General features: G+C 42.5%; 6 protein-coding genes and 1 pseudogene across 20 annotated transcripts; 2 read left to right on the plus strand and 5 right to left on the minus strand.

Annotated features, from left to right (window-relative positions):
• Positions 1–4,487: 4,487 nt before the first annotated feature.
• On the minus strand, positions 4,488–107,646 carry ROPN1 (rhophilin associated tail protein 1). Its single transcript, XM_084643225.1, has 6 exons — positions 107,610–107,646; positions 18,256–18,382; positions 15,715–15,832; positions 14,394–14,555; positions 5,599–5,774; positions 4,488–4,592 (listed from the first exon to the last, which is right to left on the minus strand). Exons 2-6 carry the CDS (start codon positions 18,369–18,371, stop codon positions 4,526–4,528), a joined length of 639 nt encoding a protein of 212 aa, XP_084499351.1. The 5' UTR covers positions 18,372–18,382; positions 107,610–107,646; the 3' UTR covers positions 4,488–4,525.
• Positions 62,907–828,782, plus strand: KALRN (kalirin RhoGEF kinase). Of its 6 annotated transcripts, XM_084643219.1 has the most exons (60): positions 62,907–63,196; positions 296,605–296,679; positions 317,929–318,043; positions 364,977–365,169; positions 369,011–369,523; positions 410,905–411,027; positions 421,931–422,122; positions 431,527–431,658; positions 441,255–441,485; positions 487,491–487,613; positions 526,711–526,902; positions 550,070–550,239; positions 553,017–553,191; positions 564,379–564,574; positions 568,243–568,409; positions 578,106–578,225; positions 583,073–583,291; positions 586,383–586,532; positions 587,635–587,749; positions 589,715–589,830; positions 592,093–592,215; positions 595,403–595,585; positions 596,719–596,837; positions 598,267–598,333; positions 600,078–600,187; positions 603,708–603,777; positions 604,680–604,769; positions 609,266–609,358; positions 612,460–612,571; positions 613,770–613,960; positions 614,365–614,466; positions 615,211–615,353; positions 617,947–618,049; positions 677,581–677,827; positions 732,517–732,800; positions 733,855–733,959; positions 739,630–739,725; positions 741,502–741,632; positions 752,938–753,004; positions 754,272–754,375; positions 762,235–762,304; positions 764,310–764,396; positions 765,302–765,394; positions 772,722–772,772; positions 773,164–773,241; positions 774,066–774,251; positions 776,809–776,980; positions 779,789–780,027; positions 780,950–781,197; positions 784,432–784,555; positions 785,727–785,786; positions 805,886–805,913; positions 807,060–807,231; positions 808,438–808,559; positions 810,245–810,376; positions 817,266–817,430; positions 819,396–819,474; positions 820,741–820,941; positions 822,001–822,139; positions 824,601–828,782. In XM_084643219.1, the coding sequence occupies exons 1-60, from the start codon at positions 63,124–63,126 to the stop codon at positions 825,144–825,146; spliced, it is 8,922 nt and encodes a 2,973-aa protein (XP_084499345.1). In that variant the 5' UTR covers positions 62,907–63,123; the 3' UTR covers positions 825,147–828,782. The 6 variants fall into 6 exon arrangements, with proteins under 6 accessions (XP_084499345.1, XP_084499346.1, XP_084499347.1 ...); XM_084643220.1 differs by lacking the exons at positions 62,907–63,196; positions 296,605–296,679; positions 317,929–318,043; ... (29 more) ...; positions 617,947–618,049; positions 677,581–677,827 and adding an exon at positions 702,360–702,569; XM_084643221.1 differs by lacking the exons at positions 62,907–63,196; positions 296,605–296,679; positions 317,929–318,043; ... (30 more) ...; positions 677,581–677,827; positions 739,630–739,725 and adding an exon at positions 702,360–702,569.
• Positions 676,636–676,869, minus strand: LOC311528710 (small nuclear ribonucleoprotein F pseudogene; annotated as a pseudogene). Its single transcript has one exon. The product of its transcript is annotated as a small nuclear ribonucleoprotein F pseudogene (transcript).
• Positions 828,783–833,993: 5,211 nt separating the features above from the next.
• Positions 833,994–841,560, plus strand: UMPS (uridine monophosphate synthetase). 4 transcript variants are annotated; one of them, XR_014713609.1, is made up of 8 exons: positions 833,994–834,300; positions 835,769–835,922; positions 836,643–837,311; positions 837,883–838,058; positions 838,654–838,768; positions 839,049–839,202; positions 839,287–839,447; positions 840,872–841,080. XR_014713609.1 is itself a non-coding variant. In XM_084643547.1 (6 exons), exons 1-6 carry the CDS (start codon positions 834,148–834,150, stop codon positions 841,051–841,053), a joined length of 1,449 nt encoding a protein of 482 aa, XP_084499673.1. In that variant the 5' UTR covers positions 833,998–834,147; the 3' UTR covers positions 841,054–841,560. The 4 variants fall into 4 exon arrangements, 2 of the variants coding, with proteins under 2 accessions (XP_084499674.1, XP_084499673.1); XR_014713610.1 differs by lacking the exon at positions 839,287–839,447; XM_084643547.1 differs by lacking the exons at positions 839,049–839,202; positions 839,287–839,447 and having other exon boundaries at positions 833,998–834,300; positions 840,872–841,560.
• Positions 841,561–849,098: 7,538 nt separating this feature from the next.
• On the minus strand, positions 849,099–961,107 carry ITGB5 (integrin subunit beta 5). The gene is made up of 15 exons (XM_084643553.1): positions 960,647–961,107; positions 954,594–954,679; positions 937,934–938,138; positions 928,238–928,487; positions 920,978–921,146; positions 912,608–912,769; positions 910,672–910,767; positions 909,282–909,371; positions 904,478–904,612; positions 893,177–893,606; positions 859,541–859,763; positions 858,139–858,242; positions 852,773–852,889; positions 850,605–850,771; positions 849,099–849,725 (listed from the first exon to the last, which is right to left on the minus strand). Exons 1-15 carry the CDS (start codon positions 960,723–960,725, stop codon positions 849,630–849,632), a joined length of 2,409 nt encoding a protein of 802 aa, XP_084499679.1. The 5' UTR covers positions 960,726–961,107; the 3' UTR covers positions 849,099–849,629.
• Positions 961,108–988,028: 26,921 nt separating this feature from the next.
• Positions 988,029–1,028,989, minus strand: MUC13 (mucin 13, cell surface associated). 6 transcript variants are annotated; one of them, XM_084642636.1, is made up of 20 exons: positions 1,028,887–1,028,989; positions 1,020,358–1,020,393; positions 1,017,584–1,017,613; positions 1,013,357–1,013,410; positions 1,013,064–1,013,117; positions 1,012,771–1,012,824; positions 1,012,478–1,012,531; positions 1,012,185–1,012,238; positions 1,011,892–1,011,945; positions 1,009,651–1,009,686; positions 1,006,976–1,007,098; positions 1,005,045–1,005,151; positions 1,002,413–1,002,471; positions 1,001,066–1,001,235; positions 998,365–998,490; positions 997,003–997,117; positions 996,050–996,087; positions 992,512–992,599; positions 990,633–990,846; positions 988,030–989,147 (listed from the first exon to the last, which is right to left on the minus strand). In XM_084642636.1, the coding sequence occupies exons 1-20, from the start codon at positions 1,028,942–1,028,944 to the stop codon at positions 989,097–989,099; spliced, it is 1,575 nt and encodes a 524-aa protein (XP_084498762.1). In that variant the 5' UTR covers positions 1,028,945–1,028,989; the 3' UTR covers positions 988,030–989,096. The 6 variants fall into 6 exon arrangements, with proteins under 6 accessions (XP_084498764.1, XP_084498762.1, XP_084498763.1 ...); XM_084642638.1 differs by lacking the exon at positions 1,012,185–1,012,238 and having other exon boundaries at positions 988,029–989,147; XM_084642637.1 differs by lacking the exon at positions 1,012,478–1,012,531.
• Positions 1,028,990–1,052,963: 23,974 nt separating this feature from the next.
• Positions 1,052,964–1,116,472, minus strand: HEG1 (heart development protein with EGF like domains 1; the record flags this gene model as incomplete). Its single annotated transcript, XM_084642726.1, has 26 exons — positions 1,052,964–1,054,556; positions 1,056,220–1,056,394; positions 1,058,626–1,058,713; positions 1,059,965–1,060,002; positions 1,060,127–1,060,169; positions 1,072,211–1,072,345; positions 1,075,628–1,075,788; positions 1,076,398–1,076,456; positions 1,079,069–1,079,163; positions 1,082,045–1,082,164; positions 1,082,700–1,082,816; positions 1,086,350–1,087,756; positions 1,088,887–1,089,228; positions 1,089,808–1,090,152; positions 1,091,808–1,092,149; positions 1,094,423–1,094,764; positions 1,096,856–1,097,197; positions 1,098,852–1,099,193; positions 1,100,648–1,100,989; positions 1,103,519–1,103,860; positions 1,104,631–1,104,747; positions 1,107,718–1,107,957; positions 1,109,499–1,109,831; positions 1,112,543–1,112,869; positions 1,113,774–1,114,118; positions 1,116,253–1,116,472. The coding sequence occupies 26 exons, from the start codon at positions 1,116,470–1,116,472 to the stop codon at positions 1,054,407–1,054,409; spliced, it is 6,909 nt and encodes a 2,302-aa protein (XP_084498852.1). The 3' UTR covers positions 1,052,964–1,054,406.
• Between the last annotated feature and the right edge of the window lie 29,053 nt (positions 1,116,473–1,145,525).

Here is a 1,145,525-nt window from a genome sequence, read left to right on the forward strand (position 1 = left end):
GTGCAATTAAAACTGTGATTAATCACGGTTAATTTTTTAAATCAAGTTAATTTGTATTGAGTTAATTGCTTGAGTTAACTGCAATTAATTGAAAGCCTTACAAATTCTATTACAATCTAAAGTAAAGAAAAATCTCACTTCCCCATTGGTCACACACCTTACATTTCAAAGTCAAGTATGCTCTGTCAACCTACACAGACACATACAAACAAATAAATTATATACGGTTACTATTGTTATCCTTGATTCTTTTTTTATTCTTACTTTTATAGTAAATGTAAGGTAGAGAGTTGTGATATTTTGTTTACTTTGAATAAAGGGTTGCCAACCTGAAAAAGTTGAGAAACACAGAACTGTATAATTAATATCTATTGAGATGCAGGATGTTACCCAATGTGTATGCATTTTCATGAGAGATGGAAGGACTGTGCAATAAATATAAAATCTGATGTCATCAGTTATTTATTGCCACTGAACAGATGATTTACTTGGACAATATCATAAACTGAAGGCTACAGGCTCGTTATGTAGACAACAAGTGCCACCTAGTGGAATAGAGGTTACAATGAAATTGCAATCAAATATTTTTACAAAAATTGAAAGATCAGTAGATACATTTAAAACAGTAGCTGGGAATGGAAAAGGGAAGAGAAGGGCATTGACCTCGTAGGAGATCCTAGATGCTGGTAAGGGAGGATCCTTTTAGGGAATGGCATTGATAGCCTTGTAAGGTAGGCCTGGCACTGATGGTTTTACAATTGATATGCTGCCCCACTCAGGAAAATGAAATTATAGTAAGACAAATACATATTCATGCCATTTCTATGGTCCATTCACAACTGTAAATGGGACAGTGTAACAGTTGCTTCTACCAGACAAAACAGCTGTGCAGTTCTGGGACTGTGAAACAAATTCTCTCAGGAACTAAGGACCGTCACAAACCTCACCACCTTCTTCTCCAAGTAAAAGATGCATTTATTTGACCTTGACTTTTCTAATACAAATGCATAGTAACATGTATATTTAAAAAAAAATACTCTAAACTCTATCACAAAAAGACACTTCATTGCATACACTTCTTACCGTGGGGAGAAGATGAGAGAACAAACAACATGTGACAGATGTGTAGTCACATTGCTTAATTCACTACTGGAAGGCACTTGGCTACTATGGTGATGAATGTGGTGTATAGAAAAAAATAGAAAGTGAGCTTCACAGTAGCATCAGGACTTCAGGGAATTAAGAGTACTTAAGGAACCAGCTGAAGCAATCTCAGAACCATTAGCAATTATCTTTGAGAATTCATGGGGATGGGTGAGGTCTCAGAGGAGTGGAGAAGGGGAAACATAATACTTCCCTTAAAAAAGGGGAACAAAGAGGATCCAGGAAATTATAGACCAGTCAGTCTAACTTCAATATCTGAAAAGACAATAGAAGAAATTATTAAACAATCAATTTGTAAGCACAGAGAGGATAATAGAGTTATAAGGAATAGTCAGCATGGATTTGTCAAGAACAAATCATGCCAAACCAACCAAATTTCCTTCCTGGACAGAGTTACTGGCCTACTAGTTGTGGGGAAGCAGGACATGTGTTATGCCTTGATTTTAGTAAGGCTTTTGACACAGTCCCATGCAACAGTCTCATAAGCAAACTGGGGAAATGTAGTCTACATGAAATTACTATAAGGTGAGCGCACAACTGACTGAAATATCTTACTCAAAGAGTAGTTATTAATGGTTTACTGTCAAACTGGGAGGGGAGTAAGATCCCCCAGAGGTCAGTCCTAGCTCCAATACTATTCAGTATTTTAATTAATAACTTGTATAATGGAGTGGAGAGTATGCTTATAAAATTTGCAGATGACACCAAACTGGGAGCGGTTGCAAGCACTGGAAGACAGAATTTGAATTCAAAATGACCTTGACAGATTGGAGAATTGCTTTGAAATCAACAATATGCAATTCATTAAAGATAAGTACAAAGTACTTCACATAGGAAGGAAAAATCAAGTGTACAATTACAAAATGGGGAATAACTGGCGAGATGATAGTACTTCTGAAAAGGGTTTGCAGATTATAGCGGATCGCAAATTGAATATGAGAGAGAGACAAGGTGGGTGAGGTAATATCTTGTATTGGGCCAACTTCTATTGGTGAGAAAGACAAGCTTTCAAGCTTACACAGAGCTCTTCTTCAAATCTGGGAAATGTACTCAGAGTGTCACAGAAAAATACAAGGTGGAACAGATTGTTTACTTTAAGTACTTAACACATATTTCAAGGGACCATTCGTGCGCCTGTTAACACCTTGCCAGTCATAGGTGCTAAAGGGAAAAAAAGCAAAGAACAAGATGAGAATGTTCACAGAAGATGATGGGCAATTATCAAACTAAAGTCAAGTACCTTATGGTGCAACTATTTTCTCTGAGATGCTTTAAGTCACCAAACTACTACTCGACATGAGGGTGAGCGTCCACCAAACTGATCATTGATGGCCATGAATGCAAAGGCTTGAATAATTAAAGAAAGAACTAATCTAAATTATTTAAAAACAAACAACAGCTTCCTCTTCCCCCCCTTCATTTAGAATGATTTTCAGAGATGTATTCTACCATGCATATTAGCAGAAGAGACATATGCAACCAGATTTCTTTTTAAAATTGAAAGTGAGTGAGGAGAATAGAATGAGGTGATGTGACTAGAGGTTACAGTATTGCCAACCACAAGTGATCAAAAATCATGAAACAGACCCCTAAAATCATGAGATTTTATAAATAATCAAGTAATATATCGTTACCTCACACATTCATAACTGATAACAAATGTTTGCTTATATTTGGTCCAATCTTTGCTGGATGTTCTAACTCATCTCCAGAAAGAAGATCAAGTCAGCTATGCCCTTGATGAGCCTCAACTGTAATTTCTTGTTCTTTGCAGAAACGGAGTACTATAAAGCCAGTATAATCACTCCTGGGGGGGGGGGGGGAAGTGCCCCTCTCTTACTCAACAGTGTCCTCTATGACCAAGTCAGGGATAATATTGAAAGACTTATGAGAAGGCCCAGTCCCATTCTCTTTGGCCAGAGGATTTAGGCTGGAGCATGAGGCCTTAAAGGCGGGTGGTACTAAAAGAAAAATATATGTATATTTCCAGTTTAAATTAAAATACTTTATATTGGATCTCCTAGCCAAGATAGTATGTGGGTAGCTGACCATTCTTTAGAGATAAAATTAACACAAATAGAACACTCAAGCAGTCAAACGAACTTTAAAAAGACCTTTAAATAAGCTGCACTTCAGTATCTAAGCTGTTATCTGAATACACAATAGTTTTGTTCTGTAAGTCAGTTTGGGTACAGAAGGTCAATAATAGTTTAGGCCCAGCTCCTATGGCAAAACTTCAATTAACTTAAGGAGCAGGATCAGAAAACATAGAGACAGATTCTGTGGTCATTTTGCACAAATGGGCTAGGACAGAAGAAGCCTTTCTCATTTCCTTTTCATGGCCTTGCATAAAAGGCAGACAAAATTACTGTCCCTGCTATATGGGGAGCTCAAGGATTGGTCTCTGTAGTCCGTCAGGAGTTTACAATACCCTAAATACGATGAGTAGTTATGGCGAAGAGGCAGAGCTTGTCGCTGTTCTCCACTTTGCCCCAGCCCATGGAGTGGAGCCAATCTCATACGATGGAGTAAGCTGTATCCACAAAGGGAGTAATAGTGGGTGTGTTTCTGGGGAGTGCAGGAAAGACAGAATGTTGTTTGGTGCTTGCACTGTGGTGGTACTGCTTCACCTCTTTCAGGAGTGATCTAGCTCTTTGTCAGGAGCACTGACATGCTCCGTGTCAGGAGCACTGATATTAGATGAGATACTGCTATAACACCATATCCCTGTCACAGGATAATTTTCCATAAGGCTCTCATTGGCCTTACTTGGCAGCAGAAAATCATTAGTTTCCAATCACTGGTTGGAAAACTGGAATTTTTTCCTGCAAGAAATTTTGAATGAAAATCTTTCAATTTTTGCTCAAAAACATTTCAGTTTTCCCATGGGAAGTTTTGAATTAATTTGATTAAGATGTTATGTATGGTTTTTTTTAAACCGAAAACTGAAACCAAATGGCATTTTAAATGGAAACGAACATTTTTTCATATGAAAACATCAATTCAAAATGAGAACTTTTGTTTAGAAATTTTCTGCAAAATGTTTTTGTTGTAATTGACATATTCTGATGAATAATTTGTTTCAACAAAACTGTATTTTTCAAAGGGAAAACTTTCAGCACAATAAATAAATAAATAAATAAATAAAATACAAAATTGACCAGCTCTAATCATTAACCTGTGACAATGTTCCATTCCACTGACAGTCTCTTAATCCACACTCACACATTTGTGACTGACTTCTTGGCCAAATTGTTTATTGATAGAAACAAGAAAAAAGACAGTGAAAGGCCTAATAGTAACCATTATTTTGAAGCACGTTTCTTCATTTTCCTATCAAAGTACTTGATAAGCTGTGCCACTATTCCAGTCTGACCCGTGGATTCTGGGTAAAATCATTCACCTTGATTAGGCCATCAGGTCCAATGCTGCATAAAAAATGGAATATATATTAAATTCATTGAGACCTGGATTTTCATGATAGTTGTAAGAGAAAACATAATACTAATTATGTTCACCCAATCTGTGCTCCCTGTGCTGTAGTCAAACTTCTCTTCTCTCCAAACTGTGCTCTTTGGCCCTCCTCCTACTCCAGTTGAAGTCAATGAAAACATTTGCATTGACTTTAGTGGGAGTTGGATGGAATCCTTTGTCTCTTTCATCCATCCCAGATCATGACTTTTCCCATGGCATCCTGTACACTTGGAACAAGTTTTTAATTTATTTACATCAAGATGCTTCCCTTTTTCAAAATACACCTAACAATCCATGAAGCATTTTCTATAATGTTATATTGTTATACCATTTACTATAATGACCATTCGTCATTCTGGGCATACTTGTTTTACTCTATTTAGCTATATTGCACTGTTGTAACTTCAGGGGCAGAGCTTCACCTGGCGTAAATTGTCAAAGCTTCTTTGAAATCAGTGCCCCTTAGAGTGTAAGCTATCTGGGACAGGGGCTTGTTACTTGTTTAGTTCTATATAAATAATAAATGGTAACAATCCTTAGGACTCTGCCATTTGAACTCTGTGCTTTTCTTTGGACTGAAAGAATTTGGTGCTGGGACAACATCTTTTTTTGTCTCCTTTGAAGCATTTAGCACACCTTTTGGTGCTATACAATAAATAATAATGATTCCTCCTCTTTCCTGTCTCTTCACTCCCCCATTATTATTGGTCTTTATTGCTCCCTCATAATTAACTTTCACTCCCTCATTTTAACAATTCTTTCTTTATGACTGCTACTATTTTCACTTCTTCCTTTCACTTCACTTCTTTCTCTCTCTCTACCTTCTGCCTCTCTTTTCTACTGTCTCCCTTCCTCGTTTGTTTCTCCATCCTTCCTGCAGTTTAATAACTACAGCATAAATACATGCCTCTGATGAAGGAAGCTTTAACTGTGGTTGACAGTTGACAGAGATTTACTTACACCTCCTGTTCAATGTAATTCAGCATTCGGCTGACATGGGATGCTGAAATCTCCCCGTCCACTTCAGCAATGTATGTGTAGAGAAACTGGAAAGTGCTAAAAGGAATACGTGGAGGTCCACTGTCATAATCGCTGGATAAAACCTCACATATAATCTTCAGTGTTTTTGCAATAGTCTATTGGGAAAATAAAATAAAATAAGTGAGCCTCACTTTTGGCACTATCAATGAAGAGACTAGAGGCCTACTTTTCTTGGTATGGAGAGAAACACTGTCATAAAGACACCAAAAATCTGTCTGAAAAGCCATAAATAAAGGACTGAATGATAAATGACAATGTAACGAATAAATGGAGAGGTCTGCTGGGATCTCCAGGAGCGGGATTAAGGCTTTATTTTATTTAACTTCTTTATTAATGGTCTGGAAGATGAGATAAGTATTTGGAGATTGTTTGATGGATAGTACTATTATAAATGTGACATTATTCATATTGTAAATAGTACATTTATTTTGCAGGTGACACTGAGGGCTAGATTTTGTCTTTAGGCCCAGCTTTGTGTGAGGGCTGATTATTGAACGGTTGCATTTCAGGAATAGCTCTAAGAGACATTGAACCTTTGTGGTTCATCTCCCTCTCTTTTTTCTTGTTACTCTGGCTGGGCAGCACTTTACTTTTGGCCTATACCAGCAGCAAATTTTGACACTCTGTGCTGGCTGGTGCATTAGGGAATGGAGTTAAGGCTTTGCCAATTACCAGCCCCTCCATCCAAACCTGCCTTAGGTAAATGGGCATAGATTATGCACCTGTGCACTTCAATTTAAGGTCTGGTTAACCAGTTAAGGGGGTGTAAGAGGTTTTCAAACTCCGTCTTATTCTCCTGTGTGGAAGCATTTATTATCCAAGTCAAAGTCTAGTGCAAAAGTGGGAAGCAAAAAGAAAAGGAGTACTTGTGGCACCTTAGAGACTAACCAATTTATTTGAGCATAAGCTTTCGTGAGCTACAGCTCACTTCATCAGAGTATGCATCCGATGAAGTGAGCTGTAGCTCACGAAAGCTTATGCTCAAATAAATTGGTTAGTCTCTAAGGTGCCACAAGTACTCCTTTTCTTTTTGCGAATACAGACTAACACAGCTGTTACTCTGAAACCTGCAAAAGTGGGAGGTATTCCAAACAAGATCTAATTCTATAATCTGGACTCAAGCAAAATTCCCATTAAAGTCAACTAATATAAAAGGACCTGAAAAGTTATCAGTATGGGACGGAAATACTAAAATAAAATTCATCCTGGAAAAATGCAAACTAAAATATTTTGTGGAGTGGGAACTCAGCTATTCAATGGGAAGGACAAATCTAGAGCACAGTAATGACAAAGTGGTGGTGGTGAACAGCAATATGATGGCACAAAACACTCCACTGTGAATGTGGTTTTCATATGTAGAGAAATTACATGTAGGAATAACAATCCTACTGTGCAGTTTATGATTCAGGTGGGATTGCGCCTGCAACACTATACTTCTCAATACCAGAAAGAGGTTGACAAATTGGAGGGAATTCAGAGAATAGCAACAAAAATTATTTAAGGGCTGTAGGAATTAATTTATAAGAAAAGACTCAAAGAAGAAATTATGTAAATTATGAAATTATGTTATGAGTAATGAAATATATTATAATTATTTGTTGTGGTGTCATTTGAGATCTCAACCCCATTGGGCGGTGTGATGGGGTGGACTAGGCCCTGCCACACCGCATCCCAGAAAAGGGCAGTAAAGCGGTCCTCCAAACTGCCTAGAGCGGCTGTGAGGGAAGCAGCCAATCAGGGCCCAACAGACTAGTGTAAAAAGAGCTGCAGGGCCAGAGTGGGGGAGTTCCTTGCTAGAGCTGGATGGTGTGTGGATGGCTGAGGGATCTGCAGTACCTTGGATGAGGTAGTGCTGCCAGAAGCTGGGGAGAGTGAGAAGGACTCCTGAGTGGGTTGCGGGGACTCCATCAGGACAAGGCCCTAAGGTAAGGGTGAAGATGGCACAGGGCTGCGGGGAAGTGGCCCAAGCAATTAGAACAGTGGTGGGACTTAGATAAAGGGACACAGTGGACAGCTGCTATCTACAGGGTCCTTGGGTTGGCACCTGGAATAGTGGATGGGCCTTGGTCCCTCCCATCCCCATTAACCATTGGGGGAAGTGGCCTGGACACTGAGGCATCCCAGGGCAAGTAAATAAACTGCAACAGCCCAGCTGGAGAGTTGTGGACGGAAAGTAGGGTGACCAGACAGCAAGTGTGAAAAATCAGGACGGGGGTGGGGGTAATAGGAGCCTATATAAGGAAAAGCCCCAAATATTGGAACTGTCCCTTTAAAATCAGGACATCTGGTCACCTTAATGGAAAGGCCCTAAGAGAGTGAAGACCTTATCGCCAGGGAGGGAGCCCTGGGGCACTACCCTATCCTGGAGCAGGGACAACTTGTGGGAGACATTACAGAGGGCACTGAGAGAGACCCCTGTTGGGCTTGTACCCCAGAAGGGGTTTTGCTTTGCTTTTATTACACCGACTGTGTGTGACTTGGCCAGAGGGCTGAGTCACCGAAGACCCACCACAAAGAGAGAGAGAGAGAGTGCAGGCACATGCACTTGGCCAGAGGGCACTTGCGAGAGGTGAGTGCGACCCCATTACAGGCAGGTAGTATATAAACATAACAAAAGAATGGTCCCTGTTGCAAAAAGTTTACAATATAAGATGACAGACTGGTACAGTACAACAAATAAAAACTGTCTGCAAGATCTGAAATGTGTAAACAACAAGAAAAACTAAGAGTTGTTTAGGATAGTATACTCTGGGGAGCTGGAACCTCACCTTTTTATGAGTGCTGTCATCAGCTAAGGTGAAACAAAGTTCTTTTGCTTAGGAAAGTACAGGAAACAAACGAACAAAAGGAAGGATCTAGGAACAACAGAAGCAGAGCTGCAAGCCACCAAATCACACTAGAAAACAGGATGACCAGCTCTATCGGCAATTATCTATAAGATAGGAAAAAAGCTGCATAATCATGAAGGACTTCAATCTGAGTGACACATGCTGGAGGTCTCATGCCACCAGTACTAAAACATCCTTGGAATTTATAAAAATTATAGATGACTGTTTCCTAACTCAAAAATTGTTTCATCCAACATGGGGCAATATATATTAGACCACCTCTTGACAGATAAAGAGGAATTGATCACAGACATAAAAATCAGAGGATGCTTAGGTGTAAGCGATCATGACTTGGCTATAGTTGTTATGTGTAAGCACAATAAATTCCAAACCAGTAATATACGTACTTGGTGTTTTTACAAGGACCAGTTTCACAAAACTGAAAACAATTAAGAGACAAATCAGCGGGGAGAAAACTTGAAACTGTTCAAGAAGGTTTTACTAGATGTACAAAAAGGCACAACTGAGGAGGAAGATTATGGTGGTTAAAAAACCTGCCTGATTTAGAGAGGAAGTGACAACAGCTATAAAAAATAAAAATATATAACAAATGAGAAAAAGAGGTGACTAACAGCAGTGAATATAAATTGGAAGCTAGGAGTTGAAGTAAATTGATAAGGTAAGCAAAAGGACAAAAGGCAAAATCTGTGGACAGCAAAGTTATGGTCAAGAAGGAATTTAAGTATATTAGGAAGAAAAGGAATCCTAAAAACAGTACGGATCCATTATTACATGGAAATAGTAGAATTGTCAATAACAATGCAGAAAGGGCAGAAATGTTTAATAAATATTTCTGTTCTCTGTTTGGGGAGAAAAAAATGATGTAGTCATATCATATGACTATTAAATAGTTTCCATTCCAACACTAACTAAAGGAGGATGTTAAATAGCAACTATTAAAGTGAGATTTTTTTTTAAAACTCCTGGATGCAAGTTAGCTGGGCCTGCTGATTTAAAATTGTCTAAGGAGCTCGTTGGACCATTACTGTGGATTTTCAATAAGTCTTGGAACAGTGGGAAAGTTCCAGAGCACTGGAAGAAAGCTAATGTTGTGCTAATATTTAAACAGGCAAATGGGATGATCCAGTTAATTATAGGCCTGTCAGTCTGATATTGATTTCTGGCAAAATAATGGAATGGCTGATATAGGACTCAATTTACACAGAGTTAAAGAATACAATGGTGTTATAGAAAATAGACCTGTCAGACTAATCTATTTTTGTTTTGTTTTGAGAGTATGAGCTTGGTTGATAAAGGTAAGAGTATTGATGTGATATACTTAAACTTCTGTTAGGTGCTTGACTTGGTACTGCATGACATTTTGATTAAGAAACTAGGAGAATACAAAATCAACAATGGTACACATTAAATGGATTAAAAACTAGCTAAGTGATAGGTTTCAAAATGTAATTGTAAACAGGGAATCCTCATTAAACCGGTCTGTTTCTCCAGGAGTCCTACAGAGATTGGTTTTTGACGCTATGCTATTTAGCAGTTTTATCAATAACTTGGAAGAAAACAAAATAATTACTGATAAAATGACATAAAGATTGGGGAGTAGTAAATAATGAAGAGGACAGTTCATTGACACAGGGTTATCTGGATCACTTGGTAAACTGGGTGCCAGCAAACAATGTGTTTCAATGTGACCAAATGTTTACAGGATGGGGGACAGTATCGTGGGAAGCAGTAACTCTGAAAAAGATTTGGGGGTCAGGGTGGACATCTAGCTGAACATTAGTTCCAAGAGTGATATTGTGACTAAAAGGGCAAATTATTCTTTGATGTATAAATAGGGATAAGGAGATTGCCTTACTTCTGTATTTGGCCCTGGTGTCCATACTTCAAGAAGGATGATGAAAAATTGGAAAGGGTTCAGAGAAGACCCATGAAAATGATTAAAGGATTGGAAAACATGTCTTTTAGAAAAAGATTCAAGGAGATCAATCTAATTAGCTTAACAAAGAGAAGGTTGAGGGTTGACTTGATCACAGCCTATGAGTACCTACATGGAGAACAGAAATCTGATAATAGAGGACTCTTCAATTTAGCAGACAAAGGTATATCAGGACCAATGGCTGGAAGTTGAAGCTAGACAAATTCAGAGCAGAAATAAGGTGCAAATTTAACAGTGAGGGAAACTAATCATTAGAATAATTTACTGAGGATTGTGGTGGATTCTCTCTTACAATAGATATAAGATCACACCATTCATACAGTGTAAAGCATGCCTGGTTGGTTGGTACTGTTTTTACAGTGACTGCCTTGCACATTGGGGGCCCCCACCCTGCATTCTGTGTGCATCTAAACTTCTGATGAAGAGAGGTTCAATTGCATAATGGATGATGGACTTAATTTGATGCACCAGTGTTTTCCATTGTGTGCCACTAACCATAACCTTTTAGAGTTCATCATTTGTAAAAACTCACCTTTAATGTAAAGGTCTGAAATATAAAACTATATTTCAAGCCCTCCTGGCCAGGAATCTTGACTTTTAAGAAATATTTCTGAAAAGCACCGAACTCATTTTTGAATGCTGTAAAAATATTAACCTTAATCATGAAGGGATGTGAAACATCCTTCAGATCATGAGAGCTCTGGTGAAGCTGGGATGGTTGTGAGCTGGGATGGTGGTGATTCTAATATAAAGGGCAACAGGAAGCTGCAGGGAGGGGTGTGGCCAGGGGTAAAAGTAACTCCAGACACTTACCGGTACTGGGTCTTGGCTGGGGCCTCGGGCAGAAGGGGCGGGGCTGAGGGTCAGCACCCGCTCTTCCAGGCCACTTGGCGCTCCAGTAGCGATTTAAAGGGCCTGGGGCTCCGGACGCCGCTGCTGCAGCCATGCTTTAGTGTGGGCTGCATACGGGCCGGTGCGGGTTCTTCCCGGTATGCCGTACCGGCCAGTACCGGCTCACTTTCACCCCTGGGTGTGGCTAAGAGAGAGAGTAGCTGAGATTGCTAGAGCCAGGAGGTCTGGCAGTAAATTCAGAAAAGAGGAGTTTATGTGGAGAAAGTGGAAAGAGCAGCTATGAAGAACACGTTTGGTTCCTGTAGAACACTAGCCAGATAAAGCCTGTGAATGGGAGTTTAAGAAGGGAAGTTGAGCTGAAACATGTTTGTTTTTTGGACTTTTGAGTTCTGTATTTTACAAACTCTAGTGCCAACCTGAGGAGAACTGCAGGAGAGTGAATTAAAGGGTTTGAGCTTAGACGGTTACTGGAGACTGAATTCTTACAGGGTCCAGATGAAGGGAAAATAGAGGTGGAATGGCCAAAGAGGCAACCCTAGTCATGAGGGGGTGCTCAGGAGGCGGTAAATGGTTACAGTCATTATCCTATAAAGGATTATCAGTTAAAGCCTTTTGTTGAATATGGAAGCATACAAATGGTTGATCCTGATATCCTAACATGCAATTAGAGATTTTTTTCCCCCCAGAGTGTGGCCTAATTCTGATCTCATTAAAGTCAATAAAATCCCACCTTTAGTTCCCACTGATGCTAACAGGAGTGTTCACTAGGAATATATGAACAGGTTAGGGATAATTAATCTTAAAGAATTATCTAATTTGTAGAACACCACATCATTAAGGGCCACAATGTTTTGAACTTTATGAGCTGCTGACACCTTTAACAGTATAGATATTTTTTTTTCCAGTTAGCGGTTTAATATTATATATTGCACAGAAGGTTGCAAGACTCTTGAATCCCACAAGATGGAGCCAATTTATTGTATAATGACCAGCCCTACGCTTATTCTAAGACCAACAAAGGGTCCCTCATTATTTCTTTGAAATAAACTAATACACATGTATTTTGTTTAACTGGATTCATGGAAGCGTCACTGGCACCTCATGGAAAACTTTTTACTTAGAGACAATTCTGCTGATGTGAATGTTTCTCACTAGTAGGGGCATTAGCATGAAAACAGGAGCTTTATTGTCTGGGACTTCATTGACTCCAACTGTTTGTTGCTCACCTGAAGTCAAAATTTTCTGTGACATCAAAATTATCTGCACAAAACCTAAGTCTAATGTCACAATTAGAATATTATGAATTTAATTGAGGAATATGCTGAAGGAAGAGATGAATGCCTAAGCACAAATATCCCATTTTCATAAAAAGGTCCCCAATGAAACAAAAGAGAAGTGAAATACAGAAAATAGGATTTCTAAATAGAACTATCTCTAAATGGAATGATTTTTAAGATTTGCTATGATGCAAAAATTCCTAGTGATACTGACTGATCATATTGAACACAATCACCACTGATGTAAAACTTGTAAAGGTTTAATTAACTCATTTTAAGCACTGTTATATTTATTGTTTCAGGAGCAGATTGATACATTTTAAAGCCACGAGGGACCATTATGATCATCTAGTCTGACCTGCTAACTATAAGCCATAGAAGATCATCCTAGAACTTCTGCTTCAAGTCCATAACTTCTGTCTGAGCTATAGCATATCTTTTAGAAACATATCTAATCTTGACTTAAAGATTGCAAGTGATGGAGAATCCACCACATGCCTAAGTATTTTGTTCCAATGGCTAACCACCCTCACTTTTTTTTTTAAAGTTTGCCTTAGAGAATACATTCACCTTCTCTGCAATAGATCAGATAGGATTTGAACATGCAGCCACTTACCCACAGAGCACAACATGTTCTGCTGCTCCATTAAGCCATTCCAGGTATGTTGAGAATATAAATATATGTTAATAAAAATGTACATTTATTAATGCCTATTTCAAATTATAAGAATCTAAACGGGCACCTATCCTAGGTCCTAAGAGCCCCTGACATTTTCCTAAAATGTCCATCATAACAAATCCAGCAGGAAACCCCACCATATACCAAACACAAGTATCTAAACTCTTAACCCAAAGCTTCATTAAAATTTTGAATTTTGCAGCATACCCTGAAGGCCAACAGAATGTGGCTATTTCAGACCCAGCAGGAAAATGAGTTCCAAAGTCAAGGGGCCCTCATGGGGAACACTTCCTAACACTTCTAAACCAAGAGGGTTGCAGATCAAACGGATAGGAAAAATGTGAATCTAGAACATAGGATGTGGTACCAAGTTCCCTCCAACACTTTTAGAATCTCAGTCAGCACCAACAGGTGAAATTTATGTGGAGTGACAAGATGATGTTCTGCCTTCATGGAAGCAGAGAATTTGCTCCAAATGTGCATAATTTTTCTCTTAAAAGAACTATACATTTCCTCACACTGGGAGGAATTTAGACTCTCAGTGCAGAAAGCCAGAATAAACCAAGCTATCCATCACCCAAAGCAAATCTATTGACTGAAATATTGTGGATGCTATGGTGGAGACAACCTCTTTTTGCCTCCCTTGTAGTTATGACATATGTGTCTAGAAAAACCTTTATGTTACAATCAGATAAAGTCTATAACTCTGCCACTGTCACTCCTAGCTGTCTTCCCCTATTGTTGCAAATCATCTGTAAAACAATGTGAACTGTTATAATGAGGTTGGGAAAGAGGATCCAGGTACCACTATATCAGTGGTAGAGAAAATAAATCTTGTTATAAAAGCCTAATATGACATTGATCAGTTGGAGGAGCAATACTCTTGCAGAGCCTTCTATAAATGCTCTGGTTCCTTGACCTCTGAGGGCAGATGGTCAAAATAACTCCCTCATCCCAAAATGAAAGGTGTGTGCTGAACTCAAAGCCAGGAGGTGTGTTTGATCCATGACCTGGGTAAAATATCCAATTGCTCAACCTCCAATCTCAACCCAAAACACTAAATCAAGATCAGCTATGTAAAGAATATAGAAACGTGAATGAAAAAGTGTAGATAAACTTACAACTCCAAGAGAGCTACATGCCAGGGCTAAAAACTTAAGCCATTCAATTTCTTCGGTAAAACGACCAACATTCATAACACTCTCAAATAAGTCTGTTGGGAGATTCAGCACCTTCCACATGTGGGCCAGTTCATCTACATGGATTATCAGTCTGCCACTCACCTGGAAATAAATACATAATAATATGCATCACAGGTAAAGAAATATCTTTCCCTTTCATTTCCAGTTTTGCTATTCTTTAAACTGAAATCTCAGCCCAAACATCCCCACCCTTATTAACTATGAAATCTGGAGAGTCATTGAGGGGCTTGAACATTTTCTCCAAGAAGTACAGAACAGAAGAAATCTAAAGAACAGAATGGGTTCCTAACAAAGTCCTTGCACTATGCTTGGCATGAAGTAAATTAGTCTTTTGGGTCAGTGGTAAGTACCACCAGGGTACTATGTCAAAATAAAGACAGTGTTGATGTCAGAGTATTTGACACAATGGGCACTCTGAGGGTGCTGAAGTTCAGCTTCAGGCCTTGCCATACTGAATCTACACTAACAGAGCAGGATGCCCAGCTGGGGCACTTTACTTAGATTTGTTCTAGACTTTTGCTTTTGAAATAGTCTGGGCTGACTTTGAATTGGATTTATGGAAAGAGCTGATGATGCTAGAGAGCCTTCAGGAGCAACTGGATGTCTGACACACATTTTGCAGGCAGGGTTAAGAAAGCTATTTGTAGATTTGATCCATATAGAAAATAGAAATGAAGACTGAGGACAGTGATGATTCCAGGCTGTAAATTTTGATATAATTAACAGTGTGAGTTAAGGAAACAAATTGTTTCTGCTACATCTGGCAGGACTTCAATTTTATGAACATATAGCCTGAGTGCATAACCTTTACTGTTGCTGAATACTTATGCAAATAATTCCATTGAGTACAGTGGCATTACTTGTGTGAGTAAGTGTTCACCGCATTGGAAAAGGTTGCCCAATCAGGACCAAAGGGAGTACAATTCAAGGAATATTTTATTTTGTACTGTTGCATCTAGCCAAGGAGTCACATTTTTAAAGGTCTTATTTCTCAGTTCTTCATTGGTAGAAACCTGTGATTTTTTTTCAAAGATACCAGCTAATATATTAGTATTCTCCATACACATTTTACTTGTATTCATTGAATAGAGTATTTGCAGAGATAACATTGAAAGCAAATACATTTTCTCAGACTGCAAATGTAGTATCCGTAACATTATTAAAGAAGCAAAATAGCATATGGATGTAAATATTCTGTCTCTATATATTTGCCCCAGAAAGTAAATTAGATGTTTCTTACTCGTTGGTGTAAGACCTTTAAGAGCTCTGGAGTGAGTTCTGCCCAGTTTGACAAAGGTACCCTTTCTGATCGCTCTCTTACTGGAGGTAGATCACCACGGGCCACAGCACTAAAGTAACTAGACAGAGAAAGACAGACAGATGCTTGCTTTCTAAATGCTTTTAACAGAAGCAGATATTAAACATAATGGTTCATATGATTTATGCTTACTAAATAGAAGACAATTGGATTTCAACTATCTGATGCAGCAGCTTCTGTTTAAGCAGCACTGCTTTTAATCAGAGAAGTACTGTGCTATCAAACAACTTTCCTTTCATTCCTGCATATAAGTGGTATTTTTAGGGCTTGAATCATCTCCCGTTGTAGTCAGTGGGAGTTCTTCCATTGACTTCAATGGTCTTTATATTCAGCCCATAGTATTTCTTTGGACATCTAATTTTTGGCCCTGATTCAGGAAAGCATTAAAGCATAAGTGTAAATCCATCCCTATTCAGGATAGTATGTTAGCATATGCTTAAGAGCACTTCATGAATAAGAGTGCTTTCCTGAATCAGGGTCGTTAAATGAAAATCATCTTTTAAAGAAACCATACATTTTCTCACAAATTTTAGGACAAGTCTATGATATTATCAAATAGAAGCAAATATGTTACAATAAAAGAGAACTTTCCTCCTAATAAAATATTAATGGTCATACAGTATACATCTTTTTCTCCTTAATAATGAACAGCACTACATTCAAAATGCTTTATTGTTGTTCCAAAGGAAACTAGTATTCTGGAAACAATACAGACCGGCTTTAGCTATAATACATGGGTGCCCAAGCTTATTGTACAGGAGGGCCACATAAGCCTAAGCACAACTTACATATATTAAGATGTAAAGTCAGCAGTATTGATTTATATTTTAAGTTCAGCTTGTTTTGTATGTATTTAGATAGACAATACTGTGCACAGAAACAACCTATTTACACACTTGTGTAAACTAAAATAATGCAAACATAACGACAAAATGTAAATGAATTGGCCATTAGTATATTGTGTTGAAGTAGGCTGTGGGCCTTCTGAGTGCTCTGCTGGACCATGTACGACCCATGGGCAGTAGGCTAGGTACCGCTGCTATAATACATTAAACTTATACTGAATAAGGTGAAAGACAATAGGACTGAGGGGGCAGGCATAGCTCAGTGGTTTGAGCATTAGCTTGCTAAACCCAGGATTGCAAGTTCAATCCTTGAGGGGGCCATTTGGGGCAAAAATTGGGGATTGGTCCTGCTTTGAGCAGGGGGTTGGACTAGATGACCTCCTGAGGTCCCTTCCAACCCTGATACTCTATTATTTAAAAAGTAAATAAATAAAATCTTATGGTTCAGTCTATTTATCAACTGTAATTAGCTACTTTTTTTACTTAGAGAAAGTTAACACTTTAACCTATCACCCACATATGCCAATATCAGCTGAGGGAGTTGACATTTCAGGATAGGCATGTTCATTAGACAAATTACATGTCAAATTGATTTAAACACTCATGCCACTCCATGCACTGAATTACCCTGGGAAAAACTCCTTGTGCAGTAATTCAGTCCCCACAGCATTTAAACTTGAAAAAGGATAATAAATTTAACGCATAGTTTGGGATTGCTGCAGTGCTGAACATTGTTTAAAAACAAAACAATGAAACCACCTTGTAATCTATTGGATTTACTAACAATTTATCCTTTCTGTTGTTCTGGGGGCACTTCAAATCAGGCCACTCACTAATTTAGTGGTCACTGGAGAGTTGTTCCGCGCTAAAGAAAAGGGAGGATGGATTGCAAAGATATGAGGTCATATCCTGGTGTAAATCAGTATAGATACATCAATTTTAAATTGAGCTATGCTGATTTATACCAGATTAGCATAGAACCCATTTTTAAAAAATGAACTAGCACAATAGATGTGTGCACGTGTGATATACACCTTACTCTCATTGCCCCTGGATGGTGAAGAGTTTTGAGTGTTATAGACCAGTGTTTCTAAAATGTCCATAATTTATTAAAGTGCTGAATTTATCTGGGGACTCACTCTTCAGAGGAATTTCATTTTAAACTGTCTCAATTCCAAGTGGCAACTGTACATCTGGGAACATACAGTGATCACCAGCATCTCAACCTTTGACTAGATTAAATTAATAGTGTGCCTGCTGTAGAGACACTTAAAATACCAGATCTCCAGCCGTAGTGGGGACAAAGAAAAGGTAAGTGTGGGTCTCTCACAAATATTAACTTTGGAGCACAAGACAAGCCGAATCTGGAGAGGAAATGAACACCTCCAATTCACATTGACTTCACAGTGTTGCCAGATGCTCAGTAGATCTCAAAAGCTATTGTGCAGCAGCAATCAGATTTTCAACTGGTGTAAATCAATGTAGCTCCAATGGATATATCCACTGAAGTTGAGTTCAGTGGGTAGATCCAGTGAAGTGATTAACTTTTCCATGGTGGCCAGCAAATCTTTTATAATGGGGGTTTGATTTTTTTTAAGTTAGGAAAAAATGAACATACTCAGACGCCCATTGGAGCAGATCTGGAGGCTGGGTTCGAATAGCAGCTTTTGTAAACTGTTTCAGCAGTTCTGGCAGTTCTGGAGGGATGCATATTTGCTTATCTGTATATGGCATAATTACTGCACCTATGGGGAAAAATAACAGTTTTGTAACATACTCTGTCTATGCTGAAAATGTGTTTAAAAATAAGTAATACAATCTTGTTAGAAAAGCAATCAATACTTTGGAAAGATCTGTTTTAATTTGTGAACTATTTTGGTGGCTCAGTTGCTGGCTATAAATAAGAACAAATAAGGCACTATACTACACATGTTATAAAACCAGATGAAAAAGACACAGATTTCTATAAGTGAAATGATCACTATTAACTTTTATTTTCTGACAATTTCTGTCCATTATACAATATCTGGCTAATTATGATTTATAGTCATATCTAATGTAATGTACTGTGTTATGTACAGTAAATATACTATGTACTACAGACTGTGTATGACAGGAATTTGTAGATTTGGATCAGACCGAGGATTGAACTACAAGGGTTGCCATTAAAAAGCTAACATTTATTGCATCATGGCATCTGATAAACTTCAGTATTCTCCTGTACTAAAAATAGGAAATAAAGGCCTAATCCAAAACCCAATGAAGTCCATCGGAAGACTCCCCATCTCATCAGTAAAAAGAAAAGGAGTACTTGTGGCACCTTAGAGACTAACCAATTTATTTGAGCATGAGCTTTCGTGAGCTACAGCTCACTTCATCGGATGCATACCGTGGAAACTGCAGCAGACTTTATATACACACAGAGATCATAAAACAATACCTCCTCCCACCCCACTGTCCTGCTGGTAATAGCTTATCTAAAGTGATCATCAAGTTGGGCCATTTCCAGCACAAATCCAGGTTTTCTCACCCTCCACCCCCCCACACACAAACTCACTCTCCTGCTGGTAATAGCCCATCCAAAGTGACAACTCTCTACACAATGTGCATGATAATCAAGGTGGGCCATTTCCTGCACAAATCCAGGTTCTCTTACCCCCTCACCCCCCTCCAAAAAACACACACACAAACTCACTATCCTGCTGGTAATAGCTCATCCAAAGTGACCACTCTCCCTACAATGTGCATGATAATCAAGGTGGGCCATTTCCTGCACAAATCCGGGTTTTCTCACCCCCCCCACCCCCATACACACACAAACTCACTCTCCTGCTGGTAATAGCTCATCCAAAGTGACCACTCTCCCTACAATGTGCATGGTAATCAAGGTGGGCCATGTCCAGCACAAATCCAGGCTTTCTCGCCCCACCCCACCCCCCTTTTTTCCCAGGGACACACACACACACACACAAACTCACTCTCCTGCTGGCAATAGCTCATCCAAACTGACCACTCTCCAAGTTTAAATCCAAGTTTAACCAGAACGTCTGGGGGGGGGTTAGGAAAAAACAAGGGGAAATAGGCTACCTTGCATAATGACTTAGCCACTCCCAGTCTCTATTTAAGCCTAAATTAATAGTATCCAATTTGCAAATGAATTCCAATTCAGCAGTTTCTCGCTGGAGTCTGGATATGAAGTTTTTTTGTTTTAAGATAGCGACCTTCATGTCTGTGATTGCGTGACGAGAGAGATTGAAGTGTTCTCCGACTGGTTTATGAATGTTATAATTCTTGACATCTGATTTGTGTCCATTTATTCTTTTACGTAGAGACTGTCCAGTTTGACCAATGTACATGGCCAAATGTACCAATGCTGGCACATGATGGCATATATCACATTGGTGGATGTGCAGGTGAACGAGCCTCTGATAGTGTGGCTGATGTTATTAGGCCCTGTGATGGTGTCCCCTGAATAGATATGTGGGCACAGTTGGCAATGGGCTTTGTTGCAAGGATAAGTTCCTGGGTTAGTGGTTCTGTTGTGTGGTATGTGGTTGTTGGTGAGTATTTGCTTCAGGTTGCGGGGCTGTCTGTAGGCAAGGACTGGCCTGTCTCCCAAGATTTGTGAGAGTGTTGGGTCATCCTTTAGGATAGGTTGTAGATCCTTAATAATGCGTTGGAGGGGTTTTAGTTGGGGGCTGAAGGTGACGGCTAGTGGCGTTCTGTTATCTCATCAGTGCGTGTTTGATCAGGCTCCAGCTATGCTATGTTTAACAGAAAAAACGAAAGTGTCAATTTCAAAGGTCGAATGGTATGAACAATTGGAAATTAGAGCTAGGATTTTCAAAAGAACCAGAGGAAGTTAGGTGCTCAATCCCCATTGAATATTTGTGGGATTTGGGAACCTTGCTCCATTAGGTTCTTTTGACAATCCCAGCCTAGAAACTTAGAATATAGTGTTAGAAAAGGAGCTCAGAAGAGTTGGAGGAGATCAAGGACCAGGAGACCAGAAGGGAATAACCAGATGTGGGTAACTTAATTAACTATTATTATTAAGGTGGCGTCTAGCACTAGGAAGAGTAGGAGAAGTAGCAAAGGGCTGAGGATCAAAAAGAATGGAGAGAAAGTGACTTGAATAACCTAGATCACCTTGCATGACTGGAAAAAGTTTCAGAGGAGTGGGCAGAGCTGTGCTTTTTATTATGAGAGCATATCAGGATGAGCATTGGAGGGATTCTATTTTTTACATGACCTGTTTGAAAGAATGGCAGGCTCTGTGCAATATATTCCACTTATGCCAGATTGCCGCCTTGGATATTTACATTCTAAACCTTGTTTAGTTTAAGGAGAGAGCTTACGAAACATCAGAGGCATGAAAGAAGCAAGAAAAACGAGGAGGGGAAAGGAGAGGGAGGTGTAAGCATGGAGCACATTATTTCAGAATTGTGGCTGAGTTCCCCACAGTTGAGCCCCACTTTTTTATAAGGAAACCACATTACCTGGATAAAAAAATTCAGTTACGCAGCAGTAGCCCTGGAACCTCCCGCCTCTGAGTGTAAGGGGTGGGAGCCCTGACTCTCCACTTGCAAATGCACTTATATTACTGGTTTTCTTTGCTAGGCTGCCATGCAGATAAATGTAGTGCCTCCTTGTCATTCAGTGAGAGGCAGTGCTGCACTTTGTCCAGACACAACTCATTTTCCTTGACTACACCCAGGGCTCTGCCTGAAAAAAGAGATCCCCTTCCAAGCTTTGCCCACAAACCTACAACTATCCACTTAGATGCCAAAATGAGTCCTCACCTTTCTTTCTTGTCTGCTTTCATCAGTAGTGGAATAGTTAACAATATTGACTTTTCAGTTGTCATCATTATGATTCAGAGTTAACGCCTCATTGGTATGAATTCACATGTCTCTGAGGTATTGTTTCAGGCTGATTGCAGAGTTGATTTTTCCCTCTAAGGACACTGCAAGATTATCTTCATAACCAGAAGGGTTAGAGACACTGGGCCTGATTCATTACTGCTTTACTCCAGGTTTATGCTGGTGTAAAGGTATGTCTGCACTTGAAACACTACAAAAACGCAGCTGCAGCGCTTCAGTGTAGATGCTACCTGTGGCATAAGTAATCCACCTCTCCGAGAGGAGGTAACTAAGTGGACTGAAGAATTCTTCCATCGATCTAGCACTGTCAACACAGGGGAATTAGGTCAGTATAACTACGTTTGTCAGGAGTGTGAGTTTTTCATGCCACGGAGAGACATAACTATGCTGCGGTAAGGTCCCAGTGTAGACCAGCTCTAGTGCAGAAGTGAACTAGGCTCTTACTTTTTTATAGCTTAGATTCTGACAATGGGGTAGAGGAGAGACAGGCTCTCACTGAACCTTTTAACTCATGGTATTTATTATAATTTTTGAAGGTTTAACTCCAGTCATCTTTGCTAACAAATGTACCAGGAATGTGGGATGGAAAGCACCTTTACTGCTGTTCTATGTCTGGTATATTCCCTCTGCTTTGCCAACATTTCTGAAAAAATACAAAACTTGCTTGGAACAGCTCTGCCAAACAGTGGAGAAATTCCCTGAAATTTTCAACAAATTTCCAGTGTCCCTTGCCTGTGAAATCTAGAAGCATCATTTAATTGTCATGTCTTACATTTCCCCTGAAGTATGCAAAAAAGGGGGCAGCCCAATGGGGACAGTTTCTCAGATGGTGCAAATAGGCATAATTCCATTTATCTTCAGTGGAGTGATGCTGATTTATACTAGCTGAGAAACTGGCTCTGTGTTCCTAATTTAATTAGTGGGAGCTCTGCCTGAGTTAGGACTGCAAGATCAGGCTTTAACAAGGTTCAAGTGTATTCAGTAACTGTGGGCCTGACCCAAAACCAACTGAAATCATTGAAAGTCTTTCCATTGACTTCAATAGGCTTTCGATCAGGCTCTTTCAGAATAACAACATAGAACACATAAAGAAAAGGAGTACTTGTGGCACCTTAGAGACTAACCAATTTATTTGAGCATAAGCTTTTGTGAGCTACAGCTCACTTCATCGGATGCATACTGTGGAAAGTGTAGAAATAGAACACATACAATGGCATATGGCAGCTCCAGTGAAACTATACAAAGGGACTTTAAATGACTGGAAATAGGCAAGATCCAGACACATCACTCTCTAGCACTGAAACTGTACCAGGAGATACTGCAAGTAGAAACATAGAGGTAAAATGCTGCCCTAATCCTAAATTATTCAGGTGAAGAAGTAAAGAGCATCAAACCACCAGTCTGGTCACCTACAATTTTCCTATTATCTGAGGAGACAATTATCAATTTAATAAATTCTCTGCAATAGGGATAAACACTCTTTTTCTCTACAGCAGAGTTCCTCCCAATCTGGGTCCTATATACTGGGGAATAGCACCATATATTTATTTACTAGCCTTCACACCATCATTTCCACACACATCTCCTTTCCTCCATCTATCTTCTCTACAATAATTCTTGAGTAAAAAATTCATGCAATTTTTTCCCCAATCCCACTTGTGGAGCAGGTATTTAAAGAATTCAGTGGCTTGCTTCCTTAAAATCTTGGGCAAGGGATGATGAAAATCCTGCTCTGGAGCTTTCACACCACTACCACCAAACATACCTCTCTCCAGATCAGTGGCTTAAATCCTGCCCAGCTCAGTTGTGAGAGAGCTTTTACCATCTGAAGGCTGTTTGGTGTCCTATATGAAATGAATTTGGTGATCTCAATTCTCTTTCTAATGGATACATGTCCAAATTACCCTAATTGGTACCATTTATAACCCACTCAGCAGAGAAGATAGGGAATATGTAGGCCTGGAAACTGAATTTTTTTTATCATAGGTCTCTTCAGGCTAGGGTTGAGGCACATTGTTGGGGTTGAATGGGGAAGAATGAACTCTTATATCCATAATAACATAAGAATGGCCATACTGGGTCAGACAATGGTCCATCAAGCCCAGCATTCTATCTTCTGACATTGATTGGTTCCAGATGCTTCAGAGGGAAAGAACAGAACAGAGCAATTATCAAGTGATCCATCCCCTGTTGTCCCATCCCAGACCCTTGACAGTCAGATGTTTGGGACACTCGGAGCATGGGGGTTGCATCCCTGACCATCTTGGCTAATAGCCATTGATGGACCTATCCTCCATGAACTTATCTAATTCTTTTTTGAACCCAGTTATACTTTTGGCCTTCACAACATCCCCTGGCAATGAGTTCCACATATTGACTATGTGTTGTGTGAAGAAGTACTTTCGTTCGATAGTTTTAAATTTGCTGCCTATTAATTTCATTGGTTGATCCCCGATTCTCGTGTTATGTGAAGGGGTAAATAACACTTTCCTATTCACTTCCTCCATACCATTAATGATTTTATAGACTTCTATCATATCCCCCCTTAGTCATCTCTTTTCCAAGCTGAACAGTCCCAGTCTTTTTTATCTCTCCTTATACAGAAGCTGTTCCATACACTTAATCATATTTGTTCCCCTTCTCTGTACTTTTTCCAATTCTAATATATCTTTTTTGAGATGGGACAACCAGAACTACATGCAATACTCAGGTATGGGTGTACCAGGGATTTATATATTGGCATTATGATATTTTCTGACTTCTTATCTATCCCTTTCCTAATGGTTCCTAATATTCTGTTAGCCTTTTTGACTGCTGCTGCACATTGAATGAATGTTTTCAGAGAAATAACCACAATAACTCCAAGATCTCTTTCTTGAGTGGTAACGGCTAATTTAGACCCAATCATTTTGTCTGTAAAGTTGGGATTATATTTTCCAGTGTGCATAACTTTGCATTTACCAGTATTGAATTTCATCTGCTATGTTGTTGTCCTTTTGGACAAGGTCCTTTACTGGACCTTTTTTCTATGCATATATGGGACAGTCTCTACGGATGTCAATCTGGTTCTTTGCTTGACTTCCCTGTCTGGTACTCTTGTTTTGAACCTTTGACTTTCCACTTCTGTTCCTGTTTTGTTGTCCCATGCAATCAGTGGTCTTCTGGGCTCTGTGACCCGCTACCTCAACTGAGAAGGCAGGCCTTTTGTCCTAGGTGGACTTAGATCTATTCTCCCAGGATTCAAATAGGCTGGTTCTCTGTTTGGTGTCCCCTTCTAGATCCTTCATTTTGAGCCTGTGCCCTATACTCTCATTCCTGTTTAATATTTGTTGTCCCCTATGTTTTTTTGATTCCTAGCTCTGGGGTTCTTCCTCCATTTGAGAAAGTGGGCATTTTGTCCTGGTGGGCTCTGCCTACCCATCCAGGATTTCAAATAGGCTGGTTCTCTGCTCAGTGTCATCCTCTGCACCCCGCATTTTGAACCTGTGACTTACAAGCCCTTCCCTGTTTTTCATTTTTTGTCCCCTATAATTCTGGGTTCTATGGCCCCTCCCTCATTTGAAGGGGCATTGTTTTGATGTCTTCCTCCCATCATCCTTGCACTGAAATGGGCTGGCTTCTTTCGCCAGCGCTAGCATTATCTGAATGGACATTACTAGGTATATTAGGCTTAAAATTTAGGGTTTTTTATTTTTCTAAAAGTTTCACAAATCCTAAAATATAGTTGTCGTCACATTTTTTGAATATCAGTGAAAGTAGTTTTTGTTTGTTTTAAACATTTTCTTCAGTGCTGGAACCTCAACATTACATCACTAAGCCCCTGCATGAGAACCAGAGAATTAAACTGAAACTGACTATAAAAAAATCTTGAAAATAACAAGTCTATTTTTGTTATTCAAGCTGAGTGAAAGCAAAAGATAATTGAAGACCATCATTGGTCAACGTTAGTTAAAACAATTCCTTCAGTTGTAATAAACTACAATGTGATTAGTAACAGAAGAAAGGGAACTTTAAAAGTGTTCCCTCAAAAAACATTAAAACATAACCACTTCTGGTATCACATCCCTATACTCCTACAATTTGGTATCCACTACACAGTATGTCAGTCTGATTTGGGGAGCAAGAAAGAAGGCCAACAAAATGACTTCAGCTTGCCAAAGACCAGGGAGCCAAGCTGGAAAAGTCAGACGCTAAAAAGGTCTCTTAAAGAAAGTCCTCTGCTTTCATGGCAGTAATGTTAATCCCACAGCTCATGCCCAATCTTTTCATGATAATACCCCACCAAGTCATTTGGCACCTTCAGCCTTACTCTTTGACAATTGCCCATCATTATCTGACAACTTTACCCTGACTCTCTAGCAGCTTTACTCCCTTTACGGCTGTTACTCTGAAACCTCCCTTTGGTGGCTCACTCACCCTGGCTCTTTGACAATTAGCCACTTTCCTTTGACAAATTTTCCCCAAAACTGTTCAGGGTTAAGTTCCCATCCCTTGACAATTGCCCTTTACACTTTGACAATAAACTCTCAGCTCTTAACTGTTGCTCCACCCTTGGACAGCGGCCCCCACCCCTGTCACTCCCAACACTCGACAATTTTCTTCTCATTCCTGTTCCTAGACAGCTTCCTCACAATTGCCTCCATCCTTTGATTGCCCCACCTCAGCTACTCTGTACCCCATCATTGTCCCCCCACTCTCATGACAATTGCCCTCACCCCAACTATACCCTTCATTCCCCATTTTTCACCATTACCGGAGGCTGAGGAATCTCAGCCTCTCTGTGGAGCTCCGCCAGTCCCTGGTTTGAGGACAGTCAGACCTGGCTCTATGTGTGACTCAGGGAAGCTGACATCCAAGATGGGGGCTGCAGTGACTCAGGACTGGGCCTTTTGTTTCCCTGAATCCCTGAGTGTCCTAGCAACCAATGCCCACCTCACAAAGGCTCTGACTCTGTCAGCTGCACTTGCTGCCAAGAGAAGGTGGAGGGCTTGAAATGGTCATAGGGTTTGCAGTGGGGAGTTACTTACAATAGATCTGGAGTTCACCAGGTAAGGGGATGCATGAAACCTTGGAGGATGGGAACCTTGAAATTTCCATCTATTTTCTTGGATAGGTAATGAAGGGTGGACTTAAACCTCTTTGGTTTTTTGAGGGTCTGTGACTTAAAATCTGTGCAGGGTAGTCAGGAGGCAGACAGGTATGAGAAGAAGAGGAAGAGGCCAAATTCCTGAGGGAAGGTGCTGCCTGAGGAAAAGGTGTCTGGCAGCGGCAGATGCTGGCTACAGCAAGAGATGACCAAACTTAGCAACTGATGTGTGTATGTGGAAGGGACAGGTGCAATGTGGGCAATATGCCAGGAGTCCTGCAACTGAATGGTGTAAAACTGGGCCTTATCCAGGGAGCTGTGGTCCATGGGGATGATGACTCCCAGTACAGCCCAGGGAGGGACAAAGGATCCCAGAACAGCCTGTGGGCATGATGACTCCCAGCATGCAGTGCAGGATGTGGGGATGACTAAGGCCCCAACTCCTGAAGTCACATGAGATCAGAATCTGAGCTTTCATTTTTTATTTTTTATTAAATTATTTTTTTAACATTCATGGATGCAAAGAAAAGGTTGAAAACATGATTCAAGGGCGAATGATGCTCATCTGTCACTGCAGACAGTCTAAAACAATAGCTCTAAGAGGTATGAACTTGTCCATTCATTATAACTGAAACCTGTTGCCACTCCAAGGAACAACAGTGTCATAGAAGAGGTCCACATGTGGGTGGTGTCTGGGCCTCAGATTGCCTTAATTTGGCTCTGATGCTATGCCCCATTTTTAGCCCAAAAGTTAACAAGCAAGAATGCTGTAAGTATTTCCCATGTCGGACTGCATATCTCCTTTGAAAATCGTTTTGGATGCTTCCTCCAATGAAAGAAGCCTTTTAAAGTATGAAAAGTGAGTGTGAAATAGCATGAGCTGTCCTATCTGAAATATAGGTCTCAACTGATCCATTCCTCAAAAGACTGTGAACAAAAGTGCTGCCGACAGTAATGGCACTGTATTGTTATGGGAAGGGGAGTACTTTGGTAATGCGTGTATACAGAAATTGTGTCTAATGCCAAGAAGATGAAATAATTTTTTTCTTGTTAAGCATTGAGATGATGTTGGAATGTTATCATTTCAGTAACCATCCTTTATATTCAACAGGGGTCTGTGCCATAGTTTCAGGTGATCAGAAGGCTGCTTTCTTGCATCTTCCAGTGAAGTTTGTCCAGAAGAATGCCCTGGATCACTGCCAAAGGAAGCTGGCAATGCTTATTATTATGCCTTTTATACTACAAAGGAAACATGAATGTTTATTTTATTAATAAAAATGAAGTTTCTCTCTCCTCCTAACCTACTTCCTCTCACTGCCACTGTGTTAAACCCCAATGCTATTTCCTTGAGCTGGAAAGAAATACGCTGCATATAAGAGTTAAATGACATAACTGCAACCCTCCTCTCCCAAATAGATTCTCCTGTTTCACAAATATGAGGAAACTAAATTATGCCAATATCACATCAAGCCAGAATATTCTATGGATTTGTGTTAAACTAGCTGAATAACTGCAGAGGGATTTCTTGATGGGTTTTGCATCCTCAAATACAGGATATTGCAAATTACTAAGTAGTTCAAGTGGCAACTGGGATTCATGTGTACCAGTGATATTTGTTGCTCACTGATTCACATCAGCTCTTTGGAATAATATGATTTTCTCTTTTTCCAGTGGAAAAATACATAGTTCATGATCCTGCTGTCAGTGTGGAAACTGGTCCTTGAATCTGATTAGAGTAATTTGCCTTAATTACTAAGGGCCAGATTGTACTGTCTCACGGGGAAACCTGTTGGAGTAGCCTGGAAGAAAGACAAATTCTGCAAATTTGTGACTCACTGAATTTCTTCTTGATTGCCCTTTCCTCTCCTGCCTTTTGCAGGAGTCCAGCCTCCAAATCTTGTAGATCTAGTGGGAGGTACAGGAGACTCCTGGCTGTCCATGAGGGAGACTTTGACCTTCTTCAGACTCCTCACAACATGGTTCAAATGGAGGAGCCTGTGTGGCTCTGAATAAAAGGAAATACAGACTGGGCTATTTTATCTTTTGTTTGCACGTCCCATGGGACATGGGAAATGATTTACAGTTCCTTTGCCATCCCCTTCTTGCTCCTTCTCCCATCTCAGGACCCATTGAGAGCTCTCTGCAATGCAGGAATGGTGCCACTCCTGCTGCATGCAGAGGCAATTATTGCTATCTGAGCTTGACTTAGCTGATTCAGAAACACATTGTGTGCCCCAGTGAAGCAGGATTTCATGAGAGAACTTGCAAGTTTCAGTGTGTCTGTGCTAGGTTTGTGTTTTTTTCCTCTTTTAAAACATCTCATTATACAATATCTGCATCTGCAGAAAAATGATAATAATTACCAGTATTGGGCAAACACTCATGGGAGGCTAATAACATTTAAATTACTGCTGAGAGGTTACAAATGTAATTGAATGTGGGCACAGGTTAATTTTCTCTTGCTTCTCAGAAACGCAGAGACAAAGCCTAGACATTTATGGCAAATAAAACTGAATTGAAGATATTTGTTGGCAAAGCAAGAGACACTTATCCCTTGATAGCATTCTGTTACTCTGGTTTTATTTCTGTTTGATCAAATAATTTATGTGGCTTTATTCATTTTGTTTAATTCTCTTTATTTCTATTGTTTAATTCTCTGTAATAATTGCTCACTGTACAGTATAGTCTATAACCTTACTGAATCATTGCATGTTTTATTGGCTTATAGAGTAGCACGAAAGCTTGATATTGCACAGCACAGATGTTGAATATTGTAAATATAAACATAAGATAAAAAGTGATGAGCAGGGCAGGGACTGCTTGTCTGTCAATGAGAGTGCAGTTGTATGGCCATCATACTAATTGTAGCAGGAACAAGTGAGTTATTATTAGCATGATGAGGACTATGCATAAGCCCCGGTCTTCACTCATTAGCTGCTAACACCGGCCTCTTTTTTTACCCTATGCACTTGTGAACAAAGAAGTAAGCACCGAGAGGGCTCACCACTCAGTGAGTACTCCACCTAGTGGAGTAAGTAGTAGTACCTGATAGGGGATGTCCAGTTGGACAGGTTTTTTCTCTCATCTGCCTCCTTTCTTGCACATGAAGATCTGTCCCCCTGTTAGTTTCCCTTCTCCTCCAGGTGAAAATATAGACCCCAATACTGGCTTCTCCATTCCTAACCGGAGTCCAGGAAAAGAGCTTGTCTAGTGCCTATGCCTGTAAAGCTCCCACATTTTCTTCCCCTCAGCCCCTGACACAGGGGCATGTTGGGGGAGAGCCAGGGGAATGACTGGGAACGTACTTTGGCTATCCCTAGCTGACAAACGAAGAGCAGACTGACCCTTTTTCACAAGCAGGGGAGGAAGGAGTTGCTAGGCCCTTTCTGCTCCTTCCCCCACCCAAAATCTTCTCTTGGCTTCTGAGAGGAGAGGGGAGAGCTCCATCTGCTCCCTATAGGAGTCCTAATCATCTGGGGAAGGCAACCAGTCACAGGGGGTCCCCCTTCGTTCCCCTGCAGGGTGAAATTTCATGAGAGATGCAGCTTCCGCATTGTTGCAAGACTGGCTCCAGTGGAGGCCAAAATCGTGAGCATTTCCCACTCTGTTCTACACTTAGAAAAAGGTCTTTTGGTTGGGAGGCAAAGGACGCATGGCAGAGGTCCCCAAACTGTGGGGTGCACCCCCACAGGGGGGCGTGGAGGAATGTTTGGGGGGAGGGTGTGGCTGGGGCCAGGGCTAGCCTTGGTCTAGGCTCTGCTCCCTGCCACACCCACATCTGCAGCTGTGGCCCCAGCCTCGCCCCCTTATCTGTGTGTGTCCCCCCTTCCTGGAACCGCAGCCCCACTCCTGGAGCTGGCTCCTGGGAGGGGCATGGACAGGAGTAAGCGGGGGGGGGGATGAGATAAAAAATTTGGGGACCACTGATACATGGGGACAGGGGCTATTACACACCAGAATAGCCCCCATTAGTCCTCAGGCACTAGCCTGAGGTTTGGGGGTCACAATGTTGTATCACAGCTGGAGAGTACAGAGGACACAGGGAACTTGCTAAGGCAGTCAAGAGCCACTACTATGGGCCAGGCTGGCATAAGTCTGTCAAGAGGTGAAGCAAGTCCTGTTCTGCCAGTGACCCTTATGAAATGATTGGCACATTTGGAAGAACCACAGTTGTATGACCACAATAGGTGGGGAGTGATGTGCAGGCAGGCCCAAGTTGTGTTCTGAGTGTCACAGGCAGCCCTGTGGTCAGGGATCCCCCCGTGAGCAAAACATGATGTGAGGAGGGTGGGGCTGTGGGACAAATCCACGGAGCAGAGATAGGGCAGCCGAGGGCAGCGTGCTGCTCTTTCCCTCTGTCTGTGGAGGGGTTAGGTCGCCACTAGGGGAAGGTTCTGTGGCAGTTAGGAGGGCAGTTGGGAGGGGTGGGTCACTGAGCAGGATGTCTGGAGCCCTGAGAGGAATGTGGTGTTCAAGGCAGCTGGGGGTGCATATTGGGGGATCCACCCCCACGTTGTGGCCCATAGAGCCTTAGGCACTGAAGCCCCAACAGCGCTTGCCTGAGCTGTGGTGCAGCTGGTGTGGGACCACGGACTGTGCAGGACAAGGGCCAATTCCCCACCATGACAGAGACTCCATGGCAGACTGACAATTACAACAGGTAGGCCACTACTGCCCTGCACAGCCCCACCCGCTGTGTACAGGCACAAATACTTGCTACGGGTCCAATTGGGAACAAGGAGCCATTCCTGATACATTTATTCCCTGGCCCCCCCTCCACCGCCCTCTGCCAAGTCCTCTCATGCAATTTGATTATTATTGTTATTTATCATTTGTATTGTGGTAGCACCTAGGAGCCCCAGACATGGACCAGGACCCCATGATGCTAGGTGCTGTACAAACACAGAGCAAAAGATGGTCCCTGCCCCAGAGAGATTAGAATCTATGACAATGCAATGTCACTTCATACCATGGTGTCAAACTGATTTGGGGGCTTAAGTGCTACTCTAATCATATTAATAATGGCATTAATGTATAACCAACAAAATTATGAACTGAAGCGTCTAGTTTTTAATATGTTTTAATTGTTGCTGAGGAGTAACCTCACTGAGGCCAATGCCTTGACTTCAGACCTGCCAGCTGGAGGTTCTAAGCCAGGCAGCTCACAGAGGCCTTTGCCTAGAAACCAGCTCAGGAAGCTAGAATTGTGGAGCTAGCAACCTCTCAGAGGCTGGGCCTTGACACAGCCCAGAAGGCAAAAGCTGACGAGGTACTAACTTCAGAGAGGCCTGAGTATTGACATCAGCCCAGCAGATTGAGAGTGCTGTTCTGTTGACCTCAGAGAGGCCTTTCCTTGACAATAAACCTCAAAAGCTGCAGCGGGTGGGCCAGTTACCTCCCAGAAGTTTTTGCATAAGCCTATCAAGCGAGAAATCATAAGCCAATAATCTCATAAAGGTTTGGGCCTTTGCTTCTGATCAGTAAGTGAGGGATACTGATCCAGAGACCTCACAGAAATATGTGCCTTGAGATCAGCTCAGCATATTAAAGGGGCTAAACCAGTAACTTTAAAGAGGCTTTTGTCTTCATGTTGTCCCAGCAAGTTGAAGAGGCTAAGCAGGGGTTAAATTAAGGGGATGTTTGTGGGAGCAAAGCTCCCTCTCCTTTGCTACCAGCATAGGAAGAGTTCCTCTCCTTTCCTGGGTTTGGTGGATGTAGCTCTGCTATAATCCCCCTTTCCTGCCTCTTAACCAGCTGGTGAAATCAGGACTCATTAGGATGGAAATTCTGGAGTGGGAGCAGCAGGAGGATCTTGTCTCTGGTTAGGGAATTTATGGGGTGCTAAACCATCCCACCAGTAGGTGCAGTAGCATCAGCACCTGATGGTTTGCTGGGAGTCCTCCGCCTGCCTACTTTCTTATGCACCGCAAGTGGAAACAAAATGGTATTGTAAGTTCACTTGCCTCTCCTTGTGTGTGGAGGGTTGTTGGAAGCATACATAAAACCTCCACTGTGATTTGCACAGTTCCACACATATGTTTACAGAAACGCACACTTTTGTTGGACTGGCTCTGAGCATGTCTGGGGACATGGAGATTTTTCAGATATATTTGTTCCCTTCTCTGTTGTCTTCCCTGTGCCAGGTGCATTTTTACAATGTGTTGATTCACAATGTCATATCAATCCTCTTGGCAACAGATGAGCATCAGAATTTTGATCTACTTTAATCACTCTGTCATTAAAGAAAATAGACTAGAGGGCAAAGAGCTACAAAGAGACGCATGATATAAACTCGTACACAGATACTCTAAGACAATGGTTCACAACCTTTCCAGACTACCGTACCTCTTTCAGGAGTCTGATTTGTCTTGCAGACACCAAGATTCACCTCACTTAAAAACTACTTGTTTACAAAATCATCCATAAAAATACAAAAGTGTCACAGCACACTATTACCGAAAAATTGTTTACTTTCTCATTTTTACCATATAATTATAAAATAAATTGATTGGAATATATTGTACTTTCATTTCAGTGTGACATTTCAGTTCAGCCTGTTTTTCATTGTGAGCCTTGTCTGAAACCCAAGCCCTGCTCCCTGGAGGTGAAAATGTAACTTAGCTTCCCGGGACCCCCTGTGGCGTGGAGCCCTGGGCAGTTGCCCTACTTGCTACCCCCTAACACGAGCCCTGCACTTGCAATCCCCCTAAACCTGTCCTGCAATCCCCATGGGGTCACAACACCAAGGCTGAGAAACACTGAACTAGATGAGTTGAGTACCCCTTGGAAGACCTCTGCCTACCCCCAGGGGTACACTTACCCCTGGTTGAGAATCACTGCTCTGAGATACACACACACACACACACACTTGCTTCATTTGATCTAAAATGATCATGACACAGACTAATTAGAAATATTCACACTGCAAAAGAATCTAAAGTCTGATAGCTTTTGCTTTTAATTCCTTGAATTCTTTACTCTATTCCCAAAAAGTGCTATGTCACTATGTTCTGGAGAAAAAAATTATTTTAGCAAAACCAAACTATTATGCTGGAAATAGAAAGTAAGATTACAGATTGCATTTTTGGCTTCTGGGCTTTTCTCAGGCAGTGGGGAAAAAATCAACATTTTTAGTTGAAGAGAAGAGTAACTGGGGAGTCAGTGTACAAAGTTTAGAAAAGATGAAAGCAATAGAGAATGGAAGGGAGGAAATGAATGAGTGAAAAGTGGGTGGATGAGGTATGAAAGGGTCAGGTGGCTTACTAGGAAGGCAAGGGATCAAAGGGTATGAAGCCAAGTACTAGAAGAAAGGATGATAATTTTCCACAGCTGGGGAGAGTACTGAAATAGAGAGGTAATAATGGTGCACAGTTGGAAAGAGAGACAGAAAGGAACTGAATCAAAAAAATGAGAGTGAAATAGAACTAGTGGGAGAAATAGCAGACAAGGGCAAAATAAAGAGACACAGCTAAATGGGAGAGTCCTTTGTCATTTAGACCAGGGAACTGTGGGCTGTGAAAGTATAAAAATAGTAATAGCTTTGGCTTCAGCTGGTCTTTGGTAGGTGTTTGAAAACCCTTTGGGATGGTACTAAGAGAAATGTGTCTTTCCTCACTGCTATGTACAGTGAAGGACTCCAAATAAAATCTTTAAAGCAATTTGCACAGCAAATTACTGTGTGTTCTTTGAATATTGGTGTTTGAGGCATCTTTTCCCTCCCATGGTAACTGTAGTATCTGACTACTGCATTTCCTGCAAAGCATCAAGTTATAAAAAAAAGAACTACATGAGAAATTCCAGGTAACATGGTAAGAGTCTGAAGGGGTTGAAGGAAATGACTAATGAGCAGGGATGACAGTATAATTTTAGGGTCCCATATGATCAGAAATACGGTGAGAGGGGAATCAGAATGAATTACCTCTGCTTCAGGCCTTCTATTTTATGTACCTGTATCAGTTGCTGGGGCATCCTGATTTACAAGTTTGTTGACCATGTGGGTACTAACCCTTTGGCTCATACAGTTGAATCCATAGATTGGCTAGTATAATTTTCCGTAATATAGGTTTGGTGGTGTTGTATGTGAAACTGAAATATGAATATTCTCCAGGGCATGAAAATAATGTTTTCTAAACAGGGCTTTTTCTTTCACTTAAACCAGTTTTATATTGGTATGGCTCCACTGACTTCTGTCAAGTTATTCCTGAATTACACCACTGTGAGAGAACAATCAGGCCCATGGTGTTTAACTCGGAATTTTCCCCTGGAGATATCAACAGACTGTCAAGGTTTACTTTGCTTATTCTAGATCCAGTCTGAACCTAGTGCATTAAAGAACTTAATAGATCTTTCCCGTCTCTAATTTCAGTGATTAAAGTAAGGAAAAGAACAAATCCACAAAGCTTTGGCAGGGACATAGAAGGTTCCCTAGAGAAAAAAAGAGAGTGCCAAGTGAGAAAGCTTATTGTTTTAGAGAACAGGCTTTGTTCACTAAATCATAATTACTGTTGAGGGTCAGCCTGTTTTCAATGAACTGAATAACAGTTTTAAAAGATGTGGCTTTGCTGCCATTAACATGAATGACAGCAAACCTTCATTTCTTTTTTTAAAAATATCTTTCTCCGCTGGGGCAAAAGGAATTGTTGGAATTAGCTTAACGTACAAAATATTGTACTTTTGATGGAATAAATTAACTGGAACTGAGCTTTCAGAAAGAGCCCCTATGCTATAGAAATGTCAATGCTATTGTTTTATTTTCTATAGAATCCTCTAGCATCCCCATAGGATTCTTTTGTCAGAGTGTGTCACCTCAGTTTTGAACTTGACCCAGCACAATAAAATGTGAGCAGTTCTGTCTCATGCGTTGCTTGTTACATTTAAAACAAAACTGGATGAAACACTAAAACACTGTACAGAACAATTCTGCATGGGGGGTGTGTGTAATGTGCAGAGTCTTTGTTCTGTTAAGGTCCTTTACACTATTCTGGTAGCATAATGGGGCCTTAATGTAGGAGGAAATAGGGTATATTCCTGTATAAGTGGTCTACCTCTCTGGTGTAGAACTGCTGGAGCAGACCATTGCCTGTCCACTCTCAGTCCCTACTGTAGGAGTGATAGGTGGGCTGGGAACTTGCAGTGGGAAGGAGAGGGTGAGCCAGAAGTATGAGAGGTTGTGGGTGGAATATATTGCCCTCCAGCTATTCTCTGCTTCCTATGGCACAAAGCAGAGCATAGGTTGGCGCAACCCTGAGGGTCATCTAACTAACGGGTAGAACCACCATTGTACCCCACATCCCTCTCCCTCTCTTCTTGTGTTTAACACAGGAATGGACTAACTGGGAATGGAGTCTTTTACATTCAGTCTTTTCCATTCCATTCATTCCATTCAGTCTTTTCCACCTCTATTTTCTATGATTTAGCATGATTGCAGCATTTTATTGTACGCTTTCTCTTTGCTTGGACTGAATGACTGCTATTAATTTAGTTAGTGAGTAAACATCTAAAATGCTCATGGATAATTTGAAAAATGCATCCCTGCCTAAAAAAGAACTACCAAGTTAACTTAAATGTACCAGGTTTAGGAGCATTTCATAAACCAAAATGTTGCCCAATCTTTCATTTAGAGCAAGAACACTCTTCTGTTTTATCTTCCAAACATTACCGCTTTATCATTTTGCCTTGATCTGACATTGACACTCTTCCTTTTGTTTTTTACCTCCTCCCTCAATCACATCTTTCGTTCCTTCACTAAAATGCAAAACCTGAGTGTGTGTGAGTATGGCGGGGGAGCAGGGAGGGAAGGTGGTAGGTGTAATTGTATGTGCTCATTAATCCCTCTGATTCTAATTATACCCAGGGCAAGATAACTGTAGTTTGAACTCCTGGCTGGTTTTACAGGTCTCATTGAATTATAATATATGTTTCTGACAAATGGTTTTAATTAGATTCAAGTGATGGTGCTGCTGTTTTGGATAACCTAATTTGCACAAGCTATTTGTCCATGAAGGTTAAAAAAAGAAGAAACAAATGCATTGAAACTTTAGAAGAGCTCTTTTTCCACAGAAAAGGAGCCTTAAAAGCAGAGACTGATACATTTTAAATGCACAACCATGCTGTATTCTGTTCTGAATCATCATAATGTCAGATTCAGAAGAGCACAGAAAGGATCCTGAGTTCTTTTGCTAAACTCAGAACCTTAGGAGCACAGTTTATATTCAGATATTTTAAACTAATGCAGATTTATGAGACTTTAAAGACAATGGGCCAGACACTTCCTTGTGCAGCAGGGCATGGTGTGAACAAGATGATTGGAAGTGCCTGACATACACCTGCCTGCATATGGGAAAAATACCTATATGCTGAGATAACAATTTTGAATCCCTAAAGGCAGTAGTACATCGGGTTATCCAAAGCCTGCTGAAGTCAAAAGGGGTCTTTCCATTGGCTTAATAGGCACTGGATCGAGCCCAAGAGCTACAGTCAGTTGGTGCAAGACTCTAACAGGGAAGTGGACAATGGCATAGTAGAAGGAATCAGTTGAAGAGATTTGCCCTTTGTGATACTAATTATTTTCTGCTAGGTTTAATGGGTAAGGGTCACATTACATCCTCCTGTGAAGACACATCTGGGAGGGGGCCAAAAATGCAATTATCTCTGTGAACTTCCTTTATCAAACTTCCCTACCAAGCGGGAGAGATTTGGGGTGATTTTGCAGGACGAGAGGCTTCCTTCTTGGCGGGGGTCCGTGGAAAAGGGCATCGTCAGCTTCATGATGCTAGAGCTGCCTGCAACAACATGTACTGGCTTCAGTAGCATCAATTCCTTTGACAATATGGCTTCTGTTTATTGCCTGGGTCTCCCTTGCTGCTGCTGCTTAAAGGACCCCAAAGGAATTAATGCAGTTTTGTATTATCTTCTTGATGGATTCTGTGTGAAAATCTAGCAGATATATTCTTATTCAACATTAGTATGATGCTATAGAGGGTGGATGAGAAGACACTTTTTTATTATAAGTTCCTCTCTACAAGGAGTTTGAGCTTTCTGAAAAAAACAAACAAACTCCTCTTGGTGATGAAACTTCTCATTCATGTTCTCTGCAGAAGGGCAACTTATTTTTAGACTATGGATAAAATTAAGTTCAGCCTTTTGGGGATTTGTCAAGGTGCCAAAGGTTGTTTCCAGACATTTGGCACACCCTTTTTATTTTGAACTTTATAACTCAAAAATAGTTTGGATGTAAAGGTCAAACATGGCAAGTGGATAATCACCAGTGATGAATGCATGCTCTGCATTTATATTTGATAAATACAGTTAGTTGAGAAAGAAAACAGCTATGATAAGTGAAGAAAGTATATTGCTCAGTAATTTCCTTTTCTGCGGAAAAGGACCTAGGGGTGACAGTGGACGAGAAGCTGGATATGAGTCAGCAGTGTGCCCTTGTTGCCAAGAAGGCCAATGGCATTTTGGGATGTATAAGTAGGGGCATAGCGAGCAGATCGAGAGACGTGATCGTTCCCTTCTATTCGACATTGGTGAGGCCTCATCTGGAGTACTGTGTCCAGTTTTGGGCCCCACACTTCAAGAAGGATATGGATAAATTGGAGAGAGTCCAGCGAAGGGCAACAAAAATGATTAGGGGACTGGAACACATGAGTTATGAGGAGAGGCTGAGGGAGCTGGGATTGTTTAGCCTGCAGAAGAGAAGAATGAGGGGGGATTTGATAGCTGCTTTCAACTACCTGAAAGGGGGTTCCAAAGAGGATGGCTCTAGACTGTTCTCAATGGTAGCAGATGACAGAACGAGGAGTAATGGTCTCAAGTTGCAGTGGGGGAGGTTTAGATTGGATATTAGGAAAAACTTTTTCACTAAGAGGGTGGTGAAACACTGGAATGCGTTACCTAGGGAGGTGGTAGAATCTCCTTCCTTAGAGGTTTTTAAGGTCAGGCTTGACAAAGCCCTGGCTGGGATGATTTAACTGGGAATTGGTCCTGCTTCGAGCAGGGGGTTGGACTAGATGACCTTCTGGGGTCCCTTCCAACCCTGATATTCTATGATTCTATGTATGCTATTTTCCATGTAACAAGAGTTGAGAGAGCTCAGCAGCTGCTAGCACTTCACAGGATTGAAGCTAGACAGGTTGCAGATGTGTCTGGTAGATACATAGCTTCATCTTCAGAGTCTTCTCTGCACTCAGCCTGTTGCACTGTGAAAGGGTGCAAGGGAACAGTTTGGATACTGACAATCAGGGGGTTAACTGCTACCCAGTTTCCCCCTCTTCTTGGCACAGGTCTCAGGCCAGGGGAAGCTAATGAGACCAGGTGGGACACTGCAAGCCAATCAGAATCTCTAGCAGGATAAGAGTAGTTGCTGGAAAGACAGGAGGGGATAGGGTGGACTGTCTGCCTGCTCACTACAGGCTTGAGAGGTTATTGTGGCTTTGAATTCTGGAAATGCCCTCTGAATGTCTGTGTGAAATAAAAGCCTTTGAAAGGACACAGGCCACCAGAAAGACGTTGGGATTTTAGTTTGGTGGTTTTTATTTTTTATTTTTATTTTTCTGTCCCATCTGGTAAAATGCCCTGCTTGCTTACACTCCCCTTCATCTGTCTCATTCTCTGAGTGCCCCAACATTAGTGATGATATAGGGGAGGAGTTCAGCAGATCACTTCCCACTGGACACCAGGTGCCTCCAATTTCAATGATTACCAGCAGTACTGAGATCACTATCAGGCAGGCCCAGTCACTTTTTAAAAGGGGATGGAGGCCCATTTAACGCTCACCTAAGACCCTGGGTTGTATTTAAAGTTACAGCTGGCTTGAATTTTCTTTTTAAAATCCAGTTTAAGTGGATCCTGTTTCCACATCATCGCTGTGGAATGCATCCTTTTTCTTATATCCTTTGACAACCTGTGGCTTTTTATTACAGGCTGAGTTAGAGGTTTATTGACTCTGATTATAGCATTTGTAATAAATAATGAATATTTACACTAGAGGGAGCAATAGCACCATAGCTACCCTATTTCTGTTTAGCCACCAAATCAGCAGCACTCTCACAGTCTTATATAGGTATGTAAAAAAGAATAATAATTAAATTAAATGATTTGGTTCTTTATGCAGTAAAGTTCCCCTAATGATTCACATTAACTATTAAAAGAGCTTTATTTTATAAGAAGCTGAAAATACAGCTCAGGGAGTTGTGCGTGAAGATACGGCTGGATAAGCTGTACAGAAGACTTAGTTTTTTTACATGGCATTCCTTCTTTCGGCTGTTACCTTAGAATTCCTGCTGGTGTCTTTATTTTTGTTTAAAATCATTATCTTTTGCACCTTGCTTTCAGTTACCTCAAAATGCTTTAAAACATAATAAATTAGGTGTCACAATACCCATTTAACAAAACCATTTTCATATTGGTATAGAAATTATGATGTTACAACTTGTTCATGATGTACTTCTGGGGGAATTCTGCACCAAAAAAATAAAATTTCTGCACCAAAAAAAAATTCGACCCACAATATTTTAAAATTCTGCAAAATTCTGCATATTTTATTTGTCAAAATAACACAATATAATCACACAAGTTTCAATTATTTTGGTAATTTATTTCAAAATACCTGTCAGCAAGTATGTCTGTAACAATACAGACAAGAAAAAAGATTCAGGAAATGTTTTTTGACAAATAGATTTCTTACTAGGCATGTTAATACAGAACTGTGAGTAATAATTCATTTAAATGACAGTACAGAACTATATTTTCTGCACCCCTCAGAAGCAGTGCAAAGGCTTGAGGAGTCAGGGGTAATGGAGGAATTGAGGGAGAGGGAAGTAATTGCTGAGAAGGAGCCTCGGTATAAACTTGAAGGGTTATTGGGTACTGGTGGGGAAAGTATGGAACAGGGTTTTTTTGGGGGTGGGTGGGGGTAGGGAGGGATTGTTAGGAGCTTCCCCATGCAGACCGTGGCTGACCCCTAGCTTCTCCCATTCAGTCAGGCACATCAACCCCTGTCCTTATGTCTCTGTGCCCCTACTCAGCCACCCTCCTTCCCCCCTGTAGTTCTGCACCCCCTCCCCCTCTGCCCATGTGGCCCTGCACCTCCCTCCCTCCTGTGGCCCTGTACCTCCATTCCCATTCAGCCCGTGCCCCAGTCTATCCTCACCCATTAGCCCTTATGAGCCCCTGTCTGTGACCCTGCCCCAGCAGTCCCACACTATCTGTCTCTCCATATCCCCTGTCTCCTGACCTAGCCTGACAGGCACTGTGAAGAAGGCAGGCTTTTTCTCTTCCCTATCCTGACTGGGTCTTGCCAGGAGTGGCTGCTCTGTTCTAGCATCACAGTACTCTCTGGTGGGCAAAAGGCAGAACTGCAGCAACTTTTCAGCAGAAGCTATTTTCTGCAAAAAATAATTAAAAATATGCACGGCACATGAAATATGCGCACATGCAGTGGTGCAGAATTCCTCCCAGGAGTAATGATGCCTTCATGGGAGGGTCAAGTAGGAGTAGATGAGTTGGCCTGTGGATCAGGCACTTTTTGTTTAACTGCAAGTATCTTTGGTCAGAAAAATTATGATAATAATGTTGGACAGGTAAGTGGATGTATCCATATTCAATGAGACCTGCCTTAATGCTATTTGTAACAGGCAGCCTCTTTTCCAGATTGATTTTATCTGACCAGTATTACTAGACAATCCATTTTCATATGTCCTTTGTGTGATCTCTTAAGAGAGGTGTCACTGCAATTGATTGTGTTCCTCTATATAAAAATGCCTCTTTGAAGGAAAGAGAATGAATTTGGTACTGGCTTATAAGCTGGTCAGCCTGACTAAAGTTATCATAAAGAGGCAGCACTTGTTGGCAAAGAATTTGATGCAAGGCCTCAGTACAGATGTAACTGAAAGTGGAATTTTGCTCAAATGCTGGTCTGTTTAATACTCTATTGTAATCCTCGTAACTTTGGTGGGGTTACAGAAAGGCTAAATCCCCTCTATGAGTCAGGGTCCCCAGTTAGACTATATTTCCCATTGTGTACCATGATAGAAGGGAAATTGTTGTGTGTCATGGAAGATGTAGTCCAGACTGGTAGCCTCGTCCTCTTAGAGGAGAGGTCATGCGGTACCTGGAGTACAGCTTCCAAGAGGCACTGCATCAGAGCTGGCAGATTAATGTTGACCCTGCCTGAAATGAAATATTTTTTGTTTATATTTTCCTGACTGAAAATTGAAATATTGAGGCAAAATTGAAAAATTTCCAAGGAAAATTTTGATTTTTGTGGAAACTGCATTTTCTGTTTAAAAAAACATTTAAATGGAAAATTCCTGACCAGGGCTACTATTTAGATTGTAAACTCTTCTGGGCAGGGAATGTCTAACTGTGTTTGTACAGCGAGGCCCCAGTCTTTGCTGGAGCTTCTGGTTGCCACTGCAATATAAATAATAATAATAGAAATTGGTGTGCAAGGGGTATAGGATTAGATCCTTGTTCTGAAAGTCACTGAGAGTGAATAAATATTGACCCCTGGAATGCAATCTTTCGGGACTCTCTTTTAAAATTATAACAGCACCATAAGTTCCCCTTGGAAGGTGATTTTTTAAAACTATGACTCAAATGATCACCTTGCAGTTCAGTGTGGAATTGTCAAACTATAATCATATATTGTGACTGGCTTACTTAAAAAAAAGAATCACAAAGGAATAAACTGTTCTCATCCATAACATGATTTAAATGGAATTTCGTTGACATTGTTTTATTTAATTTGGACATCATGTCATCTTTGTAGACTCACGCTGGTATCATTTTCATTTTCTTTTTAATTTCATTTGAAGATTGCGCTATAAAGATCTGCAGCTACATTCTTTCATTTCACTTTGACAACGTAATATTGCCTCCATTCGCTTGCATTGACATTGCTCCTTTCTAGTATCATAACATTATCTTGACAGAACCAGACAGAGATTGTTTTGCCTCTATTATGGTATCATAATTACATCATAAAACCTTGAAGCAATTAGTATTATGATAAGAGGATAAAATGTTATGGAAAGTATGTACGATGCATGCTTAGTAGTAAGTTCTCTAGCTTAACCGTCATGATTGCTTTTGAGTTTATTTTCAGGTCTCCAAAAGGCTCTAGTCCATGTTAAGCCCTTTTACATTAACACACTTTTTTGGTCACAGTTTAGAAAAAAATGCATTTTTGTACCAAGTCAGAATGAATTATTTGTTGCTATGTAACTGAAAAAGATTTGACCTATTGAAGAAGCTTGACATATTAAAGCTGTTTTATAATTTAAAAGATAACAATGTTTAGTCAAATTCTAATTAAATTTATGCATTTCTTAAACCCCTTTAAGCTTTCACAGCACTTGTATGAGGCAGGTAAGAATTGTTATAGCCATTTTATAGAAACAAAGTGAGGCACAGAATAGCAAAGTCAGGTAGCCGTGTTAGTCTGTATCCACAAAAACAACAACTCCTTGTTGTTTTTAAAATAGTGAAGTGACTTCCTCATAACTATATTGCAAATCTGTAGCAGAGCCATTAAAAGAACTCACGATTCCTGATGCTGTTTCTTGCTCTGACAAATAAGTGTTGTCTGGACTAGGATTTAAAGTGCGATGTTGTTAGAATGTGATAGCTAACATGTTTGAAAATTCTAGTGTAGACAAGACACACAGTATTTAACACGTGTAATGATATTAACTCAACTGGCTTAGCTCATGGTATCGCCTACACCTTTTTGCCTACATAAGACTTTTAAAACATGTTAGCTAACATGTTCTAACACTGCACCTCTAAATCATACTTTAGCAAAAGCCATAGATACCACTAACTTTCTGTGGAAAGAGCAGAGACGACAAGACTGACATCAAGGGAAATGAGATGTGTTTGGGGAGTTCAGGGGAGGCTCATTCAATCCGACACAGTCAATGTAGTATTTAAAAACTTACAAATATAAGGATTCAACTTCAAGCATATCAGGACAGAAGGCTCCTCCCCTCACAAAAATATCCAAACACTTTCACCATATTCCTGTTCAGCAAATTCATCACAGCTAAATCTATGTCCTCTTCCTGTAGCAATTAGACTGCATAGAAAAGCTGAACCAGATGAAACTGAACAATAATTTTCTTCTCTTTAAATTGCCCATATGCGCTGAACTAGCTGCAACTTTTCAAGTGTCACAATGGGCAATTTAATGTATATTCCTATTCAATGGGCAGCAGAGGAAAAGAGTGAAGAGGATGCTGGACTGCATTAAGAAAAGGTGTAAAATAATACAAGAACATTTAGAATGGGACAAATCCTGACTCATTCCTTTTAAAGGGAAATCTCCCATTGAAGTCAATGGGAGTTTTGCCTGACTGAGGACTTTAGGATTGGTCCCAGTGGCATTTTCTAGATAGCTGATGTATCTGTGACTTACTTTGCTTCAGCTGACAGTGTCATTTGAACATGGGACTTTCAGCACTAAATGCATGATGTTCTACTGCTTGATCTAAAATATTAAGAGTGAATTCTGGCCCCTCTGAAGTCAATGGGAGTTTTTCCATTGACTTTAGTGGGGCCAGGATTTCACCCTAAGTTTCATAGCTGGGGCCTTACCAAATTCATAGTCCATTCTGGTCAATTTCACAGTCATAGGATTTGAAAAATAATAAATTTCATGATTTCAGCTATTTGAATTTGAAATTTCACAGTGTTGTAATTGTAGGGGTCCTGACCCAAAAAGGAGTTGTGGGCGGAGGGGGGTCGCAAGGTTACTGTACGGGGTGTGGCAAGTGGCCAATGCTATTTTGGTAGGTCCCTCACTTTTCCTTGGTGTGATGGGTTAGGGCGCCATCCTTTGCCCCTATTCTTGGGTGTTAACGGCTCTGCTAGTGCCCTGGTGGGGGAGAGAAGGGGAGTGGGGAAGGGACCCGGGTCCATTCCCTATTCCAGGTCCCAACCCCTTCAGCTTTGCGGGCTTCTTACCCTCTTTCCCCTTGGACAGGGTTTCTCTTGGTCTTCTGTGCTAGGGGAGTCCCTCTGCCCTGCTTGGGCATGGTTTCCCTTCCCCGGTACTCTGATCCTCTGGTTAATAACACTGCTCCTCCAGACTACACTCAGTTCTTCTCTTCTCCTGTCTGACTGAAGCAGAGTTTTTTTAATTAGGTCTCTGGCAGAGCCTTAATTGGCTCCAGGTCCTCTAATTAACCTGTAGTAACCTCTCCTCAGTCCACAGGGAATAAGGCACTGATCATCCTGGGGCTTATATACTCCCCATCTATCAGGCTCCTGTTGCCCTCTGGCCCTGCTGTATCAGAGTGGGGGGGTTGCCGCACTGCTACCCTTACTCCTGCGCTGCTGTTGGTGGTGGTGCTGCCTTCAGCGCTGGGCAGCTGGAGAGCGGCGGCTGCTGGCCGGGAGCCCAGCTCTAAGGCAGAGCCACTGCCAGCAGCAGCACAGGAGTAAGGATGGCCTGGTATGGTATTGCCACTGTTATTTCTGTGTTGTTGCCTGCAGAGCTGGGCCCTCAGTCAGCAGCTGCCACTCACTCTCTGGCCGCCCAGATCTGCAGGCAGCGCAGAAGTAAGGTTGGCAATACTGTGACCCCCCTAAAATAACCTTGCAATCCCCTGCAACGCCCTTTTGGGTCAGGACCCCCAATTTGAGAAACGCCCCATGAAATCTGTATAGTATAGGGTAAAAGCATGCCAAAGACAAGATTTAATGGGGGCAGACCAGATGTCACAGTCCGTGATGCTTTTTTCATGGCCGTGAATTTGGTAGAGCCCTATTCATAGCTGAAAGAAGTCGCAGACTCATCAACCTCTTATGTGGACCAGCCACTAAAAGAGGACAAAGACCCACACTTTTAAAATGTTGGTTAGACTTCCTTCTTTCTTTCTTTATGTGCTGATGATGTGCCTGTACAAGGCACAGAAGAAAATATGGTCCTTGCTAAAAAAGCTTAAAGTCTAATAAGCCAGAAAACACAATGGGAGAAGAGGGACCTCCAGCCAGAGAGTAGAAGAACCACTGAGGAAATGCCTCGAGTCACAGTACTAAGTCTGGAAAGTGGCATGGGAGGCAGTGGGGGGAGCAAAGAACTGCTCAACAACCCCTCCCCACAAGTTTCATTGAGAGAAGCAGCTGTGGGGTCAGGTATAAGGGGAAATCAGGGAGCTTTTGAATAACCACCACTGCATCTCTGGCTTCAGTAAGAGAAGTGGCTATGGTGTAGGGAGCAGAGTTACTGAACAGCTCCTTCCCCCTCAGTGCCAGTGAGAGAAGTGGCTGCGCAAAGTTGGGGGGACAATGGAGAGTCATTGAAAAACACTCTCAGGGTACAGAATCTAGTCCTCACTAACTTACCGATAGTGATCTTCAGTAGCACTGACTAGTTCTGTTTTCAAAAATAAAAATTTGAATGACACCTTGCAATAATTCCTAATAGCTTTCCATATAAGGCTCATTCCGACCTGTTACACATGGTTTGAATTGGTGTCCTTCTGATATTAACAGAGCTGGAAACTCATTTGGTCAGACTCATTCATTTGGGAAATTCAAGCAAATGCATTCCAGTTGCTAGACTGAGTCCAGTGACATAAGCTTTAGAATGTGCATTTTTAATGGTATAGATACTGCAAAGCACTGAGCAGATGAAATATTCTTCTGATACAGTATCTGTACAGGTTTCTCACAGGATTTATGAAGACTTTAGAGTGTAGTTTGTATAAAGGAGGTCTAAAAACATGCTAGATTTTAAAAGGACATGAAAGGATCTTCAAGCGGATCTGATAAGAATGAATTAATCTCCTTATGTACTCCTATAAGATAATAGTAATATTTTTTAGCCAGTAATTTTTAGATTTATCAGGACTTCTTTCATGAGTCTACTTTTTAAAAAACTTAAGTTTTTCTTCCAAGGTTTAATCAAAGAATATTTTAAAATTTTCTGTAAATACAACATAAGCATAATTGGTGGAATAAATTGACCTCACTTTTTATTTTTAAAAAAGAACATTTTTCTTTTACTCAGGACAAGAACTTTTTATTTTTGGCACACAGTTTGTAAGGGTAAAATGGAAAACAGGTTTGTATTTATGCCCAATCATGTGTGAAATTAATATCCTACAAGTGCTCTGAAATGAATGCATGTGGGAATAAAATGGTAGTGAGTGTTTAATTTTAATGCATACTTCATCTTAAAAAGGACTTTTGGAATAGCTAGTATAAATGCTAAAAATGTACTCTGTGTTTTCTTAAATAACTTTTTAATGTTCACTGCCTTGTTTTTTGGTTTTGGCCCAAATCTGCAACTCTTACTCTATTGAGCAGGACTTCTTCATGAGAGTAGTTCCATTGATTTTAATGGGACTCATGTGAGTGAATGCTGTTCCACGGGACTGGGATTTCGAGAAGCAGGCTGAAACATTTGAATTAAATGTAGTGGTGGTGAAAGGTTCTGGATTGACAACACTCAAGACTGAAAACCTTTATGCACAGAAAGGTACAACATGGATATAGCCAATGCAAGTTTCCTTATCCTACTCTGCCAGTGTTTATACAACCTGATTTAGGGACACCACCTCTATAAAGAGTAGTTCAGTCTCCAGCCCATACACTTCTTGGCCTCTCTTCTGAGACTGCCAGCAAGGGTTTTCACTGTGATGATGTTTTTTGTGATATTGACACAGCCACTAGGAACTAAGCTGAGACCAACAACTTATTTTACATAGGGCACCAAATAGCTGCCAGGAAATAAAGATTTTCAGTCATCATTTACTTCTTCCAAACTAAAACTAGTAACCTAAAGGAGAAAGGCTTAATCCTATTCTAAGACTCTTGAGCCATTCTGCTCCCTGCTACCCCATCTAAGTTTTTGTGACAAGGTTAGTAATAGGAACATTTTACAGAAGCAGCAGTTGCTGGCTTTCCAGGGATATAATATTTTACATAATCATACCTCTTGCTTGTCACTATCACTGATATAAACTATAGCATAACTGTAGAAATATCTTTGCAACTGGTAACATCATTTTATTTGGGCTGGTTAGTTTATGAAGATGAGAAACCAATAGTAGTGGCTAGAATCAGTGGCCAAGTTCTGAAATAAGGTTAACTCATCTAAATTGCCAAGTGTATATGCACTGCAAAGGTATTATTAATGTGCAGTCATATTCATGGTGAGACCAGTCCTATGCATGGACCTTCCCCACAATCTGTGTACTAAAAATAGGAATAATTTGCATTGTGTGTATATGGACGTGGGGGGTGTATGCATAAATTCTATTCCCTGATGAGGGAGTATATGTGTTACAAACATACGAAAGATGGCTTTGGCCTATTAGGTCCTGCCCAGAATGCCACTCCATGGCTCCTGTCACTGGGGACCTGCAGAATCTCCTCTGCAGTATTCCAGAGAATCTAGAATAGAGCTGGAAAACTTCCACCCCATACTTCTGCGGATGGCCTTGGGTTTTCTAGTGTGTTCCTTGAAATAAGTGCATGATTCAAGGGCAGTGGAAGCACTTGTATAACCTGTGGTATGGGCTCTAATACCAGACATTGTGGCAGTGCGGGTCCCCTGTAGTGGGACATTTCCCTGACATATCATAGAGTGTAGCTGCAAATAATTTATCATCCACTCCAAGGCAGCCTTAGATGCCTTCTCGTCTCCATTGTTCAGGCTTTCTCTTTGTACACATGGGTATTAATATGTAGGATCATGCCATTGAAAATGATGGACTTACAGCTCAAATGATGGTGCTTGTGACTTTATGATAACTGAGGCGTCCCATCTAAACTGGTAAGATGGTTTCCTGACTGAGACTGTCTCTGTAGCCTCTTGAACCAAAATGGTTATCTTGTGCTTTTCAAAGTTAGGCTTTAAATAAGGTTGTCTGTGCAGGGAACCCATCTCTTACAGTATGTGTTCTCTAAATGTGCTGTATCCATTTTTAGTAGTATACAGTCCCAGGACCTTAAAATGTACCACTCATACAGGAGATCTGCTGCCCACAAACGTGAATTTCACTGGTTTCCTTATAAAAAGACAATCCCATGCTATGAGAGAAGTGGAACTGTAAGGCTCCAGAACTGTAGCTGTATGTAAGTGGTCCCAGCAGACCTGGCTCAAAAATGGTTTTGCTTAGCTGGCCCCCACCTCTGTAGAAATGCTTGAAAGTATTAAAGGCGTTAAATCAAAACCCTACTTCTGAGCACCCCAGACTCTGAGGAAGTTCAGGTCTGAATTTTGCAGCTTGGGCCATTCTCTAGTTAAATGGGTTGTTTTAGTGTGTGGATGGGATATGGAACATTTCAGCTTCGCAGAGCCTGAAAATGATTAAAACCAGTGTCTATCAATGAGACTGGTATGTTTTGGCTTAGACATTCTTCTAAATTTTATGGTGTTTTCTACTGCAAGAAAACTGCAGACACTTATCATAGCAAGTATATAAAAACATGTTTTTATATGTTGCAATCGATATTTAATTCCATATTTAACTGCTCTTTTATAAACAGTAATAACCGCAGACTTGTCAGCGTGAAACGAACTGAAGTTCTGACTGTTCTTGTTGTTATATGTACTTTTAGAGTGATGGCCAGATTCTGATTTCATTAACACCAGTGGAAAACAGGAGTGACTCCACTAATGTCATTGACTTGCATTGGAAGTACCGAGATCAGTGTCCTGCATTATCATGTTTGTCTTGCATTGGAGAGGCTAGTATAGCACTTTATGACTGCTGCTGTGCTAGTAATGAAAATGGGGTATGCATCACATTAAGCTTTACCACTTAGATAAATTATTAATATAAAAGTACAAATATGTTGTGCATCAATACACAACAGAGACAAAACACCAAAGATTCACTCACTGACATGGCTGTATCTTGGGGCACTTCGTAGTGAATTAAGATACAGTGAAACTCTATACTGAAATAGAATGAAAGTCCCTACTTTTTTGAATACATTGAAATGGGCAGGGAGGATTTCTTGTCACAGTGAAGTTGTTCTGTTGACATAGTAGGGGAAGGCTGCCGTGTTCATAATGAAGGGGAAATAGGGTTTCCCCTGCCTTTGGTGGAGTTCATCCCTGTTTCTGGATAATGCCAAATCATCACTGTTAGGGGTTACTTACCCCGTCTCATAAAGATGCTTCTGATGGATAAATCTTTTTGCCTTTAGGAAGAACCAGATTATAGCAAATGGTGTGTAAATTCAAAATACCATCCTAAGGGAGGTTTCACGTATTTCACATCTACCAAGGATTTATCCCTCCTCTGGGAATTGATCAGTTCACACACTGAATTTGGAGGAGAGTGAGTGGGAGTGGAGAAGAGAAGTCCAAGGAGTTATAATGGTGCAGCCTTTTAGCAGGACACTCCCAAGAGTATCAATTCAGGACAAATTGCTTAGAGCAGGACAGTCACAGCCCAAGGCTGGGATTCTGTAGTGGGGCAGTCACCCCGCTCCGGCTCAGCAAGGGTTAAAAGCCAGCCCTTGAAGAGGGCTGGGGCTGAGAGCGAATCAGAAAAGGCTGAGAGGCAGCCAATCAGGGCCAGGCTGGGCCCTATAAAAGGGCTACAGGACTAGCATGCAAAGAGTCTCTCTCTAGCTGTGGAGAGAGAAGGACCTGGCTGCCTGGGAGCTCAGGGTACTGGGAGTAGAGCAGTGCTGGGGAAAGGCAAAAGGAGTTTGGGAGCTCCAGCCTGACAAATCCTCAGGCTGCAGGCCTTGCTAAAGGCCAAAGCAGGTACAGGGGTTGCAGACGTGCAGCCTGAGGTTAGGCAGAGGCAGCTGGTTGGACCCCCTTGCCAATAATGAGTGGCCTTTACAGACTGCAGTATGCCCAAGTGAGAGGGGGCTAGATGATGACTGGCAGTAGCCACTGAGGCAAGGTGATTTTAGAGGGCTTGGGGTTCCCTGGGGAGTGGGGGGTAGTGCTGGGGCAAAACTCTGAGGGAAAAGGGGCACCGGGGTCTGGGAGGTTTCTTCATACCATCCCCTCCACTTACCAAGCTCGGTCTTGAAGCCTGTTTTTCCCCTACTGCTCCCCTTGGAAGGCTGTTCCAGAACTTCACTCCTTTGCTGGTTAGAAACCTTCATCTAATTTCAAGCTAACCATGTTGATGGCCAGTTTATATCCATTTGTTCTTGTGTCAACATGGCTTTTAACTTAAATAACTCCTCTCCCTCACTGGTATTTATCTCTCTGATGTATTTATGGACAGCAATCATATCTCCCCTCAGCTTTCTTTTGTTTAGTCTAAACAAGCCAAGCTCCTTGAATCTCCTCTCGTAAGGTAGGTTTTCCATTCCTCTGATCATCCTAGTAGTCCTTCAATTTACCTGTTCCAGTTTGAATTCATCTTTCTTAAACATGGGAGACCAGAATTGCACACAGTAGTCCAGATGAGGTCTCACCAGTGCTTTGTATAATGGCATTAATACTTCCCTGACTCTACTGTAAATACCTCACCTGATGCATCCTAGGATTGCATTAGCCTTTTTCATGGCCACATCACATTTGTGGCTCATAGTCATCCTGTGATCAACCAATACACCGAGGTCTTTCTCCTCCTTTGTTGCTTCCAGCTAATGTGTCCCTATCTTATAGCACAAATTCTTGTTAGTCCCTAAGTGCATGACTTTGCACTATTAAATTTCATTCCATTTTGATTACTCCAGTTTTCAAGGTCATCCAGATCCTCTTGTATGATATTTGGGTGCTCTTCCATATTGGCAGTACCTCCCAACTTTGTGTCATCTGCAAATTTTATTAGCACACTCACTTTTTGTGCCAAGGTCATTAATGAAAATGTTAAATAAGATTGGTCCTAAGACTGATCCCTGAGGAATTCTACTAGTAACCCCCCTCCAGCCTGGCAATTTACCTTTCAATGTGACCCGCTGTAGTCTCCTCTGCAACTAGTTCCTTATCCACCTTTCATTCCTCCTATTAATTCCCATCTTCTCCAATTTAATAATTTCCCATGCGGAACTGTATCAAATGTCTTAGTGAAATCCAGGAAGATTAGATCTATTGCATTTCCTTTGTCTAAAAAAATCAGTTATCTTCACAAAGAAAGAGATTAGGTTGGTCTGGTATTATCCACCTTTTGAAAACCATGTTGTATTTTATCCCAATTAACATTGACCTCTATGTCCTTAAATACTTTCTCTTTCAAAATTTGTTGTAAGACCTTACATACAGTTGAGGGAAAACTAACGGGCCTATAGTTCCCCGGATCACCTTTTCTTCCCTTTTTTAAAAGTAGATATTATTAATTCTCTAGTCATAGGCTATGACTCCCAAGTTTATGGATTTATTAAAAGCCCTTGCTATTGGGCTTGCAATTTCATGTGCCAGTTCCTTTAATATTCCTGGATGGAAATTATCCAGGCCCCTCAGTTTGGTCCCATTAAACTGTTTACGTTTGACTTCCACCTCAGATGTGGCAATTTCTACTTCCATATCCTCATATCCATTAGCCACGCTGCCATGAACCCTAAGCTCCTGATTACCCTTATTAAAATTTGAGTGAAAGTATTCATTTGGGTGGTGGTCCATGGCTAGATTATTTTTAATCTGTACCCCATCCTCAGTGTTCAGTGGTCCCATTTCTTCTTTTCTTGTTTTCATTTTTATTTGTATGGCTATAGAATCTTTTTACTTTTGGTTTTAATTTCCTTTGCAAGTTCTACCTCTGCTTGGTTTTTGGTAGTTCTCACTTTTTCCATGCACTTTCTGACCTCCAAGAGGTAGCTTTCTTACTGATCCTTCCCAGCTTCCATTCCTTGCAGACTGTCAGGGTTCCCTCCCCACTCTGAACTCTGGGGTATGGATGTGGGGACCCGCATGAAAGACCCCCTAAGCTCATTTCTACCAGCTTAGGTTATAAACTTCCCCAAGGCACAAGTTCTTCCTTGTCCTTGGACGGTATCACTGCCACCACCGAGTGAGTTAGACAAAGATTCAGGAAAAGGACCACTTGGAGTTCCTGTTTCCCCAAAATATCCCCCCAAGCCCCTTCACCCCCTTTCCTGGGGAGGCTTGAGAATAATATACCAACAAAATAGATAAATAAGATGAGCGCAGACCAGACGCTTGGGTTTTTAGAACACTGAAAACCAATTTGGTTCTTAAAAGCAGAACTTTATTATAAAGAAAAAAGTAAAAGAAGCACCTCTGTAAAATCAGGATGGAAGGTAATTTTATAGGGTAATAAGATTTAAAACACAGAGGATTCCCTTCTAGGCAAAACTTCAAAGTTACCAAAAAAAAAAAAAAAACAGGAATAAACCTCTCTCTTAGCATAGGGAAAATTCACAAGCTAAAAACAAAAGATAAGCTAATGCATTTCCTTGCTTTACTTACAATTTTTGTAATCTAGATGCTTATTTCAGGTAGGGTTTTAGGAGAGGTTTTTTTTCTACCTAGTCCCTCTCTTTGTCCCATGAGAACACAAAACATAAGAGAGCACAACAAAACCTCCCCTCACAGATTTGAAAGGATCTTCTTCCCTTATTGGTCAATTTGGTCAGGTGCCAACCAGGTTATATGAGCTTCTTAACCCTTTACTGGTAAAGGAGGGATTTTATGCCACCCTTATCCATATGGTTATGACACAGAATTTCTGCTTTCTCTTATTAACCTGTTCGAGATGTTTGGGCTGCAACACTTCTCTCTGATTTTTTTCCCCCTTGCTGGGGATGCAAGCTTCAAATAGGTTCTGCAACTTTTGACTTAAAGTAATTCCAAGCCTCATCCACATTCAGATTCTTGTTGTTCAGTCCAGTCCACTTCTCTAACTAATTCCCTTAATTTTTTAGAATTTGCCCTTTTGAAGTCAAGGACCCTAATTTCAAGCCTATTTTTGTACATCCTTCCATTTAGTTTAAACTGAATTAGCTCATGATCATTAGAACGAAGGTTGTCTTCTACAACCAGCTCTTCTTTGAGGTCCTTGTTACTTACTAATACTAAATCTAAATACTAAATCTAAAATGGCATCACGCCCTGTTAGTTTGGTGAAGAAATCTGTCTGCTATCACATCCAGGAATATCTGGTTCCTACCATGGCTAGTATCATTTCTCCTCCAAGCTATATCTGGGAAATTAAAGTCTTCCATAATCACACAATTCCCCGTAGTATTTATTTCATTAAATATATTAAAGAAGTCTCTAGCCATATCCAAATTGGATCTTGGGGATCTGTAGCAGATCCCAAGCACTGTTCCAGTGGAGTCTCTTTGTTAGCTTTCTTCCCCAATGAGATTTTGACCAAAACAGATTCTGTTGTGTCTATTCCATTACTTCTAATTTCTTTACAGTCTACCTTATCTATAATATACAATGCTACTCCATCACCTTTACTTCTGTCTTTCCTGTACAGCACATACCCTTCAATACCTGTATTCCAGTCATGACTACTATTCCATTCCTGTTTGTTTCTCTTATCCCTATAATATATGGTTTCACTTTCTGCATCAGCAGTTCTAGTTCCTCCATTTTGTTACCCAGATTCCTTGCATTGATGTACAGACATCTTAGTTGTTTCTGCTTGGCTTTGCCCAGTTTCTTTACCCAATTAGGTACAGCCATTTTACTGCCAGTATCTCCTTCCTGACTGTTAGTGTCATTGGTATTGGCACTATCTTTCCTCTTGATGTCCACACTCCTATCCTCTATTGTTCCTTTCTCTGTTTCTGTATCCTCTCTTACGTGATTTTCCTCCTGCTCAGTATTAGACTCAGGAGTGGAGATTACATGATCATCTCCCAACCATTTCTCCGTAATTGCTAGTTTAAGGCTCTTTTAATCAATTTGTGCCAACCTTCATCTCAGAAGTCTATTTCCCTCCTTACTCACGGATGAGTCCATCCTCTGAGAACAATTCTCTGTCAGTGAATGCCTCCCAGTTGTTGAACACCCCAAATTCTTCCTTATAGCACCACCTCCTTATGGGTAAGGCCTGAGCCACCAGTTGATCATCATAATCTTTTCTTGCCTTTGCTCTCCTCCTTAAGGGACAGGTAGAATCCCACTAAAGATCACTTGACCCTCCATTTTTTTAAGTGTCTTCCACAGCCTGGCATAGTCTCTTGAAGAGTTCCAGTGAGAATTCAGCAATATCATTTGTTCCCATGTGAAGGACAATCAGTGGATTCTTTCCTGCTCCCAGTAAGATCATCTTCAGCCTCAGGTCCACATCTGTATCTTAGCTCCCAGAGACAGCATACCATTCTGTTCTTTGGATCAACTCTGGTGACTGGCCTGTCCTTCTTAGTAGAGTCCCCAGTTATGAAAGACCTGCCTCTTCCTGGTAATTCTCTGTTTTTTTTCTTTCTGGCTGCAAGTCCTCTTGTCTTTTGTTCTCACTTACAACCTTCTGCAGATCAACACTCTAGGTGTTAGAAGAGCATTAGCATTTTGTCAGGAGTGGACTAAGCCCTTCACATCTTCATCTGAATTGTTTGTTGCATTTGTGGACAGAATGAGGGGCAGCCCAGTTTCCACAAAGAGGATTTTGGCTTGGATATCTGGTTGTATTTCCTGTGCTACCAGTTGGCTAATGCAGAGCCACTGGATAGCATCTTGAGTCATTCAACTAGATTCCGGGTGGCTTCTGTGGCATTTGTGGCTAATGTGCCAGTATTGGACATTTGCAGGGTGGCAACCTGGTCATCATGTCACATGTTTGCCTTGCACTATGCAATCTCTCAACAACCTAGAGATTGTTAAATTTTGGATGAAGGGTCCTCCAAGCCTTGTCTATTTGAAAGTGAGAACAGAGTCTATTTGAACTGTTGAACTGTTTGAATGGACTTGTGCAATCACTCAAAGAAGAAAAATGGTTACTAACGTTTCTGTAAGTTTTGTTTTTTGACATGTGTTGCAAGTGTCCACTCCACGACCCACTTTCCTTCCCATCTCTATCTGAGTCATTCCAGAAGGAAAGAACTGATGGGGGAGTAGGTTTGGGATGGCTCAGCCCTTTATGCCTGTGTGATGTGCATGAGACAGCAGCAGGTGCTCAGGCTGATGTAACAGGTGCTGCTAAAGGTAAAAAATCTCTGACAACTGGGCACTGGAGCATATAAAGACCTACAGAGGAATGGATGTGTGCAACACATCTTGAACAACAGTTACAGAAAGGTGAGTAATCTTTTTTTTTCCCATTACACCACAAATGGATGATCAAACAATGTCTAATCAAATCTTTTTTCAAGGAATGGGGTCATCTATCATTAGATCTGTTCACAACAAGCAAACAGCAAATGCCTCAGCATCTGTTCCAGAGGGCATCTAAGCCTAGAATCTTTGTTGAACACATTCCTCATTTTGTGGTCCCAGGACTGATGTATGCTTATCCTACAATTCCTCTGATTCCTAGGATATTTGGAAAGATCAGACAAGCTGCTGCCATGGTCATATTGATCTTGTCTGCTTGAGGTAGTTTTGGTACCCAGAATTGATGCTCTTAATAATTTATCTACTAAAATCCTTATCTCTTCTGCTGGACTTAATATCAGAAGACAACAGGAACATCTTGTATCTGAATCCATCCTCCCTCAACCTCGAAGACTGTCTGCTGGATTGAAGTAAAATATAGAAATATCATGTTCCTCTGATGTCCAAAACAGTTTGGGAAGTAGAAAAGATTCCATCAAACAAACCTATGCTGCTAAATGGAAGAGATTTACGATTTGATGTGAACAGCATTCGCTACAACTGTTGAGGTCTCTGATTTCTACTATTTTGACTATTTACTGTCCCTGAAATGCTCTGGATCGTTGATTACCTCAATTAGTATGCACTTGCCATTTCTGCATACCACCCTCCTATTAAAAGCTACACAGTTTCCTCCCCTGCCCCTCCACACTATGGTTACAATCTTTAAGCATCTGATTTATAGTTTTTCTATCGATAAGCAACCCTGCTCCCTATGGGATCTCATTGTGGTTTTGGCAGGCTAATTGGGCCCTCCATTTGAATCCCTGGCAACCTACTTTTTATTGCATTTATTTATGAAAACTTCCTTTTTGGTAGCAATTACTAAAAGAATTGGGGAAATGGTTTCCTGGCAACACCTCCCTATACTGTATTCCATAGGGATAAAGTGTCATTCAGACCCCATCCCAAATTCTTACCAAAAGTAGTTACAGAGTTCTGTTTAAACCAAATGATCCATCGACCAATATTCGTCCCTAAACCACATTCTAATCAAGGGGAGACTCGGCTGCATACTTTAGATATTCACAGGGCCCTGTCCTTTTATTTGCAGAAGACCAAATCATTTAGATCTTTCCCTAAATTATTTACAGCATTTGCTTACAGAATGAGGTCTCTGGGCTGATACCACCAGATCCAGGTTTGTATTAAGATTTGGGGTTGTATTAAGAGTGCAGTCAGGCTTCTCCAGGTGGGACCCCTGAGACAGTGCTTAGCCAGTCATGAAGTCAGGTAGGAGGACTGATGGGGAGCAGCATAAGCTCCTGTGGGGGAAGCCCTGAACAGGATCGGCTCTAGGCACGAGCAAAGCAAGCATGTGCTTGAGGTGGCACGTTTCCAGGGGCGGCATTCTGGCCATCCTTTTGTTTTCGGGGAACTTGCACTCTTGGAGCTGAGCCACTTAGATGGGGCAAGGGCACCATGCCCCTGGCCGCAGCGGGAAGGGGAAGCCTCAGCCCCGGGATGCTGAGCTGCTAGGGCCCAGCCGCTACCTGGGGAGGAGAGGGCGAGTCCTGCCAGGGAGCCGGGGCTGTGCTGCCTCATCTGCGCACTGGCTGCTGCGCTGCCTTGTGCCACCCCTTATATCGGGGCTTCTCTGCGCGGCCGGGCGGGGAAGGGGATAAAGCCCTTGCAGGCGCTGGGAGAAGGTGACATCACTCCCACTGCTTCCAGCGCTGCCTGCGAGCCCCAGCCCCACCTGAGCTTGGGGTGGCAAAAAACCTAGAGCCGGCCCTGGCCCTGAGCTAGGGCCTACAAAGAGCAGAAAGAACCCTACGGGAAGCTGCCAGAATCCCTGGGGAAGGAAGACAGTGAGGGGAAAACCTGCTAAGATGCAACAAAGGAGGAGCAGGAGCAGGTTCCTGTGGGAGAGGCCCAGAGGAAGGGTCAGTAAAAATACTTCAGTGGAGGCCAAGAGGGGCAGAAGAGTTGTTAGTTCAGCAGAGAAGGGAGATGTCAGCGGTCTGAGAAGCAAAGGGAGGCTACGTTAAGTACAAGCTGCAGAGAAGTAGCACAAGGCGGCTTAGAGACAGGAGCAGTCCAGGGAAACAGCAGTATTTCTGAAGAAGCAGACCTAGTAGCTTAATACAGGGTCCCTGGGCTGAAATTCAGAGTAGAAGGTGAGCCTGGGTTCCCCTACCAGCCCCTCGGGAAGGGGCAAGGAAGACCAACTGCAGGAGGAGAGTAGACTCCTGGGAAGCAGGGCCTAAGGAAGGGCCAGTTAAGATACATCAGCAAGCAACAGAAGAAAAACTCTGTAGAAGCAGACTGGCCTCTTGTGGAGGAGACCCTGAGGGAGGGCCAGTAAGAACACTTCAGTGGAGCCCGACAAGGGGTGGAAGAATTATTTGGATGGTTTAGGTTGGGCTTTCAGTTGAACCTTTTGTTCTCCCAAAAGGGGGCAGAAATGAATGTGACTTGTCTGGAGGGCCAAGCTGTGGAAGACCCAGCGAAATGCATGCAGCCAGTAGGAGGTGCTGGAGATAAGGACATCTACAAAACAGCGACTTCGTGTTCAGTCCAGGCTTTCACTAAACACTGCTTCTTAGGAGAAGCATCAGGTCTGATGTTTGCAGTGCAGCTCTGCCAAAGAAACTTTATTTAAGCAGACTCTGAGCACCTACTGCTGTCACATCAAGTCATTCCTTGTGAGTCACCAAAAGTGTAATACATATGCACAAGCACTAGAGGATGAAAGAAAAATTATTTACCTTACAATAACCAGAGGTCTTTGAGATGTGTTGTCCATATGTATTCCATAACCTGTTCTCCATCCCCATTACCACAGAGTTCTTTCATATCTGAATTCTGCCATAGCAAAGGAACTGAATGGTGGTTAAGCCTGCTCTGCTCTGTATGCACTTGGTACGGGAGCACAAGGACACTTAATGCACATGCCCTGCCCAAGCGGACACTGCTGGCCAAAAAGACTCTGATCTCAAGCACATGGGGTGCATGCGCACCAAGAGTAGAATGTACATGGACAACAGATCTTGAAGAGCTCCAGTTACTGTAAGGTAAGTACCTTTTCTTTATCATGATGAAAGGTGCTGAAGGCATGAATAAGAGTTTCAGAAAAGGTGTGGGCAGTGTCTTGGGGATGAGAGGCAGAATTATAGAGTTGAGCAATAAAGGGAGACAGAGGTAAGTTCAGAGTCAAGTTTGGGTTGAGGTATAAAGACAAGATTTGAATTGAACAAGAAGATAGACATGGTGGAGTTTCAGTTAAGGTTTCGGTTTTTTTAGGGCCAGCTTTTGTTACCCCCCCTTACTAATAACGTATAGTATCTTGCTCCACAAATAATCCCACTGATTCCAACTGTCACTGTGAGATAGAATGGCAAAATCTGGCCTTAATTAGTAGATTATCAGTTTTGGATATATTATCAGTTTTGGCTATAGTGGAATCGGTAGCTGATGAGGTTGAGAATGGCAGAAAGTGAGGAAAGGTTTTCACCATTTGCCCCTATCTTTCACATTAGTATCTGATTACCTGGATGTCATGGAATAACAGTAGGACATATGCTTTTCATCTTCAAGGCACTTTACAAATAGCAACTAGTTGTTCCTCAGAATACCCCTTTCAGATAAGTGAATAAATGTTATCCCTATATCACAGATAGTGAAACTGTGGTAGAGAAATTAAATCACTTGACAAGGCCACTTGTCAGACTTGGAACTAGAAATCAATGTGTCTTGGTTTCCCGTCCCATTTTCCGACTATTAATCCATGCACCCCATCAGACCCAAAGCCTGCAAAAAGCAGAATGTGAAAGTACCTGCAAGAACAAACACCATTTCAAATATCTGTTTCAGAAACCTGAAATATTAACAGCATGTTATGTAATATTATACTTAAAAACCCAGTTTTGTTACTTGATTCTCTGCACTTTTTACAGATACCACTGCAAAGTGCCTCATTGCTTTTAAATTTGATATGAGAACAATGCAAATTGATGACACAAATGGAGAGGACAGCAAAGCACACATGGAAAAATCAGTGAAATCCTCTTGGAAGTTTAAGTACACAAGTTCAGACATGCACACACATACCTATTCAGGACATGGCACCCTCAGGAATGGAACTGCCAGCACCATGCTGTATACCCTCAAACACTATCCTATTGTAAGGAAAAATATTGTTTTAAAAACCAACTGGCACTGCATTAATTACCAACACTGCATGTTTCTTTGAACTAAAATTCAACAGGAGCTAGCTATTCTGGGACAAAAAGAAAAGGAGTACTTGTGGCACCTTAGAGACTAACCTTATTTGAGCATAAGCTTTCGTGAGCTACAGCTCACTTCATCGGATGCATACTGTGGAAACTGCAGAAGACATGATATACACAGAGACCATGAAACAATACCTCCTCCCACCCCACTCTCCTGCTAGTAATAGCTTATCTAAAGTGACCACTCTCCTTACAATGTGTATGATGATCAAGTTGGGCCATTTCCAGCACAAATCCAGGTTTTCTCACCCTCCATGGATGTGAGATATGAGAGTATCCATTTTTGATTTTACATTTGGGGACAATGTATACCTTCAGATCAGCGGCACTGCTATGGGTACCCACATGGCCCCACAGTATGCCAACATTTTTATGGCTGACTTAGAACAACGCTTCCTCAGCTCTCGTCCCCTAATGCCCCTACTCTACTTGCGCTATATTGATGACATCTTCATCATCCGGACCCATGGAAAAGAAGCCCTTGAGGAATTCCACCATGATTTCAACAATTTCCATCCCACCATCAACCTCAGCCTGGTCCAGTCCACACAAGAGATCCACTTCCTGGACACTACAGTGCTAATAAACAATGGTCACATAAACACCACCCTATACCGGAAACCTACTGACCGCTATTCCTACCTACATGCCTCCAGCTTTCACCCTGACCACACCACACGATCCATCGTCTACAGCCAAGCTCTGTGATACAACCGCATTTGCTCCAACCCCTCAGACAGAGACAAACACCTACAAGATCTCTATCAAGCATTCTTACAACTACAATACCCATCTGCGGAAGTGAAGAAACAGATTGATAGAGCCAGAAGAGTTCCCAGAAGTCACCTACTGCAGGACAGGCCTAACAAAGAAAATAACAGAACGCCACTAGCCATCACCTTCAGCCCCCAACTAAAACCCCTCCAACGCATTATTAAGGATCTACAACCTATCCTGAAGGATGACCCAACACTCTCACAAATCTTGGAGACAGGCCAGTCCTTGCCTACAGACAGCCCCCCAACCTGAAGCAAATACTCACCAACAACCACATACCACACAACAGAACCACTAACCCAGGAACCTATCCTTGCAACAAAGCCCGTTGCCAACTGTGCCCACATATCTATTCAGGGGACACCATCACAGCGCCTAATAACATCAGCCACACTATCAGAGGCTCGTTCACCTGCACATCCACCAATGTGATAATGCCATCATGTGCCAGCAATGCCCCTCTGCCATGTACATTGGTCAAACTGGACAGTCTCTACGTAAAAGAATAAATGGACACAAATCAGATGTCAAGAATTATAACATTCATAAACCAGTTGGAGAACACTTCAATCTCTCTGGTCACGCAATTACAGACATGAAGGTCGCTATCTTACAACAAAAAAACTTCAAATCCAGACTCCAGCAAGAAACTGCTGAATTGGAATTCATTTGCAAATTGGATACTATTAATTTAGGCTTAAATAGAGACTGGGAGTGGCTAAGTCATTATGCAAGGTAGCCTATTTCCCTTTGTTTTTTCCTACCCCCACCCCCCGACATTCTGGTTAAACTTGGATTTATGCTGGAAATGGCCCACCTTGATTATCATACACATTGTAAGGAGAGTGGTCAGTTTGGATGAGCTATTACCAGCAGGAGAGTGAGTTTGTGTGTGTGTTGGGGGGGGGGGAGGTTGAGAAAACCTGGATTTGTGCTGGAATTGGCCCACCTTGATTATCATACACATTGTAAAGAGTGTGGTCACTTTGGATGGACTATTACCAGCAGGAGAGTGAGTTTCTGTGGGGGGGGGGGAGGAGGCGGAGGGTGAGAAAACCTGGATTTATGGTGGAAATGGCCCAACTTGATTATCATACACATTGTAAGGAGAGTGGTCACTTTAGATAAGCTATTACCAGCAGGAGAGTGGGGTGGGAGGAGGTATTGTTTCATGGTCTCTGTGTATATAATGTCTTCTGCAGTTTCCACAGTATGCATCCGATGAAGTGAACTGTAGCTCAGGAAAGCTTATGCTCAAATAAATTGGTTAGTCTCTAAGGTGCCACAAGTACTCCTTTTCTTTTTGCAAATACAGACTAACACGGCTGTTACTCTGAAACCTGTTATTCTGGGACAGATTTCATTTGCCCCATTGTATTTTCATACACACCCAGTAGGGTTTTGTCTTGTTTTGAATCTGCCTGAAAGAAGAGAGTGTTCACTGTGATCTGTATATCGGAAGGAAACCTCTGGTGAATGATCCATGTAGTAAGGACTAGAACAAGCATTAGTAAGGGTGTGTGTGTGTGAGAGAGAACTGGGCAGGAGAATATACAATAGGGCACAAGCCTGTATTGGCTGGGAGGGGGGGATTAGATGATTTAAGAGAGATGGAAAGAATGGGGGAGAAGAAAGTCCCTTGATCATGCAAAGATAAAGCTCCCACGAAATACACACACACACACCCTCTCCCTCTCCCTCCCTCTCCCTTCCTCTTCCTTTTATAATATCCACATCCCAGTTTTCCTGCCTCCCTCAGGAAGTCCTGACGGCCGGAATAACCCAGGCTGGTTGAAATGATCATTTGGAAAACAACAATAGCTGGTGTGATACTGGCTCAGGCGGCTGCCGCTGCTGTAAGGAATTGAACTGTCATCTATGTAAATACAGCTCGGCTGGAGTCACATGTGCAGCAAGGGGCATTGTTGGCAAAGAAGAGAGGAGGAGGAGGGGAGGGGGAAGAGAGCAGAGCAGGTCTGAACAATAGAGAGAGGAGGGGGGTTGGCAGAGAGCCTGCTGTTGCTGGAGGTGTTGGGGGGCGGGAGGGGACTGCAAACCTCACACGACTGGCAGGCAGTAGGAGCAGCTGCTGCTAAGCCCTGGGAGCAGCAGCCCCAGCAGAGCTCACCAGACACCATGGAAGGGATGATCGCGCTGGTGCACGGCTGGGCTAGCTGCTGAAAGCGCCTCCATCCATCCCTCCCTCTTTCTCTCTCCCTTTGCTTCTCCTCCTCCCTAACTCTCTGGATATTAGCAGCAGCCGGGCTCGCCTCTCCTTTCCCCAGCCATGAATCCCGCAGAAGGGGCAGCGGAGGAAGGCGCTGTCCCCGATTCCGAGGTGGATGCTTTTTTCCGAACAGGTAAGGAAGGAATGGGGAAGGGGAGACGGAGGGGAAGGGGCTGCCATCGCCTGGGCGAGAATGGGATGTGAGAAAGGGGTTGTTTTGCATTGACATCATCCCGGGGTGGGAAGCCACAAGGGACTGGCTGACTTGCTTTGTTTGGGGGCGCACGGACAGGGTTGGGGTCCCCTGGGTGAAGGGACCCCTGCTGATCTTCTCCTGTTTATATTTTGTTCATTGTCTCCTTCCCGTCCGCCTCCCCCCCCCAAAAAAAAATAATAAAAAGACTTCAGTCTCACGGCTGGTGTGAGAGACATACACAGCCACTGAAGGAGAAGCCCCTTCTCTGGGCAAAGATGCTTTTGTGTTGGGGTTGTTTGCACAAGCACTTAACGAATTGACTGAGGATTGGAAAGTGTTGGTTGTCAGTTTCATAAGAGAAACCAGATTTATCCCCCAGCTTCTTGTTCCGTTTCCATTTGTTCCGTGGCTTGCTAGGAAATGATGCTGCTCTTCGCTTGTTACACAGGAATGGGGCGATCTTAGATCACTTTTTAAATGCAAGAAGGGGAGGGATTACATCTCCTCCCAGTTCTCGCATGGTACAAGATCTTAACATTGCAGGAAATTTATCGTTGCTCTCTCCCTTTCTCCTCTGAGATTGGAAATACAATAAAAGCCTCTCCAAGATGTTCGTTGATGGCTTGTGAGAACTACACATAAAAAAAGACATGGCATTGGGTCTCTAAACATGCCTTCAATTTGGGTTATAGATTGGGTCAGGTGTTGGAGCCAGAGACTCCGATTTTAACCATCCTTTTGCACATTGTCCACAATGTGTAACACCACTTCCTGGATCACTCCTCTGATCAGAATGGAGAATTAGGGTTAGCAAGATGTGGGGAAAGGTTAATAAATAATAATCATAGATCATTATTTTGAAGAGGAGTTTGCTTTCTTCCCTCCTCAGTCTACTAAATTTGTACTTTCACCTGAAAACTATAAATATACTATATGCACAAGTTCCCTTGTCCCCTTCCATCTCAAACAACCCTTGCAATCCCTTTAAAGAGGCTTTGTTAACCCAGTGCCATCAGTCATGTGTACTGTGGCAGTGGTATTGGGCATTAGGGACACTAGAAATCAACACGGGTCATTACTGGTGAGCATATTTGCTTGGGTATCTCATTCCTCCTGAGGTGGACTTTGTTAGCAGGATCCAGAAGGTCAGGATCAAGAACAAATCCAATTGTATTTCAGTGAGTAGTGTGAGAAATAAATGTCTTTCAGTTTTAGAGGACAATACTATAACAGAGCATAAGATTAAATGTGACTCTACTTCTTAAAAGAACGTTTGGGCCAAATTCTCTAAGAAATGTATATACACTAGATACCCACATAAAGTATTCAGAGTAGCAGCCGTGTTAATCTGTATTCGCAAAAAGAAAAGGAGTACGAAAGCTTATGCTCAAATAAATTTGTTAGTCTCTAAGGTGCAACAAGTACTCCTCTTCTTTTCACATAAAGTATTATTAGTTTGGTGGCCCTTATCTTTGAAACATGATTTTATGTGGGATCAAAGCCCCAAGTGAAACAATTTATGGGATTCCTTCTGATTCTGTAGGCCGAACCTTGAAGCATTACATGCTACTTGATAATTTTTTTTAATTTAAAATTGCAAAGGATTAAACACTCACTTCATAAGGGGATTGACCCTGGTAGTCTGGATTTGACACTTATTGCCACAGCTGTTTGTCAAGGCTTTGCTTTTCAGCTGCCTTTTTCCTTCTACCTGATCATTAGTTATGCAGAGAGCTTCAGGCTCCAGTTACAACAAAACAATCATGTAATCACCAAAACTTTAAAGAAGTTCATTCCTGCAGATCTGCTACAACTATGGTGGACTGAACCCTGTTCATGCGAAAATGCTTTGATCTAGAGGATAACTATAATAAGGTCTGACTGTGCATATCTTGTGATCCACAATCCATTAACCCAATGGATATTTGCCTCTTGACACCCTGCATGGCTACAAGCAAAGCATTTATAGATTTCCCATTCCCCAGTGGTGTAAGTATTCTTGGGCTATTGAAGATTTGTGGAGTGCACTTTTTAAAAAAATTAGCATTTTTTCTTGGTAAAAAATTTATATTGCTTTAGAAATCTCCCCCTTAAAAGCTTAAATCATTGCCTAATGGCATTTAGTTCTCAACATAAGAAAAGATTACAAAGTTGAAGTCAAAGGGACTGTTCACATTTGTGTCTAGTTTGTAAAAGAAAGCATACTAAATAAGAAAAGAACACTCAAAAAGAATCCCATGATCAAACATTTTCCTATTCTGTGTCCTCCTCCAGAACTTCTATGCCTAAGGAATCATGAATATAATCTTGTTAGGTGTCCTATGTGTTTAATTTAAATGGTTCCTGGGAGGTTTTTTGGCATTCCCATTTACTCAAGTAAGTAAATAGTTTGAATCTGAAGGCTTCTATTCCATTGTGTGTCCTCTCATACACAAAACACTGACACTGTTTAAAAAGAAATTGACATGAACAAGCCTCATAGTTATATCAGGCGTGTTTTAAAATTAATACAAACATAAGAACAGCCATACTGGGTCAGACCAAAGGTCCATCTAGCCCAGTATCCTGTCTTCCGACAGTGGCCAATGCCAAGTGCCCAGAGGGAATGTACAGAACAGGTAATCATAAAGTGACCCATCCCATCGCTCATTTCCAGCTTTTGGCAAACAGAGGCTAGGGACACCATATCTGTCCATCCTGGCTAATAGCCATTGATGGACCTGATAAACAGAAATCAAGGCATCTGATGTTGGGCCTGACCTTAGTGAAACTGGTTATTTTTTATTGGAATTTTTATTTTCTATTTTAATATTTTATTTTCTATGGATGCTTGCTTGTCCTATTTGGTTCTCTGCTTTGTGTGCTGATATTGTGACTGCCTAGAGTTGCTGTTGATGTCCATCTTAATGGATGCTAGAGAAAACAGCTGATGAGGTATATTCAGGGAGAGAGTCTAGATAGAACACTTGTGAACAAACTGAGAACCTGACCCTCTCAGACAGTCCCCTCTCAGGCAGAATTTCCACATAAGTCAATGGGAGTGTTGCCTGAGACAGGACTGTGAGATCAGACCCTGTATTACTCTTGTCTGTTTTTTTGTTTTTGTCTTTTGTTAAGTGGTTAGTGCTGTATAGATATGAATTACTAGTATTTATGTAGATTTTATAAAAGACAATTTCTTAGTGTCTTGGTGCATTCATGACAATTAAAAAATACTTTTAACATTAGATATCCCCTCCATATACAAGACTACCATTCAAAGATGCTGCCAAAATTTGGCTATAAAAAGGGCAATTGCAAGAAATTGTAGCTATCACAGGAAATAGCAAAAACTCAGAAGGCGGTGTCCCCAATGAAAACTCAGGGTCCTGACACTGTTCTCCATCAATATAGCAGTCAAAAGGTTTAGTAAACAGATGAGCTTTACACTGAACATCGAAGGTCAGTAGACTCAGCTCTCTTGGATCAACAGAGGAAGTATATGCCAGAGATGAAGGCTCTTCACGACAGATGTTTAGCAAGAGCACCCAGCAATTAAAATGTAGGATCTGTTATCAATGACAATGAAGATAACAGATCTGTAAGCCGAAAATAAAATCAAATTAATCAATCCAAAGTAATAAGTGATGGGCCTGATTTTGTTCTCATACTGGTGTGAAACAGGGATAACTTGTTTGAAGTCAATGGACATACACCAGTATAGTTAAGATCAGAATCCTGTCAAATGCCTCTAAAGAAATGTGTGGCAGAGACTATTCTGATTTTAGTTACCATGGTGTATAAAAGGAGTAATTTCATTTACTTCAGTGGGATTGTATTTGTGTAACTGAAATCAGAATTCATAAATTCATAGACTTTACAGCCAGAAGGGATCATTATAATAATTGAGCCTGATCTTTGACTTCATACAGGCCATAGAACCAAAAGCAATAATTTCCACGTCAAGCCCAGAGCTTCTGTTTGAGCTATAGCAATTTGTGAAAGAATCTGGCCCTATGCCTTTATATACGTTATTAAGTTTTGGAGTTTTGATTTCTATTTGGTGACAAAGATTGAAAGAATAAAATTTTGCATAAGTTCTTAAGAAAAAGTGTCAGTGGTTTATTTCGTATCAGCAAGTTAAATGTATACTGAGTTTTCCAGTTTTTATGTTCTGTGCGACTGAATCCGAATGACTTTGTTGCTTGGAGAATGAGTAGAGTAACGGAAGTCATGATGTAAAGCCATGGTTGGAATGTCAGAACTTTCCCTGGATGTACGAGGACATATAAGAAAAGCTTTGTCTTTGTGCCTGTGTTCTAAGAATTTCTGTTACACTTTGGAAGCTGGTGTGAAACAGACAACAAAAATTTGTCAAACCTTAAATATTTATAGAGGTAAACTGATAGAAGAATCCAGCAAACCAGTGATTTCTTGAAACAGCAATCATTACTTCCTGTATACAGTGGATAGGGTTTTCTTTTCTAATTTGTTTTGTGTCATTTAAATCTAACATTGTTTCTGATGTGAAGAGGCAGAATCTGTCATTGATTCCTGTGGGTGAGTTGAAAGTTGATATTGTTCTATCTTTTTTTTTTTTTAGTGCAATGAATTATTCTCTTTTCCTTTTGCCTTCCACCAGCATGTTAGACTTTCACCATTGTTCATTTGTGTTCAAGTGACTGGCAGTTCTGCTACTAAATAATTTTAAAATGATTGGCAGTGGACAGGCTGTTTGATCAATAGATGTGCTTCAAATTATGTCTGAAGAAGGAGTGCTCCTTGAGGCTGATGGAATCAAGTGTCTCCTAGTAGGACAGATAAATTGAATCAATCTACTTGTTTCTGGTGGTAAGGTGTACTCATGGTGTCTGATTTCCTCACCGTCCAACTTTATAAGGTCTGTTTTGATAATGTACACTAATAAAGGAGGCTGTGATATGGAAAAGACTGCAATGTTTTGTGTTCCATTTGGAAAGGACCCCTGTTGTTTAAAGGGACAGTGACAATGTAGAGATCACACTTCTCTCTTAAAAAGAAAAGGAGTACTTGTGGCACCTTAGAGACTAACCAATTTATTTGAGCATGAGCTTTCGTGAGCTACAGCTCACTTCATCGGATGCATACTGTGGAAACTGCAGAAGACATTATATACACAGAGACCATGAAACAATACCTCCTCCCACCCCACTCTCCTGCTGGTACTAGCTTATCTAAAGTGATCATCAAGTTGGGCCATTTCCAGCACAAATCCAGGTTTTGTATGTACTACAGTATGGCACAATAATATTTATATTATTTTGTATTAATTTGAATAGCTAGCTCCCAGATTGATACCTCGTACCCACAGTTTCTGCTCAGAGCTAATCCTTTACTGCCAAGTTAACAATCCTTGATTCACAAAACAAGGGGGTGCAGATATAAAGGAAACATCAATACAGCATGGACTTTAGCTGCATTAGTAGGTGTTGCTATAGGGCCTGATCCGGTGCCCGCTGAAGTCAGTGGGAAAACTGGCATTGCCTTCATTGAGTTTTAAATCAAACCCACAGGGAAGAACAGTATTACTGTGAAAGAGAAGCCCCAAAGAATAATACAATGGCCATAGTGCTCATGAGTAAAGGAAACCTCTTTACAGTGGAACATAGATGGCCACATTTGTGTCTCGGTTGTCTCTCATCCATGGAAGGGGTAAACAGGTGTAACTAAGAGTCAGCTTTCACCAGGAAAGTATAACTATCACTGTTTTTTCCATGGCTGTATCAAGGCCTTGACAGAGTGCTGGGGAGTAGAAGATTTTTAAATATAGGATTGGACTTCAGAGATGTAAAAGAACATGCACCTTCTATGCTAAGGACCCTGTGGGGAATTCTCCCACTGCACAGGTGTGTTGGGCCTCTTTCAGGCAGGCAGGGCTGGTATGATGTATTTTGTTGTTTCAGCTGCTGTGACCTTATGGTCCCAAGGAAGTTTGATTATGGATGTATAGAAGCAGCTTTATTACTCCACTGTGACATGTACAATACAGTACCTACTGGTGTTTGGAAATACTTCATAGCTATATCAAAGAAAATACTTACAGAGCGTTAGACCTTATAAACCCAAATAGCTGTGCATTTTATGACGTGACCTTAAAGTAAGTCAAGAACAAGCTGAGATATTTGTGCTCTTATTTGATTTGGATTGGTGTCCTGCTTTTAATATTTTGGTGAATAAACAACTCCTTTTTTATAGGTCTATATGGTGCACATGCCCTTTGTTAAACTATGAGGATTCTACCACTTAGGAAACTTTGCCCAATGAGCCTTGTAAGCATAGCTGGGAGGTTTGTAGTACACATGTTGCAAAAGAAACCTGAATATAGGACAGAAAGAGAAAGCAAATGTAGAAGTAAAATGTGATAGTCTTACTAGAGAACTCTGGAACGCAGGTGGCTATAGAAGAAAAGTCATGGCAGGTTTGAATTTAAAAAAAAAATTTAGTCAGAGATTCTAGGACAAATTATGATCTCGGTTATCCTGGTGTAAATCTGGAATAACTCAGTTTACTTCAATGAACTTATGTTGGCTTTTTCACTAACATAACTGAAATTAGAACTTGGCCCAAACATCATGATGACATCAATCATAAAAGCATTCCTAAGTCAAGCCACCTGTGGAATACATGGGTTGCAGTACCATGTTATGGTCAGTTTTGCACAAGAAAGGAGTCATATTTGGTGGAGATATTTGCAGTTTACATGTCATTTCAGCTGTGGTTTAGACTGAGGCTGGTATTTGAACCCAAGGTACACCTCCATTCCCCCATGCAGCATTACAAAGGAGAGAATCCTATTTACATGACTACCTCATGTGGCTACAGATAATGTTAGTTTCTGGTACTATATCTTTTTGCTCCTTATTACAGTTAAGTGTGACAGCAGATTAGTAGAGACCATCAGTAGTTTAAAAGTTATACATATCCAGTGCTGGAGTGTGAAGGAGTAATGGGAAAAAATCATTGCTGTTTAAATAATTCCTGTTTCCTGATCCAGCATGCCGAAGAGAAGATTGGAGATAGCCAGGGATGAACTTTAGAAGATTGGGATCATATTTATAGTTGTTGCTAAATTTAACCTCAGATAATTTAGGCTTCAAGGCATGAGTAGTGCCATTGTAGTCAATAGCACTAGTCCTATGCTTAAAATTAAGTAAGTGCTCAAGAGCCTTGCAGAATCTGGGCCCAAGAATGGAATTTCATTTTTACTTTTAAAAGCAATGTGTTTGTTTTAATTAATTAATACCTAAACTATGTTGTATTTAATTGGGGGGATCTGTCTCCCTCTCTCTCTTTTGCCTACATTTATGTCTTACAATAGTGTACGAGCACCTCCTAGTTCATAAGAATTGCTCAGATAATATGACGAAACAGGCCATGTAGGTACATAGACAAATTAGGCAACCCCCCCTTAAAGGCAACAAATTGCCTTTAAAGCTAAAAATGAAATTTCTTTCCTGCAGCCTTATCTAAGACACCATTTTTGTTTCACTGATGGAACAAAGAACTGTAAGTAGGCACACTATACTTATTAGTATAAGGTCACATCATGCTTTTCAGAGAATAATAAGAGGAAATTATCTTCAGTTTAACATCAGTGACTGGTGAACCAGCTGCTCTGGTCACTTGTGTTACTAAAGTGGCCTTGGAGAAAAAAGTGAGTGGTGTTTGCAGCAGAAATTAAATTAACTCATTATATAATCTATAATAGTAGCTCTGTATGTTAACTCAGCTGTGTTTTTCAGGTTTTTGATCACTTCTTTGTAGTAACTTGTAGACAAATGGCATAGGATGACCTGCCTTACTCTTTTAAGAAATCATTGATTCAAAAACATTCTCTTTAAAGAACTTGTGTCTCTCCTGGAGATTGCAGGAGTTTCTTGTCAGATATACTCTGTGAACCGTTAGTAAAACAGTAAAGGCAATGGGCCAGACTCTCTCTCACTCCCATGTAAACCCTATTGTCTAAGAGCAAAATTTGACCCAGTATGTTTATTACTTGAAATTAGTATATGCTTAGTAAAAGGAACTTGATAGAGGTTCTTTACTAATATTGTAGTTTCTGGCATAGTTCCTGATTCCTGGAGTGTTCTCTGGCACCCCTACTGTTTTAATCACAACTGGTAGCCTATATTCTGAGCAGCAACATCAGTTGGAAACAATGGTGTCTGATTCTTGTTTGTCAGCTGGGACAATGGGCCTGCTGATGGGTTGTGGTAGAGGGGAGTGTGTTCCTTTTGTATGGCAGTACAGGCATGGCAGATGGCTAATTGGACATGATAAATCACTGGGGCAATGGGGGTAGCAAAAGGAGATCTGCAGGGATTATCAACTCATGATCAACTATCAAATATTAAAGAAAGGAAAGAAGTTTTCTATCAAAGCAGTTGAGTTTAACTTTTTGCTGCTTGACCATATGTCAGCCAAAAAAAGGGTAGAGGGACATCCTAACTAAACTCCTCGCTCCAGTTAATGTAAAGCATATTTCATTAGCTGAGAGCAAACCATATTACTGTATGGAAAGGTAGGGAAAAACATAGTCCCTAGAGATGCTGGCATGGCACTTAGTAAAATTAACGGAGTGTATCTTTCACTAGTCTTGTAAGAGAACATCAAGCTGTTGTACCAAACAGGATCCAAACTGGAAACAAGAATATTGTTGCAGTACTATTTCAATAGGAGAGGAAACATACACTGTGCCAAAATTTGGCTTTATATGTCTAAGGACATCAGTGATACAGTCACTGAAAAGTTAGAGTTGATTTGTGAGTATTGAATATGTGTTTAAAATTGTTTTTGTTGGGTTTTAAGAGTTTGCAAAACAAATATTGTGGGGTCAACTCTTAAGGCCACTGGTCTTTATTCCGGCAACTGAATTAAAACAACTCAGTAAAAATGGAATGACGAGCTCAAGATCTGAATCATTGCTATTTATTTTTTATAGTAAGCATGCCTTAATTACTAGACCTACAAAGCTTAATTGGTGGAATTCTTGGCTCTGGTCAAGAAGATCGTATGTTCAAGTCCTATGCCAGAAGATGCAGCTGATATTTTGACACTATATGGTGGCAGTAGTCAGAAGTGCCATCCTTTGGATAAAATGTTAAACTATTCCTTTATGCCCATCCATAGCAGCCTTTCAGGTGAAAGATGAATTGCTCATGGCATTTTTCAAAAAAGAGTAGGAGGTAATTCCAGTGTTCTGGTTCACCTTTCCTCTCTCCATAAAACATAGTTTAATACCTAACTCTTTAAGTGAGCAATTGCCGAATATACAATGGCTGCTGCTACGTTTGTCTACACAGCTGTTACCCTGTCACTGTCTCAGTTTGCTGTTTTTTAAAATGTTGTGGGGTGCCTTGGGTGCTTGATAATGAAAAGAACTAAAATAACAGGTTTATGGCATTTAATAAATACATTTACATTATAGTAAAAATATATCCACCATAAATGAAAAATAAGTATGTAATACTCTACCAAACAATGGACATGATCTTCTCTCTGTGGAAATATCGTAGTGTCCCCCTTCCACTGTTTATTGCTGACTTTCCCCACACCACCTTAATGGAAATTCTTGCTGAAAATTTTCAACTTGTTTCTGCTGTTTCCAGTAGGCCACTATTGGGACTATTAGTCTATTGTTTCCTGGGACTATGGGTGCAGAAGAAACCAACAGAGACCAGTGGAAGGATTCTAATGGAATTCAGTGGAATTTCCATGAGGGTACCCTCTTGCTTGCCATGCTGTATTGTCATTTTTTATTATCTCTGTGATGTAACTTGGATTGTGAACTCCTTCAATACGGGAACTTGTCTCTTTATTTGTCTTTAAACCACCATGAATGCATCTGAAAGGGATTTGAAGAAGAATGTGGTGACCTTATGAACTAGTTTGGAGAGATTGTCCAAAGTGGAAGAAAGTACAAAGACAGCTGTGGGAGAACTGGATAAATGGATGGTGGAGACGAACGTTAGTAGCTGAGTGGAGGGAATGGGGAAGGGCAAATAAAAGATGAGTAGATAAATAGTGGTGGACAGAATTGTCTAGGGCCTTAAAATTTAAGGAGAAGAAGCTTGAATTTAATATGCTAGAAAAGGGAGATCCCGTGGATAGATTCAAAGAAGGGGAGTTCCATGGTCAGAGCAATGGGCAAAGAAGAGGTTCTTAAGCACCTGTATCTTGGGAGTGGACATGTGAGTGTTAGGAAGGCCACATAGGAGGAAGTCACAATAGTAAAGAAGTGAGAGGATGAGGATCTTGAGAGTTTTAGCTGTTGGATGGAAGGAAAAGGTTAGATTTTAGAAATAAGATAGAGGAAAATGTTGCCGGATTTGGACACTGCCTTGATATGTGTGGTGAAAGAGGAGATACCTTATACACATACAGTGGACAACGTTATAAAATCAACAGCATAAGTTACCACAAAGTGGAATTGCAGGCACAGCAAGTTCTTCCTCTTACATGTAGTTATATAAGTGTAGGGAGGTAATGTGATGTCTCTGACAGGTCACGTGCCACCTGAGGCACATTGCGTATATGCTAAGAAGATGATACCCCAGTGTGATAACTTGGCATTTTAATGGTGACCGCATTACACATGCATTCATAGATACAGTACATATGATTTACATTGTTTGTATATTATAAACCAACTAAAGAGTCTTCTTTTTACTTCAAACATGGCCATTCTTGCGTTGATGCTGCAGGGATCAGGTGCTTGATGATGAACCAAAGGCATTAGAGAGAGCCAAATCCTTGTGCATTCTGATTCATATTTATTGCCTTCTGTTCACAGAAATACGTTATAAAGAGCTAGTCGCTTTGGAACTGACTACCACTGTCTTCACAGCAATTGAAACTGTCTGCTTCAGCACAGAAAAGCAGACCAGAGAGTTCTGGGGATGATGCTAATAGAATCAGTCTGAAGCATTCAGATAAATTCAGTCTAAGGAGCAAGTCAAGCCTAACGGGTGAAAAGTAATGATCTTGTGAGCTTCAAGGGCCTGGATCTACTGTGTGCAAATCTCCAGCTAACAGCTTGCTCCAGTTCAACTCAGTTCTATTCTAAAGCTAGCCAGGTTGTGAAATAGCTCCGCCACCTATTATAGGATCCTGTTGGTCTGTAATCTATACACTTCTCCAGGTTGTTTATGAATTTCATAATGAGACAGTCTGCTAAGGAAATCTTTTTTTGTGTGTGTGTTTTGTGGGATGCTGATAAATTTTGGCCTCTTAAAAAGACTGACACGAAAACCAGATATAGAGAAAAACAGGATGGTTGGATCATTTTACATTAATTAAAACTGAGTTTTGTCTTTATAATGTTTTGTAGAAATGGTCCTTCTAACATCTAAACCCTTACCACAGAGAAGAGTCAAAATCATATTTGTCTATACCACTGAATTATGCAGTGGGGCATAACCAGAAGCTCTGAACTGGTTGCTGTGATTGGAATTGATTTCATCTCTTGGTACAGCTGCAGTTCCATCACAGTGCTTTGCGTGGGAGACATACAGTGGTGTTGGTCATGTGCAGTGATCCAAAGAGAATAGATAGTAGTAGATCCTTACTCTGAGTTGCAGTCAAATGATAACTTTCTATAGCATGCACCTTGAGGTTTAGTCAACTTGAGAGTGGATATGTGTAGAATAAGCAGTAACTGTTTTGTCTGATTCAGCATTCCTCACGCTCCTTGGTGTTAAGTGATGATAAAGATAATAATTAGTTGATAATACTTTGTATTTATATTGCATCCCAGGATCACAAAGCATCAGAATCCCTCTCTGTAAAATAGGGATAATGATACTGATCTCCCTTTGTAAAGCACTCTGAGATCTATGGATGAAAAGCACTATATTATAGCTAGTTTATTATTATTTTATTTATGAATATTAAATGAAAGAGAAGTATCATACATCTCCATAAAATGGGGATAAGTGAGGCACAGTTATGATCTGTGATTTGCCCAAGTTTACACTCTTACATTATTAAAAAATACCTGGTTAGCTAAACCCATTTTTATAAATATTCACACAGTTTTAATATCCTTTGTCTGGGCAACATGGACCAAGGGAAAGCATGCCAATTCCTTTTTGCAAAACTATTTTCAAACTTCAGAGCCTAAAGTGCAGCACCAAAATCCATATTTAGGAATCGGAAATCAAAGGGAGCTGGGAGCAGTTAGTCCTTCTGAAAATCAAGCCACTTTTATGTAGGTGACCTACTTCAGGCACACAGGTTTGCAAATTTTGGCCTTAATCCTGGAAATGGGATTAACACACCTTTCTCTTGTCCATACTAGCCAGTCAAAGTATCTTAAAACTGTATTAGGCTGATGAACCTGTTTCTAAATATATATGGGCCAGGTCCAGAGTTGATGTAAAAAGTGGCCTAATGCTAGTGAAGTCAGTGGAACTATGCCAATTTATACAGACTGAGGATCTGGTCCAGGTTCAGCTAACATGCTTTTTGTGTTGCATAGATGGGGCCTAAATGAATCAATGGCAGAGTAGAAATATCTCTAATTTATGTATCTAGACATTTATATGGTGCTTATCATCATAGAAGCTCTGGACTTCAGCTGAGTGCCTAAATCCCTTTTAAAATTAGATGTAGGCTCCCCAGTCAATTAGGCATTGCAACGCTGAGTGCTGCAACACCTAAATATTTAAAAAAATCTGGATCTGAGTGCTTAGAAGCCAGGAGTTTAGACTCCCAGTCCTCTGCACTCACTACTAGACATAGTCCTGTGTTACCTTTTTCTAGTGAGCATGCTATAAAAGTTGCATCTATTCTGAAACACTAAATGTAGGAGAGATTTAATTACATGCTATTAAAAAGTTCCACCTACATAAAAGAGCTTTGCTTTCTAGCCCAGGTTTGATAATTTATTTAATATTTTACATAGATCTCTCCTGAAGGGAATGTTTTCAGAACCCATTTACAGCCCTCTTTCTGCTGTTTGACTTTTACATTTGCCAGTTACCTTTTTGCCTGAGTTCCCTCCATTCTGCCATCAAACTTTACCATGAATGTCTCATACAAATGTTGAGTCCGTTAGTAACAAGAACATTGGATTTCTGGTCAATTCCTTGCAATCAGGTTTAACAGAACTTTAAACTTAGTATATTGCTTCCTTTTGTTAGTCTAAACTTTCTTCGTCCCTTATTTTCCTGATATAATCTAATAAATATAATTGTAAAAACTGTGCATCTCTGTTCCTGATGGAATCACTCAGTTATTTTTCAAGGTAGAGTGGATATGCCTTATGTGAGTATGTTTTAATGTGTGGGTCCTGAGAGCGGTTCAAACTATTCTATTTCTTTCCTTTATTTACCAGCAACACTCCACAGGTAAAGTACAATTAATAGATTTATTTATACCCATATTTAAACACTATATCAGAAGAACAGACAACCTGCATACAAGAAACATAGAGCCATGGAAAAAACATAGGAGGGGACAGAGGTCTAAACAAACTCACTTGGATGCACTCAGCACAGCTTCCATCTCATATTCTTTTCTGTCAGAGGAGTCTTGGAGGCATCAGGTATGGATCCACTAACCTATGGACCCCTGAGAGGTTTGCCCCAATTGTGTGACTCCTTTGTTGCCTCCGTATTGCTCCACAGCCCCTCCATCTAGCCCTGCTGCCCCTTCTCCCTAGCTGCCTGGTTTTCATGGGTTGCTTTCCCCCCAACAGCATAGTTGCAGACATGGAGGGGACTCTGTGGGATTTAATGATTTTTGGAGCAGAATGAATTTCCATTCTCATATATACTTAAGTACTTGCCAGGTTTGGAGGAGAGCATACTTTGGGGGCATGGCTGCTCCCTGGCTCCGTTCTCTGCTGTCCTGAATCTGCCTGGGGCCTGTCCCTGCAGAACTCAGCAGAGTGGCTTCTGCAGGCAGGGCCGGATCTAGGCACCAGCAAAACAACCAGGTGCTTGGGGCGGTACATTTCTAGTGGCGGCATTCCGGCGCTGGCCATGCCACTCCTAGAAATGTGCCCCTACCACCCCAGCTTGCCTCCACCTGCTTCCCTGCGCGTGCTGCCACCGTTCTGCTTCTCCCCCCTCCCTCCCAGGCTTGCCGCACGTGAAACAGCTGTTTCACGCAGCAAGCCTGGGAGGAGAAGCCGGGAGTTGGCAGTGGTGGAATGGAGGTGAACTGGGGTGGATAGCGGTTCTTCCAACCCTCCCCGTTACTTCCTGTGCTCCCCCCACCCTTGCTCACTTCCGCTTCTCTCCACCTGCTCCCCTGAACGTGCTGTCTCTCCCTCGCCTGAGAGGGAGGGGGAGAAGTGGAGCGGCGGCGTGTTCAGGGGAGCAGGAGGAGCGGAGGTGAGCTAGGGTGGGGGGTTGCGGGGGAGCTGCGGCACGCCCGGGGGAGGAGGAAGGGTCGGGGGCTTGGGGAAGGGGTTGTGAAGGGGCGAAGTTGGGGCAGAGCCGGGGCTGGGGGGCATGGAAAAAAAGTGGGGGCGGCCAAACATTTTTTTGCTTGGGGTGGCAAAAATCCTAGAGCTGGCCCTGTCTGCTGGGTTCCAGCATATCTTGCAGGTCCCTATCTCTTTTTACCCTCAATGCACCCAAACTGGATCTCATTCGTGCACTATTGACATCACAGAAAACAACATCAGACAAACAAAACATGGAACCTTTATCCACACTAAGCTAAAAACCCTGAGACTGATGAGTCTTATGGGATGGTACAGAGTGCAATCTAGCTGTACTTAAGTAGGAGGCCTGATAGTGTGGGGGTGTAGTTAACAAAGAAGACTAAGCTCCTCCTTTATCTAATATGCAGGTATGTTAAAATCTGGGGCTAAAGACTTCTAAAAGTATTTCCCATGATCTGTCCCTTTTTGGTCTTATATATATATGTGTGTGTGTGTGTTTCTGAGATGACGGCCATATCAGGAACTGAATTAAAGCTTCCCACGTCATTATTTTTCCTTTTAGTTAGAGAAATGTGTGTGGATGTATTCCGAACAGTAGATCAGTCAGGAGCCTGAATCAATTAAATTTCAGAGGAAGCCAATTGTAGCAATCTATTTTTAAAAAATTATTTTCAGGAATTAGATTTCACGACCTGATTTGAACTGGACTTGGGCACATGCTGGACTTTGTGCTGCGGCCTGAGTCCACAGGAATGTCATTTTTCATCATTACAATTCCAGATACTTTGTGGAAACATGCAACTTCAAGACTCAGTCTTCACCTGGAACTGCATGAAAAACATTCCAACCACATATCAGACAGTGCCAAATTATTTCCCCCAGTGCCATCAAAGATCTTGCTCATCCTGTGCATTAGTTATTGTGAGCTACAGCGGTTGGGCTGAAAAAGTAAAAATGTGTTTGTAAGATCCCAAAAGGGCTTCTTGGCTACCCCATTTTCCCCCAGGAAACAAAAATCTGGAATCTCTGTTAGTTTGTTTTTAAGAAGTGTTCTTCAGTGACTTATGCTGGTATTTTAACTTTTTTAATTTGACTTTCTATAAAAATGTCTTAAACTCCACCATGAATAAAGGGGCCTGTCATTATTTAAAAGCAGAAAGAACTGTATAGAACAGGGGTGGCCAAACTGGCTCGCGAGCCACATGCGGCTCTTTTACCGTTAAAGTGCGGCTTGCAAGCCCCACATGTCACCCCCATTCTTCGCCTACCAGACTCGGTGGGGGAGCTCAGAAGCTCTGCCTTTCAGGGGAGTGATGGGTTAGGGGCTTCTGTCCAGTGGGGAGGGGGGTCTTGGGGCTTCAGCCCTGCGGGACGCACCTGCTGGGACTCGGGGCTTCAGCAGGAGTGGGGCTGATGCCCCGAGCCCCAGCTCCTGGCAGGTGTGCCCCAGCTCTTGAACTTCTGAAGATTGTCATATGTGGCTTGGAGGGCCAGTAAGTTTGGCCACCCTGGTATAAAATATGAGTTGATTAGCCACTAAAGATCTTGAAATATCAACACTGAAGCACCCATCCTTCTCTCCCAGATGTCACTATTGTTGGTAGTATAAATGTGGGTTGAAAGAGTCACTCTATTGCAAGATCCTGGTCCTGAAAGGTGCTGAGTGCTCCCAGTGTCAGTACTGTAAGTCAACTGGAGATAAGAGTGTTAAAGGTCCTGATCCAGCTCCCATTGCAGTGAACTGGGCATCTCTCAGTTTACTTCAGTGTGCTTTGGATTAGGCGCTGAGCACCTTGTATGGGGTGTTCCCCATGTTGAGAGATTGGACCTTAAAACTTTACATTTACTCTCTCAAAACTGTCTCAGAAATGTTCCTATTGAGCTGAAGTTACTCAAGCTTAGTTTCAGCCCAAAGATGATTGGAAAATTGTAACAAAATTGGGTAAGATGCTTTGAGTTATGCAACCATGAGATAGATATTTGCCTGTTCCAATAAAATTAAAAGGCATTTTTGCAGTTAGATAAGTAAAAGAACAGGTTAATGTTTAAGTTTAAGATTTGACATGAACGCAGTCGTCAATGCTGTAATCCCATCAGAATACTGAACCTAAACATGCTTGGTCTTGGTCTTTATTTGGATGGAAGATCTGCAGAGACATCTTGGTTCTTTTGGAAATGATGCTGGTGATTCCGTAGTTGTCAGTCTTTCCTTTGAGTCAGTAGTGAACTGAAGTGCTGGCTTAGGGGATGCGGTTACTGTAAGTGCAGCCTTTTGAAGGACAGCTAAAAGTGATGTCCTAACTCCTGGGTATAACTAGGTCCCTTACCATTTTTGGAGCCCCAGTGTGAGGGCTAGAATCCAATTTAGGTAACTATATTCTGCATCTTAAATTCCCTCTGTGGATTTAATTCATCTGTTTTTAGCCTAAACTGCTGTGTAATGTTGTTTTGCATGGTTAAGCAGCTGCTAAATTCCCCCTGCCCCCAGGGGCAGCATTTCAGTGGTGAGTGAATTGATTTCTATTCTATAGCTAATTGGCTTCAGTGTTGAAAGCAAAAGCTTTCACTGGAAATAATGTGGAAGTGCATTGTCCCAACATCTAGAGCTTGAGGGAGAGCAGGATGAGCACAGCTGCCACATCAACCTTTTATCAGGTGCAGGATCTGCTCAACTCTGTGCCCAGTTACCCAGGACCAAATTAGAATGGGTAAAATTTTTTTTTTTTTGGTCTAAATCTTTTTTGGTGAAAAAGGCAGATTCAGTGTCACGGAAATGTTTCTCAAGTTTATGTTGGATTCACTGAATTGTTTCAGCCAAGAAAACTCTAGAAACAAACAAACTAACCTAAATGACATTTTGACATTTTCAAAATATTGATGTTTTAAATTTGAAACCACATTCCGTTTCAAATTTTCTTTTAACTGTATTAAACAATCACAAACATTTTAAAATGGTTGAAATTGAAATAAAACGTTGAAATTTTGTTGAAACAAAACCTACCAGTCAACACAAATGGAAATTTTTAAAACCTTTTTGATTTGCTGAAAATTTAAAAAAATATATTTTGCGGCCCTCCCCCCTCCCCCCCAGTTTTTGGAATTGCCAGCAAACAAAAAAAACTTCTTATTGGCACAGTAGATCTGATCCCTTCCCAGCCACTCGGGAGAGGCTGATACCAATAGTGGTGCTAGTTCTTGAAGTCCTTGCAATCCCAGCATAGAATCATAGAAGATTAGGGTTCAAAGACACTCAGCAGGTCATCTAATCCAATCCCCTGCTCAAAGCAGGACCAACCCCAACTCAATCATCCCAGCCAGGGCTTTGTCAAGCCAGGCCTTAAAAACCTCTAAGGATGGAGATTCCACTACCTCCCTAGGCAACCTATGCCAGTGCTTCACCACCCTCCTAGTGAACTAGTTTTTCCTAATATCCAACCTAGACCTCCCCCACTGCAACTTGAGACCATTGCTCCTTGTTCTGTCATCTGCCACCACTGAGAACAGCCTAGCGCCATCCTTTTTGGAACTCCCCTTCAGGTAGTTGAAGGCTGCTATCAAATCCCCCCTCACTCTTTTCTTCTGCAGACTAAATAAGCCCCGTTTCCACAGCCTCTCCTCATAAGTCATGTGCCCAAGCCCCCTAATCATTTTCATTGCCCTCCGCTGGACTCTCTCCAATTTGTCCACATCCTTTCTGTAGTGGGAGATCCAAAACTGGATGCAATACTCTACATTTGGCCTCACCAGTGCTGAATAGAGGGGAATAATCCCTTCCCTCAATCTGCTGGCAATGCTCCTACTAATGCAGCCCAATATGTTGTTAGCTTTCTTGGCAACAAGGGCACACTGTTGACTCATATCCAGCTTCTCGTCCACTGTAATCCCCAGGTTCTTTTCTGCAGAACTGCCGCTTAGCCAGTCGGTCCCCAGCCTGTAGAAGTGCATGGGATTCTTCTGTCCTAAGCGCAGGACTCTGCACTTCTCCTCGTTGAACCTCATCAGATTTCTTTTGGCCCAATCCTCCAATTTGTCTAGGTCACTCTGGACCCTGTCCCTACACTCCAGTGTATCTACCTCTCTCCATCTTAGTGTCATCCGCGAACTTCCTGAGGGTGCAATCCATCCAATCATCCAGATAATTAATGAAGATGTTGAACAAAACTGGTCCCAGGACTGACCCCTGGGGCACTCCTCTTGATACCAACTACCAACTAGACATCGAGCCATTGATCACTACCCGTTAAGCCCGATGATCTAGCCAGCTTTCTATCCACCTTATAGTCCATTCATCCAATCTGTACTACTTTAACTTGCTGGCAAGAATACTGTGGGAGACTATCAGAAGCTTTGCTAAAGTCAAAGTATATCATATCCATCGCTTTCTCCATATCCACAGAACCAGTTATCTCATCCTAGAAGGCAATCAGGTTGGTCAGGCATGACTTGCCTTTGGTGAATCCATGTTTACTGTTCCTGATCACCTTCCTCTCCTCTAAGTGCTTCAAAATGGATTCCTTGAGGACCTGCTCCATGATTTTTTCTGGGGACTGAGGTGAGGCTGATTGGTCTGTAGTTCCCTGGATTCTCCTTCATCCCTTTTTAAAGATGAGCACTACATTTGCCTTTTTCCAATCATCCAGGACCTCCCCTGATTGCCACCAATTTTCAAAGCTAATGGTCAATGGCTCTGCAATCACATCAGCCAACTCCCTCAGCACCCTTGGATGCATTGCATCCAGCCCCATGGACTTGTGCATGTCCAGCTTTTCTAAATAGGGTTGCCCTTGTGTTTGGCTCCTGTGTATGGGTGTAAAGGAGAGGCTCCTTGCATCCTCTCCTCCTCTTGTGCAGCTGAGCAGGAGTTCAGCATGCCACAGCCCATTCTTTAAAACAGCAAAGTGCTTGAGGATCCAGCAGGATGAAAGGTACCATATAAATGTAAGATGTTATTGTCATTAAAAAAAGTTGTGTTGGCCTGGCAGAGTTTTTACTCTCTGATAACAGGCTTGTAAATGAGTAACTGAGGTGTGCATAAGAGCATGTTCAGTTATAGAAGTGAAAAAGAGACAAGGGCTCACGCAAGCATTCCAGGGTTCCCAAAGCAATGGATGCCTCAGTCAGGTCTGGCTGTAGCTGCTCAACCGGTAGGTGGGACCATAACAAGCTAGTCTTCCTGCTGTGTCATTTCTCCTCTATATCTTTGTCTCTGATGCTCCTGCTGGGGAGTTAATGTGGGGTAGTGAATAGTGTAAGTGTAAGACTAGACCAGCAATCACTAGTGAGTTGCAGTCTCATCTTTGCCACTGATCTAGTGTGTAACTTTGAGCAAGTCACCAAATATCTCTGTGCCTCATTCAGCCAAACTGGTGTAAGACTAATTCTGACCTACCTCACAGGAGGATGTCTAAAATACATCCCTCAAGTGTTTGCACCAGTAGCAGCATTGCTGCAAAGGAGGGATGGGTGTAGCAGCAAATACAGAAGATCAAGGGTTGTGTCAGAGAGGGACCCATATTGCACACAACTGAGCAGAAACAAATGCCTTTTTGGATTGTGGGGAATGGGGTGGGGAAGACCAGCTAGGCAGAAGAACCCCTGCAAGAGAATAGCATCGTGCAGGTGAATGATTGGTGGCCTACTTAGCCTTTGCCTACAGCTTCCACTGGTCTACCCATTAGATATAGCATCAGCCTAGACTTAAGTTCTCCCCTGGTTGCAATAATCAAGCCATTGGGATGGAGGAGGATTTTTGCACTAAGAAATCTAAGAAAGTAGATCACTTATCTGAAAAGCAAAGCCATAGCTGATGTTCCATGTTTCCTTGTTATTGCACAGATCTGTGTTACGCTAGGAGTGCTCTTCATCATCACCCACCTTCTCCTGCTGCTGGATCCTTCAGCGAAGCCATAATCCTGCATTTGCTAGCAGTCTCTTTTCATAGAATAGGTTGCGATTTTACAAATCTGACATTATGGCTTCTCTGCAGGAACAAAAAGGAGAAGATGGGCTCTGAATAATCATATTAAGTATTCTGCTGCTTCAAAGTTCTTTGCAAACATCAAACTAATCTTCACACTGTAAAAGAGGCAGTGTAGTCCAGTGAATAGTGCAAGGGGCTGGGAGTCTGGAGGTCTGGGTTCTATTTCCGCTGCCTCTGCTGGAGGACCTTGGGCAAGTAACTTCTTTTCATGCCTCATTTCCAAGCATTATAAGGTGGCTAAGGAACTGGCTAAAAGGGAGAAGGCAATAGGTTGTGCTAAAAGGTGAATTATTGGCCTGGATGGAGGTTATTAGTGCGGTTTCTTTAGGGTCAGTCTTGGGAGAAATCATATTGAATATTTTTATTAATGACCTTGGCACAAAAGCTAGGAGTGAACTAATTAAATTTGCTGATGATACAAAGGGGGGATGCATCGTCAATAAAGAGGGGGATTGAAATATTATACAGGAAGATCTGGATGACCTTGAAGACTGGAGTGACAGAAACGGAATTAAATTTAGTAGTGAAAAGTGCAAGGTCACGCACTTAGGGTCTAACAATAAAAGTTTCTTCTACATGCTGGGGGCTCATTAGTTAGAAGCAACAGAGGAGGAGAGAGACCTAGGTATGTGGGTCAATTGCATGACTATGTGCCATCATTGATGTGGCTGTGAAAACACGCAAATGCAATCCTAGCATGTATCAGGCGAGACATTTCCAGTAGAGAGAGAAGTATTAAAGCCATTGTAAAAGGCACTGTAATATGGAATTATGTACAGTTCTGGTCACCCATGTTCAAGAAAGATGAATTTTAAACTGGAATATGTGCAGAGAAGAGCTACTAGGCTAGTTAGGGGACTGGAGGGCCTATCTTATGAGGGGAGCTTGACTTGTTTAGACCAGAAAACAAAGGTGCAGAGAGGGGATATGATTGCTCTCTATAAATACATTAGGGGAATACCAGGGAGGGTGAAGTGCTAGTGAAGCTAAAGGACAATGTTGGTAAAGAACAAATGGATATAAATTGGTCATGAACAAATTCAGGCTGGAAACTAGAAGAAGGATTCTAACCATTAGAGGGTGAGGTTCTGGAACAGCCTTCCAATAGGAGCTGTGGGAGCAAGCGACTTAATTAGCTTTGAGAGAGGACAAATTTATGAGTGCAATTGTATGATGGGTTGCTTGTAATGGTAGGGGGCGGGGCTCAAGAGCCCTGGGGCTCACTTCTGGTTTTTGTCTTTCCTAATAGCAAACATGTCAGGGTTTCAGTTGGCCACCTGCTGGAAGGTGGATATTTTCCCTCCCCAGTGTATTCTGGGAAGGTTTATCTCTTTCCTCAGAGGCACCAGAGATGTCCAGAGCTGGAGATGGGACCCTAGATATGGTGGACTAGAGCTCTAAGACAGCACCAAGTGTTCTCTCTCCAGAGCTTGGCTGGTTGGTTCTTGCTCACGTGCTCAGGGTCTAACTGATCATCATATATGGGATCAGGAAGGAATTTTCCCCTAGGTCAGATTTACAGTTACCTTGGGGTTTTTTGCCTTCCTCTGCAGCATGTGGGTGTGGGTCACTTGCCAGGATTATCAGGATATATTTCCTCAATTATTTCCCTGCCATTGCAGCGGCCTTGGGCACTGGTGCACCTGAGTTCTTTCTATTCTCTGCCTGCGACACATAATAGTCTGGTCTCCTGTGGGTCGCAATACTTTGGTCTAATTTCACTTGTGTTTAGTGTGTAGGTGCTGGGTGGTATTGGTGGCTTGTGACATACAGGAGGTCACATGATCTGGTGGTCCCTTTTGGCCTTAAACTCTGACTCTATTTCCACATCTATAAAAGGAAGATAATGATACTTAGCTCCTTTGTGAAGTGCTTTGAGATCTGTGTATGAAAAGTCCCTTATTATATTACCTAGTAAGATGTGTGTATATAATTATTAACACAGAAGCTGCTGTCTCTGTTTCACAAAAGGGGGAAACAGATTTCAAGTGATTTGCCAAAGACTACTGAGGGAGTCAGTATGAGAGCCCTCATTAGAACTCTGGAATTGCTGGCTGCTACTACAATGTGCAGACGACTAGCCGATTCCTCTCTTTACACTATACTCTTTGAGTAACCAAAAATTTGTTTAAATGCAGGTAACTTTGGTGTTTAGTAAACACAGTAAGCAAAATCATGAAAAATTTCAGTATGATAAGGGACATTATCAGGTCAGATATGACTTGGGTTTTTTTAAAATAAGCTTTTTAAAAACTAAAAATCAACAACGTTTCTGTGATTTTAAAAAATACGAACACACAAACATGCCACTGCATTGCTAACCCAATAGCATCATCTTGCTGGTTCAGGACATCCTGAAAATGAAATTGACTAGAAGCTAACCTCACTCAAAAATGAAATTGACTGTCATCTAATCTCATTTAGAGTGGTGTAAATCAGGAGTAATTCCACTGAAGTCAATGGAATTAAGCTGAACATGGTAGCAGAACTACATCCTTTATTTTCATTGTTCAAGATGAAACAAGTGCAAAAAGTACACAAACATATAACTAATGAAAAGAGATTAGATTCTCTATTTTAAATAAATTAAGGTGTTACTAATAGCACAGAAATATATGGGATTTTCAGAAGCATTCAGTGTTGGCCTAATTATGCTTCCATTGAAGTTAATGGTAAGCCTCCAATTGAGTTCAATGGTACCAGATTTAGGCCATCACTGAGATCTTTTGAAAATCTTTCCCTACAACTTTTTGCCCTTGAGTTTTAACTGAACCTTCGCCCGCATGGAAGCCCTCTCTTCAAGCACAACTTTACTCTTGATTCTGAATTTTTCCTTTTTTGAGGGATTAAGCCAGATTCTTAATGTAATTTGAATCCATTTTATTGTAGGATGTATATTTAGTATCCAGTTGATTTTTATTTCCTCTAGAGTTCTTGGATAGCAAGTCCATTAAGAAAACTCACGGTTGCCAAACCAGTCTAAGACATTTGGAACTTCAATTACCTGGTGAACTCTTAAAGAGTAATTTAGTAATGAAAGCACTGAATGTATTCTGCAATGTGTAAGGATTGCTTACAGAGATAAAATGGTTTTGGCTGAGAGTCAGAGAAATACTTTTAAGATGATGTATCTGTGCAGCTACTTTGCTCTGCTCAGTCTTTTGAATGAAGCTGCATAGATTAGTACTGCAAAATGTCCCAGAACAAACTCAGCACTGCTGAATCTTGTGCACTAAAAATAAAACAATTAGTTGATATCTTTGCACTTAGAGTGTCTTTCATCTGTGGATCTCACTGTGCTTTATCAAACTGAATTTATTAATCCTAATCACACACCCTTGTGGGATAGGTAAACTGGCAGAAGCACATGCCCAAGATCACATACCAAGGTGGTAGCAGAATGTTGTCTGTGTTATACAATAGATGAGACTAGAGGATCACAATGCTCCATTCTGACCTTGGAATCTATGTATATTACCTGGGAGCTGTTAAGGTATGTTAAAGAAGGAGACTGGGAGTCGGGACACTGGAGTTCTTTTACCAGCTCTGCCACTGACTCACAATGTGACCTTGGGCAAAATTATGATTGACTCTTGAAGTGAACAAGAAGGGTAGGGTGAAAACAGACTTCCCTCCCATCTTGTGAATCCAAGTGCCACCAGCAGTAGCTTCTCAAAGAGGGCAGGATGGGACTTAGTTATACCTTCAGATGTAAATTACACTGCACCCAGTCTGAGATGGGGCACACAATTACTCTATCAACCTGAAAAGAAAAGGAGTACTTGTGGCACCTTAGAGACTAACCAATTTATTTGAGCATGAGCTTTGAAGTGAGCTGTAGCTCACGAAAGCTCATGCTCAAATAAATTGGTTAGTCTCTAAGGTGCCACAAGTACTCCTTTTCTTTTTGCGAATACAGACTAACACGGCTGTTACTCTGAAATCTATCAACCTGCTCATTGAGGCACACTGTCTCCCGAGTTCCTGGATTGGAACGATTCTGCAGTTTCCTCTACTATGTGCAGCTGGTCTCCCTTGTACTGAAACAATTTATGGCTTGATCTTTATATATTTACTTTACCCATCTGTAAACTGGGTATGTTAATAGCCAAACTGTGCTATGAGCATGAATGAATGCTTGGAGGTACTTGGACAACATATTCAGTGTCTTATTGTTCTATCACTAATACTGGTATAAATCATGTGTAATTCCATTAAAGTCAATAGAGTGAGTCTGGTGCAAAACCAACATAAGAGAAAAGAAAATTGAGTCCTATAAGTACCAAGTAATATCACCTACTGCCTGCTCATTCCTGCCCAGTTCGAGTAAGGAAGTGCTAGTGCATTTTGTAATGGGGTAGCGTATATTTCTTGATTTAAATTTTAGGATGTCAGTGTGTCCATGCTAATTTTATGTCTATCGGCACAGGTGACTTGCTGATAGCCTTGCTCAGGCACACTCAATAAAATGTACTTAGCTTCCAGATACCATGGGCATGGATGAAATGTAAATGCTAGATAGCTAAAATCTGAGTAGAGACGTCAGGATTTGGTCCCATGGCAATAGAGTTAGAAAGTAAAGATATGAACAATTTAAAGAGACAGTAGCATGGAACATTTCAACTTCTGGAGTGAAAATATTGAAGCAAATATATATATATATATATATATATAGGGCCAAATCACTGTTTCTGCAGTGCAAAGCAGCTGGAAAGCCAGGAGATCTGGCTGGCTTCAACCTGATGTCACCTGCCCTAATCTGTCACTCACACACTGCTCTTAGTTCAGATCCTGAAGACAAACAAAACTGTGCACTAGCATCCTGGACTATCTGCATAAATTTGTGTGACTCTGTTTTACGTGTGGGAGTGATACTAATAGGGCTTTCTTAACTACCCTGAGCTGGAGAGTTTGATTTGAAAACAAAACTTGTTTGTAGAATCAGGAGACACTAGCATGAAAGGTTTATAGAGTCTGAAGCCTGGTTGTGTCTCTTTTAAATGATGCTCTGATATTTGGTAGAACTATCCGTTTACAGCATCTGTGAAACTGAATGTGATTTGACACATATATTTTTGGCCTGCAGTCCATAACACACTTCTGTCTCGGTCAAGTGGCCCAGGCACAGTGCAAAGTGCTTGCGTTACTTAGGATTCTTAAAAAGCATTAATTGTGAACGAGTTCAGAGAGCCTACCTGACGCTTGGTTTAGACACTTCTCCCATTTTATAAGTGAGAAGGTCCTATAGCAAGAATAAGAAGTTCAGGTCAGGTGATTCTTTCAGGCTTGGTGTTTGATCATCGAAGTTTAAATGTTGCAATGTGTGGGATGTTTTCCCACAGCCTGATCACTCAAATATGCCTGAAGTTGCAGCCCTGCATGAAGGATGGAGGTTGGTTTTGTCCCTGGACAATGTAGAGGAGCCTCAGGGTTTCTCTAAACTGTACCCAGCTGCATTGGCTATCAAAGAACAATTCCACATTTAGGATTTGTTGGGTTACAGCACTGCTCTGGCCATGTCCCCAATGCACTCCCTATTGGAGTAAGAAGGGGGTTGTTTTAGGGCAAGTTATACCAGCTCAAACCATCCAGGGATTCCTTCACAGTGGGAGACTTTCATTTGTCCTGATTCGATGGCTTTCCAGCAGCTTTACACTGCTGTAACAGTGCACCACAACATGGTATATCGCAATATTAATGGGCCAGAGCTTGGAGACTATTACACATTCCAGGCCAAATCCTGCCCTCGGTTATGCTGGTATAAAGCTGGAGTCAGTGGACTTGTTTCACATACTTACGTTCCTGTGAGTGAGAGTAGAATTTACCCTTCCTTGCTTAGACAAATCAGTGAGACTAATTTAATAGGACTTTGTTTAAGGAAGAGCTGGGTGAAACATAAGGGCCAGATAGTCACTAATAGCAATGGCCTGAGTAGGGGGCTGTGTGGGCACATTTGCTTCATGGGGAGCTTGGAGAAAGGTCTTCACTTAAGAGATCCTCTGGGAGGGGCAATCCCTTCCAAAGTTCACCAGTGGTCAGGGTACATCAGGATGGTGCAGCTTGCTCTCCTGGTCTGCCCAGCTCGGCCTGCGGCAAGGACCTGCCCCCTACTAACAGTCTTGGGCTGCATTCTGTCTAGGAAGTACTCACAATCAGCAATCCCTGTGCTCCTCCATACACAGGAATTGTATTTGTGACCATCCCTTAAAGGGCTGTTAAAGAAGGGAAGGCTACTCGTCCTTTTTATGCTCTCGTAAGGGCCTGACACATTCTGGCCCCAAGTATAAATTGGGTAAAGACCGTCAGGCTTTTGCTCAACAACAATAGTGTGAAAACATCCCATAATCCTATTTTAGGGGTATTTGAGGTTGGTATGTTTGCCTAAACATTCACTATAAACACACATGCCTGATACTGATCTCACGCTGATTTTATACTTCTCTAAATCTGCCAACTTCGGGGACTTTCATTTATGCTGAATTAACATCAGTGTGTGTGAGAGCAGAATCAGGCCCATTGAAAAGGACTGCTAAAGTTAATTTCCTTCTAGGGCAGCCTTAGGCAAAGGCTATGCAGGTGGCTGCCTAGTCTGTCACATCTTACAGAGCACTGACTTAAAATGGGACCTCTGTGCCACTCGCCAGCAGGACAGTCCCAAACTTCTTTCTAGTAGCTGCAGTGTCTTCTCCCCCTGTTTCTCCTCTCAACGGCATAGGGTGTCTTTGATTCTGCTCCATCATCTCCATAGGCTGCCTCTGTGATTCAACTCCACCCCAGAATCCTTTGTTCTGGCTAACATGGCGCTTCCTTTAAGTTATTACTGCAGCTGGCATGAAGTGTGGCACATTTGGGAGCAGAGGCTCTCACTGCAAACAACTGAGCATCAACAAAGATACCTGCTTGGCAGAAGGAATGGCACAGAAAATTGGGTGGAATGCTAAGCTGGGTGTGTTGGTGAGACGAAGGGAGCAGGGAGCAATTGAATAGGGTGCACCAAGAAAGCTAGGGGCAATCTTTCCACTCCTAGCAAAATCTGATCTAATGCAAGATGCAGGTATATTTATAACACTGTTTGACAGCTTCATGCTGTCTAGTCCCCAAGTTGATGGTATCTGACTAAAAATGACGTTCCCTAGTCAATATTTATTTCCAAATGCATTCAGAACGTGACTTTTGTGCTTCCCTGGCTCTAGCTGACTGAAGCAAAAGCTCAACCTCTCACTTTTTGTTTCCGCTCTCTTGACATTTACTTGTAATGAACAGATCTGGAAGATGCAGTATATTTTTCTGGGTCACCAAATACATTATGTACTTGTCCTTCACACACAAAAGGCAATGTCTTTCATTTTTCAAACCATCAGCCTTTTTTTTTTTTTGCCCTTTAAAAAAATCATTTAAACTGAATGATTTTATCAATAAGCATTATTCATACAGGGGGAAAATCAATCAACAAATACTTACACTACATACACACACGCAATTCTATAATCATGTGGTGACAACCATCTATAAACAAAGGCCTGATTCTCCATTGTCTTGCAATTTGTGTGGTCTTTTACACCTGTGCAATGTGGATGTGAAATGCTGCCATTCTGATCAGGTGTAATGGCTGACTCAAGGGGCAGGGCAGAGGAGAATCGGGCTTCACTAGCCATCAGAATTGACAATAACATGGAAACTGGTTGAAATTAAAGCAAATTTCACAAGTGGTGTGTATCTTCTCAGCTCAGGTCCTGCTGCTTGAGGGATGTGCGTGTGTATCACACACACACGTGCTGAGAGGGAAATTAATACACACATAGTCCTGGAATTACATCCCTGCATGAAAGAAGTATCTTTTTTATGGGATCTCAGTGGAATTCAGCCCTTTTTCAGAATTCAGAAGTCTTTGGCTTCTGCCCTCTTTCCACATCAGCTGGTGACATACTCTGTCTCTTCTTCTCTCACAAGATTTAAATTCCACTCCTCCTTTTCCATCCTGATGGCTAAATCTGTTGTCCACACCTTAATTTTTCCTGCCTCAGCTACTGCATCCTCCCCTTTTCTGGTCTTCTGACTATGCAGCTTGCCCTTTCCAGTTGTCCAAAATGCTTCCATGAAAATCATCTTTCTTGACTATTGAACTAACCATCCTCTCTTCAAACGCCTCACATACTCCTCATTACACTGCCCATCAGGTTCCAAGCTCCTCATCCTCACTGTCAAGACTCATCATCATTTAGGGCTGACCTATATTTTTAACTTAATTTCTCTCCATATACCATCATCAGCCCAGTGTGGTCTGCCAACAATACCAGCCTTGATGTTTCTTTGACCCATTCCCATGCCTTATCCATGCTGCCCCTATATGTAGAACAACTCGATGGAGTTGGTAAGAAAATTCTCCCCACCCCCAACAAAATTTTGATGAAAACAAAAACTATTATTACTGACATTTTTAGAGGAAGATTTCACCTTTTCATTGAAAATCAGATATTTTTAGCCATTAAATTCAGACTGGAAATAAGTTGTGACTTTTGTCTAGCTTCAGCATCCAGCCATTGGATCATGTTATACCTTTCTCTGCTAGACTGAAGAGCCCATTATTAAATATTTGTTCCCCATGTAGATACTTATATACTGTAATCAAGTTACCTCTTAATCTTCTCTTTGTTGAGCTAAATAGATTGAGCTATTTGAGTCTATCGCTATAAGGCATGTTTTCTAATCCTTTAATAATTTTCGTGGCTCTTCTCTGAACCCCCTCCAATTTATCAACATCCTTCTTGAATTGTGGACAGCAGAACTGGACACAGTATTCCAGGAGCAATCACACCAATGCCAAATACAGAGGTTATATAACCTATCTGCTCCTACTTGTGATTCCCCTGTTTATGAAGCTCAGGATTGCATTAGCTCTTTTGGCCACACCATCACACTGGGAGCTCGTGTTCAGCTGATTATTCACCATGACCCCCAAATATTTTTCACAGTCACTTCTTCCCAGGGTGGAGTTCCCCATCCTGTAAGTATGGCCTACATTCTTTGTTCCTAGAATATTTATTTAGCCATATTAAAATGCATGTTGTTTGCTTGTACCCCATTTACCTAGTGATCCAGAATCAGTGACCTGTCCTCTTCAAAAATTGAGGGAGTGGTAAATAATGTATGTTCTACAAACTTTTACAGTGATGGTTTTGTTCCAAGTCATTGATAAAAGTGTTAAATAGTGTAGGGCCAAGGACCAATCCCTGTGGGACCCCACTGGAAACATACTCGATGACGGTTTCTCATTTACAATTACATTTTGAGTCCTATTAGTTAGCCAGTTTTTAATCCATTTAATGTGTGCCATGTTAATTATCCTCATTTATTACATAATGTATTTGTTACAATATGTTTGTCTGACTTTAGATTGCAAGTCCTTGCAGGCAGGGATCATCTCTTTCTTCGTTTCTGTGTAGCATCTGACATACTTTTGGTCACTGAAAATAATAATAATAATTCGGCAGAAAATTCAGAAGAATTAAAAATCTCTGGAAGCCCATACACTAATGGCAGAAGAGGGCATCACTTCACTGAAATCACTGGACTTGTATTGGCTTACACTACTTTGAGTGAGCTTGGCTCAGACCCTACCCATGTGCACTCAAAATATACATGGAGCAAATCTTTGACTCAGTGGTTCAAGCAGGGCAGACTCCTTGAAGCCCTAGAAAATGAATTCTCTTTAAAACATGGAAAGGCTGCTCCTTGGAATGGAGAAGGTCTAGATTGTTATTAGGCCACTCTGATGCCCTGTATGCACCCTGTCCTTCCACCTCCTTCTTTCCTATATATTGTTCTTATGCGGCTGGTTCAACATGCTGCTGTCTGCAAATGTTCTCAGATAGTAATAGTTTTAAAGGTGAGGAGAGCCCTGTGGGGAAAATGAATGCATGGGGGAAGCTCATGCCCTGTGTAGCACATATAAGAAGAGAAGGTTCAGCATCTTGGGGGGTAGGGCTAACCAGAAACACTTGTCATCAAAAGGCTATGGGATAGTTTGTGATTACTGGGTGGGAAGGAGCACAGAGGGGTTTTGGAAGAGGAGTGCTAGAAATAGAAGGCAGAGATCACAAAAACTAAAGTGGGGTTGACCCCCCACAGTTAGTTTCTCAAGGTGTGGGGGTCTTGGGTGGGTGGGGAAGGTTCTGGATGCAGGGTGGAAGGGTGGCTATGCAGGGCCCTGTGTACTCGGTACCATGCTCTTCAGGTCAGGTACCATTCCTTCATATATGTTGTACATTTAGCACAATGGGGCCTCTGGGCATATTACTGTGTTACAAATATTATAAATGATGTATAGGGCAGCCCTGTGGAAGTCTCTGAATCCATAATCTGTTAAAAATGCTGAATTTATTTTCTTTGTATTCTCCCTCACCCCCAAAAATGTCTGGATATTGTTCAGTATGAGTTTATATTCTAAAAATATCACTGGGCACAAATATATAATGGAAAAAAGAGAAGCAAATTACCACATAGCCACACCTGTGGTCAACCTGTTAGCTAGCTGTAAGTCATAAAGTAACACAATACCAGAGGAACAATAGACGATCAAATGTGAAAACTATGTTGCTTTTTAAAAATTTGTATTTATCTGCAGTGTTTTTGAATGTGAATTTGTTGTTGAGAGAAGGCTTGTTTAGAATTTGCATCCAGTGGTTGCTTTTTTCTTTTTCTTTTACTTACGCCCCATCTCCCGCCTCTGAGACGTTGGCCTAGCTCTCATCTCCTAATCAAACCACTCTGGAGAGTTTTCAGTGTTTTGTGTATGCCAGTGCATGGTACAGCTGTCATATTCCTGCTGCTTGAGCAGAAATTTATGGTGAAGAAAGACAGATACATGTGGTGTTGGGTTATGAGGCTGACAGATTTGCTGTCATGTCTCATAGCAGTTTGTGTAAGATAAAGTAGGTTTTCATTTTTCACTCTATACTAGAGTGCAAAGATCAAAGTTGAAACGTACTCAGAATTAAATAACATATAACATCTAGACGGAGCCTGATTCTCCTCCTGGTGTAAATCTGGAGGCACTTAACTTAAGTCAATTTATAAAAAAAATAAAAAATTAAAGCTCCCACAGATGTACCTAGAGAAAGGTGAACATGTACAACATACTGACAAACATAACCCATGCTGTCAAATAGTCTGCTGTCCCCTTCATGGTCTACTAGTTATGCCCAGATATTGGAAGACATGAACTCTTATCTGTTTTATTAGAGCACTGTTTTATGGTGTGAAGAATTGGCTGAGCAGCAATAAATCAGTAGAGGGCATTGGCAAAGGTGAGTGCTGTTCTACTATTTTCCTTGGGCTGAGAAAGGGATTAGGTCACCAGTAGGCAGTGGTGCTGGAACAATTTTTATCGTGGGGATGCTGAAAGCCATTGAACAAAACTGTAAATCCTGTATATGATGGAAACCACTTCAAGCCAAGAGGTACTGCTGCACCCCCAGCATCCCTAGTTCCAGTATCTATGCCAGTTGAGGAAGATTCCATGGCAGGAGGAATGGGTCACAGAGGCAGAGTGCCTGGGGCCCTGGAAGGAGCATGGTGTTGAAGGAAGTGCACTTTGGGATCCACCAGGTGTTAGGGTCTTATCGCTTTAGCATCTGAAGCATTGTTTCAACTATGGATGGTGTCTGGTGCACTGGGGGACTGTCGTACCACAGCACGCTGGAAATTCTAGAGACAGACGGATATCTGCAATGGGTTTGTCTCAACTTTATTTAAATGTAGTTTACCCATGTGAATTCACTGTATTTCTAGCAGCAGCTGTCAAAATTATGTCTTGGATAAGGTGTCAAAACAGTCTGATCTCAATTCATTGAGGTCGCTGGGAGTCTGGCCTTATGTGGCTTTTGTTACATGTGTTTGAGCAAGAGTGAAACTGCACTGAACCTAATTAAAAGTCAACAATCAGAGAAAGATCTGAAGGAGAGAGAAATTTAGAAGTAGTACAAGATTTTGAAAAGTGTCTATTGATTTTGGATGCCTTGATTTTTGACAGTTCAGTTGGAGACACCTCAAAAGGGCCCTGATTTTCAGGAAGTGCTGAATATCTATCTTCTGAAAATCAGGCCCCTTTAAGGTTGCCTCTAGGTGGGCACCCAATTTCTGAAGCACCCAAAATCACTAGTCATGTATACAGATGGAAAGATTAAATCATGTTCTCTTGGGGTCCAATCCAACACTCATTAAAAGTCAATGGAAAGTTTCATATTGACTTTAATGGGTGCTGTCTTGGGTCTCCTCATGTACATATATAATGTCCATTCATGTTAAAGAAGTTACCACTTTGGTCAAGAGGAGAATATTTCCTAAAATCGAGAACTTCCTAATTAAATGTTAGAAGTGAAGTCGTCTTCTCCTGTTCTCCATCTTGCACAGTAGATTTCTACTCCCATAATCTTCTCTGTGCTTGTTACATATGATAAACATGAAAAGTGGGATACTTGAGCTGAATCCTGCAGTGGAAATTTCAGGGGGAAAATTTTCTCTAGAGTAAACTGTGAAGAATAAGTAAAAAGCCTGTTTATTCCAGGAGAGTGATTTCCCCTCCCTTATACAGTATTATATTTCTCTAAAAATATCATCTATAATGGTGTTTAGATGACCCAGTGTGTTCACCTTAAATATCTTGCCAAACAGGTGATACCAAATATTGACTACTTTCCTAGCAGAAAAAGGGTTTCTGGAGGGTTGCTGTGAATTTCTGCACATCTCATTCATGGTCCCTTGTCCAAATCATAGTCCACATTTTTTAAAAATACATTGAATTCAGGGAGGCTGACTATATCTGCTATGTTCCTAGTTACTACCATTTGGCTGGATCCCTAACTTGGATAACTCCAGATTTTTAACTTTTCTTCATATCCCATTTGTTTTAATGCTGGAAATGATCTTGTTACACTTCTCAATGCCTTGTCAATGTTGTTGGTATTTATACAGTGCCATAGGTCTGTATGGAACTTGACAAAAATAAAAAAGACAGAGTCCTGGCCCTAACTTAAAATTTAGATAAGACACAACAGATAGCGTTAAGACATAATGGTTGATGGTATGTGTGTTTGGGTTGCAGCATGCAGCGGAACGATGAGAGTTGCATATGAGTCTTGCTTGTTCCAAACATTTTTAGTTTTTGTATTTTATTTTTTAATCTGTTTTCTTTCTTCATTTGTAGCATTGGCATGATCGTATGCTGTAGAAAGAACTTTGAACTGGTCATAGCTTGAATTAATTAGAAAAATGTACTTCAGCCTTCAGGCTGGAGCGGTTTTATCGGAACTGTTCAGAGGAGATCTTGTTTGTCACAGATACACAATAGAATTAATGACCAGGATTGGGGGCTGTCATTGGCTAAAGCCATGTGGGCTCCCTATAGACCTACTAACAGCCTAGGTAACCAGCATAGAACAGCCTCAAGTGGGGAAGTAGGTTCTTTTTCAGTCTGTACCTGACCAAAATGTTCTTCCATAAATACATGGCTATTAACAGACCTTTTCATATGACCATATTGGAGGGTCTACATTTGGGGTCCAATCCTGTGTGGTGCAGTGAGATATACTGAATGCCTCCAACTCATATTGAATTCAATGGCAAATGTAATTAAAGAGGGGATCCTGTTGTGTACATCCATTGGAGAAAGTACCCAAGTTCTCTCTATCTTTTGATGATCAATCCCATAAGAACCCATCTGGAAAAACAACTTTGCTTTAATTTATGTCTTCTTTGAACCTGATCCTAGGTTCCTTTACCAGGGAAACACTGAATGGGGATTTTGCCCATATAAGGACTAAGGGCTTTTTGTTTAGTATGTATCTGAAGTGTGCTTTCACACATAAATGTCAGCTTTTATGGCTCCTTAAAGATCCCTTGCTGACATTTAGGATATGTCTTACATTTGGGCTGGGAGGTATGATTCCCAGCTTGCTTAGACATACCCGTGCTAGCTTTGCTTTGGCTAGTGCCAAAAAATGGCAGTGTGTGTGTGGTGGCACAGGTGATGGCTTGGACCAGCTGCCTGAATAAGTACCCCAGGGGGCAGGTGGTGGTGTACTCAGAGCAGCTAGTGGCTGCCCATGCCACTGCAGACACTCTGCTATTTTTAGATCAAGCAGAGCTAACACTGGTATGTCTATGCTAGCAGGGAATCACACTTCCCAGCTCAAATGTAGATGAATGCTTACTTCATTGCACAGAATTTTCCTAGCAAATTTTAGTTTTTACCTTCTTGTATGCATCTCTGTTCATCCCCAATGGTGGATTTGACAAACTGTTTTATCTGCAGAGATGATGGTATGATATGCCTTATGTTACTTCTTTCTGGCCTGGTCTACACTACAAGTTTGTCAGATTTAGCAGCGTTAAATCCGAATTAACCCTGCACCCGTCTACACAACGAAGCCATTTTTTCGACATAAAGGGCTCTTAAAACCGATTTCTGTACTCCTCCCCAACGAGGGGATTAGCTTATGAAATTGACATCGCCGTTTTGAATTAGGGTTAGCGTGGACGCAATTTGAAGGTATTGGCCTCTGGGAGCTATCCCACAGTGCACCATTGTGACCGCTCTGGACAGAACTCTGAACTCGGATGCCCTTACCAGGTGTACAGGAAAAGCCCTGGGAACTTTTGAATCTCATTTCCTGTTTGGCCAGGCGAGCTCATCAGCACAGGTGACTGCAGAGCTCATCAGCACAGGTGACCATGCAGTCCCAGAATCGAAAAAGAGCTCCAGCATGGACCGAACAGGAGATACTGGATCTGATCGCTGTATGGGGAGAGGAATCCGTGCTATCAGAACTACGTTCCAAAAGACGAAATGCCAAAACATTTCAAAAAATCTCAGAGGCCATGAGGGACAGAGGCTAGATCAGGGATGGAACACAGTGCCGTATGAAACTTAAGGAGCTCAGACAAGCGTACCAGAAAACCAAAGAATCAAACGGATGCTCCGGGAAAGAGCCCCAGACATGCTGCTTCTACGCTGAGCTGTTCTAGGGGGGGGCTGCCACCACTACCCCACCCCTGTTCGTGGACTCCAATGATGGGGTACCCTCCGTCATGGCTGAGGATTTTGCAGATGGGGAAGATGATGAGGAGGAGAACGAGCTTGGGGAGAGCACACAGCACACCGTTCTCCCCGACAGCCAGGATCTTTTTATCACCCTGATTGAAATACCCTCCCAACCCAACGAAGCCAGAGAAGGGACCTCTGGTGAGTATACCTTTTTAAATATAATACATGTTATAAAAGCAAGCGTTTTTTAATGATTAAGTAGCCCTGAGGACTTGGGATGCATTTGTGGCCAGTACTACTACTGGAAAAGTCTGTTAACATGTCTGGGGATGGAGCGGAAATCCTCCAGGGACATCTCCATGAAGCTCTCCTGGAGGTACTCTAAAAGCCTTTGCAGAAGGTTTCTGGGGAGAGCAGCCTTATTCTGTGCTCCTTGGTAGGACACTTTACCACGCCATGCTAGTAGCAAGTAATCTGGTATCATTGCATGACAAAGCCTGGCAGCGTATGGTCCTGGTGTTTGCTAGCATTCAAGCAACATCTGTTCTTTATCTCTCTGTGTTATCCTCAGGAGAGTGATATCGTTCATGGTAACCTGGTTGAAATAGGGGAATTTGATTAACGGGAAATTCAGAGGTGCCCATTCCTACTGGGCTGTTTGCCTGTGGCTGAAAAGAAATCCTCCCCGCAGTTAGCCACGCGGTGGGAGGGGGGCCATTGGCGCTGAGCTGTTCGCGTTTGGTTAGCAGGGATCTTCCCTGATACCAGCCAGGCGGTGGGGGGAGGGGAAAAGCAATCATCCCAGAGAATGGATGTGGGGAGGGGGCTAGTTTGGTTTCTGCTGCTGCACGTTAACAGGAAAACTGCAGCACTAAATGGCCAACTCAACGGGCTTTGCTTGGTATGGGAAAGGAGGGGGCCGCTGTTATGAAGGTTGCAGAAGCCGAAAAACTATGGCTTACCATGGCCGCCTGCAAGCTGAATTCTGTTGCCCGGCCCTGCGTGTGTGATCTCTAACACCAAAGCTGCAGGCACTCAATATAAGATGCAAAATGCAACCTTGTACCAAAATCACATGTGCTATGTAATGTGAATAGTGTTGTTCACCGTGAAAGAGTATAGCCATTGTTCTGTAAAATGTATCTTTTAAAATACTTCACTCCCTTTTTTTCCTCCAGCAGCTGCAAATGTTTCAAGCCTCCGTCCTCCATCCCAGAGGCTATCTCAGGTAAGGCAGCGAAAAAAACACATGCACGATGAAATGTTCTCTGAGCTCATGCAGTCGTCCAGCACTGACAGAGCTGTGTGGAGGGACACAATAGCAGAGTACAGAATGGTGGCCAATGAACGTGAGGAGAGGTGGCGGCAGGAAGATCAGAGGAGGCATGAGGAAACACTGGGGCTACTGTGGGATCAAACAGACATGCTCCAGCGTCTGGTGGAGGTTCATGAACGGCAGCAGGATCACAGACTGCCGCTGCAGCCCCTGCTTAACTGCCCTCTGTCCTCCCCAAGTTCCACAGCCTTCTCACCCAGACGCCCAAGAGTGTGGTGGGGGAGGCTCCTGGCACCCAGCCATTCCACTCCAGTGGACGGCCCAAGCAACAGAAGGTTGGCATTCAACAAGTTTTAAAGTGGCCTTTTCCTTCCCTCCTACCCTCCTCCCACACCCCACCCGGACTACCTTGTGAGTTATCTCCCTATTTTTATAATCAATGAATAAAGAATACATGTTTTTAAAATGATAGTGACTTTATTTCCTTTGCAAGCAAGCTGTGATCGAAGGCGGGAGGGCGGGTGGCTTACAGGGAATTAGAGTCAACCAAGGGGGCGGGTTTTCATCAAGGAGAAACAAACAGAAGTGTCACACAGTACCGTGGCCTGTCATGAAACTGGTTTTCAAAGCTTCTCTTGATGCGCACCACTTCCTGCTGTGCTCTTCTAACTGCTCTGGTATCTGGCTGCGCGTATTCAGCGGCCAGGCGATTTTCATCAACCTCCCACCCCGCCATAAACGTCTCCCCCTTACTCTCACAGAGATTGTGGAGCACACAACAAGCAGCAATAACAATGGGAATATTGGTTTCGCTGAGGTCTGAGCGAGTCAGTAAACTGCGCCAGCGGCCCTTTAAATGTCCAAATGCACACTCTACCACCATTCTCCACTTGCTCAGCCTATAGTTGAACAGCTCCTGACTACTGTCCAGGCTGCCTGTGTATGGCTTCATGAGCCATGGCATTAAGGGGTAGGCTGGGTCCCCAAGGATAACTATAGGCATTTCAACATCTCCAATGGTTATTTTCTGGTCTGGGAATAAAGTTCCTTCCTGCAGCCGTTTAAACAGACCAGAGTTCCTGAAGATGCAAGCGTCATGAACCTTTCCCGGCCATCCCACGTTGATGTTGGTGAAACGTCCCTTGTGATCCACCCGTGCTTGCAGCACCATTGAAAAGTACCCCTTGCGGTTTATGTACTGGCTGCCCTGGTGGTCCGGTGCCAAGATAGGGATATGGGTTCTGTCTATGGCCCCACCACAGTTAGGGAATCCCATTGCAGCAAAGCCATCCACTATGACCTGCACATTTCCCAGGGTGACTACCCTGGATATCAGATCTTTGATTGCGTTGGCTACTTGCATCACAGCAGCCCCCACATTGATTACCGACTGACCGGTAGCTATCTGGCGTTGCAAGCTTCCACAGGGCTATTGACACTCGCTTGTGAACTGTGAGCGCTGCTCTCATCTTGGTATTCTTGCGCTTCAGGGCAGGGGAAAGCAAGTCACAAAGTTCCATGAAAGTGGCCTTACGCATGCGAAAGTTTCGGAGCCACTGAGAATCATCCCAGACTTGCAACACTATGCGGTCCCACCACTCTGTGCTTGTTTCCCGGGCCCAGAATTGGCATTCCATGGCATGAGCCTGCCCCATTAACACCATGATCTCCAAATTGCAGGGGAACGTGGTTTTAGAGAAAAGTGTGTTCATGTCCTCATCACCGCGCTGCCGTTGCCTCCTCACCTGGTTTTTCAGGTGCTGGTTCTGCATACACTGCACGATAATGCTCGAGGTGTTTACAATGGTCATAACTGCTATGGTGAGCTGAACAGGCTCCATGGTTGTTGTGCTATGGCGTCTGCTCCTGCTCGGGCAATCCAGGGAAAAGGGCGCGGAACGACTGTTTGCTGTTGCTCTGGGGGAGGGAGGGGCAACTGACAACATGGCTTAGGGGGTTGGCTTACAGGGAATTAAAATCAACAAAGGGGTGGCTTTGTGAGAAACAGAATGGCCCCCTCAAGGATAGAACTCAAAACCTCAAGGATAGAACTCAAAACTGGGTTTAGCAGGCCGTTGATTTCACGGAGGGAGGGAGGAGAACAAGAAAACAAAACAGATCTGGTCTATTTCTTGTTTTGATCCACTTCATCTATCTTTATACATATATATATATATATGTATATATATGCTGGCAGCAGACTGTGCAGTACGACTGCTAGCCATTGTCATTTCCTGGGGTGCTCGGCAGAAGACGGTGCAGTATGACTGCTGGCCATTGTCTTCTGCTGGCTGCAGATTAAAAGACAGTGCACTGCTGGTAGGACTCAATCGCCATGAGACTAAACTTAAAAGGGAAATGACCTGGCTGAGTCACTCCCATGTTTGCCCAGGCACCCCTGACCTCATCGAGGTTGGTTAAAAGAGCACCCTGGACTACGTCGATGATGGCTACCAGTCATACTGCACTGTCTGCTGCCAAAAGGCAATAAACTGTTGCTGTGTAGCAATGCAGTACCGCGTCTGCCAGCACCCAGGAGACATACGTTGACGGTTAGCTGAGTGGGCTCCATGCGTGCCGTGGTATGGTGTCTGCACAGGTAACTCAAGAAAAAAGGCGCAAAATGATTGTCTGTGGTTGCTTTCACGGAGGGAGGCAGGGAGGGAAGGGGGGCCTGACGATATGTACCCAGAACCACCCACGACAATGTTTTAGCCCCATCAGGCACAGGGATTTCTACCCAGAATTCAAATGGATGGCGGAGACTGCGGGAACTGTGGGATAGCTACCCACAGTGCAACGCTCCAGAACTCGATGGTTGCCTCGGTACCATGGACACACGCCGCCGACTACATGCACTTAGAGCATTTGTGTGGGGACACACACAATCAACTGTATAAAAACGCTTTCTACAAAACCGACTTCTATAAATTTGTCCTAATTTCGTAGTGTAGACAAGGCCTTAGACACATGCTCAGTACTCTCTGAAAATAAGGCTCCTCTACAGTGTCTCAAGTTAGGCACCCAAAAACTGAGGCATTGAAAACCACTACTCATTTTTCAAAATCTTGACCTCTATCCCCTTTTATTTTTGAAGGGACTCCATGGCAGAAACCCATGTCTGTAGCAGAGACAGGCATTCATTCTTTACAGTATTAACTTTTTGTACTTCGGGATAATCATTAATGAACATTTCTGGTTTTGGGAAAAACACTGAGGACTGTAGGTGGAAGATTTTTTCTGTTTATCTCTGAAGCTGTGCTGCTCCATATTTGGAGCATTTAAGAACTGATCCTGAAATGGTGCTGTACACCTTCTATTCCCATTGATTGCTCTGTATCTCTCTGGATCAACCCCCTATACTGCTTAAGATGTAAAGCATTTTGTTCTGATCTCTTTGAAGGTTAATTTCCTCTTTACTTGGAGTATTCCCATAGCTATCCCAACAATTTACTGTTATTTATCTTTTTTCCTTTAGACCAACAAGAATTGTTGACAGATGAATGTGTTTTATTAAAATATTAAAGTGCTTTGCTTGTTTTGCTCAGCATGCTGCTTAAATGTACACTTGCTGGTAACTTGTGCATAAGTTTAATATTTCTTATTGACATGAGTCCTTTAGTAGCTAACATATTAGTTATCACCAGTTCATAAAACAACTGTTAGTTCCCAGAGTAATATGATTGCTGTAAATACCAATCCTTTTTGATCTCTAAGCAAGAACAAGCCAAAAGTAGTTGTACTGCATGGTAGTGAAACTATGTTTGGATACCAATGGCTTTATATGTACTTAGACCAAAATATTTACATTTGGATTTCTAATGTTAAACATATAAGTTCATATTTAGACACCTGTATAAAAACAGCTAGATATTCTGAGGTGCTGAACACCTCCAGCTGCCATTGGTTTCTGAAAATCAAGCCACTCTTGTTTAGGTGTTTAAAATTTGGATTTAGGTGACTAAATTTAGGCACCCATGTTTGAACATTTTGGCCTTAACTAGGCTGTACTGTGTATATGATAATCTATTCTAGTGAATAGGTGGAGCAGACCTAAACCACGGGAGGCTGGAATAAAACAGCAGAATGGTGTATATTGCTGTGTGCTCATGCAGACTAAGTGGTGCAGTAGCTTTTATCTTATTCTGAGACAGAAATGTTCATGGTCTGATTCAATAAAGATGGCATGTCTGAGCTTCATGCCAAATTAGGTTGTGGTACCACAAAAGATCAATTTTCTATGGCTTTTGCAATCCCTGGTTCCTACTGTTGTTTAATTTGGTGCTCAGGTGCTGTGTTAGTGAAGATCAGTTAATCGCTCAGATGTGCAGCATAACAGCACTGCATTGGTAATTTTTTTTTAATAGTGGGGAAAAAATAAGATTTTTAAAATCAGATCATTGGGAGCCTAGAAAGGCAAATGCAAGACTGGCAAGTATTACATACTGTTTAGACTCCTTTCTTTTCTGGGTTCTCCTTCAGGGGGTGAATTCATAACTGGCTTAGACTTCAAAAGGTAGAGCCAGTTGGTACAGTAGGTGTCCTGTGGTTTTAAAGACATAAACCCTTTGTAAATTATAGAAATGTTAATTAGGATTTAAACGGGTTTTGACATTGCTGGTATGCAGGAAGTGCTGTTTTCAGTAAGGGCATGATCCTGGTCTCATTGAAATCAATGGAAGATTTGCCATTGAGTACAGTGGAAGCACAATTAGGTCATTGTATAGCTGATAGAAACATATGAAAATAAGAACACTGATTGGAGGAGTAAGAGCCTGTCAAGTCTGTCCCAGCTATCTACCAAGTTTTCCTTTCTTGTACTTGCTCCATTCTTTTTTGAGTATTGCTATAGCAAAGCATTGCAGAAGTTTTGAAGGCTTGTTTACATGCACATCTGTTTGTCTGTCTATCTAAGCTCTGGTATGTTCCATAACTCTGATATCTGAAAGTCTCCCAAAATTATAAAGTATACCAGTACAGAGAGATTATTCTCTTTTCTCCCCAATACAGTCTGGACTTTTTGTTTGTTTGCTGTGAACAGTTTTATCTGGTGTTTGTTCTTGTGGGCAGGTTGGTGAAAGAAGCGTATTTTGCATGTTGCTCTGGAGGCAATGAGGTTCATGATCATTCTGATCATGTTGCTATTTCACCCGTCACTGCTATTTCACCTGTGCCTTCTACACAAATGAGGACCAGAGAAACAAAGTGCCTTATTCAAGGTCACACAATGAGTCAGTAGAAGAGTCTGGGATAAAAACCAGAGCCTCTAGACTCCCTGCCCCTTGCTCTTAACATTAAACATTTCTAACACACATGAATTCAGCTAACACACACGTAAAACAAGTTAGGGTGAAGTGAGTCCCAGGCATCAAACACTGTGGCCTGACCAAGGATCGTAACAAGATTCAAACGCAGCCAGCATTATTCACATTATGGTATCAGCGTCAGCAATATATAGAGAAATCTGACAATCAAAGGCCACTCCAAAGCCTGATTCAGGATTGTGATGTGAACAGTTGGCTCTCAAGAACTAGGTTGAAAAGGTTGAACATCGCACCTATGTTCTCAATTAATTACAGATAAGCCTAAGTGTCCTCCACCCTACCCACTGCCCCATCTATTCTAGTTTATTTCCACAAGTCCTTTAAAATATATGGGGCAGATCTTCATTAACATCAATGAAGCTATGACTATTTACACTATTTGAGGATCTACTCCTATCTATACATTTGAACACTTATCTTGAAAACTCATATCTTGTTTTTGAAACCAACCAAAAAGCAAGAGACAGGATTGAATTTTAAGATATAAGTCCTCTTTTCAGTGCACACATGAAACATCTATCTATCTGTCTTCCTTTTCTATCGTCACATATCCAATACACCCATCACCATAGTAATTAAGCACCAGCTACAAATAGCAAAGAAGCATAATGCTATTCAGTGATGTACTATCTCTGCTTCCCCCTTTTGTTGTCAGTATTTTTTAGAATTCTTTTTGTTGAACCACATGAATTAATGTAGGAAATTATTGCTGTGCATTTAAAAATCAGTTTCTACTGCAGTACTGTTGGGTTGGGAGCCCTCAGTCTAAAGGTTAGATTGAATTTGGACTTTAAATCGTACTACTGACAGGACAAGGGAAGAATGCACTGCCCCAAACTGGATTGCAAAAAAAAGTTGTTCTTGTAAAAGTTGCATGGAAGCTTTTATTACCTGAAGGTGTCATGAACATGGTTTGCCGTGCCAGCTGAACTATGCCATTTCTGACAGCACTGTGCCCCATGACGCACAAGCTATTGGGTTAGTGCTACAGCTGATCAGAAAAATTAGTTTAATCAGAATTTGCTAATGCTGCGAGATTGGAACATTTCACAGAGATGATTTTGCCAAAGTTTTGACGATTAGCTGCTGCCCGCCAGGGCTTCTGAGGCTGGAGACTCTAAGGTATCCAGCGGCTGCAGTCCTGGAACAGCCTGTCAGGTGGATTGCGCTGGGGACCTGAGGGCTTCTAGGGTCCGCAGCTCTAGGACAGCCATTCTGTTTCAGGGAGAATTTTTGGCTATTGTTCCTAATTAGAAGGAAAGCATATTCTGAAATATCAAAATCCACTGTGAAATGGAATTACCTGTCTCTGCACAGCCCTGGTTAGTACTGGCTCAAAGAGAAGAGTCCACGCTAACACCTCTTCTCCAAACACTAAGGTTTTCTTTGGAGGTCTCCCATCCAAGTATGTATCTTGTATGTGTTATTTAAATAACAATTCAGGGTGATACGGCTGCAGGCAATTTGAGAGAGAATCATTTAGCCAAAAAGATTTTGTATGAAAACTCATTTGTTGGTCCATTAAAAGTGCCACAGCACCTACCTTGTCTACTTTTATTTTTGAAATCTACTATGTCTTCAAACATTTTCCAATGTCCTATTTAGAATAGTGATTGAAATAGGCACTATAAATATGATGCTATAAACATCCAGGCAATAGAATTGAATGGCAAAACATCTGAGCTGCCAACAGCCTTTACCAGTACATTGTTCATCACCAATCTGATATAAGACATAAGCACACCTCCAAAGGAAGATAATCTTGTAATGCAGAGACATACTCATTAAATTTATGACCAAGTGAAAATTATATATTGATATAAGAATTTGTTTATATCCAAGAGTGAGTCATTGATGGTTTGTGATAACTGCCATTTATAGGTGACAGGTAATTGTGTATTTTTAATTCATTTATTTAAATAGTTTAAATGTTCTTAATTGTATAAGGCCTCTGGGAGTATGTGCATGATTAAAAAACAAATGACTTTAAAGCAGAAGACTCCCTTTCCAGATACAATTGCATACCCTCCTACCTGGGCTTCCATCTGACAGAGACCAAAGAGATGGATCTACTTGTGTACCTGCCTAGTCCCTGTCATGACAGTATCTGAGCACCTCACAAAAATTAATCAGAGTAACTGTTTAAGGTAGGGAAATGATATAAACTTTACAGATAGAAAACTGAAGCATGGAGAGGTTAAGAGACTTGCTCCATCACACAAAATTTGTCAGTGTGCCAGAATGGAACCCAGATTTCCAGCTACCAATCCAGTGCCTTAACCACAAGGCCATCCTTCTTCCCCTTGTAACTTACCTTAAAGGTGAGTAAACTTGGGCTCTGCCAGACCAGAGTGCCAACTGTTGCCCCAGTGCTTCACATGATTCTAACTGCTTTGGTGGTACATGAGGAGAGACATGGTCTCTCAGAGAACATCTACACAGCCTGAAGCAGTGAGCCTCCCAGGCAGGATAAGAGATTCAGGTTTGCAGGGCCTCACACTAGTGTTCTAAAAATAACTGTGTTAGACAGTGCTTTGAAATTACAGTTCAGGCTGGAACTCAGGCTTTAAAGCATCCCTAGGCTTCAGGGCCCCAGCCCACGCTGAACTTTCTATACAGCTATTTTTAGTGAATTAGTGTGAGCCTGAGTCTATTGGCCTGGGCTGGGAGGCTCACTGCCGTGGATTGTGTAATGTATCCTCAGACAGCTGGGACTCCGGCCCTATAAGGATTTATAGAGAAAGTGAAGACCTTGAATTCCACCAGGATACAAACAAGAAAAAAGTACAGCTTATGGAACTGGCACAGTAGGCAGCCTGTGTATTGCTGCAGCAAGCCAGCAGGAAGCTGCAGGCTGCACTAGCTAAAGCATCCACTCTGCAAGTCATAGAGGCATGGATACCTGGTGAGGTTTGGACCTGAGAGAAGAGATTGCAAATACCTGGCTATACACAGCGGGAAGGAAGTAAACCCAGCTATTAATGCCACCTGAGAAAATAATTCCAAATTATTATTTATTGTTGTATGACAGTAGCACCTAGAAACTCGAGTCCAGGATCGAGAACCCATTAGGCTAGGTGATGTAGAAACACAGAACAAAAAGACTGTCCTTGCCTCCCCCACTGGGGAGTCAGTATCTGGCTCCACTATACCTTCCATTACCCCACTTGCAACGGCTGCGTCTTACCTGGATTGAGTTTGTCAGCTCAGTCTCGTCTATTTGCCAATCTCTGTCAAACACTGGAAAAGCAAAGGCATCAGACCTTCTGGGTCTGATAAAAATGAGACACAGGGAGGTATGTTATCCACATGATGATGCCTCCCCTCAGAATGTCTCACTGTCTCTTCTATTTACACACACAAGGTAAACAGCAGGGATGCTCAATTCTAGGTGATTTACAAGCATATTGTAAACAATAGTAACAGTTATAAAAGAAAACTTGTCAATGGTTGGGGATTATCAGGTTATTTTTGCTACTAGCCTGTTCAACTGCATGATGCTACTGCTGTTACCCTAGTCTTCCTTTCCTCTTATTTCAGAGTGGTAGCCGTGTTAGTCTGTATCAGCAAAAAGAACGAGGAGTACTTGTGGCACCATAGAGACTAACAAAGGTATTTGAGCATAAGCTTTTGTGGGCTAAAACCCACTTCATCAGATGCATTCCAAAATTCCAAAATACAGTTGGAAGATATATATATATATATATACACACACACAGAGAACATGAAAAAATGGGTGTTGCCATACACACTATAACAAGAGTGATCAATTAAGGTGCGCTATTAGCTGCAGGAGAAAAAAACCCTTTGTAGTGATAATCAGGATGGCCCATTTCCGACAGTTGACAAGAAGGTGTGAGTAACAGTGGGGTGGGAGGGGGAATAAGCATGGGGAAATAGTTTTACTTTGTGTAATGACCCATCCACTCCCAGTCTTTATTCAAGCCCAATTTAATGGTGTCCAGTTTGCAAATTAATTCCAATTCAGCAGTCTCTCTTTGGAGTCTGTTTTTGAAGTTTTTTTGTTGTAATATTGTGACTTTTAGGTCTTAATCGAGTGACCAGGGAGACTGAAGTGTTCTCTGACTGGTTTTTGAAGGTTATAATTCTTGACGTCTGATTTGTGTCCCTTTATTCTTTTACATAGAGACTGTCCGGTTTGGCCAATGTACATGGCAGGGGGACATTGCTGGCACATGATGGCATATATCACATCGGTAGATGTGCAGGTGAACGAGCCTCTGATGGTGTGGCTGATGTGATTAGGTCCTTTGATGGTTTCCCCTGAATAGATATGTGGACAGAGTTGGCAATGGGCTTTGTTGCAAGGATAGGTTCCTGGGTTAGTGTTTTTGGTGTGTGGTTGCTGGTGACTATTTGCTTCAGGTTGGGGGGCTGTCTGTAAGCAGCGACTGACCTGTCTCCCAAGATCTGTGAGAGTGAGGGATCATCCTTCAGGATAGGTTGTAGATCCTTGATGATGTGCTGGAGAGGTTTTAGTTGGGGGCTGAAGGTGATGGCTAGTGGCGTTCTGTTACTTTCTTTGTTGGGCCTGTCCTGTAGTAGGTGACTTCTGGGTACTCTTCTGGCTCTGTCAGTCTGTTTCTTCACTTCAGCAGGTGGGTATTGTAGTTGTAAGAATGCTTGATAGTGATCTTGTAGGTGTTTGTCTCTGTCTGAGGGCTTGGAGCAAATGTGGTTGTATTGTAGAGCTTGGCTGTAGACAATGGATCGTGTGGTGTGGTCTGGATGAAAGCTGGAGGCATGTAAGTAAGTATAGCGGTCAGTAGGTTTCTGGTATAGGGTGGTGTTTATGTGACCATCGCTTATTAGCACTGTAGCACTAACCCAATAGCTTATGCTCAAATTAATTTGTTAGTCTCTAAGATGCCACAAGTACTCCTCATTCTTTTTCCTTTTATTATTTGTTACACTTACTGGTTGCATTGTGTCTTTAATCTGTAACCTCTTTTGGCAGTAACTGTGGCTTCCTATGTGTTGACATCACCTGCAGGTAGTGCAAGCTGGGCATCAAATTGAAGTGGGAAGCAATGAACTAAAGGCAGCTAAATGCTAGTCTTAGGCCTTGTCTACAGTACAGAGTTTTGTCAACGAAAGTTATGTTGACACTCAAAAAGCGCTGTAATAAAAGTCGGTATTGCATGTTCACACTCGCTCCCTCTGTAGGCAGAGTGTGTCCACAGTTGGGGCACTATCATTGACAGTGTGAGCAATGCACTGTGGGTACCTATCCCACAGTCCAGCTCAACATCTTCCATCACTAGGTCTTGTGGGAAGATGGAGCGGATCATGGTGCATCTTGGGACCAGGCTCAATGTTCCATGATGCATTGTTTTCTGTCCCAGCATTCCATGGGCTTCCAGCTTTCATGGCATTTTTCAACATCCCTTGTTTGCTATGCACTCCAGCATCTTTGTGAGAAGGGATGAATCCTGCACTGCTCTCCTATGCTCTGATACCTGTCATTAAGACATTGTGGCTGGCAGTGCAGTTAATCATGAAGTTTCCAACTGAAGAAAACTCCCAGTTGCCTGACATGCTGTCTGATATGGATAGGAGTAACTTTAGATTGCTTTTGGCATTCATGGAACAGCTGCAGAAAGTGGATCATCACTTCTGGGCTCGGAAAACAAGCACTGATTGGTGGGATCGTATTGTCATGTAGGTCTGGGGTGATGAGCAGTGGCTACAGAATTTTTGGATGTGGAAAGCCACCTTCCTGAAAGCATGTGTGGAGCTTGCCCCAGCACTACGGTGCAAGGACACCAGAATGAGAGCTGCCCTATAGGTAGAGAAGCCCTTGGCAATCTCTGTGTGGAAGCTAGCAACTCCAGACTGCTACCATGGTCCTGAATCCATTTGGAGTTGAGAAGTTGACTGTTGGGGCTGCATTAATCCAAGAGTGCAGGGCAATTAATCGTATCCTGCTACGAAGAATCATGACTCTGGGAACTGTGGGTGAAATAGTGGACAGCTTTGCAGAAATGGTTTACCGTAACTGTGGAGGGGCGATAGGTGGCACACATTACAATTTTGGCACCAGATCACCTTGTGACAGAGTACATCAATAGGAAGGGGTACTTCTCCATGTTGTTGCAGGCACTTGTGGATCACCGTGGGCATTTCACTGACATCAATGCAGGGTGGTCCAGGAAGGTGCATGACGCATGCATCTTCAGGAACACAAGCCTGTATAGAAAGCTACAAGCGCGGACTTTCTTTCCAGACAGGAAGATTACAGTGGGGGATGTTGAAATGCCCATAAGTGATCCTGGGAGATCTGGCGTACCCCTTACAGCCATGGCTCATGAACCCTTACATGAGAAACCTGGACAGCAGCAAGGAGTGGTTCAACAACAGGCTGTATAGGTGCCAGATGACAGTGGAATGTGCCTTTGGAAGATTAAAGGCACGCTGGCGATGCCTTTATGGCAGGTTAGATCTCAATGAGGATAATATTCCCGTGGTTATAGCCATGTATTGTACATTGCATAATCTTTGTGAAGCTAAAGGTGAAAGGTTTGCTCAGGGGTGGAGTATTGAGGCAGGTTGCTTGGCTGTTGATTTTGAGCAGCCAGATACCAGAGCTATCAGAGGGGCCCACAGGGAGGCAATTCAAATCAGGGAGGCTTTGAAGCAACACTTAGAAAATGAGAACCAGTAATGTATATCTCTGTGATTGTGCTGCAATGTTACATTACATGTAGGTTTCCTAGGAAGCAATGGTGAAATTTGTGGTCTTACATTCCATTAAGCAAATGCTTAAACTGCCTGTGTATGTATTGGTACTGCCTGCTATCTCAATTTGCAGGAAACAAAGATGAGTTACTATTCAAAAACTTGGCTTTTATTGCGCAAGAAACAACACACACGCACACACAGACAAAGATGCTTGGTGGGAAAGGAGGCACCAGGGAAGGACAAACTTTCAGAGCTGTGTGTAGGTCCAGCTATCATTTTGAAAGTTGTCCGATGGGGTGGAGTGAAGGGGAAACTGAGAAGTCCCGGAAAATGGAAAGGACTGTGTGGGTGGAGTTTGGGGTGGCACAGAAAAGAGTTCTGAATGTGCTGCAGGAGAGGGTGGGCATGCATCTGATCAGTCTGCAGCATTATTAAGAACTTCAGCATCTGTGTTTGCTCCTCCATGACTTTCATCATCTGCTCAGTAGCGTCCTTAACAGACTCCTGATTTTCTTTTCTGTCCTGCCTTTCGGCTTCCCTCTGCTTCTTTGGTTCCCTTTTCTCTGCATTGGAGAAGTGAAGTAAATCCTGGAACATGCCTTATGTCTCTCGTTGGGGTGGTTTTATTTGGTTGCCAAAACAGAGCATTTTTGCTGTCAAAATCACATCACAGAGTGTACACGTTCACTGTTTTGTTGACAAAAGCTGCCTTTTGTGACAAGACTCTGAAATGCAGACAAGGCTGTAGAAAACAATAATTCAGCTTTAGATAACTCCGTGTTGAATGTCCCTTTTAGCAAATATCTCTAATGCTGATTGGATTTTAAAATTCCACTTAATACCTTTGTCTATGTCAATCCTAATACAACAGGGAAAGAATATCCCCATATTGTTAGGTGTATAAATTGGTAGGCTTTGCGGATTCTCCTTTCTTTTCCTTTGTCCGTTGCCTTGTAGGAGAATTTCAGTATTCTGGGTGCATATATCCTTTTCACCACTGAAGAGTTTAGAGGGTGAATTTTAAGAACATCTAGTGTCTAAAGAGCTGCTGGATTAAAGAATTTTGAAAATGTTTTAACAGGGCTGGGATTCTTTGTGTTTCATTTCTTTCTCTCAGCTTGTTCAGAATAATTTCAACTTGCTCCATTAGCGCAGCGGCCATGGATGAGATTTACTTTCTCACCATTCCCCAGTGCAAAACTTCAAGAGCATGGCTAGAGAGGTACCAGCCTCTCTCTATTTTCAAATTCCCTCTATGCTAATCTAAATTTTTCAAGACACACTCCCACCCCCATGGCCTTCAGTTTTCATTTTTGGTCAAAGTACAGGTGGTCAGCAACCCGTTTGTGTGTTTACATGTATGTCTGAGGATCCAGACAGAGTTTCTAATAGCAAAGTGATCTTTGAAGCCTCTAAAGAATATTCACCAACAGTTTTGTACCAATAGAAATCCCTAAATTGTATTCTAAATTTGGCACAAACGCAGGGCTGCTGGTTTCACTGTAAAAATAAACTGCTGTTTCTTTGGACACCTTTTGTTGTACTTCTAGAAGAATGCAGTTGCTTCCATGGGATATTTCCTACCTGCTCATTTACAAAATGTATGTGTAAAATGGACTGGAAATATAAAGTTTCTAAAAATAAATGAAACGCCATGCCAGCTCATGCATGCAATAGATGACAATACCATATGGTACACGAGATTAAATGGTGGTGGTGCCATATTTTTTAAATGGCACAGAAAAAAACGGATTCTTCCTATTATAATTTTACAGCATGCAGGTTGTTGAGCTGCCCAGGGTGTTCCTTTTTATAGCATTTCTTTAAACAGTTGCTTTTGTTTGTGATGTACAGTTGGGAGTGGGCTGTAGCTAGAAGTAAAATTGAAACAAAGAATAAAAAGGCAACCCTTACACACAAACTTCTGGTGTATTTTTAGATGAAGGGACACATTTTGTTGAACTGTAAAAGGTGGAGTCTAGTTGCTGTCTTCCTTGATTTTATAATGGTGCCAAATTTTACTCTGTTACCTCAATGCAAAACTAGATTGATTCCGTTGTCATCAGTGAAAATAAATAATATTTATTGTGGTGTATCACAGCAGAATCTGGGCTTTGGCATTTTCTGCTGCTGTATGTTAACTCTTGGTCCAATAGGAATTAAAACTGCATAATGGTACAGACTCAAGGGACTATGTTTATTCACACATACATAATGTATGTTATGTAAATATGTGTATATAAAGAGGACACTGCAGTTTGGTCTGATCAGAGTACCACAAAGGAATTTGACGTTATTGTGGTACGATTAAAAGCAATACGAAAATAGTTTCCAGTGTGCTTTGTTATTGTTTTTCTAATAGAAGATACCAGGGTCAGATTTCTCCAAAGCAGGCATAAATTGACATAGAGATAAGATAGAAAGTAAAAAAAAAAACGAATTGAAAGGGGGCACTTCTCTGAGGCCCCGGAAAGTGTATCTGAGGTGGGAAGAAGTGGCTGGAGCAATGTCACTAGGGGGGAATAAGCATACATGTAAATAGGACTCTTCCATGCAGTGTGAGGTTGAAGCAGATAGGTGGAAAAATGCTGATGGAAGGTAGATCCATTTATCTAAAGCAGGGGCGGGCAAACTTTTTGGCGTGAGGGCCACATTGGGTTTCCAAAATTGTATGGAAGGCTGGTTAGGGGAGGCTGTGTCTCCTGAAACAGCCAGGCGTGGCCCGGCCCCCGCCTCCTATCTGACCCCCCCCCTCGCTTCTCGCCCTCTGACGTCTCCCCCAGGACTTCTGCCCCATCCACCACCCCCTGCTTCCTGTCCCCTGACCACTCCCAGACCTCCCACCCCTGACTGCCCCCTGCTGCCCCATCCAACCCCCTCCCTCATTCCTGACTGTTCCCCCAGGACCCTTACCCCATCCAACCCCCCTGTTCCCTGCCCTCTGACCGCCCGGACCCCTATCTGCACCCCCGACAGCTCCCAAACTCCCCTGCCCTTTATCCAACCCCCCCGCCTCTTTACCACACTGCCTGGAGCACCGGTGGCTGGTGGCACTACAGCCGTGCCACCCAGAGCACCGGGTCAGGCCGTGGCTCTGCAACTGTGCTGCCCGGCCGCCCAGAGCATTGCGCCGGCGGCACAGCTCGCTGAGGCTGTGAGGGAGAGGGTGCAGCGGGGGAGGGGCCAGGGGTGAGCCTCCCAGGCCAGGAGCTCAGGGGCTGGGCAGGATGGTCCCGCAGGCCGGATGTGGCCCGCAGGCTGTAGTTTACCCACCTCTGATCTAAAGGCTGGGGATTAAAGTCTTTAGGTATGAAGGGACTTCTTAATGTGACAGTTCCTCCAAAGGAACAGGTGAGAATAATGCCATAAAACATCAAAAAAAGAATGACATAATGCCCTGACTGATATGCAAATGTAGAACTATTTATTGTATGCCTGCATCCTCCCCTCTTCTTCAGAACTGAAGGCGAGGACATCTTCATACCAACTGAAAAATCTCAAAGTGGAGGCATTGATGGAATAATGATTTAAAACAAGACAGTGTTATTGTGAGGAATTCTCTAGAACCAGAAAAGCCTCGCTTTTTTTACTGTGTGGATTTTGTGAGCTCTTATCAAATTATTGATGGAGTTCAAGGCACAGCAACCAGAGTGATGTCTGCCCTGGGAAAAGAGCAAAAAGAGGATTATTAGACAAAATACATCATAAAGAAAACAGAATAGCATCCAAAGTACAGTGCTTGAAGATATCTTTGGTATACCATATGTTTGACATGTCCCAAAAGGCATCTTCTGGAAATTGGTCCTTTCAGTAGTTATCTTATATAAAGATATAAACAAAGCATGCATGCTGGGACTTTCCATATGTTTGTCATAAAAAAATCCATGTCTATGTATCAAAGGAATAGTTTACAACTTAACAGTATGTGAGAATGGAAAATATTATTTTTGATGTAACCATTATTGGCCAGATTACTTGAGTTACTAATGCAGCATACGAAGTGTCCGAGGTGCCTGTGTCCCTAAAGAAAAGGAGTGCCATGAAAGCTTATGCTCAAATAAATTTGTTAGTCTCTAAGGTGCCACAAGTACTCCTTTTCTTTTTGCGAATACAGACTAGCGCTGCTGCTACTCTGTCCCTAAAGAGAAATTGTTCTATGAAATTGATGTAAATCGTGGCATGAGATTGACTACATTACAGATTTCATGGGAATTTGAAATTTCCATAGGAAATAAAATGCTGTATCTCATACAAACTAGATAGTTTTTGCCTTTTAAAAATATTCAGAATGTATAGTCTGCTCCCATTGAGACTAATGGGAGCTTTGCATTGACTTTAACAGGAGCAGGAAAGAATCAGTAACAAGCAACGCATGTCCAAGACATGCAATATTGTAAGTCATGATCTTCCCATTAGTTGCTATTTTTCTTATTATTATTTGTATTATAGTAGTGCCTGGAGACCTCAATCAAGATCTGAACCTCGCTGTAGTGGGCAACGTACAGACACATAGGGATATTCTTACCGAACAAATAGACAAAACAGACAAAGGATGGGCAGGGGAACAGAGGCACAGAAAGGGGAAGTGACTTGCTCTTCCATCCAAGTTCAGTGCTCTAGACCACACTGACCTTTTTTCTGCATTGTACTAATGGAGGGCCTGCTTCTGCTAAATGAAAGGGATTTTTGCAGTAGATGTCAGTGGGACCAGGATCTGCCCCTAACTTTCCTAGGGTGATGGCAGAAGGGCAGTATTCCTGAATGATAAATCATATCATGTTATTGCAGTGAATAGATTTTGACTGGGCCATCTGTCTTTGACTTATGTTTTTTCCTGTTAGGAAGTGGGTGCTTTCTCAGGAGTGCTATTTTGATGCACACTATATCTGTATTGCATGATGCACTGCCACTATGATAAATATAAATAATTGGAATTCTTCATTCTGTCTTTGCAGACAGGGCCTGACCATTCTTGTTCAACTAAGAGTTATGCAAAGCTCTTGGAAGCAAAATGTATCATTATGATAAGATTCTCTGACTGTGTTCAAGGCTGCTGTCATTCAGCTTCCTTTATTTATTAGCTTGTACTGGGGAGGAGAATATATACATTTTGATGTGATTCATGGTTAATGAAAGTTCCTTAGTTGCATCAAGCTACTGCTAAATGCAAAGCCTGTTAATTGAGTTCCTATACTTACTTATCTATTTATCTACATTCCTGGAGCCTTAAATATCCATGTCTCTTCCATGAAGGGGTGTCTATTGGTTATTGTTTTACAGGAACTCGCTGATCATCTGGAGCAGGAAATCACCTGCAGGGAAGTGAACTAATATACTTGTAGGACTCTCAGTCTGCTTTAGCTAATTTAATATATTTTTGTGTAAATACTTCTGTACTTATTCCACCTCTGGGGTGAAACATGGCAACTGTTTAACAGAACAATACTGTGCAACAATTTAGACCAGAAAGCAAAGAATACATTGGAGACCCAAATATATTTTATTTATAGCAGATGTTGGTATCACACATTATAATTAAGGGTGAAAAACACTTTCTGTTATGACCTCCTATTTTCAAATGCTTATAACTTTCCTGGAAAATCATCTTTTGGATTGGAGGTGAATTTTTTGTAACATTTGAGCAAAATTCCATAAGCTATTTTTGATATATAAAAGACTAAAAACGCAATACACTTTCTCCATTATAGAAAGAAATCTTCAGTAGATACAACATGATGAGTTGGTATTGCTCTTGGAAGCTTACTTTGTATATGATGTTATTTGAGAAATAGCATGTGATCGTGTAATTTAAGACTGTGTTGTAACGTAAACACACAAGGGGTCATTTCCTGATGTGTGTGCTTAATTGTGCAAACTTTCCATTGGTTCAGTGTAATTTTTTGTACTACATTCAATATGTGTTTGTGTGTGTGTTTGTGAGAGAGAGACTAAAATAGATATTCTATAATAATGGTCGTGTTGAATTTAAACTTATCATTTATCTTTATTTTCATGCTGGAGATTCCATTATGCCGTGTGTGTGTGTTGTGTCTAATATACACATAATGGCAAATTTTACATGATATACGTACTCATGTCAACCCTGTGTGTTCAAGTGCTTTTTTTACTTCCCTCAGTGTCTCTGCCTCAGTTTTGCAGTAGTACTGAATGTAGATTTTTCAATGAATAAAAGTGTATATGTTTCTGCTACAGTTTCACTTTACTAGAGAGATCAGGGTGGAAAACATAACATGAAACCAAAGTGATGTAATCTCCAAGGGAAAAGTTGCATCAGTTGGCTTTAAGTAGAAATTATGTTTCTTTTTTAGTGAGTGTCTTGGATCAAGCGGTTTAGGGCTTCCAGCAGAAGTGTAAGTGCATCCAAATGGATTTTCTCCAGAGTAAAATGGTCTCTTTTTTTGGCTGTTCTTTTTATAGCAAAAATTATGTTAACGCTCAGCAATTTCTCATAAGTTCAGAACAGCAAAGTCCATTGGATCATCTGAAAAAAGTATCCAACATGCTGTATTGGGAAATCAAACCCCAAGAAGTAAGGAATACAGTATGATCCATATCTGAGGAACTCAAGAAAAAAATGAATAAAATTCATTTTATCAGAGGGGGAAAATGGATGACGTGTGTACTCATTTAGTTCTAAATCAGATAGTGGCAAATGCTTTTCAGAAGTTTATCGTTTTATTTCAGTTTTTCGTCTGATGTTGGGAAAACATTTTGATTTCATGTTATCAGACTGACTAAATGCTGTCTGCAGCCATGCCTTGTGGAACCCTGGTGAAGTCAGACTTAGGCTACAACTGAGGGCAGAATTTGGTTTATTAATTAATCCTTCTCAACTCCAAATAGGGGTGAGTATTATTAGCCTCATTTTACTCATGGGGAACCAGAAGCAGAGCAGGTAAGTGACTTTCCCAAGGCCACACAGTGAGGCAATATCAGGGTATTAGAATGCATGAGTTTTTGGATCTCTGCTCTTGTGTTCAAGCCACTAGACCATATCTCCCTCTCAAAATATTTTTTCATAAAGTGAGAGCACATTATAATTAGGATCTACTCTTTTCTAGTAATGTTTAGTGAGATTAGGGGGTTGAAGCCACTCCCAACATCAGCTGGTTTAGCCTCTGTATGATTAAGGATAAATTGAAAGTTCTTCAGGCCTGTTTTCTAGACTGGAGTATCCCATTCCTTTCTGTTTTCCCATCCTTCTCACTACATACTCTGGACCAAATTATCTGCATGTGTAAATGGCAAAACTCCACTGAAGCCTTATATTCTGAGACAAAAACCTGCAATAAGAAGGTGTTAAGGTTCATTGTAGGTATCAGTAATATAAGGGTAAAAAACATTTCAGGGATATTGTAAATATCCCAAAAGCAAGCATCACAAACCCAAGAAATTCAGAGTTAGGGTTACATTTAAAAGAAACCCAATATTTTAAGGTAAGAAATGCACAATTAAGGCAATCAATCAGCCTGAACTCTATGTTGTAGTGATGTCATGCAATAACCATGTGATTATGAATATGACATTTTAATGTTTGTCGTCCCAGATTAGATAAAACTGATTCTAAATACACATTAGATTTTTTTTTTACCTTGTAGCATTCTACAAGGCAGATTATATTTCCAGCAAAACAAAGAAGTTGAATCCCTGCTTTAATTGCAAAATGATCTTCAGCATTAACTACTGACTTGCGACCAGTGCCTCCATAATAAAATCAGGCAATACCATACCTCACTTAGGGCCTGATCCCGCTTTCACTGAAATCAGAGGAAGCAGGTTTGGGACCTTAATCTGTACTACTTGCACCACTACTTTTTCCTTGCAGAGCCTGACAAGTGGAGCTGCTCCCAGAGGTGCCAGTTCATTGCCCAGGAAGTCAGGTGGGAAGATATCTGTATTCCTTGGAGGGCTGTTTTAAAATATTCTCCAAACCAAATTTAGCCTGCAGAACATGTTTGTCAGCACTGAATTGCTATAAGTTAAATATTTAGTTTAGCTCTATAAAATTACCATGAAGATCATAGAATCATAGAATATCAGGGTTGGAAGGGACCCCTGAAGGTCATCTAGTCCAACCCCCTGCTCGAAGCAGGACCAATTCCCAGTTAAATCATCCCAGCCAGGGCTCTGTCAAGCCTGACCTTAAAAACCTCTAAGGAAGGAGATTCTACCACCTCCCTAGGTAACGCATTCCAGTGTTTCACCACCCTCTTAGTGAAAAAGTTTTTCCTAATATCCAATCTAAACCTCCCCCACTGCAACTTGAGACCATTACTCCTCGTTCTGTCATCTGCTACCATTGAGAACAGTCTAGAGCCATCCTCTTTGGAACCCCCTTTCAGGTAGTTGAAAGCAGCTATCAAATCCCCCCTCATTCTTCTCTTCTGCAAGCTAAACAATCCCAGCTCCCTCAGCCTCTCCTCATAAGTCATGTGTTCTAGACCCCTAATCATTTTTGTTGCCCTTCGCTGGACTCTCTTCAATTTATCCACATCCTTCTTGTGGTGTGGGGCCCAAAACTGGATACAGTACTCCAGATGAGGCCTCACCAATGTCGAATAGAGGGGAACGATCACGTCCCTCGATCTGCTCGCTAGGCCCCTACTTATACATCCCAAAATGCCATTGGCCTTCTTGGCAACAAGGGCACACTGCTGACTCATATCCAGCTTCTCGTCCACTGTCACCCCTAGGTCCTTTTCCGCAGAACTGCTGCCTAGCCATTCGGTCCCTAGTCTGTAGCGGTGCATTGGATTCTTCCGTCCTAAGTGCAGGACCCTGCACTTATCCTTATTGAACCTCATCAGATTTCTTTTGGCCCAATCCTCCAATTTGTCTAGGACCTTCTGTATCCTATCCCTCCCCTCCAGCGTATCTACCACTCCTCCCAGTTTAGTATCATCCGCAAATTTTCTGAGAGTGCAATCCACACCATCCTCCAGATCATTTATGAAGATATTGAACAAAACCGGCCCCAGGACCGACCCCTGGGGCACTCCACTTGATACCGGCTGCCAACTAGACATGGAGCCATTGATCACTACCCGTTGAGCCCGACACTCTAGCCAGCTTTCTACCCACCTTATAGTGCATTCATCCAGCCCATACTTCTTTAACTTGCTGACAAGAATACTGTGGGAGACCGTGTCAAAAGCTTTGCTAAAGTCAAGAAACAATACATCCACTGCTTTCCCTTCATCCACAGAACCAGTAATCTCATCATAAAAGGCAATTAGATTAGTCAGGCATGACCTTCCCTTGGTGAATCCATGCTGGCTGTTCCTGATCACTTTCCTCTCATGCAAGTGCATCAGGATTGATTCTTTGAGGACCTGCTCCATGATTTTTCCAGGGACTGAGGTGAGGCTGACTGGCCTGTAGTTCCCTGGATCCTCCTTCTTCCCTTTTTTAAAGATTGGCACTACATTAGCCTTTTTCCAGTCATCCGGGACTTCCCACGTTCGCCACGAGTTTTCAAAGATAATGGCCAATGGCTCTGCAATCACAGCCGCCAATTCCTTCAGCACTCTCGGATGCAACTCGTCCGGCCCCATGGACTTGTGCACGTCCAGCTTTTCTAAATAGTCCCTAACCACCTCTATCTCCACAGAGGGCTGGCCATCTCTTCCCCATTTTGTGATGCCCAGCGCAGCAGTCTGGGAGCTGACCTTGTTAGTGAAAACAGAGGCAAAAAAAGCATTGAGTACATTAGCTTTTTCCACATCCTCTGTCACTAGGTTGCCTCCCTCATTCATTAAGGGGCCCACACTTTCCTTGGCTTTCTTCTTGTTGCCAACATACCTGAAGAAACCCTTCTTGTTACTCTTGACATCTCTTGCTAGCTGCAGCTGCAGGTGCGATTTGGCCCTCCTGATATCATTCCTACATGCCCGAGCAATATTTTTATACTCTTCCCTGGTCATATGTCCAACCTTCCACTTCTTGTAAGCTTCTTTTTTATGTTTAAGATCCGCTAGGATTTCACCATTAAGCCAAGCTGGTCGCCTGCCATATTTACTATTCTTTCGACTCATCGGGATGGTTTGTCCCTGTAACCTCAACAGGGATTCCTTGAAATACAGCCAGCTCTCCTGGACTCCTTTCCCCTTCAAGTTAGTCCCCCAGGGGATCCTGGCCATCTGTTCCCTGAGGGAGTCGAAGTCTGCTTTCCTAAAGTCCAGGGTCCGTATCCTGCTGCTTACCTTTCTTCCCTGCGTCAGGATCCTGAACTCAACCAACTCATGGTCACTGCCTCCCAGATTCCCATCCACTTTTGCTTCCCCCACTAATTCTACCCGGTTTGTGAGCAGCAGGTCAAGAAAAGCGCCCCCCCTAGTTGGCTCCTCTAGCACTTGCACCAGGAAATTGTCCCCTACACTTTCCAAAAACTTCCTGGATTGTCTATGCACTGCTGTATTGCTCTCCCAGCAGATATCAGGAAAATTAAAGTCACCCATGAGAATCAGGGCATGCGATCTAGTAGCTTCCGTGAGCTGCCGGAAGAAAGCCTCATCTACCTCATCCCCCTGGTCCGGTGGTCTATAGCAGACTCCCACCACCACATCACTCTTGTTGCACACACTTCTAAACTTAATCCAGAGACACTCAGGTTTTTCTACAGTTTCGTACCGGAGCTCTGAGCAGTCATACTGCTCCCTTACATACAGTGCTACTCCCCCACCTTTTCTGCCCTGCCTGTCCTTCCTGAACAGTTTATAACCATCCATGACAGTACTCCAGTCATGTGAGTTATCCCACCAAGTCTCTGTTATTCCAATCACGTCATAGTTCTTTGACATCACCAGGACCTCCAGTTCTCCCTGCTTGTTACCAAGGCTTTGTGTATTTGTATATAAGCACTTGAGATAACCTGTTGATCACCCCTCATTCCCAGTATGAGGCAGGAGCCCTCCCCTCACAGACATTCCTGCCTGTGCTTCCTCCCGGTATCCCACTTTCCCACTTACCTCAGGGCTTTGGTCTCCTTCCCCCGGTGAACCTAGTTTAAAGATGTGGATGACGATAAAATGATGGATCCCATTGTGTGATTTGTCTTATGCCAGGTTTACACTCTAAACTGGGACATAGCTATGTTGGTTAGGAACATGATGAAGTGTGATCTCTGATTCCCATAGCTATCCTCGCAAAAGACCTAAGTGAAGATGCAGTTATGCTGCCCAAACTGTGCTTTTGCCGGTATAACTCATTCCAGCCCCCCAATGAAAATAAGTGAGGTTTCATCAATATAATTTTGACTGTCCTAAGCAGTTTTGTTGGCACAGCTGTGTCTATCAGAGATCATACTTCATAACACTTGACCAGCATAGCTAGTTTGGCAAAAATGTATAGTGTACAAGTGGTCTTAGACATGTGCTTTGTGCTGCTTTTATCCTTCAATCCCCTGCTTCCTTTTCTACAATTGCCAGCATAGGGATGCTTATTTTTAAGTAGATCATGAAATTCACACTGATTAAAGTGGACTTCAACTGGAAAAAAAAACTATATAAAAACATCTTCTTACTTAGCATATTTGCTCCCTGCATGTAATGAAAGTCAGATCTTTTTACTTGGGTGACAAAAATAAGTGTTTACTACTGTCAGCCCTGCAGAACCAATACAGCTCTGACAACGATCTGGATTCTTTTCTAGTTTATGCATCCTCAAGAGTATTGTTAACTAAATTCCATTTGCAGGGTCACCTGTCTTCAAATTATGCCATCAATTACACCTATTCAACCCCAGAGAAGACAATAGGGTTGCTCAGGTATTAATGAGACCATAATATGAGGACAGAGGCTTTGTGCAGCACTTGGCATGCAGAATTTGCATTATTGGTGATGAGAGCTAGGACAAATCCAGCTTGACTTTCAGATCCTGGGTGATGTTTTCAGGAGTTACTTTTATTAAAAACAGTTTTTACTTGTAACCTGAGGAACTTGCTATGGAAATTGGTGGCGCACAGTTGATGATCAACCTCATGTTGCCTTTTATGCTGAGTCACATCTCAGAGTAGAATCATACTTTGTAAGTAGAAGCCACTAAAGATTTGAAAGAACCAAAAATCTCCAGCAGACATAACAGTGGTCTGAGGAAGAAAACAATGCATTTTTTCTGACCATCAAAATATAATGAAAACTATTTTGTATCAGGAATAGCTGATGTGAATCTGAAAGTCAGGATTTTTTTTCCATCTCATGTTTTACCACTTTCAGATTTACATCAGGGATATGTCAGTGTTTTGAAAAATTAATGGGTTCAAACTGTGTTTCACCACAGCCACAGGTTTCCTTTTATAGCCCCAAAGAAAAAGTAGGCAGTGCTTGTGCAATGACTCTTGTAGTCATGTCCTTGGGTTTGTTTACTTCAATGTTGTTTAGTTACTGAATGCAATTTTGAGACCTGATTTTCCATTCTGTTACACTTGTTTTATGCCAGTGCAATTCCATTGAAGTTAATGGCATTACACTGTCATAAAAGTGATGTAAAGGAACGCAGAATCAAATCCTTAAATCTAAAGGGTTATTGGACACTAGCAGTCCTAAAGAGAAAGGGCCAACTTTTTCACTTTGGGAACCTAAAAGTTAGATACTTAAAGCCACATTTAGGCATCTAATTAAAAGTGGCCTCTCAGAAATCCTGGGTGTCCGCAGCTTCCATTGACTTCAGCGGGAGTTGGAGGAGTTCATCACCTTACCCCCCAGGTCGTGCTTTACAACCACTTTGCACAGATGTGAATGACTACACATGGTTACGGTAAGGAGAGTCAGTCCTTTGAGGCAGATTGTCAGCTGGCATAAATCAGTGTAAGCCCACTGAAGTCAATTGGGACTGTGTTGGTTTACTTCACCTGTGAAACTGGCCCATTGTCTTTAGATTCACATCAGTTCTGTTCTTGACACAAGATAGCTTTGAGGGTATTTTCAGTGGCCAGAAAATGCATTGTTTTCTTCCAACAAACTAAGGGCCAAATTGTGCCTTGCAAGCAGTGGCCTGAGTAGGGGGGCTGTGTGGTGTTCTGCCACCCACAAGGGAGCACCGGGAGGGGGGTGGGGAGAGGCTCGTCTTTGAGGCTTCTGAACGCTCCAGTGTGCACAGAGCTTGTAGAGAGTGTGCCATCCATTGGGTTGTAAGTATCCTCTCATCTATGTTAGTAAGGCTTGTTTGTTTTACAGGGTGGATAGGGTCCACCGCATCTGAACCCTAACAATACTGCACTCCCCTAAGGTTTTTCCCTTTTGATGTACTTACTTTATTTGTCTTCAAAGACTGCCAGCACAACTACCATGCTTGAAAGCTAAGATGAGCAAATGAGGCTTCCTTCAGAACCCCTCAAAGTCCCTCCTTAATCATCTAGAGCATCATCCAAAGCCCATTGGATCAGGCCCCTAATAGGGTGGCTATTGAACAATGTGAGGCACTCCCTCCTTTAAAGGAAATCGCTTGCATTGCCTTTTTAGTACTTCCAGCCCTCGGAGCTGGAGACAGGGACCATTATTCTAACTTGGCTTGGCAGTTCAGAGCTCATTCACGAGGCTTCCAGGCTGGCTACAGCAAGGTTTAGTTGAACAGCTTTATACAAGGCCAGAATAATGATTTTTCTCTATTGTGCTAAGGGGAAGGAGAAACCTCCTGACTCTTTTTGCTTGATTGGAAGGAAAATGATTCTTTACTACTGGATTTCCCAAACTGCCATGTAATCCAAATAAATCTGGATTTTACCGAATTCCCATAAAAGGCTTAGTGATATTTGAGCCATTTTTTTTAACACTGTGCAATCTAGTGCCATAACATTACACATCAAAAGCTTTTTAAAAAATCATGGATAAATATGAGGGATTAATACAAAGCTTTTATTTCTACTAGGGGCGCACAGGACCGATTCTCGTCCATTTAATGATTCTCCATTTATGACATATAATCTTTGTTGGTTTGCGCTGCTTTCTATCTTACATTCCTTATCAAGTTTCAGAGTAACAGCCGTGTTAGTCTGTTTTCGCAAAAAGAAAAGGAGTACTTGTGGCACCTTAGAGACTAACCAATGTATTTGAGCATAAGCCTCCACGAGCCACAGCTCACCCCATCGGATGCACACTGTGGAAAATACAGAAGATGCTCCCATACACACAAACCATGAAAAAATGGGTGTCTACCACTACAAAAGGTTTTCTCTCCCCCCACCCCACTCTCCTGCTAGTAATAGCTTATCTAAAGTGATCACTCTCCTTACAATCTATCAACTGCATGAAAAAACTTGTACAGATACAGACAGACATCATCTTCCTTTCCAAATGCAAACAGATGGACATCGTACCAAAAGGACTGAAGTATCCATCCGATAAAGTGAGCTGTAGCTCACGAAAGCTTATGCTCAAATAAATTGGTTAGTCTCTAAGGTGCCACAAGTACTCCTTTTCTTTCTCCTTACAATGTGTATGATAATCAAGGTGGGCCATTTCCAGCACAAATCCAGGTTTTCTCCCCCCCCCCCTTTTTTTTTCACACACACAAACCCACTCTCCTGTTGGTAACAGCTTATCTAAATTGATCGCTCTCCTTACAATGTGTACGATAATCAAGGTGGGCCATCTCCAGCACAAATCCAGGGCTCAACAAGAATGTCTGAGGAAGGGGAGGGGGTTAGGAAAGAACAAGGGGAAATAGGTTACCTTGCATAATGACTTAGCCACTCCCAGTCTCTATTCAAGCCTAAGTTAATTGCATCCAACTTGCAAATGAACTCCAATCCAACAGTCTCTCGCTGGAGCCCGGCTTCGAAGCTTTCCTGTTATAATATCGCAACCTTCATGTCTGCAATCGCGTGACCAGAGAGACAGATGGCCCACCTTGATTATCGTACACATTGTAAGGAGAGTGATCACTTTAGATAAGCTATTACCAACAGGAGAGTGGGTTTGTGTGTGAAAAAAAAAGGGGGGGGGGGAGAAAACCTGGATTTGTGCTGGAAATGGCCCACCTTGATTATCATACACATTGTAAGGAGAGTGATCACTTTAGATAAGCTATTACCAGCAGGAGAGTGGGGTGGAGAGAGAGAAAACCTTTTGTAGTGGTAGACACCCATTTTTTCATGGTTTGTGTGTATGGGAGCATCTTCTGTATTTTCCACAGTATGCATCCGATGGGGTGAGCTGTGGCTCGCGGAGGCTTATGCTCAAATAAATTGGTTAGTCTCTAAGGTGCCACAAGTACTCCTTTTCTTATTCCTTATCAAGGTTCTGCCATTATTTTCATAGTGCCTTGTTTTTATCTGATGATTTTCTAGGGCTGCAGTTCTTCATCACAGATACGCTATCACTGGGAATTCCACATCTTAGATTTTATTTTCACTGTTGCAAATTTATGATAAATCTATTGGGAATTGCAAGTGTTTGCTTCCCTACCATAAGGGGCCAGATTTATTGATACAGTGTGAATCTCCTATTTTATTCTTGAACAGTTGTATGGTTTGCTGAGTGACTCTTTGTAGATGTCAGATCTGAATTACATTTACTATTTCTTGTTATACCTTGTGAGGCTACAGCACAATGTGTAAAGACAAAACATCAATTAAGATATGAAATGTAGAACTTGAAGCTGTAGCTAGTAAACGAGGCAGAGATACTGTCAAAGGAAACATTACTGAAGGCAAAAGAATCTCTCCATGTGGATCTTAGTATGATACAAGGAAAATCTTCGTTCAAGAACTATATAAGTTAGTGTAGGTGGAAAATAAATGTAGGATGTCATCATTATGGGTACAGAGCTAAAAGCCTGCTTCCTCTCCCACTGGAACCAATGTCAAACCTCTTATTGACTCTGGAGGTACAGGACCAGCCCACATAAGCAAAGCATAGGACTAAACGCTGCTCTGATTTATGTTAGTGTTAATCACTGATATTAATTAAGTTATTGCTGATTTATAAGTGTCCCTTAGAGCTGAATTTGCCCCTGTGGTGTTGTCATTTCATCAACAAATATGAAGAAGGGGGACAGATTGTGAATCCAGTCTTGGTCTCATTAGGTTTTCCAGCAGCATGTAGATAACTTGGAGAAGAAGTGGTGAATGGGGATAAGTGACAGGACTTCACTGTTACTCCACATAAGCTTTCGTGAGCTACAGCTCACTTCACCGATGAAGTGAGCTGTAGCTCACGAAAGCTTATGCTCAGATAAATTGGTTAGTCTCTAAGGTGCCACAAGTACTCCTTTTCTTTTTGCGAATACAGACTAACACGGCTGTTACTCTGAAAACTGTTACTCCAGTCAGTACTAGCATGGAGGTTTCATTGCAATTTGACTTAGATAGGAGAGAGTTAAAAATCTGGCCAAGGTTTCTGATAAATGAGCGTGAAAACCTACAAAGGGCTAGAAGAAAGAGGCTAATTTGATTCCACTTTTATATATCCCTGTCTGATATTTTGGTGACATTTACAGCTATTAAATAGAGAGGATCTGTAAACTGTTGGTTTAAAAAAAAGGAAGAAGCAGTCACCACTGCCTCTGGAGATTTGTAAAAATATAGTTTTTATGCTCTCTTTAGTTATCAAATAATAGAAGACTCAGTAATGTGGCCAGACCATCAGAGACCAGCCTCCTGTATGCACTGTTCCTTTAAAATAACACTGTTAATTATCTTAGCTGTAGTTGAATCTGATCAAAATGTATTACACACTGGGGAACTGTTCATTCCAGCCCTCCTCATTTTGTCTTGTGCATGATGAATGCGATGTCTTCAACAAAAATGTGTCATTTTAACATAATACACTTCCCATGTTTTTGCTGTATGCAGAAGGACTGACAGGTCGTTTTTGTCTCTTGATGATGGACCTCTTATCGGTTCCTAGCATTTCAGATCAATCTTACATGAGTAGGTGATAGAGAGAGAAGTTATGATTACTATTGTTTTATTTGTTTGTAATGTGATAACACTGAGAGGCCCCAATTAGGGATTATGGCCACACTGTGCTAGACACTGCATGCATACATAGGAATCTACAGTTTGGAAACCTGAGCCTATGCATGTTAAAGTAAGTGAAAAGATTACCATTGACGTCAGTGGCCTTTGGATCAGGACTTATGGTTTCAATGTCAAGAGGAGAACATGAAGTCTGCTACTGCCTTCAAGCTAAGGACTTCAAACTTTAGTTCAAGCAGTAGAGCATCATAAATATCTGTACATGGCATAGCCATTAGAGGGGGACAAAGAACAACACTATTATTAGCATGGATTACATGAACATGTAAACAGTGATAGGTTTCTTCTTGACAGATTTACAGCCATTACACCTGGACAGTAGTTCAGCTACTCCCCATAAAGGAAACATATGGAGCTGGTTTTGTTGTTGGCAAAAACTGCTTATTTTTATTTGATGGCATTTGAGCCCTATGTAGGGAATATATTATTGTTAATGATTCTTACTGAAAATATTTCATAGTGAATTTATCACTAATGCAAAATGCGCATTTTATTTTCTGAATGGTTTCTTTGATTATATGTTGTAAATTTCTTGTTACAAAGGCAGTAGGAGGAAAACATTGGATTCACTCAAACAATTTCATTCCCAGTATAACTCAATGTAGTTTAATAGAATTACATTAGAGATTCATTTTGTTTGTTGTTATTATTTTAATGTGAATTGTAGCTTTTAATTATTCCCCCAATATCTTGTAAGTGCTGTAATGAATGGCTAAATTTTGGCAGGCAAGAGGGGCCCACCAGAAAACTAATAGCCACCACTGAGGTAAAGGTTGTTGTTATATATTTATAATGCCTCAACACCTAGAAGCTGTGGGCAAGTGCAGGGCCCCATTCTGCTAGGTGCTGTACATATGCAGGCTGCCCAGAAGAACTTAATCTAAATAGTTGTGATAGACAAAGAATAGAAAGGAAACTGAGGCACAGAGAGTAACTTAACCAACATCACATAGTAGGTCAGTGGCACAACTGGGAATAGAAATCATGTCTTTGAAGGCCCAGTCCAGTAACATAGCCACTGGACCACACGGCCACAATAGAAATGAGAGGCAAACCTAAGAACCACAGAGTGGATGCTTTGCAAGCCATGTGCATTAGGAGCACTGGAGGATTGTGTCAAGGCTGATCCTAGGGATGCTACCAGTGTTAGTATGCATCTGATTTCTGACCCTCTACGATTATCCCAGTGCATTTTTGTTCATGCTGTTGGCAAGAATAACTTGCACAGGGGCTGTGTATGGCAATGCAGCTAAACCAATATTTTCTTAGCCCTAAGATGACCACTCTCTTTAGTTCCCATATGCACATGTTCTTCTAGCAGTATTGCATTCTATGACCTCTGGAAGCTAACATTATATTCCTGCTCTTCTCAAGCACTTTGGTTATGATTTTGGTGATGAATTCAGGGAATGATCAGGGGATTTTGATCGTGGGCTAACCTTTGAAAGAGCAGAACTTGGAGAATAAAGTACTCACTGTACTGTACATCTGCATGCTATTTCTCAGAAATTTTTATTTAAGTGAGGAACCACATAGTATCCCTATGCCCCTGTTTGAGTCTATTTTTTGACATTAGACTTGCCATGATCTTGGAACTTCTGGTCCTGATTTTCTCTGAGCAAAGATTCTAGGGAGCACAAGATGAGGAACTACTGTGCCAACCAGCTGAGTCATGTCTGCTCGCTTACATAAAGGCACCATACTGTGTGTAACAGGGGACTCTTTATGGGATGGGATTTTCAAAGAGCTTAAAGGAGTTAGATACACAACTCCCAATGACTTTCAATGATATTTGAGTGCTATCCCTGTTTCCCCTAGGCTCTCTTGAAAACCTCAGTCTATAGCTCTCTTGAGCACCCTTAAAAGGCCCAAGAATGGATGAACTATATTTACTCTCTTACATACTCTTCATGGAACTGATGTTTAGTATCAGAACATGGTCAGGGATGGCTTGTGTGCAAACCAAGGCAAGAAACCTTAGTAAATTCCCTATTCTCTATTGATATTTTCTGACATACCTGATCCTAATGAGTAAGTGCTCATCAGTCTGAGTAGGGAGTCCATAGTTTGGCCCAAAGCAATAGTTGCTCCATAAGATACTCAATAGAAAGATGAACTTTCTAATTTTGTTAAGGCTTGTCTTCTAAAAAATATTTATCTTGGTTTTATAGATGGAAGAAGTTGGGCTAAAAGAGAAACAGCAACATTCTTGACATGGGTAGCAGCCATTGTGATATTAAATAACCCATTATTTATTTTCAGATGCCCACCAGTAAATGATGCAAAAGATAAAAGTATTGTGTTGGGAGGGCTACTTCAATGTAATCTTTCACCCCACAATTGTTGCCTGAATGATTTTATTATAAGTATAACATGAGTTAAGGTCACTGTGTCAGAAAGTCAGCTGTTGCCTGGAGTATGCATCTGAACATCAATAACCTCTGTGTAACAAATAGCCCAGAGAAATCCTTTTGCTTCCTCCTTTTAACTTTTGCCTTCTCTTTACTGAACTGTACTACTGAATTTCAAATACAAACCCACTTAAAATGGAAATAACCTCATGTGGGCTGTTTCTTCAATGGTGTTGCTGAATACATCATAGCATGTGTGGATTGCTTCTTATTAGTTTAAATTAATAGCAGGTACCAACATTTTTGTGGTGCCAGATCTTACAAACTGCTTGACTGAAACTCATGTGAGTGCTGGTATAAATTCCAATTTTATACATGAGATTTTGCCTGGAAAAAAATACAGAAGCTCCAGAAAAAGGTACTTTTGTTGGCCAGATCTGTGTTTCTTTTGTTTTGCAATATAACGATGATTTGTGATGCTGTGAACCTGGAAGTGTGCAGAGTTATTACAGAACAAAAATACTTGTCTTAATGTTTTAACCTTTATTGTAGAGGAACTTTCACTTCAGAGGGATGTGTGGTCTGCTCCTGGGAGTGATGCACACACACTGAGAAGAGACTTAATTCTCCCAGACTGTGGAGGTGTAAATAGAGCAATATGCAACCCTTATAATTGTATAAGGATTCACATGGCAAAATGGTATGAGTAAGCTTTACCTAATGCAAACATATCGAGGCAAGTTCAACATTGCTCTTCAGCTTGTGTAGTCATTCAGGACCCAATCCAAAACACATTACACTCAATGATGGAAAGACTTCCATTGACTTCAGTGGACTTTGGAACAGGCCCTTAGGCTCCAGATGAACAAGATTCTTACATATATGCCTAACTTTCAGCATGTGAGTAGTTCCAGTGCAGTTCCATTGCTTATAGTTAGATACATGCTTAAGTATCTTGCTGAATTAGGGCCTTCCATCAGTATACAGTAGGTGTCAAATGCTCCCATTCATATGTCTCATTGACTCCTTCACATGCACAAAGGTCTCCTGCTTGGAGCAGCTTGCAATATTGGGAGGAGAGGGTAATTGCATATTTGACAGAGTTTGATGTTTGGAAATATATTACTTTTGGCGTAGTCTGATCTGGTTTAAAGTCAGGAAGCATGATCTTGGGCTTAAAGCACTGGCCTGGGATTCAGGAGATCTGGATAAAATCCCAGCTCCTCTACTGACTTCCTGTGTGAACTTGGGCTGGTTGCTTTGTCTCTCTGTGCCTCAGCCCACATCTGGGGATATAATCATTTCTTTCTCTCACCCTTTGCCTGTCTTGTCTATTTAAGACTGTAAGCTCTTTGGGGCAGTGACTGTGTGTGTGAATAGCATTTATCTCCATCTTGGTTGGGGGCTTTGGCTGCTACGTAGTACAAACAATAACAAAAAGAAAAATAGCAATTACTTAAAAGACCATGACTTCTGCAACTTCAGACATGTTTTGGCTGATGAGTTTTTGCAGCAGCCAGAGACGTGGTTGATCTTCTCTCCCCCTTCAGTTTGAATACTGATGAAGTAAATACTGCCACATTTAGGTCAACTGGCACATTTAGGCCCCTAGCTATATATTAAGTGGATGAAGGCTCAGATCCTGAAAGTTATTTAGGCTCCTAACTTTCATTTAGATCAGTGGAAGTTAGGAGCCTAACTAAAACTTTCAGGATCTGGGCCAAAATGTTTTAATTACAGGGGAGAAAAGGATTCTTCTGGCACCGGGAGTTCAGCCCTAAATAGTGAATCTTACCCCATTATTGAAATCCCTTTGAGGTCCATGCTTTGTGCCTAGCATTTCCAGTTTGCATTGCTGAGAAACCAAAAAGAACACAATTGGAATGTTCTGCTCCTTTCTAGTTTAATAGTGGATTGTAAGGCCTGGGGCCTGTGCAGCTGAACAGACACAATACACAGGAGTATTTGGGTGAACGATGAAAGCCCCTGCCTGGCTTTTGTTTATTTGCCTTTTGAGTGACTCAAATAAAAATGTAATTGAATTAATTAATGTATTTATTTTATTTTGATCCTGAGTTGCAGCTCCCAGAAGGAAGTCATGAGCAACGGGGGAGAGAAAGGGAGATTGAGCCTTGTATTACAGAGCTCTCTGCTGAGACTTCTGGATTCCAGCTGCCTCTCTGGGCACTTCCTACTTGCAAGAAGAGAAGAGCCCTGTTCACTTCACACCTTCATTCTTTGCTTATATTTTATTCAGGAATGAAGGGCCCCAGAAAGAAAAACAGTGGTAGCTCTGGTGGGGAAGAAAGAGGTGGGGAGCAAGAGAAGGAGGAAAGGAGCTGACAAAGGAGCAGGAGGAGTTGGGCAGGAGCAGTGATCCAAACAGGTGACTGGCACACAGTGGGCAAGAAACAGCCTGCTGCCTCTTGTTGGGCAATGGGGTGTTGAAGGAGCTGGCTGCGAGGAGGCAGGGGTTGGAAATGGCAGAGCTAGATGAGTTGAATTCAGGGTTCAATGCAGTTGACATTTTCTGAATTTTAATTTTGCAACAAAAATTTCAGTGACAAAAATGGGTGAAAAATTTATCTTTTTTCCCTCTTGCTTTTTGCCCAGCTGTAGGCGGTAATAAGGCCCAAGTGCCTTCTGTCTCCCACAGTCAAACCAGAGGAGGAGGAACTTCTACCACTCCTCGGGCTTTATGTTCCAGGGATTCATTCTGAAGGCTTCACATTCCCTGAAAGTAATAGTTGGCTTTCTGCACTGTTGTCAGTGGCCTGTATGGGTGGGTCTTAACATATTTTACAAGAATGATGGAGATTTGCCTGGTATTGAAACTTGGGTGGAGGAATGGGCTTTAGGTAGGGTGACCATATTTCCCTATGCTGAAAACAGGACACCTGGTAAAATTACTCATATTCATTTGAGTTCAACGGCAATCAATCAGAACTATGCAGAACAAACATTCAACTTAACATCACGTTGACTGAGCCCATGTTAAAAAGAAATACTGTGTAGTTGGATTATTTTTATTTACTTTCTTATCTTTAAGTCTTTAGGGTTAACATGGGGAGGGGTGACACCCCCTCAACCCATACGGGAGAGGACAAGCATACCCCTCTCTCACACAGCGGAAGGGAGGGTGGCCCACCAACCCAACCCTCCCTGCCTGGTGCTCTCCGCCCTCCATGCCTGGCTGGGCCTCCAGGACAGACACACCTCTTCTGGTACCTGGCAATGTGTCTTTCTGAGGCAACACGTGGTGGTGGCATGCAGGGTCACATGCCCCTCTCCCCAGATTTCTCCCAGGGTTCATACCAGAATGTGGCCAGCAGCAGCCTTTCGGCACTGTGCAGGAGGGAAAGGACGGGAGCTGCTTCTGGAAATGGGACGAGGGGCAAAGCTCTGCTGGCCTACAGCCAGCACGTAGAGGGGTTGTGCTGATGGACCAGTGGGGGGAGTGGCCAGCCCTGTGTGCTGCTTCTTTGCCCCACCACCATCCTTGCACACCCCCATCGCTGATCACTGGACACCCCACACTCACCACTGGTGGGCAGGCGGCTGGTGAGCAGGGATCTGGCCAGCTGCAGGATCTGCCAGTAGTGATAGACAGGGAGAGACAGAAAATATGGGACAATTTGCCCGTTTTTAAAAGTTTCAGGACACCTTCAGGAGGGCTTTAATATGGGACTGTCCCTTTAAAAACAGGATGACTGGTCACCCTACCTTTAGGAGCTGTACATGCTTTCCCATTACTTAGAGATTTTAAAATTACTTTTTCTTGTGCTTTTGGATGAAGTAGAATGACCAAAGGAACATGAATAATGGAATATACATGTGTGCATAGGAGAGAGATGCCTGTGCATCTATACATGGGTACACACATACACCCATTTTCTGTGGCATAGAGAAAGTAGCACAGAGAGAAGGAATATCTTGAAAAATTAGAACAATACTTTGTAAGCAAAATCTACACATAGAATATCAGGTCTGAAAGGGACCTCAGGAGGTCATCTAGTTCAACCCCCTGCTCAAAGCAGGGCCAATTCCCAACTCCCCAGATCTGTAAATGGCCCCCTCAAGGATTGAACTCACAACTCTGGGTTTAGCAGGCCAATGCTCAAGACACTGAGCTATCCCTCCCCATAGCACATGGTTTATGCTGTGCTGGATCTGGATGTTGTATTCCCTTTTTATGGGGCTCTATACAAGTATTATAACAGGGCTCTGAAATCCTTTCAACTGAAGTCAATACTCACAATGACCACTTAAAGACTGTCATAAATATAAAGGGAAGGGTAAACCCCTTTGAAATCCCTCCTGGCCAGGGGAAAGCTCCTCTCACCTGTAAAGGGTTAAGAAGCTAAAGGTAACCTCGCTGGCACCTGACCAAAATGACCAATGAGGAGACAAGATACTTTCAAAAGCTGGGAGGAGGGAGAGAAACAAAGGGTCTGTGTGTCTGTCTATAGTCTGTCTGTAGTATTCTTTGCCGGGGATAGACCAGGAATGGAGTCTTAGAACTTTTAGTAAGTAATCTAGCTAGGTATGTGTTAGATTATGATTTCTTTAAATGGCTGAGAAAAGGATTGTGCTGAATAGAATAACTATTTCTGTCTGTGTATCTTTTTTGTAACTTAAGGTTTTGCCTAGAGGGGTTCTCTATGTTTTTGAATCTAATTACCCTGTAAGATATCTACCATCCTGATTTTACAGGGGGGATTTCTTTATTTCTATTTACTTCTATTTTTATTAAAAGTCTTCTTGTAAGAAAACTGAATGCTTTTTCATTGTTCTCAGATCCAAGGGTTTGGGTCGGTGGTCACCTATGCAAATTGGTGAGGCTTTTATCCAACATTTCCCAGGAAAGGAGGAGTGCAAGTGTTAGGAGGATTGTTCATTGTTCTTAAGATCCAAGGGTCTGGGTCTGTAGTCACCTAGGCAAATTGGTGAGGCTTTTTACCAAACCTTGTCCAGGAAGTGGGGTGCAAGGTTTTGGGAAGTATTTTGGGGGGAAGGACGCGTCCAAACAGCTCTTCCCCAGTAACCAGTATTAGTTTGGTGGTGGTAGCGGCCAGTCCAAGGACAACGGGGGGAATATTTTGTACCTTGGGGAAGTTTTGACCTAAGCTGGTAAAGATAAGCTTAGGAGGTTTTTCATGCAGGTCCCCACATCCGTACCCTAGAGTTCAGAGTGGGGGAGGAACCTTGACAAAGACAATCTGCAGACCAAAAATTATTCCATGATATTATTCAGCAAATAATATTGAGTAATAAAGAAGTTTAAGAAAATTCAAAAGCTTTTTGGGGGTAATGCATGACAAAAAAGAGGCTATATTCATGGAAGGAATGAGCTGCTTGAATCATTTACTCATCTCTTATTTTATCACAGGTATTTTTAATTTACGTAGCAGATACAGCTTTTCTTATGCAGATATTTAAATGTAATCATGCCTTATTAAGCATCTAAATGTTCTACATGCCATAATTAGCACTGAGTCGTTATTCTTTTTCTCAAACATGGGGAAGTGTTGATACATAAACATCCTGTAATCTTGATTTCCTTTATGACAGCAAGAGTCTGACTTCAAACACTTCCTGCAACTATTTAGAGGTTAATTTAAGCTAAGGTAATTCAAATGCTGGCATAGAGCTATGCATCAGGACTTTTAAAAATCCCTGCAGCATAAAGGGATTCATATTTTGCTAATAAAAACAAACAGCTGTATCTCCCATATGGTATTCTCTTGTAAAATATTTACATTTGAAAGGCGCCCAGACTCTTTGCAGTAGAACACAATTTAAACAATGACTGTAAGTGAACAAAACATCTATTGTTGTCAGCTTTGATCGCAAAGGTTCTTAGCATACATCTTTTTTCTCCCACTCTGCATTAAGCTATCATCTTGTTACTGGAGAAAATGCCTTTTCTAGTAACTCACTACCTAAAAAAACAAACAAACAAAGAAAACCCCAGAAAGGCTCAGTGTAATGCAAGGGATTGTAAGATTTCAGTGGAGTCAAAGGGTGTGTGTAGGAAGAGAAATATTGTGGAAGAACCAGAGAAACAATGAAAGGAGAGAATGAGTTATTTGGATATGAAGTTTTATAATGGTTTGCTATTCTAAACTGCAGAAAAGTTGGCTCCAGATTGTTCTCCCTGGAAGCACTACCACTCCTTAGTTAGTGGCAGCAGTTTCCTTCGCTGTGTGTCTGCCAGAGTCTGTCTTTTTTAGCCTACTGGAAGGATAAATGTTAACTTTCCAGCTGGAATTGCTCTGTTTGCTTTCACAGTGAAAACAGAACTAACAATTCTGGTAATGTTATTAAAAATATTTGTCATGTCAAAAAGTCTTGCTGGCTGTAATTACATTTAAACATCCCAAACTGAATAGCAATATTCAAACTGAGCTAGAGTATTTGATTAGGCTCAGTTAATAGTTACTAATGGATGTGCAGCTTTTTTGCATGACTCCAGGGAGAGAATGGGAGAATTAATGGCAGTCTTATTTGGAAAACTGTGAGTGACTGAAGAGGTCTGAGGTCTTGAATCTTGTACTATTCTGTGTGAGTTTGTGTGTAGTGAGACTAGTGTCAGCATTCTTCTATAAAACAGGGGGTTCTTATTTTTACAATTAAGACAAAATCTTAATAAAAATGAGTTTTTATTGTCTGTTGAGCATGAGGGTGGGTTTCGGGTATTTTTTTTAGCCTCTGTTTTGTCTCAAACCATCAGAATTCTCTTTGCAGGTCATGTTTGCTGTTGATGTTATGCTTTGTAGTGCAACAGGGACCTCAGCCTATAGAATTCAAACAATAAGCTACTATTAAAAACTCAGCTTCATGTAGCTGGGCACATGGTCTCCTGAATGTGCCAGAAACCTACTGTAATTTATTAAGAGGTTGTCTACACTGGAGAGTTGTACTACTTTAAATATACTGGCATAGATAAAGTATTGTAACCCCCCTGTACAGTATAAAGATGAATTATGCTGGCATAGCTTGTTCTTGTACAGGAAGGGAAATAAGTGACACCAGTATAAGGCAGCTTCATATCAGTGTATCTGAATTTGGAAAAAATCTGACCCTTAACCAACATAGTTGTACCAGTTAGGGTTAGGTGGAAAATTCTACGTCAGACATTTTTTCATTGGACAATGCCATTTTGATGAAACCAGAAATTTTTTTTTAAATCAAATACATGTTGACAAAATTTCATTTAGAAAAAAATTGGAATTTGCGGGGGCGGGGAGAGTGTGGAATGTCTGGCTTCAACATTTTTTTTCAGCTAGACGTTTTCATTTTTTGTTTTGAAAGTATTTTAATTTTGAAATTTACTTTATATAAAAAAATTTAAAAGGTTCAAAATAAAAAGACAATGTTTTTGATTTATCAAAACAAAACATTTTGATTGACTCAAAGCAAGTTTTTTCCCCACAATTTTGTTTTGTGAAAAGCTGAAAAATTTTGACTTTGTGCCCAGTTCAGGATGGAAAATCTGTTTCCCAGTGAACTCTAATATGAATATAAACACTTTGTGTAGACATGGCTTTTAGTGGCTTGAGAAAACTGTTGAGGTACACTGTTATTACCAGTTTCAAGGCTCTAATTCAGCAAAACATGAGTCATCATATCCCTATTCAGTAAGGCACGTAAGTGCATGCTTAACTTTAAGCATGTGCTTAAGTCTATTCCATCCAGTGATAATTGGGCACATAAAGTTTAAATGTGCTTAAACCCTTTCTGAATAGGCTGGCATTACTCACATGCTTAAAGTTCAGCATGTGCTTAATTTTATGTGAAGCCACCCACAGTGCATCAGGTATCCAGTAAGAAGTGAAAAACAAGACAGAGTAAGACCAAACAGTGCCAACATGGGATACTAAAGAATTCGTTTTCAACAAAATATTTCCCTTTTGCTTTGACTGTATGTTCTTGACGTTATTAAGCGGTTGGGAACTTTCCTATTCATACTAAAAAAGCTATTTCCTTTTCATTTATTTATCAGCTCCATCTTGAAGCACATGTTCCTCTTTAAGTAGGAATAATTATGTACTCTTGGTGGGAGGCTGTAATATTTTTATGTGCTTTTTGACAAGGAGCCAAAAGGTGGTCCAAAAAAGTGACATCTTTTACTATATGGAATGTTTGGACTTCAGGAACAGTCTATATTTGGAAATAATAAATTACCAATGCCTTGAGAAAAACCATAAGATCTAAGAATGTTAATTTTATTTGTTAAAAAGAGCATAAGAATAATATTTATGACACTATCAGGCCATGAAATAACTTGGAGGATCTCTTGCTTTTCAAATAAGGAGATTCAAAGCTCTGTGTTTTTAAAATACATTTTAATTAATAAATAGAGTCATAAGAGATCAAAGAATCTGCAGGTGCAAGCTGTGTGTTTGTTAGGTTGATGGTGGATCTGCAATCCTAGAAGTCGTGGATGCTGTGTGTCCCACAGATCATCCGGCAACCATTAAAAAAACTCAGTGCAATAGAGGAGCTATTATTTCATACGGAACTGGAATCTATATAAACACATTTGCTATGTTTTTACTGCCTTGGATCTCTCCCTTATATTTTCTGAGGGGTTCAGAGGTGATAGCAGGAGGACAGTAACACTTTCAGGAGGCCGTGCTTCCGTAGCAGAAATTACAATAATTTTAACCCCTTAACATCCACGGCTTGCACTTGTAGTGCATGTACTGCCGTGGAACAGCTGTTGGTAACTCTGAGGCCACTAGGCTCTAAGCGCACAAAAGATCAGCTACATCAGGGTTATGACCCAGTGTTAATAGTGCTGTCATTTACTGTGTGGCTGCCACGTGACTTCCTTTGCTTTATCTTTAGTACTGGCTGGTGCAATATTTTCATCAAAATGCTTCCTTGCATAAACAAGGATTGTGGAAATTTAGCTTGCTCTTTTATTGAACCAGCCTGCTTTGCTTTTACAGTCAGAGTGCTTGCTTTAAAAAACTTTTTTGTGTCACTGATGGGGAAAAGAGTTAGGTTTCTATGTATACTAATCCCATGTAACCTGAATTACAACTAGTTGACATCTGAAAGACGTAGCTGCCATATGATTTTCAGGCAGACAGTCCAGGTTCTTTTTGGACTAATGATAGCCATCTTTCCTGGGTATTTTTGTTTGTCTGGCTCGTCCAGCAGCACCACAGAGTCTTATCCCTTGCAGAATGAAACTGCCTGCCTTTTTAGTGATAAATATTTTAAAATATTGCTTTAAAGCTAAATGTGCCTTTTCTTCATTCCAGGGAAAACACTTAAAACATAATTGATATTCTAGCTATTGTAGTAAATTTATGACCAGCTACGACTTCATCCTTGTCACTAGACTGCATGCCATGGCGACTCTGAACTCCATGGTGGCAGCAGGGATGGAACAAGTAAATACACTCCAGCTCTAAAAGCACACACCCTATACTGCTAACACCTAGAGGAGCCTCTCTATTGGGTGTTAGCAATATAAGACCAATGGCACACAATAATCTGCATTGTAAAAATTCAGTAAAATACTGCTTCATTTGTTTATAATGCCTCCTCTTTTCCCCTTCCCAACTAGTTCCTCATTAGCTACCTCCTCTTCTCTGTCTGCAGCTAGGCATTATGGAGCATTCAGAATCCCAGAGCTCTCCTGGTCTGGATGAAATGCACCTAGTTTTCTTCCTCTCAAATGTTTGAGCACATGGAGACCATTGACACCAAAATACCCTTCCTTCCATGCTCTGCAGAAAATACCCATTTAGAAGGGAAATGTTAAAAAACACAGTGCAATTAGGTGCCCAATTTCTATTGAGAATGATAGTGAGGCCAAGATTTTCAGATTTGACAAGTGATTTCTGATGCCCAATCTTAGACTCTTCAAAGGGGCCTGATTTCCAAAACCACGGCACCTAAAATCACTAGTCACTTTGGAAAATCTGTCTCTCTAGTTTCCCATAGAACCCCAGAAGATAGTAAGGAGATAGGCAAAAACAGGGAATGCATCAACATTATAAACATGAAAACATTGTGTAATACCGAAAACATAAAATATCATTTACTTTCTTGCCAAGTAGCCTGGGCTGAAACAGATGAATGAGACTACACCCACATATTTGTGACGGCAGCACTTAGCCACATGTTGAAATTCTACCCAGCCAACTCTGTTTTGTTACTGGTGAGTATGTTTTAAATTTAAGTTATAAAAAAACCCTATTAAATATAGCTCATTACCAAATTCAGAAAATATCTTTAATGGATATTTCTTAGTCATGCAGATAATAGAGGTTACCCTTTGGAGAGTTTCCTAAAATGATTCTCCTTGCCTCTAAATCATCTGTTAGTACCACTGCAAAAAGAGTGATAGGGATGTGCTTAAATAAATGTATGCATTGATTAAAAAACCTTTGGGATGCTTAAAATGTGGCTCAGACACCTTCACATCACTGTTGGTGCCCTGTAAAGTCTGCCAGGTATTTGGAATGTCATGAATGTTGCATAATGTAGCACAAAGTGCTAGTCCCATCCTATGGCATCCAGAGGTAAAGGGCACAGAATTTCAAATTCATATTTGCAAAAGAAACCTAATTCTAAGAGCTATGTCTGTCCAATCAGGGAATACTAAAGTATCATATTACCTACGGTATGTGTCCAGTCAACCCAGCTGGAATATTAGTTACTTGTGACAAACAGCTCGTGAAGAAGCTACTTACCATAGAATTTATTAGGCAGATTGTTCAACTAATGAATACACTTGGAAAAATGGTGAGCATGATCAAAGCAAAATATGTTGAATGAATTATTCGTTATTCAATCAGCTCTAAGGAAGTTCCAGCCTTCCCTCCTTTATAATTGACTATGGGACTATTGCCCTACTCCAGTGTCTGTAAACATGGGACCAGATCCTCAGTTGGTGTAAATTTCATATACAGCGCCACTGATTTTGATGAAGCAGTGCTGATTTGTATCTTGTGAACATATGGCCAATATAATGAAGTTCATGTGATAGAAGCTTTTGGGATGACTTTATTTTCCTTGCATTGAGCTATGTGTTTTGCCTAAGGACTGTGATTTCTTTGTGTGTTCCCAGTGCTCTCTTCTTGTATTTATTCTTTTCTGCTCTAATCTGCAAGGCTCACATGCTGCTTGTTTTTCAAGTGGTAGTGTTGAGTAGCCAAGAGTGGAACGAAGAGAAACTATGCAGTTGTCAGAGGCTGGAAATTAAGTATTGGATGCTCTGTTATATGTAGCTAACATAGAGGGTGACCTATCGCCAACATCTTCTACAAACTGCCATCATATCTAGCCTAGTACCTGTCTTGCTGTACATGGATATTCCTGCACAAATCTATTGAGTCGGATGCCTCCATCTGTTTCCTTCTTTCACTATCAGTCTGATATGTCTGTTCCTGGAAGAGCTGGAAGGAAGGTTGACTTTCAATAGGATGATCAGAATCTAAGTCATATGAAGGGCAAAGGACTGCAGATCAGATGAAAGGAAAAGTTTCTGCTTCCACCAGCTCTATGGTGAGCTGTTGTTTCCTCTACCTATTCTGCATTTTAGACTCCACTAGCCTTGCTAGTGATGAAGTAATCTGGGGCAAAAAGTAATTCCCCTTGTGCTGCCTCAATATTCTTAGACTCCTCTGGATACATGATGGATCTGGCTTTGTGTCTAAGGCTAGAAGTTTCACCAGAAGAAATGAGAGGGACTGCAGGGGCCAGTTTCTGTTCTCACTTTCACTGGTATAGATCAAGAGTAAGTGTATACTGGAGACAATGATTTACACTGGTGTAACTGAGAGCAGAATCAGCTCCTAACAGTTAAAAAAAAAAAAACAATTTGAGCTTTCAGTGATATCTTTTCATTGCTGATCTGAACAATGTTTTTTAAATTATGATTTAAAATATATTACATATAAGGCATCTACTGAAGGATATTTGCCTTCAGTAGTTTGCTAATGTTCTGGTAAGTTTAACAGGCTTTGTATTTGGGTTCATGACTGTTAATGCTGTTTTCTACTAGCTGATCATTGTCTCTGCTGATTTGTGACTGTGAGATGTGCTTATGTATAATAACACTCTTGCTCCTTCCTACTAAATGAATGGGCCAAATTCAGAAGTAGAGTTGCAAAAGGACTGTAAATTAGGTCCATGTGTATAAATTAATGATTTCAAGGAGGGTGTGGCTTCAATTTGATTTTCTTTTGGACAGAATGTACAAAATGAGGCTCAGATCCTGCCCCATTGAAGTCAATGGGAGTCAATATGAATGAAGTCAATATCCTAAACTGGATATAAATCCTACTTACAGTGATGGAGAAGTGGTCTGGAAGGATGGGTGTTGTCCAACCTGACATACAGAGATCATTAGAAAAGCGGCACTCTTAGCGTGACCGGGTGTGCGGTTTTTGATTGGAACACCCGTTGAGTTTCTGGTTGGTGGCACCATGCAGTGGGGCTGGGAGGCTCCCTGCTAGCCTCCATGCCATGTGGCTCCCAGGAAGCAGCTAGCAAATCACCCCTCTGGCTCCCACATGTTGGAGCCACCAGGGAGCTCCACATAATGCACCTGCCCCAAGCACTGCCCCCGCAGCTTCTGTTGGCTGGGAACTGCAGCCAATGGGAGCTGTGGGGGTGGCACCTGTGGATGGGACAGCGCACAGAGTCGCCTGGCCATGCCTTCGCATAGGAGCTGGAGGTGGGACATGCTGCTGCTTCTGGGAGCTGCTTGAGGTAAGCGCTACGCAGAGCCCGTACCCCTGACTCCCTCCTGGGCCCCAACCCCCTGTCCTAGCCCTGATCCCCCTCCCACACTTTGAACCCCTCAACCCCACCCTGGAGACCCCTCCTGCACCCCAAACCCTCATCCCTGGCCCCACCCCAAAGCCCGCATTCCCAGCTGGAGCCATCACCCCCTCTCGCATCCCAACCCATTGCCTCAGTCTGAAGCCCCCTCCTGCACTCTGAACTTCTCATTTTGGCCCCCACCCCAGAGTCTGAACCCCCAGCCAGAGCCCCTCACCGCCCTCCCACACCTCAGCCCCCTGAGCCAGCCCGGTCAAAATGAGTGAGTGAGGGTGGGAAGAGCGAGCGGGGATGGAGTGAGCAGGGGTGGGGCCTCAGAGCATGGGCAGGACATGGGCGTGGCCTCATAGGAGGGGCAGGGGTGGGGGTGGGGCCAGGGTGTTTGGTTTTGTGCAAGTAGAAAGTTAGCAACCCTAGGTTCGCTGATAGCACACCACACTTCGTGATGGGTAGGTAGCTAAACCCAGAGGAATCAAAGACAGAGAGAAAGAAAGCCTTGCAGTTCCATAGGCAACTGAACGCAGCAACTTCATTGAGGGTTACACAGCTAGTCCAGCAACAGCACAATATAGGAGGAATTCTATAAAATCAAATATTGTATAATTACTTCAGGTATATATATAGCTATAAGATTTTGCAAAATATATTGATAATATATAGCAAAATCTTATAGCTATGAATCTTTTATGATAAAATGGATAATGTGTATGTGTGCACCACTGCCCTTCATTGGATGGAATCAGAACTGCACATCTGTGAATTATTAGCCCTATACTGCTCAAAGCTGATGACCTATTTTCTTTAGCTCAAGAGGGAGGGGTTTTTACTTTGTGGCAGAAAAAGGTCTCTCTTCACTGTCACTGTGAAGTTCCAAGTGACCATGATGTACAGTGTGGTGATAATAGCGATGTCCTCGGTGGGCATGGGTTTGTTAAAGTAAGATCCCTATGTTTTCCATAGTTATAATACCATGCTTGTATTATAAAAAGGGGCCAATTCCCAAATAAAATATATTGTGAGGACTTTTTTGGTTTTGGTCTGACACCAACTTTGTCACAGTACTTGGTGGCTCCTGTGTGGGGTTGCAGGAATGTTTGGGGTGTCTACACTGGTGTGGATATAAATTAAATTGGGGCTGGGAATATGGAGGATTGCTTTATCTTACCCTATTTCTCAGCCCTCTGCCCCAGAGATGCCTACTTGCATCACCTCTGAATTGCCTTAGTATAACTTGCCACTTGACATGGCTGAAAAAACACCTTGTTTTTCACCTATAACATACATCCTTTTCCAGTTACACCCACCCTCTTCCAATCCATGAATGATTAATGATATTAGATTCCAGGGGGCAGACTTTTCAAAAGTGCACACAGCATCAACTAAAGTCAGTGGGAGCTGCAGGCCATTTTCACTTTTGAATATCCAGGCCACTTGTGAACACTGATGAATTTAAAACTAATACAGACTAGTGCACTTTGGCACTTACATACCATTTCCTGACTGCCCAATTTGCCAGTTACTGAACATCTCAATTTCTCTCAGCAGTGATTATAACCCAGTGTGTATTGTTATTCTGAGATGAATACACTGCTTCATCTTTCCTCACATCCTCTTTCCTAGATTTAATGCATTTACTTCTGGGTTAATCTGTAACACTTTTCATTATGAAGTAGCCTGAGAATGTCTAAAAAGAGGACTGTGTTGTATCTGCCAAGAAGCTAGAGGAAGAGGATGTACAGAGCTTCTTCCCATTGCATCCCCTCCACTTCCACCCCTCACAGAGGCCTGCCAGAGCTGCAATCCTTGTGCTTCCTTAGAAGCATAGAATCATAGAATATCAGGGTTGGAAGGGACCTCAGGAGGTCATCTAGTCCAACCCCCTGCTCAAAGCAGGACCAATCCCCAGTTTTTGCCCCAGATCTCTAAATGGCCCCCTCAAGGATTGAACTCACAACCCTGGGTTTAGCAGGCCAATGCTCCTTGCTAGCACCCCTATGGGTACTAGCCAGTGGTGAGCTAGAGCTGGTTCGCACCAATTCGCTAGAACCGTTTGTTAAATTTAGAAGCCCTTTTAGAACCGGTTGTTCCGCGAGGGACAACCGGTTCTAAAAGGGCTTCTAAATTTAATTGGCCCAAAGTGGCGCCTTAGGCGCCGACTCCAGGGGTGCTCCCAGGGGAAAATTTGGTGGGTGCAGAGCATCCACCGGCAGCTCCCCACCCCACCCCCGGCCCCAGCTCACCTCCGCTCCGCATCCGCCTCCTCCCCTGAACGCACCGCGCTGCCCCGCTCTGCTTCTCCGCCCCCCCAGGCTTCCTGCGAATCAGCTGTTCACGCGGGAAGCTGGGGCGGGCTGAGAAGCAAGCAGCAGTTTCCTGCTCAGGCCCAGGGAGGCAGAGCAGAGGTGAGCTGGGGCGGCGGGGGGGCGCGAGTGCGAGGAGGGCCGCATGTGCCGCAGCAGGTAACCCGGGGTGGGGGGGCGCGCAGGGGAACCGCTCCCTGCCCCAGCTCACCTCCGCCACCCTCGGCCTGGCTGGAAGCCGCGGCCTGCTCCTCAGGCCTCCCAGGCTTCCCACCGAACAGCTGATTTGCGGGAAGCCGGGGCTGGGGTGCGGAGAAGCAGAGCGTTCAGGGGAGGAGGCGGAGCTGGAGCAGATGTGAGCTGGGGCCGGGCGCAGGGCGGGGAGCTGCTGGTGGGTGCTCTGCACCCACCAATTTTCCCCGTGGGTGCGCCAGCCCCGGAGCACCCACGGAGTCGGCACCTAAGGTGCCACTTTTGATGTGATCAGTGGGGCAGCGGCCGTCCCCCCCCTAGCTACACTCCCTCGCCCATAGGAGCCAGAGGGACCTGCTGGATGCTTCCTGGGAGTTGCCCCAGGTAAGCACCGCCGGGACTCCCCACCTCACCCCCCGGGAGGTGCCTCTGGCTCTTAGGGGTGGGGTGGGCACCCACTACGGTGGCCCACGAGACCCTCCTGCCCGGTTCTGGGGGAAGACAGGGGAGGGGGGTGGATGGGGCAGGAGTCCTGGGGGGGGGTGTCAAGGAACGTGGAGGGGTTGGATGGGGCAGGAGTCCCGGGGGGCAACGACCCCCTCGTGGGGTGAGGAGGGAACCCGTTCTTAAGATTTTGGCAGCTCATCACTGGTACTACCCACTTCAGAAGGAGTGGGGAGGATATAGTGTCTAGTCTCTATCCCTCTGTCTGCATTGACCAGTGGAATCAGCCAGTGCAGACAGAGGTGCATGCTGCACCACTCTAAGAAATGGTTCCAGGATGTGCTTTCAGTGTGCCTGTGAGCTCTGGAGGGGATCGTGCTTTCTCGAGGCACAGTTCCTCAGGTACTTTCTGTGGATGGGGCAGCTTTGCATCGCCCTCAGTGTGAGCCAGTGCTAAATGTCACAACTGAGCCACAATGTGCTGAACAAAAGCCTCCCAAAGAGGAGAAGTCCTTTCGTTGTCAAGGCACTGACACAGAATCCTGTATTTGCTCATTATCATCTAAATATACTGTATGCTTCTCCCTGTCAACCAGGGTGCTATGTCCTTGTCAGAATAACGATTGATGCCTGACAGCAGCCATTCCTGGGAATACAACTCCCCATGCTGCCATGTTATGCATTCATAAGGTAATTACTAAAATGGAGGTGCCATTGATGAGCATATAATTTTGATGCTGGGTAATCCCCCTAAAAATATGTGGCACTAGTGCTGAATTAAAGTGGAGCTTTTGTATACTCACATATCTATATTTGAAACAACACAATATAACAAGGCAAATCCAACACAGAAACAAAAATAGAAGGTATCAAAATTGCTAGATATCAGGTACCTTTTTGATAACATGTGATCACTTATAGGAGTCCCATGTCAACTATGACAATGGGCTGTAATGATTTTTCAGTGAACCATTTCCTGCACACTCTCATTCAAAGTCTGGGCATATCGACCTAATTACCTCAACTCTTCTTCCTTAAGTCTGTTTTAAAAATTCTTAACAATTTATCTGATGCTATATATTGCTATAAATTGACTACTGCATAAAATTTCTATCAGACATACCAGATGGTCTCTCTTCCTTTCCAGTTTAGACTCTGACATGGTTCTACTTCAGTCGTTTTCCACATGATTCTAACATTCAGAGCAGCTTTGCCTCTAGTTTCTTTCCGTCCCTACCCTGCTCCCCACCTTTCCTTTCCTTTGTCACTGATGCTTGCTGTGTCATCTTGTCTTCTGGGGTGCCTGCCGCAAGGGACCTGAGCTCCAGCCCATATACATTTAATTCACCAGCTAAAAATACAGAGATGTCATTCCAGTCATTTCCACCCTGAGGGCAGGAAGCCTTGTGGGAACTTTACCATTTAATGAAATGCTTCCAGTGACACATTCTGAATGAGGTATTAGTATCTTCTGGAAATAAATCCAAAACCTAAAAAGGAGGACAAACTGTGTTGAACTAAAGTGTGGAAAAATTTATTTTAAAATTTCTGAACATTTTTCCAAAAGATACTGTATTAAGGCTTGATCCTTTGCAGTGCTGTGCACTCTCAGAGCAAGCTATGTTTGTCTAAGAAATATTTGCTGCACTTTTTCCCTTGGAGTTGAGGCCTCTCAGAACCAGGCATGTAATTCTGGGTGAGAGCCTGATATCCTTACTCCAGCAAAATTCTCATTAAAGCCAAGTAGTTTTGCCTGAATAAAAACTGAGAGCTCAGGTGTAGAGCTACCACTAGCCCTGAGTAATGGATAGCATGTGTTTGCACTACCCCAGAAGCAGACCATGCATCAAATTGTGACTCAGGGTCACTGTGTCCCCCTTGTTCTAGAGGGGAAATAAGCTGTGCCAACCCTGTACCTCGGCAGATTACTTCCCCCTTCAAGAAGGCTCAGCTGTATGGAAGGGGGAGTAGTCGCTGTGTATAGACTACTTCCCCCTCCCTGCCATGCTGTAATCTGTAATGTACGTAGCCTGCTCAGGGGAACAGAGAAGGAGAACCTGACTCCCTTTCACTCCCCTGTGTAGGATGAGCAACAACTTTACCTTCAGTGAGAGCTTCAGGTTTTGTGTCCTTAAGTTTAGTTGCTTTATGGTGCTGAAAATGGGGTTATATTAGAAGGCGGGCTTCTTTGTGCATCAGGCTTGCTCATGAAATTTACAGTAAGCTTTGAGAGTTTCTTTGGTTGTGAATTTGAAGCTTAAAACCTAAACCCAGAAATAAGCGATCAAGGCAAGATTTTCTTCCAAGCCTCTCAATAGCTTGCTGCTAATGCCTACTTACGCTTTTTCCTTCCGATGTATGATTTTTTTTTGTTAAACCAAGAGGCCTCATCATGGCCCTAGGATCGCCTCCAGCCCATCTCAACAGGAGCTATGCTCGTGAGCAGTAATACTGATTGACTTAATTGATGGGTTTGCAGATCCAGATCCTTGACTATTGTGCTTATGCATCAGTGTGTGTTCAGCCAGTGCTCTGTAATTGTGCAGCCAATTGGTTTTTGTTCCAAACTTGCATGACAAAATTCATGACTCTATTTTACTAACATTCAATATTTGACAAGCCACTAAAAAATAAAAACAGATGCAGCCATTATGTGGCTGCTTACATTTGCCTGCTTCTACCTGCTTTCTTCAGTCATGAATGAAATTGTAGCTTGTTCAGGGACAGAAACAGACCCCTGAATATGGTGATCAGGCAAAATGTATTCACCCGACTGACTTCACATAGAGGCTCTCATATAAGCCTGTGCTCCCAGTGGGTAACTGTGAGACAGTGTGCAGACAGATATTAGAATTCAAAATAAAGGCAAGTCAACCTCAAAGGCAGTGACACCAGGGAAGCCATATTGTGTGTTTGTGTGCTCATGCACATAGGTGTGTATATGTTAAACCCTAACATTCAAATTAAAATGTATATATATTTGTCTGAAATGGGTGCTTCTGGATGTTTCTGTACTGATTCTTTTAAAAAGTATTTCCCAGGGACTTAACTGAAAAATCTTTCTCCACCTGTTTATTTCTTGGTTACAGAAAGCAGGAAAGATTAAATTAATGAAGAAATTGTATTAACGTTTGTGTAAGTGGGGAGAAAGGAAGAGTTCTGCCAAAAAGTAAAGGAAGGCTTTCATACTTTGGCAATGACAGTGAAGTCAGTGGAGGAAAAATGGAGGACGTTTAAAGAATGTTTCATTAAGGCAGTGGAGGTAACATGGCAGAACGAGTGGTAAGATGGGGTGCTTTCAGAGAAGAAGCTGGTGGTGGAAATCTAATGTACAAGAGAAGTTAAAAAGAGAGAATTATTCAAAGAGTTTTAGGAAACAGGTCGTGATAATGAGACAGACAAAATGCATACAAAGAGGCATAAAAGGAGGCTATAAAGGCAGTTGCTAAGGCAAGAATGGAGGCTGAGGAGGAATTATACAGCAAGCTGGAAGAAAATGATAGCAGGAAATTGGTTTTTGGGTTGGCAAAAACGAGGAGTAATGAAGCACAGGGCATGAAGAAATCTTAGTCTGAAAGATGAGAACTGTGTGGTGACTAACCCTAAAGAGGTGGTAGAGGAATGGAAAAAATATGTTTAAAGTCTGTTAAATGAGAAAAGCGTATTGCAAGTGCAAACACCACCAAAAATTAGGGAGAAGCTTGAAAAGTATATTGATCTCTGTAGAGGAGTAAAAGAAGCACTGAATAGGATGACAGAATGGTAAAGCAACTGGTGGAGATGAGACAACTATTGGTGTGCTCAAGATAGTTAGAGATATTGGAGTAAAGTGACTTCATAAATTACTATGTGTTTGCTGGGATCGAGCAAGGATATCAGATGACTGGAGAATGAGATTGATTATGCCTCTTTTGAAGGGTAAGGATGATGCAGATGATCCAACCACCTATTGAGGAATCACCTTGTTAAGTCAGCCTCTCAAAGTCCTTGAGGGAGTTTTGGAGGCAAGGTTGACATGCAAGGTGAAGGAAAATATAGGAGAGGAGCAGCATGGCTTTTGGAAGGGAAGGAGTACTGTAGATGCAATATTTTCAATGAGACAGACGTTTGGAAGAAGATAAATGAAAGGTGTAATTGCTATGGAGTATTCATTGATCTTGAGAAAACATATGACTCAGTTCTGTGGGAGTGGTCTTTTGCATATTGAAATAACAGGAGGGGGACTTGAAGAAGTTGAGATAATAGAGGCGCTACACTGAGGGTCAAGAGCTAAGGTGGTAACAATACATGGAATTTTGGAGAGTTTTCAGGCATGGTGGGATTGAGACAAGGTAGTGTGCTGAGTCCACTTCTTTTCATCCTAGTTATGGAGTTAATTAGTAGGAGAATCAAGCCTTTGGAGACCCAGAGAAAATTCATTTATGCTGACAATCTGGCTCTTTTGGCTCACAGCAAAGAGGAATTGGTAAATATGGTTTCAGAGTGGGCATATGTGTTTGAAGACCATGGTTTGAAGTTAAACATAAAATTGAAGTTATGCAGTTAGGGAAGATGGAAGAAGAGCTGTTGGTTGAAGTATCAGGACAGAAACTGAAGCAGAAGAAGGAATTTGTGTCCTTAGAAAGTACACTTAGTGCCACCAGAGAGAAAAAGAGAGATGGAAAATTGAAAAGAAGAACCCAATATACATGGGTGGCAGAGTATTGAGGGACCGGCAATTAAGTAATAAACTGAGAGAAGACATATATGCTGCATGTGTTTGTCCCTGCCTGCTCTGTAGTTTGGAAATAGTTTTGTCTTACAGAGATGGAATAAAAGAAGGTGTAGGTAGTAGAACATAATATACTGAGGAGAATGGCAGGCAAATGGAGGGTAAACTGAATGTGCATGGAAGAAACTAGGGTAAAATTAAAAAAGAAAGCATGGGAGGAAGAAGACAGCAAGAAAGGACACGGAAGACTACGAATATGGTGGAAAGTCTCTGTTAAGAGAAGTGTGAAGAGAAAAGGACTGGAACTCCAAGAAGTATGAACCCATGCCATGGACCAGAAGGAGGGGTGAAGAATCATAGGCACCTCCAAACTTGTGTAAATGGGAAAAGGGGAAGTGAAGTGAAGAAATACTGATACTTATTATTCATGACTGACCTCTGCTTCCCCACTTGATTTAGTGTGATCCCTCAAGTTATAATTATAATTATCTATACCTATCCTATATCTATAACAGAAGAGGAACCGGGAAGATGGGAGGAAAAAGGAGAAAAGTAATTTGTTATAGTCTATAGGAGCAGTCAAGGATATCCATGAATATCTGAGAGGCTGGGGCTTTTATTTCTATGACTTTCTGGTGCAGAAGAAGGATGGGAGGGTTTCATCCAATACTTGACTTAAGGGACCTGTGACGGGTTGGACCCCCTTTCTGGGATGCAACCTGATGTACTGGGACTTCACTGAGCCTCTCTTACTCAGACAGCCTGGGTTCCATCTTCCTGCTTTGCTGAATTAAGCCCTTCGGCCTCTTGCAACACACACAGGTAGCGCCACACCCTGCTGCAGACACAGACTGAAGTCAGCTCTGTGTGAGAGGACTCCCCCAACACTCATGTGCACACCCCTTTTGGGAGATAAACCCAAAATAATACTGTCTTGCACTGTCAAGAAAAATCTGCACAGCGCAAGCTCATAAAAATCCGCGCTCTTCCTCAATGTGAGGAGACATGTGCACGACTTCTTGCCCCCCCTCCCCAGTTTGAAATTACATAAATTGGGTTTAATAATAAAATAAGTTTATTAATTACAAAAGGTAAATTTTAAGTGCTTAACGGGATAGCAAACAGAATAAAGCAGATTACCTTAGTAAATAAACAAAAGCTGCAAACTGATCTTAACACACTAGATAGGTAGGATACTGTGAAGGAGCAGAGAGACTGCAGCCGGGCACAGCATGGGTTAAAGAACACCTGTGAGTTCAACTAGCCTCACACGTTATACCTGCAGCCAATGCCAGGCATGGAGGGGGGAGAAAATAAGGGAGCCTGGCTCAGTCAGGGGCTGACTGGCGAAGAAGCAGGAGCTCTCTCTATGCCTGCCTGAAGGCACAGACCAGTAACTGGCCTGTCAACACAGCCACTGGAGGCAAGTAAATCTTCTCCTGCCAAGGGGATCCTACAGATAAGCCCCAACTGTGGGGCAACTGGACTAGCGGGGCCAAGCATCAAACTAAAAGGACTTGCATAGGGAGCAGGCCATGAAAACAGTCCCTGAACCCCCCACTCACAGCTGGGAGAAAGATCCATCTCCCCTGTTTAGGGGTTGAGTGACACAGGACCCTGGGCCAGGACCTGAGGGAGAAGGAGGGGTCAAGTTCCCCTACAGCCCCCTCACCAACGATGGATCTAGCCAGTAGGCTCCCCGGACACTGAGGTCTCTATCACAGATACGAATTAGCAAATTCTCACCCAGAGTGATAAACAGGCTGGCAGATTCTTAAGGCACCAGTTGTCTTGGCTTTTCCAGGGGTTTTCATACATAGGCTAAAGATCTTAGCCTGTGACCATCACTTCCCACAGTTCAGTCTTTGTTCCTCAGGTGACTTCAAGTGTGTTGTTGTAGGGAGAGTGAGGACTACTCATGTTGTCATTGTCCCTCTTTTTTATCTTCCCCCCACTTGCTGGAAAGCTTTTTTGCTGTGACCTGGGTCAAACAGTTTTCATTGTATAGAGCTATCTGACCTGGGTCAAACAGGTCAGTTCCCATTGTGTAGAGCTATCTCTGAGAGGTTTCTATTGCACACAGTTCCTGGGGTAATCCTTATGCTTGTGTGCATTTCTTCAATAAGCCACTAATATTGTTTGACCTTATCTCATGTAGCATATTTGAAATACGGAGACATGGTCAATATTCCCAGCTTCAGATACGAAAATGATACATGCATACAAATTGGACAAACACATTCAGTAAATTATAACCTTTCTAATGATATCTTACAAGACCCATCTTGCATAAAGTTATAGTTATATTCATATCAAACCATATTTCAATAAAGAATATGGAGCATAATGTCACAGGACCTGAACAAATACAGTTGGAATTTATGGTTCAATTTGTTGATTTTGGCTTCCATAATCTCTTCATTGTCAGTCATGGATCGGTTCACAACTTTCAATTTAAAGGATACCTATTATTGTATATAGATTCATCACGCTCATCAAATTTACCTCTTTTTCATGGTGGTCAGATGCAAGTTCCATTACAAAGTTCTTTAATTTGGCGTCTCCATAGTGCTCAGAGTTTTTACAAAATGCCTTTGGGTAGCAGCTCATTTGAGGAATTACTGTATTTTTGTTTACCCTTCTTTGGATGATTGGCTACTGAAGGGCACTGTGTGCAAGGACCTGTTAAGTTATATTGTCTTTACAACAAATCTCTTTTCAGATCTCAGGCTTCTCAACCACCCAAAGTCAGTTCTCTGTCCTGTTCAAAGGATTCCCTTTATAAGCTCCATACTGGACTCTGTGGAGGGGAGAGCCTTTCTACCAGAGGACAGCTTTCTTAAAATGATCCAGTATCTGTTAAAAATTTAAGTGTCCCTTTCAGAGTGTCAAAATCTTTTTGGGTCTCATGGGCCTTATGGCAGTCACTACTTACGTGATTCCATTTGCTTGTTTGAGAATGAGACCTATGCAGCACTGGATATCTCAGGTCTACAGACCAAGTTGGGCCAGCTTTCAGATGTTGATCACCATACCTCAGAACTTCATAGCTTCCCTAAAATGGTGGTCGGTCAGAGAAAATATGCTCAGAGGTGTACAGTTCAATCCCTCAAGTCCATCTTTGACAGAAACTTCAGATGCATCAAGCAAGGGGGGAGGGGAGGGTCATCTGAATTAGTTAACAATTCAAGGGCTTTGTTCATGTGAGGAGACAGCCCTGCACATCAACATGTTGGAAGTGAAAGCCATTCATCTGGCCCTCATCTTTCCTTCCTCACCTACAAGGATGGGTTGTGCAGGTGGTGACAGACAATACATTTCTGATGTATCACATCAACAAGCAGGGAGCTGTCTTGTGTGCAGAGGCTATAAATCTGTGGGACTGGAGAATTCTTACAATGTTTATTCTATGGCCTCACATCTGGGAGGGGAGAACAGTGTAGTCACAGATTGTCTCAGCAGAGACAGCTCTCAGATGTATGCATGGTCCTTAAAGGATCAGTTGGTCCAGACCATATTCTCTAGCTGGGGTTGACCACGTGGACCTGTTTGCAACAAAAAGTGTTGCATTTTGTGCTCCAAAGTGGGCAAGGACAGCCTTTCCGTTGGATTCCTTCATTTAGCACTTGGGAAAGGGCTTGATGTATGCCTTTATGGCTGATGAACCTTTCACTTCTTTTCATAGAGACAAGATAGTTCTCAGAACTGGTCCCAGATTCTTATCTAACGTGGTGGTCTGATTTTCACATCAAGCAGATAATTAATTTGCCATTTCTCCCCCTAAACCTCATGCTAATAAGGAGAAATCTGTCTGACACACTTTGGATGCCAGAAGGACCATAGTTTATTTAGACAGAATTAAGTATTTTTGTAAATTGTCATGATTGTGTGTCATACTAAAAACCACATGAGTTATACAGTTTCTGCCCTGATTGCCTCTTGGTGGATTAAACAATGTGTTACTGAATGTTATATGGTAGTAAAAGTTCCTGTAACTGCTTCGATTAGACCACACTCCACTAGTGCTGTGGTTTGTTCGTCAGTTGTGTTAGGCGGGTGCCAGTTGCTGAAACTTGCAGAGTTGCAACCTTGACTTCAGTGCACACTTTCACTAAGCACTATGCTTTGGACTTGGTCTCTAGGGAAGATGCTGGATTTGGTAAAGCGGTACTTCAGTCTCTATTCAATTAGGACTCTGTTCCTTCCGCCAGGTTAGTTTTCAGCACTGCTTATCAGTCTATCCCATAAGTGGGAATATTCAGAGCCACTCAAAGAAGAAATAAAAGTTACTTACTTGTCACTGGAATTCCTTGAGATGGCTCTGCACATTCACACTTCCCACCGGCCTTCCTCTCTTTGTCAGAGTCTTTCGTTTGTTCTGTGCCTCTGGCTTTGTGGTGCAAGTTGCTGAGGGCACTCCACCCACTATATAGCCCTGCCCTTAGAACATTGGTGATACTGAAGGGAGGGGTGGGGAAAGAAGAGGAAAATGTAACATGTTAGGCAAATTGCATGGGAGGGAAGATGAGCCAGACTTCAGCAAGATGCTTAAGTATGTGCTTAACGTTATGCACTTGCTTAAGTGCCTTGCTGAATCAGGGCCTAAATAAGGTCTTTGAAACTCTTTAGTTGATCAGCCAGTTCATACTGTCTTGTGTCCAATACAGTTTTCAAGCTAGTGTTCTAGAGCCAGTGGGTATAGTTGGTTTAAAATAACTAAGATAAATGTTAGATCTGGAAGGCTAGTCTAATCCACATTGTATGTTAACAGAAAATACTGTTTGGATAAGCACTACTGAACACAAATAACGTTAAAGAACTGAAAACAGCCCTTGTGTACAATCTCAAAGATGACAAGGGTCAGGAAGAAGAGAGAATAAATAAGCAGGGTATTGACATATTGCAAAATAAACCACAGATTCGTGTCAGGCTGGTGACACATGAACCTTGCAGTAGCTAGGGACCTGTATGCATCAGTTTATTTTTTTTTCTTGTGTCACAATTTCTTGACATAAATTTTAGTTCATTCGTGCTTTTCAGTGAAAGTAAGAAGTTCTTCTTGTCGTGGATTCACAGAAACTGGAAACAGAAACTCCTGACAGCAGTATCAAGGACCTCTGATAATGTCTGCTCTATTAAAAGTAGAAGATTCTGGGGGAAGGGTGATTTTGTGGTTAGAATAGGAATCAGGAGAGCTCCATTCAGTTTTTGTCTGCCACAGATTTCCAGTTTGACATTGGAAAACTCAGTTAATCTGCGTGTGCTTCAGTTCCTCATTTACTGCTTGTATGCTGCATCCCTTTCTTCCACCCTTTGTCTGTCTTGTATATTTAGACTCAAAACTTTTCAGAGCAGGGTTGCTTCTTCCTACGTGCGAGTACAGTGCCTAGCACAACACGTGTCTGATCTCAGTTGGGGCCTTATGGTTACTAATACAAATAATAATAATGTTCAACTCAAAATAATCAGTTCATAAAATGGCATAAATCACAATGCTCTTGTTCTCTCCCAGCAGATTCCTTCCCTTTGAAATTGACAAGGCCACTCTCCTCTCTCCTGTGAGATCACCCCTCTTTCCTGTAAGCTCCAGTATCTTCTTTAGTCCCACGAAGGCTTCCTTCTCTCCTCCTAAGAAAGTCCCTGATATTCTTTCAATCCCTCCATGTTACCTCTAAGGTCATCCCCATTATTCAGTGACTCTGCTAATCTCCATGCTGAGACTCCAAGATCAGCTTTCAGTTCTTCTCCAGAAAACTGGAAGACTAATTTTGAATCCAATCAATCAATGTTTGTTTTGATGTACTGTATATGGTGTGATCAATATGCCTTTTTTTATTTATTTTGAATACTGGATGGAGGTTTTCAAAAAACATTAACTGCTGCTATTTAAATTGTGTGTTTCAAGTTAAAAGAACACCACTTGAGAAAGTTTCTTTGAGGGTAGCTACTATGGTTTGTGGAGCTGTGAAACTGAGATGCTTTTGGCTTTTTTATATACTACATATTTAAATTTCTAAGACCTCTCCTTCTATCAAGAATTTGGAAGCCACTTTGTTCTCGGAATCACTGCAACTGGAGGAGACTCCAACAGTGTGCTCTCTCTCATGGAGACTTGACATTTTCCCATTCTTTTTTTTTATTTTTTAAATCTAAAATAAGCTATTTTGGATGAGAAGTGCATGTTTAGCTCTTGGTGTCTGGAAACACCTAGTTACCAGAGGTGAAATTATACTCTCAGTCAAACTTACGCAATTCCATTTGAGTTCCTGTGAAACATTTTCACTTCTCACGCATTCTCTCACAATCTGTGCATGGCAGAACTGCCGCAGTTCTGTTGTAATTTGGTCTTGGCTTGGAGTGGACAGGAAAATGTGGCCCTGCTTTCCACTTTCCCTGGCTTTTCCTGCTTCTAAGACGTAACGCCAAACATAATGGTCAAAAATTAATGCCATCTTTTCACCAGTCATAGATGTTTCTAATGTAATTGTATAATTAGGTTTGTTTGCTTGGCAGTATTGCTGACATAATGTTAAAAGAAAAGGAGTACTTGTGGCACCGCAGAGTCTAACAAATTTATTTGAGCATAAGCTTTCGTGAGCTACAGCTCATTCATCGGATGCATTCAGTGGAAATTGTATTAACGTTTGTGTAAGGGGGGAGAAAGGAAGATCCACTGAACGCATCCGATGAAGTGAGCTGTAGCTCACGAAAGCTTATGCTCAAATAAATTTGTTAGTCTCTGCGGTGCCACAAGTACTCCTTTTCTTTTTGCAAATACAGACTAACACGGCTGCTACTCTGAAACCTGACATAATGTTGTACATTAACTCTGAAAACAAGAGGATGTATTTAAAAGTCCATCTTTATCATATAGGATTTCAATTTCATTGTGACTTAGGTTCCTAAGTAATTTATGCACTTTGGAAAATATTACATATAGTGAATAATTCATCCATTAATTTGAAATGCAGTGGAAAACTGTTTAGGTCATTGTAATCTCCATGTCACCTACAATTCTTTATGGTAGAGCTAGGTGACATTTTAGGATCTGTCAAAGTTGTTTGCATTTTGATACAGCCGTATTGCATGACTGTGGTTTAGTGAGGAGGAGCTGAGGGAATGATTCATTTAAGGTCTAAAGAGAAAAACAGCTTGTATCAGTAAAATAACTCTCATCTTCATTTGTAGACAGTACAGTAGACAGAAATCATTTTAAGTGGACATTATTTTTTCCTGTATTTAAGAGTTTTTGCATTCAAGATAGTCACAAACAGAGGAGGTTCAAACTACTTCAGATATCTATTAATGGGAGGAAAGATGGGTATCCACTGTGAACCTTGGACTGCTTTCCAGTGAGCAATATAAATCATTCCTAATCTTTACAGGTGGGATTTTCTGAAGTGCTCAGTGTTGGCCTAACTCTGCTACTATTCAAGTCAATGAAAATTTTACCATTAACTTCACTAGGTCAGTTAAGCCAATGCTGAACACTTTTGAAAATCCTATCCTAAAAATGCCAAGATTTGAGTTAGGTATAAGTGTGCATCAGTGCTTTGGAAAGCATATGAGGTGGAAAATTGACAAGAGATAATAAGGAAACACAGCAAAATGATCTAGGATGTTGATGAACCAATTAATTGGTAGAAGGAATGCGTTTCTCTCCTCATGTTTTCTTTTTAACAGCATGGTGCTGAGGGTTCAGAGGTGTGGAGAGGTGTTTTTTAAGGGTATTTCAGATCAGCGTTCAGAAGTTTGAAGTCTGTAAGTTATGAATCAGAATATCTGTCACTTGGCCTGGATTTTATTATGTGCCTTCTCTGATGAGTAGGTTTTGGGGATTCATAATTTGAAAACTTAAGAATTTAACAAGGCAATATTAATTTAATGTATATGCTACTTGATTGGGAGGAACATTCTCTTCTGCAGTCTGTAACAAACTCACAGTATGTTTCACTCATGATGCTTTTTAGAAATCTACAAAAGTTTCATGGCCAGAACAAGTTCAGAATATACAGTGTTGATCCAACAGCTTCATAGTGGGTTTTTGTGGAATAGATTTTTGTTTGTATTGACTGAGTGAAGTTGTTATCAGTGGGAATAATTCTGCTCTCAGTTAAACCTATGCAAACTCATTGACATCGCTGAGATTAAAGGAATGTAACAGAGGGCAGAATTTGGCAAAAATTGAATGAGTATATGGAATGTAGCATGTTTTGTGGTTAGGAATAACTGACTCCCTTTGTGAGCATTAGTCAGGAATTTGCCACTGATCATGCCTTTTTTTTCCTTCTACAGTTTGTTTATGTTTTTTTTTAATGGATAGGTGTGTTTTTGTCCTAGTCTGTCACAATCTTTTTAAAGTTTTGCAAAAACATAAAATGTTTTAAAGGTTCATTTCATAGAGATGGCAGAATTATCACCAAAATGCTCCATACAAGAAGGATTGTTTGCCGCCTGCTGCTCCTAGACATGCACGTAACTATGCAATTACATCTTATCATACACTGAAATCTAGAAGAGATTTTTTTAAAATGCTTCAGTTACTTGAGTACATGAATAAATGCACTTCTCAAACCGCTTACTTTATTTTGAATAGTTTTCTCTACTGTATTTTATGAAATTTCATTGCCTATCAAGAGATATAGGGCCAAATTCTGTCCTTAGTTATATCTATGCAATCCCACCGATATAAATGAGGATAGAAGAGAGTAACTGAGAGCAGAATTCAGCCCTTTGTATGTGATTTCTTTGGTTCATATGTCAAATAAGTTGATATTCAGGGTATTTATGGCCACATCATTGGCATTCAGCCTTGTATAACATTGTAAACATTTCACAGTGATGAGGTGCAAAAGGTACTCCCAGTTGGTGTGGTATAAGAACACACAGAGCTGTTCAGTATGAATCTGTGGTGGCATGACGGGCAGCGTGCAATATGATACATGTTGAGTGAACCAAGTAAAGTGACCAAATAGACAGTAATTTGACTGTTTTCCCATGGTGTTGGTGTCGATGCATTATTGGCTCTGTTTCCACACCATAGTTTGTAACAGACATCCATTATTATACCCAGGGAGTCCTCCTTTTGCATCTTCATTAAGTATCAGTATCAGAGGTAACTCTCAGTGTGTTATATCTGGAATTGTCTGTACCAATATAATGGGATTTTTCTCCAATTTCATATAATTAAATGATATAAAAACTGTAGCCCACTACAAATGAAACAGCTTGCTTCCTTCTATCATGTGTGTGAATGTTCCTCAAGACACATGGGAGCATAGTAAGTACAACAGGGCAAGTGTCAAGCTGTGGAAGGCTCTGTGTGATGTAAAATGTATGATGATTCAGGCACATTTCTGAATGCTGGTTAACACATCTGACCATGGGGTAGGCCACTGCACAGAGTAATGATGCATTAGGAGAATGAAGAAGGGTTTTAGCAACTGGGGTAGTTAGAAATGTGGATGGGGTTCACATCACCACTCATAACTGATCCTAAAGAACCCAATCCTGCAGCCCTTATTCAGACAAAACATCCATTGGATCAAGTAAGGTTTGCTTCAATGGTCCTTAAATACCCAGCCATTGGAAGAACTCAAATTTAACAGTTCCTTTTAGAAAGCTACTTTTAATTATAACTACACAAGTACCTTTGGAATAAATGGCTGAAATGACTGGCTCCTAGGTTCCCAGCCCAGTTGCCAACCAAACATTGTTATCAGCAGAGACTGGAAGCTTATACCTTATACCATGTTCTATATGTTCACAGTATAGATTAAATGTATTTACATTTCAGCATATGGTAGGATTACACAGGGATACTTTAATCCAATATTTATGCATAGGGCTAGTGGTTCACATGTTATAAAGAGCCGCATTAGAAAGCTGTTTCATGACATGGCCAACACAGTTATGTCTGATTAATCTGAATGTCTTCTGCATACTTAGACTGTTTTTAATGCTGTGTCTGACCTTCGCACCATAATGCTAATGGTGCAGTGGACTTGCTATTGTCAGCTGAAATACAGTAATGACGGTTAATAAGAAATTAAGTCTCCTGAGAACCTTAGGAAAATAATTAGTACAATAGAAATATAAAACCTTTTATGACCGGCTGGATGAGCATCTGATGTGAGTTGGAGAAAGGTCTGTTTTAAAAAATTAGATGTTAGGTGCATTTTCCTCCTTCATTAATAATAGAACTTAGTGTTTTACATGTTCAAAGCACTATACAGATATTAACTAAATCATCCTCAAGTTGCCTCTGTGAAGCAGATAAATAAGTATTACTATCCCCATTTTACAGAAGGGAAAAAACGGGGGCAAAGAGATGCTTTGACTTGCTCACTGCCACACACTAAATCAACAGCAGAGCTGTGATTAGAATTTAGGACTGCCAGTTCTGCGCTTAGTGCTCCCGATGTGCTGCCTCTCAGCCACAGGGAGAGAAGTAAAGTATTTCTGGATGGATGCAGGAGTCATCTGCTTGTGCCTGAACACCTTTGCTTTACTGACTGACTAAGGGGGTGTACTGTTGTGCTGCAGGGAAGTTTAGGGTTCATGAAAGCCCTAGAGACTGAAGTCACACAGTAAGTATTGCAATACTGTAAATATCAATACAGTTCCTAGCCCTAGAGGAATATCCACTTGGACAGATGAGGCAGAGTATACGCATCTCTACACTCACTCAGTCCTTGTTGCTTTAGGCTGCCAGGGGGCCAGTCAGTGCTAAATGTATTGGTAGCTTTATGATATGGATTGAGGCCACTAACATTGATCATCAATTCCGAAACTATGCTCTCTGGAACACTTGCTGGTGGTCCCCAGAAACCCAGCTGGTCACGCAGTGTTGGCTCATTGCTTTGTTTCCAACTGCTAAAATACATTATAATATAGTTAAAGATACTTAACTTCTTTGTTTCTATGTAAGCAATTGTACAATTGCCACACAGATACAAATGTGACTGGGAAGGGAGGCAGCTCTCACAGTTGTGAATGAGAAGGAAGGTGGTTCACAAGACAATCTCAAAGTCTGAGAAGCCCTGTCATAGACTACTGAATAACCTTTAAGCAGTAAAGGACTTTGCATCACAACAGACCTGAGTTAAATTTGAACTGGTGATCTAGAAATGAAAGACTCTATGTACTGGTCCTAATCCCCTGAATCATCTGGTGCCCCAGAGGAGCTGTTTTGGGCAGACTAATATTTGTTATAGTTACAGCGCTGCAATGCAGCTGATGACAACAAGAACGGGTTGGGTGAATACAAATGAAAAGTTAGGTAATTTCTTTTGTCTTGTGTTCTGTGCTCCGTTTTTCATTTTTGGTGCTGTAATACCACAGACCCATTTAAAACTGAATTGTTTATGTTTGAGTAGGATTGCTAAATTACAGCTGACATTAACAGCATTGATGATTTAACATTTATTTATAACCAGCCTGCTAGCTAATGAAGGACAATGGTTTTTCTGGCAATCCAGGCCCCCTATTATTTAAAGGAGCCAGGCACAATTTTATGCAATCATGGCTTGTTGTTGTCGTCTTGGAAAGCAATTAGAAGTTTAATTAAAATCAACGCTTTCTATATTGGCTGCAACTGTAAATATCTGAAAATGATCAGACATGTGTCTGCAGCCTTTGGGATACAATGCTTGCAACGAATAGCGAACGTTTGCCAGATACTGAAATGAAGGAAAGTGTTGGCATGTATTTAAAAACCATATAAATGCTAAATTAAATCTTTTAGATCATATAATAATCTCCATATTTTTAAAGCTATTTTAAGTAGATCTGTCTCAGAATAAAACAAGAAGGAGAAAATAAAAGACATACTTTAGACAGAAAAGCATTACTCATCAGACTTTTAACTTTAATGATCACAAAGCTTTTTTTTTTTTTAAAAAAACACTCTGTAATACTGTAATGTAAACCATATTTCCTGCTGGATGTTTAGGACAAATAGAGCCAGTTGCTGCAAGATATAATTAAGCTTACAAGTACAGTATAAACCGATAGGATACATTGAGATTCCAGCACAATAGCTATGCTGGAAAAGATGTGTAGAAGCTAAGCACTGTATATGACACTGTCCTTCTCTCTCCATTATAGTTAGTTCAGCACTTAAAGCTCTAGCCATTAAAGAATTAAACAGTAGTTGGTGTGTACTTTTTTCCCTTCCAAGAAGTTTTGGATGTATGGCATATGCAAAGATTCTAGTTCAAGAGAAACATTGGTTTGAGGAGGGAACATACCAATGTGGGCCAGGTTTAAGTAAGTGCAGCTGTATGGATTGAAATCTAATTTGGGCGTGTAGGGGGGAAATGCTCCCCCATTTTCCCTATACAAGACCTGATCACATACTTAGCAGCTAAAATCCCCCCAGATCTGTAACTTTATTTAATAAAAGGGCTGTCACATCCGTTATGTTGCTGGAGTGGGAGCAAATGGAGCAAGGAATTAAGGAAATGTAACCTTTTCATATTGCCTCTCATGTTCAAGTCCTAGAGCCTTAAAGGCCAACTTGACCTGCAGAAAAGGAGTGTCTTTTTATTTTAACGCAGGAACTCAGTTTTATTCAATGGCATTCACCCTGTAGCGCATGAAAGCTCTTGCAGACTAGATGATGAAGTATTAAGGCTGTAGGATTCTGAGTTTTTTTCATATGAGGAGGAAACCACAGCAATGTGTGTAATATTAATATTAACAGACTGTGTGCAGTTAATGATATCACAAGACCTTGATGTAATTACAGCCAGAGAGCCATGTTCTGGTCAACTGCAGCCATACACACAACCCCTCAGACAGATCACTATCTGCTAAGTGTTAGAATTATCTGTAGGGAATACATGCATGCAGGGGATGTTGCCTGGTCAGAGGCTGTACTGGCAATATATGAGAACCTGCACCCTGCTTCCCTGGTCCCACTTCTGAATTCTCCTTCATGGCACCGATTGCAGAGGTTTGGTTTTGGAGGAAGCCAGAACCACAATGGAAAAACTCACTCCCTGTCCCACATTTTCCTGTCTGTGCATGGCTGTTCTGGCTGGTGCATGCTGTTAGGCACAGCATTGATAAGTATGCAATATACTCTGTATTAGTAGCACTTTGTTTATAGAACATATGACCCAATGTTACTGGCTTTCTGTGGTCATACAGAGGCAGATGTTCTTAAATCTTAAGAACCCTTTTCTATTCTGGTTTTGTAACTCAATCCCATCAAAATTTTATACAACATATCATGCCTAAAAATTTCATTTCTCTACAGCAAGAGAAAGGAGTAAAATTTCTCTTGGCCAGTTTTGAGGAAAGTAGCAGTGACCTGAACCAGACACCTGGTTCCAAAATGTGATGGTGTTTAGATTTCCAAACCAAATACTATTTTGCACCTTGCTATTATCTCTATAATAGGTTGAAACAATATTTAGAACTTTAAAAGGCATCAAAAACCAAATCTTAACTTTGCAGTTTGGCTCCCTTACTGATGAAGTCTCTTTTCCCAGTGAAATATCTCAAGTGGGCTGTAACCAGCAAGACCTTTGGTTGGCCATTTATGTATCCTTCACCACAAATAAAATAGGAAGGGAAAAAGAAACGAGATAATTAAATGGACACCAACATTACCTTTGTGAATAAATGTGTTAGGATGCTTGATGACAGTCTTGTTAATATCGCTTTCTGTCTAAAACTTTATAACATGCTCATCATCTTAAGTTCTGAGTTGAACTACTGGTCTCCAAATTTAAGATCAGGGGAGAATTGTCACCTATTACAATGGAAAGGTTGTTTGGGTGGCACGTCTGCCACGATGAGGACTAGAAAAAAATGAAAGTTGAGATTCTCATCTAATCACATGACTCCAGGAGATGAGGCTTTAAGAAAAATACTTAGTATCATAAGACTCAGTAAAACTGGGAGAGTTTGCATACTGTATTTGAATTATATGCTGTACATTCTGGAGTCTGGGTACTAGTCTTGAACTGAATTCCCTCCCTTTCTTTTAGGTTTTTAATTTGTGGTATTTCCAGATAAGAAGCAGGAGAGCAGTGTTTGTCAGTTTCCCAGCAATATAATCTATACATAAGAATTTAATCACATTCAACAACATTTCACGTTTCAAAATGTTACAATTTTGGAAATCGGAAATAATCTGAAGCAAAAATGTAACATGTTTGCCCAAGTTCAGACATTTATTTGAGAACATTTAAATGGCTAGCACAATAACCTACAGGACCCTAAATGTTTTCCATGTCTTGCGAGATCTCTTAAGCCAACTTAGTCAGAGCAAAGTCCATCATTACAAGACCACATAGCTGTCACAATTGTATCTTTCCAACCCATAGTCACAAATATTTCCCACCAGTTTGCCCCACTGAACTCCAATGAAGGCAAATGGGTGTTTACTTACATTGTAAATTGTGCTCCAGTTTAGTAATTTAGTTTCTTCCCTCCCTTTTGCTTTGTTTTTTCTGGAATGACAATTTTGTTATATTCATCTAATTGTTGTAAAAGCAGGGGAAATAAAAATTCAAAACTGAAGAGAACTCCTTGGCAGAAAAAGCCATTTGAGGCCACTGGGAAGTTTCTGCTGTCACTTGAAATGACTGCTGCGTGGGAGGATAATAGAAAGGCCTGGGTTTTGAAATGTGATTAGGATAAACAAATACTGGTTCTTATCCTTTAGTTAGTCACAATTTAATCCAACCAGCTCAGTGTAAAAGTGCATTTTTGGCCTTAATTGATATTTTACTAATCTCAGCACACAGGCCAGAACGATCACGTTTTGCTTTGACAGCATAAACTGTTGTGTAAGATTTAATCTGTACCATCAAAATATAAACATTCCCTTGGTCAGCCCATCATAGTTTAAACACCGAGTTACCATGATGGCTTAAATGGAGCTGTTTTTATGGCTGAAAACAAAATTGTCAGTGCTGGCTGGCAGTGGGGTCAAGGGGATCAATAAGGGCTGCTTTCCCCGTTACTGGAATCACTTACATTATTATAGGTCTGATCTTGTAAGCCCTCTGTGCCCTGAACACCTATGCAATCAGAGGGAATTCTATGCACAAGGGCTTGGCAGGATTGGACCCAAAAGTTGTTTAAAGTAGGCGGCTTGATGCCAATATAATTAATGCATTAATTGTGAAGAATTAAAGTCTTTAGGCATTGATTAAGTGAAAGCTCCTGAGGAATATCTGCTGAAATTTATCTTATTGATTATTTTCCTTTGGAGTGTTGAGTCCATCTTTGCTCTGTTTGTGACTGGGGCTGCAATATAGATTGTGGGGCCAGAGTTCTCTCTTTGGAATCCATAATGGTTCAAACACAAGGGTTTGTTCGCTTGTGCCCACAGTGCAGCCACCATTAGCAAACTGCTGCTGTGCCTCTGCTGATCCTTCACTCAGCATTACACCAACCAGCAGAGAATAGCCAAAATAAAACAGCACTCTGGCCTTCCCCCAGAGCTAGGAGGGGACCCACCACAGGCATCTCTTCCACCTTGGCAGTTTCTTACTGTGGAAATAGCAATGGCAGGATCTTGCTCTCGGGGATGGTTCTGCATGAGAATTTGAATATTTGGAGAAGGGAAGGATTCCATCAATCAAGCTCCCATTCTTAGGGTATAACATGCATTTATAGTTTAGTGAACTTTATAGTATGTATGTGTTCCACTGTCCTCTACTGCACAGAATCAGAGCTCCTCAGCTGTATGTCACTCAAAGCCCTGTACCACTGGGAAGAACATTCTTTAGATCAGATGGTATTGGCCTGTGCTTTTGAAGCAGTGATGGAAAATTGGTTTTCCTTTAATCTACCTCTCATGTCCCAAGTTAAGAATTTGTGTTCCCTATGTAGTAGCTGATATCACAATTATGAGAAGTGAAGAGCAATGTCAAAAAATGATGCCTGCTCTGTATTAAGAGTTTGATATCATCTACTGTTGTGAGGGAGAGACTGGCTTCAGTTTATCATCTGTGTCCTCACATCGTTCCTAGTTGCAAGACATTTTCAAAATGTTATTTTGATTACCAGAGAATTTCTGTCAACTGGACCATACCTTGTATGTAATAATAACAATAATAGTAGTATAATTAATAATAGATTTTGCATTGTATAGAGCCTTCCATCAAGCCTCTTTTTCAATATTTTGGTTCTTCTGCTTCCATTTTATTCCTGAACGAGGAAGTAAAGAGGTAACAATATGAAATATAAAGGAGGTGAAAACTTGGAACTTTTCCAAATCTCAATATCCATTAGGGTTAGAGCTGGTTGGAAAAAAATCCATGACAATTGTCATAGTGTTTTCTGTTTGTTTTTAGAATTTTAAAATTAAAAAAAATCATCAATATTTTGAAATTCAAAACATTTCAATCGGCTGTAGTTTGGGTTTACGTTTTAGGATGAAGGACCACATTATTTTATCTGAATTGTTACCCATCTGTAATTAGCACCCAAAGTTTCTACCTGGGATCCCTTTGCTTATTCATTTTTTTTTATTTTGTTATTGCATGTAGTGCTGTATAAGACAGGAACTAATAGTGCTGGCTTAAGCCAGACACTGTATCAGCAAGCACTGGAGAAGAGTAGGCTTTTCACATGCACATCACTATCAGCATTTATTTATGGCAGATTCTGAGAAGTACTGAAAATTTGCAACTCCCAGTGATTTCTGTGGGAGTTGCAGATGTCCAGTACCTTCCAGGATTTGTGGTCTAAGCCTATTCGGGTCAACACCTATTGAAACCAATGGGAGCATTTCTATTCACTCCACTGGACTTTGGCTCAGGTCCTTGACCCTTATTGGGACTTTGCCAATGTTGGTAAACTCAAACTCTCATGTGCTTTTTTTTTTTTAAAATGAAATCCATTCTCAGAGTGCATGTCTGTCTTTGTTCCTTTTAAAATAAATACCTCAATGCTTTCTGTGTATTTAAAGTGTGAGATCACTCTTTTTCATACCAAACAATAATTATAATATTTTAAAAAATCAGTCTGTTTGAGGTGGTGGGATAAAGAAACAATAAAACCCTATTTTTTAATGTTTAATTCTAGATCAATTTATGGTTTTTACAACCCCAGTTCTGACAGTCTGAAATTAAAAGTCAGACATTTTAAAGTTTGTGAGAAAAAGCTTAAGAAAAATCAAGGACTAGCAGCTCAACCCTATAAGGACAAACAAGTGTACTCAGATGAGCACTAGTGAGCAAAACAGTAACAAATCAGACCACACATAGGATGGAGGAAAACATAACTAGTCAAACTTTAGAGCAGTTGCTATTATAAATCTCTGAGAAATAATGTGTGAAAAAGACTGCACCCCATTATCTGTGTAAACTTGAGGAGGCTCATGTTGATACAACAGTTCTGGAACTGCTCTTAAAAAACCTGTATAGTGTTTTGTCAGTAATCTGTGAATTAAAGGTCTCTAAAAGTACATGTTGATATGACAGAGATTTTCTGTAAGCATGCAAGTGTGGTCTCCTGTGCAGTGTAAAGTAGGTGAGGGGACTGTGCTGTGAAGTGTTACCAGCTGAGGCTCCTGTTCTTCCTTCCACTTCCAGAAGTCGAGGAGAGGCAGTGCCTGCAGGAGCCAACGCAGGTTCTAGGAAAAGGGAGAATGGAGACTGATAGCTGCCAATTTATGGAATTAGAGTATCAGTGATGGTCATTTAGATTTTGCCTTTTATACCTGTTTTTCGCAGTATATCAGCTGTATCCTTCTCATAGAGCATATGAGGCACTATTGATGCTTTCTGTTATCTATGTCCTGTCTATCTAGGACTCATTTGAAAAAACTAGGGCTCCACAGGTGATTCTCATAATTTCAGTGATTGGACAATCTTAATTTGTTCATTCTTCAGTGTCAAAATACCTATCTTTCTGTCTTTTACAATGGAAACATTAAAAAGCCTGCTGGGGGAGAGGGAGAAGGGAAATGAACAAAGCAAATTAGACTTCACTAATAAAAAATAGTGTTCTGCTATCAGGCCTGTCTTCCTCCCTTTCATTTACTCACAACACTTGATATTAGGAGTGATTGGGATAAAGAAATAAAGGACCAGCTCTCCAACTGGTATAAATCAGTGTGGATATAGTCAAGGGAGCTGTGCTCATTTACACCACCTGAGCATCTGGCCCCAAAGCTTTTGTTTTGATTTGCTGAAAAAGATGGCAAACCTGGATTAGAGCCCATTTACTGTAATCTCATCAGAAATCTGCAGTATCCCCAAACTGAAAGTGACTAGAAGCAGCCAGAAGGGACAACAAAGCAAGTTGGAGTAGCTTGTCAGAGGAGCAAGACCGCTCAGTAAATTTGAGCTACAGTGTAGTAATAAATGAAGAGCACAGTCTATTGTTAGTCATCTAATTTAAACCGGGGGGGGGGGTAGAAAAAAACAAGGAGAAATAGGCTACCTTGCATAATGACTTAGCCACTCGACTGGGAGTGGCTAAGTCATTATGCAAGGTAGCCTATTTCCCCTTGTTTTTTTCTACCCCCCCCCCCAACGTTCTGGTTAAACTTGGATTTATGCTGGAAATGGCCCACCTTGATTTTCACACACATTGTGAGGAGAGTGGTCACTTTGGATAAGCTATTACCAGCAGGAGAGTGAGTTTGTGTGTGTGGTTTTTGTAGGGGGGTGGGGGGGTGAGAAAACCTGGATTTGTGCTGGAAATGGCCCACCTTGATTATCATACACATTTTAAAGAGAGTGGTCACTTTGGATAGGCTATTACCAGCAGGAGAGTGAGTTTGTGTGGGGGGGGCGGAGGGTGAGAAAACCTGGATTTGTGCTGGAAATGGCTCAACTTGATGATCACTTTAGATAAGCTATTACCAGCAGGAGAGTGGGGTGGGAGGAGGTATTGTTTTGTGGTCTCTGTGTATATAATGTCTTCTGCAGTTTCCACAGTATGCATCCGATGAAGTGAGCTGTAGCTCACGAAAGCTCATGCTCAAATAAATTGGTTAGTCTCTAAGGTGCCACAAGTACTCCTCTTCTTTTTAATGGAGTGCCAAGAGCTGTATTCATCATAGTAAAATGCAAATAGCCCATTGGTTCAAACTTAAGTGACAGACGCCAACAAGGAAAGTTTGACTGGGGAACAAAAGGCAGTATGGTTAAGGAAATCATCTAGCCAATGTGTAGTCTCTTTGTTCCTTGTCAATACACATCTCTAAATCTGTTTGCTTAGAACAAATGTTATAACAACAACTTTGCCTGCTGTTTGAACAAGAAATAGGATCCTTTAAATTGTGTAATCACAGATTAGATAGCATGGAATCAGTTTTCAGAGTAATAGCTAGTGTTAGTCTGTATTCGCAAGAAGAAAAGAGTACTTGTGGCACCTTAGAGACTAACCAATTTATCTGAGCATAAGCTTTCGTGAGCTACAGCTCACTTCATCGGATGCATACTGTGGAAAGTATAGAAGATCTTTTTATACACACAAAGCATGAAAAAATGGGTGTTTACCACTACAAAAGGTTTTCTCTCCCCCCACCCCACTCTCCTGCTGGTAATAGCTTATCTAAAGTGATCACTCTCCTTACAATGTGTATGATAATCAAGGTGGGCCATTTCCAGCACAAATCCAGGGTTTAACAAGAACGTGGGGTGGGGGAGGGGACGACAAGGGGAAATAGGTTACCTTGCATAATGACTTAGCCACTCCCAGTCTCTATTCAAGCCTAAGTTAATTGTATCCAATTTGCAAATGAATTCCAATTCAACAGTCTCTCGCTGGAGTCTGGTTTTGAAGTTTTTTTGTTGTAATATCGCAATTTCCATGTCTGTGATCGTGTGACCAGAGAGATTGAAGTGTTCTCCAACTGGTTTATGAATGTTTTAATTCTTGACATCTGATTTGTGTCCATTTATTCTTTTACGTAGAGACTGTCCAGTTTGACCAATGTACATGGCAGAGGGGCATTGCTGGCACATGATGGCATATATCACATTGGTGGATGTGCAGGTGAACGAGCCTCTGATAGTGTGGCTGATGTTATTAGGCCCTGTGATGGTGTCCCCTGAATAGATATGTGGGCACAGTTGGCAACGGGCTTTGTTGCAAGGATAGGTTCCTGGGTTAGTGGTTCTGTTGTGTGGTATGTGGTTGCTGGTGAGTATTTGCTTCAGGTTGGGGGGCTGTCTGTAGGCAAGGACTGGCCTGTCTCCCAAGATTTGTGAGAGTGTTGAGTCATCCTTCAGGATAGGTTGTAGATCCTTAATAATGCGTTGGAGAGGTTTTAGTTGGGGGCTGAAGGTGACGGCTAGTGGCGTTCTGTTATTTCTTTGTTAGGCCTGTCCTGTAGTAGGTGACTTCTGGGAACTCTTCTGGCTCTATCAATCTGTTTCTTCACTTCCGCAGGTGGGTAGTGTAGTTGTAAGAATGCTTGATAGAGATCTTGTAGGTGTTTGTCTCTGTCTGAGGGGTTGGAGCGAATGTGGTTGTATCGCAGAGCTTGGCTGTAGACGATGGATCATGTGGTGTGGTCAGGGTGAAAGCTGGAGGCATGTAGGTAGGAATAGCGGTCAGTAGGTTTCCGGTATAGGGTGGTGTTTATGTGACTATCGTTTATTAGCAGTGTAGTGTCCAGGAAGTGGATCTCTTGTGTGGACTGGACCAGGCTGAGGTTGATGGTGGGATGGAAATTGTTGAAATCATGGTGGAATTCCTCAAGGGCTTCTTTTCCATGGGTCCAGATGATGAAGATGTCATCAATATAGCACAAGTAGAGTAGGGGCGTTAGGAGACGAGAGCTGAGGAAGCGTTGTTCTAAGTCAGCCATAAAAATGTTGGCATACTGTGGGCCCATGCGGGTACCCATAGCAGTGCCGCTGATTTGAAAGTATACATTGTCCCCCAATGTAAAATAGTTATGGGTAAGGACAAAGTCACAAAGTTCAGCCACCAGGTTAGCCGTGACATTATCGGGGATAGTGTTCTTGACGGCTTGTAGTCCATCTTTGTGTGGAATGTTGGTGTAGAGGGCTTCTACATCCATAGTGGCCAGGATGGTGTTATCAGGAAGATCACCGATGGATTGTAGTTTCCTCAGGAAGTCAGTGGTGTCTCGAAGGTAGCTGGGAGTGCTGGTAGCGTAGGGCCTGAGGAGGGAGTCTACATAGCCAGACAATCCTGCTGTCAGGGTGCCAATGCCTGAGATGATGGGGTGCCCAGGATTTCCAGGTTTTTAGATCTTGCTAGTAGATAGAATATCCCAGGTCGAGGTTCCAGGGGTGTGTCTGTGTGGATTTGATCTTGTGCTTTTTCAGGGAGTTTCTTGAGCAAATGCTGTAGTTGCTTTTGGTAACTCTCAGTGGGATCAGAGGGTAATGGCTTGTAGAAAGTCGTGTTGGAGAGCTGCTGAGCAGCCTCTTGTTCATATTCCGACCTATTCATGATGACAACAGCACCTCCTTTGTCAGCCTTTTTGATTATGATGTCAGAGTTGTTTCTGAGGCTGTGGATGGCATTGTGTTCTGCACGGCTGAGGTTGTGGGGCAAGTGATGCTGCTTTTCCACAATTTCAGCCCGTGCACGTCGGCGGAAGCACACTATGTAGAAGTCCAGTCTGCTGTCTCAACCTTCAGGAGGAGTCCACCTAGAATCCCTCTTTTTGTAGTGTTGGTATGGAGGTCTCTGTGGATTAGTATGTTGTTCAGAGGTGTGTTGGAAATATTCCTTGAGTCGGAGACGTCGAAAATAGGATTCTAGGTCACCACAGAACTGTATCATGTTTGTGGGGGTGGAGGGGCAGAAGGAGAGGCCCCGAGATAGGACAGCTGCTTCTGCTGGGCTAAGAGTATAGTTGGATAGGTTAACAATATTGCTGAGTGGTTTGAGGGAACCATTGCTGTGGCCCCTTGTGGCATGTAGTAGTTTAGAAAGTTTAGTGTCCTTTTTCTTTTGTAGAGAAGCAAAGTGTGTGTTGTAAATGGCTTGTCTAGTTTTAGTAAAGTCCAGCCACGAGGAAGTTTGTGTGGAAGGTTGTTTTTTTATGAGAGTATCCATTTTTGAGAGCTCATTCTTTATCTTTCCCTGTTTGCTGTAGAGGATGTTGATCAGGTGGTTCCGCAGTTTCTTTGAGAGTGTGTGGCACAAGCTGTCAGCATAGTCTGTGTGGTATGTAGATTGTAATGGATTTTTGAGCTAATATATGTGAATGCATACAGTCATAACAAGTTGTTCCTGATGGCTGTAAGTCTGCGAGCTATCAATAAAACACGTTTATTTGCCTCCCCAGTGATAGCAGAACAGGAGAGCTTCTGCAGCAGTCACTTTTTAGGAACTGCAATTACTTGCTCCCCCTACCCCTTAAAATTCATCCAGGCCTTGATAAGAGCTTGTGTCTGCTTGTCCTCTTTAATTTATTGGAGTACTTTAAACCATTCCAGTTATCCATGAGCAGTACAGGGGAACTGATAATGAGCTGATATCGCTGTCTCTCTCTCCAGCAGAATCTTTTCTTTTTGTTAAGGCCTGGGGGAGAAATGGATTCTGACAGTGACAGAAGGGGCCACTGATAGCCACCGGTTGCATTAGTGGCAGTTTGCCAAGGAGCCATCAGCAGATTCACCATAAATCTTCATATTTATTTTTCTATGGCATCTATGAAATGTCACTTCTCTAAGCAGAATCAACTTTAGAAGGGACAGAATGTTAAAGGGGAATTTCAAATCTAAAATGCACTTTCTGCTTGTTTCTCAAGTGTTATGATTTAGATAACATTGGGGGATGTAGGAGCGTAGGAACTCCTGTACTGTTATCAGACCAATAATCCATCTAGTCCAACATCCTGTCTTTGGAGTGACCAGTACTACATGCTTCACAAGAAGCAGTAGACCCCTGTAATGGACATTTTTGCATTAATATGCCTAGAGCAGTTTCTTCTTAGCTCTCATAAGTTAGTGATTGATTAGTTTATGTCCTGAAGCGAGACAACTGATAACGCTTACACATTTCTCTCCTAAGCTAGTGTTTGCAATGTACCTGCAGATAATATTATTCATACAAATGTTCAATCTTTTTTAAAAATATCCTGTTAGTTTTTTGCCTCCATAATATCCTGTGGCAGTGAGTTCCACTGATTAAATATGCATTTGTGTTAAAAATTATTCCCTTTTATCAGTTTTACTTTCAGTGAAGTTCCCCTTGTTTCTATATTATGAGAAAAGGTAAATGGGAGCAATTTCTTTGTAACATTTTTAATTTGTATACCTCTATCATATACACTCTTATTTGTCTCTTCTCTAAACTAACTTTTGCAATCTTTGAAATCTCTCCTCGTGTGGACATTTTTCCATGCTTCTGATTTTCTATTGCCTTTCTCTGGATCTTTTTTGTTTCTTCTGTACTTTTTTAGATGTGGTTGACCAAGAAGTATTCAAGGTAAGGGAGTACTGTCTACACTATTTATATAAATTAATTATATTTGCATTCAATCTCCTTCTTAATACAGCCTAACATCTTGTTTGTTTGAGTCATATTCAATAAACAGAAGCTTTCATTAACTTGTTCACCTAGTGCTTGTTTCTTTAGTTATTTCAGTTTATGGATGAAATCCTAGCCTCCTTTGAAGTCATACCTACTGGAGTGTTTCTGTTCTCTCAGTAATTGGGGTGAGTTGCTGAGGCAGAGTTTACTTTAGACACAGATGATGTAGGTTACTGCCTCCTGCGGCATTAGCACATGAGAGCAATGTGGAGAGCTATCTTCCATGGTCACTCTCTTCCAAAGAAGTAGGAACCAACAGGAAGTGAATGGAACCAAAGGAGAGGCAAGCAGTCTCTAGGTAAAGGAGAACCTGTTGTAAGCTTTTAAGATGAGAGAATGAATGAACTGTAGAGAAGTGGAAGAACAAAGGGTTAATTCCTAGGGCTTGTGCTTTTTCCTAGATGAAATAGTAAAGGTTCCTTATTCTCACAGCAATCAGCCATACCAAGGTGTTCGTTACTAGGCTATTAGTGGCTGACAGTGTGGCCAGTGCAGTTACCATAATCTACAGTTTGTGGTGTAGTATTATGTTGATAAATTCCACAGAGCATGGGGAAATATTTCTATACCTATTTAGGAGAGGTACATGTTTTTTCTTATGTAATAAATACAGGAAAAAACTGAAGAGAGAAAATCTTATTTTCCTTTTTTCACAAATACCTTGTCTTGCTTTGTGCTAAATAAATCTCAGATTTTGACACCTCCTGAGAAAATGGAGCAGGAGTTATTTAAGAATGATACCGTGAAGAAAGCATCCCTCTTGAGATTGTGGAAAGCATTTAGGCTTGGGTTTTCAAAGGAGTCTAAGGGTTTAGGCACTCAATCCTGGTAACTAGGAACCTAACTCCCTTAGGCTTTGTTGACAATCCAGGCTAAAGATTTCACTTGAAGGTAAAATTGGCTTCATTACAATACAGTGGAATACAGACCTGAATGAAGAATTTGACTGCTGCTGATTGAAAGTATATTTGGATTCATTCTTCAGGATTTTTTGTGGCAGCCTCAAATTAAGGAAATGAAAACAAAAATTGTATCTATGACACCAGTCAAGCAGTATTAAGAGGCCCAGTTTTTTTTCTCCTTTCTGAGGGGATGCTGCAGTGGAAATAATCTCTTTGGATTATGAAATTGCTGTGCCCAGAGATCCAGCCATTTTGGTTAAATGTCATATTGTTAAAATTACTGCTGTTGATATTAAATTGGCTGGATGGTGGTTCTTACTTACTAGCACAAGAACACAATTCTATCTCTAAGCATTGCTTTCAGGTTCAGTGCCACCAGCGTTCTGCAGCAAATCTATTCAGAATATGGTTAACTAAACCTCTTGGCACTATGGATATGTTGCTTCCACTAGAGCAGTGCTACTCAAAGTGGTGGTCTGCGAGCCATCGGCTGCCGGTCTGCATGCACACTGGAAAAAAAAATGCCGGTCCCCCACATCAGCTAGCTTGAGAAGCACTGCACTGGAGTACACAAAACAGATCTTACAAGATCCTTAGATGATCCTGAAAGCACTGCCAGGCACTTCAGTTAAAAGATAGGAAACAAAGGGTAGGAATAAAAGGTGAGAATGGAGAGAGGTAAATAGTGGTGTCCCTCAGGGGTCTGTAGTGTTCAACATATTCATAAATGATCTGGAAAAAGGGTTACGCAGTGAGGTGGTAAAATTTTCGGATGACACAAAATTACTCAAGATAGCTAAGTCCAAAGCACATGGCGAAGGGTTACAAAAGGATCTCACAAAACGGGATGACTGGGCAATACAATGGCAGAAGAAATTCACTGTTGATAAATGCAAAGTAATGCACTTGGCAAAATATAATCCCAACTATATATACAAAATGATGGAGTCTAAATTAGCTGAACCTGTCAATAAAGAGATTTTGATGTCATTGTGGATAGTTCTCCGAAAACATCTGCTTAATGTACAGTGGCAATTAAAAAAGCTAACAGAATATTCAGAATAATTAGGAAAGGGATAGATAATAAGAGAAAAATATCATATTGCCTCTATATATAATCCATGGCATGCCAACACATTGAACAGTGCGTGCAGATTTGGTTACCCCATCTCAAAAAAGATATATTGGATTTGGAAAAGGTACAGAGAAGGGCAACAGAAATGATTAGGGGTATAGAACATCTTCTGTATGAGGAGAGTTTAAAAAGACTGGGTCTTTTCAGCTTGGAAAAGAGATGACTAAGGGGGGGATATGATAGAGGTCTATAAAATCATGAATGGTGTGGAAAAATTGAATATGGAAATGTTATTTACTCCTTCACATAACACAAGAACTAGGGGTCACCCAATGAAATTAATAGGAAGCAGATTTAAAACAAAAAACAAATATTTCTTCACAGTCAACCTGTGGAACTCTTTGCCAGGGGATGTTGTGAAGGCCAAAACTATAACAAGGTTCCAATAAGAACTAGATAAGTTCATGAAGGATAGGTCCAGTAATGGCTATTAGCCAGGGTGGGCAGGGATCCAATACCATGTTCTGCATGTCCCTTGCCTCTGTTTGCCAGAAGCTGGGAATGGGCGATGTGGGATGGATCACTTGATGATTACCTATTCTGTTCATTCCCTCTGAAGCACCTGATATTGGCCACTGTTGGAAGACAGGATACTGGGCTAGATGTACCATTGGTCTTACATCTGGGTTCTATATAAGAACATCAGAATGGCCATACTGGGTATCTGCTCCCTGCTGTAACCCATTAGACCTGGCTCTCCTCCTAGAGCTGGGATAGAACCCAGGTGTCCTGATGGGGTCTCTGTCTCCACAGAGTTAGTAATAAAATAAGAATATACATTAAAATTTTAAACCTAACCAGTGTCCCTTAAGTGACTTGCCATAAGATGTCAGAACATATTGTTAGAGCTGAGTGGGTCTAATATTTATTTAATTTTCTTTCTTTTATAAAGGGCTCCTGTCAGCTAATTGCTAAGTTATCTGTCAAAAAACTAGAGTTTTCAAGAAGGGACTGCCTAGATACTTGTGTCTTGTACAATAAATAAAAAGCATTTTCATCTTAGATGTTTTATTTAGGTCATGATGTGTAGTATTACTGTTATTTATTTGTTAAGCACTGATCACAATCACAACATTGTACAAGACCCAACTATTTAGGCAGTCCCTTCTTCAGGGAATTTCCAATCTAGGAAACAGCAAAATGGAACACACACTGTGAGGCCCAGAGGAAGAAATCCCCTTCAATAATTTAAATATATACATAAATATATATGTTCTTAATCTGATCATTGTCATTGTGGAAGAAGTGAGCTTTTTGGAGGGATTTGAATGAAGAGGGAATGGAGTCTTGTTGTACTAGGATTGAGGAGGCTATTCCACGCATAGGGATGCTGCATGGAAGAAGGCATAAGGACCAGAATGGGAGAAAGAAATGAAAAGGGCATTGAGGAGGCTTACTCAAGCAAGGATGGTGAGGGAGAATGTAATAGGAGTTGAGACCTGAGATGTAGGCCAGAGCACAGTTGCAAGTGTGCGTGAAAAACTTACTTTTGTGATGGTGGATAAGTGGAAGCCAATGGAGTGACTGACAGATAGGAGTGATATGTTCTGGTTTGGGTGAGGAAGATAACTTTGGCTATGTCTTTTGGTTGGATTGTGTTTTGGACAATTCTATGCTCTTGGGGCAAAATTGAGACCCGGCATCAGCTCACAACAGGTCTGAATTTGCTACTTTTTGTTTAAAATGTACTCTAACTTCTGTGAAAGCATTTTCAACCTTGTACATTTTAGAATGACCTTACCTTTTGGGTGGGGAGAAGCTGATTTTGAGAGACTCTTTAAGCAGAAAGCACTTTATTTTGCCTGTAACTTTCTGACTATTGTTTACACTGCTAAACCATAAATTCCACCTCTTGTACAGTGTCCTGCAATTTGTGAAAGTTAAGTTATGCTAATTATGTTTATTTAAATAACAATTAACTTGCTGCTCCTCTTAGGGTTTACTTCAGATCTCTTATCTTACGCTGGAGTCTTTCATGGTCTGTGGTTCTAAAGAAATAATAATGATGGACAGCTAGAATCTTGATAGTACCAATAAATATAGTGACTATGAAGCCTACCTTAATTGTTCGTGAAAGAGACTGATAAAAATCAATTGCTTAATGTAGGTGATCTCCTAGTAAGAGTGGCGCCAGAAGTGACTCAGTAAACTTGGGGATATTTTGGAATGGTGTCCTAAGATGGGAGATTGCCCAATAACAAAGGGGTCCATTTTATGGATTTCACTGTGCTTTAAATAATGTCATGCTTTTATTTATAATGTGAGACTTGAGTAATTTGCTCCTTTCATTAACCCGTAAAAGTGCAATTGCCAGAGGTCTATCAAAATCAGTAAGCCTAGACAGCCACAATAATTACAATCAGTTTCCAGTTTTAACTTGTGAAAATAACCATGATAGTATTATGTGCAAAGTCACTAAGCCTTTGTAATTAATTTTCTGCCTTCTCCATAACAGTCTTTTTGCCTTGGTCATTTGCATTATAAATCTTTTCTACAATGCCATGGATTTAAATTTTTAAAATTGAATTTTATTAAAGTAAAAATAAATCCCTTTACATAATAAACAGTGTTCAGAGTCCTGATTGAATACCTAAAAAGATTATTTAATTATTGTGTTGTTCCTAGACTACCGAATACTGTCAAGAATTTTAATGGCATTGTTCATACTGATGGATGAAGTGAGCTGTAGCTCACGAAAGCTTATGCTCAAATAAATTGGTTAGTCTCTAAGGTGCCACTAGTACTCCTTTTCTTTTTTATAAATAGCAAGGTGGATAAATATTTGAAGTCTAAATTTTCAATAGCCTGTGTAGTCTCTCATTTTCAAACAGAGTAATCAGTTCATATAAACCATTAATAGGCTCTCAGAGGGTTTGGGAGATGGACACCGGGACATCTCCATATTCTATGGAACAGATTTGGGAGAACCTGCACAAAATATATTGATTAGTAGCTACAGGGAGCCAGTATGCTCTTCTGATTAGAGCCCAGGGCTGGGAGTCTGCACACCTGCATTTTAGTCTGGGCTCTGACACTGACTTGCTGTGTGACATTGGACAAATTCCTTAACCTCTCTGAGACTCAGTTTCTCTATCAGTAAAATGGGGGATAAAGTATTATCATACCTACTCGCAGGCATGTTGTGAGGCTTAATCTAAAGGAGTGGGCCTCAGTCTCTTCCATATCAGAATCCCCTTCTCATTAGCAGGATTATCCTGAAGTTTCCCTCCCTTCTAACTAGGAATGCCCTTCCACTTAGAAATATGGTAGGAAGGGCACGATGATTGATGACCTCCAAAACTTTGCCCAGGATTAACTCAGGTTATCCTAGTCATTCTGCTTGTCCTTTTTGGTTACTGGCATGTCATTAACACTCTTCCAGTCTTCTGGAATTTCCCTGGCATTCCAAGATATATTAAAATTTAACATCATCGGGCCAGAAATTTCATCAGCCAACATTTTAAGGACTCCTGGGTACAGGTTATATTGGCTTGCTGATTTAAAAATGTTTATCCCTCAAAGATGCTGTCTAACATCTTTCTCAGTTGTTAATGGACTGCAAAGTACTTCATCATCCTCCTGTCATATGAGTATGTCATCATACTTTCCAAATAGAGAACAGAAATATTTATTGAACATGTCTGCCTTTTCTGAATCATTATTAACAATTTTACCCTCTCCATCTAGTAATGAGCCTATACCACTGCTAGGATTTCTTTTGTTCCTAATATACAGAAAATTCCTTCTTATTGTCCTCGGCCCTGTCACAAGTAGACTTTTCCCTAATCAATTTTCCGCATTTTATACTCCTATTTCCCCCTTTTCCCAGTTCTTAAAGAACTCCCAATTTTCATTCACATTTTGGGTCTAAACTTTTCCTCCCAATCCATTTCACTCATACTTTTCCTCAGCTTCAGGATATTAGCCCTTTTGAAGCTCCTAGTATACATATTATTGGTTGAGACTGTTATAAACTGAAATGCCATCATTTTGTTCTTTGGTTGCATGAAATGTTGGTTTTGAATTGAAAAATGTTAGAAAGAGAGAGAATGTGGCTAGATTCTCAGTTATGCAAATCAGCAGAGCTCTACTGACTCCAGTGAGGCTACACCTATTTAAGCCAGGTCAGAATCTGGGCCTATGTTTTTAAGCTGTTAGTAAGGTACATTGGGTCCAGATGTACAATAAAGGTAGATGAATTCCCTTCCACTAAGATTTAAGCTAGTATACAAGGTAAATGAACATTCTGCTCTTAAAATATTGTTTAAAGAGAAAATTAAACTTGATTTCCTCTCCAAGCAGGTTGCTGGGAAACTATCCCTTAAAAAGCCCTTTTCTTTTCTCCGTTAGCAGCAGGGAAGCCTTTTCATGAAGTGCTTTGCTCCCTCAAGAAGGTCTCCTGCTGTTCAAGTTCTGTAGCTACACTAAGAGCAAGTCAGGAGGTGGATGTCAGAAAGACAGTATGCTAGGCTTTGGATTCGTGGGGCAACCTAAAAGTAGTACAAAGGGAAAGAGAAAAGCTGAACCTCTCCTGTTACAGGAGCAGGTCATTTTTCCAAGTGGAAACGGGAACCAAAACCAACCCCCGTCCTGTCTCAGTTAAAACTCCTGATAAGGCAATATTCCCATTCTTTAAAAAGCATAAAAACGTATGATATAATGTATTGTGTTGTGTTGTCAGGACCCGACACTTTAATGTGTATCATTATCATTCATCCTCTCATGTCTCTGTTTCAATGTTTCAGTTAAACTTGGTGCTTCAGCCTCTAGGATAACAACTGTGATCTGCATCAGAATAGTCAGTAACATGCTTCCAACTGGCCAGTGTACTGTCATCCTGTTTCCTTGCTTTGGTTTTCTTAACATTTCCTCATTTCTCTTTTTTTACTGTGAGACAAATCCCATGTGCTCACTCAATCAACACTCCCATTGAAGTAAGGACTGAACAGATCCTGAGTAAGGTAGTGGGGATTTCGCTCCCTCGGCATGTGTTAATTATTTTTATGAAAAACATATGCCAAAATCCTTGAGGCTAAATTGTACCAATGAGCCCCAGTCCTGAGCAGAAGATATTACTGAGCTGCATTATCCCAGATGGAGCTCCCTGAAGCACTGTGCCCCAATCTCTTGCCTTTTGAGGATGGCTAGTGCCCACATTGTGCCCCAGACAGTCCTTGTGCTTGATGGAGCTCGATAGCTGAAATTGTGGCTGAGCCTTGTCCAGGGTGGAAAAGGGACAGCAGGCTCCTTGGGGATAGCTACTGGTGTTTATAGAAGATGTAAGGTATTTTCAAAAATTCCAGGGGTAAATAAGAGGATCTTATCCTGAAATCTTTGCACAGGCAAAACTCCCATTGACTGCAGGATTAGGCCCACAAAGTTTTTATTGTTGGCCAGCTATTCATCTATCTTCTGCTCAGTTATATTTTACAATGTAATGGTAATGTTTTCAGGACCATCCAATCTATCATCTGCTTGGAAGATTAGGGTTTTTTGTTTCCAAAGAGAAAATTAATTCCCCTCCTGCTGAATTCACTTCTCTTTCAACTTAGTTTTTATGCCCACTTGACAGACAAGTATGTTTATTTAAGAACATGCTTATTAAAATGGGATAGACTAAATAAATAAATCAGAAAAATACTATTGAATCTCGATATTATTTGTGTGTTACAAAAGCCAAATCCTATGCAAGTAGTCCTGGTTTATTGTTCCACATAAGACAAAAGTTGTGCCAACTAGTGCTGGGAAACAGATCATCATTTTGGTTCAGATTGTATTTGGGTTTGCTGGTAACATGATGAGGAAATATTTGGCCCCTGAAAAGGAATAACATCCAAACCTGATCCAAAGGATAGAGGTGGGAGCCAGCAGTAGCACGGGTGTTGTTTGTATGCCTCTCCTGGACATATGAGGAAGGATGATGCTGGAGGTGGAGAAGCAGACCAAAGATTGGACACCAGATATCTGAATACTGACAGCAAATATTGGATGGCTGATATTCATGTTGTGATGGGTTCCCTTGGGGTGCCAACTGGAACTGGGGTACCACTGAACCCCCTGACCAACCAGCCTGGGCTCCTGCTCACACTGTACTGCTGTAACAATCTGCAAAGCCCTCCAGCCTGCACTTTCAGCAGCCTTCATACAGGTAGGGTCACACCCAACTGCAGTTATATGCAGGCTCTCTGACCAGCCCTTGCATAGGAAGGCTACAGCCAAGGCAACTCCCAGCTCCCCATGCATGCACCCCCTCTGGAGTATAAATCCAAAATTATACCATCTTGTGCTGCATAGGGAACTGTTCACCCCTTCCCTCAATGTGGAAGGGTATGCAACAGCCTTTGCCCCTGAACTATGATTCCCACACACTTCACTCCAACTCACTGGTTTTGATAAAGCAAAAACAAGTTTATTAACTACAAAGATGTATTTTAAGTGATTATAAGTGCTAGCAGACAGATCAAAGCAGATTACCTAGCAAATAAACCAAAAAAGCAAACTAAGCTTAATATACTAAATAGATTGAATATGAATTAGCAGATTCTCACCCTAAGAGATGATATAAGTCGGCTGCAAATTCTTAAGGGGCAAGCTGCACTTGCTTTACAGCTTGGAATCCCCAGGTGTTTCATTCACAGGCTAGAAATCTCTTTAGCCTGGGTCCAGCACTTCCTCCAGTTCAGTCTTTGTTCCTCAGGTGTTTCCAGGAGTCTTCTTGTGTGAGGAGTGAAGAACCAAAGATGATGTCACTCCCTGCCTTATATAGCTTTTGCATATGGTGGGAACCCTTTGTTCCCAAAGCTTGGTTCCCAGGCCAGTCTGTGAAAAAATACTGACATCCCAAGATGAAGGCCAGAGACATGTGGTCTGGTCACATGTCCTTGTAGAGTCATAGCAGCCATTACTTGGCGGCTGTCTGTAGCATTCTTAGGAAAGCTCCCCAGGTGGGAGACAAGCTTCCCCTAAGGCAGGGGTGGCAAACTTTTTGGGCCAAGGGCCACATCTGGGTGGGGAAATTGTATGCAGAACTGGGGTTGGGGTGCGGGAGGGAGTGCGAGGTGTGGGAGGGGGTGCAGTGTGCAGGAACAGGCTCAGGGCAAGGGATTGGGGCAGAGGAGGGGTGCGAGGTGTAGCGGGAGCTCAGGGAAGGGGTGGAGGAGGGGTGCATGGGGATGCAGGCTGCAGCAGGGAGTTGGGGTGCAGGAGGGGTGCAAGGTGCAGACAGGGAGTTGGGGGGGTGGGGTGCAGGAGAGGTTCGGGCTTCAGCCCGGTGCCGCTTACCTAAAGCGGCTCCGGGATGGCAGCAGCGCACAACGGGGCCAGGGCAGGCTCCCTGCATGCCTGCTCTGGCCCCATGCCGCGCCACTCCAGGAAGTGGCCGGAATCACGTCACTGCGCAGCCCCGGGGGGGAGGCACACAGCTCCACGCGCTGTCCTTGCCACGCCTCCAGGTACCTCCCCCAAAGCTCTCATTGGCTGCGGTTTCCCATTCCCGGCCAATGGGAGCTGCGGGGGGCAGTGCCTGGAGGCAAGGGTAACGCACGAAGCCCTCTGTCCCCCCCACCCTCCCCGGGGCCCTAGGGACGTGGTGCTGGCCGCTTCTGAGAGCAGTGCGGGGCCTGTGGCACCACGGGGGGCAATCCTGCAGGCCGGATCCAAAGCCCTGAGGGGCCAGATCTGGCCTGCGGGCCGTAGTTTGCCCACCCCTGTCCTAAGGCCTATTGCTTTTTTCCTAATGGCTCATTGCCCTGAATAGGCCCTTCCCCTCCCAGCAATCTAGACAGATAACATCTTTCTAGGGGCGTTACACAGGTGTAACTACATTTGAAGTACAGTTTCATAGTCAATATTCATAACTTCAGATACAAAAATGATACATGCATACCATTGGATAATCATATTCAGCAAATCATAACTTTTCCAGTGACATGTCACATAACTTATCTTGCATAAAATACATTATAATTATGCCATAATCATATCATAATATCACTGTGCAGAATATGGGGTGCAGTTTTTCACATGCTATTCTGGAAATGTATCTTTCTTTTTGCCTGTCCCTACTGTCAGTACTTTGTATTTCCTTCAGTTTCTCTAGTGAGATGGGGAAAAATTTGTCGACTGTACTAGATCAGTAGTAATTCCATCATTTGCAATAGCCTTGAGTGGTTCTAAGAGAATAAGCTCCCTTTCACCTTATCACATACAAAAGTTGGGTTAGTTTTTGTAATGCTCCTCTTGATCAGGTATTTGGCAGGCATCTGTGGATACCAGTACTGAGCATGGGTGGGCTGAATATTTCCGTATTTGCAGAGTATTGTGGTACAATAAGGAAACCTCCATACCATTTACAGACATTTGCATAATACACTGAAACATGAGAAAGCCAGGCAATCAGAGTGATACAATATACAGTGATACAATCCTACATGTTATTAATCTTTGTGATGCAGGCTGTCATCTCTGCATTCTTTGTTAAAGAGGACATACTGCGTATATGGAGCAGCATCAGACATACTTTTTTCCCAGTGTAACTGGTACGCTACTCTAGGCAGCACTTGGCTAGTTAATCAAGCTCGGGAGAAAGGATGATGACATGATGATAAATATTTTTCTTACAGTGCTGTTTTTAATAGTCTGATTATCGTGGTGGCTGTGACTGATGGTCAAGATAAAGTGATGCTCAGAGTATGGGGGTTGTGTCTGACCAATGTTCCTTTGTCTGGTAAATGTTTCCAATTGTGCTCTACATTCCCTTTCTCCAATCAATCTTCTTTTGAGCCCATTCAAAGTAAAGAAAATAGGCTTTGGCAAATATTGATACACAGTGGTAACACACACAGGTGATTCATTTTGTATTCTTTAGCTGTAAGGAGGAGGCAAAATTTTTGCGATTGTTTGACACAGGTGTGTGTGTGAGAGAGAGGTGTCTATCCATTTACTGTAATATTAATTTCCTGCACCTTTTTAACTACTTGTTCGTTTCATAAACCTCTGGGGTATGGACTTCTGACCTTAAGCAGAAGAAGAGAAAGGGAGTCTAGATTCTACAGCTAGATTCTATTTGGTGTTGAGCAAAGCTTGGTCCAAGCAGGGAGTAGTTATGGCTCCCTCATCCTCAGGGCTGGATGTAGCCCCAATGCCACTTAAAACTGCTGCCGGGCAACTCCCACTGCATCATGGATGTGGATCCTTACTGGACCCTCCACCAGTGGAGGACTGATGGGGTGGAGCAGAGTGGAGGTGCATCTTGACCTGTCCCACCAATATGTCCCACCAACATGTACAGGCAGATACAGTGTGTGCAAAATAGGCAAGTGGATACATGACCAGCATCTTCTACAAAGACTTTGCGGGTTGAACGCCCCACTGCAGAGGTCTCTGCACAAACTAAACTGTTATGCCTTGTATTGTATTTGTCTGAGTTAGACTATAAGATCTTCAGAGCTGTGAAGTTCTGTACAACCCTATGTACGTTTATGGTACCATATAAATAAGTGGCCCACTGTGCCTTTTTTATTTTCTTTCCTTTGGTTATTTTTTGCCTATGCGAGACAAGGCTTTATCACATGATAGTAGCCCATAGCAGTGCAATAGGGAAATGAAACATCACTAAAATATATAAGAAATAGATAAAAAGTAAATAATTACATATGTGAGCTGCTAAAATGAAAATAGTTTGATATGTAAACAAATTAATTTTAGTTTGACAGAGTAATTGAGGCAGCTTTACAAGGCACATCAAGAACGGTCTCTGCCCTGAAGATCTTACAGTAGAATCTCAGAGTAACAAACACCTCGGGAATGGAGGTTGTTTGTAACTCTGAAATGTTCGTAACTCTGAACAAAATGTTATGGTGGTTCTTTCAAAAGTTTACAACTGAACATTGACTTAATGGAGCTTTGAAACTTTACTATGCAGAAAAAAATGCTGCTTTCCCTTTTTTAGTAGTTTACTTTTAACACAGTACTGTACTCTATTTGCTTTTTTTTTTTTTTTGTCTCTGATACCTGATTGTGTATTTCTGGTTCCAAATGAGGTGTGTAGTTGACTGGTCAGTTCATAACTCTGTTGCTTGTAACTCTGAAGTTCTACTGTACGATTTAAAGGTCCAGTACTGTAATGAACTCCACTTTGCAGTGAACTTCTGAATCTATCTGGAGCTCATTTTGGGATCAGGACCTAAAAGCAGACAGATAAGCCCAGAGACGCTGGAAGACCCAGGGGAGGAATTAGAATAAAGCACTTATGTACAGCCCCAATACAAGGTCATGTATCTACAAACAGAGTGAGTATAGACCATACTTACAGGATGTGGGGACTGTATCCTGTAAAGCAGTGACTCTGAAAAGGACTATAGTCTTTGTTAATAATGGGCTAACATGATCCTTGGATATATAAACAAGAATGTATCTATCAGGAGCAGGCAGATGATAATCTCTCTGTATATGGTACTGGTGAGTCCACTGTTCCGGTGTCCTTTACAGAGAACACTGAAAAATTGGAGAGGGTTCAGAGAAGAGCCACAAGGATGATTAGAGGGATGGAAAACCTGCCCTATGGTGAGAGACTTTAGGAATACAATCTATTACATTTAACAAAGAGCAGACTGGAAGATTGCTTGATCATGTTCTTTAAGGATGTATACAGGGAGAAGATATCTCATACTAAAAGTCTCTTTAATTTAACAGACACAGGTATAACAAGATGTAATGGCTGGAAGTTAGCGCCAGAGCAGTTCAAACTGCAACTTTTTTTTTTTTTTTTAAGTGAGGTAATTAGCCATTGGAACAGCTTCCTAATGCATGTAGTAAATTCTTCATCATTTGAAGTCTTTCATTTAAGCTCGGCTGTCTTTCTAAAAGATATGTTCTAATTCAACCACAAGTTATTGGATCCTATATAGAAATTACTGGGTGGAATTCCATGGCCTTGCGTTACAACTTGAGATTCTATGGAAAATGTTGCTTGGTTTACACACTTAACTTCAAAATATCATATGCTCCCTCTTTTAAAAAAAATATAATGGATATGTCAATTGATTGATATGAATTACTGGACTTTGCAGAGGAAGGAAAGGGTAGGGACTGGGATTGGGAGGTTGTTCCATGCACAGGGGCAGCATGGAAAAGTTATGTCAAGGGTTAATAAGTTTGAATATATTCAGTCAGTATGTCAATAATACATTTTTTAACAGGATCCTATGGATTTTCTTACTCTTGCTCTCATTGTCTGTGAATTCTATACATTGCTATACTTTATGTAGCACCTTTAATCCAAAGACATAAAAGCATTTAACTAATGTTAGCTTCATCGCACTCGTGTGATGTTGTAGGCATTGTTATTATACCTGTTTTACAGATGGGTCAATTGAAGCACAGAGACATAGGGTGACTTGTTCAAGTCACATCGGAAATCTGGGGCATAACTAGGAATGGAACCTGGGAATCCTAGTGGAGAAGATGTATGCACTGTGTGTGAACATTTAGTCAGTTTTTAAGTTAGCTTGAAGTTGTCAACATAGTGGTATCTGATCTGGAGTACTGAGATCTACTGCTCATCTCCAAAGCATAACCTAAATAAAATGCAAGAAAAAACTATCTCAATTTTCAGCCAGTTCTTGAGCTGAAACAAAAGTGCAACTTTGAATTATAATCATTGTTAGCCGACACTGACTTGATGTGGGGTGGTGGGGGAACCTATAAGCACTGGTAGTGAAAGGCAATGAGTAGATGAGTGGCTGTTGAATATTTCTTTCAGTATATTTTCTCCCCAGAGGTGCCCTTTGTATTAGTCTCTTACCATGTGAAAAACTATAGCTTCCTAGTCAAGTCTGAACCAACATATTCTTCACACATTTGTCATTTTCATGTGTATTAGCATGAGCTTTTATTTTTACTTTCAACAGAATAGAAATTGAGCTAAAAGCTCAGTCAAGAGAGTTTTGCGTTTCATCTGGTTCCTAACCAAAAAAAAGTTATAAGCACACCTTCTATTTTACAAATTAATAAATAATAACATACTTTGAATATACATAGTGCTTTGCATATCTCAATTTCCCAACACTTTGGAGGGTGGATAATCATTATCACCACCATTGTACAGATAAATAAAAATGAAGGAAGGAGAGGATAAGCAACTTGCCTAAAGTATCACCATAAATCAGTGTTAGGACTGGGAACAGAACTGGGATTAGGAATGTCCATCTCAATGTACAGTCCACTAGAGCACAGCTTGAGACCTCAGCAAGGCACCCATTCAGTCATGATTTAGGCCTACATTTTCAGAATTTGACTAATGATTCTGGAGTGGCCAACTTGATACCCATTTATGTCTGTTTTCTTTAGATGATTTTGGATCTCCTCCTATTCCCATTGAAGTTAATGTGTTTTGCCATTGACATCAATAGGAGAAGAACTGAGCCCTTAGAATCATCTCCTCTAGCACAAAAGAATATGTTTGTCATTGAAGGATGAATTTTAAATTTTTTAAAGAATTCCTTCTAAGTGTTAGAGTCTTCCTTTTATTTTTATTAGAAAGCATTTTGATTTAGCAGAGATTACTTATAATTTTCTGAAAGTTGTCTGTTAGCATTCCCTCTAGTGAACTTCAACTTTTGAAGGTATTTCAAAAGTTTAAGAAAACCATCAGAAGTCTCTTCTGGTTCAGCTCATGAGCAACACCTGCTAAAATCAATATCCCATTGATGATGCAGAATAAATGATATTGGCAGCTCTTAGCTGGAAACTAGAATCTACAACTTTAAAATATGGGTAGAGGGTCAATAATGCATTTCTGGTGTATTAATACGTTTTTCTATGAGGAAATGCATAGACACTGTTCGATGGATTGGTATAATTTTTAACCCAAGCAGATATTAAAATAAATATTTAATCAGACCACTTATGGTGTGGGTCAGACAGTTAAACATAAATCTTATGAATAAACTTTCCTTCTCTTGTTCTGAATATAAATGCAATATTTATTGAGGAAAATGAAGTAAAATAATTTTGGTTTTAATGGCTAAATTGCTAAGGTAATTTGCAAAGTAATGTGCACTCTGCTTCCATTTATGCTGCAGTCTAAAGATAAGCGTGCCTCAAGTTAGCTGCCCTTTTACTATCCATATTTTGGAAACAAAATTCAAACAAATAAGTCAGCCAATATGTTTGACTCCTGGAAGGTAATACTGAAAGTCTTAAAGTGAATTGGAGAGGCAGTTCTTTTTCTATCAGTAATTTGTTTGTAGAGGAATTTTTTTTTTTAAAAAAAGAGAAAAACAGATTAATGAAAATATTCTTTAAACTGAATAATAAAAATTGCATTCTAAACATATTCATAGATTCATAGATATTAAGGTCAGAAGGGACCATTAATGATCATCTAGTCTGACCTCCTGCACAATGCAGGCCACAGAATCTCACCCACTCACTCCTGCAATAAACCTCTCACCTATGTCTGAGCTATTGAAGTCCTCAAATCATGGTTTAAAGACTTCAAGGTGCAGAGAATTCTCCAGCAAGTGACCCATGCCCCATGCTGCAGAGGAAGGTGAAAAACCCTCTTCCAATCTGCCCTGGAGGAAAATTCCTTCCCGACCCTAAATATGGCGATCAGCTGAACCCTGAGCATGTGGGCAAGATTCACCAACCAGGTACCCAGGAAAGAATTCTCTGTAGTAACTCAGATCCCACCCCATCTAACATCCCATCACAGGCCATCGGGCCTATATATCATGAATAGTTAAAGATCAATTAATTGCCAAAATCATGTTATCCCATCATACCATCTCCTCCATCAACTTATCGAGTTTAATCTTGAAGCCAGATAGGTCTTTTGCCCCCACTGCTTCCTTTGGAAGGCTGTTCCAGAACTTCACTCGTCTGATGGTTAGAAACCTTCATCTAATTTCAAGTCATATTGAGAAAGCTGCCATACTTTGTGTCATTTAAGTGGACTGATTCTGGTCTAACTAGCCAGTTTCATTGTCAGTAGCCTTAGCTGTAAAACTTGTCAGATATAAAATATGGTTAATTAGATCAGAAAGATTTCCAAAATGAGAGCTTCAGGAGACTGAACTGATCATTAGAAGTCAATTTTTGAAATTAGAACAATTTAAATATCTGATGATTGTAAATTTAAATGGTACACACTACAGCTAAGGTACAAGGAACACATTCTGTTGTTACCCATCTCTGTGGACCAAAGTATCTTCTCTGACTTCATGGAGTCATGGGGCATATAGCTCTTTTCCCTCACAGATCTCTGACATTTCTAGATGAGTTCACTGGCTGGTGCCTTAATCTTGTCTTCAGGTAGATGAACTTTACAATAATGTACTGGCTTTATGGTGGAGTTTAGCACAGAATACATCTTACTGCCAATAACCTCTATGGACTTCAGGCTGAAACACCTGCTTCTAACCTCTCTTAGGTACAGCAGTGATGCTGATCCATAAACGAGGTAGCCTTAGAAGAAGTTTTTTTTTACTGGTAACTGGTTCTTGTTTTCTAACAATAAATAAGCCCCCAATCCTAGGGAAATTCTAATGTTCTTTCATGTCATGCTACTGACAAAGAAACAGTAACTGCTACTCTTTGTCTGACTTCTGATGCTTCATCATTCTTCCCTTTTTTGCACTTTCCCCACACTGTTGTAGGCAACAGGACGAAATCTGCTTTTTGGTGCAAGAAACTGGACTGGGGCAGAGGGTCTCCAAATGTTATGGTTTTCTGTACGTGTCTGAATTCTTCAGTAAAGCTGTTTGGCTTCTTATGACTTGTATTCAACAGTCTAGGTACTGAGATACTTCATGGATAAGCATAGTATAAGCACTAGGATTGAGAGGTTGAACAGTCAGAAAAGAAAAAAAGCAGCAGCTAGAAGGAAATTTGAACAGTGTAAAAAAGAGAATTTTTGAAGGATTTTAAAAAAATTGAAGCTGGCAAGATTTCAGATCATGGATTGTACTTGGCACCGGACATCTTTATTTTGCACAGTGGAAGCAATACTGCACAGCAGTGACTAAATAAAAATGAAATCTACTTGTTTTTTATTAAATGATATTATATATGGTGTCCAACATATGTGTATTATTATAACCAGTGTTAACCATATATAGAATGCCAAGGGACAGCTGTAATATGCACACTTTATACTTTTTTTTAAAAGACTATATGACTTGCTCTTTTCTACAGGCCTATTCCTGGACCTATTGAGTTCAAAGAGAATTTGCCTTACCTTAGCTTACCAGTTTCTGCCCTCTGATACATTCACACAGCTACCCTTTTGGCAAAAAATGTTGACTGTGACCCCATCTCTGCTATGATGAATGAGAGATATAAAACATGGAAAATCACTGGGGTTGGGAGAAACATATTGAACATTATTGGGATTTGGGTTTGCAACTGGGTTCTTCATCTGTAACCACATTAGTGCAGACTTCAATATTATCGAAGTGACAACATTTATAATACATATGCTATTGACATAAAAGAGTCACAAGAGATGGAGAAACTTCTCGCTGCATTTCAGACTTGGATGAAATGTTTTTTGCTTTGTAGTGATTGTGTTGCTTACTGAGCATTTTACTCTAGATACTGTCCATAAAGGGCAAAATACATTGCTGGTGTAACTCACAGCAACTCAATTGAAGTCAATTAATTTGGTTCACAGTCTCCTAGAATAGAGGAATTCAATTAGCCAGTAATGGGGTTAATGATGGGGGCACACAAATGGTTTTCAGCTTTTCTTGTTAGGGATGTAGTTGATGACACCTCTATTCATGCTGACTTAATTGGGCCAGATTCTGCCACCGAATACACTGAACAGTATCTTACTTCACAAGCAGTCTCATTCATTTCAGTGAGACTGCTTATAGCAAAGCACTACGCAGCGTGAGGAAAGGGTAGCACAGTCTGGCCTGTTGTCTTTTATATGTTAATTCACATGAAACCTACTAACGTTTGCAGCTGTACTTTTTTTATTTATTTAACTTTTTTGTAATGATCTTATAAAACAGACAAATAAAAACTCCCTTAGTTTTTGTATTGAGAAAAGGCAGGCAATTTCCCCCTGCAACTTAGTTATGGCTCTGTAGGGACTAATAAAAAATAAAATTCTGTATCTTGTTTAAATCATTAAGTAACCTTATCCAGTATTATGGGAGAAATATTGTCAGATTATCTGCCTGCTTTGATGTAGAAACTTTTCCTCAGGTAAAGCTTTTTCCATTGAAAGCTCATTCATGTCGCTTTTATTATCTTATTGCTTTCACACGTGGAGCATATTATCAGCTTAGGGACAAAATGCTGCTTTCCTCTTCCTTTAAATAGAGAGCTCAGTGAAAATAATATGAATCCTTCTGGGGTGTTTACCCTGCATTACTAGTAGCAGATCCATGGCGTCAGTGTTAATGATTTTATGTAGGAAGGAATGAAATCTCTGCACTAACCCTGAAGCACTGTGAGCTTTCCAGGTATTATTTTGCCATGCAGACATTTACTGCTGATTACTCTGCTCCTGTGAAAGGGTGTATTAGTTGTAACATTGATTTTCTTGTCCTCTTACATGGATAGAAAGAAATGTATCTGCCACATTTTGGTTGAGGGGAAATAAAACAATGTTTTTTACCCTCAAGCGTGAGCTAAAAAGAGTTCGGGGCAGGGACTGCTAAAGAAAACTATGGCACTTATACCTGTGATGAGGTCTTGGGTGGATTTTTAAACTATAGTAGTACATGTACTACTTATAATCTTCGGACTAAATTCACCCCAGGCTCCATGCTGACGGAAACTGTCGTGGAAAGTCCATCTCCCAGGGGAGGAGGCTCTGCTGGCAGAAAATGGCCTCTAAAAATGGAAGGTAGCACCACCGTTCAGTGGGTAATTGTGGGTGGAAGAAGCTGTAAGCAAGTCAGCCTCTGCAAGCAGGGCTCCTATGGAGTTCAGTCATAACTTATAAATGTCTCTTGGTAGAAGAGTTCAAGGGAAGACTTGCTAAAATAATACCTGCCCTCAGGGAGTGAATTCTGTCACCAACCTGGGCTGAACGGGGCTTAGCTGGCACCGGGGGTGGGGGCAGGGGTGTGTGCAATTTAACCATCACCAGGCCAGAAACCATGACTCCTACCCTTCAGTTTTAATTGTATAAAATCCAAAGCTGACAACTAGGAAAATGTACAGACTTATCCTTTCCAATTAGGAGTGGTCTCTTTTGTTTATCCCTTTAGCTGTGGCATTCTTGTTTGGCTGTCTCTAAATCTAATCTACCTCTCTAGGCATTTCTATACTGTGCTCATTACTGTGGTATGTAAGTACTTTGTGCAGTGGGGTGAGGAATGTAGTAAAAAACCCAAGGTTGAACCATGTTGCACTAATTTCTTGCCTGTGTGGAAGATTGTGCAGAGTTTGCCTTCTGCTTTCTATATCTTAAAAGGGGATGAAGCTAGTGTGGTTATTATTTATTAGTAGTATTATGTGTAATTTTTTTCAAGTGCCCAAAATGTCTAAGGTGGATTTCCAACCATAGAGGTTTCAAGCCAGAATCTCAGTTGGCATAGTTCCAATGACTTCCCCAGTGCTAGTTTAGAACAGATGAGGATCTGACCTTTCAGTTGCAGAACAAGGTCACGTCCAACTAATGGCAGTAAAATTTCCTCTCTTTTACAACCACCTCAGAAGTCAAGTATGTTTTTAGAATCTCATTTGTTTTGCACACTTTTTGGCTACTTGTTAATACTTCACACTAGCATTTGGATAGTGAAACCAAATTAGTCTTCAAAAACCAGTCAGAGAACACTTCAATCTCTTTGGTCAGTCGATTACAGACCTAAAAGTGGCAATTCTTCAACAACAAAAACTTCAAAAACAGACTCCAAGGAGAGACTGCTGAATTGGAATTAATTTGCAAACTGGATACAATTAACTTAGGCTTGAATAAAGACTGGGAGTGGATGTGTCATTACACAAAGTAAAACTATTTCCCCTTGTTTATTTCCCCTCCTACTGTTCCTCACACGTTCTTGTCAACTGCTGGAAATGGCCCACCTTGATTATCACTACAAAAGGTTCCCCCTCGCCCCCGCTGGTAATAGCTCACCTTTCCTGATCACTCTCCTTACAGTGTGTATGGTAACACCCATTGTTCCATGTTCTCTGTGTATATAAAATCTCCCCACTGTATTTTCCACTGTACGCATCCGATTACGTGAGCTGTAGCTCACGAAAGCTTATGCTCAAATAAATTGGTTAGTCTCTAAGGTGCCACACGTACTCCTTTCCTTTATAGTGCCACACGTACTCCTTTTCTTTTTGCGGATACAGACTAACACGGCTGCTACTCTGAAACCAAATTAGTCTGTTTCACTTTCTAATTCCCATGCACTAGCACAATCCAGGAATGTGTGGGCTGCAAACATAGCAGGTGATGTATAAATCCAAACAAACATTTGACATTGAAAAATATATAATTTCAGGGTTTGGCAATTTATAAACTTGAACAAATGCTAAATGTTGTTGCCAACCTCGAGCAGAGATGGGCCCAGACGCAATTAGCTCACCTCGTCACGTGTGGATGAGGAAGATGGCCATGGGACCCAATAGGGCCACCTGGGAAAGAGATAAGTGGCTGTGGAAGAGCTGGAGGATTTAGAAGATTCCTGAAGGAGACCTTGGGGCATTTCTTTGTTGCCAGTTGGGGTGGAATTGGTGGAGGGTATGTCAAAGGGACCAGGGCGAAGCACAGTACAAGACCCAGACGGAAGGCTAAGTCAAGTGGGGAGGGTTTCAGCCTAGAGGGTCCCCTGGTAACTGTGTGAAAGATTAAATAATTTAGACCCCACCCAGAAGGGGAACTATTGTTGTGAATACCTTGGAGTGTGTGGAGTTTTTTTAAGGAGTCCTGAGAAGGGGAAACTGAGGCAGTGCTGCTGCAGAGCCCCACCCCAGGTCACAAAGGGGCATCCTGAGGTGGTGTAAACTGTTACAAGATTCAACAGGGACTCTAATAAACTACAGGGATTTCTCTTCCTCTCCTTTTCTCTAAAGAATCCCTGTCGAATGGAAGCTTTGTTTTTCTATAGTGATGACAGTATGAAGTACTGGAGTGGTTCTCCATCTGCTGAATTGCACTCAAACTGTTATTCTTCATGCCTTTTCCTTCCTTCAGCTTGTAAAACTGGCAGAAGCAAATGAATCTGTAAAATAACAGCTCTGTGTTAATAAAGCATAATTGTACCTAATGGTGGTAAAAAGAGCATTGCTCCCACTAGGCTCTTTAGATCTCCAGGCCACTGGGAGGAGAGGAGACTTGTTAATCTTTACCTGTCCGGGGAGGGGATGGGTGAATGAACCCCATGCTAGATCTGGAGGGATGAGATAAAAACCCTGCCCTAAGCAAGCTGAACTTCTGCAGAAACTGCTAGGATTGCATTGGAATGGAGTCACCTAACAACCTGGCTGCTATCAGTCTACTAACAAGGGCTGGTGGTGGATCAGTGGGGTCTCCAGTGTAGAAAAGAAGCAAATTGGACCAAGTTACCATGTGAACGACAGACCTAGAAGGAGCATGCAAGATGCTGCAGGAAGTGGCATTGGTATACTTCCGTCTGAGTCGCTATGGGACAGGAAGTCCTTTTTTCAGTTGTGACTAAGAAGCCATGAATGAGCAGGACACTGAAAGTTTGATACACATCTCTTTGGTTACAGACAGATGTAACCAAATAGGAATAGGTAGGAAGATGTGAGTGAAAATATATTAGAGCTGGTCAGAACATTTTCAACAAATGTATGTTTGTTAAAATATATTGTTTTGGCAAAGTCAAAATGACGAATGACAAAGCCACTTTGATGAAATTTTCAATAGGAAGGGTGAATTCTCTGGTCACCTCTGACAAGAGAGAGCGACAGAATGAGACCCAACTCAAAAACCTGCCTTTTTGATCCAAAACTGGACATTTCAACCCAATTCCTTCTTTGAAAACCTTTGAAAGCTTTGGTTTTGGTTCCAAAGTGAAATGAAAACAAATTTCAAAACCTCAAAAATTGTCATGAAATGGAATTGTCATTCTCCGGCCTGTCTTAAAATATACCTATGGCTATGAGCCTCACAGGCCTATGAATGTTTTGTGAAAGGGAGCTGACTATTCCAGCTTTGTTTTCTTCAGTCCAAGGTGCATACACGATGACGTACAGACTGAACAGATTTCTGAAAGACCCATGCTGATTTGCATCAAAGTTGTTTTTCCTTTGTGATTATTGGTTGCTGTGTTCTTTTGAGGTGACGAAAGTGGGACCCTCAAAGCAATAATCCCAAGCCTCCTCTTGTCAGATAGAGATATGAGATTTATCAGCCGGTGCTGGAATGGGGTTCACACTCATATCATTAGCACAGGCTGGCTATAGGTGAGGTAGATGACCTCCTAAGTACAGCTGCCTAAAGATACTGAGGATTGCAGCAGGACTGTTGCTCCTAGTTATGATAGGTCTGAGAGATGCATATGTTTTGTATCTGCATGTCAGTCCATGGGGTAAGCATGATTTATGTGGGGCCGGATGGAAAAACTAGACAACGGAATAAAACCAGTCAACAGATATTCCCAATTTCTGAGTTGTTTAAAAAACTCATGTACATGTGTCAGAATGTAAAGATTAAGGAAGCTGCAAGGCAGCATTATCCATTGGATTAAGCCAGGGAGGACTAAGTTCAAACTCTGGTTCTGCCACCGATTTAAGGTGTAGCCCTGCTAAATTTTTCAAATGTTACTCCTGAGGGAATTCTGCACCAAAAAATTAAAAATTATGCCCACAATATTTTAAAATTCTGCAAATTTTATTTGTCAATAAATAAATGTGGCTCCAGCCTGACAGTGGGGAGCACAGGCTACTGACTGCATTGAGATGGGAGATCACCCTGAAGTCCCCCCTCCCTCGGTACAGGGACTTGGCAGTGAGGCTGCACCCGACCCTGATACAGTGCAAGGCTGTGTTCTGCAGGGAAGCATAGGAATTCCACAGTGCCGTTTTTTGCAGGTGCACAGTCATGCAGAATCCCCCCCGGAGTAAAATGTGCCCATTTATTTTGGATACCCCAATTTGAGAATGCCTGAGCCTGATTTTCACAATGGCTGAGCCACCAGGAAGCCCAGAGGAGTCAGTGGGAGTTGCTGAGCTCAGTATTGCTGAGAATTTAGTTTGAGGTTTCCTCAAGTTAATAATAGCTGTCGTATAGTGCTTTTCTTTAGTAGATCTCAAAGCACTTTACAGAAGAGGTCAATATCATTAGCTCCATTTTACAGATGGGAAAACTGAGGCACAGAAAGCTGGCATGACCTGCCCAAGGTCACCTAGCAGTAGAGCCAGGAGTAGAACCCAAATCTTCTGAGTTCCAGTCTAATGTTCTCTTCACTAGATCATCCTGCCAGCAGTTGAAATTTAAGTCATCTGAAGTCATTGATCACTTTTGAAAACTTTGACCTTAAACTATCTGCAGCTGCAGACTCAGACTTAAAATACACCATCAAGTATGCTGTGACTTATTTTTCAGTTTCTGGTAGTTTGTTACATAAGTGCTAATTATTATTAAGAAGATGGTGAATTATCTGTAGAGCACAGTAGGTACAAATGGCATTTAATGGATCAGGGAGAAAGGCTAAATCCTGAACTGAAGTGCCTTTAGAAGTCAATGGGAGATGCAGTTCCACATGGAATGCAGAATTTGGGCCTTTATTCAGGCAAACAGGATACATGGGGCATTAGTTCCATGAGAAGGAGACATCAGTGGTGAGATGATTAATGCAGGAAGCCCTGATACAAGAAGTGTGATTTAAGGAGGAACTTTTAAGGTGGAGAGGAGGAGAGCTCAGTGGATATGCAGGGGAAGGCTAGGGCACAAGCAGGGCATGGCACAACTCTGCCCCTTCCCTTGGACTTGATATTAATAACTGGAAAAATACATTAGCTGATGCTTCACATTACCGAGTAGAGCAAAAGATGCCATAATTAAGAGAGGGCTGATGCATTATTTAAGGGCAATTTGCAATTAGTGGTTCTAAGTGCCATGCTATATTATTATTTTCTCTCTTCTGTCTCAGTTCAATGCAGTTGGCTAATCTGCAAATTTACAATGATGGAAAGATCACTATGAACACAGCTATGGCTTTCCAAATTGAAGGGAGATGGAAGAGAAATGGAAGGCTTGCTACTATGGTTACAGAGGGAGAGAGAGAGAAAAAACTACAACAGTGGAACTCTGGTACAGCATGAGTGTCATGGATTTATAAATAAGTCAGTGCCATAGGCACTGATCAGCCAGAGGAGGGGGTGCCAGGAGGGAGGAAATTTGCATGTTGTTCCTCTGGGAAGCATTTTTCTCTAAATCCTTCCTGTAGAGGACAGGGTTTACCCCTTGCAGAGGAAGCAGAGGGCTGTGTCCACCAAACCTTACAGATCCTAAATATCCACTGAAGGTCAGAGCTTATGTCTCTGGCTCTGGGACCATTTCCTACCATTCACCTCCAGCTCCCTGGCAATGCATCAACAATCAAGCTTTGCTGCAAGGGAACTCACAGATCTTGAACTCCCCTGTAATACAGCACCTGGCTGTATTAACTTTCCTTAGGGGTTGGTGTGGGGAGAATGCATGCCTCCTCTTCCCATTCTCACCCCTTCCCCATGTCCTTGGGGCCACAGAAAGCCCCCACCCTATGTTCCAGGAGGTGGAAGTGGATAAAAGCAACTGTCCACCCCTTTCCTAATAGACTGGAGGAAAGCTGCATAATGTCACACAGCCCAGTGTTCATTATCAAGTACATTCGGATCCCTGTCACCTTCTTGCACTGTTGGTTTATTTCTTTAATAGTTTCACCCTTTCATTTGTTTCATGGACAAGACATCAGACATATTTGTTCATTCCATTCCATCCCCTATTGCTTAATTTATTTCTGCTGCCATGGCAGAGGTGTAAAGGTGCTCAACCTGTACTCTTATTGCATAATATTAAATATTTATTATATATGTAATATTGCAGGCAGTGATTCAGAAGTGATTAAACCCAAATAAATGTCATGAAAGCCCACAAGCAATCAATTCACTTTTCAAAATATTTTGTCTTTTTAATGTGTGTATGTATATATATTTTATTTTCAAGGATGTAGATATATTTGTTTAAATCCATTGTAGAATAATCTGCCTGACATGCCCCTATAATTCTATCAACTTCATAGCTGTCATTATTGTACATACTATAGGCACTTAATGGCAGCATCAGAATTAGCACTCACTTTCTTTAGTTGTAAAGCCATGGGCACATATCACTTGAAGTAAAGGAGAAGCTCCTCTTCCTGGTAGCAGAATAAGGCTCTGATCTGAAACATTGCTGTTGGTTTTAGGTTTTTTTAAGAGCTTGAATTTTAGCTATAGGCCAAATTTGACTTAATCATGATCTCCTTTGGGATTGTTCTCCACTCCCCAAACTAGTGCAGAAGAATCTTCCCTTGTGGATGTTTTAATGTAAGGGCCTATGACTTATCTTTTCTCTGCATTCCACTCCCTTTGAATTACATAGGAAGGAAACCATGTTGGGGGGGGGGGGGCGGACGGTTAGAAAACCTGGATTTGTGCTGGAAATGGCCCAACTTGATGATCACTTTAGATAAGCTATTACCAGCAGGACAGTGGGGTGGAAGGAGGTATTGTTTCATGGTCTCTGTGTGTATATAATGTCTTCTGCAGTTTCCACGGTATGCATCCGATGAAGTGAGCTGTAGCTCACGAAAGCTCATGCTCAAATAAATTGGTTAGTCTCTAAGGTGCCACAAGTACTCCTTTTCTTTTTGCGAATACAGACTAACACGGCTGTTACTCTGAAACCTATCACAACACTGTGGGATTCAGAGGAACATACAGAAAGCTTGTTGTCCTAATGTTTTGAAAAGAGGATGACGATGGGGTGGGAAGTGGAGTGCGAGAGAGATTATTGAGAAGGGAAGACGAATTTGATTGATGTAAAGGGGAAATTCACCGCTGAAATGAAATTAAGTGAGAACTGGATGTAAGGAAAATCAGTGTCTAGGTTCATAACGGCTGTGGAGTTCAGGTGACTTATTTTCTGTATGGTTCACAGAGGTGTGCAAGAGCTTGGCAACTTCTTGGCTATTGCTGATACTCCTTCCTTGAGTTTCCAGTTGGGTGGCTGTACATCTTTGAGTTAAACCTCGTGCATTTAAACTGTGAGCTCTGAGTCTCGATGTGAAATTATAAATATGATCTAGGTTACTACAGTAGCAAAAATTTCAATGGACCTCTGATGAGTCTTGATTTTAGACTTAGCCAATGCCAACTGTTATTGTGAAGCCACTATTTTACCCTTTATACCCATTGTCCCTCATCCTATATGGCTACATATGTACAACCATCATAGGAGTAGGAGCTCATTTCTTCCAGTTGAAAAACAGGAATTTGCTGTCCCAAATGGAAAAGCCATCAACTCTGCTTGATAAAAGAGGATTTTAAATCCCTAACTTCCATGCTTGGGCTGGCTGTAAAGGTGACACATATGCCAGAATCTGGAATAGGAACTTGGTGTCCCATAGGCAGTGTGTATTAATACATTTCACATTGGCCTAGCCAATAGGAACTGTGCTAAACCTTGCTACTTAACTGGAAATCTCTCTTGCATACATCATGTAATATAGTCCAGTGTGCAGTAATTGCAGATGGAAAATGCTGCTGTGTGTGTGACTTTTATTTCACTTTTGTTCCACAGAAAAGCAGAGGGAGCTCACTTTGATAACTGGAACTCACCAACCCCCACAGCATTTAAACAAAATATACAACAGAATTGGGTTAATCCATTGATGCTGTAATCTGCATCCCCCTACCTCTCATTGGTCTCTACCCACTTCTTAGCTGAATTGAGGCCTCATGTTATTAAGACTTCTTTAGTTATGCAAAATATACTACAGATCACTAGCATGTGATGAAGTTTTAGCACAAATAATTAGACTGCAGTTGTTGAAATGAATGAAAAGGTCCCTATTGGGCTGCATTTCCCTTGCATCTTTTGTTATGTTTGTTTGAACAGTCATTAATTGGTAACATCGAGTCATTTGCAACGCACCTCACAGTCATTCATCCAAATTACTGAGTTGCTACTGCAGTTGCCTTTCATAACTATAATAGTAATAATAATAGTATGTATGTATGTAACTCTTGACATGTTTAGAGAGCTTTACACATATTAAGTAATTAAATCTATAGATATGTCTGTGAGGTAGAACCCCCCCCCTCCCACACACACACATTTCAATTTCTTAATCTGATGAGGAGCTTTTTGGTCCATCAAGGGAGACCAGATGCTCTAAGATGCCCCTGATATTACTTTTTGTGTCTTGTGAACTATTTTTCTTTTAAATACCAGCTTATTTTTAAAAATTAGTTTTCAGTAGAGTACACCTGCTTGTCCTTACATTAGACATTTGTTTTAATAGGCTTTGTCAAAATATACAGGATCTGTTAAGGTTGATGCAAAAGTATGTTTAACAGCTTTCATCTTCTATCAGGTGTTCAGAGTGCCATGGTACTATCTTAATGAGCAGTCTGGAAATGTGTGTAATAATAATAGATCAGATGGGAATTATGATACCACTCTGTGGATCAGAACAAACTCTGGATACTGAGGGAGTCAGCAATGCCCATTAAAAGAAATGTTGGCTTTCCCATGTTGTTCAAGCTATCAAGGAACAAACCTGAAGGATATTTATTGTTTGCATGTATAGAGCTGAGCATAGTGGGATAGCATGTTGAGTCAGCTGGTTTCAGCACAAAGGTGCCAAGTCCACAGTGTATAAGAAATTCCATGAAAATAAAAAAAGAAAAAGGAATGAGCTAAAACATGAACTCGGAGTTGAAATATTTTATGAAACACATTCTAAATCTCTTTGCTTTCGGACAGGCGATCTACAAGCCAAAAGAAGTAAATCTTTCTTTAAATGAATGAGACTTGGTAGACCTACAATTTTGCACACAGCATGAATTTAGCAAGGGAAGGAAATGGAGTGATTATGAGGCCAGGAGAAAGCTGTTTTGAGCTTAGTTTGAACAGCAAGAGGTGGAATATGTCCTGAGTACAATGCAGTAGAAAAAGAGAGGAAAAAAATCTGTGATGTGAACTAAATTAGCACTAACACACTTCTTTATTTTGTAACACTATAACTTCCCTGTCTCAGTCTGCTTTATTATATCCTTCACATGCTAAATCAACTTTTTAGGAAACTTCACTTACACTAAGGATTATGATTACATTGCATTTTACCAAGTCAAATGCTGCTCCAAGTAACTTCAGTGCAAAACTGGAGAACTCTGGGCCTGATTTTGCACCACTGCAACTTCCTTGATTTCAGTGCATAATTTGCACCATTTTTTAAGTTATAAAAAAAATACCCTTTATTAGCAATACTTAGCATTTATAGTTAGGTCTTTTCATCCATGGATCTCAAAATGCTCTGCAAAGGTAGCTAATATCACTTTCGCCATATTGCAGGTGGTAAAACCAAAGCATAGATTAAGTGAATTGACCCGGACCCATGAATAATTACAAAGTGGGGAACAAGATCTCCTGATAACATACCTAATAGACCATAGTGTCTCCTTAAATAAAATAAAAATGAATTTCCTCCATAAAATATCTTACTCTGTGTTTACACCGCTGTGAGATCAGCTTCAGGGCGTCCATCACTGTTCCCTCTAAGCTGTGCGAGTGTGTGTGCGCACACAGATCCTAAATACCACGCACAAAAATTTGCACAGAAGCACAACAATTTGCACAGAAGAAATTTTTTTGCGCACACAGCCTGTCAAAAATTTGCATAGAAGAATTTTTTTGCGTGCACAACCTGTCAAAAATTAGAGGGAACACTGGCTTCCATTAATAAAATGAGTTACTCCAGATTAGCTAAGATCAGTATTTGGCCTTCTGAATACCTAGAGAGGAAAGTATCTGCATTCTGGTTTCAAACCTTAGACTGAACTTTATAGTTGATCAGAGTAGGAGCACTACAACAGGTGAAAAAATAGGCAATCACTTTCCCAGTTTATATAGCAACCTGTGGTATTTCTTACTGGGCCTCTCTTCCTAAACTGGCAGGCACAGTATTGTCTGGATAGTCTTATTCCCTCCCCGGTGAAGTTCTGAAGCTCAGCTGTCTTCACTGGGCAGTACATATTTCCAAGTCCCTTCCCCTCTCACTACCCAATTCTGACTGGAAAATATGTTTTTAATATTGTGAAACAGATTATGTTTCTACACTACAAGCTCCACAGGAAATTCAGCATTTACTAATAATAAAAAATGACTTAGAGATTTCACTTGGAAGGGAGTTTAAGACAAGTCCAGAATGTTGAAGGGGCCACTCTTGCATTCCACTGGAGTGATATGAGGATGTGTGAACTAGGTAGTGATGGCCTTCAGAAAGGATTTCAAGTGTATGGAAAATATGCCATAATGGGAAAAGATAAAAGCAATGTCAAGCATGTGATGCAGGAAGGATGGCTGTTTGGTCCTGTTGTATTAGTCAAGTTCACGTTTTGTCCCCTGGAGGAAAGATCCTAAACTACCAAAACCGCTGAGGTGTATTATTATTATTTTGTGGGGAAACAGAGGCACTGAGAAGGAAAGTGACTTGCCCAAGGTCACAGAACAGGTGAGGCAGAGCCAGAATTAGAAAAAAATTCTCCTGACTCCAGTGCCCTATCCACCACACCACACTGCCTCCTGTAATTCTTCTAATGTGAACAAGAAAGTGACATTGTAAGAAAAAAAAGTGTTTCTAAATTTCTTTACAGACAAATAACAGACAATTTTCTGCCCCTTGATACTGAACATGTAAGCCCTCATCCTGCAAATATTTAAGTAGATGTCTAACTTTACTCACAGGAGTAGTCCCCTTAGTAAATTCAATGAGACTAATCATATGAATAAAGTGAGGCAAGAGCTGTAGTGTTCGCAGGAGTGGGGCCTAATTGCCCTATCTCAATCCCGATGAAGTCAATGGAAAAACTGCCTGACATCAGTGTCAGGTTTGGACCCTAAATTAAGATGCATTGATAAGGAGTGATTAAAAACAAGGGAAGATGGGGGAGGTCTGACTGATGTATACACTAAGATGAGTAGGCTTTAACAACATGTAGCTGCATAGCAGGGAGTGTGATTATTTTCAATGTCATTAAGTGGGAGACTCTGCTTTCAGACGTGTGAGAAATGCAGCTGTAGTTTATCTTTGGTTATGAGGCTTTATGATAGACATTTTTTTAAAAAAATCTAACCATTGAGGCTCTTCAACTGTAAAAATTAGCTCCTGCACCCTGTGAGCAATGACCTGATGTCTTTCTTCATTTCTTCATGGGTGTGTGTTAGGGATATCTCTCAAGATAGTTACTCTTGAATGCCAGAGATCAAACGACTATCAATCTATATTTTTGCAATGGGCCTAAGGCACTTCCTAATAATCCACCATGAGGTTTATTTAGTTCTTAAAAATCACATAGAATGTATTCGCCCAGTGGTGGTACGGAATTTGGATTAATTATTGTAAAACATCTTGATAAGAATGGAGGGCAACTTTGAAGTCAACTGGACATGCTCACCCTGCTGTTCACTCTGCATCTTCACTTTGTGTTTATACAAAATAGAAATACCAGGTTACTATGGCAACTCCTTTTTCACAGGTTGTAATGTACTATAAATCTTTCCTATATGATAGATGGACAAAGAGAGAGGTAAGAAGATAAAAAGGTAGACTTGGAGATCATTGTATGTATGTAAAGATAAATAAGCCTAAAAGGTGGACATGTAATAATTCAAGGAAATGCAAAGCTCACAAACTATTCAGATATATCCATGTCTCTCTCTAGGTATATTATGTAGTCAATATTTTTCTCTTGGGAATACCTGCCTCATTTTTTTTTTGTTTTTTGTTTTTGGTAAGCCATCTAGTGGAACTGAAGCTGGAATGTTAGGGTTCTATAATGTGTTTTATGCTTCTCTCACTAAACATTGTAGCAGCCTATTTATTAATGGTATTAATTCAAAAATAGATTGATAATGACCCCGGTGGAAAGTCATTACTGGTTTTCAAGGCAGTTAGTGCCTGATAAATCAGTAAAAATATAACTCTTGCTCCCATCACAAAATACAGCTCCTGTCGCTGACAGTCTTCCTGCTGTGCATGCGTGTTTGTGTTGGGGAGAGGATAATCTGCCATTGCAAAAGCAGTTTTTCTGTCTATATTGCAGATGTGTTTTGAGTATAATTTGTAGCCAGTTTCATACTCTTACAAGGAAGAGATTTAAAAACCATGGCAATATGAGTAATAGCTGATATATGGTTCTCTATAGTTATTAAATTATTTGCACTGTTGCAGTGCTCAGTGGCCCCATTTGAAATTGTGGACCCATTGAGGACCCATTGTACTACGTGAATGTACACGTAGTGAGAGACACTGCCTTCATCTCCTTCTTAACTAACGGCCAAAGGGAACTCTGTTAGAACTCTTGCCACTAAAGCTGAGTTTAACCCTATGGATGGGAATAAAGTTCCCAAAGCAATTCAAATGTCAAAGCCTGTGCCAGACCTTCTGGTGGTCTACAACACCAAAATATCATACTTCTCATCACCAGAAAGATTCCGTGGCAGTAAATAAACTGGGATTAACCAATTATCCTTAATTCATGGGCATGTCAGAAAGATTGTGTTGGGTCATAAATATCCATGTTGCCTATTAGTTACTCTGGACGTAGGGACCTGTTCACACACAAGTGAAAGATTCCACTTAGTAAAGGAAAGAAGCTTCTCTGTATTGATTGCTTTACTCATTAAGCTCTTGATACAGGAAAGCTTTTGGAAACCAGGCTGTAGTTAGCGGGATGCTTTCATCTAACTAGTTGCCCCTTGAACTGGAACACCAACTGCCTGTAAACTCTCTGTCATTGAATGGAGTTTCCTTTGCAGAGCTTCCTGCCCTCTGCATGGGCTTTTCAATGAAAAAATACTCTATGGCTTTTGACTAGTTGTGCTTTCCCACTGGTTGATAAGGTGTCAGACTTTGTTTCTTTCCACGTCTGTCTTGCCTGACTCAGGAAAAAGATACTGGGCAATGGAGCATTTCACCATTAGGTCAGTGCTGGTTCAACTTTCACACTGATAGATAGTGGCTGAAATATTTTAACCATGAGCGACCTGTGTGTAACGAGTTGGGGGTCTCCAGATCCACCACTGCAACTGACCCTATCAGGCAATCTCAGAAGAGAGGCCAGAACTGAATGTGTCTAGGAATCTGAACTTTCCTCTAAGACCTAGAGACCTAGTGTGTGGCTCACTCCCAGGGTGGTGCAGGGAGACCTTGCCATATGCACACGTTGTTCCATTGTCCATAAACAATAGGCACTTCATCCTTTAGTGATGTCAATTCCGCAACATCCTGAGAACTGAATTCACTTTAACAATAAATCTGACTCTTAAATAAAGGTGATTTGCATTAATGGTCTGGGAAATAAGTAATGTGCATCCCAGAACATAGGGCTTCATGCTGTTTTAAAGCTAGACAAAATCTCACTGAACAGTTTAAAATCAATAGCCCAGATGTAGGTGGATCACTCCTGCCATTCAGAGGGATTTTAGGAAAAGCTTTGGTTTCTTCTGAGGGTTTTTTAGTTTGATCAAGTACTGAGCAATTTCACTTGGGACAAGGTGCACTGTTTCACAGCCAGTTCCCTATGAATGCAGTTTGTAGCTTCCTGGTTTATTTTTAACGTATTACTTGGGTAAGACAGAATAACTCTAGCTGAAATCAAAGGAAGTTGTGGATACTCAGCACCTCTAAAAATCAAATACTGAGTGTCTAGAGTTGGGTATTCAAAATTAGAAGTCACTTTAAAAGATTTCCCCTGCCTCAGTTCCCAAATCTGGAAAAGGGGGTAACAATGTGTAACTGCCCCATTGGGGTCTTGTGAATATTGATTTGTTAATGCATGGGAAATAGGAAGCTCTGCAGGGCAGGGACCGTTTTTGTTCTCTGTTTGTACAGCACCTGACACAATGGGATCCTGATTCAAAACTGGGGCTCCTAGGTATATAAAAAATAAGAATAACATTCATTATTGCTGAAACATCTGTTTTATATTTGAATTCATTTCAGTTAGAAGCTGTTATAGGGAAGTCAGAGTACCCATAATTTAGATGGTCAAAGGGCTACAAAAGATAATAAAAAGCTTTCTTTTCACACTGTTATGCCAAGCACTTAATGTATGCTGTGACTTTAGTTCAGCCATCATAGTTGTTGATGGCTATTGAATGATCCTTTTTGAGCTCCATAGCAATGTAGAATAATAGTTTTACGAACTGAAAATATGCACTGATTTTCAGAGAAACAGAGTGCAATTTATTTAGTGCACCACTAATGTTTGTGGAAGTCCTTTAAAATTATTGAAATGGACAGAACTCTGTCGCGCTTGTGAAGTTTGCTCACAATTTTCTTCATTGGAAAAGATAATCTGTTTGTGACCATAATCTAGTTAACATCAAAAGAAAAAGGATAAAGGAGCACTAAAAGAGTAATGAAGTAGAAACTATAATCTGAAAATTACAAGACTTTTTTTCTACTTCATTACTCTTTTAGTGCTCCTTTATGCTTTTCCTTTTCTAATTGTTGAGGTTTGCAAGAATTTTAAAATATTTTTTTTGCTTTCCACTTCGAGCATCCGTGATGTAAGCAAAATATACACATCCAAAGGGTAAAAAATTGGCCACTTAAAGTTGTATCATTTTTTATTTTAAAGTACACTGCAATAGACACCCCAGAAATCTCTGTATATGAAATTCTATCCTCAGCTTATATTTATAACTCTCACAATTATCTAGAAGAACACTTTTAGTCCAAATGAAAATTAAAGACCCATATCCTCTGATACACAATGTACAAAATCTAATTCTTCCAGTAAACTTTTGCAAATCACTGCTTAAATATAGATTTTTGATTTTTTTATAAAATGTTAGTAATTTATTGAAATTGCAGGGAGATGACAGCAATTTCTCCTTTCTGAAATTGAACTTGTTCTGAGCTAAACAGATATCTTCCAGTTGAGAAAAGTGGGTCAGACTTCTCAAATTAACCAGCCACAGAGGAAAATGTTTCAGGACTTTCTTGATGCAAATTCAGTTTTTTTTAAATTATTTTAATTTGGAATTAAAGGCACTTGTGAAGTGGGCTAAAGGTGAGAGAAGGTGGTGTGGAGGGGTATTGTCATTCTTATATATTCCATTCTTATCTTTGCAATTTTTTTTCTTACATTGAAAATGACAGCCATACCATATCATTTGGAAGGGCAGTATCCCATTTTAATGGGATCCAGCTGGAAATAATAGCAAAAGAATGACTAGCTTGTATCCAGTTCAGCTCAGTAGTGACTGAATGTTGCTGTCATTCAATAGCTGTCCAGTGCTGTGTGTGAAATGAGTTTCATTGTCACAGGGATTCACAAACAATAACTACTGCCAAAATGAGCACTAGTTAGTCCTGTTACAGATAGTCCATTCTTGACTTTGCTGCTGAGACTATCCTCCTGCACCTAGAGGTGGTCCCTATGTATTATGGCTGACACAAAGTAACAGGGAAGCATGAGGGAAATTACCCTGCTGTTTTTCTATGCTGTACCCAACCTGTGACTTCATTCTCCCAGGTTGTCTATCCAGCACCTTTCAATAGGATTAAATTCACTTACAAATTTTAGCCTTAAAAAGAAAATGTGACTGATTTGTTGGGTGTGATCTAGTATTAAGGTACTGGATGGGGATTCAGGAGACCTGGACTCTAATTCTGGTTCTGCCCCTGATCTTCTGTGTGACGCTGAACAAGTCTGTCACTTTTTTGGACTACTTTCCCCTCTCACCTTTTATCTGTATTATCTATTTGGAGTGTAAGTTCTTTGGGGGCACGGATTGTGTCTTACTATGTGTTTATGTAGCACCTACCACAGCGCTGCCCTGATTTCATTAGGGGCCTCTATGTGCTACGATATAACAAATAATAATTGTGCAATATTCCTCTAATTGCTTCTACCAACTGCATTAAACATTTTAAGATGTATCATAATCTTCCTACAAATAGAGAGGATTGAAGAGCTATGAATAAAAGGAAGGTCCATAACCAGAAGATCCACCTGAAATTATCCACAGAAAGCTAAAGTTCTGATTTTAAGCTGAAAATTGATAGCTCAGCAGAAGTCACCTGGACCCAGGACAAATGCAACCTTCTTCAGGGAATCATCAATCAGAAGGGAGTTACTTTTTTGCTTACACTGGTTATCCCTTTTAACAATGAAGGATAATGGCAGGACTCTTCATTTCATTCCGATGCTGACAGCTCTAAAAGAAAGATACTTAAATTAAAAAAGTTAACCTCCCTCCAGTGTTAGTTACAGGCTGATATATTTAATAGATGTTTCTATTTAATCATACATTTCCAAGAAGACAATCTAGGAAGTAAAAAAACAAAAAACAAAACAAAAAAAACAAACCTGTGTGGTTCTCCACATTCATGAAATTCCAACAGCTCCCCTTCCCCCATCTTCTGTATTTCTCAGTGCAAGCTGGCCTACAGTGAAGCAATTTAGTTAACTACATTGGGACTGTATTAGTCCAGGAACACAACAAGACAGCTCTTTTCAAATGTCATACCTCCTATGTTTCTCAAGAGTTCCAAGTTTAATCCATCTAGTCGTTTACAGTTTCAACCCAGATGTCAAAAACATCTGTTAACCTGTCTGCGAGCATGAATGAGAAGGGGGGGGGATTTATGTATATTAGTCAAACTGATTTAAAGGGGGTAATAATTATTGTGAGACAGGAAGAATGGCTGATCTCTGCCTAACACGGAGAGAAGTGTCCACATGGCAGTCGTAGACCTTACTTAGCAAGGATGGCATGGGTGCTATGGTGTGTGCATTTGTCACAAAACAATTATTAAGGGATCAATCATGAGAGGTGCTGAGTAGTGCTGGGGATGCAGAGCACACTCATCTCCTTTTGTTCTCTGGGGGATGTAAGGGTGTTTAGCGCATTCAGGAGTTGTTCAGTACCATGCAGATTCAGACCCTAAGGTCTCAGTTCATCGTTCAGTCCTTATTCAGCAAAGTATTTAAGCACATGCTTAACTTTAAGCATGTATTTAAGTCCCATATGACTAATTAAAGTGAAGCATGTGCTTAATTGCTTTCCAGAGTAGGACCCTAAAAGCATAACATATAAATGCAGTCATATAAAATGCCATGTGTTTGGGGAAACATTTATGTCAATCTAATATTTTATTTATTATGTGCCTGATGGAAGAGTGCAACTTATTTTTTTAATTTTGCTGTAACTTCCTGTACGGCTAGAATTGATAATTCTATCATCATTTAGAAGCCACGCTACCTATTACATTTAATTACTTCCCCCTGTGGTTTTTAAATCAATGGTGACTTCAGAATGAGGGTGGCGTATAGTAAATTAGGTTATTTTCCTCTGCCACTTGCACAGTAATATGTGGCTACTAAGCAAATGCTGTTAATGATGGTGTATCTTCATTTACAAGCCACCTTCAGAGAGTGCGCTGCAAAGGCCCAATCGTCCCAGTTGGTGCCCAGTACCCATTTGACAATAAAAGTGCCAGTTATGTCCAATCATCCCAGAAAAAATGTATGTTCTACCAGAAAAGATGCTATATGCTGATCACAGCTAAGCAAAGTGTGCGTGGTGGGGGTTAAGGGCCTAGTGCGGTGCACTGGAGCTGTAATATATGTGAGTGTGGCTCACTAAAAAAGGAAGTGAGGTCAAGGTCAAATTGGTTACTCATTCTGGACCAGTTCAGCAAAGCACTTAACCATGTGTTTAATTTTAAGTTTGAAGTCAATGGGAGTACTTAAGTGATTATGTGATGGTCGCTACCTTGGCTAACATGCAAATTAGCCTGGAACCTCCACCTAGAGTTCAGTTTCAGAGTAGCAGCCGTGTTAATCTGTATTCGCAAAAAGAAAAGGAGGACTTGTTGCACCTTAGAGACTAACAAATTTATTTGAGCATAAGCTTTCGTGAGCTTCAGCTCACTTCATCAGATGCATTCAGACCTAGAGTTCTACATTCAGAGAGCTTCAAGTGCATGTCAGCAAGTCCTGATGGAGGGGAGTAACAAGTAGAGTCCCTACAAGCTCATTGCTTGGACCAGCTCTACTTAACATCTATATTAGTACTTGGAAAAGAGAAGTAGATCTAATTGTCAGATGAGAGGTATCACTTGGCAGTATGTCCATCACTTGGAGTGGACATGCTAAAGAAATTTCTAATTGGAATTACATACTGTCACTCTAGCTATCATGCAGATGAAAGGAAACTAACATGAAAACCCTTCATGTTATCTAACAAATATTAGAAAGCCACACACAGAGACTCATTAGTATATAGGGTCTGATTCTCCATTCCCGTGCACCAGTTTCAAGAGGAGTAACTTCACGCCAAGTCATTGGTTACACTGATATGAAAGATGTGTAAGTGAAAGGAAGAACAGGCCCACAGCGTAAAGAATCTGCCTCCAAACCTCAAAAGCAGTATGCGTGATGTTCAGGCCTTTGCTCACCCCTGTTGTGCTTAGATATTGCAGTTCACAAGATGCACGCAAGAGCACTCACTGTTCTGAATTCCCCTCAAAGAGACTATCAGATTTAACATCTACTTGAGTTGCCTGGGGTCTTTGGGTCTAAGCCAGAGCTTTACTGTTATTCTGCCCTCAATTGTCGCATATGCGTTTCTTCCTTTCTTTCTTTTAAAAAATAAAGACCAAAGTGCCAAATTCTCTGCTTGTGTACAGTGGGGAAGCACCGTTACAGTTAATAGAAATGAACCAATGTACACCAGCACAAAATTTGGCCCATCGTCTCCATGGAGACAGCAGAAGTGTTTAGGCAGTTTTTAAAATGCATACTGCTTACACAAGGAGACCTTTACCTGTTTTGAATTACATCAACCAGGTCTGGTAATGGTAAGATGCATCCAGAAAAGTTTAAAGAGAATGAGCAAGGGATTTGAGGAACCTTTAAAAACTTTTCTAAAGCTCTTTCAGGAGAGATTCCTGAGGACTGCGAAGTGACAGACAAAACACCTATTATTTTTAAAGGGGTCAAGAGACAAATCAGGAAATGCTAGGCCCGTGTGTTTAACATCTGTTGTTGGGATGAGAAACACTTGGAAGCTATTTTAAGGGATGAAGTGGGAGAACACCTGGAAAAATGCAGTTTCACTAAGGACAGCTAGCATGGATTCAGGAAGGGGAGGTCACGCTTAGCTAATTTGATGGAGTCCTTTTACTAGGTTACTGCTGTGACATTGAAAGATGTGCAGTAAGTGGTTTACACACACAAAATCTTTGGTTAAGGATCTATGTCAGAAACAAATAACCAGGGTGAACAGTAATGGAAGAGAGGTTAAGAGTGTGCAGGGTGGAAAGTGGCTTGACACCAGGAGACAAAAGATAGTCATAGGTGGAAACTACTTGAGTTGGAAAGGGGTCGTGAATAGGACTGTGTGGAACCCAATGGATTCTGTTTGCATAGCTTCCACAAGCCGAAAAAAACAGGTTTGCTTAGGACTTGGGGTTCGGGTTTCACATAAACTCAAGAACTCTGAAATGAATTGGGAACAAACTCTGGACAACTTACTCACATTGAAATAGGAGAATTTTAACACCTTCTCTTCCTACCCACTCATCCTCCACTACCTACTACAATAACACGTGTAGAGGGTGAGGAGCCCCGGTAGGTCAGTCTGTGTTCTACCCTGGTCCCTCGGCCTGCTGGGGATATTAGTCGGCAGCTCCTTCACGAAGCCATGAGCACAGGAGTGTACCTGGAGCGGTTAATGCCCCTCCCCAACACTTGCCCCTTCTGGGCATGAGAGAGACTCTGATGTACATCTGCTTCAAGTGTGCAAGGTTGCAACCCCTCCTCTGGCTCCTCCAGAACCTTCTCCTCAGGTTCTGGCTGCAATTTTCCACACCTCCTGATATTTGCACACCCCATCTGTGGCCCCACGAAGTCATGAGACCTTCTTGTCAACCTCCTTCTTGTGCTGGCCACGGTGGCCATCCATCATAGCAGTAGGAGGATGTTGGATAGGGAGGTGCTCTGTGACTGTGGGGCCTATTTCCCATAGGTCACATATACAGGCATAGTGCCTCTGGCTCCTGTCCTCTGGCTCCCTAAACACCCTGAAGGAGCAGTGGATGTTGTCCGGAGTTCTCTGTGGGGTACCCCCTCTGATTTGGACCCTGTGACCCTTACTCCCATCCCTGTTTTATCATTTGTTGCCTCCTGAAACTCCTTGATATCTGGATCTGCTAGCTCCCACCATTAGGCTGTGGGGATGGGCCTGTAGATGTGGGCGGGCTCATGCCCACCCATTCCCAGATTCTCAATAGGTACCTACTACAGGAACTCAGGACCTATCCCTCATCTAATATTTGCTATGGGGAGAGAGGGTAGTGGATCTCAACTCCACTTCCCCTTTGGACATCTTTTCAGGGCAACCTGCTGTTCTCTTTCTTTTCTGGGGACAGTGAGATGGTCTGTAGTTCCCTGTACCCTCTGGATAGATTTTTAGGGAAGCAGGATGATTTCTCATTACAACTGATTTAGTGATAGGCTAGATGATGAAAGTCCTCTATTCAGTTACAGAAATAGTAAAACATTGGCAGCTGTAGTTCAAACTTCTTGTCCCCCACTAACTAATGTGGTACAAAGAGCTAAAGTTATTGGCAAAACAAGTTATACGTTCTTTAGGGGACTGTATTATCTTCGTACCCTGATCTCTACAGGGAGGGACAATACATGGTTTGCTCATTCCTCTCCTGGTTTCCTCCCTCCCGACTCTCTCCTCCTGCACAAAAAACAAGGCCCAGGAAAAGGGGGAGACGTTGCAACTAAAATATCTTAGTGACTCCCTCTTTTCATGCTGAAGGGATATAAGCCAGCATGTAAAGGTTGAAACATACAGAACACGGGGGCACAGTCAGGCTCATAGTTTGGTGTGTTGGATGCAAGTTGTGGGGTAGATTTAATGGATACTTGCTTATCTCCACCCAGAAATTCCATTACTGGTCATGAAAGCTATTAGTGTTTTGGAGAAGGTGCTGCATGAAGCAATAAGGCTGCTATCTCTTCTAAATTGAGAGGAAAGGTTAAGGGAATTATTCTCTTTCGGCAGGAAAGAGACAAGTGAGGGTAAGGGAGTCTGAAGTGACCTTTACAGAAATGTCCAAAATTATTTAGGATTACACAAAGTCAATGACAGATTTAAGAACACAGGGATGTAATCTAATAATTAAGAAAATAGAACTAAACCAGGAAAAATTCAGTCCAAACTGCATCACACAAAGACAATAAATGCATGGGATTAGTTAGTGCTGAAGATGAATGAAGCAAAGATGATGTGAATCAAAGAGACATCTTGATCTCTTTCTCTTTCTTGGGAAAGAGAGGATTATGGGATTTAGTGAAAAAGCAAGGTTGGGTGGGGTGGGGTTTAGAGCTACCAAAAGTGGGCAAGTGGATTTTCCTGTTCCTAAAATATGTTGTTCTTTGAATATAATATGCTGACAGGGAAACCCCTGTGCAGGTCCACCCACAGCATTGTCAGATATGAGAGAGATTTCCTCAGGATCCCAAGGTGACAGTTGTTACCTATAGAGCCCACTGGTTTTGTTACAAGCACTCAGAAGGATTGCTCTGATCATTCATTAAGTTTTGTGCATCTTCCTTGGAGAGTGCTAATTACCATGTCAGGAATGTACTAAGCAGCTTGCCAAGAGCTAGAGATAGTACTGTTTACTTTCAGAGGAACAAAACACTCCCCAAGTCACCAAATACATCAAAGATGCAAGGAAAGTCTTGTGGTTTAGGTGCTGCTGTGCAACTTAGGTGATCTGAATTCAATTCCTGGCCCTGTAACAGACATCTGTGTGACCGTGGGCAAGGCCCACCTCTGTGCCTCAGTTTCCCCATTTGTAAAATGAGGATAATAATACTTGGAATCATAGAATAACAGAGTTGGAAGGGACCTCTGGAGGCCATCTAGTCCAACCCCCTGCCCAGAGCAGGACCAATCCCAACTAAATCCCAACTTCATTTCTTCCACCTTTCACCTTGCCTATTTGTCCTGTGAGTTCTCCAGGACAGGGACTGTCTGTTACTATGTGAATATATAGCACCTAGCACAGTAGGGCTGTGATCTCAGCTAGGGCCCTAGGTGCTACTGTGATAAAAGTATATTTAATCATTATTAATGAATATCAGTATTTATTCATCTGTGTTAGGACATAGGAGAGGGGAATTCCTCTTTGTGTTCCAAAGCTAAAACACTATGTCAGCCCTTAACACAAAATAAGCACAGAATAATAATTAGGGTAGCCAGTATATTCTCCTACTGTATCTATAGTTAACTTCAAGCCCCATTTGAAACCCTGTATATCCTGCAGGTTTAATGCCATAGTTTCAGTTGTATGCAGGAGATGTCTTTATGGTAATAATTGTTTTATGTGTTGCAAATAAATGAAATCATCAAAATGCGCAAGCAGCATCTGACATTAATTGTGTGAAATAAAATTCTGTAGAGAATTACACAAGAGAATCTCGCTGCTGGACGCTCCTAATCTTTAAGATTGATGTTTGTGCGGCTCAACAGGCTTGAAGTTCATTACATGTTGGATCGTTATTGTGAGTAGCCTGCATGTCAGCCCAGGTCATTCTCAATGAAGTGCAGTTCTAACGTGGGATTTCCGGTTTCCCATGTGGGTTTCCAGGATTTAAACTGGAACGTGGAAGAAAACGTTAAATTTGCTGGGTTTTCTTAATGCTCTCTGTTTCCTCATCAAATCAATACTGTTCCCTAAAACTCTGAGGTTTTTACAGAAATTAGACATTCCAGGTATAGACAGGTGATTACTAGACAGCAAAAAAAAAAAAAAAAAAGGGGCAGCATTTCCATTCCTCTTTTGAAAGCAAAAGCCCTGTTTATTAGAGCTTAATGAACATAATATATTGTAGTTATTACACTCAGGATGATTCCAGACATTGTCCTTGGAGGGGGTAAACTGAATCCTGATAATTGGCATTTAAGCAAAACTGGAAAGCGACACTTTATAATGGGTGGTATAATGCAGAACACCATCACCCTGCCTACCTGCCTCCTGTAGATTCAGTTTTGTCTGGTATTTAAGTACCCCTAAACTCCCATTTTCATTCTATATGTTTTTGCCCCTACAGTTTAAAAAAAACCACCAAAATAAACCTTTAAGATGAAATAATCATTATCAATTCCAGTATGGCTAGCTGTCAGTATGCAGCTTAGGGAGGAGGAAGATTTTATAGTACTCAGCTTACAGCCATGATGGACATTTATGGACTTTATCAGGCACTTCTTTCCAGGCCCCCTGCTCATATTTTCTTTAAAGACAAGGATAATCATTTTTTCAGTCCACTACAATATCCCAGACCTTTGAAAATGATCTTCTGGTACTAAGAATAGAGAAGAACATGTACTCCAGTTAAAGCTTTATGTAAAATCCTCTTTGCCCTTTAGAGCATGGTGGGGGAAAACAAACCAATCTATCATTATATTAAAGAGAAATTCAGTAGATAGAGTGAGATCCAGAATATCTGTCAAGAAATAAAAATCAGTGTTGTTTTTAGATTTCTAATGAGGTTCTTTGAAATGTTAACAGAGCTTAGGCGACATGGGTGTTATGAGTTGTTCATTTGAGTGTGTGTGTTCTTGCATGATCACAATAACATGTATATTTAAACCCCAATTATTGCAATGGGTATGGGAGATTTTTCTAAAATAAAAGTGCAGTGCATTTAATAAATGTACCCTAGTGCCTAGCAGAGAGCAGCCCAGGTTCCCAACCTACACCACTTACGTGATGTCCAGCATTTAGAATCTGGTTTAGCTCACTGCGGTAAAAATAACATGTTACACTCATTAGAGTGCACTACAACTGGGGTAGGAAATGATTATGTTATTATACTTATAATTATTATATATTATACTTTTATACAGTATGCTAGTCAGTATAGGGTGGCAAAATACAGTAACGCTTTTTTTTAGCCGCATCTGCTTTAAAATGTATTATAGACTGGAAAAGTATAGCTGGGAAATTTGGAATTGGAGAAATTTGCAGAGTATGAAGGCTCAGTTGTAAGTCATGAAAAATTACAAGGATTAAGGAAATAGCATCGTGGTTAAAGGATCCATAGTACTTGAGAATCTTGCTTATTTTTCACAGTAATCATTGTATAACATCCTTACAAAGTTATTTATTAGGTTATCTCACATCTAATGTGATGAGTATTGTTAAAGAGGTGATTAGAAGTATTTATCTTTACTGGAAAATAGCATATCCACATACAAAAGTATTATATGCCTTTACCAGCTGTACCATAAGTTCACTTGTTCAAGAATCTCTGTTCTCCCTTACGCAACTCAGTCAAATTGTGATTGGATAACAGCTGCTTTCAAGTCACATGTGGGGAGATTTTTGTTTTGTTTCCAGGATTCATATTTTATTACATGTGGTGGATTCATTTAAGGTGAGCTGTAGCTCATGAAAGCTTATGCTCAAACAAATTGGTTAGTCTCTAAGGTGCCACAAGTACTCCTTTTCTTTTTGAGAATACAGACTAACACGGCTGTTACTCTGAAACCAGATATTGTATAATAAATCCATTACAGCAGAGAATAATATGAAATTACTGAGATGCTGTGAACTTCTCCCATTTTCGGGAAATAATGTGCAGGAACTATATAGTATGGTTTATAGAGAAGTGTCTGCATTTGAGTAGTGTTTGAAGTGGCGTGTGCATATATGGACAGGTAGGGAAGAAGAATGGTCTTTTAGATAAGCCAGAGAACTGAGAGTCCACCTGTGTTCTTTTTCTGGCTCTGTCCCACATAGGTTGAATCTGAGTCTCCCACAGCCATGCACCATGTGTAGTTCATTTTCAGTTGGGTCTCAGTTCATCCCAGTACTTGCTTAAGTCATTCTCTATTCACCAAAATACTTGAGCACATACTTAAGTCCCATTAAAGTCAACTTAAGCACTTGCTTAATTGATTTGCTGAACAGGGGAGGTCTACTGAATCGGGGCCATCTGTGCAAAACGACTAGAGAATTCTTATCTGGTAGCATTTCACCCTCTGTGTGAGCTCCCCTGTGTAATCTTGGCTAAGTTATTTCAGTTCTCCGTGCCTCGCTTTCATCATCTATACAATGGGAATATTAACACCAACAGTATCTCAAAGGGGTGTGGTGAGACATAATTAATGTTTGTTAAGTGGTTTGAAATCCTCTAAAGGAGGTCCTGTAGAAAGCCAAAATATATCCATTGATCTATAGTTATTAATGGATTTTGGGATCTGTTAAGATGAAAGGTGTTATACAAATGTAAGATTTATAATTATTTTTATAGCATTATTCATGCAAAAGTATCACAGATCTCTTCCCATCTGATTAAAGTCTGTTCTGTTTAATTTCAGATATGTTTAAACACCATTACTGAATTAATTTAAATGATAAAATTCATGTTTTATATCTTTAGTAAAACTTCATTATTTTTTTTTGTAACTTAATAAAGATAATGTGCAAGAATTCATTATAAATAAACCTGCAGAATTTGTATAATGAAATGGGTCTTGACTGTTGGTAGATCAGTGATTAAAATAACAAAGAAGTGTAGAAAGAAAGAAAAACAGAAATAAACTGGGTCCCGCTTTTAATTATCAATGTCTCCTGAAACATACTACGTAGGCCCAAGGATGTTGCTGGTGCCATCTATTTCAATTTAAAACTCTCTGAAATATTTCCTCTGTATAAACCCAATTACTCTGAAACCAATTTACATGACATTTGTTTCAATTTAAAACTCTCTGAAATATTTCCTCTGTATAAACCCAATTTACATGACATTTGCTTATAAATTAAAGGGAAGGTTGTGCGTTTTGCAGCTTTGCTGCTGCACCTGTGGCTAATACTGTGGAAAGACTAATGGAAGCAGGATTGGTGTTGTGGATAAGGTACAAGGCATGGATTCAGGCATTCAGGACTCCATTCATAATTCTGCCATGGGCTTTCTGTGTAACCTTGAACAAATGGACTATCTTTTACGTGCCTCTGTTTCCCCATCTCTAAAGAGGGTATAATAATGTTCCATTCCTTATGGAGCTGGTGTGAAGATACCATAACAAATGTTTATAAAACACTTTGAGAACCTCCAGTAGAAAGGCCAAGTAGGCTGCAGAGAATAAGTTATTATTGGACTTTTTAATTATAATTTCAACCAGTGTGACAGTAAGGAACTGCACATTCTTAGGCATACTGAATAAGTAATATATACAATAAACTCCTTGGGTGAGATTCTCACCCCTGCTTCCGGCCTTTTGAAGGCAGTAAAGGTCTGGAGTAGTGCTAAGAGGCTTTAGAAGCCCCAGTTCCAGGTTGGGGAGGAATTCCCCTGTTCAGGAAATAAGGTTGCCTTCCCAGGCCTGCCTTGAAAGACCCTGTAATTTATCCTCATGGCTCTCTGAATTATGCTGATGACCTTTCTAGCTGCTGGAACAGCCCAGGGTCGGGAGTGCTCTCCCCCATATTCCTCAGCCTGTGAATTTCACCCTTATTGTGCTAGCTGTTATTATGTAACAATAACAGTGTTGAGAGTATTTTATCTCCACTAGGACTGAGGCTTTGTTTGTTTGTTTTGAATGTGGGCTAGAGCTAAATATTTGTCTCTGTGTGTGAGAGAATTTAGTGCCAGCTTTGTAAAATGAAGTCCTCTCTGTACAGATCAGGTCTGGCATAAATAGTGTCACTTTAGTCTTGTACATTGCCTTACCCCTGCATCTTTCCCTAAGCTGCAGAGATCACTCCAGGTGTGTGAAGACCAGAGGTGGAAATAGCAGTCTCCATACTTACCCAGTCATTGGCATCTCTCCTGAGCCTACAGACAAGGCCAGAGGTGCTGGAATGAAGGGTGCTGCTCTACCCCCTGGCTTGGAGTAGTTTCCATCATATACAGGGTTTACAGTTTGGTTGAATGGCTCTCAGTATCCCCACTATACAAATTGTTCCAGCACCCCTGGACAATGCTACCAATTAGTGCCAGTAGTGTGGTGATCTGTGGTAGGTAGACACTTCTTTATTGGCAACTGAACAGGAAGATTGAAATTCTGAAGTGGTGGAAGATATAAAAACAAACTAAACCAACTTTGTCTTAATTGAAAATTTGAAGGCTGCATGGCAGAATCTCTGTAAAACATTTTGTGTGGAGACCAAATTCTAGTACCATTTGAATCCTTCAGAGGGGCCAGTCCTGTGTGGTTCTGAGAAGAACCATTAGCCTTCCTTTGATCATCAAAATAAAAAATGAGTGATATACTTTTCTGGTTCAAGGAAGAGCTTTAAAATGTGATGGATGGCTGCCAGCGCTGGAGCAGTACACTTCATTTACTTACTTTTTGATGTGCAAGGAAGATGAAGGCATTGCCCTGGAAAAAGTTTGTGCAGTGAGAAGGTAGGGGAAGATAAAAGGGAGAGAGTGGAAAACCAGAGAACAGTCTGGCTTTAAAACGTGTCAAAGCCACTGCATAAAACAGCCTAGGCTCTGTAGAAATGTGTCACAATAGGAAATCGATTGTGAATTACACCATGTGATGCAGGCAACATTTTCCATCCTTCATTATAATGAGCAAGCACAGCCTTACATGATGATGAAACTTAAGAGACTGCCCTTGGCTTAATTTACCCCCAGGCACAAGTATTCTATTGTATTTAACTCATGCATGGCCAGTGCTCTGAAATATGCGTGCTGGCTGCAATGGTGGGTGGAGACTTGTAGAAACTCCAGGCCAATAAAGGCCCATCTTTCTTCTACTCTTATGCCTCATTGATCTCTTACAATAAGTGAAAAAGGACACTAATCAAGGCTATTGCTTCAAGTCTATTTCGTTTTCATTGTAAAGCAGTAGCGATGGGCTCTGTTGTAAAAGGAAGAAGCCTTTTCGCTCTGCATTGGCAGCTTTAGATGCCTTGAAACAAACCTTGCATAATGACAGGTTTCAGAGTAGCAGCCGTGTTAGTCTGTATCCGTAAAAAGGAAAGGAGTACTTGTGGCTCCTTAGAGACTAACAAATTTATTAGAGCATAAGCTTTCGTGAGCTACAGCTCAGTTCATCAGATGCATACAGTGGAAAATACAGCGGGGAGATTTTATATACACAGAGAACATGAAATAATGGGTGTTACCGTACAGACTGTAACAAGAGTGATCAGGAAAGGTGAGCTATTACCAGCAGGAGAGTGGGCCGGGGGGGGGACGGGGACGACACCTTTTGTAGTGATAATCAAGGTGGGCCATTTCTAGCACTTTACAAGAACAGTAGGAGAGGAAATAAACAAGGGGAAATAGTTTTACTTTGTGTAATGACACATCCACTCCCAGTCTTTATTCAAGCCTAAATTAATTGTATCCAGTTTGCAAATTAATTCCAATTCAGCAGTCTCTCCTTGGAGTCTGTTTTTGAAGTTTTTTTTGTTGAAGAATTGCCACTTTTAGGTCTGTAATCGAGTGACCAAAGAGATTGAAGTGTTCTCCGACTGGTTTTTGAATGTTATAATTCTTGACGTCTGATTTGTGTCCATTTATTCTTTTACGTAGAGACTGTCCAGTTTGGCCAATGTACATGGCAGAGGGGCATTGTTGGCTCTCCTGCTGGTAATAGCTCACCTTTCCTGATCACTCTTGTTATAGTCTGTATGGTAACACCCATTGTTTCATGTTCTCTGTGTATATAAAATCTCCCCACTATAGTTTCCAATGTATGCATCCGATGAAGTGAGCTGTAACTCACGAAAGCTTATGCTCAAATAAATTTGTTAGTCTCTAAGGTGCCACAAGTACTCCTTTTCTTTTTTGAAACAAACCGTGTCTATGCAAGTGGAAGAATGCAAGATACCAGCATGGACAAACAGAAAAAATATGGTGATGAATGATGAATAATTCTTTCTATGGAGTCTGAAAGAGAGACATGTATTTTTGGGAAGTTTGAGTGAATTCAGTGAAATGCTGGTGAAAGATGTTGACATGACAGGTCTGGAGACTGAAGTCCTCTCTGTAGCCAGAGGACAGACAGAACATGGGCAATTTTCCCCTCATCACCTCTCCTTTGTTCCTCAACTCTGACCTAGAAAGAACACCTGTGATGTGTATTCTTGTCCACTATGAACCAGACTGAGACAAACAGCTGATTTCATGGAGGCCACCAATCAGATGCTAATAACAACTTTCAAAAGCTGCTGAGGTGGGCTGCATTTGAAACAGCAAACAAAGGCTGAAGTGCTTTGTCTTTCACTATCTGTGCAATAGCTTAAGTAAGTACTTAATTAGTACAACAAAAATCTCCTACCCGTTATCACTGGTCATTATTGTGGCTGTCTGAAATATTCATGTAGAAGATAAACAAACTCCAACAGTGCCAACAAATGGTTGGGCGAGGGGTGGCAGGTCATCTCCCTGTTGAAAACACAGTCCTGTCCTTCAGCGCCCTCTTGAGCATTTCCACTCCTCCTCTTTAGCATGGGGACTTTAGGGTCTGGGACCTTGAACAGTAAATGTCGTTTCCAGTTGGGCTCTCACCTGAGGTGAATGTTCTTGTTGTTGTAACGTCCTCTTGCAGTGGTTGGGGAACCCAAGTGTAATCTCTCCACCAGGCTCCAGTCCAGGACCCAATATTGGGCAGCTACACTCTGTACTTTGGGGTTCTGTGCAGCTGTCCCTGGACCACTTCGTACCTAAGTCTCGTTTAGTTTCACACAGTAAATCAACGAATTTTCAGTTTAGTCCCTGACCTGCACCACTCAGTCTACCAGGTAGATTTGTGCAGGTCAGCATTGTCAGGTCTCTTGTAATGAGCTCCTGGGCAGCACTTCCCCTCACAGAGCAGCCATCTGCTCCCTTCCACTGCCCTCCTGTCGCTGAGCTTCCCTGCAAGTTATTTAATCAACAATTAAAAAAGAATAAGGAAAATTGGGAAAGGTTATAGGAAAACACATCACCCTGCTCTGTGGCAGGGAACATCACAAACAGTGTCTCTGGAATCTCAGGACAGTTCACAGTCTGTTCCTTGTAAGTCCCAGGCCGCCTTCTCAGGCCCTGGCTGTGCTGTAGGGATGCTGTGGGTTGGACACTTGCTCTGGTGGTGGCCACATGCTCTCAGGCTCTAAGTGGTAGGACTCTTCTTCCCAGTGTCCCCCCGCCCTGTCAGGGTTATGATCCAAGCCTGGCCTGCAGAGCCTCTTGGCTGAGGCGTCTCCCTGTGCTGGGCCTGCTGCCCAGGGTCCCCCTTGGTCTCCCCAGCTGCTCACCGCACTCAGCTCCGGACTGCTCCAGCCCCAGCTGCACCACTCTGTCTCTGCACTGCTCCTCTGCCTCCAGCTCCCTGGGCTGCTTCTCTGGCCCCTCTGCCTCTGGTTGCTGCAGCTCTGCTGCCAGGACAGGTCTGCTCTGCAGGCTGCTTCTGTGAGACTGCTCCCAGCACAGACCTGCTTCCTGGGCTGCTTTTCTGGCCCCTCTGGATCTGGTTGCTGCAGCTCTGCTCCCAGGGCAAGTCTGCTCTCTCTGGGCTGCAGCTCAGCTCCCAGGACAGGGTCTGCTCTCTCTGGGCTGCTTTTCTGGTCTCTCTGGATCTGGCACAGCTCTGCTCCCCAGCTTAACTTGGGCTACTGCTTTCTCCTTAGCTCGGCCCCACTCTGTCTGATCCAGGCAAATCCAGCTCACACGGAGGATGGGACCTTCCTGGCCTCCTGACTCTCTGATTAGCCTGCCCACGCTGTCATTCAGGCTGACCTGGACCATTGGCCTCTCCCCATTGCTCCTGGGGACTATCAGTCTCAGGGTTCTGGTTTCCCATAGACCCTTCCTCTTTTAGTACTGGGAGCTAGCCAACCAAAACACCTCCACTGAATGTTAGTAAGGGGACAACAGTCCCCTTATATTTGCATACTCCATCGCAATTCACAACTGTATTGACACATGAGGTTTTCACAATTTGTTTTGACTTGTTCCAGTTTTGCAAAAATAAATAATTAAAAATATCAAAAATTTAAATTGAATAAGTTTTTTGCTAAAAAATTGGACCTTTTTTTTAAAATGAAAATGAACTCCCTTTAAGTTTGACAGGGTAACATTTTCAACAGCACTTAAGTACTAAGTTGAATGTCAATGGGATTTATGATCCTAAGCGCATGAGTTGCTTTTGAAATGTTCACCTGACATCACTCACATTTTGAAATTTCAATCTGATGAATAGCACTTTTCTTACTGAAACATGTTACATTACAAAATTGCACATATTTAGATGCAAAACCATCATTTCACAAACAGGGAAAATTTGTAGACTACAAAATGTACTGGAATGAAATGATCAATTAAAAAACCTTCCAATTATGTCAATTTTCATATACGCTGCTGCTTACAGGGTAGCTTAGTGAACTTAGTGAGACAAATTCAAGCAGGATCTCTGACACCAGGTCTGAATTTCACAATCTCCTCCTCCATCCAGATGAGAGAATAAGCATCTCCTATGCCTGGAACTGAACTGGGGCTACCCAGTACGGAAGTGAACCTCTTACTGAATGGGATACAGTAACCCTTTAACATATACATTCGTGGCAGCCCCAGATATTGGTCAAAATACCAGGAAGAAATAGAACATAACCTCTAGAAATTTGGGATCTTGAATTTCCCTTTCAAATGAAAGTTGTAAAGTTTTAAGTTAATAAGAATAAAAGTCTAAAACCTTTAGACAGTTAAGGAGTCTCATTAAATCCTCTAGGACAAGCAGTCCTTTCTCACATGATTTGATATGTTTGCTGCTTAAACTGGTGAGTGCTGAGGCACTGTACTGTTTGTTTTGATTCCCAAAGCACAACTGTTATGAATCCCAAAGTGATAATAGCAGACTTAGAAGTGCTCGGCTCTAACAGATTGATTGGTTGTGCTTGACTATATACTATCCTCAGTCTGAGTCACTGTTTGCACATAACTTACTGGTATATACACATCGCCACTTGAAAATGCAGGTCGATGAAGTCCCTACAGTTTCTTCTGAACAGAAACCTTAGGACATATAAGTTCTGACTAGTTTATTCCAGTTTAACCTCTTCCATTCTCACTCTCCTCCCACTCCAGCCCCCACACATAAACACATTGAGGGTTGCATTTTGTAGTGTAGGACCATTATGATGTGTGGATGGGTGGGGAGGGGTGGGAGCTCTCATTCACATACCAGAAGGGCATGCAGTTTACTTAGACATCAACCACAGTTGCACAGCTTAGATCAAGCTCCTGATTTCCTCAGATCAGGGGTGGGGTGGGTGTATTTGGTTTGATCCATCTCTAAACCTAACTCTGTGGGGCAAGAAGGGAAGGTGAACATCAGATGTGCTACTAGCCAATTGTGTAATGTTATATGTGGGGGTGAAAAGTGGGGGAGGGAATTAATTCCTATCCTGAGCATAAGATTAATGATGGTCTTGTGGTAAAGGCCACTGGACTGAGTCTCAGTGGATCTGGGTTCAAAACAATTCCCAGCTCTGCAACAGACCTACTATACGATCTTTAGCCAAATCATGTTGTTTATCTGTGCCTCTGTTTCACTATCTTTCAAAAGGGGATTTTTCCTAGCTCACAGGGGTATTGGGAGGACAAGTTTATTCACATTTGTGAGGCACTCAGCCATACAGTAAAGGGGTATAAGTTGAAGTATAAACCTATAATCATGAGATTTGATTAGTCTGGTCATGTCTTTTTGAAGGAAGATAATAGGAAAGCACATTTACAGCTGTTAGTTGCATCAAAGAGTCAAATTAATTATTGGTTGGTCTGAGTCCTACTCTTATGGAACTCAGTGGGAAAACTCCCATTAACTTCTGTAGAGGCAGGATGAAGTCCATGTTTGTGCTGTTCTTTGAAAAGTATAAGTGCTATATAGTATTGTTATTACAGTCTTCTCTTAAATGCACGCTGTAGTCAGTGGAAGCCCTGTGTGTGGATCTGAAGCAGAATTTGGCCCTATTTAATATAATTTGTTTGTAAAAACAAATGACAAAAATAAGGCCAAGTTCTGGTCTAATTTTCAACACACCAATCCACAGTGATTTAAAACTGGGATTACTTGGGCCTCACAGCAGGCCAATGATTGTCCTTAAGAGATTGTCTCTGGCATAGCAATAGTCTCTGCTCTGACTCCAGTGAAGTCACCAACAGCCTCTGAGGCTCCCCGCTTGATCAAAACCCCTGCAGGCTCTCAGCAGCAGTTTCTGGCTTCCTAGTAGCAGCTCCTGGTATGGACAGAGCTCCACACCAACAATCTCACTTCCTTTCCCAAAATGGAGTCCACCGCCTGCTCTCCCTACAGGAGGAAATCTGTCCCTCTTTCCCCAAGATATCATGGGAACCCAGATATCATGGGAACAACTTTCACGCAGTAAATAAGTACCTAGACTTTCACAATAAGCCAAAAATCAAGCTAATCTCATTTCAAAACAAGGCCAAAACAAGCCAATCCCTAAGAACCCCAACACTCTATGTGACTAGATCCCCCCGGTGTGCAGTCTGGGACTGTGGTGGGCCCGCTGTGCAGCCCTGACTCTCTCCCCTGGCCCTGCCCCCTTGCCCTGCTTGTCCCCCCTTGCCCCTGCTTGCTGGGAGCCGATAAAAGAAAAAAAGAATCTACAAGCCCAACAAGCTACAAGCCAAAAACTAGCCAACAAGCAACTCACAAGCCAATTAAGCCAAAAACAAGCCTAATGGCTGAGGGTTTTTTTTTGTTTGTTTGTTTGTTTTGTGAGTTTGGCATGTTTGCATGGGAATTGTAGTCTCTAAGGCTAGATTTCAGCACACAGGCTTTTCCTCTCAAACACTCCCAATAAAGGTCAGAAGCCTCTCTAGTAAAGGGTGCCTACATATATATATTTGATGTCTTTCTTTTGTATGTTGTATGCAGTGGCTCATCTTAATGGGACTTGTGCCCATAACCCATTTAGGGTATGGCTACACAGCAATTAAACACCTGAAGCTGGCCCCGGTCAGCTGACTTGGGCTTGCAAGGCTCTGGCTAAGGCTCTGTAAAATTGCTGTGTAGACATTCAGGGGAAGGGTTCCAGAGCCCGGGCTCCAGTTTGAGCCTGATCATCTACACAGTAGTTTTTAGCTCTGCAGCCTAAGCCCTGCAAGCCTGAATCAGCTGACATGGGCCACCTGTGGCTGTGCCCCAGGTCTTTTATTCCAGTGTAGACATACCCTAAGTGCTTTTGACAATCAGCCCCAATGTGTATATGCAGCTTGCACACTCCACGCAAATTTGAAGAAAATAGTCTCCAGATTGACAGCCTTCAGCTTGTCTGGAGAGGATGTTGCCAACTGGGGCAACATGGTCTTTCATGGTCTAAGACTGCTGAAGAATCAGTCATTCTGTTTCTGCCTTGGTGGAAGCATACAAAATGTCTTTGACACAACGTTTGATAAAAATCCCGTTTTTCATGCTCTGGGGATGCTCCGTCTTCCCTTTAGAGAACAACAAAGAGAGATATTTATTGACAGTAGCAGCGAGAAAATGCATTACCACGCTATGGCTTACGGGACAAAGCCCTTCAATCAGGATGTGGCTAAAAAATAAATATCAGAAATGGAATATATTACAGCAAGGGCCAGACTGTCTCCAGACGTGTCTGAAAAACGAGGGGCTCCAGCAGATAAGACTTCAATGGCTTTCAGATAAACAACTGCTGAGAGCAGCCAATGCACATGCATTCCAAGGAAACTTGGGAACTGTGATTTGTGGGGCTGATCCTGTAAGCATCCCACTGGGAGATGGCTGTTAGACTTTCCTGAGTGTCAGCCTCACACATCCACACAATCCATCCTCCTCGGGGAATTGCCAGTATATTTTTCCCCATGACTTGCTGAGTTTCCAAAAGGTTCCCCTTCCTGAACTAAGCTTCCTGATCAGTGAAACTCTTAGCATCACATTTACCTATATAAGTATAATTATAATTGAGAAAGATTTGACCCAATGATCAGTTGGGAGTGCTCCTTTTGTTCCCCTATTACAGTTGTAATCACTGGAGTCTATTTAAAGCCCTGAAACTTTGAGATAATCATGGCCTCAGTCCTGCAAATACACATGTAACTTCATATATATGAAAAGTCCTCCTGAGCTCATCTGTAAAAATGGGACTGCTGACATGCATATGTGTTTGCAGGAATGTTTAGTTCCATGCTAGCAAAAATCATATATCTTTCTCGAGACTGAGGACCTGATTCTCATTTTCATGAAGACCCCTTTACACTACACCAGAGTGTAAAAGGGTCTTCACGAAAAGGAGAGTTGGGCTGGCTATGAGAACACAGTTCTTGATGGATAGGAAATTATAACCGTTTCATTTTTCATTGTAACCCTGGCCTAAGATTGTACTTAATTAATCTTGGGAAAAAGAACAGGAGTACTTGTAGCACCTTAGAGACTAACAAATTTATTACAGCATGTAGCCCACGAAAGCTTATGCTCTAATAAATTTGTTAGTCTCTAAGGTGCCACAAGTACCCCTATTCTTTTTGCAGATACAGACTAACACAGCTGCTACTCTGAATCTTGGGAAAGTGTCAGCCATTCACTGACTTTTACCATCTCTTTGTACAGCACCTAGCACAATCTTTGCTGGGATCTTTGGACAGTACTGTAATAAAAATAATTATGAACGTAGCCATACATTTTTCACCCAGCCACGTGTGTGATATCCCGTTTACACACACATTGTAAGTTTTAATACCCACAAGTTGATCCGACACCAGATTTCAGTCCTGCTTTAAGAAATGAGTTTGAAGATGCTGGAGATGCCTTGGTACTGGTAACCAAATACTGCCAGAGCAAAAAGCACTTTTAACATTTGTCATGGACATTTTCAAACTTCAGTACCTAAAATTAGCAACCTGCAGGAGATTTTCAGAGCATGCAGCTCCCTCTTGTGTCTTTGAAAATCTCCCCCCACATTGTAGTTAGGTACTTAAATATAAGTGGTCTGCTTTTCAGGGTGCTCACAACCTCCACTCCCAATGACTCCGGTGGGTTTTCTGAGGTGTTCACAACCTCTGAGGATCAAGCCACTTTTATTTAGGTGTCTAACTATGTTGTTTTTAACTGCCTAGTTTTAGGCACCCATGCTTGATAATGTTGCCCTATAGGGCCCAATCCTGCTCTCATTGAAGCCAATGGTAAAATTCCATTGATTTCAGTGGAAGAAGGAGAAAGCTCATAGGGCATGTCTACACTGCAATTAAAAACCCGCAGCTGGCCCATGTCAGCTGACTCAGGCTCGCAGGTCTCAAGCTAAGTGACTGTTTAATTGTCGTGTAGATATTTGAGTTCAAGCTGGAGCCCAAGCTCTGGGACCTTCCCCCCTCACAGGGTCCCAAATCCTGGGCTCCAGCCTGAGTGCAAACATCTACACTGCAATTAGCCCATTAGCCCTAGCCCTCCGAGCCTGAATCAGCTGACATGGGCCAGCCGTGGATGTTTAACTGCAATGTAAACATCCCTGTAGTCACTCACCTGGTTCATCTTTACGCCAGGTATTAATAGCTTTTGATTGTGTTGTTGCTCACTGTTTGCTTCCAGCAAAGGATATGTGTTGATTGTACGCATTTATGGTTGTTCTCTACATCTCCTGACCATGCACTGCTGACATTGAGAAGGCTTGTGTTAGCCACAGTCCTGTACAAGGAAGAGGGTATGGCAAATCAAGGGTTAAGATAGCTTCACAGTTTTAGTGGTAATTAGAAATAATAGTGATTAAAAACCACAACTGAACTGATTCCAAAGGTCATAGAAAGAGTCCTAGGGCTTTAATGCTTTCGTATAATGGGCATTTTAAACCTAGTAGGTTTCTTCCCCTTATTTCCCCGAATGTATTTTTTCTGGAGATGTCTTTGATATGATGGACCCCATATCTGAAAGGGAATAATTATAGACAATGATACATACTTACACACGGTATATTTTTAACATAGTTTCTATTTGCAATGGAAAAAGAGAGACTGTGGTAGAAACAAGTGCTCTCATAACATGCATTTCACCATAATACACAGCCACATATTGCAATCAGTGAAGCAGACGTTGCAAATGGGCAGCTGATTTATTTCATGCTAGGCACTTGTGAGGCATCTATGGATTGAAGTGGAAGCATAAATAGGCTGATGCCATAAGATCGTCTTAGTAAATATTAATGAGGATGTGCTTTCCCGCTAGTAAAGAGTGAACGATGAAGAGGCAGTATGCACTGATAGCTGTGCAGAAATTAAACTTTTCCTTCTGTTGTGATCTTGTGTATCCTTTGAAGTGTATTCAAAAAGAGGATCCACCAGATTAAGTGAACTTACTTTATTTCCAGTAAGGACTATACAAAGAAAAAAGTATTGGGTAAAATTCATCCCTAGTCTAAGTCCACTGCAATCATGGAGTTACACCAGAAATGCATTTGGCCCACTGTGATTAATTTGAGAAATTTCCTAGTGATTTTTATGCCATGCTCCAACAGTCCATCTTTTGCAGCTTAGTTATTAATTCTTACCCCTGGCCTGTGAATCCAGCTAATTTTTTGTGTTCCAGGCTTTTGAAAGCATGTGGATAATCCATTTTGTAAATGCCTTGAATGACAAAAGTCTATCGTGATATCAGTTTTGCTGGTCACATGAAAGGGGATCCTCATTTGTCATTAATTTCTTTAGCCCCCCCCGCCCCACCAATTAAAAAAGCAACGGGTGGAAGTTGTAAATCTGAATCTAGTTGCAAACCCTCCCAAAATTGCAGAATGTTGTAACCTGGCTCTGTTCCAGGCCTCACTCAACTTTAAAACGGAGTTGGTTTTCAAATGATTATTATTATTTAATTGCTATTTGTATTACTGTAGCACCTAGGAATCTCATGGATGGATCAGGACACCATAGTGCAAATTAGCTCTCTCCGGCTCTGAGTACATACTAAACACTCAAAAAGCTTGTCTTAGCATATGTCTCCATTCCCCAAAATGTGTAACTGGGCCAAACCCCTGTATGGACACACACATATCGGTTTAAAATGGGTTCTATAGGTTTAGCTTTTATCTGTACATTACCGATAAAGCAAAATGCCTACAACCCAGATTTAAATTTGTTTAAAAGCAATTTTGTTAAAAATCACACCTGTTGTTCAACCAGTGCAACTTTGTTTAGGCCAGGACTTAGAGCAGTCTTTCGAGCTTTTCTATGATCCACAGGCTTGTAAAGTCCCTCTGAGGGCTTTTATGCTGGCAGGGAGCCTTAAAGGTAGATGTAGGTGAGAATCTTAGAAATAGATACAAGGGATCACACACTTCCCCCAACTGTTTGCAGCCATGGTGATGGAGGGAAAGGGCAGGAGAGGTTTCACCCCTTCCTGAAACTAACTGCAAACACAAAATAATCAAACAAAACTTCCCTAGCAGGACTGAGAGACAGAGTGTCCTTTCAGCACTCTTGGTGTCATAGAGATGATTGTTTTGATGATCCCTCCACAAGATTTGTGTCTGGAGGAGCAGGCAGACTCTGATGATGCATGTATGGTTGGGAGGTGGGTCTAGTTATGATACCAAGATTGCCAGCCATAATGAAATAGTTGGCCTAATGTCATGACCCATTTGGTATTATATGCTAAGTTTCATGGCATCTGCCAAGTTTCCAGAGCTGCTGTCACAGAACTCCCATACATATAGTCACTTCCTCTGAATTCAATGGAATGGGGATAATGTTAATATTGCTACATTTTCATAAAGGCCTCAGATAGGACAGGTTGTACACTGGTTTCAGTGACAAAGATAGCATAGCCCAGTGGACTAGTTAAGGGTTCGGCCAGGAACTCCTGAGCTCTCACCCTGGCTATTTGCTGTGTGGCCTTGGAAAAGTCACTTATAGAATTTACGTGCCTGAATTTATTAATCTACATTGATATGTAGTCACATAAATAAAAGTGGCCTGATTTTTACAAGCTGTTGTGCACCTACCTCTCCAGTTGACTTCACTGGAAGCTACCGGTGCTCAGGAAATCAGTGTGCTTGTTCAGTTGCCCAACCTAAAAGAAAGGTTATCTTAACTTTTAAGACCCTGTTCCAGTAGCCACAAAAGTCAACAGTATTCTTTATATTGACTTCATTGGGCATTAGATTGGGTCCTAAATACAATGTATTATTCACACCCTACCTCCCAATGGCTGATAGCACTTTGTTATTAGCAGTATCAATGAGGGGTGAGTGAAGTAAGTACTAATACTAGACTGTATCACCAATACTCCAGCTGTGTGATACCTTACTCTGTGAGCAGTTTCATTGAGACAAATGGATTATATATGAGTAAGGACAGCAGAATCAAATTATGCACATGGCAATGCCAGGCAATCCAACATAAATATATATATAGGGTCTCATATGCAGTGTTTAGTTGTTGAAAAATGTCCTGGAAATTTTTTTCAGTAAAGTTATATTTAACTGAAAATTTAAATGGTTCAGGCATTCCTTGGTTCTTACTGATCAACCTGTGTTGCTGATGGCCTTCCCTGTGATATTTCCTAGTATGAAATTGACAAGAATTGGTTTTAAAGAGCTATGAAGATTCTTTCAAGAGACAGAATTTTTTTTTCTTTGGCATCTCTGAATATTTACTAGATAAATCTAGCTCATAACCTTAGTAGGTTTTCAGTGTCAAATATAAGTTTTAACTAAAAGCCGCTTTTATGGTTAGCAGGGATAACAAGCACTTCTAATTGTATAACTTGAAGGGGTACAGAAATTGTTTATACAGTGGAAGTCAAACAGAAAATAAAGATTTTATATTTAACAGAAAAAATCCAACATAATATTGCTCTATATTTAGCTGTAAGAGGTTATTAAATTACTGAACTCTTTGTGATATTTAAATAAATAAAGTCTCATTTTTCATTATGCAGCAGATCTCATTAAGAAAAAAAAGCTTTATATGAAATAATCTTTAGATCATCCTCTAATTCTAAGTAAATCTCTAAGAATGTTATGAGGAGAGAGAATTCTTAAAATGTTGAATTTTGTACCCTAATTAAATCTCTCTGACAGCTCTGTACATTATATGCAGCTCCATTCAGTACTGGGGTTTAGGAAAAGCTTTTCACAGCTACTTTTTCACAAGATGAGGTCCAAATTCTCTTTTATGTATTATAGAGGATGAAGGGCAATTTTCAGGTGATTGAAGCATTTTCACTTCCACAGAAGGTGTGCATATTATTTTTCTCTTCTTGAAGGGGAAGAAAATGTCTGAAGGGTGAACACTGCCAGCATTGTAATCAAGTAGGAGGAGCTGGATTCATTTCTGAAGTTGTGCTGAGAATGAAGTATGGGATTTGACTGATAGATTTTTAACTATAAATGGATTAATTAGAGTGTGACTGAGGTCATGTATAAAAAAGAAGCAAGCTAATTAAGTCTAATCTGCACTGTGAATGTCTTTTGTACTGATGATTGGAGATCAAAAGCTAGAGTAAGTTTTTTAAGATTATATTTTTAAAAACAAATAAATGAGTCTTATTAAGGGTAATTGGGGACATTCTTTCCAGAGGAACATTCAAAATCCTGGTTTTCCATGTGATTTTACGCACAAAAGTGTCTGTTCTGCCATAGATGCATGGGTGTTTACACACATAGCTTTTCCTTACATTCATGGTTCTCATGGGTGACTTTAATTTTCCTGATATCTGCTGGGAGAGCAATACAGCGGTGCATAGACAATCCAGGAAGTTTTTGGATAGCGTAGGGGACAATTTCCTGGTGCAAGTGCTAGAGGAGCCAACTAGGGGGGGAGCTTTTCTTGACCTGCTGATCACAAACCGGGAAGAATTAGAAGGGTAAGCAAAAGTGGATGGGAATCTGGGAGGCAGTGACCATGAGTTGGTTGAGTTCAGGATCCTGACACAGGGAAGAAAGGTAAGCAGCAGGATACGGACCCTGGACTTCAGGAAAGCAGACTTCGACTCCCTCAGGGAACAGATGGGTAGGATCCCCTGGGGGACTAACATGAAGGGGAAAGGAGTCCAGGAGAGCTGGCTGTATTTCAAGGAATCCCTGTTGAGGTTACAGGGACAAACCATCCCGATGTGTCGAAAGAATAGTAAATATGGCAGGCGACCAGCTTGGCTTAATGGTGAAATCCTAGCGGATCTTAAGCATAAAAAAGAAGCTTACAAGAAGTGGAAGGTTGGACATATGACCAGGGAAGAGTATAAAAATATTGCTCGGGCATGTAGGAATGAAATTAGGAGGGCCAAATCGCCCCTGGAGCTGCAGCTAGCGAGAGATGTTAAGAGTAACAAGAAGGGTTTCTTCAGGTATGTTGGCAACAAGAAGAAAGCCAAGGAAAGTGTGGGCCCCTTAATGAATGAGGGAGGCAACCTAGTGACAGAGGATGTGGAAAAAGCTAATGTACTCAATGCTTTTTTTGTCTCTGTCTTCACGAACAAGGTCAGCTCCCAGACTGCTGCGCTGGGCATCACAACATGGGGAATAGATGGCCAGCCCTCTGTGGAGAAAGAGGTGGTTAGGGACTATTAAGAAAAGCTGGACGTGCACAAGTCCATGGGGCCGGACGAGTTGCATCCGAGAGTGCTAAAGGAACTGGCGGCTGTGATTGCAGAGCCATTGGCCTTTACCTTTGAAAACTCGTGGCGAATGGGAGAAGTCCCGGATGACTGGAAAAAGGCTAATGTAGTGCCAATCTTTAAAAAAGGGAAGAAGGAGGATCCTGGGAACTACAGGCCAGTCAGCCTCACTTCAGTCCCCCGGAAAAATCATGGAGCAGGTCCTCAAGGAATCAATCCTGAAGCACCTACATGAGAGGAAAGTGATCAGGAACAGTCAGCATGGATTCACCAAGGGAAGGTCATGCCTGACTAATCTAATCCCCTTCTATGATGAGATTACTGGTTCTGTGGATGAAGGGAAAGCAGTGGATGTATTGTATCTTGACTTTAGCAAAGCTTTTGACACGGTCTCCCACAGTATTCTTGTCAGCAAGTTAAAGAAGTATGGGCTGGATGAATGCACTATAAGGTGGGTAGAAAGTTGGCTAGATTGTTGGGCTCAATGGGTAGTGATCAATGGCTCCATGTCTAGTTGGCAGCCGGTGTCAAGTGGAGTTCAGGGATCTTGTCCTTCAAGATACACAGCATCACCTGTGAGATGCTGAGCATCCTCAGTGAAGCCAAGGGAAGCAAAGGATGCTCAACACTTCATAAGAGGCCCTGAGCAGAGCAGAAGCCTTGCTTTGAAATTTTCCTTTACAATTCCTTGATTATAATTAGAATGGAAACCATGATTTCTCCAAGCAGAATAAACCAACCCCAGACAAGAATAACTGTGGAGAAGGATCAGGATGGGAAATAGAAATTTTAAGTGGTAGTTTAAGATTTTTCTCTTAATGAACAATCATAATGAACTGGTTTGACATATTATATATTGTATTTAAAGATACTGCATCATAGTTACTACTTATCATTTGGCCAGACAGTGTGTGGTAGTTACATGTGCTGTTGAGGGAGTGCAGTAGACAAATGGAAGATAAGGTTTAGGGCAGTCGTGGACAACCTGCGGCCTGTGGGCCACATGCAGCCCATCAGGGTAATCTGATCGCGAGACATTTTGCTGACATTGACTGTTTGCAGGCACAGCCCCCTGCAGCTCCCAGTGGCCGCAGCTCACCGTTCCTGGCCAATGGGAGCTGCAGGAAGCAGCGGGCTGCAGGAACATGAAGCTCCCATTGGCCGGGAACAGCAAACTGCAGCCACTGGGAGTTGTGGGGGCCGTGCCTGCAGATGGTCAACATCAGCAAAATGTCTCGTGGCCTGCAATCAGATTACCTTGATGGGCCGCAGGTTACTCACCACTGAGTATATCCCGGTGGCATCCTAATGGGTCAAAAGTTGATCTCCCATGCAAAGCCTTGTGAATGGGTTCTGTGCAGGGTTTAGCATTCTACCACCCAACCTTGAGACATGGTGTGGGACAACATTGCTGCGGTTCTGCAACCCTATTGCAGCCTGTGAGCTGTATGTAACATCCCTATCACTTCTGTCATGCATGCATCATGGCACAAAAAGTTTCATTCTGTAATACTCTTAGAGGAACATAACCTTTCGGTGACAGTAAACATCACTTGATGGATGTGCCAGCAGAGGTTTTACATGACCTTTTCCCCTTTTTATTTTATTTTTTTCTGATCTGTGAGTTTTTGGAGAATCATGTCTGGGATAATCCATCATAGAACAATGTAGTTTCAGATATGGGGCTAGCTACTGATTGAACAATGTCAGTTTGGCTGGGAAGTGTGTTTTTGGAAACCCCTCCCACAGTCGGATCTGAACAGCAAGAACTGTGTTGCAAGGAAGGAAGAATACAGAATAGCCAGTTCCTTGATAGCCAATACCCTCCCCAAGTGCAAAGAAGTTCAGTCAGTCTGGAGATCCATCCACAGATTCACACCATTTCCAATAGTAAAATGAATCCCTGAACGTCTTGTGTGTTGCTATGATTTGTATTACAGTAGCATCTAAAAGCCCCAACAGACATTAGGATTCCATTGTGCTTGATGTTTGTAGTAGTGTGTCCTCCCTTCGTGGGCATCCTCTCATCTCTGGCTGCAGCATTGCATGGGGTTCTCATTTCTAATGCCCCTACTGAGCTCTTCCTCAGCACTGCAATGGCCTTTCCCAGCCTTCCTCTTCTCTCAACACCCCACCTGAATATTCTCTGGATTGGCCCTGCAGCCAAGTTACATGAAAGTCGAACTCCTTTCTGGTGTAACACGAATGAGTCCCAGTGTAAAGTCCAAACAAATCCTCCAACTAATTCCCCTTTGACCTCTCTCAGGCTCCATTGTAGTTCCCTGATTGCCCTACCTCAGGTCTTCTACTTCTATAAAGTTCTTCCTCCATTGTTTCCTGTTTATTAAATGCTATCCTAGGGATTCTCTCTACAAGAGAGACCTGTCTTCTACAAACTATTTCCCCATGTTTATTTCCAACCCCCCCACCCCCTCACATGTTCCTCACATGTTCTTGTCAACTGCTGGAAATGGCCCACCTTGATTATCACTACAAAAGGTTTTATTTTTTTCCCCCCAACTCCCTTGCTGGTAATAGTTCACCTTACCTGATCACTCTCGTTACAGTGTGTATAGTAACACCCATTGTTTCATGTTCTCTGTGTATATAAAATCTCCCCACAGTGAGTGACCCGGGCCCAGCCCATCCCACTCCAGACCGCCCAAACATTGGTGGAGCCAAGCCCAAGTTCCTGAATATTGGTGGAGCATGGGCACCATGGGCCCATATAACTCACCACCCATGGACCTACCTTCATCCTTTATCCCCATCTATTAGTGGCATCTTTCAGCTAAAGCTAGTTATTCCACTTTTATTTAATGTTTAGTGGAGTTTATTTTTTGTTGTTAGGTGGTGGGCTGGTAGGTTTTGGCAGTGTTTTTTAATGGAAGTTCATGTATTTCATTTGGTGATAGAAGTCATTTGGAATAAGAGCATAACATTTTAAGATACGGACAAAGAGCATAAGCAACTAAAAACACCTCCTAAAACCAGGTACTCATGATAATATTGTGAGAAGCGGGAAGTCTCTGGTGAGTAGACCTGTGTAAAATATTTGCAGGAAACCTGAGTGAGACTAGCCTGATTTGGAGTTTTGCTACAATTTCCACATTTGGACCAGGATTCCAAGCCTCCTGTGTAAATCTCTGAGTGACTCTGGTGCCTTTTGAAATATATCTTTTTTAGAGTATTTATTTTATAGGGCTCCAGGTTAGAGCACTTTAAAAACGGTTGTTATTACTCGATATCCTTCTCTCCTAAGAGTGACTTATGACAGACAGGACAGGACTCCATCTTGATTTCAGTAAAGCTATGTGAATAACAGATGTTTCAGTTTCCTGGAAATTCTGATAAATTTAAAAAAAAATTTTGAGTCACCATGAAAACAAAATTATTTGAATTTTTTAGGAAATCAAAGCTTAAAAAAATCTGGTTGAATTAAATGTTTTGTTCGCTCTGAAACATTTCAGTGTTGAGCATTTTTTTTACATTCTTGTATTTTTATAAATAAAATTGAAAGCAACTACAAAACAAAAAGTAGTTTCAAACTGAAAAATTGAAACTTTTTGATTTTCTTCATAATTTCATTTTTCTATATGAAAAATTTGGTGAAACTGGCACAAATTTGCTAAACATTTTGGTGTTGCTGAATCTGCATTTTGGCTGGAAAAAAGTTTCAGCTGAAACATTTCACCCAGCTGTAGATTTCAGTGAATGGCCATTCAGATCAAAATGGAGCATTGCAGGTGGGGCCTGTAATGGCCACACTCTGATCCCAGTTATGCAGCATTTTAAAATTTGGGTACACCTAACACAGCATACCCTAAGAGTTTGTATTTTATTTATGTGCATGACATGCTCTTATGGTTCTCCCAGTGTCTCTTTGTGCATTGAAGGTGATTGTCAGTGGCTCGTTCCCTTTCAACAGATGCTTTGGGGTGCACCTTTGAGGAATTAGACTCTCATCTCCTAAGTGGTGAGGAAGAATACTGTGTAGCACAGCTGAGTTGCACCACAATACTTTGTTAATTATAAGTCTCTAAGCAAGCGTGTGTTGTTCAGTCAGTGAACTGTGCCAAACAAATAATGAGTTTCTGCCTCAAAGAGCATATAGTCTATGGATCCAGTCCACAAAGATTTACATATGTGCTGAGATGTAATCACATGAGTAGCCCCATTGACATCAATGGGGAGTACTCGTGTGCATGAAGCTAAGCACAGACAAATCATTCTAGGATCAGTGAATTTCACCCCGTGTGGGACTGAATTGTTCCATAGACTTTGTGCCTCTGTACATGGGAGAATTTCACCCTACAGACACAAATGGGAATGATACAGTCCAGTATATTACTGAGCAACCATAGAGTGGAGAATGGACATTTTAGCTGGAATATTTCATGGAAGTGGTGGGTTTTGAAAGAGGAGAGTGCTGGTGCCTGATGTAAATTATTTGTGAGGGTATTCCAGTCATATGTAGGGGGAGAGTATGAAAGGTGGCAGGAAGTCAGGGGATGATAAAGGGGACAAAAAGGGAGATCAGAAGATTAAAAATCAATAAACCCATGTGATCCCTCTCCAAATAGTCCTTTGTTTTTTGTTTATGGAATTTTGTTTTTTAAAGATCAACTGAAATGCAGAGAAAAACACTTGAGATTCTAAATCAATAGCAGAAGGCACATGTAGACTTTACAAAATCATCAATACATTTCAGAACTAAATTGCATACAAAGAGGCATAAACATTGCCTTGTGTGCCTTGGCAAAGCTGCTCAAATGGCCTTAATATATTTTCAAGCAATTTTATTTGGAAGGTAGATGACTATCAGCCAGTGTTTCAGCCATATCTGCCTTCTTTGGGGCTTAATTAAGTGAGGCAATGACTGAAATACACTTTTATTTTTAAATAAAATTTCCTAGAAAATATATTAAGAACAAGTGAACTGTTCTGTGGAGGTGGGCAATGGAATTGTGTATGCCTATTCATGAATGGGCCTGACAAAATTTATCCTAGGATACTTAAGGAAATAGCGGAAACAATCTTGGAGTTAGTAGTTATCTTCAAGAACTCATGGAGAATGGGAGAGGTCCCAGAGGACTGGAGAAGGGCTAACATAGTACTTATCTTTAAAATGGGGAACAAAGAGGACATGGAGAAGTATAGACGTTTAACTTTGATACCTGGAAAGATACCGGAACAAATTATTAAAAAATCAGTTTGTAAGCACCTAGAGGATAATAGAGTTTTAAGGACTAGCCAGCATGGATTTGTCAAGAACAAACCATGCTTAACCAACCTAATTTCCTTCTTTCACAAGGGCACTGGTCTCTTAGATGTGGGGGGAAGCAGAAGACGTAATATATTTTGATCTTTAATAAGGCTTTTTACGCAGTCTGACATGACATTCTCATAAGCAAACTAGGGAAATGTGCTTCATATGAAATTACTGTAAAGTGAGTGCATAATTGGTTGAAAGACCTTACTAAAAGAGTTGTTATCAATGGTTTGCTGTCAAACTGGGAGGGCATATCTAGTAGGGTCAGGTCTGGGTCTGGTACTATTCAGTAATTTACTTAACGACGTGGATAATGGAAAACAGAATTTATGAGAAAAAGTTTAAAAAACTGGGCATGCTTAGTCATGAGAAAAGACTGAGGGAGGACCTGATAAGTCTTTTTTATAACAGCCCATAATATATTTTAAGACAATGATCAATTGTTCTCCATGTCCTCTGAAGGTTGGACAAGAAGGAATGGACTTAACCTGAAGAAGTGAGATTTAAATTAGATTTTAGGAAAAACTTTCTAACTGTAAAGGAAGATTAAGTTCTAGAATAGGATTTTAAGGGAGGTTGTGGAATCCCCATCACTGGAGGTTTTTAAGAACAGGTTAGACCTCTCAAGGGTGGTTTACTTGGTCCTATCTCAGCACAGGAGGCTGGACTAGGAGACCTCTTGAGGTCCCTTTCAATCCTATGATTCCATGATGTTTAAGATAGTGTGAAGCCAGCTCCCTGCATTATGAAACATTATTGTATGTAATAGAAATGAATTCAAAGACTGGCTGACATTAACTTTATGATCCTGATTCCCCAGAGATCTCTGGCCATTTCATGTCATTATGGCAGTGCAAAGCAGTCCTAGAATGGGTGGATTTGGCCACTTAAAAGCTCTTCCTGTCTAGGAGAAGAGTTGGATGAGAGAGAGCTGCTAAAACGGTTCCTATGCCATGCTCTTTCCTATCAGCGTAGTGAGGAAAGGTAGTCTAGTGGATAGGGCACTGGTTTTGCATTCAGAACACAGACAGGTTCAATTCGCAGCTTAGCTACAGAGTTCCTGTGTGACCCCGGGCAAGTCACTTAATCTGCCCTGTTCCTTATCTGTAAAATGGGGATAAATATATCCATTGTTCCCTATCCATTTTGGGATAAATATATTAAAGACTGTGAGTGTCTCTGATACTACCTACAGTGGTGAGGGTCATGAGTATCTACATCAGGGTGAGGCTACCCAGCTTGAATAAGGAAGAAAGAATCAGGCTCTGTTTATGTAGGATACTTTTGAATGGGCTTAATTCTCTGCAGTGGGTACCCTGAGAAATCTTGCAGCTGGTGCTTTGGAACCCCCTATAGGAAGGTAGACTTGCAGAGTATACTAACTAGGGCATGGGAGCATCTTGCAATGAATCTATGCTGCAGAAAGCTAGCACAAGAACTAGGGGTCACCCAGTGAAATCAGTAGGCAGCAGATTTAAAACAAACATAAGGAAGTTCTTCTCACAATGCACAGTCAACCTGTGAAACTTATTGCCATGGGACGCTGTGAAGGCCAAAAGTATAAAAGGGTTCAAAAAAGAATTAGATAAGTTCATGGAGTATAGGTCTATCAATGACTATTAGCCAAGATGGTCAGGGATGCAACCCCATGCTCCAGGTGTCCCTAAACTTCCAACTGCCACAAGCATCTGGCACTGGCCATTGTCAGAGACAAGATACTGGGTTAGATGGACCACTGGTCTGACCCAGTAAGGCCGTTCTTATGTTCTCATAAATCTTGCACACTGGGTATGTCTATACGTTGAACTGGGGGTGTGAGTCCCAGCTTGAGGAGATATATTCACACTAGCTCTCAATTAGCTAGCACGGGGATGGGCTAACAGTCGCGAGTATATGCCTAGGGTCTCAGACAGATACGTACTTGGGGCAGCTATCCCCTCCGTCAGCTCACGCTGCTGTGGCTACATTCTGTTTTTAGCATGCTAACTGAATGAGATCTAGCAGAAGTATATGTCCTAGAGGTGGGGCTCTCACCCTCAGCTTGAAGTGTAGGCATACCCACTGTTTCAGCAGGCCAGGACAACAGCTCTTGTCCTTTAGCTCTAAAGATACAGTCCTTTTCCACTTGAGATAGAGCAGCATTTCTGTTTTGGATTTTGAATGGACCAACAACTTGATATACACATGCAAAACACTTCTGGCTCTGTCTAGGTTTTTCAGAACCATTTTTCTAACATTTCCAAATGGCACGTAAAGTAAACTCAAAATGAAGGTAAATTGATTTTACTCTGATTGTATTTTCCCATTGTCTGAGTGGTGCAATGATCCTGAGGTTTCCCAGTGCTGCTGTCCACCCCCTCCTTACCTTGGATGGGTCTGTGTTCATGGGATTGGCTGTAGCAGGAGATGGATGGAGGCCTGAACTCCGCCCATGGCAAGTAAGGCTTTATGAGATTAGTGAATGGAAGACACAATCACAATGCTGAGCATTATAGGGTAAAGTTTCAACCAGGGTGGAGCCCAGCTTCTGTTGCATTTTTGCAGCTCAAAATGGATTTGGAGGGAATTTGGACTAGCAAGTGCTAGCTACCTGATCTGCACCCACAATCAGAGGTGCAAATAGTCCATTTTTGAGTCTCTTTTAAATTACTGTTCCAAGAATGCAGATGCCAAGTAGGTGGGGTCAAACTGCATCTGCAAAAGGGAGGCCACCCTTAGAAAATTTAGCTCTACACACTGTGCATAGTAGTAAAGGACACCTGCTTTTCAAAGGGCCTCCTGATTAGCATGGTAGATAAAGAACAATTCTTAAGTGAAAGCTATTGTTCTGCTATTTGCTGCTGCTATTGTTTCCTCATAGTGCTAAAGTTTAATATGAATGTGTTTATTAGCAGCTCATAAAGCCACCTAATCGTGCGGAGTAGAATGAGTGCACATCTTTGATGGATTATTCCCCCCCTTAGGAATGAAAACAATAACATATTTAAGAAGTCCCCTGAGAGAAAGAGGAGGACACGACTAGGATGCCTTCTGATGTTTCTTGTTGATCTGTAAATAAGGTCAGATCTTTCTGCTGGCTGTTAGCATACCCACCCATCTGTGAAGAGACTTATTCTTAGGAAACCTAGCTATCTATATTTATATTGTTGTTCTTGGAACTAAAATAGGTATTTCACTTACAAGACCTATTTCCGAAACTGATGGATGCAAATTATAGTGGCCCTGTCCATATTTAGCATTACGTAGGCGTGACAGTTGTAGTATTCACATTTCACAGTGCTGACTGAATATAGCAAAGGGCTATCGTCCTATCAAACAGGAGGAAGGATGGACCAGAAGGCGTGAAATCTGGGTCGTATTTCTAACTCTACCATAGACTTTCTGTGTGATTTTGGACAAGTAACCGGGATATATTTTAAACCATCTGGAGGCCCAGCCTCCCTCCCTGTGCGCACAAAATTTGAAACCATAAAATGAACTGTAGGTGCAAAACTGGGTGCTATCCATCTGCCTAATCTGCACCTACCATCAGGTGTGCATAGATTACAAGGCCAGAAGGGACCACTCTGATCATTTAGTCCAACCTCTGGTATAACACAGGCAGAGAAATTCCCGCAAATAATTCCTTTCAAACTGGAACATATCTTTTTTTTTTTTAAGAATCCAATCTTGATTTAAAAGTTGCCAGTGATGGAGAATCCACCATTACCCTTGGTAAGTTGTTCCAATGGTCAATTACCCTCACTTTTAAAAATCTACACCTTATTTTCAGTTTGAATTTCTCTAGCTTCAACCGCCAGTCGCTGGATCTTGTTATACCTTTGTTAGATTGAAGAGCCAATTAGCAAATATTTGTTCCCCATATAGGTACTAACAAACTGTGATCAAGATACCCCTTAACCTTTGCTTTGTTAAATTAAACAGATTGAACTCTGAGGTACAGATAGGTTGTCTGCGAGCACAGATTTCCAGATGCAAATTGCACACAAAAAAGAAGAGGACCCCAATTTGAAAATTGACCCTTAGTGTTTTTGTGCCTTAGCTTTCGGTGATAATACCTCTCTGAAATATAGTGGGAATTAGTCCCTAATCTAGCATCCATTGAAGTCACTGGAATGTCTCCCTTTGATGTTGATGGACATTGAATCATACCCTTAGTTTATATTTGTAAACTGCTTTGAGATCTTCACGTGAAAGGTGCACAGAAGTGCAAAGTATTGCTGGTATTTTTCCATTCAAAAGCAACATAGTGTTTTTTTGCTATTTCAGTGACCTGAAAGCCAGCCAAACAAAGCTTCAGTCTTCAATCAGTCTATCTTTCTGTCTCTTACAGGGACACTGCCACTAATCTTAGTCTCAAAATATAGATTTTGGAAGGGAATTAAAAAATAAAATATTGCAAGACTTAATGGGCCAGCTAGTGATCTCCTGAGTGTCATTAAATAGTAGGTTTCAGAGTAGCAGCCGTGTTAGTCTGTATCCGCAAAAAGAAAAGGAGGACTTGTGGCACCTTAGAGACTAACAAATTTATTTGAGCATAAGCTTTTGTGAGCTACAGCTCACTCCATTGGATGTACCTTACACCATGGCTCATCTCAGTAAAGTCAGTGACGTTCCTTGTATGGAGTGAGGTATGGCAGTGTGAGAAAGGTTATCCCAATCTGGCCCTAGATGAATAGAAATGTAAAGGTTTTTTAAAATTAAATATTAATCAAAACAATTAAATAGCCTTGCAGTGTTGTGAATCAATCAAACCAGCACTGATCTAATGCAGTGACTCACAACCTTTTCTGTAACATTGACCCCATATTACAACAGAAGAAAGTTTTGGGACCCCCATCGCTCATCTAGCCATAAAGAAAGGGGGGAGGGTTGCAACCCACACTGTCCCTGTTCACAATCCCAAGCTTTGAAAACCAGTTTCATGACTGGCCAGGCTACGGTGTGAAAGTTCTGTTTGTTTCTCCTTGATGACAGTGCACTGTCTTTTAATCAGCAGCCAGCAGAAGATGATGGCCAGCAGTCATACTGCACCGTCTTCTGCCGAGCACCCAGGAGATGACGATGGCTAGCAGTCGTACTGCACAGTCTGCTGCCAGCAAGATGTATAAAGATAGATGAAGTGGCTCAAAACAAGAAATAGACCAGATTTGTTTTGTATTCATTTTCTCCTCCCTCCCTCCGTGAAATCAACGGCCTGCTAAACCCAGTTTTGAGTTCTATCCTTGAGGGGGCCATTCAGTTTCTCGCAAAGCCACCCCCTTTGTTGATTTAATTCCCTGTAAGCCAACCCTGTAAGCCATGTTGTCAGTTGCCCCTCCCTCCGTCAGGGCTACGGCAGACAATCGTTCTGCGCCTTTTTTCTGTGCAGACGCCATACTACGGCAAACATGGAGCCCGCTCAATTCACTTTGGCAATTAGGAGCACATTAAACACCACACGCATTATCCAGCAGTATATGCAGCACCAGAACCTGGGAAAGCGAAACCGGGCGAGTAGGCGATGTCAGCACGGTGACGAGAGTGATGAGGACATGGACACTGACTTCTCTCAAAGCACAGGCCCTGGCAATGTGGGCATCATGGTGCTAATGGGGCAGGTTCATGCTGTGGAACGCCGATTCTGGGCTCGGGAAACAAGCACAGAGTGGTGGGACCACATAGTGTTGCAGGTCTGGGACGATTCCCAGTGGCTGCGAAACTTTCGCATGCGTAAGGCCACTTTCATGGAACTTTGTGACTTGCTTTCCCCTGCCCTGAGGCGCAAGAATACCAAGATGAGAGCAGCCCTCACAGTTGAGAAGTGAGAGGTAATAGCCCTGTGGAAGCTTGCAATGCCAGACAACTACCGGTCAGTCGGGAATCAATTTGGAGTGGGCAAATCTATTGTGGGGGCTGCTGTGATGCAAGTAGCCAACGCAATCAAAGATCTGATATCCAGGGTAGTCACCCTGGGAAATGTGCAGGTCATAGTGGATGGCTTTGCTGCAATGGGATTCCCTAACTGTGGTGGGGCCATAGACGGAACCCATATCCCTATCTTGGCACCGGAGCACCAAGCCGCCGAGTACATAAACCGCAAGGGGTACTTTTCAATAGTGCTGCAAACACTGGTGGATCACAAGGGACGTTTCACCAACATCAACGTGGGATGGCCGGGAAAGGCACATGACCCTCGCATCTTCAGGAACTCTGGTCTGTTTCAAAAGCTGCAGGAAGGGACTTTATTCCCAGACCAGAAAATAACCATTGGGGATGTTGAAATGCCTATAGTTATCCTTGGGGACCCGGCCTACCCCTTAATGCCATGGCTCATGAAGCCATACACAGGCAGCCTGGACAGTAGTCAGGAGCTGTTCAACTACAGGCTGAGCAAGTGCAGAATGGTGGTAGAATGTGCATTTGGACATTTAAAGGCACGCTGGCGCAGTTTACTGACTCGCTTAGACCTCAGCGAAACCAATATTCCCACTGTTATTACTGCTTGCTGTGTGCGCCACAATATCTGTGAGAGTAAGTGGGAGACGTTTATGGTGGGGTGGGAGGTTGAGGCAAATCGCCTGGCTGCTGGTTATGCACAGCCAGATACCAGGGTGGTTAGAAGAGCACAGGAGGGTGTGGTGCGCATCAGAGAAGCTTTGAAAACCAGTTTCATGATTGGCCAGGCTACGGTGTGAAAGTTCTGTTTATTTCTCGTTGATGAAACCCCCCGCCCCTTGGTTCACTCTACTTCCCTGTAAACTAACCACCCTCCCTTCCTCCCTTCAATCAGCTCTTGCAGAGGCAATAAAGCCATTGTTGCTTCACATTCATGCATTCTTTATTAACTCATCACACAAATAGGGGGATAACTACCAAGGTAGCCCAGGAGGGTGGTGGAGGAGAGAAGGACAAGGCCACACAGCACTTTAAAAGTTTAAAACGTATTGAATGCCAGTCTTTTGTTGCTTGGGCAATCCTCTGGGGTGGAGTGGCTGGGTGGCCGGAGGCCCCCCCACCGCGTTCTTGGGCGTCTGGGTGAGGAGGCTATGGAACTTGGGGAGGAGGGCGGTTGGTTACACAGGGGCTGTAGCGGCGGTCTGTGCTCCTGCTGCCTTTCCTGCAGCTCAGCCATACGCTGGAGCATATTAGTTTGATCCTCCAGCAGCCTCAGCATTGAATCCTGCCTCCTCTCATCACACTGCTGCCACCTTTCAGCTTCAGCCCTCTCTTCAGCCCGTCACTTACTCTCTTCAGCCTGCCACCTCTCCTCCTGGTCATTTTGTGCTTTCCTGCACTCTGACATTGTCTGCCTCCACGCATTCGTCTGTGCTCTGTCAGTGTGGGAGGACAGCGTGAGCTCAGAGAACATTTCATCGCGAGTGCGTTTTTTTCGCCTTCTAAATTTCGCTAGCCTCTGGGAAGGAGAAGATCCTGTGATCCTTGAAACACATGCAGCTGGTGGAGAAAAAAAAGGGACAGTGGTATTTAAAAAGACACATTTTATAGAACAATGGGTACACTCTTTCATGGTAAACAAACCTTGCTGTTAACATTACATACATAGCACATGTGCTTTTGTTATAAGGTCGCATTTTGCCTCCCCCCCCCCACCGCGTGGCTAACCCCTCCCCTCTCCCCGTGGTGAACAGCGGGGAACATTTCTGTTCAGCCACAGGCAAACAGCCCAGCAGGAACAGGCACCTCTGAATGTCCCCTTAAGAAAAGCACCCTATTTCAACCAGGTGACCATGAATGATACAACTCTCCTGAGGATAACACAGAGAGATAAAGAACGGATGTTGTTTGAACACCAGCAAACATACACTGCAATGCTTTGTTCTACAATGATTCCCGAGTACGTGCTACTGGCCTGGAGTGGTAAAGTGTCCTACCATGGAATAAGGCTGCCGTCTCCAGAAACCTTTTGCAAAGGCTTTGGGAGTACATCCAGGAGAGCCGCGAATGCCAGGTCAAATGAATCATTAAACATGCTTGCTTTTAAACCATGTACAGTATTTTAAAAGTACACTCACCAGAGGTCCCTTCTCCGCCTGGCAGGTACGGGAAGCAGCCTTGGGTGGGTTCGGTGGGTACTGGCTCCAGGTCCAGGGTGAGAAACAGTTCCTGGCTCTCGGGAAAACCGGTTTCTCTGCTGGCTTGTTGTGAGCTATCTACAACCTCCTCATCATCATCTTCCTCGTCCGCAAAACCTGCTTCCGTGTTGCCTCCATCTCCATTGAAGGAGTCAAACAATACGGCTGGGGTAGTGGTGGCTGAACCCCCTAAAATGGCATGCAGCTCATCATAGAAGTGGCATATTTTGGGCTCTGACCCGGAGCGGCCGTTCGCCTCTCTGGTTTTCTGGTAGGCTTGCCTCAGCTCCTTCAGTTTCACGCGGCACTGCTTCGGGTCCCTGTTATGGCCTCTGTCCTTCATGCCCTGGGAGATTTTGACAAAGGTTTTGGCATTTCAAAAACTGGAACATAGTTTTGATAGCACGGATTCCTCTCTCCATACACTGATCAGATCCCGTACCTCCCATACGGTCCATGCTGGAGCTCTTTTGTGATTCTGGGACTCCATCATGGTCACCTCTGCTGATGAGCTCTGCATGGTCACCTGCAGCTTGCCACGCTGGCCAAACAGGAAATTGAAATTCAAAAGTTCGCGGGCCTTTTCCTGTCTACCAGGCCAGTGCATCTGAGTTGAGAGTGCTGTCCAGAGCGGTCACAATGGAGCACTCTGGGATAGCTCCCAGAGGCCAATACCGTCTAATTGTGTCCACGGTACCCCAAATGCGACCCAGCAAGGCCGATTTCAGCGCTAATCCCCTTTTCAGGGGTGGAGTAAGGAAATCGATTTTAAGAGCCCTTTAAGTCGGAAAAAAAGGGCTTCGTCATGTGGACAGGTGCAGGGTTAAATCGATTTAACGCTGCTAAATTCGACCTCAACTCCTAGTGTAGACCAGGACCATGTTACAATTAGTACCAGGATAAGCTTAATTAGAAAGAGAGACCTGCCTGTGTGAGCTGCAGTTTTTATGCAATTGTAGCAATACCCTGAGGAAGGATTACATGGGGGGAGCAGTTTAAATTACTTGGAGATTTAAAGATTAGTTTTTTAACAATCATTGCACGAGAATTCAAGGAAAAAAACTTTCTGAAAAAGACGAAGTTAATTAAAAGATTGGATTTGGAGGCAGCAGGTGAATCAGATTTAAAATAGGAAGGGCCAGAACTCCCCTAGTCTTTCTTAGATGTGAATCACTGGCCTGTTCAGAAGCAACTTTGAAGCTGCAGCCAGTTCAGAGCTACATTATATGTATCCAAAGATCATAGGCTAGACTTGCACGAAGTTGATCAAACACCCCAGAAATAAACAGTTTGGGGCAGAGAGTATTTTGAGAGAATAATTTTCACCATGTCAGAGAGGTTTCATTCCCCTGATCCAGACAAAGAGCTATTGTGACGGACAGCCTGTATTACCTTCTTATTCACACTAGTGAGGACTTTTCTGTTCAGCTTATTTGAGATTTTGGACTTTGTGTGACTGATCACACTATAATGGAAACCAGACATAGATTCATAGATATTAAGGTCAGAAGGGACCACCATGATCATCTAGTCTGACCTCCTGCGCAACGCAGGCCACAGACTCTCACCCACCCACTCCTGCGATAAACCTCTCACCTATGTCTGAGCTACTGAAGTCCTCAAATCATGGTTTAAAGACTTCAAGTAGCAGAGAATCCTCCAGCAAGTGACATGAGAACCTATGTAATCTGTTCCATCCTCTCTCTATCCTGTGCAGAATTGTGCCCCACAGTATATGTCTTCTCAGCTCGTCTACCATGTTAAAACTAGATGACTAGACACACCACTGCTGATTAGATACATTTGGGCCATAGCCTGCAAGGTGCTGAGCATTCCTTTAATCTGATGAAGTTAAGTGGGAGTTGATAGCACTTAGCGCCTCAAGGATGCACTTAGCATCCTCTAGGGTCTGGCCTGTAAATTAAGGCTCCTTGGAACAGGGATCTGTCATGTTTTATTTATCTGTGAAGCACCAATGACCCCAATGGTGCTGAGTAAATAATAACATACTGTCAGGAACAGCCCCTCACAGGCTGGAGTAGGTGACCTAATTCTCTTACCCATCACTCATCTTTGATACTTTGTGACCAAATGTACAAAATCTGATATCTCAGCTGTGCTGTACAGCAAAGTGCTTAGAGCTGTAATGAGATCTAGGCCACCCATCCCAGCAAACTCACCTTCAGCAGCACATAGCAAAGAGGCACAGGCCCTGGGTGGTTTCTGTGCTCTGGGATTTGGTAGTTCCATCATTTTTCATTAAAAGTTTGAATATAAACTAGTTTACCTAAATGGTGACTTGCAAACACTGCAGAGGAAAGAGTTTTAGGATGATGTGTCAAATGCCCCAAATAGCAAGGGGATGAGGGAGATTCAGCATCTCAATGATTTCAAAATCTATTTTCACTTTCTCTCTGGCCCAATATCTAGGCTCCCAAATGCATCCTGATCCATAAGTTGCACTATATGTGTCATGCTGGAAATGTCACTTTATCAAAGCAAGAGTTCAATCCTGCTCTCAGTGAAGACCGTGGTGGCTTTGCCATTAACTTCAGTGGCAGCAGAACCATCCACACTGTTGGGTTTTAAAAAAAATGCAAACCCAGCTCTTCTGTCCCGTATGTATGCTGATTCCAACCAGCAGTGAAGTCTCATGGTCACTATTGTACATATAGTGCAGAGAGCACCAGCATAACCGGCCACTGCTGGGGACTAAGTGAATCATTCATCTGTTCCACTATGGTGGCTCTGTGCTCTTATGCATGCTGAAGAGACCAAGCCACCAGGTGGGAGCCAGGAAGTCTTGCTGTCTAAACCTGGAATCGAGCAAATAAAGATAAAACCTGAAGTCTGTTATGTGCTGAATGCCCTCCTTGCCCCTGGTGTTCTGCACTTACGGATAATCAGCGCACAACTCTAAAGTTATGGATTTATTTCAGAGAATGAAGTTTTCTCCCTTTTAACACAGCCTGAGTGATTCCATTTTATAGGGCTCATTTCTATACCAGTCTCTTTAGAGTAAAAGGTCAAGTGCTGTTTTTCCCACATAAAATAAGCTTTCAGTGATTCACTAAGCCTTCTGGGAGGTGCTACTAATATGCTATTCTTATTGTTGTTCTATATTCTACTGATGACGTTCACGGTCATAATGCAGGAAACAAGATCCTGTAGAAGGGGCCATGTCTCGTAGTCTCTCTCTATATTCTGTGCGTATTTACTCAGTTTGTCAGAGAACATAGTTTATTTTAACCTCAGTGTGGGGGAAGGATTTCAGTCTAAAATTCCCTGCACTTTAAAATGGCAATATGTTTTCAATTAAATACGTAGGGTTAGTAGCATATGTTATATTTCTAAAATATCTTTAAATCAGCTTCCTTAAGCACACACACACATGCACACATGCATGAGTGTGCGCAAACACAGACACACTCAGAGGCCCAGATTGTTGACTACAGACAAGGAATAAACACAACAGCTCAGGAAGGGAGTTGCACTGAAAAATGGCCTTTGCACTCCCCCAAATTTTGGACAGGCCGATCCCAGTCCCGGTCCCTGGTGTAGCTCAGACAATCAGTTACATTGGCCTCTTGGAGCTGTTGGAAGCTAACTCGGCCGCTGTGGTCTGCAGGGAAGCCCCTTCTTTCCTAGCCATGCCCCCTATGTCAGCAGTGAGGTGATGGTATAGGAACTTCTACACCAGGACTACACCACCAGAGGATCCCTCTACACTAGAGTGACCTTCCTGTGACTAGCTACCAAGATCTATAGCCTGCGAGGTGCATAGCAGCTGCACGAGACTGGAGGATCCAGGCCATTCATTCCCAGGCTCCCAAATTCTCTCTTTTTCTTTGTGTGATTTGAACATCTGTGAGCTTGACATTCTTTGAAAATCAAAATACACATCAAGCCAAAGGTGGGCAAAGTGTGGCCAAATACAGAATGCAGAATTCTTCAGGGTAGCCAGTACCACTCTAATCTTTAGACTGGGGATGTGACCCATGGAAAGTAGTGGTTCTAGCAAGTGATGATCCCAGCAAATGGCCATTACAGGCAGAATTTTATGTTCTGAGGCCCAGAGTATGACCTGCTGTACTTTCAAATCCTGTGGGATTCTTTATCCATACATATGTATAATATCCATATGTGATTATTGTTGTAAAAAGGATCATATCTGCCCATTCCCCAGTCACCATTACAGATGAATCCAAGAAGTGCAGATGAATGTCAAAATGAAAATATCTTTACAGTTCCCCCCCAAACCTCTTAAAATGAGGTTCATTGTGAGAGATCAGGCTCTTATTCCATCTCAGCCAGAGTTCATAGATTCCGGGGCCAGAAGGGACCATTGTGATCATCTAGTCTGACCTCCTGTATAACACAGGCCATAGAACTCCCCAAAACAATGGTTAATTACCCTCACTGTTAAAAATGTATGCCTTATTTCCAGTCTGAATTTAGCTTACATCACTATGTTCTCTAATGTATATTTTTAACTCTAGATTTGTGCTTGTGAGATTTTTCTTATATGAGGCTGAATACATAGAAAACTTTAATTCCAGTGTAAAATAGGCAATAGCGTGAGAATATTACTATATATGATGGCTTCAAACCCAGTTGTTGAGCTATGAAACATTTTAGCCCTAGAATCCTGGAAGTCTCTCAGCCCAGGGAGTTTCGATTTGCAGTCCTCTGTTATGAAAGGGTCCAAGTGAAATGTCTAGGGAAGTCAACCCCTACTGAGCCTTTTGCAGTTGTTTTATAGCTTCTTCTCTTTTTATTTAATGTTCATCGCTAACAAAAACAAACAAACAAAAAAGGACTTTTTCTTTCAGTTCACTTTTCTAGTCAAATCATCCCTTGTATCACCTGAAAGCATCCCACTCCCAAACATGATACTATAGAGGGCAGAATTGACAGATCCTGAACTGGGAGCTTCCCTGCTAAACTCTACCAATGAAATTACTGATGACCTTTGCAGATATCATGGCTTTTATGTTTCAATTCAGTTTGAACCTTGAGGATCTGATTTTTTTTACTTTGTGGCAGCAAACACCAGCAGGGAATTCTTGTAGGCAGCCCATCTGGCAAGCTGGAGCATTAGGTCAGTGGCCAACCACCCCTTTAGGTAGCTAACTATGCAAAAAATAAATGCTTTTAACTTTCCAAGTAACTATATAAATGGTTTTGGAGATATGTTACTGGGAACCCTAATACTTCAAAGTCAAACATTGCTGTGTTATATTGCTAATAATATCCCCTTGTCAAACTCAATAAACATGAAGACATGGAAAGCTACCTTATTTAGAATGAGGAGACCTACCGGTGTGTAAATCCATCCTATTGCAGTGCCTTTCATTATGCATGGGTAATATTTTTGGTGTACTGAAAAGGCTTTTCGATTAGATTGTGCCAACCCTTTGCATAGCAGGATGCAAGGAACTTTCCACTACTACTCTCACAGCCCTGCACAAGAATTGTGCATATTCACATTACCTGTCCTAGGGGAATGTTGCCTACAGACCATTTCATGCTAAACTATCTGATCAGATTTTACATCTGGCAGTTCAGCTACAACTGGGATATGGAATCCTACAGAAGAAGATTGAGAAGTAGTGAAGTAACTCTAGGGCTGCTCCCCAATTCCTGTGACTACAGGATACGGATCACGTGGGATATGCCTTCCTGATCCCTGCTCAGTGCTCTGGAAATAGGCAAGAAGCTGTCCAAGGTCCCTGTCAATAATAACTAGGGGAAAGTAACTTCCAAAAAATCGAAATGTGGGCCTGGGTTCTACCTGGCCTTTATGTGGGTGCACAGTGGGAGGGGAAGGAGTAAGGGGCTTCCCCCTTTCCTTGGGCAGCATATATAAAGGCCAAGGGTATTTCCAGTCTCTGAGCTTTAAGGAGCACAAGGCCAGTTACTATCCTATTCCCCTGGAATATATACCACCCCAAAGGGGGTGGGAAAGAAGGGGGAATGCGCCCCAGTGTGTGACTCAATACCTCCTATTACTACAGGCTACATGCAATTTGTTCAATCTAGCCCTTGATTAGCACTTCAACCCTGTTCCATAGATGGATGACCAGGTGACTTGTCTGACTTAAATGTCCAAACCAGGGAAAAATCCTTTGGTTGGTTTCAGTAGACATGTGACTGTTTCCTGTGCTGTGAGATTTTTAATAGCTGATTCCTCTTAGTGCTTGAATCTTCTCGGGGATGCTCCATAGTGCAGTATATTTCAGTGCTAAGAAAATGCCTATTGAATCAGAGAACAATTACTTCAATTGATCTCAGTCTGGCCGCACTGCCAAAGCATTCAGTATTTCTGGCAACAAGATTCTTTCAGGACTGTAGTTTTTTAATAAAAGATCTTGCTAAGCTGTCAGTGTTTTTCTTTTACAGGAAGGAGGTGATGCACAGAAAGGAAATGTAATGGCTGTGTATAGGAAAAGTTTACTTTCTTTGGCTTTGAAAGTTGACATCATGCTAGCCTTGGGAACTTTCCACCTTCCATTGGGAGTCTCAGGTTTTGTCTAGGTATCATGTCATCTGTCCGAATTTATTTTGGATTCAAGAGAAATGATTAAAAGGAACTGACAATTAGACTTTGAAACAATTGGAGACCTGACGGTGTACAAGTGTAAGGCCTGTCTATCACCTTTCAGCTAAGAAGGTCTGGCTTCTTTCTTTCCCATCTGTCAATTCCCCGGGCCCACAGCTTCTTAAAGTTAAAATGCCAGTTCTTCTGATATGAGAGTGCTACTTATCTGATGTTATAGACACATCGTACTAACAACTCTAGGCTAAGATATTGGTAAACTTTCTAGCCAACACTACCATCTGAAAATTAAAGCTGGAAATGCCTTTTAAAAGAAAGATTGAGGGAATCCTGATGAGATCTCCATACCCCAGAGAATTATACAGACCTCAGTCAGATGCTCCATAAATTGAATCTTTTCTAATTATTATAAACTAATCTCTGTCTATTATCATCCATAGACTTTCTGTCCTTGGATCCTTTCTATAGCTTGTCACCATTTAGAGAATAATCCCTAAGTGACTGGTTGGCCCATTTCCCCATTTTTCCAGGCCTCTTTAGATCCAGTCTCCCTCTTCCTGGGTATTAGCAGGTCCTCTGTATATCCCTATTCAGGAACTATAATTAAGTGCTTTCTGGAATCTAAGCATAAATTTGTAGACTTTGCTGGGTATTTTCCCTAGCAGCTCATTGGTGCAGAAAACTGTTTCCAAACCATCTTACCAAACTAGGACCTCAGCCATAACCACCAATCTGCTATTCAATTAGTTGCTCAGACAACTTCCTATGCCACCTTCTGGCTCAAATAGCAAGTCTGAGCAAATCAGAGAGGATGGAAATCTCCTCCAATTAGGAGCTTTGTGGGCAGTGCCTCTGGTGAGCTAGGGTCCATCAGCCCCATAATCCCTGTTGTCACTAGCAAGCTGCCAAGTGATCGCTGTGGTCTGAGGACTGCTTGGGCCTCGTGGACCTGGATTCAAGACCTGTGATCCTTCACACAATGGTGGTTTGGTTGCCCTAAGCCCTACTAGTGTGATGAAGTTGGAGAGACTGGGATGTGGAACAGTCTAAACTATGCTGGTGAACAGCACATTGACAACTGAGTGGCTGGCAGGCAGTAGCAGTAAATTTGGGTTCAGCACAGAGTCATAGCGCTAAGGTAGAGGGATGACACATAATATTTGCTAGACCCTGCTGTACTCTGTAAAGAAGACTAGGTCCCACACTGATTTCTTGTCCTTACCTGGATATGTAACCATTTATTCCTGTTCTCTTTTGTGACTGATTCAGCATTCCACCATCACTACCCTACTTGCCATTTGATCCATTAGTCTTTTATGTGGCACTGCCCCTAAAGCCACCTAGAAGTCCAAGTAAATTCTTTACTTTTGCCTGCCTTTACTGTTACTCCCTAAAGGAAATTACTAAAGTTTGTCTACCATACCTCCCTTTTGTAAATCTGTGTTCCCTAGCTCATCTCTACCTATTCAAGTTATTTCCCATTTGGCCCTGTTCCAACTCAAAAACCTTTCCCAGTACGGAAGTCAAACTTAGTATGTCTGAAATTTCCTGTTTCCCTTAAAAACCATGAGCCTGTGAAATTTCATGCAGTCCATCATCCCTGAGATTCTGACTGGCTGGGCTATCCTAGAGCTCTGTCTTGTTATAGTTGTTCTCCTTCTTATTTATTTATTTTTTTAACATGTTCAGATGTCACCTCGCATTTCATTAATTTTTCATTTTTGGCCCCCAGGAAACTTCTCTTAATTTTTAGCACATTTTACTCATTCTCCCCACAGACCTTTGAGTCAAATAAATCTTTTAGTTTCCTAGCAATATCCGCCTCATCTGTCATCAAGAGATAACGTTACTAAAACAATGAACAATAGATTTTAAAAAATGGACATCTGCAACTGCCAGATTTTTTTTGTCTCTACATTAAGATACTGATTCTATGCGCATGTGTGTATTTCTCTTGCATCTTGCTATTTTCCTGCCTGCCCGCCTCTCTCCATTAAAGGAGCTTGCCTGGGCTGACTTACTTTCCTGGCTGAGAAGAACTGGATGTAGAGCCCTCCAGATCTTGTCTTTGGTGCTCCTGGGTCAACCAGAGGGTTTACTTGAGAATAATATATAGGAGAACCATAATTTAAAGGGAAACATAATGCAGTTTGTATTGCTTTACTGGGATACATGTGAACAGACATGAACAGGGACTGTGCCTCTTCAGGTGTGTGGACAGTGCTTATAATAGCATGGGGGCTGACTTAATACAAATAATAAACAATAACAATAATGAATTATACCAACTATATTATACCAACAAAAGAAGGAACTGATGGAGATGGTGTCCTTGTTTCTTACTGTCTTGAATCACGTTGCCATTTGTACTGTGCAAAGTGGCAGTAAATCTCTAGCATTTTGATTTGGTAGCACCTTCTACTCATTTTGCACGAGTGTAAATTAAGGTGTAGGGCCTGTGACTCTGATCACATATATTCTTGTGTAAATCTGCAGTAACTCCTTTAGACATTCATTGATATAAAATTGGTGTAAGGCAGTGGAGGAAGCCCAAAGGCTTCCATAGTTTTTCCCTTTTGGATAATCAGGGAAGCAGCTGGTAAACCTGAGAATGCTATATGTTAATGTGTGAAATTCACAAGGTGATTGGGTGAGATTAGAATGCTGAAGACCAAATTCTGCTCACTCTTACACAGGAACAAACCCAGGGATCTTAATGGAGTTTTTTCCGATTTACACCTGTGTAATTGAGAGCAGAATCTAGTCCAGAATCACTAATTTATATGACCAACTTCTGTGTTATTAGCCGCACTGTAAAGAGATAGAGGCACTGTATTTTCTAGTACTATACTGCCAGACATTATACTTCAGGTTTAACTTTCCTTTACATCTCATTTGCCAGTTTTGTAGTTTTTGTAGTGACCCATCACTACATTATGTCAGGTTTCAGAGTAGCAACCCTGTTAGTCTTTATCAGCAAAAAGAAAAGGAGTACTTGTGGCACCTTAGTCTCTAAGGTGCCACAAGTACTCCTTTTCTTTTTACTACATTATGTGTTATGGTTATCAAAGCAAATATTCTCAGGAGCATGCACCTAGCAGGACAAAATAAGGATTGGCCTTTACAAAGTGTCTGCTGCAGCCCTAATTCAGAGGCGTACAATATGGAAGTCAGCGGATGCCTTTTGCAGGGCATTCAGTACTTGTTGGATATGATAAGGAAAAAGAAGATTCAACAAAACATTGGTTTGGAAAAAAAAATTCTTGCTCTGTGATGATTTTGTAAGTTCAGTCTTGGGTTCCTGGTAGCTACTCCTCCTCCCCCTTTTTTAAGGCAGGATTCAAAAAGTGTGTAATTGTTGCATGGTCTGGAATATATTAGAATGGTTCTGTAGGTGGGCATAGGCTAAGGATTCAGGAGACCTGTGTTCTGATGCCAGCTTTGCCAATGGCTTGCTGCATGATGTTATCCTGAACCTGTTTCCCCATCCCCAGTGAGGATAATGATACTTATCTTTATAAATGTAACTGAATTGCTCAGAAAGTAGGAACAGAGAAAGGGATTCATAAGAATGGCCATACTGGGTCAGACCAAAGGTCCATCTAGCCCAGTATCCTGTCTTCCTACAGTGGCCAATGCCAGGTGCTTCAAAGGGAATGAACAGAACAGGTAATCACCAAGTGATCCATCCCCTGTCACCCATTCCCAGCTTCTGGCAAACAGAGGCTAGGGACCCCATCCCTGCCCATCCTGGCTAATAACCATTAATGGACCTATCTTCCTTGAATTTATCTCGTTCTTTTTTTAACCCTGCTATGGACTTGGTCTTCACAACATCCTCTGGCAAAGAGTTCAATAGGTTGGCTGTGCGTTGCATGAAGAAATACTTCCTTTTGTTTGTTTTAAATCTGCTGCCTATTAATTTCATTTGGTGACCCCTAGTTCCTGTGTTATGAGAAGGAGTAGGTAGCACCTCCTTATTTACTTTCTCCACACCAGTCATGATTTTATAGACCTCTATTATATCGCCCTTTAGTCGTCGCTTTTTCAAGCTGAAAAGTCCCAGTCTTATTAATCTCTCCTCATATGGAAGCTATTTTATACCCCTAATAATTTTTGTTGCCCTTTTCTGTACCTTTTCCAATTCCAATATATCTTTTTTGAGATGGGGCAGCACGCAGTATTCAAGATGTGGGCGTACCATGGATTTATACTGAGGCAATATGATATTTTCTGTCTTATTATCTATCCCTTTCCTAATGATTCCCAACATTCTGTTACCTTTTTTGACTGCCACTGCACACTGAGTGAATGTTTTCAGTCTTCAGCTGCATGAGGTGATGGGATGAATAGGAGAGGCATGTGAAGAGAAGGACTGTCTCTTCTCCTTCCCATCTATCAACATTGCCTTTCCCGCCCCCAAAATCCCCATACAGGTAACAGTGTTGGAATCAGTCCCTGCTTTTGCTGCTGCCCTCCAAGAAGTTCAAAGAAACTTGCAAGCACAGTTTGGTATTTGATCATTTTCTCTGCTGCTCCAGAGGTATCAGTGAAACTAAGTAGATACTGTACTTGTCAATATTGTTCTGCTGCTTCCAGCACTTGTCAGACAAAGCATTCAATTCACTCCTAAAAAGTGGGTGAGTGTATATTTCAGGCCTTGACAACAAATTCCTGTGTGCTTCTTGGTGTTTGAGCTATGACTCAGTGTATCATACTTCTCTAAATTTCACTTTTCTAAACTTCTCAGGGCTGGGAATATGTCTCCCTATGTGGGTTTTAAGCATGTGCTTAAATTCTCTTCACTTCAGTGACTGATTTAAGCACATGCATGAGGCTGAGCACATGCTTAAGCACCTTGCTGAATACACGTTTTCCTGAATTGGGGCCATGGTTTGTAAAGCACTGCTCCTATTGTCTATAAATAAATAACTGTAATTGCAAGGTTTATGGCATGAAGTCAGGGGAAATTTAACTGGGAATTGGTCCTGCTTCGAGCAGGGGGTTGGACTAGATGACCTTCTGGGGTCCCTTCCAACCCTGATATTCTATGATTCTATGATTCTATGAAAGTTTGTAACCAGTCACTCCAGTACAGGATGAAGTGTTCTCCTAGATTTTATATCTTCTTAGCATATATTTTTATGATTGTGCCCAAAAAAATGATTATATTTTACAAAATAAAAACTTTTTCATTGCATATAAACCTTCGACTATGGGAACAGTATAGTATCAAGACCTCTCTCTATTCCATAACTGTGTTATTAAAACACAGTAAATTTGCCTGTTTCAGCTGGGCTTGCTAGCCAGCCCAGCAGGATACAAAACAGAATGGCTTATTCCAATATGCTTCCCAGGAGCATTTTAATTTGTATCTAGTTGTAAGGGGACTGTTGCCCCCTTACTAACATTCAGTGGGGGTGTTTTAGTTGCTAGCTCCCAGTACTAAAAGGAGGAAGGGTCGATGGGGAATCAGGACCCTGAGACTGACAGCCCCCAGGTACAATGGGGAGAGGCCAATGCTCCAGGTCAACCTGAATGACAGGGTGGGCAGGCTAATCAGGGAATCAGGAGGCCAGGGAGGTCCCGTCCTCCGTGTGAGCTGGATTTGCCTGGGTCAGACAGAGTGGGGCCAAGCTAAGGAGAAAGCAGGGGCCCGAGCTGAGCTGGGGAGCAGAGCTGTGCCAGATCCAGAGGGGCCAGAAAAGCAGCCCAGGAAGCAGGTCTGTGCTGGGAGCAGTCTCACAGAAGCAGCCTGCAGAGCAGACCTGTCCTGGGAGCAGAGCTGCAGCAACCAGAGCCAGAGGGGCCAAAGAAGCAGCCTAGGGAGCTGGAGGCAGAGCAGCAGTGCAGAGACAGAGTGGTGCAGCTGGGGCTGGAGCAGTCCGGAGCTGGGTGTGGTGAGCACTTGGGGAGACCAAGGGGGACCCTGGGCAGCAGGCCCAGCACAGGGAGACGCCTCAGCCAAGAAGCTCTGCAGGCCAGGCTCGGATCATAACCCCGACCGGGCGGGGGGACTCTGGGAAGAAGGGTCCTAGCACTTAGAGCCTGAGAGCGTGTGGCCACCACCAGAGCAAGTGTCCAACCCACAGCATCCCTGCAGCACAGCCAGGGCCTGAGAAGGCGGCCTGGGACTTACAAGGAACAGACTGTGAACTGTCCTGACATTCCAGAGACACTGTTTGTGATGTTCCCTGCCACAGAGCGGGTTGATGTTCCCTTTAACCTCTCCCATTTTTCTTTATTCTTTTTTAAATTAATTGTTGATTAAATAACTTGCATTTGCTTTAACTTGTATGTAATGGTCAGTGGGTCAGAGAAGTGCCCAGTGCAGAGAGAGTACCCCGGAGTGGGGACACCCTAGCCCCTGTCCTAGGTGACCGCAACAGGGTTGGGGGTCGAGCCCCCCAGGAATCCTGGGCCCAGCCTTGTTGGGGTTACGAGGACTCTGCCATACAGGAGAGTGGAAGGGGAGTCCTCAAGGACAGGGAGGCCACTGGGTAAAGGAAGTGGGAGCGAGGACCCGGATCCTTTCGCTAGTCCACTTCACCGGGGTAGTGCAGAAGCCAGGAAAGTTCCCCATAATAGTGGGACTATTCCCCTGCTTACATAGTGAAGATTATTGCATCAATTTAATCTTTCTTAATATAACAGTATTTAATTTCTTCAGGTATTTTGAGTGTTTCAGATTTGCTCTTTCAAATGCATATTAAAGCATCAGGAGGACACTGTTTTACTTTAAAAAGTAAATATCTTATTTAGTAAGTGAAAATGAAGGCTGGTTAGACTAACTTTCTAAGAATATAATAAAAAAGAAAAGGAGTACTTGTGGCACCTTAGAGACTAACCAATTTATTTGAGCATAAGCTTTCGTGAGCTACAGCTCACTTGCATCCGATGAAGTGAGCTGTAGCTCACGAAAGCTTATGCCCAAATAAATTGGTTAGTCTCTAAGGTGCCACAAGTCCTCCTTTTCTTTTTGCGAATACAGACTAACACGGCTGCTACTCTGAAACCTAAGAATATAATACAAACCAAGATCTGTTCACTTGTTCAACTAGTTATTTAACAAGATAGATAATATTACTATGCTTGAAATATCTAATGGTTAATTAACATATCTCAGCATTAGCTATAGATAGGGAGGGAACTTCTTCTATCCAGTAATTGTGGGGTATTCAAATCCAGTCCATTTTATTTGTGTAGATACAATATAAAGAATACACATGCTGCAGATACAGTTACTATATAAATTGCCTACACACCTGAAGGATTGCAGACCCACAAGCTTGGTCCTTCATATCCTGAATCACAGGCCACTGTCATTTTGTTTAAAGAAAAGCCCTCCTTTAGCTCAAGTGTCTGGTTGGGTTGAGTCAGTTCTTGAGTGGGAGATTTCTCCAAGATTAACTACAATGCTGCAGAAATTGGTATTGGCATTTAGCAGGCACCTCTCTACTCTCTGAAGTTACTAATGTGAGCATGGTATTAGGGAACACTGTCTGTAATGACCTTTCAAATGAGAAGTAAACCTGAACTCCTAGCCTCTCTTGGTCCTTAAAGCTCTCAGGGTGATTTATTGCAAGGGTAGGGTGTCCTGGAATGAAAAAGGTGGTTGCTCTTCTGGGTTATAAAGAAGGCTAAGTAAATATTGTAATTTGGGGAAAACTTTTAGGGAAATTCCAGTTGCCTATGGTTTGTTGAAGGATTGCCTGGAACAAGCACATATTTTCAGAGAGAGCATTAACTCTTGCAGTGGAAAGTTCTCAGCACAGTTGGAACATTGTACTTCTGAAGAAGCATGATGTATATTCCGACAGCTGTCTGCATGTTCAGGGGTGCACAATTAAATTTGCTGAGCTGTGGTTTTTTCTGCTTCTCTGTTCAGTCAAGATTGCAGCTGCAGAAAGGTGACCATAGACTAGCCATTAAAGATAGATAATCTCCATCAGTTGGGTCCCCTAAGACTGGATTCAGCTGAATGCTAGAAAATGTACATTAAAGAACGATTCTCCATTGGTCAAGGACATGAGCTAAATCATCAAAGTAAATAGGTTTTTCTCACTTCACCTTAATGCTATGACTGGGAAGTGGGTGTAATTACTGTCAAGTTGGTGAGGAAATTCTATAGTGCTGGGCTTGTTACAGTATGAAAGAAGCCCCATTCCATCCACTATATTTGAAAACTGACAGGGTGCTGAAAATGGTTACAGGGCTACATCCCAGTCCCACTGACATCAATGGTTCAACTCCCATTATCTCCTAAGGAACAAAGATTTGACCTACCTTGGGAAGATTTGGGGACTGTGTAGGAGACAGGAATTTTATTTACATTGTCCTCTTCGGTCTGTGACCATTTTTCATTATCATTTTGTCACATTTGGCTGCAGTCGCCAGCAAGACCCACTCTCTGGCCCCGCAGTGTTGTTTTCTGTAGAACCATTTCTCTTTAGAAATGTGGCAGATGGGGATGATACAGAAATTTCAAAACAGCATGATTCCAACTAGAGTACCAATTAAGCAGCCACTAAAAGCACCTTTATGGAGGACCTGTCCAGACAACAGAAGCCCCAAAGGAACAAGTGTTTTTTTCTCTCTTTTTTTTTAAAGGGCCAGTGCTCTCAGTTTTTATTTAATACAAAAATTGAAGTGTAATGCTGCATCAATAGCATATAATATACCACAGCTTACCTAATTGTTAATGTTAAAAATAAACTGGGATCCCAAGGATGTCCTGGTGGTTTTGTGATGTGCAGATTGGGCATATTTTTTTAAATATAAAGTCTTTACATTAAGCAGAAAGTGCCATCTGGCCTCAGATTATAAAATCCATGTAGTGCCGTGTATGTTAGAAGTGCAAATTGTTTTCAGTGGTTTGTCATGAATTGTTAAGTGAGCGCACAGGTTCTTACCAGCAAAAGTGGAAGTAATTTCACATTTTTCAGTGATTTGCTCACACCATTTATTAATGCCGGCCATGGTCGTTTGATGTTCTTGTCTGTGTGTGTGTGTGTCTGCATGTGTGTGCGCGCAAGCATGTATAACCTTTGTTAATGGCTTATAGATTATTAATTAAAACATGCAGAGGTGAAAAACCCTCCATAACTGGCACTGGAACACACAACAGTCATTGCTGGCTAGTTCTTGTGAGAAGGTAGCTAGTTGATAAATTGGTTAAGATGATATACTGTCTTTACGCTCAGAAAACAAGAGGATATAGAAGCACCCAGCTGAGCAGCTGTGTGAACTCTTGTTTATCCTAAAGTTATTTAGGATCCTGTCTCTGGGACTCTGGAATCACATCATTGCAAACATACTGGCATCATAAATACTTCAGACTTGTAGAAATGATTACAAAACCTAATGTTCCAAAGTGGTAAAAGGGATTTAAAGCCATTTTGGTGATTTAAATGCTGTCTTAGTTATTTCCAGCTGGTGATATCCAGTTATAAAAATTATTTTCTTAATTAAAGGACATTAGTAATTAACTCTAATATCTATGAAGCAAACCAGAATAACAACCATCTTCAGAATAATGAGACTTGTAGTCCTTTTGCTTATTTATAGCCCTTTACAATCTTAATCTGAACACTATGGTATGCAGGAGGGGCCAAATCTATTCTTGCCAGCTAAAAGCCTGAATCTGGAAGATACTGAGTATCTGGTTTCAATGAGAGATGAAAGTGTTCCGCACCTGGAAGGATGAGGCTCTTTGGGAGGTGTACATTACACTTCCGTGTGCCATCTGGAATCTCTGACTGCCACAGGATAGTCAACCGAGGGAGGGTCTATTAGTGGCATTACTTCCTACACTCCCTCTGCCGAGGAGTAGTTAAGTTTAACTTGGCTATGGACCTCACCAGTGGAAGCTGCTTAGTGTATGTGGTGAATCAACATATTCTCCAGCCTACTGAGCATATGCTGTCCATGGCTGCTTTCACAACGCTTTCCCCTTGTGTGCTTTCCACCACCAAGGACCCTGTACCTTTGGTTATGCTGGTGGCTGAATTTAGGTCCATATTTTTACCTTTAAATGTGAGGTGTGTGTGTGTGCACACAGTGAGAGAAAGAGGAACCAACATTTTGTTTTAAAAAAGAGAACTTTTTTGCCACTCATTGATTAAGGAGATTTCAAATCTGTCCATAGGACTGTGATGGAGCCTGGATGCCACCCATAGAATCATCCTTCTAAATTTCTCCTCCACACAGGGTGTCTACACTGCAGTGGAATCCCAGAGTTAGTGGGACTTGAGTTAGCTGACACATGTTAGGGAACGTCTGCATTGTATTTTAACCCTATGTTAAGACTTTTCTAACCCATGCTCGAACCTAGGGAACTGCTATCCGCACTGCAGTGCGCAGACTCGAGTCGAAGTAACCACATGACAGAGTCGCTACGCCCCACTCCCAAATGTGGATGCTCTAGCCCTAGGACTGTGGTGCACTGTGGGAAAACTTTACTGCCTGCCTTGCACATTACCAGGAAGCAGCTCACTTTGCAAAAGTCTTGATTGGTTCTCTCACCATTGCAAACCCAAGAAGCTCTCTGACAGTGTGCTTGCAGATCAGTGATCAGAAGAGACTGAATTAATGCTGACCTGAGCTGAGCTCTTTGCAAAGGAGAGCTGGCTTCCATTTTCAACAACATGGATTGCAGATTGTTGAGACAGAGAGGACTACAGAAGTTGCCCCATGGAATTGTGGTCTTTGGTCTCTCGACGACCTCTGAATGCAGCATATTATTCAGTAATGCAGAATTGTTGTACTCAGCCACACTTAAAACCTGTCTCTTTCAGTGGCTTAATTAATACACTGTAATGTTTATGAGCTATGGTAAACATTTTGTTCTCAGTTAGGCTATCTGCAAGATTCAGACTATTGCCATTAGTCCTGAGATGTGTTTGGCATAAGTAACCCTATCCCAATCATTTGCCAGCTCGGGGACTTGTGTATAATGTGCGAAGGCTCTGTGCAGGATACTCACTGTTGTCAAACAATGCCTGCTGGCTGTTGGTAATTAAACATGCCTTTCTATGTTCACATTGCATCTTTTGACATGTTTTTAAAATTTTCTCTCATGATTTTTGTGCTTCTCGGATTGGTAATACTGCATTAGATAAATGGTAGGGGTTCAAATGCAAATGACAATGTCACTGAAATCAGTATAAGAGAGCACACAAAAGAAGTTTGCAAAAGGAGGCATTTAGAGGTGGTTAACTTTTATATGATAGTGGGACACTATAACAAATTTAGAGTGTGGGATTGGAACTAAGGGAGCAGGTTCCAGCCGAAAGCAGATTGATGGGGAGTGAATGCAGCAATGTGGAGAGAGTAGGAGGAAATGTAGAGTAGAAACGTTAATGGGGTTTCCCCATTTCTTTTACAGAGTGTGCTACATCTACAATGTTGAGCACAACCAAGATGTTTGTACCCTTCTCTTAAATGGTCATTCATGTAAACTGACAGAGACTACAGTTCAGATACCTGGAGAGCTTGTTCAGCCTGAACCAAGACTTTAGTATACTTCATACATGGAGCCAATGAACTGCAGAAGTCCATTCTGCAGAGCTGAAAAGGATGCAAATGCAGTGTTTTCTGTTTTATAGATTGTTACAGATACTAATAGAGGAGCCATTTTCCAGTGGCTTGGTGGCTATAGAAAACTCAAATCACACTGTCGGACTCTGCAGTCTGCTAACTGTAGATTCTATAAGTCATTGATCTATTTGATATTCTAGTTGCTATGATGTCAAACAGGAATACAACAGTGTTGTACTTTCAGGATTAGAGGTTGAAAGAATTTTGTCATTCAATAATCCAATCTGTCCAGTTCAATATAATCTATTTCCCCAGTGGAGTATTTAAGTACTTGGGAACATCTTTCAGAGAAACAATGGAGTGTGATATACTGTATTTTTGAAACTGATGTTCCATTTTAATAACAGTGAATATTACGACTAAGCATCACTTTTAGAAATGATACAAGAAGGTCAATAAAACTTCTCTTTAGAAGAACTGCGAGGTCACTACATAGCATTTTTCTCCCTGGTAAACTGCTAGCATCACTGACTGGATGAAACTTTCAAATTTATAGCCAAAAGCTGGCCCTACCTTTCTCATGCATTGGAAAGACTGAGTTTAGTGGTAGCAGATTCCTGGAGGAGGCAATGACAAACCTCCTATTGACCTCAGTGTTAGAGGAACGAGATGCAAGAGTACTAAGATGTGAAAGATCATGCCGGATTCTACTGGAGCCAAGAATTCAAAAGTAACTAGTGATTTTGGGTGCCTCAATTTTTGATGTGCCCAATTTGAGCCCCCTTAAGAAGGCCTCGTTTTCCAAAAGTGCTCAACTCACACCTTCTTGAAAATCAAGCCTCTTTAAGGTGTCTCATATTGGGCACCCAAACCACATATTATTTTTGAAAATCTTGGCCTATATTCGGATGTGTCCATAGATATTTTAAAACAACTTTGATCCTCGGTATTAAATCAGATTTTTTCATTCTTTTTGGTCCAATTCTACAGATAGCACCAAATCCTGCCTTCTTTGCTCTGTCCTTATTCACTCAAACACCCGTTGACTTTAAAGCAAGATTTGATGGAGTAAAGACTGAAGAGTGTTATCTGTTATCTTTGGGAACAGGAGACCAAAATCAGCATGGTGGAAGCAGGAGTTTCCCACTGATACCAGGCTATTTTGGCCCAAGTTCCTAACCCCTAGGCTTCTGTGGCAAGCCCTTCCCCCTTCAACTTATTCAGGGAACACACCCAATTGAACTGCATAGTCTTGAATACCCCCATTCCAAGTAACCCCTTCTGTGTGTAGGGAAGTCCCACAGAGCTCAGATCTGCCTTGAACAGGGGGTTCATATGAGTTGTTCCTGAAATCCTGCTCCCTATCCCCCACTCTGTACCAGTAGAAATTCAGGTGAATATTTCCACTCTGCAGTAAAATGTCTCTGAAAAGTTTGCTTACTCTATTCTTGATTGACCAAACCTCTGTAATTGGAACCTGATCCCTCGTGTCTAGTCTGTAGTTTGTTCCATTCTCATTTGAATACATAGATGTTTATCTTCAAGAATATAAACCAAGGGGCCAATTCTGCCAGGATTTATAAATACCAAGCTACCCCATTGAAATTCATGCTCTGGAAGTACTTGGGCCTGATCCTGTAATCATGTCATGCACAGAACTCCCATTTACTTCAATGGGAGTTCCATGTAAAACTGGTTGGGATTTTTTGTTGATGAAATGTTTTTATTGAAACCAAATCTTTTCATAGGAATGGGTCAGTTTTGATTAAACGTTTGTCAGGAAGGTTTCTCAGGTTCAGAATGGAATTTCTGGGGGAGGGGGAGGGAAAGAGAGAGAGAGACAGAGACAGACCCCCATGCCAGAATAGCCCGTTGTTTAGGGCACTCACCTGGGATGTGGAAGACAGAGATTTAAATGACCCAGACCCAACATGAGCCAGCAATGAGATGCTGTTCCAAAAAAAGCAAATACAAATGTAGGTTGCTATCAGAGGCATAGCATGGAAGTCATGGGAGGTGATAGTATTGCTCTACTCCGGGCTGGTTAGGCCTCAGCTGGAGCACTGTGTCCAGTTTTGGTCACCAATATACAGAAAGGATGTAGAGAATCTAGAAAGGATCCAGAGGTGAGCAACAAAGATGATCAAAAGGATGGAATGCCAGCCATATGAACAAAGGCTAAAGGAACTGCGTATGTTTAGTTTGGGGAAAAAGGAAGATAAGAACATAAGAATGGCCATACTGGATCAGACCAAAGGTCCATCTAGCCCAGTATCCTGTCTTCCAACAGTGGCCAATGCCAGGTGCCCCAGAGGGAATGAATAGAACAGGTAATCACTAAGTGATCCATCCTCTGTTGCCCATTCCCAGCTTCTGGCAAACAGAGGCTAGGGACACCATCCCTGTGCATCCTGGCAAATAACCATTGATGGACTTATCCTCCATGAATTTTTCTAGTTCTTTTTTGAACCCTGTTATAGCCTTGGCCTTCAAAACATCCTCTGGCAAGGAGTTCCACGGGTTGACTGTGCATTGTGTGAAAAATACTTAATTTTGTTTTAAACCTGCTGTCTATTGATTTCATTTGGTGACCCCTAGTTCTTGTGTTATGAGAAGGAGTAAATAACACTTCCTTATTTACTTTCTCCATAGCAGTCATGATTTTATAGACCTCTATCATATCCCACTTGGTCATTTCTTTTCCAAGCTGAAAAGTCCCAGTCTTATTAATCTCTCCTCATATGGCAGCCATTCCATACCCTTAATCATTCTTGTTGCCCTTTTCTGAATCTTTTCCAATTCCAGTATATCTTTTTGGAGATGGAGTGACCACATCTGCATGTAGTATTCAAGATGTGGGCGTACCATGGATTTATACTGAGGCAATATGATATTTTCTGTCTTATTATCTATCCCTTGCTTAATGATTCCCAACATTCTGTTCACTTTTTTGACTGCCGCTGCATATTGAGTGGATGTTTTCAGAGAACTATCCACAATGACTCCAAGATCTCTTTCTTGAGTGATAACAACCAATTTAGACCCCATCATTTTATATGTATAGGTTGGATTGTGTTTTCCAATGTGCATTACTTTGCATTTATCAACACTGAATTTCATCTGCCATTTTGTTGTTCAGTCACCCAGTTTTGAGAGATCCTTTTGTAGCTCTTCGCAGTCTGCCTGGGACTTAACTATCATAAACAATTTTGTAACATCTGTAAATTTTGCCACCTCACTGTTTACCCCTTTTTCCACATCATTTACGAATATATTCGATAGGACTGGGCCCAGTACAGACCCCTGGGGGGACACCCCTATTTACCTCTCTCCATTCTGAAAACAGACCATTTATTCCTACCCTTTGTTTCCTATCTTTTAGCCAGTTACCAATCCATGAGAGTGCCTTCCCTCTTATCCCATGACAGCTTACTTTGCTTTAAGTGCCCTTGGTGAGGGACCTTGTCAAAGGCTTTCTGAAAATTTAAGTACATTATATCAACTGGATCCCCCTTGTCCACATTCTTGTTGACTCCCTCAAAGAATTCTAGTAGATTGGTGAAGCATGATTTCCCTTTACAAAATTCATGTTGACTCGTCCCCCAACAAATTATATTCATCCATGTGTGACAGTTTTGAAGGAGATTAAGGGGGTATATGATAGCTGGCTTGAGATACTTGAAAAGCTATAAAAAGATGTAGAAAAGTTGTTCTCTTTTGCCACTGAGGGCAGGACAAGAGGCAATGGGTTCAAACTACAGTATAGCAGTCTTAGATTAAATCTCAGGAAAAACTTCCTAACTCTAAGAACAGTAGGACAATGGAACAAACTGCCTAGGGAGGTTGTGGAAGCTTCTTCACTGGAGTTTTTCAGACCCTAATTTGGGACACAATTTTGGCCTGAAAGTTTCAATTTTAGTTGCAAATATATACTCCTTTTATTCCAGACCACAGTCTTATAATATAAGTATGAGTATAATCTTGGTTGGGAGGTCTTGACGAGGCCATGTATCTTCAAGTCCTTGTGAACCAAAACAGTGTCTCCTGATCATCATTCAAGAACTGCTCAATCAGAGCAGTTTCATGTAAAAAAAGCAGCTCATCATCTTGTGCAGATGAGTCTGGAAATGGAGAATTTTGGTTTGGGGTATGGCTTCCTGATCTGCATGATTTACTAATGTCCATGTGAGCTGGCATTGATCTGTAGTCTTTAAAATAGCATGGGGCATTTAATTGAAAAAACAACAACATTACAATGTGCATGAGACAATTGGTTATATACAGATATTGCTAGAGATTTGTTTTAATTGCTTTTGAGACTAAGTAAAATTTTATCCTTTGTGCATATAAAATGAACAGCAATTATTGCTCTTGTTTGAACAGGTCTCTAGATTTCCAGTAATCCAGAGGCATTTTCATTATGGATAAAATTCACCCCTGTGCAGAGAGTCAACACAAGGTCTATGCATTATTTACATCCCATGCAAGCCTCCGGGACTTAGGTAATGCATAGGTCTTGTTCTGGCTCTCTGTACAGGCATGAACTTCACACTCAGCTTGCAAATATCTATGCTACATTTTTCTTTTTATTTGCTGCAAAAGCTTTCCATTAAGGAAACCAAGATCACCCTCTTAAGGTGCATTAGCCCGTTTGACATCTCCAGTACAGATAACAATATAGGTCCTTTTCAAGTAGCTAGAGAAAGGGTAACCACTATGCTCTGAGCCTTGAACTACATCAGCTGAGGTAATGTGCTGTGAAGTTCCTACTCCTCTTGACTTTGAGAGCATTGTGTAGCTATAAGAGGATGACCAGACAAAGTAAATAATTGATATTTTGCATTCTGTTCGTATACAAGGGAAGGGAAAGAGAAAGAAAGATCACTAGGAGTTCATAAAAGACTGCAGCATTTTCCCATCATTTTCATCGTTAGATTCCCCATATTTCTTTGTATAGGCAGTTATCTAGGAAAAGGATCACATACTGTACTGTAATTTGCCCCAATTAATGCTGAATGGTCACTGCTCTAGTAGTTTCAGAATCAACTGATTCCCTCGAGCAGTGGATTTTGGTGAAGGTTAGTTTCTGACAGTTTGTAGTTTATTCTCTTGAATCCCTGAAGCTCAGCTGATGTGATGCTATGAAAGACCCACATTTTCATTTGCTTGAAAGCTAGTATGTATTTTCGCCTACCGAGCAAATTATGTGAATTTTTTCATTAACCAGTTTTACCAGAGAGCCTAGCAAAATCCAAACTCAGGAAATGGCTGGATTTCTTAATCAAGACTTAGCCTTATTTTAAGAACTATTCAATATGGAAGTGTTAGAGATAAGCATATTCACCATATCCTTCCCTAAGATCACGATCTTGCATATTAGTTTTCAGGGCTACCAGTTTCCCAAGTGTTTGGCTGAGCTCTGCAAAAGCCATTGATAAGAGTTTATTTCCTGTCATGGGACCAGACCCTGTTTTCAATTACCATCCTGCAGTTTTATGGGCAACAGATTATTAACTTTTTAGAGGATGGGATGAATAAATACGGTATAAAAATATAATTCTTTTGAACTGGGACCAAGTTTAAAATTGCTTCTTGTGACTTTTAATCTTTTGATTTACCATAGTAACATTTTCATTAAAAAGCATACATGTGTTTCTTTTCTCATTTACACTTTCTTGATTCATTGTCCTCATTTACATTGATTAGTTCATTGTCTCCTCCTATTGAACTTTTAACTACAGCCAGAAAGGTTTGGGAGTTCTAAGTTAATGTGCAAATTTCTTCTGTCTGGAAACTCGAATATGTTCCAGTAAAAATAGGTGTTTGATTAATGGAAGAATTTAGAATGATTAGATTATTCTGTTTTCAAACAATCTTGCGTGTCTATGGCTTGGGATAAAAAATGTATGCGGTCTGAATAAATGATAAGCACCATCTTACCAATGACTCGAAATTCTGTTAGAGGAGCTTCCTGCAAATTGATATTTCTCCGGATTGGACAGTTCACAGAAAAGAATGTCTCTTTATGACTTAATGACCAGCTTTCAACATAAGCCCTCTCACAATTAAATCTAGGTCTTGGCTTAAAACAGGGCTTGGAATTTAGTCATCTGTGCCAGAAGTGCATGTGGCCAAGACCCGTTGTGGTGGAGATACTCCTGAAATCTTGGCTGATTGTCGTGTCTGGAGGAATACATTTGGCTGTCTGATAGAACAAGCCCTCTGTGAGGCCTAGTTTCCCCTACAGCAAAAAGAAATGGAAGATGGAGATCATCTGGCCATTGGTATCTCAAGATGCTGTTTCTCTGGCTGTTACCTACTGTCATCTTACATTGAAAGGGGAACTTCTCCTAGATCACCATGGACTTGGTATTGGTTACCCATACTAACTTGCAAACATGGAAGCCCATCAAAGATAGTATTTCCAGATGGGGAAACCATAATGAAAAAAAAAAGATTCCTCTCTGTAGAAATATGTTTTTCTCTTATATTGTGAACCTTTGATTCTGAAGAATTCACAGAAGTGGGAACTGAAGTTTTCTTTGTTTTCTAGCTATAGTTCAAACACAGTTGGCTGCCAGATTCCTCTCATGGCCTTGTGGGATCAGCATTTTAAAAGTGAGAAGTAATTCAATTTTGGTACCAGTTCAGCTCTAGGCCTCATCTGAGTAGAGACTGACAACTCTGCAATTGTACCAGATTTCAATGTGTGTAGCTTTTTCTACCAAGGACAGTGCCACCAAACTCATTTCATTTAGGACTCAAGGTGTATTTGGGCTTATGCCGTAGAAGTGAAAGGTGAAGGGTTTTGTCAACCAAGCCATCCAGCTCCTACTAAAGAAAGAAAACACAATTTACAAAAGACTTGTGTTTGCTCCCCATCTCAGATTTTTTTGCAACAGCTTTAGCAGTTCTCCAGTTTATAGATGGACAAATGACATGTTCCAATAATGAGATGATTTAGTATATGGTATCATGTTGTATTTTCTAATCTGTCAACTTTTAGAGCCATCTTCACTTTGAAATTTGGTGAGATTACTGTCAGGAGTAAGTAGATGCTTGGGGAGAAAGAGAGAAGCATTGTAAAACCCATTCTGCTTGTAATGTTACTGCTAGTGCTCTTTACAAATGAAGGTAGCTGGGTATTATTTCTCACTTTCAGAAGGTCAGTGATAAATATTGTGTGGTTTTGGAACTTGTGTAATATCTGCTTCTAACTATTTGACAATGTGTAAATAGATCTAGAGACAGAGGTATTTGTAAAGTGTTTAGTAAAAATGCAAGTAAATAGCCTGAATGTGAAGAATAAGTAAATGACTGGTTCAGTTCCCCTTTTGTTGGGGAGGCAGTGTGGTCTACTGGATAGGGCACTGACCTGGGGGTCAGCAGACCTGGTTCTAGGCCTGGCTCTTACACTAACCTGCTGTGTGACCTTGGAGAAGTTGCTTCACTTATCTTTGTGCTTCTGCTTCCTTTATCCTTATGAAGAGCATATACTCTTGGGACAGGAACTGTCTTTCACTGTGTATTTGTACAATACCTACCCCAATAGAACCCCAGTCTTGCTCACAGCCTTGATTCACTGCCTGGGTTCATGGGGACAAATAGACATGGCCTTGATGCACTACACTAATACTAATAATAAGTCGGACCCCCTTCCTCCCCAAAAAGAGGATCATGCTCTTCTCTTTATTTGAAGGAAACTATTTTCTGACTCCTCAAAGTGTCCTTTTCCTCAGGACAGGAGAGCACAAAGCACACTGTTCCCTGTGGAACTAAAGAAGGAATGTTTGCAGAGCAGTTAGCAAAAGATGTTCCTGCTGAAAGCTTTTTCAAGGATGACTCAAACAAGTGGGTTTTCTGAAATTGATATTCCTCAACTCTGATTTGATAAACAAATCATTGATGTGTGGTGGTGTGGGAATGCAGGGCATCACAGGGTCAAAAAAGGGCAGATAACACATGAAAAGGGCAGAGGACCAGCTCAGAAAAGCATTCTGTAAACACAAAATATAGGAAATGTTCTGACAATTTGCATGCAGTGTGTAGATTACATAGTACCCCGGGAAGTTCAAGTTCAATAGGCTGATGGCTCAAGAGTTTACAGATCTTGGCATCACTGCTCGATGAGAGGATCTTAAATGATTTCTCTAGTCTGCTAGGAATGGACATAGTTTCATTTAAGAGGAACTTTACATGTCTTCTCTTTCTACTTATTTTTATTTTCTCTTGAACAAATATATTTATTGAGGTCAGTTTTAGAAAAAAAAATTTATGATTGATTTTCATAAGTCTTCTTACCCAGACCTAAAACAGAGAGTGCTGCTTCCACAGATGTCTGTTACACTGAATTCTTTCTCTACAAGGCTCTATTGTGACTACAGAAAAATTGGAGGGGTTTATTGCCAACCCCACCAGAATTTTTACCCCTGGAAACAGAAATTGACTTCATTCATTTTAGTATGTAAAGATACAGAATACTATTTGTATTTCATAAGCCATGTCTTCTGGACACTATCTTAGTTACTTATATGGCCCTCTTTACAATAATATCTGAGCACCTCATAGTCTTTAGTGTGTACTTTTCTTCACAATCTCCCTGTGAAGTAGGGATGAACTATTATTCCCATTTTACAGATGGGGAACTGTGGCACAAAGAAATGAAATGACTCGCCCAGGGTCACACAGGAAATCTTTGGCAGAGTAGGGATTTGAAACTGGGTCTCCTGAGTTCCAGGCTAGCACCATAACCATTACCCTTCCTCTCGCTGGTACCCACATAAAAAGATGTCAAAGCATCAGGTTCCAGGGCACCAGAAATGGCTGCATCAGGACCCCTCAGCATAGTTAGGCTATATTGATGGCAGTCCCTAAACTATGGGCCACCTGCAGCTTTTGTTGACTTTGATTCAACTTTAAGGCATCTGACACTTTACAGGAGGTGCTCAGCAACGGACAGGATTGGGCCAGAGAGAGGTTTCTTCTTTGCTGATGAATACAATGTAGAATGTGAAATCTGTGTTAATATACATACTGAATTAATGGTGGGGAGCCATTTGCATTACCCATTCTCACATTAGGACTGCAAATAGCACAGAATAGGACTATGAGCATATAAAATATCAGCTGTAATACAAAGTGATCCAGAAATCTTTACATCCTCCTTGCTATTCAGTGCTGTTCTATAGTGTTTCTAGGAAAAGTACATGAAGACAAGCCAGCAGCACTGCTTAATTTGATTGAGTGGTGATATAAGCTTGAAGTCAGGAAAGAATGAATTCCCCATTGAGATCCCATTGTCATTGGTGCTACCTTGAATGGAGTAAATTATCCAGAGAAGATTATAGACAGTTGTCTCACATTTAAGAGCTCTGTGATTGTGGATGATTTGAAAGGAGCTTCTAGTCAGTGAATGTGTTTGTTGTAAGCTATGTAATTAACAGTTGTTGGGGCACTTCCTTTGGCTTTACCTCTGAATACATGAGCAGCACTGGAGAACAGCAGTACATTTTTCACCACCATAACTGCTGTAATTTGCCTGATGATAAATTGTTAACAACTTTCCTTAATGATGGAAGCCAGAAGTGTGCTTTCCAAACCAACAATGTTACACTTAACTAGAAATTATGACATTCTTATTTAAGTACACACCCTCATTTCCCCTTAGTGGGGGAAAAATGATTTGAGGCTCACTGTTCTCAGCTTGGCTGGGCTGCATGTGTCTGTAAGATGCACGCAGAAACTTTTGTTTATAAAACCAGCATGGAAGAAGTGCTGGGCATGCAAAATCTGATAACCTTTTAAAGGATAATTCCAGATCTGTTGACTTATTGCATCCTTAAATACCTTCAGTATTCCCAACCTTCACTGTCTAATAGTCCACACTCCCAATGCCTCCTATGCTGCCCTTATACATGGCACAAATTCCCTTAACAATCTAAAAAAACAGTATATAATGCTCCTTCAAGTCCTTCTATAATACCCATTGTAGCCATGATGGCATTGCCTACAGCAGTGTTTCTCAAGGACTGATCTGTGGACCGTGCTGGTCCCTGACATCTCCCTGACACAGTTTAGGAAAGCAATAAGCCACTCCCTGGTATCAAAAAGGTTGGGAAACACTGGCCTACAGAACACGACAAGTAGGTGTTGGCTAGGCAGTTGTGACTTTGTATGCACAGATTGTCTACATGATAATTTACTCCTTGGAGCTAAGATCATGTGTATTATCTCATCCCCTTTCTTTTCCATCCCAAATCATATGTTTATCTGTCTGTTGATTCTTGTAATTAATTTTAGGGCAATTTTCTCAGTTGCTGTCCATCAACATGGACCAATTTATACCAGGATTTAGCCCCGAAAGATTATAACCTCTTTAAAACAAGGAACCATCTTTTTGCTACTTGTTTATATAGTGTCTATAACAACGGGGCCCGAATACCTTATATGGGCCTGTAGGCATTACTATAATATAAAAAATAATAATGTATATGTGTTAACTCTTAGAAAATTGGTGTTTTCCAAACTGAGAGGCAGATGAAGGCTTAAGTTGTATGCAAGTATATGTCTTATGTATATGCCTGTCTAATCAATTTGACCATATGTCTAATGGAATAATTTGCAGTTGCTACACGTGGGTGCCTAAAGTTAGGCCGTCTAAATCCACATTTAGGCACTGAAATAAGCAGTCAGATTTTAAGAGGTACAGAGGCCATGCCATTTCAGGGAAGTTAATGGGAGCAGCTTCTGAAAATCAGGTCCCCTATCTGAGTGCCCAAATTATGGATTTAGGTAACTAGCTTTGAAAATATTAGCCTTAATTTTTATTCCTTTTCATTCCTGTTTGACTTGGAGAGCCAGTGCAGCTCTGGGAGACAGAGAAGAATTCTGTTCAGGCTCATGCTGGCCTTGTACAAGCCAGAAAGATGACAACTTAACTCTCATATCCCAGTGTGGGTTTATAGGCCTGACAGTTAGAAAAACAAACCAAACATCTTTTTACTTGTAAACTGAGCACATTTGATCTGGAAGTCATTGAGATGCAATAAACATGGAACTCCACAATCCCATTTTTATGGAGTCACTTTTCAGAGTAGAACCGCACTTAACAAAACAGTCATTATAATTGAATAGCAGGGTTTGTGAAAAGTGCTGGATTGAAAACATTGATGACAGAAGCCTTCTGTTTAATCAGGGAACAGCAGTGTCAGTGGTAACATAAACTTACAACATGCTGTTCCTCAAACAACCTATACCAAAGGCAGGACTTAATTTGTAATGAAAGAGGTGCCAAGGCTCACGCAATTAGGTGCCAAGGTTCAAGCAATTTTTTTTACTTTCATAAATGAAGCAGCAAGCCTAGAAGTGCCGAGGCTCAGCCCTGGCAAACCCTGGCACAAATTAAGCCCTGACCAAAGGGACTGACTGCCATTAGGGACTTGTCTGCATTATTACATTTGGTACCTGTTTCCCACAACTGGTGCAGGATGCACTGGAGTTAGCAATGGTGGAAGATGAAGTGTGGACACTCTTTTTGGAGCATATTTCTGTGACACAGTACACCCTGTCGTACTAGCACATTTGCAGCTGCACTGTTGCTAGAAAATAAGAACCACATTTTCAGAAACTCAGGGATGAAAAAGTAGTTCAATTGTTGTTGCCCATTTGGTTTCTGTGCAAATAACCATCCAATGCTGCCAATTACTGCTGGGTATACTTGTGCTTTTTTTTATGATGTGGACACCTGACTGCTGGGAACTGGAGCTCAGATTTTCAAAGCCACTAACTCATATAGTTTACGGAAAGTTTAATTGAAAAAGTATATAAATAATGCCTTTATGCTAAACTCAAGAGAATGGATTCTTCTAACAGTATCAAAATACAGCCTTCTGAATATTTTGACAAAAAGAAGGACGCATTTAAGTGTATTAGATATCACTGGGGGCTTGGGTTCTTTATTGCTGTCTTAGAAAGTTATTCTTTAGGGAGGAGTTTAAAGTGTACGTGAAAAGAAAATTATTTTCTTCCTGTAGTATTATTTGGGCAATTTATGGGCTCATTTGATTCACCAGTTTGCCTCTCATCAATATTTATTCCCATAATCTAGGAGTTTTGTGCGTGGTTCTGTGGTGATGCTTGGGGACAATGGGTGCGTTTGAAATGCATAGACTGACATATGGAGTTACTGCTCAGGGTGACACATTTGTAATTTGTCAGTGTGAGAGCAGTCAGTGTGCTTAGTACTGTAGTTCTTCAGTGGGGTGAAGACACCATCTCTTTGTTTCTCTTTGCATATCAATTTGAATTATTTTCTGTGGATGGAATGGTTGCTTGTCCATTTCACAGTACACTACTTAGAACATTGGATACTGTGGGACTGGTTATCTGGCCTCTTCCCCATATGTATGAAACAATGACAATGTAAATTTCCTTCCATAATATTTTTAATATACATTATTTATTCACATTCATGTCATGATTGCTCTATCTTGCGGTTTTCATTAGTAGTCAGCCTTACATATCTCTTACACCAGAGGTTGTCCAACTGTGGTCCGCGAGCTCCGTTCAGGTGGTCCACAGATAGTTCCCTCTAAGGTGTGCGTCTGGGCGGCTGCACATGAGAGAATGAAGATGCCACTCACCTAATTAGTGGAGCTGCGCAGGTGTGGCTCCACTAATTAAGTGCCTGGACCCTGGAGGAGATGCACTTGTAAGATGAGGTGGTGGCCTTGGGGGGAATAGAGGGTAGGTGGGAGGGGGCAGTGGGGTGAGAAGAGGGGGTGGGGGGAATTTGGGATGTGCAGGATTGCAGCGACCAGAGAAAGAAGTGACTTTTCCCAGTTCCAGGGCTGCGGCTGCTGGGGAGAGTCGGCCCTCCTCCCCAGCCTTAGCTCTGTGGCTGCTGTGGCGGGGGAGAGACCCCACTCCTTCTCAGCTCCAGGACTGCCGCAGCGGGGGAGAGAGGGCACATCCATCGCATTAGAAAGGTAAAACTACTGATATGAAAATATGAGTTGTGTGCTTCTATTTGAAGAACAAAAAAAATTTAATTTTTGTTTAATTAGCACTTTTATCCAAAGTGCTTTACAATAGTTAGTTAATGGTACAAGCAACATTTGGAAACGTCATTAAGTGGTCCGACGAGACCCTCAAAAATTTTCAAGTGGTCCACGGGAAAAAAAAGTTTGAGAACCACTGTCTTGCACTATGCAGGCAATAGGTGCCTTAATGTAAACTAATATTTTAGCATTTGATATGGATTTGTCCTGCGGAGATTGGTGGAGAGATCAGATTGTGTAGATATGTTTTCATGGATGGCGATCTCATCAGATCACACAAATTAAGCAAGTTTTGTCAGAGACATGGCCAAGGAAAATACAGATGATACAGGAAGTGTCATTGGTGACTCAGCAGGGAATACTCTTCCAGCCAAATCAGTTCCAAACCAATGCCACAGCATGGTTCTAGTGGGGATTATGCAGATACTGGAGGTGATGACTTTTGGGTGAGATGTAAACCTGAGATTCTGGACTCTTCCGTTCATTATAGATTCCACAACACTTTTTCTAAGATTAAAAGTTTTGGCCTAAAGTCTGGCTACTGTTCTAACACAGGTAATTACAATCTTTTTGCCTAAGTGCTTTAGGGCAAGGACTGTCACCCACTCTGTATTTGTACGGCACCTTGAACAATAGACAGAGATGGCTGGAGGATAACAGTTGTGTTTTGCAGCAACTTTTTAAGTTTTGAAATTTGTTTTTTTTCCAAAAAGTTTCATGTTTTTTTAAAACCAGAATTGTGCCAAAGTGCCCATTTTCAGAACAAAACCTGAGCTTGTCAATTCAGGCAGGGACGTGTGTATGGCACCAGGGTTTCTGTGGGGAGACACATTCAAGCCCCTTCTCTGCCTGATTCAGAGAGATCTGAAAACACTCATCCCAAATAACTCTCAATCAGGGATAGCAAGGATTTGAACCCAGGTCTTCCAAATCCCAGCTAGTGCCCCAACCAGCTGTCCATAGAACATGAGCTCTTGCTACTATCTCTGCCCTATAGCCAGAGGTGTAATTTCCAGCTTGGGTAGCTGTACATGTGCTAGCTCTGATGGCATTTCTGCTCTAAAAATAGAAGTGTAACTGTGGGGTAAGTGCTCGAGCGCTTAGTTTGTGCTGCTGCCCACGCTGCAGCAACTACGCTTCTATTTTTGGTGTGCTAGCTTGATCAGAGTTAGTGCATGTATGTCTCCCTGTGCTGGAAATTCATTTTTCCTTCACTTTAGAAGCAAATAAGAAAATACTACTAAGTTTCTCTTTTACCTCTTTCATTTAATGTTATTGTTTCTAATTAAACCTAACATTTTATTGACTCCAGACTGTAATTTAAGTCTTTACTTCAAAGCGAATTAGCATGGCAACTCCTAAGTGTTATTGATCAATTGACATAATGGACAAATCATTTCTGCAGCAACACTGGAGTTTGCTGGAAAACAACATGGAAGCCTTCATGTTGAGCCGTAAAATAAAAACATCCACAGACCCAACCAAATAAAATTATTTTGTTAGCAGAAGATTAGGAACAGTAATATAAATGTGTGTTCCGGGGGGTGGGAGGGAAAAACCACAAGATAACTTGGGACAGTGTATATTGTGTCAATTAAAAATACATTTGCAATGGGAAAAATCATAAGTGGCAGTGAAAAAAAATTACAGATGGAGGAGTGAAGTCTTACCCATGGTAGTAAAACTGGCAGAGGGGAATTGTGTATGCCCCTTTTTTGCCAATGGCCTGAACCCCATTGAAGTCAATGGAAGTCTTTCTCTTTACTTCAGTTGGATTTGGATCAGGTCCCTAGTGTTTAGGATTCCAACAGGGTTACAGCAGCAGCCAGTAGCTAGGTCTTGTACAAGAAACCATGGGCTAAAATAGGCCTGAGTTATGACCACAACCTTAAATTCATTTTATTATGGGAGATTTTTAACCCCACCTTGTTATTAATCCACAAGACTATTTTATTAAAAAGAATGTGATGTTTCTCCTTGTCTGGTTTTGCTCATTTTTGCAGAGCACAGTGTTCAGTATAACCTGAATAAAAGAAAATAGCAACCAGCAAAATCCCTTTATAAGAGGGGAAGATGTGCCTAGAAAAGGCTTTTATAAAATAGCCTGGGGGAAAAAATGAAAATTATACCAAATATGGAGCACTTTTCTCAGACCTGCTGCAGAAAACAGTGTCAGTGCCGTGCCGTGCCCTCTGCCTTTGCAACGTAGCAATGTGATTAGAATACTAGGCTAGAAGGAGGGGCTCTAAATTAGTGGCCTGTGCTTTATAGACAAGTTAGATGGTCATTTGACTCCAGCTGTCAGGGATCTATATGGTAACAGCTTGCACCCTCCAGAGATCAGTCAGATTTCATTAACCTGTAGCGAGTTCTTTGTGCAGCTCTGAGCTCCTTTTAGCAAAGGGAAGCTAATTTGCTGAGTTTAGGCGGTAGCTGGATTAATCTCATTAGATATATTTTTCTTCCTTCTCTAAAGTAAAGCATGTTTAGGATGAAGAGCATGTTTCTGGTAACTGTGGCCTTCAGTTTTACAGTGTAATAGGATATGTGAGATGAGATTAAATGCATATCCTTCTGCCTCAGGCATCAATAAGGCTGCCTGGTAGGTTTATATAACTATACCTCATGTTGTACCAGCTCAGTAAAGTTAAAGTGGTGACTTGTCCGGGAAGGGATCTGAACAGTTGGTGATGTTAGTTTTTATCATAGACTTTTTTTCATCCTGTTTTCACCAAAAGACATGTATAAGGGAAGCTGCATTTTCAAGTCACTGGTGACCCATGTCTTTTCAACATTACAAATACATTTAACGTTCTTGCCACAAGAATCTCAGGGTTCCTAGAGCAATATATCCTAGGGCTATAAACATTGGTCTATTTGAAAGATTTGGATAATAGGGGCTATATTGGCTTTAGACAGTAATTGAAAAGATGAGTAGGCTGACATTACATTAAACACAGACAGGCAGTAATTAATTGCTGTACATATATGGTGTGGAAGAAAAAATGTTAAGCTTAAAAAAAAAAAGTGTGCCTCAGAAGTCTTTAGCAATCAAGGAGGTAATTTGCTTTCCAAAATGATTCACAGCATCTCAGCTTAACTAATTAACAAAACAGCAGGGTTTTTGAATTTAACAGCAGCAGGGTTAGGACTCTGTGGGTACAACTACAAATGCCATCTAAGAATGTATTTCTAATCCTGCAATCAAATACCTTGGGATATTGGCTTTGCTCTTTCACGTCAATAGGCACCCAGCACCTTCCAGGATCAAACCTGTGGAGCAGTCAGAGTTACAAGTGGCTACTCTCTGTAATAGGAGCTAGATGAAGGTGAAAGAGGCAGGTGGAGAGGCGGAGGATTTTGCAGTGACAGGCATGACTCAGCGGTCCATAAAATGATTTTTATTAATGTTTAATGCATGTCAAAAATGTCAGAATAAGTAGGAGACATAAATTATTTAGTTTTGTGAGTTTTTTACCCTTTCCCCCCTGCTGATATATGTAAAGTGTTAGTTCCTGATTTGTTTAGGTATCTGATGCTATCTGAGAAATTAAACTGATCACCTTTACACTTAGAACATTTCACTGCAGCTCTTTTGAGAAGAATTAATGCTACTTTGTGGTCCAGTGTTTCACTAGAGAGCACTGAGAGATCTAGAGTGATTGGTGACTGGATTATATAAAATCTGGTAAAGTGGGTTGTGATTATTTGGGACTGATTTCTGGAGGAGTGGGCCATTGAATAATTGAAACAATGATAATGAAACCTAGAACAACTCTGGGGTCCAGTCTGCTATGTGTACTTAACGTGGGCAATTCTTATGGCCCTTGAGTAAAAGACAGTGGACTTGTGACCTGAGTCATAGTTTGGTTCCTAATTCTCCCTTGTTCCAGAATTGGAGTAAACTGTGTCAGCTCTTTTATCTGGCCCAGTTTACTTCACCATCTGTGCTGGCAGAGGCATGGGTCATGGTTCTGTGAATTGCCCAGCCCTGCTCTACAACGTCTTACCCATCAGTATGGGAGAGTAGCAGTCCCTTGGAGGCTGCTCTTCCAGCACTGCCGTGACTGGTGATGCATGTAGCCACATAGAGGCTGATCATGCCGGCTGCCCCCTTACTTTTCTGTGTGGGCTTATGCCATGGATCAGTTTGGCTCTAAATGGCAAATCCTTACTCATTCAAGAATTCACACTGAAGTCAGTGAGCCTCCTCACCAAAGAGGGACCAGCCACTTCAGTAAGGACTATGCATATCAGTTGCAGGATCCAGCCCTCATTTCATTTAGAGTCTTTTGAACTAGCTGGATCTGAAAACACTGCAGAAATAAATAATATCTATGGAATTAAAATCCTAAGCAATGGTAGAATGAGAGTAGGACCAAGAGATATAAACAAGGGAGGAAAAGTTTCTCTTCAGATGAGAAGAGTTGGTGAGACAGACATAGGAATAAAAAGATTAAAGAGAACTAATTAATAATTAGACCTGTGCTTCTGAATGTATAACGTGAACCAAAACCAAAGATGGATTATTATTTTTAATTGAAAAAACATAGTGCCATTCACACAAGACCCAATCCTTCTCCCATCCAAGTCAATGGGAACTTTGCTGGTGTATTTGTATGTGTTAGGATTGAGCACATGCACTCTATTAAAGAAAGAATAACAAAAAAAAAAAGGTTTCTATCTTAGAAGAAATTAACAGATTGTTTTTAATTTTGGGGAAAATGCAGTTCTGATTGTTTGGGATTTTGTTAAGGTTCTTAGGAAAGTTACAGGCGCTGAGACTAGGATCTGAATTGGCCTCTAATTAAAGTTGCTTTCTTACTGTCTGGCATTAAATCCCCTTGGGAAGCAGATGTTTGGAAAGCCCACTTTAGGCACTGGCATATGGTTCTTTTGTAAGGCCAGGGTTTCACTCCTGAATGTTGTACATAATTAGATATTTTATTTTTTCATCCTAGAAAAGTTACTGGGGACTGGAGACCTCTAGAAATTTGAGAATCTGGTTTTCTGTTAGATAGGTGGGTGACCTAATGATGTCACTTGATGAATTACAGGTGCAGGCTGATGTCTTGCAACAACACTTATGGAAAAAGCCTATAGAAAATACCAAGAATGAAATCAATGTAGTTTATAGAAATTTTTCTAACCTACAGAATTTAATGCAGAATGAGATCCTTCTGTACCAATCTGTAGAGTTTTTAATGGTGAATTACATCCTTCTTATAGAAACCCATAGGCAGATTTAAAACAGTTTATAGGGTTATTAAATTCTATAGAATGTTTCCATAAGGGATTCAGCTGTGACTGAAAGGAGAGTGAAATGAAAAGGAAATGTTCAAACACATAAGGTTTGGTCAGAGAAAACGCCCTTACTTGAAGCAACTGACAGTATTCTAGAGTAGAAATGGTCCCTAGCCCTGTACTAACAATGTTACAGGCAGCAGTCTTTTTGACAGTTATTGTAGAGCAGGATTCAGAGTAACAGCCGTGTTAGTCTGTATTCGCAAAAAGAAAAGGAGTACTTGTGGCACCTTAGAGACTAACCAATTTATTTGAGCATGAGCTTACGAAAGCTCATGCTCAAATAAATTGGTTAGTCTCTAAGGTGCCACAAGTACTCCTTTTCTTTTTGTAGAGCAGGAGTAGTCAATTATTTTTTGTCAAGGTTCAAATTTCTTGGTCAAGGTATAGTCAAGGCCCAGAAATCAGAGAAACATTTTTCACACTGCAATAACAATAATGATGGTAATAAGTAAATAAAAGATTTTGCAGTTGTTCAAAAGTGTCTGGTGGTCTGGATTTGGCCCGTGGTCTGCCTATTGACCATCCCTGCTGTAGAGTACAAAAATGTATAAGAGGAAAAGGATGGTTTTCTGGCTAAAGGCTCAGTCCTGCAAGGTGCTGATTATTCTCAGTTCCCTTTGCAGTCAAGTGTTCAGCAACTTGCAGTTTTGAGCCCTAAAAGTACAAGACTTGGCATCAGGTGATCCCACAAACTTCCGAAGTGATCTTGAGAAAGTCTCTTAACCTTTCTGTGCCTCAGTTTCCCCATCTGAAAAGGGAAATATTCTGATCTCCTACCTCAGAGGGGCTTTGTGAGGCTAAATTAATTAATGTTTGTAAAGTACTTCTGAGATCTTCAGATAATAACAACATTCAACGCTTTTGTAAAACTTTTCATTTGCAGATCTCAAAGTATTTTACAAAGGTGGGTAACCATTATTTCCCTTTTATAGTTGGGAAACTAAAACACAAAGAAGTGAAAACAGCTTGTTTAAGGTCACAGAGCAATATAGCAGCAGAGCCAGGAATAGAACACATGTCTTCTGACTCTGAGGCGCGTGCTCTAGCCCTAGGGCTATGGTGGCTAAAGGCATTATAGGAGTGCCAAGAATTGTTACTTTTATGAGGGCAAGAAATGAAACTTCTTAGACTGATCCCAAGCCCCAGATGAAAATAAAAAAGGAATGCCACTAAAGTTTGACTTGCATTAGTTACATCCTCATAGTATTGTTAGTGTTTGTTTAAAATAAAATAAAAATAATCCTCTGCTGATGGACATAAAGTATAGCATTCACCACAGATTGTACATTAATTCAGTTTTCTTCTAGTGCTTTGAGTAGTTTTGTGCCTTCATATGAAAAGACAAAGTCTGGCTGTTAGCTGAGGTGTGATACACAAAGTGTCATGTTTTTGACTTCAGATGCTGAATGCAGTTTGTAAGAGCCCACATGTGCCCTGAAGCTGATGAATTTGCATGTTTGATACAAGTGAGTGTATCTTTATCAAAGCCTTGCCAATTATTTGGCCTCCTCTCAAGCTGTGGGGCCACAGTTTAGATATTTGTATATTCAGAGGCTGTGTTGTGAGGCCTGGTGCTGCCAAGTGCCTCGTGGAGGGAATAACAATTTTAGCAATCAGCAAACCCCCCCCCCCAAAAAAAAAATTGAGAAAACCTGCCAGATCTTAATGTCACAGACAAGGCAATGGGGAAGGGTTTTAGCTCACAGTGGCTACCCCTGTATGAGGCTCTAAGTGACAGGAAATTTGAGAGACGGACTTTCCACTACAGAATGGGCAAGAGCTGCTGGATCTCTGACAAGTATTGGCAGAGCTTTGAAGGGCTGAGTATTGTTATCAAATAGCTCCGGCTGAGGGGATGTTGCAGAAAGCAGTCATGTTGTATAATTAATAGAAGGAAGGATAGAATGGGGAAACATAACAAAATATTAGTTTTGGATTGGGTCTAAGTAATACATATAAAAGGATATTCATCTTTTCATTTTAGAATAAATTCAAGTGTAAGATGAATATAACCTTTGTCTTGGCTGGGATAAATTGTTTGGCATATGGACCAGTGGTATTAGTCTGCTGTGCATACTGTCTGTTTGGTTTCCATGGTTCTTGTGACTGAACTCTTTAAAAAGTTCACTAGGACACAGTTTAGACTATATTGCATGTGTATGTGTACACTATGCCTAGCAGCATACAAAGATTTACTCAGTATAGTACTAGGGGAAGTGTTACAGTTCAAATTCATAATGTACTGAGAGCTAGAGTCAACTGTCAGGTCCCAGTTCCATGCAGGACTGAGGTATATGTTTAACTTCAAACACATACTAAAGTACATTCTATACAACAAAGAACTTGTGCACTTTGAGGTCAATGGGATTTAAGCACGTGCTTAAATGCTTTGCTGAATTGGGTCCTCAGTTACATTGGTGTTACAGCAGTGCAAGTCCATTGAGGACAAAGGAGTTATTTGCATTTGCACTAGTGTAACTGAAAGCAGATTCTAGCTCCTGTTCTGTGAAGTGTAAGTAGTACAGTCCAGGCAAACTACAGTTCCATGGAAAATACCTGTAATGTTGGGTTTTGGTTCTTTTGTGCTCCCCAGATGAACATTGCTCACTTTGGTCACATCTCCTGTTCAGTGTGTGTTGAATTCAAGCAGCCCATTCACTTGAACACAAATTCATTTAGGAAAGAGACAACATATGGCAGGAACACTAAATTAGATCCTATTGATTGAGAAGGCAAACAATGGAAAGTAGAAGACCGCTACTTTTCTATCCTTGTTGCTTTGGTTTCATTCAATCTGCCTTTTGCCCTGGCCTCACTGCCTTCTAACCTGAAAATCTGTAGTGGTTACTGATTATTGTGAACTTCACAGATATTATTTTACTTTCTTAATTGGTTATTAAGTAGCATAATAATCTCGGCTCTTGCTGAAGTTTGTAGATCCTGGTGTTAAGCTTCAGTAATACTCCGAACTCAATAATGATTTTTACAGATTAATCATGCCTTTCTGTCTTTAGATTTGATTCATTTCTTTCCTTTTTTAACTCCCTCAACAGAATGAGAATGGAAAATGAGATCCTACCTAGTCTAGGAATGACCTTGGTTTGGGCAAAATCTTACCATCTGGGCACCAGGTGGGGGAAAGGGAGGGGAAGACCCTCTTGCTCCTGAGTAAACAGAAAAGGAGTAATGCACTCCTCTTTTGCAATACATTCACAAGAGGTGTGGTCAACAGACAGGGGGCGTATTCACACCACTTGTCTCAGCCAGATGGTGCCTGCAAACACAGGTCGGAAGCACATGTTGCTTCTCTTCAGCAATATGTGCTCTACCACACAATCCCCTGTCTGGTTCTGAACAAATCTGTCTAAAACCAGCATATTCCTGGTGGCAGAGAGCCCATCAGGCACTGTCTTGGCTCCGCCTCACTGACCCTGCTAGGGCAGGATTTGCTTTTACTCTGCAGGGTTTGAACAATAAATATAATTTATAATAATAGTACATGACATCGCTTTCTTGCCTTCCATCCAAGGATCTCAAAGCCCTTTACAAACTTTAATGTTTTTAATTGCCACAGAAGGTTAAGAGGGGAGGGGATGTGGTTATATGAACCAAAGGAGGAAATGGAGTGCATTATGGGAAACCAGGAAGGACCAAGAGAGCTCAAGAGTAGGGTTGCCGGGTGTCCGGTTTTCGATCAGAACACCCGGTCGAAAAGGGACCCTGCTGGCTCCGGTCAGCACCGCTGACTGGGCCATTAAAAGTCCGATTGGCAGAGCAGTGGGGCTGGCAGATTCCCTGCCCAGCTCCTTTTGGCTCCCAGGAGGCAGCCAGCATGTCCCTCTGGCTCGGGGATGGCTAAGGGGGCTCCGCACGCCATCCCTGCCCTGTGTGCCCCAGCCCACAGCCCCCTCCTGCACCCCCAACCCCTCATCCCCGGCCCCACTCCAGAACCTGCACCCCCAGATGGAGCCCTCACCCCCTCCTGCACCTCATCCCCCTGCCGCAGCCCAGACTTCCCTCCTACATCCTGAACCCCTCATCTCTGGCCCCACCTCAGAGCCCACACCCCCAGCTGGAGCCCTCACACCCCTCCGCATCCCAACTCCCTGCCCTAGCCTGGTAAAAATGGGTGAGTGAGTGAGGGTTGGGGAGAGCAAGTGATAGAGGGAGGGGTGATGGAGTGAGAAGGGGCAGGGCCTCAGAGAAGCGGGGGTTTGGGGCAGGGGTGGGGCAACAGTGTTCGGTTTTCTGCTATTAGAAAGTTGGCAACCCTACTTAAGACAGAAAGAGAACAGGGTGTAATAAGGAACAAAAAGAATTAAAATGAGTATAATAAATGAAAACGGGCAAAAATACTGGAAAAAAAAAGTAATGGAGAGAGGGGAAAATATGAAAAAGAAAAGGGAAAGCATTTAGAGAAGAAAGAACTATAGCATTCTCCAAGAACATAGAAAGGGGAAGGTCTTGTGGTTAAGACATTGGGCTAGGACTCAAGAGATATGGGTTCTAGTCCCAGCTCTAGACAGACTTCATGTCTGATCTTGGGCCAGTTACTTAATTTCTCTGTGTCTCAATTCCCCATCTGTAAAATGGGAAAAATAATACTTCCTTTCTCCCACCCTTAATCTGCCTTGGCTGTTTCCATTGTAAGATGTTTGCAGCAGGGACTGTTTCTTACTATGTGTTTGTACAGTGCCTAGCACTGATATTATTTAGTGCAACTAGGTGCTGCTGTAAGACAAGCAATAATAAAATCAACAGAGATTTAGGACCAAAAGAAGGATGAAGGAAAACAGACTCAAAAATTCGGAAGAAAAAATTATTAAAAAAACCAGAAAAAGATTCTAGGAGGGGCCTTAGTGAAGAAAAGAAGGAACAAAGTCAATGTGACCCAGATTCATCCCACCATAATTCATAGACTTCAGTGAAGTTACACAAGGGATGGGTTTGGCCCAATTTAATGCCAAAGTTCCTTAAGTGGTAAAATCTGTTCTGAGAACTATTTAAAAATGTGGGGTTACTTTCCTAAAACATTGCATGGAGTTTTAGACGAGTAACTCCCATCAAAGTCACATGACTGTAACCCCATGCAGTGCTTTGACAATATGCCCTCTTTTTTCAGACACATACTCGTTCTATGTATAAACTATTTCCACGGCTTTTCTAACAGCTGATCTTTATTTGAAATTGAGAGAATACTGCATTTTCCAGATTAGAGTTAAATCATTTCTAGGAACAGCCAGACTGGATCATACCACTGGTCCATCAAGTCCAGTATCCTGTCTCCAACAGTGGCCAAAGCTATGTGCTTCAGAGAAAGAAATCCTGAAGTAGGCAGTTATGGGGTAACCTGTCTCCAGGGATAGTTTACTGTACTAACTCTAACTATTAGAGTTTGGCTTACACCCCAAGCTTGAGGGTTTATATCCCTTCCAAAGCTCTTGTGTATATTATTAATCTTTTCTACTATAACCCTGGATATTCTTGTTATCCATGTAAATGTCCAATCTTTTTGAATCCAGCTGAGCTTCTGACTTCAATATCATGTGGCAATGAGTTGCACAGGCTAATTTATGCATTGTGTGGAAAAAAGTATTTCCTTTTATTGGTTTGAATTTGCTATGTTTCACTGACTGTTCTTTTGTGGGAACATTCCTCAAGCTCCCTTCCTCAATCATATGGTGTCTGGGTTACTGTGCCCCACCTAAAACTAGATCTCCCATTCAGAGAACTTGAGGTGGGTAAATGACTGCTTTGAAGTGTTGTTCTGATGTGAAAAGTGACTATGTAAAAATAGCATTATGGGATTAGTTCCATGTTTGTCATTTCTCAGTGACTCCATATCAAATGGGCTCAGTTTACAAGAAGAATTTTTCTAACTGCCAACCCTGTAAACCTGATCTTCTCACACCGTCACTAATAATAAAGGGTTTGGCAGGACTAATTATGCTTCACTGACACTTGTAGTGCAATGGCTGGGGCACTAGACTAAGACTCAGGAAACCTGGAATCTATCTGAGTCTGCTCCATCCTGGTGGGTGATCTTGGGCATGCCACTTCATTGGCTGTTCCTCAGTTTTCCCATGTGTAAAACTGGGACAACAATACTTAACCTTCTTTGTACTGTGATTTGAGATCTACAGATCAAAAGAGCAGGAGAGATATTGTGGTGTAGTCCCATTCCCGTTCATAATTGGTGAATTAGTGACTGGAAATGAGCAAACAGTTCCACTGATGATGCAGAAGGATTGGAATCTAGCTCACTTTTATCTGTCTTGGTCCTGAAGGAATAATAAGAGAAAAGAACAGAGAGAATTTGTATTTTGCCCTTAAAGTCAGCAGATCTGCTGATCTAGGGAGTACCTTTTTACAGTCTTTTTTCAGTGCAGAGCTGTACTTTTACCACAATTCTGTCCTTCCTCCCAACCATTTGCCAATGGCTAGCTCCATTCTTAGGAGGCAGAGTGAGGGTAAAGATGTGTGTAGTTGGATGAAAAGTATTATTGGTGCCATGTTTTATGTATTAATCAGACCTGGGGTTTGTATACACAGGATTCCATAGGAAAAATTATACACTGTCATGCACAGAGGACATTGCATTTGGAAATAGAAACAAACACATCAGAAACCAATGTATTAGAAACAGCTGGTAGTTGGTATGAAAATGTTCTAATCTAAAAATAATAAGAATGGGCATGTTTATAAATTATAAACTAGAGAAAGCATATTTGCTGGGCCAGTTCCTCTCTGAGGCTGGGTTGCTGTTGATTTTTGGGCTGCCTTTTATCTTATTTGATCCTCTACTTTCCCTTTAAACACATACATACCCCTCCCCTGCAACCCTTATTAGAAAAAGACTACAATATAATACAGTAGTGGTCCAAAACAATACAATTTACAGTAGTATTTTGCCACAGGGTGGGCTGGCTTTTTAAGAGGAGTTGTTACCTTTGACTAATTAGCTGCCTCCTAGGTGACAGGTTTGAGGCCAGGGATCAGGTGATGGCCTGCATGTCACCTGGGGCCAGTTTTTAAAGGTATTTAGGCACCCTATCTTTAAAAGTCTGGTCCCAGGTTCTTAGGTAAAAGACCAACAAGCAGCTTTGTTGGGCGAGAGAGCTGCAAAGAGTGGGTGGGCTCCTACAGAGGACCCTGGCCCAAGGGAAAGGACCTGGTTTACCTGTATGATTTATGTTGGACTGTTTTGGTGTCTGAGAGAGAAACCCATCCCTGAAGAAAGGGGCTGTAAATTTGATACTGTTGGGAGCTTGATTTGGTCCCCTGGCTGATGAGTTGGCCCACGGCTTGCAGTCTCTTCGGTGTTTTTGACCACTACTGAAGAGTACTGTAGTATGTTTTATAAGTGTATGCACACACCTGCATCTATAAACCCTCATTGTTGTGCCCATTCATACTTTCCGTCGCACCTATGCTCTCTTAGTAAAGGCTGTTGTAACATCTTCATTAAGAGGGTCTGAATCTACCACAGGTGAGTTCCGAGGCTGAGTCAGGTGCAGGCACCATCACCATGGAAATGAAGTGTATTGCTGCTGTGCTGGTCCAGTGGGAGGTCACTCAAAGTTGTTCTGGAACCATGGAGCTTTGCATCAGGCTGAGAAGACCCTATTCATTTAATACATATGGCCCAATTCTCCAGCCTTACTCACATAGTGCCCAGTCAGCACCCACTGATATTAGTGGCAAAGGTCCTGTTAACTTCAGTGGTGCAGAAACTGGCCAGTCTGCAGTACTGGATCCACTGTTTCCCTCAACATATGCAAGGTAACATTGGGTACAGTTCTTCCTCCAGTGAAGTCAATGGTGTTGTATCAGGGAAAAATTTGGCTCAATGCTCTATTTCTGTACCTAAGAAGGATTATGTGCAGCTAATGTATCAGTTGCTCTGGTTTGTTTTATGATTTGTTTTAGAATCATAGGACTGGAAGGGACCTCAAGAAGTCATCTAGTCCAGTCCCCTGCCTCATGACAGGACTAAGTATTATCTAGATCATCCCTGACAGGTGTTTGGAGATTTTTAAGAGCAAAAGGAAATTCCACAACCTCCCTAGGCAATTTAACCCTGACAGTTAGGAAGTTTTTCCTAATCTCCAACCTAACCCTCCCTTGCTGCAATTTAAGCCAATTGCTTCTTGTTCTATCCTCAGAGATTAGGAAAAACAATTTTTCTCCCTCCTCTTGTAACAACCTTTTATGTACTTGAAAACTGTTATCATGTCCCTACTTAGTCTTCTCTTTTCCAGACTAAACAAACAAATTTTTTTCAACTTCCCTCATAGGTCATGTTTTCTAGACCTTTAATCATTTTTGTTGCTCTTCTCTGGACTGTCTCTAATTTGTCCACATCCTTCCTGAAATATGGCACCCAGAACTGGACACAGTACTCCAGTTGAGGCCTAATTAGTGCGGAGTAGAGTGGAAGAATTACTTCTTGTGTCTTGCTTACAACACTCCTGCTAATACATCCCAGAATAATGTTTGCTTTTTTTGCAACAGTGTTACACTGTTGACTTATATTTAGCTTGTGATCCACTCTGATCCCCAGATTCCTGATTGAATAAGGGGGTTAGGTAAATAACTGCATAAATCATCCTAAAATTTTGTCGGAGGCTAAATTACTATTATCCAAGACCTGCAGTAAATCAATCATCTCTCTCCTTTCTATCTCAATTTTCATAAATACATGCAAATTATTTGCTCTTGAAGCTATCAGAAGTGAGTACCAAAAGGTGAGCACATGAGAGGATTCCACAAATCAGGGTTCTTAAAGTGCAATGCAAGATTCAAATATAGCCTTGAAAGGGGTTAAGATGCAGGTTATGGAAACCCTCTCCCTGTAAGTGCAGGAGGAGTGCAAATCGAATCAACTACTGCTATATTCTTCTGGGGAGCTCAGCCAGCAAGCAGTGCCTATTCCTTTATCAAGAAAGATACAAGAACCAGCATAATACATTTGTTTTATGAGGCTATACATATGCCACTGCTATCAGGATGGATCAAACATGAGCCATTTAGTACCACAAACACAGGCTGGCCTCTTTCGACCAGCTGAATTGAAGAAGAACTTCTGCAATGGCAAACAGCAGCCTTTTGTACTTACGGGGTCAGCCACTAGAGGATGACATGATCACATATGCAAGGCAGGTTATTACGCAAGCAAATACAGACTGTAAATTTAGAATGCTACACTAACTTATCTTTAATAGTAATAATAATAGTATATGTACAGATTAGGTGCGGTTGTTCGGCTGTCTGCAAATTTGCAGTAAGGACCTCCGCCCTTGCAAAATGTGGGTAGCCTGCTGTATTATTGTATATGCTAGGGCTAGTTCACCTCTTACTGATTGCACAGACTTGCCGGGATAACGATCCCATGCCTTTGCTGTGTAAATAATGTATGGAACATGACAAAATACTCAGAGGGGCTTTTTTTCCATCCACATTCAATCTCAGGCAATTAAAAATCCTCCGCGAGTGGTGCTGCATTCAGCAGCTGTGACAAGACAAACCACAGAGTGCTGAACAACACAAGGCAGTCAGATGTTATAGCTGGAGTGAAACGCCTTATTTCAGGCCAATGAACAGAGCTGCTTCTAAGAGGGAGGTTTATCCCCCGCTCTGCTTTTCTCTCAGACGAATGGTGGATGTCGTCTGTCTGAGAAAGGCTAAAGGTAAAAAGAAAGTGTTTCAGTACACGTTGTCACCTTTTCTGTTCATGTAACCGTGGCGGATTCAGAGTTGTATTGCAGCTATCTTTTTGCGATGGGTGTTCGCTCTGCAATGACAGTTGCTCTGTAGACCATGGCAACTGCAAAGATGTCCTTCAAACGTTCATTTTTCAACAGCAGCTGATGGAATAGCAGCATCTGGCCTGCAGTGGGACATTCATATTGGCTTATGGTATATAAGGAATGTGCTCTTGTCTTTTGAAAGAGTAGGAGACTCATGTCTTCTTGTGCTTCCAAGGGACTGAAAAATCAGTGATTTATTGGTGAAATTCCTTGAGGGGGTGAAGTCACTGAAACTGCAGGGGAAGATAAACAGCACATCAAAGTTCATGTAAACTGCAGGACTTGTACAAGGTTCTCTACCCTTTGAAATGGTGCAACAGACTCTCCCCTTGGGTCAGCCCAGCTATACTGAAGGGGAAAAGACCAGGCCCCACATAAACCCAACCCCTTTGGTGAATCTGTCACCAGGGACGATGCTCGATTAGTGCAGGCGCTGTAGTGCCCTCTTCACTTGTACTTGGGCTTTGCTTAGGGGCATATATGGGGAAGGCCACACTCTTCCATTCCTATGCACCTGCAAAGGGCGAGCCACAGTCTGGCCTATAGAAGGAAAGAGGGGAAAAAATTGATTCTCTGACTGAAAATTATTGACCCTACAGCACTCTGAAGAGTGAGATAGTCTGGGTGGATGCTTTCTGACTTTCCCCTTATAAATAAATTGCTGGTGAAGCTAATGCTGTTTGTGTCTCAACTACTACAATCTGTCTCATAGCCTATAAATGACAGAAAAGCACTTTCTGTTATTTGATTTGAGCAAAGTGGAGTGTGTAGGTAGCTGTATCCAGGGCCCAATCCCTTCTAATTTGGCATTGTTATTCTCCTCTGTTTTGCAGGGTCTTTTCGAAATGATGGCTTAAAAGCTGCTGATGTCCTTCCAATACTAAAGGAGAAAGTGGCCTTTGTGTCAGGTGGGTTCATCCTTTCATTTGTTTTCTCTTCAGAGGATGCAGAGCATCATGCCAATGAAAAGATGAGGAGCTCATTAGTAACAAAGACAACAACTTTTTACATCTTCACAGCACTGCACAGACATTTAAGGGCCAGTTTCTGATATCTGTACTGACATTGAATAATGCTCTGCTCCATGAGTAGTCCCACTGACTTCAATGAGATTACTTGCAGAACAAGATCCTACTCAGCATGTGTAAGGGTATTGGAATCTGGCCCTACGTGACTATGCCTCATGTACTGGGAGATAGGTAAATAGGCAGTACAAATGGACTCCTGGCATGAAGTTAGGATTGCCATTAAGATGTGAACCCAAATGTTCCCAAATTTCAGGGATCTTTGAATTAGCAGTTCCAGTTGGGACTTACTCTAAAGATAAGCCCTCAGGGACAAAGTCTTAATCTAGGTCTACATTACTACAGAGTTTTGGGAGGTTCACATCTGGCATCCTGCTATGGACTTTTTGCCAGTAAACAGCATTATACACATTTTACAGAAAGCACCATACTCTACGCCCTGCTGTGTATTCAGTTTCTAATTCCAGCCTGCAGCTTTCAGAAAACCCAGTGAAGGATAATGATGAGATATTAATATAGCACCTTTCACCCTCAAGGATCCCAGAGGACACTACACATTGATTTACAAATCTACATTCTGAGGAACAATCTCGGCACAGCAGATGTGCAGACATCTGGGGCAGATGGGCTAACTAGAGGAGGTTGGGCTGGGGTGCTTTCAGCGTGGATTGGATTGAGGTTCTATCAAAGTATGTTAGGACTTGCTGGGGTGGGAGGGATGAGGAAGTATGGATTCATAATCTTATACTAAGATGATCATATTTCCAAAATAACAGAGGGACATTTTAGTGGCAGCAGTTTTACAGTTGTGAAATATTCCAGTGTGCTGCATTCTGTCTGTTTTCTTTGATCTTTTCTCCTGGGTGAGAAAAGCTCCACCTGGAACAGCTCTCCCTCTTCCTTTTGCACCCCTCTAATTCTTGCTTCCCTCCTCTCTGTGGTTCTGTTGACTACAGAGAGGAGGGAAGCAACAGAGAGAGAGTCTGTCAGTTACATCTCCTTCAGCAGCCCTCTGCTCCCAGAGGCACAAGAGCAGGGGTTTATGGTGACTAGATTAGATTAGAACATTGACTCATTAGACTCATACTGCAATGGTATTGCCTGACAAGTCACGATAAACATTGGCCTTGATCAATAGTTGGCGTTAAACATGCTCACTGTGTGATGACAATGAAGCAGGTGTAGAAAGTATTTTATACCAGGATAGCAATATGACTTGAATAAATATTTTTGTCATTATGAAAACCTCACAGTTAAACTGGGACATCTCAGGTGTCTTGAAAAGAAGTTCTCAAGACACTAAATGAAAAACCAAGACTATCCTAGTAGAACTGGGAGACGCAGTCATTTTATCTTACACTGGTTTTATCTGAACATCTCAATGGGTTTTATGTACTTAAACTACAGAGCAGGATCCCATCATCAGCCTCTTTGGAAGGTGGAACATGACAATTAACAGAGCACAGCAACTGCAGAACTGTTTTGGACAGGAATTGAAATTGAACAGTGTGTTCAGTGGAACCTGCACGAGAGGATTCAGACAGGGATTATGCTGGAATTGAGCCAGGCCCCTTATGGGGCCTTGGAACACTTGGAAATGATCATGGCATCATATGGAAACTCATGGAATCTTTAATAGGACAAGTGGTCTGGACCTTGGTTTTACTTATCTGAAACTCCACACTGTGGCTTGGGTTCAGTTCTGACTCAGAGGGGAAACTTCACTCACTGAATTACTAACTCCTTAAGTACTGACCTGGCCCGAACCTGCTTGGCTTGTGAAATTTAAAGGATTGCTGCCAAACATTTGTATGCTCCTCTTTAGTTTCTCACTGTGATTCACTGCAGACAGGTATACTTGGGAAAGCTTTTCCCTGAAAGCCTCATTGGTCTCTGAAGTTTGTCTGAATGAAAATGTGATCATTCTTGACACAGCTAGCTAAATAGCTAGCTCACGATTTACAGCTTCTTCTCCAGAGTCTTCTACACAATGAATAGGGGTAATAATTGCCGGTGGCTTTTGAAGATGGAATGCATGAGGCTACAGAATCTTATTACTATAGTACCAGTATCATTCTTCAGTCCGGAGTCTAAGTACAGTTCAGTTTCTCTCTGTGTCATTGTAATGAGACAGATTGAGAAACGGATCTCTGTACGTGAATTGATTACTAGATTCTTTTAATTAAAATGGAACACGTTCCTAAAATATGGCATGACCACAAAGGAGAAAATGTTTGCTTAGAAAAAGAAAGATGAGAAAATTCTTGAGTCTCACAAAAATAATTCACTTGTAGTGTTGTCAGAACCGGTAGTGTGAGTGTTGGATTTGAGTCTATACATCAGCATAAACATCCTCAAGAGAAAAGTCATTTTTAGTTTTCTTCACTCAATTATTCTTATATCAAAGATATTTTTATATATTACAGTTAACTCCAGTGAGAAGCATATGCCAAAGTTATAGAGTAATTGGGGATGGTCTCCAAATCTTGATATTAAAAAAAAATGTATCAGTACACAGTCAATTCTCATCTGCTCATTTAGTTGTATGTTGTTTTCCTTTCCCGTAGTCTGTGGATATGTCTTCCCTTTCTAGGCCATGATCCTACAATGAGGTCGACCTATTGTAAGATTGGATCTTTGGAGTATAAATAAACTCCTCATGGCAGGAGCCATACCTTTTGTACTTGTCCAACCCTTAGCACGTTGTGAGTGCCTTTGTTTTGTGATCCCATATCATTGCTTTGAGTCTCCCAACCATTCATTCAAATTGGTGAGATGGACCATTAATAGGAGGGTGTAACCAAGTAGTGTGCATTCCAATAGGGAGGGTCAAAAACAGACACAGCACGAACTTACAGTGCAGTCCAGTAGTGTCAGAACAGTATGGAGACTTTCCGAGTGCCTTTGATTACAGATAGGGTTGCCAGGTGTTCGTTTTTTGACTGGAACACCTGGTCAAAAAATGGTCCCTGGTGGCTCCAGTCAGCACCACTGACCAGGCCGTTAAAACTCTGGTTGGCAGTGCAGGCAGGTTCCCTACCCAGCTTTGTGCGGCTTCCAGAAGCAGCAACATGTTCCTCCGGATCCTAGGTGTAGGGGCGGCCATGGAGGCTCCACGCACTGCCCCCACCCCAAGCACCGGCTCTGCAACTCCCACTGGCTGCGGCCAATGGGAGCTTGAGGGGCAATGCCTGTGGGCAGGGCAGGGCACGGAGCCGGAGGGACATGCCGGCCTTCCCGGGAGCGGTCTGGGGTAAGCACTGCCCGGAGTCTGCACCCCTCACCCCCTCCTGCACCCCAGCCTCCTGACCAGCCCTGAGCCCCTTCCCACACCCAAACTCCCTTCCAGACCCCGTACCGCCTCCTGCACCCCAACCCCCTGCCCCAGTCCTGAGCCTCCTCCCGCACGCTGAACCCCTCGGCCCCAGCCTGGAGCCCCCTCCTGCACCCCAAACCCCTCATACATGGCCCCACCCCAGAGCCCGCACCCTCAGATGGATCCCTCACCCCCTCCCACAGCCCAACCCCCTTCCCCAGCCTGGTGAAAATGAGCAAGTGAGTGAGGGTGGGGGAGAGTGAGTGGAGGGAGGGGGGATGGAGTGAGCAGGGGAGGGGCCTCGGAGAAGGGGTGGGAAAGGTGAGGGGCCTTGGAGAAGGGGCCGGCACAAGGGTGTTCAGTTTTCTACTATTAGAAAGTTGGCAACCCTAATTACAGAGTTGAGGTGCAGCTAAGACCAGTTAGATTGTCCCACCTAAAAGTTAGTCCTAGAACTGCCTCTGGAGGATTGGAAGGAGGGGAAGGCTATGATTTTCTCTGAACTGGTTCTTCATTCCTTTCAATAACCCAGTGAGCTACCATACGTATCAAATATGAATTCTTTATAAACAGCACCTGAGGATTCTATTTCCAGTCCTAACAAACAGAGACACAATCCTAACCGCTGCAGGTACAATGTGGCTGCATCATTGGAATTTGATTGTTTTTTTAATTGACCACATGAAAACAGTTTAAGCAGTGGGCCTACTAGAGGCTTTTGCTACTTGCTCATGGCATACACCATAATAAGACCTTGGCTTTGCTCAGTTGATCCATTGTGCTGTGATCAGTAATGGATTTATAAGGGTTTGACAGTATTGGCGCAAACTGGAAGCCAGAAATTGATTTGTATATTGTGAAAAGGGGATGAGCAGAAAGGAAGGAAACAAAAAATGTTGTAGGTGATATTACTTCAGTGAGGAGTGGTGAAAACAGCATTCTGGAGTGGAAGTCCTCAAACTGGGGTACACCTCCCTAGAGGGGCACAGAGGAACATTCAAGGGGGAGCAGCGGGGCCCAGGCCCCAGCCCCCATCAGGGATGGGGAGGGAGCGCCACCCAGCCCCACTCTGCTCCTAGCTCTGCTCTGGCCTGCCCCCAGCCATGGCCCTGGTTCCTGGTCCCACTCCCACAGGGGCGACTTGGCCCCTGGCTATGGCTCTGTTCCCAGCTCTGGCCCCGCCCCCAGCCTCGGCCCCCTTACACCTGTCCGAGTCCCCCCCTCCCCCCCACATCCCAGGTGCTGCGGCCCCGTTCCTGGCTCTGGGGGGATGTGGATGGGGGGGGGGCATGAATATGAAAAGTTTGTAAATCACTGTTCTAGAGGATGTGATTACAGATGTTCATGAGAAATACAGATGGTCCATTTGAAGAGTGAATTCATGTGGGTGAGTTGTTGTCATGGTTACAGGGCTACCTGCACCTATTTCCCCTTTCTGATCTGTCCAAGTACACCCCCTCAGGTGTAGACCTTCTCCCTTTACTTAGCCTGGTGCCGAATTCCACAATTGTCCCACCCTAAGAGCAGCCCTTGGACTACAGTGCCCTATGTATCAACTGTGCTTACCCAGCAGGTCCGACTGAGCTGGATATCTGCAGTTCTTCCCTTTGGGAGTCTGTGATTAGTGGTGAATATAGGGACCAGACAGCCTTCTGAAACTACAGTATTCTTTATTTTGCAGTAGGAACAAAACATTTAAAGAAAAAAGATTTTAAAATAACAAACACTCTGCATACATTTATATTACCTCAAGGCTCTGATGGTAAGCTAGCCAGGTCTGACTTCTTCAGACACCGCAATGGGTGCCAGGGGACCCAATCTGGTTCCCTCGGACAATCCCCTGGGAATTCCACAATCTCTTTAGTAACCTATTCTACTACTTAACTATCATTATAGTTAAGAAGTTGTTCCTAATATCTAACCTAAATCTCCCTTGCTGCACATTAAACTGATTACATCTTGTCCTACCTTCAGTGGACATGGAGAACAATTGATAACCCTCCTCTTTATAATAGTCCTTAACGTATTTCAAGACTGTAAACCTAGAGTGCATTTTAAAACCTGCGACACCAAGTCTCAGAGCTTGGGCCTTCAGATTCAGGTTTGTGGGGCTCATGCTATGGCACCGAAAACAGTTGTGCAGACATTTGGGCTTGGGCTGGAACCTCTGCTCTGAAGCCTTGGGAGACAGTGGGCGTCAAAACCTGAGCTCCAGACTGAGCTGCAACATCTACCCTGCTGCTTTTAGCGCCATAGCACAAGGTTGAATCTGAGATCTAGGTTCTGAGGCTCGTTGCCACGGGTTTTTAAAATGCAATGTAGACATACCCTCAGTTTACTTTTCTCAAGACTAAACATACCCATTTTTTTAGCCTTTCCTCATAGATTGTTTTCTAAACCTTGTGTCATTTTTGTTGCTCTCCTCTGTACTTTCCCCAGTTTGTCCACATCTCTTAAGGAGTGGTACCCGAAACTGGACACAATACTCCAGCTAAGGCCTTTCCAGTGCCAACTAGAGTGGAACTATTATCCTCCATAACTTACATAACAACACTGCTGTTAATATGCCCCAGAATGATATTCACCGTTATGAATGTCATCTTGTTGATTTCAGATGCCTGAAGGATGAATACATCAGAATATCATTTGTTCTTATTTAATGTCATACATAAGACATTTTTGCAGAACACTTCACAGCAAATTCCAATCTCTACAGGCAAATACAGTCCAACTAAACTGCAGCATGTAGGTTTTAACATTTCATACAGGTAGCATCTGTTTATGTTTTAAGGCAAGGATGGAAAATTTTAAGCTCTCCAAGTTTCTGGGAGAGTGACCGAGCATGGGGAAATCAATAGACATAGGAAGAAAGGTTTAATTGTTTTGGGAACATGTATTTATGGCATGCATTACACAGAGCTCAAACTAAGCCTTTACCAAAGGCTTTTTTTGTTTTGACTAACCGCACACAACAGAGGACACTAAACAGGAAGCAACTGGACAGTGAAACAGTTCTGTCATTCCTCAGTAATTCATTAAGCTTTGCTACCCCAAAAGCACACAGTCATCTTATGTCTTACACATTAATTGAAGAAACAGTGACTTCTAAGTCTGAGAGGCTAAAGACAGAGATCTTTACTGGATGGTCTTTGAGGGGAAGACATTGAATGTAAATAGATAAGATGAAAGGCTACCCTTGCAATTAAAAAGAAAAGGAGTACTTGTGGCACCTTAGAGACTAACAAATTTATTAGAGCATAAGCTTTCGTGAGCTACAGCTCACTTAAAGCTTATGCTCCGATAAATTTGTTAGTCTCTAAGGTGCCACAAGTACTCCTTTCCTTTTTACGGAGACAGACTAACATGCTACTCTGAAACCTTGCAATTAAGTTTTACTAAATTTAGGCCTGACAGGATGAATCAAAGAGGAAGCCTTTAGTTGTTTAGTTTTTAAGCCTCAACATGAGTCTGGAAAAATCAAGCTCAAAGGTAAAGCAATATTATGGTGGAAGTCACTGGCTTCCCTAAAAACCCCTTTGATACTGACACGTTAAGGCCTGACCGCATCTAGAGGTACACGGACCACATATCTGTAATGGTAGTTTCCTTTAGATGTACCCTGTGTAATTCATTTATTGCATTGCTAATTCCCAAAGCTCAATCCTGCTCTTAGAGAGGGAGTGATTGAAAATCCTCCTAAACTTTAAGAAAGTTTAGATCCAAATTTTGCCACTTGGGCCCATCTCTGCGGTTAGGGAGACTCTTAACTCATTGGAGCAGACTGAGATACCCATTTCTGGAATACTCTGGAACATGTTGGATTGTGAACAGAGCTGGCTGATCAAATTTTTAAGTTTAAAAAAAAAGCTTTTAGAACAATACAAAAATATTTGTATAAAAGACTTTTCATCCAAATTAAAGTTTTGATTCAAATCAAAATGTTGTTTCACCCTCTTTTCCAGTGAGAAGGAAAAGAAAAGAGGGAGAACCCCAAAGCTGAACTTTTTGTTTCAATTTGATGTTTTTCATTTAAAGAAAAATTTTCTTGTTAATTTCAAATGCAACTTTTTTTCATATCTTTCAAATTTTTGTTGCAGAAAATGTTTATTTTTGACCAACCCTAGGTGTGATTTTAAACTGATCATAATGATAAAAAGGTAAACTAGTTTGTTAGAATTAAAACAACATTGTTTGTGATGTCATTTTGTTCCTTTAGCATTTGCTGATGAAGTGATTCAGGATTTGCTTTGAAGGGAAAAAGGAAGATTTCTGATTATGAAACCACCAAGACTTTTGATTAGACCTGAACCTGCTGATATTGTGAGAAATAAATTAACCTGTAGGGAGAGATGTGGATGGGGCTCTGGGTCTGCACAGCTCTATAGATGCTTTAACCAGGAGTTTAAGACTGAAAGAGAAATAAAAACTCTCTCGATGGTTTCTGGCTTTTTTCACAGGTTGCTGTGGCTCTCAGGTAAAACATTAGTAGGATGCAGAGTCAGTGGCCATATTTCTCTCCATATGTTTTAACAATAGCTGTGGTTTAAATCAAACCATTTTAGCAGAGATTATTTAGTATCTGCCAGCACTCACTGTCCTGGCTCCTAGACACTAACAGCCTGCCAAAAGCAATCCACCTGTCTCCCTTCTGACTAGGGAGAGACCTCCTTTATGTGCTTCCTTAATTGGCTTGTTTAAGGTTAATGAGGCCACCTGTGCTGACTGGCTGAATCATCAATGAGGCTCAAGTGCTTTCAGCCTAGACAAACGAGAGGGTAAAAATCTCGCCCTCCCAAATTTTGTTCCCATGGGCTCGCAAGACCTTGCTAGACTCCAAATTAGAATCAGGACTCAATACAAACCCATTGCACTTAGCACTGGTTTCTAGGACAACCTACATAGGCTTCTAAGTGTTGTGTGCCCCGAAATCCAATCAGCCGAATAGCCCTTTTAATTGACCACAGTGACTTTAATTGGGTCAGAGTAACAACAAGAAGAAGACTAAAATAACTGCAAAACCCCCAAATTGTTTGCATAGCAAGAGAATCCTTATATACAAGCTACATCTGGTGCCTCCAACCCTGCTCTTGTTGCAAAGTGGCTACCAACTGACCAGTCTTTTGACTTCTGTAACACACTTTTCTAGACCTTACAGATACAGTAGCCACACACATACTCAGTGCTGAAAGCTCTCTATAGCTCAGTAAACATCCCTGCTTCTTGATGAGGACAATGGTGTTTGTCCTGGTGGAGGAATCAAGGGCGGGTTGTTTCTCTCCCAAGAGGGTTCCTTCAGGAAGCTCTGCACACTCAGCCACAGAGACACTTTGACAGGTTTTCCAATTGCTTGATCTAGTGCCTAGTGGTGGCAGTGTCATCATATATCCACTCCTTGTTCCTGAAGCACTTCTAGTAGATTCCAGGTTTCAGACATCCACCCTAATGGAAATGCACTAAGACACATCACTGAAGCAACTTTTCATTCATATTTAAACCAAGCCTTACTTATTAATATTGTCAGGGCTGGGGAGAGGCTGGTCCCACAGTGTGAGGACCCAAGGAGGTGACTTGTTTTTAAATTGAGACCATCCTATAGATTGCAGCCGCAGGTTTTAGTCAGGTTGTTGATTTTTCCAGGTGATATTTGTTTCCTTTGCTGTCTCTTAGGGGGATTTTTGACCTCTGAAAAGATGTTCCCTGCATGAAATTCATGCAAGCAGAAATATGGCATTTTCCCAAGGCTGACTAATAAGTGCCAAGGCACAAAACTGAACATGCGGTTAGTGCCACACCTCTAGACTGATGGGTTTCAGCCATATAAGACATCTTCCTCATACAGGGAGGTATGAAAAATGGCCATGATTGCCGACTATGGGAAGCAAAGCTTTGAGACTATCTTTTAAAAATATTTATCCTGAAATTTGTAAATTATAAGGAAACTCATTTTCATAGCATTTGTAGAGTTGCTCCAGCCAAGGCCCTGCCAGTTCAGTGCCAGTCGGTTCCCATACAGTAGTGTGGTAGGCAAGGAAGTAAAAAGTGTAGCCGTAAACATTTAGATGTGTGAACAGTGAAAGCACCTGAAACCAGTACATAAGTCCAACATGGGTCCAACTCATTGGGTGTTTTGTTTATTTGCAAAATCCCCTACTTGGCTGTAATTGGGCCTCGTTTACATGCCATGGGTGTGTAAAATCCATTCAGCCAGTCAAATTAAAATCAATTGAATACACTGTTAATCTTCACTGATTAACATCAGAAGCTAGGGTCCCTGATGGTTATTTGTGTTGATATCAAATCAGAGAGGCAGGTTGAGCCAAGGCAGGTGATCAACTTGGAGTTGGCTGCTGTACAACTGTGGCTGCCTGACTTTCTTCACCTTTCCTGGGATGATATGGGGGAGATTTTTCTGCAGTGGGGTAACTGACAGGGGTTTTTAAAATTTAGTTAGATTTAAATAAGTGCATGTAAAAGACTGCTTATCTCAGGCCTGGCCACCAATTACAATTACACTACAAAAATGATTACCAAGGCAGAGCATATTGCCCCACAATTCCTCCACATACAAACACAGTCACCAGTCAACAAAAACACATTACAAGTCAAATCAAAATCTCCTCATCCCTCATATTCCCATAAGAAACCCTATCCCCAACCACCACCCCAAATGCCAACTCATACAGATGGGTTTTGCAGCATGCCTGGAAAGTCGACTCAGTCAGGCTGTTTCAGGCGAGGAATGGGAGTGGAATTTGAAGTTGAGGAGCTGTCACACACAATGCTCTGTCAGCAGCTGCCTTTCGGATGTACTGTACCATAGATTCATAGACTCTAATGCCAGAAGGGACCATTGTGGTCATGTAGTGTGACCTTCTGTATAGCACAGGCCATAGGACTTCTCCAAAATAATTCCTATAGCATATATTTTAGAAAAACATACAATCTTGATCTAATGATGGAGAATTTACCATGGCCCTTGGTAAGTTGTTCCAATGGTTAATTACTCTCATTGTTAAAAATATAAGCCATATTTGCAGTCTGAATTTGACTAGCTTCAACTTCCAGTCATTGGATTGTGTTATACCTTTGTCTGCTAGATTGAAGAGACCATTATTAAATGTGTGTTCCTCATGCAGGTACTTACAAGTAATCAAGTCATCCCTTAGCCTGCTTTGTGTTAAGCTAAATAGATTGAGCGCCTTGAGTCTATCACTATTACGCTTGTTTTCTAATCCTTTAATCATTCTTGTGGCTCTTCCCTGAACCCTCTCCAGTTTATCATCTTTCTTGAATTGTGGGCACAGTATTCCAGCAGCGGTTCTACGAGTGCCAAATATAGAAATAAAATAACCCCTCTATTCCTATTCGAGAGACCTCTGTTTATGCATCCCTTGATCACATTAGCTTTTTTGGTCACAGTGTCACACTGGGAGCTCCAGGTGTGAACATAGAGCCTCATTCTTCACTGCCTCATACTTCTGAGGGTACATCTATACTGTGATGTAAAAAAAAAAAAAACAACCCCAAAACATGTGGCATGCAGTCTCAGTTTCCAGTTCAGCTGACTTGGGCTTGCTGGGCTTGGGCTGTGGGTCTAAAAATTGCAATGTAGACATTGGGGCTCAGGCTGGAACTCAGGCTCTCAGACTCAGCTGAGCCAGGGAAAGGAAAGGAACATTACTTTCTTTGAGACTCTGGGTATACATGGATTTAAATTATGCTTCCCTAAAAAGTTTGTTGATTGCAGTTAGGACTCCTCAGCATATTGTTCCTCATAATATAGAGGTCTGTGAACTAAACTGAGCTCATTCTGTCTCCTGGTTCAGCACAGTTCTTCCTTATCATTCAACTGTCACTAAAAACTGGAGCTAAAATCCCTTTTGAGTAGCATTTCATTTTCTTTGGAAAGTTGCTTATGGTGCTAACTCTGCATGTGTCATGGAGATTTATGTTTGAGATTTAAGATAGTCTGGTGAGGCAATATATTCTTTGAACTAAGGTAGACATGGGAATCGAGGCCAGGACTCCTTGTTTTAATCCTACCTGAGGCCACAAGGCAATTCAGTGGCAAAGAAAAGTCACGTAGTGCCACTGTGGAACCCTTATTCACATTGACAAGTGCATATTCATGCACGTAGTCTCACTGAACTCCCATTTGTCAGGAGTGTGTGGGACAGCAACACGGGCCATTTTTGTCTACCATTCCACATTCTGGAGTACAAAAGGGAAAGCAGGCAGAGCTTTTGAATAGAATATAGTCAGTGGGAGAGTGAATAAGAACTGATATAGGTAGAGTGGAATGGTGCAAGGTCTTTGAATGTGAAGCATGATAGATGGAATCACAGCCCATCTTATAGAGGGGCTGTTTATTAAAGAAAAGAGATACAAACAATAGTCACAACAAAGAAGCTTCCACACAACTTGAGTCCCTGTTTTGTCTCCCTTACTTACCAGGGGACACACCATGTGCCAATGCTTGAATTGGGCTGGTGCATGCCTGTACATCATACTCTCTGAGTTGTCCACCATCTTACCTCACTTCTTTCCAGCCCTCGTTGTTACCTTTCGCTAGTCAGAGGCATTGATGGCAAAATTCAAAAGCTCTGGGACATGAAAGCCTCAACTCAGGAAGTTGGTTTGCCAGCAGCTGCCTGCAAGGGGAGCAAGAGGAGGGGCTGCCACCACAAGCCTTTTCCTGTGGGTGGGTGAACAATCGCAGGAGGAGCCAGCAGTGGAAGGTCCTTGGGAATGGCACCAAGGGGCTTCTGCTGCAGGGAAGAGTACCTGCTGTCTGCCTGCTGTCTGCAACCAGGGAGGAGCAGCTAGTGAGGAAGAAAAACAGCCCCGGAAGGGAAGATGACAGACCAGGATCAACACAACCCCCAGAGCTGCCAAGTTGAGAAGAGTCTACATTGGCGCAGGGAACCAAAGACCTGGCACACTTCCTAGCAGGAACCAGAGACTCCTAGCACATGGGACCTGAGGCAATTCACACATCCAGTAAGGGACTAGAAAGTTCCACTGTATCCTGTGACTTAATTGGAGACCCCCAGTGGTAGCATTTATGTGTTCTACTATCGCTATCCACTGAAGGTTTCTACCAGGAAGAGGTGCCTTAATTTGTTCTCTAAACTCTGTTGGCTGAAATTCACCCCATTCTATAATCTCTACATATTGAGGTGGTGACCATCTCAAATGAGGTGACATCTGCCCAACACTGTAGTATCTGAGCGTGTTAGTGGACAGAGCTATTGTTCCCCAATTTGACCCTTGCCCTGCCCAAGACTCTATGTAATGCATAGAGACATCTAGTGGGTGAATTGTGCATTGCAGGTAAACATTTCATTACACGAGGAGCTTGAATTTGATGCAGAAGCACAGAGGAGAGATTACCTTAGGGGAGTGCCATGGTCACAGCTGCAGGAGTGGAAGCTGATTTCAGGAGCAGCGTTTGTGTAGCCTGGGAGGCGGTCAGGTGAGATATGGGGAAAGGTCAGAGAAGAGGAGGTTGCAGTTGCTGAAGCAGGTGATGACTAACTGATGAACAAAGGATTTTGCAGTAGGAATGCAGAGGACAGGATTGGTATATGGTTAAATGTTTGTTGTCAGTTCGTTTTGTGCCCACACACCTTCCTTTCTACAAAGCACTGATAACCATGGAACATCTGATTGCCTTTGTAAATCAGTACAAACCCTGTAAAAACTTACCTTGGAAAATAATTTGAAAATATTAACCTTTTGTTTTAGTATTTAATAAATGTAGTTAACAAACTTAATGACATGTTTGATTACTGCAGCTCATGCCTGTGGACCCTGTGGGAGGCAAGAGATGGGGCAAAGCAACAAGAGCAATCAAGACTCTCTACTCACCATTGCATTTTTTACTTTAAACAAATCCTACATGGATCTAGGAAAAACTAGTGTGCACAGAAAACAGCATTCAAGTGAAAATTGACATGGGATGAGATTGTTCTTGTAGACGGATAATTTCTGTGCAGGGGCAGAGTGTCTGTAATATTTTTAATTGAGGCCAAGAAAGATTTTTAGCCACGCATGGAACCAGTAATGAGTTCACCCCAGAGCACTGAACTGGAACTTGGGGGATGTGGTTTCTAGTCCTGGCTATTGCATGAGGGGTGACCTTCAGCAACCCACTTAACTTCCCTGTGCCTCACTTTCCCCAGTAGAATGGGGCTAATGATACTTAGCATCCTTTGTGAAGCACTCTGAGATCCCTGGACATAAAGTGCTATAGAAGAGCTAATTGTTATTACTAATAGTTCCCATTGATTCCCCAAGTTCTAAAATGGAACAGGAATATATAGAGATTAGTTTTGGAAGAAATTCTAGAATAAAACTTGTTATGCAAACTCTTTGTCAAATAATTGTAAATAATACAAAAATTCATAATAATCGTAACCTGTTTGTGGATACTTGGCAAACAGGAAAATGGTTACATTTGTGTGGTGCATTATATTTTCAATGAATATTTCACCCTGTTACACAAATTGGAGTGCTGTATTTCTTACCATGCATAAGAAATATTTGTTTCCTAAACAGTTCTTTTTGGCTCAGGTTTCTCAAGGTTTACTACCTGCCTCCTAGCTCTTGCATGCTGTGGAAGTGAAAATAATTGGTTCAGAGTCATTTCATGTATCCTTCCATCATTTGAAAAAACTTCAACTAGGTCACCGCAGAATCTTTGCTTCTCCAAAGAGAATTGGCTCATTTTCTCCAACCTGTCCTTGTGACTTCAGATTGTGTGATCTAGTATTATCTGCTCTGTTCCCTGGAGGACAATTAGATGAACTATTAAAAGAGGACTTTCAAACTGACTCAAAGATAGGCCAGAAATGTACTTGACCTGTATTTCTGTTACTATAGCTGAAGATCCTTCTATTACTATGTTGGCTTTCTTTCATGAGGTCAGCTTTCCTTCCTGCCTGATACTTCAGTGATGACGTAATGGTTTTGTTGTTGTTATGGTGTGTGAAATAATCTCAATGAAGAGTGAATATGCTCAAATCTAGAGTTTTTGATTTTTTTATATGAAAGCTGAACTGGGCCTATATGACTACAATTCAGCCTGGGAAATATTAATTATGGCACATCCCTATGGTCGTGCTGAATGGTGCACAGCCACCTCATACCCGGGGGAGGCAGAATTCCGCCTAGAGCTTCCTGTTTGTTCCTGGGAAGCATGCCCATTGCTACACCCTTTCAGCGGCTGCAGCAAAGTCCCTTCTACATGCCCAGACTGCTTAGGAACTAGACTTGTTGTCCCTTTGTTGCTCAGGGGTTCAAGAGAAGGGAGGCTTTTTGTGCTTTCTTCTCCCCTTACATGTCCTTGGAAAGCCAGACACATTCTTCTTTGAGTGATTGCACATGTGCATTCCGTACTTGGTGTCAGTGTACACAGTGCATGGCCGTTGGAAACGTTTTCCCTCAGTGATGCCCACCGGGCAGTTTGAGCTCCCCCTGCTGCTGTGCGCCACTGCATGCAGGTATAAAGAGCAGAGTCACCTCTATCCCGGCTCATTTCCTTTTTGCTGCCTGCGATGGTTGTTGGAACTCTGTTCAATGCCAGAACAGAATAATTCTCTCTCACCTTTGTAAATGGTGCGTGCGTGTAGTTAGTCTAGTCTTCAGGTTAGGATAGTTGATAAGTTTTTGTTGTGTTTAAAAAAAAGTTTTTCGGATTTGTTGTTTTCCCCATTTTGGGGAGTTTTCTATTCACAGTCCCAAGGTATGCTCCGGCTCCTGGGCTTTGGGGGAAGCACACATAAAGGACCAGTGCCAGATTTGCAGGGAGGTCAGGCCTGGGATGAAGAAGGGTAGGGAGGCTAGGCTGAAATTTCTGCTAATGGAGGCAGTGCTCCGGCCACCGGTGGGGCCGTCATGGTTTGAATTGGTTTTGAGTGCTGCAGCATCAGTGAGAAGCATGCCTCTAGTTTTAGTGGAATCCTGGCACCATTCTCCTTCACCTGTACCAAAGAAGAAATACAAAACTTCCATAGAGGCCCAAGCCAAAGGAAGTTCTCCATCCTGTAAGTCTGATAAGAGGAACTGGATCAGCCCCACCATGGTCAGAGGAAGGGGAATCTTTATTGTTGGACTCTGAGGTGGGATCTTACATCTCATAACCCCAAAGCAGGACCTGCCAGTTTCCTCAAAGATCCTCTCTTCTGACCTACCACTGTGACCTTAAATGGGACCTGCCGTGTTAATGTGGCCAGTACAGTGGGGCCCTGCCCTGTACCAGTGGTCGTTTTGGAACCCTTGAGGATTTCCTCCAGCTTCCAGATCTTCCCCACACTGTTATATTTAGTGCCCTGGTCTAGAAGGGTAGAGTTTGTGTACCAAGTGGCTCTGTGCCCAGAGACCAGTACTGGGTCTTGTACCAAATATCAGGAAGATGTTCCAGAACCAGAGCAACAGCCAGTAGCAGGAATTATACCCCCTTCAATCTTGGCATCCTCTTTATCCTCTACAGATCAGGCCACTTTGTCCAGGACAACTTCACCCCCCCCCCCCCGATAATTTTAAAGTTTATCAGGAGTTGTTAAAGAGAGTGGCTGGGCATACAGATGGAGGTGGTCAGGGAGTCCTCACATCACCTGATAGACATTTTATTATCTGTGCATCTGTGACAGGGTGGACTAGGCCCTGAGGCCCCGTGCTGGAGGCCTTGTGGCCTGCCACACCATGCCCCAGAAAAGGGAAGTAGAGAGGTCCTCCACGCTGCCTAGAGCAGCTGTGTGGAAAGCAGCTAATCAGGGCCCAGCAGGCTAGTATAAGAGCTGCAGGGCTAGACTGAGATAATTTCTTTGCTAGAGCTGGTGTAGAATGGCTAGTGCTCTGGCCTGGCTGCTGGGACTCCACCAGGACAAGGCCCCGAGGTAAGGGTGAAGAATGTGCGGGAGCCATGGGGAAGTGGTCCAGGGAATTATAGCAGCAATGCAGTTTATTTAAAGGGACATTGTGGACAACTGCTATCTATAGGGTCCCTGGGGTGGGACCTGGAGTAGAGGGTGGGCCTGGGTCCCCGCCCCAGCAGTCACTGGGAAAGTGGCCTGGACTTTGAGGCACCCCAGAAAGGTGACTGAACTGTTGTGGCCCAGCTGAGGAGCTGGGGCCAGAAAGATCCTGAGAGAATGAAGACATTGCCTCCAAGGAAGGTGCCCTGGGGCACTGCTCTAGTCCAGAGCAGGGACAAACAGAGACATTACAGAGGGCACTGAGAGAAGCCCCTGTTGGACTTGTACCCCGAAAGGGATTTGCTTGTCTTTTATCTCACAGACAGACTGTGTATGACTTGGGCTGAGTCAGTGAAGACCCACCACAAAGAGAGAGAGAGTAAAGGCACACACACATGCACTCAGCTAGAGAGCGCTTGCAAGAGGTGAGTGCAACCCCGTTACAGGGTTCCTCCAGGCTACCTTTGCTAGTTAATGATGCAATACTAGAGCCTATAAAGGCTTCATGGCAGATTCCATCCTCTTTTTGCCTCCCACCTCTAAAGGGGAAGAAAGAAAGTACTATGTATCCTTCCAAGGTTTTGAGTACCTTTATACTCCCTCTCACCTCTGGGCTCATTTGTCATCACAGCAGCTAATGAGAGAGCAAGAGAGGCACCAGGCTGCCACCCCCAAATCACAAGATGCTAAAAAGCTAGACTTATTTGTCAGAAAGATTTATTTGACAGGGCATTTGCAGTTGCATATCGCTAACCAATGGGCTTTGTTGGGGTGACATGATTTTAATTTGTGAGGCTCCATGGAAAAGTTCAGAGAGCTGCTTCTACAAAATGCTAGGCAGGAGTTTTCCTCCCTGGTCTATGAGGGCAGAGAACTTCACTGTAGGCATGAGAACGTCACTGTAGGCAGGGCTGGATGCTGCAGACTTGGCCTCTAGAACTATGGCTTCTGCAGTTGCCATGTGTAGATCATCCTGGTTGCAGTCTTCTGATCTTCCCCATTAAGTCCAGAATAGAATTCAGGACTTGCTGTTTAAGGGTTTTTCTCTATTCTTGGACCAGGTGGGCAGCAAGCTCCATGAAATTAAGGATGCTAGAGCCACCTTAAAGGCCCTACGTCTATACGCACCTGCCCCAGTCAGGAAGCACTATAGGACCCAGCAGTTGCACCAATATGCTGCTCCACCTTCTCAACTGGACCTGTCAAAAAAGAGTCTCAGGGGTTATAGGCATAGACCTCACCCTCCTGCTGCTTTGTCTCCAGCTCCGGGCCCTTCAGGACACCTGGGAAGTGCAAATCAGTCACTTTGATGGGCTGATCGAGGTCTACTTACCAGCCTCCATCTCTCCACACCCAGACTCCTTCATCTCCTCAAACTGTCTATCCCACTTCCACAGAGCTTGGTCATGAATTTCTTCTGACCAGTGGGTCTTGAGCATTGTGGAAATGAAATACTCTCCAGTTTGCTTTTACCCTTTGCTCCCATTCTCTCTGCCTGTCCCTCTTTAGGGACCACTCTTACAAGAAACTCCTTATCCATGCAATTCAATCACTTCTTCGTTTGGGAGCCATAGAGCAATGGTTCTCAACCGGGGTATGCAGAAGTCTTCCAGGGGGTACATGAACTCCTCTAGATATTTGCCTAGTTGGCTACATGAAATGCACTAGTCAAGTCAGTACAAACTAAAATTTCAGACAGGCAGTAACTTGTTTATACAGTTCTATATACTGAAATGTAAGTACAATATTTATATTCCAAACATATTATTTTATAATTATATGGTAAAAATGAGAAAGTAAGCAATTTTTCAGTAATAGTGTGCTGTTACATTTTTGTGTATTTGTCTGATTTTGTAAGCAAGTAGCTCTTAAGTGAGGTGAAACTTGGGGTATGCAAGACAGATCAGACTCCTGAAAGGGGTACAGTAGTCTGGAAAGGTTGGGTGTCACTGCCATAGAGGAGCTTCCATGCTGTCTCAGAGGGAAAAGGTTTTATTCCTGATATTTCCTAATCCCAAAAGCAAAAGAGGGTCTCAGTCCAATTTTACACCTGTGTCAACTCAACACATTCATATGGTCACCTTAGCTTCTATTATCCCTTCCCTGGACCCTAGAGACTGGTATGCCACCCCCGACTTAAAAGATGCCTGTTTCCGTGTGGAAATCAATCAAGTTCACAGGAAGTACCTCAGATTTCTGGTAAGTGAAAATCTTTACCAGTTCACTATACTGACTGTTGTCCTGTCAGCAGCTCCCGGAGTCTTATAAAAGTCACGGCAATAGAGCCGCATTCCTCTGAAGCTCAGGAGTTCAGGTTTACTACTATCTGGATGCCTGGCTGGTCAGGGGCTTGTCCAGACTGCAACTACAGAGCAGCATTGCCCTGATCTAGTCAACATTCACTGCTCTGCAACTGTTCATCAACAGAGGAAAAATCTCTCCTCTCCCCAGTCCGGAGGATAGAGTTTACAGGGACTGTATTGGATTTATCTCAAGTGAGGGCCTTTCTTCTGAACTCCAGGTTCCAGGCAATCCAATCAATTGTTATAGGTTTGAAGGCTCACCTGGTCACAACAGTACAAAACTATTTGAGGCTTCCAGTTCACATGTCACCTGTGTGGTGTTTGAGGCTTCTGGGTCACATGGGTCACCCACATGGTTCAATACGCCCAGCTGCACCTCAGAATTCTGCAGGGCTGGCTGGCATCAGTCTCCTTGTCAAATCTCCATCAGTTAGACTCAATGGATAGAACCGCAGAGCCATGTGAAATGTGCCAGGTTGGCTCTGCACAGTTGTGGTAAGCCAACAACTGCCCCTTCAAATCCCAGGGGTTCACAGGGACTTAGGCTCATTGTATACGTCAGAGATTCATGCAAACCTGAAAGCTCTACATGAACCTTCTCTCATCTTCCCATATCCAGTTCTTCCCTCATACTATCCCTCTCCCCACAACAGAGTCCCTTAGAAATCTCTCTCTCCTCTCAGAGGACCTATGGGCATTCCTCCTCAACCCCATCTCCTCCTATTGAAACCTTGTGTATGTGACCTTTGAAGAACAAGCATCAAATGGATACAATGAACCTGTTGTGGTTTTCATTGAAGTCCCCATTCACTTCCATGGAAGTGGGGCCCAGTGTTTATAGTATTAAGGCCTGATACTGCAAGTTTTGGAATGCTTTCAACTCCTATGGAAGCTGAAGGTGCTCAGCCCCTTGGAGGATCATGCCCTTAGAGAACAAGTGTGTATTTATTTCAGACCTGCTAGTGCACTGTCCTTGAATATTTCTTCCCCTCTTTCAGCCCGATGATCTAGTTCACAGAAATGTGTGAGTTCCCTTCTCAGAAGTGATTTTTCTAATAAAGGGACACTATTTCCTTTGGGAGAGATCAAAATTTTAACTAATATATTTTTATTTATCTGCAAGGTCCCTTCAACTCTTTATTATATTTTAAACTGAAGCTTTGCTCTATTTTCCTGCTCAACATTAAAAACAAATGCAACAGTTCACAATTTCCTGAGACAAACTCTACAATAGCAAATGAAGAAAGTGCAAAATATTGAGTAAGGCAACAAGTTTCAGTTTCAAGCTGTCCAGACTTTATTAACAGAAGAGAATAAAAGATATTCCAACAGTTTGTATTAATCTCTAATGTGTATGATTCTGTGATTCAGGCTAGAGTCATTCAATAGCATTTTAATGACAGGTTTCAGAGTAACAGCCGTGTTAGTCTGTATTCGCAAAAAGAAAAGGAGTACTTGTGGCACCTTAGAGACTAACCAATTTATTTGAGCATGAGCTTTCGTGAGCTACAGCTCACTTCATCGGATGCATACTGTGGAAACTGCAGCAGACTTTATATACACACAGAGAATATGAAACAATACCTCCTCCCACCCCACTGTCCTGCTGGTAATAGCTTATCTAAAGTGATCATCAAGTTGGGCCATTCCAGCAGGAGAGTGAATTTGTGTGGGGGGTGGAGGGTGAGAAAACCTGGATTTGTGCTGGAAATGGCCCAACTTGATGATCAGTTTAGATAAGCTATTACCAGCAGGACAGTGGAGTGGGAGAAGGTATTGTTTCATATTCTCTGTGTGTATATAAAGTCTGCTGCAGTTTCCACGGTATGCATCCGATGAAGTGAGCTGTAGCTCACGAAAGCTCATACTCAAATAAATTGGTTAGTCTCTAAGGTGCCACAAGTACTCCTTTTCTTTTTATTTTAATGACAATGTATTTTAAGAATTTCTGTGAGACATTTGGTATTAGACATTGGCAGTTCTCCTGGATTTTTTTTCAAGGGGCAATGAAACTACATAAAATACCTCAAAATTCTCATGCCAATTGTTAAATGCATCCTACAAATGAGAAGCCCTAGGAGCCAGACACCAGATTTTAATTAAACTTTGAATTTGTAAGCAATTGCTAGATACATTAAAATGTCCTACTACATAAATTTTACTTAGGGACCAAAGAAGCAATGCAGATTGGGTAACACTGAAAAAGATTTCAGCTCTTCGGGTTTTGTCACATTTAACTCTCGCTGATGATAGGATTTTGTTAGCAGTCGCTGGTTGTATTAACTGTTATATTAGAAGCTTTGATGGGATTAAGTTAAGGTAAAAAGAAACATCAGTAAGAAGTTTTCTTGCATTTTTCCTTTCCTTGGTGCTCCAGCAAATGTGAGAATGTCTTACTCAATTAAGTGAGCCTGAAATCTACAAATGAATAAGGGGTCTTGAACATACAGTAATTTAAGTTTATCAATTCAGTGCACATACTTTTTTTGACATGTGCTTCCTGCCTGATTTTCTAACAACCCTTTATTTTCTGCAGGTGGCCGTGATAAACGAGGTGGTCCCATCCTGACCTTTCCAGCACGCAGCAATCACGATAGAATAAGGCAGGAAGACCTTCGGAAACTTGTGACTTATTTGGCCAGTGTGCCAAGGTAAAGCTCAAAAGAAAACACTTCAAAGCTGGGGGTGGATGAGTGGGTGGGGGAATTTGTTCTTGGCAGTTGCTGATTTCCAAGTATTAACCTTTTAGTACTTGGAACGGGGAAACGTGTGTTCTAATTGCTTTCATCCAGTGAGATGTGATGCAGGAGCATGAGAGATTAGAGATGATACTAGTAAAGCATCTTGCTTGCACTGAACTGATGACAACAGTTCCTGTTTCTGTCATTTCTTTAGGTTGTTCTAGAGGAATTAAAAGGGGGGAAAGTGCTTTGATTCAGCTGCTTGGAGGTTTGTGTCTGGAGTTCTCTTTAGCAGGCTTGAGGGAGCCATTGTCTGGCATCACTTTTTAATACCTTCATTGCCAGCTTCAGGAAAGCTGGTGCAGGAAGGTATAATTCCCTATGCAGGAAGGAAGGGATTCACTCAGTTCAGGGTAGGCAATATTTCTGTGTCAGTACATCCTTGAGGTTTCTGCTGGGCAGTTTGCACTCCCAAGCTTTGCCTAATTTCCACCAACAGGATCTGCTGAGGGAAGGTACTGAACCTGCTGTCAATTCTCAAATATTGACTATGCCCTCTCTTTGGCCATCTCCCCCAATTTTTCAGGGTGTGCTAACTCCTTATATTCACTCCACCAGAATAGGAGAGTTTGCAGCCATTTAGTGTTTCTGCAGCCTTGTTCCTCGGTGAAGTTTCCAGGGTAGGCAGGCATAAACCCTGCACTGAATCTAGTCTTGTTTTGGTGTCTTGGCAGGTTACAAACCCAGATCTGCATATCTGGAGGAGGGTTTAGTTTACTTTCTCAGGATGCTGATTAAAATAAGAGTCCAAACTTCTCCCATCCCCAAAGATACAGGTACCTCTGAAGGTGGAAGCACATCTACTAGGAGAGATAACACTCTTGCCTCCCCCTGTCATTCGGAAATGAATACAGTCCCTCCCCAAAGGGCCTGATTCCCAATCCTTTCTCAAACCCTGGCTTCTCCTAGCATAGATGCTCTGCTTCACTATCCTTTTTCCAAAGTAAAAAGTCCTGTGTGGGTTATCTGGCCCTCCTTCTAGGGCTCATCTGGGTGAAAGAAGCTACTTCTCTCCCACCATGATTTGTCCCAACTCCAAGCTACCACTGACTGTCAGGGAACTACATTTATCAGTAATCCATCAACACTGAGGGGAGAGTCATGTTCCAGCCCATCTTGCACTTGGCGCTCTGGCTTGGGCTATAAAACAGTTAGCATTCTGGGTTTTTCTCAGACCCCAAATTGCCACCCCTAGTGCATTTCAGTGACTGTGTCACTTGTCCCACAGATTGTCTACAGAAGAACATTTTGGAACAGGTAATTGCTTCCCTTAGCAATCTTAAAGAGATGGTACCACCCATTTATAGGACTTACTCCTTACAAGTGCTAAAGCCATGCCCACATCCCTCAGAAGGGGTGGAAAACTTACTGCTCTCTTCACCCTATTCATCAGGCCTCTTCTAAAGTATGCCAGCTGGTAATAGTCTCATATGAGCCTTTACATCAGCCAGGGATTACTGAAGGGCAGGATGCTCTTGCCACTCACCTCCCCCTGGAAAGCCTTGACAAACCCATGGTCAGAGGAGGGTTGAGGGGGTTGGCCTAGAGCCATCATAGTCACTCTGTGCCAGCCAGGCATGCCACCTTTCCCAAAGCCAGGTTCTTGCTCACCGTATACAGTTTGCAGTAATATAAACACTGCAAAATAATGCTAGGAGGGAAGAGGTGTCATTTCCATGACCATCAAGAGATAAGGATATTTGAATAACGCACAAAGATTTACACATTATTCCAATCAGTGCCCAAAGTTAAGAGAACACATTCCAAGCACATAAGTGTTTGGGGATCTTTCTGAGATGACCAGTCAGGTGCAGATAGTTACAGGGGCAGACGTGCCTCTGTGTGCCACATAAACTGCAGCATGTGATTTTAATTTCCTGCCTGGTGACAAAATTTCATATGGCATCTGGCAGGGCTGCTTTCGTTGTTGTTTTTTACTTGTCAAGCCTTTTATTTACACACTGCTTGATGTCTCTCCAGCTGGCTCAATTTGTGATCATATTGTATGGAAGATTATGGATATGCTAGGGGTTGAGAGGGCAGTAGTGCAAATAAATGTCAGATTGCAACCAGTGCAAATAAATGTCAGATTGCTTTGCAATTGCCCTCCAGATATTGTTGTAATAAAACTGCTCTTAGATGTTATCATTTTTGCATGAGTCATAGCTATGAAGATATGGCATTGCCTCCTTTCCTCGAGATCAATGTTGCCAACAATTGCTCAGTTAAAATGGCCTTTTAGCATGCTTAGTCTTTATCTGTAGCTTTTCCCTTGTAGTTGTAGCAGAAGCACCCAAGATATGTGCCCAGGGTTTGCCCTCTTATACAAGTAAATCAATAGAGCAGTATCTGGATGCTTGTTTAGGTTGCCTCTCTCTTTGTTGTGTCAGCTATATGCACTCTTTGAGGTTTGGTATTGCCTAGCTTGTTAACTAGGAATGAAGCAGCTGAAAAAGCTTCAGCTAGCACAAAATATAGCAGTCGGGCTGCTTAGCAACATGAATCATTGTGAACACACTACTTAGCCCAGCTCTTCTCTGTGCTGGCTCCCTATTGAATAGAGTCCAATTCACGGTCTCTGTCCTGAACTTCAAAGCCCTCCCTGGGGTTGGCCATAGTTAGTTATAGAAGAGAGAGCCTCTGCATGTGCAATGTGACCTCTCTCACCATGAAACTGGTAACCAACAGGAGAAGGCTTCTGAGAGGAGAACAAAGAAGTTTTATAGGAGCTGGACCTAAATTATGAAACTCACTCCTGCAAGATTAGGAATAACCATGCGCTTCATCACATTCAAAGCTAAATGCAAATCTCATCCCTTCCTTTTGTCTTTCCCCCAATGACAAATACATAGACATACACATATTCCACCCTGCTTCCTAAGTTATTTTTCCTACAGATTGTGAAGGGGGGGAATGGGAGAGAACATTGTTTTTAAATACTTGGGCAGGTGCTTACGTACTGCGGTGATGGAGACTAAAAGCACCTAGATGGACAGGACTGCACAATCTATTCTAGTTTTAAATTGTATTGCAGTCTACTTCTTTCCTAATCTTTTATTACCAATGATTTTCACTAGGGATAGCCAGGAACCACTCAAAGGTATTTATTTTTTGATGATTGTATCAAAATAACAGTTTGATTCCATATCATCAGCTCCCAGTCCATAGTCATTCATAGAGTATTTAATTTAACCCTGCTATAATTAACCAATGTGTCAATGACCTACCAAATTACATTAGTATGGATTCTGGATAGCCTGTCAGGAGAAGGAATTCTGATATTGCTATTGCTGAGGGAGGTGAGGGCGTGTCAGCCTTGGTGGAAGAACTAGAAAATCTTCCTCAGCAAAAGGGACTATAATTAATCATACTGACATCAATCTAGCAATCCTGTCTTTATTCCCATTTCCTACAGCTCTTGAGAGAGAGATTAGCATCAATGTGGATGCTATCTGTCACTTAACCCTGGTTTCATATCTGAACGGAGAGGGCTGTGATGATATGTTACCATGATCTGTGTGCAGGGATAAGATCGGTGATGACATATAATGAGTTAGGGTGAAGGAAGTCTCTGCCCTAAGATAGCATTCCAAGTTTCTGATTCAGGTTTCTGTTATTCCATTTGTTTTAATAGAATGAAAACTCATTAGATGTTTAACTGACAGTAGTATCTCTTGGAGATGCAGCTGAATAGAAAATACTATTAAACAGCTAAGGCCTGGTCCTGACCCCCTAAATCATTGAAGTACTTGAAGTCAATGGAGCTGCTGGTATGAGTAAAGACTATTTCATGGGAGTAAAGGCTGCAGAACTGGGATCATAGTTTATGTCCAAAAATTATAAAATTCCAATTAGAGATTAGCATCTTAGTTTACATATGGGAATAAAAGGCACAATCCTAGGAGATGATGTGTTCACCTAAGGCAGAGGTGGTCAACCTGAGCCTGATAAGGAGCCAGAATTTACCAATGTACATTGCCAGAGCCACAGTAATATATCAGTAGCCCACCATCAACTCCCCCACCCTGCTCCCAGCGCCTCCCACCCACGGGCAGCCCTGCTGATCTGCGCCTCCCGCTCCCTCTCTGCACCTCCTGATCAGGTGTTTCATGGCATGCAGGAGGCTCGGGGAGGAAGAGCAAGGGCACTGTAGGCTCAGGGGAGGGGGCGGGAAGGGGTGGAGTGGGGGCAGGGCCTGTGGCAGAGCCAGGGGTTGAGCAGTGGGCCCCCCCCGGCACACTGGAAAGTTGGCGCCTGTAGCTCCAGCCCCGGAGTCGGTGCCTAGACAAGGAGCCGCGTGTTAACTTCTGAAGAGCCGCACGGGGCTCCGGGGCCGCAGGTTGGCCACCCCTGACCTAAGGCCTGATCCTGTAGTGTCAGTACAAGTTGGGGGAGGGGCAGGGAAGGAGAAGTAACAATGTGTTAGAAATGTGATGCCAGACTCTGACTTTCTTACTCATATTGAGTAGCACCTTATTTCTCAAGGAGTTCCATGGAAATCAGTAGGGCTATTCATAGAGTAAGGTTTTACCTTTATTCACCGTGAGTATCTGCCCACTGTTAATCTGCTCCCATTAGTGCTAGCCTTTTCTACTTGTGTTTTCTTGATATGTGGGGCCAGATCTCAGCTGCTGGAAATCAGAGTAGCTTCCATGAACTCAATGGAGCTACTCTAATTTACACAAGCTGAGGATTTGGTCACAATGTCTTAAACTTGAGAAGCATGACCTTATCTCTGATGACAAGGGATTTAGGATCAGAGAAGTTCAGCTATGCTATTTTCCTATACTCCTTATATGGAGCATTATTCTGATCTCACTTACACAGATTTTACTTTGGTGGAGCTCAATTGATTTCAGTGGTGGTAGTCTTGATTTACATGTATATAAATGAAATAATCAGCAGGCCAATCTTTACTATTGCAGGCCCTTTAGAATCAAGAATTAAGTTTTGTACAGGCTGTAGGAGGATCAAAAAGGAGACAGCATATTATTAGCTTGAGCTTTCTGACTGCTCGCAGATCTCTGTATCTTGGCCTGATATGACGAAGGAAATATTCTTTCTCAGCTATAGTTGGTCTTCCTGCTGAACACATTAACCTGTCTTGGAGGCAAAATCTGCAAACTTCTTTGGTCTCTGGAAAAGGGGAATCCTAAAACACCTTGGAGACCAGTATTTTAAAGAAGTCCATTTTTATTTGTCCCTCTTTAAAAACCTTATCAAATTTCCCCATTCTGGGGGACATCCAGGACTCCTAGCAGCAGAGCAATGTTTTCAAAGGACAGGTCTATATGTTTGAAGCGCTTGTTGGAGATGCATTGATTCTAGTGTCTGTAAAATGTCTCAGAAAGGCAACTATTTAACTGCCTTTTAAAATTTATTTCAAGGTTTGGGAATTTTTTTTTAATAATTAAAAATATAATACATGGCCTGGCAAAATGTAGCAATATGTTTCACAACTCTGGATTAATTTCAAGCTGTTCATTGATGACCTGTGGCTGTGGTTCCCAAACTTGTTCTGCCGCTTGTGCAGGGAAAGCCCCTGTGGGCTGGGCCGGTTTGTTTACCTGCTGCGTCCGCAGGTTTGGCCAATCGTGGCTCCCAGTGGCCGTGTTTCGCTTCTCCACGCCAATGGGAGCTGCTGGAAGTGGCCCGGGCCGAACCTGCGGACGCAGCAGGTAAACAAACTGGCCCGGCCCGCCAGGGGCTTTCCCTGCACAAGTGGCAGAACAAGTTCAGCAGCCATTGACCTATGGTAATGTGTATATTAGGTTTTCTGGCCAGGACTAGTGTGAAACTCATTTTGTTGATCGGGATTAAATGCTGCAATTCTATTTTCTGTTACATGATCCTTATACAAAAAAAGCTTTAGAGTTGTTTTTGGAGGCTACAAAAATACTCACATTTTAAAAATAACACTGGGCCTTTAGTACTAATTTTAGTAACTAAATATCTGGTGCCATATGTCAGGTAATTATTCTGCAGTACACTTGCATAAAAAGAGCACATTTATAAATGAAGTGAAACTAATGAAGCTACTGGAGCTTTGGTATTTTCTTTAAATGTAGTTTGATTTTTTTTAACTTGTATATATATTTCATATGCAGAAGGCTCATTGGGGGGTGGATAATTGAGGGGACTGGTAATGGTTTAAAGAGTCTTTTATTCTTCCTGGTAGCCCCTTCAGACCCAGCCTAGATTGGCACAGTTATTGTGATTTACTACCATCTAATGTCCATTTGGTGGTCTCTGTGAAATTAGTTGTTGGGCTCATTTCAGTTCCTAGGGTTCATGTACTAGGACACTGACCACATCATTTTGTGTTAAGTGGCACTTTGCTGGCAGTTTCAATTAGAGGCCATTGACTCAAATGGCCATGGAGATCGAGCTTTCCACTTACCCCCTTACTAGATGTGAGCCCTTCAGAAGATGATCCCTCATCTCCTTCCAGCTATGAAGATGACCTTTTCAGAGCAGGATTGTGGCATGTTGGTGGGATTGTACAGGGGAAGCTTGTGTTGCCTCAGTTGATACTGTACATAGAGAGCATACAGAAGGTCTCCAAGGCTGGGAATTTGGCAATTTTCATCAACACTAAAAGCTGATATGTTTTAAAAATACAGTAATTTATAAAGAGCTTCATCAGGGTTTTCAGTCATTTTCAGGGCACAGAAGCCTTTGAGAGTTAGTCCAAACCTAATGGTGATGCAGGACATTTCACATCAATTCAAGACCACTTCCAATTTTGACTATTGTTGTTACCTTGAACAATTTAGCTGCCTGATCCTATACGGTGCTGAATGCCTTCTGCAAAGTCCTGAATGTCCTCTTCTCCCAGTGACTTCAATGAGATTTGAGGGTGCAGAAGGCTTTGTAGGATTTGGTCCTAAATCTGTTTGTTGCTGAAGGGTCAGTTCTGCTTCAAGAAAAGGGGGACTTGTGGCACCTTAGAGACTAACAAATTTGGGTGCCACAAGTCCTCCTTTTCTTTTTGCGGATACAGACTAACATGGCTGCTACTCTAAGAGTTCTGCTTCAGCTTCCAGTTGGATTACAGTGCAAGTGTTTTCAGTTGTATTTTGTAATGAATAACACAAATAGTATAATACAGTGCTTCATGTGTAATGTACTGTGAATTGCACACTTCAGCTAGCCTTTTCCTTCTAAGGACTGATAAATGGCATGATAACTTGGAGGCTGTGTGCAGCACTCTTTCCTAAGTGGTTAGAAAATGCATTGTATTTGCTCTAGCAGGAATTTCCCACATCCATTTGATGGATGTGTTGTGTGGAATAAAAAAGAGGCAAATAAGGCTGAAATAACATTAAGATCAGACAAAGGCAAGAAAACTGGCCTGTCTTATTTAATAATCTGTTAATCCTCAGAGTACATTTTTGTAAATGTCCATAACATGTGATCAAGGAGTCCGAAAAAAACTTGGTTATTTCAAGAATTGATCTGTCATTTAAATCAGCTTTCTATGAGTACTAAGAAAATATTTTACCCATTCAGCCGGTGTAAAAGGTTTCTATTTATGTTCAAAAATTATTGTTTACAACATTTTAGAAGACCTGGAGTTCTGCTGTTAGTTTCACCTATCTGATTTCCAAGCATTTCCATTTTATTACACATTAGTTTGTTCTTGTTTGTCATTAGAGAATTGAGATTTTTTTGGGTCTATTGCCCTACTTCTTCAAACTGTCCATATATGACTCCATGTTTCCTACATGCTTTTCAACACCCTGGACAAAAGTCAACATCTAGTCAAATTTCGACCCTGAACCTGTAATCAGATCCATGTACACAGAGCCCTGCACCTGTGCGAATCCACATCTTAAGTGTGGTAGTCTCAAAAAGCAGCTTGGTCAAAAATGTTGTCATGGAGTCCCACGTTTATTGTGTCTCAGTGATTTCCATAGCCGTTTTCCGCATTTTATAAGTCAGATGTTTTTCTGCCAGACATGCATTTTAAAGTTATATTGGGTTCTTTCTCACTTGTGCAACATCTCCAGCAATAAAGATTCTGGAGGCTAAATTTGGGGACACGTAGGGAACCCCTTATCTTCCAACTGGTGGCTCAGTTGTAAATGGATGTATGATTTGAAGACTGTGATGTTGCACTGCTGGCCCTGCAAGTGGAACTCAGTTAACAATAAGGATTCACAAGCCAGAAGAGAATTCAGTTCACTGGGCCTCTCTTCCCAGGGCTGAAAAGGAATTGAATCTTGTTTTATTCACTAATGTCAGTGGATGTGACTATATACATCCAGGGAAAAATTCTCCTGAATAAGAAGGTGACCTTTTAATGTAGTCACTTTTCAGAGCAGAAAAGTGGGCACTATGACCTGGTCCTGATGTCTTTTGGTTTTATTGTTTTGCCCTTTTCTAGTCTCAGTTCTACCCTGTAGTGTTCATGTCGTTACTGCGTGTGTGTGTTCAGGCCGTAGGTCCAGAGCTTACGGCTCTCTTACTTGCTAGGAGACAGAGTGGCAGCCAGCAAGAGTTCCATTTCATAAACAGATCTTCCCAACAAACAAAAGAGGAAACTCAAATATGTCCCCATTAAATACAGTGCATGGTCCTGCTCTGCTCAGCCACTGCATATGCTTTCCCCTTAGAGCCACAAATATGCCACTTCCCTTTAGCACAGAGGTGGGCAAACTGTTTGGTCCGAGGGCCACATCGGGGTTGCGAAACGGTATGGAGGGCTAGGTAGGGAAGGCTGTGCCTCCTCAAACAGCCTGTCCCCCACCCACTTACTGCCCCCCTCAGAACCTCCGACCCATCCAACCCCCCCGCTCCTTGTTCCCTGACTGCCCCCTCCCAGGACCCCCGCCCCTAACCACCTCTCTGGGAGCCCACCCCCTATCCAATCCCCCTTGTTCCCTGACAGGCCCCCCCCGGGACCCCTGACCCATCCAACCCCCCTTTGTCCCCTGACCGCCCCCTCCCGAGACCCCCCGTCCCTAACTGCCCCCCTGGGACCCCACCCCTTATCCAACCCCCCCCGGGACCCCCGACCGCCCCCTGGGACCCCACCCTCTATACAACCTCCCCGTCTCCTGACCACCGCCTCCCCCCGAACCTCCACCCCATCCAACTGCCCCCCAGAACCTCCTGCCCCTTATCCAACCCACCCCCTTCCCATGATGCTCGGAGCGGCAGGACTGGCTTATTGGAAAGCCTGGGAGGTAGGCGGGCGTAAGTCGCATGGCCCGTACAGCTGCAGAGGAGGGGGGTATAGTGGGGGAGGGGCCGGGGGCTAGCCTCCCTGGCCGGGAGCTCAGGGGTGGGCAGGACGGTCCCACGGGCCGGATGTGGCCCACGGGCCGTAGTTTGCCCACCTCTGCTTTAGTATCATGGGGCTTCTCTCTCTATCCCCTCAGGGAAAAGGTTCAATCATTTTTTATTTCAATAATTTTAATTTTTTTTTAAATCCTTCATAGAAGGCACTGCTAAAAACCTGGCTCTCCTCATAGCAGGAGCCTGATTCTCCCTTCCATAATACTTAAATAGTAAAATGTACAGATGAAAAGAGAGGGATAGTGACAGAAGTACCTTAAAATATTTGGGAAAACAAACATTGTACTGATAGATGGAACCATATAGTGAAGGGACAATATATGTCAGGGCTCAGTTTTGCTCTGATTTGCAGGGGAGCAATTTGCAAATTGCACCCATGTAAGTGAAAATATACAAGTCCATTATATTGTTAATATAGGGTCTGGAATAAACCTCTTTAAGGTAGTAACTGAGATCTGATGCATATACCATGATTGGATTCCACTCTAGAGACTCTCATCTAATATATCCTCGTGTATAGTATTTTGCTTTACAGCCACTTTCCCAAAGTTAGAGAGTGCACTGAGCTATGCGTGCACTTGGCAATGAACAGTTTTGTGGTGTTTTTAAATATGGCTAGCCTCCAACTGTTCAATAATCTGTTGCTTTCTTGGGTTCTATGCAAAGCAGAAAAGTGAATTGCCTGATTTTTTTTCTACACCATCCTCCAATTCTTACTTTCTTTTTACGTTTTTTTTAGTCCAGATGCTCCATTGGTGCAGCTCCATTGAAGTAAATAGGGCTACTCCAGTTTCCTCCCTCTGTGAACCTGGCCATTTATGTGAATGTAGTATTGATGAATGATAGACTGAGAGCCTGGAAGGTGATAGCATCCATTCATCCATGGGGCAGGTACAGCCTGGGCACTGTCAGCACAAACTTCTTTACTACCTCCAAGAACAGAGAAACGAAGAAAAGTTATCAGCCCCAGAAAGAGGAGAGCAGAAGTCACTCTTAAAAAATGTGTTTTCATACTATGTTCAGCCCCTTGATGCTTCTGTGACTGCTGTAATATCAGTATAAACATACACTTCTAGGAGTGACATACACTTTTAGGAGTGAGAGGGTAATTCTGTTTCCATGTCTTTCTATTCCTTGGATTCTATCTTGAGCCTAACAAAAGATGCCAGTTAGTGTCAATTGTGCCAAGGGAGAATGGTCTTGTGGTTAAGGCACTGAACTGGCATTCAAGAAATCTGGGTTCACTTCTGGCTCTACAACTTCTGGCTCCTTTGTGATTGTGGGCATGTCCTTTAATATCGTTGTGCCTCAGTTCCCCATCTGTAAAATGGGGTTAAAATTACTTCCTGTCTCCTGCCTTTCATCTGTCGTTTCTGTTTAGCTCATATGCTCTTCAGAACAGAAATTCTCTTACCCTATGTTTCCACAGTGCCTTGCAAGATTGCGTCTCTAGACAAAACCATCATACTAATAACTGATAGTAATAAATAGTGATGGGGGACTGAGATCACCAATTAAGTTCACTTAGTTTTACATAACATCTTTCAGAGGGGTGCTGGGGGCAGTAACAACTAGTAGCCACTACTGATCTTGTCTAACTGGTGACCTAGAGTTGAACAGTCACCCTGGATTTCTAAAAGTATGAAGGAATCAACAAAATGACAATGTGAACTTTCTTTTCAACCATAGAGATGAGTGAATTGAAAAGTTGCTGAAAGTAGCAAAATGTGTAGGAGTTTTTGTTTTAATTTTCTGCATGCGAAGCACATATTGACAGAGTTTTTCACATACCTTACCTGTAGCTGGTATTGTCTTCTCTTTGTTTGTAGGATGCATCGAGGCTTTCAGATGCACTTGTAAGACCATTTAATGCAGCTGCTATGACTGAATGAGACAGACACTGACAGTAAGTCATGGTCAGGACTGGAAGAGGAAAGGATCAGTTATAGCTTGAAGCATCTGGGAGGTCTCGGGAAGGGAGCCAAATATGATCATGCCCCATGAATTGTCTGACTTAGGGCTGCATGGCCTTGCTTTTTTTTTTTTTTTTTTTTAACCTCAGTTCAAGTACCTGATCCTTTGATTGGATCAGCATTTGCTCCTTTGTGCTAAATGCTTCTGCCCGTCAATTGTACTGACAGTTGCTGCTTGGAAGAAGGAAGTGATGTGTGTGTGGGGGGGAGGGAAGAAAACAATAAATCAGATGTTAGTGTCATAGAAAACAAAAACTGTATATTTCCTGCTGTTATTGGCCAGTTTCAGCAGCAAGGGGGTCCAATGTCAATACAATTTAGCTAAGAAGTAGGCACCAGTACAAATTATAAGAATTATACAGAATTTCCATTTTCCCCTTCCTCAGTGGATCTTGAACAAGTGGTGTGAAAGTCTCTGCGGCATAATTTTCAGCACAGTCCTCTATACGCTTTCTCCCTAAAAGTATTGATTTAAAGAGGTTGCTTGTGTGCCTTGTGGATTTTTTTTTAACATTCAAATTTGTGGCTCCATAATATTTATAAAGATCCAGATATCAGCAATATGGAGGTTTCAGTAAAGCAGGCAAGATAATTGCCCGAAGCCAGCGTGAACAGCATTTTAAATGAGCTAAAATTAGCAGGCATTAACCTTTGTGGGAATGGCACACTGGCAACTGGCAGTTTAAATGTGCAGTTCCCTTTTGAAGCCATGTCAGTGGCCGTCAGTAGAATTTACAGAATAATCAGTAAGTAATGTTATTCTAGCTAAAGTGTAGAAGCGATCTTACTCTGAGAATTTTATAGCAGCAGTAAAATTGTCTTGTAAATTTTGACAACGGACCAAGGCTGATGGTTTTTCATGCTGATGGTTTTTCATCCACTGTAAGCAATGTTATCATTGTTATTCCAAACTATCATCATTTGGAGTAAATTTGGTCTCCTTCTGCCTGGGTATGGATGACCCTAGGGGAAGTGGAACCAGGGTGGTTCTCTGTGGTTTGCATTGGGGTGGATCCACTGTGCAAGGGATGGCAAAATGTAGTGCCTAATCCCAAACCTATTGAAGTCAATGGAAAAATGCCCGTTAACCTCAACAGGCATTGAATCAGGCTTTTATTGGGTGCCAGAGTACAGCAAGTATCTGTGGATGGTGCAGAGGCTCCATCAAAGTAGAGATCCTCGGCATAAGACAAGGCAGGAGTCATTGAAGTTAGTATAAACTTTAGGTTCCTTCTACCCCAGCACACAGCCTGACCACTCAGGCTGGGCTCTGGAGAGAGTATTTTTCCTTCACTGTATTGTAATCAGATTATATTACAATATAATAGCAATCAATATCACACTAATGTAGCACAATTCTTATATAATATAAAATATGGGATGGGATTTTCAAGAGTACCTAGGGATTTGGATGCCAATTCCCATTGGAAATTGGTGTCCAGATGCATTAGGACAATTTTGCATATCCTACTTATGGTTTCTTCCCATTTTCCACATGCTGCTCTTAGTGAATTCAATGTGTAACATTTTCCTTGCATGCATGTGGAGCTCCTGGTAGTTTCTATAACTTTATACTCATCAAGAGCAAACGTAGCTGCATGGTGTGGTGAGATAGCTACTTTTTTTTTTTTTTAAGAAACAGACAAAATAACCTAAACCCCCAACATAAAATGTTAATGACCAAAATAACATTAGAATTTTCTTTAAAAAAAAAAAAGTGTGAGGAAAATGTAACTTTAAACTGTTCCTTGCCCATCTAGTAGAGGCTGGCTCTCAAATATTTGCTACAGTATGTTTTTAAACTGTAAGTAAGAACAGGTTGGTTTCCCTGCATGAGCACATAGGGTTTTATCTCATGTATAATCTTGAGGAAAATCTTGTAATATCTTAGATTCTGGTGTGATACTTAACCAGAAAACCAAAGCTTCAGCAGGTCAGACAAAGAAGCTTCCCTTCCAAGATGGAGTTGCACTCATCCTAATACCTAGGTTTTAAAAAAAAACTTTCTTTCGAAAAAGAGAGCCAGTATAAAGTTGTTTTGCAGAGTGGGTGCAAAGGATACCTCAGCTTCACCATTCTGTCTGATTAAAATTGCTGAGTTAGCAGCTCACTCGTCTGTGTTGGGTCTGTAAGGTTATCTCCCGCTGGGCACAGAGAACAGTATGATACTCCGTCATTCTGGCAGTAGTAGTTGGCCACTCCTAACCAAATTCAGGATACTTTATTTCTTTCCTACACACAAGTGAAGTGATGTGTTCATGTGAAGTGGAAGTTCTTCTCTATTACCCACTCCCTGGTAGTATGAAGAGGAAGCTGACAGTCTCAAACTTTTATATGATGATTTTGGCACTTGGTCTTTTAATAGAAGGATGAATTAAGTTTTGGATTTTTTTTTTTAATTTATTATGTGAGCATCAGGCTTGCCAGATGCTTCTGCAGTTGATGCTGTCATTGAAGATCAAAAAAATACTATGTTTTGAAATCTAATATGAACAAATTATCTGTTTGGAAAACCCTGCCCTTGGTGAAATTTAACCTGTCTTCCTTCCCCTTCTTTTAAACCAATGTTAACTCTGAAAGCAGTCAAAGAATGTGTCCATGTAAGTAATATAAATCAATACCAAATCTGCAACCCTTTGACCTTTTCATGCATATTCATTGTCCATTCATGTTGATCTTGAATAGGAAACGAACACTAACGTTAATGTGGCACAAGCAGATGCGTAGGGTCCTTCACAGCATTTTAAAATACATTTGGCCAAATTACCCCCAGAGAAAGTCCATTGGATTCAGTGGACTTTAAACCAGGGCTGAATTCGGCCCATAATTCCCATATCCAAGACAAACAGTACAACTTCTCATAGTCAGATGTGCAGTAGATATTGTAGCAAGGCTGATAATTAAAATTTCTATTATTGTGTTAGAATGTAGCACTTCATTCTGCAGTGCTTTGGGGCTTCCTGTTGTAAACTCAAGTATCCCCCCAGGAGTTAAAGCTTTACAAATCAAGGCAGTGGCTTTTGTTGTCTGGAAGTATCCTCAGCAAATGAGTTTGAGCAGCTCTCAGGTCAATGTTGTTTATTGACAAGATAATATGATGCTCTGTATGCAGCTTTCGCATCCTACTTAAAGCAATATGTATTTTCCATACAATAGTCAGATGGGCATACTATAATTGTCTCATACTGTAGATGTGAAATTTGGATGACACATGCAAAAGGCATCCAGTTGCACATCATCAACAATAGCTGATAGAATACTGTGCATTGTATATGCTGAAATACTCTTTAAATTATATAAGTATAAAATATAGATTCAAATTAATTCCATGCCATCAAATCAGGAAATTCCCTTTTATTCTTGTGTGAATGTAATGCTTGTGAATGGATTGGGCTCTGGATTAGCTGGAAGATTCATTGGAGGATGATTTGATTAGTATTCCTTGTTGGTAAGCACTAAAAACATACTAGGCTAGGTTGAACTTAATACATCTTCTTCATCTCAGTCCTTTAAGATTCAGCACTTGACAGGCATGGAGATTGAAGTCTTCTGTTAGTGGACAAAACACGGACAGTAGCAATGCAAATCCCCACCTCCATTGTTATGCTTCCTTGTTTCAATCCTGACCAAGTGCTGAAATAGTAGGTCCATGCCAATGGCCTGTTTAGTCCTTGGAGCCTCTGCTCACACCACCAGCAAGAATTCCATTTACTGTCAGTTCTGATGGTGTCTTACTCCTTTCTGATGTGGATATATCTGAAATAGTAACTGGGTGGAACCTCCCAATTTAACTTCGGTCACATGTGCTCGTAGACCTATGTAATGTATCTGATCAACATGGACATAAAATGGCCATGGGGAGGAGGACTAAGATCCTGCTGCATTCTAATTCTGGCTTCAAAACTGACTCACTTTGTAACTTGATCAAGTCACGTAACCTCAGCGCACCTCATTTTCTCCATGTATAAAATAGGAATAACAACACTGGCAGGACAAAGACATCCCCTCTGTGACCCCTCTTTCATGCACTGATACAAACAAGTTACATATTGCCCCTCTGACCTGGTTAGTTACCACCCTTTATCTTGTACATGCTGATTCAATCAAAACATCTCTATCCATAACCCTGCCATCGTGACCTTATCCATAGAAGGTGTCAGTCTGTCCCTGTATCTCTGGGGAGTGTGTTTACACTGTAACCTTGATCTGGAGTGTTCTGGCGCAATTCTTCTGGAATGTGTTTACGTTAATACTTAGTGCCTAGGGGTGCCTGTGTTTTTGCAATGCCAGCCCTGTTCTTGCCAAGTTCATGTATCAGATAGTGAACCTGCAAGCAGGCATTTGCTTTGTAACAGGGCCTGACTTTTGCTTATAGCCTGACTCTTGCTAACTTTGCTTTATATCATCAGGACCTGACTTTAGTTTGGGTCTTAGGCCTTATACCGGGCCTCATGTCTAAGGATCTCTCTTTCTACTGCAGTTTGTAAAACGCCATGAAAATGGAAAGAACTATGTATTTTTATTGTAGACCTATTCTGAGAGGTAGGATAATGGGCCCTACAATTTGCATGCCCTAACTGGACTTCTCTTTGCTGGGAAGCAAGTACTTTTGATGTGGCATTTTCCATTATGTTTCGGAATGCTGTTTCAGAGACTGGATATGTCAGTAGTCCCTGTTCCGCACCATCACCTGACACTAGGAAATGGACCGGATAAGAGCTGCATTAGAAATCCCTCATTACAGACATGCTGATTTGATTTTTGTGGTGCTGAGGAATGGGGAAGTTGTGATGCCAATCCCTGATCCAATTAAAAAAAGTATATATTTGAAACTAGTTGACGCTCTTAACCATATGACAGTGGACAGGTTGGAGTTACTGCTTTAGTGATGAACTATTATTCTAGGAATTAAATGCATAGACAATATGGGCCTTTTCTATAGCATTTCTTATTACTCCATCTAGAACCCAGAATGCCTCTTTCTGAACACCATAGAGATCAAAGATTAATTTAGATTTTGCTTCCCGCCAGAGACCTATATCAGTTATTTGCTATTCTGTTCCCAACAGATTTATTGGAAAGCTCACTTTCACAATATATGTTCCACAACTGCCTCTCCAATGATTTTGTCATGTCAAATGATATACACAGTATTATGTGATTTGAAAGCAGGATCTGCTTAAAGTTATCCTTCGATTTTCATTGAGAAATGGACTGTTGGACACTTGAACACTGTAGTTTTATAAGCTGTTAAATTGCAGGTGTAGAGTATCACCCCTTTTACTGCTCTTCTGGTCATTAATTGGATACTGCCAAACATATGCATATGGCTAAATTTTTCATTGAAACAATGAGAATTCAACACCATTGAAAATCAGGCTATTTATAAAGGTGCCTGAACATGGATTTTAGGTACATAACTTTGACCAACCAAGGTACTCGGCTGGGGGTGTGGGCTCTGGGGTGGGGCCAGGGATGAGGGGTTTTGGATGCAGGAAGGGGCTCTGGGTTGGGGTGGGGGCTCAGGGTTGGGGCAGGGATAGGAGGTTGAGGCACAGTCTTACCTGAGGCGGCTTCCAGTCAGTGGCGCAGCAGGGCTAAGGCAGGCTCCCTGCCTGTTCTGGCTCCACGCTGTGCCCCGGAAGCACCCAGCAGGTTCAGCTTTTAGGTGGGGGTAGGGGGTAGGAGGCTCCACGCACTGTTCTTGCCCTACAGGCATTGCCCCCCCAGCTCCCACTGAACCACAGCCAATGGGAGTGCAGAGCTGGTGCTTGGGGCGGGGGCAGCGTGCGGAGCCCCATGCCCCCTTTCCCCCCACCTAGGAGCTGGACCTGTTGCTTCCGGGGTGCAGTGTGGTGCCAGGAGAGGTAGGGACTAGTCTGCCTTAGCCCTGCAGCACCGCCAACCGGACTTCTAATGGCCTGTTGGCCAGGGTCCCTTGTTGACTGGGGGTTCCAGTTGAAAACTGGACACCTGGCAACCCTAATTGGCACCCATCTGGTAGTATCTGAGCTTTGTGTAGCCATGTCCCATTTGAATACCAGAGGGAGCTCTTTAAGGGGCAAATCCTGCCCTTTCTTCCACAGCAGGAGAGGGCTCTGAACTGCTGTGATTAAAATGTGGGGGAGGGGCAAGATTCCTGGAACCCCCAAATGGCATATCCCTGCCTGCTGTAGATGTAGCTCTGCGGGGATTTCTTCCACAAAGGGGTCTTTGGAGAGTAGCAGGAGAAGGTTAGTGGAACTGAAAAATGTGGGGGTGGTTCCTTCCAGCCATGCCCTTTTACTATAATTAGGCGTAGTGCAAGGGGTAGGAGTTGTTCTTAAAGACCCATCTGTACTATGAAATTGTATTGCAAAACCATGTTTGTTTGTTTTTTTTTTATCCCAGGTATAACGTAGTTTGACGTCATGCACCCAGGCTAGACCCAACTAGGTGTAACAGTCTTAGTTTTCTGCCATATTAAACAACCAGTTTCAACCAGTACAGATGCGGCCTAAATGGACAGTGGTATTGGGAAATAGTGCCTGTTTTTTATTAGGCACTCAATATTATTGTGATGGATGCATGCTGTGGTGATGGATGATCTTAAGTAAACCAAATTTTTGTTTTTATTTACTGATTCATTCATCTAGTATTGTTTCAGTCAGAAACCCTCTTGCCTTCCATAATCTATGTGGCTGAACTTAAAAATCAGTGACAAATCAGTGCTTCCAAAAGCTGGAGTCCCTTTTGCTCACTTGATCACTCAGTGCTAACTGCTATAGAACTAACGATTTTCATAAGTAAAAATGTTTCCCCTCTTTTTATGGAAGATGCAAATGCACAAAACATACTGCTGTAGTTCACGAAAGCTTATGCTCAAATAAATTTGTTAGTCTCTAAGGTACCACAAGTACTCCTTTTCTTTTTACTTTCACTGTGTTCATGCTGTTTTGAAAATATTCCAAAAAACAGATCTCTAGTTCGGGATGTTCTTAAATGTCTAATCTCTGCACCTGCAAAATTTTCTTGGCCCAAAACATCTAAGTTCTTCAGCATATGCATTTATTTTAGTTTTCCTCATTTTCTTGGCCAAGATTTTTGTTTCCATTCAAACCAGAATGTGGGAAATCTGTTTCTTGTCAAAGCCCAAATAAAAAAGTAGGTCTCCTTATCTTTGTTTCCAGCAACATGTTGCATAGGGTTGATGTTAGGCCCTGTTGAATTTGACATCTGTATTGTAGGTGGTAAAACCCTTTGAGATGCTTCAGGATAACAGGCTGTAAGATATTATTGAGCTGTAGCTCACGAAAGCTTATGCTCAAATAAATCTGTTAGTCTCTAAGGTGCCACAAGTCCTCCTTTTCTTTTTACTATTATATCTAGATCTGCTCTGTCTCAATTTTAGCACAAAGGGGGAGTGTGACATTTTCTCTTTGGATCACATATTGGTGGTGGATCTTGCCAACTAGATATGGACAGAGAAAAGTAGAGAAGGAATCATTACCAGCTGATGATCAAAGGACTTTCAGTTGGACTTTAATTCATTTCCAATATGATACACGCAAGTGTTGTGTAGGTAGATCAGTATTGCCTGGTCAAATGAGCAGGTTCAATCCACCACAGCTACAAAATTGGAGGCATTGATTGGAATCTCCTTTGATTACCAACTCTGATAGTTGTCGTTAGAAGAAAAGAAGAACTCTTAGTTGCTATAGGCATATACTCCAAAATCAGGTCTTTCACCCCAGTTAGGACCCATGTCCATACAATTAAACATAGGTATCCATTTTGAATAATTTAAGGCTGAGGACTGATCTGAATCTTTGCCCCAAACTTGAACCAAACCCCCCAAAAAATCAATTAAATAAAATGTCTGGGTTGTCTTGATCTGGTAGGAACTTGATATAGAAATGCCAAAAACCTTAATAAGAGCTGTTCTGGTGGTAATTATTACCCTATCAGAAATGGGATGTACCGGAAATATCATCTTTCTATTTTAGCATATTATACTGCTACCCATAACAGTAATAATGGAGCCTGTTCTTGTTTGACTTGCAGTGCAATTCTACAGGGTCTAAAAGGATTAGATAAGCATCTGAACATTTTGGGGCCTATCCAGGTCAAACCTAAACTCTGGAACATTTTGAGGTTTGCTGGATGTTTAAATGTTGCTTGAGCAAATTTCATTTGAGCAAATTTCAGTGGCTTTGCCATGCAGGCAGACCCAGTCCAGAAATCTGTGATGAGTTATAAAAATCACCCAAAATACAGCTACCTATGTCTGATTAAAAAAAACAAACTTGCTACTGGATTTGAAGTTCAGCCAAAGTGGCAATAAAATTGTACACTCAATTTTAAAATTTACATGTTTCACATATGAAAATTCACTAGAAATTTTTCGGGGACTGTGGTTTCCCAACAGGCACAAAAATGGGCCACTACATCAGGGTACAGAATAGAAGTGTTCCTGAGGGATTTTGGATGAGATGTGAGGATTGTTTGGCTGGATTTAAGCTGCAGTTGAGCTGACCCTGCTCACTTGATAAATCAGCACTGATCAATCTAAAAAGGCTATTAATTTAATCATTAGAGGAACATTTTCCTGGGACAAGTTTGCTAGCTACTTACTTATAGGCTTTGGATGCGAGAGTTATTTACTAGGCAGAATAATCCAGAAAATGCTTAATCTTCAGATGTGGTTATATATTATTAATTTCTATTACCATATTGCCTAAGAGCCCACTTATGAACCAATTTCCCCCATTGTGCAAGGGGCTGTACAAACACAGTCCCTGTCCCCAAAAGCTTACAATCTAAGTTTAAGACCAAAACAACAGATGATCACAGTTTAATGGGCTCTAGAGTGAACAGCAGGCCACAGCGGCCCATAACTTTGGAGAGCACACCCTTTACTATTCTAAGCATCATAGAAGTGCTTTGCCATATGCATGTAAGCATTTTAGAATATAGTTCGTAACAGTGACTGAAGTCAGGGGCTTCATTTCTTCCCAGCTCAGAACATTCAGGCTGAGCGTTGAACGTGCACCAGTGTGTTTTACTTGCCTGAGAACTAAATGCTACCTTAATCTGTGAAAATTTACACACCCTAGAAAATGATTATGTAGGCTAGCTCCATCTGGGGAAAACGATAGGATACAAGGCTTGTGTATTCAACCATTGACCATCTCTGGCAATCTTCCATGACACTAAACTTCAAAGAGTGTCTCATTATAGAACAAAGGCTTGTTAAGTAATATGTAAAGCACTGGGATCATGAGAAGGAAATCATCAGGCTGGAAATGTGCATTTCCCCCATATGCTATTAATTACAAAAGAAGGCAAGGGAAAAATATTGTGTTTGACTAACCTATTAATTACTTGAAATGAACTTGCAAAAATTATGTAAGAGGTCATTGGGGCACAACAAAGGACCTAACTGTTTTACTGGGAGTTTTCTATTATGGTTAAAATGGCATGTTACTTCACATAATCTTTCCTAGGTTTTGTATAGGAATTGTGACCCTGCAATTCAACACAAAAGTTAAGTACATGCTTAAGTCAGTCCCTATTCAGCAAAGCACATAAGCATGTGTTTTAAACATCTGCTTAACGGCTCTGCTGAATTGGGACCTATATATTGTAAGTAGAGCTGAGGGGAGGATTTTGAGATTTCTTTTATTGTTATTTTTTTTTTTTTTTTTACATTTGGCTTGTTCTGAATCAGAACTAAAACTGAAAATATTGAAATCCTCCACAAAGGAAAATTCTGGGAAAAAAAGTTTTCTATTTCAACTGATTTTTATTGTGTTATACAATTGTGAATTGGCACATTCCCCTCCTATGGGATACACTGGACCTTTTAAGATCCTGTTCTGGTTTTCTAGTCTGTGCCGGCTGCTCTTTAACACCCTGTTGTAATATTCCATTCTCCACCCTCATAGGCTGGAGGAGAAGAAATCCACTGAGCTCTTGCTAGAAATTTCACCCTGCTCCCTGAGGGGTTGCTGGGCCTGTGCCTTAGGTGGCTCCTTGCCAGCCACTGCTGACAAGCTTCTTTGGGATAGTCCCCAGCTTCTCTGGCAGCTGCCACTTTCTGCTTGAGCTGCAGCCTTTTATCCCAGCTGTTCCTAGTCAGGTAATTAGTCACAAGGTGAGGAGGGAGCTGCCTTGTCGATTAAGTGCTTTGTGGCTTTTGCCACATAGGGTTTATACACTCTATAATAATAATAATATAATATAAAATGAAACCGTCATTTCAAAATGATAAATCAAGTTTTTTTGTTCCAAAAATGTTGAAACAAACATTTTAAATTGTCTGAATTCTTTTCCACCTTTCTTCCAAAACTAAATTCCAGCAAAATCAACACAAATTCACAAAGTGTTTCGATTTTTGTTGGAACCACATATTCCAGTGGAATATGGTTCCATTGAACTGTCTCCACCAGCTCTAATTGTAAAGCAGAACTCTGCAAACAGGAACCAGATGGAGAAGCTGTTTTTTATCAGACAGACAGTCAGTTGGATGGAAAAAGCAGTGCTCTTGAACGCCGCTATCCTTTATAGGTTTGTATGTATGTACATATCTGTCACTGAAGGATCTATCCAGGAGGAATTCCACACAGCTAGGAGTATCAGTCAATACTAGGTCCTCAGCATGGAAACTGCTTAAGATATCTGAAGATCCAGCTGCTTAAATGGAACAGAGAGGTGTATGGGACACACCTGTGGAGGGCTGCTTGATTCAACCTGTAAGAAAATTAAGCGTGGTCAGAAAGAGATCTTCAACCATTCAAGGATGACTGGCTATTCTTGCTGGTGATTCTGTACTAAGAAGAATGGAAAGAAGGGATAAGTGGACAACACAAGCGTGTGTATTCTATAAGATTGAATAGGTTTCTAAAGTTGATGAGCAAGGAACTGCTGGTGATAGTGCATATTGGCACTATTGATACTGCATAGTGGTATATCTGACAGATTATAGATGACTTTAGGGAACTCAAAAACAACAAGGAGTCCGTTGGCACCTTAAAGACTAACAGATTTATTTGGGCATAAGCTTTCATGGGTAAAAAAACCCACTTCATCAGACCTCAGAAGCATGGTGAAGGAGAAGAATGTCAAAGAGGATCTTCAAGAAGATCGTTCTGTCTCACAAGCAAAGGAAGACAGAAAGCAGAATATTCTGGCCAATAGCTTTATATGACTTGCATCCAGGAGCTTTAAATGAGCTGGACAAGGAGCTCTCTGGATCATTATTGTTGCTTTTTGGCTAATGTTATGCCAATATTTTAAAAAGTGTAAATGGGACAATTATAGGCCTGACAGTGTAATATCAATCCTGGGCAAAATAATGGAATACCTGATGCAGGACTTGATGGATAAAGGATTAAAGGTGGGTAATATAATTAATGCCCAGCAACACAGGTTTATGGGAAAAATTTTTTTAAATGGGATTATACATTTGGTGATAAAGGTAATAGTGTTGCAGTCGTGTACTTAGATTTCTGTAAAGAATTTGACTTAGTACCACATGACATTTTGATTAAAAATCTAAAGCAATACAAATTTAACATAGCACACATTCAATGGATTAAAAACATGTCTCAAAATGTAATTGTAAATGGGGAATCATCATTAAGTGGGTGTATTACTAGTCAGGCTCTATGCTATTTAACATTTTTTATTAATGACCTTGAAGAAATCCTCACTGATAAATGGTAGGAATGGAAAGTAATGGGACAGGCACTGTTGCAGAGCAATCTGGATTGCTTGTTAAATTGGGTATAAGCAGACAATATGCCTCTTAATATGGCCAAATGTAAAGCTCTAGATCTAGGAGCAAAGAATGTAGGCCATACTTTCAAAATGGGTGGGCTTTATCCTGGGAAGTAGTCAGTTTGCAAAGCATTTGGGAGTCCTGGTGGATAATCAGATGAACATGAGCTCCCAGTGCTAATGCAATCCGTGGATGAATAAACTGGGGAAACGGAAATAGGAGTAGAGAGGTTATATTAACTCTGTATTTGGCAATGGTGTGACCACTATTTGAATATTGTGTCCAGTTCCAGTGTCCACAATTCAAGAAGGATCTTGATGAATTGGAGACGGTTCAGAGAAGAGCCATATGTATGTACTGAGTTAACAGAGACCTAACAGGTGCCTAGGCACCTAACTTCCATTAAGAAAGGACACAAAAGTAACAATAGTAGATGTACCAAATTGCTGTCTGAGTTTATAAAAATGAGCTACCAGTCTGTTTGTATCAGTGGCACATCCTCAGTTTTGGTAGGTATTTATATTTACCTGTTGTAAATTGGTACTGAGTATCATTTTCACCTCCCCACTTTCTGATGCTAGCACCCTCCACTGGTTTGTGTGATGAACAGAAATACAGACAGAATGGAGATCATGTCTGAGAAAGGTAAAGTAGTTATTTAATTTTAGAATCTAGTATGGGAAATGTGAACACAGTCGATGTCATTATATTTTTCCTTAGGCCAGTTGTTTTGTAGAAACTAGCTTTTTTAAAAAAAAAAAAATACACTGAAAGATCACAAACTGCCATAGTATCAATCTGTATGCAGTGTAGTTGGAGCTATGTCGGTCCCAGGATATTAGAAAGGCAAGGTGGGTGAGGTAATATATTTTATTAGATCAACTTCTGTGGACCAGAGCTTTATGTCCTCAGATATTTAGGTGCCAAAAAACTTCCATTGGTGGTTTCACTCAAATGTTTTTGCTCATCTGTGTTGCCAGGTTTTATAGCAAATCTAAAATAATAATTATTTTTACATTTACTACTGCACCATGGGATTCCAATACTTTTAGCTGATTGTGCTGAGATCATCACTTTTACTCTGCACTTGAAGGAAAGCAGCAAACATCTTGATTATCAAATGAACATTCAGTTGCATACAACATTCATCTGTGTGCTTAGTCCAAATGTTGAGCCTTAGTTATGCAAAATGGCCATCAACATGGATCCAGTGCTGTGGTGTGATAGGGATGTCACTTTGCTCAGAACAAATAAACGTGCAGGTTTGGTGATTAAAATAAGCAGCAGTGAAACGGTTAAAAATGTTGGCATTTAAGCAGTCATAATTTAGCTTTAAAGTTGACACCTAACTAAAATGAAGGATGTAAATTCATCCTCCTCCTAGTCCCATTGTTTCTCTCCACTGGCTGCAGATTCAGCAAGACAAAGTGCATTAGTTTACATAGTAAAGCCTATCTTTGCAAGCAGATGGGCTGGAAATCTAATTAAAACACCCCAAAGCTTTGATTCTGGCAAAAAAAGCCAAATCTGTGGGATGACCCTAAATCCTTTAAATTAAATGGATGTTCTGTGTCAGTGCAGTTCTATTGTCCCAGTTTATAAATAAAATATGAAGGGCTCCATTTTCACACAGGCCCATAAGTGTGCTCATTTATGAGTTTAATAAACCATGTGTATTCAGCACAATTAGATAAGCACATGTATATTGCAATAAATGTTCTCTATATAAAATCAACACGTATAATGCACCGTATAACTGAAGCATGGATAAATTGTCCCGTGTTTAGATTTTAAAATTATCTTTCTTACATTTTGGTGAGTTAACCATGAAAACGAAGGGTTGTATGCAATTTATAATTCTGTTGACAGCATAAATAAATAGCTTTGTCAGAAAATGTGGTAACATAATAGTATCTAGCTCTTAAATAACACTTTTCGTCTGTGGGTCTCACGTGCTTTACAAACAAAGATAAGAAGTGTGATCCCCATTTTACACACAGGGAAACTGAGGCACAGAAAGATGAAGTGACTCAGTCAGCCCACTCAAACTCACACTCAGCAGCAGAGCCAAGGACACCAAGTCTCCTGATTCCCAGTCCAGTGCCTCATTCACTGGACAACACTAAGTAAATGGTGAGCACTATTGGTGAGTCCCTAAAAGATATGAAGGGGAAATCTGGAAGAAAATATACTAGAACCTACCTAGCCTGCACTACATTGAAGCACACACAACTATGGTACCTAGGTGGTAAATAACCCTAACACATTATAATTCACACACAAAGCAGAGCTCTTTGTTCTGTTTACTGTCATTTCAATGGGATTTGGTCACTTAACCCCTTTCAGCAGCTTTGAAAATCCCAGCCTTAGGGCTTTAGATACCTGCAGGTGCTGTATGAACAATGTCTTTTGCTTCGGAGCCCTCTGCTGGACTTTTGCAAACAGGCACTTTCCAGTCTGGGGTACTGGAGCAGTTACCCCTATAGGGATCTTTCATGGAAGGTGGCACTTTTAAAGTAACAATTGTGCAAGGTGCATCATAGGAATAAAAAGGTGTATTTTTTATTTTCTTGTTTCTCTGAGTGTGTCAGGGCCTTAGGTGATATTTTCTATTGGCAGAGGTCACATATTTTGAGTGGGTGTGGAATTTTTTTTGTCTTGGCTGGTTTAAACAATAGCCTCTTATTGCCTGGGAGAAAATGAACCTTTTCTGCTTAACTGCTGTGGCTAAACAGGTCTACAAAATATCTGCTATGTTTAATGGTAGGCTGAACCTCCACCATTCTTCCCACTATCCACTCCCGTCCTATGCTAGTACATTGTCTATCAGCCAAAGCTGATAGAACCAATATGCCTCCAGGCAGTTTGAAGGGAATTTAATTGATTGCTCACTCAATCTGTATAATAATCTTTTTGTCCTTGACTACTACTGATGGCTCGTAAATGTCCTCATCCTTGAGTTCATCCTCACAAGCTACCAGAGCATGTGGAGGCATTATAGAAATAATGTTTGTCACAGGCAGCAGCTGTAGGTAGAGATGAAAAAAATTCTTTACTTCAGCCACTGTATCTTCCATCTCCCAAATGGTGAACTGTTTCATATGGTAAAAAGTTTCATCCAGCACACTGTTTCATCCAGCACATCTCCATCCAGGGACAAAAAGTCAAGTTTTTCTTGTTTGGAAGACCTTGTGTTACTGTGGTAAGGCTGTGTCAAGGTTCCTCCCCCACTCTGAACACTAGGGTACAGATGTGGGGACCTGCATGAAAACCTCCTAAGCTTATCTTTAGCAGCTCTGGTCAAAAACTTCCCCAAGGTACAAAATATTCCACCCTTTGTCCTTGGATTGGCCGCTACTATCACCAAACAAATACTGGTTACTGGGGAAGAGCTGTTTGGAAACGTCTTTCCCCCCAAAATACTTCCCAAAACCTTGCACCCCACTTCCTGGACAAGGTTTGGTAAAAAGCCTCACCAATTTGCATAGGTGACCACAGACCCAAACCCTTGGACCTGAGAACAATGAAAAAGCATTCAGTTTTCTTACAAGAAGACTTTTAATAGAAATAGGAATAAATAGAAGTAAAGAAATCCCCGCTGTAAAATCAGGATGGTAGATACCTTACAGGGTAATTAGATTCAAAACATAGAGAATCCCTCTAGGCAAAACCTTAAGTTACAAAAAAGATACACAGACAGAAATAGTTATTCTATTCAGCACAATTCTTTTCTCAGCCATTTAAAGAAATCATAATCTAACATATACCTGGCTAGATTACTTACTAAAAGTTCTAAGACTCCATTCCTGGTCTATCCCTGGCAAAAGCAGCATATAGACAGATAGAGACCCTTTGTTTCTCTCCCTCCTCACAGCTTTTGAAAGTATCTTGTCTCCTCATGGGTCATTTTGGTCAGGTGCCAGCGAAGTTACCTTTAGCTTCTTAACCCTTTACAGGTGAGAGGAGTTTTCCTCGGGCCAGGAGGGATTTTAAAGGGGTTTACCCTTCCCTTTATATTTATGACAGGCTGCTTACACCCAGATTGAGCTCTCTGCTTCCATGATAGCATTGTAGCCTGGACATGACTAAAGTACTATCTTTTGTGCTGAGGTTTCTTTGCTATGAAACGAGCCACAGTTTTGTTTTGGAGCCCTTTTTCTTTGGTATGGATATGTGGCTGTTTGGAGGCTCTGGGCGGAGACAAAGGCTATGGTGCTTTCAGTCTGCAGTCTCCATCTCCAGTGACCTAGCTAGTGTGGGTGTGTGGTACCTCTAAAAATCAGGATGAAGATGCTTCAAGTTAGTCACCCCATTTCAGAGGATATTTTTGAAAATGTTGTGCATATCCTCAGTGTTACTGGTTCCCACTTGTAAAATACTATGACTACTACTTTGTGTTTATATACTACCTTCCATCCAAAGACTTGATCCTTCATGGTGCAGAGCACTGCTATGACATGCTCATCACCTGTGGGATGATGTCTCTAAATGATGATACAATTACTAACCCTTGAAGGGAGTTGGGAAGGTTTTCTAAAGTGTTCATAATTAAGTGCAAGTATCATTTTTTTTTAAATTCTGCTGATCTATTGAGCAGCCGTCCTTGGGTTTTTGCTTTCTGCTGAAGACAATATCATTGTTTTTTGATGTCCATTTAAAAAAAAAAGTGGCATGTTAATGTTTGCAACCATCCAGTGCTGAAAACAAATTCCTAAACAGTCCTGTCCTTTATAGAAAGTCCCCCAGTCTTAGACATCCAAATAACCTACATAAAAGACAAAACAAACAGAAAAAATATATGTTCTGCCCAAACACTAGAGAGGAAAAAAGCCTTGTACTGTAAACGGAAACTCCCCAGACTTCTGCTCTAATGAACAATTCAGGGAGTAAGTTCCAAAGGCAGGAAAGAAACTGTAGTCTTAGAAATCTCAGTTCCAGGCAGCTCTGATGCCCTAACTTGAAGTCTCAGTTTTTGCATGGGAGATAGTGAAGGAGGTAGTTTCTTAAATATGATACAATGCTATCCTAGGGTATCGATGGGAGCACTGCAGGGACTATGTTTCAGAGAGAATGACTGAGCTTGGGCAAAAGAGAAGTTCAGGGAGAGTAATGTTTGGCATATACCTGTAAACTGCACAGCACTTGATTTAAAAACAAATAATATTTAGTACTATTGTAACCCTTCTGCCAGATGGAGCCAGCAGCAACCCAGGGCCAGATTCAATAGCTAGGGGTTCCATTCCATTGATACAACACAGAACTGGCTCAAGGCCCCACCCAATAACCTGGGAAACTTACACACCACCCTTGGGTGCCTTTGAGAGGCAATACTTCCCCACTTGCAAGCACAGTCTGAGTGTTGAAAAGAAACGTTTAATAAAAGGAGAGAAGTAACTGGGCATTAATTTGGGAAAACACCGCAGACAGGGTTCATAAACATAAACCATGAGTTTAAGACCCACCCCCAAGTGGGTTGGGCAGTGTCCTTTTCCCCTCAGGTTCTAAAGTCCAGCAACCCAAAATTCCCTTTTACATGCCTGACCCTTCTCTGCAACCCACTCACAGTTGCTGTCCTTGGGCAGTGCAGACCTAGAGTTCAGAGGTGCATCTGCAGAGTTCACCTCCCCCTTCTCCACCTCACGGTGGGGTAAAGAGGTACCTTACTCACTCCGCTGCTCAGGCACTCGCTCGCCACCCCTCTCTGCCAGCCACCCTGCTGGCCACTCACCAGCCACTCCTGCTAGCTGCCTGCTCTCTGCTTCCACCTGCTCACCGCTCTCGCTGTGCCTCTCCACCAGCCACCCTGCTGGCTGCTCGTCATGCCTCTCTGCCACACCAGCCATTCGAGCTCCAGCTGACTGTCAGTCGCCTTCTGCTGTGATCTTTGCACATCAGTCTCTTAGTAATTTTCAGCTGTTTGCAGGCTGCCAGAAACACTGCCTCCTCTCAAGTGATTTCAGCTCTCAGTGATTTTTAGCTGTTTCTGCCCAGCCTGCAAAGACAGTCCTACTACAACTGCTTTCACCTCTGATTGGGTATTTAACATAACAAAGAGGTTCCGAATGAAGCCTATTTAGCTCTATTCTTTGAACTGTGGGGAGGAACAGGTTAAACCATTCTAGGGAGGACCTTTGAGGGTGTGCAGCTCCTGGCTGGGGAGATCTGTCCCCACCCATCTTACTTTCACAGGGCTCTGATGTTCGAGACCCTGGCTTAAAGAGGCTCTTTCAGCTGAGGGTGGCCCCCTTCATTTGGGACAGGTTAAGCACAGTCCTGCTTTCTTGTATTCCTGCAATAAATACAACATTGGTAGTCATATTTCATTACCTCTGCATTCAGTACTAAGGTCATCTGTACCCAACACCAGCCAAAGTTGATCACTTTGACACTGGTATGTCTGCTGAATATGTGAGCAGGAGCAAACAGTATTTACATAAACATACCCAAAGTCTCTTCCCCTCCCAGCTAGCTGTCAGGGAAGCATTCATTCAGATTCTGCTTACTCTATATAGCACTATTACACTTCCAGAGCAACTGTCACAGCACACTTGTGAGGTAAGGGAGTACTGTGATCTCTGTTATGCATTTGGAAAACTGAATCGCAGAAAGCATGACTTGTCCACAGTCACAAAATTACTTGGTGTCAGAGTCAAAGTTAGAACTCAGGAATTCCTGGCTCCTAGATGATCTGTCAAAGCCCTGGCTGGGATGTTTTAGTTGGGGTTGGTCCTGCTTTGAGCAGGGGGTTGGACTAGATGACCTCCTGAGGGGTTCTTCTATGATTCTATGTCCACTGCCTCAGAGCATGATGATGATATCAGAGAGAGTGGTGCCATGGAGAGAAAAGGGAGTTGGTAGTGATCAGATGCAGGGAGGAGCCAGCTAAGGTGCACTGCTGTTCCCACTGAAATCAATAGAAAAAAACTATTGACTTCAGTGGTGTGGGATCAGGCCTCTGTTGCCAAATGCACTAAGACATGGGAGGGAGGACAGAGGCATCTGACAGCTGAGGACCAGGACAAACTGTAGAAGATGAGGTTGGAGCCATTGGGTGGAATATGTGGAACACATAACATAAGAACAGCCATACTGGGTCAGACCAAAGGTCCATCTAGCCCAGGATCCTGTCTTCTGACAGTGGCCAATGCTAGGTGCTCAGAGGGAGTGAACAGAACAGGTAATCAGCAAGTGATCCATCCCCTGTTGCCCATTGCCAGCTTCTGGCAAACAGAGGCTAGGGACACCATCCTGGCTCATAGCCACTGATGCACCTATCCTCCATGAATTTATCTAGTTCTTTTTTGAACCCTTTTGTAGTCTTGGCCTTCACAACATCCTCTGACAAGGAGTTTCACAGATTGACTCCACATGATTGTGGAGGTTGGAAAAGTGGTGGCAAGGTATTACCTCAATTGAGAGAAACTTGGTAGCTGAACAATGACATGCTCACAGCTGTTTGGGTTGTTAGTTTTTTCACTGGCCCTTACAAACACTCAGCATTTCAGAAGTCGAACATCTCCCTCCAGGTTGGCTGATGGTCTCAGATTGCCTTCTGGAGTTCCTACTCCCTTTACAATGCTGACTGGTGAGCTTGTGTATACACAGTGAGCCTCAGTAATTCTGATGTGTTACACACTCATGCTACTATACAAATAAGCAATACCTCACATCAATTGTACCTGCTTTATCAGCAGGTCTTAACTCCTCCTACTAGGTGGAAAGAGAAAAGGAGTACTTGTGGCACCTTAGAGACTAACCAATTTATTAGAGCATAAGCTTTCGTGAGCTACAGCTCACTTCATCAGATGCATATCGTGGAAACTGCAGCAGACTTTATATATACACAGAGAATATGAACTCTGAAACCTACTAGGTGGAGTTACACATCCTTGCCTTTTAAGAATTTTTTTTTATCTGGAGAAAAGTATCACCATGTTGTGAGAGGAATATTTTGAATTGCACTGTGAAATTTACATGAGCATCAGATGTCTCTTGGGGTTAGGAAGATACAATAAATAAACCCGACTGTTTGCCTTCTCAGTGCTTTCCTGGTGGTTGTGTATGTACCTTTGCTCTTAAAAAAAAAAAAGGTGTTAGATTTAATCTAAAAAGTATGTTTTAGCAAATAGATTGATTTTGAAGCTGAAGAGGAAGTCCTTCTGGATGTAACACTATAGACAGACCTCTCAAGGATCTCCTCTGTAGTCTGGTATGGGCAGGAAACGTACATCTGATAAGCAAGCTATTTTGGGTAAATCAGCCTGGCTGCAAAGACTTACTTTGTTTGCATTGAGGAGGGGCTCAGAAGAATGAGAAATGTTAGTTAAACTTGGTCAGTCATACTGGTGGAGGCGGAGAAAATGGAGGATTTGGCTTTAAAATCATTATCCAATAAGAGCTCCAAATTCACACATACCGTGTTAATAAAAGTCTGTGTGGGGAGTGGGGAATGTTTCTTCGGTGTAGTGCTCAACTTTTCTCCTTTTTGGGCTGCACTTTGAATCCAGCAGGCAACCTTAAGTTAAATGAATGTGTGGACTTTTGCCAAAGTCTTGTGGGCAGCCTAATACAATGGCTATATAATTTCTATTCAGAAGCTAACATGGGAAAGCAACCTGAATACTGAAATAGTCAGGGCTAGGAAATACTCAGGTTTTTCATTTCATGGGAGAATCCATGTCGTCAATTTTTTCCTGTTCCAAAACAGATCAAAACCAAAAAAATTCAAAATTTCCCATGAAACAAAGTTCTGAAGAAAAAAATAAATCACTTTTTGGGTCAATCAAAACATTTTGTTCCAATTTTGACACTTTGTTCCATTTTATATTATACAAAATGAAATGAAAAGTGATTTCTAAATGGAAAATCAAAATGTTCCATTCCAAAAAGGTTGAAACAGAATGTTTGTTTTGACCTTATCAAAATGCAATATTTTTCAATTGTTCTTTTAAAACAAACTTTCATCAAAATCAATTTTTTTTGCAAAATATTTTGCTTTTCGCAAACTGGAAAAAACATTCCATTGGAAAATTTATGAGCAGCTCTACTCAAGACCCTTAAGATATGTCTAAACAGCAGCTGGGAGTGTACTTCCCCATGCAGAGGAACAAACTCAAGCTATCTCTGCCTCAGCTAGTGCACTAAAAATTGCAGTGGCCACAGCAGCATGGATGGAAGCTTGAGGTAGCTGCTTGAATGCAAGCCTGCCTGAGCCCCTGGGTATGTACTTGGGTGGCTACCCTGAGCCACTGCTCGTGCTGCCGCAGTCACGCTGGTGTTGTTAGCTCACTCTCTCGAACAGAACTGGTGTGTGTCTGTCTACCTGCATTGGGAAGCACTCTCCCAGCTCCTCCACAGGCACAGCTTTAGTAGAATTATTTTCCCCTCAGCATGGGTGCATGACTCTTAGTGAAGGTAATGGCAGTTATAAGAGCACTTATCAAGGGAGAAATGTGTACACTACTTTGAGAGAGCATTTTGAACACCTTTTGGCAGTAGTATTGCCTGTTCCACACTCTGTGCCTTATTCAGCCCTGGTTAAGCAGGCCCAAGTCCAGAAGACCCCGAGGGGTTGTATATGCTTACATTGGGGCTCAATTTGTCACAATGTCTGTGGACACTTTTAGGGCTTAACCATATGTCCCTGCCAAATGCTTAATCCCCCATTAATCATTTCTTGAAAATACACACACACACACAAAAGTAAAACACTCTCCTATGCCTATTTGTGATGCCTAAGCTCTTCCCACTGCTCATAACTCGGTCTCCCATAATGTATTTTAGCAATCTGTGCACATTTGCAAGCTAGTGGATTTCCACCCTTGGGGATAATTCTTATTCACTCAGGGTACCTGGAGAGTTCCAGGTACTCAACACAAGTACATACTCACTCTACCTGGAGTCACTGATATTTTGGTCTAATATGCTAGAATCTGATATCCAGGAGATTAATTACTGCCCAGGTAGGCATTCTTTTCCTTTGGTGAGAACCTGGCATTGTTGGATTTAGAGTAATTCTTGTTGCAACTGCTTCTCAGTCTCTGCATTAGCCACAGAAAAATGCTGCACATTCAGAACCCACACACAAAGGCTGGAAATTATTCTGGTCTTAATTATTATCTTTGCTACACCAAGTACAGTAATATATATTTCTAACCTAGAGTTCCAGCTGAGTTGCATTCCTAGAAATACTCCCAGGTAACTCATGCTCCTCCAGACTATTCCCATGAAGTGTGTATATGTCACAACACAGCTCTAACAGTTATTTTTTACAACCAGTAGCAATAATGTGTGGATTTTCATTCAGCTGTTTGTTTGTTTATTTATTTCTGCCAAATAACCCAAAATCTAAGACAGTCCATGGTACAGAGAGAGTTTCTGCTTCAATATGTTTCTGTTGTAGTAACAAATCTCTCAAACATAGCCTTGGAGAAATAAAACAAACCAGCCCGTTTAATTTCATATTTATCCCAGCAGCTGTTTCCAGAGAACCTGCCAGACATTGATATGAATATAGTAAATCTAAGATAACATCATCAGAATAGGGCGATGGGGTTATATCAAGACGTCATCTGTCAGGGTAGTTTTAACAAGAACCTGAAAAATTATAACACTCACCCTCTGGTTGTGGGTTAACGGCTGTGATCATGTATTCTTGGACGCAGCTGTGTTTTATATCTGTCATTTGAATAAAGATATTAAGCTTCTCAAATACTGTTTTTGGGTCCAATCCAATAAAGTGCTGAGTGACTTTGTAGAAGTGGGCCCGATTCTGCTCTCCATTACAAAGATGTAAATTGGAGTAATGGTGTCCAGTCTGGATTTACGCTGGGGTAAGCAACAGCAGAATATGATTGATGCTGAGTCCTCTCAAATTCTGTTGACTTCAGTAGGATCTGAGAGCACTTTGCCCCTTTCAGGAGCTCTCAGTATTTTGCAGGATCAGAGTCTATGTTGGGGGATGATTTTCTTATAAGCATGATTGATTAGAGTACTGGGCCTCATTCTGTTCTGACTTACAGCGGACTTTACTAAAACTCCATTTACTTCAGGCCCATTAATTGAAAAGGAAAGAAAAGTACAACTAAGTGACTTACTTGGTGCCTTGCTTTGAAACAGCAGGGATATGCACTCCACTATCAAGCTTCTGCTTCCAAAGTTGTTTTTTTATGTCTTTGTATTCTCCTCTATTGATGTTTATCCATGATCTCTGGTTGAATGCAGGTATTGTGCAGTCACACATCTGCAGTCTTGTGCCATCCCCAGGCACACTTCATGTCCCCCTAAATACAGCAGCTCTGTTGGCCCTGGTAACCAGAGACTGGAAGTTTAGCTCTGACTGGACCCCTCAGGCTGCTGCTCTTTTTACAGCATGTCACTGGAAATCCTCTGCATTACTGCTTTATGTCCGATCCCAGACAATGTGGAACTGGCTTTGGTTTCTATTCTGAAACCAAGTGTTGGGGGTGCAGATTCTGGGCCGCGGGGGGCGAGGGGTTCAGAGTATGGGAGGGGGTTCAGGGTGTGGGCTCTGGGAGGGAGTTTGGGTATGGTAGGGGGCTCAGGGCTGGGGCAGGGGTGCAGGAGGGGGTGCGGCCTCTGGCTGGGGGTGCAGCCTCTGGAGTGGGGCCAGGGCTGAGGAGTTTGGGGTGCGGGAGGGAGCTCGGAGCAGGGGGTTGGGGTGCAGGAGGGGGTGCTGGGTTGGAGCAGGGAGTTGGGGTGCAGGGAGGGGATGAGGGCTCTGGCTGGGGGTGTGGACTCTGGGTTTGGGCTGGGGATCAGGGGGTTGGGGTGCAGGAAGGGGTTTGGGCTGCAGGCTCTGGCCAGGTGCCGCTTACCTCAGGTGGCTCCTGGAAGTGGCTGGCATGTCTGGCTTCTAGGCTCGGGGCAGCCAGGCAACTCTGCATACTGTCCCTGCCTGCAGGCACGGCCCCCACAGCTCCCATTGGCCAGGAACATGGCCAATGGGAGCTGCAGAGTCAGGACTCAGGGCGGGGGCAGCATGCAGAGACCCTCCCATGGCTACCCCTGTGCCTAGGAGCTGGACATGCCAGCTGCTTCCAGGAGCTGCATGGAGCCAGGGCAGGCAGGGAGCCTGCCTTAGCCCTGCTGCACTACCTGCCAGACTTTTAGCAGCCTATTGAAATCTCCCAGATTGCTTTCAGTAGCCACTGGGAGATCAAAGCCAATTCCAGTAGACTCCTGGCCAATCAGGGAGGGTTGGCAACCCTAGATGGAAACCGCTCCAAGCAAGGGGGTGCAGCAGCACCCCCAGCACTCCTAGTTCCAGCACCTATATATAGGACCCATGACTGAGTGATATACTGTCCTTTGCACCCCACACACGGGCTCCAAAGTGGCAGTAGCCATTAGTTAAGCCTGTGGAATCTAGGAGTCGCCTCAGAGGAACTGCACTGCAGTTGAACATCCTGCCTACTAACTGGGGTAGTGAATGGTCAGGTGGGTGAATCAAGTACTGTGACAAAGTTCCTCCTCTACCTTGGTGGGTCTTTTGCTTATTGGTGGATTTGCTCACCTTGGAGCATCACAGCAGCCCTCAGTTTGGCTGTTTTCATGAACCCACAGTCCAGGTCAACTCCTCCTGTGTCTGACCAGGAGTTGGGAGGTTTGGGGGGAACCCAGGCCCACCCTCTACTCTGGGTTCCAGCCCAGGGCCCTGTGGAATGCAGCTGTCTAGAGTGCCCTTTGGAACAGCTGTGCGACAGCTAAAACTCCCTGGGCTACTTCCCCATGGCCTCCTCCCAACACCTTCTTTATTCTCACCATAAGACCTTCCTCCTGCTGTCTGATAATGCTTGTACTCCTCAGTCCTCCAACAGTATGCATTCTCACTCCCAGCTCCTTACACGCGCACCACAAACTGAAGTGAGCTCCTTTTTAAACCCAGGTGCCCTGATTAGCCTGCCTTAATTGATTCTAGCAGCTTCTTGATTGGCTGCAGGTGTTCATAGAATCATAGAATATCAGGGTTGGAAGGGACCACAGGAGGTCATCTAGTCCAACCCCCTGCTCAAAAGCAGGACCCATCCCCAATTAAATCATCCCAGCCAGGGCTTTGTCAAGCCTGACCTTAAAAACTTCTAAGGAAGGAGATTCCACCACCTCCCTAGGCAACGCATTCCAGTGTTTCACCACCCTCCTAGTGAAAAAGTTTTTCCTAATATCCAATCTAAACCTCCCCCACTGCAACTTGAGACCATTACTCCTTGTCCTGTCCTCTTCCACCACTGAGAATAGTCTAGAACCATCCTCTCTGGAACCACCTCTCAGGTAGTTGAAAGCAGCTATCAAATCCCCCTTCATTCTTCTCTTCCGCAGACTAAACAATCCCAGTTCCCTCAGCCTCTCCTCATAAGTCATGTGTTCCAGACCCTTAATCATTTTTGTTGCCCTTCGCTGGACTCTTTCCAATTTCTCCACATCCTTCTTGTAGTGTGGGGCCCAAAACTGGACACAGTACTCCAGATGAGGCCTCACCAATGTCGAATAGAGGGGGACGATCACGTCCCTCGATCTGCTGGCTATGCCCCTGCTTATACATCCCAAAATGCCATTGGCCTTCTTGGCAACAAGGGCACACTGCTGACTCATATCCAGTTTCTCGTCCACTGTCACCCCTAGGTCCTTTTCCGCAGAACTGCTGCCTAGCCATTCGGTCCCTAGTCTGTAGCTGTGCATTGGGTTCTTCCGTCCTAAGTGCAGGACCCTGCACTTATCCTTATTGAACCTCATCAGATTTCTTTTGGCCCAATCCTCCAATTTGTCTAGGTCCTTCTGTATCCTATCCCTGCCCTCCAGCGTGTCTACCACTCCTCCCAGTTTAGTATCATCCGCAAATTTTCTGAGAGTGCAATCCACATCATCTTCCAGATCATTTATGAAGATATTGAACAAAACCGACCCCTGGGGCACTCCACTTGACACCGGCTGCCAACTAGACATGGAGCCATTGATCACTACCCATTGAGCCCAACAATCTAGCCAACTTTCTACCCACCTTATAGTGCATTCATCCAGCCCACACTTCTTTAACTTGCTGACAAGAATACTGTGGGAGACCGTGTCAAAAGCTTTGCTAAAGTCAAGATACAATACATCCACTGCTTTCCCTTCATCCACAGAACCAGTAATCTCATCGTAGAAGGGGATTAGATTAGTCAGGCATGACCTTCCCTTGGTGAATCCATGCTGACTGTTCCTGATCACTTTCCTCTCATGTAGGTGCTTCAGGATTGATTCCTTGAGGACCTGCTCCATGATTTTTCCGGGGGACTGAAGTGAGGCTGACTGGCCTGTAGTTCCCAGGATCCTCCTTCTTCCCTTTTTTAAAGATTGGCACTACATTAGCCTTTTTCCAGTCATCCGGGACTTCCCCCATTCGCCACGAGTTTTCAAAGGTAAAGGCCAATGGCTCTGCAATCACAGCCGCCAGTTCCTTTAGCACTCTCGGATGCAACTCGTCCGGCCCCATGGACTTGTGCATGTCCAGCTTTTCTTAATAGTCCCTAACCACCTCTTTCTCCACAGAGGGCTGGCCATCTCTTCCCCATTTTGTGATGCCCAGCGCAGCAGTCTGGGAGCTGACCTTGTTCGTGAAGACAGAGACAAAAAAAGCATTGAGTACATTAGCTTTTTCCACATCCTCTGTCACTAGGTTGCCTCCCTCATTCATTAAGGGGCCCACACTTTCCTTGGCTTTCTTCTTGTTGCCAACATACCTGAAGAAACCCTTCTTGTTACTCTTAACATCTCTCGCTAGCTGCAGCTCCAGGGGCGATTTGGCCCTCCTAATTTCATTCCTACATGCCCGAGCAATATTTTTATACTCTTCCCTGGTCATATGTCCAACCTTCCACTTCTTGTAAGCTTCTTTTTTATGCTTAAGTTCCGCTAGGATTTCACCGTTAAGCCAAGCTGGTCGCCTGCCATATTTACTATTCTTTCAACACATCGGGATGGTTTGTGCCTGTAACCTCAACAGGGATTCCTTGAAATACAGCCAGCTCTCCTGGGCTCCTTTCCCCTTCATGTTAGTCCCCCAGGGGATCCTACCCATCCGTTCCCTGAGGGAGTCGAAGTCTGCTTTCCTGAAGTCCAGGGTCCGTATCCTGCTGCTTACCTTTCTTCCCTGTGTCAGGATCCTGAACTCAACCAACTCATGGTCACTGCCTCCCAGATTCCCATCCACTTTTGCTTCCCCTACTAATTCTTCCTGGTTTGTGAGCAGCAGGTCAAGAAAAGCTCCCCCCCTAGTTGGCTCCTCTAGCACTTGCACTAGGAAATTGTCCCCTATGCTTTGCAAAAACTTCCTGGATTGTCTATGCACCGCTGTATTGCTCTCCCAGCAGATATCAGGAAAATTAAAGTCACCCATGAGAACCAGGGCATGCGATCTAGTAGCTTCCGCAAGCTGCCGGAAGAAAGCCTCATCCACCTCATCCCCATGTTCTAATCAGCCTGTCTTAATTGTCTCCAGAAGGTTCCTGATTGTTCTGGAACCTTCCCTGTTACCTTACCCAGGGAAAAGGGACCTACTTAACCTGGGGCTAATATATCTGCCTTCTATTATCCCCTATCTGGCCCGACCCTGTCACAGTACATTTTGCTCAAAAAGACCTTCAGGCAAGTTTAATTCTTGCGTAATGATGCTAGCACAACAACAGTGCTGGACAAAAGTAAATAAGCCACAGATAAAGTGAACAGACGAGTAGATTTTAAAACTTTCTTGTAAAGATATTAGGTGTTATTAGTAACACTGGTATAGAAAACAGATATAATTTTTATACTGACAGTAAAAAGAAAAGGAGTACTTGTGGCACCTTAGAGACTAACCAATTTATTAGAGCATAAGCTTTCGTGAGCTACAGCTCACTTCATCAGATGCATCTGATGAAGTGAGCTGTAGCTCACGAAAGCTTATGCTCTAATAAATTGGTTAGTCTCTAAGGTGCCACAAGTACTCCTTTTCTTTTTGCGAATACAGACTAACACGGCTGTTACTCTGTATACTGACAGTGTCTCCTTAAGATAGGACTAGCTTTAAACATAGCAAATTATTTTTTGAAGATTTGATAAGTATCAGCTTCGTCTTTTACTTTTTGTGCATAAGAAAATATGTCAGACAGAAAGCACGTCAAACAGTGCGTTTTTTCATGAATTCAGGAATGCGAGATGGGAATGGAAACCTTCTGTTATTTCAGCTAATCAGTATTAAAACTTTGAAATGTCAGAAGTTTTGGCCAACCCATAATGGAGAAAAACACATGTAATTATTGACAGGTATCTGAAAAGTTAATCAAAATGCATAGAATGTTGAAACTTGTTTGATACCAAGTAAGCCAGTTCCTGCCAGAGAAAATAGATGTATAATGTGCCCAAATTAAAATGGATATTTGAGAAACAATGCTGTAAAAGTGCCTCAGAAAACAGTATTGTGAGATTTATTTTAACAAATGATCATATTTGCCTCTGGGTTTCAGTTTAACTTTTCCTTGATCAGGCCCAAAACATTATTTTCTTAAAGATGTTTATATTTTTTAAACTAAGACATGGTTGTGACACCTTGATACCCCAATATTCACCACTGTTATGTAATTAGGATATGTCTTATACAAAGTATGCCTTTTGTGAAGTGTCATTCTAAAGGTTTCAGAGTAACAGCCATGTTAGTCTGTATTCGCAAAAAGAAAAGGAGTACTTGTGGCACCTTAGAGACTAACCAATTTATTTGAGCATGAGCTTTCATGAAGTGAGCTGTAGCTCACGAAAGCTCATGCTCAAATAAATTGGTTAGTCTCTAAGGTGCCACAAGTACTCCTTTTCTTTTTGTCATTCTAAAAGTCTTGATCTGCTGGACATGAATATGTCGTTGGAGTGCATGTGTCACTGAAATATGTCGTAAGGTTGAAAACAGCCACAAGCAGCCTTTCAGGTACAGACAGTAAAAAAGGCCAAACAATGTTAATGGCTTATTGAGGAAATGCACACAAGCACAACGATTACCCCAGGAACCGTGTATGATGCAAACCTTTCAGAGATAGCACTACACAATGGGAACTGTTTGATCCAAGTCACAGCAAAAGAGCTTTCCAGCAAATGGGGAGAAGATATGAAAGGGGGAAAATGACATCATGCGCATAGGCGCCGACTCCATGGGTGCTCCAGGGCTGGAGCACCCACAAGAAAAAATGGTGGGTGCTGAGCACCCACTGGCAGCCCCCCTACCAGAACCTCTCCCTCCCCCCAATGCCTCCTGCCTGGGGGCGGGCCCCGCCTCCTGCTCCCTCTCAATGCCTACTGCTTGCCACCGATCAGCTGTTTTGCAGCATCAGGAGGTGCTGGGGGGGAGGAGCAAGGGTGCAGTGCACTCAGGGGAGGGGGTGGAACTGGGTGGGGTTGGAAAGAAGTGGGGAAGAGGCAGGGCAGGGGTGAAGTGGGGTGGGAGGAAGCAGGGTGGGGTCTTGGTGGAAGAGGTGTAATGGAGGCAGGGCCTGGGCAGAGCACCCCCTGTCAGATTAGAAACTTGGTGCCTATGATCATGGGGGGACCTCACTTTCCCTACAACACACCTGGAAACACCTGTGGAATTAAGATTGAACTTTGGGAAGTGATAGTCCCAGGCTAGAAGGATTTTCAGCCTGTGTATGAAAACCTGGGAAAGCCAAGGTAACTTGTGCCTTAAGAATCTGCAAGCCTGTTTATCACTGAGGGTGAGAATTTGCTAATTTATATCCTACCTATCTAGCATGTTAAACTCTGTTTGCGGTTTTCGGTAAGGTAATTGCTTTGATCTGTTTGTTATCACTTAATCTCTCTTTCATAGTTAATAAATTTGTTTTGTTTTCTCTATAAAACAAGTGTGGAACTCATACTTGGGGCAGAAAGCTGTTGCATATCTGTCTCCACGTTAAGGAAGAGGGCTAATTTTTTGAGCTTACGCTGTATAGTTCTCTGTGCAGCGCAAGATGATACAATTTTGGGTTTATACTCCAGAGGGGTTGTGCATCTCGATGCTGGGCAATTCCTTAGTTGAGCACTCCTATGCAGAGCTGATCTCAGCATCTGTGTGACTATAGCTGCAGCTGGGTGTGTCTTTACCTGTGTGTGTGCTAGAAGGGGGCTTGAGAGCCTGTCACAGCAGCACAGAGTAAGGGGAACCCAGGCTGGTGGGACAGGCTGGCTTAGTGATATCCGAGTTCCAAGTGACACCCCAGGGGGGAACCCATCACAATGGTCTCAATATTTGTTTGAAAGAAGTTATAGAGACCAGATGGTTCAAGTGGTTGCTAACACACAGGCTATTGGGCGCTTTCAATTCACTGGTGCAAATCTAGCCCAGGTCAGTAGTGGCTTATCAGTTTGATGGCTGTTTTGTGTCCCATGTGACATAAACCGGTGATTTGAATCTAGTTCCTAGTAGCCAGTTACTCAGGGCGGGGGCAGCATGCAGAGACCCTCCCATGGCTACCCCTGTGCCTAGGAGCCGGACATGCCAGCTGCTTCCAGGAGCTGCGTGGAGCCAGGGCCGGCGGGGAGAACAGAAAAATCATTCCCCACAATTTACATTATTTGCCAGCCTAAAGTGGGCACAAGGACTGAATGGGCATATGGACTAAATGTCCTCCAGGTAGCTGGCCAGATCAGGGATAAGACACGTTGGGACATTGTGAAGGAAACTTTGATTGCTGCTGCCCATGCTTTTCCTGGTCAGTGGATAAATTGAGCACATATGAACAGCCATATTGGGTCAGACCAAAGGTCCATCTAGCCCAGTATCCTGTCTTCTGTCAGTGGCCAATGCCAGGTGCATCAGAGGATGCAATTCTACTCTTTTCATTCTCTCACAGAATGTAATAAGTATGGCTAAATATCCAAACCTTTGTGGCCTAAAGTTAGCATCCTCAATCCACATTTAGGCACCTAAAGAAAAGTGACCTGATTTGTGAGTGAGTACTTACTGTTCCCCTTGTCTTCGGTGGAAGTAGTAGAAGTTGTGGATGTTCAGTGTATCTGAAAATCAGGGCAGGTTTCCTTTGGTGCCTAAATATGGATTTAGTAGCTTACCTTTAGATACCCAAAATTGCATTTTTGACTTATATCTTTAAAATCAAAGTATATGTGAAATCTCCACATGCACAGACTTCACTGAGGTGCTGTCTAAGCCTGTCCTACTTCCTCAAATTTGCTGCCTAATTTTGTTTTTGAGAATGTTTTTAATTCATTTAAAAAAAATTCTTTCGTTGTGCATGTATAGTTGAATGAAGAGTCATTTTCAGTATTAACTTACAGGCAGCTGTGTAGCAGTGTTATTAGTGGGGCTGGGAGGCAGCAGCTGAGGTCAGGGCCCCGTGATGCTAGGCACTGTACAAACACAGAGGAAGATACAGTCCTTCCTGTGAACCATTTATAATCAAAATACCTAATTCTCTCCTTTCCTCCTCCCTGTCCAGAGGCATCATCCCTCTGATTAGTACCTGTATGTCTGCTCATGCTATGAGTGTATGTGCCACTCTTAACAACACACTCTGTCACCTAAAAGTAGAAGTAATTAACAGAAGACTGTTTGTTTGGCTGGAGGCAGCTTAAATACTGTTAACTAATAGCTTCTGACAACTAGGTTTAGAAATCTGGTACTAAATTTGTCCATAAAGTCACAGAAGGGTGGTGTGGAATTATCACTGTGGGAGAAAGTTCAAACTCAGTGATAAGACACAGGGGCAGAAGCATTATTAGGTGAATGCTATTAATCTAATTAAAGTAATAATTGTAAGGATAGCCAACTCTCAGAAACTGCGAGCAAGATTCTTGAAACTATGTTTTCCTTTGTTCAAAATGAGAAACGCCATCCTTCAGTACATCAGCCTATAAATGCAAAGGACTAGTTTGTCTTCTCAATGTTATTGCCTTGAGTCAAGACATGTCTCTCTCAGGCGCTGTCAATCCACTTCTTTGTAACTGGGAAACTCCAATTTAACACTCATATGGAGATGCTGCTACTTGTTAAGATGAAATATTCTGGCCCAAAAATGTCTCTCTCAAAAAACAACCCCCAGGTTTCCCACTTGAACACTTAAGCAGTCTTTTTGTTGGAGTTTTGGACTAATTCAGTCATGACATGGCAGAAATCAAAAAGGCCTCTTGTCCAGAAAATGGGGACAGAGAGACTGATACCCCATAAAGTCAGGTTTCAGAGTAGCAGCCGTGTTAGTCTGTATCCGCAAAAAGAAAAGGAGTACTTGTGGCACCTTAGAGACTCACAAATTTATTTGAGCATAAGCTTTCATGAGCTACAGCTTTTGTTAGTCTCTAAGGTGCCACAAGTACTCCTTTTCTTTTTAGCCCATAAAGTGCATTTCTTCTCTTACCAACATGCCTACTGTTCTATCTATCGATCTATCTGTTGTCGTGGGAGATTTTCAAATGCACAAATGGCAGTGAGGTAGCTATGTATTAATGAGAATTGGATGTATAACTGCCCTTGTACCTTTGAAAACTCCCCTTCTGTCTATCTGTGTTTTCTTTGGGTCTGACCCCAAAAGCCGCTGAAGTCAGTGAAGAGACTCTAATTGGCTTAGGATGCAGCCCATAGTTATCTATCTTTTTTCTCTGTCTTATCGCTAAACGTCCTATTATGGTATCTAAGTGTATCTATCACTGAGATATCTAACAGCCTGAGCTTCAAAGTTTGGATCAAGGTCTGAACTTCTCCAAAGTCCATGGGAGTTTACATTTAAGGTTTTAGTCCAGGCTCATAAACACAAGATGACAGTCCCTCGGGGCATTACTATTTTGCTTAGGTAGGCAGTTCTTTTGTTGTTCATCAGTTGGTATTACATTAATTTGTTATATCTTCACTAGTTATAGGTCAGTTTTGTAAGCTGGCAGGTCAGCAGGATGTATAGAGGTTTGTCATGTGATAGAGATTGGCTGTTTGCCTCAATGTTATTATACTAGTTAGTTTTTCAAGAAAAGACATGTTAAATCTAGTTGTTACTACATCTGTTCTAGGGGCACTCAGTGTACCAGTACAGACAAGCCATTTCCTGAACCTCTTTGTCAATTGCTTGAAGGAAAAGCTGCTCCTGGAAAGTCAGCGATGGGAAAGTGGCCTGGCAGAAGCTGTTGAAAACCCCACAAAGCTTTTTTCTTGTTTGTTGCGGGGGGGTGGGGGGCGGGGAAGACGGACTCCACCACATCCTACTTCAGTTCAGATCCAGTTTAATTCAGCTCTGTTTCTCAGCTCTGGTACCAAAGGATAAGAGGCAGTAGTACCAATGACAGCTATTTTGGCATAAGTTATGGAAGAATTCAAACTTTTGATCTCCCAGCAATAGATAAAAGAAGAATAGAAAGTTCTGTACTCCTGGAGATATTTGGAGGTACCTGCTCCCTTTGGTTTTTCTTTTGAACTGACTGTTTTATGCAGAGTGTACTGCATGCATCAGAAGTGTTCAGGCATTTGATGTGCTGCTTGGCTTTGAATACACTAAACCCTTGCTGGCATAAGATTGTGTCTCTGTTCATCTTTGGGAACTGTGTATTGTGGACTCAGTTATTTCTCTTTCTCTTCCCTATTTCCCATGCTAACTGTAGGTTTAATATCCATTTAACAAGTATTGTGGTGAACTGTATTAATACATCTCTCTTGTGGACAGATCCTTTTAGACCTGGTTGAGGTCACCAACAACTTTTATTCTTCCTACTATATGGCTGGCTTAAAGTAACCGAAGTACTTTATCTTCTCAATACTTCTCATTTCTCGCATTTTATCCTGAATAGCATCCTAATGCCTGTATAAACCATAACTGGAACAACAACAACAAAAACAAGAAAAGCTAGAAACTTAATTACATGGGTTTTATTTGTCTTAGTTAATGAACACATTTTAGTTCAAATTCAGTGTCAGTTCTATAAAGGATGCTCCTGTTTCTGTTCCAGCACAAAATCTGAACATGATCTTTGTATCAGCATTTCACTGCGATACATAGGTCCTCATTCTCATTCACGCTAAGATCCCTATGAACTGCTCTTTAAGGCCCCTTTACACTGTCAGAGTGGTGAGAAGGGCCCTAGTATAAATGAGAATCAGGCCTTTAGTGTTCAGTGGGAGCGTTTGTGGGGGGTCTGAGCATTAGATGACACTGAGATCCTTTCCAATTCTACATTGTAACAAGACATGCACAAATGCTAAATAAAATGATGAAGTGAGCTGTAGCTCATGAAAGCTCATGCTCAAATAAATTGGTTAGTCTCTAAGGTGCCACAAGTACTCCTTTTCTTTTTGCGAATACAGACTAACACGGCTGTTACTCTGAAATAAAACAGCTGTTCTCTACCTAATCTGGAGTGTCAAACTCATTATCTGGATAGGGCTAAATTCCATTTTAATGTATGGTCTGTGGGTTGGAGTATGTATTTAGGACTTCTATACTCCACTGAGTCTTCAGCATTTTTCCTGCTTATGTCAGTAGGTTCACACAAAGATCAAAGGTGGAATATGGCCTTTATGTAGTAACTGAGCTTTTTGTTACAGTTATTTATTACTTGTTCAGTACCTCTTTGTGGCATTCATCATCATTCAGTGGTAGAAATATATTCAACTTTAAGACCACCAAAATTTCTGCCCTTTATTTCTCTTCCATCCCCATCTCCTTTCTGTTTCTTTTCCACTTCCCTGTTTATCTCTGTCCTTCTTTCTTCTTTCTGCATTCCTTCACTGTAGCAACTCCCATCGTCTCATGAGCTTTACTCCCATCCTGTCCCCCATTCCATAAACAAAAATGAGCAGCAAGGAAAAATGTCAATTTTACATATTCAATTGTCATAAATTAGCTTTTCGAAGTTAACATGCCAGTGAGATTGCTGAGGGGTGGGAGAGTTCACATTTCGGAAGTTTTGTTTAGGCTCTCTGCAGACTCAGAAAGACAATGCTTCACGAGTTTAAATAAGATTCACATCTGGACTGTTATACTCACAGCCAGGAGAAACAGAAACTTCCTTTTTTAAAACACAGAATGCCACATGTGGGCCACAAATACTTTGTGTTTCTCTCCCTAAGTAGCTACACAAGGTGGAGGGAACAGCAGAGCTGAGGTGTCCCTGCACTCTTTCTCATCTATCCTCCTGAATAACAAGGAAAAGAAAATTTGCAAGCTAACGTCATGCTGCTTTTGAACTCTGTATATCTCTCATCATCAGTTCACATTGTCTGCTCTAGTTTTACAGCTCTTCCAAAATGACTAGGGAGGCACAAGGACCAGAAGTTGTGTGAACATTGTCTGAACAGGACCAAGAGACATTTGGAATGTGAATTTCAGTAGTGACTATAAATTGTGGGGGCTTCCATTTTGGGTGCCCAAACTGAGAAACCATACAGGAGACTGATTTTCTGAGGGCAGTTGCTCAGCACCATCTGAAAGTCAGGACCCTTTAAGGGCTCTCAAGTTGGGACTCCATAAATGGAGGCATGCAAAATCACTCATCACTTCTGAAAACTTTGGCCTCGCTTTATAGAATCCAATAAAGATGCTGAAGACAAAATCAATACTATATATTCTATTTATGTGTACATTAACTACTGATATAAATTAGAATTAGATCATAATAAAACTGTTAATATAGTATAATGGCTATATGGTATCTTATCCTCTGCTTTGTATTTCCAAGTATATTATTCCGTGCTTTGCATTAAAATGTTGAATGATAATAAAAGAAGCTGAGGCTTAATGAGTCATATCTCGTGTCTGTAGACAATATTAATAATCCTGCCATGCTTTTATCGCTACAGCGAAGATGTCTGTAAACGAGGATTCACTGTTATTATTGATATGCGGGGATCGAAGTGGGACTTGATCAAGCCTCTTCTGAAGACCCTTCAGGAAGCATTCCCTGCTGAGATCCACGTTGCCTTGATTATCAAACCTGACAACTTCTGGCAGAAGCAGAAAACTAATTTTGGCAGTTCCAAATTCATCTTTGAGGTGAGAGCCCAACTCAGAAGTTTTCTGGGTTGCATTTTGCCCCTCAAGGAATTTTCTTAGGGTAAAGATCAACTCTGTGCAGAGGGCCAACACAAGGACCATATGCCACTGAAGTTCCACTTTAGCCCCATTTTCAGAATTTAGGTTGTGCTTTGGCCCTGTGTTGGCCCTTTCCACAGGACTGAATTTCACTAGTATGTTTATGTTGATTTTTTTTGTGTGGTAGTTTTGCTTTCATTCTTTCCTTTTAACTAATGGATGGTTGGTTAGTGGATTTTTGTTTGCATGTTTTTGTGGTTTTTGTGGTTATGGTATGTTCTAAAATACAAAGAAACCTAAAGACACAAAATGCTGTAGACACTTCTTTTAGCTAGTCCTCTTCTAGAGAATTTCGCTAATGGTCCTGTTAAAAGGCATTTAGGTCCAGATTGTTAAAGGTAGTTAGGCATTGCTGTGCTCAATTCTGCAATGCCTAACTGATTTAAGAAATAAAATATTTTGACAAGGGATTTAGGCTCCTAAGTGCCTAAATCACAAATCATTTCATATTTGGAAATGAGAATTTTGTCTCCTAAATCAGTTAGGCATCGCAGTGCTGAGCTTAGCAATGCCTAAATACTTTTAACAATCTGGGCCTTAGACTTGAGGTTTATCTATATATTTTCATTATGTTAGGTTAATTGAAATTTACAACTGAATCTTTTGCATGTTGTGCTGACTATAACAGGTTCTTACTTGATTTTCTGAGTGTAAAACAATAAAAGGTATGCTACATAATTAAAGAGCATTTTACTAACTTTCCTCTTGGTGAAGGTAAACCAGCTACATTCAGTTCAGGCTTTTTGGTCTTTCTAGAAACTTGAGCTTCTTACTCAAATTGAAGCAAAATTCTGGTATGCAAAAGATTCATATATCAATTGGCATACACTATTAGCTTTTCTTTTCTGCCCCATTTCTAAGATAAGGGTCCATACTTGGTTAATTTACTCCAATGTAAATCCACTGATTTCAGTGAGATTCTGTGAATTTACAGAAGTGTAACTCAGAGCAGAATTTGGCCCATAGTCTATAACACTGAATGTTGAATTGCCTTTTCAGCTAACTATTGCTCCCGTTTAATGACGTTTTTAAGATCTGTTGATGTTAGTGGGACTCGAGCATGTGCTTAAAATTCAGACTATGCTTAAGCTGAATACAAACAGACTGCTGAGCTATTCTAATAGTCAGTCCTGGCTCCAGATAGTAGGGGCACTCCTGTGTGTTCTCTTACGGCATCTGCTGTCTGTCTTAAATTAAGGGCACTTTTGTTTTGAAAGTGCCCCTCAGGCCTTTACTCTGACTGCCATGCTGTTCACTGATATGTGGATGCCCTGACTGAATTCCTGCTGCTACTTTGGAACCCGCTACTGGAAAATGTTACGTAGTCTTGGGCACTGGAGCAGCTACCTCTTCACATAGATCCCTCATTCAGAAGAGTTGCGCTATTAAAGCTCTATAATGTTGTATAGAGCAGGTGTGAAGATACATTTATTCTACTTTGATTTTATTTCTTTTTCCCCCCACTTTTGTTTTTGGTGTGGGTGTGGGGTGGTGCCTGTGTGCCCTGAGGACAGAACTGCCACTGCTGATTTTACACAGCCAAGGTAAATCACAATGGGGTAGATCTCAGCTGAGGTAAATTGGCATAGCTCACCAAAAATCAGTGGAGGTAAATGGTTGATCTGAGCAGAGGATCTGATAACTACTACTATCAATTTTGAGGCCAAATTCTGCCTTTGAGGTTTATGAAAGTAATGCATTCATCGCAAGGCAGAATGTGTCCCTTTGTGAGGGTTGATTACTTGGATTTGGAGTCATAGGAAACTCTGCTGGAGCCAGTTCTGCTTTACAGACTTCATTTTCCCTTAAAGGTAAAATAAGCCATAAGCTGTTGCGAAGCAAAAAAGAGCAAGACAGACACTTGATTGATTAATTCAGACTCCAGGAACTTCCTGTCACTGTGAGGGATGGCCTCAGAAGCCTCATTACCATTAATTCAGAGGTGTTTTTGAAGATTATTTTCTTTTCCTCCTGAAAAGGTTGAATAAGTGGGCAATGATTTTTATTGGTTGCATTTTAAAAGAAAGAGAAATGAGAGCAGATAGACTGTTACCTTGTCTTAGCCCATCCATACCTGCTGAAGTTAAATGTATTCCTCTCAAACAGTTCTCAAGGGGAACAAATCTGAATAACAAATTTGCCTGCAGAACTCTTTAAATAAAAAGTCCTCCTGCCATATCATCATGTCAAAATGCTGATAAGGGAGAGAATGTACTGCAGTGACTTGACAAACGGTGTATTAGCAGTAAGGAGAGAGCTTTTTTTTGACAAGTAATCATACTCTAAATTGAATTATCATATTGCTTCTTTAAAGGGTCAGTGTACAGGTTGACAGGTTATATAATTTTAAATGCCTTTTAAAAATTGCATATTTACCTGCACATTGTTGGTCTGATCTCCCTTAAATGATCCTGTTTGTGAAAGAACATTACAACAGAATTTCAAAATAGCCCTTTTAGTGACCAATTTGATTATATAATTATCTGAGCATATCTTCAGTAAAAAAATCATTTTAATATGTAGCAGAGTTGTCTGAAATCATTTTTAGATGCACAGGAAACTAGAATAACAGATTGTTACCAGTTTACAATCTAGATGTACCAGTGAGCAACCTGTATTGTTGGGCCAAATTCAGACCAATAGCCTTCAATGGGAGTTTTTCCACTGACTTCAATAGGAGTTGGACTGGGCCAGAGATTTAAACAAGTGGCCTATATTTTCCATATTGATGTGATTTTGGGTGCCTCAGTTTTTTTGGGTGTACAAATGGAAACACCACCCAGGGCCTGATTTTGAGGGGTCAGATGTCTGGCACTTTCTGAAAACCAGTTCCCTTTCAGGGCTCTCAAGTTGAGCACACAAAAATGGAGGATCCCCTCCAAATCACTAGTCAGTTTTGAAAATGTAGGCCTATATTTCAATAAAAAGAATGTATAAAAAGGATGTGAACAGCTATCCATCATTAGGCCATTCATCTTACTAAATCCAAATTCTGAGTTGCTTTCCACACATCAAATCCCTTTATTTGGCATTGATTTTGTTAACATCTAAATAAATTAGAACAGTGTCTCTTATTGATTTTGCATGATTCATGGGTGGATCCTTTTATTCTTTTTGTTAATAATCCAATTACATTTTGTTTTTACATTGATTTTGGCTTAATCACAGTAGAAAGTAGTAGTGTGAAAGAGTTCTGACTGTGGCATAAAACAACTGGAATAATCTGAAAGAAAATAAGAAGCAGTATGCAGTGTATTTTGGTAAGACAGACTACATGCCTTCCTTCACATGCCCAAAACTTGTTTTACTGTACAGTCACTGACCTGCATATAATGCAGATAAGACAAGTAAGTGTAATATCATGTAGCCACTTAGTAAGTCAGCATAGCCAGTCTTCAGTAAGCATACTTTGATATTCAGTTAGAGCATGCACTTTGGGTTAAAGTACGGTAATCTCTGCAGAAGCATTCTCAGATGGTCATTTTAGCTAAAAATAAAATAAAAAAGCATTTTATTCCAGTAAAGTTCTCCACTAAAAGAATAAGTACACTTAAATAAAAATAAGGGGTTTAAACCTAGCTGAATTAATTGGAATTAGATATAGTCTCTAGTCTTCTCTGAAATGTTTTTTCAGTGACATATTTATGAGGAAAATAATCCATTCATGCCATTTACAGATTCCAGGATTATTTCTGGTTGGTTAATGAAAACTAATTCAGATTGTGTCATTTTCCTCCATTAGACAAGTATGGTCTCTGTTGAAGGCCTAGCGAAACTTGTGGATCCTTCCCAGCTGACTGATGAGTTTGAAGGATCCTTGGATTACAACCACGATGAATGGATAGAGCTGCGGGTCTCCTTGGAAGAGTTTTTCAACAGTGCCATCCATTTATTATCAAGGCTAGAGGATCTCCAGGAAATGTTGGCTAGGAAAGAATTTCCAGTTGATGTAGAAGGGTCAAGAAGGCTGATTGATGAGCACACACAGCTTAAAAAGAAAGTGATCAAAGCTCCTGTGGAGGAGCTGGACCGTGAGGGCCAAAGGTTATTACAATGCATACGATGCAGCGATGGTTTTTCTGGTAGGAACTGCATTCCTGGGAGTGCAGACTTCCAAAGTCTTGTGCCAAAGATCACCAGTCTGTTGGACAAGCTGCATTCAACCCGGCAACACTTACATCAGATGTGGCATGTTCGCAAACTGAAACTAGACCAGTGTTTTCAACTCCGACTCTTTGAGCAAGATGCTGAGAAGGTAAGGAATAACCTGCCCCTTCAACACTTTTACTGAGCTATTAACACACAGGTACTATGACCTTTATTATTTTTTCTACAATTAGCAACATGAGGAATTATTGAGAGATATGAATCTCAAGTTACCAGCAGATGTTCTTTATGTGACTCGTAAAACAAAACCACTGAATTAATTGTTGGAAGTAGCAGAGATCCAAGAATAACCTGCCTGTGTCAATTCTGACGAAAGCTAATCTGCTTTTTCTACTCACTGTGGGTACAGTTGGTAGACATTAGCATTTAAAATTGGGCTTTATTCAAGTTACTTTTGATATTTATGAATATATCCATGTAGTCCTATGCCAAAAGGAAAATGACAGAGTTTGAGTCACTCTGATTATTGTTTATATTTCTAGTCTAACCATGGAAAAATGTGTAACTAGAGATGAGTTTTCCTTGATTGTTATTCCGATCCATGTTTTCAGTCTCCCTGTCCTAGAGAAGAGTGGCAGGATTTACAGCGGGTAGGCTTTTAATTAATGGAATTCAGTACCAAGAAAATGGACATTTAGGTTCACTAGCACAAGATCGGGGATTGTATTTGGGATAGACTTAACTAACCACATGATTAGACAAAAAAAGTGTTCTGAAATGACCACACTATGTAAACTCAATGTATTTGGTTTGCATTAAACAGCACATAAGGATGACATTTGAATTGATACCTAACTGATGAGTCAGTGTCCAAGACTCATCCTGTTCTCCAGCATGGGATCATGTTTGAAGATTTATGTAAACGTTAAGTTGTACAATGCAATCGTTTTGGCAACTTAAAATTTCATTTGACATTTTTAATACTTCACAACGTCCAAAGAACACACAGTGGTCTTACACAGTATATAAAGAAATCTACATAGGTAAGTAATATGGCTATACCAAGAGTTAGTCGCATAATATGTCAGAAATGATACAATTCAAGTAAAGTTACGTTCCCATTTCCTCCTGTGACTAGAGCTGCTCCTTAACCCACTGTTCCCCAGAGTGTGGTTTGTACTCCCCATCACATATTCATGTCAAATTACAGTATCATCTGCTTTAACTGGCTTCTTATTACACATAATACTGACTTCAGTCTGTGTCTGCGTGCAGTGCAAGGTGCTGATTCTGACCTATAAAACCCATCAGTTTTTGGCTCTTGGCAGATGAAGAGGCTATCTCTGTCTTCATGAAACAGGGAAGCAGTTGAGACCAACTTTGCCCTTTCATGAATAGTCATTACTGTAGGTTTAAAAATCTGTGCAACAGAGGCAGGGTATTCTCAATGGAGAACCCTTAACTCTGTAAGTCAGTCACTCTGTGTTTGTCTACCAGAAGCCAAATCTGTGGATGTTTGTGCTCAGTGTGTGATTCATGTGTCACTTAAGCATTTGCTAGGAGGTGAGGGTGATAGTGGAGACGCTATGGAGCTACTCTGGAGAGAGAGTCCATCCACTATGATATTCTTTAAAAAACTGCAAATTAATTCTTGCACTTAAGAGCTTTTTGGAGAAACATTGTAAAAACTAATTTAATAAAATCTCAAGTCATGCAAAGCCAGATATAGGACAAACACATGTTTTCATCCCACATAAAAAATATATCTGAGAAGGGCAGCTACAAAAGAGGAGGGCCTTTCTGGTCTAAGTATCAGATTGGGAAGACTTTGACTTATTGAGTTACGGGTTCAACTTCTGACAGATTGTGTACCATGCAGTTTACTGCACATGTAATCTTTGACATGAGGCCCGACAAAAGTGAGATCCTTTCTGCTCTGCATGGCCATTTAAGAGCCCATGGCTTTGCTTCAGTGTCGTTAGCCAAAATTGTCCCTTCTACCCCTCCACTTTTGGGTGGCAAGCTGTATGCTGGTTGATTGCTGCTGTCCACTGCAGAGGTGGCTGCATTTCAATTGTGCTGTATGGATATGGATTTTGAAGCACTTGTAGATCATTCAGATGGAAGGTGCTTTATAATGTAAATGATTATTTTCATCAATTATTATTATTAATATCTGTAACCCCCCTTTCCTCCCTGGGTTACTCAAAAGAGGCAACAGTCACCTATGTGCCTGGGCACCTGATGTTGTTGACATTAAAGGATATTCTGAGTATCCTAGTGGTGATGCTGGATAGGTGGGAATCATAGAATATCAGGGTTGGAATGTACCTCAGGAGGTCATCTAGTCCAATCCCCATCCTTTATCCCCACACTCTACAGCAGTCCCTTTACTCCTAAAGGAATTTAAATTGGAGGTGCCTTCACCTGGCTGGCCCCTGTAGACACTTAATGGTGTGCCTTGGGAACCTCTAGGATTAAACCTATTCTAATAATAATAATAAATAATAATTAATAATATGTGACATGGGTCTAACTCAGAAATACCAATTATAAATAATATACATCCAATGTACTTAAATTAGAGTTAACACACCTTTACTTAACAACTTAAAGAAATAGGGTATAACAGACTAAGATTAAATGTCACTACTAATTTAAATCCACTGGGGGCAGTTGAATAAAATCAGTTAATCAATAGTATACAGTAATAAATTAAGCTTATCTACCTGGCATTTACACTGCAACCATTTACACCACCCTAGAGTGTACACTCCTCTGGATTTCAGAGTCCTAGATGCTTGCATGGGTGCACTTGAAGATCTGACGCTGGAGACAGCACTCTCTTGGTTCTGTGTATCAGTCCAGCCAAGGAAACAAGTCACACAACCCCTCTGACGATTGGAGTTGGCCCCACCAAATGTCAGCAGCTCTGGGTCATGGTTCAATGGGAAGATCATGCTGCCTCTCCTCAGACTCAGTCTCTCTGCTGTGCCCTTTCTCTTACAAGTACTTTCCCAAACAAGAGTGGGGGTTACTTAGAGTTCCTTCACTGCAGGCTCACCTCTGTTGGCTTAAGGCACAACAATAGTCTCTCCCCTGGCTCCAGAAAAGCCACAAACCACCTCGGAAGTTCCCTCCTCAATCAAAGCCCCAGGAGGCTCTCAGCAGCAGTTAGTATCTGCTCCTGATATGGACAGAGCTCCACACCAGAAATCTTGCTCCTCTCCCAAAATGGAGCCTACCACCTGTTCTCCCTGCACTCCCTGGAAGAGGAAGTCTCTCACTCTTTCCCCAAGGTGTCATGGGAGTTGTGGTGCCTAAGTCTGGATTGCAGCACACAGCATCTTCCCAACTGGAACACTTTCAATTAAGTTCAGAGGCCACACTAGTAAAGGGTGCCTACATATCAATAATATAATAATAGTGGTTACAGCTAAAAGACTATCTAACTTCATGAATGCCAGTGAAAATCAGGTAGGATCAAAGGCTAAAATAGGGAAAGAACAAGTTAAAAATTACTTAGACAAGTTAGATATCTTCAAGTCACCAGAGCCTGATGAAATACATCCTAGAATACTCAAGAAGCTGCCCAAGGATTATCTGAGCCATTAGCAATTATCTTTAAAAAGTCATGGAAGGTGGAAGAGATTCCAGAGGACTGGAAAAGAGCAAATATAGTGCCTATCTATAAAAAGGGAATAAGGGCAAATGGGGAATTACAGACCAGTCAGCGTAACTTCAGTACCGGGAAAGATAATGGAGCAAATAATTGAGCAATCAATTTGCAGACACCTAGAAGATAATAAGGTGATAAATAATAGCATGGATTTTTGAAGAACAAATTGTGTCAAACCAACCTAATAGCTTTCTTTCACAGGGTAACAAGCCTTGTGGATAGTGGGGAAGCGGTAGATGTGGTATATCTTGACTTTAGCATGGCTTTTGATACTGTCTCACATGACCTTCTGATAAACAAACTGGGGAAATACAACTTAGATGAAGCTACTATAAGGTGGGTGCATAACTGGTTGGAAAAACATTTCCAATGAGTAGTTATCAGTGGTTCACAGTCAAGTTGGAAGGACGTATCGAGTGAGGTCCCGCTGGGATCAGTTCTGGGTCTGGTTCTGTTCAATATCTTTATCAATGATTTAGATAATGGCATGGAGAGTATACCTGTGTAGTTTGTGGACGATACGAAGCTGGGAGGGGTTACATGGAAAATTGAAAGGTGGATAAGGAATTGGTTAAAGGGGAGCCTACAACGGGTCCTACTGAAAGGTGAACTGTCAGGCTGGAGGGAGGTTACCAGTGGAGTTCCGCAAGGATCGGTTTTGGGACCAATCTTATTTAATCTTGCGGATTGATACCAAACTGGGAGGAGTGGTAGATACGCTGGAGGGGAGGGATAGGATACAGAAGGACCTAGACAAATTGGAGGATTGGGCCAAAAGAAATCTGATGAGGTTCAATAAGGATAAGTGCAGGGTCCTGCACTTAGGATGGAAGAATCCAATGCACCGCTACAGACTAGGGACCGAATGGCTAGGCAGCAGTTCTGCGGAAAAGGACCTAGGGGTGACAGTGGATGAGAAGCTGGATATGAGTCAGCAGTGTGCCCTTGTTGCCAAGAAGGCCAATGGCATTTTGGGATGTATAAGTAGGGGCATAGTCAGCAGATCGAGGGACGTGATCGTTCCCCTCTATTCGACATTGGTGAGGCCTCATCTGGAGTACTGTGTCCAGTTTTGGGCCCCACACTACAAGAAGGATGTGGATAAATTGGAGAGAGTCCAGCGAAGGGCAACAAAAATGATTAGGGGTCTAGAACACATGACTTATGAGGAGAGGCTGAGGGAGCTGGGATTGTTTAGCCTGCAGAAGAGAAGAATGATGGGGGATTTGATAGCTGCTTTCAACTACCTGAAAGGGGGTTCCAAAGAGGATGGCTCTAGACTGTTCTCAATGGTAGCAGATGACAGAATGAGGAGTAATGGTCTCAGGTTGCAGTGGGGGAGGTTTAGATTGGATATTAGGAAAAACTTTTTCACTAAGAGGGTGGTGAAACACTGGAATGCGTTACCTAGGGAGGTGGTAGAATCTCCTTCCTTAGAGGTTTTTAAGGTCAGGCTTGACAAAGCCCTGGCTGGGATGATTTAACTAGGAATTGGTCCTGCTTCGAGCAGGGGGTTGGACTAGATGACCTTCAGGGGTCCCTTCCAACCCTGATATTCTATGATTCTATGATTCTATGAATTTTTTTATTACTGACCTTGGCACAAAAAGTGGGAGTGTGCTAATAAAGTTTGCAGATGATACAAAGCTGGGAGGTATTGCCAATTTAGAGAAGGACGAAGATATCCTACAGGAGGATCTGGATGGCCTTGTAAACTGGAGTAATAGTAATAGGATGAAAATTAATAGTGAGACATGTAATGTCATGCATTTAGGGATTAATAACAAGAATTTTAGTTATAAGCTAGGGACGCATCAATTAGAAGTAATGGAGGAGGAAAAGGACCTTGGGGTATTGGTTGATCATAGGATGACTATGAGTTGCCAATGTGATATGGCCGTGAAAAAAGCTAATGCAGTCTTGCGATGCATTAGGAGAGGTATTTCCAGTAGGGATAAGGAGGTTTTAGTACTGGTGGCACTGGTGAGACCTCACCTGGAACACTGTGTGCACTTCCGGTCTCCCATGTTTAAGAAGGATGAATTCAAACTGGAACAGGTACAGAGAAGGACTACTAGGATGATCCGAGGAATGGAAAACTTGTCTTATGAAAGGAGACTCAAGGAGCTTGGCTTGTTTAGCCTAACTAAAAGAAGGTTGAGGGGAGATATGATTGCTTTCTATAAATATATCAGAGGGATAAATACCGGAGAGGGAGAGGAATTATTTAAGCTCAGTACCAATGTGGACACAAGAACAAATGGATATAAACTGGCCACCAGGAAATTTAGACTAGAAATTAGACGAAGGTTTCTAACCATCAGAGGAGTGAAGTTTTGGAACAGCCTTCCAAGGGAAGCAGTGGGGGCAAAAGATCTATCTGGCTTTAAGATTAAACTCGATAAGTTTATGGAGGAGATGGTATGATGGGATAACATGGTTTTGGTAATTAAATATTCATGGTAAATAGGCCCAATGGCCTGTGATAGGTTATTAGATGGGTGGGATCTGAGTTACCCAGGAAAGAATTTTCTGTAGTATCTGGCTGATGAATCTTGCCCATATGCTCAGGGTTTAGCTGATGGCCATATTTGGGGTCGGGAAGGAATTTTCCTCCAGGGCAGATTGGAAGAGGCCTGGAGGTTTTTTGCCTTCCTCTGTAGCATGGGGCACGGGTCACTTGCTGGAGGATTCTCTGCTCCTTGAAGTCTTTAAACTACGATTTGAGGACTTCAATAGCACAGATATAGGTGTGAGGTATTTTGCAGGAGTGGTGGGTGAAATTCTGTGGCCTGCGTTGTGCAGGAGGTCAGACTAGATGATCATAATGGTCCCTTCTGACCTAAATATCTATGAATCTATGAATCTAAGTGCTTTGGAGGATAGGATTAAAATATAAAGTGATCTGGACAAACTGGAGAAATGGTCTGAAGTAAATAGGATGAAATTCAATAAGGACAAATACAAAGTACTCCACTTAGGAAGGAACAATCACATACAGTTGCTCACATACAAAATGGAAAAGGAGTACTGCTGAAAGGGATCTGGGGGTCATAGTGGATCACAATCTAAATGTGTGTCAACAGTGTAACACTGTTGCAAAAAAAGAAAACATCATTCTGGGATGTATTAGCAGGAGTGTTGTAAGCAAGACCCTAGAAGTAATTCTTCCTCTCTACTCCCCACTGATTAGGCCTCAGACACATTTCAGGAAAGATGTGGACAAATTGGAGAAAGTCCAGAGAAGAAGCAAGAAACATGATTAAAGATCTAGAAAACATGACCTCTGAGGGAAGTTTGAAAAAACTGGGTTTGTTTAATCTGGAGAAGAAAAGACTGAGGGGGGGGGGCATAACACTTTTCAAGTACATAAAAGGTTGTTGCAAGGAGAAGGAAGAAAAATTGTTCTCCTTAACCTGTGAGAATAGGACAAGAGGCAATAGGCTTAAATTGCAGGGAGGGCGGTTTAGGTTAGCCATTAGAAAAAACTTCCTAACTGTCAGGGTGGTTAAACACTGGAATAAATTGCCTAGGGAGGTTGTGGAATCCTCATCTTTGGAGATTTTTAGGAGCAGGTTAGATAAACACCTGTTAGGGATGGTCTAGATAGTACTTAGTCCTGTCATGAGGCAGGGGACTGGACTAGATGACCTCTCGAGGTCCCTGCCAGTCCTATGATTCTATGACTTTCAAATAGAGCTTCCTGTAATACTTATTGCCCAGTGCCATTTTTAAGCATTAAAGGAAAATTTGCAAGCATCCAAAATTTCAGTCCCTTGCCAGCTCATGAAGAAGGAACTGTCAGGAAGAGTGGAGAAAAAGGACAATACAAATCTATTTGTCCGTGACAAATTAGGTTCTTTGCATATATTACTGGCAGGTGCCCAGCTGAGAGCCTGCATTTGGCAAGCCAGCAGATATCTGGGGCCCTCTCAACTAGTCATGACCAAGTCAGCTCTACCCCTCCTGAATATGCACATCATGGTTACTGTCTTTTGAATATTGGCATTATGACATTGCCTTACCATTCACAAACATCCTCATGTCAAAATACTGACCTAGAAGAGCCTGTATACCTCCAGTTCCTGTGGGCAGCTGCTAGAGTGCGTTTCAGGTTTGGGTTTCTCAGACTTTCTATGAGCTCACCAGTAATGATGTGCTCTTTGGGTGTGATGGAAGAAGGGACCCACAGAGATTCTGACGGAGCAGGCTGGAACCCCTCTCTAAATAGCCATTGGTGTCAGTCTTTTAACTTGGGTGGGGATCTGCAGATGTTTATACTGATGGTAAGTCTTGCTGGCAGCTGATTCCTTTAGGGGTCTCTATTAGTGTACATTAAACAGGGACTCAGAGACTTACTCAGCTTTTCTAGGCCTGTAGTATGCTGTGCCTCTCTAGCACCCTCTTGGGGAGAGGGTGGGCGCTGCTCCTCTCTGAGTCCAGGGCACAGTCCTCTGACTATGCTGTTCCGGGCATCTGCTCCCTTGCAGGGGGCTTTAAAATAGTCCAAACAAAAAGACAGGTTTCAGAGTAACAGCCGTGTTAGTCTGTATTCGCAAAAAGAAAAGGAGTACTTGTGGCACCTTAGAGACTAACCAATTTATTTGAGCATAAGCTTTTGTGAGCTACAGCTCACTTCATTGGATGCATACTGTTGAAAATACAGAAGATGTTTGTTTTTATACACACAAATCATGAAAAAATGGGTGTTTATCACTACACAAGGTTTTCTCTCCCCCCACCCCACTCTCCTGCTGGTAATAGCTTATGTAAAGTGATCACTCTCCTTACAATGTGTATGGTAATCAATCAAGGTGGGATAATCAAAGTGCTGGAAATGGCCCACCTTGATTATCATACACACTGTAAGGAGAGTGATCACTTTACATAAGCTATTACCAGCAGGAGAGTGGGGTGGGGGAAGAGAAAACCTTTTGTAGTGATAAACACCCATTTTTTCATGATTTGTGTGTATAAAAACAAACATCTTCTGTATTTTCTACAATATGCATCCGATGAAGTGAGCTGTAGCTCACGAAAGCTTATGCTCAAATAAATTGGTTAGTCTCTAAGGTGCCACAAGTACTCCTCTTCTTTTTTCCAAACAAAAAGTCAGTGTGTTTTCACAGCCAGCAAAAAGCAGAGGTCTAGGCCTTTGGGAAGACCCGCCCACCCCTCGGAAAGAGAGAGAGAGAAGTACCAGCCCTTCTTTCTGAGAGGGCTTGCGTAGCCGAGGCTCTCAGACCGTTTTCCCTCATCAGCAATCCCTGCTTCCAGGGGCCAGGGATCTCTGAGTTGTAGTCCTGCTCCTTCAGAGTGCTGCGCTGCACTGAGTAAGTGTAACCCACACACCTTCTGGGTGTGGTGTTCTGTCCCATCCAGTGGCACTGAGACCACTTAAAGAGAGACATGAAATGAGTCTGCTCTGCAGCCTTAGCTAACAGCCAATTGACTTTTAGCTCATGCAGTAGAGGCTCATGCACTAAGCTCCAGAGGTGCCAGGTTCGATCCTGCCCGACCATGACCAGGGTCTGTCAGTGTTACATAAGGATCCTCCCTTGTATGGACCTGCCCCACTCCAGGCTTGATAGGCCACACAAATGCACTGGTTTAAGGCTTACTGTGCCAAGAGGAGCTCTTTAACTCCTTCCACACTGGGTGGAGATCTGCCACATCACAGGCCCATGCAGTCTGAAGTAAATTCTTGTTTAATAAAGGTGGTGTTAGCTATTTTAGCAATTTCATATGCATCTGTCATTTTAATAACTAAGCACCAAACCTTGATTCAAGCACTGTGTGACCGGGCTGAAAAGCTAGCCTTGCCTTCTCTACCTCATTTTAGACTGCAACAGAGGAAAGCCTTGTACTCTCTTAAAGAGGGAGGGTCAGTTTGCTGTGACTTTTGTATTCTAATATTAACCAGATGCCATACTGCACAGATGCTTAAACTCCCATCCTAGATGTACAGAGTCCATCGTATAAACAGCCACTGCTCCTAATATCCTGTGACAGTGTGTTTAAGTTCAAAGGGTCCTGGTCCTTCCATTAGCCTGGTGAACTCTGCTCTCTCCTGATAGTGTGGTAGCAGTAGACAAGAAGGTCTCTTTACCTCCAGGGGAGGTATGTTACTGTTTCCTTGTAACCTGGATGTGTCACTCACTTATTTGGTTATCACTGAATAATGACTCTGATATACTGTGCAAGTTCAGCCTGCTATGTAAGAAGCGGAATATAAATAAATACCTTTTTAATATCTCTGTATGTTGCTTGGATGGTATTTTAGAAAATCAGCTCTAATAGTGAAAGGGTGAAGAACAACTTCCATTTTTCACAGACACTTCTGACTAACAGGGCTAACAAAGTGCCTTCAATTGCCTGACAGATGTGATGTCAAGATGGGATGGGGAGCAGGAAATGACCTAATTTTTAGGGTAGGTTACTTTTTGAATCTCTCAGTATTTGGATACCATTGGTGTTCCCTTCAAAGCAAGGTGATTTCACTTTTGTCACTGCTTATAAGGATATTTTTAAATTAAAACCACTGGATAGTCACTTAAATTGTTCAAAGCAAAAGGCTTCTGTGATAGTTCACCTTTCAGCATTATTATTTTCCTTATGAAGAAATCAAGTGCAGTTCCTCAGGATGGGGTTACTAACCCTATGAAAACTGGGTCAACCAGTTGAGCTCCTTTCAGTGTCCAAAAAAGTTTACTAGATACCTGTAAGAAATATGACTGTTTTTTCTATTGAGTGAGTAGAGGCTCCAGTCTGGAACCAGACGGTCTGTAAAGTCGTCATCTGCTGAGTAGCTCACACATTTGGTGGAAGAAAAGGAGGGGGTGGCAGTCCCACTCAAGGCTTCTGTCACTGGAATTGCTTGGAGAAGGAGCGCAGCTGTCTGTGGAGAAACTTAGTTCTCAAGTCAATTATTGTCCTTTCCATGCTGGGGCAGAGGGAGGACAACAGTTAGGATATCACATAGAGCAAAAGCAGTGCACCGAGATTGAATCTACAGATGGCGACTGAAATCTTCTTGCGGCTCAAGTCACCAGACAGTGATTCAGTCAGGTCAACCATGTGGGGAGCATTGGCAGAGCAATGTGAGGAAATTCACATACTGTGCAATCCTGACTGTAATGATCTGTTGATAAATAACACATTGCAGCCTCCAGTACGGTCTCTGACGCTCGTTGTCCAACGAATTAATTCCTTACCAACTATATATGTACATGTCTGAACCAAAACTAGCTAGCTGTGTTTTTAGTGGATAAATATTTTTAACCATAAGTAACATATGAAAAATGCAGCTCGGGTCTAAATGGAATATTGTTTAAAACACAAACCACAGTCAACATAGATCCAGCTATTTGAAATATCTGAGAAATGTTAATTGGCTGGTTGATTTTTGGACAAGGAGAAGGAAAAAAAATCAGACAAGCATACACATACCAAAAAGACAAAAAATATTGTGTCTTTGTTATCAGGTTGTGTACTCGCCAACCCTTCTGGAAATACTTTAGGGCTGGCTTCCACCCCAAATTTGTAGGAATTTCCTGATTATTATGGGGTGGTCCCATTTCATCTTTACTGTCTTTATATATCCGAGTGGGAAACAATTACTACGATGCGATAAATATTGGCCACTAACATACTGACAACATGGACATTAGCTGGGATTGAACCTAGTGCCACAAGGCTGTATCACTTGAGCTAAGAAAGAGCTCCCTTCACTGTAAGTAGCATGCTGTACTAACCACTAGGGCCAGCCACTAGTGGGAGACAAGACATAAGACGAGACTGATCACATATCCCTCCAGCCCCCTCAGTGTATTTGAAAGGCTATTGAAAAGGATAAACTCCAAAAAGTGACAGCCATAGGAACATGAGACTCTGTTGGGGGTATATAAACTGCACACCGGAAGTGATGGGGATAAGGAGCAGCTTTGGACCCAGGTGGCCCTGCCTATCCCCACCTGCAGAGTGTGCTCCAGCTGGAGATGGGGCTTAAAAGGGAGCCTGACAGCCCAGAAGGGACCTGAAATGGCAGAGAGAGAGACCTACCCTGAGAGCTCCTGAAGGATGCTACATAAACCTTTCCCTGGGAGGAAGAGCAAAATGAACTCTTTTTGATAATCTAGCTCCTTATTTTGGTGCTTAAAATTCTTCCCATAAAGAAGGTAACTTGGGGTTAAAGGTCAGTAGATGACTGTGCATGACTCATGCATGGCCCTGCTCCTTCTCCCACAGAAGCCAGTGGAAAAACTCATTGATTTCAGAAAGAATAGGAAAAGCCCTATGTGTGGAATTATTCTGAAGCTCCAGAAGAAGTTTCATATTTCCCAATATAGGGTCGGACCTAATGAGGTGCTGAGTGACTCTTCAGAGTTGCTGAGAACCTTCAGTTCTCACTGAAGTCAATGGGTGTTGTGGCTGTTCAGTAGCTATCAAAGCTGAGTATTTATACCATGCTCATCACCATGGTCTCTAAGTATGACAGCACATGAATGGATCATTCCCCTCTAGAGAGAAGAATGTTTATGGGCTTCCTCTGTCTCTCCAATGTTGAACATTTGGTGAATAGCAGCAAGCATGATTGCCGTGTACCCTCTACATTAGGAAAAAGGACACTACTCCATTACAATGCAAAAGTAAATAGTACAACCTTGCTGCCTTTTTCTTTGGAGAGAAGGTACCCCATTTGTGCGTTCATAACCAGGAGTATGATACATTTCAAGTATTACTTCCTTTTATACTGCACTTAAAAATTCTGATGCTGCATGTGCTGTAATAAAATGACATTACAGAGCTGATGACATGATCCTTCTTGCTAATAGGAGGCAGTTTATTTTATTACAGTCCATTAAGAAAAGCAACAGTAAATGTCCCTTAGAAAACTGCAGTTGATGCTTTTGTGCAGAGAGGCATTTCCTAGAAATGGATCCTCTCTGGCTTTCTGGAATAACAGCATGAGAAAGATTAAAAAGATGAGCAACTGTCAGGGCACTGGAACAATTTGTGTAGGGGGGGTGCTGAGAGCCATTGCACCAAACTGTAAACCCTGTATAGAATGGAATCCACTTCAAGCCAGGGGGTGCAGCAGCAACCCCAGAACCACTAGTTCCAGCACCTATGGCAACGGTAAGATCACTTGTGGCATCGTCCCTTCCCAGAGTCGTATTTATTTTTCCTTCTGTCAGCAGAGTATCAAGAGATTTTGAAAAAGATCTACAGTAGGTTTATATGAAATGGCAGAATGCTCCTATTTATAAGTGACTTGTTCATGATTACATATTAACTCTTACTACACTGTCTAGTTCCTAAGGGCATAACACCAGGGGATGGGCAACTTTCTGGTACATTACAGCTCAGGGAGGAAGATTTCTCTTAGTGAGGAGCAGGGGCATGATGGCACAGTTACCCAGGGGAGCCTAAACCAGTCTCGCCAACCGGCTGCTGGAAACATTCACTTATCCATGCCTGTTTTACATACAATCTGCCTGCTTGCTGCCAGGGTTTGACTGAAATGTTGAGCTAGACACCAGCAGGGGGCAGTGAACCTTTTGGGAACACATGTGGCAGGCCTGTGAGAAAACCATTTGAAAGCTGACTAGGGAGATAGGTTGCCATTAGAATCCTAGAATCATGGAATATCAGGGTTGAAAGGGACTTCAGGAGGTCATCTAGTCCAGCCCCCTGCTCAAAGCAGGACTAATCCCCAACTAAGTCATCCCAGCCAGGGCTTTGTCAAGCCTGACCTTAAAAACCTCTAAGGAAGGAGATTGCACCACCTCCCTAGGTAACAGAGTAGCAGCCGTGTTAGTCTGTATTCCCAAAAAGAAAAGGAGTACTTGTGGCACCTTAGAGACTAACATATTTATTTGAGCATAAGCTTTCGTGAGCTACAGCTCACTTCATCGGATGCATTCACATTCCAGTGCTTCACCACCCTCCTAGTGAAAAAGTTTTTCCTAATATCCAACCTAAACCTCCCCCACTGCAACTTGAAACTATTACTCCTCGTTCTGTCATCTGCTACCACTGAGAACAGTCTAGATCCATCCTTTTTGGAACCCCCTTTTAGGTAGTTGAAAGCAGCTATCAAATCCCCCCTCATTCTTCTCTTCTGCAGACTAAACAATCCCAGTTCCTTCAGCCTCTCCTTATAAATCATGTGCTCCAGCCCCCTAATCATTTTTGTTGCCCTCCGTCGGACGCTTTCCAATTTTTCCACATCCTTCTTGTAGTGTGGGGTCCAAAACTGGACACAGTACTCCAGATGAGGCCGCACCAATGTCGAATAGAGGGGAACGATCACGTCCCTCGATCTGCTGGCAGTGCCCCTACTTATACAGCCCAAAATGCCGTTAGCCTTCTTGGCAACAAGGGCACGCTGTTTACTCATATCCAGTTTCTCATCCACTGTAATCCCTAGGTCCTTTTCTGCAGAGCTGCTGCCTAGTCACTCAGTCCCTAATCTATGTCCCTAGTGCATGGGATTCCTCTGTCCTAAGTCCAGGACTCTGCACTTGTCCTTGTTGAACCTCATCAGATTTCTTTTGGCCCAATCCTCTTAATTTATCTAGGTTCCTCTGTATCCTATCCCTACCCTCCAAAGTATCTACCTCTCCTCCCAGTTTAGTGTCATCTGCAAACTTGCTGAGGGTGCAATCCACACCATCCTCCAGGTCATTAATGAAGATATTGAACAAAACCAGCCCCAGGACCGACCCTTGGGGCAGTCCGCTTGATACCGGCTGCCAACTAGATATGGAGCCATTGATCACTACCCATTGAGCCCGATGTTCTAGCCAGCTTTCTATCCACCTTATAGTCCATTCATCCAGGCCATATTTCTTTAACTTGCTGGCAAGAATACTGTGGGAGACCGTGTCAAAAGCTTTGCTAAAGTCAAGGAATAACACGTCCACTGCTTTCCCCTCATCCACAGAGCCAGTTATCTCATCATAGAAGGCAATTAGGTTAGTCAGGCATGACTTGCCCTTGGTGAATGCATGCTGACTGTTCCTGATCACTTTCCTCTCCTCTAAGTGATTCAAAATTGACTAGCGGTAAGGTGATCAGGAAAGGGAGCGAATTGGTCCTGGGAAGGGTTAGGTGAAGAATCAGAAGTTGGAGGGAAGCCATATGCATATTGGAAGAGGTAGGGAGGGGTGAGGGACTGTAAAGCTGCTGTATGCTGAGAAGAAATACATGCTTGCTGGATGGGTTAATATATTTTACTAATATAGTGCTAGGATTCATTGATGTCGGAATTTTTTTATGAACTTTTGTGTTAAATTGTTAAAAGTAATAACAGTAATAGCAGTAATGTGTTTCATTGTGGACTAAATTGTTAAAGGATTTAGAATTCAATGAAGTATAGTAATGGCATAGTGGAATACACACAATACTCAGTATGCAGGATATTTTCTGTCTATGGACTTGTACCATCATCATCACCATATAGGGTTGGTGGGTGCCTGGTTTATGACTAGAAAGCACTGCTGACCAGACACTAAAAGTCCAGTTACCTGCAGTAACCAGCCTCTGCCACCAGGAGGAAGGAAGAACAGCAGTAGCTGCTGAAGCTTGGAGGAGCACTCAGGGACAACTCTGGCAAGGGAAAGAGGTGGAGAAGGGGCGGGGCCTCAGGTAAAGAGGCGGAGCAGAGGGCAGGGGAGGTTCCGGCATTCAGTGTCTGGTTTTCACAAATTAAAAAGTTGGCCACCTTATCACCATAGTACTGTAAGTGAACATCCCAATGAGGGTCTTTCCAAAGAATCTGAACACACAAAAAGTTACTGTAACCAGGGTCAGTTCAGTGAATTTAAGGCCCTTCACAAAGTCGCTAGATTGAGGGCTTCTGACTGAAAAACCGAAGATTCGGTGTGTGACTTTCACTCCTACCCACACTCTGCATTCCTGTGCAATGCCAGCTGGGGAGGGCAATAGAGCAGAAGACTAGATAAAGAATCCAGAACTGAAGAAATACAGAACTGCTATCTATGTGCATGCATAAATGTGTTTGCAGAGAGCATTGTGAGGAAAGTGGATCAAGATTTCCTGCCAAACAAGAGTGATGTATCTCACTCACAGTCACAAAGTAGTCTGGGATGTCCCTAGGGCTCAAGTAATCAACACAAAGTTGTGTCAGCACAAAGCAACTATTTCTCACACACTGGAGCATGATCAGTAAGGATCACAGTAGCTTTGGCTGGGTCCCTGTCACCTGGATTCACTTCACTGCTGCAGGTTTGGCAGCACTGTCCGGATCATCCTTGATTATAACAAATTATTAAGGGCCTGGTGCTCAGGGAGCCATGTGTTTTTTCAGCACCTGTAACAATTGGGTCCTGATCCTGACTGGGACTTCTGCATGTTCCCATAATAATAAACAAAGCAGTGCAAGATTTAAACTTTGCTTCAGAAACGGAAACTGTACATCCAATTTTAGAAATCTGCATATTTGCCATTGAAAACCAGAATGCAAGTTCTACCAAGGCCTAATCAGTTTTACTTAATTACTTCACACATCTTGGAGTAGGGGAGGATCTAATAAGGCAGGTGAGAATTGAATTAATGTAGCAATAGCTCATGGCTTTCTCTATTGGGACGGCACAATTTTTCATTAGTTTTCAGAGTTTCTTCAAATTTGTGCGTTCTCTGTATTTTCTGATTTTAAAATAATTTAAATACTCCCTGCCAAGTGCACCTTTGCCTGAAATGTAGTGGTGTTTTCCCTTGTGGAGGGGGCCCCTATTAGGTGAACTGTCAGTGATTAAACATAGCACTTTGGTTTTGAGCACATCTGGAATTTTTTGCTAAAGTGCTGTGGCTTTAGAAGCTTCAGAAGCGCTTGTTTTGTTTTGTTTTAAAGAAACTATATTTGCTTACAAAGACCAAAGGTTACTCATAACAAGGGGATGGTGTAACAAGGTGATTAGCTGAGGTGATACCATGGGCATTGAATGAGTGACGTCATCTGTCAGAGAGAATTGCAACTTGCTGAGAAAAAAGAAAAGGAGTACTTGTGGCACCTTAGAGACTAACAAATTTATTTGAGCATAAGCTTTTGTGAGCTACAGCTCACTTCATCCGATGCATTCAGTGGAAAATACAGTGGGGAGATTTATATACACAGAGAACATGAAACAATGGGTGTTACCATACATACTGTAACGAGAGTGATCAGATAAGGTGAGCTAGTACCAGCCGGAGAGCTGGGGGGGAGAGGAAACTTTTGTAGTGATAATCAAGGTGGGCCATTGCCAGCAGTTGACAAGAATGTCTGAGGAACAGTGAGGTGGGCGGGTGGGAATAAACAAGGGGAAATAGTTTTACTTTGGGTAATGACCCATCCACTCCCAGTCTTTATTCAAGCCTAAATTAATTGTATCCAGTTTGCAAATTAATTCCAATTCAGCAGTCTCTCGTTGGAGTCTGTTTTTGATGTTTTTTGTTGAAGAATTGCCACTTTTAGGTCTGTAATCGAGTGACCAAAGAGATTGAAGTGTTCTCCAACTGGTTTTTGAATGTTAAAATTCTTGATGTCTGATTTGTGTCCATTTATTCTTTTACATAGAGACTGTCCAGTTTTCCCAATGTACATGGCAGAGGGGCATTGCTGGCACATGATGACGTATATCACATTGGTAGATGTGCAGGTGAACGAGCCTCTGATAGTGTGGCTGATGTGATTAGGCCCTATGATGGTGTCCCCTGAATAGATATGTGGACACAGTTGGCAACAGGCTTTGTTGCAAGGATCGCCATCACCTTCAGCCCCCAACTAAAGCCTCTCCAACGCATCATCAAGGATCTACAACCTATTCTGAAGGACGACCCATCACTCTCACAGATCTTGGGAGACAGGCCAGTCCTTGCTTACAGACAGCCCCCCAACCTGAAGCAAATACTCACCAGCAACCATACAACAGAAGCACTAACCCAGGAACCTATCTTTGCAACAAAGTCCGTTGCCAACTGTGTCCACATATCTATAAATCTCCCCATTGTATTTTCCACTGAATGCATCTGATGAAGTGAGCTCACAAAATCTTATGCTCAAATAAATTTGTTAGTCTCTAAGGTGCCACAAGTACTCCTTTTCTTTTTGTGGATACAGACTAACATGGCTGCTACTCTGAAACCTGCTGAGAGTAGCAGCTAAATTATGTAAAATCTAAGCTGTCCCATGGAATCACAGACAGTTGAGAGTTATTGGGTGTGAAGAGGTAGGTGTTCAATCCCATTTGAAGGTATTTAGTGTGTAGTCAATTCTAGGCTAAATGGCAGGGCATAAGCAGATGTGGCCTGAAGATGTCCTCATCTTTAATATAAAGGTGAATCCCATATAGAATGTAGGTTTTAGTTCAGGATATTGCAATCTGAGACTTGAAATCTTTGCAGGCTACACCTCTGAATTAAAGATACACAACAAGTGTCCTCTGCACCATTTTATAAAAAGTAGGTAGGACTCAGGCTTCTGGCAGGTTGCTAGTGCCATCCTCAATTTGGGTGCCCCCAATGTAGGGGGCAGAGTTGCCAGAGCAGAAAGCAATCATGTCGGGCTTTCTAGGGATTATTTATTACTTTGACCACCAGTGTTCATGCTTAAGGAGATCCTGTTCTTTAAATGCTCAGTATCTATAGATGAGAGTGGGTTTTGCTAGATCAGGAGGTCATTATGGTTGTTCCTCGTTTCTTTCCTGAAGCTAAGACATGATACATCACTCTAAGATTGGATAGGCTTTTGAAGTTGACAAGCAAGGATCCACTGGTGATGGTTTATATCGTCACTAATGACACTGCATGGCAAGATATCTCACACATAATAGTTGACTTCAGGGGATTTGAAAGCGAGCCGAAGAATATCTCAACGATCTTCTCTGAGATCCTTCCTGTCCTGAGAGAGAAGGAAGGCAGAGGGTAGAAGATTCTGGAAATAAACTGCTGGGTAGATAAAAGTGGAGGGGTTTGATTTTGTAGAACATTGGTCCACCTTCTATGAAGCGAGGGGGCTTTATAGTTTGTATGGCCTCCACCTCACTAGAAGGGAAGCCACCTACTCAGGAACAGGCTGGCTGGAGTAGTCAAGAGGGTATTAAACCAATAACAAAAGGGGATGATAAAAAGAAGGAAGATATTAGCAGTCATTTAACACAGAATTAATATATTGAGTACAAAATTAATCAAGGAACCAAAGGAGACGAAAAGGAGAAATTCTTTAATTGCCCCTACCAGGGATTTCCCTACACGCCCCCTGAATTTCCCCAACACTCCCCCTAGTTTTGTGAACTAATTACATGCAGTGTTGCCAATTTAATGATTGTTTGGAAATTTGAATTGAAATTGAAACATTAATGCACACTTTAAAAGCATATAAAGTGTATGATAAAATACGTGTATCTGAAAAAGTATAATAGATTTGAAAAGTATGAACACAGACTAGCTTCCTTATACAGCTGTTGTTTTTTAGGACAATGTCAGTGCATTCATTTCGGTGACGTTGGCCAACCTAATTATTTAAAATTATGGTTTGTAAGCAAAGTCTAAATGAGCTCTCCCTGACAACTAGTGATGAGCTGGGGGGAAAGGCTTCAGGACCAGATTGTATTTACATTCACATCTAATCTAGCTAGGTATTCAGTAAACAGAGCTGTGTAGCCCAAGTGATAGATTTTGGCTGGGGTTGGGTTATAAATCACTTGAATGCATGGGGGTAATGAAATGTTATTGTATGAGTAAAGGGCAGTAGAACTGTACTCAGCCTGTGCTGGTTGAGGGCATCAAGAGAAAGGGTAGGGACAGGTGTTTTGCTTGATGGTCTGCCTGAGTCACCAGTACTATTTGACCTGCCTATCTCCACGGTTTAAAAACAGAGCTGACTAGGCTCCATAGATAGTCTTTTGTTTTGTTAAGTGACCACTACAGCTGAAATCACTGATAATCAGGTCTAACTGCTTAGACCTGCTGTGGGACAGTGTTTCTGTGGAAGAGATGGCCCAGTCTGCACTAGCAGTGAGGTTCCATCACTGAGAGCTCGGCTTAAATCACTGACAGGTGGGTGGAACCTCAAGAGACCAACTTGCAAAGGTCACAGTGGCAGGTGGCAGCAGAAGGTGACGGTGCAGGGCCATTGGCAACAGAGCGATGGACTGAATGGTGGCACAACGAACAACAGTGGCCAGAGTGAACAATGAGCAGCTGGAGGAACAAGCAAAGTGCCTTCTTGCCCCCCACCTAGGAGATGAACTCATGTGGAAGCACCTCTGAACTCAGTCTCCACTGACCAAGGACAACACTGGTGAGTGTTAATGAGGCTGTTAAAAATGCTGGAGACACAACACACTTCATGGGAACAAACATGGCTGTGGCATCTTACTTTCTATTTAAGCAAGAGATACCACACACTACAAACTGGAGACCAATGTTAAGTGCATTGTCTCTTGTTCATCCTGAAGTTGAATACTGGTTCTGAACAAGACCAGCAGATGCTCACTATCTTTCTGCAAGAAACTGAACTGACTGGCTAGAAGCATGTGGTGCAAGAGTGAAAGACTCAACAGTTGAAAAAGTGAAGAACTCTCTCACCACATTCAAAAAATTTGCATACATGACTGATGAATGCACCAATGGAAATGGGCATCAAGTATTAAGTCACTGTGTACGTTATCTTGATGTAAGTGGTTGGCCAGTCGATGCATTTCTAGATATTCAATTTATAGAAGACACGTCGGCTGCATCTGTGACAACCCACATCTTAGAAGAGTTAAATGCTTGTCAAGTAGACCCCAAACAGATGGCTGCTTGTGCATTTGATGGAGCTGTAAACTTCTCTGGAAGACATGGTGGAGTACAAGCTTTGCTCAGAGAAAAGTATAACCCTAATCTCTCCTATACACACTGCAGAGGCCATCTATTCCAACTAGCGCTTGTACGAGCTGCAGACTCTTCAAAAGACATTTAAAAAGCTATAAATGTAATGTCTTCATTATATTCTTTTTTCAACAAGAGTCCAAAGAGACTGAATATCTTGGAAAATATAGAAGATACACTGGGACTGAAGTTCAAATTAGTCCAACCTGGGAAAACCATCTGGCTTTCTCATGAGTGATCCTTGACTGTTGTCTTAAAATTACTCCAGCTGTTATTACTGGCTTTGGAAAGTATCTACCAAGACGGGATGGATCTAAGTAGTGGGGCTGGTGGATTACTTTTGCTACTACGTTCAGAGAAGACTATTGCCATTCTATCTTTTATAAGTCTACTGTTGAAACCACTTGGGTCATTAAACAATGCCATCCAGGCATCTGTTACAACAGTAGTAGATCTTTGTCCATCAATAGAAGCTACATTTGGATCAATCAGAGAGATATCCATTGAAAAAGTACTGGAAGAAGCAAAGACTTCCATCCAGAAGTTGACTAATGAAGGCATTTGTATTGAATCCTTAAGTGAAGAGGACAAGAATTGTTTGTTAAGACAACTGAAAAAGTACACAGACTTGCTTCTTAAAAATCTACAGCAGCGACTTCTAGATTCTATTCAACCTCTACATAACTTTTACAGATCTTTGTCCTATAAAATACCGACAGTTGAGTGGAGTGAGGCACTACCAGCTATGGGGCTGCCATGTGCTCAGGACAGAATAGAGAATTTGAACAGAGTGGAATATCATATGACGAATGAATGAAGTTTTGACTTCATCTTCTTTTTTATCATCGCTAGTGGCTCTACCCAATCCTTATGCTGTTTCCTGGGATGAAAGAAGTAGGAATTCATCTCTTGCTACTCCCAGTCACAAAAGCTACAGTTGTTCTTTTTCATCACTGAACAGAGTTTTGTGTTCTGAAAGAAGTTGTCTTCTGCCTGATCACATGAATGAACTAATGAGCATATCAATTGAAGGAATGGAAGTACTGGACACACGAGAAGCCACCAAAGATGAACACATTGCATTCAAGAAGTTCATTAACAGAGTTGTGCAAAATTATAACAAGAATCCAAGAAGGATGTAGATGTAGTGCTTCATAGAAGGCTTAAGTAGCCAACTTTAATTTGTGTGATGGTTATAAAACATGAGTTAAATCTAATAAAATGGTCACAAAACATTTTTCAGTTTTTACTATGGTGCCATACAGCCCACCTTCACCCCCATGGTCTCACTCCTCATTGGCCCTGAGTGCCCCCCACCCCTGTAAATTCGAACACCTTCCCCCCCCGCATTTCAATTCCTGGGGAAAACACTGGCTCCTACTCCAGTGAACCAATGCCTGGGTAACAAACAAGAGGAATTGGAATTGCTCATTTATGAGTATAAATTTGATCTAGTTGGTATTAGTGAAACCGAATGTTAAAATCAATGGATATAACCTATTTCAGAAGGATTGAGTGGGTAAAAGTGTGTTTATGGGGGGAGTGGCACTCTGTGTCAAACATATGTGTTCCAAGTTAACTTGGAAGAAATGATCTTGAATACTTATGCATTAGTATCCTAACAGATAAAGCTCAAGATGGGGTATTAGTTGATGTCTGCTACAGACCACCAAATCAGATGAGGGAACATGATGACCAACTTCTTATGCACTTATCTATAATATATAGGTTTAAAAGATGTGTGATCGTGGGGCAATTCTATATGAGTGAAATATGCTGAAGGGCTCATGCTGCCAGTACTGCAGCATCCCTGGAATTTCTAAATATTACAGATGACAATTTCCTAACTCAAGAAGTGTTGCGTCCTGCACAAGGGAACTCTATATTAGACTTCATCTTGACAGATAAAGAGGAACTGATTGCAGAACTAAAAATTAATGGTAACTTAAGTAGAACTGATCATGACTTGATCCCATTTATAATATGCAAACAGAATAAAATCCAGACCAGTAATATGTATGTATATATATAATACAGGGATCGGCAACCTTTGGCCCACGGCCCGCGAGGGTAAGCCCCCGGCAGGCCAGGCCGGTTTGTTTACCTGCTGCATCCGCAGATTCAGCCGATCGCAGCTCCCACTGGCCAGGGTTCACCGCTCCAGGCCAATGGGGGCTGCGGGAAGCGGCGGCCAGCACATCTCTCGGCCCGTGCTGCTTCTCCCAGCCCCCATTGGCTTGGAGCGGCGAACCGCGGTCAGTGGGAGCTGTGATCAGCCGAACCTGCAGACGTGGCAGGTAAACAAACCAGCCTGGCCCACCAGGGAGCTTACCCTCACAGGCTGTGTGCCAAAGGTTGTTGATCCTTGATATAATATACACACACACACACACACTCCTTGTGCTTTAAAAGGGACAATTTCACAAAGTTGAAAACAATTTACCAAGTGTCATGGTAGATTCTCCATCACTGACTATTTTTAAGTCAATACTGGATATTTTTCTAAAAGATCTGCTCTAGGAATTATTTTGGAGAAGTTGTCTTGCCTGTTTTATACAGAAAGTCAGACTTGATTATTACAATGGTCACTTCTTGCCTTGGAATATATGAATCCATGTGTATCATTAACATTGTGAACAGTTGCATCCTCTCTACCAGTAAGAAGTTGGGGGATGGATATAATAACAGTGGAACAGATTCATCAATATGCTTTGGCTGGTTTGTGCTGTTCCAGCAGTGTAAAGCAACTGCAAACTCAGTTTAGTCATCTAATTAAACTAGTTTTGTGGCTGCTTTGTGTGTGCTGCAGAGCAGTGGAGGGCACTGGTAAATCTGCACCAAAATCTTTGTCTTCCTCATTTATTTTACTCTGATTGCTTTCTCTGCCTACCACTCCATGCAGCCACCATTTCTTCAGCTTAAAAAAATGGAACAAGATCTCCTTTGGAGCCTCTCAGTGCCTCTCTACTGCTGCTGTTAAATACATTTAGTGCTGGTTTTACAGTCCGAGAGACCAGCTTCGTCTGTTTATGCCCAGAATAACTGCAGGATGGGCAGTGATGGTACAACCTTCCTTCCATACTACTTTACCATCACACCATTGTGGTTGTGATGGGAGTTCAGTTTCCATTGGCAAGTTAGCATTTTGACTCTACTGAGATTGCTGACAAGACTGGAATTGGTACTAACGGTGGTGTTGATTTTTATTGTATGGACAGTTGGCCACTAAGGCAGCCAAACACCCATGAGTGTTTGACCACTGTTGACCCAGATTGAATTTGGACCAGCAACACAGAAGCAGAATATACAAGAGATACAACATAGAAGCAGAATGTATGAGGGATGCAACAGACAAGCAGAAGGTTGGGAATTGAGGCTTACAGAGGTTAAGTGACCTGGCCTCATTTCACACACAAGTCTGTTTAGAGCTAGGAATTGAACTCAAGTCTCCTGAGTCCTAGATTGGTATCTTAAACAGAAGACTGTCCTTGCTTCAGTGCCTTCTAGCATCCTGAATTAGGGCCACTGGAGGGATGATGCCATGTATGTTTTCCATGATGGGGCTGAGCATGCCATTTCTACATCATTCACAAGTGAATCAGGTCTTATGCCTGGGAATACAAAATACTAACCATAAGCATTGCTGGCCCTGTTATTACAATTAGATGAGAAATGCTTGTGCTAGATTTCTTTCCTGGCTTAATTGAACATGTTCTAAAATGTTGTTGTACAATTTGGCTACTTCCTATCATATTTGAAAGGGAGCATTCAGCACACTTGTACCTTTCGGTGCATGAGGGCAGGTCATTAACCAAACGATTGCATACTTCTTGCTGTGTGAGAACTGTTCCCAAATTCAGCAGTTCTCGCTTCACAGTCTGTTCACTTCTAACTGTGAGGAAACAGCTCTACTGTCCACGTCTACTGAAACAGGAACACAGTGTACTGTCCTATTTCCAGCTTCCTGATGCCAGCATTGGATACTTAGTTACCAAAAATCACGATTCCTCCGTGAACATCAGAACTGAACTGATCCAAAAATAATTAAAGTCAGAATGTTCTGATGAAGTATTTTTGCATTTGCACCAGTTTCCTTTTTATTTTTATTGCCAATTTTGATATAGAGCATTTCAAGACTGCTTCACCTTCGTTGTCTTGGCACCACGGTAAATGCACAAAAATGTACCCGATCAGTATTGCAAGAGCAACTATTTTTGGCTGTCTCAGTAGGGAGTATTTCAATCATTATTTAACAGAGATTACAGCAGGTAATAACCAACATATTCAGTTGTAATTACTGAGGATGCCAAGGGATAAATGATCTAATGTAGCAGGAATCCATCACAGAGAGAAGATGATGAGAAGGAGGTTTTTAATTTTTATTTCCTTACTTATTGCTTCAACCCTCAAGAAGCCTTGGAGATAAAAACCTGGCTGTCAAAAATTCATACAGTGAAGTGGTATACAAATTCTAATAGTCAAATTAATTGTGCAGCAACTTCCAGACATGGTGTGGCATGGTTTTGGGATTTCTGTGGTACTCAAGGGGCAAAGCCAGGAGAGTTATGCACGTCATCCCAAATGAACACCAGTAACACAGTTAAACCATGCCATAACGTCCTTTATCTTGGAGATACCATGCGTTCTAGTGAAAATTACTTTTAAACTGTTTTAAAGAGTCTTTAACTCTCTATCACTCTTCCTATCAAACCAGGTTGTCTTGGCCTGCAAGATAGACAGTGTAGGGAGAGAAAAATGACAACTTTTTGAAACCTCTAAAAGTGACCTGAAATAGTTTCTTCATACATTATACTATCATGATGTTAAAGTGCCATTTGCACTGAGGAACTGGAACAACTGATAAAGGATTTTATGCCTTCATTGACAGAACTGTTTACTAAGGTGTAATCAGTTACACCTGTGCAAGCCCACTGATGGCAAGGGGATTGCACAGGTGTCAATGGGGGCTTAATTTGCCCTGCAGAACATTTATCACTGGTAATGATGCATGACAGGGAAAAATTATTCTTGGCATTCAGAGCCCAGGTTGTATTTGCTAGGCTGATGGCTAGAGAACATATTTTCACTCACAAACTGAGCTCATTTGATGTGGAAATCATCAAGGCAAAATGAACTTGGGAACGCATATTCTGATCTCCAAGGAATCACTTTTCAAAGGAGACCTTCAATTGAACATTTGTGCACTATTTTAGGATCCCTCAGGGCTAGAAACAAATTCAGCTGTAAGTTAGTATTTCTGGTTTAAAGTTGTTATTCAGTATAAAGCGTCATGAGATGTCAGAGTTTAAACCTGTGACTATTCCACGACTGTGGAATAAAAATAAAAAAATAAAAAATCCATGACTGTGGAATAAAAAACAAAAAACTCAATGATAATAACAATGGGGGATTTCAACTATCCCCGTATTGACTGGGTACATATCACCTCAGGAAGGGATGCTGCGATAAATGACTGCTTCTTGGAGAAGCTAGTCCTGGAACCCACAAGAGGAGAGACAATTCTTGATTTAGTCCTAAGTGGAGCACAGAATCAGGTCCAAGAGGTGAATATAGCTGGACCGCTTGGTAATAGTGACCATAATTTCATTAAATTTAACATTCCTGTGGCGGGAAAACTCCACAGCGGCCCAACACTGTAGCATTTAATTTCAGAAAGGGGAACTACACAAAAATGAGGAGGTTAGTGAAACAGAAATTAAAAGGTACAGTACCAAAAGTAAAATCCCTGCAAGCTGCGTGGAAACTTTTTAAAGACACCAAAATAGAGGCTCAACTGAAATTTATACCCCAATTTAAAAAACATACTAAGAGAACCAAAAAAGAGCCACCGTGGTTAAACAACAAAGTAAAAGAAGCAGTGAGAGGCAAAAAGGCATCTTTTAAAAAGTGGAAGATAAATCCTAATGAGGAAAATAGAAAAGAGCATAAATTCTGGCAAATGAAGTGTAAAAATATAATTAGAAAGACCAAAAAAGAATTTGAACAGCTAGCCAAAGACTCCAAAAGTAATAGCAATTTTTTTTTAAATACATCAGAAGCAGAAAGCCTGCTAAATAACCAGTGGGGCCACTGGACGATCGAGATGCTGAAGGAGCACTCAAAGACGATAAGGCCGCTGCGGAGAAACTAAATGAATTTTTTGCATCGGTCTTCACTGTTGAGGATGTGTGGGAGATTCCCAAACCTGAACCATTCTTTTTGGGTTGCAGATCTGAGGAACTGTCCCAAATTGAGGTGTCGTTAGAGGAGGTTTTGGAACAAATTGATAAACTAAACAGTAATAAATCACCAGGACCAGATGGTATTCACCCAAGAGTTCTGAAAGAACTCAAAAGTGAAATTGCAGGACTACTAACTGTCATCTATAACCTATCATTTAAATCAGCTTCTGTACCAAATGACTGGAGAATAGCTAATATAACGTCAATTTTTAAAAAGGGCTCCAGAGGTGACCCTGGCAACTACAGGCCGGTAAGCCTCATTTCAGTACCAGGCAAATTGGTTGAAACTATTGTAGAGAACAAAATTGTCAGACATAGATGAACAGGAAATATTCAACGTGGTCTTTGTAAAGGGAAATCATACCTCATCAATCTACTAGAATTCTTTGAGGGGGTTAACCAGCATGCGGTCAAAGGAGATCCAGTGGATATAGTGTATTTAGATTTTCAGAAAGCCTTTGACAAGGTCCCTCACCAAAGACTCTTAAGCAAAATAAGCAGTCATGGGATAAGAGGGAAGGTTCTCACATAGATTGATAACTGGTTAAAAGATAGGAAACAAAGGGTAGGAATAAATGGTCAGTTTTCAGAATGGAGAGAGATAAATAGTGGTGTCCCCCAGGGATCTGTACTGGGCCCAGTCCTCTTTAACATATCCATAAATGATCTGGAAAAAGGAGTAAAAAGTGAGGTGTCAAAATTTGCAGATGATACAAAACTACTCAAGATAGTTAAGTCCCAGGCAGACTGCAAAGAACTACAACAGGATCTCACAAAACTGGGTGACTGGGCAACAAAAGGCAGATGAAATTTAATGTTGATAAATGCAAAGTAATGCACATTGGAAAACATCCTAACTGTACATATACAATAATGGTGTCTAAATTAGCTGTTACCACTCAAGAAAGAGATCTTGGAGTCATTGTGGATAGTTCTCTGAAATCAACTCAAATTGCAGCGGCAGTCAAAAAAGCGAACAGAATGTTGGGAATCATCAAGAAAGGGATAGATAATTAGACAGAAAATATCATATTTCCTCTATGTAAATTCATGGTACACCCACATCTTGAATACTGCGTGCAGATGTGATCACCCCATCTCAAAGAAGATATATTGGAATTGGAAAAGGTTTAGAAAATGGCAACAAAAATTATTAGGGGTGTAGAACGGCTTCCGTATGAGGAGAGGTTAATAAGACTGGGACTTTTCAGATTGGAAAAGAGGCGACTAAGGGGGGATATGATAGAGGTCTCTAAAATCATGACTGCTGTGGAGAAACTAAATAAGGAAGTGTTATTTACTCCTTCTCATAATGCGAGAACAAGGGGCCACCAAATGAAATTAATAGGTAGCAGGTTTAAAACAAACACAAGAAAGTATTTTTTCACACAACACACTGTTAACCTCTGGAACTCCTTGCCAGAGGGTGTTGAGAAGGCCAGTACTATACCGGGGTTCAAAAGGGAGTTAGATAGATTCATGGAAGATAGGTCCATTAATGGCTATTAGCCAGGATGGGCAGGAATGGTGTCCCTAGCCTCTGTTTGCCAGAAGCTGGGATTGGGTGACAGGGCTGCCGGCTTCTCCACTGACGGGGACAGGGCTCGGGCTTCCAGCCCCAACTGCCTGGCCCCGCTCTCCCTGGGGCTCGGGCTGCCAGCCCCATGTGGAGCACTGGGGCTCGGGCAGCCAGCTCCCCCGCTGACGGGGGCAGGGCTCGGGCTGCTCATGGTGATCGTGGGAGGTCCCGGACAAAAAGGAAGGCTGTAAAAAGGCTAATGTAGTACCCATCTTTAAAAAAGGGAAGAAGGAGGATCTGGGGAACTACAGACCAGTCAGCCTCACCTTAGTCCCTGGAAAAATCATGGAGCAGGTCCTCAAGGAATCAATTCTGAAGCACTTAGAGGAGAGGAAAGTGATCAGGAACAGTCAGCATGCATTCACCAAGGGCAAGTCATGCCTGACTAATCTAATTGCCTTCTATGACGAGATAACTGGCTCTGTGGATGAGGGGAAAGCAGTGGACGTGTTATTCCTTGACTTTAGCAAAGCTTTTGACACGGTCTCCCACAGTATTCTTGCCAGCAAGTTAAAGAAGTATGGCCTGGATGAATGGACTATAAGATGGATAGAAAGCTGGCTAGATTGTTGGGCTCAACGGGTAGTGACCAATGGCTCCATGTTTAGTTGGCAGCTGGTATCAAGCGGACTGCCCCAAGGGTCAGTCCTGGGCCCAGTTTTCTTCATTATCTTCATTAATGATCTGGATGATGGCATGGATTACACCCTCAGCTAGTTTGCAGATGACACAAAAGTGGGAGGAGAGGTAGATACTTTGGAGGATAGGGATAGGATACAGAGGGACCTAGACAAATTAGAGGTTTGGGCCAAAAGAAATCTGATGAGGTTCAACAAAGACAAGTACAGAGTCCTGCACTTAGGATGGAAGAATCCCATGCGCCGCTACAAACTAGGGACCGAATGGCTAGGCAGCAGTTCTGCAGAAAAGGACCTAGGGATTACAGTGGACGAGAAGCTGGATATGAGTCAACAGTTTGCCTTTTTTGCCAAGAAGACCAATGGCATTTTGGGCTGTATAAGTAGGGGCATTGCCAGCAGATCGAGGGTCGTGATCGTTCCCCACTATTCGACATTGGTGAGGCCTCATCTGGAGTACTGTGTCCAGTTTTGGGCCCCACACTACAAGAAGGTTGTGAAAAAATTGGAAAGCGTCCAGCAGAGGGCAACAAAAATGATTAGGGGACTGGAACACAAGACTTATGAGGAGAGGCTGAGGGAACTGGGATTGTTTTGTCTGCAGAAGAGAAGAATGAGGGGGGATTTGATAGCTGCTTTCAACTACCTGAAAGGGGGTTCCAAAAAGGATGGATCTAGACTGTTCTTAGTGGTAGCAGATGACAGAACGAGGAGTAATAGTCTCAAGTTGCAGTGGGAGAGGTTTAGGTTGGATATTAGGAAAAACTTATTCACTAGGAGTGTGGTGAAGCACTGGAATGTGTTACCTAGGGAGGTGGTGGAATCTCCTTCCTTTGAAGTTTTTATGGTCAGGCTTGACAAAGTCATGGTCGGGATGTTTTAGTTGGGGATTGGTCCTGCTTTGATCAGGGGGGTGGACTAGATGACCTCCTGAGGTCCCTTGCAACCCTGATATTCTATGATTTCTCACTCTCTCTGGGGTTTGGGCGGTCTGCCCTGCAACTGGGTCCCACCTGCTGCCTCCAATCTCTGGGGTCCTCCGTTCGCCATTAGTGAAATTTTTCTTTGGCAAACCCCCTGTAACGTTCTGCGAACCACCAGGGGTTCGCAAACCGCAGTTTGGGAACCACTGCTCTAGGGTCAGGGTTTTAGTGCATAATTTTGTAAATGCTTACATACATATATAACTTTACCCAAGTGAGCAGATCTTTAGAAGTCCAGTGATAAAGTTAAGCATGGGTAAAACTCTTTGCAGGACCAGGCCCTTCAAGTTCAGTTAGAACTTCCATATCAACCACCAACGGTTTACACAGTAACTTTTTGTGGAAATACTGGTGTATTCATATTATACACATTGCAAAGTCTATGGGCCTGATCTAATTCTCATTAAATTCAGTGGGAATCTTTGCACTGACTTTAATGGGTGATGATCAAGATCTTATATTTGGAAGCTTTATAAACCTCAAGAAAGTGACTTTGACCATTACTCCTCTACAAGTATTATTTTGTGAAAAGGAAGTTTTAAATGTTTGCTTAGCTTCAAATGTCCTCCATGTGGAACCTCTCATACTTTTCTCTAGGTGAGCAAATTTAAAACTGGATAGGTGGCACTGGCAACCCAACATGCATGCAACATCTCCTGTAAGTGATGGATTGCTTTGCTTTAATTGGTAAGGAATTTCTCTGGGCCTCCTACTGATTCCTCTAGCCTCGTCATCCCTTCAGATGCATTGCCTGGATTTCTTTGCATTTGATTATATACATAATTGGTTACCTGTCCTTCATTCAAATAAAGACCCAAAAGATTCTGTTAGAATAATAACATTTCTTAAGTGTGTACCAGCTCATAAGGAGACAGCGGAGACTAAATATTTGTGTGAAGTATTATGTACCATGTTGAGCAAAGCTCATTATGAAACCTTACCTCATATTTTTGTTGGGTCTTTTCCAATCACTCTTGAGTTTGTTTTTAGTATTTGAAACATATCTCTGGTTGTAATCTTGTCAGATCAAATCAGCTAAGCAGTGTCAGGCATGGTCAATACTTGGATGGGAGACTGCCAAGGAAAACTAAGGTGATGGAAGAAGTATAGCTGTTGATTCAATAGGTGGTTCTTTTCTATCTGTGTCCAGAAATCCAAGACATATATGTATAAATTAGATATTCCTTCAGGCTAATTGTTTTTCTTTGTTATCATCATGGTAATATTTTCAGGGATTCTATTCTGCCCCCGCTTACCAGTCCTAGCCTACTTCTTATGGCTTGGGCTGAGGATTCCTGAAAAGAAGGAATTGTTCAGAGGTGCCTTTTGAGAGATGGAGATTTTTTTTTGTCTGTGTAATTGCTAATGAGCTATTTCTTTAGCAAACATGTTCCGTGTATTTTTTTTTTTGGAAGCAGGAGTGCTATCACTCATATTTGCATGCAGTGGGGAGGGTTCATTGGCTTGATGTTCAGACTGAAATAATAATTAGAGCTTGGACTGAGCTGAGAAATTCAGACATGGATCTGAACCCAAACATCAGCAGAATTTGAGGGTGTTTTTGTAACATACTGGCTAAGTGCTTCTGATGGTGACATTGTAACAACCCACCACTGATCATCGATGGAGCTAGAAGTAGAGATCTTCAGCACCAATACAGGCCACTACCACTGGAGATAAAGCTGGTAGTAGTTGCTGATAGTACTAGTAGTAGCTGGTGGTAGTAGCAGACTTATCCCCACTGTGTTGACCAGGCACCGGGAGGGGATACATTACCGGCATTTAGCCAGTGTATTACATTTGGATCATTTTTTGCTGTATAGATAGGAGACAACTGAAAAATTTGGATCCTACCTTCCCCAGAGTTTGAGGGTATTGAGAACCAGGGTTTGGGCTCAAGCACATCTCTCATGTTAGTGAGTGTTATAAGAAAAATTTAAAAAGGGAGAGTTGTTACGATCATACTTAGGTGTTATGGTAATGAGCGCTATAGAAAACCATAGGTTAGAGTAGTGTCTCTATAGATGCTCCATTTCAGAGGTGCATGTGCACCACGTGCCTTCAATCAGAGATTTTCATTAACAGTGTCAGTTTGGACTGCATGGGCCCTACACATCTTCATGCCTCACACTAAGGCTATATAGAGCTGTGTGGGCAAATCACCCTCACTTCCTTCTCAGTGGCGTCAGCCTGAGATAGAGCTTTAGAGTATCTGCCTTGAACATGCCTTGACTAGAAGCTTTTTTCTTCTGCTAATGAGTTTAGGTTTTAGATAGTTTGCTAGTTTGTTAGGTTAGTAGTTGAGAGGATTCATTTTGTTCCTCTCCCTTCTTTTTGGGGAGGCTTGCCTTCCTAGGAAGGGCGTGCCTGTTTCACAGGGTTTCAAATGCTGCATCTCTTGCTAGGAGGCCATCCTAGTTAGCAACAGACACTCTGAGTACATTTGCTGCCTTGGAAAGTCACATTTCCCTCAGAAGTATAACTTCTGTCTGGCCCTTAAATCCAGGGTGAGGAGGAACTGGGAGATTAAGCTGAGTCTATTCATGATGGAACATTCACTTTGCCTTTCTCCAGAGCCAGCTGAGGTGAACCCCCCCGTACACCAGTCTTCAGGCAGATCCAGTGCTCCCATGATGTCTTTCCCCAAATTCCCCTCTCTCTCTCCATCATCCTTGACATCGTCCAGCAGAAAAGGGTACCAGAGATGATGGGAGTCTGGTGACTGAATAGGTCTCACTGCCGAGAGGCACGCAGTACCCCCTGAGCAGAGGAGACTCTGGTTCATCTGTCACCAATAAATCCTTTGCGTACCAAAATTCTTGTGGTACTGACATGATGGTGTGTCTGTCTCTACAGGTAGATGGTACCAAAGATTTAGAGTGCTCCAAGGTTGGCACTGATGGAGTTGGACACTTAGATTTGCATGGTACCCAGGAACCCATGAGAGGCTGTGCCAGCAGCAAAGCTGTGTCCGATGGTACTAATCTGGAGGAATGTTTCTCCTTGCCCTCTTTGTCACGTCTGGACTCCACCCAGGTTCAGTTGGAGCAATGGCAGATCTTAGAAGTGCTCTGGGACTTTCCAGCCTCACCAGTACCGGAGCAATCCTTTCCCTTTATGGTATCAAACCAAGAGGTCAAAGCTTTTGGGTTAACCTATGAAAGACCAAGGTTTTTTAGAAACAGGCTCCTTATGAGGGGAATGTGAACTCCTGGAGCCCTTCGAGGAGGTCTCTGGAGTCTACCCCTTTCTTGGGAAGAGTTGAGCTGTGTTAAAAAGGAGCACTGGATCATGGCAAAATATAATTACACAAACTACACAAAATGTACCACTTTTATTGAGTACCTTCCACTGAAGCAATGAGAGCAATTTCAGGTCATAACTGCTGAGGGACAGTTACCGTCCAGGAAATCCCTTCAAGCACCCCTAAATGTAGCAGATGCCTTGCCAGTTCCATCTCTATGGTGGTAGTTATGTACAGGGCATCCTGGCTCCAACTTTCTGGCTTTCCCAGAGGTCCACAGCACTGGAGCGGACCTCCCCATTGATGGTCTGCAAGTTGTTTTCAGAGAACACAGAAAAGTCCCTGAACACTTTGAAAGATTCCAAGATCACTTTACGATCTCTGAGAATTTACACTCCTACAAACAAAAGAAAATTTAGTAGGTCATAAACCTCCTAGAAATCTGGCCCAATCCACTTCTCTGTATTCCAAAGAACCTCTCAAGAAGAAACAGATTCCAGAAGAGAAGATCCCCTCATGCTTGTGGCCTGAGTACTCAGCCAGCCGCAAAACCCCACTTTTGATGGGCTGGTCAAAGGTTCAAATCCTCCTCATTCCTTAGTTCACCAGCTGCAACAGTTTGCCCACCTCCCCACATTTGGAGATTGGCTTCCTCATTTTCAGCATACAAAGATACTGATTTCTCCAAGAATAATTTGTCTGTAGTATCGGTTTCCATATACTCTTTACCTCCCTTACTCCTTTCCAGCCCACTTCCCCCATCCGTCTTCGAGGAACCTTTCTCACAAGCTCTCACTGAGACAGGAAATAAACTCCGTTCTTCATTTAGGAGTGATTGATCCTGTCCATGCTCAACACAAAGGAAAGGGTTTCTACTCAAGATACTTTATCATACAAAACAAAAACAGACAGTGGAGACTGATTTTAGATTTAAGGCTACTAACGCATGTGCCCCTAAAGTGGAGCACCCATAAGGGAACACATCTCGAAGAACCACAGTTACTGCACGGCGTTCATAACCTCCTCTTATCATTTGGAATGATGCTGTAAATCCTGTTGATCTGAATTATCATTGGACTGGGTACAAAATTATTTCGTGTCCTTGTTTGTCTTCTCCATTCTTAAACAAGCAGTCATTATGCTTGCTGAAATGGCAGGTTTTATAGTTAGAGCTGGTCAAAAGTCAGAATTTCCTGAGGAACAAAAATGCCGATATTCTAAAAAAATTTGCTCCACTTCAGAGTGCAAAGCAGAATTTCAGAATGTGTTGCAGAGGGAAAAACACAAAAAAATGTTTTGAAATAATGGAAACATTTTGCTTCAAAAATTTCTAAATGAAATTGACCCTGGGAGCCCAAGCTCTGAAGCTCCTGGCTCAGCCATGGTTCCTACAGCTTCCTAGGCGCTTGACTCCCCATGAGCCCTAGCAGACTGATGGAGATCCAGGAGCCTAGAAGTCCTGAGAGTCATGGCTAAGCAAGGAGCATCGAAGCTTGGGAGCCACAGCTCCCACTCTGTAACAAGGAGTTCTCATAGCTCTGAGGCTCCCTGCAGGCTCTAGTTGGGGCTTAGCTCCTGGTTTAGCAGCTGGGAGCCTTCAAGTCCTGGGGCAGTCCAAGTAGTGGGGCTTTCCAGAGCTGAAGACCATGGAAGCTCTGGGGTCCCCAGCCCCAAGGCAGTCCATATGGTGAAGCTTCTCCAGAGCCGTGAATCTTGGAAGCTTGTGTTCCCTAGCAGCGTGCTAGTCGAGCTGGCAGGAAACCTTGTCAAAACGCTCCCAATGGTTTGTCAGAATTTCATCAAAACCAATATGTTTCCACAAATCATTTGTTTTGTTGAACAATTCCTAATGAGTTGTAGTAACAGAGTCAGCCAGTAGGATCTGAAGCAAGGAGGCAGTACCCTCCTCCACTCTCAGTAAGACTTAGAACTATCATTCATTTATGATCAACTTGGGATCTGTCTTTTGGTCTGCTGTGTACTGGTGCAGGTGGCCCACTCTAGCAGGGGGTGGGGCAGAAGCAGCTAGGGAGGCTGTGGAAATCTGCAGCTAATTAGGGTGAAGCTTGTTAGGAGCCAGACAGGAGGCAGCTGCTGGGGCAGCCCAGAGGGGAGTCTCTTCCTGACAAGCAAGGGAGGAGGACTGGCTCCCAGGGAGAGCACCTGAGATAGAGCAGTGCTGGGCAGGCTCAGGGGAGCGGAGGGTGAGCTCTGGCCTGTTACCTGCTAGGCTGCAGGCCCCTGCCAGAAAGGGCCAAGAGGGTGCAAGGGCCAAGGGGAAGTGGTGTGGTGGAGTGGTGGGGCAACATGGGTCTGAAACAGTGGAGTAGAACAGACAACGGGCAAGACACCACCCGCAGAAGGCACTCCGGAGCTGGACTGAGCTAATTCCCAGAGTGACCAGCAGGAGGCGACGCGGTGGTGAGTCCTGATCCCATTACATGCTGCTTAACTTGGATTTCCCAGTCAACAGGGGACTTTGCTGACAAAATACCACTGGTTTTGGAGCCTGCTTAGAATGTTTTGTACATCTTGAACTGAGCTAATCAGAGCTAATTAATGCCAGGGTATGGATGGGGCAGTGGAGATACAGTTTTATATCCTAACTCACAAATGAAATAAACTTAGTAGGCTCAGTCTGGATCCTAGGGGGGATATTTAAGCACTAAAGAGTGGCACTGAACTTAGGGGAAATAGTTTAACAAACCTTTGTGAGAATGCTCTTTGCACAATGCTTGGATCTTATGATTCTTTCATACTGAAGAACTAATTCCCTCCATTAAATGCAATTTTTGTAGCACTTAGCACTGTTCAGTGTGTGCTTTCATTTTTCATTCATGTAGCACAAGAGATGCAGACGACAATGATAATCACCTTAGAAGTCATCTGCAAGTTACTTGTGTTTTTAAAAAAATAAGAAAATGAACAGTCACTTAGAAATTCTAAATGCTTAATTGGTCTCCAGATTATTTGGAGCTGTGTGGAGAAGTGTCAATATGGGAGACATTGAGAATTGTTGGTTCATGTGTTTTAACCCATCTAATGTCCAATCCTAGAGTTATTTCAAACTTTCATAAAATTTAGTGTGAGTTCCATGGCTGTAAGACTGATTAGCATACGAAAAGTCATTGACAGTCAGTCACTCCAATTAAAAAAATAAGCTGGAATGCTAACCGTAACAGTAATTAAAGAATCATTAATATAATGGCAATCACTGGACTAGATTAGGGTGATACTTTTCACAAATGGGTTGGAAACCATTGATTCAGTGCTAAGTAACACCATTTTAATGATAGGAAAACGATCTGCAGGCTGAGTCCTAAAATCTGGCCTACTTTAAAATAATCTGTGATAGAGAAATTAACCAAACCTTTTATTGTTAAATTATTTAACATTTCTACAGGACTCACAAGATAGCCCTTCAGTTTGAACTCCCCCTGCAGGTTCTGTGAAATAGCAATCACTGTCTGATCGCTTTGCTGACATCTTTAGTCTTTGAAGCAAACCAAGGAACACACTCATTTCATCTACATTAGCAACACAGGAAACACCAGTGTTTTTCAAGTGGGAAAGATATTGGACCTGAAAACATCTCAGGAAATCTTACACCAATAACCAGAGCCAGGACAACCAATGCTGTCACACCGACAGACTCACCTCTCTTCTCCAGTGTTGCCAACTCTCATGATTTTATCACGGGTCTTGCAACATTTAGCATTTTTTCTTAAAGCCCCAACTCCTGGAGTCATGTTATTATATGATAAGCTCATTTTTCTTTTTTTTTTAAATAGTAAATTTCTACCCCTTATGGTTGCAGAGAAAACCTTGGAAACATGAACCCCAAGAGCTCAAAAGTGGAAGGCAAATAAAAAGAATTCAGTTTGTTATTTAAAAAATCTCATGTGAGCCAATCTTGTGGGGGGGGTTTTTGGGTGTGGCTCATGAATTTTGAAAACTTGTCTCCTTACCACCACATCATTGGGGTTTCACAAGTGCTTCTGTGATGTTTACTACTCATGCTTCAGTGTCACATGATGAGGAATGTGAAAGTATGAACCACTCAATGCTGGCAGAGTTCTATGGTGATAACAATGTGAGCCCTCTTCTTCCTCCCCGGGAAATCCCGATGTTTCCACCTTTATCACAGTCCTGGCCCAGACTGAATGTGATTCCTCAGTTTTCCTGAGTAATAGGAAACCACCTGCTAGTATCTGCTAAGGCTCAGATTCAACAAAACACCCCTGTTCATCAAAGCACATATGTAATGGTTCATTGCTTTGCTGAATCTAGGCCTCTCTTGCCACTTGTCAGACACATACTCCAGCTCCAAGGAACTCAACATCTTGTTAGGGACCAGGATGTAGGTGGTGTTGTCTAGTGAGTAGAACAGACATTCAGGTCAGGGAGTGGAACTGAGAATCAGCACCATAGTCAACTGCTGATTACCAGAGCCAGGAGACAAGTGAATACGAAGCTGAGGGTCAGAGCTGGGGTCAGATACCAAATGCTAGAGTCCAGAGTCAAGCCAGAGTCGGAGTCAGAAGTCAGAGCTGAGGGTCAGAGCCAGGATTAGTCACCGATGGTCACAGGTGAGGTGTTAGTGCGTGAACCGGCAGAGGGGCAAGGAGCAGTCAGGAGCACAGTGGGAACTAGTACCATGGGCAGGGGCAAGGGAGGAGCTTGAAGCACGAATCAGAAACATGGTTGGATACAGCATGCAGGAAGCAGATACAAGCAGGATCCAGTGCAGCAGCAGGGAATCACCTAATTGCTCAGACAACTTCTTTGTCACCTTTTGGCTTAAATAGCATGGCTGGACCAATCAGTGGAGCCCGGCGATCCTCAAGTCAAGGGTCTCGTGGATGGTACCTTGGCTTTGGCTGTAGTTCTGCTAGCTCTTTAGCTAGCCAGATTTCAGCAGACATCAGATGGTGGTCAGGATGTGACAGGTGTGTGGACACTCACTGGCCTGGATTTGAAAGCCAGGACATCACACACCTCTTCCTTCCCTGAGTTTACCGTGTTACGGGAGTTTATAGTAGGTGGAGGGAGAAGGTCACACACCAGATCTTGGACCTTATCAACATGAGATAATTTGCCACAGGCCCTGCAAGTAATTTGGAGTAACATAAATAAATACAGTCAAAATCTGAAACATAGTTGAGAATGCCTTCCTAATTCTGCTGCTGTCCATGAACATGAATGAAGAACAATTTTTGGAAGGCATCACAGAAAATGATTGTGTGTAGCTCAAAGCTCCTGAGGTACCCTTTCAATTACTATTGTTTGTTTTGATTTATTAAACGAGACAAAAGGATACATTTTTATTCATTTGAAATTTTAATTTTTCTCCTAGTCAGTTATTCTACCTCAAAGTTCATAAATATGGCTTAACTTAACCCAGATCCTTGTTCTATAATACAATTGTGGCTAAGATGAAGAAAGCGCTCTTTCACCCCCAGAAATAATCTGTTACTACTTGTTTTGTTTTATTAATCATTTAAATTCAAGTTGATTCCATTTAGCATTGCTGTGCATAAAATACTAGATTTACTATTTATTTTCAATGGCTTTCAGCCAGGTTTTTTTCCTTAAATGGTTCTAGCTTGGTTAAAAACATGTTCACATTTAACATGTATCTGCTTGAGAGAAATCTGGTTTGGTTCTAAACAGAGAGATAAAACTCTGTTGTTTGGACATGAACTTTACTCTTGAAATATCTGTATTGTTTTATGGTAATACTTTTCTTGAGTCTACAGCTGCGTTAAATTCTTTTCTACTCAAATTGTATTAACTCTTAATGAGGCACTGAGATAGCTTTAGGTTGAATTACATTAGGTTGTTTTCTTCAGTTTAATCACTAAAGGTGTTTTGAAAACAGTGTGTACATCCCAGAATGAATCTGGTCAATTTCACAGTCTGAAATAATGAGTGAGCAGCCAGATTCTGATCTGTTACAGTGGTGTAAATCTGGCGTGATTGTACTGAGGTCAACAATGTTGTTCTGGATTTACAATGCTGTGATGGAGATCTGAATCTCTCCCTAAATATCTTCCATCAGCAAATGTAAAATACAAGATAAGGTAAAAAATCTCTTCCTGCAAATAAATTCATGTAAAATAACACATTAAGGGGACAGGTTGGTAGGACTCGTCTTTGGAGCAGGGGTCAGTGTAACAGCTCTAAATCTGGTGTTACTAGAGCTTTTATAAGGTTTATTCTTCTCTCTGATGTAACAGGTATTAAATGTTACTTTTGTAAAATCCTCTACACAGTGAGACTAGAACAAATCCTAATGTTGAAATGAGCATTTAGAGCAAAATCCAACTTCACTGGAGAGGAGTTTGAGGTGTATGTACAGAGCCTATTTTCAGCCTAAATGTCTGTGTAACTCTTCATGCCAATGGAACCTATATGTGCACAGGCAGAGGAGAACTGACCTTGGGAAATAATAATAATGTATAATACGCGGATGCTAGAATCTTTCTGTTCTTAAGGTGTCACCAGTCAAACTTTTTGTTATTCCATTGATTGGATGCTGGTATTTATCTGAGGTCACATCAGTAGCATAACAAAGATTTGTAGCAATCGCTTGAGCATATGGTTGTTGTAGCTAAGCTGTTCATTTGCCTCCTTCCCACTCACAACAATGTAAAACCTCATGCCTCTTCAGCGCCACCAAATGACTGTACTGGTACTGTACAGCACCACCAAATGACTGTACTCCTGGTATTATTCATTTATTTATTATTGGTATTCTGGTACAGCCTAAGAACCCTGATCAGGGCCCCATTGTGCTAGGCATTGTACAGACATTTAACAAACAAGACAGTCCTTGACCTAAAGAAGTCACTCTCCACATGTCAGAAAGCACATAAAAGGTGGACAAAAGAGACAAACTGTGTGAGAGTGGGTTGGGAGGATAATGTAACAATAAAACAGGGTTTAGTGGAAGAAAATCTGAGTTCATCTTTTGCCTAACCAGTGCCAGACAAGAACGAAGACTTCCAGTTTGTTTATAATTTATTCTACAGGGAAACAAAAAACAATCAAGGTGCTATTTTTCAGTCAATAAAATTAAAGGCAAAACCATTTGGTTTGGTAGGACTTGTTTGGCATGAGAAGAAGTGTTGTCTTAATGGTCATAGCTCATAACTTGGAGCTGTAATCTAGCACAGAATGTCCTCTGGAGTCTTATTTTTTATTAAACTATAGATCCCAGCCGTGGCTGCTGGGTTCTAGTCCCAGCTTTTCCACTAACATGCTTAGACCTTAACCAAATCACTTAACCTTTACGTACTCAGTTCCTCTATCTGTGAAAATTGAGGTGATATATACTGTGCAATGGTATAGTGTGAGTATGTGTGTATTAAGGCTCAGGACGTTGAGTTGGGACACTTAAATTCTGTTCTGGCTCTTCCTCAAAAAGGCTCTGTAACATTAGACAGGTCAATTAACTTCTCTATTCCTCAGTGCACTCATTTGAATAATGGGTATTATAATCCTTATCTACCTAATAGCTAACTTGTGATATTTAATTCATAAATGAGCTCCTTGGATGTCAGGTGTTATATAATAAAAGATGGAGACTAATAAAACTGATGTACAGAATTTTGTTAGAGTTAAATCCAACATACCAAACTACTTAGACATCTGTTTTCCTTTGAAATGGAGCTAAGAGCAATGAGACACTGACAGGAGTATGGACCATAGAATTAAATAAAATGTGTATGTGTGTTTCACTGTAAGCTAACGTTTCGAAGCAAGACTGCTCTTTGTTTTTGGGGGGAGCAAGTACTAATAAAATCAGTGTAAAACCTCAGTTTGGTTTTTAGCTGAAACGTGTGGGAAGCTTATTCATATACTACAAAGAAAGAAAAAGAAGAAAATCAAATCATTATTGTGTAAAGATTAGTGGTCCATTCCTAGGTTCTGGTAACATTATGAACCACCAGAGCATTAGTCAATGGAATAACTTCTAATGTAGGCCCTGTCACTGTAGTCTTTCTACTTATGGAACTCCTAACAAAGTATAGGAAAGGACTATAGGATCAGCTTGCAGAGAGACCGGCTTACCATGTGTGTTCATAGAGAAGGTGGTAATAACTTAAATTTTGTCCTTGTTTGAATACACTCTATTCAGATAAGGGATGTTTTGTGGCGGTACTAAATCATTTTTTGTCATTCGCATAAATCTATGTCAGAAACGTTCATATTTGTATTTTGCACTTGATCTTACTCTTTTCTCCTCTGACTCTTTCTTTGTCTGGTGTGAACTTTCTATAGATGTTTGACTGGATCAGCCACAACAAAGAATTGTTCCTGCAGAGTCATACAGAGATTGGAGTGAGCTACCAACATGCCCTCGACTTACAGACACAGCATAATCATTTTGCAATGAATTCCATGGTAAGTTCAGAGATGCACTGTAAATATGGATTCTGTGTGTGTGTGTGTGGGATGGGAAGGGACAGGAGTGAGCGTCCACTCAAAAGAGACCTGCAGACCTATGAGATGTGAAGAATTAAAGAAGGTCAGGCTGGGCGTGGGGCAGCAGCACTTTGTTCTGGGAAGTTACCTTGTCAGCCCTGATGTTGCTATATGATCATTTCCTTGATTTAAAACCAGGCCAGTCCTGTGGAGCTGTTTACATTTTGGAAAACAAACACAGTATTTTTAAGGGTTTGGCATTTTCTTGACATGGAATTAATGAGACTCAGTAGAACACTAGCTGAGTGCTTTAATAATTTACACTTCTCTTCCCCCACATGGCTGCTCCTCAAAAATCCAAACAGGGGAATCTAATCAAACTGTCAGTTGAGTCCAGAATCAGATTTTGTTTTTCTTAGCTGATTGCAACTTTGGATGCAACTCATCATTACCTGAGGTGAAAAAAATTAATCATTGTCCATTTGGAAGTGCCTTGCTTTCTTACTTGGTCTTCCCTAGTATACAGCATTTGTGTCTGCAAGCTGCAATGCTTTCAGTGCAAAAATTGGGGCAGAATGTATTGACATTTTGATCATTGTGCTAATTTAGAACAATGAATGCACACATCCTATCGAAATGGCATAGGATAGGAATAGTCCTGTCCCCTCTCTCTCAATATTAACTGTCAGCTACAGGAAAAATGCCCTGAGTCAATCAACCACTTCATGCTGTGTTTCTGTCAGTTCTCTGTAAAGTGACGCAGGGTCAAGCGAGGTTGGCACTGGGACGAGAGACCTCCAAGCAATTTGTAGTTGTTTCAGCTTGTGGCATAAGTCACTCGTGAGCCATGGCCCTGCATCCTGCAAGTAGGCTCTGTGCTGCTGGATCAGCTGCCTTTCTGATGAAATGTAAAACAGAGATCCTGACCACTTGTGGTCATTAAAGACCACATGGCACTTTTCATAAGATTAGGAATGAAACCCTGGTGTCCTGGTCAAATTCCAATTCAGGTAATTATATTCCATTGACCTAAATTCCCCCTGCCTTTTTCATGGGCTAGTTATTTTTTTCACTAAACCATCATGCTGTGTGCTCATTAGAACACTGCAGTTCAGTGGTGGATAAGAGGTGCTATGTATGTTTATGTATTTATTGTGATTTTAATTCAAAAGTATGTCAAAACACAGGCTCTAGGAGTCCTGACTGTTGCTAAATTAACAATAAGAAACTATCACTCAGCAGAATACAGTAGAAAATTTAACCTACCTTCCCTTTGCTGCCCTGGGACCCTGCGCTCAAGAGGAGTTTCCACAGCATGGGAGGGTCTCTGATGAAAAGTTAATACTGCTTCATGCATGATAATAACTACTCTCATGTTATCCTCCCTTTACTGTGACAAAACTAAAACACAATTAAAGGGGGGAAATATTGTGTATAATACTCCAAAATCCTTTGTTATATTCTGCATATTCCTTATCTATCAGCGTCATCTGGACTAAACAAACAGGATCCCAGCTGATGGAGGAGGATATGTTTTAATTATTGTGTGTGTGTTTACGATGTTTTCATTTTATGCAGTAAATAACCATAATGCATCCAAATTCATTTTGGGGTTTTTCTTTAATTCCCTTAGAAATGATTTCCCAGTTGCTTTTCTTTTTAATCTTTTTTAAAATGCTCTAAGCATGTTGACATTCAAACAGATGAACTATAAACTATGACAGTTGAAGATAGGTATAGGACAATCCTCAAAGTATCAGGTGATAATAAAAACATGATGGGAGAATAAAGAGAGACTGTAACCAAATCAGAAAGAAACTGTAGAAGCATTCCAGGAGATGGCCCATAACTCAGTGCTGCCCAAACTTTACCCAACTGAAGGCCTCATTGGCACTTGCCAGAAGCCTTAAAGCTTTACCTGATGGTTGAAACTCGCCAGGGGCAGATAGCTCCTGCAAGACCCTCCTCACCAGTGGAGCCCTGCATTTCAAGTGCTTGGAGGAGGTTCTGAGAAGTGCAGCTGCATAGGTGACTTTGGTGATCCCTGAGCATTATGGAGAGGGTTTCTATACCATGTTGGCATAGCTGTGCAAGGAGGGCAGCTTTATGTGCTCTCTGGAGAGTTGCCATGGGTTACACAATTCCATAGGGCAGGTCTACACTAGAAGTGCTATATCAGTGCAGCTGCACTGATGCAGCTGTGTCCCTATGGTGCATCGGGTGAAGATGCTCTATGACAACAGGAAAGTGCTCTCCTGTCGGCATAATTACTCAACCTCTGTGAGAGGTGGAAGCTATGTCAGTGGGAGTGTCTCCTGCCAACATAGCACCAGTGTGAACAGTGCTTAATTCACTGTAATGTGTCTTTTTCACCCCCCTGAGCGATGTAAGTTAGATTGACTTAAGTGGTAGTGTAGACCTATAGTGTGAATAGCACTTCCACCCTGCAAAGGATCACAGAAGGGGCATAATTTGGAGTGGTGGCCACGGGAAGGCTTCACTGCAGCCCTGTACCCTAGTGTCAAGTGGATTTGGAAATGAGTTGGAAATTTATCTTACCCAGTTTTGGTCAATTCATATTCATACTTGTGTTTAATATGGAAATGGAGTCAGAAAAGAGTGAGCCTCAATTTGTGATGCTCCATCTTGATCTGAACAAACTTCCACTTGGAAGGATATGAAGCATTACATGTTGGGATATGTGCATTCCAGGAGCTGCACTGCCATACTAAAGATGTGTTTTCACTGGCAGGCAGCATTATAGGTTTCAGCGGTAAGGCATGCAGGAAAAGCAGGAAGAAAAAGGATCAAAATAAAAATGACCCTTTTCTGTCCAAAGTCCTCGCTACTTCAGCCTGATCCTGTTATAAGAGGTGTGCAAACACACTCCCGAGCCCCACAGGGATACGCCTGCATGCACTTAGTTGCAAAACTGCAATCTCTGTATCTATTTAAGGGAAAAGGAAACAAAGAGGTAATACATACATGTGAATCCAAATAATGTTGGAAACTATTTCAAACAATGATGAATCCAAAACTGATTCCTTAATTGAACTTGCCAGAATTTAGAGAAATTAGGATCTGACTTTGTGGCAGAACATTATTCTACAATGGAACAGACGAAAATCCCAGATCCAGAAATGTATGGTCCAGATCTGGATTTGGGTCAGATCTGTAACTGAACTTTGAAATATCAGTCCATCTCTAATTTTAAATCAAATGTATATCTTTACCAATTTTATTTTTTTAATGAAGAAAACATGAATAAGGATATTTTTGTCAGTGACAGGGACCTGGTGAAAAATTGTATATAGTAGAGCTAATTAGCTTATTATGGCAAGACTTGTCTGCCTGTGTATATCTTTTCCTAAGGGGTCCCTGATTTAAAGCCTAACAAAATTCTTTTTTTTACCTGTTTGTAGGCATCTTTTTAAGAAAAGTGTCAGGCAATGAAATTCAGAAACACAAAGCCACACCACAATGCTTTTGTAAAATGTATAGACTCATAGACTTTAAGGCCAGAATGGACCATCATGATCATATAGTCTGATCTCCTGCACATTGCAGGACACAGAACCACACCCGCCCACTCCTGTAAAAGAACCATAACCTCTGGCTGAGTTACTGAAGTCCTCATATCATGTCTCCTTATTGTTTATGGTGATGTCTCACTTCAGTTGCAGGTGATACTGTTTGATTTCTGGTGGAGACTGCCTGAAAATAACTGTTGAATTTATACATGGATTTTTGTACTTATGCATATTATCTAATATTTATATTGCACTAATGCCCAGAGGCTCCACTTAGGATCAGGGCCTTGTTGTAGTAAGTGCTGTGTAAACACACAGGACGACATGGTCCCTGCCTTGTAGAATTTACAATCTAAGCCCTGATTCTGACAACACTTGTGTATGTGAATTACTTTTTACACATCAGTAGTCCCTCTGAGCTCACATGCATAAAGTTACTCGTATGTGTACATGATTGCAGGATAATACATGATGAATGGGGGAGACGAAAGCAGTCACACTGGATAATTTTTATATACACATTCATTTGCTTCTTTGCTTTAACTCAGTGTTTCTCAGCCCTCTTCATACCATAACCCCATGTTGCAACAGGAAAAAGTTTCAGAAACCAACTCCCATCTACAAAAGGGAGAGTGGTTGTTAAACTTGTTTGCCACCCTCTAGGTTGAGAGCCCACTTCTCTTTTTTTCTTTTCTTTTGATCTTTACAGACACAGGGAGCAATACAACGTTGCCAGGCATTCCTGTCCATGACATCCATTAAGCCCAGCTTGTTATGTCTCTGCATATGATGTCCTGCCAGTCCGTGGTCGGACTCTGTGTTGGACTGACCTTGGTTGTGTTTGCATTATTTTCTCAAGCATCCCATCATCTGTTTGCCATTTGCAATGTTCCCACCATTGGAAGCTTCACAACCAACACTTCAACTTATATTTTAGAAATATAAACATAATACCTGACTGTCTCTCAACCTGCCTCCCACTAATTACAGTACTCCCAGCCCCAGTCATGAGTTAGGTCCCCAAAAATCCTGAGGTTGTCTTCAAAATCATGAAATAATAAAGTAATAATTAATAATAATATATGTGGGGTTGTTCTGCTTTACTTCCTAGTTTCTGAGCTTTAGCATACACAAAGGTCATGTTTTCAAGCTTTTCTCCACAATTATGAGGGCTAGAAACTTTATGATGTTTTTAAATGAAAGCTGAGATTTTCCTATAATCTGTTGATTTCACCACAGGGGTGGGAAAACTTTTTGGCCCAAGGGTCACATCTGAGAATAGAAATTGTATGGTGGGCCATGAATGCTCACGAAATTTGGGTTAGGGTGCGGGAGGGGGTGAGGGCTCTGGTTGGGGGCATGGGGTTTAGGGTGGGGCCAGAAATGAGTTCAGGGTGCTCTGGGCTGGGGAGTGGGGTGCGGGGCAGGGGGTTGAGGGCTCAGGCTGGGGGTGCGGGCTCTGCAGTGGGGCTGGGGAGTTTGGGGTGTAGGAGGGTGCTCTGGGCTGGGACTGAGGGGTTCGGAGGGCAGGAGGGGGATCAGGGCTGGGGCAGGAGGCTGGGGTGTGGGAAGGCGTGCAGGCTCTGGCTGGGAGTGCAGGCTCTGGGGTGGGGCTGGGGATGAGGAGTTTGAGGTATAGGAGGCGGCTCTGGGCTGGGACTTGGGGGTTCCGAGTGCGGGAGAGAGCTCTGGGCTGGGGCAGGAAGTTTGGGTGCAGGGGGTGTGAGGGCTCCAGCTGGGTGTGTGGGCTCTGGGGTGGGGCTGGGGATGAGGATTTTGGAGTGCAGGAGGATGCTCTGGGCTGGGATTGAGGCGTTCAGAGGGCGGAAGGGGGATCAGGGTTGGGGCGGGGAGTTTGGGTGTAGGGGTTGGCTCAGGGGTGCAAGTTCCCGGCAGTGCTTACCTCAAGCAGCTCCTGGAAGCTGTTGCCATGTCTGCCCTCCAGCTCCTATGCAGAGCCACAGCCAGGCAGCTCTGCACGCTGCCCCGTCCGCAGGTGCCACACTTCATCTTCCATTGGCCGCAGTTCCTGGCCAATGGGAGCTGCGGGGGCAGCACTTAGGGCAGGCAGCATGCAGAGCGGAGCCCCCTGGCTGCCCCTACACGTAGGAGCCAGAGTAAGGCTATGCTGCTGCTTCTGGGAGCCGTGTGGAGCGGCCCCTGACCCTGCTCTCCAGTGGGAGCTCAAGGATTAAAATGGCTTGCAGGCTGGAACCAGCCTGCAGGCTGTAGTTTGCCCACCCCTGTTCTAGCAAGTGGGGCTTTAAGAAGAACACCCACTATCATGAGGTTGGTGATAAAATCATGTGTTGACAGCACTGTAATTGGTTGAGTTCTTATAGGCAACACGCTAAAATGGGCTTTAAGAAAGGTTGTGGAGGAGAGAGTAGTCTGAGGGATGCTCTGCATTTTGCAGGAAGAATCCAATTGATTTCAAGGGAAGTTGAATTGGGTCCTGGATCTTTAAGCACATATTTTTGTGAAGTTCCTAGCACACTTTAGGCCCAAGTTAAATAATAATAATAGTTACAATAATCTTCTAAATTCAGCTGAAAAATATATTTGAAGGGTCTTTTCTCAGGACAAACCTTTTCACACACACACTTCCCGATACATTCTGATATACTTAACATGGGCCAACTTCCTTTTATAGAAACACTATTTGTAACACTGTTTATTCTTACTATGCTACTCCTTCCTCAGAAGTATAGTGTGTGAGGGGGATTAGAGGGGAAGAGCCATAAATTTCAGGTACTAAACTGCAGCTGAGTATTTTTCTTAAAAAACCACAAGTGTAAATGTAGATTTTTTCCCCCAGTGAATCATGCCACGTTTGTTTCTGTTTCTTCAGTTCTGAAATATGAATTATGTTAGTCTTTATTACAGTAGTACAATATTTATACCAATGTAATAACATGGTTCACTAAAACAAAACATTGAGCTCTGCCATATATTTAGTAATCCCATTAACCTAGTTAATTTTCTAGCCTAAGACACAATGTCCTAGTTAAATGGGCACAAGTCTGATTGATTGTAGTTTTGCACTTGGATTACCTGATATACGTGCTGTTTATTCTGATTGAAGTTATTCATATCTACTCCACCAAGATTGTTTTACGCCTATATTCATTACCTCGTGAAATGGTGAGTCATCGCTTTCTGATAAACACATGCTAACAGTGCTGTGTTCAGTGGTGGAATCATCAGCCTTTCTGTTGCCAAGGAGTTAATTATCTGAAACTAGACTGAGATGCATGTTGTCCTTAGAGAGTCACAATACATTTTAAATGCATTACAATTATCTGGTAAAGGCTAATGGCATCTTTTGGAAATTCCTGCCATTTATCATTTACATGAACTATAGCCTTCTGTATTAGGCTGAGAGAAAATGCCATTCAATATAATTCTGCATCAAGCCATTGGCTTTGTTACAGAGGCTACAATGGGAATCAAGATATTAAAGGTGTCCTATGAGAAACATTCTTCACTCACTCCATCTCCTCCACTCCTATTGCTCCCTCTCCCCCACCCTCACTCACACACTCATTTTCACTGGGCTGGGGCAGGGCTCTGGCTGGAGGTGCGGGCTTTGGGGTGGGTCTGGAGATGAGGTTTATGGTGCTGGAGGGGGCTCCAGGCTGGGGGTTGTGGCTGAGGGGTTCAGAGTGTGGTCAGGGGCTCCAAACTGGGGCAGGGGGTTGGAGTGTGGGAGGGGGTATGGGCTCTGGGTTGAGGGCGCGGGCTCTGGGGTGGGGCTGGGAATGAGGGTTTGGGGTGCAGGAAGGGGCTCTGGGCTTGGGGCCGAGGGTTCAGAGTGAGGGAGGGGGCTCCAGCTGGGGGTGCAGGTTCTAGGGTGGGGCCAGGGATGAGGGGCTTGGGGTGCAGGTGGGGGCTCCAGGCTGGGGCTGAGGAGTCTGGAGTGTGGGAATGGGCTCATGGCTGGGGCAGGAGGTTGGGTACTGGCTCCAGGAGAGAATATGGATGCGGGAGGGGATTCAGGGCTGAGGCAGGGGGTTGGGATGTGGGAGGGGGTGCGGAGTGTAGGGTGTGGGCTCCAGGTGGCACTTACCACAGGTGGCTCCCGGAAACAGCAGCTTGTCTGCAACGATACATAAAATGTAAGGTTTCCAGTGATGCAGGAAATACTTTAACCAAAGCTTAGTTATAGCCTAGTGTCTCTACAAGAGAATGTCAACTGTAACATTTTTGCCCTCACTTCTAGACAATAATATATTGTTTTCACATTGTTTGACCTATTGTATTACCATATAGCCATAAATCAAGGGCCTTGTGCAATTCCATGTGAGGAGACCTCTGTTGGCTGAGAGGAGTAGGGGCCTGAAGTATTTTTAAAAATGAGTGCCTCCGTGAGCCTGTTCATAGCAATGAATTTGCGAGCTCAAAGGAAAAGTAAAGTCTCAGACATTACATTCTCCATTCTGTTTACTTCCTGCTAGGATCAAAAGGTTCCTATAATAATATTGAACATCTCAGTTTACTCTTTTATGAACATGAACAAAACCAGAGGGATAATTTTGTAATATTTTAACAATTGGGTTTTGGTTGTTGAGATCTGTGTCTCATTTTATTTAAAACTTTATAGATAGGAGAAGTGGTTCCAGTGTTTTCCCATTACTAGGAAGCAAGAGTAATTTGGGTTGTTGCAGAACTTAGATTTTGGTTTTGAAAAACTAAATCAGGAGTGGTTTGCATCCCTGTCCCAATTTACCTCAAATACAGAGAAAAGTTTCCTACTTCCCTCCACATACAGAGTTTCAGTTTCTCTCTTTCTCTCTCCCTCTCTCTGTCCTGTTCAGGTGGGCTTATGGGGCCCTCCTGAGTAACTTTTATAGAGTACCCTGGAGATCTGCCAACCTGGTGCTCACCATGCAGAGAATGACAGGGGAACCTACTGAGACCCATTGTCCCTTGGCAGCTCTCAAAGTCCATTGGGGAGTAAGGGTATAGACTGTCCAAAACTCAAACTCTGCTCCCTGCTGGAGTGGGGAGAGCTGTGGAAGATATCTAGTTAGCTGTAGAACATATTGGTACTCTTCCAGTTTTGTTAATGAAAATCCTCATCTAAATAGATAGATATAAAAATATATAAATCTCCCCTAATTGGAAAACCAGATATTAGGAACATCTGCTCTGTCTCAATCAATCTAACCTTTTCTCCCTCCACTATTTAATATATTTATATACTGCAGTTACTGGGAACCAAAGAATTCACAATTGTTTTCCTTCCACTGAGTCATGCTCATTACGTTACAAGTACTGATATAATTCTACAGGGAAATAAAACCAAGTTCGGTAGGAAAGGCTCATTCTTCACGTGAAATCCAAACTGCACTGGCTTTCTAGTCCTTCAAAAAAAGCAGCATTCCAGATCTTCAGCTGCAGCAAATGGCATAACTCTATTAATTACAATCACCCGATGCTGATTTAGATCAGCTGAAAGTCTGGCCTAAAAAGTCTGAAAGCTGATCTTGACTGGAGCACAGCCATGAGGATTTTCAGGAAGAAAGCCTTGCTTATTTAGAAGTCTTTTTGCTGCAAGCCTAACTGCTCAGGTTAATTACAGCTTTTGAGCTAGAGGGACCCAAAGACACATTCCATAGTGGACAATAGTCAAAATCCCCAATCATGGCAATTTAAAAATTGTAATTCTAACTCCAAACGAGTTTTACCAGTTTTCTTCCAACTGCACCAAAAAATGAATAAATCTCCTTTACGTTTAGAATTACTTTGCTATTTTCAAGCCAAGCAAAATTTACAAACCAAGGCCATAGGAGCAGCAAAGAGAGGGGCCAAAAATAAGGCTTATAATGGAAGCTGGATGCCATCATGGCTCCATATTACGATATGCTGCACTGCTATATGTAACTGGGCACAAATGATATTAATAACTGATTTGCATTTGAATTGTCTAATACTTATGCATGCTGTGTATTCATACTGAAGTTATGCATCTCTACCACACTGAGGTCCTGATCCTGCAAACACTTACATGTGTGCTTAATTTCAGGCATGTGAATAGTCCCATTGTAGTCACCAGGGGCTACTCACCTACATAGAGTCATGCATGACCTCAAGTGTTTGCAGGATCAGGACCTTAGACTATTTTATGTACATGTTAAGCCCTTGAATCAGTCAGTCATGATTTTGTGACCGAGAAATTCAAATTGCATTCCTCCCAGTTGTGGAATTGTTAGGCCAGTGATGCTCATCCTGTGGCTATCAGATTCTTCAGGTCTGATTGGAGTTCCCAATGCACTTCCAGATCTCAGGCTACATTTGTCATGGGAGCCCACCTCTCCTCTGTTAAGAAAGCCGGAGAATACCGAGTACAGGTAAAGAGTCCTAAATTGCTGGGCCTCTCCCAGCCATCAGTGAGGAATAGAAGGAGACAGAGGTGATTGCATCAAATGAAGTTCCAGAAAGCCATAAGGCTGTTGCTATCCAGTGTCCTGACACTGGCATTTTGATGGTGCATCAATATATTGTTGTGATGATTCTCTGTTATGAGGCTTATGTTGTAATGAAATATTGGGGTATCATGCTGCTTTTTGTGTAATGGCTTTCTGAAATTCCACTTGATAACAAAGTGGGTCTTCAGAGCTTCCAGGCTGAGTACAACCCCTGACGGAAAATTCCCATCAAACAAACAGAAAATGATAAGCTTTCAGTGGGTCTTTTGAACTCTTCTACATTTAGAATGTAATATAAAATGTTATCCCTGCTATGGTATGGGTTAAAAAAATCTATAGAAAAGATAGTTTTCATGAAACTATATAACTTTTATAGCAATTTCATACATCTTCTTAAATTTCTATACAATATTGGTATAATCCCAATAAAATTCTATAGGACTTCTCCATAAGGAATTGTATTAGTCCATCTCGTGACAATGCACCCCTCTTTTAAGGGATCTCATTGATCTCTTGAAATGTAGAATGTAAACATTTTTGCAATTATAATTTGCACCAAGAACTGTGAATGAATGTACCTGAAATACCAAGAATAAGATAAAGAGAGCGGGAAATGAGAAGAAGCTAATTGGGTAAGAGACATCTCAGGTGTCGCAGATGATTTCCCCTAAATAAATAAAATGTGTGTGTGAGGGGGAAATAGATGATGTGCTAAAATATTTCTGTAGGATTTATTTTTAGAATGAAAGGTAGTATGTCTACAAACTACAACTCATTCATATCTAAAAAGCTGCTTGATTGTTCTCACCCCAACTTCTCTGCATCCTTCCAGCTGATGGTGTTTTGAATTTGTAATGAAGATGCAGAATGGCCGTGTTTCTCCCTTCTGTTTATTCATGTTTTTTTCCCCCTAATTTTCAGAATGCCTATGTCAACATCAATCGGATCATGTCAGTTGCATCCAGGCTTTCAGAGGCAGGCCATTATGCTTCCCAGCAAATTAAACAAATTTCTACCCAGCTAGATCAAGAATGGAAGAGCTTTGCTGCAGCTCTGGATGAGCGCAGTACCATCCTAGCCATGTCTGCCGTATTTCACCAGAAGGCTGAACAGGTGAGTTACAGTGAGTTGGAAAATTGTCTACAACCATGTTGGTAACCACTAAAATAAACTCTTATCTGATTGCTACTTTGTCTATATGCAGTGAATTTGGGAGTCTCAATCTGGTTCCTAGTGGACAAGTGTCGAAATCACCAATACCACCACTTCTACTGTAATTGACACAAATCGATTCCCTTATTAGTAATCTAAGAAGAAAGGCTAAGGATTTAATGAACATTCCTTTTCCCTTACAGGTGATCCTCCCCAGTCATAGGTGAGGTACATTGGTACAGTAATGCACTGCCTTGTTCTCTGCATTTCCGTGCAGCTGCCAGGACTATCTCTATTCTATGGATAAATTCAGGATTATTGTGGGTAGGAGAGTAGTGATGATAATGAAATATGTATGTGCACGTATGTATATATCTGCATGCACATACATAATACAGGTCTATACTAGACTATATTTTGTAAGAACAAAGGGCTGTAGGCCAAATTAATATTAATCAAACTCAATAAATTATTTACTATTATTTAATATTGTAGTAGTACCCATAGTTTTTAATTTCATTTAGTCTCACCATCAGAAGTCCATAAAGGTAGTTAGGGCAGCTCCAAAAGATTTCTTCTTTCCTTTGAGCAAAGTTCTGAAGTATATCTTCTAGGAAATAACATAGTTTAATAATTTCTTAACTAGGAAAGACTTGAAGTCTGCCTGCAGATGATACCTTTGCTTTTTAGGCCCAAATCCACTCTGCTTGCAAGTGATGACCTGCCTTTGATTGCTGGCTGTAAGTGGCATTCTTCCTTCAGCTGACAAATACTGCTTTGAGGCTGACTCCTCAGTCTTTTTATGCTCCTTCCTTTGACTCAGTAGTTAATGTCAAGCCCAATGAGTGGATGTGCTTGACGCTCATTTAATAACCCATGATTTGAATGGCTGGAGATTTTCTCCTGAGGTTTCATATACAAACCTGGAGCATGACCAGCTATGTTATATGACTTTTTATTATCCTCTAGACTGTGGGATTCATTTACACAGTAGAATATGTAGTTTTTAGACTGAAGTTTCTTCAGATGCATTTAACAGTTTGTCATCTTCAGATGTCCATTTTTATCTGAATGTGCCAAGAATCCTCTTTATGCAGAATGTAATGTGTATTATCTGTTTTTGCTAGTCTTTTGGGATTCTCGCAGTCTTTTGCTGTGAAAGTCCTCATGTTTGCAGCTAGTCTGGGTTTTGTTTTGGGTTTTTTTGTCTCTTGGAATGCCTTTCTCAAGTAGGATTCAGTTGTGGGGTTAGTTTAGACATGATAATCATTGTTGGTACAATACCCTATAACTGCCTCAGGAATTGCAGATGCAGTCTCAGTTGAAGTTTTCCTAATAGAAACTCCTTCATAGATTAATAAATTCTAAATAAACATTATATTATAATGTTACATTTTCTAACTTTCAGAAATCAACAAAATAAAGGAAGAGGTATGCAGAACCCAGAAAGAGGTATAGAATGTGTGTTACACATTATGACAAAGAGGTTGGTAGTTCCAACCCACTCCTAACGTGTTTTTGCCTTTGAGGCAGTGGGAGAGGGTAGGGGACATGGAGGTGGGGGGGCGGCTTTCCTGGTTTATAGGCATCTTGCTTTTCATTAATCATTGCAATAGATTCTGGAATGAGCTAAGAGATACTTCTGTTGGTGATCTTTGACTTCCTGATGGGAAAAGGATACAACTGAATCCTGTTTTCATTAGGCACTCTGTTTTAGCCTGGAAGGGGGAGACATCTAGCAGATGGATCCATGCCAATGGGCCCTTGTGCGCATACACAGCCCCAGATCAATGGGATCTGCATGGATCCGTCCATACAGATGCATTTGCAGGACTGGGGCCATGGTTTGGTCTTTTGAGATAAGTGAAATTGGTTTTGTTTTCAAATAAGTTGGTGAGTACCTTAAAATTACAGGTGTTCATGCAGATAAAGATGTTTACTTGAAATTTTATTTGCTAATAATGTTGATCTCAGAGAAGAAAATAATGTTTGTCTCAGAAGGCAGCTAAAGGTGTCCAGGGAAAGTCCAGCACAAACAGAAAACAGGATATTTATAACTTCTGCCCTAGAATTATGGCAGATTTCCTCTTGATTTTGTATTTTCTGCTTACACTGGACCAGAACGTAGAGCCATTACTCATCCTCCTGGGCACTTACTCATGTGAAAATACACCCTTGTCTCCAGTGGGGCTATTGTTCTGAAGAAGTGCTTATCCACGTGAGTAAGGGTTGTACACACTAACCCTCTTTCATCGGGCTGTCATGTTTCAGATACATTGAGCACCATAGTGTTTAGACACCAGTCTCTCTGCAGGGCTGTTAATCTTCTACCAGGAATACATTCACATGGAAAAAGAGAAAAGAGAATTATTTAAAGATATCATGAAAAATAATACTTTGTTTTTTATGAGTGAACTCCTGTTTTTCTGAACTTTTAGGCTTGTTTGCAATTTATGAAGTGTTGCTAAGAAATTTTATAACATGAAAGGTAATAGAAACCTGGATTGAACTGCTTGTTAGTTTGGGTGAATTTGTTGTCTTCTTGCCCTCTGAACATCAGAATAGATACTTTGCCTCAGTTGTAGCTTAAAAACAGCTTCATAATAACATCACTTTTAACAACTCTTCTTTTTTCTTTAAAATTGAAAGAAAGGGTCTAAAAATACAGTCTTCTCTTGGCAGCTCTTTAAAGGAACAAAAGTTTTTGCTTCCTGACAGTGACTGGAGTCTCTCAGCCTTGAGAAAACTAGAGCTTTTGTTAACGCTGAGCGGCAGTTGCTCTGCAGTTGGAATAAGAGACAGTTCAGTGGGAGGGGAGCATTGATGTGAAGCCAATAAACTCTGAATGCTGGAAAAATACGATGTGGGAGTCAGCATGTCCTACTCACAGCTCCATCAGCTGGAACTGAAATATTTGGCTTGCTTCAGTAGCTGTAGTAGGATAAACGATTACTTATACACTGAGGATTTAGTAATTTGATCTCTCTGGTACCCTACAAAATGTTAGGTATCAGGAATTTTGTATGAGACTGAGCTTAATGCCTATCAGACATTCCTATTGAAATGGATTATTTTTAATAACCTGTATACAATAAAGAAGGTTTAGATTTCTGATCCACACTGCCTTGGACCTAAATAATTCTGCCCTGGCTTGCAGCTCAGATCATGTCTCTTGTTGCACCCTTCTCTCTTCAAATGGTGCCAGCCTTGATGACACGTTCACCCATTTTACTGACAGTGTTACTCTGTCTTCTTCTTGCCAACCCGATGCATGGATTGCCTATCGGTAATGGGGACTACAAACCCTTCACTGGCCAGGAAAAGGCTACTGAGCTGCTGTGGGTTCTATCAGCCTTGCCCACTATACCTGCATTTGAAGGGCGGTATTAGAAGAGGAAAGCACAGCTCAGCTGGGGAGAACAGACATCCAGCTGTCTCTGTGAGAGAGGCCTGGCTGGGGCCAGGAACTGCTTGAGAGCGTGCTGCCTGTTAACACCACCTGAAAGGAAGGTAAGATGATGCAGGACTCAAGTTGACGCCCCACCTGCAGTGTTTTTGAGCACCTCCTTGAAAAGAAGACAGACCTGATGTAAGACTATTGGTGAGACTTGCTACCAGTGACCTCTATGAGAGTCTGCCACCTGCTGGAGCCTCGCTGACAGAAGGAAGGCTTGACACGAGATTATTGTTTGCTATCAGAACCTTGCTTGTTGCTGCAAGCTGAGTCTGTGGTGCCCTGTCTGAAGAGGGTGACAGCCAAATAAACTCCTTTTATTTTGTTACACCTGACCTAGGTCTCCGTAGTGGTTTGCCCCAAGCGCCAGAGTGATCCTGGTCAAACCTCCCTAATCCAGTCTGACAGACCGTTACCGTCTTTTTGTTCAGTCTCTCCTAACAACTCACTTTTTCTGTGATGCCAATCGGAAGTGGGTCTAATAGAATCTTTTCACAGATTTCAGAGTAGCAGCCGTGTTAGTCTGTATTCGCAAAAAGAAAATGAGGACTTGTGGCACCTTAGAGACTAACCAATTTATTTGAGCATAAGCTTTTGTGAGCTACAGCTCACTTCATCGGATGCATCCGATGAAGTGAGCTGTAGCTCACGAAAGCTTATGCTCCGATAAATTGGTTAGTCTCTAAGGTGCCACTAGTACTCCTTTTTTAAATAGAATCTTAGCCATCAAACTTCTGGCATACAGTCCACTGTACCACAGTCCTGGCAAACACAGAGGCAAACACTTTTTTTAATGAAAAGAACCAGGGTATCTGTAACATCTAAGCAGAGAAGGCAGGACCTTTGTTTTTCAAAGTTTCATCTTAAAGACTCCCATACAACAAACTATATGGAACTCAATTTGTTTAGCTTGAAAGGATGAAAGACTGAATCAACAATGCTAGGAGCTGAACTTCCCTCTGTCTTCGTATGCCTCACAATTACATTTGCCTTCCTGGATCTTGTACTGTATACCTGTCACATGTACACAGGTCAAGCTGAACTTGGCTGAAAGAGCTCTAGGATCAAAGCTTTGTTTTTTTTTAAATTAAAAGAAAGGTAGATAAATACCAAATAGATCACAAAGAAACCCCCCAAAATAAAGAAAGGTAGAAAAAACCTTGGAGAGTCAAACAAAGCTTCCTATAGCACATGTTTTTGGTCAAAGGTGAAAATACTTAGTACTAGACCCCCACCACATCACCCAGGTCAGGGTCTGAGTTTGAGGGCATTCAACAGCATGTTTTCCCAATGCCTCCCACTTCAAATGGTGACAGGCCTGATTTTCCTCTCACAGCAGTATAAATGAGGATTAACTCTACTCATGTAAATGGAGGTGAATTGGTGTAAAACCAGTGTGAGAGAGGAATCAGGCCCTATATTTTTAAGTATGATTGACACCACGTTGTGACAGGAGGGTATATCGGATTGTGCCTGTTTTAGGAAGGTATATGAAACTGTGCCTTATTCCTGTTTCACTTCAATGGAGCTGTGCTGATTTACACAAGCTGGGATTCTGGCCCATAGACTGTCAAGGGAGGCAGGAATGAAAATACCAGGTTCTTTCTGTACTTGACAGTGGTTCCTAAAAGAGTTTTAAAGTATTCTTAAAGTGTTCACTTTGAAAACCCTGTCAGAAAGAGCAAATTAACGTCTTCAGTTGGCCAAAGATCTGAACCGTTAACTTTGAATCCAGTTCTGTCCTCAGAAATGCACATGCACAACTCCCATTAAAAGTAATGGGTGTTGCATACATTCAGCATCTGTGAGCAGAATTTGGATGTTTATGCTGATCCTCTGAAAAGTCAATGGACCATTCAGTTTTCCCCCACCCAAGCAGACTTTATGCTCTCAGAAGCTCTCTGCTAGGATCTATACTAGTCAGGGCCACTTTTCCCTACCATTGCAGGGACCTGAGGCACTAGTGCATTTTTCTCCCTCCTATTCTCCACCTGTGGCACATAATAGTTTAGTCTGCTGTGTGGTCTAATTTTGGTTGCTGGGTTTAGTGGATAGGTGCTGGGTGGTGTTGGTGGCCTGTGATATATAGGAGGCCAGACTAGATCATCTGGTGGTCTCCTCTGGTCTTAAACTCTATGATTCTCGGTCTCTGAGTTTAAGCAAATCTGAGATCTCCTCATGTGATTGTGGGAGGAGTGGGGTGGCCTTTCCTGTGTAAACAATCAATCTCCACCAATCCATAGTTCTATATTAAAGTGTGAGATGGGGTGCACAGGCAGGGATGGGACAGGATGGGCAATGTTTGGAATGTGGGAGGAAAGAAGGGATCTAGAGACAGGTACATTCAGGACATCTTAGCTCAGTCCCTGAAGCAGGAGAAGGTGCCAGCAAATAAAGCAGCTAGAGAGAAGAAGAACCTGCCCGCAAGTGACTTCTTGCTTGGAGGACTCAACAAGGAATTTCAGCTAATAGGGAACTCCAGAGTGTCGGAGCTTGGCCTGAGAGGCAGTCAGGGGTCACAGACCTTGAGGCATAGCAGGCATGAGACTCAGCTTGCTTACTCACACATTGTATGTTCTGGAGGAAGGGTAAGTAGGAGCATGTGCTGTAACACACTGCCTTCTTGTGGTGGGCTTTCCCGACCTGGCTACTGCAGGGTTTGCAGCCTGAGTGAATAAACCCTAGGGCAAGTGATGAATCTGGCTTATGACTTTACAGGGCCTATTTGGGTCAAATCAGAAACACACCGGCTTTTTGTATTGAGGCTTTGTGTTTGTTTGTTTTTAAATGTCTTGGGGGAGGGGTTTTTTGTTTCAGTCTTTCATGGAAGCTTGTAAAACATGTACAGTTATTTAAGAGAGCCATTTTGGTCTATCATTTCAAATCACATTTAAGCAGCTTTTTATGTTCCCAATAGGAGCTGTTCCAGTCTATGGGATAAGTAGGTATTTAAGCAATTAATTTAAACGGTTCTGCACACCCAATAGACAGTAACAGCTTACAGAACTGCCATTCCAACCCAACAGTTAATTAGTTATTTACATTTTAAACGCATCTTTTTAACACAACAAACCACGATTTTATTGTATAAATATATATTTAGCATGAAAATACATGTGCATGTTATAAAGGCACTTGTGTCTTCATAGTGTATCATACTGTGATAAACTAATGTCTCTGCCATTTTCCAAGGTACCTAAATTAATTGTGCCATAATATGACTAATACTTTGCCGAAGTTCATTTAAAAAAAAAAAATTGAGCCCTTTCCCTCCTGCCATCCACATTGGTAAAGTGTGTGTCACACTTCCTCCTAGGGGTTGGTCCTCTAGAGGGTAACAGCACTAACGAAGTTACTCCGTTAGCGCAAGTGGCAGAGGTCTGTTCTCCGGTGCTGAAGAGTTCCAGCCCATGCATGGATGCATTGCACTAACAGACATTCTAAACCTGAGTGCCACTGTGGTTTTTGGCATCATGGCTGTGGTTATATAATAACTCGGCACTTTTAGAGCATCTTTTACCAAAGAGTCAGGATCGATGGCACCAGACATACCAACAGTCTGTCGGGGAGAATCAAACCCAGGACTTTTCAACCCCATAAAACTCAGGCCTCCATTACAAGAGTTCAAGAGCATGTTGTTATTATAGTCAGTAGGGCCAGTACTAGAGATGTGATTTAATGCACGAAGCCAATGTATTACATACAACTCTCAAAGCCCTTTACAGACATTAAAGAATTCTCACAATGCCCCTGTGAGACAAGTAAGGATTATTATCCCCATTTTACAGAGGGATAAACTGAGACACAGAAGTGGAAATTTACCTAGGTACAGAGGACCATCATAAGGCCCTCCTCATTATGTAGCCCCACTGTGGGAATGTGTGTATATCTGGGGACTATGAGCAGAATAGCTTGTATTAGGGGGTTTCTGCACTGGTCTGAGAGGGAGAATGTGATTAGAAGTCAAGAAAGAAGCCATTGGATCGATGACTATGTAGTTCCAGTGGCAGGAACCCCAGCCTATGCTGGTTTCTCCTAGAGGGAATTCAGTTCAGCCCCATGCCCTGACATGAGATGGGAATGTGAATGCCACTAGCCCTGCATAAAACCTGATTACTTAGTTGCTAAAAAACCTTGCAGAGTCAAACCATGCTTCCTATGGTGCATGTTTTTGATCAAAGGCCAATATATTTGGCACTAGCCTCCGTTTACTTAGGCTGTGTGCAGCAGTGTGTGTGTGAATATCACCTAGATAGGTACTGCAGATCAGCAGCAAAAGTCTACACAGCAGCACCCAGGAGTCCTGACCCCCAATCCCTTCTTCCAGATAACACTCCTTTTGTTCAGAGTGGTATCTTGTGGGAGTAGTTGCAGGTTTTAGCCCAGAATTCATTTTTATCGCTGAATCACAGTGTCTTGAAAATAAGGATTTATAATGCAGGCATTTTCAAACCTTGACTATAAGCAGTACTGTGAATAAAATTACCCTGATAATAAAAATAACACACTGATTACAGATGAGATTGGGATAGAAACTCTTTGCTTTGAAGCTCAGTGTGTTCTATGCTTTAAGTGAGTGCTTTGCTAACAAGCCACAGGTGAGCACTTCATGATCACAGCTTTATCTGTTCACGAGGGTGGTTTTGTAGCCATTGTGCGTTCAGCTTCTGGTATACTGCATCTGTTGTTATTATTAGCTGGTTCTTTTATTGATGGCTTTAAAGATCCTTAAGCACAGGGGAGCTAGTTTAACAAGAAGCTGGAGGAAGAGGAAATATTAACAGAGAGTAATGAGGTGACATTAGGAAGGTAGGTAGGTGTCTGCAACATCTGAGCACATTAGAAAGTATGTCAATAGATCAGGCTCCATTTTAAAAAGTGATGTGAGCCCTGAAGAGTAAAGTCCTTTTGTTATATAACAGGCAGCAGAAGTGTGGACTTGCTCACATTGTTCTGTCATGGTGTCTCAGCCCTGAGCCCTTAAGGAGTGAAAAGATGTTTCACCCCCTGAGCCTATTCAATCCCTGGCCTCTCTGCTGAGGCTGCCAACAAAGGTGCTAATTCATATCAATTGGGGTGAGGGTTGTTTTTTTATTTTTTTAATGTGGACATCTGCTCACTAGCAACTGGAATGAGACTAGCCGCTTATTTCAAATAGGCCACTCAACACCATCCGGTGGTATTGATGACTGATTGCTACTGACCTGGGCCAGATTCATATTGATGACCGAGAGGTGAAAGTCTTGGTATCCTATTACCAATTCCCCTGAGCCAGCCTCAGATTGAGAACTGCTTTAACACTTAGAAAATCTTCCTTTCACTGAAATGAATGTCAAAGATGATTTTAATGGGAGTTTTCTGTTACTCATGTGTGTGCTGTTAGGGCCGGGTGAATAGCTGTGCTGAGCTTGTTGGTGGTAAAATCACCCCTGTGTGGACCTCAAGCATAAACAATTGGGGAATTCTGACAATATTAAATGCAATTAGAGCACTGACTGCTTCTTTTCGGTCTATATTTTTATGTTGATTTTAGAAGCAGGGTTGTATTTCTCCTGTTTGTTATTCAAAGGTCCTTCCTTTAGGTATTCCTGAAGTTATTTTGAAAGTGCCCATGCACTTTACTTGTAAAGCAGGAGAAACAGAATCCTCCTCCTTCTAAAGCCTCCCTTAGGCCCAGCTGGTCTACAAAGTTTTGAGTGTATAAGGATCACAGTCACCTGTGTGGTCTGTACCATTTTGTTCCCTCCTGTAAACTCCTGGCATTGTGTTATTAGTTTGACACCGTTCACCTTCTGCTCAGTGCTGCATTCATCTATGGCACTCTGTAAATGGTTCACTGCAATAGTAATATTGTTACCTCCTGGCTAGTGAGTTTGAAACACCCTGCTGATTGCTTTTGGAATTGTTTCAGTTCCTTTCAGGTGTGGATGCCTGGTGTAAAATGTGTAGTGAAGGAGGCCTCCCATCAGAAATGCAAGACCTTGAGCTGGCCATCCATCATCATCAGTCTTTGTATGAACAGGTGACCCAGGCCTACACAGAGGTAAGTGTTTCCAGGAGAAGAATTTTAACAACTGCTAACAGATTGCTTAGCAATAATATCTATACAATTATGCATATTGGAGCTATTTTTAATTGAATAAATCAGTTTTACTTTCCATTGACTCATTGATATGATTGCTTAGTAGGGATAAAGCTAATAAACCTTTAAAATGGTACTTGAGAGATATGTGATCTCTTTACTCATGACTTCACATAGGAGGTCAGATTTGCTCCCAGGCAGTGGGCCCCCAATGCAGTAAGTCAATTTGGAGCAACAGCACAAACTGCAGCCACCCCCACACCTCTGGGGTACCTGTGACCAGCCAAGGCAGCTCACTGGCTGGCCAAGAGATAGGCTGCTTCATTACCTTTCCTGGGCATCCTACAGTAGTGGCGTTGCTGTGTAGCCCTGACTAAATTGCTTTCCGTTGGGAGTGAGTCCCTGCTCCAGTGCAGTTATTCTAATGGGGGTAAAGGGTATAATTTGATTTACTTTGCACACCATCAGCTCTTTTCAGTATCATCAAAGTCCCAAGACAGAGATGCCAGGTCCTTATCGCAGCAAAAGATGTAAAAGACTGTGCCTTACAGTTATATCCATTTGCATAAGCTGGGTCTCAGTAGGGAAATAAGCTTTCTCAGATCTAAAGAGCTTGTGTAAAAAGGATGATGTCAAGGTTGCTAAGACTAAAAACTGCCTTATGGCAGTTTGGCAAAAATCCTATAAAGATTTTCATTATGTTTTTGTCCCTGAATTGATCCAGGCTGTAGCAGGAAATAACTCTCCACAAACAGCTGACATTCAGTGCAATTCACTGCAAACAGACCAGTGCTCGTAGTCTGTATGCTTAGCATCTACATATGGCATAATTTGCTTTGTGCTTCTTTTTTCTCATCAGAGGTTCTTGTTTCTTGTTCTTCACTTCCTCACGCTCAGAAGGCTCTGTATTGTCCTTGATTATCTTTCTGGCCAAAGAGAGCTGGACCTAGTTCCTTACAGGGCTTGCAAAAGCCTCTCCCAAACTGGCTAATAGAAATGTGTACAATAACTGTAGTGATAGTCACTGGACCAGTCAAGGTACCAGGCAACAGAAAATCTGTCTGGAGGCCGAGCACTTCTCCTCCGTTGGGCATTGTAGGGTTAAAATGTGCCCTGTGAAGGCCAGGAAGGCAGTGTAGCCAAGGGAGCTGGATGATGCACTGATTCAACAACTCTCTAGCCTCTGCCAGGTATACAACCCCCAATGGACCTTAAAACCACCCTTCCATGCCAGAGCTTCCAGGAGAAGATGATGGTTGAAATACTGCCTATTGTTAGGATATAGATATTCAGGCCTGTCTGTAGAGGTCTATACTCTAAGAATTTAGGTGTATTCTTATCACTTAGCTAGTTATAGAGGTATAAAAGAAAGAAACAAAATCAATGTCTGCCGGTGTAAGGGCCTTCTCTTACCGTGACCGTCTAAGGCCCTGTTCTTAGGCTAAGGGCTTTGGCTAAGCAGCAGAGGCAGCCAAAAGCTGGGAAGCGACCGGTCACATCCTCACATTCCAAACTAGTCACATTGAAATAAGGCAATCTGGGGCTGTTAGAAAGGTGATCTAATCTATCACCTCCAGAGAAAAGGAAGAGCCTAGAGGATGTAAAAGGAAGTTTAGTTTGATAGTTTTCTGTTTGGTAAGAACTCACTTATCAATAGACACAGCTGAGAAACCCTCATGTCTTTATAGATGTAGTTGTAAAATCCTCACTTCTGTATTGTTTTGTCATTATAGTTCCCACTTTGCATGGTCTCTGTTTGGTTCTGTGATTGTTTCTGTCTGCTGTATAATTAATTTTGCTGGGTGTAAACTAATTAAGGTGGTGGGATATAGTTGGTTAAATAATCAAGTTACAATATGTTAGGATTGGTTAGTTAAATTTCAGTAAAATGATTGGTTAAGGTATAGCTAAGCAGAACTCAAGTTTTACTATATAGTCTGCAGTCAATCAGGAAGTGGGTAAGTGGGTCGGTGGATGGGAGGAAATGGGAACAGGGAATAGGAGTGGGGAATTGGAATCATGTTTTGCTAAGGGTAGGAATGGGAACAGGGCCACAGGTAAGGCTCTGTGGTGTCAGAGCTGGGAAGGGGGACACTAAGGAAGGAAACTGGAATCATGCTTGCTGGAAGTTCAGCCCAATAAACATCGAATTGTTTGCACCTTTGGACTTCGGGTATTGTTGCTCTCTGTTCATGCAAGAAGGACCAGGGAAGTAAGTGGGTGAAGGAATAAGCCTCCTAACACCTACCCTCCCCAGGGAAGGACCCACCACGGTGCAGTGGCCTTCACTGGAACAGTAAGGTGGAATCTGCCCCTCTGTACACCAGCAGGGGTGGGTCTAGCTCACCCTCCTTACTTTTTCCATCATATAAATTGTGAAGGACTGAGCTCCTTTAGATGTTTAGAAAGAGCTTCTTTCTTTTCCTGTACCAGACGAAGAATAGTCAATTAAATATCATCAAGGTAAGGAAATGTGTATATTAAAGTCTCTTTGCATAATGTATGCTTAAATGGTTCTTAAATAAAGCCCACTGCTACATCTTACATTATGTGCCCCTGATATTTCCATCTTTGATATTCAATCCCACAAATCTGTGTTAAGATAAATAATAGTTAACTTTCAGTTGAAGACTTCACAACAAAGGCTAATGCTCTGTCCCAAACTCATCCTGCTGTGCCCTAGGTAAGAGAATAGAATTTGGTACTATAGATTTGTTGTTAGGCACTCACTACCGCGAGTCACAGCCCATCTCCTCAGTAACATGGGCTACCGAGAACATATCAAACTATCCCCCACTTCCTTCCCAAAGAATATTGAATCAAGTTAAAAGTCTCAATCTTTATCTTTAAAGTGCTCCATGGTCTGGGGTCAGGATATCTTAAAGACCATCTAAAACTCTGGGATGAAGATATCATTGACAACTTCACTTCTCTGGCAACGTGGAACTCTCAGCAATAAGAATAAAGCTTGTCTGGGCAGGAGATAGAAATTTCTCTGGGGGCTATCCGAGACTGTGGAATGAACTTCCCCAGAAAATAAGGACTGTCACAAACCTCTCCACTCCAAGTGCAAGGCACATTTCTTTGACCTGCCTTCTCTAATGCTCTACACAGAGCAAAAGTGGTGTGCATGCATGTGTGTGTTTGTGTCTCTGTATGAAAACAAAAAAAGACACACTATCAAAACAGAGTGCTCCACTGCCTGAGTGTCTTCCTCTGGGGAGAGAGTGAGAGAACAAACAGCATCTGACAGATGTGTAGTCACATGATTTAATGCACTACTGGAAGGTGCTCAGATACCACAGGGATGAGTGCTGTATAAAAACCGAATATGCTATAGTTAAGGCTGCGATTTAGTTGCAGAGGTCACGGCAGTCACAGATTCCATGACTTTACTGGACCGCTGTGATTTCTTCCACTTCAGCTGTCAGCAGCTGAAGCCGGGGCTGGAGGTGGGACTATGCACCCCTGCCCTGCTGCAACTGGGGCTGGATGCCTGGAACCGGGACCCTGCTGCCTTGCAGGGGGCTGCAGCCAGGCTGTGCGCCACTGTCCTGCAGCTGTGGCCAGCTCCAGAGCCGGGGCTGTGCACGCCCCCATGGCTATACCCCTCCCACTGTGCCCAAGCCTGGGGGCTGCAGCAGGAGCCGTGTGCCCCTCTTGTGGCGTCCCAGGGCTGTGCGCAGTCCCTCCCCTCCCTGCTGCGGCCACGCCTTGGTGGGGGTGGCAGCTGGGCCGCGCACCCCTGTTCTGCAGCTAGCTCCAGAGTGGGGGCTGTGCGCCCCCCGGTGACTGCACCCCCCACTGCACCCCAGCCCCATGGCTTCTGCCAGGGGCTGCAGCTGGGCCCGTGTGCTGCTGCCCAGTGGCTGCAGTGGGGGTCGTGTGCCCCCTTCGTGGCTTCCCAGAGCCGTGCACCACCCCCCATGGCTGCTGCCTGGGCTTGGCACGAGCTGCAGCTAGGCTGTGCGCCCCTGTCCTGCAGCCGCAACCAATTCTGGAGCGGGGACTGTGCCCCCCGTGGCTGTACCCCCGCTGCGGTCGCTGGTGCCGGGGGTGTGCCCCCAGCCATGGCGGGGGTTTTGGCCTGTCAGTCCCCCTCCCACATCCATGAGACTCCATTACTCTCCCCTACTTAGCCCTGCCCCTCGTTATTTTTACTAATGTCACAGACAGGTCACAGGCTCCGTTAATTTTCCTTTATTGTCCGTGACCTGTCTGTGACTTTTACTAAAAATAACTGACAAAACCTTAGCCTTAACTATAGTGAAAGTATGTAGATATATAAACTGCAATTCAGTCATCATATTTAATGCAATGGAGGGTGCTCAGGAGTCAGAATGCCTACTTTGAGACAATGCAGATGACACCATATTGCTGAAAGTTTCTGCTACAAGGTATTGTGAAGCTTTTTGGAGATGCTCACCAAAAGCCTCATACAGTGCCCATTAGAGCCTATGGAAAGCCTCACTTTGACCTCTCTGCACTTTTGCTCAGGCCCTAAACATATGGGGCCCAGTTTCTGCTGGACCCAAGCAAAGCTCACATATCATGGATGCAGGGGAGGCGAGCAAGGACTGACAGGAAATCAGTTCGGTTTATTAGCTACCTAGGTGTGAAAGCTTTAGCTTATGCTGCTGGCAGAAGATCTTCCATCATCAGAGAACTGGCAATAATGGAGCCCCCAAGAGGCCCCTCTCCACCTTTTATAATGGGTGGGACAACTCTGGTGGATGAGGTGGTGGAGGTGGTGCAGGAGCCACCATCTTTATATCCCACTCCACAGGAGGAATTTTTCAGGGTTTCTCTGGCCAGTGGGAGTTCATTTTATACTATCAATATGTCCAATGAATGTTGTGTCATAGACACATTGGTCCTGCTTTGAGCAGGGGGTTGGACTAGATGACCTCCTGAGGTCCCTTCCAACCCTGGTATTCTATGAACTATAATTGAGATGCCCCCTTTAGTTTAACCTGTTTTTTTTTTAATTACTCTTGATGTTAGTACTGATTGCTGGGGAAAGGAGAAGGATGAGGAGAATACAGGATTCTAGAGTCAAGCCCAACTTGTGTTGATGAGTACAACATCTTGCTAAATGTGATTGCACCAAGTATTGTTTATTCTTTGTCCCAAGAGGCACAATGCATCTGCTGTGAAGACCATTCCCTTACTTAGCTCAGCTATATCCACTAATCTGCAGAGGGGACCTTAGTCTGGTCACTTGCTAGGCTCTCAGCATGCTGCAGACCCAACTGGTAGGATATCTGGGATTTTAAAACTTCACAGTAACACCTAGCTGGAGAGTCTGGAGCCAGACTGTAATTTTCAATGCAAACAAGAAAGAAGCATGAATCAGACTAACTTGTTCATATATAGAGTTCTCATGTATAATTCACAGGGGGTGAGGTTCTTCCTGGGCATAGGTACAGCATGAGGTCTATGCAATTTAAGCCTTCAAAGTAGGGTGTAAGTGGAATGCAAATAGTGCATAGGCCCTTTGCTTATTTTCTGCACTTGAGTACCAGTGGTGCTCAAGTGTATTTCCCATAGATTGGCTTTGTTAAAAGTTGTGATGTGACCTGCTAAGCAGGAATGTTAATGCTGCTGTCCTTGAACAATCCTTGAAAAATGCAAAGCATTCACATGAAAGGAAATTCAATGACTTATTTTTCAGTTATAAGGAGAAAGCTGAAAGTGATTGAAAAAGCACTGTAACTAGCTACCCAGACTGGTGAAACTATTCATTTATCTTTTCAAATCAATTCATTAGCAAATCTTTCAGTACACAGATCTTTCATGTCCATTGGTTGAGGGGTGGTATAGCATTCATAAAAGAAACACTTCTGGAATAGGAAATTTTGAATCGAACAAACGTCTGAGCCATAGAAGGTATGAAGGATTTGGAAAAACTCCTGTAATATTTTATGAATATTATGTGTACCTCTGTTTGACTATTATTGTTTGTTATATAATTACCAAGAGGGTTAATTCCAGCAAGAATAGGTGGGCAGATAGGCAGGAAAGCAGACAAAGACTGATACTTAATGGGACAATACAGGCATCATTCCCTTTGAAGTTTAGCTCTGACCTTATGGGAGGTAAATATTGGTTGGTCCCACTGGGCAAAGGGCCAGCTTGTAACCTCAGGGGACCTTCAGGTGGGAAGCTGAAACAAAGGCCTTTGAAGTAGATACAAACCTGAGTCTCTGATGCACTGGAGAGAGAGAGAGGGAGAGGGGCCGAGATTACAGGTGAGCAGACTGTCCCCTGAGACTCAGAGGGTTGGGTACTGGGGTAAACTAGATCTACCTAAGCTTTAGGTAAGACAGATGCAAGTAGACGGTTGTGTAAGAAACCCTTTTTCCTGTTACACTGTGTTCCTGCTGTTGAGATTAAACATTACTTTGTTTGGTTTACTGTATGTGCACATTGATCACAGCCCCTAAAGAGAAATCTTATAGGACAGTTGAATTTAGCTGGGTCTGCATGAGCCCTCATGGCTAGTACACAGGGTACTGTTCCCCAGGATCCAATTTAAAGAGAGTGAGAATTTTGGGACGGGTGAAGGCTAGTTGCCTAACACTTTAGGGGACTGCATTTGCAGAGCCTGAAATGGGCCAAAGGAGAAGCTAGCCCTGAACTGTGACAGAACATTTCCAGAAATGTTCTCCGGAATAGAGCATGTCCATAAATGCCGTTATCACCAATGCACTTACAAGTGAATCTAGTGAATATCTTATCTGGTTGCATGTGTTCTGCATCTTCTTTCAGAAAAGGTTCTTGAGTCTTCTCTGTTTGGACTGACTTTGTTCTCACTAACACTTGTATAAATCAAAAGTAACTAAACTGAAATCAGTATAATTACAACAGGTGTAAGAGCAGGATCAGATCTATTGTAAAACGTAAGGCCACTAACAGCAACGTATGGTCCACCTGATTATCCCCACTTTGAAAACATTATTTGTATATACCTCTGGCTCAACTTTCTCTGCTGAAATCCTCATCTGTATCATCATTTCCTTTTGTCATCCCTATTGCAACTCCATCATCTGTGTCCCCAGCAGGCTGCAGCTCCCCTGGTTCCAGCATGTACAGATTGCTCCTGCCCATTTTCATGAACAAAGGAATTTGAGTATACCCCACACACACTTACGCACAGCTCCCTAATCATTTCCAAGTCTAGTTCAAAACTGTCCTTTGTGTTTTGTGACAAAGTTCCTGCTCTACCTTGGTTGGTCTTGCACTTATTGGCAGATTTGCTCGCCTTGGAGCTTCACGGCAGCCCTCAGCTTGGCCGTTTTTCTGAATTCACAGTCCAGGTCGACTCCTCCTGTGTCTGACCAGGAGTTGGGAGGATTTGGGGGGAACCCAGACCCGCCCTCTACTCCGGGTTCCAGCCCAGGGCCCTGTGGAATGCAGCTGTCTAGAACAGCTGTGCGACAGCTACAACTCCCTGGGCTACTTCCCCATGGCCTCCTCCCAACACCTTCTTTATCCTCACCATAGACCTTCCTCCTGGTGTCTGATAATGCTTGTACTCCTCAGTCCTCCAACAGTCCCCATTCTCACTCTCAGCTCCTAGTGCCTCTTGCTCCCAGCTCCTCACACGCACACCACAAACTGAAGTGAGCTCCTTTTTAAAACTCAGGTGCCCTGCCTTAATTGATTCTAGCAGCTTCTTGATTGGCTGCAGGTGTTCTAATCAGCCTGTCTTAATTGTCTCCAGAAGGTTCCTGATTGTTCTGGAACCATCCCTGTTACCTTACCCAGGGAAAAGGGACCTACTTAACCTGGGGCTAATATATCTGCCTTCGATTACTCTCCTATAGCCATCTGACACGACTCTGTCACAGTTTATAAAACTGCAGAGACTTGCCCTAGCCTATTTTACAATCATCGGCGACCTTCTTTTCCCAGTAAAACCAGTATCAATCTAAAATAATGCCATTGATTTCACTAGAGTTATTCCAGATATATTCTCCCGTAACTGATTAGGAAGCAGCATGATCTGTGGAAAGTGCTTGGGACTGGGAATCAGGAGTGTCTGTGACAGCCTTATTGTATCACTATGGACAAGTCACTTAATTTCTCAATACATCAATATCCCTATCTGTAAAATAGGGATAATGACACTGACCCATTTTTGAGAAATATTCTGAGATGTACTGATAATACTCAGTAGTAGAAATGATCAGAAAAACTTTGAGAGAACCATTTTCTTTTGAAATCTAAATGTTTTGCAAAATCATGTCAATTTTGCCTAAATTTATTTACGGAATTAAAAAAAGGGAATAAAAAGGTTCCAACATGTTGGACCATCTTCTTCTAACATTTTCACAACTAAACTTTTGTTTTGTTCCTCTTGAAATGACTCTTTGATTAGAATTTTTTTTAATTGTGTTATATAGAATATAATTTTTAAGACATCTAAATTGCAATGAAAATCTGATCTGAAATATTTTTTTCCTGGAATGTTCTTATGTGAAGAATCTTGGAATGTTCAAGCTTTGTTCCTAATTGGAATGAAAATATATTTAGAAATCTCAAAAGCCTCTATAAAACTGAATTTGCATTATGTCCACAGCTCTGTTTAGTACTTATAGAGTGCTTTATATTAGTAACTGATATCAGAGCCACACATTGACAATCCATGTATTTCTCAAATCCCCTCTTACAAGACACCAACACCCACATTTGTTAAATTAAGATAGTTGTAGTTCATTTACATTTTGCATTTTATGGCTGAAATTTTCAATGGGTCCCATGAAATACACAAGAAATACAATTTGGATGCATTCTTTTGCATGCACAGAAACCCTTTGTGTTGTAAAGGCAGAGTTTCATATGTGAAAATGATTACACTTGCAACATTTGCATGCAGGTTTCTTGGGCCCATTGAAAATGTAGGCCTGTAGTTTTCTCTGAACTGTTCCTGGGGAAGGAAAGATACTTTGGAGAAGGTTAGTACTACCACTTACTAATTTATTTTCTCTTCTCTTACTGAATGAAGGAGAGCATGGATTTCACCTTTTGGAATTTGCATTCATATGTCATAAGCTCACAAAGAAATGACTCTCTCTTACCATACCAACTGTGAATGTTTTAATCATCTGTGTATTTCTGAAAATGCCACCTCCTCACCAGAATGTGTCTATATGTCTCCTGCCTCTAAACACCACTCATAACACAACATTATTTCTCAATTAATTTTCAGCGCCCAAATGTCTGCAAACCATGCAGTAGTTCAGTATCTACCTTGGTATCTGTGGCTTTATATGGACCTGTCACTTCAGTGCCTAAGGTCCTACTGAGCAGCACAGTAGGTCCACTGTGAAACTGAGGCAGGTGATTAATACATAAGTAAAAGTAAAAAAAAAATTGCTCAAGGTTTCCTGTCTTTTCCTTCTAACAGAGCCATTTATTGGGGTGTGGGTGGAGGGGTGGGGGGGGGCAGGGAAGAATTGGGAGGATGAGACTATTCTTGCTGCAAGCTGTCAGATGTTATGTTATCAGCACCAATGAAGTTGTCCCCTCGAGACTCAATCTATTTCTTTCAGGTAAGCCAGGATGGGAAGGCTTTGCTGGATGTCCTGCAGCGTCCCTTGAGCCCTGGAAACTCTGAATCCCTCACTGCTACTGCTAATTATTCCAAGGCTGTCCACCAGGTCTTGGATGTGGTACATGAAGTCTTGCATCACCAGCGGCGCCTAGAAAGCATCTGGCAGCACAGAAAAGTCCGATTACATCAAAGGCTGCAGCTCTGTGTTTTCCAGCAGGATGTTCAGCAGGTAATGTCATATATTAGAGCGGTGAAATGGAAGTCCGAATGACTAATACATGTTATGGCTAGATCACTTTGTAGCCATTAAATGTGTATGGTGACTCATCTGGAGGATATTTGTTACCACCTAGTATTATTACATATGCTAGATGTACAGTACTATCCTATTTCACCGTTCAGTACTTTTCAGCTATCTTTCGTAGAGTTCTTCATGTCAGATGCCACCATTGATAATGTAACTTATAACAAGAGACCTTTGATAAAATGTTTTGAAGGTTAATAGCTTTTGGAAGTAGACAGTTGGTTAGCACAGCTACAGTATATGCTTTAGAAAAAGATAGGTAATCGAGAAAAAGTGGGTGACAAGGTTAAAAGAAAAGGCCTGGGTGGAATAGTTTTGAATTGCCCCATTTTCCAGCTTGCCTTATGGAAATAATACTATAATGTTCAACAGAGTTTGGGCTCTTCACAGTAGAGCATAATCTTCTTTTTTGAGTGATCACTGCATATCCCAACTTGTGGGATCCAGGTGCCTGCAGTGACAGCCCGTTGATCAAACTGTACCAGCAGCACATCCCATGAGTGTAAATGTGCAGAGTCCATGTCAAAGAACTTCAGTTAAAAGTCAGTAACCTTCAGATATGCAGAGGTTCATTTTGAAGAACTTTGGTTACAGATAAGTTGCCTTCATTTTCTTAGGGGGAGTAGCTATAAGAATATGATAACTAACAATAATCACAAGAGTTCCATGCTAATAGCTGCCCTTCTGTACACAAGCATGAAGAACATTGCAGGAGTCTGCTCACTTCCAACTATGTGGTATGTTAAGGGGAAGGCTACTGGCTAAGGTTGTGTGCTGCTAATATGGTGCCTGCTGTGAGTGAAGGGGCTGTAGCTTCTAATCCTGATATGGCATGTTAAAGTCCTTTTTTGTTTTTAAGTCATCCCTTTACAGTGAAACACAAAGAAGAGGTTGAGGGAGGAAGCTCTCATAAGTGTGTGAGGTAGGCAGGAACTGAGAACTATTGGGACATGCTAGCAGTGCCTGTGATGTTCTCATGTATGCCCAGTTTGGCACTAAAAACAGAGAGAATTGTGAGCATAGTGCTCCCTTGCAAATAGATACATTTCTTACCCAGCTTGAGCATTTTGTGGGCAGCGTTTTTACCTACTAAGGTGAAAAACGTTACTTTTGCTCAGCTTTTATTTAAAATCAAGATATTCACAACAGCGTTAAGGCCATAATTATTTACAAGAGATGCTTAATTTAAGGAACTTCTCTTACATTATATGTCAAAATATGTATGCTGCATGATAATGAAATCTGTAAGCTGCATAGTAAAGCATCCTTATGTGATTGAATGAGTACTGAGTTTCAATACTAGTGTATACTGGAAAATGTCTGAAATCCAAAAATGGCTGAAATCCGTTCTGACAAAGTAAAACAAAAAAAAAAGTTGGGGATTGGTCCTGCTTTGGGCAGGGGGTTGGACGGGATGACTTCCTGAGGTCCCTTCCAACCCTGATATTCTATGATTCTATGAAAACATGTAAAAATCAAGTAAATATTAAAGTTTGTATAGTAACCTTCATTCACCCATATGTCACAGATTGTGCTACATTCCAAAGTGGATTTGTGAGTAGCCTAAGGAAGACTAGTCCAAATAAATGTGAGAGACACCTTTTTTCAGTATTTTGGGTCAAGTACTGCCTCCCTTACTCTGGTGAACAATCCTGCTGAACTCCATAGGACTATGCGTGGGGTAAAGCAAGCAGGCTTTGGCTTATTAGTGAAACCCATTCAGTCCTCTAGTCTCCTCCTCTTCCAGTCAATGGGGAATTTTGTCATTGTCTTCAACGAGAGTGGGTCTGGGGCCTTGGTGTGTATTATAACTGCTACATTCGTGAAAAATAAATTTCACATGAGCAGAATCATTTTAGAATGCATCACTGCAAAGCTTTGTAGTGTTCCATTGGCAGCAATCTTTCCAAATTTTCGTTATAATGAGTAGTTATTGTCTAGGAAGCAGCAACTTAATGACAGATGAGTTTCTGTCTTGGCACACACTTACTGTTAGAGGCATCTTTTTACTCTGCTTATAAAATGGGGAGGAAGAGATGAATCATTTTGTGCTTTAAACATCTATAGTGTTCAAGATAAATGCATCATAACTCAGTGAATGAAATTACCCTCTAAACAGACTCAGAAATGCGAGATAAAAATGTACACAGGGAAAAAAGATTTGGGGATATGATTTGCAAAATTGATCAGTATTTTTCAGGATCATTCCTATAGATCAGAGGTGGGCAAACTACAGCCCGCGGGCCACATCTGGCCCGCAGGACCCTCCTGCTCGGCCCCTGAGCTCCTGGCCCGGGAGGCTAGTCCCCGGCCCCTCCCCTGCTGACTCCCTCCCCCGCAGCCTCAGCTCACGGCACCACCGGCGCAATGCTCTGGGCGGCGGGGCTGTGACCTCCTGGGGCAGTGCAGCGGCAGAGCCCGGTCTGATTCAGTGCTCTGTGCTGCGCTGTGTGGCTGCCTGTCCTGGTGCAGCCGTGCTGCCAGCCACTGGCGCTCCAGGCAGCGCGGTAAGGGGGCAGGGAGTGGGAGGGGTTGGATAGAGGGCAGGGGAGTTCGGGGTGGTGGTGGTCAGGGGCCGGGGGTGTGGATAGGGGTCAGGGCGGTCAGAGGTCCTGAGGGGCCCGTCAGGAACGGGAGGAGGGGTTGGATGGGACGGCGGGGGACAGTCAGGGGTGGGGATTCCGGGGGCAGTCAGGAGACAGGGAGAAGGGATGGTTGCATGGGGCAGGGGTCCCATGGGGGGCAGTCAGGAAGGAGAGGGGTTGGATGGGGCTGTGGGGGGCAGTTGGGGTGGAGGGTCTGTTGGTGGTCAGGGAGAAGGGGTGGTTGGATGGGGTAGGGGCTGCGGGGGGCAGTCAGGAATGAGAGGAAGGGTTGGATGGGGAAGCGGGGGCAGTTAGGGGCAGGGGGTCCGGGGGCGGTCAGGGGACCGAGAGTGGGGGGTGGTGGTGGATGGGGCAGGGGTCCCGGGAGGCCATCAGGGAACAGGGGGGTTGGATGGGGCAGAAGTCCCGGGGGGGGGGGCGTTAGGGGGCAAGAAGCAGGGGGGTCGGACAGGGGGCAGTGGCCATGCCACGCCTGGCTGTCTGGGGAGGCACAGCCTCCCCTAACCGGCCCTTCATACAATTTTGGAAACCCGATGTGGCCCTCGGGCCAAAAAATTTGCCTGCCCCTGGTATAGATCTTGCTTGGCAAGGTATAGTTTAGGTCTGAATTCTGTCACTAACAAACTAATAAATATACAGATTAATTAAAATATCTATTTGGAGATTGAAATGCACCATGTAAGGCAGAGTGATGTCAGAGTCCATCAAAAAAGTTGTCTAAATGGTCTATGCATGATGCCTCAAACTTGCAGCTTATATTTTCAGACACTTTTGTGGCAGGTTGCCCTGCCAGATGTCAAAATGTGGCCTATTGGCACTTCTTTATTTTGCAGCCATTATTCCCTTCCCATGAAACCACTCAATCCTTCCTATAGGAAATACTCGCATACCCCTTCAACAGTGAGAGTGATATATGTTTGCTCTTCTCCCAGCTCATTGCCAATGTTGCTCCTTTGATTGAAATGTGATTAGTTTGGCTGCTTCTCAGGGAACACAGCAGCAAACCAGGAGACAAAGATACTTTATTTGCAGATAGTTTCCTTTCATGTACAGAAGCCCTGAGTCAGCTGGGAGCAGCTACTGGATACAAGAGGGAACCATGCCTTTTATGGCTGCTGAAGGGTAAGTGGGAGAAGGGCAGGATGTCAACCAGTTACAAACAAGCTTTGGTCTCTGGTTAGGAAGCAAATCACTAGGTGATAGTGACTTGGACAGTGGTGGCCCTGTCTCAGTTCTCATTGTTTGAGGACTGTTTTTGAGAAGGGCATGCTGGACACAGCGCCAGGCTTACCTGGATTTTTCTGACTTCATAGATATGTTATCCTAGCTTTATGCCCAGATATATTAACAGAGACAAGGTTCCTTGGTTCACTATCTGCCTCTGGACAGAGGCCAGGTGTCCATGTTGATTTCATTACATTTATTAGCGGCCACTGGTATGAAATGTTTAATGTGTAGCTGACACATCTGTAGGATCTTGTGGAGTGGATAGGATTGTTGTTTAGTGGCTCAGTGGGTAGTGGGGGGTAGCTGTCCATCCCCGCTGATGTGGTTCATTTCTCTTGCATCTTCTATTCAGTGTAAATATGAAACTGCTTGGGGAAATTGTGATGGATATGGGGATGCATTGCCATCCATTTGGTGATAACCTTCAGCTATAGATCTCCTTCTCATAAAGTAGATATCTGGCTTTCTCAGATAGGTCCTTGGATGAGACTGAGCCAACGGATGCTCAGTCCAGAAAAAAATCTTAAGGTGGTGCTGATTGGCAGAGGGAGCAACTTGAGAAATTGGGCAGGGGAGAGGAGATTTGTGACTGCTGATCCTTTGGTGGAGAGTGTCCACCAGTTCTCTAACAGGCTTGCAAAATTGCAGTATTTTTGGATCCCTGAGGTGTTCTTGAATCTGAGGTAGCTCATGCAGAATGTACCTGCCAACCTTTTTAGTGGTGTTAGTAAGTGTGAGGAGATGTATTTGTGTCCCATGAACCACAATGCCACCTGTTTCTTTATGATCTGTCACATTCATAATGTGTCCAGCACTGTAGTGACTAGGCACGATGCTAATCTATAAAGCCCTATTATTTGACACTGGGCCACCCTTAGGAACCACCTCTCCTTGAATATACTAACAAGATATCAGAAATCAGCTGAAGTCCTGTTGCTCGCCATTCCTATATGCACATTCTGGGGACTTGAAGTTGGGTGTCCTTAGTGGAAGGCACCTGGGTCTAGAACTTACTACATCCATTGGTCTGCATGAGCTGGAGTTTACTGGCTTTCAGAGCCCAGTGCAAGACTCATCTTTGTAGCCAACCCATCACTTGATAATTCACTGTGGTTGGCTGGAGTGGTCAGATAGGTTGTGGGATGTTTAGTTTAACACGCTGTTACACTTAATTTGTCAGGATGGTGCAGAGAAAGTGTCATTAAAATTCAATGTAGATATAAAGCTGGCTGGCAGGAGAAGTGCAGGTGGAAGGAGGAAGCACTCTCCCCTCATAGGCAAGTACTTCAACATTATAATATCTTTGGTTTTCACTGGCTGGAGAAGCAGATCATGCCCAAACCTATAGCTCTTGCGTGGAGCATAAGGTACTGCCAATATGGCACCTGCCTGATTGTATACAGTCCCCGGATGTATTGGATCCTCCAGGTGATACATAGTGTCTCTTTAGCCCATTTACAGAAGAGTGCTAAGCTGTATGAGGTAGTTTATAATCCATTATTCTCCAGCTTTAAGACTAAGTCTTTGAAGGATTATATTTATACACTGCCCCTACCACTCGGTTTTCCTGATCGCTTCAGGGCAACTGATAGTTCCCATTACGCCGCTGGCAGCTTTCTATCTCTCTTGCAGAGTGTTTTAACAGCACACCAAATAAGGCTATATATTCCATTTTATGCCTTTATTTACAAGAAGCATTCTCACTGGGTCTCATAAAATAAAAGAAACTTGCAAATAGTAAGGAAGAGGGATAGTACAATCAAGTCAAGTTCTTATTTGCTGCCATGTGACTTCAGCCATATGACACTTTGTTAAAATGCAAAATAAAAGCATAATATGAAATATGTACCACACAAGCAGATCTGTCCCATACAAATCCCAAGTAAAGAGTTAGCCTTTGCCAACAACCGACAGTTCAGTAATTAAAAGATTAAAATTCAAAGCATCACCAAGGATCTTCACAGCTCCTTCAGTCATTCCATCAAGTAATAAAATATGCTTAATGTTTATCACTCCCAAGCTTAAATCTCAATAGTGTCACCTCAGAGCCTTCTCTGTTTCTTATTGGTTTATTAGGAATAAGTGGCCAATGCTGGCTGGAGTTCCTCTTACCTATTAGTGAGTAGATGTTCCAATTCTGGAGTTTTTGTCTGGAGTTACTGTCCAAAAGAAAAAGGTCTTCCATTCTCCAAAACCTAGAGATAGAGATGTCTTTGTTTTCAGTAAGCTAGATCTTCTAGCAATTATTCAGTCTTCACAGAATCATAGAAGATTAGCATTGGAAGAAAGCTCAGGAGGTCATCTAGTCCAACCTCCTTGCTCAAGGCAGGACCAACCCCAACTAAATCATCCCAGCCAGGGCTTTGTCAAACCAGGCCTTAAAAACCTCTAAGGATGGAGATTCCACCACCTCCCTAGGTAACCTATTCTAGTGCTTCACTACCCTGCTGGTGAGATAAATGTCTCAGCACACAGTTTGGATAGATCATAGAGTGCAGTGTTCCCCTACATAGCTTTGAGAGTTTAGTTAATGTGTATGAATTTTTAAACCACACTTTATATCCCTAACAGCCTCTTATTTAGTACACGACAATTGCTTGTCTAGCAAGCATCCTCTAGTGTTTGCACAGTAAATCTGTAGAAAAAGGATTCCCCTTTTGCTTCCATCCCTGCTTTGTCACAGATGATGAAATAAAACAACTTGGCAATAGTTTTTTAATGGCAATTTGCTTTCCATTCTATTTGTTCTGACAAAAAATTAGCATCTTTTCAGGCAATATGAGTACCAGTCTAGATGAGAGAGGAGATGTGTGGCCTTCACTCACTATTCTGAGGTGAAGGACTGACAGGATGGGACCTTTTCAGTAACTAATGCTGAATTTCTGTTAAGTTCATTTGGAAATAAATAGTACTCTTCCACTTGTGTACCAGGTACATTCATTAGGATCAGTACTGTGGCAAGGGATGTCAGATGAATAAATAAAAATTGGACCACTTAAGTGTATATTGGCTAGTCATTTACTCATTTTAGATGTAGACTAGAGTTCACTTAACTAGTTTATGAGTGATCATTCTTCAGCTCAAATCCTTAGCGGCACGTGCAAATGCAAAGCTATTATTCAGTAGCATCCTAAGAACTTTCAGGGTGCCTCGTCCTGGGAGGAGCTAAGTGCCCTCATTTCCCATTGATGTCATAGGAAGCATTCAGCATCCTGCAGGACTGGTCCCCTGGTGAGGGCATGGGGATAAAAATGGGTTTAATTAATATTATTCAAACCCTCCCACTTCCCAGAATGCTTTAAAATTAGGACCCTGTTCTTCCTAGAAGTAGCTTTTGCATATTCCCACTCCCTACCGTCCCCTCTCAGCCAGCGTATCAGGTCTTGGAATATTATAGAAGAGTACTGCTTATCATTTGCCACTGCCCCCATCAGCCACTAGAGTTTTATGTACCTTTGAAGGTGTGTAGCAGTGATCATGTTCCCTCTGCACCACCTTGATGTACAGAATTGTAATATCTCTTTGGGTTCATACAGTCATGGTACCACTCAGCACAGCCTCAGACAGGATTGTGGCTAAAAGCTTTGAGTAATGATCTCAGTATTCATTCAGTAGTATTAGTACTTAGTACTTAACATGTTCAGAGCAGGGTACAAAGATCAATTAATTAATCCTTCCCTCTGAAGCATCTGGCACTGGCCACCGTCAGAAGACGGGATAGTGGGCTAGATGGATCATTGGTCTGACCCAGTATGGCTGTTCTTCTCTAATCCTCATTAGACTCCTGATGAATACAGTGATTACCATTAACAATTACTACACTCTGACATAAAGTCTGGGGTACCACACTTATTCCTGGTTTTAACTGCAGAGAAAACTATACAGCCTGACTGACCGTATTTGCAATGTTGCAAATGTTGATGTTTTAGTGGCAAGACTATCACTAAGTATTGTTCTCCCCATTGTAACTATGGCTAAGCCAAGGCATAGAGAGGTTAAATGACTTGCCCAATATTGCACTGTAAATCAGTTTTACAGGCAGAATTAGAATTCAGTAGGTGCTTTATATGCTCAGTTACTACTGTGATGAGTATGGAATAGTTAGATGGGCAGTACCATGATCAATTAGACTGCTTCATGCAAATTTCAAAGCAACAATAATATTTGAAGATCAGCCTTCATTTACTGTTGTTCTGATTGGATTTCTTTAAGAATGTTTTCATAGGTGTATTTCATAAATGGGTTAAAGGTAATCAGCCAAATTGAACTTTTCCAGTGACTTGGGGTTTGATCCAGAACCATTGAAGTCAATGGAACATATACTCACAGGAGCAGACCCTTTCTAAATCATCATCTTTAATTGCATCCATCTAACATCCAGGCCATCAGAACATTGTTGGCATTTAGCAGTCTTGAAATCATAGCATGGGAGGATAATTTTCAAACCACTTTCACGACACAAAGTTCTGCTCTTAGTCTCTCCTGTGCAAGCCTAATCAAGTCAGGTGTATTCCACGTGTGTGTAAGCTAGAGCAGAAATTGATAATTTAATTTAAACTGGACCTTCATATGTTTGGAGAATCAAATAAAATCCAACTCCAAGAGTTCCCCATTTCTCATATTATTTAAAACCCTGTAGACGTTTGCTACCCCTTTAGTCCAATATATATTCCACTGACTGTAAAAATCACCAGGTGACATGATCCAAGTCAGATGGTCTTAATTTAAAGATAAAGAGCCAGATCCTTGGCTGCACAGCATTCTAACCAGAGGGGAACAAGGTGTAAAGCTCACATTTGGTCTTCCCAGTCCTGCTGCTGGCATGTGCAAGGCCAGTCCCACTGTGCTGGCTTAGAGCAGCTTTAGTGTTAACTTCCATCTGTTGTGAATGGCCAGAGGGAGCTGAACTCATTCCCAGGAACTGGTATTGTGTAGGAATGTCCAGGCCATGCTCTGTTTCCTCTGACTACCAACACCTCCTTTTCCCTGCTGTACTGGGAGTAGAGAGAGGAGTGGCATAGAGCACTCATGCTGGCACTATACAACTGAAGGATCCCCTTGCGCTGGGCTTCAGGACTAGATTGCACTGGAACCCCAACACAAAGCAGCTACACTACACAGAAGAATCTTGCCCCAGTTTTTCTTCACTTGCTTCTCATTTTACAACTCCTGAATGTTTCCTTTAATTCTCAAAGACTGATAGCAGAACTTTAGCAAGCAAGCATCTATAACAGAGGTTCTCAAACTTCATTGCACCGCAGCCCCCTTCTGACAATAAAAATTGCCCCAGGAGGGGAGACCGAAGCCTGAGCCCGCCCGAGCCCCACTACCCTGGATGTGCAGGGCTGGCCTTACCATGAGGCAAACTGAGGCGGCCACCTCAGGTCCCAGACTGTGGGGCGGGGGCACCACTAGGACCAAGAGTGTAGAAAATTATGTCTGCTGCTGGTGCATATGTATTCTCTCTGGTCTAGATGCAGAGAGATGGTGGAGTGCTGGAGGAAGGAGGGTACAAGAGACATAACAGGCAGGCAGAAGAAAAGGTGAGAGGGAATAACAAAGCAGCAGGAGCTGCAGGGAGAGAGAGGAGGAGGAGCCTCTTATGTACCTCTCTAGCACCCCCAGGAGCCTTGACCGAAACACCAGCTTCTCAGGGAGCTTCCTGTTTCCTGCAGCTTCCCTGAATCCACTTGAGGAGAACAGGCAGTCAGCTGAAGTAGTAGGAGCCAGTTAGGCCCTTAAGACGCTGATATCTTCCCTCACTCTGCACCTGCTATCAGCCTGCTTATTTGTCCCCTTCAACTGAGTGTTGAGAGCCACTATAGCTGGCACGGAACAGCAGTCATGAATGAAAGAAGAAAACGTCCCTCTGGGACAACATTCAGAAAAAGAAAGAAAGCAAAGGAAGCTTTTCTATCTAAGCAGAAAGGAGCTCTCTTGAGATACATAGGCACAAATGTTCACGGTGAGCCTTACGGCCCCGGTGAGGATGTGAGTGGTAAAAAAGATGCCTGATCTTCCAGTTAGTCAGAGTGCAGGTGACCTGGCAGCTACTGCAGCATCCATATCTCCGTCTCAAATGGATGTAACCATGCACATTCCTGAAGAAAAGTGTGTAGATCAGAGAAGAGTGTGGTGGAGGCACAAGAAACAGCTGCTGCTGAGTTTAGTTCCTTAAGTCTAGATGATCCAGGATTGTGGACCCACTTGAGCAGTAGCCTGAGGGACTTCCTTGTACTGCATACGCCACAGCAAGTGAAAAACTTCATGTTCCTCAAAGACAATGAATATAGAAGTTTCCATTCAACACATTATTGGCATGAAATCCCCAATGGTGACAAAGTGGAGAGGCCATGGCTTATGTACTCAAAAACCCAGAATGCTGCATATTGTTTTTGTTGCAAACTCTCCCAGTCTAATGTTCCAGCCGCAGTGGGTTCTACAGGAAAAAAGGACTGGCTAGAAATCTGGCATGCCATGAGAAGACAGCAAATCACCAGAGAGCATTCCATAGGTGGAAAGGTTAAAGGCCACCATAGATGATCAGCATTAAGAGAAGATTGCATCAGAGTCTCTTTACTGGCAAAATGTTCTGAAAAGGCTCACTGCCATTGTGAGAATGCGTGCTACCGAAAACCTAGCACTGCGTGGCACTTCAGATCAGCTGGATGTACCAGACAGTGGAAAATTCCTTAAAATTGTGGAGCTGATGGTTGAGTTTGATGCTGTACTCCAGGTGCATCTAAGAGTCACTACCCAAGAAATGTACATGCACCACTACCTTGAAAAAACAATTCAAAATGAGATCACACAGTTACTGTCAACAATAGTCAAACAGAAGATTGTAGCAGATCTGAAGTCAGCAAGATATTACTCTGTTATTCTGGACAGCACACCTGACATTAGCCATACGGAACAAATGGCTTTAATTGTGCGTTTTGTAACAGAGCCTAGTGAAAATGTCCCTGCAATGGTGACTGTCAGGAGCATTTTCTAGAATTTATTGACATTGATAATACTACAGGAGCTGGTATGACAAATGTGCTTCTTAAAAAGCTGGAAGATATGGGACTTGCGATAGCTGACATGAGAGGTCAGAGCTACGATAGTGGTGCCAACATGAGAGGAAAGAACAGAGGACTACAAATACGGATCTGAGAGTTAAACTCTCGAGCTTTTTTTGTCCCATGCAGTTTTCATTCATTGAACTTGGTGATCAGTGATGCAGCATCAGCTTCTAGTGAGGCTGCTGAATTTTTTAATGTAATTCAAAGTATTTATGTATTTTTCTCTGCATCAACTCAATGGCAAATTTTGAAGCAACATCTTGGAACATCCTCTGACACGGAAACCACTGAGCATCACACGATGGGAAAGTCAAGTGGAGGTGATAAAGCCTAACACACACCAAATTGGGAAGATAGATGATGCCATAGTTGCCATTATGGAGGATAATGCTATGACAGGAACTGTTCGTGGGAGAACAGTGGCAGAGGGAAATGGAATCACCGGAAACATACATAACTTCAAATTTCTGTGTGGCTTAGTGTTGTGGCATGACATATTGTTTGAAATAAATGTTGTAAGCAAGGGACTCCAAGGTGTTGACCTTGATATATCTGGAGCAATGGAACAACTGGACAAAGCAAAATCATACCTCTAGTCTTATCAGTCAGATGAGGGATTTCAAAATATTCTGAAGAGTGCACAGAAGTTGGCAGAGGAGCTTCACACTGAAGCTGTTTTGCCACTCATTCAAGAATACAAGAGTCACCGAAGAGGAAGACATTTTGATTATGAGGTACGGGATAATCCCATAAGAGACCCCAAACAACAATTCAAAGTTGAATTCTTTAACCAGGTGCTAGATTGTGCAATACAGTCAGCTGAAGAACGTTTCATGCAGCTGAAGGAACACAGCAGTATATTTGGAATGTGGTATGATATTCCAAAACTCCTCACTATACCTGAAGAAGACATACACCAGCAATGCAGGGCACGAGACATAGTGTTGACGCATGATGACATGTGCGATATTGATGCGAGTGATTTAGGGGATGAACTGAAAGCCCTTTCAAGATCCATTTCAGCAGGATCAACTCCAAAGGCTGTTCTGGAATATATGTGACAAATAAGATGACCACCCTCTTTCCAAATGCTTTTGTTGCTCTGTGCATACTTCTAACACTTCCTGTAACAGTTGCCAGTGGAGAACGCAGCTTCTCCAAGCTGAATTTAATAAAAACACATCTACGCTCCACAATGACACAGGAGAGGCTGTTTGGCCTTGCAGCCATCTCAATAGAGCATGAGCTGGCCCAGACTGTGGACCTTCGGGAGGCAGCTGAAATCTTTGCAACCAAGAAGGCACAGAAAGCACCACTTTGATTATTCAAACAGATAAAAACGCCAGTGTTTACTATGCAGACAAGAAAAGTTAACTTTCAAATGCCTGAACAGCAAATGTAAGTGTTACTTAAAATTTTTGGAACAAGGCATTTTAAGTTGTTAGTTCTCCTTTATTGAGGTAGGTAGCAGAGCAGTGCCATGAGAGGAGTAGAACGGGAAGAAGGCAGAATTGAGACCTTTCAAAGTTTTGGCCCAAGCGCAGGGGCATGGGGGCGTCATTTGAGCACCCCGACTCAGGTGCCAAAATGTGGGCTGGCCCTGTGAATGGGTGAGGGGCCAAAGCCTGAGCCTCACCGCCTTGGGAAGCAGGGGGGGCCAAAGCCCTCAGGCTTTGGCTTCAGCTCTGGACCGTGGTGCTCAGGCTAAAGCCCTGGGCCCCAGCAAGTCTAAGCCAGCCCTGGCGACCCCATTTAAAGGGGGTCGTGACCCACTTCGGGGTCCCGACCCACAGTCTGAGAACCGCTGATCTATATTATGCACGGATATTGTGGTCAGTGCTGAAAAAGCCACAGGGGAACTGTGTTGCTGACCCTGGAAAAAATTTAAGGAAGAAAAATGTGTTTTATGCTACAGATGATTGAAAGTTGGTAAATTATTTGCTCCCTGGATAGGCTGCAGTGCCCCAATTGAGAAATTTACATTTTTGGCATGCTGTTTTGATATGACTGGCTTTAAATTTCCACACTAAGGCTTCGACTCACCCTGCAAGCGTCTGATGAACATATGGTATAAAAATACCTAAGAGGTATATAGAGCTGTCAGCCTGAGCAATTAATTGCTTTAAATACTTTACAACCCAAAGAAAAACAAAAAGGACTGTTCTGAACTTCTAACAATGCTCCTTAAATACAGCTCAATGTTACTTGGCATTTTCTGTGCCAAAAATATTCACAAAAAACCCTGTTTTTAAATGATAACATTTTCATTTAATTATATTTGTCAGGAAATTCTTTATGGCTCATTGATTAACAATGCTCTATCCTGTGTGTAATTTGATTTAAAGTCTCATTTGAAATTAGTTAGGAACAACCATTCTTTCTTCTGCTCTATAGTTATTAATCTAAGCAGACTGTTCTTTTTTGTGCTTTAAAAAGCTCTGATTAAAAATAATAATAACTTTCTAATTTCCACCTGGAGAAATAGCATTAAGGAATATACTTCAGGGCTAGGCTTTGGTTTCAAACTAAAGTTGACTTAGCCTTGATGTAAGACTAGAGCAAGACGCTTTGATGGTCTGCACAGCTGTCTCAGGGAATAGGAGCTAAAGAAATCTGAACCAGCTAGTTTGATCTCTGAACCTAATGAAGCCAGAAGAGGAACTAAAAAGTAATTCCTTTGAGGCCAATAAAATGTCTTGCTTGTTTTGGGCCCTCTCTGTCCTTAAAGACAGCTCTGTCAGTCAGGTGATCCATTTTGCTGAACAAAAGAGCATTTGGGTCACAGCTGAGCGTTCAAGGCTCTTCTTAGAAGGCCTAGTCTAAAGCCTGCAGAAATACTATTGGCTTCATTGGGTTTTGGATCAGGCCCATAATGGAGCTTGGAAAGTCTTTTGCTTTATGAAGGATCAGAAGAGGTGATTTAAATACAGAAGTTCTCCGTAATGTAAGTGTGGACTGCAGTCTAACAGTCCGATCTTGCAAAGTGTTGCGAACTCTCCACCATTAGAGGGAGGTTGTGATCATTCAGAATCTTGTGGGCTCAGTACCTCAGGATTTGCAGGTGCTTTGTGGGAAACTGAAAGACATTCTGAGGCACACTGAACAAGTGTTGTTGTTATTATTTATGTTTAGGCAGAAGTGTCCTTGTAGAGCACATGCTGTATTTCTCTTCTGTATTACTGTACCAGTGGCATGTGCATGAAAATTTCCCTGAAAATATGACACATCAATCAACATAATTGTTTCTAAGTGGCATGTGTTTTCAAGGCACCATTGGATCTTTAATTGGGATGGCAAAAGGTGAGGAAAAAGGAGCGGGGCTATTCATGAGTGAGAAGGCCTCCAAAATAGTGAAGCAAGAGAAATGAAGGGAAAGCGTTTTCTCCAGATGTGTTTTTTGAAAGCAGTTGCTGGAGTGACAGATTGTCACCAGAGACTAGGAGAAAATAGCCCCTTGAATAAATGTAAAATATAATACAATGAAACTTTAAGAAATAATAATATTTCACATCTATTGTGGCCCCTTTCATTCAAGAACCTCATAGTGTTTTTCAAAGGTAACCTCCTATAAATATACTTAAGTGACTTGCCAGAGGTCAGTAAAAGCCTCATGAATAGAACTCAGGATTCTTGATTCATAGTTCCCTGTTCTAATCACTAGTCTTCACTGCTTCTCCAACATTGTTCCTTATAGAAAGGTCTTATAGAACTTAGTGAAGTTCTATAGAAATGAAATAAGGATCAGTTACCCTAAAAAGTAGAGAATTATGTTTATAGGTTGGTTGAGGAATTCTATACAGAAGTTATTGTTTTCTACTACATTCTGTTCTCTTGATCTTTCCTCTCCTTTCCCCACATTTTGTCTTTGTTGCCATCTTCATGATCTTCCCTGTCACTCAAGCATATAAGATAAGGGTCATCTTTCACTCTGCCTTTCCCATGTTCCAAACATTCAGATTGTCTTTTTCCCAAATCTGCCCTTCTCTTTATGTCCACACAGCTAAAATTCCTGTGCAGGGCTTGACCATTGCCAATCTTAATTGCGTTGTCCTCCTCATCTGTTTCATCCCTGACAGCAACATTGCCCACTCTGGTTGATTTAAAATGCAGCTGCTACCATTATCTTCCATGCTCATCACTAGAGCTGGCCAGAAAACACAATTTCCCTCCTGGGACAAATTTCAAATCTTTGAAAAAAAATTCTTTACCAAATTGGGACAAAAAGTCAAAAATTTGAAGTTTTTCTCAGGAGAAGTCTCAAAGAATTTCACTTTTGGAGAACTGAAATGGAATTTTTTTGGCTCGCTTCCTTGGCTGCCTGACTGCCCTCGGAGCCAACTGCCTGGAGTGTCAGGCAGCCTGGGGAGCTGGCCACCCAGGGACTTGGTAACACAGCACAGGAAGCTGGTGATCAGGCAGCTCAGTGGAGACAGCTACCCAGGCAGTTGGATGCTGGCTGCCCAGGGAGTCTCGGCAGCCCATCAGGTGGGCTGCAGTGTAATCAGGGAGCTTGGGAACCTTTGGACCTTTCATTTTTTTACTTCTGACAAAATCTGAAATTTTCCTTCAGAAAAGTTTGCAGAGACTGCATTTTCTCTCAGAAAATCTTTCTTATAGAGAATTCCCAACCATCTCTACTCACCCTGACTATATCACTCCCTCTTGAATCCTCTAGAGGGTCTTATTTTCCTGTCTCACCAACTTCAAGGTCCTTATCCTTACTAATATGGCTCTTTGCTACTCTCTCTCTCTCCCTATACTTATGGAGTCTTCCACTCTCTGTTCTGCCAGTCTTGAATGTCCATTTGTGTGCATTTCCCGCAAAACTCTCCAGATTTTCTTCCGTGCTGCCCCTTATGCATATAACACCATCCTTGAAGCAATGGTCACGCAATGTGGGGGAGTCCAGGCCCTGCACCCCTCTTCCTGGGATTCACTGAGACTCTCAGCCAGCCAGTAGAACAGAAGAAGGTTTATTGGACAACAGGAAAACAGTCCAAAACAGAGCTTGTGGGTACACCCAGGACCCCTCAGTCCAGTCCTTCTGGGGGAGCAGGGAGCTTAGACCCCAGCCCTGGGGTTCCCTGCGTTCCTCCACCCAGCCCCAAACTGAAAACTAACCCCCCCCCAGCAGGCTCTCTCCTGCAGGATCTGTTCACATTCCTGGGCAGAGGTGTTACCTCCCCCTCCCGGCTCAGGTTACAGGCTCTAAGGTCTCCCATCCCCAGGGCACATTCCCAGGTCAACACTCCCCTCTCCCTGCTGCGTCACATCGTCACATCTCTCCCCCCTTCGAGACTGAACTGAGCGGGGTCACTCTGACCAGTGACCTGGGGAAGTTCGGGGCCCCCTCTCCGGGACAGCGCGTCCGCTATCAGGTTGGCACTTCCCTTCACGTGGACCACGTCCATGTTGTAATCCTGCAGGAGCAGGCTCCATCTCAGGAGTTTGGCGTTGGCTCCTTTCATCTGGTGCAGCCAGGTCAGGGGAGAGTGGTCGGTGTACACGGTGAAGTGTTGCCCGAAGAGATACGGCTATAGTTTCTTGAGGGCCCATACCATGGCCAGGCACTCCTTCTCGATGGCTGCGTAATGTTGCTCCCGGGGTAGCAACTTCTTGCTGAGGTACACGATGGGGTGTCTCTCCCCCTTTTCATCTTCCTGCATTAACACCGCCCCCAGTCCCATGTCTGAGGCGTCGGTGAACACCACAAAGGGCTTGTCAAAGTCTGGGTTTGCCAGAACTGGGCCACCGACCAGAGCCTCCTTCAGCCCTGGAAAGCCTCCTGGCACTGCTCTGTCCAGACCACCTTGTCTGGCTTCCCCTTCTTGCATGGCTCAGTGTTGGGGGTGGCTATGGCGCTAAAGTGGGGCACAAATCTTCGGTAGTATCCTGCCATCCCAATAAAGGCTTGGACCTGCTTTTTGGTGTGGGGAGCAGGCCAGTATCTGATCACCTCCACCTTGGCTGATTCCAGCTTTAGGCAGCCGCTCCCCACCCGATGGCCCAGGTAAGATACTTCAGCCATCCCCACCTTGCACTTCTCCGCTTTTACAGTCAGCCCAGCCCCCTGGAGTCGGTCCAGCACTAGTCTAACCTAGGACACATGGTCCTCCCAGGTCTGGCTAAAGACACAGATGTCATCAATATACGCCACGGCAAAACTCTCCATCCCCCTCAGTAGTTGGTCCACCAGGCACTGGAAGGTGGCAGGTACCACGCGTCTCTCATCAGGTTCAGGGGCCCCCTTACCCTCCTTCCATATAACAGTTCGAAAGGCGAAAATCCGGTAGACTCCTGGGGCACCTCCCTGTACGCGAACAGCAGGTGAGGTAAGTACTTGTCCCAATCCTGCGGGTGCTGGTTCATAAAGGTTTTCAGCATTATCTTTAGCGTCCCATTGAACCTCTCCACCAGCCCATTAGACTGGGGGTGATAAGCTGAGGCCCAGTTGTGCCGGACCCCACATTTCTGCCACAAGCACCGGAGCAGGGCCAACATGAAGTTGGACCCTTGGTCTGTCAAGACTTCCTTGGGGAACCCCACTCAGCTGAAAATGGTCAGGAGCACATCCGCCACGGTGTCTGCTTCAGTGGAAGCTAAGGGCACTGCCTCGGGGTAGCGGGTGGCAAAATCTACCACCACCAGAATGTATTTCTTCCCCGACCGGGTCGTCTTGCTGAGAGGCCCCACGATGTCCATGGCCACCTTCTGGAAAGGCTCCTCTATGATGGGCAAAGGTCTCAAAGCCGCTTTCCCCTTGTCCCGGGCCTTCCCCACCCTCTGACAGGGGTCACAGGATCGGCAATACTGCCGGACAGTGGTAAAGACCCCGGGCCAGTAAAAGTTCTGTAGCAACCTCTGCCGGGTGTGCCGGATTCCCTGGTGCCCTGAGAGGGGGATGTCATGGGCCAGGTACAGTAGCTTGCGGCGATACTTCTGGGGGACCACCAGCTGCTTCCTGATCCCACAGGACTCTACTTCCCTTGTAGGAGCCCATTCTTGGTACAGGAACCCCTTCTCCCACAGGAACCTCTCCTGGCAACCTCTCCTCATGGTCCGTACCACACTGAGGTTGGCCAGGTCCCTGAGCTTCTGCAAGGAGGGATCTTTCCTCAACTCGGCCTGGAACTCAGCGGCTGGGGAAGGGATGGGGACCGGTTCCCTCTCATTGGCCGGGTCTGAGACCACAGCCTCTCTGAACTGTGCCCCTCAGCGCTCCCTCCCCACCAGGGTAGGGTCCTGCGCCTCCAGTGTGGTACCCTCCCCGAGGTCAGGCTGCAGTGCCTCTTGCTGGCTCTGGCTACGGGTCACAACCAGGGCGGTCTGGGGCTTGCTTGGCCAGTCCTCTAGGTCTCACCCCATCAAAACCTCAGTGGGCAAATGGTGGTGTACCCCCACATCCTTGGGGCCTTCCTTGGCCCCCCATTTCAGATGTACCCTTGCCATGGGCACCTTAAATGGGGTCCCACCCACCCCCATCAGGGTCAGGTAGGTGTTGGGCACCACCCGATCTGGGTCCACCACCTCGGGCCGGGCCAGCGTCACCTCCACGCCCGTATCCCAGTATCCATTGACCTTCCCCCCCATCCACCTCCAGGGGAACAAGGCACTCTCTCCAGAGGGACAACCCAGCGCCCATCCTGTAAACCGAGCACCCTGAGTCCAGAGCATCCAGCCCTCTGGTGGAGCTGGCCTGGGGTACTCTTCCCTCCTGAGCAGGTGGTAAACTGGCAGGCCCCCTTCCCTGGGTCGTCTTCCCCTTGTCCAGCTGGGTCCCTACCCAGTTAACCCTGGGTAGGTTGGGTCTGCTCAGTCTGTCCCTGAGCCTGGGGCACTGGGTCCGTACGTGGCCTCTCTGGCCACAGTGATAGCAGCTCAGATCACGTTGGTCCCCTTGAGCGGCTCGGAGGGGCCCGATGCCAGGCGTTCCCCTTTGGAGGGGGTTCTCCCTATTTCCCCGCTGGGGGGTCCCATGGTGACTCCCTCTCTGCATGGGGGGGGGCTGTTCTTTTGGGACTCCTCCCTGCTACCCCCTGACCGACTGTTCACAAACTCGTCGGCCAACTGCCCTGCGTGCTGTGGGTTCTCTAGCTTTTTGTCCACCAACCATAGCCTCAGGTCGGATGGGCACTGTTCATACAGTTGCTCCAGTACAATTAGGTCAAGCAGGTCCTCTTTAGCTTGGGCCCCAGCTGTCCACTTGCAGGCATATCCCTGAATTCGGTTGACCAGTTGTAGGTATGTGACCTCAGGCGTTTTATGCTGACTCCGGAACCATCTCGGGGGTCAGCCCAAACTCACGGAGCAGGGCCTGTTTGAACAGTTCATAGTCCCCTGCCTCTGCCCCTGTCATTTGGCTGTACACCTCCATGGCTTTGGGGTCCAGTAAGGGGGTGAGAAACTGGAGCCTGTCTGCAGGGTCAACCCTGTGCATCTCGCAGGCATTCTCAAAGGCCGTCAGGAAGCTATCTGTGTCCTCCCCCTCCTTACGCTGGGCCAGGAAGCACTTATCAAAGCTCCTTGCAGTCTTGGGTCCCCCCGCACTCACTGCAGCCGGGGCCCCACTGCTCCTCAGCCTGGCCAGCTCCAGTTCATGCTGTCTCTGTTTCTCCTTCTCCTCCTGCTCATGCCTATGTTGCCTCTCCTTCTCCTCCTGCTCATGTTGACATTGTTTTTCATGATCCTCCAGCCCCCTCATTTTCATCTCCCTCTCCCATTCCAGCTGCTTCTGCTCCAGGGATGGGCAATCCATAAGGCCACTAGCCACTCCTCCTCCTTCACATTGCTCTCAAGACTAGTTTCTGCTCTGATGCCTACAAGAAATCAGGCAGTCATGAATGGGTTGCAGGAGAGCTGGATTTAGTTATTTAAAAAACTTCTTTTGGATGATTTGAACCTGGAAGCTGTGCAATAACTATCTCTGTAACTCTGTGAATTTATTATTGCTATCCCTGTCCCCTCTTTCCCCCTGGTTGCATCTTGTTCCAGATTAGATTGTAAATCCTTGGGGGAAGGGATTGTATCTTTCTGTGTGTTTGCACAACACCTAAGTACAGTGGAGTCCTGACCCTGATTGGGGTCTTTGGGTGCTCGTCCAATACAAATAGTTTTCTCTAGGACTTGTCCATAACTGGTATGAGAGTGGCTTCAGAAGCCCATTGGTCTGAGTCAGGATTATTCTGTAAATAATTCATATTTTGGCAACTACGTTGTCATTTTGAGTCTTAACCTCATTGTTGCACCTTGATTACAAAATTCTCTAATCCCAAAACTACACTAATTAATGGGAGTATTTCATTTAAAGTTGTATGCACTCAGCCAGTCTTTTCCCATGTAAAACCAGACAACTCCAGACAATAGGAAGAGGAAGCTTTTACATGCCCCCCCAGGGCTAAATGTTGTGATTGGGCATAGCACTAGCTATAAATGCCACATGTCCAAGCCCAGCTGAGAATCTTTACAATACATAGTCCTGCCCAACTTGATCATGACATTTATTAAATATTATTTAACCTTTATAATGTAGTAACACCAAGAGGCCAGTGAGTTCATGGGCTCTGTACTAGGTGCTGTGCAAAGATACAGTAAATAGGTTTTAATATTTTGGTTGAACATATAATAATAATAAGTAGCATTTATATAGCACTTTTATTGGTAGGTCTCACAGCACCTTGCAAAGGAAGTCACTATCATTATTCCCATTTTATAGATGGGGAGACTGAGGCACAGAAGGTTGAATGCCTTGCCCCAAGATCACCCAGCAGGCCAGTGCCAGGGCCAGGAATAGTACTCAGGTATTGTGAGTCCCAGTCCAGTGCTCTATCCAGTAGGCTACAGTGGCCCTCCTAAATCCCAAGGGTATATCCTTCATTGAGAAGGACTTTGAAACTACTTGATATCTATATTTTTTAAATTAATATGCTTATTTAAACACAATATATTTACAAATCTGCTTTGCTTCCTTGCTTGCAATTGTTGCATTTCTCAGGCACCAGGTGTGATTTCGTGGTGCCAGCTAGGAAGGACTTGGCCTACCAAAAACATGAAATAAAGTGATGTGAAGAAACTTCTTTGCAAGCCACAAAGGGCCATTTTCAAATACACAGATTTCTCTAGGATGACAGATGCCATTCCTCACAGAAGTGGTAAACAGCTCTGCACAGTTATTGGCAATGATCAATGATTTTCCTAAATTTTTCAGACATCTTCTGGGTTTAAATTAGGGTTTTCAATGAATCCCAAATCAGCCTAGTACTTCAGATGTCTGTATTTATTATCAAAGCTGCAAATGTTATATTCCTATTGGACTGATGTCAGATCAGTGAGATATGAGGTTACTAGTGCTGAAATGGAATGCATGATACCAGCTAACTAATAAAGGTGCTTAAAAGGCATCATTACAAGTAGATCATGGCACCCTCTGTGTGACATTAACTGTAATGATCAATAGGCTTCATTAGTTACTTACCAAAAGCTTAAGTGAGTGATGAGCACACAAAGCTTCATTCAGCATCAGTGGGAACTGGAGGGAACTTTAGGAGGTCAGGCTACATGACTTAATGGGGATCCTGGCCTTAACATCTATGAATGAAAAGCAGTTGCTTGTGTTTCCACAGGGCTGCCTCTGTAAGGTTAGTATGAGAGGATGAGGATGGGACTGGAAAGGGATGGCTGGCCAAGAGGTGGGGAAAGTTCATTGTTTATTCCTTGAGAAAGGTCTGAGGAGGAACAAAATCATTGACATAAGAGGTGCTGGTGAAAACAGATTAAAATTGAACTCCTGTACCTGTCCCTTGTTCAAAAAACAGTCCTGCCCTTCTGATTGTGAACCATCCCCAATGAGTGACAGGCAGATATAATTGGCTGTGGTGTCTGACCACATAGTGGTAAATCTCCAGAGCAAAGAGTCCCAAATGTTAGAATCGTAGAAGATTTGGGTGTGAAGAGACCTCAGGAGGTTATCTAGTCCAACCCCCTGCTCAAAGCAGGACCAATCCGAACTAAATCATCCCAGCCAGGGCTTTGTCAAGCCGGGCTTTAAAAACCTCTAAGGATGGAGATTCCACTGCCTCCCTAGGCGGCCCATTGCAGTGCTTCACCACCCTCCTAGTGGTGTAGTTTTTCCCTAATATCCAACTGTAACCACATGCAGACTCACCTGGTGGTGCCTCCTGCTGGTCATCTCTAGGAATTAGTGTTCCAGCCTCCAGAGCGCCCTCTTCAGGCCAGTGTCTTGCCTTGCTTCTGGCTCCCATGTCCCTCCCAGGACCCTGGTGCCCCTTTCACTGGGTGCTGCCCCCTGGTAGTACCTCACAGTTCTGGGTCTCCCCCTGCCAGGGGAACCCCCACCCACTATCCCTACCTCACCTCAGTCATAGGCTCCTGCCAGTCACCAGCTAGCCCCCACACCCTGGGGAAGACTGCAGCGTGAGCCACTCATCACAGGCAAGGTTGGGTTTGGACCTGCTGCCTCTGCCTACCCATGGCTGCCCTGCAATCCCCGTACCTAATAGACCTTACCAGGCCCACAGCCTGGGGTTTTCCTAGGCCAGAGCTCCCCAGCTCCCTTGGCCTTCCCCCAGCCCTGCTCCAAATTAGATCCTTGGTTAAGCCAAGCCAGTCCAGTCCTCCCCCTCTCTCTAGGCAGAGAGAGACACTGCCTGGGCTTCTGGCTCACAGCCTTTATAGAGCCAGCTGGTCCCTGATTGGGGCGTGACCCCCAGCTGAGGCTGCTTCCCCAATCAGCCCGTTGCCTTCCTTTTACAACAGCCCTCTCTCAGGGCTGTTGTAAACCCCTCTGGGCCCGAGCAGGTGTCCACCCTGCTACACCAACCTAGACCTCCCCCACTGCAACTTGAGACCGTTGCTCCTTGTTCTATCATCTGCCACCACTGAGAACAGCTGAGCTCCATCCTCTTTGGAACCCCCCTTCAGGTAGTTGAAGGCTGCTATCAAATCCCCCCTCACTCTTCTCTTCTGCAGACTAAACAAGCGCAGTTCCCTAAGCCTTTCCTCGTAAGTCATGTGCCCCAGCTCCCTGATAATTTTTGTTGCCCACCACTGGACTCTCTCCAATTTGTCCACATCCTTTCTGTAGTGGAGGGCCCAAAACTGGAGGCAGTGACCTCAACAGTGCCGAATAGAGGGGAACAATCACTTCCCTCGATCTGCTGACAGTGCTCCTACTAATGTAGCCCAACATGCCATTAGCCTTCTTGGCAACCAGGGCACACTGCTGACTCATATCCATTGTAATCCCCAGGTCCTTTTCTGCAGAACTGCTGGTTAGCCAGTTGGTCCCCAGCCTGTAGCGGTGCATGGGATTCTTCCGTCCTAAGTGCAGGACTCTGCACTTGTCCTTGTTGAACCTCATCAGTTTTCTTTTGGCCCAATCCTCCAATTTGTCTAGGTAACTCTGGACCCTATTCTTACCCTCCAGCATATCTACCTCTCCCCCCCAGATTGAGTAATCCGCAAACTTGCTGAGGGTGCAATCTATCCCATTGTCCAGATCATTAATAAAAATGTTGAATGAAACCGCACTCAGGACTGGCCCCTGGGGTACTCCGCTTGATACTGGCTGCCAACTAGACATTGAACTGTTGATCGCTACCCGTTGAGCCTGACAATCTAGTCAGCTTTCTATCCACCTTATAGTCCATTCATCCAGTCTTGGATGGCTTGCTGGCAAGAATACTGCGGGAGAGCGTATCAAAAGCTTTGCTAAAATCAAGATATATCACGTCCACGCTTTCCCCATATCCACAGAGCCAGTTATCTCATTAGAAGCAATCAGATTGGTCAGGCAATGACTTGCCCTTGGTGAATCCATGTTGACTGTTCCTGATCACCTTCCTCTCCTCCAAGTGATTTAAAATGGTTTCCCCGAGGACCTGCTCCATGACTTTTCCAGGACTGAGGTGAGACTGACCGGTCTGTAGTTCCCCAGGTTCTCCTCCTTCCCTTTTTAAAAGATGGGCACTATATTTGCCTTTTTCCAGTTGTCCAGGACCTCCCCCGATCGCCACGAGTTTTCAAACATAATGGCCAATGGCTCTGCAATCACATCAGCCAATTCCCTCAGCACCCTCGGATGCATTAGATCTGGATCCATGGACTTGTGCGTGTCCAGCTTTTCTAAATAGTCCTAAACTTGTTCTTTCACTACTGCTGGCTGCTCACCTCCTCCCCATACTGTGTTGCCCAGGACAGCAGTGTGGGAGCTAACCTTGTCTGTGAAGACTGAGGCAAAAAAAGCATAGAGTACTTCAGCTTTTTCCACATCATCTGTCACTAGATTGCCTCCCCTATTCATTAAGTGACCCACACTTTCCCTGACCTTTTTCTTGTTGCTAACATACCCGTGGAAACCCTTCTTGTTACCCTTTACATCCCTTGCTAGCTACAACTCCATTTGTGTTTTGGCCTTCCTGATTACACCCCTGCATGCTCAAGCAATATTTTTACACTCCTCCCTAATCATCTGAACAGGTTTCCACTTCTTGTAAGCTTCCTTTTTGTGTTTAAGATCACCAGAGATTTCATTGTTAAACCAAGCTGGTTGCCAGCCATATTTGCTATTCTTTCTGCACATCAGGATGGTTTGTTCCTGCACCCTCAATAAGGCTTCTTTAAAATACAGCCAGCTTTCCTGGACTCCTTTCCCTCTCATATTAGCCTCCCAGGGGATCCTGCCCATCAGTTCCCTAAGGGAGTCAAAGTCTGCTTTTCTGAAGTCCAGGGTCCTTTCTTCCTTTTGTGAGGATCCTGAACTCAACCATCTCATGGTTACTGCTGCCCAGGTTGGGCAGAAGTCTTTGATGGCCAGCACCAACACTATAAATCCGTTACAAAAATTCAACAGCAGATGATTTGAAGCCCCATGCAATGTGCAACAGTATCATTATATGCATACAGAGCACATTTTCTCTGTCTTGCACAGAAGGAACATGCACAAATTCAGATATTTATAGCTTCTCTACCCACACACAGCTTTGAAAATTTTGCCTTATAAGAAATATGTTCAGTTTAAAAAGCTAGGATGATTTTTGAATCTGAGGATCATTTTTTTGTTTCCTTACAAAGAGATTCTGAGAATATCAGTACTGGTTGGAGGAAGTAAAGAAGAAACATTCACTCTTCATTCACCTACCTGCCTATTGTTCTCCTGGAATATTTTAAAGGGACAACTGTTAAATGCCCTGTTAAACAGTTAAATGGGATATATTTGTTAAAGGGGATTTAACCAAGAAGACAAGTGGTATGCAGCATTAAGGAAAGAGGAACATGCACAATCCAATTCCTCCTCAGGAGATTATCAACTAGATTGTAGCATTTAGCAGTTGACTAGGGGAACAGTTCAGAGTTGCATGAGCTCAGCCATGCTATGCAGAGGGGAAGTGTGAAAGCCGTACCCTGCCTCAGGATGCCACAACTTGCTCGCTGCCTTCCAACTGAACCAAAGCCCTATTTACTTTGGGTTGACTGTGCCCCTGAGAGTTTCACATGGAATGCACTACCCTGCACTCCCCTCAGCACTGAGACTCAGACAGGTAACTGCTCAAATAAATAATAATAGCCATCTGTGGAGAGTTGTTGCAAGGCTTCCTTCACCACATAATCCTACCAAGAGGCTTGGGAGTTATAGGGGAAGCAGCTGTACATGGGATCCTCTGCACCCACTGCACATCAAGGAGCCATACTGTCCTGAAGAGGACAGAACATAGGCGAGATTTGGGAGCAGGCAAGGGATCTGTGACTATTGTATATGTATACAGTGGCCGGAACACCTTATATAAGGGGAGTGGAGCAAATGTCAGGGTCTATGAAAGACTGGTAACAGCGACCAAGATGTGGATGGTTTGGCCTGGTGGTCAGCTTGGTGTTCATGGATCCAGAGGCCAATGTACAGGTCTGGAGTCAGGAGCCAGGAGTTAGAGCCAAGTCAGACAGGAAACAAAGCTGAGAGTCAGTTTTGAGTCAGAAACCAAAGAGGTGTCGCCTAGGGTTGGAGCTGGGATCAGACAAGAAACAGGAACCAAAGAGTCAGCCAAGAAATCAGGGTGATAGGATTCAGGAAATGGAATGAGGCTGATGGTAGGAGCTGGGACCAGTGAGGCTCAAAGTCAGGAACCGGGGGCAAATCTGGGAATCAGATAGTGGACAGCAGGGTCTGCAGAAGCAGCAAGCCAGATCCATTTTGTTGCACAAACAACTTCCTGCATCTCCTTCTGACTTGAATAGTGTACCTGGCCCAATCGGGAACTCTGGAGCTCCTTCAGTCAGGTTCCTGTGGACAGTACCTTTACTGGAATATATGGCCTTAGGGCTTCCAATTCTTTAATCGCTGTGTAGAGCCACCAGGTGGTGTTGTAGGTGCAGCCGGAGAACATGTGGACCTGGGTTCAGGACTCATGAACACTCACAGCAGAAATACCACTATTCCACTCTTAGACCTGAAGTAGCAGCAATCACAGAGCTCTAAGGCTTCAGGGGGAGAGCAGAAAACAAGGCCATTGTTATGGAAGGTCAGCCCTTCAGGATGGCTGTCTTGGACCTTTTTTTTCTAGTATCACAGTTCCCTTTGCAGCTATATGCAAATAAGTAAGTCCCTGCACCTGCATACTACTATTGAGCTACAAGCTGCTGAGAGGGAATTACAGCTGGTGCAAGCTGCAGTAAGCACTGAGTGGATTTCCACTTGGGAAACTGTTAATTACCCAAGGAGCATGCTGTAAAGAGCAGCTGTATCTCCCCAAGGCCTCGGAGTCCCCACTCCATGGTGTGTAACTGTGGGACATCTGCGGTCTCTGGAAGCAAGGGGGAGAATGGAGAAGAGTCTGTGTCTCTGCAGGCTATGGCCTTTCCTGCCTCCTTTTCCTTTGCTCTGCAGTGGGCGACACATCTCAATAAACCCACATAGTCAAATCAGCAGCGCTATGTAATAATTTCAGCCACTTGTAGAACAGAATGCAGTCATTGTACTCCTGGCGAACTAGTGTTTTTGTTAATGACAGGAATCACGTTTTATTGTAAAAAGAAAATTTGTACAAAGGTGAAACCTTTACAAACTGTCCAGGAAGCTCATAAAATGCACCTACAATCTGATTTTAAGGGGACTTTGGGGTTTAATGTAGGCAAGAGAATAAAGGAAGATTTAAGAGTCATAATTGGCTCTGCATTTAATTCTTCCCATTAATTTAGTTGCACTGAGTAGATCAATATTGGTAGGTCTTTAAGGTTGCTTTTCCCTTTGAGGGTAGAATAGATTGTGTGTCTTTTCTTTTTAAAAGGCCTCTGTGATTATATGTGGTGCTGGTTGGACTAAACACAGTTTGAGGGGACGGGACAAAGCGGGGAATGATTAGAAAATCATACATAATAGCACTTGGATTAACTCCCAGGATTTTAAGATATGCATATGTGTGGTTTAATGCATGGATACTCCATGGAGAAGATATTGTAGAAGGGCAAGGGCAAGGTGTACATGGCAAAGTCCATGAAGAGCTTCCAGTGCATCTATAAGGTGATGAGTCATCCCTGAACTAGTGCCTGATTAAGCTACATGTGTTGATGAGTCATTCCTATGCTCCATTCCAGCTGATTCATAAACCAGGAGCTGGTGTGGTAACTCGGCTGGTATATAAGCCTCAGAGGAGAAACAGCAGCTCAGTCTGCTCAGTGTCACTTCATGGCTTGGAAATCTCCCGTGCCTGATAGTGCGAATGGACTCTGTGAGCCTTAGCCTGCTCCAACCTTTCTTTTGCTCCAGCTCCATTCCTAGTCTTGCTCTGGCCTTGCTATTGCTCTGACCTTGTTCTAACCCCACTCTGGACTCCTGACTCCAGTTCTGATCCCTGGCTCCAAGCACTAGGCCTGACTGCCATGGCTTCACCACTAGGCATCACCATCCTCATCAGTTTCTGACAGTTTGAGCAGCCTGACCCTGGTCAGCCTTGGTGGCCCAGAAGGATCTCCTATGTCCACAGATGCCCTCTAAAATTGAAATGAAATCTCCAGGAACCCCCGCTACCGAGATGGCGGAACCAATTTGGGCTAGAACCATGTGGCCCAGCTACAATGTGAAAATGCCTCCCTACGCTCGCAGGTCCCCAGCAGTCCTGGACCCCCTTGCATCATCAGCCATGACAGCCCAAGATCTAGGCCCGAAGATCCCACTATCAAAGAGAGAGATTTGATGGCAATCATCAGAAGTATCAGGGATTTCTCAATCAGTGTTGCCTACTGTTCCTGTTGCAGCCAGTGATGTACCTGAATCACCAAACCAAGGTAGGAGTCGTCATCATCTTATTAACAGGTGAAGCTCTGGATTGGGCATGCTACTCCTGGAGCAGGGATACCTGATTCTCAATTACTTTGATGAATTCATTGGTGTTTTTTTGCTCATATTTGATGACCCAAACCATACTTGCTCCACCAAAGTTGCCCTGTAGTTACTCAGACAAGGCCCCTATCCCGTCAAGGCCCCTGTCACCCATTTCCATTGCCTGATTGCTGTCATGGCCTGGAACACAGTAGCACAGATTTACCATTTCTGTCTATGCTTCAACAATGAGATTAAAGATCATAGAATCATAGACTTTAAGGTCAGAAGGGACCATTATGATAGTCTAGTCTGACGACCTGCACAACGCAGGCCACAGAATCTCATCCACCCACTCCTGTAACAAACCCCTAACCTATGCCTGAGCTATTGAAGTCCTCAAATCGTGGTTTAAAGACTTCAAGGTGCAGAATCATCCAGCAAGTGACCTGTGCCCCACGCTGCAGAGGAAGGCGAAAAACCACCAGGGCCTCTGCCAATCTGCCCTGGAGGAAAATTCCTTCCCAGCCCCAAATATGGTGATCAGCTAAACCCTGAGCATGTGGGCAAGATGAACTGGCCTGGGTTGATCCTCCCACTGCATTCCTGTATCTAAATTGACAATCGACTGTTTGAGGAATGCCAGGAAAGGAGGAAGGTGTACACTTGGTGCCTGCCTAGTCCTGATCTATTCCTGCTGCCCCTCAGGCAATCATTGGACCCAATCTCATGCAGATAGACATGACGTGAAGGCTCCACTCAGATTGAGAGAAGGGATACCATAGTCTGAATAGCCTCTGCCTGTACAGTGGGCAACGAGGGCACTTTGCCACAATGTGCTCCTTCAGTCCTGTTCTGTGGCTAGCCTGAGAAAACAGGGCAGGTTCAAATTAGAGGCGACCCAGCCGGACAGAATGACAAGGTCATGTTCCCAGGATTTGGTGGAAGCAGTCAATACAGCTTGCTGTCCTGGGGCCCGGTCATCTATGAGACTGCAAATCTCTAAATTGTAATTCAAGACCACCAGGAAACCCTGCAATTAAACCTGATTGACTCACTCCACTTCCCAATAGTGCTTGATTTGGGCATTTCCTGGAGAGCACAAGAAGTGTAGTTTGAGTCTGATTATTGTCAGCATCAATGTCTAGTTCAACCTGGTGTCGAAGACAGTAGATGCAATTTGGATAAGGCCACCATTTTCTGTGCACAGCAGGCTCAAAGTGAGGATAACTCACCAATCCCTACAAAATACAAGGACTTTGTGGACATATTTGATAAAAGAAATGTTAATGCTCTATCTCCACATAAGCCCTATGACTGCTCCCTAGATCTCCAGAAAGGGGGCATAATCCCCTTTGGGCAAATTTACTCTCTGTCAGAATCTGAACTCAGAGCCCTAAGGGGGAACACCTCAGCGAAAATCTAGTGAAGACTTTTGACTGTCCTGTGTGCCCTTCCATGGCCCCAATCATGTTTGTCAAAAAAAAGGATGGCACCTTGTACCTCTGCATAAACTATTGAGTGCTGAACAGGTGCAGATAAGGGCTACTAGGATGATCAGAGGAATGGAAAACCTCTTATGAGAGGAGACTCAAAGAGCTTGGCTTGTTTAACCTAACCAAATGAAGGCTGAGGAGAGATATGATTGCTCTCTATAAATACATCAGAGGAGTAAATACCAGCCAGGGAGTGGAGTTATTTAAGTTGAGTGCCAGTGTTGACATTAGAACAAATGGCTATAAATTCGGGATGAACAAGTTGCTTGAAATTAGATGAAGGTTTCTAATTGTCAGAGGAGTGAAATTCTGGAACAGATTTCCAAGGGGAACAGTGGAAGCAAAACACCTAACTTGCTTCAAGACTGACCTTCATAAGTTTATGGAAGGAATACTATGATGAGACTACCTACAATGACATGTGGCCTACCTGTGACTGCTAGTAGCAAATATCCCCAAAAGCTGGAGATGGAACACTAGATAGGGAGAGCTCTGAGTTCCTACAGAGAATTCTTTCCTAGGTGTCTGGTTGATGAGTCTTGCCGACATACTGAGAGTCCAACTGATCACAATATTTGGGGTCAGGAAGGAATTTTGCCGTTGGTCAGATGAGCAGAAACCTTGGGAGGGTTTTGTCTTCCTCTGCAGCATGGGGCACGGATCACTTGCACACATTAAACTAGAGTAAATGGTGGTGGAGCCTCTTGTAACTTGAAGTCTTTAAATCATGATTTGAAGATAAGTAACTCTGCCAGAGATTATGGGTCTGTTACAGGAGTGGGTGGGTTGAGGTTCTGTGGCCTGCATTATGCAGGAGGTCAGACTAGATGATCTTCTGGCCTTAAAGTCTCTTGAGTCTATAATATCCCAATCAACAATAAATATCATTTTCCATTGATCCGTGAACTACTGGAGAGGGCTGGCTCAGCTCAAATTGTCACTAAATTTGACATACCAGTAACCTGGTTCGCATCTGAGAAGGCAATGAATGGAAAACTAACTTTTCACACTCGGTATGGATATTTTGATACTTTGTCATGCCTTTTGGTTTCTGCAATGCCCCCGCCACATTCCAGCACTTGGTTAATGATATCTTCAGGGATGTTCTGGACCAGTTTATCAAAATCTTCCTAGATAACATTCTTATTTTTTCAGAGAACCAAACTTTACATGATCAGCATGTCCAGTTAGTACTTGAATGTATTTGAGCAAACGGTCTGTATGGGAAGCCTGAGAAATGGGAATTTGATTGCTTCTCTGTGGCATTCTTGGGTTATACCATCTCTCCCTGTGGAATAAGTATGGATCCCAAAAAAATCTCTTTGATGTTTTTGACTTGGGCAGCACCTAAGAGCATCCGGGATATCCAGACCTTCCGAGGCGTTGCCAGCTTCTATAGACAATTCATATAAGGGTTCTCACAAGTGATGTTCCTTATTACCCAGCTGCTATGGAAGAACTCCACTTTTGCCTGGACACTGGGAGCCTAACTGGCTTTTGATCGTCTGAGGAAAGTGTTTACTTTTGCCCTCATCCAGTGAAACCCTTTGTTGTCGAAACAGATGCCTCTGATTATGTGATTGGGCCAGTGTTATCTTAGTTACATGAGCCCTCAAATGACCTCCACCCATGGACTTTCTATTCTAGGAAACTGACACTTGAGGAACAAAATTACAAAATCTAAGATAAGGTGTTACTGGTCATCAAGGCTGTATTACAGAAATGGCAGCACCGTCTAGAAGGCACATGCTTTCCAGTCCAGATGTTCACAGATCATCAGAAACCACCACAGCCTCCAGTCAACATCAGATACATTGGTCCCTCTTCTTTTCTAGATTAAACTTCACCCTGACCTACTGTCCTGGAACCCGAAATGGCAAACCTGATGTGCTATCCTGCAAGAGTGAGCACCTAGATAAGGGGGATAACCCTCCTGAACCTACCCCTATACTGAAGCCCTGCCATTTTGTAAATGTGCTGGCCAACACTTATCTTTTGGCCTTCTAAATTCCTCACTGCCCAATGATCCACTTGCAATGACATGGATGTCAGCCAATTCTGACCCAAACTTCTCAGTTAAAAACTAGGTACTCAGGTTTAAGGATCACATTTATGTCTCCAGTGGTCCACCCCATTTAGCCATACTCCAGCTATGCCATGATTCCCCACTGCAGGCCACTGCGGGTATTTTGAAGCTAATCTCTCGCAATTTTTGGTGGCCAAAAACTGTTCTCATCCATCAAATCTTACATTGCTTCCTGTGAGGCATGTGGCCAGATGAAGACCTCCTCCCCGTCATGGAAAACCTTGAGGTGCCCTGATCCTGCTTTCAACCTACCCCAACCTTAGGCATCTGTCTCAATGGACTTCATCACTGATAGCCCCACTTTTTAGGGTTGCACAGCTATACTGGTCACTGTCAACCTCCTCTTCAAAATGGTGCATTTTACGCCTTGCCAGAAGTGATGGCTCATTAATTTTTGACTACATTTGCAAGCTCCATGGGTTACCAACTGACATTACATCTGATCATGGGCCACAATTTGTCTCCCCCTTTTGGAAAAAAATGTTAAAATTCCTGGAAGTCACCCTACTCATTTCCTCTGCTTACCACTTCCAGATGGATGGACATTCAGAATGGGTAAACCAGATTCTAGAACAATATCTCCATTGCTTCATCAACTACCATTAAGATGACTGGTGTTCCGACTTTTACCTTTCATCAAATTTGCTTACAATAACTCACATTGCAGATCAACTCACCAAAGTCTTTTCTATTCCAGTTATGGCTTCCCCCCCCATTTCACTGATCTGTACAACCAACCTTCTGTGTCTCTGTGGCCTCTGATTTTGTTCAACACCTCCACCACATTCAAAAGGAATTAAAATCACACTTAAACTCAGCCAGGTAGGGCTACAAACAATATGCTGACCTTTATCAATAGGACCATCCTCCCATGGTAGTCAGAGACAGGGTATGGCTCTCAGCTCAACGCTTGGATATCTCTCGACCCTCCCGGAAACTAGACCACTATTACCGTGGCCCATTTTGGATCATTCAACAGATTAAGCCAGTGATCTTCAAACTCTAGCTACCCTGTACCATGAAGATACATCCAATATTCCATGTTTCCTTGTTAAATAAATATGTGAATAATGTCTTTCCTGGACAACACAAGCACATCCACCCCCATCGTGGTTCAGGGGCAGGAAGAATACATGGTGAGACAGATCCTGGACTCTGCATTCTCTGAGGACAACTAATGTACTTTGTGAACGAGGAAGAGTCTGACTCAGCCAACCGTTCATGGGAACCAGCTGGTAACATATATGCACCCGGCCCCCTTTGAGAATTCAATTAATTGAATCCTGAAAAGCTGGGTGCCAGGATGCTGGGAAAGCATCATCGGGATGGGGTTCATGTAAGGTGATGATGATTCATCCTTGAACTAGAGCCTGATTTAGCCACCTGCATTGATGAGTCATTTCTGTGCTAGGTTCCAGCCAATCCACAGGCCAGGAGTTGGTCTGATGACTCTCAAAGCAGGTATCTAAGCCTCACAGAAGAAACAGCAGCTCAGTCTGCTCAAAATCACTTCATGGCTTGGAACGCTCCTGTGTCTGATAGTAGCAACAGATTCCACAAGCCTTAGCCTGCTCCAGCCTTCTCCCTAGGCCTGTTACAGCCATACTATTGTTCAGTACCTGTTTCTAGTCCCATTCTAGTCTTGCTCTTACTCCAGCCTTGTTTCAACCCTGCTTTGGACTCCTGCTTCCAGCTGTGACCCCCTGGCTTTGAGTGATAGGCCTGACTGCTATGGATCCAAGCAGTAAGCCTGACCATCCCCATCACAGTTTCTGACAGCATCCACTTCAGGGAATTGGGTTAGTAGTGGTCATGGCCCTCCCTCCGTGCTGCTCCTTTACTTTTCCCCTTGGGAATATGACAGAAGCTCAGAAGCATTGCTTCCGCTGATTGTGCAGCATCCCCCTCTGTGAGAAGCTATAGAATGGTGTTAATTGCAGGTGGATTTTTTTTTTAATGTGTCAGTTTCTGAGGGGGTAATATGATGTAAAGCAGCCACCTCTGGGTTTCTCCTACTCCAGCCAGCCACTTCTCTCCTCAAGACAGCGTCTTCCATTCATGTGGAGAGGCACCATCTCAAGAGGAAAGGGATGATGCCTCACAGGCTCTGCTTTCCTGTCTTCAATCTTACTAGCAACTTCATTTTGTCGGGTATTTGCTTTCCTTTCCTCGCTTACGTACGTTTCAATGAAGTTAATAGTTAATGAAGCTAATAGTCCCTGTGGAACATTTGTTAGTATTACATCACAAGAACTCATCTCTGTGTCCTAGGGATGACAACTGAGGGCACCCCACAGTTTTATGTTTTAGGGGAGATAATGGTAATATAATTCATTTTGAATGAATAAGTAGAAAGAACGCGTCCACCAGTAAGGTTTAGAGAAGGCTGGAGAAATATCAAAGATCATAATTATGGGTCTAATCCTCAGCTGGTGTTTAATTAGTATAGCTCCACTGACTTAGTTCCACCTCCAAAAATTGTCAGCCAGCCAGTTTTGTAATACCGAAGTACATCAGGGCAGATCTCCAGCTGGTGTAAATGAAGTACTTCCCCTGACTTCAATGATTTGGCCCCGTATATTTAAATATAGAAAAGGATGATTGGCTGACTTTTTCTTTGAGATGGAACTAAGAACTGATCTTTAGCAATACTGGATCCAGTATTGGCAAGCCTATTATTTTCTAATTAAATAGGCAGAAGTCATGTGGATTGCTAGGTAATTGTTTGTCACTGACTCTGAGCAGCTGTATTTTGTGCTTTTTAATACAGAGATTGGGTGTTTATTTTTTCTGGGTTTCAGTGTTTGTTTTAAAGCAGGTTATGGCTCTTTTTTAAAAGGAGAAATTGATGTTTTACCAGCATTTTAATATAATTATTTCCTTGAATTATATCAGCCCCTTCCGAAGGTCTAGACTGCTAATGTCACAAATGGGTGCACAGAGTGCTGAACAAAGAACAGTCATATTGCAGAGATGGCTAATTTAAATGTAGGTGGCTAATTAAAATTCTGTATAGGATATTAAGGAACAAATCAGTTAATTTTTGTGAGGTATTCCAGTACTTTGATTGTGAGTGCCATGGAAGTGCCCACGAATAAATAGGGCAGGAGTAGGGAACATGACTGTTTAGAACATTAACCTTTTAGGCACCTAAATTTAGGCACCTAAATTCCATTGATTTCTGGTCACTAGAGAAAATGAGATTGTCAAGGTTCCTTCCCCACTCTGAACTCTAGGGTACAGATGTGGGGACCTGCATGAAAGACCCCCTAAGCTTGTTCTTACCGGCTTAGGCTAAAAGCTTCCCCAAGGTACAAACTTTGCCTTGTCCTTGAACCCTATGCTGCCACCACCAAGTGTGTTAAACAAAGAACAGGGAAAGAGCCCACTTGGAGATGTCTTCCCCCAAAATATTCCCCCAAGCCCTACACCCCCTTTCCTGGGGAAGGCTTGATAAAAATCCTCACCACCTTGCACAGGTGAACACAGACCCAAACCCCTGGATCTTAAGAACAATGAAAAATCAATCAGGTTCTTAAAAGAAGAATTTTAATTGAAGAAAAAGTAAGAGAATCACCTCTGTAAAATCAGGATGGTAAATACCTTACAGGGTAATCAGATTCAAAACATAGAGAATCCCTCTAGGCAAAACTTAAGTTACAAAAAGACACAAAAACAGGAATATACATTCCATTCAGCACAGCTATTTTACCAGCCATTAAACAAAAGGAAATCTAACGCATTTCTAGCTAGATTACTTACTAACTAACAGTTGTAAGGCTGCATTCCTGATCTGTTCCCAGCAAAAGCATCACACAGACAGACCCTTCCCGCCCGCCCCCCCCCCCCACTCTCTCTAGCTTTGAAAGTATCTTGTCCCCTCATTGGTCATTTTGGTCAGGTGCCAGCGAGGTTATCTTAGCTTCTTAACCCTTTACAAGTGAAAGGTTTCTGCCTGTGGCCAGGAGGGATTTTATAGCACTGTATACAGAAAGGTGGTTACCCTTTCCTTTATTTTTATAACAGAGATAAATCCCTACTGAAACCAATTGTCTGTTCATTAATGGTCCACTTGTCTACATTAGCTTGTGCTATTTGTAACTCACTTTCATGAGAACTAAATTTGCTCACAAATTGGCAACTGCAACTGGGTGTGGTAGAGGGGAAGCTTGCACTGCTTCAGCCTGTGCTACCCCTGTTCTGTTGGATAGAGGACTTCAGTCTCCAAAGCTGCCATTGGGGTACCTCTGATGAACACTGGGGGCTCAGTCCTGCCCCATATGAGTTTTGCTATTGATTTTAATGGGAGATGGTTCAGGATCTGTATTCAGTGGACCAAATTCTGAACTCATTTATCCTGGTGTAAATCTTCAACAAGTAAATGAAAATACTCCTGTTTTAAACCATTGTAAATTAGATCAGAATCTGGTTCACTGCCTCTTTTAAAATAAAACAAAAGGTTGGAAACAAAATAAAAATGCTCTTAGTTATTACCCTTTGATAAAGACAATCAGTAAGATTAGCTTAGTTTTGTTTTTGGTTCTATTCTAAGTCATTAATAAAGGCAGGAAAAGCCAGAGGATAAATTCCTTTGTGTTTAGATGTATTTTCTCAACTAGACCTTTACTTGACATTACCCTGCTGTGGCAAAACCAGGGATAGATGAGAAAAGAAATCTATTTCCAGCAAAGGTCTTCCATACAACAAAAGGAACTTTATTTTAATTAAATTGGACTTGGATTGCATTATTGGTCATTAAACAGGATTAGGATTTATTAAACCTCCTTGATTTTTTTTTTCTGTTCTGTTTCTTAATTGTTCTGTCTTCACTGGTACCATCAGTAACATCATATCCCCCTCAGGGCCTGATGTTTGGCTATAGATCTAGCTGCCTGTCCCAACTTATACAGGGCCAGGCTGCCACCTAGAGACCCTCCCTTTCTCTTTCTACCTCCCCCAGAGGACAGTGGCTTCTAGGAGTGGCCCCCCTCCAAAAAAACCACACAAACTTTGAGCCTTGTGTTACATACACACAAACACATACTTTTTGTAGTTCCCAATCCCTTGTACTTTAAGATGATGAAGTATTTATCTTCTGGCAAAAGATTTCACAAGCTGTTTGTTGCATCTGTAAAGTTCAACCCAACCAGTCAGTATTGTTATCTCGGGTTGTGTAAATTTTGAAAGGCTTTGACAGAACAGATCAAGTGTTGCCACTGTTAAGCAAAATAAAACATTTATAATAAACATTGAATGCAAAATACCGAGGAAAATATATTCTGGAACAAGAACCACTGAGCTAGTGTATTATGTGTCAAAGTTACAAAAAGTGCAGGTATCAAAGGAAGAATTTTTTAAGTATTTTAAATACACAAGGTCTTGGAATTACCCAAATATTAGGAAAAACAGTTTACAGAAAGGGATTTTGTTTAGAAAATAAAGTTTGATCTTTGTGACTGGGGATGGTGAAGATCTTACAAAAATAGAAAATCAAAGGCCCAGATTCATCCCTAAAACTTGTGGAGTTACACTGGAGCTGTAGTTGGCTTAAAATATTTGTAGAGCAAGCACTAAAGTCTACACTATGGACCGAATTATGCTTTCTGAACCTAAATCAGTAAGGTATTTAATCACATGCCTAACTTAACCATGTGAGTTGTCCCATTGAAGCCAATGAGGGTAGTGATGTGCTTAAAGTTAGGCACGTGCTTAAATACCTGGTTGAATCGGGACCTCACTCACGACATGTTAGAATCCTCTGCACGCCACTGAAGTTGTTCTGGGATTATTCCACCCCCAGTGGAGTTGCTACTGGATTAATTCAACCACAGTTGAATTACTCCAGATTTTCACCTTTGTACCTGAGATCTAAGATCTGGATCTTTATTTTTTTTAATGTAAAATTGTGTCATTTATTTTCAATTTGAAGGTAGCCTGGTTCTAGAATCACTGTAGCAGTGTCTCTTGTAATTGGCAAAGATTAATGATTAAGCCCCAAACCAGATGATTGCCACAGACAAGTCGCTTCCTCAGTGGGTCATTCCATTTAGGAGAAACTAAACATTGTTAAATGTAGGTCATTGTCAAATGCGAAGCTAGATTACCCCATCATTATTGACAAAACACTGTGCATCTAATTCCTGCTTTTAAAAATCAACAGATTACCCATCTCTTCTGCTTTATCTAGGGTGACAGTGGAGCTCTCTGAATCTGATTGTGTGTCGGTGGCTCCTATGCCCTTCTCAAGTCTTTTTCCTTTTAGCTTCTCATATTTGTGTCTGAGATGCGGAGCCTGAGTCAGAGCTCTGCTCGCTTACCACAGGACTCAGTTTGGCCCTAATATCAAGGATAAATATGATAGATCTATTTCTCCTTCCATTTTATTATTGACTAAAAAGGATAGTCAATATCCCTTTGTTTGATTACATTTCTGGTTTGTTCCGAAAAATTCTCAAGAGACCAAATGACTGAACTTAGCCATATTTATTGTCTAAAGACAAAGCAGTACACTACAAAAAGGAGATATACACACCCTCATTCCAGGAAATGAATTGTCACCGTATATTCACCTTACACAGAAGGTGTGCCTCAAAGATATGCATTTCAGCTAGTAGTATTTATAGTATGATTTTACAAGTTACAAAACTCTTTACATGTCACTAAAATCCAGCCCACCAATTCGTAACTGTTCCTTAAATTGTTGTTTTGTTCTGTACTTTTCTTATCTCTGTTTTGGATGCTACACTCCAAACCAGCTGAACACAGAGGTACATCCTATCCTGTGCAAGGACTCCCCATTCCTGTATCTTAGCTTTGACAGACTTCCTATTTTCTAAGGCCAAAGCTGATTTCAGCTTTGCAGAGTATTATGGGATACTTGACATGGGCGAACAGAATTCTGAGAAGAGCTTAATACATTCAGTTAATATAACTTCCCAATGCCATGTATATAATTTATATTATATTGTTGCCATACACACAATACCTGTTCATGTGGTGTATACTATGACTAACATAAATGTATTGGCTAACATTATGTGCCTTGGTGTAAATAAGGAGCAGTCCACTGATATCACTATATTTATACTGCAGTCTGTGAGAGGAGAATCAGGCCCCAAGAATGTTTTCATCCATTCATTGAGTGTAGTTTTGTTTCATTTCATTGGTGACGTGGGTTTGCTGGCTGATCCAAGGCGTTCTGTTCTGTTCAGTGCATAATCAATGCTTGCCAGGAGAGAAAAAAAGAATGTGATTTGTGTAGAAAACAAATGAAAATTATACTCCTTTTTTTCTCCTTTAAAATAAGGGCAATGTTAAAAATCATCTTTTGAGAGTGGTGTCTTCTATTATTTGTGTGTGTGTGTCTCTTCCTTCCTCCCCCTGCCACATTTCTGCCAAAGGGTACAGCTGTCCTCAGAAGTGAGGCTTTTGTATGGTTTATGCTCTCCTGCTGTTAACATCCTAACACTGATTCCTAACAAACAGTGTGTCTGAGCCCTGTTTAATATGAATATTAAATGTATACAGATTAGATTGTGACTCAGAGGCTGCACCCATGAAAGGACACCAGACACCTTTCATGCCTCGCTTATGCTCTTTTGTAGGCCACCTGGGCCCTGAGTCTGGGCATGTAGGGATAAGCAGGGATACCCTCTTATTCCCTTCCATTGTGCAGGTGCTTAGGGAAGGAGCGAGGGAACAAAGGAACCTTGGCTCTACCACTTTCCTTGCTAACCAGAGAAGCTGTGCCAACATGAGTGGCGGGCTGTTGTAAATTGCTGCTGGGATAGACTACTGGGAAATCAGTACCCTAATGTACTACACCACGAGCAAGGAGGAAGCAGGGGAGGCAGCATTCTGACTCCCAGGTGTGTGTATGAATCACAGTGCTTCCTAGGCAGTGCCCCTTACACTCTGCCCGCTACTCAGGCCTGTGCCTAAAGTGAGAATCCAACTAGACTTTCACTAATGCAACAAGTATTTTCTAACAGGCATTCTGAAGTCTGAGTTGAGCCTCCAGGATAACCCAGCAGTCTGTATTGGAAACCTCTGTGGCTTCATAAAATGTGCATCAGCATTGTGGTTCTTTAGTATTATTATTGCAGTAGTATCCACATCTGGATCAGGCACCATTGTGTCAGGTGCTGCACAAACACCTAGTCAGCGAGAGTTCCTGGCCTGAAGAGCTTGATATCTAGATCAAATATCATAGTAATCCTCACTGGAAAGAGATCATTAAAGAAACATTTTGGGATTAAATAATTACTTCATGTTTCAAATTATGGCCCTGACAGTCTCAGATGAGGTGACCAGTTACAGGATGTTGTCATCATTATTATGATTCATGGCATGTAGTATTTTTCTTAGTGATTTAAAAATATATTTGGAATATGGAGGACAATTATAAAATCAAAAACATAATGGACTAAATGTTCAACTCTGCACTTTTTGACAGCACTCTCAAAATATACAAAAAGTCGTGTGTATTTCAAAGGAATAATTAAATTATTTGAACTAAATCATTGTAATTTTGCTGTTTAGCTATAAACCTGACAAGTATTTTCAGCAACAGAATCAGTCATAAGTACTGTGATCTCAATTTAAAAAATCAGCATTGACCAGTACTTATCTATTGGTGATTCTGGAGTCGTTCCCTTTTCTCTGCATAAGAAAAACTGTGGTCTCTCCAAGACCACAGACAGATAAATGTTTACAAATGCTGATGTTTTTATTTGAGTGATGACCTTTCAAGGTTGTTCTTGTGGCTAAGTCACAGGACTGGATCTGCTGCAGACTCGGGGCCTTATACTCAGAAGTCTGAGCATCTGCATCTCCTACTGTTTTCAGTTGGAGTGTGAGTGCTCAGCACTGCTGGAAATTAGGCCTCTGATGTATAAACTAAGGCCACTACTCAACTGTCCCATGCCTCAGTTTGCCCCTTTGTACAATGAGCATAATATTTCCTGTACCTCACAGACTTGGTGGTAGGTTTAATCTTGTCATGCTTGTAAGCAGCTGTGAGCTTATCAGATGGAAGGCATTATATATAAGGGTGAAATATTATTTATTAATAATAATAGTAAAGGATGGCCCAGTACTTAGGATGTTAGCCTAGAACTCAGGAGACCTAGGCTCAATTTCCTTCTCTGCCACAGGTTTCTTTTGTGACTTTGGGCAAGTCGCTGAGACCCAGACCCTCAAAAGTATTTAGGTGTCCAACTCCCATTGAAATCATCCAGTCCTCCCTTAATATTAGTATTTATAAATAATACTTTGCCCTTTATATATAATTAGATTGTGACTCAGGCTCCACACCCATATACGGGAGTGAGACATGCCCTCCTTCTGACTCCTCTCTTATGCCATTGTGTAGGCCTAACTGATTTCAGTGGGAGTTAGGTGCCTAAATACCTTTGAGGATCTGGCCTTAGGCTTTCTGTACTTCAGTTCTCCATCTGTAAAATGGGGGATAATTGCACTTCCCTACTTCACAGGGTTGTTGTGAGGATACATATATTAAAGATTGCGAGGCATTTAGGTACGATGGTAAGGGGGCCAGATAAGTACCTTAAATAGATAGACTTTGGTTGATGTAGAACAGGGCCACACAAGTGTGACTGAGCAAGTCATTACGTTTTAAATAGAAATCTTATTTGACTCATTTCTTATGGCCATTATGGTAGAAATAGGTCTTAAGGAAGAAATTGTATCAGATGCTTCATGAAGGGAAGGTGCCTAGTGAATCTGTTTAGGAGGGCATTCCAGGCACAGAGGCAGCATAGAAAAAAGTATGGAGACAGTTGTGAGGGGAGCAGACAAATAGGCACTGAGGCGTATATCATTAGTGAATGATTAATAGGTTTTAGCTGAACTGTTCACCTTGTTTTGATTTATGAAGCGGACATACAACCTTATTATCCCGAGGTGTGATTTTATCTGATCTCATGAGCTAAGTAGTGTTGGGCCAGGGCAGCACTTAGAGAGGGGACCTCAAAGGAAACCTCCCAATGTTGCAGGAAGTGGTATGGTGATTCAGCAAATGGCACCCTCCCCTGTAAGTTATTATTGAACCAGTGCCACAGCATGGCATTAGGGAGCTCTGTGTTGTGTGGATGAGATGCAAAACCACTGCTGTTACTAGTTATGGATTAAATATCCTATGTCCCTTTTTGTAGCAATACCATGATTTGTATCAGTAGCCAGGCCCTATTAGGTAAAAGTATGTTGCCTACTCGTACTCCCCCTACAGTTCCAAGTGGGTGTGGTATTTTTCATTTCCTATCTTAAATTGTTGTACACTATTGATGTGAGTTGTCTTAAAAAAGGAGGTGTCCCATACCAGAAATAGAAACATTTCAATAGTGATTAAAGCAACCCCTCTGAATACAGTGTGTAAAATGCTTCAGGATGAAAAATGCTATTTATATATAATATATAATGCCGTAAATATGAAAAAGTTGCCCAAAAAATTGAAGCCATTTGTGAGTTTATTGGAAATAACATTTTTACAGTTTACAATTTTCTATTAAAAAAAAGAGACTGTGACCTCATGGGTTGAGATCTTCTAAGTCATGATTTAGCCTTAATCCAATTTTAATAACAAGTTGCAAACCCCTGACAAAAGGGAAGGGGATGTTAATGGAAGTATTAATAGAGTCATAATGACAGCCATGCTAGCAGGCAACCCTCCAATAATTACTATTATTACAAGTTATACGCAAACAACACATATCATAGAAAAGCTCTTAGCAGGCCAGGTGTTATGTTGCTGTCATATCATTAAAGGAATATGTTAGGTTCTATAATGTAGGCAAATGGGAACAGAGTAGATCATAAAAGAAAAAGCATGGATAGGAATTTTGTTTCCAAAATCCCATGTGCTACTAGTTAATCCACAAAATGACATTTGTGACAACTATACATTGTCTCAGCAGGAGGTAGGGTGCTTCAATACCCACTTTTTTGAAGTGCTTTGAACTCTGTAGATGAAAACTACTATGTAAATTTCTAAATATTATTATTACAGTGTTCTTGCCATCAATGGAAGAAGAAAGGAAAAATGACAATATATAAAAAACTGCAGCTGTAGAGGATCTCATTATAAAGAGGCATTTAGAATATATAATGGAAGGAAAATCTGAAAGTCCAGGTGTTTTAGATCCTATACAGCTACATCATGAAATGACTCCATTTGCCTGAATAAAAGTCACACCTTCTTCCATTTTTTCATTTTTTCAGTTATCTCAGTTTAATCAGCAACAGCTGCTTTCACCAGAGCCACACTTGCCAAATGGCTTCTACACTCAGCCAGTATCTTCTGTCTTGGGCTCTAGGAATCCCTGCTCATGCATGGAGTGGTATTAAAAAGCCACAGTGGTCTATCTAGACAATGCTGATAAACTTGCCGTTGCAATTTCCCTCCCTACCCCCACGCCTACATGTCTGGGGCCCTGCTAATGTGATGTTCTCTGCTTATGCTCCAGTGACACATCATGTGAAGTATGAAAGTAGGAGCCACTTTGTGCTGGCAGAGCTCTATGGTGATGATAATTTTATCTCTAGGGAAATCAGGGTGGTCTTACCCTTTATCATAATACAGGCGCCAACCTTTCTTGGTTAGCAGGAAACCTCCAGCTACTATTCAGTTCTCCATTGACTTCAATGGGAGCTGAAGGAAAACCCCACCTGCAAACAGTACAGGTCACCTTACTTGATGGATGAGATCCTGAATCCCTGCACACACTGTGACACAGAATCACCAGTGCGGGACACATTCCTTATTTACTTTCTCCATTTCTTACCCCAAGTGGATCTGAACAACCCCTATCTCCCGACTGCTTGCATGACCTAGGAGCTTGAGGGCAGCTGGAGGGAGAGGATCACACAATATATCTTAGACCAGTGGTCTCCAGAGCGGCGTGCGTGCGCAAGACCATCCCTGGGGGTGCATGGCAGGAGGAGTACCGCCGGCACAGCGGCAGCAGTGCTGATTCTTCGGTGGCGTGCCGGTGCGCGATTCAAAAAGTTTGGAGACCCCTGCCTTAGACTTTGCAGACGTGCTACAATCAGCATGAGCCAGGTCCGCGGGGTCCCAGGTTAGCATGAACTGACCCTACTCATGGGATGTCTACATGAGGCATCCAAAATCTTGGCTTTAGTACAAATGATGGTGGCTTAATGGACAGCAGGTTGAGAAACCAAACTAGCATTATTGTGAGAGGCAGGTCCAGACTGACAACAGTGATACAGCTGAACTGTTTTGGAAAGAAAATCCCCCAAACCTTCAGATTATCAGACTTGTGACTTTGCTTTCAGCAGGGTTCAGTTACAGTGGGTAGCTTGAAATCTGAAGTTACTTGAAAAGTTGATACCCATCAGTGTTTTACAGCTTTTAGCTAAGGACCTTAACCTTTCCTTTTTAGATGCCCTGCTAACCCTCTCTCCCCTCCTCCTGAGCAATTTAAATGTATCCTTCCCTCATGTGTTTGGACTTGTTTTAGATTTTGCACGCTGAAGTCTGCTGTCTGTGTGAAGTCAATCATTGCACAACTAGCACTAGGTTTCAGTTTATGCTGGGAGTGTATTGTGGCAGGTTTGGGCCCTTTGGGGTGTCACCTAATGTGCTGGGATGCCACTGAGTCAGCCTGTTCTGCCAACCTGGGTCCCGTTTATCTGGCCTTCCTGGGTTAGGCTCACAAGTCTCTTCCAGCCAAGCACACAGGCAGGACCACACCCAGCTGCACAGAGAGACAGAGATCAGCTCTGGTAACATTCAGCCTTAGGGGCTTGCCCCAACACTCTGGTGCCCACTCCCTTTAAGGGGTACAAACCCAAAGGTTTTATGAAATTCACCCCCTCCCTCAATGTGGAGGGAGATATGCACAACTTCTTCCCCCCCTGCCCCCGGTTAGAAATTACTTAAACTGGGTTATATTATAAACAAGAAATAAGTTTATTAACTACAAAAGGTTAATTTTAAGTGAATATAAGAGATAACAGACAGAACAAAGCAGATTACTGACCAAATAAAGCAAAATACGAAAGCTAAGCTCAATATACTTAAGAAAAATTACAGAAATGTAACTTCTTACTCTAAATATTATTTTAGGCAGGTTGCAAAGTTTCTGTGGTTCAGAGTTCCAGTTATATTTCTTTTCAGATTGTACCCCTGTCTTAGTCTGGACTCCGCCCCTGCCTTCACTTCAGGTGGCTTTAGCAGTCTTTCTTCTTGAGCAGAGAGGACATGAAGAGGAGGAGTCCCATTTGCCTTCCTCCCCACTCTTACATAGGATTTACATAAGGCGGGAATCCTTTGTTCCCCAAATTTGACCCCCTTTCCCTTCCAGTGGAAAATTACAAGAAGTTCTGGGTAATGTTTAGTATGAGGTGACAAGACCACCTGACTGTAGTGTCACAGCATCCATGAGTCAGTGGCAGTATGGAGCATCCCAAGGAAGGCCAAACCTTTCCACAGTCCATTGTCCTCGCAGATGGGTCATCAGCCCTGTATGGCTTTTCCATTGTTGTACCTGAAGTGTTAGCAGTGGGCATCACACAAAGTAGCATAGTTGAAATACAGATACACAGTCAATATTCCTAACTTTGGATACAGAAATGATACAGGCATACAAATTGAATAATCGCATTCAGGAAATCATAAGCTTTCCAATAATATCTTACAAGACCCATCTTGCATTAATATATCTCAGTTATGTCGTATTCATATCATAAGCATATTTTCATAAAGAATATGGAGTGAAACATCACATGTATAACAAGTGGAAGATATCAGATGTAAAAGACTTCCCGTTTCCTCCCACCCCTGCAGTTCAGACAGTCTCAAATTAAATTATTCAAAAGCAAACACTCATGCTCTCTCAAATGATCATGTTATTTGTAAGCCATATAAACAGGTAATGGCATTCCAATAATGGTAATTTATCACTAACATCTAAAAACACTTTATCTTCTGTCTGATTGGATTAGGCTCTGCCATATGCCAGTGTGTTTTCTACAGCAAACACACACAAATAATTTTTTCATCTATTTTAGCCACTTACTGAGAAATTCTGTGTGATAAAGAGACATAATAGATAATTGGATGTTCTTCTTTTGTGTCCAGGTATTGGACTGGATCGAAAACCATGGGGAAGCCTTTCTTAGTAAACACACTGGAGTGGGAAAGTCTCTTCACAGAGCACGAGCCCTTCAGAAAAGACATGATGATTTTGAAGAAGTAGCACAGGTAAGAGGCTGAAAATCTGGGTTATATGCACAATTTGCGCCTTCATGCTGATTTTGTTTTCCTTTCCTAGACTCCTAAGAACAAGTGTTGTTATTTATAGAGCTCTGTAACTGTTCTCAAACACATGAAATGGACAAGGATCCTACCCTGCAAAGTTTAAGATCTATCACCCACAGATGAACAGTTCAAAATGAAAGGTTGGCTTGAGAGCAAAACTGGAAGATTTCTTCACAGCAGTGGTTTTGATGGGAGAGGATTCCTGACACACATGAAATGGGAGGCAGCATAAAGGGAACATGAAAATGGCGCAATTTTGAGTGAGAAAAGAAGGGTGAAATAAGGAGAGCAGATCATGGGAAACAGAAGAGAAGCAAGAGATGAGAACTATCGATGGGGAAAGAGTAATGCAGGCCTTGGAGTTAATGATGGGGCACTTGAATGTAAAGTAGAATTGGAGAGGCAGCCAATGAAGGAACAGAGGAGAAGCTGATGTGGTTGCAATGATGAGAAATATTATCCACTTATTGTGAGTAGATAAATAGATTTTAAGGCCAGAAGGGACCATTATGCACATCTAGTCGGACCTTCTGCTTAACACAGGCCATAGAACCTCATCCTGTAATTTCTGCATCAAGCCTATAACTTCTGTTTGAAATATGGTATATAGTTTGGAAAGACATCAAGTCTTACTTCAAAGACTTAGTGTGATGGAGAATTTACCATATTTCTAGGTAAGTTCTTCTAATGATTAATTACTATCACTGTTAAAAAATTTCTACCCTATGCCTAGTCTGAATTTATGTCGCCTCACCTTCCAGCCATTGGATCGTAGTATGCCTTTTTTCTGCTAGGCTAAAGAGATGTATATTAGAAATCTCTTCCCCATATAGGTACTTGTAGTCAATTCTTAGCCTTTTCTTAGACAAACTACACTGATCTATTGGGATGACGCTGTATGGCTTCCCTTTATTAAAAACACTTAAAATATATACCAGAATGCAAACTTTTTATCACTAATCACATTTTGCTCTAAGTTCCTCATAAACAGAGTAATGCAGACTTTTGTACGTAAAGTTTATCTCAGCCTTGGTTGCTGATGGTCTTTGAGTCAGGTGCTCCAGTCTCAGGGCATTCTAGATGGAAAGGTGCTCTCGGTAAATTAGATTTTACATAGATCATAGATAGATTTTACTTTGCTTACATGATGGGCACAAGACTTATTGCCCCTCAGATGGTCCCTGATCTATCATAGAAGTATGAAGAAAGTATCATCAAGTGCAACCCTTGGCCATCTTTTTCAGGTGTTTTCCTGGTTCAATTTTAGATGTCCCAAGCAATAGGGCTTACGCATATCCATATGGAGACTGTTTCTCAGCCTGCTGGAGGTCACTGTCTGGAAGTTCTTCTTGACGTTCAGTTTATGATTTCCCTTTTGTAATTTCTTTCCATTTCTCTTGTTTATGCCCCTTTTACTGTCATAATTAATTTATCGCCTTCCTTGGCATTTACAGACTTCATATATTTATAGCTGTTATCATGTCTCCTCTTAATTGTCTCTTAGTCATGTTGTACATATTTAACTCCACTGGGCTTTTTTATTAGTCAGTCCTTTCAGCCCTCTAATCTTTTATTATTTTCTTTCTCTGAACTCTCTCCAGTTTGTCAATATCTTTCTGGTAATACAGATGCTCAGATATGAATGCAGTATTCCAGAAGTGGTCACATCAGAACTGTACAGTGAAGGACTACAATGGTACCTCCTTTTCTCACGAGCTGAAGCCTTTGCATTGACAGCCTACAATTACGTTGTCTTTGGGGGCATGATCAAAATGTTACTCAATTGGTAGCTCATCTCAGTGGTAATTGGTTGCTCAGCCTGGCGGACTCTGAACTCTAATGACTTTGAGTCTTGTGCTTTAGATTCTAAGCCGTGTTGCCTCCCACTTAGAAATGGTTGGCCTGGCAAAATTCCCATTAACTTCAATGGGAATAGGATCTGGGCCCTTCTTCTGGTAGATTTACATGAGAATATTGTTACTAATTTATGAGGTCTGTCTGAACTATGACATTGGAATGCAGTGTTGGCAAATGGGGCATGGGGATGTATGTTGAGGGGGAAAGTGAAAGGAATCCCACGCTTTATCCAAGGTCAAAGACTTGAAAACACAATACTCTCTGCTTTGGAAAGAGTAATAGGAAGAATAAAGAGGAAAGACTATAAATTTATCACACCTGGGATTCTTCTGAAGAAATGTCTCATGAGGTAGATTTTGTGGTTTGGGAATAAATCTTCCTTCTTTTCACTGTATTCATGATTTATTCTTTTATTCCCCCCCCCCCATCCCTTCCCTTTGGATTTGGGGCTTAACCCTTTAGAGTTTGTCTTCATTAGAATGATTTTTTTCCCCCTCAAGTGAATTAATTACCAGTTAACTCAAGATGCTTAACAGCTTTGTAAAGGCTAGTGTGGATGATCCCATATGATTTGTTCCTGGCTGAGCCCCAGGTTAAAGCAAAAAATGTTTGTATCCTGGGATGAAGGATTGAGGAATGTCCACATTATCCCTTTGCAAAGATTGAGTTAATTGGCAATCAAGTAACTCAGGGTGAAAAAGTGCAGTATATGCATACCGTGGCCTAAGAGACTGAAGACGCATGCAATGGTATTTCAATGACAATGAACAGAACAGGGCAATTTTAAGTGATCCATCTCCTGTTTTCCAGTCCCAGCTTCTGGCAGTTGGAGATTTAGGGATGCCCAGAGCATAGGGATGTGTCCTTGACCATCTTGGTTAACAGCCTTTGTTGGACTTATTGTCCATGAATTATCTAATTCTTTGTTTAACCCACTTATAGTTTTGGCCTTCATGACATCCCATGACAACCATTTTCACAGGTTAACTGTGCATTGTATGAAGATACCTGTTTCTTGTAAAATTTGGAGATTTTTCTTATTGTAATTATTCTGGATGAAATGTAAGGATGGCCTATAAAATGAAGATGGACAAAATCGCTGGAGCTCTGAGTGGGCCCTCTGCACCATCCAGAACCCAGGCTTTTCTTGTGCATTTTATAGGCCTTTTTCATATCTCGTGCAAATCTGAGGTCTTTGGCTGTTTCTCAGCCAGATAACACTAGCCTATGGCTTGTCACTCCTGAAAAAGCTGCTCTTAGAGCACCAGCCAGTAATAAAATGAAAGAATCAGACACAAATGATTAGTTGTTATCAAGATATCATCCGAGGAAATACAGCTGATGCAGTACTACCTGGAATGACAAATAAGCACAGAAGCCTCTTTGGGGGCCTAGAGTATCTTTTATGGGTGCATATGAGAATCACAGTTCAGCCAATTCCCCAAATGTTACACATGATGTAAATACAAATAAGGTCCGATTTTAGAATCTACAAGCCTATCTTTCCCCACCAGGTACTTCAATATAGAATAGCACTGAATATTTTTCTTCCAGAACTGAATGAGAAAATACTATAGACTGGATCGTGCTCCCTTGATCCGTTCATGTCTGTATGGAAGGACGAGATCAGCCACTACTGCAGCTCTGTCGGCTTTGAACTGCCCCCTACAAAAAGCTCCCCAGACTCCACATACGAAGAGGGAGAATGTAGTGCACTGTCCCTCCTGCCAACACTCCAAGAAATCTGCTTAGAAGTTAATAACGGCCTCAGGCTTATTAACTTCTAGGCAGAGCCCTCTGCATGCTGTGAAATCTTCCTTCACATAGGGTACTATGGGCATCTCCTGGCAGAAGCCCTGTTGAAACAGCTTGCCTGGATTCATGCTGATTGTTAATTACAGGGGAGGGCTGACAGACAGTATGGAGGCAAATGACCTCTATTTAAGATCTCCCCCAAAATCTCCACAGTCTCAGGGGATATACAGGTTTTGAATGATCTGAAGCTAATTTTTCAAGAGAAACTTTTCTGAGTAGGCTCTTTTGCAGGTGTGGGCAATCTGATCCCATGTTGTTTAGGTCAGGGGTTCTTAACTTTTTTCTTTCTGAGTCCCCCCCAACATGCTATAAAAACTCCACGGCCCACCTGTGCCACAATAACTGGTTTTCTACATATAAAAGTCAGGGTCCGTGTTAGGGGGTATGAAGCTGGGCAATTGCCTGGGGCCCCACACCATAGGGCACCCCGCGAAGCTACATTGCTTCAGCTTCAGCTCTGGGTGGCGGAGCTCAGGGCCCTGGGCTTCAGCCCCATATAGTGGGGCTTCGGCTTTCTGCCCTGGGCCTCAGAGAGTCTAATGCTGGCCCTCCTTGGCAGGCCCCCTGAAAGCTGCTCATGGATCCCTGGTTGAGAACCACTGGTTTAGATTTACCCACCACTTTGCTGGAATGAGAGAATTTGTCTCAATATTGTTTTGGCCTGTAGATGGCACTCCCTGTACATTTTTTAAAAGACCTTCAGGTCTGTAAAGGGCTGAGGCATGGTTTAGTTTTAAATCCAAGTTAAGAGAATGTTGTCTTGTACGGAATTCCCAGGTGGATCCTTGATAGCTGCAATATCTCCCGTAGGCCCCCTCTTACTCCCAAAATGCTTTAATGCTCAGGATCACCTGAGAAAGCAGTAAACCTTAGGGTGGTTGGTTTTTTTGCCTTCCTCTGCGGTATGGGGTGCTGCTCACTTGCTAAAATTATCTGGGTATATCTCACTTAATCAGTCCCCTGCCATTGGTATTGGTACACCTCAGTCCCTTCTGTTGTCTACCAGTGGCACACAATTGTTTAGTCTCCCAAAGGCTGTAATACTTTGGTCCAATTGCAATTGTTGAGTTTAGTGTGTGGGTGGCTGGGTGGTGGTGGTGGCCTGTGATATACAGGAGGTCAGACTAGATGATCTAGAGGTCCCCTCTGGCCTTAAATTCTATGATTTGTGACATCTGTTGTTTGTCAATGCACAGTTGGGTATTCAGTACCTAAATATAATACAGTGCTCTCCACTTGTCCTTTTGTTGAGAAATTGCTCAAGCTTTGTTGAGCTACTTCATTGCCCTTTGGTCTCGCATCAGTTTACTAACAAATTTATTTGAGCATAAGCTTTCGTGAGCTACACAGCTCACTTCGAAGTGAGCTGTAGCTCACGAAAGCTCATGCTCAAATAAATTTGTTAGTCTCTAAGGTGCCACTCCTAAGGTGCCACTCCTTTCTTTTTGCAGATACAGACTAACACGGCTGCTACTCTGAAACCTGTCAGCTATTATTGACTTTTAGGTTTAGATGCTCTAAGATTACAATGTAAAATACCAAAAGTATAATGTGTAACAAGTGCACACATTCTGAATGCCATTGCTTCAGAACTTGGAGAATCATTATTTCATCCTCATCAAACATACCATGTGAGCTAGGGTTGGGCCAGAGATGTTGTGCCTCTAGAGTTTGCGGAGCTTGCATCTGAATCAAAATGCGGCAAATCATGTTGTTCTTATTCAGGATTAAAACATTGTCTATATTGGTGCATAGATAGCCTGTATTACTGTAGATTCTGAACACCTTAGGATTCCTTAAAACCTATATCCACAAGTGAACTACTGGACCCTCTTCTAACTGCAGCTATTATGGAGGAGCACATCCCAAGCACCACACAGGGAAAGTAGCTGTGCTTCACAGGAAGTGATTATAAATGGATGGTGAAAAATTACTCACTTTCTCGCCTACACAAGTATCAACTCTTCTATTTTGTCCCATGAGATCAATTGGGAAGGGATAGCTTGAGGTCTAAACATCAGCTTTCAAGTGTCTATGCTTTCTTGTACCTACAAATTCAAATCCCCACAGATTCAACTTTGCCCTTCATTCTTCTTGGGCAGATAATTTCAATTCCATGGTTTCCTGGTTGGGGGCATTCAGATTAGACCTTGAAAACCAAGGGCCTGTCTGTTCTATTTTGAATCAAAGATCATATGGTATTCTTCATGTGAGTAGCAGTTTGCTTTGGATTTCCTGGCTAAAATTTCCCCTTCCTCCATTGTAGTGTGCAGTACATTGGTTGTCCACCTACCTGTCATCCATTCTGGAGTGGATTACATTCCAGAAGTGCTGTATGTATATAGTTTCCAAAGCACTTTGGGATTAAAAAGGTGTTATATTATAAGTGTTAATATATTTTAAAATATGCTTAGGTTCTGTTTGTCATGGGAACTACTAAATGTGGTGAGTACTAGAACACCTGCAGGTAAAAGTATATCCCTATGATCTTTTAGTATTGAAATATTTTTGAACTAGTTCAACCAAAACTAAATGAGGTTATGGGATAGTCAAGCCAAAACTGAATTGCAAACAGCTACTTGTTTGGTCTTGGAGATCAAAATCCAGTGTTTTGTCTTACAAATTCCAACTCTGTTGGATGTCAGCATTGTTAAGTTTGGCATAAAGTCCAGTACTGATTTAAAACATGCATAATTTAGGAAACCATGTTGATAATGAGTGTTTAGTGAGTGTTGTCTCAGGGTAATTTTTGAAAGCGTTGTGGTTTGGTTTTTGACCTACCTGCATGTCTAGAGTTGATGGGAATGCTGGAATTCTCCTCTTTTAGTTGGGCTACTATGGCACAACAAGGGGGGAAATATTGAGCTTTGGCAAGGAAAGTAGAGAACTAAAGCAATAGCAGGTAAAAAAATTGTTTGGAGTTAACAGAAAAACTAACTAAACTTTTGGTAGTGCTGACCCCAGAAATTCAAAAATCATGAGTCAGTCTCCAAAATATCATGAAATTATTCCAGGATTCTTATACAAAGTTGCATGTCTATATATTTGTCACCCCACATGGCTAATCGACAAGGTCTTAACCCACAACCTTCATATCCATGGCACAGATCTGTTTCACTTCAGATATATGAATAACTGGTGAGGGGAGAAATAATGCTGTTATTTTTTATCTGGAACAGTCCTTACAGGGAGAAAAAAACACACATTCCCGGAGGGTTACAGACACGTTTGTGAGACAGCACTGGAACTCTGGGCATCAGGTTTCTGGTTTCTCTTCCTGCGTGGAAGCAACTTGTGGTCTGTTACTTACAGACAACATAACCAAACGAAACAATGCCCAGATTTGGATTGTCTGTAGGGTCTGACCCTGAGCCTTCTGGATGTAAACGCACAAACCTGTACCACTTTATCTAAAGAACCAGCTCTCGTAGCACGGAAGCAGTAGCAGAGCAGAAACCTCTCTATAAGGTCGAGCTACTAAAAGGGGGTGACACAGAGCTGCACTATGCTAGGGCTTTTCTGCACTTGAAATGTTACAGTGGCACAGCTGTACCACTGCAGCTGTGCCACTGTAGTGCTTCAGTGTAGACACTACCTACACCAGTGGGTGGGGTTCTCCCGTCAGTGTAGTTAATCCACCTTCCTGCAAGGTGGTGGCTAGGTCAACAGAGGAATTCTTCTGTTGGCCTAGCACCGTCTACTTGGAGACTTAGGTCAGCTTAACCATGTCACTCAGGAGTGTGGATTTTTCGCATCCCTGAGTGACGTAGGTAAGCCGACCTAATTTTCTAGTGTAGATCAGGCTTTGGTGTGTATTACTAAAACACCTAATTTGCCAAGCTTCTTCTCAAAGGCCACATGGCAAAGTGGATGAGACTTGGCTCATTTATATTAGGGAACTGGATTTTATTCTCAGCTCTTGTGACTTTGTGCAAACTCTGAATTATCATACCCATGAATTGGGTGAATGACAGTTATCCCTCACCAGGATAGCAGTTTGAGAACTTGACTCATGATAAGCATTATGAAGTGCACAGAAATATTAACAGCAATTAGTGGAAGAGCTGTGACTAGAGCTCATAATCCCCATTTGCAATTTAGTGCAACTTCTCCTACAGTACAGGTGGTCTCTTGCTGTCTGTGCTTCTGTTTTCCCCAAAATCTCATGACCAGCTGAATCTTTTCATGAGACTGCCCGAAGTAGGGGCCAATCACATTACTTGCAATATAATCATGAGATTGACAAACACAATAAATCTTCAGCAAACACCAGGGGTCAGCCAAACAGGTTTACTTAAGTTGGTGTATTTCTTTGTCTTTAAGATCTATATATTTTTAATATGCCTATAAATTCAAAACATTGTTCCCATGATAGGCTGGTAGAAACATACAGGTATACAAGAGATATGTGTTCTTAGTCAATTCTAGAGCTGGTCAGAAAAATAAATTTTAGTTGCACAGGAAATTCTGCCATTTTGAAATTTGTTTCATTCTGAATCAGAATGAAAAGCCAGAATTTCCCACAGCAAAAACAAGGAAACTGAAAAATGTTGATTTGGAACCATTGAAACATTTCAATTTGATAATGTTGAAATAATTTAAAATATCACATATATATGTTATTTAAATTAATATTTGAATATAATCATCTAACCAAATGAATTAAAATGATAACGTTGAAACTATATTTTTACCTTGTCGAAACAAATTATTTTGACAATATTGAAATGAGAAAGGCTGAGTGATTTGTTAGACTTTTCCTGTTGAAAATTTTGTCAAAATCTGCACATTCCTGTGAAATATTTCTATTTCAACAAAACTCCATTTCCAGCAGAAAGCTGATGTGTGCAAAAAAATTGCAACTGGCTGTAATCCTTGTGCCATCCTTGCAGGCAGATCAGCTGATTATCAAACCGTAGCTATAGATTCAAGAAGATTAGTCCCCTGGATTCCGGAGTTTAATTTGTTATGGTGATGGATTATTACTGTTTGGTTGATCTCATTTTTGTGGCTGTTGATAGTAAAAATGTTCAGTACAGGAAAAGAAACAAAACAAAAAACCTCTGACAGACTGAACTTAATTTGCAGTGTTGTAGCCGTGTTTGTCCCAGGATATTAGAGAGACAAGATGAGTGAGGAAATATCTTCTATTGTTGAAAGAGAGAAACTTTGGAGCTACGCAAAGCTCTTCTGGGAAAGGTACCAATAAAAGATATTACCTCACTTACCTTGAATTGATTTGAACTTTTATCTTTTGCTTTTGTCATGCTGATGCCAAATATAGCCAATACCCCAAGATTTTATTCCTTTGTTTTGGAGAACTAATGGTGTCTCTGTCAGAACCACTAAAATAGTAGCCAGGAATAGTTCATAAGGCAGTATTGTAAATAGTCCACATTTTAAATGTACTGTATTGTCCCACTGGTGCTTTATTGATGATAGTGGGTAAAAAAATAATGAATGTTGTGTACATGTCAGGGGAAAGACCAGGGGTCTGATTCTCTTCTCTGTTACACCAGTTTTACACCAGTGTTACATTGCTGATTTCAAAGGAGTTACAACACTTCAAACTGGCTGTAACAGAGTGGAGAATCCTCTACCCTGGGTCCTCAATAGGTATAGTAGTGCAGTGTCAGGAGTAAGGCCCTGCAGCTGCAGCTGCTCAGTCTCCTGACAGTCTAACATGTCAGCAGGCCAGTTCTTAAACCCAGCAGCAGCAGTAGCTCACTGGCTGTTCAACACATATGCCCACACATTGTTTGTCTCCTTGTGCTTGCCTCACTCCAAACTCTGCTCCTGCTTTGCTCCTCCACTGCTCCAGCCTAGACCTTGCCTTACACCCAGCCTTTTTCCATTCCAGTTCCAGTCTTGCTCTTTCCTTGGAACCAGCCCTGCTTCTGGCTTCCCAGACTCCAGGTAATCTGGGTCTGACTCTTGACTCTGATTCCTGGCTCTGACTCTGTCTTGACCCTTGGCTCTGGCATCTGGACTCTGATTTCGGTTCTGACCTGTGACTCTGATCCCCGGCTCTGATGCTGCTTTGACCTTGGACTCTGGCATTCAGACTCTGACCACTGGGCCTGACTCGTTCTCTGACCACTAGGCCTGACCATCGACAACCAGTTCCCCTTACATGCAGTTTCCTGATTCAAGTGTCATTTTCATTGTACATTACATGAAAACTGGTGTTTGCATTACCTAATTTACTTGCCTTTTGCATGACTATTATACATGCTTCACTTCAATATTGTAATAAATTCTATTTATCAACAGACTTTTAAAATCTGTTGTCATGGGTCAGATTTTGATCTTGGTTATAGCTGTTCAGATGTGGAGTAACTCCAGTGTCTTTAGTGGATGTATTCTGGAATTATAACTGAGATTATAATCCTAACAGCTAAATATTAATTCATTTGTTGATTAAAATTCATTCAATTCTGTTGTTAATATTAAACTCCATATCTTTTCTCTGTGAGGCCCTGATCCTTCATAGTCTAGTGCCAAGAATCCACTGTTTTATGTTGCTGTGTTGTTTGCAAAATTTAGTCATCTTTGATAGTGGCTATTAAAGAGCATTTCCACACACAACAGATCGAATTGAGCTCTCTTTACTCCCTCCCTCTTATTCAGTGAAGAAAATGGAAGACTTGCATAAGTAAAGAAAGCAAAATTTGACCTTCATTTTTAATGCAGTGACAATAATTATGGAGGAAAAATTGCATAATTTGCAAAAAGCAAGAGCACTAACATCAGGAGGTATTTCTGAATTGTCACTGAATATTTGCACAGGTGTTTTTCTAACATGGCTACCTATATTAGTATTCAGCAAATATAATGGCAGCCCACACACGCTCAAAAACAGTCACACAATGCCTCCTCATTATTAGTTCATTTCATTCAAAGCATAGGGATTGCTTTTCCCCCTCAATGTGTGTGCTTAACTCCCACTGACTCTACTGGGAGTCGCACACAAGCATCTAGGGGAGGATGAACCCCCACTACTTATTATACGGATCCCACTGAACAGAAAACAATCAGAAATAATCTCACCCATCACACACACACTAAAGGGATCTTTGTGATTGATTGAGTGATTAATTCTTCATCACAACTGACTGAAATTAAAACTGCAACCCTCACCTTAAACATGTCAGCATCAGGGCTGCAAATGAACAGTTTCTATTTGGATTTGAAAGATGTGTTGGATGTACAGGATTAGATTTTCAGTGATGGCTCCTTTTTTGCCAATGTTTCATTATCACTACGTATCCTGTAATTTAGATATGTAACTGCCCATAAATCAGGTAACTGAACATCTAAACTGCATTTATGCAGTGCTCAAAATGTGCTAGGCACCATGTTCCAGAAAGCTTACAATTTACATAGAAATTACAACGGAGAAGATAGGTACTGTACAACATGAGGTGGGTTTTTTTCCAGGCACAGTTAATTTATGCCCACACAAAGTAGGCTGAGTTGAGACCCTTTTAGAACTAAGAACCCAATGTGCAAGCTTAGCACTCCTAGCTCAAAGCAATGCAGGGCAGCATTAAATGAACTCATGCTGTCCCTGTGCTATAGGAAGTAACAATCAGTGACTCATTTCACAGTGTGGCAAGTTGTTCCACTGGCATTTGTTTGGCAAATGCCAAAGATATCAGAGTATCTCTGACAATAATTCTCATTCTGTGCTGGGGCAAAATTATTCAATGCTTATGAAGCTATTGGCTGCATTCATGTGCCACTTCTGCTATCGTAGGTTCACAGGTCGATGGGACAGAAAGTGTTACCACGGTACAGGGAGCTCTGTAAAGCTGTGATCCTAGAGCTGAAATGCAGCCGAGTCGCTGAAGTATGTGCTTTGCAGAGATTGGTAATTGGGTCACCAGGTCATTTTAACAATAGTAAATTGAATGTCCTTGCTGTGGTACATACATATGGGGCAAAATGAGACACTGAGGCCATTGGGAGTTTTGTGCATATATACGATACAAGGGCAGAATCTGATCCATAAAATGGAATAGCGACAGAGTATAAAGCGTTTATCTGTTTTGAGGTGACATTTACATTTAAACATACTGCACACAGCTGTGAGTAAGCACTGTGCAGAAGAACTGCACAGCTATGACAGGGGGACAGCTTCTAACATATGGGCCAAGTACTGCAATCAATACAGCACTGTCTGGATTGGAACAGTGGCATGATCCCCATTCACCCACTTCACTAGCCACTTAATCTGCATAGCCACAGGCTGATCAGTCATAGTCCCATCTTCCATACCCAGTGCCCTATGCTGTGCTGGCTCAGAGCCCTTCATGTCTACTATACTCCTGCACATTTCACCCTTTTATGTTCTATACTGTATATGCTAGGGATGAGCAACTGACGACCTGTAGACTGCATCTGGCCCCTCAGATCTTTTTGTCTTGTTTTGGCCCACCACAGCCCAGCTCAGGGCAGGCAATCCAGCAGCACTAGGGCTGTGGAAGGGTGGGGCATTGGGGTGGGGGGGTGGGGGTGCATGTGCTACATGACTTTGTGGCGAGATCAGGAAGCCAAGCCCAGCCCCACAGGACAGGAGCAACTGCTGTAGGGTGAGTGAGGTGTCCCATCCTCCAAGGGCTGGGACCTTGATCTCAAACCCCCCCCCCCCCACGTCACAACCCCTGGTCTTCTAAAGGGTTTTAGTGGATTTTGTGGCTTTCTGCTATCATAAAGTTGCCCATCGCTGTATATGCAATGCCTGCATTAGGCAATGAAGCTCTCATTACTGCCTCTGCATTGGCCTCATGCCCCAGTTGTCAAGGGCTGTAAAGTATGTACTCCACATAGTATACCATTTCAATACTTGGAAAGCAGAGAGCCTTTGAGCGTGATTCTTCACTACCTTGCACTTTGTGCTGCAACTTACATGAGTGCGCAGTGGGTGTAAAGCCCAGTCAAATCAGAAGAGTAGCATTTCTCAGGTATGGATTTACTGTATAAGGCAGTGGAGAATCAGGCCTTTTGTGTTTTTATTTTTGTACAATATGTATAAAAAGGGGTTTCTAAAAAGTAGTTATTGCAAACACACAGTTTGTATCTATGACCAGATTCTCGTTTAAATTAAGCCCATTTTACACTCCCAGAATGGCGTAAAGGGGTTCTAAAGTAAATGAGAATCAGTCCCTATTCATCTGTTTATCTGTTATGTCTGTCTTTGTCTATTTCTCCATCAAAGTGGATAGATATGACAGAGACAATAATTATCCTATGTAGTCTAGCCAAGGAGCATGGCCCATAGGAGCAAATGGTGGCATGAAGCACCTGAACGACAGCTCCCATGAAGCATTGCCACACCTTAGGCACATGCATTTTAAAGCGAAACTGACTTGATACAGGTTGAATTGATTTCATCTACAGAAAATTTTGATTTTGTGGAAATTGCATTTGCTGTTGAAAAATCATTTTGACAGAAAATGCATGACTAGCTCTGGTTTCAGGCTTTCTGTAGACTCAGGCAAACATCCTTGCATTGTTTACAATTGGGTCACATTTTCAAACTTTTTATTTTTTAAACAAAAGCTTAGATTCTTCCCTCATTCCATCACTCAGGGAGGTATAGCCCTAGTCACAGGCCTATAGTAAAAATGCTTTACAAATGACACTCCTGTCCAGAATGCTATTAGTCTTTTTTGCAACTGCATGGCATTGTTGTCTTATGTTCAATTCGTGGTCCACTGTGACTCCCAGATCCTTTTCAGATGTTCTATTGCTAAGCCGGTTATTTTCCATTTTATGTTTGTGCATTTCTTTTTTCCTTCCTAAGTTTAGCAGTTTGCACTTGTCTTTACTGAATTCCATTTTGTTGATTTCAGACCAATTCATCAGTGTCCTTTTAAATGCTAATCCTTCTTCCAAAGTGCTAGCAACCCCTTCCAATTTGGTGTGATCTGCGAATTTTATAAGTATACTCTCCACTCCATTTTCTAAGTCATTAAGGAAAATGTTGGAAAGTTCTGGACCCAGGACAGACCCCTGCAGGACCCCATTAAATACATCCTCCCAGATTGATAGTAAACCATTGATAACTACTCTTTGATTATGGTTTTTCAACCAGTTATGCACCCACTTAATAATAATTTCATCTGGACAAATTGGCCCTACTTTGCTTATGCGACTGTGTCAAAAAGCTTGCTAAACTCAAGATTTATAATGTCTACTACTTACCCCCATTCACTAGGTCAGTAATCCTGTCAAACAGGAAAATTAGGTTGGTTAGGCATGATTTGTTCTTGACAAATTCATGTTGTCTATTACTTATTGCCCTATTATCCCTTAGGTGATTACAAATTACAGTTTCCACAGTATGCATCCGATGAAGTGAGCTGTAGCTCACGAAAGCTTATGCTCAAATAAATTGGTTAGTCTCTAAGGTGCCACAAGTACTCCTTTTCTTTTTGCGAATACAGACTAACACGGCTGTTACTCTGAAACCTACAAATTGATTGTTTTACAAATTTGTTCTGGTATCTTTCCAGGTATGGAAGTTAGGCTGATTGATCTATAATTCCCCGGGTCCTCTGTTCCCCTTCTAATGATAGATAATATATTTGCCCTTCTCCAAATCTCTGGGACGTCACCCGTTCTCTGAGTTCTCAGAGATAATCACTAATGGTTCTAAGATTGCTTCAGCTAGTTCCTCAAGTACCACAGGGTGAATTTCATCAAGTCCTGCTGACTTGAATGCATCTAACTTATCTAAATATTCTTTCACTTTTCCGGCTTGTGTTCCTTCCCACTCATTGTTAATATTAGTTGTGCTAAGTATCTTGTCATCATTAACCTATTTAGTGAAGACTGAAGCAAAATAGGCATTAAGCACCACAGCCTTTTTAGGTCTTCCATTATTAGCTCTCCTTCCCTGCTAAGTATGGACCTACACTTTCCTTTGTCTTTCTCTAGCTCCTTACATATTTAGAGAATCTCTTCTTATTGCCTTTTATGTCCCTTGCTAGGAATAATTCATTTTGTGCCTTTTCCTTTCTGATTGTTGTCCCTACCTACTTGTCCTATTCTTTTGTATTCATCCTTAGCCATTTGACTATGCTTCTACTTCTTGTAAAATTCCTTTTTGATATTCAGGTCATTAAAGAGTGCCTGATGGACTGCCTGGGGTAAAACCCTCTCTGATTGGTTGTCTTTCTCACTTCTACTACCTCCTATGGAAAAGCAGCCAACCAGGGCTGCTGCAGGAGGCAGGCAGAGCTCCCTGCTCTCCCTTGAAGAGTGAGAGGTGTTTGCAGGTTGGAATGGGGAAGCAGCCAATACTGTTTTCACAAGAGGGACAGATAGAGCCCAGCAGCACAGGACAGCATTGCTCCTTGCTTCCCCAGCCTTCCTGTGAGCCATGGGTCTGCTTCTTCCTTCACCCTCACCCCTTGCCTGTTCTATAATCCATCAACACCAGTCCTGGAGGGAGAGGAGAACCCTCCTGGAGCTGCCCTACCCCAAACCCCGGGAAGGGTGTGAAGGTCTGGAAGGGACTGAAGAACTTCTAGAGCTGAAGGAGGAACAGAGGTGTGCTGGGCACAAGAGGCAGATGTGAGGCTTGAGGCCAACAGAGTGCAGACTTATTGTGTGGTTAGGTGTGCAGAGTTGATGTGGTGCCGTGGGCTGGAACAAATCAGAGGGCCAGGGGTACAAAATTTATTCAGTTAGGGCTTGGGGTGCAGAGTTGATGTGTAGATGGGATGCAACATTTAATTGGTGTAGGAGTTAAGTCACTGAAATCATATTTCTCACTATAAGTTGGCAACACTAAAAATTTGTCACAGGCATTTTGGTGGATGACAGGGGGAACTCAAAAATCAGAAGACGGATCAAAAAACATTATTTTCATCTAAAAATAAACAGACAGACATGATATTTGGGCCAATCCCATGATAGTTTGCGTCTGACTAATGCTTTCTGATCTTTTGATTTGGCAGTACTTTCTGAATAAGGAATGCACAAGAACAGATTAAGGATCTCAGGATTAGGCCCATGGCCTTTCTAGCAGAAACTTTGGAAGACCCTCACCAGAGAGGCAGTACCCCCAAATGGCTGTTACACATGCCAAAAATCAATACATTTTATAACTTCAGAGCTTCTGGTGGGAATAGAGTTCAGTACTAAATTCCACAGCATAAATCATTGCTAAAGTAAATTTAGCTCAAATCATGGGTGGCCTGCTAATGATGAGCCATAAATCAATAAATGTTATATTTCCTTTAAATCTTTGGTTGCAATTATGTATAATATCAACTGAATTTCACTCTATGGATTATTTTAAAAATGCATTCCATCTAAATCCTATCTGACCAGCGTACAGGATGTTAATCACACGGTGTTTGAGTGAAAACGAGAACTGAATGTGAAATATGGTTTATTTTTACAGAGGAGTGAAGATACAAATGTATTTCTTTGTTTCTTCATTATGTATATACTGTATGTCTTACTAACTTCTGTGGAAGATTTTAATTTTGTTGTATTGCAGGTACCCATGATGAAACTGATTTGATGGGTGAGCCATCAGGACAATTCACATGTCATGGAAATAACAGTGGTGAAAAATTGGTTTATAAATCTAATACAATTCAGAGAATGGTTTTTACTCATTTGAAACAAATTCCAATGTGTAAATCATGACAGAAAACTGAATTAATGTTCACAGATAGGCGCCTCTGAATCCAAAGGCACTCTTCTCACTGACCTGCTCCTAAGAGCACTGAACTGGAATGGGGAGAGAAAACTTAGAAGTTTTTTTAGCTGTAATTGAAACTGGGGTGGGGGGAGGCAGCGGAGAACCATTAAGTGGATCTTCACTGTGGGTTCTTTTTGGCACCTTGTGATCCAGCCTACGTAAATGGCACACTCAGAGAGTTACAGTTCAGTTCCTGCTTTCCCCTTACTCCAGGTGATGTGAGCTGTGCCAGTTTTTTCCTGACATCTTATTCTTCTTCAAGTGATTGTACATGTGTATTCCACTTGTGGTGTGCGCGTATGCCCCGCGCACAGTTGTCAGGATATTTTCCTTCGGTGGTAACCTTCAGGGTGGCTCGAGTGCATTCTGCTGCTGCATGCCACTGTGTGCCCATATAAAGGGTCTAGCCAACCCCAAGCCCACTTAGTTCCTTCTTGTCTCCTTGGATGGTCATTGGAATTGCTCAGCTTGCCTTAGCAAGTGTTCTCAGTGTATTCATATTTTATTGTCGATAGTTGTTATAAGGTTATTCATTAGTTATTATTAGTGTAGATGGTTTGTTTTACGCCACCTGAAGGTTTTGTCTGTTACCTGACACCGAGGGATGCCTCAGTAACCGGGCTTCAAGCCCTGTGTTTTCTACAGTAAGCCGATGCCTGTAAGTGACCTGAAATCCTGCTGCTCGAAATGTTTGGAGGAAGTTCATATTTGGGATTGTTGCCAGATTTGCAGAGACTTTAAGCCTTGCATCAAGAAAGACAGAGATGCCAGGCTAAAGTTCGTACTTACGGAGGCATCTTTGAGACCTCCACTAGAGCCAAGTGGGTCAGACTCAGCATCGAGTGCTCAGGGTCAGTTAGGAGTCCACCTCCTCTCTTGCCTGAGTCCTGACACTGCTCGCCCTTCCCAGTGCCTAAGAAGAGACATAAGACCTCTAAACAGAGAGAGGAAGAGCTCCGGCACCAAAGTCTGCTAGGCATGGGTTTAAGAGTAGAATGTACACAGTCTAAGCACTCCTCTTTTCTGGCACTGCAGAAGCTGGCATCATTGACTCAGGCACTGAGGCAAGTACTGTTGGGTCAGGAGTCTGAGGAGCACCTTCTACATCCGAAGCACCATGCTATTCCAAGACCATCTTGGTACCAGCCACGTGGGATAGGAGTTTATGCTTTCAGTACCAATAGACAGTGCTCGCCAAAAACATCACGGTTTTGCTGGATGCAGGGTCAGCCCCAGTTGTCTCAGACAGCACACCCTTTGGTACCATTGAAGGGGAAGCCTGCAATGTTGGCAGCCTTGATGGGATGCTCTAGAATGCCGTACAAGTTTCCAGTATGCCAGATCCCATTTTTCCTATGTTTGCAAACTACCTTTCCCGCTTCCTCGGGGCTTGGTCCCGCATTACCACAGACCGCTAGGTACTAAGCATTGTATAGGTTGGAAATACCATCCAGTTTATTCCTATGCCCCACCCCATCCCTCTTCCAGGACCACTCTCACAAGGAGCTCCTAATCCAAAAGGTTCAGTGTCTCCTTCAGGTGGGAGCCATAGAGGATGCGCTGCAGTGTCTCAGAGGGAAGGTATTCTATTCCTGTTATTTCCTAATCCCAAAAGCAAAGGGAGGTCTCAGACCTATTTTAGACCTATGTCCGCCCAACAAATATTTCAAAAAGATAGTTTTGCATGGTCACCATTCCATTATTCTCTCCCTGGATCCTGGTATGCCACCCTCAACTTAAGAGACGTTTACTTTCATGTTGCAAAATATCAAGGTCACAGGAAGTTTCTCAGGTCATAGTGAAGCACTCTCATTACCACTTCACTGTGCTACCTTTTCGCCTCTCAGCAGTTCCTCAGGTTTTCACAAAATGTATTTCTGTGGTAGTGGCATTCCTGAGGAGACTAGGAGTGCAAGTCTACCCTTACCTGACTAGTCACAGGCGGGTCCAGCACTCAGGTTCTCTCCAGCATTCAACTCATCCGGTCAATTTTCAAAGCTATAGGTCTGCTGATCAACACAGACAAATCTACCCTTTGTTCAGTTCAGTGGATAGAGTTTGTAGGGGCAGTATTGGATGCTACTCAGGCCAGAGCTTTCTTTCCAGACACAAGATTCCAAACAATTCAGTTTCTTGTGGCAGACCTCAAGGTTCATCCAATCACAACAATCCCAAAACTGTATGAGTCTCCTGGGGCGTATGGCCTCATGCTCACATACAGTACAACATGCCAGTTTGCACTTCAGGCCTCTTCCAAGTCGTCTGGCCTCCGTTAATTCACCAAATCACCATCATCTGAATGCTGTGCTCATGGTGCCCTCAGGTGCTGACTTCACTAGATTGGTGGATGAGCCCACTCACTGTTTGTGTGGGCATTCCCTTTGTTTGCCCACAGCCTTCAATGACACTGGTCTTGGACGTGTCTGTACTGGGGTGGAGAGCTCATCTTGGCTCCCTTCAAACTCAGGGTCTGTGGTCCTCGAGGGATCTCTTTCATCATATCAGCATCAGAGAGCTAAGGGCTGTCCACCTCGCTTGTCGGGCCTTCCTACCTCATATCAAGAGGAAAAGCCTGTTTGTTCTCACAGACAACACTGCAGTGATGTTTTACCTCAACAAGCAAATGGGAACTCGCTCTTCCCTTTGTCAGGAAGCAGTTCTCCTATGGAAATTTTGCATAGCCAATTCAATCAACCTCGAGGTCTCTTACCTTTCAAAGGCGCAAAACAAGCTAGCGGACCGCCTAAGCAGGTTATTTATGAGTCACCATGAGTGGTGTCTCTGTCCTGGTGTTGCCAGATGAATTTTACAACAATGGAGGGCTCCCCAGATAGACCTATTTGCAAACAAGGCCAACAGAAAACGTCATCAGTTTTGCTCCCAACAAGGTTATAGTATAGGTTCAATCACAGATGCTTTCCTGCCACCCTAGACAAGCAAGCTTTGCTATGCTTTTCCCCCAGTCCCACTTTTACATGGAATGGTGCCAAAGATCAAGCTGGACCAGGTACGAGTTATATTAATAGCCCCAGAGTAGCCCTCCCGTCACTGGTTCTCCACTCTACTGGTGCTTTCGATGACAACTCCAATTTCACTCCACACCTGGACTTAAATAGTAGAAAACTCTCCAACAAAGCTGATTACCTGTCAAAATGGAGGCATTTCACTGTCTGGATTCATCAAACTGGAGTCTCACCAATTCAGTCCTTTATTCAGCATATACTGGAGTAGTTATCTATTATACCTAAAGCAGCAGGGATTAGCAATTTCATCTATCACAGTCTAACTGGCAACAATATCAGCTTTCCATCCTCATGCAGATAACCAGTCTATACTCTCTATGATATGACAATCATGTTTGTGAAGGGCCTTGAAAGGTTGTACCCTGAAATAAGAGAACCCATCCATCCCCTGGGGATTGAACCTGGTTTTGGTGACTTTCCTGGTAGCTATCACTTAAGCCAGGAGAGTGGCCAAATTGTTTGCTTTGACATCAGAACCATCTTATACAGTCTTTTTTAAGAATAAAGGGTACTTACACCCTCATCCAAGATTTCTCGCTAAACTGACATCAAACTGTCATACTAATGAGTCACTTTATTTACCTGTGTTTTACCCAAAACTACACACCAATAGAGAAGAGCAACAGCTGCACATCTTAGATGTTAGAAGGACATTGGCATTCTACATAGATGGGACAAAGCAATATCAATTATCAATCCATGGCCATGGGAAACAGAATGAATGGTCTCCCAGTTTCTTCACAAAGAATTTCATTTCAGATAACTTCCTGTATTTGTGTTTGTTACAACCTGGCAGGCATTTCCCCACCTGGCAAATTGATGGCACATTCTACAAGATCACAAGCTGCCTCAGCAGCGTTCCTTGCGCAAGTCTCACTAACCTTTTGTAACTGTAGTTCTTCAAGATGTGTTGCATATGTCCATTCCATGACCCACCCTCCTACCCCTTTACAGAGGAGTTATCCGTCAACAAGGAACTGTGGAGGCTCAGGGTCAGCTGGGTCCTCTATATCAGCATATGGAGGTGTGTGGCAGCAGATGGCGCTCAAGCCGCCCCAATGGGTACTACTGAGGGAAAATTTTCCAATTTCCAAGAGTGGAATGAACATATGCAACATATCTCAAAGAAAAACAGTTATGAAAGGTTAGTAATCATTTTTTCACCCTATGTACCAGCTCAGATGCACTGCCCAGTGCATTGGGAAGCACAGAGCCTTGGCCTACTCATCTGTGCCCATCTATGTAGCCTGGCAAATCTGGATTGGTAATCTGGGACGCTGATGCAGTATAGTAATGTAGCTCCTTACACCTGCACTGGCCTCTTGGCTGACTCATAATTGAGCAAAATTGAGGAAAAATTGGCATTCCATCCTCTGGGAAATTGCAATATTTCTACATGGGATTATTTATGTGCTTAAAGTTAGACGTGGTTTTAAGTACCTTGCTGATTCAAAGCCTATACAAGGAGCTCAGCAAAAGATTCCATCATCTTTATCTTGGAAATGCTGGCAAAGCCACTGTTCACTAACTGTTGTGGCATCAGTAGCTCTGGTCCTTTAGGAGGCCATAAGTTTGTTCCTACTGGGAAGATATTCAGCAAGGCCTGTCTCTCACAGGGGGCACCTGATTCTGTGTCCATTTAAGTCAATGGCAAAACTCTCATTGACTTCACTAGTGGAGGAGCTAGGCCTGGGACACAGCTGCAGGAAGAACTGCCCATCTCCTTTTCAGTTTCTTGTAAGGAGTGGTTGCAACAAGAACAGGGACCAGGGATTCTATTTTCTGCTTCCCCCTATGGAGTATGTGGAAGTAGCATTGGTTTCTCATCTCCTCCCCTCTTCCTCTGGTTAGCTAGTCCCCTTAGAATGCATTGCTCTATCACCTTCTCAGTAGGTGGAACATGATTATGGTGAGTTCAGATCCACTGTAAACTGAGTTGGAGCATCATTATCAGAGAAGAGGAAGCCCATTGAAATGAACTGAAGCATTTTGAGATTTTAATTCAGTATGGGCATGATCCTGCCCCACTGGAGTAAGTGGAAGAAGGATCAGACCCTGTAAGTGCAGTTTCAGTACTGTGAGGGCCAGATTATGAGAGGTTATGTGTGGCTATGCAGAGTCATGCAAGGAACCTCCTTTCACCTGATAAGGCTACACAAGGGTCTCTCACAATAGCAGAATCTGTGCTCCCTATTCTTTAGGGAATGCACTGAGGGCATGGAGGAGGCAGGGCCATGGTCCCATCTCATCCAAACCTTCATTCCAGTCTGTGGATTGGAGCTCACGTGGTGTGATGGGGGGAGCAATCTGCATTGAGGAATATCCCTGGCAGGGATTGTGCTTGCCAGAGGCATAATCTCTCATGGCTCCTCTTGAGGTAATGCAGCTCTACACTGCCCTCCATGCAGGGCAGTGGCTTAAATTGCCACTGTGTAGCCTAAAGTGGCTTCCAGTTTTGAACCAGTACCCAAGGGGCCCTCAAAAATCAGTAACCTTGGAGAGGTGGCCTTTAACTTAAGATAAAATAAAATGCACTGGAAATCTTGAGGTTCCTTTAAAGTGATCACTTCAGAGAGAGATTTGTCTATTGGAAATGTCTTTAGTTGCAGATGTCAGTTTATGTTTGTCATCTTTCAGCATATAAATGGGAAACATGACTGTGGTGTTGTGTATTTTACAATATTGCTTTGTATTCTTACAGAATTATTCATTGTCTTGATGCTATAGGGATGCATAAATATAGGTAAAAGCTTTTGGGACAATAAGGGCAAGATTTTGCCACCTTTGCTCATGTTGAATAGTGCCTCAGTAGCCCCTCTGAAGTCACGGTACTTTTCAGTGTGATGGTGGCAGAATCTGGCCTTATGGTATAGAGGTTTAGAGGAAGCTGAGACCAGCAGGAGGGGGAAAGAGGAGTGTGTATGAGAGACAGAAACGGGCAGGAGGGATTGTATGAAACCTGAGAAATGTCTTTGTGTCTCGCCTTCCCATATTAAACAGGACTCCAAAGAATGGACAGATTAGTGACAAAACCAGCCATTTTACAAAATCCACCTTCTTTTTATATTTCTTTAATGGCTGCACAGCTGCGTGTTGTATTTGGTGCTCATTTTTCCCAGCACCGCTGTCTGACCAAAGCCTCTCAATACTATTATCACTGTCTTTGAAATCTCCAAATGCGTAGGGCAATATTAGACACAGAATGCCTGAAGTTATTCCAGTTCAGGAGGCTGGCAGTACTTGATAAAGCTGTAATGATTCTGCTCATGTCTGCAGGGCTCAGAAAAGATAGAAAATAATACCTTGCCCTCCCAGATTGCTGCTCCCCTCTTGAGCTGCCATGCTTCTTCCTGCCTCTATAAAAAGCACTGAGGCCTTGCTATGAACTAGCTGTGCATGCTGGTGGTATTTATCATTTGAGATGCTGTCATACTACTATGCTTCCCTTCTGCCAGTTTGGCTCATCACATTCTTGTCATTCCCACAAAAGAAAAGGCTTTCTTCAGCTCTGATGAACCTTTTCTAGTTGCTCTATTATCTAGCAGTCACTGAGCAAGTGCCATTTATTCAGTCCACTGATCACTCAATTATCAGTCAGTTCCAGGGATGATATTTAGGGTTTAAGGTACATTGGCTGCACCAAACAATACCAAATGTGGTAGGCTCTTTCTGCCTTAAGTAAAAACAATTCAGTTTCACGTTCAACTCCAATACTAATTTATAGTGATGGGCTGTGATGTTTTTTTCAGTGTTCTGTTACCATTGTCGTTGCTTGCTTCCACTCGGCTTTTATCTCAGAAGGTTATTTTCAAAGGAAGAAGAGAACGAGCAGCCTTTATGTACAGTAACTCCTCACTTAAAGTCGTCCTGGTTAACGTTGTTTCATTGTTACGTTACTGATCAATTAGGGAACATGCTCATTTAAAGTTGTGCAATGCTCCCGTCTAACGTCGTTTGGCAGCTGCCTGCTTTGTCCACTGCTTGCAGGAAGAGCAGCCCGTTGCAGCTAGCTGGTGGGGGCTTGGAACCAGGTTGGACCAGCAGCCCCTCATCAGCTCCCCGCTCCCCTAAGTGCCCTGTGCAGCAGCTGCCCAGCAGGCTACCAATTGCCAGCAGTTTAGCTGACCCTTCCCCCTCCCCCACCATGTGCTGCTCCTGCCCTCTTCCTTGGAGCTGCTCCCAGAAGCCTCCTGCTTGCTGTGCAGGGGAGGGGGGAGGGGTGAAAGTAAGGGGGTACGGGCTGGTACAGCATACCGGTAAAAGGTGGCCGCCAGTACCAGCCTGTACCGCTGACTTTAAAGTGCGGCTACCAGCAGGGCTGCCAATGCGGGAAGGGGCACAAAAGGGGAAGCGACAACCCGGTTTTAATATCGCTGCCCCTTTTGCCGCCCCCTCCCCCCCAGCCGCTGACAGTGTGGGGGAGGTGGAGGCAAAAGAAGTAACTGCCAGCTGAGATCTGGTAATGATATTTTTCAAACAGCATCTAGGATCATATTAGACTCTTGAACTCAGTACTGTTTCTTGACTGAAAAAATAGTTTAAATAAATATATTTATTTAACCATTCCTGGCAATTAGGAACTATGATGATGGGCACACACAAATCCATTGTTCAATGACTGAGAATGTTTCAAAAGGAATTATTTTAAGTCTTTTTTGACTTAAAAATGGATAACTAAATTTTAAAATTTTCTGACATTTGAAGATAAAACACATTTTTTTTATAGAAGCAATAATACACTTCCAGAAGTGCTGTGCTGGATACAAACATTTCTCAAATAGGTGTCGATACAGCACTAACAGGTATCTAACACATACAGGCACCCAGGATAACACACACCCACACACATGCACAAACACACACACACACCTTGCCATGCATTGCTGCGTGTGATAAAATATATATTTTTCCTTTAGACCCAAGCTGCCAAACTTAGACCCAAATCCAGCAAGAATTTATATATATGTTTAACTATACACAGTGTGGGCTAGATCCTTTGCTGGGCCCAGCTGTCATAGCGCCATTTACTTCATTTCAGCTACGACAATCTATACAGGTTGCGGATCTGGTTCACAATGTGTAAAGTTTAGCACATGCGTAAGTCATTGCAGAATGAGGCCCTTACTTCCCCATGCTCCCAGGCAACTCCCTAGCTTGAAAAATTCAGATCAGAGGGTCTGGTCATACAGCTCTGTGAAACTACTAACATTATATTTGAAACCTGAGATCTTTGTGAACAACAGAGAATTTGAAACTTTGATGCATAATGAACTTTTATAAAAGGAGGGGCGACAAACAAAGTTTACTGAACGTGTACCCAACAATATTTTGTCAATTCATCAGCAAAACAATTTTTTTCACCATAAAGAATTAAAGTATTAGAAAACTTGCTTTGTAGTGATTGAGCTCTTTTGGTCTATTTAGCTTAACAAAGAGAAGGTTAAGGGGTGACTTGATTACAGTCTCTAAATGGAGAACAAACACCTAACAATGAGCTCTTCAATCTAGCAGAGAAAAGTATAACACAAGCCAATGGCTGGAAGTGGAAGCTAGACAAATTCAGACTAGAAATAAGGTGCAAATTCATAATGATGAGAGTAGTTAAACATGGAAACAGTTTACCAAGGGTCATAGTGATTCTCCATCACTGACAATTTTTAAATCAAAACTTGGTGTTTTTTCTAAAAGATCTGCTCTAGGAATTATTTAAGGGAAGTTCTCTGGCCTGTGTTACACAGAAGGTCAGACTAGATAATCACAGTGGTCCCTTCTGGGCTTGGAATCGATGGGTCTATGAAATAGCTGCTATTTTTTTTAGAGCTGAGTAAATTATTCAAAATGAATTATTTATTTAACTAAGGTAGCCACTTTTTTCCTCTCAGAATATCTGTGAGGAGATAACTACTTTCTCACATTTATTATGGGCTTGATTCTGCAAAGTGCTGAAGGATTCTGCATATGCATAAATGTAAGCACATGAGTAGTTCCATTAACATCAAAGAGACTGCTCAGATGCTTAAAGTTAAGTACATAAGTAAGGACTTTGCTGCATTGGAACCAGGGTGTGCAGCACCTTGCACAATCAAGCCCTATTGAAATTTATTTGATTAACATCTATTTGATTTGATTTTTATTCTATTTAATGCCTTCATTGTGAACATTAGACATTCCAGCTGTGTTGCTTACGTGTGATTGGGCAGATAAATCACACAGTGTTTTTTCTGTTTCCTGACCAAATTAAAGTACATGCACTTCTGCCACAAAAACACGAGCACCTGAATTTAAAATGAGGTTCTGATCCTGCAAACACTGATGTATGTGTTTAAATAAGCAAAATAATCTTTGCAGAATCAGGGCTTTGGTTTCCATGAATACTTGCTCATGAAACTTTGAAAACCACCTTTTGCTACTATTTTTCCCAGTAAAATGTGAAAGTTCATTAAAAAAAAATGGGGACATACACATAGTTAAATCAAATTAATTACAAAATTAAATACGTATCTACAGGGAAAATTTGCCTTACTAGCTCTATTTTTAGTTTCTTTCCTCCAAAACACCTTTTTTTATTTTTGAAGAAACCTGCAAAAAAACCAAGGCAAAATATAATGAAAAAAGAAATTTTCACCACTTTTACCTGCGTGGGGAAGTTTAAGCAAATCCCTACATGGATGGAAGGTAAGAAGCTGACATGAATAACTTGCTGTACAGCACAGCTCATGAGAACTCCTTGGTTGACACCACACTTCTCCTGGACTTAGCACAGCAAGAAATTAAAAAGGGAGTTTCCATGGCCTAACTTGCTTGTTGCTGAATCAGCAGACTCCTTGCTAAGTCCATTTCAGTGGCTTCCACAGACTTTTAAATAAGCTTCCACACTGCAAAAGCTGGGAAATATTTTGTGTTGACCTTAGAGAACAAGCCCTTTTATTAGCTCATCAGGAGCAGTCATTAAAGGGGCACCATCAACTTCAAATGTAGTCAATTTTTAAAAATCAGGTAAAACTGGTTTCGGAGCATTATACCTCCCCAGAGCCCCCTGCAAATTGTTGTGTTTTTGAAATCACATCTCCCCCCCCCCTTTTTTTCTTTTACATATTTTTCTATACTGACAAGCTATGGGCCCAACCCTTGAAATATTCACATACATGAATATCTTTACTCTAATGAGTAGTCTCATGGATAAAGTTACTCCTGTGTTTGCAGGATTGAGCCCTAACTGAATATACGTTCTTTCATTTCTTTGAGTTATTGTAACGTAAGTATTATCTATAATATTAGTATGTTAAAAAATTAGACAGAAGTATCATTTTTAAATGAGTGTTGTCCCTGCAGTGCACATTTCAAACACAAGTATTAACTTACTGGATTTTCAAACCAATAGATCATCTGTTCCGAGTCGTCAACATCAACACCATTCTGGACTCCTGCTATTGGAACCATGGCATCATTGCTCTTCTCCATAGGGTTAAGAGAAAGCCCATAAATGATATTATCTCTTGCAGCAATAAGGAAGGGATGTTCAACTGTGAAAACAACATGATAGAAATCAGAATTATATTCCTATATATTTCAGTCAGTAAAGGAAATGGGATGTTATGGGATGGTGTTTGCTAACTTTGTGCCAGAATTTGTGAGCACACACAGTAAGCTTTTCAAAAATGAGTATTAGTTATAACCCTAAAATGACTTTTAAGCCCTGAAATCAGTGACCTGGTGTCCCCCTTCCCCCTACTCCTGCCCCCCGCTTACCCCTTTTCCATATAGAGCAGGGGGAGACACAACAGGGCTCAGGATGGAGAGAGCTGGCCACAGCTGCTGTCTCAACTTCCTGATCTTTTTAAAGGCAATGTACTTAGAATGTGGTGTCATCGTACTTAAAGGGGCAATGTGCATCTCGCTCTCTCTCTCTCACACACACACACAGGGTGTGTGTTTCTGTCTCTGTTTGCCATGCTGTCTCCCCTCCCTCCATTCGTGTAGCCTAGAGTGTGAGGCTACATTAACAACAACGTGTTAACCCTTGAGGGCTCAGCCGAATGCTAGTTCATCATTTAGCAGTAAGGCATTCCCTGGGAAATATCCCACCCTCTGATTTCACCACCTCAACCAAGCCTGGGGCTCTGGCTGCAGTAACAGCAGTGCATGCCCTTTAAATCAGCGCCAGAGCCCTGGGGCTCCCAGCCGCCGCCACTACCTTAAATTGCCGGCCTGGGGACGCTGCCCCCTGCCAGTATGGTCGGCTGTACACCGGACTGGACCGGCTTACTTTCACCTTTAAAAATAGGGCTTCAGTGTGCAAGGCCTTTGTAGTGGTATTCAGCCCTGAGGTCAATTTCATCCTGATGAGTAGTGCCTGTAGAAATCTTGATTGTTCTGTTGTATCTTCATGCTACTTCTGTTACTACTAATTCCTTGAGCATATTGAGTGCAATCATCACAATAATGTATCAAAATACATATGCAAAATGTCCATAGTTAAATTATTTTCAGCATTTCCTGACTTGTGTAGTTAACCATGCAAACTACTTTTTTTTCTAATGAAGAACTGGTCTAATTAGAACTGGTCAGATTTTTTTTAAAAGTTGATTTCAATGGAGCTATGCCAGTTTACACCAGTTGAGAACCTGTCCTGCTTTGTGTGTGTGTGTATTTCATTGGCGGTTCATGGAATAATGGCCATTTGGGACCATATTTAAATTAATTAGTGTGAATGTGATAGTAGAGTGTTCTCTACTTGATATGGTGTGACTGCATTCTTCATTGTGATTGATGACTGATGTAATCAAAGCTACATTGTGACATTTCTTATTTAAAGTGGGTACTTAGCTTAAGGGAGCAACTACAGTACTATTTCTATGACTAGAAAGAGAAAAATCAAATCATGGAAAATGAATAGCACAAAGCTTCCTGTTAAGTAGCATATATCCAGCTATTAATAGATCATCTTGATTACTTTCTTGGAATGAAGGGTTTAGGTAAATATCATATCTGGATTTTCATAGAGCATTTTATATAATGCCTCACAGTATTTTACTTTTAAAATTCATAAAATAAATTCAAATTGTCTTGGATGTGAACACTGGTGGGAAGATCCTAAACACAGGGTAAATATATATGGCAAGTTCTGCGATGTGTTTAATGAGATGCCACAGGGATCAATGTTTGTTCCATCTTATTTTATAGCTTCTTAGTGACTGATTCTGCCACCCTTGCTCATATTGAGAAGCACCTTACTCCTCGAGTAGCTCCATTGAATTCATACACTTATTCAAAGATCAAAGCACTAATCAAGGTGAGCATGGTGGCACAGTTGGGACCTTAATCATCTAGGAGCTGAAGTAAACATCATGTTCCTGAAATTCACAGATGTTACTAACTTGGGATGGGTTTCAGACACCTGTGAGGAAAGAGAAATAACACATATGAACCAAGAGACATGAAAACATTAGAAACGTGGGCAGAAAATAACAGAACAGGATTCCACTTGAATAATGCAGCTAATATATCTGTAGAAAAATAATCTAAAAAAAAATACAGTAGTATATGGCAGGGAGAAATCTGGGGAGTAGTGACTGTGACCAAAACTTGTGGTGATAGGAAACAGCAAATTAGACATGAATTTGCAATTGGATGTGATAGGAGAAAAGGCCAGGGCAGACTTAGGCTGTGTAGGAAGAGGCATCTTGTCATGGATTTATGAGATAATAGCCCCCCTCTATAAAGCTCTGGTGTGACTGCATCTGGAATATTGCATGTCATTTCATAAAACATATTGACAAATTGAAAGGTGTTGAGAGAGCAGCAAGAAGTTTGTGGAGGGTTATGGGACTAATTTACAAAAAAAAAAGTTTCTCATATTCTGACTAAGGCCTTGATTCAGCATGTTACTTAAGTACTTCACATTTTTAAATGTAAATGTAAGCAAGTTCTTGAATAGATTCCTAAATCGGGGCCCAAGTGGCGGGCAGAAATGGACATCATAAACTCCAGATATTAAAAGGGTATAAACATCAAGGATGGTAGTACAAGAAAGTGTAACTAGGACTAATCAGACAGAATTTTGAAAAGAAAGATTTAGGTTGCATATAAGAAAAAATATCCTGACCAAAATTTTTCTGTAAAAATAGTCTCCTGAGGGAGATGATGGAAGCCCTATTGCTTTGGACATTTACAGTAAGTCTGAAGAAGACTCTAATCCAATGTACAATGGGGAACCATCCTGCCCTGGCAGGGAGATTGACTGCACCATCTAGGAGATCTTCTCTGCCATTAACTTCTGTGACTATAATTCCTTCTAGGTCTGGTTTGAATTAGAGCAAGAAAACACGAGTAAGAATACAGATCTTGATTTGATAATGTGAAACTCAAACCAAATAAAATCACAGAGTATATCATCATCATGCATTTATCCTCTGACCTGCTTACACGAGGGGGGATTTTGACAAAGATAGATGCAGCTTTAAACGCCTAATTTATTTGTCACAGAAATGCCTCATTGTGGTCACTCTTTAATTGTAAAATGTTGAATTACTGTATAGTTCTACAGCAAAAGATTGAGTGTGAGATGCAAGTTCCTTTCAGCATTTAACCTAAGAAAACACTGAAGCTATTTTTAACAAGGGGGTTTAACAGAAAGAGTAGGATAGTGGTGATTGGCTTGAATAGTTAAGGGTAAGGACTAGAGTAATTTATAACAATATCTGGGAAATGCAAAATTATCTTAAATCCAACGCTGACTGCAAAGGGTTACAGAGTGACTTCACAAAACTCGGTAACTGAGCAACAAAATCGCAGATGAAATTCAACATTGATAAGTGCAAAGTAATGCACATTGGCAAAAATAATCCCAACTATACATATCTAGTGATGGGTTCTGAATTAGCTTAACCACTCAAGAAAGAGATCTTGGAGTCACTGTGGATAGTTCTTTGAAAACTTCCATTAAATGTCACTGGGTAAATCCATGGTGCACCCACACCTCGAATACTGTGTCCAGTTCTGGTGGCCTCATCTCAAAATGGATATAATAAAACTGGAAAAGGTTCAGAGAAGGGCAACAAAGATGATCGAGGGTATGGAACAGCTTCCATGTGAGGAGAGACTAAAAAGATTAGGACTGCTGATCTTAGAAAAGAGACAATTAAGAGCTCCATATGATAAAGAGCTGTAAAATCACGAATGGTGTGGAAAAAGTGAATAGAGAAGTGTTATTACCCTTTCCCACAATACAAAAACCAGGTGTCACCAAATGAAATTAATAGTCATCAGGTTTAATACAAACAGGAGGAAGTACGTTTTTACATAGCACACAATTAACCTGTGGAAATCATTGCTATTGGATGTTGTGAAGGCCAAGAGTATAACTGGCTTCAAAAAAGAACTAGATTAGTTCACGGAGGATAGGTCCTTCAATGGCTATTAGCCAAGATGGTCAGGGATGCAGCCCCATGCTTGGAGCAGCCCTAAATCTCTGAATGCTAAAAGCTGGAGGGGAAGACGGGGTGGATCACTCCAACTGCTCTTTTTTGTACACTCCCTCTGAAGCTATGGTGCTCACCACTGTTGGAGACAGGATACTGGGCGAGATGGACTATTGGTTTGACCCAGTATGGCAGTTCTTAGGTTCTTATCTTTATACTTATTAGCATCTTGAAGTTATGTTAATGCTATAGATTCTTAGGGGAGAAATGTTACCTAGTAATCAATGCCCAGGACTAGGAACTAGGTACTTCTAAGTTCTAGTCCTGGCCTGACTCTCTCTGTATTCTTAGGCAAGTGACTAGGGACCTTATCCAATTCCCAGTAAAGTCAGTTGGCCCATTTCCATTGACTTCAATGAAAACTGGTTCAGGCTCAAAGCTTGCTGCCTCAGTTGTAGAGAGAGTCAGGATGCAGTTGTAATGAATGAAGGAAGAGACTTGATTGAGCTGCTGAAGTAACCTTATAGTCCGCTGGCTCTAACTTTCAGATTTACAGTTTAATCCAAAACTCACTGAAGTCAGTGAGTCTTTGCCAATAACTTCAATTCACTGCCCCCATACTTAGCTAACACAGCGTTAAGCTTGCTTCAGGTTAAGTGCCTCATACCCTTCAAGAATGTCAAGTGCACCTGTACTTACACTTCTGAAAGTCAGGAAGTATAGAGTCAGGGTACACAGCTTTGGTTCAATGGCTAAAGCATGGCACCTTGAACCAGCCATTTACTCTGACATCAGGCTCCCTGCAAACACTCAGGTTTGCAATAGAGCCCCACTCCAGACGCACATAAGTAAATGAGTTTCTCTAGCGCAGCAACTTGGCTTGAGTATCTTTTAAAATATTGCTTCTCCAAAGGGGCCGTGGATGCCAGCCGCTAGCTGAGCTTAGTCCTGAGCAGAGGGATATCTATTTGGGAAGGATCAGAACTATAGTTTGAGCCCCATGTGTGTGCAAAAAATGTAAAATGTAGATGTCACATGATTGATTGGGGGGGGCGTATCTCAGCAACCCTATGCTCAACTGGTCAAGTTTGGACCAAGAACCCTACCTTGGACCCCTGTGAGTCACAGCAATTTTCAACACAATCCAGAGTATGTCTGTGGCTTTTAGAGCACTTCAAAAAATTAGCTGTTAAATAATATGCTAGACACAGCCTTAACTATTAGAACTAGTCTTAGAACCTTGGAAATATTTTCCACCTGTTTGGTCAAAACCAGAATGCTTTGCAAAATTGTGTTAATTTGGCTGAAATTTCTTTTTTGGAGGGAAAAAACAAACAAAAAAAGTTCAGGCAATGTTGAAATATCCCATTTTGATATTTTCAGATATTTCAATTTTTTGTTTTGAAATGTTATATTATATATAGAAAAAATAGAAAAGTTGAAATCAAAATGACACATTTTGATTGATCAGAACTTTAAAACATTTCAGAATGTTCTTTCATGGGTCATTTTGAAATGTTGAGGTTTTGTTCTGATTCAAAACAAAAACAAATGTTAAAACCACAAAATAGAATCATTGTCCTCAAACCAGGTGTATTAATTGTAGCACCAATGCTGCCATCCCACTATGGGTTTTGGGTTCAAGCCCCAACTGTACAAATGTGGTACTGTCTAATGTCACCACCCAGAATCTTCCTGATTCCTAGGCTGAATGAAACAGACCTGGACAGGACTGCTCACTCTTCTTCAAATACTTAACTAGCCCAACACTGGTGTTGGGGGAAGGGGGGGGGTGTCAGTTAATGTTTCTTTCAATGTTTCACCTTTTTTTTTTTTTAGTGAAAATGTCTTCTCTCTGATCTGCTGGAAAGTCTCAGTTTGAATATTCTGTATTCATTAGAATGATGTCTCTATGCATGCAAAGTGAGAGAGGCAGCAGAATCTCAGAGCTGAGCTCCACCATGCAGATCAGAGAGGAAAAACTGAGTCCTGAGATTTTGACTTTTATTTATGTTTAAATGAATGCACAAGGAGGTGTACAATGTACTGGCAGGCTATGAAATGTCAGTCCACTTTTTTCATAAGCAGCCTTTATTTATCTCCTATAGTTTATGGAATCCTTAATAACTGATGAAACAAATAGTAGAATGAATGTTGATATCTGACCCCAAAGCAATATCAGCTAACAAACATTTCTGATTATGAATGGAGGGATGGATTTTTTAGCTGCAGTCTTTTCCATAATCTTATTTGATATTTCTTGCAAGCAGAAAATAAAAATAAAACTCTGATAGTTCTTTCTGAAATGAATTCAAAAAGCACAAATTAGATAGGTTTCCATTCTGAAGCCTGAAGTATTTTTCATTTTCTTGTGATTGCAAATTTCATGAGTTTCAGCAGGTGGTTATACAAAGATTACTACAGAAAGGTTATTAAGAGATTTGAGATGAAAATTGGTTTTGTGCTTGAAATGGCACCTAAGCACTACATACTACCATTTAGCAGGTCAGTGGGATAGAATTTCAAGGATTTCTACATTACAGTCTGTTCTTTTGGGGGTTCATGCGTTGTTGGGGGGAAGAATCTTATATCAAAAAGAAAAACCTTCAAGGGTCAAATAAAAAATAATCCAGCAGAAGATTATTAACCAATGAAATTGTTACTGTTGTTATTTAGCTGGCAATTGTCTCCCCCCAGAGCCACATATGAAAGGGACTTTCTGCATATGGATCTACAATGTAAAAAAGGGATTAGCTGCCTCTGTAGCATTGTTACTCCACACCTGAACATAGCCATTATATGAACAACATACCCTCATATCTCAATGTCTCTACTTTGACCCGTTAACCTTTTACCCCCAATCGGGGATATTGCACATTATGTATTCCTTACGCCATCCGATCCTAAACTGAATTTTGCACCCCTTGATAATCTGTACCTTATTCCCTGATAACCAGAAACTTCTACACTTAAACTGTGTACCATTTTTTTCTTTATTTTAACATCATCTTAATAAAATTGTTTTCCAGTCCGCTAAGGACTCCTTAGAGAACCTTCTGCAGGTTTGGGGAGCCATACGGAGGCAGCAGCAGGGAGAAGGCTGTACATTGTCTCCTCTTTGCCAGCAACAGTAATTTCACCTACAGGCTGCATTAACTCTTGTATGGTTTCCCATCTCTGCTCTTTAACTCCACTTTAAGGGAGGATTATGGATATGGGTGTACTGGCTAACAAGGCAAGTCCTGGTAGCACGACTTCGGTGGAGTCACTCTACCTGGAAGCAAAGTGGGGAAACAGGGAATCTTGGAGCTTCTGCAGTGACCCAGATCCTAGGTTTCTTATGAATCCTTCAAGATGAGCATGGTTATTGGGCAACCTGGTGGGTTTTGGACCTCCTTTTTTAACTTGGCGGTGAGGGAGCAGGGAGAGGTGTTCAAGAAAAGCTCCCTAAGGGGCACCTCATATATATTTTTTATCCTCCCCAAAGTCCCTCCTTTGGGTTTTCCCTATGTGAAGGGTGATCTGGTACGTTATTATTTATACAGAACCAAAAGAGCAGGAGGAGCGTTAAACAAATAAGACACGGTCTCTGCCCTGAAGAACTTACAGCAGAGGTAATAAATAGGCAGAACATGGGCCAAATCTGAACCCCCAGCTGCTTTTGAATCAACCCTGAAATCTTTTTATTTATTTACTTCTTATCATTATTGTTGCTTTATTATTATTATTATTATTTATTATTATTTTCTCTAGAGTCTGGAACTTGACAATACCTTGACCAAGAAATTTGGACCTTGACAAAAAATAATTGACTACTGCTGTCTTACAGTCTAAACAGAGACGGAATTGATGAGGGATATGGAATGGCACGTGAAAACATGTGAAACAGCAATGAAATACCAATTTCGAACACAGCATGTTAGCTTCACCTTAGATGGATTTTTGATTAGCACCCATCAGGTGGTGGGTTGGGGAGAGCTAATGTTCTGGGAAAAGTGTGTTAAAGATTGATCTACAATGAAACACTTGAGTACACGTCACAAAATGCAGGCATGTTTTATAAGTAAATGGGGAAAAAAGACTCTGTGCTTGCTTATTAGATCGTTGTTGTATTTATATTCTTTTATGTCAAGGAATGCCAGTTCTTTTGTGTGTACATCAAGGTCTGGAGTTCAAGTTTAGTTTAGGTAAGCAACTAACCTTTGAGAGTTATCTGGAATTTACATGAACCACTAGGGCTGCAAAGCTGAGCTGGAAATCTCTAAAGAACAGGCTTTGTGATTCCAGTGGGGCAGGAAATGCCCAAGAACAGCTTCTCCTGTGGAACTTTGCACCTGCTCCAAGCCCTGGCTGGGGTCTGGAAGGACAGAGATGCGTTAAAAAGGAGTGGGGGAATCTCTAGAACTCAAGAAATATTTTATCCAGGCTTGTTCACTCATGCGTATATAAGTGGTACACAGCTGCACTGGTTATTTTTTAAAAAATTAGCATTGCCCTACGTTGTCCAGAATCTAAACATCAATTCACCAAGGGCAAGTGATGCCTGACCAACCTGATCGCCGGTTATGATGAGAGAACTGGCTCTGTGCATATGGGGAAAGTGGTGGACATGGTATACCTTGACTTTAGCAAAGCTTTTGATACAATCTCCCACAGTATTCTTGCCCTCAAGTTAAAAAAGTATGGATTGGATGAATGGACTATAAGGTAGATAGAAAACTGGCTAGATCGCTGGGCTCATTGGGTAGTGGTCAATGGCTATTATGTTTAGTTGGCAGCCAGTATCAAGCAGAGTGCCCCAGGGGTCGGTCCTGGGGCCGGTTTTGTTCAACATCTTCATTAATGATCTGGATGATGGGATGGATTGCACCCTCAGCAAATTCGCTAATGACACTAACATGGAGGGAGAGGTAGATATGCTGGAGGGTAGTGATAGGGTCCAGAGTGACCTAGATAAATTGGAGGATTGGGCCAAAAGAAATCTGATGAGGTTCAACAAGGACAAGTGCAGAGTCCTACACTTAGGACAGAATAATCCCATGCACTGCTACAGACTGGGGACCGACTGGTTAAGCGGCAGTTCTGCACAAAAGGACCTGGGATTACAGAAGACAAGAAGCTGGATATGAGTCAACAATGTGCCCTTGATGCCAAGAAGGCTGACGGCATATTGGGCTGCATTAGTAGGAGCATTGCCAGCAGACCGGGGAAAGTGATTATTCCCCTTGATTCAGCACTGGTGAGGCCACATCTGGAGTACTGTGTCCAGTTTTGGGCCTCCCTCTACAGAAAGGATATGGACAAATTGGAGAGAGTTCAGCAAAGGGCAACAAAAATGATTAGGGGGCTTGGGCACATGACTTATGAGGACAGACTGAGGGAACTGGGTTTATTTAGTCTGCAGAAGAGAAGAGTGAGGGGGGATTTAATAGCAGCCTTCAACTACGTGAAGGGGGGTTCCAAAGAGGATGGAGCTAGGCTGTTCTCAGTGGTGGCAGATGATAGAATAAGGAACAATGGTCTCAAGTTGCAGTTGGGGAGGGCTAGGTTAGATATTAGGAAAAACTATTTCACTAGGAGGGTGGTGAAGCACTGGAATGGGTTACCTCGGAAGGTGGTGGAATCTCCATCCTTAGAGGTTTTTAAGGCCTGGCTTGACAAAGCCCTGGCTGGGATGATTTAGTTGGGGATTGGTTCTGCTTTGAGCAGGGGGTTGGACTAGATGACCTCCTGAGGTCTCTTCCAGTCCTAATCTTCTGTGATTCTGTGCCTATGGCATTGTGCTACTGCATAAGAACCTGAAAGCGAAAGGAATTTACTATTAGAAGCAAAACTATTATACTGCTTTATTGTCCAAAAGGAGAAATGCAAAAAAGGTTATATTTATACCCAATCAGCAGAAATAGGGAAAATTAACAGTGAATTACATATCCCATATTCATTCTACTTCAATAATCTAAGATTTTTTTTTGTAGTGTAGGTAAGGGATTTTTTCCTAAATATACGGGGACAGCTTTTGAGACTGTTACCTACTTTTTACTTAGTTTTTACTCTGGTGACTTCTATTGACTCAATCAGCATATCCTCTGTGTGAGGACTTCGGGATTTGATTCATGGCTTTTAGACTGACATTGTTCCTTAAATGCTCAGGGGGATGCATATGTCCACACTTTTCAATAAGTTAATGTATATCTCGGCTGAGAAAGATCTCTGCATGGGATTTTCAGAAGCCCTTAGTGCTGGCATAACTCTGCTTCTATTGAAATGAATGGTAAAGCTCCCTTTGACTTCAATGGGAGTAGAGTGAGGCCAGTGCTGAGCGCTTTTGAAAATCCCGTCTCCTGATTGGAAACTCCTTTGGGCTGATATGTTATCTCCTTATTTGATTGTAAATTGCCTAGCACTCTTTTTTTTATTCATAGATATTAAGGTCAGAAGGGACAATTATGATCATCTAGTCTGACCTCCTGCACAATGCAGGCCACAGAATCTCACCCACCCACTCCTGCGATAAACATCTCACCTATGTCTGAGCTATTGAAGTCCTCAAATCATGGTTTAAAGACTTGAAGGAGCAGAGAATCCTCCAGCAAGTGACCCGTGCCCCATGCTACAGAGGAAGGCGAAAAACCTCCAGGGCCTCTTCCAATCTGCCCTGGAGGAAAATTCCTTCCTGACCCCAAATATGGCGATCAGCTGAACCCTGAGCATATGGGCAAGATTCACCAGCCAGATACCCAGGAAAGAATTCTCTGTAGTAACTCAGATCCCACCCCATCTAACATCCCATCATAGGCCACTGGGCCTATTTACCATGTATATTTAAAGATCAATTAATTGACAGAATCATGTTATCCCATCATACCATCTCCTTCATAAACTTATCGAGTTTAATCTTAAAGCCAGATAGGTCTTTTGCCCCCACTGCTTCCCTTGGAAGGCTATTCCAAAACTTCACTGCTCTGATGGTTAGAAACCTTCGTCTAATTTCAAGTCTAAACTTCGTGATGACCAGTTTATATCCATTTGTTCTTGTGTCCACATTGGTACTGAGCTTTGGTCACTATGGGTTATTGACTTCAGTGGGACTACTTGGGGAAAGTAAGTGCCCATCACTGTGAGCACTGGTTGCACAATCTAGACCTACACAAATAATAATCTTAACAATAAATAATCCATCAAACTGACTGTATAACTCTCTATTTTGGAATTAATGGTCTGTGCTGTCTATACACCATTTCTATTTCATGGGACATACTCTTTGTATATTAGTATAGCAGAGTTTTCCACAGATGGAATGGAAAGGAGGAGAGGAAGGATGGCCCAATGATTAGGGTACTAGATTATGACTTGGGAGGCCTGGGTTCAATGCGTGCTCTGCTACAGATTTCCTTGGACAAGTCACTTTGTCACTGTGTGCCTCTGTTTCCCATCTGTAAAATGGGGATAATAGCACTTCCTTGCCTCACAGGGGTGTTGTGAGGATAAATACATTAAATAATTGTGAGCTGCATAGCTACTATAGTGATAAGGGCCAGGTAAGTACCTCAGACATACTGGAAATGATGTCATTCATAAGCATTTCACATTGTTTGATTAGCCAGCCCACAGTAGCAGTGATTGTCTCCTTCTTATAAATCAAGTGTTCAACAGATAAGAGATAACATAGAAGCAACTTGAAGACAAAATCTCACACTTGGATTTCTCCCAACTTACCACACAAAAGCCACCGAAATTCATACATTTCTTGCAGATGAGATATTTCGGGCTAATATGATTACATGCTGCAATATGATCGCCATTAGGAGCCCTTCCTAACCAGTGTGCTGCCAAGTGTCACGTGAGACATCTTCTGCCTCTGAAGTGGTTAACTCCAGTTGCTTCATTACTGTATCTTTGAGAAATTCCAGAATTCTGGAAAAAACAAGTACACAGTGATACTTATCTGTCAGGCTAGCTAGCGCTGTAGTGGTGTGCGTTTCAAACAAGAAATTATTTCATGCCTATTCAGGGATTAGTCTATGTGGGTTAATACTTGCTCCTCTCACAGATGGCAGCACCAATAGGAATTATTACCATTGTTTTACAACTCTGATTATCACTCGCTTTCATGCCTTTGAAACTGCAAGCAGCTTGTTTCAGTAGTTTATTTGCCACAGTTATATTACTCATACTCTGTTCCTTGCTTTCTTTTCTGGTAGAATACATACACAAATGCAGACAAGCTTTTAGAGGCTGCAGAGCAGTTGGCTCAGACTGGGGAATGTGATCCTGAAGAGATCTACAAAGCAGCCCGGCATCTGGAAGTGCGGATTCAGGACTTTGTCCGGAGAGTGGAACAGAGGAAACTTCTCTTGGACATGTCTGTCTCCTTCCACACTCACACCAAAGAGGTAAGATGCACGTGATAGAGTTTCTCTATATTGCAGAATGATGCAACAGACTGACTCAATGTACAAAGTGAAAACTCAGAGGACACAAACAGGATGCATTTATTGCACAGGGCGCATGCCAAATTCCTGCCTTATTTGATTTGGATGCTTGGGACCTAACTGCAGTAAAGAGGAGAAATGTGCTTAAGACATTTTTATGCATGATATGGAACAATAGCATAGTGAGACATTATAGCAAAAACAGACCAAACAGTGGTTAATTCACAATTAAAAGGTGACACTGTAAAATAAATGGCCAGTCATATATGTTTGAGGTCTAAGAACATCAATTAGGATAAACTCATTAGACGTAAACATGTCTGCAGGGCAATTTGTACTCCTTGAGGAATTCTGTTTTAATGTAGCATTAATTAATGTAACCACTGTTACTGTTTCTAGAAAAAATAACACAGCCATTATTAGTAAGTGTGTCTAGAAAAATTAAACTGGTTAATGAAGCTGATTTTTGTTTTCCAAATTAACCATAGGGCCTCACAAGCATGCGTACACATGAGGTTTTGATGACTAAGAGAAAACCTGAATACATGCTGTTCAGTGTAAGTGAAAAACATTCAAAGATAAGGCTGTCTCGACTGAGATACAGTGGACAAGACATCAAATAGGAGGCCCCTGGGGACGTAATTAAAGCATACCTCACATTTTTCTGTAGACCAAAGGCCATTCAGCAATGAGTGACTTTTAAAGATAGGCTTTCTTCTGAGGGAGATGGAATTAGTCAGAACCATTGTTTTCATGCACTGTAGCATCAGTATGCAACAGCATACTTGATCCATAGAGATGCTCTTATTAGCTGAAGGCTTTGCCTGTATTAGTTGAATTGCATACTACAAACAAGTCCTCTATAATAGGCTTCAGCAAAGTGGGGGAACGTCCATAAACAAAAGTCTTATGATGACAGAGGTAGCCTCCGAGAAAGTATTAATGATTTGCAGTATATGTCTCACTTTTGTTAAGCCTTGGAGATACAGTAATGAACTTTCAGCTGTTGGAAGAGTAGGGTGCGCAAAGTTGCACATACAGGTCCTGATTCTGCAGGGTACTTAAAAAAAAGTCTAAATCTAAGCACATGGTAAGTCCTTTTAACATCAGTATTTATGTGCTTCAGGTTAAGCGTGTGCTTAAGTGCCTTGCTGAATTGGGGCCATAATTCTCAGACCAAGTTATTGCTCTAGTGTCCAATATAGAGTCAGATTCTCATCTCAGTTACACTGGTGTACATCATGTGTAACTTCATTGGTTATGTCTGCACTAGAAATTATTTATAAAAAATTCCTATTGTTGCTAGCACTGGTTCAGCTCCACAGATGGTAGCTTGCAATGCTAGTGTAGAGAGGGCTTCAAGAAGCCATTGGCATTTTAAGCCAGGGGTTCTCAACCTTTTTCTTGCTGAGGCGCCCCTCAACATGCCATAAAAACACCAGAGCCCGCGGGGGCAGGAGACGGGAATTCGGGGTTCTGGGCCGGGGAGGACTCTTGGGCATGGGCATAGTTTTACTTCTATTTGGGGGCAGGGCAAGAGCTGGCAGGGCTTGAGCCAGCCCAGCACCGCACAGCAGGGTCCAGGGAGGGAGCCCCACCGCCACCCCTGACTCACTCCGGAGGCCACCCAGCCTGTCTGGGCTGTGGGGAGAATGCAACGAAAAATTATAACTCGAAGGGGGAACTCAGTTCAAACAGTTTGAAAACTGCTCAAGGTGCAGGGAGGGGACAGCTAGGGGCTGTGTGTGTGCAGGGGGGTAGCTCAGGGTGCAAGGAGGTGGGTAGCAGGGCTGTGTGCGGGCAAGGGGTAGCGCCGGGTGCAGGGAAGGGGGTAGCTCAGGGTGCAGGCAGGGGTGTCTCCCAGCTTCGGGGTGGGTGCTGGGGCTCCTGGCTTTGCCAGTTTCAGCCCCATGCTGCTCCTGGCTTCAGAGGCTTGAGGGGGTGCTGGCATCAATCAGCCCCATGCTGCTCCCAGCTTGGGTGGGGAACCCAACAGCTTCAGCCCTGCACCGCTCCCAGCTTGGGGAAGGGGGTGCCGGCTTCAGCCCCATGCTGCTCCCAGCTTGGAGAGGGGGCCGCCGGCTTCTGCCCCGCGTCGCTCCTGGCTGGGGCGGGGGGCCATCAGCTTCAGCACCATGCTGCTCCCAGGTTGCGGAGGGGCCGCCGGCTTCTGCCCCACCTCGCTCCTGGCTGGGGTGGGGGGCCATCGGCTTCAGCACCATGCTGTTCCCAGGTTGGGGTGGGGGGGACCACCGGCTTCAGCCCCGCTGTATTTGAGATCAGCATCTGGTCCATAATTTAAGGTAGCAGTGGGTGAAATCTGAACTAGCTGTTTGAGATCCATAACTAGCCCAGAATCTCTGTCAGAGTGAAATTCACCCATGATGCAGAGAGGATGGTGCTAGGACCTCTGTATCGCATAAACTCCACCTGGCTTCTGTGCAGGGGGACATGAGTGGAGTGCAGCATGTGCACTATTCACAGCACACGTGGGGTTTGCAAACCCATGTGGAACTGATTCAAAGGCTTCAGTGACAGCAGACTGGGGAAGGAGCCACAGATCCATGTTTATGGGAATCCAGTGGCTTTGATAGCCTTTGCAATTGATGCAGAGCCACGGCAGCTGCTATTGCAGTTCATAGCAGCCACAAGGAGTTGGGAGATGCACAGTAGCTCTGCTACACAGGGGAAGCTTTCACTTCTCCAGCCCCTTGACACTTTACTCATGTGAATCCAAAGAGTTTGGCTATATGTGGGTGGACTGAATTTCATCCCCTGTTGTTACCTGTATCATTCCTCTAGCATGTTTCCATATCTTAGATTAGAAGCACTGGCATTAATCACATGGCCCCAACAGCATGCTTATTGCCAAGAGAGTTTAGTGAGGAAATTGCTGAGGTTTCAGTGTTCATCTGCCAGATACAGCAAACACCGAAGAGACAATGAAGTAAATTAAGAGTGCCAGAAGTGAGCTTGTGCGAAGGGCAAAATGTTAAACCAGTAGAGTCTAGGCACATGTTTGGGTCTGGAGCTGCCTTTTTATAGTATAAATAGGTTGACCTAAGTGAAAATGACGCATGGCTTGGCTTTGTTTGGACCTTGAATTTTATTGAAAAGTGGAGAATTAACCAACATAAATGTTTTTCAGTATGGCTGTAAAATAGATGGTTGAACTCTTTAAAAGTGAAGAAATTATACTCTCTTGCCATTTTTCCCTATGGTAGTGTTCAAATTCTTTGCCCATTTCTGTGTTAGCTGACTTCCTTCACAGGAAAATAGAGATTTATTGGTCTCTAACTGAAATCCAGTCCACAATCGCTTTGTGAATACCCCAGGTCACACAGATCAGTCTGGAACCAAATCCAGAAGCCTCATGCTCTAACCCCTGAGCTAATATCCATCCCAAACTAGACCCGTAAGCCTCTATTTATTTTTGACACTTTTTCAGAATTGGTCCACACATGGCATATTTCTGTGTATTAGCTGGGCTCCCAATCCAGCTAAGCTGTAATCATTAGGGTCCAATTCTAAAGCCTTCACTCAGTTTTATCAGGCAAAACTCTCTATTGATTTTAACTGAGTTAGGGAAGAAGTTCAGACACATGTTAGGGGGCTTATTCCTTCACCCACTTACTTCCCTGGTCCTTCTCGCATGAACAGAGAGCAACAATACCCGAAGTCCAAAGGTGCAAACAATTCGATGTTTATTGGGGTGAACTTCCAGCAAGCATGATTCCAGTTTCCTTCCTTAGTATCCTCCTTCCCAGCTCTGACACCACAAAGCCTTACACCTGTGTCCTTGTTCCCATTCCTGCCCTTAGCCAAACATGATTCCAACTTCCTTACTCCCATTCCCTGTTCCCATTTCCCCCTTTAGCAAAACATGATTCCAATTTTCTTAGCCCCATTCCCTGTTCCCATCTCCCCATTTAGCAAAACATGATTCCAATTTTCTTACCCCCATTCCCTGTTCCCATCTCCCCCTTTAGCAAAACATGATTCCAATTTTCTTATCCCCATTCCCTGTTCCCATCTCACACACCCACATGCCCACCCCCACCCACACCCCGTCACTTCCTCATTGACTACAGATTACATAGTAAAACTTGAGTTCTGCTTAGCTATACCTTAACCAATCATTTTCCTGAAATTTAACTAACCAATCCTAACATATTGTAACATGATTATGTAACCAATTATATCCCACCACCTCAATTAGTTTACACCCAGCAAAATTAATTATACAGCAGACAGGAACAATCACAGAACCAGACAGAGATTATACAGACAAACAACAGCAAAGTGGGAACTATAATGACAAAACAATACAGAAGTGAGGATTTCACATCCCAGCTATTGATAAGTGAGTTCTTGCCAGACAGGATGCTATCAAACTAAGTTTCCTTTTACATTTTCTAGGCACTTCCCTTTCTCTGGAGGTGATAGGAATACAATCCTGTCCTGATAGTGCCTAACAGCCCAATAGCACCTTATTTCAATGTGACTAGTTTGGAATGTGAGGATGTGACCGTTCGCTTCCCAGCTTATGGCTGCCTCTGCTGCTTAGCCAAAGGCCTTAGCCTAAGAACAGGGCCTCAGACTGTCACAGTAAGAGAAGGCCCTTACACCAGCAGACAGTGATTTTGATTCTTTCTTTTATACCTCTATCACTAGCCAAGTGATAAGAATACACCTAAATTCTTAGAGTACAGGCCTTTGCAGACAGGCCTGAATATCTATATCCTAACAACACATATCTCAAGGCAGAAAATCTTTTAGTGACAGCAGTAACATGTCGACACCTGAGTTCTGTTGCTGCTCTTTTCTAGGAAGTATTCCAGTTACAATGCCAACATACCCCTCTAGGATTAACTGCAGATCAGTTGTTTGCATTGCAGTGCCTTGTATTGTTTTGTACTGTGCCCATTCACACCTTTAGCCTGTAGGCTCCTCAGGGCAGGGATTATGCTGTTTGTCTGACACATTAAACACATGTATGCAGTGTAGCTGTAGCTGTGTCGGTCCCAGGATATTAGAGAGACAAGGGGGGCAAAGTAATATCTTTCTCACTTCTGTTGGTGAGAAAGACAAGCTTTTGAGCTACACAGAGCTCTTCTTCAGGTCTTCACAGCTAAATGCAAAGTGGAACTGATTCCTTAGCATTAGTAGTTAGCAAATATACTAAGGGCCCATTTAAGGTGTTGTGGCACGTTAGCACATCTGAAGTCATAGGGCTAAAAGAGGGATTAGTGGGTTACAGATTGTTGTAATAAGCCATAAATCCAGTGTCTCTGTTCAGTCTATGATTTTCAGTATCTAGCAGAGTTATGAATTTAAGCTCTCAGGCTCATCTTTTGAAAGTGTTGTGCAGGTTTCCTTTGAGGATGAGGACTGATAGGTCAGACATGGAGTGATCACTTTGTGAAAAGTGTTCACCCACAGGTGACTGGATATTTTTCTCTTTTATCATTTTCCTGTGTGAGTTCATTTGAGAACGCAGTGGTTTCACCCAGATAGTTGCTATTGGGGTATATAGTGCACTGGGTAAGGTATGCCACATGTTGTGATAGACATGTGTAGGATCCGTGGCTCTTGAAAGGCATGTTGTGGAGGGTGTTGATCATTGTAGAAGTGGAAATATGTGTGCAGGTTTTGCATCTGTTGTTCTGGCAGGGTTTGCATTGGTGCATTCTAGTCTTTGGGAAGCTTGCTTCTGATGATGAGTTTGGAGAGTTGGGAGGTTGTTTGAAAGCCAGAAGTGAGGGTTCAGGAAAGATTTCCTTCACGATGGGGTCCCCATCAAGTATGGGTTCTAGTTGTTTGATGATATCCCATATGGGTTCTACTGTGGGGTGGTATACCTCATCCAGTGCTCTAAATGCCCCAGTAACAACTATGTGGGTGAAACCAGACAATCAGCATGCTCTTGAATGAACTCCCACAGGAAAAAGACTGAAGACAAAAACACCATATCACCTGTGGGTGAACACTTCACAAAGTGATCACGCCACATCTGACCTATCAGCCAGACACAGATACCAAAGAATATGCTCTGAGGAGAAAGTCTGTGATACACACTTAAAACCACCTTCACCAAACAAGGACACTCCATCAGAGAAGTAGATCACATCTTGTAATGGGCCACCTGCATACCTTGAGATAGCCTGCTTCAGTACAGAAATATAACCACCTCTGACTGCACACCTCTTGTGGTCACCTACCACCCCCACACTGGTAGTGTTTTCTTAGCAATAATGCAGGAAGCTTTGGTTTAGACCTAGTTTTCATCTAAGTTTCTCAAATTCTCATTTTTTGATAATGGATCTATTGAAACAGCTGTTTAAAGAGAGTTCAGTAGTGGGAAGTCAGTCTTGCTGACACAGTCTTTGTGGAAGTATTCCGACTGTCGTCTTGTAATTAACTCGTGTCTTTGGTAGTCTCTCTAACATGTATATGATTAATTCTAGAACCATATGACTGACTGCATTTATCATGCATCTGTGACCACTTCACGTGCACCCTGCCCATTAATCCATCTCTGTCTGGGACTACGTCTAAGATTCCCAACATCTGAGCAGCTTCAAACAACTCCCATTTCAGAAGTAAATCAATCAATCCATCAACTTGCCAGAAAAATCCTTCCTTCCCTGTTCTTCCCCCAGTTCCCTACCTGATAGGGTTGCCAGGTGCCTAGTTTTCGACCAGAAAGTCCGGTCAAAAAGGGGACCTGGCAGTGTCCAGTCAGATGTACTGACCAGACACCAAAAGGCTGGTTACCACGGGGCAGGGTGAGGTGCTGAGTCATTAACTCACGCCAGCCCCGCTCAGCTAGGGTTGTCTCCTACCAGCAGGCAGGCTCCTTGTCAGGCTGCAGCAAGGAGCCTGGACGTGGGGGAGGGAGCCTGGCAGGGAGGGAGATGGAGACAATCCCGTGAGCGATGGGGTGGGAGAGGAGTGAGCAATGGGATCAGGTCCTCAGGGGAGGGGGCGGAGAAGGGGCAGGGCCTCAGGGGTCTGGTTACCAGCAATTACAAAGGTGGAAACCCTACTGCCTGGATTGCACTGGCAGAAGACACAGGACAATATTTAGCCCTGAATCAGTGACTATTTTAAGGACAGATATCTTATGACCTATCAAGGCTAGAAGTCGCTTTTTTACATCATTGGAAAGGGGAGACTCCAAGCACTGCTTCTTGCACATGGTCTCCTATGAGGCCTGGACTCATTATACTAAGGATGCTTTCTTTACTGATGAAGGGGTATGAAAAATAGTACCAATAAAACATTTTAAAAACTCTCAAAATCATTGCTAAGACTACATGGCATATACTGAAAATACGATTTTCTGGTGCAGTATAAATGTTTCAGTGCCATGAATTTAGGATGAACTACACAAGTCACTCCCACTTGATCATTCATAAGTACTGTAGCTACCGTATCTTATCCTATTTCCAGGCACATAAAAACTTTATACTGTGTGCCTCGCTATTGTAATACATTAAATATCATTTAAGATCATCATACATATCTTTCAAAGCCTGCTAGGCCAAAGACTACTAGACATTCTTTATCCCAAGACCTGAAAGTGCTCTCTTGGGGATCAAATCCAATAACCCATATGCCAGGGCAGAATTAGAAACGATTGCCAGTGAGCTTTCAGCATAGAAGAATTCTGCAGACTTGTACATGAGTCATTTCCCCAAGCTTTGACGGTGTCTTAGTGTAGGTTTTTGTGTCAAGTCTGTCTGTAGGTTTCACCATCACTTGCTATGAATTCCAACTTTCATGATCGTACTGTAAGGCTGTGATATTTGGTATTTTTCATAAAGCTCCAGCTCCTGGACTCAAGTGATTTCAATAGAATCTCAGCTTTCATTTAAAAAATAAGTAAGTTTCTAGACTTCATGCTTTTGGAGAAAAGGTTGCAAATGCAACCCAAGGGCACCCTAAAGACTCAAAAACCAGAAGGCAAATAAAAAGAAAATAAAATTTTAGTATTTTTAAATCAAATTATTTTAAAGGTAATTGCATGATTTTAAGGCCAGACTCAAGCTTTTAGAATCCTTGGGGTTGGCAATATCCTGTATCAGAAATGTAAAGATAAAGGGGCACTGTCAACAGCTCTGTATAATTAGTAACTTTTTTAATGGTCTTGTATAATTAAATACCAATTTAGCAACTTATAAATGCTATGTCTTTCTCTACTGATTTTGTTTTCTGTTTAGCACACATGATGTTTTCTCCCCTTGTTTAGACCTGCAGGAACTCATGTGGCAATGTGCCAGCAGCATTTATGTCTTCAGCCTGAATAAAGACAAGCCTGAGAACAGTTTTTGTTCATTAATTGCTGAAGTTAAGCAGTAAGGGGTGGACACAGGCACACACTTGACTACATTCTTGGCTTCATGGGCGGGGCTTAAACGGCATATCTAAAGTGCATCTGGGGGCAAACCACCTGGCCTGGGTCCACAGACTTATGGTAGTGGGGCTTGTGCTGGCAGTCTAAAAATAACTGTGTTGATGTTACAGCTTGGGTTGGAGCCTAGGCTCTGAAGCCTGGAGGACAGGGGATGGTCTTAACAGCCCAAGCTCCAGTCTAAACTGCAACGTTGAAGCACTGACTACACGCCTGTTTTGAGAGAACTAGCACAAGTCCTACCAGAACACGTGTGTGGACCCAGGCTGGGAGAGTGACTCCCAGATGCAGTGTAGACATGCCATAAGGCTACCTGTTAGCATTAATTTGGATGTCTAAAAATGTCCATATGTAGGTGAGCATACACTCCACAGTGTATTGAAGGGTTAAGCAAAACATAAGTTTGGGCACTGCCTTGGTGTTCTTTATGTTGGCTGGCAGTGGAGTGACAGATATAAAACCCCAAAGGAATCCCGACCTGATATAGGCATATTTAAGCTACGTGGGTGCTGCATTAAATGTGACAGTTCTGTAATGTAGAAGGCTGCATATGCAGCTTCCCAGTTTTCTGGGGATTAAACACATGCCGCCTGCATTCAGTTCAGCATCAGACGCCAAACTGGCAGCCAACTGGCCAGTCTGTGGCTTCAAGCCTGTCTTTCGATTGTTTAAACCTTTTTGTTTGTTTATTTATTATGCAGTAGGTCTCACTGTCTGCCTTTTTATGTGTTTCTTAGAAAGCTGCCATTTTAAATGGTAGAAGGGCCAGCCTTGGCCTTCTGTCCCCACATCCTCCCCTTGTCCCCTCCTACTCCTATCCCCTCCATCCCCTGCTTCCCGCCCCTGGTTCCCATACCCAGCTCCTGACCCTTCCCAAGTTCTGCCTGTATCCCCACCTTTCTGCTATACATGCTGGCTCCTGCCTGTCCCCTTCCCATCTGACTCCTGCTTCTTCCTTCCCTCCTGCTTATATCTTCCCCCTTCTCTCTGTTCCTGCCCCATCCCCAATTCTTGATCCCTCCCTCCGCAGCTCCTACCCTCTCCACCCTTCCTCCTGCTCCTGCCCCTTATTCCTATTCCTTCCCATCTTCTGCCCGCCTTTGCTCCTACCACAGTCCCTCCTCCCACTGCGCGCCTATCCCCACCCAAGCTTCTTCCCTAGTCCTTCTCCCCAGCCTGCATCTCTTTCCCCTGCCCCCACGTTTCTCACCTCTCTGTGAATTCCAGTCAAGAGGCTTCCTCCTTGTACACACTGCCTTGGTGCCAGCAGGGAATCACAGAGAGCACAGGAGGTGTTGTCCTGCTGCTCTTAGATCCTGTGTCCAGCACCACCATGGAGATATGAATGATGTAAGGACAGTCTTGCTCAGCCCTGGCATCCCCCGGATGGAGCATGTTCAGTTGGTCTGTATGAATGGTGCATGCACACTCTGATCAGCACATAGGAACTGTGGGGGGATTGAGCATGCTCAGTACAAATGGAATCTTGAGCAAATGTAGCTTGCAAACTCTAACAAGTCACTACTGAGCATGTGCAAACTGCAATTTTGCAGACGCTTGTATCCTGACAAAATCTGGACAAATTTTCATAAGGATGGCTAAAGGCACCTCTCTGGCTCCGGGGAACAGCCTTCCCAATATCAAGTCCCTGCTCTAAAGCATAGAGGTGCTAGATATTCTCAAGGAAACAGTTGTAAAAATATTTTTAATATATGCAAAACAACTTTTTCCCCCTAGGGTTACCATCTTTGAAATGCAAGAAACCCAGCACCCTCCCCAAAAGTCAAGCCCTTCGCAACCCCAACCACATGGCAACTCCACAACTCTCACCATCCCAACCCCGGATTCAACAGCCACTTATAGTATCAAGAGAGAAAACACATATAGATAAGACTGATAATATCATTGATAGCAAACAGGGTGTTTGTTTTATCAGCCAATTCTGCCAGCCAGTCTTTGTAGTCTGTTTCCTTTAGCCAGTTGTCATTGAATGTGTAGTTTCTGATGCTAGCTTTTTTTTTTTTCGGGGGGGGGGGGAGTATAGTAGGATTCACTTGCACCATCTCCCTCATCTTCCATTATTTAATAGGCCTTGTACATCTCTGCACTCTCATATGACTTAAACCCTCTCTCACCCACACGCATGGTGCACTTGAGTGTTCGTGGGCAGACAGCTGCTATATTTTCAACAGTTTTGATCTGTTATTGCGTAAACTGCAGAAGTGGGAACACTGCAGCATCTTTAGCTGGACATAGAAACTTTTAACATTAGATATCCCCGTGTCTTGTGATAATAATGCAAAACTTTAGACCCACGTAAAAAAAAACCCTGGCAAATTAAATGATTTTTCGGGCAACTGGCAAATCCATAGAAAACCCGACCAGGCCAATCAAATACCAGCCAGATGGTAACCCTCTTTTTCCCTAACCTCGTTCTCAGAAACTGCAGATCAGTTTTAGCTGAAACTTCCTTGCAAATTTCAGCTTAAGCAGACACCTGCTATGGAGAATGTCAGCCTGAACAGTTTAAGTTTGACAAAGTTATAAGCAACTGAAAACACGGTCTTCTACTGGAAAGCATCAGGTAATCGTAACCATAGGAGTTGCTATCTGTACCATTTAAAATACATATACACACACACACACAGAGTGCTATGGTTATGAAATTAAATTCACTGTGCTTCAGGCAAGTGCCATAACTAGGGGATCTAGATCTTTTAGGTCTTTAATTTTAACAGAGGTTGGCTTTCATATTGTGGTAGAGACCTTGGGAATCTTTAAATTAAATGCTGGCTTGTTTATGGTCTCCTGCTGTGGATTCTAACAAACGGAACAGATGATGACAATGAATCAAAGTTAATCACAGAGCAAACATGACTGTTTCTGGGACACTGTTTAATTCTGTTGTTCATCTTAAATTGACCCACTTCACAGTTTATTTTTCTATACTTTATAATATATTGCTTAAATTTAACTGTTACTATTGTCATTTTGAAGAATATGCCCATCAAATTCATAGATATTCATAGATATTAAGGTCAGAAGGGACCATTATGATCATCTAGTCTGATCTCCTGCACAACACAGGCCACAGAATCTCACCCACCCACTCCTGCGAAAAACCTTTCACCTGTGTCTGAACTATTGAAGTCCTCAAATCGTGGTTTAAAGACTTGAAGGAGCAGAGAATCCTCCAGCAAGTGGCCTGTGCCCCATGCTACAGAGGAAGGCGAAAAACCTCCAGGGCCTCTTCCAATCTGCCCTGGAGGAAAATTCCTTCCCGACCCCAAATATGGCGATCAGCTGAACCCTGAGCATATGGGCAAGATTCACCAGCCAGATACCCAGGAAAGAATTCTCTGTAGTAACTCAAATCCCACCCCATCTAACATCCCATCACAGGCCATTGGGCCTATTTACCATGAATATTTAAAGATGAATTAATTGCCAAAATCATGTTATCCCATCATACCATCTCCTCCATCAACTTATTGAGTTTAATCTTAAAGCCAGATAGGTCTTTTGCCCCCACTGCTTCCCTTGGAATGCTATTCCAAAATTTCACTCCTCTGATGGTTAGAAACCTTGGTCTAATTTCAAGTCTAAACTTCGTGATGACCAGTTTATATCCATTTGTTCTTCTGTCCACATTGGTACTGAGCTTAAATAATTTCTCTCCCTCTCCGGTATTTATCCCTCTGATATATTTATAGAGAGCAATCATATCTCCCCTCAACCTTCTTTTAGTTAGGCTAAACAAGCCAAGCTCCTTGAGTCTCCTTTCATAAGACAGGTTTTCCATTCCTCGGATCATCCTATTAGCCCTTCTTTGTACCTGTTCCAGTTTGAATTCATCCTTCTTAAACATGGGAGACCAGAACTGCACACAGTATTCCAGGTGAGGTCTCACCAGTACCTTGTATAACGGTACTAAAACCTCCTTATCTGTACTGGAAATACCTCGCCTGATGCATCCTAAGACCGCATTAGCTTGAGTGCTGTGATGTTCAGGGTAATCAATTAAATGACTCCCTTAACTGACAACTTTTAAGATCTCTGGGAAGGTCCACCCTTTTGAAGACACAAAGCTGCTCACCAATATACCCAAGAAGCCTCATCTAATTTTTGGTCCACTGGCATTTTAGCCCCCTCCCACCGCAATTCACTATACAGATAAATTTTAAAAATAATTGAAACACAAACAAAGCATGACCAAAAAAAGAATGGCCAAAATTAGCTTTTTATATATAAACATTTCACTGTGTCAATATCTTATATCTTGCGCCGTTTCGGGGGTAGAATCAAGTGCTGCATGTCTTGTTGAAAAGTCGTCAATCTTCCTTTTCAAACGGTATAAAACTCCCAGCTCAGATTTTCAAGGCTGCCTAGAGATTTGACTTTCAAATATCAGCCCTCTCTGCAGGGTTGTGAAATATCAGACCTTACACATAAACCCCTGGTCCAGTACTGAATATTATGGGTGTTGGGTCGATGAAATTTTTGACGGGGGATTTTGTGAGAGGAAGACTCTCCATTTGAGGGGGGAAAGGAGAGACCTTTGTGACAGGTTCAGTTTTAAAAAATGGCAGTTGTGTAAAGGTGCTCGCATGTTTGGAATCTTAGAAATAGTCCTTGTAAAATGGATTAGTGGGCAGAGAAAAGGTGAAGCTGTCAAAGGTGCAGAGTAAATACATTTATCACATGGATATCACCACCATAGATGCATACACACATATAAAATGGAAAAAAAAAAACCCACACACATGCATTACCATTGTTAGAACAGGAGAAATGGCTTCAAATACATTTCTACAGAGCCTAGGACAATGAGATAGCATTCTTGATTGGGTAGGTGGGGCCTGTGTGGGTATACTACTAACACAATACAAATAATAAATACGTAAATGCATATAGTTTCATGTGAGCTAAATGCATAAGAGATCAGCCTATGACATCATCAGCTGATTATCATGAACCATCACTCATGGGGACAAATCCTGCCCTTAGGTATGCACTTGCTACTCCCACTGACTTCAGAATTTGCCCATGATTTTGACAGAAGCGTAAGTGCTCACCAGTCCTTTGTGCTGGTAGGTCCCTTACAGGCTTAAACCTGTCACATACCTTAGCAGTGTTAGCAAAGCTCTGAAGCTGTGGAAGCAGGAGAGCAGGGTCATCAAGGACTGTGCTGAGGTCCAATTCGTTTAATGTCTAGAAATAAGATTATTTTACAAAGGATTAAGGAGCCGGGAAGGGAGAGCTGTGGTATCCTGGCAGCACATCCTACACTCAATCGGAAAAGTCTGAGTCTGAAGTACAGCCAGACCCCTATTGAATAAAAATTCTGCCATCTGTGATCTCTTAAAAAAAAATCAGCTAGAGCAAAATGATTGTAAACACAAACATATGGGCCAAATTTCAATAAATCTAGCATGTAGAAAGCCACGTAAAAGAAAAATAACTTGTCTGTTCATCTGTCATGAACTTGCCAAGGGATTCCTATGTTACATGACACATTCTCAATATACACTGCATAGTCCTCCTTTTCCTTTCAGTCATCTGTTGTTTGTTGTTTTGTTTTGTTTTTTCTCTGCTTTGACCATGTTCACTATTAACTTTAGACAGGTTTCAGAGTAGCAGCCGTGTTAGTCTGTATTCACAAAAAGAACAGGAGTACTTGTGGCACCTTAGAGACTAACAAATTTATTTGAGCATAAGCTTTCGTGAGCTACAGCTCACTTTATCGATGCATTCAGTGGAAAATACAGTGGGGTGATTTATATACACAGAGAACATGAAACAATGTGTGTTACCATACACACTGTAAGGAGAGTGATCACTTAAGGTGAGCTATTACCAGCAGGACAGCAGGGGGGCGGGGGGAGGAACCTTTTGTAGTGATAATCAAGATGGGCCATTTCCAGCAGTTGTCAAGAATGTCTGAGCAACAGTGAGGGGTGGGGGGGGGGAATAAACAAGGGGAAATAGTTTTACTTCGTGTAATGACCCATCCACTCCCAGTCTCTATTCAAGCCTAAGTTAATTGTATCCAGTTTGCAAATTAATTCCAATTCAGCAGTCTCTCGTTGGAGTCTGTTTTTGAAGTCTTTTTGTTGTAATATTGCGACTTTTAGGTCTGTAATCGAGTGACCACAGAGATTGAAGTGTTCTCCGACTGGTTTATGAATGTTATAATTCTTGATGTCTGATTTGTGTCCATTTATTCTTTTACGTAGAGACTGTCCAGTTTGACCAATGTACATGGCAGAGGGGCATTGCTGGCACATGATGGCATATATCACATTGGTGGATGTGCAGGTGAACGAGCCTCTGATAGTGTGGCTGATGTGATTAAGCCCTATGTTGGTGTCCCCTGAATAGATATGTGGACACAGTTGGCAACGGGCTTTGTTGCAAGGATAGGTTCCTGGGTTAGTGGTTTTGTTCTGTGGTGTGTGGTTGCTGGTGAGTATTTGCTTCAGGTTGGGAGGCTGTCTGTAAGCAAGGACTGGCCTGTCTCCCAAGATCTGTGAGAGTGATGGGTCGTCCTTCAGGATAGGTTGTAGATCCTTGATGATGTGCTGGAGAGGTTTTAGTTGGGGGCTGAAGGTGATGGCTAGTGGCGTTCTGTTATTTTCTTTGTTGGGCCTGTCCTGTAGTAGGTGACTTCTGGGTACTCTTCTGGCTCTGTGAATCTGTTTCTTGACTTCACTCCTTGCAACAAAGCCCTCCCCCACCCCCCACTGTTTCTCAGACATTCTTGTCAACTGCTGGAAATGGCCTACCTTGATTATCACGACAAAAGGTCCCCCCCTCCCCGGCTCTTCTGCTGGTAGTAGCTCACCTTAAGTGATCACTCTGGTTACAGTGTGTATGGTAACACCCATTGTTTCACGTTCTCTATGTATATAAATCTCCCTGCTGTATTTTCCACTGAATGCGTCCGATGAAGTGAGCTGTAGCTCACAAAAGCTTATGCTCAAATAAATTTGTTAGCCTCTAAGGTGCCACAAGTACTCCTTTTCTTTTTATTAACTTTAGAGACTCATTGCATCTACAATCCCACCTCTGATTTGGCATGCCTGCTGTGAATTAACCCTTCATATGCCAGACAAAAAGTGCTTTTTAACTCAGTCATTGATGAGTCAGCAAATTCTACAGAAACTCCTCTTTTTAATGAATATAAATAGTACATTCTGTTGGTACCCTCAATGTAAGGAGGACAGAACTTTTCCCAGTCCCCCTGAACAAAGAATTTAGGACATACTAGGAACAAAGAATGTAGGCAATACTAACAAAATAGGGACTTTATCCTGGGAAGAAGAGACTCTGAAGACAATTTGGGGGTTGTGGTGGTGATGTAATTCTGGGATATATAAACAGGTGAATCTCAACTAGGAATAGAGAGGTTGTTTTACCTCTGTATTTGAATGCTGCTTGAAATCTGTGTCCAGTTCTGGTGCCCACAATTCAAGTAGGATGTTGATAAATTGGGGAGAATTCAGAGAAGAGCCACAAGAATGGTTAAAGAATGAGAAAGGATGCCATATTGTGTTAGACTCAAAGAGCTCAATCTATTTAACTTTACAAATAAAAGGTTATGGAGTGACTTGATTACAGTCTATAAGTATCTACATGGGGAACACATATGTAATAATGGGTTCCTCAATCTAGTAGAGAAAGGTATAACATGATCCAATGGCTGGAAGTTGATGCTAGACAAATTTAGACTGGAAATACAGTGTACATTTTGAGAGTGAGGATAATTAACCACTGAAACAATTTATCAAGGGTCGTGGTGGATTCTCCATCACTGACCATTTTTGAATCAAGATTGGATGTTTTTCTGAAAGCCCTGCTCCAGGAATTATTTTTGGGGAAGTTCTCTGTCCTGTGTTCTACAGGAGATCAGACTAGATGGTCACAATGGTCCCTTTTGGCCTTGGAATCTATGAATCTGTGACTGAGCATACAGCTCTATCAGTAGTATGCACAGTCAGTGGTATGCGTTGTCAACATCTGTGACAGTTTCTGTATTCAATAGTCTTCATTAAAGCCATACTGGCAATCTCCTGTAATTCATCCCTGTCACTCAAAAATATGTTCTAGTCCCCTGTAAATGCATGTGCCTGATAAGAGTCTATAAAACTAGTTTAAAGTGGCTAATATGAACACGATAGTTTGAGAAGATGGTGGCTTCAGAAAGAGTCTTTGGTAACAGAAAGGCAAAAACACTTAGTTTAATCCTTCAGAAGTTTTCACAAAGTGATTCAGAGTTGTCACAAGTGACTTATTTATGAAATTCCTAGTCAGGGGCTAGGGTGGGGGAGAGGCACACAAAGGTATTGAAGCTGCAGATCAGGGTAAATGTGTATATATGTTTAGCAAATGATAATTCAAGCCACAGGGAAATGTGTAGAGGAAGAGGGATATCTAGATCCCCTGTTGGAGAAGTTATAGAATGTGATGACCCAGAGAACAGTTTTGAATGGGAATTTCATGGCTCTCCCTCCCATCAGTATAGATCACTGAATGTTCAGTGCGTGGTCCTGCAGCTGTTAGGAGCTCCTCCTGTGCCAGATTCTACTTTGTTTCACTGGTGTAAATCTGGGCTAACTCCACTGACTTCCATTGAATTTCTCCTGATTTACACCAGTATAACTGAGTGTTGAATTTTTTCTTCTCTTTGCAGTCTCTCAGTTAATTGTCTTCAGAGTCATAATTACAGACAAATTAAAAATAAAAACTGCTAAAAGGAGACCATGTTTTTGCAATTCATGCTGATAACAGGAGAACTAAAGAGCATGAACACTGGACTCCTCTGTAAAGCCACCTTCATCTGATGCGGTGGTTAGGCCCTGAATTGCATATATATGTCCTTGGGGATCTACATGCTTGATGTAAGTGTAGCTGTCATTGGCATGTTTGCCTCAAGAGGAGATTATACTGTGCTGTATCAGTGTGGTCCATGCAGAACTTGGAAAAAACATCAGATGTTTAGGCTTTGCAAATCCTTTTGCCATGGACGAGGATACTAATTAAAAAAGCTACACATACAGAAGCACCAGATGCAGCCTAACCAAGGATGAATATCAAGAAACTGGCAAGGGAATGAAAAAGCAAGAAAGAGGTTAAGAAGGCATCAGATCCTTTCTTCACAAACTGTTCCCTTCTTTCCTTGTGTTCCTTCTTCACAAGCACTTTGTTGATGACATCTGGTCATGTTACATCTTGCTGCAGGATGTCTTATTATCATCAGCATATCGCCATGGAAGTTGCACATTGTGGTTTCATCATCAGCATTGGGTCACACCCTTGTCACATGATGTTCAACTGATGTCACTTTAGTATGGACATTTCATCATGTGATATTTCATTTGTGATACCTGGTCATTAGGGTTGCCAACTTTCTAATCGCCCAAAACCGAAGACCGCAAGGCCCCACCCCTACCCCGCCCCTTCTCCAAGGCCCTGCCCCTGCTCGCTCCATCCCTCCTCCCTCCATCGCTCGCTCTCCCCAACCCTCACTCACTTTCACCAGGCTGGGGCAGGTGGTTGGGGTGTGGGAGGGTTGAGGACTCCAGCTGGGGGTGAGGGCTCTGGGATTGGACCGGGGATGAGGGGTTTGGGGTGTGGGAGAGGGCTCTGGGCTGGGACAGGGGGTTGGGGTGTGGGGAGGGTATGGGCTCTGGGCTGGGGGTGTGGGCTCTGGGTGGGGCCAGAAATGAGGGATTTGGGGTGCGGGAGAGGGCTCCAGGCTGGGGCCGAGGGGTTCGGAGTGTGGGAGGGGGTGTGGGCTCCAGCTGAGGACGTGGGCTCTGGGGTGGAGCCAGGGTTGAGGCGTGAAGGAGGGCACTCTGGGCTGGGGCAGGGGTTAGGGTGCGGGGGGGTGAGGGCTCTGGCTGATGGGGGGTGGGTTCTTGGGGGGCAGGGATGAGGGTTTTGGGGTACAGGATAGGGCTCAGGGCTGGGACAGGGTTTTGGGGAGGTGCGGGGTGCAGGTTCTGGGAGGGAGTTTGGGTGCAGTTGGGTACTCTGGGTTGCGGCAGGGGGCTGGGATGCAGGGTCCCAGCAGCGCTTACCACGACTTCCAGGAAGCAGCTGCCAGGTCCCTGCAGCCCCTTAGCGCATGGGCGGCCAGGGAGGCTCTGCGCACTGCCCTTGTGCCTGCAGGCGCCACCCCTGCACCTCCCATTGGTCACGGTTCTTGGCCACTGAGAACTGCAAAGCCGGCACTGGGGCAGGGGCATGCGTGGAGTCTCCATGGCCTCCCATGCGCCTAGGGGTTGCAGGGACCTGGCGGCCGCTTTTGGAAGCCGCATGGAGCCAGGACAGGCAGGGAGCCTGCCTTAACCCCGGGCCTCAGCTGCACCGCCAACTGGACTTTTAACGGCCCAGTCGTCAGGGCTGACCAGAGCCGCCAGGGTCCCTTATTGTCCAGGCATTCCGGTCGAAAACCGGATGCCTGGCATCCCTACCGGTCATGTCATATCTTATCAATCAATATATTGTTTAGTATGTTTCCACTGATATTTCTGTGTTCCATTATTACATGAAAGACATAGGTCCTTCGTGGCATATGAAAATGGTGTGGAAATACCCCAAGGAAACATAACAATAACTTACATTTAGATAGCATTTTACATATTCAAAGTGCTTTATAAACATGAGCTAATTAAGTCTCACAAATACCCTGTAAAGTGTTATTTCCACTTTTTCAGTGTGTAAGTGAGAGAACCCGTGTGGTTACTTTATTTCTCTTTTAATACTGTTTGCTCTAGTTGTCCTGATAACTATTAACCTACTGAGCTACCATGAACATACTTTCCGGGCACACTGTGTAAACAAATGTATCATACCTTATATTGTAAATAGTAGTTTGTGTACTCCTTGCGATTGTATAAATTGTCTGGTTTTTTTATTATTCCCATTTTTAATTATTAGTCCAACTGTAAAAATCTCAATAGTTATTGACCCACTCCTTATTTTGCTTTCTACTAGTATCATTGCTAAATACTTTTAAATCGTATTTTGGGAGATTGAAACTCAATAGCATTTTGAAATAGCAGCATTCAAAGCTGGTGTAGCATAGGGTGCTTAATAGTTATTCTACACTCGCAGACAAAGTTTTCTTAATCATCTTTTCAGATTTCAGATTTTTGATTAATGTGGTCCCTTGCTCTAAGTCAAAGGCAATCATTTCTAGGTAACAAACACAGGTGTCCTTCAAACCTCCAGTAGGTGCTCTCATTAAGTACTTGAGTAAACTGACAGGGGTGCATCAGATGAAAAAGCTGAAAGTAAAGAGCTGTCTTGTTCTTCCATCAAGTGAAGCTGCCTGTGTATTATAGGTGAGAGGAACAGAGAGAAAGTTGCTACAATACAGAAAGAAAAGTGGCAGATGGTCCAAAATAGGGCCTTGGTTTTCTTCCATAGAGCAACAGTCTAGTGATCAGAGAATTAAATATTTTTTTCTTATTTGAAACTATGATTGCCTTAATTTAAAAAAAACAAAACCCTTATCTATATACAGCTTGTTCGTGGACCAGAAGGGCTAAATATGCATCTCAATCTTCCTTGCAGTTGCAGTTTGCAACTACAAAATTTTCACTTGAATGTATTTTGCATCTGTAAAATTTGTGGATGGATATTTTTTGCAGGTGCATATCAGGTTGTTAACCATTAAAGACAATGATTAATATTTGCATCCATGATTTATTGCGGCAGACCATAATTCAGTAAATGTGAATAAGCAAGTGTACAAAAATACCTCTATATTATTGCTTCATGTAGGTTTTCCAGATTTTTCTATCGTCTTTGTTTTTATGAGCTGCGACGCGAGATGGAGTAGAGACTGCTTTCTTTTTTTGAGCTATGCAGATTGTTGGCACTTATAATAAAAATGGTAATTACATTTGGAAAATATGTGACTGCAAATTTTGCTAATGCTAAACATTCAGGAGGAAAACTTGCTTCCTGCAAATGTATGCCAAAAACTTTATTACAACACATAAATGGTTTAAATGAAAAACTGAATCTGTACTCAGCCTAAAGTGAACTGGCTGCCCAGGAGTAAGCTGCAGCATACATTACACTGACTAGGGAAGCCTATGGGCCACGTACCATATGTCTGATGACTTATTCTTTTCTGTCTGGTTACCCACTGAAAAATGATCTGAATCAAAAACTAATGATTTAGAGATAAAAAAAGTTGCCTTGGTTTTTAAAATCAGTTGTTGGAATGGACTGATTTTGAAGAGAAGCTGAGCACTTTCCACTCCCACTGACGTCTGTGGATATAGAGAATGCTCTGCACCTCTGAAAATCATTTAGTGCCCTTCTGGTATGAACAATGGCTCATGCAGATTTTTTAATGCAGTTTGAGGCAGTTTGTTTAATTTGTGCAGCTCATTTGTTTTCAAATTTCCTTAGTTAAAGGCTTCTGTGGTACAAATGCTGTTTACCAAGTGAGATTTTCTGTTGATTTCCACATTCAATTTCCATTTTTTTAGTGGAAACAGATGAAATTTGAGCCTCACAATTACTATGAGCTGAGAATAACAACTCTTAAATCATTGACGAGAAATAGCAGTGCTCATTGCAATAGCAATAGCACATTGCAACATAGAAGTATGACTTGAGGTGCAGAATAGCAACCTTTGACATGATTCTGTGGTCATTCCCCATCACACCATGGGCCAAGTGTGGAAAAGCATTATTGAATCCAGGGAAGGGCTACAGTGAAATGCATTATAAACTCTCTCTCTGATAGGGTTTGTATGCCAAATGGGTTTTTTTTAAATCAATTCAGTAGTTGCGTCAGAATTAAAAATCAATCCCCCCAAAACACAAAATGTTTTACTGCATTGTATCAAGCCAAAATAAAGAGTGTGGCTTCTTGGTCTCACTTAACAACCAGCTTCACCTCCGAGTGATGCTGTAGTACATTTCATTTTATTACTTTCGCTGCTCTTATAAATGAAAGACCTTGTAGTGAATTATATTAATTGGAATTACTAGTAGTACAATACCTGGGAGGTGTGAAATAAAGATAAACTTGAGTCAGATTCCTCTTGCAAGTTGTTTCTGAAATATCTTCTTAATCTTATTAATACTGACTGATCCTTTGTATTAGGATTTCCCAGGGATTGGTGGAGTCTAAAGATTTAAAACCTTCTAGTCAAGGATAACCCTAAACTCTGATAGCTTTTGTTATGCAAATTGTCACAATCAAAGGTCATCCTCTGGAAAAATCTGACATTAATGAGTTCAGATATTCAGATGCTGTCTCAAGCAAATGTAGACATTATGGAAATGCTTTCCTAAGTGACTTACCCATGGTTACACAAATAGTCAGTAACAGAGTTAGGAATAGAACAGAGGAAGCCTGATTCCCACAACAAATCAATAGGCTTATGGTCCATTGGGCCTCATTCTGAAGAGTAACATAGTTTTACCAACTTCACTGACTCTCCCGCGTAGTTGTCTGTCTTTTATTGATGTGTAGCCCTAACTCTCTTTGAGGAGAATCACTTTATAGCTGCATGAAAAAGCAGACAAAACACAGTTCCACTGTTGCCCAATGTACTAGCTCTGCACTTTTTAGAATTCCCACAATTGGAATGGCAACACTTCCCAATACAGTGACCTGTCCTGTCACCTTGCACAAGATGCAGCAGAGAGCAACAGAGAATGGGTTAATGGGACACATCAAGTGGAAAATATTCTTTCATAGAGCCATGAGGATTTGCTGGCAGATCGCCAGCTCAGTTGATGCAATTTTACATTACTCTACAAGGCAAGCTTAATGGGGAAACCTCAGTGCTTTGTAAGGGGCTTTGTAACTATCTAGGAGCTTGGGCTTGTCTGCTGTTCAGATTTCAGTGAGTGAACAGCTGTCTGGAAATTCTAATCTAAACACTTAGTAAAATGATGTTTTTAAGTAATAGTCAGGACCATTTAAAATGGATGGATCAGCATAGAATTGATTGGGGTCTCTGTTGTCCAGTAGAAACAAAGACACCTTTTTATTATGTCTGGATTTCATCTAGATCCTAAAGTCACAATCTCAGATGCAGAGGGCACATTACAAAAATACTGTATGGAAAGCATAGTTGACTGGGCACAACTGATTATCAATCAATATCACACACTTGATTTATTTTCTTAGGGCCTGATCCTGCAAGATGCTGAACACATTCAACTTCAAGTAAAGTCAGTGGGATCTGAGGACATGAAAGCTTATGCTCAAATAAATTTGGTAGTCTCTAAGGTGCCACAAGTACTCCTTTTCTTTTTGCGGATACAGACTAACATGGCTGCTACTCTGAAACTCAGCTCCTGATAGGATTGTGTCAATTTAAGGGGTTATAATTTATTTGTTGTATGTAGAGTTCATTGCAGCAGTACATTAGTTTAAGGTTATAGTGATATATAATAGACCGAGATGCCAATTAAATTAAGAAATACAGTGCTTAATATTCTGATATGTGTATTTTACTTTGATGTTTAAAATTAAATTCCATCTACCAGAATCCAGAACTCAATATAGCTTTTTGATTTTGAAACCATAAGTTTAGGTATCATTTAGCATCTGAAACATTTGTGCGTAGAATCTTGATTAATGCTTTCTAAAATGGGATTAAATGATAAAAGGGTTAAATCTCAACCTCTTTCTCTTTCTGATTTGTATTTCTTTCCCCTCCTTCACAGCTGTGGACATGGATGGAAGATCTACAGAAGGAGCTCTTAGAGGATGTCTGTGCTGACTCAGTGGATGCGGTTCAGGAGCTTATCAAGCAGTTCCAGCAGCAGCAAACAGCCACCCTGGATGCTACCCTCAATGTCATTAAAGAAGGTGAAGATCTAATCCAACAGCTCAGGTATGTGTCCTACCTCAGGAGAGATGTCAAGAAATCTGGTGAAGCATTGTGCATTAGGTGCAAGTTAACAGGGGAAATGTAACTTACAATTTAACAGAAGGATTTATTCACTACCTTTTATATTTATGATGGTTCAGGCTCTTATAGTATTTTATTGAAACTGCAAGGAGTGATTTGTAGAGACTAAGAAGAATAGTCTATGAATCAGCATGGATTGCTGTATCTAATGGATTGGTAGATATATAGATTAAATGTTTTTCAGGTGAATATTTTTGAGTGAATATTTATGGAAGTTTGTTAAATGGTTGTGAGCTGAGGCCCAGTAGGTTACGTGATTACTCTTGCTGTATGGAAGCTGTATGCCTGTAAATAAAGCCTGTATAATTGTATAACAGGCCACAGTATTTCACTGTGTGCAGTACATGTAGTTTATTCATGCCGTCAGACTATTCTTGTATTGGCATTTGTATTATAAATTAAAGCTGCTCCTTTTACCCAATTTAGAATGCGCTAGTTGACTGACTTTAAGAAATGTTTCTGTCCTCTCAGTAAATATGAGTTTCTTAAACTTTGTTCCTATCCAGTGTGAATTTATCTTATCAAGAAATTCCACCCCAAGGGTCACGTTCTGCTCTCATTTACACTGGTTTTACCCCAGTTTAACTTTGACTTCAGTGATGTTTTACTGATTTTTCCTGGTGTGACTGAGATTAGAATCAAGCCCTATATTTTTGTATTGTGAGGGTTATCCTAGGATGGAGAATCTTCCAATACCTGCCAGGAATGTAACCAAAAGATCATCACTAAAACAGAAGAAGTAACTTGTTTAACGGGAGTTCACTAAATAAGATTTTTGGCAGTCACAGTAGTACTCTTCTTGAGTCTTCCATACAGAGTCTATAGATACAAATTACCTCTCTTCCTTCCTCCATGTGCAGCTATGTACATTCTACTACAAGAACTTCTGCTATATATAATGTGATTATATAGAGCTTGGTTGTGATTCAGCTGATGCAGCTACATGGGGGGAAATGGGGTGTAAATGTCTCTGCCTCACTGTACAACTGCACAAGGCTTACCTGGATCACAGGTAAGCCTTTTGAGTGCAGGAGGGAAGAAAGGGGATTCCTTGCTTGATATTTCTTGCTGTGAGCCGATGGGTAAGAAAGGACAGAAGTAGGCAGAGTCTTGGTTCCATGGACTACAAGCTAGCTGGCCAGGAGTGTGGGGAAATGCTCTGTGTTTGGTAATAAGCTAACTCAGCATACTTCCCCATGCAACTGTGCAAAACAGGAGCTCAAGTCACAGTTTCTTTTTGGAGCTCCTACACACCACGCATTATACAGGGCTAGGAGTAAACCCTTAATCACCTTTCAGTATCATGGTTAGGTTGCACAGTTTATTGCTGCAGTCCCCGGAATTGATGTTTCAACATGGTTTTCTTTTCCCCAAGACAGAATCACAGACTGATAGGGACTAGCAATGGAAAATGTCTGCTGGTTCATCCTATTACACTACCAGGGCAGGATTTTTCCTTACAGTATATTTTATAGTGCTTCAAACTGTCTTATTTTAAATGTCTCAAGCAACGCAGCTGCCACTGTGTACTTTATGGGGAAAACAAAACATAACTTTCTTTGGCATTTTACTTGTTTTAACTTAAGCACCAAAACTTCGGCACTCAATTCTGTCTTCAGATCTGCCTACATGGCTCCCGCTGAAGTTAGGGGAAGCTACACTGGCATGTCTGAGGAGAGAATTTACCTTTAATGCCCCGAAAAGCTTATTTATCCACAGAACCCACAGGACAAACATATATTAAAGAACCCAAGCTTCCAGATCCCTACTGTTAAATGTGAGAGAGCCAGCAATGAGGAAACGGACAATAATGAAAATAGTTTCTGCCCTGTATTTATAATGCACAACTGTCTTGGGGCCAGATTGTGGCATTAAGGCAGACCCCTGCTATTAAGATGGTGCAACCTGCTCCTCCTGACTGCTTGAGCTGGAGAGTAGGGGGTGGTGCTATGGCCCTTTCTCCTCTCTGCTCCCTTTGGAATGATGTGTGCTCTGGGGGTGCATAGCAGAAGCAGTTCCTGAACACCCCTGGGGACATGGATTGTACAGTGAGGGAAGATTCCTTGCACCCTACCCATCACCCTGGGCACCTACACAAGGGCAAGTCACAATCTGTCTTTTAGTGTTTTAAAATACTTACAGTGTTGGAATTTTTCCCTGGTTATGTTTCATTCTGACCAATTAATCAAGGGGAATCAGAAGAATCCCAGTCTTGTTAGGCTAAAATATTGGCAATTCAAACTCTCTTAACTCACTAGCAACAATGCAAATGGTGGCATAATTTAACTTGTAAAGATCTACAGCGTGTTAGTAGCAGCTTTGAGGATGATGCTTCTGAGACAGGCTGATTGTAGAAAGAAATGGGTCATTTGGACTAGAATTAAATGGGATTGCCAGTCAGATTCCTCAAAAGATCAGTTCAGATTTATGTGCCATTCTGTTCCCCTCCAACTCCTTGTTAGTGTATCAGGGTCAAAGTGTCACAACATGTGAAAGGATGTGCTCATTGTTTTGACTTTGTGTTGAGTCCAGGAAACACAGGATTTCAACAAGCAGAAGAAATGAGCATTGCATATACCTTCCTCCAGCCCTTTGTGCTTCGGCTCACTTCTCAGCTGTGCACAGAATTGAGAGTGTTTAATTCCTGCTCTTTTCTTGCATTAATGCTGAGCTTTAACCATTCTCCTGCCTTGACACAGGGATTCAGCGGTATCCAACAATAAGACTCCACACAATAGCTCCATCAGCCACATCGAATCTGTCCTTCAGCAGCTTGATGAGGCCCAGGTACAGATGGAAGAGCTCTTCCATGAACGGAAAATTAAGCTCGACATCTTCCTTCAGCTCCGGATTTTTGAACAGTACACCATAGAGGTAAGAGCTGTGTGGGTGACCTGGGAAAGGTAGCACTGTGGAGGTGGTGACTATGTCTCTGACTAATACTCTAACAGGATACACAGAGTTCCAGGGAATCACAGAAGACTTTGATTACACTGAGATGTCTGGTGGAACTAGGAGGTGAATAGAAATCAGTTGTTAACTTGGAAATTTAGAAACCAGTAATATGCCTTTGTGACATACTGATAAAATACAAGACACGTTCATGTCTGCCCAGCTGATTGTATTCAGAGTGTCTGAATGCTTTGGTGACCAGTTTTATGGCATGCATCGTACAGTGGCTTACATATGCCCCTCATGTACATCTGTCTTTGCTAATCTAAAGTTCACGATTTTTTGCTGGTGAGATTTTTCTCTTTAGATGCATTTTATGGCTTTGAACCCCTCGATGCAACAAAATATTAAGCATCAAATGAAGGGTTCTCTTACAAATCAGGCATAACAGTTGTTTTACATAAAGGGGGAAAAGAGAAATACTGTACAAGAAGCCCTAAAGTACTCATCATGTAATTTTATGTGCCTGGGAGTAGATTTAAAAAGAGGTCTTATATCTCTACCTTGTACTCCTTTTTTTAAATCAAATGCTATTGTTGAAAAAACTGTTATCAGTGCACTAAATAAATGAAGTTTTCTTGGACTGAGTAATTTTAAAGAGATTTTTAACAAATCTGAATAAATATTTACCTTGAAATCAGATGGAATGTGATACCAAAGCATGGGATGTTAATTAATTTGTGTCTCATGTATGCTGGAACATAGTGTTGTGTACATAGCCCATATGAGGTATCAACTTGCGACTGTGTCTTTCTTGTGGTGGTTCAGAGACACCTTTGGGAGTGAATAAATCTGTTAATGTGGCGCTTTTTTTGAAGTGTTCTATGATGATATATTCCTAGAGATGTTGCATGTAATTCAATAGGTGTTCTGATGGAATATATTGATAGTTAATGGAAACTTTAGAATGCTACATAACACTTCATAAGAGACAGTTTATTTTAAGTTAGGACAAGAAATAGTGTTACATTATAGTAGATGGAAAAGCTGTGAATGCAGATTCCTAGATGGGAATTGATCTATAGCAATATGCAACAGATACAGTACAGACCCACATTTCTGTATAGTCATATTTTGTAGGGAAAGCTATTCTACAGTTTTTGCTATAAATATAAATAGAACAGTCTTGTTAAAATAGTTCTTTGCATACCATTCACATACAAACACTTGGATATCCTAATACATACTCTTACACACATGGTATGTTTGCGCAAGAGCAGTGGTTGTCTTAAAAACTCAAACTTCTAGGTACATGCAATAACCATGGCATCTGCATATGCATAGAATAGAAGATACTGTGGTACTGCAGAGTGGCAAATGCTGAGTATTTAATGACTCCCACTCTTCATGAGCATGTGTGTACATGCATGTATATATATGCGTGTACTTTTTAGACTGAAATCAAATTAAATGCAAACTATATAGGTATGTTTGCATGCAGCATACACTGGATGTTCATAGTGGAGCTGTGTGAGCCTTTCATTAAGAACTCCAAATCACGTGAAGCTTTCTGAGTTTCATTGCAGACCGCAAGCCTGGGTTATGTACACAGCAGGAAGATTAGGGATGTTCCATGTGGCAGTATGGCTTCACCGTGCCTCCAACTTCAGCAAGTGACACCATCTAGCTTTGAGGGAAGATTTCAGAATTCATTCCAGTTATAACTCTTTGCCCTTATGCAGTGCTTTTCAATCAAGGATCTCAAAGTGATTTTCCAAGGTGGATAGGTATCTTTATCCCTGTTTTATAGATGGGGAAACTATGGCACAGAGCGGTGACATGACTTGCCCAAGGTCATACAGCTGGTCATGCTCAGAACTGGGTGTAGAGTCCAGGTCCACCGTGTCTACTTTATCGCTGTGTGGGTATTTGCTTTGATGCACACAGACACATCTAGTAGGCCCTGACTCAGCAAGGTGCTTGAAGTTCAACATGTACTTTGACCTTGCTGAATCAGGGCTGTAGTGACTAATAGGGGCTTGAAAGAAAACCAGTGATGTTACTTTGATTTACTATTGTTTATGTGTGATTTTCTCTTGTTTATTATGAGAACACTAGAACTCACACTACAAGAGTCAGAGAGCATGTTTCTTATTTGCATCGGGAATCTGATAGGCAGAGTCTTGTAGTTAGAGATCTCTTTCTTTAAATGAAATGTATAACTATGACACATAATTCATAACCAATGACAAAACAGAAAAAGTTTGTAGCCAGATCAATATAGGAACTTATAAATAAGTCTAGCTGCCAAGATTAGTCTTCAAGCAAGGAAATCAACTTAAACGACAATAAAATGAAAAGCAATTTGAAATGTATGTTAAATGTCACCTTTATATTATACATCTTAAGCAATTGTTGATTTGATTCAGCTGACAAAAGAATAATCTTTAAACAGATACTAGATTGCAGTCAGTTGTCTCAAAACTATAATAAAGACTCCTGTGTGTCAATAGTGGAACCATTATCAGAATTAACAGAGCTATTTTATCCTATTTTTAATTTGGGAAGCCAAAAAGATATTCCCGTCATCATAATTAAGAAACCTGTAATGCTTTTGATCTTTGTTTATTCTAAGCGTGGCAGAGAAGACAACAGAGGCTGGGAGACTAAGAGCAACAAATTATACCTTAAGCAAAACGTGTTTTTATTGATGGTGGTTGGCTTGAGATTTAGCTGGAAATTAAATTTTTATATTTTTATTGTTTTCCATGATGGCCCAGGTTCTCAGGTGTGGGTGTAAACTGAATATAGAAGCAGAGGCTGTGCTGTGTAAATAAAGCATGCTGATACAATGGACACCACTGTGATTCTCAGATCAATAATTCCTTCTTCTGTGCTGGTTTAAGTCCCCTTCTATCTGTCCAGAGAGCAGAGCTACCTCTGTCATCACCTGCAATCACATTCCCGCCGTGCTCTCATGCTGGAAAACACTGTCACCATTCTGACTGATTAAGCATGCCTTGTCATTTAAGATATGGGAGTGAAGCCCTTCCCTATGGTGGAAAGCTGAAGTGGCTAACCATAAGTGAGAAAAGATGCATGGTAGAGGCACTTTTGTGAGCACATCCTGAAGTCTGTGTTGTGCTTTCAAAACCAAGGCATTTGATGGACATGCATAAGATTCCAATGGCTTTCCTAGAAACTGTCCTATAGCTGGTTTCAGAGTAACAGCCGTGTTAGTCTGTATTCGCAAAAAGAAAAGGAGGACTTGTGGCACCTTAGAGACTAACCAATTTATTAGAGCATGAGCTTTCGTGAGCTACAGCTCTACTCTGGTAGATGCATCTGGCTCCATGCCCCTCCCCTCTTGTCAAGCTCCGCGTTGCCTACTCTCCCTTCCACTCTACCAATGTTCCCAGCCTTGTCCACATTTTTCTCAGCTTCTGACATCTTCCTGCCTTATTCCCCATTGTCCCCTATGCATAATACAAGCACCCAGAGCTCATTCACAAGGCCCCTACCCAGTCCACATTTAAATCCCTCTTAAAGTCCCTCTTCTGCTGTGCTGCTCACAGTGAGTAGTACTGATTTGTATGTTAATTGCCTGTTGCCCCTCCATGACTTAATCTCTGTGTGCTTATCTGCCTAGCCTTAGGTTATGAGCTCTTTGGAGCAGGGACTGTCCCTGCCTTAAGTGTCTGGAAAGTACCTAGCAGGTGGTGGGTACTGCTGTAAATAAATAATAAAAATAAAATAACAATGAGGAAGTCAGAGCCATGTCTTTTTGAATTTCTAATTCCTTTTGTTAATATAATGCAATATTTAAATGATGTGACTAATTCTAGCGCTCTTATATGAGTCATTGCATATCATTTCTATAATTATATATAAGGGTTATATTAAATCTAAAAAGAACATAGGATAAAAATGCAGCAAAGCAGCAAAGATCACAGTTAAAGCTAAAATTCCATTCTTAACTTAATCCATTGTTCTTTGCAGATAACCTACTAAAGTCACCCTCTCTTTAGAGTGCCTTGAAATAAATCTGAAAAATGGGCTAAGTTAAGAATGGCTTTTGTTGCATTTGGGCTTGTGCCTTTTTCACTACTGGAAGATTTTGCCTGAATGTTTTTTTTTAAATGTTTTCCCCCCTTGCTTATTTCTTTTAACTTTTAGGGTGATCAGGAATACCTGGCTATGTGCGAGGTCTATCTGGAAGTCTCTGCAGATATAGATTGTTAGTGCTCACACCTTGATGGAAGTAGTGGTGGTGAAATCTTTAACAGAAATGGCTTTCTCCAAAATGCTCATTAGGCCTTGAAGTTAAATAAGTGATAATAGAAACAGGCAAAAACCAAAGAGTTGAAAACAGTCTTACTGAAAATCCCTTCCAATCTCAGTGGCTCATCTTTCACCTTACTGTTGTGTCTCCTGGCAATTCTCCACTACAAGACTCTTTCCTTGGGAGCTTCATCCACTGCTTGAAGCTGCTTCTCCATGGTGGAACCCAGAAGGGGCATCTGCTGAAGGATCACCAATCCATTCCTGGGGCAAATGCCTTTTCTTACTTAACTGCCCCCATGGACATTATGAAGAGGATACAAATTGCACCCCAACCCTCCTCCTTCCTGGAGAAATAGTCACACCCTGTATTGTATTTGGTCAAACATCTCTATTTTAATTCCAAGCATCTGTCTGCTTACTGTTTTCCATATCCCTTGTTTGTCTAGCTCGCTTTTAAAGCTAAAAATATGGAGGATAGTTTCAAAGCTACAAATGGCAGTTAAGTGCCTAGCCACTTTGACTTTCAATGGGAGTCAGGTCCTAACTGCCATTTGTGCTTTTGAAAATCTAACCCCTTCTCTCTGGCTTCCCTAGATGGTGAAATCCACATTACAGGCCACTTTCTTTTGCGGTTCCTCTCGTAAACTTCCTCTGAGAATTGCCTTAAATGTCCACTCTGTAGATTTCTGTTGGAGTTGGAGCTTATCTATAAACTTTCCCTCCTGCTCTGGTGCTTGGAATACAGATAGATCATCTTCAGAGTTAATTGTACTCCACGAACACTACCTATACTTCCATTTATTTAGGTGCATTGGACTTTATCCATTCTGCAAGGAAATCTGCCATCTGTGTGTATTTTCTCTCCAACTTGTATCACTTCCTTTTTTATTTAGAGAAGAGGTATTCTACCTAAAAGTGAACCCACGGTGTTTCTGTTGGTGATGGCAAACCAACTACAATCAGTTAGGAACTCTTGTCTGCACTAGGGACTTCTGCTTCTTACTCAAGTCAAGGCAGATGTTTGGCATACGGATATTAATCCAAAGCCATGTAACGTGATTTGTTGTCTTCTCTTTCCTGCTCCAGTCCTAATATATTGGATAATCTTTAGATAGTGGATATTTGATCTGCTTTTTGACTAAGTATATCGATTCCAAATTGTGACTGGCAACTGGAAACAGGCATAACAGACTACTGAAAGCTTTCAGATACCCCAGTGACAATGGATTCTGATTTATAGCAGCTTCATTAATTACTCTTGGTTGATAGTCCTCCTTTTATTTAAGGGACCTACCCTATTTGGTGCCTGATAGCCCACATTATTTTATCAAATCAATGTAGATTTCAAGACAGAAAGGGACTATTATGATCATCTAGCCTGATCTCCTTCATAACACAGGCCAAAGAACTTCATCCAGTGGTTTCTGCATCCAGCCCAATAACCTGTGTTTGAACTAGAGCAGGGATCGGCAACCTTTGGCCCGAGGCCCGCCACGGTAAGCCCCCTGGTGAGCCCAGCCGGTTTGTTTACCTGCCGCGTCCGCAGGTTCGGCTGATCACAGCTCCCACTGGCCGCAGTTCACTACTCCAGGCCGATGAGGGCTGCGGGAAGCGGTGGTCAGCACATCCCTTGAGCCGCACCACTTCCCCCAGCCCCCATTGGCCTGGAACGGCAAACCGCGTCCAGTGGGAGCTGCAATCTGCTGACCCTGCAGACACGGCAGGTAAACAAACCATCTGGGCTCACCAGGGGGCTTACCCTGGTGGGCCGCGGGCCAAAGGTTGCTGATCCCTGAACTTGAGAATACAAAAGCAATATTTCTTCCCAGTTTTAAGCCAGGGATCTTTCACATGATGTGAACATAGTAACTGTTACATTAAAAGGACATTATTGTCAGAAGGTCAGGCTGAAAGAGACAGAGAACCATTTGACCCTTGTTGAGAGACATTAGTGGAGGTGCTGAGTATTGAACTGAGGGGCTCACATGTATGAAGCATATGTTATATCACTGAACGTTATCCCCAACTAATATCTATAAAATGTGCTTTGTCCTGTATTTTAGCACCAGTCATGAAAAGGCTTATAGCTGTGATGGAAATGAATGACACTGTTCTACAAATAAAGGGTTGTGAGGTGCTGTCCCTCAGAAACATGCTCTGCCCTGGTCATGCTGCCTATTCCCCTTCCACAATCATTTACCACTAAAAGCAGGAATAGTCTGAACAGGTGTGTGCGCATAGAGACCATTGCCAGGGTCAGGGCTAGTACATGCCTCTGACCACCCTACGGATCCCATAGGCCTTTCTCTGCAGGGAAGCTTCTCCAAGACTTTGCAGGTGGTCCTATAAAGTAGCTGCCAGATTCTTCCCAGTGATTCTGCCATCCACTTTCCTGGTGTGTGTCTGCAAAGCGCCACCCAGAATCCATTCTGTGCGGATTTTACAGTCGCATGCAGTCCATGTTCTTTTCTATTTCTGCCCTTGGAGATTCACAGCAGATGCTCACTGTGGACAGAAGGACAGAATTTGGTTCTTTAGTCTTGTCTTATACTATGAAAGGTCCCTGGGTCACTAAAGTCTGCTATGTGCTGAATTTCGTTTTCCACCTTTACCATTTCGTTGGCTCTATTTTTCCTCCTATCAAATCTTGCAGCTTTGATTTCACTTCTTGGCTCTTCGGGCTTAACATGAATTTGGAAAGGAACAAAAGTCTTCTGTCAGGCAGTAACTCACTTCACTGTTATTTATAACTCACTTGAGTGTCACTTTCCAAGTTTATAACATTAGCAGAGTCTTTCACATGAATTAGCTGTCTGCTCAGAGATACAGGATTTTTATGGCTTTGTACAGATAGATCTGTATAGTTGACACTCAGAAATGAGGATTCTTTGTTCAAAATCAGGTTCCAGAGATCTTGGCTCATAAAATATGAATTACATAATAGGCATCATAAAAAAGATTCCAGCCACTCCTACTTGTAGAGCTTTTATTTTTTCACATACATCATATTGGATGTCCTTACATTTTCACCTGGAAAGCGAGGCTCGAAGCTGTCTTTTAGAGACATGTTCAGTTTTTTATATTTTGGGATTCAGAATCCAAAGCATCAGAGCACAATCATTGCAATGACATCGTCCATATACCCACTATCAACCCATCCAGTGTGGCATCTCTGCATATTATCAAAAACAGGAGGAATGTATTGTGATACCTTCAGAGCCACCCCACACTGAAGCCTGTCTTGCAGTCTGAGAGACAGGAACAGGGAGCTTTCTGCAGGTGTAGGATTCATAAAAGTGACAGCTTCATTCTCCCTTCCTGCTCCTGCCATCCACATCAGTCTGCTGGCAACGTTCTGCTCTTAGGTGCACTAAATAGATGTCATTCTATGATCTGCTCTACTAATCTACTCTGCACTCCTCTGGTGAGCTGAGTGCTGGAGCTGAGATCCGCTTGCTCTCCATTTCCACTGCCAAAACCCTGGGTCATGCCATGGTTCTGTCTCCCCTGGATTGCTGTAAACACCTCCTCAGCAGCCTCCCTGACTCTCCTCTCTTCAGTCTAGCCAACTACTAAGCAATCTTCCTCTCCCTCTGCTCTGGCTATGTTAGACCTTCATCACCATCTCCTTCCATGTACTCCCTGTCTTCATGTCCAGGCTCTGCCCAGCTCCTTCATTGCCTCTATATGACCTTCCCTCACTCCCCACCTTGACTCTACCCTGCCCACTCTTCTGCTGTTTGCCTGTTCAATGTCACATATTCCATCTTACTTGACAAATTAACCCTGTGAGAGACCTATATAGATTTTTTTCTTGCCATGGAAGAATATTAGAGATAAAATGGGTGAGGTAATATCTTTTATTGGACCAACGTCTGGTGGTGAAAGACAAGCTTTCGAGCTTACGCAGAGCTTGGAAGAAGAGCTTTGTGTAAGCTTGAAAGCTTGTCTCCAATAAAAGCTTGTCTCCAGAGGCACTCTGTACCTCAAAGCAGCACTCTAGAATCCCCATATTCACCACTGTCATATAATTATATGTTTTGTACAAAGTTTGCCTTGTGAGGTATCATTTTAACAGCCTTGATCTGTTGAACACCAATGACCTGTGAGATTGTATGTGCTGTCATTGTACAGGAAGTTATGAAGTTTTGTTGTGTGTGTGTTACTGAAATGTATTGTGAGGTTGAGAACACCCACAACCAGCCTTTCTGGTACAACGGTGGAATAGCCAGGTGCACTGATGGCCCACTGAAGGGAATCCACTCTCCCAACCACCATCTCAGAGAGAGCGCATATACAATGGAGACTAGCATGTCATAGTAAAAGATCTTTCCAGCAAGCTGTAAGAAACTATGAAGAGGTGAAATGACATCATGACTTGGCCTCACTTCCCCTCCTACCCCCAAATCAACACCTGGAAACACGTCTAGAGAACAAAGACTTTGAACTGTGGGAGGGTGGTCCCAGGCTGGAAGGCAGGTCCAGCCTCTGTACTGAAGATCTGTGAACTGTTTGTATCATCTCTCAGGGTGAGACATTGCTTGATTCAAATCCTATTTAGTTTATAGAACTCAAATTGTGAATTTAATTGTATTTCTTAGGTAACCAACTTTAATCTCTACACATTACTTTTAATCACTTAAAATCTATCTTTTTTATATTTTACCTAAAACAGTGTATTTTGGTAGGGGTGCTTGGAAAATCTCAGCTCAGTTTACAAAGGCGAGTATGTCTCCTCTCTACATCAAGGCAGTGGCGGACTGGGTAATGAACTTACACTGATCAGGCTTCTGACCAGGGCAAAACAGTACAGTTCTGGGTGCAAGGCTGGGGAGCTGGGGATGTCCCTGCTTGTGGATGTCTGTGTAAGTGCAGGACCTGTCAGATGTTTGTGGCTTGGCAACAGCATCACAGAGTGAGAGGGAAACCCAGGTTGGTGGGACAGAGGGTTCAGTAGTCCCACAATCCAGGTTGCACCCCGGGAACCCCATCACAAAGAGATATTACCTCTCACACTGTATCCCTCTAATATCCTGAGATCAACATGCCAACATCAACACTGCATTCAACACTGTGCATAGACAGCCACAGGATGGAGAGATACTTTCTCCACAGTAGAACAGAATCTCCACTATCCTAAATATGGAATTTGTAAGAGAAATCAGATGTGACATATTATTGGATTTCTGATTCCTCTCTGTAACTATTATTCATAAGTGCATTTAGGTAGTTTCCCTAAAGCAGGTGCACAAGAATGTATTCGCATCTACAGGAAACTGGGCAGTACTTTGATTAACTCTATTATACATTTTCAAATGACTATGTTTTAGCAGCCTGACAATCAATGCAATGAACTATGACTGGCAATATTCTTAATAACTAACAAAAATTAAACCTCCTTCTGATCCAGTAAAATTATATGCCATTCTACCAACACATGCAAGCAAAACAGGCTTCATATGGAACCTCAAGTACTATAGTCATTAATAGTGGAGATCCATTCTCACTTTAAACTGTAGATATTCATTGTGCTGTCTATAGCTTAAAATGAGGTCAAGTCAGCCTTAGTCCTTCTAGCTGTCAGTAGAGGCTCTCTCTTTAAAACCCTTTCTAATTTTCTACCGAGCTCCTTCTCTGATTTCCACCATGACCATCTCTCTAGGGCTTGGTAATTGTTCGAAAATCTGCCAATAAGCCACCACATTCCAGAGACTCCAATTAACTGAGAAGTGTGAGTGAATCATAGGCCACGGGAATCAGGAATGGCACCAAAGGGACTGTAAACAGAGATAGTTATTATTTAAAGTTAATTGAGTGGAATGGACAAAGGAATAATCAGAATAAAAATGGAACACCCTCAGGATCTCCTGTGCTCTGCCTTTCACCCTGCGACTTCAGTCCCAGGTTTGTAAAATGGTCACAGATTACCTGGGGTGAACAAATCTGTGTTTCTGCTTTTTTCAAAGAAGAGTCTAAAAAAGGTTTCTGGGCTTGTGTTCTCATTTTGAATTTAAAACTGTGTCTTTTAAATCCCCATCCAAAACAACATGTAAGGACTTGGAGCCAGAAATCCTTGGTTCTGTGCCCTTGGTTTGCTTTGTGACCATGGGATAAGACGCCAAAATTTTCAAAAGTGGGTTTCAAAAGTTAATCACCTAAGTATATATTTAGGAAACCACAAATCCCATTGATTTCAGTGAGAACTGAGGCTCAGCATCTCTGAAAATGGGGCATCTTTCACATAGGTACCTAAATACGGATTTAGATGTCTAACTTAACAGCACGATTTGATTATCGTTACCTTTGTCCCTGTTCTTCATTTCCTCCTACTGCTTTTTATGCTCACTTGTTTGTATCTAGTTGCAAGTGTGATTCTGCAGAGGCTAATGCTATTGGACCCATTTACTGTCTTGGTACTATTGGGCAATAACACAGTAAAAATAATAATAGTAGATTAATCCGGCCAATTGTTATAATGAAGAAACAGAGAACACAGAACAAAGGAAGCAAAGTTAGCCAACCTCTCCTAATTACTGCTCGATATTGGTGTAGAGGTTAGAGCTGGGAACTGTGGTTCTGTACCTAACTCTGCTACTGGCTTGGTGTGACGTTGAACAAGCCACTTCTGTGCTGTATTTTCCCGGCCTGTAAATGGTGTAACAGTACTCACCCACCTTTTTCAAAGCTTTGAGATCCACAGAAGAAAAGTGCCATGCCAAGGGCCTGTTCCAAAGCCCATGGAAGTCAACAGGAAGACTCCCCTTGATTTCAAGGGGCTTAGGATCAAACCCTAAGTGTGGAGTATTACGATGATCCAAATACTGTTTTGGAGTAATCTTTTGTTGGCTTCTAGTGCATACAATATGTGGCTTTTTTTCTTTGAAGGTAACAGCAGAGTTAGATGCCTGGAATGAAGATTTGCTGAGACAAATGAATGATTTCAATACCGAGGACCTCACTCTGGCTGAGCAGCGCTTGCAGCGCCACACCGAACGGAAACTGGCCATGAACAACATGACCTTTGAGGTTATCCAGCAAGGGCAAGATTTGCACCAGTACATCATGGAAGTCCAGGCTTCAGGTGAGCAGGACACTTTGCTTAATGGGCATCCATTTACAAAAATACAAAAGAAAACACACAATCTGTGAACAGAGTCCTAGCCAGGTAACTGGCTGGTAACTGGATATTCTTCCTTCAAAGAAGTATTGGAATGTACATTGTTTTCAGTATGAACAGGGCATAAGATGTTGGAATTTTACTTGCAGTGTCCACTTGGAAGTTAAGATAAGCACTTGGTTGTAAAAACCTCCCTGGCATGTGCTCCTAAACAGCAGTCTTGAAGCATATTGGTAGAGAAGTTGCTTTGTATCTTATATCCTGCTTCTCAGCAAAAGGTTCAGGTTTCCAGTGAGTACTGTAAAATCCTGATTTTTGCATTCTCACCCGGGGAAAATAATCATTCAGATTAATCTCTGCATACTGTCCCAGAGGCTATAATTACTTGTGAGATGCTTAAATCTTCTCACATGCCTTGAAAGGCACACAGAGCAATTCCCCCACCCCCTTTAATTAAGATAAGAAGGACTGCTCAGGATACAAACAAAACTGATTTTCTTGGTCTCCTCCCATTCTCTTGCAAACATTTCACCCCAAGATACATTCTGGCAATAGTCAGCATAATTCAGCAAGCTCAGGTTAACAGAAGCTCAGTAGCAACTAAGAGAGAATGTTGCAGGGTAGGAAACCAGGTACATTGGGTGAACCATATGTGGAAGCTTGCACAGCGTCTACTCACATGAGCTATTACCAGCAGGATAGTGAGTTTGTGTGTGTGGTTTTTGGGAGGGGGGTGAGGGGGTGAGAGAACCTGGATTTGTGCAGGAAATGGCCCAACTTTATTATCATGCACATTGTGTAAAGAGTTGTCACTTTGGATGGGCTATCACCAGCAGGAGAGTGAATTTGTGTGGGGGGGTGGAGGGTGAGAAAACCTGGATTTGTGCTGGAAATGGCCCACCTGATGATCACTTTAGATAAGCTATTACCAGCTGGACAATGGGGTGGGAGGAGGTATTTTTTCATATTCTCTGTGTATATATAAAGTCTGCTGCAGTTTCCACGGCATGCATCTGATGAAGTGAGCTGTAGCTCACGAAAGCTCATGCTCAAATAAATTGGTTAGTCTCTAAGGTGCCACAAGTACTCCTTTTCTTTTTGCGAATACAGACTAACACGGCTGTTACTCTGAAACCTAAGGTTATTCAGTGATTTAGTTAAGACCTGATTATGTTGCTACCACTAATAGAATTTGGGCAGTAGTTGTGCTAGTTAGCATAACTACTTATTTAAAAATTGGAAGTCAAGTCAGAAATTTGACTTCTGGCATCCATGCAAACAGAGTGGCCTTTTCTTAAAATTATCAATGGACTATGTGGGTGGATTTTTTTCAGATTTCATCTTATTTTGGCAAATTAGGCTTTTTATAATATCCTAATTGGTTAAAACATAGGCAAAATGTGATGCATAATATAGGCCTGATCCAAAGCCTGTTGAAGTCAATGGTAGTCTTTTCATTGACTTCACTGTACTTTGAATCACGCCTTATATAAATGTGTATAATTTAAAAGGTCTGTAGTTATCCAAGTGATAGAAGAAAAGATACATAGGTAGGCAGATTGTACAATGCACCAAATTATGCTCTCAGTTACACCAGCATAAATTCAGAGTAAATCTGGTCACTTCCGTGCTGTTTCTCTAGATTTATGCCAGTATAACTGAGAGCTGTGGTGTATTTATGTTGTTGTACTTGTGGCTACTCTTTTTAATAAACCTGTTTAAGAGCATGCTCCACTCAATACCAGTCTGTTGAAATCCCCTTCAGTAATGAGATGATTGAAGAAAACAGAAACTGCGTTCAGTTTATTGAAAAAACAGTTGTGCTTACATATCACAAACCTCCAGGTGAGGACGTTTATGTGTGAAATTATTCCAAAAACACAACGTAAAAATGCTTTCTATTTTACAAATCCACCTTTGAGAAGAACGAGCTCTCTTGTTGCATATGCTGGCAATGTGGCATAAATCTGTGTGACATGTGGCAAGCAAGAAAGGGCAAATCATTCATCACTGGGAGAGCAGTCTGCCCTTGAATAACATCCTAGGCAGTTTACTGGTTGCTGATGATGAGTTAGCACAGTCAAAACTACAGCAGTCGAGTGTGCATGATGGAAAACTGTGAGTTTAATATCAAATAGGCAGGGTGAAGTCAAGCATACAAAACACCAGCAATGTCCTAAGGACACAGTACCATATGCAGACTAATTATAACAAATATGCACGATGCCTGGCAGTTAGAAGGAACTTCACTCCCAAGAATGGGAGCATAAATTAAATTTCCAGACCCTAAATGTGAAGCCTGGGGCCATTCCACCTTATTTGGTAATGAAGAAGCTGTTTTGTTTTGGCTGGGAAAGAGAATCAGCCAATCAGTTTTACTCCGATGTGGCTTTCATGATAAAACCAGAGACTGGAAGAGACAAGGTGGGGCTGACACTGGGTTGCTTTGGTTTCTAATCCTGCCCTCGGAGGATATCACTGTGACAGAGGGTGACAGTCATGGAACTCTGGGACATAAAAACGGTGCTTCACATGAAATGCCTCTAAACATAATTTCCCTGCTCCCTGTACAACAGCTGTCCGCTGCAGGGAGTGGGGGGGGGGGGGGGGAGAACAGCGCAGTGGTTTCTCACACTTACTTGAATCTGATTATTATAATTATTAGGATCCTGCTTCTGTTGAAGCCAATAACAAAATTCTAAATAACTTCAATGGGAGAAGGATCAGGTCCTGACTGATTTATGATTACATGGATTACAGTAGTGTGGAATGTCAAATAAAGACTCTGGCCAAAGTCTGTCAGTTGCACTGGTGAGGTTGCATGTCAAAGAGGACAATATACTGCTCTGCATTGTTTTTCTTGGGACTGTTACACAGTGAGCCAGATCCTTTGTTCCAGTAGAGCATATTCAGTGCCGGACTTTGAAGGATTGGGGAAGGGGGCACTAAGCCACCTTTTCAGGCTTCCAGTTCTAGAGTTGGTTTGGGAATGATTTGACACATGGCATAATTGAGAACAGCCTAAAGGATAGTAAATTACAAGAGTGTTAATGGTCCCCTTAGGACCCAGAAGGACTTTAGGCACACTCCACATTGTGGGCTCCCAGCCCATCCACCATCTTAAATTGAGGACAGGAATTGATCTTTCTTTCTTTCTTTCTTTCTTTCTTTCTTTCTTTCTTTCTTTCTTTCTTTCTTTCTTTCTTTCTTTCTTTCTATAATCAAAGAAAGAATGTGTTTATATGATATTGATTAATGAAATAACATAAGGCTGAGGGAGTATTTTAGTCTTTGATTTGTTAAAATTCATAAAGTATTTTTTAAAATTCCCAGTTCCACATCACCAAAACTGTAGTCAAATCATCTCCGTATGGACAGTTTCAGATGAGCAAAACAAGGAGCAATTAACATAGAAATGTCATTTTATTGGTACACACAGTGATAGGACAATACAGTCATAGCATTCAACAAACATGTGCATCAGGGTAAACCATATGTTGTTTGTGAGAGGGTTTACCAAGAATCAAGAGAGGTTCAAATCAATGTGACAGGTGTTAGAATTGTACTGCAAAAGGAATTGCAAATAAATGAAATTCTCTCTCTCTCTCTCTCTCTCTCTCATTTTGTTGTAGGCATTGAACTAATCTGCGAAAAGGACATTGATCTTGCGACACAAGTGCAAGAGCTGCTGGAGTTCCTTCATGAGAAACAGCATGAGCTAGAGCTTAACGCCGATCAGACTCACAAACGGCTAGAGCAGTGCCTACAGCTCCGGCACCTACAGGCTGAGGTCAAGCAGGTCAGGCTTTCTTCCACAGCCATTAAACCATTTTGTGATAGCTTAAACGTGTCTTGAAAGCAATTACAGTATGTGCAGGCTGTTAAAACCATTTCTGCCAAATTGCCTCCCTTTAGGCGTATGGAGTGTTAATCCTTTTCTTTAGCAGTACTTGATCTATTCACGGGTTCCAAAATGACCCTTTACAAGTAACTGAGGAGTCTGTTCCATGTTCTGTGCATGTGCAAGACCCCATGAATATTTATGGGAGTTATGTTCACCATCCTTGCAAAACTGACCCCATAGCTTTTAAATTGGAGTGTGCTTCAGAACAGAATGTCCTCTGGGAATATGAGGATGTGGGGTACAAACTGAAAGCATTGGTCTCATTATGGATATCTCAATGCCCAGGTCTAAAGCTGACTCCACTCTAGTTTGGCCTCCTTACTTAATTTTTTGCATGATTACTGATCTGTGGGGAGCTCGACCAAGGTTATCATCTTTGGTTAAGATGTAGAACCCTGACTGTTTGTAGTCTTTAACCTAGGATCTCACAATTTTAGGGTGTTAGTCTGCTAGTCCCAATTACATTAAAGCTCAGTTAGTTGTGCTTTGCCTACCTAAATTTCCCAGTAGCTTCATTTGGACGTGTAATATTTCTTCACTTGCTGTCCTGTGCAGTTTCATGGTGCCTCAGAGCTGCAATTTTTCACTCCAGAGGTGGCTGCATTACAGTGAAATGACTATATGTCCTAATTTAATGGGACAATCTGGGTTTTTCATAGGATGCCCCGGGTATGTCTTTCTGATCACTTGAAATATCCCAGTTTTTCATTTCATCAGTGAAAATGTTTGCTGTTTTTGTTTTTTTTTAAATAATTACGAATGTTTGTTCATAACATTACTTTAGGGAGTAAAAGATGCTCTATGTTTACCAGGAAAAAAAGAGTTCAGTGGAACAAGGGTTCAGTGTTTGGAGTGCAGAGAAAAGTCAAATGAATATAGACTCTATCAAAGCTGTTCTTTTGCAACAAGTGAATGTTTGCACTTGTTCAATGTTTCATGAGAAACTGGTTCAGAACATTACATTACCGGCAAAAATCCTTCACTCTGAGAAATATGTACTTGGGGCTGCTGAGTCAGAAGCTGGCATTTGCGACATTAGTGCATGTTAAAAAAAAAAAGTGCACTTTTGTATGAGTTGTTTGCACCTTCAAAAATGTCAACAGAAAAGTCTCCTAGTTTTTAATTTTGAAAATATAGTCACCTGGCATTTCGGTGGCGGTATAAAGTGTGTGGAATTTATAAAGTGCTTTGGAACCCTTCTGAATGGAAGGCTCTATATTTTAATAATATCTTTGTTTATAAAGTGTCTTTCTTTCTATAATTATTTCAAATATTTCACACACTATATTTACAACAAGCATTTCACTTACTGCAATGTAGCCAATTCTGAAATGAAACCCGGTGGCTATTTAATAGCGCACAGCAGCACTGGTTTAGAACATAGAGTACCAGACCCAACAGAAATTCTAGAAATATATGTTGTTATTATTGGGCCCAGTCCAAATCCCAGTAAAGTAAATGTGAGTCTTTCTCTTAACTTTAGAAAGGGGTTGGATCAGGCCCATTATTATAGCATTGTTTTTTGAGAAATACAGTGATGGCTGCACTCTGGATAACTAAAGCTGTGGGTCTCAGAAGCAAGGATTGGTTAATTTCATTCACAGGCTTGTGTCTTAGAATATTCTACAAAGCAGACATTTAAAAATGTAAGTGATAAGACTGAACTGTCTAACTCCTGCAAGAGGAACACAAATAGCTGCTTTGAATTAGTGTTTCCTTAACAGTATTTGAACCGTCAAAGCCTTCATTACTCTATAACCTTCAGCAACCCTATGGCTAAGAATCATTGTATTTGTTCAGCTGAATACTAAAAAACCTATTCCTTATTAACCTGTCAATTATTGTAGCTAGTTTCCCCTGAAAAGAGCCAAATTGAAATATATCTGTGCCCTATCATAAGGTGGCTGTATTTGGTTTCCTGGGGATGAGTCATATTCATAACCACTTAGTGAAATTGGAAAATATATTGATTTTGGCGTGTTGTTCATCGCTGGTCTGGTCCAAATTTCCTTCACTTTTTAGAGCACTTAAGACAATGAATGGTCTCCATCTCATTACCAAATTGCACTTGCTCTTGAGAGTCAATTGAGATTTGGTTGCCACAGACACCTACTGTAGCTCTGGTAAAATTGTGCTGAAACAGCAAACTAGGCTGAGTTCTGAAACATGTACATATGTTTGCATTTTAACATAATGGCTCATGTAAATCCAAAGTCCGTTTCCTGTCTGTATCTATTTAAGTCTCATTTAGGAAAGGTTTCTGCATTAAATCACATGCTTCATAGGTTTGAATGCTAAGAGGATACATGTTTGGAGCCATTTAAGTGGACCATCTCAAAGTGTGATGCTCTGTGACCTGAGACAGAGTGGAAATAATACAGATCACTGGTTCACAAAATCTTTCATATTAAGGAAGAGAGCTTCTCAAGGACATGTCCCCTCTCCCCCCACAACTCACCCTCCCAGCCTCTCCTTCCCTGTTGTAACTATAGAACTTGGAAGGCTTATGCAGCAATAATAGCAGGATAGTATTAAGGAGATGAGATTAAAAGAAATTCCCTTTAATGCAATGCTGGCAGCTGTTTGGCTTTCCATTCCTGTTCCCCTTTTTTATATTTGTGCATTTATTTCCTTTCACTAGGTATAAGACTTTACTTTTCTTAGTACCCAATGTACCCAATCTCCCCTCACTGCCCCAGTGTTCTCGACTCTCCAGCTCATGTTGCTGGTTAGTTCTTCCCTCCTGTGTGCCTTCTAACCCACCAGCTTTGGTGTCCACTTCAAAGATTTGATGACAATTGAGTGTAACCCAAAGGACTACATGAAGCAACCAGTCTTGACTTTTTTCAGTTTAATAGAATTAAAAGGCCTTTGGAAACCTGAAAAGAGACTTGAGCTGGGCTATAACTATCAGGAGGTGTCCTTGCTTGGAGACTGGCAGATGCTTCCCTGATATACTAAAAGAAACTCCTCAGATCACCTGCAAGGGAATCACCTGCAAAATAAAGATTCTTGTACATTAATTTCTTTACTCATTGGTGGAGTTTCAAGTTGGAAGTCTGAGGAGAATTTGGCCTTCATGTTTAATTACAGTAGGACACAGAAACAGTGAAACTCTGCTTATAGCCAATTGGAACAGAAGTCGATGATTGTTTCAGTGCATTGTAATTACAATCCTGGTGAAACTTCTGCTTACAGTGAAATCATTCTGCAGGGGAGAGATGGCTTTGCTCTAAGAGGGTTCCACTGTTATTGCTTTTCAGTCATAAGGAAAATGATTGGGCCTCTTTGGAGAGACTTGGGGTGGGTGCAGTTATTTAATTCCAGAAATATTTAATTTCCACTTCAACAAAATTGATAAAATCTGTAATTTGTAGGAAATGTCTGTTTAAAGGCCATTGCTTAGTGTTAGCCTGCACATTCCCAGATAATAACGAGTCTATAAATATAGGAGAGTGATCGGAGAATTGTCTTGGGGCTATATTAGAAGCATCTATACAAAATTTTAATTAAAAGAATATTAAGCACCATGTAAATCTGAGTCAATTTGTGAACAGGTCTTGTAAACCAGATAAAAAATATGTAAATGTTCACCTCCAAACATTTCCCAGTCCTAATTACAACTCATATACACAGAGAAAAAGGCTCTTTGTGATTGGTTTTTGCCCTGGCTGTGGTGGGTACTCAAGGAAGCTTTTGATATGCAAATGAAAGTTCTGCTTCCTAGAGGTACACAAAAAATAAATATTAGTGCTGGAAAAATTACTTGTACAAAAAGTTTAGACAGTCTAAGCTGAGAACAGTACATTTCTATAAGCAATGATGAGCATTTGTGAATATGTTTGTGCCATCAGAGTTCTCAGCAAACATTATAGAGTAGGTTTGTGGCTAACTCTGCATGGTTGCTCACTGGGCCTTGGAGGAAGGGTGCAAGGAGCCTTTCCCTGCTTTGCGCTCGTGAGCACAGTTAGCTCCTGGAGTATATGGAGCAGGAGATCCTAGCACCACTGGCAGTTCTAGAAACTCCAGCTGAGCTGAACTACCATGGGGTGAAGGGAATCCCTCTTGCACCCTGTTAAAGAAGAGTTTATACTATGCTATCACTTCTGCAGCCATTATGGATGGTAGATTGTGAAACCAGGTGGACTAGGTGGTGGGGTTGGATCATGAGAAACTGATAAACTACAGGGAAGTGAAAGAGATGGTAGAGAAGAGAAGCTGAGAGGTACCAGGCCTGCCAGAGGAGGTAGAAGGTAGCACTGGGGAAAAGGCCCTAAAAAGAAGGACCAGGAGATGCTGGGCATTCAAAGGAAGGAGCAAATGAAGCAAGAAAAGCAGATGCCATCAAAGTTCTGGTTTGAATGTTGCTGCCCTTTGATCCAAGAGTGCCTCCAGCTTTCAGTTTACGGGCAATGTTGGTACAAATGGGATAAAGCAGACCAGACCGAGGGCATTTGACTGGGCCTCACTTTCCTTTTGGACCTGCAGATGGAATGGGCATGTGATAGATTCTAATGTGCTTCTGTACACAGTATGAGTATTGATGGAAGAAAGGAAATGAGAAAAGGTGGGCTATGATAAGCAGGACTTTAGTAATACACCAAGTAGCAAGGTTAATCACTACTAGAAGATTACTGTCGCATTTTTTATAGCTTAAATGTTCTTCCCTTTGATACTGATTAACACAGTTATCCTGTGTGCAAGTTTTGCTTACAAACAACTTCACTAAAGAGTACTTGTACAAAGCTTCGGAAAGGAGAAAAATGAGGATGCTTAGGTGAAGATGATTAACTCTAAATTGGAAACATACATAATTATTGAACAGGCTTCAAAACAAAGGATTTGTCATTCCTGTTCAGACCATCAGTTCTCATATCCTTCCTGAAGCAATCCATACTTGGTGCTTCAGAGAAAGGCTAAGCCCTGCCCTTTCCCCCAGCCAATGCTAGGCAGCTGGTCATACAACACTGTACATAGGGATAAAAATGTCCTTCCTAACTTTCTAGTCACCTGGAACCCTGTGTCATCAGATGTGATTTCCCTTCTTAGCTCTAATAACTACTGCAAATGTTACAGTACATCAAAAATTATTCAGCATCACAATTAGGAGTGGTGATGACAAGGCTACTCATTACACTACTTACAAACTCAGAAATTCTTGCTGAAGCTTTCTGACTGGAAATATAAGGATACACAAATCTGAACTGAAAAATGAAGGTAGTGAGTACAGGATGGAAGGTTTTACATTGCTGGTAAACTTCCAACAAGCTGTGTGTTTTTATAGTGCATATAAAGTGAGCTCTGATTTATAGCCTGACTTAGATGCTTAGAATAATTTCTTGTAATCATTATTACTGAGTTGTTTATTTTAGTTGTTTGTTTAACTTGAGCAACATAAAAGACAGTTGTATTTGTGAGAAGTTGGTGCAGCAGAAAAAATATTGATTTCCAAGTAGTTGGCATTTAGACATAGGCAATTAATTTAGCTGGTATTGATCAGTTGTGCTAAAAGTAGACACTCGACCATGAGGGCGATGGCTGTTATTGTTTTTAAACAAATGGACACAGCAAAAAAGTATGTTAAAATACTATCAACAGGAGGGAAGCCGAAAGGACCAGTGAGGCACTGAGTTAAAGCACTAGTGCTTTGATCCTGCAAACATTTACATATGTGCTTCTCTTTAAAAACATGACTTGTAAACATTTGCAGGATCAGTGTCTAGCTTTGAATCTCTGAAGACTAGATAATACATTTTCAGAGCTGCATGAAGTTTTAGTTTCCACTGAAATTAAGGAGAGCCATAGGATCCACAGATCAGAGGATGATTAGAATGTGCAGTATACAGCTGACCTTTCTGTCTCCTCTTCCTGCTTCCCAAATCTTCCTTACCCAGATATCAGAGGAAAGTAGAGTGCAGACTAGTGTTGCTACTAGATGGTAGAGTAGCACTAGTGTGTTACTACTAGATGTCAGTGAATACTGCAAAACATCTGTGAATATTCAACTTGCAATTTTTATCAAATCCATTTTGCTCATGGAAATGGTTTTCACAAGTGATTGAGTTTTACTGATTTACATTAATGAATATTTGCACTTTAAGTACTTGTGCATTCTTCTAATTAGGGAGCAGAAATGATGCCTTTTGGCTTACCTGACTAATCAGAACAGACTCAGGTTCACAAAATAGCTGAGTGGAAGAGCCTGCCCTAAGCCATGTAGGTACACACCTGGCTTTCATCAATATTGTTAGTACCTCAGTTTCATGAGAAGAAAATTTAACCAAAAATTTTGGTAAAAGTGTCACTGAATGAAGCCAACAGACTGCAGGGAATGAAGAATCAAGGCTGAAATGCCATGCCCAACCCCGCTAACTACTTCTAGTTGCAGCACATATAATATGTGTGCTCACCTGCTTTCAGACAGTGAGATAAAAGGCAGAGTGACAGATGTACCACTTACGTTTCCAGTGTTTATTGGGCTAGATCAGGCATTTGTCATTTTTGTAAAGTAGGTTTTTTCAGAGCCATTGTGTAAACATAACGTGATTGACAAGACGGAAGAACAGAACTCTGCTTTAAGATGCAAATTATTGATTTCATTGGGTCAAGGTGGCTGTTGCACAGAGAGATCAAGTACAGGGAGGATATCTCATTACCACAGATGTTAGAAAATAGGTCCTATTATGTCATCCAGTCCATTGCCCTGTGTTTACAGCCAACCTGACTTTTAAGGCTGAGGTTTCTGAAGCTGGATGTAGAGAGACAAATTCCTAAAATAATTCTGCATCTAAATCTAATATTTTAGAAAATTTCAGCTTAAAGGTTTGATAAATGAAGGCTGCTTCCTAAAATTCCCTGTGACATTCTGATCACTTTTTTGAAAGAATGATTATGCTCAGCTACTGCTTTTCTAAAAGAAAATACTCCTGTTTTTAAAAAAAAATCACAAAGGCATAGGTCAGCCAACAGTTCAGCAAAAACGTGAAAGTGTTTGCTGGGTTATGCTGTTGTCACTTCATATCTTGTCCAGCTATGGTGATCCTTTAGTTAATTCCTTCCTAAAAGAGACAGAGTATCAACTCTTGGTACAGTGTAGTTGGTCATACATGGGCTTACTGGTCTGGGGGATTATACAAAATCGTAGACAAAAAGATGGTTGTGTGGTAATCCCATTCCTTTTTCTCAGAAACACTGTTGTGTTTCCCACGGCAACAGTAGCATCTGCTGTTGAAAGAGAGAGAGCTGATAGATCAAGACTGCCCTACTGCTGACTTGAGCAGAATGTTATTTTCTACAAATTAGGGTCAGCTACATGTGTAGACTGGTTCCCTTTTTTCCTCCTAGGGACAACTAATTTCCTTATCCCAGAGGGAGGCAAATGGCTGTGAGGAGGGTGGTGTATGATGTAGGGAGGAGGAAAAATTGTTCCTTTAAGGCACTTGAATGAATCACTGTGGGGGGGGAAGAGGGACAAAAGATAAATTGCTATCTAGAATGGTAAACCAAAGTTATTGAATTTCAAAGCTGTATAGATCTTGAGCTACATTTGTGAAAGTGATTGGGCAGTAAGGATTTCCCGTGCATTTGTGAACTGGATGTAACAATTTGCAAAATAAGGCTGGATTTCTTGCAATAATTTGCAGCTACATTAACAGAAAATAGGACTAAGACTTGTAGGCAAATTCATCCAGGAACTTACATGTGCAGTTTGAGTGATTATTTTTGGACAAAGTGTTTTAAAATAGCAGAATGCGTTTCCACTGGTTTTTAAAAAAATGTTCTGGTAAATCTGTCATACATATATATACAGCCGAATTCTGCCACCCTGACAGTGTGCCTTACTCCAAAAGTAATCTAAGAGCCTGATCCGAAGCCATTGAAGCCAATGGAAAGATACTTTTGACTTCAGTGGTCTTTGATTCAAGCCCTTATTGAAACCTGTGGGACTACTTGCAGAATAGGATACTATTCAACATCAGTAAAGGTAGCAGGATTGGACCCATAATGATCGGGGGGGGGGAATTGTTCACTTACATTTTTGAGAAAATTGATATCCAAGAGAATATCAAGGATATTTGCATTATTCGTAGATAAGTGCAAATATACTTATGGAGCAAGGAGGACAGTTTTGAAAGGCGGGGGGCTAAACTGTACAAGTGCAGAATAAGAATCACAGAGTAAGATTAGAGAATGAAGATGGAAATTGCACTCTGCAAATGTGTAAGAAGAAACAATGCACATTGAAATCAAGAAGAACTGGACCAATTGTTAAGTGCAAATTGAAGGAATACTTCATTGTGCCCCACCTGATTCATGCTAGTCCAAACAAGAAAGATAAAAATGAACAGGACAAGCAAGGATAAATGGAGAACTTTTGGAAGGCTGAATACTATGACAATGAGATCACAGTTCAAGGTGGGATAGCTACAGGTCTAAAAGAGTTCTCTGTCACTAGGGTTACTGTGGATACAGGACACCCTCCTTTTTGAAACAATGTAATCAAGAAGCATCTTTAAACTCTGTGTTTGCTAATATGGATCCCTGCCCAGTGTAAACAGGGATAAACTGTTACAAACCCATGCTATAGAGTAAAGGGGGTTCTTGTCTATAAAATCCATGGGCCCTTGTCTATAAAATCCATGGGCCCTTGTCTATAGAAGAGTTTGTCCACACTGGTCAAGGAATTGTTGGCATACTGCTATCAAGAATGTGTTCAGAGAAGGCTATGGACAATAGTAGAGGTGAGCCTGAGTTCTAGAGCTTCGTCTGTGATCCAGATCAGACCTAACCTTCCTCCAAATTTCTTGGTGTTCACACTGGGGGGAGAGGGATGCTTTGATTAAAACTAGTCAAACTTTCATGTAGAAATGGGCCCATTTTTTGTTTCAGCAAATATGAAGAGAGTTCCTTAGAAGCATCCAAACCGTGAGTCTCCATGAGACCTGACAAACCATCTCTTTCACCTAATCCTGTGCCAGAGGCTTGGTGGTTGAAAAAATACAGTACAGGGCGTGAGAACTCACATTGCTAGCTACTGTGGCTCCTAAAGTCAATGGGCCTGACCCTGATTTCATTTAAAAGTGAGATCAGAATCATGCCCCTGCGCTAAGAACTGTTTTATTTGCTAATAAGATGTAAGTACAACAAAGCAGCTTTTAAGGTGAAAATGTGACCTTTCAAACATAAATATGGACAGGAATTTGAAAAAGCAGTGGAAGAGCCTGTCTAATTTGAACTCTGCTCTATTACCCTTTGCATTTCTGCCCCGTGGCATTTACACAGAGGAATATTCACTTTTGTAATCAAAACTTCAGATGAGACTGGGCACTTCCTTGCTATCTAAATACTCCTGCAATGTCTTATAATTTTTCAAGCAATAACTTCTACAGTGTGACCTTTTGTCTCTTTGACAATTAATATTATTTATGTAATGAAGTCAGTCCTTATCCCAGGATTTATCTACCACCGATTGACTTGCACTCAGACCATGTTAAGCAAAATACATTTCTTCAGGTGGGCTGAATCACTAGATTATGTGACTGCATGGACAATCAGATCTAGATAACCTTTCAACATATCCTTTCTGTACAGGTGCTCGGCTGGATTCGGAATGGGGAATCAATGCTCAATGCCAGCCTAGTCAATGCAAGCTCCCTTTCAGAAGCTGAGCAGCTCCAGCGAGAACATGAGCAATTCCAACTGGCCATAGAGGTAACACCAATGGGAACATTTTGCTTCTCTTTCGCAGATAAACAGTATAGATGGGGCTGTCTCTCAGGCATACATCAAACCATTGTTTGCTTGAAGAAAAAGAAAAAATAATCTTTGAAAAGGCAATTTATCACTAACCTCATACGGTAGGAGGAGCTTAACAGTGACATAAATTATTTCTCATCAATAGCTAGTCCTTTTGCTGTCAGATGTAAACAGTGGCATTCATGAAAACTCCAGACACACACATCCTGGTCATTCCCTTGCTAACGTTATGACCCAATCAACATTCTTGGAAGTGAACTTGAAATAAGAAAAGTTCACAAAGTCAGTTTCTTTCTGAGAACAAGATTCGTAGATTATTTCCAGGACCCACCATTATGAATATATTCATCACTGAATATTAAAGCACCCTCTCAGATGAAATCTCTGTCTGACGTAATTTTGCTGTTTTGGAATGAACAGGGGAAGTTCAGGAAAGAAGAGCTCTCCTAAAATATTGTTTTGTCAGAATAGAGAAGTAAAGTTTGTCCTAACTGTTGTCTAAATTGTGGTTTTGCCACAAGCCCTTTCCATGGTACAGCACAGAGTTATACTGCCCTGGTTTGGAGATTTATATAATATGTTTTTATAGCTGTAGCTCACGAAAGCTTGTGCTCTAATAAATTTGTTAGTCTCTAAGGTGCCACAAGTACTCCTGTTCTTCTTTCAACACTGTAGTAGCTCAGCATCTTCCAGTATTGCATTAAGCAATGTGATTACCATCTGTCACTGCATTTGATATTACGCCGGTGACATACTAAGAGATGTATTTCCTTCTCCCATTCACGCTGATTAAGGAGTGTCTAGTCCCTTAGCTTATTACTCTAATGGTTACAATTTTCATGGGTAAAGGAACATTCTGTCTTTCCTCAGGTCTCCTCCTGTAATCAAAATGTGTTAAAAACAAAAAACAAAAAAAAAACTAGCTAACGTCAAACTTGCAATTGCCATGAAAATAACATCTCCATAGGGGGAGATTTGGGAGAGTACTTTGCTTAATAGAAACTGTATTAAATACTCCTGTAAACTTTAAGGAAACTGACATATGTTATCAGTGTTGCTAGTTGGTTTAGGGGTTATAATCTCTGCAAATAACCAATTTTGATCCAATTCTACTAGGATTAAGGAAAGAGTAGCTCTTCACTGATGTTGCTCCCTGCGGGAAAAGCAAAAGTTTAGTATCTGGGGTAGAGGGAGGGTGGAAATTATGTATCAGCTGGTTGGCATTGAATTGTGCTGACTAAATCTTAGCAGCACTAGGCAGACAGCACTGTGGGGAAGGATACACACTGTCTGTGTATCACAGCTTGCTACCACTGGGGAGATACTTGTATTCAGCAGGAAATGCGAGCCACATAGGGAGAAAAGGATTATAACATTGTAGGGGAAGAAAGTTTGCAAAGGAGAAAACACTAAATTAAATATTAATAGTGTTTAAAGCTCAACATGTGAGAGATATCTGCAAAGCACATAGGGCAGAGACAGGCCTCTAAAGGATTTCTAAATGTTGCATTCATTTTCATTTAAAATTCTTTAAAGTTTATTTAAAATAAGCATTACTACCCTACCAGCAGTAAAACAGCTGGATATTAAATTAAACCAGTTGTTCTTGAACATCTTCCTAAATATTTCTGCCAATTATTCATCCTTTTTGCTAATAGTTTTCTCTACATTGCATTATTCAACAGTTTATTACCAGAGGTTTTCAGCTCCTTTCCTGGTTCAGGGATTAGATCATAAATGTTTCAAGTGTGAATTTGGCATTAACAGTTAAAAACGAAACAAAGACTAGATGTGTCTTTAGGAGACGTGGGTTTCCTTACAGAAGGTTAAAAATAAAATCAAAATATTGAGTTAAACAGTACCCCCTCCGTGCAGCCACACCAGATGAGGGGGGAAGGACTGAGGGGTGGTCTTCCTGTTGGCAGCCTGCATAAGGGCTGCCCTTGCACTCAGGGGTGTGCAGAGTCTGCTACTCTGTTGCTCCCCCTGGGAGTAATAGCTATGAAAAAGGATGAAGAATGTGTGGATTCATGATTATGTCCCTCCTACACCCTGATCCTCATACATCCCTAAAAGCCTTAAATTACTGTAGTAAATTACTCCTCTAGTCAGCACAGCCAGAGGACTCCAGGAGGTACCCTTGTCTCCTGGCATTCCCCGAGGGTGATGTGACTGCAACTCCCCTTACAGTAACATATTTGACATGTTTCAGAGTAACAGCCGTGTTAGTCTGTCTTCGCAAAAAGAACAGGAGTACTTGTGGCACCTTAGAGACTAACCAATTTATTTGAGCATGAGCTTTCGTGAGCTACAGCTCACTTAGAATCATAGAATATCAGGGTTGGAAGGGACCTCAGAAGGTCATCTAGTCCAACCCCCTGCTCAAAGCAGGACCAATCCCCATTTGCCCCATATCCCTAAATGGCCTCCTCAAGGGTTGAACTTACAACCCTGGGTTTAGCAGGCCAAAGCTCAAACCACTGAGCTATTCATCGGATGCATACCATGGAAACTGCAGGAGACTTTATATACACACAGAGACCATGAAACAATACCTCCTCCCACCCCACTGTCCTGCTGGTAATAGCTTATCTAAAGTGATCATCAAGTTGGGTCATTTCCAGCACAAATCCAGGTTTTCTCACCCTCCGCGCCCCCCCCCCCCCCCAAACTCACTCTCCTGCTGGTAATACCCCATCCAAAGTGACCACTCTCTTCACAATGTGTATGATAATCACGGTGGGCCATTTCCTGCACAAATCCAGGTTCTCTCACCCCCTCACCCCCCTCCAAAAACCACACGCACAAACTCACTCTCCTGCTGGTAATAGCTTATCCAAAGTGACCACTCTCCCTACAATGTGCATGATAATCAAGGTGGGCCATTTCCAGCACAAATCCAGGTTTTCTCACCCTCCGACCCCCATACACACACAAACTCACTCTCCTGCTGGTAATAGCTCATCCAAAGTGACCACTCTCCCTACAATGTGCATGGTAATCAAGGTGGGCCATGTCCAGCACAAATCCAGGCTTTCTCACCCGCCCCCCTCCTCCCCCCGGAAACACACACACACACACAAACTCAACTCTCCTGCTGGCAATAGCTCATCCAAACTGACCACTGTGTGTGTATAATGTCTTCTGCAGTTTCCACGGTATGCATCCGATGAAGTGAGCTGTAGCTCACGAAAGCTCATGCTCAAATATTTGACATGAAATATTATTGTGGCATATTAGATGGTACAAGGCATGGGGAGTCAAGATCACTAAACTTTTTAAAATCCAGGGGGCTCAAATTCTGTTATGAATTATGAATAGGACTTCTGATTTTAGGTTTTAACAGATAAACAGCAATAAAACACTCCCAACAAAAAAGAAATGAAACCAGTATTTATCCAATAAACACTGGAAATGGGTACTTGTATCTATGGGCAAGTGTACACGGAGCAGTGATACAGATTATAGGCATGTGATTTCTAAAGCGCACAAATACGTTGTGCATGAATTGGTCTGGTGTGCACTAGAGGTTCCCCAGTGCTCTTTAACATAGTGCTCTTTGAAACTGTATTATGTTAAAGTGCACTAGGAAACATTACAAAGGGATTACTCACTACAGTACATTCTACTGCAGTGGTTCTCAAACTGCGTCGGACCCCAAAGTGGGTCACGACCCCGTTTTAACGAGGTTGCCAGGGCTGGCTTAGACTTGCTGGGGTCGAAGCTAAAGCCCAAGCCCGAGGGTTTCAGCCCTGGTTGGTGGGGCTCAGGTTACAGGCCCCCTGCCTGGGGCTGAAGCCAGTGGGCTTTGGCTTTGCCCCTCGCCTTGGGGTGGCGGGGCTTGGGTGGGCTCAGGCTTCGGTCCCCATTCCTGGGCCCTGTGATAATTTTTATTGTCAGAAGGGGGTCGTAGTGCAATGAAATTTGAGAACCCCTGTGCTACTGTAACGAGTAACATATATAATATACGTTATATAGCTATATGTTATATAGTATGTACCAAATGAGTAACATATATAATATACATTATATAGTATGTACCAAAACCCTAATTGTTGGACATCTACATAAAACTCAAACATTGCTAAAAATAAACCCTTAAAAATGAAATTAATAACCCCCCAAAAAGAAGCCCTTATTATGAAATAAAACTATTATTATTAATAATAAATTTTGAATGGCCATTTACAGAGATTAAAAGAGATAATGGTCCCTTTAAGGCACCTTCATATTTTCCAGAATTGATGGGTTGGAATATTAGGGCCTGATCCCACAGACACCTGGGCCAAGTGAATATCTTTTCTCACATGAATAATCCCTTTTACGTTAATGGAAATACTCATGTGAGTAAAGTTATGAGTTTAAATGTTTCAGGATTGGACCCTTAGTTTGCTAACTGTTATAGATTTGCTGGTTGCTTTCGTCCTTTGCTCCAGAGTGGGGAGAATTAGGCACTGTGTGGAGGCCAGATATAGCTCCTGATTGCCATTAGCTGAATTTTGGGTTCCAAAAAGTATGTAATTCCATCAGGATTCCTAGGTTACTGCCATAGTGGCAGTAGCTAATCTATGGCATTTAACCATTTATCCGCCAGTGCTTGCTGCTCTCCAGCTCTAACAACGTGTTGTGTACTTGTGTCAATAAAGTGCACCAAAGTGCTTTATAAAAAATAACTGTTAATTCTAGAAAATTATCTGAAAATGTTTCACTCTCTCGCCTCTCCATGCTCACACCTCACTTCATCTCTTTACCATACACCTGGCACATCTGTACAAACCTCTTTTTCTTCCCCTCATACACAGTCCCTCTTTCATGCCACTTCCTTACAGAAGACACACCAGAGTGCTCTGCAGGTACAGCAGAAGGCTGAAGTGTTGCTACAGGCTGGGCACTATGATGCTGATGCCATCCGGGAGTGTGCTGAAAAGGTGGCATTACATTGGCAACAGCTGATGTTGAAGATGGAGGACAGGCTCAAGCTGGTCAATGCGTCAGTTGCTTTCTATAAAACCTCTGAGCAGGTGAGCTGAACAATGTTTCCTAGCATATACTCTAACATAGCTGGTTCCCAACCTAAACAGGAAAGATCTTGATTATACCAACTAGTGGCATCTGCCTCCTAGTCACTTGGTTACTCTCTAATCTGCAGAGAACCTTGACTGGCTCCCAGTCCCCTTTCACAATTGCAGGGCATGGTAGCTTTGTGGGGCATAGCACAGAGTTTCAGCTTTAGGGTTCTTCTACCTTATCTTGAGCAGTCCCCAGGTGTGGATGGAGAGTCTGGAGTATCGGGCACAAAACCCAGAAGTAGAGCTGGTCAAAATTGTTGCATCTGAAAGGATTTTTGATAAATGTCACTTTGAACTATCTGAAAACTTTTGTGCCCCCCCCCATTCTTCTTTTCATTAAAATGATATGAAAAATATTTAGTTTGAGTTTTTTCTCTCCCCTTTCCCCAGGGGGAAAAAGGGAAAGAGAAAGGGGGTGAAGGAGGGAAAGAGCCTGAAACCACAATATTTTTGTTTAGAATTTAGATTAATGTTTTTCTTTTATTTCAAACATTTTTTAAAAGGGCTCTGTTAGTTTGTTTCTTTCCTTTGAAATTGCTCCCGCTTAACATTTACAGTTGTTGACGAGCCCTAGCCAGAAGTATCAATGCTAGTTAGGCATCCTGATACCAAAAAAAAAAAAAAAAAGAAGGAAATAAATGATGGAGTGGCCACTCCTAACCCAGTAGTACAGGGCAAGGTAATGTAGACCGCACTAAGAATCATATATCAGCTCTACCTTGCCTTGTTCTAGGAGTCTATATATTGCAAAGTGCATTCGAACTGGCTTCTGGTATGGTTGGATTAGTCCATCCCTTGCATAAACAAGTGCAATTCTTATTGAGATCAATGGGAATTAGGTCTGCTTACCCCGGGCTTCTCATATGGATGCTCAGATGGCATTTCTTGGTTTAACTTAGCACAATCGTGCAGTTTGTGTTGGCGTGCACATTGCATGTCTTTGGGTTGGGTATACAAAAGGAAACAGTGATTTACATTGATGCCTGCAGAATTACTCACATGCAGTTAGTTCATGCAGTTGAGAGTGCCAGACAGGCCCTGTCAGGACCAGCCACATTGCCCTGCAATGGGTGTAGTTGATTTGATGGTAGCACAGTTTCTTGTCCATTATGGAAAGAGATTTTTCTAACCCCCCTTGTTACAAACTACCCCTTGGCTAGTCTCCAACATGGTTTGTTAAATGCATTTGTAACCATGTTCAATGTAAATGCAAAACCTTGTTACATGTGTCTTTGGCTGGCAAGACTTTTGAACACGGTTACTATCCTTAGTATACATAGGGTTGAAAAGAACTACTGCTGCTAAAGGTATCTGAGGGGAAAAAAACTCACTGAGGGATAAATGGGTGCCTTATGCAGTGAGAAGCGCTGGTCAAAATATATGTAGTTTATTTGTCAAATCTAGACCCTTTTTCCACTGGTGGGTTGTTGATGAGTATATTGCCATGTCCAGCTCATTGGTTGCTTTTATTCAGTGAATGTTTAGTGTAAAGATAGTTCAGCTCACAAACTGTTCTCTGCAAGTAATTGTTCATCAACAATCAGGCTATTTGATTGGTCATCTAGGTCACATGGTGTTTCTGTTCCATGATTAGATGACAATAATTTTTATACACAGGAGGATAGCCTGAAAAGGTAACTGGGGCTTTGATACTCTCAGAAAGGGAGTGGGGAAAACTGTAGGGAGCAGCTGTGGGAGAGAAGCTAGGGCTAAGGAATTGTAAGAAATGTTTGTACTTTTCCATAACTCTGTTCCACCGCAGCTGTTCTGGCTGCCCCTATACTCCCCTGATTTAAAGTTATCCAAGTTCTTTCCTGACTGTGTTTACGACAGACTTCATGCTAATTTTTCCTCATCATGGTAACAGAGTAATGACATTTGCATATATGAGGCAGTCCTGTTTGTAAAAGGCATGCACACAATGCTGTTCATCTCGTTTGGTTAATTGCCTCAGGGCCAGTACTCCAAAACATTTTGATGCCCTCAAGAACCCCAAAATAAAAAGCAGGTAAGCCAAATGTTTATTCCGTGTACAGCACCTGGCACGCTTCCTGCACAAATAAGTGTTCTTGTGTCAACATGCACATTTGCACACAGACAGTCTCACAAATGCAAGCTTCCTCTGAACATCAGCCTTGTTCATACGAATATTGGTGGGAAGTGTGAACGTGGTCAAATCCACCTTCACTGAAAATTTGGGAGAATGTTTGAAGGACATATTTTTGACATCAATGGGACTTAGCACATGGGCGACAGAGCACTTAGAATCCCAGTCAGTCACTATCAGCATGCAGTCTTTTCACAGCAGCAAAAGCTCTGTTGCTATTAAGGGCTGCTCTGCACACTATTTCCATACTGGTTAACTATAGGGGTTTAGGTGGCCCATTCTGGTAAATTTACCAGAGTAAGCTATACCTAAGCAGCTTTATACCAGTATAACCGCATCAACACTATGGGGTTACACCAATTTAAACTATAACCTTTTCTAAAAAACTGTTATGGAATCTGGCCACAGACAAGACCGAATGTTCAGCTGAAGAAAATTAATTCCAGATTTAGTTTCTGTTTCAGGAAAGTATTTAAGCATATGTTTAATTTCAAGCATGTGCTAAATCTTGTTGACTTCAGTGGGATTAAGCACATGTCAAAGCACCTTTCCTGAATAGGGATCATTTCCTGAATGATCTTCTGGGGCCAGATGGAACCCTACCCCAGTATAAACCTCAGGGTTTCTCACCTGTTATTCCTTAGAGGGGGAGTGGGATTTCTCCCCTTAACCAGGATGAGTTACAGACCACAGCCCCAAACTGCAGGGATCCCTAGTGTGAAGAATGGATGACAGGGCCTTCTGTGAAGAGGCCCTTTGCACCCACATATCCAACACTCCCTGATGGCACTGCTCTCATGGACTGAGATTCCAAATACTTATCTGTGAAACACTTTTGACTGGTCTAACAGCGAGCTAATCAGCTTTTAATGAATCTTTATGTTGCTGATTATGACTCTGGTAACTGCGCTGCTGTATTTTGGGGCCATTCTTCAGGTGTGCAGTGTGCTGGAGAGTCTGGAACAGGAATACAGAAGGGATGAAGATTGGTGCGGAGGTCGGGATAAGCTTGGACCAGCAGCTGAGATAGACCATGTCATCCCCCTTATCAGCAAGCATCTGGAACAGAAGGAGGCTTTTCTCAAGGTACTTCTGTAATTGCTCAGAAACTCTTTCAGGCTTGGAAGAACAGCATTATTAAGTATTATTATAGTAATTTATTTTCTAGGAGGCAGAGCAGTTTAGAGCAATGTTTTTGCACTTGCAGGGTGGGAGGTTCTAAATTCTAATCCCAACTCTCCTACCGACCTGCTGTGTAACCTCTGGGCAAGTTTCCCACCTGTATAATGGGGATAGTAATACTTACCTGGGAGAGGCATTGCAAGCATTAATTGGGGAACATTTGCATTACAGTTGGAGCATGTTAAATGCTACAAAAATAGTATTATTTGTTCGCAAAATTATTTATTATGAAAATTTAAAATACCAGATACTACAAGGCATTTCATATGTGCTTATTTGAAATTTACAATGCGTAGAATTCCATGTAACTAATGAATTAGAGATGCATGAAGTAGATTTCACCTCCACAGGGCAGCATCAGGGTTGATTCTGGGCTTTCTGCCTGCCATCCAGGTGTTAGACCATATGTGCTGCTGAGCTGGCTGGCTTGAATGTCAACTAGTCAGGAGCCTGCCACCCATTACAAATGATTATACTTATTTGAAACTACTCACATAGGCCAGTCTTAAAAAGTGAAATAAAGTAATAAAAGTAAATAGATCACTCATTGTGGTATGCAATGAGCAAACTTCATGAGGCATTAATGGTCACATAGCACTGGAAGGGGCCTCCTGTGTTATCAAGTTCAGTCTTTGCTATCGCAAGCAACCCTATCATATAATCACATTCATAAATTTATCAGTCGATTTCTGCTAGATTAAAAATGTATGCTCTGTACCAGATCTTTGCACAATTACTTTATTAGCATCATTAATTTGCTTCAGGAAATTAAATTAGCCATTGTTTCTAAATAGCCAGGTATTTTAATACTGTGTAATGCACCATCCATGAGATTTTTAGTTTAGTATGTGATATGTGGTGTATGTGACTGTCAGATGTTGTGCTCCAGAATTCTTTCATGCATGAGGACCTGCTTCTGGAGGTCAAGAGAAAAACTCACTATTTAATAAATTTGTTTTATTTTTACTTGTGCAATGGTAACTCTTCTCTTGCGGGGTTTCCATAGGCCTGCACGTTAGCACGAAGGAACGCTGAAGTATTCCTCAAGTACATTCACAGGAACAACGTCAGCATGCCTGGAGTAGCAAGTCATACCAGGGGGCCTGAGCAGCAAGTGAAAGGTTGGTGCATTGATGCAATGGCAGCATTAAGATTTTTTCTCTCACCAACCTAGATGTCAGATTCTCATCATCCTAAGGCTTCTAGACATGTCATAAAGGAGCCCAGAAGCTTATTACCTTCTATAACTGAAACAACATCCATTATCAATAACTTTAACAACATCTTGGGACCTTTATGAAGGCGTTCCTTTCTCTATTAGACCGAATTTCTCATACAAAACACTAACTTTGGTGAATGTTAAATGGACATCAGAAAAACACTGGGTCTGTGGCTCCTCTCATTTGGATGAAGTCTACAGGAATGACAGGGTGGAGTTCCATGGGTTGTGTGATACAGGAGCTCAGACAGGATGATCATAAATGCCTTCTGGCCTTAAAACCTATGAAAGTAAGAATAGACACAAATCAAATATAAGATCTCAATACACTCCTTTCCTGCCAAGAAAAGCAGAAAATCAAAATCGAAATATGCTTGTCATCAGAATGCAACTCATCAATTCATTTTTTATATTCCAAATCACGCTGCCACATCAAGCACTAACCAACTGTCCTGTCCTTCACTAGTCTCTTTCACTTGGTCAAAAGAACATTGTTGCAACATAATGATATATTTGAAGTTTTTGGCTGTGTTTCCACTGCTACTCCCCCACTCTTAGATTAGCAATCGAACAGTTGCTAATCTATCCCCAGCAATCATGTGAGGTGCTGCTAAAGATGAGCCTAAGTGAATCTGCAGAACTAAGCAATTTTTTTTATTATTGAATTACTTGTGAAGTTGTAGAAAGGAGCAGATTAATGGCAATGCAGACATCATATAGATTAATAACAAGAGAGCAGGAACCTGGGTTATTTGTACTCAATAAGACGATCAAAATGCCTCTGATCATTACAAAAGACACTTTTTCTTTCTATGAATGCTAGTGTTTCAATTGGTGCCAGATTTAATCTCATACTTAGCTAAAGTTGTCCATGAATTTGACAAGTTGGTTGTATTTTGTCACTCTGTGATTTCTGTGTCTATTAAAAATTATGGGCCCTGATTCAGCAAAGTACATAAACACATGCCTAACAGTATACTAGTGTGTAGTCCTTATGTGAGCATGCAGATAATCAGTTTTTCAGTTCAGTGGCCAAACCAAAAAAGAGGGGGGGGAATCATTTTAGGTTAACCTGAAATGAAATGTTTTTGAATTTTTCAGCTAACTGAAAAAAAAATAAAAAATTCATTACAGGTTGCACAAAATGTTTCATTTCATTTTGTTTCTGGGGTGTTTTTACGTTTAAAAAAATTAATAACACGTAAGTAAGATTCAAAGCAAAAAGTGGTTTTGGATCAAAATGTTGAAACATTTCATTTAGAAAATGTCAAAATGAATATTTCAACTTTTTCTAATGGGGGAGGAGGGGTGTTCAACCAAAACAATTTGGTGAATTCAACACAAATTTACAAAGTGTTTTGGTTGACTCAAATTTGCATTTTTTTTATGAAAACAATTGCATCTAAAAATTTCACCCAGCTCTAGTCCTTATTGACTTTGACGAGACTACTCACATACTTAAGTGTCTTGCTGAATTTGGGCCTTGGTCCTCAAGCAGGGCTTGACTGAATGGCTATTGACAAATAAACTAGTCCACAATAGCTCCCCATGTGGACACTCTACACTGGAATAAAAGTCACTTTATTCCAGAATAATTAGTGAGCTTCTAAAGCAGAGTAATTATTCTGGAATAAAATCACTTTTATTTTGGAACAGAGAATGTCCACATGGGGAACTATATTAGCTTATACTGCAATATTGTATTGTATTTTTGTCACTAGTCTTTTTTAACCCAATGGTTTGTTTAAGAAGGATGATCTGAAGGGCTCTACTCCTGCAAGTTCACCCTTGTGACAGTGAAATGAGCTCAGACTTTGTTGGTTTATGTCTGCGTCCACTTATAGAGCCATTCTGCTTGGCCCCACAGCCATTCTGAGTGAGCTGCTGCAGAGAGAGAACCGGGTTCTTCACTTCTGGACTTTGAAGAAACGGAGATTAGATCAGTGCCAACAGTACGTGGTCTTTGAGCGCAGTGCCAAACAGGTACTGTAATGACCCAGTCCTGTCTGGGGGGTTTATACATCACCATTGTATATATATATATATATATATATATATCACCCTTTTGTGTTGGGCTACCACTGCATCTCAGAATGCTATCTACAGTCTGTGATTTGTAACTGGCAAATGGAAATGGAGGGAAAACCCCTACATTTTGGAGGCATTTTTAAAAAACAAGAATAATAGTTTTGTCAATCCAAATTCTTGGCCAGTTTTGCTCAGTGGTTTGAAAGCAAGAAGAATGAAAAATTAAAATCCACACTTAAGACCCTCCGTAATGAAAGGAGCTTCCAAATATAACTCTGCATCTTACAGAGCACACTGACAGAGCAGAAAAGACTTTGGCCTAGATACAAGGGTAACCTGTAAAGTGGTATGAATTTCCGCTTGGTAGGGGTATTTGAGGGAGTCTGACAGAACCCAGAGAAGTCTCATGTGAATGTAACTTGAAGTCAGTGGGAGTTTTGCTGAATTAAGAACCACAGAATTAGACTGAAAGGGTCTGGAAGAGTGAGATGTTGCAGAAAAAGTACCTAACAGGGAGACGTTTGTCCCTACTGTAACTTATAACCTTTCGCACCTTCTTCCCGTTCCAGGGCCAAATCTAGCAAAGAGGTGTAAGGTGGTGTTATGTGTTGGCAAGTGGGTGTAAGGTAGTCTAAGTGAGTATAAGGAAACATAAAGGTGAAAGTCTCCACAGCTTTCCCCTTGTGTAGTTATTTATAGTAGTGCAAAGTGCTTACTGTGTGAGTGACAGGAGAATTCTGATAGGGCTATCTGTCTATCTCAGGGGTAGGCAACCTACGGCACGCGTGCCAAAGGCGGCATGCAGGCTGATTTTCAGCGGCACTCACACTGCCCGGGTCCTGGCCACTGGTCCGGGGGCTCTGCATTTTAATTTAATTTTAAATAAAGCTTCTTAAACATTTTAAAACCCTTATTTACTTTACATACAACAATAGTTTAGTTATATATTATAGACTTATAGACAGAGACCTTCTAAAAATGTTAAAATGTATCACTGGCACACGAAGCCTTAAATTAGAGTGAATAAATGAAGACTCGGCCCACCCCTTCTGAAAGGTTGCCGACCCCTGGTCTATCTTCTGCATTTATAAGACATCCATTTCCTTAATATCTGGGTACCACACACAATATGTTTTTTAAAATTTTGTTATTCTCTCAATCCCCATGAGGTAAGGAAGTACTGTCATCTCTTCTTTACAGTTGGGGACCTAAGGCGCAGAGAGATTTAGGGTATGTCTACACTGCAGTGAGACACCCGCGGCTGGCCTGTGCCTGCTGACTCAGGTTCACCAGACGCAGGCTAAGGAGCCATTTAATCGCAGTGTAGATATTCTGGCTCAGGCTACAGCTGGAGCTCTGGGACTCTCCCGCCTAGCAGGATCCTAGAGCCTGGGCTCCAGTCCGAGCCCAAACATCTACGCCACAACTAAACAGCCCATTAGCCCGAGCCAGCTGGCATGAGCCAGCCGGGAGTGTCTAATTTCAGTGTAGCCATACCCAAGTGACTTGGCCAAGGCCATACAGGAATTCTGTGTCAAAGTAGGGAATTAAACCTGGGTCTCCCAAATCCCAGGTTAAAGCCCTAACCGCTGGACATTCCTTCCTCTCATCCTTCCTCTCCCCCTCCCCCCTTTGCACAAGTATAAATCACTAAACAAGGGGCAAGGCAATGGAGAATCACACCTTACATTTGTGCAACTTGCATACGAGGAGACTGAACAAGATAAGAAAATGCAGGTTAATAGGTGTAAGAGTTGGGGTGGGGAGGACTCTCACTCATTCTCCTGTTAGCTGGTTTTCCTAGTACAAGCCTCCTTTCTGGCCCCACTCCAGTTGCACATTGCCATCCTGCCAGTACAAAGCAGCTGGAAACCCAGTTGTTCTGGCCCCCTCTGTGTAAGGGGGATTCCTGGATTTTGTTTCACCACTGAACATAGTGTGGCTGAACCAGAGAATCTGTTCTTCCACATGTAAATTACTCTCACTTAAAATCCCTTAACTCACTCACAGGCAATTTATGCCACTTTACATATCCCCTCTGAATCTGGCCAACTGATGGGTTCTCTTGATGTGTCCTTAGAGTATGTTTTAATACACGGAGCACAAGGTCCCACTGGAACCAAGATCCTTCATTTGTAAGAGTTTTCATAAGAGGAGTAATTCTTGAAATACAGACATATTTTTTTAATTTTCTTTGGTTGCTTTTGCCATTCCCAGGCCTTAGACTGGATCCAAGAAACAGGCGAATATTACCTCTCTACTCACAACTCCACAGGGGAATCAGCAGAAGAAACTCAGGAACTCCTGAAAGAATATGGGGAATTCAGAGTACCTGCCAAGGTAAACAGTAACAACATTCTAATTATGGCATCTGCCTTTCGTGAGCCTGTGTTTATGGTTCCTATTTCACACTCCCTTTTTCAGGGGCTTAGAACTGTGCAATAAATATTCTCTGGATTCTGGAATCTGCTGTTGACATTCTTGGCCCAGGAGGGAACTTTTTCCTTTGAGAACTGTGGCACACCATTTTTGAACCAGTCTTGAGCACAAAAAGGGGATTTTTATGCTGTCTTTTTTGGTGATGGGGTAGTTTTGCTCTGCTCTAAAGCAGGGCGAGCTGATTTGTACAAGGAATAATTCACAGGTATCAAGTTTCTAACTTAGACATAGTGAAACTCCCACCACAAACAATTTTGTAAAAAATAATTGAATAGTTAATTTAGGCTAACATAGCTGAGGTCACCTTGGCCTGGATGGATGTTCCTTCTGTAATTACTATTGCAATTTGTTTAATTGATTCTCTTTGGACTGGCTACTTACGACCATCCTATTCATTAGAAGTGCTCCATTGATCCCACTGAAGTACTTCTAATGAATGGGTTTGTAAATTCCCAGGATTAGTTCTGTTGTCTCCTGAGCTTCATTAGCAAGAAACTATTAATTGCTATGGACCATTTCTGTGGAATCTGGGGTTGTCATAGATTGATGATGGGATTGGAACTGCTTCAGGCAAACTAATCCAAACCAAAGTTAATTTATAGACAGAAAATACACTGAATCCACAAGGATATTAACACTCACAGATATGGATCTAAATTGCTAAGCCTGACTACAGCAGGGCACCAGCCTCAGTGTTATGCAGCCTCAATCCACTGTGTATAGAAATGGATATTCCTTAATTCTTCATGTGAATGTCCATGTTTGTGTGGGCTTCTATCACAGACTTCATGTTCATCCTCCTTCCCTTCTTTTTCTTATAAAAGTTTGTGAGTGAATATGTTGTTTGTGAAATGGGGATTAATGACAAAAGAGTGAAGTGGGTATAAGTCAGGGTTCTTTTAAAGCAACAGCTCTCGGTGGTTTTCAGTGCCTTAAGCAACTGGAAAATGTATGCCTCTCCCAGACCATTGCCACGTTCATAATAAGATGTCAATGAGCCGTTTTCCAACCACAATATTTTCTTGTCCAAGGTGAAGATGCAAGAGCAAAGGCACTGATAGTTTTGTGAATTACATACCCTTCTCACAAGGTGAAATTGAATTTAATGAAACAATTTATAATCTTCACACCTACTCCTTCCTCAGTTAATTTTCTAGTGCTACTGAGGTGGCCACAGACTCTCCGATTCATGTGTTTTGCTAGTGGAACTTCTAGAACTGCCTTAAAGTTTGAAATCTCCTGGAAGTTTTGTGGAGTGAAACATACATTTGTACATTCATGGCTAGATTTTCTGAGGTGCCAAGCATCTGAAGCTCTTTTGATTTCAGAGAGAGCTGCAGGTGCTCTTCACCTTTGAAAAGCAGGCCATGCAGCATTCTTCAGGACAGAAGGCAGATGTACTTTGGGGATGTGATTGACTCTCATTCTGTTTTTGAAGATTAATGTTTGAGTCACAGATGGAACTCAGTTTGATTTGTATACTTTAGACATTTGCTTTTATAAGCAGTTTTCACCACAGACAGACCGGGCTCAAATCTTACATCCAGACACCTTCAATTTCTGGAGGCAGTTTGGAATTCAGACTTAAAATCCAGCTCTAAATGTAATTATTGTTCCATTTGTCTACAATGGACTGAGCCAAAACCCCAGATCTGAAACATCCCTAAACATCAGATCCCATGGTGATTGTGGCAGTACACGAACCTGACTAGAATAGAACTTGAAGAGGGTGGAAGTCTGGGTATGAATGTTATATCTTGGGCCCTTTTTAGTTTTTAATGCTCTGATTAGAACTAGAGCATTGTTTTATATCTGGATCCAGTTCTTGGGTAGGACTCTGCGACCTCTATGATCGATCAAACCATATTCAAACTAGTAGAAAGAGAGCCTGAGACATAAGCCCTTGTATTAGAGGCCTGGCATGAGGCAGGTCCTGCTCACAGAATTTGGCAAGAACAGGGCTAATATTGCAGAAATACACATTCCTAAGAAGTACTAGTCACATAGTGCTTATGCAAACACATCCCGATATCAAGGATGGTTCAAAAACATTCCCCAAGGATAACAGGAACACACTGAACCCTCCTAAAAGATAAGGTCAGGATGACAGTACATAATAGAAATGTTTTAATCAAACCAACATATACAAAATGATGGGTGATAACTAATGACATCAGGGGGTGGTAACTAACTATGTCAAAGGGGCAGTACTAATTTGTTTGTACTGGGGTATAAAGATGTATCTCAGAGCAAGTATCTTTGGCCAGCCTAGGGAGCAGTGGAAAGTCCCGCCACTGACTGAGCTGCGTTAGTGGTCCGGTAGAGTCTGCGGGATACTAGTACTGTGCTTTGTCGACAATAAACCTGGCCAGGTGCCTTCTTCCCTTAACGGATCTTGTCGTCTTTGGGTGGTTTGTTTGAGGTCTGCCGTGCCACCTGTCTGCACAGGGCTGGGGCAGCACACAGAGGGAACACACACACACACAGCCAAACATCTGTCAACATCTAAACACAGAAATATCCCAGAAATTTCATTCAGAAAGCAGAAATCAATGACTCAAGCCCACCTCCCCGGCTGATGTTTTGAATACTGATGACAAAATGTTTAAAAGACCTAAATATGGATTCAGAATGATTGTGTATATATTATGGTGGGAAACTTGAAATGTTATTCACTGTCCAAAATCAGAGCCATTACAAATAATGATTTGATATTTCTGTAGGGTTTATAATATCAAAACAAGAAGTAATAGGTTAAGAAAGAAAAGATCTGTCAACCTTTCATCATATTTTTCCTTTATGCATTTGTGAGTACAGTTGTGGAGCCTTAACCTTCCATATTTCATGCAGGGGATTTCTCACCCTGCAAGGTGAATTCCATTGATTAACACTGAGTCCTCCTTGCCAAAATGGCATTGCCTTGCTGCAGGACAGGCGGGAGTTTAAAGCTTCTGGACTGTACGTATTATGAAATAAAGTCTTTATTTTAGTATGTGTAAGATTGTGAACTGCATCTGGCTGCTGTGTGAATTAAAATCAAAGGAAATAATCATAAACCTGTCATAACCACGGACCATGTTTTGGGCAGCAAACCAAGGAGAAAGTGAAGCTTCTCATACAGCTGGCTGACAGCTTTATAGAAAAAGGACATATACATGCCATTGAAATTAGGAAATGGGTCACCACTGTTGACAAACGCTATCGGGACTTCTCTCTGAGGATGGGGAAATACCGCTACTCACTGGAAAAAGTCCTTGGAATCAATACAGAGGTACTGTAAGTCAATGTCCTGCTGTGATATTACACCAAGCAATCCAGAAACAGCTCTACCTACAGAGAAAAAGCTACTCATCTGAGGTCAATAGGCTAACAGAGTCATAGATGAGAAGGAGGAAGGAAGAGCCTTCTACACAAATGCTTGCGCCCATAAGACAGGGAGATTGTATGGATACTGGGGAGGAGTGGGTAATAGATCAATCGGGTAAAACAATCCAAGTTAATTTTATCATAAATCACAACTCCTGTTCCCAGCCCCTGGTCTTGATTTCCACATTCCAGCCCTTACAGCTAAGGTCTGAGAGCTCCCCATCACGTCTCTGGGTTCTCCTAGGGAGATGTCCAGTAAAACACAGGAAACAAAAATGTCACACTTTCGGTATTTTGTAGTGGGGATAAAAATCTTTCAGGCATTCATTTTACATCATAAACAAGCAAAGGACACACACAGTCATCACCAGCAAACCCATAATTTAAAGGCACGTTTAAGGCCTCTGTTTTACGCACCCCTGCTAATCACTGTCTAGATTGGAATGCCAGGGGCAGAAGAGAATTGGAAGCAGGTATTGAACCTAGTATTGTGAGGAACTAGAAAGAGGCCTTTCTTTCTGAACACATTGTAGGATAAATACCCATAGACTTAGATTGGGGATCAGATTCTGTTCTCCTAACTCAGGTGAATAGTCCCTTTAAAACAAATTGATTTAATCTTAGGCTAGATTGAAATACTTTTACACTGAATAATACCTCACTTCCAATTATTGCACTATTTTTGGAGTAAAGTACAACTGAACTAATTTAGCCTGTTAGGTGTACGGTAAGCAGATTTAGTTCTTTGTCTCCACTTTTGTTCCTAGATAGACATAATGGTAGAGACCTTATTAATACATAGTGATTCAATTTTAAAAAAATTCTCTCTAGGTGAAGCATAAATAAAGGGTGCTGTTGATGTCTCTCTCGCTCTGTCTCCTTAATTCTTCTGTTTATCTCTGAATTTGCTTCATTTTATTTTTGGCAGTTTTGTCCTATTTTTATTCCTTTTTATCTACTCAGTCTTGCGAATGTGCTGCCTATTACATAGCACTGGGATTAGACCCAAATTAAAATCTGTGTTGTTACTGTTTATAGGATAACAAAGACCTGGAACTGGACATCATTCCAGCGAGTCTTTCAGACCGGGAGGTGAAGCTGCGAGACGCAAATCACGAGGTTAATGAAGAAAAAAGGAAGTCAGCCAGAAAGAAAGAGTATGTGCCAAAACACACACTGCAACAACATAGCACATGAAGTGACCCTTTCCCATGGTCACAACCAGTATTAACGACTCCATAATTCCAGCCAGTTGTGGGGCGATGGAGATATGTCTATATGGGCTTGAATAGAAATTGTGACTGTAGGCTGGAGTGATTTCAAAAGATTTAGTTTGAATTTCTTTGTGATTAATTATTTTCAGAAAGGTTAAGGAGTAAGTCAGAGAAGTGGATTAGTACATGCTGGTTATAATAATTGAGAGACTCGTTATCACTAGGGTCTTTCTGTCTGGATAAGAGGGAGAAGAGAAAGTTAAAATAATATGTATATGTGCAATCAAACATTGTTTCCCAATTAACCTTTTATGATCAGATGGTGTGAAATCCTGATCCCATTGAAATCAAGGGGGGTTGTGATATTGACTTCAGTGAGGCCAGGATTTCACTCACAGTGTTTAAAATTCTCAGGTTGAGATAGGCTTAAAAATCTCAGAACTAAAAGTCATATAGGCCAGGCTAAAATAGGGAAAAACTGTAATTTCAGAGCACACATTTTGGCTTACTTCATATGTGTTATGGTTCTGAGTTTAGTCATTTATACAGATGGTCTTTCTCATGTCTGTGAAATATTAAGTGTGATGGAGGGACTGTACAAGAAGTTGTTTGGTTTTGAGGGCATGTTATATTTGTGGTTTTACAAAGTTTGGGCCCAGATTTTCAAAATTTTGGGTGCACAACTTGAGAAACTTAGGGCCTACTTTTTTCAGAGGCGTAGAACATCCCAAGCTCTGATTGACTTCAGTTGGAGCAGTGGTTGCTCAGAACCTCTGAAAATCAACATCTACATGCTTCAAGTTGGGCACCTAATAACTGAGCCAACTAAAGGGCTAGACTGTGCCAATCCTGACACTGAGTAGTTTACTCTACAAATAGTTCTACTGAAATCAAGGTACTACTCAACATGAGTAAGGGTGACACCAGGTTGCCCATAAATAGTGGATACTTCTAAAAATGTAGGTGGTGTGGGCCAATTTCAAAGTCCTTACTTATACAAAAGTCCAGTATAATTGGTGGGAGTCACATGACTAAGGACTTCAGGACTCCCCCATAGATAAGACATGCCAAAGGATTGGAGAAACACATTGTAATTGGATTTTATTCCAGAAGGCTGTTTTTTAAAATGTGGAACTATACTATATGTAAGATTGGTCCCAAGTGACTAGAAAATACGTGGTATTTTGTTCATAAATTTGTAAGGTATGATTATTATTATTTGAATTCCCATAGAGCCTAGGTAATACCAGTAGGTGAAAATTAGAGTGGAACTGCACTGATTTATGACAAATATAGAAGAGATTTTTTCTCTTTAGTAATGCCATAAATGTGTATTATGTATAAGCTGACTGAACGACCTTCCTCCTTCCAGATTCATTATGGCTGAACTGCTTCAGACTGAAAAAGCGTATGTCAGAGACTTGCATGAATGTTTAGAGGTAAGTTCTTTGCCCTCTAAGATCATAGTATTCTCAGTAATGATACAGCATCCTCGCATATATTTGTGCTGTTCTAGACTGTACAGTAAAGCCTGTGTGTCAGACACTGACTGGCACCTGCAAGGAGTGAGAGGGTGTGTGAGAGGATGCTAAGGCAGGTAGGAGGTTTCCTTCAATTCAGCTTCTCTGGCCCCCGGCAGTCATGCTTAGGGGAAGATAGAGGCAGGGCTGGAAAGTGCAGACAATCAGGTTCCACTGGTGGGAGCATAGGCACCAACTTCCTCAGTTCCTGGGGGAAGCTCGACCCTCGCTCCGCCACAGGCCTCACTCCCACTCCACCCCTTCCCCCAAGCCTCCACCCCACCTTTTTCTACCCCAGGCCCCGCCCGTACAACACCCCTTCCCCCTACCCCGCCTCATTCTGCCCCCTCCCCTGCTCTTTCTGCCCACAGTCCTCCCCCTCTCCCGGAGCACCTCCTGCACACCACTGAACAGCTGATCACCGGTGCGTGGGAGGGCGGGGGAGGAGCTGATCAGCAGGGCCCGCCAGCAGGCTGGAGGCGCTGAGGGGGAGGGAGAGAAGCTGATCCGGGGAGCTGCCAGTGGGTGCTGAGCACCCACTATTTTTTTTATGGGTGCTCCAGCCCTGGAGCACCCATGGAGACAGCACCTATTGGTGGGAGTTGGGGAAGAAGTAGAATGAGCTATTTTTTTACATTGCCAAAAAGAGAAAGTGTGGCAGATACTCTTATGAATATGTCTGTGTGTAAATATTTGCACCCCAACTGACAGTCTGAGCTCTCCTCTATTTCTAAAAGCTTCATTCATCCATTCAGAGAGTAGAAACACTTCCACATGACTTTGGGGCTCAGGTCACTTGCAGGTTTAAAATAGTGTAAATCGCGGATTCTCTGTAACTTGAAGTCTTTAAAACATGATTTGAGGACTTCAGTAGCTCAGCCAGAGGTTATGGGTCTATTACAGGAGTGGGCAGGTTAGGTTCTGTGGCCTACAATGTGCAGGAGGTCAGACTCACTAGATGATCATGATGGTCCCTTCTGACCTTAAAGTCTATGAGTCTGTGGAAAACTAGGTAATTATGAATAGCAAATACTTCATGAATTAATCCAGAGACTGAAATTTGTTCATTTAAAACATTCCTTAAATAATTTGTGTGTAACATCTCATTAAAAATTGAACTCTGTGCCTGGATAGTTTGTGAACAGAAAAAGGGTCTCCATCACACTGGTAAATACTGTGTTGTAAATAGTTTGCTAAATTCTATTTAAGGGTTTCCTCTGAGTAGATCTATGATACTGAGGACAGTAAACAAGGTAAACCTTACAGACAAGGTTAGCATTCAAGTTCCTACATCTAGAACGTGGCTTTATACATAGAATGATAAATGCTTCACTCTTAAAGTTGTGAACTCATCTTACCTTTGAACTGTTTTCGGTCTGTAGTTCTATTTGGCCATCAGCAGTGAGCATTCAGAGAGAGAGTGAGCTCTGGTTTTGTCGCCATGATTTCACTTCCCCCTCAGACATCCTTCTCTGTGTCAGCACTTCGAATTTCTTGAGACATTTTTCACGTCATTGGAGCATTTCCATTTTATTTCTTTTCAGATTGTTTAATCTCCAAATGCACTATTTCCCTTGTCAATCTGTGCCTTTGGCAAGAAAATAGGAAGCTCTGTTCTTTTGCTTTGTACTTCTTGGTGCTAAGAATTTCTTGTGTCTTCCAGACCTACCTTTGGGAAATGACAAGTGGAGTAGAGGAGATACCTGCTGGGATTCTTAATAAAGAACATATAATCTTTGGCAACATTCAGGAGATTTACGATTTCCATAACAAGTAGGTTTTCGTAATGTGTCCAAGAAGGTTCATTAATTAAAAAACAAAACAAAACAAAAATCCCCAAATCATTTTGTACGTATATATAATGTGTGCTGAGAACTGGTACAGTAGTATTTGTAGAAAGGCACGGAGTTATTGATCCAAACTTGGGGAGTACTGACTGTTTCCTTGTTTACTTCTTTGTAAAAATAATTAAAATTTTATTCAAACTTTGCTTATACCTGATTAAAGACATGCAAACCAGACTAGTAATACAATAAAAGCTGTTTTAATCCAGCATGTTGAGGCAATGGGGGGTGCCGGTAAGTGAAAAATGCCGGTTAACTAAGAGGGAGGGGACTGGGGTGTAGGAGTGGGTGTGGGGCGCGGGCTCTGGGAAGGAGTTTGGGTCTGGGAGGGGGCTCAGGCAGCTGGTTGGGGCACGGGAAGGGATGCGGGGTGCTGGATCCGGGGAGGTGCCCACCTCTGGCGGCTCCCCGCAAGCAGTGACCTGTACTGGCTGCTCCTAGGCGGAGGCGCGGCAGTTGGCTCTGCGCGCTGCCTCCACCTGCAGGCGCCGCCCCCACAGCTCCCATTGGCCACAGTTCCCAGCGCTTGGGGTCGGGGCAGGTCAGTGACAGCGCGCAGAGCTGCCTGATGTGCCTCCACCTAGGAGCAGCTGGGACAGGTCACCGATTGTGGGGAGCTGCCCGTTGTGAGGATCCCCAGGATCCAGCAACCCGCGCCCCCTCCTGCACTCCGCGCCCCCTCCCGAACCCAAACGCCCTCTCAGAGCCCATGCTCCACACCCCTCCTGCACCCCAACCCCCTGCTGGCCCCACGCCAACCAGACTATAAACTGGCATTTCAATGAAGATCAGAAACACAGGTTTATAGAGCTTTTTGGCTGCTGAAGTTCCGGATAAAACAGCTCTTACTGTAATAATATAATAATAATGCTTTGCAGTCTTATAAGCTCTTTCCATCTAAGTATTTCAGAGCACTCTACAAACATCAATGAATTAAGCTTCACACCACTGTGAAGCAGGTATCATTATCCCCATTTTGGGAAAAAACAGGCACCAAGAAGTTATGTAGTATTCCCTCAATTTTAGAGATGGGAAAAATGGGGCCTAGTTTCAGAGTGTATATACCATATATGTATCATAATACATTTTTTCCTATTTAGAAGTTAAAAGCCCAGATCCCTAGCCATACAAAACATATCTCAGGTTATAAACTGATTAATGTAAATCAATAGGACCCTTGTTACCAAATAAAGTTAATCAAAATTAGAGAAATAGAATCTCTATCCAGCTGGTCTCAGGAAGCAAAACAATCATTGTTATCACCTCTGAATAATTAGATTAAATTATTGTTAAAAGTCTGAGACTCTCTTGTATGCTTAGCCCACTGAAGGTCTGCCAGATTTAATCACCCATGCCGAATGTATCCAGCCTAATAAAGATCTTCTCATATTACATGGGTCAAACAGAGCATCAGCAGTCTGGTCCTAAATCAGTGAAGTCAGTGGGAGCTTTGCCATTGATGTCATGGGCACAGAATCAAACCCTGTCTGATTCAAGGACTTGATCTAGCCAAGCTGGATGGGAACAACAGACAGCTTGATTTGTAAATTCTATCAGTTTACTGTACTGAGATGAAATCAGTAAAGTCAACCATTTAAGTAGAAGTCTGGAATCTTGCCTGTCAAACATACCATCTCTTGAAAAAGGCTGGAAACAGAAGAAATGATCAATGGGAGATTAAGAAATAGCCAGTCCTACAGCCACCTATACTTACAGCTAACCTGTAGCTCCCCCTACATCAGGTTGGGACTATACCCTTTACATTAATCAGATTTGCATTCACTTATTCTTCCCTTAATGTATATGTGCATGCAATAGGAGTTACATACACAACACCCAACGGACACTGGATCCCATAATTCCAATTCAAATAAAGAGTCTTCAAATTATACATCAAAAAGTGAGGCAATCTTAGAAGCAAACACATCAAAACAACACTTTGCAGTCCTAAGGATTTGTCTGCGCTTCAGTCAGATAAAGTGAAACTTGTGATATCTTAAACCAGTACATAAATAGATATGGTCCAACAGAGACCATATCACTCACAGATTGTGCAGTCAGCATTAAAATGAACCAGAATGGTAGGTTCAAACTATTTGTATTACATGAAAAATGTCCTATACCTTGTGGATATATAAATTATTAGACCACTTAAAATGCCCAAACTTCTTATTGGTAGATTTCCCTCCGCCTCTATTTGCTAAGTACTTGAGCAATGCGGTGGTCTGGTTTTCACCCCAATTCCCCTTTCTCCCATTGTAGTGTCCCTCCCACCCGTTATGTTTGTTTTGCAGCAATTGATGTTTGTATCCGGGAGATCCTATAGGATTTGCTATTGTAGAAAACCGTAGTGCACAGCACACACAACTGTTTTCACACCCTCCTATTCATTCTGTTCAGTGACCCTTAAGCCAGAGGAGTAACTTGAGAGATGTGAAATTTTCCATCTTTCAGCAGAGGATGAACATCCCTTGCACTGCTGACCTAGGGAGTGAGTTTAGTCCCAAGGCCCTGGCTGATAACTTGAGACTTGCCCTCAATTCTCTCAATTGCTACCATTGCCTAATTTAGCCTAAAATACTATAGAGGGATTGTGGTGTAGTAGACTGAGTTCAGGCTCAGAAGCCATAAACTTCTGAGCTCCTATCCTTGCTCTGCTACTGACACACTGTGTAAAGTTGGGTAAATCACTTAACTTCTCTGCCTCATTTTTCCATTTGTAAAATAGGGATAATGCCACTAGAGGTGGTTGGGAATTTTTCAACAAAAGGTGTTTTTGACTGAAAATGCCAATTCATTGAAATTTGAACTTTTCATGGGAAATAGTTTTGATGAAACTTTCTTTGGGAAGATTTCTCAGGTTTCTTAGAGAGTGAGAAATGTTCCACAACTGCCCAGTGGTGAGAGTGTTCACCTTTGACTTGCAAGACTCAGATTCAAGACCCAGCTTTGCCTGAATTAGAGCAAGGACTGGAATTTGCCGAGTGCTCTAACCACTGGGGTATTGGTTATTTTGGGGTGAGTCTCTCTCTCTCTCTCTCTCCCCCCCCACCATTTTGTCCTGATGCACAATGGGAACATTTTTGAAATTTTCACAGATGGGAAAACTGTTTCCCACCCCACTCTAAATATTATCTCCCTGACAAGGTTGCAGTGCAGGTGAATTAGTTCATGCCTGCACAGCGCTTTGTTGCCTCTACAGCACTATCCCAGTGCTAAGGATTGTCATCTTTTTATCTGTTGTTGAGCCATGGAGCAAACGTTTCAGATGGAGCAGTCGTGTTCAAAGAAAAAAGCATCCATTGACAGTAACACACTTTTTCAATGGCCAGGGCATAAAACACATTTGATTAGCTTTGTAATAAAGATACTTTTAACGGTAATCTTAGCATGGTGCAGATATTCAGCTATACAGAGTAACTAACTCTAGCTGTCTCTCACATTTTCAGCATTTTCCTGAAAGAACTAGAGAAATATGAACAACTGCCTGAAGACGTGGGTCACTGCTTTGTCACCTGGGTAATGAGGCTTCCTGCTTCACTATTTATTATCTCCTCAAACCCAACCAGAAGCAAGCTAGAGATTGGTGCAAATGATACTTTCCTAGTGATGAGGAGAGGACACTTAGAGCTATATTGTGACTTGGAGTGCACATCCGCACAGAGAAGTAAAGGGAACACAGCTCTACGCTGCCTCCCTGTTTGCTCCTTCCCTGCAGCAGAGGAAACTAGAGCCTTGACTCCCTCCCTTGACCCCCACCCCACCCCCAGCTTTCCTGCACTCACTGGCCAACACAGTTGAGCCAGTCTGGGTGATAAGTGATATAGCCAACAGTAAATTACTACCTCCTCCGGGAGCAAAGTGGAAGTAGGGAGGGCATTGTGGCTCCATTCAGCACTCAGGTATCCAGAGTAGATGTTTGTGTAATGAACCCCTGAGCCATAATTCCTTCCCTGAGAAGTCTCTGTGGCCCCACAGTGGTGGGCTGTGTCCTTGTGACAAAATATAGCCCTTAACTCTGTAACAATTGCTTCAAGGCAGAAGTAAATGTTTTCAGATATTGTTCATGTTTTACCAACAATCTGTTGTTAAATGGCCCATCTTCTGTAAGGGACTGGTGTGTGCAGAGTCTAACACTTACTCAGTACCCCAGAATAAAGCTGAAAACGTTTGCCTGAGCCTTCTCTCTGATACCTGTAGATTTGTTAAAGACAAGCATACAGGTCTAATATTTGGTGCACCTCGTATACCTCAGCTGGAAGAACAGTTTGCCTTTTATTTTTCTATTTAACCTGCAATACTCTCATTACAGTAAGAGGAACTGGTTTACTGCATGTATTTATCCTGCTGAGTCTTAATGGGTGATTGTGGGAGCAGAGCAATAGCTTATCTTGCTTTTCCCTTGATGTTTGTTTTCACAGGCAGATAAATTTCAGATATATGTCACCTACTGCAAAAACAAGCCTGATTCCAGCCAGCTCATCCTGGAGCATGGAGGGACTTTCTTTGATGTAAGCAGCTCTTGACGTTCTCCATCATAGCACACACTGTTGCTGAAAAAGAATATTATAAAATTTTAACATTTGTCCTTTCTCCTTCTTTGGTATTTGATTCTTTCTTTCCATTGCAAATGTCACATAATGGTTTCCCTCCCGCTGGATAATGTATACGAGCATTGTGTGATGTGCAGTCTTCATCACTGGGGAAAGTTGGTCCTAGTAGGATTGGGCAATCCTTATGGGAACCTTCATCTGGTTTTAGAATCAAATCATTTTAAGGTTCTGGATGGTTCAGATTTCCTCTGGCCTTCCAGTTCCAGTGACAAAATCAAACAAGAGACTCTGAGCTCATTATATTTATACCTTGAAGTGCCAAAATCCAATAAGGGGATCTCTTCTCACAGCACATCCAAGATAAGAAGCTAATTCTGCAAACAGTTACTAAACACTTGCCTAAACATGACAGTACATGACCACATTGATTTCAGCTGGACTATGTCTAGCCGTAAAGCGCTAAGCCTGGTAATAAGTGTGTGCAGGATCCAGCCCCAGCTTTGAAGACAGAGGTGGCTCAGACAAAACATGCATGCTTGTGGATTCTTTATTTGAACTAAATGCGTTCATTGAACCTCTGGAGTCTGGGCTATCTCTCATCCATATTAACACTCTGTTACTCCAGTCCTTTAGGGACCACTGTGGGTTATCCTTAAAATTTTACATACATCTCCTTTCCTAAACACTAAATATCGTCAGTTACAAATATAATCAGTCAGCAGGGTTCCTATTCATGCAGCTGGTACCATGGTAATAACTGTATGAATCAACTCGTGAACTCGTTACAGGCCATTGATTAAATTGTTTCAGTTAAATTCAGCATTTAGAGCTCTTAAGTGAACCAGAAAAATGAAGAGCATAATATTCTCTTTTAAAAATAATTTGCTCTGGACCTCATAGTGCTCTTTGTAAATTAGCCAGCTCCTCTTCCTAAAAGTATATTTGACAGTTAAATAGTTTTACCAGCAGGTGGCACTTGTGCCTATTTAATAGTTTAGAAGTGGCTTCCCTGGGATATGGAACATTTCAGGGGATTTACAGGTTTATCAGTGTGTTCACATAGATGAACACATTTGCTCTGCGAAGCTTTTCCATCACAGTCGCGTATGTTGACTGGAGATCTTCTGATAGTGCTTAATACTGCTAGTTAAAGTTTCAGCATCTTGATGTTTTGCAGCGGCAAGTTCTGTTTTTATGCGGCCAAGGTAGGGATTCTACTATGCTGAAAAACAACTTGGTATGCAAAGGGAGAAAAAGGACATGCCAGAAACACTGAAGGGTAAAAGGTCTCCATAGTCCCATACCTTGTGAAGTCAATTACACCAGTGCAAAGTGGTTGTAAAACTTGCCCATTCTGATGTGGTTAGTGTTTACTTTGCAGTGGTGTAAATGACTGCACAAATTGAAGGACAGTGGAGAATCAGGCCCTCAGTGTAATATGAAAGAAATTAAATTCATCTTTCCAATTCTTCTTAATGAGATTTGGACAATATCCAGCACATCTTGCTAAAAAGATACTCTCTGCAATAATAATCTTCCATGTGTATAGTATCTCTGAGGATTTCAAAGTACTGCACAAAGTTTGCAAACACTTGAGTCACTCCATCCACCACAGAAATGCAGCCACCAATGAGAGTAAAGTAGCAATCTAGTAAAGGACCTCATTGAGCACCCATTCAAGTCAATGGGAATCTTTCCATTTCAGAGATCTTTCCCTAAAAGCACATGGCATTGCTAATGATCAGCATAGGACAGGCAGCAAGGGAGACTGCCACATCAACTCTGAAACTACAGGAAGAAGTTAGGGAGTCAGAATGTAGTTACCCAAATTGGTAATTTGGTTGGGACATTGGAACCAGCACCCTTATTCTTTTGAAAATAGCAGTGAATTCTAACGGCCACAAGTTACTTGATTCACCAAACTCTTCCACCTCTTATATCTGTTCTTCTGTAATACCTAACTGTGTAGCATTAAAATTGTGTATATTTTCTTCATCCAGTAGCTTCAGAGATCACTGATGTCTAATAGACTTGTTAATTTCTTATGACACTTCTTTAATTCAATATATTCTCCACAGTCACCAGATATAACTGTGGCTAGTCATACAGGCCAGATCCCCAGCTAGTGTAAATCAGCATGGCTTTGAAGTCAGTGGAGTTATGCAAGTTCACACCAGCTGAGGATCTGGGACATAGATAAGAAACATTTGATCCCTGTTTCTCTCTTCCATCTGCCTCGTGGACTGTTTCTCTGAATCTGCTGCAATTTAAACAATAACAGAGCTGAGTACTGCTTTCTTATTTAAACTATCATGAGCAAGTTCCCCTTCTGGGAGTGTTGGAGCATGTCAAGGAAAATTTGGCCAGAGCAAAGACAGACGGGGTGCCCAAGAGGACACAGAGAAAGTACAAAACAGGGAGGATCTGGTTCAAACAGTTGCCCATATTCTTCCCCTCACTTGAAATATTTTTCTTTCGATCTTAGTAAAAGCTCAGAGTGTTAGTATAGAGCTGCCCCCAGGCACCTTTGATTTGCGTGACCAGCATGCACACAGCACAACATGGTAAGGGTCACTGACCTTGGCGGTGTTATAGGGATTCATATTTCCGCATGGATGGAGTGTTCTTGAACAATGTCTCCAATGAACTAGAGGCACGTTTTTCTTCCTCAGGAAGCAGGCAGAATCCCTGTGTCTCCTTAGTTAATTCTTCAAGAGATATAGTGCTGCAAATTCATATAGTGCTTTCCAGCATCCAAGTGCTTTACAAAAGATCCCACTTTACAGATGTATGTGAAATCTTTTATGTCCTGTCGGCAGTATCACATAGCAGTAACTGCTCAGGATGCAGCTCCATACTCTGGTCCTTGTGTGGATAGCCATTTTGTGTGTTCTAAGGCCCTGTCCTGGCTAAAACTCCTGACTGACTATATAACCAGCCAGAGCCTTCGACACCTCACCACCATTCAGCTTGTGTCCACCCAGCAATTTTGCTTCCCTCATAACTATGTTTGCACATCCACACCTCGCCTGCTTTCTGTGTGTTTTTGTATCAGTGCATCAGACACTGGGTGAGATTTTGTTCTTCACCTATTAGAGATGCAGCACAGAACTTGTAGCCCAGAGGAAGAGGGGAGGAGACTTTAAGCTTCTTCACAACCCCAAGCATAACTGTCTGAGTTACCCCTGGGTGGCAGCACTGCCCAGAATCTCTACAGTGCCATGTTCTGCGATCCCACTCCCCATATGTCCTTCCTGCCCTCACCCCCATGCCTCGTGTGTCTCCTATGCCAGGCTGTGTGAAGGAGTCCTCTGGAGGCTGTCTTGCAGTTCTTGTGGCACCTTAGAGACTAACCAATTTATTTGAGCATGAGCTTTCGTGAGCTACAGCTCACGTGCCACAAGTACTCCTTTTCTTTTTGCGAATACAGACTAACATGGCTGTTACTCTGAAACCTGTCTTGCAGTTGTCTGCCTCTATGTCTATTCTGGGGAAATCCTCCCTCGGTAGGAACTGAGACTTTTAGGACCCCTCTGGTTCACTCTGGCCTTATTCAGTGTAGGAGGGCTGGGCAGGTATGAAGATTTCACTGTTTCTGAGCAGCTATCCCATAGTGCATGGGCCTAGTGTGCCTCGTGAACATTCACCAGCAGCACATAAGGCAGTGCATTCTGGAGTGTCCTACTGCCCCAAGAGTTGGGACACAGGAGGAAAGAAACGCTTAGTTACGCAGACAGTACAAACAACCTGTGCTGAACTGGTTCCAGGAAAAGAATCATGTGCCAGCCGGTACACAATGTTGCGGGATGGGCAAATATCACGGGTGGGGAAGAGGAGGGGTCAGACTACATTGTGCTTTAGCTAGATCCTCAGCTGGCAGAATGCTCCTTGGGGCTATTACCAACTGGAGCAAGTCAGTGCAGTGTCCTGGCTGGCTCTCACCTGACCCATGGCTAGGGGCCAAGAAGAGAATAAGGGAGCTGTAACTGGATCTGTGATGGCTCCTCCCTTTCCTCTGTTATGCTGAAACATAAAATCTGGCCCAGGGCATCCTGGAGGTTATTAACTAAATGCTCCAGAATGTGAAGAATTATGATAAAGGTCCACCCCAGACATGACATTAATGCAGGATTTAATGTTAAGGGTCTGATTTAGACCCTCACGACTAAGGAAAAACAGTTTACATGTCAATAAATACATCCTAAGGCAAAACCTGTGTTATTTACTCAACAGAGTCCGAGCTGGAGTGATTGCACAGAGCTCTCCCTGTTTACAGACCAGAAGAGAACACTAAATAACCCTGTGGTCTATTGTTGTCCTTTATGTGTGTGAACTAAAAACTAGTTAAAGTAAGAACTCCAGGGCTAAAGTTAGTTATGGGTGGTTCCATCTGGTATTGGGTAAAAAAATTTTTATGCCTGTATTTAACAGCATCTTATTTTCACCTCCTGTAGGAAATTCAACAAAGGCACGGCCTGGCCAACTCTATCTCCTCCTATTTAATCAAGCCCGTCCAGAGGATCACCAAATACCAACTTTTACTGAAGGTACAGTAATGATCTAGTCTGATTAGCCACATTGTTCAGATGGGGTACAGAGGGTCACAGAGAGAGTCAATAACTTGACTGGCAGGCACAGTAGCCTGGAGCCACAAGATATGGGGGTCTAGCACTGGTCACGTTAGGTTCAATTAGGAGCCTCTCTGTAAGCCTGTGCAGGGGAGTTAGTGAGTGTAATGATCCCTCTTACTCCCCTTTAGGAGCTAACTGCATGGTCAGACCCTACTGAGGGGTTGAGCAGCTGCTGCAGCTGGGCCCCCCACACCCTTCCAGATAAGTGACAAGGAATGGAAAGGAGGGGCGAGGAGTGGATGGAACCTTGGCTCACCCCTCACTTGCTGACACAATGACCAATGCAGCTGATCTGATGCTAAGGTGGAAATAAGTTGGGCCAGGAAAAGAGCTGTAAATGAGAATCTGACTCAGTGAGAAGAGGAGGAATGATCCAGTGGTTAGGGAGACCTAAGTTCAACAGTCTTTTTGCTGCACTGGTTAGGGAGACCTTGCTGCAACAGTCTTTTTGTGTAACCTTGGACAATGGGAGTTAGGCATCATAAACACCTTTAAAAATTGGTTGGTTAGTTAGTCTGCATCTCAGTTCCTCATCTGTAAAATGGGGATAATAGCACTTCCTACCTAACAGGGTGTTGTGAAAACAGATATATTACAGATTGTGAGGCACATAGATTCTATGGTAATGGCGGCCAAATAAGTACCTAAAATATAGTGTGAAACACTGCCATGCTGATCTGCTAGTGGCTTGCACACCTTTTGTTCAGGTGTAAATAACTGCACAATGAATGAAGGCAATGAAGAAGTTGGCCCACCCAGAACATGTGTCTTGTAATATGGAAATCATAAATGAATCTGATAATGCCTCTAGCAAATTCAAGCCAATTTCTCAACTGTATTTCTGCCCAAGAGGTTCTTTTACCAATGCATTGAAATTACCAAGTTTTTATAAATGCATACCATGGGGTTAAGTATCATATATTAAAGAAAATCTTTCTCTGTGTTTTAATAACATAAGCAATTAAACTGGTAAAAATTGCAAAGCTCCAATTTACTTTTCACCATTAATGCTGTTTATTTACTGTTTGCATTTCATTCATCTCAGTCAGTGGAAATAAGATGGTCAGTTTCTCTTGTGTTTAGTCACTTTCATTTACTGGGTATTATACACTATGCAGTGCTGCAGTATTCAGGCTTCCTACACTGCAGGGCAGAGCTCTCAATTCACCTTCAATATGGAGGGTGATACCAACAAATTAACTCTGTCACCAGCTCAGTCTCTGAAACATTTATGCCATCAACTTGCATTTGAGGGTGAGCCCCATCCCAAAAGGACCCAAGGGGGCAAGGAGAGGGAGACGAATACAGCTCTTACTGAAATCTGTGGAAAGATTCCTATTGACTTTGATGGCAGTTGGATCAGTCATAGGTGGGTACAGAAATAAGGAGAGATTTAATGGTAGGGAATAACTGTGATAGAAAGGGGAGAGGAAAAATGAAATCTTGAATTGTAAAAGTAGATAGGGGAGAAAGACTGAACTGGAAAAGAGAAACATCTTGGGAAAAAAGTGTTTTGTAGAGAAAAATGCAAAGGATGAAGAACTTCTGAGGGGGAGGCATATGGTATATTACAAATAACAGAAGAAAAGATGCATGAAGAGGAAAAGTAGACACAGAGAGACTGATTCTCCACAGGAAATGAGCTCTGAACATCCAGTCTAGCCCTAAGAAGAGAAAAAGGAAAGAAGGGGAAAATCCAGGGGAGATAGAAGTGTTTTCTTATACAGTAAGTTTGCTTTCTGGAACACTTTGGTCAGATGTTTTAATGACAGTTCAGCTGTTTCTAATAATAGCAAACATCTGGATGTTTTCCTGGGTTTGGATAGGGACTCCTACCCAACATCTGCCTCTTTTTGGACGCTGGATATCAGCTTAATTTTTTCTTTGAAACGTTGACAGGTACAGCACAGGAATACTTACACACAAATAAAAGACTCATGAGAGTAACTTTAAAATTAACAATGGGAACATTTTCTATTGATCTTGGATTTTGAAAATTGATCAGACAGTATCCACTTAAAAACTAACCACCAATAGGAGAGTCTCATATAAGACATGGAAGGTCATTGTCCCACTCTGTTTGGCACAGGTGAGGCCTCAGCGGGTGTACTGTGTCCAGTTCCAGTTGCCGCACATTAGGGAAGATCTGGACAAATTGGAGACCATCTAGAAAATAGCTACAAAAATGATAAAAGCTTTAGAAAACCTGATCTGTGAGGAAAGGTTAAAAATGGACATATTTAGTCTAGAGAAGAGAACACTGATGGGGGACACCAATAATAGTCCTCAAATATATTAAGGGCTGTTACAAAGAGCATGGTGATGAATTGTTCTCGATGTCCACTGAAGGTAGGACAAGATGCAATGGGCTTTATCTGCAACAAGGGAGTTTTAGGCTAGATATTAGAAAAAAACTTTCTAATTATAAGGATGGTTAAGCATTGGAATAGATTACCAAGGATGACTGTGGATTCCCCATCATTGGAGGTTTTTCAGAATAGGTTAGACAAATACCTGTCATGGATGGTCCTGTTTCAGCTCAGGAGGCTGGACTAAATGATCTCTGGAGTCCTTTCCAGCCCTACATTGCTATGATTCTAAACAAAATATATGTAGGGTAAAATCTCACTAGAAATAGAGACAATTTAAGCCTCTTTTAGGCCCTCTCTATAGATGAATTTGTATCCATTTAGTTAAACTGGTTCAATTAAACTGGCTTAGTTAAATCAGTGCAAACTGCTGTGTAGACACTCTTATATTGGTTTCAGGGTGATCTATTTTGTTGAACCTTAAACTAGTTCTCAATCAACTGAATCCAGGTTTATGATATATGAGTGTCCACATGGCCTTTGATGCAATTAAACTTCATCCATTTTAAATCTCACCTTTAATTAACCTGTTTCAACACTTCATGGAGACAAGGCTTTTTGGCTGGGAAATGTAATCTGAATTTAAATGAGTGTATATTTTTCTGCCTGTAAAGAAGTTAATTATATATGGCCTGCATTTCTTCTTAGGAACTCTTAACCTGCTGTGAAGAAGGCAAAGGAGAACTCAAAGATGGCCTGGAAGTGATGCTCAGTGTCCCCAAGAAGGCAAACGACGCCATGCACGTCAGCATGCTGGAAGGTAGCAGATTCTCAAAATCATGAGGGGGAAAGCTATGCAGGAATTAATCCTGGGGTGTCTTGTTGCCTAGAGTTTGCAGTGACAGGTTTGTGATTGCTGACTGCCCATTGCTCTCAGATGCTTCCCTACTCCTCATGAGATTTCTCAGAAATACTTGTCACACCTGTAAAAAGGAGAAGAGTGTTCAAGCAAGTAATAGAAGCAATGTCCTACATCTATCTGCACAGCACCTCATGGGATGGTGATTAAAATTGCTGATGGGCAAACTCATCAGCAAAATTAAGAACACACACACACACACACACACACACACACACACACACACACACACACACACACACACACAACCTCGAGCCAAACCGTTTCTGGAAATCTAATATTTGATTGTTTTTCACTCTGGTCTCCGACCAAAAGTAGAAATGCCCTATTACTACAAGAGAATCAGTTCCTGTGAGAATCAAGAGCTATGGACAGTTTATCTAAGGCTTTCACAAGCATCTGGAAGTTTTTTTTTATGAATTGAACCTAAACTCTAAACTGATAAAGCCCAATTCTGATGTCATACCAGTTTTACACTAATATAGTTCCATCGTCTCCAGTGGAATTACTCTCGAACCACATTGGTGTGAGATCAGAAAGGCCCTCTGAAATTTGCCTATCGTTGGTTACACTGCCCATATTTTGATAGGCTAAGCTAAAATGCTCTGAATTGCCACATGGTACAGAGTTCATCATTAAAGTTTTTACTGTGTCATTTACAAGTAATTAAGATTGTGGTGGCATGCACAGTAGTCCATATATTGCTGCCCTATATACAGTTGTCACCATTAAAATCTTTACCGTGTTTCCCCTTGCCTAATGAATATTACCACACACAAATACAGTGGAAAGCACTAAAGGTACATACAGGACAGCAATATAGGTACATTTCACCCAATATATATGGCACACTGAGTACCACAGAAACAATTCAATCCAAAGCAACAGAGAATAAAGTGAACAATGTTCTGACTGTGACAGTGCCTTTCCATTAATATCCATTCAAGAATTAGTTGCATAATAAAGCATGCGACTCTATGTTCCTATTCTTTCATAACACTGTAATCCTCTGAACAGTGAAAACCCTGCTTTGTTGATCATTGGGGATATTGGTCCCAGGAACAAAACTGGATAAAATGTTCTGTTGTGTTTCATTTAGGCTTTGATGAAAACCTGGATGTTCAGGGAGAGCTCATCCTTCAGGATTCCTTTCAAGTGTGGGATCCCAAGTCTCTCATTCGGAAAGGTCGCGAGAGACACTTGTTTCTCTTTGAAATCTCTTTGGTTTTTAGCAAAGAAATCAAAGATTCTTCAGGACACACTAAATATGTTTACAAGAACAAACTACTGGTAGGTCTACCAGAATGAGATATTCTGGGGTTGGGTTTTTTATAGGTAGAGATGGAAGGGAAGGCTTGTTTGTCTCTGCATTGAGTTTGGAATACTTATGCATTCTGGAACCCCATGCTCAGACCTTGTCGGGGCTCACTGAGCCCTGCTATATCTGAAAAACAAAGCTCAGAGCATTTCTGGAAAGATTAAAGATGACAGTGTGCATGGTGGTTGGGATGGTGGCAGTGGGGTTCGTCTGAACTGATCAAACACCTTTCCCTTGCCATCCCTTGCTTATGGCTTTGTTTTCAGTTTATTTTATCAGTGTACAACATACCAGAGGAGCTGAGCTCCCCCACAATGTAAAATCTCTTGAAACCAGGAGGCTCCATTCATAATGTACGGTCTCTCCTTCTCACTAGACCTCAGAACTGGGAGTGACAGAGCACGTCGAGGGAGATCCCTGTAAATTTGCCTTGTGGTCCGGGCGGACACCATCCTCAGACAACAAAACAGTGCTGAAAGTGAGTCTTTTGAGCTTGTTTTCTTTGCCTTCAAAGCATTAAATTCCCAACTGGGGACTGGAAGTGCTAAGTGAAAGGTAGGATTTTTTTCCCTGGAAGCATGCATGTAGTTCCCATTGGAGTCAGGGGTCAATTCTGCCCGCATCTTGGGGCAGAATTTGGTTCTAATATATAGCCTGGCTCAAGAGGGTTCAATTATGCAGCTGCTCAGTCCACTGCAGTCCTCTTCCTATTACGGTCTGTTTTGAGCCACTGCAGAATCTAACTCAGGATGATTCTGAGTTTGAATTTGTATTTACATTGGGGACTGTAATTGGTTCAGTTGATTGCCCCTGGATTCATTGGCAGTAGTGCTTTTCTTCAAACTCACAGAGCTGACAATCATTTCGCTGATTGAATTCTTAAAAAAGAACTCACACTAGATATTTTGTTTGAGAAATACCAGCTGTGCACTGATAACCTGTTTCCTCACCAGAGAGCATTTTTTTATTTCTTGTATTAAATATACATCTAGAGATTAACTGCTCTCGTGTTGCTTGTTGAACTTATTAGGTAGGTATGGCAAACATGCGCTTCCAGTTCTGCTAGGTTTATTAGGTATTCCAGCTGCTGTGACAATGGAGTGAGGAACCAACAGTGAAACAGTCAATCATGTGTTAATATCAACAAATCATGACTCTTCAACATAGGAGACGTGCCAAGAATATTATAATGTGCCTATCGTTTTGCCTTTTGGAACTTCAGGCATCCAGTATTGAAACAAAACAGGAATGGATCAAAAATATCCGGGAAGTCATTCAGGAGAGGATTATTCATTTGAAAGGAGCTTTGAAGGAGCCAATCCAGCTCCCCAAGACACCAGCAAAGCAGAGAAATAACAGTAAAAGGTAACCTCAGTGATTCCATAAACAACCCTCCTGTTTGGAGCTTGATTCTCGGTTGGAACTGTTTTCTTCAGCAGTGCAGGTTTGCTCAGATTAGTTAATTGAATAGAAATTCTCAAAATAACTTCAACTGTTTGAGTGAAAAAAATTTGATTGGACAAGCTGTCCTAAACAAAAATAAGGGGCCAGATTTTCACATTGTATAAATCCATGAAATCAGTGGACCTTTGCCGTATCATACCAGGAGAGTGTCTGTTTGCTTTTTACAAGATTCACGTAGCATTTTTACGATAACCATCCACAGTCTTCACAGACAAACTTTGCTTTTTTTGACCATGAAATGGAGGAAAACATGTAATGAAAACCTTTTCTGTGGAAACCAAACATTTTCAAATTAAAAATATTCAACCCCCCCCAAACTACTAGAGTGATGTATAACATGTAATGAATTAACTGCTGGATCAGAATGAAAATTACCCGTTGAGTCCAAGGATATTTCTCTTGCTGACCCCACCTGAAGAGGAGTCTATTTCTTCTCACAAACAAGCGCCTGCGTATTCCCTTTTCTTGTTCGATTTTATGTATCATGTGACAATAAAAATAATAAGTGGTCTTCAGCATTTCAGTGTTACCGTCCATGACAAATAATAAGAAATAATAACAGGACTTTTGTGGACAACAAGGTGGAGTACCTGGTTAGAAAAAATTATATACAATGGATTGTTCCTTTCACTGCATTAACTAAGGCTCCAGCCTTGCATTGGGATCCATTAGAACAGACCCCTGAGCCCATGTACAGTCAGTCTGTCCATCTTAGGGGTCTCAAACTCAGTTTACCTTAGGGCCAGTGCCAGTCCTCAAATCCTCCCAGCGGGCCAATAACGTCACTCATGCCACCCAGAACCCGCCCCCCGCAAATTCTTCCCCCCACCTTGGCTAAGGCTCTGGGAGGGAGTTTGGGAGTCTGGGAGGAGGTCTGGGGTATTGGGGGGATTGGGGGGCAGGATCTGGGAGGGAGTTTGGATGCAGAAGGGTGAGAGGTTGGGCTCTGGGAGGGAGTTTGGGTGGGGGAAGGGGTCTGGGGTGCAGGCTCTGGGATGGAGTTTGGGTGCTGGGTGCAGGCTCTGGGCGGGGGCAGGGGTGCAGGAGGAGGGGGTGGGGTTGCAGGTTCTCAGAGCAAGTTTGGGGGTGGGAAGGGGGTGTGGGAAGGGGGAGGGGTGCAGGCTCTGGGAGGGATTTTGGGGGTGGGAGGGGTGTGTGGGGAGGAGGTCGGGGGGGTGCAGTGCTAACCTGGGGCTCCAAGGCACGGCGGGCTGGGGGGCCTCCACGCGCTGCTGCTCCCAGGCACCGCCCCGCAGCTTTCCATTGGCCACAGGGTGCTCGGGCCAGGGGCTGTGCGTGGCGGTACAGCCCCGCCCCAGGGTTGCAGGGAGGGAATGGCAGACACGTGGAGTGAGCAGGCAGAAGCCGCTCAGCTCCGCTGCGCTCCCGGTAGTGGGCAGGGCCCCTGGACATTGTAAATCACCCAGCGGACTCGCGGTTGGGAAGCACCTCAGGGTGGCAGGTGGGGCCAAGAGAGAGACTTGGCCCCAAAATTGCCCCATTGGGGAGGTTCTCGGGCTGCAGATGGCCAGGAGTATGAGAGCCCCCATTTGAGCATCTCTCAATCTTTAACATGTTTATTATCATAACATCCCTGAGAAGTTGGCCAATGCTTTGATCCCCATTTTACAGATGGAGAACTAAGGCACAGAGAGACTAAGACCCAGATTTTTAAAGGTGATTTGCCTATGGTTTCACAGGAAATCTCTGGCAGAGCAGGAAATTGAACCACAGGCTACCACCCTAAACAGTGGAGCATCCTTGCCCTCACAGTTTTTCATGGGCTTATGGATGGGTTTGCTCTCATAGATCCCAATGAAAGAGTGAGACCTTTGTTGGCAACATCAAAGTCCTGTCAGATGTAACAGGCTGCTTGTATTCCTTGTATACTAATTTCAGTAAAGAAATTCTTAAAAAGAGGCAGAAAGAGGTTCAACGGAAAAGAATTTCAGGAGGGGGAAAAAATACCCTATGCCAACAGACTGATGTGGTTATATCTTTTCTTTTCTTTTCTTTTCTTTTTACAATCCTGTCATTTTTATGCTAGTTTTAAACTCCTGAAAATGTGGATTACAGTGAGACTGCAGAGATATCCCTTCACTTCAGTGTCGTGAACAGCAATGCTATTATTTGGATGGCTGGTTTTGGTTAAGTGAGAAATCTAACTCGAGTGAAATATCTGCCTTACCACCCTCATTAGGGAACTATTTCTAGGAGCAAGAGCCTTCGTTGCTGTAAATATGGACACAAAGGCCATTCCTATTCCAGCAATAAACATGGTGATTATATGCAGAATTCTAACCCTACAGCAGAGGTGACATCATTTTAAATTACACAGTGTGTAATAATATGAGCTCCATCAATGGGGTAATCTTAGCACAAATCCTGCCCAATGTGCTGAATTGGCAGTTCTCAAATCCACCTGTGAATTTTTGCACTTCCCAAGGCTGGTGCTTTAAGTAAACAGGGTTGTTTTCTCATTGTCCCTGTGCAGAGATGGAGTAGATGATGCAGACAGCCAAGGAGATGGAAGCAGTCAGCCTGATACCATTTCCATTGCATCCAGAACCTCACAGAACACAGTGGACAGTGACAAGGTAGGATCTATCCCTGCATATGCACTGCAGCTAACTCTTCCCAAGAGAATTTAGGATAAAAGCAGAATAGAAAGAGAGACAAAGAGACTAACCCTTTATAGAGGTTCTTTAGCTGTATTACACTTGGGAACCCCTTTGCTGAGATATTAAAAATCTGGCTATTCTTGTGCTTGTCCTCAGTATTGCTGTGGTACATAGTTTGCCCTTCTTGTTGCTGGTTCTGAGCTGCAGCCTCTGCCCTGTGTGTTAAAATTTAGAGGTTGAGTAGGCTATGAAAAATCACAGCTCAGAGCAACTTTTTTCTTATTAGCACTGTCTCAGAGTGAGCCAGATTGTGAATTACCAGACAGTTGGTTATCTTCTGTAATTGCCATATTAGTGCCAAAAACTAGTCTATTGGAGGGACCATGGGTGCACACACAGCAATTAATATAACAGCACTGAAATGCAAACTCTCCCCCCACCCCCACTCCATTGTGTAATCATGAGAGCCTGGGAGGCCTTCTCCTTCCAGATACGGTGATTCTGGAATCCATTCCTTCTCGACATATGGTGGAACATATCTGTGGTACCCTTGAGGCTCATTAGATTCCATTTTAATGTTGTATGTTGCTCTGTGTGTGTGTATGATTGTTTTATTTATTGAACAATCCGAGGATTTGGCTGTTTGGGTGCTCCATTACTGCTATGAGGATTGACTTGGGTATATTGCCCTAATTCCTCCAACTGTGATCTTTGGCCATATTTCCAGTTGCCCAGAAGTCTTTGTTCAGAAGCACTGATTCAGCAGTGATGTATTGTTAATCACAATAATTTATTCAGTTTAATATAGTTGGGTTTTTCATATCCACCAAGAGTATTTATGCCTTTTCACCTGTTTGGTTTTGAAACCGATGTAAACTTGCAAAATAATGAACTTTCCAGGATCACCTATGGTATATGTGCTCATCGGTGTTTTTATCATGCTGCCAGTGGCACTGAGTAGAAAGTGTTCTTGCAATTACAAAACTTGTATCTGTGATTGTCAGGCTCACCAATGAGCTCCAGTATAAGATGTTTTTGAGAGCTGAACTCAGAAATAGGAATGAATTGTAAATGAATAACCTTTAAAAGCCTCCAAGATAATACATTATTGGAACATGCCTTTTAAGGTAAACATGTTATTACTTTCTTGTTCCACCAATAACCTAAACAAGATTTGGTGTGATCTATATATATCCCAAAAGCCACTGAAACTAGATGAATACCTTGCTGGATGCTGGAAAATACATTTTCGCTTCTTTGATTTACACTGACTTATTCTGCATTTCAGTATTGTTCATCTCTGTTATTCCTGATAAATGTTCTGATTCAGCAAAGCACTTGAGCACATGCTTAACTTTAACCATTTGCCTAAGTCCTGTTGATTTCAATGTGACTTATCCTTATGCTTACTGTTAAAGGCATGGATAAGTGCTTTGCTGTACAGGAATAGACATAAGCGTAAGTGTATTCTCAAGTGTTTTGGTGAATCAGACCTATCGACTCAAAGTCAAATTCTGCTAAAATAGGGCCCTTGACATCAATGGCACTAATTGTGGGAGTAGGGTGAGGAGAATTTAGCCTTCATGGTGCTGCATTGCAGCACCTTTATGCTGAGGGGTGTTGTATAACTCACCATTTTACCTCAGAATCATCTCTTCATGTTTCCATACACTAATACTTTCAAGACTGAGGTCTTGATCCTGTATCTGGATCTGCTGTCAGCGGCCTTTGTGCTGGCAGATCCCAAAGAAATACTGGAACCTAACAGAGTACAGTACTTCTTACAAAAAGAAAAGGAGTACTTGTGGCACCTTAGAGACTAACCAATTTATTTTAGTCTCTAAGATGTCACAAGTCCTCCTTTTCTTTTTGCGAATACAGACTAACACGGCTGCTACTCTGAAACCAGTACTTCTTACGTTAACTTCTCCTAAACACAGAGCAGTATTTTGGACATTTGGGGGATTTTAGTCTGGGGCCTTGAAGAGATATTGACTCCTTATGTGTGGTGCTTCTCTTCCAGGAGAATTAGAGTGAGGCCTCTTGGTGAGAGGCATCAGTGGTTTATCTTCTCAGCCGGACCAACAGTAAATGATCAGAGAGCTTGTGGGCAGATCTCAGAAAAGCTGCAGCTGCACTCCCTCAGGTTCTTGGCACAGCTGGTAGCGCTTGGGTAAACTCTGTAACATATGCAGCATAATGAGTTCATGTGCGGCAGATAACAGCACTGCTCAGGCACCCATATGTAATGAATCTGTGATCTGTAAATAATAGACTCAATTACTATCCAACTCCAGTTAGTGGAGTTACCCTGGTGTAAGAGAAATCAGATTCAGGCATTGAGATGTGTCCTAAATATAGCTCTCCATTCTGTGACCTCAGTGAAATCTCTCTCCAGGTGCCCCCCTGGGATTAAATCCAGAAGAAATCGGGGAGAGGCTCCCCCTTTGAAAACAACACACTATCTCTTCATAGAAACCTCTTTTACAAATACATGCAAAGCCACTTCAAAGCAATGTCAGCCAGTCTAGAGGCAGATTAATTTGCACTTGGAACATTTATATATTAACTTAACACTCGAAACAATTTTTAAATAACATTGAGGTTCACACAATTTTCTCAAAGCAAGGAAATTTAAAGCTAAAGTCAACACACTTTCTCCTTTCCTTCATTCTAGCTATTATGCCTGTGGATTATCCAGGACATAATTGAATGTTAGGGGAAATGAATGGCATGCATCATTTTGGGCTAAAACAACCCAAACAGATTTTTGAGTTTGAGCAGTGCCAACAACTCTCTAAAACTTGTATTTGATCACACCCCTTCAGCCACACTCCTTTATTTCAAATCTTTTCAAAAACAAATCTCTCCTGGTTGAGAGTAAGTTTCATTCTTCTCATATATCAAGCTCCAGCCTTGGAGCAAATTTTGTAAAGCTACATTTTAAACTCATGGGGGCAAGGAGGGTGTTGAGTAGAAATACTGACACAGCTGTTACTCCAGTAGCCTGAATGGGAATTTTCATTGTCTCTGACTGTAGATTAATTAAACAGTACGTTTTAGCAGAGGACATAGTGTGCTGTGGTGGCCAGGGCACTAGACTAAGGGAAAGAAGAACTGGGCTCTAATCCTGGCTCTGTCACTGACCTGCTGTGTGTCCTTAGATAAGTGACTTCACTTCTCTATGCCTCTATCTCCTCACATCCTTTGTCTATTTTGTTTTTTTAATTGTAAGCTCTTCAAGGCAGATATTGTCTCTCACTATGTGTTTGCCCAGCACTTGGGGCCTGGATCTCAGCTGAAGACTTTAGGCAGCACTAAAGTAATAATAATTAATGACATTCACATCACGTAGGCCTCGGCCCTTATTCAGGAAATATGTGCCTAACTTTAGCAGTGTTTCTAAGTCTCATAATCTGTGATAGGTTTCAGAGTAGCAGCCGTGTTAGTCTGTATCCATAAAAAGAAAAAGAGAACTTGTGGCACCTTAGAGACTAACAAATTTATTAGAGCATAAGCTTTCGTGAGCTACAGCTCACTTCATCGGATGCATACAGTGTAAAATACAGTGGGGAGATTTATATACACAGAACATGAAACAGTGGGTGTTACCATACACACTGTAACGAGAGTGATCAGGTAAGGTGAACTATTACCAGCGGGGGGCGGGGGGAAACCTTTTGTAGTGATAATCAAGGTGGGCCATTTCCAGCACTTTACAAGAACAGTAGGAGGGGAAATAAACCAGGGAAATAGTTTTACTTTGTGTAATGACCCATCCACTCCCAGTCTTTATTCAAGCCTAAGTTAATTGTATCCAGTTTGCAAATTAATTCCAATTCAGCAGTCTCTCGTTGGAGTCTGTTTTTGAAGTTTTTTTGTTGAAGAATTGCCAATTTTAGGTCTGTAATCGAGTGACCAAAGAGATTGTAGTGTTCTCCGACTGGTTTTTGAACGTTATAATTCTTGACGTCTGATTTATTCTTTTACGTAGAGACTGTCCAGTTTGGCCAATGTACATGGCAGAGGGGCGTTGCTGACACATGATGACATATATCACATTGGTAGATGTGCAGGTGAACAAGCCTCTGATAGTGTGGCTGATGTGATTAGGCCTTTATGATGGTGTCCCCTGAATAGATATATGGACACAGTTGGCAACGGGCTTTGTTGCAAGGATAGGTTCCCAGGTTAGTGGTTCTGTTGTGTGGTGTCTGGTTGCTGGTGAGTATTTGCTTCAGGTTGGGTGGCTGTCTGTAAGCAAGGACTGGCCTGTCTCCCAAGATCTGTGAGAGTGATGGAGAGTGATGGGTCATCCTTCAGGATAGGTTGTAGATCCTTGATGATGCATTGGAGAGGTTTCAGTTGGGGGCTGAAGGTGACGGCTAGTGGCGTTCTGTTATTTTCTTTGTTGGGCCTGTCCTGTAATAGGTGACTTCTGGGTACTCTTCTGGCTCTGTCAATCTGTTTCTTCACTTCAGCAGGTGGGTATTGTAGTTGTAAGAATACTTGATAGAGATCTTGTAGGTGTTTGTCTCTGTAGAGAAGGGTTGGAGCAAATGCGGTTGTATAGTAGAGCTTGCCTGTAGACAATGGATCGGGTGGTGTCTTCTGGGTGAAAGCTGGAGGCATGTAGGTAAGCATAGCGGTCAGTAGGTTTCCGGTATAGGGTGGTGTTTATGTGACCATTGTTTATTAGCACTGTAGTGTCCAGGAAGTGGATCTCTTGTGTGGACTGGTCCAGGATGAGGTTGATGGTGGGATGGAAATTGTTGAAATCATGGTGGAATTCCTCAAGGGCTTCTTTTCCATGGGTCCAGATGATGAAGATGTCATCAATGTAGCGCAAGTAGAGTAGGGGCATTAGGGAACGAGAGCTGAGGAAGCGTTGTTCTAAGTCAGCCATAAAAATGTCAGCATACGGGTACCCATAGCAGTGCCACTGATTTGAAGGTATACATTATCCCCAAATGTGAAATAATTATGGGTGAGGACAAAGTCACAAAGTTCAGCCACCAGGTTTGCCGTGACATTATCAGGGATAGTGTTCCTGATGGCTTGTAGTCCATCTTTGTGTGGAATGTTGGTGTAGACGGCTTCTACATCCATAGTGTCTAGGATGGTATTTTCAGGAAGATCACCAATGGATTGTAGTTTCCTCAGGAAGTCAGTGGCATCTCAAAGATAGCTGGGAGTGCTGGTAGCCTGAGGAGGGAGTCTACATAGTCTACATAGCCAGACAGTCATGCTGTAGGGGTGCCAATGCCTGAGATGATGGGGCGTTCAGGATTTCCAGGTTTATGGATCTTGGGTAGCAGATAGAATACTCCTGGTCGGGGTTCTAGGGGTGTGTCTGTGCGGATTTGTTCTTGTGCTTTTTCAGGGAGTTTCTTGAGCAGATGGTGTAGTTTCTTTTGGTAACCCTCAGTGGGATCAGAGGGTAATGGCTTGTAGAAAGTGGTGTTGGAGAGAGCTGCCTAGCAGCCTCTTGTTCATATTCCGACCTATTCATGATGACGACAGCACCTCCTTTGTCAGCCATTTTGATTATGATGTCAGAGTTGTTTCTGAGGCTGTGGATGGCATTGTGTTCTGCACGACTGAGGTTATGGGGCAAGTGATGTTGCTTTTCCACAATTTCAGCCCGTGCACGTTGGGGAAGCACTCTATGTAGAAGTCCAGTCTGTTGTTTCGACTTTCAGGAGGAGTCCACCCAGAATCCTTCTTTTTGTAGTGTTGGTAGGAAGGTCTTTGTGGGTTAGTATGTTGTTCAGAGGTGTGTTGGAAATATTCCTTGAGTCGGAGACCTAAAAGTGGCAATTCTTCAACAAAAAAACTTCAAAAACAGACTCCAAGGAGAGACTGCTGAATTGGAATTAATGTGCAAACTGGATACAATTAACTTAGGCTAGAATAAAGACTGGGAGTGGATGTGTCATTACACAAAGTAAAACTATTTCCCCTTGTTTATTTCCCCTCCTACCGTTTTTGTAAAGTGCTGGAAATGGCCCACCTTGATTATCACTACAAAAGGTCCCTCCCCCCCAACCTCCCACCCACCCACCCCCCGCTCTCCTGCTGGTAATAGCTCACCTTTCCTGGTCACTCTTGTTACAGTCTGTATGGTAACACCCATTGTTTCATGTTCTCTGTGTATATAAAATCTTCCCACTATATTTTCCACTGTATGCATCCAATGAAGTGAGCTGTAGCTCATGAAAGCTTATGCTCAAATAAATTTGTTAGTCTCTAAGGTGTCACGAGTACTCCAATTCTTTTTACATAATGTGTGATGTTTTTCTTAAAGCCTCAAAACCTGTAAAACAATTAATTTCTAGCTGTTGGGGCTGTGGAGAAAAGTTGGAAAACATGAATCCTACGGGCTTAAAAAGCAGAAGACAAATAAAAAGGAATCCAAATTTTTTATTATTAAATTCTCATGACTCTTAAGACAATCTCGTGCTGATTGGGGGTCTGGGTCATGACTTTTAGTGTTAGGGATTGGCAGTACTGTTTTAAACATGTCAGTAATCACTTCCTGGACACTACAGTGCTAATAAACAATGGTCACATAAACACCACACTATACCGGAAACCTACTGACCGCTATTCCTACCTACATGCCTCCAGCTTTCACCCTGACCACACCACACGATCCATCGTCTACAGCCAAGCTCTGCGATACAACCGCATTTGCTCCAACCCCTCAGACAGAGACAAACACCTACAAGATCTCTGTCAAGCTTTCTTACAACTACAATACCACCTGCGGAAGTGAAGAAACAGATAGATAGAGCCAGAAGAGTTCCCAGAAGTTACCTACTACAGGACAGGCCTAACAAAGAAAATAACAGAACGCCACTAGCCGTCACCTTCAGCCCCCAACTAAAACCCCTCCAACGCATTATTAAGGATCTACAACCTATCCTAAAGGATGACCCAACACTCTCACAAATCTTGGGAGACAGGCCAGTCCTTGCCTACAGACAGCCCGCAACCTAAAGCAAATACTCACCAACAACCACATACCACACAACAGAACCACTAACCCAGGAACTTATCCTTGCAACAAAGCCCGTTGCCAACTGTGCCCACATATCTATTCAGGGGACACCATCACAGGGCCTAGTAACATCAGCCACACTATCAGAGGCTCGTTCACCTGCACATCCACCAATGTGATATATGCCATCATGTGCCAGCAATGCCCCTCTGCCATTTACATTGGTCAAACTGGACAGTCTCTATGTAAAAGAATAAATGGACACAAATCAGATGTCAAGAATTATAATGTTCATAAACCAGTCGGAGAACACTTCAATCTCTCTGGTCACGCAATCACAGACATGAAGGTCGCTATCTTAAAACAAAAAAACTTCAAATCCAGACTCCAGCAAGAAACTGCTGAATTGGAATTCATTTGCAAATTGGACGCTATTAATTTAGGCTTAAATAGAGACTGGGAGTGGCTAAGTCATTATGCAAGGTAGCCTATTTCCCCTTGTTTTTTCCTCCCCCCCCCCCCCCAGACATTCTGGTAAACTTGGATTTAAACTTGGAGAGTGGTCAGTTTGGATGAGCTATTGCCAGCAGGAGAGTGAGTTTGTGTGTGTGTGTCCCCCGGGGGGGCAGGGTGAGAGAGCCTGGATTTGTGCTGGACATGGCCCACCTTGATTACCATGCACATTGTAGGGAGACTGGTCACTTTGGATGAGCTATTACCAGCAGGAGAGGGAGTTTGTGTGTGTATGGGGGTGAGGGGGTGAGAAAACCTGGATTTGTGCTGGAAATGGCCCACCTTGATTATCATGCACATTGTAGGGAGAGTGATCACTTTGGATGAGCTTTTACCAGCAGGAGAGTGAGTTTGTGTGTGTGATTTTTGGAGGGGGGTGAGGGGGTGAGAGAACCTGGATTTCACCCAGGAGCTGAGCTCAGGGGAGGGATAGCTCAGTGGTTTGAGCATTGGCCTGCTAAACCCAGGGTTGTGAGTTCAATCCCTGAGGGGGCCATTTGGGATCTGGGGCAAAAATTGGGGATTGGTCCTGCTTTGAGCAGGGGGTTGGACTAGATGACCTCCTGAGGTCCCTTCCAACCCTGATATTCTATGATTCTATGATTCTGCAGGAAATGGCCCACCTTGATTATCATGCACATTGTGAAGAGAGTTGTCACTTTGGATGGGCTATTACCAGCAGGAGAGTGAGTTTGTGTGTAGGCAGGTGGAGGGTGAGAAAACCTGGATTTGTGCTGGAAATGGCCCAACTTGATGATCACTTTAGATAAGCTATTACCAGCAGGACAGTGGGGTGGGAGGAGGTATTGTTTCATGATCTCTGTGTGTATATAATATCTGCTGCAGTTTCCACTGAATGCATCCGATGAAGTGAGCTGTAGCTCACGAAAGCCCATGCTCAAATAAATTGGTTAGTCTCTGAGGTGCCACAAGTACTCCTTTTCTTTTTATTGAAATCAGTGGCATTACTCATGCTTAAAGTTAGGCAAGTGCTTGAGTAACTTCCTGAATCTGGGCCCTGGTCCTTAATACTTTTAATATTTTTTTAATAATTTTTCTTTTCCTTGGATTTTATCCTAGAAGCCACAGCATAAAAGTAGTGATAGTGACTATCTGTAGACTACAAATACTTCGTCTTTTTACTATATGCTATGTAGCAAAAAGCTTGAATTTCAAATTGAATCTATGAACCCACTTCGTTATAAAAAGAAAGACAAAAAATATATACAATGTTTATACAATACAATATACAACAGGTTTTTTTTTGTAAAACCTGTATTCTGAAGTATTTTTAAAAAACACTTCTTTCTCCATTTGAGAAAATGTTTTATATGAGAAACGTAGGTACTCTGTACTGTACATGGAATTGAAAGGCAAATAGAAACAACAGGAATGAGTAATATTATAGCAAATAGAAACCTCTGTAAATGCTTGAGACAGGACCTGTGTGATCTACTATACCAAAATTAGTTCATTATCCTCTACAAAGTAAACCAGTTCTCTACTTTTGTCCTGTACAGTAAACACTCTTTAACACACTGTACAAAAACTTCACTTGGGATGAAAACCTTGGCCCATTTAAGTCAGTGGCAAAGCTCCCACCCTCTGTGTATAAAGAAAAGGAGTACTTGTGGCACCTTAGAGACTAACCAATTTATTTGAGCATGCTTAAATAAATTGGTTAGTCTCTAAGGTGCCACAATTACTCCTTTTCTTTTTGCGAATACAGACTAACACGGCTGTTACTCTGTGATCTCTGTGTATAGACTCATGGCTTGAGGGACCCACACAAAGAAGATGCTAACGTGAAAGACATTCCAACTTGTTTAGATCTATTGGCTTTGAGAGCTTGCTATTTTTAAAAATGTTGGTCTGATTCCTACTGATTTATCTTCTATTTTCCTTTGGAGGTTGCTGGGGAGAGCCGTCCTCCTCCCATACATGTTGTTTTTGGATCTGAAAAAAGCTCTGAAATGTGAACTGGAAAGTTTAGATGCTGTAAAAATATACAGCAAATACTGTGTATCTTTAATTAGAAAATGGCCTCAATTCCCATTTCAGAGGAATCATAATACTGAGATCTTGACCTCTGCCATCTCTACCTGTGGTACTATATAAATAATAATCAAAGTAACAATAATTGTTCTAGTTGAAGTTGATTATTATAAGATGCTTGTTTTTAATAATGGTCATTAACAATTGGAACAACTTATCTTGAAACATGATGGATTCTCATTTTCCATCAGTTGAAATCTTTAAATTAAGACTGAATATCCTTCTCAAAGAGATGCTATTGCTCAAATAGAAATCATGGCTTGATGCAGGAATTACTGGGTGAGGTTCTATGGCCTGTGTCATGCAGGAGATTACATGAATGGCTTCTCTACATGGCACCAGCAAAGCGCACTAGAGGGGTGAGATTTGTAAAGTGTTCTAATGTACTGCATGCAAACTGCCCCATGTAGAGCTTACTGATGTGGTCTGAAAGGTATCTACTTTACATTAATGAGTGGGACTATGTTAATGCAAACTAGGTACTTTTCAGAGCATTCCAACAGTATTAACTCAGGGCAGTTAAGAGTCCTTTGCAAATCCAACCCCTCTAGTGTGCTTTGTCAGCACCATGTAGACAAGCCTGTGATGATCATAATGGTCCCTTCTTCCTATGTCATCTATGAATGGGTTAATATGAAGAGTCCCCTTATCCTTTTCATAGAATTAGAGCTGTTAACCTTGGTTTTCTGCCAAATTCCCACTCATGTAACTGTGTTTTTCTTACATAACTTCCCACTATAGATACAGAATTTTCTCTGTCAGTGAATGGCCCCCTCACGGCCTCAGGGTAGCCATACAAGTGTCCCCACTTGGTTCCTCAGATAAATTCCACATGGGCTTTCTGTGGCCAAAAATACCCCTTTTAGGGATCTGAGGTTTATTTACATTAAAATAAACTCCAAGTAAAATTCCAGCCTCAAATTAAAGTCTAACAACAGTCTACACAAAACAAAAGTTTCTCTTCCTACTCCCAGGCCTTCCTGCCTGGGGTCTTTCCTACGTTTGCAGGCAACTCCAAGGCCCCACCAGACCTATATGCTGCCCTGGCAATGAACAATGAGGAATCACCCCCACAGGAGGAGGAGGAGAAGCCATGTACCCCCTAGGCTGGGAGGTTCACAGCCACCACTCCCAGGAGGAAATGTAGGGTAATGGTAGTTGGTGACTCTCTTCTGAGGGGGTCAGAGGCACCCATCTGTCACCCTGACATGGCATCCTGGGAGATATGCTGCTTGCCCGGGGCCTGTATCTGAGATGTTATGGAGGGATTGTCGAGGATCATACCGCCCTCCAATTGCTACCCCATGCTGCTCATCCATGTGAATACTAATGATACTGTGAGGTATGACCCTCAGCAGATCAGAAGTGATTACCAGGCTCTGGGAGTATGGGTGAAGGAGTTCGGCGTGCAGGTGGTGTTCTCTTCGATCCTTCCAGTCAAGGGTAGGGGCCCAGGCAGAGAGAGATGCATCCTGGAGGTGAATGCCTGGCTGTGAAGATGGTATCACCAGGAGGGCTTTGGCTTCCTTGACCATGGGATGCTGTTCCAGGAAGGACTGCTAAGCAGAGATGGGGTCCACCTATTGAGAAAGGGGAAGAGTATATTTGGATACAGATTGGCTAACCTACTGAGGAGGGCTTTAAGCTAGGTTTGAAGGGGGCAGGTGACCAAAGCCCACAGATAAGTCAAGAACATGGAGACCTGGGAGAAGGTTTGGAATTTTGGGGGGGCATGGTCTGTTATTCCAGGGATAAAGCAGAGACAAGACAGAACTGGGGAGTGGGGGCAGATCAAATCAGTATCTTAGATGTCTGTATACTAATGCAAGAAGTATGGGGAATAAACAGGAAGAACTCAAAATGCTAGTAAATAAACACAACTATGACATAGTTTGCATTACAGAAACCTAGTGGGATAATACACATGATTGGAATATTGGTATAGAAGGTTACAGCTTGCTCAGGAAGGACAGGCAGAAAGGTTTCTGCATTAAGATTTCTTTATACACCTTCTCATTAATTGTAACCTCTTTGGTTTGAGGCTCTCCTTGGCATGAAACCTGGGGACATCCTCACAATAATGCTCCTGGTAAAAAGTTTCACATCATTACAAGGCACACACATTGAATGCATCCGATGAAGTGAGCTGTAGCTCACGAAAGCTTATGCTCAAATAAATTTGTTAGTCTCTAAGGTGCCACAAGTACTCCTTTTCTTTTTGCGAATACAGACTTTTGCTACTCTGAAACCTGACATTGTTTGAGGCTGTCAGATGTTCTTCATCTTTTATAGTGAGTTATGCTGCTGCTACCAGTTGCATAGCCAGAGAAAATGCAAGAGAGCTACAAAATTAAAAAGAGATTTAATTCTGTTTTTCCCTCTGGTGCAGCATCCTTCTGGCTGATGACTTTGTAGTTTTTTTGTACTGTACTGAAATCCTGCCAAGGTTTTCTAAAAACTGGCTACTGTAAGATATGGAAAGACTAAATCTGTTTTTCCCTCCCGGCATCTGAGATTGCATGGCCGGCCCATAAACACTATGAATTAATAATTATTCAGAAGATGTTTTTGTTCTGCAAAAACATTTCTAGGGAAAATTATCAATATGTTTATGTGGGGGTGTAACAGTCCACGACTTTTAGGATTTCTGGTGTACAGTAACTTCCCCATCTCTTTGTCTGTTTTATTGCTCTTGAAAAGCTCAAATTGGGGAGCAGTTTTGGATTTCACACGAGGAATATTCCAAAACCTTGACTATTAGTTCAAGGGTAATCCTTACCATAATCTGCATTGATACAGAATTGGGACTAGTACTCCATACTGATCAGACAGATTGTCTTACCTTTGGAGTCTGACATCCAAAGCATTTCCTTCACCCTTTTATAAACATAACAAAATGATGATCAAGAAAAGGGTTATTAACTGTTTTCTCATTCCAGAGGTGATGCACAGTGGCCTATGACTAAAATGTTATATTAGCAAACTCATATCCCATAAATAGAGAGCCTGGGGAACCTATTCTTTTGCTTTCCTATGTGTGTGAACAATGCTGTCTCCCAGTCCTAGGTGAATGCAACACGAGTGGCTATCAAATAGCTGTTGCTGGACGTGTTTATACTTTGTTCCTGAAAATTCACTGATTATAATGATGATAAAGACTGGTGTTTACTGTGCACATATGTACTTGTTGTAAGGGCTGCTGTGGGAATCCTTCCCCAGGGAATTTTTGGAAAATACCAGCCATCTAGTGCAGTTTGATCCATTTCAAAGGCAGTGTACTTTTTGAGTAGTAGGATAATTCCCCTCTCAGGGATGTTGAGAGTGGATGAACCTCAGCAGAGGCGGGGAGATCTTCCCACTCCCCCTTTTAATCTGGTGGCTGAATTTTAACAAGTGTCTCTTAGGAGCCCTGAGTGTTCCCCCCAGATATCCCTGACTGCAGTGGTCCTTACAACCATAGTATGATAAATTATAAAGCCAAAATACAGGAAAGTACAGAACAAAGCTTCACTAGTTGTTCTCTCTCCACCCCCTCAACTGGCTTGTCATGTGAGATTCACTGTATAGTGCATACAAAGCTTTGATGTTGTCTCCTAATGCAATAATTCCTAAAGGGTGCTTAATTCATTCTCAGTGAAAAAGATGCTGGACTTATTTCTAGCTGCAGACAGTTTGTTCATTTACATTGGCAGGCCTTACTTGCTATGGAGCAATCTGTGGTTTCATTTCAGTGTCAAAAGAGAACAAAACATCTGGAAGCTTGGAACATCTGCAATGTCAGTGCTAATGGAAATCATACTTAACATCCCACTATAGATCTTCATAAAATGCATCAGTCAGATTTACCATGACTATGTCTTGAAAATCTCAGGTGAGATTTTCAGAAGTGTTAATGAGTTTCAGTGGGACTTGTGCTCCTAAATCACTGAGACACTTTTAAAAATCCCATTCCTCGGTGACATGACATTACAGTGGTGCCTGAGAAAAAGTGAATGACCCATTCACACAAGCTTATTACCATTAAAATGTACAACGCTAATGGCAGTAGAGGCTTTGTGGATGAAGTTTCTTAGCACAGCACCCAGTTGTATGGGTGCTATTTTGTGCCCACAAATAAATGCAGGCACAAATCCTGCCCCAATCAGGTAATTAGATGCTAGCAAGAGGTAAGGTTGAAGCCTCTTTAAAAATGTGGTCCTGCTACTACCCGTTCTCAGAAGACATTTTTCAATAAGTGATTTTTCTGGCAATAATTGTTAAACTTACTCAGGAAATATAAAACATACTGTACTTCCATTACAATATAGAGTCTCTTTTGCTATTTTTAATTTCTAGTACTATCCATTTAATAAAGAAAGGTTGTTATTGATTTTAAAGTTAGTATATAGGGCCTCATTTTCCAACTTGGGAAGTTGAAATTAGGCACCTAAATCTATGGCCTTATTTTTTGATCATTTCAATCTAACGTGACTTTGATGTCAAATAAGAAACTCAGCAATATTAATGAACAAAAGTAAAGTGTCCCTATAATAACATTGGGTATAAGACTCCGTCAGGCTGTACTGACTCTGAGAGCAAGATGGCTGCTGAATTCTGCACACAGGAAGACTTAAACGTAAAAGGTCAGTACATGAAAAGAAGGGTTATTGCAACGTTCTGGGGTTTGCAGCGTCATAGCTACATACACCTTAGTTTCCATGGCAACCCATTTGCTACATCCTGTCTGATAGCACAGGCAGTGTGAAAATCAAATTAGAAAGCAACACACTGATAAATGTACCCTTTGTACAGGCACATGGCCACACAGCTAAAGGTCAAGTTAACTTTAATAATAAATATCCCAGCCTAATTGCGAACACAGTATCTGTAAATCACAAGATGTTCCTGATGTACATGTGATCTTGCTTTAGGCAGAATGGCTTTATCTTACGAGGCATAAGGCTAACTTGGTTACTAGTGTAGAATTGAACTGCACCTACGAGTTGCAAAGACAGTTCAAAGTCTCTGCTCTGGATGACGGCATGCTGCTAAAGTGCAGGAAATAAATTATGCTGCAAACCAGTAAAGCTTCATGAGCAAATCAAACCCAGAAAAACACTTTCCAATTTGCTTTTTACTGGAAAGAAAGACTTCAGCAATTGAGCAGTCAGGATGTTAAAGTGGTTCAGTTTGAAGCAATCAAAACAGAACAAGAAGGGAGTAAGTATGATCAGACCCCTACCCTTTGAAAGACATGGTGGATGCAAGAGAATAATAATATGTTGTACAATAGGTAGATTAAAATCAGTCATTGATTTACAGGAAGGAAAAAAGGACACTCCGTTTTTCAGATAAGGATACTCTAGTTGCAGTTTCACCTGCATAGAATGTGCCATGATTTTCACAGAATTAAGAAGTCAAATATTTTTTGCTGTTTCTCCTAATAATTCAGAAAGTGTGTGTGACTCTGCGTGGGAGAGGAGGTTTTAGAGTTGGTGGCTGCTCTCACCTTGAACTCAGAAGAGTTAAAAAGCTGATGTGTGTCAGACAGGTCAAAAACACACAATGCTGTCTCCAGCAAGATTCTCTCTGGAATGGGAATGTAAAAATATATACATTCAGAGACCAAGAAGTTTCAAAAAGTAAATGTTTGAAAATGGGAGTGGAGATTGAAGGCTGTTGTTAGAGCTTATCAGAGCCAGCCTTAGCTTTTTTGGGTGGGCCTGTGAAATAATTTCCCACCCCCTACTTCCAAAAAACAACTCCCATCCACTGTTAGCCCTTCACTATCTACAGTGACAGCTTCAGGATTTTGGAATGAATTGATTAGATAATTGCTTGATCCACCCAAAGACTTAACTGCATAATTGCATCTCAAAAGGGGGCAGTGGGGAAACTTATTGCCATCCGTTGGCATATACTGCAGGACAGGTCAAGTCCAGTTGATCATCTATAATTATCTACATTCAGTAATGCTCATTGTTTTGCTATATAATGTAATGCTGTTGTAGTGTATTATTGGGAAATAGTATATGAGTGTAATATGTACATTCAAGGAGGCCAGGTGCAATCTTAACTTTTGGTATCTTTTGAATGCTTAATTATGTGACCTTAATAACTAGGAAAATATGTGCTGTTACCTGTGGAGCTCTTTTGCCAGCAATGGTGGACAATGTTAGGAAAGTAAATGTAGTGTAGCACTGGTCTGAGCATGTAACATTGTAGCAGAATCAACCTCAGCTTTGCATCAACAAACACGTTCCTTGGCTAGTCAGACTTCCTAGCTTACTAAAGATTATTCTTGAGCCTGTGAGAAAACATGGCAATGTTTAAAAAGTATAAAACTAATAGTCCACCGATCCTATCACCCTGTATTTTACCTCCTGTATTCTTACTAAACAAGAAGCTGTTTTTTATCCAAATTTGATAGTTATCTGATTGTTCTTCCAAGAACTGGAGTTCATATTTATTTATGACAGTAACAGTCAGGGTGAGTCTCTTTTAAGTTTTCATTCCATTAATTAGGGATGTTTGTTTTATTTGGTGATCTCTAACTCAGAATGGAACACAGAATGCTCATTTCTTGAGCAGTGCCTGGAACAATTTGTTATTTGCTGGTGGGAATATTTTTCCTTTTAGTTTTCATCATACATTTTTCAGTAGTTATTACTTGTTGTTATTTATAAAGTGTCAGGGCCAACATACAGACAGCTGGAACTAGTGGTTGGAGTAGGAGTTAGAATTGGGAGTCAAGCCAAAGGACAGAGTTGAAAGTGGAGAGTCAAGCCAAAGGTCAGAGCCAGATTCAGAGACCAGAACAAGGCATTAAGGCAGGAACAGGTCAAGAAAGCAGGAACAAAGAGCAAGGCAGAGAAGCTGCGTTCAGGAGTCAGACACAAAGGCAAGGTCCAGTGTAGCAGCCAGATAGAGGCCACTTGTGTAGACAAATTCCTCTGCCTCTCTTTGGGTTTAAATAGGAAGCCCTGACCAATCAGAATTCACAGTGTTCTTACAGTCAAGTCCCGAGAAAACCTCCCTGATGTAACTTTGAGTTTCATGGTCTCTCCTGGTTAGTTTGTTAGCAGCGAGCTTCTGGGTGGGAGCAGAGCTGCGACAAGTCAACTGGAAACCCTGCAGACCCCATTCAAGACTTGCAGCGTGCCAGAGTTGTACAAGGAGCTTTGCCAACATTTAAAGGACATAGACCCTTCCATGAGGAGCTTGTAATATAACTCAGACAAATCTATTATAAAGGAAGAAAGATCAGGATCAAGTATGATCAGAAAAGATCAAAGATCAATGATCAGAAGAGATTGAATTTTGAGCATCCTTAGATAAGAGTTGAGTGACCAGAAAAATTAGAAGATACCAATGATCAGCAGAGATCAAAGATCAGTGTTACAGAGAAGATCAATACTGGAAAGCAAACCAAAGGTGGGCAAGAAGGAGGAGCAGAAGGACAACATTTGGCACATGGTGAGAGAGTGTCCCAAGTATAGGGTCTTCTTGATAAAATACCTGAGCATGTGAGAAGGAAACAAATGGAAGGTTAATTCTTAGACTGTAAACTCTTCAGGACAGGGATTGTTGTCTACTTCTGTTTGTACAGTGCCCAGTACAATTGGGCCCCGGTCATGATTGGGCCTTTAAGTGTTACTATAATACTGTAGCCTTAATAAATAATAATACTAGAAATTTTCCACCCTTACAATATTTATTGATTATTACCATACATTCTTTCTCCAGGCAGGCTACATCAAAGTTTCTTTCAGAAACGCCTCCCTTTCTTTAAGGGATTGGCGTAACTTGTGATAGGGAGATACACAACACAAAAATTACCTGTGGAACTCACTGTTCTGGGATGTTGTGATGGCCAAAAGTATAATTGGTTACAAAAAAGAACTGGATGATAAATTCATGGAGGATAGGTCCATCAATGGATATTAGCCAAGATGGTGAGGGACTCAACGCCATGCTCGGGGTGACACTAAATCTCTGACTGCCAGAAGCCAGGAGGGGAAGACGGAGCAGATCACTCCATAATTGCCCTGTTCTGTACACTCCCCTTCCCTAAAGCTTTGGTACAGGCAATGGGCTGCTGTCAGAGACAAAATATTGTGCAAGATAGACTATCCATGGTCTGACCTATTATGGCAGCTTTCATGTTCTAACTCTGCTTGACGTCAGTGGGAGTTGAGGCTGGGAGCACTTGGCACCTCATAGGACTGGGACTTCAGTTTGCCTCATTACTGCTAAAGTGTTGATGCTGTACTGTATAGTCTCTAGAAGTCAAGGTGAAGTTCCTGCTTGGGTTACTGCGTGCAGTCAGAATTTTATTTGTTAAGCCATAACCCCAAATGCCAGCTGTTAGAACAGTAACATTGTCAGAGGCTGAAGAAAAGTAAAATGAAATACACAAGCACACAGGCTTTTTTTTTTTAAACCTTGTAGCCTGCCACAGATAACAGAGACCAGTTGCATCTTCCTAGGACTTTCACTAAGCAACCATCCATCCTGTATTTTACAGGATATCCTTCTTTTAGAAGCTAATATCCCAGTAAGAATAAGAAGGCTTTCATCAGATAAGAAGTATGCGAGCTTCCAGTCTTTGTTCTCAAGGCCTTACGCCACTCATTCCTGACCATTATCTCATGAACTTCTTTTTTTTCACATTCCTCCTGTCCTCTGGCATTCTTCCAATGGCACTTACCTTGGTGCAACATTCATTCCCTTCTGCCAGACCAAAGTCCTAGTGTATTGCCCCTAGCCCTTGAACACCCTTACTACACCTGTTCAGAAAGTCACACCTGAATCCTTCTGAGAAAGAAATGTCACCCATGAGAAGAGAGTTTAAAAAAAACCCTGTTGTTTAACAAGACCATCAAGATGTTTCTGGACTTCACGTTATGTCTACACTCCAGAGCTATCCCGGCGTAACTATGTTGTTGGCTTAGGAAGGCCAGCATAATCCTTTGGTGCAGGAATATTCCCTTCCTGAATGAAGTTAGCTACATTAGCAGAAGCATTCTTCCCTCAACATACCTGCATTTATACTACCGGTTAAATGAGCATAGTTATGTCAGTGAAGGGTGTGTTTTTTTTTCAACCTAACTTTTATCAGTAGACCAAGCCATAGTTACTATGTGATATTGTTGTTCTCATGCTCCTTCTCTTCCCTCACTCCTTTATTGTTTGTTTATGAAACCCTCTGTTGTGTTATCTACTTTGGGGCAAGGGCTATGTTTTTGTGAGGTGCCTAGCCACATTCTTGTGTGCTCACAAAATTATAATATTTTAAAACTGAAATGCAATAGCGGTGTGCCATAATAATGAAGCAGACAGTTGGGAGATCAGAGGCATCCAACAGGGTTACATGACTGTTAGTGTGAGATACATGAGACAGTATGTAGCTTTCATTGCTGACTGAGCTCACAGTAAGTGCCTCTAAGTTCAGGAATTTCCTGTTTGGACATACAGAAGCCTCCTAGAATGAAGCCCTCATTTTTTCATAACCCTAGAGGAGTGGTAAATCCCATCTTTTACAAGATCCACAGATCTATGCTGATGGAGAAAAAGCAACCTATATGGAAAAATGGAGGGGAAAATATTCCCCATATTCCCAGCTAATATAAATCATCTTTGATCCATTGATCTGAATGGAACTATGTTACTTTACATCGGCTGAGAAGCTGACTCAGCACACCTAAAAATCTGGGAACAGAACCCACTCTCATCGAATTCACGGGCAGTTTTGCCATTCATTTTAGTGGTAGCGGGATTTAGTCCCAGCCTTTGAACGAAGCATTCCCCCCTTTTTCATAAACAAACAAACAAAAATATCCCAAAGCATGGCCAGGCTGGAAGGCTAAACTGATTGCACTTTCAAACACATGAATGCCCCACTTTCCACATGCCTGATCCCAGTCCTCCAGTGAGCTTTAAGGTACAAAGGAGGAAGAGCCATCTCTGTACTTGTAGCATGAAATCTTGGCCCTACTGGAGTCAATAGCAAAACTCCCATGGAATTCAGTGGGGCCAGGATATCACCCTTAGAGGTTACCACTGACAGTCACAGATCGGGTGGAGATGTGGCTCAGTTGATAAAGCAGACCAGTAATTGCCACTCCCTTCATACTGCAGAGACTCTGAATAGGAAATCAGTCAGAAAATGGTTCTCTCAGGACAGTTTTAATCAGTTTTAACCAGTTTTAACTGCTTCCAAAGGTTGGGTTCAGAACCTGGAATTTGCATTTGTCTCCCTACAGGTATTCCTAGGAAACCCATTTAACTTTGTGCCAAAAGTTCCTCCTTGTCTGACACATTGTTTAGTATGGTCCTTTGAAGCTCATAACACTGTGCAGGGTTTACACAGGCCATGTCTTCCTTCCTAGATAAGTTACATACTTTGCATTTATAAGTCAGTGGACTACAAAGCTATATAAATTTAATTCAGTACAATCTCCCAAAGATACTGCTGGAAATTGTCATGTCTGTCACACTAAGACACAGTAATGGGGTCCTTATAAGTTCTATAGATAGGCATACCAGGATCCAGGTTTATACAAGGGACATGCAAGGATCAAGCTTCATTAAAGACACTTATATAATCCTGACACTTGTGCTGGTATGGCTGGTGTAGTGGGTGTTAAACTTTTGCCTGATAAATAGGGCTTTCATCTGTGATTCATTGCACCTTTAAATGGTATGTGTGTGAGAGTCACCATTGGAGTCTCTTGTCCCCATGTAGAGAGACATATGTTAAGTGACTTAATAGTTTTTGTTTGATAAGACTCTTTTACAATGTTGTATTTGTCTGCTGCTACTTCAGTAACAAACATAAGGGATACTAGCATCCAATCATGCAGGGGTTTATAGTTACTATTAACTGGTATATGGAAAGACAATATAAGATAAATAAATCCACCAAGAATTAGAACACTGTCACTGTGAATCCTTTTCTCTTTACTCACAACAGATTATCCCTCTCTTACTAAGTGCTCTTTGCACAGTTGGTAGGTGGGAGTAACTCTAGCAAAGATAAATAATTTTAAATTCTTAAGATGAACTTTTCATGTTTACAACAGTAATAAAGCAATTCCAAATGCTGGGGGCAGCATCTACACAACATGAACAATCCAAATGAAATAACGAATATTACTTGTGATAAAGTGTATATGTAATAAATGCAGAAAGATGGGAGAATTAAAACTGATCTTTATTATTACCACTTTCCCTTTACATAAATGAGAGGGTTCAGCCGATGAAGGTTCTGTTTGATCTCAGAGCTTCACCAGTGCCTGTTTTTAGAAGTCAGCTAATTTGCATTCATGCCCCAAAACAGTAATTGATTTTAATAATACTGGGTCTTATATAATTATGTTCATCCATAGATCTCAAAGTGCTTTATGAAAGAGAGCAGTGTCATCCCCATTTTAAAAGGTAGGGAAACTGAGACATGGTGTCAGAGTAACAGCCGTGTTAGTCTGTATTCGCAAAAAGAAAAGAGTACTTGTGGCACCTTAGAGACTAACCAATTTATTTGAGCATAAGCTTTCGTGAGCTACAGCTCACTTCATCAGATGCATACTGTGGAAATTGCAGAAGACATTATATACACAGAGACCATGAAACAATACCTTCTCCCACCCCACTCCCAGCAGGAGAGTGAGTTTGTGTGTGTGTGTTTTGGGGGGGGGGTGAGAAAACCTGGATTTGTGCTGGAAATGGCCCACCTTGATTTTCATACACATTGTAAGGAGAGTGGTCACTTTGGATAAGCTATTACCAGCAGGAGAGTAAGTTTGTGTGTGTGGTTTCTGGAAAAAGGGGAGGGGGGTGAGAAAACCTGGATTTGAGCTGGAAATGGCCCATCTTGATTATCATACACATTGTAAAGAGAGTGGTCACTTTGGATGAGCTATTACCAGCAGGAGAGTGGGGTGGGAGAAGGTATTGTTTCATGGTCTCTGTGTATATAATGTCTTCTGCAGTTTCCACAGTATGCATCCGATGAAGTGAGCTGTAGCTCACGAAAGCTTATGCTCAAATAAATTGGTTAGTCTCTAAGGTGCCACAAGTACTCCTTTTCTTTTTGAGACATAGTGATTTACCTGTAGTCACATAGTTTACCAGTGGTAGGGCCAGATTAGTACTCCGGTCTCTTAAGTCCCAATCCAGAGCTGTATCTGCTCAGCCAAACTCTGCATGTCTAGGAAATCCATTTACAGTATTTATTCATTGCAGTACCTACCATGTATAAGATAGTGCAATTCAAAACATTAATCGTCTATATCATTCCCCCTTCCCTCTTATTTTCTCAGGGCCAAAGAGCCAAACTTGATTTAACTTATTTATTTGAAATTAGATCTGGATCCAGATTCAAGTTTTCCCAAAGGTCTTTATTGTTCCAGGCTGGGGTCTTGGTTTGGGAATTTTTTATCAAGCTCCTAAATTGACAGAAACAAGCCGTGACTTTAGTTGAAAACCTGATTATACTAAAGAATGATTCAGTGTTCTCTCACTGAGCCTGGGGCTTGAGGAGAGAGATAGAAGGGAGGAGGCAAGTGAGACCAACAAGCAACTATAATTATAGGAGAGCACTTCATCTAAATGTAGAGTGAATCATTCAAGAGCTGGCAGTCTGGGACAAATGCATTCACTGATTTGCTTTTTTGCACGGACACCGTGACCCCTAAAGGGTTTATGTATCAGAGGGGTCTCTTCTTGGATGCTTGAGAATTCAAGTGCAGTAGCGTATCTGAAGGAGCTCATTGCAAGAATGAAGAGAAGAATTCTGACATGAAGATCTTCCAGAAGGGTCCAGGATTAGCTTTATGGAGAGTAAGGGCCATGGCAGAGATCCTCACCTCCTTGGCTTTCCCTCCCCTTTATGTGGTTAAGATGCATGTTCTTATTTAAGGAAGGGCATTTATTTAGTTTCATTTGAAGCATTATGATGAAAGTGGGCCTTATCCTCCTCTCATCTACCACTGTGTAAATCAGGAATATCTCCTTTGACATCACAGTATAAAACTAGTGTGAGAGAAGAATTGGGTTCGATATCTCCAATCAACTGTCTGATCAGGATAGGGTGTATAGTACTTCATTCTATGTCCTGATTGTTGTATAGTCTTGTTGTGAGCTGCTCAATGCCTGCCATCTTCCATCCCATAGGAGGCTGGCTGTATTTCAGTGATCGCTAACATCTCTACACAGAGGTGCAGAACTCCTCATAGAAGACAAAAATCAGTGGCATGGCCTAGAGAAACAATTAGAAGTAGATTTCTAATTCTGTTTTATTAGAGGCAAGGTTACTGTTAATCAGAGGACAGAGTCTAATATAGTAATTGATTGAAAGGACTTCTTAATCAATGTAGAAGTTGTTTATAAGAAACTCATAGTGTGAAGAAAGGACCCTGCATTGTTGCTTGTAAATTGTAACTGCTTTGCACTAGACTTCCTTGCTTGCATTTTCCAGAATATATAGAAATTCACTTACCTTTGCTTTGGATCGCTAAAGGGCTCTGGCTCTCACACAATAACATGTCATGAAGAAATCACTTGCCCTGGTATATACATTGCCCCCCAGGTTAAGTAGTAATATAGTTGATAAGGGAGCATGAATGTGGTCTTGCCTTGCAGTTTCAGCCCAGATGCGGTTTGCTTTGTGCAACAAGTCTCTTGCTTTGTTCTTGGGAAAGATTCTGAATGTAAAAATGTAAATAATAATAATAATGAATAATAAAAAGAATTCCAGGATCTGATTGGGAGTTTACAAATTCAATGTCCTTTCAGATTCAGACAATGCAGAGGAGGAACCAGTCCACTGAAAAAGACTGAATAATGTCCACTTTTTCTTTTTTTCAAAATGCAGAGGACACAAAAACTTTTGGACCCTCAGAAACTTTAGGAAGCAGTATGCCACGTGGTTGAGGTAAACAGCAGTGGAGATTTATAGTACTTCAGAAACAAAAAAAGAAGAAGAAAACTCTTTGTCAGTGGAGTTGAACATTTATTGCAATCAGTTTTACTTAACTATAGTGTCACTTCCTTTGGTTGTTTACTACTACAGCAGGATGGTTTTGCTGGGTACATAAAAATATAACATATGTCACTTTAAATTGTTGAGCTTGAAAGATTTAGGACTGTTAGATTATCCAGCTGGAATCACTCCCATTGCATTGCATTACAGTCATCTGCAGGAACTTTTGATGTCAGTGAGACAGCAGGAGAGAAGGGGAAGCAGTAAGTATCAGTGGAATGTGCATTATGATTAGTTTTCCTATGTGGTGTCTGAAGCTGCACACCCTGTGTATCTCATTTAGCTTAAGTGGCTGATCTATTCAGTCCTCTACTTGATGCAGGACTGGCAGATAGGAATAGTCATTCTGTGGCCCCAATTCAGCAAAGCATGTGCATAATGTTAAACACGTGCTAACGTCCCTCTTAAGTCAATGGGGCTTAAATACGTGCTTTGTTGAATTAGGGCCTGGATGCAGATGTATTTCTTTGTTGTAGGCAGAGGTTAACTGGCTTGTAGCATGGGCGATGCAAAGTATAATGCTCACAGCTAGAGTGAATGTGCACATGACTTTTCTAGAAGTTGTTCAGATAGACTCATATTTTCATAATGAAATCGGTTGTGTCTACCTCCTGGAATAGGAAATTGATTTTTTTTCTCTCTTAGCTGCTTGCATGGGCAATATAACAATCACAAAGGAATCATTGACTTAAACTGTGGATAAGAAAAGGCTTTAGAGTGAAATATTTGAAAAAAAAAATACACAAAAGACTGCTTAGATAATGTCTTTATTTGCTAGATAAAAACAGAAGATGGGCAGGATCAAGTTCTGTCAGTGTCCCCCAACCTCCATAATTATAAGGAAAATGATCATATGGGATATGTCTGTTGGAGCCTAGCAGATGATGCCTGCTCACTGCATCAGAGGAAGGCAAACATTCCTGTCTAAGCTACAAGTCAATAAACCCTGCAATAAAAATTCTTGCCAACTGCACATTTGGCAACTAGTTCAACCATGTGCATGGGCTAAATCCTGCCTTCATCAAAGCCAATGGGAGTTTTGACTTCAGTGGGGCCAAGATTGGACCTCATGTTAGTGTAATGCACACTTACACAGTGTGATGCTCTGAGCTCTGATGCCCTTGTGGCTGGACCACACAAGGGTTTATGAGTTTGCTACTGGTTTTAAACTAATAGCGTTGGGTCTTTTATACCTCAGGCAGTAGAGGCTCATACTATTAGATTCAGAGGTTTGGGGTTCAATTACCACCGGTGACAACCTACCTAAAGGTGTCATGTTACATAAAAAGAAAAGGAGTACTTGTGGCACCTTAGGGACTAACCAATTTATTAGAGCATAAGCTTTCGTGAGCTACAGCTCACTTCATCAGATGCATATCGTGGAAACTGCAGCAGACTTTATATATACACAGAGAATATGAAACAATACCTCCTCCCACCCCACTGTCCTGCTGGTAATAGCTTATCTAAAGTGATCATCAGGTGGGCCATTTCCAGCACAAATCCAGGTTTTCTCACCCTCCACCCCCCCACACAAATTCACTCTCCTGCTGGTGATATGCATCTGATGAAGTGAGCTGTAGCTCACGAAAGCTTATGCTCTAATAAATTGGTTAGTCTCTAAGGTGCCACAAGTACTCCTTTTCTTTTTGCGAATACAGACTAACACGGCTGTTACTCTGAAACATGTTACATAAAGAATTCACACAATCATTTAAATCTGAAGATATTATTGATATCGAAGTAATTATCTATATGCTGTTCTTGAAACCCAGTGAAAACATGTTCTTTGTACTTGCTTAATGGATCATTTGTCTGATCTCATCTATCTTCTTCACAGCTATGGGTTGGGTGTTTGGTCACTTTATTTTTTATTTTCTTGCATTTACCACACACACCCCCGAATATCCTCCTCCCCCTTGTCAATTAATCACACGCAGTAAGTTTTCCAACCATCCACCCCTGTAAATTTGAACACCCCCTCTAATTTCAATTCCTGGGGAAAACACTATTTAGACTGTATTGTTGGTTCTCTTTTGACAAAAGCCAGACTCTTGCTCGTTGGTACTCATCATACTGACTGACATGATTTGCATGTGCAGCAGCCTAGAGTGCTTTATGAGTATGGTATCTTAAGTATTACCAACAGAAGAATGATTTCCAAAAGTGAGCTGTGGAGCTGTTCTGAGCATGTAATTAAAATAATTACAAATCCCTAGAGGATGGTACAGTGCTGTGGGTATTTGCACTTTAATCCTATCATCTATTTTAGTTTTATTAAATGTGCTTCTCCTAATTGTAGATATTCACAGATGGGCCTGATTCTGCTTCCTTTCAGAATGGTTGTACATAGTTGTAATTCCATTGACTTCAGTGGAATTACTCTTGATTCACAACAGTGTAATAGAGAGCAGAATCTGATCCTATGGGACAAATTCAGTGCTGGTGTATGCAGATATAACCCAGTGAATACAGTAGAAACTGCATGCCTCCAGTTACACCAATAGTAAATTGGGCCTAAAGTCTCTGCCTTAACAGCTTCTCAGAAAGCCAAGGGCTACATGAAATTGAATAAACTTCAGCCACCACCCTCTCATACATGGGTATAGCCTGCTCAGAGTACCCTCCCAGCATACAGTGCTCCATCTTGATCTATATAACTTTTAAAATATTTTTCTCCACACTTCTTTTAAATATTTCAACTCTGAATATGGTTAAATTTGTGTGTTTAGTGTGTCCATAGCTCCATAAATTGGTGCCACAAGCAATCATGTTGTTATGGTTTAGTTGTCCTTGTATGTATGTTATTGTGGATTATATATGTTGTTTCACACATATAATCCACAAAATCAGGCTGAGATATATTGTCCCCTCTTTATTTTATTTTGTAGACTTCAGATACTGCAGGAATTTTGTTAATTTAAGTCTGGATGCTCAGCAAGCCTCTCAGGTTGTGGGGTAGATCAATAAGTAATCAGGTACCCAACCCTGGGGAAACTGGGAACATATCTGTGAATGGCAGCAAGAGATAACTAGCCAGGGAAGAGAAAATATCAAGTGAACCTGTAATCTAAGACAGGTTTCAGAGTAACAGCCGTGTTAGTCTGTTTTCACAAAAAGAAAAGGAGTACTTGTGGCACCTTAGAGACTAACCAATTTATTTGAGCATGAGCTTTCGTGAGCTACAGCTCACTTCATCGGATGCATACCGTGGAAACTGCAGCAGACTTTATATACACACAGAGAATATGAAACAATACCTCCTCCCACCCCACTGTCCTGCTGGTAATAGCTTATCTAAAGTGATCATCAACTTGGGCCATTTCCAGCACAAATCCAGGTTTTCTCACCCTCCACCCCCCCACACAAATTCACTCTCCTGCTGGTGATAGCCCATCCAAAGTGACAACTCTCTACACAATGTGCATGATAACCAGCAGGATAGTGAGTTTGTGTGTGTGGTTTTTGGGAGAGGGGTGAGGGAGTGACAGTGGGGTGGGAGGAGGTATTGTTTCATATTCTCTGTGTGTATATAAAGTCTGCTGCAGTTTCCACGGCATGCATCCGATGAAGTGAGCTATAGCTCACGAAAGCTCATGCTCAAATAAATTGGTTAGTCTCTAAGGTGCCACAAGTACTCCTTTTCTTTTTGTAATCTAAGAGTCTCTCATATAATTGGAGAGACAGGGTATAATCTGATCAAAGCATTGAAAGCAAAGGGCCTTTGAGTGCTAATTGTGTCTTTAGTACTGATTCTCTCTTTACCCGTACACCAGTTACTTGAATTGTTTGTCTGAGATTCTCTGTCTGTGAAATGGGGAACAAAGGGTGTTGTGATGATTCCTTGGTTCATGTTGTAAAGCAAGTAAGAGATGGACCTAATTCTAACCTGAACCTTACTGGGTATGCAATGCAGAGGAGGGTTTAAGGAGCCTCGCCCAAGTTCTGCAGATTGTTCCGCCCATTGCTGCTTCTGAGATAATGAGGCTGTGTATAATACCTTACTCTGGAAGTTCTTAAATGACACAATCACCCCTTGTGTGAGTGCTCAGTACTAGTATTAACAAAGTTATGCTGAAAAATATTCTGAAACTTGTATTATTAAAACACATATTTTACAGATAATAAAATACATAAAGAATCCTTTTCAAATAATGCCACATAGTCTGAGTGAAATCATATCCCTGTTCTAACGTGAATTGCAGGAGAAATAGACTGGAGTTGAGGTATCACTCCTAACTTTATCTGCATCTGACATCTCACTTATAGCATAACCTGAGAGCCAGGAACCCTGCAGCCTTTTAAAAATAGATTGTATAATAATAATTAATAATAAAATGCTCCAAGAGATTAATCCTTTCTCTTTTTTTTAGAAATTCTGTGCAGTGAACAATCACGTACAAACTTAACTTATGTGCTCACACATACACTAGCATGCGATGAAATTAAAGCAGGACTGTTTAATATTTATACCAGACAGGAAATTATTACAGCACTAAATCCTGGTGTGTTAAGGCTTCATGCAACATGCTGAAGCAGATTATTGGAGCATTAATACATTTGGGTAATAGTATACAGCAGAAGATGACTGGTATATTAATGCACTAGAGTACTGTACCATCATGCAGTATATTGTGAGGTTGTTGAAGCATTAGTTCATTGGGGCGTTAAGGCCTCATGCAATGTAATGAGAGAATATTGCTGGCTGAAATATTCCTGGATGATCATTTCATGCCAAAATGACCCTGTTTTTAACTTCTTGAAACACGGGTTTCTTTGCAGCTACTTTTTTACATTTCATTTTTTTCTCATTGAAGTTTCAAATGGAAAATATTTTGCTGTTGGGTTGACAGACATTCTATAGTTAATTTTGGCTCTATTTTTTCTAATTTTGAGCTGAGCTGGTTGCTTGTTATAGTCACATTGTATTGGTTCTGGTTTCCTCATTGGCTGAGACTACCCAATGCATTTGGATAGTTTGAGGAAGCCATTTTGAGTCACTTTTTAAGAGGGAGTGGTCTCCATTTAGTGTATTCTGCCTCTGAGACACTCCTAAAAAACAATGTTGGCAGCCACTTTATGGGGCAGCTCCTACGCTGCTGTTTATTGTCTCCTGAACACACTAGTTCCAGATTCTGCCTGGAAGCTTCTCCAAAGACACCAGAGGGACAGCTGACCACCAGGCCTTATCTACAAGAAAGACAACACCAGGAAGAGGTGCATACTGGAGCTCTGATATGATTTTGTATTAAACCCTTATGCAATATAATGGGAGAAATTGTTGGGACACTACTGTTCTGGAACAAGTTTATTACAAGCAAATTATACATCAGGAGAAAGCCACACATTTGAGAGCGGGGCCTTTGTTTTTACTGCACTTTCATGACATCATAGAACATTTAGTACCTTCTTAGCACAGTTAGCAGCATGTGCCAATGCAATTTGAGCAGCTACTAACTGGGTGACAAACCATCCAAATCTTATATGTGCAGTGCTGCTGTAGCTGTGTCCGTCCCAGGATATGAGAGAGAAAGAGGAGTGAGGCAATATCTGTTATTGGGCCAATTTTTGTTGATGAAAGAGTCAAGCTTTTGAGCTCCACGAAGCTTCAAGAAGAGCTCTGTGGAGCTCAAAAGTTTGTCCCTCTCACCAACAGAAGTTGGTCTAGTAAAAGATATTACCTCACCCATCTTGTCTCTCTCATATTGTTGTTAATTCAGAGGAAGCTCATGGTGGGACGAGGGAACAGTTACTTTGCCCTATAGGTGGATTTTTTTCACATGCTCTCTGAGCTCTTTCTTGCACAGTTTGTTAAAATCTCACCATTTAAATCAGCCTTAAGCTGTAGACTTACTTTTTTATCATACTCCAACATGTCAGAATATCACATAACATGTGAAATAGCCTGGGTAAAGCCAAAGCAGCGTGCTAGATTAAAAAAAAAAAAGAAAGGAAGAAAACAAACTGTCTTAAAGTAAGACACTAGTGTAGGCAATGTGAGAACAATAGTAAAATACAGATGAAAGTGTCCTAGGTCAGGAGCTATTAAAAAAACCAACAGCAGCCTTTTATCAAGAGAAAATGGAACATGCTGTATTGCTAATACCACCGCACACTTTAGGCTATGTAACTGATACATCTGCTGTATCGCATTATGGCTGCTGGTGAAAGATTACAGAAAGATAATGCCGGAAAGCAAAATCCTGATTTTAATACCCAGAACGGTATTGAGCAACTTCCCCATACTGTCACCATAATGGATCAGTCCGACTCGGAAGGTTCAGGCCTAATCTTAAAGTATAATTCAGTTATCAAGCCCATTCAGACCATGTTCTCTCTTCTACAGCCACCAGCAAAGGTGCCCATGCAGTTAGACATTTGTCCAGTGGAAACTGGACCGCTGTCTCTTTTCACAAATATACTGCATTATCTGGTCCTTTAGGGAAACTTTTTGTCATGTCCTATACCTTTGTGCAAGCCTCTCGAGCAGTGTCTGAACCTAATGCATATTAGGGAGGACTGAGTGCGTTCTAATAGTCAAAATTCCTACATCGCATCTCTTTGGTAGTTTAGGTAAGGACACAGTGTTAGCTCAGAAGCTATGAAAATTTCAAAAGAACCTGAAGAAGCCATTGGTATCACTTGAATTGGATTCTCTAAATCAAAAAAGGCAATAGGTGCTGTAAGCTTCAGAGCACGCTGTGGCCTGATGAAGAGAGAGTGATCCTCAAAATCTTGCTACATTTCATTTTATTTAATAAAATAACAATACCTAGCTCTTACATGAGGTTTTTCACCTGTCGCTCTCACAGTGCTTTGCAAAGGACGTAAATACCAATATCCCTCTTAAAAAAACAGAGACCAAGGTCACATAGGAAGCTAGAGCTGGGAATAGAACCCACATTGTCTGAATCCCAGGAAAATTCCTATCCACAAGGCCACCCTGTGTTACATTTAGTGGCCATGCAGTTACGAGTAACATTCTCACCGTTAAGCAGCAAATTATTCAATATGGTTTTAAAAAAATCTCTCTTATTGAAGTCAGTGGAAGTTTTGAGGGCACAACCAATCACAGGATCTGGCTCAAGACCGCCTCGTCTGGCCCTTCTGTTATTCTTTCAGATTGTGACAGGGTCGGGCCAGATGGCTATAGGAGAGTAATAGAAGGCAGATATATTAGCCCCAGGCTAAGTAGGTCCCTTTTCTCTGGGTAAGGTAACAGAGAAGGTTTCAGAACAATCAGGAACCTTCTGGAGACAATTAAGACAGGCTGATTAGAACATCTGCAGCCAATCAAGAAGCTGCTAGAATCAATTAAGGAAGGCTAATCAGGGCACCTGGGTTTTAAAAAGGGGGTCACTTCAATTTGTGGATGTGCGTGTGAGGAGCTGGAAGCAAGGGGCACTAGGAGCTGAGAGTGAGAACGCGGACTGTTGGAGGATTGAGGAGTACAAGCATTATCAGACACCAGGAGGAAGGTCCTATGGTGAGGATAAAGAAGGTGTTGGGAGGAGGCCATGGGGAAGTAGCCCAGGGAGTTGTAGCTGTCACACAGCTGTTCCAGGAGGCACTCTAGACACCTGCATTCCACAGGGCCCTGGGCTGGAACCCAGAGTAGAGGGCGGGCCCGGGTTCTCCCTAAACCTCCCAACTCCTGGTCAGATATAGGAGGAGTCGACCTGGACTGAGAATTCAGAAAAACGGCCAAGCTGAAGGCTGCTGTGAAGCTCCAAAGTGAGCAAATCTACCAATAAGCGCAAGACCCACCAAGGTAGAGCAGGAACTTTGTCACAAGATTTAATTATTTTGAAAACACATCTGTACAGACACGTACAACAGCAACAACAAGATAATAATAATAAAGTTATGATGTGTTCTTTACAGCAATGATCCAGCTCTCTCTTTGGGAGAAACTCTTTGGCTTCTGGGTTTATAGTTTATCCATTCTGGAACTGGATTATTGCCTCGTAAAACTAGGGTGACCAGATCACAAGAGTGAAATATCAGGACACATTGGGCGAGCTGGGGGGCAGGGGAGAAGAGACAGACACAGGCGCACACCCCCGACTGGAGCCAGAGGCACACTGCTCCGCCTGGCCCTGTGCTACCACCGTGCCCCTTCCTGTTGCGGGTGGGCCCATGCTGCGCCACACAGCTCCCCTGCCCAGCGCCCCCTGGATCCACTATGCCCAGAGCCCACCTACAACCCTTCCACCACAAATGCACAGTGCTGTGCGCACACACACCCCACCCAGCGCCTCCCTGCCCACAGCCCCACCATAGCTGCCCAGCACCCCACACACAACCTCCCACTCGCTAGTTTCCCAATACACACAGATTTCCCCTCCCTGCATTCCTCCCTCCCTCCCAATGCCCTTCCCCACAGCCCCACCACCACAACTACACAATGCCCCACACAGACCCCCAGTGCCCTGACACACACAGATCTTCCCAGCATCCCCCAGCAGGCCCCCACTGTCTAGCACCCCAAAACACACAAACCTCCCCCACTGCCCAGCACCCTCCACATCCTCACAGTCCAGCACCCCAAACACACCTCTAAGACACTCACCATCACATCCTGCCTCCTTCCCTGGCTGCACTCACCAGCCCTGCTGGGAGGTCTCTGGCTCCTAGGGTGAGAGCTGCGAGGGGAGTCTCCAGACTCTCCACATGCTGCGCCCACCACAAGCGCAAGCTCCATGGCTCCCATTGGCCAGGAAACGTGCCAGTGGGAGCTGCCAGAGCCGCGGAGCAGGGCTTGCAGGTGCCAGCAGCACGCAGAGCCCACCCACCCTGAGAGCCAGAGGGACCTGCCCGGGGGCAAGGTGGGGAGTCCCGACGGTGCTTACCTGGGGCAGCTCCTGCCCTGGGAAGCATCCATCAGGCAGGTCCCTCTGGCTCCTAGGGTTATGGGTCAGGTGAGCGGAGGGCTCTCTGCCCACTCCCGGTGCCTGCAAGCCCTGCCCCTGCAGCACACGGCGCTCCTGCTGGTGAGTGGGTGCCGGGAACTGCTGCAGGAGGCAGTGAGCGGAGGCACCGCAGCTGCGGTCCGGATGGTCCGGATATCGGGACAAAGGGCGTCCCGACCGATGTAAGGTTGGGACGCGGGACAAGTCCCCTAAAATCGGGACGTCTGGTCACCCTAAGTAAAACAATGCATCGGCCTTTTTTGCTTTAGTTAGCCATCTACTTTTATTAGGGTGCTCCCTACCAAGCCTGCATTAATATTATAAACGTACAGAAGGTTCATTATTTCACAACAAACAACTAGCTAATACTACTGTTATTTTTACAATGGATAGGCACGCTATTGAAATATAGTTGTGATTATATCCTTTCTGTCCCCGTCTTTCTTTCTTTTTCTATGTTTCGGGGAGACGGGGGGAGATGGGAAGAGCATAGATCTGCAATTGGTCCTTTTCACTATCACACAAATGTGTCATTTTCGCTGAAATGGACAGATTGTAATGGGAACAGATCAGCGATAATACATTACTGGAATATAGCCATCCCCCAGAGAGCACATAAAAATATTTATTCCGCCTAAGTCTTAAAACCTGAAACTTGTGTGGTTAATGGTCCTCGTATGGAATCTATTTGTGAATTTTATGTGCACTTGTAAGCCTTTGATTCTCATTTACTGTTTTTTCCCTTACCCCCGCAAGTTACCATGACAAATGTGTCAGATAAAATACAGCTCTCAGATAATATGGCCACTGCTTAAAAAAGCATTTCTGGCTTGTAAAAATTGAAACTATTGAAGCATTGAATTTCTGCATTTTTGTTCTAGGGGATTACTGTAGATTAATGAATTTCCAAAGTATGAAATAGAACAGATGCCCCGATAAGCACCATGTAGCAAATTTCTCAAAAATTGTGGTAATTAAATAAAAGCACATACAGTCTATGTGTTTGCAGTGCTAAGGATGTTGTCATTTGCTGAGAATGGGAAAGATGCTGCGTTTGTCCATAGTAAAAGCATCTATGAATTTTAATTCCATATATACTCTATGTATAATATACAGTAAGGGCACTTAAATAACCCTAGTGGGTTTTGTTCATCTGCTCTGGATTAAAGAGAGATTTGTGATTGGGAAGAGATTGTCCTCCTGGATGTATTGGCAGGGACTTTGCTGGATAGGTGTGGAGGGGTTGTTTTGTTCTGGATTTTTTTTTGTTTTTGTTGCTTATTGCTTTCCTTGACCAAAGATCATTTGTTTGGATCAGCTGAATGTATTCTAAATCCTCCATTTCTTGGGATGGTTACCGGTGCCCCCCCCGTTCCCTCCACCATTTTGTTCTAGTTTCATGAGAATGTTACTAATTCTGAAAAAGAGGGGTGCATATATGCAAACTGTTTGGATTGAATTGCAAATTAGGACTCACCCAATAGGATTTAAGCATCTGACTCATGTTAAGTATGTGCTACATGCTTTGCTTAATAGGAATGGACTTAAGCACATGCTTAAAATTCAGCATGTGTTTCAATTCTGTGCTATATTATGGCCTTAGAGTTGTTCATCTTTTGGGGATAATGAATAAAAAACTGTGACTGTATTTTCAAAAGCGCTGTGTATTTTATGTCCACTACTAAGATCTATAATCAGACATGCTAAAATAGGTGTAATTAGCAGTCGTGCTTCTGGATTTAAACTCATCTTTACAGAGGTCAGGAGGGGCTGTTTGTCCTCTCCCAGGAAAAGAGTGCACAACTGGATAAGAGTTGTGAGTTCCTCCAAAGGTGCTTAGTACTTCTTGGTATCAGGCCCAAACTCGCATCTGTTCCAAAGCAGAGTATAACAACCTCATTATCAAAAGCAAAAGAAACACGTGTACTAGGAAAGACCTGGCTTATGAAAAGTGTTGTATGTTCTAAGGGGATAAAAATATAAATTTAAACCAGATGCATAAAGATTCAGTACCAAAACAGTCTGGAAAGCTGTTTCCAATTGGCCTGACCTGCCACATTAAAAAAAAAGATTTCTGTTTGTGCCTATCTAGAGAGAGATAACCAGCAGGAATTCATTAAGAAAATCAGAAAGTTGCATTCCACCCAGGAGGCAGTAAGAAAAGGGACATTTATGTGCATTGAGATTTAAACTTTTTAGTTGTTTCTGTTAACTTCCCAAGCAAAAAGCTCACCCATCTATATTTTAGTTAGCCTTTTGGGTGGAGTCCTGTTATCATAGGAGCACAGAGCTACATGAATGAGTTGGCTTACAGGGTTTGCCATTTTACACCAGTTTAAGATCTGGCACTGATGTTTAAATACAGCGGAGATTGTGCATTGCTTTGACTAGTAAAATTCATACTGTGGACCAAATTCTGCTCTCAGTTATAACAGTAAAGCCAAGGTGGATGTGCTGGTGTAACTAAACCTCTTAAACTCTGAGATAGCATTTTTTTTTTTGTCTGTGTTTTTATCTCAGGCCTAGCATCATAGGGCCTCTGGATGCTATCTTAATGTAATTAATAAAAATAATAATAGACTTTTGGCCTTGTTTGTAAAACAGGTCATTTCCAATCTGCTGCCCGTGACCACATGATTAGTATTCTAGCCTTTCCTTATTTGGCATAATCCATAGTCCTTATTTAATATAAAAAAATCTCATGGTGAAATATTCAGGCAGTCATACAGTCTTCTCCTCTCCCCCCCACCAGTTGATTTCTGTTGATTGTTGCAAATAAAAGAAAAACAAGGCATTATATATATATATAGCTGCTGACCTTAATCTGTGTCTACAGAACATAAATAATCTTCCCTTTAAAAGGTTAGGATGTATGTTTCTATCACATTAGGAGGGCAACATTGTTTCACTCTGCAGCTGCTATTTAAACAGTGTGAAATCTCTTTTTAATCATAGGCAAAGTTCAAAATGAGATGCTTCAGACATCTGCTAGCTATTAGGGGCTCTGCCTGCTGGAGGTAATAAATTATAGCCAAGGAGAGAGTCAAATGACTTAATAGTATTTGTGTTCATTGCTTTCAAAGTTTGTTCTCATCCAGTGTTATCTGTTCTTCTTGTTAGCCTGGAAGTAGTCAACAGGTCTTGAAAGAACATTGTGTTGTGGGTCATGTAGGTGTAATCACAGTGGGATAAGACTAACACCATGTATTTTAAGTTAGGGAAGAAACAACAAACAACTTGATTTCACTTTTCCACAGTGCAAGGGGTTTGAAATTGAATCACATTAGTGCACCCTCTGTGCATCCTGCCAAAAAGAGGGGGAAAAAAGAAAGAAAGAAAAAAAAAAAAAAGAGAAAAGCTGAGTGGTTCCTGTAAAGTGTGTGGGAAAAGGGCCACTTTAGACTCCTCAGAATGGGGGATAATGGCTCAGCTTTCTAATTTGCCATGGAAACCTCTTGTCAACCCAGTAACAATGACGTCAAGGTGAAGTGCCAGAGAGACAGTGTTAGTCTGTTTGGTACACACCTGTTCAACAGCAGGAGTACAAGGTATGTAGGCTCTTACATTTTCCATCCATTGTACAAGACAACTTGGACGTTGGTGAGTGTTTAGAAAGTGTTACCCTGCAATTGGACAACTTTTCTGAGGCTTAATAAAACATTTACTTGTGATCAGGTGGTTTTGAAACTTTAAGTTACACAGAATTGTAATTAATAGGAGTTTGACCTGGAGAATAACTTCATTTTCTGTGTATAACATTGGACATTAATGATGTCAGCTTTGTGTCATGAGAGAAGAGAAGTAACTCCCATCAATTTATTTACTCTATTTGCACGGGAGTAAATACTTTTGATGGCCCTCGCCAAAGTAATACGATATAAAGCATATGTAAAGGGAAAGAGGATAAAAGTAATACGATATAAAGCATATGTAAAGGGAAAGAGGATACTGCCTCTGCTTCTGATAATGCCACCCCTGTACAAGCCGCAGTCCATGGAGAACGATATTTTTCCTGCATGTTTTTTGCTGTGAGATTGATTATCATGTTTAATGTTGAAGATCAGTTAATTTTCCTTTAATAATATCAGACTAGATCTGTGTTTCTCCTTTTCATAGTTGTAATCTACAAATGCATGACTACCCTACTACTTTTGTTAATTAAAAAATAACTGGAACAGAGGCTTTTAGAAAGTATTTAAAACAAACATTTTTCCTTTTTACACTAAAAATACATTAGTGGAGAAAGCAGACTATTTCTGCTGGGCTGTGTCTGTGAGGTATCAAAATCAGGTGTATATGTGTTACATTTGTAATAGATTTTAAATCAGTAGAGGAACTGTACCATGCCAGTTCTTGATGCATTTTCTCTTACCACAGCTAAAACAGTAATTTACAGCAGTTACACATCTTGGCCATGGCAGCATATGATCATTTTAATAAATTAAACTGCACAATTATCATTGCTAAACTGTATGCATGAAACTGACAGATTCCTAGAATGCGAAGGAGAAAGGCACGTGATCTAGTCATATGAATGAAGACAATGAAAATTATGCTGGGTTGATGAGTGAATGTAAAGCTGAGAAAAGGAGCAATATGAAATGACGCTGGGTTAGCATGAGAGGAAAATGGAGTCAGCTAATGTCAAATGATATTTACCGTACAAACGTGAGTCAACAAAAAACAAATGATACCAAATAATAACAGTGGAGCTCATCTGACTCTGAGACAAAGAACTATGTCAGTTTATAGTTCCCAAATAACTGACGAATGAAGATGAATGTTGACAAGCGTCAGTTGCTAAAACAACATAATCCTAATGGAGACGGATGAAGTCAGATGATTGCCAAGTTCCAAGGAGTTGGAAGGCACAATGCAAGGGAGTTGGTTTTATACATAAGTGGGAGAATTGCCATTAGGGAGAAAGAAATAGAGGCCAATCTGCTCATTTGCACGGGTGCAACTACCATTGAGGTCAGTGTGTAACGCACAATTGAGGGTAGAAATGAGCCCATAGTGTGTGCATGCACGTGGAATGGGTGGCTGTGTGAGTATTTCATCCTGCATTCACAGTGATGAAGAAATCTTTTTCTCCCTCTTCTATTTCTGCTCCTTTCATTAACTCCTGAAGGAGAAGCTCACACATTTAATCCAGGCAGAATTGAAGAAATACCTAGAAATACTCTATAAGACACAAAGTGATACAAGGATCAGTTTCTTTCTTTTGAATTTTGGTGAACTTTTTGTTTAATGTTCTACGGTTGTCTTACTTTATTTTATTCATTGCCAAATAGTAAGTTAACAGGAGAACTGGGAATGCAACTGAAATTTTCTGACTCCCAGTCCACTGCACTTACCACTAGGCTACACTCCATCTTCAGTATATGTATCTTGTGTAAATTATAGAATTGTGTGTTCAGATGGCCTGATCAAGGATTGAAGTGCTTATCAATTTCTTCATAAGCATTTTATTGTTGGCTTGGCTGCGACTCACCTTTTTTTTTTTTTTTTTTTTTTTTTTAACTTCCCTAATACTTGTTGGAAGACTATTGCAGCAAAACTTAACGTGTCCTGCAAATTCTTTGCATATGTAGAGGACAGCTTTCTGTTTCAGAAAGTTGAGGAAACAATTCATTTTGGATGAATTAGTTTCAAACATGAAGTTGGTCGGGAACTTGGGAGGAAGTGACCACGATCTGATAGAATTCAAGATCTTATGGAAAGGAGAACATGAGATCAGTAAAACAAGGACACTGGTCTTCAAAAAGGCGGATTTCAACTGACTCAGAGAAACAGTAGGCAAGGTCCCTTGGAAAGACCAATTAGGAAGAAAAGGAGTCAAGGGGGGCTGGCAGTTCTTAAAAGATGTAATACTAGTGGCTCAACATCAAGCTATTTCCATGCAGCTGAAAGATAAAAAGAGCCACAAGAGGCCAATGTGGCTACAGAAGGAGCTCTTTAGCTGCCTAAAACCAAAAAGGGATACATACAGGAAGGGGAAGGAGGGGCATGTCACCAAGGATGGATGCATGGGAATTGTGTGAGCATGTAGGGACAAAATCAGGAAAGCCAAGGCAAAGAATGAGTTACAGCTGGCAAGAACTGTTGGAGACAACAAGAAGGGGTTCTTCAAATATGTCAGACAAAAAAGAAAGATCAAGGATGGTGTGGGTCTGCTGCTCAGTGAAGAAGGTGAGCTCATAATGGAAGATGATAGGAAGGCAGAGCTGTTCAATGCCTACTTTTCTTCAGTATTCTTACAAAAATAACATGTGATCAGATGACTAGCGAAGTTACGAGAGACAATAATTGGGAAGGAAAGTAGATCGGGATAAGTAAAGAACACATCAGAGATCTTCTGACCAATTTGAATGAATTCAAATCAGTGGGGCCAGATGCTATTCACCTGAGTATACTGAAGGAATTCTCTGAAGAAATCTTGGCACCACTGGCAATAATATTTACAAACTCATGGATGTCAGGAGAGGTTCCAGAAGACTGGAGAAGGGCTAACGTAGTGCTCATCTTTAAAACGGGGAAAAAGGAGGAGCCAGGGAACTATAGACCAGACAGCCTGACTTTGATTCCTGGGAAGCTATTAGAACAAATTATAAAACATTCAGTTTGTGAATACCTGGAGGATGAAGGGATAATCACTAGCAGCCAGCATGAATTTACCACGAACAAATCATGCCAAACCAGCTTGATATCCTTCATTGACAGAGTAACTGATTTGGTGGATAGGAGGAATGTGGTGAACATAATATACCTGGACTTCAGCAAGGTTTTTGACGCAGTTCTAAAAGACATTCTGATAAGTAAACTGGAGAAATGTGGGCTTGACAGAACTACCATTGAGTAGATACATAATTGGTTAAACAACCACAAACAGAGTAACTATTAATGGAATTATGTTGGATTGGAGGGAATGTCTCAAGTGGGTTCCACAGGGATCTCTTCTGGGTCTGGTGTTTAACATCTTTATTAATGACCTGGATGTAGATATAGAGAGTACACTGATCAAGTTTGCAGATGACACAAAGGTGCGGTGGGGTTGCCAATACTTTGGAGGATAGAGCTAAAATTCAGAGGGATCTTGATAAATTGGAGAGCTGGGCTATAGATAACAAAATGAAACTCAACAAAGACAAATGTAAGGTGCTATACTTAGAGAAGAAAAAAATGCACAAACACAGAATGGGGGAAAACTGGCATGGCAACAGCACTGTTGAGAAGGATCTGGGAGTTGTGGTGGAGCACAACCTCAGCATGAGTCAGCAATGCAATGCTGTTGCAAAAAAAAAGCAACGCAATTTTAGGTTGCATTAAAAGAGTCATAGCATGCAAGTCATGGGAGGTGATAGTACAGCTCTACTCAGCGCTGGTTAAGCCTCAGCTGGAGTACTGTGTCCAGTTTAGGTCACCAAAGTATGGAAAGGACGTAGAAAAACGGGAAAGGATCCAGAGGCAGGCGACAAAGATGACCAAAGGGCTGGAATGTAAGCCATCTGAGTAAAAGTTGAAGGAAGTAGGTATGTTTAGTCTGGAAAAGAGGAGATAAGGGGGGATATGATAGCAGTCTTCAGATACTTAAAAGGCTGCCATAAAGATGGAGAAAAGTTGTTCTCTTTTGCCACAGAGGGCAGGACAAGAGACAATGGGTTGAAACTCAGTATAGCATATTTAGATAGCATATTTAGAAACTTCCTGAAAAAGCACAAGATCAAATCCGCACAGACACACCCCTGGAACCCCGACCTGGGATATTCTATCTACTACCCAAGATCCATAAACCTGGAAATCCTGGGTGCCCCATCATCTCAGGCATTGGCACCCTGACAGCAGGATTGTCTGGCTATGTAGACTCCCTCCTCAGGCCCTACGCTACCAGCACTCCCAGCTACCTTCGAGACACCACTGACTTCCTGAGGAAACTACAATCCATCGGTGATCTTCCTGATAACACCATCCTGGCCACTATGGATGTAGAAGCCCTCTACACCAACATTCCACACAAAGATGGACTACAAGCCGTCAAGAACACTATCCCCGATAATGTCACGGCTAACCTGGTGGCTGAACTTTGTGACTTTGTCCTTACCCATAACTACTTCACATTTGGGGACAATGTATACCTTCAGATCAGCGGCACTGCTATGGGTACCCGCATGGCCCCACAGTATGCCAACATTTTTATGGCTGATTTAGAACAACGCTTCCTCAGCTCTCGTCCCCTAAAGCCCCTACTCTACTTGCGCTATATTGATGACATCTTCATCATCTGGACCCATGGAAAAGAAGCCCTTGAGGAATTCCACCATGATTTCAACAATTTCCATCCCACCACCAACCTCAGCCTGGTCCAGTCCACACAAGAGATCCACTTCCTGGACACTACAGTGCTAATAAACAATGGTCACATAAACACCACCCTATACCGGAAACCTACTGACCGCTATTCCTACCTGCATGCCTCCAGCTTTCACCCTGACCACACCACACGATCCATCGTCTACAGCCAAGCTCTGCGATACAACCGCATTTGCTCCAACCCCTCAGACAGAGACAAACACCTACAAGATCTCTGTCAAGCTTTCTTACAACTACAATACCCACCTGCAGAAGTAAAGAAACAGATTGATAGAGCCAGAAGAGTTCCCAGAAGTTACCTACTACAGGACAGGCCTAACAAAGAAAATAACAGAACGCCACTAGCCGTCACCTTCAGCCCCCAACTAAAACCCCTCCAACGCATTATTAAGGATCTACAACCTATCCTAAAGGATGACCCAACACTCTCACAAATCTTGGGAGACAGGCCAGTCCTTGCCTACAGACAGCCCCGCAACCTGAAGCAAATACTCACCAACAACCACATACCACACAACAGAACCACTAACCCAGGAACTTATCCTTGCAACAAAGCCCGTTGCCAACTGTGCCCACATATCTATTCAGGGGACACCATCACAGGGCCTAATAACATCAGCCACACTATCAGAGGCTCGTTCACCTGCACATCCACCAATGTGATATATGCCATCATGTGCCAGCAATGCCCCTCTGCCATGTACATTGGTCAAACTGGACAGTCTCTACGTAAAAGAATAAATGGACACAAATCAGATGTCAAGAATTATAACATTCATAAACCAGTCGGAGAACACTTCAATCTCTCTGGTCACGCAATCACAGACATGAAGGTCGCTATGTTAAAACAAAAAAACTTCAAATCCAGACTCCAGCGAGAAACTGCTGAATCGGAATTCATTTGCAAATTGGATACTATTAATTTAGGCTTAAATAGAGACTTGGAGTGGCTAAGTCATTATGCAAGGTAGCCTGTTTCCTCTTGTTTTTTCCTCCCCCCCCCCCCCAGATGTTCTGGTTTAACTTGGATTTTAACTTGAAGAGTGGTCAGTTTGGATGAGCTATTACCAGCAGGAGAGTGAGTTTGTGTGTGTATGGGGGTGGGGGGGATGTGAGAACCTGGATTTGTGCAGGAAATAGCCCAGCTTGATTGTCATGCACATTGTGTAAAGAGTTGTCACTTTGGATGGGCTATCACCAGCAGGAGAGTGAATTTGTGTGGGGGGGTGGAGGGTGAGAAAACCTGGATTTGTGCTGGAAATCACTTTAGATAAGCTATTACCAGCAGGACAGTGGGGTGGGAATAGGTATTGTTTCATATTCTCTGTGTATATATAAAGCCTGCTGCAGTTTCCACGATATGCATCTGAGGAAGTGAGCTGTAGCTCACGAAAGCTTATGCTCTAATAAATTGGTTAGTCTCTAAGGTGCCACAAGTCCTCCTTTTCTTTTTGCGAATACAGACTAACACGGCTGTTACTCTGAAACCTGTCATATTTAGATTAAATCTCAGGGAAAACTTTCTAACTGTCAGAACATCAGGACAATGGAACAGACTGCCTAGGAAGGTTCTGGAAACTTCTTCAGTGGAGGTATTCAAAAGGAGGCTGGATAGCCATTTGTCTTGGATGGTTTAGACACAACAAATCCTGCATCTTGGCAGAGGGTTACACTTGATGGCCCCTGTGGTCCCTTCTAACCGTATGGCTCTATGAGTCTGTCACACAGGTGCTGATTCAGAAAAGCACTTTTAAGCACATGCTTAAGTCCTGTTGTCTCTAATGGGACTTAAGCATGTGCTTTCCTGAATCAGGGCCATGATTTGGATACATGCCATACCATATGCATTGGGTTCAAAATAGATCCTGTAAAACAAATGACAAAAAAACCTGGGTTTTGTGTATAAATGAATATTTCTGCAGGAAATGTCCATTTTCAGTGAGGATTTTCATTGTACAAAGCAAAACCTGAAAATGTTGCAGTTTGGGATTTTCCCAACAAAAGCCTGAAAAAAGACAAATTTGAACAAAGTTGGGGAAAATAGGCTAAATTTTTCACAGAAACAAACAAACAAAAATAATCCTGACCTGATGTAGTTCAAACCTATTTATCTGACAAGTGGATACCACAGTTATACTATTCTTTTGTGGCAGAGCTGGTCAAAAAATTGTCCTCAGTGTTTTTGTTTTACCAAAAACAAGAAAAAAATGTCCATGAAAGTTGTCAGGATTTAGCCAAATTGTGTAAATACCTTCATATTTTTTTCCTGCATTGCTCCATTTTCTGGGATGAGTTTTTCAGGTTCTCTTCCCATTTTTCCATGCTACTGTGATAGACCCAGGCCAGCTGGGTACAGCAGAGTAGTCCTATTGGGAATCCAGGACGTGGGCGGGCAGAGCTCGTCCACTACAAAAGGATCCCCCCCCAGCCTAAGGGGGAGATCCACAGGGCCTGGAGAACCAACTAATTACGGGGGACAACTAATGAAAAACAGGGACGGGAGTGCGGTCAAAGGGTCAAACGAAGGGAACCGGACGGGGACACCGAGCAGAGAACCCCGGACAGCGCCCACCGCTCCTCAAAGGCGTCAAGGGAGTCGGTGGACGCCGCCCAGAGGAACTCCGCTCGGAGACGTGAATGGACAGAGGATCGGAAATAGGCCCCGCAGTCGCAGGAGACTCCATCGGCCAACCTCCTCACCCTGGTTTTATAGATGGCCGCTTTAGCCAGGGCCAGGAGGAGGTTGACCAGGAGGTCCCGCGACTTAGTGGGGCCACGGACAGGGAGTGCGTAGATGTACAGCAGAGTAGTCAAAGGCAGATATACCGGCCACTGGATAAGCAGTTTTCTGTTCCCTGACTGACCAGAGCACGGGCTGCTCCAGGCCAGGGTGGGCACATGACTCCAGTTAGCCTGCAAACAGTCAGTTGAAGCTATTAACCTAATGTGAACACCTGACCCTAATTAAGGCCCCTCTGATACTATAAGAGGGCTCACTCCGGTCAGGCTGAGGGGAGCCAGAGGAGAGGAAGTGTGGCTGAAGGGCTGGGTAATGAAGACAACCTCAAGTCACTGGTAAAGGGAGCCCTAAGGTAAGGGTGAAGAAGGCGTTCAGAGAGAGAAGCAGGAGAGCTGTGGGGAAGTGGCCCAGGGAAATGTAGCAACTCTGGCAGTGAAAGGTCAGCTGCTGCTATTAGGGTCCCTGGGCCGGAACCCAGAGAAGAGGGTGGGGCTGGGTTCCCCCCAACCTTCCACTACAGAAACACCTCCCAGGAGGGGAAGACAGGCCCCTGTCAGGATAGGAGGCTAAACTGTTTGGGAATAAGCCCATAGGGACAACAGAGACTGTGGGAGTTCTCTCACCAACCTCCTTGCTGGCTTATGATGAAAAGGACTCAGTAGACTGTAACCCTGGCCCTAGAGAGAGAAGGGCTACAGGGAGGGTTGCAGTGAGCCTCTGAGGCTAGCATAAACTGCTTGGAAGCGCGGGACCCATGGGGACAAGGTCAGAGCTCTGCCACACTATATACAACCACTGTTCCCTCTAAGCTATGCGTGTGTGCATGTGCACACAGATCCTAAACCCTGTGCACACGGCGAAACACTGCACGCACAACAATTTGCACAGAAGAAATTTTTTGTGCACACAGCCTGTCAAAAATTAGAGGGAACATTGTATACAACATCTCAAAGGTGCAGTCCTTCCTTGTACTTATCACTGAAAATAGGTACCACCGTTTCATTTCTTCCTTGGATGCCGTTTTGTATACAGCCAAAAATATGGTTTTACAGCTGAGATGTTAGGAAGGTTGTTGCTTAAAAGATTTGCACAGAAAACCTCCAAGGGCAGGCTCTACAGCTGTGCTGCAGGTAATGTAAGGGTGTGATCACTGTATTTCTGCATCAGCGCAGGTATTTATTATTACTGTAGTGCCCAAAGTGTGCTAGCATTTTATGGGTATAAATGGATAAAATCAGAAAGATCTTTACACTAAAAAGCCTACAGTCTAGATGAAGAAATGACACAGCAGTGAAACACTTAACAAAAGGTAGTGGTAGGTTGAAGGTGTAGGATACAGAGGTTGCAGATAGCAGGGAGTGTGAACATGCACCAGGTTACCTAAGAAAGCTGCTAGTGATACTAGTTTATTTTTTTTATGTCTTATGGAAGGACGGCAGTTGAGTATGAGAGGAGTTACTAATGAGAAGAGTTTAGATGGGGTATTGAATTACTTATTTCCCTGTGCTTATTAGGGTGAGTAGGTATCCCGATTTTATAGGGACAGTCCTGATGTTTGGGTCTTTTTCTTATATAGGCTCCTATTACTTCCCGCCCCCATCCTGATTTTTCACACTTGCTCTCTGGTCACCCTAGCTTATTTCCTTGCTTTGGAGTTTATGTTTATGGGCTATGCAGTCTAGTAAACTTTAACTCAAAGTGAACAAAGGAATTTCTCCATTTTTTTCCGATAAATATTTATCAACATTGATAGTTATTCAAATGGACGGAAATCAGCACTGATGTGTATTGCCGCTCTGCATCCTCCTGCATTGCTCTGATGTATCTAAGGCCCGCCACCCTCCACAACCCACTTCCTTGGCTGGTCGCCTGCGGAGGTATATTCCTACCCGTGTTCTGCCATATAGCCCCATTCTTTTCCACTGCATAGCCCAAATCCTCCCCATTCTCTAACCAAACACAGCCCTGTTTTCCCCATCAACCACACAGCCGCACTTCACAACACGTTCCCTCATCACCACTCTTTACTTCCCTACCATATTAGGCTTGTAAACATTGGTATGTGTCAATATTGTAGCAACAATTATATCTGTCAGTGTTTAAGTATCATTACTGACACATATCTACATTGCTGAATCTAAATGTTGATAACAGCTGAATGTGATAGGTGAGTAGGAGGAATGATGAGAACTTGGGATGTGGGTGTAGGATCATGTTGAGGAACAGAATTCTAGGGACAGGAAACCTGTGGCAGGAAGTGGAGACTCTTGGTGGGCACCTGCAGAAAGCAGAATTCTTGGGACATATGGGGTCATGGGAATATGTGAGTTGTATGGGGACATGGTGGGTAAGTAGGTCTGTAGCAAGGAATACAGGGAAACTTGGTCTGTGCATAAGGGAGATAGACTTGAGCTGGGGTGGGAGAGCCTAGAGCCTGCAGTGGGAGAACCAATGGTATGAAAATATAAGCTATGCTTTGTAGAGGGGGAGCTGTCCTAAGATAAACCACCTAGGAAAGTAACAGAAGTAGCTGAACAGTTCTGGTGGCTCATCTTGCTGTAATACACTCAGCTGATGCTGAATATGGGCAGTAAGTATGTGTTTAATTCTAGAATTTCAAAAGTGGCGTGTGACCAAAATAGCATGCGAGAGAGAGAGTGATTGGTTAGGACTGCCATTGTTTAACCAGAAGAACTCAAAAGATGTGCAGAGTATGGGCAAACTTTTAAAAGAGCGTCCTCTACAGTGATTAGTTTTCATTATGAAATTTCCTTATGAAAAGTTATTGTGCCATACATGGAGACTGAATTCAATCATTAAATTATAAAACACAAAGATTTTACTTTTGTAAAAATCTCTGTCCAGCCTTATCTATGGAATCTCTAGCAATGCCGCCATCATTTCAGAAAGGCTTAGTTTAGTTAGTAGTTAACATGCACTGGTGAAGCTAACAGAAGTACCACTATACAGGTACATTGTACAGCTTATTCAGTTTATTCTAATAGTGAAGTACAACTGAAACAGACAGGTTTAGGACAGGATTTTCAAAGAAACCCTGGGCAAATGAATGCTTAGCTAGGATGAACTTCAGTGGGCTTTAGCTGCAACTCCCCTAAGTGCCTTTGAAAATTCCAGCCTTCTCTCTGAAATGGAACTTCCCTATAAAGAGGACGGATGGTCTAGTGGATAGGGCACTACCCTAGCATTTGGGAGATCTGACTTCAGTCTTTTGTTCTGCCACAGACTTCCTTGGTGAATTTGGGCAAGTTGCCTGGGGCCAGATATACAGGCACCTAAATACCTTTAAAAATCTGGCCTGTAGCCTCTCTGTGCCTCAGTTCCCCATCTGTAAAATGGGCATAGCAGCACGTCCCTACCTCACAAGGATGTTGTGAGAATAAATACATTAAAGATTGTGAGGCGCTCATATACTACATTGATGGGCCCAGGTAAGTACCTTTGACAGATTCATATACATGTTAAAGGCATGTTGAATATGTTAATGTGAAACATTAAATTTACTTGGCTGTCACACTGCAAACCTTACACTTAGATATGAGAACCTTATGGTTATGCTGTGCATTTAATGTTTCCAGAAAGCCTAAGGAGTATTTTAAGTTTAGGGTATATCTCCCATGCCACAGTATATTGCGCAAAAAGTAAAAATATAGAATTTGTGAGCAAAGCAAGTGGGGGTAACTTAGTCAAACTTTGAAAATGAGGCTTTCTATATTGATTAAGTCAAAATGAAGAACGAAGGGAACAGATTTATTTGAATATGACACCGATTGCATAGGGCACGGTATTTGATTTGAAATGTCTTCAGTGGAAGAACTGAAGCGGAGGCATTGGATTTGCTTATCAATGGCTATTATTTTTCAAATCACCCTCTGATCAAAGGAGCATAGCCAGTTCTTTTAGGACAATTCTGTTCTTTCCTTTTTTGTGCTAGACTTCACTGATCCATTTTTAGCTCTTATATAATGTAACTGGCAACGTTAATGAGCACTTCTTTTCAGCTAAAACAGTTTCATAAAGCAAGTCAGAGCTACAGTCAAATCCTGGATTTGTATTCTTATTTGCAATAGAATTTAGTGCCCAAGGAGGAACAAAAAAAAAATGCAATCTGAGATTGTAATAAGAGAAGAACAGATTTTATAGCAGCAGTGTCCTCTGGGCATGCTCAGCTCAATTCTGTCTGAAGGACAGACCAAGAATTCTAAAATTCAAAAACTGAAGCTGTTGGTTAATTTGAGACCCACAGTACAGTAGCATAGGCAACATTTTAAAAAGGGAAACATGTTAACACAGCCAGAGTCTTTTTATCGCTATTTTAAATAAGCTGATCTGTATAAAGACCATTGTAATCTCTCATACTGTTGTGGTTTAAGCAGTATCCTTATTTTAATAATGCTTTATGTGCAATTAGACCTTTGCTGTAAACACACCAGGCCTAACTGTCCACTCTGTTACAATAGTTGGTACGTGGAGTCACACCAGTGAAATACTGGTGTAATGCAGTGGAAAATCAGACACCAAGGGATCAGCTGGTGGAACCCAAGCTGCAGCCCCTTGTGGTGCAAAATGCGTCCAGTGCAGGAGTGGAAACTGCTGGAAGGATTTGATGTGGCCAACATCCCTTTCCAAGTGAGAGGGGCAACCAGGGGATCTGTCAAGTCACTGTCAGAGCATATGTCTAAAATCCTCTACCAGCTATAGATGCAGAGCCAAATGCAGACGGTTGATTGTTTAGTTGTTGTTTGTTTGTGGACATGGGCATACAGTAATCTTGCAAAAGCCTGGGCATATTTTATGGCTTGCTTGGGAATGGCCACACTACTCCTACACAGCCATCCACAAAGATTACTCATGCCAGGAGCATTATTAATCTCAATGGAGGAAAGTGCACAGGAAATGTGGGCAGGGGGAGAGTTGTGCACTAAATTCATGGACTAAGCACAGTCCAGCTGCATCCCAGAATGCCCCCCTCTGCAGCTCCAACTGTTGAGGATCTATGAAAGCATTAATTCTACAGGTACCTGGGGAGGACTCCACGGCGTGTCCTTTCGTTTCCCCTCCCATGCACATATGTATGTGCAGCCCAAGGCTTGAATCTGGCACCCAATATTTTCTAAACAATCACTGTCAATGAAATGTTTTTAATGTTCAACTATATAATATCCTTTTGAAAATTTCCATTCTGTAGTGCAACACCTGTGAGGGTAATGGGGACTGGTGCCAGTCCCTAATAACACTTTGTAAAATACAAAGCATTGCAGCTTTCCTAGCTATGAGGAGAATTACTTTGCTAATTCCTTGAGATACATTCTTCCATAATCTCAAGTATGAATCTGACTTTGTGTTCTATTAGACAGCCTACTAAATATCATTAAGGACAATTTATCTAAATCCGCCCTTGAGTTAATGCTAGGCCTTAGGCCCTGATTTATAGTAACTGAGTCTAGGGACCCTCTATAAAAATGAAAAATAGCAGCTATTAAATTTATAAAAGGGAAACAACTTGGAAAAGGAGAAAGTATGCCAAGCTAGCCTCTCCAGAAATGGCAAAAGGGAGTCTGATTTACGAGACCATATGGTTTAGACATAGTTTGCATAATGTCCTCCAATTAAAAATAAAACCCATTGTATAAAAAACATCTGTTCTCAGATTTCAACATTTGGGGCAAAAAAAAAAAAAACAACCCATCAGGGAATAATTTAAATCCTTCATTGTGTTTTTGTTTTCTGAATTCAGCTTTTACCTGTTTTGAGAAGTTAGCATGCCCCACGTCAAACTACACTACACTCTCATGGAGTATTCTTTGACGCATTGTGAGATGCTAGCATTCCTGCACAGGGATTATTTGGTTGCTTGATGTGATGCTACTGTAACCCACACACCACCTGGGTGTGGTGTTCTGTCCCCTCTAGTGGCCCCAAGACCACTTGGAGATTAATGAGTCTGCTACAGCCTTAGCTAAGAGAAATGCGGCTTTTAGCTCATGCAGAAGAGGCTCATGCATTGAGATCCCAGGTTTGATCCCGCCCGACAACGACCAGGGTCTGTCGGCATTACAAGTGGGGACTCATCTGGGATTTCAACTGGGAAGTCCTGAAACACAGGATGTGCTTCCTCAGGTAGGGGAAATATGTAACCCACACACCTCCTGGGTGTGGTGCTCTGTCCCCTCTCCGAGACCACTTAGAGATTAATGAGTCTGCTACAGCCCTAGCAAAGAGCCACATGGCTTTTAGCTCATGCATTTAGCTCCAGAGATCCCAGGTATGATCCCATCCATTGACGACGGGGGTCTGTAGGTGTGATACTACCGGTATGATTGCAGACTGTTATGTTTACATTTACAAGACACTATCATTTTTTTGCATTAAACAGGTCAGGTATCCAGCCTTTGTTTCAACCGGATCAATTCATTTTATGAGTTCTCTGGAAGTTGGAATATCTGACCCTATTCAGGCGAACGTGGGCAGAGATTTTTGCAATGAAGCAACAATGTAGAGATAGCAACATAATTATCTAGACAAACTACGAGATTGTATTAAAGTAAACTTAATCCTGGTGATATTAATCTCTTCTGGCTTCATCTCTGTTTGAAGTAAAACCATATTTAATGTGTATACCACCAAATTTCAACTCCATAAATTGAGATGACCTCAGCTCTAACAAAATATTCCTTGGCCCACCAAATCCTGTTTACCCCTTGAGCATCGCTTGCCACCTCCTATGGAGAAACTTAATCTGAGATCTGACCTGTGCTATAGACATCAGGAAACAACTTCCAGTTCATTATCATTTAAAAGCAGAGGTGGTTAGTGTACTGTAGTTGAATCTCTAACATTTTGCTGAATGTCAAACACCTTGCACCCAGTATTGCTATGGCCAGTGCTTTCTGAAAGGAGCAGGGCACTGGAAGATGGTTCCCCTCTTTTCCAAATAGTCTGACAAGGGCAGGATTCCATGGTCAGGGGAAGGAAGAGGTGCACTTTGAAAAGGAATTCATGCTGCACATTTCATTATACACATAAGTGTATAAGCAGACACCGTACCCAGCAGACCACAGGCCTCCATTGTGGTCTGAGTTGTCTGGGATAGGAGCCAGTGTTGATCCTAGCACTATCTTGCAAGCTGTGGAGGATCCTGCCCTGCTGCATGCTTCAGGGAAGAGGCTGCCCACACAGCGCAGCAGAATGCAGGGCTCTCCTGTGTCTGTTTAACAATGAAGAAGTAGGTTATAAGAAAGGGAACGTGTCTGTTAGTTGTGTAGGAGACTAGCAGGCAGGGCCTTGGGCATTACATAACTTTGCCTTTGTCTTATTGGTTGACATTAGAGAACATCTCTTAACCTCTGTGTACCTCGATAAAATGGAACTCATAATCTCACTGATCTCACAGAAGTGTTGTGAAGCTTGGTGTATTAAAATTCAGAAAGTGCTTTAAGAGCTGAGAGCCTCAGATAACAGCCACTTATATAAGCACAAAGTATTATGTCTAGGGAGAGCCTTGTCAACCAATGAGTGTGGCATTCATTAATGTTTGTCTAAATAAAGACAGTTTCTTACCAAAACTTCTGAGAGAGTAGAACTCTCTCCAGCATATTATTGTATCGCTGATATCAGGTAGACATCTTTATGTTCTCCATCCAAGGCCCATTTGAGACTCACCTTTTCAGTTCCCTGGTTAGTTAACACTTACCACATTGTTGAGCTTTGCCTGTGGTGTTTGTACAGTGCCTTGAGCTGTTTACCAGTAAGCTTTTGGTCATAGTATACAATTAGATTTCACAGAGTTGCTGAACAATTTGTTGGGAGATGACATATGATGTATAATACTTCTGCTGAGGGAATTCTTGGCCATTTAGGTCCAGATACTCTGTTTTTCCCAATCTCTGGGGGAATTTAGAACAAACTGGGGGCTACCGGCTGTAACAGCTGAGTAGCTAAATGTGCTCCTTCCTAACCTCCTACACGCAGGCTGCTATGTTAGCTCTGTGCCCACTAAGGAGGTATAACTGGTTTCTGCTCGTTTTGTACTATTTCAGGGAGCCAAGTGTGAGCTTTGGAGCCATTGAGCACCCTCTGAGAGGTTCTGAGTGCCATAAAGGGTACGCACAATTTTCCAGGATCAAGCCCATACTGACGTTCTGACTGGATTCTAAAGCAAGTTGTTGAACAAACATAATACACATCTTGACATCTGGTCACCCTTGACCTTGAAAACATTCCAGACAACATTGCATGTGCTCTTTTGGGTAGAGTGAAGCCGTATTTTCCTGAAAAATGCCTCTGAAATTCTTCAGAGAGTGCCATTCAAGCTGTACTGCAGATGTGTGAGCATGTGCATCAATCCAAAACTCAGCACAGCCAGGATGTGGTTGTGCAGTCTGGCAATGAGATGTTTAACATGAAAGGTATATGTTATTTGAGCTCATAAAAACAGATTTCCTTTCTATTAATATATTTATACATTTCCACTTGCTATCACTGCCTTTTTCTCTTGCCATAGAATCACATGATATGTCTTGATTCCATAGGTTGCTGCATCTCGTAATGTCACTTGGCATTATCGCCTGACTCACAGTAGCATAAGCTGTGAATTTGGGCTGCAGAGCCATCACAGTGATCTCAACCAGATGTGCAACTAATGGGTTACATAGAAATAGATCGTCTCAGGGAACTGGGGTCCATTGACTGATTGTGTTAATTTTATCAAAGAGAAGAGAAAAGTCAGAGGAAAATGTCATGCCTATCTTAATGAAAATTAAAGCTGAATGTAACAGGTCCAAATCCTGAAGCCAATGAAATTTTGCCTGAAAAAGGACTTCAGCAATGAGTTAAAGACTCCCCAGATAAAGGGTCTAATTCTAATCTAAATCTGGAGTAAATCCATTCACTTCATGACTCCCGATTTAGCCCCTTTGTGCCTGAAATCACACTCTGGCCCACACTAAAACCTATTCACAGAGATGCAGCAAAATGTTAACCAGAATCTCCAGTGCTCTCAGCCAGGCATTTCAAAGCTGCACAGGCTTTAGATGGAGGAAACTGGGTACCTCAATGCCTGTAGTCTTTGGCAGAGCCAGTCACACCGGGATAAACCTAAAGCCCTTCTCTGATGCCTAATCACCATCTAAGATTTATGCTGTTTGATCTTTTTTAACCTCGCTTTTTCCAAATCTCCTATGGAAATTACACACATTTATACAGAGAACATTCCTTACCTCCTTTCCCTTCCCCCAGGCTGTACATTGAAAATTGTCAGGTGAAATCCAGCAGTGGAAAGCCTAATTTTGTAGTCCCCTTCTGGGCTGTGGTGACAGCTCTGAGATTTTTCAGTACAGACCAAATCAACCTTTAAGAATCTAATTCATTTTTCTGTTTATCTCCTGATATAAATGCAAACCCCATTCTTTTTCTCTCTGCCTCTTTCACCCTCTTAGAATAGTCTGTTTAGGGTAACTAAATGGTTCTATCCAAAACTGGCTGTCATCCAAAACCAGATGGGCAGAAATCCTAATAGCAACAGAAAGCTAGCAATTTATATGAGTGCACAATACAGAAATACTTTGTTTAAACCAGCACAGGGCTGTATCTTATTGAATATATGTAAACAGCAAGCTACTGTGAGTTTTTGTAATAATGTTTACATATTTTAGAACAGTTAAATAGCCTGAGCTGTTCTCAGTGACTCTAACAAATTCATCTTCCACCATTTGCTGTTTGTGTGAAAATCAGATATGTTTATTTAAGATTTGTACTGAAGGGGTAAATAGCTCTTCATTTAATTGAAATGTATTCTGCATGCTACCTCGATTCTGAGGTGCTATGTATTGTTTTTTACTTCTGGACATCTCTGTTTTTGCAATATTAAAACTGAAATCCAAACAGATATGTATAAGTAGGGGCATAGCAAGCAGATCGAGGGACGTGATCGTTCCCCTCTATTCGACATTGGTGAGGCCTCATCTGGAGTACTGTGTCCAGTTTTGGGCCCCACACTTCAAGAAGGATGTGGATAAATTGGAGAGAGTCCAGCGAAGGGCAACAAAAATGATTAGGGGACTGGAACACATGAGTTATGAGGAGAGGCTGAGGGAGCTGGGATTGTTTAGCCTGCAGAAGAGAAGAATGAGGGGGGATTTGATAGCTGCTTTCAACTACCTGAAAGGGGGTTCCAAAGAGGATGGCTCTAGACTGTTCTCAATGGTAGCAGATGACAGAACGAGGAGTAATGGTCTCAAGTTGCAGTGGGGGAGGTTTAGATTGGATATTAGGAAAAACTTTTTCACTAAGAGGGTGGTGAAACACTGGAATGCGTTACCTAGGGAGGTGGTAGAATCTCCTTCCTTAGAGGTTTTTAAGGTCAGGCTTGACAAAGCCCTGGCTGGGATGATTTAACTGGGAATTGGTCCTGCTTTGAGCAGGGGGTTGGACTAGATGACCTTCTGGGGTCCCTTCCAACCCTGATATTCTATGAAAGAGAAATAAGTTAAGTGTGAAAAAGATGTAACACAAGCACAGGAGTTCTGTTAACAATGAAGTCCATGCAAATATACATAGAGCATTAATTAGAGATGGGCCAGAAGTAGAACCTTTTATCCAGACCCTCCCCCAAACAGATTAATATTGCAAAAGAAAAAGCCTTGGGCGTTGCCTGCCAATGAACCTTCTAATATTGGCTAGCTATATACAGGGCAATAGCCTAAATGGACAACAGCTTAAATGGACAATTGGCATCGCAGTTCAGTTTTAGACCTTGGCAAAAGCATGTCAGGCAAGCAACCTCAGTTGACAGTGTTTGGAGTCCAGTGTGAAATTCACAAGGAATTATTTGAAAAGTAGTGAGTGTTAGGCACAGTGCATAGAATCTCCTCCCAGCTCCCTACCTTCCATCCACTATTCAGTTTAGAGATGGACCTCCGTTGCAAAACTTGGATGAAGATTTGAACATTCCCAAAACACAGGGAATTCAGACATAGGTCTTGGAATCAGTCCCGCCTGTAATTTGGTTATTTACCTCTTCACACTGGCAGTGAGATTGTCTGACCTGTAATTAACCCCATAACCCTCAGATACAGGAAGTGCTCTGGGTGTTGTTTAGTCCATGTCCACAGGTAGTTGAACAGAGTACATTGTTCTTCAGAGTGTTACAGGTTTGTCAGGATAGTATTTATTTGTTTACCTAGCAACCATCAACAGATTATTATAAGCGACTTCCCAGTTCTCAAACTGAGCTTGGTTTGATCTTTCAGAAGCACGGTGTGTAAGACCCACTGCAGCATGTGGGATGAACAATTGAGGCTTTGGAGGATTTCCCCTAAACTTGTAAAAAGGTGGCATTCCTGCCCTGTGATGAACAAAACTACACTCTCATAGAGTATTGTTAGGCACCCCGGGTGAGGTTTGGTATATTAATAAAAGATAATACAAATTCTAGGTAAACCTTCACTTAGTGCTTAGCTCCCCACAGTTTATTTTACCGGAGACTAACTTGTCCCCATTTTAGAAGTACTTAGGGTTCCTTCCCTGGGGACACATCTGGCCCAAACCCCAGCTCTCTCTGCCAGAGGACTATTCCCATCTCTCTTTAATATTTGAGTGATAAAGTCATAAGGCACTAGCAAATGTACTGTAGTGAATAGTTCTGCACTGGCAGGGGGATGGACTGGATGTGACCTGGGCAGTCTTTACAATATTAATATTTATGATAAGTAGACTTTGGGGCTCAGTCTGTGATCCCCTTCACTTTCTCTCATGGCCACTCTGCTGCTTGAGCCCAAACAGATGTGCTGATGCCCATGTTCATATATCAGACTATGATTCAGAAAAGACCATAATACATTAATTCCACATTAAACATTACCATACGGCTCACAAAGTTTTTCTGGCTCCTGTGCTTGGAGCAGCTTGAATTGCCTGATGGCAGGATGTCTTCATGACTGGGATCATTTTTAAGGCTTGTGTTTCATCATCCCAAGGCTGGTGGGCAATTGACAGGGTCCTCCCACATGAAAGCTCCAGTGGGAGCCTGACGTTGTTGTGTAGTTGGGTCAGCAGAGTCAACATAAAGTAAACGGCTCACATCAGTGCTCATAATTTTGTGAGCTTTTCCCCCATGTGTGCATCCTATAGTAGCAATGAATGACTCAGTCACTGCAGATTGTGCTGGCATAGGATGGGGTTCTCTTCTAGCTCCAGCATTCCTCTGAAATTTATTTCCATTGCATAACTGGGATGTGTGGAAGGTCTAGATAGGTGTTCTGTCTGATGCACCTGGTATACTAGGCATAGGGAAAGTGTGTAAAATAACTATAACAGGGATAATCCTGAACTGGCTTGGATAGTTAGTAAAAGGCAGAATAGAGATGACCATGCATCCAAACTGATAGTTCAGACCAGGACCTGAACCCTGCAGTTGTGCCCATCTCTAATTAGTTGCCATGTGTAGCTAGCAACGTGTTCAATGTCTATGGGTCATATTGTGGCTTTTAAGCTGTAGCCTAGGCTTCATGGGATGTGGAGGGACTCAGCCAGAAGTTCTGCAGTGGCTGCTCTGTCAACTTTTCACACAGGTGTGGTGGATACATTTCTCTGTGCTTGCTCAGCTCTGCCATCTCTCTGCCACTCCCCTTTGGATGGCTAGCTCCACTGGGGCACTAACAGGGAGCAGTGGCTGACCTACGGAATGTGCCTGGCTCTCTGCAGCCCACATAGCAAATGGCACATATTCTTTCTATGTTTCTGCTCACTGCCTCATTGAATGGAGTTGGTCACTCCAAGGGACTATTTCTGAGAGCTAATCAGATGGAACTATGTGACTCCTTACAGACACATCTCAGCCTGTAACAGTGTACTGAACTCATCAGTTATATTCCGTGGCTCAGGCACAAAAAAAGCGCAGAAGATGTCTTCATAGCCACTGGCTATTGCTACACAGGAGACCAAGGCACAACTAGTCCAGGGTAGGGGTTTTTGAGTCCAGAATTCCTGGTTGTACAGGTTTCACCTGGGTCAGAATTGCCAGAGTCCCACACTAGCTGCTTTCAGGTCATGATGGCTGAACTGTTTTTGGGCCCCTTTGTTAAGTGCTAATAGTTTATTATCTGTATTTGCTATTCTCTTTTCTTACTGATTCTAATATTAATTGGGTATGCCTATGCCTGGGGGTTTCTCTGTGCCCGGGGAGTACTGGGTTTGTCTTTGTGTCTGATCTTATTGTTCTGCTTTATTGTCTATTCAAGGTTAGATCTTTATTTTTATATTCATGTTTTGTACTGTTCCTACTGCACAGTGCTTAGATGCTAACTAACACTCGGCTATTGATTTATTAAATGAATAAAGTGTAACGGGGGGTTATTTCTAAAATAATGAGGGAACACCTCATGGAGAACCGTATTAAACTATTTTCATATGAAATACAGGCTCTGAGGCATTATATATTTTCTTTTTCTCTCTTTCATATCAAATGTAATTGTGGTATGCATGTATTTTATTTTGCATAACTGATTGTAGATATGATAACATCATTTTATGGCTGAAATAATTATTCTCTTTTTTTAAAAATGTATTAAACAAGTAATAGACTAAGGGAGCACTTCATAGGTGAAAGGATGTCTACCATCAACGGGCTGATCCATCTGCATTTCACTTATATGCTTTACAGATATTTTTCCAAAACTTGCCATTACTGCCAGGTAGTCAAAGCTCAGATACATACCAGGTGAAACTACTTGCTAACTCCTTTTGTGGATGTAACTGAGAGGATCCTGAAATGATCTGCTGTCACAACTAGAGTAAGATAACCAGAGATCATTTTCCCTCTCCACAACTCTAGCTGAACCTCAGATGTTCGTTCTCAGGCCTTGTCATCCCTCAGACACATAGCAACACCTGAAGCGGATGTGAGGGAACAGTCTAGATATGCCCCTATCCCTTTGATGAAACTGAACTCTCCTATTACTTCTCTGCGAGTACAGTTTCAGACCCTTTCTGCCCTTAGTTATACCAGAATAAATCCAGCTTTATTAGCTTTATTAACTACAGTGGAATTGTTCCAAATCCCAGTATAACTTGGCAGAATTTGGCCCATTGCCTTGAGTGACTATTTTTAACAAGTAAGAGGAAAACAATAAGGCTGTAGAAGTCACTAGTTAATGACAATATCTGAGGTTCACCAAGTGAAGGTACTTCCTATGTGGAGGTGTTTAGAAGTGCTGTCCTGGTTGAAGGACCCTTTATCACAGACCACTAGGAATTTAACAAGATATTGACCAAGCCACATCATAATTCCATTTTTAGGGTAGCCATTCCTGTGTCTTTTGCACGAGGTGCAGTGTCACAAATAATTGATATGGACATGTCAGATATTCAGTGCAGGGCTTCATAGATTGATGTTCACTGTAACATGCTTTACTGTGTTCTGACTTTCTGAAGCAGTGGCTTCCCAAGGCGACTCACTCTTTAACTAGGCGATATTAGGGTTATTTCTCCTCTTCGGTTTAAACAGTGAAAATGGACATACTTTCCAAAAATCAAATCGGCCACCTGAAGAAAGCCTTTGCCTAGTTTGTAACACCTGCCACCCTCATTACTGGAAATGATCAGTCTCTGGCTGTCATTTAAGGAGTATCCAGGGGAACATGCAGCCATTTATTTTCTTGGCTTTAAGCCCAGCTCATTTGAGACAGTGGTTTGTTAATATGCTGTTCAGTACATCCCACCCAGCCTCCCCCATATTTAGATAAAACGGCCATTCAGTCCCTTATTAGCTTGGTGTATGATGGCAAACATAGACATCTAGTGGCACTTTAGTGCAATGCACATAGCTTTTAAAACTGGTTTGTGTGTGTGTGTGTGTGTGTATTTGTGTGTGTGTGTGAGAGAGAAAAACTGATCTTTATTTTCCAGAAATATACAAACTTATTCTCTCAGTTCTCAATCTTCTTCTACTCTGATGTACAGGACATTGTTACATCTTATCAAAACTTCACCAAGGTGTCCTGACAATGCACCATCTATGTATTCTTCTGTATGTTCAAGCTGCATGTTCATGTAGCTGTCGACAGACACCAGGTAGCCCTTGTACTCCATCCCCCACTTCAGCTTCACCATTACTGGCTTCCCCATCAGCCCATTCAGGAAGGGCTTGGAGTTCAGGGGCAAGCTCATGGTAACGTGACCTGGCACAAGGCAGCAGTAAAAACAAAAATTACTTGCAGGGCCACACGTGCGCCTGTGGAAGGCAAATAGAAATGCCCCAGGCTGCTCCTTCGGGTGTTTATTTTTCCCTTAAAAAGGAGGAGAGGTCTGATTTTCTTCCAAGAGAAGCAGTGGAGGCCTCATAACTTCAAAATAGAGAACATACTGTATGGAACAACCCACTTTTGGTGAAATGAGGGCAGGTTTCTTTTCTTGTATATTCTGTATTCATTCCCTCATTGAAACCCCTACTGATCTCATGTGGAGAGGGTGCAGAACATGAATGTAACCCAGTCTGTGGTCAGGAGAGTTGGAGCTTACTCTGAGATTGATCAGAATGCTGGGGAATCCTGAACCCCAATCATTACTCTCCTTCAAAAAGACGCAAGAAAAACAAGTGTTGGAAAGAAAATCTCCCAAAGCTGGAAAACGTCAGCAAATGTAGGGGTTAACAGATGGGTGGTTTTGAATTTATTACCTAAGGCTGGCAATAGAAATAAAGGAAATCAGAGGCACGGCTAGTTGAACTTTGACAAAGGAAATGACTAACACAGCTGCTAAGGAATTGCAACAGAAATCCTATCAGCCAAAGATCTAGGATTGCCAATACAAATACAGTATACCAGCCAATTGAATTCAGTGCACTTTAACCTGTTGATATTTTTCTTTCTACCTGGGCAGTTGTCTGGAGGGTGTGAACTAACCGTGGTGCTACAAGACTTCACAGCTGGCCACAGCAGTGAGCTGAGCATCCAGGTGGGACAGACAGTGGAGTTACTGGAGAGGCCCAGTGAAAGGCCTGGCTGGTGTTTGGTACGGACAACTGAGCGGAGCCCCCCTCAGGAAGGCCTAGTCCCCAGCAGCACTCTCTGCATCTCCCATTCTCGGAGCAGTGTGGAGATGGACTGCTTCTTCCCTTCAGGAAAAGGTAGGCAGAAATCTATCAGAGTTCCCTCAGCAAAGACTATCTCAGGTTTCCCCTTTTGAAATACACAACTGTTTTTCTAGCACCGCCCACTTCCCAAGGAACAGATGTAGATAAGTTACATTTTAGTCATTAATATGTTCTGCTAATACCTTCTTGTAAATCAATACAGTTCTAGGAAATCTCCATGAGAGTGTCTCTTTATTACCAGCATGGAGATTGTTATTATCCTGAGACACTGGAGTCACAGATCATAGTATAATCATAGACTTTAATATACATGTAGGAGAAAATGTCTTTTGAATGTCTTATGGGACCACCTGCAACTCCTAATGGTCTAGGAGAAGTGAAAGTTAAACTGTGTGTATTTTCAGCATCCCCGTATTATATATCTGATGCTTTATGGATGCTGCAGTGTACATTAATGCCAGTTCTTTTGGTTATCTTCCTACACACTTGTCCCTTTGTTAATCCCTGCACACAAACTTTCTTTTCACTGGTACAAGAGTCCATAATTGCAGGTGAGCCCTGGTGATGCCAAGTTTTCCTCTAGGAATATCTGATTGTCTCCATTTTAACTTATTCATCAGCTGAGTAGATTTGCAACTAACAGTGACAAAGGCATAATGTTGAGTAAAATACAGTTTCTTGAGTAAGGGATACAGGAATTGCCATGTTAGACTAGACTTTTGAAGATCAGCTAGTCTTGCTTCTGGAAGTGACATGTACTTGTATCTTAAGAGGAAGGTGAAATGACCTGTGTACTGTGGTACATCATGGTGAGAGAGATTCCTCCACAACTACTTATGCACGGAAACAAGAGGACTGATGCTCTCCTTCCAGATTTTACACTTCGCTGATGTTACTACAAAATGAAAATCCTTTTCATATAAATGCCTACAGTTAAAAAGTGAAATAATATTATTAATGTAGTCAAAAGTATGATTAATTTAGCAAGCATGATTGAAAAAAAAATTCTAACCTAGACAAAGGATATATACTGTTCTAAAAAAAATTCATTGGGGGATAGATGGAGCAGTGCTTTCTATATACTGCTTACTAAAGCCATCCTTCAGTCACCTGGTAGAATAGCTCCAAGCTGTCAATGGTCAATACATGAAGTGCCTAAAAGTCACAATTCTTCAACAAAAAAACTCTCCGAGAGACTGCTGAATTGGAATTAATTTGCGAACTGGACACCATTAAATTAGGCTTGAATAAAGACTGGGAGTGGATGTGTCATTACACTAAGTAAAACTATTTCCCCCACACCCCACTGTTCGTCACACGTTCTTGTCAACTCCTGAAATGGCCCACCTGGATTATCACTAAAAAAGGTATTTTTTCTCTCCTGCTGGTAATAGCTCACCTTACCTGATCACTCTTGTTACAGTGTGTATGGTAACACCAATTGTTTCATGTTCTCTGTGTATATAAAATCTCCCCACTGTATTTTCCACTGCATGCATCCGATGAAGTGAGCTGTAGCTTATGAAAGCTTATGCTCAAATATATTTGTTAGTCTCTAAGGTGCCACAAGTCCTCCTTTTCTTTTTGCGGACACAGACTAACACGGCTGCTACGCTGAAACCTTCAAAAGAACTAGTATGCTACTCTGACTAGCTGCACAACAACACATATGCTGGAAGCTTGATCATACCCGCAAACTAGCAGACCACAACCTATTGGGTCTATAGTGCATGGCATCCTCATTGTTCAGGTCCCCTTTCAGTGTACTATTGAGCGCTAGGTGAGAATTCTGCCAAGCAAGTGCTCTAAGGAGTGTAGGGAGAAGAGGCTCCTTATATAGTATTCCTGACCCCCAAGATACCAACCTGGCCTCGTCTTTCTGTTTGTGAATTTTCCCATTACAGCATAGGAAGCAGAGTTAAATTTATTCTCATGAAACAAAATAAGCTTGGAAGTTTTTATAAAAAGCATGCATTAAAATGAGCTATATTCTGTCCTTGTTCCTTTCAAGAAACCTCCATCACCACAGGTGGGGACTTGGCACAAAGATGAAAGAAAATAGAAAAATGAGTAGGGCAAACTCCTGTGTATGTATAGTACTAAAGATTTTGAGCATGGTTTTAATTAGAGATGGGCCTGAACTAAAACACCAGATCAGATAACCACAGAACTAAGGGGCAAGGTAATTCACGCTCAGATTTGATATTCCCCAGTGGCCTCTCTGTTATGGTCCTTTCCCATGCCCTATATTGCATCGGGAGAGGAGAAAAACATCCTGCTGCCACCGCTGCTGGTTGTAGGTGAGCCTAGAGCCCAAGAATCCTCAAACCTGATCTGAGTTTCACCTGTTTTTTGCTCAGTTCTACTGCGGCTTTTCCTGTCTATCACATCACTGGAGTCATGATGCACTGTGACAACTTTTGTTTATGCTGCAGCAGGTGCTTGTCCTCCGTTCATTCACTAGAGGGTGCTGCTGAATTGTATTGTTACAAATGTGGTTAGTCTAGTGTGCATTTGGGAACTTTAATAATGGTAAAGTGTGGGAGGAGAAACATGTAATTAAATATCACTCAAGCCTCTGTACTAATAGCTGCACCCTGAAGTGATTACATGATGCAAGAGTATTGTGTTGGGTAGGAATATTGTGACAAGGTACTCATGCTCTGGTATTTCACAGAGGTGAGCTGAAACTGGAAACTCCAGTCATAACCCATTCAGATTCCTGGCACACTAGGCTTTAAAATCCTAGATCAGAACCTGCCCCTATAGTTTTTGTTCTAAGTTATATCTGAGACCACAAAAACCACCGTTTTCCATTACTGGTAGAGATACCACCAAAATTGCATGAAATATGTTGCTCTCATGAGATTTCTGCAATTTTGGGTCAAAATCTCAAGAGACAACTTTGCAGGATTTCAGTGCTGTTGAATCTGAACTCAACAGTAGCTGTAGTTTTCTCTCTGAGTGGGTCAAAGAAGGGTATCAGTTTTTCATAAAAAAAAATCTGTCCCCTTTTTCATTAAAAATGTCTAAACTTGAATTTTTTGAGCAGCTTAGGTTTTTGTATGGTGCCTGTCACTGCAGCAGCTGTTTTCAGACCAAAACCCAATCCCTTGCTTAAACTTAAAAATAAACCAAGAGCAACTTATTAGCCTCGCTCTAATTTCTCAGTATTGCTTCATCAGCTCAGTGGTTCTCCAGCATTTTTGTTCCATGGGCCAATTCACAATTTTATATGGAAAAATATAGCAAGCAGACTTCACCCATCTGTTTCAAATATGAAATTCTGCACAACTATACAAAAGCAGCAGTGGGTTAAGCAGCCTTGGAGATAACAACATTATTTATAATTGTCTTTATAAGCAATATAATTTCAAGAACGGAAAGTCTCTTCACTTAAAACCTAGTGTCTCTATCAGTAAATTGAGACATAATTTAGCAGATTTCTGTCAAAATATTAAAAAATAACTGCATCTGCTTAGTGAGAAATGGCAAATAATTGTATAATCTTTATATCTTATACTGTTTTTATATAAATCACCTTACACTGTTTATATAAATATGTGGGGTCTTAAAATGGAGTTTATATTGGCCATAAACCCTAAAAACGTGTATGATTTATGGGTTTGCTCCAACATTTTATCTAGCATCAGTGCAAGCTGTCACCTAAAAAATATCAATCAATGTTTGTAATATTTAACAATATAAAATTCCTGTTTAACAGCCAGTGAAGACGTAAAGGCAGAACTGACAAGTGCAGATGCATTCAGACACTTTCTGCTGCTGTAGATTGACTGATTCCGAATGTGTTATGAAGGTTCTTTACTGTTTCTTTTAAAATAATAAAAAAGTAACATAAAAAGATTCGAAAAATTATGAAGAGCCCCAAATAGAATAGAATAAAAACCTGTAAGAATCCCCACTGGTTTTGCCTGATGTCTACTGTTGATGGACAATAGAACTAGAACTTTAAAATGCTTGTCTCATAGCCTTCCCTTGCCTTTGCTGCTGCTCACTCCTGTGAGAATACACGGTGGTTTTCTCTGTGACTAGATTACAGGTCAGGGTAACAGTGCAGGCCTGACTGTTCTTTATTTCTAACAGTCCAACAGCATTTGAAATTACACGTTTGTAAACAGGCACGTGGTTTTCTAAACTTTCCCATTCCCAAGTAATTTATGGCTGGTTGAGTAAAAAACTGTCCTGCAGTTCTGGTACTGTACTTAGGAATTCATGATTTTTTTTTCCCAACTAGCATTCCAAGGGAGAGACAAAGAAGAGTTATGATCTACTAAGACTGAAATACTGTCTGAACTGTCCCACATGGCACATCACAGAAAACAGTGACTTTTATTCCTGTCTGTTTTGCTGTACAATTGTGCTCTAAGAGACAGTGAATCTCAAATTAGGGGAATGAAATCTATATGAATGGAAAGAAACCTAATAACCTAGCAAATGTACATTAAATAAATTGAGACAAGTTTACCCTTGGTGTCACTCAGTTAATCTCATCTAAGGCTGTGAATCAACTAGCCTGCTCAAGCTAGCTTGAATCCAGCTAGTACAAATAATAATAGCAGTAAAGACTGCACAGTCTGGGCTTCAGCACAATGGTACGGACCCTAGGTGTGTACTCTGCTCGCTATCTGTTCTGAAGCCTGTGCTAGCTGGATTCCTGCTAGCTCAGGTAAGATAATCCATGCACAGCTTTTGCTGTGTGGTGATTCTGAGGATGAATGTGGCCCTTAGAAGAAATACAATTACAAGTTATCTTGAATTTTAGAATTTATCATATTGCTCTATCATTTCAATGTAACATCAAAATGATAGTTTACCTTAAAATTCTAGAGTAGCAAATTAAGGTTCTCACAATACATGCTGAACACCCACACTGAACAGAAAGGAATTTATTAAAAACAACTCTAAAGTATTATGCAGCAGTTGTTTTGTACCAATAATGGAAACTGGAGCAGTTGTTTGAGGGCATATTATATGTATCCATAAAACTTCAAAAACAGGTAATGGGACTTGTGCTTGCATATCCACATGGTGCAATTGGGCCAATTGGATATTCAAGTTATATTTAACAGCATAGCTACTAACAAAAAACATTCCATGTATCTAACATGGGTAAATTAATCTGACTGAGATTCTTTTGCATTTCTTGACTCTGGGCCTGATTCTCATTTTAAAAGGTAACAGGGCAAGGTGCCACCAGCCTGTCTGTTAGGGGTCTTGGCCTCTTTAAGGTCATGGACTCTGGGAGTTATAATTCCTCGTGGAGTATGTGACCCGAACGAACACATGACTGATAGAGGAGTCAGATGACTGCCTGCGGGGCTATAAAAGGAGGCTGCCTTCTCTTAGTACAAAGAGGTGAGGCAGGAGGAAGGAAACAGATAAGGGTTTTGCGTATGGGGGTCGAGAAGGATGATCTCAATGAACAAAGGGATCAATAGGAGATTCCCTCTTCCTCCCCTCCCGCACCTGGATATACACCTTTCTTCATTCTGTAGTCACTATGTTTGTTCTTTGAGCACATTTTGGAACAAATTGATAAATTAAACAGTAATAAATCACCAGGACCACCTAATATTCACCCAAGAGTTCTGAAGGAACTCAAATACAAAATTGCAGAACCTCTAACTGTGGTATGTAACCTATTCTTAAATCAACCTTTGTACCAGGTGACTGGAGGATAGCTAATGTAACACTGATTTTTTTAAAAAGGCTCCAGAGGTGATCCTGGAAATTTCAGGCTGGTAAGCCTAACTTCAGTACCAGGCTAATTCGTCAAAACTATTAAAGAACAGAATTATCAGACACATAAATGAACACAGTACGTTGGGGAAGAGTCAACATGTATTTTGTAAGGGGAAATCATGCCTCGCCAATCCATTAGAATTCTTTGAGGTGGTCAACAAGTATGGTGACAAGGGTAATCCAGTGGATATAGCAACTTTCACAAAGCCTTTGACTCCAAAGGCTCATAAACAGTCATGGGATAAGAGGGAATGTCCTTCCATGGATTAGTAAAAGGTAGGAAACAAAGGGTAGAAATAAATGGTATGTTTTCACAATGGAAAGAGGTAAGTAATGGGGTCTCCCAAAGATCTGTACTGGGACCAGTGCTATTCAACATATTCATAAATGATAAGGAAAAAGGGGTAAACGGTGAGGTGGTAAAGTTTGTAGACTACACATAATTATTCAAGATAGTTAAGTCCAAAGCAGACTGCGAAGAGTTACAAAGAGATCTCACAAAACTGGGTGACTGGGCAACAAAATGGCAGATGAAATTCACTGTTTAAAAATGCAAAGCAATGCACAGTGGAAAACATAATCCAAATTATACATACAAAATGATGGGGTTTAAATTAACTGCTACCACTCAAGAAAGAGATCTTGGATCATTGGGGATAGTTCTCAGAAAACATCTGCTCAGTGTGCAGCAGCAATCAAAATAGCTAACACAATGTTAGGAACCATTAGGAAAGGGATAGATAATATTAGAAAATACAGTACCATTATATAAATCAATGACATACCAACACCTTGAATACTGCATGCGTTTCTGGTTGCCCCATCTCAAAGATAGATATATTTGAATTGGAAAAAGTACAGAGAAGGGCACCAAAAATTATTAGGGATATGGAACAGCTTTCATCCGGGGAGAGATTGAAAGACTGGGACTGTTCATCTTAGAAAAGAGATGACCAAGGGATGATACGATAGAGGTCTATAACATCACGAATGGTGTGGAGAAAGTGAATAAGGAAGTGTTATTTATCCCTTCACATGACACAAGAACCTGGGGTCTCCCAATGAAATTAATAGTCAGCAGGTTTAAAACAAACATAAGCAAGTACTTCTTCACACAATGCAGAGTCAAACTGTGGACCTGTTTGCCAGGGGATGTCGTGAAGGCTGAAAGTATAACTGGGTTCAAAAAAATTAGATAAGTTCATGGAGGGTAGCTCCATCAATGGCTATATGCCAAGCTGGTCAGGGATGCAACCTCATGCCCTGGGTGTCCCTAAACCTCTGACTGCCAGACACTGGCACTGGATGATGGGATGGATCACTCAATAATTATCCTGCTCTGTTCATTCCCTTTGTAGCATCTGGCACCAGCCACTGTCGGAAGACAGGATACTGGGCTAAATGGACCGTTGGTGTTACCAAGTACGGACATTCACATGTTCTTATCTATGAGTGCTAAAGCTGTTGTGGAAGAGAACAGCTTCTGGTTGGCTGTCTTGGCTTTTGTGCCCTCCAGCCCTCCCAAAAGGATTCCAATAAATATTCTTGTAATAATAGGCATTATAACTACTTCCCACATTTCTGTTCAATTTTTGCATCTTAGATTTTATTAACCTTTCAGGACTAGACTGCTTTAGTTTGCTCCTGTTCAGCTCTGGTTATGCTGAGTATTAAATTACAATCCACATTGGTTTATGTGGTTTCTCCGCTTTGGCTAAAATAATCCCTTTTACAAAATCTATTTAATGGTAATGATTCCTGATTTCCCAGGAGAGCTGTGAGAGGATGATTCAGAAAATTTTAGTATATTAAATGAAACCTTCAGTTGGTTTTATAAAGGCTGAGAAATTGTTTGGGTTTCTAAGAGGTTTAATTAAGAGCACTCAGTTAAAGAGTTTAGGCTGTGTGATCTCAAGGAAACATTATTAGTTAACACAATCAATATAACTGGCACATAAACAGCCCATGGAGTTTCTCTTGAGCAAACAATACTCGGGCTCCCACTATCAGCATAAGTAGACAGTATCTAAATAAAAAACATTCCTTTACCTGTGTTCCAAATCACACTTCAGCAGGTGGGCTCAAGCTCTTTCACTGATTATCTCTTAATAGAGAGATGGTTTCATGGCTATTTCCCCCTGCCATTTGTAATCGCATATTATCCCTGTAAAAAGCACAGCAGTAACTTACGTATAAAAATAACGCTAGGAAAGGATGGCACTTTCACTTGTCTTCTAACATGATAGAGCAGCTGGAAAAAAGGTGGATAACCAGCACTGTATGACCTTCCTACCACCTCTTCATGGACCACCACCAAATGCTACGCACACAACCATTTGGCTAAAGACCACACTTTGGGAACAACTGATTTTTGCTATTAAAAGTGGAAGATTTAAAAAGCTTATTTAGAGAGGAGGCCTGGACCAAAACACACTTAAGCCTTAGAAAAGTTCAAATCTGAACTTGGTAGCATAAGACCATCTATAATTTAATTTGCTTTTTATTATCTACTGAATTTTTGCCTTCTGCTCCCAGCCCAGTCCTGCATCTCTACTCCTATGAGTAGCGCAAGTGAAGTTAATGAGAATATAAAAAATGAGAAATCAAAACTGAAAGTACTCTGAAGGGAAAGTGAAGCTAGTCCAGCTTCATCTTTCTAAACTAGTGTTTCCCTAAGTCTGAGGTGGCCCCTGAGGTGGGGCACAAAGGTCCAGCTCAGGGTCATGGATAGGCCTTTCAGTTCTTCTCCAGAGTCTCACTTTACATACAAATAAATTAAGGGTGAAATTCAGACCCTTTTGAAGTAAGTGACAAAACTATCAGGCTGAGATCCTCAAAGGCTCCTAACTTCCATTGATTTCATTCTGAGAATGTTGTCATATACTTCAAAAGGGTCTGAATTTCACCCTTACGTTATTTGAAATCAATGGAAATTAGGAGCCTAAATACCTTTGAGGATCTGGGCCTCACTGATTACAGTGGGGCCAGGATTTCACCCTAAGTCTTTTGCTCTTATACTTGTGAAAACCTTTGAAATGTGGCCCCAGTGTAAGCAATGTTTGCCTGAGTTTACAGATACCTTGAAACAACGGCTCTGAGGTGTTAACCATATATAGTAATTTGGGAAATAACAATGTCAGTAAAGTCAAATGTACTTGCTGCTTCAGCTGGAATAATATATATCCAAAGCAAAGGATCCTGAGGCACTCCACCTGAATCCTTATTTTTACTGAGAATGACTTTTCTGATGAATGCTGTGATAAAACAGGAAAGGCTCTTTAGAGAAGCAATTCTGCTATTGTTTAGCTGATTTTTATTATTTCAAACAAAGAAGACTTTGTTTAAAGAGAAAAGGCCTGTGAATTTCCTTATTTACTTTGTCTTCGCTTCCCCTTTATTGGGAGGTGAAACTTCACCCATCTAATCGCATTACTTTAACCTAAAATTCAGCAATAACATAGGTCATGCTCTGGTTTCATTATAACAGACACAACCTGGTTTTGAATATGTGATGGACGAGTGACATTATCAAGAACAATAGAGGAATTCCATATCTTGTCCTAGTACAGAAGGTTTGCCAAATTAGGCAGTCACATAAATGGTGTTGTAAATTACACATCGGTGTCAAGGAAAATTAGAATGTGATGGTATAATTTGCACTGATTTGACATTCATTGGGACTCATTCTCTTCACGTCAGTGTAAATAAGAAGTAACTCCACTGTAGCTGATGGAGTTATACCACTGTAACTGAAAAGAGACTAAGGCCCCATAGATGTATCTTACTCATCAAGGGACCAGAAGGGAGCGGGTGGCAGGAAAAGCAATTAATTGCAGGACGTAAAATAAAATAGGCCCCCTCATTGTTGCTTTGCTAGCTACATCTCCTTCCACCTTTTCAGCATGTAAATTACACTCACTTTGCATAATTATTGAATGCCATGCTATTTGTTTGGTCATGGTGTGTATTAGCCCCTAATCAAGAGTTAGGGCCCCACTGTGCAAGGCACTGTACACAAACAATGTGCACGTACACACAATGAAAAGTTAGTTGTTGTCCCAAAAAATGTACAGTCTAAGTATAAAACAAGAGACTACCGATGGATGCAATAAATATGGGGAGCACAAGGTAAAATTGGATGCAACTGTAACTGGATTAAATTCTATGGTCAATATTACACAAGAGGTCAGATTAGATGATTTAATGGTCCCTTCTGACCTTAACATCTACAAAAACGTTACTATTTGACCACTAGCACTCTCTTTCTAACGTGTAAGCTACCGCACCATTTAGGTCACAGCTAATTTGGCCTGAAGTCTCTCATGCAGTCGCATTTCCTGGCAATTTGGCCGTGTTAATTTCTGTGTTGAAATACTGGCACAATTTTCTCCAATTGGGACTGAACGTGGAATATAATCGCTGCCTGTGGAGATCAGCAAATCATTTGTCGGTGTGTTTTCAGGATGGATGCTCAAACAAAGCTTCAGTGGCATAGAAAATAGAACATAAATTGCAGACACCTCAAAGTGGCAAAATGGGACGAGTAAGACACCAGACATGTCAGAGAAAAAAGGTGTCATTGCGTAGGATAATGCTAAACATGCTTCCAGTGATCTCCCTGAGAACAGGGAATTAATGCTTCAGAAGTGTTAAAAACTAAAGTCTCTGAGGAAGGAAATAGTCAAGAGTGTATCGCCAGTATGCAGACTCCTGGCAACACTGCTCTTAGTGTTGCTGCTGAAATGCCTATCTCAGCAGAAAAATCTTCCCTCTCAGGATAAGTGGTTATTTGTTTCCTTCTGATATGCTTGTGGCTTTGCTGGTGAGGCATTTTTTAGAACTGAATTTATCTTCTCCAGTTGCAGCTATTTTATGGTGAGATGATCCTTTGCAACCGGACTAGCCAGGCTGCAGAACAGACATCTCCACCGGGGATTGTGGGGGAAGAGCAATAAGGATCTTCCGAGGCTCCCTCTTCTGACCTCCCTAAACCTGTTGACCCAGACACTCATCTCAATCAACTGGTTTCTGCTGCACTGCCTACAAAACGTGAAGTGGGACATGTGGTTTAGCAAGGAGATCCAATACAGAGAAGAAAAGCAATGGAAAGATCAAGTTATGCATGTGCTTTCCCAAGTGACCATGTGACCTTACTATAAATTCCCTTCTCTTGCTTCTCGACATTTGTCTTCTTATGAGCTTACTTATGTCCCATTGCAGTTTGATTGTAAAGCCTTTCATGGAAGGACATTTTGGAGCCCTCCGGAGGAAAAACGTAATGCAGATTGACAGCAGTCATCCACAGCTGTAACTGCAGTCTCAGAGTTGTAGTAGTCTCCAGACCAGCATGCCCCCCTGTGTTGGGGAAACTGACTGGTGAATCTGCAAAATTACAGATCTACCATGCACTTCTCTCCTGGCTTCATTCAGCCCCTTTCTGAGAAGGCCAGATTAAGGCAAATTGGGATCCTAGCTACTGCATGAAATGAGGCCACCCATTTACTCCCCTGTATTGACTGATGGCAGGGGTGCTCTTTTTCCCCTGCCCCAAAACACACAGCACTACAGTGCCTCCGTCTCCCTCCATAGAGTGGTAACAGAAGCCTCTCCCCTTTGGAACAACAAGGATGGCAGCAGGGATCCTCTTTACCATTCATAGATGAAGCAGTGTCAGAAAGGGGCCTCAGTACTTGCCCCAGCAGCTGGGACGTGTCTAGTTGAGTAGTTGGATTTGGCCACTAAATGTGTAATGACCCAGCCACTCCCAGTCTGTATTCAAACCCAACACATATTGAATCTATTTCCCCATATTAAGTATCCTCACACCTTCTTGTCAACTGTCTAAATGGGCCATCTTGATTGTCACTACAAAAGTTTTTTTCTCCTGCTGATAATAGCCCATCTTAATTAATTAGCCTCTTACTCCACCTTTTCATGTTCTCTGTATGTATGTATATATTTATCTTCTTACTATATGTTCCATTCTATGCATCCGATGAAGTGGGCTGTAGCCCACGAAAGCTTATGCTCTAATAAATTTGTTAGAATCTAAGGTGCCACAAGTACTTCTGTTCTTTAAGTTAGAAATTAAGTCTTTATTTTTGAATGAAAACTGAGGTTCTGATGCATTGACTTGACTGCCAGGGCTCTACACACAAGCGTTGTGGCAATGAATGCTCCATTAGGTAAACAATTCTATTTTTAAACCTTTAAGCAAGACTGCCTTGTGGGGACAGTTTTAACTGTGGAGTTACCCTAGCACCCAAGAAAAAAAGAAATACGGTTTGCCATGGGTGGATGTATCTGAAGGGGTTCCACATGAAGTACTGATTATGATTCTCAAATCATAGGACAGGGTTTTTATTAGCACTAGCCTGAAGTCAACAATTATAACCCCTCTTCCCTCCCCCACAAATAAAAACATGCAGCCCAGAGAAAGGGTGTAAAAATAACATGTCTTGGTTTGAATAAAATGTATACACTACTTTCTCTGTATCTGCTCCTGCTTCTTGAAATGTATGAGGTAGGTGAGAGGGTTGTGTAGTAGCACTTCGCCCAGCCAGCTAGCAGGAAAGTAACCAATGTGAATTACCAAAAGAGAGTGACTGGAGCCTGTGAGTGGCTTGGGTCTTGCTTTTCATCTGCAGCTTTGGTTGAACTAAATATAGCAAAGTAACATGCTGCTGTCTGACTGTAATCCACCTGAGATTATGTGGGGAAGAGTGGGATCTGGACCACTGACCTAGAGTTTCTGCTGTGTAAGTTCAGTGGGCCACCATTCATTATTATACTCCTGGCCTGTTGAACATGGATTTATTCACCAGTCTTTTTTGCCCTGAAATCCATAAGATTTAAGAGTGAAGAACAGATTCTGGGTTTATGCCTGTTTTCTTTACTAATCTAATGTTGATGCATGGATTATCGGGGCATGTCCTGGTAAAAATGGTACCCAAGTGTGCTGGCTTTTCAGCTCTACCAGAAAGCAAGGAGAACAAACCCAGGACCAGTATTCACATCCTTACTGGCTGCTGTGCAGCCCTTCTGTTATTAATTTTAAACAAATAGTTTATGAACCAGTTTTAAAGTGAGCTAGCTGTGATGAAAGTTTAATTTCACTCAACAGTCAGAGCCAAAGACCAGCACACTGAAGTGCCCAGCACACAAGTATTAAATAACTGATTGCAGTTTATTGAGACTGTTTCTGTAAATGGGCTACAGCAGATGCATCACAGATTTGATATACTTACGCTAACACAACGAGCCTGATTCTCTTCTCATTTATACCAGTCTACCAACTTCATTACTTTGAAAGATGTAAATCAGGAATAAGAGTCAAAACTAATGTCAGTTTCATTAGGGGCAGATTAGTCCCAGACTCCAAAAATGCATTCATTTATATTTGTTTTCTTTTACAACATATTATATATTTATATTACTGCCAGTTAAAAGGCAATTCCCTTCCATATTAGGACAGGTTCAAGCATTCTTGGCTGTAGTCTGCCGTAGAGAATCTTCAAAGTTACATTTACATATATTTCCACAGAGGCGTGTACAAGGGGGAAGCAAGCAGGGGCACAGGCCTCCCCAATAATCGGCGGAGACACAGAGCAAGCTCCTCCAAAAGTTGTCAATTTTAAATACATGCACAGCCCTGTATTTCCTTATCAGTGCTTCGTGGTATTCTTTGGAAGTTCTGAGTATAGAATCACTTAGTGATTCTACAGAACCATGTCCCAGTGAAATAATGATCTATTTTCTTGTAGTATTCTACAGGATGTACAATACTTCTTAAATATCATAACGTTTAAAGAAACCAAGGAACAATTGCATAAGTAGCACAGTGAAAGTTGGCTCGGTTTCCAATCTGCTAAAAAGTGTGTCATCACACAGAAGCAATAGCAGTGCACTGCCCAACATTCACATAATAAAGACTGCCCTGACTTTTGCCTTTAATAATGAGATTTGAAAGTCACATCTCTAGGTACTTCTGGTTTTCATACAGGGAATCTAATACTTCATTTGTCTTTCCAGTAATGCTAAGCTGCTTGATACCAAATCACATTCTTATTAAGGCACTTTTCTAAATACAAGGGATTAAGAATTAAACAGCAACACCTAGTGATTATAATTCCAGGACACTTTTCTGTTCTGGAGATTAGGGAACTGAAATCTTTCAGCTCAAAATATTGATTTATGTAGGTAATAGTACTTTAACCTTATGGGGCTTAGGTTGCTGTAAATTTCAATTTTATTATTTCAAAAGGCACCTGGCCCTGCATATTGTTCATGATGTGTAAGATTCTAAGACATTTTAAGCCAATGTGCAAATTCTGCCTTTAAATATGCACATGTGGCTTCCACTAAAGTCTATGGGAAGTGCACCCATGCACCAGACTGCAGCATGTAATCCTGAAGGGCAAATCTTCCCTCATACCAGCCTATGCAAAGCCTAGGTTAAAAAAAAAAAAGTTTTGTGCCTCAGTGTATCCTCTCCCTCAGGTTACAGCCACTGGGTTGCAATAGCCTCTTTGGCCATTGTAAAGCTCCTATGTAGCTAAGTACAGCCCAGTGGAGCCATATCTTTACAGTCATCATAGAATACAAGAGTGCAACCTCTCTGCACATTATCCTTACTTTGGAGTCATGCACATTCTGCTTAATTCAAAGCCTTCTGCAGTCTTTACTTGTTTGTTTGAAGATATGGACCACTGCATTTGAAGATACAGAAATATATGTTCTTCTTGCAATCATAGCATCAACTCATCTTGTTGCCTGCCCCCTTTTCTCAAATAGGTTAGGGAGGGTGTAGACACAAGGTGGTTTTTAATATTATAAAAGGGTTATAATTGTATCTTATGTATTTAGTTGTGAACTCTTTGTTTTTTTGCTGTAAGGTATGCATGGACACTGCCTACCCCAACGAGGTCTTGATCACAGAGTGGGGCCCATCAAAGCTACTACAGTACCAATGATTAATAAGTTACTTGATGACTAATGTTTAATATAATATGAACACAGAAGAAGTGAAAAGTACATGTTGTTAGGTTTACAAGGAAATCTGTTGACTGTGGGAAAAACCAGAAATGTCCCAGGTCTTAGTGTGCTGTACCCTCTGACAGGAGGACAGCAAGTTTGGTTACGTAATAGTAACTGGAAGTTTAGGTGTGTGAAATTTCAGATCCAATTAGAGTATGATCCAAATAGCAGAGACTATGGGTGGGATATTTGAAACCCTGGCCTAATAATGCTCCTACTGACTTTAATACAAGGAGAATTGCAATGCTGAACATCTACGGAAATCCCACCTCACATGGTGTGTGTGGTGTACATGTATCTACAATCTAGAAATGCTTGCAACTCTTGCCAAACTGTGGAGATTACAATATGCAACAGGACAGAGAAGATGCATGCTGGCAGTACAAAACAGAGGGCTTTTTTCTGTCAGAGGCCATTCTGTGAACTATATAAAATAATCTTGTTTTATATTCTTCCACAGAAGGCCTCCTGTCACTTCTGGCCTTGCTGTTTATTTCCACCATACATTTTAATAACAGCTTTACGTTTTCTTTTACATCACTCTTAAATTGGATACAGCAGATCAGAAAGCTTTGCAGTGATGGCACCTTTACACTATTAAATGTCTTCTGTTAAGAATTCCTCTGCATTTTCTAGCAAAAAAGGAAAGTGGACAAAGGGCCATATCTACACTTGTTAATATAGTGATTTGGCCCACAAAGTGAAGGGTTTTACAGCATTGATCCTGTACATAGTATTTTAATTTCAGTCCAGCTCCTTTCTAGCAGAAAGCAGAGATTCCCCTCCCACCCCCGAGACACACACAGCACGAAGATTTTCAGGTCTAACTAGCATAGTGTATACCATTTACACTTTTTAAAAATATATAGAAGCACAAATGTGTTGGATACTCAGAAAAAAGCAAAAGGTGCCAAACAGCATTTGCCACTTTCTCTAAAGCACCTTAGGTGACCAGAATGGTATTTTCCCAATAAGAAGGAAGGAAGCAGATTACCTGGCAGGGAGCAGTGGCATCAGAAGAGAAATTTATCTTCGATTTTATCATGAAAGTTGAACAAACTCAGAGAGAGAGACTAGCTGATGGTTTTTTTCTGCTACTACTTTTGATGCACTCCCATTTTGTATACACCATTTATTCATCATTGCAAGAGCTAGCTCCATAAATTATGCTACGTTGTTATGGTTGCCAGAATTGAAGAAAAGTTACCACACACATCAGGCCTGGGTGGAAAAGGCCCCTGTTTCCTTTGAAAAAGAATATGTGAAGAACTGATACAAGCTCATAATTTCTCTCCACACCCAAATACTGTAGCAGAGTACCCAAAACTGTCCAAAAGGCAGGTTTTGTACATGCTGTTTGTCCTTCCTTATTTGATGATAGCTGGCTAGGCAGTATTACTGCCAAAAAGAACCGGGAGGCCATTCTACATCACAAATTGAATATATGAGCCAACCATGCAATGCAGTTGCAAAAAAGGCAACTTTCACTCTGGAGTGTAACAACAGGAGTGTCATATTTTTCCTCTTTACTCCACACTGGCCTCGGCTGGAATACTTTGCCCAGTTCTGGGCACCACACTTTAGGAAGGACATGGACAAACTCAAGTGAGTCCAGAGGAGAGCAACAAATATAATAAAAGGTTTAGAAAACATAATCTATGAGGAAAAGATTTTAAAAAAGCATGTTTAGTCGTGAGAAAAGAAGATTGAGTTGGGACCTGATAATCATCAAAAATGTGAAGGGCTGTTATAAAGTGGACGGTGACCAGTTTTCTCCATATACTCTAAAGGCAGGAAAGACGTAATGGGCTTAAACTGTAGTAAGGCAGATTTAGGTTAGATTTTAGGAAAAACTTTCTAACTATAAGGATAGTTAAGCTCTGGAATAGGCTTCCAAGGGAGATTGTGGAATCCCCATCACTGGAGGTTTTTAAGAACAGTTCGACTAACAGATGTGTAGGGATGGTGTAGGTCTCCTGGGTCTTGCCTTGGTGCAAGAGGTTGGACTAAACAACCTCTTGAGGTCCCTTCCAGTCCTACATTTCTGTGACTCTGTGTTGCTAGTGGACAGTCATTCCCATAGATCTGCTTTTGATCTCATTGAGATAAATATTTCTGGAAGCAAATACAAAATCTGCTTTTTCTTTTTTTAAACTGAAGACACGATAATCTTTTATTTTGACAGACCACTTATTTCAATTAGTATCCATCACCTTATTGGCATGGCTCTCTTGAAGCCAGTTCATGCAGGCCACAAGATAATGTTAGCTATATCTCCAAAATACTGGACTATTGCATACTGGTTTATGTGTATGGGGACACCAGAGAGGAATCACTGCTGCAGCCACATTCAATCATGGTTCATCAGGTGCCGTTGCTGGCTCAGTAGAGACATTCCCTCTGGTTATGCAAGGATGGTCAGACTCAGCGTAGGCATTTGTTGGTGGATACAGCTGTCCCACTGACGTAGCAACCATCTGAGTGAAATGTTAGCAGGGGAGTTTGCACAGAGGTCAGTAAAGATCTTCCAGAATATTTGAGAAAGAGGGAGAGGCATCACTGCGTGTAGCCCTATTAACTGAAGTGCATTTTACTTCCCAGCTGCACCTAGAGAATAGGAATATGGCTTCTAATGACCATTGCAAATACTTAACAAGCAACAGACCTGTACAGCATGCCCCTGCATCTCTGTGCTTTTTTGCTGTTCTGCCTAAGCTGGTTACAGGGAGAAACTGACCAACTTGATTATGTAGTACTATTATGTACAGATTAGCAAGCATTGTGACTAGAAATCAGATGAACTGGCCAGAGATGGCAGGTTCTTCATGGTTGGATTTGCATTCTGAAGGTGTCAGAGAGCCAAAATCATTATAAAATAAGTGCATAGGTCTGATCCAGACGCCATAGAAGTCAGGGAAAAAAACCCTCAACTACAATGGGTTTGTGATCAGGACCTACCTGCTCAGGATTCCAGTTCAAGCATCGAGGTCTCGTATGTTAAGTACTCTCAAGGAAAGAATAGTTAAAGCAAGGGGTGGACACTGGCCTGGATTAAGGCATAAGTACTATAGGCCCATGCCTAGGGTTTAGCTTCTAGAGTCTGCCACCTCATCAGATTTTAAGCTTTAATTTAAAAAAAAAGTTTCTATCCCTCATGGTTGCAAAGAGAAACTTGAAAATGTGACTAAAGTGTGACTGATGCAGTGATGTCTGCCTGAGTTTGTAGGGAGCCTGAAACGGTAGCTCGGAGAGGTGTAAACTGCCCTCTGTATCTCAATGAAGTGTTAACACCAAGATCCAATGCTCTTGAGTCCCACCATTCCCCCAGCAGAGGACTGTGTGTGTGCCAGAAGGAATGCAGTGCAGTGGGCCCAGCTAACACATCCATACAGAAAACTGAGGAAATTTAGAGGAGCCGCTTGTTGCCATCCATTCCTCTCCAGGCAAAAGAGGGGAACCCTGCTGCTCTCAAGGAGTGGAAGATGCCCTCCTATTGGTCCCAGTTGGGGGCAGGGCAGGCAGAGGGAGTCCCATTACTTTACCACTTCTTCTCTAGCAAGGGAGGGGGACCGTTCTTCCCTTTCTACTCCAAATAAGGGCTATGCCATAGTTTATCAGATTACATTAATCCAGTCATAAATTGAAATAATCTCTGAAAGGGGGACTGGTCTAGCCAAACATACGTATATCATGGGCAGTTCAGTTAGAAGTGTGCACTGAGCATACATGTCTTTTTCTTCTTTTTGTTTTAAACTAGTTGATAATGTTCTTCATCCCCCCCACCCCCATCACCGCTGTGTTAAGTAGACGGGACAAAAATCTCTCCCTGGAGTTGTGTCAGGACGGAATCTGACCTTGATTTTATTATTTATGTAATTTTATCTGTTTTTTAAAAATATGAAGTTTGGGCTAACTAGCATGACCAAACTTCAGTTACTTATAAGAATTTGGTTAATTTGATTTCATTTAACGAGCATTTAGTGCTGTTCAACAGCAGTAGCCAGAGCCAAGAATAATGTACAGGAATTTGCTATGTAAGCAACCACCACACAGTTCTGCCAAGTCACTGTCCTTAAAATATTTCCGCCCTCGCTGGGTTTGGCAGTAAGCACACATGGAATAGTATTTTTTATAAATATTTAGTAGAAGTAAAGCTGACAGTGTTTAATTCATATTTTGTTACCGATCCTCAGACATAACAAAACAATAAATTTGTAGCCTTTATATGTTGCTTTCATCCCTAGGCCTCAGAGCACATTAGAAGAAACAGAAGTATTATTATCACCATTTTACACACGGAGAAACTGAGGTACTAAAAGGGAAGGTGACTTCCCTGTGGTCACAGAGTAAGTCTGGAGCAGAGCTGGGAAAAGAACCTAATTTACCTGATTCCCAGGGTCCTAACTACTAGGTAAGGTAGCCTCCAACCCCAGCTGCCACTCCAGAGCTGTAGGCTGGTGCATTAAATATGGTAGCATCATTTTCTGGAGTTCTTAGTGAACCATGTGTGTATACAGTGTGCCGCTGCAGACAATAGGTATCACTTATTTAAAGATGTATGATTCAGATTGTAGGTGTGTCAGTCCCATGATATTAGAGAGAGAAATATGTTTTATTGGACCACCTTCTGGTGGGGACAGAGAGACAAGCTTTCGAGCCAAGAGCTTTGTGTAGTTTGAAAGCCTGTCTCTCTCACCAACAGAAGTTGCTCTAATCGAATGATATCAATGCAAGTTACATTATTCAGCCCTCGTGTGTCTGTGTGTGTGTGTGTGTGTATATATATATATAGAGAGAGAGAGAGAGAGAGAGAGAGAGAATTTAAGAGACTATTACAAGAGAAATCCGTCCATTGTGTGGCTCACAAGCTAAATGAGAGTCAACAGTCTAACACTGTTGGGAAAAAAAAAAGCAGGCATTATTCTGGGATGTATTAATAAGAGTGTTGTAAGCAAGACAGAAGTGATTCTTCCACTGTACCCTACATTGATAAGGCCACAGATGGAGTACTGTGTCCAGTTCTGGGTGCCACATTTCAGGAAAGATGTAGACAAACTGGAGAAAGTCCAGAGAAGAGCAACAAAAACGATTACAGGTCTAGAAAACGTGTCCAACGAGGAAAGATTGAAAAAAATGTGTTTGTTTAGTTTGGAGAAAAGGAGACTGAGGGGGGACATGATGACAGTTATCAAGTACATAAAAAGTTGTTTAAAAAAAAAAAGCAAAAAATTGTTCTCTTTAACCTCTGAGGACAGGACAGGAAGCAATGGGCTTAAATTCCACTAAGGGAGGTTGAGGTTGGACATTAGAAAAAACTTCCTAACGGTCAGGGTGGTAAGGCATCGGAACAAATTGATTAGGGAGGTTGTGGAATCTCTGTCATAGGAAGTTTTTAAAAACAGGTTAGACAAACACCTGTCAGGAATGGTCTAGTTATTACATACTCCTGCCTTGAGTGCAGGGGACTGGACTAGTTGACCTACTGAGGTCCCTTCCAGTCCTACACATCTAGGATTCTATGATTGTTAGAGAGAGAAAAATCTCTGCAGACGACCTAGTCTTCTGTGTGACTAAGGATTCTTCAAGGGCAGTTTCTGATGCATACACCCACTGCTGAGGCTGAATGCATGAGCAGATTGAACTAATTTTCTCAAGATTCCTGTGATGGGATATAATGGCATCCATACACTCCTTTCTGTAATCTACTGAGCAGCACACTTTCCCTCTGTGTAATTTGGTCTTCATTATGCTCAGGTTTATGTACCTTTAACCAATTAAAAGGTACCCAGAAGAAATGCATGACAGTTGCTGTATCATCTCCAGGGATCCTAGAAATCTATTTGCCATGGAATAATGTAGAATTTTCATTTTTACAGAGAACCTTTAGTTGTTTTTTTTTTTTATAGGGGCTTGGACTGTCAGCCCTGGTTTGGTTAATAGAGAGCGAGCCGCATAACAGAGGCGGGGAGAAATGGGGTTCTACTGTATATCAATAAAACATTGTGTTCAACTGATACCTCTATACACAGTGTGGCTAGGTAAACTAAAATTCAGCATTTCATTTTAATCGCAGAAAAACACTGATGTTTAGGGTTTATTGGGTTTGTTTGTTTTTTAAAAATCACATCAAACTAGAATCCCCTGCTCATCTCTATCACTGTGGAGTTCAGAGCACTGTTAAGGAAGAGTTAATAAATTAACCTTCAGGATGCAGCACACAACTTATCTTTTTATTTTAGCAATTGCTTGATGTTGGACTAAACTTGTGGAGGATGATTTATACAGGTGGGGCTGTAATTATTGCTTTGGGGACAAGACCCCATGCTGCAGTCTCTCACTGACAGAAGGAGTCCTGTCAGCTTCAGAAGGAGCAAGATTGGGATCCTAAAATGACAGCAAAGTGACTGTTGCAGACATCAGCAATTTTGTTTTGATTGGTGCACCAGAAAATGTGCTTTACAGGAACCATGGACTTCAGGTTCATTTTTATTTTACCTTTGTAATTTATGAATGCTGCGGCTCATAGGGATTACTTCCATATGCTGACAAGCACTTCTATACCCTAAATATTTAATTTTGAGAAATTCCTCTTTGAAGTTACAGGACCAAATTCAATCACTAGTACAAGTTCCAATGACAAGTTAATGGCAGCTATGTCCACTTAGTCATAGGATGAAGTGATTCTGTAGGGCTCTTCTCTTCTTTCACCTGGAAGGGACAAATAGATATAACATGAGTTTGCATTTAATCATGTATTCTTATTTAGTAAATATTTTGCTAAGTGAGATGCAATATTATAACTTTAGCCCTCTTAAGAAAATCTCCAGGGCTAATGTCTAGCTTTAACCTTAGCAGTATTGCCAACCCCACATATTCAGAAATCAAGCCCCCACCCCCAAATCACAAGATTTAAAATATATGCAAAATTGGGTTTCTTTTGATTTCCCTTCTGGTTTTTGAGCAGTTAGGTGACATATGAATCAGGATTTCAAGCTTTCCTCTACAATCATGAGGGATGGAAACATCTTGTTTGTTTGCTTGTTTTAAATGAAAGCAGAGATTCTCATGTATCCGAAGTCCCAGTTCCTTGAGTCACATAAGAAAAACACCAAATATTGACAAACTCCAACAATAAAGCCACAAGAGCTGGCACTACTCACTTACTAACATATCAATTGGTCTTCAATACACATTTTAAGGGGCTGTTTATCAAGTTACTAGATCAAATCCTGCCCTGATTCCAGTCAATGGCAAAATTGCAATGCATTTCAATAGGTACGGGGTAAGGTCTCAAGCTGGCTGCTAGGGCCATCAAAATAACGGTTAGATTTATTCCCTGTGATACAAGAACTGGACACTAGGGGTCTCTGTGAACTCACCAAAACAGAGACTTTCTGTTTGTCATATAGCCTAACCCTAACAGAAACAGAACTACACGTACAGAGGTATTAGGGATACTGTACCATTACTGTTTGCTGCCTAATACCATCTGCTCATCTATATAACTAAAGCAGTGGCCCTCACAGCCATTTTAAATATAAAATGTTAGTCCCAGCATGTTTATTAGGTTCTTCTTAAACCAAGGGTTCTCAACACAGACTGTCTCTCCTTTTAAGAGATGCCTTAGGGCATTTGGCATGACAGTACTGCATACTTCAAGAAGAAATTATTCCCATGTTTATCATCTAGGTAGACAGTGCATTTCTTCAGCCTGAAATACCAACACATCACAGGGAAGTGGAAGCAAGGAGTTAAGACTCACCTTTGTTTCTGCATTATCAAAGAGCACTGGGGCACTCAGAGAGGCATGGTTTGCAGAAAGAGGTTTTGCACTTTGAATCAGTTAGTAAGTTGCCTATGTTCCAAATGAGGCTGCAGCATAACCAGGCTTGCCTGCTCTCTTTAAAGACAAAGGGGTAAGGATAAGAATCTCATTGTGGGCCCTGTTTAGCCCTCCCTGCTTCATTCATTGGCCTCAATTCACTGCATCTGACACAGAGTTAATGCAAATTCTACCCCTCTGCACTAGCAGGAGCATATCAACCTGGAGGTTCTTTGTCAGGGGAGATCTAACCTGCATAGCATTCAATCCAGCAGATGCACTAAATCAGCCCTGGTATGCTCCCTCCTTGGCCAGCATTGCTCATTGTTGGGGTCATACTAATTAGCGCTGCACGTTCCCTATTACATCAGGGTTTGTGAACACGGCACACCTTGCTGGTGTTGTGACCCTAACCCAAGGTGTCAAAGAGGGCTCTCAGGCACTGGCAAAACGTGAATTATTCACAGCCACTATATAATGAAACAAACATCTGTCCCTTAGTTTAAATCACTAAAGTAATGGCAGTCCTCAGCCATGGTCCAAAACATATAGCATGAAGGAAATGAGAAGCCATAGGCTAACAGGAGAAAGCAAAATGCAGCACCTGTTTGTTCTCAGATTACTGCTTTCTGATGTATATTACCTCTTAGAAATGTTAACAGGCTCTGTCTCTTTCATAGCAAGAACACAAAAAGTAATTGTAAGAATTATAGACCACTTAAAGGTCACACAGACTATGGGATTGGTAGTCAGACATCCTGTTCCCACCTACCTGCTGTATAAATCCTAAGTATTGTTATAAAAAAATGAAATTCCAAGTGCAAATCATTCACAAAACAAATTTTGCCTCTGAACACTTGGAAAGAAAGAAGCATAACTCAGATCAACATTGTGTCAACTAAAACCTAGTCAATCCTCATTCCTTTTTACCCTAGGGTTTATTTGTCTAACTCTATACTTTTTTTTCTGTTACACTTGTTTAGCTCAGTAGCAGATATAGCTCCAGTGGAGTTACACATTTTCTTAGGGGTTTTGGTTTGTTTGTTTGTTTCTTGATTACTACTTCACATTCTTCACTGAAGAGGTAACTCACCAGCCCTTGTTAATAGATCACAGGCAACGAGGTTGTCAGGTGCTTTCATTCCACAGCAATCCTAACAGTTTTTGTATTTGGAACATGTTTTAACTGCATCCCAGGCAGATCCACCATTATGCAATTTAGTTTCAGAAATAATGGATTTGGCACCAGTTATCAAGTATTGCAAAAGCAATATGAAATGCCCTATCAAAAGAAAGGAGTTCCAAATTCGGGAAATGTCACAGTTAAAGGCTGGAGAACTGACAGGCTTGAATCTAAGTACAAGCATTACTAGAAGCCCTTGCATCAGAAATCTTCTGACTCCTGACAGACATAATATACTAGAAACATTGATTGCGTAATTAACAGAATTATGAGTCTTCTCCCGTAGACTCTCACAGTGAGCATGTGTGTACTGGTAAGAACGATGTTGATCATTAAACAGTGTTTTGTATCTGTAGCCAAAGCCACCTGATTGAAAACTACATTGAAGTAGAAGGGATGTGTGTAGTTTTCTTAGTATATCCAGCTGCTAGAAGAATCCAGTCAAAGCCTCTCCAGAGGTGAACTGCATGCTCTAGTTAGTACTTATTTTATTTCTTTATGGGTATGACTGTAATTTGCTTTCTTGGTAGAGGAAAGAGTCCTTGTATAATATTTTGGTTCCAAAGTAGCATGCCTGATGATAGGTTCATCCAAGGAGGAGTTTCACCCCTATGGTGTCTTTATATTGCATAATGTGGTGAGACTACTCTTCTGGGATGGGAATTCAGCCAACAGCTGGGGGTGTGGGTGTAACTCCACCCTCCTCCACTCCGCCCCCCCCCCCCGCTTAAGTAGCTCCTCCCATTTCTAAGGTGGTTTGCTTGCAAGTTAGAGTAGAGGCAATACCTATAGTGTTTAGTGCTGAATTTAGGTAGTATTACACTTTTCTGGTGGATTTTTTTTATGGGGGTTGGTGACTACTTGCTATGAACAGCACAGAGACAGAATGAAAGGTGGGAGGCACGGTTATTCCAGCAGTTCGTGTTTGGGATGGTTCTTTTCAAAGTGTTGCTGCTGTTTCCCATGCAAAGGTCAGTAGCTACTGAACTGTATTTCTCTTTTGAAATCGATATGAGAGTAACAGCTGAGCTGGAAAAGGGGCCCCGGGGAGGACAGCTTCCTGAGCAAGCATTTGATGTTTGTTACTCTGCATAGAATAAGATACTTCAAACTGACTAGGTTAATAACAAATATTTAAGTAGCTTTTGTGTTGACTGGAATGGGTAGCAATGTAGTAGCATTCTTTTTTTGGAAAGCTCACTGTAGTTGCTAAAGCTTTTGGAAAGGGGTTATGTGTACTGGATGTAGAAACTATGATTAAAATAATGACGTATTTTTCCACTTGTGTATGGCTCTAATCTGCCTGATTAACCACTATAGTGTCACATCATTGTTGTACATCTTCCTTGTCAGTTTGCCCATCATGGGAGTGATCTTTACAATGTGACAAATGTCTTTAAGATAATAATGCTTTGTGCTGTCAGTAGTGTAGCTGCTCTTAATCAGGAGGGTTAAATAAGTGAACTTCTTATACAAAACAAAAACCACTTAGAGTGTAGTTTTTGCGTAACTTGGCTTTTGCTACAGGTTGACCTCTGAATATAAAACAGGAATTACTTTTCCACAAGGCAGTTTTAAGTACAAAATCCCAAGCATTTACTACTAGCTGCTACTCTTGGGTAAACGAGATTTAAGAATAGATAAATCCCTACTTCAGTGCAGTCAAGACTAAAGTTGTCCTTGCTGTTATCTCTGTTGTTTACAGATGGGGGGGGAAATATGCGAGTGGCTTTATGGAAAAGTCCTATAGCATTTCAGAGAAAGTGACTTATCAGAAAAAGTAGTTCTTGTAACCATTCAATACATAACTATTTTCCTTCTATAAGCTGACTCAAAAATCTACAGAAAGGATATTCTCTCGAGCTGTATTGGGCGGCTATTTGATGGTTAAACACACTAACCCAAATTACATAGATTTTTAGAGTAACTTTGATAGAAGCCTATTGAAATGCTGTAAACCTAGTTCTATGGAACTCTTGCGAAAGGGAGGTGGCTTGGACATAAACAATTCTGTAATTTTAAAATGGCAATGGCTAAGTCTAATTTTATCCTTTTTTCTGTTTTTGCAATACCACACTTGTAGATTCATAAGCTTTTGGCTTTAAAAATAAGAGTGCGCAAAAGGAACCACTCCACACCCCAGACAGTTTTTATGAAAACAAAACCTAATTCATTTGACAGGTTTCAGAGTAACAGCCGTGTTAGTCTGTATTTGCAAAAAGAAAAGGAGTACTTGTGGCACCTTAGAGACTAACCAATTTATTTGAGCATAAGCTCCTGCTGTGGAGAGTGAGTTTGTGTGGGGGGGGGGGGCGGAGGGTGAGAAAACCTGGATTTGTGCTGGAAATGGCCCAACTTGATTATCATACACATTGTAAGGTGAGTGATCACTTTAGATAAGCTATTACCAGCAGGAGAGTGGGGTGGGAGAAGGTATTGTTTCATGGTCTCTGTGTATATAATGTCTTCTGCAGTTTCCACAGTATGCATCCGATGAAGTGAGCTGTAGCTCACGAAAGCTTATGCTCAAATAAATTGGTTAGTCTCTAAGGTGCCACAAGTACTCCTTTTCTTAATTCATTTGAGTTTCCCTGTTTCTCTCCCTGCCACTCCTCCCCCCCGCCCAAACTGCTGTGCTGTATGCCTCCGCAGGCTTCTTCAATCTTAGCTGAGCTCTGCATCAGAACAGCTTGTAACAAGGACGTACAGTCCTTAAGCCATAAAAAAGTGGCCGTTTCATGCCGAGGTCTGTAAACACAGATACACAAATTGTTTTTAGGAAAGCAACTGGTTTGGGGATATCTTCTGCAGGGAGAAGGCTCTGAATAAATTGCTAGTTAAGCATGTGCTGCAAGACCAGTTCAGTGTGTATTCAAGACTGTAAATGGCACAGTCTGCTGTAGCCCTTAATAATCAGCATGTTATTCAAATACCCCTTGTTTATTCACATCCATAAGGGAAGCTTTTCCTTAGCTTGCCTGTGCTAAAAAATACTCCCAGAAATGCCTCTTACTGAAAGTTATTTCTATGGCTTGCTTTTTGCTTCCCCCCCCCTTTTTTTTTTTTTTTTGAATGGAGGAGCCATTCTCTAGGAGTACAAAGGGAGGGGATACCCTCGGAAGCCACTTTCTATGCTGAAGCCCAGTGTGAGCACTCTTTGTTAGAAGAACCTCAGGCTCAGAAAACTGACTTATAAAGCGGGGATATCAGTGGTTTTAATCAGTGTGTGTGTGAGGGTTCAACTGGGCAGAGTTCAGTGCCGTGACTTTTCAGCTTGTACAATGGGCCCTTCAGTAAGAGCAATGATGATTGATTGGGTTTATTAGTGAGAAACAATGAGTGCTTTCACTATTCCCTAGGTTAGTTTACCAGTGTGGGTCATCCTCCATCTTTGTCCCAAAGGTTCAGGAGAGGTTGATTGCCACAGCTACTTTCTGCAGAGGGGGGAAAAATGGTTTGTTTGTGTCAATATCTGAAGGCAAATAACCCACCATGCAGGTCACCAAGGAGGGAATGGGCCAAAGTTGAAAGGATACATTTTATCATAGCTGCCAGGAAACACTCTGGACTATAAGGTCAATGAGATAGGAACTCTTTGCCCAATGGCATGCTAAGGCTTTATTATGAGACTCAGCATTTCCTGGGTTTGGATGGGATAGAAATACATTGTGCTCCTCACAGTTGGGCGCAACCAACCTTCCGAGTGGCTGGGGGAGGGGTATGTGCCAGTGCTTCATACTTCAAAACCTGCAGAGCCAACACCTTCTAAAGTATGTAGGCATTACTGACTTTCCCAAAACAAGGTCAAGAGTGATTCGGAAGAGTAAAGACTGCAAGACCGCAGACTCCACAGGGCATTGGAAGCCTTAACTTAGTCCTATCATGCCTTGGGAAACAGGCTTTTACAGAAACAAAGCTGTACTGTATTTCAGTGCTTCCTGTTCCATGGCAGGTTGGCAATAAACGGGCAAAATAAAAACAAGGTGAGGAAAACACTTAAGCTATGTCCTTTTTGAAGAGTTTGGTTCAATGCAGCATTTTGGTGAAGGCTGGAACGGTTCTTGATCAGGTACAAATCAGCTGTCCCTTTTTATATTACATTTTCCAATAATTAAAATAAAGGTAAATGAAGGGGGCTCAAGGACAGACTGGCTTACTAAATTCATGCATCATGAATTTGCAATGCATGTGCTTTGCTCAGCTGGTATTGAGCTAGGTTCACAATTCTGCAAAAGCAACAAACCAGAAAAGGAAGCATGTTCAGTTTGCCTTGATTTTTAGCATGATTTAATAGAATGTTGATCTGCAACAACGCAAGAAGACCTATCATCAAACGAGTGAGTGACTCTGGAGCTTCGGATATTGCATTCTTGTCCTTTGCAGGGTTTGACAGTTACCTACTGAACAGAGATGGTGACAGGATTGTCACCCAAACCAAATTGATTGAACAAGCTATAGGACAAGTCCACTCTGAAAGCACTGTTGGCACTGCCAGAGTTAGCACACATAGCAGGTTCAGAACAGGTTAGTGCTAGCTGACATGGCTTTGCACTTCAAAGTGTTGATCCCTGTTGCTGCTTGTTTTCCTGGGAATGCCACTGGGAGAGGGAAACAGCTGATATTATTCTCTTCTCTGGAATGTTAGCTGACCATATTGGCAATTCTCATTTGCCTATACAATAATGAAAGGTGGGATATTTATTTTTGATAGCGGATTTATTTTCATCTTGCCTTCTCCCTAGTAGCGAAGGGAGCATGAGCAGGAAGGAGAGAGATTAATAATAGTCATGGTGCCTTTTCAGGAAAAAAACGAAGGTGGTCGGATGGTGGAAATGCACTTACGTATGCATTCTACATGCACTTGTTGATGGTGTGGGCACTCCAGAGTACCACATCACCATGCTAATGTTAATAGAACATGTCATTAAGCTTGGAGACAATTCCTTAATGCTGTAACTTGACTTTTGAACATCTAACGTCACTTCTTGGTCATTGCCCAAAGACAGGCTTCATATTTTTAGGGCCATTTCTCTGCCCTTCTTAGGGTAACCAGATAGACAGTGTGGAAAAATTGGGACAGGAGGTGGGGGGGTAACAGGTGCTTATATAAGAAAAAGCCCTGAATATTGGGACTGTCCCTATAAAATCAGGACATCTGGTCACCATAGCCCTTCTCCACCTTGCTTCAATCTCAGATTTGCTGTGGAAAGTGTATAATTATAAAGAGGGCTCATCTATAACATGGATACTGGGCAACTTGACTTCGATTTGTTCTTGCTGCTGCCCTGTAAATGACCTCTCCTGCTTCAGAGGGTGGATCTCTTTACTGGTGACAGATGCCTGATATCTTGTACTTTGGCAACACTGACATAGATTGTCATGCCAGTGAAGTGTCTCCTGAACTGAATCTGAAAAAAATTGGCAAGATTAGTTTGCAGCCCATTGTCAGTGAGAGGTCACGCATCCGTGTTAAGCAAAAGTATTTTGTGCTCTGGAACTTGGAGATGATGCAGATAATTGATCTGGGGGAGTGTGGTTGGGGTGGAGGGGGGAGAGCATAGTGCAGTGTAAAAAGTCTGAGGCTTAATTCTTGTGTGAAATTTTGCTGAGACACGTATGTGGAGCCTTTCGTTTGGAAAAGTTTGGATTTTGTGTAATAGGGTGATTTTGAAAAGAGTTTTGTCAGATGTCTAAAAATACTGCTTGAATTTCAATCTCATGCAGTCTTTCACAACAGTAGTGTTCATGGTATCTTTTTGGCATGACTTCTGTAAGGTGGACTCCTGATCTAGTCAGCTATGCCCACGTGTACAGAACTAGTGGAGTACAGTCAGGGAAAGTGATCTGGCACTGGGTACCATTTGCAGTTGTGGTCTAACTCAACTCAAGGTGAACTAGACAAGAATTCCTTCTGTGCTCAAGTGAAGTGCAGAGATACTCAGTCTAATATAGGAACATGTTTCATGGCAAAAAAATTCAGTCTGATTTGCTTTCATTCATGAAAATGATAGTAAAGAGCAGTAGGCTCGTGCAATTCTTCTGGCCAATTAATTTAATCAGGCAAAGTTTGAGAAACAGTTTTTGCAATGTCATTATGTTTGCACACAAGAGACAGAGTAATAAGACACTTCCTAGCAGTCACTATGACTGTAAAAGCAATGTGACACAGGCTTGAATTCTGAATATGATCTTATAAGCAGGAGAGAGAGTCACTGAATTCTCAGTAAGAATCAGTACCATGGGGAAGGAATCTCCTTTATTTAACAAAAATGTGCAAAACGCCCATCAGCTGCATTTTTCTGTCTTGGGTTAGAAGCAGTTGTTTTTCTAATTATGAGTAGTGTACCAGCACCCCCCAGAGTCTGAGCCCTTTTAAAGAGCCTAGAAAATGGGAAAAATAAATGCCAGAAATTTTCTTGATTAGTGGAAAGTCTGGGTAAAAGAGGAGTCTTCCAGTATGTTCTAAATGTGGTCAGGTCAGGCTGTGTGTTTGGTTTTTTTTTTTTTTTTTTTTTGTTAAGATGCCTTCCTTCAGAAGCAAACTTCAGAGGTGAAGTTCCACCACTAAGAATGCCCTGGCTCCAGCTCCGTTGAGCTTCAGTCTGGAGCAGAGAGCTGAAATATTGTTGATTGAATGTATGTGATGTGGTAGGCCCTGAGACATAGCCTCTTCCTCTCAGACCCAAGTCATTTGGAGTTTTATGGAAAGCAGCTAGCACCTTGAATTTCACTTGGAGATGAATGTCAGTAATCCAGATCATAGGTATAATGTACCTGCACCACTCTGCCTCACTTGGAAACCAGGCACCTCCTGTATTTGATGAAGTTGGGTGTCATATGTTAGCCCCAGGTAGGGTGTATTGAGTTCTAATTCTCCTAGCTAACAGGTCATAAAGATATGGATCACTGTAGCAATGTCTGCATCGCAGAAAGAAAGATGGAGAAGTATTTATGGCCACTGATTAAATTTGGGAATCAAGGAGCCCAACTGTGTATGTGGAATTGTGTATACTGCTCCAAACTCTCAGCTAACTAGTCTGTGGTACAAATAAACCGCCTATTGTAAACTTTTGCTCTGAACATTTTTTAAGTTGACACCCTGCTGTAAGGCCGAACTGTGACAGGTTCGGTCACAGAGACCCCCTTGGGACTGTCCCCTGATGTGCTGGAATTACCTGAGCCTATTTTCCCTGCCAGCTTGGGACTCCAGAACCCTGCCTTGTTAAGCCAAACTCGCTAGCCTGTTGCAACACAGACTTGGGGATCTGAGCCACACTCCCAAAGCTGCAGACTTTTTAACCAAAAACTGCTCAGCAGGTCAGTTATCTCCAGCACCCAGACACCCAGTTCCCAATGAGATCCAAACACCAAATAAATTGCTTACTCTGCATAAAGCTTATACAGGGTAAACCCATAAACACTGATAGGAGGCGGGAGGGATAGCTCAGTGGTTTGAGGATTGGCCTGCTAAACCCAGGGTTGTGAGCTCAATATTTGAGGGGGCCATTTAGGGATCTGGGGCAAAAATTGGGGATTGGCCCTGCTTTGAGCAGGGGGTTTGACTAGATCTCCTGAGGTACCTTCCAACCTTGAGATTCTATGATAGAGAAAGAGAGATGCACAGCTGTCTGCTCCCCCGGGTATTAATCACTTTGGGTTTACTAATAAACAAATCCTACTTGTAATATGTAATAAAATCACTTAAGTGGTTTTAAATAATATCAGACAGAACAAAGTAAGTTACCAAGTAAAATAAAGCAAAAACATGCAAATCTAAGCCTAATACACTAAGAAACTGATTACAGATAATATCTTACTCTTAGATGTTTTAATAAGCTTCTTTCACAGACTAGACTCCTTCCTAGTCTGAGTCCAATCCTTTCCCCTGGTACAATCCTTGTTAGTTCCAGCTCAGGTGGTAACTAGGGTTTTTCTCATGACTGCCGCCTTCTTTGTTAGCTTTGGGACAAGGTGGGAATCTTTTGTTTCTCTGGATCGTCCCCCCCTGCCCAATGGAAAATGGTTCTAAATGGTTTAAGATGGGTTCCACCATTCTTCCTGGGCTGGCTTACACGAACACAGGAAGGCTTGCAAGTAAACAGAGCCATTTACAATCAATTGTCCTAGTCCATCAAGATTCTAAACAATCATTAATGGCCCACACTTTGCATAATTACAATAGGACCTTAGAGTTTATATTTCTAGCTTCAGGTACAAGAATGATACATGCATACAAATAGGATGAACACTCAGTAGATTATAAGGTTTGTAATGATACCTTACAAGAGACCGTTTGCATAAAGCATACTCCAGTTACATCATATTTACACTCATAAGCATATTTCCATAAAACATTATGGAGTGCAGTGTCACAGGAACTATACTGTAATTGTACCACATGGCTCTTATGGATGACTTAAATAGTTTTTGCTGTTACCCTGTAATGGAAAGTGACCTAATGCAAGACATGGATCTGTTTTGAATGGCTGATGTAAATATCTGAAATCAAGAGCTTGCCCCTTCCCCTTCTTCAGCAGTCATCCTGTGTATATGACTAGTCATGTACTTGTGTGTGGCTGCTCTAAACTTTTTATTTCATAAAATAAGAAGCTCAGGTGAATGTTAGACCCTCCCACTTATGTTTTATTATATGGAAAACAAAAGCTGAGTGTCGGGGAAGGTTCTTTTATTTTAAGGAGCCTGTCCTTTTCTTCTGTCCTCTCCCCCTTACCCCGCCCCCCCCCGCCCAAGTCTTTTGCTCTCTTTCCTCTTCCATGTCTTGCATCTCCTTTACCCTGTTTTTTTCATTCTCCTTTTGTTAATCTCAAAAATTCATTGACTCATGCTAAGGAAGATGTGTAGTGTAAGACTAATTAAATAGACTTTCCTTGGCTTCAATTTTAGTGACTCTGATGTATGGTAAAGACTGTTCAGCCAGTCACCTCTTAGATCTTCTCTAAGCTGTCAGAAACATTGTGCCATACTGGAAGATGGAGAAATTGGCATAACCACAAGCGCTGTCAGAGCATTAGTACAAGTTATCTCTTTATTAGATAAAAGGCAAGTTTTCTTAGGAAAACCATTTTTAGAAGATATGAGGGTTATAGGCATTAAAGTCAACTGTAGAGCATTGTTAAGGAAATTAGTACCTTTCTGCTGCATGATAGCAAGGGTATGATCTGCAATAAACTCATTCATATTGGGAAATGTTATGGACTTGAACATTCTATTTTCTGTTTAAAACTGAACCATGGTTACAGTACATGAAGCATACTGGAATGTGTGTCCAAAACAGCTTTGTTGAAATCAACATGGAGGTAAAAACAATGGTGAAGATTAAGAATGTCTGACAAGTTTGTCCAGTTTCTTAGTGCTTCCTGAATAGCAAATATGAGGAAACTACTAAATTCTTCAATAGGCTTTCTGGGAAAAACCATTGAATTGCTTACTAGTTATGACATTAGAATGTCTATAGACTCAGCAGTACTAGCCTTCTGTCTGTGCAGTTTTTCATTTGTTCAGTCCTTTGTGTTTAAGGGTTCTTGGTGCTCTCACACCAAAGTGGCTTTTTAAATTTTGACCCAGTTCCACTATGGCAGTTGTTTTCAGCCTTTTTTCATTTGCAGACTCCTAAAATATTTCAAATTAGAGGTGCAGACCCCTTTGGAAATCTTAGACTTAGTCTGTGGACTACCAAGTGTCCACAGGTTGAAAATCACTGTTCTGTGGTAACAGCCACCTTTCACGGACCCCTTAGACATAGTCTGTAGACACACCCCACCCCACCCCGGTTGAAAACCCCTGCACTAGGGAAACTTCTACATCCCTAATAGAACTTTCTCTTGTCCCTTCAAAGTCACTGCATCCTCACATGCCTAAGGATTGTACCTGGAGTCAAGGCAGGCCATGCCATCCTTTGAGAGACAGTTGCATTTGGGATGTGGCAAAGGGGATGTACAGACAAGACTTTCAGATCTCACATTGTACAAGTATACAGATCAGCCACATGCTATCAAGTCTGAAACTAAATGAGTGGTGTCAAGTATTAGAGGAGTAGCCGTGTTAGTCTGGATCTGTAATAGTGGCAAAGAGTCATGTGACACCTGATAGACTAAAAGACATATCGGAGCATAAGCTTTGGTGGGTGAATACCCACTTCGTCAGATGCATGGAGTGGAAACTTCCAGAGGCAGATATAAATATGCAAGCAAGAATCAGGCTAGGGATAATGAGGTTAGCTCAATCAGGGAGGATGAGGCCCTCTTCTAGTAGTTGAGGTGTGAACACCAAGGGAGGAAAAACTGCTTTTGTAGTTGGCTAGCCATTCACAGTCTTTGTTTAATCCTGAGCTGATAGTGTCAAATTTGCAAATGAACTGAAGCTCAGCAGTTTCTCTTTGAAGTCTGATCCTGAAGTTTTTTTGCTGCAGGATGGCTGCCTTTTAAATCTGCTATTGTGTGTTCAGGGAGGTTGAAGTGTTCTCCTACAGGTTTTTGTATATTGCCAATCCTAATATCTGATTTGTGTCCATTTATCCTCTTATGGAGGGACTGTTCAGTTTGGCTGATGTACAAAGCAGAGGGGCATTTCTGGCACATGATGGCATATATTACATTGGTGGATGTGCAGGTGAATGAACCGGTGATGGTGTGGCTGATCTGATTAGGTCCTGTGATGGTGTCACTGGTGTAGATGTGGGCAGAGTTGGCATCGAGGTTTGTTGCATGGATTGGTTCCTGAGTTAGTTACTATGGTGTGGTGTGTTGTTGCTGGTGAGAATATGCTTCAGGTTGGTGGTTTGTCTGTGGGCGAGCACTGGCTGGCCTGTCTCCCACGGCCTAAGTGAGGGATCGTTGTCCAGGATGGGTTGTAGATCACTGATGATGCGTTGGGGAGATTTTAGCTGAGGACTGTATGTGATGGCCAGTGGAGTTCTGTTGGTTTCTTTCTTGGGCTTGTCTCGCAGCAGGAGGCTTCTGGGTACATGTCTGGCTCTGTTGATCTGTTTCCTTATTTCCTCATGCGGGTATTGTAGTTTTGAGAATGCTTGGTGAAGATCTTTTTTCAGAGTAGCAGCTGTGTTAGTCTGTGTTTGCAAAAAGAAAGAGTACTTGTGGCACCTTAGAGACTTAGAGATCTTGTAGGTGTTGGTATCTTTCTGAGGGGTTGGAGCAAATGCGGTTGTACCTCAGTGGTTGGCTGTAGACAATGGATCGTGTGGTGTGTCCGGGATGGAAGCTGGAGGTATGAAGGTAGGCATAGTGGTCAGTGGGTTTTCAGTATAGGGTGGTAAGTGACCATCCCTTATTTGCACCATGGAGTCTAGGAAGTGGACCTCCCGTGTAGCTTGGTCCAGGCTGAGGTTGATGGTGGGGTGGAAGCTGTTGAAATTGTGGTGGAATTCTTTCAGGGTTTCCTTCCCATGGGTACAGATGATGAAGATATCATCAATGTAGCATAGGTAGAGAAGGGACGTGAGTGGACAACAGCTGAGCAAGTGGTGTTCCAGGTCAGCCATAAAAATGTTGGCGTATTGTGGGGCCATGCGGATGCCCATAGCGGTGCCACTGGTCTGGAGGTGTATATTGTCACCAAATTTGAAATAATTGTGTGTGAGGATAAAGTCACAGAGTTCGGCAACCAGTTGTGCTGTGGCATCAACCAGTTGTGCTGTTCCTGACAGCTTGTATTCCATCTGTGTGTGGGATGTTTGTGTAGAGAGCCTCTACATCCATGGCAGCTAGGATGGTGTTTTCTGGAAGATCACCAATGCATTATAGTCTTCTCAGGAAATCAGTGATGTCACTGAGATAGCTGGGAGTGCTGGTGGTATAGGGTCTGAGTAGAGAGCGGTGCTGATCCTAATTCTTGAGGTTACTGTATTGTTTTCAGCTCTCATAAGTTCAGCTGATTTAAAAGAGAGTACATGAATTTTGCTTTCATGCCCGCAAAACTCCCAAACCATCTCTTTCACTTCAAGCACATATGAGAGATCACAAGACTTATCTTGCCACAAGACTCCGGGTGAAAGACTTGACTCTTAAGGGAAAAACGCTTGTGATAAGTACGCACTGGCTGAGCATTGATAAAGAGCAGAGTAAACAGGGTGTATTACTTTTCTACAAAGCATTTCAAGACTGGAGAGGAATTGTCCTGAATATTCCAAGTAGGGTTAATGGGGGGAGGAGAGCAATTCTTTCCCAAGTTGTCTTTCCTGATATTCAGTCTAGCACTGATCTTCTAGACTGGGGATGAAGTGGTGGAAGCTCCATTGAGATACTTGTAGACTAGACAAAGCACTTTGAAAACTATATACCATAGGGAATGCTCATAGGAGGAGTGGACTCTTCAGCTAACTAGACAACTTAATACAGTAGATAAGTGTCATTCTCAGTTTCTACTTGGTGGTGGGTACAGAGAGATCTTTCAAGCAAAGTCTTGAATATGTTTCTACTCTTAACATGACTCCAACTCAAGTGTTACAAGCACTGAAGAGTGAAATATAAAGTAAACACATAGATGAGGTAGCAGGTGTAAGCAATTAGGAGCCTAGGAAATGCACCTAGTCCTGTCATCTCTTCCAAAATGTTTTCAGCCTCTGAGCTTGAGGAAGACCATAGGCTTCACAGGAGAGTTTCATGTCCGTTCCTTTTGCATAATCGGACTACATCATGACAAGTGAACTCTTGCAGAAGAATGCAGCACACAAATGAAACCATCCACCTTCTGAGTCATAGGTAGGTAGTGATTTAAGTCAGTTTGACAGTCTCAAAGAAGGGATCTTGCTAGTTTGGTAGTCAATAGGCATCATATACACTGCAGAAGTATTTTTCACATCACAAAATAAGTAGCCCTTAAAGATCCAGTCCACTTTTAGGTGGATACACCAAACTAGTTGTTATCACATAAGAATTACATTGCTACCATTTAAACACTCTTATTATGGTGTAAAGCAGAGAGAAGCAACAAAAGCTTGTCAGACATTTTTGTGAAAAACACATTGTAAATAATATTCTGTTCTTTAAAAAGGAGCAGCTTAGTGGGTAAAGAAAAATGTTATCAGATATGATGGAAAATGTCTTCTCTTCTAATTTCTTTCCAATTGGGAAATATTAACTTTTATTTCACACCTAAAAGTAACATGTCCTCTCTGACTTGTCCTGGTTTGTGTGTCACTGTAGTCAGTCATGTCAACCTTATTGTGGGTTTCAAGTAGGTTCAGCTGACTAGCATATCAGCTGTGACTGACAGAGGTCTCAGACAATCAGCAATGTGAGATACATGCCTCTCCCTTGTGAATTGTCCATTTTTGTCCAATTAATTCTTTTTGGATTGCTATAAATTTATCCCCTCTTCCTCCCCTCGATCCCAAAACTCACCATGACTCTCCCCACTGGCTTCAGACCTTTTTGAGGTTAGAGTTCCATTAATTAAAATGATTATCCTGGACTGCTTCATGTGTAATTGAAAAATTCCCCTTGGTTAGGTCCTAGCAAGGTGAGCATTAGAACCTGCAAATAGAATTTAAAAAATGTATAAAACTGAATTTATTTTCTTATATGAAAGGATTACTACATTTAGGTTTTGCTTCACTTTTTCTTTGTCATGCACTTTTTTTCCTTCAGTGTGACGTGTACAAAACAACTTTCATAGGAAAGCACTGAAAATCAACTCTTTTGACAACATTTGTTGGGTGTTTGAAAGATATATTTAGTGGTGGTTTGGAGGAGTGGCAATAACATTCTTGGTTTTCTTGGCAGGTTTCTTACAACTTACTCTATACTGTAGTACAAGTATAGTACAGTGTAAGTGGCAGTGTGACAGTGGCTCCCAAAGGGAGTGAATTTAATGGCCTTAAGGAAGGAGTCCACAGATAGCCAGAGGCCACTAGCACAGGTTTCTATGCAGTTTCAAGTAAAGATCTCTTGTTTGTCAATGCAAGACAAAGTATCTAGTTCAAAGTATCTTTTCCATACTCCTGTTGAGTGGGTTGGAGCAGAATTGGGGTCCCGAAGGATACAATGGGAAAAGGGAGCAGCACCTCCCGAGACACTGATGAAGCTACTAGAAAATCCCAAAGTCATTTCGTTATAAGTTTGAGCACCACAACTACAAAATCTTGTAATTAATAATGTGCTATATCATACTTTCTCAAGAATCTCAAAAAGCTTTACAGAGTCAATGAAGCCTATCAAATCCTCATGACACACACTAATGTTTAATATCCATTTTACAGATTATCAAACTGAGTCAGACACCAGTTAAATGACTTTCCCAAGCTGTTCGGTTTTGACCAGAAAGTCTGGTTAAAAAGGGGACCTGCCAGTGTCCAGTCAGACACACTGAATGGACACCAAAAGTCCAGTTGTAGGTGGGAGGGTATTCAACCTATGCCAGGCCCTGCTCAGTCAGGGCTGCCTCTTGCCTGCATCTGTGGGTAGGCAGGCAGCAGGTTCAGAGTCAGACTGCAGCTCCCAGCCCCACAGCAGAGGGGGACCAGCTGGGGTGGGAAGAAGGTGGAGGGCAGCAAGTGATGGGGGGTGGGGATGACAGGCAGAGCAGGAAGCGGGCCCAAGGGGAAGAGCTGGAGTGTGTGCGGGCGGGGGGTCCAGTTTTCAGAAACGTGTAACCCTAACAGCAAATTTGGGGCAATAGGAGTCAGGTTTTCTGATTCCCAGAATCCTGTTCTAACTGCTAGATATGTTCTACAGTAAGACAGGTTAGCATGGCTCAGTAAGTACCTTTTTACTGCTGTCCATGGCCTTAACACTGTTACCCAGCACTAAGGCTAACCGTGGCTAAAACCTCCTGCAAAATAGTGTTCAATAAAATTATTCATGAGTAAGAGTGACAGAATTGGGCCCTGTTGAAAATAATGGCACGGAGATAGTGCCCCAAATGGCCTGTGTGTTCATGCCAATTTCAAGAGGCAGGGAGCATCCACATAGTTCAATAAGATCTACAAATGCTTCGAACCTCTGAAAATCAGGACACAACTGGACAGTGCCATGGAACAGTTCTGTAAGATGCTGTCAAGTATTGCGCAACTCGGCATAACTTAACCACACACTGAATAAATACACTTTGAGAATGTTTTGAAGAGATGTAGCCTAATTAATCCTCTGGGGGTATAATATGTATATCACTGAGATCCAATTTAGCATCATGCGATCTTGCTTTTTGTGGCCTAAGGACTCTGCTTTAAGACAAACACATTACCATTGGTAACTAATGGATTACTTAGAAATGCAAATGTGTTCAATGAGTAGAATATAAAAATAAGATGGTACCAAAGCTTCATATAACTGAAGTGCATCAAATCTTGTATATTTCAGATCCTTCATATTTTATATGTGAGTTAACCATCTGAAATGTTCAAATGTTTAATTCAAATCATCTATACTTCGAGTGAGAGTAACTACTGCCTACTTCCCCTGCAAAAAATCTTTAGTGTAAAGTGATAACACTTAAACATTCTGGGTTTGTCTTGAATTATGTTACCCGAGTATTTACAGTATTCCCTCTAAGTGACCTGAAATGCATGACTCTATCTGGCAAATGGCTCTCTCTCTCCCTCAGCACAGTAGACAATCATGTCAGTAAAATGCCAGTTCATAGTGAAGCCTATGCAGAATATGAGAGCATCTGGCAGCTTTTGAGGCTTCTACTTTTTTATTTTGCAAAAATAGGTTTGTAAAAATGTCCAGTTTTCTTACTGAAATCTAAGTTGAGAGTGAGATTTACTCCAGAATACCCAATAGCCTGGTGGGTAGGGCACTGGCCTCAGGCCTCTCTCAAACCAGATCAGCTCCCTGCTTTACCTGGTTCAAAGTGATCTGGGATGAGATAATTCTACTCTGAATTGGTGTTTGATATCCCAGGTCACTGTCCTAACCGCCAGGCTACACAGTGGAAGAATATCTGTCATGCACCATCTCTCACCCCTACCATAAAAAGTATTCCAAGTTACTTTTCTCAGTTGTTTTGGAACTTGGCTTTGAAATGAGAGTAACTACTTGGTAGAGCACACGCTCAAGTTGAAAGTTTGACTGGTGGCTCCCCCTTTCCAAAATGCCGTGGTGCAGCGTGTAACGTAAATGATTCACATTATAAAATGCAGTATTAAAGATCTAAGCAAAACTGAATTTTGACATTGATTACTACCTAGCCACTCATAAGGAACACTGGCACAGACTGCTGTATTTTGAAAGTCAGTGGGCTGTTCCAACCTTGGAAATCAAAATCAGACAGTTGGGAATAAGATATCGCCTGGGTAACTCTTGAAAGGTCTGTGTTTATATCAGAACATTAACACTGCTTCAGGATGTTGAGAGCTCAGTATGTACTGCAGAGATTTTCCTCAATCTAGGGAAACCCTTTCCCAAGGGGCAGAATGGAGAAATCTTCCTTCTTGCTGGTCTCAGAAATCCAGCATTCATACTTCAGCACGTGAAAGATAACCTCCCCTGAGGGCCTGTCTTGCTCATGCCAGTTTCTTAGGTTTTGACAAAGCTACTCCCTCCCCTTATGAGCTGTTAAATGAAAACAAAGGGACAGAGTAGAATTAGAACATTCAAAAATCAGTCAGAGAACACTGTAACCTCCCTGGTCACTCAATTTCAGACCTGAAAGTTGCAATTCTCCAACAAAAAAACTTCAAAACAGACTCCAGCGAGAAACTGCAGAATTGGAATTAATTTGCAAACTGGACACCATTAAATTAGGCTTGAATAAAGACTGGGAGTTTTTACTTTGTGTAATGACCCATGCTAATTTTTTCCCCTACTGTTTCTCAGACCTTGTCAACTGTTGGAAATGGGCCATCCTGATTATTACTACAAAATATTTTTTCTCCTCTAGATAATAGCCCACCTTAATTAATTGGTCTCGTTACAGTTGGTATGGCAACACCCATTTTTTCATGGGAGTGTGTGTATATGTATATATAATATAATCTTCCTACTGTATTTTCCACTGCATGCATCGGATGAAGTGGGTTTTAGCCCACAAAAGCTTATGCCCAAATAAACTTTAGTCTCTAAAGTGCCACAAGTACTCCTCGGTTTTTGTTTTTGTTTTGTTGTTTGCTGATACAGACTAACACGGCTACCGCTCTGAAACCTATATTCTTCTTGTCACTATCTGGGGGCATCTTGTGGTGATTTGAGTTTCTGAAAAGTGTATTGAAACCTCTTGCAAATCTAACAGCCTTATGAGGATAATTAGTGTCTTTTGAAGCTGGTTGCCTGTTCTCCCTCTGTAATTTTCAAACAGTAAAATATAAAACACCAGTAATTCAGATCTTCCTGTTTTACTTGGTGACCACCATTTACACTTATTCAGACCTCCTTTAACCCATGTTCATTATCTTTGCTACAAGGATATATTTTTCTTTAAGTAATTTTAGAAGTCAAGGGGGTGGAGAAAGTAGCTTCTGGGAATTGGCACTGGGAGCTAAGGCACAGAAGTATGCAATGTGGCTTTGGGCATATTTATCATCTAACAGCTCTACTCTCATTCTCGTTAGTCATATGGTGTCCACTGTAGCCCCAGGACCATCCACAACTTATTTTTTATTCCATCCTTCTGTCTTTGGGACTATCAGAGCTGAATAATATATTAAGAGTGAGCAAGTGAAAACAGTCCAGCATGAACATCTACTTGACTGTACAGTTTTTCTGTCATTGCCTAATCCTAGTCACAATTAGACATGCACGTAGATCATATTGGGGGTTCTACCCTGGCTGTAACCAGTTTTTTTTCTTTACCATGAGGCTTCGTATGACCTCAATAGAGGAATGTAGTGGGACTCTTCCCCCAGTACACATTTCCCTTTGTACACTTGTATCCCTCTCATCCTATCTTGTAGTGTTACTTAGTAGCACTATATGACTTAAGCAGTATATTTTGCACTGGTCGGTATGTAGAGGAAGAATTAGTCTCTGCTGTGAGTTCTTTACAGCCTCAGAATGTCAAAGGAGAACATCTCCTCACTGAATAGGCTTTGTAAACCCTGTGTATGCTTGGAAGGGTTAGTGACATCATTCTAACCATAGACTTTTCCTCCAAACCTGTGCAAAAAATGTTTTTTGGTTCCCAATAATCTGATTGTGGCTTCTATTTTTTTTTTCCATTAGAAATTGGCCAGGGTGCATGTCTGCAGATTCCTTTTGAGATACAGAAATAGGCGCTCCTGGGCTGTAAACAAGCTAGTCAGATGTCTTCATGCTGTCTCTTTTCTCTGAGCTCTCTGAGTAGGGGCAGTGGTTTGTTCTACAGCAGAAAAGGCCTGCTTTGAGCCTAGGGCAACATTGGCTTCAGTGGTGATGTCATGTCACTGAGGAATCACTTAATTAAAAGTGGAAAAATTCTTACTGTAGCTCAATTTTGAGAGCTGCTGAATGAAGCTGACCCTTGACACCCTGTAAAAGAATAGGCCTTGTGTTTTATTAACAGCTGCTTGGAAAGTATGTGTAACAAATTTTGTTTTTGTGCCCACCACTAGGATAAAAGATGGTATTCCACAGACTGCTACCATGCCATCCATAGCAGAAATAAAATAGCTAGATCCAAATTAAAAAGCTGATCAGTTGGACTCCATATGGATGTTTAAACATTTTATAGTGATCTATGCTAAAAGGAGGGTATATTTATAATTTCTAGTGAATGGTTTTATTAGTGCTATGCAAAAATGATGCACTGCTTCTTGCATGTGCAACTTCACACCTACTGGGTGGGTGGCAGTGGGCAGGTTTTTAAAAATTCTAGGTTACGTCACACTTCAGGTTTCCACAAAGGGTTCTTAACATAACTGAATTTATGTTGAGAATGCAGAAAGCTCTCTTGCTAAATAGAATTTCAGAAATAAAAATTTTAGGGTTTTTGTTGCTATGAGTGGCCCTCTTTTAGGGTGACCAGGTGTCTGGTTTTCAACCAGAACACCTGGTAGAAAAAGGACCCTGGTGGCTCAGGTCAGCACTGCTAACCGGGCCATTAAAAGTCCGGTTGGCAGTGCTGCAGAGCTAAAGCAGGCTAGTCTCTACCTGTCCTGGCTCTGCGCTGCACCGTGGAAGCAGCCAGCAGGTCCAGCTCCTGGGTGGGGTGGGGAAGGGGGATGCACAGGGCTCTGTGCACTGCCCCTGCCCTAGCACCTGCTCTGCACTCCCATTGGCCGGGAACCATAACCAATGGGAGCTGCGGGGGTGGTGACTGTGGGCGAGAGCAGTGCACAGAGCCGCCTGCTGTGCTTCTGCCTTGGAGACAGACCTACGGCTGGCTGCTTTTGGGGCACAGCACGGAGTCAGGACAGGCAGGAAGCCTTCCTTAACGCCACTGCACCGCTGACCAGGAGCTGCCTAAGGTAAGCCCATGCCCTAGCCCTGAGCGCCCCACCCCAGAGCCTGCACCCCCAGCTGGAGCCCTCGTCCCCTCCCTCACTCCAGCCTGGTGAAAGTGAGTGAGGGTGGGGGAGAGCGAGCCAGCGAGGGACAGGGAATGTAGTGAGTGGGGGGCAGGGCCTCAGGGAAGCAGCAGGACAGAGGGTGTGGTCTCAGGGAAGGGGCAAGGCTAGGGTGTTCAGTTTTGTGTGATTAGGAAGTGGGCAACCCTATCCTCTTTCCCAGCATGGAACTTCCAGAATTATTGTTTGTCATGGATTCACAAAATGTTTCAATTTCAAAATGAAAAGTGAAAGGAGTTTGGCGCTTAAAAATTCCTCCAAAGAAACATGCAATAGCTTTGACATAAACATTAGTTTGTATGAAAAAGAACCCCCCCCCCCCCAGCCAGAAACTAAACCAAGCGGCATTCAAAGTTGAGTCTTCTCCAGAAACCTGCTACCCAACTCCATTGCCTTGTGGGAAGAATACTCGATTCTTAATTTTTGCCAGGGCTGAGCCCCAGCACATCTGGGCTTCGTGCATCAATTATGAATTTTTTTGTTAGTTTGCTTGAGCTCCAGCCCCTCTTTCATTACTAATTAAACACTGAGAATGCTCCTATCTGTCTTTGCCAGCCAAGTGATATTTGTTGCAGCTGTGCTCTGAGCTGGTTCACAATGTGTCCTCTCTGCCTGGTATGTGTGGGGGTTTCTGGAAACTTATGAACAAGCGTGCCTGAGATTTCCACAGAAAATACATTTTAACACTTACTCATGGCATCCTGACTTCTTTCACCCTTCAGAATGATTCCTCTAGTAAATGTTCGTTTGGCGCCAACTTTCATTGGCACTAGTGGTGCTCGCGCCCCCCTGGCCCCGCCCCAACTCCACCCCCTCTCTGCCCCTATTGGACCCTTCCCCAAATCATGCCCTGGCCCCACCTCTTCCCCCAGTGCGCCACGTTCTTCTTCCTCCTCCTCCTCCTCCCCCCCTGTCCCTCCCAGTGCCTGCCACGCGAAACAGCTGTTTCGAGGCACAAGCGCTGGGAGGGAGGGGGAAGAAGCAGGATGCGGCGGCACACTCGGGAGGAGGCGGAGGTGAGCTAGGGAGGGGAGCTTCTGGTGGGTACAGAGCACCCACCAATTTTTCCTCATGGGTGCTCCAGCCCTGGAGCACCCACAGAGTCTGCGCCTATGGTGGTGGTCTGTAGGGAGCTAAGTAAGGCTTCCCTTCTTGGCGTAGCTCTCACTCTTCTGGCTCTTCAACTCTAGATTGAGGCTGGCTGGGATTACCTCACACAGTGAGCTGCTTGATGAACTCTCTTTTGCTTCCTTGTGATTCTTGCCACAAACTCCAGAGTGGCTACTATAAATAAGACACAAGTGGTGTGGGTGAGGGGTGAATTGTGAAAAGAGACTAGCTTGTCAAGAAGACTGATAAGAGCAGTAAAGCAAAAAAACCTCCCTAAGGAAGGTGGTGATGTTGGTCTATGCTTTTCTGCGTGAGCACGCTTCAGAGAGACTGGGACAACCAGAGTATGACGGGCTCACCCAACGGCAGGTGTCTATGCTGTTACTTCTAACTCTGTAGGTGTTAGGTCAGGTCGTAGCCTCTCTGGCTGGCTGCTCTCCTAGCTTGTAAGTAATTACTGCATGTACTACCCTGCTCTTAGCTTTAGATACTCCTCCATAGAGCATGTGCACTCTCGTCCTCCAGATACTCTGCAATAAGATTCCTTTCCCCAAAAGATCACCTACAACAGCTTTAATTCTGCATGCTACACCAAGACTAATTGTTCTAGCTATTTCTCTGCCAGACTGACTTCAACAGTTACTTCTAATAGGACAGTAACAAGATGCAGTGTCTGGGTTTTGTTACTGATTTCTTTCCCTTGTGCTGTCCCTTGTCCCTTTTCCTAGAGAGGCTAGACGTGTTCATATCGCACTCTCAGTACCCTTTTTCATTTATTTTTATTTTTAAAGAATCTTGAAGACTGCACCGTTCAGAGCTGCTTTTTTAGGCCTTTTGGTTTAGCTCCATCTTTGAAACTTTCCTAGAGTTGCAGTAATTCATTCCTGACCTCCAGTTTGATAAGTGGAGTTCTTAGACGTAACCCCTTATTGATTGACACAACCGAAACCTGGCGACTGGTTTGGTTTCTCAGCTTTCCAAGAGTGTTCTGAGGAAATTCATGTCTGAAGAACTGAGCTAAAATAAAACTGTTCAGCTGAAGTTAATGGCAGGTTGCCTTTTGGGGATTTATTGCTAGTTAGAATGAACTGTCACATGCTTAACCTCAACTAATTTCCTGCTGAGAGATGCGACTGATACAAAGTACACCAAGTCCCTGGATTGTTCATTTTGCTTTGGCCTACTATCCTGTCTGAATAGCATAACCAGGGAGATGTACATTCCTTAACTCCAGGGAGATCAGTGACTATTACCCTAAGACATAGAAGCCCCCGGTAGCATTCGTTATGCTTTCTAGAAATCGCTGGATATTAATGTTTTTTTGATTCTAAAACCTTGTATTGACTTGGGCAGTGTAGGTGGAGTGCCCTCTTCTAAATACTATCTGAATCAAAGCAAGCTCTGTTTTCTTGCCCATTACAAGTAATACCAGGTTTTCAGTAAAGAAACTATTTTTAAGTTCTAAATGTCTAGCATAACTTCGAGTTTAGTCTTTTTTTGGTTAATTTTGGAGGTCAGATTTGCATGTTCATAGTGGAACCAGGAAGTCAGACTTCTGAATTTCATTAGATTGAAAGTCTGTCACACTTCTGGCTCTAACTCCTTTTTATCTTTTTAGCCAGGTATGTTGCTTTCTATTTCTCAAATATTTTGTGTAATTCTAACACAACTTTTACTCTAGGAAGTCCATATAATTTTGCCAGTTGAATATGTGGATGAAATTATTTATCCCAAGAAACTGACCTGTGAGAATTCTGGCAACTTCATTTGATGCCTTTTCAGTGTTACTTTGAGTTGGGGCATCGGATGAGCCCCCAAAAATAAAATAGAAAACTGCCAACATCTGCCTGATCTCCAGTACAGATGGGCCCAAAGTAAAATGCTGAACCCAAACATCTTCCATACTTTGGAGGGTAGGTGAAAATTTTGCAGGTGAATCTGAACTTATTTTCAGACATAAAACCAGGTAGCATGGAGTTTCTTCTGACTTCTGCCTGAGCTTACTTGAAATTCAGCCACATCTTTTTGAAACATATGAATACTAACAAAATTGACCAGCATTCTGAACCTACAAGGAAATCTGAAATGTGCACAATTTTGTGCCTAGGTTTTGTTAAAGTTTAGCACTCTAAATTTTAAATAATTCCCACTCCAATTGTCGTCTTTCTCCATCTATGTGGGTGCTTAGGACTATTTGCACATTCTTGTGGCTTTTTCACTGAAACCTTTTGTGGTGGCTTTGATTTGAAAAGGTGGTCTTCTGTATAATAGAATGTTGACACATGTTAGCTTTTTAGCAGTGTAACTAGCTGCTTTTGTATAAGCAATGGGAAGATTTCTTCCTTTACTGACAAACCTGACTCTAATGCAGTAGGTTGTTGGCCAGGAATCCAAAGTAGATGGATTGTTTCTTGAACTCTGCTGCAAATTCACAGTAGGTGCATGTAGTGACTAGAATCTACTCAAGCTGTAAAGCTTGGATTTAGATTTCAATCCTCCCAAACGCTGAAGTTTTTTAATGCGTGTTAGCACCCACTAGCATGTCTAAATGCTTTACACAAAAACACCTGCAAGACCAAAAGAGCTTGCAATCCAACGGCCTTATTCAGCCACCCTTAAATGCATTGAGTAGAACTTCACCTCCTGACTAGTCCTCCTCACTTTAAATGGTGTGGCATGAGAAGTAAGGTATTAGTATGAATAAAGGAACCTGAATCAGTCCCTAAATTATAGACTTGAGACCATTCCGTATGTACATTGGGAATGGGATGTACTTGGGAAGGAAGAGAACGTTACAGACTGCAAGAATAAGAGTGAGCATCTCACTGATTGAGATGAAGATTTTGTGTAAATGCACATTTTAAAAATAAGTGCTAATGTAAACGTTCTCATTGTGCACACACACGGTAGGCACAGAAGAACCCTGCTTTCCAAGACACTCAAGTACAAAGGAATTCAAGGTCTCCAAAACTGGTAACTTGAATGGAATCCATATTCTCCTCCTATGCTGATATTTCACCCCTGCACCATAAAGGAGAGAGCATTTTTTCTTGCAATAACCGCTGCAGATGGAAAATGGGCTCTGGAAGGCACAATAGAGCTCAGTTGACGGTTTATTGGGAGAGATCATGAAGCCATTACTCCCACTAGTGAGTGGCTATTCACAGGTATAGTCCCATTGACTTCAGTGAGTTTGCCAGTGGGGTTCACAATCTTGTTAACTGTATTTGACATCCTTGAGGTACAATCCTTCTGCCCTACCTGGAATGATGCTTAGATGACTTGGAAATGCAACACAGAAATCAAATTCCTACACTGTGGGGTTTTTTTTTTTTTTTTTTTTGAGGAAGCCTGCAGTTGTCCATCACTGCTACAGAAAATTGCTTTGAGATAGTAAGGTCATCCCAGTTAAACTTCACATTAAGATCCTGTGATCTTGCTCTTCTGACTTTAAAACAGAATTTTATCCTTTTGTAAGTCACTGACATTTTTACAGCTGTAAGCTATTCTAATGCCTAGCTATCAAGAATGAAAGCCATTTGGGACATCTGAACTAGTTTCTCTCTTTAGATAGATAGTTTGAATAGTGTGGCTCTAAAAGATTTCTTTTCTGTAATTTGATGTGAGAAGTCTTTTCAGCACCTCATTGGAGAGACTAGTGCCTGTAATACTGAATCAGATATTTCTAACATAGTGTCATCACATTCTTCTAGTTCCTACTCTGTAGGGGGTGGGGAAGTTAAATTGAAATGACTTATACTAGTCACCTGGCACCACATTCTCTTTTTGAAACGTTTCAAGGGCTATGCTTTCAATATTCTGAATTTTCATTCAGAATGTTATATTTAAATAGCCTCTTCCTGAGTAGTAGCCTTAAATCTAGGAGATGGTCCATTTTAGCAACAAGAATAAACAAGTTCACTAATTTAGCAGTGCAAAACCATCAAATTTTAAGGCTTTTTAATCTGACTGTAAATATCTGCTACTGTCATGTTGCCAAGCAACAGATTTCTTGGAGACTTGTATAGAGGTGCAAGCTGGGTTGTGAATGTACCTCATACTAGCTTGCCATCCCCTAACTGACCATCTGTACCATGCTGACGCACACCAATAATCTGTTATTGGGCTTTGATCTAATCTTTGAAACAGGACCAGATCGAAGAGTATTAAAGACCTGTTAATGTGAGTCAGCAGTGTCCATATTCAAGTAGAAAGGCCCTCACACTCTTTTTTTTGTGTCTGAGTGGTTTGGGCAGGAAACTTATCCAGCCGTATTAGTCTACTGAACCCAATGTAGACATTTTGGTTTACCAGGTAAACATTTAAAAGTTCTGTCCTGGCATAGTGGTGACATTATGATATACATGGATATGCCCATTTGCTGTACTCTGCAGCTGTTCCAGAAGAACCTGGTGTTCCCGTAGTCTGTCCTTTGAAGTGAGGGCGAAAGTTAATCAGTCTTTATGGGTAAAATTTCCAAACTTCACCTGGATCATCTTAATGAAATTGTTTCCAGTGCACATTCACACCCGTAGTTTTGTGACTAGGAGAGAGTCATAGCAAATCGTCACTGTTGCACTTGATACCTCTTGCTGTCTGAATTTCAATCTATTTGAAGACCTCAGACTGAAGAAATCCACTGATAAGTCTAAAAAATAATTGACTTAATTTTCCCCCATCAGAGATCTGACCTGGTCTGAACTTTTGGAGTTTCTGGAGACTTTATCAAGAGTGACTAGTGACTTGGATGCTCAATTTGGCACGCTTTCAGAGGGCCTAATTTTCAGAGAGCAGATTTTTTTTTCCAGGACTTTCTGAACATCAAGCCCCTGTAAAAAAGATTCAGTAAACTGGGCATCTAAACAGCAAGGCACCCAAAGTCCCTTTTCAGACCATCTATAGGGTTGTCAATTTTTGGTTTGGCATATTTCTGGAGGTTTAGTCACATAGATTAATCTTTAATTCCTGCAGACTCCAGGACAATCCTGGAGGTGTGGCAACCTTACCACTCCAACGAACACACACAGCAAGTTTCAGAGAGGTAGCCATGTTAGTCTGTATCAGTAAAAACAACGAGGAATCCTTGTGGCACCTTAGAGACTAACAAATTTATTTGGGCATAAGCTTTTGTGGGATATAACCCACTTCATCAGATGCATGGAGTGGAAAATAAAGTAAGCAGGTATAAAGATGGGAGTTGCCTTACCGAGTGCTAACGAAGTCAATTCAATTAGGGTGGCCCATTCCTAACAGTTGACAAGAAGCGGTGAATATCAACAGAGGGAAAAATTATTTTTTGTAGTGACCCAGCCACTCCCAGTCTTTATTCAAGCCTAATTTGATGGTGTCCAGTTTGCAAACTGATTCCAGTTCTGCAGTTTCTCATTGGAGGGTTTTTTTTGTTGGAGAATGGCGACTTTTAATTCTGTTGAGTGTCCATGGAGACTGAAGTGCTCTCCTACTGGTTTTTGAATGTTACAATTCTTGATGTCCGATTTGTGTCCAGCAACTACACACCACACAACAGAAACACTAACCCAGGAACCAACCCCTGCAACAAACCCCGTTGCCAACTCTGCATATCTATTCAAGGAACATCATCATAGGACCCAACCACATCAGCCACACCGCCCTTAATGGTGTGGCTGATGTGGTTGGGTCCTATGATGATGTTCCTTGAATAGATATGCAGAGTTGGCAACGGAGTTTGTTGCAGGGGTTGGTTCCTGGGTTAGTGTTTCTGTTGTGTGGTGTGTAGTTGCTGGACACAAATCGGACATCAAGAATTGTAACATTCAAAAACCAGTAGGAGAGCACTTCAGTGTCACTGGACACTCAATAACAGAATTAAGTTGCCATTAAAGTAGAAGGAGCTGTGACTGGAACCTAAAGAGGGGGGTGGTGGTTTTTGTTTAATTTTGGGATTATTGCTTTTTATCTGGGCTCTGAGGAAAGAGCCTTTTAAACAATTGTACGAGTGTTCCTTTCAGAAGGCTTTACTGTAGGGAGATTATACTGCCATAAAGTAGTGTGTGTTGGCTTCTTGACTAGGCTGTTTAAGTGACTTCATTGTTACAGCATAGGGGGAGGAGGGAAACTGAGGCAGGCCACTACAGAATGGTACTTGGCTGCAAGCAGATGCTCAGGAAGCAACAGTGGCCCTTGTATAGCCATGATTTTATGATGTATAGTTAATCTGGTAGTATCCATTTTTTGTACTGTCCCAGGATAAATTGGGTAACATTAAAAAAATTGTTTTTTATATAATACACATACCTCTAAATACCCCTATAAATTGTGTCCCATTCTTTAGTCATCACTAGGGCAGAGTCTTCATTGACCACTGTGGGATATTTGCCTAAGTAAAGATACTCCAAATTAGCCTAAAAGAAAAGGAGTACTTGTGGCACCTTAGAGACTAACAAATTTATTTGAGCATAAGCTTTTGTGAGGTACCAGCTCAGTTCATCAGATGCATTCAGTGGAAAATACAGTGACCGCTGCTACTCTGAAACCTGTCATTATGCAAGGCACTGAATTTAGCCGTATGGCGTGGAAATCTATCAACTTCATGAAAAAACTCGTACCCCATTGTATTTTCCACTGAATGCATCCAATGAAGTGAGCTGTAGCTCATGAAAGCTTATGCTCAAATAAATTTGTTCGTCTCTAAGGTGCCACAAGTACTCCTTTTTCTTTTCACTTAAGATGAGCTATTAAGCAGGAGAGCAGGGGGAGGGGAACCTTTTGTAGTGATAATCAAGGTGGGCCATTTCCAGCAGTTGACAAGAATGTCTAAGGAACAGTGGGGGGGGGGGGGGAGGAAAATAAATATTGGGAAATAATTTTACTTTGTGTAATGACCCATCCACTCCCGGTCTTTCTTCAAGCCTAAGTTAATTGTATCCAGTTTGCAAATGAATTCTAGTTCTGCTGTCTTTCCTGGTTTAACCAATTTGGTCCAAGTTTATAAAGTAGTAATATTTTTGCCAGCAGAGAGCCACTCTGGAGGGAGAGGGGTTACTATTTTACAATTTTAGGTCACTAAACAAAGCATTTTACTGCATGTTTAGAGTTAATTTATGAACAACGGAGGGGATTGCTTAGTTTGCAATAGGCTAAGAGAAGCTAAAGTTTGGCTCCTCAAACATTAAGAATGCCCAGATTATCACTTCTCTGCTGGAGTGGGGAAAGGAAGAACTATTTTGAAAATGGCCAGATGATAGACGGCCCTTTTGGAATGTCTTGCCCCAAAGGCAGGGGAGGGGGGAGAAAGTTGTGGGGGTGTTTTTTTGTTTTTTGTTTGTTTGGGCCCACCAACTTTGACTCCTTTCCTTTTAAGGTCAAAGAACCAGCCTTATCTATGAAAATGCATGGCTTCGGTCAGTTACTATTGATTTTATTTTCAGCCTATTTTGTGTTAATCAACTGATTTTAAATAGGTACAAGGGAGGCTTACAGAACTGTTTTCAGAGGCTAGCTTATCTGCTGTCTGATAGGCTTCAGACACTTTCCATTCACAGAACTCACGTGTTCCTTTGAAAGCAAAACTTTATCAGCATACCCTGTTGTGTCAGCAAAATTCAAGGTTTTAGAATAGTAACTTTGCACTTTTGAGCAACATGCAGGACATAAGTTCCCTTCCCTCTCCAGTTTAAACTCCCTTGCATGTTAGCTGTGGAATGCAAACTTTCCACATCTCTTCACTCAGCAAAGTTTCTACTACTGAAATATTCCCCTTTGAAACAGAACAGCCATCTGTTTCCAGGAAGCTGTCTTATTTTAACTGCTAGCTACTCTAGCAGTTAAAATAACTTTTAAAGTTACTGTCCTGTACAAAACTCCTTCATGGGCTCATGGAAGGTGTCACTTCGGTGGCCATGGAGAGTGGATTCTTTTGTTTCTCAATTTAAATGTGTACTGCGCACAAATCCTATCGGGGCTAGCCCCATTTGCAGGGTATTCAAGGCCAAAGGGTACTATGCTCGTTGGAGGGCCAGGTGGGAGGGGATTCTAACAGCAGATGTTAGCATGCACAGCCAAACATGAAAAGAAGCCCCTAACTTGCATTCAAAGTAACATTATGATCCAAAACAAACTCCAGCAGATCAGCCATCTTGAATCTTTTTACTGAGGCACTGATGGAAAGGTAAATAAATCTAGTGATCACTACCCATTTTAATTCATTGCGGTATAATCACAATTTGTCAGAACAAGACTCTGACATTAGGAAAACAAAACAATAAATGAAACAAGTAAGGTGAACTTGTCCTGAAGGGAAAAATGTCTTGTTTTGTGGGAAATCAGTGTTATGCTATGGAATTTGCCCTATAAGCAGGAAACTCCTGTAGGGCAAGTGGGATTTTAAATCTCCAGGATTGTAAAACACATGAGATTAAAGGAAAAGGGAAAGCATTCTGACAGCAACCTGTGCTGTGCAATGGTCTCCCATTGGAGTAGGTTCCCCATAACCTAATCAGCCTCTCTTGTAGAATCAGTTTGAGAAGAAAGGGCAATTTTCACAATTCTCTGGATGTGTGTAATTCAATCTTGCTGCTGTGCCTGCCAGAGAGGATGCCAAATGTGGTGGTGGTTTTAGTGATGTGCAAAACCATTTACTGAGTACCAGTCATACCTCCTTTCACACCATCTGCTGAATAGTCAAGATGTGAACTTTTAGTCCTTATTGACCTGGGCTGGATTTGAATTTGCAGCCTTGGAGGTAAAGGGTCCATTATCCTATTATTGATCCACAGAGCCATTATGTCAGTTTTGAGCTCCAACCAATCCTAGAGCCAGCAAGTGCCTGCACCAATAGGGTGACCAGATGTCCCAATTTTATAGGGGCAGTCTCAATTTTTGGTTCTTTATATATAGGCTATTTTTTCCTCTCTCCTCCCCCTCCTCCCCCCAATTTTTCACACTTGCTGTCTGGTCACCGTATGTATCAATCACCTGGTACAAGCTAGGACTTTGCTATTTTGTCAGATATCAACAGCCTCCAGGCAGCTTGGAATTTCAGGGGTATAGAGAGGGAGAGAGTCGGTTTTAAGGCTAGAGAGGTGCACCAGATCATCTAGTCTGACCTCCTGTATATTATAGCCCACCTGCACACTAAACCCAACCCACCCACATTCTCTATTCCCTGGCTGTTTGTGCTGTTTGTGGGGTAGGAAAGACAAGATAATAATAAGAGCTTCTGCAATGACTTTATGCCACCCCAGGATCCCCATATGCTGGGTGTCTTCCGTCTGCACTGAGGGAAGCAGACCTGGTACACTGAACAACACTTTCAATTCAACTTCTGTAATGTCTGGCTGATTTAATCAGGCAATGGCAAAGTGTCACTTTCTTCTGTACACTGAAGGAACACTGTAGTCTCCCTTTGGCTGTAGAGCTTCTGCCCACTACTTTCCCTGGCTGCCCTATGGCCTAGCTCCTTGCTAATCTTTAAAAGATACAGTAATATAACCTCTGCTGTCCTGAAAACAAAATCCAGCTACCCCAGTGGAATCTGTACAAAATTCCTAATCCTGTTTTTCTAAAAAAAGTTTCAATGCTTTGAAATAAATGGAGTGACGTTCACCTTCTTGCCAGATCTAAAGATGTCAGTTTTTTGCTCAGCATGATTCACTTTTAAATCTAGAGCTGGCCACTACTGATCCAGATCAAAGGTGCAAGGGCTTCACTTAAACCAAGGACATTGTTTACTGAGCAGGAGGAGGGAATGGGCAAAAAGAGGAGCCTGTCAGGAATTACTTCTGAAGCAGTTCTCAAAGCTATACTTTACTTTCCCACTTCTTGCAAGAAGCTAGCACAAGCTCAGGGACGCAGCCTAAAAACCCATCATTGTATAGCTAACAGAAGACGCACAGTACGTACTTATGATCACTTAAGTTTCCAGTGGAAACAAAATGGAACAGACTGACTAGGTGCTGATGGCTGGAAAAGCTTTATGGTAGTAGCTGTTGCTGTAGCTATTTTGTGCCTTGCTCTCACTTCACAGTGGAGTCTGGGGTAGTAACTGAGAAAATCTAGTTGCATTTTTTGTCTGTGATGTTTCACAAGTACAGGTAATATGGAGGGAAATGAGAAGTATATAGGATTTAGAGGAATCTTAACCATCTTTTTCAATCAGGTGTGCAGTAAATATAGGTGTGCTATAGAATTAATTTCTGAAGAAAACAGACTGACTTGTTCAACACTTGACAAATTTATTTTTCAAAACATTTTTATTTTGTTCTGCTTTGCACAAATCCCCATGCACTGTAGCATGGTACATCCTAATTGTGGGTAGTCCCAGAAAGCCAGCAGGCAGTGTCATCAGTCATCTGTTTTGTTTCCTTCAGATGCATATTCAGTCTCCTCCGGTGAAAATGGAGGGAAGTCAGAATCGGTGGCCAACTTGCAGCCTCAGTCATCCCTTAACTCAATCCAGAGCTCTCCTGGCCCCAAGCGTTCAACAAACACACTGAAAAAATGGCTGACAAGTCCTGTGCGTCGGCTGAACAGTGGGAAGGCTGAGAGTAACCTCAAAAAACAGAAGAAAGTGCGAGATGGCAGGAAGAGCTTTGACCTGGGTTCACCAAAGCCTGGTGATGAGACCACTCCTCAAGGGGACAGTGCAGATGAGGTATGTATTAAGAGTAATGTAGATGAGACTGCATCTTGGGCAGAGCATTCAGTGATGTCTGTCTGCCAGTCCAGAATAAGGATGTATTATACATAGTCAGGAACAGCTGTTCCTGACTAACTGTGTACACTCACTGTTCTGGAATAATGGTGCCTTGTTCTCATTTACTTTCACTTGAAAGTGTGCTAAATTAGGTGGGGGGGCTGAGTGGAGTGGTAGAGAACCTCCTTTTGTGCTTAAAGGAAAACTACTGTGATTATGAAAGATGTAATATCTTTTCAGAATAACTAAAACAAAATTGATTATATTTATACCACAGATATGATCCTGCCATCTTGAATATCTAACATTAATTCGGGCTAAGATTTTCAAAATTATTGTACACCAGGATGTTTGGTGTTTGTTTCAATTTAATTACTAAACAAGACGTTCCAGATTAAGATGCACAGTAAGCATTCTTGAGTAATGATTAACAATTTATGCTGATACCTATATTTGTTTTAAACTGACTTATTTTCTATTAAGTAAGCCATACCAATTTTTTATTCTGTTAAATATATTTATCTGCAGCAATAATGGTCACTGTCTCCCTGTGTCACACTGACTAGAATGTTACTTCGTGATCCATCCTGTCAGCAGCTCTAGCTTGAAAGTTGAACAGAAAATGGTCACGCTATTTGAATGCATGGGGAGATAAGAAATTCAAAGCTTTACATTACCTTTTATTAATGTAAATTAGATGTGGCCTCTAAGGCAATAGAGGTAAATAATAAAAAAAATCTTAGGTGTCCCATTAACTATTATTTAATGGCTTTCAACAACTTGCTTTGGAAGAGTATATTGTCCCTGGCTGATCTCTCAATAGTGGAAAAAAAATATTTACTGTGACTTCCCTTTGTCATGGCAGCCAGACTTATCCATAATCCTCCCGGCCCCGTATCTGTGTTGATACAGCTATTGTATTAGAAATAAGCATAAAGGTAGCTAGCTAGGCTTTGAAGTGGTGTGTTCGGATAACTAGCCTTTTTGTGTCTAACAATGATCTTGCTTTCAGAAGAGTAAGAAGGGTTGGGGAGAAGATGAGCCAGATGAAGAATCCCACACACCGCTTCCTCCTCCTATGAAGATTTTTGACAATGACCCTACGCAGGATGAAATGGTAGGGCTTTGCAGCTAACCAGTTTGTTGGCTAGTTGTGGTTCCCCAAATGACTGTGCTTTATTCATTTGACTATATTGTTAACAGTGAATAATTCTTCCAGTATACATAGGTCAGTCAGGTTACAGTGGACAATTTTCTTGTGGTGTCACTGTTCAGAACCCTTCACTGAATAGCTTTTAAGAAAATGGTGTCTGCTGAGCAATCCAGTTGTGTAGTCTTTGCTTTGGTGCATAAGGACGCTTCTTCTTTGTTTTGTGTTAAAATTTTCTATAACTTAAATTCCACACTGGGGTGGGTGGTTGGGGGGTGTGTGTGCTGGTTGGTGACTGTTTTGGCCGCAGTGAATAGGGCAGATGTAGTATCATCAAATGCAGGAGATCCAGAAAGGAAACTGACTGGGAGTCAGGAGACCTGGGCACTAATCCAAGTCCTGCCAGTGTCTTCCTGTGTGACCTCAGTTAAGTCACTTCACTTCTCTGTGCCCCAGCTTTCCTATCTGTGAAATGGGGAGAGAGGTCCTTATGCACCATTCTAAACTGCTTTGGAACTTTGAAAAGTTCTATATAAATTCAAAGTGTTATTTGCTGGCTCTTTCCAGAGACAACTGGGGGTATTCACTCGCCTGACCAAAAAAAGAAAACCAATGCCAACTTCTCTTGTTATGCGCTGGAGCAACAATTTAGGTCCTATAGGAATCTTCAGTTCTTTCCCATGCTTGTGCATCATGCTGATAGGCTACTTGTCAATAGGTTTTTCTCTTCTATTGTGCCATCTGTATTTCTGCTACTACAGGCCCAGATTTCAAACTTGGGCATCTTAGACTAGCCATTTGGAGACTCAGGCACCCAGATTACTGTTTAGGTGCCTGAATGTCCATTTAGTCACCCAATGTGGATATTAAGGTGCCTGTGTTTTGGAAAGTGAGCTCTTTGGCCCTTTTGGGTGTTTTACTTATTGTTCGTGCCATTTAGCTGCATGTGATGGAGAGGCTGCTGGAGGCATTCTGTTGTGGTGAATGACATAGTGGTGTATAAAATGAATCCTTGGATTATTTCAGTTTGCTTTGGAGTGAGGGGAGACTTTAACCTGTGAATTTGATCCATGGATCTGCTTTGTTTTCACTTAATTGCCTTGGTTGTCTGTCTTGTCTACATATTTTATTTTTTTCCTTGTTCTGCCAACTCCTACAAATCTGTTCTCCTGTAAGCGGCTTCCTTTCTTTCCTCGTGGCATCTGTTTTAACACTATACTTCCCACCCCTCACGATCCAGTTAGTTAATGTGTGCAAAGAGGCAAAAATGGGAGAGATCAGGAAGTCATCCCCAAAACCTGCTGGTTCTGGGGAGGATTATTGCTGGTTAGGAGCTTCAGAAAGGGCAGTGAGCAGCAAGTCTCTGCCAGCTAGCCAGTGCATGGACCCATGGATCAGAGTGATACAGGGTGGATTCAGGGGCACTCCTCTCATCTGTCAGCTTCTGTTACAACATTGGGTGGAGGCAGCAAGATGGGCAGGCAGCAGCTGGGAGTCATGGACTCTTGACCTTATATATTGCATGTACTACTGGCTGTCTGGAGGGGTCAGGGGTGGTGGGGGAGCAAAGCTTTGGATCCATGCCAGTATGGTGTTAGTCTGCTCCTGGCTGGTTGCCTGCAGAACTTAGATTTTGTTTTTAATCTGTCTCATGCCTCTGGTCACAACTTCTGATGTTTAACATGCCAGGAGATTTTAGGGTCTATGGTGCATGCGTGACCCTCTAACACTTGATGCTGATGAACTAATCTGTTATCTTCTCCATATAGATAAACTTTACAGAGCCTTTTGGCATCCTGATTACTTCCCCCATCCCAAAGGAGAATAACTGGCAGACTTGGCTTGTATTCGAACTTTTGAGCATGGATCCAGAATTAGGTGTTTTAAAATGCAGGTCGAGGCACTCCCCTTCAAACATTCACCCTTGTGTAAACAGCCTGGTATGGGCCTTCTCCACTTGCTGGAAACTGTGCCTCTGACTTGCCTGACAAAGACAACTTTACTCTACTCTGCATTGAGGTTCTGTCTTTTATGAGAAGAAGGATGGTCTGGTACAGAACACTAATGTGGAACTTGGGCGGCCTGGATTCAATTCCTTGCTCCTCCACAGACGACTTGAGCAAATTGCTTAGTCGCTGTGCCTCAGTTGTCTATTTGTAAAACCAGAATAATAGTATGTCCCTATTAAAGCTGGCCACACTTTTTCTTAACGAATAGCAAACTCGCCAAAAGCCACACTTTTCAGGGCATGACAACTAGTTGTAAATTCAAGGAATAGTTTCAGCCAAAAAATTGAGCGGGGTGCAGGGGAAAAACTTCAGACACATCAAAACAAAATGTATTGATGTTTTTGAAACCAAGTATTTTCAAATTAACACTCCATTTTGAAATGACATTAAAACACTTTAAACAATTTCTTTGCCTTTTGGTTTTGGCAAGGAAAAATTCTTCTTTTTAAAAGGAACTGTTTTTTTGTTTTTAAACTTTTTTGGTTTGGCTGGAGAAAGTCGGTGATTAGCTCCATTCTGTTCCCTATCTAACTGGAATATTGTGTTTCTGCACGTGCTGACTGTGAGGCCCTTGACTACCATAATGAGGAACACAGCTTGCATATGGGGAAATTCTAACACTACTTTCGTTTGTCCCTGTAAACGCCCATTGTCAAAGAGAATCTAGTTTACCTTCATTTGAAGCTGGAAGACTTGTGCATTTTAATTTTTTAATTCCATATCAAGACTTTTTTTCTTGTGAAACCATTTGAAAGTTCCAGTATTGGCACAAATCATCCCCCCCTCTCCCTGTGCTACATCTTTCCCCCTCCCCTCAGCTTTGGCTTACTGTCTCTAAAGTGGTCTGAAGATGTAAAATAATATAAATGCAAAAAACAGAAGTGCTCAGTATTAAGCATCTAATCACCACTGAGGTACCTACGTTGCTGACTTTTTGCTAGCGTTGAGCAGGCTCAACGCTACTTGAAATAAGTGGGAGCTACAGGCGTTGAGCACTTCTGAAAATCAGACCCACTTACTTATGCACCTACATTTGAAAATGGTGGCTTAAACATCCAGCTGTTTTTCCTCTCTTCAGAGCTCTGCTTGTCAGTCATTTTTTGCTAGAGATGCCTCTCCTGCTTCAACATCTGCATGTAATCTTGAATAAAAATTTAAAGATTATTAGCTTCAAAACCAGAATGTAATTCCTCTGTTGAATAGTAAACTAACAACCTGATAATCTGTAACTTTGTGTTTTTAATTAGAGCTGTTAGATGTGTCTTTTGTAATTTTGCTTTCACCCAAGTGAGAGTGGCAATATGTTCACATTTTCTGTACTGCCTCAAGAAAAGTGGGTAGGATGAGTCTCCTCTTCCCCCTTTCCCTGCTGCCGTATCATACAACAGAAGCAAGCCCTCCCCTGTCAGTTTTCTGACTCCCCCAATAGTTTGTCTAATGAGATGGCCACATGCCTAATCTTCAATGTCACTTCTCCTGGGTCTCATTCTCCAACACTTCTTAATCTCCAGTGTGCACTTACTAGAGCTTGAATAGTGACTTCATTGAAGCAGTACCCTTCTTTCTTCTCTCCCCCCCTCCCCACTTCACTAAGTGACTGAGGAGATAAATAAGCCGTTGTTAATTCTAACGGGATAGACTGTAAAGGCAGCTGAATCTTTATAGCTGGCTGCCATTAAAGCATGCACAGAACCTATTATCAAGGGGCACAGAGTTGCAGTCAGCACTTGTCTGAAAATACATTTATCCTGTACTGCAGACGAGCTAGCATAGCTCTCTTCTATCAGCCTGACTCTTTTCACCTAGGAGAGTTTGTCTTCGGGGTGCTGGAGGTTCATAGCACCTATTGATTGTGCTCCATTGTGAGTGCTCATCATTTACAACTAGAGCCCTTTTGTTTTTTTTTAGTGTAGATGCTAAATATGGATTTAGGTGCTGAACTTTGGGCACCCAAGTTCAAAAATATTAGGGTTTTGTAAGACGCAATAGAAAGCTAATACCTGTAGAGATGTTTCTTTGAACATAGGGGTGTGTTTGAAGCACTTTTCCTTTCATAGGCCTGGTCCCGAGTAGTATCACCTTACAGGTATTCCTACATCGGTATGCTGTACTGGCAAAGCACTCCTAGTGTGCACCTGGCTTATGCTGGCACACACACACACACACACACACACACACACACACACACACACACACACACACACACACACACACACACACACACACACACACACACACACACACCCCTGAGCAGAACAAGCTATGTTGGTTCAGCTTTGCCAGTATCACTAAATCTATACTGGGGACTTTTTCTGGTGGGTGCGATGCATAACCATTGAGAGTGTGTGGGGGGGCACAATTTAAAGGTTTTGGAGGGTGAGGGGGACATGATTGCCACATGTCCCAGTTAGAAAGTCTCTGTTCTAGACCAGAGGAAACACATGGGGCAATGCCGGGGGATGGGGAGGCCTGGGGGGCAGGCCACCTAGCAGAAATTGGGGGTGGGGTGGGGTTACACATTGTCTCAGTTTGCTGGCCTAGCTATGTTGGTCAGGGATTGCATTTGTTCACATCGCTGACAGCTGGGCCTGCCGAACCCGTAGTATAGGCGTGGCCATAGTTTTAAAATTAAAAAAAAAAAAATCTCTGCAACCCAAATGTTGCAGAATGGTGCTAATGTATGAGAACCAGCAAGTGAAACTGACTAAATTCCTTGCCCACATTGTTGACTTTGCCTCAGTTTTTGGATGCCCAACACCAGACACCTGATGCCTGACTTATTTATCTTTTCCCAAGGAGTACTGATCATCCACAGCTCTCATTTACTTGAAAATGTTTTTTTAAACCCTGTGTGCCTTCACTTTCCCACTTGTAAAATCAAGGTAATGGTATTGTCTACCTTTGTGTAAGCAAGATCAGTTTTGTAGTGTCTGTAAAGCTATTGAGTTCCTTGAAAGGAAAAAACTGAATTTTAAAGTATTTATTCATTATAATCTACCTGTGACTTGCAACATGGGTAAGGAAACTTGCTTTCCTAAGTTATAGGGTGACCATATGTCCTATTTTGGCTGGAACTGTCCTTTTTTTTTTAAAAAAAAAAAAAAGCCCTGTCCTGGCTGTCCCTGTTATTTATTATTATGATGAAAGTGGGCATTTGTCCCTGATCAAGTTGGCATGAGCAAATGGGAAAAATTCCCCTTTTTGTCCCCCCCCTCTCCCACCCCCCAAAAAAAGAGGGTTATGACAGCCTCATGCAGAGGGGGAGGCAGGGCTTGAGCAAGCAGCAACGCCAGCCCCAGTTTCATACGGGGGGGTGCTGGGCAGATGACTTGGGCCAGTCCCGTGGGGAGGCTCAGGCAAGCTGGTCAGGCCAGCCCTGCACAGTGTTCTTTTAGCAACTAAGTTTTGAACCCTGCACAGAAATGCCACCCAGAATTCTAGTGCTAATTCTGTGCTTTGCTAGTCTGGTGACAGTCAGCTACCTGACACCATGCATGTAATCCTCACACGCCCATGTTCTTCCTGCTTGAGTCCCAAACATTACCTCACTGATTGCTGGTTTGGTCACTTTCCTAACCCCTTCTCATCCTGCTAACCTGCTTTTCCTTTGCAAACTGGTGTCTTGCAGTCCTCCTCTTTGCTAGCTGCTCGTCAGAGCTCCTCTGATGTCCCAACTGCTGCGGATCTTGTCAGTGCAATAGAAAAGTTGGTCAAAAGTAAGCTGGTAAGTGTAGTGTCCTGGAAATTATGTACAGAATAGGCATAACTTGTCTCTGTAGCATGAGTTCAACTGTCTGCCTTATTTCCTTGCTCCTTTGCACCTGCTGAATTTTTATTAACCTTTAGGCTCTCCAGTTCAGTGTAGAAGTTCTAACAATTGTTACGCCACAACTAAAATTAAATGCAGTTGCAAGCTTCTGTGCAGATGTTGCAACAAAGTCCGTTAAATTTTCAAAGCATTGTATAGCCTTTGAATTGTATGATACCCATGAATTTCATATATTAGTGTATAAGAGCCATTCATCAGAACAGACATAAACATTTGGATTATATTAAAGGCAAGGCCTTATTCATCATATGGTAATTTTTTTTTACCATGGGAGTTTAGCTATGAAGCAGCTGTCAATTATTTCTTGACCTAAGTCTCTCTGAAAATTTTAATGAATCTGCATTCCTCCTAAATAGCGAAATTGTTTAACTTCTTAATGTGTAATAGATGGTGCTTTAATTTCAATAAGGTTCATCAAAACTATCACTTCCTCTTCTGCTATTTTAAAAAAGAAATCTCATCAGTTTTGTTCTCATCTCTACCATGGTGGAAGCACCACAAATCCTCTGGTTTTAGTCTATTCTAGAATTTACTGTAATGCGTTTGCAATTTTCAATCTTCTTTCTACTGGGCAGTTGCATATAGTGTGGAAGAGATGATTTTGGCTTCCTTTAATTGTTGCTTGAAACAATCCTCTATAGGGTAAAACATCCCTGGGCCTGTAAACTTGGGCAAATGCTACAGCTTAAACAAGTTTTGCTCAATGAAAAAGTCAGTTGAGGCAGACCTATGTTGAATCTGAAAGTTCATTTTCTTGCACTCATTTTAAGGGTGAGGAGAATAAGAAAACAAGCGGTGCTGGAATTCCTACGAATCTGTGGAACCAGCTTTATCTGGTAAAGTGATTCCACAGTAGAAGTAGTAATTTTGGTTTTGGTGCTTTATCAGTCTGAGATTTCAGCACACAGGGGTAGTATCTGGTTGGGGAAAGTGTTGTCCTCAGGGTTGTATGCTCTTGGATGAGGGCTAAGTTGAGCATTTGAAGGAAACAGATATTTCAGAATGAAATAGGCTTGTTGTGACTGGAGAAGCAGGACACTAGAAAAGAAGGGGAACTTCTAGAAATTTCACAGCTACCAAAAAGGTTTAAATTACAGTGAGACTGATAAATGTAAAAAGTGTGTATATTAACTCTGTTAGAGGTTTTCATAGCAGGATATCTAGTCTCCCTCCCCCTCCGCCCCCACTTATTGAACTCAGTAATATTTAATGGGTTTCAGACCAATGTTTCAGTTTTTGTATGTTCCTTTTCTGGAAGGTATCTTCATTTAATCTTCCATAGAACATCGTTATATATGCTTGTAGCCTAATTCTATCTGATTTTGGAGGGCAATGGGATTTTTCTCTTTGCAGATTGCTCTGAATAATTTGAGATGTTTGTTTTTTAGCATAACCAACATTTTCATCCTGTGCTTAATGGTGTATGCCTTCTGCTGTGCTGCAGTGAATCAGACTGTAGGTTTCAGGTTGTTTTTTTCTATATCCACTTGAAATATAACCAAACTGGTTTCAACTAAATATCTGAGGTGGGACAGTGGGGGACATAACTGAACATCAATCTGTTTTTAGTTTCCCCTACTCACAATTGCCGAGGCGACTATTGCAACAGAAGGTAACTCTAGCGTTGTAGCTCAAGGATAACGTTTGTTCTATAATCCTTTGGTTTTTTAGACCCTAGAAGGAGGAACTTATCGAGGAAGCTTAAAAGATGGCACTGGGTGTTTAAATGAAGGGCTGACGCCTTCAACTCCCCCAAGAAACCTTGAAGAGGAACAAAAAGCCAAAGCAATGAGAGGCAGGATGTAAGTTATCTAGCTGCTTTTTATTTCTCAAATACACCCTGTAGAAGTGTGCACAGCTATAAATTAGGGAACACTGCTCTGGCAAAGGATACACAAGACTGGTAGTCTAAAGTCTAGATTTCTAGTCTCTCTGCTTGTCTGGTTTTCTCAGGCTATTAAAAAAAATCAGAGATCGATGCCTTTTTCTGTACTGTGGGGAAGAGGGGAAAATGGTGCATCTTTATCATGGGATAGCTAAACTTACCAGTAAGTACCATTATCAATCCTGCTGTAAAATCGTAGTAGAGACAAGGCTCTGTAGGTAAACTAGGCAAGGTGAAACCCGGGGCAGCGCAGTAAAATATTAACCTCCCTTCAGGTAAAAACTTCAGGGACCTTGTCTCAGCTAGGATTTTACAGCGAGATAACTATTGCACAGTACTTAATCTCATGAGAAGTGGAATCCCCTTTTTTAGCATTGACATCAAAGCCTTATTCTGTAAAGCTGCTGTATACATGCTGACAGGGTGGTGGCTAGTTTAGATAGATCTTCATTTTTCTTTATACAGTACCAGAAATGTGCCTTGATTTACAGACAAAAGAGAACACTCCTGCCCTGACCGCGCTTATCTAAATTAAAGCATGCCTTACAGTATGTTTATCACGAGGCAAGGATGAGAGAGATAGTGAGGATTGGGGAAGGGAAGTAAAGGGTTATAACAATAAGATCATGTGGTTGCTTCGATTATGAAACCTTGCAGCATGAACACTATTAACATCTCTCTTTAGACTTTGAGGGGAAAAGCTAGGATGCATAGACCTCATGGAAGTGTTCAAGGGGTGAGTCAGTGGAGGAATAGCAGACTGGTTTGGGAAAGGTTCTAGGCATGGAAAGGAAACCAGGCAGGGGGAAGGTGTAGCCGAGAGGCTAGCAAGAGCAAAGTAGCATAGGGCTTTGAAAGATGGTATGAGTCCTTTGAATTTGATGCAGAAGCCAGAGAAGCAATTTGGTGAGGAGCTTGATGTATTCATCATAGCGGACAAAGTGTGACTTTTTTTCAGATGCATTTTTTCAATGGACTAGAGAGGCAGGTTGGAGATCAGCACCCAGCTTTACCTGTAGAGAACTCCTCTGGTATATAAACTGTTATCTTTTTCTGAAGATTGCCCCAATATGGCACATACTTGGTTTCAGTATCTGTCTGATTAATGAATTACTAGTTTACCATTGCAAGTTTTATTCTTCTCTTTTCACTATAGAGAAACTTACCACTTTGTACATATCTATACATGTGACTTTCTGAAATGCAGAAAGCTCTGGCAGCTGTACACTACATATATTTTGTGTCTATTTCAGTCCAAATAATTCCTATTATTCCAGGATGTTTAAAAACAGCTGCTAGTGGCTTTCAAGATCAGTCAGCTTTTCTGTGGTCTGTATGTGGTGCCATTTTGTTTCTTGTTTTTAATAACCTATTAAGGAGCTCAAATTCAAACTCAAATTATGACCCTTATTTCTTAGTAAACAAACAATATATTACCACCTATGGATAGGATTTTACAAGTAATCTTCTGTGTGGACACATGTATGTGTCCTTTTACCTTTAATCTCTGTGCTGTGAGCCCCTTGTGACGGGTTCCCTTGGGGCACCACCTAGAACTGGGGTACCCCTGGGCTCCCTTTTACACTGCACCACTTTGACAAGCTACAAAGCCTTCCAGCTTACAAATACATACAGGTAGGGACACACCCAGGTGCAGTTACAAGCAGACTTTGTCCAGCCCCTGCATGGGAAAGCTACTCCCAGCTCCTTAGGCACTCATCCCTGCTGATATATAAACCCAAAATTATACTGTCTTGTGCTCTACAGCGTAAGCTCATAAAATTTGCCCCCTCTCTCAATGTGGAGGGGAATATGCAACACCCTTTTGCCCCTGAGTTCTGATAAAGCAAAACTAAGTTAATTTTAAATTTTTTATAGTTGTTAACAAGTGATGACAAACGTATAAAAGCAGATTACCTAGCAAATAAACAAAAAATGCAAACTAAACTTTGTATCCAATCTAAGTATATTAATAGCAGATTTTCACCCTAAGAGGAGATATAAGCAGGCTGCAAATTAAGGGGCAAGCTTCACTTGCTTTACAGTTTGAAATCCCCTGTGATCTAGACAGAAAGTATCTGGCCTAGTGGGTGTTACCCAGGTGTAACTACATTTGAAATACAGATATAGTCAATATTCATAACTTTGGATACAAAAATGATACATGCATACAAATAAGATAATCATTCTGCAAATCATAACCTCTTCAATGATCTCTCACCTGACTTACCTTGCATAAAATACATTATCAATGTTCCCTTTAATTTTTTACATCCCTGTGCAGAATGAATTTTATGTGCACCAATATGGAGTGGTGTGTGGTAGGAGTGGGTTTGAGGGGTTTGGCGTGTGTGTGGTGGGGAGGAGGTGCTCAGGGCTGGAGCAGAAGGTTAGGATAGAGGGGGTCTGGGCTCTGGGGTGGGACTGGGGATGAGGGGTTCAGGGCACAGGAGGGGGCTCAGGGCTGGGGCAGAGGATTGGGGTGTAGGAAGGGGGAGGGCGGGGGGGGTGCACCTGGGGATGAGGGGTTTGGGGTACAGGCTGCCCCAGCTCTGTGATGGGGAGAGAGGACAGACACACAGAGCCCTCTCTCACTGTAGCAGCTATGGGGCTGGGGCCGGGGGAGATGTGCCTCTCCCTGCCAGCAGCAGCTCGGGAACCCCATCCCTCAATTCTCTATCCCTGGACCACTAAGGTACCAAATTCTGCTGGGCCAGAAAAGGCCATCCTTACATGGCGGTAACTGCTACTGGCGGGAAAACATGCCAGTTGCAGTTTGTATCCACACACTAGCAGCAGCTCCAAGGGAGCGGCAGCTCTCCCTGCTGGCAGCTGTGCACACCCCAATTTGCTCCTCTCCTTTCCAGGCCCCTGTGGCTGCATACCTGAACAACCTTTTATAGCCTGCTGTGCAGCCGTGCAGCTTCGAGGGAACTTAGCTTATAATGTCAACATCCTATCACTGTGAAAAATATGGGCTGTGGTGTCATATCCCTATTCCAGCAGATATTGCTGAATTATTTCCACCAGATTAAAGGGATATTTTCTGATTGCTGTGATACATGAGAGTAAATTTGCAGGAGTTGTCAATATGTAGGAATACTTATGTTTTTTTTTAAAGTGAGGGAATGGTCCACATCCACTTGACATTTCCCCCGCACTCCTTCCAATACCATGTAGAAGAAAATACCTTCTATAACGGAAAAATGCATGTAATATGCCTGTATTCCCCACGATTACATCATTGTAAATGACTTCATTTTTGCTAACCTACAGTAAACACCGGTAAAGGAACTTGTTCTCTGGCAGCGTCCCTCTTCTTCTTCTTTTTTTTTTTTTAAATGTATAATTTGGAAGTAGTAATTACATGTCATACATGGTAAAACAATTGATATAAGTATCAAGTGACATTTGAACACAAATGTCTGTTTCAAATGATGGGGCGGGGGAAAAGCCATGTGGTCTTCTATAGCTGTGAGTGAATGTAATTTAAGCAGTGTAGATGCTGAACTAAGCTCCTGAAGCAAGAGTAAATGTACCATTTTGCTTTGTATCTCTGCGTTGGCAAAACTGATCCTGCACCTTTGTTCATCAGAGGTTGTTACAATTTATCCTGAAGGATGCTTAAATTCTAGCCCTCAGACCTATGAACACTGGAGCATGGCCACCATTGGTGTTCTGTGATTTTGATCTCATGGACACTTAATGCCAGATTCTGCCTCATATTAACCTAAGTGTAGATGGAGAGGAGAAATGTTCTTGAGAACAGGGAGCAATTCTTCCCTCAACACCCAGCATTCCTGGATAGCAACAGGACAGGAGTCCTACCTAGTGGTAAGTGCAGGGTTCCCCTCTCAGCTAGTAAATCTGTTGGTATATCCATGGCGAAGGAGGTGTAGCATATTCCTTACAGGGACATGTAGGTCAGCCAGGGGAACAGAAGCATAGGGCATATGCTTGCCCAGGGACACATGCTGCTGCTTTGTAAAGGAGCAGCAGTTTGCCCAGCATGTATTTTACACAAGTATGGAACTTGGCAGAGTGGCTCTTGGAACTCATGAGCAGCTGGCCTTTCCACTGCCGCTCCATGGCTCCTACCCAAAGGGGCTGGATTTTGCTGTTAAATAAACAAGAAGCTGCATGACCTCTTCTACAGAAAGTTTCCTTTCTGCTTTGCCTAAACAAGATGAATGAGTGCGACCAACACTGCCGTCACACTATATGACAATCTCCATATGTCTCACAGGTTTTCTGTACCTCACACATAACTATGGAATTGTCTTTAATGTTTCGTCTTAGTTCATGATGTTTTTGTAGGCAGGGAAGTTTTTCCACATGAAATGGCACATGGTGGCGTCATTGCTATTTCATCTCATAGTTTGTCTGTAGAGTTTAATCGTACAGAATACCAACAACCGTTCTCTGTTCTGAGACATGAGCTCAGAATGCCTTCACCCACCGGTTAAGTCTGTCTCACAGTATCGCTTCGGTTAGCGCTTAATCTTATCAAATAATTTTGGGTTTTTTACCAGTCACCAAACATGTCTTTTCTTATCTTCAGAATTCTCACTAGCCCATGTGATCTTTTTCCTCTTCAGAATGCCTGTGTTTTCTGTTTCAGTCTTTACAAGGGCTTCCGTATAGCACAGTATTGTCTACAGAGCTGTCATTTCAAGTGGGTCACTGTTGATTGAGGTATACATGTGACACTAGGCATGAAAGCATTCCCCTATCTTGTTAGTCTCATCATTGCATTATTGAATTTGAACTTGGATGGAATTTAGTTCATAGTGCTAAATTGTTTCTGTGTAATTGAGAGGGACACTATCTGTAGAAAGACAGGTAGAACTCTCTTGAAATTGTCATGTAGAGAACAGTACGTGACTAATCAGTTTGACTGATATGAGTTTGTGTGCATTGAAGCTTCCTCTACCCAGGATTACTGGCTTTGAAATGAGCATAAAGCCTTTGACTGCCACACCTGCATTATTTACTATAAGATCAGTCCTTTGGAAAGGAAATGGGATTCATTCTCCTAGCATTGAATCTCAAGAAGTGAAATTTAAAGCCAGTTCCTTTAAGATGGAATAAATGAACTTTACTCATGGGAGGGCTTGCTAGGGGAACAAAATACTCCTCTTCCACAAGGCTATAAAGTACTTGAACAGAGATTCTATGGCTACTGCTGTATCTCTTCTATGCACCCTCTCATGTGTGGAGTTGGGGGTCCTTTGGACAAGGGTCTAGTTCTTTTTGTGGTGCACATACCTTCTTCTTAGATATGAATGCAACTAGCACACTGGAGCTGGAATGGTTTGTTTTTGTTGTGCAGCCATACCCATTGGGTTGATGCACACACCTTGTGTCTCCTCATTGCCCTTCCTGAGACTATATAAGGGCAGCACCACTCAGTCCCCTTCAGTTCCTTCTCACTGCCCATGGCCTGAGCTGGTGCTACCTGTGAAGTTTGCCTCACTTTTTTTCTGCAGTTAGCTCTGTACCTTCCTTGTTAATAGTTAGCAGTTGGTACCCAGTAGATAAGTGTGTCTTCATTTTAATTAAAATTTAGTTCAGTACTAGGCATTGGTGACATGCAGAGCTTTCTGGGCTTTAAGTACTACCCATCCTCCACTCCAGTACAGGGCATGTTAGCAGTACCAATGCTGGTCCCAGCTAAGAAATTGAATGGCACCTTGGACCTGATACTATCTTGGCTCTGGCGAACACTATGCAGACTTCAGCTCAGTCCTCCGTTCTGCTGCCTGTTTAGGATCCTACAGCCTCTTTACTGGAACATGTATCAGCATGGGCGCCAACTACAGATTATTCCTTGGCGCGGACTGTGAGATCTTTGGTGTACGATGACAACCATCATCTCAGCATGTTTACAGTGCCAAAGACAAGGCCTGCTCCGGTACCTACCTTGGTGCCTGCGTTGGGCTATGGAAGTTGGTCACCCAGTAGCCCAATCAGGTTTGGCGCTTTCAATTTCTATGGACTGTTCACGTGACGATCTGGTTTGGAGTCATCCAGCACGTCGACTAACTGTAATTAGGAGGGGACAGTGAAGTCCTCTGGACCAACTCTATAAGGAGAACATTGGTAGTAAGAGCATCTGAAAAAGCACAGACAGATTGTCATGGCCTAGCACCGACTGGTCACCATGTCTTCTGCTCTTCTGTAATGGCTGAATCCCTGGAGTGTTTATTTCCCTCTGGCAGGACTCACTGAACCTGTCAAGGGGAAGGTCACTAGGCCATCCAGCAAGGCCGCTTTCAGAGCTGTCTAGGTTGAAAGCACATGCAGATATTGTTCCCCTTGAGCAGCCAGTGCTATGAGGGCACCCATTGTAGGAGGAGCAAATTCCTTTTCCCCCCACTCATCCCCCTAGGAGGATCACTTTGCTCCAGTTCACCTGTCCCTCTCCTCATAGGTGCCAACTTCCTCTGTTCCTTGGGGGTGCTCGATCCCCGCTTCGCATTAGGCCCTGTTCCTACTCCACCCCATCCGCCAAGCCCCATCTCACTCCATTTCTTCCTCTCCCCGCTCCTCCCCCTCGCCCTCAGTACCTCCTGCATGCCACTGGACAGTTAATCCACAGTGTGTGGGAGGCATGGGGAGGGAGGGGCAGGAGCTTATCAGCAGCGCCGCTAGGGATGGAAGGCACTGATCCATGCGGCTGCCAGTAAGTGAGCACCCGCTACCTTTTTTCTGTGGATGCTTCAGCCCTGAAGCGCCCCTGGAGTCTGCACTTATGCCTTTCCTCACCTGAAAACCTGATGATGCCATACTCCTCTTCTCTGGTCCCTGAGGACTTTAAGCTCTCAAGACCTGCTGAGGAGAATGGAAGCAGTTTTAAGCATAGAAGTTGAGCTTGTACAAGAGAAACACACAAAACTGGTATTCATTCTCCAGTTGTCTGCCCCTGGAAGGGGTAGCCCTCTCGATTTAATGACACTCTCTTCTAGATCTAGCAAAGACTTTATGGCACATGCCAGCTTTTTTAGGTCCCACAGCTGAGCTCACAGACAAACATTATCATATCCTGTTGGAAGACTTTGCATGCTTTTTCTTCTCTTCCTGCTCCAAATTCCTTGGTGGCTACAGCTGCCAATGAGAGATCGTGTCCAGGAAGACTTAAATCAACCCCCAGTGAAAAAGGGCCAAATTGTTCGGGAGAAAAATGTATTCCACATCCTCTCTCCAGATGCACATAGCAAACCAGCAGATACCGTTACCATCCCTGTTTACAAAGTTGTATTTGGCTATGTCTAGGTTTACTGACAAACTTCTGGAGGAATCACAGAAGGAGTTCAGAGCTTTCCTTGAAGGCTGCATCATAGGCAAAACATCCCCCCGCCCCCAGTCTGTATTTGATACACTGGACACTTTTTAGGATAATGGCCTCTGCAATAGCAGTGAGGAAAACCTTATGGTTGCAGAACTCAGACATAGCCCCAGACACTCAACAAACTATAGTTTTGATGGACTTTTTGTTTTTGTTTTCAGAGAAGACCAATGAGACTTTACATTCATTTAAGGGCTCTCTGGGTACCCTTTTTGGCTCCTTAGGGGTCTATGCTTGAGCACCCAAGTGGTGTGAATACAGACCACATCAACAGGAGTATCAACACGAGTGTTAGAGGCAGTTTATGTACCCATCAAGTTAGAACGAGTTTTCAAGACAGAAGTGCACATCACAGAAGACCCTCAAGCTCCACAACACAGCACACTCCTCTTCAGTCATTCTTGGGGGTAGCAGCCTATTTGACCTCTTCCTTGAGGACAGCAATACTGTAATCAGCAATCTTCCTATGATTTCCCCTCCCTCCATGTGTGGATGGATTGTCCCACTTCCTCAATGCTTGGGAAGCTATAACAATGGACGACTGGTGAGACGGAAATATTCTATCCAATTCCTCTCCAATCACCCTTCTTACCCTGTCCCTTTTCAGGGACCAAACTCATGAGTCAATGCTCTGTCAAGAAGTTCAGATTCTGCTCTCTCTATGGGCTATAGAAGAAGTTCCCACATCCACATCAGGGAAAGGGGTTTTACTCATTATATTTTCTGATCCCTGAAGTCCAAGGTGGATCTCCACTCCATACTGGATCCTTGAAATTTCCACAAGTTAATCAAGCACATAAGATTTTGCATGGTCTCTCTAGTGTCAATCACTCACTGCCATCTAGGACAGACTGGTTTGCTGCCCTTGATCTCCAGGATGCCTACTGCCTGTGACTTGGTGGAATTGTCACATGGAGGTTCCAGAGATTCGCAGTAGCAGGTCAACACTATTGATACACAATACTTCCCTTTGGCCTGTCATTCTTGTATGTATTCACCATGTTCCTGGTGGTGGTGATCTCTTTGAGGAAGAAGGGAATTCCCCTCTTCTCATATTTGGACAATTAGATGGTGCAGGGCAAATCCAAACAGCATGTTCAGTTCATCGTCCATTTCTTGATTTGTCTGAGCCTCATGCTGCATAAAGGCAAATCCAGATTAGGGCCATATTTTCTATGTGGGGACTATTTGATTCTACAAGCTCGATGACATTCCTCCCTCACTATAGGTTTCAGGCCATTCACCACCTGTGCCTGTCCCTTGGATCACATCCCACCACATGGTCTGGGCATGTCTGAGACCACTGAGCCTTATGTGATCCGACATATGCCGGCTGCATGTGTGCTCCCTTCAAACTTGGCTAAAGCTAGTCTATCAACTGAACAGACACCCTTAGACAAGTTGATCCAGGTACCTCTGGTGCTCCTGTGTTCCCTGGAGTGGTGGATGAATCAAGTGTGTGGGGAGGGAGTGCGGTGGGGGGAGGTACACTTTTTTTCTCTCCTTCCGCTTCCATTCAAGACAGTCGTTTGTCTCTTTCTGATAGGTTGAGGTGCATATCTTGAGTGGCTGCAAATCCATGCTTTATGGATGGAGCATGAAGTGACTCTTCATATCACGGTTCTCAGACTGGGAAATTTCACAGGGCTTGCCACACGTTTCTCCCTTGCATCAAGGGCTTGTCATTCTGGATACTACATGACGATACAACTGCAATGTACTACGTAAACTGACAGGGAGTGGCACAATCTGATCAGCTTTGTCAGGAAGCTTTGGTTCTTTTTGCATCAGGAAAGGTGTTCCTCTCATTGCCACTGACTGACTTGGCTCCCAGATTTGGCTGCTTATCCCCTCAGCAGGAGATTATGCCCAAATCGCAGGAGATTCCCTCGAACAATGTTTTCAAGGCCCTTTTCCAAATGTGGGTGTTCCAACAGTCCTCTTGTTCGCAATAAAGGACAACTAGAAATGGTGTCAATTTTGTTCTCAAGTGGATCTCCATTCAATCTCCCTATTCAGTACCTTTCTTCTTAGATAGGGGACTAGATTTCATGTATGCATTCCTCCCCATCCTACTCCTCCCCCAGAATATACTCAAATAGAAAAAGGGTCATGACCAATCTGGCATGATAGGAATCATCTTGGCAACACTGTGCTAGTTCTCTAATCTTCACAGCCTCTCAACTCTGCCCCTATTCATGGATCTGCCATCCCAGCAACATGGACAGATTTTGCACCCAGATCCCAGCAAACTGCACTTCACAACATGGATGTTAGGTTTTTTTTTTTCTGCTTGACCTAATCACTTAAGTGGCAGTTCAAGAAATGTTGCTTAATAGGAAACAATCCACTAGACCCACCAATGTGGCGAAATGGAAGCATTTTTTCTGTATAGTCCAATCTCCATGGAATACAACCACAGAGGCTAAGATTCAGGACATTGTAGAGTACCTGTTGCACCTTAAATCCTCAGGTCTTACGCTAAGCAACCTGAGGTTTCAGTTAGCAGTGATATCAGCTATCCATCCCCCTAGCCAGGTGACATCTCCTCCTCTCCAACTTTGGCTCTCAGCCCCATAATTTCTAGATTTTTTTTTTTAAGGGGTTGTTTGGCTTTCCTCCTGTTAAAGATACAGTACCTCTTTGGGACCTCCAACATTGTGTTGGCTGTTTTGATGTGTTCTCCATTTGAGCTTTGGCAACCTGTTCTAGTCCCCATCTGTCAGACATCCTTCCCAATGACTATTCTATTGCCCAGAAGAGTGGCAGGGCCTCCTTATGTGCTGCTTCTCTGCGCCCTCCCCACCCCCGCCCCCCCAGGATAAAGTAGCTTTGAGGCCACATCCAAAACATTTTATATGTAGTATTGACATTTCATTTAAACAAGACAATATACTTCCCAATTTTTTTCCTGAAGCTGCATTCAATGAATGTCTGCATACTCTAGATGTAAGGTGAATATTGGTGTTCTATCTAGATGGGACCAAACACTTCAAGCTATTGCCTTGTCCTTTTCATTTCTTATGCTGACAGGATGAGAGGTCAAGCTGTTACAGTGCATGTAATCTCCAGGTGGATTACTACTTCCTATATTATGACTGTCGGCCCACTCTACAGAGCTCAAGCTACTTCAGCGACTTTTCTAAAGGATGTCCCTATGCTGGACATTTGTAGGACTGCTGCATGGTCCTTTGTGCACACCTTCACTCAGTCAGTACTATGTAGTTACAACTGCTTCAGGATCGGTGCTAACTTGAGGAAAGCTATATTGGTTTCTCTATCTAAATAGACTCAGAGCCCCCTCCTGTGGGTACTGTTTTAGATACCTACGTAGAATACATGTGTGCAACCTCTTCTTGAACAACAGTTTAGAATTAATAACTGCTTTTGTTTGGTGTTTTTGTGTTTTGTTTTTGTTTTTGTTCTGTATAATCAGACCAACTGACTGTCTCTACCCAAGGATTAAAAAAAAAACCCTGGTGAGAAGGATTTCCACTACCTGTGGAACAGATGAAGAATGTTCTGAACTGACATGGTTAAGTTTTCATCAGACAGTAGCTATTGAGCCATGAAGTCATAGGTGCTGGAACTAGGAGTGCTGGGGGTATAGCAGCACCCCTTGGTTTAAAGTAGTTTCCATTATGTACAGGTTTACAGTTTGGTTCAATGGCTTTCAGCACCCCCGCTATAAAAAATTGTTTTAGAACCTATGCATGAAACTGAGTTGAGGGAGAACTAGGTCATGTGAACTGGAATAAGGATGTAGTCTTTGGTTAGAAACTGTGTGTGTGTGTGTGTGGGGAGGGGGGGAGAGAGAGAGAGATGGAGAGGCAGTAACTTGTATTGAGAAATGATGCAGCTGTTTTTTATCTAGGTTTGTCTTAAATGAGCTGGTGCAGACTGAGAAAGACTACGTCAAAGACTTGGGAATCGTGGTAGAGGTGAGTTTAAAAAGTCAATTTAATACCTTTAAACTCTGGTTGTAATTGCTCAGATCAGCAAAAGGATGTCTTCCTAACTGGATACTGTGCTAAAAAGTGCCTAAAGTAAATGTTTCTAAATACTAAATTTAAAACCTACAATGAAGTGTGCAAAGGCTTATCTTGGCTGACTTGTTTCTCTTGGGTTGTGATACATGAGATCCTTTCAGCTGTAGTATAGTCTTCCAGGTGATGAAGAATAGATTTTTCTTCTTGCACTTCTTGTATTCTCCTGTTGCTATTAGACAGAGATCCTACCTGAAACTGGAACTGATTAATAATGGCACTCTCTTTATTTAGAGAAGGGCCCAAACCAAAGTTCCAAATTTGAACACCTCTAAAAATTGGTATCTTGATCCAAACTTCATCTCAGGCCCATATGTAGCAGCTGAGTTATTTGTTTGTAACACTCTTTGGGATGAAAGGAACTATATCAGTTTCAAAAGTGTCCATTAATTTTGGATGCTTCAAGTTTTGAGTGCCCCATTGATACATAGAGGTTTTCAGCACATACAACACCAGTTGCTCCAAGGTGAGGACCAAAAAACAAAGGCACTGAAAACTTGTGACCTCTAGGAAAATCTTTTGCTTTTTTCAAACTTATTAGCTCAGTGAGTGCTGCCAACCAATTTAGTGGTGGCTTTCAAAGGCTTCCAAGCTTTTAGAACTCATGTGTTCTCCTACTCAGATAATGAAGTGTGAGGTAAACGTAAACCGACATTTGTAATGCTACAAAGACTCAAATAGGATTTCTCATGCCTTCTGAGCATTCCATTTCTGACTCTCCCTAAATTTACTACATGATTTTGTGCACCCAAGAAGTACTTTTTTTTTCTTTTCTTTTTTTTTTTGATAAATGAGTCTTATCTGTGCCGAGTTTGGCTTCTTGCACTTATCAGGGAATCCAAGAATTTTGGACAAACCACTTATGTAACTTTTAATTGTACTTGTCCCTTTAGTGACATTACAGTAGATTTGTACAACCTTTATGAGAAATTACAGAATAAATCCCTTTATAGCTTTTTCTTTTACGGCAAGTGTGTAATTTTAAAATATAAGATGGGTGTCTGGTTTTAAACTGCATAACATGTGTTTTAAGTACCTGGTTTTCTTCTAAAGAAAAAGATTCTACCAGTTATGGCATGTAACTTGTGCTTGTCCTGAAAAATGAAATTATTATTATTATTCAGCTGGGCCATTAGTTAATCACTGATCTTTCATACTACAGGGCTTCATGAAGAGAATAGAAGAAAAAGGGGTTACTGAAGATATGAAAGGGAAAGACAAGATTGTATTTGGCAATATCCACCAGATTTATGACTGGCACAAGGAGTAAGTTGGATTTTTAGATATCTTTGACAACTGTACTTCTCCAAAGGGGAGAGAATTGGAAATCAGGGTGCCTGGGTTCTATACCTGTCTCTACTACCAAATTTACTTTGAATGGACTTTGTGCAAGTCATTGAGGCCCAAACTTGCAAGCTTTATTTGGGTCCCAAATAAAAATGGTATGATTTTCAGAGGTGCTGCGAAGTACCCTCCACTCCCCTGGACTTCAGCGGGTACTAGCACTTCAGAAAACAATGGCAGCTTTTTATTTAGGTTGTAAAATGTGGTTTTAATCCTGATGCTGGAGGTTCCTGATGTTGACACTGTGGTGTCATTGGATGGTAGGCGTATAAAATAAAAATGGGCTCAAGGTAACTTTCACTCAAAGAATCTGACTGGGCTTAATTTAAGAATGTTTGATACTGGGACTTGTGGATGCTCAATACCTCCAAAAATCAGCCCATGCAATGTGTCCCACTAAAACAAGATTCAGACTGGAATTCAGAAACAGGCTAACCTGGATATGGATGTGGAAGGAATGGTGCACGTATGTGAAAAGAGAAAACAGTACATGGAAAAGCTGCATCAGTCCATGTTTCCTAATCTGACGTAGGAGTTGGGTCAAACACAAGAAAGCTTTGGAATTTGCGGATGATACTAAACTGGGAGGAGTGGTAGATACGCTGGAGGGGAGGGATAGGATACAGAAGGACCTAGACAAATTGGAGGATTGGGCCAAAAGAAATCTGATGAGGTTCAATAAGGATAAGTGCAGGGTCCTGCACTTAGGACGGAAGAACCCAATGCACAGCTACAGACTAGGGACCGAATGGCTAGGCAGCAGTTCTGCGGAAAAGGACCTAGGGGTGACAGTGGACGAGAAGCTGTATATGAGTCAGCAGTGTGCCCTTGTTGCCAAGAAGGCCAATGGCATTTTGGGATGTATAAGTAGGGGCATAGCGAGCAGATCGAGGGACGTGATCGTTCCCCTCTATTCGACATTGGTGAGGCCTCATCTGGAGTACTGTGTCCAGTTTTGGGCCCCACACTTCAAGAAGGATGTGGATAAATTGGAGAGAGTCCAGCGAAGGGCAACAAAAATGATTAGGGGACTGGAACACATGACTTATGAGGAGAGGCTGAGGGAGCTGGGATTGTTTAGCCTGCAGAAGAGAAGAATGATGGGGGATTTGATAGCTGCTTTCAACTACCTGAAAGGGGGTTCCAAAGAGGATGGCTCTAGACTGTTCTCAATGGTAGCAGATGGCAGAACGAGGAGTAATGGTCTCAAGTTGCAGTGGGGGAGGTTTAGATTGGATATTAGGAAAAACTTTTTCACTAAGAGGGTGGTGAAACACTGGAATGCGTTACCTAGGGAGGTGGTAGAATCTCCTTCCTTAGAGGTTTTTAAGGTCAGGCTTGACAAAGCCCTGGCTGGGATGATTTAACTGGGAATTGGTCCTGCTTTGAGCAGGGGGTTGGACTAGATGACCTTCTGGGGTCCCTTCCAACCCTGATATTCTGTGGTTCCTCAGGGTGGGGATGTGTTGTTGGACACTAGCTCCCAGAAATCTGCCCAAGATAAATGCTTATTTCAAGTCCCAGAAGTAGGTTGTTTACAATGTAACACTGTGAGCAGCATCTTGCTTTTAACCTTGAGCAGCAACTATTGCTGCTTTTTAACCATACGAGAACAATAGTCCCATTGACTCTGAAGTGCATTTCAACTCTGGCATTCATAAACATTCAGCAGCTACAGCTCACTGCTGCAGAGCTTGCCTTAACTGAATTGAGTTTCAACAAATTCTTTTTTTTTTAATTAAATGTTGCAAGGTGCCTGATTAGAGGAATAAATGTCTGAATTCAATAGTCAAGTGTTACCCAGACTTTCTAAGTAAGGTCAGATTTCCTCTAGATCTTCTGTATTGAAAATCCCATATTGACGCAAATGGACTTAGAGTTAATGCTATCTTGTGCCAGCCTCACAGGGCAGGGATATGCACTTCAAAAATTCCATTACAATAAGAAATCAATAGAACTATAGATAAACTAGAAATCATTAACAGAAATCTCTCTCCATCTTTTAACACAGGGTTGGGCAAACTATGGCCCGCAGGCCAGATCCGGCCCGTCAGGGCTTTCAGTCTGGCCCATGGGATTGCCAGCCCCATGATGCAGCGTGGCTAAAGCAGGCTCCCTGGTCCCATGCCGCTCCTGGAAGTGGCTGGCACCATGTCCCTGCGGCCGCTGGAGAAGGGGGGCAGAGAGCTTCATGCTCTGCCCTCGCCTGCAGGCACCGCCCCCCGCAACTCCCATTGGCCAGGAACAGGGAACCACGGACAATGGCAGCTTCAGGGTCATCCTTCAGGATAGGTTGTAGATCCTTAATAATGCGTTGGAGGGGTTTTAGTTGGGGGCTGAAGGTGACGGCTAGTAGCGTTCTGTTGTTTTCTTTGTTAGGCCTGTCCTGTAGTAAGTGACTTACCAGCAGGAGAGTGGGTCTGTGGGGGGGGGAACCTGGATTTGTGCTGGAAATGGCCCAACTTGATTATCATACACATTGTAAGGAGAGTGATCACTTTAGATAAGCTATTACCAGCAGGAGAGTGGGGTGGGGGGAGAGAAAACCTTTTGTAGTGGTAAACACCCATTTTTTCATGCTTTGTGTGTATAAAAAGATCTTCTATACTTTCCACAGTATGCATCCGATGAAGTGAGCTGTAGCTCACGAAAGCTTATGCTCAGATAAATTGGTTAGTCTCTAAGGTGCCACAAGTACTCCTTTTCTTTTTGCGAATACAGACTAACACGGCTGTTACTCTGAAACTTAGACACCGATAACTTTTGACCAGCTCTAGTTAGTTTGTAGTCAAAATGTTTAGTGACTAAACATAGCCTTAGACAAAAAATGAAAGATTTTCTACAGAAGTTTTCATTTTGGTCAAAACTCTTCATGGTTTTGTCCAACTGTACCTTTTTTAAATTTCAATTTTCAGTTTTCAGAAGTTTTTGGTAAATGGTTTTTTTTTTTAATGTTGGGGGGTTTAAATAACTCCAAACTTCTGCAGAGTGTCTCTTGGCATTTTTCAACCATCTCTAATGAAAACCACAGAACAGAGTAAAAGTGAACACTTAAAATCCAAGAACTGATTTCCCTGACTTTTTTTTCCTCTCTCCCCTCCTTCCCCCACCACCCCCAATCCCAACAATGTTTTGATAGGTGTAACATGGACCTAAAGGAAAAAGCCAGGTTTCCCCCTCTCGTTCAGTTGTTGTGGAATTCTCTAGCTGGATTGGATAATTATGGGTGTAATGGTGCTGGTTCTGGTGGGGTCCAACTGAGCTTGCCAATTCAGGACAGATTGCCTAGAGCAGGGCAGTTACAGCCCTACACTGGAATTCCTTTACTATTAAGGCAAACCAAACCAGCCAAATGGAGAGGACTTTGGTTTTACCCCACTGGCTAACTACAAGTCACACAAGCAATTTCCTTAGGGTATGTCTACACTACAAAATTAGGTCGATATTATAGAAGTCCATTTTTAGAAATCGATTTTATACAGTCGATTGCATATGTCCACACTAAGCGCATTAAGTCGTAGTGCATCCTCACTACTGTGGCTAGCATCGACTTACAGAGCGGTGCATTGTGGGTAGCTATCCTGCAGTTTCCGCCACCCATTGGAATTCTGGGTTAAGCACCCAATGCCTGATGGGGCAAAAACATTGTCGCGGGTGATTTAAGGTACATGTAGTCAGTCACCCCTCCCTCCATGAAAGCAACAGCAGACAATCGTTTTGCGCCTCTTTTCTGCACGGACGCCATACCACGGCAAACGTGCAGCCCGCTCAGCTCAGCTCACGGACACCGCCGCTGTTGTGTCCTGGGTGCTTCTGGCAGCAGACGGTGCAGTAGGACTGCTAATCATCGTCATCCACTGCTTCCACTGCAACTCTGCTCTGCTGCTATTGTCTCAATAGCGAATTTCTCCATGTTGTCTGTCATGGGCTCCCGGGTACGTGTGTTCTTCCTCAGGAAATGTGCGCAGTGCTAATCATCATCCTCCACCGCTTCCGCTGTAACTCCGCTCTCATGAATCCACTTTGCAGGTCCTCTCATCGTTCTCTATAAAGATCTATTCTTGTGGCTTCCGTTGTCAGCCACCACTTCCTCTGCAACTCTGCTCTCCTGCATACAGCATATCACAGCAATCATGGAGCAATCAGATCACCGTGGCAGTTATGAGCATTGTAAACACCTCGCGCATTATCCTGCAGTATGTGGAGAACCAGAACCTGCAAAAGCAGGCGAAGAGTTGACAGCAGCGCAGTGATGAGGACGTGGACACAGACTTCTCTCAAAGCCAGGGCCCCAGCAATTTGGACATCCTGGTGGCAATGGGGCAGGCTCATGCCATGGAACGCTGATTCTGAGCCTGGGAAACAAGCACAGACTGGTGGGGCCACATAGTGTTGCAGGTCTGGGACAATTCCCAGTGGCTGCAAAACTTTCGCATGCGTAAGGGCACTTTCATGGAACTTTGACTTGCTTTTCCCTGCCCTGAAGCGCAAGAATACCAAGATGAGAGCAGCCCTCACAGTTCAGAAGCTAGTGGCAATAGCCCCCTGGAAGCTTGCAACAGCAAACAGCTACTGGTTAGTCAGGAATCAATTTGGAGTGGGCAAATCTACTGTGGGGCCTGCTATGATCAGGATCCAGTTTGGATTCCCTAACAGTGGTGGGGCAATAGACAGACAGAATGCATATCCCTATCTTGGGACTGGACCACCTTGGCAGCCGGTACATAAACCGCAAGGGGGGTACTTTTCAATGGTGTTGCAAGCACTGGTGTATCACAAGGGAGGTTTCACCGACATCAACGTGGGATGGCCAAGAAAGGTACATGAGGCTCACGTCTTCAGGAACTCTGGTCTGTTTGAACAGCTGCAGGAAGGGACTGACTTCCCAGAAAATCACCGTTGGGGATGTTGAAATGCCTATAGTTATCCTTGGGGACCCAGCCTACCCCTTAATGCCATGGCTCATGAAGCCATACACAGGCACCCTGGAGAGTCAGGAGCTGTTCAACTATAGGCTGAGCAAGTGCAGAATGGTGGTAGAATGTGCATTTGGATGTTTAAAAGCGCGCTGGCGCAGTTTACTGACTCAGTTAGACCTTCGCAAAACCAATATTCCCATTGTTGCTGCTTGTTGTGTGCTCCACAATATGTGTGAGTAAGGGGGAGACATTTATGGGAGGGTGGGAGGTTGCAGCAAATTGCCTGGCCACTGCTTATGCACAGCCAGACACCCATGGTGATTAGAAGAGCACAACAGGGCACGCTACACATCAGAGAAGCTTTGAAAACCAGTTTCTTGACTGGCCAGGCGTTCATTTTCTGCTTTCCTGGACTCTGACGTTGTTTGCCTCCATGCATTCTGCTGAGCTCTTTCAGTGCAGGAGTACTGCATGAGCTCAGAACGTTTCATCGCAAGTGCGTGGTTTTTTTTTTTCCGACTTATCTCCTTTGGGACGGAGATGATAGGAGGAGCGTAAAAACATTTGCAGTTCCGGGAGGGGGAAAAAAGGGAGAGTAGTATTTAAAGACACATTTTAGAGAACAATGGGTAGACTCTTTTTAACGTTACATAGCACATGTGCTTTTGGTACAAGGTCGTATTTTGCCTCTTACGTTGGGGGCATGCCAGTTTGGTATGAGAGATCACACATGCAGGGCCCGGCAACATAATTTGGCTTGCAGGCAGCCATGGTAAGCCACAGTCTTTTGGCTTCAACCTTCATAACGCGTGGGAATGGTTTCAAACAGCAGCACCCTCCTTTCCCATACCAAGCACCCATTGGGTTGGCCATTTAAAAGGAGGGGCTGTACTGGCCGCGAATACATCCCAAGTCTTTAAGGCAAATCGATCATTAAACATGCTTGCTTTTAAACCATGTATTATATTTACAAAAGTACACTCACCAGAGGTGCCTTCTCCGGGTTCATGGTCCAGGAGCCTGCCTTGGGAAGGTATTGGCTCCTGGGTGACAAACTGTTCCTGGCTGTCAGGGAGAATGGTTTCTCCTCTTGCCTGCTGTGCGCTATCCTCCCTCTTTCTTGGCCCCCCAAATCCTCATGCCTGTTGCATGAGACTCCCCCTTGCAGGTGTCCATGGACCTAGTAGTAGCCCACCTAGTAGTAGCCTAGTAGTAGCCCACCCCCCAGAATTGCATGCAGCTAATCATAGAAGCGGCATGTCTGGGACTCTGACCCAGAGCGGCCGTTTGCCTCTTTGATTTGTTGGTAGGGTTGCCTGAGCTCCTTAATTTTCATGCGGCACTGCTGCAGGTCCCTGTTGTAGCCTCTGTCCATCATGCCCTTGGAGATTTTTGCAAATATTTTGGCATTTCGTCTCTTGGAACGGAGTTCTGATAGCACGGATTCATCTCCCCATACAGAGATCAGATCAGTATCTCCCGTTCGGTCCATGCTGGAGCTCTTTGCAGTTCTGGGACTGCATAGTCACCTGTGTTGATGAGCTCGCCATGCTGGCCAAACAGGAAATGAAATTCAAAAGTTCCCAGGGCTTTTCCTGTGTACCTGGCTAGTGCATCTGAGTTGAAAGTACTGTTCAGAGCGGTCACAATGGAGCACTCTGGGATAGCTCCTGGAGGCCACTGCCATTGAATTTCATCCACACTACCCCAATTCGACCCGGCAATGTCGATTTCAGTGCTAATCCCCTTGTCGGGGGAAGAGTACAAAAATCTATTCTAAGAGCCCTTTAAGTCAACAAAAATGGCTTCATCATGTGGACGGGTGCAGAGTTAAATCGATCCAATGCTGCTAAATTCGACCTAAACTTGTAGTGTAGACCAGGGCCTAAACACTCCAGTTTCCCAGCATTGCCCCCAGGGCCACTCGTTATAGGGATGAATGATTATGAAAACCAATACCCATGTAAAAGAATAAAGGTTCTCCTGATCCCAAAGGACCAAGCCCCAGACCCAGGTCAAGATACAAGTTAGATCTTACCCACAAATCATGCTGTTGCCAATCCTTTAGAATCTAAAATCTTAAGGTTTATTGATAAAAAGAAAAAGATATAGATGAGAGCTAGAATTGGTAAAAAAGAATAAATTATATACAGTAATGGCAAAGTTCTTGGTTCAGGCTTGTAGCAGTGATGGAATAAGCTGCAGGTTCAAATCAAGTCTCTGGAGTACATCCACAGTCTGGGATGGGTCAGAGCTTCAGTTTGTAGCAAAAACCCTCCAGAGGTATGAAGGATTGAAGACAAGATGTAGATGAGGCAGCTGCCTTTTATAGTCTCTTCCAGATGTAAGAACACCTCTTCGTTCTTACTCTGGAAAACTACAGCAAAATGGAGTTTGCCGTCACATAGGCAGGTCACATGACTATGCGTGACTCAATTGTTTATGGGTGGCAGCCATTGCTCACATGCTACCTTGAAAGTTCCCAGGAAGACTTCTTATGTGGATTGGAGTCTTCCAAGATCCATTGTCAGTTAAGTGTTTCTTGATTGAGCATTTAATTTGCATATTCCTTTCTCAAGAAGCTGACCAAATGCTTTACTAAGGCTACTTTAAGATCAAAACATATTGATATATTCATAACTTTTACTACAAAAACAATACAGATAGCATAATCATACCCAGCAAATCATAACCTTCCTATAGACATCTTACACAACATCCGTTGTACAAAATTTGCTGCAAATATATAACAGTTATCTATAGTTACAGATTATGTCAATACCGTCAGGGGTGCGGGGGGAGGTGTGGTGGGGGTAGGAAGGGGAAACTATTCTGGATTGCTGATCTTCTTTTTACTTTCAGTTTTTTCCTGGCTGAACTGGAAAAATGTCTCCAGGAACATGAGCGTTTAGCACAGCTTTTTATCAAACACGTGAGTGTTTCTATGTTCTCGGAAAAAGTCTCTTCCTTCTAAATTCAGTTTGACCATGTTGAATTGCTATGCTCATGTATTAACACTTTCAATCCAGATATAAAATAAGGCTTACACTTTTGTTTCCTCAGCTACTGAATGGCTGAGTTTCCCTAAATCATAAAAACCAGAGGCCACCCTTCTCCTCCCCCCCACCACCTATTTGCTACTTGGATTGACGCGACTGAGCATGTATATAGCTCAGATACTCTGCTTACTTTCTCCAGACTTGAGGGAAGAGCTCTGTGAAGCTTGTCCCTTACGCCATCAGAAGCTGGTCCAATAAAAGATATGCATCACCTTCCTTGTATCTCGTATTCTGGGACCAACAAGCTGAACATGTACTATTTATTTATTTTTGGCTGAAGTGCAGAGAGCAAAAACACATTTTTCCAGGAATATTTCTCATTTGGTTATCAACATTGTATTTTTTCTGCTAGGAATACTTTGTATTGTGCAAGACTGAAATAACCTTGGCACATGGCATGCTGTGTACTCTGAAGATCATGTGTTTAAGAATAGTTTTTATCATTAAATTTACAATTTATCATTGGTTGCCATAATGTTTAAAACAGGGGTGGGCAAACTTTTTGGCCTGAGGGCCACATCTAGGAATAGAAATTGTATAGTGGTCCATGAATGCTCACAAAATTGGAGTTGGGGTGGGGGCTCTGAGGTGGGGCCAGAAATGACTAGTTCAGGATGTGGGATGGAGCTTCAGGGTGGGGCACAGGGGGTGGGGGAGGGCTCCAGATGGGGGTGTGGGCTCTGGGGTGTGGGTGTGGAGTTTGGGGTGTAGAAAAGTGCTCTGGGCTGGGACCGAGGGGTTTGGAGGGTGGGAGGGGGATCAGGGCTGGGACAGGGGGTTGGGGTGTGGGAAGGGGTGCAGGCTCCAGCTGGGGGTCAGGTGCAGGCTCTGGGGTGGGGCTGCGGATGAGGGGTCCGGGGTGCAGCGGAGTGCTCCAGGCTTGGACTGAGGCGTTCGGAGGGCAGGAGAGGGATCAGATCTGGGGCAGGGAATTAGGGCACGGGGAGAGGCTCAGGTGTAGGCTCCAGGCGGCGCTTGCCTCAAGCGGCTCACAGAAGCAGCAGCATGTCCCTTTTCTGGCTCCTATGTGGAAGTGCGGCCAGGTGGTGCTGCATGCTGCCCTGTCCGCAGGTGCTGCCCTGTCCGCAGGTACTGCCCCTGCAGCTCCCACTGACTGCGGTTCCCAGCCAATGGGAGCTAGGGGGTGGCGTTTGGGGCGGGGACGGTGTGCAGAGCAGAGCCCCCTGGCTGCCCGTACATGTAGGAGGCAGAGGGGGGCCATGCCACTGCTTCCAGGAGCTGCATGGAGCAGCCCCCTAACCTGCTCCCTGACTGGAGCACCGGAGCGGGGCAAGCACCAGACCCCGTGCCCTAGTGGGAGCTTGAGGGCTGGATTAAAACAGCTGGCAGGCCGTAGTTTGTCCACCCCTGGCTTAAAAAATAAAAGTACATGTTGTTTTTAACTTAAAGTATGTTGTCCAACTTATTTTAAAAGTAACTGAACACCAAGAAGTAAAAACACTGGACCATACCCTTGGCTAGCATAAATCTTATGTGGAGCTATGTTGAATTACATGCAGTGAGGATCTGGCCCCTTGTTTAAAGCCTCCATCTGTCAAACATAGGTGCACTTGACTTGCACCGTTGAACTCAATGGGGCCACTTGCCAAAGTAAAGCTACTCAAGTGCCTGAGTGTTTAGAGGATCAGGGCTGCATTGTGCAAATATCCTATATTGGAGGAGGAATATTGCCTTGATTGTTTTTCATCAAGGAGTGACTCATGGTCAGCTAGAACAGACCTGATTCCATTACATGATTTCGTTGTAAATGAGCATGATCAAGCAGAGCAATTTTAGCATCTTTCTGCCACTCCAATCATTTAATAAAAATATAGTAGTGAATTTCTTACTAGGTTCCTGTGCATCTTGCCTTCACAGGAGAGGAGATTACACATGTATGTGGTGTATTGTCAAAACAAACCACGATCAGAATACGTAGTAGCTGAATATGATGCATACTTTGAGGTAAGGTTGGCCACATTCACTGTATACTATTGCTACCTAAATCTGTCATGTGAGGTTAAAGGCAAATTACTCAAAAACCTATGGGTTTTGGCTCTGTTTCGCTAAGGTAAAGGATTTTGTGATACAGTTTATTCTTGTATACAAGTATATTCTGTTTACAGTATCTTTCAAGCAATTTCTTGTGTATATATATATCTCAAATTCCCATTCTTCTATTACTTTCCAGTTAATGACGAGGCTATTGCGTTCCCAAAATGCAATTCATTTTCTTCTCACTCTTAGTCTGAAATGGCTTTTGCCACCTGTGATCTTTGCAGAGAATAGTCAGGAGTTTGCGTGGGGTATATTTTGTTTGAATAATTGGCTGACTGCTTTTGTGGTGTTTAGGGGTTTGTTCTGCTGGATGATTTACAGTTAATCTCCCCCCCTCCCCTCCCCCCCCCCAAGACTTTTTGTGTTCACTCCAGGAAGTCTTTGGGGCTATCCACACTTTATAATGCAAAAAGGAATGGTGCTTCATTTCATTAAAGGGTATGTCACTGCAACCTTTCATGCTCTTCAGGATTTCTTCATGGCCATTACCCGACTATAATGGGAAGAGCAGTCTCCAGATCTTCAATTCCTACTCTACCAGCTCAAACTGAAAATGAATCCCAAGTATTTAAATTAGCTTCCAAGTATTTTGCCCAGTACATGCCAAAAAGGGACACTTACAGATTTTTGAAATCCTTTGGTTTTCTAAAATGTCCTCTTGCTCTGGCAGAAAATTATTCTTAATCTTCTTTTTATTTTGAGTGTGTCAATTACCGTGTCCTGTTTCCTGTCTTTGCTAATAGAATAGCTATAAATGTCTTCATGTGGTTTGTTGTTTCTTAATATTGTTATAATTTAATATTCCTTTTTAGGAGGTACAACAAGAAATAAACCAACGGTTAAGCCTAAGTGACTTTTTAATCAAACCGATTCAAAGAATAACCAAGTACCAGCTTCTACTCAAGGTGAGTGTAAAGATGCAATTCAGGTTAAACAATGGATAGTTTTAATCTTGCATTAGACTCGAATCAGTCTGAATTTCATTTTAACTTATTAGGTTTGTCTCTTTAAAATTTGACTTATGGGTATGTTGTAATTAACCATCTCTTTAACTCAAGTGAAAAGTTAATGGAAGTTCTGCGTTAGCCCCTACAATATTTGTTTGTCTGCAGACAGACATTCAGCCAGCAGAGGGGCCCCAGTTAGGACATCTCTGAGAACAGAGCTTGGTAGCTGATGATGGCTAATGTCTTCTGTATGTCAGTCTTCGTTTTCTGAGATGCTTCAGTTGCTTTACCCAGTCTTGCTAGAATAATTAAAGGTTTAGGGATGTTCTACATGAGTTGCATTGAAATTAGCTGATCAATGCTTTTGAGGTTTCTCATTTTTAAAAAAAAAAAAGTCTTCATTGAAAATGAGGTGTGGTGTCTTTTTTGTTTTTGTTTTTTTTAAATCAAATCTCATTTTGATGAATTATGTTGGGGGGTGGGGGGGAATGAACAACTTGATGGGAACCTAACTTTAAATTTTTCATTTCATAATTGTGGGGAAAATGCCCATTGCTAACTTTTTTCCACCCCTAGAAAATAAAACTAGCAAAAGGTAGAAAACAGTCACTAGAGAAAATAGCTAATTTCCCCCTTACATATACACTTCCTTAATGTTTCAAATTTTCCTATGGGGTGTAAGTTATTTTCTGACAAGAAAATTTCAAATCAGGATTTTTCCTATGGAAATGCCCACTGTAAACATTCCTGTTTTCTGGCCAGCTCTAAGTGGAATAAACCAATCTAGAAATATCACCAGCACAGACTGGCACTGAATGAAGGCAAATGCTTTTAACAGATGTGACTGAGCTTCTGTACGTTGATATCCCATGCCCCAGGAAAAGAAACGGATAGATCCAAATTTTTGTCTAATTTATGAGTCCAACTTGGACACATGACATGATTTTTCAAGGATTCTGAGCACCCACGGCTCTTTTTGACTTCTTCCACCACTCTTGCTGCTCATCATCTCTTAAAATCTAACCTGGGGTGTCTAATTTTAGTTGCCCAACTTGAATCACTTCTGAAATTTGGCCCATAATCTATAAAGCTACTGGTGGTTTTTTTAGTTTTTGTTTAAGCTACTTAGCATATGAAACTGACTGCCATCAGCCTACTCTTTGGTAACTGTATTAGTTGCAAAAAAGTAATTGCATTTGTCTATAAGGGTATGTCTACACTACGAAATTAGGTCGAATTTATAGAAGTCGTTTTTTAGAAATCGGTTTTATATATTCGAGTGTGTGTGTCCCCACAGAAAATGCTCTAAGTGCATTAAGTGCATTAACTCGGCGGAGCGCTTCCACAGTACCGAGGCAAGCGTCGACTTCCGGAGCGTTGCACTGTGGGTAGCTATCCCACAGTTCCCGCAGTCTCCGCTGCCCATTGGAATTCTGGGTTGATATCCCAATGCCTGATGGGGCTAAAACATTGTCGCGGGTGGTTCTGGGTACATATCGTCAGGCCCCCATTCCCTCCCTCCCCCCGTGAAAGCAAGGGCAGACAATCATTTCGCGCCTTTTTTCCTGAGTTACCTGTGCAGACGCCATACCACGGCAAGCATGGAGCCCGCTCAGGTAACCGTCACCCTATGTCTCCTGGGTGCTGGCAGACGCGGTACGGCATTGCTACACAGTAGCAGCAACCCCTTGCCTTGTGGCAGCAGACGGTACAGTACGACTGGTAGCCGTCATCGTCATGTCTGAGGTGCTCCTGGTCGCCTCTGTGAGGTCGATCAGGAGCGCCTGGGCAGACATGGGCGCAGGGACTAAATTTGGAGTGACTTGAGCAGGTCATTCTCTTTAGTCCTGCAGTCAGTCCTATTGAACCGTCTTATGGTGAGCGGGCAGGCGATACAGACTGCTAGCAGTCGTACTGTACCATCTTCTGCCGAGCAGCCATGAGATGTGGATGGCATGCAGTCCTTCTGCACCGTCTGCTGCCAGCCAAAGATGTAAAAGATGGATGGAGTGGATCAAAACAAGAAATAGACCAGATTTGCTTCCCCCCCTCCCCTGTCTAGGGGACTCATTCTTCTAGATCACACTGCAGTCACTTACAGAGAAGGTGCAGCGAGGTAAATCTAGCCATGTATCAATCAGAGGCCAGGCTAACCTTCTTGTTCCAATAACGACAATAACTTAGGTGCACCATTTCTTATTGGAACCCTCCGTGAAGTCCTGCCTGAAATACTCCTTGATGTAAAGCCACCCCCTTTGTTGATTTTAGCTCCCTGAAGCCAACCCTGTAAGCGCCCCTCCCAGCGTCAGAGCAATGGCAAACAATCGGGCATCTGAGAGTGCTGTCCAGAGCACTCACAATGGAGCACTCTGATGGGGCTAAAACATTGTCGTGGGTGGTTCTGGGTACGTGTCGTCAGGCCCCCGTTCCCTCCCTCCCTCCGTGAAAGCAAGGGCAGACAATCGTTTCGCGCCTTTTTTCATGAGTTACCTGTGCAGACACCATACCACGGCAAGCATGGAGCCAGCTCAGGTAACCGTCACCCTATGTCTCCTGGGTGCTGGCAGACGCGGTACGGCTTTGCTGCACAGTAGCAGCAACCCATTGCCTTCTGGCAGCAGACGGTGCAATACGACTGGTAGTCGTCCTCGTCGTGTCCGAGGTGCTCCTGGCCACGTCGGCTGGGAGCACCTGGGCAGACATGGGCACAGGGACTAAATTTGGAGTGACTTGAGCAGGTCATTCTCTTTAGTCCTGCAGTCCTATTGAACCGTCTTATGGTGAGCGGGCAGGCGATACGGACTGCTAGCAGTCGTACTGTACCATCTTCTGCCAGGCAGGCAAGAGATGAGGATTGCTAGCAGTCGTATTGTACCATCTTCTGCCAAGCAGCCATGAGATGTGGATGGCATGCAGTCCTTCTGCACCGTCTGCTGCCAGCCAAAGATGTAAAAGATAGATGGAGTGGGTCAGAACAAGAAATAGACCAGATTTGTTTTGTACTCATTTTCCTCCTCCCCTGTCTAGATCACACTGCAGTCACTCACAGAGAAGGTGCAGCGAGGTAAATCTAGCCATGTATCAATCAGAGGCCAGGCTAACCTCCTTGTTCCAATAACAACGATAACTTAGGTGCACCATTTCTTATTGGAACCCTTCGTGCAGTCCTGCCTGAAATACTCCTTGATGTACAGGCACACCCTTTGTTGATTTTAGCTCCCTGAAGCCAACCCTGTAAACCGTGTCGTCAGTCGCCCCTCCCTCCGTCAGAGCAACGGCAGACAATCGTTCCGCGCCTTTTTTCTGTGCGGACGCCATACCAAGGCAAGCATGGAGGCCGCTGAGCTCATTTTGGCAATTAGGAGCACATCAACCACCACACGCATTATCCAGCAGTATATGCAGCACCAGAACATGGCAACGCAATACCGGGCGAGGAGGCGACGTCAGCGCGGTCCCGTGAGTGATCAGGACATGGACACAGATTTCTCTGAAAGCATGGGCCCTGACCATGCATGCATCATGGTGCTAATGGGGCAGGTTCATGCTGTGGAACGCCGATTCTGGGCTCGGGAAACAAGCACAGACTGGTGGGACCGCATAGTGTTGCAGGTCTGGGACGATTCCCAGTGGCTGCGAAACTTTCGCATGCGTAAGGGCACTTTCATGGAACTTTGTGACTTGCTTTCCCCTGCCCTGAAGCGCATGAATACCAGGATGAGAGCAGCCCTCACAGTTGAGAAGCAAGTGGCGATAGCCCTGTGGAAGCTTGCAACGCCAGACAGCTACCGGTCAGTTGGGAATCAATTTGGAGTGGGCAAATCTACTGTGGGGGCTGCTGTTATGCAAGTAGCTCACGCAATCAAAGATCTGCTGATATCAAGGGTAGTGACCCTGGGAAATGTGCAGGTCATAGTGGATGGCTTTGCTGCAATGGGATTCCGTAACTGTGGTGGGGCTATAGACGGAACCCATATCCCTATCTTGGCACCGGAGCACCAAGCCGCCGAGTACATAAACCACAAGGGGTACTTTTCGATAGTGCTGCAAGCTCTGGTGGATCACAAGGGACGTTTCACCAACATCAACGTGGGATGGCCGGGAAAGGTGCATGACGCTCGCATCTTCAGGAACTCTGGTCTGTTTCAAAAGCTGCAGGAAGGGACTTTATTCCCAGACCAGAAAATAACTGTTGGGGATGTTGAAATGCCTATATGTATCCTTGGGGACTCAGCCTACCCCTTAATGCCATGGCTCATGAAGCCGTACACAGGCAGCCTGGACAGTAGTCAGGAGCTGTTCAACTACAGGCTGAGCAAGTGCAGAATGGTGGTAGAATGTGCATTTGGACGTTTAAAGGCGCGCTGGCGCAGTTTACTGACTCGCTTAGACCTCAGCGAAACCAATATTCCCACTGTTATTACTGCTTGCTGTGTGCTCCACAATATCTGTGAGAGTAAGGGGGAGACGTTTATGGCGGGGTGGGAGGCTGAGGCAAATCGCCTAGCTGCTGGTTACGCGCAGCCAGACACCAGGGCGGTTAGAAGAGCACAGGAGGGCGCGGTACGCATCAGAGAAGCTTTGAAAACCAGTTTCATGACTGGCCAGGCTACGGTGTGAAAGTTCTGTTTCTCCTTGATGAAACCCCCCGCCCCTTGGTTCACTCTACTTCCCTGTAAGCTAACCACCCTCCCCTCCTCCCTTTAATCACCGCTTGCAGAGGCAATAAAGTCATTGCTGCTTCACAGTCATGCATTCGTTATTCATTCATCACACAAATAGGGAGATGACTACCAAGGTATCCCAGGAGGGGTGGTGGAGGAGGGAAGGAAAATGCCGCACAGCACTTTAAAAGTTTACAACTTTAAAATTTATTGAATGACAGCTTTCTTTTTTTTGGGCAATCCTCTGTGGTGGAGTGGCTGGTTGGCCGGAGGCCCCCCCACCGCGTTCTTGGGCGTCTGGGTGTGGAGGCTATGGAACTTGGGGAGGAGGGCGGTTGGTTACAGAGGGGCAGCAGTGGCAGTCTGTGCTCCAGCTGCCTTTGCTGCAGCTCAACCATACACTGGAGCATTCTGGTTTGGTCCTGCAGCAGCCTCAGCATTGAATCCTGCCTCCTCTCATCACGCTGCCGCCACATTTGAGCTTCAGCCCTGTCTTCAGCCCGCCACTTACTCTCTTCAGCCCTCCACCTCTCCTCCCGGTCATTTTGTGCTTTCCTGCACTCTGACATTATTTGCCTCCACGCATTCGTCTGTGCTCTGTCAGTGTGGGAGGACAGCATGAGCTCGGAGAACATTTCATCGCGAGTGCGTTTTTTTTTTTCTTTCTAAGCTTCACTAGCCTCTGGGAAGGAGAAGATCCTGTGATCATTGAAACACATGCAGCTGGTGGAGGAAAAAAAAAGGGACAGCGGTATTTAAAAAGACACATTTTATAAAACAGTCGCTACACTCTTTCAGGGTAAACCTTGCTGTTAACATTACATACATAGCACATGTGCTTCCGTTACAAGGTCGCATTTTGCCTCCTCCCACCGCGTGACTACCCCCTCAACCTTCCCCCCTCCCTGTGGCTAACAGCGGGGAACATTTCTGTTCAGCCACAGGCAAACAGCCCAGCAGGAACGGGCACCTCTGAGTGTCCCTGAAGAAAAGCACTCTATTTCAACCAGGTGACCATGAATTATATCTCACTTTCCTGAGGATAACACAGAGAGATAAAGAACTGATTTTGGTTGAATGCCAGCAAACATACACTGCAATGCTTTGTTCTACAGTGATTCCCGAGTACGTGTTACTGGCCTGGAGTGGTAAAGTGTCCTATCATGAAGGACGAAATAAGGCTGCCCTCCCCAGAAACCTTTTGCAAAGGCTTTAGGACTACATCTAGGAGAACCGCAAATGCCAGGGCAAAGTAATCCTTTCACATGCTTGCTTTTAAAGCATGTATAGCATTTTAAAAGGTACACTCACCAGAGGTCCCTTCTCCGCCTGCTGGGTCCAGGAGGCAGCCTTGGGTGGGTTCGGGGGGTACTGGCTCCAGGTCTAGGGTGAGAAACAGTTCCTGGCTGTCGGGAAAACCGGTTTCTCCGCTTGCTTGCTGTGAGCTATCTACAACCTCCTCATCATCATCATCTTCTTCGTCTCCAAAACCTGCTTCCATATTGCCTCCATCTCCATTGAAGGAGTCAAACAACACGGCTGGGGTAGTGGTGGCTGAACCCCCTAAAATGGCATGCAGCTCATCATAGAAGCGGCATGTTTGGGGCTCTGACCCAGAGTGGCTGTTCGCCTCTCTGGTTTTCTGGTAGGCTTGCCTCAGCTCCTTCAGTTTCACGCGGCACTGCTTCGGGTCCCTGTTATGGCCTCTGTCCTTCATGCCCTGGGAGATTTTCACAAAGGTTTTGGCATTTTGAAAACTGGAACGGAGTTCTGATAGCACGGATTCCTCTCCCCAAACAGCGATCAGATCCCGTACCTCCCGTTCGGTCCATGCTGGAGCTCTTTTGCGATTCTGGAACTCCATCATGGTCACCTGTGCTGATGAGCTCTGCATGGTCACCTGCAGCTTGCCACGCTGGCCAAACAGGAAATGAGATTCAAAAGTTTGCGGTTCTTTTCCTGTCTACCTGGCCAGTGCATCTGAGTTGAGAGTGCTGTCCAGAGCGGTCAGAATGGAGCACTCTGGGATAGCTCCCGGAGGCCAATACCATCGAATTGTGTCCACAGTACCCCAAATTCGAGCCGGGAACGTCGATTTAAGCGCTAATCCACTTGTCAGGGGTGGAGTAAGGAAATCGATTTTAAGAGCCCTTTAAGTCGAAATAAAGGGCTTCACTGTGTGGACGGGTGCAGGTTTAAATCGATTTAACGTTGCTAAATTCGACCTAAAGTCCTAGTGTAGACCAGGGCTAAGATTTCAAAAGGGAAAAAAGGGTATCTTCAAATGTGTGGTCTTGTGGCTTAAAAGAGGGGACTGAGTCAGCATTCCCAAACTCTAATTTTAGTTCTGTTCTGTCCTGTCCTGCTTTGTGAATTTCAGCAAGTCATTCAACCTTTTGTGCTTTTTAATAAAATGGGTAGCATATTTTCCCTACCTCACAAGCATGTTTTGAAAACTAATTCATGTATATTAAGTTTCTCAGAGTCGCAAAGTGTTGTCTAATTACATCTTTCATTTTCTGTGGAGTTGCATCCTGCTGCTTGCTGGTGGATTTCTTTTTAAACTGGATAATGGATATCTTTCCTAAAACATCTTATGAGAACGGTCTTGTTTTCTTTAGGACTTCCTGCGATACAGTGAAAAAGCTGGGCTGGAATGTTCGGATATAGAGGTATCCTTTCATATCCTAGACTCTCTTGCTTTATCTGGATATTGCCAAATAATTCAGTGGAATTTGGTAGAGCGAAAGCCAATTGCCAATAGAATATTGGAGATGAGCAAAGGAACGATTACTTATGTTTCATGTTTCATTTAAGTTAAACTAGAAAAGGAAAATAAATTAAGCTACATGTAGTTGGGGCCCATGCCTGCATGCCAGACCTCCCATTGACATTAGTGAAACACTTAGGTCCACCAGAATCATGCCTTTATAACTTCTAAAAATGAGCGTGCCTCATTCATTTATCATTTGATTGCTGGCGCCTGTGTTTTTAATCATTCCTTAAAGAGCGCTCTGCTCTGACTGTCTCATAATTAATTAATATATCATTTTTATTTAACAGAAAGCAGTTGAATTAATGTGCCTTGTACCAAAACGTTGCAATGACATGATGAACCTGGGCCGTCTTCAGGGCTTTGAGGTATGCATCTCTTGTGCTTGCTTAAAGAGCAGTGCTCAAGGGACTATGAGGGGCTATTGTCTTTTTCAGTAATTATCTCCAAAGATTGTCCTTCAGCCTCTTTAGCCAGTATTCTGCTCTGCTCTCTTAACTGTGAGCTACATTCCTGAGCTTCAGGGGGAGGGGTGGGATGAATGTATACCTGTAGTTCTAAAAATGGAACAATCCTATACAGGCATCAAAATCTGAGGCCTGTTACTGCTTCTCAAAGCTTGAATTGCAGACTTATTTTCTCTGCCAGAACAAGTGGTCTCCCATCCAGACTCCTCTGCTGCTTAGCATGATAACCCAAATCCTTGAGTGAGGTAGCTCAACATGAGGGTATGAGCACCAGTACAGCTTCAGAGGGGGCTCTTGAATGATGTACCACGTTGACCGATTCAACGCAGGAATTGGCTAATCCTGGTAAAATGCCTAATCTCAAAAATTAGGTTTAGCGTGTCTTAAATAGTAAATAGTCTTAAATAGTAGCTCAAATTTATAATGGGAATATAGTTGGAAACAGGTATAAAAACATTCCATTGGAGACATGGCATTTTCTGTCTTGGAAACGCAGTTGGTGGCCATGAGAATCAAGAACAGCTGTGTTAGAAGTCTGAGTGAACTCCTGTCAAGGAAGGCAAAGACTTCTTTGGTGTCAGGTCCAGAGGAATTCTGCCTTTCTGAAAATTCAGTGCTCCTTGGAAACCCCAGAATATGTGAACATTAGCAGATCAGCCCTTGGGCTCTGTGATTTTGTTCTTACCCATGTGTGTGTTTATGTTGGCAACTTCTCTATTTCTCAGGGCAAACTGACTGCTCAAGGAAAGCTGCTGCAGCAGGATACATTCTATGTAACTGAGCAGGATTCTGGAGGGCTGTCTCGGCCAAAGGAGCGCAGGGTCTTCCTATTTGAGCAAATAGTCATCTTTAGTGAACTTCTTAGGAAAGGTTCTTTAACACCAGGCTATATGTTTAAGAGAAGCATAAAGGTAAGAAATGAGAGTCCTATTTGATGAGAGTTTGCTACTTAACTATGACTTTTCTTTGCTCTGGACTGACTTTTAGGCATACCAGTCTTCAAGTGCCAGATGTAGACCTTGGTCTGCAGAGCGTTCCCATTAATTTTCAGTAATATGGACCAAGGAGAGTATAGGGACAACAATTGTAAATCTGCCCCTGCACAGATCAGAACTGCCCTTTGCTGCATATCTTGTAAAGTCAGCTACTGAACAGTTAACATCTGTTGCCTGGAGCTCCGCATGAATAAGAGTTGGGTCGACTGAAGAACTAATGGTAGCAGGAGAATGGGCTTGCTAATTTTATCTTAGCTAGGAGTGGAGGAGGGGAAACTGAACCAAAATGATTTTGGACCCCAACTCAGAACTTAAGCACATGCCTAACCCTAATAGGGATGCTTTCCTGAATCGGGAGGCCTTAATCATCAATCTTTGCTATTACTTTATTGGCCTACTTAGTGTTGCAAGAGAGACTATTCCAGGTGGAAATATTCGTAAGAACACAAAACCCAAAAACATTAAACTATAAATCTCAAGTAAAGTTGTTGTAAATCCTGATGTCTTTAAATCCATTTAATTTTAAAATCACTTCCTACCTTCCCCCTTCCATTGGTTGCGGGCAGGGTGAGGGGAGGAGAAAAACATCAAGTGACAAGAATGAGCCCTAATTTTTACTCTGGGCGGGAAAGTTGACTTCTCCATAGGTGGTGATTCTAGAAAGCGTGAAAATATAGGTTCTCTGCAAAAAGCAATTCTTGCGTTGTATGTTAGATATTTTTTTCTATATATCTACCAATGCCAAAAGAAGCAAATTTGGCCTAGGGCTATCTGGTAGCTTCCAGTTAAACTGCACTTCAGGGCATGTCTTTGGTACATTGTTAGCTTGAGCTATAACTCCAGTTTTGCCCCAACCCAACTCCTGTTCACGCACAGGTCTCTAATTTGAGTTAAGTGGCGCTTTAAGCGTCAACTAGCAACCCATCGGGGAGTAAATTGAAGCTTGAGTGCTCTACTCATGCTCAAGTGAGGACGTAGCTGTTTGGTTTTGATTAGATGCTGGTGTGTTCTAACACTCTGCTAATACAATCACTCTATAGCTTGAGTTGACAGCAATGATTTTGTGGTCTGATCACCACTCTTGTGGATTGGCTGGCAGCTGGCAACACTGCATAGGCTTCTCCTGTCCACATAGGTAATCCACCTCCCCAAGAAGCAGTAGCTGGGTCAACAGAAAGTCTTCCATCGACCAAATGCTGTCTGCACTAGGAATATAAGTGGGCATAGCTCCATTTCTCAGGGGTGTGGATTTTTCAGACCCCTGACATGTAACTATTCGATGTAAGTTCCCAGTATGGAACAGTCCTCACTTGAGCTAGCTTGAGTTTACTCTGCTCGATCTAGGCTAACTGTTACAGTGAAGACCTGCCCTTAGAATGATGTGGAGCGTGATGTTTTTCTGCTTGCTGTGGTGGTTTTCTTTTAAACCTAAGTTAATTTGCAGAATTTCTTCCCCATTCACTTGATAGGCAGTTTTTATGTATTTGGGGAACTGAAAATGAGATGACTTCACTTTGAGCTGGTTCATGCATGTTGTTGGTGGATGCTCAACACCTCACTGATATGCATATTGGAAATACATTAGCTGGATGGTGCACCATCCATCCCCTCTCTACTTAATTTTGTGGGCTGTAGAGTAAAACAGCAGTGTACCTGCTTGCAAGAATGGCTAAAGCTGACAGATCAGAAGTGTGTTTTTCTGATCATTCATGCATGTTCACATCATGTTTCACAGACACCTGAAATGTTTAACAGGACTAGCGGCATCCTGGATGAAGGACACAATCCTGCAAACACTTACTTGCATGCTTATCTTTAGACACATGAGTAGTCATAATAAAGTCAAAGATAGGCACATAAAGTGTTTGCAGGATCATAGCCTAATGGAATCTTTGCACAGCAAGTGACTTAAGTGGTAGAATAATCAGAGGGGAAATACCACTGGATCGTCAGTGGAGAATTATTCCTTTTAGTATGTCTTTGTACACAGTCCAATTTTAAGTGTCTAATGATGGAGTTCCCATTACTCCCCTTAGGAGAAACAGTGATGTAAACATTGCTGTCAACTCTTGTATTAGAGGGATGGTAGGGTTTTTGTGGGGCAGGAGTGTTTTAGTTCTTAGGAGGAATTTTTTTTAATGTCACTTTCAGGTTATGCTTATTTTTGACGCATCAACCACGGTCACGTTACCTTTTCAAAGGAAGTTGTAACTCAAGACCATGCAGATGGATGTTGAGAGATCTGGGAGAGCTATTGAGGCATGATACTTAAACCTGAAAAATCTGCCTGTAGGATGCTAGACCTTCATTAGACATTGTCTGGAACTTCAAGCACATTGGCATTTTGTTCTCCTTATAGTAATCAAATGATAGTTTAAGCTAATTTATGTTCAGGAAATTAGTGAAACCCTTTATCTTTGAATGCTCTTGAGCCTTCTCCAATGTAACCCATGCTTCATTGGGCTTATTGCAGATGAACTATCTAATCATTGAAGAAATAGTGGAGGATGATCCCTGTAAATTTGCTCTTATGAGCCGGGAAACTTCAGAACGAGTCATTTTACAGGCTGCCAATCCTGAAATTCAACAAGCTTGGATACAGGACATCAATCAGGTTCTGGACACACAAAGAGACTTCCTAAATGGTACGTAGTCTATCTCTGGACAGTGTCTTCTGCATTAATCCGAATCTATGATCTTCAAATGTTGTCTTTGCTGAAAAACACTCATCACCTTCAGGTTCATAAGGAAATATCTCAAGCAGAAAGCTGAATCCAAACTTCCCATCTTTAAGTAGTTGTTGGCACAAGGCCAGGCCATGTCCCTTTTGAGAGTTCATGTAGAGGAATCCTTGATATATTGACCTTCCCTTTTTCTTGCAGAGGAAAGGCTCATGTGCTTGTACAGTCCCACCCCAAGCAATGATCTGTCTACCTAATTCAGGGACTGCATTGTGATGGGGAGAATCTAGATGGCCGGTGAGGGGGACGGGTGGGGGAAAGGCATATAATGCCACCATAATCCTCAGACCTTTTAAGTTGTCTAGAAAAGTTTGTACAGCTCCATGCTGTGTTAACTGTTCCATGGAATTCTTGGCTGGCCCAGGAACAACTGTGGCCAGTGGGGTCTGACTCTGGCAGCGCTTGTGATTTCCTGCTAAAGTGTATGGTTGGTAGTGTGTTAGCCAGGTTCAGAGGCAGGTTTTATCCCAGAGAGCCAAATCCCTCTCCCCAGTAGCATGCTGCTGGGACATATCTGTGGTGAAAGCCTCACAAAACTTCCTTGCTTTTTCAAGGTCATGTCTCCTGGTGCCTGTTAACTGCACTCAACGTTGTAAATATAGTAGCACTCAGAGGCCATAATCAGAATCCACTCACTCCAGAATGGTAGCCTGGCCTTCAGCTTGCACCCCTGATATGGAGAGACTGTCAGGCTAGAATAGTCTCAACTCAGAGGTGTTTGTAAAAACAAAAATTTGCCCCAGAAATCTGAATGTCTTAAACATTTGATGCTGTGCTTCTGGGAGAGTGCAGAGCATTGCATGTGTGACATTTGGGGCGCCTGAAGGGTTTGGTTAGCTGAATTGACTTTTATATGGGTCTGATTGCCCTTTTGCACTGCAGCAGCTCCAAAGGTTGTCATCTCACCATCAGTTCAGTCAAACTAACGCAGAGAGCAGCTGCAGAAGTGGGCTCTCTCTCAAATGTAAAGTGTGCAGAGGAAAGGAAGATATCTGAGACTTATTTTTTTAATTAAATTATTCCTTTCCTTTCTCCCCTCCTCCCCCCCCAAACCCGTTTTTAGTAAAAATGCTGGAGTCGGTGTCTATCCCTTGTGAGGTTTTTCTTCATCTCAGTGTTAGGAGGGATGCTTCTGTTGTGTTTTCTTGATTGGATTAATTTGATCTGTGACACTTTATCCTGCATTTTCCCATTGCTGAATTAGTTTCTCCGCATTCCATTTAGTTTACAGTCTGAATGACCAATGTACAGAGTACTGATTCTCTAGGAATGATCTGTCCAGAGCCATTGAAGCTGCATACACTTAGGAATTTCTAGTCTTCGATCCTGTTGACTCTTCCTCTCTTCCCTCTTCTGAATAATGGCAATAAGTGTAGAAAGATTTATGAGCTCAGTCTGCCCCTAAAACTTTTGTCTGAGGCCAGTTCACAGTGATAGCTGGTGCATAATAATACCAGGTGGGGCTCTAGATACAAGCTGTGTCACAGGGCCTCTTACCATCTCCTGTAGGTTGATCAACTCTTCAAGTGGAAAAGAGGACGTGTGTGTGTGTGTGTGTGTTGGGGAGGGGGGAGATGAAGTCAGGAGAAAAAGGGTCCCCTCTTTCCTTCCCCTTAGCCCTTCAGAATGATCAACTAGGATATTTCTCAGTAAAAGAGAGGCTGAGAAAACTGCAGCCTCTTTACCTTTCTCTCCAGTTCCACACTTCTCCCCCTCCAAACTACCTCTAACCTGCCAGTTCCCCACCTACACCTTCATTTATCATTGACTCCTATTCTCAAATCTGCCAACCCAACCTTTCTCCCCTACTGCCTCAGAAAACACAATCTTTTCTGCTCCCGCCAGCTCAAATATACACACCTATTTCCTTTCCAATCTCTCCACAGCTAAGCACCTTCTCCTGCTCCCAGACTTACTATTTTGGGTTTGCAAAATCTGACTTAGCTTGTGGGCATGCCCACAAACTTTCTTAACCTCAGCTGGTCATTCATCTCCAGAAGATGCCCTTACTAAGGTTAACATTCTGATGCCATCAACAGCAATTGCCTAGTTGGTAGTTTCCAGGAACTGCCCTGCATCAAGGTAGTTACAGATCATGTACAAATCCTACACCTTGGCAGGGGGGTGAGACTAGATGACCCTTCCAGTCCCTTCTAACTCTGTGGTTCTACACAAAGATGTAACCAGGTCCAGAGTAAACTACATTTGGTGATAATTTCGTAGCCATGGCTTCTTGTCTATATAGGTGGGTTCTGTGAGTAGGAGGTTTTCGGAGTGTAACAGGAGCCAGTAACTTAGTGGCCTGGGTGTCAAGTACTTCAATAAATACACACTACATACTTAAGTTTTGTCATTTGTACCTATAAGGGAACTCTGAATCATTCTGATAGATGTGCTGTTTGAAATTAAAATGTGAACTTATTTGTTTCCGTTGAAGGGCTAAGTTTTCAGCATGATGTAGCATTAGACAAGCAACTCCATCATAGCAGTAAAAGGAGTCTCTTGTGTTGAATCATTATATCCTGTACTGCGAGGTGGTCTCAAGATGTCTAAATGTAAATGCTCTTCCAAGTGTGATGCAGTTGAGTATCCCTTGGGTTTACTTTGAAAGCAATATCGGTTTAATTGAAATGACATGCAAGTCATGTACTGCACATCCGGCTACGCTGTGTCACAAGCAGCAGTACATCTAATTCTCTTCCTCTCCTGCAGCACTACAGTCGCCCATAGAGTATCAACGCAAAGAAAGTACCTCGGCAGTAATGAGACCACAAGCTAGTAGGGTGTCTCAGCCCAACAGCAGACCCTATTCTTCTGTTCCAGTAGGGTCTGAGAAGCCTTCAAAGGCTACAAGCCGTAACCCATCCATGCCACCCCTGAAGATATCTACCTCTAATGGCAGTGCAGGGTATGAACACCACCAGCCTGGGGACAAATACGAACAAAACAAGGTACTTTCTCTGTTCACCGTTTATACTCAAGCATACCTTTCTTTGTATCATGGAATATCCATGAGATTATGAGCTAATCAGGTCAGTAGAAACCAGCTTGCCAAACTTGTGGTACAGCAGAATAGGTGGTTAAAGATCAAAGATGTGCAGAACTTAAACACTTACAAACAACTGTAAGAAAACTTAAGGCTCATGAAAAGTGTGGTGTTCACAACCCTGATGACTGAATTTTCATTTACAGCACAGGCAGCTGCCATAAAACCTTCCACCTCAATCTTGGAACAATATGCCTAGCACCCTGACTTGAAGATCAGCTCTGTGCTTGTCCTCTGTGAGGCTGCTAACGAGTGCCAGTTGTGGAGATAGGGTTTCCTCTGTGATGTATACTATTGCAAACAGAGCTGAGTTCATGAACTCCAGTTCCCATAGGCCACCAAATCAGCACTGGTTCAAATGCAGCCTTGACAGGGACTAAAAGCTGTTGTTGCAAGTCAAATTACTGTGTGATGTTTACCTGCCATTGCGAAATGGCTCTTGAGTGTTAATTTCACATTCAGATATCGGCTTTCACTGCTCTTTTCCCCACATCCTGGTATAGAATGGTTTTGCTACAATAAAATGCAAATAAGTTTTTTCTTAGCACTCCTAGAACAAAATTACCATTGAACCAAATGCGAATTATGATAGGAAACGGGACTCTGTCTTTAATTCTGAGGGTATTTGGATTACTAGATAACTTCAAATTCTTAATTATAGATTTTTTTTTTCTTCTGGTGTAAATTTATAATTATTTAAGGATTTTAAAACACCCTCTTTTCTTCACTAGTCTGAAAACTGTGCCCTGGCTGCTCCTAAAAAAGGTAACTCTTACTTCTTCCCCAGCAACACAACTTTCTAAGAATTTCTATTGTCCCCTTCACAGAGTGACTTGGGAGGGTGCAATGGGACCTCTTCCATGGTGGTAATCAAAGATTACTATGCACTGAAGGAGAATGAGATCTGCGTGAATCAGGGCGAGGTGGTTCAGATCCTTGCCATCAACCAGCAAAACATGTTCCTGGTGTACCAGCCTGCGAACGACCACTCCCCGGCCGCTGAAGGATGGATTCCAGGCAATATCTTGGCTCCCCTCACTAAATCCACTACAGATAATAGCGACGGAAGCATCAAGTAAGTGCCATGTTGGCTTCCCTGGGAGCAGTGTATGGATTTTTGAGGAAAAAACAAAAAAATGGTAGGGAATTCCTGCTGGTTTTTTTTTTTTTCTACAGTGCCATTGGAACAAACTTTGAATGCTCAATCCACAGCATGGGGCATCCATGTTGGATAGTTCGGGTTTTGGTTATTTTTGTTTGATTTTTTTTGTTTATACTTTGTAAAGAGTTTAAAGGCATGTTTTACATTGATCCATTTTACACCGACATGGACCTGATTGGACTGGACTTATATTTATGTTGTATTAAGTTACTAATTATATATATATATTGGTTATAACAGCTTCTAGCAAAAAATCAGGCCTTGTGTTGGACTGAGGCCTGCTTCTCAAGGAGGAGAGATTTTGTTGTCTATGGCAATTTCTTTGTACAGCTTGTATCTTTTATTTTGACATTTTTCTGTTCACGGTAACTTTTGTAAAATTTTTGTTGGCAAGACCCCCTTCTAAGTACATTCCTGTATAAAGTATTTTGCACTATTTAAAGAAACCCATATTGATGAAGTCAGGTTGTGCAATATAATGGATAGTCGCAATGTTCATCATTGTACCTGTAATGTAACTAATAATTTTAAATGTACTATTTTAAATATGTAAAATAAATTTTCACCATGAGCATGTTTTAATGAGGTTTAAAAGGACTAGCTTGACCCTTTTGTTTTCTTTTTGTTATAATGTTTTGTTGCTTATTTAACAAATGTGTGGATATTTTTTTCTGATTTTTAGAAATTTGTCAATCTGAAATGACTAAATGCAAGAAAGTGGTTTTTTGGTATTAAATACAGAAGGTACAACCCTGTTTAGTAATACCTGTTTTCTTTTGATATCTAAAATTTATTAGCATGATGGATGCTAAATCTTATCTCACATGAGTGCCTCAAGGTGTAGATTTGAAGTGGGGATGAACGAAGCCTTTAAAAAAAATATATATATATTCTGCTGAAGTTAGTTGTGTCAGTGGTATTGGGTTTACCTGTATTGTTCTAAAAGATCAATGCTCCTGGTCAAAACATGTCTGAAATGTATACTAAACCTATGGAATTATTTAGCATCTTTCTGATGGCTAGAGACTTGATTGCATTCTTCTCTAGCACTGGTGTGGAATTGGGTGCTGTTATATTTTGTCAACAGCATTAGATTTTTCCAGTAAGTGATGTCCAATTGAAACTTCCTGTGCGGTCGTACTCTGCAACGATTTCCGCAAAGAGAACGAAACAAAAATTGTTGTCGTGAATGACGCACATGTTGCACTTTTTCCTTTTCCCTTTTTGAGATTTAGATCTCAAATATTCTCTTCATGCTCTGGGAATAAATAGTTGCTTGACTGAACTCTCTAATGGGTGTCCTATAAAACAAAAACAATGGCCAGCTGTGGGTGTGGTCTACTGCTCTATCTATGTTGCGATGTAATATGGTTTAAAAGTGGGGTGAATGACTTAGTCTGTCTGACTAGTCTATCCATAACCCATACTAAAGCAGTTACAGTACAGTGTTCACACCCTACTCTGTTTGATCTTGCTGGTCATAGTTCAGCCAGTTGGAGGTAAGGGGAGAGAAACCCATCAACCCACCACTGACTCCATCCAGATCTTCAAAGAAAGCTTAAACTTGAATTCTGGTGAGAGTTCTGCAGTATTTGGATAACTCCCCACTGCTTTGCATATCCAATTTGGATCTCGCCTAGAGGTGCCAAAATATCCCAAGCAAGAATATTGTCATCAGATTTCTAGCCAAATTTTATAGATGTGAGCAGTTTATAGAATGCTGCTCCTTTCTGGTGCTCATCTTCACTGGATGTGAATGCCCATAACTAGTTCTCAAAGACACCATGCACGTGACCTTGTTTGTGTTGCTGTAGTGTGGACACTCTCTAAAAGTGGTTGTGGACACAGTTTCAGTTAACATAAACCAGTTTAGTCTTGTGCTGGTGACGCTGTTAGAGGTCTGTAGTTTTAATCTTGACGTGACCTACTGTACTATTCTAATCTGATGCCAAAGCATAATGAACACACGAACACTTAAGAATTGGAATACAGAATGTCTACTGTTTCTGGAGTTTCAGATCCTAACAGGTCATATTTTATTGGCATCACAAGTTATCATTGGATTACATGCAACTTTCTGTATAAAATGTGTCAAGGTACTGTAGATGCGACATGAGCCAAACATTGGCTTCAAACATGCAAATAAATTTGCATGCTTTAAAGGTGGGCAGATGTAGCATAATGCTTCTGACCTGGGTCCCAGCTCATTCCACTGCTATTCTTGAACTTTCTGCTTTAGGTGAATATTAAAAAATAAACACACACCCTGCAAATGGCAAACTTTCTGCTGTGATAGTAAATTAAATCCATATTTTAAACTGATTTTTTTTTCTTAATTTGATGTCTGGTCTGGTCTGATCTGATCTGATTTTTCTCTTGTCTCCACAGCATTTTTCTTGTAAAGGGTGCCATGGCATTTTTTCCAAGGATAAGGTCATGGGGACAGTAAATAGGGGTTGGACATGAAAATCACTAATTCTGTATTCTGTTTAGTCAACAAATAAAGATTTGATAATGTCAGACAATTGGATTGACAAAATGCAACCATGTTAAACTAACAAGAAATTCTTGGCCCCAAGAAGTATAGCAAAGCTTGTAGTTCTGGGAAACTACTTCTCTTGGAAATCTAATGACCTAGTTACTACTTGGTGGTTTTTTAGCTTTTCATGTTCTTAGCAACACTGAGGGATCCACCTTGAACTTCTGAACTCTTGTACTTGCTGTATCAAATCAGTCCATTAAGACCCATTCCCATCACATTTGCATCAGTTTCACTGCTTGAATTGACAAGATTTAAATTGAATGGACACTTTAGCAAGAAACGTTTGGGACAAATGCAAGCACTAAAGTCCCTGAAGCCTGATAGATTATCTGAAGCTGAGGCAGCCCAGTTCCCTGTTTTATCTAGGGAACTGGCTATCTGCTAAATGTATTAAAACAGCAAATGTGGCACAACATCTGCTGGTAGAACTATTGAAATTTTTTCAAATAAATGTTATTGCTGAAACTGAAATAGATGCATTCCTGGTGGCTTTCACTTTCTAGGGAATTGCCGTACTCACAAATGTAGCTGCTGGTCCCCTTTTCCACATCCTTCCTTCCCTGCCATGAGCTGCCTTTTGATTGGTGCATTTTTTGGTACAACAGGAAGTCATGTTCATGGCATACCCTGCGCATGAGAAAGCGGGCGGAAAAGGAGAGCAGTGGCAAAAATGAATCCAATGGGCCACGTAAATCCAAGGATATTCTGGGCAACAAAGTCTCTGTTAAAGTGAGTAAGGCCATCCAAAGCCGTGGGCCGCTCTCCTGCTTCCCATCCTCCTCACCCCCTCTGCCATCCTCTCTCAGGAGAGGTGGGGGGTGACGTTTTGATTTTTGTTTATAATTCTATAATTTTTGGTAGTTCCTATGCTAACAGGATTTTGCATGCAAAATAAAATGCAGCCTTTGTGTTTGGTTGGGGTTTTTTTGGTTTGGTGTTTTTGTTTTTTTGGTTTTTTTTTCTGGCATCCAAACTGCAAGTAAGTATTTCTCATTTTTATAAAATATTTATAAAATTAAATATATATGCCCAATGGAAGAAATGCAAAATGTGGGCAGCAGTGTGGGGTTTTTTTTGTTTTTGCTCCTTTTACCCTGGCTAAACTTGGAGCTGCATCATACCAGATAGTGAGGCAACAGCCTATGTGAAAGCTGAGTGAAATCCTGGCACCATTGAAGTCAATATGAGTTTTGCCACTCACTTCAATAGGGCCAGGATTTTACCTTCTGTCTTAAACTAACAGGGTTTTCAACTTTGGGGTCACAGCCAAGTGTTTGGGGGAGGTGTCCTCAACCACTCCCTTTTCCCATATTAAAAGAGTGGGGGACCAGCCTGGATCTTGGTGTGTATGGGGGTGGGGAATGGTAGGAGGATGTATTTTAATATGGGAAAGATGAACTATGGTTTAAGATCCATCTTCTGCTATGGTTGCATGACTAATATTTTCTAAGTCCGAGCACAAATCCCTGTAAAAGATGATAAAGGAGCCTCCTCAGCACCTATATGGGGCTTGTTTCTCCCAACAAGGACAAGCAAATTCTCATAGTAAAATTTTCTGCAACAAACAAAACCCAGGTTTGCACAGATATAAAATCTTTACAGAAGATGTAAGGTAGCCAAGAATCCAGACTCAAAGAAGTAGCTGGTCTAGCTTGGCAGACAAATTCTTCATTCTATGGCTTTCTTTGCTATTTTTTTTTATTGCCTAAACAACTGTCGCAAGATTGTTACCTCTCCTTTCGCAAAAGCATGTTGCTGACTTTTTTCTGTTTTTAAAGCATTTCCTTTACCAGTACACATTTTCATGCTGCTCGCAAGTCGGCTGCTGCTGCTCACGCAGCCTAACCAATCTCTGTTCTAACCTTTTACTTCTTTCTTCCTCTTCATGCTGCCAAACAAGGAGACCAACAGCTCCGAGGAATCAGAGTGTGATGACCTTGACCCCAATACTAGCATGGAGGTACAGACAACCATTGTGATATTCTTTTCCAGAGAATATGTACCATTCTTTTAAATTTTTTTTTAAATGCTTGTGTCCATACAGTACATGGATATACACTTAAATTCAGTATAACATACACGGACTGCCAGCTCTGTTTTGTTGAGAACCTACTTGGAGTTTGGGCAAATGTTGGGGGTGGAGGGGTAAGGGAGGTGTTAAGCCATGTGAGACTGCTGGCCAGGAAGCTAATTTGGTTTTTCCTGAAGATACCTCTGATTTAGATTTCCTCAGGTGAGATTTCTCTGACTGAAAGGGTCACATAATTGCCAATATGTGCTGCTCTATTTCCATTTTATATTATTAAGATGGTGGGTTTTATGTTGAACTGCTCTAGCTAGGCTAGTGTTGAAATCTGGTATGGCCAATGCTATTGTACTGACAGACTAGATTGATACTTTCCAAAAAAAAAATAATGTTGATCCAGCACTTAGGTATCAAAAGTCCAGATTAAATTTGGTCGGTCTTACAGCAAGTAGGCTTTTTTTAAACAGGAAGCTACAGTTGCATGGAAGTCTAAATAGTGCACTGCGGTTAGATGGTCTTTATTTCAGGGAAGGCTGAGATTGATAAGTAGACCTCATTTGATGTCTTTACTCTAGTTTTATTCCAGTGTAACTCAGTTAACTTGAGTGGAGATATCCCTGATGTGCACCCATGTCAGAGGAAAATCAAATTAGAGTTTAAGAACTCTAGACCTTAAAAGGAAATAATCTGTATGATAGTAACAGCTAACCGCCCCAATGTATCAAGCACTATACAAACCTTCTGAGAGACCGTCCCTGCCCCCAAAGATTTTACAGTCCAAATAGACAAGACAAGGAGACAGACAAGTGATTGCCCAGTGTGTGGTGCCTTTCCCAGCGACATGCTAGGATTAGAATACCAGTATCTGGCCTCCAATAAAGTATTTTTTTTCATTCGGACATTATGTAACTTTTGCATGAAGGAAAAGGTAAGAATCTCCTGTAAGAATCTGAGAGGAAATTGAGATGGACCTGGTCAAATCTGTCACCTTACCTGACCAGGAACGCTTTTTTCATTACAGTAGCTTCATCAAACAGATACTTATTGGAGGAATGTAGCCTAAAGGAAATCTTGACTCCTACAGTTTCAAAAGTAGCCTAAGGCTCTACAGTAGTTATAATTCAGGTTAAATTACACTTTAATAGTATATGCTTTACATTTTAAGAGCTGTGCAAACATTACCTATCAGATGCTGTGAGGGTTAGTTATGGGGCAAGAAAGCAAAACCACCATAACTGTTGGCAAGACCAGTATGGGTTTCAGCTGCATGCCAAACTGCTGAGGAGGTGGGTGGGCAAGCAGGTTGGCAGGAAGCTAAGTAGGCTTCAGGGGTAACCATGCCTGTGTTTCATCAGAACTTCAGTGAAATTGGACAATTTCCATAAAATGGTTCAACCTGCTATAGTAATATACTCTGGGAAAGAGAAGTTCTTAACAACGGACCCAGAGAGAGGACAGGGGATGGTGACAGGGCTCACTCAGCCCAGGTGCTACTCAGTGGCCAGGTGGGGCATGACAGGTCCTCTTCTCTTCTGGGCTTCCCTGTTTACAGCTGCCCAGATCCTGTGGTGATCTGGCCTTTCTGTGTGTCAGCCCTCCAGCTAGGTCTCGCATTTTATGTCCGCCCCTTTTGGACTTGTAAAGTCAACCAATGGGCATAGCCCTCTGGGTCTACCCCTGGGTTGAGGTTTCAGGGTCTTCTCTCCCGTAGACTCCCCATATAAGGGGTTCCAAAGGCAGAAGTGGATCCCTGAGGAGTTAGAGGAACCTGGCCCCATCCTCTCCACCAGGTTCTAATCCAGGGACCAGGGTAGGTAGCTATGTCTACTGCTCCTCCCTGGATCACTTCCTACCCACCCCTCTTCCAACAAGTAAAGTGAAGACCTCAAATAAGGGGAACTCAAAGTCTCAAATCTTCTACAACTCCCATGCCTCTTTCCTTTGAGTTTAGCCACACTGGAGTCAGGCCTCAGGAGCTCAGAATGTAGGCCTGCTGCCCTGCTCCCCTTCTGACCTCCTCCAAACCAGGCATACTTTGCAGGTGTGGCAGTGTGGGACTACCTGGGCCCAAAGTAGCTGCTTAACCCCTTCCTTACTGTTGCAGGGTTTGTATGCCCTGTCACATAGAATATCAGGGTTGGAAGGGACCTCAGGAGGTCATCTAGTCCAACCCCCTGATCAAAGCAGGACCTAATCCCCAACTAAATCATCCCAGCCAAGGCTTTGTCAAGCCTGACCTTAAAAACCTTTAAGGAAGGAGATTCCACCACCTACCTAGGTAACCCATTCCAGTGCTTCACCACCCTCCTAGTGAAAAAGTTTTTCCTAATATCCAACCTAAACCTCCCCCACTGCAACTTGAGACCATTACTCCTTGTTCTGTCATCTGCTGCCACTGAAAACAGTCTAGATCCATCCTCTTTGGAACCCCCTTTCAGGTAGTTAAAAGCAGCTATCAAATCCCCCCTCATTCTTGTCTTTTGCAGACTAAATAAGCCCAGTTCCCTCCGCCTCTCCTCATAAGTCATGTGCTCCAGCCCCCTAATCATTTTTGTTGCCCTCTGCTGGACTCTTTCTAATTTTTCCACATCCTTCTTGTAGTGTGGGACCCAAAACGGGACACAGTACTCCAGATGAGGCCTCACCAATGCCGAATAGAGGGGAATGATCATGTCCCTTGATCTGCTGGCAGTGATCTTACGTATACAGCCCAAAATGCCATTAGCCTTCTTGGCAACAAGGGCACACTGTTGACTCATATACAGCTTCTTGTCCACTGTAACCCCTAGGTCCTTTTCTGCAGAACTACTGCCAGCCATTTGGTCCCTAGTCTGTAGCAGTGCATGGGATTCTTCCGTCCTAAGTGCAGGACTCTGCACTTGTCCTTGTTGAACCTCATCAGATTTCTTTTGGCCCAATCCTCTAATTTGTCTAGGTCCCTCTGTATCGTATCCTCTCCCTACCCTCCAGCATATCTACCACTCCTCCCAGTTTAGTGTCATCTGCAAACTTGCTGAGGGTGCAATCCACGTCATCTTCCAGATCTTTAATAAAAATATTGAACAAAACTGGCCCCAAGACCGACCCATGGGGCACTCCACTTGATACCAGCTGCCAACTAGACATGGAGCCATTGATCACTACCCATTGAGCCTGACAATCTAGCCAGTGTTTTGTCCACCTTATAGTCCATTCATCCAGCCCATATGTTAACTTGCTGGTAAGAATACTGTGGGAGACCGTATCAAAAGCTTTGCTAAAGTTGAGAAATAACACGTCTACTGCTTTCCCCTCATCCACAGAGCCAGTTATCTCATCATAGAAGGCAATTAGGTTAGTCAGGCATGACCTTCCCTTGGTGAATCCATGCTGACTGTTCCTGGTTACTTTCATCTCCTCAAAGTGCTTCAAAATTGATTCCTTGAGGACCTGCTCCATGATTTTTTCAGGGACTGAGGTGAGGCTGGATACTTTTCCCCCATCAAAACAGGGCCCAGGGTACTGTCCTCAACAAATGGTTCTCTGCCCTTTGGGAGGGGGGGGGAGGAATCTGCATTTTGCTGAGCTGCTCCACCTTTGGTGGAGTACCTCAAAGTTGTATGGTTGTAGCACTCTTGAAGGATTGGTGTCTTTCATGGAGCTTGATCAGTCACTTAGAGAAATGTTCCCTTAGATACTATTTTTTTGGAGGCATCCATATCCCACTTCACAGCCAAGCGTCCTTCCAATGACTGAATAAATTTCTTCCTAAGGGAATCTCTTTTGACTTTTATGCAGAGGACTAGGCATTCTTCTCTGTCTGGCTGCTTGGATTCCCACTTCTGAAGCGTCTGCCAGCATGATAAAGGGTTTTGAAAAACCCAGGTAAAGGAGTACCATTCTTAGCAGAGGTGACCATTTTAAGGTTCTAAATGTTGCATCACAGACTTCTGACCAGATAATCTTTTGGGGACAACTGTCCTTGATAAGGTCCATGAGCAGGGGCTGCAATCATGGTGAATTCTAGAACAAATTGCTTATAATACCCTGCCAATCCCAAGAAGCATTGCACCTGCTTCATTGTTGTTTGTATGGGGCAGGGCATGAAGGCTTGTTAGCTATGTGACTAACAGCTAGAATTGGGCTGTCCCTACTGTACAGCCCAGATACATGACCTCTTAGTTCCTCATCTTGCATTTAGCCAGGCTCACCATGAGCCCTACATCTGAGGGCCTGCAGCATGGCTGTGACCTTCATATGGGGTTGCCCCAGTTCTGCCAATAGATGATATTGAGATGCTGCTGTGTACTGTCCATGTGGTCTAAGTACGTGGTCCATAAATTGCTCAAATGTCACTGCTACCCCATGGGGGCTGAATGGTGTAGTGTGGAACTGGTAAAGGCTGAACAGAGTGGTAAAGGCTGTCTTCATTCTCCCTCTTCTCCACCCCCTCTACCCCCCCCCCCCCAGAATATAGGTGTCAAAGGGATCTGCCAATACCCTTTTGACAAATCCAGGGTGATAATATATTTGAATGTTCCTAGGCATTCTAGTAGCTTGTCCATCCTGGGGATTGGGTATGCGTCAAATTTTGATATTGCATTAAGCTTTCTAAAGTTAATAAGCATGTCATGCCATCTGGTTACCAGCACAATGGCACTCCTCCACTCATGTCTAGTATTGCTTATTATTCCTCCAGGACAGCTTCTCGTATTTTCTGAGAAAAGGGCTGAGGGGTCTCTTGTATCTGTTCTTATTCTGTGGTTCTTTATGGTACGTCAAGTAGATTTGTCCAGGTAGAGCTGAAAATACAGAGGATAAAGACTCAACCAAACAATATATCAGGGCTTTTTGCTCAGTCTGGAGATCTTCTCAGTCTGTATGATCTCTGAACTCTGGGTGACTGGGGATCTAGTTCAGGGTCAGGAGGATACGGTGGTGGTAGTTGTCCTGCTCTGACTTTGCAAGTCTTTAAAAGGTTAACATGCAAAAGAGAGACCCGACTATATCTCCTCTCCTGGCTGTCAGATTTCAGAGTCCACTGGTCCAACTTGTCTTACTACCACAAATGGTCCTTAGCATCTGGCCAGCAACTTAGATTCCAGAGTTGGTAGGGATAACATCACTTGGTCACCATGCCTAAAGACACACAGATGGGTCCCTTGGTTGTATGGACCTCATCAAGCTCTCTTTTGAGAGATTGCCTAAAGACTTAAGCCTCTCATGCAATCTGAAGAACATACTGGACCATGTTTGTGGCCTGTGGCCTCTGTTTCTCCCCAATTTCTAGGGGAAGCTTAGGATGCCATAAGGCTGTCTCCCGTATAGTAGCTCAAACTGTGAGAATCAAGTGAAAGCTTGTGGGATTTCTCCTGTGACACATAATAGTGAGGGAAGTAGTTGGTCAATGGTGAGGATCTGACATCCCAAATTTTTTTACCATCTTTCAGCATTTTGGCAAACCATTCCACTAAGCCATCTGTCTGGAGGTAACAAACTGATTAAGTTTGTTTTGACCTTTAGCAGGTCACAGGTCAGTATCTGGGTGAATTGTTCTACTAAGACTGGCTCTGCCACCTTTCTTGGGCTGTAGCCAGCGCCAACAGTGGTCCCTTCGCTTCCGGGCTACCACCTGGGGCAGGGCCCCCTGTGGATACATTTCTTTGCAAAAGCAATGCTGATATTTGGATGTTACATACAAAACCTAATACAAAATAGTCCTGTGTGGCCACAGGGTTGAGTCCCCTGTAGGCAGCCTGAGGTGGCCCCATAAAATATGGAGCCAGCGAAATGGCCCAGTGTGTGGGAGGCTGCTGTGCAGCTGTCACCACTTGTTCAAATGTAGCTAGAAAAGCCTCAGTCATCCTCTGGTCTCATCTTTGAGTTTCACTGGGATCGTGGGGAGTGAAGATGAGCTCGGTGTTCCTGTGAGGGAATTAGTCATCAGGGGCCACAACAATGTGAGCATCCGATGTCCGTTGGACAAGGCACGGCTGTTGCTCTTGTTGCTGTGCAGCCAGTTTTCTGACAAGCTGCTGCTGTTGTAACTGGAGGGCTGCTTGTTGCTGCTGTTAGGCAGCCATCTGTTGCAACACCTGGTATTGTCATTTGTGTGGTTGCATAGCCTGCTGCGGCTGGTTATGTCAGCCATTTGAACAGTTTCTCCACATCCATCTGTCCGGTAGCCCCACCTGGCATAGTCTGCCCAAATGCTTTTAGCAGATTTGGATGAGTTGCCTGCATTCTCCACCAACTGTGAAGGGGCTCACTTGCCACAGATGCCCCCCAGTGGTCTGGTGGGGTGGAGCAGATCCTCTTCACTTCTGGTGCCCCTGTGGACAGCTGCTCTGATACCACAGTGATCTGGCCTTTCTGAGAGTCCATCCTCCAGCCAGGTCATGCCTTTCAGGGGTAGCTGAACAAGGGGGTAGCTCTCTGGGTTAGGTAAGGGTCTCCCCCGAGTTGAGGTCTTGTCTTGTCCTTCAGGGCCAATCCCCTGTACCTGTCAGGTTGCCATTCATTTCCTGTAGCTAAAAATACCATTACTCACTCTAATTCACAAAGGTCTCATTAGCCTGTAATAAATTCAAATCAATGCAAGAGCAAAACTGGTGCTGATCTGGGCCCTTAAAAATACCTTCTCATACTGCAGTGGAAAAAAAAAACAAAAAAACCTAGGAGAAGCAGAGCAAGGACAACCTGTTCTCAGCTGCCAGTAATGTTGCCAATCCTCCAGGATTGTCCTGGAGTCTCCAGGAATTTAATCTTTAATTAAAGATCATTATGTGATTGAAACCTCCAGGAATATGTCCAACCAAAATCGGCAATCCTAGCTGTGAGTAAATTAAACATTATAGTCTGGTTTTAGTTGCCATACAACAAAGGTTTTCTTAAATCTACTATTCTTCCCCTGAGACGAGTTTCTAGATCATGGGTGTAGGGAAGAGGGGGCGCATTTATGCTCTCAGTAGAGTGCTGGTGCTGGAAGTCTCTTGTTCACAGGATTGCCTTGCTTCTTGTGTAGCTATCTTCTTCCTCCACCATTCTGGCTGCTAAACCTTAACATGGAGGGACTGCCTCAGCATGAGTGACTCCTTCTCCATGCTCATTCATGTCTTGGGGTCTCAACTGTTAGCAAGGCTCCCAAGTGGGAGAATTGTTTGGTGGAGTGGACACCTGAGACACTGAGAGGACAGAGTCCAATAAATCCTTCTAAACTGCTTTCCAAACCACTGCCCATTTGGGCCAGACTCATCCCAGTGCCATCGAGATGAAAAGCTCTCTGTCCAGGAGGGATGCCCTAGCCTATCTAGTCTCCTTGTGAAGAGAGATGTTTAGGAAATGAATAGGCAGTCATCTTGCAACCTGATTGCGTTTCTTCTTCTTTTGTGGAAACTCCCCTGACAATGCTACTGCAGTCATTGTTCTAAAAATGTAGGGTAGCTATAATTTTGTACTGCTCAGAAGAGCTACACTCAAGGCTAAGAAAAGTATGTAAACAGGACCCCAAGAGCCTTCTATAACTCGCCTCAAAACCTATGCAAGACTACTTGGGTGCAGGAGGGGAATAGGATCACCAATTGGTTCTCATTTAGATTTGGCAGAAATAGTCATATCCTCTCCTTTTGTTACCATTTCTAGAAGCTGGAGGACTTCATTAGAGACGTGATCTAGACACCTCAAAGTATTTGCATAACTAAAAGATTAATATCTTGCCTTAGCATCTCTGCTTTTGTTCAGATTTTTATCCTATGCCTCACTGACTGTTAGCAAAATAAATAGTTTCTCTGGAGACAAGGTGGCCGGGAAGCATGAGCACAGAGTTAGGAATCAGGAAGTCACAAATTCTAAACCTGGATCAGCTAGTGTGTGGCCTTTCAAATAAAAGTCTAACACGTAGGAGTGCTAGTAAGAGGCCAATCTTTATGGCAGTGGCAGATTTAGAGTTAGTGGGGGCCTGTGTGCAGGTTCATTTCTTCCCCACTCCCCCCCCCCCCGGACCCAGCCAAGAAACAGAACGTTTTCTCATCTCCCCTCAGTTTTTCATTTTTTTTCTTCCTTCTCCTCCTCCTCCTCTATTATAAATAATAGGAAGTAAATGAAAATAAAGTGAGGTACCTTGATTGTTGCAGGGGGTCAGACTCTGGGAGGGAGTTTGGGTGCAGGCTCTGGGCTGGCACAGAGGGTTGGGGTGCGGGAGCGGTTAGGGGGACGGCACTTACCTTGAACAGCGCGGCCCCCAAAGCAACCAGCACACCCCTCTGGCAGCGCCTCCTAGGCGGGGAGGGAACCAGGTGGTCTCTCTGCGCCACTGCCCACCGGCGCCACCCCCACAGCTTCCATTGGCCGCAGTTCCCAACCAATGGGAGTTGCGGAGTTGGCACTCGGGGTGGGAGCAATGCACGGAGACACCCCCAGGGGCCGCATGGACATGCCGGCTGCTTCTGTGAGTGGTGTGACACGGAGGGAGGGAGGCAGTGCGGGCAGGGAGCCACCTTAGCCCTGCTGCACTGCTGCTGGCATGTCTCTGCGCGCCACTGGGGGGGTGGGGGAGCGGGTCTCCATGCGCTGCCTGGGGCGGGGCAGCATGTGGACCCGCCTCCTCCCGCTAGAGGCATGCAGAGACATGCCAACAGCCAGCCGCTTCCAGGAGCAGCATGGGGCCACCGACCACGGAATGCAGGCTGCCTGCCTGAGCCCGGCTGTGCTGCCGGCCGGGACTCAGGGGCAGGTTGTCAGATGAGGTGTGTCCTGCATTTTGGGGGGCCCCCTGTTGTTGTGGGCCTTGTACCACCTCACTGTTTCATGGTAAATCCACCCCTGGTTTATAGTGTGGCTCCAGTCAGTTGATTAGGGTTAGGGTTACACATGATCATGCCACATCTCTGCAGGAAAGGAGTCAGTGGCTGCTATTATAACCTTGGGCGAGTCACTTCATCTCTGTGCACCTGTGCTCCCATCTGTCAAATGCTGATCGTGGTCTACCTTTCAGGCTTTCTGTGAGGATTGTGAATTAGTATAATTGCTGGGTCATGCTTGGCACATGGAAAGCAATGTGTAAAATCCTTATGAGCAATTTTGAAATATGGTTGCCTTTAACTCCCAGCACAGGAGGAGGATGAGTCATTCACAACACCTGTCCAGCCACTTTAGCAGTGCTAGCCAGATCTTGTGGCTTTCAATTTTCAAGTCTAACTTTGCCTTTGTTAACTTAAACAAACAACAAAACCACAAAAAACCCTGGAGTGTTGGAAGCATTTGCTTTTGTGTGGGCTAGTGGGGAAATTTGCATAGACTTTGCAACTAATATATATGTATTATGAGAGCAAATGTAGGGAGCACAAAGTTTGCGATTAAATATCTATAGCTTCATTATTATGTTCCCTTTGGTCTAAACAATGGTACCTGATACTGTAGAACTTCTTACTCAGAATATTAACATTGCTCATTTAATAATACTTTGAATAGGCAGTGTATTCTGTGATATTGTACTCTTTGCTTATCCACATCCACAAGGTATATGGACAAAGAATGATGAGCCTGGGGTGAACTGAGATGGCTTCTTCCCCCTCTAGTTCCCCATTGTGGAAAAACTGTAGACACTTGGTATTGTTTCATCAAAGAAGAGCTCTGCATGTTCACCTGTTGGCAATGTGATGGGAGAATGTAACCTACCATTAGGAAAGGGGTCTGTCCGCATGCCTATAGTTCATTGCACTCCAATGGGCAGACACACCCCTTGAGACTGATGGTTTCCTTTGTGAATCATGTGGACGCTTTCCACACCCAACACTTGTGCTTTGAACAATTACGGGAAAGAACACGACTGATAGTCTTTATATTTTTTGAGGACAGAGTCCTTGAAAAGTGTCATTTAAGTTAACAAAGCAAATCCTGGTCAGGCTCCTTCCATTGTCAAACCAGTGTACCCCCTCAAGTCAGAAGGCCTGATCGAAAGCTAGGTTTTGTTGGGTCCTGACAATAAGACCACCAAGTTGGGAAGGTGGGTAGATACTGCATGCAGTGACGGATGCTCTAGGGAGAAAGTCAGATTTCTCTGGCTCCTTGAGTAGTTACAGAGCCCGTACGTCCAGCCCCTTCCAGGCACTTCTCTAGGGAACTCTGCTCAACTGCCCAAGCATTTTGCAGGTCGGCATTTTCTTTTTAAATCAGACCTTCGCTGTGACAGTACCAGTTTCTCTGACGGCGTCTTCAATCTTTTAATGCTCTGGCGGCGCTTTCCTTCGTAACAAGCGTTGTCCTTTTTGGAATAATGGGAGGCTTCTGAAAGTGTCAGAAGGCAACATTAGCTCTGCTTTGATCAGTGGAGTTCTGGTTTTGCTGTGGATTAAGGTTTTTTGTTTTTGGGGTTTTTTTTTTCTTTTTCTTTCTCCTGAAAGCTAGTAATGATTATGAAGGAATCCTACTAAATCTTTTGCTTTTCCAGTGATCCTTAAATTTTTCTTAAACTTAAAAATAAAGGAACAAGAAATATGTTGACACTGGATTCTGCAACCCTCATTTGCAAATGATAGTGTGTGTTTTTCTTTTTAATCTGTTAGACAAGGAAAAGAACAGAGAATAGCTTGCAAACACTGACCTGCCTGTCCTAGAGTAAACCCTGCCCTCTACTGTTAAAATGAAGAATGACTCCTATTATGAAAGGTTTCAGATTAACAGCCGTGTTAGTCTGTATTCACGAAAAGAAAAGAGTACTTGTGGCACCTTAGAGACTAACCAATTTATCTGAGCATAAGCTTTCGTGAGCTGCATCCGATGAAGTGAGCTGTAGCTCCCGAAAGCTTATGCTCAAATAAATTGGTTAGTCTCTAAGGTGCCACAAGTACTCTTTTCTTTTTCCTATTATGAAGGCTTTTACATTCTGACTTTGTGGGAGTCAGTTTGAAAACGATGACTGGGAAAGTTCATTACTATACTATAGTTTTACTGTAGTACTGGAATGTTGGGTTGTATGGATCTGAGCTTCTGTGCAGAGGGTCAATCAGTAGTTATGTGACTGCTGCATGAGATCCCACAACCATCCTCCTAAGAGAGCTGTACAGCTCGCAGTCCATAATGAAGTGTTCGTCAAGAGGGGAATCAAATCCTTTAATAAATGGACAAGCCACCTGAAAGCTGTTGAGCTTTCCGGAATAGAAATGAGGCATTTTGACTTGTGCTCACACCAACAAACTACAAAGAAGAGTACAGGGCTTGTGTAAACAAAAAAATATAAGCACTTGCTAGGATCTCAAGATGTTCAAAGCACTTTGCTGGGAACTGACTGCCTTATTGCTGCAAATATGTCTGCTACTGTGCAAAGTATTCATACTGCAGGCAGACCTGTACCTTAACCTGATTTTAGTGGCCAAAAAGATGAATAGCTGTTGCCCAATATCTTAATATTAGGTGCTGTCATAGGCTTTTGCAATGCTTGTCTAAAGACTAATATTAAACCCTAAATTCTTACTATTTCTCTACAGCTGTAGCATTTGTTACACAAAGACACACAGTTGCTGGAAAGTTAACTATGTGCCCAAAGGGCTTGATCCTGTTTGGTATGGAGGGTGAACCTTGTCAGTCCCGTTATCTGAAGAAGCTCGCTTGCATAAGCGCTGACCTATTTGGCCTTTATGCTAATTATCAGAGCTACTGGAGAAAAATGAGAAGAGTTGATTGCATATTCATCTCATTCATTTTGTTCGGTTTGGAAAAGTCCAGTGAGGACTCAGAGTGTAGTGTGTAGACAGCAAGTGTAAGGGTATGTAATAGTTTACTAATGGCAGCAGGTTCAGCTTCTGTCACACTTCAGTGTTCGACCTCTCAGCAGCATTCTCCATGCTAGGTCATGGTAGTCACTGAATCCATTTCAGTCAGGTGTTATGGAAGGTTGATTTTTTTTTTATATAACCGTGATTAGCATGCCATTCGCTGACCATCTCATCAAGCCAATAAACGCTTGTCAGATTGTGCTTCCTTTGCTTACTATGGCCCTTGGGGCCACTTTTGTTTGCTATTTATATGAGCCTGCTTAGTTAGTTATAAGGAAATGCAATCTGCCCTTCTATCAAATTTTATAGTTTACTGTTCCACCTGAATCCTACTGCAGTTTCTACTCTGCCCACTGGTTTATGGAGCATTTGGCAATGGATGCATGACTACTTTATGTAGCTGAATTGAAACACAACAGAAATCCAGTTTATTGGCCATAAGTAGTTGCTAAGTGATGCTTCCACCCTGATAATTCTGTTCAATAACGTCCTAATCTGTAAGTACAGTTTACATAGTTTGTGTCAAACCACCCACAGCCTGGTTGTGTATATTAGGTCCACTATTAATGCTTCTCTTTGTCACTTATAAAACTGTGCCAGCAAAACAGACTTCAGATAAATACTCTGGTTATCTTAATATCACGTTACCAGTTTTATCTTTAGGAGCCCCACTGACACTGTATTTAGGATGCAGATTAAAATGTAAGCAGCTTACATTTTTATGGGCATTCACCTGGCTGAGCATCTTACTCTTGTTTTCACATCTTTGCTTAGTTTGCTGCTTAAATTACATAGACTCCAACCAGATCTCTTTTGCTGTTGGTCTTTTAGCTGAGATGACCCCAGCCATCCCCTTTGGAGGGGAGTGGCAGGTAAAGTCAATATTAGTACTGGCAGTGTTTAAATTTAAACTCCTGCAAGTATGTCCCTAAGGTTTTGCCAGGATGAAGCCATGTAGAGTGAAGGGTTCCGGTCCACACCTCCATAAATCTTCAGACTAGAGCCCCAACTCGCTGGTATTTACTTGTAAGGCCTTGCCCCTGGGAGGAGCCTGTGCTCCTGATACACACTTTCAGTCTGTTCTGTCTGTGGCTTGCCTCTGCCTTTCACAGCCTTCTATTGCTTTCTCACTCAAAGGGATATATATATTGACTATAACAGGGTTCAAAAAAGAACTAGATAAGTTCATGGAGGATAGGTCCATCAATGGCCATTAGCCAGTATGGACAGGGCTGGTGGCCCTAGCTTCTGTTTGCCAGAAGCTGGGAATGGGCGACGGGATGGATCACTTGAAGATTACCTGTTCTGTTCATTCCCTCTGGGGCACTTGGCATTGGCCACTGTCAGAAGACAGGATACGGGCTAGATGGACCTTTGGTCTGACCCAATATGGCCATTCTTATGATAGCATTATACCCCTAGAGCTGTACATAGAGGTGACCTGCCTGCTGGTCTCCACAGTGTTCATGCAGAAGGGGAATGTGGTCCGTTGTCTTTACGCTGCCATTCCCCTCCTCTTGGGGAACCCAGGGAGCGTGCTCTTGTAGGGCTGCATGCTGGGAAAGGGGTAGAGACTAACTGGGATGGAGGCAGGGGCATGCAGTGCAGGAGTAGGGCTGGCCAGGAGTGTAGCAGAGACTGCACATCTTCCCCCTCAGTTCAAAAGCAGATGACCTGTGAAAATGAATGGCCTGAAACTGGCTATGTTCTCTCAAGTGATTACCCCCCCCATACATACAGCTTTCGGTCCCAGGGACAGTCCTGGCCATGGGCAGCAATGGAGCTGTGCTGCCAGGCATAGGTGCTGACTTTTTTATTTTTCCTGGTGGGTACTTTACCCTGGCTCTGCCCTCAGGCCCTGCTCCAGACCCGCCCCCCTGCCCTTTGCTTGCTCCTCTCCACCCCCTCCCCCAACACACGCTCAACCGGTGCTGGCTCTCCCCCCCCCCCCCCCGCAGTGCCTTCTGACAGCCAACAAACAGCTGAGCAGCAGCTAGCCAGCTCCATGGCCCCACGAAACAACTGTGGCTGATGGGTGCTTGAGCCCCAGAGGCCCCCCCCCCCGGTGTTAGTGACTCTGCTGCCAAGAACAGGGACTTGCAACAGGGGCACAGGTCTCAGTGTAGCTGGCCTTGTTTCTTCAAAAGGTCCTCTAACTCCTCCCTGTGATAAGCTGGCATCAGGGATCTCTACAAGGGAATCTTTAAGGAGGTTTCCTCTCAGGACCCTGTGCCTGTTGGTCATTCCATGTATGGGGATGATCCTCTATTCTGGTTAATCAGCAACTGGATACGGGGGTGTGAAGGATGCTATATAAATACACCTTTGTATTGTTCTACTGATGGATTTGCGCTACATGAACATGGCAGCTCAAGGGACTTTTGGCTCAGAACTTAGCTTTCGGGCACGTTCGGTTAGTGACGTATCTTGGTTGGGCTAATCCAGCTGTGTAGTACCATTTCACCAGCCTGTGTGTCCAGCTCTCTACTACTGATTTCACTCTTCTCAGGGTGCAGAGTTCATGGCAGATACTTTCCAGAGACCCTTTCTTCTCTGTATGCTGCAGTTCGTATTTTGCCATCATCATCCTGTTGTCAGCAGAGGGAGCAAACTTCAGAATGGCAGTTGCCCTACTTTCTCAACTCTCTCCACGCATGCTGGAAATAAACGGATATATAAATAAATATCTGGTACGCTGACTAAAAGGAGTCAGGAGCGATTAACTGAGTCCTAAACCATAACACTTCCTTTAGGTTTGTCACATGACTTCAACATTGAAGGATCTTCTTATGCCCAAGGAAACTGTGGGCCAGTTCAGTCTACAAACAGAAACCCTGGAGCTGGAGTTGGCTAATGTTTAAAAGGGAGGGTGTGGGGGTGTATATGGAGTGGGGAGTTTGTATAGTCCATGGAAAGATAAGGAATTTTACATCCTCCAAAATAGAGCAGACCATATTTACCCTATCAGGGAAATCTTCTAAAAAAGATTATAGAAGTGAATTAAAACAGTTTTTTGTACGTGTATGTTTTAAGAGCCCTCCTGTCTTTTGTGCAATCCACTGTCTTGGAGACTTTCAGAAAAACATGGCACGCTCCCTGATCAGGGAGAATACCCAACCTACAGCGATAAAGCAGTTTGAAAAGAGTCACATAAACTTGCCCAAAGCTAACGGGGCAGATTCTCAGCAGAAATAAGTCAATGGTTCTGGCGGCTTATATCAGCCCAAGATGTCTTGTGTACCTCTGCCATAATGACAAAAAGTTACAAGTCTGTTTGGTGGCTTGAAGAAAACACTTGACTCCACAGAAGAAATGTTGGTTTAGCTTACAGTATGTCTACACTGCAATCATGGGTCTGATTACAGCTCATGCAGACTGCTCAGGTACTGAAGCAATGATGCCATGGCAGCCTGGACTTCAGCATGAGCTAGCTGCGCAAATAATTACGAAGGGTTCCAGGCAGGCTTTCACAGGCTCTGCAGAAGTCTGCACTGCCACAAGCTTTTCTAGCTCAGATATGTCTACACAAGTTGCAATCTCACATCCCGATTGTAGTGTAGACGTACTCTGTCATGCAGAGATAGGTGCTGATTAAATTCTAATGACCACCTGCTCCCCACGCACAAGCTTTTTGCAAATAGAGACAGCAAAGTCCAGGGAATAGGAATCTGGACTTTGAGTTGGGGGATCCGGGTTCTATATCCAGTTTTGTCACTGACACTTTCTTTGCTTCTGAACAAGTAGTTTAATCTTCCTGTACCTCCATTTCCCTGTTCCCATGAGTGATAGCTCCCTAATGTTTTACAAAAGGAGAGGGAATAAGTATATTAACTGACCTACTGAAACCAATAGCTGAATCATATGGGGAACACTTTGAATTAAGGATTTATTTGCAAAAATGTTCTCTTTTTGGTCCAATATCACATTTTTCTAAATTGCAGTCATGTAATAACTTACACGTAGGGGATAGGAATTTCAAAAGGCCAATTTTTTGAAAGAGACTTAGGCGGTCTCAGGTTAAGTCTTGTTGAAAGACAATGAAAATTTTACCCGTGGACTCGATCAATGCTATCTAGCTGTAGTAATTTTCTTTCTGGGTACTAAAATATAAAATACCTTGTAAGGTTGTTATTGCAAATGCATCATGTCTCACAAGTTATTAAAGAAGGTAGCATTATTTATTCATATTTTTATTGCTTTAATATCTGAGACATCATAGCTGTATCTATTAATTAAACATTTATGTACAGGAACTCGTATGTGATGTGTTAAGAGCATTTCATTCTCTTGCTTGCCAATCCAATAAAGGCAGAAATCAATTTAATATAAAAGGCACTTTAATGGGTGAGTGCAGGGAGGATGTGCAGATTTAAAGTTCTGGAGTAGGGTGGGTATGGAGTTCACTTATACTGTGATTCTTAAGTTGTGTATATTGGTTAACCTAAAAAGTCCAGAATGCTGGAGCCTTCATGCAAATGAGTTAATGCCCAGATCTGCATATTTGATAGATATGCATTTCTCATTTACATAAACATCAGTAAGTGTCCTGAATGTCCAGCTCCTGGTGTCTTACCATGAAACTTATTCCAATTCCTTTTCTGTTTCCTATAAATGAGAGAAGCACTTAATCACAAGGGCAGGTCTCACCTCCTCTGCCCCTGTGTCAGAGCAGGAGAGAATTAACTAGCATGTATGTAAGTTAATGATTATCCAGGAAACGGTATTAATCCACACAGTAACTGGCTGGCTGCATAACATACGACTCCAGAAAGGAAACCCCCTGATGACAAGCTGCATTGTAACTTCCCCCTTCTCTGCTTCTACAGAACCTAAAATGCACAGCTAGGGCCAAATCTGAAGATCATTGGTTCCATTGGCCTTTGGATCAGGCCCTTTTAGGTGGTAGGATGGGTGGCTGGCAGTAATGTGGAAGGGAATCATCTGGCATAACCATCCTTTCCTCTGGGTTGCCTCCCTTCAGCCCAGCGTGAGGTTATTGAGCACATGCTTAGGATCCTCAGTTCTTTGCAAAGGCATCCTTAAATACTTGTCCGAAGATGTGGTTCGGCTCTGAAAAGCTACTTTTAAAATGGCCCCATTGTCTCAGTGATTTCCAGATCAAATCTTCTCTGTTCACAAGCAAAGAGATGCTTGGGTTTTTGTTTTTCTCCCCCCCCCCCCCCCGGGCTGAAATGCCTGCAAACTCAACCTAGGAGGATAAAGTCGAGCCGGATTCGATACTTTCTCATGCATTGCTGCCAATACTAAAGGTTCCCTTTGCCATGTTATGCGTCTGTGGGTTTGCACATTTCACTCAGGCCTTGTCTACGCTAATGTAAGTTACGTTAGTTAGGTTACGTAAATTACATAACTTACATATGACAGGAGACGTTCTCCCATCGAGGTAGATTCCGCCTCTCTCTGAGGTGGAGTACTGAAATCAACAGGAGAGTGCTCTCCCATCGACTTATGTCTTCACCAGACCCGCTAAATCAATGCCGCTGCATTGATCACAGCAGCATCGATTTTAGCGCTGTAGTAAAGACTAGCCCTCAATTAACAATGCACATGGTGATACGCAAGAAGGAATAGAATCCTAGCTCCCACACCCAGGCTAGGAGGGGAAAAACTCTACAGTATGGTCAGTAAAGTCAGCAGATCTGCCTCTTTATGCAGCCAGGGAGCAGATCTGTCAAGGGAGAAAGCCACAGTTATTTTTCAGAGCAGAACTGCTCCTCAGACATTTCCTACAGGAACCTTTGGAATGTTTCCTTTGCTTTTCTGCCTGTTTTTTTCTTAACTGTGTGAAGACAAAGCACTTTAAATTAAAGCACTTTAATTTAAAGCAGCAGCTGTCCACATCTGATTCCAGTTACATGTTTAGGAGTGTGCACGTCATCCATTAAATGTCATTACTGTCAGAAGGGATGACAGAGTTCTCCAATATCTTGGGGAGACTAATCATTTTTATGCAGAATATATTTTAGATCCATTATTATTCACACATTTTTTCACGTTAAAGTCAATACTAGGTTTGAAAAAAAAAAATCCCAACAGACTTCTTGGACGAAGAAAATGATTTAAGTCTTTATAAGCTTCCGAGAATGAAAAAATGGGGTCTCTGTTATTTCCAGAATGTCAGAGTGTCAAAATGATGTCCCCTGTGTACAGAATTCTAGTTTGTTAGGTACATTATTACGAAAAGTTTTGGGGGCTTTGCTCCAGAGTATCAATTACTGACTGTTTCTAGAGTACTAGATGTACAGTACTGGCTTGTATGGATCAGTGATCTCATCCACTACAATAAATTTCTGATTCCTATCAGATCTACTGTGAAGGACCAAATTCTGGCCAACGCTAGGAAGTTAGGTAACCCACATCCCAAATGGAAATATATATGCAGCAAACCTGTGTTGGTATGTGCCCCTATTTTGCCTGAGTCTGGGCCTGAGCATGGTCTCCTCCTACATTCTCTTTTTGCTAAGAAAAGAAGATAATGCATGAAGAGCTCTGATGCCTAAGAGCATGCTCTGGTCAGCTGCAGAAGTGGGTGTATATGTACCCTGGAGGCCTTCTTCATTTCCCTCTTGCCACTTGCAGTTACACCTTTCCATGCTGAAAATTGAAGGGGGCCTGACGAGTGCTGTCTTTTTACACCTTCTGGAGGAGGCACAGTCAGGCAACCAACTTCCCCCATGTGTCTCTGCTGCAACCTGAAGGTTTGCAGGCATGCATGAATGAGCATCATCAGCAGAATTTAGCCCAAAGGTTGAAACCTTCCTGTGCTATATGCATGTTCTAGCACTTTTCTCACTCTGTGTTATTTGCTATGGAAAGGTATTTGCCAAAAAATGCTGAATTAACCTCTTTGCCTTTAAAAGGTTACCTTTAAACATTACTGTTTCTGCTCTTGAGGCCTGAATGGTCCCAGGGTGGCAATGGATAGACTCCATCAGTGTCACTAGGCTTTGAATCAGACCTTCACTGCACTGATATCTCACAGATTGGCACCTAGATAAATGCATGTAAAGATGTTTTAGTAGAGGAAAAGGGTTACTGGTGTGTACATGGTGCTGGTACAGTGTTTTACTGGCCTGAACTTGGCTCATGAATCAACAGTGGGTTAATGAATTTACCCTAAACAAGTGCCAATAAAATCTTCTTACCACTCTTCACCATCATGTATTTTGTGTATGCCAAACTATAGAGAGGTGTTGTTATAGATGTAGCATTGTAAAAATTATTGGTATTGGTTTTGTATCCCTCTATCTTTAAAATATAAGGTCAAGTTGCCTCAATCACCATGTGTGGGTCATTGAATGATAAATCATTTCTAATTTTGACTGCATTCCATCATTGTATAAAAGAGCTCACAAATACCATGACTAGGTGCAAATAATTTAGAAAGTAGAGATACCCAGAGAGCCAGTGAGATAAGGCAAGATTTTTATAGCCATAACAGGCCATGAGATATTAGATCTTAATGCTGTCATTGGACTGGAATCTGTCAGCCCTGGGGCTTGAACCATTGTAATTGAGAGTGAGGGCAAAGAAGTAAATATTTTTGTGACATGGGTTACCTAGGGAGGTGGTAGAACCTCCTTCCTTAGAGGTTTTTAAGGTCAGGCTTGACAAAGCCCTGGCTGGGATGATTTAGTTGGGGATTGGTCCTGCTTTGAGCAGGGGATTGGACTAGATGACCTCCTGAGGTCCCTTCCAACCCTGATATTCTGTGCTCACTGTCCCCCCCTTCCCCCCTTTTTACCAAAGCATTTCGGAGATTAAAAGGTGTCTCAGCAGAGATGGGTTAGTGAGCAGAGTGCAGGTGAGATGGTCAAAGGTACATGATAAATGCATTTGATCACGTGTCTGTGCAATTGATCACATGGTGGAACAATATATCATGTGGTTGCAGAAAGAAAGGAATTAATAGCATGAGCATCACCACATATGTGATAAAAATAAACTATAGCCTACAGTCTTCAGAGAGTTAGATGATTGCCTGTTGCCTATGCTGCAATTAACACTGAAAAGGGTTATGCTTTATTAAAGTAACAGTTCTTAAAATTTTAATTTGCCTTTTTAACTATGCACTAGCCATTTAGAACTCCCTTATAGATGCTTGCTGTGTATGTTGGTTGTTAGCGATTCCTCTCGTGCTCTCTGATCAGTCTGTCTCTCTGCATTTCATGTTCATTTCTTCACTTTACCTTGCAGAAGAAAGGTGTTGCTTCTCTATTGTCCAAAAAAAATTAAATGTTTCTATTTCTTCTCATTTTTCAGATAATGAACCCAAATTTCATCCAAGAAGGTGAGTGAAAGACAGCTGTGCACTGCAATGTTTTCCTGCCATGCCAGCAACCTGGATCAACCCACATAAAACAGAACTTCACAGGGTTTGATCATAGTGACTCACATTAGGGCAGGTCCCACATGGGCACACTGCCTGAGTAATCTTGGCTAGATTCCAGAGTAATCAGCATGAGGAGGATTCCTTCTGGTCCTAGTACGTCCTGTCAACAACCAAAGGATCCATGCAGTGCTGAAATCGCCAGACCCGCACTTCCCCCAAATGCCCTTTTCAAAACAAGAGTGTCAGACTTCCTGTGAAATACACAGTGCCTGAGCGTTAGCATCTTAAGGGTGGTGGTACAGCCCTGCCAAAGAGGCAGGGTGGAGCTGTATTGACCCAGGAAGAGCACCAGGAGATTGTGCTTCAGGCCAGTGCAGTCTTTCCCGTGGCTGCTCAGTGTGAACAGGAAGGAGCAGGAGCTCACTCTGCGCCATTTATTATGCTGGTATGGCATGCCATTGTAACCCAGACACCTCCTGGATGTGGTGTTCTGTCCCATCTAGTGGCACCAAGACCACTTGGAGAGAGAAAATGAATCTGCTCTACAACCTTAGCCAACAGCCAGGTGGCTTTTAGCTCATGCAGTAGAGGCTCATGCACTAAGCTCCAGAGGTCCCCAGTTCGATCCCACACGCCGATGACTGGGGTCTGTCGGTGTTGCGCCATCTTCCCCAGTGTGTCAGTGTTATTCGTCAGGCTGCAGGGACACAGCCCGCTTCCTTCTCACCCATTCACCTGCTTCCCAGGTGGAGAAAAGAAGCCAGCAGTCTCTGCGCTTTCCCGAGCAAAGGGACTGCTACTGTGGGAGGCCCTTGCATGTTGGGCTTTTTGCAGGGCTCCCACCCCTGCCAGGCCATGCAAGAGCCATCACAGTCTGGCTCTTAGTGAAGTCGCAGTTTCAGCAATTTCCCTTCCAGCCTCCTGTATCCTCAGCACTTGGTACCAAGGTTTTAAAGGCATCATTCAGGCACATGATCCTATATAAAACCCCACTGTGATGGGTAGGATTAAATGCTTGTATTCAAATATCGGGTCTGGGTGGGGGCACATTTCTTCTGCTTGGCTAAAAGGATTTGTGTGTGTGGGTTTTTTTTTTTCCTCCAGTGGCTCCAGAGTTTCTCGTGCCATTAGTGGATACCACCTGTTTGCTTGGTGACACGGTGATGCTGCAGTGCAAAGTCTGTGGACGGCCAAAGCCCAACATAACCTGGAAGGGACCGGATCAAAATATTCTCGACAATGAGAACAGCACAGCCACTTATACAGTTTCATCCTGGTAAGTTCATGTATTGGACTCCCGAAGTATTCAGGCTTGTTAGTAGTTTCCCTCCTATCAAACGAGGTGACGGCACCAATCTGCCTGCAAGACACATTAAAGACAAACGATTATCTGAGCCAGCCTGGCGTGCTGCAGTAGCAGCACATTATGTATGTCCGCTATGGGGGGGTCAAAGTTTGGGACTCGAGTGAAGTCTGTGGCTCCCCAACCTGGGAATATGCTTCGCCTCGGGGACGAGGCAGTGTCTTGTGTGACCCTCTAGGGACCTCCTTCAGCTGTTCCAAGAAGAGCGTGGATTGTCTCTAGGGGAAGTCATAGCTGACTGTGCTTGGACAGAAAGACGGATCATCAGAATGCTGGATGCCCTAAAAGCCCCATGTGGGGAGGGAAAATAGATTTTTCCAGAGAGCTTTGCAGTCAGCTTTGGGCAAACCTTGCCAGCTCTGGAGTTTGAGTAGTTCAGATAAGCAGCCTGAGTTCAGATGCTCATCTACAGCTTATCTAAACCACTTGGGAGGACAAAATTAAAGTGGAAATCTCAGGGGAACGAGCTTTCTCGAAAGATTTTTTTTTTCAGTGCTTCTGGTTCTGGCACAGGTGTACCCTGGGAATGCAGAGTCGGGTGAAAATGAGAAATCAAAAAAGTTACTGTGCTCATTCATCAAAACGCACTGCCAGGTCAAGAGATCCCCTGGAGACCATCAGTTTTCACAGCTGCCCTTACTCTAACTTGCCCTGCTTGTACTTACTCAGCAGACCGACTCCTTGTGGTATTTAGAGGGGTGATAGTCCCATACAGGTGATGTGTTTACATCAGTGGTTCCCTTTTTTCTTCAGAACTGGGGATCAATCTAGTCTTGTTGCCTTGAGTCTTTTTTTCCAACATCCCTTTCCCCACCGCAATGCTGCCAAACGCATGACTGCATGTAAATTGTCTGTCAATGGGCCAAATTCAGGCCTAGTGCAACCTTGTGCAAATCCACTGGACTCAATGGAGCAATGTCACAGGTCTGAATTTGGCCCAGGAGAACTAAAATACCCTTAGTATGTATTTCTCCTTAGTGCTTTGCGTTGACATCCTTTATCTGTGCCCACTGTACCCTCTAAGACATCTTCATCGTTCCAATACGCTACAAGAGATGCCAGTGTAAGTAGTCACTAGTAAAACAGCATTTTCAAATGTGATGTTTCTGACACCTGTAGTGATTCTGGGGAAATCACCCTGAAGATTTGTAACCTGATGCCTCAGGACAGTGGTATTTACACCTGTGTGGCAACAAATGAACATGGAACAGCCTCGACCTCCGCTACAGTCAAAGTGCAAGGTATTGGATTTTACCTTATCTTTTTGTGCTTCTGAAACATAATGCAGCAACCGCTTTGCTGAGCCCCTTTGTGGAGGCTGGGAGCGCTTACAAATAGCCACTGTCCAAACAAGTAGGTAAGGAGCTGTTGCAAGTGGATGACAAACAAGGGGGCCAAACCATGCAGACTTTACTCAACCCCAATTCCCACTCGTGTCAGAGGGAGCAGCTGATGCTTAGCTCTAGATTTAGGTGCCTTAACTTTAAGGGCCATGTTTTAAAATCTTGGCCTAACATGCATCATAACCTTTACCCATCCTAGCTGAGAATGCAGCTTCCTGTAACCACAGCACCCTGCGGGCCCAGACTGGGCCCCAATGCAAAGACCAAGTGTGATTTGCATAAACACTTTCAGTGAGGGTAAGAAGGAAATTGAGTCCTCTCCAAGTTACAAATCATTAGCATAGATGATGATGTTGCCCCTGCTCTTCCCTCTTTGCAGGATGCTTTGGCCGGGGGAGCCTACACCTAAGCAAGGGGGCAAGAAGTTTACTGGTGGTGAGTTTAGGGCTTTCCACCTCTTTGAATGGAGGGGGCAAGGATTTGGCCCTTAGAAAACACTTTGAGGGAACTCACCTTTGAAGAATGATGAAGGATCCGTGGAATTATAATGAGTCCCAATGGTGAGCTGATTGTTGGTGACCTCCACTCCAACAAAGCATATTTTAGAAATTCAAATGAGAGATGCCTGAGGCATTAGAGGCAATGCAGCCGTAAAGAATGTATAACTGATGGCTTGTGGAGGTGCGAGTCCTGAACATTTAGGAAGTCAATTTGTTTGTTCTCACAATGGGCCCCATTGGTTTGATTTGTCAGATTTACCGGAAAAGTAAGTGGGTAAATGAGCTGCCACCGTATTCCAGACAGTGCTTTGCTACATGCGTAGCAATTGCTGATTGACTCCTAAGTGCTACAGTAATTCAAATAAGTATTATTATTATTAATTCCACCCCATGTGCCTTGTCTGTCACCTTTTGCAATGTCAGCCATTCAAAAGTCATTACTCTGAGCTCAACACACCAACGGGCCATTCAGTTCAGTGAACTCATCGGAAATTTTTTAACTTCAGTGGGTTTGGATCAGGCACTGAGATTGCAGCAGAAACCAGTAGCAATGGGCTAAGGATACCAATGCACCTGCATTTACCATAGTTAGAATAAACTAATACAAATCGCCATGTGTCTGAGTGAAAATTCCCGCCCCCCCTTGCTGTTCTCCAAGGTCAAAGGTGATGATATTGCCATGCCATCCTCAGTGATGCTGAAATATACCGTGGCTGCACTTGTCTTCCTTTGTTCCTCAAATATCACTAGAGAGAGGGGGCGCTCAGGCTTCAGAGCAAAGCTGAGCACCAGCTGAGAGCAAGAAGAAACTCCCACCCATGCTATAGTGTTGCACAACTGAGTAAGCACATTATGGTCTAGAGGACATTGGCCTTCCTCTCAAACCTTTTAGTATAGACCCGTGTTGGAAACAGGATACCTGACTGGATGGACCAGTTCTGATATAACAATTCCTGTGATTGCTCCAGTCGCTGTCCAGACAACTCTCATGTCTACAGTGGGCAGTGGTAGGGCTTTCTTTTATATGCTCTAAGCAGTAAAGTACAAACAATAGGTGATGGGGTACTGATTTTTCTTTTCAAGGTGTTCCAGCAGCCCCAAACCGTCCCATCGCTCAGGAAAGAAGCTGCACTTCAGTGATCCTTCGCTGGCTGCCCCCATCCAGTACAGGCAATTGCCCCATTTCAGGCTACACTGTAGAGTACAGAGAAGAAGGTAGGAAAACGTTAGCCTTTACAGCCGGGGTGCCATTAAGGGGGTACAAGGGAGCCTGGCACCCCTCCTCCCCTCCCCCGGGTTTCATACAGAAGGTGTGCTCCCAGGCAGAGCTCTTAGGGTATGTCTACATGGGCAGAGTTAAAGCGCCACTCAGAGAGCCCTGCTGGGAAACCGCTGTTGTGTGTTGACACGGTCAGCTGCCTGCACAACAGCGTGTTCACACTTGCGGCACTTGCAGCGGTATTCGGAGCAGTGCACTCTGGGCAGCTATCCCCCAGAGCATCTCTTCCTCTTCTGCCGCTAAGAGTTGTGGGAAGGCGGAGGGGGTTGTGGGGCATCCTGGGTCCTGTCCCAATGCCCCGAGATGCATTGCTTCGCACCCCAGCAATCCCTGTGCTTCCATTTGCATTTGGCACCATCTTTCAACGGTTTGTGTACTGCACGCCCTGCCCTGCTTCTTCGGTCTGCAGGAATGAATTCCGAACTGTTGACCAATATGCTGCTTGCTCTGACTAACCCATCACGAGTGGCAGTGGAGTTGTTCCTTAAACTACAAAGGCAAGAGGAATGCGACATTGATCTCGCCAAGTATAGTAGCTACGACATGAGATTGCTTGTGGCCTTCACAGAGGTACTGACCAGGGTGGAACACTGCTTTCAGGCTCAGGAAACAAGCAGTGGGTGGTGGGATCACATCGTCATGCACGTCTGGGATGGCGAGCAGTGGCTGCAGAACTTTTGGATGAGGAAAGCCACATTCGTGGGACTGTGTGATGAGCTCGTCCCAGTCCTGCAACGCAGGAACACGAGAATGAGAGCTGCCCTGCCCTTGGAGAAGCGCATGGTGATTGCACTGTGGAAACGGGCTACTCCAGACTGCTACCGATCAGTCGCTAACCAGTTTGGAGTGGCAAAGTCGACCATTGGACTCATGCTGACGGAAGTGTGCAGGGCCATTATTCGCATCCTGCTCTGAAACACCGTGACCCTGGGCAACGTGCGTGACCTTGTGGATAGCTTTGCACAAATGGTCTTTCCTAACTGCAGAGGGGCGATAGATGGCATGCATATTCCAATTCTGGCACCAGACCACCTAGCTACCAAGTACATTAATCGCAATGAATATTTCTCAATGGTTCTCCAGGCGCTTGTGGATCATCGTGGGCATTTCACAGACATTAACGCAGGCTGGTCCGGAAAGGTGCATAACACACACATCTTTCGGAACACTGGCCTGTTCAGGAAGCTGCAAGCAGGGACTTTCTTCCCGGACCAGAAGATCACCGTAGGGGAAGTTGAAATGCCCATTGTGATCCTGGGAGACCCCGCCTACCCCTTAATGCCGTGGCTTATGAAGCCATACACAGGGCAACTTGACAGCAGCAAGGAGCAGTTCAACAACAGCGTGAGCAAGTGCAGAATGACTTGTGTGCTTTTTGACATTTAAAGGCCCACTGGCGCTGCATATATGGGAAGCTGGACCTGGCCGATGACAATATTCCTGTGCTTATAGCTGTGTGCTGTACATTCCGTAATATTTTTGAAGGGAAGAGTGAAAGCTTCACTTTGAACTGTCTGAGTCTTCTCATTTGAGTGGATGAAATTGTCAATTTCCAGGACTGTTTTTCATAACATTTTCATACTTGAAGTATCTGCCTGTGGGATGTTCGTGATGGATGATGCAATGAACAGGGAGAAACTCCAGAAACTTGGTCGCTTTTGAAAAGTCTGATAAGACTTACTTTTTTTCCCACCATTGCAGGTGCTCCATCCGTTGCAACACTGACAAGTTCATCCAGCAGTGCATTGCCATTTGTCAATGCTTTGTCAAGTGCATTTTTTGTCAACACTGTGGTCTGTTTCTTTCAGCGCCACTAAGTCCAACATTTCTTCTTTCACAATTAAATCCGTGGAAACATAGTGAACAAATATTGCTAGTTGTGGTTTATCTTGAATATCTGTGGATTTGTCGACAGCTAGGCTGAATGCTAGAGCATTCTTTAGATCATTTTGCATCTTGCTTGCAACATCAGCACCGATCTGGGAGATCCGCCTCACCATAGTGTGGCACAAAATTGGAATTTGGCGTATTAGTTGTTTAAGTTTTGTGTTACTTAAATTTAAATTGCAACAATGTCTGCTATATTCTTCTTAACAAATTCTCTATCACAATACGGACGTTTCGTACAAGCGATGCTCCATGCCATAACAAAATTAGTTTCAGTTGTTGTCAGCTACCTTACTGAATGCCAAAAGTAGTGTCTGCTGACTGTTGCAGTGTTTAATGCGGTTATCTTGTTTTTCCTTAATTCTGATCCAGGAGTGTATTTAGAGGAAACGTTATTGTGAGTTGTTTCATAGTGACGTTTGTAGTGAGAGAGCATACATTGCAGATAAGGCACAGGGGTTTGTCACCTTTCCTAGTGAATGCAAAATCTTCCCCCCATTCTGGCTGAAAACTTTGGTTTTCTTCTTCATACTTGGTTTCTTACAGTTTGAAGATGTCACTGTCATCCATGAAATTAACGTAGGGTTAATGCTTTTATCTAAAACTGTTCAGCTACGACTTATGAATAGTAAACATGGCCTGTAGTGTGCAGCATGCAAGGAGATCACAGCACATGAGGTCTACATGGTTCCACAGTGACGCAATTTCCTGTTATAATGAGCATGTGCTGCTGAAGCCAGAGCCTAGGCACTACCTGCAGTGCTGAAGCCCCCAGCAGCAGTGCCCCTCCCATGGGACTGAAACCTAGCCTTGCCACCCTCTTGCAGGCTTGAAGCCAAAAGCACCAGCTCACCCCCAGGGGGCTGAAGCCCCGAGCTTCAACTCATCCCCCAGCCGGGCTGAAGCCCTGAGCCATGGTGCCCTGCTACGGGGCTGAAGCTGCGAGTGCCAGCTCATCCCACTATGGGGTGAAGACCCGGGCACTGGGTCTTCCCCATCCCCCTGCGGGATGAAGCCCTGAGCTCCACAAGCCACAGTTGACCCTTTAAAGAGCCACATTTGGCTCGTGAGCCCCAGTTTGGCCACACCTGTCATAGGCCATTAAATTTCTCCCAGCTACTCCTGCATTGAGCCCAGTAACTTGGGTTTGGCTAATGCAAAGGTGTCCAGTCTTGATTCAAAGTCTTATCATACTGTCACTGTATCAGACAGGCTTTTCTGATGGGCTCTTACTGTGGGTACGTTAAGCTGCCTGTGTTTTTGAGCCAAATAATTTTATTTCCTGCATTCCAGTAACGTCCCACTTCCTGTATTTCTTCCATCCAGCACTGCATTCTACCACCTTTCTCCATTCCAACACTCCTTTCCCCCTGAAAAAATAAATGCACTGCCATCCCTATGGGCCTAGCAACACATTATGCCAAGGTAATATGAAATGATTCACATTCCTGTTTGCCTTCTGCCCACAAAGGCGCAATGTTCACTGGGTGGAACGCCTTGCCTTAGGCATGTGGCCTCTTTTTTTGTTTTTTTGTTTTGTTTTTTTTTTCCCTTCATCATTCTACAACAAAAACGTAAGAAGCAATTTTGAATTTAATCGTCTAAATCCCGTCACTTAGTGAATGATCTACCTTAACCCTCATCGCATCAATCTGACTGGCACATCTGACAAAGAACAATAGCCTTTGCATTAACAGTAATCCAAAACATTTTAAAAAGCAGTAGTTTTGAGTATTTTGATTATTTGGATCAAAAACACAGGCAGCTTAACATATCCACAGTAAGGATCACAAGGATGACTGACTTTTCTCTGTCTGTCTGCCTTGTAAGCGAACCTCCCAGATAGTCACATTCATGTACTTTATGCAAAGCATATACTTTATGGTAGGAACTTAAGGTTAAATAGTAAGTATTATACACACAAATTCCGCCTTCTGACTCTAATTTATATAAAAATACTCCATGCTTGTGCATCTTGCTCTTCTCTTGCCACGTGAATGCCCAATACTACTGTGACTTACATGGATGTTAATGGATGTCATGCAGCTCACGTGCCCCAGATCAAAACATACCCCAGGTTGTTTTTCAAGCCCAGAGGTTGAAGATTTGTGATATGGAGTCATGCCATCTTCAGTGAATCTGGACTGTAACGTGGCTGCCTGTGCCTCCTTCCCAGATGTGATTACTACCACTGGTCCAGTTGTCTTCTTTCTTTTTTCCCACATTTGGTACATTACATCCGAAAATCCTCCAGTGCATCCCAAAATCCTTTGTGCTGGTTTCCATTGTTTTTCAAACAAGACACCAAGGTCCATGAACCATTCCTGTAGCCCTTCCTGTGAAGGGTCCCCTGGGTTTCCGGGCATTCACAGAAGACCCAGTTGCAAATGACTGAACCAATCTGCATCTGCACAGGTGAGGAGAGACTGAATGGGACTCAGTTATTTGTGGTAACGAGAGGCCCCTCTTTTAAATAAATCTCCAGTACAGAATCTCCTTTTCTGCTGATTCCTTTGGTATTTCACCCAGTTATTCCACTGTCATTTCCAGATCTGTCTGGATATTTTTTCGTGGGATGTATTTTGGTCTCGTTGTCCATGAATTTTATTCCTGGAAGGCTCCATATTTAGCAGATCTCATTATGTATGCCACAGACATGTTTTGAGAATCCTGACAACTTGTTCTTCATCTAGGTCCTTCAAAGAATCCTATCTAAGGCCTAGTCCCCTCTTGCCATTGTAAATAATGCATCATAGAATTTCTCCCACTGTATTTCACTGTAATCAAAGAGAGAAAATCATCAAGTCAATGTCCCATTTCTTTACCTGATTTCACACTCACTGAAACATTGTACACAGGCACATAAGCATAAGCCTGTGAGAGAGAACCTCAAATGCTGTGCCCAGAAAGATGTTGACAAACTGAAGGGAGTTCAGAGAACAATAGAAATGACGGGTTTCAGGGATTGACTTAAAGGAAAGAGTAAAAGTATTACATAGTGGTAGCTTGGTTAAACAATAACTAGAGAGAAGATGTGTTTGGAGGGAGGAAAAATTATCTCAGGGTAGTCTGAGGAGATATTAGCAAAGAATAATTGGATGACATTGTGAGAAGAAAAGTTTAGGATGCACTATTGTTTACTAAACCATGTACTAAACTGTCATGTACTAAACAATGGAATAGTCTCCTGGGGGATGTGGTGGAAGCCCTATCACAAGGGAGGCCTGATTCTCCTTGACACCAGTATAACTCCAAAGGGAGGCTACATGCCTAATGCAAGTTAGAACCTCTTGGATCACTCTACACAATGAAATGACAGGTTTCAGAGTAGCAGCTGTGTTAGTCTGTATTCGCAAAAAGAAAAGGAGTACTAGTGGAATCTTACAGACTAACCAATTTATTTGAGCATAAGCTTTTGTGAGCTACAGCTCACTTCATCAGATGCATTCAGTGGAAAATACAGTGAGGAGATTTATATACACACAGAACATGAAAAAATAGGTGTTGTCATACACACTGCAAGGAGAGTGATCACTTAAGATGAGCTATTACCAGCAGGAGAGTGGGGGGGGGGAGAGAACCTTTTGTCGTGATAATCAAGGTGGGCCATTTCCAGCAGTTAACAGGAATATTCGAAGAGCAGTGTGGGGGGCAGAATAGTTTTACTTCGTGTAATGACACATCCATTCCCAGTCTCTCTATTCAAGCTTAAGTTAATTGTATCCAGTTTGCAAATTAACCACCTTGATTATCACTACAAAAGGTTTTCTCCCCCCACCCCACTCTCCTGCTGGTAATAACTCATCTTAAGTGATCACTCTCCTTAGCCCTGGTCTACACTAGGACTTTAGGTCGAATTTAGCAGCATTAAATCGATGTAAACGTGCACCTGTCCACATGATGAAGCCCTTTTTTTCGACTTAAAGGGCTCTTAAAATCGATTTCCTTACTCCACCCCTGACAAATGGATTAGGCCTTGCCGGGTCGAATTTGGGGTACTGTGGACAAAATTCGATGGTATTGGCCTCCGGGAGCTATCCCAGAGTGCTCCATTGTGACCGCTCTGGACAGCACACTCAACTCAGATGCACTGGCCAGGTAGACAGGAAAAGAACCACGAACTTTTGAATCTCATTTCCGGAGACTGCGGGAACTGTGGGATAGCTACCCACAGTGCAACACTCCGGAAGTCGACGCTTGCCTCGGTACTGTGGAAGCACTCCGCCGAGTTAATGCACTTAGAGCATTTTCTGTGGGGGGGACACACACTCGAATGTATAAAAACAATTTCTAAAAAACAGACTTCTATAAATTCAACCTAATTTCGTAGTGTAGACATACCCTTATAGTGTGTATGATAACACCCATTTTTTCATGTTCTGTGTGTATATAAATCTCCTCACTGTATTTTCCACTGGATGCATCTGATGAAGTGAGCTGTAGCTCACAAAAGCTTATGCTCAAATTGGTTAGTCTCCAAGGTGCCACAAGTACTCCTTTTCTTTTTAATGAAATTAAAGCAGCTCAAAACCAGCGTATTGTAGTAGAGCATTAGGCCCATCAAAACTAATCTTGAGCAAATCACTCAAGAATGTATCATTGCAAACAATTCTGTGTGTTTTCAGGTCAGTGGTCAAAATTAACTACATAATAATAGAGGCTTTTTTATTTCTACCTTTTAAAAAAGCCCATGGATTTTAGCTGCTACAATATACGCAGCCTCATGTGACATATATATGGGTGTGAGAGAGAGAATTCTTACTGAGTATGCTTCATTCACACACTGATTTCTTTATGAATTGGCCTTGTCATTCTGTTATATAACCTGTAAACGGTGGTGGCTAATTGTGCTAGGTAGCTTTAAGAACTGGCATTCTACTTCTGAGCTAAATCAAACTGTATTTTCTTCAGCTAGCTCTTTCTCTCCATAAAATTCAGGATCCCAGGTCTGGCAGCAGTCAGTAGCCTCCACTTTGGATACCTATCTCGTCATTGAAGATCTCACTCCAGGCTGTCGATATCAGTTCAGAGTCAGCGCCAGCAATCCCTGGGGAATTAGTTTACCTAGTGAGCCGTCGGAGTTTGTGAGTCTCCCTGAGTATGGTGAGTACTTTGTGAAAAGGAAAAGGCCAGCTGATGGATGAGAAGGAGAATTGTTCTTTGATTGGTCAACATTAAATTTCCCTTGCAGAGCTGAGATTCAGGTGATGAATAAGGTGATGAATATCAGAGAAAGCTAGATACTTCCTCAGAGTAGTCCTAAATGTTACTAGCTTCACCAAGTCCTAGCATCAACACAACTCCTTTCTCTCTAAAAAGAAAAGGCATTTGAATAACTGAGTATATGATGGATCCCAGAAATCTCACCATTCCTCCACCCCACCATAACAGGATTCCTCCATATCCCCCAATGCCAGGGAATGTATGCCCAATTCCTCTCTTGCCCTCCCCACTCCCACATGCCACCGGCTTTGTCTGGAAAGTAGGCCATTTTGAGAAATATAATCAAGTTAAATGAAGACCCAGCCAATAATCCTCTTCACTCCTGTAAGGCATTTCATCTGAGGCTTTCAAATCCATTTACAAATATTAATCCTCCTCACACCCTTGAGATGGGAATAAGGCAGGATTACTAACCTCATTTTACAGATAAGGAAACTGAGGTTCTCTTGGTTTAAAACCTATGAATGTATTTTATCAAGTCATAAATGGAGAGGGAGGATGGACTTGCGGTCAAGGTCCTGTGTGACCTTGGACAAGTCACTTGATCCACAGTGCCTCAGTTCCCATCTGTAAAATAGGGATAATACTTTCCATCTCCCCGACTCTGCCTTGCCTATCTAGACCATAAACTCTTTGGAGCAAGGTCTGACTCTTACTACGTGCAATGCCTAGCATCATGGAGCTCTGGTCTTGGTTGGTGGGTCTAGGCACTAACTGTAATATAAATAATTTTGTTTTATATTGTAAGAAATAATAGAATACTGAATACTATGTGCAAATGCAGTCACTCCATCTCAAAAAGATGTATTGGGATTGGAGAAGGTACAGAAAAGGGCAACAAAAATTATTAGGTTATGGAACGGCTGCCATATGAGGAGAGATTAATAAGACTTGAACTTTTCAGCTTGGAAAAGAGAAGACTAAGCAGGGATATGATAGTAGTCCATAAAATCATGACTGGTGTGGGGAAAGTAAATAAGGGGGGAAAGTGCTATTTACTCCTTCTCATAACACAAGAACTAGGGGTCACCAAATGAAATGAATAGGCAGCAGGTTTAAACCAAACAAAAATAAGTATTTCTTTGCACAACCTGTGGAACTCCTTGCCAGAGGATGTTGTGAAGGCCAAGACTATAACAGGTTCAAAAAGAACTAGAGAAGTTCATGAAGGATAGGTCCACGCATAGCTATTAACCAGGATGGACAAGGATGGTGTCCATAGCCCATTTGCCAGAAGCTGGGAATGGGCGATGAGATGGATCACTTGATGATTACCTGTTCTGTTCATTCCCTCTGGGCACCTGGCATTGGCTACGGTTGGAAGACAAGATACTGGGCTAGATGGACCATTGGTCTGACCTAGTATGGCCATTCTTATGTTCTCCACGCCGTGATAGCCTGCACTCCAGTCCAACCTGCAACATCTGCACTGCTATTTTTAGTGCACTAGTTCAAACCCCATTAGTGTGAATCTGTCTACAGGAGCTGGGTGGCTCACTCCCAGCTGCAGTGTAGTTGTGCCCAGAGAGGCAACTATAACTTCGGCCCCGCAGGTTGTCTTTGTTATAGTGAAGACTCCTGCAGCCACTGGAGCAGCCCAGCACAAAGGTAACTTCAAGTCACCGTAACTTCCTCTTCTCCTGGGATGCACCTTTTAGAGGCACAGTGCAGAATCTCCCCATGGCAGTTTTGCCTAGGGAAGAGATATGGAAACGGACTTTTAATTGTTAGTTTTTCTTTTAAGACACTTAAAATTTTTCATGCTATATGATCAATCAAACATGTTTTATGTTACCTAGGAAACTTTTCTTAACCTGGATCTTTCTTGAATGTTTTTCCCCAAAGATGCTGCCGCTGATGGTGCCACTGTTTCATGGAAAGAAAACTTTGACTTTGCTTATATGGAATTGCATGAGATTGGGAGGTAATATTAGCATTGTAATAAAACACAAAAACAACCAGGTGAAGCTTTCCCATCAGGAGAATGTTTAGGGTTCTTTTTATAGCTACCAAGTAAATGCAGCATCTCCTTCTTGCCTTTTCAAAAATGCCATTTTTTTTCATGGTGTTGTGCAATAAAATCAGTACAAAATATGTCACTTTCAAGACAGAGTTTAGAATGTAGTCTGAGGAGTGTCATTCAGAAATGAATGGCTGAATGTGAACTCCTAACCTATTAGTTGTGGAAATCTGTATCTGTCATTGGAAGTTTTTGCTAGCATCTGCTCTCATTTCTCTAGTTTGACCTGGGCTTTTGATATCCTGATAATCCAGCCAATCTTGATATACTTATTTCTCAGCGCCCTAGTTCAGCAAAGTGCTTAGGCGTGTGCTTAAGTCCATCACTATCCAACAAAGTATTTAAGTGCATGATTAAAGTTAATCATGCATGCAAGTGCTTTGCTGAATAGAGATGATCTATTGAACTGGAGCCCAAATGGGTAATGTAGAATACTTTGTGTGAGGTCACCCTCTAGGGGTTGGCCAATATATAAAGATAAGGGATCTACTACTAGGGCAGTCTAAGAGAGCTGCTTTAGGTCAAGAGGTGGAAGCCAGTGTTTCTGGGGCTAATGGGTTATGGTTCTATTGTGGCTCTGTAGGGCGATGTACAATTCATCTAGTATCTGTCTGATCAGTATATGGATTCTTTAACTACTTTACTAGTTACAAGACAGGAGTATTTCACTTTGTTCCTCCACTGCGGAACGATTGTGGACAGCTTTGGACAAGTCTCACCTACCCTGTATAAGTGATTTACTGCTGCTTGTCCCTCATAATCACTTTATCTTATCTGAAATGACTAGGTGAAATGATTAAATATTGTTAATTAATGGGGAGGGGGCTCTTTTGGCTTCCTGAGAATTGTAGTTTTTATTAAGAAAATATTTTTGTGCTTATTTAAAAGAAAAAGTAGCAGCTGCAAATTGAACCTGCGGGAGATTATTAGACAACAGCACAATGACTGTACAAAGAGAAATGATACCTTTTGCTCATCCCAAAAAATCTCAACTCCCAGGATAGGGAACATAAGTTCTTTGTAGGGAAATATTATGAATAACTAGACCTATCTGATTCCTTGTAAAATATTAATGCGCTGAATCCAATAACTCTTTGAAAATCACTGTTATTGCACTGAAAAAACAGACATGATTTATTCATGGATCGTCTTCATTGTCATGTCTTCCAGGGGTCGATTCTCCATAGTAAAGAAATGTATTCACAAAGCCACCAGGAAGGATGTCGCCGTGAAATTCATTAGTAAAAAAATGAAAAAGAAAGAGCAGGCAGCACACGAAGCAGCTTTGTTACAGCATTTGCAGCATCCTCAGTACATAACGATCCACGATACCTATGAGTCGCCCACGTCCTATATCTTAGTTTTAGAGCTGTAAGTACCTGGCAGGATCAGGATTTAAGTGAGGCTGTCCCATTGACTTCAGTGAGCCTAGGATTTCACCCGCTGCCCCTTTTTTTAGATTATAGTTCCAAGTACAGCACCCGTTACACACTGGTCTTCTACTGTCTCATCTATGGATTAAAGGAAACTAAGAATCATTGGGACAAGTTCATGTTTGATGTTACTCCACTGAAGGCAGTGGGAATACATCAGAGATTAATTTGGCCCACTCTGTCCATTTTTTAATAATTGTGTTCAAATATATATCAGTCAAATCTCACCCAAATGCTGCACTGCATTTGTCACTATAAAACATAGGCAAGTGCCCTTGCTCTGTAAAGAAAAGGTTTTTGGAGACAAGGTGGCTTAGTGGACAGAGCAATGGTTTAAGACTCCTGAGTTCTAGTCCTGGCTCTGCCACTAACCTGCAGGATTACCTTGGGGAAGTCACTGTCCTCCCTGTGCCTCAGTTTCCGCAGCTGTCAAATGGGGATAATAATAGTGGCCTGCTTTGAAATCTAATGATTAAAAGAGCTTGATGTTATTATTGTAAAATGCTACTGAGATAGACTGTCCCATGAAATACATGTGGGCTATGTGTATATATATTTACACAGTTAAATAGACCTGGGTGGACATCTTTCAGTGTGTGCATTTTCAAAAGGAAAATATTTTCATTTGAAAATTTCGGGTTTTTTTTACAGCTTTATTCATCAGCTCTACAGATAAATAGACCAATCCCAGTAAATACATGTATTTGCTTTCAGAGAAATTGCCACCATATGTTGAATCAGTTTTTGAGCAAATTACGATATCTTGAGGCTGCTTTAGATTTTTCAAAGACCGTTGATAAATTAATGGTTGAGAAATAATCATGCTACCGCTTTCATGGCCTGCCAGTGTCTTTAGCGATCATTAGCTACATGCTGAGCCTTACATTTTAGTTTCCTCCATTTTTAGGTCATTTGCAGTTATATTTTCTAATATTAGCCGTTCCTGGAGGTTTCATGTGATTTTTTTTTTCAAGCTGGGTTTTTTATTTGTTTTTAGTATGGATGATGGCCGTCTCTTGGATTATCTGATGAATCATGATGAACTGATGGAGGAAAAAGTAGCTTTCTACATAAGAGACACAATGGAAGCCTTACAATATCTTCACAATTGCAGAGTGGCTCATTTAGATATAAAGGTAGGAAGAAAAGAGGATGAAGCTGTTCATTGGTCAAGCACCGCCCCAGAATGCTTAGGAGACACAGTGTGTGACCTAATGAGTTTACAGTCTAAATAGACAGCTCAGATCAAAAAAGCGCCAGGCGGCCAGCGGACAGGCTGATCACACGGGTGGTGCAGGATTTCTTTCTTCCTTTTAATATGTAAGACATCCCTTCCCTGTTTCATGGGTTTATACTGCTGGGCTTTGTGGAAGAGCCATGTTTTAAGGAGGGATTTGGTTAGGAGAGTGGATGCCTGGCACATGAGAAAAGTTGCTCTTGCGAAAAAGAGAAGAGTAGGAGAAGGATGCAAAGGGAGAAGTTGGGCAGGAGGAGCAAAGTAGGGACTATGAAAAGAAAAGAGCAGAGAGGCAGACAAGAGTATAGTAGTGCAAAGCCTTGAAGGTGAGGGCAAGGAGCTTAAACTTGAATGGGATGGGACAGGAGCCCCGCGGAGAGATTCAAGGAGGGGAGTGACTTCATCAGAGGGGAAAAAGGATTTTCCCAACTGCATTTTGGAGAATTAGGGAGGCTCGAAAGTCCATAGTGTCATTAACATGAATCAAACCTTGTTTTGCTAACACACCTGGCAGGAGGCAGCTCTGCTGTCAGAGTCTGACAGATAATGTCCTGAATTCATTATTGTAATGTTTTACTTATTGGCATTCCAATTCTTTTGACTGATTGTAACTAGCACAGAATACAGTCACTAGAATTTCATTGGGGATTGACACAAACCTTGGCTCAAGCTGCCCTGGGTAGCAGTTAAGGTTGTATTGGTTGTTTTGGGATTGATTTATTTTTATACAAAGTGCAGGTGCAGACTTAAATGGCAATCAAAAATAGACACTAAGGCACCAACCTGCCCTCTTATATGAATTCCCTTTCCACTTAGTGACTCAATCCCTAGTAATAGACTCAGCTCAGTGGAGGAGTCTCCTGGAATCATCAGACCAGAAATGTGTCCTTGCAGGTGGTGCTTTGGTTCTTCCATTGCCCATGACCAAATCTTTTTTCCAAAATAACATATAAAAAGGTTAAGTCCCAATTGGCTAAGCTACTCAAAATGCTTTTCAATATGTATTTTTATGTTCTTTGCTGGACCCATAGGAGCTTTCAGGAAGTCTATTGATGTTCCTGCAAATTACTTAGAAATTACACTGAATCCTAAATTAGCAACTTTGTTAGACCATAGGGTAGCTTCCCAAAGCAAGTGGTGGGAGTCCCCATCACTTGAGTCATTCAGAGATGCATTGATGGGAACAAAACTGTGCTGGTAAGTGAGAAGCAAGAGGGGCAGAAGTCACAGTAGTCCGTAGACTGAGTCATGCACTTATAAAACTGGGTGAAGGAAGGGATGCTGGTGTTGCCAACAATGATTTGAGAACGGGGAGAGAGGAGAGTGTTTGGAAAGCTCTATGATTTGTTTAATTTTAAGACATGTTGAGCTTGAGGTAGCAGTAAGAACTGCATGAGGATGAGGAGACAGAGACCAGCAGAGAGGTATGAGTAGATGATGGTGAAGAAATAAATTTGAAAGTTATCACAAGCTAGATGAGAGCTGAATCCACGGTTCAAATGAAAACTCCTGGGGAAAGTGCAAAAGGAGGGAGACAGCCAGAGGGAGAGAGCCATAAGAAATGATGAAATAGCTGTGAGTAGGAGGAAACCACAAAAAACTCCTATACTCTTGTTTGGAAGACAAATAATTATATCCATATATAATTGCTCTAGGAAGATTAATTTGGGAAAAATAAACGTATCTCCTAGAAACCAAGAGTCAAGTCCTGCTCCATTACACTGGTGTAAAACCCGAATAACTCTATTGATACTAAAGGTGTTGTTCTGCCTTAACAGCTGTTTAAATGGGAGCTGAATTTGTTCCCAGGCATTCAGTGTCCTGGTTGGTATTTCACATCTCTGATTCAGTATAAGTCTTGATGAGCTACTACACATGAAAAGCAAAGCTCAATATTGGTGTAGACCAGGAGTTCTCAACCTTTTTCTTTCTGAGGCCCCCCACCTCCCCCAAACATGCTATAAAAACTCCACGGCCCACCTGTGCCACAATAACTAGTTTTCTGCATATAAAAGCCACGGCCGGTGTTATGGGTTAGCAAGCTGGGCAGTTGCCCAGGGCTCCATGCCACGGGGCACCGTGAAGCTAAGTTGCTCAGAATTCTACTTCAGCCCCAGGTGGAGGGTCTCAGGACCCCAAGCTTCAGCTCCATGCAGGGGCCTATGCAGCTTTCTGCTCTGGGCCCCAGCAAGTCTAACACTGGCCCTGCTTAGTGGACCCCCTGAAACCTGCTCACAGCCCCCCAGGGGACCCTGGGCCTCTGGTTGAGAACCACTGATATTGACTTCTCTTAAAGTGAAAGCCACAAATTTAATTTACAAAACAATCCTACAATTTAGTCTGTTTTAAAATTTCAACAGCCAGAAAATCTGCTCATTGACTTAAGGATCCCAGTGCCTCGTGTCAAGCTTATAGACTTGGAAGATGCAGTTCAGATCACAGGTCATTACCATGTTCATCAGCTGCTTGGAAACCCTGAGTTTGCAGCTCCTGAAGTTATCCAAGGTGCCCCTGTCTCACTGGGCACGGACATCTGGAGCATTGGGGTCCTCACCTACGTCATGTTAAGTGGTGTCTCTCCATTCCTGGATGAAAGCAAAGAGGAGACCTGTATAAATGTGTGCAGAGTGGATTTCAGCTTCCCTCATGAGTATTTCTGTGATGTGAGTCATGCAGCCAGAGACTTCATCAATGTTATCCTCCAGGAAGACTTCAGGAGGAGGCCAACAGCAGCCACTTGTTTACAGCATCCTTGGCTGCAGCCTCACAATGGCAGCTATTCCAAAATCCCACTGGATACCTCCCGTCTGGCTTGCTTCATTGAGCGCCGCAGACACCAGTATGATGTGCATCCAGTTCCCAATGTTAAGAGCTTCATAATGAGCAGGATGAACCCGGGAACGTGATGCTGTGTGGTCCTGTGATACTACACAGCTGGGCCTGAGGCAAGGCATACAGTATAAACAGACACAAGGCAGAATCTGTCTGTATATAATTCTGTATTAAGTATTACATACATTTCATGTGGTTTCCCAAACTGAGGGATGTAACTCATGGTTGCAGTATCTGTCCAGTTACTCAGAACCAAAGTTACTGTAGGTGCTGTTAAGTCTGCATGCACACCCTCTTGACAAGGCTGTTCTTGGAAAGCAAGCAATCTTCTGGTTATAATGTCCATAATATAAACAGGGTGTTTAAAATGGGAGCCAAAATACTGTTGCCTTGTTTTTCTGAAAGGCAGCCTTATAAGACAGCCTCACGATCTTGCCAGACTGATTTGGAAGAGAGTAGTGATTGGTGGAGTAAAACTAGGTTGACCCTAGGCAGTCGGCATTTACTGCAAAACTGTGTTGGATTCAGATTTTGCTGAAATCATTGCTAGCCAAGTGCCAGTTACAGGCTGGACTTTGCAAGCCCTTAATACACATGACTCCCATTGACATCAATGGGGACTCAGTCTGCAGAGGGCATGCAGGATCAGGCCCTATTCATTGTAATATAAGCTTTTGTGGTTAACTGATTTAAATACAATGTGATTTCAGACATGCTGTCATTACATGTTATTGCTCACGCATACCTCTCCAGATGAGAATACTAGTGGGATTCCAGAGCTTTCTGCTATATCAAACCACCATGCAGTAACTTTTAGAGCTTCGGTTAAGGCAGTGAATTCACTGCGCCAGAAAGCTGTTTTGACTAAGCACAATGAGACGCTGATGGTTTTTTAAAACATTTTATAAACATTGTACAGAAATCTTTTCCAAAACCTGTGCACTGAGAAAAGGCTATGTCTGATTTTTGCCGTATCTGTAAATTAGATGATTTTTTTTCTATCAGGTTGTTCAATTTACATATGGGGGGTGGGTGTGGGGGTGGGTGTGTGGGTATAATATATATATAAAAGGATCCTGTTCCATTTCTAGCTCTGAAATTGCTTGGCCCAAAGTTCATCCAAAGCTGGTCAAAGTGCAGAAAGAATAGTGGGTTCATCTTTGTGTTTACAGCTTCAAAATGGTTTTCAGTGTTTAAAATTGGTTGCTTATTACACTTCCAGATTCATAAATCTCGCTCCAGGCACTTCAAGGCCTCCACTACCAAAGCATCCATGAGGTTATTTTTATGTCCTAGGCAATTCATTGGCTGGCCAAATCTTCTTCCGGTCCTGCGGCTAAAAAGGGGAAGAGGCAACTCACTGCCTAGTGTTTTTCCTCCTCCTGCTCCAATAGCTTGGGGACCCTACAAATTGTAAGGCCAGCCCTGTGGGGGGGTGGATCTGATAATCAGCAATGCAGTATATTCTGTCCAGGTTCGTGGGTAAGTTCTGTCAGTGCTGAGAACTATCTGCATGCCTGGAGCAGGCAATACCACTGATGTTACCAAGCCAGATAATAGTAAACCCTTCATTCATGGCGTTGGGATTTCTCGAGGCAAAGGGCTTGGTCCAATAACCTGTGCTATCTAGTCTATCTAGAGAAATCACTTAGGGGCAGTAGCAAAATCCAGCACACAGTCCAAGTGACTAGGCTGTGCCCCGGGAATATCCCCAGGAGTTGGTTGGTGGGCAGAGAGGAATTCTCTCCACCGCCAAGTGATGTAGTCACTCCACAAGAACTACGATAGCCTCAGGGCTTCTGTCTTTCACCCCCTTCAAAGCCCAAATTCATAGCATGCAGGAGCCCTCTACCTTTCTGTGGGATCCCAGCAATATGCTTGCCCTACACAATGAAATCACATTGACTGAAGTGAAGGTAGGGCCTCCTCTGCCCTTCGGGTGGGGCAGTATATTTTGCTAGTGGACACAGAAGCCAGCAAGAGCACATTCAGAGATGCTCAGCCCTGTGTAACTTAGATAAAAGAATGGGTTCTGGGGATCTGGGACCTGCAGTCAGAGAAGAGAGACACTGTAACGGGGAGGGTCAGAGGCAGCATAACAGGCACTATCAATGAGGAGGGAGAGCCAAGCACTCCGAAGTGGAGGGGAGGCAGGAGTCCATCTGGAGGACTTGGAAGGGAAAGGCTTGTCAAGGGCTGGATATTATGGATCATCTGGAACCCATTCCACTTTTCTAAGCAAATCACCGGCACCTCCCACAAATCAGAGAATAGAATCACCTCCTCAGCAAGACTGCAACATGGCGTTAGCATTGGCAGCAGAAGCTCCTCCAGACTACAGCCACCGATGGGTTTCCTACATGAGTTGCGGCACTCGGGTATTTTCTCACTGCAGGACTATTCATACTTCCCTTCTCCCTACTTGTAAAAGTTGGCTCTTGAGGACATTTCACTTATCTGCTTTGATTGTGCTGCCCTTAAGTATCATATTGCCTCTATATAAATCCATGGTACACCCACATCTTGAATATTAGTTGCAGATGTGGCTGTCCCATCTCAAAGATATATTGGAAAAGGTTTAGAAAAGGGCAACAAAAATGATTAGGAGTATGGAACAGCTTCCGTAGGAGGAGAGATTAATAAGACTGGGACTTTTCATCTTGCAAAAGAGACTACTAAGGGGACATATAGAGGGCTATAAAATCATGACTGGTGTGGAGAAAGTAAATAAGGAAGTGCTAGTTACTCCTTCTCATAACACATGAACTAGGGGCCACCAAATGAAATTAATAGGCAGCAAGTTTAAAACAAAAAAAGTATTTTTTTCACACAATGCACAGCCAACCTGTGGAACTCCTTGCCAGAGGATGTTGTGAAGGCCAAGACTATAACAGGGTTCAAAAAAGAACTAGATAAATTAATACAGGATAGGTCTATCAATGGCTATTAGCCAGGATGGGCAGGGATGGTGTCCCTAGCCTCTGTTTGTCAAAAGTTGGGAATGGGCAACAGGGGATAGATCACTTGATGATTCCCTGTTCTGTTCATTCCCTCTGGGGCACCTGGCATTGGCCACTGTCGGAAGACGGGACCTGGGCTAGATGGACCTTTAGTCTGAATCAGTATGGCCGTTCTTATGTTTATGGGAGTTCAGTTAAAAATCCCAACAACTTTTCTAAAATCTGTGTACTTTGTAAGCCACAAACTTTCTCCTGGTCATTAGTACAAAAAAAGTCACATGGATCTTTCTCAATATGGAGTCAGTTCTTGTTTTATTTTCTTGCAATCTGCATTCAAGTCTCAAATTGCCACACAGAGTAAATGCACTTGCAGCTTTGAGGCTTGTGGGAAAAGAGATTGGATTGACAGCCAGAACGTTTAGGGCCTCTTGCTGCCATAAAATGATAGAAAAAGGAAGGATGAAAGGCTGGGAGATAGGTTAGGCCCTGTAGCTCAAAAAACATCTTTAAAAAGTGAGGTGCCTTTTAGACAAGAGATTGGAAAATGCTGAACTTGAAACCTTTAGATTTTTATGCAGGGGGTTTCCTTTTTGCTTTTGCCTCTTTCTCATTAGACAATTCCATTTCCCATGCACTGCTCTTTTTCAGTTAGCTCAAAAATCCTTGAACCTTTTAATCACAAGGTTATCTACAAATGTTATGAGCCTGATCTTGCATTCCTCACACAAATAAAACTACCACTGATTTTAATAGGTGTTTTCCCTAAATAAGAAATGCCGAATTGCACTATAAGTGCTAGTTTACATTAAACACTAAGGAATTATGTCTGATCTTGCTCCCACTGAAACAATTTATGGCCAAATCTTGACCTCTCCACTGCAGATGCAGAAGGACCTGAAAAGTGTAACTCTGCCCAAATGAGTCCTTGAACTTCAGCAAATAGGAAAAGTGGATCCTCAAAGTGGACTAGTGGTTCCAGAACCGCAACAGCATGGTGGCTGTTGGAGAGCTTGCATATTAAGTATTGCCTATAACAAACAGTGAAGAGCTCATTGTTTTTCATGAGGTACAGATAGGCTGTTAAGAGGTTTGAAACCAGAAGACGAACCTGTACTGTGAAATTTTAACCATCAGTGTGGCATAATGAAAGGTAGCAGCAATGAAGTTAATGAAACACCAACATATATGATACCATCCTGTATGTATTTACTGAATTCTGACAATAGAATTGTAAACGGCCACATGGCAAATGGATATTAAGTGGAGAAAGTTGAATTTCTAGTTGCACAGAGGTCTGGAGGCTCTGCTTGAAGTGGTCAGGTCACATGTACTTTGTAATACCTTACTAATTCTTTGTGTCTACGCAATATTGAAAATCCTAAAGAAAGGGCTGCTGCTTAGATAGTGACCCACCAAGAGCAAACCTAAGATGCTGCATTAACCGAAAAATCACAGTGCAGCAGCATGTGTGTGTGTGTATCCATCTAGCTTTGTCTCTGTTCTTGTGAGCAGGCATGTTTTTGACACTGAAACACTCTGGCCGCTTACAAGAAGGGAGCGAATAGGCAAAGAAGACGACTGGCACCCAGTCAAGGTTTTCCAATACCGGTAACTTAAACAGTAACTCGTGGCCCTCAGGGACAGAGTACAAATTCTTTAGACCCGGGTGGCTGATCTGGAGGAGCTAACGGAGAAAGAGAGGTACACAGACCAAGACTGACTAAAGCGGTCCCACCCCCTATCTGACAGATTCTGTGGTGTTGATGAGAAAACAATCCCATAGTTGGGACCCTCTTCCAGATGATGTCATGGTATCCTCTTGCACTGAGGACACATGGACAGATGGGTGCAGTGTGGGGGAGAAACTGGTTGATGTGGTACATGAAGGTACTAATGATGTAGGGAAACATAGGAGAGATGTCCTAGAGACCAAATTAGGCTGCTAGAAAAGAGATTACTGTCCAGGACCTCCATGGTGGCAGTCTCTGAAATGCTTCTAATTCCATGCACAGGGCCAGTTAACTAGTTAAGATAGGAAACAAAAGGTAGGGGAAAATGGTCAGTTTCACAGTGGAGAGAGGTAAGTTTCTGGGTCACCCAAAGATCTGTACTAGGACCAGTGCTGTTCAACATATTCATAAGTGATCTGGAAATGGGGTAAACAGTGAGATGGCAAAGTTTGTAGAAGATACAAAATTACTCAAGATAGTTAAGTCCAAAGCAGATTGTGAAGAATTACAAAGGGATCTCACAAAAGTGCATGACACTGCAACAAAATGGTAGATGAAATTCAATATTGCTAAGTGCAAAGTAAAGCATATTGGAAAACATAAGACCCACCTATATTTACAAAATGACGGCATCTAAATTAGCTGTTACCTCTCAAGAAAGAGAACTTGGAATCATGCTGGATAGTTCTCCAAAAACATCTGGTCAATGTGCAGTGGCAGTCAAAAAAAAGCTAACCATGTTAGGAACCATTAGGAAAGGGATAGACAATAAGACAGAAAATACCATGTTGCCTCTCTATAAATCCATGGTATGCCCACACCTTGAATATTGTGTACAGTTCTGGTTGTCCCATCTCAAAGATATATTAGGACTGGGAAAAGTACAGAGAAGCGCAACAAAATCTGAGGGGTATGGAACAGCTTCATCTGAGGAGAGATTAAAGACTGAGACTGTTCAGCATGGAAAAGAGACGACTAAGGGGAGATATGATAGAGGTCTATACAATCATGACTGGTGAGGAGAAAGTAAATAAGGAAGTGCTATTTACCACTTCACATGACACATGAACCAGGGGTCATCCAATGTAATTAATAGGTAGCAGGTTTAAAATGAACAAAAGGAAGAACTTCTTCACACAGTGCAGTCAACCTGGGGATGTTGTGAAGCTCAAAAGTATAATTGGTTTCAAAAAAGAATTAGATAAATTCATAGAGGTTAGGCCCCTCAATGGCTATTTGCGAAGATAGTCAGGGACACAACACCATGCTCTGGGTGTCTCCAAACCTCTTGACTGTTAGAAGCTGGGAGTGGATGACAGGGGATGGATCACTTGATAAATATCCCTGTTCTTTTCACTGCTGCTGAAGCATCCAACACTGCCACTGTCGGAAGACAGGATACTGGGCCAGATAGACCATTGGTCTGATCCAGTATGGCTGTTCTTATGTAAAATAATCAAAGCTTTCCACATCCCACCCCCCACTCTGTCACCTCCGTGTCTTGTTCCTTCTCTTCTTTTTCTCGAATAACTGATCCTTTTGGCAGGAATGCTATTTTGAAGTGCTAAGAGACAAGGTGTGTAAGAGCTTTTATTGGACCAACTTCTGTTGGTGAAAGAGTCAGGCTTAGGCAGAGGTCTTCTTTAGGTCTGGGAAAGGTCTATTTTGAAGTGCTGGCAGTTGAAACAAGCATCATTTTTCAAGTAAGTAAATTTGGGGCCAAATTCTGCTTAGTTTCCTGTGGTGTCAGAGGGTTTCACAGGTGTAACTGAGGGCATAATTTGGCCTTTGATATGCTAACCATCAAAAGAGGCTAAATATGGAACCCCAGAATGCTATTTGTATGGATGCTTTGGGACTATAACCATACTTTAATGCCTTTCAAATTAGAAGATAAAAAGCAAATTATCTAAAATACAATACAATCTTCAGAGACGAGTTTAGCGACGAGTGCATACACAGAGGACTGACAATCACACAGTTGGTTCTGTTTCCAGTCATTCACTATGAGGCAGATTCTTCTCTCCCACAGGACTCAGATTTATTATTCAGTTCATTCTTTTGTGTTCCAGCAGAAGATGGGGCTTTTCGGAGGGGAACAAAATATAATCCTATTTTACAAGGCTGATTGCACACTGCCATCAAGTGATGAATTCCTATTCTGGAATCTGTATATTGATGAATGTTACCATACTGTCAGGATTCTGAATATTTGCTGTAATTGTGGTCTTTTAATATGAAGCTACTCAAACAAACATCTTCTCTAGTCACTTAAGCCATATTTCACCTCCCATGTCTAACTTTCGATGCTGGTGCTTTTACTTCTCTTTCTACCAAACTGTTCAAAATTACTCTGCCAGTGAGGTCAATAAAACCAGATATGCCTTCCACTGATACCATAAGGAAGGCAAAGGCACAGACTGTTTTGTTGTTTTTTAAAAGAAGGAAATTTCACAGTGAGAGTTAGAATATACTGATGCTTTCCAATCTTTGCAACAATCAACTGAAAGAGGAGCAAAAAAAACAAACAAAAAAAAAACTGCTAGGAGCACAGCATTTTCAAGGTGCAAACTAATTCCACAGCCTTAATTTCAGTGTCCCGCTGGTCTGCCTTAAGTGTATGTTCTATTACAAATTTCATTTTGTATACACACAATGTGGTTTTGTAAAGGTAAGTTTGTAAATAGTTTATTTGAAAGTCCAATCACTCGTGTAACATTGTAAAGTGATTAGCTGCTGTCACGTGTTAATATTACTATGCTACAGTACGTTATCTACAGAAGCTTCAAAATGTACATCTTCTTTCATTGTGTTCCTATAAATACAGTATATTAAAGATGCAGTTTCTGGGTTTTTTGAGTAAAGACAATTGTTCAGAGAAAATGAGTCAGTTTTATTTCACAAACTCTGGATTCTGTAGAGCCTTAAGACACTAAACCACATCAGCTACTTTACTTAATACACCCTTTCTGACTGGATGTCCAAAGGGAACTCAAACATTGAAGGTATCACCTAATAATGTGCTAGGTCTTACATACAGCTGAGCAAACAATAATTGCTTTTGTAGTTCAGTAGTCAAATTGGAAAATCCCCCAAAAAGTTCATTTTGGATCAACCTAACAAAGAACTAGGAGCGGTGGTTCTTGCGGAAATGAAAAAACAAAAACTGAAAATCAAGTTGGGTCAAACATGTTTTGATGCAAAATAATTTGGTGGCGTTGGGGTGATTTTACTTTTTTAAAATAAATCTAGCCATGTTTCATGAAGGAAACATTTAAAAATCAAAAGTTTTTTTTTTTAATATGTTGAAATGACATGTTTTGACCTTTTTTTTTCAGCTGAAACTATTTGCAAATTCTACCCCTATAGTTTTATTCGATCCAAAACTGCATTTTTCAGCAAGTAAATGGTTCGTCCTAACGTTTCACCCAGCTCTTGCCTAGTGTATGTAAAATACAGGATGGAACTGCTTTTTCTTTATTCACTATAAGGTTCAGCAGGGGGCGCGGATCTCTGGACGTGACTGTTTGAAGCTGCGCTGCTCTTCAAGCATGCTCTCCCCATCCAGTCAAAGACTAAGCACCACTTGGTAACATCCCATCGCTCTCCCTGCAGATACCAAGAGGAGGCTCTCTGCCAAGGCAACAAGAGGCCATCACACCCACAGGCTAGCCCCCTTGCCAGCCCCAAGAAAGGCTCCTGTCAGCCACGGTGTTGTCAACACTTTAGATTTTATCATGTCTCGAGGCATTTGGGGTGTTTCTTAAAGCCCCTGCTCCTGGAGTCAGGTGATTGTGGGGAACCTCTGCTTTTAGTCAAAGAAACAACATGCCCTTCTAGGGGCAGAGAAAAGCTGGAGGGGGTGACCCCTGCCCCAAACGCCTGGAGAGAGGAGCCCCCAGCCCTCCGCTTTCCGTTTACAGCTAAGGGCCGGGTATTTTTTGAGCCCCGAGGCAGGATCCAGGGAGGCGACGGCGGGTGACAGCGACCATTGCCCGATGAGCCACGTGCGGCCGGGTCACCCACCCACCCACCGCCATGGGCCCCCTGTCTCCGGGGGGCTGAACGGGGAGCCCCCGATCCCCCTAAGCCCATGCGAGGGGCCGGCTACGGAGGCCGGGATGAAGATCTTTGTGACGCTCCACCCACTCCCGCCAAGCGGGACAGGTCCTGGCGGGAACCCGGATTGTCCGGCCCCGAATCAGCCCGCCGGCTGACACAGCGCATGCGCATACAGCGGCGGTGCCAGCCAAAGGAGGGGACAGAGCCCCTTCTTTTCCCGTTGCGAGCCCCGCGGCTCGCTCTTTGTCACGTCATCATTGGGCGCCGGCCGGGAGAGGTGGATGACGCGCGGGGCGCGCGGGCCGGCTTTCCCCTGAGGGAGCATGGTGGAGGCGGGCTCCCTGGAGCGGCTGGTGTCCGGGCTGCACCGGGCCCAGGCCCTGCGCTTCGGCGACTTCGTGCTTAAGAGCGGCCTCGCCTCCCCCGTCTACGTCGACCTACGGGTCATCGTCTCCCACCCGCCCCTCCTCAACCAGGTGCATGGCCGGGGGGGGGCCTCCTGCTGCTGCTGGGTGGGGGGCGGCGGCCCGCGGGCTCTACTGCTGCGGGGAGTGGCCCCTGTTGCGGCGGGGGCGGGGGGTCCGGTCCTGTCCCGTCCCGTCCCGTCTGCGGGCCCTGCTCTACTTTTGAGCAGAGCAGCCTGGAGACCGTAGCCTGGGCATATCTGGGACAGTGCTGCGCCCGTAACCCCTTCCGTCCCGGTTGCTTGACCGGCTGCTCCGCGAGCGCGCGGTGGTCGCTGGCCGCCGATCCGCACGCGACCTGGCTCTGCGCGCGCCGATCCGCACGCGACCTGGCTCTGCGCGCGCCCTCAGGCTCGGTTGTGGCGGCGCGGCGCGGTTTAAGCGCGGCCGTTCCCCTGGCGAGGAGGCGCTCGCTGCACCCGGAGGCGCTGCTGGGGCGTTTTACGGGCAGAAGTCAAAGCAAATTTATTCGTGTGGGGGTTATGGAAAAATCGCTTCTCTTTCACGTCTTTTGTCCAGACGGCTGCAGAGGGCAGAGAGCTTTATGCTGAAATGAAGCAGGAACAAGACCTGCTGGTTTCTGTGCATAAGTATTTATTGCAGCTTGTAGCTCTCCTCTTCGGCCTCCTGACCTTGGGATAGGCCAGTGGCTCGCTTGGTTTATAATCCTCCTTTCATCCTCTGGCTGGAGTGCAGTGAATATTGATGAATATCTGACCTTCCGCTAACCAGGGATTTAAGTTAGTTGTCTGTTTTGAATAACTGAGGCTTTCCTTTATTAAAAAAAAAAAAAATGTAGTCCTCATGGTGGCGAGACTGGAAAACATTTTCTTTCTCTCTTTGTGTGTATAAATACAGTACTGCAAGCATGGATCTGTAATATGGAATAAACAATATCTTTCCATTTTTTTCTTTTTTCTTTTTGGCCACTGTGCTAGCACTACCATTTTGGAACTAATCTGTTAATCTGTTGAAATGGTCTATTATACATACCCAGTCCCCCAGCCCGTACAGAATACAGCCCCACATTCCACTTTTTATTTTTAGGTAGTATCCTTAATGGTGATTGTCAGTAGTTCACAGTGAGAAAAAGAAGGTGAGAGTAAATTTAAAAGAAGAGATGACTTGTTGGCTAAAGGAATGGTGACAATGCAAAAAAAAAATCCAGTGGAGAGCATGTTTTGTGTGACTCCTTGAATAACTGGTCGCTGACCACTAATTCCATGAATGAAGTTACCAGACATTTTTCTTAGCTAATCCTTCCCCCAAAGAGTTTAATCTTAATCTATTTTGATAGCACCCAAAATGTGTTAGGAGCTATCAGAGTACAAATAGTACTGGCAGAATATTGCTTACAAACTTCTGAGGAAGTAGCTTCTGACCATACACCAATCAGTCAGGAATATCTGAAATTGCTTCTATGGGTGATATATGCTTGTAGTTTAATTTAGTACTGCTTAAAAATATGATGTATTTTTAGATTGCAGATCTCCTGTTCCAAACAGCAAAAAATGCAAGGCTCAGGTATGACTCAGTGTGTGGTGTTCCATACACAGCATTGCCTTTGGCTACAATTATCTGCTCATCCAACCAGATCCCAATGCTTATACGGAGGAAGGAAGCAAAAGACTATGGTAAAATGATTCAAGTTAATTAAAGTTAAATTGTCTTTTCTGGTTGAAAGATTTGCTTGTGAAAGTACTTTAAATAGTTTTTATGACTTGCATTCCTTGTGTTCCAATGGAAGATCATCTCTCCAATTGAAAGGAAAAAAATTCCCACTCTCTTGCCCCCCAAAATGTGTAACACTGTCTCTGAAAACTGTCTCATCAGTACACTCATTGCTCCTGGTTCTCCTAGAGCAAGTGCCTTTTGTTGCATCCCCCTAACAGGTGCTGCATGAGCTTGTGCCCTTTTACTGGTTATGAGGAAAGGTGCCAGGGACTCAGTAGTCTCCATAATCTCTGCAGTGGGGTGTTAAACTGTTTCTTGTTGAGTGTAGAACTAGGATATTGGTAAATATATTAAACAGTATGTCTCAGTGGTGGAGATAATTTTCATGCCATTGCAAATAGCTACAGAAGAGATTAATTTTATGGGTTTAGTACTGGTTTCATTCACAATAATTTGCTCTTCTATAGTGCCTTTCACCCAAGGAATAGTAGAATGTGTGTGCTGGTGCCTGTAAGAGCAAATAAATCATAAAGATCTCAAGTTGTTTTGCAAATACGAATAAACCTCACAACTTCCTGGGGTATAAAGGAGTATTTTATCTACTCAGGAAGGTCAAGTCACTTTTATGTTAATTTTTTTAAACCGGTAATTCAGTGGATTGTGCCTTTATTGATTTAAAGGTACCAAACGTCTGGTGGAAGGCATCATTAATCCAGGAGAAACCTGTTTGATCATTGAGGATGTGGTCACAAGTGGATCTAGTATCTTGGAAACTGTAGAGGTTCTTCAGAAAGAAGGATTAAAAATCACTGATGCCATAGTGCTGCTGGATAGAGAGCAGGGAGGAAAGCAACGGTTAGAAGAACAAGGGATTTGCCTACATTCTGTGTGCACCTTGTCCACGATGCTAGAGATTCTCCAGCAGCAGCAAAAAGTTGACTCTGAGATGGTTGAAAAGGTGAAGAAATTCATTCTGGAGAATGTCTTCAAACCAGCAGAGCAAAATGATGCTGCTCTCATCAAACAAATGTGCAAAGAAATGAGCTTTAGCACTCGTGCTCAGCTACCTGGAATCCATCCTGTTGCAGCGCGACTTCTCAAGCTCATGGAAAAGAAACAAACTAACTTATGCCTCTCTGCTGATGTCACGGACTCCAAAGAACTTCTACAGCTGGCTGCCACTCTAGGCCCCAGCATTTGTATCTTAAAGACTCACATAGATATCCTGAATGATTTCACCCAAGAGGTAATAAAGGAGTTGCGAGCACTTGCAGACCAACATGAGTACCTGATATTCGAAGACCGCAAGTTTGCAGACATTGGAAACACTGTGAAACATCAGTATCAAGGTGATTATTTGCAACCTTAGTTTATTGTGACTTTTCTGCCAATACCTTTGCCTGCTAAATATAATGTGATTCCCTTTAGTGCAAAGATATGATGATGATGACACCTATATGGATTTTTAAAATACCATTTACTTGTGCATGCTTGATTTTGTTTGTCTGAACCTGTTCATTTAAGCTATGACAGTATCTGTGTAGAGCCTTCATCACCTGAATCTGTTTTGTTCTGTTTGTTTTTCTTTCTCATTATTTTGTTGCATGTTGCCCTGAAAGGTAATACTAGTGATAGTAGGCTCTAGGTGTTGATAAACACCTCTCCAAACAAAGAAGACAAAACCTTACCGGTTTTGTGAAAAATATGATTTAGAGACAGTGGCCGGTTGTGTTTAGGCAGTTTACAGGTTGTTCAACCAGATTGTACATGCAGCCGCCGGAAACTGCAGTGGTTAAAACATCTTAAAAATGTGCACTGCTTAGTGTGCTCTGTCTTCGTTAAAACACATTTCCTGCTTGAGGATAAACTCATAGTGGTACTTAACTGAAAATATGTGCTTCTCTGTTCCTTTCTTCTCAGGTGGTGTATTCAAAATAGCTTCCTGGGCAGATATAGTTAATGCCCATGTGGTTCCAGGCTCTGGAGTTGTGAAAGGGCTGAAAGAAGTAGGGCTTCCTTCACAGCGAGGCTGTCTTTTGATTGCTGAGATGAGTTCTCAAGGGTCACTTGCCACTGGTGACTACACAAAATCTGCAGTAAGTTGGAATTTCTGTTTTGCTTGGAAGACTTCCAGATTGCTTTGGCAATGGAGATTGGTTGCGTGCACTTCATAACATTATAGCCTGCATTTACAAACAGCTTTTCAAGTACAGCTACAAGTTACCAGACTTCTCTGCAGTGCTTTAAAGACAATAAACTTGTAGACTTTCAAATCTTAAGAGGTTGCCCACAGCTTCCATGTGGTATCACCAGTCTGTTACTGACTTGTTTTGAACTATCATAGTGACCACTGCAAAAGCGTGTTTGCTCTTTACTACTTTCCTTAGCAATCACATCCTGTTAGCTTTTGTTTTACATTCCCTGTTTAATGTCCAGTCTTCTGTTATACATCTTCTAGTTACATCTAGGTTCTAATAAGGAGCTGTCAATTCTGCATGCTGTGTTTATTTCTTAAGTAGTGAGGTTTTGACATGGATTGAAACACTGCAAAAAGCTGATTTCTCTCTGGCATCTTACACTGTCAGAAAAAAACATGAAGCATGCAGGTGGCAGAGCATAAGACGATTGGTCAGGTTTAGTTTTAAGCATGGGAATTTGTAAACTTTGTTCTTTGGTTTTTGTTATATTTAGATACAAATGGCTGAAGAAAACTCAGATTTTGTTTTTGGATTCATTTCTGGTTCCAGAGTTAGTAACAAACCAGAATTTCTTCACTTGACTCCGGGGGTCCAGATGCAAGCTGGAGGTAAAAACACCCCTGGGGAGGTAGAATTTGCAGTTAAATTTCTCACGGTCATTTCAGAAGTGACTTTTAAATTATAGAATGTTTATAGTGTAATTTTTTTGCAGCTGTCTCTAATGTAACTGTCTATTTTGAAGGGGGGAAAACTGGTTGTTATCCCATGAAAATAGTATTGTGCATATGCAGTGCATCTTATTTAATAGGTGTGGATACTTGGATACAAGTATGAGAGCGTATGTGCCTAGAAACAACAGCCCTCAATCCTCAATACTTTCTCCTGCAGATCTCTGGAAACTTTCGGAAGGAGAACAGTAGGCTAGGCAGCCTTTTTGCTAGGCTTCTTGCTACCTCAAGTTTTGCGTGCAATGGAGTGCGCAGCTCCTGAGTACATGACAGACGTGTTAAATGTGCTATCATTAGACTGCAAATTCAAATGTGTAAGTGAACACAGTCAAAAAGCATAACTAAATGCAAACAATGTAAAATCCTAACCATAACATATTAACATTTTTATTTCATAGAATCGTCATAGAATATCAGGGTTGGAAAGGACCTCAGGAGGTCATCTAGTCCAACCCCCTGCTCAAAGCAGGACCAATTCCCAACTGAATCATCCCAGCCAGGGCTTTGTCAAGCCTGACTTTAAAAACTTCTAAGGAAGGAGATTCCACCACCTCCCTAGGTAACATTTTCCAGTGCTTCACCACCCTCCTAGTGAAAAAGTTTTTCCTAATATCCAACCTAAACGTTCCCCACTGCAACTTGAGACCATTACTCCTTGTTCTGTCATCTGCTACCACTGAGAACAGTCTAGAGCCATCCTCTTTGGAACCCCCCTTCAGGTAGTTGAAAGCAGCTATCAAATCCCCCCTCGTTCTTCTCTCCTGCAGACTAAACAATCCCAGTTCCCTCAGCCTCTCCTCATAAGTCATGTGCCCCAATACCCCTAATCATTTTTGTTGACCTCCACTAGACGTTTTCCAATTTTTCCACATCCTTCTTGTAGTGTGGGGCCCAAAAAAGGACACAGTACTCCAGATGAGGCCTCACCAGTGTCGAATAGAGGGGAACGATCACGTCTCTCGATCTGCTGGCAATACCCCTACTTATACAGCCCAAAATGCCATTGGCCTTCTTGGCAACAAGGGCACGCTGTTGCCTCATATCCAGCTTCTTGTCCACTGTAACCCCTAAGTCCTTTTCTGCAGAACTGCTGCCTAGCCATTCGGTTCCTAGTCTGTAGCGGTGCATGGGATTCTTCCATCCTAAGTGCAGGAGTCTGCACTTGTCCTTGTTGAACCTCATCAGATTTCTTTTGGCCCAATCCTCTAATTTGTCTAGGTCCCTCTGTATCCTATCCCTACCCTCCAGCATATCTACCTCTCCTCCCAGTTTAGTGTCAACTGCAAACTTGCTGAGGGTGCAATCCACACCATCCTCCAGATCATTAATGAAGATATTGAACAAAACCAGCCCCAGGACCGACCCTTGGGGCACTCCACTTGATACCAGCTGCCAAGTAGACATGGAGACATTGATCACTACCCCTTGAGCCCGATGATCTAGCCAGCTTTCTATCCACCTTTATTTAATAGAATTGAATACAAAAGAATCAGAAATCTTCTGTTGAGTAAGTTATGCGTTTCCCAAAACTGTTTCAGTGAGATGTTTTCCTTTTATCAGTAGCTGCTTCATGTAATCAAAAGCAAAATCACGTATCTTCATTTGAATGCAGAAAATTCTGTTATGAGACTATTTTGTTAGCAGTCAAGTTCTATAAATCAGACACGCTGTGTAAGATATGTATGTAAGCAGCAATCCAATCATATGCAACACAAATAATCAATAATCCTGCCAAAGACTTTTTGGCTAACTACTCCATATGGTAGAGAATGAAAAATGAGACCCTGGATATTGAATTCTGTGTGAATGATATTTAACTGAGCATTCAAAGCAGTCTCATATAAAATGCGTCAAGTCTGAGGTGTTAAGAACTCAAGCTTGTCGCTCCTCTTGAGTCCTAATGTCTGTTTTAGAACTTCTAGGAGATGGCATTACTTATTACAAATCAGAAAACTGATGTAGCATATATGTTATGTGTTTCAGGTGATAACTTTGGACAGAAGTACTTAAGTCCACAGGAAGTTATTAGCAAAAGAGGCTCAGATGTCATTATTGTGGGACGTGGCATCTTGTCTGCATCAAATCGTCCAGAGGAAGCAGAGATGTACAGGAAGGCAGCATGGGAGAGCTATTTAAGCAGACTTGCTGTTCATACACAAGACTAATTCGAGCCTAGGATTCCAGTGAACAAACTAACCCAATGCATTCTAAAAGAAGCTGGAGTAATTAGGAGGATGTTTCTCCCCATTGATTAGGTTGTCATCTACTCTGAACTCAATTGAATATTTTGCTTTACATAAAATCTGCCAGTGACTAAGTTTTTTAGTAATGTGTAAAGGCTAAATCACATTAATTGTGACCATTGTTTCTTTGCATGTGAGACTGTGAAACCAAAAATCACCGCCCAACTTTAGTCTTACTTCTAACTGGTCCTCCAGTCTGTTACTTAGGAAAAAAATAAATGAAAACACTCCAGGTGGTACTTGCGGGTTATTACTGCCCTCTGGCATTTCCTTTAGGTATGGAAACAGTGCAGGTGGAGTTTTTTCAATACTGTACAACAAAGCTGACCATTCACTACATTGAATGGGACAACACAACTTGTAGGGAGCACAAACCAGTCTGAATCTGTTACTTAATAAACATTTGAATTGACTCTCCTTCAAATGTGAGTTTTTATATTCATAGTATTTTCCCTCTTTCGTAAATATCTTGGATTAAAAACTCAAGGTACAATAAACTTAAGCCTCTAACTTTCAATTACTGCCCCTTCCTGGTATTTGTAACTGCTGTTGTGACTGGTATGAATTATTGGTACCATGGTTCCTCTCCAAATTTGCTATGACAAAATTACAGCTGCAGCTATTAGTTAACCCAGGGTGAAACTGATTTGCAGTGAGGCTTGGTGGGTCTATTAATGAGAGGCAAAAGGACAAAGTCCTGAGGTTATACAACTGTTGAATTTCTAGTAGGCTGGTTATTTTTATGAAAAATCTTTAGTACTTTTCCATATTTTTTCACCATTTGAGATTTTTAATTAAAGGATGTAAAAATATGTCTGATGGATGTTGATTAAAGAGATGGAGTCACCTTAAATTTGCACCAAAATGCACTTCAGAGTGAAACTAAATTGGATTTTCATTGTTCAGATCAAGGAAAGCAAGAGTATAAATAACTGGAATTCTGAGTTACTACTTTTAATAAGCTACATCATAAGAATTAAAGTATGTATATAACATAAATACCTTAAGCTGAGAGTCCCCCTTTCTCATTGAGCTGGACTTTTCTTAGCAAAGCTGAAGAGCTTCTATGGCCTGTCTCACCAGTGAAACTTGATCAATCCATCATCTCTTGTGCGAAGTATTAGCTGCATGGCTTTCACAATGAGTTCTTGATCTCCAGTTTATTGCTAAAGATAGTAATACTAAGGCTTTCTTTCTTTGTTTTGTTTTTTAAGAAGGTCATAGGACATTCTTAAATCTCTGCTGCCTGTCCTCCTGTTGTAAGTGGTAGCTAAGCAGAAAGAAACTTGCCTGAGGCATGGTCTCTTATACTTTACCCTTCTCTGCTAAAACTATTACCGTTTCCCCTTTCTTCCACCAGAGGGAGCTGTGACTCCCTTGGACGCTTTTAGAAGCCACAGTACCATTTTAGCTAATAGATTTCATCATAAGCATGTATTGTTGCTGTTTCTCATCAGAAGCAGTCTGTTTTTCAACAAAAGTGTAATACTCTCACTGCACTGAAGCTGATCCCATGATTGAGAGTTGCAGAGATTTATGTGAATTATCTTGAGCACAATATTTGTCTTAAGTGGTGATTCAGTCCTGCCTGATAGAAAAGTCTCAGTCTCTGCTATTGCAGTGCAGGGCGATTAATGAATTTTGTGACCTCCATTGTTACCTAAGCCAGCCTATTATTTACTGGATGGGTCATAAAGACCTTGAACCAGCAGCTAAATCTCTGGCTTAAGCCCTCTGTTTACAACCAGTTAATTAGCTTTATCAAAAGGTGACATATCTCTGGAATCAAACAGTGGTGACTGTTGGAGAGAGTGATCCTAGTGTCCAATTTTTTTAGCAAGTCCCTGTGTCCCAGAGCATGGCACTATTTCTTTTTTGTTGAAACAAGTGAGGGTATTGATTTTTTTTTTTTATTTGCTCAGAATTGTTCACAGCCCTTCATTAATGAGCGGCATTCATTCTATTGTACAATTTATACTTCAGTGCTTCAGTTCACCCTGATGACGTCCAAAACATTTCACTTAGTAAACAAGACCAAATTATCGCTCCTGCCTGCACTGCCCCACATGGTCTTTTATAATCAGGACTGTTCCAGCAAACAAGCGTGTGTGGCTCTAATCTGAGAGAAGATTTGTTTTCTTTCAGGCACCTGAAATGGATGAAATCCACTTCAAATTAATGTTAATTTCTTTTGCATGTCCCTGCTGTTTACATTCCACAAAGTGTAGTTCCCATGGTTGGTCAAAACTGCATTTGTAACATGGGAACTAGGTCACAATTTAAAAAACTCATTTGCATCATAATATATGAAGCTGATCAGGCCAGAGAATGAATTACAAAGACTTTGTCAGTCAGAGCTGGAGGCAAATGACTACCGTAATCTTAATCTCTTTATAGTTTATGAAATCCATATCTATAGTGAAACTCCATTTATAGTGAAATAGAAGGGAAGTTCCATATTTTTCATTGTGAATTATAATAATGAATAATTGTTCTTAGCCCTTCATCATTGTACATTGCTACACCAGCACTAATGATGGCAACTAATACTTAGTTAGCTGCACATTGTTCAGCAATGGTACTTTCCCTGTATAACATGACATGTATTAAGTGTTATGCTTCTGATACAGACACTGAGTGGGTTTAGGCAAGATGAAATGTACTCCTAGTTCTATATTCAACGTCCTAGGAAATGAGCCAAGTAGCATTTCAAATGTGATTATATTCACTGATCCCCAATGACCATGTTCATTGGCATGAGTCTTACAGGAAGCAACACAAACATTGTTTGAGGTTAGGGAAGAGTTTGCACCAAAGGAATGTGAAATACCCTCAGGAGGGTTGTCTGGAATCTTGTTTTGGGAGGCCACTGACTCTGGGGATGTGGATTCCATTTTGGAAGGACTTGACCTGAAACTGTCTAGACTTGTTAATCAGTTTCAGAGACACAGTTGACTCTTGACATGGCTTGAGCCGCACCCACTGTGGTTAAGCTTTCTCAGGACCAGTGGTAAAACAGCTAGCCTTGAAAGCAGCCTGCACTAGCCCTGGGTTTTCTTCTTCTAATGGTTTTCATACACATTACTGGAGTTGTGGCAGAACCCCAGTTGTCTTATTGGTTTGCCACCTGATTGTGCATTACCTTATGTTCAACGCCCATCCCTCCAGCTGTGCTAGACCCATCTGGGACAACAGAGCCAACTTGTCCCAGAAGGAAATGCTACCAACCCACGCTGGCGGTGTGGAGGATGGGAATGCATACACATGCTTAACCTACGGTTCAGTGTACGGAAAAAAACTGCTGTGTGAGTACAACTGTTTACAGCCATTGCAACAGAGGCAAGTGTCACAGCCTAGTTACCAGAACACAACAAACCAAAGTTTAAAAGTTAATGGTGACTCACAGTTACAAAGAAGGTGACAGGTTGGAGGTTGAGGATCAGATCAAGCAGCTGGGGGAGTCAATCAAATCTGGGTTTCTCACTGCTCAGGTCAGTGGGCTAGCTCTCTGTGGCCCATCTTTTGTACAGGTAGCACATGCCTCCTGGATCAGGCTCCGCAGGAGAGATGGGCGTCACGCAGTAGAATGTTCCAACCAGGTAGGAGCTAGACTTCTGACAGCTCAGTAGTGGTGGGGGTGGTGGCAGGACTGAGGTGGCTTTGTGCAGGCTCACTAGGGCAACTGTAGGCGGGTACAGGATGAGGCAGCTAAGTGGTTTTGTAAATATCAGTGGGATTTAATATACATCTAGTGCCTCGGCCCTAATCCTCAGGCACCTAACTCCCCTTTCCTTGAAAAGCCCAATAGGCAGCTGAGTGAATCTTTAGGCTCCTTCTCACTTTGAGTCTCAGTTCCTCATGTGTAAAATTGGGCTAATAGCTCTGCCCTAGCTCAAAGAAAAGTGATAAAGAAGGGGAGGTGCTCAGCTACTACAGTAATTATGTGTGTGGAGGGGGTGGAACCCCCCACAGAAAAGCTATTTATTCGAAAGATGTGCCTTCTTCCTCAGTCCCACAGCCTTTGGGGTGGAGGGGGTGTCTCTCGTCCCTGCGTGAGGGTGGCTATTACAATATTGTTGAAGCTGTTATGTATTTAGATTTTTTGCACTCTACTGCTGTTATTAGCATCGACTGAATATACACACCGGGAGGTTTCACAGCCTTATCCAAAGCGTGCCATTGTTAGGAACATGAAAATGAATGAATGAAATGCAAGGTGATGGGTTTTCTGATTGCCCATAATGAGGTAGACCAGAATCCACTTCAGAACATGAACATCCAAACCCCTCTCCCTTCCCCCCCCCCACCGCCCCCTCCCCTCCCTCACCTTCCCCCCCAAAAGCATCCCCTGGCTATGCTATGAGCTCCACAAACAGAAGATGGCTGTTGTAATGCCATGGTGGCTCCAATTTGGCCAGACCAGTACTGACATTTTTCCATCACATGAGACCCTAAGTTATTTTCCTCCTTAGTTTTCATGCAGGAATGTGAGTTGTGGTCAGGCTGCGTAACCACAAACAGGCATTATGTATCATTCCCATGGCTTGACCCTGCACTCGCATATCAAAGGGATGGTTTTAATCACTAGTTAACTGTTTACTTTTATTCCCCTTTCTTTTAACTTGGAAATACTGTACTGGGCTCAGCTGTTGACTCCCATGGTATGTACATGCTAGTTCTGTAAAATGATCTAAGCAAAAGATGACTAACAGTGAGATGGTGCGGGGCTGAGGAGGCCCAGTAGCGGGAGATCTTGCTCTCGCCAGCTGAGCTGGTAGGTGCACCAGGTCAGCTGCTTAGTTGCCGAAGCCCCTCTTCCGCATGTCACTCCTCAGTAGCTGACCAGGGAGCTGCCTCTAAATGTGCTGGCTTCTGAGGATCTCGTTCTGACTCCCTCATGCACTGTACGGAGAGCCGAGCAGAGCTGGCGATTTTACCCAGCAGACCACACAGGAGGTTAAGTGGTCCAGTGTTGAGTGAAGAGATGCCGAACCATGCATGCTTTGAGGAACTGGGCTGGAGCGATTAAATTAATGGGTTCAGGCCAAGAGGAAGGCTGTGGCAGAACCGAAAGCAGAGCCCTGGTCTCCTTGGTGCAAGCTGGATGGGTCAACCACAAGATCAGATTATTTTCCTCATATGTTAATAGAACTTTCATACCGTTCACTGAAGCAACTGAAGTGTCACTTCTGCCACCCTGAACTAAATGGAGCAGCGGTCGGGTGTAAGAGGTTTTGTGCTTGCTATAGCGAACATTAATCAACGCTGCTGTGGGGAGCTGGCGGGCTGCAGAAAATAACCCCACGAGCCACATGGTCTATCCTAACCCCAGAGGTTTATACTCTCACGAATATACAAAAAGCACCACGGACTGCTCAGTGGTTTGAGCATTGGCCTGCTAAACCCAGGGTTGTGAGTTCAATCCTTGAGGGGGCCATTTAGGGATCTGGGGCAAAAATTGGGGATTGGTCCTGCTTTGAGCAGGGGGTTGGACTAGATGACCTCCTGAGGTCCCGTCCAACCCTAACCTTCTATGATTTAGTATACTTCTGTGCTGGTGTGATTTCTGACCATTACAGTTCATCAAGTCAGCAGGCAGGCACAGGCAGTAATGCACTTGTCCTGTTGCCTTGACTGAGAGGTTTCTGATCAAAGGGAGTGTAGCTTGCAGGAAGCTCCTGGGGTAATATCTTGTTGGGGGGAGGGATAGCTCAGCGGTTTGAGCATTGGCCTGCTAAACCCAGGGTTGTGAGTTCAATCCTTGAGGGGGCCATTTAGGGATCTGAGGCAAAAACTGGGGATTGGCCCTGCTTTGAGCAGGGGGTTGGACTAGATGACCTCCTGCGGTCCCTTCCAACCCTGATATTCTATGACTCTATGATCACACACAGCCGTGTTAGGAGACCCTGGCAGAGGGCACTGTACTACTGAACGTCTCAGGTAGCGGAAAGGGCTGGAGCAGAGCCCTTAGCAGTCATTTGGCAGGCACCTTCCAGCAGTGACCGATCCAGCTTCTAAACCAGAGGTGGGCAAACTACGGCCCGCAGGCCCTTCCTGCCCAGCCCATGAGCTCCCGGGAGCCAGGAGGGGTGTGTGGATAGGGGTCGAGGCTGTCAGGGGCCAGGGAGCAGAGGGGAGTTGGATGGGGGGGGTGGGGGGTCCCCGGGAAGTCTCTGAAGAGCAGCACATCAGGGCAGAGTTGCCCTCTGGAATGTCAGCTGATCTTTACAGGATGGCTGCCCTCGTGTCCCATTGACCCAAAGTCACTGGCCTGTAGGCACCACACAGCCACCAGTCCCCTCTGAACTGCTGCACAAGGAGTCATGCCAAACCCTGCCCCCTCCTATGCAGAAAAACAGCATCATTTCTGTTGCTGCTAGACCTGCCGTGACTGCGATGAGAGGAAGCCGAGCCTCTGCATCCCTGGGTGTTTTAAGCCTCCCGGGGCTTAAAGAGAGGCGAGTCACTGCACCAGGCTTGGGGGTCCTATATCGCACCTGCTGTCTCCTGCCTGAGAGCTGCCATCTGTGGCTTTCTGGCTGCCTAGCCCCTGGCTGCAGTGTTGACCTTTCAGACGTCCCCTGGCACTTAGGGTCTGGCTACACCGCTGCTGGCAGGTGGCCTTCCCAGCACGGACCAACATCCACATGGGTGTGGCCCTTCAGCTAGTGCCTAAACACAGCACTCTGCCCATGGTGGCATGAGTGGCAGCTTGGGCTAGCTGCCCAGGTACATCCTGGCGTGACATGCTCGATACCCATGTTTGTGATACAGCGTTTTCATATGAGCCACTCTGTAATGTTACCACAATGCGTACAGCCATCTCCCCCTAAATTACCACAGAGAACTGTTCCCCTTCTTTGCCCTCCCGGCCACAGGCATGGACCCACCTCCTCTCCTGCCTCCCTGTTGCTTGGTTCTCAGAAATGATTCATTCAGGAAAATCTCTGCAACCACAGCTTCCACTGATGCTGACAGGCTGCAATTTGCAGAGCTGCAGCAATCGCCGTTCAGCTATTTTTAGTAGTGTCTCACCAGGTCCTTCAGCATTTCCATTCAAGCATGGGGGAGGGGGCTGAAAACATCCTGAAGGCACATTGTGTATGATGAGAAAATAAGTGTTGCTGTTTACATAGGCAGGGGAAAAAAATCAAAATGGGATGGCTGGGACCATGACCCATTTCCAGAGGGAAAAGCAATGAAAATCATTTGTTTGTGCTCTTTCCTGGCACATTTCCTGCAATTGACTAGCTCGCATGAGCTGCTCAGGGCAAAGTGACAAAGTCAGCAACACAGACCGGAACAGTGGCAGCTGGACTGTCTTGTATGTATTTTCCTCCGCCAAAGGCCTGCCGCAACATTCACATTGGGCCAGCGTTACAGCAGCCATGCAGAATAGCTTAAACCCTGTGGTATGGACATGGACAGGAAGCTTCAGTCTCTTAAAAACATCAGCTATTTGGTACCAAAAGCACAGGCCATTACCCCAGTGCTCGTGAAAGAAGACGGCTTGTAAGTACCAGGCTGTTCTAGCCCCAGGGCCCGGCTGCTTTAGTCGTAAGTTTTAAGGCCAGAAGGGACCATTACAATCACGAGTCTGACCTTTTGCATAACACAGGACAAAGAACCTTTCCATACTCAGGCCACCTTTGCCATAGGATTCCCCCAGGATGCCCCTTCCATTTAGCAATACGGGAAGGCTCGGCTGGTTGCAACAACTGACAACTCTTTGTGTCCCACACACCCAGCTGAGAACCCCTGCACTAAGCCGATGCAGGACATCGTCAGCAGTCGCCATGGCTGCAATTGCTTTTTCGCTTTCACTTTTTTAGATGTATAGCTCTGCTGATAAGGGTGGAAACCAGATCCATTTGTGCGTACAAGAGTTAAAAGCAGTAGCCTCCCAAAAATGCATTTGCCATAGGGCATGCCAGGGAACCACTGGACAGCACTGATAACATCACAGGTGCACAACAGGGTTATTTTTTTAATATAAAAAAAAGATTTTCAAGACTGCAGAACACCCGGACCCTAGTTTTTTGTTTGTTTTTTTTTACACAACTGCTTCCAGCACCCCCCGCTTCAAGCTAATTGCCCCCTAAAGACTTGCAATGGCACGGTCTCCCCTGAATTTGGCCTAGTCACCTCTTCTACCAGGTGTATATGGCTGAAGCGGCAATATGGCACTTCTTTCTCTGAGCTGGAGGGTTTAAGGTATCCAGAAAGCTGGGGTATGAAGAGTTCCGCACCTCTCAGAGTCAATGAGCACCAGCAATGAGCCCAGGAGCATGTCTTTGTGTCCAGGAATCATACGGCACATGCCCTGCTGAGCCACTTGTCTTTACTGTGCAAATAACAGCCTTCTGTCCACGATCAGTCTTGCTTTAAAGGTATTCTCCACTTAAAAGGATTCCAGCTTCAGTTCAGGAAGCAGCAGCAAAGTCAAGCAATTGTCCACAGCACTCCAGTTCTGGCTGCGTCAGATTTCCAATATGCAGTCAATCAATTGTGCCATTATAGGACTTGCTTAGCTTGTTGAATGTGAAATCTAAGCTATGCGTAGAGATAGGCTTTCGGTAAAGAGGATTGGATGCCTAAAAAAAAAAGTCAAACAGAAAAGCATATGAGTGACAATAACACTGCTATGTAATCACATTTGCTCAGAGATCTAGCTCCATTTGGCTTCCTCGGGAATGTGTTATTCAAACACAAACAGAAACTGGGTTGCTGTGCTGTCTTCACAGGAAACCTGGTAAGCAAACTGCACCTGTGTTCCATCTAATTCAGTACCCTGTCTCCTTATTCCAGGAGAATTTCCTGGTACCTAGAGCAGAGAAGATTCAAAGGTAAGGCAAAGCAGCCTACACAGGAAACCCTGCAGAAGCTGTTTCCTTATGGACATCTCCAATGGGCAAAGCTAACCAGGATGGGGGCAGAATCACCATAAAAACCATCTTATAGGTTTATCAAAAAGACAATGTAAATTTTAAGTAACAGGATAATCTTCAATGCAATTATAATGGGCTTGCTCAAAGTTAGTACTTCTAGTCTGCAACGGGTAGTTACAATCTAGACTGTAAATTCTGTCTCCTAATGGGTGAGGGTACAAAATCTAGCACAATAGAGCCCTGATCTCAGTTATCAATGTTAAAATTGAAGACTGAACAAAATATTGCTGAGTATTTGGATTATTCCCTGATGCAGGGTGCAGCATTAGTCCCTTATAAGGAGCTGCCATTAGCCAGAGTAAAAGCACACACAGTTCAATGGGGCCCGACTGCCCCAGCCCCACCCTGAAGCACACCTGCGTGAAGCAGGGCACAATTTTGCCAATAGCGTCTTCATATCAAGTCAGCCGAGTCTTCCTTTAAGTCTGACACCCTCATCATGAGTCTCCATGTGCCTTATGCCCCCCCCCTCCCATCCCCAATCCATGAACCTTCTCCAACCCTTCCCCATGAAGTGCCCCTCACCATTTCATATCTCGCCCGGGAGCGTTCGCTTTGGAATCTGGCAAACTCCCGTCTGTCGTGAATGGTGACAAGCAGCTTCCAGACAACCAGAAGTACAATTCCTATCAGTAAAATGCTGCCCACCACGGCCAGCAAGATGGTCAGGGCATTGGGTGCAGAGCCACACTCTAGAGGAAAAAAAGAAAATTAGCCTTGATGAGGGACATGCCCTAACATGGGATGTGCACTGGGTAACATTAGACCATTCAGATGCGGGGAGCAGACAGAGAGAGAGAGAGCACAGCCTCTGATTGGTCAGTCACTGGAGACCAGTGGAACGCCACGGACACGGATGGAATCACTCCGGATTTACACTGCTGTCACAAAGCGTTTACTTTGGCGTTGTCCTTTCTAACTGAAGTTTTAAAGCGATTTTCTCTAACACAAATCCTGCCCCATTGACATAAATCGCAAAATTCCCATTGACTTCAATGGGGTGAGAGTTTCACCCAACATTTGTTTACGATGGACGTTTCATCTACGGCAATGCGGCCAGCAACACCAGCCGTGTGTCTGTAATGCAGGAGGACCAGTGCAAGCACAGAGGGTTAAGGGCTTAGGGCAACTGACAAAGTGCCTGGAGCAAGTGGCTATTTCAGCTCCTGGTCATCCCTGAGCATGAAAATAGGAGATCATTAGAATCATTAAGAGAGTCTATTAACTAATGGCTCTGCTATTTCAATCAGGCATAAGATGCTGCAAATGCAAAATGTGAAGTCTCTTGAGGCCAGGTCCATAATGGCTTATGCCTCCAGAGACATGTGCGGACTTGCTAGCAGCTCCTGTGCCATGCTCACACCATTTCACACCACCACAAGGGTGCTTGTTTGGGAAAATGGCTTGCAGCTTATTAAAGTACCACTTGCTTCACGTGCCAGAAACACAGATGTCTTCAGCCATGGTCTCGGGAGATCAGCAGGATCACATGCTAGGGGACACACATACATTATGTGCTGCTTGGGCCAGGAGCAGTGTTTGGAAATAGAGAAAATATCTGTAGTTGCTATGGTTTATAAACAGGCGTGCTGAGAATCCCACAATTAATTCAGCGGACAAGTGACTGCATGGGGGCTATATTTGGAAACTTAACCCACTGGATGCTTTTAGGTATGACAGTAGATGTTTCTGATTTCTTCAGCCAGGTTTGTGATAAGAGTTTTGCAGTCATCTAATGCCAATATTAGAGAGGAGCACGGGCCATGAAATTCATCATTTAGATCAGGGGTGTTGGTTCTCTAGCCAACGCATTTTAAGTCATCCAGATTCATTTGCTCTCTGCGGGACTGGCTTTCAGCCCTACCAGTTCAAGCAGCTGTTTGGGGACCCACACAGTTAGGGGCTTTGTGGCAGCTCAGCTGACAGGTTGCACCAATCCCAAAATGATTGTGACCCTTCACTGCTCCCCAACTGTTCCCCACTGCTATGTCTCCCCTTTCCCTCCACTGTCTCGTGCTCTGTTGCACATTTGGGAGGGAAATCTCTGTCACCTGTGCTCTCTCAGACTCCTCCCTCTCCTCAGTGGTGTCTCTCCCAGAACCCACCGCACTCCTCCTTTTGGTGCCATATCTTCAGAGTACCCCTGCTACCGCAGTTCAAAAACACACCCCATCATTTCACATGGAGGCTGACACTATGTCTAGGGACAGGAAGAAACAAGGCAGCACACACACACACCATAGAGCCTCTCTCTACCCCATCTTGGTGGTCTCTCTATTGTGGGAGAATTTAACAGCAGGATCTAGAAAATGTGCTTGCTATAGCGAACATTAATCAAAGCTGCTGTGGGGAGCTGGCAGGCTGCAGAAAATAACCCCAAAATATCTATATGGGCGTAGGACCAGAGGCAGCGGCACTGACATCCTGATGTTTCCCTCCCAATCTAACCCAGCTTAGAGTTCCATGAACTGTAAGGTCAGCCCTGACTCAGTTTCCCCAAACATCGATCTTAGTTTCCTTAAAAGCCTGTTTTGGAGGAGGCCTTCAAGCTTTCTCCTCACCTAGAATCTGCTAAGGCCGCAATTACTGGGGAGCACTTAGCCTTTCTGACAAGCAGGCACATTCAGCGGTAGTCTAGCACTTCTCAGGAGCTGGCATCTTATATCAAAACAAAAAACAAATGCAGAAACAACCTGGCTCTTTGAGGACTGTGAGATTGGACTTTCCATTGGGAAGTTCTGAGTAGGTGAACTTCATCACACAGTTATTCACGGGATAGACACACAGGACCGAGTGCTGGTCATCCGTTTCTGGAATGAAATGAACATTCCTGAGGTTCTCTTAGCAGTGTAAAGGAGCCCAATGCATCTAAAACACATGTTAAACAGTGAAGACATTCTGTAGCATTTGGTGATATGGCATCTCCACATGGTGACATAACATTCAGACATTTGTTGTTCAGCTGTTTTCTTTCTGCAGGAAGAAAAGCCTCTACCATTCAAAGATCTGGCCTTAGAGCTGGATGTGTTTTCTGGAACTCTATAGCTCTGGGGACTTTGAATTCCTTTAAATACAAGGAGCTTCCTGTTGGTACATATGGTGCACATTACAGAACAATTCAAATAGCTGAAATAGAAGAAACCATTAACACTAGAGGGAAGAAAAAAAAAACACAACCCAACCACGGTACCTTAGCTTTGCATCTATCATCTGGATGCTCTTCTATGAACACAAATAAATGGCTGTGAAGGAAATGTCTCGGTGGGTTTAGCCTACTTCATACAAAGAGAGAAATTAATATGGGTCTCGAAAGAAGGTCGAGCAAATCAGAACCTTTGAAAAATCCATTTGCAAGTTCAGCAGCACTTCCCTTCACATACTGGAGGAGTTGGGGGGAAAATACACAACAAAGAGAGCCTGGAAATGAGCACAATCTGATTCTGATTTGTGAGGAAGGTTGAGGTTTAAATAAAACAATAGAGCACTACTAAACATGAAGATCTGGAGAGATCAAAATACTCAGTGCTGACATCCTTCAGTGACGGGCACTCTACAGATAGCCAGATCGCTACACTGGGGAGCCAGTGTGGTCTGGTGGGCAGGGCACCACCTTGAGCATGAGGAGAACGGGGTTCTAATCCCCTGCCTACTGCATGACTGAGCAAGGCACTTCCCTTCCTAGCTTTAGCCCTATTTAGGCTGTAAGATCTTCAGGGCAAGGACCATCTCCCACTATGGGTATGTTCACCCTGCAAATCAGAGGTGTGACTGCAGCTTGAGTAGGCATGCCCATGCTCGTTTTAATCTAGCTAGTGTGGCTGAAAAGCAGCCATGATGCAGTGGCACAGATCCCAGCACGGCTAGGAACACGAGTATATACCCAGGGTTCCAGGCAGGCTTGTACAGCCAGGCTGATGCCTGGGCCACCAGTCACTCTTTTTCGCCACGTCTGCGAGATTAAAGGTAGGGCGCGTATCCCAAGCTGCAATCACACCTCTGACTGCAAGGTGGACACACGCTGTGTGTTTCTACAGTGCGCTGGCTGGGACTTCTCGGCACTAGCATAACACAAGTAATAATTAACGATCATGCACACAAACATTTTGAAGTGAAACTTACACTCAGTGGTGCACGTAACAGTAAGATACTCAGGGCAAATCTAAAAGCTGCCAAGATCTTTTCTTTCGACAGTACCACCCTATGCAGTTCAAAAAGGAAGCCATTTTTCTTTTCCTTTCTCTTGCTCTTAAATTTGGAAAGCTGTGGATAAAGTGATGGATATAGGTCCATTTTATGAGGAAAGCAGTGAACTGTGGACATAAATGAGGATGTTATCAAAACCACAATTCATCACTCGACTTGCATTCCAAATGTGCTCAATTGTTTTATCTCCGGAAATAATCAGGAGGTTTATTTTTTCAAGACTGAGACGGAAGTGGGGAGTGTGTGTGGTGGGGGAGAGGAATAAGTTGAGAGAGAAAAGGTGAAAGTGGAGGAGTGGCAGGAAATTTAGAAGACTTGTTTGACGCAGGAATTTGTTTTGTTTTTTTAATGTACCATAGAAGAAAGAGCAGGCTGTTTGTGCTACTGCTGCCATTATAACTAACAGGCCGTGGTTTCTTTGGAAATCTTGTCATTGCAGGGAAATTATAACGTGGGTGCAAAACAATCAGTTTGATTTCAAATTTGCTGCCCTGACCAGTCTCAGTTCCAAGCAGATCTTTGTAGTGTTTAAAGCAGAGGGCTGAATTCCATGTAAAATTAAGGTCGGTGAGCTGGGGTACAAATTTCAGAGTACTCACGGTTCCCCCTCAATCCCCACTGGGGTCAGTGCGACGTTTGCACCATGATCAAGGGTAGAATATGGCCTTTGTGTACTGACTAAGCTTGTAGGCTGGGATTTGCAAATGAGTCTAAAGGAGTTAGACTTCCACATCCCATTAATTTGAAATGAGAGCAGGGCAGCTAACTTGCTTAGGCACCTTGAAAATCCAGGCGACAGTTACCATTGTTAGTAGTAGCTGCTGAGTGCCTTCCTCTCAGATTCAGTATCAGTGGAAAAATGATCACATTTATGAGCCTGCTATTTCACCCTATTATTTTTCTTCCTTCTGCATTTCCTCTGTCTCCCTTTTCCTTTCTGTCTTTGACCTGGCCTCCGTAGGGAAATGATTACCCCTCTGTTACAGTAACGGCTGATAAGCATGCAGTGATACAGCTGTATCCATGTTAACACTAGTGTAAGTAAATATCAACATTCCAGGCTTTAACAAGCATCTGAAATGTGCACTATACAGCGTGAATATACTGTCAGCCAGGTTTTGGTCTCAGTCTTAACAGGCTTCAGATCCTTTAGTAATTGAAATTAAAAAAAAAAAAAAGAATAAAAACACAGCTCCTGGCCAAAACAAGAAAGTTTAAAACCCTTGGCTGTTAGTTGCCCTGCCCCATCTTCCAAAACAGCTGGGGAGCTTGCAAACCACAGGCATGATCTTGTGCTTCTACCCAGTGCCATCTCCCAGGGTGCAAGTCAGCACAAAAACGTGGCCATGTGTGTTGCAAGACTTAGGCATGAGAATGTAACTTCAACTTACACCCCTGCATTTTCCGCCTGCAAACAAACAACAGACTAGCTACGTGAAAGTAGCTTTTTGTGGTTAGAAGAGGCTGGAGGGGTTTAAAGTGGCCTGATGACCTTGCAGCTTTTGCAGTGAGCTGTTATTAAATGTAGTGTCACAGACCCACTGTTCGAATCTCTTGGTGCTTGTAACAAGGCTGGAAATAATATGGGAAGAGGTAGAAACCCCACTGCTCACATTGTTTAAAACTAGCTCAAAGCACGTGAGAAGGGACCTCGGATGGCAGATTGGGAGGAAGCTGGAAAAGCTCAAGGTTCCCTATCACATTTTCACCACAAATTGCTGATTCTATGAGGAGGGAAGGGGGAAAAAGAACAGTGAAAAAAGTTACAAATGTGAAAGGTTAGAGATGACCTAATTTATCTGCTCCTTCAGAAAAGGCCGTCCATTCCACCCCAATGCCCTCATCTTTCTACGCCAAGCCCCTCCCTTAAACCTCATTCTTCCAAGAGGCCTAGAAAACATCCCACCTCTATGAAGTGTTCATGTTACAGACACAAGGAGGGAGTGTGCCATACAAACAACACCACAAAAAATGTTGCTCTAACAAGATATTTGCTAACTCTTCCTGCTCAATCACTTTCCATTGGGTTGCATCCTGTTCCCCTTACTTCATCTATTAACTATAGCCAAAAAGCACATAACACAACTCAGGTGGTCTTCATATTCTTTACTCCTAGGCCACGTGCGCACTAGTAGCCCTGGACAGTGTAACTTCATGGCTGCCCTAAATATTGCTGGCTGTTAACAGCTCTTCAGGGCAAGGATCTTGTCTTCTTACCTATCTATAATGGGCCTAGACATCCTCGGTATTGTGTATATAAAAATATCTTTTTAAGTAATTTTTGCTTCACTACATGGCCAAAGCTTCTCCATCATGATTAATTTCTCCTGCTGAAGGATTTATTTGACTGGGATCTTGGCAAGTTTTGGCAGTGCAGACTGGTATGGGTGTATCACTTAACCAAGACAGCTTCGTACTGACTCTATGGATCACAATGTTATTAGGTGTAACCAGGCATGCTAGTTTTGCATTGTCCCTGTCATCAGAAACTCTCCCATTTACTCCTGCCTCTGTAACAAAGCAGAGAAAAATCTAGGTGTATCTCTAAGACCTTCCAGAAGGAAGAAAGAGAGCAGACTCCCACAAGGCAATTAATTGAATATGAAATTTTACTTAAAAAAAACATTGATTCAGAAGATAGAGCCAGCATAGCAGCAATCCTCAAAAAGAAAGCTGACAGCAAAAGTGCAACCAGTATGACTTATGTAAACTACATATTAAAACCAAACAGAGAAACCTATTTGATTAACAAAAATGGTTCTTCACTATTAAGAGATTAGGTAGAAAACTGATTGATTTTACTTTTAAAAACAAATCAGTTGCATGCTCATAATGTACCAGGTGAATTGAAATGTAGCGTTTAGATCAGAGGTGGGCAAACTACGGCCCCTCCCCTGCTGTTCCCCCTCCCACGCAGACACGCTGCTGTGCGGGCAGCAGGGCTGCGAGCTGCTGCCGCTCTGAGTGGCATGGTAAGGGGGCGGTGGTGCACGCACACAGCAGTTGGGGGGGTTGGATAGGGGGTCCTGGGGGACAGTCAGGGGACAGGGAGCAGGGGGCAGTTGGATGGGGTGGAGGTTCTGGGGCGGTCAGGGGCTGGGGAACGGGGAGGGTTGGATAGGGTCTGGGAGTCCCAGGGGGCCTGTCAGGGGGTGGGGGTGTGGATAGGTCAGGGCAGTCAGGGGACAGGGGGGGGGGTGGATCCTGGGGGGTGGTTTGGGGCCGGGGGGGGGTCCCAGGAGGGGGCAGTCAGGGGACAAGGAGCAGGGGGGATTGGATCCTGGGGGGCGGTTTGGGGCGGGGGGGGGGTCTCAGGAGGGGGCAGTCAGGGGACAAGGAGCAGGGGGGATTGGATGGGTCGGGGGTTCTGAGGGGAACAGTTAGGGGGCGGGAAGTGGGAGGCGGGGAATGGGGGCAGAGGCCAGGCTGTTTGGAGGGCACAGCCTTCCCTACCCAGCCCTCCATACAGGTCTGCACCCCAATGTGGCCCTTGGGCCAAAAAGTTTGCCCACCCCTGGTTTAGATTCTGAATTCCAGATCTAATCTGAATCTAGTAACATTTACTGTGTCAAGATTACAAGTGTTACACGTAGCTGATATGGATAAGAGAATAAACCCAGCATATGGTAAATAGTTGGATCTGGGGTGAACATTGTAACAGTGAAGAGATTATAACCTGGAGGTAGGAAAATGGATTAGCCTTTCTAAATCCAGATTTTTATTTGTGACCTACTTTATGGAAAAGCTTCGATGCCAATCAGGGTAAATACAATTCTTTGCAAAGACCAGTTAAATCTAGCCAGTTGCAACGCCGCATGCCTGAAGTTCCCATATGAGTCTGCTGTACATTACTTACTGAGGACATCCACACGTGTAATGATCTCATCCTTGCAGTGTTTTGGGCAGGTTTGGTTATCAGCCAGTCCTCCTGAGTTATGTAACATGCACTCAATGCAGTCCCTTCAGGAGTGAGACACAAAGAGAAAGACTAAACATCTTTGAAACCATGGGAACATGCAGACCTGCCACCCAAATTGTTTGCCAAAGGGAATCTTGACCTGTTAATCCACAGAGTCAGAGGCATGCGCAGGAATTTAAATGTTACTTCTTTGGCCAGGGGGTGGGGGTCACATGGATCGTGGGGGGCGCAAAACTCCTCTGGTGGGGGGAGAGAGCAAACTCCCCCTGCAGAACTTCTCCTGCTCCTGGGCTGCGGGGGTGGGGGGAGCTCCTCCACGCAGTTCAGAAGTAGGAGGAGTTCTGCGTCCCCCGCCGGTTATTGAGGGGGGGCATGCCTCTGCTTGCCCCCTTCTGCATGCCCCTGCACAGAGTCACACATTTGCATCATAAAAGAAATAGAAACCTTTTGGCCAAACTCTCCAAATTAAGGACAGATTAACCCTGGAGGTGGGGCTGAATTGCAAACTTCCCTAATTGTCTGGGTGTGTTTGTATTTGGAACTTTGGTTTAACCCACTACAGAGGTGGGTGTTGGCTGTTCAATTTGGATCCAGCCCTGAATGTTTTCTAATTTGAGTATCCAGATTTCTCGTATGGGACCATCTCGGAAACGGCTCAAAGAAGAAAAGGCAGACACCATAAATATTTGTTGTGGGGCTACAAGCATTTAAATGATCAAAGCAGCTTTTCCAGTGTATTTTCAGTCTCTTAAATCACAACCATCCCCTGGCATCCTAGTGCTCTCTCCGTACCACATAGCAAGATCCATTGAAATAAAATCCTTGCTCTAGGCAGGGGAAGCAGATCTGGCTGCCAGTAATTACCCAGTAGAACCCGCATTAGAACAAGGCATGAAATGACCTGTATTGGTCACTTTCTGCCAGGCTCAGACTGTTTTGCAGGAAAATTTCCCAGAGAGGCATCTGGATACCTCCAGCCACATGCTAACAATCCCTCAGTGCCTTCCCATAATTCCGTGTTTGTGCCCAAAAGGACAGGCAAATTCTCCAACAATTCACTGGGAAAGACTCAGCCCGGTGCAGCATACTGCTGCACAAAGAACCATGGGAGCCCCCAGACATCCCAGTGACACACACATGGGGGAACACAGGACAGACACTGTTCACACCTGGGCTAGGCTAACTCAGGTGCCATCCCTGCAGTGAAGGCGTACCCTTAGGCAGCCAGTCCAACCTGAAGCAGTGATAGAGGCCCCTTATTGGAAGGACTTCTGAAATCAAACACGATTTCCCTTCATGACGCAGAGTAAGCCATTAATGAGCACAGTTGGTGAGGTACCTTTTAGTGCTGCAGACATTTGGGCAGGTAGGACATTTCTCACACGTCTCTCCAAAGGCTCCGGGCTCGGTGCATTGGCATTTCCCACAGACACAGTTGCCTCTGCCACTGCACATCTGACTGGCATTCGAAACGCAACGGTTAGTCTCTGTCGAGCAGTTGCAGTTGTCTCCAATGTAACCAGCATGGCACTTGCACTCCCCACAGTGACACTCCCCATGGCCTAAAGATAATCGATAGCAAGCACAAACAGCAGACGTCAGTGCAAGTAAACATAGGTGTTACTCGGGAAAAACCTGGGGTTGGAATGCAGTGACTGTGCAGGAGGTAGAAAGGAACAGAGACGCATCGGTAACATTCTTGATGTTACAGAGCTGAAGGGAGGGAGGTTATTTGGAGGGCGGGGGGGGACATAAGAAGATGAATGCAAGACAAGTGCTTAAGTATCAAGTTACTTGGGGCCTTAGATAGAAAGTTCTTAGTCTCTAGTTATTGTTCTTACTATTGTAACACACAGAGTGGCCTGCAGTGGGGAAATCAGTCTGAACTTTTACAGCCCAGGGACAATAGTTTTCTGTTATAACCTACCTCTCCAGCCAACATGTGACTGGCTACTACAGATTTTATGCTTCAGCCAGAGCAATCAGAATTTGGCTAAAGCATGGTTGTCTTCATCTCTGTTTTCTCTGTCCTATGGATTAACATTTCGGATTCCTAGAGTCCCCTTTAAAGTGTTACTCCTCCTATTCTATTACCCACTTATACAGTGATGGACATTAAAGTGCAAATGAAGCCCTGTTAGCACCTTTCAGCAACAACTCACTGCAGGAGTAAAATATTCTTAACTGCTGCAGAGGGCTCAATATATACTTTACTATGCTCATTACTATACGTTTCAGCAAAAACGACGAGAAGTACTTATGGCACCTTAGAGACGAACACATTTATTTGGGCACAAGCTTTCATGGGCTAAAACCCACTTCATCAGATGCATGGAGTGAAAAATACAGTTGGCAGAATATATATACACAGTACATAAAAAGATGGGAGTTGCCTTACCACGTGGGGGGTCAGTTCTAATGAGACAATTCAATGAAAGTGTAAGTGGGCTATTATCAACAGGAGGAAAAATCACTTTTGTAGTGGATTCTAGGCTTTCAATGCCATGCAGAATGTGCCTAGAAGATTTCCTCTTTCATCTTCTATTTTTATAAGAAAAATGTCAGCAGTAGACTAAAGTTTGTTGCCGTGTCAACATGAAGACTCCAGTTAAGTGAAATGGAGAATTGTTACTCCCTGGTTTAGCATTAGGATTTCTGCTGTTATTGGATCAGTTTAAAAAAAGGGGGAAAAGCCCTCAGATAATTTAAAGCGGAGGACAGCTAGAGGTGAAGTTAAGTTCTTTCAGCATGTAGAGTTCTTCATTGTTCCAGCCTGCTAAAAGAAACATGCTAATAAAGGATACGTTTGTTTATATATCTGAAGAGGGCTTTCGAAATGGCCTGAGAATTTCAATGTAAATCCAGCTCTCCCAGTTTACCACAGAGGGAAGCAAAGAAAACCCAACCCTGACAGTGATTTAAAGCAGAAGGGCCGGAAAAGTAGCAAAAGAGCAGCTGAGCCTTTGATTCTTCACACCCACCCTCCCCGCCGAAAGCTGGCAAAGGTTCTGAAACAACACCTTTAGGAATATTGCTTTTTAAACCAGATGTGGCTGTGTCTCAGCTGCACAGAAGACGATGTTTAACAGATACATACTGCTGGGTGCTGGAGAGCTATGGTACAGTTAATATAATCTCAATACTCACTGTAGTTAAGCAGCGGAAGCTGAAGCAGATACAGAAAAAACAGAGTTTGTGGTCAGTTTTCTACAGTCTTCTTAGTATAGCATCAGACTTTCCTAATGTACCCCACGTGGCAATCAATGGAACAGCCCTTGCTGGGTTTTATGCCTGGCCTCCTCTAGTTCACATGTCTCAGAAAGAAGAGCTTTCTCTCTCCATCTTTCCCCATGCTCCTTCTGTCCCTCAGGTGTGGGACTTGGCTTTATTATAGAGCGATCAAAGGTTGTTAGAGTGCTCTTTACAGCACTTCCCTGTTTAATGAACAAGGTATGTGCCGCAATAATCAGGCTCTCTGATGAACTACTGGACGCTCACTTCCTATGCTACCTTTTCTAGGCAGATCCCTAGCTAGATTCAGATGGGTTATCATAGAATATCAGGGTTGGACGGGACCTCAGGAGGTCATCTAGTCCAACCCCCTGCTCAAAGCAGGACCAACCCCCAATTTTTGCCCCCGATCCCTAAATGGCCCCCTCAAGGATTGAACTCACAACCCCTGGATTTAGCAGGCCAATGTTCAAACCACTGAGCTATCCCTCCCAACCTACCGCACAAGGATGTTGGGAGGACAAATGTATTAGATTGTCAGGTGCTCTGATACTCAGGTGAGGGGCACCCAGATAAATACCACAGATAGCTTCACTGTGTGCATTTTTAAAAACAATGCTGGAAATTAGTGAATAACGGCATTGGTCCAAGCCAGGCACAGAGTGGGCAGCTGCTGTACAAATGCTTCCTCCTCCCACTATCCTACCAGTCTCTGCAGTGGTTTGTGATAAATCCAAATCCCTCGGATTCAGTCTTTCATGTGACTGGTTTTGAACCGAGGTCCTAGCAGTGGAAGGCTACTGGATTAACCATTTCATAAGCCAGTTCATCATTTCTCCCTCCCCTCTCCTTTAACAGATGGAAATATCTAAGGCCTTCTTTGGGAGAGTTTTCCCACATTACACTACACAGAGGGAGGAAATGCACCAGAATAAGCCCGGCCCACCCTCCAAATAAATCCAGTACCTCAGATTTATTTGCCAAAAAATTATCCTCCTAACTATAAGTTACAGTCCTGTTTCTCAGACACTGTCATTGATGGTCCTTTGTCAACTCAAAGGAGAAGCAGCTGCACCTGTTACTGAAAATACCTCTCCATAGACTCAAAGCACCTTGCTCATCAAACAATGCAGGAGATCTGGCAGCAGTCCCTCAGGTTTGTGGGCATTAGACAAGAGTTCCAATCGTTATGGATACACAGAGAATCCAATACAGTGGTTCTCCTCCAGCAAAGCTTCCTACTGCAGCTGTGGGACTTGGAGACAGCCTGAAAAGTCGATCATCTCAAAGGCTTTCAGTTATTGTAAGTGGAGTGTCAAGTTGTCAAGTGTGCAGTTTCATGAATCAGCTCCCTGGAAATAATGCTGGGATTCTTAACTGCTTAACCCCAGAAGGAGATCGCTTTCAAATACATATTTTATAAAGCCAAACAGTTTGCATATATGCTCATCAGCAAATTAATTACGTCTTCAGTTTCCCCACTGGAAACAGTCTCATGTTTCTCAGACAAGATTGCTAAAAAATTATATGCAGATTCTTCTGTTCACCACAAGCACTCCGATTTCTCTGGCTTTCCACGACTTCTGCGTTGGCAGCGGTGCTACAGCACAAATACAGGCGCTGGAAATACAGAAACTTCTTTTCTTTCACTAGCCGCCTCATAAGGAGCATTCACACAGCCCCTTTTCATCCCCATCATTTGCTTGGGACCAAACTCGCTACTTCAAACTAGTACAAGCCATAAGGTGTCCGCATGTTCATACTCTCTCCAGATGCAACATTCTGTACCTGATATTGATAAGTAATCAGTAATCCAGGAGGGGCAGATGGAATAGGGTGTCTATTTTAGGCATGTAAATATCTGATTTACATATGCAAGTTGGCTGCTTGCATATGACCATTGAGTTTCAGAACTGGTCACACCCACGCACAAATTAGCAAGTACATATATTGCCATAGCCCAGCTACATCAATTATGATTTTCTTACACATTCAGTGTAAGACTGCCATGGGACTTTCATTATTATCAGCTGTATTACAGTAGAGCCTAGGGGCCCCAATCAAGGATCAGGGTCCCTCTGTACAAGGTGCTGTACACACATGTAGTTAAAAAATAAAACAATAGGAATTCCTTGCCCCAGGGTGTTCACAATGTGGGATTGTGATAGGACTCAACAAGCGGATGCCAGACAAACCTTGTATTTAACAGTGACACTTTGAGTTAGTTTCCCAGACCTGAAGAAGAGCTCCGTGTAAGCTCGAAAGTTTGTCTCTCTCACCAACACTAGTTGGTCCAGTAAAAGATATTCCCTCACCCACCTTCTCAGACAAAAATAAGGAGGGAGAGAACAAGGTAACTGTAAAACAAACGTGTTTTTGTATAACAAACTTATCAAGAACTTAGTGAAATTCAAAGAGGAACTGGACATTTATATGGGTAACCATAGTACTGAGAGTCACAATAGTGAACATTAACAAACATTTCAGAAGGGATACAAAACCGAATTCTCTAAGGTTCAAGCCAATTAGGGATTCGGATGAGACCCTCACAAGGTGCCGCTTATTCCACATCTGCCTACCATGGGGCTTCTTGAGTCTTTTTCTGAAGCATCTGGTACTGGCTCCACTCTGAGCCCAGAAGTCTACACCGCAATTAAATAGCCCCCTAGCCCAAGCCCCATGAGCCTGAGTCAGCTGGCACGGGGCAGCAGCAGGTTTTTAACTGCAGTATAGACATACCCAATATGTCTAAGGCCTGACCAACTCCTAAAACTTAGGTCAACCTAGCTTCATCATTCATGAGTGTGAAAGATTCACACCCCTGAGAGACATTATTAAGCCAACCTAAGCCCTGGTACAGACATTGCTAGGTTGATGGAAGATTTTTCCATTGACCTAGCTACCGCCTCAATGGTGTGGATTAACTACAGTGATGGAAAAAGCCCATCTATCACCGTAGCAGGTGTCTATGCATGGCAGTGCTAGAGCCTGGGGTAGACAAGCCCTCAGAGCAAAGTCTCCATTAGCTCTAGAGGAAGAGGGAGAGACCTATATTTCTGGACTAGAAGGTCTTGCGGAGAGCTCTGTGATTTGGCAGTTTCAGGCCACAGGGATTTTGATGACTTGTCGTCTTTGTTTCTGTTTGTTCAAGTCCAATACTCCAGCCTCATTAGGGTAGCCACCTTTCTAATTGCTGGTAACCAGACCCCAGTGGCCCCCGCCCCCTGCCCTGCCTCTTCTCCAGGTTCCATCCCTTTCCTGCCTCTTCCACCCAATGGCCCACCCCTGCTCCGTCTCTTCCCCCATCTCAAGGGACCTGCCTGCAGGTAAGAGGCGGCCCCGGCTGAGAACAGGGGCTGGGACAGGTTAATGACCCAGCACCTCTCCCCACCCTGCAGTAACTGGACTTTTGGTTCAGCTGCCATTTAGGGTTGCCAGGTCCCCTGTTCGACTGGACTTTCCGGTTGAAAACTGGGCACCTGGAAACCCTAAATGGCACCCGGACACAGAAGCCAAAAACCGGACTGTCCGGGTAAAACCTGGATCAGTGGCAATGCTAAGCCTAGCCCAAGACTGAATGATAAAGCAAACCTAGCTGACACTAGGATTCCAAATTAAACCACCAAGCTCTCTTGAGAACGTGCTCAAAGGGAGAGATTCACTGTAAAGGAGCTGATCTGGTTTGCAAGCCTCACTAAGCATTTCGATGAACCTGAGCCTGATTTCAGGTTTGCAGCAAAATTTCCAAAACCTTGGAATACTGCATGGTATTTGCATTTCATAGCAGAAAGGTGTGTATGCTTCCAGCCCTATCTGCCTCACTGACATATGTTGAGTGTCCAAGGAGTTATTACTTTACATAAGATAATGTCTATGGGGAAGTATTCCAGGACTCCGGCTCTAAATATAAACCAAGGAATGGTACTGCTCACCAGGAAAGGGTCTCACTTCCAAACTGGGAATGTAATCTCAGACTAAGAGAGAAGGTGTATTTTAATACACCTCCAAGCTAATAAAGTATCATGGTGCAGAGTTTTAATGTGTACAGTATTTTTTTAAAAAAATCTTTGTGTGGTTTGGTTTGGTTTTGAATGTAATCTACTAGGGCGGGTCTGTACAGCCAAAGAGATTAACTGAATTTTCCAGCCATAAAAAGATACATTTTCTTCTGTTCCATCCCTTAAATTAAATTATCTTAGACCCTTTAAGTCTCCAGATAAGACTAGGAAATGAAATGTTCTCTCTGAATTTGCCCTTAAACATCACAGATTATTAACTGGAAACCTCCATTAAATATCCCTGAATAAAGCTGTCTAGCTGAACCGTGTGCTTGCCAAACCCCACTGCAGTCAAAAGAGAAATCCAGATAAATAAAAGTCTGTAACCTGTCAAAATGCCCCTATTCTGCATCTCTGTAGGATTCAACACTAGCTCCTGTAAAGCTGTGTCAGAGATCTGAGACTGGGAACAGAACAGCATAGGCAGTTTGTTGGATAGGAGCTGAGGTGCACAGTGATGTTTAGGGAACCCCAGCACGCTTCACCTAATACAGCAAAGAGGCCAGTTGTACGGCCTGATCTTTAAAGATGCTGAGCACCCACAGCTCTCAGGAAAGTCTAAGAAGCAGGTGCTCTGCAATTCTGAAAGCCAGCCAGTCCCGCTTTGTGTGTGCTGCACTTCAGCCATGCTCAGATCTGAGTTGCACAGTCGTGTCCTGCTGTTACTTAAACATTTGGCATAACATCTACTTGTCCTCATTTCACCCACCCACCCCCTTTCTGGGATTCTTGATGAGCAAACAAGGACCATCCAGAAGGCTCCCCCACCCCACCCCCCCCACCCCCATCCCCGGCTTCTCCTTTTCACACGGGTGGCAAGAGCACAGAACAAATTAGAAGAATTGGCAGGGTGAGGCTCGGCTCTCTGTGCTGCTGCTGCTTTGGACTGCAAAGTAATGTGTTCACAGGAACACATGCTGTTCTTCCTTGGAGTGTCTGTGTTGTACAAGAAACCCCTGAAGGGGTTGTAGCAATTAGATTAACAGATATTAGAGATCAAAAAGACTTCCTGGGTCATCTAGGATATGCAAACACACATGCATATGGAGGCCAGTGCAGGATTGTTCCCTTCCCTACATCAGATTTTCCTGTACAATCATAGACTCATAGAATATCAGGGTTGGAAGGGACCTCAGGAGGTCATCTAGTCCACCCCCTGCTCAAAGCAGGACCAATTCCCAACTGAATCATCCCAGCCAGGGCTTTGTCAAGCCTGATCTTAAAAACTTCTAAGGAAGGAGATTCCACCACCTCCCTAGGTAACGCATTCCAGTGTTTCACCACCCTCCTAGTGAAAAAGTTTTTCCTAATATCCAACCTAAATGTTCCCCACTGCAACTTGAGACCATTACTCCTTGTTCTGTCATCTGCTACCGCTGAGAACAGTGTAGATTCATCCTCTTTGGAACCCCCTTTCAGGTAGTTGAAAGCAGCTATCAAATCCCCCCTCGTTCTTCTCTTCCGCAGACTAAACAATCCCAGTTCCCTCAGCCTCTCCTCATAACTCATGTGTTCCAGTCCCCTAATCATTTTTGTTGCCCTCCGCTGGATGTTTTCCAATTTTTCCACATCCTTCTTGTAGTGTGGGGCCCAAAACTGGACACAGTACTCGAGATGAGGCCTCACCAATGTCGAATAGAGAGGAACGATCACGTCCCTCGATCTGCTGGCAATGCCCCTACTTATACACCCCAAAATGCCATTGGCCTTCTTGGCAACAAGGGCACACTGTTGACTCATATCCAGCTTCTCATCCGCTGTAACCCCTAGGTCCTTTTCTGCAGAACTGCTGCCAAGCCATTCAGTCCCTAGTCTGTAGCGGTGCATGGGATTCTTCCATCCTAAGTGCAGGAGTCTGCACTTGTCCTTGTTGAACCTCATCAGATTTCTTTTGGCCCAATCCTCCAATTTGTCTAGGTCCCTCTGTATCTTATCCCTACCCTCCAAAGTATCTACCTCTCCTCCCAGTTTAGTGTCATCTGCAAACTTGCTGAGGGTGCAATCCACATCATCCTCCAGATCATTAATGAAGATATTGCACAAAACCGGCCCCAGGACCAACCCTTGGGGCACTCCATTTGATACCGGTTGCCAACTAGACATGGAACCATTGATCACTACCCGTTGAGCCTGACAATCCAGCTTTCTATCCACCTTATAGTCCATTCATCCAGCCCATACTTCTTTAACTTGCTGGCAAGAACACTGTGGGAGACAGTGTCAAAGCTTTGCTAAAGTCAAGGAACAACACGTCCGCTGCTTTCCCTTCATCCACAGAACCACTTATCTCGTCATAGAAGGCAATTAGATTAGTCAGGCATGACTTGCCCTTGGTGAATCCATGCTGACTGTTCCTGATCACTTTCCTCTCCTCTAAGTGCTTCAGAATTGATTCCTTGAGGACCTGCTCCATGATTTTTCCAGGGACTGAGGTGAGGCTGACTGGCCTGTAGTTCCCAGGATCCTCCTTCTTCCCTTTTTTAAAGATGGGCACTACATTAGCCTTTTTCCAGTCATCCGGGACTTCCCCCAATCGCCACGAGTTTTCAAAGATAATGGCCAGTGGCTCTGCAATCACATCCGCCAACTCCTTTAGCACTCTCGGATGCAACGCATCCGGCCCCATGGACTTGTGCACGTCCAGCTTTTCTAAATAGTCCAGAACCACTTCTTTCTCCACAGAGGGCTGGTCATCTCCTCCCCATGCTGTGCTGCCCAGTGCAGTAGTCTGGGAGCTGACCTTGTTCGTGAAGATAGAAGCAAAAAAAGCATTGAGTACATTAGCTTTTTCCACATCCTCTGTCACTAGGTTGCCTCCCTCATTCAGTAAGGGGCCCACACTTTCCTTGACTTTCTTCTTGTTGCTAACATACCTGAAGAAACCCTGTACTTTGTTCAGTTTAATGTTAGAAGCTTCCACCATTTCCCATGCGACGTTATTCCACCAGTCAAGAACCTCTCTGCAGGACCTTTCGCCCAAAATCCATCCTATGTTTTCCTTTGATTAATTTCATCCCATGATGCCTAGTAAGGTCCCCCCTCATACTCTAGTTGTCACCATTTACAATTCTCCAAAAGGCAGTGGGGGCCTCATAGACTTTAAGGCTAGAAGAGACCATCATGATCATCTAGTCTGCCCTCCTGCAAGTCGCAGGCCACAGAACCTCGCCCCCTGCTCCTATAATAGACCCATAACCTCTGGCTGAGCTAGTAAAGTCCTCAAATCATGATGTAAAGACTTCAAGTTACAGAAAATCTGCCATTTACACTAGTTTAAACCTGCAAGTGACCCATGCCCTTTGCTGCAGAGGAAAGCAAACCCCCCTCCCCCCCATCATTTCTGCCAATTTGACCTAGGGCAAAATTTCTTCCCGACTCCAAATATGACAGTCATTTGGACCCTGAGCATTTCAGCAAGACTCCACAGCCAGACACCTAGGAAGGAATTCTCTGTAGTAACTCAGAGTTCTTCCCAACTAGTGTTCCATCACCGGCCTTTGGGGATATTTGCAGTTGCAGATCGGCTACATGCCATTGTAGGCAGTTTCATCACACCTTCCCCTCCACAAACTTATCAAGCTCAGTCTTGAAGACAGTTAGGTGTTTTGCCCCCCACTGGTACCCTTGGGAGACAGTTCCAGAACTTCACTACTCTGATGGTTAGAAACCTTCATTTAATTTCAAGCCTAAACTTGTTGATGGCCAGTTTATATCCATTTGTTTTTGTGTCAACATTGGTGCTTAACTTAAATAACTCCCTTCTCTCGCTGGTATTTATCCTTCTGATGTATTTATAGAGAGCAATCATATCTCCCCTCAGCCTTCTTTTGGTTAGGCTAAACAAGCCAAGCTCTTGGAGTCTCTTCTCCTAAGGTAGGTTTTCCTTTCCTCTCATCCTAGTAGCTCTTCTCTGCACTTGTTCCCATTTGAATTCATCTTTCTTAAATATGGAAGGACAGAATTGCACACGGTATTCCAGATGAGGTTACACCTGTTGTATATAATACTGTATACACCTTCCAGAAGAACTTTCAGTTCTTTTTAATGGCTGTATTGATTATCAGGACCTCAAAAGATTTGGGGTTCAAATAAGCATCTGGAAGGTTGGTCATTCTTCCTCATGAGGCCCATCACCTCCAAACAAGTTCTGTCAAAAGGGTGCTCTGACCTACAGTTGCCTTGATAGTGTAGGGTGGTTGCTCTCAGAGTCCACTTACACCACAGAGCTTCTCTAGAGAAGCTTCTCTAGAGAAGCTCTGTCAGAAAATCCTGGGATGTGGGAGTGTGTAGGAAGTGCAAGTCCCAATGTCTCAGTAAAGAATGGCTGGATACGCCAATGTCAGATTTCAGAGAAGGTTTCAGGTCTCTTCCATTAACCAGAAATTTTGTCCACCTATCAAACCCGTCATTTCTCAGCATTGTTTTCCCCATAAAACCTACCCTTCGGGTAGCTAGAACAAATGAATGTTGACAACTCTCAAGATTTTGCCACAAGTCTCGTGATATTAAGCTTGTTTCTTCACTCTCCCAGATCCTGGAGTCACATGATTATGAGAGAATCTCAGCTTTCCCTTAAAATAAATTAACAGTAAGTTTCTAGCCCTCTCGGTTGTGGAGAAAATCTTGAAAGCCCTAAAGGCTCTAACACCAACAAGGAAATAAAATGAACTCAAAATGTATTTACTTTTTAAAAGAGCTAATATTTTTAAGCCAATTTCATGATTTTGGGGCCTGATTTATTCCTTTTGAATGCTTGGGGCTGGCATTGGCGTTACTGTGGATTAAAGAGGGTTGTTGTTGTTTTTTAAAGGCGGTACTAAATTTAGTTCCTGACAAATCCAGGTGTGTGCTCCTGTACTGCTACCATAGTGTACATGCACAGACTTTGTCCTTCATAGAATCACAGAAATGTAGGCCTGGAAATGTAGGCCTCAAGAGCTCCTCTAGGCCATTACCCCCACAGCGAGGCAGAATTAAATATACCTAGACCATCCCTGACAAGTGTTTGTTCAACCTGTTTTTTAAAACCTCAGTCTTCTTTTCTCAAGACTAAACATGCCCAGTTTTTTTAACCTTTGCTTATCCAGGTAAGGTTTTCTAAACCTCTGTCATTTTTGTTGCTCTCCTCTGGACTTTCTCCAGTTTGTTCCCATCTTTCTTAAAGTGTGGTGCCCAAAACTGGACACAGTACTCCATCTGAGGCCTCACCAATGCCAAATAGAGCAGAATTACCTCCCCTTTCTTACATACGATGCTCCTATTAATACATCCCTGAATGACAACTGCCTTTTTCACAGCAGCACCACACTGTGGACTCAGATTCTATTCGTGATCCACTGTAACCCTCAGATCATTTTTGGCAACATTTCTGTCTACCTGTAGTAGTACTTTGCATATGTCTTTATTGACTATTTATCTACCTTTGTACCTCACTGGCCTAATTTTCCACCAGCCGATGTTTCAGTGACAAGCAGCTGATGTCAAGGCTGGAAACGAGTTCTTTAGGACTATGAAGTGTAAATAAATATATCGTGGGGACTCCAGGAGATTAATATTTGAAGGGGAAGGAAGCAGCGGGGTAGAAGATACTTTGAACACTTGGAAAACATAGACCTCTATGTTTAGAAAAGAGTTATAGTTAGAAACAGTGTCTGCTTAGGCAAATAAATGAAACCACTTCCTGCTAAACTATTTCCATGACTCAGATGAGCCACAAGCTTTAGCTTTTGTCTGAGTTCCAAGGGTGCAGATAACTGAGTTTTATGCAACGCAAGTCATCTAGCATGCACTGTACTTTGGGTAACTGCAGTCGCTCTGGCAGATGTTTTGCATTGGTCAGAGAGGCAGGGAAAGCTCAGAAGCAGAGGAAGTTTTCAAGAGGAGGAGGGTATTAGTGTTCACTCTCATAAGCACACAACACTGTTGCTGCTCTAAAACGGCCTGGCAAAGGTAACATGTAAGCAAGGCTGGTATGAACATGTAAGGAGACTAATGGGAACAGCGACTTCCTTGTTTGATGAAGGTTACTATGTAACCAGCAAATTAAGAGTCAGGGGGTCAAAATTCTCTGCTGGTGTAAATGGGTACAGATCCCTGACTTCAGTGGACTTTTTCCATTTACACCAGAGAGAATTTGGCTCATCTGTGCTCAGCCACAAGATAGTATTGAAAAAACAAGGCATTAAAGGGCAAATTGTAGGGTATGCCCTTTGGTGAAATTAAGAGAGTCCCCGGGTACATTATAACTTCTAGCAGATGCCTTCCAGGCATCCTGCTTGTGCATTGATTTCAATGGATTATCATATCTCAAGAGGCAGCACAGAGAGGAGATGAGCCCCTCAGTGGTTGTCATTTCAAGACAAGTCCCTCATTTCAGTCCCAAAGTTAACTACATTCTGCACAAATATGATGTCCCCTCATTTTTATGGTTGAAAATTATTTACATCAGAAATGCAGGTCCATGAACCTGGCATTAGTAAAGAGTCAAATACACTGAAGGAATCAATCCCACAGCCTTCTAAATTTACAGCATGAATGCTTTGTGTCACTCCCCCCCTCTTTTGGGGTCTTTATCCCAGGTGTCCCACATTTGGGTATTGAGAGACACACAGCTAATTCTGCACTGTTTTCAAGATCCCAGCTACCAGACACCTGTGGCTGTGAAAGTGACACACTCACTCAGTTTGCTCACTTGTTTGGATACTTTCAGGGGAAATGAGGACTTCACCTAGCACACGTGGCTTCAGAAACTGCTGTCCCATAAAGCCAGCTAAGACTTACCTCAGGGCACAGTGGATCCATAGCTCCTGCAACAGCTACCACCAGACCGTTCCCATTTTATTTCTCTATGCTCATATGCAACTGAAATTTAAACACTAAATAGCATATGTGTTCATTCTAACAAGCAGCACGTCATAAGCAGAAGGCCAAAATGGACAGGTAGGCTGGATTTCTTAAAATAAAATCCTTTGTTTAATAAACTCTTACCACCTTGCAGGTCTCCCGCCTTTAGCTGACATTACTGGATATCTGCTGCTAAGTGAGTAGTGTCTCAGCCTAGCCTTGATGTGAGTCACATGTGGTCTGTTGGTGACAGGTTTAGTGGAGGGGCCTGGGAGCTAGGACTCCTGGGTTCTATTCCTGGCTCTGCTATTGACTCACTGTGTGATCTTGGGACAGTCACTCTGTGTCTTTGTGCTTCACTTTACTGGCCTGTTTCCTACCCTAGTGTGTTTGGGGCTTAAATTAAAGCTTGAAAGCACTTAGAGAACCATACATGGAAGACATTATCCAAGTGCTCACAAGCATTAATATTTTAGTATTAACCCTTTTGAGGATGTCATAATCTCTCCCCTGGGGAAAGGAGGGGACCCTTCAACTTCCTCCCCCCACTTACTTATCCCTCAATTTCCCCTACACTCAGTTAGAGGAAAGACAGATTGCGGGCCTTGGGAGAGACTACAGAGTTTTAACCCTTTCATTACCACTTATCATGCCGTGCCTGGTGGAAGGAAATGCATGTGTTTGACTGGACTGGCAATGGAACATCATGGCACAGCCACGGAAAGCTGGCACAGCAGAGATGCAGCAATGCAGGGCCATCAGTGATGCTGTTAAACGGGTTAGCTTGAGCGTGCATGGAAAGGGGTAGTTCTCGGTCCCATTCTTGAGTCAAAAGAAGAAGCAATTCCAAAACAAGACTCCAGATCCCAACATCCCTGAACTGGGGGGTCCAAACTTTGTGGCTCAAGCCCATCTTTAAAAAAAAAAAAAAAGGTAGGAGGAACAGTGTTCTCACAAGGCACAGGCACTTAATGCCCCTTGGCTGGACTTCATTACGAGGAATCATCCCTAGAACAGAGAGATTCTTTCTGTGCAAAATCCCAACCCACGGGAAACTCACCTGGTTCCACATTTTCATATAAACACAAGAGTCTGGGCCAAGTTTGCAAAGCTTCACAAGGTTTGGCAGGGGTCTTGGAGCGAGTTAAGATTTTCATTCAAAAAACAAGACAAACTCTGCAGCTTGGGCAGCACCACTTTAAAAACCAGAGACCAATTGACAGAATGCTTCCATCGGGACTGTGGCCAAGTATTTCACCCCTTTTCTCTTTAATTCCGTGATGGTGTTTAATGCCTCATTAGCATGCCTTAGCGATAGCAAAAGGTCTGCTGGAGGACAAGAGGGGGACACCTGTGGAAGAGGGGCAGCTCTGGCAGCATTTTCTGCAGCTGGGTTTCCTAGGGAAGGCTGCCAGATTTCAGAAGGGTTACAAGTGGCTTCTATACAGATAAGGGTCTGTATGGGGTAAAAAAGGATAAACAGGGGAAAGTTTCCCTTCAGTGCAGGGAGTGGAAACCCTGCCAAGTAAGCTTTGGTCCATTTGGGAAAGAACAAGCAGTCGACGACTGTTCTGTTTTGAGTTGCACACAGCAAGATGATGCCATCTCAGAGAGCAATGGTGAGGTGTTATTATTCTAGACACACAGAGGACCAGTTTAAAAAAAAAATTATGAATTGAAACAAGGGCAGAAAAATGATTAATTTCCCAATGGAGATCCTGTGCAAAAGCAATGATAACTATGATATTTATGGCATAGTTCATTTAACCTGAAAGGAGACCTAAGCACTTTATAACCTAACATACAACACTATATCCAAGATTAATTTTTCCCACCACAACAATGCAGTCACTTCTGGGGTGAAACATGGCAACTGTTTAACAGAATGCAGCTATACAGCACATTAACTTTGGCCAGAAAGTAAAGACTCCTGGACTCATCTGAAACTGCAGGGAGTTTACACGGGCAAAATATAATCACCAGAGGAGTAGAAATACCCTGTTTTTGAGAAAAGGTAACATAGGCGGTGTCCTAGGACTGTAAGGTTTACATTTCATCAGAAAGACGATACCTCTAGCAAATCCAGTGACCGCATGACATTTATCAGATGTTAAAGGAAAAGATCTCGAAGGAAAAAAGGAAAAAAACCATATTGTGACAATTTTGGGTTAGTGAGTCCCATTAAACTCTCCACACGAAGCACAGGAAAATAAAACCATGTGCTAGTAAAGCAGCATTTGAGTAATTGTACTGTCTGTTTTCAGGGCTAGCCCTCAGCCAAGCTGCTGGCTGGGTTGTCGACCCGTAATTCTTAGAAGTCAGATAAAGCTGACCTTGACCCACTCTGTTGCTGGACTGACTGCCAAGTTACTGCCACTCTGCTGGGGAAGGAAGCTGGGAGTTGCTAGCTGGCATTCCAGATATGTAAAAAGACCCTTGGAACAAAGGATGGAAAGCTGGAAACTTACGAGATGGCTGAATGCGTGGGCGCCATACTAAAACGGAGGGTAGGAGGGTTAGTGGAGAAAAATCCCTTAAGCTGTCATTTCAGTGTACAGTTGCAGGGAGCGAGGCAAGGGAGGTAGCAGGCTGTATTGCCAAAGGATACAAAGTGAATTTGTGACAGAAGGGCCTCTCAGGGTTCAGTTTGGTTAGTTCCCCAAGCTTCTGAGTTCTGCAAAGTTGGGCTGCAAATATTTATCATTCTCACCAATTTAAGCATTTCTTCATATTTAATATTTAGTGCTTCCTCATTCATTTAATTCAATACCCATTAATCTCTGGAGAACAGGCCTGTGAGATTCCCAGTGCTTCTGTTTCCAGCTGGAAATCCTGGGGGAAAGGCCTCTTGTGGTACTTCCAGGTCTGGTACAGGCCAAACTCACTGGAACATTTTAGTCTTTTCACAGAGGCCTGTGGTTATGGGGCAGCTGGTCACAAGTTTGAGCTTTTGTAATGCCTGGATGCAGTCGAGCAGATGACCAGGTATATGAGCCAATGTGAGAGGTGAGTATGGGGCCTTGGTCCTGTCATCTGCCCAGTCTCCTTTCCAAGTCCTGTTATTGAAGGGAGAGCAAGAGCAAGGAGTCCATGCTCTTCCTAGAACACAGGTTGCTGTTTGAATGTACCCTGCACAGCCACATTTGGGGAAGCTTATTGTCCACCTCTCGATGGCTGCACCAGGGCCTCTGCCAGTTGTGTAACCAGGGGAAGCTTCTCCAGTCAGCGAAGCGGTCCGTGGACAACCTGATGCCAGCCTAGAGCTAACCGTGAATCTTTTTCTTCCTGTGCACAATCCCAGAATGAGACTCAGTTAAAAACAAAAAATCCACAATCATTTTGATTTCTGAAGCCACTTTGCTGTGAACCAAAGAGGAGGAGCCCCAGGCAGCATGCAGCTGCCAAACCCGGAGGTGCATATTTGTTCTATTTAACACATAGGCTAGGGCTAGAGAAAGGGTGGTGTCTGATTTGTACAGCGCTGCATTGCACATCCCTGGGCTAAATTAATTCTAGTCGTCCCTTCGCACTTACATAGAAACAAGGGACAGAGGAAGCAAAACTGAGAGGGAGAGGGCGACTGAGGGAGAGAAAACCTTATGTTGTTATTCTACCAATCCAGAGTACGTGCATGCCACAGGAACACACAGTGCTGTAAAGCACAAGAGGAAAGAGAGAACAAGTTTACAGAGACAGACTCAGAGGAGGAAAGGTTAAGGGGTAAACAGGAAAAAGAAAAACAAAAATAGGGACGAGATGTAAAGAGCCAAGAAAATGCTGCTGGATTTTTACTGCATCTTATTCAAACTGTCTCTGTTAGCCAGGTGGTGCAAGATCTACAGATTACCATTCCCCAAAGTGGACATTCTGTCATGAAATATTCCTTTATTTTCTTTACTGTGTGAAGCTGCAAACCTCTATGAAGTGTCATAGGCCACACAGAGCACATGCACCAGCGAAATCAGGCAGGATGCCCTATGCTGCTAGCCCTCCTCCTGCAGGATCTCAGCTCAGCCACAAGAATCCCTTGGGCCTACATGACTTGCAGTCTAAATGGCTGCTAAAAGACATAAAGGAGAGTTGTGCAAATACCTGATTTTTTCGGTTCATTAGCAGTTAAAAAAATTAATTTTGGATCAACCAAAATGTTTTGTTCAACCCAAAACTAATGTTTCATATTTGAGCTTTTTAATTTTTTTTATAAAATTGAAATAAATTTGAAAAATGATAGGTCACTTTGAATCAAAAAGTTTGATTTTTTTCAAATCCCCCTCCCCCCCCCAAACCAGTTTGGCAAAATCATTATGAATTCACAAAACATTTCAATTAACCCAACTGCATTTTGCGGCAAAAGAGTACCAGCCAAAAAATTCTGCCCAGCACGAGTATAAAGCAAAAGGTGGAAGAAAAAGGAAACATGCACTCAGTTACCTTAGTGATAAGTGCAGTAAAAATACTTGAATTAGATAAGGACAGATCAGATGGATGAAATTTTTCTAAAGGCTGATTTTTGTGCCCCCAGCAATAAAGACTTGACCTCAAATTCCCTATTCAGATTAAAAAAAAAACCAAAAAAAAGTATCATTGGAAAGTTGTCTCCAGACCCATTTTCCTTCACTCTTTTATTCAACCCAAGAAACCCAAGTCAACCCAAGAGAGTGACAGCAGCATCCCAAGACACCATTGGCCTGATTACATCAGGAATAAATGCCACCCTACAGATGAAGAGACTTTACCACACATTAGGCTGAAGCTGCAACACACATTATACACACCCTTGAGAGGTGTACACTGAATATACAACAAAAGGAAGAGTGGTCAATGCTACTTGAAAGGCACTCAGTTGAAGAGTAAGTAAATAGCAACAGCTCTAAAACAGGTTGAGGTTCTAATGCACTGTAACCGCCACCATGTTTTTGTAACACACTCATCTGACTCAACTACACCAATCACAGTTGAGTTGTGTCCACACAGTAGCCCATCTACCATCACAGTTACATGTTCATCACACACACAAGTCTACACCTCCTCCGTGGTCCAACTAGGAAACATTTCAATCCAAGAAATGAATGTTTTGAAAAGTTATGAGCATATAAAATGGGATTTGCAACAGAGATTGCTTTGCAACCTTAACTACAGGAGGTGCTACTAGGGGATGACAACAACAAACAACAGAACAACACTCATCACTATGCAGTTAAGTTGTGTCTCCATATCTTCTTCTGTTGATAAATCCACACACCTTGCAGATCCAGTCTGCTACAAAGAGGGTTACGACGAAGTGCAAGCTATACTTCATTTGCTCTACAGCAGCTACAAACAGTGAGAATGAAAATGGAGCATGTTTGTCAACGGTCTTCCCAAAGCTGAAATTTGAGCATGTTACCCAGTGGGTTGCTCCAGCTTCCTCTTGGGTTGTAGTTCTTTTGGAACATTGTTGAAGAGAATCCCAAACATGGTATTTTTAAACAACACATTCAATATCAACTAATAAATATTTTAGTGGGAAGAAAATATCTCTCGTTGATAGACTCTTTGCTTACTATTTTAATAAAACAAGTGTTATTTTAAGGATAAATGGTTAATGACTTTCCAAAACAGTACAAGAGGCACATACAGAAGCCAGAGAAGTTAGGTACATAAGAATTGCGAAACTGGAACAGATCTGTAGTTCAATCAGTCCAGTGCCTCTCTCTTACCCTTGCCAGCACCAGATGCTTCAGAAGAAGGTACAAGAAAATCCCATGGTAGGTAGATATAGGATAATCCGCACCTCAGGAAGTTCTCTTCCTAATTCTTAATACAGTAGTTACAGATGGATTTAAGTCCGGAAGAATGAGGTTCTATATCTTTTCCAATACTCTTTTGTTAGCATCAATTATCACAACTCTGGCTATTCTTGTTATCCAAAAAAAAATGTCCAATCCTACTTTGCATCTTGCTGAATTCTTGACCTCAACAACATCCTGTGGCAGTAAGTTCCAAAGTCTAATTGCACAGGACATGAAAATAGATTTCCTTTTACCAGTTTTGTCACTTCTCAATTTCACAGACCATCCCCTTTCTATATGTGTTATGAGAGCCTGAACAGGCTACTGATCTACTTTTTCTAGGTAAAAGGAAGAAATTTTTTTTCCCCAACTGAATCTTAAATTGCCTTTATTCTGTGACACTGAGGACTGCTATTTTCCTGAATCTGAGGAGACTGTTTTGTAAACCTATTGCATGTTGGGTGATCTTTGCAATAATATGTTTCAGGAAAGTAGAAATGAATTAGAAATATATCCCTATTGACATGTGACTCAAGTTTCCCCCTATATTTAAACACATATACAAAACGTAAAAATAGAGATGGGGTCAAATCACTAACTTTGATACTGACTTTCCTAAAAAGTTTGGAGCTGTTTAGAACTGGGATCTTGATTCAGATCTTCGGTTCAAGTCCATCTCAATTTTCATTTTTTCTTAAATTTTGCTTTCTGGGTTTTCTTCCCCTCCCAAAAGGCACATATGTTAGCACTAAAAACATGTATTTTGAGAACTCATTCTTCCAGTGAAGGTGAGGTGAATAGGAGGAAAGCAGGGCCATCCATCTCTAGCTATGCCTGTCCCACATGTAGTGCCGTAATAGGATGAACCAAGGATTCATTCCAGAGGCAGGGAGAGGATCTAAATCTAATACAATCAAAGTCTGGATGTGAGGGAAATGAAATGCTTAATATTCAGCATTCTCTGTCCCACTCAGAATGTGTTGGCAGAATCTACTTTAATAAGATAAAAGAAATAAATGGACAATTACATGGATGCCAATGGTACCTCTGGGTACAAATGGGATAAGATGCTTAATTACTGCCATTCCTGTTCACATGAACCATCAATTGCTAAACTGGGGACTGGGGATATACTCATCAACTTTCTCCCCCAGACATATTGGAGGGACCTCTCTGCTTTATTTTGGCCTTTGCCCAGACACATCACATAGGGATTGCTCTTTGCAATTATGTGGGTGTCTTCATGTGCTCGATTATGTGCAACTGCTGGAGACTGGGCACTGATGGGTTTTGATCCTTTTCATCTTCTAGATCTATATTTTTCTTTTAAATAGTTAGAAGTGTCCCAGAATGTACATCCCTTTTTTTCCCCTTTTTTTTTTTTTTGACAAGAGGAAACCAGACGTACCAGGAGTAAACCATAAACAGAATAGAAACCAGATTGAGGAAAAATAAAAACAGAAGAAAACAGAGATATACCTGAGAAAAATTTGACTGTCAGAGAAAGAGGAAGTGAACCTTTAAGAGGGCTCTTGTACTTGAGAAAGACTAATGTAAGCAAAACACAGAGTACCTCTAAACATTCCCTAAAAGTCTCAACATAGAAAGAGCATACTTAGTCTGAGTGTCCTCAGAAATTTAAACAGAACATATAGAGTACCTCTCATACAATATGCATATTGACATATGTACACTGGACCTGTAAGAATTATTGTATGGAAAGAAAATAAAAAGGTTGTAAAAATGAATCTCAGAAATTGCCCAATGCCCACACACATCTGTGCACCTATGCAGCTACAACAGGTATTTAAGACTGGTGAATGGAAATCCATGTATGAATCAGAATAGAATTTGCTGTCGTAAGAGCAAGACTTGTAATATAATTAAACTTGACATCCTTGTGGGGAGACAATACCAAAGAAACCCACCAAAGTAGCATTTAACTTCAGAAAGGGGAACTATACAAAAATGAGGAATCTAGTTAAAAGAAAATTAAAAGGTAAAGTCACAAAAGTGAAATGCCTGCTAGCTTCATGGAAACTTTTTAAGAACACCATAATAGCTCAAATTAAATGTATACCCCAAATTAAAAAACCGTTAGAGGACCAAAAAAAGTGCCTCTGTGGCTAAACAACAAAGAAAAAGAAGCAGTTAGAGGCAAAAATGCATCCTTTATAAATTGGAAGTCAAATACTAATGAGGAAAATAGAGAGGAACATAAACTCTGGCAAATCGGGTGTAAAAGTATAATTGGGCAGGCCAAAAAAAGAATTTGAAGAGCAACTAGCAAAGGACTCAAAAACTAAAAGCAAAAATGTTTTTAAGCACATCAGAAGCAGGAGCCTGCCAAACAACCAGTGGGGCCACTGGGCAATCGAGGTGTTAAAGGAGCACTCCAGGAAAATAAGGCTATTGTGGAGAAGTTGCTAATTCTTTGCATCGGTCTTCACTGCAGAGAATGCGAGGGAGATTTCCACATCTGAACTATTCTTTTTAGGTGACAAATCTGATGAACTGCCCCAGATCGAAGTGTCATAACAGACAGCTGCTGCTTCCCACCCCTGATGTAGCTGCATTTCAGTGATCAATGAAATTAAGCCTATATCTAGGATGTTTGCCAAAGACAGAGGCAATCCTGGTTTGTACTTATTTAAAATGAAAGTCAGTCTCTACTAGAAAAACACACATGAAAAAGGGCTACAGAGTAAATGGCAGCTGCACCTGATTTGAGATTGGAGTGTTGTTCTGCAGACAGATCAGCCCAGATGCATGGTCAAACAGGACCCACAATTAAACGTGCTACAATAGCAAGAGTTACCTCACTATGAGTGAAACTAACAACTGGCTGCTGCTTACTACTGTTCAAATCAGTCCTCATTACATTGGCAAGACCTGTCTGCTCCAGTTGACCTCAACCTTACATTTCCTTACACTAATCAGGTTGACAACAGTAAATGGAACATGCTCAGCCTAATGGTTCTAACTCAATCAGCAAGAGAACAAGACAGGGTTAGTAGGCCCCAAGTTTGGCTCACTTTCTCATCAAATATGTGGAGCCAAAACATTCATGAATCAGGGGGGAAAAATACAGCTTAAGCATACAAAGATGTAATACCTATAAAAGCTGATGCATGGGGTTAGCCTTTTAAATGGTCAAAGAAGACACAGAGCCCCTCATTCCTTCATTCAGAGTTTACGTGTATGTAGTCTATGAATCCAAGATTAGGACAGAAGAAGTCTCAATGGGGTTTTGTTTAACTTAATTGGTTTCCTAATCTATTTTTTGTCCTTATTCAGCTAAATTGTTTTTGATTTGTTTTACTATATTAAATGCTTTGAATCAGGGTTTTGGTTGCTGGGTTTTATCAGCAATAAAAATTAACATAAGATGGAATTGTGTAGCTGAATTAAGGCCATATAAACTCATAGATTTATGGACTAAGTCCAGAAGGGACCATCATGATCATCTAGTCTGACCTCCTGCACATTGCAGGCCACAGAACCTTGCTCACTCACTCCTGTAATAGTCCCATAACCTCTGGCTTAGTTACTGAAATCCTCAAATCATGATTTAAAAGACTTCAGGTTACAGAGAATCCGCCATTTACACTAGTTTAAAGCTGCAAGTGACCCATGTCCCATGCTTCAGAGGAAGGCGAAAACCCCCAGGGTCTCTAAAGAACTTTAGGAAAACGTGTAGCCTGAATAGAAGGGCTCTCAAGCTCTCTCACAGTGTGAACCACAACTTAATAGAGAGATCCTCAAGTGGACACATCCTCCTGCCTTTGCACTTGCACAACATCCCTCTGGCAAACACAGCCATTGCTTACATGGAAAAGTATTTAATGTATTTTAGCTGACTCAATGAAATTTAGCAGCTGGAAACAAGATGGAGGAGCCAGAATCATTAGGACTAGCTATCTCTCTAGCAACTGCCACAGACCACAGTATAAGACTTGCTGTCTTAACAGGAACTCAACTCCATACTTTTAAAATATAAAGACATGTATTTTATCCACGAGGCCACATGATATTACATTAGCATGCAGGAGAAGTTAGAAGTTTTTTGGCCACTGGTTTGCTCTCACATTTATCCATACATCCAACATGAATACATTAAGAACATAAAAATAAAAAGAGGTAATTTTTAAAAGCACTGCAGAATTTAGAGTGTGCTAGAGTTCATTCCAAGATCTCCAAAAATGGAAACTTTCCCTAAGTCAGATCTAGCGTACTGCATCTTTATTTGTTGAACAAAAATGTAAGACAGATGAAGGAGAACAGGAACTTTCTATATGCTGCTTTTATATTTCTCCATACAGAAGGAACCAGCTATCTTTGTATATGATCTTCACAAAGTAACACTGCAATGCTTGGTTTAGTAAATTCAGATTCCACAACCAATTCGGTCCTGTCTGGACTGTACTTTTTCTACCTTAACACAAGTTGCTGTCGCCATTTTCAATGTAGGTGTTTTTTTCATCCCTAAAAAAAATTCTCATAACATTTTTCTTTAGAGCAATTAATGTCTGAAGCTCAACTGAATTAAAAGTACATTTTAAAAGTGGGGAAAGGAAATAAGTTTTCATACAGCGCATGATTAGTTTGTGGAACTCATTGCAACAAAGTGTTAATAAAGATTCAAAAAAGGGCTGGGCATTTATAAGGGAAACAAGACTAGCTAGAGTGATGATGATAATAACCATTACAAAAATCCCCAGAGTTCTGAAATGGATATAAAGCCTTATGTTTTGAATAGCAGAAGCCAACCTCTCACTATTTGGAGTAAGGAAGAAACTGTCCCTGGAGGTAGATTATCTCATAACTGCTACTGTAGGGTTCCTTGCACCTTCCTCTGAGGCCTTTGGTGCCGGCCACTGTCAGAGACAGGACACTGGACTAGATGGACCTTTAGTCTGCTCTATGATGTCAGCTCCTATGCTATAGCCTTCAAGAGGAACCCTATCTGAATCAACCAGCAGGCTTGCATGATGAAGAAGGGGAGAAGAGAGGTGCTATTAGAGGAGGAATCAGTAAGGAAAGCATCTTCCAAGCATATACTACCCCAACAGTGATCTAAAACTAGCTCCTCATCTCCACTTTGCAACCCACATTTCCCATTGCTCCTGCTGCCATTTGCGGTTCTGCAGCTCAGGGCAGGAGAGCGAGAGATCTAGAGAAACCCACAGTACTATAAACCTCCCTAATAAATGAACATCTGATCCAGAGAGTGTTTTGAGTTCAACCTGCCCCAACTGCCCTCCCTTCCCCCTAGTCCTTATAACCACCATAAGCAACCACTGTTTGAATGGCACATCAGGAGCCTTCGAACTGCTGCTAATGATTTGGGCTGTGATCTCTAACCAAACAGCTGGCGCCAAGGGATTGCTCAATAGTCTTCTGACAGTTTAGGAATGACAGTACAGTGACTCTCAACTGAGCCTCAAAAGATTTCATATCATTTGGGTGCTCCTGCTCAGCACTCTGTCTTCAACCTCCTGTAACTGCTGCAGAATTACACATAATGTGAAAGTATAGGCTACATATGAACTCCAGTAGCAGCAATTAAAGAGACCGTGCACATTTTACTCCACAGCTGCATGATTCATCTTTATAGCATGGCATCTGCAGCCACCGCAAAATCATAACATTTCGGCATACTTTAAACAATATTCTGTCCAAATCAAAAGCCTATTTTTAACTTCTACACCCATGTCTCTAGTAGCCTTTTTGTCTTTCCCAGTTATCTCCAGGTTTTCCATTCAATGCACTGCATTAACCTTAGGACTTTGCTTATACTCTTTTGCAAGAACAAAAAAGGGGAGAAAAATGTTGACATGACAAAAACATTAAAAGTGTGGTTTAGGCGTCATTCCCTTATGAATGCCTCTTTCATCCACAGGGCGCAGTGTCCCGTTCTGACATGCCTTCAATTTGCTTTGGAAAGCTCCCAAACATCAGAGTCATCAGACACAAAGTATAAACAAGCTCTCTTGCTTTCCCCTCAAAAATCCCAAACTCATAATCCACACCCTGTAAGTTATTACATAAAATGTTTACAGTGGCGATGATTCCTTTTTAAGCCTACCAGAATTCTAGGCTGAAATTTTGAAACTTAATGATCAAACTAACATTAGGTCCCTCAGCAAAAGTGGCCTCATTTTCAGAGGTATTGGATACCCAGAGCTGTCAGGAATGAACACATTTGTTATTTAGGTGACTCACTTTCAGTGCAAGTGCTTAGCTTTACACACCCATGTTTAAAATATTTAGGTAAAAACAGTCTGAAGCAGGAGTTCTCAATCTTTTTCTTTCTGAGCTCCCCACCCCGCACCCGCACCTGTGCCACAACTGTTTTTCAGTAGATTAAAAGCCAAGGGGTAGCAAGCAGAGCAACTGCCCAGGGCCCATGCCACAGGGGGCCCTGCGAAGCTAAATTGCTTGGGCTTCAGCTTCAGTCCCGGGCAGCAGAGCTTGGCATTTGGCTTTCTGCCCTGGGCCCCAGTGAGTCTAATGCTGGGCCTGCTCTCTGGTTTATTTTGGTGGAACCCCTGAAACCTGCTCGCGGCTCCCCAGTTGACCCCCGACTCCTGGTTGAGGACTGCTGGTCTGAAGGTTCATTCTGCTTTAGCGAAGAGTTGTGAACATAGGGCAGATGAACTGCCGTCCTGTCTGTATTAATGGAAGCCAATTATCTGGAATGTCAGAGCTTGGTACCGCTTATGTTTTCGCTGCTAAAAATGCCATGCTTTTTTACCTCAGGGTAACTAATGTGCATAAGCTAGCCTGGGCTTAAAACACAGTGAAGACAAAGCACTCTAGGTTTATTGTGAAGTAATCTAAGGGTTTGTCTACAACTAGGGAACTTACAGTGGCACAGCTGTACCGACAGAGCTGCACCCCTGTAAGATTGCCCACGTAGCCTGTCATGGAGTCCCCGGGCGATGCTCTGGGACTGCTCCCTACGAAGCCTGGCAGGACTCTGGTGAAGTTTCATCTCTGTGAGCTGACTGTCTGCAGGGAAAACAGCTCACACAGCTTCCACCTTCCTGGGTCTGACCTCAGAGCATTCAGCATCCTCTGCCCCTCTGTGCACTTCCCACAGCGAGTCCGCCCAGGCGGGGTCCTGGGAAAGCCAGAGGGTCCTTCACCCCAACTTCACAGTCAGACGTAACTCTTAGCCAGCCAGTAAAACAGAGGTTTATTAGATGACATGAACATGGTCTAAAACAGAGCTTGTAGGTACAGAGAACAGGACCCCTCAGCCAGGTCCATTTTGGGGGGAAGTGAGCCAGACAACCACATCTGCACTTCACTCCATGTCCCCAGCCAGCCCCAAACTGAAACTCTCTCTCGCCCCTCCTCCTCTGGGCTTTGTCCCTTTCCCGGGCCAGGAGGCCACCTGATCTCTTTGTTTTCAACCCTTTAGCTATCACCTTGCAGGGGGGAAGGGCCAGGCCATCAGTGGCCAGGAAACAGGGTGTTGGCCATTCTCTGTGTCCAGACCCCTGCACATACCTGCCCTCTAGGGCTCTGCAATGATCATACATCCTTATCCCACCACCTAGATACTTAAGAACTGCATAGGGAAACTGAGGCACCCCCACAATATTCAGAAAAAACATTAAGAACAGTCCCACTTCATCACATAGCTGCTGTACGCTGACAGGAGAGAGCTCTCCCGTCGACGTAATAAAACCACCTCCATGAGTGGTGGTAGCTATGTTGGTGGGACAAGCTCTCCCCCCGCCCTGACATAGCGCTGTCCACACCGTTGCTTCTGTTGATGTATCTCATGTTGCTCAGGGGTGTGGTTTTTTCATATCCCTCCGCGACATATTATACCAACAAAAGTGGCAGTGTAAACAAGCTCGTGGTGAGGTCAGCCCTATACCCCCGCCTAGGATTGAGCTCGCCTAATTTATCTCACAGTCAACCCACAGTGCCTTGCCTTCACTGTGTTTTTTCTCAGGAAAGCTCACATGCAGACATCAGTTATCTTGAGGTAAAAGACACACCCTTGTTAGCAGGGAAGGCAAGGTCTACAAAAATGCTTATCAAGAGATGTCATTGGAGTTGGGAGTAGGAGTTTGGCAGATTATATCCAGGATAATTAAGAAGCCTTTCTAAGAGGGAGCCCTGCACTGGAAAATGTATAACGGCATGTTTGACATCGCAGACTCTGATTTGTAATCGAATGCAGATTTGGTTTTGACCCAGTGGACCAAATTTATCCCTGTTCTAACTTCACTAAAATGATTGGAATTGCACTATGGTACTTGGATTGTAAGGTCTTTAGAACAGGGAACTTTTTGTTGTTTGTACAGTGCTTAGCACAATGGGGTCTTGATGTATGACCGGGGCTCCTAGTGCAACCTCAATACTATAACAACCACCCACACCACTATGGATGAATAAGTCTATAGGAAGTATCTAGGATTGTGGTAATTAGCATGATAGCAGGCCTCAATGCTGGTCTCACAGTGCCTGCTCCAGGGGAGAAGTGCCACCCACAATATCAGTGCCAAGAGCTGGTATTGCAGAGTTTGGCAAACACCTTCCCCTCTCTATTGCCTAACCAAGGTACCAGGGATAACTGGGATACCATTCCAACCTAAGCAGTGCACCTTCCTGTTGGATCTCCTGGAAGGTCCGGGTTAACAAATATCATCATGGAGCCAGGGGTTAGGGCACCAGAAATTGAATTATAGCATCTGGGAGTTAGATGTCTAATCAAAGAGTTTGCTTAAAAACAAAAAATTTGCTTTACCTGGTTTAAAATGTATTGGTCACTTCCAGTTCTTCTCTTTTTAATAAAATAAAAAAACTCAAAACAAAATATTGCCAAGACTGCAAAGGATTTGCTGATTCTCAGCACCTCTAAGGATCAAGTCCTTGGGTAGGTGGCTATTGCTGCATCATACACAAAGCTAGCCCGTTAGTAGCTAAATACACATGTAATCTGCTAACTTGGATTCCTAAGTCACTATTGAAAATGGACCTTTAAGGGATTTTGCATATTTTACCCATGGTGCTTTATTCCCACATACTCATATGGTATCTTCTCACATAGCATCTGCTCTTGAGAGGCAGTGTGGTCTAGTGGTTAGCACACAGACACAGAAGTAGAAGTCAGGATTCCTGGTTCGATCCTCAGATACATCATTTAACTTCTTTGTGCCTCTGGTTATCAACCTGTAAAACTGTTACTATACATTTAATAGTTATAATAATTAGGAGGGTGTCGCAAGGATTAATTAATATTTGCAAAATGCTTGATAAACCACACAGTCCGCTCGACTTTTTTAAAAGGGCAGGATAGACTATAAATTCCTGATCCCACAGGCCCACTAATTCCTCATACGAGTAAGTTCCATGTCAGGTAGCGGGAGAAGTAATTTAGAGTTTACATCAACATTATTATTCTTTATTTATACTGCATTTGTGGTTAGAGGCTCTTCCCTGTTGTGCTAGACACTGTACAAACATAACAAAAGAGATGGTCCTAGTCCTGAAGGGTTTACAAACTATGTATAAGGTTACAGACAACAGGAAGCTACAACAAACAGACCGGGAGCACGGGATAGCAAGGAACTGATTAAACAGCATGAGCTTGAAGTGACTTTCTATAAAGCTACTACTAAAATACAGTAGACACTGCAAATAACAGATTATCATGACTATTTAAAAAACCATAGGAATGTTCTTTTTCCTCCCCGACATAGTGATCCAAATGTTACAGATCAGAAATCAGAGTTGTGCATTTCCCAGCATGATGTGCACCACTGTGCTGTATTCAGAAAGCTTGTCTATTTTCAGCATCCAGTGGCAGTTGTCTCATCAGCAGATTTACGAAACAGCAACTTCTGTTTAGCCTAGGAGTGGTTCATTCCTCATTTCAATAATCAACGGATTCATTTTTCAAAGGGAAAAAAAACAGACTTCCAGTGAAATGTTGTTTGTTTGTCTCTTGTGTTTTGGGGACGGTGGAAGTTATATAAAGCATTCTATGCCTCCTGTCCAGGAATCATTCAACTGTGGTTTAAAACAGCTATTCTTGGATTTAGGAAACAGTGGAACAATGTCACTGGTTTGTAAAGAGCTGGAAGCAATCTTTGTCAACAGTTATAGTGCATCATAATGCCAGTGAATTATTTTCCACAGCCATTCTTCAGGGATACACAGTACTGAACTGCCTCTCAATGGTATGGCTATTTACAGGAATAGGCATAATATCTTGGGTAATCACGAGTGCCACCTTGTTTAGTGTGGGACATATATTCAGACACATGAGACAAGCTGGCCTATGATGTTCCAGTTCTACATCTAGAGTAGTGACATTCTTGTTTCCCTTTAGAGTGGGTCCCATCCAACCTCCATATAACTCATCCAGGAATGAGAGGGGGGGTTGGATGGGGCGGCAGGGGGCAGTCAGGGGTGGGGAGTCCAGGGGTGGTCAGGGGAAAGGGAGCAGGGGGTGAGAAGTGGGGGGAGGGTCAGATAGGAGGCAGGGGCCGGGCCACGCCTGGCTGTTTGGGGAGATCCAGCCTCCCCTAACCAGCCCTCCATTCAATTTTGGAAACCTGATGGGGCCCTCAAGCCAAAAAGTTTGTCTGCCCCTGATCTAGTATGACTTCCTGTACAACGCAGGGCAGAGAACTTCTCCAAAATAATTCCTGTTTAAACTGGAGCAAGAGTTTTAGAAAAACATCCACTCTTAACTTAAGAATTGCCAGTAATGGAAAATTCACCACAACCCTTGGTAAATTTTTCCCTTGGTTAACTCCCCTTACTGTTAAAAATGTACACCTTATTTCCAGTCTGAATTTGTCTGGCTTCAACTTCTTGCCACTGGATCTTGTTATAACTTTGTCTGCTAGACTAAAGAGCCCATTATTAAATATTTGTTCCTCAGTTAGGTATTTACAAACTTTAACCGAGTCACCACTTAACCCAGTGTTTCCCAAACGGTGGGTCTTAACCCACCAGTGGGTTGCAGTAAATGTCTAGGCAAGTCACCTGTCACTGACCCTCCCATGTCACTTCTCACACTGTACATGCTTTAGGAGTGCTCCTGCCCACCAGAGCCACTTGCAGGAAGGGGTATTGACCCAGCTGCCCCTCCATCATGACGGAGGAGCGGTTGGGCCAAATATGAGTGAGTGGTGTTGCGACCTGGCATGTTACAGCTCTACGCAGGTTTGGCCCAGCCACCCCTTCATCATGAGAGAGGGGCAGCTGGGCCAATCCTGAGTGGTGCTGAGACCCTGTGTGGTAGGTTGCAATGCCTGGAGTGGGGAGCTGGGTTTCAGTTAGGCCTCTCAAACATCAAAGGATCTTTGACCAGCTAATTCTCTCTAGGACAGAGAGAGCCTGGAGGGCTGTTCTGTGTTTTCTGGTGTTTTGTTATAGCCTGTCTTCTACTCGCACTTTAAGGAGTGATGACCTCAAACTACAGGGGAGTAGCCGGCATCGGAGCTCTCTATCCACAGAGGCTGGGAAAGTGAGAACAAGGGCACTGAAGGTTGCTGAGAAGAGGACTTGGGCTGGAGTGCTAGCACCGCGGAAAGCACATCATTTTGTGTTTTGTGGTGTTAGAATAAAAAAAATAGCAAACAGTAGTTACACACACATGCACAATATATAGGTAATGGTGGGTCCCCCAAAAAAGAAAAATGAAGTGGATGGGTCACCTTAGTAAAAAGTTTGGGAACCATTGTCTTGACCTTCTCTTTCCTAAACTACATCGACAGAGTACTTTGAGTCTAACACTATACAGCATATTTTGCAATCCAACAAATTGCTAAAAAGATCCAAACAACAGTGATGGTCTGAACAGAGTAAAGTGCTGAGCTATCCCGATAATTCAGTGGTTAGACATACAAAGGTATTGCTATGTGAGTTAAAAACCCAGACAAATCCAAGATCCCCAAAGGTGACTGAGCAGAATATGGGGCAGAGTCCATTTTAGAGGCACCAAATTTATTTGCAAACCACAACATCAGCTGCGTGCCTTGAATATTCTTAGCCTGCCAATAGTATTGGATCCTGCCACAGGAATAAAACAGACACCACATGGAAGAACTCAAAGCCAGCTTTCACGCTCCGATCTGAGAAAGCTGCTCAAGAGACTATACACTTCCCACTCAGCCTTTAAATCGCAACCTTAGTCAAAACCAGCAGCGTAAAGACGTTATAGCTAGCAAGTCTGGTTTAGCAAGGGAGTCCTAGCTCTACAGCTGAGCAAGATCAGGGAAGCTCTGTGCGCTGTAGAAGACCCAGAATAGCATTAGCATAGCCTAAAAATAAATAAAGTATGGCAACACTTTGCATTATAGGCTTATGCGGTGCCGGTGACTGGAACATACATCATTAATGGAGAAAAGCCCCAGCATGATTCTATGGAGGACAGGTGCTATCTTTTAGAGGCGGCAAAGAGGCATGGCCATGTGAACCAAGATCCCCCTCCCCACACACTTTTTTGGGGAGGGAGCGGGCAGGAAAAGAACATGAGCTGCAGCATCCTGACCAGCTTCTCTGCAGTATGGCCAACCCCAAATGTTCAAAGATCATGAGTCAGGTTCACCAAAGATCATGAGGTTGGCTTTAAAATCATGATGTTTCATGTAAAATAATAGATTGTGTGTTCTTTTTATTTGCCTTCTGCTTTTTGAATCTTTAGAGTGGACTGGGGTCACATTTTGAAGCTTTTTCCACAGCCATGAGGGCAAGAAACTTTATTCTTAAAAAAAAAAAAAAAGTAAGGCTCAAATCAGCACATATCTGCTTGACTCCAGAAGCTGGGGCTTTAAGGAAAACAATAATTATCGTGAGTCTTATAACAAAATCATGAGAATTGGCAAGACTCTTAAGTTTGGACAATTATATTCTTCCTATTTAAAACTCCCACTTCAGTTTTGACTGGATACTGTATTCATCTTCCCAGTTGCAGCTGGTAAGATCCCTGAGGCAGGCTACACAGGGGACTAAATGAGTCTCTCTGCGTTGTTTTGTTCTATTCAGTAGCAGCTGTGTTCTGACCCAGAGGTAGCTGCATTTCAGTGGAGGATGCCATGCCCCCAAATGTATATGATACAGTCTGTAAAGTCCTGGGGGATCCTTTAGGATGAAGAGGCCACTGCACACATAGTAGTCCGTAGTCAGCTGAGTGGCATGAAGTCTTACAGATTTTTTAAAAGTCATAAAGTTAACAACAATACACAGAGAGATCTATATAAGCTGCTTCTCCCTGCAAGTTAAGGGTTTTAACTAAAGAATTCCAGAAGGAGAGCAAAGGTCTATAAGCAGAATGTTTCTGTGACAGGGTGAGAGTAGCCTAAGGCTGACTCATCGCTCTGTGCACCGTGGAAGGTCCTCATTTGGCCCAGCTGAGGATATAATTAGCAATTCAAGCTCCTCAGCTAAGGACAATGAAAAGAGAGACAGGAAGAGATGAGAAAAGCCAGGCCCTCAGGGAGGTGAGATCTCTCACCCTGTGCCTAACTGAATCTCTCACACCAGGTGTGATTCACTGTCTGCAAGAACTGGGTGTAGACATGCACAGAATAGAAGTGGTTGCTGATTGCAATCATGAAGGGGACAGAGCATTTCAAAGACAGAAGGCTGAGCCGGAGAGGCAGGAAAAAGGGGATGTAGGAAGCTTCTTCTCCTTGTATGTGCAGCTGGGCAAAATCTCTCTATAGTGCACAGGAATGTTGGAGTTGGGGAGACTGGCTAATGTGCTGCCCCAAGGATCACCCTGAGGCATAGGTGCTGCAGCACCCCCTGACTTGAAGTGGTTTCCATTATATACAGAGTTTACAGTTTGGTTCAATTGCTTTCAGCACCCCAACTATAAAAATTGTTCCAGCACCCCTGCCCTGAGGGGAGTAAGATCTACACACATTAGTGTCTGTGCCCACACTCGTTTCCCAAGAAAGTAAGACAAAATGGCTTCTGCTAACCCTCCGGAGTAATAAGGAGAAGGCTCAGCTAATCAAAGATGCAAAACCAACAACAGATGGCCAATCAAAACCGACCCAGCTCAACCAACCCAGACTTCTCATTCCCCAGGGATCTTGGAGAACGTCCCAATTTGGAGAGTACAGCTCGTTCTACACTCTTTGCCAGTGCCAATGAAAGGCCAATTCTCATAGACAACATGCATTCTATTCATTATCACAGTGAGAGTTTCTTTCTAGATCTCATTTTTTAAACAAACCTAAAAGCAGAGATGGCATGATACTTACCAGAGGTCGTTTTTACCAGCTATATTACTGCCCCCGGAAAAACTACTTAGTCCCAGTTTAAGGCATCTTCTATTTTAAAAACTGTTTTGTTAATACACACCACATTACACTTAGTTTTAGATACATATTCAAATTGTGGTTACATAAGACAGTAGATTCAGAGATTAATTTAGGGCGGTCCAAATAAAAAGTAAAACTGCAGTACATAGAATACTAACATATGTAGTTATAATACTGACCATATGAATGTCTGTATACATTTTGGTTTGGTATTTTCTCAAGAAAGTTATACATGTCATGACTCATATCTCAGTTTTCATTACTATATAAGTGAAAGTCGAAAATATTTGATGATATGAAATGGACAATAATGCAGAGTTGTAGGCTTGAAGCATTAAGCAATAAGAGGCATGCAGGGTTTACCGGTCCAGGGCCATTTGGCAGTGCAGCATACTGTAGTAAGAGGCCAATTTTGAGGTAGTGGACAGACCGAGCTAATTCCTCAGTTCTGAAAAGATTCATTCTATGCTTGTTGAACTCACTGGACAGTGATGCAATTATTTTGCCCAGTTTAAACTGGATTTAAGCCGGTATTTACCAGCACCATGTCCTAAACTGTTTTTTCCTGGGAAATTGCCAACCCTGTGTTGAAGGAAGAGCACAAATCTCAACATGGAAAGAACACATGGCAATTTGCAAGTACCAGCATACGAAGCATGCTGGAGTGATCTAATATCATTTCTCAGCCAAGCAAGCATAGGAGAGTCAGTGGACAGTAACAGCTTTTGAATGAAGAGAAATAAAAAGAGGGACACATACTCACCTGAACAGAGGACACCCTTGTATCTGGCACAGGAGAAGTCATTGCATTCACAGAATAATCCATAGATCCTTCCAAACTCACTCTTGTAGCAGACGCACTGGTTGCAGCTGCATTCCCCCCTGCCACTGCAGACAGGTTTGCCTTCAGCCTCCCGGCACATGTTCTGATACATGTTCCCGTTCTCTCCCTCTTCGCATTCACACTTGGATCCCAAATAGCCTGAGTTACATTCACATAATCCACATGTGTAAGTCCCATTCCCACTGCACTTGCTGCTGTTCCGTTCCATCCGCTTCGTACATCCACAAGTGCAGTTGTAAGCAACCTCCACCTCCAGAGTGTCCCGGAACCCAGCTGGCTTTATGGTGAAAGTGTGCGAGGTGTTTTCGGCAGGGCAGCTCCGAGCTTCGACAGACACCTCAAAGGAAACCTAAAGAGGAATGTAGAGACATTTAAAAAATAAATAAATAAAAGACCGAATCGGGAGCTTAAATTGTAGCTTCTGAAACATCAAATGGCAGAATGGTTCAGTGGGAGGGGTAGTGACTTGAGATACAGGAGACTTGGGGTCCAAGCTCTGCCATGCGACCTTGGGCAAATCACCTCTCCTTTGTTTCCCTTTCCAACTCTTTGGTGCACTTGTCTATTTAGACTGTACACTTTTCAGGGCAGGGACTGTCTTTTCCCATATGTATGTATACTGCCTAGTGCAGAGGGGCCCTGATGTTAATTGAGGCCTCTAGATGCTATTGTAATACAAATAATTAACAAATAAAGAGACTTTTAGAACTTCACGGGTTCTAGAATTCAAAAAACTTTTCAGAACTTAAAAGCAAGATTCTACTTGAAATAACAACAACCCGGGGAATTACAGACCAGACATCTTAACTTCAGTACCATAAAAGATAATGGTGCAAATAATTAAGCAATCAATTTGCAAACATCTAGAAGATAATAAGATGATGAGTAACAGTCAGCATGGATTTGTCAAGAACAAATTGTGTCAAACCAACCGAATAGCTTTCTTTGACAGGGTAACAAGCCTTGTGAATGGGGGGGGAAGCGGTTGTTGTGGTACACTTCTACCCCGATATAATGCGACCCAATATAAACACAAATTCAGATATAACGTGGTAAAGCAGTGGGGGGGGGGGGCGCTGCGCGCTCCGGGGAATCAAAGCAAGTTCGATATAACATGGTTTCACCTATAACGCAGTAAGATTCTTTGGCTCCTGAGGACAGCGTTATTTCGGGGTAGAGGTGTATATCTTGACCTTAGTAAGGCTTTTGAAGCGGTCTCGCATGACCTCAAACAAATTTGGGAAATACAACCTAGATGGAGCTACTATAAGGTGGGTGCATAACTGGTTTGAAAACTATTCGCAGAGAGTAGTTATCAGTGGTTCACAATCAAGCTGGAATGGCATATGAGGTAGGTTCCTGCAGAAATCAGTTCTGGATCCAATTCTGTTCAATATCTTCACCGGTGCTTTAGATAATGGCATACAGAGTACACTTATAAAGTTTGCAGACAATACCAAGCTGGGATGGGTTGCAAGTGCTTTGGAGGATGGGATTAAAATTCAAAATGATCTGGACAAACTGGAGAAATGGTCTGAAGTAAATAGGATGAAATTGAATAAAGACAAATGCAAAGTACTCCACTTAGTAAGGAACAATCAGTTGCACACCTACAACATGGGAAATGACTGCCTAGGAAGGAGTACTGTGTAAAGGGATCTGGGGGTCCTAGTAGATCACAAGCTAAATATGAGTCAACAGTGCAACACTGCTGCAAAAAAAGCAAACATCATTCTGGAATGTATAAGCAGGAATAAGCAAGACATGAGAAGTAATTTTTCTGCTCTACTCCGTGCTGATTAGGCCTCAACTGGAGTATTGTGTCCAGTTCTGGGCATCACATTTCAGGAAAGATGTGGACAAATTGGAGAAAGTCCAGAGAAGACAACAAAAATGATTAAAGGCCTAGAAAATATGTCCTAAGAGGAAAGATTGAAAAAATTGTGTTTGTTTAGTCTGGAGAAGAGAAGACTGAGCGGGGACATGATAACAGTTTTCAAGAACATAAAAAGCTGTTACAAGGAGGAGGGAGAAACATTGTTCTCCTTAACCTCTGAGGACAGGACAAGAAGCAATGGGCTTAATTTGCTGCAAAGGCAGTTTAGGTTGGACATTAGGAAAAACTTCCTGTCAGGGTAGTTAAGCACTGGAATAAACTGCCTAGGGAGGTTGTGGAATCTCTGTCATTGGAGATTTTTAAGAGCAGGTTAGACACCTGTCAGAGATGGTCTAGATATAATAATGCTTAGTCCTGCCATGAGTGCAGGGGACTGGACTAGATGACCTCTCAAGGTCCCTTCCTGTCCGACAGATCTATGATTCTATCTGAAGACAGAGGGTAAAAACTGGCTTTGAATGGTCCTGTTTATTGTCTGAGTGACTCTGTGTCCAATGTGCTCAAAAGAGGCTTTGTTTTGTTTTTCTAATTTCCAGCCCTGAAACATAATCTAGGATCTGAAAGTCCAGATGGGATCTTTCTGGCTTGTTCATCTAACCAGTTTCAAGATGGATCTTTATAAATTTATGAATAGGATTATATGACCGGATTGCCTTCAGTTGCCTTTGCCTCAGTCTTTAAATAAGGCTAAAGAGGATCTTAGGGATAATAGTAACATGACAAATGGGAATGAGGATATGGAGGTAGATATTACCATATCTGAGGTAGAAGCGAAACTCGAACAGCTTAATGGGACTAAATTGGGTGGGCCCAGATAATCTTCATCCAAGAATATTAAAGGAATTGGCACATGAAATTGCAAGCCCATTAGCAAGAATTTTTAATGAATCTGTAAACTCAGGGGTTGTACCATATGACTGGAGAATTGCTAACATAGTTCCTATTTTTAAGAAAGGAAAAAAAGTGATCAGGGTAACTACAGGCCTGTTAGTTTGACATTTGTAGTATGCAAGGTCTTGGAAACAATTTGAAGGAGAAAGTAGTTAAGCACATTGAGGTCAATGGTAAATGGGACAAAATACAACATGCTTTTTACAAAAGGTAGATCGTGCCAAACCAACCTGATCTCCTTTTTTGAGAAAGTAACAGATTTTTTACACAAAGGAAATGCAGTGGATCTAATTTACCTAGATTTCAATAAGGCATTTGATACCATGCCACATGGGGAATTATTAAATTGGAAAAGATGGGGATCAATATGAAAATTGAAAAGTGGATAAGGAATTAGTTAACAGGGAGACTACAGCGGGTCCTACTGAAAGGTGAACTGTCAGGCTGGAGGGAGGTTACCAGTGGAGTTCCTCAGGGATCAGTTTTGGGACCAATCTTATTATTAATGACCTCGGCACAAAAAGTGGGAGTGTGCTAATAAAGTTTGCGGATGATACAAAGCTGGGAGGTATTGCCAATTTAGAGAAGGACCGGGAAATCATACAGGAAGATTTGGATGACCTTGTAAACTGGAGTAATAGTAATAGGATGAAATTTAATAGTGAGAAGTGTAAGGTTATACATTTAGGGATTAATAACAAGAATTTTAGTTATAAGCTGGGGATGCATCAATTAGAAGTAACGGAGGAGGAGAAGGACTTTGGCGTACTGGTTGATCATAGGATGACTATGAGCCGCCAATGTGATGTGGCCATGAAAAAAGCTAATGCGGTCTTGCGATGCATCAGGAGAGGTATTTCCAGTACAGATAAGGAGGTTTTAGTACCGTTATACAAGGCACTGGTAAGACCTCACCTGGAATACTGTGTGCAGTTCTGGTCTCCCACGTTTAAGAAAGATGAATTCAAACTGGAACAGGTACAGAGAAGGGCTACTAGGATGATCCGAGGAATGGAAAACCTGTCTTATGAAAGGAGACTCAAGGAGCTTGGCTTGTTTAGCCTAACTAAAAGAAGGTTGAGGGGAGATATGATTGCTCTCTATAAATATATCAGAGGGATAAATACCGGAGAGGGAGAGGAATTATTTAAGATCAGTACCAATGTGGACACAAGAACAAATGGATATAAACTGGTCATTCGGAAGTTTAGACTTGAAAATAGACGAAGGTTTCTAACCATCAGAGGAGTGAAGTTTTGGAATAGCCTTCCAAGGGAAGCAGTGGGGGCAAAAGACCTATCTGGCTTTAAGATTAAACTCGATAAATTTATGGAGGAGATGGTATGATGGGATAACATGATTTTGGTAATTAATTGATCTTCATGGTAAATAGGCTGTCATAAATATAAAGGGAAGGGTAAACACCTTTAAAATCCTTCCTGGCCAGAGAAAAGACCCTTTCACCTGTAAAGGGTTAAGAAGCTAGGATAACCACGCTGGCACCTGACCAAAATGACCAATGAGGAGACAAGATACTTTCAAAAGCTGCGGGGGGTGGGGAGAAAACAAATCTCTCTCTGCCTGTCTGTGTGATGCTTTTGCCGGGGACAGCACAGGAATGGAGTCTTAGAACTTAGTAAGTAATCTAGCTAGATATGCATTAGATTATGATTTCTTTGAATGGCTGAGAAAATAAGCTGTGCTGAATGGAATGGATATTCCTGTCTGTGTGTCTTTTTTGTAACTTAAGGTTTTGCCTTGAGGGATTCTCTATGTTTTGAATCAAATTATCCTGTAAGGTATTTACCATCCTGATTTTACAGAGGTGATACTTTTTTACTGTTCCTTCTATTAAAATTCTTCTTTTCAAGAACTGAATGTTTTTTTCATTGTTCTTAAGATCCAAGGGTTTGGGTCTGTGGTCACCTATGCAAATTGGTGAGGCTTTTTACCAAACCTTGTCCATGAAGTGGGGTGCAAGGGTTAGGAGGATTTTGGGGGGAAAAACATTTCCAAACAACGCTTTCCTAATAAAATAAACCTGGATAAACGTTTGGTGGTTGCAGTGGAAGTCCAAGGGCAAAGGGTAAAATAGTTTGTACCTTGGGGAAGTTTTAACCTAAGCTGGTAAAAGTAAGCTTAGGAGGTTTTCATGCAGGTCCCCACATCTGTACCCTAGAGTTCAGAGTGGGGAAGGAACCTTGACATAGGCCTAATGGCCTGTGATGGGATGTTAGATGGGGTGGGATCTGAGTTACTATAGAAAATTCTTTCCTGGGTATCTGGCTGGTGAATCTTGCCCATAAGCTCAGGGTTTAGCTGATCGCCATATTTGGGATCGGGAAGGAATTTTCCTCCAGGGCAGATTCGAAGAGGCCCTGGAGGTTTTTCGCCTTCCTCTGTAGCATGGGGCACGGGTCACTTGCTGGAGGATTCTCTGCTCCTTGAAGTCTTTAAACCATGAGGACTTCAATCGCTCAGACATAGGTGAGAGGTTTTTTGCAGGAGTGGGTGGGTGAGATTCTGCAGCCTGCATTGTGCAGGAGGTCGGACTAGATGATCATAATGGTCCCTTCTGACCTTAGTATCTATGAATCTATGAATAGCAGAGGACTGAACTCAATGACCCAGGAGGTCCCTTCCAGTCCTATGTTCTCATGTTCTTCATCATCACCAGTAATGAAGATACCACAGGCCAAATGCAGCCCTCACCTACACCTATTCAATCCCACTGCCTTCACTGTAGCCTCGTAGGTGTAACACAGGGCAGAACCTGACCTTGCAACGGGATCCTAGTTAACAATTCTTTTGCTGCAGCATGAGCCAGAACAGCCTCTAGCTCTCACTCTCTCATGGTATTGTAGGGTGAACACAGCTAATAGGAGCACAAACCTATTTTTGTCCCGAATTAAGTGATTCTGAATTCACACAGGGGCCAGATTTGTTAAGAAGAAGGTGCAGTTTATACATAGTTCCTTTATCAGGCAGATCTGCACTTTGGGTTTCATTCCAGTGGAGGTGAAAAAGATGTTTGTTTTTATGCCTTTGAAACAGTATTGCAGGTTTCAGTTTTAAACAGTTTAGTGAGAACACCTAGAGCTAAAAATTGTGAAATTGCCAAAGCCCTCTGGGTTCTTGCATCCTGAAATACCATAAGCGTCATTCTAGCTTGGTGAGGGAGGTTAAAAATATCATATGATCCAGGTGAAAGGAGCACAGGGATCAAACAGAAATTTAATCTTAGCAAGCTGCACAATATAGATCCCCACAGCAATGTCTATTTCTATTTTAAAAACTCTCCACATGGTTTGTGGGGAGAGGAGGGACGACAAATAGCTACACCACGTCACCATGTGTTGCATTGCCTAAAAAATAAGCTAAAGCCTAACTGTGGAGTGTTTCAGTCTCCTGATAGGTATACGGACGTCCCTGGGAAGATACGTGCGGGTTAAATATCTTGTTTGCATTACTGGTTGTAACAAAGCATTTTCAATCTGAACTGGAGCCAGCTCTAACTTCACCTGTTTATCCTGCATTTAGATGCAGGAAATGTCACCCACTAACCAAAATGTTTATTTTTTTGTGGACACCTCCTTCTAAAAGAAGCCACAAGTATAAAAGAGAAGATTTGCAATAATATTAGCGTCACCAGCAGTTAGTGGTAATTTTCTTCATTATTGCTCACTCTGGTTTCTGTGCAGCGGGAAGGAGTTATAACTGGAGCAGCCGTTCTTGTCTATTCTATTTAAAGAACAATGTAATGATCTGGCAAAGGTTAACAAATATTCAGAAATCCAGGGTTAGAGTCAAAACTGTGCACAGCTCCATAATTAATTTGTATATATAATGTCCATACCTATGTACAGAAATTGGGTATAACGGGTCAGTTGTGAACACAAATTCCTTATTTGCACATGAAATCATGATAGTTGCATATGCAAATTTAGCAAGCATCATATGGCCCAGTCTCCTGAGCTTTTGAGAAATCAGACCTACATTTTATCAAAGTCTCCACCCACACAATGTTATTGGTATTTAGATGGATACGTCTGTTAGAATCTGTTTTTCTCTCTCTCTCTGATTATATATGTAGCACCTCATCATCCCAATTCATTCTGTGATGCTGCAATCAATGCAAGGGATTTTCTCCTTGAGAACCAAGAAAATGTCACAGCCAATGACTTGGACTATGAAGACTGAAGAAGTCTTGCCCTTTTATAGACTGCAGGGAGCTGCTATTGTTACTAACAAACACAGAGTGCTTCACATCTTGCAGTCCAGACAGACACAACCAGTTGAGGAAAAAATACTTTGAGATCTTTGCATGGAAGGCATTATGTTAGGACAAAGTATTTTCATTCCAGGTCTCTGAATAAACTCTTCTTTTATCTACTACAGTCACTTGGGTTTATTTTGAAGACACAAAACAAAAACAGATGGGGGAAAAGATCCTTCTCCTTTAAAGAGTCACCTTGAATTCTTGTTGCTATTGGAATCATAGAATATCAGAGTTGGAAGGAACCTCAGGAGATCATTGAGTCCAACCCCCTGCTCAAAGCAGGACCAATCTCCAATTTCTGCCCCAGATCCCAAATGGCCCCCCCCTCAAGGATTGAACTCACAACCCTGGGTTTAGCAGGCCAATGCTCAAACCACTGAGCTATCCCTCCCCCCAATACATCTACTCTGTTCTGTTCTTATTTGCCAAATGGCAGCATGCAAAATGGAATTTCAGCACCCAGTTCCACCTAATGGAAACAGCAGCAATACTGGCCCTTCTTTGGAAAAAGGGGATCGGGGGTGGGAGACTGATTTCCAAGACCTGAAATGGTTACAGAGAATAGAAAAAATGCTAAATTACAGAGGAAATCAGATCAGAGAGACTGAGCTAAGGGGATCTGTGAAAAGCCAGCAGGATTACATGGACTGACACCAGTGCTTCTAGGACTAAACCATAGCAGCTTAGGACCCCAATACCAGCATTATCCTCTTTTAAGAAAGTTTCCCTTCAGCTTTAAGAGCCAGATCCTGCTGCCTTTGAAGTCAATGGGAATTTTACCATTGACTTTAACTGGGGCAGGATGTAGCCCCACACATGAATTGAGGGAACTTCTACTGCTACAAAGACCATTGTTCCCTTTCAAGTTTTCTGCGGAGAGGCAAACTTTACAGCACTAATGGGTCATTGAGAGAAAGCAGAGAAGCATGAAAATTAAAGGTGGCAGAGACCTCCAGCTTATATCCAATTCCCCCACTGCCAGCACAGAATTGTGCCTTACAGCAGACCCATTAGTGCTCTGTTCACGTCAGGGGGGCTTCTCATTACTAATCTGCCTGACTCTCTGTCCTAGGTAGGAAATGCTCATGCTGTGCTGCCTGCCATTTGTAGCTCCCCCCGCCCCCATCCCCAAAATTATGATGCTTTCTCCTAGTTTCTCTCTCACTTCCTGGGCTAGCAAGGGTTAGCATCTCTGCAGAGAGGCTGTGCACTCGGTCCGCAGGGAAGATAGACTGTGTCCACAATCTATGGTTGATACATGGAGCAATCCTGACCATCTCCCCAGCAATTCACACTCAGCTGGAAACGGACAGTTATTCACTATTTATACATCACTAGACTGCTTACAGGAATTAGCCAGTGAATTCCATTCAGATTGCCAACCCCTGTGCCAAGACAGAGCAACCTTAGTGGTAGCACCATAAAACAGACCATGGGACACTGCAAACATAGATAAATGTATGCCTCAAAGGGTTTTCCTGCCTTTAAGAGTTTACAAGATAAATCCAAAACAAGACACAGGGCAGCAGTTCAAGAAAGGGAGGGCATGAAGATTATTGAGGAAGAGGAGGAGGAAGGATTGTTTGAAGGAGTGGACTTTATAGAGGGTTTCAAGGCGATGACAGAGGGCAGTTGCTGGATGCAGACAAGGAGAGAGTTCTGTGGCAGGGAGCAACACGAGATAAAATGAAGCAGTAAATCAGGAGCAGTGGGAAGACAGAAAGCCACAGTGTGTAGCCGGAGGTTATCAGGAGGTGGAGGGATGAACAGAGGAAAACTTGATGATTCAGAAGCCCCTTCCTGCCTCCCAGCTGTACTTTGCTATGAAGTATGTCACTTTCAGACCCAAATATACCTCCTTGCACAGAAGCCTGGTGTTACCATTCTAGCATGCTGCTCTAAAAGCAGGTGCCAGAAAATCCTGTAAATGGCAAAGAAAGGAATCCCACACACCACTGAAAGCTGCCTCCCCCAGACTGTTTGGAACTCTCTCACTCATTAAGCCTCAGCAAGTTGAGTGTTACTGCATTCCTTTTACCTTCCTGCACTTATCCAACAAGTCATAACCCATAATGCAAAATGCTTTCTGCAGAGTACGCTGGGGATGAGATGGCAGCTGAAGGGACCTTCATGCGTCGTATCCGATGATTCATTGGGAGCTCTATCCTTAGCACTATCTTTGCCAGCGGATGGATTAGATTATCTGATTAGTCCACCTCTATCTACCACAATCCGAATTGTTGTCTACCCAGGAAGACAAGACTATGATCAGTTTTTCATTTCCCCAGAAAGCCACTGGGTTTGAAAAGGCCCATGTCTCAAAATGCTTAAAATGCCTGAAGAGGTCTTTCCAGGGGTCCTCTTTTGCCTTTCCCAGACTCAGTAATGTGCCAGCTGTCGTGGGCTGGGTGGCAGTAGCTCCATGCCAACTTCTTTAGCTGGCTAACACAAAAGGGAATGGCTGGAGATTGGTGCAAAGATGATATGTGACCTTTTCTGTTTCAAAGCATTTTAAAATTCCAAGCACTGATTTACTCTTAACCTCAGGAAAAATCTGTAATTCCTCTAAAATAAGGAAAATAAAATAATGGCATTCAGCTACTCCATGCATCAGTGCAACAAATATATCACTGAGGGCAAGATTCTCTGCTGGTGTAAGATGGCCTGGCTCCATTGACTTCATGGCTCCATGATGATTTATACCCACAGATAATCTGGCTGTCTGAAGTTCAGCCTCCTGTTTTGCATGCCAGATAGAAATAAACTAGGATAGAGTAGCAAGTCCAAGACAACACATGTCTTAAAGACTGTTTATCCCTTGAAATTTGTGTAGCAAGGTACTGAATCTATCATGTCCAAACAGTATCATAGAATCACAGAAGATTAGGGTTGGAAGAGACCTCAGGAGGTCATCTAATCCAACCCCCTGCTCAAAGCAGGACAACCCCAACTAAATTATCCCAGCCAAGGCTTTGTCAAGCCTGACCTTAAAAAGCTCTAAGGATGGAGATTCCACCACCTCCCTAGGTAACCCATTCCAGTGCTTCACCACCCTCCTAGTGAAATAGTGTTTACTAATATCCAACCTAGACCGCCCCCACTGCAACTTGAGACCATTACTCCTTGTTCTGTCAAGTTAGTCTTGGAAAGAACCAAGAACCATCTCTCACTACCAGAGGACAATCATTTCCTCAGGACATGCCATGCTGCAGGCCTTACTGTCCACCCAGGGGATTGTCAATAGGAAAGAAAAAGACCAAAGACCCAACCACTAAATCCTCCTAGGAGAACTGAAAGCTGAAAACAAAAACATCTTTCTGATCTTATCCTGATTTTGGCCCAAAAGTTTCATCCTTTGTCTTTTGTAGTAATTTATCATGTTGCAACATTTCCCTAAATGTCCTGAAAACCGACTTGATATAGTTGAACAATTTATTTATCTTACAAACATGCAACTTTAAGACAAGCAGAGCTAAGCTTTCCTATTTATTAATTAGCGCACAACAGAGTCCAATATGGGATAATGTTAGCATTTAGGGGCAAGACGTGTTTTTACCCCACAGTGCCACCTCAAGTTATATCTCAGATTCACCAAATGAAATAATAGTGCCATCCACGCATGAGTAGCTTTTTGTACATTTCTCACTTTTTGAAATACTGTAGAAGGTCACTGAAATAGAATACTGGTAAGTGATTGAGTTTTGGGAGAGACAGAAGACTAAGGATCTCAGACTTAATCGCAATAACATCTGTAATATCTAAAGAGATAGAGAGATTTGAGGAAATAAAAGGAGATAGGTAAGAAGATGACACAGATGCCTGGGATCAGAGTCTATTCCTGCCTTTCACAGTCCATAAAATGCTCAAGAAAACTCCATGCCTGTGATTGAAAACAAGACACCTGTTTTCCCTCAGAGCTGACCTTGAATTGATTTACTTCTCACAAAGCCACCATCTCTTAGCACTTTTGTGGTACCATCATCAGAGGATTTCAACATTAACTAGGCCTCAATATGTTGCCCAAAGGAGGAAGGCAAGTATTATTATCCATTTAACAGAGGGGAACAATAAACAAACAAGAGTGAAGTGACTCCCAGAAGATCACAGAGTATCACAACAACCCATCTAATGAAGATGCAAAAATCAAACTTACTGTGTCTCCTATTTGGAGATCTGCACACTTCCTGAGTCCAGGATACAAGAAACCGTCTTGGCATGTAGCTGTGAAGGTCAGGCTGACATCCTCAGGACTGTCCCAAACGGTTAGTTCTACTTTAGACCGAATACTCTAGAAAGCAAACGGAAAAGAAACCCATCAGATTACTAAAATCAGTAGGCATCTTTCTTGTCCATGTGGTTCTTCTTAGTCTATTGAGGTTCTTATACTGTGCTCAGTGTGGCTGGGCATCTATATATATATATATATATATATATATATATATATATATATATATATATATATATAAAAAATTTTAAAAATAATGCGTGCACACACGTGTATATGTAACATTATATCAGCTCAGTGTACTTTTGACCAGCACAGCTAGAGTTGTGGGCAGCTATCCATTCACACACATGCACCCACTCCTTCACAGAAAGGATAGTCATCTTCAAACAGTCACAAAAGGTATTTTTTCCATTGAAAAGTAAAGGACTGATAAAACATGGCTCGTATCCTGAAGACATCAGTTGGAGGTTTTATGGCGGATCAAGGACAGTACTGTGCAGGTGTCCATAATGCTGCATATTCAAATCACAGATTAATATACCTGAGGATTGTTTGTGCACAATGTGACTGGAATGCAGAGATGTATAACTAGATCTTAAAACAGATATTTCTGTGCCAGGAAGAAAAACTGCTTTAAGGTATGAATGGGCTCTGTTGTCTACCTCTGAGGAAAAGGTCAGCATCTGGCCTGAACATCCATAACTCTCCTGTATAAAATTACTGTTATTAAAATATAGGGCCTGATTCTTCACTCTCTTGCACCCTGAGACATCATTTACATCTGTGGAAAGGGTGTGGAAAACTTTACCAAGTCAGAATTACCATGCCAACAATTGTACTGTATTCGCTCGCTGATTAACAATGCTGATCAGAAAACCAATAGATTTCCAGATAAAATATTTCTCAGAGGGAAGGGGGGGAAAAACAGACAAGTTTTGAAATTTTTTCTGTTGAAAGATATCATGTCAGGTTTTCTATGGGAATTTTTGTTGAGAACTAAAAAGACATTTTTTGTTTTGTTTCATTTCAGAACATTTCAGACTAAAGAACTGTGTTTCTTTTCCATTTTCAGATTTGAGGGGTTGGGGGAGGGTTCCTCATCCCTCTCTTATACTCTTCTTCCTGCCCTTTCTCCCCCTCCCCCCAACTGGGACATTTTAAGTCAAACTGAAACCAAACTATTCATTTCATTTTGAAATATTTATTTGAAACCAAGTTTCTTGTTTGTTTCTGATCAGAAAAAATCAGAATAAATTTTTTGTCAAGGAATATTTTGGTGCATAAAATTGTTTTGATCAGCTCTACTAATGCTCTGGTAGGTTCTCCAACCCACTCTGGCTTAACACCATGGCCAATCAGTCTGCTAATGAACTCTGTGTTCACACTGAAAGGCAATGCTAGCAAAAGGCTAATGCTTTTGGAAAGCAGCAGGGGAGAAACTGGTTTAGACGATGCAAATCTGAACAACCCAAGACAAAAAACCCTAACTTCCCATATCCATGTTGTAATACAGGAAACTATTTCCTGTCTGGAGTCTGGATTGTGCTGTCAGGTTCATGGGTTCACATTACAACCCCTACAGAGGTTCTATTACTTGGAGTCTGAACACAGTATGTTTCTATAGAGTTCAAATGCACTCCACACACATCTGCCAACCCACTCCCCCTAAAACTAATCTCACAAAAATGAACATTGACCTGTCAGAATAATGTGCTATCTCTTCTTCCTGATCTGGGAAAATTTCAGCAGCCAGCTGTATCCTAGAAAGGAGACTAACTATCAGTAATGTAAATACACTGAGTTATCACTTGATCAAGACTGAGTCTATTTAAAGAGCTGGAGAAAAGCTGTCTTGGCATTTTTCTATCAGCACTTGGAATACTCCAGCCAGCATCCTTTCCTAACTATCATTTAACCACTTGGTGCTATCTCACGTACCCAATAAGCCAGGAGAAGCATATGCTCTATGGTGCCCCCATAGCTATTAGACTCTGATCGTCTCTGAGGATCTGTCTACACTGAGGGGGGGAAAAGTCTGTTCTTAGATTAACTAACTTGAGTTAAAAAAGCAGGGAAGATATGGCAAGTCTATTTTTAACTTGGGTTAGCAGTTCCAGTTACAGCCTATAAAGGAGCTTGGAGTTGAACTCAAGCTACTAACCCCAGTTAAAAGCGGAGTTGCCTTGTCTGCACTGCTATTTTAACCCAAGTTAGCTAATGTGGGTTAGCTAAACTGAGTCAAGAACACACCTTTTATTTGCAGTGGAGACATGCCCTTAAGGGACTGGTGGGAGCTCTCAATAGTGTACTCATTTAAAACCAGACTGAACACAGCACTGAAGTGCAGACTGGGGAGAACAACCCCACGCTGCTCACAAGATAGCTTAGGGGTCTTTTCTCTTATTTCTAGGATTCTATGATAGCCTTACTGACAAATGCATGTTGTTGTTTTTTAAATCAGCAACACTACATAGCTCCAAAAGCTATAGAGGAGCCAGACAAGTTCTATTTCATCTCATGCTTCCTCAAAGTAACAGACAAATGTGATGTGATGTTGGTGGCTGGTGGTGATGTGCAAGGCAGAAAGAACACAGCTGGATTGTCAGATGCCAGATTGAGAGTAGGAAAAGCAGAGCAAGAGGTGGAGGAAATCCAGTTGTGGCTTATACAGTGAAAGTTTGATATGGAAAATAAACAGGGAAGCACCAGAGAGGGAGAAGGATTGAGGGAAATCTCACTAATCTTCCTTCTTCCTAGCCATGGCTGACTTTCCCTCAGGACAGAAGTGCAAGATGCTGGCTTCCCTGGTCTTCCTACTTGAAAGAACTTTGCCTAAGCAGGTTTCTCATCTATATTCAGTTCCCAAAGATCTTAACCCCCTCTTGGTTGAAGGACTTATCTTTCTCGGCTTGCAAGAGCTCTGTTTCCTTGTGTCTATCTAGTGATAAGATGTCAAAATGGCCTTCTGTCTCGGCTAATATCTTCCAAAGTTCAGTGACCTTGTTTCAAGAGGCAGGATGACCTCATGTTGTTTCCCCCTTCCTGTGGGTTTCCCCTCCCCCTGTACGTACATAGGGCTTCCATGGTTTTGATTCTAGGAAGCTTAATTTACATAGAAGACAGTGTGACGTTCCCTCCTGTCTGGGAGAGACCCATTTCCGACTTTGTTTGAGCACAGACTGACAAGCCTAATATTCATGAGTATTCATAATTCCTTATGTAGTGTTAATACATACAATTCACAATGTCAACTACCAGTTGCCATAGGCATTCATAAAACACCTCACTTATTATACTTTTATAACACAGCAATATTGTCTACAATCAGTTGATTCAATTGCTCATCACTTGAGGTTCAGGCCCCCTTCCCCCACCTCTTCAGAGACCAGTAAAACTTTGTAATGTATTCTTTGAAAAGCAAAACCCAGACCAAGGTGTAGATGCCATGCTGTCTCCTCCCCATGGGTTAGCTTGACAGTTTTGTTTACCTAATATCTTAATGGACCTTCAATGTCTCTGCCTGACAGCTGGACTGGTCAGAGAAGCAAATACACATTCCTTTGTCTAGGAAGACCTGTTTATCAACTCCCCGTGACATGCCTGGCTTAAACACAGTTTAGTCAGCATTCCAGCACATATCCATAACTCTTAATACACACCTCCAGGGCTTAAATTCAGCTGGAGCTATCTGGAGCGGAGCTCTGGTAAATATTTTCAAACCTCTGGGGGGCCGTGAGCCAGATTCAGGGGAGTTGCGGGGCTGAAGCCCCGAGCCCTGGGGCTCCAGGAAATACTCTAAGAGAATTTAAGCCCTGCACACTGCATACATACATCACACAAGAATATTAATGATCAGGGAGATATTAGTTTTCCAATGACATGTTACAGGACATCTTTTAGATACAGATTGTAACCACAGTGAGTTGGGGCACACTGAATTGGTCAAGCCAGCTGAAACTCATTACCTGATACCAGTGAGCCCCTTACCCTCTGGCACTAGGATGCTCTGAGTGTCACAGAGCTGGATCAGGCCCACAGTGAGCTGCCTGACAAAGACACACTAGCTAAGATATCACTGGCTTTACCATCATCAGGGTACTCTGATTTAGGGACAGCAATACTCAGGAAGAGAGAAAACTACCCTGTCTTAGCCTGCCGTGCACTGGCTGTCCATGTGGGCCCTGCTGACACGTTAACAGTTCATTAATGTGCTTTGATTAGTCCTTTTTCAAATAGCAGTAGAATTAGATCAAGGCGCATTAACAAAGTGTTAATACACGTCAGCAGGGTCAACATGGATGGTTAGTGCAGGGTAGAGTCACAGCCCAGCTTGCCACGTTCGGGTAGACAAGCCCTTAGTCTCACTGTGCCTCAGTTCTCCATCTGTAAAATGGGGATAAGAGCAGTTCTCTGTCTCATGGGGTGTTAAGAGGATAAATACATTCAAGACTGTAAGGGGATCAAATACTACAGTAAGGGGCGCTGTATAAGTATCTAAGATAGACAGGGCGTGAAACCAGCACAAACAACCTCATCCTGAGTCTGACCTAGATGCTATAATCCCTGCAGGGTGGAGGCAGCAGTTCTAGTGATAGTTCTGGTCCTACAGACAGCTGGTTCAGAAGGAACCAATTATGGGTGGAGCCCACAAGGGAGGAATAAGCAAGTTGAACTGAACTCAGTTTTTACTACACATCAGCTGAAATGTTAAAGTAAAAGAGAAACTTACATTGTATGCCTTGACTATCAGCTGGATAATGTTGTTGGAGTCTTGATGTAAAATCTCCACTGTCGTTCCGGGAATTAGTGCTGTAAAATTCTTAAAAACAAACACAGAAAGATTCACAAAATGAAATACAGAACATGGGTTAAATTGTGCTCTCAATTCTACCAGTGTAGCCATTAACCTCAATTGCTGCTTGCATGGGATGGAGGACACAGTTTTGCCCAGAATCTATTAATTAGAGTACATGATACAGTGTAATTTTAATATGGAGCACTTGACAAAGGAAATAGGAGCATTATGGGTCCATAAAATGCTAATCAAAATCTACAGCCAAAGAAACTGGCCAAATAATGATCAGTAACCCACTCCCAACCAACCAAGGCCCACACCCATTAGATGGAGCAAGATCCAGTGGATTTGAACTTGTGTAAATGAGAGCAGAATTTGGCACACATTCCTGCCGTACAAGAAGCAAGCCTTGGATTGCATCAGAGACTGCTCTGGTGGATATGCTAGTTTGCACTGAAAAGGGTGTGGAGAATGAGATAATAAGCCATTTAGCTCTCTGTGGGTTACTAGCATGATTTTGAAATTACCAGCATTTACGATTGTCCTGCCTTTAGTGCAAGGGATGAGTTTCTGGGATAAGGTATTTTTTTAAAACCTGGATGCAAACATTTATGAGAGCACCTTCCATGCAACCATTTGCCCCCTCTCCACTTTATTTTTTATGCTGAACAGCATGGTTTCCTTCTTTAAAAAATAAAATTAAAAAGGCAGCAGTGGTGGTAGGAACCCAGACCCAGTTTGTGTGCGTTTCTAGAAATCCTTGAGACTGAGAATAGAAACTCTACATGTGTTTTAGCCCAGATACTATTTGAATTCCCTCAGAAAAAAATATTTTTTGCTTGAAAGCTCTGGATTTAGTGATGGAAAAAATACAATCAGGCAGAAACACCGTGCGTTCTTAGGTAATGGGATTAAGTAATAGCAGTGGGGTGAACAGGTGTGTGCTCTCTCAGATGCTGAATGGCTGGCAACTTTCCTAAAATCAGGATCAGACCAGAGTCTATTTTAGGTATTCACATGATCGTAAACATTTATCTGTTTACTTTAAGACGCTTACGTGCTTTTCACTGAAACGACAAGACTTTCAGTGTCTGCAGAGGCACAACTGGGTGAGTTCAACTTATGCAAGAATTTCCAGGCTTTACAGCACAGCTCTTGCTCACATGTATTTAATTCAGAGTTGTTCCTCATTTCCTCCCACACCAGCCTGCTTCATTCTATTCCTGTTAGAAGGAAGACTATTCCAAGTGTCACTAACGGCTCTTTCCCCACCAATTGATCACATAAAAACCATCTCCCTGCTGGGTTGTTCAACAGCACTTACCTTGTAAAGTATATAATGAGCTTTTGTCACAGCAAATATGAGATGAATGTTGTTTTCATCCAGTTTCTCCCCAAGAAGTGCTAGGGAAGGATAATCCTAGGAAAACAGATCAGAAAGACTCATTTGTGACACAGAAACAAAGAGCAATTTAATGTTTATTCTAACTAGAGCAGCAGATTTCCTTATGGAAACACAGCATGTGTTATTCTTATGCAGGGTCCTTATAGTGTAGTTATAGCCAGAAAAGTGACATATTCTCTCTGTATATGTATTTCTTACACACCTATCACATGCAAATGCCAACAAAATCAGCTACAGCAAACAACCCATCTGAAACACTGATCTTCCCACTCTTTACTTTGCCATCAGTGAGTGCATGGATTTAAATTAATTGCTATCTTAAAGAAAGGGAGATGAGGCCATTATCTGGGGTTACTGTCATGGGAAATCTACTGCAGAGAGAGAGAGAGAGAGAGATCTGACATTATTTTGCCCTGAAAGTGGTAAAATCCATTGTCTGCTCCTTGTGTCTTAGAGTAATGACAAGAAAATAAGCAGCTTAACATCAGAGTTTTAACTTTAGCCCTGCAAAGCCCACATCGATGTGGGGGAATGAGATGGATTCTATGTGGCCCTGCACACCATCAATAGACCATCTGCAGGATCTTCACTGTGTTGATTAAATGAAGACAACAGAAAGCGGTTGGCTGGAATTTCAGATCCCAGGCTGAGTTTGCAGTTAGGGGAGAAAACCCCACCATCTTTTTACTTGCAAACTGATCAAGTTTAATTTGGAGCCAGTGAGATGAAAAACATGGAAGCCCGTGGATTCCTTCTTTGCCAATTTCACAATATAACGCCACACCAATACACAGAAAGTAGGAGTGACCAATGGAAATGTAATTTTATTTGTTACAAATTCAAACAGGCAAAACAAAAATTAGCTTGCTTCAAGGACTCCAGCCTGTCGTCATAAGGCAGCCAGCCAGGAAAGCCTGGCATAATGAGGGTGGGGAACCTTCTATGTACATTCAGGAACACAACAATCATTAGGGTTTGTAAGCAGCAGAATAAAGCGTAGATCTGCAGAACACTTGATAATTACACAGCAGACAAGGACTCATTCACCCAGGAAGTAACCTGCAGTCTCCTCTGTTGACTCACTTGTAATTTCCAAAGAAAGAAAGAAAGAAAGAAAGGTTATTTTGTCTATTATCATTTAATATTTATATAACTATCAGACCCAGAAGCCCCAGTCAGGAACAGGGCTACATTGCGCTAGATAATGTACACACAGGCCCTGCACTGAAGAGATGACAGACAATCTACTGCACATGTACTAGAAGAGGAGTATGACATTTTACATTTTCTTTACACTCTGTGGATGAATCTTGCCATGATTTGGGATGTCAAATGAACCTTTCCCGTGTGCAACTAACCCTGAGGGGTCTGCAGGCTTGAAAGTCTGTTTAGCCATTTTTGGATGCTACAGGAAACAAGGGGACTGGATGGGAGGGATAGCTCAGTGGTTTGAGCATTGGCTTGCTAAACCCAGGTTTGTGAGTTCAATCCTTGAGGGGGCCATTTAGGGATCTGAGGCAAAAAAAACTGGGGATTGGTCCTGCTTTGAGCAGGGGGGTGGACTAGATGACCTCTTGAGGTCCCTTCCAACCCTGATATTTTGTGATGGCTCAGGGACTTGGCAGTGCAAGAGGAGTCTTTCACTTGTAGACTGCCGACTCAAATGAAGCCCCCAGGGTAGTAGGGAGTGCAAGTTGTTGACATCTGTCAAAGGGTCCTGCAAGATCAGCTCTTTTAATAGGGGTATTTTGAAACCAAATAAATAAATGCAAGGAATTTGCTGACACTCAAAGGTTTCGAAGCGCCCAATAAAAAGGGAACCCAGCACACAGGAGGCACTGTGGTTTATTCTCACCAGCTGGTTGGACGCACTGTATTCGTTCGCCTCATTCAGGTGACATTGGCCATCATGTGGCTGGACCAGTCCACCTAACTTCCCGTCCAGTGCTACGTGTGGCACATCGTCTGTCGTGAAGACCAGCAAGTGAGAGGCCTCTTTCCGCCAGCCAATCTTCTCCTGGGTGGAAACAAAACCAGGAGAGAGTCATCAGTCTCCTGTTCTGAGCCAAGTGCTTCTCAGGTTGTGCTGTGTATTGTCCCAGCCCCACTCCCATACAACAGAGGAGTCTCTGTTATCACTGATTAAAAGGATACTGCAGGCCTATCCGCCGACTCTTGACCAGGGATAAAACTCAGGAACCCCTTTGGGTACCATTTCCCAACATTTCTTTCCAGTAAGATTATTTAAAAAGGCACTAGGAGGTATGTACATAAGTGAACCATCCACCAGACCCTCTCTATGCTGCTCCAGGAATAAGCATTTCAGCTGCTTTTATAGCCAAAGGAGACCTGCCAAATTCCTCCAAACACAGTAAATCTGATCTTGTTTCCTCAGCAACATGGAATTGCCATGCTGCTGCAAACAGCATGGAGCGATAGTGAGAGCTGTACTCATAATGGATGGCATTTTCATTAAATACTGATCATAAAAAGCTATTCTGAGGTGTAATACACCAGACGAGGTGTCTACCCATATAGCACTCACACCCCACACACAAACTCAGCGTAGGTTTTTACTTCAGAGTTAATCTGGGCTCTTACTAGGTGTCATCGTAGGGCTACAACTTTGTCACCGAGGTCATGGTGGTCAGAGAAATCATGAATTTGAGCGACATTCATGAAATCTTGACAGTGGCTGCAAAAACACATTTGATTAGGTCCCCAAGCCAAGTGGCATTGTGATCCTGTGCACCAGGTCGCAATGCCTGGGGTGGAGAGCCAGGTCCAGACACATGGGACAGGAGCTGTCATTATGGGGTGAGTGTGGCGTGGGCTTGCTCTCCAGTCCCCCGGCAAACCCCATCCCAAACGTCACCTGTTGTGTCTGTTGATGTAGTGGAAATTACATTATTTGGTGACCTTTTCATTACTGATCCTTTTCTTCCTGCATCTGTTCTATGAAATTAACTAAAAATTTCTCTGCTAAAATCAGAGCCTTATTTATCCTTAACTGTTTTGGACCAGGATGTAGGTGGTCTGGCCTAGTAGTTAGAGCAGGAGTCTGTTCTAGTGGGCAGTGCAGGCAGCCAGGTTGGGGAACAAAGCCAAGGCTCATCACCAGAGGCAACTGTCAGTTACCAGAGCCAGGAGTCAAGCCAGATCAAAGCTGAGGGTCAGAGCCAAGGTCAGATGCCATATGCCAGAGGCAAGGGTCAAGCCAGACTCAGGGACAGAAATCAGAGGCCAGGGTCGGAGCCAGGACTGGTCATGGACGACTGGAGTCGAGGCATAAGGGCAGGAGGAGAGGCAAGGATTAAGCATGGTGCAGGAGCATGGTGGAAACAGGAGTGAAGGTGGGGTAAGGCAGGAGCCAGAAGCAGACCAGGAAGCCGGGTCCAAGAGACGGACACAAGCATGGTCCAATGGAGCACCACAGGGAACCACCTTGTTACTCAGACAAACTTCCTATTCCTCCTCCTGGGTTAAATAGCGTAGTTGGACCAATCAGTGGAGCTGGGTGATCCTCCAATCACAGCTCCTGTGGGTGGTGCCTTGGCTGGGGCTATAGCTCTAGTAGATTCTCAGCCCACCTGGTTTCAGTAGCCATTAGATGGAAGCTAGAATGTGGTAGCTGTCTGGGGATTCTCTTGAACCAAGGCCACCACACTAACTCTCCTCCTGTCTGCACACAAAACCCTCCCATCCGAGTTTGGTGGTGTTTTACACCCAGGTTAGCTGGCTCATCTGGAGCTGGGGGCTAAAACCCAAGTGGTGCTTTCACTTGAGCTGATAATCTGCCCACTTTGTAGTGAGGACAGGGGTCTGGGGCTAAACCACACAAGCACTGATAGTCCTCCAGTGCCTTCCCACAATTCCCCCATCTGCCCAAAAGGACAGACACGTTCTCCCACAATTCACAGGGAAAGTATCACAGAGCAGCTCAGCTTACCTCTGCACAAAGGACCATGGGGTAGGCCCCCAGAAGCCCTAGTGACATACAGTGAGAGTGCAGCACTAGTGAGGACACAATAATGTGGGTGGGGCTGTGCAGTGAGCCTGCTCACTATCAGGCTAGGCTATACCCAGGTGCCAATCAACCACATTAACTCTGCAGGGAAGGCACATCCTTCAACAGAGAAATCCTCCTAGCTACCTGGAGAGAATGCTCACTCAGGCCAGACTGGCTCATCCGAGAGTCTGCAGTACGGGCTGCAGAACAGCGCCAGGAGTATCCCTTGCTACTTATGCATAAGGGCCAGACACAATTACAGTCTGTGCTCAGGAGAGCACAGGGACTGCTCCCTCTGCACTCCTCCATGGAGGCAGGGCACTGCGTGGGGAAGTGCTCTACCCTATATGTTTCCAGCCTTTGGAGCTCCGGGAGGCATTCTTCCTTCATGATGTAAAATGCTTCCCTGTCCTCTCCTAAGGCACTCCAGCTCTGCACCACCCACAAAAGCACCGCTGTGCTTTTAAAAGCACAATCAAGGTTTAGATCCCCTTTTTGGGGCACCTGTAAGGCAAGAATGGCATTTCAAAATTCATTGTTGCTGGTTGTTAATCCATAATGTTACAGCACATTCCACCAATGCTCCTGGATTGCATGGACCCCAGGCTACATGTAGGTGCAATTCAAAGCCCAGATGATTGCACTAACAAGCCCTAGATACATATGATGGGGCAGAACAGTCCCAGAATAGGCCCTCCACTCTTAGCTTCTCCCTTTGGTGCAGTGGAGTCCAAGGCTGGGATTTTCAAATACACCTAAGCAGTTTGGGAGTACAAGTTCTCTCGACTTTGACAGACACGTGTTTTCATGAGTGATTTAGGCACTTCTGAAAACCGCAATCCAACTCTGGTGAGCTTCCTGGTAATTTCAATATTTCAATTCAATCAATCAAAGAAACAACTTCCCAGTTTATATTTCTCCTTTTTGACATGGTTGCTAACCCAAGGTTTTCATAATGGCATTTCTAAAGAGCCACACAATGAATATAAGATTGTAGGAACAAATACTTGCCAGTCACGTGGCTAACACACCAATCTCACTCATTCTCTCTCCCACCCCCACTGTCCTGGAACAGGCACATTCCAGCTCATTTTGCAATGTGCATTTTTGATCTGGCAAGCACAAGGTATTTGACAGAACTGGTCTCTTGGACAAATGGCAAAAAAAACTTCCCAGCAACATGCAACTCCTCACGTACTGGAGTGAAAAAAAACACTTTAATGTTAAACCATATCAAGCATTGGATGTGCAAGTACTTTGCGATACCTCCCTTCTCTATCCCTTTGGGAGGTCAAAAGCTGACATAGTTCGCAGGACTGAGTCCAAAACAACCCCAATGAGGTTAGAAGGATTAAGCTAGAGTTTCATTAGCTGTGAAACGTGTCTGCATAGACAGAACTGGCTGCATTTAAAAAGTGGTTATTAGGCCATTCAAAAGTATGCTGCTTCTATTCATCGGACTATTGAGACCATCTTTAAATCAAGAGCCGACTCTCTTTTAATGTAGTTTCCCTTATTCTTGTACTTAAGCCAAACACAGGGAAACTTAAAAAATGACTTTTCTTTAAAAAGGGAAAGAGATTTTGTACTAAGCCAGACAAATCACACTGGAGATTTCTGGTCCAATTAATAATAAGCATAGTCCCCTGGAAGAAGAAAACTGGCCCAAGATTTTGTTTGAAGAAAAAAACAAATGTTGATATTTAACCATTTACCTGTTGCCTTTGTTAGCTAAGGAGCAAAAGCTATCACCTGAAAGGGTTGGAGGCTGCGTTAATTTTCAGGCTCACTCATTTTTGTATTTGCAAAAAGCAGGGCTCTGAACAAGTGCATTGGTGCCCTAGACAACACTGAAGTTTGGCATTTAATTCCCTTCCCTGGCTGCTATCACCTAACCCACCATTTCACCCATCCTTCTCCTGCCATCTCATCCTCCAAAAGGACACCATTTTCTGCCTGGTGAGCAGCACCCATGAAGGGCCAAATCCTGAGAGGTATTAAGCACCTTCTGGCTCCCACCAATTTCAGTGGCAGTTGAAGGTGCCCAGAACCACTCAAGATCTGGGTCTAAATTTTCAATAGCATCCACCAGTTTTAACCCTCTAGGCCCAATACTCAGGGAAGCTGATCCCCTCACAGCCTCAGCGCAGATCAATGGGAGCTGCAGGCATTCAGCACCGTTGAGGAGTAGGTCCCAGATGTCTCAAATTGGGCGCCAAAATTAGACATGCACATTATTTGTAGCAAGAAAACGGATGGTAACTGGAAAGGGAAAGATGCCTCTATGAATTGTAAGTTTTTCACGAAAATTCCTATTAACTAGAATCTTTGCTGGTGGTGTGGCTCACCGTTCACTGGATAGGGAAGACATCGGGGAAAGGTGCAACTCTTGTAGCTTCCTACCAGATCTGGCTTTAGTAGCCACGTGCTTCCCAATTATTCCCGGAATGAAACTAGCTTTTCTTTCTAATATATGACTTGTGTTATGGACAGGCAGGGCTAGACCCAAGGTTTGTGGAAGGAAGCCATTAAATACTCCCCAAAGTAGAGGAAGGTCAGGGGAAGTTTAAGCAATGCATATATATATATTTAATATGTTTATTTTGGCACTAACCTTTGACTAAGTTAAAGGTGGCAAGGGCATGTGTGGAGCAGGAAAGGAGACTTTCAGGGCAGGGAATGCATAGGAGGGGAATGGAGAGGAAAACCAAATTGCGGTAGGGCTGCCAATGCACTGGGTGGAACTACTAGGAACCAGGAGGACATGTGAAACCTGCACAAGGCCAGCCAACCAAGTGTACGTAACCAGTTCAGAGGAAACCAGCATTTCACACAGCCTTAAGCAACTACATCATAAAAGTGCTGAAACATGCAGCCAGTCATTCTTCGGTAGTTAGTTTCTATCATGAAATGCAGAACACACTGCTCCGTTTATGATCATAAAAACATCCAACCAGACTTTAGTTTATTTCTACCCAGCTAACAATTTGAAAAAAAAACGTGGAGATATATTTGTGCCCCCCCCCCCACACACACATCCTTTTAAAAAAAATCTATATCCGCGAGACAGAAGGTGACCTTACAAAAGGAAGGGATACAGGGTCTGATCTCAAGCCAAGCGACATCAATAGGAGCTTTTCCATTGGTTTCAATGGGGTTTGCATCAGGCCCGTAACTCCATGAGTAAGCAACATTGCTTCCTCTAGAGAGGGAGCAACAACTGAAAGCATAAAGCAGCAACGACCTTCAAGCCTTCTGTACTAAAACCAGTATTTCCAATGGTAAAAAAATAAATCAAGCCTTCACTGCAATTTTAGCAGATCCCAAGATCTCTGAACTCTGCTGGAGAATGAAAAACCAACAAATCTTATACCAAATTTTTCAAACTTGGATGCCTAAAGTATCTAAATTCCTATTTAGGCACCCAAATAAAAGAGGCCTGATTTTCAGATGCACTGGGCACTCTGAGCCCCCAGTGAACACGTGTAGAAAAACAGGGCATTTTATTATTGTGATATAGGATCTTTAGAAGCACATATATGATTTAGGAGCACAAATCCCAGTGGCTCTCAAAGGGACTTGTGCTCCTAAGTCACTTAGGCACTTCTGAAAATATTGCCCTAAAAGTTAGGTACCTAGAGTGGGATTTTCAGATATGCGCCAAATGTATAGACATGAATTGGAGGAGGAATGGAAAGCAATGAGTTCGGGGTTTGTTTCTAAGTGATTTGCCCTTTGTACTGCTCAAGTCAAATTTCCAAAGGGAAAATATATATATAACCAAGCAATCGGGACTAATTACTCTTATTTTCTTTCTGCAGCTCACTTCATAGAACGTAGGAGTCACAAACTTCTTAGGCATTGACAATATTTGTACTTTTAAAATTAAACACAGCAGGAAGCCAAAAAGCTGCAAGTGGAAAATGTAATTACAGAAGACTGGTTAATATTCCTGTCTAGCCAGTTTAGCCTCAGTATAAAAGCTCATTGTGCCTGGCTTTTTCATTGCCTAAGACAGTTAGCCCATCCGTGTTGATTTTTACCATAACATCTTTCAAAAAGAAGCCAGATGTTGGTACGGCTATTAGTTTGTATTTATTGTACAAATCTTTCCCACTCTAGGATCTAAAAAAAAAAAAAAAGAGCGAAATGAGACCGGCCAAAAGAGTAATGACTCGGGGATACAGAACTTCTCAGACAGCTAAGTCAGAAAAGCAGCACTGTACTAGGCATTGAATATACTTAAATATTTAGACAATTTAGATATTCAAAGAGACTAGCACTGCCTCCAAATGTGGGTATCCAACCTGAGACACCTTAAAAAGGGGCCTGATTTTCAGAAATGCCGATCAGGAAAGTTGGGCACCCAAAAATCAAGGCACCTAAAGATCTCTAGTCTAGTCTTTTGAAAATCTTGGCCCTGTAACTGGGATAACATTAAGGGAAACACGGGAAGTGCAGGAGCCAGATGCCAAGCAAAACGCATGTATAAGACATGAAGATACCCATACCGACTGCCAAAGTGACTGCTGATATTGTCTGTATTGTGTCCCTTCACTGTGAGCAGTGGAGGTGTCCTGGAGATCCCAGCCACACAGTGGGAACTTGGCCATTTACACCACAATTCAAGATGGTGCAATGTGCATTGACTTCCCTGGTTGACCTGGTCTCCTAACTGGCATGGAAGGGATTGTCAGTGCCATGCCCCTTCTGTCCCACCTCCAGAAGAAGCCAGTAGTTCCTCTCCCCTTACTCAGGAGGATCTACAAAGAGCTATCCTTTCCATATGGGGGGAATAAATATTATCACATTTTAAACAATCATAACAAAACCTCACCTGGGGTCACCAGTAGGAAGTGAAACTGAGGCCATAAGCACCAAAAACACAGGCCTCCACTGCTTGAACTAAAGGAAAAAACTCCTTTAGCTGTTAGCAAAAGTACGCTCTTATCTCTGAAAACAAATTCCTAAAGGAATGTAACACTATTACCTAACATGCTACATATTCTCCCCATCAGAAGTTTGTTCCAAACTTCAGAGGTCCCACAGCAAGTGTCATTACCACTAACCTGACACACTGGTGCCCTGTGGAGGCAGGGATGTGGTGATATTCAGAGGAAGTCAGGGTTACAGAATTAAAAACAACAACAAAATATTAAATATTAGATTAATAAAATAACCAGTCTCATGAGCTCTGCAAGCAATGGGTCTCCAGACTATTTGCTAAAACTGGAGCACACACATGGCCTGGGTTATTACAGATGTTGCATCTCTAACAGTCTGTCTATTCTGCAGCCACTAGATGTGACTGCAGCTCAAATAGACATACCCAACCTAGCTTGAACCTAGCTTAACGCAAGTACCAGAGCAGTGAAGCTGCAGTAACATGCTTCATTGTGGGCTGCACAAGCCTGCCCAGAACCCTGGGTAATTACTGGGACTAGCCTGCAATGAAACATGAGCTAGATTAGAGCTACCCCAGGTATGTCTACTTAAACTGCAATCAGGCCGTGTTATTGCAGCATAGACATGCCCCTAGATTTCAAGTTCCTTGGAGCAGTTATTGTGTCTCCCTCTACATTTTGTACAGTGTTGAAAGTGCTGTTGGAGCACAGCAAATAATACACTAATGATTAATTAATACACTACATTGTTCAGAACTTTCAGCACCAAAAGCACAGGATTTTAACAGCTTGAGTCAAAGGAGTTATACCATTAGCTAGTAACACCAATTGGCTGTTATCCTCAATGTAGGCCAGCCATTATAAGAAGATATGATTCACACACACACTCAACAGGTGTGTTATGCACAGATATATATTGTTGGCACTTCAAAGAATTCCAACACTTCACTCAAGCATACAGAATGCAGATTTCTTCCAAGATAGTCAATAGGGGCACCCACAGAACTGACAATGGAATCAACTCTTACAGCTCTAAATTCACATCTGCAAGGACTCACATTCTTTATCCCTTTGAACTATGCAAGATACTAATGGTTGTTTTCCATACATAAAAATCTATAAAATAATAATAAAAAACCCCTTTCCACTGTATCTTTGTTATGTACTCTCTGCAAATTTAATCGTGATTTCCAAGAAATCACCAAATGCTGAAGGTCTTTTTTCTATTGCAAGAATAGAGTTGAGGAAAGCTCCTAAACCTCCTTTTTGTTGTGCTTTAAAACTCAAGCAGCACAAGCAACCAGTGACTCACCTTGCACACAGCAGCCTGCAGGATTGCATCAAAGCCACCTTCTGGAGCATCTCTGTTCCGGGAAACCTTCTGTTTCTGAACTTCTTCATTGAAACGGTCCACTTTATCCGTGAGGGACAAGAGATGGCGGAATCCAAAGGATGGGACACAGTGTGGAAATAACTTGTAACTGGAAGCAGAAATAGAGAAACAGAAATGAAAGGGATGTGCTTAAGTGCCCTGAGGACAGAATGAGGAGCTAGGAATTGCAGAGCTCTGTTCCCAGTTCTAACACAGGTAAGTCCCCCCAGACAAGTCACCCAAAGCCAAGTGTTCCAATGCAGCTTCTCAATTTGATAACCCCCAGTTCTGGATGCTCAACTAGAAACACCTCCCAAAGAGCAGGAATTGTGGTTGCTCAGCACTCCTGGGAAAACTCAAAAGTTGAGGCACCCAAAGTCAGAGGCCACTTTTGAAAACATGGGCTTCGCCGTTAAGTTTTGGCTCCTGTATGATAGGGCTAGGATTGCTTTATCACTTAGGACTGTTTGAATCTACAGCACACTAGCTGCTGCACCATGTAAGCGATATTAGAAAGACAAAACAAAGCAATGAACCAGAGATCTGAGAATGATAAACCAGAAGGCTCAGGGCTCTGGACCCAGCTGATGTCACAAATTAGCATGATGTCTAGGAAACACTGCCAACTCCTGGTTGAGCACTTCCACCCTGATGTCTAACATGCTTACATTATGTGACATTCATGACACCTAAGCAGTTTTCCAAATTGATAATCATCCTTATTATTGATATTGCATTTAAAGCACCACACAGATATGAACTAATTCATCCCTACAGCATCAATCTGAGGCAGGTGAGTAACTATTATCTCAGTTTTCCCAGTCCCCGGGTAAGTCAGTGGCAGAGTTGGGATTAGAATGCCCTTCAGCCCCTGTGCCAATTCCACCATGTTACTCTGCTTTTGGCTCAAGCACTAGGTTCTGATTGGAGTTAATATCTTCAGCCCAATTGATTGTGTCTCACAAAACACATCACATGTGTAAGCACTGCAGCTTTAGCTCTCAACCTGTTTTGCTGGGGTAGGAGATTTTCACAGTTTAACAACTTCAAACCCAATTAGCTAACATTCTGCAGCCTAAACAGAGACTATCTTTTAGTGCTAGGTTAATTACGTGGAAAAAACAGTGAATGCACGGGGGTTTGGGAGGGGAAGAAAAAACCAATGATTTTAAAGTAAGTGAGTCTAGAGAGTAAGACTTTTACTGATTCATTATTAACTTGTAAAAGCTTAAAAGATGCTTTTAATAGGCCGAAGATTCTTTTTTAACATAACCCACTGAGAATTCAGATTCCTTACTCGCCAGTCATGAATGCAGGTGTACAATGTTCAGTCTCCAGGGACCAAGGATAAGCTCTTTTAACTGAACTTCAGGTATTTATCACACTGCTATGTACATACCCATATGTAAGTGCACTTTACAGTAGTGATTGTATTGTGTGCAATGACATCATCTACCTTGGGTACCCTACATGCAGAAGGGAACAAATCATCCAGTGAGGTTTCTAGCTTTGTAGGGTTAAAAAAAAAAAAAGAACTAGATAAATTCATGGAGGATAGGTCCATCAATGGCTATTAGCCAGGATGGGCAGGGATGGTGTCCCTAGCCTCTGTTTGCCAGAAGCTGTGTGACAGGAGATGAATTACTTGGTGATTACCTGTTCTGTTCATTCCCTCTGGGGCACTTGGCATTGGCCACTGTTGGAAGACAGGACACTGGGCTAGATGGACCTTTGGTCTGACCCAGTATGGCCATTCTTATGTTCGTATGTACATATTTGCCTACCGATTTAAAATGCATGATGGCGCACAGGAAGAATGAAGAGAAGAAAGAGGATATAAACAACAGCTCAGAGGGGCCTGCTACATGTACAGGGGATAGCATGGTGTGATCACTTGTGATCAAGCTTTTGCTCAGGGTTCCTATTCACTTATAGGGGCAACTCAAGGTGTTTGTGCTCTTCAAAGCCTTGACTTATCTGGGGCTCAGCAAGAGGCTCCTATTGCTGGCTCTGAGTAAAATGCCTGGGGGGCTAGTAGTCAGATTCTATCAGCTGAGGACCCTCTCACCTTTGAGATCTGCTCATCTTGGCACATCACCAGAGCCCCAGGCTAGTGCACATCAGGGCAGGGAGAAGATGCTGAGTTAGCACTGGGTGTGTTCGTTTCCCCCTACACATAGTTTTATGGAAATTTACGATAGTCACTTGTTGACATGAACCTGACTGAGCCAGAGATGTGGGCTCTGGAGAGCAGCAAAATAAGAAACAGACCACGGAAATAGAAATAAATAGCATATATTCATCATCACCGCATGGTCCCCAAGCCTTTACACTGTTCATGTCAAGACATTGTACATGCCAGTGCATAAAGATGATTGTTTCCTAGGTCCTGGTTTTTTAATACTGTCCCTGTGACAATTCAGATCTTCAGGTGAGTGATGCTGGGTGTCTGTTCATATTCTTAGAGGCCAAATCCTGGATCTTGGGATGTAACCCAAAACAAGGCACACATTAACACTGCAAAAGCACCAGAGCTCAGACTTACTCACACACACACACACACATCGCGTGAGCGTTCAGAGTTTGGGGCGATTCAGAGCTCATACCCAGCTCAGCACAGTAAGCGCTGAAAGAAACGGGCCACCCCACATCAGCTGCAATCTCTAAATCCTGCTCCAGAAACCATCTGCAAGTCAGTATCCAGAAAGCCTGCAGAGTGGGAACTCTACTGCTTTTGGGTAGCTAGGAATGGGGCAAAACAGTTGTGCCCCCAGTTCCACTCCTGGCTGCAGTTTTTTGGGTGCCGGTTGGCAGAGAGCTCGGGATTTTTTACATGTGTCTAAAAACAGCCAACCGAAAAGACCTAACTCCCTAATAAGCAAACAACCTGTGCTCTGCAAGGTAAACATGGCAATGCAATCCACTTCTATGGCAGCAATCAGGGTACAATGGCGATCCAGAGGAAAACAAACAAATAGACAAGAGGAGAAAGAACAACCCTGAAGCAGGCATTCCAGCCAAACCACTCAGATTTCTCAATGCCTCTTAAATCTCTTCCCAACCCCCCACAGCTGCTTTGGACACCTCATAAAGGTGAAGAATGTTATGATATAAAGATAGTCCGATCTAACAGGAATGTGCGCACGATGGGAAAGAAGAAGGCAGCAGCTCTAGGCTGATTTAATTAAAGGACTGCAACAGTTTGCAACTTCTCACTGCATACTCAGTTCCCCTTCCTCTTATTCCCCCTTCACCCTCCCAATGTCTCTTTCATTAGCACTGCATTTCACTGGATATAATTCATTTAATCGTATCTTATCTGTACCTCAACAAGCTCTTGCAGCTCTGATTTAAATCCCTTCCCCAGCCTGTCAGAAATGTGAGACAATGGCAGTGAAGATGGCTGAGCATGTACGCTCCAGGCAGTGCTCAGATTGCAGGGGGGAAGTAGAAAGACCTGGGTATCCCATATCTTGGTGGCAATAAGCCATCCCTATGCCCTGGAGCCTTGTCGACCGCATCAGGTGAGCACAGCATTCAGAAGCATGGGCTTTGACTGAGTGACCCAGGACAGCCTTCAGAGTGAAAGAAAACATTCATCCCCAGAGCCAAGCGTTCATCCTCAGCCAGTGTGGTTTTCGCTGCATCAGCATCCCAAAGTTGGCAACACAGGATACTTTACTTTAAGCTAAATTGAATGAAGGCCACTTTAATTCTGAATAAGTGCCTCCACACAAGGGTTTAATGCGGTTTAACTAATCCACTTTAAATTCACACTGTTAGATAATTTGGATTAATTTTCCAAAGTGTATCCCTACAGTCAAATCTTAAATCTGGTGTAAGGATATTGACGTCAATGGAGTTACACCAACATTTAATGGGCATGAGAACCAACCTGTCCTGGGGTGTATATACCCTATTCTGGCCTGGCAACCCAGGAGCTAATGCAGGAACTGCCAGTCAACCCTGATTGGCAGCCCCACAGCAGCTGGGAGAAAAAAAAGATCTGGAGAGCAGAGGGGTGGGGTTAGGGTGACCAGACGTCCCAATAAAATCAGGACTGTCCCGATTTTTAGTTCTTTGTCCTGCGTCCCGACTGATGCACGGCTGATATTGCAGCTTTGGCCGCTTCAGCGTTTCTTTCTTTTTTTCTTTTTTGCTTCCCCCATGTGTCCCGATATTTTGTCCATTTCATCTGGTCACCGTAGGTGGGGCGGCTGCCAGAGGAGCAAACAGGCTAAAGAAGGAAATTCCAGCCAGCAAGCAACTGAAAAGCTGCCCAGAGAAGGGACAATCACATCTATGAGCTGGAGAAGCCTACAGAAACCAAGGGAGGTAGGAAGGAGCTCAGGGCACAGTGCGAGGAGTTGCTGAGGCCTGATTCTGCCTGCCTAAGGGCCCTGAGCTGGAACCCAGTGGAATTGGCAGGCCTCATCCCCTACTGGATCCTTGGGAGACATAAGAACTGAAGGGGTTTCCAGACCCCCCAAGCACAAGGACCCATTGACCTCGCCAATTATAAGGGGGAAACCCACACACCGCAGCAGGCCTGAGGCTAACACCCTTCATTGCCCGATTGGGACTACCACAGAGATTCAGGCAAGAGGAGATGACTGACTGTCCTGACAGATTGAGTGAACTCTGGTGCAGTGCTCCACCTGGCCAAGGGAGGAGTTGTTGCATCAGCATACCCACTCACACAAGCCATTCAACATGCCTTCAATGACCACCTGACATTACTCCCCCCGCCCTCCCCCCAAAAGTTTCATTGTTAGAGGCCAGCCAAAACGTCTCATCTCATCTTTGAATTGAGGATTGCAGTTCACATTCGCACCCATGGTTCTGAAGCCAGACCTGTAATTTTGGTTCCAAATCAAACCCAAAATAGACAGCAAATGTTTTTCAGTTAAGAGTTGGATGGTGCCAAAATCTCACAAGAAATGTTGTTCTTTTATGGTCTTTGGCCTAAGATAGCAGAAGCTCATAAGAACAGTTCACCCACTTTGAGTCGACTCCTGGCCCTGAGTGAGATAATCCAGATGGGAACAGCACATCCTCAGACCATCACAATTAATTTGGAAGCTACACATATGAAAACATGTCTACTAATGTGAAGCACTGACCAACCAAAAGTTTTCCCAGAGACTGCTGGCTCCAGGAACACAACTGTTCTTGGCATTTTCATGGTCAAGGGGTCAAGAGTTGCTGTGGGTGGGATTTTCAGAAGTGCTCTGAATTGATCTAACACTACTCCCACTGAAGTAAATTGGAGTTTTATCATTGACTTTAATGGGAGAGTGTTAGTTTAATGCTGAGCACTTTTGAAAAATCTCACCCCACGTGTCTAAAGCAGGAGCGTCTGGCCTTTTTCACAATAGCACAACACCACATGTAGTTGGTGCCCCCAAAACAAATGCGGGAGGGGGTTTGATGGCCAGAGGGTGTTCACATGTCCAGCAAATAAACAAAATTCCTGTCAGAAAATGCACTAACATTCCTCTCCTTTTCTGCCAAGCCAGACTCTAAGGGCCTGATTCTTCTCTCACTTAGACCAGTCTTCCTCTGGTATAATTCTACAAATTTACTCTATTTTACACTGGTGTAGATGGAAGATTTCAGGCCCAGAGTCTCTAGGCAGAGCAAACCAGAGCAAGGAAGGCTCTGAAATGACTGCAGAGCTAACAACTGAGCTGTATGGATGAGCAATAGCTTCCGGACTCCATCCATACTCTCTCCACCCGCTCCATACCCAGCATCATCATTAAAGAATGAAAAAAAAAATAGCAACAGTTTCTAGCTCATTATCTTCAAAATACTTCAGAAGCATACATTAGTCCTCCTAAGACCAGTCCTCCCAATACCCCTGTAAGGTAGGCAAGTATTAATGTGGTCTCCATTTTAAAGAAAAGAAAGGGGAGGCAAAGAAGCTGAAGTGATTTGTCGAGGGCCACAGAGTGAGTCAGTGTCAGGGCAGGATTAGAATTCAGAAGTTCCTGCCTCCTGGTCCTTTGCTCCAACCACACCTATGTCTACTCCTTCATCTGAGCATCCAACTGCACTGAAGAGTCTGTTATAAAGTGGGGGTTTTGCACATCTTGATGTTCTGCTGCTCCTGAGCTGCAAAAAGCTGTCCTTCTTTGTATAGCACTAGAGCATTACAACAGTGTGGCTGTGGGTGCTCAGCCCCTCTGAAAATCTGGACATAAATGTGTGTAATCCAGCTGACTCTAAAACAGCAACAACAAATCAAATCTTTCAATAATGGCCCAGGAGAACACCACTGAACCTGCAATGAGAATTACGTAGGTGGGCAACGGACAGAGTATTTTTTGGTGGAATTACATAGGGCCTGAGACAAAAATGCTCATCAAAGCCAGTGGAAAGACTCCTTATATTGTATTTTTCCATAACTGGAGATGTGCCTGAAAGAACGACAGAGCTTAACCATCATGAAGTTGGAGAGGAAGAAGGGCGAGTTAAAATCCATATTGGAATTTTGCTGATTGGACCGAGTGCTATCCCTGAATGTAAATGCGCTGTAAAGAAAAACAGTGAGCTGTATTTGCTTGCTCAGTTCCTAAACAATGCTCAGTATTGTAACCCAAATGGAAAGAAAGGATCTTATGGAACCATTGTCAAAGAAAAGTCAGCAAGAAGACGCAGCTTGCAACTGATGCATGCTGATTGAGCAGTTGCCTGCAGTAGTCCCATAATCACCCGAAGTAGACACGTCATTTCATCCAGCAGGTTCACTAACATAGTGCCTGCAGCTAGTCAGAGAGCTGTGGCAGGGTGTTATCAATCTTGCAAATGTGAAAGATCATGCAAGTCACCATAAAACAAAGAAAACCGCCTGGCATCTCTACTCTACAGGACATATGCCAGCCTAATAATAATAAATAATAATACCACCTAGCTCTTATATAGCACTTTTCATCAGTAGAGCTCAAACTAAGGTATGTATTACTACCCCTGTTTTACAGATGGGGAAACTGAGCAGGGAAGTCACACAGCAGGGAAGTGACTTGCCCTAGGCACCCAGCAGGCCAGTAGCAGAGCCAGGAATAGATCCGGGTCTCCCAAGATGTAATCCAGTGCTCTATCCACTAGGAAACACTACCTCTCTCAGCCTGCATCCCCACCCACCCCCAACTGAAGCCTGCATCACAACTGGTCAGTAGGGCTCCAGAGAACACTTACCCAATGCAGGGATTGTTTTGATATCGCGGAGCTGTGTAGGAGAAAGGAGAAATATTTTTGTCCACAAATGACCCAAACCCCAGCCGGAAATTGCTGGTGAGCTTTCTCATCTCCTCAGCCAGCTTGGTTCCCAGATTCCGAATGTTATCCAGATCATCCTTCATGGATAGCGAGAGATCCATCAAGTAATACAAATCCACAGGATAGTCTTCTACCTGACGAACCTGCACTCGGAAGGAGGTCTTGTCACCTGCAGGAATAGAACATTAGGAGGCACTGAGAAGAACTGCATTGTAGAAAGAGTCCCCTACCACAACACACACTCTTTTGAATCTGGGTCCATATTTATTCTGCTTCTACTAGATCAGTGTAACCATCAACAGCAATAGACATAAGGATTCATGTTGAAAATAGGAGCTGTTCTGCAAAGTTTCCTGTTGCAAAGTGAAACTGATATATGCAAAATCCAGATAGCACACTTTTCTTGCTGTAGCCCATTCCAATATGTATACCATTCCTTCCCTAAACTGACCACAGAAATAGCTGGAGATAAGCAAGAAAGGGGAGAGGGAAAGGAGGCTAAACATGCTTTTTGTAAATCCATTCCCATGTATATGAACTGAGAAATGTTACTCTAGTCTGTATCTACATATAGTTTTGGTGGGGGAGGTGAGGAGTCCCTCATTTTTAGTTTAGGTAGCACCTAAGTATATGCAGCACTGTATATATTGTGTCAAACAAACAACAAAATGCTTATAATCTAGATACACACTTGGGTCCAAAACAATACAGAAAGAAAAGGAAGCAGCATGGATCACAGCTGAGATGCTTCATTGAATAGAGCAGATTTTTAGAAGGCTATCGAAATAGGGACCTTGGCAAACCTTGTTTGGCGGTCTGTTCAAAATAGAATGGGCATAGTCAATGATGGAACAAGGTGGGTATGGGCAAAAGAGACAAACGGAATGGTCCAGAAAGAATCTTCAGTGGAACAGAAGGAGTGAGAAGAGTGTGGGAGGAAAGGAGGGCAAGAGATGTAGACAAGGAGGAGAAAACAAGAAGTCTGGACTTTATGCAGAAGACAAGTCAATAAAGAGATTAAAGAGAGGAGGAGACCTGGTCAGTCTCTCTGATCATGAGAAGGGATCATGTCAGCGGCATTTTGGATAGACTGGGAGTGGAGGAAAGATGAATTAGACAGAAGACTGCTGTAGTTATAAGAGCAATGTATTTACCTGTGGTAACTGGAAGTTCTTTGAGATATGTGGCCTCGATCTGTATTCCACTGTGGGTGTGCGCACGCACTCCATGCACTGCAAGTTGTAGAATTCTTGCAAGCAGTGTTCATTGGATCGCGCATGAGCTTTTGGCCTCCTCAATGTTGAGTGCATAAAGGGCAGAGCATACTGACCACCTCCCCAATTAAATCCAATAAAGACCCGAAGTAGAAGGAAAGGAGGGTGGAAAGTAGAATACAGGCAGAACCACACATCTCAAAGAACCTCCAGTTGCCACAAGGTAAGTAACTTCCTCTTCTTCTTTGAGTGCTTGTTCCAATGTGTATTCCACTGTGGGTGACTGACAGGCAGTACTCAAGTTGGAGGAGGATGTGAGGATGCAGACAGCAGAGTCATTTGGAGACCTCTGTCCCAAAGGATGCATCAGTGGAGGAGTTAGGCTCTAGTGCAGAACGTCTCGCAAACGTGTGGATGGAACTCCACTTGGCTGCCCTGCAAATGTCAAGTAAAGGTACTTCCTAAAGCGATGCCACTGGTGAAATACAGTCTAGGTGATTTTTTGATTGCTTTTGTCCTTTGCAGGCAACAGCACAGCGTACACTGAGGGAATGAAGTCTCCTCTCCTGCTCAGATGAATGTGGTTTTGGGGAAAAAAAACCAAAACACAGGTAAGTGGATTGGCTGGTTTATGTGAAACTCCAAAACTACTCTGAGGGTCAATTTTGGATGTAGTTGTAAAGAGACTTTGTCCTTATGGAATACAAGTGTATGGAGGATCTGCCATGAGGGCTACCAGCTCACCTACCCTCCTGGCTGAAGTAATAGCCATAAGGAATGCAACTTTCATTGACAATTGAGACATGGAACATATAGCTAATGGTTCAAAGTGAGGCTGAGTGAGTGCTGAAAATAAAAGGTTTAGATCCCACTGAGGAGTACGTTTCCTTACTGGCAAGAAGCTTCTGATTAGACCCTTCAAGAATCTGTTAATTAACAGCCGAGTGAAAATTAAATTATCATCTGATGATGGATAGAACACACTCATTACTGCCCAGTGGACTCGAACAGAACTGAGGGAAAGCCCAGCCATTTTGAGAGAAAGATGATAGTCCAAAATAAGGGGAATATCTGCTGACTCAGGAGATAAGTATTTCTGCTGTGTCCAGATGGACAAACGCTTCTATTTCCTAGTAGAACCTTTTCTGCTATTCTTAAGGATGGTTTGGTACAGCTTCAGAGCAAGAATGTTCTGGTGTCAATGCCCGTTCAAAAACCAAGCCAGGAGATGAAGCACTTTAGGGTTGGAATGGTTGATCCTGCTCTTCTTGTGGGTCAAGAGATTAGGAAAGTACTCGATGCTGATTAGAAGGAGATTCGGGAATCAAAATTATCTGGGCCAAATAGGGGTGATGAAAATGACTTGTGCCCTATCCTGATGAATTTTCCCTATGACCTGAAGGAGTGATAAAAGAAGAAAGGCAAAGCTCAGATGGTCGGACTGAGAGAGAAGGAAAGCATCATCTTGGGAGTGTAGCCTAGAGATCTTCTGGAAAAATGTATGTTGCATTTCTTGTTTGTTTGGGAGGAAAATAGATCCCAGTTGGGTTTCTACCATTCATTGAGCGAAGATACTATACACTTTGTCTCTTTCGAGGACAGTCATAAGATCAGGTTTCAGAGTAGCAGCCGTGTTAGTCTGTATTCACAAAAAGAAAAGGAGTACTTGTGGCACCTTAGAGACTAACAAATCGCCGATGATAAAACTGTCGAGATGCTGGTCTAGGTTTGCAAGTATTCTACGCAGCCCATGGCAGCGAGCTTCCCGGCCCAGGTCAACATTTGTATTTTTAGTGCGGTAGTGCAAGCCCAAGTCTGCCAACCTGCTACGGGCTGTGTAGACATGCCCTTAGTGTCTTATCACTGATGGGCAAACACGCGTGGAGCTGCGCAAAACCTGGTACCTATGCTTGTTATGAAGCATCACTGTCAAGCAGTATAGATCCTAGATTCTCCTCTCTTCCACTGGACTAACTCCATTTAATTCAATGGGTAAAACCAGGAGGAGACTCAGATTTTGCAGCTTGGTTTAGGAGCCACAGCTATTTAAATTATTTCCCTACAGCTCTAGTTCAAGAGATACTTCCAAAGCAGGGCCCTTTTATTACATGTAACTGCTTTGCCCTGGGGCTTGCATAGGAAGAGTTCCTGATAAAGGCATAGCTATTAAAGAAGGGCAGTTTCTATATTAACAATTGCACTATAGGTTGTAGCTACTAGATAACAGCTTCTAAAACAAATGATGTGTCTACACTGGCACTTCCTCTGCAAAACTTTTGTCGTTCAGGGAGCGTTAAAAAAAACCCCACACCCTGAATGACAAAATTTTTACTGACAAAAAGCAGCACCGGTGTGAACAGCGCTTTGTCAGCAAGAGCATTCTCCTGCCGACAAAGCCGCTGTGCTCGTTGGGGATGAAAGTTTTTTGTTGGTGGGAGAACTCTCTCCTGACGGCAAACAGACAAACATCAGCTACACTTCTGTGTCACTAAAAGCCTCATAAAAGCCAAAACCAAAGAGTATCAAAGAGGCTGCATGCTATACTAGTAACTACTCCCCCCATCCAATCCAAGTTTCTGTTTAAATACCATTTTCTTTCTGTAGCACTGGAAAGCCATTACACCACAGGGCATGAATTTGCATAGGGCCTACAAGTAAACAAAGTTCTCAGGAGGGCTATGTTTGATCAGCTAAACGTAACATGCTACCAAAAATATATATTGGTGGGGAGAGGTGGTAAAGGGAAAATGATATGTGTGCAATACCTATCAACACTGAAGGGGTGGGTGGGAGAACAGATGCCCCCAATTGCAGACGTGGCTGTTTGAATTTAGTGCTGTAAGGATCAGTTTTAAATAGGAAAAAACAGGAACATGTAAGTGAGAATCAGAACTAATTTCCTGCTGAAACGTTCAGCCTTTTCAGAAATAAAGTTTTGGACCTAACCAATTTGAATGAAACCTTTTAAACTCAGCCACAAAAATTATCCCACCGTTCTAACATGTTCAACTGCTGCAGGAAGAAGTGGTTCTGTACATCGCAGGGAAGGGGAATACTGCACAATCCGTGAGGTGGCATTTGACCAGTTGATCCTGGGGTTCTCAACTCTCTTGTTGAAGAGATGCACACAAACTGAAGGCACTTTAATTATATGTATTTAATTTCACATCATCACCTATGATAATTTAAGATCTGTCACAACTACTGTACATTAAACACACAGTACAACTCAGTCCAAGTCTGTTTAATCTTCAGACACATTAATGGCTTCCGTCTCTTCCCTAGAGAGCAAGAGATGTTTTAATCATTAACATTTATTTAAAGCTACAATCCTTTCCTTATTCCCTGCACTGAGCGAGATTCTTCTGAGTAACAATTTCACCTGCAGCACTAAATATGCATTCAGTGGAAGTGATTGATGTGACAGGAGGCTTAGCTAAAGAATAGCCTTTTCCCCACTCCTCCCTAAAACTGTTAACAAGCAGGTTTTTTCTTTCCAATTGGTAAAAGGATTTTCCTTTGTGCATGAAGAGCAGTTTTCGCATGGTGTTCTTCTCTCGTCTAGAGACGCATATGGACTTTACAGTCATAGGGTGAAATTTTGTCTCAGTTGAAATCAGTGGGAGCTTTGGGATTGATTTCCATGGGGCCAAGATTTCACCCAGGGTGTTTATAACCCAAATAACTGAAGAATAAGTCCACAACTGTAGATCTCAAGGCAGGGAACAAGTCTTCTCTATGGCTACAATCCTACTAACATTTACCCATGTGCTTAAACTTTACACTGTGCAAGCAGTCCCATTGAAGTCTGCAAACTAAGCATGTCATTGTTTGCAAGATCAGGGGCTGCATTTCTAAAGCACCACGCATATAGCGACAATCTGTGAAAGTATTTTAATAACAACCTGCACATGGAATTGCTTTCATCCATTCAGCTGGGACTAACATAGCGCTGGTTGCTTCCACTCCCCACCCAGTGTCACCCCACCACTAACAACGTCTTGCACTAAAATGATCCCTTTCATCGTAAGACCTCAAAACCCTTTACAAACTCTACTTAAAGCTCATAGAAACACTACGGTAAGGTGATGCTAGGGGCCCAGGTTCTGAAATGCATCCAAATAAGAGGGAAGAATCTGGCACAGGGAAACAGATTTTAAGTGACAAGTTCAACAATCCACAGCAAGTCAGGGAAAGCACCTTTAAGTATAAGCCCTTTTAAGTTTTGACTCCCAGTCACCAGCTGTTTCTATTAGATCATATTGCCACACTTATGTTTTAAAGAACTTATTCAAATCCCTCAAAAATGGAGGAACACAGAAGTTGCAGTATAGGATCAGATGATTAGTCTGTTATATCAAGTGTCCTTACCCCTGCAGTAGTCACTGAGAAAGGAGAAAACCCCTTTAAATATACCTAGCCACTTGAACAATGCTGTCTGTACATGAAGGAACAACACTTCTTCTTGACCCTTGCAACCTACACCTTTGAACATGGAGATGCAATTACCTTTTTGATCTCAGTTTGCAAACCACACTTCCTCTCAAGAAGAGGGTCAATACAACAGTAATTGGATGAAATTCTATGGCCTGGGTTATGCTGGAGGTCAGACTAGATGATTTAGTGGTCACTTTTGGCCTTAAAATATAGGAATCAATTAATCTATGAAAGACTTGCACTGAGAAGGAGTGAGATACTGGGTCCAAATCTCCTCTCACTCTAATAAATCCATCGATTTCAATGGAGTTACCGCTGATGCACACTGGTCCATCTTTTCCACTCCATTACTCCTAGACAGTTTCACCCTCAGGAATAATCCACAACCCCCAGAGCTTTGATTTTAAACTTTCCCTAAACCTGAATTAAGGAACACTGCTGATACATTGTCTCAAACAGTTCATTTGAGAACTAGAAAGACTGCTTTTACCTGACTTAAGAATGAAACCTCAGCAATTTTTCTCCTCACTGCTGTAAAAATGAGCAGAGGAAGATTTATATACATTGGGCTTTAATGTGGAGAAAGCATCTGTCTTGTTTATTTAGCACGTGACAATCTTTCTAGGTACCCTGAAATGCAACTGTTCTCCCAAAAGCGCTCTTAGTCCTATTTCATAATGCTTAGGGCTAAATGGCCAATAAAACATGCATTCTATTTTATATTTTTAATTCCATCTCTATGTTCCCACCATTCACATTTCTGATAGCCAACCAGGGCACGGTGCATTAATGCTAGAGACAAGCTTTAAACCATGGTGTTAAAAACTGCACACCTGACTTTGATGCCCCTTCTATGTCTGTAAATCTGGAGTGACTCCCATAAAGTCAGTGGAGTTATCCCACTTTGAACTAGGAGCCTGCCTCAAGATTTAGGATCTAACTTTACACACTGAGATTTGAAAATTTGGTATTAGGACATTAGAAATACCTTGAGAGAGTCAGAAGGATAGATCAGATTGGAGATTGATACCTCCCAACTATCTACTCTGTTCTGCTTCTAGTTACTAGTCAAAGATACAGACACTTTGATTCATCTTCAAAGTATTAAGACACTTATGCAAAGTTTCCTGATGTAACACAAAATTGGAAGCACATGCTAAGTCCAGACAATGCTGTTTCCTTTCTGTTTCATATTTATTGTCCTGCCATTAAGTGAAACCATCGGAACTCAAATTCTTACATAAGGATTAATATGTAATTTCCACAGGAGATGCTAACCTACAGGATTAGGAAATCATTAGTCCTAAATGAGATGGGATCCTGCTCAACGTTAATGGAAAAGAATGAAAGTGGGAGATTCCATTACAAACATCCAGAATTATTCCTCCCTGCAATGGTCCCTATATCCTGCTGTGCCAGCATACAGGTGATGGGAAAGCCCTGTAGCTGGCTGGGGAAGAATTTCCTCCGCTCAGACACTGGGTAGGCACCACTACACAATCCCCCTGGAGTAGTGGGTGCACCAAAGGCAAAGATAAGTCCCTATAGCACTGAAAACTATGTGCATTCTGGACAGTTCAGGTAACACAGATGCCCACTAGCAGCCCAGACAGAGCAGGTTTAACTTAGAGCAACCCCTGGGGTAGCTAGTTTACATCAGGGGCTGCACTGGCCTCCAGCCAGCCCGGAACAGAGAGAGCACAAAGATGGACTAAAATCATTTTTGCCTCCCACTGTGCTGTGGGCTGTGCCTCCTAGAGATGCAGGGCGCACACTACCCTAAATCTCTATTTTGGAATGCTCCTTTCTATTGATCTGCCATGCAAACAAACAGAGACCAGTTCACAGCAACCCCAAAGACACGTTATATCTAGCATAGGTGTTTCTAAAGCACCCTTCGCCTAGGAGTTGTACAAGTAAAGACAGCGCCAAGTGGATTCCAAATGGCAACATTCCCACCATCTCTCTCCCTTGCAAACCTCCCTCTTCTCCTCTCTCCAATAAAGAAGGCCTTATCTAGGCATGAGATCTTACATTGTGATCCTAAAAAGGCCAGTGTGCATTGCACATCTAGTCAGAACTGAAGCCTGCCCCCATTCTGCACAAAACTCTACCACCAGAGTACCTATCAAACAGGAGAACTGCTCTTATTTCTGAAGGCTACTGGCCAGTAGCTAAAAGGCCAGCCTGGGGGAGTTCCACCACCTTCTCTCTAGCTACAGTATAAAAAGGTCAATTTAAATGTTGCAAACTGTGCAGAACTGTCCTGGGAAGCTCTGGAATTTGCTGGTTACAAGAAGTTTCATGGTAGGGAGGGTTTTGGGGAGTCAGGGTTTGAAAGCAATGCTCTGCTGATACAGTGTTTTCTGCCAGCAATTGGTTCAGGAAACTCTTTAGCATAAAAGAATTAGAGCTGGTCTTCTGCGACAGTAAACTTATTTGGTATACAACACTAAGTCCCAGACACCATCTGCATGGCCAGCAGCAATTCCATGCATGCCTGTGATTTGTCTACTATAGTAGCAGCGTTCGCTCACTCTCTCTCAAGAGCAGACCATGGCTTTGTCTACACTGCCAAGTGAACGACAGGTGCTTAAAAGAGCCCCCCCACTCTCCCCAAAAGACAAAAGCTTTGCCATGGCAAGTGGCAGTGTAAGCGGTTCGTTGTTGGCAGGAACAACACGAACCCTGCTCGTAGAGGGTGGAAGTATTTTGTCGGCAAACGTATCTTGTCGCTAAAAGCTATGTAGTGTAGACAAAGCCCATGCTTCCCTCCCTACTCCTGGGCTGCTTAGTCTTTATCACCGCAGCCAAAAGAGTGATTGGAGAGGCTCTGTCCTGGGATGGAAGAGCGGGTTTGATCTGCCTTTTCAGAAGCATCCACTAATACTGGGTGCCCAATTTAAAACAGTATTGGCCTTGAGACACTAGGGCCTGCTGCTTTGCAGAATAAGGTACTTTCCAACGTCAGTAGCCCTAAGAGAGCACTGCATTGATTCACAGTGGGAAGAGTTTATTCAGACCCTTAAGGGCTAGAATATTTGTAACGTTACAGCTTGCATTGTGCAGAAACCGACGGAAGCCCTAGAGCCACACTGGCGCTAGAAGCCACCAGCTCAATCTTCCCCCTCTTCATGGGAGAAAACGACATACTTCCTCTTTACCTCTATGCTTGAAAAAGCTAGAGCAAAAAGACAGGTCTCAGATTCACTCCCACTTTCCTTTGACGAAGCAAGCGCTTATATCGGCTGTTAGCTTTGCTCTAAAGGGTCTTATGCACCAAACGCCAAATGTATTTGTAAGAATGCTGAACCCACACGACAGCTTTTTTTCCCTTTGCAAGAAACGTTAAATAACAAAACATGCTTCCACGGCTGAGTCCCGCTCTTTCAATTATAAATGCTTTGCTTTGTAATTGGAAGTTCCAGGGGAACGGGTGGCGTGGGGTCACAAGTTCAGACCTCCTATGGCAGTGACAGCCAAAGCCCTGATCTTGCCATTTGTATTTTTCTGGGTCTTTCACACAGCAACAGGGACCAGCAGTTTTTAAATGTGGTTAATTAGAACATTATGATTGTAAACCACAACAATTATCAGGCTGGGGGTTATGTGTAGGAACTTTCGTTTTAATTGACTAATTTTGAAGTTCAGAATTCCGTTTACATTTTATAAAGGATTAAGACTAGTACTTATAAGGGTTTTATAAAGAATTAACTCATCTGGAGGTCACCATAACAGGAGTACCCTCTCGAGTGAGCAGAAATACTGAGGCCCTTACTCCACAGTGCACAGGTGGACTGAAGTCAATAGGACTGTGTGGGTTTAGCAGTTCCCCTTTGTGTTGTAAGTTACAGGATCAGGGCCTGAGATCTCAAATCTACTCAGAATTTTACACACCACACACACACACACCCCTCAAATATCTTCTAATCCAGAACAAAGGTCAGCATCATTGTTAACTCACCAGGCCGCAGATTCAACGAGATCTTCTGAGGCATTATTTGTGTCACATCCGAAAGGGTCAAGCTGGAGCCCTTGCTACTTAGAGGAAGATTCTCCATGATGTTAATGCTGCTTTTGGGAGTCTCAAGTTCCCCCGCACAGCCATTCGTAATCAGGTTTTCTACGAAGTCGCACCTCGATGTGATGAATTTTGTGCTGCCGAATTCCTAGGAGTTGGAGAAGGAACAAAAGAGAAAAAAAATCAATTCCGCAACGGGAACCTTGTTTTGACATGCAGCGATCTACAGCAAGAGGGAGGTGAGCAGGAGAGGACAATGTCATCTAGATTGGCTGCACTGCCAATGCATCCAGCACCTAAAAGGACTGAACCTTTCAGATCAAACTAGTGCAACAGTGAGAAAGCAGGGGGGATATGGGAGAGGACAATTCTTCAGAAATGTTGTGAAAGCTGGAGTGTATGGTGTGATCAAGAGGCACTGCTCTATGACAGCAACTCCTATCAGGCCTGACAAACTCATTACACATAACATATTGCTGTCATAGTATTTGTCTATAAAGAGTGTCTTGTAAGGTATCAAATGAAAGCTGTAACTAGGGCTCCATGTCTGTCACAGAAGTCACGGTGAGAAAGACAAACTTTCAAGTCTCACAGAGCTCTTCTTCAAGTCTGGGAAATGTACTGCCAGGATCACAGTAAAATGCAAGGTGGAACAGATTGTTTAACATAAATAGTTAGCACATACTGTAAGGGACCATTCAAGGTAGAGTTGCCTGTTAACACCTCTGCAGTCTTAGGACAAAAAGAGGGGGTTAGTGGGTTACAGATTGTCGTTATAAGCCATAAACTTTGTCTCTCTAATATCCAGGGACCAACACAGCTACAACACTGCATACAACAATGGAAGATATTGAATTTAGCCATTTGAAATGGAAACTCCACAACATGAAGAAAAAAGAAGAAAAACTTAACAGCAACATCTGCTTCCAGAGCAAATGCAAGAAACAAAACATCATCCCTAGAGGCCTCGCCATCTATAACTCTCTGACCACTACACACAAATCTATATATGCTGAACAGCTCTGCACAGACACTAAAAATCATGGACTGAACAGAGACACTGGATTTTTGGCTTATAAGAAAAATCGGTAACTCTCTTTTTTTGTCCTAGGACTGCAGAGGTGTTAACAGGCCACTCTACCTTGAATGGTCCCTTACAATATTGCAGTGATGCTGGGAGTACCTTTCCAAGACTTGAGGAAGAGCTGTGTGTGGCTAGAAAGCTTGTCTCTCTCAGCAACAGAAGTTGGTCCGATAAAAGATATTACCTGCCCCACCTTGTCTCTCTAATAAAAGGAAGAGTGAGGAGAGATTCTGGGATCGCTGGGAGGAAGTGGGAGCAGAAATAGGTGGGAAATGGAGTGTTTTAAAGGGGAAGGGGAGAAATAAGCTGTATATGTTGAGGAAGATGTTAAAACCTAATATGGGCTCGTAGATAAATGGACTCAATCTCCAACTTGCCCTCATGTATGTCTAGCGATTAATGTTGAACCAAACTACAGCAAATGTGTATCCTATCTATTTAGAAGGAAGAGTGCTGGGGTGTAGGCCACAATTGATATCTTGCTCTGGGGCAACAAATGGCTGTTATAATCACAGGGAGTTTACCAACTGCATTGAGATGTCCCTCAGCCCTAGCAACAAAGAAACTTAATCCAAACACACAGCATTCCCTGGGGCAGTGGCTTTGTAACAGCCTGACACATAAAGAGGCCAAGTATTTTTCCAAAGAGTTTTTAGAAACTATGGAGTGGGGATTTTCAAAGACACCGGAGGAAGTTAGGTACCCAAAGCTCAATGAATTTTGACAGATTTCCTCCAATTTCTGGAAGATAGCTGCCTAGAGACACCCATCCTATGCTCTGAGTGCCGACCCCATAGGTTAAAACCACACAAAATAATACAAAAATAAAAGGACAGCCCATAAATACAACCACTCCAACCATCCCTCCAATTCACTCAACAGTCTGGGAAAAATAAAAATAAGCAATTACTCAGTTTAGGCATCTTCACATCTTTCTATACAGCTCTTTTCCTCAGAAGATCTCAAAGAATTTTACAAACAAAGTCATCCTCTCACAACCCCCATTTGTGGTAGGGAAGTGTTACTTATCCCTACTTTTCAGAGGGGGAAACTGAGGCACAGAACCATCTAATGAGTTGCTCACGGTCACACAGCAAGTCAGTGGCAAAACCAATGATAGAATCTACATTTCATGGCCTCATCTTTAACCATCAGACCGACTTCTTCTTAATAATGAACAGAAGAGCTTCTCACTACCTCCTAAAACATGAGGGAAGAACTTGAATATTGTGCCACCATCACACACACAGAATCCCCAAAACATTTTTTTAATACAAGGTTAGAATGTTTATATTTGAAATATACTTGATTTACATTCCAGCTTCCAAATACTAAGTCTAACCAAAGGAATGGTATGTCATACAGATATTAACATTAATTTCTTGGAACATGTAATGCAAACAGATGACCTTCCAGATAGAAAGACTATTTAAATCATTTTCTTTTCTTTTTTTCTTAAAAAACAAAAAGAAAATCAGAACAGTGGGTAAAGGGACAGATTTTAAAAAGATTACCTAGGGTCTGTTGATACGTTGTAAGGGTTTGATTTAAGCCCTACTGAAGTCAATGAAAATACCCCCACTGACTTCAATGGGGGTCTCTGCATAGCCTGAGTGACATATTGTACAAATGGTGGGAGGAGTTAAGGGAAATCTAAAAGGAAGGAGGCTCTGCTGACTAAAGCCCCCTCTGGGAGTCAGGAGACTCGGGGCCTGATTCTTGATCTCATTTACACAGGCTTTACACTTGCACAGCCCCATGGATTTCAGTGGTGTTGCTCCTGGCTTAGCTGAGACCAGAATCAGGCCCTGGAGTTCTACTGCCAGTTTTGCTACAGTCTCCTTCTGTCATCACAACCTCTCTATGCCTCAAAATCCCCATCTGGAAAATGGGAATATGTTATTAATCATGTTTATTACAGTAGTGTGTAGGGACCAAGCAAGATCAGGGCCCCAGTGCGCTAGGCACTGTATAAACTCAGAGGAGCAGATAACCCCTGCCTCTAAGCGCTTACAGTATCAACTGCCAGATTGTGCAGCCCTTACTCACCCTGGCAGGCACTTACTCAAGCAAGTAGTCTCCCTGAAAGCAATGGAGCTAATTGAATGAGTAAGTTCACCGGGGGAGCATGGGCTCCACAGTCTATAGTGTCTGTAAAGCATTTTGCAGAGGTGTCAGCTCTTGGAGGCAGGGAGTATGTTTGTACAGCTCCTAGCACAATGGGGTCCTGTCCGTGACCAGCACCTCTAGGTGCTACCACAATACAAATAATAATCATTTGAAAACCTCTCAGGGAAGGCACTACAGAAATGTGAAGTACTATAACCATCCTGATTGTATATGAGACCTTTCCTGCAGCCTACGCGCTGACCTGGCTGTGTGGCTTTATTTGTGTTGGTTGTCTACCAGCACATTAGAAAGAGCGCTATCACTGCACTAACGTAACCTACACAAGAGCAACAGAAAGTTTCAACCAGTCGCATAGCCGTGCGTGATTATCCCTGAAGTACTAATACTGGTCAAAGCTTTAGTACAGAAACTTCAAACCAGGTGACATTTGGGGTTCATCGCGGACCAGAAATACAGCCCGACCTGGCATGACATGAAACGTCTACCAAATGTCTCCAGGAATCTTCAGGCTTGACCCAAAGCCCATGAATATTAATCGTAAGGCTAGGGCTACTCTAGAGACCCTACAGCCGTGCAGCTGCACCAAGAGAGAGAACTGTCCCAACAGCTTAATTACTCCAGCCTCCTCCCCGAGCAGCGGGAGCTATGTTGGCAGGAGAAGTTCTCCCCTCAACATAGCGCTGTACACACCGGAACTTAAATCGGCATAAATTATATTGCTCAAGGGGGTGGCTAATTCACACCCCTGTCAACTTAAGCTGTAGTGAAGCCATAGACAAAGACTCCCACTGACTTCAATGAGCTTTGCATCTGGCCTTTATTTTTTGGAAGGGGAGAAGTAAACACAGACCTACTTAGGAAGATAGGGCAGGTAGGAGCAGCAAGGTCAGCTGCAATTCTTTCCTCATCAGTGTGTGACAGCACTGTGAAAAAGGTCTCTAGATACAGCATTGTTTACCATGTTGTTGAGCTTCTCTGTCTGTGTTATTTAGAGAAAAAGGAAGAAGCCAGTATGCAATGGCCTGAGTATACATGGATCTGTATTTGAGTGAGGGGAAAGACACAGCAGAACATATGTAGCAATGACACTCTGGTGGCCTATTTTCCTCCTTTTGGTAGAGCTGTAGAAGATAGAGTCACCAAAGCCACCCACAAGAGAAAGAATCAATTAGACTTAGGGAGGGGAAGATCCACTGAAGAACTATGACTGTTATTGACTAGATGGGCTACCAGCCACATTCAGCCCAGGTTTCTGCAAACAGCACAGGCCACACACCCCTCTCGTCCAGAAAGTTACCAGGAATGGTGGGTATTGCAACACTAGATAGCAACCACAACACATGAAATTGAAGGGGAAAAGAAAAAGGGATCAGCACAACTCAAGGAGTGACCCATTTATGTGAGGGGTATGGCAAAGGTGTCTGGATGCACTGGTTCAGCACATCTCCTCAGCAACCTCCACTACTGGGACTGCCATGAAGCCACCTTTCCTCCTCCTTCAGCGCCACGAGTCTAAAGCTTCACACCCTTGGCAGAGACCATGAGGGAAGAATGGGGAGGTTACCACTGCATGCCTCCCTGGGAGTTTTCATGGGGCAGAGGGTGGGGCTCAGTTATTGCTGGGAAGTCTCTGTGCTCCTTTGGGCAAATCTCGCCCTGCAGAGGTCACCCCTAAAAGCTTGTCTGGTTTTCCTTATACTAAGAGATACGGTTCTCTCAGTGGCTACAGCATCCCCATGTATATTTCTGTAATTACGGTCGGGAATACACCGCATACTACAAACACTGACTCAAAGCTATTTAGTTACTATCCAGAAAATTTAAGGGCAACCACTGTACATAGCCATCTCCTAACAATAACTGTTAATGCCTCTCAGCTCATTGTCATCTGCGCACTCACTAAACATTAATCCACCCATTTTTTTGACATTTAAGTCTTTTCTATTGAAATTTCTTCTTCTAAAATAACCCAAAGTAGGACCACAGGAATTGCCAAACTGGATCAGATCGTGGTCCATCTAGTCCAATATCCTGCCTTCAACAGCATTCAGCACCCAAGCCCTTCCCTCTAAGTTTTGCACTGATCAGGGAATTGTCTTGCTCCTGTTAGTTTTTTAAAAACAGATGTATCAGCAGGGGAAACAGTAGCAGTCTGCCTCCGACGTGCTGGCTCCAACAGAGCTGAAAAGCCGGGTGATCTTTATAGTAGTTCACTACCGAGAACCTTTCACATTTCTTTATAATGTGAATGAGATCAAATTAATAAACAGATCAATTAAATGCAGTGCTTCTAGCAAAACCCCCAGCCCCCACTAAGCTACACATAGGAAGAAGTAGTACAGGTTTCTCACATCATTGCTTCAGGAACCAATTGCCCACTTGCGACCCTATATTTACATTGTCCTGAGCTGTCCGGAGTGGCTCAGGAACATGAGTACCAACCTCAGGGGAGAATGTTACCAACCAGGGCACAAACCTCAGACTGGTAGTGAGTTCTGTACTTAGATTTCACCAACCGAGTATCCAGTGTGAAGTCCTGAAGCACTATAACAGCCTTAACTTGGAGTCACAGACAGTCCCCTTGGGCACTCAGTCTATCTTGCCATCCAGGCAAGCCTGCATTTGTGTCAGATGGCCCCTTACACCAAAAATCACAACAGTATTTAAGTTACTCCCAGTTCCAGAAGACCAGTCACTTACTAGTCAATTGCACCTTAGATCTTATACCAAAGACAACACTTGTAGCCAACACACAGATGAGCCAGACTGGTTTCCAGCTATGTGCTGGTCAGTGTTCAGTTCAGGACTAGTGGCCTTGGCATGAGCTGGCACCGGGTCTGCTAGCGTCACATACATGCTTTTGATTTTTTAGCGTACCTTACCAAGGCCCCAGAAGAAACTTTGAAGGCATATGTCTGCAGTTGGTGAGTGCAGGAAATCATGGTAACTTGTTGCAGAATGTATCTCATAAGCTCAAGCAGCAGCCAAGATTTCATGCTTGGTAACTGATGTGGGGCTGGTACCAAACCACAGGTCCAAATACTCCTGAATGCATCTAAATGCAGTAATCTAAATGCAGTGGTTCAGACTCTTTGCTGTTTGTTTGGATACTATACTAATACGTGGGGAAGAAAACATGCCACCCAGAGGTTTAAATGCACAGGTAGTATAACTCAGACACTGAGGGACTAGAGCGTAGCAAGAAAAGCAACTAAGAGGAAGGTGTAAGAAGGGGCATTGCAGGACTCCCTCACATATACACACATAGGCACCAACTTCCCCTCTTCCCCATGGGTGCTCGACCCTGCCTCTGCCACTGGCCCCGCCCCCAGCCCACCCCTTCCATGAGGCCATGGCCCTGCCCCACCTCTTTCCACTCCTGCGCCGCCCCCATTCCAATCCCTTCCCCGAAGTCCCCGCCCCAACTCCGCCCCCTCCCTGCCCCTATTCCAACTACTTCCCCAAATCCCCGCCCCGGCCCCACCTCCTCCCCTGAGCACATCATGTTCCAGCTCCTCCCCCCCCCTCCCGAAGCGTGCAAACGCTGCCAGACAGCCCCGGAGCACCCATGGAGTCGGCGTCTATGTATACACATACAAACTATACTGTCTTCTGGCTCCTCCATGTGTAGGTTACACCAATTTAGACCCAGTTATTGACATATGCTTATACATTGTTCTAGCATTTGGCCTCAAAAATCATAAATTGGTACAAAGAGGGCTCAGAAAAACATAGGAATGGCCATACTGGCTCAGACCAAAGGTCCATCTAGCCCAGTATCCTGTCTTCCGACAGTGGCCAATGCCAGGTGCTTCAGAGAAAATGAACAGAACAGATAATCATCAAGTGATCCATGCCCTGTCACCCACTCCCAGCTTCTGGCAAACAGAGGCTAAGGATACCATACCTGCCCATCCTGACTAATAGCCATTGATGGACCTATCCTCCATGAACTTATCTAGTTCTGTTTCAAACCCTGTTAGCGTCTTGGACTTCACAACATTCTCTGGCAAAGAGTTCCACAGGTTGACTTTATGTCAAGAAATACTTGCTTTTATTTGTTTTAAACCTGCTGCCTATTAATTTCATTTGGTGACCCCCTAGTTCTTGTGTTATGAGAAGGAGTAAATAACACTTCCTTATTTACTTTCTCCACACCAGTCATGATTTTATAGACCTCAATCATATCCTCCCTTACTCGTCTCTTTTCCAAGCTGAAAAGTCCTAGTTTTATTAATCTCTCCTCATACAGAAGCCGTTCCATATCATTATTCACTTTTGTTGACCTTTTCTGAACCTTTTCCAATTCCAATATATCTTTTTTGAGATGGGGTGACCACATCTGCACGCAGTATTCAAGATGTGGGCGTACCATGGATTTATACTGAGGCAATATGATATTTTCTGTCTTATTATCTATCCCTTTCCTAATGATTCCCAACATTCTGTTTGATTTTGCACATTGAGGGGACATTTTCAGAGAACTATCCACAATGACTCCAAAATCTCTTTCTTGAGTGGCAACAGCTAATTTAGACCCCATCATTTTATATGTATAGTTGGGACTATGTTTTCCAATGTGCATGACTTTGCATTTATCATCATTGAATTTAATCTGCCATTTTGTTGCCCAGTCACCCAGTTCTGAGAGATCCTTTTGTCGCTCTTCGCAGTCTGCCTGGGACTTAACTATCTCGAGTAGGGTTGCCCACTTTCTACTCACACAAAACCAAACACCCTTGCCCTGCCCCACCCTCCTCCAAGGCCCTGCCCATCTCCTACCCCTTCTCTGAGGCCCCGCCCCAGCTCGCTCTCCTCACCCTCACTCACTTGCTCATTTTCACCATGCTGGCTCAGGGGGCTGGGGTGCAGAAGGGGGTGAGGGCTCCAGCTGGGGGTGTGGCAGCAATAAAGTCCAAGGGCAAAAGCTAAAATAGTTTGTACCTTGGGGAAGTTTTAACCTAAGCTGGTAAAAATAAGCTTAGGGGGTTTTTCATGCAGGTCCCCACATCTATACCCTAGAGTTCAGAGTGGGGAAGGAACCTTGACAACCCCTTTTTCCAGATCATTTATGAATACGTTGAACAGGTCCCAGTACAGACCCTTGCAAGGGGACATCACTGTTTACCTCTCTCCATTCTGAAAACTGGCCATTTATTCCTATTCTTTGTCTCCTATCTTTTAACCAGTTACCAATCCATGAGAGGACTTTCCCTCTTATCCCATGAGAGCTTACTTTGCTTCAGAGCCTTTGGTGAGGGACCTTGTCAAAGGCTTTCTGAAAATCTAAGTACATTATATCCACTGGATCCCCCTTGTCCACATGTTTGTTGACCCCTATCAAGGTTCCCTCCCAACTCTGAACTCTAGGGTACAGATGTGGGGACCTGCATGAAAACCCCCCTAAGCTTATTTTTACCAGCTTAGATTAAAACTTCCCCAAGGTACAAACTATTTTACCTTATGTCCCTGGATCTTATTGCTGCCACCACCAAGCGTCTAACAAATATATGACAGGGAAAGAGCCCGCTTGGAAACGTCTTACCCCCCAAAATCCCCCCAAGCCCTACACCCCCTTTTCTGGGGAACGCTTGATAAAAATCCTCACCAATTTGCATAGGTGAACACAGACCCAAACCCTTGGATCTTAAGAACAATGAAAAAGCAATCAGGTTCTTAAAAGAAGAATTTTAATTAAAGAAAAGGTAAAACAATCACCTCTGTAAAATCAGGATGGTAAATACCTCACAGGGTAATCAGATTCAAAACATAGAGAATCCCTCTAGGCAAAACCTTAAGTTACAAAAAGACACAAAAACAGGAATATACATTCCATTCAGCACAACTTATTTTATCAGCCATTTAAACAAAACAGAATCTAACGCATATCTAACTAGATTGCTTACTGACTTTTTACAGGAGTTCTGACCTGCATTCCTGCTCTGGTCCTGGCAAAAGCAACACACAGACAGAGAGAACCCTTTGTTTCCTCCCCCTCCAGCTTCAAAAGTATCTTGTCTCCTCATTGGTCATTTTGGTCAGGTGCCAGCAAGGTTATCTTAGCTTCTTAACCCTTTACAGGTGAAAAGGTTTTTCCTCTGGCCAGGACAGATTTAAAGGTGTTTACCCTTCCCTTTATATTTATGACAACCCCCCTCAAAGAATTCTAGTAGATTGGTGAGGCATGATTTCCCTTTACAAAACCCATGTTGACTCTTCCCCAACAAGTTATGTTCATCTATGTGTATGACAATTTTGTTTTTTACTATAGTTTCAACCAGTTTGCAGGTACTGAAATTAGGCTTATCAGCAATAGGTATGATAATCTGCAGACACACATAACTAACTACAGAAGCAACATTACAAGTTACCCATACGATGGCATCAGTGACTTACTATCAGCAAACAACTATTCACACCTCCGGGTGGCATAACAGAAACACTTCGGAGAGTTTCCAGTGTACAGTGGCCATCTGTCAAAGGAAAGGAGTATGTGGACTTCATCTGGGACAGCTAAGGGCTCCGGAATGAGTGATGCATGCTTACATAGGCTCTGGCCCGCTATCCATTGGCAGACACATGCAAAGGAGCAGAATTCCACACACCAGCCTCAACACAAGATCAGCAGGTTTTAGTTCCTTCATGCTGTGGTTTTTGAAGCTTTATCAATTACCTGCATCTGGGTTTCTCTGTGGAATCCACAGAATGTCAAGTCGCAACTTCCCATGCTTCTTTTTCAGACATTTGTGTCCCTTCCGCACTCATCCCACCCTAGTTTGCTTACTTCCTAGGATGTCTGGCACGAAACCAAAGAATTTAAAAAAAAAATCAAGATGATGTGCAGATGTTTTATTTATGCTATGCCATGATTTATAAAATCTACAGTATTTCACTGATCTACTTCATACCTTGCAGGAGCAATGAACAAACAGTCTATCAGGAAATTAAAAAAAAAAAGTCACTACATTATCTCACTCCTACACGATCAGTAAGGTGCCAAGCACGCTTTTGGCACCAGATCCATAACAACACTAAAGCCAAGTCTTCAATGACAGACAAGTAAGATGCTCCCAAAGATTGTACGGAAAGAAGCAGAGGGAGGAAGGGGAAGAGGAGAGGATATTATACAGTCTACAATAGTTTATAAGCAAAACAGAATCTAGGGATGAACTGAAACCAAACTCCCTGACCCAAACTTTACAAAAGCTGAAATTCAGACCCAGACTTTACAGCTTGCTCCCATTTGTAAATTAACATCAAAACACTCAAATAAGCACCATGTATGCAAGAATATGAATGCAATCTTGCCAATAAGTTCACCGTCTGCCTCTCCTACAAAGAAACCCATTAAATAGCCACCAGAGGTTAGCAACCAAACGTTGTTTGTTCTAGAGCAAAGCTAATCTGGCTAGAAAGTGCCTGAATGTTTTCGTTTGTTTACAGTAGCACTCACGATGTGCTAGGTGCTTGCCAAATACTGTCCCTTCCCCAAGGATTTCCCAAACTAATGGCAGCCAAGCAAACAAAGGTTAGACAAAAAAAGAACTGGAACAACAATAGACAAATTATATACAAAACAACTTGATTCACTGTAGGAAACATTTAGTTCATATAATAATTTAATTCCTGCCTTGATCTGTGCCGGATTTTTCCCTGGCATTTATTTCTTCTTTATTCAGTCCAATCTTACATTAATTCAGCCTAAATTTCCCTTTCCTTAGCTTCATCATTTGATTCATTTCTCAATAAATGTTCCCCCCTCTTGTTCCCCCCTCAGCTTCCCAGCATAAATACCAGAGATGACATTTTTTCCAGTGGTTTTGATGAGACCAGCTTTTTTTTTTTTTTTTTCCTCCTTTTGCTCGTTCCATATGAGGCTAAGTTTGGCAGGAAATAAAGGTGCAATGGCAGCTCCCACTATGAAAGAAGAGCTTCCATCAGAGCCATCTGCTTTCACCAGCATACCTGAGCAGCTCCAGCAATATTGGCAAACAGGCCTCCAAGGGGAGGTCAGCTAGATTCCTCTGCTGCCACCCAGAAAACATTACGCTGATGAAAAAGCCCAAACACTGTACAAATTAGTACAAGTTTGAAAGGAATATGTAAGGCCTTAGCAGTCTGAAGAAAGGATTCTGGTTTTTCCTCTAGATTCCAGCAGAAAGGGGCAGGCTGTAGCTGTTTCAATCACTTTGCAAATCCATATTCTATTTCTCTGACATATTTTTACTCAGACACCCCTGCCATTGCATCATCTTTAAAAACCACACTATGGAGAGGCTTTCAATACTATCCACTTAAATCTGCATATCTTGCAGTTTCTTCTTTAAGAGATTATTAATCATGTTTATCAGGGTAGTGCCTAAGGACCAGCCAAGAATGGGGCCCTTTTGTGCTAGGCACTGTACAAACAGAGTAACAAACAGCCCTTGCCTAGAAGAGCTCACAAATTTAAGTAGACTAGAGACACGGGAAAGGGTGGAACACACAAGCAGAGTGAACAAGGTAATGGTGGCAAATATGTTTGTTTCATTATTTGGAAGAGGGGTTAGTTAGGAGTGGATCAGATGAATGGAAACAACAGGAAAGAGAGAGGAGGCATTAAAAGAAACAGGAATGAGGGGGACAGAGCAGTGGAAAAGAGAGTAGGAGGGGAAGATGTGAAATGAAGCTGAAGTGAAGAGACTGAGAGATTGGAGCAAATGACCAATCAGCACAGGGCAGAAAAAGTCCAGTCAAACCTGCAGAAAGTTGTCTGAATGGCCAAAGATCCCTACTTCAGCTGTTTCTGCAGCTGCTCCCACCAGCTGGAGTCTCTGACTCGTTTTTCTCTACAGTTCTTCCCTCCCCGCAAGGTCACATGGTGCGGAGTAGGCAATTTAAATTGACTCATTTCAGTCCCAGCTTTCAAGGTGCTCTGCCATGAGCCAACCAAATTTGTGTTCATTTCCAGGTTTCTAATAGGGGCAGTAGATATTTCACACCCCTGAGCGATGTAGCTATGTCAATTTACATTTTAAGTGTAGACGAGGCCTAAGACAGGCAAAACTCACACTGGGCAATGAACTGGAATTGCTTGCTGGGAGCCCCTCAGAACGCACACACTGCACTTTAAAGACATTTTGCCTCAATCACAACGAAAGGAGGTAGGATTCAAACTGTTAATCACATTTTAAAGAGTCCCTTGTTCCATCTGGTCACATAAGAAGAGGGAAAAGGTTATTACAGCACTTTCAATTATCTAACCACAAGCCACCAGCTACATGCAGGGAAAGTTCAGCTAGAGCCAGCTGTGTGATAGTTCTCATCAGAGCCCACACCCTCAACATGCAGTTCTGCTCTGAAAAGTGACTATCAAAATGGCATCGTTGGCTTCCATGTTTATTGGGTCTTTGTCATAAATATAAAGGGAAGGGTAAACACCTTTAAAATTCCTCCTGGCCAGAGGAAAAACCCTTTCACCTGTAAAGGGTTAAGAAGCTAGGATAACCTCGCTGGCACATGACCAATGAGGAGACAAGATACTTTCAAAGCTGGAGGGGAGGAGAAACAAAGGGTCTCTCTGTTTGTGTGATGCTTTTGCTGGGAACAGAAAAGGAATGGAGTCTTAGAACTTAGTAAGTAATCTAGCTAGATATGTGTTCGATTCTGTTTTGTTTAAATGGCTGATAAAATAAGTTGTGCTGAATGGAATGTATACTCCCGTTTTTGTGTCTTCTTGTAACTTAAGGTTTTGACTAGAGGGATTCTCTATGTTTTGAATCTGATTACCCTGTAAGGTATTTACCATCCTGATTTTACAGAGGTGATTCTTTTACTTTTTTTCTTCAATTAAAATTCTTCTTTTAAGAACCTGATTGCTTTTTCATTGTTCTTAAGATCCAAGGGTTTGGGTCTGTGTTCACCTATGCAAATTGGTGAGGATTTTTATCAAGCCTTCCCCAGGAAAGGGGGTGTAGGGTTTGGGGAGGATCTGGGGGGGAAGACGTTTCTAAGCGGGCTCCTTCCCTGTCATATATTTGTTAGATGCTTGGTGGTGGCAGCAATAAAGTCCAAGGGCAAAAGGTAAAATAGTTTGTACCTTGGGGAAGTTTTAACCTAAGCTGGTAAAAATAAGCTTAGGGGGGTTTTCATGCAGGTCCCCACATCCGTACCCTAGAGTTCAGAGTCGGGAAGGAAACTTGACAGTCTTAGTGATTTCTGTTCTGACTGTGCTAACACAATACCACGGAGTAACTAAAACACCAAAAACTATCCATTTCTGAGGGCTCTTTTTCAGTATTGGAGTGCATTAAGTTAGTACTATACCCTTAAATATTTCATGGTTTTTAGGAGCTAACACTATAAAGATCACTGGTCAGAAAATTATTTTGGGGAATACAAACTGAGAATATAATACATGCTATTATACTGATACCATTTTAACACCCAAATTATTTATATTTTGTAAAAACATCCATCTACAAAATTTTAGACATGGGAAATACCTCCATGAGTTTAAGTTCCAATGGAGCCATATTTGGTTTAAAATCGGCATTCCCTGGCAGAATAATGCTACAATGTTTGGGCTATAAATGCTAATTAATGAAAATATGAAAGTGAAATGGTCTAGAAATCCATTATCAGAAAATATAACTGACTAGACTACTGTGTTTTCATTGTTCAAGTTTAAGAGAAATAGACAAAAGTGATATGCAAACCAAGAACGTTTTTAGATTTTCAGAATTAATAATCCAAGGTGACATTTATAATACAGTTAAAAACACTGTCTTTTAGAAATACATGGTTCTTAACTGGCCAGTTTATTATTTCATTATTATGATTGGTATTTGCAAAGAAAGGCTTTGAAATAGATATTTAAATAGCTGACCCAACCTAGATCGAAGAATGTATTTCTCTCTTGTAAATAGATTTTTCCCCTTTTTGCCCCAAATTCCATTTAGAAATCATTACAAAAAAAAAAAAATCTATGGCTTGCTATGCAACATCACAACACTAGTGCCAAAAACTGACCTACAATTAACAGTCACCCCAACTACCAGACAAACATTTGCATTGGCAGAATTGTTCAAAAATTGCCTTTCTATGCCAAGAAAAAAAGCCTATTGGATACCCACAGCTTAATAGACAACATTCCTGTATTCTAAAATCACCACCACCGATTACTTGGCTGAAATAGTTTTTGCAGCTGTATACAAGATGTCTCAAAAGCAGAGGCTTTTGCTGCATTCCTTCTCCCTGTACACACTATGCACTCTTTTGCAACGGCATGAAAACTATTATGATTTTAGGTTACACAGTAATGCAGTCTTAACAGGTTTCCCCTAACAGTCCTAGCTGTGCCTATGAATAAATGAAAGCTAACAAAGTGTCTGAGCACTACAGCGGTTCTGCCTTTAAGCTCAAGACTATGACAAAAGAAATTTAAAAAAGAAATGACATAAAATGTCCTAACTGAACTAGAAGAAAAGTAGCAGTGCAGAAATGGGCAGCAAAAAACTTGAGAATTTTACCTCTGGCCAAACCAGTTGATGGCCACACAAGCAGTGAACCTCCTTAATCACAGATCTAGGGCCCAGCAATAAAACAGCTACAGTAAGTCACAATTGCTCTTTGTTCTTCATACTATGACTTTTGCTCAGTTTCTTATGCAAGCTCCTAAAGGGATTATGAACAGAATTTCTTGATCTTTTTCCCCCTCTCCATTTGAGGATCCAGATAATTAAACTCACGTAGGGCCCAATACACTAGGCACATGGCAATGATGAGCTCGACAACCAGCATCAGTTCTTCAGAACCCACATGACACCTGCATTTCTAAGCAAAGTGACCACAAGATCTTTGCAGTACACTGTACTTCCCCTCCCAGTCCAGCGTTTGGAATCATAGCTCATCAGGTAGGTTTTAACTTAGGTCCCAGTCCTCCAAGGAGATGAGCACTCTGTGCATACATTATAAGCTCTTTAGGGCAGGGATCATGCTTTTTGTTTCTCTCAAGCACTATGCACAATTTAGGACACTACATAAGTAATAATTTAAGGCTATCATTTTATTAGGTAGTGTATATATTATAAACACGCACTGTAAATCTGGACACAAGACAGTGTGGCAGTACGTTTTTATGGGCTACACTGCCAGTTTTCAATCTGTCCTGTGAAAAGGGCAGCATGTAGCTGCAGTGCCCCAGGAAGAGATCAGGGGGGGAATCGCCACAATTCCCTCCCTGATTCCACCTTTCCTCCAAGGGGAAAAACAAGCCTATATTTAATGTAGATTGCTTCCTCCTCTGTTTCAGAGTAACAGCCGTGTTAGTCTGTATTCGCAAAAAGAAAAGGAGGACTTGTGGCACCTTAGAGACTAACCAATTTATTTGAGCATAAGCTTTCGTGAGCTACAGCTCACTTCATCGGAAGTGAGCTGTAGCTCACGAAAGCTTATGCTCAAATAAATTGGTTAGTCTCTAAGGTGCCACAAGTACTCCTTTTCTTCTTCCTCCTCTGTGTTGGTTCAGCTATACAGAACAGCACATGGCAAGGGTAGATCAAAGGCTCTGCCCTCTCTCAGTCCCAGCCTGCCCACCTGCGTGGCAGAGGGGAGTAGCAGCCCAGTCGAGACTGCTCTTCTTCCTGGTCTGTAACCTTTCCAAGCATTTAGCCTATACAGGGGTGTAAGAGGGTATAATCTTGCCCTATATTTCCAAACCCAGCCCCTGACCTTTGAGCACTCTGCAATCCTCCTCCATTTGGATACTATTTAAGGAAGAGATCCAATCATTTCTGCCCACACAGGAAGTTTGGAAGCTGAATATTCCCAGATCTGACCACCGGGTCCTGGCATTATGCAAACACTATGGAAAGTATGGCCAAGCGCACAATCAGATTCTTTCCAGGCTTTGCAGAAACAGTAGCTAGTTTATAAAATATAAAGTCAAATGCTAGTGACTAGGGTCGTTAGAACTCCAGTAAAACCGACTGAGGATGTGACCATCATACAACCTTCAGTGAAAAGGAATTCACATAGTGCAACATTCAGCAACACACAGTGGTCTGAAAATACGACGTATGGGATTAATTCAGCAAAACATGCTGACCCAGCAAGGTTATTGCACTGAGCAAATGCTAGAGTGCAAGTATATTTAGGATGCATAGAAAGGGAAAAGCAGATCCACTTCTCGGTTTGTCAAAGAGCTTATAAATTATGTGTGTGAGATAGTCTAAACAGGTGGGGCGTGGAAGAACTCCCCTCGTCTTTACCAATCTTTTTCAGTGGGGAATGGTTCTGGGAAGAGGGAAAGGAAAGTCCATCTCTGTGTTTTGCAGTAAGCAGTTTATATTAACCCACAACTAACTAAAAGCCCACAAGCGGAACAGAAAAGCAAGACCATGTACATACCTCTTTGGAGCACCAAGCGCATTTTGGATGAATGAGCAGGCACTCTTCACAGGAGGTAGCACTTCCACTTGTGCAAATATTGAGACCTTCAACAATAAAAAACAACAGAGAATGGGGTCATCTTACAGGTGAAACAGCTTGAAATTGGTAGCTTATTGCTCATCGCAATACACTTTATGTAACAATTAATGTAAGATTAAACATTTCACAGGCCTTTGGAGTTTGAACCACCGAAAATTAGGACTCTAGTGATTTCCTTTCCTCCCCGCTCAGATCAATTAATTTTTGGAAGAGTTAGTCAATTGATCAATCTAATTAAATATTTCCAAGACTTCTGCTAGAACACAACAGTCATTACATTGACATGAATGTTGCTCCTTGCAAATCCTAGATAACACTGACTTTTAAAAGCTGGCAAAACAAGTCCCAGTAGGCTTTTTATGATTATTATTATTATTCCTTTTCATCTGAATGAACTAGTAGGGTAAAATATTAATACATCTTTTTAATCTTAAATTAACCTTTAATTATCTCTGATCCCCACTTCCCACACGAGTGATTTACATAATTGAGTCACCTCCTTACTCAAAATTGCTTTAATTTATTAAGAGTCATTTCCATAGGATATCCAGGTTAAGCAAGACAGCTCGTTTATATTGGGTAGTGTCCAATGCATCTTAGAATGGAACATGTTGGTCCGCGCTGTATGGTAGTATGTTTTTTACGTGGAGTGCTAATGCAAAACATACATTGACTCCGGCACACACAACTTGCAATGTTATCAGCACCCTTAAATTATTAGCGTCATACAGAGTAAAGACAACCAACAGGATTTTATACCCAGAATCTAGTATGGAGGTTCTGAGCACATTAAATTAGTGCTGAGTTGTCATCACTAGGGTTAAATCGTACTAAACATCAAAAGTATTAGGTTTGAATGCAACAGCGTAAGTTTAATGGTGTCTGTAGATATGATGAAAATAACCATCGATGTCTCTGTGCTCCAGTGTGCAGCTATTAACGTCAACTGTCGATAACTAATTAGACAAAATTCCAACAGAGGAGTCTATGTGGATGCTGCATAGTCTAAAAGGAAATGCCTTGGGCTTGAATTCTGAGCCCACTTATTTTTCCCACACTGAATGTCAATGAAAGCATTTCATGCCTCGTGCTACAGCTCATCTATTAGCAGACAGTTATATCCACAGACACTATTGCACTATGCATAAAGCCAGTGAAGGCTGAGTGGACTTGGTGATGTCTGGAATAGGCTGATTAAAGTTTTGCTCTTTAGGAGGAACTTTTTGTTGTAATGTCGGCTTCTGAGTCCCAACTGCTGCCCTCCTTGAATGCATTTATATTTAAAAATTTTAAATGTTGGATTTGGCTGTATGAGTCACTCAAGTTTGAGGGATGTATTGAAGAGGAAGGAAGTAGTGAATCAAGCTGGACAGCTGTATAAGGGAATGCCATGCTCTAGGTTAGAAGCTAGTAAAGGGTAATTTTCACATCACAATTTTTAAGTCATGATTGTGCCCTGACTGTTTATGTCAATGTCTTACACTGGCAATTATCTATAACCCACAGGATGATTCATTTTAACTCACTCTCCCTAAATCAAGGGAGCTATGACTTGTACTTTTTCAATGGTTTTCATTGAAGGATACCGTCTGGTTTTGTTTTCATTTAACAATAGTTAAAAATTACAATAATGTTATTTAATTGATTGCTATTATATACATGCAATTTACTCCTTAAACCAAGCCCTATTTCTGGACTTTTCAAGAATTCAAAAAATGAAACAAAATATTGACTATAAAACTGAGCTACTGTCTGCACAGATCTGTAATTAACACGTTGAACTCTATTTCCAAACCATGCAATTAGATGTGGTTTTCAGAGAAGCTGTAAAGCTTTCCCCACTCACAAGAAGTCTTGTAACAATGGGTTTTGTAGTATAGCAAAACTGCTGTGTTTTATTTTCCTTATAAATTAATTCAGGGGGCAAAGGAGGGGACTAATTGGAGAGAAAACAAACTGTTGTAGAAATCAGCCTTCCTGTTGCAGGTACAACCAGCACCACTGCTCTAAATGTCCAAGATGTGTCTCTGATACTGGTTTTGAAAAGTCAGTGCCTCACTAATGATATTTTGTGATGTTTACCAAGTAGTATGGTTAAGAGGACATCTCTAGAAGCCAACAGCAGCTGAGTTCTAATCCTGGCTTTCCCACTGACATTTAGACATCACTTGACCTTCTGTCTGGAAAATGAGGCTAATGTTTACCTACCTTCTTTACAAAATATTGTAAATGGGTTATCCTCATTTATAGGCGGGACTGTGAGGATTTACGTATTAATAGAGTTTAAGGCCAGAAGCAACCACAAGATCGTCTAGTCTTAATGTTGTTATTAAAATGAAAACCAAGAGTTCCCTTCATTGGGCCTTTCCCATTCTGTACCAGCGCTAATGCCTCCTCCACAGCACCCTACTCACGCCACTCAGCAAGGTGCAGGGAACATGGCAGCTTTTGAAGTTTCAACATTTGTTTTCGTTATGCACTGGAATAAAACCAAACCTTTCAACCGTTGCTGGAAAAAAGGGAATTGTGTCACAATGCAAAAAAGGGAATTGTGTCAAAAACCTGAGCTTTTTGATTTGAGTGGTGTGCATCACCACTGGCCTGGGAGACCCAAATTCAAGTCCCTGCTCTGCCCAAGTCAGTGCTGACTTTTTCATCTCAGATTATGCTAAATCAGGTGGAGCAGAGACATGAACCTAAATTTCCTACATCCCAGGCCAGTGCCCTGACCACCAAACTTTAGAGTGTGAGTCTTAGGCTCTCTCTAACTTGATTAAAATAGATACACCTCCATGTAACACATTTCAGCTTCAGCAAAACAGCATATTTGGACAAAAATGTTCGGACAAGCTCTAGCTGGGAAAGGAATCCACCCCTCCGAAGCCACAGATCTCCACAGCTGCTAACATGCCATCCGTCTGGCATAACCCAAGCTTGCATGCCACCAACCACAAGAGGCTGGAGGATCTGCACCTATTCTCCATATTGCTCTGCCCTGTATCTAGTTCCACGCTGCTCAAGTACCCAGCAGGCTCTGAGTGGCTTCCTCAAATCGTGCCATTTACTTGGAACAGCAGAACTACACTGGTTCCAATGCAAGAGGGACCTCTGCACCCATGGGTGAAAAGGGCAAGATTTGCACCCAGGAGGATAACTCAGCTATGATCCCAAAATTCTGATGATGCAGAATGAGCTACACCAAACAGCAACTTTGTGAGAGGCGCCCAGGGAGGCCACCAAACAGATGCTCCATGCAAATTGCTGCGACCTTTTTTTAAACCAGTTCTGCCATAAAGCCCAATATAGCCAACTCCATAGTACATAACACATTTTAATGTACCAGCTTGCCTAAAACAGAGATAGCTCTGTATCCATGTAGTTAGGTGCGAGATTTCATCCACCTTAGCTACGTAGGGGCTGAAGTCAGTAGGAGTTATGAGTACTCAGCATCTCTTAGGATGGAAGAAAATCTATGGTGAAAATCTGTTGAGTTTTACTGCCCCATGCCATAGCACTCTCCACAGGATGAAGAGCTTGTAAATGTAGCTAGTTAATAATGTAAACACAAGGGGTAAATAAATGAAGAGTGGACTCAAAGAAGTTTATTGGGCTCAACTTATAAGAGACCAGCACTACACTAATAAAGAGAGTGGCCATTTCCAGTATTATCAGAGCACAATCACAAATTGCTGCTGTTTTAATAGGTGTCCGGGAGCCATAAAAGCATCCCTGCTGAGGAGAACAATGACAGCTCTCTGGATTAAGTACATCTTTCACATTAGGGCTGAACCTGTGCCAGGAGCAATATAAGGAAAGGAGGCCTAGATATCAACAGATAATAAAATGAATGTTTTAGATTTTATGATTATTAATGCTGCCACTTGCCATCTAGATCACTGAAGACCTGTAACCCAAACACTCAGTGAACCTAATCAATATTCTAGGGAGGAATCTTTCTTCTGTTGAAGTTGATTATAATCAAACTTTATTCCTTTTCATGCCAAGTAGAGAATGGCTTGAGTTGTAAAATCCAGACCCACAAAGTTTAAGGCAGTTCACATCCAGGGATATGGTCTTCTAGGCCACATTCAATAGCAAGTCTCTACCAACTCTGAAAATAAATAATCACATTAAAAAGAAAAACCTTGAAGTGGGGCCTTGGAGAATATCTATGAGCAAGAACTTGCCTGTTCTTTGTAATTAGGAGTGAAATCCAAAATTGATCAGAAACCATTGAAAATCAAAGCTGAGCCCTTCGTTCAAATGGTTCAAGTCAATATGACTGCTGGCTAGCTCTCCACTGGCCTCTCAGGACACTTAGAGAAGGATAATCAGGTCTGTTCAGATAACAACTGCTCCTTGTACTATCCTTACAATATTTGCTCCAAATGGACACAGAGATCTGGTACTTTTGAGAAACAGCAAAAAGCAATAGTATATATGGAAACCTGGGCACACGCAATTCCAGGCTTAGCTGAAGACAACTCACCTCAAGTGTGACTTACTCAAAACATCTGTATTTTTAAGAGCAAGGCACATGTGGCTATTATTTACCACTGTGATATTTGGCAATTTGGTAAACATTTTGGAATATAAAACACAATCAAAACACAGGAGGAAAAAATCAAGAGAACCTTTGGGCTGGTGAACTGCTCTATTTTATTGGGACTGTTGATTTTCATGCTCTGTATTTTTATTTTCAGTTATAATAATTATATATAGTCTCTGGGGGAAAAATGTTTTTTATTGGGATTGCTAGTAAAAAGGGATACCAGTCCAAAAACTCTTGAGCACCCTGACACCACTTACAAAAAAAAAATTTAACAGCCTGTCCCCAAATTTGATGGGAGTTTGTTGTTTTCAGAACCACATGTAGAATGAACTAGCGCTTTCATTGTTTGGCCTAAAATGAGGAGAACCAAGGACTGTAACATGATGCATGTGCGTGTACTTTGTGAGGTCTACTCCTTTCCTGATACGGTTATCTCATTTCGGAAGGTGTGTCAGAGTCATGTCGGGCAATATCATTAACCACATACCAGCTACTGCACTACATTCTGCCTTGAAACCAGTTCAACTCCTTTATAAAGAGCCCCTTATAACATGCCAAACCCAGCATTAAAAACACCTCCTCACAACGTGCACATTTTCCCTTGGCTCAGATGGGGGAACCCTGCCACGGAGACCTCTTTCGTGCTTCCGGATAAACAACCCCACTCATTGGTGGCTGCACCTCGGTGGTGGACGAAGTGAACTTTGTGATATATATATAGTGCCTGTACAGAGCTTTGAGTCCAAAGGCCCTGTAGACAATGTACAGTATCAAGGTTATGGAATTTAAAAAAACCCGATTATTTAAAAACCTGACCTCACACTTGGCAAGGCAATTCCCATCTTTTCATGTATTTATACCTGCTCCTGTATTTTCCACTCCATGCATCTGATGAAGTGAGTTCTAGCCCACGAAAGCTTATGCCCAAATAAATGTGTTCATCTCTAAGGTGCCACAAGGACTCCTCTTGTTTTTGCTGATACAGACTAACAGGGCTACCCCTCTGAAACAGATTATTGATAACCTTCGATCCAGAAAGTGTTTCAAGGAGTCTTTTGTGATGGGGGGATATCACCTGCCCCTCTAAGGGGGGGAGGGAAGGAATCCAGAACCCAGTTTGCCCCCAGAATCTGGAACATCAATGGGGCACTTCATCTGTCTTTAGCTGCTTCGGGGGAAGGCCGCCCTCCCTGAGCACTTGGCAAAGGGATGCCTTGCCAGGAAGAAACAACACCCCCCCCGCCCCAGCTAGTCACTTTCCCCACCCCCCTCTCTCTTGCCACAAGCCCCCGTGCAGCCCCAGGAAGCCACCACAGAGCTGATGGTTAGTACTATTATCCCTGCCGCGCAATCTTCGCAATTTCCACTCGGAACAGCCCCCCAGCTTCCCGGTCGGGTGAGACCTGAACAGCCAGCTTACCCCTGAGGTGGTGGAGCAGGGCGGAGAGGACGAAGAGGCGGGCGGCGCTGGGGGAAGACAGCCCCCGTCCCCGGGGCATAGTGCCTGCAGCTGGAGGTGGGGTTGCGCTGCAGCGGAGGAGCCCGCCGAGCTAGCAGCGGCCACAGCTGCCTGGCCGGCGGGAGGCAGCGAGCCGCTCGGCCGCTGCAGCAGGAGCGATCCCGGCCTGCCGGGCGCGCATTACTGTCCCGGCGAACAGGTCACGGAGACGGGCTGGGCGCAGAGCATGCCCCGCTCCCCGGGGGACCAGGCAGCGAGCCCTGCGGCGCCTCAGGGGGTCCCCTCCCCGACCATCAGCAGCGGGCAACGGCCTGGAGCGCAGCGCCACCGGCTCAGGAGTTGCGTGGCGGGACCTCCCGGTTTGCAGCCAAGTTTCCCAAGCCTTGGATTAATCCCTTCATTTCTCCCTCCCCGGGTCTGCCCCGCGCCCGCTGTCCCCTCCCTCCCTGGGCCTGGCTCCCGCTGTCCCCTCCCTCCCGGGTCTGCCCCGCGCCCTCTGTCCCCTCCCTCCCTGGGCCTGGCTCCCGCTGTCCCCTCCCTCCCGGGTCTGCCCCGCGCCCTCTGTCCCCTCCCTCCCTGGGCCTGGCTCCCGCTGTCCCCTCCCTCCCGGGTCTGCTCCGCGCCCGCTGTCCCCTCCCTCCCTGGGCCTGGCTCCCGCTGTCCCCTCCCTCCCGGGTCTGCCCCGCGCCCTCTGTCGGTCCCCTCCCTCCCTCCCTCCCGGGTCTGCCCCGCGCCCTCTGTCGGTCCCCTCCCTCTCTGGGTCAGTCCCCCGTGCTCCGAGGCTGAGCAACTTTCTTCCTGCAGGAGAGTGCGAATATGAAACCTCCGCCCAGCCTGTCCAGTGTGCACGCCGGGATCCTTAACACTTAACCGCCCGCTGGGGATGCCTCTCTCAAGTCAAACACACACATGCCCCAGCCGTCGCGCCAATTGACACACGTACTCCCCCCCAACACACACACACGTACCCGCTCCTAGACGGCACCCAGACACACAAACAGCAGACATGCATCCACTCATACTCTTCACCCACTCTGGCACACAAGTCCCATACTCCCCCCAACACACACACACACACAAACAGCAGACATGCACACACATACTCTGCCCACACACTGGCACACAAGTCCCATACTCCTTCCACTACACTGCAAGCACAAGCCTTCGAACTAAACTAGTGTACACACACACACACACACACACTCTCCAAGTGGGTATCATTTCCTAACCTGTTCATAGGCTTAGAAGAATTCACTTTTTATTTTTTTGTCATTTCAATGGCTAATATCACTGTTTATTCTTAAGCATTTTCTGTTTTTATCCATTTACATTGTCACAGTTGTGAGAAATTGGGGGAGGAGGGCTCAGCCAAGAAGGACGACAGACAAGCACCATTTAATGACAGTGTATGCCGAGATTCAAAAAGTTAAAGTTTTATGACCATTTAAACACAAATTGTCAACATCAAATGTAAAAATATACAAAGTTACAATACAAATATACAATAGCCTTTAAACAAACTAGTAAATTTTCAAACCACATTTTTCTTACTTTGGCTATCTGTAAATGTGTGTCATCAATAGAAATAGTTTTTCATCAGTTGTGTATGCACTGTGAAATCAACATTTTCCAACATTTACTAATAAAAATCTAGTTTTTAAAGCCTGCCCATCCATTTGCTTTCATTACTTTTCTTTTCCAGAAATGCATTAAGTATGTCTGCATTACTAAACATTAAAGAACAATCCAAATCAACTGAATTGCCTGTCCTCTGTTAACTCCAAATGGAAGAATTATTTAAATATCACTGATAATTCCCTTAATTCCCTCCCGGCCTTCTACAGTTTCAGAAGCAGGTTCCAAAAACATATTTTCTGTCCATTTGTAACAGAGTGAGAGAACAAACATTTCAGATCTAGAGGATGATTGTGAATTTATGAGGGCGTTTCAGTTGCTGTTTGGATTTACTAGTTTCTTCTGTTTTCATGGATTATAACTCAGTTATGCAACATTAAAGGAAAATTCCAGTAATTAGTTATACTAGTTTAGGCTTGGATCCTGAAAAGCTTTACCACTCATGGTGCTACATGTTTGCTGGAGCGGAGCATTAGAGTTTGAGCCTAAGAGATACTGAGCACTCACATCTCTATTCCTAATCTAATATTGACATTATTTTGTGTATGTAAATCATATTAACTATAATATTTGCTCTATTCCCATTAACTTTCATAGTTATTTTTTACAAATATGGCCAATTGTTTCAGTATTGCCATAACTGTGAAAGGTCATGGAACTGGGTTTAATTTAACTAATTATTTGTAATCTGTCTTCAAGGCCACTGTTAGCTGTAGCTCACGAAAGCTCATGCTCAAATAAATTGGTTAGTCTCTAAGGTGCCACAAGTACTCCTTTTCTTTTTGCGAATACAGACTAACACGGCTGTTACTCTGAAAACTGTTAGGAATTGTCTGCACACAAAAGTTGTGCCACTTTCACTGTACCAATATCTTTAAAGCAGTACAATCCCCTTAGGGTGGGCACAGTTATATCAGTACACATGTATAGCCCCTTCTCATGTAGAAAGGGGAATAAACAGTATTATCAGCCCCGAAGGTTAAAAAAACATCAATCAGACCCCCAACAATCATGGGATTGGCCCAAAATCATGGTGATTTGGGTTTTGTTTTTTTAAGATTACATTACATTTTTGGCCTGTCTTTTGATTTCTGTACTCCCCCCGCCAGCCCCCAATCTGTGTGTGTGAGAGAGACATAAATAGATTGCCAACACTTCCAAATTTGAGGCGATTGTGGCCCCCACTGCAGAAGCTTTTACCCCCACATCTGCCCAACCCCCTGCCAAGCAATCAGTTCTACACCCCACCTCCTCCCGCCCCCTTCTCCTGCAGCTCCTGGGTCTTCACCCCTTGTCCCAGGCCAGAGTTATGTGGGGATGCAACAGGATTCTTTTCTCCCCATTCCAGGCAGGGGAGACTGGCAACTCCAGGGGTTCTTCACCCCCCTCTCTGCCCCTTCCCAGACCTGGTATTATACAGCTGCCCTGAGCTGCTGGGCACTTTCTGCTCCTAGTACCTGCTCCCCTCTCCCCTTCTGTGAGAAAGGGGTCTGCTCCTGAGAGGAGGGGGAGAGAGCTGCGTCCACTTCCTGCAGCAGCTCTGACTGGCTGCTTTCCCCCAGGAGGCAGAACTGGAAAAGCAGCTAATCAGAGGAGGGGCCACTCCCCCAGCTGAAATTCTGGAGTGACTGGTTTCTGAGTCATTTTGTTGCCAGACTAGTTCTGCTCCACCAAAGTGGGGTGATGCGTGAGATAACTGGGAGAGTTGGCAACACTGGATCAGCAATGCCAGTAGAAGGGCAGATAAAAGGTGCCGAATTTGTGCCGAGGCTTGCCAGGGCTGAGCCCCAGCACCGCTGGGCTTGCCGCGTCAGTTGTGAAAGTAAAGAAGAAGTTGCTCAAGCCCAGGCACCTCTTTCCTTACAAATTAAGCACTGCCTTTATCCCAGTGCAATCGCGTCCATACTAGGACAGAGTTGTACTGCTATCTCGGTAAAACCCAAAAGGAAAAAAAAGTCACACTCCAAACTGACGTCATTATTCTGAAACAAACCTGTGCATAGCCCAAGCTTAGCTGCCGTATTGAAAAGAAAAGAGCCACCATTAGCTGGCCATTTTGTTGCAGGTATCACAGCCAAAGTGGGGTCTTGAGGAGAGATCTGAAGGAGGAATGTGTGTGTAGTGTTCATTCAAAGTGCAGTGTGCAAAGCGTGCCTGAAACAAATTGACCCCTGCTGTAATTTCAGCCATGTCAAGTTGCACCAGGGAGGAATATGTCCCAAAGGTTTGATAACAGCCTGTTATGTGTGTATATCTGTCTGTTCTACAAACTGAATCAAATTCATCCCTGGATTTACAGTGCAGATCCACCTGGCCCACAGTGCACTCTGTTGCTGACATGCCTCTAGAATAAAAGGCATTCCTTTGTGGGGAGCCTGGATAAAGGAAATCTGTGCCACAGAACCCCTGTGAAGGTGTAATGAGATAGGTAAAGCAGTAGTGCAGGGGGTTCTCTACCCTTTGCCCACCATGGTAGTGAGTTCTGTCCAAACTCTGAATATGCCAGCCTAGAGTGGACAGTAAGGGTATATCTACGCTGCAATAAGACACCCGCAGCTGGCCTAGCTTGTGGGACTCAGGCTTGCAGGGCTATAAAATTGCAGACATGGTGAAGCCCAGGCTCTGGGAACCTGGTGTCCTGAGACATCATCATGCTCTAGGTAATCCAGAGTTCTGAATAAAGAATGATATTGGCTATACCCTATAAGCAGACTGCAGTACTTGAGTGCTTTAAAACACCCTGCTTGTCAAGAAAAGAAACTACCAGGAGCTCCCTGTGCTGGCCCAGTTTACCCATAATCCCTCCTCTTGCTACACAGGAAAACAATGGGGATTAAAAAAAACCCACAGATGTACAAGGGAGAGCTGAAGAATGGTAAATAAGTAACACAGAGAAAGGAAACCCAAGAGGTAAGAGGAGAAATCTACAACAGTGGAAAAGTCAGGCAAAAAAAACCCCACCACTGAAAGAGATGGAAGACATACAGGGTATATTTTTTAAGAGAAGTTGCCTCAGGAGCTTGGTTCCAGGAGATGCAGCCTTTCACCACTATATCACTGGTTGTATTTAGCCCAGCTAGGTAGCATCCAAAGTTCATATACTGACTATTTGGTGGCCCGTGTGAAACTAGTGACTAGTTGGTGTCATTGCAGTTCCACTGGGATGGTGGATTTTGTGTGTGTGTGTGTGTTGTGGATACCAAATGGCACTGGGGGCCGGGTCCTGCTCAGTGGGAGGGGAGAAGGATTGGCCCAAGAGTTTCAGTTCCATCATTCCCTCCCACAGTGAATCTTGACAGAGGGAGACAGCTAATCCAGGAGCCCCTGTGTGTGGTTCACTTTACAGACTTAGCTTTGAGAGTTCCACTTAGCCATGGAGGGGAATCAGCAGGGTATTAATGCTGCTTTAAGCAGCATTAACACAGGGTCACATTTCCAATGGGAAATCTATGGAGTGTGATTGCTCCTTGATTCCATGGGTCCTGCCCTGCTCTCCAGTTCCTGTAGAGGAATAACCCTGTAGAGCTTTAGTGGAGGAAGTTCTCTGGGTCCCTAGGGGAGAGTATGGTGCAAAGTCAGTTGTCTCCCATTTGGTCACATGCAGAAGCAGCAGGAAGGATATTGCCCTAGATATTTATAGAGCAGCAGTAAAGTCAAGAGAAGGACTTTTTCATAGTTTTCCATTAAATGTGAGGAATCCACCCCACAACAGTGAGGACAGCCACTGTGTCTGTAAGGTTGGCTACACAGCCAGGAAATAACCCATTAAATGAGGTTATGTGCAGCCTGAATTGAAGCTCCTAGACTAGTCTTTATCTAATCCTTTCTAATTGCCTGCTATGGTGGGCTCTGAACTACATTCCTATTGCTGACACTCTGGAGGATTCGGGGACAAGCTGAGAGCAGCTACCAGCATAGAGCAAAGTCAGAGAATGAAGATTACCTCCTGCATTCCTCTGTGTGACAGCATTTAATGAGCCACACACCTTTTCCCTAGAATTCCCTTATACAAAAGAAGGGACCAAGACCAGAAAGATGCAAGCGTAATCTGTGGAAACAGAATTATTCAATATAAGGTGCAATGCAAATTGATGAGGAAATGGCATCTCGGGAAGCAGTGTGGTGCTGCGATTAGAGCGCAACCTCAGGAGATTTGTGTTCCATTCACAAAGCGAATGTGTCAGAGCTGGGATCATGGATGGACAAGTTGCATAAAGGCCAATCCTGCTCTACTGAAGTCAAGGAAAGTTTTGCCATTAACTTCAATGGTGCAGGATCAGGCCCTTAACCTCTCTAAGCCTCAAGTTCTTTATCTGTAAAATAAGGATACCACCACCTCTCATAGGACTATTCTGAGGCCCAGTTGATTAGTGGTAGCAAAGTGCACTGGGATCCTTGAATGTGAAATGGTAAGTATTACACTTACTGTATTGTGAGGTCATGTGGTTCAATCCTGTGAGACGCTGAGCACCCACTCAATGGTGCAGAGAACACTTACCTCCCACTGAAACCATTGAGGACATTCAGTACCTTGCTGGATAAGGCCCGTGAACTGTCCAAACAAAAAACCTGACTTGTAGTTAAGTGTCACAGCGCATTTCCTCTGGAAAAGGAAACAGGAAGAGCACTTGGACTCTGCGGGGCTCATCTTTTTTGTTTGCTTCATCTGGCACATCTTAAAGCTACTGTTAAGGCAGGACTTTCACCCAAGAGAGTCCTCTCCAGTACATCTGAGCTTAAGATCCATTTTAAACTCAGTTCTCTTGATCCCCAATCATCAGTAGAGAGGAACAAACTCAATGGGACTGATTTGGATTTTGCAAAACCCAATCAGGTATGTTTTGTTTGCAAAAGCCAAATCAGAGATGATTTGGATCTGAGTTCCAAATATCTGAATCCCTGGATCCTGCCTGGGGCAAGGAGGGAAGATAATAAGGGCTGGGATATCTCTACATACCAAGTGATTCATTTAATAGGCCCTAGTCCAGATTTTTAATATGGCTCCTATCTTTATAAGGATTGATGCAAAACTCTGGTCTCAGACATGCTCTAACCTTGTTCAGATCTGAATACTGGTATGTGAGTCCCGCTCTAATTTAAAATAGAAGTTGCATTTTCACAGCCCATTGCTTTGCCCCTAGTTGACACTGCAATGAAATCCTAGTCCTAAAATTGTGACATCTCAATCCTTCCCTGATAACTTCCCTGATGGCTGTAAAGTCATAAACGTAGGGTTGTAATTTACTATGAGAGCCAAAAGGAGGAGAAGCCAGGTGGTGAGAGCATGAACTCTTAATCAAATCCCAGTAGGTGCAATAATAGGAGAAGCAATAGGACTCTGCAACCAGGGAACTGTAGTGTCCTGGGGACACCCCTTTAGAATCCTGGAAAGGACTTTGGAGCAACTAAGATAATCCCCTCCTGGCCAGGTTTCACACTGAAGCCTGTGAATGCTGGGATAGGACCCAAGAATTTAGATTGCATTAGAGGGATGCCTGTATCGTGTAGATATGATCATTAAAGCTCATAGGTGCTGCATATATCATTATTAATTGTTTGCATTCATGCACACAACAGCTAGGAGCCCTGGTCATTGATCAGAAGCCCATCGTACTAGGTGCTGTACAAACACAGAACAAGACAGTCCCTGCCCCAAGGTGCTTACACTTCAAATTGCAAGACCAGGAGACAACAGATGGCTACAGACACATAGGAAAGTACAAGGAAACAGTGACACGAATATGGCCAGCAAGATAGGCGGTGGACTTAGCACATCAGCAGCCTAAACAGTGACGATTTATTATAGGAATCAATGCAAAAAGAGAGAGTTTTTAGGAGAGAGATGTGAAGGTGGATAAGGAGGTAGCTTGATAGATGTTTATCCAGAACTTCTTTCGAGTGTGTGTGGGGCAGCCTGGCCGAAAGCATGAAGGTGCTTGTTTGAAAATTTAACAAGTAAGTGATGGCGGCTGATGTCATGGGCCAATCAGAGGCAAGCATGGCCAGCTGGCTCGTGAGTGAGAAATGCTGGATTGACAGAGTGGGGATTGACCATGAATACAAGCACAATATGTTTGATGTGACAAAGAAGGGGAAGCCAGCAAAGGGATGCAAAAGAGAGGAGTGACATGGTCAAATTGATGGGATAGGGAAATGATCTTTGCAATAGCATTCTGAATAGTTATGGGTTTGGCAACGTTGCATTTGTGAAGGCCAGACAGAAGGATGTTGCAGTAATCCAGATGTGTTGTGAGGAGACCAGAGTTGTAGCTGCATGGATGGATCAGAAAGGCCGTACCTTAGAGATGTGAGAAGAATTGGAGAGAGTCAGACATAGGCCTGTAAACTGGGTATCATCTTCAACTCAGACCTTTCTAGGTCCTCACATAAAGGCTGAGTGACAAGCAGGATGATAGTGTTATCCACAGTTATTGGAAAAGGAGGTAGTAGGGAGGGCTTCTCAGGGGGAGAAGAAGATTAGGAGCTTTGTTATAGTCATGTTTAGCTTCAGCTGATGGGTGGACATCCATGAGGTGATGGCAAAGAGACAGGCTGAGATTTTAGTTTGGACAGGTCTGGAATAGCGAGGTAGATCTGTAAATCATCAGCCTAGGAATGGTAGTTAAATGGTTTGCAGATGAGATTACCCAGAGGTAATGTGTAGAGTGAGAAGAAAAGGACAGGGATCTGGAGGAGGATTCTTTGAAGAACATGCTGAAGGAGCAATTAGAGAGGTAGGGGGAGAACCAGGAGAGGACACGGTCACGGAAGCCAAGGGAGGACAAGATTTCAAGAAGAGGAACATAGTAGATTGTGTCAGAGGCAGCTGAAAGGTCAAGGAGGAGGAGCAGCACGTACCTCGGTATCCAGTCAATCTTTTGATTCAAGCAGCTCCTAGTTAAATGGAAGACTGCACATACCTAGGCTCAGATTGAACAACCTGGACTGATTTATGATTTTCCAAAACAATCCACAAAAGGGAGATGTGCTGGCTTCAGGTGAGATTTGCTTGGAGTTTTTCTGGCTTTTGTTTGAACCCAAAACTCAAAGTCAGAGAGAATGAAGCTCAGTGAAATGAAACAAATGAAAAAGCAAACTTGTGTGAATCCTGGTGCCCCATAGCACATTATGGAAAGCTCTGGTTTTAATACACCTTCTCACCAGCTTCTTATCTGAGCTGTTGCCAGACTTCCTTAAGCATCAGGAAGTAGACACAGTGGTAGGCAAGATATGGGACTTGATAGATCAGTTTTCTTGACCAGGTTAATAACCAATTCTCTGTTTTCCTTCTCTTTCCAAAGATCTTCAAAGAAATGCCATTGGCTGAGACCCGATTTCTCCCTGACTTCACCACCTCATTTATTCACCAGAGGCTAGATCCTTATCACTGTCCCAGATCACAGCCCAAGTAACCATCAAGGAATCCCCTCCAGGCCACGGAGCCACTCTGCGGTTGCCACTAACGCTTTAGTGCTGCGGTAGCCTCCACTTCTACTGCATCCCCTTGGATTGCTACAGTGACAGTGCCACCTTCCCTGCCCACTCTTTCCCTTCCCCCAGTTTTTTGCTGTGAGCTTGGACACAGGAAGACCCTGCAGAGTTATGTCAGCACACAGGGAGTCAAGATCCCCCGTGTGACGGGTCTGGGCCCTTTGGGGTCACCTGATATGCTGGGATGCCACTGACTCGGCCTATTTTTCCCAGCGTGGGTCCCCTTTACTGGGCCTTGCTGGGCTAGGCTCACAAGCCTCTTCCAGCCAAGCACACAGGCAGGGCCACACCCAGGTTGGCAGAATAGGCTGACTCAGTGGCATCCCAAACCCAGTTTATGTAATTTCGAATGGAGGGGGTGGGGCAGGGAAAAAGTTGTGCATATCTCCCTCCACACTGAGGGAGGGGGCGAATTTCATAAAACCTTTGTGTTTGTACCCCTTAAAGGGAGTGGGCACCAGAGCGTTGGGGAAAACCCCTAAGGTCGAATCTTTGCAGAGAGGATCTCTGTCTCTCTGTGCAGCTGGGTGCGGCCCTGCCTGCCAAAATAGCACTTGGTCCTATGTGGACAATTTACTGTACAGGCTGTGTGTGTGATTCTGCCTTTTAGTGGCTGGGCCCACAGAGAGGATATCAGACCTGCTACAGCTACAACCTGAGGGAACATTCTTCTAGCCCAAGTGATAGATACCTGTATTTTTGGAGATGGAGGACCAGGAGCGTGTTTGATTAATTGTCTCTGTTATTGATTGATCAACTGACAGTTTTCAGAAATGAAGTAGGCACTTTACAGGAACATATGAAAATATCATTCCTGGGAACACAGTCCATGGATTATTTACATCAGAGCCCTGCACATCCTTGGAGGGAGGAGTGGGATATGCTCCCAAATCATCTCAGACAAAACCGGAAGGATTTTTGTTTGGCTGTCAAGTTATTCCAGATTTAATTGTTAGAATCTAAAGAAATTGTGGATTGGCTGGTGTGCTGTATTAAAAACTGTGTTAAAATTGTAGGCTGTCTCTTTAAATTTCAGGATATTTTCCTGGTCCTGCTTGCAGGCTAGGGGGTTCTGTGAGCTAGGGGGTGCTGTAGGGAAGTGTACAGACTGACTGCTGTTAGGCCCAGATGCAGCCAGCCAGCCTATAGTAAGGGTGGGGGAGTTGTGCCTCTCTGTTCGGGAGGAGCCTGTTTTGGGGTCCTTGTGTGTTATCATGCTGAATTCTAAGAAAGAAAGTAGTGTTATGTTCCAGCAAGAGTATTTATATTTGTCTCTAACTTCTCTGTGTGTGTGCCATGAACATAACAGCTGAAAAGCTGACCGTTGTGGGCTACATCATTAATTTCAGCAGTGCGGTTAATTAAAATGTGGCTATACAAGTGTCATCTATTCAGTGCATGAGGTCAGAGGATATCTATGGCTCAAATGAAGGGTCACACCTGTGATCCTGATAAGCGTGCCATGATCTGTGACATTAATAAGAATACCATCAATGGGATAGACCCATGGTTGCATGAGGTTATGACACAGAAGGGGGTTAAAAATTAACTCCAAGCCAATGTTTAGCATCTGTTACTGGTTGACCCAGAAGTAGAATGAATGCATTAAGAGTTCTTTGGTTTCTAAAGGATATTCCTGCTGTTGAGAAGTGACAGTACCACCTTGTGGCTGAACAAAGACTTTGCCGAGTAGAATAAATGAAAGTCACTTTGTGCAACACTATAAAAGAGCAACATAAAACAACTATGACAATTTATAACACAGATCTAATAGATTCTATCAGAAGAGTAAATGGAATGGAAACAGTGGAGAGGTTTCCTTGGTGGAAATCATCATTGGGTCATATTTCATTTTGCTTTGGTATGTCAAAAAAATCAGGGAAATCCTGGCTATACCAAAGTCAATGGCAAAACTCCCATTGACTTCAATGGAGCGGGGATTTCAAGTGAGTGAAATGCTATGAAAGCGTGAAAGCTGAGATTTGCAAAGCTGCCTAAACAAATTCTCACTAAAGTTAGCTGGTGTTAGCCTCCAAATCCCCTATTCAGCTTTTTAAAATCTCATCTGAAACTTTTAAAACATTAGCAGATTATTGTTCTAAGCAAATCCCTACACATTTTCTTTTGCCCTTTTCACCATGAAACATCCAGAATTTTAAATTGCTTACTGTCTAGATACATAAAAGGAAGCATATGCAACTTTTGAAAGATAAAATCCTTTACAACTGGAAGGAATGAAAATCCTAAAAAGAAAGTCCTTGTCTTGTAAAATCATTTAACCTACAATGACTAGAGATGGAACACATGCATTGTTTGGTTTGTAGTTAGTTAAGTTACACACTCTCTTTTCATATTTATTACATTTAACAAAATAAGGTTTTTTTTAGCCATTCATGTTAACAGCTAATCTGAAAAATAAGGAATTCCTGCAAGGTTCTCTGTGAAGGTAGTTCAGAGTGCCAGTTTAGTTACCTTGAAAAATTAACCAGTTATATAAAATATTTCTCAAGGGATTGTCAGATATTTTCCAGAGATTCAGCCATGCAACTCACTTCCTCTTCCTGGCTATATCTCTGATTTATTTGTAGAGTAACTGCAGGAGTGATCTTATTTTGTAATCAGTCTCACTTCAGAGGAGACAAGATGAGGAGAAAGGACATCCAATAAACTGTGCAGTAAAACAATTGTTCTTTGAGACAGGTGGGGATGGGAGGGAGGGCCCTAAAAATGGGTTTGAGTGTCTTCCTCCTCCCACTCTCCAAAAAATGTAACAAGCACTATGTTGGGAAACTATTAATATCCCATTAGAAAATTTATTACAGCACCCATTCTTTACCCCGAAAGCCAACCACTTCTGAGAAAGATGTACCAGCATGATGGGTGGGGATGGTGAGTTCTGATTAATATTAAATGAAATAAAACTTCAGGAGTTCGTAGATGCTATTGGACAGTTTAAATATAACCCCAGGAGTTGTTGAACACTATGGGTGACTCTTTCTAGCAACTCAAAGTCATTAAAATAATATATTTACAAAATTAAATAAGGGTCTAACCCAAAACTGAAATGTTTCAAGGGTTCACAAACGTCCACCATACTTTTATAGAACAAGCATTTGCTGTAAAAACATTTAAAAGCTATGGGTATTTGTAGGGTGTTTACTATGATTGTGATACATCCATTTATTTCAAAATAACCCAAAACTTTAAGCAAGAAAAAAACATATTTAAAAAAAACCCACCAAGATATTCATTGACACCAGTAACATTAAGGATTGTTGTGCATGGTGATTTACTGTTTAATACTGTAAGAAGGCCCTACAGTGCTATGTTTTTTAATTGAAACAGAAAAATGTATTTTACCTTAAAAAAAAAAAAAAAAAAAAGCGCAGCCCAGTTGTGCAGACAACTTAATTCCCCCACCCCGTAGATCGCAAAAGGAAACGTTGGGGATGGGTGCCTAATTTCCTTACGTATCGATTAATTCCGAATTGCAAGTCAACCTGCTAACTACAGACTATGAAACAAAGTGTTAGGATGGTATAAAAATCTCAAAAAGAAAAGGAGGACTTGTGGCACCTTAGAGACTAACCAATTTATTAGAGCATAAGCTTTCGTGAGCTACAGCTCACTTCCTCAGATGCATATCGTGGAAACTGCAGCAGGCTTTATATATACACAGAGAATATGAAACAATACCTATTCCCACCCCACTGTCCTGCTGGTAATAGCTTATCTAAAGTGATTTCCAGCACAAATCCAGGTTTTCTCACCCTCCACCCCCCCACACAAATTCACTCTCCTGCTGGTGATAGCCCATCCAAAGTGACAACTCTTTACACAATGTGCATGACAATCAAGCTGGGCTATTTCCTGCATAAATCCAGGTTCTCACATCCCCCCCACCCCCATACACACACAAACTCACTCTCCTGCTGGTAATAGCTCATCCAAACTGACCACTCTTCAAGTTAAAATCCAAGTTAAACCAGAACATCTGGGGGGGGGGGGTAGGAAAAAACAAGAGGAAACAGGCTACCTTGCATAATGACTTAGCCACTCCAAGTCTCTATTTAAGCCTAAATTAATAGTATCCAATTTGCAAATGAATTCCAATTCAGCAGTTTCTCGCTGGAGTCTGGATTTGTAGTTTTTTTGTTTTAAGATAGCGACCTTCATGTCTGTGATTGCGTGACCAGAGAGATTGAAGTGTTCTCCGACTGGTTTATGAATGTTATAATTCTTGACATCTGATTTATTCTTTTACGTAGAGACTGTCCAGTTTGACCAATGTACATGGCAGAGGGGCATTGCTGGCACATGATGGCATATATCACATTGGTGGATGTGCAGGTGAACGAGCCTCTGATAGTGTGGCTGATGTTATTAGGCCCTGTGATGGTGTCCCCCGAATAGATATGTGGGCACAGTTGGCAACGGGCTTTGTTGCAAGGATAAGTTCCTGGGTTAGTGGTTCTGTTGTGTGGTATGTGGTTGTTGGTGAGTATTTGCTTCAGGTTGCGGGGCTGTCTGTAGGCAAGGACTGGCCTGTCTCCCAAGATTTGTGAGAGTGTTGGGTCATCCTTTAGGATAGGTTGTAGATCCTTAATAATGCGTTGGAGGGGTTTTAGTTGGGGGCTGAAGGTGACGGCTAGTGGCGTTCTGTTATTTTCTTTGTTAGGCCTGTCCTGTAGTAGGTAACTTCTGGGAACTCTTCTGGCTCTATCAATCTGTTTCTTTACTTCTGCAGGTGGGTATTGTAGTTGTAAGAAAGCTTGACAGAGATCTTGTAGGTGTTTGTCTCTGTCTGAGGGGTTGGAGCAAATGCGGTTGTATCGCAGAGCTTGGCTGTAGACGATGGATCGTGTGGTGTGGTCAGGGTGAAAGCTGGAGGCATGCAGGTAGGAATAGCGGTCAGTAGGTTTCCGGTATAGGGTGGTGTTTATGTGACCATTGTTTATTAGCACTGTAGTGTCCAGGAAGTGGATCTCTTGTGTGGACTGGACCAGGCTGAGGTTGGTGGTGGGATGGAAATTGTTGAAATCATGGTGGAATTCCTCAAGGGCTTCTTTTCCATGGGTCCAGATGATGAAGATGTCACCAATATAGCGCAAGTAGAGTAGGGGCTTTAGGGGACGAGAGCTGAGGAAGCGTTGTTCTAAATCAGCCATAAAAATGTTGGCATACTGTGGGGCCATGCGGGTACCCATAGCAGTGCCGCTGATCTGAAGGTATACATTGTCCCCAAATGTGAAGTAGTTATGGGTAAGGACAAAGTCACAAAGTTCAGCCACCAGGTTAGCCGTGACATTATCGGGGACAGTGTTCTTGACGGCTTGTAGTCCATCTTTGTGTGGAATGTTGGTGTAGAGGGCTTCTACATCCATAGTGGCCAGGATGGTGTTATCAGGAAGATCACCGATGGATTGTAGTTTCCTCAGGAAGTCAGTGGTGTCTCGAAGGTAGCTGGGAGTGCTGGTAGCGTAGGGCCTGAGGAGGGAGTCTACATAGCCAGACAATCCTGCTGTCAGGGTGCCAATTGGCCAACACCACTCCCAGCTACCAGCACTCCCAGCACTCCCAGCTACCAGCACTACCAGCACTCCCAGCTACCTTCGAGACACCACTGACTTCCTGAGGAAACTACAATCCATCGGTGATCTTCCTGATAACACCATCCTGGCCACTATGGATGTAGAAGCCCTCTACACCAACATTCCACACAAAGATGGACTACAAGCCGTCAAGAACACTGTCCCCGATAATGTCACGGCTAACCTGGTGGCTGAACTTTGTGACTTTGTCCTTACCCATAACTACTTCACATTTGGGGACAATGTATACCTTCAGATCAGCGGCACTGCTATGGGTACCCGCATGGCCCCACAGTATGCCAACATTTTTATGGCTGATTTAGAACAACGCTTCCTCAGCTCTCGTCCCCTAAAGCCCCTACTCTACTTGCGCTATATTGATGACATCTTCATCATCTGGACCCATGGAAAAGAAGCCCTTGAGGAATTCCACCATGATTTCAACAATTTCCATCCCACCACCAACCTCAGCCTGGTCCAGTCCACACAAGAGATCCACTTCCTGGACACTACAGTGCTAATAAACAATGGTCACATAAACACCACCCTATACCGGAAACCTACTGACCGCTATTCCTACCTGCATGCCTCCAGCTTTCACCCTGACCACACCACACGATCCATCGTCTACAGCCAAGCTCTGCGATACAACCGCATTTGCTCCAACCCCTCAGACAGAGACAAACACCTACAAGATCTCTGTCAAGCTTTCTTACAACTACAATACCCACCTGCAGAAGTAAAGAAACAGATTGATAGAGCCAGAAGAGTTCCCAGAAGTTACCTACTACAGGACAGGCCTAACAAAGAAAATAACAGAACGCCACTAGCCGTCACCTTCAGCCCCCAACTAAAACCCCTCCAACGCATTATTAAGGATCTACAACCTATCCTAAAGGATGACCCAACACTCTCACAAATCTTGGGAGACAGGCCAGTCCTTGCCTACAGACAGCCCCGCAACCTGAAGCAAATACTCACCAACAACCACATACCACACAACAGAACCACTAACCCAGGAACTTATCCTTGCAACAAAGCCCGTTGCCAACTGTGCCCACATATCTATTCGGGGGACACCATCACAGGGCCTAATAACATCAGCCACACTATCAGAGGCTCGTTCACCTGCACATCCACCAATGTGATATATGCCATCATGTGCCAGCAATGCCCCTCTGCCATGTACATTGGTCAAACTGGACAGTCTCTACGTAAAAGAATAAATCAGATGTCAAGAATTATAACATTCATAAACCAGTCGGAGAACACTTCAATCTCTCTGGTCACGCAATCACAGACATGAAGGTCGCTATCTTAAAACAAAAAAACTACAAATCCAGACTCCAGCGAGAAACTGCTGAATTGGAATTCATTTGCAAATTGGATACTATTAATTTAGGCTTAAATAGAGACTTGGAGTGGCTAAGTCATTATGCAAGGTAGCCTGTTTCCTCTTGTTTTTTCCTACCCCCCCCCCCCAGATGTTCTGGTTTAACTTGGATTTTAACTTGAAGAGTGGTCAGTTTGGATGAGCTATTACCAGCAGGAGAGTGAGTTTGTGTGTGTATGGGGGTGGGGGGGATGTGAGAACCTGGATTTATGCAGGAAATAGCCCAGCTTGATTGTCATGCACATTGTGTAAAGAGTTGTCACTTTGGATGGGCTATCACCAGCAGGAGAGTGAATTTGTGTGGGGGGGTGGAGGGTGAGAAAACCTGGATTTGTGCTGGAAATCACTTTAGATAAGCTATTACCAGCAGGACAGTGGGGTGGGAATAGGTATTGTTTCATATTCTCTGTGTATATATAAAGCCTGCTGCAGTTTCCACGATATGCATCTGAGGAAGTGAGCTGTAGCTCACGAAAGCTTATGCTCTAATAAATTGGTTAGTCTCTAAGGTGCCACAAGTCCTCCTTTTCTTTTTGCGAATACAGACTAACACGGCTGTTACTCTGAAACCCATAAAAATCTCAGTTTTTTGGACACTGTCCTCTTTCAACAGAAACGATTTTGAACAGAAAAGCTGCTGGACTGCAAGACTAGGTATGCTGCTTGTTTTTAACTCTGAAAATATATATTATATAATGTCACTCTTTGTCCATGCTGCCCTTACTAAATAATGGTACCTATCTTTATTGCTGTGTGATCTGTTTAGCATGGAAATAGCAACTTCATGCTGCTTTTCACCAGGGCCAGCTAATACCCCATTTTTAACTATAGGTGTGCTTAATACTGTTAAATAAAAAAAACCACCAGGTATAACACAGATTGCATAGGGATTTGATGCAATTGGGGAATAATACTAACTAAAAATGTTGTGTGTTCTTTAATCCAAAGGCCCAGATACACATGGAGGAAAAACAGAATAACCTCCATGTGTATCCCTTTACCCTGTGGTGGAAGGTAACTTTCTGCAATTGGCTTTTAAAAGCTTGTGTGTTTTAAAATGTTTGTAATTAGTTTTAATGTTTAAATTGTGAGTTAGGGGTCTATGCAAGACATAAGTGCGGAGTTTTTTTAAAGTATATGGTTGAAAACTGTTGGTTTGGCATGTTTCAAACTAACAGTGTTTTTACACTCTGCAAAATGTGATGTGTTTTTTAAAATGGGTTGTTTTAAAATTAGTGTTTAAATTGTTGTGGGTGATTTAGGGGGCCTGTGCAAGACATAGTTATGGTGGGGGATTTTAAAAGTATTTTATTACACACTTTGTTTTTGGGTGCATGGTGGAAACATGCGCTTGTATTAAAAAATGTCTAGGTTTTAGAGAAACACTAGAGGTAGAAATAAACCAAAATCGGTGTTTGTTGTACAGCCTGAAATGGATGATTTTGTTTTAAAGCTATGACTCTTTAAATAGAAAAAACACCCTAATGAGTATTTTATTTTTTAAGTTTACAAGACAGTTTCATGTGTTTTATAAGAATAATGTTGTCTGCTCCACAGTATGGTCAAAACATGAGAGATCCTTAGACCAGAGGGTAAACAAGCTCAAAAGTAAAAGGAAAGAGACAGCTGGAAAGGAAAATTCACCAACATCAACTGCTGATGGATGGATGAAGCCCAGTAAACATATTTTGCTTATTGGTTTGGTTATCTTATGAGGTTTTGTAATGTAAGCAAATACATAGGTGTGGGTAAGAAAAATGGTAAAGTTAAGTTTTGTAAAATGTTTATTTGATGCTAAATTGGAACATCTGTTTTTCTTAATCAGGCATGGGCAGCTCTCCTGACAATGCTGTAGTCAGAGCTACAGGGACACCTCCACCAGAACCGCCAAAGAACCAGGAATCTGCTCTGAGATCTTTAACACCACCACCACCAATGCAAAACAGCACAAGAACGCAGACAAAGCATCAGGCAGTCCAAAACTCATATACGTCAAACCCAAGGACAAAACAAAAGACTCTGGTAAAAAGCAACCCATTGCAAACACAGCACCTTAGTGGTCAGCACCACACCAAGCCCTGAGAAAACAGAGCGAAAACACACATTTACAAACCCGGAGCACGCACTTTAGGGGTTGTGAATAAAAAAATCAAGGACTGAAAGCTCCTGCGATGCTGGGGTATTACAATCACAACTCCAGTTCCTCTGTAGTCAACATCACACCAAACCCTGAAAAAACTGAGAGTGAACACACACACACACACATTCACAAACCTGGAACATGTGCTTTAGGGGTTGTGAATAAAAAAACCAAGGACTGAAAGCTCCTGCAATGCTGGGGTATCTGAAAATTATTACAAACCATTCTCCCTACACAATAAGCTTGGCACAGCTCTTCATATTTTTCCCAAATCCTTTAAAAATACCGATGCTAGGTTCAGAAAGCTGAGGGACGCTGTATCCTCAGGGCTTCTAAAATAAAGAAGGAATGGAAACTACATCAAAAATGCAAAAGCTCTTGCGGGTGACTTTTTGCAAAATATTTCAAATTTTCCAGAGGTTGGCTCTGAGCAGGCGTGACTATTCATGGAAAGGGGCCTGGGTAAAAGGGGCACCCTCAAGGGTACACATCAGCTAAGTTGTAAACAAAAGCGGGGGACAGCATTTGGGGGGGATAACCAGATGGCTGCCCAAAAGTTATGAGCTGGGGACACTGTAAAAATTTTTTAAAAGGCTAAAGAGAAAAAAATAAAAAGAGATGCCCCCTATTGGAGGCTCTCAGACTGATGTGTCTGAGAATAGGGAGGCAGAATCTGACCTGCAGTGTGGAGGTAACTCTCACACAGTCTAATTTAGAAAATTCCCCAGAAGGCTCTCTAGATGGGTCCCTGACTACTCCTGATGATCCTTTCGGTGGCCCCTCATAGTCTGACTCTCAAATAGTGTCTGACGTAGAAGACGCAGCTGATGGTCCCATAGAGGAACCCCCAGGTAACCCTGAAAATGCAGATGCAGACCCCCAAACAGACATGAGTGAGTGAGAAGTTGGCAACAGGAATTACCTAGATTTGGGGGTTTGGTGTATTGTGAGGAATTTCGTTTCGTCGATCTTGAGTGAATAAATTCAGCTCAGCAGGTTGTTGAAGCCATACACAGGTGGATACAGTTAGTTCTCGATGACGTTAACAGTAGGGTAGCCACCGACGATTACATTCAGTTACATTTAGAGAGTGATAATTTAACCAACCCTTTGTTTTCGGTAAGGAGAACTAGGGTTGAGCTGTCTGCTGAAGACTTCTTAAATCAGACCTCAGAGCTGTTACAGAGTAAAACAGAGATGCATGTCGATGGGACATTGCGCCTCATTGTGACAGTTGTAAAAAACATGGGCAGGGTGGCCATAGAGTTTTAAATTCTACCCTTAGTAGTCAAATCATCCATAAAAAGAGACAGTGTTTAGCATAGGTGCTGACTCCGTGGGTGCTCCGGGGCTGGAGCACCCACGGGGAAAAATTAGTGGGTGCTCTGCACCTACTGGCAGCCAAGTTCCCCTCACCCCCTGCCCCATCTCTTCCTCCTCCCCTGAGTGCGCCGCATGCCCGCCCTCCACCTACTGCTGTTTGGCAGTGTTAGCATGTTCCAGGGGCAGGGGGAGGAGTGGGAATGTGGCATGCTCAGGGGAGCAGGCGGGGAAGAGGCAGGACCAGGATGGGCATTTGGGCAAGGAGTTGGAATATTGGCAGGGAGGGGGCAGAGTTGAGGCAGGGACTTTGGGAAGGGCTTGGAATGGGGGTGGGGAAGAGGTGGGGCAGGAGAGTGGCTGGGGGGGGTGTCAAGCACCCACGGGAAAGAGAGGACGTCGGCACCTATGGTGTTTAGTAGGCCTGACTTACACTGGTACCAATCTGTGTTTTGCGGGCGGGTTCTTGGCCGTCATGTCCGTCTGTAAACCCACAGATGCGAAATTGCTAGACAGGGAGAGAAAGTTGCATGAGAAACTGGGGTGGTCAGATAAAAAAAAAAAAAAGATTATGCTCAGTGATGTAGCGGCATTTGAACAGAATTTAGGAGTCAACATACAGGTGGTGCTTTATGCAGCGAAAGGTAGGTGGGTTTTTTTTTTTTAAAACGGGAGGCCCAGTGTACCCCAAGCCTTTTTCATCCTGTTGCACGATGAGCATTATTATGGGGTTCTGGATGTGAAAAAGTTGTTTGGTGCGAAAAATTATTGTGAGTTTTGCCACACGGTGTACAGTCACGACCACTCTTGCAGGTATCATTGCTGCCTCTCCTTGAGTGCGACATACTCAGACAGCGTGGGTGTGCAGCCGAGGTGTCCTAGCTGTAGACTGTATTGTCGGTCCAAAGAGTGTTTAGACAGACACGTCGACTGCGCATCGAAAAAACGAGTCGAATGCCTGTCTAAATCTTTGTGTGATAAGTGTTAGTCTTATGTGGACAAGGGGCACAGGTGTAAAGGGAGGCAGTGTCAGGGTTTGATCACTGGTGATATAGATAGCCACCTGTGTTTTACGGAGAGCATTAGAAAGCCCAAATCATTGGAAAAGTATATTTTTTATGATTTTGAATGCACGCAGGAGACGGGGTTGCATGTGCCCAATTACATTTTTGCTATGTTCCTAAAGCTGGAAAAATCCTGGGAATTTAAGGGCAGTGAGTGTCTTTCTACCTTTGTTAAGACCTTTATTGGCAAAAAGTTCTGGGACTATGCTTTCCTAGCGCACAATTTCAAAGGTTACGATGCGTACTTTGTCGTTAGACAGTTACTGAAGGAAAAGATGTGCATAGAACTTATAACTCGGGGTAGTAAACTAATGTGTGTGGAAGTTAAGGCCCTGGGCGTTTGTTTTATAGACTCTTAACTTTTTGCCTATGAAGCTTAGCAAGCTCCTTCAGGCAATGGGGTTTGAAGGTTGCAAAGGGTATTTTCCACACTTCTTTAACACTTTAGAAAACCAAAATTATATGGGGCCCATGCCCAAGGTGGAGCACTATGGCATAGACAGCATGATGCCCAGCAAGAAAGCATTTCTTGACTGCTATCAGGAAAACAGATATGAGACATTTGACTTGCAGAAAGAGCTCGCATATTATTGTTAGCAGGATGTCAAAATTTTGAGACGGGCCTGTATCCTGTACAGAGAAGAGATCATGAAAATGACAGAGATGGGAAATATTGTATAGAGAGGCCCTGGTAAATTCACAGAGGTAAAATTGTGTATAGATCCTTTCTGGTACATAACACTGGCATCTGTCTGCATGGCTATGTACAGGTTTATGTTTTTGCAGCCTAACACAGTAGATCTTCTTTCTCCAGACAACTATAACAGGCACAAAAAGAGATATTCGACCCCCTTTATTCAGTGGCTGTTGTATACTGCTCAAAGAAAATATACAGATACGGCATGCTTTACGGAGTGGGGAATTACAGGTAGGCCCCTACTTTCTAGATGGTTACGCCGTTGTTGACAGTGTACGTACAGCCTTTGAGTTTAGTGAGTGTTTTTTCCACAGCTGTGTCACCTGTTGTTGTGAAAAAGCACAGAACCCTATGATGGGGACAACTTTTGGGTTTCTTTATTACAAGATGCAGCTCAAGACCAACCTGATTGCCTTCTATGATGAGATAACTGGCTCTGTCAATATGGAGAAAACGGTGAATGTGATATATCTTGACTTTAGCAAAGCTTTTGATATGGTCTCCCACAGTATTCTTGCCAGCAAATTAAAAAATGTATTGATTGGATGAATGGACTATAAGGTGGATAGAAAGCTGGCTAGATTGTCAGGCTCAACAGATAGTGATCAACAGCTCAATGTCTAGTTGGCAGCCGGTATCAAGCGGAGTGCCCCAGGGGTCGGTCCTGGGGCCAGTTTTGTTCAACATCTTTATTAATGATCTGGATGATGGAATTAATTACATCCTTATCAAGTTCACAGATGACACTAATCTTTGGGGAGAGATAGATACGATGGAGGGTAAGGATAGGGTCCAGAGTGACCTAGACAAATTGGAGGATTGGGCCAAAAGAAATCTGATGAGGTGCAACAAGGACAAGTGCAGAGTTCTGCACTTAGGAAGGGAGAATCCCATGCACCGCTACAGGCTGGGGACCGACTGGCTAAGCAACAGTTCTGGGGATTACTGTGGACGAGAAGCTAGATATGAGTCAGCAGTGTGCCCTTGTTGCCAAGAAGGCCAATGGCATATTGGGCTGCATTAGTAGGAGCATTTCCAGCAGATCAAGGGAAGTGATTATTCCCCTCTATTCGGCACTGCTGAGGCCACACCTGGAGTATTGTGTCCAGTTTTGGTCCTCCCACTACAGAAGGGATGTGGACAAATTGGAAAGAGTCCAGCGGAGGGCAACAAAAATATTTAGGGGGCTGGGGCACATGACTTATGAGGAGAGGCTGAGGGAACTGGGGTTATTTAGTCTTCAGAAGAGAAGAGTGAGGGGGGATTTGATAGCAGCCTTCAATTACCTGAAGGAGGGTTCCAAAGAGGATGGAGCTAAGCTGTTCTCAGTGGTGGCAGATGACAGAACAAGAAACAATGGTCTCAAGTTGCAGTGGGGGAGGTCTAGGTTGGATTAGGAAACACTATTTCACTAGGAGGGTGGTGAAGCACTGAAATGAGTTACCTAGGGAGGCAGTCGAATCTCCATCCTTAGAGGTTTTTAAGTGCCGGCTTGACAAAGCCTTGGCTGGGATGATTTAGTTGGTGTTGGTCCTGCTTTGAGCAGGGGATTAGACTAGATGACCTGCTGAGGTCTTTTCCAACCCTAATATTCTATGATTCTATAAGACCAACTGTCTGAAAAGACTTGGTTAAGTAGTGAGGACCCTCTGGGAGCATGAGTGGGAGGTGATAGAAACAGACATGGAACTTGCAGATTTCTTAAACAAAGCCCAGCTGCCTCAGCCCCTCCTGCTTCTGAGGGTGATGCTGCACTCTCATTGGAAGAGGGTGGTAGGGGGAGTTCTTAGAGGGGTAATACAACCCTCTTCTGGGCAGGTCACCCTGCCCCAGAACTCCCCCCGATTGGTCAAATCCACTCTCAGGGATGTTCTCTGTGACTGAAACCCATCCTGATTGGTAGAGGATGGTGGGAAGAATTCTTAGATGGGTCACATGACCCACTTTTGGACAGATCACCCCACCCCGGAACACCCCTGATTGGTCAAATCTCCTCTCGCGGCAGTCCTACGGGGGGGGGGGGGGTGTGTGTGTGAAACCCATCCTGATTGGTAGAGGGTGGTGGGAGAAGTTCTTAGAGGGGTCACATGACATCCTTTGCTTCCGGTCATGTGTCCGTCTTGACTCTGGAAGTAATACCCCACTGAAGGCACAGTCTTGCTGCAGTGGGATTCCACATGTATCACTAGCAGGGGTCTATACTTTTGCCTGCAGAATCTCAGTTACTTGCAATAATAGAAGAGGACTGGATCCAGTTTCATTCTCAGATCCCAGGCTGATTTGGCAGGCTGGGCAGCTAGAATAACCTTTTGAACTAAAAGCCAATAATCACAAAACCCCACAATGCTGTTTTCCCAGACACATTTCAGAGTAGAAAAATACTTTAAAATAGCCAAACTGAAAACAAATCCCTCCCACTTTGCCTTTTATAACTACAGAGTTGCAGCCTAGATCAGATGTTTATGGCTGAGTCTGAAATCCTGAAGAACAGGGGTTTTAAAAGAAACTCTGACAGACCCTTGTAGCACAAGCAGAGGATGCTGTTGCTGCTGCTATGAAAGTTAACTTTGAATGCAATTAAAATTCCTCAGTGTTCAAATGACATGAACATCTGACAGCTTTTGCAGTCTGTCTCGTCATTGACCCACAAATAACTTACTGAGCATAATACAGCAGATTTAATTAAAGAGTAACTCATGATTCAGCCTTCAAATACAGTTCAAATTCCTATGATTTGCTTTGCAAGAAAAAAAGGATTTTAATAATTATTTACATAAACGTTTTTAACAGCCAACAGCTGTATGTATTTTTAAAAAATTCATTGACATTAGGAGGTAGAACTGGAGATCTCTCTTAGATTAGAAACCTCAATGGACAGTCTTTTGCTTTACTTACCAGAAGACATAATTTAAAAAAAAAATGAAAAAAAAAAAATCACACACACTGAAAAGACTAAACTTAATTAAAATAATACATCTATTCACTGAGACTTTGGCAGAGAGAATTAAGGCATCCATAGATATTGACTGCATAAATCAATAAATTCATTTGTAGGTTTTGAAGATGCAGACTGATATATCTTCAGATATAATCCCCATGAGTCCTAAAGTTATTAACCAGAATAGTTTGGAGTATTATTTATCTCCTAAGAAGTATTTCTGTTATAAGTATTTATTACCGTTATACGTAGGTATAGTCCAGCACTTCTATACAGCCATAATACTAACTAGAATATGGAATACCCATGGAAAGGTCTAAAAACCTATTGTGATGTCTGAACTTCAAAAAGTTCAGCAGTTCAGTATAGGACCATTGTATCCTAAGCTTCTCTGAACCAATTTGGTCTAGGCATCAGGCTCGAAAGCTTGCAAGATCAGTCTGCCTTGGCAAGGTTTCTAGTACATCTTGGATTCAGCTGGGTCAGAACAGTATGGTCAAGATATTCTAGACCATCTACATATGGTCCTATTGAAGAACAGATGCTGAAGCAGCAACAAAAAATGAGAAGTGTTCAGATTCTGGTTAAGGTACATTGTTTTTAATTGGAACCTGTCCACAAGTCTCTACCAAACCACGCCTCACTGTTGCTTGTGTTTCATGGTTTATACATGACCAGCATTGTGAGTAGAAAAGTATTGAAGGTTCAATCCCTGGCTGGTGTTGGAGCCCATCCATCTTTGTCATGCCCTGCATGCAGCTACTTGGGCCATTCTGGGTATGCCTACACAGCAAAGAAAAACCCACAGCTGGCCTATGCCAGCTGACTCGGGCTCATGGGGCTCAGGCTATGGGGCTGTTTCACTGATGTGAATGCTTCTGGGCTCAGGCTAGAGCTTGAGCTCTGGGACCCTCCCATCTTGCAGGGTGCTAGAGCCTGGGCTCCAGCTGGATACAGCAGTGAAATAGCCTCAGATCTCTGCCAAACCACCCCTCTGCCTGAAGCCCACAAGCCTAAGTCGGCTGGCACAGGCCAGCCACAGGTATCTGGTTGCTGTGTAGACATGCCTGCTGTGGTCTGTTCCTTCTTATGACTCATCCAGACAGCTGAGAGCCTCACCCCTCCTAGGGAAACAAGAAGTCCAAACAAAAACCTAAAGCCTTAGTGACCATGAACCAGGTCTTCAGCCCCAGTGTAGGCTCAGTAGTCCTTGCCCCTTTCCTCTTGCAGCTTACACTGCCTCTCCTGTAGGGGGGGTGCAAGGGAACCCAGGCCCACCCTCTCCTCTGGGTGATAAGCAGCTAGGGTCTGTTTCTTATGATCCTTTGCTAGTTCCCTTGGCTATTTCCTACCTTTGCCTGTTTGCAGGTGTCTCTCGTGGAGCTGTGCTCTCCACTCCTCTCTCCTTGGAGCTTCTTCTCTCTGTGCAGCTTCTCCCAGTTTGTTGCTGAGTTTTCTTCTCAGGATGGCTCCCCACTGGCAGTCACCTGGAACCCCTGTTAGCCTCTCCTTTCAGGACCAGTCCCAGGGTAAAAGCTCACTGTTGTAGCTCTCTTCTCTTGTGTACTGCTTTTGGCCCCACTGTCCTTCCTTGATAGAAACCACCCAGTCTGGCTATCCCCAGTTGGATCTAATCCTTAATTACCTGTCTCCCCTCCAGGTGTCACAAAATGGACTAATTGGGATCTCTGACTGCCTTTAACTCTGTCATTGCCAGTGTGGGGTCAACCCCAGATGGCCAGTTGTCTGGTGTGACTTTATCAGAGGACATGAAGTAAGACTAAAGAATAATCATTCAAATATTGAAGCTTATCAGAGAGGGCCCATGAAAAATATCAGAACCACTTGGCACATCCTCCATTCTTCACAACTGGCTGGTATCCTTCCAGTCACATATTGGTTGCGTTAGAACATTTAAAGTATTGACGAAGTGCATAGCTGCATACAAGTGTCATAGGTATCAGCAGGAGCAGACCTGTAGTCCCCAAACCAAAAGCCTCTACATTCTGAGCTAATGGAGAACTTCCTTACCTGGGAGAAAGTAGCAGACTGTTATGGGCATAGGGGCCAGCCAGAAGAAAGATAGATGATCATATACCCAAGGCTGGCATATCACAGAACCATTAAGAATCCAGGCTGGAATTTTCAGAGGCCTTTGGGAGTTAGGCACCCAACTCTCATTGAAAGTCAATGGCACTGGGTACAAAACCCCTAAGCAGCATCACTACATTGAGATTTAACCAATATTTCTAATTTGATCATCTGAATGCAAGGTGGGCACAAACCAGACTCCTGGATCCAATCCCTCTCTGCCTTTGGGGATGTTCAGAAGCTGTATTCAGACACCTACAACTAATTATACTGCATTCATCAGTGTAGTATCTGAGCATCTTCAGTTGCTCATTAAGTAACATGACTAGCATCTGTCCTATGTTTGTTCTCTTCTCCTCTCCCCTGGGGAAGAAGTGTGTGCAGTGGAGTGTTTTGTTTTGATTTTTTTTAAATAACACACACTGCTATGTATTTATGTTAGAGAGAGCAGGTAAAAGAAATGTGCCTTTCACTTAAAGTGGAAGGGGTGGGGTTTGTGGTGATCCTTAGTTCTTGTGGGAGCTCATTCAGAGTCTCACATTGGCTCCTGAGAAAGCTCTGTCTCCTGCACAGACGAGCTTTACCCTTACTATAAAGAGCTCCATCATGGTTTTCATCCTGCGGCTTTAGTCAATCTTTTAGGTACCCTGACCCCAGACCATAGAGTGCCTGGAAGAGGAGGACTGAGATTTTGAACTTGATTTGATATTCTGTGGGAGCCAGTGTAGGGTGCAGAGGACAGGTCTGATGTGTGCAAGGGAACCCCACATCTCTGTGAACAGCATTATATGAAAGTCAGTTTATTGAGCAAGTGCTGTGTTTAATAGAACACAAGTTAGTTTGTATGTCCCAAGAACACAAATCACAAACTGTAACATGGTAATTAAATTAAATTAAATTATATTTTATAGGCACCTAACCTTTTTAAATATATATACAGAGTTTGAAATGCTAGTGCTAATCAATGGAGACATTATATGATAAATTATACAGTAAAATATGGATTAGGTATCATATTAAAAAAGATTTACTGAATGTAAAAAGACAGCGAAATTGAATAATAAAAATAATAAGGGGGAAAAAATCCAAGTAACAATTCTTTTCAGGAAGCTTAGTAGAAATATGCTTTATACCAGGCTTACGTCCGGAGAAGCTGAAAGTGATCACAAACCATATGTGATGGGAAGCTAATGCTTTTGTAAAAGGCATCCTTGGGAGGTAGTGGCCCTGCCATTGTATGCGGAGGGAAGTGTAAATGGGTTCAGACCGAAGCCCTGGCTCTGGACACCAGGTTCAGGCCTCGATCTGGGTCTCACAGAACTGAAGACCCTCCAACATGAAGGGGCTGTGGCAAGCAAGAGTTGGAATCTGAAACCAGATCTTTTATTATTTGTTTTATAGCAACACTTAGGGGCTCCAGTTGAGATTGGAGCTCATCTGTTTGAATGTTCCCAAGACAGCGCTATCTATTTGGAACCCAAAGCAGTATGAAATCTGGGAGACTGTTCTTTGTAGCCTGGACTTACACTACTTTTTTTGTGTGGCAGTTTTTCATGATGTTAGCACATCTTTGCCCGTGGTAGCAATGGCAAGAGTGCTGGTGCAGACCAGCTCAGATGGCTGTCATCACCATGTCATCTGGACCTTCTCTGAATAGAGTTAGACAACACCGGGGTTAAAATGCTGGTGCCCTGTATACGCTAGCTCTCCCACTATGGCTGCCACTGCTAAGGCTGCAAGGGTGGGAGGCTTCCTGAAAAAATCTTGTGTAGACACAATCTGTGATGGACAAGCCCATAGTGTCCTTAAATACATCTTGTCCCCATTTTAATTTTCACTTATTTAAGCAGATTAGTTATACAGATGTCTCCTTCAGATTGCTGTCTTCATTTAAAAAGTCGTCTGCAGAATTTGTCGTCAATTTAAGCATTCTAATTGCTAGCCAATGAAAATCCTCTGGTAGGTGATGAAGCTGCAGAACCCATCGACTGTGGTCTGTTGTCATGGTTCTCATATCTCTTCAAGCTGCTGGTCTCTTGTTCTGCTTAAATTCAGTATCTGCGCTGAAGCCTGAAGCCATCACCCTTTGATGTCGTTTCAAACTTGAAAAAGCAATATGAACAAGTTGATGGGACAGAAAATACAGGTCAGTGTTTATGTGTTCTACTGCAGTAGCCCTTCCTCAGCCTAACTTGAGCTTTGATGGAAAACAGAGAGTTTTGGGGCAATTATTTTTCAAGATACGTTTTCATCTGTGAAAAGTTAATCTTGATCAGTCAGGAAAGTCTGACAAAATCACTATTTGGCTAAATCAGATCAAGCGATTGTTACCTGAAGTAATTAGTTCCTTTTTATCAGCAGTTTTTGTATATTACACAATGTAAAATTTACCATGTTTCTCGGATTCAAGGATTAGGCCTCAATTCAGCACAAGCATGTGCTTAAAATTAAAGCCCTTGTACAAGTTCTTTACTAAATAGGGACAGTTTGCTGCATCAGGTCCTTACTGAGGTGGACCTAAAATACTTTTCTAAAAGGCTTTGGATATTCAAGGTCCAATTCTGCACTCTGTATCCAGACAAAACTCCAAGTCACTTCACGTGGGTGTTTTCCCTAAGCCAGGACTGCAAAATTGGGATGCCAAACATTTAAAAAACACTTTTTCCCCTAAAAGAGGGGTATGTGTGTGTATGCGTGCAAATGTTCAAGGATTGCAAGGCTCCAGATGAAATTGAATTTGATGGAAAAAATCTAAAACCTGGGAAAATTAACATTCGATATAAGTTATGGGGGGGGGAAGGGAGGAAAAGGAGGACTTGTGGCACCTTAGAGACTAACAAATTTATTTGAGCATAAGGTTTCATGAGCTACAGCTCACTTCTGAAATCTCTGAAATCACGCATCTGCCTGTACTACCGATGTGTTATTTATGGGGCGCACGCAGGATACAGCACATGCCTTTTATTGATCGCTATGTTCTCAATGTGATTAAAACTGCCGCACCAAGTGCCACGGTGCACCGCAGTTCTCCAGCTGAGTATAAAGAGCCAAAATCCAGGCAGTGCATCCCAGTGTGTCAGAAAACACCCTCTAGCGTAACTCGTCTATGCTTGTTGGGCTCCCCTGTGCAGTGTTAAAGCAATGGGTGAGGTTCTCGGTTATGCCTCTTACGGCCCTTTAAGCCCCCTTCGTGCCCTCCAAAACCTGGGCTGCTCTGGCGGGCTGGAGTGGCCCCCAGTATAAATTAGACAGTTCTGAGAGTTTGTCTAAGTTTCAACAGCCTCCCTGGGCAGCAGCACTGCATGCTGTGGCCTCCCCCATGACACCCTTTCCCACCCCTGCAGCTCTACCCACAGCACAAAGGCATGAGGGCTTTTAAGGGGGTCCTCAGAAGGCAGCCTACAGCTGTCTTCTTCAGCTCCAGTGATAGGGGTATGTTTCCAGGGCTTGATCAAGGGCTTTCAGACCCACCACTCTATCCCTTTTACCCACTATGAAGGGGCTGGAGTGGAGGTGAGGATCTCACCCTTTCCCTACATTACTAGGGTTAAAATATACATTCTCTTAGTCATGTATGAATCACCTACCTCATCATCATCATAATCCCTCTCAGGAAGTCTCCTTGTTTGTGGTCCCATCTCATAAGGGTTCACTTGACTAGCATTGCTAGTCTGGATTGTGGGAAAGATTTTCTCATTTGCAGCAGGGTTGATGGCAGAAACAAGTCCAGGTGTTTCTCTGTTATCTGAATAGTCCTCTCTCAGCAAATGCCTCTTCTCTGGATTTTGCCTTTTATTTGCTCTTTAATGAAAAAGAAAAGCGTCTTTTCCAAGGCTTAACTTTTTAGATGTATCTTGATCCATTTAACCCCCCACTCCTCCTTATTTTTCACACTCTCTTGTCCCTCTTTTTGAAATGTGCAATGAGAGTAAGTGTTGGTGCACTTGCTGCATGCTATGACATCACTTGTCACAAAGGCCAGACAGCACAGTTTATAAAGCAAGCCCCAAAACTTCTTATTACAAATATGGTTTAAGGTGCCAGGAGGGGCAGAGATCAGAGAAACCCCTTTCTGTTTTGTCATGGGAAGAGGGAATTCTCCCTGACACAACACTAATTGCACTTGTAACTGTGTATGCAAACAAGAAACTGGTATGTTAATTTACACCCATTACAAAAGCTACTTTCATACATGCAATCAAAGTCCTCCACCCTGCAAATGCCACATTGTATTCCTCCAGGAGTGGGCAAGGGTAGAGTGACTATGCTTGAGTGGCTTCCATACCCCCTGCTTGGGAGGATCATAGGCTCCATGGCAATTCAGAATAGGCCAGTGCACAGGGGAGCATTGGAGCTGGGCTGAGAAAGGGGCCATTGGGTTTAAGATTAGGCAGATCTAGTGGCTGGGAACCTCAGATAAAAGATGCAGAGACAGTAGTGGCTGATGGGGTTGCCCCCTCTGAGGTATAGAACACTGCAACATGCCTATCAGTTACATGCCAGAGACCCAACTACCCCACTATCATGCCAGGGCACAGTGCAGCAGGTACCATCTCCCTCTGCCACCCATGCCAGGGTGAGGAACCTGAAGCCCCAAGCCAGGCCCACCCCCGCCCCTCTTCTTCCTATGGCCTCAAGCACCTAGGCTATGCCCCCATCTTCTGCTGCTCTGAGCCCATGACCCCAGCCCCTGTTGCTGGACACCCTGGGTTGGTCCCTGTTGCCTACCTGGTGGCTTGCTTAAGGGTAGGTTGGCCCTGCAACACCCCAGCCTTCTTGTTATTGCCACTCTCTGTCCCTCAACCACGAGTTGGCCCTGCAGCCAGTCCTGTCCCACCTCCTGGAGCTCACCCTCATTGGCTTCCCACCTGGCAGCCCTGTCTGCCCATTGGGGCTCAGTGCAGATGCAGCCCGCATCCCTGAGAAACTTTCTGAGAAAACCCAGGACTTTTACTGTCCCAAGAAGACTTACAGATTTCCCACAACAGCTACCTCAAAAAAAGGGATGATCCCGGGAAAACCTGGACAGGGGGCAACCCACGTGGCTAAGGAGGACCACAGAGGTGCTGAACTTGAGCTCCACAGTCTGTCCCTGGGCTCAAGGGGTGGAGTCTGACCTCCTTTCTGGTTGTGTGTTGTGGCAGAGATATGAATTTAGAGGCTTTAAGCAGGGGGAGGGGGTACATTTCAGCCATATTTGCGTATTTTGGAAACAGACACCCAGGGCCAGATTCTCAACAATGTGAGCACACATTTCTCATGACAGCACACAAATTGTTAGAGGAACACATTCAAAGGGAAAAATACCTTACCTTCATGCAAAATGGTGGTAATGATGTGTCCCAAATAGAGAGACAATTGCATTGGCAGCTTTAAAAATCTGGCCCCTCTTTTTGAAACTAGCCCACTCTGTAGAGTTTAGCAATCTCCCTTGTGTTTAAGTGCCTAGCAAGCAACTATTTGTACCTCATTGAAGTGAAAATGAGTCCTGCAGCTAAACCCAGGATCAGAGCCCCACATAGGACAGCCACAATGATAAGGATCAACAAGGAATCTGAAAAGAGAGAGATTAAAAATTCATAGCAAACATGATATACAAGGGAACCTCTCCTTTTCTACAATCAGAATATATTTTGGAGTAAAATAGATTCTGTACCATCAAAACGTATCTGTCTTTCATGCTATTACTCTTGGGGCAGTGCTTATGAGATGGCCACCATCATGGATTGAACCCGTCTGCTCCAGAGCTAAAGGCATAAGCTGCTATAGTTTGAGCTAAAGCTCAGAGAGAACTGTAACACTTCATATCCGCTGTGAATCTGCAGACGGGGACCCCATAACACCCACTCACCAGTGAGTTACATACTTTTTCAGCTCAAAGGAAGCTCATCCAAAGCATCTGAGGCCCATAGCAGTTTGAATCCTGGATCACCCCCACTGACATGACATCTGCCATCTTATCTTGGCCAACACACACTGGGGATTGAACTAGGAACCTCCAGAGCTAAAAGTATAAGCTACTACAGCTCGAACTAAAGAGCTAAACCTGTACGTGTAGGGATTACAACAACTCATGTCCTCTGTGGATGTGCACGGGGGAGGGGGAGACTCTTTAACACTCACCGGTGGGTTACACTTGCCATCAGCAAACTCCTGCTCCTGCATTAGGCTCTGCTAGTAAAGACCTTTGCATGGGTGAAGAGTTCTCTTGAAGTAAATGGTCCTCAGCACATGTTCCATACCAGCAGACCCCAGTGCAGGCTCAAGGTCTAAGGTTGCAAATTAACCTCTTTTGCAACCTCCTATTTACATTTGCTTGTGCTTCACTGACATATTTTCTTTTTGTACTGAAATATCACCTGTTTGCTCTCAGTCAAAGGCTGGAGTTTTTGAAAAATTGGAGAAAATCCCTTTGTACAGTTACAACTGATGGAAGGGTGGAAAAAATGATTTTTTTCTCCTGACTGGCTGCTATTTTCCAAATTTTGTTTGTGAAAACAAAACACCCCCCCCGCCCCAGTTTTCCTAAAGCCCTTATTTACCCTCCCCAAAAAATCATTAAAAAATTGTTTTCGTTCAATTGTTATGGGGGGTGGGGCATGAAGGAAAGTTCCAGCTAGGTATGCTCTGAACATTTAAATGTTTATCTCTTCACAGGGGAGGAAGGATGGGCTTGTGGTGCAAGTATGAGCCAGAAGGGCTGGGTTTAATTCCCAGTTCTGCTACAGACTTCTTATATGACCAGGGCAAATCATTTAAACACACTCTGCCTCAACTGTCTTTCTATAAAATGGGCCTCATACTGACCTCATAGGGCTGTTGTGTAGATTAAAGTTTGTGACAACACTATGAACTCCTGAGTCAAGAATCATTGAGTTGATCAATTTGGGGAGGAAATTTCAGAAGGGAAGTTCTCTTTTACACTTGCTTAGGATGACGTTTTTTCTGATGCTTTTAGTTGTGTAATTGCCTGAAGCACTGTGGAATAATGAAAACCAGCTGCTCAATGCCAGGGTGCTGCAGCTATGTTTTTTCTCCATCTACAGTGTGGAGGAGTTTAAAAAAAAATCCACATGGAATTAAGCAAACTACATTTGCACAACTCCATAATGCTGCCGCTTCAGTGTCTGCTTTAAGATAGAGTAATCAGAATCTTATTTGCTAACTTTGGTGAGTAAAATAACTTTTCATTGCTCTTTACTCCTGCAGAGTCAACACAATTGAGGGCAGATCTACACTAGAAGTGCTACATCAGCGCAGCGGTGCCCCTGTAGTGCATCTAGTGAAGACACTCTATGCTGACGGGAGAGTGCTCTCCTGTTGGCATAATTACTCCATCTCCGTGAGCAGCAGAAGCTATGTCAGCGGGAGAGCGTCTCCTGCCGTCATAGCATCGGTGCGAACAGCGCTTAGGTCGCTGTAACTTGCATCACTCAGGAAGGTGTTTTTTTCACTCCCTTGAGCGACGTAAGTGAGATCGACTTAAGCGGTAGTGGAGATTTGCCCTCAGAGAGCGTGAACTGGATTCCATTTCCTCTTGCACATTATTAATGCAGTTGCCTACTAAAATCCAGTCACTTAGCTCTGTGCAGCTACACTGTAGGCAATGAGGGTACAAAGTGTCTCTAAAGGTTTACTCTGAAGATAGTGGGGTGGAGGGGAAGAGGTATAATTGAGACTATCACTTTGCCCACACAACCTTTAGTACTAGTAATGCTGTACTATTTTGGATCATGAGTTAGTCTGTTAAATGTATATATTTGAGAGACACCATATGGTGTGCGGATGAGTTGATGTTGCCCTCTGAATTTTATTGTTAGAATTTCCCAAGATTGTCTTTAAATTCATAACCTTGCTGTTGCATTTGTGCATATTTTAAGCAATTGGTTTTCTTAAATTGTTTTAGAAAAGGCATTAGAAGTAAGAACCCAAAAGCCTTCTTAACAAAATACATGCAGAGCATTTAACAGGGTCAAAAATTTCTTCCTCTTATAACTTACGCTTATACCTGGCCAGCTTTACTCTGTGCTGTGTTAAAACTATTATTAGCCATTTCCCTAAAAACTTTCAGGCAAAACATGCAAAGGTTTTGAGGTCTTAGAGTTGAATACACACACAGGTTAAACATATACCAATTTAAGAATATAGTGATGGTAAGAGGAGTTGAAACATTCACATGCAAATGCACCCTGCACTGAATTAGACCCCAGCCAGTCACAGTGATTAAACAGTCATAAGTGTCAAGTTCTTCAGCAAACTTCTCTCTACACAGGATGATACTGTCAGCACAACCTCTGAGAGGGATGAGGGGGACATTTCTGTCAACAATATTTTCCTATCCTATAAGATGCTGAAAAATTGGAGAGTTTGCAGATAAAACTCACAAGAATGAAGGAGCTCAATCTGTTCAGCTATCAAAAAGAAGATCAAGAGGTGACTTAATCATAGTGTATAAATACCTTCCTGAGGAGAAAATATGGGGTACTAAATGGCACTTTAATGTAGTAGAGAAAGGTATGATGAGAGCCAGTGGATGAAGTTAAAGCTAGACAAATTCAAACTAGAAAAAAGGCATGAAGCATGATTAATCACTGGAACAAATTAACTACCAAGGAAAGTGATGGATTCTCCATCTCTTGATGCCTTCAGATCAAGACTGGATGGTTTTCTGAAAGACGTGCTCTAGCCAAACACAAGTTATTGGGCTCAATGCAGGCATAATTGGATGCAATTCGATAGCCTGTGTTCTATGGCCAGAAGGAGATCAAACTGGATAATCTAATGGTTTCTTCTGGCCTTAGTGTCTATAATGCTTCCTGCCACATGGCTACAGGACTCACGCTTTTTAACTCATCCTTCCCTAACTTTGTGTTGTTGTTAACATGGTGTGTTTGCATCTCCATATGCTACTAATGCTCACTCTACTATTGCAGGGTCTGCTCTGCAAGTAAAACATTGCTGGAAATATTTCCTATAAGTAAACATCAGAAACTCTTGTACTCACTGTTGCTACAGTTTACTCCAGAGTAGCCCACATCACACCTAAACAATAGTAAAAGAAATGGAAATTGAGTTCATGCTGTTCAGTAGATGGTCATGAAACAATGGAACAGTCCCACCCACCACCATCTTCTCTTATTGATGGGTTTCATATTTGTGATCTTATCTCTAAATCTACGTAGTTTCTGTGTTGATTTGGGTGAGAAGAAACAGTTGAGAAACACCAATTTCCTTTCTAAACTAAAATTTCTTTATCCAAGATTTTCAGACATGACTACTGATTTTGGATGTCTCCATTTTTGAAGTGCCCAACTTGATACACCTTAAAAGGGGCTAATTTTCAGAACGTGCCAAGCACCCATCTATGAAAATCAAGCCCCCATAGGTGTTTCAAGATGGGTGCCCAAAAATGGAGGCACTCACAGTCACTAGCCACTTCTGAAAAACTTGGCCTTTGTGTGTCATAGTCTTTCTTGGGCACCTGAGTGCCGACAGCAACTCACTTTTCATACCAATGCTACCATTTTGAAATAAAACTTATGCTAGTGTCAGAATTAATTTTGCTGGTGAATGTAACAGTCATAGGAACAGCTGGATTGACAGAGAATGAAGAAGTTCTCTGTTTATCCAGAGGTACAGCCTGGGTAGTAGCATAGCTTCCCCACACTACTCCAGTAATGAGTTTCAACCCTGTCCTGGAGGAAGCATCTCTAGAGGGAAACCCAAGCAAAATACCATAGGACTTATACTGGTCAGCACATGTGCTTCCCCTGGACCTCAATGGAAGTTCTGCCATGAATTTGAAGCAGTATAGCTCAGTCTTTGTTGGTTACTTAATGTCATTTAATTTGTGCAGTTTAGGGCTGTGATTCTAAAAGCAATATTGTCAACTCCATCCTGTTTTAAATACCACGTTGCCTTATCTTGATAGAACAAAGGAAGTAGCTGAGTACTCACTTCACGCAGTTTCCATCTTTGTTTTTGAAATTAGGAAGACATTGGCAAACTGGGGCACTGTTTTTACCCGTAACACAATGCATGTGATCTTCTTCAGAACATGTGTTATCACAATCTACATTTTCAATGGAAAAAAACCGAGAGTTGTTTTAAAGACAGTCTGAAAATGGATATTCTGATATAGAGGCTTAATACTTCAATATGCAAATATTTACATTTTCAGTTAACAAAGAAGGTGGCAAAATACACCTGTTTATTTCCTGTCCCCTTATAAACTCACAGAATTCTGATTTGCCTCTGTGCTATGTTATGTCTTTAAGGGCTATCGAATGATCTTTTAATAGAAATACACACACAGAAAAGAAACTTAAATACAGGCACAATAGCAGAAGAAAAAGTACCATTGCTTGGTTCCCACCAGTCTGTGGCCTTGCCAACTCTTGTGATTTTATCATGAATTTTTCCAAGATTTGCTGTTTTTCTTAAAGGCTCAGCTCTTGGAATCAATTAATTAGGTGAGAATCTCAGTTAATAAAGCATGTTTCTAGCACTCGTGGTTACGGAGAAAGGCTTGAAAACATGAACTGAATGTCTGGTAAAGGCTCCAAAACCAAAAGGCAAATAAGAACCCCAAATTTGTTGTCTTCTGAAAACCCCTCATGATTGTTGAATGCTTAGGGCTGGCAACGCTGTCTTGTGCAGCACAGTTACAATACCACCCCTAAAACCTAGTGGGCAGCAGGGCAGCTGAATCCTAGAAAGGGGATTAGGGGTAGCTGGACTGCTGGCTAGCTCTGGGTCATGGTGAGGCAATGGGCCAACCTCATAGGCCCCAAGAAAATCTGCAAACCGTCAGGGAAAATAATAACACCGAGTCCTACAGGCATGCTAGTAAGAGACAATTTATTCAATAGGTCCTGTTAAATAACAAAGACCTGCTATTTGTAAACCGCTAGTATGCACAGTCAGGCTCCAGATTTTTTCAAGCCCAGCAGCCCTGGTGGATTGACTCCTGAACCATTTGCAAGGAGAATAGGTTATCTACCCAATGCTCAGCTGGCTATGTGGTACCAATACTGTGATTTCAATCACAATACCCAGATGGTTTAAATTAGTCACATGCTTAAGAGCGTTGCTAAATTGGAATGGAATGACTCATGTGATTAAAGTGAAGCACCTGCTTAAGATCACTGTTTCATCAGGGCTTCAGTGCCCAATTTTCAGAGCTGCAGATGCTCAGCACCTGAGAAAATCCCCTTTTCTCAAATGGTGCTGACACAGAGTGCAACCAAGGGGAAATGAAGGCGGGGAGAGGAAAGCCCAACCCATTATAAGAGCTTATAATGGTCATAAAGCTCTCACCTGAACAGGTTTTTTCTTCTTTGTTCTTCTTAGACAATCCTGATTTGCACTCACACGTTAGTCCATCAGTGTCCACACACTTAGTAGTTGCCTCATCACAGCCATAAATGTCACATTGTGAAAGTTCTAAAAACAAAATGAAATATTTCAAAGACTGATCATAAAATAAAATCTATAATTAGCAGCAGCCTTTAATACGAAGTAGTGTGCCTGCTTAATAGCCTATGTACTGTATAGTTAGTATTTCTGAATTCAATTTTAAGCTATATTTAGGGTACAAATACCCCCCGTCACCTTGAATTAACCTTTACAGTATTGATGACCTTCCCAGCAACTGAACCATTCCCATCACAGGTGCTGATCTCTCCCTGCCTACAACTGGCCTGATTTGCCTCCCAGCAGCCTAACCTTCCCCAATGCCATCCAGAAAAAAGTTCTCGTGAAGGTTTCTTCCCTTAGCCCCTTTAAAAAACATGCAATCCACCCCCTGCCCTCCCATACAGGGAGTTGCGCTTTAGTGGAGACGACTGATGGATGTAAAGCTGAGCATACATGTAAGTATTTGCAGGATCCGAGCTTATAAGTAATATGTCATACAGTGTTCAACTTATATATAACTTGAAATTGGGATAGAAGCTCAGCATAGGAGAGGAACTCTACAATTGATTGGGGTTAGAAAAAATTTCCCCTGTGGATGGGTTATTCAATAATTTCCACTATGGAGGTTGTTCTATCTTTTTCTGAGGTATTTGGTACTGACCACTCAGAGACATTAGGTTCACTTGATTGTCTAAACTAGCATAGCAATTTCTATAGTTTTAAATTATTTAAAATTGATTCAGGAAAATAAACCTCAAAATGATACTTTGAAAAGAAATCTATCAGGATTTTGTTTCAAGTTGGTTCCAAAAGCTATGGCTCTGTTTGATTTGCACAGCTGTAAGTGATGACAAATGAGTAAATGGCACTAATAAAGCCATGCTTACATCTTAGTTTAATTTTTCCATTTAGAATGTTACATCCTCAAAAAAAAAAAAAAAGAAAAAAAAAAGGACTAGCATAAAATATTCTGTCCGACTCAAACTTCAAATATCAAACTTGCTGCTACAGCACTGAGAGTGCTCAGACACCCCATGCACAGAAGGAATCTTCTTGAGAAGATAATTAGGCATCTTAAATTATTTAATAATTGACTATAAATAGAAGGGACTGAATTGTAGATTTTAAAGATTCAGTTTTACAAAGCAATCTTAATCCACCAGGACTCACAAGGAGTTCAAAGCTATTGTAATTCCAGCAAAATTGAGTCACATACTAGGTCATCCTCTAAGCCCTCCCGCAAATTTTCAGCAAAAGATTCAGCTCAGTTCCTAACTATGGGCTTAATCCTGCAAGGCGCTCAGTGATCTGACCTTGATCTATCAAAGCACTTAAGCACATGCTTAACTTTAAGCATGTGAATAGTATTACTGGGTAAATATGCTGGCCTTGTTTTAGCAAGGCAATAAAGTACAAAAATAGTCCCACTGAACTCAATGGAATTACTCATGTGCTTAAAGTTAAACATATGCGTTCGTGCTTTACTGGCTAAGGACAAAGGGATTTGGCATCTGTACAAATGAGCCCTAAGGCCCTGTCCCATCACGAGCTCTGCATGGACACAGGTGTCCATTTGCATGGAGCTCAGTAGCAGGATCAGGGCACTGGTGTGCAAGTTTTATTTTTGCCAGAGTTCATTAAAAATGTGAACATTTTTCACGAACATTTTAGAAAAAAATACCTTGTGCCTGTTTTTCCTTGAAAAATGTCAACATTTTTTGACTGGTCCCAGCTTCTGCTGATTTTTAATTAATGATACTTTTGCAGGAAATAGTAGAGAAAGTGCAAAACGTAACAAAAGATGTTCAGCTCTAAGCGTTAATGCACTTTTCCTGCAAGAGTTGGTTGTTTTAGTAACGTAAGAATTTCCATACTGGATTACACTGGTGAGACATCTCATCCGGTACCTGGTCACTGTGGCCCCAGTTCAGGAATGTGCTCAAGCATGTGCTTAATCCGTCCCTATTCAGAAAACACTTAAGCTCATGCTTAAGTTAAGCATTTACTTAAATATTTTCCTAAATTGGGATGCTGGCCTAAATGTGGCCAATACCAGATGCTTCCGAGGATGGGGTAAGAAACCCACCAGATGCTTCCGAGGATGGGGTAAGAAACCCACCTACTGGACAATTATGAATAATCAGACAATAAGGAATTTTCCTTACTCACTCGCCAATAAGAGATTGTCTTATACTCAGAAACACAGGAGTCATATTTCTTTTATTTTTGTCCTGTGTAAAGAGAGGGACTGTATTTTTATTCTGTGTTTGTCCCGCAGCTGGTACAATGGGTTCCTGATCCATGGCTCCTAAGTGCTATGACAATACAAACCATAAATAATAATACTCCCATTAGCTACATAAACTGTAACATTCAGAAAAACATTCATTTTGGAAATGAATATTCCTCTTCTATTCCCAAATACAAATATAACATTGTCTGTGTCTCAAAAAGACAAAAAGTTACAATGAATGGTTGAGTTTTCAAAGTAGATTAGGGGATTTAGACATAACTCATTAAAATTAATGGAGGGTATGTTTCAAAGAGCTTTGTCCTCATCAGCTTGGAAAATCTCCGCCAGTGTTCTTAGTGTAGTACTTACTTTGATAGCTGCCATTATTGAAATAGGAATGGACTTTCAATGCTTCTTCTATGAGGCTAGCAACACCACTAGTGTTTAATTCTGTGGTCACTTCAAACATGTTGCTTATTGTCACGATAGTTCCACTGGTCTCCGCTTTAATCTGTATTTTAGATTTTGCTGAACTTTGTCTGAAAAATAAGAATCTAGTGTAATTGTAGAAAGTACCATAAAAACCACATTTACTTTAACAACAGATTTTTGTAATCAATCACACAGGCATATCATAGGCAGCGAGAGCAGATTTGCCCACAGACACATTATACCACTGTGCGGTGTCTCTTGGTTCTCACCCGGTGATAACATCTTGAGGGGGTGAAGATCATTCAGTCTCCACATCCCATTCTTTAGTCTCTGCTCTGCCAACACGCGATCCAATGAATGCAAATGAGTTGCAACAGGATTTTATGAAATGGTCATTTTCTCACTAGAAATTAGACTGAGATCACAAATTCACTGACTACTGGTTATTTGCACCAACCTGGATCTCATGTCAATTGGTAACCAAGAGGTTTACGATGCTCTACCCTACTTAGTAACTCCTTGAGGCATCCAGTCCCTGTTGTGATGAGATTTTCACTCTTAACCCTAATCATTACACTTTCAAGAGCCAGATTTTCAAATAACATGGGTGTACAATTGCCCAAATAATTTTTGCACATTGTGTTAAGTGCATATGTACGTGAACAAATAAGTAAAAGGCTGAAGTCAGAGTGGTCCTAAATGTGCCCCAAACATTTTTCCCTCTTAATGCTGCTGAATACAATAGTAACTTTACTAAGGGCCAGATTCTGATACCTATATTCATGATGAACAGGGTCTTATGCTATGTTTGTCTTATCCCTTTGGCTATTATCAATAGGAATACCCATGGAGTAAAGTGCTACTCAGCATAAGTTAAGCTCTTGGAATCTGGCCCTAAAAATTTACGTACCACATCAATACCATATTCTACTCTCAGTATTTTTGCAAAACTCCCATTGTTACTAGAGGGGGTTCTACTGTGCAACAAGGGGTATTGTCTCAGCTCACCCTACACACAGGATGAGTCTGAAACTTCTGATGCTAAAATGTGTATTTTCCAAAGTGGGCCACATTCCCAAAAGCAAGAAATCCTCACTGATCTGAAACCTCCTTTAGCTGAGTTCATTTCATATTGCTCATCTGAATTGATTAAAGGAGGATTGACAGTATATAAGATGGGGCAAACTAAGAAAGCAATGTGAGCGATGTGTTCTGTATCTATGCTATGTACACAAAGAGAGATCACAAACACACACACGCAAACACAGGAGCTGCTGAACTTACCTTATATTCACAATTATTGTCTCTCCATAGTCTGTCTTATTTTTGAAAGTTGTGTTGAACTATGAAAGATAAAATGAATTTGGTTTATACCTTTGTAAAACCACAGAACAAAATAGGCAAGGGAAATTTGTGGGGTTCATCTCTCTCAGAGCCAGTTAGGGAAATTAAAGGCCCAGAGCTCCCCATGCCATGTCCAGGCAAATTCGTATTGGCTCCTAAGAGAGCTCTGCCTAAACAAGGAGTGCCGGAGTGGGCCATAAAATTGAGTATAATAATAAATGACCACTACATACAGACATTGTAGGGTGCACCATCCACCCAGGCTCCACACTTAAAGGGATGCCTCTATGCACAGATCTTCCTCATCCAGCTTGGACAGAGGGAGAGGGGGACTCAGCCTCCCCAGCGGAACCAAAGCCCTGTTCCCCATGACACTATGGAGGGGCATCCTTGGGCCTCTGATATCCATGGTGAGGAGCAGACCAGGGACAGAGGCAGTGGGGTGGGTTCAGGATGAACATCATTTCCCGCCCTGCCGCCTTGGCAAGCTGCGAACGGTGAGTGGAGTCTCAAGCCGTGGTAACTTTTCTGTGCCTCCATCTCCTCCCCATCTAGCCCTCAAACATGTGCACTGGAGCTTCCCTCCCCGCCCCCCCCGCCGCGTAAGGTAGGGGGAGGTTTCTCAGAAGCATTGGATAATGGAGGAATCCTTGGTAGCACAAGTCCAATGGAGGCTCACAGCTAAAGAGCATGTGCAGGACAGTGAGCCCAGGAGACGGTGGGGAGGCACATCCGCCCACAGATGTTCCTGTTCCTCCAGCAGATCACAGATATTCATGCGACTCTGGGAGGTTCAGTGGCTGAGCCCCCTTCTTATGGCACAAGGATGTGCGTGTGCGGGTACACTCATACACAGAGTCCATCTCTCTGGCTGAAGTACCCAGAGGAAATCCCACAATGGGAAACTCATAGTGGCTTCTGTTCCTAGACCTCTTCACACAGGTTTCTTAGCAGGAGGGGAAGATCTCTCCTCCCTTCACCAATCAGTGCGACATGGGGCACCAAGAAGCAACTCTTATAATGAGCAAATCCATCATCATAGTCCATTAAAGAACATTAGTATAATCACCCAGTATATCCCACTTCCCCAGGAAAGCTCTTCCAAGACTTCATTCAATGTTTATACAAAAGCACATTGTGTTTAACATTCCCCTCATTCATACTATTCATCTACTTATGGAACGGAAATTAGGACTCTTATTTAGGTGCCTAAATCCATATTTAGACATCTAAACTTTAGGCACCAATGTCTGAAAATGCTGGCCTTTACTTATGCTCATATGGTAGGAATACATTTTCCCATATAAAACTGTAACTTACTTTTACTCTTATTAATGAGAATTACTGTCTCAAACCTGCTGATGATGTTCAAATAGTTATCACTGAGTAGGATCATGTTTACTATGATGTACAAGTTATTCCAATCAAGGCATGAGGCCTACAAAAAGTACAGAATTTGTAATAAGAAAATAAATATGTATTTGTCCACCCTCCTTGTAGAAACATTTGAATTAAAAAAAGGGTGCAGATACAGCAGCCTTAGGACATAGGTGCCCAGAGCTTTAAAACTGTACAGATTCAAGGCACACAACAGAGGCTGGTCAGCAAATTTCCAGTTGAACAGTTTTCCAGCAGAAAATGCTGTTTTGTCAAAAAATTTAAATGTTTTGCAGGAACATGTTGATTTCTATGAAAGCTGCAATGGAAAAAGTGGAGATGGCGATGGAGTTTTTCCTTCTATCAGCCTGGGGGGGGTTCCCTCTCCACCTCAGACTTCCTCCTGTCGCCAGTTTGGGGGTTTCTCCATCCACCTCCCTGCCATCTTAAGTCAGCCGGGAGGAAGAAGCAGTGCAAGGGGACAGGGAGACCTGGGACAGGTGCCAGCAGCATTGATATGTTCCCAAATGGGAATTTTCCCTTTCATGGGAAATTCTGAAGTTCGACGTTTTGATCCAATTTGGAACAAAACAAAATCTTGCACACTTGGAATTTCCTGTGTGACAGAAATCCCATTTGTTGACCAGCTCTAGTATACAAGGCCAAATTTTGGTTTCTTATCTATGAAAGAAAGAGAACAATACTTCAGGCACAACCTGTACTGTCAAACTCAGTTTCTTATCCGCCTCTAGGCCCTGTCTTCACCACAGCCTGCCCCCAGACTGCATTCCCTGCACCAACTCTTCTTTAATACCTTGGAGAGGGTATCCAGCCTGCCTTTCTCTTAAAGAGATAGCACCCTGTCATAGGGTCTGTTTGTTTTACATTCTATGGGACTTTTTAATAAGGGAAGCAAGTAAGCAAATTAGGGGCAAATTCTGATCTCCGACACATACATGCAACTTCCACTGACTTCAGTAGGAATGATGTGTGTACATCTCTGAGGGTAGAATTTGGCTGTCATGTAAAGGAGTCTAGACTGATGTAGCATATCCCGTGACAGAGGTTGAAGAAGGTGTAAGTTATGCTGACCAAGACACCACTTTGAGGCCCCATATCTTCCTGCACATATCTCATTCCAGGAAGTAGATCTCAAGATTAAATATATATGGAAGAATTTTTTTAAATGACTCACAAAATCTGTGACATTTTTGTATAATTGCTTATACTCTGGAGAGTTTTCATGTGCCATGCTGTCGGTATACGGTGTTTTCAGTGTCAACTGTCCAGGGAATACTTTTCCTAAAAATAAAGCAGAGACATTAATTCATTACACTGCATTTGTAATAAACAGGGTTACAATGTTGGGTTATCCATGTTTTAGAGATGAGAAGCAACTCTGCATAAGATCTATATTTGCTAATTTTCTTCTATTGGAGGAGACAGGGAGGGATAAGTATTCACTTAACCAACCCTTATCAAAAAAGGGTTAAACCCTGCTATCAGTGGGCATGGAAGTAAGAGAAACTGATGTGGTTCTTCTACTAAAATAATGTTAAACTATGAGTGTGGCTCAACAAAAACAGGATATGTCCAAGTATTACCGCATTTAATGGCATAAGCCAAGATTTTCATGAATGGGTGCGTAGATGTCAACATGGGGTCCCCAGGGATCAGTTCTGGGTCTGGTTCTATTCAATATCTTCATCAGTGATTTAGATAATGGCACACAGAGTACACTTATAAAGTTTGCAGAGGATACCAAGCTGGGAGGGGTTCAAAGTGCTTTGGAGGATAGGATTAAAATGCAAAATGATCTGGATAGTGGATCAAAAGCTAAATATGAGTGAACAGTGTAACACTGTTGCCAAAAAAGCAAACATCATTCTGGGATGTATTAGCAGGAGTGTTGTAAGCAAGACATGAGAAGTAATTCTTCTACTCTACTCCGCACTGATTACTTCTCAACTGGAGTATTGTGTCCAGTTCTGGGCACCACATTTCAGGAAAGATGTGGACAAACCGGAGAAAGTCCAGAGAAGAGTAACAAAAATGATTAAAGGTCTAGAAAACATGACCTATGAGGGAAGATTGAAAAAAACTGGGTTTGTTTAATCTGGAGAAGAGAGGATGAAGAGGGAACAGAAGACTCACAGGGGACATTTTTCAAGTACATAAAAAGTTGTTACAAGGAGGAGGAAGAAAAATTAACCTTATCCTCAGCGGATAGGACAAGAAGCAATGGGCTTAATTTGCAGCAGGGGTGGCTTAGTTTGGACATTAGGAAAAACTTTCCAACTGTCAGGGTGGGTAAGCACTGGAATAAATTGCCAGGGGAGGTTGTGGAATCTCCATCATTGGAAATTTTTTAAGAGCAGGTTAGACAAACACCTGTCAGGGACTGTCTAATACTTAGCCCTGCCATGAGTGCAGGGGACTGGATTAGATGACCTCTTGAGGTCCCCTCCAGTCCTATGATTCTATGGCATATGGATTTTGGGGCAGATTTTCAAAGGTCTTGGTGTGCCCAAAGGTGTCTAATGATTGAAATCATGGGTGTTAGGTGCCTAACCTGCTTAGGCACTTCAGAAAATCCAGCTTGGTGCCAATCTGCATCTCTAGGTGCCTAAATAACTTTGAAAAGCTAGCCTTTGGGCACCTAAGTAAGAGGCCTAATTTCCCCAAATGCTGAGCACCCAGCAGCTCCTATGCAGTCCCACTTCAGCAGGACTTGGGTGGGTGCTCACCAGTTTGGAAAATAAGGCCATTTTTTTAGAAGCCTATTTTTGGCACCTGCTTTTTTAGTCTTGGCCATAAACATTAGCTTTCACTTACCCTGGGGTTTCCGTCTGCTTTTCATGTAATTTAATTCACACCCTTAGCCCTGTGGGAGTGCAGTTTTTTCTAGTGGGTTAAATCCTTTTGTTTCAATAATGCTTCAGGAGGTAAAACAGGTCAACCCAATGGGAACTATTTGCAGAGTAAAGTGCTACTCAGTGTGGGTCAGAGTGGAGGAGACTTGCCCAGACCATGTACATGTTCACTGAGAAAATTAGAATGAGTATAGAAAATGCACCATTGTCTGTGCAGTGGATTAAGAAAACAGATCACCAGCAGCCAACTCACCTTCCTGACATCTTGATGTGCTATAGTAGTATCCATATGGGCACTGGCACATATAACCTTGATATAGGTTAATGCACTTAGCATTGCCACCACACGGTTTATTTGCACAGCCCAGAGGTGCTTCTAAGAGGAAAGATATTGACACAGCTGAACAATGCACTAGACCAGGAGGATGGAAGCTTTTTCGTTTTCCTCCTGTTAAACTAGTCATGCCTCGAGAAGAGTCACACACTTAAACATGCCTTATGACAGTAGGCCAAATCCTCAGCTGGTATGAGTTGGTGTTACTCCATTGACTTCCATGGAGCTATGCCTGTTTACACCATCTGAGGATCTGGCCCAGTATGCAACAGTAAGGCCGCAGATGAATCATGATATGCAATAAATTCTAAACTGTTAAGTTTCCTCTAAGCAAACAAGGCCAAAAAGGACTCTAAGCAACCTGTCCCAGCTGCTCCTAGGTGGAGGCCTGGCAAGCAGCTCTGCGCACTTCCCCTGTCCCACCCCGAGCACTGGTCCCCAGCTTCCATGAGCCGGGAACTGCAGCCAAAGGGAGCTGCAGGTGGAGGCAGTGAGTGTCTCCCGCATCTGGCACCCCGCACCCACTCCTGTGCCCCAAGCTCCCTCCTCCACCCAAACTCCTCCCACAGCCTGCACTCCACACCCCGCTCATGCCCCAAACCCCTGCCAGCCCCGCGCCAACCCGACTATAAACCGGACTTTCAATGAAGATCAGAAATACCAGTTAATAGAGCTTTCCAGTTGGTGAAGTGCTGGATAAAACAGCTTTTACTCTGTGTGTGTGTGTGTGTGTGTGTGAGTGCACGCGCGCACTGAAAAGATAGGAAATTCCACAATTAAGGTTGCCTGTGCAACCTTAATTTAGCCCCTTAGTGCATATGCATTACAATACAGTTTTTAATTGCATGATCACATACTATTTTTTCCACAAGACCCCTGCCTCACTCAGTGCACAGGATGGATGGTGCTCACTGCACAGATGACTGTTACTATTACTTTTTACACTGAGAGTGTGGCCCAGGTGATATTTCCTGCACAATATTCATTCCCTGCTCTAAATATAGAATTATTAATTTCCTCATGGGCATCTCTATGGCACTCATCACTATTATATCTGAGTGCTTCATAAACTCTAAAGACCTTACCTTCCATCACTCCTGCAGAGTAGGGACGTATTATTATCCCATTTTACCAATGAGGAACTGAGGCACAAGGAGATTAAGGCCAAAAGTGTCCACTAATGTTGAGTGCTCAGCTTCAGACACTAAGGGCCTGATTTTTCATAAGAACATAAGAGCATAAGGACGGCCATACTGGGTCAGACCAAAGGTCCATCTAGCCCAATATCCTGTCTTCCGACAGTGGCCAACGCCATGTGCCCCAAAGGGAATGAACAGAACAGGTAATCACCAAGTGATCCATCTCCCATTGCTCATTCTCAGCTTCTGGCAAACTGAGGCTAGGGACACTATCCCTGCCCATCTTGGCTAATAGCCATTGATGGACCTCTCCTCCATGAATTCATCGAGTTCTTTTTTTAACCCTATTACAGTCTTGGCCTTCACAACATCCTCCAACATCATTTTAGAGTGCTTGGCCGTTTTATACCGCTCGATATTCTCAATGCACAGCTCCCATTCACTTCAGTTGCCATTTTATGAGCAGGTGAGTGCATTTCTGCAAATGCGACCTATAAAATACAGCACACACAGTTAGCAGACACCAGTAAAAAAATGTGGTTTAAGGGACTTGACCAGCATCACCCTAGAACTCTGTGGCAGAGGCAGGGATAGAATTCGATTCTCCAGGAGGCTAATTCAACCATTTTAACGACAAGATCATCCTTTCTAATGAGGTCCAAAGAGGCCTGTAAACAAATGTGGGTCCCACAGCCAACAGCCCCATTCACAACACAGTCTTGATACTAAGTGCATGTGATGGACCTGGTCTGGGAATGTGAGGCCAGGGTCTTGTGGAAAAAATATTAGTGATCATGTAACAAAGACTGTATTGTAATGCATATGCACAAGAGGGCCACATCATAAACTTGTTAGCTGCAGTAGCTACAAGATGGTAATAACTGAGAGAGATTGGAGGAAAAACCTGTTTTTCTTTCTTTAGTCAGTTTGTTTCCTTTTTCATTTGACAACACTTTGTGACTAGTCTGTCAGTGTTTCCCCTGTAGAGCCAGGCAATTCTATGTATGGGTGTCCCATTGCTAGAGGGTGATGGAAAGAGAGGACCTGAAGCTTCTTTTAAACAACTTTTATGAACTGACTGGGAGCTGCCCAAGGTAAGCGCCACCTGGCTGGAGCCTGCACCCTGAACCTCCTGCCCCAGGTCAGAATGCCCTCCCGCACCCCAAACCCCTGCTCAAGGTTGGAACCCCCTTCTGCACTCCTCCCTCTCAGAGCCTGTATCCCAGCCCTGAGCCCCCTCCCGGAGTCTGCACCCCCTCCTGCACCCCAGCCCCCTACCCCAGCCCAATGAAAGTTAGGCAGGGTGGGGGAGAGTGAGCGATGGAGGGAGGGGGATGGAGTCAGTGTGGGCGTGGCCTCAGGGAAGCCGGGGCAGCAGAGGTTTTTGGTTTTGTGCAATTAGAGTGTAGAGTTTTTGTATGTATGATGTCACTTCCATTCCATTCAATCTCTTACCTGTAGAAGATGCAGATTGTGTAGCAGAGGTATCTCCTGTAAAAGAATGAACATCTTACAATGCAAACCTCAGATAATTATTTTTCAACAACCTAGTTTTCTACAACTACCCATCCAAATCAAACTGATTTTTTAAAGGAAATTGTATCTACTTAAAAATCTCTCTTCTATCTGGAAACTTATTCGCTGCTGCATCTGCAAAATGGCAATAACAGAGAGATTGGAGGAAAAACTGTTTTTCCTCTATTTAGTCAGTTTGTTGCCTTTTTCATTTGACAACACCTTGTGATTAGTCTGTGTTGGGGGGGGCAGGGGTTCTGGGGGGCAGTCAGGAAGGAGGGGGCAGTGGATGGGGTGGTGGGGGGCAGTCAGGGGCAGGGATTCCAGGGGAGGTCGGGAACAGGGGGCGGGGGGGAGGGTCCTGGGTGGGGACGTCAGGGAACAGGGGAGGTTGGATGGGGCAGGAGTCCCGGGGGGGGGGCGTCAAGGGGCGAGAAGCAAGGGGGAGCAGAGGCACAGCCTGGCACAGCCTCCCCTAACCAGCCCTCCATACCATTTCTGAAACCCGATGTGGCCCTCAGGCCAAAAAGTTTGCCCACCCCTGGATTAGAGGAAAAAGCCCTATTTTTCTCTGTGTAGTCAGTTTCTTTACTTTGGGCAGTTGATAACACTTTGTGCCTAGCCTGTGGCAATGATTCCCCTGTAGAGTCAGACAATCAGTTCCACCCCCATTCTTTGTATGGGTGTCTGTAGCCAGACAGTCAGCCCCCCCCCCCTCAGACCAGCATTGCTGGAAACACAGGAGGAAGCAGGAACAGGGCACTTAACATATATTCCAGCACAGGCTTTGAAGCTGTGAAAGCACAGGTGTGCTGCTACAATGTGCCTCTGGGAACAGATACAAGGATTAAGCTCACAGCAGGCAGAGGCCCTGTGACAGACATGGCTCTTAGCCCCAACTAAATAGCGTGATGCACACACACCAACATCCTAGTTGGGAAAATATTTACCCTGATAAAAGAAATGTCCAGTAGTCGACACTTATTGTTTCTCTCCTTTGCAAGTGTAAACTACTCTTGTGAAAGCTGGCGTCACCCCGACAGACCAGCCTCAATTTGGCATAAGAAAGGAGAAAGAGAATAAAGGAGTACAGAGGTATAAGTAGGGGACCTACAGCACCATGATTTTTGAGTGCTTTTCACTATCTAGCTGCTGGTCAGATAAGTGACAGCCTCCCAAGGCTTCTGCAGCTAAGAGGGTCCCTACGCCTTGTCCCTTATTCGTCTTTCCGCGGAATTGAGTGACCGATCCTGGCTTGGCACCGCTGGAATCGAGAGATGCAAGGAGGGTAAGAAGCACCCACACCTGATCTCCTATCTTTAGTGTACACATATTTTGAAATAGAGCTCTATATTTTGTTTTCTTTCTTTGGGATTGTGGCTTCAGTTTTGTAACTTGTTTGTGTGTGTAACATCTCTACATTTAAATAAGTAGGCACTAGCAATTTTGTAACCACATGATTAGAATCTAGCTTAATAAATTTTGGTAACCATTTATGCATAAGCCTGACTTGTTTTCTCTGGTTTACTGTAAAGCAGCCAACACAATTAAAGAACCTCAGCCGTTTTGGCTCTAAAGCCTGGCCATTAGGTGAGAGTACTAAGAGCCTAGCGTTGAGTTGTGCCGCCTCCACGGGGCAAACTCTTGGGGCACCTGTCAGTCAATCCTGGCTGCCCGCTGCGAAGGAGCTCTGAGCTCTAGCAGTTAAAGTCACGGGTGTGGAGAGGCTCTTAGTGCTGCCATTGGGGCACCTGTCAGTCAGTATTGACTGCCCGCTGCGAAGGAGCTCTGAGCTCTAGCAGTTAAAGTCACGGGTGGTTAGGACCTTGGGGCATCCGTCAGCCTAGCCCGGGCTGCCCGCCGCGAAGGGACAGTGCGTCCTAGCGGTTAAAGTCACGGATGGTATAAACGGGCATAGCTGGCACCTCACCAAACATCCTTGGCCGTCGGCTAACAGTGTCCCACTGCTAGACGGGACGAAAATGGAGGACTTGAAAGCTTCCTTTAAACACCCATTATAAACTGACTAAATTTGAAATTGATGTCAGCTACTCCGTTGAGCTTCACAATTAAATCATCATCTTTATCAGTTATATTTTACAATTCTTTTCTGTAGCAAAGTATTTTTGATTATGATTTTAAGATATATACTTATCAATCAGCTCCATTCTTCCCGCTTACCTGTCATAGTTATGGGTGCCTGGGTAGTGGTGGGTCCCTGGGTAGTGGTACTTTCTGTAAAATAAGAAACAAATCTTTAAATGCAAGCCACACTATGGCATCCTAGTAAATATATATAGACATTAGACCTGACCTGACTAAATTTGAAATTGACGTCAGCTACTCCGTTGAGTCTTCACCATTAAATCATCATCGTTCTCAGTTATATTTTACAATTCTTTTCTGTAGCAAAATATTTTTGATTATGATTTTAAGATATATACTTATCAATCAGCTCCATTCCTCCCGCTTACCTGTCGTAGTTATGGGTGCCTGGGTAGTGGTGGGTCCCTGGGTATTGGTACTTTCTGTAAAATAAGAAACAAATCTTTAAATGCAAACCACACTATGGCATCCTAGTAAATATATATAGACATTAGACCTGACCTGACTAAATTTGAAATTGACATCAGCTACTCCGTTGAGTCTTCACAATTAAATCATCATCATTCTCAGTTATATTTTACAATTCTTTTCTGTAGCAAAATATTTTTGATTATGATTTTAAGATATATACTTATCAATCAGCTCCATTCCTCCCGCTTACCTGTCGTAGTTATGGGTGCCTGGGTAGTGGTGGGTCCCTGGGTAGTGGTACTTTCTGTAAAATAAGAAACAAATCTTTAAATGCAAACCACACTATGGCATCCTAGTAAATATATATAGACATTAGACCTGACCTGACTAAATTTGAAATTGACATCAGCTACTCTGTTGAGTCTTCACAATTAAATCATCATCGTTCTCAGTTATATTTTACAATTCTTTTCTGTAGCAAAATATTTTTGATTATGATTTTAAGATATATACTTATCAATCAGCTCCATTCCTCCTGCTTACCTGTCGTAGTTATGGGTGCCTGAGTAGCGGTGGGTCCCTGGGTAGTGGTACTTTCTGTAAAATAAGAAACAAATCTTTAAATGCAAGCCACACTATGGCATCCTAGTAAATATATATAGACATTAGACCTGACCTGACTAAATTTGAAATTGACATCAGCTACTCCGTTGAGTCTTCACAATTAAATCATCATCATTCTCAGTTATATTTTACAATTCTTTTCTGTAGCAAAATATTTTTGATTATGATTTTAAGATATATACTTATCAATCAGCTCCATTCCTCCTGCTTACCTGTCGTAGTTATGGGTGCCTGAGTAGCGGTGGGTCCCTGGGTAGTGGTACTTTCTGTAAAATAAGAAACAAATCTTTAAATGCAAGCCACACTATGGCATCCTAGTAAATATATATAGACATTAGACCTGACCTGACTAAATTTGAAATTGACGTCAGCTACTCCGTTGAGTCTTCACAATTAAATCATCATCATTCTCAGTTATATTTTACAATTCTTTTCTGTAGCAAAATATTTTTGATTATGATTTTAAGATATATACTTATCAATCAGCTCCATTCCTCCCGCTTACCTGTCGTAGTTATGGGTGCCTGGGTAGTGGTGGGTCCCTGGGTAGTGGTACTTTCTGTAAAATAAGAAACAAATCTTTAAATGCAAACCACACTATGACATCCTAGTAAATATATATGGACATCAGACCTGACCCTAACTCAGAGAACTGACATGAAGGTTTTAACTTCCTTGCAAAAGGAAGATGTGCTGTTCTTGACCGTTTGTTATGGTAATGTCCCAAATATTAACATATACATTGAATGTTCTCATATTATACTCCTGGGGGCATTCTGCACTAAAAATCAAAAATTCTGCACCCAAAAATTAAAAATTCTGTGCACAATATTAAAAATTCTGCAAGTTTTGTTTGTCAACATAATGCTACACAATCACACCAGTTTCAATTATTTTGGTAATTAATTTCAAAATACCTGCCAGCAAGTATGTCTGTAACAATACAGACACACACATTAATTCCCCCAGGAGCAGAGAGTTAAAGAAACCATCTGACAACCCAGTTTCTGTTTCTCCGCTCCCTTCACTACCACTCCCGAGCCCAGCCATGACCACCCCTCACCCACCCCAGACATCTGCACCTTTCCTCCCCCAGAGCCCAGGGATCCAGAGGGAGAAACAGCCTGATGCTTGGTCCCAGTTTTGGACTGATTTTTCTGTGCACTGCTCTCTCCTTCCCTCAGGGCATGCTCAGAACTGCAGCTGCCAGGAACTCTCTAGTTCCCTTCCCCTCACCTCAGCATAGTCTTCTATGTGCGAGCTGGGCTCTGGCAGGTTCAGTAGCCCCTAGTGGCAGCTAGTAGCATTGAAGTCCATTTCTGTGGGGGAAAGGAAATTCTGTGCGCATGTTAATTTCTGCAAAATTCTGCATTGCGCAGTGGCACAGAATTCCCCCAGGAGTAACGTTAGGATAAGATATATTCATTGAAAACACTAAGGGGCATCAGAGGAAACAAACCCTAGGATTGTCAGTGCCATGTGTTCAGCAGCAGCTGCAGCAGGTTGGCAGACCCCAAAGAGCCGTAGCCTCCTTGCAGATCATGCTAGTGCCCCACGATGAGTTGCTCAGTAATAATGATTTTTCTTCAGCGTCATAGCTGTGCCTGATGCTTGAAACATCCGGTGTACTCATCCCCACTCCACTCCTATTCCTTCTGCTTACCTGACATGGCTGTGAAAGCTGCAGCAGAACCTCCTACCGAAGAGCTAACTACATGACATCTCTGGAGATCAGCTCTGATTTTTACATACATAATATTCCAGGTGAGTAGCCCATGGGAGTTAGAACTCCCTACAAAGTGAGAGATGGGATGTTCTTGTCTATTTGTTATGCTTATGTTTCAAGTGTAAACATTTAAAGTACCCGTGACCAGGTTTGTGGACAGCTTGTTTATCAAAACCACAAGGAAGATTCAGCCGGAACAAAGTCCTGCTCCTATAGCACCAAAGACGAAATTCACCAGGTACTGTGTTGACTTACCACAGTGATATTATCACTATTATTTAGACGAATAATTCTTTTCCACAGAACTATATTTGTGCCTGGTGTTTTTATGCCTTTGACATTTTTATTCCTTCTGCTTAGCTCTTGCAACTGCAGAAGGTGTGGGGGAGATACCTCCTATATATGATTTCTGTCACCTTTTAACAGAAACCTCACAACCGCAGTCCAGTAAACATATACTGACGCAGGGACCCTACCAACAGACACATATGGAAATACATATCAGTACTTTTAAAGGAACCTCCACCAGCTTAAAAATCTTGCTCATGGCTGACATACATGTTACCTGCTATCGTTACAAAATGGCTACAACTGAAAGACTAGTGCAGGGAAAATGTTTTCTCTGTTTAGTTTATTTACTCCATATATTTGACAGCACCATGTGTATAGTCAGTTTCACTATTTCCCCTGCATAATTGGTTTCTTCTTTTGTTTATATGGGTCGCACACTACTACAGAGTGAGGAAAACACAGGAAACACAATTTTAACTCCACAGAATTTGGCCAGGTGGCACAGGGACTTATATAGGTTCTGAAATTACTGTAAAGTCATGTTTTTAATTGACTGGATTTCAAGTGAGTAATGTGCTCTTTGATATCACCAGCAAATGTACTGGCTATTTGATAGCCACCAAACATCCATTTGGAATTTTAAAGAGACATTGTACATTTAAAAATAATATTGGTTTCTTACTCCCCACCACTTACCATTACATGGAACGCTAACTTGATTGTTTTTGAAAGTGTTCAGAAGGGAATACTTTGGGGTCAGAGTCAGGTGGCACGTGATCAAGACTTGTTACTAAATTTGGTCTGATTAGCTTCCCCAGCATAGGCCAGGTACTGACGGTGAGTGCGACAAGAACGCTGAGCCGGTGTTTGATACTCCAATGAATCACTCCAGGGGTGGATGATGTTTTGCAGGTTGAGCAGACCAGGTTCAGGAAAGGACTTAGTACCTGTGACCAAGTCTTGGCCTTGACCACCTTTATCAAAAATAGTTTTCAACAAAATCTAAAGACAGAAAGTCTTCCTGGATTTGACCGCTGCTTATGACACGGTTTGGGGCAGATGCCTTCTGTGTAAACTCTCTCGAGTTGCCCTGCTTTGAGTGGTTGAAGTTGCAGAGCTCTTCCTCCAAAATAGGCAGTTCAGAGTACACATGGGCAACTGTTGCAGTTCCTGGAAATGTCAGATTAACAGTCTTCCTCAAGGTTCATTTCTTTCACCAATACTGTTCGATGTGTTTATCAGTGACTTGCCAACAACACTCTCGTGCAAGCTTATCTATGCCGAGATCAATCTGCCGCAGCTATCAAGCTCAGCCCTTCTTAGAAACGGACCAAGTCCAGAATGATATGAAGCTCATGGCAGACTAAGCTCCTGCAGCCAAGCTTTTCCAAGACAGTTTCTATCCTATTTCATTTGCATAATGCAAATGCAAGCCACAAGTTAAATACTTTTTTAAATGGCCAACACCTGCAGCACAACTCAAACCCGGTTTGCCCTCAGCGTCCTATTGGATAGATCATTGACGTACTGCAACCACTTGAAGGCAGCAGCCAAAGTTAGTACTCAGAATAACTTGCTCAGAAAACTGGCCGGCTCACCCTGGGGTGCAAGCAGCCAGACACTTAGAACATCAGTCGTTGCCCTGTGCGATTCAACAGCAGAGGACTGTGCTCCTGTCTGGTGTTGCTCGTCTCACACGAGGCTGGTTGATGTAGAGCTTAACAAAGCTATACACATTATTACCGGGACTTTACAGGCAACTCTGTTGCCGTGGCTGCCAATACTTAGTAACAAAGCATATTCGCTGTGAGGGAGCTTCCATCATGCTCCTGGCCAAGATCCATGAGAACAGCAACTTGCCTCTGTACTCAGACCTCTTCAACCACCCTCCAGTTCGCCTGTCTTCTAGCTGCCCTTTATGGTCTCTTCTGCCATATGACGATGGAAGTCGCTTGGTGTGACGAGTGGTCAGCAACAACTACCATCAATCACATTCTCGTCACCAACTGAACCATCCGTCCACCAGGTTTTCACTTGCTATGGTACCTGTGATCATCCCTGAACTGGTTTCAAACAGGACAGGGCAATTGTGTGGCCAGTCTCTTTAAATGGGGTATTTCTAATGACCCGCTACGTAGATGTGGTCAACTTCAGACTATGTCGCATATCCTTGACTATTGCCTGCTGACTTATTTCTACGGGGGCTACTGGCTCTTCACCAGGCTGATGACAATGCGATCAAATGGCTGGGCACACTGCGCTTACGTTGATGATGATGATCAGAGGGGGGAAAATATAATATTTTCTTCAGTTCTTGTTTTGGTTTGTTTGTTCACTTGGGACTGCACTTTGTATACAGTCATTTTCGCTGTTTCACTGGGATAACCAGTAAATGCATCAGTTTCCCCCCCTTTGTTTTTGTGTGGGTCTTTCACAGCAATGGGGGAGAGAAAACATCTAGGAAAATGTGATTGTAAAACCATAAAAACTGTCAGGGGATTCAGGGGCAGGTGTACTTGAAACTATATTTAATATATATTTGAAGTTGACTATCCATTACGTAGCCAATACCCTTCTAATATCACCAGCTATTGATATTAGTTTAGCACAGTTATATTACTGTCACTATTGTTTCTTATCCACTATTAGCTTTTAAAGCAGTGTATTTCCGCACAGTGATTTTAAATTTCAGATTGAGTGGTTCTTTCTGCTTACCTGTTGTGGCTGGAGTAAGTGTGGTAGAGTCTATAAAAGATAAAACGTCTTCAAATGTAAATCACAGAAGAACAGTCTGGCAAATATGTATTGACATGAGCTCTGATTCTTACTCAGGCAAATCACCCTGGGAATTGGGGGTGCTAGTATGTGAAAAATGCCGGTTAACTAAGAGGGAGGGAGTTTGGGTGTGGGAGGGGCTGTGGAGTTGGGGTGTGGGATGGGGTGCAGGTTCTGGGAGAAAGTTTGGGTAAGAGAGGGGGTGCGGCGCTGGAGGTTGGGGCATGGGATGGATGGGGGCACAGGTTCTGGGAGGGAGTTTGGGTGCGGAAGGGGCTGCGGGGCTGGAGGTTGGGGCATGGGATGGGGTGTGGGTTCTGGGAGGGAGCGCAGGGCTGGGGGTCGGGGCGTGGGATGTGGGCTCTGGGAGGGAGTTTGGGTGTGGGAGGGGGCTTTGGGTGCTGGATCCAGGTGGCGCTCACCTTTGGCAGCTCCCTGCAAGAGGCAACCTGTCCCAGCTGCTCCTAGGTGGAGGCCTGGCAAGCAGCTCTGCACAGTTCCCCTGTCCCACCCTGAGCACTGACTCCCCAGCATCCATGAGCCGGGAACTGCAGCCAATGGGAGCTGCAGGTGGAGGCAGTGAGTATCTCCCGCATCTGGCACCCTGCACCCGCTCCTGTGCCCCAAGCTCCCTCCTCCACCCAAACTCCCTCCCACAGCCTGCACGCCACACCCTCTCTCCTGCCCCAACCCCCTGCCAGCCCCGCACCAACCCGACTATAAACCGGACTTTCAATGAAGATCAGAAATGCCAGTTTATAGAGCTTTCCAGTTGGTGAAGTGCTGGATAAAACAGCACGCGCACACACACACACAACCTATAAAACACTACATAAAAATGTTAAGGTATAAAAGTCAAGCACTGAAAAGTTAGGAAATTCCACAATTAAGGTTGCCTATGCAACCTTAATTTAGCCCCCTGGAGCATATGCATTACAATACAGTTTTTAATTGCATGATCACATACTGTTTTTTCCACAAGACCCCTGCCTCACTCAGTGCACAGGATGGATGGTGCTCAATGCACAGATGGCTGTTACTATTACTTTTTATACTGAGAGTGTGGCCCGGGTGATATTTCCTGCACAATATTCAATCCCTGCTCTGAATACAGAATTATTAATTTCCTTATGGGCATCTCCATGGCACTCTTCACTATAATGTCTGAGTGCTTCACAAACTCTAAAGACCTTACCTTCACATTCCTCCTGCAGAGTAGGGACATATTATTATCCCATTTTACCGATGGGGAACTGAGGCACAAGGAGATTAAGGCCAAAAGTGTCACAAGTGTCCAGTAATGTTGAGTGCTCAGCTTCAGACACTAAGGGCCTGATTTTTCATAAGAACATAAGAGCATAAGGACGGCCATACTGGGTCAGACCAAAGGTCCATCTAGCCCAATATCCTGTCTTCCGACAGTGGCCAATGCCATGTGCCCCAAAGGGAATGAACAGAACAGGTAATCACCAAGTGATCCATCCCCTGTTGCTCATTCTCAGCTTCTGGCAAACTGAGGCTAGGGACACTATCCCTGCCCATCTTGGCTAATAGCCATTGATGGACCTCTCCTCCATGAATTCATTGAGTTCTTTTTTTAACTCTGTTACAGTCTTGGCCTTCACAACATCCTCCAACATCATTTCAGAGTGCTTGGCCGTTTTATACCGCTCGATATTCTCAATGCACAGCTCCCATTCACTTCAGTTGCCATTTTATGAGCAGGTGAGTGCATTTCTGCAAATGTGACCTATAAAATATGGCACACACAGTTAGCAGACACCAGTAAAAGAATGTGGTTTAAGGGACTTGACCAGCATCACCCTAGAACTCTGTGGCAGAGGCAGGGATAGAATTCGATTCTCCAGGAGGCTAATTCAACCATTTTAACGACAAGACCATCCTTTCTAATGAGGCCCAAAGAGGCCTGTAAACAAATGTGGGTCCCACAGCCAACAGCCCCATTCACAACACAGTCTTGATACTAAATGCATGTGATGGACCTGCTCCGGGAATGTGAGGCCAGGGTCTTGTGGAAAAAATATTAGTGATCATGTAACAAAGACTGTATTGTAATGCATATGCACAAGAGGGCCACATCATAAACTTGTTAGCTGCAGTAGCTACAAGATGGTAATAACTGAGAGAGATTGGAGGAAAAACCTGTTTTTCTTTCTTTAGTCAGTTTGTTTCCTTTTTCATTTGACAACACTTTGTGACTAGTCTGTCAGTGTTTCCCCTGTAGAGCCAGGCAATTCTATGTATGGGTGTCCCATTGCTAGAGGGTGATGGAAAGAGAGGACCTGAAGCTTCTTTTAAACAACTTTTATGAACTGACTGGGAGCTGCCCAAGGTAAGCGCCACCTGGCTGGAGCCTGCACCCTGAACCTCCTGCCCCAGGTCAGAATGCCCTCCCGCACCCCAAACCCCTGCTCAAGGTTGGAACCCCCTTCTGCACTCCTCCCTCTCAGAGCCTGTATCCCAGCCCTGAGCCCCCTCCCGGAGTCTGCACCCCCTCCTGCACCCCAGCCCCCTACCCCAGCCCAATGAAAGTTAGGCAGGGTGGGGGAGAGTGAGCGATGGAGGGAGGGGGATGGAGTCAGTGTGGGCGTGGCCTCAGGGAAGCCGGGGCAGCAGAGGTTTTTGGTTTTGTGCAATTAGAGTGTAGAGTTTTTGTATGTATGATGTCACTTCCATTCCATTCAATCTCTTACCTGTAGAAGATGCAGATTGTGTAGCAGAGGTATCTCCTGTAAAAGAATGAACATCTTACAATGCAAACCTCAGATAATTATTTTTCAACAACCTAGTTTTCTACAACTACCCATCCAAATCAAACTGATTTTTTAAAGGAAATTGTATCTACTTAAAAATCTCTCTTCTATCTGGAAACTTATTCGCTGCTGCATCTGCAAAATGGCAATAACAGAGAGATTGGAGGAAAAACTGTTTTTCCTCTATTTAGTCAGTTTGTTGCCTTTTTCATTTGACAACACCTTGTGATTAGTCTGTGTTGGGGGGGCAGAGATTCTGGGGGGCAGTCAGGAAGGAGGGGGCAGTGGATGGGGTGGTGGGGGGCAGTCAGGGGCAGGGATTCCAGGGGAGGTCGGGGACAGGAAGCGGGGGGAAGGGTCCTGAGTGGGGACGTCAGGGAACAGGGGGGGTTGGATGGGGCAGGAGTCCCGGGGGGGGCGTCAAGGGGCGAGAAGCAAGGGGGAGCAGAGGCACAGCCTGCCCTAACCAGCCCTCCATACCATTTCTGAAACCCGATGTGGCCCTCAGGCCAAAAAGTTTGCCCACCCCTGGATTAGAGGAAAAAGCCGCTGGCTGGCACGGCTCTGTTCCTTAGCTCAGCTTGGGACCCTGCCTTCTCCTTAGTTCGGCCCCACTCTGTCCGACCCAGGCAATTCCAGCTCACACAGGAGGCCATGGGGGGTTCCATCCTCTGACTCCCTGTTTAGCCTGCCTGGCCTGTCAAGCAGGCTGACCTGGAGTGTTGCCCTCTCCACATTGTTCCCGGGAACTGTCAGTCTCAGGGTTCTGATTTCCCATCAACCCTTCCCCTTTTAGTACTGGGAGCTAGCCAACCAAAACACCCCCATTGAATGTTAGTCAGGGAACAACAATCCCCTTACATATGTGCGAGGTGGGCTCTTCCAGGTTCAGTAGCCCCTAGTAGTGGCTAGCAGCTGCAGCAGGTTGGCAGACCCCAAAGGGCCGTAGCCTCCTTGCAGATCATGCTAGTGCCCCACGATGAGTTGCTCAGTAATAATGATTTTTCTTCAGCGTCATAGCTGTGCCTGATGCTTGAAACATCCGGTGTACTCATCCCCACTCCACTCCTATTCCTTCTGCTTACCTGACATGGCTGTGAAAGCTGCAGCAGAACCTCCTACCGAAGAGCTAACTACATGACATCTCTGGAGATCAGCTCTGATTTTTACATACATAATATTCCAGGTGAGTAGCCCATGGGAGTTAGAACTCCCTACAAAGTGAGAGATGGGATGTTCTTGTCTATTTGTTATGCTTATGTTTCAAGTGTAAACATTTAAAGTACCCGTGACCAGGTTTGTGGACAGCTTGTTTATCAAAACCACAAGGAAGATTCAGCCGGAACAAAGTCCTGCTCCTATAGCACCAAAGACGAAATTCACCAGGTACTGTGTTGACTTACCACAGTGATATTATCACTATTATTTAGACGAATAATTCTTTTCCACAGAACTATATTTGTGCCTGGTGTTTTTATGCCTTTGACATTTTTATTCCTTCTGCTTAGCTCTTGCAACTGCAGAAGGTGTGGGGGAGATACCTCCTATATATGATTTCTGTCACCTTTTAACAGAAACCTCACAACCGCAGTCCAGTAAACATATACTGACGCAGGGACCCTACCAACAGACACATATGGAAATACATATCAGTATTTTTAAAGGAACCTCCACCAGCCTAAAAATCTTACTCATGGCTGACATACACGTTACCTGCTATCGTTACAAAATGGCTACAACTGAAAGACTAGTGCAGGGAAAATGTTTTCTCTGTTTAGTTTATTTACTCCATATATTTGACAGCACCATGTGTATAGTCAGTTTCACTATTTCCCCTGCATAATCGGTTTCTTCTTTTGTTTATATGGGTCGCACACTACTACAGAGTGAGGAAAACAAAGGAAACACAATTTTAACTCCACAGAATTTGGCCAGGTGGCACAGGGACTTATATAGGTTCTGAAATTACTGTAAAGTCATGTTTTTAATTGACTGGATTTCAAGTGAGTAATGTGCTCTTTGATATCACCAGCAAATGTCCTGGCTATTCACCATTATATCATCAGTAGTTGCACGTGTTATTTACAATTATTTTTCAACACCCAAGTTTTCTAGCGCCACATGTTTAAATAAAACTCTGGATTTTTAAAAAGAACTTCCATCTACTTAAAACCTGCTTCTATCCAAAAAAACTTGTTACATGCTTTATTTGCAAAATGGCTTTGACAGAGAGATTTGAGGGGAAAAAAATCTATTTTTCTCTATGTAGTCAGTTTCTTTACTTTGGGCAGTTGATAACACTTTGTGCCGAGCCTGTGGCAATGGTTCCCCTGTAGAGTCAGACAATCAGTTCCACCCCCATTCTTTGTATGGGTCTCCCACTCCCTAGGCGGTGACGAAAACGGAGGACCTGAAAGCTTCCTTTAAACACCTTTTATAAACTGACTAAATTTGAAATTGACGTCAGCTACTCCTTTGAGTCTTCACAATTAAATCATCATCATTCTCAGTTATATTTTACAATTCTTTTCTGTAGCAAAATATTATTGATTGTGATTTTAAGATTCATACTTATCAATCAGTTTGACTCCTCCCGCTTACCTGCCCTATTTATGGGTGTCTGGGTAGTGCTACTTTCTGTAAAATAAGAAACAAATCTTTAAATGCAAACCACACTATGACATCCTAGTAAATATATATGGACATCAGACCTGACCCTAACTCAGAGAACTGACATGAAGGTTTTAACTTCCTTGCAAAAGGAAGATGTGCTGTTCTTGACTGTTTGTTATGGTAATGTCCCAAATATTAACATATACACGGAATGTTATCAGGTTATACTCCTGGGGGCATTCTGCACTAAAAATTGAAAAATTCTGCACCCAAAAATTAAAAATTCTGTGCACAATATTTAAAAATTCTGCAAATTTTGTTTGACAAAATAACACTACATAAACCAACCTGCTGCAGCTGTAGGAGTTGCAGTTGATGAACAAATGAAAACAAATATCCACATCACTAGAATATTAGGATAAGATATATTTATTGAAACCACCAGGGGGCATCAGAGGAACAAACCCTGGGATTGTCACCGCCATGCGTTCAGCAGCAGCCTCCTTGGAGTTGCAGCTGATGAACTAAAGAAAACAAATATTCACACCACTATAACAGCGGACATCGGCTCTGATCATAACTCGGGCAAGTAGCACATGGGAGTTTTAACTTCCTAGAAATTGGGAGATGTGATGTTCTAGCCCAATTATTATGCTCAGGCTCCAAAAGGTAACAAGCATTGGTAGGACAAATTTATCTAAATCCTTAGGGGGTATCCGTGGGGTCACCACTTGGGACCTTCAGAACCAAGGGTGAAATTCACCAGCTACTCCACAATTTTATGAATACAACCAATAAATATATTATTTATTAATCATTACTATTTGTCTACATCATATTTGTGCTTGTAAGCCCCAGAGTGAGCAATCTCTACTGTGCCTCCTCAATTTCAAAACCCAACTTGACAATCTGATTAAAACATAATTTATATATAGCCCTCAGGTCTGATCCTTACTCAGGGAAAAATCACCTGTGGGAATTTTAACTTCTGAGCAATAGGACAAGTTCACCAGCTATTTGCTGGATCTTCACCTTTGGGGTTGTAAGTTAATTGGGGCTCGGATGGTCTTTTTGTTCCATCCGTACAGCGCCTAGCACTGTAGGATCATGGTCCATGATAGGGGCTCCAAAGTCTACCACAACACAAATAATTAGATAAATCAATGTTACCAACAGATTAAGTGTTATTTATTATCAATAATTATTTTTCTACAGCATCATATTTGTTCCTCCTTCCTTTAAGCCTCGTAGTATAGGCAGGGCAGGCAGCACCTCTTCTGATTAAAGTTGCTAAACACTTCTATTATAGGACCTTGTTTTCAACTGCTTGTAACTTTGCCAAACTTCAACTGTTTGGACTGAAATTTTCCATGCTGGGTAACTGCCTCAGGCTGAATTCTTGTGGACAGGAGCCAGGGACTGGGATCAGAAATGGGACTGGCTGGATAAAAAGACTGGGACAAAGAGCCAGAGGCCTGGGGAGGTGATTGGACAAGGACTCCAGGGAAGGATTCTGGGACCTGAAGCTTCCTTTAGATGTATTTTATAAATTAACTAAATTTCAAATTGACAGTATCTCTTTAATATTATCAGCTGGTCTGTTGGTTCTACACAATTAAATCATCTTTGGCATTATTTACACTTTTTCAATAGAAAAATATTTGTGACAGGTGATTTTAATACTTATCAATAGGGGTGGCAGAATTCAATTTTTTTAAAATAATTTTGATATATAATATAGATGTTTATTTTTAAGCTTTTTAACATTTTGGATCATTTAAGTTTTCACAGGTCGGGGAAGTAATGGGGCTGGTGTCAAGAAAGCTTTTAATGACAGCAGGTGGTAAGATTAAATAAGTAAAAGTTTTATAAACCATAAAAACACACTGTTATCATTATGTATCAAAATATATGAAGTAAATATTCTTATATTAAACTCTAAGAAGGTCTCAAGTAGCATTTTTTTTCTTTGCTTATCTGTACATTTCAACTAGTATAAAAGGAAATATTTTTTCTGGTTTGTCTATTTACGGTGAAATTGAGGTTTACCAACATTTAGCAATAAAAATGTAATCCTTCCAAGCCTACTAATCAGTTAATTCCATTCCTCCTGCTTTTCTGATCCTAACTCAGATAAATAGCGCATGAAAGTAAATTTCCTTGAAAATGGGAGATGTGATGTTCTTGTCCATTTGTTATGTTAATGTCCCAAATATTAACATGTAAATTAAATGTTATCACAAGTTGCAATAATATATATTTATTGAAACCACTAGGGGACATCAGTGGGAACAAATCCTGAGATTGTTGTCAGTGTTAACATCTAAAGTAAATGTAACTGTAGATTGAAATAACAGAGTTCTCTAAATTACCAGATATCGTGTGGGAAGAAAATATGGTACTATCAGCACCATTACCTTCCATTTCTTCTGCTTAACTCTTGGTGCTGGGGAAGGTGTGGGTAGAAAGAAGTTTTATAAAAGAGTAAAGAACTCCTAAAATGGAAACCTCACTACAACAATCTGGTAAAGATATATTGAGCAAGGGACAGACTCAGTCCAGATTGAAGCTAAGGACAAAACTTCTGTAAGAACAGGCTTTTCTTTTGAAATTACCATGGAATGAACTTGTCCCCATACTTGATTAACATTACAAATGCTAACATGTAAACTACAGATTAACACATATTTTAAAAAATCATATTCTAGTTCCCGTTTGAATTTGAGGAAGATTGACTTAGGTCTTATCCTGTTCCTGCTGAAGCCACCAGCAAAACTCTCCTTGACTTCAGTGGGATCAGGCCCATAGTACATTTTATTTAAAAAATGGTCCCGGTCTGAAAAGTGACTAATGAATAATAACACCTTTTCACTCAGCAGCTCCTGTGTCTCTGGACAGCAAACCATGAAACACCTAAATCAGTAGTTCCTGTTGGAAGTCTGCTGTATGTTCCTGTTGCAGGGGCAAAACTTGACTCTAGTTTTATCTGTGCAGCTCTGCCTTGTGTGAGCAAAACAACCCTTAAACAAACAAACAACCTTATTGTTTTTTCAGACCCAGATGTGAGTTTGCAGTGCTGAGTTGGGAATGGGAGTTTTCAGTTGTAAACTGACCACATTTGGTAAGGAGCCACTGAGTTACAATAAACATGGTACCCTATTATGCTATTTGTACAGTCAGGTTTTGGAGTAGAATTTCACTAGAGAATTTCAGCCCTTTTAGGTATCCTTAACTGTTGAATTTGATGAAAATGTGGTATTGTTTGGGTCTAGAAAAAAGGAAAATAAATCTTAATAGGCATGCTGGTAAATATATTATACTGACATAGGCCCAGATTCTGATCTCAGTTCAACAGATTCTGGGGAAAATTGTTCCCCATTCGTCACGGTAGTACCCACACTCACTTTCACCCCAATGTTCTAATTTCAAAGCCATGCACGTAGGTTGCCAGTGAAAGTGAGCTAGTGCGGGGTCCCATCTGGGATACAGGAGACCACTAGGCCTGCTCCAAAGAAGCCCTGGCCTGGGATCCTTTCAGAAGCTGAGTACATCCTAGCAGCAATTGCAGGCTAGAAATGAAGCCAGTTTGCAGCTTCTGGGGACAAGCGATCCACAGGAGAGGAGTCTGGACCATGGGTAAGACTCAACTGAGAGGGGAGGAGAGGGACCTGCCCCTTTTCCCTCCCGCACTCTCTGCCTGGAAATTAGGAAGAGACATGGTGGGGGAGCTGCTGGGACTGTTTTGGAATTCCAACTGGAGAGAAAGCAGGCGGTGACCACACCCCAAACTGAAGAGGGAGGTAGGAAGTGGTCCTGGGAAGGCTGGTCAGTGCACCAGGAAGAGGTGACTGAGACATTCCTGGTCTCTCCCCTTTGGGCCCTGGGTCCCCCTACTTACCCCTCTTTTCCCTCTCCCCTGTCTGTCTGGGAGAGCTCTGGGGCACCAGGGAATTGATGAGCCATGGTTGGCCCATTGGTCCTGTTGGCTTCTGATTGAAACCTGCTACAGGAGGCTTAATATAGGTTTTGTCAACAAGATAGCCCACACTAGTGAGTTTCAGTCCCTTATTTTAATGAGCAGCCATCTGATTTCAAAAGCAACAGAATTAGATTAGATTTGAGGTTTGTTGGCTTAATTCCCAAAGAACAGGTGCTTTGCATTCTCTACAGGATTCACTTCCATATGTATTAACCTTAACCTGAAGGAAGGCCATACCCCTGTGTTATCAGCACCAGCTACTGCAGACAAAGATTTCCATTAAACCTCGTCTAGACTCCACAAGGGTGGAGGAGGTTTTACATATTTAAAGGTAAATTTAAGGCTCAAGCACAATGCCAAATGGACACCCATGGAGACTGAAATTATGCATTTAGCCACAGAACTGGTTCAGAACAGACAACAGCTTCCCACTGCCTTCCCTGCATGCTTGCCAATCAGCTCCTCCTCGTCCCTCCTAGTGCCTCCTGTCCGCTGTGACTCAGCTGTTCAGCGGCATGCAGGAGGTGCTTGGGCGGAGGAGGAGTGAGGGCAGGGCGTGCTCAGGGGAGGGGTTGGAATGGGGCAGGGGGCGGAATGGGGGTGGGAAGAGGCAGGGCTGGGGTGGGGACTTGGGGGGAGTGGGGGCAGGGCCTGGGGCAGAGCAGGGATTGAGCACCCCCTGGCAACTCATAAAGATGGCGCCTATGCATGAGGTATTGCTGCCCTGAAACAACTCAAAAGGATTTTCATTTAAAAATTAAAGATTTGGGAACAAGCACAGCAGTTCCCATGTCTCTATGCTTATAATATATATTTATAGGTCATTGGACTGTTCGCTATTCATGTTCGTACAGTGCCTAATACATTGTGAGTGCAACTGGAAATTATAATAATACCACCTAGCTCTTATGCAGCACTTTTCATCAGCAGATCTCAAAGCAATTTGTGATGGCATTGGAAGAAATGAATGTGTCACAATGACTGGTTTATCTAATGCATTGTGTGTGTATCACCATAGTCACTGAGATTGTGTCCTCCTCTCACATTACTCTAAAGCAGTGAAGACCTTCAGACAGCTGCCATCCAAGCACCTGCTCTTTCCCACCCCTCCTTTTTCTCCTACATTAAAAGAAAAATCAGGAAGGAAGGAGTTAAGGCTGATCCTCTGTCTCATGTTTATATCAGTGGCAATGCTCCAGTCAAATAAAGTAAGTTAAAGATTGACTCTCAGCTTTTACTTTGCAGATTCCTGGCTTTTGTTGATTTGATACTTAATTAGATGTAACCCTGGATATCAGATACATATCCCTGGCCCCTTATCATTTATTGTGTACCCAATCCCAAGCCTTCAAACTCAACGGAAAACTCCCATTGACTTCAATGGGGCAGGATCAAATCCTGGGTGAATCAGATGGTGTGGAGCTGTTTTTTGTGAAGATTATTCTTTCAGGGATTAAGTGTTTTGCTGAAATAAGGGACACCTACAGCACTCCGTTCTCCTGGAGCTGAAGTTGAATAGTTACTTATTTACTAATGAAAATAGCCCTGCTTCTTATCTTTTCTAATGAAGGGTTAATCTCTGTGCTCCAGTACATAGGTCATACAAACAGATTGATGCACTAAATTAATTTAATCACAAACAACAATGTTTTTGTCTGGGTCTGTGAATGGGTAAAACTTGGTTTCAGTTAAATTTTTCCACCCCTTAATTAATCAGAAACTAGAAGCGCTAAAATGTAACCATTCTTCTGCTGAATATTGCGTTATTTTAGGAACCATCTTAGTAAATGCACCACTAGGAAAATGTTATCCATTCCCTGTGTAGATGAATTGGGTTGTTATTTAATAGTCCCAGAATAGAAGATAGCGTTTCTTACCTGACTTGGCACAGGAAGCAAAGCTAAGCAGAAGGGCGAGAGATACGTAGCCTTTCATTTTTGAGGCTGCTCTCAGGTAATCCTACGAGGAAGTGGTTTCTCTCCTTATGTCTGCTCATTTAAAATTGTTCTAACGGGTACAGAGTTCAACCTCTAACTGACGTCGGAATTGCAAATGGCAGCAAATGGATGATGTTAATTTATTTTAGCTTCCTCTTTAGACTTTGAGACAGACTGATGCTAGCTTGCTTAATACCAACAATTAACTTGCTGTAAACTGACGGCACTTTAAGCCTCAGCTCATAATTGCATTAGTCATATAAGCAAATGATTCTTTCCATATGCTCAGTGGGATACAAATTCTAGGCCAAGACATACAGAAAAGTAAAAGGTAACAGAAAACAGCTGGCGTTTGGAAGCCACAGAAATGGGAGTTGGATTGAGCCTGAACAAAGCAGATTTGTGAAATAAACACTCTTTATCCTCAACTCCTGGCAAGATGAGTGTTAGCATAACCAACTGTCGACATAATCGACTGTGGGGTCAATTATAAATTTCTTTGCTGCTGTTTAAGGTTTGAAGTTGCTCTGCTAGGCCTGTAGGACTGGGTTCAATCTGTCTAGAAGGCCTTTCCTAAGAATGCATAAAGCTTAGCCTCGAGGCCTGAGTCAGAGTCGTAGCTCTATTACTTGCTCTGGGAAATTAAAATGTAACGTCCCTGGTCTCCTTTGCAGGCACCTCTTCCCTATGCGTAAGCCCTCAGATTTCTTTGGGAACATGGAACCACAAGGGTCTGGGGGAAGAGGGGACAAGCCGTCACTAGATACGTGAAAACCCTCTATATATTTACATAAACGAAACAGAGCCACCCAAATTAGAGCATCAGGAGTGTGGGCACCCCACAGTTCTAATAATAATTGTCTGATATCTGGAGGTCCAGAACTCGTAGTCCCACCCCAACCGCCTGAAACCCACATCCTGAGTCCAGTTAGTGATAGGCAAGGGGCACCAAGGGGCAACTCAACGCCACCTCTGTTCCAGTCCAGAGAACCACTCTATCAGGTCCTGGTCCAGTGCTGTAATATCAGCCCTGCTTTCACCAGCCTGGTGGGCTGGGGCACTGTGAAGTCAGCTCAGCATTGTTGCTGTCTGTCAGGTTGCTGCACCTACATCTTTGTGTCATTGTTGTTACTGCTCCAGTCGGGCCTTGCTGCAAAGTCAGCTCTGCACCACAGCCATTTGTCTGGCTGGGTCTCACTGCAAAGTCAGCTCAGAGCAAACTAGGACTCTGGCTCCTGACCTTTAGGACACAGCCCTCCTCCCTGATAAGCCTGAGTTTTGTTACCAAACCTTAGTTCACTTCCCATGAAGTCAAGGTGGCTCACTCTTTCCAGGTCCTCACCTGCATGTTATGCCCTTCCAAGAGCACAGGAATAAGAATAATCTATTCTCACTCCTACAATCAAAGCATAATGGCATTCCAGCCAAACTCAGGAGATGGAATTATGGGTAAGCAATATTATAATTCATTTAAATGAAGCTGACCAGAGCTGGGCTTTCCTCGTCTCCCTTAGGCTGGTGAGCAGAGTTCCATCCAACTAAATCTTCTGGCCTGGCAGGTGTATAGAGCTGAAGACTAGCTCTCTGCCGAGAGGGGCAAAATACACTAAACCCATCTACTGCCATGAGAAGAACGTAGAAATTGCCATCCAGCTCTTTCTTCCCCAAACACGTACATACGTATGTACATACGTGTGTGTGTGTGTGAGAGAGAGAGAGAGAGAGCTGGCTGTTTATGGTAGTGGGGAGTCTGGGGAAGGGAGTGCTGGAAGGCTGTCATCACAACTGGGACAGAGTTATGGTTGTGGTCTGATATATAGTGGTTGTTCTAGCAGTGAGATGTGCCTCTCTGATAGGAGCAGTAACAGGCGTGTCCTGTTAGATGCCTTACCTTTTCATTTCTATGGTTTTGTGTTAGGTATGTGATGTGCACAGTAGCAACAACCTTAACACACACACAAGATAATGCTCACAGCATGGCCGTCTTGATATTCCAAGAGGGTGATGTTGGGAAGGAGCAGACAAACACAGCTTGATTCACTGTTTAGCTTGGGATTGTACCTATGTTTTAATTTCCACCAAACTATGAAACATCTGTATTCAAGAATCAAGCATGATCATGGGAAGGGAAGGAGTGTTTCAAAATTATGAATGTTAGATGGTTTCCCCCTCACACAGACTTCTGGTTTCTAGCCAGATCCAAAAATGGAAAAACACAAGTCTTTGCAGTATTTATGGCTGGGTGGAGAATCCATTCCCCTCTCCAGGTAAATTAGTGGAGATGGAATCTACCAGCCAAATCTATACTGATAGATTTTCTTAAACCTTTTAAAAAACCTCTCTTTTAGAGAGCACAATTCATATGCCTCAGTGCTTGTATAGAGAACCAATTTCTTTCTTGTGTCTGTGATACTGAGCCCTATGGAGGCTCCAAACTTCCAAGTCTGGCTCCAGCTGGAATCCCAAGGAGACCTTCCCTCTTCTATAGAGTGATTGGAGCTGGACCATCTCTCATGTGCTTTTGGGGAATGGTGTCAAGGAGGATCTGAGCAAGCAGAGAGCCTCAATCTGCAGAGCCCAGAGCAAGTCTCTGTGGCTTACTGATAATCAGCCATGGAGATCAGCTCCAAAACAGAGCTGTTATCAGAGTGAAAACCTCTCACCTACCCCCTCCTCCAGACAATAGGAGGGATGTCTGATAGAAAGGCCACCCCAAACATCCCAGGAAGCATCCTCCTGCAGGGGATCACTTTGTACCTTCATCCTAATCACTCTTTCTCCCCCCACACATTTCCACTGGTGTGACTGAAGCAGTGGATTCCACAAGGGAAGGTGTGTGTGTGGGGAGGGGGGAAAAGCTGGCTCTTTGGAGGCCCAGTTTAGAGGGTGACGTTCAATTGCACATTTCCCCCACCTCCCTACACACACCTCCTCAGCAGCTGTGTCCCCCAGCCACAGCCCAGTGCTGCTTAACATCTCCGAAAGTCAGGCCATTTTCCTTTTAAATATATGACTTCTAACCGCTCAGAGTCCATTTGATCCTGGAAATGGATATGAAAAACCTTTACTAACCAGGCTCTGGAGGGCATTCAAAAGAGGGGTTAATCTTAAATAATTGTTTTGTCACTGTTTCCCTACCTCAGTGTGAGATCCTCCTGGCACTTCCTGGTTCACTAAAAAGAGCTCAGAATTCATTACCAAAAATGCAATGGTATTTGACACAATGCTACCTGTGAAACAGGAAATACAGCACCAAATATATTGGCAAATATAGTGCCAATCTATTATCTTTCCGGGTACAGAAGTTAAGCTGACTGGTCTGTTAGTAATTCCCCGGGTTTTTCTTATTTCACTTTTTATAATCAAGCAAATAATTAAGCAATCAACTTGCAAACATCTAGAAGATAAGGTGATAAGCAACAGTCAGCATGGATTTGTCAGGAACAAATCATGTCAAATCAACCTCATAGCTTTCTTTGATAGGGTAACAAGCCTTGTGGATGGGGGGAAGCGGTAGATGTGGTATATCTTGATTTCAGTAAAGCTTTTGATACTGTCTCGCATGACATCATAAACAAACTAGGGTAATACAATCTAGATGGAACTATTATAAGGTGGGTGCATAACTGGTTGGAAAACCATTCCCAGAGAGTGGTTATCAGTGGTTCGCAGTCATGATGGAGGGGCATAATGAGTGGGGTCCTGCAGGGATCAGTTCTGGGTCCGGTTCTGTTCAATAACTTCATCAATGATTTAGATAATGGCATAGAGAGTACACTTATAAAGTTTGTGGATGATACCAAGCTAGGAGGAGGTTGAAAGTTCTTTGGAGGATAGAATTATAATTCAAAATGATCTGGACAAACTAGAGAAATGGTCTGAAGTAAATAGGATGAAAGTCAATAAGGACAAATGCAAAGTACTCCACTTAGGAAGGAACAACCAGTTGCACACATGCAAAATGGGAAATGATGGCCTAGGAAGGAGTACTGTGGAAAGGGATCTGGGGGCCATAGTGGATCACAAGCTAAATATGAGTCAACAGTGTAAGTTGCAAAAAAAAAAAAGGGCAGCAAACATCATTCTGGGATGTATGAGCAGGAGTGTTGTAAACAAGACATGAGAAGTAATTCTTCCACTCTACTCCGCACTGATTAGGCCTCACTGGAGTATTGTATCCAGTTCTGGGCGCTACGTTTCAGGCAAGATGTGGACAAAAGAAATTCCAGAGAAGAGCAACAAAAATGATTAAAGGTCTAGAAAACATGATCTATGAGGGAAGATTGAAAAAAATTGGGTTTGTTTATTCTGGAAAAGAGAAGCCTGAGCAGGGACATGATAACAGTTTTCAAGAACATAAAAGGTTGTTACAAGGAGGAGGGAGAAAAATTGTTGTTCTTAACCACCGAGGATAGGACAAGCAATGGGCTTAAATTGCAGCAAGTTGGACATTAGGTTTAGGTAGGACATTAGGAAAAACTTCTAAATTGACAGGGTGGTTAAGCACTGGAATAAATTGCCTAGGGAGGTGATGGAATCTCCATCATTGGAGATTTTTAAGACCAGGTTAGACAAACACCTGTCAGGGATGGCCTAGATAACACTGAGTCCTGCCATGAGTGCAGGGGACTGGACTAGAAGAACTCTCGAGGTCCCTTCCAGTCCTATGATTCTAAGAGGATTGCAAAGAGGGAAGATTATGAAAGAATTGTGTGTAGATCCTTAGTGGTATAAATTGGCGGAGCTTTGCTGGCTATGCAAATGTATGTCAATTGAGTATCTGGCCCTGACTATTTTTATAAGGTAAATTAAAACTTATTTCTGTGAGGAATGCACTTCAAGGCCTGGATAGTGGGGGGCATTTAGCACATTATTTTAAACTTAACTCAATTTTTATTTTTGCCTTGTCATTTTCTGTTAACGCAGTTACATCTTGAAGAAGCCCATTTGTATCTGAAACACGTGTCATGGAGCACTCACTCGCGGACTGGCACCTCCTCCTGGTCATTCTGGGGATTAGCTTGAGGCTGACACCCCCGTCTGCATTCTGCACCCCACCACTCCTTCTCCGCAGTCCACCTGCAGCCCCCCTTCACAGTGTCCTCTTCATGGCTCGGCCCTCCGGCCATGTCACTGTTCATGTTCCCCCCTTCCAGGGGAATTTAGCTTCTAGTCCAGCCACTTCCCCAGTGGTGAGTGGGGGGACCCAGGGCTGCCCACTATTCCATGTCCCAGCACAGGGACCTGGTGGATTTCAGCCTCCTTCTGCACCCCTTTGTCTCTACTACCGGTACATTTCCCTAAGGCCACTTTCCAAGGCCACAGCACCCTCCTCAGTCTCAGCAGCCCATCCAGAGCTCTCTCTCTTCTTCCCAGGTTCCTGCCTGCACTGCTCTGTCCAAGGTGCTACAGGTCTGCAGCCTACTCCAGGCACAGTGTTCCCTCCTCAAGCTCCAGGCAGCTACTGACATTGGGGGCCCCCACATCCCCCCCACCATGGGGCCCCATCTCCCCACTCCTCCCCTTCCCCCCAAGGCCCTGCCTCCTGGCCTGGCTGGAAGTCAGGCTGTGGTATGACCTGCCCAGGGAGCCTGGGCTGCTGTGGGGAGTCCGGGATCCTCCACATGTCCTGGATGGCAGGCCCTGGGAGGCAGAGGCATGGGTCAGGGGCTGGTCTCAGGTACCCCAGCTCCTTGCCCAGGGCAGGTGGAGGGTCTGGGGCTCCCCACAGCTGCCCTGGCTCCCTGGGAGGCTGTTATTACAGTCTAGGGTGACCATACATCCTGTTTTGTCCAGGACAGTCCCCTTTTTAAGCTCTGGCCCAGACATCCCAAATTTTTTGGCAAAATTGGGCCTTTGTCCAGCATCAACTGGCAAGAGCAAGTGGGACAAATTCCCAGTTTGGCCAAAAAGAAACTTGGAGAGGGGACAGCTCTGTGGGAGGTGGTAGGAAAATGAGTTCAGGAGGGTCCTAAAAGGAAGGTCTGTTTACAAATACAGGGAACAAAGGAGCAGTATGTATATATATTTTAAGAAGAGGGCAAATTTTGGCTGTCTAAAAGGCCCATTCAAATAGGGAATGAAGGAATCTGAGTGTGGGTGAGAGGGGAGCAGAGCCAAGCCCAGATAGCTGAAAGATAATGTACTGGGCTGGCTGGAAAAGTCTTTTAAAAAAAACAGCTATGGGGGGAAACCAGCTATTTACTAAAAACAAAGGAACCGTGTACAGTTGCTGTACGTTATTTTACCCCCTTTATTGTTTTACATGAGTTAGAACTGCCTATCTTATGGCAACTGGTTTAATACAGAAAAACACAATGATTTAAAATACTTCAGTTATTCCTGTTTAACTTAGATACGATATGTACATTTCCCTTTTTTAGGTGGTTTGAGAAGCTGATGTAGTCAGAGCATCTGAGCACGGGCAGTGGAAACGAGTTCTCTTCCTCGTGAGGTGATCTTTGCTTCTTGCATACCTTTGCATTGTCTGAGTTTCCACATCATAAACGATTTGTACGTACTTACCTCCCAGCAGGGAGTGAGGATTAATTATTTAGCTTTTATAAAGCAGCTCGACGTTTAAAAACACTAAATATAAGCTTCATATTTATTGGGAAACTACTAGATGGTCAGCTGCTCAGAATGGGAGCCGTGTCTCTTTACATGTCAAAGAATCCAACAATAATATAACATAGGCAGCATAGAAATACATATGAATGAAAATAAGTGGTTCAATGGACTAAAAATGTGGCTATCTTAAAGTTGTGATCTTGTCAATAAATTGTTTGGTTTTGAATTAATAACCCCGCTGCTACCTGTGATGGTAGTTTTGGAACCTGTAGTTTCCGGTGAGTGAGTGTGGCCAGCCGCAGCTGTCTGTACACATAATACAGCATTATGCCAGAGAACTCTGCCTAAGTGCCAAATATTGTAATAGCTAAGACATGAGGTTTGTTATTAAAACAGTGTTGTCTCTTGGTAAGTGTTGGAGACTGGCAGTCAGAACTGTTGGGTTCTCTAACTAGCCGTGATAGTTGAGTCACTTTCTGCTTGAGTGTAGGCAATTCCCTTAACCTCTGTGTGTGTTTCACTATACCCATGTGTAAACTGGGTGGAAGGAGAGGGTTTGGGGGGGGCAGTTCCACACGGGAGGGAGGGGGGAACATACTCACCCACACACAGCTCCGGCGTCTGGCCTAGCCAGGGGATGGGGCCTCAGAAGGAAGAGGAGGAGCTGGGCGACATCGCCCCAGTGGGAAGGAGAGGAGGAGAGGGGCCGGTGTTACGGCTATCCTATGCGGCCCCTCAATTGGCTGGGGCCCTGCCCCTGGTTAGGGCTCATTGGCAAGTTTTAGCAAAGAATCTTGGGTATTCACTTGCATGTCCTTATTCAGAATGCTCTTTTAGGTCACATTGATTCCATGGCAGCATGGGTGTCCATTTTCAGGGAACAAATGTAAAGGTCCAAGTGTTGCATCTGGATTCAGGTAGTGATTTCTTGTAGGCTTTGCAAGTTACAATCGTAGCTGGATTTTATTGCTTTTGGCATCCAAACCTCTATTGCACCTGAACAGTCAATGAAGATTTTTCATAGCTCATCTGTAGTCCAGGATTTCAGTTCTCCTCTTGTAGGCCATACAACAATTATAGCTGTGATCATAAGATAAAGGGGTAAGGAATTGATAGCTGGAATGCAAGAGACCTGTAGGCCTAGACTTGCAAGAATAGTTTAAGCAGTTAGCATAAGTATAAGGCCTTATAGCCTAAGTAGGACTAGTTGATCAATAAAATAGCTTTAGTAAACTAACAGTGACCTTAAGTCACAAGATGGCACAAGATTTTGTTTATTGTTTTGTAATAATCATGCGTGTTGTAAACTGCTCGTTGGTAACTGCATGCAGGCCGTTTGTACCATCATCGTGTTTTTGGAGGGCTACATTAGCAGATGCTCAACCACAGGTAACCATAGTAATCCAACTGATGTATATGTTACTGAGCCTTGCCTAATTAGTATCCTAATATACAGCACCACCGTGGCTCACCGCCCTCACTTGAAGAAATAGAAAAGGCAATCGGTATGATGAGCTCAGGAAAGTCCTGGGGCAGAGATGGAATACTGGCAGAAATATATAAATCTACAGGTCCAAATATATAAATCTGTGGTAACAACACTCCAGAAGATCCTTACTGACATCTGGGACAATGACGAAATGCCACAAGACTTCAAAGATGCCACAATTATTCTTTATTTAAAAATAAAGGCAGCAAAATGGTCTGTGATAATACTGTGGGATATCTCTCCTGTTTGTTGCCAGAAAAATCTTTGCTCATGTCCTCCTGAACCGACTAATTTCATCTGTCTCAGAAGCCAGTCTAACTGAGACTCAGTATGGATTCAGACCTGGTCGTAGCACCATAGACATGATTTTCAGTATCAGGCAAATACAAGAAAAATGTATTGAACAAAACATGGATCTGTTCAGTGTCTTCATTGATCTGACAAAAGCATTTGATATAGTCAATAGAGAAGGATTATGGATGATCCTCAGCAAACTTAGTTGCCCACCAAAACTGGTAAAGATCATTCGTTTATTTCATGTGGGGATGCAAGGTCAGGTACTTTTTAATAGAAATCTCACTGACTCCTTTCCCATTTCAAACGGAGTCAAACAAAGCTGTGTCCTTGCCCCTGTACTGTTCAACCTCTTCTTCACTCAAGTTCTCAACCATGCTACAAACAGGCTCCACAGAAGCATATACATCAGACACAGACACGACGGCTCAGTCTTCAATCTTAAAAGGCTTAGAGCGAAAAACAAAGTAACAGAACTACTAACAAGAGAAGCGCTCTTTGCGGATGATTGTGCCCTCCTAGCACACACAGAGGGAGCTCTCCAGTGCATCGTAGATTGCTTCACTGAAGCATCAAAATGGTTTGGCCTCACCATCACCCTGGAGAAAACTGAGGGGTTGCATCAACCATCGTCACCGCTCCATGCCCTATCCCCAAGCATCTCCACGAGTGGAATCCCGCTAAAGGAAGTTGACAGTTTTACCTGTCTCGACAGCAACATCTCCCATGATGGATCTCTTGACCAAGAGATCACGAACAGGGCACGGAAAGCTTCTCTGTTATTAGGAAAGCTGTGTAACAAAGTCCTGAAATCCCACAACATACCCCTCTCAACAAAAATAAAACGTTATCATGCTTTTGTGCTCACATCTTTCCTCTCTGGCTGTGAGACCTGGACACCATACAAATGGCATATCAAACAGCTAGAGGCCTCCCATAGGCGGTCTCTGTGCGCCATTATGGGGATCTGCTGGCAGGACAAAATTAGCAATCTGGAGGTTCTCCAAAAGTCAAATGCCATAAGCATCGAGGCCATGCTGATAAAAGCCCAACTACGCTGGGTTGGACACATTATTAGGATGCCTGAACATTGACTCCCCAGAAACATTTTCTATGGAGAATTGGCACAAAGACATGAGAATCAAGACCGCCCCAGAAAGCACTACAAGGACAGCATCAAGAACAGCACACACTTTGGTGCAATAAAACCGGATGATCTTGAGAAGGTTGCGTTAAGTAGATCAGCATGGCACCACACAGCACTCAGAGCTTTCCAAGCCTTTGAAGAGGACAGAAGTAATCGACTGTTAGCTGCAAGGGAAAAGCATCATACTACTGCTATAGCTACCAAGACACTCACAGATGACTTTGTCTGCCTGATCTCCTCACAAGCATGTGCGTCTCGCTTTGGACTTCAGAGTCCCTCCAGAATCCACAAAAAGAGAGAGCATGAAAACGTCATCATCGAACCGACGGACTACACATATATACATTTCCTACAGACTAACCTATACGATACGGGAACCCCAATATTATTAGAGTGAGGAAGTTAAGATATAGTAAAGGAGGGAAGAGCTATGCATACATATGCATGAAGGACAGTGAGGCTTATACAACATGTGGTCTCAGGTACAGCCATTGGAGGTCTTCATCAGCATGCTGGAGTTGTACTAGGATCTGTCTCAACCCTTTAGAGCTCCCCCCAAGGACACAGTGAGTATATACCTGTGACGGTCATGCTGGCAGTGTTATATTACATCACCTCACTTGTTTGGACTGTTTTACTTATTGGACTAATCATTGTAATCATAAAACTTTTATAGTTACGGAGGGTCTTCCGTGAGTGCTGTTGTCCTTGCCAGGCCCTATGGGGCTGCCAAACCAGTAATTCTGATAATACTGGGCCCGATCTTGGAACAAGAACCTACCAGTTACAGAGTGCTAATTGGGCAAACTAAATCAATACTATAATCACTAAACAATCAATACGTCAGACAACAGGTGTCCCTGGGTAAGCCCTGAGAGGCACATGGCAACTCCTCCTAGACTGGAGTCAAGATATCTCACTTCTGGAAGATTTAGAGTTAAAAATAATATTCAGTCTGTGGTGAAGATTTAAATGCCTGTTTGCTGCAGTAGCATGGTACTTCCTCTTTGGTTTCTTCTTGGTTTTGTTGTGCTGTTCCTCATGTGGTATTTCTTCATTTTTCTTGCTCAACTTATATAATTAGAGGAAGAGTTGGAGCGCACTCTTGGCCAGAGGAGGGGGAGGGAGAAGGCGGCGATTGGGTGATCACTGTTTTGAGTAACAATTGGTAAGGAAGGAGAGTTGTTTTGTTTGCTTGTTACATAGGAGTCTTGTTGTTGCTGAGGGAGTGAGCGTTAGAGACACCAGCCACAGGAATAGAACCAAAATAAGGAAAAGGCTCCTGAATAAGAAATAAGTGGTTGTACAGGACCCTGTAACCCATACTTAGCGGTGGCAGAGGAAGCTGATTTTCTTCTGTAAGGAACAACATAATACAGAGCATAACTGTGGTGGTGTCTGTAACAGTTGAAAGGTCCCAGAGCGCCTCTGGACTGTTCCCCTTAATGGTGGTCAGGTATGAGTATGCGGATTTACCCGATCCCACAGCGACCTTGGTGGAAAGCTTGGGGCAATAACAAAAGAGGGAACTACCCTGACCCTCTATTGATGTAATACTTTTTTGGGACCATAAGGGATAAGAAAGGAATACACGCAGACCGGTCAATAAGGCGAATGAGAAAAGCTAGGTATGGGGAGGTGGGGATTGACTCCGCTACACAAGCTTATAAGTGGTTTTGTTGTTGAAGCAATTGTAATATATTTTGGGGGGAAATGAGTATCAGGGTACACAGTGTTCAGTGGTGGCTACAATCCCTTTGGCCTTGCAATTGTAGTTATATGTGTTCAAATACATTGAGGCAGCTGTGGTCATGAACAGGGACAAGACGTTTTTGAGCAACTCAACAGGCTTTCTAGGTCATCTGTTTGAAGCAAAGGCGATTAAAGAAAAGAGCAAGGAGATAAAAGGCGCAGCTGTAGAATATCAGTTTGTGGCAATGTGTTAGGGCAAAGATTAAGGAGAAAGGTAAAGCAACTTGGCCAGGTGCAACAGGAATTAAAGAAGGAGAGGAGGTTCTCTCAGGGTTAAACAAGCAACTAGGGTCATTGAGACAGACACACCTCACTCTTACCCATAAGCAGCAAGAGTTGGAGGATATGTTTGAAGGAAGTAAGTGTGAGATGGGGGAAATCTGGGAAGGTGCATGTGTGAGGCATCTGAAGGTGATTGAGAGCTTGAGGTCTTTTGCAGAGCGTAGGGTAGAAACGGGGCAGCTGCTAGAGCACATTAATGGGTTGCAAAGTTCTTGTCATGAGCTGGAGACAGCCATGGATAGGGTGAATCAACAAGTGGTGACAGTCACAGCAGGAGCCTCTTCTGGGAGCTCACAGGCTGTAGAAAAGCTGAGTATTCAAGAGCAAGTGATTCCTTTGAAGGTTGCCAAGATGGAGGATGCAAGCAAGGAAGGGAGTCAGCCAGCTGTTCCCATTAGTAGGTGGCTCTGGACCTGGAGACATCAGTACCTCTGGGGCTTGTCACTAGAAGCAGAGCTAAGCAGATGGCAGAGCTGGAGGAATCTGCATTGGTTGCAGTAGGCTATAGCAACACAGCACACCTGGCAGGGAGTGTAAGGAAGTTGGCGGTTTCAGTACAGTGGGTGGTGTGCAGGCTGAAAGGGTGATAAAAGGGAGGCGACAGGCAGCTCAGAGAGAGACGGGGGTGATTGGAAGCAGCAGTGGAAGAGAGATATAGTGCTTCAGAAGGATCAGATCAGGAAGATGTAGGAGGCAAGACTGGCTCAGAAGTGGTGGACAAGGGGTGTAGCCCATACTTTCCCAGGAAAGTAGTGGCAAGCCAGCCTTTGTTTACTAGTCTTGTTGCGGGGCTGGAAAGAGTTACAGCAGAAGTGAAATGAGCATTGGCTGCAGGTGATGATTTTATTGAAAAAAAAAAGTCCAGTGAGGACTCTATGGAACCACCTGCCCTTACACCTGTTTTATGCTATCGGACAACCCCTCTCGAGCACATGAAGACAAGGCTGGCTTGCTGGCCATTCTGCCTAGATCACTACCCCAGTCTAGGGAAGGAAGCCAAACAATCAGGCGTTTGACTTTGACTGTTCCCATCGCTCACTCCCTCCGCCCTGCCTCTCCCCTGGACGATGAAGAGCTGGAAAGAGTCCCAGTTGGGATTATAGTGATCACCAGTTGTGCCTCAGGGATTCTGAGGTTGACCCTGCTATGAATGGTCTAGTGACGAGGAGGTTGGATGTGAAACCTCTCCTTTTCCCATAGCTGTGGTCACTGATGTAAAAACATTAGATTTTGTAGCCAAGTCTGCTGGTCCTATGCAAAAAGGAGGCGGTGGCTGTGAATGCCCAGCATCTGGAAGCCAGAGACTCTATGCTGCAGAAACTAAAAGATGTAACATTCTGGTAGCATCAGTATAAGGGTCACAAACACAACCTGTGGTTATGATGGAAGGAGCCCCCAGCCACCAGGGCGTGGAGCACATGGGCATTCCTTCTTCTCCCCGAGATTCAGCAGGAGGCAAAGTCATGCCCGTACACCTCATGGGAGTGGGGCTTTGCCCTCTCCTAGTTGTCAGGGTCCACCCTCAACAGGTGCTGTGGGGGAGGCATGTACTCTGTTTCAGGTGACACACCCAGGCCTAGGCAGTTACTGGAGGAAAGATGATCCACCCCGCCTATAGCTTAGCAGAAAGAGGAATTTGGACCTGCTTTGCTTAAACTGCAATGAGCAGTGACTGCACAACACAGATGTCAAAGGCCTTCAGCAATAAATGAAAGATATGATCCTAGCCTGTCAGCCCCACCCATCCCATTCCATGAGCTACATCATACGAGCCTTCCTTTCTCATGGCTTCTCCTTCCCGCTTCAGGGTCAGCTGGCCATTATGGAGGGGAACCACAGGCATGACTCCAACAAGCCCTGTGTAGTATTGGGGCCTCTTTAGGCACTGACACAAACAGAAGACCCCTATATCAGCGATGGTGAGGGGCTGCCATCTTATTTTTGTTATCAATACTGGGGCAGCCATCAGCATAATTTGGGACGGGGATCCACAACATTCTCCCTGGTCCTCGGGAACAACCAAAGTCCTAGCCACATTTATAAACATCTGTGTAACAGTGAGACTTTCACGACCACTTGTAATTCAAGTGGGAAACACGAGGAGAGTGCTTGTATTTCCAAATATCAAATTACCTAACCCTTACAGTAATTTATTGGGATCAGATTTTTCTGAGTGATCTTGGAGGTATTGTTGATCTGACTAACCAGCTTTTGTGTGTTCCAGCAGCAAGGGAATTAGACTGTCGACTAGTGGTCATACCTGTGTGTGGTTTGGTGACACCAGTGGAAAAGCCAGTGGTCTGTGACCTGGATAAAGTGGTAGAGAAACATGCAAGACAGAAGGTGTTACAGGCATTGAGTCTGAAACTTGGAAATGTCTGTGCCAAACACAAGCATGATTTGTGGGCGTATGGTAGTTACCATTTTCGTGGATGGTGGAGACGTGCCTGCACAAAGACAGCACCCCTTCCTGGATAAAGCCCCTATACATGTTCCTATGGCATCCCATTTAGAGCAAGGAGTTCTTCACAGATGTACATCAACTGCTTATTTACCTTTCTGGCTCATCCAGAAGCCAGATGGCTCCTCATGCCTTATCATTGATTACAGGCACCTCAATCAGGCCACACCTTCCTATACAACCACAATAGCTAAAATGGCAGATTTAACTAAGTCATTTTCCCCCAAAGCTGTGTGGTTTACAGTCCTGGATATAGGTAATGGCTTTTGGGCTTTACTGCTAGTCAGAGCGTCACAGTACAGGTTTGCATTTACCTTCCAGGCGGTCCAGTTCACTGGGGAAAGATTACCCCAGGGATATCATAACACTCCCACAATACTCCATGCCCAGCTGGAGCAGGTGTTCTCATGATTTTCCCAACTTTCTGTTGTGTTTCAATATGTAGATGACATCTGTCTAGTAACTCGGATGAAAGAAGACCATCTAGAGAGACTGGATGAGCTCTTACAGCTCCTTGAAGCTGCCAGATTAAAGTGTAACCCTACCGAAGCACAACTAATGGCCACTCAAAGTTTCTTTCTTCGGAATCACCTTGACAAGATGGGGAAGGACCCTTGCACAGAAAAAGGCAGGTGCTGTCCGAGCATTGCCTCTGCCGAAGAGGCTGCAGCCTTGCGGAACTTTTGGGCATTAACAGGATATCACTGGGATTTTATTCCTAACTAGGCCTCTACTGCGTGGCCTTTATACCAACTTTGGAAAAACCATGTAGCTTGGGAATGGACTCAGCAACACACGGAAGTATTGCCACTCAAACCTATCACAGTCCCCAGTGGAAATTGCTCTCAGGATCATCTTCTATCATTAGATACTTTTTCCCTACCCAGAAAGCCTTCAACATGCCCATTAAATGTTATTCAACAATACAAGACCAGAGTCATAATATTAATAGTTTTATTGTATTCTTTTATGATGCTGACTAGAACGCCAGACATAATTGTACTGGATGCAGGTATAAAAATAATCCAATCCTTAAAAATTATACTTTGCTACTACAGTGCTGTATAATTAGTGGAGGTTGCAAATATGATACAACTTTAAATAACACTGGTTTGGAAAATTAATTAAAAAACTACTCAGAAGCTAACATTCAGAGATATGAGAAAGGAAATCCAGAACAATGTAAAAGACATAAAGCAGGTCTACTGACTGTACATTCATTTTAATAATAGAAACATAAACAAATGTCACATCTTTGCCTTTTGCCACAGACTTTGCTGAAGGTGAACTTTACTGATGCAATTCTGAAGACTATTCCAGCAGTAGTAATGATTCGTGTATCATGTTTGCTTCGTCTTAAGAAAAAGTCCTAGAGAATTTAACAGGGATGAAACCAATAGGTTTCCTCTAAAAACCTAAACCATTTAATAAGGGAGAATATCCTTCCTGTAACTTAATAAGGGAAGATATCCTTCCTGTAAGTTCTTCTTTAACCATTCTACATGATTGTATAGCAGGGATACAATTCTCTATCAAATTTTGTAGGATTGTTCAAGAAAAGTTATCCTTTTCTGTTACATTCCATAGGACTTTCCCACAGCTCACTGTTGTAGTTTTCAGACCTGTGGGCCACACCCTTCACTTATTACTTTAACAAAGTTCCCATTGATTTCAATTAGAGTTTTGCCAGAATAGGCACTCCAGGACCTCACCATTTAATTACTACTTCAAAAGAATATCAGGCCAATACTTCTCAGGTCTCCCTCATCATTAGGGATATCCCTCAGGTTGAACCCAAATTCCACGCATCACACATGAAATAATTATTGTCCTACTTGGAGCAAGGTTTTTACAAAAAAAAAGCCAAATAATTTAACTGGCTGAGCCATTTATTTCTTCTTTTTGGCTTATTGTTTTGGCTCATTTTCTCGCATCATTATGGGTCTTTGTCCTGCATTGGACCTTTGTGGATTCAGGGCAATGAAAAAATAAATATGATTTATTTGGCTCTGTGAAACTTACAAGACACACACAGTATATTAGACACAGCCCATCAACATTGGCATGCTCTGTGTTCTTATTTCCAATGGGGCATTTGAGAGTAAATTGGCCAGTGGTTTCTCAGTACAGGAAACACCATCTTTAGCCCTAGAAGGCTTTCGTATAGGAGAGATGTTGCTCAATTATTAAAGGTTTCCCCGCCTAAAACAACGTACGAAATTCTCATTCATTCTTTCTTTAAGAAGGTGCTCCAGATCTTGAAAAATAACGTATGTACAAGCTCACATACCACAGGGTTTGCTACACTATTAAGTACACATTTTAAAATTAAACACAATATTAAAGGTGGTAAATAGTCATACAAATGGCCAGAGTTGAAGTAATGCATGCAGTGAAGCACAATTCATCCTGAAGTTGGCGTGAATTGAGGCTTGAATCAAACACCCATTAAAATCAGTGGGAGTGTGTTCCCATTGACTTTAATGGCAGTTGGATTAGGTCCTGGGTCTGCTAAGAAGCACAAATAATAGCACAGAAAGAAGAACATTTAAGTAAAATGTATCTGTTTCTTTTGATTTTAAGGAAGAAATCTGAAGATTAAACATTGACTAGAGGGAATGAGGAATCCAGATAAATTTGGAAAAGAGACTGGAACTGACAAGTGCTGGGAAGGAATCCCTATAAAGTACTACAGCATTCGACAGTAATGGCCAAACCCACTACATTTGATCATAGTGGTCGGGGAAAGTCCGGTGGAATACTGCAGGAGAAATATATATAATAAGGGAACAAGTTCCTATTTAGATGCATCAGTACAGGATTTTTAAATGTATTTTGCTCCTGATACCTCAGGCAAATGCACCTGCAGTGCTGAGCCCTGTCGGGGCTAGGAGGGGTGGAGTGCGATGGCATTAGACAGGGGTGTCAGAACTTTATAGGAAACGTGGCAACAGAACAAGGATGAATTGTCTCAGTGTTGCTTAATGTATTAGGGGGCACAGGGCAAATTGCATTGACAGTTCTGCTCTTTGTTCTGGTTACGGCCCTGTTTAAAGCTTTGAAGTTCTGTTCGCACATTGCCACGTTCTACTGCAGACGAGAGGTTAGCAGCAAATCACACCAACAAAGCAATCAAGTCCCCTCTCAAATTTAGTGGTGGGTCTTGAACGCCCCCAATAGCCAGGCCAAATTTTGCTGTTCTATTCATCTTAAGTTGGCTGTCCCTCTGAACCTGGCTATTGGGGGCATTCAGCCCATAAAAGCCCCTCGGGCACAGCAGTGTCAAAACAATTGATAAGTCACCATAAAAAACCCCCAACCACATAGACAGCTTTTCCTACCAAGTAACAAAGTTGGTACTTTTTCAAAAGTGAATCAACACCCCACCTACAAGGCTGCCTGTTGGCCTGGTTCTGCTATGATTGGCCAAGCAAGCTGACCAAGCTTTGATGCCTGCTCCTGGTCTCTTGCTCTGCATGCCAGCAGGGGCTAGGAGACCTGCAGATGCAACATGCTAAATTTATGGTGGATGCATAAGTGGAGATGGGATAAACCTCATCTTGCTGAATCACTTGTAGCCTATTAATCAGCAATACTGAAATACTCTGAATGGAGTTCTATCCAACCCTCCTTGCTCAGGAGAATGGCGGCCATGACACATGGAAGCAGTATTAAGAGTGGCCTAAATGTTCAATTTCAGGTACCTAAAATTAGGAAACATAACCACTGGAAAAACCAGGCTACCTTGATTTAGCTGTGTGTCTATGGATTTAGCTTAACATAAGGTGCCAAAGTTTGAAAACATTGCCCTAGGGGCTGAGGGTAAAGAGGAGCAATGGTTTATCATCTGGAACACTTCCATACCTACAGATAGGAATAACAAACAATGTACCATTAGTGTATGGGGCTTAGATACCAAGGTGATAGCGAGATAGAAATAGATGCAGTAGATAGAAATAGACAGGATTAGTGTTTTGTTTTTAATTGAAGCGAACAATGAAAAAAATGTATCATATCCTCGTCACATGTAGTGATGATCAGGACGGACTCTAGCTGTTGCATTTATAGCACTAAACACTAAGGTGCATTGCACCCAACTAGCATTCTCTGCATTAGCAGAGTTAGGATTGTGTCGGTATGTGGCAAAAATTGGAAAATTATATTCTCCGCATACTGTGTTTGAGGGGATCAGCAATCAGAAAGACTGGCTTTGAAATGGCCTGTTTCATGGGGGACATTTTTGATAGCACTGGTATTCTGAAGAATTTCACACAAAAAGTGAAATTCACCCTTGTGCAGAGAGCCACCACCAGCCCTATGCACTAAGTCCCACTTAAATTCTCTAAGTAGAGTTTAAGTCGGAATTGTATGAGGCATAGGTTGCATGCTGACTGTTTACACAGGGTAGATTTCACCCTGGCTGCAGATAACCATTGCAAATTTTCCTAAATGTTGCTGTGAGAAAAAGCGATGTTTCCATTTGCAACCAAGACAGAATGTACAGTAGCTCTATGAGCCCAAGAGTTCATTTAGGTACCAGTCTGAAAGCATGTGGCGTCTTTAAAGGATAAACACTAGTGTAAAAAAATATTTTCTTATCACTACCTGCTGTGCTATGTACAAAGGTTCAATAAAATAAAGATAAGAGTTCTTTCTGGAAAAATCCTGCAGCCATTACCCATGGACTAGAATCAATGTTTCTCAACCTTTTTGCTACCAGGAACCAGCTTGCTGCCTTCCTACAGTGTGTCAGAGAGATCTTGGGGACCAGTGCTGGTCCATGAACTCGTCATTGAGAAACACTCTTGAGGTCTCTCGCAGTCCTACATTTCTGTGATTCAGGTAATCCCGCTGATTTTAATGGGACTGTTCACATGATTACAGGCTGCAGGTATGCACCCAAACGGGGGTTTAGAAACAAAGACATTAAAATGAACAGTTAACAGTTAGAAAAGGAATACTTGTGGCACCTTAGAGACTAACAAATTTATTTGAGCATAAGCTGTAGCTCACGAAAGCTTATGCTCAAATAAATTTGTTAGTCTCTAAGGTGCCACAAGTACTCCTTTTCTTTTTGCAAATACAGACTAACACAGTGGCTACTCTGAAAGTTAACAATTAGACTGTTTAGTGATCCAAAGTTGGAGTGATCCTTTCAGTTCTAGGTACTGGTCCTGCAGCCCTTACTCACACAGGTAGTCCCACTAACTTCAGTGGGACTGCTCATATAGAGCTCAACTCCTGTGAGTGATTGGGCCTCCTTAACTCTTAGTGAATCATTAGGAACTGAGCACTTTGCAGGATTAGATGCCTAAAGGCTACTTGTGTGAGGGCTGCAGGATCAAGTCCCTCATTTGTATCATCAGATAAGCCTATGATGGGATGTAGCACTAAGACAGCAGCCCCCAGCGAGGGGGGCAAAAGCATCATTCACTGAATGGAAATACTGATTAAAGTGCCAGGGGTTTCTAACAGCTATATTGAAAGTTTAGATCCTTTATCATAGAATCATAGACGTGTAGGACTGGAAGGGATCTTCAGAGGTCCTCTAGTCCATCCTCTGCAATGAGCAGAACCAACTAAACCTAGACCATTCCTGACAGGTGTTTGTCGAACTTGTTCTTAAACACTGCCAGTGGCAGGGATTCCACAGCCTCCCTTGGTAACCTATTCCAGTGCTTACCTATCCCGCCACTGTTACAATGATCAACACCCCCACAACATACCTTTCAAAATCCACGGATCCTACACATGCCTATCACAACATATGATGGTACCTCATCCAGTGCACTAACTGCCCCAACAACAACTATGTGGGTGAAACCAGGCAACCACTACGCCCTCAAATGAACTCACACAGGAAAATGATAAAAGACAAAAACACCCAGTCACCTGTGGGTGAACACTTTTCACAAAGCAATGTGACCTTTCAGTCCTCGTCCTCAAAGGAAACCTGCACAACACTTTCAAAAGATGAGCCGGGGAGCTTATATTCATTACTCTGCTAGACCCTAAAAAACATGGACTGAAGTGAGACACTGGATTTATTGTTTATTACAATAATCTGTAACACACTAACCCCTCTTTTTGTTAACAGGCCACTCTACGTTGAATGGTTCCTTACCATATGTACTAACTACTTATGCTAAACAACCTGTTCCACTTGCATTTTGCTGTGATGCTGGGAGTATCTTTTCCCAGACCCAAAGAAGAACTCAGTGTGGTTCGAAAGCTCGTCTCTCTCACCAACAGAAGTTGGTCCAACAAAAGATATTACCTCACCCACTTTGTCTCTCTAATATCCTTGTAGTTAGACAGTTTTTCCAATCATGTAACCTACATCTCCCTTGCTGCAGACTAAGCCCATTACTTCTTGTCCTACCTTCAGTGGACAAGGAGAACAACTTATCACTGTCTTCTTTATAACAGCCCTATCTGACTGCTGTTATCAGGTCCCTGCTCAGTCTTCTTTTCTCAACACTAAACACACCGGTTTTTTAACCTTTCCTTATAGGTCTGGTTTTCTAAACCTTTTATCATTTTTGTTGCTCTCCTCCAGACTCTCCTCCATTTGTCCACATCTTTCCTAAAGTGTGGCACACGGAAATGGGCACAGTACTCCATATGAGGTCTCATCAGTGCACAGCAGAGTGGTTAACATATACCAGAATGTTATTTGTCTTTTTTACAACTGCATCACATTGTTGGCTCATGCTTAATTTGTGATCCACTATAACCATCAGCTCCTTTTCTCACCTTGTGCAGTAATACTTTCTAGCCAGTTATGTTTATCTATTAAGCTGTTTTGTGTATTATAACTAATCACTAGAGTTTTCCTTTAAGTAGAGCTCCTTAGGCAGGAGCGGATTATGCAAGAATCACACCGCCTGCTTGTTCAGACTTGAGATATGTTAAATATTACCATCTGTGGCCCTGAGCCTGCACAAGGTAGGTATGAAGTTCAAGGCAAGATCAAAAGCCATAAGCAGGGTGGGAAGAACAGGCGACGCTGACCCTGCATCACTGAGAATGCTGGTGCACAATCACATTGTTACTTCTGCCTATTGCTTGCAGCAGTAACATAAAAAGCAGAGTGCGCAGTTAAGTGCTGTATTTACACACTGCGGATCACACTTAAGCAAATGTCTCCTCAGATACACTCCTCTGTTGCACCTCTCTTATCTCGCAATCTCAAGAGCAAGGGACAAGGCATGAACAGGGGTCTGAAACCTACTGCCATGAAGTACAGAGAAGGAGAGGTTACTCACCTAGTGCAGCAACTGGAGTTCTTTGAGATGTATGTTCCTGTGGGTGCTCCACTTCAGTTGCACCTGCGCCTTTGATCAGAGGTTTTTGATAGCAGCACCCGTTCGGCCCATAATGTGCCCCACACATCCTTGTACACCGGCACAAAGCCTATATGGGGCCGCTGGGAACCACCCTCAGTTCCTTCTCCACCGCAAGTCCCACAAAGGAGACTCCAAAGCCAAGGGGAAGGAGGGCGGGTGGTGGAGCACCCATAGGGACACACATGTCGAAGAACTACAGTTACTGCACAAGGTGATTAACCTCTCCTTCTTCCTCAAGTAGTGTCCCTGTGGGTGCGCCACTTCAGGGGACGTCAGAGCAGTACACCCCTAAGAAGGTGAGAGGTTTGGACCAGGGTCCAATACAGAAGAGAGAACTGCATCGCCTACAGCCACATCTGATCTTGCAGCAGACACCAAGGCACAGTGATTAGAAAAGGTAGGTGCCGAGGGTCATGTCACGCTCCACAGATGTCTACACATCCTTAAGCCAGACTGTAGAAGGAGAAAGTACTCTAGTGGAATGTACTATCACTCTTGAAGGGGGCTGAATCTGAGTTTTGTCATAATAGACTGTAATACATCAGAGATTCACTTTGAAAACTTCTGTTTTGAAATAACCGAACCCTTGTTTCTGTCTGCAATGGACACAAATAGTCTAGGAGACCTTCTAAAAGGTTTGGTCCTATCTAAATAAAAAGCTAATGCTTTCCCAACATCTAGAGTATGCAACATGGCTTCTTGACTAGTCCAATGTGGTGCTGGGGGAAAACAAACAAACCAGGCGATTGATGGCTTGATTAATAAGAAATTCTGAGGACATTTTAGGTAAAAATCTGGGATGGGCCCACAGAGATACTTTCTCTGTAAAGAATACCATAAATGGGGGGGGGGGTGGTCCACCATTAAAGTCCCCAATTCTCTGACCCTTTGGGCAGAAGTTATAGCTATCAAGAAGAATGTCTTCACTGATTGATCTAATAAAGAACAAGTACCTAGTGGTTCAAAGGGGTACTTCATCAGGCAATACAGGACTAGGTTCAAGTCCCAGCTAGGAGTAGAGTCTCTGATTTGTGGGTAGAGATTCAACAAACCTCTTAGGAATCTTACCATGGCTGGATGAGCAAAGAGCGAAAAACCCCTTATGGGTATGTGAAAGGCTGTTATTGCTGCTAAGTTATAGCCTAATGCAGTTCATAGAAAGATCCAATGTTTTCAATTCCAGCAGGTAATCCAGTTGATGACTAGAATAGCCTCATGACAAGAGAAACACCTTTTTAAATCCCAGGAAGCCTAGCAATCCCAAGAAAATTAACAACAAATTGATCCCTACTGAAGGGGGGAATGGGACTCAACACTAACTATATATATGAACAAAAATGTTTTAAATAATATTTTAAACTTTTTTGTTGAAAGAAAAGAAAGAAAGAAAGAAAGAAAGAAAGCTGTTCCAACAACGACAAACAGTACATATTAACCAACAAACTAAATTCTGAATACAAGCAGAGAACAGGCACAATTGTAGACTCTGTCTCAGGCCGCAGGTGCTTGAGAAGGAACTGAGGGTGGTTCGTCCACACAGCCTCATATAGTCTCTGTGTGGGGCAGGAGGAGTGTGGGGTACATATGCGGACCAAGCAGATGCTGCTACCAAAAATCTCCAATCAATGGCTTAAGCACACCTGAAGTAGAGCACCCACAGGGACACTGCTCTCAAAGAAGAACTAATGCCTAGTACTGAATCTTACTTGTGTGTCTGTTCACACTTGAGATGGGACACAACAACTTGCTGAGTGCTGGGCAAGACTCTTTAGGATCACAGGCTCTATGGCAAACAAACACTATTAAGTATCAGAGGGGTAGCCGTGTTAGTCTGGATCTGTAAAAGCGGCAAAGAGTCCTGTGGCACCTTATATAAGGTGCCATAGGACTCAAACACTATTAAGTGTCAGTTAATTGAGGGTCTGTCTTCACTATAGAGTTAACTCATGTGACCTTCACTGCAGTTACTGCTCTAGATTTAGCCTAGCCAGAGTGAGAGCAGCCACTCTGGGATACAGCACTCAAGTTCCTGCATCCACACTCATGCTGTACTCATTCATATGTGGCACTAAGAATTCTAAGGGCACGTTCCATTGTTAAGCGCTGCAGTAAGCAAAGCCACTCTATAAATTCTTCCCCATGTATTATGGGAGAACCTGTCAGCCTTTTCTGAGCACACAGGAGGAATTGTGGGAAAGCATTGTAAGATTAGTGGCACTAGAGTGGAGCTAGCCTGCATCCACACTGCAAAGAGATTATGTTAATAGCTGATTTGAGTTTAGTTTATACCCCACCTCAGATCAGCTAACTCGGGTTAAGGATTTTTGTGTGTGGAAGGGCATTGAGGTAGGGCCAACTTGAGTTATAATTTGAGTTCACTTTGCAATGAAGACAAACTCTAAGAGTATTTGATTAACTTGATCTTCACCAAGCACCCAACCCTGCACAGAGTGAAGTCAGAGAGCTTTGGATCAGATCCTTAGTTAGGAATGTAATAAATTATCAATTTGGAGCTTCTTCCTCAATGATCAACAGACATTTTTACAACAGCCAAATGTGATATCTTCAAAAATACGTATGTTCAGGGAAGCTACACAGTATTACCAAACAGGATGGGAGAAACAAGTTCAGAGTTTTTCAAGAATGAAACAATTGTGAAGTTAGACCCTATTGAAAAATGCAGAAAGACCTTCATAACAAATATTTTGTAGTTTTTCATGCAAATTTGTTGGTGATCATTCAAATTTTCTAGAATCACAGACTATACAATAAACTTGTAAAAAATGCTTTTTAGTAAAAATGTTGAATTTTTTTGGGTCAAAATGTCACAAATTCCCGACCAGCTCCATTTGCAGTGACTAACTGTCAATCCAATGCGAATTGCCAGCTAATAGGACTGACACAGAGAAGACAGATGGAAGTCCTTAACAGTTTTTTTGTGATCCAAAGCCTTGTGCTGCTCCCACAGTCAAATGCATCTGGCCACAACAGGCCTGATTTTCTGATGTGCTGAGTAGCTCTGCAGCGCCCATTGAAATCATGGCAGCTGTGGCTGTCTGGATCCAATGCAAAGTCTAAAATTCATGGTACATAAATCCAACCAGGGCTATAATACTTCTGTTCTCGCCCACTTTCTCCCTGGAGTTCATTATGGCTACACACATTTTCTGCAAAGCAATGCGATCTACCTCAACAATTCTATGTTGTAATTTATTACTCCATTAATGAATACTTTATCTGATCTTGCTGCTTTTAAAAAGCATTTAAATCCCTGCTGGAGGTTGTGTGACTTACCACAATATAATAATACAAGCTTTGAACAACATTGCAAATCAGTGGGCAATACACTGTCACATGCAGACATTTCCAAACACAAAGGAGATTTTCAAAGCAGTGCAAGGGATTAGTTATACCTTTTCCCACTAAAATTAAGACAGTGTGGCTAAATCCCCCATACTCCTTTGAAAATGTCAACCTATGAATTCAGCCATCATTGCCAGATGCAGTGCTTAGTTAAGCGCTGAGACATTTGACAGAATGACACACCAATAAAGACAAATAATATTTAGTGGACACCCCAGCTCCCTTGTTGCATAGGAAGCAGATCAAACCAGGGAAAGGCAGAGAAGGGTCTGAAATGAACATACACTTCCTACCCAAAAAGAGCACACACTGTATCTTTGAAAGCTGGCCAAGAGGAAACACACAGTAGTCAGACCAATATCTGTAATTTTACGATATCTGTAAACAAAACACTCCCTAGTGGTATCAATTTTAGAGTGCAGGCAACAATTAGTCTGTACTGATCTATTAACAAATTCATGTTATGTGACGTCAATGGCGAAGATAAAAGTGGAGCACGCACGTTAAGCTTTCTTATACTTCCACCTGGGTCTTTTACAGATTTGCATATTGGCTCATTCTTCCCCTCCATCTTCGCTACTCAACAACTACAAATGCATTTTCAAGGCAGCAATGCTCCGTGTTCTTTTGAGTTCAAAGTCTTTCCTGTATGTGAAGATTAAGACTGATATCGGCTGAACTGTCATGTGACAGAGTGTACCTGGTAAACAAGGACACGTATCTATGTTGATCTTCCACTCCCATACAATTATGTTAAAAATAGTCTCTTCGTCTGGTTTCGTCACTAATAAAGGATGGGTTATATTGTCCAGGGTAGATGCATGAATGTCGGGATCCAGGTAAACCAGTGTAAGGAGGATAAAGTCCATTTCTTTCCAGTTCAGCGTTTCTTAGGCCAGTTGCCTATAGTATAAAAAAGAAAAGAAAAGGCTCTTATTCTGAGGCCTGATTCCTATTTCAAATGTAGCCTTAAAATCTTTTCTTTCTCCAGACTCAAGTGATGAAACAGACAAACACTTGAATTTGTTTGTTTTTATTTTTCTTGTCCGAGTTCCCTTTTATTTCAGGTATTTATTTATCTGATGTAAATTAGCATCGCTTCAGTGAAGTCAATGGAGCTATGTTACATAAGAACGGCCATACTGGGTCAGACCAAAGGTCCATCTAGCCCAGTATCCTGTCTTCCGACAGTGGCCAATGCCAGGGGCTTCAAAGGGAACAAAATGTTGATTTACATCAGCTGAGGATCTGGACCATAATTTTAAGCAATGATTGAATACAGTTATTTCAGTGGCTACACGGAAATGTCGTCATTTGAGATGATCTCTCAGATCCATCCCACCTGCTATTTCAGGATTGTTGTTACTTGCTATTTTCTAGGGCTTTTAGTTGTTTGTTCAGTCTAATTTTAAATATCTCAAGCAACGGGGACGTGCCTAGACTTGATCTCTGATTCCACGATGCGCACTCTCAGAGCAGTGGAATAGCGGGACTCTGTGAGGCTCATTAATACATTGTGAACATTTATCTCTATTACCACCATATGTGTGCAAATGCAACCGTCTGGCTAACTCTCAATCGACAAAGTGATACAGGCCCAAACCGCTGGTTAGTTCAAATCACTGTTGTTAGCCTTTGCACCTGGTAATTAAGAGGGGACAGGATCTGGAAACTATCAAGGTTTAGCAAACACTTCCTCAGTCACTGTGAATGCAAAGGGAGGCGCTATGCACCTGAAGAGCGCAAATACATCAGCACAGTGTGCTGTGGGAATACCCCTCTTAGGGAGCCCAGAAAGATGTTAGTAGCTCAGCTTTCAAAGAGAAGCTAATGACACATGGAAGCCTCTGAAAAAAGTGCCATTTAGAGACAACTCTGCTGAGTCACCATAGTAAATTATTGGGTACCATCTGGATACCAGCAGGATCTTTGCTTCGTAACGCTTAGACTGTGGAATCCTTACTCACATTGAGAAGTGCCCTTGAGTAGCATGAAACCATTGTTTGATCCTGTTGTGAGGCTCATCATTCCTGTACAATGCACCTGTGCAGACCCTGTACCAACCACCTGCAAAAACTCACCTTCCTGTTTATTGGTTATCATAAAGGACTTCAGAAAAGTTTGGGAAACCCCTCAATTTCCAAGGTGCTTTTGCTTTCTGAGAGCAGGGACAAGGGCCAATTCCATTGCTATGGTATATCCCAATAAATGTGCTCTGGAAAAACTTAAATTTACCTTGCAAATAAAATGCAAATCAAAACAAAGTAATGCTCATAGTCCTCTTATATCACTGGACAACATCATTGCAAAATATGGACCTGATCCTTCAGCATTTACTCACATGAGTAACCACATTGACTACATTAGATTTACTCACATGAGTAATGGTTTGCAGGCTCAGAAACTGTGCCCGCAAGACTCCCAAAACTCTATTCATAACCTCAGGCATTTGCTTTTGTCTTTTTGTCTTACATGCCATGCGTCCACATCTCAGGTAGCAAAGGATATAATATCTCTGGACCATCAGACAAAAGAGACAGTATAGATGGAACCCAGGAATAGATACCGAATAATATACATCCGTCATCTGCAGCAGGTTTTTAGTGCTTCCGTTTTCTTGCATTTCTATGGTCTCTCTGCCCCACTCCTGTGCTCGAGGATTCTTGGGGTACTCAGCATATGGCGACATTTGGAAATCCCCACTCTTGAAGATGAGTTTACTTATGTCATTCTTATTCTTCCTGTTTAAAAAAAAAAAAGTTAAAAGGCAAAACTGACCTTGCTGTCTTGTTACGGTGACCTGATCTAAGGAGATTTGCCCTGATTCCAGGCAGTGAATCATAGAATATCAGGGTTGGAAGGGACATCAGGAGGTCATCTAGTCCAATCCCCTGCTCAAAGCAGGACCAATCCCCAACTAAAGCATCCCAGCCAGGGCTTTGTCAAGCCTGACCTTAAAAACCTCAAAGGAAGGAGATTCCACCACCTCCTTAGGTAACACATTCTAGTGGTGTGAACCCAGACTGTAGGTGAAGAAAACTCCAGTTTTCTCCAATGCAGCTTATCACTGGAATAAGCTGCACTAGTGTAAAAATTGCAGCTTTTCTTCTTCACAGTCAGGGTTTGCACTGGTGCACACTTGATTGGAATCCCCAGTGCAGACAAGCCCAAACCTTGTGACTAAGGCAGGAATGACTTAACAGTGAGGGTAATTAACCACTGGAACAACTTACCCAGTGATGTGGTGGATTCTCCGTCACTTGAAGTCTTTACATAAGGCCTGTCTATCTTTCTAAAAGGGATGCGCTTTAGCTCAAATACAAGTTATGGGCTTGATGCAGGAATCATTGGGTGAGAGTCTATGGCCTGTTTTACACAGGAGATCAGATTAGGTTATCATAATGGTCCTGTTTGGCCTTAAAAATCAGTGAATTGATGTATCTTAGTTCACAGAAGAGTCATGGAAGTGTCAAAAGTCAGGGAAAGGTGACAGAAAACGTGGAAATCAAGCTCCTCAAGTTTCTGTACATTTGAATAGACGTATTTTGCAGGTATAATGAAACTGCTTGGACCAATGCCCTAGGCAGCTGGTCTGAACCCCCTGAATCTCAAAAACATCCCTCCCGCAAACAACCCGCCTATCTACTGTATTTTATGAGAATCTCCTTTGGAGGAGATTTAGATCCAAAACTGTGTCCCCAAAGAGGGTGATATCCCAATGCTGAACATATATGCTACTGAGTGGATAGTCTACTTAAGGAAGGGAGGTGATCTTGTACCTAGATATGAAGACAAGGAGTCAGGACACCTTGGTTCTGTTCTTTGCTATACCACTGACTTGCTAGGTGCCCCTGACACAATCATGTTACCCATCTACAGAACTGGTATCATAATACTTGTCTACTTCACAAAAGTGTGGTACAGTTTTAATTAATATTGTAAAGTGCTATATTAAATACACTGAGTATAGTTCTATTTAACTATGGGGTAAATCCTGCCTCTCATTCGGTGCTTAATTTGCAATGAAAGAGGTGCTGGGGCTCAAGCCTTTAGATATGGGCTTCAAGCAATTTTTTTACTTTCATAACTGACGCGGCAAGCCCAGAGGTGCCGGGGCTATGAACTGCCAAGCTTAAAGATGCTGGGGCTCAGCCCTGGCACAAATTAAGTGTTGCTTCCAGTCCATAGGTACAGAAGGCCTCCTGGCCAGGGTAAATTTGTGGTGCCAAAGAGAGGCAGCACTTGTAAGAACATGTAGAGGCCTGCACTTCATGTGTGATATGGAATCCAGCTCTGCAGAACCTTGCTACATGGCCACGAAGAGGGTGTCTGAGCAGTGGGGCTGGGCTGGGGTTTGGAGGTGACTAGAGCATTACCCACTACCCAAAATCCTCTAGTCTTTCCTATTGCATAAATTATTTCTTTCATCTCAGCTGGAGTTGCCTTTGCAAGGCAGCTCCTTTGCTGCTCCATGGCTCGGAGTAGGCAGGATTCCTTTATCTCCCCATCCCAATGAACATGATTCCCAGCAATCAGCTGAGTTACTTGGGCTGGCTCCTGGGAAAAAAAAAGATTTTCCCCAAAGTGTAAGTACAATATATCCCTTGGTAACTCCACTAAATATATTTCAGAGTAGCAGCTGTGTTAGTCTGTATCCGCAAAAAGAAAAGGAGGTCTTGTGGCACCTTAGAGACTAACAAATTTATCTGAGCATAAGCTTTCGTGAGCTACAGCTCACTTCATCAGATGCATCCGATGAAGTGAGCTGTAGCTCACGAAAGCTTATGCTCAGATAAATTTGTTAGTCTCTAAGGTGCCACAAGTCCTCCTTTTCTTTTTACTAAATATATTGTTTACACTAGGTTTTGTTCTCTGCATGTTTGGCCTTTCAGCTCTAGAGGTGAGGCACCAAGTCCTGTATAATCCATTAACATCAATAACACAGGACTGGCGTCTGGTTTATGATACCTACCGGCAGCAAGTGATGATCAGTGCTATCCCCAGGATAAGCAGAAGTCCCCCTCCTGCAGCTGCAATCACCACGGTGATTAGCTGATACGCTAAACACAAGAGACACAGGAGACCTCACTCACTGAGAAATGATAACATGCTTGTAAATATTTAAGTGAGTATACAGGTATATAGCTACATATCCATCAGGCAAAAGGATTAGGAATTATCTTCTCTTGTTCAATAATTATCAAATAGGACATTAAATTATGTCAAGTAGAGCTGGGGAGTTTTGGAGGACAGAGTAGAAAAATGGGAACTGTTAGACATGGAAAAACAGGTCCCCATTTTGGGACAGTTTGTACTTATGAAAATATGAGAGGTGTGCAACGAAAAGTCTGCCAATTCACTTCAGATCATCTTTAAGCAGCAGTGATCAGCTCATGACAGACTGTACTTTTTCACTTCCTCTGCAGCATGGGGCACGGGTCCCCTGCAGGTTTAAACTAGTGTAAATGGTGAATTCTCTATAAGTTGAAGTCTTTAAACCATGATTTGATGACTTCAGTAACTCAGCCAGAGGTTATGGGTTTGTTACAGGCGTGCGTGGAAGAGGTTATGTGGCCTGCAACGTGCAGAAGGTCAGACCAGATGACCACAATGGTCCCTTCTGACCTTAAAGTCTGTGGGTCTATATGTGTGCAGAGGAGGCCTCCAAGAAGTCATTTGTGTAATAATGTTGAGTAGAGCTGATCGAAAAAATGGATGGAACACTCTTCCATCAGAAAATTCAGTTTGATCAAAATTGAAACTTATTGCAGGAACAAGAAGATCTCAACAAGATGTTCAATGGTAAAATTTTGAAATGATTTGTTATGACTTTCTTGTTTGTTTCATTTTGTTTAGACATTTAGATTAGATTAGATTACATTATTAATGTTTTGATATTATTAAATGAAACTATATGATGCTTTCAAATGAAATGATTTTTGAATTTCTGTTCTGAGAAAAATTTTGAAATTTCAAATTTTGGCCCAATTTGGGACTTTTTTCCACCCAAAATGTTGGAATTTTCTGACCAGCTTTAATGTTAAACAAATGACCACACCACATCAGCAATAAAACTTACTACTCCAACTTTCTAGCATTGTGTAAGAGTTCTATTTTATAAAAAGTATAAGAATTTCTCATTAGTGCTGACTGGTAACTGTGATCCAAGGAAAATTCTGCCCAGCTAAGTAGAAGAACAAAACACTCTGATTGCAGTTCAGGCTGAAAACATATCAGAAATAGAAGAGGCCTTTGTGCCCTCATGACCCTAACGAAGAATAACGTGAAAGGACAAGAAGTTCCATACTTACGGTTTCTACAGTTCAATCCCCCTAAGCCGAACGGGCACCTGTAACATGAAAGAACTATGAGTTTTAAACATCTGAGCCTTAGTTGTGACAACATGTTACCAAAGCTATTTTGGGAGTGGGTGCGGAAAAGGGGGTTAGGTTAAGAAACAGAGATTACTATACCTCACACACGTCTCATTTTCAAGCCTATATCCATCTTCGCAAGCTAGAAAATGAAAGAGAAAGGTGATGAGCACCCCTCAGTGGCGAACTGTAAGTAGGTTTGTATTTATTATTTGTATTGCTGTAGCTAGAAGCTCTAGTCACAGACTCATAGAAGTGTAGAACTGGAAGGGACCTCCATATGTCATCCAATCCAGCCCCTGCACTCAAGGCAGGACTTGGGGCATGTCTACACTTAAAATGCTTCTTTGGCACAGCTGTACCGATGCCGCTGTAGTGCTTTAATGAAAATACTCTAAGTCTGTTGGCTTAGTCAGTCCACCTCCCCAAGAGGCAGTAGCAGTGTCGGTGGGAGAAACTCTTCCACCAACATAGCGCTGTCTACACGGGGGGGTTAGGTTGTGGATTTTTCACACCCCCAAGTGACATAGTTATACCAAGATAGGTCTGTAGTGGAGACCAGACCCAAGTAATAACTAGACCATTCATGACAGGCGTTTGTCTAATCGGTTCTTAAAAGCCTCCAACAATGGAGATTCCACAACCTTTGTAGGCTATTTGTTCCAGTGCTTAACCACCCTGACAGGAAGTTTTTCCTAATGTCCAATCTAAACTTCCCTTGCTGCAATTTAAGCCCATTGCTTCTTGTCCTATCCTCAGAGGTTAAGGAGAATCAGTTTTCACCCTCCTCCTTGTAACAACCTTTTAGGTACTTGAAAACAATGATCATGTCCCCTCTCAGTCTTCTCTTCTCCAGATTAAAGAACCCCAGTTTTTTAAATCTTTCCTCATAGGTCATGTTTTCTAGACCTTTAATCATTTTTGTTGCTCTTCTCTGGACTTTCTCCAATTTGTCCACATCCTTCCTGAAAGGTGGTGCGCAGGACTAGGCAACAAAATGGCAGATGAAATTCAATGTTGATAAGTGCAAAGTAATGCACATTGGAAAACATAATCCCAACTATACAAATAAAATGATCTAAATGAGCTGTTACCACTCAAGAAAGAGATCTTGGAATCATTGTGGATAGTTCTCTGAAAACATCCACTCCATGTGCAGCAGCAGTCAAAAGAATGCTGGGAATCATTAGGAAAGGGATAGATAATAAGACAGAAAATATCATATTGCCTCTATGTCAATCCATGGCACGCCCACATCTTGAATACTGCGTGCAGATGTGGTCGTCCCATCTCAATAAAGAGACACTGGAATTGGAAAAGGTACAGAAAAGGACAAGAAAAATGATGAGGGGTATGGAACAGCTTCCGTCTGAGGAGAGATTAATAAAACTGAGACTTTTTAGCTTGGAAAAGAGAGGACTAAGGGGGGATACGATTGAGGTCTATAAAATCATGACTGGTGTAGCGAAAGTAAATAAGGAAGTGTTATTTACTTCTCATAGCACAAGAATTAGGGATCACCTAATGAAATTAATAGGCAGCAGGTTTAAAACAAACAAAAGGAAGTATTTCTTCACACAATGCACAGTCAGCCTGTGGAACTCTTTGTCTAAGGATGTTGGAAAGGCCAAGACTCTAACAGGGTTCAAAAAAGAACTAGATAATTCATTGAGGATAAGTCCATTGATGGCTATTAGCCAGGATGGGCAGGGATTGTGTCCGTAGCCTCTGTTTGCCAGAAGCTGGGAATGAGCAACAGGGTTGGATCACTTGTTGATTACCTGTTCTGTTCACTTTCTCTGAAGAACCTGGCATTGGCCACTGTCAGAAGACAGAAGATAGATGGACCTTTGGTCTGACCCAGTATGGCCGTTCTTAAGTTCTTTCATTCGGCTGACTCCCTGGACCCCTTCTGGGGGGCTGCGTCTACACTGCAAAGCAATAAGGCTTGGATCCTGGTTCCCGGCTTAACTTGAGCTTGGATCCTCCAGCCCTGCAAGGTCCTGGGACCCTGCTTCTGAGCCCTGGGTTAGTGCAATTGCAGTGTAGACGCAAGGGGGGTTAGCTTGGAGCCCAGGATCAAGGGTGGGCTTATATTACAGTGTAAATATACTCTTGAAATCTTCAGAGCTTGAAAAGAAAAGACAGGCAGCATCTCAGCTCTTTTCCAAACATACGCACACAAGCTGCAACCACAACAAAGCCTAAAGGTCAAGCATTTGGGATTGTTAATACATAATCTGAGATGGTGAAGGAATGCAGGAGCCATGGCTCTCAGTATGAGGCAGGAAATGCAACATATGATAAAGAAGAGGTCAATATTCACTGCCATGTATAGCAAAATAAAAGCACAAGCTCTTACTAACAAGAAGCTAGGCATTATTTCTGGCATTCCTGGTGCTTTAAAGGCCTCCCATCAAGAGAGCCGAGTACAATGGGGTCCTGGTCCATGAATGAGGCTCTACAAAAATAAATAATAATAATAGGAACTCAGCTATCAGATCACACTGTGCAATTGCTATCAATTTTGGCCCATGCTTAACTTTATGCACAAGAGTAGCCACCTGTCACAGGGCAGTGCCTGTCTGGAGCATCCTCTGGTGGCAGTCTGAGGCATGACAAGCATACCTGCCTCAGTTTCCCTCCTTCAGACTCCCCAAGCTGTCTTTCTGAGTACGAATGGCCCTTGTGGGGTTCGAATGGCCCTTGTGGGGTTTATTTAAAAATAAACCATCTAAACCATAATGAAACAAGACCCAACCAAGTCCCACAACCCGAGTCCAGAGAGAACATCGAATAGAGCCCCAGTGTTATTTTGCCATGCCCCAGATCTCCAGTACAGCACCCCATTCCTCACCATGCCTCAGCCCTCCTGTACGGCTCCAGCATCCCTCATGGTGCCTCACTCCCAGCCTTCTGGCCCTCTAGCTTCAGCTCTCCAACTCTGAGAGCCAGCAGACATCTCCCTCTGTTGCTCTGAGCCTTCAGCCCTCTCCAGCCATGACTTTCTGGCCCAGGAAGGATGGCTGGCTATCCCCTCCATTGGCTTCCTAGCCCTCAGATCTTTTCAGCCTGCTGGCTCTGGCTTTGGCTCTTGAATAGTCAGCAGGCTAGCTCCTCTGCTGGCTTCCTGATAATTCCTCCTCCTTTCCAGGGAGGGCCACAGACAGCTCTCTGTTGCTTTTCCCAGAGACTTCCTTCTGTCTCTCCCTGATCCTTTAACCCCCAGGTGCTGCCCTGTCCTCTTAATTGTCCAAAAGGGAACACCTATCCTGGCACAAGGGAGCTGAACTTACTTCAATGATGGGGGTGTGCCAGACTGTGAAACCCCCCAACTGCCTTCAATGGGACCAATTAAGTGCCTTGCTGGATTGGAGCCTCAGATAACAATTAGAGCTGGTCCAAATGTTTTTATGAAACACAGGTTTCAGAGTAACAGCCGTGTTAGTCTGTATTCTTACATTTGGGGACAATGTATACCTTCAGATCAGCGGCACTGCTATGGGTACCCGCATGGCCCCACAGTATGCCAACATTTTTATGGCTGATTTAGAACAACGCTTCCTCAGCTCTCGTCCCCTAAAGCCCCTACTCTACTTGCACTATATTGATGACATCTTCATCATCTGGACCCATGGAAAAGAAGCTCTTGAGGAATTCCACCATGATTTCAACAATTTCCATCCCACCACCAACCTCAGCCTGGTCCAGTCCACACAAGAGATCCACTTCCTGGACACTACAGTGCTAATAAACAATGGTCACATAAACACCACCCTATACCGGAAACCTACTGACCACTATTCCTACCTGCATGCCTCCAGCTTTCACCCTGACCACACCACACGATCCATCACCTACAGCCAAGCTCTGCGATACAACCGCATTTGCTCCAACCCCTCAGACAGAGACAAACACCTACAAGATCTCTGTCAAGCTTTCTTACAACTACAATACCCACCTGCGGAAGTAAAGAAACAGATTGATAGAGCCAGAAGAGTTCCCAGAAGTTACCTACTACAGGACAGGCCTAACAAAGAAAATAACAGAACGCCACTAGCCGTCACCTTCAGCCCCCAACTAAAACCCCTCCAACGCATTATTAAGGATCTACAACCTATCCTAAAGGATGACCCAACACTCTCACAAATCTTGGGAGACAGGCCAGTCCTTGCCTACAGACAGCCCCGCAACCTGAAGCAAATACTCACCAACAACCACATACCACACAACAGAACCACTAACCCAGGAACTTATCCTTGCAACAAAGCCCGTTGCCAACTGTGCCCACATATCTATTCAGGGGACACCATCACCGGGCCTAATAACATCAGCCACACTATCAGAGGCTCGTTCACCTGCACATCCACCAATGTGATATATGCCATCATGTGCCAGCAATGCCCCTCTGCCATGTACATTGGTCAAACTGGACAGTCTCTACGTAAAAGAATAAATGGACACAAATCAGATGTCAAGAATTATAACATTCATAAACCAGTCGGAGAACACTTCAATCTCTCTGGTCACGCAATCACAGACATGAAGGTCGCTATCTTAAAACAAAAAAACTTCAAATCCAGACTCCAGCGAGAAACTGCTGAATTGGAATTCATTTGCAAATTGGATACTATTAATTTAGGCTTAAATAGAGACTGGGAGTGGCTAAGTCATTATGCAAGGTAGCCTATTTCCCCTTGTTCTTTCCTACCCCCCCCCCCCGCGCCCCCCAGATGTTCTGGTTTAACTTGGATTTAAACTTGGAGAGTGGTCAGTTTGGATGAGCTATTACCAGCAGGAGAGTGAGTTTGTGTGTGTATGGGGGTGGGGGTGAGAAAACCTGGATTTGTGCTGGAAATGGCCCACCTTGATTATCATGCACATTGTAGGGAGAGTGGTCACTTTGGATGAGCTATTACCAGCAGGATAGTGAGTGTGTGTGGTTTTTGGGAGGGGGGTGAGGGGGTGAGAGAACCTGGATTTGTGCAGGAAATGGCCCAACTTGATTATCATGCACATTGTGTAGAGAGTTGTCACTTTGGATGGGCTATCACCAGCAGGAGAGTGAATTTGTGTGGGGGGGTGGAGGGTGAGAAAACCTGGATTTGTGCTGGAAATGGCCCAACTTGATGATCACTTTAGATAAGCTATTACCAGCAGGACAGTGGGGTGGGAGGAGGTATTGTTTCATATTCTCTGTGTGTATATAAAGTCTGCTGCAGTTTCCATGGTATGCATCCGATGAAGTGAGCTGTAGCTCACGAAAGCTCATGCTCAAATAAATTGGTTAGTCTCTAAGGTGCCACAAGTACTCCTTTTCTTTTTATGAAACACGTTTCCACCAGAAAATGGAATTTCATCAGCATCAAAACTTTTTGTGAGAATATGTCCATTTCAATGAAATTTTGTTTTAAAAATATTGGAAACGAAGCATTCTGATTTTTCGTTTTGAAATTTATATATATTTTTAGATGTCAGAATTGGAACAATGTTTCAATTTAATCAAAACAGAGCATTTCAAGTAATCTAAAACAGATTTTTTTTTAATTTTGTTTCTAAACTTTTTGTTTTTTCTGTTTTCATTCCAATTCAGTAGCACGGAGCTCTTTCTTCCGTTAGGAGGTCAAACTGCATGTCCTTCTCTAAGGCCAAAACTAGTGATGATGATCTGACAAGATGTGCAGTCAGCCACCATCCTCTAGCCCTATTACTTTTCAGAGTCCAAATACATCATTTTCTTATGTTCCTAAACTGCACCGGCCCACTGTGATGTGATCAACCTAACCACACATCCTTGGACTCTTGTTGACTCTGGGCCAACACTTTCTAATTTGTACTTCCACCTTAAAGCAGAATATAAACCATATGGGATCTGTAATAAGAACCCAAAGCTATACTTAAAGAAGAGACTACATGTGATAAACACAGCTGACCAGTGAAGGCCACTGCTAACCCACAGCAATACAACTGACAACATCTTTGTCTCCTAGCTCTATGACTGTTGTGTGCAGTTTGCAACGTACGAAATGCCTTTAAAGTTCTTGTATAGCTGGATGAGTAGATATCTAGTCATAACACTGTATCTCTGTGTTCAGATATTTGGCAAGGAAAAGAAAAGTGTGTGACCTTAATCTGTACACAATTCAGATGTGTTGGCAACATCATCATAATAGACCAGGAGAATTCTGTAGCAGGGGGATCTTATAACACCAATAGTAATTGATAGACTCCTCAATTTTAAGGCCAGAAGAGACCACTGTGATCATCTCCTGCATAGCATGGGCTATAGGATTTCCCTGAATTAATTTCTATTTGAAATCCAATAGCTGTGGTTTTACTGGAGCATATCTTTTAGGGAAACCTCCAATTTTGATTTTAAAATTTTCAGTGATGGAGAATCCACTGCCCTGACTGTTCAAAATTTTATTACTTCTTAAAGGTAATTTTAGTCTAAAATTTGTCCAGTTTATTTTTAGTCTAAATTTGTCTAGTTGTAATTTCCAGCCATTCGATCTTGTTATATTTTGTCTGCTAGAAGGAAGAACCCTCTATTATAATATTTCTCTTCCCCATGTAGATACTCAACCTTCTCTTTGATAAGATACATGGATTGAGTTCCTTGAGTTTACCACTGTAAAATAGGTTTTCCAATCCTTAATCATTCTCATGGTTTTTCTCAGAACATTCTCCAATGTTTCAACATCCTTCTTGAACTGTGGACACCAGAAATGGACACAGTATTCCAGAATAATTGCACCACTTCCAAATGTAAAGGCAATATAACCTCCCTACCCCTACTTGACAATCCCCTGTTTATACATTCAAAGATCTCATTAGCCTTGTTAGCCAGTATTGCACAGCGAGTTTATATTCTGATGCTTATCCATCAGGATCCCCAAGTCTTTTTCAGAAGCACTGCTTCCCAGGATAGAGTCCCCCATCCTTTAAGTACAGCCTACACTCTTTGTTCCTAGATGTGTACCATTACATTTGGCAGTATTGCTTGCTCCCAGATTACTATATGGTCCAAATCGCTCTGTATGAGTGACCTGTCCAAACTCAATGTTGGGTCATCTTCAAACTTTATCAGTGATGATTTTACATTTTATTTCATATCATTGATAAAAATGATAAATAGCATAGGGCCAAGAATTAATCCCTGAGGGAACCCACTAGAAACCCACCAGTTGATTCCCCATTTACAACAACATGTTGAGACCTATTAATTACCGAGTTTTTAATCCATTTAATACATGCCACTGGTGATTTTGTTTTGTTCTAGTTTCTTAATCAAAATGCTGCGTGGTACCAAGACAAATGTGTTACAGAAGTCTAAGTATATTATACCAACTTTGTTATCTATATCAACCAAACTTGTAATCTCGTTAAAAAAAAAATCAGGTTACTTTGATAGGATCTTTCTTCCATCAACCCATGTTGACTGGCATTAGTTATATTACCCTCCTTCAATTCTTTATTAATTGAGTCTCATATAAGCCATTCTATTGTTTTGCACAGGAATTATGTCACACTGACAGGCCTATAATTGCCCAGATCATCTTGTTTACCCTGTTAATATATTGGCACAACATTAGCTATTTTCCAGTCCTCTGGATCTTTTCCAGTGTTCTAGGACTTATTAAAAATCAACATTAATGGTCAAGTGAGCTCCTCAGTCAACTCTTTTAAAACTCTTGAGTGCAACTCTTTTAAAAAACTTGAGTGTCAGTTTTCTGGACATGTTGATTTAAAACTATCTGATGTTAGTAGCTACTATTTAACATTTTCCTTAGTTATTGTCGGAATGAAAAGTATTTCATCATATGATATGAATACATTATCTGATTTTTCCCAGAATGGAAATATGTACTGTACACTTCTGCCTTTTCTGCTCGACTGCTCTACCATTTCCATCGAATAATGGGCCAGTACCATTATAAGGGCTTCTTCAGTTCCTGAAATACTTAAGAAACTCTTTCCTATTGTACTTAACTCTTCTGGCCATAGATTTCTCCTTGTATCCTTTTCCTTCCCTTACCAAATATTTCCATTGCTATCAACTTTCCCTTTTTTCCATTTGTTATTTACATTATTTTGTATTGCTGCTTTCATTTCTCTTTTAAACCAGTCTGGCTTTTTTTTTTTAACCATTTCCCCCCCAATATCTTGCTATTGTAGTTTTTTTTGGATATTTAGTTGCCGATCATCATTCATAATTAAGTCTGTCCATCATACTCTTTGTATTAGATTTATTATGAACTTTCTCTTTTGACATTTACAAAATCAAGGAAGAGTCCACAAGTAGAAGGACAAGTGATAAGTACAAAATTATATACACCTGACCTATACATAATAGTGAGGTGTCAGCAGAAGAGCAGAGTGGTTTGTTCATGTTACCAGATCCAGGAGAGGAAAACTGAGTAACTAGATTGGGCATTACAGAACCCTGTGTTGGGAGCAATCCTATCTCCCAGGCTGCACTCCACAAAGGTGACTGCAGCCCTAGCACTCTTCTGCTGCTTGGGAAGTGGGGAAGGACTGGCGGATTTTGTGGCCCAACCTGCCCCCAATCCCTCACCCACAGGGATGCCACTGCACAGTGGTGCAGTCAGTGCACCCCCCCGCTTACTGCAAACAAAATTCTCCAGTCCCACAGACAGGAAAGCTATCACACAGAGGGCAGGGGCAGGTCCTGAATGCCCCACTTCGGTGCATCCTAGGGTTCTTCAAATGTAATGCAGAGCTGCAGAACTTTTTGCTCCTATTTCCCTTTCACTACCCCCCCCCCCTCCCGCTCTCCCCCTCCTGTCATGCAGCTTCCCTCCCACACCTCTCCCCAGTTCCTTTGAATCTGCTTCGAGGAGAGCTCACTGTGCCACTCCCACTCTCCTAGTTTTTAACTATTACCGGCTATTCCAAAATCTAAACATCGGTGTAGTCCGGGAGAGGCAGGGGGTGCGTTGCCTCCGCAAGCTGCGGAACTGGACCCCCACACACGTCCCCATTGGCCGGACTGGAGCTGCCCCCCAAATACAGAAGTCAAACTATGCCTATGAACCTAAACTGGGAGGTGGAAGGGGGGCAGAGGGGTATTAAGGACTAGAGAGGCCTGCAGCCAGGCAGAACTTTCAACTCCAGTCCTCTTTTGACTTTTCACTCAGGATTTCTTTTTGTCCAGCTCGACCTCCCTCACCCAGTGAATGCCTGAGGGGTCTCTTGGAACCTTTTGGATGGGAGGAAGTGATCAGAGCCTTTCTCTGCTCACACAAGGACACTTGGTTTTACTGAGAAAAATGCACCCTGCAGAAGCTGACAGGGCGAGCCTGTGGTGGCCTTTTCTTCATCAACCCTGCAGGCTTGGTGTTCTGTCCTGGAAAGGATGGGAACAGGGGCTACCTGGAGATGAATGGAACGTATGATGAATGGTATTTAGGCTGAGATTTTCAAGCTCCCTCCAGCTCCTTTGAGAACCCCTCCCTTAAACCTTATTGATACTAGATATTTGTGGAGCCAGAATTACCAGGTGGCAGATTTCCCACAAGTGGGCTTTAGCTTTTTGCCAGGAAAGAGACACTCCTGGAGGTTTGCTGCTGACCATTCACCATGCCTTAGGTGCTCTCCAAATCACACCCAACTTTCTGTAAAGGATTCCGGGTAGCTCAGTACAAAAGGCACTTCCCACAGGAAGAAACACTATAATTAGAATTACCACTTGCGAGCATTTAACATGATATGGGCTACATTTTCACCACCCACAATCAGGGCCAGTTTTTCCAGACACTCAGTCCCCTTCTAGGCACCTGTATGCAGGGCAGGTTTTCAAAAGAGCTCAGCACATTGGGTTTGGTACTCTTTTGAAAAAAATCTCTGTAAATGTCAAATTGGGAGCTGCTGGGTGCTGAGTCCTTTCGAAAATCTGGATTGCACAATGGGGGCTAAATGGGAGCACAGCTTTGTCAAAAATCGGGCCCCAACTACAAATGCTGAGCACTTGAAAAATCTAGCCATGAGCTCTTTCAAAGATCTTACCCCACTCTCACTACAGCAGATGGCTTCCTGCTCTGTCCCCAGCTCTTGATAACATGGAGGTAAAATTCCCCTCAACACAGCTGTGTGTAAAACGCCATCTGCCCTAGAGCAATTTTCACCTATGCCATTTGCAAGCTCATGGAGGTGTCATCCTGTCTAAAATGTGTGGTGCCCGATTGTCCTGCTCATTTGATCATAACAGAGGTGATGGTGTGTCTTTTATTGCTCTGCTGCAAGCCCCTTGACCAATAAACGTATCCTATTTATTTTACAGATGGAATGAGAACAGAATTATCCCATCCCATCTGAGGTACTTACAATGCCCCTATTACCATAGTATTTGAGCATCTCATAATCTTTATTCTTCTCACAGCATTCCCCAGGGGATGAATAAGTACTATTACCCCCATTTTACAGGTGGGAAAGCTGAGGCACAGAGAAATGAAATGACTTGCCCAAAGTCATAGAGGAAGTCTGTGCCAGAGCAAGAAACTAAAAGCTGGATCTCCCAAGGCCCAGGCTAGCACCCTAACCATTGGACCATCCTTCTTCTCAGCCCCACCCCCTGCAAGGTACACTGCAGCAATCTCTGCATCATTTGATACCCACCTTCCTCCATTCTTAGAAGGAAAAAAAGGAACGCTACTTTCTCGGACTGGAGCCGATTGAAATAAAAACTAGATGTTATTTTATGTGGGTTTCACGCATCCTGTCTCCGCCTCTTTGTTGCTGTTAGATGCCAGTGCTGCTGGAGATCCCATTACATGTATGAGGGAAAGCAGGGAAACATTATCACATATTTTTGAGCGAAGGCAGATTAGATTATTTTAAGCTTACTTCAAAGCCACTGCAGACCTGACTAGAATTGTTTAGTGCTGGTTGACAAGGTTCTTTCATTGTGCTGTCGACAAGAAACTAGCCAACTAAGGATGGCAAGGTTAAGGACTAATTGGGGATAGTCAACATATTTAACAAAAATACCCCCCTACACACAGGCACCCCCTGCCCCACATGTATACACTCACAAAGGATTCATTTGTTTTACAATAGCACTTACAGATCCCAATTGAGATTGGGGCCACATTGTGCAAGGCGCTGTATATAAATATAGCAAGAGATATACCTTGTCTCAAAGAGCTCACAAATAAAGGTGGGGTGGGAAAACACAGGCACAATCAGGTGAAGTGTCCTGCCCAAGATCACACAGAATGGCTGAACCAGGGTTGGAAGCCAGGACTCTGGGTCCCAATCCAATGTCCATGTGGTCTCTTACAAATTGTGATATTGTCAAAACATGACTAATCACCAACTGGCTGCTTCATACAGACAGAGAGGGGAATAGGGTGTCATCTTTTGTAGACTGTGAGCTCTTTGGAGCAGGGACACTCTTCCCACACGTTTATACAGCATCTAGCATGTTGCACTCACAGCCAGAAACAAAAGTACATAATAACCATCAAAGTCATAAGTGTATTCATGATCAGGAAGCTGGACTTTTTACAACACACCACAGTATTGACTAATCTAAGCAGGCAATGGGCTCCACTGAACCTAGGTACATTTATTTTGATCACCGCAGGAGCAAAATTGACCATAGTTTATTTAAAATGTAGTGAAATAGCTCTGTGTCTGCTAAGGCACTAGTTAAGATACTGACTCTTGTATTTAAATGTCTATTATGACCCTTTTTAAGATCAAATAAATTCACACTCCTTCTCAGCTACTTGGTCATTTCAAAATACTAAGGATGCATCAATACAGCTTGTGAATTTAAAACAATTATCTTTACTTCCCCTGGAGTTCAGACAAAAGAGCAACACAAAAAAGTGTGCTATGTTATCTGTGCACTATGCCACTGAACTGTTGCCTCTGGCATTCCAACCCCTTGTCTCTTTTCACTGGATCTTTCTGACTTGCACAGCATGCTCCCGAAAGCGATAATATTATGATAACTGTAGTGAGAGAGTATCTTCAAGTTCTTCTGTAAAGCACCATATCCAAATGGAGGAAATCTAAACTGTTAATATTTATTCATAACACTACGCTGCTTAGCATGCAAAGAAATACAAAGAACACATGTGTGAAAATCATTTCAACTGGAAACAAAATATTAAGCAAAAACCAAAGCAAATCTGGCTGTGAAAAGAACAATACCTCTGCAGGAATGATCCATCTTGTTGTATTTAAAGTATCCACTCTTGCACTGGCAGACTGCAATGCCATCCAAGTCATTGCATTCCGAAGTCTCTCTGTCACATTCAGGGTCCTTCTGTTTACACAATCCACCAACTACCATAAAGACATCACCAATATCAGCTCATGTCCTTGTAAATTCACTGTTATGCATGTTGATCATCAGCTTTCCCCATGTATCACACTTAGATCAGGTAATGCTTTCCCCTATTTCTTTATTAACATTTGCTCCCTTTTGAGATAAAGCCACAGGACCCGATATGGCAGTCCCTACAACAGAGATTGGCCCAAATATGTAGGGAACGGTTGGAACCAGAACATGGATCTGAATTCTACAGCTGTCCCTAGCTCTGTGATATATATCCTTTTTGTTATGTGATTGTACGATGGGGTTCTTGTCTATGATTGTGGTCCCTAGCCACTACCACAATGCAAATAATAAATAATAATATAATGGGCATGAATTAAAATTCTGCATCTGTACACTCCCTGGCTTTGGAGGGCTTATAACCTGGATGAGATTTTTGCCCATTTCTGCACTAAATACATAATGTATTTATTAAGAGGGTCAATATTTGAACGCAGATATTAGAGATAGAAAAGACCTACTGAGTCATCAGGTCTATCTCCTACCAACCAACACAGCATTGTTCCCTGCAATATATTCTTGGGTGCTTTGTCCAACCCTGACAGAATTCAGCAGTCTCACAGATCTCTCCATTACGAAGTTGTACATGATATTCAGTCTAAATGTGTATGAAATCTTCAGTTAAAAAAAAAGAATTTGTATATGCTGTTCTTTTTGCCATACACAACTTGTACTTCCAGTCTAGATGATTTCTTTCAGATTAAGGGACACAAATATTAAATCCCTGTTAGAGAAATACCAGAGTATCCTTCACTCTGTAAAGCTCTTCCAGCGTAAATGCCCTCACATCTCCGCCTTCTAGCAGACAGACAGACAGACCACTGACATGTAAAGATGTAGTATATGTAAGGAGAACCACAGCAGCATGCTCCACAAATACTGTTATAATTTCAGCCAAGATGTAGTTTCCCCACACTTCTGGTACAACCAAACCAAACTAGGAGACTAGAGAAAGAGAGGGGTATGGCCCACCGCTCTTAGCATAGAACCAGGAGCTAGAAACTCATGAATTTTAATCCTAGATCTAATCTTGAGTCTATGGGTATGTCTACACTGCAATAAAAACTGGTGGCTGGCCCTTGCCAGATGACTTGGGCTCCTGTGGCTTGGGCTAAGGGGCTGCTTAACTGTGATGTAGACACTGGGGCCCAGGCTAAAGCCTGGGCTCCAGGACCCTGCGAGATTGGAGGGTCCCAGAGCTTGGGCTGCAGAACCGAGCCCGAACAATTACACTGCAATTAAATAGCCCCTTAGCCCGAGATTGGCGAGCCCAAGTCAGCTAGCATGGGCCAGCCGTGGTTGTCTATCTGCAGTGTAGAACACTATGTGGCCTTGGGCAAATGACAACCTTGCCTCATTTCCATTCTCTTTAATACGGCAACACAGGGAAATGAGCAATTAATGTTTGTGAAGTACTTTGAAGATGAGAAGGGCTATATAAGTACAAGGTATTATTGAGTAAATTCTGCAGTATAGGAATGCGCTCCCCAAAACCAGTTCTCTGAGCTTTTACAGATTATGGACCAGGCTGTGCAATACATATAATCACAGAACAAGGAAACCCCAATAACCATCTGATCACTGTAATGGACCCAAATCCTCTCCACAGGCTTAAGCAGCATGAAAATGCATCCCATCATCTTAATGCTGAGTCACAGAATGTGGTTGGCCCAATAAAAGAATTAAGAGAACTAGAGTTACTTACTGCCTGTAAAGATTCATAACTGAACTACAGGCCTGTTCCAGCACCCTCTTCAGAAAGACTTCCATTAGCTTCGCTGGGCTTTGGTTCAGGCCTGACTGAGGAGAGCTGGGTCAAGCTGTGTGAACTTGGGTAATAATAAATCACTGCTACAATTTCTACGCCAATATGTTTCCCAACTGGAGCTCATAACCCTTTACTGTCCCAGCTCTTCTCGATTCCCTTCCCTCCTGAATTTGTCAGCTTGATTTTCAATGTGTGTGTCAGAGAATAATTTGTGCTGTCAACAATTCTGTTTATCTTTAACGGGAAATTAGACACTAACCCTCACAAAACAAAAGAGCGGAAGAGGCCCCCGCTGGACTTGGGCTCAGCTGGCCTATCAAATCAAATGCCACCACTTTAATTGGGCTGGCGGCAGGAATTAGCAGGTGAAGAGCTCTGGCATGTGTTATGCAGGAGGTCAGACAAGATGAGCAAAATAGGCTCTGTCTGGCCTTAAAATCTATGAGAAAAGGAGTTTAAAACTCCCAAATTTCTCATTTTTATGCTTATTTAGCTTAAATGGCCAGACCAATTTTTCTTTCAGACTCAGACCCAAGGCTAAATGTTGCCAACTCTCATCTTCAAAGCAAAACATCTACAAGTACGTCACAAAGCTCTGGATGCAGATTTTTTTTTTTTAATGGAAACCTTGTCTCTCAAATGTCCCTCATTTCATGGGATAGCACTCATTTTAGTCTGAAGGCTACCTGTGTTGCACACACATTTGGGGTCCCCTCACTTGGACTGTAACATCAGTCTCATGAAATGGAGTCTATAGAAACCTATGTCCATGGAAGGAAGGAATTCCACAGCATTTTGAAGTTTCCTGCATGCATCATGTTTTGGTCCCTAGTCACACACTGCATCCCATGGTTGGGCCTGGGCAGGTGAAGGGGTCTGTATAGAAATGTTACTCAGCCTCGAACCATTTTAATACTGTTCACTTTTACCAGTGGAATCTGGCACCAAGAAAAACCCAACCCACAGCACATACAGATTAACCATAGCAGCAAAGAAAGGCTATCATCAAATTGACGGGGAGGGCTTGTCTCACTATAAACCTCACCTTGCTGTCACCCTCCCCTTTTTTAGCAGCTCTAAGCCCTGCACTCAAACCATTTTGATAGGTTCAAACCACGTGGTTAGAATAAGTCTCGTATTTTTTTTGATCTGGATGGGATTCAATGCCGTACCCCAGAGAGGAAAGGACCATTCACAGTAACTGTAATTCTGCGCGGTGTAATGTCTTTCACCCCTCTAACATTTTCATAAAGAGGCAGATTACTCACACATGCGGGTAAGATAAAACTTGACATCTGCAGTCTTTTTTTACACCGCAGGGGCTTTAAGATGACTTCCATTTAAATGAGATACATATTTGAAAGGGACTTTTCAGAAGGCCACAGTCACTTTAAGAACAAACAAACAAATAAAAAGCTGATTGTTTTGCAGTTTCATAATGATCAATCCGGAAGTTATTTACCTCTGGGGAGCAGCGTATACTTGGAGATGAACTGGCAGGTTTCAGCAGGAGTTTTGCAAGCACTAATGTAGCTTCGTACACTGCTAACAATGTCAAAGAGCGTCACGTTGGATGCTAAAGAAAAGGTGGTTTGGACTGAAACTCGGACAGAATTGGACTCCCTGCCAAAAAAAACCTATGCATCATCGTTTGCATTTTATTTCATTGTTAATATGTCCTCGGCAGATTGCTATTAATATCAGTAATACGTAGCGTGCATACAACACTTGATGTATATTGAAAAGACTGTCCAAACATTAGCTAAGTCCCCATAACAACCCTGTCTTATGTTACCCCCACTTTACAGACACGGCAAACATATACATTTAAGACCCAATTCCGTCCGCAGTGGGATACAAGTAATTCACAATGAAGCCAATAAGAGGAGATACTCGTATTTTTCAGGGGCAAAGTTAGGCCTAGGGATATTAATGACCTGATTTTGAAAACAGGTGTCATTGACTTCACTGGGAACTGGGGTTGGTCAGCACTTCTGAAAATCAGGCCATAAGTGACTTGCCTAAGGCCACAAAGAAAGTCAGTGGCAGAGCACTACAGTGTTCCTTGCTCCCAGTTCCATAGCGAGTCCTCTTATGCCACATTGTGTCTATCTTATTATCAGCTGCAAAGCTTGGATCCAGAGCTGAACTTCCCCAGAGTTTTAGGCTGTTCAGATCAAGGAGGTAGCTTCTCCCCTATCCCCGACACATGCATTGTATTATATTCCTTACCTTGCAGCTTTAACTACTGAGTTGTAATAGCCAGGTAACTCTGAGAGAGACACGTTCAGCTGAAGGAAAGAATGGATATTCTATTACTGTTCGGGAATTAAACAGGGACCTCTGACCTTCGCAACAGCCTCCTATTTTAATGAGACAGAGGGGCTTTGTATTGTCAACAAGGGAAGGATGAAGTCGCCATTGTGCAGCTTTGGACATGAGCAAAGTCCTATGGTTTATAAAAATGGGCATCTGTCCCAGGCCTGCTGTGCAGTGAGCACGATGGGCGAGGACCAGCCAGCAAAGCAGTGGGGAAAGAGGCCTGCATAAGGCACTATTCAGAACGACACACTTGGATGCTGCACATTATCAAAGGCGCCTCCCCCCGAATCCCACCCTCAAGGAAAGAGTCTCGGACTCAGTCAGTTATTTTGATTTCTCCTAAGTCTGTTTAGTCAATATCATGGAGGCTGTCATTCCCTCTTCCTGTTGCTTTAGCTACGTCACCAGGCAAGCTGCCTTGCTTGGTGAACAGGCACAGTGAACTGCTGGGACCAAGGGCTGCTAAAAAGCTGATCTAACTTGTGTGAAGACAAGAATGAATACATGGTAGGCAAGAGAACTACCCCTGGTATGAATGATTAACCGGCTACCTCTCCACTGTGAGGCAGGAGTTTGATTCACCTGCTTGCGTACACAAACCCGCACTCGCTCGTATTGAGCTACGCGAGTTGCAATAGCTGTGTAGACATCGTAGCGGCCGCGGAGGCCTGGCTTCGTTGCGCCGAGAATAAACCTGCCTGAAACTGGTGGAGATGTACTTGGCACAGCTATGCCATACGGCCACTGCCAGGGCTACCATGGCTACACTGCTATTGATTCTCGTGGCTAGCTTGCTGAGAAGAAAGGAGTATGTGTACGCAAGCAGGGGAATCACAACCCTAGCTCGCAGTGTACTCAGAGCCACAGCTCTCTTTTCCAAGCAACTTCAGCACCAGGTTGGTATTTATGAGACTTGTTGCTGAAACTGGGGGAGCCCAGGATTATTGGTCCTGAGTTTGCCTCCGAACCGGAAATAAAGATCTTTATAACCCCTACGCCGGAAACTGCAGTACAACAAGCCACTAGGGGGAGGGCACACAATAGAAGCCTATAGGCAACCCCAGCCTAGTCAGAATGAGCTTTGCCTTAGTCTAACTCACTCAGCTTCCTTGAAGCAGGGTCTCTCCACTGAGGTATTGATGGGATGGGATGAACTAAGATTCAAAAAATGAGCAGATCTTTGAACATAATTATCAGCCTAATCACCCATCCTTATTTCCTGCCTGGGCAAGCCATCCCTCAGCCAAGAGAGAAAAAAGGAGCTGATGATTCAAGTTCCACACCTAACAAAAAGAAAAGGAGGACTCGTGGTGCCTTAGAGACTAACCAATTTATCAGACCACAAGTCCTCCTTTCTATTTGCGAATACAGACTAACACGGCTGCTACTCTGACACCTAACAAAGCCCATCCCCTGGCATGAAGGAAGAGCTGAAGTTATTCTTTCTTGTCCCATTTCTCACTGCTGAAGCTTGGTTCTCCAGGTGCGTAATCAACTGTAGTTTCTGCCTTCCCAGAGATGGGCAACTTACATTGGAATAGCATGAACACCAACCAGTATTATTTGGCTATATGCAGTTAGTCTAATGTTACCACTATGTGAACTCTTCTGCAAATGCAGCATTCTTATAATTTATTTGTATTGTGGTAGCAACCAGGAGATCCAGTCATAGACTAGAACCCCACTGAGCTAGATGCTGTACAAACAGAACAAAAGGACAAGTCTTGCTCCAAAGAGCTGATTCATTTTTTCTTCCCACACAAACATAAATTCTGTCATGAAGCACTGGAATAACAGAATCATAGAATCATAGGACTGGAAGGGACCTCGAGAGGTCTTCTAGCCCAGTCCCCTGCACTCATGGCAGGACTAAGTGTTATCTAGGCCATCCCTGACAGGTGTTTGTCTAACTTGTTCTTAAAAATCTCCAATGATGGAGGTTCCACAATCTCTCTAGGCAATTTATTTCAGTGCTTAATCATCCTGACTGTTAGGAAGATTTTCCTAATGTCCAACTTAAACCTCCCTTGCTTCAATTTAAGCCCATTGCTTCTTGTCCTATCCTCAGAGGTTAAGGAAAACAATTTTTCTCCCTCCTCCTTGTAACAACCTTTTATGTACTTGAAAACTGTTATGTCCCCTCTCAGTGTTCTTTTCACCAGACTAAACAAACCCAGTTTTTTCAATCTTCCCTCATAGGTCACATTTTCTAGACCTTTCATCATTTTTGTTGCTCTTCTCTGGACTTTCTCCAATTTGTCCACATCTTTCCTGAAATGTGGCACCCAGAACTGGACACAACACTCCAGTTGAGGCCTAATCAGTGCAAAGTAGAGCAGAAGAATTATGAAGCATCATGTCTTGCTGACAACATATTTTACAGTCTCTGAGGAAAAGTCCCTAGCATCTGACATGGTCATGACATAGTAAATGACGAATGCCTGAACCAGAAAATGTCATTGGTATAAAGATGAACCCATGATTTACAGTCTCTGTATCTTGTGCTTTGTTGCACAGATCATGACACTGGATGAAATCTACATGAAGCAGCATTTGTTAGTGTTCTAGAAATGACACTTACCATTGTTATTATTTCATCTTCAATTCGATGGAGTTCAGAATACTTCCCATGAGTAGTGTTCAGTTTCAGTGCAACTTGACCAAAAAATGTTCTTACTAAAATTAAAAACAAAGCCTGTTAGCTACAATTCATGCAGCTTTGATACCCCAGGCTGAGATCTTATCATGTCCCATGAGCTAGACAGAGTTTAGTCTGATTGAAAACTATAGCAATGGGAAACCTATGAATGAGTTTACCACTAATAAAGCACAGATCCCATGGGATTCTTCACAAGAGATTGTGTGTCAGCCCCAGTGGTGCTAGCTAAATTCCAGCTCAGACAGTTATATATAATCTAACTGAATACTCCTGCAGCTTAAATTGAAGAGAGAGTTGTTCTTTTTCATTTCCTGTCCTAACCCATTGTGCAGTGGTACTACTTGCTGTTAATCAGTCTGCATTCCGCCCAAGAGGTAACTATATTTCAGTGCTGGGTGCAATAATTCTTGTACTATATAATCTCTCTGTCTTTATAGGGACATTTATATGGTTACTCTGAAGGTCTTGATAGACTAAGATAATCTGCCTCCCCCCCCCCCACACACCAAGTCTCTTTTTTATACTGCATATATTTTGCTCATTCCATTTCTAATTTTCCATTCTTTGCATCATGTATCTTGATCTTGCTGTTTTGTTTTTTTTTAATTTTTCCAAATCCTTTCTATGTTGTGGTGCCCAAAATTGCATACAGTTGTCGAGGTGAAGCTGCTGTGAATAACCTCAGCATGGCCAACTCTCATGATTTTCAGGTATGATTCGCCATATTTGGTGGTTTTCTTAAAGCCTCAGCTACTGGAGGCATGTGATTAGGTGAGAATCTCAGCTTTCTTCCTTTTTTTTTTTTTTATTTAATATAACAGTAATTTTCTAGCCCTTGTCAGTGTAGAGAAAAACTTGAAAATGTGACCCAGGTGTAAACTTGTGATGGGGTCTACAGGCCCCACACTGAAGTTGGGCTGGGAGTGGAGCAATATTGTGCTAAGGGGTGGGCCCTGCCTATGTGCACGGCATGTTCCCACAGCAGGGACACTGGTAGCTCAGAGAAGTGGGGAGGGAGCTGCAAGCTCCACCAGGAAGCAAGACTAAAGCTGAGGGCTATGTCAGGAGTGGCAACAGCTTTGTGAAGGCTGCTCTAGAAGCAGGGATTTGGGTACCCCCACTTTTGGGGAGCTGAAAGCCCTAAAAGAGATTACTTCAACATGACACTAAGAGACTGAAGATTGTCTCTGAAGCCAGTGACCATGCTCCAATTGGAATAGCTCCAGACTGGTAGGAAGTGACCCAGAGGAAAATATAATTTAGGGTAGCTCAATAGCTGGGCCAGATGCTTTGATAAACCCCTAGGGCACTGGGTCAGGACCCAGTGGAACAGGTGGGCCCAGATCCCCCTACCTTGCCCACTCCCCCACACCTCTATAGTGACAGAACCTCTGTGAAAGCAATCTGAGCACACAGAAGTGATTAAGGCTGCAGCCAGGGCCCCTTTGGGTTGACTAGGCTGGCAGAAACTATAAGTCCACGACCCAACCGCTAGGACAGCTGATCATCGGACCATCCCGCTACAAACCTCTAGATTCAAAAACTAGAAGGCAAATAAAAATAATTCAAAATCTATTTCTTTTTTAAATCTTGTGGTTTTTAAGCTAATTTATTGATTTTGGGGGTGCCTGACTCATGAGTTTTGAAAGCTTGGGGTTGGAAATATTTAATTGTTAAATATATGAGAGAAGAGATGTCAAGTTTGTGTGGGATTTAGGTAACTTTGGGACTGAAATGTGTGATGCCCTTTGAGATGAGGTACAGTTTAGAGTTAAAAGCACTCTTGCCTACCTAGATTTATACAAGCCTCAGGGCAGAAGCTAATAACCCAAGTTGGAATTTGGTCAGAATAGCAGTGATTCTATCCCTAAATCTTCTATTAAATGTCATTAGACTGTCAGTGAAAATGGAGGATCACAGCTTCAGCTTTATATCCCATCCAAAAGACAAATACAGTTGCTGATAACATTATAAAGCCTCCAATCCTTTCCCATGCCTTCAGGCTACACACAGAGGCCAGGTGCTCCTCTCACGGCAAGTTTTGTACCAGAGAAACCTCATTGACGTCTCTGATTCCTGATTTACACTGGCATAATCAGAAGAGAATTAGATTCACAGTGTTTATATAATCTGCCCTTAGTCCAAAATAAAATAAAATCATTTGCTACCCTAGCAGTCCATCTTAAAAATGCCCTTCATTAATACCTCAGGCATGATTCAACAGCACTATTTTCATATTTGTAATTCTTTCAGATCGTGGCTCACAGTAAAGTCTTGTAAAACAGTCACTTCTACAATGGGTCATGAGAAAAGCGTGAAATTCAGAGTCTTTCTGCATATAGAGGTGATGAAACTTGGATATTGAATAATTGTGCTATATGCGAAACGAAAGCTACAAAATAAGGCCTTGTTCCTACAAAGACTTATACAGTTGCTTAAATTTATGCACATGATTAGTCTAACTGAAGGCAAATTTCACAATGGCCCTACTAACATGCGCCTAAGTCTTTGTAGGAGTAGGATCTAAGTATTTTGTGAAATTCTTTTGGATTGTTAGAATTTGTTAAAAAAAAAAAACAACCCTGGATTTTCTGTCCTGAAAATACAAATAAACCTGTAACCATTATTTGAAATATGATGTTTCTATAGCTTTATGAAAGTGGAGGAAATCGTTAAATATCACTGAATCCCCAGGACATTCCACCACAAAATACATGAGACTACATATCGGTAAAGACAATAAAAGACAATTATGCTAATGGAAACCAGTTATCAGTAGCTAAATTTTAAAGGAAAGGATTTTTCTGATTCCTGGTTTTATTTCTGTCTCAGAAGATTTTTATTTTTAACCAAGTATTTCTTTCTTTCTTTTTTTTTTTTGCAGTTCAATTCTCTTACCTAAGTTGCATTTTCCTTTTTCTAGCTGGTATCCAAGAGGACATTTGCAGACATAGGAGCCGTGAGTATTATTACATGTGGCCAGAGCTGGGCATGGATTAGAAAGACATTCATCCACATCTGAAACAAGGGAGAAAACAGAACAGTTGGTAGAATTACAAGAAATCATTGGCAGTAGAACTAGAAGACCCTCTGCGTATTGCTGTACGACTCACTGCATCATTACCACTTATTATTATTTATCGTGTTCTTGATCATCCTACCGAAGCTGAGTGAATAAATGCAAATAAATGCAAATTCCCATTCTCATTGTTTTACTGACTTTGCTTCAGCCCCAGTGAATAATAATGCCTAGCTCTTATCAATCACTTTTAATCAGTAGATCTCAAAGTGCCTTATAAAGGATATCCCCATTATCCCCACTAACACACAAAAAGGTGAAGGAACTTGCCCAAGGTCACCCAACAGGCTAGTGGCAAAACCAGAACCAGAACCCAGGTCTTCTAAGTTCCACACTGGTACTCTAGCCACTGGGGTCACAGCCTGTTTCTACAAACTGCTATCACTCAGGCAATGCAGATTGATTTCTTTGATGTTGCTTGAATTGTCACCAATATAAGATGGAGGAGCCATTGGCTGCAATATTGTCCTTTACCTTCCCTGCAGTCTTCTCCTTGCCAGGCTGGTGAACACTTGCACTGATATTTGCCCATAACACCATTAATAACGCATTTTCCATCATGCAGACAAGGGTTTGTGGAGCAGATATTGACTGTGAAATAAGACATTTGGGGGATTAATTCCTGGCTTGACTAGCATGACTGTAGTTTTGTCTAGTTGCTATGCATGCCGTACAACTGCACATGCAAATTCTTGGGGGGAAAACCATTGGATTCTCACCCTCTTTTCTGCCATATCTGGAAATGCTCTTCATGATGCAAGTGTTAGTCTCATTAGCAGGAAGATAAATTATGCACATGTCCAAGTGAAGAACATAGCCAGAAGGGCTGGCTCGTTTGTTGATTACACGGGATTACAAGACAAGCTAGGGGGCACATGTCACTCGGATCTGTTTTCTGGTTATTACTGAGCAGTGTAATTCACAAAGGCTGTAAGGATGGTTTTAGGGTTAAAGCACAGGAGTCAGGAACTCCCATGGGCTGTTGCTGGCTCTGCTGCAGGCTGACGGTGTGGCCGCAGACAGGTCACGGAGGCCCACACATTTCAAAAATGGCCACTGATTTTTGGTGTCCAGCCTGAGACAAACTGATTTTTCAGAGTTGCTGAGCGCTCACCCTGGTGACGTCTCCCGAGCGGAGTTATGAGCGTTCAGCACCTCTGACAAGCAGGGCCAGTAACGTAGCCAAGGGGGAAGCGGGGGGAGCGGCCGCTCCCCCTCTGAGCACAAGCGGAGCCTTTTTGATTTCTAGGTGCCTTTTTTCATTTATTCACCCGGCAGTGCTCCGGCTCCTCGGCGGCGGGGGCCTTCGCGCGCTCCGGCTCCTCGGCTGCACTTCAGCAGCAGGGGCCTTCAGTGCCGCCGAGGACCCGGAGCCCCACGCAGTGAGTACAAGCGAGTAGCACCTCTTTTTTATGTCCGCTGCCCCTGTTCACTCCACCTAGCTACGCCACTGAGCAGGGCTAATGTGTCTCAAGCACGGCACCCAAAAATTAAGTAACCAAAAGGTACTTCTCTGTCTTTCAGTTTTCCTGCTGTAATATGGGGAGGAAACCGATTACCAAAAACAGCGTGAGGGGGGGGAGGAGGCATGGAATTGCATGGACGCTTTTAAGGCTTCAGACCTTATTTTTTTAAATATGAATTTGTCAACATTTTGAAACCTGGTGGGAGAAGTAATTGTGAAAACACGGAAAATTTTTCCCGTTTTTTTTTTTTAAAATGTCAAGATTTGGAATAGTGCTAAAAATCGTGAAATTCAAAAAATGTTGACCAGCTCTAAGAATGATGAGATAGGCATGGGACTCCGCCCTGCAACTCATATTCATTTCAGTATTCCCACCGAAATCAACGGGCTTGCTTGCATCAGAAAGGCCAGCAGAACTGGGCTATTAATTCCTTAACGTTTCTAAAGCAGTTTGGAAGGCATTACAAAAATACAGAGCGTTATTAAATCCATAGTACAAAGTGTTAATCCAGGTCACTGAAAGGACTTCCTCTTTACAGTAAATGTCAGAACCGTACTTTTTAAAAAAGAATAAAGTAGCAAACCATGAATCGCTCAATAAAAAGAGGCTACATTAAACTAGGTTCTCACCTAAAATGCATGAACCCATGTCACTATTCCCAATAGAATACTTATATACTTAAATACAATCTGTAATAAAAATATTCAGTCGTAGAGTTCAGTCCCGTAAACACTTATTAGTGGCTGTAGTACTTTCTACTTTATGTAGGTCCTACGGATGTTAAAGGGGTGACCGAAGTCAGTAAACATTACACTGTTTAGGAAGTATTTTCAGCCCCAAGGGCTTTAATTATGGATTATATTTCCATTCTGATAAAAACCTTACTTAATATATTTAATTGAGACAATAAGGAGACTAGACTGCCTGACGCCCTTGGGTTTTTGTGATACAAAGTCCTTCACACGCTCCTCCCAGTGTACTGATGACCTAGCGACAGCTACCTTTCCTCAACCCCCTTAGTCCCTTAAGGATAAGTACATGAGTCACCATTCCAGTTCACTCCTAGAAAGAGTTTTCCCCTAGCCAAGTGTGAAGATGCTTGCTTCTGCCAAATTATGTATTCTTGTTTTATGAAGTGGAGTTTTTGACAAAGTTTCTGCTTCTAATATCAATATGGGTTCATTTTCTTAACACATAACTGGCTACGACAAAAGGCAAAACTGGAACTTGTGCTTAACGCTTTTCCCCACTTTTCTTCAAAATATAAAATATAATAATGGCTATGACTATGAGTGGCAATAGACTCAGCAAGGATACAGAATGTGGCCTAGACTTTCGCTAACAAGTGACAAATGCAAAATAATGCACATTGGAAAACATAATACTAACTATACACACAAAATGATGGGGTCTAAAGGAGCTGTTACCACTCAAGAAAGAGATCTTGGAGTCATTGTGGATAGTTCTCTGAAAACGACTGTTCAGCATGCAGCAGCAGTCAAAAAAGCTAACAGAATGTTACGAACCATTAGGAAAGGGATAGATAAGAAGACATAATGTCACTATATAAATCCAGGGTATGCCCACACCATGAATACTGTGTGCAGTTCTGATTGCCTCATCGCAAAAAAGATATATTAGAACTGGAAAAAGTACAGAGAAGGGCAACAAAAATGATTATGAGTATAGAACAGCTTCCATATGAGGAGAGATTACAAAGACTGGGAGCGTCCATGTTAGAAAAGAGACAACTGAGGTGGGGATATGATAGAGGCTTATACAATCATGAATGGTGTGGAGGAAGTGAATAGGGAAGTGTTATTTATTTCTTCACATAACACAAGAACCAAGGCTCAGCCAATGAAATTAATAAGCAACAAATTTAAAACTAACATAAGTAAGTCCTTGTTCACACAACACATAGTCAATTTATGGATTTTGGTGCCAGCGGATGTTGTGAAGGCCAAAAGTATAACTGGGTTCAAAAAAGAATTCATGGAGAATAGGTCCATCAATGGCTATTAGCCAAGATGGTCAGGGACACAACCATGTGTTCAGGTTGTCTCTAAGCCTCTGACTGCCAGAAGCTGGGACTGGACGACAGTAGATAGATCACTCAATAATTGCCCTGTTCTGTTCATTCCCTCTGAAGCATCTGGCATCAGCCACTGTCAGAAGACAGGATGCTGGGCTAGACAGATCGTTGGTCTAACCCAGGACAGCCATTCTTTTGTTCTTATGACAGGCCCTTTTGAGGGAGATTATATATATAGAGAGAGAAAATGATCATAAGTTGTAATAACAGGACAAGCTCCAATGCAAATACTAATGCTGGCCAACTGTCTTTCCTCATTAACAAGACATATATTTATATGTATCTATTTTTTTAATTAGAAATAAAGAAATTGTTAATTTTAAATGTACAAGCAGAGCTGGTCGACGGTTTTTGAATTTCAATTAACTTTTGGTAAAATTTCCACCAAAATTTTCAGCATTTTTCAACAGGGGGATCTATTAAACTCTCTCCTTTTGTTTCAAATGCTTAATACCTAGAATTAAGACTAACTCATATCCTCAAAGATTTTCATACAAGCTATGTCTGATGTTCTCTCCATTCTACATATCCAATGTTTCTGGGCAACCTTTTAGGTGTTTTACCTGTTGTATGAGAAGAAGTTACTAATGCCCTTGTGCGACTTAACAGAGCAATAGTAGTTGGTTTGATAGCTGCTGCCGAAGTGGTGGAAAACCCTACAGTGGTTTTGCTAGGGGAAGATGTTTTGGAAGGATGTGTAGCTGGGATATTTTCTTCAGTGATTTTAATGCTAGTTGCAGTGCTAGTTTCCATTGTTTTTGTAGTTACTCCAGTTATGTAGGCCAGTGTCGTGGCAACAGCAGTTTTAACTCTGCGAGTTTTCGTAGTAAGAGAATGATCTGTAGTTGGCACAGAACGTGGTGGCCCAAAAGTCATGTCTGTTGACAGTGTAACAGTTTTCCCTGTTGTTAATTCTGCTGCGGGAAACACATCCCTTTGACTTGTCGTATTTGGCAAGATACTGGTCGATGCTTTTGTCATCTCAGTGTGTTGGGTTTCCTTGCTCAGACTTGGAGCAGCTGTTGTCAGAAGCAAAGTTGTCTTTTCAAAATGGTCCCCACTGGAAGTGAAGGTTCCTCCTGTGGAGCTCTCTGTTGCAAGTGTGGAAGCTGATGTGGATGGAGAGCTACTGCTGAGCTGTTCCATAGGTTCAGTCTGAAGAGGAAGTGGTCCTTTGGTTTTGAAAGTAGTGCTCTCTTTCAACTGGTGTGGTCTGCTGTGATTGCTGTACTGTCTGGGTGTACTCCCATAGAACACAGCAGTCGATGGCTCCATTCTGTGTGTCCCTCCCGATGTAATCATGGACCCACTGGTTTGAAAACTGTCACCAGTCTGTGATGGTGAAGATGATGAAGAAAATGAAGGTAATAAAGGAAATGATGCAACTGATGAGGAGGTGGATAAAGATGACGGCAAAGATGGTGGTGGGAGTGACAATGATGGTATCACTGATGAAGAGGATGGTAGAGATGACTCTGATGATGCAAATGAATGAGGTGGCGATGGTGTTGATGAAAGCAAGTGATGTACTGATGACTCCGAGGAAGAGGATGGAAATACTGGCGAAGATAATGATGAGCTGCCAGTTAGTGACGATTCAGTGCCAGTGAAAAACAGAGTTGCATTTTGTAGATTGACTGTAGAAGAGTAAGTTGGCATTTTGGAAGAACGTACAAGCAAAGGCTCCGTAGATGGAGCAATTAAATCCCCATCACTTGATGCCATGTTACTTCCTCTGCTCTGAGCCATAAAAGATGAGGATTGTGCTAAATCTGAAGAGTTGGAAATTTCAGCATAAAAAGTGGAACTTTCTGATGATTCGGCAGAGGTGCTGTTATTTGATATAGACAGTAATGTCCTGTCTCCACCTCTACTGAATGTGGTTGGAATGTACATGCTGTCAGTGCGAGAAACAGAGATCCTTTTCTCAGTGTCGATGCTGCTAACTGGTTGATGGCTACTTGCAATGCCTGGAATAGAAGAAAAAAAGTAACATGACAGTAATATATATCAAAATATTTTGGCATTTTACTGAAATTATATGTCTGATACATAAAATGTACTAGTCTGTATATTGGTCCACTCAGTCCGTCAGTTTATAAGGCGGTTATCTGCCAGTGAAAACTAGCTTGAGCGCAATGCTTTTGCAAATGTAACTATATTGTAATTTTTAACACCTTCTGAAATCTTAACCTCAGACTCTTGCAGCCTTGAGTCCCGCACAGGAACTGTACGTTCACTAACCAGTATTTTTACCTCTTTTCAACATGTTGCCTTTTCACATGATTGAGTACCGTGTCCTCTTCTTGTGCTTTGTGAAAGGGTAAACAGAAAAGTCCATTTGTCCTCTATGTCATTCAGAATGACCTTATCCTCTAACTCTCTTCCTCCATTCCAAACTAAGTAAAACCCATCTTTTTTTAAATCCGGTTTTGCACAGAAGAATTCTCATGCCTCCATAGGAAGAAAATACTTTCAAGGACATGTTCTATGTTAGTGTGCATAAAATAAAATAATGTCTTACAAAAATTCACTGATCAAAGACTTTATAATCAGGAAACCTCAGAAGTACAACACGTCACTTTGAAAAGTTAGCCGTGGATGACACAGAATATTAACATTTATTTTACAGTTAATCACAGGAAGACTGTGTGTATAGCGAATTTCAGCGTTTACAGGGAGTTTGGCAACGTTCTTGGAAGTACAGGATGGGATTTTCAAAAGCCCTCTGAATTGGCCTAATTCTGCTCTACTACTGAAAGTTCCCATTGGCTTAGGCCAACCAGGAGCACTTTTGAAAATACCACCCATTAAAAATAAGGAAGAATGCAAACGACTGGCATATCTATTGAGTTTCTTACTAAGACTAGCCAGTCAAGAATCACAGTGTCAATGTTCATAATTCTAGCTGGCTGGATGTTTACCCTTTTGGAAAGATTCCCCAGAATGTATGAGCTTGCCTTTGATTCGGTTACTTTAGATAGCACATGGATATATGGGAGCACCATCTGTCTGCACACATGCAAAGTATTCAATGCACTGGTGAGATTTTGTATATAAGACTGGCATTCTCACGGTGACATACACACAAAACACTTACTTGAAGGATCATTTTGGAAAGAAGAGTAAGTTGGTATCTTGGAAGAACGAACAAAGAAAGTCTCAGTTGAAGACCCGGTGAAACCCATATCATTTGCTGAGATACTTGTCCCTCTAGTCTGTGCCATTGAAGGTGACTGAATTAATTCTGAGGAATTGGCAATTTCTGTATATGAAGTGGAGCTCTCTGTTGTATGGGCAGATGTGCTATTTGTCAGAGATTGTGACGTCCTCTCTCCACCTCCGGTTAACGTAGCTGAACTGTACATACGGTCAGTATAAGGACTGGAAATCTTTTTTTCTGTTTTTGAGCTGCTAAGAGACTGATGGTTACTTCCAATGGCTGAAATGGGATTAAAAGGTGGAAATTAAATTTTATATGCACAAATCCGAATGAAATTGTGAGTTTTATAATAATTTTACCCTGAAATACAGGGCCAAATAACTCCAGCCACTTAAATGGAGCTATGCATGGGATTAATTTGGTTTATAGACACTTTTTACAGAAATAATAGTGGTGTATGAACCACTGAGTATTTAAAAAAACAATATAATTTCTTTAGATGGAAACCTTTATAACCGGGACTTTCTGAGGATGAAAGGTATTGACACAATGTGTGTCAGTAGAGTTGGAATGATCCAGTAGAAGTGCTTGTATGACCTGGACTAGTCAGGAAGTGAACAGTCTCCTACACTAAGACGACACGGTCCACTTTCCTACACTGTTAGATTACTGTTAAGTACCAAATGCAGGGCAGGTGATCTCATTGAAGAGAATCATTACTGCTTACAAATACTGCGCCTGGCAACTGCAGTGGCTTTGAATTTATTAGCAATAATAGTATGTATAACCCACATTGGGGAGGAGTGGGAGAGAATGTTTTTCTTATCAAAATGAGATTTTTGAGTTCAGAAAACTCACTGGGTGTATCATTTGGTAAAGTCAACGTTGAGCTCTTGGAAGAATGTGTAAGCAAAGACTTGGTGGAAAGCTCCGTGAAACTGGCATCACTTGATGAGATATTGAAACCTCCAGCCTGTGATACAGAAGATAAGAACTGGGTTGAATCTGAAGACTTGGCTGCGTCTATATTATGAGTGGAGATTTCTGTTGCCGCAGTTGATGTGCTGCTGTGAGTTTGAGATTGGGATGTCCTCTCCCCACCTCTGGTGAATGTTGTTGACACGTACGTACTATGAGTAGGAGAACTGGAAATCCCTTTTTCTCTATCTGAAATTGTAACTGATTGATGGCTACTTCCAACTCCTGAAAAGGAATTAAAATCTGAAAATTAAAGTTTTTATATGCACATCTTGAGCAGAACAACAATACTTCTTTACACACACACAAACACACACACACACACACACCTGAAAACAAATCTGGCATTATTCACTCTTTACAATGTTATAATTATTTAAAAGATAATCATTCATTAAAACCTACCGCTTAGATTCCTCTAGCTGTTCCAGAGGAGAAAGGTAGCAGAGAGTTGGATCCTGGCAACACAATGGCCAGCAGAAAATTCCATTTGTGCAGGGAGCTATTAGATGGCATAACTGGCTTCTACACCAACTGCCCATCACACCCAACCTGAAAGGTGGAATATTGGAGGCATGCTGGGACATATGAGGAAAAAGGACAGAACATGCCTGTACTATACCAATTCTTTGTAGGCTTATGATCCCATAGGGATATAGCCAGCTGGTGTAAGTTAGAGCAGCCCCTAAGCTGATCTAACTTATGCCTATGGGCCAGGGCCAGTGCAAATGCACCATGAGAATCAGGGAGGTGTAACTTGATCTCTGCTAGTTCCCTTCCTCCTGCACTAAGCAGACCTCAGCACAGGAATCTGAGCCTTTATATTCAGAAATCTTCAGAAGTTTGGGCATCTCTTTGTAAAATGCAGGCTCCGAAAGCCATAAAAGGGGTTACTAAAACAAAATTGGTAATTAAATTCAGTGAAGATAGTCATTGGAATTCAATACATATAGAAATAGAGGTACAGTCTACAGGTACAGTTTAAATCTAAGCAGTACCGATTGTATGCCTCTACAGTCCAGCTAGTTGGTAAAGAATCACTAAAGGTATGTCTACACTGCAGGTAGACACCTGCGGCTGGCCCATACCAGCTGACTCAGGCTCACAGGAGTTTAATTGCAGCGTAGATGTTTGGGCTTTGGATGCAGCAAAGGTCTGGGACCCTCCCACTTTGGGGCGCCTGCGAGCCTGGACTCCAGCCCAAGCCCCAGTGTTTACACTGCAATTAAACAGTTCCTTAGCCCAAGCCCTGAAAGCCTGAGTTAGCCGGCACAGGCCAGCCGCAGGTTTTCAATACCCTAACGGCCTGAATCTCCTCTCTTATTCACACTAATATCTTACAATACATGTAATCCCATTCAGTATAATGGGAGTACTTGCAGGGTATGGCACTGCTGGACATGAGCAATTGTTCCAGAATCTGGCAGAGAAAAAAATACCATTGTAGAGGGGGAAAATGGGTTATTATTTTTTTAAGGTGATTAAAATATTCAGAGCAATGCTAGAAGAGAAGGTTGGTCCAGGGTTAGGGTGCTAGCTTGGGACCCCCATATTTAGTTCCCTGATCTTCTGCAAACTTCCTGTCTGACCTTAGACAAGTCACTTGGTTTTTCACTGCCTCAGTTCCGCATCGGTCAAACGGGGATAACAGCGCTCAGCTACCTCACCAGCTTGTTGGGAGAATAAATACATTAAAGAGTGTTAGGCGCTCAGACACGATAGTATTAGAGGCCATATAAGGACCTTTCAAAGGTATAAGTCTGAGTTAAAGAGCAACTGATTTTTTAATGAAAAGGGTTGACTTAGTTTTTGGGAGTGGGAGGTTCTTTCTTATTGTTTTTTAAACTGTACGATAACCAGCTGGGAATTGCAAAACTCACCAGCAAGATCATTTGATGGCGACGAATGAGTTGGGATCTTGGAAGAATGTGTAAGCAAAGGCTCTGTTGAAGGCTCAGCGAAGTCACTTGATGAGATATTACTTCCTCCAGTCTCTGCTACAGAAGATGAGGGCTGGGGTAAATCTGAAGACTCAGTATTTTCTAAGATAGAAGTAGAGCTTTCTGCTGCATCAGGTGATGTGCTGCTGTTTGTTAGGGACCTGAAAGTCTTCTCTCCTCCTCTGGTGAATGTCGCTGAAATGTAAGTACTGGTGGTATGCAAATCAGAAGTCCTTTTCTCTGTAGCTGAGATGCTAATTGGTTGGTGGCTACTTTCCACAGCTAAAATATGATAAAGAAAAAATAGAATTTCATATGCATAAATCCAAACACATGAATGAGTTTTCTTCCAACAGAACACACATGAATACAGTGCATGTATGAATATTAAAACAAGGTAAGTTTCAGTCTGGAGAAAATGCTGCTTTGGAAAGACATGTACACTTCATATTCAGTAACCCCTGAAATTACTATTTGCAAAAAAGAATATTAGAGCCATGAATAGTGCCACCAAAAAAATAACTGAGACTAACAAGCCACATTCTTAAATTCACCATCCAGTTACACTGCTTGCATTGCATGCTACTGGCACTTACAAAAATTTTTAAAACTGTAGAAATAATATCAGTACGAGGACTGGAAATTGTTTTTCCTTTATTTGAGTGGCTAAGGTACTGATAATTATGTCCAATGGGAGCTATAGTATCCAAAGGTGGAAATTACATTAAATCAGAATGGATTTGTGAATTCTATAATAATTTTGCTTGAAATACAGGACCAAATAAATCCATTAACTAAAATGGAGCTACACATGAGATGAATTTGGTTGATAAAGAATAGATCAAGAAAAATAGTTGTGTATAGATCATTGTGTATTTAAAATAAAATATTTTCTATTGATTGAAATTTTTATAAACAGAACTCTCGGAGGATGCAGGGTATAGACAAAATGAGTATCACTAGAGCTTGAATAATGTCTACAAATCATTATAATCAAAGTGTGACTCAAACTGGTCAAGTAGCTGGCACTCTCCTACACCAAAAAGATGTGGTCCACTTTCCCATGTTGTTACTTCAACAACACTTATAAACTGATTGTGTGTGTATATATATATACACACACACGCATGTAAAAACAAACCTGGAAATTGTTCAGTCTTTAGAAAATGATAACTTAAAAGAAAACAGTTCAGTGAAACTTGTGGCTTAGATTCCAGTGACTGATGCAGACGAGGAAAATGGTAGAGAATAATGGAACTTGACCTAAATGGCCAGCAGAAAATTCCCTTGATGAAGGGAAGGTCTCAGCTGGCTTCTTCACCAACTGCCCCTCACAAGCAACCTGGAAGGTGGAGTACTGGATGCATTCTGGGGCTAGCAAGGGGGCAGGGCATACCTTTACTACATCAGTTCTCAGGAGAGTTATGGTTCCATAGCCCTAAACTGCTCTAAGTTATGCTGATGGGCCTGGGCCAGTGCACATGCATAGGAGAATGAGGAAGATGTAACATTGATCCAAAGAAATTTCCCCTCCTCCTATGCTGAGCAGATCTTGGCTCAGGAATTTCAGCCTTTATAATCAGGAATCTTTAGACATGTTAACATCTCTATAAAAAGTGGGCTCAAAAAGACATAAAGGGTGTTACGAAAGCAAAGTTGGAGCACTGAAGTTGATGACTGAAATTCAGTACCTACAGAAATATTTAAAAGTACAGTCCACAAGTGCAGTTTAAATGTAAACTATCAAGATTGAATGCCTTTTCCTATCCCACTGGTTGGTCATGAGTCACTAAGGGCCTGAATCTTTCCCCTTACACTGAGTAAAACTTTCCTCTGCAAGCATTCCCATTCAGCATAATGGGACTACTTGCAGGGCACGGCACTGTTGGATGTGAGCTATGGGGGCAAAATCTGGCAGAGAAAAAATGGTGTCATTGTAGAGAAAAAATGGCTTTTTTTCAAGCAATTAAAATATTAAGCTCCATGCTAGAAGGGAAGGCTGGTCCAGCTGGAAGAGTGCTAGCTTGGGACTTGGGAAGCCTGAGGTCAAGTCCCAGCTCTGCTACAAATCTCCCTGTGTGCCTTTAACAGATCTCTTTGTGTCTCCATTTCCCATCTGTAAAATGGGGATAATAGTACTTCCCTGACACACAAGGCTGTTGTGAGGAAAAATACATTAAAGATTGTTAGGTGCTCATATACCAAGGTAACAGAGGCAATATAAGGACCTGTGCACCTCAGTCCCTCCTATCCTCTGCCTGTGGCACATAATAGTCTAGTATCCTGTGGGCTGTAATACTGTGGTCTCATTTCTGTCATCAGGTTAAGTGGGCGGATGCTTGGTGCTGTTGGCGGCCTGTGATAAACAGGAGGCCAGACTTAATGATCTAGTGGTTCCTGTGGCCTTAAACTCTGACTCTATGGCCTTTGCTGGGTTTGAGTTACTAAAGAGCATCTGATTCCTTAAAAAACGGGTTGACTGAGATTTCTGGGAGTGAAGGGTTCTTTTTATCTTTTTTTATTACTGTGCAATAACCAGTTATCACAAAACCCACCTGCAAGATCATTTGGTGAAGATGAATAACTTGGGATCTTGGAAGAATGTGTAAGCAAAGGCTCTGTGGAAGGTTCAGTGAAGTCACTTGATGAGATATTACTTCCTCCAGCCTGGGCTACAGAAGACGAGGGCTGTGGTAAATCTGAAGACTTGGAATTTTCTAAGTAAGAAGTGGAGCTGTCTGACACATCAGGCAAGGTGCTGCTGTAGGTTAGAGACCTTAATGTCCTCTTTTCACCTCTGATGGATGTCGTTGAAATATAGGTACTGGAAGTATGCAAATCAGAAGTCCTTGTTTCTGTAGCTGAGATGCTAATTGGTTGGTGGCTACTTCCAATACCTAAAGTGGGATGAAAAGATAGAAATTACATTTCATATGCCCAAATCTGATTGGATTTGTGAGGTCTACAATAATTTTGCCCCGAAATACACGACCAATTATGTCCCACATATCATTCCATCAATTTAAAGGGAGCTAAATATGGGATGAATTTGGCTTATAAAAATGAGATAAAGAACAACAAGCTGTGTATAAATCACTGCGTATTTAAACAACAATATATTATCTATTGATTCAAACCTTCATAAGAAGGATTCTCGAAGGATGAAAGGTACAGACCACAATGAATTTTATTAAACTTAGAATGATGCATTAGAATGATTATAAATAAACCATGACCCAAACTAGCCAGGTGGTAGGCACTCTCCCGTTAAGAAGATGTGATTCACTTTCCTACATTTTTAGTGTAACACTTATTGATACATATACACATTGCATGGGAAAATAAATCCAGAAATTATTCAGTCTTTAGAAAATGATAACTACTTAAAAGGAAATTACTGAGTGAAACCCGTGGCTTAGATTCCTCTAGTTTTTCCAGTGGAAAAAGGTTTTAGAGATTTGAGCTCTGTGGAAAAACAGATTTTTTAGCTCTCTGGCAATTAAAAAAAACCCAAAAACCAAAGCCAAAGTTTTGGGTTGGCCAAACAACAAAATGATTTGAAATTTTAGGCGAATAAAAAGTTAAAAAATGAATTTCAGTCGAACAAGAGTTTTATTTTGATATCAATACATTAAAAATATTTTTGTATTTAAAAAAATAAAAAATTGAAGGAGATTTCTAAATGAAAAGTCATTTCAAACCAAAAAATGAAAACAATTTATTTAAAAAATATCAAAATGAAATATTTTGACTTTTTTATAGTTTTGCCTAGTTCAGGCAGACAGAGCGATGGAAGTTAGCCCTATGGCCATAGGGGAGCTCTCAGCTGCCGTAGCTGGCTTCTATGTCAACTGCCCCTCACACACAGTCTGGAAGGTAGAGTTTTGGAGGCACATTAGGAATGGCAAGGGGGCAGGACAGGGCGTTACACCATTACACCAATTCTAGATAGGCGTATGGTCCCACAGGGAGATAGCCAGCTGGTGTAAATTAGAGCAACTCAAAGGTGCTTTAACTTATGCCAATGGGCCAGGCCCAGTACAAAGGCACCAAGAAAATCAGGGAAGTTCAACTTGCTCCCTGGCAATTGCCTGCCTCCTGTACCACACAGAACTCAGCACAGGAATCTGAGCCTTTACATTCAGAAATCTTAAGAAACGTTGGAATCTGTCTGTAAAAAATGGGCTTAAAGCCATCAAAGATGATACTAAAGCAAAGTTTGTATTGAAATGCAGTGAAGTTATTGAAGGTTTCAGTCAATGACTTTTGAACTGGAATTCAACAACTCTAGAAATATTTAGAGGTACAGCCCACAGGTACAGTGTAAGTATAAATTAGCAAGATTGAATGCCTTGCTAACCTAGCTAGCAGGTAAAGAATCCCTAAGGGCCTGATTTCCCCTCTTACTCACACTGAGTAATACCCTCCTCTGCAAGTAGTCTCATTCAGCGTAAAGGGAGTACTTGCAAGGCATGGTACTGCTGGACATGAGCAATGGTGGCAGGATCTGGCAGAGAAAAAATAGTGATATTGTAGAGAAATACACAGATTACTACTTTTTTTTAATGAAAGTGATTAAAATGATCAGAACAGTGTAGATGGGTAATATGGTCCGGGGACTACGGTGCTAGGTCGGGACTTGAGAGACCTGGCTTAAGTTTCCTTCTCTACCACAGACTTCCTGTATGATCTATGGGTAAGTCACTTAGCATCTCTGTGCCTCAGTTCCCCATCTGTACAATGGGGATAATAATCCTTACCTTGCCGGGGTGTTGTGAGGATATACACGTTAAAGATTGTTAGGCACTCAGATACTATTGTAACAGCGGGGGAATATAAGGACCTTTGGTAGGTCTGAGTCTGAGTTAAAGAGCAACTGATTCTATTAAAAAAAAAAGGTTGACTCGGATTTTGGGGGGTGGGAGGTTCTTATTATTGTTTTATGTTTGTAAACGGTGCACTAACCCATTGGGAATCACAAAACCCACCTGCAAGATCATTTGGGGAAGACGAATAACTTGGGATCTTGGAAGAATGTGTAAGCAAAGACTTTGTGGAAGGCTCAATGAAGTCACCTGATGAGATATTATTTCCTCCAGCCTGGGCTACAGCAGACGAGGGCTGCGGTAAATCTGAAGATTTGGTATTTTCTAAGTAAGAAGTGGAGCTGTCTGACACATCAGGCAAGGTGCTGCTGTAGGTTAGAGACCTTAATGTCCTCTTTTCACCTCTGATGGATGTCGTTGAAATATAGGTACTGGAAGTATGCACATCAGAAGTCCTTGTTTCTGTAGCTGAGATGCTAATTGGTTGGTGGCTACTTCCAATACCTAAAGTGGGATGAAAAGACAGAAATTAAATTTCATATGCCCAAATCTGATTGGATTTGTGAGGTCTACAATAATTTTGCCCTGAAAAACAGAACCAATTAGGTCCCACATATCATTCCATCAATTTAAAGGAAGCTAAATATGGGATGAATTTGGCTTATAAAAACGAGATCAAGAACAACAAGCTGTGTATAAATCACGGGGTATTTAAAAAATAATATATTTTCTACTGATTGAAACTTTCATAAGAAGGACTCTCCAATGGTGAAAGGTACGGACCAGAATGAATTTCATTAGACTTGGAATGATGCATCAAAATGATTATAAATAAAGCATGACCCAAACTAGCCAGGTGGTAGGCACTCTCCCGTTAAGCAGATGTGATCCATTTTTGTACATTGTTAGTTTAATAACACTTATTTATTGATACATATAGACACTGCGTGGGAAAACAAATCTGGAAGGTATTCAGTCTTTTGAAAATGAATATTACTTAAAAGAAAATTACTGAGTGAAACCTGTGGCTTAAATTCCTTTAGTTGTTCCAGAGGAGAAAGGTTGCACAAAGAGCTCTATGAAAAACAAAAGGAGGACTTGTGGCACCTTAGAGACTAACAAATTTGTTTGAGCATAAGCTTTCGTGAGATGCATCCGATGAAGTGAGCTGTAGCTCATGAAAGCTCATGCTCAAATAAATTGGTTAGTCTCTAAGGAGCCACAAGTCCTCCTTTTCTTTTTGCGAATACAGACTAACATGGCTGCTACTCTGAAACCTATGAAAAACAGAATTTTTAGGTCTCTGGCAATTCCAGACCCTCTGCACCCTCCAACCCCACACCCCTCCAAAACCACATTTGGTGTTGAAAAGACAACACATTTTTGGTGAGACAAAAAGTAAAACCAATTCATTTCCATCAAACAAAAAAGTTTCATTTTGATTTCAAGTACTTTTAAAATATTTTTGCTTTTTAAAATAAAATTGAAGGATATTTCTAAATAAAGTCATAGCAAACTGAAAAATTAAAACGATTCATTTCCAAAATGTCAAAAGCAATGTTTTGACTTTTTTTTTTTAATACTTTTTGTTGGGTTTTTTCACCTGAAGAATTTGGTGGAAGTGACATGAAATCACAGCACATTTCAGTATCACATCTTCATTTTTCACAGAAAAAAAATTTTGGTCAGAAAAATTTCACCCAGTTCAGTCAAAGAGTGATGGATTCTGGCCTTAACTGGCCAGAAGAAAATTCTTCCGGTGTAGGGGATCTCTCAACTGGCACAGAAAACTTCTACTTCAACTGCCCGTCATACCCCGCCTGGAAAGTGGAATAGTGGAAGCACATTGGGGCTGGGGAGGGGGCAGGACAGGGCATGCTTGCATTATAATTCTCAATAAGCTTACGGTTCAGTTGGGAGATAGCCAGCTGGTGTAAGCTGGAGTAGCCCCTCAACTTCTCTAACTTATGTTGACGGACAACTCAGATATTATGGTAACAGAGGGTCATATAAGTAATTTTGATTGGTATAATTCTGAGTCAAAAAACAACTGATTCCTTTAAAAGAGAGTTTGACTCAATATTTGGTGGGTGGGAGGCTCTTTTTATCATTTTTTTTTAATGGTGCACTAACCAACCGGGGAAATCACAAAACCCACCTGCAAGATCATTTGGGGAAGACGAATAATTTGGGATCTTGGAAGAATGCGTAAGCAAAGGCTCCGTGGAAGGCTCAGTGTAATCACTTGATGAGATATTATTTCCTCCAGCCTGTGCTACAGCAGTTGAGGGCTCGGGTAAATCTGAAGAGTTGATATTTCCTAAGTTAGATGTGGAGCTTTCTGCTGCATCAGGCAATGTGCTGCTGTTTGTTAGAGATGTTAAGGTCCTCTCTGAGCCTGAGGTGAATGTCATTGAAATATAGGTACTGGAAGTATGCACATCAGAAGTCCTTGTTTCTGTAGTTGAGATGTTAATCGGTTGGTGGCTATTTCCAATAGCTAAAATGGGATTCAAAATGGAAATTAAATTTGATATTCCCATATCTGACTGGATTTTTGAGGTCCACAATAATTTTGCCCTGAAATACAGGACCAATTATGTCCCACATATCATTCCATCAATTTAATGGGAGCTAAATATGGGATGCGTTTGTCTTATAAAAACGAGATCAAGAACAACAAACTGTGTATAAATCACAGGGTATTTAAAAACAATATATTTTAAGATTGAAAACTGATTGAAACTTTCATAAGAAGGACTCTCCAATGGTGAAAGGTATGGACCAGAATGAATTTCATTAGACTTGGAATGATGCATTGAAATGATTATAAATAAAGCATGGCCCAAACTAGCCAAGTGGTAGGCACTCTCCCGTTAAGAAGATGTGATCCATTTTCGTACATTGTTAGTTTAATCACACTTATTTATTGATACATATAGACACCACGTGGGGAAACAAATCTGGAAGTTATTCAGTCTTTAGAAAATGGATATTACTGAAAAGAAAATTACTGAGTGAAACCTGTGGCTTAAATTCCTGTAATTGTTCCAGAGGGGAAAGGTTGCACAGAGAGCTCTATGAAAAACAGACTTTTCAGGTCTCTGGCAATTCCAACTCCCACTTCCCCCACTGCCTTCCTCCCCCCCAAAAAAACACCCCCAAAAACTAAATTTGGCATTGAAAACACAAATTTTTCGTGAAACAAAAAGTTTAAAAAATTCATTTCCATCAAACAAAAAAGTTTCATTTTGATTTCAAGTACTTTTAAAATATTTTTGCTTTTTAAAATAAAATTGAAGGATATTTCTAAATAAAGTCATAGCAAACTGAAAAATTAAAACAATTCATTTCCAAAATGTCAAAAGGAATGTTTTGACCTTTTTTTTGTACTTTTTGTTGGGGTTTTTCACCTGAAGAATTTGGTGGAAGTGACATGAAATCACAGCACATTTCAGTATCACCACATCTTCATTTTTCACAGAAAAAAAATTTTGGTCAGAAAAATTTCACCCAGTTCAGGCAAAGAGTGATGGATTCTGGCCCTAACTGGCCAGAAGAAAATTCTTCCAGTGTAGGGGATCTCTCAACTGGCACAGAAAGCTTCTACTTCAACTGCCCGTCATACCCCGCCTGGAAAGTGGAGTAGTGGAAGCACATTGGGACTGGGGAGGCGGCAGGACAGGGCATGCTTGCATTATAATTCTCAATAAGCTTATGGTTCAGTTGGGAGATAGCCAGCTGGTGTAAGCTGGAGTAGCCTCTCAACTTCTCTAACTTATGTTGATGGACCACTCAGATACTATGGTAACAGAGGGTCATATCAGTAATTTTGATTGGTATAATTCTAAGTTGAAAAAACTGATTCCTTAAAAAAGAATTTGGTGGGTAGGAGGCTCTTTTTATCATTTTTTTGAATGGTGCACTAACCAACCGGGGAATCACAAAACCCACCTGCAAGATCATTTGGGGAAGATGAATAACTTGGGATCTTGGAAGAATGTGTAAGCAAAGGCTCCGTGGAAGGCTCAGTGAAATCACTTGATGAGATATTATTTCCTCCAGGCTGGGCTACAGCAGACGAGGGCTGCGGTAAATCTGAAGATTTGGTATTTTCTAAGTAAGAAGTGGAGCTGTCTGACACATCAGGCAAGGTGCTGCTGTAGGTTAGAGACCTTAATGTCCTCTTTTCACCTCTGATGGATGTTGTTGAAATATAGGTACTGGAAGTATGCGCATCAGACGTCCTTGTTTCTGTAGCTGAGATGCTAATTGGTTGGTGGCTACTTCCAATACCTAAAGTGGGATGAAAAGATTTTGTGAGTTCTATAATAATTTTGCCCTGAAATACAGGACCAATTTGGTCCATATCATTCCATCAATTTAAAAGGAGCTAAATATGGGATGACTTTGGCTTATAAAAACAAGATTAAGAAAAACAAGCTGTGTATGAATCACAGGGTATTTTAAAAAAATATTTTCTACTGATTGAATCTTTCATAAGAAGGACTCTCCAATGGTGAAAGGTACGGACCAGAATGAATTTCATTAGTCTTGGAATGATGCATTGAAATGATTAGGCAAAGAGTGATGGATTCTGGCCTTAACTGGCCAGAAGAAAATTCTTCCGGTGTAGGGGATCTCTCAACGGGCACAGAAAGCTTCTACTTCAACTGCCCGTCATACCCCGCCTGGAAAGTGGAATAGTGGAAGCACATTGGGACTGGGGAGGGGGCAAGACAGGGCATGCCTGTATTATAATTCTCAAAAAGCTTATGGTTCAGTTGGGAGATAGCCATCTGGTGTAAGCTGGAGTAGCCCCTCAACTTCTCTAACTTATGTTGACGGACAACTCAGATATTATGGTAACAGAGGGTCATATAAGTAATTTTGATTGGTATAATTCTGAGTCAAAAAAACAACTGATTCCTTTAAAAAAGAGTTTGAATCAATATTTGGTGGGTGGGAGGCTCTTTTTATCATTTTTTTTGAATGGTGCACTAACCAACCGGGGAAATCACAAAACCCACCTGCAAGATCATTTGGGGAAGACGAATAATTTGGGATCTTGGAAGAATGCGTAAGCAAAGGCTCCGTGGAAGGCTCAGTGTAATCACTTGATGAGATATTATTTCCTCCAGCCTGTGCTACAGCAGTTGAGGGCTCGGGTAAATCTGAAGAGTTGATATTTCCTAAGTTAGATGTGGAGCTTTCTGCTGCATCAGACAATGTGCTGCTGTTTGTTAGAGATGTTAAGGTCCTCTCTGAGCCTGAGGTGAATGTCATTGAAATATAGGTACTGGAAGTATGCACATCAGGAGTCCTTGTTTCTGTAGTTGAGATGTTAATCGGTTGGTGGCTACTTCCAATAGCTAAAATGGGATTCAAAATGGAAATTAAATTTGATATTCCCATATCTGACTGGATTTTTGAGGTCCACAATAATTTTGCCCTGAAATACAGGACCAATTATGTCCCACATATCATTCCATCAATTTAATGGGAGCTAAATATGGGATGAGTTTGTCTTATAAAAACGAGATCAAGAACAACAAACTGTGTATAAATCACAGGGTATTTAAAAACAATATATTTTAAGATTGAAAACTGATTGAAACTTTCATAAGAAGGACTCTCCAATGGTGAAAGGTATGGACCAGAATGAATTTCATTAGACTTGGAATGATGCATTGAAATGATTATAAATAAAGCATGGCCCAAACTAGCCAAGTGGTAGGCACTCTCCCATTAAGAAGATGTGATCCATTTTCGTACATTGTTAGTTTAATAACACTTATTTATTGATACATATAGACACCGCGTGGGGAAACAAATCTGGAAGTTATTCAGTCTTTAGAAAATGGATATTACTGAAAAGAAAATTACTGAGTGAAACCTGTGGCTTAAATTCCTGTAGTTGTTCCAGAGGGGAAAGGTTGCACAGAGAGCTCTATGAAAAACAGACTTTTCAGGTCTCTGGCAATTCCAACTCCCACTTCCCCCACTGCCTTCCTCCCCCCCAAAAAAACACCCCCAAAAACTAAATTTGGCATTGAAAACACAAATTTTTCGTGAAACAAAAAGTTTAAAAAATTCATTTCCATCAAACAAAAAAGTTTCATTTTGATTTCAAGTACTTTTAAAATATTTTGCTTTTTAAAATAAAATTGAAGGATATTTCTAAATAAAGTCATAGCAAACTGAAAAATTAAAACAATTCATTTCCAAAATGTCAAAAGGAATGTTTTGACCTTTTTTTTGTACTTTTTGTTGGGGTTTTTCACCTGAAGAATTTGGTGGAAGTGACATGAAATCACAGCACATTTCAGTATCACCACATCTTCATTTTTCACAGAAAAAAAATTTTGGTCAGAAAAATTTCACCCAGTTCAGGCAAAGAGTGATGGATTCTGGCCCTAACTGGCCAGAAGAAAATTCTTCCGGTGTAGTGGATCTCTCAACTGGCACAGAAAGCTCCTACTTCAACTGCCCGTCATACCCCGCCTGGAAAGTGGAGTAGTGGAAACACATTGGGACTGGGGAGGGGGCAGGACAGGGCATGCTTGCATTATAATTCTCAATAAGCTTATGGTTCAGTTGGGAGATAGCCAGCTGGTGTAAGCTGGAGTAGCCTCTCAACTTCTCTAACTTATGTTGATGGACCACTCAGATACTATGGTAACAGAGGGTCATATCAGTAATTTTGATTGGTATAATTCTAAGTTGAAAAAACTGATTCCTTAAAAAAGAATTTGGTGGGTAGGAGGCTCTTTTTATCATTTTTTTGAATGGTGCACTAACCAACCGGGGAATCACAAAACCCACCTGCAAGATCATTTGGGGAAGACGAATAACTTGGGATCTTGGACGAATGTGTAAGCAAAGACTTTGTGGAAGGCTCAATGAAGTCACCTGATGAGATATTATTTCCTCCAGCCTGGGCTACAGCAGACGAGGGCTGCGGTAAATCTGAAGATTTGGTATTTTCTAAGTAAGAAGTGGAGCTGTCTGACACATCAGGCAAGGTGCTGCTGTAGGTTAGAGACCTTAATGTCCTCTTTTCACCTCTAATGGATGTCGTTGAAATATAGGTACTGGAAGTATGCACATCAGAAGTCCTTGTTTCTGTAGCTGAGATGCTAATTGGTTGGTGGCTACTTCCAATACCTAAAGTGGGATGAAAAGACAGAAATTAAATTTCATATGCCCAAATCTGATTGGATTTGTGAGGTCTACAATAATTTTGCCCTGAAAAACAGAACCAATTAGGTCCCACATATCATTCCATCAATTTAAAGGAAGCTAAATATGGGATGACTTTGGCTTATAAAAACAAGATTAAGAAAAACAAGCTGTGTATGAATCACAGGGTATTTTAAAAAAATATTTTCTACTGATTGAATCTTTCATAAGAAGGACTCTCCAATGGTGAAAGGTACGGACCAGAATGAATTTCATTAGTCTTGGAATGATGCATTGAAATGATTAGGCAAAGAGTGATGGATTCTGGCCTTAACTGGCCAGAAGAAAATTCTTCCGGTGTAGGGGATCTCTCAACTGGCACAGAAAGCTTCTACTTCAACTGCCCGTCATACCCCGCCTGGAAAGTGGAATAGTGGAAGCACATTGGGGCTGGGGAGGGGGCAGGACAGGGCATGCTTGCATTATAATTCTCAATAAGCTTATGGTTCAGTTGGGAGATAGCCATCTGGTGTAAGCTGGAGTAGCCCCTCAACTTCTCTAACTTATGTTGATGGACAACTCAGATATTATGGTAACAGAGGGTCATATAAGTAATTTTGATTGGTATAATTCTGAGTCAAAAAAACAACTGATTCCTTTAAAAAAGAGTTTGACTCAATATTTGGTGGGTGGGAGGCTCTTTTTATCATTTTTTTGAATGGTGCACTAACCAACCGGGGAATCACAAAACCCACCTGCAAGATCATTTGGGGAAGACGAATAACTTGGGATCTTGGAAGAATGTGTAAGCAAAGGCTCTGTGGAAGGCTCAGTGAAATCACTTGATGAGATATTATTTCCTCTAGCCTGGGCTACAGCAGATGAGGGCTTGGGTAAATCTGAAGAGTTGATATTTCCTAAATTAGAAGTGGAGCTTTCTGCTGCATCAGGCAATGTGCTGCTGCTGTTTGTTAGAGACGTTAAGGTCCTCTCTGAGCCTGAGGTGAATGTCATTGAAATATAGGTACTAGAAGTATGCACATCAGAAGTCCTTGTTTCTGTAGTTGAGATGTTAATCGGTTGGTGGCTACTTCCAATAGCTAAAATGGGATTTAAAAACGGAAATTAAATTTGATATTCCCATATCTGACTGGATTTTTGAGGTCCACAATAATTTTGTCCTGAAATACAGAACCAATTATGTCCCACATATCATTCCATCAATTTAAAGGGAGTAAATATGGGATGAATTTGGCTTATAAAAACGAGATCAAGAACAACAAACTGTGTATAAATCACAAGGTCTTTAAAAAACAATACAATTTCTATTGATTTAAACTTTCATAAGAAGGACTCTCCAAGGGTGGAAGGTACGGACCAGAATGAATTTCATTAGACTTGGAATGATACATTGAAATGATTATAAATAAAGCATGGCCCAAACTAGCCAGGTGGTAGGCACTCTCCAGTTAAGAAGATGTGGTCCACTTTCATATACTCAGATACTATGGTAACAGAGGGTCATATAAGTAATTTTGATTGGTATAATTCTGAGTTAAAAAAACAACCGATTCCTTTAAAAAAAGAGTTTGACTCAATATTTGGTGGGTGGAAGGCCCTTTTTATGATTTTCTTTAATGGTGCACGAACCAACTGTGGAATCACAAAACCCACCTGCAAGATCATTTGGTGAAGACAAATAACTTGAGCTCTTGGAAGAATGTGTAAGCAACACCTCTGTTGAAGGGTCAGTGAAGTCAGTTGATAAGGTATTACTTCCTCCAGCCTGTGCTACAGCGGTTGAAGCCTGGGTTAAATCAGAAAACTTCGTATTTTCTAAATTAGAAGTGGAGCTTTCTGCTGCATCAGGTGATATGTTGCCGTTTGTTAGGGATCTTAATGTCCTCTCACCACCTTTGATCAATGTTGTTGAAATATATGGAGTGGTGGTATGTAAAACTGAAGTTCTTTTTTCTGTAGCTGAGCTGCTAATTGCTTGGTTGCTACGTACTATGGCTGAAACGGGATTAAAAGATAGAAATTCAATTCAATGTGGACAAATGAAAATTGATTTGCAAGTTCTATAATCCATTTTGCCCAAAATAAATAAATAATAAATCCAAAGTTTAACTCTAACTTAAATTAAGCTATGCAATGAATATGGCTTATAATGAAGAATAAAATCAGTGGGGTATTAATCATTGTGCATTAAAAAAAAAAACAAATCTTTTCCACTGATTGCAATTTTTATAAGCAGGTCTCTCCAAAAATGCTGACACAGTAAGTACCTAACAGTAGGAATAATGCATTAGAATTATTATAAATTATGAACCAAGCCAGTCAAGTAGCTGGCACTTTTGTACACTCATAAAATGTGGTACACTGACTTACACTGTTAGCTTAACAACACATTTCATTGATATATATATATATATATATATATAAAAGGCATATGAAAATAAATGTGGAAACTTTTCAGTCTTTAGAAACTGATAATTTCTTAAAAGAAAATTGAGTGAAATCTATCACTTAGATTGATTCTTGTGGCTGATCTAAAGCAGAAAGGTTAACAGAGAGTGATGGATCTGCCTCTTAATGGCCAGCAGAAAATTCCCCAGGCATAGGGGAGTCCTCAGTTGGCATAGCTGGCTTCTACACCAACTGCCCCTCACACACATCCTGGAAGGTGGAGTATTGGAGTCATATTGGGAATGGCCAGGGGGTCTGACAGGGCATAATTCTCGATAGGCTCATTGTCCAATAAGGTGAAAGTCAGGTAGTGTAAGTTAGAGCATTCCCTAAAATGCTCTAATTTATGCTTTTGTGTCAGGGCCAACACACCATGCAAATCAGGGAGGTGTAAATTGCTTCATGCTAGTTCCCATCGTCCTGCACTGATCTCAGCACAGAAGAGAATCCGAGCCTTTATATCCAGGAATCTTTAGAAACTTTCGCTGTTTTGTAAAAAGTGGGCTCAAAAAAGCCATAAAATGCGCTACTAAAGCAAAGTTGGTAATGAAATTCAGTGAAGTTGGGAACTGAAATTCAACACCTATAGAAGTATTTAAAAGTACCACCCACAGGTATAGTTTCAAGGTACGCCATCCAAAGTTGCATGCCTTTGTCAGTCCTGCCAGTTGGTACAGAATCACTACGTGCCTGAATCTCCAATTTTACACTGTCATATCTTACAATGCATGTAGTCCCATATATCATAATGAGAGTACCTGCAGGATATGACACAGGTGGACATGGGCAATGGTGGCAAAATCTGGCAGAGAAAAAATGGTTGCATTGTAAAGAAAAAATGGATTGCGATTTAAAAAGGGAAAAAGGCTGTTAAAATATTAAGAACAGTCTAAAAGAGAGGTTGTTAGAGTGCTAGCTTAGGACCATAAGGGGAACCAAGTCCAAACACCTGGTCGGCCACAGATTACCTAGGTGATGTTGGACCAGTCAGTCCTCTGTGCCTCAGCTCCCCATCAGCAAAATGGGGATAACAGCCCTTCCCTACCTCACAAGGGTGTTGTGAGGAGAAATACGCTAAAGACTATGCGGTGCTCAGATACTGTGGTGACGGGGGGCATATAAGGACGTTAGATAAGTATGAGTCTGAATTAAAGAGCAACTGATTCTTAAAAAAAAAAAAGAGTTGACTCAGTTTTGGGGGATGGGAGGTACTTTTTATTGTTTTTTATTTGTAAATGGTGCATTAAACAGTTGGGAATCACAAAACCCACCTGCAAAATCATTTGGGGAAGACGAATAACTTGGGACCTTGGAAGAATGTGTAAGCAAAGGCTCTGTGGAAGGCTCAGTGAAGTCACTTGATGAGATGTTACTTCCTCCAGCCTGTGCTCCAGGAGACGAGGGTTGCAGTAAATCTGAAGACTTGGTATTTTCTAAGTCAGAAGTGGAGCTGTCTGCTACATCAGGTAATATGCTGCTGTTCATTAGAGACCTTAACGTCCTCTCTCCACCTCTGGTGAATGATGTTGAAATGTATGTACTGGTGGTATGCAAAACAGAAGTCCTTTTTTCTGTAGCTGAGATGTTAATTGGTTGGTGGCTACTTCCAACGGCTAAAAGATTATAAAGATTATAATTCCATATACATAAATCCAGATATATTTTCTTCTCATATCACCCTGATGCAAATAGTGCATGTATGAATATTGAATACGGGTACTTTTCATTCTGGAGAAATTGCTAGTTTAGAGAGATCTGAACCCTTTATAGTGAGGAACAACATGTGAAATTAGTACTTGCAAAAAATTAACATAAACCATGAAAAGTGCAACTAAAAAAACTGTGGCAATAACTATCAGCATGCTTAACTTCATCATTCAGTGATATTGCTTTGCATTCCATGCTGCTAGCACTTACAAATTACAAAACAACAAAAATATTTGGAATTTAATTCAGCACGCTTAGAACACTGAATAACTAAGGGCTTGTCTACATGAGATGTTACTGTGCAGCAAGACAAGGTGGGACTCTATAGTGCACTAGCTTGCTGCATGCTAACATCCAGTGTGGACACTGCTATAATGCAGTAGAAGTCCTGGACCATTCTTTGACTTACTATACAAGCAGACATGGCCAATGCTCCTGGAACTTTTAGGGTATGGCTACACTTCAATTAAACACCTGCAGCTGGACTGTGTCAGCTGACTTCGGCTTGTGGGGCTCTGACTATCAGGCTGTTTCGGCTCAGGTTGGAGACTGGGCTCTGGGACCCTCCTCCCCTGCGGGGTCCCAGAGTCTGGACTCCAGCCCAAGCCTGAAAGTCTACACCGCAATTAAACAGCCCAGCAGCTTGAGCCAGCTGACATGAGCCAGCTGTGGGTGTTTAATGGCAGTGTAGACATACCATTTGTGCACCACAGCATTGTCCACACAGGATATTGCTGCATGGCAAACTAGTGGCTTGCTGTGTAATAGTGTCCCAGTGTAGACAAACCCTTAGAGATATTCAAAAACACATGTGATGCTAATGGGTGGGATAAGTGGATATTAAGACTCCTTCTCCAGTGTAGCTGGCCAAGAACCACAAATCTTAGTGGACACAACAAAGTCAGCACGGCCTTTAGTTTGAATTACTGATGACCGGACTCAGTTCACAGGCAGCAGTATGGTCCAACAGATATAGCAAAGGACAAACACTCAGGAGACTTGGGTTCAAATCCCAGCTTTGATGCATGACTGGAGGTCATGCATGACTTAGAGATAGTAAAAACTATTTTTTGACAGAAAATTGGATTTTGACTAAATAAAATTTTCATGAAAAGTGTCAGCTTTCTGTGTAAAATTTTTGACTAAGTATCAAAAAATCAAAACCCTGAAAAACAAAAACTTTTCAGTTTTTCTACAAAAAGTTGAAATTTTCCACCAAAAATCCAAACCACACCTCCATTTTCCCACAAGCTCTAGTAATGATACCTACCCATGGATACCTAGCTGTGAATTTTGTTGATATCTATGGGAAAAGGCTATATAAGTGCAAAATATTATATTATTCCTCCTCTAGTAAAAGAATAATTAGGCATTTTGTTCACAAAGGCTTTTTAAAATAAATTTAAAAAACTTTAAAACAGCAAGCTAGTGGACTAATAATGCTTACCTTTGGAAGCAGTTTCTGAAGCAGAATGAGACGGTGTAAGCAAAGGATCTGTTGAAGGCTCTGTGAAATCTGTGGCAGCCAATGAGATATTAATTCCACTGGTCAGTGCTATAGAAGATATAGATGACGACTGGGTTAAATACGAAGAGCTGGACATTTCAGTACCAGAAGTAGAGCTTCCTGTTGCATTAGAAGATCTGCTGCTGTTTATTAGAGATTGTAACATCCCCTCTCCAGCTCTGGTGGATGTAGTTGAAATGTATGTACTGGCAATGTGAGAACTGGCAATATTTTTCTCTGAGCCGCTAATTGGCTGATGGCTACCTTCAATGGCTGAAATAGGATAAAGAAATATTAAAATTCCATTCTCATAAGTCAAAACACTTTGACAATTTTTCTTCCAATAATACTCAGATTCACAGTTTGTATGTAGCGGGGAAAGTGAAAATTTTGCAGCTTGGAGAAAATAAATGATACCATGGAAAGAAATTATTGACTGAAACCTTTATACTGAGGAAACCCAACAAGTATTGACAGATGTCTACTCATAGAGTCATAGAAATGTAGGGCTGGAATGGACCTCAAAAAGGTCATCTAGTACTTCCCCCTGTGCTGAGGTAAGATTAACTATACCTAGACCATCCCTGAGAGGTGTTCGTCTAACCTGTTCTTAAAAACATCCAATGACAGGGATTCTACAGCCTCCTCAGGGAACCTGTTCCTGTGCTTAACCAGCCTTGTAGTTAGAAATTTTTTCCTAATATCTAACTTAAATGTCCCTTGCTGCAAACTAAGCAAATTATTTCTTATCCTACCCTCAGTGAACATGGAGAACAATTGAACACCATCCTCTTTATAACAACTTTTTACTATTTGAAGACTTATCAGATTCCCCCCCGCCCCCGTTTTCTCTTCTCTAGGCCCAATTCTTTCAATCTTTCCTTTGAGGTCATGTTTTCTAACCCTTTTACCATTTTTGTTGCTCTCCTCTGGATTCTCTCCAACTTGTTCATATCTTTCTTAAAGTGTGGTGCCCAAAACTGGACACAGTGCTCTCCAGCTGAGGCCTCATCAGTGCCAAGTAGAGTGGAACATTTACCTCCCATGTCTTACATACGACACTCCTGTTAATTCATCCCAGAATGACATTTGTCTTTTTTGCAGCAGCATCACACTGTTGACTCATATTCAATTTGTGATCCACTCTAGTCCCCAGACTCTTTTCTGCAGTACTGCTGCCGAGCCAGTTAGTCCCCATTTTGTATTTGTGCATTTGAGTTTTAATTCCTAAGGACAGTACTTTGAACTTGTCTTTATTGAATTTCATCTTCTCAATTTCAGACCAATTCTCCAGTTTATCAAGATTATTCTGAATTCTAATCCTGTCCTCCAAAGTGCTAGCAACCCCTCCCCGCTTGGTGTCATCTGCAAATTTTATAAGCACACTCTCCACTCCATCATCTATGTCGTTAATGAAAATATTGAATTCTATTGGACCCAGGACAGACCCTAAGGGGATCCAACTAGATATGTTCTCCCAGTTGGACAACCAACCATTGATAAAATAATGGCTAAAAATCTATTAAAGGATCAGTTAAGGAAAAAAAAAATCAATGAACAAAGATGCATACTGAACTTCACCAAACTGCATTGCTTTTGCATTTTCCCCTTTGTCCCTCCCCTGTCTGTATGTTGTCCATGTAGACCCTGACCCTGCAAACAGACCCATGCAGGTGGACCGGTTCCCCAGTGAAGTCACTGAGTTTCATGTGGGGACAGATCAGCTTGCAGGATCAGGGCCTTAGAATGCATGATCGACATCTGTTGGAGAGGGCCTATCACACTGTTAGCACTAAAAGAACAATACAGTAAATCCCCAAAAATATAAAATAACAGAATAAAAATTATTTTTAAAAAGTCATCATAAATAAATAATAAAAATACCATAGCGTGTTTGCAATTAAGTTCAGCATATCTGGGAGACTGAGTACAAAGGATCTTTCTTAAATGTATGGCCTAAGTGCACAAAGTGTGAATTACCGATAATGACCTCCCTCTCCACCTCAGTTAGTTGTTCAAGAAGTACAACTACTAATCAGGCCTGGCTCTTACATAGCACTTTTCATCAGTAGGTCCCACAACGCTTTACAAAAAAGCATTTCAGAATCTCCAAGAATAACTGAACCATTACAAAAATATTATTGACTCATGAAATCTAGAGTGGCCTTTAGTGTGAATTTCTGACAAAAGGACACAATTCAGAGGAAGCCATTTGTTCCAATAGGTAGCAAACAAGACTGAGACTCAAGAGGCCTAGGTTTGCATGCTGGCTCTGTTACAGACTTCCTTTGTGACCTCAGTCAAACCATTTAACCTCTCTCTACCTCTGTTTTCCTATCTGTAATATTAGAATAATGATACTTACCCATCCTTTTGAAGCTTTATGAGATTTATGGCTGAAAAGCACGTTTCAGATTCTAAGGTCAGAAAAGACCATGGTGATCTAGTCTGACTGCCTGCTTAACAGCCATAGAATGTCAACAATCGATTCCTGTATCAAGCTTAATGACCTGTGACGGAGCTAGAGCACGTATCTTTTCAGCAAGACTTCCAAACTTGATTTAAAGGTTTCACGAGAATCCCTCCTGCCCCTCAGAAAATTGTTCTAATGCTCAATTACCCTGATTAGTAAAAATCTGCAAGTTATTTCCAGTTTGAATTTGTCTGGCTTCGATTTCCAGCAACTAGGTCTTGTTATGCCTTTGTCTGCTAAATAAAAGAGGAATCTACTATCAGATACCTAATTATGCTCAAGTCAGCTCTTAACCTTATCTTTGCTAAGTAGATTGAGTTCTTTAAATCTCTTACTGCAAATCTCTTAACTGCAAGGCATATTTTACAGCTATTAAATAATTCTTGAACCCTCTCTAAATTTTCAATAAAAATTGCTAAGTGCTTAGTACTATTATTCCTATATTTTCAAAAAATGACATTTTATCATATTTTTACTGTGAAATGACAAGCCTCCAGACTGTAAAGCTCACCTGGGAGACCACTCTTTAAAGGCGAATATATAAGTAAAGGCCCTGTTGAAGACTCAGGGAGATCAGCGATAGTTGACGATCTATTACTTCCTCCAGACGGTGATATAGAAGCTGAGGAGTGGGATAGATTTGAAGACATGGCAATTTCTGAATGAGAAGAGGCGCTTTTTAGTGAATTAGTCGAAGTGATGCTGTTTGTTAGCAACTGTATTGTCCTCTCCCCACCTCTGCTGAATGTGGGTGAAATGTACAAACTATCAGTATGAGAACTAGGAGTCTTTTTTTCCATATCCCAGATGCTAGCTGTCTTGTGGCTGCTTCCAATGGCTGAAATACAATAAGGAGAATTAAAATATTTGTATTCTTGTTGTGCTAACAGCACCTACAGTGGCAGCTCTTAAAGACATGCCAATTTTGGCTTATACAAGTAGCTAAAGTTGCTACAATATTTGCACTCTTACCTAAACTTCCCTATACTTCACACAGAGAATACTGCAAATACTGGGGTGATATTGTCTAATTATCCAGTGGAATTAAGCATGTTTTTAAGTGTGAACGCTGTAATCAGACACATATAGCACATGTGAGAATTTTTCAATCACTAGGGAAAAAAAACAAAACAACCCATAGCCCTGCTGCTTTTGCAAAAACTCAAGCATGTACACCGATGTACTCCTGGTCACAGTCAATGGGACATGTGCATGAAGAAAGTTAAGTGTTTTCAGGATAAGGGTCTAAGAAAAAAATCACTGACTGAAACCTTTCTATGCAGGATCTCTACCTATAAGTAAGAAAATGATTTTTATTTACCCTACAGCCCTGTCACATTGCCAGAGCTGCGTAATGGGCCTTAGTGTAAATGAGAATCAGTCCTGAAAGGCCATCAAAGATGTTAGTCGCCTTAATGTTTGTAATGAAATTCAGAAGGGTTGGATGGCTGAGCTCAATAACTTAGAGACATATGTATGGTTAACATAAATTACCAATAATGGACTCCCTCTCCATTTCACTGGTTGGTCAAGAATGACAAATGAAGCTTCTAAGAAGCTCACAGAAAAAAACAGATCACCTTTCTTTAAAAAAAAAAATCACCCCCTGAAATTAAGAATGTCCTAGAATATAGTTACCCAACAACAGGGCACGATTCCTTTATAAATCATTACTTACATTTGGTGCAGAGTATTGGGTGGGGTTTACCAAGACTACTGCTCTTATGGATGATAAAACTCACCTGGAGGATCACTTTGTGAAGATGAATAGGTTGGTATCTCTGAAGAACGTGCAATCAAAGGCTCCGTTCCAGGCTCAGTGAAATACATCTCACTTGAGGAGCTATTTCTTCTGTTCTGCTCTACTGAAGAGGAGTGCTGGGTTAAATCTGAAGATCTGATCATTTCTGTATAAGAAGTGGTGCTTTCTGTTGCAGTTGTAGACATGGCACTGTTTGTTATAGACAGCAACGTCCTCTCTCCACTTATGGAGAATGTAGTCAGTGTCTCCATATTGTCCATAGGAGAACTGGAAGTCCTCATTTCAATATCTGAACTTCTAAGTGTCTGATAGCCGCTTCCAATGACTGAAAGGGAGGAAAAGGGAAGTGACATTTTTTTTTGTCTGCATGAATACCAAGTCTGCAGAATCAGATTCTGATCTCTGTTACACAGGGGGAAATCTGGAGTAATTAAGCTGAAATTCATGGAGATTCTTTGGGTTTACACCAGTGTAAATGAGAGCAGAATCTAGCCCATGATGTCAAATTCAAAAATCAATGAGTTTGTGCAATGTAAGCCATGCTGCATTTGGTTCCTTCTCTTTGTCTGGGAAACTGTTCGGGAGAATTACTCTAAAAATAGTAAAAATGAATCCCTTAAAAAGAAATTATTGATGGAATACTTATAAATTGGAATCCCTAAAAGAGCTGGTACCTCCAGGACAATTAGTCTTGGAAGCCAACTATTAGTAATGGAAGATCTATCAGGAATTTCAGTGGTTTAAAAAACTGGAGTTTAGAAACTTCTCTCTTCCTGGATAATAAGATGAAAAGTGTACTTTAAAGTCAGAGGTTGGTATAATCTAGCCAACAAAAAAGGGAGACACCAAAATATTAGGGCTGCATTAGAAAATTTTGGCCACTGTCTCTCGTAGTATCAGAAACAAAACATTGGTCTCCCTACTCTATCCTCATTTCACTCCACCACAGCTGTGTGCTATTACTTTAATGTTGATGTTAAGAGAGGCGGTTGCTTCTCTGTATCTCTAAATGTCAGACTGGGTACCCCATATTGTGCACCTCAAAAATGAAGCACTCTGGGTTGATGGGAACTCTTGTATAACAGGGCTTTAATCTCTATTTTCCACCTGTGAAACAGTCTGATAATCATAGTGCTGACCTATCTTTGTACATCCCTTTGAGGTCTGTAGATGAAAGTGAGCAATCAGGGGAAAGTGTAATTAGTTATTACCATGAAGTGAATCCTAGCTATCACAATAGTGCCTCTAATGTTCTCTGAGGATAAGTGGGATCATTTTATGATGATTACTTCTGAAAGTGGCTTCAACAGTTAAATCTACATAACGTGCAGTGATCAACTAGATGTGTGCAGCAATTTCAATCACATTCTGTACAAAGTCTGAAAAAGACAGTGATCGAGGGGAAATGGAAATAAGTCAGTAAAAACTATTCAGTAAGGCTAATAGGAAAACGAGATGTAATTTTTCTTTAAATTTCCCCCCAAATACGTCATCCTTCCCTGCTCGTCATCAGAATTTGAAACTTCAATTAAAAATAGTCATATTTTCAAATGTCAAAAATTTCACCCACTCTGTACGAGGTCAAAAAATGAGACAAGATTTTGGAGAAATTTTTAGCCCGTTTTTCCATCACAATGTCAATAAAAAAAAAGTCATCTATTGGAAAATATCAAAAACATTTATCCTGCCCTATTTTACTTTTTGACCAGACTTACTTTTGAAGTTCGTAATTGAAAACATTTTCAACGTAGTACGAGCATTCTACTGCTGGTGTGTCACTTTGAACAGGTACGGTTGTATTCAGAGAGAAGGGGGCATTCAGAGCTAGATTAGATTTCTTCTGGCACTCAAGGCTGATTCAGGGCTATCATTCAGGCCCAGGTTTGAGGCCCAGCACCAAAACCTAACAAGTTGTTCTCGAGAGACTTCGTCCCTAAGTAGAAGAAATCTCCCGAAACAAATTTCAGCCATTGTGGATAATGGAAATCTCAGGAGAACTGGGCTGTGATCTAACTGTGTCCAAACTGGAAAATAGGTCCCATCTGGTTTTGGATGCCATTCAGATTTGACTCGGACCACTCCTTGCTGGCCAGTTCTGACAGGCTGCAAAAGCTGTGTTCCCAGGCAGCATCAGGTGGGGAGGGGGCATCCATAGAGAAGCAAAAAGAGTTGTGAGCATCTTTGCTTTTCACTCCTCCTCCCTGTGCCAGACTCTACTGTGAGAAAGTTGAGCCAGCTCTGCACCGTGCCTCCTGCATCCAGAGACTCCACAGCCCCCAGGAAACCAATGGGAGTTAGGCACCCTGAGATTTTCAAAAGCACCTACCTGCATCTTTAGGCCCCTACATAACTTTACAAATCTGCTCCTAAAAAAGGACTGAACAGCCACTGTTCATTAGTCAGCTTCTTGGTTCCATTACAGCAGTGGCCCCCAAACATTTTTGTCCACCCCCCCTTACCTAGTCTGCACCTCCCTCCTAGAAGCAGGACTGCGGTAGAGGGCCGCGGTTGGGGGCGGGGCTGGTGCTCCGCTGGGGCCTCAGCCAGGAGCGAGCCCACAGTCGAGCCTGGAGCTGGGGGCTGCGGCTGGGAATCGGGGGCTGCAGCCGGGAGTGGGTCCACAACTGGGACCGGGGGCCGTGGCTGGGCCCACGGTTGAGGCTGGGAGCCAGGGGCCATGACCGAGGCCGGGAGCAGAGGTGTGGCTGGGAGCGGGGCCACAGTCGGGGCCGGAATTGCAGCTGGGGCAGTCATGGCTAGGGTTGCCACTTTGATTGGATGAATTCCTGGAGATATCATTACATGACATAATCTTTCATTCCTGGAGACTTCAGGGCAATCCTGGAGGACTGGCAACCCTAGTCAGGGCCTCAGCTGGGGCTGCGGTCAGGAGTGGAACCACGGCCGGGAGTGGGGCCAGGAGCCAGTGGCCGAGGCCAGACCTGGGGCTGGAGTGGAGCTAGGGGCACAGCGGGCCTGGGTGGCGCTCCCTCCCTATGAGGGCTCGCCCGGACCACCCCTGGCTCCTGGCCCGACGGTGGGTCCCCCCCCAACAAATGTTCCTCTGTGCCCCAGTAGGGGACATGCCGCACAGTTTGGGGACCACTGCATTACAGTATTAGCAAATACTGCTGACCCCAGTAAGTCTGTATGCTGGCATTGTAGTTTTAGCCTAGTACTACTCCATAGCCCAATACCTTCTGACCACAGTGCTTAACTATAACTGCAGTGAGCAGTTTGTGGAAGTCAGGCTTATACACACAAACACACACACACAATATACATAGAGAGAGAGTGTGGGTGGGGGCTTGGAAGCATCAGACTTTTATCAGTAAATGTCATCAAGTGTTGATTTCAATGTACGGACACAAAACCGACAAAAAAAAAAAAACATTTCCATCTGTAGTAATCAAAATTTCAGAGAGGCCAAGAAAGAAAAATGCTGCTTGAGAACTTATTGGAGTTTGATTTAAGGATATTTACTTTGTCTATTTTGACCATCTCTTGTAGATAATTTGTGTTTTAACAGTTATAAAGCTTTAACTTATTTCTGAGTCTCAGAATCTCCTGTCATTAAATAAATTATTATCTGACCTCTGCATCATTTCCTGCAACTGTGAAAATTTAAAACCAATAAACATTGAAAAAATGCTTATCAATAAACATCAATATTACCAATAGTAACTGTCAACATTAAAATCAAATTCTGCCAAGCGTATATGTATGGCTGTGGGAAACATGAGGATTTCAGTTCATGTTGATCTCATGAACCAAAACACATGAGTTCAGTTAATCTAAGTTTGCAGCCCCTGAGGCTTCAGTAATGTTTTGTGTTCAAATAACCCCCCAAATCTATATAAATGCCAAATCTGCCGGCTTCACTGTAAACTAAAACAAAACAAAAAGCCCACTCAGTCTTTGCTGATTACCATAAGCAATTTTCTAGGAGAGCAGCCTGAAATTCCCAAACCCTCTTTGGCTCCTGTGTGGGGAGTACGGCAAACTAGCTAGCCTGTTTCTCCATCTTCAGATGGGTAGGAAGCAGTGAGGGAGTGGGTCTGCAGCATTCCGATAAATGAGGAAAAATCTAGCGGATGAAAACCTGCTTCTCCCCCTCCACATCCAGCAGCACTGGGATTCACAAAGCTATAGCATATCCTGTGTCATCATCCCACTGCCAATTACTGACTACTGGGCACCTCAGAACAAGGTAACTGACAATCATGGAGAAAGAAGTGGGATCATCCAGACTCCACCAAAGATCATGCTGCTAAGAGGAAAACCCTGCTCGCCTTTCCTGTATTCCCCAGCCTAGCACTTTTCACAAGAGCAGGGGTGTTTATTGCCAGGCCCTGGTTAAATTCCAGGGGGGCAATTCAACCTCATTTTTAACCTTGTACGTATTCTTAATCATCTTCCCAGAAATGTCACGTAGGATTGCGGTGAGCCTGCCACACCAGAGGTGGCTGCATTTCCTGGCTGATATGAATTTCAATGTGAAATGAGTTTCAATGTGAATGCAGCAAGAAGAGAGAGGGAGATGGAAAGTATTTGATTTAGATAGTAAGTACTTTGTAGTAGGCACTTTGTTTCTAATACAGATTGTAAATCACTTGGGGCAGGGACTATCTTTTTGTTCCTAGTCCAATGGAGGCCTGGTCTATGAATAGGGCTCCTAGATACTACAGTAATATGAATAAAATAATAATACGTTTGCATAATGCTGAGCACAAACAACAACAAGAGTTTGGCAGAGTCGCTCATGTGCTTTGACATCAGCTGATGAAAGACTATGCATTCAGCTGTTACTCCCATGCAAATAAGCACCAATTGTCCCAGTTCCATTCTTCAAGCCAATATCCAGACAGAATTCTTGTATCCAGCACAGTCACAACAAGTCAAGCCTACTCCCCTTTAACAAGCTGCTTGTTGCTGCGGCCCTTTTGGATACAGGGATTCTGAAGCAGAGGGGGTCGGGCTTGGCATTTTATTTGCAAGTCAATACCCAGACTGTCCTTGTGTAGCGGGGCTGAGGCTCAAAAACGTGGGTGTGTTTGTCGAAGGGGCACCAAATTCTTCTCTGCATCCATCTGTCCCTAAAAGCTTTCAGATGTGAAATAGCAGATCACCCTGCTGGTGAAACACTGAGATGAGCTCTCGCATCCATTTTTGCTCTATACAATAAACGTAAAGTAACAGAAACTGAAAAATCCTTTTGGGGCTAAATACTGATAGAGCAAGATTTACCTTCCCAGACTATTGAGTAAATTGTCACTGAACCATCAGAAGGGCACGCTAACGTATATACGGTGATACATTCAGGCAGATTGCACAGAGCAATAATATAATTCAGGCCAAATTCAGGTGCCTAGAGTGCAACTCTGCTGTTAAAATTAATTCTGTAAAAAAGGACAGCCTGGGTCCATACTTATGGTCTCTCAGTGACTCCTGATCAAATGTCATCAGTTTAAAAGTAAAAAGACGGATGTGTTTTTTCTAGCTGCTTGCCCAGCAAACTTACCCTGGGATCTGGGTTCTTTCCTGTTTGCAACATCAGCAGTGATAAATGGCCTGCTACGCCTGTGAAGCTCCACTGTCTTCAAATTATGCCCTCACTAACACCTGTGCAATGCCACCACCTTCAAGGAGGGCAGAATCCAATACTATTCTTGGAACTTCACAGCTCAGTTGATGGTGTGCAAGTCAGAACAGAATCCAATTCATTCTCCCGGGATATAATTCAGTTTGCTTTCCTTACACTAGTTTGGCTCTGCAGGGCAAACAGGAATAAAAAGGGAGTAAAAAAACTTGTCTTAGTCACTCAAGTCAGTAGATCTAACTCTGAATACAGCCAGGGAGCAGCTCCACTGAGTAAGAAGGTGCCATTTTCAGAGCAGAATCGCACTTTCAATTTTGCCCACAAAGTATGTGCAGCTGCATGAGCGAAGGAGGAAGAAAGCATGCCAATGCAGGCTCAGTTACCTGGTTTTGAGGGCACAGTTTACTCAGTTACGTTTGAAAATCTGGCCCACATTTTGCAATAAGGACACCCAAGACAGAATGAAAGAATCAAACATGACAAAAATCTGCAATGACTGCTGAGTCCCTAGCAAGGAATATATGATCTGGGCTCATTACACAGCCATCAAGTCAATCAGAGATGTGAGACAATTACCATCAGATTGTTGTTGACTCCCTTGCAGAAACTGGTCTTCAAACATGACCCTCCACTTGTGCGGAATGACCCAGACCCAAACATCTTGCAAAATAAAATAAACACAGGACCATCTGGTCTCTTCAGATCCACTGAAGATTTAGACTATAAGCAGTCCCATAGATCAGGTACAGTTTTGTCACTTAAGATTTTGTCACATGCTAAGCTGTTCCCTTTGATTTAAAAAATAAACTCCTTCTACGCTGCCACAGCTGTCAAGACAAAAATTTTAATGGTCACGTGAAATTGTCGCAACCCCTGCAGCATCAGTATTTTTGTTTCCAGTTGGAACTATAGGACTAGCAATGATGCTTACCAGACATATCTAATCTTAAGTGCTACTTTTTCTTTGTAAGCACAAAAAGTATGCTACTTATTCACAGCGCAGTTATAACCGGTCCAGTATAAACAGATCAAGTTCCAGCAGATTTTTCAGCCCTAGTGTCTGCTGTTTTCAGCCTTGCCCTGTAACCAGCTTATGAAAGTCTTCAAACACATGCAGACACGTTAAAAGTATTTCTGTATAACATAGCTGGACTTTATTCCCTCTCCTGCGCCAGTGAGGCCCATCACAGTCCCGGTCTCTCCCTGCTTACATACCCAAAGTTCCCTTCATCCTTGGGGCTCATATCACATGTAAACTGTGCCACTCTGGAACTGGTTGTTAAGCTAAAAGCTAATCACAATGTTTTCATAAAATCATAGGGTTGGAAGAGACCTCAGGAGGTCATCTAGTCCAATCCCCTGCTCAGAGCAGGACCAACACCAACTATATCAATGGACATCATTCAAGCCGATTGTCACAAAGCACATGGTTACTAATGGTGGGCACAGTTGTGACCTAAAGGCCTTGAACGGGGAGTAGAGATTTCCACCTCCTGTTGCATCAGGCCTACCATACTGCACTCTGGACAGCATGGCAGACGCTCCCTGTGGTGGGCTGGAGGCGGGCAAGGATGAAAATTTTGCCTGTGCATCATCTCTAACTTCAGCACAGTTTAACTTCTCTGCTTCTTTACTATTATTCACCCCCAGTATTGACAGAGGTGGACTAATCTTTTTTATTCAGACTCTCTCTATCATGGCAGGTAATTTGCTTGGCTTTGCCTTTGCCATACCTCATGAGCTGGGGTGGGCAGAGCAGACCCACATAGCATGTGCAATTGGCACAACTTTTACAAGCCAGCTGGCCAAGCCTGAGAGAGACACAGGGAGGGGCAAGTGACTTGCCTAAGGTCACCCAGCAGATCCATGGCAGAACCAAAACTAGAACGCAGGTCTCCCAAGTCCCAGCCCTGCACCTGCTCCCCTGTGCCAGGCTGCTTCCCACAAGTAGCTGCTTGGCTCACCAGTGAAATGCAATCCCCTCTGATGCAGAACACTACAGAACAGTTTTAGGACAGGAAATGAAGAAGGCAATATCCAATCTGAACTACAGGGGGAATTTAGGTAGGCCAAATGTAACTATCCACACTGGAACTTGGCCAGGATGTTGAGGGACCACACCTCTACCCTTGCATGGGATCTTCCATCAGCAACTTGGTTTTATATCTGAACTGAAAGACAGCACCTCACCCCCTAAGACATTAGTACAATACTGAGTCAGACAGACACTTAATCACCAACAGCAGTCCCTTGAGCACCCAAGGATTATTCCTGGAGGTCACCCAGCCAAGTACTACACAGGCTTATCCTTGTTTAGTTTATAGAGGCTGACAAGTGAACAGCCCAGCCCTGCTCCCAGGGACGTCAACAGCAAATCCCAAACTGATTTCAAAAGAAGCAGACCCTAAAACGGGGGTCCCTTCACTGAAATGCAGGCAGCTTGGGGTGGAACACCGCTGCTGTTAAACTGCGACATGACATACATTTTAGAAGAATATTAATAATAGAAGAAGAATATTGTATAGCTTTAAAATTGCAGGGGGGTTAAAAGCCAAGAATGGGATCACCTGAGCTGAAATTTGACTACAGTGCCAGGGCTAACACCTGTACAAACCATGCAACATGAATTGATCTATCCATTTATGTCATGTTCACTGAACTGAGAAGTACTCTCCATTCTTCTCTAGAAGGGATTTCCTAATTTAACCTCCAGAAGTGAAGAAATGATCCCCTCTAACCAGGGAGCAAAATTAAATTGGAGTTAATCATTAATCAGCAAAAATTGATAAAAGATAATATCCTAGTCACCCAATTCTAGGAAACAACCACCCTTAACTCAGTTTCCATCATGTACAGCAGTCACTTCCCCCCACATGCCTGATTGTTAATCTTCCCTTCACAGCTCATTTGAGAAGAGAAGGTAACATTTAGCAGTGGAAGGACAGGCTCATTGTACGGTGCAGCTGTGTTAAGTTATTGTATGAGAAGAATAAGGTGATGTTTTGTGCCTTTCTGGGACGAAGCATACTTAAGTAGATCTCTCATAAGAAAGAGAAGCTGTAATTGTAAAGCTCCCATCTGTTCAACTACATAATCTCAGCATCAGACTGAGAGACAGAGGGAAAAAAAATCTAAACACAGAAAGCTCCTTGCCAGCTGCAGGAAAACTTTAGGACTCAGATTAGGCCATGAAGGATCAATAAAGACCAGAGCAAGCCATCGACTTGCTGAATCTGTCCAGTCTCACTAGGTGGCACATACTTCTGCTTGTGTCTTTATCAGCCACCAGGAAAATGGCTCTGTGTCATGTTTTGAAACACTGCTGCGGATGTAATGATTATGGGTGGAGGCCATTTGGGAGCCAAGTGAGTTTGTATGAACAAAAGCTACAGCCCTAAATCTGGACTGTCCAGGGCTCTGTGGGATTTTCAGTTTCCTTCCTTGTCCTTACCCTGAAACAGCACTGAGAAAAAATCTGAAGCATAAAAAAAAACCCTTTTCATGCTTTAAACTGGTCAGTTCAGTATAAACATGTTGATATTATTCCTTCAAAAGGGGCCTTTGTGTGGTGCACTAGCCACCAGAAGAGTTTAAAGGGGGGGTTGCAACATATATTTCACCTCTTCATTATTTCTATTGATATTTATAAATGGGCAAGGGACTGAAGAACATAATCTCTAGGAAATATCCTGCTAACACTAGCCAGAATCAATAGGCAAGTCCCGCAGTCTCTCTCAACCATGAGTGGCAGTAACAATGCCACAATGAAGGGCAGCATCAAAAAACATCATCTCCAGACTCCCTCTTCCTGAGAACATCCCTGGTATCCCATCCAATCTCAAGCAACTGCATGAGAAAACAGCTGGGGCTTGCACTGGGTCCTGGAGGCCAGCAAACCCAGGTTCTAGCAGGCCACCATTTTTCCATCCATGCACAGCTATTTTTTAAAATTCAGCATCTTCAGGGAAACACATTAAGTATCACTCAGTGTCCAGTATCCCCAACATGGTTTTGTTTCTGTTCAGCATTTGCACTAAGCCTCTCTACACATTCTATCCCCCAGAGAGCTACTGTGTGTCTCCAGCGAGTTATGGGACAAGGAACAGATGCACTGACAACAGACTTTACGTTCTCCCATTGCACCCATTTCACCCACCCACCCCTCTCTGCCTTCACAAGCAGAGGAGACAACAAAACAGCAAATCCAGACTGTTGCCCAGTGCTGGCTCTGCAGCACACTCCCCCTCTGTCTTCGCTCACAGAAGTCTCCCTTGGAAGGGGTAGGAGGGTACAACCGCTCTTTATGGTGTAGATCCCTCAACTTAACCTTGCAGGGCCACCCCTGTGTGAGCTCACGCTAGCTGGCTCAGCATAAACACTGCGAGCCCCACTATGACCAGCAGCACCACTGCATATGGACGTCACTGGCACATGCTGGAGCTTGGAAGTGTTATAGAGACGCATGTCCTCTTCATGGATGGCCCAGACCTCCGAAGAATCTTGGGGATGCATGGGGTTTGGAGGCTGAACCTTTCCCTGGCCTCGAGGGCAGTGAAACTTTTCCCACTTCTAAAAAGACCAACCAGGTGGAACCTCAAGCAGTTCCCAGTCTCTTAAGTGGGAAATTTGGCCCATATCTTGCATAGGTTCCTCCAAAGAAGATAATTATAACTGTCCAAGACTAATACTAGGACAACCAGCCCAGCAATGCCCACCTACAGCGCCTACCACAATGGACTCCTGGGCTATGACTTGAGCTCCTAGGTGCTACCACAATACCAATCAATAATAACAATAGTAAGCACTTACCCTAGCTCTACAATAACAAATGGACTGAGAACACCTTCCATTTTTCCCTCTCACGGATATTAGGAAATTGAAAACACACTAGTCAGATAGGCAGTGGAGCCACACAGCATGAGGCATCTATGCCAGTCACTCAAGCACGGCTCTCATTGCCTCTGCTCAGAAACACAGAACACGCTAAAACAAAAACCACAAGGGAATCTTTTCTCTGTAGCAATCGCCATCCGGCAATCAAGCTTTACGTGGGGAAACAAAAGGCTATAGGAGTCTGTGATTGAATCACTGAGGCTCACAGCTTGTCCCTTTTGGTGAGTCCTTAAAATGTAAGGGTAGGATATAAGATGGCAGGAGAGGTGAGGAAAAACTTGAAAAAGAGGGGGGAGAAAGGGGCGGGAGGGGGTTGGTCCTTTATATTTGCCTGTGATAGATTGAAAAAAAGCCTAAAGGAGTTTTGTTGTCTGGTTTTTCACCTTAGAAATCTCAGGAATGCCAAGTCTCCCTACTGTTGTTGTTGGAGAACTTCTTGGAGGAATCAGAGATGTTTATTGGGGACTTTTCTCGGCCCTTCACTGAAGGCACAGGGGTGCCAATTCCTTACTGACATGGAGCTTCTCTCTCAATGGTTTAGTTAAATAAGTGTTAATAAAAAGAAACAGAAAAAAATCTTTTAAAAACTGTGAATAATAACAACAAAAATTCCCTTCCCTTCTCAGTTAATCAGGTTTCACTTTCTGCTATGTGATCCTAATAATTCCCCAGCCACCCACAGCATGTAAAAGACCTCAATTTCTAATGGTAAATACTAGCAAGATTTCAATTTATTTTCAAAAATCTTTCAGGCCTTTCTTTTATAATGAAGCACAACAAAGAAGTCGACCACCCAATTCCTCCCCCTCACACACATTTTTTAAAGTTCCCTGGACATTTTCATTAGCTGGAAGGCAGCATCAATGCTTCAGGCCCTAAGCAGCTGAGGAAAGAGAAAAGCCCTTTAGAGATGTATTTTGCTGTCATTTTAATTTTTGCTCCCTTCTGAGGGCAGTGCTGCTGGAGTCTGTCAGACGGCTGGGAGAGGAAGTTGACTGGCAAGACTCCACCAAAGTGGAGCTGCTAGGTCATTGGAACAATAAAAAAGCAAGAAAAAACATCCTGGCTGCAAAAGAGAGAGAGAGAAAAAAAGAGTAAAGCCCATAGCAGATCCCTGGGTGTGTACAGTACAGGTTGAATGGAGTGAACTAAGCCCTAAAACATCAGGACAATGTCACTGCTGACTTTTAGAAGCATACAAGTTAATTTATAGCACAGACTTTTCTGCAGTGCTCCAGTAAGTGTAAGGAAAGAGAAAAAAAACCCCAGTGGGTCTGGAAAGTTTCTAATCATTAGAAAACTTACACGGGGCTTGATGGAACAATATTTCCGAGGCAGCTAGCCTGCTGCTCGTACATAAAGATTAATTACTCTTTGAATGTTAAACAGAGTATCACACAGCTTGTTGCTCCATTAGACAGTTTGCAGCAGCCGTTTGCACTTATTTAAATGGAAAGGCACAGGAAAACTCTCCTTCAATAGGAACAGATTTCAGTAACAACACCAGAACCGACCCCAGGAGGCGTTGAGTGATCTGCAACTCACAGATTCAGGCTCTTAAATAGGAAAAGGTGTGTGGAGCTCAAAAGTTTCAAACTGAAACTCTAGGACAGTATGCATCCGTTGAAGTGAGCTGTAGCTCACGAAACCTTATGCTCAAATAAATTGGTTAGTCTCTAAGGTGCCACAAGTACTCCTTGTCTTTTTGCGAATACAGATTAACATGGCTGCTACTCTGAAATCTACGATAGTGAACCCTAAGGCCAGAAGGGAGCATTAGACCATCACATCTGACCTCCCCTATATCACAGGTCACTGAACTTCACCTAGGTTCCCCTGCTTTGAGCCCAATAACTTGTGTTTGACTAAAGCATACCTTGAATGAGAACCCCAAAACTTTGCTGCTTGAGGCCTGGTCCACATACAGATTTTGTACCAGTATAATTATTTCAGTTAGGGGTGTGATTTTTTTACCATATGGGAGAATAAACTATACCTGGTTAAGCACTTTTTTACTGGGCTAACAGCATCTCCAGCTTTTACTATACCAGTAGAGTTGAAGTGGCATAACTTTTTGTGTTGACAAGACTTGTGTTAAAAATATTCAGCCATATTTCGTCTGCAAAAACAACCCAAGCCCTTCAAATAATTAATACTTGACATTTCTGAAAGACCTTCCATCCCAGGATCTCACAGTGCTTTACAAACATGAATGATTTACCACATACTTCCCTCCCACCCCACCCCATCCACCCGGTAGGAAAGCACTGTTTTCCCCATTTTTACAAAAAAGAAGGTACAAAGAGGTCAAGTGACTTGACCAAAGCCACAGGGGAAGTAAGTGCAGAGCCAGAATTAGAACTCCGGAACATGGTCTGCACAAGGTCACCCAGGAAGTCACTGGCAGAACTAAGAGCACAACTTCAAGCCCCTGACGTCCAACCACAAAACCATCTTTTCTCTTCTTAACTCGACGTTGTACTCCTTGAGCAGATAAAACACCCATGGGACTTTTGTTTATGTTAGGAGTACAGGATCGGGCCCTGTGTGCCTCTCATCCCATCACTCCTTCCTCAAAAATGTTATTCCACTTCAAGACCTGCCCTCCAACAGTTCTTCGCTCTTTAAACCCATTCCTACCCAGCACCTTATTCTGGCCCACTCCCAAGCTGATTCGTCTTCGAAACCTGAAAAAGGGCAGCCCAGCACTTGCAAATGTTCCCTTTGGAGTGAATTTTTAAACACGTATTTACCGTTGTCTCATTGCTTTTTAATCCCATTGTGTAACAGCGATCACATTAACATGAAGCAGGTCTGCAGTAAAAAGCTTCTTTGGTGATCAGACACTGCTGATTTGCGTTGGCTGTTAATCAGCCTCATAAAAGTGTTTATCACTTCGCATGCAGCAACACAGAAAGCATTATCCCACTGATTGAGCAGTTTGCTGGGAGCTAATAATGCATCTCCAGCAAAAGACACCTCAACTGATTCCTCTCTGCATCTCTCCACATTGCTTCCAGACAGTAGCTGAGTTCCCATTGCACATCTCAGCGCTCTCTGGGATGCAGGACTGCAGCAATGCCACTAGTCTGACTTCTGTCCAGTCACATCCTTCCAATACATGGTCTGGGAACGGTGCAGTGCTTTGGTTTGAACTGTACTTGATCTGAACACCCTATCATTTGCTTCCCCCTAATGAGCCATCCTGCCATCTGGTGCATGAAAAGCCTAAGTACTAGAACGGCTTTTCCACTGCTAATCAAAGCATAACAAAGCCTTGTTTCAATTGAACGCAAAGACTCAGGATAGGGGAGGTGGATTACAGCGTACTAAAGATCCTGTGGGTTCTAACATCTGCAGCATTCATCCCCACAAAAGCCACAATTCAGTTTGGCTGGAGGACAGGAATGAGTTTACTGCAAATGAAACTATTGGACTCAAGCAGATCTGTGCTCTGCCAGGTCTCCTTCTACAACAAAGCTGTTCAGTGACTTCTTCCATGCATCACCACTGTGCCTGGAATCTCCTTGCTGACCCCATGTGCCATGGAATCTCACTCCCCTCCTTTAAATGCCTCCCATTTGCAGACCATGGCCACGGCAAAGCACTTAATCACGTGCTCAGCTTTAAGCATGTGAATAACCCCAATGGAATTACTCATGTTCTTAAGTGCTTTGCCGGATCAAGGCAGCAGTCAGGATCTTCCAGTACCAACCTTTACCCAGGTCTTCATTATGAACTGTGTCTACGAACTTCCAAGGTATCTTTTTTAAATCCAAAGTCAAACAAAAATTATTTTACCTCATTATATCTTTCAGTGTTGCAACCCTTGTTCTCCTAGTGTTTATCATCAAACCCTTGTTGTGTAAAGTCTCATTTAGAATGTAAGTTCCTCAGAAGAGGAATTTCATTTTCAGGTTCCAACACATAAATACAGCTTTGTCTTTTCTTAGAGTCACTAAAAAGGGATATAGTCCCCATGTCTAGAATCAGATGACTTTGCTCATATGGCTGTTCTCTGTTAGATCTGCAAAGTGATACACACAGCAGCCAAGAAAAACAAATCTTACTACATATTATGACACACACCACATACTCTTATGCATATTTATTAACTGTAAAGAAAATTAATAGTTATTAAGGCCGGAAGGGACCATTATGACCATCTAATGTGACTTCCTGTGTAATACAGGCCAAAGAACCTCACCCAATAATTTCTGGGTCAAGCCCATGACTTCTGTTTGAGCTATCACAGATCTTTTAGAAAGACACCCAGCCTTGATTTAAATACTTCAAGCGAGGGAGAATCCACCACCTCCCTGGGTAAGTTTTTCCAATGCTTAATACTCTCAGAGTTAAAAATGTGCACTTTACTTTTAGTCAATTTTTCTAGCTTCATCTTCTATCATTAGCTCTTATGCATTTTTCTGCCAGATTAAAGAGCAATATACCATCAGAAGCCTATTCCCCAGGGTGGTTACTTGTAGACTGTGATCAAATCACCTCTTTAATTTCTCTTAGATAAGCTACATTGATTGAACTTCTTACATCTCTGACTTTAAGGCAGGTTTTCCTGACCTTGAATCATTCTTCTCTCTCTTTTCTAAACCATTTCCAATTTTTCAACTTTTTAGAATGTTCAAAATCCCATCTTGGCTCCGCAAAAAACGTACTATATCCCATGAGAACAGCCAGTATGATTCTGATTCTACATAGCATCCACATTGTTTGTAGGGTGTGTAATAGAAATTAAACTAGAACATTCAAAACTCTGCTTCCGCTTGAACTGGTTTCATCACTTCCTGTTCTATGCACAGAAGTGGGAATTCAGGTCAGAGTGAGAAAGTGTCTGTCAGGTTGGAGGCCGCAACACTACAATTTTTGTCCATAACAACACAAACATGCCACTATTGGACAGAAATTGCTGGCTTGGCTTGGGGGAACTGGCTTAGAGTTGCAGCAATGCTAAAATAGGGAGCTGAATTGTGTAATGGATGCTTGCATACTGCCTGTCCCACACTATACCCAGCTCATTCTCTTATTTTCATGAATCTGCAGCCCTGTGCTGCCTTATGGATGAGAGGGAAAACTCAGGTCAATGGTCATTGTGGTCAAAGTTACTGCAACACTTTTCAAAAGAGGAAGGGTTTCAAAGCCAGGGTTCAGGCCAGATTCCAAATGGGATAACCACATTCTGCTTCTGAAAATCTACCCAGTCTTTGAGTTGGGCTTAGTATAGAGCTGAGCAAATGTTGAACTTTAAAAAGGAAAAACCCAGGCATTTGGCAGGAATGATAACATAATATAAATAATAGAAAGTGACATCAAACACTTGCTTAGGAAAATAATATACTGTAAATTCTCATCACAATAACTGAAGTTTTTCAACGAGAGGTTGTGTCACCCCACAAGGGAATCAACGCCTTCCTCTCCCTGGCTGCAAAGCCCACTTTTCACCCCAGCTGTCCTGCCTTTGTCTCTCTCTCGCTTGCAAAGCTCCTTTGCGTCAACGCTACAGTGACCACACTCTTTCCAGCAGGTCCACCCATAAGTGACAGCTCCTCACCTGGAGGGCCACACCAGTTCCACAGGTGCCTAAACTTATTCCCTTTGTCGGTGTCCCATTGGTCAGCCTCACGGGTCATACGGTCTATGTCCCTCATGGCTGGCTCCTTGCACACTGCCCTTCGAAGTCCACCCACCTCTCCCTAGCAAATCTCCCTTTCACCCCAGCGCTGCCTCTTTCACCTCCTTCTTCTCTAATCGCCTTCTAACTGCCTCCATCAGGCAGATTCTGAGCCCCGTCCCAGCTCAAGCTGCCCTCTCATTAGTGGTATCTCTCCCCAGGACAGCATCCTGGGTGCTGCATCACAGCTGTCAGCCCTAACATTACCCCTCTTGGTCAAAACTGCAGCGGGTGATACTGCCAGAGCTACTACACCTGTTCAACCGAGACGAAATGCTTCGGTCAGGCTGCATGCTGGGTTTTAACATTTTTTGAAACAATACAAAAATAAAATAAAAATAAATAAAATAATGTTTTTGGCCAAGAAAATGTTGCCCTGCTCTGACTTAGTACTCAACCATCACTCACTGTCCTGCAGTGCGGTGCGCTTATGTTTTAAGATATTTTGCCATATTTCAGCCCAGCAGCGGCTACATTTCAGTGGTGGGCTATGATATTCAGCCCTCTAGGACTCCTGCTCACTGGCCAGCCATGGGGCTACTGGAAACCAATCGCCCTCAGAGTGGGACTGATAGCAACTAGCTAAGCCTTACCCCACAAGCCCTGCCTAGGAAACGAACTATTCTTGACTGGTATGCTATTATAGCACCAGCGATGTCTCACTGACCCTCCCACAGCTGAGCTATCCAACTTCCCAGCAACAGAAGATGGGATTTGGGAGGAGATCGGAGAAAAATGCAAATGAGTAGATAAGCCGCTTAAGGAGAAATTAATCCCTAGGACAGATAAGGCCCCCATCCCCCTGCTCCTGGAAAAGGATGATGATCTAAACTGCACTTCCTAGATGAAGCTATAACCATCTGCCGCAGGAAGTAGTGATGGCAGTGCTGAGGGGGACACTGGAGGGTGTATCCCTTCCAAAGGTTGAGTTAGTTCCTCTCTCCTCCTACCAGGCATGGGAAGAAACTCTGACTAATAATCGCTTGATGTAATGAGCAGCTTTCAATGTGCAGCTAATGCTAGGCCATCTGTGTGATTAGCATGTACACAAATACATACACAGATAATTACACACAGCTCCTTTGTGAGCATTAGGGATGGGGACAGGGGATAGGTATTTGTGTCTACAGTTTTCACTGGCTTTTTTAAATGCCTCAGGGAGGCTCAAAACTGTGTGCCTTCTCCAGGCTCTCTGATCATTTCTCCCTAGGGACTAATTCTGCAGCGAAGAGGATACCCAGAAGAGATTCTCCCTTATGAACTATGGTTCCCAGCCTTTCCCTTAGAGTTCAGCTTCACATCTGCATCATGCCGCCAATGCAGACAAGCCTAGGACAATGGAGAATGGCAGGACAGCGCTGTAAATCTCATTAGTGTCAGTCAAGGTGGACACAGAGAGAGAGTCAGATAAGAAAGATGGAGAGATCTTTGGCAGGGTTTACACCCACTTTGCATAGGTCTGAATGGCTGCATCAGGAACAATGGAGAATCAGGCCCAGTATCTGCTTGAAATCTGTTCAAGCCACAGCCCTGGACATCCACCCACAGTGCACAGACAAGCCCCAGCTCAAAGCGATTGCTCTGGTATTCTCTCGGAATCAAGTGACAAACAAGTTCAGGCTTTAATCCAGCATGTGACCTGACTTCATCCATTGTGGTTTCTTGTGGAGATATGAACACTGGCCGCATTACTAATCCTCGGGGCTGAATTCCAAAGATCTTTTATATTAAAAAATAGGACATTCTGGCAGACTGTATTTTATGAAATGTATCTCAATACAAGTCAACAGGCATGCAATTATAGCCATTCCAGTTCTTTCATTCCAGTACAGAATTTTCCTCCTTTATATTGATCCCTTCATGTGTCCACATTTGCTTTTTCTGTGTCCCCCACATATGACTGTCTTCATGATTATTCTGAGCTCTGATCATGTTACCACTCTAGGAAACTGATTTTCAAAGAGCCTTTATTTCCTGGGTCGTCTGCCAGTCTAATACTAGACCACCAGCCTGCATTTGATAAACGAGCCGATAATATCCTAAAGAGAATTGAAATTTAGTGTTTAGCCCTGTAACCGAATCCGAATCAAATGATGAATGTTCAGATGCCTGAAGCTATTCAGGGGCATTTTTATAAGGTCTTTTAAAACTTGTGCCAAGGGTAAGAAGCCTTTTGAAGAGGTCTTTGTGAATTACAGCTGCTGAAACACTTCTCTTTGTCCTTGTAGACATGGATGCAATTATGCCCAGTTCCAAAATACAAGATAAGTGATAAATTACAAGAGCCGCATTATGCCTCACGATCAAGGTCATCCATTCGAATTCATGAGCAAAGCAGGTAATGTGCAGTTTGATGGTTTGCTGATGTGCCTTTCATGCATGTGCGTTTACAACTTAGCCGTTGGAAATGACTTTAATATGACAATGCTGTTTGCCTCATTTAAGCATAATTTCATGTGGTTTTGGCAGCCATCTTACCTTGACCTGTGAGCTTATCAGATCTCACAATCTAAGCAGGGTCCGACCTGGTCAATGTTTTTGGAGATCTCCAAAAAATCATTCAGATACACCAGAAAGTCATGTTAGTAGGTGCTGCCCTTCCCTCCAAGGCAGTACCAATGCCCAATATGGAGCTAGGGTAGCATGGGCCTGTGCTACTACAGAAGGTATCTTTTGCATAGCACTGAGATCCTGGGGCAGATCTGACCTTGTGTGAATTGTCATAGCTCAACTGAAGACAATGGAGCTCTAACATAGTCCACCAGCTTACGATCCAGCCCTGAGCCTTTAAAAGATTTCCCACAACAGTAAGTCTGTGAACGCCAGTATCCTTACAAACGTGCTGTGGCTAACGGTATTCTGTAGAGCTGAATCCCTCTTCTGATTTCAGCTGGAGAAATGCCTTTAACTTTCTCCTCAAACAACTCTTCTGGCATGTGGCAAATACAGAGTGGCTGCCACTCTCCACCCCAGAAGTGGCTGCATGTCAGTGGCCGGATAAGTGAAGACTCAGGCTGTTTGGGATCCCTTACGTTGAAAGGCATCCCATAAATCTGAGCCGATATGATTTAGCCCATCTTGAATGAGACAGAATTGCTGATAGAGAGGGTCCTAAATGCTCACCCAACACTGATGACTATAAGGAATGCAGGGTATCTATGTAACAAATGTTGTTATGTTTTATGAAACGTTCATGGTTACAGACAGCAGGAAAGATGGTACTTGGAACAATTCATACATTATACAATAAAGTAGCTTGGATCACTAATGATGTAAGCAAGGTTATGGAAACAAAGTTGTTAAAACTACTGAGAAAATTAAAACAAACCAAAATATATAATGAAAGAAACAAGACAGGGAACATCTTTGTTACCGTCTATAAAAGGGAAACAGGCACTAATAAATCAGCTGATGCAGAGGCCTAGGTGTATGACTCTTCACTACAATGCCAAAGGCCTGGCTTCAAAGCCCTCGTGACAGAAGTGAAAATTATCTATAGCCCATGTTGTGCAAGAGGTCAAACAAATGATTGTTTTAATGGCTCCCTCTGCCTTTAAAATCTCTGAAGTCATAGCTCAGTGCAAAAAGGAGAAACGTAAAACAACCTAATTGTCAATGATAATAATGACGGGGACATTTGACCTTATATCCTAGGAATCTGCATTAAAAACCAAACAACGCACCTGCCCTAAAAGAGTTTTTACTTTACTTAGGGATAGACCATTACACGGTTTTTCTCTTTGCTCCCCAATATTTTGTGATCTCCTTGGCAGTTCAGTAGATTTGGTTTAACAGCAATGTTACAGAAATGCAGGCAACAGCTATGTTCACAGCTTGAAGAAACTGAAGTTTGCAAAGCTTCCTCTCCTCGAGGGAGCTGCATTTTTCTAAGATTATATTATTACTTGCGCTGGCCACTCAGCAACTCAGCATCATTTCCCTTTTGGGTGGGAAAGTTGTCTCCTCATCCTCTGACTCGAATTATGATTTCAGCCTGAAAGGATAAATGTAAACTCTCTGCATAATCGAAGTACAATAAGAAAGCAGTGTCTCGTGAAGCAGAAGCAGGATGTTACGATATGTATGGCCTGTGATGCCTTAAAATATAGACATACATCTGTACACATACCTATTACATCTACACAAAGAGAGGGAAACCTGGCTGGCTATTATAGAACAATTTCCCACAAATATGCACTTGAACTGTCAATACGTTCACTTAGACTGGGTTTGTGCCCCTCTTACATCTGCTCCCCATGAGCATTCTTGCCAACGAGTTTACTAACGTTCATGGAAATAGCGCATTTGAAGTGACAATTGCAAGATGGCCATGAAGAGAGCATTTTGAACATGTAATAATAATAATAATAATACCTAGCTCCTACATAGCATTCTTCCTCAGTAGATTTCAAAGCACCTAACCAAGGAGGTTAGTAATTGTGAGTATTCCCACAAGAAATTGGAGTCTATCTCGTCAATCAGCCAATCAGGAAAGAGAAAACACACCATAGGACCTACATGTCAAATTAAATATAAATAACAGAGCCCCCATTCGGGATATCAAATGCTTACAACAACAAGCTGCTTGCAAACAATTTGCAGGCTATGAATTACTCTCATCTGGTGACTAGTTCTGAATAAAGACATCAGTTTGCAGAATCCTCAGGTAAATCAGAATCCTCTGGTTAAGTTGCCTTTAAGGCTTCTTTGCTCCGCCAGAGAGTACAACGCAGCCTTAGCAGGTGCCAGGAACCAGTCCCGTGCCTTTTCACAGAAACTCAATGTGGGCTATGGGGTGAGTGGATTAATAAGATTTGAATTAACAAGGTGCTACGGTAGGTAGGGGTGGGTGTGGGGGGGTGAGTGGGGATGTTACGGTAGGTAGGGGGAATGGGTGTGTGTGTATGCAGGTAGAAAGATACCTTACTTCAAATGGGAGCGGGGGAAGACCTTGTGAGCGTCCAAAATGCCACCTTAACACACACACCCTCCCAAGAAAACACGAGAATTATTTTGGGGAAGTTCTATAGCCTGTCTTATACGGGAGGTCAGACTAGGAGGCCACAATGGGCCCTTCTGGCCTGGGAATCTATGAATCTACGTAACATCATTACCCTCACTCTAAGAAAACAAAACAGAAATCCCTGAGCATTTTAGAACTTTCTGCTGCCCACTCAGATTAAAATACAGCAAGCCTGGGCTTTTCAAAAGGACTTAGCACTGTGCGTTGGGAGCAGAGTTAGGTCAGCGCTGTGCCTTTTTGAAAATCCCGGAGTGAGTGCTCATTTGGCAAGTTCCACTTTTACGTCAAAATTGTGAAAAGGAAAAGTGGAGAAAGTTGAAATGCTCTGGGGCAGACAGGATGGAGGCTGCTTTGCCATCCAACACTCTGGCTTACACACCCCCACAAGCTGTTTTATTTAGCCTCAGTTTTGAAATCTATATACTTAACTTGGCGAGAATGCTTGCAATTCTGGCAGTCTGGCCTTTAAGCAGGGCTCTTGCTGGGATTTCAGAGAAGTTGGAGAACAGGAAAATTTGCAGCTTCTTAGAAGGAAAATAATAGAAAGCCCAGGAATAGCTTTTCCAGGGTACAGGCACATTATTGCTGCACAGGTGGGTTTTTTTGTTTAAAAGAGCAGTCTGGGGTTTTTTAATGGTGCTTTTATTATATTTCACTCATGTTTTTACTACATTATGAAAGTGCCCCCCCCAAGTGTGAGCGTTTAATAAATAAAATTATTATTGTCAAGTGAAGTACTGTTAAAGCCTCAGTTCTTCAGCCTTTACATACTCATATGATCAATGGTCCTGAACACAACTTTCAGGTCTCTCATGCCATTAAGACTTCAAGTTTTATTCACAGACTTTAAGGCCAAAAGGGACTTTTACAATCTGACTTCCTGCGTCACACAGGCTGAAGAGCCTACCGCTTACCAGTAGAATCTGCCAACTAACTTTAGCCTTCCAAGGAAACAGCTAATGCTCACACACAATTGACTGGACATTTTGTTTATACTTTCAAATACATGGTGACTCACAATGGGTCAGAACTAGGGGCCACCAATAGAGCTGGGCAGGAAATGGTTTTTGAGATTTCCAAAATTTTCCCATTCCGCTTTGGGACAACACCAAGACCTTTCAAAGTTTTTCTGAAAAAAACTGAAGAGAGAGAGACCCACCCCAGGACAACCAATACCCTGGTGGTTAGTGCACTCATCTGGGATGTGGGTCTCCAGAGACTTGAACCTGGGGCTATTGGCTATTCTAGGTAGAGTCTCTCTCTATTGTTTTAAGCAGAAATCCATCCAGGCCTTGGGAAACCCTTTCCCGATGAATGTTTCACTGAAACTTGTATAGTCTCACCAAAAAAAAAAAAAAAACCCACAATTTAGAAGATTTGGCATTTTCTGAGGAAAAACCGGTTCGTCAAAAAATTCTTGACCTGCTCTATCTACCATTGTTTTCCAGTGATGTAAAGAAATCTCTTTCCAAGAATGACTTGAAATATCACAGTTCTGAAGAAGCAGTCTGAAAATGTAAGACTTCTGCCCATCAGAACCACAACCTCTGAACAACTCCTTTTCAAGTTGTACGCTGAAACCACTTAAAACAAAAGTCATTTCACGCAAAACGATTTTCTGCTGCACCTCAGGAAAAACAAGTCCGTTTCTACCAGTCAGTTTCAAGATGAAACTTGCACTTGCTTCATTTATGGTAGGCACAAAAGCTCTGTAGCAAAGACTCCTATGATCTCACACACCCAAAGGGAACTCTATGGGAGATTAGGCCTGAATTCGACACAGACTGTGCCATCACACATAAAGTGAACTCCCATCTTCTCACAGTACAATTTAATTTTACAAGATGCCACTCAAGTAACTGTCCCACGATACACATCAGGGACAACAGTGGAAGTGTTACAACAAGAAAATCTGAGGACAAGAAAGTTAAGGCCCTGACTCTGCTTAAGGCTATAGGATTCATGAAACTTGGGTTTTAGGACCAGTTTAGCCACAGAATTCCACAAATGACTTAATCACTCTGTGCCTCACTGCCTCGCTGGTTAAACAGGGGTGGTGTTATCAAGATCCATTAATTTTGTGAGGTGTCCAGTTGTTACAACAAGGAGTGCAATAGACAAGGAAGGTAGAGGATGGTACCAGCAAGTGCCAGGGTACAAACTGCCTGAGATCTTAAGCAGCATTGGAGAGCTGGGGTTTAAGTTCTAGATTTAAACGATGGATCCCAGAGGATGGGGGAAAGAAACAAACTGTTCCAGACACTGAGGATGATGGGCAAAAATACCATAGTCATCCTTATCTGATCAGTACTGTTAACTCTTTTGATACTTACGTAAATCACATTCACAGAGGAACTCACCCAGGGCATGTTACAATGGCAGGAGTATGTCACTTGGACATTTCTCCTAATCCAGCATCAATTAATGCACTGTGAGAATAAACCTTTCCTATTGTTTTTCCAGCCACAAGAAAAATTGCAGCTCATTACATTACCTGTTTTAAACTAAAGCAGTGGTTACTGAGTGGCTGGGATGATCTTAGGAAGCATGCTGGACTGCTGGGCTTGTGTGAGACCTGTGATGGCTCTAATAGTTTGCAATGCAAGACTGAAACCATCAGAAATAGCTTCTGTAATAGCACTTATAATAAAGTATCTCATCTCACATTCATGATCTGCTTATTGCAATAACCCAGCATATGACAGATTCATTCCATATTAATATAGATGTCATAGTCACTGTGAGTCTGGATTACAAACGATTGCATTTCATCATTCATTAATCTGCCATTAAAATAAATGGTTACTGCTTATGGTGCCTGATTCAAAACCCACTTAAGTCAATGGAAAGACACCCATTAACTTCAGTGGACTTTCCATCAGACCCTTAATGCCTGTAAGGATCTGGGAACTGAGTAGCTCTCTCTCCCCTTCTCTTTTGTTCCCCTGAAGGAGCAAAGCTAAATCCATATAACTTCAGGGACTACAAATCTGCAGCACAAAAAATAAATTAATTTACATTTTGCATAAGGATGAGTAGGGAAGGGGGCAAGACAACAAAGTATGTTCGTGCACAGGTCTTCCAGGTACAGTTCAGAGACACGGTGCTTGATGCACCATTGCTCTGCACCTTAAGCAGTCATTTACACCAGTGCAAAGTGGGTGCGATCAGAACGGCAGTGTTTTATGTCCACTTTGCACTGATGTAAATGATTAGATAAGGTGCAGGCAACAGAGAATCGGGCTCAAGGACTGGAGGGAATCATGTGATCAATACTAACTATTGAGTAGGAGGGAGATTTGAAGCCAGATTGAGGACATAAGCCCCCTCCCAAACCCATCTTCCTCCTCCCCAACCCTCCTAAACTTGCCGCCTCTACCAGAACGCTTCAGAGATGGGAGCGGAGGAGAGTCAATATTACACAGTTACTTCTAATGCTCATAATGTGCATTACTAAAGAAATGCAAGGCAACAACTGGCATGGAAAAGATGACGGAGGAAGGAAGGAAGGAAAGACAACACAGACATGGAAAGGAGGAATCTACTTATTTAGGCATTTGCACGGCTCCCATCATCACCATGCTATCCGAGTGCCTCACGTACCATGGCCACATAAGAGGGACAGCAGAGAAGAAAGGGGAAAAGACAGAAGGGGAAAGATTTGCTTGACTAAGGACCCTTGTCTAGATAGGAAACTTGTAGAGGCCCAGTGCTAGCCTTTATCATCATCGTTTGTATTATGGTAGCACCTAGAGGCCACAGCCCAGATCAAAGACCCATTGTACAAATACAAAGAGCAAGTGGCAGTCCCTGCCCTAAAGATTTTACAAATCAAAGTAGACACAACAGACACATATGAAAAGGGAAGTATTATTATCCCCATTTTACAGGTGAGGAAGTGGAACAGAGAAATAAAATGATTTGCCAGTGGACATAAAGAAGTCTGTGGCACAGTTAGGAATTGAACCCCAATCTCCCAAGTCCCAGTTCAATGCCCTACCCACAGGCTGGCCACTTCCTTTCAGGCACACCCCCTCATGCTATGATATTAAGATAAAACAACTGCCAATAGAAAATGCATAGCAGAGAGATTAGGTGGTCCCATAATTCCAGCTATTGCTCAAACCATTTGTCCGGTTTCTCAGCACGACTGCTTTTTCTGAACACATCTGTACCCGGATTCAGTTTCTATTTTACACAACAAGCAAAAAGGATTTGGCCTAGTCCTAATGTATTCACATCACAAAATGATTGCACAGTTTGGGCACAAACAGCCTACTGAAGGGAATGGAGGTGAAGTTGAAAGTCAAGACTGAGGTGCCCTGGCAGAGGTGTAGAGAGCAGCTTAGATAGGGCCTGCCTCTGTTATGCCTAGTTTGAACCATCTCTGTCAGCTGCTCACTTTCACAGGCATTAATTTGTAAGATTCAGTTTCACTGCAGAGCTCCTCTCTGCTGATACCATCTACTTATCTAACTCTGCTGAGAAAGAACCTTTTTCATTCTGACTTCAAAGAGAGTCAGACCACAAGCTGCCAAGATGCAATCTTCGTTTCCATGTAGCGACAGAGTGATGAGTTTACAAGAAATGCTTGTGGAAGGGTAGGCAGGATAAACAAAAGCTAACTTTTCAAGTGTCTGTAGCTCAAACCCCAAATGATTCAGTAGACCACATCAGCCTACAGCTATAATACAGAATCATTATCTTGACTGATAGGCACAGAACCTTACCTAACATCTAGTTGTCAGGACACAATGCAATTTATTATGTAGTTTACCATGGTTTCCAAAAGCCACCATGCTCACAGCCTTCCTAATTCCTCCTAGGTTAAGATGGACATAATTCATGGTCTACTACAGCATGGTAAATTCTGTGGAGAATGGCTCTCAGTGAAATGCCTGAGCAGTCACTCACAATAAGCCAAATTTATTTTAGAGCTCTTGGGCAGATTGTTTTAGTTTTTCAAACTTTAATGATTGAAATGCATTCCTCTCTCAACTCAGGAGTCGTCAGAGTCATGAAAAGATGCTGGACTGCTATCTGAGCTTAAATTATATATTTTTCTACCCATCTAGGAATTTACATGACCCTCATCATTTAAATCTGAGCACCTGATGATCATTAATGGATTTTATCTCTGTCCGGTGGGGAAGTATTGCCCCTATTTTACAGATAGGGAATTGATGCACAGAATAGGTTAAATGACTATCCAAAGGAAACATAGAGACTTCTGTGGCTGAAAATGCAATAGAACTGAGGCCTCTTAAATGGAGGCCAGTGCCCTATCTGCTGGGCTAGCCTTCCTCCCTTGTTATGCAAGCATTATTGAACATAGTTCTTTATAGAGCTTTATTTGATCCACCCAGTTATAAACTTTCTCTTATATGTGTACATTTGATAAAAGGCACCTTCTGGATATGTTAAGAAAATCAAAATAGTTTTTCAAAGTAGTTTTAACCATATGTTCTGAAATTGTAGCTCTATAAATAAAGTACATCTCTAAATAGCACACTAAATAGTTCTCTCCACAGCAGAAATTACTGGGTGAAATTCTATGGCCAGTGTGACCACGAGGTCAGTAATCATAGTGGTGGTCCCTTCTGGCTTTAAAACCACTGAAGTTATATTTATCACATGCTAGATTTCTTTACACTGTACATAGAAATCCAGTGCCATCTTTTCAAACTTATTAATCATCCTTAGAGTTACGTGTTCAAGTTGGAAAACAGGGAAGTCATGCTGTTTAAAATTATATCCACTTTCCCTATAAAAAATTTGCCCTGTGCGCCAGCCTGTGTAATGACTACCCAAGATATTTATAAAGCACCAATCTAGGCACTGACCAGTGGATACCTGTGTATAGTGTATATCTGACAGATGACTAATAAGAAGAGGATTTTACAGTCCATTGTGACTAGCTTCCCATTCTTCACAGCAGAAGTGCAGCAAAGAAAGAAAGAAATTGTTACAGTTCTAAAAAATCCCCTACATCTGGATCTGATAGGCCAGTAATCAATGTGAAGCAGGATATGGGGAAATCTGAATGAAGAAAACATCTGGATGGTATACAGAAGAATTCTCACTGCACCTGCTGATTTCCTGCCCTGGAAGCATTGTGTAACACCTGGTAAAATATGCACCTTTGGAATGCAAACAAACAAATTGGTTAGTCTCTAAGGTGCCACAAGTACTCCTTTTCTTTTTGCAAATACAGACTAACACGGCTGCTACTCTGAAACCAACGGCCATTCTAAGAGTCGGCTATTGAACTAAGGACCACCTGGAGCTTATCCACTTCCTACTGAAGTTCTGCTAGCCTTGTCATTTTCATTTCCACGTTGTTTTTAAAAAGCAGGAGGTAGAATCTTTTAAAGTTAATTCAGTTAGTATAGTGGAAATTTACAATCTGAAATATGTAAATGAAGGAATCTGAATGAATTTTATTGTATTCTTTGCACAAGCCTTCATCTGCTCAAACCCTCCTTTTCTACACTAGTATACAACTGTGCAATGTTCAAGTGATTTCAAGGGACCCAATAATTTATAATTACCAAAGCAAGTGAATCTGTGCTTATAATATTTCTTTACAGTTCAGTTTGATATTTTGTCACAGGCTTCTGTAGTCTGTACTTAAAAGTATAGAGGCATCATACTCTGTTTAACTTAATCATCTTTTAAACCCAGTGGTATTTCTTTTCATATTCTATTCTCTCCCAACAATGTAGCATTTAAACTTTTGAAACTCTAAACTACATCTGAGATTTTACAGAACAGCCAGGAATGTAAATTTTAATTCCATATGTATTAACTAACAGGAGACCATTTATTTTCTTTTTTACAACAGCACTTGTTTTGCATTTTAATAAAACGTTGCCACAAAAAACAGCCTGAGGAGGATTGCAAATTAAATGTAAAACCTGAAGAGGAGAAATAGTCCAAAATTTTCTCTCTCTCCTTTTGTATCATAGGTGATCAGCTACTAAGGTCACCAGAATGACACAAATGCTTACACTGATCAGGGCCTTAACCTTTGCTGTGGTACAATTCCAGTATGTTGAAAGGGATTCAGCCAACAGTACCTTTATCATGTATATGTTATCTCACAGACTTTGCAATCGGAGGCTAAACTCCTTAGCTTTCCAAGGGCACGATTCAAAGAGAGTCTGTCCATCAACTTCAAGGGGCTTTGGGTCAGACCTAAACCCAGCTGAAGGGTGACCGCTGTTCTGCAGCGCTGCCCACACACACCCCCTTGCTGGAGCTCCTACATGAACTTTCCTTTGCAGCCCTTTGTGTTGGAGATTTCCCCATTACCCAGAAACAGCTTCCCCATGCCTGTGTACCCAAATCCGCCAGGAAGTAGACTCGGGACAAGCCCCCAGCCTGCTCGCAGCGTTCCCACCGCAGCCCGGAGCCCCCAGGCAGGCTCACCCCAGCAAGTGACAATGACATAATTCCAACCATCTACCCCAGCAGCTGGTTCGCCACTTCTTAGGACAACTCCTCGCGGCTCTCTCTCTCTCCACCCTCTGGGATAACACAAACCAGAGCCCATTCCCCCTGGATACGCTCCCACGCCGCACCCCAGCGAGCGCTGCAAAGTGGCCGAGGAGGTGCATTGGCCCCCCCACATACACACATGCGACCTACTTGCCAACTTTTGAAAGCTGCAAATAGGGATTTTCGGGGTGGGAGCGGGCGACAAAATAGGGACATGCTTATTTTAAAAACCCAAACCAACTCATCCTCCCTGGAAGCGTAGCGGCGTGGAGGGGATTTTTGCAGAGGGTGGGGAGTTGCAATGCTTTTGCTCCAAAAATAGCCACACACTTGGCCCGGGTCTCTCTGCAGCTGGCTTCGGTGCTGCCCAGCCCTGCCTGTCCTTGCTGGGACGCGGGACGATCTGATCAGCCCCCCACAACCAACACACACGCTCGCTCCCGCGGGCAGCGAGCAAGGGCTGGGAAAGGGGGAGCCCCCGCCAGGCAGGGCAGCGCCTTTGCCGAAGCCAGAAGGGTGCCAGGGCTCAGGGGCACAGAGGGGCGAGCTGGGTGGGTGCCTGAGCGGGAGAGCGCCCCCCACGCCCTCCCCAGAGCAGCAGCAGCAGCCCCTGTGCCTTGCTCCCTCCCGTCCCTGCCTCACTCACCCGGGCTGCTGGTGTGTCCTCCCGCGGCCGGCTCCGAGGTGCTGCCGGACACTGGCGGCGCCCAGGGCACGGAGCTCTCCCTCTCCCAGGGAGGCAGCCGGGAAGCAGCCGCCGCCGCCGCCGCGGCCGAGACGCCCCGGCTGGAAGAACCCTGCGGCCCCGCGGCCGGCGTGGTGGCTCCGCTGAGCTGGGTCCGAGCAGGGGGGTCGCTGGAGGAGGCGAAGGGGCCCGATCCCGCAGCGGGCTCCCGCAGCAGCAGGAGGAGGCTAAGTTGGCGCAGCAGCAAAGTGCACGTTGCTCGCATGGTGCAGCTGGGGAGGGGGGGGGGGCTTCACATGCCCGGCGCAGGTCCCACCGGCTAGTAACACTGATGCTGATGATTATTAATGAAGCCGGGGTAGAGTGGGGGGCGGGGGGAGGGGAAGGAAGCAGGAAGATCAAGGGGAAGCAGCGGCAGCAGCCCCTGCCTTAAAAGTTCCTCGGGTCCATGGGGAGGCTGAATGGGGGGATTTCATGGTCGAGCCCCCGAGGGTAACACCAGTAAGTGACTAACAGCCTCATGCTAATTACATGGAGCCTGAAAGTAAAAGGACAGGCACAGGCTCCTCCTAGAGGTTGACATCACCAGCCAAAGCCCGGCTCCGCTGGTGCCCTGGCCAGCCCTCCTCCGCAGCCCCATCCCGGGGGGAAGGGGCCGGGGGCTTTGCAGACCGGGGAGGGAGCGGGCAGGGGCACCTCAGCTTCGCCCTAAGCCCTGAGAAATGAAAAGTGCTACAGAAAGGCCAAGTGTGAGGCTTCTCCTCCCGCCGCCAAACCAGGCTGTGGACGGCACAGGAGAGGGGCAGCGATGGGGTTTTGTGAAAGCATCTGACAGCAAATAATTCCTCTGCCATTATTATTTACTTGTCAAGAGAATTGCAAGAGCCCCGGTAACAATACGTTACACGCACCCACCCACCCCTCCTCAGTTGTTCCTGCCTCTGGGCTCCCAGCTTCTCCAGCTCTGTCTGAGATTGCAAACTTGCCAGAGGAGGTTCTCTTGCTCAGATACATTTGTTAGTCTCTAAGGTGCCCCAAGTCCTCCTTTTCTTTTTGAGCACATTGGCAGCACTTAAACAACAATAAGGCCCTGGTCCATGCAGGGGTGATTTTATCCCAACACCCTGCTTGCACTTAAATATAAATGAATATATAACTAAAACGTTTGTGTGTGAGTTACCCTGGAGTAAAGGGTGTGGAACATTGTGTCACACCAGTAGTCCCCCAAGTCTGGTATCTTGTCTCTTGTCCCTTGGCAATGACCAGTACTGCTTCAGAAGCAGATGACTAGCTGCCCAGTTGCACAATGGTAAACAAGAAGGAACAATTTTCCTCCGGACCCCCATGGTGTTCATCTGGGTCCATGAAGCATGAGATTTGGTTGCCGTTTTAGGACCCAACCTTTAATTCCCATTGAAGCTGCTCAGGAAGTGCCTTTTGCAAGATCAGGCCCTTAGCATATATAACTGCACATTCTTTCATTGGCTGTAAAGTTATCCAGCCCTGGTTTAAATTCCAGGAGAGCATTTGACTTTGCAGCCACCTGCAGTAGTGAATTCCACAGGCTGGCTGCATGCTGTGTGAAGGATTTCCTTTTATTTTTTTTTAATTACCTACCATTAACTTCATTGAGTGACCCCTTGTTCTTGTAACCTGAGAGCCAATATAAAGGATCAGCCAGATTCCTGTTTACTATACTATTTGTAACCCTAAATAGCTCACTTACATCTACTTTAAGTTTTCTCTTTCCAAGTCTAAATAAATATAGCCTGGGTAGTTTCTCCTCATCTGTAAATTCTGACAGACCTCTCACCTTCTTCTCTGCCTTTCTCTGGAGCTTTCCAGTCTCAGATTTAACTTTCTCAAAGTGCAGCACCCATAACTGAACACAAGGCTCCAAAACAGGGTGCCTCATTATTCAGTATATTGTCACTGGAGTGATACAACAAATCCACAACTACCTCGACATCCACAGCGGCCACTATGCCACACACCATGGCCACTGCGTCTCTCCTGCTCCTGAAGCACCGTCAAGCTAAAGTAGAATCAGATTAGCTGGTAGCAGTATAGGGCCTATGAGTCTGACACACACAATTGAACAGTTCTGGTTCCATCCAGTAGAGGGCAGTGGTACACATGGACACCAGCCAGTTCATTACACTACAGTATGGTCGATATTGTTTTCTATCTTTTTTTAAAATGTACTCTGGTGTTACATTTGTTTTTAACTACTACTGCATGCTGGACAAACATCTCTTCATTGAGTCCAGTCATTCCCAAATCACTGGACACAAAGACTCATGCATGGTCAGTGCCCATTGGTGGATGATCTTAAACATTCCCCCC

This window comes from Lepidochelys olivacea (genome assembly GCF_965140295.1).
Source record: "Lepidochelys olivacea isolate rLepOli2 genome assembly, chromosome: 11".
NCBI lineage: Eukaryota > Metazoa > Chordata > Testudines > Cheloniidae > Lepidochelys > Lepidochelys olivacea.

Bases quoted from the DNA above. Each gene is read 5' to 3' on its own strand.
- UMPS (XM_084643547.1), top strand. From the start codon at position 834,148: ATGGTGGAGGCGGGCTCCCTGGAGCGGCTGGTGTCCGGGCTGCACCGG. The intron at 835,923-836,642 runs GTAAAATGATTC...ATTGATTTAAAG, and splicing joins GAAGGAAGCAAAAGACTATG to GTACCAAACGTCTGGTGGAA. The intron at 837,312-837,882 runs GTGATTATTTGC...CTTTCTTCTCAG, and splicing joins TGTGAAACATCAGTATCAAG to GTGGTGTATTCAAAATAGCT.
- ROPN1 (XM_084643225.1), bottom strand. From the start codon at position 18,371: ATGCCATATACAGATAAGCAAATATGCATCCCTCCAGAACTGCCAGAA. The intron at 15,833-18,255 runs GTATGTTCATTT...TTCTCTGTCTAG, and splicing joins CTGCTCCAATGGGCGTCTGA to TTACTTTAGTGCTGTGGCCC. The intron at 5,775-14,393 runs GTAAGTTTATCT...TTTTCCCAATAG, and splicing joins CATGTAGCTCTCTTGGAGTT to ACTATTGCAAAAACACTGAA.
- ITGB5 (XM_084643553.1), bottom strand. From the start codon at position 960,725: ATGCCCCGGGGACGGGGGCTGTCTTCCCCCAGCGCCGCCCGCCTCTTC. The intron at 904,613-909,281 runs GTAAGTTTCTCT...TTTGCTTTCTAG, and splicing joins TGATAGTCAAGGCATACAAT to AGTATTCGGTCTAAAGTAGA. The intron at 849,726-850,604 runs GTGAGGGGCACT...TTTTTTTTTTAG, and splicing joins CCCGGGCGAGATATGAAATG to GCATCCAATCCTCTTTACCG.
- MUC13 (XM_084642636.1), bottom strand. From the start codon at position 1,028,944: ATGAAAGGCTACGTATCTCTCGCCCTTCTGCTTAGCTTTGCTTCCTGT. The intron at 1,001,236-1,002,412 runs GTAAGTTCAGCA...CTTATTTTTCAG, and splicing joins ACAATAATTGTGAATATAAG to ACAAAGTTCAGCAAAATCTA. The intron at 992,600-996,049 runs GTGAGTACAAGA...CTCTCTTTTCAG, and splicing joins TGGAGTAAACTGTAGCAACA to ATTCCTTGTTGATCCTTATC.
- KALRN (XM_084643219.1), top strand. From the start codon at position 63,124: ATGAATCCCGCAGAAGGGGCAGCGGAGGAAGGCGCTGTCCCCGATTCC. The intron at 589,831-592,092 runs GTACTGTAATGA...TGCCATTCCCAG, and splicing joins TTGAGCGCAGTGCCAAACAG to GCCTTAGACTGGATCCAAGA. The intron at 753,005-754,271 runs GTGAGTTTAAAA...TTCATACTACAG, and splicing joins ACTTGGGAATCGTGGTAGAG to GGCTTCATGAAGAGAATAGA.